Here is a 1,153,433-nt window from a genome sequence, read left to right on the forward strand (position 1 = left end):
AATTCCATTGTGTCTAAATACCACATTTTCTTATGCATGTATCAGTAGTGGGGCATCTTGGCTGTTTCTATAGTTTAGCTATTGTGAATAATGCTGCACTAAACATGGGCATGCAGGTGCCTTCCTTGTAACATGACTTACATTCCTTCAGGTGGTATTGCTAGATTGTATGGCAGCTCTATTTCTAGTTTTTAAAGGAGGCTTCATGCTGCTTTTCATGGTGATTGTACTAGCTTACATTCCTACCAGCAGAGTATGAGGGTTCCTTTTTCCCCACATCCTCAGGAACGTTTGTTGTTGATGATGATCTTGATGGTAGCTATTCTAACGGGTAAGATGGAATAGTAGTGTGGTTTTGAATTTTATTTCCTTTATGGCTTGGGGTGGTGAGCATTTTTTCATGTGTTTTTTAGCCATTTGGATTTCTTCCTTTGAAAAACTTCTATTCAGTTCAGTTCCCATTTCTTCATTGAGTCATTGATTTGGGGGGGATGTTAAGTTTTTTGAGCTCCCTGTATATTCTGATTATCAGTCCCTTATCTGATGTGTAGCTAGCAAAGATTTTCTCCCAGTCTGTGGGTAGCCTCTTCAATTTAGAGACCATTTCTTTTGTTGTGCAGAAGCTTTTTAATTTCATGTAGTCCTTTTTGTCAATTTTTTCTTTTAGTTGCAGAACCACTTGAGTTTTACTGAGGAAGTCCTTGCTTATGCCTATTGCTTCTAGTGTATTACTTGCTTTTTTTTGTCTTAGCTTCAAGGTTTCAGGTCTGATATTAAGGCTCTCAATCCACTTTGAGTTGATAGTTGTACAAGGTGACACACATGGATCTAGTTTCAGTTTTCTGTAGGCAGATATTCAGTTTTTCCAGCAACCCTCCTATTGAAGAGGCTGCCTTTTCTCCATTGTATGTTTTTAACACCTTTGTCAAAAATTAGGTGGGTGTATCTGGGTCCTCTATTCTGTTCCAAAGGTCTCATGTCTGTTTTTGTGCCACTACCATGCTGTTTTTATTGCTATGGCTCTGCAGTGTAGTTTGAAGTCGGGTATGGTGTTCCCTACAGCATTGCTCTTTTTGCTCAGTATTGCCTTGGGTGTTCATGGTCTTTTGTATTTCCAAATGAATTTTAAGGTTGATTTTTTTCAAATTCTGTGAAAAATATCATTGGGAATTTTATGGGAATTGCTTTGAACATGTAGATTGCTTTGGTAGCGTAGCCATTTTTACTATGTTGATTCAGCCAATCCGTGAACATAGAAGATCTTTCCATCTTCTCTAGTCTTCTTCAATTTCTTTCTTTAGTGGTGTGTAGTGTTCCTTGTAGAAGTCATTTACATCCTTTGCTAAGTTTATTCCTAGGAATTTGATTTTTTTGAAGCTATTGTAAATGGAATTGTTTGCCTATATTCTTTCTCAATCTGTTCATTGTTGGTGTGTAGAAAGGCTACTGGTTGTTGCAGGTTGATTTTATATCCTGCTACTTTACTGAAGCTGTTTATGGTGTCTGAGAATTTTGGGGTGGAGTTTTTTGGATATTTTAGGTATAAGATCATGTCATCTGCAAATAAAGATAGTTTGACTTCTTCCTTATCTATTCATATTCTTTTTATTTCTTCTTCCTGCCTTATTTTTCTAGATAGGAATTCCAGGACTATGTTGAACAGGAGTGGAGAGTGGGCACACTTGTCTCATTGTAGACTTTAGGGGAAATGGTTTCAGTTTTTCCCTGTTAAATATGATGCTGACTATCAATTTGTCATATATAGACTTTATAATGTTGAGGTGCATTCCTTCTATTCCTAGTTTCCTTAGAGCTTTTAGCATGAAATGGTGTTGAATCTTATCAAATCTTATCAAAGGCTTTTTCAGCATCTATAGAGATGATAAAGTGGTTTTTGTCTTTGCTTCTATTAATGTGCTGTATTACATTTATTGATTTGTGTATATTGAACCACCCCTGCATCCCTGGGCTGAAGCAGACTTGGTTGTGGTGTGTGAACTTTCTGATATGTGGTTGGATTCAGTTTGCCTTTATTTTATTGAAGATTTTTGCATCTATATTCATTAAGGAGTTTGATCTGTAGTTTTCTTTTTCAGATATGTCTTTGTTTGGTTTTGGGATGAGTATAATATTGGCTTCATAGAATGAATTAGGCAGTTTTCCTTCCCTTTCTATTTCGTAGAAAACTTTAAGGAATGTTATTATTAGTTCTTCTTTAAAGGTCTGGTGGAATTCAGCTGAGAATCTGTGTCAGGTCCTGGACTTTTCTTTTTTGGGAGACTCTTTATTGATGCTTCAATTTCATTTCGTGTTATAGATCTGGTTAGGTGGTTAATATTCTCTTGGTTCAGTTTTGGATGTTCATAAGTATCTAGACATTTGTTGTTTTCTTCAAGATTTTCCAATTTATTGGAATATAGGTTCTCAAAGTAGTCTCTTATGATTCTCTGGATTTCCTTAGTGTTTGGTGTTATCGCTTCTTTTTTGTTTCTAAATTTATTAATTTGGGTTTTTCCTTCCTCATTTTAGTCAGATTTGCCAGGGATCTGTCAATCTTGTTTACTTTTCAAAGAACCAGCTTTTTATTTCATTGGTTCTTTGTATGGTTTTTTTGTCTCCATTTCATTAATTTTGGACCTAATTTTTATTATTTCTCTCCTTCTTCTTGTTTTGGGCTTGGTTTCTTCTTTGTTTTCTTGGAGTTTGAGATGTAGCATTAGCTTGTTTATTTGAGATCTTTCTTTGTTTTTAATATATGCACTCATGGCTATAAACTTTCCTCTTAGGAATGCTTTGCTATGTCTCATAGGTTCTGATATATTGTGTTTTCATTTTCATTAAATTCCAAGAACTTTTTTTTCCTCTCTTATTCCTTCCATGACACACTGACCATTGAGCAATGTGTTGTTCAGCCTCCAAATGTGTGAGTATTTTCTGCTGCTTTTATTGTTGAGTTTTAGTTTTATTGCATTGTGATCAGATAGCATGTAAGAAGTTATTTCAATTTTCTTTTACTTTTTGAGATTTGCTTTGTGCTTGAAGATATGATCTATTTTGGAGAAAGTTCCATGAGAAGAACGTATATTATGTTGTTGCAGGGCAAAATGCTGTGTAGGCATCTGTCAGTTACATTAGATCCATGGTGTCATTTAGTTCTTGGCTTTCTTTGTTGGTTTTTTTGTCTGGATGAACTATCTGTTGTTGATAGAGGAGTATTAATGTCTCCCATTGCACTGTGTTAGAGTCTGTATGTGGTTTTAAGTCCTTTTGTGTATGTTTGATGAAATTGGGTGCAAATAAGTTGATACTGTTATTTCCCCTTGATGTATTGCTTCTTTTATTAATATGAAGTGACCTTCTTTATCTCTTTTGAGTAATTTAAGTTTGAAGTCCACTTTATCTGATGAAAGAATTGATACTTCTACTTGTTTTCAGGGGCCATTAGATTGGTAAATCATTTTCCATCCTTTACCCTAAGCCAGTGTTTGTTTACATCAATAAGATAGGTCTCTTATAAACATTATATTGTCAGGGCTTCCTTTTTAATTCCAGTTTGCCAAATGGTATCTTTTGATAGGGGATGTGAGTCCATTAACATTCAGTGTTAGTATTGAGAGGTATGTAGTGATTCCTGCCATTTAGTTATTTTTGTTGTTTAAGGATTTTTTTCATACAGCCGATACAATGCTACTCTCTGTGTGCTTGTCTGTTCTTCTCATGAGGTTTAATACTTCCTGTTCTTTCATGGTTATGTTTGTTTACATCTTCTGTGTGTATCATTCTTGACAGAATCTTCTGTAATGGTGGCTAGATGGTCATATATTGCTTTAGTTTCTCTTTATCCTCCACCAATTTTGAATGATAGTTTTGCTGGATAGAGTGTCCTAGGACTGAAATTGTTTTCTCTCGGTGCTCAAAATATCTCACCCCATGCCCTTCTTGCTTTTAAGATTTCAATTGAGAAATCTGCTGTTATTTTGATGGGTTTACCTTTATATGTTTGATGGGTTTTCTATCGTACAGTCTTCAATATTCTTTCTCTGTTCTCTGTGCTCACTGTTTTAACCAAAAGCTGTTTGGTGTCCTGGAGGCTTCCTGTACCTGAATGGACAAATCTCTCTTGAGATTCGGGAAATTTTCTATATTATTTTGTTGACTATATTACATATCCATTTGGCTTGCACCTCTTCTTTTTCTTCGATGCCCATGATTCACAGGTTTGGTCTTGTGATGGAGTCACTGAGTTATTGCATATTCCTTTTGCAGCTTTGGAGTCTTGTCTAAGAGTGCTTCTGTTTTTTTCTTTAATATCTATTTTGCCTTCAAGTCCTGAGATTCTGTTCTCCACTTGTTCTAGCATGCTGGAGTGACTTTCCCCTATATCTTTTTATTTGATTTAAGGAATTTTTATTTCCAGGGTTTCTGTTTGATTCTTTTTTCTGAGATTTTCCATATCTTTGTTAAATTCCTCTTAAATATCTTGTATTGTCTTCTTTATTTCACATCTCTCTCTTTTTTTTTTTACAGTCTCCTTTGTTTCATTTTGGAGTTTGTGAAAGTCCTCTCTGAGTTCATTTAGTTGCTTCTGTGTCTTCTCAAGTTTTTTACTTGTGATGTCTTGATATTTTTTGAGTTCATGTTGTACTTTATAGTTACCCATGTGTTGTAGCTTCTCCATGAGTTTCTCAGTGATCTGGTCCATAATTTCCTCTTTTTTAGAGATTTTTTTGTGGGCATCACTGAGCTCATTGGTAATATTTATCATTGTAGCCCCTGCCCCCCCACAGGCTCTTTCAGCTTCTTATTCTGCCTCTCCTCCCCCCTAGGCAGAGAGGAAATATTCCCTCTGTGTATTTTGCCACCAGTTTTGTCCAGAGGAGGTATGATCAGCTAGCCAGCTGTGCTACAATATGAGGTTCCCTCCCAAACAGTGTGTTGCACTCACCTGGTAGGTTAGCAGATTCACTTGGTTGAAAATGGATCAGACACAATGCAGGCAGGCAGCAGACAGAGGTTTTGTGTCCACTTGGGTTTTGCGGGTCCTGGTTTTCCCAGATGCTTGCAGCAGCTTCCTTTCTTTGGTTGTCTGCATTGCATTATTGTTGGTGAGGCTTCAGACACACTATGGTGGAGAGAGATCTGTGCAGGCAGGTGGCAGTCAGAGGTTCTTTGTCTGCAAGTATTATGGCATGCCCAAGTACTCCCAGATGCTTGCAAGTCAATGTTGTGATCTCTATGCTTAAATCTCTATAGAAGGAAAGAGATGGCCCTAGATGTTGATAGATGGTGATGGCAGGAAGCAAATAATAATACAAAGTTGTGTAAAATTCTTCTTGACTGATAAATTTGATGGAAGGGGAAAATCATTCCATCTGAGCACTTTCTTAGTCAAGGGGAAGGTGAAACTCCTTAAAAAGGTAAGATTTGCTATAGAGAGATCACAGCAGAGCAGGGCGCTGGTGGCTCATGCCTGTAATCCTAGCTACTCAAGAGGCAGAGATCAGAAGGATTGCAGTTCAAAGCCAGACCAGGCAAATAGTTCATGAGATCCCATCTTGAAAAATACCCATCATAAAAACAGGGTGGTAGAGTGACTCAAGTTGTAGGGTCTGAGTTCAAACCCCAATACCACACACACACACACACACACACACACACAAATAATTACTAAAATCTGATTGAAACTGATCTGATATGTGACCAAGAGAAATTTATATGAGATTATGGAAAATCATAAAACTAGTGCTTTACAAAAAAAAAAAGAAAGGAAGAACATAGCAGAGACACAACGAAATATTAGCAGGATTGTATAAGCGACAATAAATGATTGCAGTGACATTTTTCTTTACAAGACCAAAGAAATCAGAGGTTAACATATTTATGCCTGCAAGCATACAGTGTAAAGTAGCAGAAAAAGTATTTTCTGCTTAATAACTTGTTTTCATGTTATTTTACTTTTTATGTTATTTTAAAATTAAAGTCCTTAGATCCCTTGCAATATCTGATTTCATTAAAAAATCAGTTATAAAAAAAACACTCATTGACAATTTAGGAGGGACACCAATAAGTTAGAAAATATTCCTAGTAAATGTGACTTGTGGTAGTGAAAGCCCAGGAATCCATGTTGCATAAGAAGTGGTTCTGAAGTATATATACAAAGGTATAGGAGGGAAAGGCCTTAAAGGGGCATTATATGTACCTTCATATATTTAAAGGACTTTTCTGGTAGAGAAATGAGACTTTTGCAGCTTCTAGAAGGCCAAATTAAGATAACTTCATTCTAAGCAAACTGAAAAAGAATGTATGAAAACAATTCCATTTACAATAGCTTCAAAAAAAATCAAATACCTAGGTGTAAACCTAACAAAAGATATGAATAACCTCTACAAGGAAAACTATAAACTTCTGTAGAAAGAGATTGAGGAAGACTATAGAAAGTGGAGAGATCTCCCATGCTCATGGATTGGTAGAACCAACATAGTAAAAATGTCGATACTCCCAAAAGTAATCTACATGTTTAATGCAATTCCCATCAAAATTCCAATGACATTCATTAAAGAGATTGAAAAAGCTACTGTAAAATTTATATGGAAACACAAGAGGCCACGAACAGCCAAGGCAATACTCAGTCAAAAGAACAATGCTGGAGGTATCACGATACCTGAACTATATTACAAAGCAATAATGATAAAAACAGCATGGTACTGGCACAAAAACAGACATGAAGACCAGTGGAACAGAATAGAGGACCCAGATATGAATCCACACAACTATAACCAACTTTTCTTTGACAAAGGAGCTAAAAATATACAATGGAAAAATAGCAGCCTCTTCAACAAAAACTGCTGGGAAAACTGGTTAGCAGTCTGCAAAAAACTGAAACTAGATCCATGTATATCACCCTATACCAAGATTAACTCAAAATGGATCAAGGATCTTAATATCAGACCACAAACTCTGAAGTTGATACAGGAAAGAGTAGGAAATACTCTGGAGTTAGTAGGTATAGGTAAGAACTTTCTCAACGAAACCCCAGCAGCACAGCAACTAAGAGATAGCATAGGTAAATGGGACCTCATAAAACTAAAAAGCTTCTGTTCATCAAAAGAAATGGTCTCTAAACTGAAGAGAACACCCACAGATTGGGAGAAAATATTTGCCAGCTACACATCAGACAAAGGACTGATAACCAAAATATATAGGGAACTTAAAAACCTAAATTCTCCCAAAACTAATGAACCAATAAAGAAATGGGCAAGTGAACTAAACAGAACTTTCTCAAAAGAAGAAATTCAAATGGCCGAAAAACACATGAAAAAATGTTCACCATCTCTAGCAATAAAGGAAATGCAAATTAAAACCACACTAAGATTCCACCTCACCCCTGTTAGAATAGCCATCATCAGCAACACCACCAACAACAGGTGTTGGCGAGGATGCGGGAAAAAAGGAACCCTCTTACACTGTTGGTGGGAATGTAAACTAGTACAACCACTCTGGAAAATAATTTGGAGGCTACTTAAAACACTAAACATTGATCTTCCATTTGATCCAGCAATACCACTCTTGGGGATATGCCCAAAAGACTGTGACACAAGTTACTCCAGAGGCACCTGCACACCCATGTTTATTGCAGCACTATTCACAATAGCCAAGTTATGGAAGCAGCCAAGATACCCCACCACTGACGAATGGATTAAGAAAATGCGGTATCTATACACAATGGAATTTTATGCAGCCATGAAGAAGAATGAAATGTTATCATTTGCTGGTAAATGGATGGAATTGGAGAACATCATTCTGAGTGAGGTTAGCCTGGCCCAAAAGACCAAAAATCGTATGTTCTTCCTCATATGCGGACATTAGATCAAGGGCAAACACAACAATGGGATTGGACTTTGAGCACATGATAAAAGCGAGAGCACACAAGGGAGGGGTGAGGATAGGTAAGACACCTAAAAAATTAGCTAGCATTTGTTGCCCTTAACGCAGAGAAACTAAAGCAGATACCTTAAAAGCAACTGAGGCCAATAGGAGAAGGGGACCAGGAACTAGAGAAAAGATTAGATCAAAAAGAATTAACCTAGAAGGCAACACACAGGCACAGGAAATTAATGTGAGTCAACTCCCTGTATAGCTATCCTTATCTCAACCAGGAACACTTGTTCCTTCCTATTATTGCTTATACTCTCTCTTCAACAAAATTAGAGATAAGGGCAAAATAGTTTCTGCTGGGTATTGAGGGGGTGGGGGGAGAGGGAGGGGGTGGAGTGGGTGGTAAGGGAGGGGGTGGGGGCAGGGGGGAGAAATGACCCAAGCCTTGTATGCACATATGAATAATAAAACAATAAAAAAAACTTCATTCTTGTAGGTAGATCATGGCTTGATATAAAGAAAAACATTTGACAAGTAGCACTAGATAAAAGAATTGGATTCCTCAAGGCAATTTTTAAACAAAAATGTGAAAATGTGAAGGTTACATTGTTATATATGATTCTTGCATTGGATGATGGTTAACTTAGAGAACTGCTAAAGTCCTTTCAGGCTCAAGTTTTAAGTTTAATAGTGCTGATATTTCAGAAGTCTGTTTTACATTTTAGACAAAATTAATAAGTCAAGGACTTTTTATAAGTTCCATTTTATTTTAGTGATATATATGTTGAAGTATAAATAAACATTTTTAAAGATAATTGGTTTTTAAAAGAATAAGTTTTTAAAAACTTTCCCTGATTTTTTTAGATTAAAAAAAAGTCAGAGGTTTATTAAATGGATTTAGAGGAAATTGACTCATGATTCATTTAAATGTATTTGAGAGACAGTTGACTAATGTTTTCCTAACCTCTGTCTAGACTAGAAGCTTAGAAAGCACACCTGTGACTCCCCAAGCCTCTGACAAATCATGTCTGGCAAGATAGTCTTGTAGAAAGAATAAAATCCAGTCATCTGCAATACCCACAACTATGAATCTGGAGACCAGCAATGCTGGGAGTTGTCACTGTGTTAGGAGTCTGAGTGCTATATACATAAGACTCCAGCAGATCTTCCAAAGAACATTTCTCCTTTGTGTTAGTACAGAATGTGTGCTCCAAGAGTAGCACAAGAAGGGGTAATTGTGGGAATTAAAAAAAAAAAAGTGTGGACCATCTGTTAGCTTCCACTCCATAAAGTCTCACCACCATCTTCATAAATCAACATAGGGCCCCTGATTCTTTCTTTTCTCCCTTGCCATGGCTACCCACATTTGAAGTTCTGTCACTCTCCTAATATAACACTTAAGAAAGACTGGTGTTCACAAAGTAATACTGGTCTATTCGCTGTGTTTTAGGCTAAAACGCAGAAACTATCTCTTCTAAATTATCTCATTGGGTAGAGGTATAAATTTTTTAGAAATTCCAAGTTTGCCACTGCATAGAAATTAAAATATCCTTTCAAGTAATTAAAAAAATTTTATTGTCATCATTACGCTTTGGTTTGGGACAGTTAAAAGATTTTATTAAAGAAACCCTACTGACTCTCCCTAATATGTATCACAGAACTAACCATCTCTTGCTAAAATAGCTTTTAGGAGTCTAAATTCCACCCATTTCACCTATCCAGGGACCCTGCCTTTCAATCACCCATTATTTCCAGAGGCAGCTTTGTGACTTAATAGATGAGTTAGATGTGTAAATATCTAATACAATACAGGTAGAAGTTGGGAAAGATTAAACTCTACTGGGAGTACTTAGACATCATAATCACATTGGCATTTGCATTGAACATTGAAAAACAAGAAGGGTTTCAACAGAATATATGGAAGGAAAAGGAGGAAAACAATGTAAGTGAAGGAAAAGTTGGAGGAAAATTCACAGAAGCTTGGAAATAAGAGTGTGTTTTCAGAATAAAGACTCATAAAAGCTGAGGCCTTGTTCCTTGTTCCCTAACATCTTTATCTCTCCTTCACTCTAGAACGGTATGCTTTATCTCGCTCTAAGTAAGCTTTAAAAGAGGAAGATGAGACAAGTATGTTAGATCTAGGTAATGTCAGTAGACACATGAAGGCTTCAATTACTGAACTGAAAGTCATTTAAACCTCCTAATGTGCTGTAATAATGGTATCTTTAACTTTGCAAAAAAGAATATAAGGATTCTCAACCTGCAGAAAAAGGTTCAGTAAGGAGGAGTGATGACCAAGATTAGGAATTCAATTTATCTTATTAGCCAGATATCAAACATTGTTTTCCTTTTACTATTTCTTTCGTTCATACTCACTGAAATTTTCCTCAGTTGATAAATCCAAAAGAATAAAAAAGATAATACCACAAATCATTCTGGAGCTTCTTACCTCTGCTATAACATGAAAGGGTTGCATTAGAAGATCCTGAGTGCCATTTCAAGTTATGATATTGTTTGATTCTATATTATAAATGTAATCAGCACATACTCTGTCTCTCTCTCATTCTTTCTCTTTTCTTCTCTCCCTTTTTCTTTCTGACCCCACTGTCTCATCCATCTCTCACATATTTTCAACAAAATACATATATTTTAACCACAAAAATGTTATTTAAACCAGTAATTTGTTAATGTGGCGTTTTCATCAAGAGTAATTCTGTTCCTAATAGAATATTTGTATAGTATGCTTTCATATGCAATCCACTAATTAATATAAATATGCATGTTATATGTATGTGTCATTGTACACACATAATGTGGTCATGAAGCATTCATAATATAAAATGGTTAATGTCAAATGTGGGTCCGTGTTACTACTCATCCTGAAAAGAGAATCCAAGACTTCCCAGAGAGAGGTGATTTATTTCTGTAGTTTTCTTCATCACATTGGAATTCTCCTTGACTCCAGAATTCAAGGTCAAAGCAGCTGCCAGCAGATAAGTCTAGGGCTTCATCCTAACACACACTGATGACTTCCTCAGTCCTCAGAGATAACTGAGATAAATACATCCCTTCCCTTGAAGAAATTCATCTGTGGTGATCCTGAACACAGAATCCTCGAAAGCCCCATGGGATTTTCAAGACTAATTTCAGAAGTTCAGGGGCTTTTAGGACTGGTGTTACCCAGTCTCCAGACAGACCCTAAAAACAACTTCTACTTATTTATCAGTCCTGATACCTACACTCCCAATAGCCTGTGAGCTCACAAAAAGTTGTTACATGTTGTTTCTTAATTCTGAATGTTAGAAAGGAAGGTGAAACTTGAACTATACAGAATTATGTGAAATGCTGATCCAGCTCATGAGTCACACTATTGAAGGTCCTAGAAGTTTGGCAAAATACAGGGAATAGTCAGCTAAATAATCCATGCAAAGCAAATCTCAAATAAGTTTGCATTTTATAAACATAGGATGTTTATCCTCTCTCAAGCATGTTGAATGTTACTAATTATTTAAAAGTAATTAGATACTATCTTAATAAGAATGATAAATAAAACCTTAGGCTAAACTAATAAAAGTTGAATAGATAATTATAAAAGCAGTCTTTGCAAAAAAGACACAGGACAATCTGCTTATAGAAAAATTTATAAACTCAAAGAAAAGCTTTATTCTGACATCTGAAACATCTGGCAAGGAAAAGAGCTTTATTCTGCCACTTCAGGAAAATGGAAATCTCAGTAGTCAAAATACTTGGAGATATCTTAAATTTCCTGATGCTCTGTGGTTTTAACAAACTTTGCCTTGTGCTCTGACATCTAGTATATTGGAAATCATATATATTCCTGGAGAGATACTTAAATTGCAGCAGAGCAAAAAAAATAACCTTTCTAATCAAATAAACCACACTGTAGGCATATTCTTAAAGTTAAACTAGCTAAATTTTATGGAATTGTTGGATTAAAACTAGCCTTTAATTATTCTAGAACTATTAGTTCTGCAATGATTAAATTACAGGTTGTCAACATTTCCTTTTAAACTCATTGCACTTTGTAATTAATAACTTCATCAAGAAATTTTACTTTCAGTTAAAGCTTGATATGGAATGACAGTCATTTAATTATGAAAGCCATAATAAAAACTTTGACACAGACACAAAATTTTCTGGGAATTCAGATTTTCTAACTTTTTCAATGATTTTATAACTTTTCAGATTTGTATTCATTAATTCTAAGTTGCTAGTATTCAATATAGGTTGTGTTTATGTGTTATTCTTATAAAATCAAATTTTGGTTTTTCTTCAGTTTGAACCCATATTTTATTTTTAACATACAATTAACATAAAAATGTTCAGTAGCTATATATTCTAACAAGCAGAAAACTCCTTTACCTTCTATAGCATCTTTAGCAAACAAAAAAGAACAATTCTGGTTAAGAAATGTAGCCTATGAGAATGAAGACTAGTTTCTACTTGTGGGACAAAAGTCTAAAAACACAGGGCATAGTTTCAGAAGAGCAATTTTACCCTTTTTTGTAATATTAGAATATAGTTAGGTCGTGTATAATTAAGTCATTCAAGCAGAGTCCAAAAGAAACTGGCCTTCTTGAGTTAAGCATAGCACAAATTGGAAATTTTGACAAAGGAGAACACACATGACCAAAAAAGAACACTGAATATATATAATATATATAATCAAGAATATATGGAATCAAGTTTAAAGTAACTTTGAGAAAGGATTTTTAGAAGTTTCTTTTAACAGTTTATACACAGAACTTGGAGCTCACAGAGGGAAACATGCTCAAGGATATAAAGAAAAACACATTATTTTGTTATTTTGAGATGACAATAAATAGACTTTTTATTTGATGATGAAATTGGCTTTGAAATTTTTGTTTAAAACATAATACCACCATTTTAAGAAGTTAACATGATATTTGGAGTAGATTACTATAATTTTAAAGCAGAACCATTTTTGAACTTTAAATTATAGAATTTTATAAACTTTTGTATCTTTCTAAGAAATACATGTTTTAAAGTTTATTGTGAATATATGAATAAATTACATATTCTCCCAGGCAGCAGTTAGGCTGAACTATTACTACATGTCTTAAACTGGTTGAATTACAGAAGAAAGGAACTATGCCCAAAGGCAAGGAAAAATATTTTTCAACTCTGTCTCTTATTGCCACCATGGTTGAGAATGCCTTATAGTACTATTAAGTACTGCCATACAGAAATATTTGCTATCCTATAGTACTTACTGTCTTACAGTATCATTAAAGCAGTGACTTAAGTACCGAAATACTTATGACTTTGGTGGTTGAATTTAAAACCTGGCTTCCCTAATTTCTGAAACTATAGACTTAATTCAGACAATGGAGTAAACTGCCCTAAATCATTCATAGAATGCTCCCTGTGTATGGAAATGAGATATAGATGGAGTTTGTACCTTCTTCTCAAGGCTTTCCAAATGTTTCTTGATCATACAATTCAATTAGCAATTTGGAGAGATGAATTAAAGATGGTAAAAAGAAAGCCCCAGAAAGATGTTGTAAAATGCACCATGCTAAAAAGATTATGTGGTTTAGTCTTGACAAATGTGAAGTGACATCTGCTGGGCTCTTTTGTAGAAATGGATAAAGGAATTGGTTCACCAAGGAGAAAAGAATCCTTACCAGGAACCAAAGAGAGGAACAATTGTGGTCTAAAAAAGAGAAGGACCAAGCAAATGATTCACAAGGCAAGACTCACAGGAGATGAAAGGGGAAGATTTTTAATTCATTTTATGTTGACCACAGATAAGGAAGAAGTCCTCTAGATCAAAGCCTAGCAACATAATGGGAGCCAAGTTGAATATAACTAGATTTAAATCTTCTGTCAAGGGTTTAATGCACAAAAATGAAATACATTGACTGTATTGGATGATGTTAAGACTTTTTCAGCTCTTTTGTTGTGTATGAACTGAGAGAACCTGTACACCTTCAAGCTGGTATTTCTAACATAGGGGGTAAAAAAGGTACCTCTCCTCACCTAGCAATCAAACTCAGGCCAGGCATATAGCTGGAGTATAAATAACTCTTAACTTTATTATAAATATCTCTTAACTTTTAAGAGAATTTCTAACACTACTATCCTTTTCAGGAAAAATTCCATAAGTTTCTATGTTTATAGGTGAGGATTATTGGGGAAAATATTCAGCATTTTAATATTAATTAATGAATGAGTCTATTAAATTTCATGAACTAAATTTCGAATATTAGGCTCATACCTTCATGGTATTTTCTCACACTGTTGCAATTTGCTTCTTACATGTGTAGCAAAGAATTTGTGGCATTACCCCAGAGAGAATATATTTATAACTTTGCCTCATGAAAACTCATTTAAATTTTCACAATGTTGAAAGTGTAGGACCCACGCCAGGCACAGTGACTCATTCCTGTAATCTTAGCTATTCGAAAGATGGAAATCAGTAGGATTCCAATTTGAGGCCAGCAGGGATCAAAAGTTCACAAGACCCCCATCTCAACTCACAACTAGATGCGGTGGTGCACACCTGCCATCCCCAGCTACTCAGGGAATAACAAATAGGAAGATCACAAGCCAGGCTGGCCCAAGCTTAAAGCAACACATTATCACACAAAAAAAAAACCAATGGGAAAAGGCCTGGAGGTGTGATTCAAGTGGAGGAGCACCTGCTTGACCAGCACAAGGCCCTAGATTCAATCCCCAGTAGAGCCCCCACACCCACCCCCTGCAAAAAGTAGAATCCAGGAGCCTCATTATTCTGGGCAAAGGATAAATATTCTTAAAGAGATCTTGCTTATTTCATGGAGAATGGTCTATATCACCTTCCATAGGAATGTAAATGTTGAGGTGGCACTGCATTGTCCGGTCAGAAAGACAGAAGTCTTGAAGAATTTTCTGAAAAGTTGTCTTACTCAAGTATAGAACAAGTTGATTACCTAGGAGGATCTGACCTGAAAGATGGTCAGGCAATTTTTATAACTGGAGAACCTATGAATGATAGATATTGGGGAGGAACTAGTTAGTGCCTCAGAGAGGGAAAGACTGGATGTACAGAATTTCCTCATGAAATGACTTAAAAACTGCTGCCTAGAAAATGGTATTTACAGCTCCTGAGGGACACACTAGGAGTTACAAACTCATAAGCCTACAGAAAATAGACAGGTGTATTAACTGAGTGACAGCCACTGGAGGGGTTGTCTCAAAAGGGACTGTTGCTTCATGGCTCCTTCATGACACTGTTTTTTGGGTTGTTTGTTTTTGTTTTGTGGTATTGGGGTTTGAATTCAGGGCTTTGCGCTTTCTAGGCAGGTGCTTTAAGTCACATTTCCAGTCCTTTCTACACTTTTTTTTCTCCCCAAGCCTGGCCTAGACTACAAACCTCCTGTTTTGTACTTCTCCTATAGCTAGGATAATGGTGCATACGACCGCATTCAGCTTTTTCTATTCAGATGTCACCTCATGAACTTTTTTTTGCCCAACCTCACCTGGATCCACAATCCACCCAATCTTAGCCTCCCAAATAGCTAGGATTAAAGACATGAACTACTGGCACCCAGCTTAATGACACTGATTTTTGCTTAGAAAGTGTTTTCCCAAGAATTGTCAGACTCCCTGATATTGTAGGAGAACCAAGAAATGCAAATATTCTTGCAAAAACTGTTTTTAAATGAACCCAATAAGTTTAAGATTTAATTAAAGCACTATGAAGAGCATACAAAACTCATATGTGGTGGTAGATTCAGCTCAAAGAAGTTTCTATGCAACCTTTAGCATAAGGGACACTGGTTACAGGGGAAATAGACCTGAGCAATACTCCAGAAATAGCTGGTGTCACAGCACATGCTTAGCATAGTTTACTTCAAACAGAAATATCTCATGTGATAAAATAGTGCAGTGGTAGGGAGTTGCAGAGCAGTGTTTGTCAGAAGGAATCCTCTAGTTCTTGATTTACAAAACTCACAGGGGACTACTACTTGCTTTCCTGGGGTCTTAGCCCTAAGTCTTAGTCCCCTCTTCTCAGCTAGTGTTCCCTTCTTACTCCTCACATCATCTCTGTCCTTTCCCTATCATCTTCATTCATACTGTCCCTGGAATAGTGGGAGGTGATGGGTGGAGGGGTTGATGGATAACAAATTAGGGAGCTGAGGATTCACATGCATAGTGTGAATCCTTCCTGAGCTTCCGTTGGACTAGAAGTTGAAGGCAAAAATCTTTCCCAAACACAATTCCAACTAGCTACATATTCCACACTTAGAAGTCTGAGCTTCAAATGTTCCTTTGACTACCTGACCCAGGATGAAAAGGAGAGAGAAGTCTCTCTCCACCCAATGTCTTGCATGGAGTACAAGAACATTCTCATTCATAAGCTGTCATACTTGGTACAAAGAAGGCACTGCTTGCTAAGCTATAATCAGGCATCTTTCATTTTCCAGTTCCTGAAAAAGGACTCCACCTTTTAACAGGTAAAACTGTTGATCAAATTCACAAAAACATTATCATGTTAAGTAAGACAGTCTGTAATGATCGCTGCTCATTAAAAAATTTGACTCCTCTGAAAGTTTCTAATTGCAATAGGATATATAAAATAAAATAGAAATCTATTACTTACAGCTATGATGTCTCTTATCATTTAAAAAAACCTGTCCTTGGCCCTTTTATAATGCATTGTTGTGCTCTCCCTAAGTAATACTCTTCACCTCTGTGGTTTCAATGTTTATTTGTATGTTCATGAAAACCAAACACTTCAACTTCTCTCTCATTCGTGAAACTACCTACTAGATGAGCCATGACCCACCATCTCTCTCATTTGTGAAACTACCTACTAGATCAGCCATGACCCACCATGTACTGCATTGCTCACTTTTATTCATTCCTCAGATTGCAGTTTTACTAACCTTTCTCTGAGGAAACTTCTCTTGCCTTCTATTTAGTTTTTTATTATTTTTTATTTTATTTTATTTATTTTATCATTTTTACATTTACTCACACGTGTATACATTGTTTGGGCTACCACTTATTATTGTTGTATAGGGGTACATTGTGACATTTACAAAAGTTCTCACAATAGCTCAGAGTTGAATTCACCCCCTCCATCATTCTCCTTTATCCCCCTCCCCCTCCTTCTTGGAATAGTTTCAGTGGGTCTCATCTTTCCATTTAATCATGTGTACATAATATTTCCACCAAATTCACCCTCCTATACCCTTTGTTATGTCCTCTCCCCTTCTCTTGCCTTCTAAGAGCTACTCTGATATCATTCTCATGCCCTTCCGATTTGCCTTTCATTTGTGCTTATCATGGAACTTATCTTCTCCTGTGTTCATCCAATCAATAATTATTGAATGCTAGGCACTTGATTTTAAAGATAAGTAAACACAGGTGAAGTATGTGCTCGGAAGCAGTCTAGTGTAGAAGAAAAACAAATAATCACAAAAATATAAAATTATTACAATACTAACCAGTAAAAAAGGAGAGAAACATGGAGCTATGAAAGAACAACATGGGAATTTGAACAAGGTAAGGAGGTCAGGGAAGGGAACATAATTAGGAGTATGAGTTAAAAAGGGGAAGAAAAACCTCAGCATGTAGAATAGTAGATTAAATTTCTTTAAAGTACTCTTCTCTTATAAGTCTCTCCCATTGCATTAGAAACTACTTGGAGGGGAGGACTAATGTCTCACACATGTAATCCTAGCTACTCAGGACGCAGAGATCAATCAGGAGGATCACAGTTTGAAGCCAGCTCAGGCAAATTGTTTGCAAAACTCCATCTTGAAAAAAAACATCATCAAAATGGGCTGGTGGAGTGGCTCAAGGTGTAGACCCTGAGTACAAACTTCAGTACTGAAGGAAAAAAGAAACTACTGGGGTTATGGCTGTTATTTTATTTATAATTATATCACCAATGCTTATAAAAGTACCTGGCATAAAGTAGTTGCTTAATAAATAGTTGTCAATTCTAGACCAATAACAATATTCAAGTGAGTTGTAGAGGATTAGTAAATCCCATCAACAGAATGCTGTAATATGACTCAAGGCCAGTGTTTATGGAACTGTGATCTCCTGATCACCTCCTACTCTGCCAAATCTACTGAATCTGATTTTCTGAGGGTGAAATATGCAGACAAATATTTTTAAAACCACCCTCAAATGATGCTCAAGTATTCTGATTTTTGAGAATCGCTGATCTAAGATAAGAAATGGCAATGCTAAGCATTTGATTTGATTCAAGACCTAAGCCAATGGCTGGGAATCTAGACCACAGGTTCAGTTACCTTGCAAAAGTTGGGAAAGATGTTAGCAGAGTCCCAATTATGTGGGCTACAGACTCATGGCAGAGTTCAACATAAGATCATGAAATGACAACCTGTGGCTACACTTACTAATAGTGACCCTTGTTTCCCTCTATTTAGGACAGACAATATTGCAGGCTCCACGATGAATGACTTATAAGAACTATGTGAACTTAAACCTCACAACAACACTATAACATAATACTTTTATTTACCTGGAATAACATACAAGGAAAGTGGGGCACAAAGTTATGCACTGAGATTTCCAAGATACACAATTAGCAAGGCAGAGGTTTTGCAGAAAGTGAGGCCATTTACCACCAGCTACCACCATGGAGAACTTTCTCCTGCAGACTCAGATCTGCTTGGTAAACTAAAAATCAACAAAATAGAAGACTGCATTGGATCAGTAAAACTCTCCTGGAAATACTTACATTACTAGAAGGATACTCATTCTAGCCCAGTTTTCAGAACCAAGGAAGATGAAGAAAGGTGAAAAGTGTCTGCTTATTGAATACTTTCATGACTCCCCACGCAGTGCCTCTTTGGAGATGTGGCTCTTTTACTGCTCAGTGCTGACAGTCTTGGTATATGACCTAAGGGTGGTATGTACCAAAATTCTGAATCTTCTGGGGTCCTTACCACTGAACAATTTCCCTGAACTAGGAAGTCTGCTTCACCTTGTCCTCCTCCTTCACTCTCCAGACCCCATCACAAGACTGTCTGCAGCCTCTTGCAACTGAGGTTCTTTTTTTTTTTTGGTGGCACTGAGGTTTGAACTCAGGGCTTCATGCTTGCTAGGAAGGCACTCTTACCACTTGATCCAATCCACCAGCACTGCAGTTGAGGTTCTTCATCCAGAGAGAGATCATAAACACAGGCCAAGATCAGAACTCATCCTGGAGAACCTCCTGTAAGCATGCTAGGACAAAAAATGAGATTGAGGGTTTCCCACTTTTATAAGCTTTATGTCTCCTTCCCATTTGCCCTTTCATTGCTCAGGTAGTCCAAAGTCAAATCAACAAAACTGCTGGTTAGCTAATTTCCAACTGGGAAATGAGATCCCTGTCTTCCTTTCTCACTACATCCTCAGTCTTTTTTTTTTTTAAGTGACTGTCTCAGAGTACACTTCCTTGATACTGAGCATTGAAAACAGCCCCTTTCCTTCATTTTTGTCTCATGGATACTACCATTCTCTAAAGATTAATGAATCTTGTTTTCTCTTGGTCCTATTTTTAGATTGGTTTGAGGGAGAGGAGATAAAAGTGGTTGTTGGTGATAGGATTAGCTACAATGAGAATTGCATGAAAGTGGTTCACCTGACTTTTGGAAGCTCCTTCAATGTGAAATATAGGGATTTTAGGAACTTTTCATCTCAGCTTTTGGTCTTAGCATGAATTTGAGGAAAACAGGGAAAAATACCATATGACATTCTGTTACAAGAGTTTTATCTTGTGAAAAATTCCTCTTCATCTTATTCCATTCTTTATAATCCATGGGAATTGTGTGATTCTAAAGTAAACTGCAAAAATTAAAATTTTATTCTTAGTTTTATCTTTTCTTTATTTACTAAGTATCAACTCCAACATGTTGATAGACATGTGTATTATAGGAGAAGAGTTGCATCAGATCTGTTCTTGCAAGAAATAGCACCAATTCAAAGGCACTATGAGCATCAAAAATAGGCTATTTGCTTGATTATCTTCACTCACATTGAATATCAGAGGTTAAAAAGCTCAAATGAAATCAAATTGGAATAAATGAGATCAAAGATGGTTGTTGCAGACATTTAGACTCTTCTTCAAGGAGCAAGGTTTGCTCCTGCAACCATTGGGAATGTGGCCTGAAGACATCCCTCGATAATTAGTCCTCTTTAACTGGAATGCCTTGTCCTAAGAAAATTGCCTCCATCACAGTCATGTCTCCTTCCAAATTCAGTCCACATTCAATAATTAGCCTATATAGAGATTAATTCCCTGTCTCTCAGCCACTAGCCATGACTTGGGATAATCTGAAGGACCAATCCAGATACAGAGCTCTCTGAGGCTTGACTGAGACCCATGACTGGGATGGCGTCACAGCTCAGCCTCTCTACCTGCCCAATCCTTCTTCAGTGTGATCTCTCAAGCCTGCTTTCTAATAAATATCTCCTCTGGGTTCCTGAGGTAGCTGAGATATGGGCAGATGTCAGAATTATGAATTGTCATGGATTTCATAGATTCTTTTGTTTAGATATTGGAGGAAATATTATTTAAGAAAACATTTTGGAATATAAGACGACAACTTCAGAAACTGCTTTTAAAGCCTGCAGAATATTTGGCTTAGATTTAAGCCAAAATCTCAAAAGGAATGAAGAAAAATGGAACAATTATATTATTTTTAATGATAGCATTCTGTATGATTTCTGTAATCTGTTGTTTTTATGATATTGCATAGTTGTATTCTATCAAATAAATTAGAGGCCTAGGACTGTGTAGTGACAGAAAGACGAAGAGAACATGTAAGAGGAACATGTATGTATATAAGGAAAGCAAGACTAACACACAGTGCTGGCTCAGAAGAGAGAACTGACAAGAGAAAGAGAGCTGCAGCTAACATTACGCTTAGACCCAGCTCCACACAGACAACTACAGGAAGATCACTACTGTCTACTGAAGTTCTCTTGGTTTTTGGGGAGTACTGGGGTTTGAACTCAGGGCCTCTAGCAAGTACTCTGCCACTTGAGCCACATCCCAATCCTTTTTGTTATTTTGCAAATAGGGTCTGCAGGATCTGCCTCAAGTGGGGATCCTCATTTCTCTTCTTCCCAAATTGTTGGTATTACAGGTGTACAACACTGCCCGTGACCCTCAGTGTCTCTTTTAGAATGTCTTCCCAAGATCTAGGTCTTTGCGAGATCTAGATCACCCTAAGGATTATGTCTGGAGTAAACACAGTCTGTTTTCAAAACTTTTTAACTTTTCTCCTCCACTGAGGATTCTGACTTTGCTCCTATTTCTAGTGCTGAACATGAATTCAATTTCTGTTTGGTTGCCACATGGACAATTCAATATGCCATGCCTTAATAAGCATTTTATGTAATTGGTTTTCAAGTTGGTGAGCTCTATCTAGTTCTTTTTTATATATTTCTCTCTAATTTGATCAAACACACAGGAAACATTGAAAATATATTACAATTACTTCCTCATCTTGCCACATTTTGCAGGCGATATCTAGGGAGTAAAACATAATGTACTAATATGTTTCTATTTATCCATCAGAAGTTTTCATTAAATCTGGCCAAGCACAACTAATAAAGCTATTTTAGTGGTGTGATGACAAGAAGTATTTCTATGTAAAGGTGTAACAATATATACATTAAATTTTCAGAGGATATACTGCCAATTTGGATCTATAATATAGAACAATTTTCCCAGTATCTGAAGAAAAATAAGAAATTTGCCTAGCATACCTACTTATTTCCAATCATTTATAATTTTACAAATAGACATAATTTTATGTTTTTTTATGTTCAATTACAGTTATAAGAAACACTGAAAACTAAGCAATGAAATATAATTTCCTGAAATAGTTCAGGCTTATTCTTACATCCTGGAAGAAATACGTTCTTTGAAAGGAATCAAGCTTAACACTCTACTAATTACATCATCCAAACTTACTTCTTGGTATATTATGAACAAATATAATCTCATACTGTAATTTTAAAGCAGTAAAACCATGGCTTTATTAAAATACAATTAGTAGATTGGAATCTATTTGCACTATTGGCATTCTTGTAATATTTGTGAGATTTAAACAATTGATTATTTAAAAGGTAGATAATTCCAAAACCTAGCTACATGGAATCTACAATGCAATTATATGTACCAAGTTCCTTTACTCATATGATAACATTTAGTACATCATCCCTTAAAAGAGAAGTGAGCTAGTACATTTTACAGAAAATATGGGTTTTAGTTCTTAGTAACTCTCTGAGTATGGACAATTTACCTAAATTCTAAATCTCAGTTTCTTTAAGTAAGAATAGTAAATCACAGTATGATTGTGAGAAAAATTAAGATAATATAAATAAAGCATGTAGCACATATTAAATCCCTGGCAAATAGGTAGGTTTCAAAATATTTAATATTTGTTAATATATTATTATCAAAACATTTGGATTCCTACTCTATCATTAGCTATGAGTTCTAGACAAGTCACTAAGATTCTTTGACTTTCATTTTCCTCATGAGTAATATAGGGCACTAACAACACCTGAATAGTCTTCCATACAAAGTTGTTTTGAGAAATTAATGAAATTGTATATATGAAATTTAAATATGTTTATGATATGTGCTAGGTCCTGATACTAATTTTTCAGATCAGGAAACTAAATGTCCTGGTTGAAAACAAACTCTTTAATGCCATACTACTAGCAAGTAGCTAAGACAGGATTTGAAACCAAACCTTCAGTTCCTAAATGTAAGAGTAATTTCATTTTGTCATCCAGCTGCCTCTCATAAAGTTTTTAAGAACTTCCTTTGCATAGGCCAGTATTAATTATTCCTAGATCCTGGGATAAGATTAAGCCCCCAAAAGAATTGAAAGGCTCTCAGCTGCTGAGGTGAAAGTTTATGGGAGTGGAAGGTTAGGATGGTTAACATACCAACTGTGTTTTCTAGTGATAGATGTCATCTCTACTGAATCTATCCTGAAATCAGTCTTTTTCTTTTCCTTCAGCACTCACTCATAGTTGGCCTTCCAAATCCCTCTATTTCTTCCTTCAAAATGTTTTCATTATCCACACTTCTCCCATTTGCATTTCTTTCACTACAGCATAGCTTTTATTGCTCTATGCCTGTTTAGAGCAAACAACCATGGTCTGGTATCTCGTTCCAAGTTATACTGGGTGGGCAAAATTACTCCAGACTTTTCCAAAGATATCCCTTGCAAGATTCATGGGGGCTGGGATTATCCAATGCTACATTGGAGCCAACTCACAGTCAGAGAAAGTGGGCTGAGTGCATCACTTTTCAAACTCCACATCCAGTGATGTCACCTGGATATCTTGAAATTGCCCATTCTGGATATATTTATGCCACATAATTAAGGAAATGATATAAACAGGGGCCTACTTTTGCCCAAGGAACCAGTTCTTAAACATGTAATAGCACTGATCTCATCTGATGAAGTCCTTGTCTGATTCAAATTTGCACTCAATACACATTTCCTCAATAAATTAAAGTCACTCCCCTCCTCAAAAATCTGCCCATCTCATTCATCACACTTCATAATCCAACTCTGGTGCTTCACTTTCTCTGTCTCCCTGATTTGGCCCTTCTACATGAAATCAATATTGTTTGTATTCTTTTTAAAGAAATCCAAGTTCCACTGGTGCTGACCTATGATAGGTCCCCTTCTCTGTGCTCTTCCTCATGCTTGGAAACTCTTGAGTTCCTTGAGTTCTTTCCCACTAGTTCTTATAAGCCATATCAAATTTCACTTCTTCCCTGACGCTTTCCATTATTTTAAGACTTCTGATCTCTATGTAGTTGGCCTATTTATTTAGTTATTTTGTATTTGTATTTAGTTATTTTGTATTGTTTCCTCCCTGTTAGTTTTATTTCTGTAGATTTATCACAGAATCCTCAAAAGAAATGCCTATGTGTCTTTTGTTATTTGTATTTCCACAAATCAGGCATGATATATCAAGACTCAAGAAGTTTCCCTAGCCCAGTGATTTCTAAACACTTCACAAAGTTCTGCTGCAAAAGATGCTTCTTAGGTAAGTCCGAGACTGCTTCTTTTGAGGCAGTTTGTACCTAATCCTTTCCCATCCCCATGCTCACTGCACTCACTGTGAGAAAAACCTGGAGGTCCTCATTCTGGAGTCCCCACTGGCCAATCACTCAAACTTCAAACAAAGGCATGGGGCAATCTTTGCTTGGACTTTCTCAGGCTTCCCAAAATATAACACTACCTCTTTTTATTTTTATTTTTTTATTGTCCTGCTGGTTGGGGATAAGTTATGGCATTTACAAAAGTTCTTACAATGTATCCAATATATCATACTTGAATTCACCCCCTCCACCCACTCTTCCCCCCCCCATTCCTGGAACGGTTTCAAGGGGTATCATTTTTGCATCTACATACATGTGTGCACAGTATTTGCACTATTCACCCTCCCACCTCCCTTTCCCCACCACCTTTCCCCTCCCACTGCTACCAACCCCTACCCTGGGAGAATCATTCCACCCTTTTGTTCTCTGACTTTGTAGAAGAAAAAAGGAAAGAGAAAAAAAAGAAGAAAGAAATTACATTTCTTCTTGTGTAAGATTAAGATAACTACACAGAGAGTTTCCTTGTGACATTTTCATTTATATATGTATTTTAACACCCAATTGACTGATCTCTATTTTTCTTCATTCTGCCTTAGCCCCTTTCTTATGATGGTTTTAACTGGCTTAAAAATTCTGTATTCATTCTTGTATAGAGAGTACATCAACCATATAACACTTGTAAGTGAGATAGTGTTTTCTACATTAAACTGTGAAAAATAATATAGCATAGGAAAACATGGATGAATGAGCTCCACTTTGTAAAATATAGTGAAAGATTTCCAAAATATTATTTTTACAAGGAAATAGTTGCACATAGAAATATTATAAAATAAACTTTATATTACAAATGTATACATTTAATAATATTTTTCTATGTGTGCATGCTTGCATGTATGTGTGTGAACATCTCTTAATGAGGACATTTTTATTTTGTAGTTAGGTACTTCCACATTTTTTGTTGGTAAAATGACCTTTGTTTTATGAAATGACAATAGTAGTTTAATACAATTGTTAATTTGATGGCTTTATTTGCAAACTTAAGTTTGGAACTTCAACTATTTTTCTCCTACATTCATCCTCACAAAATCACAAATATGTGTACACACACATTTATCCATTTGGGCGTCTAGAGAAAACTTACCAGAGGTTGTTTTATAAGTGATAGAAATGTTTTCACTTAGGCTGCTATAACAAACAAGCCATAGATTATTTTGTAAAAAATAGAACTGTATTTGCTTACAGTTTTAGAATCTTTAGGGACAAGGAAACAGCAGATTGAATGTCTGGTGAGGGCTGCTTCCAAGAAGGCACCTCCAGCTGTGTGTTTGCATGGGAGAAGGGGAGAACTTATCTCACATGGAAAAACTTTCTTCAATTTCTTTTATGAGGACATTAACCCCTTTCATGAAGTGGACTCTTCAGGACTTAATCACTTCCCCAAAGGCCCCACCTTGTGATAAAAGAGAATGGTGGAGGGGGTGAATTCAAGTAAGATATATTTGGTATATTGTAAGAGCCTTTGTAAATGTTACAATGTACCCCCCCAGCACAACAATAAAAAATAAATAAAGTTTTTTTGAAGTCCCACCTACTAATACCATTATAATGAAGATTCAGTTTCAACATGATTTTTGCAGGGATATAGTTAGACCATATACATAGATAGATAGATAGATAGATAGATAGATAGATAGATAGATAGACAGATCTATAGATAGATAGATAGATATAGATATATGTACATATAGATATATGTAAAGTTGTGTGTGTATTCAGTAAAGGGTTAACTTAGGCTATCCAAAAGCTGAACATTCCAAAGGTCTTCAAGACTGGCCCTTAACAGGCTCTTGGAAGATAACCTACAAACCCTTGAAACAGCCTGCCTGATTAAACTGTCTTTGTATATCCAGGTGTGAGCTGTACCAGAAAGTTCCTGTTAACACTGTGATTTATGGTAAATGCCTGATACTGTTCACCTGGGACCTTAAACCATACCATATCCATTTGACTAGGAGTAATTGGAGCCTGAATACTTAAGGTTAGTCATAGTGGTACTCCATGACTACATAGCTGCCCCCACAAATACTCACTCTGGATACAAAAGCCCAAGTGAGCTTTTCTGGTTAGACACATATGTCACACATTGCTGTTGAAAGAATATGCTGTCTGCATGTTCCCACTGGGAAAGGATATCTGAAAATTTTCACCTTATCTCTTCTAGATTCCACCTTATGTGCCTCTTTCCTTTGCTTATTTTTAACCTGCATTCTTTCATTGTAATATTTGGACCAAAGAATGTTGGCTTATACAGCAGGGTAATGCACTTGGCCATACAGTCTGTGCCCTTGGCTGTGTTGGCTATTGGAGTGGCACCTTGTGGAGACATTTAACACAATGGATTTACCCTAAATATAATTGTAGGAAATAAGGCAATCTGACCAATTAAAGGCCTATCTTAGGGGCAATGAGAGGTTCATAACTAGAATTGGGGATTCCAAGATGGCGGCTAGAGGGAAGAAGCAGAAAGCAAGCCTCCTATAGTGAAATCTTGGAGAGATGCAGGAGACACACTTTGCAGGCATAATCACTGAGAAGAGGCATAACTTTGACCCCTCCACACCTCCAGCCAGTGCAGAGAATCTCCACTTCACATTAAACGGAGAAACCAGGAGTGCTCCCAGGCCGCTAGTCGCCAGCGCCCAGACGGCTTGGGAAGATGCAGACCAGGTGAGCTTCACGGTACCATGTTACTCCAACAGACAAGCCTGGGCCAGAGCAGCATAGCCCCCTGGACAGACTGACCTCCACCCCAGGAAAAAAGAGAAACTGAGTAATAAGCAATAAGAACAAATAAGACACGCGGGAAAGAGGGTGGGGTGCACTGAGCACCGAAGATTGGGGGAAGAGAATCCTTCCCGGGACTGTACATAAACAAGCCAGGTGGGCCGGAGAGGCTCTGTCGGGAGTGGGGGCAGGGCGCGCACCCAGCAACCAGGATCAGGAAAGCTGGTGAGAGTGGCAGAGGGAGGAAAACTCCACAGGAGAGGAGGGAAGACCCACTTCCCACGTGAACTGTAAACAAACATGGCGGCTGGCAGGAGCAGCAGCACCACCCAGTAATCAGGAGCAGGAAATCTTGTGAAAGTGGCAGTGGGAGGAAAATGCCACAGGAGAGGTGGAAAGACCCACCTCCCACATGAACTGTAAATAAACACGCAGGCCTGACAATGTGGGTGCAGTGTCACCTTTCCCAGTGCTTGGAAAGGGGAAAGCTAGGAGCAGAGGCTCACGCACAGGAGAACTCTGAACAAACAAAGCTTGTGGGGCCAGGTGAGTGCTAAGCTCACCACAGAGATCTGCATAAATAATGCCTCCAGCAACAGCAGGCTGACAGCAGCAGGCAGGCAAGACACAGCTGCAGATACCATTCTCAGAACTGTCTCCAGACTCTTTTTTTTTTTCTTTTTCTCCCTACCTTTGATGAGAGAACAACCAAATTACACCTGCAAGTGGAAAACCTTACTGAAACTGTACTGCATTTGAACTTGGGACACTTGGTGGGGTTTTTGTGTGTGTGTGTAGTTTTGCTCTACTTTATGCGTCCCCTTTGATGAGAACTACAGAACAACATCTGAGGCACTATCTCCAGGATTGGAAACTGAGATGGACACCCAAATTATTAAGACTGAAACTTCATTGCATTTGAACTTGGTTTTTTGGTGTTTTTTTTTTAATTTTCTATTTTCCATTTTATTTTAATTCATTTTTATATATACTATTTCTTTCATTTACTTATTTTTTATTTTTATTCCTACTTTTTTTATTTTTGATTTTCAATCCTCTCTCTGTCTCTCTAATGTCTGTTCAGCTTACTGTCAATTAGTACACTAATGCTCCCTGTTTATACCTCTGAAACCTTCTTGTCTGAAACCTTGTTCTGCTTTCTTCCTCTTGTCTGTGTATTTGTTTTTCCCTTTTCTTTAACTTCTTGCTTTCCATCTCAGCTCACCCTTCCATTCTAAATATTACAATTGTTATTATTACAAGCTAGAAAATACTTAATTGCACACAGTTCAGGGACAGTAACAACACCAAAGACAATTACGGGAAGACAGAAAAAACAGGGAAACCAGTTTCCCCACAGCAAAAGTTAGTACAGGAACCAGAGGGGAATGAAGAAAACAGAAACACAGATCCAGACTCCAACAAAATGAAGATAAACTATGCCAAAGGACCCAATGAAGCCCACAAGAATAATTTAAAAGAAGACATACTACAGGTACTCAATGAGAATTTTATAGAGATGATACTGGATAGGGTCAACCAAAATGTACAGGAGACACTCAAGAAATTCCAAGACAACAAAAATAGAGAATTTGAAAAAGCAAAAGAAGAAATAAAGGAAACCATAGAAGCACTGTATAAACACCAAAGTGAAATAGAGAACACGATGAATAAATGGATAAATGAACTCAGGACAAAAATAGACAACATTAAAGAGGAAACCACCCAGGATATGGAAAACCTCAGAAAAAAGAATGAAACAGAACTGCAAAACAATACGGAAGGCCAATCCAGCAGAATAGAACAAACAGAAGATAGAATCTCAGAACTTGAAGATGAAATGGTAATTAAAGGAAAAACCGAAGAACTATTAATTAAACAACTCAAGACCTGTGAAAAGAAAATGCAAGAACTCACCAACTCCATCAAAAGACCAAACTTGAGAATCATGGGCATCGAAGAAGGAGAAGAGGTGCAAGCAAAGAGAATATGTAATGTATTCAACAAAATAATAACAGAAAATTTCCCAAATCTAGAAAAAGATATTCCCATACAGATACAAGAGGCCACAGGACACCAAACACACCAGATCAAAATAGAACTACCCCACAACATATCATCATTAAAATAACAAGTTCAGAAACTAAGGAAAGAATATTGAAGGCTGTAAGAAAGAAAAAACAAGTAACATACAAAGATAAACCATCAAAATCACAGCAGACTTCTCAACAGAAACATTAAAAGCAAGAAGAGCGTGAGGTGAGATCTTCCGGGCACTGAGTGAAAATAACTTCAACCCTAGGATACTCTACCCAGCAAAACTATCTTACAAAATAGATGGAGCAATAAAAGTCTTCCATGATAAGCAGAAACTAAAACAATATGTGACCACAAAGCCACCACTACAAAAGATTCTGCAAGGGATTCTGCACACAGAAAGTGAAACCCAACTTAACCATGCAAAGACAGGCAGCACCAAACCACAAGAAAAGAAAAAGCAAGACAGTAGAGAGTAACCTCAACTTAGGTACACACAATCAAACCTTCAAACAACTAAGATAACTAAATGACAGGAATCACCACATACCTATCAGTCCTAACGCTTAATGTTAACGGACTTAATTCACCCATCAAAAGGCACCGCTGATGAAATGGATTAAAAAGGAGGATCCAACAATTTGTTGCTTACAGGAGACCCATCTCACCGACAGAAATAAGCATAGGCTTAGGATGAAAGGCTGGAAGAAGATTTACCAAGCCAATGGCCCCCCAAAACAGGCAGGAGTAGCAATACTTATCTCTGACAAAGTAGATTTCAAACCTACATTGATCAAACGAGATAAAGAAGGACATTCCATACTAATAAAAGGGGAAATAGACCAAAAGGAAATAATAATCATCAATCTGTATGCACCCAATGTCAACGCACCCAATTTCATCAAACATACCCTGAAAGACCTAAAAGCATATATAAACGCCAACACAGTGGTTGTGGGAGACTCTAACACCCCATTATCATCAATAGACAGGTCATCCAAACAAAAAATCAATAAAGAAATCCAAGATCTAAAATATGCAATAGATCAAATGGACCTAGTTGATGTCTACAGAACATTTCATCCAACCTCTACACAATATACATTCTTCTCAGCAGCTCATGGAACCTTCTCCAAAATAGATCATATCCTAGGGCACAAAGCAAGTCTTAGCAAATATAAGAAAATAGAAATAATACTGTGCATACCATCTGATCACAATGCAGTAAAAGTAGAACTCAACAACAAAAGTAAAGACAAAAAACATGCAAACAGCTGGAAACTAAATAACTCATTACTTAATGAAGAATGGATCATCGATGAAATAAAAGAGGAAATTAAAAAGTTCCTAGAAGTCAAGGAAAATGAAAACACAACCTACCGGAACCTATGGGACACAGCTAATGCAGTCCTGAGAGGAAAGTTTATAGCCATGAGTGCATATATTAAAAAGATTGAAAGATCCCAAATCAATGACCTAATGATACATCTCAAACTCCTAGAAAAACAAGAACAAGCAAATCCCAAAACAAATAGAAGGAGAGAAATAATAAAAATAAGAGCTGAAATCAACGAAATAGAAACCAAAAAAACCATACAAAGAATTAGTGAAACAAAAAGTTGGTTCTTTGAAAAAATAAACAAGATCGATAGACCCCTAGCAAACCTGACTAAAATGAGGAGAGAAAAAACCCAAATTAGTAGAATCAGGAATGCAAAAGGGGAGATAACAACAAACACCATGGAAGTCCAGGAAATCATCAGAGACTACTTTGAGAACTTATATTCAAATAAATTTGAAAATCTTAAATAAATGGACAGATTTCTAGATACATATGATCATCCAAAACTGAACCAAAATGAAATTATTCACTTGAATAGACCTATAACACAAAATGAAATTGAAGCAGCAATCAAGAGTCTCCCCAAAAAGAAAAGTCCAGGACCTGATGGATTCTCTGCTGAATTCTATCAGACCTTTAAAGAAGAACTGATACCAACCCTCCTTAAACTGTTCCACAAAATAGAAAGGGAAGGAAAACTGCCTAATACATTTTATGAAGCCAGTATTACACTTATCCCAAAACCAAGCAAAGATACCTCCAAAAAGGAGAACTATAGGCCAATCTCCTTAATGAACATTGATGCAAAAATCCTCAATAAAATAATGGCAAACCAAATTCAACAACACATCAAAAAGATTATTCACCACGACCAAGTAGGCTTCATCCCAGGGATGCAGGGGTGGTTCAACATATGAAAATCAATAAATGTAATAAACCACATTAACAGAAGCAAAGACAAAAACTACTTGATCATCTCAATAGATGCAAAAAAAGCCTTTGATAAGATCCAACATCATTTCATGATAAAAGCTCTAAGAAAACTAGGAATAGAAGGAAAGTACCTCAACATTATAAAAGCTATATATGACAACCCTACAGCCAGCATTATACTTAATGGAGAAAAACTGAAACCATTCCCTTTAAAATCAGGAACCAGACAAGGATGCCCACTATCTCCACTTCTATTCAACATAGTACTGGAATTCCTAGCCAGAGCAATTAGGCAAGAAGAAGGAATAAAAGGAATACCAATAGGTAAAGAAACTGTTAAAATATCCCTATTTGCAGACGACATGATCCTATACTTTAAAGACCCAAAAAACTCTACTCAGAAGCTTCTAGACATTATCAATAGCTATAGCAAGGTAGCAGGATATAAAGTCAACATAGAAAAATCATTAGCATACATATACACTAACAATGAGCAAACTGAAAAAGAATGTATGAAAACAATTCCATTTACAACAGCCTCAAAAAAAATCAAATACCTAGGTATAAACCTAACAACAGATATGAATAACCTCTACAAGGAGAACTATACACTTCTGAAGAAAGAGATTGAGGAAGACTATATGTAGAAAGTGGAGAGATCTCCCATGCTCATGGATTGGTAGAATCAACATAGTAAAAATGTCGATACTCCCAAAAGTAATCTACATGTTTAATGCAATTCCCATCAAAATTCCAATGACATTCATTAAAGAGGTTGAAAAATCTACTATTAAATTTATATGGAAACACAAGAGGCCACGAATAGCCAAGGCAATACTCAGTCAAAAGAACGATGCAGGAGGTATCACAATACCTGACTTCAAACTATATTACAAAGCAATAATGATAAAAACAGCATGGTACTGGCACAAAAACAGACATGAAGACCAGTGGAACAGAATAGAGGACCCAGATATGAATCCACACAACTATAACCAACTTTTCTTTGACAAAGGAGCTAAAAATATATGATGGAGAAATAGCAGCCTCTTCAACAAAAACTGCTGGGAAAACTGGTTAGCAGTCTGCAAAAAACTGAAACTAGATCCATGTATATCACCCTATACCAAGATTAACTCAAAATGGATTAAGGATCTTAATATCAGACCACAAACTCTAAAGTTGATACAGGAAAGAGTAGGAACTACTCTGGAGTTAGTAGGTATAGGTAAGAACTTTCTCAACGAAACCCCAGCAGCACAGCAACTAAGAGATAGCATAGATAAATGGGACCTCATAAAGCTAAAAAGCTTCTGTTCATCAAAAGAAATGGTCTCTAAACTGAAGAGAACACCCACAGATTGGGAGAAAATATTTGCCAACTATACATCAGACAAAGGACTGATAACCAGAATATATAGGGAACTTAAAAACCTAAATTCTCCCAAAACTAATGAACCAATAAAGAAATAGGCAAGTGAACTAAGCAGAACTTTCTCAAAAGAAGAAATTCAAATGGCCGAAAAACACATGAAAAAATGTTCACCATCTCTAGCAATAAAGGAAATGCAAATTAAAGCCACACTAACATTCCACCTCACCCCTGTTAGAATAGTCATCATCAGCAACACCACCAACAACAGGTGTTGGCGAGGATGTGGGGAAAAAGGAACCCTCTTACACTGTTGGTGGGAATGTAAACTAGTACAACCACTCTGGAAAAAAATTTGGAGGCTACTTAAAAAGCTAGACATTGATCTTCCATTTGATCCAGCAATACCACTCTTGGGGATATACCCAAAAGACTGTGACACAGGTTCCTCCAGAGGCACCTGCACACCCATGTTTATTGCAGCACTATTCACAATAGCCAAGTTATGGAAACAGCCAAGATGCTCCACCACTGACGAATGGATTAAGAAAATGTGGTATCTATACACAATGGAATTTTAGGCAGCCATGAAGAAGAACAAAATGCTATCATTCGCTGGTAAATGGATGGAATTGGAGAACATCATTCTGAGTGAGGTTAGCCTGGCCCAAAAGACCAAAAATCGTATGTTCTTCCTCATATGCGGACATTAGATCAAGGGCAGACACAACAATGGGATTGGACTTTGAGCACATGATAAAAGCGAGAGCACACAAGGGAGGGGTGAGGATAGATAAGACACCTAAAAAACTAGCTAGCATTTGTTGCCCTTAATGCAGAGAAACTAAAGCAGATACCTTAAAAGCAACTGAGGCCAATAGGAAAAGGGGACCAGGAACTAGAGAAAAGGTGAGATAAAAAAGAATTAACCTAGAAGGTAACACACACGCACAGGAAATTAATGTGAGTCAACTCCCTGTATAGCTATCCTTATCTCAACCAGCAAAAACCCTTGTTCCTTCCTATTGTTGCTTATACTTTCTCTACAACAAAATTAGAAATAAGGGCAAAATAGTTTCTGCTGGGTATTGAGGGGGTGGCAGGGAAAGGGAGGGTGCGGAGTGGGTGGTAAGGGAGGGGGTGGGGGCAGGGGGGAGAAATGACCCAGCCCTTGTATGCACATATGAATAATAAAAAAATAACTAGAATTATTCATCTATCTGCAAATAAAATTCCATTTGAAGTACAAATGATTAAATGGCTATGCTGTAGTTTGCTAAGACATCCAGAAGATACAAATAATGTTTCGGTAGTCCTGTTTCTTACCATGTAACAAGAGAGATAAGCTACACACTTATCATAATGTAAAGAATTTCTTATAAAGACTGAACTCTGCCAAGCCATACTTAGAACAATGTGGTAAACTCATAAACATTTACTGAGAGGCAGGAAAACCAGGCAGCTAAGAGCACTGATGGAGGAGTTTGAATCATATCTCTCAATACCTAAAAACCCTTCGGTATAACAATGTAGGAAATAGGAATAGTATCTATCTGTTATGGGGCTTAGGAAGCTTGAATGAGCCAATATTTGGAAACAATTAGCACAAGGTCTGGTATGTAGTAAGTGCTAGATAAATATCTATTAAGTATCCTGTGACTAGAGGTAACTTCAAGTATCTTTTTTTCTTTTCATTCTGACTGCTTTGTCATTCTTAAAATGTTTTATACATATCAGTTGAAGACTTTATGTTTTTTGGTCTCATTTGAAGATAGGATAAAACAAAGACAGAGAAGGGGAATCATCTGTATTGACATAATTGTTTTTTTTTATCATCAGTAAAATGAGTACTTCCTTGGGATGCAGCATTACTGGTTCCCAGGGAAACTGTACAACACACTAAAATTCACAGAAAAAAAAACACATGCAAACATTTTATGAACAGGTGAGGAAATTAAAGCCAAGTTTAAAGTCTATGTGTAAAATTCTTTAATTACAATTCAAATTCAATTTGCCTCAACTTAATTACATAACTTCAACAAAAACTGGAAATTTTAGGGACTCATGAACAAAATAAATTCAGTTTCACTAGAAATGTCCTCTACAGTCCAAGCAGATTGACAGGATGAAGCAAAATTCTAAAAGGCAATGGCATTTAGTTATGCTGCTTTGATAAACACAAATGTTTTACCCTATGTACATATTAATATAATATAATGTGTTGTACTGTAAGCTGTTGAATATTAGGGGAGCACGGTGATAGAGAATGAGTAAGTAACAGAGAGGAGGAGGTTAGTTTGGTTGAAGAACAATATTTATAGGTCTGAAATGCCAAGGTGAAACCCCCTTCAACTATCAATACACACTTAAAAAAAAAAGGTCAGGAGGAGGCTAAAATAGGTCTTTTCCAGGGGCAGGTATTAGTGGAAGGGGGTGCACATAAGGAAAGGGTGAATGAGGGTGAATATGATGAATGTATTTTGTATCCATATGTGAAAACAGAATGAAACCTGTTGAAATTGTTCTAAGAAGTGGGGAAGAGGGAGAACTATATAGGGGATAAATCTAACTAAGATATATTGCAAGCACATATGTAAATATCACAATGTATCCCCCATACAACAATTATATGCTAACAAACTTTAAAAAAATATATAAATAAGTAAATAAAAATAACAAAAATCACAAATGTGTTTAGAAAACTACCTAGAGCCCAATAGGAAAAAAAGCACTGGAACAAAATTATGACTTCTACATCAGTTGCATTGTTCTTATACTAACTTAAAAAATTTTTTAGCAAGGATTTATTTTAGCATAACAGGATAAAGTAGAGAGAAATGGGGAGGAGGACATTTCCTGTTTCCCATGCAGGAAATTAGAATAAAGACTCTTCTTTCTTCTAACTTAATAAAGAAAATAAAAACCAAGATAACAGCAATCATAGATCTGCCTCTGCAGTATTTATAGGAGCAACTGACCATTCACTTGTTGAGACAGTTACATGCATGTAACCCCACAATTATTTTCTTAGAAATTGCATGGTAACTATTATAATTTTTCTTCTGTTTTTACCCTATTGATTGGAAACACACTTTTCCTATAAAAGGAAGCAGAATCTTAATGATTTGTTGGCAACAATCAAATTTAACCATAGTCGCCTCTCACCTGCAAGAGGGACCACAGATTAAAACTGCATAGTTTATTTCTGGAATGTCTCTCTACCTGTTTTGAAATGATCTTTTGGAAATGCTTCCAAATAACAACCTTCACAGATTTCACTTGAAGTGCAAAAAGGGCTGTGATAAGCTGTCCAAACTAATGTCTCAGAAATTCTGATCAAATTGCATAGCTTTACTTTTATAATATCTATTAAAATACAAGGACAAAAAGAGATCCAAAGAAAGTACAAAATCATCAAAAGTAAAGTGTGCACAATTTTGCATCCTTTTGCTCACTAAAATTTTTTAAAGTGGAATGATAAAAAGTTACTTGATCACCTAGAGAAAAAAGGAAAGCAGAGGAAAAGAAATATAAAACACAAGAAAATAAATAGATTTAAGCTAAGTATACCAATAATTATATTAACATAAAAGACTTAAATACCTCAGTTAAAACTCAAAGATTACAGTTAAAATTCAAAGATTTATTAGAATGAATTAAATAACAACTATAGAGCTGGAAGCATGGTTCAAGTACTAGAGCTCCTGCCTCTCAAGCACAAATCCTGAGTTTGAATTCCAGTACCACCACAAATACATATTTAACATTTACATTTGCTTACAAGTGACAAATCAAGTAACCAAGATATACCACAGAAAAACTAACTATTAGAAAGCAAGAATAGCAGTCACTACAGTTATACAGCTATATCAGACAGGGTAAACATTAATGCAGAAACTTTGCTAGAGATAAAGAGAGACATTTCATTATGGTAGAAATATTGATCCACCACAATATGCAAATTTCAAGTTGATATGCATAGGGTAATACAGCTCTCAAACTAAAAGAGCAACATCTCAGAAAAGCTAAAAGGAGAAACAGACAAATAGATAGAAAAAAATCAAGAACACACAAGAAAAAAAACACAAATGTTAAAGAAATAATACGAATTTTACACTTCCAAAAACTAGAAAGTGGAAAAGACGTTTCAACTGGATAAAATTTAATAAGGAGAATAAAGAAGAGAATAAGTTTTTAAATAAATTGTGGAAGAATGCATTGTAAGTAAACTGTAGAAACACATGCAATTTTGTAACTTTCAGAAACTCCTTTTAGTTTATTTTGATTTGGAATTTTAATCAGAATTCAAGAAAAGTTGCTTTTTGTTGCAATCAATTTTTACTAACAAAGAATTTGTATATGCAAAAATGTATCCATCACCTCTTCTTACTTCTTTTTCACTTTACCCTTTTTCACTTTTCCCTGTCTATGTAAACATGCCTCTCTTCCTCAGTGCTCTCCCCAGCCCTGTAATTTTCTTTGTTACCCTACTCTCCTTCCTAAACCATTAGGACTTAAAAAATTAACCTGAGTTTTTGTCTCTAATTTTTCAATTTGCATTTTTCTCTTTTAGCTTCAGCAATCTGACTTCCAACCATACCATCCCACTCAAAGCACTTACAGGAAGGTCGCCAATGAACCTCAAATTGCCTGCAATGTGAGCTTTTGTTGTACTGGACTTTTCTGATGCATTTGACACTACTAACATGAACTGCTTCTTCAAACGTTACTCCTCAACAAACTTGACAATAATCTCTTCTGGCTGTTTAATCATTATGTGTCTGCCTCTCTTGGTCTCTCCTCTTCTGACTATTTTCTTGTATGGACTCCAGGGGTATCCAGACTACAGATCAATACAGTTTTAAAAAGCAAATAGTCTTTCAGAAAAATCTAAAGAAACACAAATTTATTACTTACACACATGAAGTAGAATTGATTAAACATATTTTAAATAGATGTCTGTTCAACTTTTTAACCTATGTAATATATTCTTATTTAAAAAAATTATGTATCCAAAATTGCTGTGCTAAGGCATTAAAGAAACATTTTATTATTTAAGTTAGCTAAATATTGCCTCCCATTTTACTGTGAATATACTTATTCCCAAAAGTTTGAATCATCCAGAAATAAAATTTCACATGCTAGTATGGTATTAGGTTTTGATTTAATGAATTTGCCTGAATCTGAATTAATTAAAATTGCTGCCCACTCCACCTTCCATTCACTGAAATATTTTAAATGATTGTAATGTATCATAAAAAGTTGTGTTACCATTATTAAAATAAACAATATGCAGAAAATGAAATTATTGTAAATTTAACCTTCTGTCTTGCTCATCCTTTAAAAACTTAAGGATTACTTTTTTTTGTTTTCTTTTCAAGATGACTGAGGATTTTCGGAGTTCAGAAAATAAATGACAAGGTTAATAAGATATATATTATTCTCTCTCAAACCCTTCAAAGGCAAACCAGTTAAATCACCAGGGATCCAACCTCACACAAAACTCAGAGACTGGGATAGAGTCTTCCTAGAAGCACTTCACAATTGGCACTTTCTACAAGGGGAATAAGAACATAATTGTAATCTCCACCTCATAGCCTGAAGCCTTTCCCTGGTAGTCACTTTGAACTGACTTAAACTACACATGAAAGTATAAGTCAACAATTAAAGGGGGAGTAAGGAGTAAGGGCCAATAGAGTACTGACGCAGATGCTAGAAAATGATGACTTTTCTATGTGCCACATAGTGTTTAAATTAGTTTGCCTGTTATTTTTTTTTTTAAAGTTGAAGAACAGTTTTTGCTTTTGTCAAACACTTGACTTGGATCAGAGAAGCAAGTGGTCTCTTCACCTCACTGTAAACTGCTGGTAAATTCTAAAGTCTAAGTGTGCCCTCAAATTAAGGAGCAGATGTTATATGCAAATAACCATCTGTAAACATAATATATATGATTCTGATAAATTCCCTGAAAGCAGTATTTACAATCAAGCAAGGCACACTTACAAAATGGCAAAATATATGTTGAATTCAACCAAACAAATCATTTCAGCTATTTGTCTACAGATTGCACTCTCTCATGGGCAGTTATCAACTCATCTCCTAAATTATAGCCTGCAGATTTATAGGTTAGTCCACCACAAAATTAAAGAAAACCCTACCTTGGAATTTAGGATGTTTATTTTAAATTTTAAAATCTTTGTACAAATAGTTTTAAAACATTGTCTAATGAAAATATATTCTTTATTCTTCAGCCTGATTTTATCTCTAATTTTCACACAACCCTTCTTTCATTGAATGAATAGCAATGATTAAGGAATGGAATTTTTCTAAGTTGGAAAAACCCAATGAATGAGGAGGAATTTGTGTGGAAATGTTATTCTACTTGACAAAGCAAAGCTTAGGCTCAGGGTTTTAAATAAATTTTCATATTTTAAAGGATATGAAGTTATTAAATTGAAACAATCTGTAACTCCTTCATTATCTTTCAGTTTTAGGTAAAATTCCTTCAATATACATGAGGTCATTGTCATAAAGAACTCTCTTTTCCTACATGGATCCCTAGCTTCCTTCTGGATCATTGTGAAGAGTGGGTCTGTAAACTGCATGTGCATGTGCACTAGCATGTAGCCCAGTCCCGAGAAAACCTCACTCATTTCAGTTTATATGAATCTCCATAGAGTGGAATATGTGGTGAAAATGCTGATGCCTTCTTTAAAGGGTCTCCATTCATACTCAGAGGATAAAGACAAAACAAAGGATACCATACTAGTGACTAACATCTGAGCATTTTCAGGAGGTGTCTCAATGTCTGTTTCCCGTTAATGACAGAACAAAGAGTCAACTACAGGCAGCTACTGCCTCTGCCTCCCACCTACCTCAGCTCACCTCTGTCAGTCCTAACCATCACAGATTTCTGTATTAACTGACATGAACGGAAGTGCTCTATCATGCATGTAACCTTAGTTGGTAATTAATTTCTGGAAATGTAACAGAACCAGGATAAGAAAGGAAAGAAAATTGAATGATGGTATCACTTGCTGACCCTAATCTTGACTTACTTCCACCCCAGGTGTCTTTATTGGCCCTTAGAGAGTGATCTAAATTTATCTGGGTTTCTTTTCATACTCGTTCAACCCTCACACTCTCCTCTTTCCCCTTGTTCCTGGTCACAGTGCACAATCCCCTTCAAGGCAAATCCCTGTTTCCTATTAAAATAGACTTTCCCAATTCTCAACCTCCTTTAGCCCTTCCAAGTGGCTACATTGAAGTGACTACAACAAATTAATCAATTCTAATGAAGCTAGATAGAAAAACCTGAAACCTCCCATAACCCTCAAGAAAATAAATACATTTCAGCAATAATTTGAAGTACAGAAAGATAACGTTTCTGTTCAAAAAAGAGGGAGGGAGAGAAGACATTTTGAGACTAGGTTAAACCAGAATATCTTCCCTTCCCTTTTCCTCTACTTGTACTATAATTTGTATTTTCTTTGTTTTCTTCTCGGATAGGCATGCTATCACAGAAAAAGTCAAGTGCCAGAGCCTGAAACCATCTCTGAAACTCACCAGGTGTATTTCCTAGGATAAGTCGTGTGATCTTCCTAAGTTTTAAGCCCAACAATTGTAAATAGAGCTAACAAAAATATCTAATTCATAAGGTTGTCATATGGATCACATTGACTTTTTATAAACATTAAAAATACCATCCTTATCTCAACCAGCAAAAACTCTTGTCCCTTCCTGTTATTGCTTATACTCTCTCTACAACAAAATTAGAAATAAGGGCAAAATAGTTTCTGCTGGGTATTGAGGGGGGGTTGAGGGAGGGGGCGGAGTGGGTGGTAAGGGAGGGGGTGGGGGCAGGGGGGAGAAATGAACCAAGCCTTGTATGCACGTATGAATAATAAAAGAAAAAGAAAAAAAAAACCATAAAAATGAAAAACTTTCCTTTGTTATTTAGCTAGTTCTAAGACCAACTCTACCTTCTCCATTAGCTAACTTGAACTAACCAGCTATGATGACATTTTTTCTAGGTTTAATTAGCAAGCAGATTCTTCACTTCCACATTTTAAAATTTATCACAGCTTTAACTCTATACAGTTGGTAAATCTTCCTAATGAACTACATGTGATACATTCTTTATATTAATAACCACACAAGAATAACTAAAAGCAAGACCTTGGCATGTGGCCAAGCTGTCATCATTACATCTGGGTTTGGCTTATGTGAAAAGAAGATAGTCAAGTTTCCAGATAGTCCAAGAGCAAAAATATATTGTCCATATGCCAAGCAGACATATGGAGAAAGGAAACTATAGTGGGAAAGCTGCAAACTTTTGGCATAGCTGTGAGGAACAAGGAAAAAGCAGAGCAGATCCACCACTTTTCAGGAATGCTATACAAAAGTGGAAGTTAACATTAAAGAAAGATTCCTAAAGTCTTAAAGTAGAAAGATAGAGCCCGTAATAGTGACCATGCCTCTAAATAGTCATAATAATGGCCCATGGTTACTGTTGACACTCAGCTGTTATGAAGAATAATATTATAGTTGACTTGTACACAACATTTACAGGCAATGTATAACTACATATTTTATTTTAGAGACACTAGGAATCCTTTTCCCACTAATTATTTTTAATCTGAATGCTAATTTCTTTGGCAAGTAGAAAGCAAAATGGCTAGTGAGCTCAAGGCCACACAGTCCTAGGAAGACCTAAAATAGATTTCTTGTAACCAATTTTGATTCTGCTCAAAGAGATAGATAGCTTTATCTCTTTGAAACCATTTCTCTCTCTTCATGGAACATATTCTTCATATTAATTTGAACATCTCCAATCATGATATCATGTTGGTTTCTAGCTTTAGGTCTATTAACAGAAAAATATCATTCCAATCAAATATCAAAATAGATAAAAATTTATCCTTCACTATTCCCTATTTTCACAATAAAATCACTTAGTTTAAATAGTCATGAAATCTTTTTTTAAAAAAATTATTCTTATAGCTCAAGAAGCTATAAATCCAAGATCTGGTAAGTCCCCTTTCTCATAGATCATGCCTTCTGTGTGTCCCCACATGGCAGAAGAGCAAGCAAGCTTCCCCAGGCTTCTTTCATAAGGGAACTAATCCCATACATAAGGGCTCTACCCTCATGACCTAATCACCACCTAAAGGCCTCACCTCATAATATCACCACTGTGGGAGGTAGGTTCCAACTTAAGAATTTTGGGGTTGCATAAACATTCAGATTGTAGCAAGCCTCATCATTTATGACTAGGCTTTTAAATAAAGTTTTATTTTTTTAATTGGAAAAATGTAGAGTGCCTGCATGCATAGTGACCTAATCACCACCTAAAGGCCTCACCTCATAATATCACCACTGTGGGAGGTAGGTTCCAACTTAAGAATTTTGGGGTTGCATAAACATTCAGATTGTAGCAAGCCTCATCATTTGTGACTAGGCTTTTAAATAAAGTTTTATTTTTTTAATTGGAAAAATGCAGAGTGCCTGCATGCATAGTGAATTACATTGCAGGAATAGAAACTTGAGCTTAGGGAACTCAAATCTTTTCATAACAGGCAATAAGCCCACTTGGTCTTGCACCAAAGAGAGATATACTTATTATACTGAATAGTATAAAAACCTACTCTTTGCTCTAGAGAGATATTATTTTTGTTTCAAGGCCATCCATCATACCAAACTGCTTTCTAAACAGACAAATAGCAAATTTATTAAGCTTTGTGAATCATATAGTCTCTATCTCAACTTTATTATCCTGCTATTGAAGTATAAAAGCAAAAACAGAAAATACATAAATAAATGGATCTGGCATGTTCCGATAAAACTTTATTTATAAACAACAGATAGCAAGCTACATTTACCCATGGGCCATGTGTGGCATAAAAATATCTTTGAAATTATAGTACGAAATAATGGCACTAGGTATCTTTGCTCACAAGGTCTGTAGAACTGTGAGACCCACGGAGAACTGTCTCCCAATGTTATGAAACAGTTTTTGTTCTAATTAAAGGCCAGGTATTTAAACAAATTATACAATTAAACACACAAAGAAGGTAATAATATATCAGATATATCATTTTAAAAACCCATGAATAAGCTGGCCCATTTAAACATTTATTTAATAATTTTTATTGAGCATCTAATATGTACAAGGAATGATTTTGTGTGCTGGGAATACCAAATGAACAAATCAAGAGAGTTTATAGTATAGTGACAGGAAAGAGATCATAGACAAATGAGCAAGTTAAGTGTGAGCAAGTGTCACAGAGATAGGTAAGTAGAAGGACTTAATCTACAAAAATAACTCATTGTATAGAACAGAGATACAATAAGTAGACTTAAGTGTACAAATTGCCTCATGTGACAAGTGAGGCAAATTGGGGAAGTATAGAAAGTTCAATAAATAATTTTTGAAAATTGGTTAGCAGAATGCAAGAAAAACTGTAGCTTTGCCTCATGTAATACACACAAATATAGTATATGTATCAATAACCTGAACACACATTCAAATATCCAAGGACATGAAGCATAGGTCTGATTATACTCTTAATGCTACACATCTATACAGAAGATGCCTATCACCAGAATATTATTCATAAGAGCAGCATTATTTATACAGGTGGTCCCTAACTTATGATGGTTTCATCTACAATTTTCCAACTTTACAACAGTGTGAAAGCGACCTGAATTCAGCAGAAACTGCATGTGGAATTTTGAATTTTGATCTTTTCCCAGGCTAGAGATTTAAAGCAAACATTCTGTTTTTCACTTTCATTATTCAATAAATTCCATGAAAAATATATTCAGCACTTCATTATAAGACAGACTTTGTGTTAGATGGTTTTCCTTGGCTGTAACTAATGTGGGTATTCTAATGCAAGCATGCTAAAGGTAAACTAAGCTAAGTTATCATGTTTACCATATTACTTGCATTAAACTCACTTTTGACTTAAAATATTTGCCACTTAAAATGGATTTGTTGTAACACAAATCCATCATGAATTGAAGAGCGTGTGTAATAGCAAAGAACTAGAAAAACTCAAATGTCCATAAATAAAATAGGGGAATAGATAAAATGTAGTTCATATTTAAGATCGAACACTGTCATTCAAGAAAGTATGTTTAAACACATTTGTACATGAAAGCAATGCTAGGAATCTTTCTGTATAACTATCCTTAACTCAACTAGCAAAAATGCTTTGTGTCTTCCTTATTATGGTTATGTCTTCTCTTCAACAAAATTAGAGATAAGGACAGAATAGGTTCTGCCTGGAAGCAAGGGGGGCAGGGGCAGGGGGGAGAAATGACTCAAATAATGTATGTACATGTGAATAAATGAATAATAAAAAATTTAAAAACAACAAAATAATAATAATAGTGAAAAGAATAATTATCACAAAAAAAGAAAGTATGTTTAATTGTATCAATGTAAATTTTTCCCAAAAATATTTCTAGTAAAAATAAGCCAAGTTGCATAACTAAGATAGAACATTAAACATTTGGGAGAGTTAAACTACATACATGCAAGCACCAGAAAACAGAACTTTAAGGCCAGATGTGATGGGGCACACTGTAATTTCACCAATCAGGAGGCAGAGGTTAAGGGGATCATGGTTGGAGTCCAGCCCAAAGAAAAGGTTAGTAAGACACACACCACCCCCCTCAACTAACAAGCTCTACGTGGAGGCACACACCTGTGATCCCAGCTATAGGCATAGAGGCATAGATAGGATGATCAGTGTCCAACGCCAGATGCAGGCACAAACAAAAGATCCTGCCTGAAAAATAATTAAAGCAAAAATGGTCTGGGCTTGGCTCAAGTGGTATAGGACCTGACTAGGAAGCACAAGGCCCTCAGTTCAAACTGCAGTACCACCCAAAAATAAAGTAAAAATGAAAACAGCACTATACATTTTCTGTGGATGTGTACATAGACACAGGTGAAGACTTTTTAAAGTACTAGAAGGATAGTAAACTAAATATGCTGGTGACCTCTGGAAATTGTGAAGTGATCCAAAATTGACTATAGAGGTCAAATCAGGTTTTAGCATCATCTTACATTTACTTTAAATAAACCGTGTATTCATGTATGTGGCATGTAAAATTACCTCACCCCAAAGATATCAGATTTTAGTCCTGGAGCCCACAGCTGTTGCCATATATGGCAAAAACTTCGCAGATGTGATTATGTTAAGGCTCTTGAAATGAATTATCTGGATGAGTCCTGAGTTACATGGATGGGTCCTAAATATAATTGCAAATGTGCTTATATCAGAGAGGTAGAGGGATATTTGACACGGACACACCGAGAAGCCACTGTGAAGACAGAATAGAAAAATTTGAAGACGCTGACATTGAAGACTAGAGTTATCCAGCCATGAGCCAAGGACGAGAAGCTAGAAAATGTAGGGAACAGAATAGCACAAGCTTCTGGAGACAGCACAACCTGCTGGCATCAGTACTTCTGCCCAAAAAAACTGACTGTAGACCCAACAGAACTGTAAGAAAATAAATTTCTGTTGTTTGAAGCTGTTCAGGTTGTGACAATTTGCTATAGCAGCCATCAGAAACTAATAAAATATACTATACTTACACAATTGTTAAAAGAGTACACAGGCTAAAGCAAAAAAGTCAAAATGTTAACAACTACTAGTTCTGAGTCATGGGATGTTGGTCATTTTTAGTTTCTTCCTTTTCTGAAGTTTTCAAATTAGTAAAAGGAAAATGACAGCAATAAATACCAGGACAAGGAGAATGACTGACAAATTGTGAGAAAATTAGAGCATTTACACAGATAGTTTTTCTTTTGTGCTAAATTTCTCAGATAGGGCATTAAGTACAGAAAATTGATTTAAAGATTACATTCTCTTCTAAAATGGATTAATATTCCTAAAGCAAATAAACATTGTCTGTAGATTAATTTTATTCACACACAATTCCAAAGCTTCTGATACAGTCTGAAGAAAAATCTAGATTCTCTGGAATACTCTTGGGATATTTGGTTGTTTCTAGATACCATGGAATTAGCATTCCACAGAAAATGAGCTCTGTTTGGCCTAGGGGCTTCTGTATCAAAGAGGATCCTTGGCCTCTAATGGAGAACAGGAACCTGGGCTAAGCTAATAGCCACCATTTGTATTAGCAATCTTCAAAATGGCTTATGCTTATTACCCAGGTGGCACAAAGACAAGGCTATTTTTCAGATGGTCACTTTTTATAAGGACCCTAAAGCGTTCCAGGACTGACTGAGAAAGTACCTTTGCTAAGGAGGCTTTCCCATTCCCCTTTTATGATGGTAATTTCTCTCTAAAAGAAAGACATCATTCCCACCCACTCTGAATCTTACTATGTGTACTACCTCAAGCCATACTTTACCATTAACAAATGCTATCCAAGGATGCAAACTAATTAGAGGAAATTGTTCCATACACATCTCATTAAGTGCCAATGAAAGTTGATTTTTATATTCACTCCCTCTTACATCAAAATGTTTTTTATCACTTGTGAATTCATAACAATGGCAGTAATTAGAAAACTTTAACACAGATGTGAAATCCCAGTGTATGTGTACATTTTTATGGCAAATAAGTATGAGAGGGTGCTTATCTCAGCATAGGTTTATAAATAGGGAGTCTGGGGTAAAAGCTATCACTTTAATGAAAGATGCAAACCCAGGCATCAGGAGAAAGGGAAAAGGAAAAAGGCAGAGAAGGAGAGGAGCTAGTATAAAGGAGAGTCAGGTTTGTGTTCAACCCCAAGGAGACACAAAGTGATGAGGGAAATTATTATAGCAGGCCTAATTGTATCAAAGTAAAGTTTACAAATACTGGCTAGAGGGATGAGTTTTCCATTGCAAAGAGAACTTGAACCTGAGATTTTTATTCATCCATTTCAGTGTTCTATTACTTCAATGACAAAATTTCTCTGCTTTTGGAGGGGGTGAATTCAAATATGAAATTTTAATATATTGTAAGAACTTTTATAAATGCCACAATGTACCCCCACCCAGCACAATAAAAAATTTCTCTGCTTTATCTTTCTTACTTCATTTGTTTGCTATTCTGGAGGTAAAAGATATAACTAGGAAATGAATTATATATTGAGTTTTAATTTTACTCTTTCAAAACACTCATTCTTCCCTTGATTTTACATTTTGATACCACAACCCAACTTCTCTATCTATAAGAGAACAAATAAATGAATGAAATGTAGAGACTTATAGAAGTTTAATTTCAGGATTTTGTAAAACCATCTGCTTCACTGATGCTAAATGTAAACATTTTGAATTATGTAGGTTATTTTCAGGAGGAAGACAAGTGAAATTACCTTTAGTCTGGACACTTGATCAAGGAGCTTCCTGTCACCTTTAAGCAGGGATTTCCATTTATATCATCAGTCATTTTCATTATATTAATTCTGCCAATCCATGAACATGTGAGGTCTTTCCATGGTTTGATGTCTTCATCAATTTCTTTCTTCAAGGTTTTATAGTTTTCATTGTAGAGGTCTTTTACCTCCTTGGTTAAGTTTATATGTAGGTGGGGTTTGAGGTGGGTTGAGGCTATTGTGAATGTAATTGTTTTCTTGAGTTATTTCTTAGCTTGTTCATTATTGGTATATAGAAAAGCTACTGGTTTCTATATGTTGCTTTTGCATTGTGCCAGATAGATGCTCTATCAACTTTTTAATCAAGCTAACGCTTTAGCCAAGGTTACAATGAGGTCACAGCCACTTGCATTTAACTGGAGTGAAAAACACACATCATAATACAGCACTAGTGACTGCTCTTAGTAAAAAGCCTCTTAACTGCTTCTTTAACACATTACAAAGTAATTTTTGTGGGACTGCAGTCAAACTCAGGGCTTCATGCTTACAAAGTAGATGGTCTACCACTTGAGTTACACCTCCAGCCCATTTTGCTATGGTTATTTTCAAGATGGGGGTCTCACAAACTGCTTGCCTGGGCTAGCCTTGACCCTCGATCTTCCCAATCTCAGCTTTCAAGTAGATAGAATTACAGATGTGAGCCACCAGTGCTCAATTTACAAAGTAAAATTTTAAAACAAGCAGCAAAATTCATTTCAGATATGTCTTTCAGGCCTGTGGCATCATGATACCAGTCTATAAATTAATTCACAGCCTATATTGAAGCTAATAACACATAGACACACACACACACACACACACACACACACACACACCTACTTTGGCTGTGATGACTCTTTTTTTCTGGTGTGACATTGAGAAATTTTATGCCTGAGTTGCATCACTGCGGCCATTCCTTGTCAAAATACAATTACTCTTTCCTAGACCATGGCAATAACTATAATAATGACCCCTCCAATTCTTGGAGATTGTCCCTAACCCACAGATTCTGAACTAAGAATCTGAAGCAGGAGTGTCAAGGGGGATTGGAATGAGGCCAGTATGGGTGTTTTTCTGTTTTAAAACTGTAGTGTTAAGGGATAAGCCAAGATTCTGTTTTCCTACCCCTTAACTTTTAACTAATTCTTGCCAAGGAGCCTGTGGCCTGATTTTTATTGAAAAGTTGTTTTAAAATACAGACCAGAAGTGTTTTCTTTTCTACATGAAAATATTTACTTAAATAAATATCATTATTCTCCAAGTAAAGTAAACATTCAGGTAATTCTGAACATTGAAAGAAACGTAATTATCAAGGATAAAAGCACCCTCTTTTGTTGAAAAACTGAACAATTTTCTACTGTGTTTTCTTTTAAGTGGAGGCCTCTCAATAGTGCTCAACCCTCAATAAGGAAACTCTGGGTGGACCCATCAGATCTGGCCACATCATTATTTTTAAGGGTGATTGGTGATTAACAAATGCATTATATCATCCACTTGCATTTATGAAGTGCCCAAATGAACATCATGTTATGCTGTGTGCTATGCAAAGCAAGTTAAATAGACACAGTCCCTACCCTCTAGGAGGAAATTATTCATATTTATCAGATAGTAACATGATGTAACCTATGTAGTGCTGACTGAGGGCAGATTTTGTTTGTAAGAGTGTTCACTGTCTCTTACATATCCCATGATATTCTCTAGAAAAGCACAAGCAAGAGCTGGAGAAATTATTCCTGTCTTTTGCATAGGTGTTCTGATAGTCACCCTAATTGTTTCATGTCAGTAAAAGATAACCTGGCCACCATGAAATCAATTTTAGGAAAATTTCATTCCATTTAGCTAATTAAACTGATTGCAGCACAGCTTCCCAAGTGGTGGTAAATCCATGATTACCTAAAAATAATTTTAGGTGTTACATGAATGATATTTAAATTTTCAATAGTTATTTATTGCAATGCATAGTGAAAGATATAATTTATTAGATCCTACGTCAGTGATACAAAGTTTTTTAAGTTGCTTTAAGTGGCAGGTAGATGTGAAGGTAGCAAGTAAGATAATGAATTTTGTAAAACATTTGATTCAAACATAAACTTGGCACATAAGCAGCAAGAGAACAATACCAAAATTTGCTTTTCATATAAAATGATATCATCTGAAATTGTGATGGCTTCTTTCTGCATAGAAACACAGCAGGTGAAATATTAGGTGAGAGAATGATTAAATTAACAAATCCAATTAGAAGTCATTAAATAATTCAGAATTTCTAGACCAAAAAACCCCCAAATATATAGTATAAGGATATAAAGGCATGGGTATAGCAACACATGCCTGTAATCCCAGCTACTAAGGAGGCAGAAGTAGGAGGATTCATGCTTAGAGGCCAATCTCAGGAAAAGTGCAAAATCTTACCTGAAAAACAAACTGAAAGCAAAAGGACTAGGGGTGTGGTTCAAATGGTACAGCACTTGCCTAACAAGCACAAGGCCCTGAATCCAACTCCCAGTACTGCCCCCCCAAACAAAAACTATAATAGTATAAAAAGAATAAATACTTAGGAACAGGTTTTTGGTTAAAATTTTTAAAAAATTAAATACCATTGAGACGAACTAAAGACCTAAATAAATGAAAGACACTCTTTGTTCACAGATTGAATGACTTAATATTCTTAAGATACCATGATCCACAAATTGACATATAGATTCAGTGAAATCCTTAGTAAAGTTGCATCTGGCTGTTTTAAAGAAATAGTTAAGCTAATTCTTAACTCATATGAAAGTACAAGGGACCCAGGTTTGACAAAACAATTTTTGAAGAAGTACCAAGTTGGAGACATCTGACTTCTTGATTTTAAAACTTCACTGCAAATCTACCATAATTAAGACAATATGGTACTAACATAAGGACAGAAATATAGCTCAACGAAGCAGAAATAGTCCAGAAATGAACTATAGGCTTGGTTTTTCACTGGGTACCAAGAAAATATAATGAGGAAAGAAAAATCATGCCAGCACAACAGGATATCTACATGCAAAAGAGTCACGTTACACCCTGATCCCAGACCATACTTTAAAATAAACTAAAAATGCATCAAAGAACTAAGTGTGAACAACAGAACCATAAAACTCTTGAAAGAAAACATAAATGTAAATTTTACCTTGGATGAAGTCACTTAGAGATAGCACCAAAAGCACAATTAACAAAAGAAAAAAGTGAATACACTGTGCCTAATCAAAATTTAAATCTCATAATACAATAAAACTAGAAATTGATAACAAAATTAACCTTGGAAATTGTACAAATGCATGGAAATTGAACAACTTGCTTTTGAGCAACCAATGGATCAAGGAAGAAATAATAAAAATCATAAAACTTTAAAATTTCTTGAAATAATTAAAAATAGAGCCACAACATATCAAAACCTATGAAAAACAGTTCTAAGAGGGAAGATTATGGAAAAAAAAAACAAAAAACAGATATGGCTGAAGTGGTATAGCACCTGCCTATGTGTGAGGCTTTGAGTTCACTCCCCAGTACTAACAAAATGAAGTTTATCAAAAAAATAAATAAATAAAGGAAAAATCAGAAGCATCTCAAATATACAAATTATTACTCTTATGCATGTAGAAGACTTTTTTTCCCAGCACTATTTGCTAAAGAGGCTGTATTTTCTTCAGTGTATATTTTTGACTCTTTTGTCAAAGATCAAATGGCTATATTTGTGTGCTTTTATTTCTGGGTCTTCTGTCCTTTTTCATTGGTCTTCATGTCTACTTTTGTTCCATTACCACATTCCATTCCAGCATGGTAATTTGACAGCAGGTATTGTGACAGCAGTTATTATGATACCTCTTCCAGCATTGCTACTTTTGCTCAGAATTACTTTTGTTATTCAGGATTTTTTATGCCCCAATATAAATTTTAAGATTGATTTTTCTAATTCTGCAAAGAATGATAATGGGACTTTGATGGGCATTGGGTTGAATCTATAGCTTGCTTTTGGTAGTAGAGTCATTTTCACAATAGTAACTCTACTAGTCTATGAACATAGGCAGTCTTTCCATCCTCTCGTATGCTCCTCATTTTCTTTCTTTAAGGCTTTATAGTTTTCATTGTAAAGGAGGTCTTTGATCTTTGATCTCTTTTGTTAAGTTATACCTAAGTATCATTTTTGAGGCTATTGTGAATGGAATTGTTTTCCTGACTTCTTTCTTAGGCTACTGTTGTTCATATATGGAAAAGCTACAGAGTTTTGTGTATTGATATCATATACTGCTGTATTGCCAAAAGTGTTATCAGATAGGAGTTTTGAGATGGAATATTTGTGTCTCTTAAGTATAAAGTCATATTATCTGAAATAGAGATAAACTTACTTCCTCCTTCCCTATTTGAATCCCCTTTATTTCTTCCTATTGCCTTATTTGCTCTGGCTAGGAATTCCAGTACTATATTGAATGAGTGGGGAGAATGGATAGACTTGTGTAGACTTGTCTTATTCCTTACTTCAGTGGAAATCATTTCAGTTTTCTTCCACATTTAGTATGATGTTGGCTATAGGCTTGTCATTTATAGCCTTTATTATGTTGAGGTCCTTCTATAGCTAGTTTCTTCAGAGATTTTATCAAGAAAATATCTTCAATTTTGTCATAGGCTTTTTCTGCAGCAACTGAAATGATCATGTAATTTTTGTCTTTGATTCTGCTTATGTGCTGTATTACATTTATTGATTTATGTATGTTGAACCATCCTTGCATCCCTGGAGTTAAACCAACTTGACCATGGTGGATCATTTTCTTAATGTGTTGAAACTAGACCTCTCTCTCACACCCTGTACAAAAATCAACTCCAAATGGACCAAAGATCTTAAGACTTGAAACTGCAACTACTATAGGAAAAAACTGGGAAAGCTCTGTACATAAGCACAGGTAATTATTTTCTGAATAGGACTCTAATTGCCCAGGAAATAAGAGCAAGAATTGACAAATGGGAATCCATCAAATTAAAGGTTTCTATACATCAAGAGAAACAATTACAAGAATCAAGAGACAACCCACAAAATGGGAGAAAAATCTTCACCAGCTATTCAATAGAGAAGGGATTAATACCCAGAAAATACAAAGAGCTCAAAACACCAAATATCAAAAGAACAAATAATCCAATTAATAAATGGGTAAATGAATTGAACAGACAGTTCTCAGAAGAAGAAACACAAATAGCAAATGAATACATGGAGAAATGCTCATCATCCTTAGCTATAAAGGAAATGGAAATAAAAACTACACTGAAATTCTTTCTCACCCCAGTCAGATTAGCAATCATCAAGAAAACAAACAACAAACACTGGTAAGGATAAGGGGAAGAAAAGAAACACTCATACACTGATAGTGGGAATGTAAGCTAGTGCAATCACTATGGAAATTAGCATGGAGGTTCCTTACAAAACTAAAAATAGAATTATCTTCTGAACATACCATACCACTCTTGGGCATTATCCAAGAAATAAATCAATATACAAGAGAGATACCTGCATACCCATGTTTATTGCAGCTTTGTTTACAAAAACTAAACTGTGGAATCAGCCTAACAACCTGTGAATGAATAAAGAAAATATAATATATATATATTCATAAAGCTATAAAGAAAAATGCAAATTATTTCATTTTCAGAAAAATGGATAGAACTGGAGATCATGTTGAGTGAGATAAGACAAACTCAAAAAACCCAGAATCACATGTTCTCACTCATTTGTGGAACCTAGACCTAAAATGATGATGGGGACAATAATAACAGGGCACGAATGTGTATGGGAGACTGGGGTGGATCAGCAAAAGGGGGAGGGGAAAGCAAACGATAGTGACGAATGAAGAGGTGAGAGAGATGGGAAGAAAGAATAATGAAACCCACCAAATACTGCTTGAAAACAGGAGGAGGAAGAATGCAGGAATGGGAAATAATGGAGGGGGTGAATTTGTTCAAAGTTTGAACTTGTTCAAAGTACACTGTACACAGGTACAGAATTACCAAAATGAATCCCTCTCATATTATTAGTGTATGCTAATTCAAAAATAAAACTTAAAAAAACAACCTATCACTGTATCTCAAGGAACTAACAAAACAAAAACAAACCAGTTCCAAAATTAGTGGAGGGCAAGAAATAATAAAGATCAAAGCATAAATAAAAATAAATCTTTTTTAAACAAACACTGCAAAATGTACTTATTCAAGTAAGTGCTGTGTTTTAAAGTAGTCCTCCCAGGAGGAATGCACTCATTACCACTGTACAGCTTGTTTCAATATATTTTTGGAACTCTGGTTTTGGACATGTCTTTAGAATCTCTGTATAAGTCACCATGAAAAATCAGTTTTACTATTGTGTAATTCCATACAATGTGGCATTATCTACTTCATCCGTCAAACTTAGCCGCAGATGATTTACAGCTCTTTTAAAAAATTAAATCCATCTGGTGATGTACAAACCCTGTTGAGTGTACATATTTATCTTAGAAAATAAATAAGCAAAAAGTAAAATTGTCCATTACTATAATAAAAGATCTCCTGTTTGGAATAATTTGATGTATATCTTTCCAGACATTTTTCTATTTAGGTACGTATTTATAAACCTTTTATCCAACCACACGTATCCTTTTATAAGAACAATTAAATTTTATACAGGAGTAATTATTATTATTACAGCCAAATTTTTTTCACTTAAGGCATACATACACAAAAATTATCTTTAGTGACTACATAGAATTTCACTGTTTGTTTTACCACAACTTATTTCATAAGTTTCCTGTTAAAAATTTCCATGGTTCCAATTTTCTTTTATTCTTATAATTGTGATGCAAAAAGTCACTTAATGCATACATCCTTCCATACTTGCCCAATTTTTTATTTTTAAAATATTTGTGGAACTGAAATCACTAAGTTAAAGCTTTTGATACATGTTGGTAAATGGGCATCTCTGCTATTCCCCAAATCCTGAGAGCCAAGTGATGGCTCAGTCCTAGAGGCAAACAAGACTAACAAGATGCTCATACTCAGATAATTTACCTTCCAGTACAATGGGCATATTTTGGACCAATAAGCAGAGATTTCTGAGAAGGGAAGGATAAGGTGCTTCTGTTGTCTAGAGGAGGGGGTTTTCAATCCAAGAGCTCAGGGAATATTTTCCTGAGAAGTGTTTAAATTAAGAACCTGAAGAGTAGAGGTTACACAGAAGAAATGTATCTCAGGAAGAGAGAAAAGGGTGCCACAAATTAACCAGGATTAAGATAGGCTATGCAATTTAGGGGAAAATTAATGAAGTCCAATTTGGCTGGAGCTGTATGTGTAATAAAGAGTTAATGTCATTGCTTAATGAAGAATTTTTAAAAATCAACAGGAAAAGTTAGAACATATCAAGTGGAAACAGATAATTCACCAAAACCAAAATATGAATATACAATATTTTAAAAATCCAATCACATTAATAATTTAAGAATGCAATATGCAATTTTCATAAAGGAAATTAATTTTCCAATTGTACTCACAATGTTTCAAAATAATGAACATCAAACTTGGCAAAGGACATAGTTTGGCAGAGTGGTTCAAGTGTTAGAGCACCTGCCTAGCAAGTGTGAGGCCCTGAGTTCAAACCTCAGTACCACCAAATAAAGAAAGAAAGAAGGCAATCGTACATGGTGGTGAAGTGCTTGGGTTTGGGGCCAGATGGCTTAGGTCCAAAACCACTCTCACTTAGCACCTATATGATCTTTGGCAACTTGTTTAACTTCTCCATATCTATAAAACATGATCAATATAACCTCACTGGGTTATTGTGAGGATTGAATCATAGGTGTGATTACAGCAGCACCCTGATCATACAGAATACCCAATAGATTATGTTAATTTTTATGGGCTTGCCCAGTGACTTCACAGGCCACAGTGTCCATATACTGAACTCATAATAGATATCTTGGCTTATTTCCAGCCAAAGTATATCAGCCCAACACTAGTACAATACTCACTCAATTGCATACTGTGGGTACATAGTAATATAACACATGTTAATTACTAATGCCATATATTGAAATATATGTTAATGATAGAATAAAATCCTTGGTTATTAATCTTTTTGAAAAATTGTCTGGGTATTTCACATGATTTATTCTTTAAATGCACTATAAAAGCTTTTATCTTTTTCATTTTAAATCTGTAAAACAAAGTGTTCCAAGAATAAAGTTTGGAATTTCATCAATTACAGGTCAATAGAGAGAGAAACTACAACTTTATAATACTGAGAGTGTCCAATATCCATTTTTATTCTGTTTCTCTTTATTTATTTCACCCATTTATTCTCTTACATATATAAATACAACAATAGTTTGCTTTGTAATTTTACAAGTATTGGTCATACATAGAATGAAACTTTGCACATCAGTATGCATGTATGAATGTGTGTGCGTGTATTCATACAAGCCATGCTAGGATTTAAAAAAAGTATATATATATATATATACACACAAATATATGTGCATGCATTTACATATGTGTTTGTGTGTTCCATATATAAAATACTGTGCAAAAAATTCCAGATTGATATTTCAACAATGTTGATATAAGGAAATAAGCTTATGGAAGTGATTTCCAAAAATGACTTCACTGGAAAGGGGAAATAAATTATTTCAAAATATAATTGAGTACATTTAGCTAAAAATGAATCTCATTCCTTTATATTTAAACTCTGTAAATGAGTGACATATAGATATAAGATGTTCAGAAATTCTTTTTTTATCTTTTTAAAAATTTATTCTTATATTCATATGTACATACATTGTTTTGGTCATTTCTCAGAAATTCTTTATTTCTAAGTAAAACTACTTGAGAACTACAGTTGTGAAACTATCATTTATAGTCACATACACAAATACAACTGCTATTGTTTGGCTTTTGAATGTCCCCCAAAGGCCCTGTGTGAAAGGTTTCATCCCCAACCTGTTGTGATACTGGGAGGTAGCAGAACACTTAGAAGGTGAGGCCTAGTGGAAGTTCATTGAGGGGTGTGGCTTTGAAGGGAATATTGGGACCCCAGCCTCGCCTCTTGCTCTCTTTTTGATTGCTCATCCCCCATCCCCCATGATGTGAGCAACTTCCTCCACCATGTGCTCCCACCATGATATGCTTTTGGGTCACAGGTCCAAGATAGAAAGCCAACCAACCATGAACTGAAACCTCCACAACTATGAGCCAAAATAAACCTTTCTTCTTTTTAAGTTAATTATCTCACATATTTGTGATGGAAAACTAAGCAACACTCAACTTTCTGTTTTCTAATTTAGCTCATAATAAATTCCTAGAAATTATGGGTGGGTTATATTTTCATTAGATTTCATAGAATTTGAGTTTCTACTTGAAATATTTTTATGCCAGATAGTCAACATGCATAGGATGAAAGATATCATTTAACATGCTTTTTGCAGGAGGAGAGTTCATCACTAATCATTCTCCTTCCAGAAAAGTGACCATATGGTGTCTTGTTAGAAAACAAAGGGCATTCTCTCAGATCCAGCCCATGAGGTAAAACAGGCTCTCCAGGGCTCACAAAACATGAATTTAGCCTTGTTTTTCACAATTCCAAATTTGCCCCCTCCTTTTATTTTAGAGACTTCTTCCCACTAAATGTATAAGGAATGCATTCTGTTGGCATTGACAGCATTCCTGGGGCTCTTGGATATCACCCTGATAAGCTAAAGGAAAAAAGGACAAATAAATCCCTACCTAACTAAATTTCTAATTAGAAAAAGTAAAGGATAGTTTGTAAGGAAAGCTTTATTTTATTCCACAGAATGATAAAGGCTAATGGATAATTCTTGTGTGCTATAAAATATAGGTCTACATTACTATAAATTCTTGGGTATGGTTGAGGAAGATACCAAGAAAGACCTCTTTGTATACTCATCCAACCTTATTCTAAAACACAGCTGTTTCCAGAAGCAAAGAAAGGAAGGGAGTGGGCAGTAGATGTCTCAAACAATCCTTAAAGTTTTATTTTGGTTACAATTTCATAAAGGACAGATGAGAAAAATGCTAACATTAAGGAAGAATTATAACTATTTAATAAATGACATCTGTTTGAAAGTAACCTTGGAGAATTCAGTCCTTTCAAGTGTAGAAACACTAAGCACACTAATCTCCCCTTCAAAAAGTGAAGTATAAATTGAATAATATTTCAGTGGAGGGAGGGGAAGAGCAAGACATTTTTTCACATCTTGCAAATGCAGGTAAAAAAAATAGGAGAAAATTATTGAAAACAAGTGATACAAACATTGAACTAAGAGATGAGCAAAGTTGAATATTCCTAAGTTAATACTCTCTTTAAAATTAGATGGAATGTAAACATGAAGATATCAAAAAATGCAAATCTAACATTCATTTGGTATTTATCTCAAAGGGTTTTTTTTGTTGTTTTTTTTTTTACAATTGTTGTATATCTTCTTAATTCTGTTTGGTGCTAACCCATCCAGTCTCACCCTTCTGTTAAGTGATGCTGGTGAGAATTCCTAGATTATCTCATTGGTTTCAACCAAGTGCCTGTTCTCTTATTCACAATCAAAGCAATGATACAAGAATAGAAAATTAATATAATGCTATTTTACTAAAGAGATTTATGTCAATTTCATATAATGTTGAGCAATTCATATTCTTTGTACCTCACCTGGTTTGGCAAATAGATAATTTGAACATATGGCTAATGTTTTATATTTACTTATTTTTCTATACCTTATTCCAAGTACATTATTTATCAAACTGAACAGATACCTGGTAAGTTATAATATGTCAACACATTGTAATTTTTATATTAAAATGTTACATTGACTACCTTCAGGTATCCTACAGTAGCTAATTAAAATATTTCAAGTATTAAACTAGGAGTTAAAGATAGCAGTTAGACCAGGGAAATCAGAAATCCAAAGCTCTTTGACTCCAGGAACCACCTTGAGATATTGGAACTATGTGTGGGTAATTCTGATTGCTTCTAGCCAAAATAATCACTGCCATCACATTAGGTGCACATAAAATTCAAAGACTGACCCTTCAATCAGCCTTTAGTTGCACCTAACAGCCACAAAAATCCCATCTGGCACAGTCAGCAAGGTATGTCTGGCCCTGGGAAAAACTTCCCTGGCCATGTCTCTCTTTTTTTTTTTTTCTTTTTCTCCTGACAAGCAGAAGAGAGAGCATCAATGAGAATTGAACTCTGTGAAATCCTGGACCCCTAACCCACAGAAAGCCTCCCTACACTGCACCATTTCTCCCCACCAGATGGTTTCAAAGCTGCTTGTGTGAATCTGCAGAATGAATAGGTGAGCATCACACACTGTGCATGACTCTCCTCCCCATTCCCTGGGAACATAGTCCAGTGCAGCTCTCAACAAAACTGAAAAGCATAAACAGCAAACTGTAACCTAATACTAACAGCAGAAGTGGGGGTAGAACACAACCTGCCCCAAAGAAAGAACAGGGGTGGGGCAAGGAGCTGAACTCTCAGTGCCAAACTCTCAGTGAATAAATGCAGGTACAGCAACAAAGTCTGAGAGCAGCAGTGGGACAACAAGTCAACCTCCCAGAGGAGCCACTAGCACCTGACAGTGGTCAGGAGAGGCACAAAGGCTGAGAGTAGGGGAAGTGACAAGCCAACCTCCCAAAGTGTGGCAGATGGTGGATCCTGGAGCTGATCACATGGAACAGAGGGCAGTATTCAAAACTGATGTGCTCCACCTTGCTGAAAATAATTTCAGCCCTAAGATAGTCTACCCAGCAAAACTATCACTCAAAATTGATGAAGCAATAAAAATCTTTCACAATAAATGGAAACTAAAACCATATATGACCATGAAGCCACTACTACAGAAGATTCTACAAGGAATTATGCAGACAGAAGATGAAAACAAACAAAACCATATGAGGACAAGAAGTATCAAACTACAGGAGAAGAAAAGACAAGCAATCAGAGAGTAGTATTGATTTGGCTGAACACAATCACACCTTAAGCAACAAAACAACTACAAGACAAGGATCACCACATACCTTTCAATAGTAACACTGAATGTCAATGGACTCAACTCCCCCATCAAAAGACACTATTTGGCAAACTGGATTAAAAAGGAAGATTGACAATCTATTGTTTACAAAAGACCCATTGTATTTACAAAAATAAATACTTTCTTAGGGTAAAAGGCTAGAAGAAATGTACCAAACCACTGGCCCCAAAAAACAGGCAGGAGTAGCAATACTTATCTCAGACAAAGTAAACTTCAAATTTACATTGATCAAATTAGACAAAGAAGGGCACTTCATACTAAAGTAAATAACAATTACCAACCTATATGCACCCAGTGTCAGTGCACCCAATTTCATCAATCATACACTAAAGGACTTAAAAGCACATATAGACCCCAACACAGTGTAGTGGGAGACTTTAATACCCCTCTATCACTAATAGATAGGTCATCCAAACAAAAAAAATTCAACAGAGATATCCTAGAACTAAATGACACTAATGGAATTGACAGTTGCCTATAGAGTATTCCACCCTGCAACCTAACTGATATCTAGAGAACATTTCATGCAACAACAGCACAATATACATTCTTCTCAGCAGCCCACAGAACTTTCTCCAAATAGATCATATCGGAGGGCACAAAGCAAGCCTCAGCAGATACAAGAAAATAGAAATAACCCCCTGCATTCTATCTGATCACAGTGGAATAAAATTAGAACTCAACAACAAAAACATCAGCAGAAAATACGCAAATAATTGAAGGCTAATAACACATTGCTCAATGATGTGGGTCATCAACAAAATAAGAGAGGAAATAAAAATATTCCTGGAAGTTAATGAAAATAAAAACTCCAAATACCAGAACTTAAGGGAAACAGCAAAGGCAGTCCTTTAGAGGAAAATTTATAGCCATGAGTGCATATATTAAAAGGACAAAAAGATCTCAAATAAATGACCTAGTGCTACATCTCAAACTCCTAGAAAAACAAGAACAAGCAAAACCCAAAACAAGCAGGAGAGAAATAATAAAAATAGGGGCTGAAATTAATGAAATAGAAACCAAAAAAACCATACAAAGAATCAATGAAACAAAATGCTAGTTCATTGAAAAAATAAACAAGATCGACAAGCCCAAAAATAGTTTCTGCCTGGTAGCAAGGGGGTAGTGGGGGAGAGGGAGGGAGTGGGGGAAAGGAAGGGGGAGGAAGGGGGGAGAAATGACCCAAACATTATATATGTGCATATGAATAAAAGAAAAAAAAACCTGAAAAAACAGAAGTAAAAAAAAAATAGATTGACAAACCCATGGTAAATCTGACTAACATGAGGAGGGAAAAGATCCAAATTAGTAAAATCAGAAATGAAAAAGGAGAGGAAACAACAAACACCAAGGAAATCCAGGCAATCATTAGACACTACTTTGAGATTCAATATTCCAATAAATTGGAAACTCTTGAAGGAAAGGACAAATTTCTAGATACTTATGACCATCCAAAACTGAACCAAGAGGATATTAACCACCTAAAGAGATCTATAACACATAATAACATTGAAGCAGCAATAAAGAGTCTCCCAAAAAAGAAAAGTTCAGGACCTGACGGATTCTCAGCTGAATTCTACCAGACCTTTAAAGAACTAATACCAACCCTCCTTAAAGTTTTTCTTGAAACAGAAAGGGAAGGAACACCATCTAACTCATTCTATGAAACCACTATTACACTCATCCCAAAACTAGACAAGGACACTTCCAAAAAGGAGAACTACCAGCCAATCTCCTTAATGAACATTGATGCAAAAATCCTCCATAAAATAATGGATCCAAACACATACAGAAAGACCATTCACCATGACCAAGTCGGCTTCATCCCAAGGATGCAGGGATAGTTTAACATACGCAAATCAATTTGCAGGTAAGTGGATGGAACTGGAGAACATCATTCTGAGAGAGGTCAGCCAGGCTCAGAGGACCAAAAATTATATGTTCTCCCTCATATGTGGACTTTAGATCTAGAACAAGTGTAGCAATGTAGTTGGACTTGGGTCACATGATAAGGGGTGAGCACTCACGGGAAGTATAGGGATAGGTAAGAAACCCAAAACATGAAAGTACTTGATGTCCCTACTCTAGAAGAACTAATACAGAAACCTCAAAATGACAGAGGTTATCATGAGAAGGAGATCAGGAACCAGTGTAAAGATCAGTTAGAAATGAATCAACATGGGTCATAGCACATGGGTACACAAAAGTACTGTTAGGAATCTCTCTGTATAGCTATCCTTAACTAGCAAAAACACTTTGTCTTCCTTATTATGCTTGTGTCTTTTCTTCAACAAAATTAGTGATAAGGGCAGAACAGGACCTGCCTGGAACTGAAGGGAGGAGCGGGGGAGAGGGTGGGGAAGGGAGCAGGGTGGAGAAACGACCCAAACTATGTATGCACATGTGAATAAATGAATTTAAAAAAATAAATGTAACACAGCACATTAGTAGAGGCAAAGATAAAAACCACTTGATCATCTCAATAGATGCAGAAAAACCTTTGATAAAATTCAACACATTTTCATGATAAAAGCTCTAAGAAAACTAGGAATAGAATGAATGTACCTCAACAGTATATATGACAAACCTATAGCCAACATCATACTTAATGGGGAAACAGAAACCATTTCCCCTAAAGTCAGAAATGAGTCAAGGATGCTTACCCTCTCACTCCTATTCAAATAGTCCTGGAATTCCTAACCATAGCAATAAGGCAAGAAGAAGAAATAAAATGAATACAAATAGGTTAAAAAAATAGTTAAAGTATTCCTATTTGCAGACATGGATCCTATACCTCAAAGACCAAAAAAACTCCTAGACACCATAAACAGCTTCAGCAATTTTGTAGCAGGATACAAAATCAACTTACAAAAATCAGTAGCCTTTCTATATACCCACAATGATCAGATTGAGAAAAAATATAGGAAAACAATTCCATTTACAATAGCCTCATATATCAAATTCCTAGGAATAAACTTAGTAAAGGATATAAATGACCTCTACAAGGAGAACTGCAAACCAGTGAAGAGATCAAAGAAGACTAAAGAAGGTGGAAAGATCTCCCATGCTCATGGATTGGCAGAATCAACATAGTAAAAATGGCTATACTACCAAAAGCAATCTACATGTTCAGCACAATTCCCATCAAGAGCATCACCAACAAAAATGTTGGTGAGGATGTAGGGAAAATGGAACCCTCACACACTGCTGGTAGGAATGTAAGCTAGTACCACCACTTTGGAAAACAGTATGGAGGCTCCTTAAAAAACTAAACATAGATCTGTCATATGATCCAGCGATACCACTCCTAGGGAAATACCCAAAAGAATGCAACTCAGGTTATTCCAAATGCACATGCACACCCATGTTTAATGCAGTTAAACACAATAGCCACACTATGGAAACAGACAAGATGTCCCACTCCTAACAAATGGATTAAGAAAATATGATATTTATACACAATGGAATTTTATTCAGTCACAAAGGAGAATGAAATTTTGTCATTCACAAGTAAATGGATGAAAGTGAAGAACATCATCTTAAGTGAAGAAGTTAGCCAGGCTGAGAAGGCCAAAAATCACGTTCTTCCTCATATGTGGATTACAGACCTAAAACAAATGCAGTAATATTATTCTACATGGGTCACACACTAAGGGGAGAACACTCACGGGAGGAATAGGGAAATGGAAGGAAACCTAAAACTTGAATGTGGTTGATGTGCTCACTGTAGAGGAGCAAATATAGTAATCTTAAACTGGCAGAAGCCACTATGGGAAGGGGACCAGGAAGCAGTGAGGAGGTCTGATAGAGATGAACCAATGAAGTTGTAATACACAAATGCATGCAAGCAACACTAGGAATCTTTCTGTATAACTATCTTTATCTCAAATTCATAAAAACGCTATGTCTTTCTTATTATCTCTTATGTTTTCTCTTCAACAAAATCAGAGAAGAAGAGAGTAGAACGGGTTCTGCCTGAAAGCAGGGGCAGTGAGGGGTTGGGGGAGGTGGCCCAAACAATGTATACACATGTAAGTAAATGTAAAAATTATAAAACAAATAAGTAAATAAATAATTTTAAAAATTCAATTTTTATTTTTAGTGCATGTTTAGCCTAATGTAACTCAAATAGTAGATTCCTCATTGCCTCCAATAGTCCTTCTTTTAATATAGAACTAAAGAGCTTCTCATATTTTAGACTCATAAATGTTGCTATAGTTTGGATGTTGAGTGTCTATGAAAGGACTATGTGTCCAAAGTTTAGTTCCCCGTGAGGCACTGTTGAGAGGCAGTGGAATATTTAGGAGGTAGAGCCTAGTGAGAGGTCCTTAAGTCCATAGGGAAATGTCTTCAAAGAGAATTGTATTATACCCCAGACACTTCCTCTTCTGCTCTCTTTCCATAAGATACACAGTTTGCTGTGCCACATACTCTCAGTGTTTGCCATCCAGTACTCTCACCATAAGCCTAAAGCACCTGATCATGGACTGGAACCTTTAAAAATGAAAGCAAAAATAAGCCTTTTCTCTTCATAAGTTAGTTATCTCAGCTCTTGTGTTATGATAGCTATCATTGATGTCCAGAGTAAGAACTACAACTCTTAACCTCCATTGTGGCTTTAGGAGGCATATGACTGAATTTTAGCAAGAACATGAAAAGAAAGCCTTTCTTTTAAAATATATGACTCACACTTTTTCACCCCTTTCTTGGCTCATTTTCTCTTCTAACCTAACAGAGAGAGGATAGACCGGTGGAACTTAGACAATGAGTATCCAAGAACTTTGTGGAACCAGCATTGCATTGCCCATTTAGGACTTTTACTTGAGATGTAAATAATTTGCTCTCACATTCAAGCCATTGCTATTTTGAGTTTCTGTTAGAGGGGACTAAACATTACCATATCTGATACATGTTATTATAGTAGCTAATTTCCTTGGATAAGCATGCTATATACTGAGATCCCACTCTAGCATGTATGTCCTACTAAAAGTTTCAGAATAGATTAGCATATTTGCATGCTACTTAAAAGCATTATAATGTCAATGAATTGATGTTTATATGTGTTATCTAATGATGCATATCTGAATTTCCTACTGCTAGATACACAAAATGAAGCAAATAGATCAATAGAAAATCCTCTTTAGACCTGTTATAGAAAGTTAACCTCTGCACATGACATTCCAATTAAGTATGAGTTTTAAAATCACTTTGTTATAATTGACCAATAATTTAGGTTCATCATATCCCAAAAGGAAAGAAGCCAGATATTTATGCAAAAATAAAAATAATATGATCCAATCACATTATAAAAACAAATAGTATGATTAGATAAACTAATGACTGATTTACTTAATGAGCATTTATTAAACCTCATATTATTTTCTGTGCTGATTTATTCTTACACATATAAATAAGACAAGCTATTGCATTTTTACATTTAAAGAGAAACAATTAGTGACAGGCACGGTGGCTCATGCCTGCAATCCCAGAACTCAGGAAGCTGAAGGCAGGAGGATTATGAGTTCAAGGCCAGCCTGGGCTGCATAGTGAGATCTTGTCTTAAAAAAAAACATAAAGAGAAATGATTGCTCAGTATTACCCTGGAAATCATTATATTTGCCCTTAAAACTTATAGCTAAAAATAAATCAGCTTCATCAAGATCTGTTGAAGCCAGATGAAATGGTACACTGAAGCTATTTAAACAATTCATATTAATTGAGTCAATTGTTGAATTGTTTCCTAACTTTGGATAACTTAATGTATTATTGCATTTAACTAATGTGTTGACATGTGAGCCCTGATCATTCTTTTTATTTACCACTCTGTCCGACATTTATTTTTTTTTTTTGCAGTGCTGGGCTTTGAACTCAGGGCCTACACTTGAGCCACTCCACCAGCCCTTTTTTAATGATGGGTTTTTTTTAGTTAGGGTCTCACAAACTATTTTCCTGGGCTGGCTTCAAACCACAGTCCTCTTAATCTCTGCCTCCTATAGCTAGGATTACAGGCATGAGCCTCTGAAACCTGGCTCTGTGTGACAGTTGATCAAATTACAGGAATGTGCATTGAGAAAGCCAATATTCCCTCCCTTATACACAGTGTTCAAGATGTTGAATAACTGACCAAGGGTTTCACCAGAATTTAGATTGAAACAAAAAGGTTGGAGCAGATAGGGTCAGGATATGAATTTGGTTACAAATGAATTAAGGCTGTGATTGATGAAGATGTAAACAAGCAAAGATCCAAGTCAAGAAAATTAACAAAGGCAGGTTGGGAAAGATGGATACCTTGATCCCTGATTAGAAATCAGGTTGGGAAAGATGGATACCTTGATCCCTGATTAGAAATCAGATAGATCATTCATCCAGGAGGACTTGAAGACTGAAACCAAAGATCAGAGATTTTGGGTAATATTGGGTTAGATATTCAAACCAAAGAACTTCGCAGTAAGGTCTCAAGTTCCAAGTAGAAGGTTTTGTGTAATAGACTTGGATAATCAGCAGTAAATATGGGGCTTGTTATTGGCTGAAGATTTGGTGAACCTGGAGCTCCCTATATATTAAGACCAGAGCTACAATTAGTCTCGTAGCAAGAGACTGGGATGAAATTTCAGATACACTTGCCTGGGTAAGGTAGCTGAAGAGAATAAAGAATAAACCAATTTCTGATACAATTTCCAAACTCTTGCTGTACTTTTTTGAGCTAACTTAAGACCATGACAAGATTTTACATGCACTGTATGTGGCATGCACTGTTTTACAACAGGACCACAAAGTTGTCAAATGACAATCCCTTAAAAATGAAGAAAGGGCACTCCCATACTTGGAGTGGTCACAAAGTGAACACCCCACATCCACTACTGTATGTACCACACCCACTACTGTATGTACCACACCCACCTTGACTATTAATGTCTCCATCTTTACATAGACACTGGAGACAGTAGATATCTTCAATGCTGCTCCAGCATGTACTGTGCCCAACGCCATGACTTACAGCCAAAGAAGTCATAGACAGTGTATAATACAGTGCTTTGCTAGAGCCAAAGCAAACATTGCATACAAAATGGTTACCTTAAGACACATCTTCAGGAAAAAGCCACTTACCATGAAAGACACTGTTTAAAAGTAGTAGAGATGACTGATCCACAAAATGTGTATATCTCAACATAGGATCACAAGAAATATGAACAAAGTAGCATGATGTCTTTAAAAGACTACAATAATTCTATAGCAACAGATCCCCCAAAATGATTTTGACAAAATACCTGAATGAAGCATTTAAAGGAATGATTATAAAGAAGTTCAATGAGATTCAAGAGAATACAGATAGATGATCAAAAAAATTTTAAATATATGCTATGAATGAGAAATCTGGCAAAGAGATAGATATCTTGAAAAAGAACAAAGCAGAAATGTTGAAAATGAGGAGCTCATCAAGTCAAACAAAAATAAAATTGAAAACCTCAACAACAAACTAGATCAAGCAGAAGAAAGAATATCTGAACTCAAAGACAGATGTTTTAAAATATCTAAGAAAAGAAGAGAGATATGTGAGAAGAAAAGAGAATGTGAGAAGGAAAGAAGTGGAAGGAAGGAAGGCTGATTCTGAGATCTTGAGGATATCATCAAATGAACAAGTGTTTGCATTTTGTGAATATTCAAAAGTGATGGAAAGGGAAAGGGCACAGAAAACATATTCAATGAAAATACATTCAATGGTATTCTCTATCTTGAGAAATATATAGACACCCAGGGAGGCTAATAGCACCCCAAATAGATATAAGCAGAAAATATCCTCACCATAGTATATCATAACCAAACTTTCAAAAGTATAAGACAAAGAGAGAATTTTAAAAAAATTGCAAGAGAAAAGTGCGAAGTCACATTTAAAAGAAGTACCATAGACTGGCAGTAGATTTCTCAACAGAAACCTTACAGGGAAGAAGGGATGGGATGATATAGTCCAAGTTCTGAAAGAAAACAAGAATACTATACCTAGCAAAACTATCCCTCAGAAATGAAGGAAAACTTTTCAACAGAAGCACAAAAACAGATGATTCATCACCACCAGACCAGCCTTGCAAAAGATGCTTGAGGGAATACTAAATCCAGAAGCAAGAGAAAGTTAACAAACATGGAGAAGCATGTAAATATAAAATCTACTGGAAGAGTAGATGCAAGAAACAGAAAATAATCAAGCCTTGTCAAAGCAAATGAACACCAAAAGAGAAAGATGAACAAGAACAGAGGAAGATTAGAGCAAAGGATATTCAAAATGAACATGAAGTGTGACAAAATGACATATCTATAATATTTACTAACATATAATTATGTAATATATATATAATAATATATCTATAATAACCTTGAATGTAAATGAACTAAATTCTCTAGTTAAAATATATAGACTGGCTGAATGGGTAAAAAAAAAAAACCCATCCATATGCTGCCTATAAGAAACTGATTTCAAGGGGAGAGAAATGACCCAAACATTGTATGCACATATGAATAAAAGAGAAAAAAAGAAACTGATTTCACCGGTAAAGACATATAGACAGAAAGTGAAAGGATAGAAAAATATATGTCACACAAATGGAAGCCAAATTAAAGCATTCAATATCCTTCTTTCATTAATGAACAGATCATCCAGAAAAAAAAATCAACAAACATCAGAGTGAAACTACACTATCGATACACTGGACTTATAGACATTTACAGAACATTTCATCCAATAGCTACAAAACACACATTCTTTTCATCAGCACATGGAACATTCTCTAGAATGCATTTTATATACCAATAACAAGATTGTTGAGAAAGAAATTCCATTCACAATAGCCACCAAAACTACCTAGAAATAAATTTGACCAAGGAAGTGAAGGACTAACCTCTACAATTAAAACTTTTAAAGTCTGAAATATAAGACATGTTGAAACTCTTCCAGGAATGGGAGTAAGGGTGGGGGGGATAAAGGAGAATGATGGAGGGGGTGAATTCAAGTATAATATATTGTAAGAACTTCTATAAATGTCACAATGTACCCCCTGTACAACAATAATATAATAAAAAAGACAAAAAATTAAACTGTTGAAAGAAATTGAAAAAGACACAAAAATAGAAAGGTCTCCCATGATCATGGATTAGAAATATTGTTAAAATTTCCATACTACTCAAAGTAATTTGCTGACTCAATGAAATCCTCATCAAAATATCAGTGACATTCTTCTCAGCACTAGAAAAATAATCCTAAATTTCATACAGAAGCACAAGACTCCCAAAACCAAAAGCAGTCTTGAGTGAGATAAACAAAGCTGGAGGCACCACAATACCTCATTTCAAAGCATACTACAGAGCTAAGATAATCAAAATAACATGGTGTTGGCATAAAAAAATAGACACGCAGACCAAAGGAATAGAATAGAGTGCCAGGAAACAACTGCATGCATTTAGAGCCAACTGATTCTCAACAAAGGTGCTAACAACATACATTGAAGAAAGGACAACCTTTTCAATAAAGAGTGGTGGAAAAATTGGATATTTATATGAAGAAAATTGAAGCTGTTCCCCTACCTCTCACCCTATAAAAAAAACTGAAATGTAAGTTCTGAAACTATAAATCTACTAGAAGATAGGGGAATCATTTCAAGACATCAGTAATGATTTTTTAGGTAATACCCCAAAGTGCAGGAAACAAAACCAAAAATAGACAAATGGGAACTTCTGCACAGCCAAGAAAATAATCAACAGAATCAAGAGACAATCTGCAGAATGAGTAAAAATTGTGACTATCAGTCTGACAAAGGAGCAATATTAAGAATACATAAGGAACTTTCAAAAACTCAATAATAAAAAAATGAATCACCCAATTTAAAAATGGGAAAGGATATGGACAGACACTTGTCCAAGAAGAAATTCAAATAGACAGCAAACTTATGAAAAAATACTCAACTTTATTAACTGTCAGGGTAATGCAAGTCAAAACCATGATGAGATATCACCTTATCTGTTAAAATCACTACTATTAAAAAGATAAACAAGAACAAATGCTGGCAAGTATGTGGAACCCTTGTACCCTGTTAATGGCAACGTAAATTAGTATACCCACTATGAAAAGCAGTCTGGAATTTCCTCAAGACACTAAAAATGAATCTACCATTTGATAATTTTTCCCTCCTCTGGTATATATCCAAAGGAAATTATATTGGCATATCAAAGACACATCTGTGCACCCATGTTTATTGGTGCACTATTCACAATAACTAAGATATAGAACCAACCTTCATACCTATTAATGGGTACCTGGATAAAGAACATGTGGTATAAATACAGAGTGATAATAATTCAAACATATATATAAAAGAATGATATCTGATTATTTGCAGCAAAATTGATAGAACTAAAGGATATTATGTTAAGTGAAATAAGACATATTCCCCATTTTCTCTCTCATGTGTGGGTATTTTGTTTAAAAGTCAGTGGGAATGTATAGTAATTACTACTAGGCTTAGAAATAGTGGAAGGTTAGACAATTAGTACTCACACATACATAAAAGTAATAAGTTCCAGTGTTCTACAGAACAGCAAGGGGACTATAGTTCACAATAACTCATTGAATATTTTATGAATAACTAGAAGAGAGGAGCTTGACATTTTCAAACACATTGAAATGATAGAGATGAAAACATTAACCACTTTTATTTGATATTGTATACATGCATTGAAGCATCACTCTGTACTACATAAATATGTATAACTTTTACATGTTAATCAAAATGTTTGAAGTGCTTAAGGAATTGGAAATGCTAACTGATTTTATTATTGAACACTATACATTTATATAGTTATTACACTGCACCCCATAAATTTGTACAATCACAATGATAATTTTTAAATTTTAAATGAAGAAGTGAACTAATTTAGTGGAAGCTGTGATATAACATTTTACTTTGGTAGAATTAAGTATGCTGACTAGTCTTGTGTTTTCAAAATGACAATGCAAGATCCAAATTATTGCTGGGAAACTGAAATAAGACATTTGTTTTCAAGTGAAAGAATATATAATTTTTAGGTTCTAATCTAAGGAGGAAAACTCTTCAACCCTAGAAGTAGAGTTACTTGGTTCATAAAAAATACATTGTGAATGCTGCTATGAGAAAAACAGCAATCAGGATATAGGAATAAGGAGTATCGTGAACTCCCTATATCAAACACAGAGATTCTCAAGTCTTTGCCAACACTGGGTCACTCAATTACATCAAAATCTGTTTATTTACCTCAATGTAGTTTCAAAGTCTACCAGAATTTCCAGAGAAATTTCTATGTTGCCCAAATTTTAATTACTCCCAGAATTCCATCATCATTAAAAAATATTAAATCCTAGTTTTTAAATTTAGATAAAAGAAGCAGAGATATGTTTTTTCTACCCACATACAACTAATTTATAGAGCAAACTCTATAATTCTTAACAGATTTTTAACAAATTAACAGATAAACTTGTTCTGCTATAGTCAGCATAGAAAAATAGTAAAAGTCTGAACAGGCATAGATAAAGAAATACAGCTATAAGAAAACCAACAGAACTAGAGTTCTAAAAGGAAAAGGGAGAAAGAAAGAAAGGAGGAGGAGGAAGATGAAAGAAAAAAGAAGGATGGGAGGAGGAGGAGAAGTAGGGGAAATCAAAAGAAGACAGAGAAAGTGATCTAAAGTAAAGGGTTAAAATTACAAATGAGATTACAGACAAGCTGTAAGGTTTCTAGGCAATGAAGGATGATTGAAGACTTGAATTAAAAACAGATCCAACCAACAAGAAACATATTTTATGAGGAAGAAGAGATGCAGTGTGTTGAGGGGAAGAAAGAAGGAAGGAAGTCAGCAATGGAACAGTGAATAGGAGACGGTGACTCAGCTGTGCAGTCACAAAATAGTGACCAGAGAAAGAAGTTAGAAAGTACAAAATGAATGCACCGAGACTGACTTTGCAAGTCAAGCTGAAAATTTCAAATTTGTTTCAGAGTATGATTAGACACAGTGAAGTAGTAGCTAGTAGCTGATACATAATTCCCCTTTCTCATTCTTAAAATATTTGAGGTGAGAAGAGGGGAATTTATAAGAATAGGTAAGAAACTCAAATTAACAGCTACTACATAAGAAAGCCCAAGTAGAACACAACCAGCAAAGGACATTCACTGACCATCTCATGTAATATCTACAGTATGCAAAGGACTATAGCAGGAGTTAAAGGCTTTAGGTTCAAGCTTTACCTCTTACAATATCATCTTATGCAAGCTATTAACTTTTTTGAGCAAAAGGATATTCATTTACAAAGTGGGGATAATAACATGTTTAATAGAATACAATTGGGATTCAATCCAATAAATTGTGCTAATGTGCTATGTAAGTGATGCTCATTATTATTCAAATAATAGTAAATATTTATTTTAGAACATTTTTAAGCAGAAGAAGAAACTACTTGGAGAAGTGAAAGTGGAGTCCTGTGCCCACAGGGAAAGAATGACAGAACAGACAAGTGGCCCAGGGCAATTCAGCAATGGAGTTCATCATTCTAAAATATTTGTCTATACTGCCTCCATCCATAATTTTGAGTAATTTACAACCTAGTTGGGAAAATATGTGCAATACTGAATAATAACACAACAAAAGATCAAGGAGCCATATCCCATGTTAGATGAATGTTAAAGATAGGGATGTTTATGCTGGAATGTTCTTAGAAGTCCTCCTGGGAGAGAAAAGACTTGAGTTACACTTATGAGGATGGTTAGAATTGACTAATAAGAATGAGGAATAAGAATAGAAGAAAAAGCAAAATAATGAGGCTAAAAATATAAAGCATACACATTTAGATTATGTGTCTCTGTTTATGTGAAAGTTTTAAAATAAAATGTAATAGAAATTTTAAATGCTTCTTATAATTAGGTACAAATAATGATTCAATTCCATCATATATGACCTAGCTCTGTAAATAATTTATTACTTACTATTTAAGGAACATTTTGAAGTAAGTGATTATGGGGCACACCAATTAAAAACAAAACATCAATAAAAAATATAAGCCAAAATACACATAGCTATAATCTTTGCAAATATTTTATGTCTAGAAAAAATACTTTTTTGAAATAACCTTATTCAAAAATAGCACCTCTTGATTTTAATACTTATTTCAGACTTAAGATTTATTAAGATTATATTTGGTTTTAAAACCATTGGTTTTCATTAGCTTTGAGAGAAATTATGAATAGAAAACATTAATTAAGGCTTTAATGTGCTTTTTAGAGTATAGATCTGAAACCAGTTCCTTTTTCTGCATCTCTCTGCATTCTTCTTTGCTCATGTACCAAAAGTACACATTGTGAATGCTACTGTGTTCATGCAAGAGTGAAGAATATTGTTCTGGATCATCTCTGGGCAACTTTTGAGTAAGATTTTACCATATTATGACTGAAATGTTTCTTCCAGTAAAACATTTCTTATAAAAATGCAAATATATCTGGCAGGAACAATACATTCCACTATCAAAACCATGATTAATGTTCATTATCAGCTTAGCTATCTATTTTCCTGGCAGGACTTATTCCCCAGAGGATTCATTTGTGGGAATGGGAAGTTAAGAAAGATACTGGCATGGTTTATGTACTATTTAGGATTCTTTAGTAACAAGCAACAGACGCCAAAGCTGGCTAAGTTAAGTCAAAGCAAGTTTAATATGAGCAGGTCATTGGAGCTAAGGGAGGCATAAGAAAAAGAACAAGAGAAGTGAAACCAGACAACTCCAAAATGTCTTCCCAATCTCACGTGGCCATCAGAGCTTGAATATGAACCACTGTTTTTCCCATCTTTACAATATTTTGCTCAAGGTTCTCCCTGGACAGCAATGAATTGGCCATATTTAAGTTGCTTCCCTTCCTCTTGACAATACTGGGGAGATCATGAACATCTTTGGTTTCTGTAGGAGCTAACCAGATTCCTGGGTTTCCAACATGTCAGGACAACATACAATGAAGGAGAGCTATTTGAAAAGAATAAATTCAAGGTGACATTAGTGAATAGGGAAAAGAATATGGGGAGAAAAATATGAAATGGCTACAATAGAGAATCCTTTTGAAGGTCCTCAAGTGAAACTGCCCTGGACACCCAAAGGCAGTGGCCAAGAGGAATGATAGCTACAAATGCATATCCACTCAGCAAATAAGACAAAGTTATTAAATAACTCAGTTAATATTTGAGCACTCATGAAAATGACTGAACATACAATATACTACACATATAATATTTAAAGTGTCAAAATAAAGACAGTGGTGTTTTAATATAATTAGTAGATAAACCAAAACAAAAAAATACTACTGGATAAGAACATAGGTTCTGTTCCCAGCTAGGTTTTGTCACCCTGAATGAGCTACTGAATCATGACTAATTCATGTAGCTTTTTCACAAATATTGTCTTTATCCCATAGACAAGCCAAAAATTCTTCAGATCAATGGTATATGTAACACTTATAAATTACTACACAAACTTGAGGAGCATACAAAGTTATTTCTTTATTTCCTAATTTATTCCTCAAGTCCATACCTGCCAATTTAGAAGTAAGCTCAACACCTCTCTTTGGGTTCCTCCTTTCCTTCGATTTCTTCAAAATCCCTGACTTAGCCCCGTAGAAAAAGGTTCATTCTGTACTCTTCACTGAATCAGGGAGAGGGCAACTTCTGTCATTACTTCTTTCTGCTACATGATCCTGATGTTGAAAGTCCTATAGTCATCAGTCCTATAGACTATCAACTGTGCATGCATATTCCTTGATGACACACATCCATGTGTATACAGCAGTTCACAGAGGGCAATTCCTGGATGAGGTTTCAAAAGTCACATAGGGCTGCTCCCATTCTTTTCTGCATTAAAAACTAAAGATCTAGAACCACTGTCTCTTTTTCATCCCTAAAATCTGGGAGAGCTCGACCAAGACCTAAAAGTTCTGATCACATCCTTTTTCCTTCAAATAGCTTTTCAAAAATGTTATTTCTCAATGTCTCCTGGGCATTACCATCACTTCATCCCCAACTTCAATGTCTACAAGGTGATTTAATGCCCTAAAGGAACTTCGCATCTCATTGTAAGATAATCACTCAACTTCTCACGTGAGCTCATGCCAACTTTGAAATCAAGTATAAGCACAATTTGCTTACGTTACACTTAATACCAAACAATTCTCTTCTGTGAGTATTCCTGCTAAGTAAGTTGTGTTAATTCTCCATTAATTTCTCATTGCATGAGGAAAGGAACCCATGGCATAAAACCCTACATAATGGGTCTTTCTGAATTTTATCTCATATGTGTAACCTATTGCCAGCACATCATCAGCCTTTGTTTTCATTCTCAAATATGCCAAACTCATGTCCTGTTCTTTGTCTTGGACTTGAGTTCCCACTGGAGACTTTCTCATGAGTCTTTAAATAGCTCATTCTAACTTTTCATTTCTCAGTTTCAATGTTACCACCTCAAAGGAGCTCCTCCCTGAATTCCATTTCTATAGACACTCTAACTAAATCACTGTATTTCTCCTATAATATTTACTTTTACTAAATTTTATCTTATTTTTTTTTACTATTTTCTTGTTTGCTACCCTCAACGTGAAAGGTCTTTCATTTTCTTATTCACTTCTGTTTTTCCAGTTCCTAGAACAATTGCTGATACATAGTCGGCACACAATAAATATTTCTTAAAAGAAATGCAAACCATAACTTTTTATATTTATATCTTTATATGAGAAATGGAGACATCTGTGCTGTGAGAATCTATTAAGCTTTTTGCTATAGTAACAAGGTATAATTGCAGTTGTACACAAAATACTGGAAATAGAAAGTTGGTAAGTTCCTAACAGTTACTACCAGATAATTACACCTCCTTGGGGCAGGGTGTGTGTCTATTCCTGCTATCACTAGTTACTCCATACTTAGGAGATAGTCTGCCATGTAAATAAATATGGTTGAGTGAACGGATCAATCTGTGAGTGACCATACCATCTCTCTGCCTCCAGAAAGACTTCCATCAGAAAGAATAAATTCAATTACAGTAGCTCATAAAGAATTGCATCAACGTTGTCTTTTGTTCTTCATTTATTTATTTATGAGAATTATTAGTATCTATTATGTGTTAGGTATTGTGGTAAATAAAGCTATCCAGCCAACCAACCATGCCCTGCTCTAGTGAGATCTTGGCATGATGAGAAACACATTAATTGACTAATCATTGGAATAAAGGTTACAACTGAGATGAACACTAGAAATGGATTGGAAATTATGATGCATATTCATTTAAACCAGATGTTACAACATTTCTCAGCCAAAACATATATTTTTTTCATTAAAGAAAGCAATTTTCTAGAGAGATAGCTAGATGAGAAATGAATTAAGTAACTTAGTATTTTGGCTCATCCACACAGATCTACAAAATTAAATTAACTGCAGAATACTGTTCAAATATTTGTTTTCAGGAAAATTTCTAACTCTATTCATCCTTAAGTTTATCAGTTTTCTTTAAAGTCACCTATTTGAAGAATTTCTCTTTATGCTGTCAAAATTTCTTCTTTTAAATTAAAATTGTCTCACTGAGTTCCTTTGATGTGAGAATGACTGGATAACAACTTTATTTCAGAATTTAAACTACCACCCTACATGAGATAAAAAGGTAGAAATGTCTTCACAGTTGGAAATATTTTCCTTATCTAATACATCAGAAATTATCTTTAAAGTGTCACAGGTGACCAGATGTTGTTTTGTATATATTGATGATTCTTCTGTGTTGACTTTCATCCCTATGTCTTGAATGTATGCTCAACAACCTCAGCCAATTCCATGAAATTCCTAAGATATTCTTAAATCAGATCTAACTTTGATGAGAAAAAGATCCACTATGGATATCCCTTCACAGGAACCTTTTTTTTTAATATTCTTTCAAGTTGATATGAAAGCATTAGGTTGTGACTTTTTACCACTTGAAAATTATCATATTTAAGACCTAATACAACTGGATAAGTAAGATGTAAACTATTCAAACTGCATGTTTTTTGAATAAATATCTGAGAATAAAAATAACAGAAAATTTTACTTTTACCTGGATTGAAGTAAATCATTAGAATATTTTATATAGCTTATAGCTTCTACCACTAAAAGAATGTATTATTTTATGTTCCTAGGCAAAGAAGAATAATAAATATATTCTTCCACTTGTAAACACATTCTGTGTGTACATATATCTGTTTTATTAGCAAGGACTTCCAAATCAATTCTTGATAAATTTATCAATCATAAACATTCCTTGCTTACTTGCTTTCAATCTCCATCTCTCTTCTTCCCTTCATTTGTTTATTCTTTACGCTCCCTCCCTTCCTTTTTTCCTTTGTTCTAGTTCACTACTCCTTTCCTTTCCTTTTCCTTTTCCTTTCCCTTCATTTCCCTTCCCTTCCCTTCCCATCCTTTCCTTTCCTTTCCTTCCATTGGTCCTCCTTTCTTAAAAAATTTCCATAGGCAGTATATTCACATGTATATATTTATACATACACAAAGTATGCAGAAACCATTCCATCCCACTCTTGCTATTTAACTCCCTATTCTCCCACTCACAGAGGTATTATTCATTAATTTATTGTGTATCCATTCCAACCCATTACATATGTGTGTGTGTATGTGTATAATGACTATAAATAAACTGCATATTCTTAATGTTTTCTCCTTTAAAAATAAATAAAACTAATATAAATAAATAATACTCATGGATACCATATGTACTGTTCTGAACCTTATTTTTTGCTTAATAGGTTATGAATATTTTTCATGCTAGTGCATAGGGAATTTCTTCTTGTTGTATTTCTAACCTGATAGTATTCCATTCTATGGGAATAATATTTTAAGCTCTTCCATGTACATGGGGCTTCCCTTAGTTTTTTGCTGTTTCTAATGTCTTTGCATAGAATAGCATATATATACCATTTCTCATGCGTACAAATATTTCTGTAGGATAAATTTCCAGAAGTAGAACATAAGGTAAAAGCATTTGTAATTTTATTAAATGCATTTGTAATTTTATAGACTTTGTCAAATTGTGTTCACTGTTGAAGTGATTTGTCATCTCACAAGCAAGGCATGAGGGAATACTCACCCCCACATACCTACCAACGGAGTGTAATTCAAGTTTTGGATTTGGGTCAATGTTAAGGATGAAAATAATGTTTTAGTATAAGTAATATCTTAGTGTAAATAATGTTTAAAGTCTTTTATTAAGCTTCTGAGCCACTTGTACATCCTTTTCTGTAAAATTGTCCAGTCATATCCTTAAACACTCTTCAGTTTTTATGCCCCTATTTGATTGGCTCATTGATCCCTATCTCACTGATTTCATGATCTCTACATATTAGGGTAGTTAAACTATCTATTTATTTATTTTTATGGTACTGTGGCTTGAACTCAAGGCCTACACCTTTGGCCATTCGCCAGCCCATTTTTGCAAAAGGTTTTTGGAGATAGGGTCTCGTGGAACTGTTTGCCTGGGCCTGCTCTGACTCCTGAGTAGCTGCACCGTTTATAAATGGCAGTTACACCATTTTCTGTTTGTAATACAAATTGCCAATAATCTTTCTGGATGTGTGGTTTACATTTTGATGTACTCTGTGGTTGACACTTTGATCTAGTTATCCAGAAGTTTTGTATCCCATTTTTACTTTTAATATAGTTGAATCTTTTCTTTTAAAGAATCAAAATAAGGCCTTTTGCAATCCATTGTTATATAGGAATTCACTCACCTGTGTCTTCTTCACTCAAATAAATTTATGTTTTTACAATTAAATGTTTGTTCTATTTGTGGCATGGATACAATTTTATTTTTTTTAAATGACTATCCAGTTATCCCAGCACTATTTATTGAATAATACATTTCTCCCCTATAATTTGAGATGATACCCTTATAGTTTACAAAATTTCTAAACATATTTGGGTCTGTTTCTGGGCCTCTTACTGCCTTTATAATCCTGATTGTGCTCCATTGACTGCTGGAGCTTTGTATCACCCAGAGGTCTTCAAAGAAACAGAATGAATAGGCTATATTTGTACAACGAGATTTATTTTAAGGATTGGCTTGAACAATTATGGTTGCTGAGAAATCTCACTAACTTTCCTCTGTAAGCTGGAGGTCCAGGAAAGCCAGTGATGTGGTTCAAAGATCTGAACACTGGCGTGTCTATGGTATAGATCTCAGACAGTATCATAAGGACTGAATTCCAAGATTACCAAAAACAGGAGAAAATTTACATAGCTCATCAGTCAGGCAGAGGGAGAATTTTCCCTTTCTCCACATTTTTGTTCTGTTCAGGCCCTCAGTGGATTAGATAATGCCCACTGCACTGAAGAGGGCAATCCAACTCACTTAGTGCACTGAATCAAACACTAATCTCTTCCAGAAACACCTTTACAGACACAGCCAGCAATGATGCTTAACCAGACATCTGGGTATCCGGTGACCCAGTCAAGTTGACACACAAAATTAATCATCACAGGCTTTATAATATGTTTCATATCTACTCAAACTTGCTCCTGTCATTCTTCTTTTGCAAAGTTTTATGACAATTCTGATATACATATGTAACCTTTAGAATCAGGCTGAACAGTCTTTTTAAAGTAAAAGCTATTAAATTTTTTATTAGATTCATATTGAACTTAGTTAGACATTAACTTAAGAAAACTAGACATGTTGTGTCTTATCTTTAGTTTAAATCTTCTTTTGAATCCTTCAGTAAATTTGAGCTTTTCTTTAATAGAACAGCACATTTTACTAAGCTCATTTCTACTTTTCTATTCTTTTTGTCAATGTTGAAAACAGAATTCTTTCTTCCATTGTATTTTCAAACTTGTTTTTATTTACAAACATGTAAATTCTTGATCCAGCTATATACAGCCATATATTTATTATATACCCCACTGTCCTGTTAAATGTGTACCCATTTTCTACTGAATCTAGTAGATTTTCCAAATATATAATCATATCATTCTCAAAGAGTGAGAGGGGTTTTTGTTTGTTGGGACACTGGGATTTGAACTCAGGGCCTACACCTTGAGCTACTCCACCAGCCCTTTTTTATGATGCATTTTTTTCAACATAGGGTCTCTTGAACTATTTGCCTGGTGCTGGTTTTTAACCATGATCTTTCTGATCGCTGACTCTTGAGTAGCTAGGATTACAGGCATGAGCCACTGGTGGCGACCTCTTTACTAGTTTTAAAATCAAGAAATAGTTGTCAATTTTTGTCAGGTTCTTTGTATCTGTGAATGCTCATATACACATCCTCAATGGCCTTTTAATATGACTTATGTTAATAGGTTGACATTTCAAAAAACCATCTGTTCATTCTTGGAATTAAAAATGGAGATATAGTATATTATTTTTTTAATGTGCTTCTGGCTTCTTCTTGGTAATACTCTCAAAGGTACACATTAATATATTAACATTTTTATATAATTATTCCTAGAAAGACTGATATGTAGTTTAATTTTTTTGTTCAATCTATTTCCATTTTTGTTATTGTATCAGTTAAAATGAAGGCAAAGCTACTATAACAAGGACTGAGCATACAATAAGTTTGTGTGTCTCTCACATCACTATTCTGAAGCAAGTAGTTCACATTCATAGGGATCCTCTATTGACATGGTTATTCATGGAAAAACTTAATTCCATTTTTGTTCCTCAACTATCCCTTGGATTTTTTTGTTCTTGCTAGTGTGGTTGAATCTGTGTGAGATGCTATGTTCCTGCATATGGAAAGGGAAAAGAATGTTGAGAGGTACATATTCAATGTTTGGCAATTCAAGGACCTCAAAGTGTCATACATTCTCCTACTTTCATTTCATTAGTAAGAACCACGCCATATGGCTATACCTAACTACAAGGGAATGTCTAGGTGGATACCATGTGTACAAGGACAAGTATGTTATTATGAAAAGAGGAAAAAAGAGGTTTTTATAATCATTTAGTAGCTTTTATCACAGCTCTCAGTGTTCTCTTCGCTTCATCAAAAGAACCTGGAAACATTTGTTCTTTTTATGTTCTAAAATAAATAACATTAAGAATATTCTGTATTTTTAAGGTTTATTAGAATTGCCTATAAATCCACCTGATTCTGGAACTTCTACAAATTTTTGCTTGCTACATTTATTTGTATGGAAATTCTGATTAGATTTTTTTATTTATTCTGGAGTCATAACTGATAAATATTTTCCTAAGAAATTGCACATTTCATCCAGGTTTCCAAAGTTGTATTTTTAAAGTTGAGCAAAAGAGTAAATTATGGTCCTTTCAGTTTCTTCTCTTGGTGGTTATTTTTTCTTTATTTCTTACTGAGTTTTTACTGTGGTATTCATTATTATTTTTACTTTTATTAATTTATGGTTTTAAAATGCTTTTACTCTTTCAATGTTTCATAATTTGTTGATTTCGTATGTTACTTAATATATGGCAACAATTCACACACACCACATTGGTGATGGAAAACTTTATTCTCTATTCTGAATCTATGGTTCATTTTACATTATATAAAATATCTACCTAATTAATTAACATAGTTTTCCTATATCCAAACATATTTTTCCCCACTTAATCTGTTGTGGGTAGAAAGGAGTAAAATGTCCTAAAAGAGTACACTTCTACTTCCCCTTCTATCTATAAAGTATCTGCTTTTTGAGTAGTGCAATTATTTTATTCAACGTATAACTATTAAAACCCATGATACTTTTGTGATCTGGAAATATTAGTTTTGTAAAGTATTTGTCTTTGTCTCATTTCATGTGTTTTAGCTTGCATTAATCTTAATCTACCATTGAGATCATGACCTCTGTTTTCTGTTTACATCTGCTTTGGTTCACAGCCTTATATTCAACCATTTTGAACCATTTTGTTTTAGGTGAGCCTCTGACATACAACATAAAGTGAGATTTGTTTTCTGAAAAAAAATTAAAAGTTTTTCTGTAAACTGTCAGTATCAATTTATCCATGTGACATAAATTTGGTCTCATCACAGCTTAATTTTAAATTGGCTATTTGTATGAGAATCTAAGATGAAATTAGACTTGCAAGGATTTATTGGATGTAATGTCTGTGACACATAAAAGAGACCAGAACAGGAGAAGAACAAGAAAAACCTCAGGCCATGGTATAGATCTTAAATGAGAAAATAGGAAAAAGAGGACAAATGGGTAGGAAGAGGCTCTTAGTGCAGTGTCATACTGAAAAAAGTCCTGGCTGGAGTTGGCTCCAATGCTATATAGCACATGCTGAGGGTACAACAGCTTGAGGCTCCAAAATAAAGACTATGTATCAGAGAAGATTCAGATTGGGCAAAAATGGCCAGGCTTTAATAAACTTGCCACGCCAAGTCACTGACTGGAGTTGGCTCCAATGCTATATAGCACATGCTGAGGGTACAACAGCTTGAGGCTGTTTCTCACTGCACACCTCACAGCAGGCTCACTCTTGAAGGGGTATTTGTGTGAGAGATCTCTATGGCTGCCAGCCACACACATTTCAGAATATTTTGAGGCAAATATAATTTACATACAGAAATGCACTGATTCCAAATGAACAAGTTTTGACAAATTCATAAATCCATTTACCCCATCCTGAACAAGGTATAAAATACAAACCTTCACACACAAAAAGTTGCCTTGGGCCCCTAGATACAATCAGCGTCCTCCCCCTGCACACCCTCCTCCTCCCAATACCCCCCCCAACACACACATGCACACTGAGGCAACCACTGCTCTGATTTTTATTACCATAGTTTATTTTGCCTGCTTTGAACTTTGTATAAATGGAATCAGAGCACATGTTCTGCTTTGTTTCTGGTTTGTCTCATGCAATACAATGTTTTTTTTTTATATCCATACATGTTATTGTGTGTGTCAGTAGTTTTAAATTTTTATTCTGTTGTATGAATATGCCACCAACTGTTGATCCACTTTCTTCTTACAGACTTTTGGGGTAGTTACAGTTGCTGACTATTTTAAATAAAGTCACTGTGAACATTTTTGTACTTTTTTGTGAAAGTGTTTTCATTAATCTTTGGTAAATATCTGGAAATGGAATTGCTGAGTCATGTGATAGGTGTACGTTAAATTTATGAGAAACTGACAGTTTTCCAAATGATTTCTACCATTTTTCACATAAATAGCTGGCTGTGTTTTGGTTGTTTTTAAATGAATCTGTACTCCGCTTTGGAGTGAAATGCCATCGTAATAGCATCAATGAACATCATGCATCTTTCCATTTACTTAGCTCATTTCTCTCAGAAATGTTTTGTCAACAGTGTAGAGGATGTGTAATCACTTGTTAAATATATTCCCATATGTCTCATGTGTTTATGCTACTGTAAATAGTATTGCTTTTACATTTTCATTAATTATTCATTGCTATTACTTAGAAATAAAGTTGAATTTCATAGCCTGTGTACTAACCTAAAATAATGTATTAGTTCTAGCTGTTTATATGTTTTGTTCACATATGCCTTTGTATTTTCTATGTACACCAATATGTCTTTGAAACATAAAGATTTAATTTCTTCCTTTCTAAACTTTACATGTTTAATTTCTTTTCCTTTCCCTATCTCACTGGCTAGGACCTCCAGCACAATGGAAATAGTGAGACCAGATGTCCTTGCCTTGTCTCTGGTCTGTAGGAAAAGCTGTTCAATATTCATCATCAACTTTTCTCTTTGTCATGGATCATGTGTTCTTGCTTCACTTAATTTCTTCTTTTTAAAAATTCTGTTACCAATGTTAAATGTAAAATGCCAGTGTTACTTTGCTTTATATATGTTTCAAACTGTACAAGATTGTTCCTTTGGCTATTAGAGGAAAGGTTGTTTATTCTGATTCTTTCTAGATTTTGGTTTGGGTTGAGGTTTGTCCATGACTTTGGAATATTGAATTCATTACCAGTAGAATGGAGCCAATAGAGTTCCTTGCCTCGCTATGGAACACTCACTTCACCCTAGTATCCTAGGCCTTCCTTGTGCCTGAGACTATTAAATCCATAGAAAGCTATAATTTTTATTTTCTCCCAGATATTCTTGTTACTACAAACAATATGGACTTTGGTAGCCTTTGACATCACAATCATTAACATTTCATTTCATTAGCATTTTGTCTGCTATCTTTCTTGCAAGTGAGTTTAAATCTTCAAATATTTGATTGAATTTGATTTTCTTCTAGTGGTAACCTCCTTTGTTCCTATTGTATATTCCTCATTGTCTATGTTACTTGTGTATCTTTCGGTGTAGCTTCATTTCTCGGATGATTTTGCTCTTGCCTTTTTGCTTCTCTCCTCAAATGTGCTATCTCAGACTCATCTCCTACCCCTCATGTCTTGTCATATCTTTCCTATGTTCTTATCTTTCCTCTTCTGTTTTTATTGTCTACCTTTATAAAACTTATTGCTTTACTAAAAATAAAGTACTTCTTGCATTTTTTCATCCTGCATCTTTTTTCCACCTTTGTACAGCCAATTGATAAGTTTAGTTGCTCTCTTCCATGTGTTTATCCTACAGTCTCTACAATTGAGGTTGTGCTAGTATCCTTTATTACTCACAATTAATGAGTTAAATTTCTTGGGCCTGCTATTTACAGGAGACTCTTGGTTAGGAGAGAAGCCAAGATAACTTACCAAGGTTCTGTCTTCTGCTTCCTACAAATACAGTACATTTTCATGATGCTTTATTTAGCCTCAAACCTGGTTCAGTAAGGTTTCTTCTGTCAGCCTTGTTTACCCTTAAAAATAAGCAATATGAACTTTTTTTTTTTTTCAGAAAAGCCATGGAACTTTTTCCAGGTCTTAACTGCTCTTGGTAGCTCTTACGTATGCTTTGAGTTTGCTTATTAAAATGCTTGGGAGCTTTAAAAATTGCTAGTTTTTAGCCAGGCATGGCGTTTGCATACCTGTAATCCCAGCATTCAGAATCCCAGTATTCAGAATCAGTAGTTTGAGGCCAGTCTGAGTTACATAGTGAGTTCCAGGTCATCTTGGGCTACACAGCAAGACCTTGTCTCAAAAAAACACATGTTATTTTCATTACTGCTTTTGTGTGATTTCCAGAAAAAAAAGAAAATTGACCCACTTGTCCACTATGTTCACATAAATCACCTAAGGGTGTTTTGGCAGAGACTAGATTTTAACTCATCCTTTATTCTCCTGGATAAGATGACACATGTAAATGCAGTAACCAATGATTAAAAATGTCAGGTTTGTTCATTTGTCTTATGAACAAATACGTATGGAGTATTTCCTAATAGCTCTTACTAGAAGAAGTTTTACTCAACTGTAATAACTGCAGCAATTCAGTTGATTATCAAAATACTTATCATCTGGAAAGTGACTGTGTGCTAAAATAAACATTTTTAAACCTCAAGTGTTAGGTAGTCCACAGGTTTTTGTTTTTGTTTTAGAGAACTAAGGTATGAAGAATACTTAGTAGACTTAGATGAGCTGTAAGAGGGTTATGAGTACAAGGATATATTTCACTGTGAAATTAGAGTAGGCATTGAAGTTGAAGGCTGGCTCCCAGTGCATTTTCTTTTGGGAATACTAAGTGATCATCAGTACAAAGGTCACAGAAGTCTCTTATAAATCCTACCACTCAGGACTTTTTGTGACTATGGAACTACTCAAGTCAATGTCAAGTGAAGACCAAGAGCGTGGGGGCATAAACTAAAAAAAGAAAAGGAAAATGAAGGAGAAACACACCAAGGAAACACACTGAAAATTATTTTTATATAGATTCAATGTGTGATAATTTTTTTTGTTTTTTAAAATAGCCTGGAAATGTAGAATGATTAAAGATATTGATGAGTTTTGCCTTTATTTTCTTCCCTGTCTCTCTCTGGCACTGTAGTCTGCTCAACTTTTTTTCCTCACCTGTAGAAAAGGATGTCACACTAAAGTAGATTGGAGAGGATTAGGGGTATTAGTGAAAGAAAGTATTATCTTCCTTCATATAATTATGACAAGGAGAACAAAATGCAACTCCTGGGAAAGCTATTAAATGTTGAATTTGTATAAAATTTCAAAATAAAACACTTTAAAAATTTTAACAAGAAACTTTGAGCCCACTTTTCTGACCCTGAAATGTTCATAGTGGATTTTTGTGTGTAAAATGGCTATGCATACTTTCTGGCCAGATGAAAAGAATAATAGGTAAAGTGTTAGTACAGTGTTTAGGAAATCATGAATGCTATTTAACTGTATATAAAACTTTGTGGGAATTTTTCATTTTTTAAACAGTCATTCAACATTTACAGCAGTTGAGATTACATTTTAAGACGCTAACAAATCTTTCTATTCTTGAAAAATTCAGTGTTAAAACTTTTTCATGTTAATGGAAATGATTCTTGCATGTAATCAATTTTCTCCTATCTAGCATGTCAAACTAATCTGTGAATCTCTAGATTATAGACCATACATTCTTAGAGCAATCATCCTGCATATAGTCTAGGTGCTAAAATACAAATCAGCCACAGACACCAAGAAGGATCTTATAAATGCAAAAACAGAGATGTGGTGCTCCTATCAGGTCTACCCTCTCTCCAGCTCTTTACTAGCCACATTAGGGATACATAGAAGATGAATTTTTTTCCCATAGGTCCATGAGTTCCTTGCCCAGTGGCAACCCTGAATTTCCCGCTGAGAAGGGATAGAGCAAATCTTTGGCTGTGCTCAGCTCATGAAAGAAAAACAGCAAGTGACAGATATCACTCATCATGTTTGCCACGCTTGTTGATTGAAAAATACATCATGAGATAATGCCTAAGTTATCATTCTAAGGAGCCCAAAGCAAGGCTGCTCATGATTACAGTGGCCATCCAGAGGGTCTGCTGCTTGGGAGGTGTCACTGCTGTGCACCCAAGCACATTGAAAGGGAACCTGGAACATGATAATGCCCCTCAAGAAGTGTTTTTCAGTTGGACTGAGACTTAAATTCCTTAACATAATGGGCTGAGTAATTATAGCAGCCACTAATGCAAGCCACACAAGGGATACTTTTGGTGATGTTAGGAAGAAATTTGAAGTGGTTTTAGAGAATGCAGACAACTGGAAGCAGTTATACCTCAAGTTTCAAAATTAGGAGTCCAATTTGATTCTAAGTCCTAGTGATATAATATCCAAATTTTTGTGCCTCAATCCTTTACCTATATTAGTATTTGACATACATATCCATCATCCATACCAGCTGTTCTCAAACTTTTACACTCTTAAAAATTGAGGACCTGAAGAGTATTTTTATAAAGGCTGTGTCTACCAGTCTTTAGTGCAGTAAAAACTAAAGTGAGAAATGTTTTAAATATTAGTTTACTAAAAATGACAATATTAACCTATTACCTTTTAAAATATGTTACAGGTCTTAAAATAAAATCTCCCGTTAAAGTAAATTAGTGCCAGGTGTAGTGGTGCACTCCTGAATTATGGCTAGCACTTGGAAGACTGAGGCAGGAGGATAGGGACCTGGAGGCCAGCCTGGGATATATAGAAAGAAACTGTCTCAAGAAAAAATTTTGCAGTGAAAAAGAGTGATTGGGGGGAGAAATGACCCAAACAATGTATGCACATGTGAATAAAAGAATTAAAAAAAGAGTGATTTTGTTTTATCTTCTTACAAAACATATTTTGAATATCAAGGCCAATAAGAAGAATTTTTATGGGTGCTTTTGCACAGAATTTACATGGTGTCACACATTATGCAGTTTTTGGGAAATGCAATAGAGAATGAGAGTAATAATGACGAATACTAAATGAGTGGGGAAGTCATTTTGATCTCATGGAGTTCTTGGGGAGGACAGAGCTCCTGTGACCATATAATGAGGATCAGTATACTGTACTAATTTATTTCATGGGTTCTGTCATGTATCAGATCTTAAGTGGCCCCTGGAAGTGCATGTGTTGAAGGCTGGATCCCTAGCTGCTGGTGGTGTTAGGTGGTGGAGCCTTTGTGGGGAGGGGTAGCTGGAGGAAGCAGGTCATTGGAGGCATGCCCTTAAAGGCTACATTGGGACTGTGGCCCCTTCCTTTCCATCTCTGCTTCCTAGCTGCCATGAGATGAGTGGCTTTCCTCCTCCAGGCAATTCTGCTGTGAAAGACTGATTCACTGTAGTTCCCAAAGCCACAGGACCAAGTGACCATAGACTGAAAACTCGGAAGCTATAAGCCAAAATAAATCTTTCCTTTGTTGAATCCTTGGGTGTCTTGTCACAGTGATGGAAAACTAATGCAGGTGCCATTTATTGCATAGATGTTGGAGGAAGGAAGGTAACAAAACTCCTAACAACTACTAATTTGCATTTGGAAGTTAGTAGCATCTTTGGTGCTTTTCAGAAGAACAAACCCTATTTCAGCTTAAAGCCATTTTCTTTCCCTGATATACACTTTTGGTTTTAGTAAAAAAATTAAAAATCTTGTTTTATAGCAAACATGCAGAGTAATAGATCTTAAAACATCAGTCGCTTTGTGGAGACATTGATGAATTAAATGAATTAAAGTTACTAGAATTCAGGGAAGTGAGATAAAAAGGATTTCCAATATAACACTTCTCTAAAAGTAACAAAATAAAAAGTTATGAAACTTAAAATTTTTAAATATACTAATCCATTTATAAAAATATTTTCATGAGCACTCATTTTTATTAATTTACAAATGGATACTGTGTGTATTTATGGTGTAAAATATAACGTTTTGAAATATGTATACATTGTGAAATGGCTACATCAAGCTAACTGACAAAGTCTATGCTCTTTGTAGTTTTCAAGTATGTAATACATTGTTACTAACTGTAGTGACTGTGTCCTACAATAGATCTCTTGAACTTCCTCTTCATGTCTAAAATCATTTTGTATTCTTTGGTCAACTTCGCTCCAGTTCCCTACTGTACTCCATCCTCTGATAGCTGCCATCCTACTCTGCTTCTATGAGACCTTTTTAGATTCCACATATAAGTGAGATCATGTGGTATTTGTCTTCCTGTGCCTCGGTGATTTCACTTAACATCGTGTCCTCCAGGTCCATCAATGTTGTTGCAAATGTCCTTTTTAAATGCAGGATAATATTCTATTTGTATGCATGTCGTATTTTCTTTACTCTTTCATCCCTAATTGACACAGGTTGATTCTATCTATAGCTTTCTTATTATGGATAAATATAAACAATAAACATACAATAAACGTGGAAGTACAGGCTTTTCAACCTACTGATTTCATTTTCTTTGGATATGTACCCACAGGTAGGTGTTTTACTGCTTGAGCCATGCTTGTTTTGAGGAAAGTCCATACTGTTTGCTATATGGCTGAACTAATTTATGCTCCCACCAATATACAAGGGTTCCTTTTCCCATGATCTTACACTTTTGTTATCTTTCATTTTGATTATTTTCTTCCTTCCTTCCTTCCTTCCTTCTTCCTTCCTTCTTTCTTGGCAGTACTGGGGATTGAACTCATTTCCTTGCACTTGGTTAGGCAAGCACTCTACAACTTGAGCCACATCCCAGCCCTTTAGCTTCCAGTTTGTTTTCACATAGGGTTCACCACTTTTACCTGGGGCAGCCTCAGTCTACGATCCTCCCAAATAGCTGGGATTACAGACATGCTCCACCACACCCAGCCCTGACATTAGCCATTCTAACAGTTATGAGGTGATATCTCACTATAATTTTAGTTTACATTTCCCTGATGATTAGGGATATTAAGCATTTTTCATATACGTATTAGCCATTTATTTGTCTTCTTTTAAGTAATGTCAATTCAAGTCCTTTGTCTATTTTTTTCAATTGAGTAATTTGCTTTCTTGACATTGGGTTGCATTCTTTAAGTGTTCTGGTTATTAACCCCTTATGTTTCTTCTCTCATTCCATAGGTTGTATCTTCACTATGTTGATTGCTTCCTTTTCTGTGTTTATAAATTTTCACAAAATACACCATTTCCCTTAGAACATTTGAAGGGCAAGTCCAACATGCATTTGTGGGTGAGTGGGTGTGTGCGTGAGTAAATGGGAAGTTTAGGTACTATAAAAGCATGTACTCCTGCTACCAAGTCCAGATCACAAGACAGTCTGAAAACAGAAATTTACACTTCAACCCCACATTGAAATAAAGATGTGAAAATCCTAAAAAATTAACAAATAACATGTATGATTGCAGAAACAGTCTAGAGAAAAACAAGACACAAACAAGTATGTATGATTCTATCCATATAGAGCTCAAAATGGGGAAAACTGTATTTTTTTATTTATAAATGAACACACAGGCAGTAAAGCTATAAAAAGAAGGAAGAAAATTATTATAAAGGTTGGGATGAAGGTAACTTCAGAGGTAAAGGATTTGTGGTCGGGGAGTGTAGTGGATTCCTACACTGTCCTAACTCAGAGGCCTGTGACCCCATAAAATAAGTTGGAAGAGTTTGTATAGATTTATTACTTTTTTTATGAATGTATAGTAGACCCAGTGAATGATGCTATTTGGGGTTGAACTTTTCTATGTACAAAAATTTTAGGCAACTGGTTTAACTCAATCAATAGTTACAGGATCATTCAAGTATAGTATTACTCAGGAAACATATTATTAAATCATATTTTAATGAATTTCCCATTTTACTTGAAGTTTTAATTTTATTGGCACAAAATTGCTCATAACATTTATTGCCTCTTAAATTCATACAGTATCTGTAGTGAATTCTTTCCAACTTATGATATGTGTGACTACATTCTTCCCATGAATCTCATCAAAGGTATTTCATTTCTATTAGTATTGTAAACAACCCAACTTTGGGATTTGTAGGTCCTCTCTAGTCTACTGTGGTTTTTGGTCATGAATTTCTGTTGTAATACTTCTCTTCTGTCTTTTGACATTCAGTGAGATATTATTTTGATGTTTTTTCCCTAACATCTTTAGCTGGATGAATAGCCAGTTAATACAGTCTTGTTTCTTCCCTGCAATAAGCATTTGTGAGGATAATTACCCTCTGGCAGGCATTGTTAAGTACATCTCACAAATTTTGATTTGTAGTATTGTTTAATATCATTCAGTTTAAAGTATTTTCTCATCTTGTCCTTTTATTTCTTTGATTCTGGTTTGTTTAGAATAGATATTAATTTCCAATAACAGAAATTTTCCTTTTTTTTTTTTTTTTTGGTGGGACTGGGGATTGAATTCAGAGCCTTGTGCTTACTAGACAAGTGCTCTGCCACTGGAGTCACACCTCCATTTGCTTTTATAGTTTTTTTTTCAGATAGGGTATCATGCTTTTTGCCCACACTGGCCTCAGACCTCAATCCTCCTTTCTATGCCTCCAATAGCTGGGATTACAGAGGTATACAACCATGCCTAGCTTGTTTTTCAAGATAGGGTTTTCACAAATTTTTTGACCTTGGCTGTCCTTGGACCAGGATCATCCTAGCTCTACCTCCCAAGCAGTGGGAATTACAGACATGAACCATCACACTCAGCCTGATAAGGAGACTTTCTAATTAAGTTTTTGTTACTCATTTCTAGTATAATTGTATTGTGGGAAGAGAATACACTCCATATGGTTTCAATCATTTGAAATTTTATTTCATGTGCTTATAATCCAGGTACAGTCATTTTCTACAGGGGCTCTGTGTATACTTTCAAATCATCTAGGTTTGCATTTAAGTGTACTGTTCTATGTATGTCTACTAAGTAGGTTTATTAATTCTGTTGTTCAAGTGTTGTAGAACCTCACTGACTTTTGTCTTCTATTTTAAGAGATCAATGTTTTTTAAAAAAAACTTGTTTCTTATATTCCTTTCCATTTTTGTTCTGTATGCTTTGAAGAAATGTCATGAAGTACATTAAAACAGAGTTGTATTTTCTTGGTGAATGGGAACAATCATCATGAAGCACCTTTCTTTGTACTAATGTTTCCTGTCTTATTTTTTTTTCTGATTTTCATAGGGCTATAAAGGTAGTTTTTGTTAATATTTGCATGGTGCATCTTCTTCATTTCCTTTCATGTCATGTCATAATTGAAAAGTGCCTTTTGTCAACATGTAGCTAAAGTTTTTTTTTAAATGTGGTCTGACAATTTTTAATGATAATTAATGTAATTACTGACATACCTGGATTTAAATCTACCAATTTCCCTTTTGTCTTATAGTTTTTCTTTTTTCTGTTTCATTTCTCACTTTCCATTAATATTTTTGTTATTCTTCTTTTACTTCTTTCAGCTAGTTTGGATGCTATAATGCTTTTATTCTTTCAGTGATTATGGATATTACAGCATACACATCTAACTCATCAAAGACTGAAGATAACCATCATATTTACCCTTTTTACAGATAATAACCTTAGGTTCTTTAGTCCCTTTTCTAGCCCCATCTTAATATCATACCCTTTTTAACCCAGAAGACATTACAAATATCATTTTATAAAATCAATGTTTGTTTATATTTAATCACATACTTACACTTTTCCTTCCTACTATTTATTTCTCTACCTTAGGTTTTTCATCTAGGATCCTTTACCTTCTGCCCATGGCACATTTTTGTTTGAAATATGCTGTAATGTTAGTAGTTAGCTGCAAAGTTTCTCAGTTATTTTAATTTATTTAATTGTTCTGAAAATTAGCTAGTTAGCTATTACTCTGGGCATTCCTGGGAAAATAACTTTTCTTTTTCTGTTCCTTCTCATTATTCACTCTTTTACCTCAGGCTTTTCATCTAAGACCCTTTACCTTGTAGTATATCAGTATTAAAATTATCTTGGCAATTCATATAAAAGCAGTGGAGTGCTGTTATCCAATATTAATATCTAAACTTTCTGTGAAGGGGAAGGACTAATTTGGAACTTTCTTAATAAGTATATTTATCAAATAAACCTGATAAGGCATGTTTGTGGTATTCATTCCTGTTTTTGAGCCTGTCACCCAATGACCAGAACCTGAGGTATAAAGATGAATATGTCACAGTAGATGTCCAGATATTTAATCAAATAGCATAACAGAATGCAAGTAATATTAGAACACATATAGAAGACGTTTAATATATATAGATGATCTGTTCCATCCAATGGGAATGAGAGGCTGAGGTGCATAACATGGGAAAGTTTGCTATATTTGAGAAAGAGTAAACAGATGGATCAAAGGTTATGTTCTGTGAAGTACTGGCAGATGGCAGTTGAAAGAAGATTTAGGGCCACACTGTGCAGGGATACATGTGCTTTATTGAGGGTTTGGGACTTTTATTCCATAAATACTGGGCAGTCACTGAAATGTCATATAGCTTAAAGGCAATAGCAGAGTAAGACTTCTACTTTTTAGGAAAATAACTAACAATATGGCTAGAGTAAAGATTAGTGTCTACCCAGTTAGAAAATTATCACAATAATCTAAATGAGAGACGGTATAAACACAGGAAAACAAAAAGTGCTTCACTGTTAAGTTAATGTGTTGAGAGAATGTACTTTGAACTTGGAATAAGCACTTCTCAGATTTACTGTTGACTCCTAAATGTGAAAACTGAATAGTTATTTACATAGCACAAGAATTTATTAGATTCCCTTAAGATATTTCATCAAAAATGCATTTAAAATCACTTTCCTCTTAAAAATCATATGCAAAACTCTATTTTATTATAATATAAGGGAATTGTAAAGATTTTTATAGAAAGAATCTTCATCTTTCTCTTTTAGAAAAGAACACTAGTGCTTTATGACTGGGGTGGGTGGGAAATCATCAGCTAAGATTAAAACCCTATTATGAAAAAATCTAGAATCCTGACTTAACCAGTCTAAGAAAATGCCACTAAGGCTTATTGGAAAAGGGTGGTTTGGTGTAAAAGCATAAAGAAATGAGTTCCTATCCCCTCCACCCTCGACCCCATCCTGCTGCTCAAACACCCTTAAGGAGCAAACAGCCCTTTGATCTCTTCCCTTTTATAGCAACCAAATAGCCCATTTTGACTCCATGGTTAAATTTCCTCCTTGTAACAGGGGTTTTATGACTACATTTATTAAGGAATCTCATAATAAAAAGATAACTTAATATATCTCATACTTAATAATATTTTTTAATGTCTAAATTTAGATAATTTCATGGCTATCTTGACTACTCCACATAAGTAAAAATCTTTCCTTAGTTAAGTGAGTGCCTATGAACATGGGTAGAGTAAATTAACTCCTGCCTCAAAGTTGGTGAGAAAATAAGTTGCTTAAGAAGATTAGAGTCCTTTTTCTTTACTTAGAGGTATTCCTGACAAGCCACACTGAAATTACACAAGATTAACTCCATTAACACCATTTCCCATTCTTTAAACTAGTAGACTTTTGGAAAGCATTTAGATTGAATAGTTCAAAGCATATTTTAAGAAGAGATTTCAAAATGCTTAGAAATGCTAATAAAAGTATCATTTAAGGATTGAGAATGGGGTGCTGGGAGGTCAAGCAACCAATTATTGGCCATGTAGTGAGCCATAATGAAATGGAAAGAGGCTGCTTGGTTTTCTCTGTACCATTTAGTCTGCATATTCTTTCTGCAGGTGGCATTTCAAAGCAAATAAAAACTTAAAAAGGATATAGCACTGCATAATATCCCTCAAAGCAGGGATATTATCCTATTTGTTTTTGTTATTCTTCTTGCATCTTGTAAAGGTGCCTTTAATTAAGTGTCACCCAATTATATGTTGATTATTATCTCATATTTTGATATTGCTTTGCAGACTATCGAATATGCAAAGCAGGGGTCTTAGAAACCCAGATTAAAACATTTACCTTAATACATCAAGCTGTCTCTAAGAATCTACTAGAAATCTAAAGCACCATTCATAATACTAAATTTTAAACTACAGTAGTCCTATTAGCTGCCATTGGTGCTATTAAAATGTGTAATGCATAAATATCTGACTGGCGATATGCTGCCCTGGGCCACCAGAACCGTTCTTTGAACAAACACAATTATAATCCATCAATTCCCTTTCCTTCTCTTATCTGAAGCTTAAGTAGTCTTCAAGGTTTTTAACTGCAGAATCAGTATACTGGTACTTGTATACAAGTATACTCTTGTTTAAAATTTTAAACACTTCAGAAGTAAACAGATTTAAAAAGTCCTATTTTCCTTCTTACCTGTACCTTCTTCCAACTTCTTTTTCTGCCCTTACATTAATGCAAGAAGACTTTGCATTGAGTCATACAGGATTTTCTTTTCTTTCCCAGGTAGAAAATGTTGCAAACACTGACCTAGACAATTCTTAAAGATCCTAACTTGAACAAGCTGCTGAATCCCCAGACGTAGAAACAATTACTTCTACTTACCAAAAAAAAAAAAAAAACCCTCTGAAATGTGAATTGTAATGATTTTATGCTAAGACAGTGCCAGATCAGATCTCAATAAAAAGTCATTAGCCACTTTATTGCAAAATACAATCACAGAACACAGGTAAGTAATATTAACTATGAGAACACTAGCTGAACTTCACTGAAAACTTACTAGGTACCAGACACTGATCTTAGTGTTTCATAAGACTTTCTAGAACGAAGTCCCTTTCAGTAAAAATTATATAGTGTATCTGATCATTTTGAATTTGTGTATATTGTAATTTCATTTGACACGACACTATACAGGACTGAAAAACATGGTGACCAACATTACTTCAAATCTGAGAATACCACAACAGAGAAAGGCTGTGGAAGAGCCCATCAGAATTCAAAGATTCTCAACCATCCCAGAAATTCTCAAACTTCAATCGTTCATGTATTGCTGTCATAATTACTGTGATGTTTACACTATTACTTACTTCATGCCTTTAAATTGAGTCTCACTTTTTAAATTAAATTTAGGTTTTGTTTTTGTTTATTTTTTTGTCAGTACTTGGGTTTGAACTCAGGGCCTCACGCTTGCTAGGCAGGCATTCTTCCACTTCAGTCATTCCACTCACCCCTTAAATTTAATTTTAAGTGAAGCAGGGTATCATCCCATAAATGGGAAGCCAGAATTGTTTACCATAAACACATGATAAGTATAAAAATTCAACATAACAAAGCAATCTTATTAAATTCCAGTTCAATATTGTTGCCTGATGGTATTTTTGAGAAGTCCTGCACTGTTTCTGTCAAAAAGATAAATTACAAGCATTAATGATTCCTGTAAACTAGTATCAACTAGCTTTCTTCTTTCTTTAAGCAGAATGAATGATGGACTAAATTGAGAAATGTAGTACTAATTTAGGACCAAAAGTTTAAAGTAAGAATTGAGCAGCTTCCTCACTGAGTTTTTCCCATGAGACTTAATATTGTGCCAGAGACTATCTAAACAGCTTCTCAGGACATGTCATGATTTTGCGTCATCATGCCAATGTCACCGCTGTGGTAGACTCTTAGAGACAGCTTGATGTCTTAGGGTACTGTTTTAATCTGGATTTCTAAAGCCTCTGATTTACATATTTGATAAACTGCAAAGAAATATCAAATATATGATATAATGATCAAAATGTATTTGGGTGACACTAAATTAAAGGCACTCTACAAATCCCAAAATGTTTTGTAAAATACCCCCAAATTATTTGGCAATTTCCTGAAGGATCTCTCTTACTCCCATTTTGGTCTCAGAATCTCAAAAGGAACCTTATTTCTCTCAAGATAAATTCCAATAAACCTATTACTCAATAGCAGACAATACCAAGTTGGTAGAAATGGAAGTTATTGTCCAGAACACTTGTTTTCAGAAAGCAAATATTAGGTAGATGAAAGCACTACTAATGTAGTATGCATAATCAAGTTCAATACATATTATCTTATTTGACCTTGAATAGGTCAGTAATTCACTCAGATATGTTTCTAATCTGCAAAAAAAAGGGAAAATACCTTTCCATAGGGCTGGTACATGGTCTAAAATGAGAGATACAGGCAATAACAAGACACTCAAAAATATGTTAGTTAGGTCAAAAGTTACCTGTCACTTTCAGTTTATTACAACTCTCAAAAAATCCAGTTGTTTTTATGTCAAGATAAAAAATTATTTTACCTCAAGAGATCAAAGTTATTTCACCTTACTGATCCTCAGGCACTATTACTCAGTTTCAAATATAAACTTGATAATTAAAACTAAAACAAAGCTCTTGGTTATGAAGACCCAAGTGCCCCGAAGAAACTATAAAAACAGAGGCAACTGGTCTCCAGTTCTTCCTTAGTACTTATGTCCCTAAACTGGAAAAAAAAATCACAGCAAATAATACTGGTATATAAATGACATTCCACATGAATGAAACCCTAATGCACTGTATAGAGACTCGAAATAAACATAGCAGCCCTTTATACACACTGAAGTAGTTACCAAATAAATAAATAAGATAGCTAAAATTACAGTGCCATCTACAGGCAAAGAAAATAATATTAATGACAGCACATTTTAGTGTTTATATATTTTCTAATATATTTTAAAGGAAACTAAATTTAGTAATTTATTTTCTGATTACATTTACAAGACACAATTTGTCTTATAAAAGAGTTAAGACAATTTTTCTATTGTTTTTTACTACCTAATAGAGCATCACTTCATTCTCAGTAGGTGTTAAAACTATGAAGGTAATTTTTTTTTTTGGTAGGACTGGGGTTTGAACTCAGGGCTTTGTGCGTGTAAAGCAGGCGCTCTACCACTTGAGCCACACCTCCAGTTCATTGTGCTCTGGTTGTTTTGGAGATGGAGCCTCACCAACTACTTGCCGGGGCTGGCCTTGAACCTCGATCTCCCAATCTCAGCCTACAAGTAGCTAGGATTTCAGGCGTGAGCCACTGGCACCCAGCTCAACTTTTAAAAATCAATAGTAATATCCACTTTTTGTGTTTTGAGATTTATTTATTACTAAAGTATACAATGACCAAAATGTAATTCTTTAGTATAAAAAAAAATTCAAATGCTCTTAACAGAGCAACATTTTCTTTCCTTCTCTTTCAAACTCATACCTGTAGACATTTACTTCACAATAATTAAGTCCAGGAACTTCTTACAGCTACTTGACACACACTATTGCAGGAAATCCTCACAATAATCCTGTAAAGTAAGGAACACTTGTTTTCACATCCCATTCGTACGTGTTGCAACTGAAGCCCATGAGCTTAAATAACTGCCCAATGCTATAAATAGGAGGGCTGGGGTTCAAACTGGGGGAGTTTGTCTCCAATAACCACGTTTTTAATCACTATGTCAACATGCCTCTGTCTTTAAATGCTGAACCCAGTGCCTTCCTTCTCTTGTAATACATATGTTTTGCTTTTGTTGAGCAATGTTTTCTAATGCTACTAAATCCTCCATCACTATTTTTGACAACTACATGTTTGCCATCAGTTTGGTACATCTCATTTTACTTATGGTAGTACTTAATGCTAGATTTTGAAAATGTTTTCAATTTCTTCCATTACATATATTCCATAACATAAATGCTGCAATAAGCAAAATTTTGCATTGCATATAGTTTCTTTCCTTCCTTTGAATTTTTTCTTTTGTGCTATTTTCTAAATGATTAGACTCTCTTAAGTATTTAAAAGTTCCTCATTATTAGCCAGAGGCGGTGGCTCAAACTTATAATCCTAAACACTTGGGGGGCTGAGATTGAGAGGACTGGAGGCTGAGATTGGAAGGATCATGGTTCAAGGCCAGCCTTGGCTTTTTCTCAACGAGAAAAGCTGGATGTGGTGATGTGTACCTGTCATCCCAGCTACAGCAAGAAGTATAAAATAGGTTTGGCCAGTCAGGGCAAAAAGCAAGACCCACCTAAAAAAAAAGTCAGAGAAAAAAGAACTGGAGGTACAGCTCAAGTGGTAGAGCACCTGCATAGCAAGCACAAAGTCCTGAGTTCAAACCCTAGCACCATTAAAAGTAAGAATAAATAAAAGTACCTCGTTACCAATAAGAAATGTTCCATACTGCTATGCAAAATTTTTTCTTCCTCTAGCAACATAAAATATGGAGATAATCTTATTGTCATTTATCAATTTGATATTGTCTTGATTTTCAAAAAGAATCAAGGATATATCTGCAATCACTAATAACATATACTTGGTATGGGGTGTGAGCACAGAACAGCCTGACTCTAAAATCTGTTTTAGATAATAGGAAAAAAAAATAACAAAAAAGTTAGGGGATCAATGTATGTCAAGATATAAAAATTACATGAAAAATTTTATTGTAATCTTCATCAAAGAATATTTATCTCATAAAATTACCCAGGAGCAGCTATAATGAGGAGGAAAAATACTTCCCTTTTATATCGCCATGACCAACAATTTCAAAAATAGGAAAAGTTGACAATAATTAGCAAAATACTTCATCTATGTTTCTCTGCAACCATATGATTTCATTGCTACCTCGTTTCACCTACTTTTTAAGCAAGGAGCCAAAGGATATGAACATTATTTCACAATTGTTTTTTATTAAAAGTTATCTTGAAGTAGCATGTGCTCCTAATGTTTTAAAAGGATTGTAACTTTTATGACACAGACTAAAAGCCATTGAAGCATATATAATAGAAAGAACACAGACTTTGAAGCCACACAGATCTTAAATTCAGACCCTTACTTGTTATGTCCCCTGGAATTTTAAAACATCAAATTCCAACTTATCAAGATGCTGTGGAAATTAAAAAGACAAGAATTATGAAACTCATTGTAGATGCTCAAGAAATTTTAGCTGCCTTCCTTCAAGGAGTGCTATATATGTGGTTGTATCAAGAGTATCAGTTTTAAACATCATGCTTCATTATTTCTCGTAGACAAATGGTAGCATAACATGAAGCATCAAGATCAAAGGAGATCAAAAGAGATAAAGTTGTTTGATGGGTGTGAGAACCTTCCATTTCCACATTAGTGTCACGATCACCCATCAGCTGGTATGAGAGATTGTGGGGATATTTTAGAATCGGTCTGTAGCATCCTGGTACATTCAGTTTCAGAGCAGGTACTTTAAACCTACATGTCTCTAGCCCATCTCTGCTAAATATTTCATGGTACCATTGTCCTACTTTGTTTTTCGGGTACTGAATATTGTATCCAAATACTGGTAGAACCACCTGTGAATTGGGAAGGAAAAAAAATACATGAAACAGCATTCAGAAAAACATATAATAATATTTTACTTTTATGACTGGGATAACAGTCTTAGGATATAAATACTGCAGTCAGCCTAAAACATGCTTTGAATACTATACTATGGTATTTTTAATGTTTCCAGGTAAAGAAAATAGCTAACTAAAATAAAGTACTCACAAAAGTTAAGGTAATTGACTCAAGTCAGATAACATTAGACAAACCATGATTCAAGAAGTTTAGGTATATTTAATTAGCCAATAAGCACCGAATCTCTATGAAATCATGCAATCCTAAAAGCATATTCTTTCTGTGACATGAAGACTGGCTACTGCTTAACCAAATAACTAGTATTTTGGGGGACAATTTTAAATTTCTCTGATTTGAAAACAACAAAGTAAACAGCCAACAGCAAATACACTGATTTTTCTCAGCTACTGTGAGTAAACACTGCATTTTTTTAGGGCTATCCTCCTCTGATAAAGACTTCTAGATAGTTTGCTTAAACAGTATCAAAAGGCAGTATTAAAAGGAACAAGGCAAAACACCAAAAGAACCCTCAAATACATACAATAACATGAAGGCATCTTAAATTCATTATACTAAGTGAAAGAAACCAACACAAAGGCCATATAGTAGTGCTTGGGAAACTGAGTCAGGAAGATGGTGAGTTCAAAGCCAGTCTGGGTTACAGAGTGAGACAGTCCCAAAAAAAAAAAAGCCATCTACTATGTGATTCCATTTACATATCACATTATTTCAAAGGTAAATCTATAGTGATAGGAAATAAGTCAGTGGTTCCCAGGGGCTAGAGATGGGAGAGGGGTTAATACAAAAGACATGGGGAAATTCGGGGGAGAAATGGAACTAATATTTATATTGATTTTTGCAGAGGTCATATGACTATATACATTTATCAAAACTTGTGGAAGTATAAACTAAGTGAATTTGTTTGTATATAAATTATAGCTTAATTTAAAAGCGACTTAAAAGTGAGGAATGAGTGACTATATTGTCTGTTGGGGACTATATTTATACTTACGTCTGAGAGATAGCAATTTTAAGAAAATTTACCTGGTGTATTGCATATGTATTAGCTGATTCCTCTTCTTCAGTGACCAGATGTACCTGTTTTTTAAAACAAACATGGTAAAAATATGAGCGGTTCCCAAATGTTTCTCTGTCTCTGTTGTTAGAGAAATCTCAGTTTGAGTCCTATACTGAATATGCGTATGCACTAATAAGGTGTTTTCATAATAACCTGTCTCTGGAGAAATGGAATACATAATAATTAGACTAATTCTCCCTGCTTTATCTATTATCTGAATTTGGGAAAAGGAGTATGGTGAGCTGCTCTGAGGCAACACTTTACCTCAGTCACCAATAATCTTTTCCTAAATTATAAAGCTGTTCTTTATTATGCTGGATTCAAACTCTGCTTTTGTAAAGCCAACTCCTTCCCCAACCAACTTCTGACCTCACAAATATCATAAATTTTATGCAGGTGCGATGTTTCTCAATGTTCACTTCATAGGATAGTAATAGGTGTCACAAGCAGAAGAAAAAAAGAGGTACTTGGTGAATTAAGTTTGAGAAGTGCTGCTCGATAACATTACAAAATGAACAATTCTGATTTCCCTTCTTTGTGAAAGCTCAATAGGAAGAGTTATCTTCCCACAAGGATTAACAATATTCTCATACCTAAAGCATTCATCACAGAAATTGTCTATATTCTTCTCAGTCTGCCTGCTTTCCCCCAATTCTCCCTACTCATCAATAATGTTCCTCCTGTTTTTGTTCTTCATTTTGGATTTGCTTGTTTATCGGTAAACAGTCCCTTTTAACTGCTGTAGTCAGAAATGGATATAAAACTCCAGATGCCCTGATGTGATCTGACCAGCATACAAGGGTCTGACAAACTACATGGGACTGTGCTCTGTCTTGCAGCATCACTTCCAGTTTTTTGTCTTTCACACATTCACAGGAATACCTACAACACAAATTTAAATAATTTATGAAAATATTGAATAAACATGACCAACTACAGAACGCCTTGCTTTGTTCTAGAGATTCTCCCCAGATTGATGTAAAACTAGTAACAAACATGCTTTTGCTGTATGGCTGCTTCCCAACTATGATTTACCTAGCTTTTAGATGACCTAACCCACATTTCTCAATCTTAACCATAAATTTTAAGAGAACCTATCAAGTGATTTGAAATGATGATAACCCTGCTAAGTGCATGAATCCAGTCAAAAGAGGGAATCAAATGAATTTGCTACAATTTTAGACTGTAGATGCAGCATTGCAAGTCCCATATCCTACTTATTAAGAATCTTATTCTTTCTCCTGCTCATAATTTATGTTTTGTGCCTCCTACGTCCTGCCTTTTCTTTTCTTGGTACTAATGAAATATAAGTGAGGGAACTTGAAATAAATATTTTTTCTGTTAGAATAAGGAAACTGTAAAATATGAAAGAGAAAATGTTCTCTTTTCCTAGAGCAAAAAGAAGAAAAGCAGATAAATTTTAATCACAAAACTATCCTTATAAAACATGTGCTTTTCAGAGATTGCTGCCACATCTTACAAAAGTAATTTTTAACTTCTATATAAAACTCTGAATTAGAAATGATTGACTTACTAAATAACATGTTGTCGAGGTAATACTGACATGCACCTGCTCTCTGAAGGTGTTCTTAAAATTCTTATCGTTTTTCATTAATCTGAAGATCACGACAGGTCTCTTTCCCACATAATACAAAACAAAACCTACAATTCTGTTAGATTTCTTTTTTCCACAGTGCGAAGGTTGTGTCTCAATGAAATAAATGACTGTTCTAGGTAGTATATGTGATTTCATGGTAATTGCTTTCTTATCTAAATACTCAGCCATCTGTTTAAAGAAACAGTAAATCTCACATCTGCTATCTGGCTTGCACAATCTTTACTCCCTCTCCTTTGGTAGAGACAGCTTTATTTTCCATGGACCTCCTCCCAGGTGTCAGACATGGATTATTTGGGATGATCCTAGGAAGAGGACCTTGGAGTGTAGGTGTAGTCAATCATACACTCCAGTCCATACCAGTTGATTTGGTCTGGACACGTGACCCAGGTCAGGCCATTCCTAGACACTGGCACTCAATTCCATGGATTGTGTTGACACTGTCGAGAAAGAAAAGCTCTCCTTCCTGCAGAGAATTAAGCCTAGGACTGTGAGAAGTAAGTCTAGATTTGCTAATGGCCATCTTGCTACCAAAGGTATAAACGAGACTAGGAATGAATCTACCATAGAACAAAACAAAGCAGAAAGATGGGGGTGGTGAGAGGAAGAGATACATTATTTAGGATACTGTTTAAGCCCCTGGATATACAGTAAGCCCACTTTATTTACATACTCATTATACTGTTTTGACCAAGTGAGGTCAAAAAAAATTTTAATTCTCACACACGCACATTGCAGCTCCATGGATACAAAGCAGCTCTCGGTCAGTCCTGCATTATCATCAGTTGAGTTTAAGTCATTGTGCATTGCTGTGTTTCCCTGCCCCTAATTTTGTGGAAATATGCCTCCTACAAAACAAATGATGCCCCCAGAACAAAGTAAAGTTAATGTGCTTGTTTTAAGTGATCAAGTAAAAATTTTACATGCACATATCTTTAATGGAAGTTTGGCAGGCATTATGGGAAAAATGAATGCAGCATCCTCAGTGCTGCACTGAAGGCTGTGCATCCTGAACACGCACAGGGTTTCCTCGACACAGTCTGCTTGGATCCATAGACCCATCAGTACCAGAGGTCTAGTGTACATGTACAGTTATCCAGAATTCTGTCATTAATTCAGATACGCTTCCTTTATAGAGAGCTCAGTCTATTTTTCCTCCTGCTTTGAAAACCTGGGCTCTGATCTAGCTCTGAAAGCTGACACCTTTATGATTTCTCAGTAGAGACGAAGGGTGTGGAGTCCCTTTCCCTGAGCTGCATCTGTGACTCTGAATCTGTCTTCTTTCCAATCTGGGCCTCAATTCTTATTTCTATAAAGTACAAGTTAAAAAACCGTTTCTAAAGTTGTTTCTCCTCTAAAAGTCAATGATTTACGATGCGACACATGAAAGTACTACTCAAATCCTTGCACTCATTTTTAAAACTTGTTTGGGAGACTGATTTAAGAAAATGTTGGAGAATAATCTCTTTTTCCTTCTGTATTAGAGTATAACAAAATTAATTTTCTCACATGGATTACAGAATCCAATTTCATTATTTAGTTCAAATCCACAGAGGAGAAAAAAACTAGTTGTACAGGGAGGAAATGGAACAACTTTTATAATGTAAGTTGTTATAATTTCATTAATATGAAGGTCTATAAAATATAGCTAAGAGGAAAAAAGCAAATTACAAAATCACATTTACATAGAATATTGATGGAAAAGAAACACAAATTACATATCCTGTATTATTTTAAAAAATCTCTAATTCTTCTTTTTGAATTTTAAGTTTTCACATCTAAATTCAGCCTCTTCTCAATATTAACTAGTCAAAAAAAATCTATTTCTGTGGACATTTGTATGGAAGCGCATAGAAAGGCCCAGAAGGACATATGCCAGCAACAGAAGTTGTTTTTCTGGAGGCAAGGGAGGGAATCAAAGTAGGGTGGTGGCAGGGATGATAGCTGTGTGTGTGATGTTTTTGTTCTTTTTTTATTTATTTATTTACTTTTTGGCAGTACTGGGGTTTGAATTCAGGGCCTGATGTTTCAAAGGTAGACTTCAGGTACTCCATCACTTGAGCCATACCCCTAACTTGGTTCTTATTTTTAAGAGGGCTGTTTTCTGCATTGCTTATGTGATTTTTTTTAAAGGGTATTCTTTAAAAGAAGTTTTATAATCTTTATACTTTTTAAATCATATGCCTATTTTTATTTTTCCATTTACCAACATGTGTTAATCCTCAGTTGTCAGCAGAGTAGAAGCAACCGATAAGTAAATATAAATAAAAATAAATAAACAAACGCATGTTTAGTTTCAAAGTGTTTGCAAAAAATCAGGGTTTCTGAAAGCTAGTATCTGGAAACTACATCTCCTAGATGAAATGATACTTACTTTAGTACTTGGAAAATGCTCATCAACATCTTCCTCCGAACAGACCAAATCCCCCTCCACTACTCTGAATCCATAGGTTGCAAGTCTGTAAGACACTGCCTCATTCCAAATTTTGCTGCTATATGCATGAATGTAGAATATGCGCATAGAGTGGGGAAAAGAGAACCAGGCCTGGATACAGCCCTCCTCTGTCATGCCAAAGCGATGTAGCGCCTCCAACAGTGCTCTCTCTCGCACTTTGAACTCAGGCATCAATGAAAGTGTGCCTTTAGCATCCTCTGAAACGAAGAGCAAACCAGATAGTCAGATACTTTTACTTAAAAGCCTTTTGTGGAGGTCTTTCTTATGTTTTCCAAATGAGAAGCAACCAGAATATGAAGATGCTGTGCAGCAATATAAACTTAGCTACGCTTAAAGCGCTTGCTTGCTTGCTTTAATGAAACTCACTCATTTTGTGGCTTTCCTTGTTTTAAAAAAGAAAACAAAAGCAAGCAAGAAAGTCAACATTAATAATGGCTTGCCAGAATAAAACTATATTAGCCTGCACTTTTCAGAAGACTGTCAAAACAAACAACAAATCTCTAAGGATTAAATACACTGCTGCACTGGTAAAGGCTACAGATATCCAAAGAGCTATCATGGACATATACACAGAATTTTTAGAAGAAAGGATTGAGATCTCAATCTGTCAAGTGTACTATTAGGCTTTGCTAACGGAATGCTTTTTATTTGTTTTTTTATTACCATATTATTGTTGTACTGGGGGTACGCTGTGACATTTACAAAAGTTCTTAAAATATATCATAGTTGAATTCACCCCTTCTATCATTCTCCTTTATCCCCCCAACCACCATTCCTGGAATAGTTTTTACAGGTCTCATTTTTTCCATTTTCATACATGAGTACATAATATTTCTACCATATTCACCCTTTCCTTATATCCTTCCCCCTCCCACTGGTACTAAACCCCAGACAGGATCTGTTTTACCTTCCTGTTCTCTGTTTTTGAAAACAGGCATTTTTGTTTGTTTAAGATAGCTATACAGGGGGTTTCACTGCATATTTCCATGCATATGTGTATTATAAACCAAATTGGTTCATCCCCTCTATTTTTCTCCTTCTTATGATGACTTCAACAGGTTTAAAAATTCTATATTAATTCTTGTATAGAAAATACATCAGCCATATTCACCTTCTTAACATCCTTTTGCCCTTCCTCTCCCATTAGTGACCTCCCCTTACTAATACAAGCAATATTATGAAAAGCAGGTTACACTAATGGGAGGTTACTAATGGGATGCTTTTTAAAACAGATTACTGAACTCTACTGCAAAGATGTTTATTCAGGTAGGTCCTATAACTGGCATCTTAATAAACACACTTAAATCAATTTTTCTTTAGGGCATTAAATTAAGAATTCTACCTATAAATCATCACATCAATCTAAAGCTTTCAAAACTAAATCAGGGCTAAGTAGAAACTAGATAAAAAACCTATGCATAAAATATAGAATATCACAAATGAACTTCCATTAAGTTTATGTCTGAATCTCCCCTGGTTGTAATGAGTTATACTATCATTAGTACAGTTTAGAATTTGGAACTCCTCTTACTGTGAACAATTTGGGTCAAGGAAAATTAAGAAACTATTTCTTCCCTCTCCCCTAATCCCCAAGAGTAATTAAGACAGACAAAAGTCCCAGAGATCTGGCAAAAATGAAGTACCTATCAATAAGATGATTCTAAATATAATATATTACAATCTATTTCTTATCACAATTGCATCTCAATGATACCTTCCTGCTGAAATAGAATTTATATTATATACCTCTATGGCTACATATGGATGGGGTAAAGAAACATATATACCAGTCTGAAGAAAATATTTCTTTGCTCTATTTACAGGATCATCCAAGTCTTCTGGTGTAAGAAATAATTTTATGGCCTTCACCTTGAAAAACCAAGCAAATAAACATATGTTAAAGAAAATGTCAAATTACTTTTAAAAAAATGATGCAAATTCTTGGATTCCCTAAACACATAGGCACATAAAAAATGATATCTGATGCTATAATTTCCTCTTAGGCTTTCAAAAATTAGGCAATCAATGTCACATGTAGAAATAAACCTTCTGTACAAATTAACCATATGTGTAGTTTAAAATATTGCAGACTAGAAAAAGTGCTTCCCTCACCATTCACTTCTATAATTTTACTTGCATCATTCTTTTACCTCAGTCAAGATGTGAGCACAATTGTAAAGTAATGACAGAGTTGACCAACACACACAAAAAAATAGGGAATGAGGCAAGCATAGCAGAATGGCAGGTCATTAATTTCATCTGTGTTCTCAGTTCCTTGAATTCTTTGGTCTTAAAAATAAGTGCCAAGCTGGGTTCCGGTGGCTTACACCAGTGATCACAGATACTTGAGAGGCTGAAATCAGGAGGTCTGTGAAGACCAGCTGAGGCAAATAGTTTTCAATAACATACCCAAATGACAATACCAAAATGGACTGAAGGTATGGCTCAAGTTGCTGAATACCTGCTTTGCAGGCACAAAGCCCTAAGTCCAAACCCCATTACCTCTCAAAAAATAAACACAAAATAATTGCCAAAATCTTAATGAAAAAATTGTCACTTTATTATTTTATTTTAAATCCTAAGTAGATTAAAAGATGTTGCTTTTTCAAAATGAGAGGAGGAGGAGAAATGTTGTCTACTCAGTACCTATGTTTTATTACTGTCACCAGCTCACCAGCACTGAAATTTATTTCTAAGTATGTATCTTAGAATATAAAATGATCAACACGATCTGCCACTCAGTCTTCTACTACAGTATTATTGATTCATTGAAACAAATATTCATTAAGAAGCTAATACATGCAAAGAAACAGTAAACATCTTTCACATGCTAGATACTGTTTAAGGGATTAGGGGCTGGATGCTGAGCAAAAGAGACGCAGACTCTGTCCTACTGAAGCCTACTATCTACTGGACAAGATCAAATAGGCAATCATAATGAAGTATATTAAAACTTAAAATGGAAAGTCCAGTAGGATGCAGGATCACAAGATAGGAAAGTTCGTTTTTTTCTTGGTGAGTGGAAGAATGATATTTAAATTGACATACAATAGGGCTGGTGGAGTGGCTTAAGTGGTAAAGCGCCTGCCTAGCAAATGTGAGGCCCTGAGTTCAAACCCCAGTACTGCCAAAAACAAAAAAAAAATTAAATAGACACACAAAAAAATGTAAAGGTTGGGAAGGAGTGCTTTAAGCAAAGGGAAGAAGATAAGGCTTTCTCACCATAGGAATCAACTTCAAATTGCCCCTAATGATCCCCAGTGCCTGCTACCCATGTCCTGGTGCAGTCCTCTCCCACACTTATCAGGGTTGGTCTATATGACCAGGAGAATACAGCAAAATATGCTACTTATGCAATTAGCTTACAAAAAGGACTATAGTTTTGTTGTCTCTCTCACTTTTGCATTCTTGGAATGCATGTCATGAGTAGTCCCATAGCAAAAGCTAATGTGTCCTGCCAACAGCCATGAGTAAGCATGGAAGTAGATCTCCACTGCACTCAGTCTTCAGGGACTGCAATTTCCTGGGAGACTCTGATCCAGAATCACCCATCCTTCTGCTCTCAGAAATTATTAAATAAATGCTGCTATCCCTAGCCACTAAAATTTGGGATAATTTGTTACACATCCATGATTAATAGCTAATACTCTAGCAACAGTTTCTTAAATTTAGAAGCAGGTAATATGAAGTTTGAAAAAGCTGGGAGGCTAGCCATCTAGCTTATACTTGAATTCTATGAGAAATAGGAAATTGCAGTTCTTCAGAAGAATCCCATTCATTTGGACAATTGTTAGGAAAGTCTTTCTTCCACTAGACTAGAACTTGGACCCTTAAATTTCTATCTGTATAAAACCAGAACAGTAATAGTCCAATCAAACTTTAGAACAATTTTCTCCTATGGGTCTGGCAGTACATTTACTAGGTGCTTCCACAAAAACTACTATTCCGTTTACTTCTCACAAAAATATTCTGTGCTGTACATGTGATTTCACTTTACAGATAAGGAAACCTAGGGTTAGGAAAGTGAATTAACCTCCCTATAGTAACACATACAGCAAATGGTGGAACTGAAGTAGATCATTATCTATATCCTGAAGACCCCAAACAACTCTTCTTCCATATGGCAAAATTTCAAGTATTTTATAAGTTAGTTTCTAAACTCAAGAAATACTGTTCAGTTAAACAGTTCTCATCAACATAGTTTCTAAACCCTTTGTCTTATCAGTTTTATTTCAGTTGCTAAAGTCCATCTTGAAATGTGAAGGCTAGAACTGACTATATATTTACTGATGTGATCTAAATAATCACCTCTCAACCTTATTTCCTAATGTAAGATGATGTTCAATGCACAATGCTTTTCTCAAGTTTGACTCTTCCTTTTTCTTCCACTCAAGAAAACATTAGAATACAAATGAGAGATGTTATTGTATGACTAATCTTGCATTTGTTAAAAAAAATTTTTTATAGTTTTCTAGTTTTACTCCATTACTTGTACACCATTTCAATGAAAAACATATTTGTATATGTAATATACAATTATATGTATGTAAACACATATATGTATACAATCATAAATACTTTTAAGTAGGCAAATGTAACTCCTTATTTCTAACATACATTGTTAGTTTTATTTTCAGCTAGAAAAACTTTCCTACCACCCCCCAGACTTGAGTTAATTCTATCTTTTACATGTTCTTATACTTGATTTATAGATTATGTTGCCCCTAAATCTTATATTCAATTCACTGGAGCAAGCTTGTTCTCTCGCTCCCTTGTTATTACTTAACCTAACTGGGCTTAACTGGGCAGCTATGGGAGATTCAGAAAGAACACAGGATAGATAGGCGGCCAGAAAATGGGATCAGGTGTGTTGGGTGCTCAGGTGGAGACACACAACCCTCATTGCTTCTTTTCTCTATTATTCTCTTCATTTACTCTGCTTCTTTTCTCTGTCTTTATTCTTTAAGGCCTTACTCCTTTACAATTCTTTAAAACCTTGCTTCTAAAGTCTTTTAAAAAAAACTTTGCTTTTAAAGTTCTTTTCTGTTCTTTAAAGTCTCTCCTTAGACTCGCTCTGTCCCGTGTTTTCTCTTAGATGCTAAAGAATAGTCTCTCTTAAAGTCTTTGCCCCCAGACTTGCACTGTTCCATGTTTTCTGTAGCTTTTCTTTAGCTTAGCTTTTCTAAAGCCTATGTATAAAGTTCTTGATGTAGACTTTCTATCAACTCCTCTTTGGCAATCCCCCTTTAGCAATTCTCCTTCAGCAATCCTTTTCCCTTCAGCAATCCTTTTCCCTTCAGCAATTCATTTTCTCCCTTCAGCAATCTCCCTCCAGCAAGTTCCCTTCATCCAAAAAGCCTTCCCCCTCAAAAAGCCAAAAGCCAAAAGCAAAAGCCTCAAAGCAAAAGCCCCCAAAGCAAGAAGCCCCAAAGCAAAAAGCCTTGCGTCCCTCTTCAGTGAGTCTTTTATATCCAGTGGTAAACAGTGTGGAGTAGCGGTTCTCAGGGAGGGGCGTGACATTGTAATAGGAAAAACCTGCGTTCCTGCTTCTCAAGAAACCTGCGTTCCTGCTTCTCAAGAAACCTGCATTCCTGCTTCTCTGAACGTAAACAACCTAGGAGAATCAGCTGTTCTGCATTTTCTTCTTCTGTGGCCAGGGGCTGTGCCAATCTTGGCTTATAGATAAACATCTTAGGAAAAACAGTTGAGCTGTATCTCACCTGGCTTATGTGCAGTTCTCATAGGCTTCTCATAATCCACTTTCCACAGTTCACTAAGGACTTAGAAATACTGGTCAATTCTTTGTCAAGCCTCAAGTAACTATTAGACACAGAGACATAATATACAGCTTGTGTTTGGATAACATGATACCAAGATGTAAATATATGGTATCTATGTATACATGTGTGTGTGTGTGTGTGTGTGTGTGTGTGTGTGTAAACATGCATTTATATGATAGGGCTAAGAAAGTAAGGGACTGGTTTATATAATAAGTATAAACAACTAAATACATAAATTATATTTTTAAAAATCCTTACCATTTCACTCTTCAGCAAAGCTAATCCAATTTGGTCTGTATGAACTTTCCTTCCCTTCCCAAATCTCTGTGGTCCATAGTAATTCACAAAACCTTTATTCTGTGAATAGAAAATAATCAATAAAGAGTTCATATATATATTATATCAAAAATGTAATCAAATATTTCTCTTCACATTTAACTAAAATTTTTGTAATCAATAATATGAACACAGAGATCAAATAGTCTGAGAAATGCTGTACAGTTAAACACTTGAATGTAGATAGAACACATAATTAAAAGTTAGAACATAAGACCAGTGAAGAATGCTTTAAGAGGATATCAGCTTCCTATCTGCATTCCTAAGGAGATTCCCGGGGTACATGACTTCCAGTGCTAAAGTCAAACAAGTTCTGGGCAAACTGGGATGAGTAGCTCAACCAGTTCCTGCATCTGAAGTTCTTTCTTATTCTGAGGAGACTTCTACTGTCAGGAGATGTTGGGAACATGAAACAGATTTCTTTTCAAACCCCATAAGTATTGACAGCTTTGTATATGTGTTTATCTTTGATTCATCTGGTTCTTAAAGCCCAGGCTAAAAAAATGCCTTGTCTCACTTTGGCAGTATTCTATTCATGAAGCCATGACAGCACTTAGATTCCAGGGGAGACACACAAAATTCTCCTCAATGGAAGTGAATCTTGAGGCCATGCTCTAAAGCTGCCACATTTCTCACAATAAATAGAAAACTAACTTAACTACTGCAAGAAATTGGTCAATGGTTAAATATGTTCTCACAAAGAAAACACCAGGGCCAGTTGCTTCCTGGTGCTTGCCACAGGCTGTGTTCTTACACTGACAGTATAGAAAGAGGAGGCAAAATAAACCTACCTCATATACACCTCAGCCCAGGCCCTGGGTCTGGTCTGTATTGTGAATGGGGAGACATGGGGGGGGGAATATGTGTATATATATGCATATATATATGTATATATACATTTATGAGTCCTTGACACTCACTTTATGAAAGAAGCGTACATATCTTCAACCAAAAATTATTACTGACCACCAACTCAAAGACTACTCAATAAAATATAGTAAGATAGTTTTACCAGCACAGTATAAAAGGAACTGCATTTTTATGCCACTCACAAAAATCAACTACAGATAGATTTACTTCCTGGCTTAAATCTCATAGTTGAATATTTTTAACTATTTCAAGTTTAAATAAAATAACATCAGATAACAGAATAGAATAATTTTATCTCTCTCTCCAAATTACTTATATCCAACTATCAGAGTTATCATTCTCTAAAGAAACCTTCAAAGACTTCTGATTTTCACCACTTCCCCTCCCTTATCATGAGAATTAAAAAGAAGTCAGCTGAAGCAAAGATGATTTCTAATGGGAATTTCATAATAGGTAATTGTATCTTCATAGGGTCTAATGACTGGTAACAAATGTTACCCTAATTCAGAGAAATATCCTTCATTTTTAAAGAGATATCGTTTTAGTAACAATTTTTCAGGGAAAAAGAAGGTAGAATTTTTAGGTAGGTCTGTCATGAAAAAACAATGAAAAGTGTAATATCTATCTATCTATCTATCTATAGATAGATAGATAGATAGATAAACAGAAATAACTATACACAGATTAAAGTGTCCAATTTAAAAGATCTTTAGTTGAAAGATAATTTTCCTGACTGTATTGCATGTACAAGTAGGCTGTTTGTTTGTTTTCCTATTAGAGAGGTAGAAAATTGGATAAAAAGGACTTTGTGGTCAGAAACTTGGATCAGTGCCTCTCAATGTTGGCTGCAGAGTAGTCACTTGGGAATACCAATGCCACTGCTACACCTCAAACATTCTTATTTAATGGGTTTGGAAGTAGAAAAATGACTGCTGAAATATTTTAAAAGCTCCCCAGGATGAGAATTACTAGTCTACACCTGGGGTTGGCAAATGACTACAGCCCATAGGACAAATTTGGCCCAATGAGCTTTCATTGGAACACAGCCTGCTCATTTATCTGTGTATTGTCAATAGCAGCTTCCACACAATGGCAGCTGATGAACTGCAAAGGTAACTACATGCCTACAGAGCCAAAAGATTTATTATTGGCCCTTTACAGGAAATTTTGCTGACCACTCATTTAGATGACCAGACTGAGGGTTATAGTTACACATACATACTTAAATGCCTGCAGATATCACTCAAAAACTTGAGTAATTTTTTTCCTCTAAGGCATATAAAATGTGTATGATTTTTAATTCATATACATGGAAGAAAAAGCAAAATTAGATTAAAAAGAGGAAAAGATTATGTACAATTCTCAAAAGTAATGTAACTACCAAAGACTTTTGAAGAGTATATTGAACAAAATTTCCAAAACAGTAAATTTGCGTTAAAATACTACTCTATAAGGAAGACGCTAAAAAAATCTCTTCTTAGTCAGAGGTTGTTTCCCCCTCCTCTGAGGAACTCCACAGGAGTTTTTAAATTATGTTTACATTAATATAAAATGTATTAAGAACAAAACAGAAAACAAGCCAAATGGCCCTAATTATCACTTTTAAAAGTAACTAAATATTCACATAAAAGGCTACAAAAGAAAAATAAGTTTCCCTTTTGCCTCATTATACAGAAAAGGACTATGAATAGTTTCTCATAATCCTCTACAGTATTTTAAAATCGAGTTTTCTTACCTGAACATTTTCTATAGCCTCCGAAATTCTCTCTCTCAGGTTTGCAAAGTCATTTATTTGATTCTTTAAATTTCTGATGACAATATCAAAGTGATTTCCCTTGAGTTGACCAAGCCTAAGAGAATCACCCACAGGTCGAATATTAAACACATTCATTCTTTTCTTTTCAATTTCTTTTTCAATGTTTTTCAACCTATAAATGACAAATCATGTAGACTCAGTTAAATCTTTTATTTAAAAATTACCTTAATACAAGGTTTTCAATGATAGCTGCCTAGCAATCCCTTTTCTCAAAATACAAATACAACATCTGCCTTTGAATGTTCTAACATCAATATTACTATAACAAATACACATTAAATATTCACTATTAGAGGATTATACTAATAGGGTTGTTCTTAAAACTTAAACATATATTACTACTGCTATTGCTCTACTTACGGAAGCCTTCTGACTTCTTAGTTCAAGTGATAAAACCCTCCCAATAGTTCGGATCTTCCTGTCCTAATTCAGCTCCTTCTTTCTCAGTCTCTCTTCCCCCAACACTATCAAAAAAACCACAATAGCACCAGATAAATTTTGTTTTGAACACTTCCTTACTTGAAACTTTTGTCAGCACTAAATTTGAATTCAGGGCCTCATGTTTACTAGGCAGGCACTCTTCCACATTAGCCATTACCCCAAACCCCTTACTTGAACTTTCAATCCTTTCCTAACATCTAAAGAATAGATTCCAATTTCTGTAGCATGAATTTTAAGATGCTGTAAGAGTCAACGTAAATTTTCCTTTATATCCATATTTTCTGTAGTCCCTATAAATATTGTTTGCTTTATTAGGTACAGTTTAACACCCCTCGAAATAAATCTCTAGATTTTTTACAACAGCTGAGATACTATTAGAACTTGAAGGGCCATTAAAATCCCATACCCATAAGCCAAATCTCTCCTCATAGGAGCTAATAACATTTATTGTTTTGGGTCATTAAAAACTAGATTTTGTCTTAAATGCTTAATATATGAGGTCCTATACTGCACTTCTTGACCACAAAAGCAAAATCATATACCATTTCTGTCTTTTATGTAAGAACTTAGAAGTACTTAGAAGAGTTTACTTGCAAATAGTGAAGAATTACATATCTTACAATTAAGCATGAAATTATACATTATGTCAAATTAGGCTGAATTTTGGCTCACTGATCCAATTTTTAAGTTTATCTTAAGGGAAGTATCTGCAAGGGACACAGTTAAGTACAAGAATATTAATCATAGTATTATTTGCAGTAAAAATTTGGGAATAATTCCTATTTCCAAAAATAGGGAACTGTTGAATTGATCTGTATTAGAGATGATGTTGAAATATTTCACAGCCAATTTTCATATAACAATATTATTTTATTTTAAAAATAAAATACAAACTACACTTGCATGTTATAATAAATGCTTATGTGGAAAATGTCTTGAAAGAAATAGATCAAAGTGTTTATTGGAGTTATTCCTGAGCAGTAGAATTACTAGTGAGTTTTCTTTTCCTAAATCTTCTACAATGAATATATGTTCTTTTATAATGGCAAATCATTATAAGAAATATCTTTAAAACTTAATTTAGCCAAAGAAAGGCTAAACTTGGGGGCAAGGGAAGTTGCCAAAACAATGTATATACATGTAAGTAAACGTAAAAATGATAAAATAAAATTTAAAAGAATAAAAAACCTCAGTGAAAATGTCAGGGGGAAAGAGAATGTGAACATATATATGCTGCATGTGTGTATGGAAATCTCACATCAGACATCATTAATATGTGCAACTAATACATGTTAACAAAAGTTTTGAGAACATGTATGCAATAAATGCTTTGCAATACAAATAAATATATTGTTTATTATTCATAAAAAGGAAAGGTTAAACTTGAGTACTTTACAGTCTATCTAACAAGGATACATTTTATGAGACCATGACGAAAAGGCATAAAAGTATCATAATTAGAAATGATTTAAAATACACATGACAAGCAGTGAGCACATACAGGAGATATGGGAATAAGTAGAAAACCCAAAACATGAAAGCGTTTGATGTCCCCACTCCAGAGGAACTAATACAGAAACCTTAAAGTGACAGAAGTTAACATGAGAAGGGGATCAGGAACCAGTGTAAAGATCAGTTAGAGAAGAATCAAACTGGGTTGTAACGCATTTGTACATGCAAGCAATGCTAGAAATCTTTCTGCATAGCTATCCTTATCTCAACTAGCAAAAATGCTTTGTCTTCCTTATTATGTTTATGTCTTCTTGTCAACAAAATTAGAGATAAGAGCAGAACAGCTTCTGCCTGGAAGTGATGGGGGAGGGAGGAAGAGGGGGAGGAGGGTATGGGGGGGAGGAGAAATGACCCAAACAATGTAAAAACATGTGAGTAAATGAATAAAAAAATACACATTCCAGAGTATAAATCATATAGTACAGGATATTTAGAAAAAATTTTAACAATTTAAAAATCTGCTACTTGTTTCTATCTTAAAACTTCCTATATTTTCCATATAAATTTAAGACATAAATTTACATATGTGGAAATTGCTGCTTGGTCTATAATCAATTAATTGATATTGACAGAGAGATTAATGTATTCTCAATGTTATTCTGGGTTTTTAATATTTATTTATTTGATCCAATATGAAAGTAAAGTTCTATGTCTTTTTCATCTTTTTTTTTGGCAGTATTGGGATTTGAACTCAGGGCTTGAAAAGTTCTACCTCTTAAAGCAACACCTTATTACCTCTCTGGAGTCACTTTTCTAACAACCATTGCTTGATAGGTGATGGCTTTCTTGTCTTTAAGACCTGCATAGCTAAAATCCGAAGGAATAACACCAAGTTTGATAGCTAAACACCCAACTGCTTCAGACATCTCCAGGTTTTCCTTTCGTAGGGTAAAAGCTGAAACAAAAATAATCCTAGATTACAACAAAAACAGCTGCCACACATCAATTTCATTCTTAGCAGACTAACAGATTATGATAATGAAGCAAATCTTTAATTTAAATAGTATTTCTAATCAAAATACAAAGTCAGCATCATAAATTTCAGCTGTAATTTTTATTTTTTATTGTTGTGCTGGGTGGGGATACATTGTAGCATTTACAGAAGTTCTTACAATATACCAAATATATCATACCTGAATTCACCTCCTCCACCATTTTCCTTTATTCCCCTCTACCCCTATTCCTGGAAGTAGTTTCAACAGATATCATTTTTCCATTTACACACACGTGTACACAGTATTTGCTATATTTACCCTCCCACACCCTTTCCCCTTCTCTCCCCAACCCCCACTGGTACCAACCTCACCTCAGGCAGGACCTGTTGTGCTCTCCTGTTCTCCAATTTTGTAAAAGAAAAAAATTACATTTTTGTTTGTTTAAGATGGCTACACAGGGAGTTTCATTGTGACACTTACATGTATACATGTATTATAGTCCAAATTGGTTCATCTCTTTTTCTTCTTTCTACCTTAGTCCCTTTCTTATTTTGGCTTCAACCGTTTTTAAAACTCTATTCATTCTTATATAGAGAGTACACCAAACATATTCACCTTCTTAAATTCCTTCTTTTACCTTCCCCCTCTTGTATATGACCTCCCCTAGTGTGACCTGCTTTTCATAATATTTCAACTATAATTTTAAAAATGCTAGGTGGCTCATTAAAAGCCTTTTAAATCGGTTCAAATCTACCTTTCCAGTCTCCATGTGCACCGCTCCCACTCATATACCTATAATTCTGAGACAGAGAACTTCTTGTTATCCTGGATGAACTCAAGGCTCCCACAATTTTGGTTTTTTTTTTTTTTTGCACATTTAAGCCCCTCTGTTTAAATCAGGGTCCCTGCCATTAATTATATGTCATAGTACTCATTCTTCAGGATCCAATAACAGCTGCAGTTCTCTCTTATGTTTCAGAATCCAAAGCAAGGACTATGCTTATTTTATAGAATACTATATTCTCATCCTAGAATCCCTCTGGCTGGCAGTTCCTGGCCAGCAGCAACCCAATATTTAAATATTGTGCAAAAAGAATATTCATTGTAGGGGATTAATAACTAGGCTTCAGAGTGTCATTTGTCCCTGATAATCTTGCAGATGAATTCAGTATAAATATTTCAGCTAATCAAATCCATGACATTGTTGTCAATCAATCTGTATCTATACAGAAGTTTATGTACTTGAATGTTTAAGAGAATGAGACTTATAGATCCAGTTAAAAATATTTAATTGATTTAAATTTATCTTTCTACATTGAATCTTATTGAAGTTAGTAAGTAATATGGGAACATTTATAAAAACTTAAAGTCCACTAAATTTATATGCTTTATTTATAAGATGCATAATATTTTCTTAATTATTTGGAATAACTGAAGTATTACCAAAAAAATCATTGATACTAAATTTTAAAAATCAAATTTTAGAGACTGCCGCTTCAAGTCATGTTGGAATAATTGCACCAGGTGACCTCCCACTATAACCAAACAGAACACTGGATAAAACATATGAAACAGCTGTTTTTACAGAGTGGAGAACAGGGCCCATAGAACTGGATCCAAAAGAAAAAGAAATGTGAGTCCGGTTTTCTGCCTTGAAGTATTTTTTGGACTATAGTATGGCAAGAAAGAATCCAGACAGAGGACAGTTGCCGTGCTGCATTAAGAGGTTGACACTGGAGTTCAGGAAGGTTGAGTGGGCTGAAATTCACTGGACCAAATGAGAAGAATTTCCAAAAATCTGCATGGTTGGTAGTTTGAGTTTGTTGCTAAGTAGTAATTTGTACATATCTAGCATTAAATTTCTATGTCTTACTTCTGTACTGTTGCATAATGGGTAACCTCAAGCCTTAGTGGCTTATAATATTCATCTATCTCTCATGGTTTCAGTGGGTCAAGAATTCAAAAGCACCTTGTTTGGTAGATTTAACTCAGGCTCTCATGAGATTACAGTTACATGGGGCTACAGTTTTTTAAAAGCCTAGAAGGAACTAGAAAACTCATTTCCAAAAGGACGTATTTGCATGGTGGGCAAGTTGATTTAGGCTGTTGGTGGAGGCCTCAAGTCCTCCGTACAGAAGTCGGTTTCCCCAAGAGTGAGCAATACAAGAAAAATAGATGGAAAATACAGTATTTTTTACTACCTGGCCTCATCACACACCATAACTTCTGCCAACGTGTGTGCACAACAGGAGGACAGGCTCACTGACAGGCTTTAGAATGTTGAAAATCACAATCCATTCTCTGGATCTCATATTTAATGTCTCACCCCCTTTCAAAATATGCTCATTCCTTACCAAGGCCCCAAAGACCATTCCATTAAGGCATCAGCTCAAATTTTAGGTTCATATATGAATGAGGCTCATGAGGTATATTTTCTTGAATTCAGATCCTTAACTACAATTTATTTTAATATGAAGCTTATGAAGGACTATAAAATAAGCATTTCAAAATAAATATTTTTGAATACCACAAAATGTAGGGACACACATGGGACAAGCACTGTAGATGCCTTGATCACATGAGAAATATCTAGAAATCGATGGTCCATAGTAATTCTGAATTTATACAGGTATTGCTGTTGTTCCTTTATTAGAACTTAGTACTATCAATATCTGGGAATTTATTGTGGCATTTGGGTCTACCTTTGGGTTTTAGTTCTCTGAATAAAGGATCTTCTTCCATAAAAGATATCTTATTTGTAGTAGTTTTCAAAGACTAATTCCTGCCTTTATAAGTTTGGGAGTCCAAAGACCTCTTTTTATTTTGTACTGTCTTTGATGGTTTAGAGCACTATGTGGGTCTTCTTTGGATTGACTCTCTAAGACAAAAGATATACTCAAGAAAAGACCTTTTCTACTTTGGGCTGAGACTGCAGAGGGAAATTGCCCCTAAAAATCCTAGAACTACTGTTTAACACAGGAGATAGGTAAGCACTTAGAAAGCTTTTTATCTATCTAAACCATACTGAGGCACTTTTATAGAAATTTCTGAAATTCTGACCAAGGATTTTATAACTACATCTTAGATTTCCTTGTTAGAATATGTCGATCTTGCCATGGATTGTCTCTTTGCATGAAAGCCACCTTTAAATTTAAACACCATGTGTCATTTGGAGAGGCTAGAAATGTGTGTGTGTGTGTGTGATTGGTGGAAAGCAGAGGAGGGGGAAAGGAGGGAGAAAGAGAGAGAGAGGAATGAATATATAGAGAGAAAACATAGAAAGTTCTGGCTCTTTTATATCTAACAGTTTTCCTTCAGAATTATAAACAGTTAAAAGGCAGGTTGCCTGCCTACAGATCCCCAGGAAATTGGCAGTTTTAGGTTTTTGTTACAGCCGCAATCCATTTCTGGTACCAAAAACTCTGTTAGTTACAAAAGCTACATAAGAAGTCAATCCAAATCTTATGACATTAAAAATGTAACAATCATTTACTATCTGTTACGGACTGAACAGGGGGAGGTGGGTGTTGCCTCAGAATTCATGTTAAACCCCTAATCCCCAGTGTGGCCAATTTGGAAATGGGGCCTTAAAGGAAGTAATTAAGGTTAAATGAGGTCATGAGGGTAGGCCCTTGTAAGACACATCAGAGAGCACTCCTCTCTCCCCAACCTCTTTCTTTTCCCACAAGCACACAAAGAAGAGGGCGCATGAGAGAGAAGGTGGTCATCTGCAACCCAAGAAGAGACAGTAACCTTGCTAGTACCTTGAGCTTGGGCTTCTAGTCTTCAGAACTGTGAGAATATAAATTTCTGTCATTTAAGCCACCCACTCTGGTATTGGCAGCCCAAGCAGACTAACACACTAAGCTACCGTTTCTGGGTCAGGAATTCAAGAGTTAGGCAGTTCTGGCTTGAGATCTACTGCAAAGTTACAGTCGAACATTGGCTGAAAACTGAAGAATCTACTTGCAAGGTGGCTCCTTTACACTGGTGGCTATTAATGGGAAACCTGTTTTCTCCCACAGGGCTTCTCAAGTGTTTTCAATGTGTGGTGGGTTCTTTCCATCAGAGTAATGCGAGATGATGACCTAGCCTCAAAAGTCACTCATTGTCAAGTCTGCCATACTTTACTGATCAAAAGGATAGCCTTGATTCATTGTGGGCAGATAAAACACAAAGGCATGAATGCCAGGAGCCAAGGGTCATTGGAAAGTGATATGGTTTGAATATGAGATGTCCTCCACAGACCCATATGTTGAATGCTTTGTCCATAGGCAGTTGGTCTTTTAGGAGGTTGTGCAAACTTTAGGAGGTAGGGTTTACCTGGAGGAAGTAGGTCACTGGGGTCATGCCTCTGAACCTGGTCTTCAGTCCCTTCCTCAAGCTCTGCTTCATGTCCACCATGAGGTGAGAAGGCGCTGCCACTTGCTCCCACTGCCATGATGTTCTGCCTCCCCAGGGGCCCAAAATCAATGGAGCCAAGGACTATAGACTGAAATCTCTAAAACCGTGAGCCAAAATAAATAATTCTTCCCTTTAAGTTGTTTACTCAGGTACCTAGTCACAGCAATGTGAAAGTAACTTATATAGGGTCATCGGGATACTGGCTACTACACTTTACCAGGCTGGACAAGTACCAAGTTCTTATAACTGATAAGAGGCTATATAGGGCTAGAGAACAGCCAGAGAGGAGAGATCTAATTAAACAGCAAGGGCGTACAGTACAGAATCCAAAAGGATCATGCTATAGTAACAGAACTATATAATGGCCATAGAGTAAGGCTTGCTCTAAACTTCCCTTAATAAAATTTAAAATGAAGCCTCAAGTAGATTTACAAATCACTTTCTACTTGATAAAACAAAGTTCAACGTTCTTTAAACAAAGACAACACAAACCAGATACTCAACAAGGCAACATTCACAACTGGCCTCCAAAAAAAGATTACTAGACACTTAAAAAAGCAGAAAAATGTGACCCAAAACCCAAATAAGCTCAGTCAATATACACTGTCAGGAAATGAGAGGTGGAGTTAGCAGACATATATTTTTAAAGACCTATTAAAAACAGACTTAAAGAGGGGCCAGGCATGGTGGTACAAACCCATAATCCCAGTTTTTTGGGAGGCAGAGATTGGGAGGATTGTGGTTCATGAGCAGCCCATGCAAAAAGTTAGTGAGACCCCCATCTCAACAAATAAGCCAAGCATGATGGCATGCACCTGAAATCCCAGTTATAGAGGGCATAGGCAGAAGGATGCTGGGTCAATGACTGCACCATGCAAAAACTCAAGACCCTATCCAAAACCTAACCAAAGCAAAAAAAGGGCTAGTAGTGTGGCTCAAGAGCTACAGTGCATGCATAGCAAGGACAAGACCCTGAGCTCAAATCCTAGTACTCCCACCTAAAAAAGACTCAAAGACTAAAGGAAAGCATGGACATAATAAGCAAAGAAATTTAACACCTAATGAAAAACAAAGGAACCTTCTAGAGTTTCGAAGGACAATATCTAAAATGAAAATGTCACTGGATGCTTAAATTGCTTCTTTGAACTCCTTCATCAAAACAATGTTCTAAGAAAATGGTAGAGTAGGTCCTCAAAAAATTGAATTCATAATCTAGCAATTCTACTTCTGAATATATACCCAAAAGAACTGCAAACAGGGAGTTTAATATTTACTCACCTGTGTTCATAGCATCATTATTCACAATAGTCAAAACGTGGAAGCCACCCATATTCACTGGCAAGTGAATGAATAAATAAAATGTGGTATACACAAACAGTGGAATATTATTCAGCCTTAAAAGGAAATTCTAATACATGCTACAACATGAATGAACTTTGAAGACATTAAGCTTATTTCAGTTAGCTTAATTTGTCCTTCACAAAAGGACAAATACTGTCCAAGTCCACTTATTTGAGTACCTATAGTTGTCAAATTCATAAAGACAGAAAATAAAATGGTTTGCCAAGACCTGAAAAGGAGGGACTATTTAATTGGTATGAGTTTCACGACTAGGAAGATGATAAAACTCCAGAAATGAATGGTGATTATGGTTGTACAACAATGTGAACATCCTTAATGACGTTCAATTGTATACTTAAAATGGGTAGGATGTTAAATTTTATGTTATTAGGTATATTTTACTAAATTTTTTATTTTACAGGTCTTTTTTTTTTTTTACAAAAAAAATAGATCTACTTATTGAACATTTTAACATGAGCTCTTTTGATACTTACAAAAGGTTATCTAAACAAAATTTGGGATAGGCAAAATTTATCTTTTGTCTTTTTCTTTGTTCCTAAGCTTGAAGGTATCCCAATCTCTTCATACAGTCCTCTGGTAAACCATCTACTTTTCCTTTTCACATATCCCTCAAAACAGTCATAGCTTCAGCAAACTAATTTAAACTATATTAAAAACTTTCTATATGTTTGACTTATTAATCAAATTATTATTAGAATTTCCAGCAGCATTAAAACTAAGAATTCCTAGAGCTGCTTAAATCACTTCTCAGCAATTCCTCTCCCTTCACATAAAGCTAATTCTGTATATAGTTCAAAATAAATTTACCTGCTAATGTTTGTAGCTTGCTTCATATGTTAAGTTCTATATTAGCAGCTTTTTCTTGAAAAAGGCAAGTCACTCAACTAGACAGAAATTGCCAAGAAGAAAAAAGATGCTAACATTTAAGAAACTATTACATACTGAACAATTTCATTAAATCCTTTGAATATTATTGTAAGTAAAACTTTCACACTATCCCATTTTTAAAGTATATTACACTGGTGTTTGTGGCACATATCTGCAATCTTGATACTCAGGGGGTGGAGGCAGGAGGATTGCGAGTTCAAAGCCAGCCAGCCCAGGCAAAGTTAATGAGACCCTAAGTCAAAAAGCAAAATAAAAACGAAAGGGCTGCATACATATCTCATGAAATAGAGGAGCACTTCAAGCATGAAGCAGTGAGTTCAATCCCTAGTACCACAAAAATAAAGTACATCCAAAAGAACTGTTAATTAAATCACCCGTAGTATTACTCTTCCCATTTTTACATTTATGGAAGTCTTAATGATATTAAAAATTCTATAAGCTGGTCTGGTAATGTAAGCCTGTATTCCAGTACTCAGAAAGGAAAGGTCCAATCCACCCTGAGGTATAAAATAGACCCTGTCTCAAAAAAGTAATGACTGGGGATGTAGCTCGGTGGTAGAGAGATTGCCCAGCATGTAAAAGGCCCTGGGTTCAATCCCTCCTACACACACACACAAATTCCCTAAATCCCTTTGTGAATCAGTCATGTAAAATCAAACTCGCATAATTCCAAGATCCAAGCTCTGTTTATTTACACCAGAATCCCTACATAACCCAATCCTATTTCTGTCCCACATGCATCTGCACAAATTTGAGCTGCTGGTTTTCATAAATAATTTGCTAAATAAATTAGCAAAACATGACCACATGAAATACTTTTCATTCTTCAAGTAGGATATAAACTAATTATATCTATACTACTTTTGTAGGACTTATACAGCAAGATTTCAACAGTTCCATCCATCCTAGGTATTACATATATCTCCTAAAACAGGAATTCTCAAATGTGCTCCCCAAATCAGCAAAAAAAGCATCATCTGGGCAGTTGTGAAAGTTCCACCCCAACCCTTCTGAATAAAAACTTGGGAACAGAACTCAATAGTTTAACAAGTACTTTGGGTGATGATAATGCATACTAAAATATAAGCATCCTAAAGCCTAATATACTTAAGACAAGTGTCTTAGATAAGAGAAGACTGACAGTGCCAAATTTCCAGTTTCCCTACCTTGGGTAAGGAAATTTATTCATTTTGGATTATAGGGTATTCCTTTACTTTTCCAAATACAGCAAAATATTCTTATTCCCAAAGATTAATGTTAAGATGATTTTTGAAATATGAAATCAAGCTTTCCCATTAGTAAAACTTATTAAACACAAAACCACTGCTCCAGCTTTATACATTTGTTACTATATTAACTATGAATGTCTTTGTTATCCACATTTTCATTAGTACAGTTAATTTCTATATTTAGAGTAATATGAAAGGCTTCATCTTTCCTTAAGTAACAGATCCACATATTCTCTACAATATCTCTCTACCGAATCTACAAGTCGTTTAAATTATTGATCTTTGACACAATTTTAAATTTATCTAAGAAAATGGTAAGGATTTATTGAATTACCTGTATATACAACTTTTCTTTCCTGGCATTCAGGAAGGGGCCTTTTTCCACGCTTGTGTGCTTTCTCCCGAAATCTTACTGTTACCACTATGTTTGGATTACCAGCATTGTGATTCTGTTCAGGAAAAGATTTGGTTTCCACCAGGTTTCCAAACTTCTTGTTGACAAAATGATGGACAGCTTTCCTGTGGTCTTTATTTGTATCAGGTTTAAATGCAAATTTTGAATTTTCTTTCTTTGCATCCAAATATTTAAAAAAGTCAAATGCTTCTTCTTCAGATACCAAATGACATAGTTCTTTAAACTCGAGATTTGGTTTTACAACAATTTCACTGTTTTTTCCCACAGTTATCAAAAAAGGAAATTTCTGCCTAATAGCACTATGTAAAATAGCCCTTTGGTTTTTGTCAAGGATTTTGCCTAATGAGAGTTCAGGAGATGGCTCAATTAGCTCATTTTTTGATTTCCACTTCTCTTTTATATCACAGGCAAATCGATTCAGTAATTCATTTGTTTTTTCATCTAAAAAAGAGCTTAATAAATCACTTTTTTCTTCTTCACAATTGGAAGTCCTGTCATTGATAGGGCCTTCTTTTTCTGAATCAGACTGATGATGTTGGTCACCATTGTAGCACCTAGTCAAAGTATTAACTTCTTGATTACTTCCATCTTCAGAAGATAAATTATGAAGATCTAGTTTGGGCTTTTTGGCAAAATTATTTGGCTCAGGTAGTACTTTACTAATCTCATACACAGGTTCATCAATAGCCCTATTAACTAACTGACCCTGTTCATTAATCTCAATAACAATAAAGTCATTTGCTGAGCTTTTTATAGTACCCTGAAATCCAACATGATCATTAATGAAACACAAGGAACTAAACCTGTTTCTATAATCTGTATCTTCTTCCATTCTTAAGTAATAAGGCCTACAAAAGAAACAAAGCAGTCAGCTACGAGAAAAAGTTGTGGATAACAAAAAAGGAACTGGTCTGCAAGATTTACTTAGTTCTGTCCCCCTTTCAATTGTGAGTCTCTTAAATGGCATTCATGACTTATTTGATGGCTACATAAAAAGTGCACTTTGATCCTCTCATAAGCTAAATTAATAGGCAAACTACTTTTGGTATAACTAATGATTTGTACCTTGATTCTTCCCTTACTTCAGGCTTCTGTCTACAATCCAGGATTAAAATAGGTCAATTTCAAGTTTACCTTAAAAGTAGTATTTGTAGGGCCACAAAGAAAAGTCAAGAACATAGCTCTATGATGGATGGCAATGGCTCATGCCTATAATCCTAGGTACTTGGGAGGCTGAGATGGGGAGAACTGAGGTTTGAGGCCAGTCTGGGCAAATAGTTTCAAGACCACATCTCCAAAACAACCAGAGCAAAATGGACTGGAGGTGTAGTTTGAGCAGTAAAGCACCCACATTGCAAGTGCAAAGCCCTGAGTTAAAATCCCCAGTCCCACCAAAACAAACCAAACAACCACAATAAAAAGAACACAGGTCTATTTTACAATGGTTTGTCTCATCTCATACCTGGAGCCTAAAATTTCCAGCTAATTCCAGAGAAAGTATGGCTGCATTTTTAAATTTTAGAGATTCAAACATGAGAGAGGACAAGAAAACAGGAAGACATAGTCTAAATTGATAGATAAATTCTAAATACCAACGTGCAAGTAAGCTTAAGTTATGTTGGACCTTAAGCCTTCTTCAAAGCTCTCAGAAGAACAAACTTCTGAGGCTGATCCAGAGGAAATTTTCTACAGTATCATTGGCATCACTACAGTTTTCTTGGAGCAGTAGACAAGAGTTCTCTAAGGAAGCCGCCACTCAGTCAGCACATAACCCATTGCTATCATACTACCTGGAGCTGAGAGAAATATTTTGGATGAGGCCTCACTACTTAGTTCTGTGTTACCCACACTTTCCAGGTAATTTATCATCACCTAGACTTTCATCTTACTGACATGAACCAATTTAGCATTTCTAGCTAAGGTTTTTCTGCATTATTTACTGTCTGTCTCTCTCAATGTAATGTCAACTCCATGTGTACAGGAACGTTGTCTTCCTAGGCACTAGTGAAAAAAACCCTATTTAGAACAGTGTGAAGCACACAGTAATCAGTACTGATTGTTGAGTAAATAAAACAACTATTAAAATATATGAGCTGTAAATGTGAAGAGGCAAAGAAAGATCACTTTTGCCTATGATCATCAGGAAAGGCACAATACAAGAAGTGGCAATCTAAGTCCTTGTAACAGTTCAAGAGAGAGAAATAAGGCAGAGATATCCCAAGTAATGTACAAACAAAACACACAACGTGCATGAGAAAAATAAATAGCCCAGATACAGCGCAACAGTAGGGGCTGGAGGATGGTTCGGTGCTGGAAAATACACCTGGATTGATGCCAGGCTGTGAAAGACAAGGAATGTCCTGTCAAAGATTTAGAACCTATTGCAAAGCCAATGGCTAGCCACTGGAGGTATGTGAGTAGTAAAGAGACACAATCCATAGGGCGTTTTTTTTTCTGAGATGACTCTGATGACACTGAACAGCATGCAACTGATGGTGCTGTAAAACAACTTAATGCAGTCCACAGCTGTAGGAATCGATCTTGGAAGAATAATGATCTTCGTTCCCCAGAAAAAGGAAGAAGAAACGAAGGCATTCTAAGCCAGTGAAATAGGTGGAGAGACTTGGGGAGGACATAAGGAACTCCAGCCAAGCATCTTGATGCAAGAGTGGAACTGGGAGGCACAGCCGGGGTTCACGTGGGGCTGAGCATCAGTGCGCAGGGTGCCTAAGCAACAGGCAGCTGATGAGAGGGACAACCCGGCTGGCCGGTGGCTGAGGTGGGATCTTGGGAAGGTGTTAGAAATGGATGGAGGTATTTCCTTTTCCTCCATGCTTTTCTTTTACCAGCCGCCCCAGACCTGTAGAACTCACCCTACAGACGTTAACCCTCGGCAGTACTAAAGCCCAGGGCGGGGATAGCCTTCACCTCCAAAGCCCCAGCTTCTGACAGCAACTCTACATTTTCCTCTCCCTCCCCCGGCCCCGCGCGCCCTAAGGCGCGATCTTCGTCCACTTGGCCCTGCCCTGGAGGCAAAGGCTCGGGATCGTCAAGGCGGACCTCATCACGGACGGCGCACTATCCCCACACCGCGCAAGAAGCTCTGCCCCATCTACCTCACGTCCAGGTGAAACGTCCCTCAGCACTAGGCTGTGCGCATGCCCGGAAGTCTTAAAATTTCTCAGCCTCCGACAAGGACATATTTAAAGAGACAGGCCTCTTTTTAAAAATCGTCCTACGCAAAGTGTGGAGTTTTCTCACATAGTGGAGCCGCCTGGAGGCATCTAGAGGAATCGGGGACGAAGCGGAAAGGGATGGAGGCGGGGAGGGGGCGGGGCTTTCCCGGACGGCCCCGCCCCTAGCGCTTCCGGGTCTCCAGGCGTTCTGCTGTTGGCTCCGCTGGGCGGCGCTCTACCGGCACTCCGCGCCCGCGCAGGTAAGGGGTTCTCCGACTGTGCGCGTCCTGCCTCGAAGTCTCTTGGAGGTCGACGCCCCTGCCTTGGTCTCTCGGCTGGAGGGATGTCGCGCGACCGCGGCAGAACGCAAGTCGCCCTCTCATTAAAGTGAGAAGTTAGAGAGGAAGTAGTGGCGAGGACAGAGCGGGGATAGGGACTTGAGGGGGTGGGGGATCCAGAGGTTCGTGGGCCCTGAGGGGGAACCTCGGGCGCGGAGGGTCGTCGCCCCGCGGTCCTGTGTCGTGGACGGACCTCCCTCCCCTCAATTTTCTCGGCTCCAGGGCTGTGTTGGCTGAGCCGGTTTATCAGAGGTTTGTTTGATGGGAACCAGGAAGTAAGGCCAGCGCCCGCAGAGGTGCGTGTAGAGCGCAAAGCCATCGGAGTCCCCACGCGATTCTCACTCCCTTGTTTCCCCGGGTTCCGGGGACTTACGAAGTGAAGAGGTTAGTAGGATACAGAAGTACATTAGCAGATGGCTTGGAAGCCAGAGTGGACAAAAAGATGAAAAGCAAATCTTGAGAAAGTCAGAAAGCATTTTTAGCCAGAGTGGGAATCGCCTTACCTATTAGTGCCTCAAAAACGATGTGCCCAATTAAACTCTGCCTTTTCGAGTAATCATTTAATGAGGTCTGTCAGAAAGTTCAGGGTTCTTTTATTTTCTTTTTTATGCTGAACTTTCATTGGAAGTTTGCTTTCTGCCAGGCGAAACAAGTTGAAAGCGATGGTGCCATCTTCTCCCTCTCCACATTAGCACCGAAGGTTCCATTGCCTGTACCTCAGAATATATCCAGCATCCTAGGACATCTCCACATACTCTGCTGCCCTCTGGTTTCAACTGCCAGCACCTCCCTCCTGGATTACCATGCACTTTCCTCATCGGTCGCTTCCTGCTTCTGTCCGTACTCCAGCATCCTCTAGTCTCAGCAGCAGCATGTCTGCTTTTTTCAGAACTTCCAGTTTCCTCCTCTCACACAGACAAAGGCAATACAAAGTCTGCAAAACCTGGCCCCCGGGAGTAGAGAGTACCTCTCCAGTCTCACACGCTCCCTTGCTGTTTCTTAGTGCTCCCGTTTTCAGCCTCTGTCTTTACTATTACTTTTGCCCAGAATTATACCCCTCAGATATCCTAATGGTTGGCTTTCTCATTCCTTAAAATCTTTTATCAAATAGCACCTTCTTATGGAGGTCCACTACAACTGTCCTATTTAAAATTATAACCCTTTCTCTCTGCTCGTTTTTCTCTGTCCATTTGGCACCATCTAACATATTATAGAATTAATTCATTTGCTTATTGCCTGTCTTCCTCCATCAGAACAGAAGCTCCATGAGTTCATGTCTTTTTTTCGCTCATTTTCTTAATGATTTATTTCTAGAACCTAGATTAATATCCAGCACAAAGTAAGCACTCAGTAAATATTTGGTGAATGAATGATATCTATTTTAATCATCCCCAGTGCATTTTAAATTACTTACTATTGAGTTAAATCGGTGTTCAGGAAAGATGTATGTTTATTTTATGGTACACAGGTACATACCCTAGTTTTCAAAAGACTGCCCTGTAAAATTAAATAGGTCTGAAAGATCTTAGCTTTTGTACACAATAAGGATGTTGAGGTACTTAACATATATTAATGGTTAGTTCGCATATTTCACTAAGAACTAATAGAAGTGAATAATTATTTTAGAAAGGTTGTAAATTAGAGGTGCTGTGCTTGATAAAATCATACTACCACCTTCTGAAAAGCTTAGCTATCTCCTCAGATCTCTTCTTTGTATGCTACCCATAACCCTTCACCATTGTTGTGAAAGTTGAGCTTAACAAAACTCTGCACATTTGCTTACAAAACAATATGTAAGAATAACTTATGCCAGAAAATAATAATTACAACTTTTGACCACCTATTATTGTACTTGTTAATTTCAGCACTTACAAAATTCTTAGGTATTAGCATCTCCAGTTTTTAGATGAAGAATCCAAGTTCCAGAGACATTAATTTACTGACTGGTCATAGTTGACTATGCTAGAACCCAGATGCATGCTACCTCAAAGTCCATCTTCTGTCCACCTCTATGGAATCCCTCTCTCTGCTCAGAGTGAAAATGAAGCAGTTTTTTAAAATTTATTAATTCCATTGGCAAGAATGTTTTCAACTCCCATTTGGAGCACTATACTTTGAGAACAAAGGCATATGAATGAAAGTTCATTTGGGTTCCACGAGGAGACACTGATTTTAATATATTTCACAGTTGCCATCTCACTTTGTATGGTTGTCTCTGTTGTCTTATTTGAAAATATGAATGGTTTTCCTTTGCTTAAAATTAATGATATGAGAAAACAATCATGGAGATATTTATTATTTCTTTGTAAGAAATACATCCTATTCTGCTTCTATTAACTCTATCTGTACCAAAGTAAATCTCACATAGTTTGAAAAAGGTAACACCTTTTAGTTTTTCTGCACTGTTTAGTTTTCATTACTGAAAATTCTGAAAAGCAAAATAAAAACAAAACTACCATAAAAGTCATTATGAAAAGATAACCCCTGTTAGGTTCTTACAAATATGTGATTGGGATTGTTATGTGAATGTGCTTAAGATAAAATTCTGTGACTTAGAACTTTTAGATCTATATTTGTGGAAGAGTTGTCAAAAGGACTTCCTTTTCCTGGTATCCCTACACCATCACCTGTACTAGAAATCTGAGTGCAGAAGAGCTACAAAATTAATTTCTATCACTAAGATAGCCTGTTTTTATTCTTAACATCCTACATTTTGGCTGTAGTTTTTTAAATTACTATCTAGTTCACCTTCACTAACTTTCTTTAACACATTGTATGTATTTCCTACAGTAGGCAGAAATCTGGTTAATAAAGAAAATGTAAGCGGGGCAACTGCAAAATCTATAGCTAGATAGGATTTCTTATATTTTGAAAAATCAGTCTCATTCAACACAAATGTTTTTGCATAGCTGCTGAAGTGAATTTGATTAGGTCCCTGTCCATGAGAACACAGTGATTGGCAGAGAAAGCAGAATCAAACAATAATAATTGTTATACTGGAAGAATGACAAGGTGACATTTTGGATCAAGAATTGACTGTCAGGAAAAGTCTTTTGAAAATTGGGCTTGGAGGACTAGTAGGCATTTAGCAGATGGCCCTTAATGTGCTTGGGCAGTTCTTTTACCTCGTCCTAGATGACTACTTCACAGGGAAAATTACATCATTTGGGAACTTTCTCTTTCCCTCCAAATGTATCTGTATCCAAGCCTCTGGTGCTCTCTTTTTAGATTGAGAAGAAGAGATTTTCTTTTATTTAAGGATTACCTCCTTGCCTATTTTCTCTTTACTATCTTATTTGTGTCATCAACCAGTTTAAGCCTTAAACTCTTGCACGAGCAGTTCTCAAAGGTGTAATTTGGGTCCCTGGGACTCTTACAGGAGGTTTATGAGGTCAAAATCACATATAGGTAAAAGAATCATTGTGCACTGGATTTTGATGTGCAGTGGTCATTGATTCTTCAAATTCCACATTGTATTTTTTAGGAAATCATTTTTTACCAAACTTTAGTGTCAGAGAAAAATATCTACTACTCAGTTAAAAGGCTATTAAAATACCCCTCCCTTTTCCAGCTATATGTCTGTGTGGAGCTGAATTTTCTTCATATACTGTAACCAAAGTAACATGGCAGATTGAATGCAAAAGCAGATGTGAGAATTCAACTGTCTTCCAGTAACGTAAGCATTAAAGAGATTTATAAAACTATAAAATAATGTCATTCTTTTATTTCTTTGGAAAACAATTTTATATTCCATGCATAATATATTTTTGTTACATATGTATATATAATGGTTATTTTAAATGAATTGATATGTAATTTTTAAAATTCTCAGTCATTTTCTAACCTGGTAAACAATGGTAGATGTGGATACAGCTGACATAAACAAAAACTCTTTAGGGTCCATAATAATTTTTAAGTGTGTAAAGTGATCCCAAGATAGAGTTTAAGAACTACTATCTTCCTTCTTTCTATCTTTCTTCCTTCCAGCTAGTAAAATTCACTTTTACTGTTCACTCACTGTTCCACTATACCTGTTCTTAAGTTAACTGTGGCCTCTCTTGGTTTTGGGATCAAACATACCCATCGGTATTTATTTGATTTCTCAGTCTTTTATACCAACCTATCACCCATTCTAGAAATCTCTGATAGGCTATTGTCCTGGTTTTCTTCTTACTGCTATGACTTATCAGTGCTATTTTAAAGTTCTTCTTTCACTACATTCCTTCCCACTGAATGCATTCCTAATATGCAACCTCATTTTAATTTGTTGTTCCAACAACAAGTTGTTGCTTCCAATTCACATATCAGAATACTTGAGCATTCTTTGCTGAAACCTCTCTGCTAAGTTCCAGACCATTTGTGTAGGTACCTGATGCCAGTTCCCCAAGATGGTGCTGGAGGTAGGTATTTCACAAAACCAGGAACCATCTTCATTGTTTCCTCACTTTCCTTTTCCTCTCTCTCCCTTTCCTCTAATAGCTGATCCCTCATAATATCATTTTGTTACCTTCTTCTCCATTCCATGACCCTGTGCTTTTTTTTTTTTAACGCTTCATTTTTGCTTACCTAGATCATTGCAAAAGTTTCCAAACTGGTTTCCTTGCCTAGATATACATCTCTTCAATTTTTTATCCAGAGGACTCCACTTAACCAAATAAGATTATATAATACCGCTCTTGGCTCACACCTGTAATCCTAGATGCTCAGGAGGCAGAGATCAATAGAATTGCAGTTCAAACCCAGCCCAGGCAAATAGTTTGTGAGACCGTATCTAAAAAAAAACCCATCAGAAAAAAGGGCTGGTGGCGTAACTCAAGGTGTAGGCCCTAAGTTCAAATCTCAGTACTGCAAAAAAAAAAAAAATACCCTGAAATCCTAGTTATTCAGGAAACAGAGACCAGGAGGATCATGGTTTGAAGCCAGCCCCAGGCTGTCTTGAAAATACACAACACAATAAGGGTGATAGAGTGACTCAAGTGGTAGAGCAGCTGCCTAGCAAGTGTAAGGCCCTGAGTTCAAACCCCAGTACTGCCAAGAAAAAAAAAATTCTAAAGTGGCTCCCCTGTAATTTATAGTATCACTTTAAGCCATTGCCTTGTTTTAGCATAAAAGGTGAATGATCTAACCTTATCTGTTTTCACTTAAACACATGCAGTCTGTGGTTAGCTTCCTTGCTTAACCCTAATCTATGTCCTCCTACCCTTTTCTGTACTGCTCCCTCCACCTGGAATTTCCTTTTGATTTCTCCTCATTACTTTCACTCTTCCTTCTGATCTCTTACTCAACCAAATGTGTGTTGGTATACCAGTTTTGACTGCCTCTGTTTAATCTCCTTCTTTGGGACCTGTAGCACTGTAAAACATATCTCTTACAACATTTATCACTCATTTTAATTGTATAATTTGCTAATGTAAGCAACTTGAAAACAAAGATAATTTCTTTGTGCTCCTATTGATCAGTATGAAGCCTGATATATATGGATGCTGAATTACAAATGAATAAAAAGAAAGGAATAGTCCTTCTAGAAAATACAATTACATGAACAGTGCATCAAGTTATAGACATGGGGTTGTGTGGTGTGAATTTTGGAGTCAGGCATGAGTTCAAGATCTAGATCTTTTGCTTACTACTTTTGTAGAACAGAGGTTAAAAAATTGTGTTAGTTACTACGGAGTCTTAAGTGAAATACCTAAGTCACCTTGTGTAGTTCTCAGCAATAATGCATTCTTTCCTAAAATGCAGAGTTAGTCATCTTTCCATTGCCATGATAAAATACTTCAGAAACTCAATTGAAAGGAAGAGATTTATTTTGGTTTACAGTTTCAGAGGTTTCAATTCATTGTTTCTTGGTTTGTGGTGAGGCAGAACATCATAGAGGAGAGCATATGAGCTTCTCACCTCATAGTGGCCAAGAAGGAGAGAGGGGAACAGGAAGGAATGGACCAGGACAAAACATACCCTTAAAGGGCATGCCCCCCCCCACCCCCAGTGACCTACTTCCTCCAGCTGGCCCCTACCTCCTAAAGTTCTGCCACCTCCCAATAGCCCACTAAACTATGAATCCATTGATGGCTTAATCTATTGATAAGGTGAGAGTTCTCATAATCCATTCACCTCTCAAAGATCCCATCTCTGAACAGTGCTGCCTTCAGCACATGAACTTGTAGGAGACATTTCAGATCAAAGCCATACCACACACTTCACATTCAATATGTACATGTCACTAGGTATATATCAATGAATAAAATAATCATGGTCCCTAAATTCCTGAAGCTTTAAGTCTAATGAGGGAGACAGATAGTAAATAAGTAACTAAATGTATTATTACAAATATATTTTGCAATGATGAAAGATAATTAGATGGGGGAAACTAAACCTGTCTAGATATGGTCAAAGAAGTCAAAAGAGGTAAACACTATCATGGAAGCATAGGATACAGAGAGGTTTTTGGTTTTTTACTGCTTTAATTTCATACCATATGAATATACTATTTACTCCAAAATATAACTTATATTTTTAAAATAAAAAATTATGAGGAAGGAGAAATAATTGAAAGAGTCGTACCTGAGTGTGTTTCTCTTCATTAATTAGAAGGAAAGATTACCATCTACTAAGAGTGGGGGACATGGAGAACACCCAGAGAAAGGTGAAAGTATGGAGCAGTCACTAAGGACAGTGAGAGAAGCATACCAGGATTAATAGCGGTGTTGTTGAAAGGGGTTATAAGTTTGTGTTCACACTACTCAGTTCAGCTATGTATTTTTCTACAACAATATTCAGCAGCTCTGGTATAGAGGAAAGTCTGAGACTTAGCCCTGACAGCAGTAGAAGAAAAGAGGATAGAAAAAAAGTAAGGATTCTGTCTAAAGAGGAGTTGAAGTGGTGAACAATACTTCTTTGAAGTATCTTTTTAGAAAGAAGTATGCTATATGAGAAATATCTGAAAGGAACATATATCTTTTAATGCTATACAAATTATATGAGTACATTTTTTACCTTTACCAAAAAGTATTGCATAAATTTTTCATAACATAAGAATTGCATGAAAAAAATATTTCAAATTGAAAGAAAATCTTTTATTAATAAGTTTTGATTCCTGAACACATGGGAATTTTGCAAATAAAGTACACTTTCTGCTCCTTTGTATAAATTTTACTTGGAAAATATCAGTGTAAGAACAAAGTCCTTTTTTATGTTTAAAGGTGGAAGCAAACTCAGAGGACAGTTAGAAAATGCATTTAAATTTAGATTTCTTCTTAGGAAATCAGAAAATTGTCTTTGGAGTGTTTATTATGGTAAAATCATTTATCAACATTCCATACAATATAGGAAAACATGTTTTATCAGCTTACAGATGTCATCTCTGAAACTATTATAAAAATGACTGAGATTTTTTCATATTTCAGGAGTAGAAGATGAACAAACCAATAACACCATCAACATATGTGCGCAACCTCAATGTTGGACTAATTAGGAAGCTATCAGATTTTATCGATCCTCAAGAAGGATGGAAGAAATTAGCCGTGGCTATTAAAAAGCCATCTGGTGATGATAGATACAATCAGTTTCACATAAGGTAACATAAAATTCTTTTTCTTTTTAAATTCTTACATCACAAGCATGATTAAGATATAAATACTATCTATCTTATGTTGAAGGTTAGAAGGTGCTATAGAGTAGACAATAGTAAAAAACAAAAACTTTTTTTTCAATTTTTGCTCCATTCTCTAGCATGTCAACTGCACTAATACCATGATCTTGCAAATGAGGTTTCCAGTTAGAATCAAGATTCCTACTTTTCCCCTGTTTGTGGAGCCAAGAACAGTTAAAACATTCTGAGTCTATTCTCCTAAGTGTGTGAATCTGTAAGGCATCCTTAACAATGTATTTTGGCAATTCTTAAAGCTGACATTTTAAAATTGTTCCTTGTAAGAAAGCATATCTGTCAACAGAATTCTTAGATCTTAGCCAGGATTTTCTAGCACTATCTTCAAATAATTTCTATTTCCTCTCTTGTCCTTTCTGTTTAATTTAATGTAAAACGTAAGTGTAGATTTTATTTTTGTCAGTCATTACAGTTAAAGCTTACATCAAAATCTTGTCTTTGATAGCAAGAGGAATTTTTTTTTCTGTTTTTCAGTGTTAGCCTGGTAAAAAACCAAAAGTCTTGTGTTTCACATTAATCTCTCCAGGAAATCCTTCATACATGTTTTCTTTACATGAAGGTTAACTGTTTTAAACTATTTGGAAGAAGCTCAAGTTTAGAACTTGAAAGCCAGATTTTAAAGATAGTTTTTTCTTAATATCATTAAAAACTTATGAAGGATAGATGCAATGGTTGTAGAAAGAAAAAGTTCTTCTTTACAGAATAATGCTTGCAAAAACTGACTAGAATGATGATAGAATTAAAAAGTTACCAATTTACAACCACCAATGTTAGTCATTTCACAGAGGCTTATCAGTAAGCCTAACAGCATGTCATGGAAGGTGGTTGATGAACACAATATATACAAAATTTCAAGTATTATCCACAAGCAATTTATGCATTAAGAAGGGGAAAAGGAGCCAGAAATGTTGATTCACACTTGTAATCCCAGCTACTTGGGAATGGAGGCAGGAGGATCATGAGTTCAAGGCCAGCCCAGAAAAAGCAAGGGAGACCCTATCTCAAAAGCAAAACGCATTGTGGCTCAAGTAGTGAGGGCCTGAGTTCAAACTCCAGTACCACAAAAAAGTAGGGGAAGGGGAGATAATGTTGTCATGAAGAAATTTGAAACATACCTCCTCAACCAAATGATCAAATTTGGTGCTACCAGTCACTACAAAATGCCATTGTTGTACCTCTGGATGTGATACAGTGGGAAGAACATATTATTTCCTGTATGGTATTCTTATCAAACATTTTAACCTGAATTTAATAATAAGCAACTATTCAGGTAAATCTAGACAACAAGACATGCTACACCCAACCTATACTCTCAACACCCAGAAAGAGAGAAAAAACAGATGTAGCAAAATGTTACCAATTGGTCAGTTGGTAAATGTAGGTGAAGAGCTGTTCATTGTGTTATTCTTCCAACTTTTTTTATGTTTGAAATTTTTTAGAGTAAAAGTAAAAACTTTGAAGGAAAAACAGAAAAAAGCTCTATTAGTTAAATTTTCAGTGTTACTTTATAAAACTTATTTTTAATTTTAAAGAAATGGAATGAAAAAAGGGATCTGTTTTTCTAATATAGTTAAGATCAAAGGAATAATTCCCTAAACTACGTATATTCTATTTAATAAAGTAAACTTATTTGTTAAAAATTATATTGCTATTAGTGTTAATATGTCATGTAGAAAAAAATATAGCTAAGTAGGTTTAAAGCACATACTTTGTCAAGAGACATTTGTATCTCAGTTAGGGTACATCTTATTGACTGTGTGGCTCAGACCTGGTTACGCTACCCTGCCAAGCCTGGCTTTCTATTTAGTAAACAAATAAAATCATAATATTTTTAAACAAGTTCACGTGTATGTATCCTGTAGTCCACTGAGTAAATACTCAGTAAGTGCTCAGGAAATGTTAACTTTTATTAACCTCATCTTTTTCATCTTTTTTCCTGCCTATCTTTCCTGTCTCACTTTAATTCTTGCTGGTTTTCTTGCTGTCCCTTTAATATTTATAGGTGGGGCTGTGAGCAAGACAGGGACAGAGTATTAGCTCCTATTTTCATTTATTAATTTTATTTCTTTGTTACTTGCTTTTAAGGAGATTCGAAGCATTAATTCAAACTGGAAAAAGTCCCACTTCTGAATTACTGTTTGACTGGGGTACTACAAATTGCACTGTTGGTGATCTTGTAGATCTTTTGGTCCAAAATGAGTTTTTTGCTCCTGCAAGTCTTTTGCTGCCAGGTAAACTGGGTGTGACCAGGGTGTTGGCAACTAGGGTGGAAAGATAACAAAGCAGAAACAAAAATGTTTCTTCTTTTACTTTTTCTCTTAACAAACCTGATGTGTGAGTCCCTTTCATTCTTTCAGCTCTCCCTAACTTTTACCAAGCATCCCAGATGTAGGGCATTGCAGACTGTGGTGCTAAGATGATGGAAGCTTCATAATGAGTCTGAGCCCATTAAAGTCAGGTAATTTTGTGTTAGACATCTAGTGTATGCTATAAGAAATTAGTTTTTCTTTTGAGTTTTTGCTTTTTTCCACCTTCAAACTTCCATCCTGATGAAACTCTTATGATCATGACTTCCTTACATTGCATTCTGGTGTGTTAGTGTCTGACTGCCTTCCTCATAGCCTTACTTTTCTCCCTTTGAGGTTATTTATACCAATGGTTCTCAACATTTTTTGTACCTAAAAATCACTTAGGGTTCTTATTGAACATGTCCTGTGCTCTGTCCCAGTCCCACTTAATCAGAATTCTGAAAATGAGTTCAAGGTCTGTATTCTTAAACAAGTATTTCAGGGCCACTGATACAAGTGGCTCTTGGACCACTTTTTAAAACACTGCCTTACTCTCAATATCCATGTTTATCACAACTGACAACATCTTCCTACATAGCTCTGAGAACACAGGGCTAACCCCTTAAAACTGGAATGAACTGAGTTCTTAGTTTAACTTTTTCACAAATGCTTTTCTTATCTAAGGACAACCTATATATTATTCTATTTGGCAGATGCTGTTCCCCAAATTGTTAATACCCTACCTTCTAGAGAGGCAGTAACAGTTCCACAGAAACAGATGCCTTTCTCTGAAAGAGACAGAATATCTGTGATACCTATGCAAAATCTTGAACAAAACTATGTGCCACCTGACTCCACAAGTCCAGAAAATAAAGGTTTAGAAGTTGGTGATACACGTAAGTACATTTTCAGTCCCTTCTAGTAGTGGATTTGTCATTATGACAAGCACTATTTCAAAGTAAACCTCTCCTTTGGTTTGTGAAATACTCAGAAAGCACATCACCAATGCTCTTTTGTGTGTTTTCCTTCATATTTGTTAAGTATCATTTCACTATATTAATCAGTGTATTATCAGTGATTAGAGGCAATAGGATATGCAAGCAACCACAAAAGCTTAAAAAAAATAAGTAACTTTCTTTTCAGATAAAAGAAATGTAACTGGAGTTTGGTGGGGTAGAGTTAACTCAGCAAGATATGTGAATAGAATTTTGGAAGTGGGAATAGAGTATTTTGTGGATTGGATAAGTAGGCATAGTTCTCATAATGATTACAATTCATATTTTAAAAATGATTTCAGCCTCTCCTATCCTGCTAATCCAAAGTTGCATTCTTATGTGTACACGCATGCATGTGTGTGCAGAATCTTCAAACTGAGAGAATATCAGAATTATTTATACCAATTTCATTTTTATTTCAGCACTTTTTCTTTGCTTTTTTGACATTACAGGTTTCCACAGTTTTTCATTTTATGAGTTAAAGAGTGTCACAAATGATTTTGATGAACGACCCATTTCTGTTGGTGGAAATAAAATGGGAGAGGGAGGATTTGGAGTTGTGTATAAAGGCTACGTGAACAATACAACTGTGGCAGTGAAGAAGCTTACAGCAGTAAGTTATCTTCAGGAATAAAAAAATAAAAGGAAGATTTGCTTCATAGTGTATGATATAATAAACTTTAAGTTATTATTTTAGCATGTATTTTCTTTAAATAAATGCAAACCTAAACTGGTAGATCTTAACATTTAAGAATCTGTTGAGAGCTAGAAAAATGCAGTTATGCACACATGCCTCATGCACAATCAAGATTAAAATGGTAAGATACTAAGAAAAACTCATATAAATATTATTTAAGTATACTTCTTTGTATTACTTTTCTCATTTAAAAATAAGGCTTAGAAAATAGATACTAAGAAAAAAAAGATTGAAAATTTTGTTTGTGTCCTTTGTTCCCATTTTGGTTGAGTGTTCATCTTTTACTTGTTGATAACGTTCTACCTCTGTTGTACCCTAGAAATAGGAATAATTTTATGGGTAGATTATACAGTCACTGTCTCTCATATGTTGTAAATACTTTAACAAGTTTTGATTTTTCTTTTTGTGTTCAAATCTGCTTACACAAAATTCTTTTTGAAAATTGCCATAGAGTGTAATTTATAATTTTTTCCATTTACTAACCATGGACCTGAAGCAAATCACTAATATTGCTAGAGTCAATTGCACTATAAAATGAGGAGAATAATGCCTTATTATTTTAAAGGAAGCTGATCAGCCAGTTATCTCTTGAGTATTCGTCTAGCTTTCAGAGCCATGGGGTTTTGTGATGTATTATGTGGTATATTATTTTGTTTTTCAGATGGTTGACATTGGTACTGAGGAACTGAAACAACAGTTTGATCAAGAAATAAAAGTAATGGCAAAGTAAGTGTTAATTTGTCAGTGTGATACAGAGAAAATGAACAAGAAAGGTATAATGAAGCTGGTATGCTATGGACATTCACAGGTACAGTATATAAAATTAAAATAAAGGGTTAAGACTAATACTTTGAACTTTTCAGACCTATGACTACATGTACTCATTGACTGCAGATTAAACAGCAGCCACTAATTTAAATCATAACAAAGTTACTTAGAATTTCAACTGTCTTTCATTATCATGTTTTATGTTCCCAGAATTTGTGAGAAATCAATTGTAGAAATACTTTTATAAAACTATTTTTAGAATAATAGACCCTTAGGTTATTTAATACTCTTAAAGGAACTAGGCAAGTATTATATATAAAGATGTTTAGACGGCATTGACCCTGAATTCTGGAAAGCTATTGAATATCATCTGGAAGTATAGGAGAAACAAATCAGGAAGTGTATTTTAATAATCAGAGTGTTGATATTTGAGTGTATGCAACATGCCAGATACTGCTGTGTATTTTATGTGTATTGACTCATTTACTTCTCAGAAAAACTACTACAACCTCCTTTCTTTTTAAAAAAACTAAGATTTTAAAACATTAAATAACTTGTCCAAGGTCTTTTAGTGTCAGAGATGGGATTCAGTCAATTTGACTCCATAGCCTGAGCTTTTGATCTGAGTCCTGTTGGGATTTAACAAGTAACATCCATGAGACTATTGCTGTAAATTATTACTTCTGTTAGTTTGACCTCGTAAAATAATTAGTAGGCTAAAATTGATTCATGTGCAGTAAACGTAATACACACTGAAAGAATGGTCAAAACTCTTTATTCAGGATTTGTTCTCCCCACCCCTACTTCCATTCTCTAATTCTAAAAGTAACTTGCCTAAAGTACGTAATATGAGAAAGATAGGATAATATTTTTAATAATAAAAAAGATCTCTTAAATGTTTCACTCAGACATTACATTACTAATATTTTGACGTACTTGCTTCATGATGTGTTTGCAGTATTTTCTTGTCATTAAAAATAATTTGAAAACATTTAAAATTATTTCTAATGGTCTAATATATATGAAGATCATATTATATTTAACTATGATCCTACTAGGTTTTTTTCTAACTTTCAAAATTACAAATTAAACTTCCTTTAAAGATCTTTATACATAAGTCTAAAGTACTTTTGCTTATTTCATCACCGTAAGTCCTCAAAGACTTACTAGGTCGGAATGCAAGAACTTTTTTAAGACTTTCCAAATATATATCCAAATACCTTTATAGAAAGATAATGGTTTTTTTTTTCTGATGCTGAAGGTTGAACCTAAAGCTGTGTGAATGCTCAGCATACCCTCTACTGCTGAACTACACCCCAGCCCCAAGTTAGGGTTATTTATATTCCCATTCAAATGTCATTGCCCCCTTACCACCACTGAATAGTACTACTATTTTAATAACTGTCAACCTCTGGACCTTACTAGCAGAATAACCTTGGTGAGGTTTCCTAACTCGCTATCCATTAGTTTTCTCATCTGTAAAATGGGGTAATTATAGTACTGTATTGTGAAGATTAAATAAAGCAGGTGAATAATTACAGTATCATACATAGCCTAAGCTCAATAAATGTTAACTGTGCATATATAAAATATGCTAATTTGGTGGAAAATGGAGCATTTAACTTTTATACTTCTCAAAATATTTATGAGGGTAGAATTCTGATTTAATGTAAGGAAATGCCAGATTTGTAGATCATTTTGAAACAAGTACATGCTTAGATGGAGCATTTGTCATGTGCCAGGCTCATTTCTGGGCTCTCATGTACTTGGTCAGTTAATTCTTACAGCTTCCATGTTATATAATAGGTGCTATTTTCTGCATAAGGCAGATAAAAGAACTAAGGCTCATGAAGTTGTTAGCGTGTCATAGGTTACACATCTAAGAGATACAGACCTGAACTTTCAGCTTAGCACTTTGAACTCAGCTTGTTTTCTCTCTGCTGAACCACAGATGCCTGCAGATTTGTTGTACTGTAGTTCTGTTTAGTTTTATTACTCTCAAGTATATAAAAACACTCAAATTAGGTTATAGGCAATCAGATGTAGTTAAAGATCAGAAATGTTTAGATTAGGTGTGGTTCCTTAAATCAGAGCTTTGAGTGGGTAAGAGATTGTTTGATTAGTGAATTCTTGAAAATGTTACAGAAGTTTCAACAGACTTCTTGAAATCTTCTTTCTGCATCATTGAAACCTGTGCTGACCAATGATAAGCATTAATGTAGTCCTTAACTAAACTATGAAGTTCCAGTGATCTTAACTACTGAGCTTTGACTATGAAATAAAGAGATTTTGCTTCTAATGTCAATCAGTATTAGTAAAAGAAAACTTTATGAAAAATTTTGTCTTTTTTTCTATTAAAATCTAAGTTTGATAACTTTTAACCTACAACTAAATGTGTAAATGTTTATTATGATATTTTTAATGGCAAATTATTTGTTATAGGTGTCAACATGAAAACTTAGTAAAACTGCTTGGTTTCTCGAGTGATGGCGATAACCTCTGTTTAGTATATGTTTACATGCCCAATGGCTCTTTGCTAGACAGACTGTCATGCTTGGTAAGATACTTATTCATCAGATTGTCTGGTTTTTCTTTTCTATGTTGGAATACTAATGTTTACTTTGTGACAGGATCATTTAAATCACGTTAAACTTAGTATTTTTCCTTCTCTATATAAGTTGTACAGTTGATATGTACACAACTGAGATTGCCAACCTGTTAGTTGATAATTTAAAATGTAAAATTATCAGTCAAGACTAGACATTGAAGGTGCTGTTTATCTGTTTTAATCTTCAAATAAGATATGTTAACCCCCCCCATTTGAACCTAGTTACAGATCATTTTTTTCACAACTTAAAATAATTATAGTCCCTCTTAAATCCAGGGTACGTTTCTTTTGAGCTGAGTAATTCTGAACCTTTCTGAAAAAAAATTATAGTCCTAAATTCTAAATGATATAATATCATTTTCAGTTGTTGCCCAGAAAAATAGTGTGTTATTTATTTTCTATAGATTCTTTATTCTCCTTTTTTCAAATTAGTTTGTCTCTTTCTAAGGATGGTACTCCACCACTTTCTTGGCATATGAGATGCAAGATTGCTCAGGGTGCAGCTAATGGCATCAGTTTTTTACACGAAAGCCATCATATTCATAGAGATATTAAAAGGTAAGTGCTACTGTGAAAAAATCTTTTAGAAAGCCATCTTTAAAGAATGATTTGCTCTTGCTCTTTTTATTCACTATTCACATGCATGTGTTAACCTAGAGCAGCTAGACTTTCACCCTCACTCCATGAAAGCTCTTCTCACGAAGGACCTCTATGACCTCTTTTACTACAAATCCAGTGACCTATTTCCAGTACTTTCCAGTATTTTCATCCTACTTATGTTTTTTGTTGTTGCCTTATGGAAATTAGATTCTTTCTTAGTTTCAGGATTACTACTCTTTTGCAATCACCTTTATCCTCCATGAGCACTTTTTAGTTCTCTTATTTCTTATATATTTATGTAGTTAATGTTTATCTGTTATCTGCTAGGCACAATATGATATAGTTAGAGTAGTATATATAGAGTTTAACACCAATTAAATAATCACCGAATTATAGTAAATTTTTAGTATTTAGTATTAGTTTAAAGAAGTGTTCCCAAGGAAGCAATATTTCAGCTGAGCCCTTAATAATGATCAAGAGATAAGAAAGCATAATTTGAGAGCCTCTATAGAAGATGGGTGGGAAGAAGAAACATTCTAAGCAGAAGGAACCACATTTGTAAGACCAGTGTTGAGAAGAAATACGGTTGCATAATGAGTTTCAGGAGGTGAGGTAAATGCAGTATGACTGATGTGCAGAAGGTGAAGGGTGTAAGAGGTTAGAAAATTAGATAGGCAGGGAGCAAAGTCCTATAGGACTTGGTAGACCAAGGTAAGCATTTTAGTTTGATCAAAATATAATAATTTGTCATTGAAGTGTAGTAAGTTGCCATTGAAAATTATAAATAAGAATGTGACATTATATTTAAGTTTGCCTGGAATCACTTTGCCTCCAGGGAAAAGAGCAGCCTGTAAGAAGGAATAGTTAATAGACTATCATAGAAGTTTTGGTGATGGTATTTCATATGAAGAGAAGTGAGCATATTTGAGAAATGAAGGTGGTAGGACATACTGATATCTTAGCTATAGAGAGAATCAGGGAGAGGGAAGTATCAGGAATGACTCCTAAAATGTTAGCATTCAGAGTTGCACTCTGATATGATTGTGAGGTGATTTATTTATATAGAAATGTTAAAAGAAGTCCAGGTTGGAGTGGGATTGGGAGAGTTCTCTTTTGTACCTTTTTATTTGAGATTCTTTTAAGATACAGAAGTAGAAATATTACACAGATAGTATAATATACAGATTTGGAGATGAATGACATCTGAGCTGATGATATAAATGCATATTACTTGAAGAGTTATCATATGGTTGTATTCACTTAAGGAAACATGTGAATAAAGAGCTCCAGATTAAGTCTTAAGACCTAGTGACCAAGTGGAAGAGAATACTCCCAAAAGAAACCTAAGAAAGTATAGATACAAAAAAGTAAGATGAAAGTAAGAAAAACACATTATCTCTGAAAACAAGGAAAGAAAGTATTTCCCAAGAGACAGTCAAAAGAGTCAAATGCATTAGATTAGCATCATGAAGGTCATTAGTGACTTCATGAAGGCCTATTTCCATATAGTAGTTGACTGAGAAGTCAGGTTGTAGATAAGGAGCCCTAGAACTGAGATTTTGCTTGATGTGACAGCTAGAAAGAAATGTGTCATTCACGAAACTTTTATTATTAGCATATATTCATTGTACAAGGAGGATTTGTTGTGACTATTCTGAATATCCTTATATTGTATATTGGCTAGACCCCCCACACACATCTTCCCCCTACCTCCCCCTCCCCATTCCACTTAAAGCAATTACAAGAGGTTTCATTATTCTATTTCATATATGTGTGTGTGTGTGTATGTGTATGTGTGTTGTGTATGATGCCTATCACCCTATTCCTTCATCTTCATTGCCTCAATTCACCCTCCCCTTCCCACAAGTACCCCCACATATACTGTGCCTATTTTACAGTCCTGTCTTTCATTATTAATCAGGAAACTTTCTTTAAAATGGCAGGGACTAATGCATGTTCATATACTTATGGGAAGGATCTAGACAAGAGTGAGAGGATACAATAGAAGAGAGAAGTGAGATAATTCACAGAGTAAGGTTTCCAAGAACCTAGGAAGAGGCCCAAGTAGAGGGACAGCCTTAAGAAAGAGGAGAGACACCATCTCTATCCCTTACATATTGGTATTCCTACATGTTCTTACCTCATTATGTCTTCTGTCCTTACATGATCTTGCTAAATGATATTATGGTAACTTCAACTGCTATCTATATGTGAATAAGTCTCAAATCTGTATTATCTGCTTCCAATTCTGTGTTTTCAGTGTCTTATACCAAAACTCCTCACTTGGATGTCTCACAGGAGCCTCTAAGTCAGTATCTCAGAAATCAAACTCATCATCTCTTCAGCCTAAAATCTTTCCCTATATTTCCTTTCTGATCCAATGAAGTGCCTGTTCATTCTGTCTCCCAAGCTTAAGACTTCATAGTTCCTTATATCATGCTATTACAAAGTTCTGTTGAGTATGCCTGAAAATTTGCTTGTCCTGTTTGTCCCCAGTGTTTTGCCTTGTTTAGACTTTCAGTATCTTTTATCAACATTATTATAAACTTTTCTAGTCTACCTAAAACTAGTCTGTACCAATTCTCATCTATTTGCTGCAACAATGGCAGATTATAGTCCTAAAAATTCAGATCTGATCAAGTTAATTCCCTAATAGGAAAACTTTAGATGGTTGCCTGTTACTTAGAGGATAAAGCTTAAATTCTCTCCATGGATACTGGTTTCTTGAAATTGATCATATGTAGCATATCTTCATGTTTCTGTCACTTTGTGCATGTTGATCCATTAGCCCAAGATGCCTTTCTTTCCCTCATATAACCATCAACTTTTAATAATCCTTCAAACTAACACACTTCTTACCTTCCTTTGGACTTTTCCCAGTTATTCCAGGCACATGATTATTCTGTAAGCATTTTGTGCCTAATATTACCATCATGTAGTACTAATATATTAGCTTTAAAAATTACTCATATGCCTTTGTGACAGATAAGATTTAAGATTTCTATCATATTCAGCTGTCAATACTATAAAACATAAGAATTCTCAATAAGGTTTTGATCAAAAAAAAGTATGAATGTATAAATGAATGCATATGATAATGAATTAAGATCTTCAGTTATAATTTTTTCTTTATAAGATTCCAGATAATTGAGAATAAAATAGTTTTTAAACTATTCTTTCATTTCTTTAGAAGTGAATAATTGATATACTTAGGAGGGAAATTTGTATTTAAATGAACTGAGAAATACTATGAAAGGAATTAAGAAGAATGCTTTTGGCTTTTTTCAAAGCCAGACACAAAGGCAAATGCCACGTGTTCTCACTCATTTGTGGAAACTAGTAAGTCAGTTTCTTAGAAGAACTTTGGAATGGAGCAGAGTTTACTAGAGATTGGGAAAAGCCAGTGCATGAAGGGTAAGGGGAGGCAGGATCAGAAAGAAGTTCAGTAATGGCCACTAGAACACAGAGTGGAGGAATTACTTCTTCTTCTTCTTTAGCACAGTAGGGTAACTGTAGATGAAAACAATCTATGTCATATTTCAAAATGGTTGGAAGAGTATGAAATTCTCAATACCTAAAAAATGATTAATGTTTGAAAAGATGGATATGCTGATTACCCTGATTTTATTATTACACATTACATATATATATGTTAATTACCATGATGTATCCCATAGGAAGATGTACAAATATTATGTCTCATTAAAAAAATAAGTGCATTTTTTTTCAATAGAATGGTGCTTTTGTCTGAGGATGTAGTTCAGAAGAAAAGCAATTGCCTAGCAAGGCCCTAGATTTGATCCCCAGCGCCACACAAAATAATAGTGTTTTAGAAGACTTTGCAAGAAGTTACCCTATTATTTGTGGAGTAATGAAAATGTCTTTCCTCAAGAAACAAAACCAATCATTTCTTGTTAGTTGTAATATGAATTTTTGACTTATTTATAAAAATTTCAGGCTTCTATATACTGTAAAATATCATATGGAATAAATAAATATGTACATAGCTGTGCATATATACACACATGCATCTATCTAAATAACTTGAAAAGAAAACCATTATTTTTTCCAAATCTTAAATTTTTACAGTGCAAATATCTTACTAGATGAAGATTTTACTGCCAAAATATCTGACTTTGGCCTTGCACGGGCTTCTGAGAAGTTCTCACAGACAGTCATGACTAGCAGAATTGTGGGCACAACAGCATATATGGCACCAGAAGCTTTGCGAGGAGAAATAACACCCAAATCTGACATCTATAGCTTTGGTGTGGTGAGTTACATACAATAATCATTCTTACACAATTGGGAAATTAGAATACTTTAATACAGTTGTCTTGCTTAGCTCTTTCTTTTCTATAAAGGTATAAATTGTTCACATTAACCTGTAATTATACTATGAAGTTTATAAAAATTTCTCCGAATGTGTAAATTTTTTAGTGGATTTTTGAAATTACTGAAAGAAATTATTTTCTTGCCATCTATCCTCATGAATATGGGTGGAGCTTAAATTAAGTCAGTTTTTAAAATGAATCATGTGGGGCATACAATATGTACTTTAGTCTTCCATTTTTTTGACATTTTCTGATTTTTTTTTCTAGTAATTTTTCAGTTAGAATAAGGAATACAGTGAGGGTAGCTGGAGAAATTGGATCTTTCTCTTCACCTTAGTTTTTCAAATATGTTTTGTATTATCAAAATTTAACTTCATTGTGCTATGGGAAGTTAAGGTAGAGAGTTGTAAAATATGCCTAATGTTTAGAAAATAGTATTTACCAATGAGCTAAAGAAAATTCTTCTTGTGAAGAATTCATAAAAAACAGGGATAGGGTAAGAGTTCCCAGAATATATGTTGGTTAGAGCTGGTTCTTTAGCAAGATGCCAATAGAAAAGAACTGCTTACATGCATGATGGGATTCAGGTGACCATGAAGGAAAGATGGTGCAAGATGCCCAAACTCATATTCCCTCTGCTTTCACACCTAAAAGCAATGTGATTTATACAGAAATTATTAATTGGATTTCATAATCAGGATCCACAGTCCTTCAGAGTTTCTATATGTTGTCATAGTGTTATATTAATGATTTTTTTTTACTTCATAGGTTTTACTAGAAATAATAACTGGACTTCCAGCTGTGGATGAACTTCGTGAACCTCAATTATTGGTAATTGAAATATTTATTTTTTCAGTGCTGATTCTCTGTATTTAGTCCTAACTTATATAAGTAAATTTGGTATCTACAAATGGCATTTTCTGTCCACAGTCTTTCCACTGGCAATATATAATGGTGTAGGAATATTTCCAATTAAAAGTCTAACATGAAGTACTTGTGAAGCTCAGAAAAGTCACTTGCTATATTCTTTGTTCTAGTTGCTTTGTGGGTAAAATAAAAATAGAACTAAATGATTTCTGAAGTCCTCTCCGGTTTACCTTTATTTTGTTACTTTCCATGGTATCTGTTGAAAGTATTTTCAGCTCAAAAAGAAAAATCATACCTTCTATTCAAATGAAACTATAGGAAAATTATTCCATGCCATTTTTTCCTATGTCATAAATTTAGAACTTCAAGGATCATTTTATAAAATTAAAGATTTACAGAAATACTTTCTCTTATGCACAAGTTTTTCTTAAAATTGATAAAATAACATTACTTATTTTACTTCAATTTAATGTGTCCTAATGGAATAAACCAGAGTGACCAATTCAGATAATATGCACATACTGGATTATGTCTCTGGAGTTAGGATTATAAGGTCATGGTCCTAGTGCCATACTCTTTTAAGTAAACTGTAAGTACAGTTTCTATGTGTTATAAGTATCTGTTATAAAACTACAATATAAAGATTTCCATGTTATATTAGAAATGTAATAGTTCAGTTATGTATACAATATAGTATTTTGCATTAGAGGATATTTATATAGCATAATGTTCTCAAAATTAGCCATTTAATAAGGTCCTGGGCAGAATAAATACTGCCTTTGGCTTCTGGTGGAATTTCTTGACTCAGCTCTATCACTCCAGTCTCTGACTCCGAATCACATGTCTTCTCTGTGTCTTCCCCTTTTTGTCTCATGATCCAGGATAATCTCATCCCAAAATATTTAACTACATTATCAAAAACTTTTTTCCAAATTGCAGGAATGAGGACATAGACATGTATTTTTGGGAGCACCATTCAACTCATTGAACCACCTTAGTCCTCTACCCCTCTCCCTTTCCATCATTCTTTTATCATAACCTTTCCCCTTTATCCCTTCCCTTTTCTTCTTTGATTTAGCAAAAGCTTTAGAAAAACTTGTCATGTGCAGTAGGAGGGTATCTGGGTACAGAAGTGGGAATTAAACCATCAGAAGTGAATCAAGTAGCAGAGTTCCCTGTGCTGCTAGCATAGTAAATGCTGCCAATGGGAATGTGAGCAGTTAGCTCATAGAATAAATACAAAAATTAGAAGGTAAATGGTTGAAAGTATATAGGGGATATAAATAATATATGTGTGTATATATTTAAGATTTGTCTTACATGTCTTTAATCTTTAATAAGATAAAAAAGATAGTAAGATGAGAGTACATGCTATTACAAAGTGTTTGAGGAATTTAAATAATTAAAATTTATATTCTGATTTAAAGCTTGATATTAAAGAAGAAATTGAAGATGAAGAAAAGATAATTGAAGATTATATTGATGTGAAGATGAATGATGCTGATTCCAGTTCAGTTGAAGCTATGTACTCTGTTGCTAGTCAGTGTCTGCATGAAAAGAAGAACAAGAGACCAGACATTAAAAAGGTATTGATTTTTTACACACATTTAAAAAGCAAAGAGAATGGGCTTGAAATGTACATTTCAAGCCAACTCTATAATGTGGTTCTTTTGTTTGTCCTGTTTCTTTTTAAAAGGTTCAACAGCTGCTGCAAGAGATGACAGCTTCTTAAAACTGTTGGGATGGAGACTTGGTTTATTATATACAGCTCTCTAAACCATTTTTACACTATTTTTCCTAAATGTTCTTCTTTATCTTTAACAACACATCATTGCAGTAGTTAGTAAAGCATGTGCTAAACCTCCAACATACAAAACAAATGAAACTAAGCCAGCATATAGACACTTAGCTCTGCTCACCTACTGTCAACCTCAGTTTCCACTGTAATCTCCTCTGAACACCATCAAACACAGCTAGAAAACTACAAGATTTGCAAAAAAAGCAAATGAGCAGAGTGGAAATATCCTCGTTCGAAGCTTGGCTGTCCTCACTACTAATCTGCTGCAAAGCTTCGATCCAACTTGTAGTTCTCTTGAGCCTTGTTTTTCATTTTTCCTTCTATCACATTGGCATAATACATGCCATGCCTCCTTGAGAAGAACTCATGAAAATCAAGTGATGCAAAATATACATAAGCATTTTGTAAATAATAAAGTGACATTTAAAGTTTATAGATAAAAAGTTTATAAATATTAGTTTATTACAATCAGATGTTTATAGGATCATGTTCACAGCATGCTAATTTCAACAATCATTTACCACAAACCAAGTATCCCTGAATGATACTCCTTTGATGATATGGCTTTTATTTGATTATATTACATCAGAGTTGAAGGGATTTATCAGACACAAGAACAGCTCTAATCAGCTGACTACCAAAAGAGAGGAATGGTCTGAATCAAATCAAGTGAAGTCAGAGAAGATTCTTCTGTGAGGCTTGAAGAAGTAAAGTGCCCTGTTTGGAGAAAGCTACATTGTCTAAAACCTAAGGGCAACCTCTAGCAGATGAGAGCTGCCCTCTAGCTTTCAGCCAGCAGGAAGCAAATGGGACCATAGTTGTATGACACAAAGAGCTGAATTCATTCTTCCAACAACCTGCAAGAATCTACAAAACTACTGCAACCTGCAGATGATGCTACTGCCCAGCTGATACCTAGATTTCTCCTCTGTGAAACCCTCAGAAGGATAACCTGCCTGAAGCTGTACCTGGACTTCTGATGTACAGAACTGTGAGATAATAAATGAGTTCCATTAAGCCACTGAGATTGTGGTAATTTATTATGCAGCAATAGAAAATAAATACAGAGGCTTCCGTGATGGTTTCCCTGTGATATCAAAGGTGCTCCCCACAGTCATGAGTGTGGAGAAAAGACAGAGTAAGTACATCAGTGAGTTGTCATGTACTGACTGGATTTCTCATTGCATCAAGCCTGTTCTTTATATGTTTGATTTACCATCAAGAAACAGACCTTCAATAATTGTGATGAATTGATTTTTATGACTATTAACTATTTCTTCTACATTTAAAATTATTGGTTTACATTATTTGTAAATTCATTTTATAACTTTGAGTGAGCAGAAGACAGGAATTTACCTAATCATAAAAAACAACTGGTAACAAAAAGACCATACATAGGAATACCTAGTGTCTACGATTATCCATCCAGCAGTCTTTATGTTACCAGCTCTTAAATTTCACATTCAGAACAAGCATGCAGAAAGCAAGCTGTAGCAGAAAATGACCATCCTCTGTAACATACAGTTTAGATCTACCTAAATGCTTTCCTGGGAAACAAAGGTAGACCATCTTTCAAATCACTTTTATAAATTAAGTATGTAAGCCAAAAGAAACATTTGTTAATTGAAAAAGGAGAATAAATAAAATTACTTTGCCCAACTTTATCTCAATAGGAAACAGCATAATTTGAGACACAGGGCTGGAGGTGTGGCTCAAGAAGTACATCTGCCCAGCAAACAAGAGGCCCTGAATTCAAACCCCAGCACTGGGGCTAGTGGAATGGGTCAAACAGTAAGAATGCATGCCTAACAAAGCAAGCCTCAAAAATATAAAGAAATTGAAATAACCCCCTGCATTCTATCTGATCACAATGAGGTAAAACTAGAACTCAACAAAAAAAGCAGCAGCAGAAAACACTCATAACAAGTGGAGACTGAAGAACACATTGCTCAAAGATCAGTGGGTCATAAAAGAAATAACAGGAAATCAAAAAGTTCCTGGAATTTAATGAAAAGTAAAACACAACCTATCAAAACCTATGGGACACAGCAAAGGCAGTCTTATGAGGAAAGTTTATATCCATGAGTGCATATATTAAAAGGAGAGAAAGATCTCAAATACACAACCTAATGCTACATCTCAAACACCTAGACAAACAAGTAGAAGCAAAGCCCAATCAAGAAGGAGAGAAATAATAAAAATCAAGGCCGAAATTAATGAAATAGAGATTTTAAAAAACATAAAAAGAATCAATGAAACAAAAAACTTTTTCTGACAAAATAAACAAGATTAACAAGCCCCAGAGGGATCCAAGATGGCAACTGGGACAGAGCCACAGACCTCATGAGCTCCTGAACCAGGGACTCTGCTAAGACACTGGAGACACCAGGGAGAGCCGAAAATACGGCACTCTAAACCCTTAGATTGTGGAAGTCTTCTCCACGCCACAGTCTAATTAAAGAACAGTCGGCCTGCCAAGTCCCTGCCCCCTAGGCCTGCAGAGCCACTATTCCACTCAGCCGGGCTCTCCACACCTCAGGCCATGCTGGGCCCCAGCCCCATGCCAGATCCATGCACCACCGGGATCCCCACCCCTCAGGCCACACCACACCTCAGCTGTGTGCTGGATCCATGCTCCACCAGGATCCCCACCCCTTAGAACACGCTGTGTCCCAGCTCTGTGTGGTATCCACACCCCACCGGGATCCCCACTGCTCAGACCATGCTGGACCCCAGCACCACATGGAATCCATGCTCCACTGGGATCCCAGCCCCTCAGGTCTGGGCATCAGCTTGGTGTGAGACAGCCACATCCCCCAGCCTGCCGGGATCTCTGCCCCTCAGACCAAGCCAGTCCCCAGCTCTACAGGCTTACCTCTCCACGAGGCTCCTGCTCAGGCAGCTGCTAGAGGGCTCCAAACCTGCCTAAGAGACACAAACAAACAGGACTGGACGGTAAGAGTAACATCAAAACAACTAAGACTGCAATTCCACTGTTCCAGAACTGGTGATTTTTTTTTTATCCTTCTGTAAGGGTTTGGCTGTCTGGTTTGCTGTTTGATCACCCACAATCTCTCGCATTTTTTTCCTCTTCTCTTCCTTTTATCTTTCCTTCTCTTTCTCTTTTTTATACTTCTCTCTTGGTTTTGTTAATATTAATATTGTAACCCAGCTAATACTAAATTACACATAGTCCAGGGACAGAAATGGTACCTAGTGGAAATATGGGAAGAAAAAGGGATGGAAACCATTCTCCCTACAATAATAAAGTAGTACAGGATTTAGAGCAAAATGAAGAAAATGGATACCCAGATCCAGACTCCAAAAAACAAAGGTAAACTATACCAAGGAACCCAACGAAGGCCATAAGAACATTCTGAAAGAAGAAATCCTACAAGTAATTCATGAGAATTTCATAGAGATGTTACTAGACATAGTCAACCAAAATGTACAGGAGGCACTCAAGAAATTTTGTTGAGGAGGCACTCAACAAAAATAAAGACTATGAGAAAACACAGAAACAAGTAAATGAAATCATAGGAGCCCTAAATAAACAACAAACTGAAAGAGAGATCACCATAAACAGAGAGATAAATGAATTAAGGGCAAAAATAAGTAACCCACGATATGGAATACCTCAGGAAAAAAGTATGAAAGAGAAATACAAAACAAAATGGAAGGCCATTCCAGCAGAATAGAACAAACAGAAGACAGAATCTCAGAACTTGAAGATGAAATGGAAATTAAAGGAAAAACTGAAGAACTATTAGTTGAACAACTCAAGACCTGTGAAAAGAAAATGCAAGAATTCAAGGACTCCATCAAAAGACCAAACCTGAGAATCATGGGCATTGAAGAAGGAGAAGAGGTGCAAGCAAAAGGAGTGTGTAATATATTCAACAAAATAATAACAGAACATTTCCCAAATCTAGAGAAAACTATGCCCATTCAGGAATAGGAAGCCTCCAGAACACCGAACAGACCTGACCAAAATAGAACTACCCCATGACATAGTATCATTAATACAACAAGTACAGAGACTAGAGAAAGAATATTGAAGGATGTAAGAGAGAAAAAACAAATAACATACAAAGGTAAACTCATCAAAATGACAGCAGACTTCTCAACAGAAATCTTAAAAGCAAGAAGAGCATGGAGTGAGGTCTTCCAAGCACTAAATGACAAAAACTTCAATCCTAGGATACTCTACCCAGCAAAACTATCATTCAAACTAGATGGAGCAATAAAAGTATTCCATGATAAGCAGAAACTAAAAGAATGTATGACCACTAAGCCACCACTACAAAAGATTCTCCAAGGAATTCTGCACACAGAAAATAAAAGCAAACAAAACCATGAAAGGGCAGGCAATACCAAACCACAGAAAAAGAAAAAACAAGAAGTAGAGAGTAACATTGATTTAGCTACACACAATCAAACCCTTAACAAAGAAAACTACATTACAGGGATCACCACGTACTTATCAATACTAACACTGAATGTGAATGGACTAAATTCCCCCATCAAAAGGCACTGATTGGCAAACTGGATTAAAAAGGAAGATCCAACAATCTGCTGCCTACAGGAGACCCACCTCATTGACAGAAATAAGCACTGGCTGAGAGTGAAAGGCTAGATGAAGATTTACCAAGCCAGTGGTCCCCAAAACAGGCAGGGGTAGCAATACTTATCTTAGACAAAGTAGACTTCAAACCTACATTGATCAAATGAGATAAAGAAGGACACTCCATACTAATAAAAGGGGAAATACACCAAAAGGAAATAACAATTATCAACCTATATGCACCCAATGTCAGTGCACCCAGTTTCATCAAACATACTCTGAAGAACCTAAAGCCATATATAAACTCTGACATAGTGGTAGTGGGAGACCTTAATAACCCCCATCACCAATAAATAGGTCATCCAAACAAAATATCAATGAAGAAATCCTAGAATTAAATCACACCATAGATCAAATGGACCTAGCTGATGTCTACAGAATATTTCATCCAACTTCTGCACAATATACATTCTTCTCAGCAGCCCATGGAACCTACTTCTGCACAATATACATTCTTCTCAGCAGCCCATGGAACCTTCTCCAAAACTGATCATATCTTAGGGTACAAAGCAAGCCTCAGTAAATATAAGAAAATAGAAATAATCCCATGCATTTCTATTGACCAGAATGCATTAAAACTAGAAATCAACAACAAAAACAACAGTAAAAACCACACAAACAATTGGAAGTGGAACAACACATTGCTCAATGATCAATGGGTTATTGATGAAATAAAAGAGGAAATTAAAAGGTTCCTGGAAGTTAATGAAAATGGAAACATGACCTACCAGAACCTATGGGACACAGCAAAGCAGTCCTAAAAGGAAAGTTTATAGCCATGAGTGCATACATTAAAAGGACAGAAAGATCTCAAACTCCTAGAAAAGGAAGAACAAGCAAATCCCAAAACAAGCAGAAGGAAAGAAATAATTAAAATAAGGGCTGAAATCAATGAAGTAGAAACAACAAAAAAAACATACAAAGAATCAATTAAACCAAAAGCTGGTTCTTTGAAAAAATAAATAAGATTGACAGACCCCTGACAAACCTGACTAAAATGAGGAGAGAAAAAAATCCCAAATCAGTAAAATCAGAAATGCAAAAGGGGAGATAACAATAAACACCACAGAAATCCAGGAAATCATCAGAGACTACTTTGAGAGCCTATGCTCTAATAAATTTGAAAATCTTGAAGAAATGGACAGATATCTAGAAACTTACAACCACCCAAAATTGAACCAAGAGGATATTAATCACCTGAATAGATCTATAACACAAAAAGAAATTGAAGCAGCAATCAAGAGCCTCCCAAACAAGAAAAGTCCAGGACCTGATGGATTCACTGCTGAATTCTATCAGACGTTTAAAGAAGAACTAATACCAACTCTCCTTAAACTGTTCCATGAAATAGAATGGGAAGGAACACTGCCTAACTCATTTTATGAAGCCAATATTACTCTCATTCCAAAACCAGACAAAGACACCTCCAAAAAGGAGAACTACAGGCCAGTTTCCTTAATGAATATTGATGCAAAAATCCTCAATAAAATAATGGCAAACTGAATCCAACAACACATCAGAAAGATCATACGCCATGACCAAGTCAGCTTCATCCCAGGGATACAGGGGTGGTTCAACATATGCAAATCTATAAATGTAATACAACCTGTCACCCTGTACTAATATCAACTCAAACTGGATTAAAGACCTTAATATCAGACCTGAAACCTTGAAGTTAGTACAGGAAAGAGCAGGGAATACACTGGAATCAATATAGGCAAGGACTTTCTTAGTAGAACTCAAGCAGCTCAGCAACTAAGAGAATGGATGGACAAATGGGACTACATAAAATTAAAAAGCTTCTGCACAAGGAAGGAAATGGTCTCTAAATTGAAGAGACCACCCACAGAATGGGACAAAAATCTTTGCTAGCTATACATCAGACAAAGGAATGATAACCAGAATATACAGGGAACTCAAAAACACTAAACCCTCAAAATCAAGGAACCAATAAAGAATTGGGCAACTGAACTAAACAGAACTTTTTCAAAGGAAGAAATCCAAATGGTCAAAAACACATGAAAAAATGCTCACCATCCCTGGCCATAAAGGAAATGCAAATCAATACCACACTGAGATTCCACCTCACTCCTGTTAGAATTACTACCATCAAGAACACCACCAACAACAAATGTTGGCAAGCATGCAGGGGAAAAGGAACCCCCATACACTGCTGGTGGGAATGTAAGCTAGTACAATCCCTATGGAAAAACAATATGGAGGCTCCTTAAAAAACAAAAAAGAGATCTGCCATATGATCCAGCAATCCCACTCCTAGGATATACCTGAGGGAATGTGAGTCATACTGTAGAGGCTCCTGCACACCCACATGTATTGCAGCACTAGTCACAATAGCCAAGATGCCCCACTACCTATGAATGGATTAAGAAAATGTGATGTTTATACACAATGGATCTTTATTCAACCACAAAGAAGAATGAAATTTTGTCCTTTGCAGGTAAACGGAACTGGAGAAACATCATCTTAAGCGAGTCAGGCTCAGAAGACCAAAAATCACATGTTCTCCCTTATATGCAGACTATAGACCTAAAAGAAATGCAGTAATATTATTGGACATGGGTCACACACTAAGGGGATACTTCGCATGGGAGGGAAAGGGAAAGGGAAGGAAACCAAAATCTTTAATGTGTTTGATGTGCTTACTGTATAGGAACAAATATAGTAATCTTAAACTGGCAGAGGCCACTAAGGGATGGGGACTAGGAAGTAGTGAAGAGGTCTGATAGAGATAAATCAATTTGGGTTGTAATACACATATGCATGAAAACAACACAAGGAATCTCCCTTATAGCTATCGTTATCTCAAGCTAGCAAAAATGTTTTTCTTGTTATCTTTTATGTTTTTTCTTCAACAAAATCAGAGAACAAGAGGGCGGAACAAGTTCTGCCTGTAGGTGAGGGGGGGTGGTGGTAAAAGAGGAGAGGTAGCCCAAATAATGTATACACATGTAAGTAAATGTAAAAATGATGAAATAAAATTTAAAAAAAGAAAACATGTAAGTAAATGTAAAAATGATAAAATAAAATTAAAAAAATATGAGATTAAAGTTATGTATTAAGATTTTACAATCTTATTGCCATTTTATAAGGTATTTTATTGAATAATTTAAGTACAATAAAAATGTTCATTACTTATTTAAAACAATGCCTGCCTAGCAAGTGTAATGTCCTAGGTTCAGCCCCAGTCCCAACAAAACCTTTTTAAAACAATTACAAACCCCAGTACTGTAAAACAATAATTTGAGACACAGTGTGATTTATAACACTGATATATTATTTTAAATATAACTGACCACTTAATTTTAAATATAGTTTGATAATTTTTGAAATAAAATATTGTACACAAATTAGCATACATGTATCTCTGATTATGGTCTGTGACCAAGCCACATAAAACTTTGAAAATGAGTAAGCCATTGATTTTGAAAATTTCACAATTTGATAAATATTTCCATTTCATCAAATGGAATTGATGTCAGATTTATGAAAAATTAGGCCCAACTTCCCTCTCTGGTCAGACTGTACTTTAACTTTTTTGAAGACAATAATGTAGCAAATTAAAACTTCCAAAGCAGATGTCAGTCACACCATTTCTTCCCTTTTCCTGAAGGTGTCTGATCTATCATGGCCCCATACACTTGTGTGGCTCTCATAACTATGGGAATTAGTAATGGAAGGGTTGCCCAACTGAGCTGGACATGATTTATACAAACGTTCTGAGGAGAATAATGTCCACGCCCTTTCTAACTCCTTTTCTCCAGGCAGGAATTCAGAACCTATGAAGATATCTAGTTGAAACTTTTTTAAAACTTCATTTGGAATATGTTTCCCACTAATCTTTTATAGAGACAACAGAGAAAAAAGATTTTTTGAAAAAACAAAGTGTTTGAAAACTTTAATAATAATTTCATGTTGCTTCCAAAAAACTGATTGTACAAATCAATGAATACTCATAGTGTGGTTGAGAACCACTGGCTTGCCCTGTTTCCAGGAAGAACAACTTTGTTTCTAACTTATTTATTTGCTAACTGGAGAACTATTGATTAATTCTAATTTTCTCTCTATGTTCTTTGTGGTTCAAGCAGATGTTAGTGAAACTTAGTGTTTGCTGTGCTTTTCCTTTCTGACATTATTAAGGGAGATTTAAGATTTTCTAAAGCACTTATTGCTGTGTCCACTTTTTGATTCTGTAGTCTTAAAAATTGCCTTAAATCTCAGCTATCTATTTGAAGTTTGCAATATTCCACTATAAGAATGGACACAGATGGGAATGGCTTTTTAATCACTCAAATTCTAATTTCAAAAATAATCAATATGGCTAGGTGCCAGTGGCTCATGCCTGTAATCCTAGCTACTCAAGAGGCAGAGATTAGGAGGATCATGGTTAAAAACCTGCCTGGGCAAATAGTTTGTAAGACCCTATATGGAAAAAAATCCTTTACAAAAAAAGGGTTGGTGAGGTGGCTCAAGGTGAAGGCCCTGAGCTTAAGCCCCAGTATCACAAAAAAAAAAAAAAAGTCAATATGGAGGCAATAACAATGGATCTCCAAAGTCAATAAAATTTCATTTCTCCACTGAGATTAGAAAACATCATCTTATGAAATATTCTTATCTAAAATAATGAATAAATTAATGCACCAAATATTCCTATATCATATTTGTATGGTATAGGCACTTATAAAGGCAGCTGTTATAAAATAATGAACAGTACAAATTCCTTCTGTAGGAGTTTGTTCTTAGGAGAAAGTCTGTTCAAATGGACGTGATAACAAAAATATGTAAGGTGGTATCAGCATTATGGAAACATTGTAAGCATTATGGAAACATTAAAACTATGTCTTCAATAAAGAGAGATTGCTTTGACTAATGAGTTTTGGGAACATCCAGCCTAAAAAGAAGTCTACTAGTGTATAATATCAATGAAAAATGATTACAATGTACTGTAACTTAGAAAATTAAAATCATAAACTGATTCAAGTTTTGTGTTGAAAACTTGTTATCAGAAAGCATTTTGGTCAGCAATGAGCCAAGAATATGACTTTGTCACTATGTTTCTACTGCTCTGTCCTGGGAATAGAATATCATGTTCCAGAATGTGCCACAGATGTCTTCCTTTACTGGCCACCTATGCCTCATGACATATCAGGGTAGTTTGGTGAAGATAGTCAATGTTACCTAACCTGTTCACCTTGTACCAACTCTCTTTTCATTGTTATTTCTTGCCTCCATTTGCCTTTTACAAAGTAATACACAGTGACAAAGACCAATGCAACTTACATAGCTGTTTCTATTGCAGTTTCCTTTTAGAACTGGTAAATCACACTCTGATTTATAGGTATAACTTTCATGTCACCTGAAAGTTCAAATAGTATGGACTAATTCTTCAGAGATTAATCATCTCAGGCTGCCCTGCATCACTAAAACTCAAACCCTACAATGTGAGTGATCATTTCTCCTACTACTGATAATGAAATTTGGTCACCTGAACTCAGTGCCAATTTACATATAACAAGAGCAGAGCTTGGGAGAAAAGAAAGTAAATGTTTATGAATTTTTCCAGGCCAAATAAGAAAGACAAAGACCTCAGCCTCAAAAGCTGTTGTTCTCCAAATCAATGGGGAAGGATGGATTTTTAAAGAAAATCCCAGAAGTTTTGCCTTCTGACTATATGTGTTGAGGCATGGCTTGGACCAGAAAGTGTGGCTTTGAATCTACTTATTTCTCAATGTACTGGTATTAGTGTCCAGAACTATATGCCTTGCTGTCCTGAATGTTTCTTCACTCCCATGGCAAGCGAGATAAGGAGAGGCGCATAATGACCTTCCCTGGAGCTGAAAAAGATATTCTTGAGTTCTTTTGCATGGGAAATGAAGAGGGGTGAGGGAAAAAACTATGATTAGTACTTGTGTAAATGAAAGCAAACTGACTAAAACTACAATTGTAAGTATATTTAGGTGTTCTTGTTAGATTACCACCATTCTTAGAGTGAGATGTGTCTTCCTAAATGGTGAATTCACCTCTTTTTTATGATTTTATTAGCATATAATGGTTGTACAGGGGAATAATTGTGGAATTTGGTATATTTACAATATATCTTAGATTCACCCCCTCCATTGTTCTCCTCTTCCCCCCACCAACCTCCTTAGAACAATTTCAACAGGTTTCATTCTCCTATTTTCATATATGGATGCAAAACACATCCACCACTTTTACCCTCATTCCTCTTTTCCTTGTACCCAACCCTTACCACTGGAACCCAACCCTGGAAAAGATTTATTTTTCCCTCCTGTCCTTAATTTTTTAAAATTAAGTGTATATTCATAGTGCAAGGGGGTTTAACCTTGGGTGAATTCACCTCTTTTAAGAATTAAAAATTTAAACAAATGCTGAAGTTTACCCCCTTCTCTCCTTTATAAAAAGTCTAAATGATAGGACTTTTGCCTTAAAGAAATTAATATCCCCAACTCTATTTATGAGAAGACTCACATCCTTCTTTATAGTGATAATGGAATTTTGCTATCATAAGTTAGTAAGTGGCCTTAAATGTATGTTGAAATGCTGAACAATAGCTGAAAAAATCCTTAGCATCATTTACATTAGTCACATATCTTTATTTGGTCAGATGTCTGTAATTCCTGAGTTAGAGAGGGGAACATGCTACAGTTTCCTTACTCTCCTCCACCAAGGAAGTAGTGCCATACCAAGGTTCTTTTTTGGTCAAGGAAATATTTAGACCTAGAAAGTAGGAAAAAAAAAAAACCTGAAATTTTGCCCCTCCATGAAAAGGAAAGAAAAACAGCAAAAATTTTCAGAAGCAGAAGCTAACCAAAGACAACGACCCAGGGAGACTTTACTGAAGAAAAGTGGTTGAATCTCAGTAAAGAACAATCTTTATGACATTTTTAACAGACCCTGGTCCCACCTCTTATTCCCCAGCACAGTAGGAGTCTTGAAAATAATAGCCCCCATTCCTGTTACCAGAGAGGAGAAAAAAGAAACAGAGTTGGAGCACTTTTAATACCTTGTTTTGAAAGAACTGTAATTATTTGACCTGTCTGGTAGTTCCCTGAAAACCCCACTCAAAGGCTTACCTTTATTTGACCTGCCTAGAGCTCACTGAGTGATTAAAAAGCCTCTTCATGAAGGGCATTTGTCAAAGACATTTACTGGCAAGTGTTTGAATCACAACTACCTGAAGAGATGTGTAACATCTGGGACAGAGTCGGCTAGCCAAAAGCTTAAAAGGAAAAACTGAGGAAGATGTCTATAGTGGCTTTGAAAAGCTTCAAGGTGCTTCTGGGAGCCTAGAAATCCACACATGAGTAAAGCTAAGTGCATACTCAGAAAAGACAAAAGAAGGCCATAAGTTCCCACTCCTGGCTGAGTATGGGACTCTATACAAGCTGGAAGTGAAGCTAAGAGTGTAAATTGCCTGGCTGAGTATGGATGGTGTGTTGTGACATAAACACAGGTTTCTGGAGAAGAGATGGATTTATTGGTTCTAGATGTTTAAAGAAATATCTGGCTAGGTACCAGTGGTTCATACCTACAATCCTAGCTACTTGGGAGACTGAACTCAGGAGGATAGTAGTTCAAGGCCATCACAGACAAATAATTTGTGAGACCCTCCCCATCTCTAAAATAACCAGAGAAAAATGGACTGGACGTGTGGTTGAAGTGGTAGATGCCTGTGTTGCAAGCATGAAGTCCTGAGTTCAAACCCCAGGCCCACAAAAAGAGAGAGAAAGAAAAAAATGTTTGTCTGTTTATTACCTGATGTCTAAGCTGAGTAGAGATTTCAATGGCCATACATGACAAAAAGATACAGGCTTTACAGAATTAGTCCATGAATGTCACTAAACAAAAAACTATCAACATAACTAACCCCAGAGATGAGAATCTAATTTCCAGAGTTGTCACATTATTTAAAATGCCTAATTTTCAACAAAAACTCACTAGACATGGAAAGAAATCAGAAAATATGGACCATTCCTCAGGGTGGGTGACAGTCAATAGAAACCATATCTGAGAAAACCTAAATGTATTTACTAGCCAAAGACTTTAAGCTATGTTAAAAATGTTCAAAGAAATAAGAGATATTATATTGAAATAAGCAAAGGGGAGGATGAGAATGATGTCTTACCAAATAGATAATATTAATGCAAATAGAAATTTTTTAAAAGGATCAAATAGAAATCCTGAAGTTGAAGAGCACAATATCTGAAAGGAAAAATTCAATAATAGGGCTCACCAGAAAATATGAGCAGGCAGAAAAAAAATCAGTGACTGTGAAAATAAATTAATTGAGTAACAGAAATAAAAATGAAGAGGAACAAAACCTCAGAGAACTGTGGGACACTTGCTGGTTCAAATTTACCAACATATAATGGAAGTTCCAGAGAAGGAACAAGAAAGAAATATGAAGAATATTTGCATGAATAATGGCCCCAACTTCCTAATTATGATGAAAAACATTAATACATACATTCAAGAAGCTAACTTCAAGTAAAATAAACTCAAACAACTAGATACATATTCGAAGTCAGAATAACTTGAAAGGAGCAAGACAGAATGACCCAACAGGTATAAGTTATTCTAAATGAGAATAGGTGATTTCTCATCAGAAAGTAGAGAAATCAGATGATAGTGGGATGATATATGAGAGATTTGTAACAAGAAAATCTTCCTTATAAGAAAGAAAGGAGCCTGTCAGGCTGAAATGAAAGGACACTAGAGAGTAACTCAAATCCACAGTAAGAAATAAGCACCAGAGAAGGTAACTGCATAAGCAAATATAAAAGACAGTATAAACATTTTTGGTTTTTAACTCTTCTCCTATCTTATTTTTAAAATAAGTGCATAAACAATGACTATAAATCTATTGGTAGGTGCACAATGTATAAATTTTTACTTTGATGATATGGAACAAAGAAGGAAGAACAGAATATAGTTTTGTATACTATTGAAATTAATATTACTCCAAACTGGATTCATATAAGTTAAGATGTTAATTTTAATCACCACTAAGAAAATAGCTTTAAAAAGGTAAAAGAAATGACAAAGAATTAAAATAGTATACTAGAACACATCTATTTAACACAAAAGACAGCCATAATGGAGGAGGAACAAAAATAGCATAACACAAACAAAAGATAAATAGCAAATCACAGGTATAAATTCTCCCTTGCCAGTGATTGCATTAAATATAAATAGATTAAATTATCCAATTAAGAAGCAAAGACTAAAAGTTGGGTAAATACATGATTTAATCAGATGCTGTAAACACATTTTAGATTCAGTGATATCAGTATATTGAAAATAAATGGATGGAAAAAGATATACAATGCAAATAGTAACAAAGGAGAGTTAGATTAGCCATACTAATATCAGACAAAACAAACTTTGAAAAGTTGTCATTAAAGGCAATGAAGCACTTTTTGTAATGATAAAGGGCTTAATTCTTTAAGAAGACATAAAAATAGGCCATCAAACTATGTGAAATAAGGACTGACAAAGAGTAATACAGACAATTCAACAATAGTAGGAGATTTCAATAAGCAAATTTAATGGATAGAAATAGACATCATATTTCAGGGAAATAGAAACTTGAGCAGTACTGTAAATCAAATTGACCTAACAGATATATGTAGAACATTCTACCCAATAAAAGCAGAAAATACATTTTATCAGGTATACATGGATAATTCCTCAGGATAGACCAAAGTCCATAAAACAGTTACATTAGATCTCAGTGACTGCTATAACAAATACTCACAATCTTTGTGGCTTAAGACAAGAATATATTATCCTGTCACAGTTTTCAAGTTTGGAAATCCAAAATCAGTATCACTGGACCAAAACCAAGGTGGTGACAACCCTACAACCTAGGTGATAATATATCCCTTGCCTCTTGTAGCGTCTGCTAGTTGCCAACATTCTTAGTTTTAGGCTACATCACTTTAATCTCTGCCACTATCTTAACATCATTTTTTCCTCTTCTGTTTGTAGTCAAGTCTTTCTCTTCCTCTTACAAGAATAGATGTGATTGTTTTTAGGGTCTACTCAGATAATCCAGGATAATGTCATCTCAAAACCTTAGCTTAATCACATTTGCAAAGACTTACTTACAAATACAGAAACATATATAAGTACTAGGGAATAGAAGTCTCAGTAAAGCTCAAGAATCAAATCACATAAAATATGTACTTCAACCACATTAAAATGTTGTGAATTTAATAAAAGAAGGAAATTTGGGAATTTAGAAACATGGGGAAATTAACTCTTAAATAACCATGAAGACTTCACAAGGAAAATTAGAAAACACTTTGATATGAATGAAAAGCACACTATAAAACATCAAAAGCAGTGATAAAAAAAATCCTAAAAAAGAAGCCCACAATCTAAATCAGTATAAAAAGAATTGTATACCAAGCATAAAAAAAGACTATATTAAAAGGACTATACACTAAAATCTCATAAAATTTATTCTAGGAATATAAGATTGATTCAACATAGAAAATCATTGTAATATGCCATTTTAATAGGATAAAAGAAAAAATGCATATGATAGTATCAATAGATGCAGAGAATACATTTGACAAAATCCCACATCATTTTATGATAAAGACATTCACAGATAAGTAATAGAAAGTAACTTCCTTAGCCTGGTAAAAAATAGCTACGAAAATAACCCACAGTTACATCTAATGGTGAAAGGCTAAAAACGTTTTCTCTAATGACAAAAATGTATGCTCTCTCCTATATTCAGTTCTGTACTATAGATTTTAGTCAGGACTGTCAAGTAACAAAAAAGAAAAGGAAAGAGAAGGATGAGGTAGAAGCAAAGGAAGTAGTGGGGAAAAGAAGAAGAAGAAGTAAAAGGAAAAGAAGTATGGCTATGTGAAGAGTGCTACCATAAACATGGATGTGCATGTTATCTCCATAGTAAGCTGATTTGGATGCTTTGCAGTATTTACCCAGAAATGGTTGGATCACATAAGAACCCTGCTTTTAATTTTTTGAGCAATCTCTGTACTGATTTCCACAGTGATGGAATTAATTTATGTTCCCACAAGTGACTAAGAAGAGTTCCACTGCATCTTCACCAGCATTTGCAGTAATTTGTTTTCTTGATGATCGCCATTGTGACTGGGGTAAGATAGAATCGCAATGTGCTTTTTATTTCCCCAATAGCTAAGGATGTTGACGGGTTTTTTTTCATTTATTTATTGGCCATTTGTACTTAAATATTTAAAGAAATCAGTTCATTTGCCCATTTAGTGATTGGATTATTTGTTATTGTGGTATGTAATATTTTGAGCTCTTTATGTATTCTGAGATTGCTTTGACCTCTTTTTCAGTGATTACATAATTGGTATACACAAAAGCTACTTTTTTTGTCCATTAATTTTGTGTCCTACTACTATGCTGAGAGTGTATATCAGATTGAAGGGTCTTGTAGAGGAGTCTTAACAGTATTTTAAGCATAGGGTCATATCATCTGTAAACAGGGATACTTTGACTTCTTTTATATTTGTATCCCTTTTATTTCTTTTCCTGTCTTTATTTCTCTGGATAAGAATTCAAACACTATGCTGAATCAGAGTGGTAATAATGGACATTCTTGTCTCATTTCTGATTTTAAAAGAAATGCTTTCAGTTTTTCCCTATTTTGGTGTAATGTTGGCCATAGTCTGTCATATGTAGCCTTTAATATGGTGAAGTATGAACTTTCTATTTCTAGTTTCATCAGGAATTTTATCATGAAGTGATGCCGAATTTAGTCAAAAGCTTTTTCTGTATCTATTGAAATGATTATATTTTCTTGTCCTTGCTTCTGGTTATTAGCTGTATTATGTTTATCAATTTGCATATGTTGAACCACCTTTGCATTCCTGGAATGAATACAACTTGATCATGATGTATAATCTTTTTGATGTATTGTTGAATTAGTTTGCAAGTATTTTGAGGATTTTTGCATCATCAAGAAAATTGGGCTAACACTAAGATTCCACCTCACCCCTGTTAGAATAGCCATCATCAAAAACACCACCAACAACATGTGTTGGCGAGGATGTGGGGAAAAAGGAACCCTAATCCACTGCTGGTGGGAATGTAAGCTGGTGCAACCATTCTGGAAAAAAATTTGGAGACTTCTTAAAAATCTAAACATAGACCTGCCATATGATCCAGCAATCCCAGTCCTGGGGATATACCAAAAGGAATGCAACACAGGTTACTCCAGAGGCACCTGCACACCCATGTTTATTGCAGCACTATTCACAATAACCAAGTTATGGAAACAACCAAGATATCCCACTACTGACGAATGGATCAAGAAAATGTGGTACTTGTACACAATGGAATTTTACTCAGCCATGAAGAAGAATGAAATCTTATCATTTGCAAATAAGTGGATAGAACTGGAGAACATCATTCTGAGCAAGGTCAGCCAAGCTCAGAAGACCAAAAATCATATATTCTCCCTCATATGCAGACTTTTTAATCTAGGGCAAATGCAGCAGTGTGGTTGGACTGGGATCACATGACAAGGGGAGAGCACATACAGGAGATATAGGAATAGGTTGAAAACCCAAAACATGAAAGCGTTTGATGTCCCCACTCCAGAGGAACTAATACAGAAACCTTAAAGCGACAGAGGTTATCATGAGAAGGGGATCAGGAACCAGTGTAAAGATCAGTTAGAGATGAATCAACATGGGTTGTAACACATGGATACATGAAAGCAATGTTAGGAATCCCTCTGTATAGCTATCCTTAACTAGCAAAAATGCTTTGTCTTCCTTATGCTTATGTCTTTTCTTCAACAAAATTAGTGATAAGGGCAGAACAGGACCTGCCTGGAAGTGGGGGGGAAGGGGGAGAGGGAAGGGGAGGGGGTCAGGGTGGAGAAATGACCCAAACAATGTATGCATATGTGAATAAATGTATAAAAAAATAAATAAATAAAAAGAAAATTGGCTTACAGTTTTCTTTTTGTTGTGTCCTCATCCAGTTTTGGTATCATGATAATACTGGTTTCATAAAACACATTTGGAAGCCTTACTTTGCTTTGTATTTTATAGAATAGTTTGACAAGCATTGATGTTAGTTCTTTAAAGGTCTGGTAGAATTCTGTATTGAATACATCCAATTTCAGGCTTTTCATTTTGGGGAGGCTTTTTCTTACTGTTTCAATCTCATTGTTCTTTATACAGTGCTTCTATGGCTTCCTTTATTTCTTCTTTTGCTTTTTCAAATTCTCTATTTTTGTTGTCTTGGAATTTCTTGAGTGTCTCCTGTACATTTTGGTTGACCCTATAAAATTCTCATTGAGTACCTGTAGTATGTCTTCTTTTAAATTATTCTTGTGGGCTTCATTGGGTCCTTTGGCATAGTTTATCTTCATTTTGTTGGAGTCTGGATCTGAGTATCTGTTTTCTTCATTCCCCTCTGATTCCTGTACTAATTTTTTGCTGTGGGGAAACTGGTTTCCCTGTTTTTTCTGTCTTCCCGTCATTGTCTTTTGTGTTGTTACTCTCCCTGTACTGTATGCAATTAAGTATTTTCTAGCTTGTAATAATAACAATGGTAATATTTAGAATGGAAGGGTGAGAGGAGATGGAAAGCAAGAAGTTAAAGAAAAGGGAAAAACAAATAGACAAGAAGGAGAAAACAGAACAAGGAATCAGACAAGAAAGTTTCAAAGGTATAAACAGGGAGTGTTAGTGTACTAATCGATAGTAAGCTGAACAGGCATTAGAGAGACAGAGAGAGGATTGAAAATAAAAAATAAAAAAATAAAGATAAGAATAAAAATAAAAAATAAGTAAATGAAAGAAATATATATATATATATATATATATATATATATATATAAAACAAAATGAAAAATAGAAAATTTAAAAAAAAAACAAAAAACCTCCAAGTTGAAATGCAATGAAGTTTCAGTCTTAATAATTTGGGTGTCCATCTCAGTCTCCAATCCTGGAGATGGTGCCTCAGATGTTGTTCTGTAGTTATCTCATCAAAGGGGACACATAAAGTAGAACAAAACTACACACACACACACACACACACACACACACACACACACACACACACACAAACCCCACCAAGTGTCCCAAGTTCAAATGCAATACAGTTTCAGTAAGTTTTTCAGCATGCAGGTGTAATTTAGTTGTTCTCTCATCAAAGGTAGGGAGAAAAAAAAAAAGAGTCTGGAGACAGTTCTGTGAATGGTATCTGCAGCTGTGGCTTGCCTGCCCGCTGCTGTCAGCCTGCTGTTGCTGGAGGTGTTATTTATGCAGATCTCTGGGGTAAGCTTAGCACTCACCTGGCCCTGCAGGCTTTGTTTACTCAGAGTTTTCCTGTGCACCTCTGCTACAAGCTTTCCCCTTTCCAAGCACACTGGGGAAGGTGACACTGCACCTGCTTTCTCAGGCCTGTGTGTTTATTTACAGTTCACGTGGGAAGTGGGTCTTCCCCCCTCTCCTGTGCAGTTTTCCTCCCACCGCCACTTCTACAAGCTTTCCTGCTCCTGATTACTGGGCAGTGCTGCTGCTCCTGCCAGCTGCCATGTTTGCTTACAGCTCACGTCTGAAGTGGGTCTTCCCCTCTCTCCTGTGGAGTTTTCCTCCCTCCACCACTCTCACAAGCTTTCCCACTCCTGGTTGCTGGGTGTGCGCCCCCACTCCCGCTGGAGCCTCTCCGGCCCACCCAGCTTGTTTATTTACAGTTCCAGGAAGGATTCCCTTCCCCCAATCTTCAGCGCTCAGTGCACCCCACCCTCTTTCCCATGTGTCTTTATTGTTCTTATTGCTTATTAGTCCGTTTCTCTTTTTTCCCCCGGTGGAGGTCAGTCTGTCCAGGGGGCTATGCTGCTCTGGCCCAGGGTTGTCTGTGGGAGTACCATGGTACCACAAAGCTCACCTTGTCTGCGTCTTCCCAAGCCATCTGGGCACGGGCGACTGGTGGCCCAGGGGCCCTCCTGGTTTCTCCATTTAACGTGAAGTGGAGATTCTCTTCGCTGGCTGGAGGTGTGGAGGGGTCAAAGATTTGCCTCTTCTCGGTGGTTTTGCCTGCAAAGTGTGTCTCCAGCGTCTCTCCAAGATTTCACTATAGGAGGCACGCTTTCTTCCTCCCTCTAGCCGCCATCTTGGAGTCTCCTCAATCTCATTGTTCTTGATCTGCTTGTTATTTGTATCTTCTTGGTTCAATTTTGGTATGTCTCGAAGTTTGTCTATTTCTTCTGGATTTTCCAATTTGTTGGAGTATAAATTTTCAAAATATTCCCTAATAATCTGGATTTCAGTGATATCTATTGTAATTTCACCTTTTTGTCTCCAGTTTTATTAATTTGAGTTGTCTCTTTTTTTGTTTGGTTTCTCTGGCTAAGGATTTGGCACTCTTGTCTATTCTTTCAAAGAACAAAATCTTTCATTGATTCTTTGTATTGTTCTTTTAGTCTCCATTTCAGTAATGTCTTCCCTGATCTTTATTATTTCTTTCCATCTATGGGTTTACGGTTTGGATCATTCTTGTTTTTCTAAGTACTTGAGGTGCATTATTAGGTTATTTAAAATCTCCCTGATTTTTTAAATATAGGCACTCATAGCTGTAAACTTTCTTCTTAGAACTATTTTCATTATATCCCAAAGGTCTTTTGTATTCTAATTGTTGGGCCTGATACCCAACACCATTCACAGAAAAAAAACTAACTTGTATCTCTTGCAGTTCCTAGTGTACAGGTTGTCGCCATATGTGGGGTGGGATTGGTTAAGGGTCAGTTATCAGCTTCTTGGCTTTTTTCACTTTAGAAACTTCCCTTCTTTGTGTACTGGAAGCCATTGATAACTGTAAGGAGCTTTGTAGCCTGTGGGCTGGGTGGTTGCAACTTGCTCCAAGGACCTCCTCAGGACAAGAAAGCTTCTGACCTAGGGATATCCCCAGCATACATCAGAGAGTGGAGAAAGCAAACCAAACACTAAGTTCTGAATAGTAGGGGAAGACCTAATGGAGCCCAGTACTCTGTCTGCTGGGCTCAGTGTTTTCAGACTTTGTCTGGCAGTTAACAACCCTGTGGGCAATGGAGACTGAGGAAATTAACTGATCTGAGGGACTTGGGTTTAGAGCTCTCAGTCCTGCCTAGTAGTAAAGTACATGCAGCAGGGAGACTGGAGGCAGAGCAATCTGCCAGCCAGGAGCTTGGAGCTCTGTTTCCACAGTGGATCTTCGAGTGATGGGGCTCACTTCTTGCCACAGAGGGAAGAACTGCCAACTACCAAGCCCATTACTGCCTGAGCTCTCAGACAGTAGACCCACTGCTTCTCAGTGGGTCTATGGCATACCCTCACCCTCTCTATGACCTCCCTCTCATGGCCATCTCCAACCCAGACACTGTGGCAAGGTGTTCCCAGCTTCCCAAGTAGCAATTGTTCCTTGTTTTCAGGTCCCCAGAGTAGCTCTCAAATGTAGTAGTCTCTCAAATAACATCTTCCCACTCCCAGCAAGATGCTCTCTAATACATGGCTTTCTTCTCTGATTCTATCTTCCCACACAGGAGGAGTCACTGTTATGCCAAGTACCCCCATTGGAGTTAAGGTTTTCAGGAAGTGTGGTCTTATCCTGCAGCTAGATGTGCCAGTCTGACTGACTTACCTTATGTGGTTTGGGCTTTCCCTCCTCACTGGGGAGCCGGTATTGGAGCTATGGGCTGTTTCCTATTTTTCTCTGCATCTCCTGTCTGTTTGTCCATGCTTTTCAGTTGTCTTGTTACCTCTTTCACAATTCCTGATGCTCTTCCTCTGTCTCTTATAGTCTCTTCATTACCCTGACTTTTCTTATTCACAGAGTCACACAGAGAAACTTCTAATCTGCCATCTTGTCACACTTCTCTCCTATATTTCAATACTATTTACTGTTCTGATGCCTTCAAGCAGAGGAATGATTCCTTGGTGGAGGACTGATTTGAATTATCTGGTCTGCCCTCAGAGAAGGTAATAGTCACCTGACTTCATTTTTAATTTGGGTAGAATTCCATGTTGTCTTTCTTAAAGATTGCTTTTTTTCTTGGCTTCCTGGTTTTCCTTCTACATCTTAGTTCCTCAGTTCCTTGGGAATGTTTATTTCCCCTTCCCCATTCTTATTGATGGTTTTACCCCAGGTATTCATCTCCTCTTTCTATATATATTGTGCCCTTGTGGAGTTTAAAATATCCATATGCAGATAAATAGATTTTCTAGGTTTTACCTTTAGCCACCAGGCCTCAGATGTGCTTTTCTTCCAATCATTGAATTTGTTGTAATTTCTTGAACATGACATGGCTGTGTATTTGGAGAAACTATGCACCCTTCTATGTTGCTTGGAATGCCCTTACCTCTCTGTCTACCTGGTGAGCTTATAATTTCTTTAGGATTTGGTGCTAATACCCACTTCACAGTCTTCTGATTCCCCAAACAGAAATAAGTACTTCTTCCCTGTACTCCTAGATTCCTAACATTAACTATTACTACTAAGTATGTATGTATATTTATATGTAAGTTCATAACTTTAAGTTATATATTGCATTGTTTTATTAAATAATTATTAACACTGTTTAATGTGCTTTAACTTACTTAATTCTCCTAACAATTCCATGGTTTGGTGAGATTATATACATTTTACAGATGAGGAAATTGAAGCAAAGTAACTTGCCCAAGATTATGCACTTGATAAGTTGCACAGTGGGGATTCTTAGATATGTAACCTCTACCACTACACTATGTCTATGTCATTGTATTGACCATAATCACTTTCTCTATCTCTGTCATATATTAAGTGCTAACTTCTGATGAAGCATTATTTTAAATGCTTCATATACATACATCTTAAATGCAAAAATCTATACTGTAGGTTCTGTTCTTATCCTTGTTGAAAAAATTGGACAGCAAAAGGTTAAGTAAATTCTTTCCCATATTCATTGGGTTATATGCAACTGTCCACTCATTCCTATATTACATGTTCTTATATATACTATCACATATTATATTTGTTACCCCTCACCTCCTCATCCTCCACCCCACCCCACCCCACCCTGCTCCTTCTCTCACTGCCATGAAAACAAGCCACAGCTGACATGCTGCTGCTGAAAGACCATGGACAACAGAGACCAGGCATCTGAGATAGGGTCATCTTCAACCCGTCAACCCACTGCTGACCACATATGTGCATGAGAGGTCAGCCAATTATAGACTTATGAGAAATGGTTGCTGATGTTTTAAACCACAATATTTTGGTGGTAGTTTGTTATGCATTAATATGGTTGCTGTACAGAACTTATTCAGTCATATACACACACACAAAGATATAGTTCAGTTTGTCTCGTCAATACATTTTGATAACAGGAAACAAAGAAATACAATTTAACCTCCATTCATGGCTTGCTTTCCCCTCATTAAGAATCCAGATTTCACTAAGAACTGCAGCCAGGCTGAATCCTAAGTACAAATAGTGGAGTAGAGCTGGCAGTTGAGTGCAGGCTGGTTCTGATCTATTAGAGCACTGAGCTAACTTAGGATTCCTACTGGAAGACTCTTGGTACCCAGGAATAAGTTAATAGTGAAATTTGTGTGATGGAAACCATGTCTTTCACAGGGCAAAAGACTCTAGTGGTGCTAGTGAGGTTTGCTCTGGCGGGAAGTGCAGTAATGGATGCTAGCTAGATCCTCTGAAGTACCCACCCCTGCTAGCATGTGCTCCTAGATTCACAGCTGTTCTTCAAAGAAAGGTAAAGCCACTCATTCATTTATTCAGTCAACAGATAGAAAGTGTGCTGTGTCCTAGAAACTCTTCCAGGTGCTGCAGATGCAGCAGTGAATAAAACGAAGTTCCTTGCCCCCCCAGAGCTTTATGGATATATAATCCCAATTTTTTTTTGGATCTGAATTGTCCCCCAAAGCTCCTATGTTGTAGGCTTGGTCCAGAGCTATCCAGAGGTAGGGCCTTGAAAGGTGATTGGATCATTAAGCTTCTGACCTCATCAATGGATTAGTCCTGATGGATTTGGGAGAAGTGGCTGTGTTATAAAATACAGCTCTTTGCTCCATCATCTGATCTCAACCATGATGTTCTGCCCCACCAGACACCCAGAAACAGTGGTCTACTGACCATGGAGTAAAACCTCTGAAACCATGAGCCAAAATAAATCTTTGCTTCTTTACATTGATTTCTCTCAGATTTTTTTTTTCCGTGATGCAAAGCTAACACAATGCTTAAGTGTTATAAGAAAAAATAAAGCAGAATTAAGGCAAGAGAAGGCCACAATGGAGGCCCAGGGGACTTAAGGAGATGACACCTGAGCAGAGAACTGCAGAGTGAGGAAGATAATGTAGACAACGGGTTGGGGGAACCCAACGTGGGAAGCAGCACACATTTCCTGAGGCCATGGTTGGTTGACTACAGGAAGAGAGCAGCTAGTAAAATCACAGCTGACAAATCAAGGTTATAGAGAGCCATGTGCCACGTCATGTAGAAGCTAGTGTGCAACAATGAGATTAGATTTTATTGAGAGGAAACCACTATCATAACCACCATTATCAGTACAGTTTGTTGAATGGGGGAAGCAGCCACAAGTTATATCATTTAAGGAAACTATTCCCAGTCATATCTCCATGAGTCACTTATTTAACTCTGATTCCTACATCACAGCCCCTGAATGTGAAACCCCAGGATAAGATTCAATATAAACAAATGGCCACCCTTACAATATATGGCTGTATATGCAAAGGAAATGGGAAAGGATGCACACTGAGCTACCTGCAATGTGTACCTTAGAACATTGTCTTAGCACTCTAAGTAGAAATGCTTTAGTTCTCTTAAGGATCTTTCTCCATCTTTTGTAAAATTGCTATGAAAATCATCTATTTTGTAACATTTCCCAGATAAAAACAATCTACCTTAATACTAAATTGCATCCAAGTAGGAATACATTCCATATTTCTTTTTGGTGAACAGCAGGTCTAAGAATTCAGTCAAGCAAGCCTGTCATTCTATTGAACTGGGTGCTTTTATTAGGGCAGGATCTGCGCAACTTGTGGCATTTTTCATTACATTACACTAGTGAGAATGTTCCAGAAAGTGCTGTAGAGTCACAACTATTCTTGCCTAGGTTTCAAAGCACTTAAAATGTTTTTTGGAATTAGGCAGGCTAATTAATAACTGAACAGATAAATGGGATTCCTAGCCTATCACTAGGTATTGAATTATGCAAACATTAAAAAAGGATATACTAGAAATCCAACATACAACATACACAACTTAAAGAGAAAATTTTTATTGTGATATAAAATGCACTTATAAAATGCCCACAGAAGGTATGTAATTTTTCACTGCTATATAAATTTATTGGGAATGTTATTCACATCTAGTATCACCTAAAACATACTGTAAACAATGAATTATACTCTAAAACAAATGCATAACTGATTCTCAGCAATCATTGGTTTAATAATAATTAGTAATATTATATAACCACATCTGTATTCTGGAATGTCCATTTACTTTCATGTAGTGTAGTGGAATTTAGAGTACAAATTGCACACGGATGGTATGGAAAAATTCACTACTGAATTATTTTGTATCTTCATGACAGGTAGTATTCTTCCTGACTGAAAATGACAGCTTCAATAGTGGTCTGCAACATAGCTCCAGGGTTCTTAATGCAATTACTTGTGGGTATGTGTGTCTATTTCTGCACCCATGGAACAACGTGAAAGTATATCTTCAGTAAACAAGTGCAACATTACTGCTTACTACCTTGCATGTTTAAATATTATAGTCTAATTATTTGTAAACAAACAAAAACCACACAAATACTCTTAATTCTATTTAAAAAAAAAATCTGCCAACCCATAGTTATTCTTATATGCTTTACTAGAACACACATTGAGTTTCAGAAAGGTGCACGTATTACCTTAGATAATAAGGTCTAGCAATGAAGCTTCATATTTTATACTATGAAATGTGCATTTCTCATATTTGTTTTATGCAGCATGAAGTTTAGGTCAAGGAATTCCAAATCCTGGATACCCACAGTTCATTTCAAAAACTTGTCAAAGTTATGGCTCTGCAGCAGGTTTAACATATTATTAAATATGAAGTGTTCTAGCTCCCTCTGGTTCAAGTATCAAAGAAATATGAGGCTCAAAATCTCTCTAGGTTATAACTGAAAATGCAAAGCTTTAGAAGACAGTTAAATGTGTTTTTAAATAAGATATTAATTGAAACAAGATTTTTAAACTAAGAGTTTATCTGAGTTAGCCTGTTTAAGCAATAGGAATTTAAACAATTTAAAATTTGAGTATTTGCTCTAAAGCAATAAAGAACGCGATTTGCCTATGAATACATGGTTTTGGAGTGAAAAAAGTTTAAAACTTTTTCATCATTTTTACTTTAGTTTTGCTTCTTTTTGACTGATAATTAATTTGAATTTCTACGATATAAGCATTTGTACTCATTGTATTTATGATGTAATGACTTACTTTGGAAATACACATTTTTTTAAAGCGATGGAAAGAAAATTTACTAAGGCTGTTTAAAATCTATCAATGTCATCAGAAATCCTGCAATATAGAAAATATCTGGTACTCTTAAAATGTCAGAGTGAGCTGACTTGAAATTTTAATGCCATTAAAAAATAAAAAGTCAAATAGAAAAAACTGCTGCAATTATTTCTCAAAGGTACAGACATAATCCCAGTCTGACAGCACAGCTCCTCAGAGCAAGCAACTTTCCACTTTTTTCTAGGCACACTACATTTTCAGCTTAGAAAATAATTAATCTAGTCCTTAACATATTCATGCAGAAATGTGAATATTTTAAGGTCTTTCCATTTCCCTTAAAAAAAAACAAAACAAATGTCTCATTAAAGAGTAATAAGAAGTATATTCTACTTTAAGACATTAGACTTTCTGGTATGGTTCCAACTATATAAAACCTTAAAAATTATGTGAAAGTGTGGAATCAACACTCTGTGAAAACAGTGTGACAAAATTAAACATTACTATGTTGAAACCCCTTCTAGCTTTAACTCAAAAATAGAAATCATGAGTCTTCTATAACATTAATTTTAAAAACACACAGAAGTGAAAAGTGCTATTTTTCAAAAAGTACAATTTTCCTCCCTGCTATATATCAACATGGAATGATTTCAGTTCTCCTGTACTAAAAGCTGAACTTTTAAAAAACTAGTGTTGCAATGTTTAATATAACAATTTTAATCAGTAGTGGCTTCCGTTTCAGCTGGACCCCGGATTAGTCTTCTAATTCCTCTTTTTCCTGCAGGACCTTTTGGTTTTGCAAAACTTTGCTTATGTGCATGCTGCTTGGGATGTACTTCCTCATAAAGGAAGTCTGCAGTCAATTCATCCCCATTGTCTATCTCAATCTGTAAAAGAGGAAATTAGCAATGTGATACAATACAAAAAAAGTGTAACATTCAAAATCTAAATAAAAACAACAAACCAATTTTCAGGTATGAATGCTTACAAATACATGCATAATTCCATTCTAACAAGGAAGAGTCAAGAACCAAGTATTTAGACAACTTCACTTTCATGCTTTTCAGGGGGATGCTAAATGAGTTGCTTAAAGATATAATCAGCCATATTCATTTTCTATTTTGTTCCTTCTTACTGCTCCTATTACATAATATTTATAAGTAGAAGCTAGCATTACATAGTCTATATATGGTCACTACATATTCAAGAAACATTACTTATGCTGGGGCTGTGGTTCAGTGGTAGAGCGCCAGCCAAGTGCAAGGTCCTGAGTTCAAACCCCAGTAGCCAAAATAAACAAACAAGAAACATTACTTAAGTCACCTTCATCTGTGTGTTGGGTGACTTGAAATCACTCTAGAACAGATGTAGACAAACTATGGCCTGCAGGCCAAATCTAGTCCAAGTTAAGACTGTTTTACATTTTCAAAGGTTTGTAAAAAACAGAAACAACAACAAAAAGTACAAGTGACAGAGACCTTATGAGACCTGGAAAAGGCTATAAAATATTTACTGTCTGATCCTTGGTAGAAAAAGTCAGCCAACTCTTGCTATAGAAGGTGCTACCATGTTTCAGTGATTCATAATATCTCAAGGAATTTCATATCTAAAACACTGGTAGCTTGTAAGAACCTTTATTTTAAGAGTTGAAAGGCTCAAGAATAAACCATATCTTTCCTTATGCTTTATCTGAATTTGAGAAAGTAAATTCAAGAAAACTGGTAGCGTAGTTCCTCAAATTCAAAGGTTTATGCTCATTCCCTCTTCCCCAATAGCTGGAAATATTCCCAATCATTCCAGGATTCACAGTTATAAATGAAGATGGTAGTTCTTTATTAGTGAGTTCAGGAACGGTCACTAATACATAGCTCTTGCAGCCGTACAACAGAACTTCTAAATTTACATTTAAATTTAAATAGCCATGTGTGGCTTGTGGCTACCATATCAGATAGTACAGATCTACAGGGAGAAGGGGATCATAATAGGTCACTCACAGGCACAAGGAGGAGATCTAAAGGACTTAGGATATAAGTATTTTTACTTATAAATCACAATAAATCTTGTGTTACATGGTAGTAACGAAAAATATACGGAAAAGAGGTAAGTCTACCTTTCTAATTACATCCATCTGTAGTTGTCTTTCTACAATTTCTAGCAGAGGGCTCTTGCAGCTAGAATACAACATCCGTTCTCTTATACTGCATGTGTATCCAGGCATTGAATAAATAAAAACTGTAAGTTAAAATAAGTACGATTAGCAGCATATCAATCAAAACAAGTATATAAACGTTATATAACTATAACTAAGCAGGGCCAGTGGCTCAGTCCTATAATCCTAGCTATATGGGAGGCTGAAATTAGAAGACCATGGTTCAAGGCCAGCCCAGGCAAATAGTTCGGTTAAGATCCCATTTCCAAAAAATAACCAGAGCAAAATGGACTGGAAGAATGACTCAAGTGGTAGAATGCCTGCTTTGGAAGTACAAAGTTCTGAGTTCAAACCCCAGTCCCCTCCCAAAAAAAAAAACCCGAAAAACCATAGTAAGATTTCTGGTAAGAAATACTTCAGACTACAGTGCCGAAATACCAACAAACAAATGGACAGTAACCTGCTAAAACCAATGTGTCATATATACCTATGGACTCTAAGTAGTCTCCTTCATGGGAATGTTTATACAGAAAGAAATGGTAACGCGCTGAATCCTTGGGAATCCTCTTTGGCAAATCTTTCAGTTCTGTATTTGTTGTGTTGGCCAAAATTATAATTTCGTTTTTTATATCGATTTCCTATCAATAAGAAACAAAACATATTCATTAAAGCAGATAAACAGAAATTAAGCTAAAATTTTGTAATAAAAAAAAACTAGGAGACAACAGGGACTTACAGTCTTGGACTACCTGACTTTTTCATAATGCACATATACAGCTTTTATAATCTTTTAAGCAACGAATAAAAAATCATCAAGCAAATTAAAAAATGTAAAGCCCATTAAAAACAGAAATTAAGTCATAAGATACCAAAAGGAGCAGTCATTTCACAACCACTACACATTTCTTACCAACTGCACATAGTTGAGCTGTCTTTTACTTAGTTTTTCCAAAGCCTGAAAAGCTTCTCGAGAAATAGGAAATGCTACTCCTTGTAGTGTTTGATGCTTAGTGTCCACACCAACATCAGTTTGTACCTAAGAATGACAGATACGATTTGCTGATAAAGTTTTAGTATTTAGCACTGTTCTATGACAAGAGTAAGAACACCCAACCACCATAAAATAGTAAGCATCATTCAACTCTTTCCCTTCCTAGAATTAAATTAGTACTTAAAACACTATGAATTTTAAAAGAAAATCACTTTTCAGATTTGTTCACAGTCCTGCTAGCACTTTGTCACATGCAGAGTACATGATACGTTGTTATGAAAATGCTGAGAGTAAAGTTCTAGTGCAGTTCAGTGGGGCTTTGGAGCTTTTGTTCACTTGGTTTGGCACAATTTCAATGAGCTACATAAACTTTTAAAGTGTCATCAGATTAAACTTTTAAGTACAAAATTTTACGTGATATAATTTACGAATAGTAAAATACATTCAATGTGTATAGAAATTTACTTTGTTCTGTTGAACATAAAATGCAACACAAACACCATGCACTGAATTGAAAGGAGTACAAACAGTATACAAAGACACAACACAGCTCAACGAGTTATTCTACTGCAGAAGTTCCAGACTTAGAGCTTTCTTTACTAAGAATATGAGTGTGCTTGGAGTGGAAGAGAAGGACACATCAAAAAAGATTTTGATGCACATGTTTAGTAATTTTATACTTATAAATGACAGCTAGTATAGGGTCTCATTTGCAGTGTCACAAAAGAAGTCAAATAGAAATTTTACTTTTATAAAAAATGAATGGAGATTCTACAGCATGATACTGGATAATGAAAACATCATAGAACATATGCAAATGCATACCCCAATACGATCCTCTGGGTTCTGATTGCAAGGAATAAAACAAACTATCAAACTTGTAAAATAAAATCACATAAAAATCCCACTCAAATAACTTGAGTTAAAATAATATGATAGATCCTTGCTACCAATGTAGTATTAAATGATATTTAACCATTTCCAGAGTGATTCCATTATTGAAGCTAGTCAATAGTTGTTTTGGTTACTTGTTGCTTTCTGTAAAATCCCAGTACAAATACAGTAGTTACATCAACATTCAACTAGAATGGCTGCAGAAAACACATTAAAAATATGATGAACTATAAAATGGCTGAAATTTATTGACTCTGTTCAACAAGTACTCAATTAATAATCTTCCATATATAGCTCCATTCAAGTTTATAGAAATTATAGTTTTTAGAAATCTTTAACATTCTATAGCATTTACATTTTATTCTCTTTAGTCATCACTATTCTCTGAAGTAACATTAAAAAACAAACAAATATAAAACCCTGCTGCAGGCAGCCTCATTAGATATAAAATTCTTTCCAATAAATGGGTAACGCACTTTTCCCATTCACATAGTATTCAAAGTACAGTGCTTCCAACAGGAAGATTTACTGTTCAGACATGCACATTCCAGGAGAAAGCTATTCATTAAACTGGTATGAAGTTTAATATTACCTTTTAAACTTTTTTTAGAAAGCACATTAAACCCATAGGCTTGTCTCTAAACTAAACAGAAAAACCAACCTAACATTCTTATTCTCTAATTACCTCCATATCTACTAATTTTAAACACAGTATTTTAAAATACTTAAAACCTTGCAAGCATTTCAAAGTTGTAATTTACCTCATTGATTTTAATCTGTCGTAATTCTTCCTCAGCTGCAGTCAATGGTGCAGGGGAAGACTGTGAGAGCAAATGCTTTTTATATCCATGTAATGATACATCTTCCTATAAGCACAGAAATGGACTATTATCAGTTATTCTCTAGAAATAAAACCACAGTGAAAGTTACTTTAGGAAAATCAAAATTATTAATTTAACAGGAAAAAATTTTACATGAAAAAATAGCATTATGAATTTTATTCTTTGTTTTTCTTTAATCCTCTATTTTGAAGGTTTCAAAACTTTTTAAGGGAATTGTCTACTCTTCCTTTCTTTAAGTTTTATTATTACTAAATCCTTTGTATGAGTTTGTATTATATGACTGGTACTGACACCAGTCAAATAATGAACCTAGTCATGCTGCAAACCTGTAGTAGCATTCTAAGGAAAACTGTCCTACAATTATTCAATAATTAACATATACAGATTCTGAATTCTATTTTAAAACCAGCTTATTTTCTCTATAATTATTCATAAAAAATCATTGCAGCTTTTATGTTAAAAGAAAAAAGTACTTCAAAGAGGCTTACTTACCATCAAAATTTTGTGGTTTGGAAGACAGAATTAAGGAACTAAGAAATCAGCCCATCTCATAATTAATGAAGAACAAATGATATATTCCCTCCATCCCGCTATCTACTAAATTATATTACTTTCTGAACCAGAAAACCTCTGAACAAGAAAACAAAAAAAAAAGCCTGTTCAAAAATATATTTCAACTTTCTTAATTTGTGCATATATCTATACATATTTGTTTTTACCATATAAATACTTCAATACCATATATTCTCAATGTCTAAAACATAACAAATGAATTACAAGTTACATATTCATAGTTAACTTTCATATCATATAAGATAACTTTCCTCTCTTATTCTTATGTTTACCAATTATCTGAGGTCATTTCAATTACCCATAAAAACATTAACTTTTGTACCTTTACTGTTCCAAATACTTCATCTTTAATGTGGCCACCTCCAAATTCCTTTTTCAGAGTTGCTCTTGTTGCTGCATACAACATTTTTTGACGAACCTATTCAGTTGGGAAAGCGTTTTTAGAAGTTTATGGAGAAAACACATCATACAAAAGAAAGCATATTGTGATGAAGCCAAAGCTCACTGACTATAACATGTTAATGTATACTATACATATAAACAACCACCATAATATGAGCATCTCAACAATCAATGGCTTTCAAGGTAGATTTCAAATTATTCTATATCATATTTTTTAAAAAATACGTTTTTTGTTTTTTAAACCAGGAATGTTGGCTCAAGCCCACTATTCCAACTACCCAAGAGGTGGCGAATGGGGGGAATTGTAGTTTGACTCCTGCCCAGGGAAAAAGTTAGCAAGACCCCCATCTCAACAAAACAAGCTAGGCATGGTGGTACGTGCCTACATTCCTAGCTACACAAAAGGTATAGGTAGGAGGATTGCAGTCTGAGGCCAGCCAAGGTAAAAAAAAAAAAAAAGGCAAGACTGTATCTGAAAAAAAACTAAAGCAAAAAGGGCTGAAGGCATGGCACAAGTGGTAAAGCACCTGCCTAGCAAATGCAAAACCCTCAGTTCACACCCCAGTACCACCACCAAAAAAAAAAAAAAAAAAAAAACCTATCTATCTATCTATCTATCTATTTAACATATTTATACGTAAATTTTTTAAAACTCGTAATTTTTCAAAGTATGAGTTCCAGGAATAAAAAAACAACTTAAAAACTATTTTAAAATATGAGAAAAAAACATCAAGATTAAGTAATCTTGATAATGATATTTTACACAAAGCTAGATAAGTTATTGCTAATTAGTAATCAAATATTCATGGCTTACTGATGGCATATACAATTCCACGAGGGACACAGAGATGCAAAAATACTATTATTAAAAAGTCTATAGTACCTAGGGAGAGATAATAAAGAAACTACCAGCTAACAATGTCATAATCCCATAATCCTCAATGATGAGCTCCAGTATTTCTTCCACACAGGAAGTATAGAATTAAAGAGGATGGAATCATCTTTTGAGAATAATATCAAGAAAACTTTAAAAAATCAAACGTGACAATACTGGGCAGTATTTCTATTGTAATTTCACCTAATATTCTATTTAGTATTTTTGTGTATATATGTCTATGACTTGAATGATAGCTATTCATCACTATTTACCACTATTGGGCAAAGTAGTTGTAGTTAGCCTCTTTCTCCAGAGACCCACAGTCACTTATAATTGATAGAATCTACAATTTTAAGTCAGTAACCATACTTTTGATTTCAAGAGTATGAGAAGGGTAGGGCTTCTCAATCTAATCACTTCTGATTCCACATTGTTAATGCAAGGTTGTTCCATATGATCATTCCCTTCTACAGAAAATGACTACTGCTTTTTAACCTGCATTAAGCCTAGAAATAGTTCAGAAAGAAGTTCTTTCTAGCATTTAATATAAAACAAACTACTTACATGAGAATGATCTGGAGACCATGCAATGAATATCCACTCATATCCCTGGGCATTCTGAGAATCTAACCTGAATAACAGATAGCATGGCTGCTTATCCTCCAACAGGGGTAACACAAAGGAATCATAATCCTTTTCCCAGGAATCTGAAGGCTGACTACATGATCCAATCACAAGCTGCTCTATGAAAAGAAAATTGTAAACAGATATGTACATGATCTGAAATACCAAGTGGTGTAATGAAGACTAGAAAATAAATGAACATATAGATACTTTCCAATAACTATTACTCCCATCAGCAAAAGGTGGGAAACACATAAAGAAAAAGGGGCCAATGCATAAAGTAATTATGAAATGAAATATTATTAAAATCAGATATGAAAATTTTATAAATAGTATGGTAAAAGTTTTATATATATGTATATACATAGCACAGAAATGAACATATAAAAATGATTAGTTGAGTTGAATGATTAAATAGGCAATTCGATTTCTATTTTCCAAAATGTCAATGCTGAAAAATACCACCAGAACTACCAGTGAAAATTGTAATTTCTGAGCATGAAATTGAGCCCTATCTTGCTCCTATTTGGCCACACTACAGAAATAAAATTTTGTCTAGAAGCACAAATTAGAATGGTCACTTCCTAAGTGCTACTTGGCAAAATTAAGAAAAATGATGAGTGCAGTCTTTACAGAGAATCTCTTGCTCATGTGGACAAGAGGGTCACTGAAGCACCACTTGTCAACAGTGAAAACTAGAAATAGCATCAAGAGAATGAACAAACAACATGTGGCAGAGCCAAATGAAAGCATTCCATTCATATTGAAAAATAATTCATAAGCCTTCTATCAAAACAAATAAAAAATAACATTTACAGAAAAAAGAAATACTCAGAATAAGGAGGTATGCCATTTATGTTAACTTAAAAACTCAAATCAGCACTGAAGATTGGTAGACGGTCTATGTAAAAGGGGGACTGCACAAATACAAAAATTCCTCCTTGTAGTTGCCTCCTGGGAAGGAAGTCAGGGATTTGAGTTATCTAAAGAGGAAGCTCTTACAACAGAAAAACATTAAATTTAAAAAAGGATTTGAAGCAACTATTACCAAGTATTAAGTTATTAATTTAAGGGTAGAGATAGGTATTTATTATTTTATTCTTTGAAATTTCCTTATTTCAAATTTTTTCTCAAAACACAAAGGAAAACTGGAAAGAAAATGATTTAGGAAAAGTGGCATTTTCCTTGTGAAGATGTGCTGGTTGGATTAACTTCTCCATATTCAGTTACTGTCACTTAGGAAGTGACAGTATTTAAAATTTTTAGCTCAGCATTTCTAAAATATGCTGCTTTGCAATATACATTTATTCCTGTTGAATGTTGCAACACAGGTAGATTTTATATTCTCGTATTTTAATATGTAAGTAGAAAATGGAAAACTATTAGATTTACTTCCTGTTTACGAAAGAATAAGTTATTTTCCCAAAGCAAATATTTCAAGGTATTTTAAAGACCCAATTTATATTTTGTAACATTCTTAGAACTTTCCCAAAACCACAAGAAAGGGAAACCAGTTCTGGTACAGAGTACAATCAGGTAGAAAAAATGAGTTTCAAATACTTTGCTTCTACTTTTTTTGGGCTGATCACCTGTTTACTGATTTCTATTCTAGAAACAAAAGCACTGACATTAGAAATAGATTGTCATGCAAAAATGAGACACAAAAATGAAGAGGAAAATATTACTCGTTAAAAAAAAGAAAAATCTTTGTGTTTCCCCGGTAACTACAGGGTTAGGAAGACACACAGCACAGCCCTTGGGACATGCACAAGATGCAAGGACTCCAAGTTATCCTAAGGCACAATTTAAACTTGCTTCAAATTCATTAATAGTTGAAGTTACTGACACTGAGAGATTTAAAAACAACACCCCAAAACCCTGGGATATACAATATTTTACGATGTTAACTAACCATTTTCAATGGATATTTTCAGAAGTCTGTATTTTCCATTTCTAGCTCTGGCAAAGATATCTTTAACATCTTCACTTGCTGTGGGAAAAGGTAAAGAAAAATAAGCCTATTTTTTACATTTGGAAGTACTTCATTTTGCTAAGAGAACAATTAATTATAATGCAAAGTAAAATTCTGGATTATACAGCGTCTTATTAACAGTATTATAAAACTTAAAAGGCTTAAAATAGTGGGCACTGAATACCAGTAAGAGATATAAATATTAATGTATCTTAAAATATATGAATTTGACGATTTTAACCAAATAATTCTGTAGCAGAAATAACTCTGGAATGAATATAATGAAGTTACTCAAACCTAAAAATGGGTAAACGTTTGAAAAACATCTGAATTTCACGTTTAAAAACTGTTGAAAAGTTACTTTCATTCTCTTCTAGGTTCACTTTTAAGCTTGTGACAGAGACACCTTCTTCATCAACTCATTTTCTGTATTTGCCCATTGAAAACAACAGTATCAGATATCCTATCCTGATTAAAGAAAAGGCCAATAAAATGCATTTGGCCTTACAAATGCGCATTACAGTTTTCTTACTTGCATTTCTCAAAAAGCTAGAGTAAATTTACGGAGCAAATATTGTTGTAGTAATTTAAACCTTGTGTACTCATTCAAGCTTCAATTTTCCTCTTGTGTTGTCTATCCAGCGAGAACCACTTGCTCTAAGGGCTCCAGCACCAAAGTCAGTACTTAAGTGTTTAAATGTCAGAATTAATGCAGGCAAGGGAAGCAATGCTGTAGAACTGAGGCTATTTTGCTCTCGTGTGCGTGCAGTTGGGGCTGCATAGGTTGTGGTACGAAAGCCTTAAAAAAATTGACACAAACGGTGGCGTGCCCATCTCGGGGACGGATCCCTTGTCCACCCACGGGAAGGGCTGGAGTTTGCACCTAGAGCTCGTTAAGTGAGTAACCCCGGGGGCAAGTGATTTGATTTTTGAGGAGGACGGCGCTTCCAAGCTGCCTATTTTCCAACCAGGAAATACTGGAGGGTAGGACACGGTAATTGCACCTTCGGCCGTCTGCACGCCGTGATTAACCGCGCGCGGCCACACGGACCACACCTGAGCAACTCGGGGAGGACACGGGGGAAGAGGGACACACGCTGCACCCTCGGGATTAACAGAAGGCCGTCCCGGCTCGCATTTGGGGAAGAAATGCCGGGAGAGCTGGGGAGCACCCCATTAACTTGGGAAAGACGCTGGCACGCCTGTTGTCACACCACCGAGCCGGGCGCTCCTTGGGACGGTGGAGGACAAGTGGCAGGGCCGGACGCCCGCAGGCTCCCGAGGACCTGGGGGGCGGTCGGGCGCGGGGTCACGCCCCCTTCACCCGGGCCGCTCCGCTCGGATCCCAGGTCCCCGGTCCTCCGAACCTGGGCTCCTCGGTTACGTGGCGCCGGCCGGGCCAGGAGCGCGGAGGCCCTGAGGCCCGGTTCCTCCGTTCGTCCGCCCGCGTGATCCCGCCTAGCCCAGCCCGCATCTCCCGGGAGCTCCTTCCCCGCGGGCGCCGTTACCTTGGATGCCGGTCTGGTGGGACATGGCGACGGCCGCTGGCTCCTGGCTCTGGCGCTGAGTGCGACGAGCGGCCCCGGCCGGCGGCTCCAGGAAGTGGCGGCGCCTCCGTCGGCCCCGCGCGTCATCCGCCCGCGACCCGCGGCCGCCCCGCCCCGCCCCGCGAGGCCCGCGCCGCCCCGCGGAGGTTCCGGCCGGCCGGCCGCGCTGGCAGTCCACGCCTCGCCCCTCCCGCCCCGGGCTCTGCTCCCAGCCTGGGTCACTCGCTGCCACTGCCTGTCACTTGTCGCCTCTCCGGTTCCACCAGTCGCGCAGAGCCGGCGAGAGAGCTTTGCGACCCCGCCACACGCTGGTTCAGCAAAGGGACGCTCACAAATGACAATGACCATTTCACTGAATGTCCATTTTCAGCTTCAGAGGTGTGCACAGCCTCCTCCCTGTTTGCTCCTCCCGTCACCCAGACAGTTCCTTGTAAAGAAAAAGCGACCGGGCCGGGGGTACCGCTCAGTGCTAAGGCGTTTGACCGGCATGGCAAGGTCCTGGGGTCAATCCCCAGCAAGGCCACTCCAGGCCCCATTTTTAAAGAATGTAGACAGAAAAGCCCATCATTTCCCCCTAAATTTAAATCACAATTTAATCTTTTTCTTTTTTGGTGGGGAGGGGAGAGGATGCAAAGCAGGGCCTCGCTCCGTGGCCCAGGCTGGCGTCAAACCTCAGGATCCTCCTACCTCAGCCTCCCTATGCTGGGATTGGGGGCATGAAACAACTAAATTGAACTAATCTTAAATGGTTACCTTTCCAGATGGACACGTTTAGAGACCACATTTTCTTTCTGTTCCCCAGAGGCAGTCACTGAGTGGGAAGATGAGTACTGGTCGGTGGTCAGTTGTACCACTACAAACTGTAATAGCGCTTTGTTTTATTGGCCCTTTATGTTTTTAATCAAATGCTTATTCATAGTTCACCTGGATAAATATGTATAGTAACACCAGATATTAAAATTCTCTATCATCTTCTGCTTTTATGACCATGCATTTACTTTCTGAAAGGTAATTTTAGTATTTACTTTTGTACAGGTTTTCTATTACTTATAGGTAGAAAGTTAGGTCTTGTTTTCGGATACAATATATTTTTATTAGTGACTAAATAGGCCAGCAATTGTTCTTCTTTACAGAGACCACAGCAAACAGGATTGCTACATCCTGTTACATGTTATCTAAACTGTTTCTCAAACAGATCTTCATATCAGGGAAGAAGCAAAACTTAATCTGACTTTAATGACTTGTTTGGAGTTAAGAAATGTAGGGAGGTGTTTCACTCCAATCAAGTTCTTCCTGACACAATGGTCAATCCTGATTTACCAGTTTTGACTGCACTGTTGAACACAGGGAAAAATTGCAGAATTCTCTTGCAATTTTTTGGCTGATTCATGTTCTGGTGACTATGGAAAATTGCTTAAGGAAGTTGGCAGTGCTCAAAGGTGCTGATAAAGAAAAAAAAAAATTCTCCCATATTCATGCTTGGAAATGACCACTGTATGCTCATCCTGAAGAAGAGGAAAATCCTTGTAGGGCAACACCACTCCAACATCCTCCAGAAGGCACTTATTTTTTTTTTGCCAGTACAATAGTTTGACTTCAAAGCCTTGGGTGCATTGCTCTTCTTTAGCCACAAATAATTTCTCACTTTTTCTCAACTTCTGTGTCTCCAGTTATTGCATATTTATCAGAGTTGCCCTGAATATGATATCATTGGTTTGTACAGTGGTTTAGTTTTCAAAGAATATATTCATAGACTTATTTGAGCACCAATACAACCCTGTTTGACAGATTGGATGAAATATTATCAAGTTTTACTTTTATTATAATTTTTTCATGGTAATGGGGTTCAAACTCAGGTCCTCATGCTTGCTAGGCAGGCACTCTACCACTTCAGCCACACCTCCAGCCCAAGCCTTTTTTTTTTTTTTTTAACTTTAAGAGATTTGGAAATTGAGGCATGAAGAGAGAAAGTCTGCAGGTTTCAGGGCTAGTGCGAGTACTTGTAAGAGACAGAAGCCAATGTCTGCAAATACAGGGATGTATTATAAGAATACAGTAGAATCTGAGGGAGCCTGATGGTTTGCCTTCATCTCTGCTTCTCTCTCTCTCCCAAATGGAATCTCTCTACCTGAGTATTCAAATGGCAGACTCTGACCAACTTATACTTCACAAATTGACAGTTACAGTTCTAGCTGCATACAGGATTAAACCAGATTTCTAAATCCAAGTTCTAAATTACTAGGAGAAAGTATATGATTGACTGTTTTGGTTGTCAAATCAGCATTGGCCAACCTGGCTGCTTTACCCAGGTCATAGTGTCCATGACTAAAAGGCAATAGCCACAAGGCAGAAGATGGGTCTAAAAGTAATACTTTGAGTTGAAGTTCAAAGCCATGAACCCAAATGCAAGCAGCACTAATTGATGAAACTGACAAAGGGAGACTGAGGTTCCCAGGATCATAGGTCCCATCTTGCTAGAGCCACTACTGCACCAGCCAACAGGTGCCCCACAGACATGCATGACCAGGCAAAGTAGCAGACCTTCTGATTTTTAAGTGGTATCAGAAATTAGAATCTATGTAAAATCTTTATTTCAACTTGAAAAAGTATGAGGAAACAAGAGACCCAAATCCAGTTTGGCCAATGGACTTGCTGGCAGATCACCTAGATCTTCTGTCAGTTGTTATATAATAACATAAATTTTTTATACAATACAAGAGAGTATGATATGTACAACCTTACTGTAAGCAGTAAACATAGTTCTGTATAGTGCACACATACATAAAACTATAAAGAATCTCAAGCCTCAGCATGCAAACAAACAAAGAACAAAACCTATAAAGGGTCATTCAGCCGTCTCTTATCTGAATTGGAAACTTTTGTTAGAACATTATCATTACTTCTTGAATTTGTGAAATAATTATAAAATGCTGCATTGCTTTACACTTTTCTAGTAAAGAAATCCCCATACAGGATAAAAAGCCACATAGAAGTTGCATGATCATGACAAAATTATTTAACCTTTGTCAGCTTCAGTTTTCTTTCTTGTCATACACCAGTACTGATGTACAGTTACATGGAGAGCAAGTGAGATAGGACTACAAAGCTTCTGATGTATAGGTGATCAATGTGTGTTAGACTTCATGTCTGCTAGTTAGCATGAAGTCCAACACTGTATTTTATAAAGTATGTTTCAAAATGCTATGTTCTTATACACAGAGCAGATAAAGTTAGACTGGATTTCTAAACATCATGAGCAATTAACCGAAGTTGATTTCTTATATAGGTTCATAAAACCACAAGATCATTGTTAACTGTGGTGTCTTATATAACATATTCTTAGATTTATAAAGCATCAAATAATAAAAAGAACTCTTTGGGTCATAAAAGTGATGCCCAAACATTAAGCACCATACCTTGGCTGACTTGAACTTTTTTTGCATGAATGTAATTATAACCCTCAACAATGTACAATAAACACCTGTCAAGACTGCTAAAACTTTTAGCAAAATGGGATATATAACAAAAGTTTCTTTCACTCCAGTCAGGCTCTGTGGTGTTTGAATGAATCACTGAGGAAAGAGAACAAAGACTTTGGGTTAAAGATCAGTGTAAGAAAATAACATCTCTTTATTACTCTCCCAAGTGAAATCTGGACTGAAGTAATCCTAATAAATAATCTGTACTTCCTAATATAAGAAGCAGGGAACATTTTGGTTCAAAAGAGTTGTTGATAATGATAAAGGTGCATATTAGAATCAAAGCACAGGGAAGCACAAAGCAAGTAGCATTTTAATGTATTATTTACAGTGGGATTTTCACCCTGCGTTGGAGAAGTGCCTTAGCAACCAGCAGAATCTTGAATCTCTGTCTCATTATCGCTATCATCTCATGTGGGGTAGGATGGTTTAAATGGCTAATGTGAATATTTACAAACCACTTTGAACATACAGTGCTTTCTTTCTTTGTGTTTTCTAGTGATGCTAATTAACACTTACAAAGCTCCTCTGATGTTGATAAAGCATGTATAGAAGATACTCTCTAATACTGAGACATAATGCTGGACAACTTTTTATGACCTTTAGGTATTTTTATAGTCACCACAGACTCCAGCACTTCTATGTTAGAAGAATTTAGGGTTGTAATCTGCAATCTGCTTGGGAGAGAGTACAAGGAGAAATGTAAAGCTGGGTTTGCACAGAATGCTTGTTTCATTCTGTTGCATTAAAAAATAAATTTGAAGAAAAAAATCATAGTAAATCTTGATGGGTGGGATGAGGAGCAACACATTGCAAGATTAAAGAAAGTTAAAGCCCCTTCACGTCCATTTTTAGCTACCTTTTGGAGCTGCCTGAAAACCATAGCCTCGTGGTCAGGATTCAAAATGGATTCACCTTTTTTGTTGTTGTTGTTTTGGTTTCCTTTCATTTTTTATAAATAAAGAACTGTTCCATAACAAGGGCTTTATAAGGAAGTTTTTATGTATTTATTCTGGGGCCTACCAGTGGAAGACTTAACTCCTAATATTCTATGTGAATAATAAGAACAGTAGTACAATGAATTCCAGAAAGACGATTGTTCAACAGTCATTAAAATAATTATATTGGAACACCTGTGTTTTTAATGCTTTAATAACGGCTTCTAGTGGCATGGACAATTACTGTACATTACTTATTCCTTTATAGTGAAACTCAGATTTCATTTGCTATGGCAGGTGCCCAGCTGGGAATTTGTATTTCTGAATCACTCGGCAGTCAGATGCATGTGGTCAAGTTCTAAGCAGTGGGATGGAAAAGTTGTTGGATAAGTCTTAGTGAAACGTTTCTTAAAATGAGGCTAGTTAGCTGAAGAGAATCGTCTCTTAGTTCTCTATCCCACTTCCTCCTACTTTCTATTGGAATGAAGATGTGATGGCTGGAGTTCCAGATGTTGTCTTGTACCTGAAGCAACCTTACTGATAAAGGGAATATATGGGGAAAAAAAGTCATACATTTGGATGGTACAAAAGAAAAATGGAAAGGAACCTGACCTTGTTGACTGTGACTCCCATACCAGACCTAGCATGCTTACCTTCAGACTTAAATTCAAGAAAAACAACTTCTATTCTATTTAAGCCATTATCATTTCCAGTCTGTTACTTGCAGCCAAATATATTTTGTAAGTGAGGCATTTTGCTTTACTCAAACTGTTATGTAAAGTTATTCCTCATTAAACAGTTCTTTAGTTCATAGAGTGAGACTTTGTATAGCAGGTTTATAAGATATGAGATGCTGTGTTATACAAATCCATCTGTTTCCTGAATTTTAGATTACAATTGTGGAAATTTAGACAGCAAGATTCACATGAGTTTTAAAACTCAATTGAAGTGAAATTGAAGTTTGTTGATATTCTACATTCTCTATATGGAACAAGAAAGGACTGCCAAAGGTTTTCTATAACTTTGCTAAATAGAGAACCAAATCAGCCTAGACCTAAAAATATTACTTTGCACAAATACAGATAAATAACATTGTTTTTCAGATTTAGAAATACTGTATCTCTTTCAAAAACTGTGTATGCATATATAAAATATATAAATATCTATTTGTTAAAAAAAAGTACTTTAAAATTTTAAGATTCCCTTCTATGGAAACTGAAAACATTCTGAGCTGTTTCCTGAATTTTAACATTTTCTTAAATATTGGCTTATTCCCAAGGTTACATAAGAAGTCAAGTCTTCATTGATTTAATGTTTTGGATTCTATTTATCAACTGCTTTGTGGAACAGCTGAATAGTATTATGAATAGAAACCAACATTTTGTTTCTGAATTTATGCTGTAATCTTACAATCCTGGTTTATACTTCATTCTTTGATGCCTACAGCCTTAGACCTGACATTGTTTTATCTTTTCTCTCTTACAGGAGTTTTCAGAGACTACTCCTAACAGATAAAACCATTGGGATCAATTTCCCTCTGCTGTTTCATTTCCATTATGTTTAGCCTGTTGTCAATGGAGAATCAGGCTTCTTGAAGGATTGGGTGAGATGAGACCAAAGAAGTTACAGAAGCATGACTGCCTCTCTGTCTGCCTCTCTGTCTCTTTACTCACTGTAGTGCAGCACATTTTATTACAATTAATGTATATCTTGGATTTACTACAGTAAGAGAAAAGTGCAGGGTATACTTATATAATACTGAGAAAAATGTCAAATTTATCTTCTGAGTTATTCAACTATTATGTTGGCAAAGATTTTGCAAGTTAATCAAATTCTCCCTTGTACTTCTTATTTCTGCCTCTGGTCTATCACCATTCATTGCACTTGACAATTCTGATCAATTTATTTAACCAGTTGACTTCCCTACTAGGATTAGACTGGGATTTCTTTTTAGAAAGAAGCTGCACCTGATGGATCCATCTGATTCCTGGGTCCAGTTTTCTACTTGGCCTCACTGTAGAACAACAGCTTAGTTCCCCAGGCTCACTGACCTGGTGGTCCACTGCAGTTACTCTTAAAATCATACTCTGCCCTGCCTCACACTGATGCTGGGTGCTTTTCACTCAGGTTTTCTGAACTGGTTTTTCTCTCTCACCCTGGATTTTTTTTCTCTTTCTCTGAGATAATATTACAGTTTATCTCTCCACACTCTGGTGCTTTGGCATGACCAGCCCATGGAGTTCTCATCAGCCCATTGTTCCTGTCAGGGTTCATTACACTCCTTGTCAAAGAAGCTCACTTCAGGGCCCTAACTTATTTGGTTATTGTTTCCTCTTAAGCTGGTTTTTCACAGAACAATATCAAAAGTCCAATGAAATCACAACTCACTTTCCCTGGCTCTGGCCAGATATCCTGCAATATACTTTAACCTTGGTTTCATTTGTTTTCAAAGACTGTTTTCTATCTCTCTCCTTCCTTCTCTTCCTCTGCTTCACCCTTTCTATCTTCCATCACCATTGTCAGTGCCCTGATATTTTCCATTGAATTATTCCATTTCATTTGTAGTGAAGTGGATAGAGGGGTGAGATCCCCAGTGAATTCTCAGGTGTATTATTGTCAGAGCACATCTTAGACATTTGTAATGGAGATGGAATAAAAGGTTCCAAAGAACAGATAGAGATCTTTCTGTTGGGCAGCTCAGACCTAACAGAAAAACGTTTGACATAATGGATAATGTTCATGAGAAAATCCAGCTCCCAGTGGGTGAAATTGCACTTTATGAATTCAGAGTTTGAGTGTGCATTTGGGAGGCAGTTTTTCCTGATGGAAAATCTCTGGGTCCTAATCTCACTTCTGACTGCCTGGCTGTGTGATGTTGAATATGTGATGGCAAAATGTGCAAAAGAAGGGACCGCAGCCACAGGCTCATCTCTGCGAACAACAGAATCAACCCAGAATTATTTTTTCTATGTCTTCATCTTTGCTGTTTTTTCTTTTTATTCAAGTCACTACCATCTTTCTAACAGCATTACGGTGATTTTTTTTCCTCCTGGCATCTTTGCATTGTGTCTCATCCAGCCCTGCTGAGTGCTCTGCTTAGGACCCTACCTGTTCTTCCTGCCAACACAGCTAACTTATCCAGGGTCTCACTCTCTTCAGCATATGTGCCAGGTATCTAGAAGCCAATCTGGTAAACTAATTCACTGCAAGGTGCTCATTCACTGATTCATCAAACTTTCATTGTGCACCCCAGGTCCTGTGCAAGGTGCAAATGACTGATGAATGCAGCTCTAACATATTATCATTGTTCCACATAGCACTTACACATTCAGTTCAAACATTCTTGGGTTCAAATCTTACCATGTCACTGACTAGATGTGTCATCCAAGAAAAATTACTTAATCATTCCAGAAGTCTCGGTTTCCTTATTGGCAAAATGGGTGCAATAATGTGTTCTTGCAGGAGTTTCTGAATTTTAAGGACAATTATATAGAGAACTCCTAGTTGATATTACAAAAATATTGCTTATTGTTACAGTATTGTTTATTGTTTCCACATATTAATTTATGAAGATTTTAATTCTTTAGCTATAAATTTAGATGTAAGTTGTCAGGGCCTTAACAATTATGAATTTTAAGTCTTGTGACAGGTTATTCAGAAATATATAAGGAGTCAGGGAAGTCATTCCCTGGCCTCTCATCAATACCAGTTGTTTCAGTTCTGACAAGAGAATACCCCAGTATCAGCTATCTGAGGAACTGAAGCAGTGAATTGCTGAAGACAGAGGAGAGGTGTTATAAGGATACACAAAGGTACATTTTCAAATGAGGCTACCTAGCTATAAAATGCCAGGAAACAGCAACTGCAGATCATGAAGTAAAAAGTAGGCCACTCATTTGGAGTTAAGGTGTCAGGTAACATACAAGGTGAAGAGCCTAATGCAATAAACTGTAACAGGCTGTGAAAATTGCTACAATAGACATAAACCAAAGAGCTGCCTCCCACAAATGCTGGATGGAGAACTGCTGGTTGTGCAATTGTCTTTTTTGCCACACTTGCACACATGCAAAATGACACCGTCAGCCATCAGTAGCATCATTTTGAACAAAGAAGACAATGATAAATAGAGAGACCAGATAGCTGGCTGTGCACAAGAACAGAAAGGCCGAGCAAGAGAAAGTGGAAATAAAGCTCTCCATTTATTTTGTTTGTCACCTAAATTCGTATTGTGTTTTTTCCAATGTTTATGGATTCAAATTTTAATGTATCAAATTTGGGAACACCTAGATGAAACACCTGCTTGTTTGCATATTCTTGTACACTAAGTAGGCCTTCTACTACTGTGGGTTGTTTCTGAGTTGGGAGGATTTTTTAAACATTAATTTTGTGTGCAAGTTATAAGGATTCTAAGCACAAAGCCTATGGCTATCAGTTCAAATGGCATTTGAGCAGTAATCTGGGCTTGTTAGCTTTAGAGAAATGGAGGAGGTATATAAAATACTTTGGATTGTAGTGGACAGTAGTGTTCTGTTCTCCATTAAACTCAATACCACTTCACTCCTTTTTACTCCCCACTATTTCTCCATACTTAACACCTTCTGTCTACTACCTGTGACATTCTAAAATGCTGGAGAGAAGGAAGAGTAGCTGGTAGAACAAGGGTTTGATCAGCCAACATTTAGAAACTATGGCAGAGAAAGAAAAGACTAGGCCATCATCTACACCAGTGTTTCACTTTGGTGATTTGGTTCATCAAATCCTCCAAATTTCCTGAGTTTCTAAAGTTAGCTGTTCTAGGATTATTATTACCATCTTAAAAATGACTTATATCTATCATGAACTAGAGGATCATGAAGTGAAATGTCAATATTGTTTGTTAGTCAGCTTTTTGACACTGTGACAAAATACCTGGGGAAACAAAAGGAGGAAAGGTTTATTTTGGCTTATGGTTTCAGAGCTCTCGAGGTATGGCTGTCTGGCTCTATTGCTTTCAGCCTGTGGGAAGACAGAACGTCATGGCAGAAGGACATGGTGGAAGAAAACCGCTCATTTCATGGCAGCATGGAAGCAGAAAGCAAGACAGGAAGGAGCAAAGGGCAAAATATACTCTTCAAAGTCAAGCTTTCAGTGACCTACTTTCTCCAACTAGAACCACCTTCAAATAGTCCATCCAGTCTGACTTCAAAACCACTGATGATGTTGCCTTCATGATCCAGTATTTCTCCATAGTGCCACCAACTGGGCAGCAAACCATCAAAACATGAAACTTGCTGGCAGAGTGGCTCAACTGGTAAAGTGCCTGTCTAGCAAGCATGAGGCCCTGAGTTCAAACCCCAGTAAGGCCAAAAAACAAAACAAAAAGATATGAATTTTCCCAGCGCGGATGGCTCATGCCTGTTATCCTAGCTACTCAGGAGACAGAGATTAGGAAGATCATGGTTTGAATCCAGCCCAGGCAAATAGTTCACGAGACCCTATCTTGAGAAACCCTTCACAAAAATAGGGCTGGTGGAGTGGCTCAAGGTGAAGGCCCTAAGTTCAAGCCCCAGTACCACCAAAAAAAAAGAAAAAAGAACATTTTGGGGGGACATTTCATATTTAAACCATAACATTGTTGAAGTTATTGAAAATAAATGTCTTGACAACAAAACTATGAAGTGATCCAAACATAAATTCTTTGACATCTGGTATATATTAATTTTTTGCAAAATGATATGATTAAAATTCACACAACCTAAAGTCCATTTAGAGTTTAAAATAAGTTGAAGGTATGTGGAACCAGGAGCCATGCAGGAACACAGACATAGGCTAATGCCAACCCTTTTAGCCATCAAAGGCACATGGGATTCTTCTGCATTCTGACCACACAAAAAGCCTTTGAAAATCCCACATTTAAGTGAATATAAATATTGTTCTAGCATCCTCTTCTTAAATAACGATCAGCAATAAAATTGAACAAAAATTTGTATGGTTTTTAAATCACTGGGAAAAGCAATTTGAGTACACACTGTGCCTATTAATCTACTCTGGGAAAATAGTATTTCCAGATCTCTGTCAAAGACATTGTCTTTACCTGAAGAGATAGCATGATGCTTGGGGAACTAAATTATTGCCAGTAAGAGTTACATTTTTAAAACATAGTGATAGTATACAGATTCTTCTTGGAAGAAGAATGAGGGTTAGTTTTTTATTTTTATTGTATGATTGAGGAGAATACATACATTTGTTTATTTCCATTGGAGATCTGACTTGACAAAAGCCAAATTTAAATTTATGGCCTTTGGTGACTGAAATGAGCTTAGGATTTTTATAAACTTGACAGCAACTAAGATATTCTTCCACTACTGATAGCAGTGGAGATTATTTAAATATTTTAGAGACAAGAAACTACAACATATTTTTGAGTTTAAAAAAATTACCTGTTATTTTTCAAGTCATAAGTTGTGTTAGTATAGGAACACAATTTCCCAGAGTGTTTTTGAAGGTGCATTGTATTAGATTAGTTGACGCCACTTAGCATCCTTTTCTGAGCTCAGAATTATACAGCAAATTATTTCATTATTCCCTACTTGCATAAAATTTACTGATATCAGCTGTATTCATGCAAGCACAAATGCTTTATTCTTCAGAGAGATTAATTTTGTGAACTAAATTTAGAGCCACATCTTAGATTATCTCATGAGTGATGATGCTATTAAAAAACATATAGAAGCAAGGAGAAACTCTATGTCCACTTTTGATTTATCTTACTTGAAAATGTGTATTTAGTTATAGTACAGGTATATGGATACACATCCTTCTCAAGGATGCCTCTCTGATGAGCTGGTAGAACCTTAAGTGCACCTTCAAAGTGTTATTGATAAAAGGACTTCAATTTTTTCCATACGTGCACTTTAAAACTTGCAGATAAAGTTATACAAAGAATTCTCACTTCTTCCTGTTTATGTATGATTAGTCTTAAGTGTTTGAGTGAATATCAAATTTCCTGTGGGAAATAGAAAGTACATAAATGTTAAGGGTTCACAATTTTTTCATTCCATTTCTTGAAAAAAATAAAATGAACTTTTAAACATTTTTATAAGTAATCTTTAACCATATGCCGATCCTCACCCTCCTTAGCCAACTTTTCTTACTTTAAAAATTTCTACTTGCTCTTTTTATCTTCACATTTAATATTCTGATTTTGATATATATTTTTTAATGGAGTCAGGAATAGATATTAGAGCAATGTGCATATCCATGGTGTTTTAAAGAACCACATACCATCATAATATCTTTCTCCATTTCTTATTTCTTTCTATTACTTTGTTTCCTTTCTTATCATTTGTTCTTTCAACTTGAAATTCCTTTGAGAGAAGCTAATACAGTTTCCATAATTCTCTATGATGTGCTCTGTAAGTTGGGAACACTGTGTAAACCAGAAGCTAAAGACAGAATTGGAGGAGAAGGAGCAGCATTATTACCTGATTAAGTTACTAAGTGCTGGAGGCAGGGGAATTTGTTAAAACAGTTGTTTAACTGTAGGTCTAGCAATCTACTTTCTACGGAATGTTGTAGACACAGTCTATGCCAAGTTCTTTTGCTTTGCTAAAGAGAAAACAGAATGGAGACCTTTGCCTGTCTCTGAGTCTTTCTGTTTACTGTAGGTTTTTCTGATTTTCAATTCTAAAGCTTGATTGGTGGCAGACTCCACTGTAAGCTGAACTTTGCTATCTTGTTTCTAGAACAGTATTGTATTTCCCCTTAGGATATTTCAGAAGGGATGTCTGACCCAACAGCATTGATTTTCTCTATTATCTAGCCATGACTGTGGGATGGTTAAGTTGAAATAGGCATCATTATAGCACATAACTCTGTAGGCTATGCTGAATTGTAGAAAAGAGTTGTATTTGGTATCCTATTCATTTGGTGGTGTTTTTTCGTGTGGAAAATATAAGCTTAGGTTTTTATTTCTCAGATGAAGACTGTTGAAAAAATGGAAAAATAAAATTAGAATAAAGAAAAAAACCTATGATTATCTACTGCATTTATTTTCAGATAGTTTAGCTTTCTACTTCTTGCCAGCATATAATTACAGGGCCATTTTTCAGATAGAATCAGTAGAGTACTGTGGACAAATATTCTTTTATTGTAGCTGTGTAATTTCATGCATCTTGCATACCTTGTCATCCTCATAATCAGGAGACATCAGGAGGAAAGTACTGGTCACTCATAAATATAAGACAAATAAGTCTCAAACATACACAGGCAAATACAGTTAAATATTCGCCAAACCTGTCTGTCTTTCTTCAAGAAGTATAAAGACCCCAAATGAATAAAATTTGCATTTATTACCAATTGATATACATTACTTAGGACTATAGAATTTTAGAGATTCAATAGACTTATTTTTCTTCTGTTTAATACTCTTAATTTCTTCCTGTGCCTTAGTAAAAATACACATGAGCACATAGAGTGAACCTTGGGTATACAAAGAGGTTTTGAAATCTTAAATAGTTAGTAATTCCATATCCACAAACGCTTGCTTCTGTGAAAATGTTTAGGAATGCATTGAGATTCTGAAGAGATTAAATAGCTTAGTCAAGGTAATATAGATTAGCTTGGCAGCATTGACTCAACCCCACTTTTCACAATTCCTTTTTCAATTCTCTTTGTTATATGTCAAATGTGTTTATTTTGTGAGACCACAAATTGAATCATTGAGTTTTTTTAGTGGATCCCATAAAGAATGACACATTTTTACAGCATTTTTTTTATCTTACTCTGTGCATTTCTAAGGTAACAACTCTAAGGACCTAGTGTATTACCTAGGGTGACCTGGCTATGAGTGTCATCACATGGGTATAGATGTCTAATCTGACTGTCTCTTTCATGGGAATGAATACAAAGAAATAAAACAATATGGTCCTCATATTTTTAAGAAAATGTACCATTAAGTCCAGACATTTATGGGCATATAACTGATATTCAAGGTTTCAGGACTTTTCTGTGTACATCCAGTATTCACTCCATGTGATGTGTGCATTTTTTTGGCAAAGGTTAAATGTGTGCTGACTTCAGTGAGAGCTTTGGGAAGACAGCTTCTAAGGTCTTGGGTGAGCTCAGATAACCACCAACCAACCACATAGAAGCAAGTTTTCTCTTTTCTTGCTGGTGCATGGCTCAAGTGTAGTAGAGCACTTGTCTAGCAAGTGCAAGGCCCTAAGTTCAAATCCCAGTACCATACAAAAAAGATTTATTTTTTCTTGCTATCAAATCTTACAGAAGAATTCTCAGGGAATATTAAAAACTTTGGTTTTGCTAATTCAAGTAAATCATAATTAATGCTCTTTTTTTTGTGGTATGGGGTTTGAACTCAAGGCCTACACCTTGATCCACTCCACCAGCCCTTTTTTGTGATGAGTTTTTTCGAGATAGGGACTCTTGAACTGTTTGCCTGGACTGGCTATAAGTCATGACTCTCCTGATCTCTGTCTCCCGAGTAGCCATAGTACTCTTTTAGTAATATTATATTGCAATATAGTTTACCTTTGTAACAAAACTACTGTTAATAATTTTATAAATAGCTGTAGTTTAGTATTTACAAAATCCTTAAAGATCTTAAGGAATACTTTAAATTTTTCCCATTATGTGTAACAAATGTTTTATCGAAATTATATGCTATAATGATATTTTAGAATTCTTCAAATATCTCTCTATCAAATGCATACATCTATTTTGGGTAAGGCATTCATACACAAAGCAGAATACAAATTGGCAAAAGTAGTATACAAGTAAAATGCCAATAAATCAAGCTCTGGTTGTCGTGGCACAGATATTTCCAAAGTCAATTAGTAATACCACCTGCTAGTCCTCTGTGAATCCCTCCATATCTCCAAGTAAAACTAATGGTTCAGTATTCTGTATTCTCATAGGACACTTATTTTTCAGTTTCTGTTTGGAGTGTAATGGTGATATATTTGCTTGTCTTTTTCTCTATAACATGAATAGAGATGATGTCATCCATGTTCCTACTGTAGACTATAAATGTTTGCTAAAAGATGGTGTAAATAATGCTTAAAATAATATCAATCCATTAAAATTTGAAAATCTCTTCTATTTAATAGTGGTAGTTATAAAATATTGAATTTATTATGCAAATTGAACCCTCAATATATATTTAAGATTTATTAAGTAGAGCCTGTAACCTTAGCAACTCAAGAAGCAGAGGCAGGAAGATCGATCATTCAAGGATAGCCTGGGCTACAGAGTAAGACCCTGTTTTAAAAATATAAAAGGAGGAGAAGGGAGAGAGAGAGAAAGAGAGAGAGAGAAAAAGGGGACAAGAATTAAGTAAAAATCTTAGGCCCAGAGGGTCTGATATTTTTCCAGTAGTATTCATATAAAAATTTTATTTAAAAATTTTGAGGACTTTGATTAGGCCTGTTGCCTACTGGAATAAAGTTTAAAGATTTACAAAAAAGGTAGTAGAAGATGTACCCAAATATAACAGATGTTAACTTATGCTATTTCATTTAATCCTCACTATATATTATCAGCCAAAAATTTTAGACAAGGATATCTGTTTCAGAGATGAAACAACTTGGCCAATTTCACAGAGTTTATAGCAAAGTAGGATTTGAACCCAGGCAAAATCTACCTTCTTTTCATTATTCTTCATATTTATTCAAAATACAAGGTGAGAAGATCAAGAAAAGGATAATCACAACATTTTAGGTAATTTGAAAATTACCTCAAGGTACAGAGACTAAAGTTGAATGAGTGAAATTTTTAAAAAAAAATTTTATGCACTGATTAGTTGAAGCATTTCCCACACCAGTTAAATGCCAATTTTCCATTGTTTTCTTGTTATTGAAGATTAGGAACATTTTGTACCAACTCAAGTATTTTAAGTAATAAATTACTTTGATTAATATATACATCCTTACAGTACCAAAACAATTAAAAATCATCTGTAAATATCTAGCATTGATATTTTCAAAAATAATGATCCATCCATTAGCTAATGTTTTTGATGTAAGGGATGCAGAAGAGACATGAGGAAGCCATTATTTGAGGGAGAGGTAATTTTCTCAAATTCTCTCACCAAATACTGTGTCCATCTAATTCACATATAGATTCCAGTCCTCTACAGACATTGAAGTACCCCCTACACCCCCTTCCCAGCCAGACAAGCAGGTCATGTAGCCTCCAGAAAAAGACTGATTTTACCAAAGCTGGAGGGGCTTGCTAGAACTCACTTTACTTGTAAGGGAATTAGGAGTCTAGCTGTCTTGTGGTTAGCAGGGAATAAAGCTCTGTGGTAGATTGCAAATGTGTCAGGGTCAGGCTTTACCTCAGCCAGAGATAAGAGCTACCTTCAGGACAATGGCTCTGAAACCAGAATTTTGGGCCCAAGGCCCAAACTCCTGAGATTTTCTATGCCAGGTCTGGCTACCTGCCCTTAAAAGCCAAATAAAGAGGCATGGGGAAGGCAGAAAAAGGAGGTTTCTTACATGGCTCAGGACATGCTTTTGGAAGAGGCAGAATAAGCACTTAGCTCATCTTTAGCCATCTTCAAGCTGTCCGTTTAAGTAGACAAAAAAACTGAGGCAGGGGACAAAGAGATACATGGTTAAGCAGTCTCAGTCACAGGCATGGTCTGGTAACCAGCAATGTTAGTCAGGCAAGTGTTCTGGGTTTTTGGTTCAGTTATGGGATGTTATCAGTTCCTTGTCATAAAGATGTTATCACGTCCTTTCCTTCCTGGCATCCAAGGTGATTGAAAAGTGACTGTAAAGAGAATGGCTCAGAGCACAGACAGATACAAAATGGGGCAGGAATGCCAAGCTTCTCCTGTTTTCAGATAATTTGTGGGCCCAAGTAAGGAGTCAGTGTTTTCTAGCAAAAGCAGTTTGAGCACATCTTACAGTTCCATTTGTTTCTGGGGACCTGAGACTTTAGCAAATACAGCTAAGAAATGGGAAGAGAATAAGACCCAGATAAAGTAGGGTCTGTTTCATGTGGTTTTCACAAACCATGTGCCAAACTCAGGGGCATCAGTGACTGGAGAAGATGGCCTGGGGCCTGAGGTTGTGGGTGTGGGAAACTGAAGAAGTCTCCCTACACTGTGCATTATAGGCCTAAAAGGTTTTTGGAGGCCAGCAACTAGGTGTTAACTAAATGCCAGAAGAATATCTTGTTGGGCAGCTGTTTGCCATTTGACAATGTAGGCCCAATAGCACCAGTTCTTTTAGGTTTTCTGAGAAGTTAGGAACTCTGTTTTTCTTTTGTTTTATCATGTCAAATGTACCAGTTTTAAAGATATTTGCAATTAAGTTAAAGTTTTAAAGTAGTATGAGCATCAAAGAAAATAATACATAGGCTGAATTGGCACCCATTTGCAAGGTTTGGTTTAGGGCAATTATTTGGGGTCTGGAGGGAGGAGACACATTTAAGAGGTGATGCGAAGTGACTAAACTTAAGTGCCACGGGGCTATATGGACAAGGTTTCCCCGGATGCCGTCTGTCCTTCTTTACCTTCTCCTTCAGCAACTTTCTCTCTAGCATGAAACATGGATGAATCTTTCTACTTGTGAGTATCTCCAACCTTAGTGTATGTATGAAATGCTTAGAGCACATTAAGGTGAAAATTACTAGACTCTGCCTCAAGGGCTTCTGATTTAGTTGGTGGAGTTCTAGAATTTGCTCTTTAATACCCACCCTAGTTTACCATAACACAGATGGTCTGAAGAACTCACTTTGAGAAACACTGACTTGTAATGAGTGTGGTGGCTTGCATATCTATTGTTAGCCCTAGTTGCTTGCCTGAGTTATAGATCTGTATGTACACTGTCTTCTGGAAGTCACCATCTCCACCTATGTACCTTGAATCTGTCTGTATCCAGATTTATTCTTCTCCTCCAAAACCTGCACACAGACTTTCTATTCCTTTTTTCATTGAAATACGTCACCAGCTTAGTCACTCAAGTCAAACCTGCACCACCTTTGGTGGTGGGATAAGAATTCAGGGTACATGTGAGCACCAGCATGCCCACAAAATGATTACTTTCCTATCCAAGCCTTGCCAGGTCTGCTCAGTTGCTCTACTTTGGTTTTCTAAGTAACTCTATTTCTTCTGGGACGAGCCAATAGGAACAACTGCTCTATTTATTGAGGTTTATGCCAGGCCAAGCACTCTTTGTGTTGCATGTATTAATTCAATCTTTTCTGGATCCACCGAATTCACAGTCTAGTTTTTGGCAGCTCAACTCCCCTTGAGGCTAGGTCTGCTCCTTACGTTTCTAATTGCCAGCTGAGATCTGTGTTTCAAAATAGATAATTTCATCTTCTTCCTGCAGTGACACCACCCACACAGGGTCGCCAATCTCTGCCACTGTCTTCTACTCATAATTCCAGGGCTGTTAGTTGCTGCCTGAATCAAAATCATATTTAACATGCCTCCTTAGCTATTGTCAATCAACTTGCCGCTAACCTAAGACAATAGAATGTAGGAGGCAGAAGGGAATTCAGAGATTGTTTCAATTTCCTTAGATATTGAGGCCTAGAACTAGAAAGTGACTTACTAAGCATAAGAGAGGAAGAAGAGTTATAGTTGGGCATGAAACCTTAATTTCCTTTTTAATTCTAACCGGGAATGTGAGCCCTAGTTACTTGCCTGAGTTACCTAGTCTAGCTTGATCTTTTCTATATCTGCCAGCATCTAGAATAGTGCCTGGAATGAAGTGATCCTCAATGGATACACCACAGATGTCATCTTAGAGGTAGGGGTGGCCGCCCGTGCCCCTGGCCTATGAATAGAGAGGGTGAGGCTTACTGGTTTTTTGTTTGTTTGTTTTTCCACTTCATGGGTACAGCAAACTTGAACATTGTCTTGAAATACAGAAGTAAAAATTTACACTTAGTATTATTAAAGTTCCTGATGCCAAAATGATTTCTCTTGTCTTCCCCTTCCCTTACTACTAAAATGGCTAGAACTAAAAAGTTCACTTTCAACAATCTGACTTTCTCTACTTTCCAGATAATATATCTCATTACCGCCCACCATGGATGTCCTGTTCCTAAGAATGGACCACAACGTTCCTGCTGCTCCTGGCTTCTTGTCACACCGCCCTTTCTTTCCTACTCTCTTCCTTTCCTACCTTTCTCTCCTGCACCAGTACATTTTTATTGAGAGTCTTCAGGGAAATGGGTAATATTTCTGTGCCCCTCCCCTTGGCCTGGAAGTTCTTCCTTACCCCCTTTTATTATATGTAAATTATCCTTATCCTTTAATGTTTGGTTTAATTTTCTCCCATCTGGCCTTCCAAAGAAATTCCTGAAAATAGTTTTGTTTCACCATTTCAGATTTCTATAGCCTGTATGGTCAGGAAAGTGCATTTGACTCTAATCACATGTTACCTGGTATTAATATTTTGGTGATTATAAGTGGATTCTTGTCTGTTCATTTAGATGATGAGCTCCCCAAGGAAATGCAGATACTGTATTTGTCTTTGAAACCTCAGCGTCTTGTGTTCTTTGATATGTTTCAGTATGTTTATTGACTTGATGATGTATTTGGTACTTGCTATGAAATCAAGAGCTCTTGAAAGCAAGTATATTGGCCAGACACAGTGACTCATGCCTATAATTCCAGCTTACTCAGGAGGCAGAAATCAGAATCTAGCCCAGGCGAAGATTAGTGAGACCCCATCTAAGTTGATTAGCTGGGCAGGGTGATATATATTGTAGATCTTCTGCCTAGCAAATAGAAGACCTTAAATTCAAATCCCAGTACTAACCCTCATGCCCCCCCACCAAAGAAAAAGAAAAAAGAAAGAAAGAAAGAAAGAAAAAGTCTCTCTTCTCCACTTGGGCTAATTCTAACAACTTTGTCTATGTGCAGACTGTCGGAAACAGATTTATAGAAAAAACAGGCCATTTGTTTTAGGAGAAACTAAACTAGGAAGAAAGGGAAGGTCAGCTCAAAATGGCCTATGAACAAAGCAACCATTGACAGCCACCAGTCCTGTTCCTGTGGATGTCACGACACCAAGCCACATCCTAGAAGTGAGGTGCCTCTCAGTCCATAGGGTCTCTGCATGCAGGAGTGAGTGGGGAGCTGAGAATGGCAGCACAATTGTCCCTCTCTGTCACTGAAGGAGCTACTGCATTTATGCAGAGGCACTGGCCAGGGCATAAGTGTGGGAGATGCTGGCACCAAGCAGGAGACTCTTACTTCTGGCAGGACTGTTAGTCCACCCTTGTGCGCATGTTCCTCTGCTTTAAAAACCATTCAGAAAAGTCCCTTTGCCCAGCCATTTAAATGGCTAAGTGAGTTGGTCCTTTAGTTAAGGAAACGTTGGGACATGCAGAATATAAAAGAATGGCAAGGGTGAGTTGAATAATAATGATAACAAAAAGAAATAACATTTATAAACAATTTGATACATAACAGATCAAATGTTCATCCCTTTAACAACTGGAGAAGCAACTACTACTCAGGTACACAAAGGTTCATTTCCTTACAGTTATACCATTATTATTTGGCAGAACCAGGATTCCAGAGCACAGGCTCTACTATTTCAAGAAATAGACATACAATGACCATCTTTTCCTAAATGAAATTCAAGACATGAAATTCAGGCTTAGTGAGAATACAGTAGAGGCGCTGCCCCTTACTTAACAGAAGAGAATTGTGGGTCAAGTTCAAACTTCTATTCTCTATACTCTATATTCAGAGTGTGCAATTAGCTTTACCCCAATTGACCTATTGGAAATTAAAAATAGTTTCATTTTGAGTCCATTAAATCACAACGAAAGTGTTCCTTGATTGACTTAAAAGAGGGGACAGATACTTCCAGCTACAGTTTCTCCTTGCTTTAGAAGGTCCACTTAGGGTGCAGTTTGGTCATAATCAAAGTTTATACCAAGGATTGAAATGCATATTAATCTTGTCTCTTTAAAAAAATGCAGAGTAAATTGTATTATTAATCTAGTGGAATATGGGAGGTGAATGGGAAAACATGTGTAGTGTAATTCTTTCTTATTTTTGAACTCTTGGATCAGACAGATTTCATAAAGGACTTCTATGTCCTAAACTATTTTTGTCATTACCCTGACATTGTAACTATGGCCAACTTGCTGGATTTCAAGATACAAAAGAAACAGAGCTATTTGGGTTGAAATACGAAGTGAGAATGAGATTTCTGAAGTCCTACCATATTGGCTGCTTTTTTTTTTTTGCTACACTAAGGTTTGAACTCAGGACCTCATGCTTACTAGACAGGCACTCCTACTGCTTGAGCAACTCCATTAGCCTTTAAAAAATTTTTTTTCACATTAGTTTTTTTTTGGAGGTCCTATCTATACCTTTTGACAATCACTGCTGGCTAATACTGGAAAAATGGCTAATCTCTATGAGTGAGTAGTCACCTCTTATGTACTAGACCAGTTGATTTTGATTATGAGGAATGTTTTCATAAAACAGCAAGTTTCATAGGAAGGAAGAAAGGCCTTTATTAAGAACCTATTGCACACTTGATGTGATAGGTGTTTTGTATACATTAGGTCATTTAAAGCTCCTAACAGGTTTGTGTGGCAGTGACTGGGATGGAATGAAATGAGAAAACAGGGAGAACAATAGCCTAAATTCTGAGCAGACTCCTAAATCTGTGTCCAGACTGAGCATCTCACCACTTCAGTGGTGAAGAAAGGCAGGACTAGGATTCCAATTGTAACTTTGTCGTAGCCAAAGATTATAGCTTATAAATGGTGAAACCAAAACTCACACAAATATTCTTTATTCCAGGTTTCCTAACTGTAAAATCCACATCTTTCCTGAGACATGGAGAGTAAGTATAAGACAAGAGTTTAAACATGGGCTCACAAAGCCACATTGCTTAGCTTCTGCTCTTTACTCCTCCTCTCTGGCCACTGTTAGATGTGGAATGAACTACTCAGCTCTGTGCACCTCTTTCCTCAGAAGTAACCATGGTGGTTCTATTCCATGTGTAGCACAGATTAAATGCTTTAATCCATGTAATGAGCCTGGCACACAGTAAGCCTTCAATAGGTCTAATTTTTACACTACATGTCATTGTGAAAAATAATTGAAGTACCAATAGTATTTCTCTGCTTGAACTGGAGGTTAGAGGTGACTGCCAAAGTAAAGGGCACAAGCTTATTGGACAGTGGCACATTTATTATTTATTAATTACTCTAGCAGTCATGGGGATTGAACTCAGGGCCTCACACTTACTACAGCAGTACTTTACTGCTTGAGCCACATCCCCAGTCCTTTTGCCTTTTTTTTTTTTCCTAGATAAGATCTCTTACTAACTTTGCCCAGGCTGGCCTCCAAACATGATCCTCCTACCTCCACCTCTTGAGTAGCTGGGACAATAGTTATGTCCACCTCACCAGGCCTCAGAACATTGATATTAAAGACAAACATTGTCCATTTTGGTCTTAAGCCTTGAAGTTGTCCTAGAAAACTATATATATTTTTTTAACCCTGAGACTTCTCAAGTGCAAACAATAAGCATTGGTGAAGCTAATTCTTAAAATTACTATTAAACAAAAAGAGATCTAGAGGCAGGGTAAGATGCTCCATGTAACTGAGGCCAGACTTTTAATATTTTCCAGTTTCAAATGGAAGGCCAAGAAAAATATAGCAAATGGAATGCAGGTGAAACAGTTACATAGTTTAAAAATTCTTTGGAAAATAATCATAATTATAAAACCACAATAGAATCTAATGAGTAATCTGTGAAATTAGTTCACAATTAATTGAGCCCTTATTTTAATTTAGTATATTAGGTGCTGAGGATGCAATGGTAAGATTTATTCTCTGTCCTCAAAGAGTTCACAGATTGGTGGGGAAGAAAAATAAGTTGCAAAAAGTACAACAAAAGTGTTATAGTAAAATGTACAAAGTGCTACCATAGGAAATAACTGTTTCTGGAAAAACTCATGAAAGCATCACAAAATTCTCCATAAAATGATTATAAGATATATCATTCTCAGAAGCTAGCCAGATGTCAAACTAGTGGCAAGTATGAATATGAACTTCCTGTGCCGACTGCAACACTGCAGAACTGGGGATGGGAATGACCCTCTCCATTTCCTCTCAAAACTGGGGCACATCTCAGCTCTCCCTCTCGCTACTCAACCGATTTCTGAATCATTGGTCTATGAGAGGGCGAGTTCTTCCTTCATAACTTTGCTACTGTTGGCACATAAGAATTCCTCCATTTACCATTTGACTACACAAACTAGTGACTAGTCCCAATCAACATTAGCATGCTGGATTACAGGGACGTTACAGCAGGAAGAAAGGAATTCATCAAAGGTAGGCAAAGGTTCTTCCTGGCCCCTGCTGCAGACAATCATTTAAGCACTACTGGAGAATAGGCTTCTGAGAGTCTCAGGCTGCACCAAGGTTAACAATTGTGCATGTGTGTGTGTACTTATGTGTATATGTGCATGTATGTTTGTATGCATGAGTGTGCTTATATATGTGTAATCATACAGATGTATGTTTGTGCGATTCTGCATTTTTATGCTTATGAACATGCACTAATGACTCCCTGCATGCGTTTGTGTAGGTGTGTGTGTGTGTGTGTGTGTGTGTGTGTGTGTGTGACAGAGAGAGAGAGAGAGAGAGAGAGAGAGAGAGAGAGAGAGAGGGAGGGAGAGAGAGGAGAGACAAGCTGGAAAGTAAGTATAAGACTTCTCACACTCCTGTGGGCTCACTCCACACCCCCCACCCCTTCGCATCATTGACACACCAGAGCAGAGGAGATGCTCAGTGACCCGAGGCTACGTTAGAAAGTTTGCAGCAATTCGAGGCCATTCCACTGGGAACCTTCTTGGTTCCTAGCAGGACAGTGGATTTTAAAGACTGCTGATTCTCGCTGGGAGAAGGGACAGCGGCTGACACCCTAGGCTGTCCCCTCCCCCGCGAGGCCCCCAGACTGTCCGGGCCTGCCGCCGCGGCTCTGCAGAGGCAGCGGGCCAGGCCGGGCCGGGCCGGGCCGGGCTAGGCAGGCTGCACAGCTGCGCCCAAGGCCGGCGGGCCGGAGTCTGGCGCTGAGGAGGAGGCGGGGGCGACGGGAGGCCATGCGGCCAGCTGCGGAGGCCGCCGCACAGCTGGAGCGAGCGCGGTGCGGAGCGCGGCGCTGTGGCCCTGGCGCTCCCGGGGACCAGCCCGAGGCGGCGGACTCTGCGGTGCGCGGCGGGAGTCGGCGCTGAGGGCGCCCGGCGTAGGCGGCGGCGGAGTGGGCCGAGCCGGTATTTATTGCTCGGTGACAGCAGCGCCGGCAGCGACGCCGCCGGCCGGTCTCGCCGCGCTTCCCGGAGGCTGCCGGCGCGGAGAGCTGCGCTTGACCCGGTCTCCCGTGCGCGATCGCCCGAGCCCGCGCCGCCCCTCGGTGAGTACGCGAGCCCCGCGCCTCCCCGCGCCGCAGCCCCGCGCTCCCGCGCCTCCCCGCGCCTCCCCGCGCCGCAGCCCCGCGATCCCCGCGCCTCCCCGCGCCGCAGCCCCGCGATCCCGGCCCCGCTGCCTCCCGCGAATGCGGAGCCCGGGCCGGTCCCCGTGTTTCCCCTTCCGCCCTTTCTCCTCCCTTCCCCAGGATGGCATTCAAAGAGGCAGGCTGAAGTGTCACGGAGCGGAACGCACGCCCGGCCGGGAGGGCTGAGGCTCTGGGGGGCGAACATGAAACTCCTGGGCTCCAGGGGGGAGCAGACCTTGAACTTTCTTCGCTCCAGTGATTCCTGCCATAGGATCTGAGCAAAAGCCCTATTTTGGTTAATGAAACGAACAGGTTGCAGTTTCATAGGTGTCCTTAAAAAAAAAAAAAAGGCTTGGGTGTTTGCTAACTTCATCGTGACTAAATAAAACTATTTTTCGGTTTCTATTTTTGAAAATGCCACAGGCCTACAAGTGTGTTTGACCAATGTGGTAACATTTTGGCTTGCCATTATTCATTGTACCCTTTGTGGGACAATGAAGTGTGTGTGTGTGTGTGTGTGTGTGTGTGTGTGCGTGTGAGTGAGTGAGAGAGAGAGAGAGAGAGAAAGAGAGAGAGAAAGATGGGAATCAATATCACATGCTTACCTTGGTATTTATGTATGGATATAAATCTCAGAAACCTAAAGGAAAAAAAATGAGGTGAAGTATGTTAAATATAAGGTCATGTATTTCCCCCTAATTATAAATGACTTCTAGGAAGGATTTACGGTTTTGTTTAGTCTTCATAAAGAAGTCCTTCCAATGTACTGAAAATAAGTAGTGATAGAATTTCTGAAAAAACTATTTTTTAGTTGTTGTTATACAGTATTGACTTTTTTTTTCTGCCTAGTCTTTGTAGTTGAAAAGCAATTAGGGATTTTGACATTTTTGACTCAAGTATTTATCTCTCCCTCCCACTCTCCATCTAATCCTTGTGATCAGAAACCAGTACTTGTCAGTCTTACTTAATTTGCTTGTTTAAGTTGCCAATCATTTAAAAATAACTTCAGACGTGAATGAATTTTACTTAACTCATTACATATTATTTTCGTTGGCATTGTCTTTAGACTATGGCCATCAGTTTCTTTATCAGAAACTGATGCACTGAAACAAGGGCTGCGTATTTTTAAAGAATTCATTGATGATTATTTTTTCACTTTATGATATGGTAGGAATCATCAATATTTTCCCATTGCAATGGAAATTGTGTGTTTGGAGGACCTCTAGATCTACTTCACGTTTGGATCCTGTTTTAAAAACTTGTTTTGATTACTGTCCCAAGGACAGCAGGATAAAAACAAGGGAAGAAAACTACTTAAAGATTGAAACAATGTGAAGAGAAAGTCTAGGAAATGATTTATGGATGCTATCCTCCAAATTAGCTAGGATACCACAAATGCCATTCTGGTATCTACGAAAAGCCACTTAGGGTGGTTTCATTGATTGACTTAAAAGGTTGCTTTTTATTTAAAAGGTTGTGTGGTCTTTTGTATTGGACTAAAAGTAAGAGACACAACTTTACTTCTGTTATTATTGCTATATGTATTTTTAGACCTGTATTAAGAACTTGCATTATATAAAATGCTGTGTATCATGTCACACCTGTCTTTTTGTCTAATAATTTAAGATGATATACTAAAATCTATCCTTATCTCACAGCTGGTGTAAGCAAATAGGTTTGCATATGGGTTATCCATTTTATTTCTCCCTGAATAGACTTGCATGTCCCATTATCCAGAGTCTGCTCTCTGTGGAATGAAATCTGCACTGTTTTTCTCTCACTCACGACTTGTCTGTTATCCACCCATCATCCATACATGTATTTATTCACTTATTCATTGATCAGCAAATGTTTATTAATGCCTACTAGGTGCAAGTCATCATGTGACACTTCCTTCCCAGTAAAACTTTATTCTGTGTTTTGTACTTCACAGTTGGGAACACAATAGTAACTGAAAGTCCTAACTTTGAGGTTATGTAGAAGTAGTTGTACCTACCTTTGCTAGTTAGGAACTGTATTACCTTGAGAAGATTATAACCTGTCAGATCTCTATTTCTTGTATTTCTTTGTAAATACAAATGGTTGGTATAAGGACTAATGAGATAATACATGAACAGTGTCATAAAGAACATTTAAAAATGTTAATTATGAGTATGTTTTCTCCTTCTACTGCAGCCCATGTCTCAGGAATTATACTGCCCATTTTAGGCAATGGCAGTTCCATTCTGGATTTTGTCTAGACCATATCCACATTCAATCAATTGGTATATCATGTTGGCTATTCCTATTAAATGCATCCAGAAGCTTGTGTAAACTGCCTCAATCTCTACCTGTGTAGTCCAAGTTACTGCATTTCTCACCTGGCAATAGCTTCTTCAATAGCTTCCCTGCTTCTTTTCCTTGCCCTCTTGTAAAGTGTTTTAAGCCAGCAGACAAAGTGGCCCATCTAACACATAAGTCAGGTTGTGTCACTCCTCTGCTTCATATTTCCTTTAGGGTGAAAGCCCACATACAGAGGCTGGCCTCAAGGCCTGGCCATGGTCAAATGCTACCTCCTGGAACTCATCTTTTTCATATTTCCTTGCATCCACACCCATCTAGTCAGACTAGGCTCCTTGTATTTCCTACAAACCCTAAGCATACACCCAGCACTGGTTTTGCAACTTTTGTTCTTGCTATCTGGCTAACTTTCTCCAGACATTTGCTAACCTCTGCCCTTCTTTTATGTCTGCCTTCCAGTCTCCCTTTATAGTGAGTCCTTCTTCAACCGCCCTCACTCCTAACACTTTCTGTTAACTTTTCCTTGCTTTCATTTTCTCTACCAATTTTCTAAAATACTATTTAATTTTTTTCTGTTTAATGTTTTTTCCTCTCAAAGAAACTATCGGGTGCATAAAAACGGGACTTTATTGGTAACATTATCCAAAGTCTATTGTCTCTGCAATGAAATCCTCAATGGTTTTCTCTCAACCAAGGCTGATCTGTTATCCACCCATCATTCATTCATCTATCTGTTCATTGTTCATCCATCATCAACATTTATTGAGTGCCTACTAGGTGAAAGTAACCTCAGCACATAGGCTACTGCATAGCAAAAATAAGCAATTGGTAAACACATTGAACAAATGAGTGAATGAATGTTTTTGTGAAATTCAATCTGTATCACTCTTCTGCTCTGAACCCTTTGATGATTTTCTGTTCTTTACTCAATAAAATACAGACCAACACCTTTGTATAATCTTCTTTTAACTGGTCCCAAATTATTCTTAAATATAAAAAAGTGAACTTCATGCACCCTATGTTCTAGCCAAACAAAACTGTTGATATATCTCTGCATTGGTTCCAATGACTTCTGTACCTTCACTTAAAATACCCTCCTCACTTGAGGGTCCTTATGACTCTCCCATTTTTTTCCTTTGCAATCTTTTGAAATACTAGTTTGTAGTAAAATTTGTAACATATTTAATATCTAGTCTAATACTCATCTGTCTAGAGTTGGAAACTATTATGAATCACTTTCAGCCTGTAGTTACCAACATTATCACCACAGCATCATGTCAAAGAGCAGAGGCTTCCAAGATTGTGATGGTGACATGTACCCAATAATGTGAGAGGGAATGACATGGTTTAGATTAGTCTTCTTCTGAGATGCAGTTGGAAACCCACAGAATGACATCAGTGATGGATTGCATTAGGTAAATCAGATCAGCTCAACTACTTATAGTGATGTTCAAAGAAAAAGAAAAAAATTCAAGCAATCCTAAATTCATGTGGGTTTTGGTTCTTTCTGATCATGTTACCAAGGTCATTTTTAACAGTGGTGATAGACTCATTCATCCTAGAAGTACTGTGCATCATTTATATCAGCTGGTTTCATATCAGAAACTTTCTAACCAGCATGGAAAAGGCAAAATTGTGAAATTCATATCTTAATTCAAGGAAGGCATAGTGCAGAGGTTGAAGCCAGGTGACTTGCATTTGAATCTGGGCTCTGACATAGACTTGCTGTACTGTTTTGTACTGGCTACTCTCAGTCTCAGTTTCAACATTTGTGAAAGGGAGGTGGGAAAGAGTGTTTTCCTCACTGGGCTGCTGTGACATTTAAAAGAGCTGATTATAAGGCTCATTAATATAGTGTTTCAGTAAATGTAAATAAGTACTCAGCAAATGTTAGCCCTTAGTAATAATAATTATGACAATGATGGTGATGATGATGTAGAGAGCCTGGTGCAAAAATGAGATGGAGTTGTGTGTGGGTGTATTGGTGTTGTTACTGGATGAGTCATCATTGTAGACTTGGGACTAAGCACCTACCTCTTCTTTCTCCTCTGTTGGTACAAGTTGAATGTCAGGTTGTTCTGCCTTTTTGTTATCTCACTAAACAACCAGGGGCTTTCTTTTTCTCAGAGTAATACTCAGGGGCAATCAGTAGGTGTCTATTGATTGCCCACTATGAGCTCAGCAGTGTGTTGCAATCTGGAAATAAACAGTCTCTTATGATCTTTCTGAGGAGCCCATGATCAAGTGAAGGAGATAAATACATAAGCTAAGATAAAAGCACATTCCTGTCTATGGTGGGAGGGAAAAAAAAAGGAATGAAAAAGATGTGCCTTGTGTAGCATAGTCCATTTGAAAAGCTCAATCTTAGATTATTGAGAGTAGAGTCAACGTATGATCATATTGATCTTAAGGGTGGTTTTTATGAGTTACAGAGGTGAGAACCGTTTTGGCACTCTGGATAAAATCAGAGAATCTAAGGACTAGAAAACAGGGCCAAGATGACTAGGCAGACTTTTGAGAGACCATGTCTGAAGTCATCAAGTGGGCATAAGCAGAGAGTTTATTCAGGTTATTAAGTGTTTGAAATTTGGGATCCCCTAGAAGATACTACTTCAACTTCTGGATTATAAGAAAAGAATAAGTACTATCCATGTTTGTCAGAAAATAAAAAAGATAAGTGGTCAATACCAGGATGCTGTTTTGATCTGCTAGTATCTAAGTCAAAGAACTTAAAGAATGAAGCTGGTAGGAATAAAAAATGAAGTGTAAGCATGACAGGAAACATCTTACTGGAAAAAGCACTTCCAGCTCTGTGGTATATTAGAAAGATTAAGGAGTAGGTATAGATCTGGATTCAAATGCTGGCTTTTCCACTTGTTGGGTGTGTGAATTACATGACCATAAACTGCTCTGAGCCTTATAGCAACATTCATAGCTTTATTGTAGGAGTTAAATAAATTCATGTGCTAGTGTAGGATTATTGCTCAATACTGTTGCTCTCCCTCCTGAAATAGTATAAATGCTGGGAAGAAGCAGCTGTCTCCAATGTTTTCAATATTCTCATTTAACTTGGGTATGTGGACATTATATTGCCCACAAAAAAGATCCTGAAGTTAAAAACAACAACAAAATAAGTATATGCCAGTTCTCTACGAAGTACTCATTAAAGAAATGAATCAGGGACACATGTATTATATGTTCTCAGTACTGCTGTCTTGGTAATGTGTGTGCATAATGAGAAAGAAAGGAGCTGGTGGGGTATACTATGCATGAATTCCTCATTGGTAAGAGCAGCAACAAAGTAACCTATTATAGCAACTTTGTTGTTATTGGTATTGGGGCTTAAACTCAGGCCTCACACTTACTAGTTAGGCTTTCTGAGCCATTTCTCCAGCCCTTGTTTTGTGGTGGGTTTTTTTTCGAGATAGGATCTTGAAAACTTTTTGCCTGGGGTGGGCTTCAAACTGTGATACTCCTGAGTAACTAGAATTACAGACATGAGGCACCAGGGCCCGGCCCTATAGCAACTTCTTAAGTGATACTTCTGCCTGCTGCTGGGGGTGGGGGCTGGGGGGAGGGTGTAGGACTAACTATTCCTTCTTCAAGATTCTAGATGGTTTTCATGAATTTCTCTGTGGTGGTGGTCTTTGCACATTTTCAAAGATGTTGCATGAAATTGAGGTGACAACTGGCCCTCATAATGTATATTGCATAATGTTTATTTTTTGTTCTTCAACACTTGCTCTGCTTTCTGGGGTGAGAACTACACTTGTAGGTCTTGGTCACTTTTGTGTTGAAAAAAACCCCACAAAACTAGAAACAAAAGTAAGAACCATGTGAAAGTCACTATTTCTAAGCCATCTGAGCTTTAACCCCTGGGAACAGATACTTCAGAATGTTCATGAAGATTATAAGGTCTTAAAATTATTTAGAAGGCTTATTAACCCAAGGCACAATGACTATTGGCTTGACTGAATTCATTTTCATGTGTACATTGCTTTTCTAAGATAGTTACAACAAATCTTCATTAACTAAGTTTGTGAGTTTAATTGATATTCATGAACTAAGAGGATTGGATTGGGATTTGGAAGCCTTGGAGCCTATTCTCAGATCTTCCATTGACTTAGAAGAACTTAAGGCTGTGATATAATCTTTGTACACTCAGTCAGGTGTAAGATGATAATGTTTTATCAGTGGCTCCCTGCCCACCACCACACACAAACTGTTCAGGATTTGTGAAGGATTCTTTTGCTTCCATATTTTTTCCTGGGCTATAGAAGTATATACTATAGAGATAATCAATTGCCTCTAGAGAAGATTGTACCTCCAGAAGGCATTCAAGGGAGGGCATCTTGAAACTGGGCCCTGGATTGTCCCTCTAGGTAGGGAAAGAGCCTGGAGCTGACCTGGCTGCAGGGGAAGATAGTCATGCTCTGAGGTAAGACCTCAGAGGCTCATATTAGAGCCCATTTCTGGGTGACTTTGGGGAACCTACATAAATTATGTGAGCCTCAATTCCCTTCTTGTAAAATGAAGGGATGGAAATGATAATAACATATTTCATAGGGTTGTTATAACCAAAAAAATGACATAATGATGCAGCAGGCATCTAGCACGGAGCCTGGAGTATTCAGTGCTGCAGACTTGAAAGGGTCCCTCTTCCCTCATTTTCTCTCTGAATTATTAAAAAAAAAGAATAAAGAAAAATGAATTGGTAGATGGTAGTCAAGTTATTACCTATAGTATTTTTGTTATTCAAGATTTTAAAAGTTATTATTGCTGGGAAACAGATGTAGCTTAGTTTGAGTGCCAAGTGGAAGACTGGCTCCCAAATAGGAAAGCAGAAGGAACAGAGCAAGACTTTGGATCAGAATATTTGCATCTTAAGATGGCTGTGCTTCTACTGTATGCCTATGTCAGGAGCTATTGCTGTAGGCAGGTTACATATACTGCAAAGCTTTGTGCTTGTGAAATGCTTTTCCCACTACCAAGATGGAGCATCCTGGCCATTTTCCCTTGGGGAAAAATACCACTAATCAGTCCCAAACTTGAGTATGTCTTCCTCTGTGAAATCTTCTCCTTTCTCCTCATGCCTCTGAAGCAGAGTTGCCCAATCACTACTGGAGGCAACTACTGTATCATAAACTTAGCTGTTTCATAAGACATTTCTGTGTTGAAATCAATCACTACACTGAATGTTTTTTATAAAAGTTCATACACATATGCACATTTGTTAATGTATAGAAAAAGATTTGGAAGTATATCCACCAAATTAAGTGATCACAACTTTGAGGACAGGGACTTGGGAAGAGGTGGATGTTTGTTGTTTATTTCTGTTGATATGTGTCCAAATTACTTCTATATCATTTGAATTTTTAAGTGATTCTGTTTTGATTGTAAAATAAAATAACCTAAAAGAGCAAAAGCATTACACTGTTTTTCTTCCTCTGTATGTCATTTTACCGATCACCCTAATTTTGGACAGTGTTCTGACCTCTCATGTCCTCTCTCTCCTATTGTTTTATTCTTTTTTGCTAAATCCCCAAATGATCAGCGGTATTGTTAGTTGGCAGATCAGGGACAATATTAACCTTTCTCAGTCAGGCTTGACTTTTGAGCTGTTACAAATCTGAACAGGTATCAGGAAGAGAGATTTCTCAATTTCGTGCTCTAACTCCATGCATCTTTTCTTATACAGGTAAACTACGGCACTGAAGTTTCGAAGGATGGCTAAAGACTTTCGCTATTATTTCCAGCATCCGTGGTCTCGCATGATTGTGGCTTACTTGGTGATATTCTTTAACTTTTTAATATTTGCGGAAGACCCAGTTTCCCACAGCCAAACAGAAGCCAATGTTATTGTTGTTGGAAACTGTTTTTCATTTGTAACAAACAAATACCCTAGAGGAGTTGGCTGGAAGATTTTGAAGGTGCTTCTATGGCTACTTGCCATTATCATAGGACTAATAGCTGGCAAATTTCTGTTCCATCAGCGCTTGTTTGGTAAGTACCATAACCCATAAAATGTAATGTTGCTAATTATTTTAATTTCTACTCTCTGAGATAGAGCATGAGTGTTCCTAAAGGAAAATTTAGGATGTGGTTTTGTTTTCTTCCAGCCTTAGTTTGTTATGTGTTGTTGTAATTAGGTCTTTTAACTACTTTCTGTTTAATGGTGTAATTTTTCTACTGCTTAAGAAAAATTAGCATGAAGTAAAATTAGTACCAAAGTTCATTAAAAGTGGCTTTAAAGATAAATAGATGTGTGTATAATGTTATTTAGAGAAGACATGAAAATTTCTGTTTTCTTATAAATAATACCTAAGAATGATAAAGTGTTTGTAAATTGGAAAGAGAATGCCTCCTTATCACACCATATTTTCATTAAAGTAAGTTAAGTTTGCCCATAAATTTGTATATATTGTCCATTCAGGGAATTAAGACCAGAAAACTAACTTTTTCCCCCATTAAAAAAAACTTTGACTGTGTAGAGCATCTGTCTAGCAAGTGTGTGTCTAGCATGTTGAGTTCAAACTCCTGTCTGCAAAAAAACTCTTCAAAAACCAACAAAATAAAAAACCACTTTGATTTTAGGATGTTTATTTTGAGCCTGTTCAGCCACAGAACAGTATATTAGTAAGGAATCTCTTAGTAATAAATAACAGAAAAAGAGATTAAGCTAGTTTATATTAAAAGTAATCTCTCATAAGGATGTTGGTATATTTCAGTTACCAAAGATAGAACTCATTTTGTACTTTGGGCTAAATGGAATCAGGGCCTTGCATTCTTTCAGGATGCTCTTTGTCTCAACTTTTCAGTCACATCTGCTTCATTCTCCATTCACCCTGAAGACCAGCTTACATCCATCCAGAGAGACTGGTGTGACTCTCTTGGTCCCAATTTTAAGATTTCAGGGAAGAGACTGAAGTTGATCCAGTTTGGCCATGCTTACCACTTCTAACCTAATCAGTTTTGGCCAGGTACTGGGTGATACTTACTCAACAAATATTCACTGATCACTTATAGCATGCCAGATGTTATTCTAGCCAATGTGTCAAACAGACAAGGTCTCTGTCTGTTTGACAGACAGAGAAAAACTTACTTCCATAAGTAAAACTTACCTCCTGTAGGATAATGCATAAAACTTACCTCCAATAGGATAACACGTAATACATGAAGAGATGATATATGCTGTGGGAAAAATGAAACAACTTTAAAAATTTTTTATTAGCATATGATAGTTGTACAGGGGGTTTCACTTTGACATTTCCATATATACATATATTGTACCCCAATTTGAATGCTGCACCTGAATTAGTTAGGAGGAGAATTTAACAGTAAAGCTTTGGACCCAGCAATTATAATATCGCAAGTAACTTACGGTATTTTCAGGGGAGAAGTTGCGTTAGACACAAATGGCAATGTTGTAAGAAGTACAAATAAATGTTAATATGTATACAGAGACACATAATACTACCTTTACTGTATATTCTCAACCTCTGTTTACCTCTAGCCCATTCGCATCTGTTTTTATTATATGAATATATGAAATGCACATACTTTATAATAAATGTAACATTCTAATATTTGTGGTATATGTATATATGTACACATGTGTGTGTGTATATATATATATATATATATATATATATATATAATAGTTTCAAGAAGTTTGGTGAGACAATGAAGGAAATTGGGGAGTAGCTAAAAGTGAAAGAAGGACCAAGGGAAGATTTTGCTGGTAGCAGTTTTATTTGTGGGATGATATTAATTGACCTAACTATAGTTGTGTCTGGGGGTGGAGGAAGTAAACATTAAAGAAAGGTATAGAAGAAAAAGAACATTTCTGAAGGTCTCTTTGATCTGGGACCTAGGACATAGCTAGAAATGGTAGTTTGAGAGTAAAGAGGAGAGACCCTGGTTCCTCAGATGTAGGTATGAGAGAGATAAAAGATGGGGCTATGACAGGTATGTTTGAGGTGGATGAGCAGGGAGGATAGGGTCTCCCCATCTGACAACCCCCATTTTACTATGAGAAATAACTAAAGATAAAGATGGAGGAGTTTGATGATACAGGGGTTTTAAGAAAGTGTCAGAGTTTGGAACTATGATCCTGGGAGTATGGAAGGGAGCTGACTAGAGACAAATGAAAGGGCTGCTGATTATCACTGAGACACATCAAAGATGTGGCCTAAACTTTGAATGATATCAGTCTGAATTGTTGAGCAGTTTTCTCTTTAAGCGTTCATCCACCTGGAATGAACTTGAGAGTGATTCATTGGGGTGGGGACTGCCCAGACTTGCTGCACTGGAAACAAAAGATGGTAAAAGAGTTATTGAGTTGAGTACCAGAGTGTTCTGGCTTAACATGGAAAGGAGTAGGGAGATAATGGTCTGAAAAGGTGGGTAAGAATGTGAAGATTTAGATGACATGAATCAAGTGAAAAGGGAAATAAGAAAAAGGGAAAGGCTAGTGGGTGTGACTGAATGACACGTTTTAACAGAAGTACAGTCATTCTTTAATGGTGATTCCCAACTAGGGTGTGATCTTTAGGAGGGGGGCTGCTAAGGTATTGTGGAAAGATAGGTCATTGACACAGAGGATATGTAGGAATGGAAATTTAGTTGAATCATTCACTAAATATTGAAAAACATAGTTTTATGCATAGTAGTCATATGGATAGAAGAAGTTAAGTGTGGGTGGTGAGTGGGAGGGGGTCAATTTCCAAAAATGGATAGGAAGTATTGGGTAAACGGAACAGTAGATCTCCATTACAAGAAATGGCTAAATGTGTTTGTAATCTATTTGGGGAATTTTCTCAGCATAGCAAGCTATGCCAAACGGACCAAAATATTCAGGATGGAGAAAAGTTATCTGCCTACATTAAAGGTTGATTGACAATCATATGGCTAAGGTAATGGTGTTAATAATAAGGGCAGGTCATTTGGTTTTAATTATAAAACCAAATTATAATTTGGTATAATGTAGCAATTATGCTACATTTTAAAGCTATTCTATTGCAAAGTCTTATCTTTTATACTAAAATCACATTTCAATTATGGCTTGCATTTTAATTCTCCTGTTAGTATAAGCAATTTAGCCCTGAAAATGTATTCTAGATTTCAAGTGGTTTATTGAATATAAATTATTTTAAGGTAATGCAAAAGTGTATCTTAGTATTTTTTGCTTGCAGTGGAAAAGATTCTATGTCAGTTTTATCACTCCTATTAAGCAATCCTTCACATTTTTTCTTACTAAAAATCTACAAAATCATATAGAGTATTACAGAAGTAATGATAGATTGTAAATCTTGGTAAGATAAGTGAACTCATGATTTACTTTCCTAACGAACACCAAGCTTGTCTTTTCTTTCTGTCTGTCTTCCTTTCTTCTTCATGGCCATTGTTTCTTTCTTGGTTCATGAGCTATTAATGATTTCCTCCTAGTAGTTATCTCCTTCTCCAGTTCATTATAGACTTGAAAATAATTTTTCTATATTCCTAAATGGCTCCTACCACCTCAGAATAAAATTTAAACTTCTTTGATTAGTTTCATAAGCTCTTTATGACTTTCTCCTGCCTGTTAAATGTTAACATTCACATTATACAGAATTATTTTCTGGCTCTCATACCTGCCATGTTCCCTGATGCCTGTGTATTTTTGCATTTATACTCTCCTGTGCCCGTTTTGGTGGTCCCTTTCTTGTCAACTCAGCTAATTTCTTTTTTCCTTTCATATCACAGTTCAAACATTATCTCCTTCATGATGCTTTCTCTGACTCCTTACTGTCAGACTTAAGTTATCTTCTCTCTAGCTCCCGCTCATGACCACTTGCACTGAAAGAGTACAGTGGAGTGCTGCAGCATTGTAGGAAGGAATCCAAAATTGAATGCAAACACAAATGTTCTTATTGGCTTGGTATTTGATAAATGTTTCCATCCTGGTTACCAAATAACTAGCAGTTACACACAGTTCATTTTTAAAAAGACTATATTTAAGCCTTTAAGAATTTGTGGATAGAAACTTGTGGTAGGTGATGATGATGATGATGGTGGTGGTGGTGGTGGTGGTGGTGGTGGTGGTGGTGTATGTATTTTGGGAGGTGTGGAATCGTTAATTACAAGCACAGAAATTTTTGTTAAAGAAATATTGGGATGGTTTATAAGATGATCAGAATAACTTTATGATATAAATTAAGCAGCTTCATCTTTTGTAATTCTCTAATAAAAAGCTAGACATAACTATCTTATGTTATCTTGTAAGTCTTCTCTCATTCACTTTGTGATGGGAAATCTCTCCTTATAAACTTCAAAGGAAAACCAAATCATCATTTTAAAGTAGAGGCGAGGAAGAGTGAATGATTCTGTGAGCACATGATCTCATCCAGTTCATTTATTATCAATTTATTTGTCTATGAGACACAAATGTTATAATTTTTGGGATGTGTAGGTACCAACATGATTAGGAACACAAGTAAAATCAGAATTGATGCAGTCAGAATAATTTCTGTGGTTTTAAAGCTAACTTGTTGTTGAGGTACTATCCTCAGGTTTGTGAAAATTCAGTTTCATTGGAATGTCAATTCATACTCTTCCAGTACCTCTCCTTTCCATTTGCTTGGATGATTCTAGTTTTTTTTTTTAATATGTGTTCAAACAATGCATTCTTGCTTTTGGCATACTTTAGAGATAGCCATGAATAGAGAAATATAAAATTATTATGCTAATGTAAGACTTTTTTTTCTGGCACCAGACTTTAGGACTCTGAATTTGTCCTAAAGTCACTGAAGCAAAAACATGATACTATATTCTTTCTTTTACAACCCCCGGTGTGGAAAAAAAACAACAAAAGAACCCCCAAGAGTTATACATGATTTTAATTTATTTTTTCTTTTTATATGGTGGGACTAGGATTTGACCTCAGAGCTCTACCACTTGAGTCATACCTCCAGTCCATTTTTTCTGGTTTTTACAAATGGATTCTCATGATCTATTTGCCTGGACTGGCCTTGAATTGTGAACCTCCTTATCTCAGCCTCTCAAGTAGCTAAGATTAGAAGTGTGAGACAGTGGTGCCTGGTCCAGAAATTAATTTATTGAGCTTATTAAAGGAATAATTTTTACTCTTAAAATAAATTTGAAATTATTTGCAGCCACATACATACTTAATACCATAGGATAGAAAATCAGGATGATAGATAAGTGGGAAAATCCAATATGTTTTGATTTCATGGGTTTTGTTACTCCTAGCTTGCTGGAAGCCTGAGCAAAAGGGGAAAAGTAAAATATCACATACCTGTGGTTATTAGCAATAATGAAAATTCCAACTTTCACAGGGGAGTTTCTCTTTGCATTAAATTTTAGAATTGCCTTGCCCTGTTTTAGTAAAGAATTTCTTTTTTTTAAAATCTGATTTGTACAGGAAATCAATGGTGAAATGATGAAAGCAGAAATAGATTTCATAGTTTTGAGTCTGACAGCAAATTTTTATAAAAGGGCAGAGTATAACATTTAAGCATAAAAGTAATTTTATGACACTTATTCCATGAAAGCAATTATATGAAGGGCAGCAATTCTAGGAAGAACAAAGCAACTAGGGTCCAAATAATGCCTCTTGGTTGAATAATTTTATCCAAGGATGGATCTTAGAACATACTTATTGGTGCAAACCAAACAAACTGGAGGGGTGGTACATGCCTGTAATCCCAGCTATTTGGCATGCAGAGGTAGGAGGATCACAGTCTGAAGCTGGCCTGGGCAAAAGTGTGAGACCCTATCTGAGAACAAATTAAAGCAAAAAACACTGGAAGTGTGACTTAAATAGTAGAATGCCTGGCAAGCAAGTGTGAGGACCTGAGTTCAAACCCCATTTAACACACACACACACACACACACACACACACACACACACACAATTGCAGGCAATTCTCAAATAGCCTGTACCTCTCCTGCAATTTGTCTTACTTCTCTTATTTTTATTTTCTAATGTGCAGAGTCTCTATTTTCTAATGTGCAAAGAGCTAACATTTTCCTTTTTTGTCTTTTGGTAGTACTGGGGTTTGAATTCAGATCCTTTTTGGATAAGTTGTTGCATTTTTGCCTGGGTCTGGCCTTAATTCTCCTACTTATGTATGCCCTCCTGCATAGCTGGGATGGAAGGCATGCACCACCACACCAAACTTGTCAGTTGAGGTGGGGGTCTAACTAACTTTCTTCATGGACTGGCCTTGAACTGTAATCCTCCTGATCTCTACTTCCTGAGTAGTGAACCGCTGTGCTCACTACCATTTTCCTTTTTTTTAAACACATTGTGAATTAAGCTCTACCTGAAGAATGCCTCTTTCAACTATAGAGATGCTCTATGTATTCACGGAAGGCAGAGCCCAGCTGGAACCAAGTGAGTGGAAGGCAGAGAGACTCAGAATGAGTTGCAGATGTAATTATTCGAAGCCTGTTCATATTGCATAGCTCTCTCCCAACATATTCTCTTGTATATAGTTATTTATATAATTGTTTCATTAATGGCTGATTTCCCAGGTATACCATTATCCTCATGAGGGCAGAGATTATGCTAGCCATTTCATACTCACTGCTGATAACAATGCTTGGCACAATAGCGTCCAATAAATTTAAATGAATAACTTAATATTTCTTCATCTTTTACAATGTTGACTTTGCCAATGTTGCTTTTTTTATTGTAAGCTATAGAAGGGTATTCATTTGTTCATTCATAAAATATGAGACAAGGAATTTAGAATCTGGTTAAAGAGATGAGATACATATGCATGAAAAATTAAATACTGCAATAAAGTGAGGAAGTGCATGTCAAGTATCAAATGAATAGTACAGACTGTGAATGCTGTGGGAATTCAGGAGGGAAGAACACAGTGGGCCAGGACGGCAGAAGAAAGCTTTGCTGCTGGCATGGGATTTCAACTGTGTCTAAAACATGAGTGGCCTTAAAATAGTCAGAAGTGATGCAGAGATTTCATTACCAGCTCAGGTCATGGGTAGATTGTGTGAGCAAAGGAGCTAAAGACAACTCAGCTTTCTTTTTTGGAGTGGGGGAGAAACTGAGGGCTTACCTGGGCTCAAGGAGGGAAAGTCGTATGTTAAACAGCAGGAGAGACGATGGGAAGGTAGGTTGGGTCTAAGTTCTTTGGTTTTTAAATGCCAGACTCATGATTCCATTGTAGTCTTTGAATCAAGGAAAATATTTGAATAAGGTGAGAATTGATGACATGACTGATCGTGAAGATGAATGTAAGTGAAATTGGAAAGGGAGAGATTGGGGAGTCAAAAGGAAATAGGAAACTACTGTAGGAGCTTCTGGCACTGAGTCAGGCCAGTCTGCGTAGGGGTGGAGCAATGGGAAGTCAAGCAGGAAGAGGGTACAAAACCTTGTGCAGCTTCCACAAGTAATGGGATTTGAGGTGGTGAGTTAGGGTGAAATTAAAGGTAACTAGGAAGATTGGGTGGTGTGCCTGGGAGTCTGGTCATCTTACTGGAGAGAGAGAATGAGTCACTAGGAGAATTCAGCTGGAAAAAATTGCAATGAATTAAGTAAGAAATGACTTCAGGTAAGGAACACATAGGTGATGGCCCATTTACCTTGAGTAGTGCTCAGAAGAGCACACAATGTGTTTTTACTAAACATAAACCATCTTCCGCCACCTTTTTTTTTTAAATCTTAAACTCTAAGGCTAGATGTGTTGAGAATCATGCATGTTCCTATATTTAGTAGGTCACCCTGTTATATATCCCATTGTCAAACACAATATTTCTGTAGGTGAATAGCTATTTCTGTGAATATTCACATGAAATGAGGTACATAAAGACTAAAAAACAACCCTCAGGTAAGGTCAGGTTAGACTTTGCTGCTAAAAGATTCATATTTGGTTGGGTCTCAGCAGTATATTAATTACATAGATCAGAGCATTTTGGATTTCAGAGTTGCAGAAACTAGATTGTGTACTTTACTTGGCTGTAATAAGAATTTCACATACATCTTTGGTTCCTCCAAGATATCAAGCTGTGTAAAAATTATGATTCTTTTTTTAAAAAGCAGTGATAAAGGAATGGTTCTAGATGGCCAAAAAGAATGATAGCTAGATGGCTACACTAGACAAATATGTGCTAGAGGTATATTTCTTGTGTCTATATTATGCATAGGGGTTTACTATTTTCTGTGCACCTCTTTCTGGTTTAGTTTTAAACAAGAAACTTGTGGAAAATTATTGTGAATACATCGAGTGATCTGAGAAGGAAAATTCCAGATTTTTGTTTTCTTTTATTGTAGTGAAAGGACATTTACCATGAAATATGAAGTAACACAACAAAATATTGTCATTTAATGAAATTAATAATGATAGATGCCTGATTGTTTACTATTGCCCTAGTTTTAAGCATACTTTGAAAATTTTCCTTGCATTTTGAACTACATATATGATTCTATTTTGAGATAGAAAATATTCAGACATTCAGAAAATGTGGGCAAAGTAGTCATGGTAATTCAGGACTATAAAAACATGAACAACAAAGAATCATGAAAGAAAACCCATTATTTCAATACAGTTATATGGGTATGACTTGACTTACATTTTTTGATATCTGAATAGCTGAAGAGCCTAAATGACCCTCAAATTTATCATGGTAGTTAATAGTACATTTAGAAAAAGTATATTTATGATTACTCATCATAAGAACCAACAATTTCTTATTTTAGGTATTATCAAGATAATATGGATTTCTTTTTAGGGGGATTATTTGAACTGATGCAACCAAATGCTGGTTAGAATATCTATAATTTTGAACTTTGTCTTCTTAAAATATTATACAGAGTTTGATGCTATTGATGTTATTTAAATGTTGCCTCACCATCTTCATTCTCAGCCAATCTGCACTGAGTGCTAATATCTCCATTTTCTAGTTGCTAGAATTGTCAACACTCAATTCCTTTTCATAGAGTACTTGCCTAGCTTGTTTGAGATCCTAGGATTGATGCTCAACACTGCAAATACAAAGTTATTGAGCTGAATTTTGTAGCCATTTACAATAGACTTCCCCTGTTACTTTAATGCTCTTGTTTCTCACAGAGCATGAAAGAAAGTTGAGTGAGGCTGAAATCCCAAGTACATGGCCATTTCCTCCCACACCTGCCTATTAGGGGCCTTCATTACTTTGCAGTGCAGCCAGCTGCACATCCATTACCACTAAAGAGCAATCAGCTGTAGCCTTCAGCGAGCTAGAATTCCCGTAGGACAGAGGATACGAACACTGTAAAAAGATACCTCAAAGACTTACTAAACTAACTTGGGTTAGAGCATTCTAATTAAGCAATTATTAACCAGGGTACTCTTCTAGGTACTTTTTACTGTACTTGATACAGATGACTCATTCAGGGGATAACGGGCCTTTTCCTTTCCAGGTCCAGTCATTGCCTCCACGTCCTCTTCTCATTTCCAACTGATGGGAGGTAGTGGTTAATGGTGGAAGTTTCTTATGAAATGGAATTACAGCAATTAGACCCCCCACACACTTACACACACACACACACACACACACAGTGCAGAGGAAAACCACTTCACTCTTGGTGAGATGTAACTTGGCAGCTGATTAAACAATATGTTATAAAAGTGGAAGTAAAGAGTACTTGCTTATTTGATTCATTTAAAACCACATTGATAGAAGTTTTTGCTTGTTGTTCCAATAATAGGGTAATTAGTTCTGGCAGGAAAAGTATGCTTTGAGAGAATACTGACATTTTTTCTCAGTTCATTTTCTTTTCTCTTTTATTAATTCCTATCCTTAAATCATTTCTTGACATTTTCACTGAGTTAAAATACGCTACCAACAGGGTGCTAATGGTGAACATCGTTGGGAGATCTTGGTCCAGAGGGTAAATAGGTGTTGGTAGGTGGGAGGAAGTAAAAGGAGGTATGTGATGTGGGGCTGTTTTGCTATGCGGAACTCCAGAAAGAAGAGGGCAAAGGAATGCTAGTATAAGATTAAAGGGCCCACAATGGATCGGATTGGAATAAGGAGCTTCTCTAAAGACAAACTGTGTTGTTTCACAGTAATGGCCATGACTTAAATCTGACTGAGTTTTGGTAGTGGAAGAAGCAGTTCTGTTGTTCTTGCTTTGTATTCTTTTCATGGCTGTGACCCAGAGTTATTGTTGATGGGTAAATGAAAGTGTACAAGGTTGATTTGCCTGGCTTCAAGGTCACAAAAATAGCTAGCAGCAAAATTGGAACATAAACTAAAGCCTCCTGGTTCCCATACAGGTGCCTTTTCAGGCATTCCAGATGGCTACCTGGCAGCCGGTGAGCCTCGTCTGATTTAGGACTGGATTGTGCTAGGCCATTCCCTACAGCTTTGCTCCACATTGTCTGTGTCCAGGGATCCTTTCTGGCACTGCCTCCTGCCTGACCAGCCCTTTCTTCAGGTTAAAGAAAGTCATTTAGTTGACCCTGCAAGAAGTTGTACAGTTCCAGGATAAAGTCTGTCATTGCTGCTGAGCTCAGAAAAATAGCACAATCCTTCCTGCCCTTTTGGCCATCAGTAATCTAACATTCTTGGCTGGACTCTATTTCTTCCCTTTAAATTAAGATGAATATGATTATACATGAAGATTTTCCTTGTTAGTCCGTTATCATTGTGTTTTGTGTGTCCTTTAGGACATGGCTATTGAAATGGATAATCTAGCTAAGAGTGGGCAAGCAAATATTGTACACATACAAACTCAAGAGCATGAGTATGAACTTGCTCTTCAACAGTCCAGGGAGGTTGATGTTTCTTGCAGCTTTGTAACTTATCCTCCCTTTTCTTTTATGCCTTTCCCAGTTTATTCCTCTTTAATAGCAGCAGTTTTTCACAATTGTCACCAACAAAGCACACTGTCATTTGCAAGGGACAATGGTAAGCCCCATGAGCCTCTGCTTTCAGGACATTGCAATCTGGCAAAGCAACCACACAGGCATATTTAAATATAGCTGCAGTATCAGATACAGATTAGACACAGACATATGAAAATAGAGTTGTATTATCACTGTATTGCATGTGATTATTGCCAGATAAGTGGGATGAGCCAGCTATTCTGAGGAAACATTTTAAGCTGAAATGGTCAAGAAAGGTTTTATAATGAAGTAGGAATTTGTGGGAACCATGGACTCTTGGTTCCAGTTTTTTTTATTACAACTTCATCTGTTTCTAGTCTCCGAGTATCTTTAGCAATGGGGAAATGCCCCATCTCCTAGGAAATCTCTCTGGTCAACATTTGCCTGGTCTGAATCTGTGTTTTGCAACGTGGCACCAGAAGCAAATCTGTGGAAGAGAGGAAGGTAATTCAGCTTGGAGAGATGGTGAACACAGAGTTGTGGGGAAGGAAAGGGCAAAATGGTTTTTTGTGAATAAGGCAGTGTTCCTGGATCAACAGATCTGGGTAGAATGGAAGTAAGAAAGGGAAGCTTTAAGGTTACCTGTAGAAAGTCTTGAGGTCTCAGTTCCGGAGCTTAAGGTGTATCTCGAAAACATTAGGAAGCCATGAAATATCTACCTTCCTTTAAAAATTCAAATCAAACAGTTATAAAAGCTTATTACAGGAAACTAAAGCAGTGAGGTAGGCTTCAGTTCTGGGGTACACCTGACCTCAGTGGTCAAGGCTCCATTTAGAAGTGGTGCCAGTGAGGATGGATAGAAGAAGGAAGAAGATAGTGAAGACCTGACAGTGCAAGTATGCTGACCACATACTTCCCTTCCTTCTTCTTTTTAAAATAACATCCTCATTTTAAGGACTGCTGTTCCCCAAGTCCATTTCCATTATATACTGAACACAAGGCGTATAAATCTATTACTAAAATTAGAAACTTAAATTCTCGTTGGATCATCCTACTTTATTCTCTAAATTTGCTGAGAGAAAGAAATGTGTTATTCTGGTTATTTGTAACACTAGGAGAGACTGGGATAAAGATGATTTATGTTCACAGATGTATGTGTTAAGTTGTGAAGGTATTAATGTCATTGCAGTTCTTTTTAGTAGCTTAGTGTTTTTCTGAATTTGTTCACTCTTTGAATCATGCTTATTGGTGTGTCTCAACTCATTTGCAAAGTACAGGAGCCTTAAATTAGGTCTTGATTTTGTTCATCCAATAACTACTTACTCTGAAGATCCAGCATTGAACAAAATAAGTCCTGCTGCAGTTGAGCTTATATTGTAGTGAGAGAAGATAGACAATAAACAAGTGAGCATATATATATATGCAAATGTATATGTATATATATTTGTATATTTAATCAATATACATATATATATCAGTATCAGAGGGCTGTAAACACTGTGGTGACTAAGCAAGCAGGAGGAGTACCTAGGGAGCAAGATCAGGGAGTTGCCCAAATTCTCTCTAATAAAATAACATTTGAATAAAACCTGAAGAAGGTGGAGCAATCTAGGTGTCTTTTTGGGAGAAAGCATGTCATGAAGAGGGTGGGGCAAGTATAGAAGCCACAGGGAGTGGTGAACTTACTTTGGTGAACAGCAAAGAAGTAGCATCTGGTACAAAATGAGCAGAAAAGAATAGAAGAGGTAGGGGTGAGGTGGGATGCAAGATTGTAGGATTTCATTTTAAAAAATGTTTTTCTCTAAAGTGAAAGAGGAACATTAATAAACAAATGCATCTGGGTAACTTCATTCTGCTTCTAATTTAAATGTTGTGTATTTAAAATTGGCGTTTTAGAGGAACCATGGGCCTGCTTTAGTTTCCTCTGAGATAATGCATAATCAATGATGCTCATTCTGGTGGTTTCTTTACTCTTCTGGACTCTGAGTTTTGGCTTCTTTATGGGGGGGAGGGTGTCCTTGCTACCTTCCTCCTCCTGCCAGTGAAATCTGAAAGTGACAAAAGCTTGGTTTTTCTTTTTTGGATAAGAGTTTGCTGTGTAGCCCAGGTTGGCCTGCGCCTCACCATCTCTTGCCTCAACTTCCTGAATGCTAGGAAAAAGCTTTGTTTTATAGTGGGAGGGATATTTCTTAATAGTGTTCCTTCTCTGTGTGGACCCCATCCCTGCCCACAGTGGAAGGAATGCTTGCTCTGTGATGGTGTTGTCTACAGTGGAGGTGGAGAAGGTTGTTCTGTAGTCAGCAGTCAATGCGGACGGTCACTATTATCTGACTTTAAAATTCTGGCTCTGATATTCCCACATAGAGCAAGAAAGGGCTCTTTCTTTTTCTTAAAATGAATAGCTGTTCTGTCCACATGGTGGGGAGGTTTTAGTGAAGGGGGCCCAAAACCCTCCCCGGTGTCTTCCCATTATAACTCCAGCTATGAGTCTGTGAGTGTTGCACAGGAAAATGACCCCACCCACTTATTTCTAGGTTGTTCCCCTGCTCCTTTGTAGAGCCTAAACAGATAACTGAACTCTGTCCCCTCCATTGAGTTTTGTAAACACAAGTGCCTAACAATCCATCTTTAAAAGAGGACAGAAAATTTACTTAACAGCTGAGTTGCAGCTAACAGATCAACCTGAATGCAAAGATTATTTTTTACTCTGCCTCAAACAACTATCAGTAGTGTGTGCAGGAAGATCTCTAGATATAAAACTTTAGCAAGTCTAGAAATATTTTAGCCTTATATATGCAAGAAAGGTTTGTGAAAGAGACATCTTCCATTCGTTCAAAAAGCTACTTTTAGAGTGCCTATTAATTTGGGAAGCTTAGTTCTAGAGCCTGGGGATACAGTAGTGAGTATTCATATTAAAGACAGCAACAAAACACTCAAGGTTCCTGTTCTTATAAATGATATATTCTGGTGGGATATATATTATATATGTATGAATTATACATAAATGTATAAAATTATCTCTATATAATTGTGTGATCATGCAGTTTATCAGATATGTTTATCTTGTGATTAATTCTGGCAAGTTAGGTGAGAGCAGGGTTGAATGTGATATTTCTGTTGTGGTTTTTTTTTTTTTTTTGGTGGTACTGGGGTTTGAACTCAGAGCCTCATGCTTGTTAGGCAGGCACTCTACTACTTGAGCCACTCCACCAGCAAGTGTTATATTTCTGATTGAGACATTTGATTACACACCTAAGGTCCTCTGGCTCCTTTCTCTCTTCCTTGGCAACCAGCTATATTCCCTATCATTTCTGCACTGTCTGCCTGAGTCCCAAAGTAAAGGCAATGTTGAGTAGAACCCTTGACTGATCCTTAGTGGACATGTGAAAGAGGAATGAACCTTCATTCTTCTAAGCTACTAAGATTTTGGAGTTGTTTGCTAACATGGGTTATATCAAAATTGATGGGATGCCACAAAAGTAGCACTTAGAGGTAAATTTGTATTTTAAATGCTTAGAGTAGAAAAGAAGGAAGGTTTTAAGTCATTGTTCTGTTCCTATCTCTGGGGTTCAGAAAAAGAGCAAACTGAGCCAAAAGAAAAAAATGTAGACAGAGGGAAGTAATGAAAAGCAGATAAAAACAGAAATAAAAAAGAAAAAAAGACAAGCAATAGAGAACACTAACAGATCCAAATGCTAAGGTTGATCAAGATGCAAAGATAGAACACAAAAATTATCAACATCAAAAATTAAAGAGGGAATGTCATTTCAATTCTAACCAGTAGAAATTATAAGGGATGCTAATTTATACCAGTAAAAATTTTAAAAATGATGAAAGAAAAAAAAAACAAATTTCTTGACAGGTAGGCTTAATTTAACAAAACTAGCACAAGAAGAGGTAATCTGAATAGCTGCATAATTGTACAAGAAATTGATTTCATTATCAAAAACCTCTCTGCAGAGAAACTTTCTGACACAAATGGCTCCATTTTTAGTGGCCATGAAAACTGGCAGCTGATCTAAGTAAAAGGGGCAGTTAAGACTTCATTTATTTATCTAATTTCTTTAATAATGGTGTAATACTTACTTGTCAGGTACTGTTCTAAGTATTTTATGAATAACATCTGATTTGTCAGAGATGTGTTATAATAAGGACAGAATGAGATGAAGAATAATTTCAAGAATGATTATTTTCCAGAATACATGCAAAATAGTATATATCGTTTTTACCCACTGGCAACAGACATTTATTGGCATACTGAAATATGCTTTAAAATGTGTACTCTGATGGCATGATCAATCAGTGAGTGCCTTACTCCCAATTCCTGTCTGCGAGCAGAATAGAAAACAATTGTTAGAACCTGGGATGTGAGACAGAACTGGGATTCTTTTTGTTCTCTGTTTTCAGTTTATCATTTTCTGCCACTCAAACTCATGTTGTCCATTTCCCTGCATCTCCACATTTCAAATCTTATCTGCCCTTTAGAATTTATTTCAAATGTTACCATCTGGTTTGTCTTTGTATAAACCTTTATCATCTTGCATATTTTAGAAGTTTAATAAGAATTTTTGAATGGATTCTATGAATAGATGATTGAGTGATGGTAGTTTCTATTACCCTAGATGATGCAAAAGGGCATCTTTTGCTTTGCAGCTTCATTCTCCCTGACTGGAAATTAGCGCAACAAAATCTTTGGCTATCTTTGGCTATCTGCATAACAGTGACTAATGTTTAAGATAACTACACAAGCTATTCACAGCAATTTTGCTACATTTGAAAAATGGATTGACTTCTTACTGATCTGACTTGATAATTTATGATAATTGATGTTTACTGAAAAGAAGTTAATGTTTCACAAAGGATTAATTGAAGAATTTTTTCAGCATTTATTGAGAACTCTTTTTTTCCCTGTGTTCACAGCACAGTACAGAACCTTACTGGTATTGTTCTGGTAGTGAAATATGTATATATGACTAATGTGGATCCTATCTTAATTCCTTCATTCCTTGGTCAATATATTAATTAATTATTAAACATAATATTTTATTATAAATGGTAAAGATACTCAGACATTAATGATATAAATGAATGTGGCATTTTTAAAAATGCAGTTATGACTAAGGCATTTCAAAACACTCTGTCTTCAGAGCCACCTGCCACCTTTCTCAACCGCAGGTTCATCATTTTCCATTTTTGGCTTACATTCTGTAGTGATCAAGGACTGGCTTGAAAATAGTATTGGCACAGATTATCATTATGAACACTAATACTATTCTAAAAATAAGTGGAGAAAGTGTTTGTGCTCTAACCATAGAAAACTTATGACTAAGGCATTGGGAATATTTGGCCAATGTGGAACTCAGTGACACAGCAGGTACTAAGAAATAGGGAACTTCTCTGCAAATACTTTTTTTTAGTTACCTCATTTGCTAACTTTTAGTTGAGGGTTCCAAATGCTTCCTGATATAGAGTTTGTGTGTGTGTGTGTGTGTGTGTGTGTGTGTGTGTGTGTGTGTTTGTGTTTTATGTTACTGGAGTATTAGCTTACTTGGGAATGGGAAACCATCAAGCATCACATGTCATCCTGTGTAGGAAGAGGTTGACCATAATTTGTTGAGACTCTCCCATTTACAAAGATAATTTTGAAAGTTTCTATCTTCCAAGTATAACAGTTAAGATAATAACATGCCTCTCCACTCTGCCATCACATTGTCTTGCTTTAGGGTACAGAGAAATGAATTCTTAATGCCCTTTTCTGTAATATCTGTAGATTATAGGCTTCTTTTTCCCCCTTAATTATTCTTTTTTGACAAAGAGAGAAAGATAAGAACAGATGATGCAAATGAGGTATTTTACTGCAGTGGAAGATGTCTTGAAATAAAGATTTGAAATCAAAGTCCAAAGAGTAGGAGAAATAGTCAAAGAGGATGTAGGCAGATCAGTGGAGAATTATGTCAAAGATTCCATGGGAAGTCAAATGTCGGGAAGGGGATGCTCAGAAGGGAGGAATGCTTTGGGAAAACAGAGGATGCTGCAAGCAGGCTGGTTAGATGTGGTAGTAGTGGTAATAGAGGCAGTAGTTTCTAATGAAAACCACTTCCATGCTGTCTTTTTGATGAAATGATAATGCTTGACAGATTTGAATTCTCAAAGTGCTGTTCCACAGTTTAAATATAAAAGAAAATCTCATTTTTCTTCTCTTTAATAGGCTTAGTACAGTATAAGCTGTCACATTTAACAAGTGCTGTGCAGCACAGGGATTACTTAAAAAGTTAATTTGTTTGAGGATCCACTTAAGTCAAAATCTTTTAGAGTATGAGAGTATATTTACATTCTAGAAATATAGCTGAAATTCTGCTATCTGTAATGTATGATTTGAAAGAATCAAGCTCATCCAATATTCACAGATTCACAGCTCTAATGAAGCTCCTATTTAAAAATTAATTTCAATACTGGAGTGTAATAAAAACATTTAACTATTTTTTTTGCTTGCTGTAGATATTAGCTAAAGCCAAGGGTTATGCTGAGGCAGGGAAACATTTTTATATCTTTAAAAACTTAACCTATTCACTTGCATTTTAATTGTGTAAATTTTTTCCTTTCTATGCTGTTTCCACTTATTGTTACTGTACCTTTCTTTATGGTTAGTTTTTTATTTCTTTTCCTGTATTTTCATTTTTTCTGTCTCATTCTGAGAACTTACTTCTTGCCTTTCATCAAAGACAGTGCTTAAACTTTTGCTATTTTATTTTTGTTTTGCATCTTTTACTCCACCTTAAAGCTATAAGGCTTATATTTGTTTTCTCTTTCATTTCTTTTATCCTTTCAGTCATCTTTTGATCACTTATCATTGTAACAAGTAAGTTGTAGTTGCTTTACTATTGCTTATTTTTAATCTGAGCTGAAAAAACCCTCACATCTTTTCACTTGTGATATCCTAGTCATTTATTTTGACTTCCATTTTCATTTTTTTATTCTGTTCTTATTTTCCTGCCCTAGTTTTTCACACTTGGGTATTGGTGGGCATTTTTTCTCATTGCACTGGTAAAACTGAACTTTCTTACTTTAATAACATTGTAGGGAGGAAATAAAAATCATGAAGACAAGAGAATAGTTTGCTTCTCCATCACAACATACAGGAAGAGATCATGGAATTTTAATTTGTCTTTTTTCAGGTCAAAAAGGCTTAGAAAACCATATTAAATCCTGATAGTCTTCTGTAGTCTGTTTTCCCTAAACTTTACTTCCTTTTGTTTATTTTTACTCTATCCAGGTTCTTTTAATTGATCTGCACTTCTAGTGTTCTTTTTAAAGGGCTTTGTTCTTTAGTTTAAGTTCTTTGTTAGTGCAGGACCCAATAAGCATTCTCTACATATCACTAGAGTTAATTAGAACTACTGTTTAATGTACTGACATTTTTACCACCTAAATATGCACTCAGGGCTCTCATTTCTGGAAATATAAAGGTGATATCAAATTAGACCCAGTGGGATGGAGTGAAGCCAAGGTGACTGAAATCCCTCTAGGGATACAGGTAGAAATTATGCTTTCTCACTCGTAAACAACATTTGATATTTGATAAGTTTTCTCTTATAGTTTCTCAAGTAATAGGAGATCCTCAGGGGAGCTGAACTGGTTAATACAAACTGTATTAATTCTCTTCTGTATAAAACAAGGTACCTTCAATCATTTTGAACTGCAAGTGATACAAGTTTCCCAAATTATTTTGTAAATGATGTATTTTTAACAAGTGAAGTACAAATAGCTACTTTGTAGCACTAAAAATTGTTTAAACCTAGGGCAGGGTTTTATGTTTTCAGTAGCTCAGGCAATTCATCTTGGCTTTATTATGTTTCTCATTTCCATTTTAAAAGTCATGCAGGATCATGTCCAAGAGTTTCTTTCCTAACTTTGTATTTCAATCCCTTAATTATTTTGTGCTCTTTCTCTTGACTGTGACTTTGGTTGGACTGATCATCTATCTGCTTTAAATTCAAAGAATTCAGTTTGGGACAAGGCCTACCACAGAAACATGTTGAGCTACTTTATTTATTGTTGGAAAGAAGAATGACAGATTATCACACCATTATCAGGTTTAGCTAAGAAAGAGAAAGAGAAAATATTGGAGGCCATTTCATCTCGCCTTTATATTCTATTCTTCTCTCTCTCTTTTTTTTTCAGCAGAGCTTAGCTTTTTATTGAACAAGTTGCAAAGAGGGTTAGTCAAAAAGACTGAAGCGCGTGTCACTGTCAGACTCCTCAGACTTCCTTCTTGGCTTCCACCTTCTCCTTAGCTGGGGCAGCAGCAACGGAGGGGGCGGGACCTCCTGCTGGGCCAGCACCTGCTGCAGGAGCAGGACACCCCCCACCCCCACCTCCTACATTATAGATGAGGCTTCCAATGTTGACATTGGCCAGAGTCTTTGCAAATAGGGCAGGCCAAAACGTCTCCACCTTCACTGATCTTATCCTTGGGGATGGTGACCTCATCGTCCAGTAGGATGAGGGCAGAGTGGATGCAGGCGAGCTCGGAGACAGAGGCCATGGTGTGGACTGCTGGGCGGTGCTAGTAGCTGCATGAAGTGAGGACCTCTCCCCAGCCCGGCCTTAGCCTCCTCGGAAGAACCGAGCACCTTGGCGGCAGCTGAGGAAAGCTTTTTTTTTTCTCATTTTATGTTACTTTTAAATTTTTGTTTTCAGAATGATGTAGGACCACAAGCCCCATCCACCGTATACTGGAAAATCCTCCATTTAGTCCCACTTGGAAAACTTACTCAGAAATACTTTGAATGGTTTAAACTTTCAGTCTTCAAATTGAACACCTTGTTGGGTAGCTTTTGATTGAGTTAGTCCCTTTCGGTGAAAGACCCTTTATCTTCAATTTCTTTTCCCTCTTCTCCAAGATGTCCTCTACAGGGATGGTAGAAGGGGGTACCTTTCATAATCTGCAGAACCATCCTGTCCTCATGACTTCTTTTCTTCCATGCTGATTATAATCATCTTGCTGGCGCATGTAGGAAAGTTTGGCAATTGCTGTAACTTGTGACTTGGTTTCTCTATGATTGTTCAGGTGTGGTGGCATTCCCAGATTGCTCTTTAGGTCTCTGATACATTCATCTGCTGCTCTTAGCCCAAGTGTCTCATACCCTTACTCTGCAGACCCTGACCAGTCTCCTCTGATGGTGTTGTATCATCTCTGGGGTCACTCAGGAACTTAGGTTGAGTCTCCAGATGTGGTTTTCAAGGGAACCCAGCTCATATTCAGCTGCTAGGTGTAAGATTAGAGGATGGAGCAGACATACTTTCTTCCTACTACCTCTGCTGGAAGAGGCATATATTTCCACTGATACTTAAGTGGCAAGAATTTTGGAATCCTAAGGTCTGAGATAGTCTATCACTTATTTGTTTGGTAACCTTGAGCAATTTATAGTATGTTAGATATGCTAATATCTTATAGACTTGTTGGAAAGACTAAATTATAGAACTAAAATTTTTTTTTTGAGCTTTTGACCTTCCCTCTCTGCCTATTAAAGCCTCACCACCCCCTTTAGCTTTTTTGGACACCCATCTCCTCCTGTCTTCCAATACATAGTATTTTTCATTAAGGGACTACTGTTTTCAACATTGTTTAGTGCCTGATATATAGCTAAAAATAAATATTTGTCACATAAACATTGGACAAACAAAAACATGATATATTTTCATAATTTTTAATACATAGTATAAACCCAATTTTAATTATGCTTATTGTTCCTTTGAATGTACCTAACATAATTTACTTTCTTGAATTTTTGGTTTTTTCCTGTTTTCCTCTTTTGTAAGTAGGGATTCAGAGAATATCCATGTATAAACATTAAAAAAAAATCTATGCTCATCTGCTCAATTGTTTATTTAGGAAAAATTTCTGGAGTTGGAATTTCTGATTCAATGGATATGGAAGTTTTTGATTTGCTGCATGTTTCTAGGTAGCCCTATGAATTTTCACATTCAGTTTTAAAAAATATTCATTTGTGAAATAAAAGCCATAATGTTGGACCCAACAGTTTAGAGAATCTATCCTATAGAAGTAAAAGTGGTTTTATATAAACATACAAGTAAATATTTTGGGGGCTTGTGGCAGCCAATAGCTGATAACAGTGTGAATAACCACAAAAGAAACACTTGAATAAAATGTGGACTATCTATCCTACATAATATTATGTAGCCATTGTTCTGTATCTGTTAACTCATGACAAGAACTATGATGCTAAATGAGAAATACAAGTTGTAGGTTAATGTGCTGTAGTGAATCTGGGAAGGGAAAAATCCTGAAATTTTCTTTGCTTACAGATGGAATGATCATCTTTATAAAAAATACAGCACAAATAACAAAAAAATAAACACACACACACACACACACACCAAATATGGTGGTAAATGCCTGTAATTCCAGTACCTAGGTGGCCAACAGGTGGAGGATCATGAATTTGTAAAAGATACACTCAGGTTCCTGAAACTGTGTCTTGATGTGTTTGAAGATATTTTTGCATTTTTCACTTGTCACAATGAGGAAAGTTTACTTTTGTAATAAAAAGTAATAAGGTGAAAGGAAAAAGTCAAGTCCTAATAAACTACTCTCACTTTCCCACAAACTGTACTTTTTAAACTAGACAGCTTCCCATAGTCCTCAGAGGAATTTCAGGCCTTTGAAGATGTGCCCTCAAGTAGGATGATTTTTATAGTCAACTTAATTGGTATATTATTTTACACAAGGTAATAGCTGAACTATCCGGATTTTCTACAGTTACTGATGTCCTCAGAAGTAATCATCATCAGAAAGTATCTGAAAATGTGATCAAGCTAACATCCTGTCCTGGTTCATGTCAAATAACCAATTTTTCAGGAGAGGATAAAGTGGCAAAATATATCAATTTAGAAAATTGTTTTCAGAAATAATCCATACTTTTTATTCATAAGAGGAAGGTGCAATTTTTGTAACAGCTAAAAACATAGAATCAAATAAGTTGGTAACTATAGAGTATAGCTAAATATATGCTCTTGTTAGCTCACTTGATTATCATAAGATTGACTGAAATTTTGTCTTTCTAAGGGAGAACAGTAATTATTAAAGGGGAAAAATCTTTTGTGTGACTTAGGAATTTTAAAGCTGGTAGTACTATATAAAACACCATTTTTAAAATGATTAATTTAAATAATTTAGAGAACACAAGTAACCACTTTATTTAGAAAAGTAAGATTGGTTATTGCTTATGGAAAAAATCTTGATCGCTGATAGGTCCTGAATAGAGATGGTAACATGAGGACTTAAATATGGCAGGTGATCAGTTTATAAATGTGTACCAATGAAATATTGAAACTGTCTAGTGAGAGGAGTTCCTGGAAACCTCTGTGTATACTTAATTAGTCAATAATCCAAATAGATTTGTATTAAATTCTAGATGCTAATCATAAATGCTGACATTTGGGCTGGGTGTGGTGGTAAATGCATATAATCCCAACTACTTGGGAGGTAGAGGCAGGAGAATCATGAGTTTGAGGTCTGTATGGGCAAAGTTTGCAAGCTCCTATTTCAAAAACAAAATAAATACAAAAGGGCTGGGAGTGTTGGTCAAGTGGTAGAACACTTGCCTAGCAAGCTCAAGGCCCTTGTTTCAATCCCTGGTACTGAAAAAAAAAATCCTGACAATTGAATAAGTTTGTCTAGCATTTTTAGATCAGGGATCTGAAAACTCACTAATGCTAATATTATTTTAACATAAGCATATTTTGGATGTACATCTGAACAATTTTATACAAAACATGCTGAAATGATTCTATTCCTGTAATTATGGTCTCAAAATATACATGCAATTGTGATTTTTAAAAATTCTTACTGTATATTTATGTTATATATATGTATTTGTGTATATGATTGGTGGTACTAGGGTTTGAACTCAGGGCCTTACACTTGCTAGGCAGGTGCTCTACCACTTGAGCCACTCCTCCAGCTCCATGCAATTTTGATTTTGACATAACTCATTAAATAAGTGGTAGCAGTTAGTAAATAAGGCAGATTTTACTCTATGTTTTTAAAACTTAATCACAAAAAGTTTGTGGAGTTTTATTTAGTTTTTGTGAAACTGAATGTTGAAATAGAAACAAAAAAAAATCTGCAAGGCAGGGTGGCCCATGCCTGTAATTCCAACATTCAGGACTATGAGGCAGAAGGATCACAAGTTCAAGGCCAGCCTGGACTACTTAGTGACACTGTTTGCAACAACAATTGCAAACTTCCCTATGGTGGTCATTGGTATTCTGTATTGCAGAGCATAATTCTGTTGCTTTCCTTTGGTGATATCAGAGTAAATTCCATGTCACCCTGAAACATATTTTTGCAAGTTATCCTGGTGCTGGTCCCAAGGTAGTTAACAGAGTGTTGTTGTTGGGTGAGGCACATGATGCCTTGTGTGCACCTTAAATACAGAAAGGTGCAGCTCATGCATTCTTCTAATCCTGAGTCTCATTCGGGCTGTGGCTTCTCCATGGAGAGTTGGATTCCAAATCCTCTTGTTGCCCTTGTTTGCTGTATTTAAAGAAAGCCCTGATTCCTTCCTGCAGATTTCATCAGTTGTACATTGTACACACAGGCTCAGTTTAAGACATTCATTTATTCAAGTTTATCTAACTCAACTGTTAATTTGTCTCTACTGCATTGGAAGTAATCTATCTCCAGGCCTTTCAGTTGTTATCTTGAATAATTGAGAACATGCTGGTGCATATAACCACATTGCTACAGAAGCTGCCGCTAATCCTCCAAGAGGTTCTCTTCATTTGAGCATGATTGAAAGTCATTCCAGCTGGCTAGAAAAATACTACATGAAGACTGTAATAGACTCTGAGGAAGGAAACCTGTTTCCACCAAGACAAAGAATGATTTACATGTGACAATATAAATCAAGACTTCCTTCAAGTCATTGTAGTGTCTCTAATATTTTTCACACTTCTTAGTTCATCAATTTTTATTAGGAAATTTTCTAAGCCTTAGTTTTCTCATTTACAAAATGAACTACCAATATCTTCTTCAAGTCTACAAATTTGTAAAAATCACATAGTTAGGTGGAGATGAAAACCCTCATAAAGTGTACATTTTTCTCTAAGGCACTTTTTTTCAGTGTGGCTTTTCCATTTTTATTACTTTTCACAACTTTTTGAACTATATGCCATTACTTGAATATAAAACATAAAGCCAACTATGTTACTTGGTTAGAGAATTTCTTTAAAAATTTTTGTTTCTAACTAATTTGAATTTTTATGCCTTTTATTTTCAGGCTGTTACTCATGAGTCTGATTTCAAAATTCTCTTGCAGATTTAAGTAGTTAACGTTTGCAGAAGTTTGGGGAGCATAAATAAATTTCTTCTGGGTTTGCAATTCCTTTAAAAAAAAAAAAAGCTCTATTTTGATCAGCTCTTTGAGTTTGGGTGCAAGGGTTCTACAGATCCAGAGACAGTGTTTCCCTTTAGCCATTTTCCACCTAGCCAGAATGGTGTGACCTCTTGCTGGTGCAGTTTCTCAAAGTGATTATATTTCACTGCTCTCACAAACACATCTTGTAAAAGAAACAAGGTTTTCTTTTAAACTTGACTTCTGCTTGACCAGAAAAATGAAACCCAGTCTACTTTCAGGACCTTATATCCTTATAAAAAGTCAGCTCTTCTCATTTTTGTTAAGAATTCTCCCGTATCAACCTACAATTTCTTTTCTTTTGGAAGTACAATATATTATAAAAAGAGAATTAAGATCAATAAATAAGCCATGCTTTTTTGCATTTATAATGCAGAAAATTCTAACTACCAGAGCTGATTAAATAGAGAATTCTAAACCTATAATGATGAGATGCTTGTTAAATACATTTTAATGTGTGTTTATTTTGATATATATTTGCATATACAATCTATCTTATGTATGTGAGAGCTTTCAGTTTTTGGTCTTTCATACTCCCCAGTATATTTTATGCTTTTCTATGTTAGTAAGATGGGTATTAAACAATGTTGGGACTTTTAAATTTGATATTTATAGACTATTATTTAGTTAAAAGGTCAGGGATATGAGTACTTAGCTATTTTCATATACAATAGAGCCAAAAACATTTGTGCATTTTGCTATTTCACTGGCAATAATAAGAAAAAAATCAATTTTCATTTAAAAATACATAAATTATGTGATTTAAGAATATATTGGATTAGGTAAATTGGGTTATTTAAATCAATTTCCCTTTAAACCTTTTCAAATATGGTTGCTAGAACATTAAAAATTACATATGAAGTTTGCATTATATTTCTGTTGCTCAGTAATACCATTAACAGCCTTGATGTAGACATGCTATGTTTGGATCCTTTGTCCTTTTTTTACCAAGTTGCTGTACTTAATCCCTGATTTTCAGGGCATTTCAAAGAGTGTTGCACTTTCTGAAAGCATTAATTTTCATTGTCTGACATTAAAATTTCATTGGAATTACTTCAAGAGTTTACTCATCTCTAAGAGGCTTTACTATAAAAAATCAATTTTAAATTCATGTTAGGTCAGTGAGCATAAATACTGCACAGTCTAGCTTTGTCTGTACAGGAGGCTTTCTTCCTAGGGAAAGAGCACCTTCTTGTGGAAAGTACTGAAGATAGCAGCTTGTTCAATGCTCAGCTGTAGATTTTATGATCCTGGAAAAGGCAAATAATTTATTTAGGATGTTTAGAGGAAAAACATCTAAGACTAACAATAAAGTTATTCACTTCTCTGTAGCACCTTCTCATAACTGAGTTTATCTTAGTTCTGGGACTGCTTTCTTAGTTCAGCCATACTGAGGTTGAAATAATGTAATAGAGCACCTGATACAGCAGTGCTTGTTAAAAATGCAAAGCTTTCATTCAAGTTTTTGTTTTTCCTGTGAAAGTTTCCAACTGGGTTTTTTTTTTATTCATTATAAAAAGAAGACTTCTATAATTTTGTACTTTTCCTGTGTAAAACGCATGGATGTTTGAATTATTTAATACATATAAGTAAGCTTCATTAGATGAGTGAGAAAGACATGTCTAAAATAAGTCATGTTACATTTTCTCAAGAACTGATTTTAGTTATTTTTGGATACACATTTTGAAAAAGGAAACATTGTGGAAGGCTCTGAATCATGGATTTCTTGTTTCTTATGTTTCTTTTTGATATAGATATATATGTATATGTATCAAAGATTATTCAATTTATATCTCTTTAATACCACATTTCATAGTCAGAGCCTGCCCAAAATAACTACTGAATTATTGAGATCATAATATGGATTTCTCATCATTTGGAATCACATTGAACAAATTCATCAAAGCAATTAAAATGCAGACCAATATCTAGCCAATCAGCTAACCAACATTCTCCAAATCATGAATTGCCTTTACAGGCTGAGGTAAGAACAGTGAGGAGTGGTTATAAAGGAATGGATCAGTTGGATTTCACTTTAATTTGGAGACCCTAGGCATCTATTTCTAAAATTGTGATTGTTTACCTTCCTTGGAAGCCCCAAAATAATGTGACAAATCATTATTATGAATATACACCACAAATACCAGTCTTTGTTGAAAGAAGTAAAACCAAGTGGCCAGCCAACCAATTGTCCTAAGAAACAAAACAATGAGTGACATACTCCATTAATAAAAAGATCTACCATTTACCCAAAAGGACAGCAAATAACTGAGATAAATGTTTCATTCTGATGAGAATATTATATATTGTTTGTTAATTAAAATGCTTTCGTGAGTTCCTATGAGGTAAAAGACTTTTAGATCACCATTTGGTGTAACATAATATTACTTTTTTGTTATTAGGTAAATTCTCTATGAAATAAAAAATTCAAATCCACTTCATAAGAAAATCAGTTTTTAGATTTACAGTTTTTTTTACATTTTTATTAACAATGTATTAATTGTACGTGGTGGGGGGTTCATTGTGGCATTTACTTATGTGCTTACACTGTATCTTAACTAGATTCACCCCTCCATCATTCTCCTTCATCCCCCCTTCCCACTTCATAGAACAATTTCAATAGTTTTCCTATTTCATACACATATAAAAAGTACATTGACCATTTAGTGATAACTGTCGTTCATTTCTCTTCAGCAAACACAGAAATTTCATGGTCTCTAGTAAAGGCTTTTGCGATGAGTGTGTTGATCCAATAGTCTGTCCAAAAAAAAACAGCTGGATTTTCTTTTGGTAGGGAAGTATCCATTCAACTGGAATCTTTTAGACAACTCTTTGCCATCTCCTATATTACTATTCTACTCTTGTTTTTCTTTTTGTGAAAGCGAGGCAGTGAGCCAAAAACACCTCATGGATAAGTAGCAATTACAGTCTCTTGAGAGCAGGGTAGCCACCTGGCTTCTTTTGGCATGAACAATTCAGCTTTGTGCATGTCGGTCCTCATCAAGGCGGGCTCTGTAAGGACACTGTGTGAGATCAAGGAGCCCCATGCCCATGTTCTTGGCAACACGTGAGCCTTCAAAGAGAACAGGATGCAGCTCTTCTCCTTACTGTTCTGTTGCTTTCCGTAGAGATTTAAGGACCTCACCTACTTTTCAGTGGGGGGGTTAGATATCTGTACCTGTTGTCATTCTCTCCCAAATCAGAAAGCAGGACTACTGTTCAGGACAAACCTACAGTCTAGTACTCAAGAGGAATTTTCCTAGGAGAAAATGTTATTTGGCATCTTGCAAATAGCTGTTCTCTAGAGAGTAATCATTAATGCAAGTTAAGCATAAATAATGTACTTTTCTTCCTGCTATTGCCTGCCACATACACAAAACTGATTAAAAGAAATTATTCCTGGTTGTTGAAATAGCATTATGAAAAATTAAGCAGTTGGACAGCACCCTTTGTAGCAAATGTAGAAGCTTTTTATGAGAAAGTAAACTCAGGAGGATCTTTAGAAAGGTGCAGCTAGTGTTTGCTAAGGTTTAGTCTGCCTTGTGACCATGCCTTTCAGTCCTTGCAAACTTGGGATCTCAGAACAGGAGCCCTGTTGTAAAGAAACAAATGCTGACTCTAAGAGCTCCAAGTTGCTGCTTCTTACTACCAAGGCTGGAAAGGCAGAAAGGTCAGCAGAAGTTACACCTTCGTGAGATCAGATTGAGGATTGGGGTAACTTCAGTGCTTGGGAAAAGAGCAATCTACTCAAAGCAGCAGAGGTGAGAAGGCAGATTCCATGGATTTGGTGTAGATGCAGAGGGGATGAGGCCTTGAGCTTACTCATAAAAAGAAGAAAAGTAACACTGAAAATGGATATACAGATTTTCAATGTTTGAATTTGAAGCAGTTATAAAATAATGTGTTTGAAGTTTAATTTACAGTTCTTTCCTTTCAAATGCCAACAATTCCCTTTGCAGCTTTTAAACAAGTTGGCTGTTCTTGTACTTTGATCTGGACTCTGAGACCCTTAGTGAAAAATCTGTTAACCAGTCTCACCCCTGCAATATAAAAGTAGTTTTCCCCTCTCAGTTCAAATGAAAATCATTTGCATGCCCTGTCCTTCCAGATAGATTTAAGATAAAACTAGTGTCTTTTTTTTTAAATCAGGTTTTAGGCCTAGACATAAAAGAAACTCATCCTAGAGTTATTTTCTTATGAATACTGTTAAAGAAGACATCACTTCTCATAGATGTCCTCATATATATATGCATATGACATATATATTAAAGCATTTTAAGAAATCATCTGACTTCTTTGTTCTGTAAAGAGGAAATCTGGGCAGAAAGATAGTGCTTTATTGTTTTCTTATTGATTCCCTAATGATCTTTCAAGAGAGGTGGTCGTAAGCACTTTCTATTCTCTTCAAGGACCATCCTCTTCCCCATGCTAGCTTCTTACTTTGTTGACAAGTATAAGATAATCATATTTGATATCTCTCTATTTCATTCTTCCATACTTCAAGATTTGTCTGTTTTCTCATACAACATCTCTTCCTTCCTTGCTACTTTGACAGTATTTTTTGAGTGCATGCTGTGCACGTCTCTGGGCTTTGGACTGTGCCAGTGAACAAAACCCACAGAAGTCTCTGCCATGCCTATCTTCTAGTTCTTCCTTTGGCAAATGCCTCTTGAACCTCAAGTTTTCTGATTGCTATTTAAAAACTACTCTGATCCATTTACTTTAATATAATTTTCCTATAATTAGGCAATAATTAGGTGGTTTTAGTAAACCACCATATTCATAATTTTTCTTCATTGTTTACTGCACTCACTATCTCATCTTCCTTGCTCTCTTTCATTCCTTCACCTCTTGTATTCCACTGTCTTCCATCAGAAGTTTGCAGAACTGCTCCCTGGAAAATATACTTTCACAACAATATCCATTTTTCTTTTTCATTCCTGCTATCATTACATCTTTTCTGGATTACTTTGTAGCCTTTTCCCTCTTTGACAATAGTTACTATCATCTTCCTTGTATCAGGAGATTAAGAACATTCCAGTTTTGATGATTCATGAAGTAGGCTTATAGGCCCCAGCATATTAGGATTCATGACTGTGATTTATGTTCTGAACAGACCCAAAATGAAGTCAGTAAAGGGAAAAGGTGCATGAGGCAAAGTCAGGTGTAAACCTTCAGTCTATTCCCAGAGGAGGCACACAAGACATACTTACTTCCCTCAGTGAGGAGTTATGACAGCACATGTGAAATGTTGTCAGCCATGGGAGCTCATTTCAGATTCAGTCCCTAGGTTTTTGACTGGGGGCTGGTCACGTAGGCAGCCTCTGTCACATAACCAAATTTCAGGTTCCCAGAAGGAAATCAATTATTCAGGATAAGCCATAGTGTTTAAAAAAACATTTTTCTTGTGTGTATTAATTGAACTGTATGAACAGTTCAGGCACAGTGAGCCAGACCTATTAGTGATAGAATGTTGGGAACCCTCTCTAAGCTCAAGTTCCCAGATGCTAGCCAAGGACCTGCTTTTCTAATAGTAGTAATTCTGGCCTGCTACATTAACCCTTTTCATTATACTCCATCTAAAGTATAGATCTAATAATTATTCATTTAGGAAGCATTTATTAATCATCCACAATGCCATTGGGCATTGATTTAGGAACTAAAGATAAAGAGATGAACAAAATAGATGAAACCCTTGTCTTATATTTTGATCTGTAAGAGAAAATGGACTATAGAGAGATAAACAGGATATGTGCAATACATGTCAGGTGATAATCAAGACTATGAAATAACATGTGGCAATGTAATGAAGAAAAGAACAATGGGGAGGGGTGGGCAATACTTTAGAGGCCACTGGGGAAGGCCTGTCTGAAGAAGCAAGATTATATCAGAAACTTAAGAATACATCTAGGCAGAATAGGAGATGAAAATCCCAGGGGTAAAATGAGTTTAGTTGTTCCAAAACCATCATAAAGTTCAGAGTAGCCAGAGTGAAATGCATGGTAGAGAACAAGAAGAGGTGAGTTTGGCTGTTTTAGGGAGCAAGGTAAAGAGTTGGGATTGTATTCTAAGTATGATAGAAATTTATCAAACTGTTTTAAGCAGGGAGTGACATGACCTTATGTATATTTTTAAATTGTCATATTAGTTGTGTCAAAACTATAAGAGGGCAAGAATGGAAACAGAAACAAACTAAACACTCTTCTTGCAGCCTCCAGGCATCACAGAGAAGGGTGGAAACAGTGGAGAGGTGCTTTAGCACCTAGTGCTGAAAAGCTTTAGTCACCTAGTTGGCTACAATACATAGTTTACTCTGACCCTCCAGTCATTTTTGATCTGGAAATAAACTTCAATCTTGAACTTCTTCCCATGAAAAATTTCTCAAGGTTCCGCCTTATTCAGTCAATATTTAAATCAACCTAAATTTCTTCCATTACTTAAGCTTTCTAGGCTTTCATACCTATATGATTCATTTTATGCTCAAATCTCAATATGAAAAAATTAAAATCTCCTTTAGTCTCTTGTTTTGAAAACAAATATTATCCATTCTCCAAAATCTCCTTTTCATGAATCCTTCCATTTTCTGTATTGAAATTAATCTTTCTTCTGTGGTCCCATGTGGTTCACTTATCTTTTCCTTCTTAAAATCTAACCCAAACTTTGTGGCTTAAAATATCAGTTGTACTTTGTTCATGATTTTATGGGTCAGAAATTCAGGAGGAACTCAGCATTATGGTTCATCTGAGATATCATGACCTGAAGTAGCCAGGACTGGAGGATTCATTTTCAAGATGGTTTATTCATGCCCAAGTTTGGCACCCTGGTGCTTCTTGGCCTTTTCCCATCTCCACATGACACTTCATTGTTCAGGTCTTTGGTTTCTCTCAGCATGATAGTTCCTTATCTGAAGGCAAAAGCCTCTCACAGATCAACATGGAAGCCAATAGTCCTCTTAAAGTTTGAGTCTAGAACTTATAGCATCACTTCCATATTATTCTATGTTTTATTGGTTTCTGAGATCACAGGCCAGCCCAGATTCAAGGGATTGGGGGAAAAGGCTTTGCTCTCTCTGAAAGAATGGCATGGACACACTGGGAGAAAGGAATTAATGGTAGTCATCTTGGAGACAGCTACCACAGCATACTACTGTACTGAAATTTCTGTCTTCATGGTGTTGCTTGATATTACAAGTATTTGCACAGCTATCTCATCTCCCTTATTAAATTGTAACTCCTTGAGGGAGGGAACGGCAGCTAGCTCATCTTTGCCTGCCAAGTCTCACACCAAAGTCCATGGCCATTTCTTGACTACAATTTACATGGCAGCATCATTAGAAAATATGCACCGGCATGGGAAAACAACTCATTCCATAAACAATTGTTGGATCTCTACCAAGCCCGGTGGACTGAGTAATTGTAAAGGTTGAATGCTTCTCACATTTGGGTAGTTTTACAGTTTGCAGATAAAGTCATTAAACATTTCTGGAGCAAAGTTCTGTGATGGGTACTGAAGTGTTTCAATAGTGAATGAGTGTATCTTTAATTTATATTATTTAATTAGAGTCACACAATAACCATCTGAAGTGGTGGAGAACATTCTCCAATGTCATGATGTGGATGAGGAGCTGCCAATGGAGTTGACGGATCTGGGCCTTTTTACCTCTAAGGCAGTCGTATGTCTTGCACCATGCTGAAAGCCTAATGCTTTGTTTACCTTTAGGCCCTCCATAGTCTGCCCTTTAATTTTCCCTTCCATTTATCTCTCACTAGTCTTCAAGTACTACATATTCTTATTGTTTTTGAATGGAACCAAAACTGTCTTCCTTCTTTCCTTCTCTCTCCTCCTCTTCTTTCTTTTGTTTAATTCTTTGTTTCTGGTTTTGTGGGATTTTTTTGAGACAGGTTCTCACTATGTAGTTCAGGCTGGCCATGAACTCTCAAACCCCTTGCCTCATTCCCAGTCCCAAGATGATAGGCATGTGCCACCATGCATGGTGGTACCAAATCTTCATAATGACTTTTCTGATGTTTCCTTCTCCTTTCCCATTATTTGTTTATTCTTACTGATATTTAACATTGAAACATTAGTGTTATTTGGGTACTACTTTCTGTGAGCTACTACACGAGGAATAAAAGATAGACAATGGTAAGGGGGAATATTCCCTATCCTCAAGGGACTTTCAACCTAGTGGTAGATACAGTAACTCTTAAGTTGGATCTTTTTCCTCTCCCTTCTTGCATGTCTTATTAAAATTCTATTTATTTCTCAGCATAAGTACCACCTCTTCTATGAAGCCATTTCTATTTCTCTGGTCACCTTAGCACTTTTACATGGCAGTCATCATGTTCATAGCTGATAATTGCATGATTGTCTTCAGCTCATTTGACATTTGGAAAGAAGTGACATTTGTTCAGTTATGACACTTACCATGGTTTAGCCACCCTTGTATGTTTGAACAGTGGGTAAATTCTGTTACTTCTAGGTAGCCTGAAAGTAACACACTTGTCATGGTCTACCACTCCCCACAGCTCTAAATTCTGCTTCAGTTTATAACTTTTGCTGAAGGCCTTGATGGCCATGATTATGCTCTGTGACTTTTACCTCCCTCATTGAAGTTGACTGGACAAGAAGGTGCACGTGACCCAAGGCTGGTGAACGTACTGACTGACTCACATTTTATCAGCTTGTCAGATTATCTAACTAGTTTGCGCTAAGACAAAGAAGTTTCCAATTATGATAGATGTTTGCACTATAATTTAATACATTTTTTAGTTAGGCAACCACACTGGTCATACTGGACAGTGTACAAGGGTAGGAAGCTACCCAAAGAGAAAAAGCAGAGGAGATGAGATTCATTGTATAAACTCTGGGAGAGTGACTTTGATTCTAGTTGCTTCCCAGTTCAAGTGCCTTTTTTTTTAATTTCTTTTATTCATATGTGCATACAATGTTGTTTGGGTCATTTCTCCCCCCTTCCCCCCTGCACCCTCCCTTTCCCCCTGCCTCTTCCTCTCCCCCCCTACCTCCTCACTACCAGGCAGAAACTATTTTGCCCTTATCTCTAATTTTATTGAAGAGAAAAATATAAGCAATAACAGGAAGGACCAAGGGTTTTTGCTAGTTGAGATAAGGATTTAATTTTTTTTTAATTTTACATTTACTTACATGGCTATACATTGTTTGTGCCACCTCCACCCCACCACCCCCACTTCCAGGCAGAACCTATTCCACTCTCTTCTTCTCCAATTTTGTTGAAGTGAAAACAAAAGAGATAATAAGAAAGACATATCATTTTTACTAGTTTGGGATAAAGACAGCTATGCAGAGAGATTCCTAGTGTTGCTTCTATGCACATGTGTATTACAACCTACATTGGTTCATTTCTACCGGATCTCTTCATTACTTCCTGGTTCCCTCCCCATAGTGACCTCTGCCAATTTAAGATTACTTTATTTGCTCCTCAACAGGGAGCACAGCAACCACACTCAAGTTTTAGGTTTCCTTTCTTTTCCCTATTTCTCCTGTGTGTGTTTTCCCCTAAGTGTGTGACCCATGTCAAATAATATTACTACGTTTGTTTTGGGTCTATAATCTGCATATGAGGGAGAACATGCGATTTTTGGCCTTCTGAGCCTGGCTAACCTCGCTTAAGATGATGTCTCTAGCTCCACCCATTTACTTGTGAATGACAAAATTTCATTTTTCTTTCTGGCTGAGTAAAATTCCATTGTGTATAAATATCATGTTTTCTTGATCCATTTGTTGTTTGTGGGGCATCGTGGCTGTTTCCATAGCTTGGCTATTGTAAATAGTGGTGCAATAAACATGGGTGTGCAGATGCTTTTATAATAACTTGAGTCACATTCCTTTACATATATCCCTAGGAGTGGTATTGCTGGATCATATGGCAGATCTATGTTTAGTTTTTAAAGAAGCCTCCATATTGTTTTCCAAAGTAATTGTGCCAGCTTACATTTCCACCAGCAGTGTATGAGGATTCCTTTTTCCCCTGCATCCTTGCCAGCATTTGTTGTTGGTCATGATCTTGATGAAGCCATTCTAACAGGGTGAGGTGGAATCTTAGTGTGGTTTTGATTTGCATTTCCTTTATGGCCAGGGATGGTGAGCATTTTTTCATGTGTTTTTTGGCCATTTGGATTTCATCCTTAGAAAAAGTTCTGTTTAGCTCAGTTGCCCACTTCTTTATTGGTTCATTGATTTTTTGGGGAGTTTAGTTCTTTGAGTTCTCTGTATATTCTGGTTATCCATCTTTTGTCTGATGTTTAGCTAGCAAATATTTTCTCTCACTCTGTGGGTGTTCTCTTCAATTTAGAGACCATTTCTTTTGTTGAGCAGAAGCTTTTTAATTTTATGAAGTCCCATTTGTCCATCCTTTCTCTTAGTTGCTGGGCTGCTGGAGTGCTTTTTTATAATACTGAACTTTAACTTATTTCCCTGTGAGATTCCCTGTTATTAAATAAATCCTTTTTCATTTGAATTATATTGTGTCTTCTCTTGCTACCCCAAATACTTTTACCAAAGCATCACCAGATTCAATCTCCCTTCTCAGAACATATCTTCCTCCTTTTCTTACTGTATTCTTAAACTGCTTCACAGGGCTGCTTCTTTGAAATAATTGTTTCCATTCATGATTGTGGTACTGAGCTATTCTAATTCATTTTCACTTACAGTTCTTTCTGTGCTTGGTTATTGAAACTCCTGCTTATCCCAATAAACATGGGCATTCTCTGAGGTTTTCGCTCTTGGCCTTCTTTTCATTTCTCCGTACTTTCTCATTGCTCTTGTCTATTCCCATGGCATCAACTATCATCTCTATGAAGGCAACTATTAATCTCTCTCTCTCTCTCTCTCTCTCTCTCTCTCACACACACACACACACACACACACACACACATACACACACACACTCCTCATTGTTTTGATTTCTCTTCTACCACTCTTTACTTATTCGCATCTGAAACTTAACAGCTCAAAACAGAATTCATTCTATTCCCCCTACCCCCACCAGATAAATTTACATAGATTTTGGGTAAATTTTAAAGTACTTCCTCATTCTTAATACTATGAATCCGAGTTATTGTGACTTTTTGTTTTCTGCTAGTGATGTAATTTTTCTCTTAGTAACCTAGCTATTTTTTTTTTATAATCTTGTAAATGTCAAACTAGACTTTCAGTACATATTATGATTAATGATTAATAATAGAGCATATCTGGGTAATAGTGAATGATAGACCTACATAAACCCTACGTTTCCAGTCCAGACCTAGATCTGGATGTGAGATAAGAAGTTGCTTTCTTCTTATTTGTAATCCATTTTAGATATCTAGGATGCAGGGCAAAAGTGCCTTCCAGAGTCCCAGGAGGGAGTTGATCTCACTGACCTATTATAGTGTCCCCTAAACAAGTTTCTATGGGTGAGAGCACCATGTGATGTTGGTGTTAAATGACTTACTTCACAATGTCTAGCACAGTAGTTAGCTGTACTCTAATAGGCTGCTTCTCTTACATTACACTTTCCTTGAAATTCAACTCTTAAACTGATTTGTTAACATTTGCAATAGAATCAGAGACTCTAAGGAGATCTACAGAAAGTAGATTAGGATTGGTTCTAAGACAATAGTGGCCTTACCAGTAGGTGGAAGGGTAGCCTGTCTGACTGATTTGAGAACTTCCAGATTCTCATTTCAGCCAAAAAGATGGCAATCATCATTTTCCACTTAGATGGAGCAGTTGTCAGTTAATGAATACTTATCAAGTGCGTTATATGCAGATAACCAAGCATTTTGGCGAGATCAAAAAGATCTTGACAATGAAGCCCCTGCCTTCACAAAAGAAATCTTTCATACTTTTGAGAATTCAGTACATGTCTTCATCTTGCCACATGAGATTAGCTGATGATCATGCTGTTTTATTTAGATTCATATTGCTTGAAGTTTGGTCCTGAATATGTTTAACTAGGAAACCCAAAATATTTCCCATGGGTCCAATGGAAGGTATCCTGTTAGTAATGAGCTTTGTAAGGTAGTAAAAGTTGATTTTCTAGTGTTCCATTTACTGAGTATCTTTTTGATGGGTTCTCACTATGCCTCAGTGGCAATTTATGTTTGTAATTTGAAAAGATTCTAAACTGTCTTCCGTATCACCAAAAAAAAAATTCATTTTCAGTATACGTTAGGGATTTTTTTATGTGCAACAAAAAATATTGGTGGCCCATATATGCATTTTGAAGCAGTAATAATAACCAGCCCTATATTGCAATCATGTTTATTCAGAAACAGGAGTTTGCCATATTTTGAATTCTGTTTCTTGGAATAATGTAGGAAATTGTGCTTTGTTTTCTTAATAAGCCAATTTTATTAACAAAAACTTTTGAAATTCACTTAGGTGTGTTTTCCTAACATTTAAATTCTTTTTGAAGTGAAAATGTATAAAAGTCCCTAACTTTTAACAGTTATAAAAATTGACTACCATTCATCGAGCACCTGCTCAATGCCCTGCACAGTGCAAGGAGCTTTGCATATATTCTCTTAGTTGTCTTCTCTGAATTGACAGAATCATTATTCCTAAGTGGTGTATTAGAAAGGAAAAGAGCTTTAGAGGCATGCAGAGCTGAGTTTACTACTGCATAGATGTGCACTTTGTGCAAACTGTTTTCCTTATCTTGGAAGAGGTTTATGATAAGGATTCACAAATACCCATTTTGTCCTCATATGTACATGAGTATAAAGCTGGTCAAAGGCACTTAGTGTTTACAGCATCCACAATCCTTTCTTGTTAAACTGATTGGTTTGGAATTGAAGATGAGTTTGGAGCCCACCTACAACTATTTCATCAGTATGTTCTCAAAAAAGTCTGATTCTCTCTTAACAGCAGTACAAATCTACTGGTGGGATTAAACAGCTGGAGTGTGCTTCAGCTTGTGTTTGAATAGGGTTCTCAGATGCTGTGTGTTATTGTTTGCTTGCTTGGTTTTTCCTTAAGGTCTCCCTTAGAGATCTGCTGGGGCAGTGTTGTGAGGGTGGGGGTGGTGAAGAAGTTATAGCAGCAAGTATAGTTGTTTGGAAAATTATTCCTGTTAATTCATTAAGGAATCAGAAGAGAAATCAATTAGGACCCTAATTTATTATACTTGAGGATAATCTTAGATCTTTAATTCCTTGAGGGGATTATTTTATTTTTTAAATTATTATTTTATTAGCATATAATAGTTGTACAGGGGGATACATTGTGATATTTGCATATGTACTTATAATATATCTTATTTGGATTTACCCCCTCCATCCGTTTCCCTCTTCCCCCCATTCCCCCTTCTCAGAACAATTTAAACAGGTTTACATTCTTCTATTTTCATACATAGATACAAAATATATCTACCATGTTCACCCTTATTCCCCCTTTCCTTGTACCCACACACCTTCCACTGGTACCCACCCCAGAAAAGACCTATTTTTTCTCTCCTGATCTTCATTTTTTTTAAAGTGTATATTGATATACATTTAAAATGTATATTGATACACATTCGGGCCTGTATACATCATGCTTTAGCCAAATTAACCCCCCAATTACTTACTCATTCTCTATCACCATGCTCCCCCAATATTCAACAACTTACAGTACAATGCATTTTATTATATTCACATATAAATGGGTTGCTTATATTTGTCATTCTCTAACATTTTCTTTACCTCCCCACCTCCTGTAGTCCTGAGGGGTTATATTAAAAGTAATGCATGTTTAACATAGAACATTTGGAAAACCCAGAACAAAAAGAGGAAGGAGGGAGGAGGGAGAAAGATAATAAGAAATGAAAGGAAGAAAAAAGAGCAATGAAAAAGAAAATGGAAATTAAAATCACCTGCCATTCAATCATTCTTGACTAAGCAGAGTACAGTTTTAATTCTAGAGTCTCCAATTTCTTCGCTTATTAAAAGACAAAATAATTTTTTAAAGATTTTTCTCTGGTTTCCCATCATAGATGAACTGTAATTTATTGAATCACATTTTATTGCTTTCTTAGGTTGTTTCCTTTTTTTTTACAATTAATGTTCTTAAAATATCTTTGCATATATAAATCTTTGACTAATTGTCTAAGTTTCATCTTTGTGAAGTATATCTCAAAAAGAAATTATTGGGTTGGTCAGAATGAACTGACTTTAAAAAGCTGTGAACAAACTGTGCAATGGCTTTTTGAAAAGAGTAGAACAAGTTATGTTCCTATAACATAACTTGCATTTGTGAGTTATTTTTCTCTGAATGCTCTCTTTTTTAACAATAGATTATTTATTTGGTCCTCTTTAGCTAATTTGTATTTGGCATTTTCTTTACCAGGAACATATGAAATAAAGTGAATCTGCTAGTATTAAAAATGAGAGAGAAGAGCACCACAGAGCTATGGACTGTTTAGAAGGATTTGTGAAAAATAGATGAAGCATCTGAAGGCATTTTAAAACTCCATGTTTCAAAAAGAAAAAAAATTGTGCTTATGCCATGAAATTATGGATCTTTGCTTAATCATTTTTTAAATTAAAAATTTTTTATTATTATTTTGTGCTGGGGGTACATTGTGACATTTACAAAAGTTCTTAAAATATATCATAGTTGAATTCACCCCCTCCACCATTCTCCTTTATCCCTTCTTCTCCCATTCCTGCAATAGTTTCAGCAGGTCTCACTTTTCCATTTACATACATGTGTATACAATATTTGCACCATATTCAGCCTTCTACACCCTCTCGCCTCATTTTCTCTCCTCCCACTGGTACCAACTCTTCTGATGGGACCTGTTCTATCCTCCTGTTCTCTGTTTTTGTCCAAAAAAATGACATTCTTGTTTGTATAAGAGAGCTGTACATTGGTTTTCCTTCTGGCATTTCCATGTATAATGCATATGTATATAAAAAATCATAGAGTGCCTACCTAACAAGCATGAGGCCCTGAGTTCAACTCTTGCTATCACCAAAAAAAAAAAAATCATTGTTTAAGAGAGAAAGGGATTCCATATTCAGAAAATATTGTATCATTTCTTATGACATTTTATGAAATTGCATTATTTTTGTTCTATTATATGATGATAATGGTGACATTTTATAGAAAGAGTGATAATGTTAATATTTTATGGCTTTGCTCAGACTTTTGATTGCTCAACTCACATAAGTTTATGAATCTATCAAAAGTCCTTTTGATAAACTATGCATTTAACTGGTGAATTTACAACTACTTGTCTTTTATCTTGAGACAGTCATAGGTGACATTATTACCTCTACTGGAACAGAGGAGATTTGGGGACTCTGGAAGTTAGAACTAGACATGCCCTTGAGTGAGGAAGGTTGGAAATAGGATGGAATGTGGGACTGGGATATAACTGTAGACATTGAGGGTAGGGAGTGCATTCATGAAAGTACTTTATGGTAACCAGAGAGCAGATCTTTTCAGGACAGAGACCCAAGTCCAGAGAGTAATGAAGAGAGGACCTAGCTACCACAACTAGGATCAGTTGGGACTTGGTTTCAAGAACAAGGCAAAGTCTGTCATTAGATCTTTGTGCCATTGTTTCTCGGCCTTTTGGCTAACATCAAGTGTAGAACTTTGTGCCAAAGAGTCAGTTATCAGAGCTGGCCAAGAGCAAGGTTGACTTGATATCTAGGTCTCTATGTTGAGCTAAAGTTCCCTTCTCATGAGGGTGAAAGCCCAAGATAAGACTTAATACTCAGAAAAGATTAAGCAACTTCCACAGTAGGGAAAGAAGGCATAGGTACAGGAGGGTTTTGGAACAAAATCCAAAGGTCATGGTAGTATCACCCAAAGGTGACTATGAATGTTTGAGAAGTAAGAGGGATATTTAGCGATGCAGGAGAGACAGCCCTAGATTCAATGCTATTTAACACTTTGCATTAAATTGCCAGATTAGAGAACAAGTCATTAATTACTCAATATTAAATAAAAACAGTGGGTCATATATTGGGAAATAAGATGATATTTCAACATTATCTTGAAAACTGGCTACATGAGTAAAACTCAACAGTTACTTAGTAAGGAGAAAAGCACAACAGTACCTTTAAATAGAAAAACAAACTCTATAAGTAAGTTGGTTCTTCTAAATTACAGACCAAAGCTTTGAAGATCATTATTTTCTGTTTGAACTTTTCTGGAAAACTCATGAAGTATTGATGGAATTTTAGAACTGTGACATTGGTAACTTTATTCCTGCCAGTTTTAAAGTCTCCTGAAATCTGCTTGATTTTTGTGGGGCTCAGATACATTTAGAAAAATACTAAAATATTTATCAGACCTCTTTGTGCTACTTGGAAGGTGCTTTTCAGATTTTTTTTCTTCCTTTTTTTTTGGCTACAAGGAAAGTGAATACCATGAAATTATTAAAAGAAAAATCTAGTTCTATCAGTGCTGGATGGGAAAAAGATCAGTAAGCACTAGTAATTATTGCCTTTGCTGTTGTTTTAATAGAAACTTCTCTAAGTAACTGAGAGTTGAGGATATGAGGTCAATTGAGTACAGGAGAGAATTATTGAATAGAGAATAAAGAAAAGCCCAAATTAGTTGAAAGGACATGAGGCTGAGTCATTCCTAATTTTTCTTAGATAAAAGTGTCAGTGCAGCAGATTGATTTTCTTATGTTGCATTAACAATCAGCATTCAATTTTACTTAAAATTGGTTATAATATTTGAAAAAGGTAATCTATTGAAGTAAGCTGGTTTCCTTTTAGATAATGACAAGATGAACTGGTAGGTGATAAGGGAATATTTGTAGTCTGTGGGAGTCCTGACATAAGATAAAAATTAAAAATATTTCACATATCTACACTTTTTAATTTTTTCTTGCCAGTGGGCTCTTTTTCTTGGGGATTATTCTACCCAGGGAACACTTTATCTTGCAGCTTAATTTAGCCTGAGCCATCATACGCCTAGCTATGGTCATCTGACCTCTTGGAACAGGAACACTGTCCTTTCTCATCTTCCCACCGCCAAGAGTGGCTGGGCAAGTGCTTAACTCTGCCTCAATGGCTCTTTTATGTGCTCAAATACCATCATTCTGGTGGCATCATGTTTTCTTCCTCCAAATGAAACAAAGCTCAATTCTTTCATTCTTCATCACTATCGTATTTAACAATCACACATTCACAGACTATTGTGTTGTAAGTGAATATTTAGTGCTTTTGCCAGATAGTATCATGTTTTAAAAAGTAGTATTTTGATTTTTCTTTTTCTTTTTTTTTTTTTTGAGAGAGGCAGCACTGGGGTTTTTAATTTTCCTAAGATCAGTTTGCATGAGCAAGTTGGCCTTTTCATAGATGGAAAAGAGTAACTTTATTTCCTCTAGTTCATATAATAAAATGAACTCATTAAAGAGTTTATTGAAAGAAAGTTTATTTCCTTAAAAACAACTTTTTATTTTTATAATTCTTTGATATTCCTATTCTTAATCTTTTCAGTGGGAATTTCTAAATGTATCCTGCATTTAGTAAAACCATTTCATAATATAAATGGTCTATTTTTAAAAGGTTGAGAAGCTGTTCCTTTGATATCTGAGTGAAAGAAGCACTGAAATTAATGGAAAAAAATCATGAATAGACAGACATAATTCTTTTTCTAAGTCCACATGGCAGAGCAGACTGTCTACATCACAGGAGTCTGTAGATTTGATCTTTGAGTTGCCACAGAATCTATCTCTGAAGAAAAATGTTTTTCCATTCCAGGGCAACGTGTACACTTCTCTCCAATACACATATATTAAACTACTTTCAACTTCAGACCTGAAGAGAACATGAAGATATTAGATGGCTTACAGCATAAACGTTAACCTTGATTTTTCTAAGCTCCATACCAGACTCTATCACAAAGAGTTCTTTCTTCCTAGATCCGGACCAGATCTTTTTGTTTTATTTATTTTTTTATCAGTTGGTTGTTTTTCAATACCACTCCTTTTCATGGTTCCTTGACTTCCATTTCCCTGATTCAGCAACAGAAGAAATATCAGTCACACACGTGATACTCTCTATTCTCAAGAGAACTCCGTTACGTTGTTACAGCAAGCAGTTTAGTCCCTTATTACTCCAGTTTTTTCATTCTAAAATAACACTTACTTCAACATTTGTACATCAAAATGTTCATCTTTGAGAGTGTTTGTGCCTGTGTGTCTCCTTGATTGCTTTATGTTTTGCAAGGAAAGCTTTGAAATGGCAGCTAGAGTTGCAAGGCACCAGAGGAGTTTCTTGGTTCTCAAGCTAGAATACTTGAGGATTCCTTACTCATTTTCTTAACTTCACTATGCACCCTTTGAGTTTCTTAGCAAGGATGCGAGGAGTGGTGGACAATACTGAAGGGAGTAGAGAACAGACAGTAATCTTTATTTTGTATGTAGTTTCTGGGTCAAGCATGTCTTCATACTTCAGAGAAGGAAGGAAACTCAGTCCCCATCCTGATGACAACTTCGGTTTTCATTGCCTCCGTATTGTGATCCTTCACTCTAAAGTCTTCAAAATCTTACTATAGCCTTTTCTTAAACTGAGTGAGTGAATATAGTTAAAGAGTATATAGGTGTGTATACATATATAGATAGATATGTATAGTATACACACATCTATGGATGTGTTTATATTTTTTCTGAAAACTGTTGAACCCAATAGCATTATAGCTTACTTTTTTGTCTCTACATTTGGTTACAATGATTCAATTCATTTTTACCAAATTTTTTACTCAAATACTAAACATTCTATTGTATCTTGCCATTAATAGTTTGCTCCCCATACATTATTTTCTCTATAGCATATTTAGTTTTAATTTCTATTTTATTTCTGTTAGCATGTATATATTTATTGTTGAGCAATACATGTTAGAGGAATTGAATTATTAAGTAGGTGTAAGAATGGAAGCTCCATGAGGGTGGAGATGTTTATTTTATTTGCTAATGTATCCTCTTCAGCTCTTATAAGAATTCTTGGTACAGAGTAGACACTCAGTAAATATTTGTTCAATGAATAAAAAATGTGATTCCCCCCTTGATTAATATTATCTATTAAGTATTGATATTTTTTATTGGTGTGTTTCCAGGAAATTTTCAGACCTTTAATCCTCTTTACATTTCCTAATAAGCAATCATTATTTTATATTTACATTAATTTTAACAAAAACAAAGTGCACAATTTATTCACCTACTTACTACATTTTCCTGCCATGCTTTTGAGTGATTTTAAGAATCAGAACCCTCCTCCTAAAAAACTAGCTAGCATTTGTTGCCCTTAATGCAGAGAAACTAAAGCAGATACCTTAAAGCAACTGAGGCCAATAGGAAAAGGGGACCAGGAACTAGAGAAAAGGTTAGATTAAAAAGAATTAACCTAGAAGGTAACACCCATGCACAGGAAATCAATGTGAGTCAATGCCCTGTATAGCTATCCTTATCTCAACCAGCAAAACCCCTTGTTCCTTCCTATTATTGCTTATACTCTCTCTACAACAAAATTAGAGATAAGGGCAAAATAGTTTCTGCTGGGTATTGAGGGGGGGAGCGGGAGGGGGTGGAGTGGGTGGTAAGGGAGGGGGTGGGGGCTGGGGGGAGAAATAAACCAAGCCTTGTATGCACATATGAATAATAAAAGAAAAATGAAAAAAAAAAAAGAAAGAATTCCAGTAGCACAGTGACACATGCTGCAATTCTTCTTACTACTGATAAAAAAAAAAAAAAAAAAAAAAAAAAAAAAAAGAATCAGAACCCTCCTCCAAGGCTTTGTCATTAGTGAGATTATTCACAAAAGGTATCCTAGGCTTAAAACATTCCAGAGGAAATGTTTAAACAATGTTTTGAACAATTGCGAATGCTTTGAGAAATGAAGCAGTCCAAATGCCCATACAATATAAACCCATTGCATTTACTTTAAAGAATTCACAGCTGATTCATGTTTGTGGGTCCTTGGACTCCAGCTGGGAAACCCAGCTTTAAAGGCATAGTTATCAAACCCTAAACCCTTGAATACAGCAACTGGACTCATGCTTTACCATAGGAAATTGCCTTATGCTTTTTTTCCCCTTTATTGTGCTAGGTGAGGGAACATTGTGACATTTATATTTACAAAGTTTCTTATAATGTATCAGATATATCATATGCCTTATGCTTAACTAATGTTAATCTTATGAAACAATACCTAGAAACAAAAGTGGCACATTGTTTTATGCACAGTTTCTAAATGTCTTACTGGCTACATATTCATATAGGTCAATAAAATTTGTCTTAGGTACCTATCCTACTATACTGTGGTCTAGAGTATTTTATTATACTTGAGGGGAAAGGGACCAACAGAGAAAGATTTTTTTTTCCTTGATGAAAGGCTAGAGAACCATCTGAATGGCGTCTCTAGGAGGACTGGACACAAGAAGGAGCAGCAGTTAGATGCAAATCTGTCCATGTCCATCTGTCACTCTGTTTAAACCTAATGTCTACTTACCACTATGTGACAAGTTGCTTTTACAGCCTGCTTTATATTATCCCTAGAAAATCAATACAAATTGGATTTAGGCAAGGCACAGAGCAACACAATACATTTTAACATGGTAATAAAGGAAAATTTCAAAATCTTTAATTTACTCTTTTCTCTTCCATAATGGTAAAAGAAAAACAATTATTCCATTTATGTTTACAGAAATACAATTGAAAGTAGCAATATTACAAAGTGACCAAATATTAAATAAATCTTGTCAAATAGGACCAAAAGTTCTCATGGGCTCTTCTATCTATGTTCATACTCTTCAATAGACTTAATCCTCCCATGTATTTTTGAGGTGTGAATGTCCAATGTGAAAGGAAGAAGTGCTTTTCCTTTCCATATATGCTTTGGTGCATGCTAGGGCAGACCAGAGATCACAGGAGAAGGTTTTAGCTAAGTCTACTCAGGTAAGTGCAAGCTCTGATCCTGCAGCCAGTCTATATCAGTGTGTGCAGAAGTGGGGCTAGGCCAGAAGTTAGGTAGAGCTTGATGCTAGGAACGTTTATCTATGGAGAGTAAAAATTAAGTTAGTGGACATGTTATGATTCCGCTTTGGTTTTATTCCTCTTCATCGTTACTACTTGTTTCCTTTCTTATACTTGCAGATCTGCTAAGAATTGTAATGCTGATGAATATACTCCATTTCTTCCACTAGACTGTGATAACATTTTATTCCTCTTTGTCCCTTCTCTGAATTGGATCCAGTAATCTAATGAACAAATTAATTCAACTCACAAGTATTTGTGGTGCTTCCTCTGTGTGCAAACCCCTGTGATAGGTACTCAGTGGAGACCAAAACATGCTGTTTCTGCCATTTAGCCTGTGGCTTCTGGTTGAATGCATGATAGAGAAAAGAGGTTTGGAGAGGAAAAGAGTGGGGAACAACGGGTGACTTTTACTATCCCTGACTGATACATCAGCATGTGAAAAAAGGAATTGGTGAAATTAGGCAGTAACAGAGCCCCTTCCCCCCCACCCCCATTCATGAAATCAATTCACTGAGGAGATGGCCAAAAAGCAGTTGGGTATTTGGAAACTTGGGAGATCCAACTTCAGAGTGTTGGATCTTGACTGTATTTGACTTTGTTCATAGCATAACTTATGAATGACTCTATAATACTCAGTGTGAAAAGTGTGAAAAACAGTGTGAAAAAGATCAGCATTCAGTAGAAATTGCACTTCAGATTCTGAATTTTGATTTTTTTTTTCTGGGCTAGCAATATTCAGTAAGACACTCTCACAATGGTGAGCAAAAGCAGCTCCTAGTTAGCCACGTGATCATGAGGACAGCCAGCAGGTACTCTGCAATGTGCAGTGTCGATAAACTATGATGTGTTCAGTCTACTTCATTCTTGCTATGTTTTCATTTCACTTGGTGTTAATTGTGTTAAGCTGGGGAACATTTGGTTGAACACTGAGGACGTTGCTACTTATATTATCAAGTCTACTTTTATCACTATTTTTGCACCTTGTCAGAAGGACAAGCACAATGAGTGTCAGTGCATTACCGCTGCTGGAAAGTGCAACTGCTCAATTCTGGTTGTCGTCTCTCTTTTAGTTCTTGAGATTAAAATGTCAAAAGATATATCCTATAGCTTTTGTACTCCATCCTAAGTATTGAAGGAGCAAAGCCAAAGTCTGGTAGATGTCTATGATAGAACTTCTGGTTCTTTCTGATTGCTACCTGGTCCGAAGTAGGTCTGTTTTTCTCTCCTGAAGTCACAGTCAGTATGAGAAGCCTGCACTTTCCTCTGCTACTCCCTCCCCCTAGTGGTCCATCCTTCCTCCCTGGCAAGGATCAGATCCATATTAAGGTTGCAGCCTTTTAGCCCATATTCAGATTACCTGGAACCATTAGTTAACCTAATCACTTAGGTAAGACCTTCCTATGGCCAGGCTCACATGTGATGAGTCTCATGCAGAGATCAGATCTGGTTTACTAATATAGTGATAAAGTGATATCACTATATTATATCCAACTCCCCTGGAGTGAGTGCCATCAGGTGCTTTAGTAAGTGATCTATATGAATCACAATGTCATCCTAACAACAATTTTATGAAACCCATTAGTGTTATTACCCTGTTTTACGTATGATGAACCAGAGGCAGAGAGAAGTTATAAAATTGATTGTCACCCCAATAGGCAGTGGCTAAACCAGGTATCATGCTTTGATTTTCTGTCTCTGAATTCTCATTTGTACTCATTATGATAAATGTACATGAAGTAAATAATTTTTAAAGTTCTTGGGGAAAATAAAGCTAGAATATTCATAATTTTAACCTGAATTTTCAAACCAATTATATTGTGCCTAATTTTAGATTTCTTCTGAATTTTTATTGGACAGAAAGCAGGCATTTTCATGAGAATTTATAAACTCATAGAATGGAGTGAATGATCTTAGTAATTCACTTAGTTGCAAAGACTTAAAACTATAACATTTTAGATGCTGACAGCTGAGGTTGATTTAGATTTCTGCAGAAAGACACCATCTCCATTCCGTCCTCTTGATCTGGGGCATTGCGTCATTTTCACAGGTGTGATAGATTGATATCTCGGTAATAACACCAATAACCTCTAGCAGGTAGGAGAATCCTTCAGTTTCTATGTCTGCTACATCAGAACATTTATCATAAAGGGTGCAGCTTGTGATAGAAATGACTGTCCGACACACTCACATTGTTTGAGAAAAATATTGCCCAAATGAAACAGTAAAACTGGCTGAAGGGAGCTGTGATTATGGCTCTTCCAAGGGGACATCATTCTGTCCTCCTCGCCTGGAGCATTCCTCTCTCCCTCTCCCTCTTCTTCTCCCTCTTCCTTTCCTTCTCCCTCTCTCTCTCTCTCTCTCTCTCTCTCTCTCTCTCTCTCTCTCTATATATATATATATATATGTATATATATATATGTATATATATGTATACATACACGCACACATATATATAATTATAATTATAGTGACAGTGCCCTTTTTGAGTGTGCAGGCTCCATCTGGTCCAGTCCATTAAAGTTGATGGTTATCTTTAGGTCATCAGCAATCATAATTTTTGTTTCATTTTTAGAACATCTCTTGCAGGGAATTTGAATTCTTTTTTGACAATTTTTTAAACTTGTTACCACGTTCTTAGCAAGGTTAATAGCACAGTTGTTCAGTGCCACTATCACCTGAGAATTAATCCCCATCTAAACAAAAGGCTACTTCACCATGCTAATCCTTTTGGACAGCTTTCGATTGTGAGGCAGTTAATTGGCTAATTAGAAACTAGTCTTATTTTCTTTCATTTAAAAAGCTTTTTATCATACATTAATTGTACAAAAGGGTTTCATTGTGATATTTGCATAAATGCATATAATGTACTTAGATCAAATTCACACCTTACTCTTCACTTTTTTTCTTTCTCTCCCCTCCTTTTTAATAGTTTTAAGTTGGTTTCATTGTGCTGTTTTCATATATATATGTATATGTATAAATATATATTTCATGAAATATATATATGAATATATATATATATATATTGCAATTTCATTTATATTCACTCTCATCACCCTCTCCTTTCACCCTTCTCCTCTTGTGGTTCCACCTAAACAGTCCCTCTTTTACAATCATGTCACATTATTATTTTTTTTAGTCTAGACTCTGCATATGAGTGAAAACATGATGTTTGTCTTTCTGAACCTGGCTTATCTTGTTTTATATTATGCTCTCTAGTTCCATCCATTTCCCTTCAAATGGCATACTTTTATTCTTCTTTATTGCTAAATAATACTTTATTGTGTATATGTAGCACATTTTCTTTATCCAGTCATCAATTGTTGGGCACCCAGGCTGATTCCAATGCTCAGCTGTAAGTACTGCTGCTGTAAGCATGAGTGGACAGGTATCTCTATTGTATGTTGTCTTACAGTCATTTAAATGTATACGCAAGAGTGGGATAGCATTATCATATTATCGCTGTATTTTTAGGTTTTTTTTGGTGGTACTGGGATTTGAACTCAGGATCTTGTGCTTGCTAGGCAGGCATTCTACCAGTTGGGTCACTCCTCCAGCACTATTTTTAGTTTCTTGAAGAACCTCTGTACTGATTTTCCTAGTGGATGCACTAATTTATATTCCTAGAAACATTGTATAAGGGTTCCTTTCCTCCACATCCTTCTCAGCTTTAGCTGTGTGGGCTTATTTCTGGGTCTAATATTCTTTTTCTTTGGCTTCCATGTCTGTTTTTGTTCTAGTACCATGTTCTTTTGTCACTCTGGTTTTGTACTATAATTTGAAGTCAGAGGTTGACTTGTGATACCTCTAGCATTGCTGTTTTTGCTCAGTATTACTTTGGTTTTTCAGGTCTTTTATTCTTCCATATGAATTTTTGGATTGCTTTCTAATTTTATTTATCAAGATAAATGCTTACCTGAGTCTAGAACTTTTCTTTGACTTTTTTTTTCTTTCATCTGTCTTAAGCTAGTTTGATGCTTGCCTGGTACTCATGCTTCCAGTGTGGGTCATGTTAGCTAAGAACTAACCACTCTGCCTGCCTCCTGCATACTGGGAGGAGTACTGCGTACTGTGTCTGCCATAACCAGACTCACAATCACTTTAATATCCCGCCATGCTTCCGAAAATACTTTCTTCAGTCTCAATTGACCATTTAAACACCAAATCCTCTTTTTTGTCTTTATTTTCTCTAATTTCTTCACAGTTTGATACTGTAAACTATTCTCTTCTTGATATTATATCATGATTTCCATGATGGAAAGTATCTTTTATATCACTGTCTTCTTTATCTCCTTTGTTGGTTCTTCTTTAGCTTCCAGTTCCCTACAGGTATTTAGTGAAGCACTTGAGAAGATGCTTACATAGTTCAGAAACTCCAGGGTTGTGTCTCTAGCTCTACGCTCTTCTCCGTTCTTTTTCCTCCTTTTATGTTCTCACTCTTTTTATAAAAAATATATATTGTATTATGTTAAGAATGCTTAGAACAAATTCTGTCTGTCCTCTTAGTAATTTTTAAATTCTACAATACATTATTATTGACAGGCTCAATGTTGTATAGCAGGTCTCTGGAGCTTATTGGGCTCGCTTAACTGAAAGTTCATGCCCATGGATGAGTAACTCCCCACTGTTCTCCCCTAGGTCCTGGAAACCACTGTTCCACTTTGAGTGTGATGCTATTCCAGATCCCTCACATAGGAGGAACCACCAGAATTTGTTGTGTGACTGGCTTGGCTCACTTAGTGTAATGTCCTTAGGAGGCTTTATTCATGTTGTCCATCTTGCAGAATTCCCTTCTTTTTAAAAGATGAGTACCTAGGTTATTTTCAGATCTTCACTATTATGAATAGTGCTTCAGTGAACATGGTTCTAATTAATATCTCTTTAACAAACTGGTTTTAATTATTTTAGACAAATACCTAGAAGAAGGATCATTGGTTTATATGGTAGTCCTATTTTAAATTTTCTGAGGAACCTCCACAGTGTCTTCCATACCAACTGCACCGTTTTACATTTCTAATAACACCATGCAAGAGTTCCAAGATTTCCAAATCTTTGCCAACACTTGTTTTCTGTTTTTATTTTTTAATAATAACAATCCTGAAAGATGTGAGGTGGTAATCTTTTTGCTTATGATTTGTATGCAAGAATTCACCGATCAGATCAAAACTAATGTAGATCTTTTTCTGTTACTGCCATTACCATCTCCTCCATGACTGGGTCCTTATCTTCCCTTTCTTTCCCTCACCCCTCATCTGCTAGTCATCACATTTTCCAGGCATAATCCCTAAAAGACCCTTGTACCTGTACTATTGTTTAAAAGACACCTTTTGCCCTCACATGACTTCAGGCTTAGAGTGCTTCCTATTTTGCTATTTTAGCAGCATTTTAAAGTCCATTCTTTAAAATGTGAATTACTTTGTATAAATTTGTTTTCTGAAACATAATTCTGAAAAATCTCTTCTCTTCTTGGAAACCCAATTAATCATTGTGTTCAAAATCAAGTAAAATATCTTGCTACCCTTCAGACACTCTATTGCTTTTGTTATTCCCTTTATTTATATTGTGGCTCCCTCTTCTACACTTTTCTTCATCTTGTCCTCTGTATCTAGAGCTTCTGGCTCTACTTATTATAAAATTGCCAACCCTTCCTTTTTTTTTTTTAAACCATGGCTTTATTGACTTTCTTAAAATAATGTGATCCTTCCTCATTTGCAGTCTTTAATATTTTCTGTGGCATGTTTCTCACTGACGCACATTATTTATACTTAGTAGTTTGTATCTGTCTATCTGTCTATCTATCTATCTATCTATCTCTAGCCTTGAAGCTTCAAAAATGTAGAAAAGTGCTTTCCTTTCAGAATATTTTCCCTTATACTTGTACAGAGTGGGAATTCAATAAATATTTAGTGGGTGAATGGCTGAAGGAATGTGCTTTGCTCATTTTTCAGTGATCAGTTTTCTTTACATATTATTAATTACAAAATTTTATTGCTTGGTGGAAATAGAAATAGATTTGGAGCATGAAAGAGCTTGGTTTAAATTGTAGAGATCCCACGTATTAACTGTGTGACCTGGTACAAACCATGAAATATCTCTGAGCCCCTACTCCTCCTGCACAAAATGAGGCAGTTGTACCCAGTGCTTACTGTGAAATTTGAATAAAGAACTATGTGAAAGACCTTGGCAAAAAAAAAAAAAAAAAAGACAGCTAACTAAAGATTTTATCTTTCTTACTCCTTTTTTCCCATCTTTTGTTCCTTTTTTCTCTACTCTCATATATTACAATTCCTATCCAACTCATTTGTAATCACATTTTGTTGTAATGCTGTTTGCCTTTTTGTTTCTGTGTATATCATTTTCCCAACTTAATGTCAAGTTCCTTGAGGGAAGGAGCAGTTTTTATATTTGCAACTGCAGTTAAGGTTATTCCCTGCATAGTCATTCCATAAATACTCTTTGTTGTTGTTATTCAGCTGATATTCTTTCTATTTTCTGACTTTCTACTTTGACATTTTCTCCACTTCTACATCGTTTGGCTGTTTTTATCTTGTTATAGTCCAGATGCCCACTCCCATGGTCTCCAGGTAACCTTTCTTCTGGAATGCTTCTATATGTAGCCCTACATTTTTCTTTCTTCAAAGTAAATCTCCACATGTATTGCTTATATTAGACCACCTTTTTGTAGGCAGGATCAGGAAATTGCACACTAAATGATCTTTTTCTTTTTCTTTTCTTTTCTTTCTTTTTTTTTTTTTGTGGAATTTGACCACTGAGTCAGTTGTACCTCACACACTTTGTTTTCTCTGAAAACTTGTTCTCTCTCTCTCTCTCTCTAAAAGGATATAAAGTTAGAGATTGGGGCAGAAACATTTAAGGGCATGCTAGAAAATAAGGCATTCATGGTGACTTCCTGATAGTGAAAGAGAGAGAACGCTATTTGATCTGAAACTAAAGTCAGGCAAACCCAGTCCTTATTTCGCTTTTGGTTTAACTATACTTAGTGATTTAAATATCTGTTTATATGTAAGGCAAAGGCATTGCAGTTAGGTGTTGATGAATCTGATGAATTCAGACCTCTGTTATCTTGGCTTCTTAGGGCTCTTGATATCTAAAATCACCTTTGCTTTGGGCTTTTCTTGGTCATCCCATGCCTGTTTGTTAACTTCATCTTTACCTAATTTCTTTGCATTTTTTCATTGTAACTTCAAACAACCTATGTTGTTTTGCAAGAGTATAAAATTTGGCATTCATGAAAATGCTGGTTAGTGGTTGCGTGGTTTTATTTTCTCATTTGTAGAGTATTTGGTTGTTTTTATCACTGGTATCTTTAAGTATTTAGGAACCAATAAGAAGCACCTTTCTTCTCTGCCCAGTTTCTTAATAAATTAAGAAATAAACCATAAGGTTTATTTCTTAAATAAGCATTATTAAATAAACATTTCTTAATTAAACATTACCTTATTACTAGGAGATTATATACTATGTCCGCAGGCAAGAGGGCTTACTTATTAATGCTAAAGTCCAAAATTGAATAGATTTCGGCAATCCCAGTCAATACTGTGCTAAACACACCTCCCCTGGGAGAACAGAACAGGATTCAGAGACTTGGGCTCTAGAGGAAAGATCCTAACCTATACCTGCCAATTTTCTTCTTCCAGAATGGTCCATAAGATAATTTCTTGTCTCCTGCAAGTGGAGATGTTAGAAGTGTGATGTTATTGAGTTGTTTTATATCTATAAGGAAATGACCTGGACCAGGGAAGAAGACGGTCCCTCTAACAGTGCTAACCCTCTTATGATAATTTGGTTGTTAGCAAAGATGCTATGGCCCGTTGTAATGGATTTCTTCCAACATATTTACTGAAACAAGTATTCAAGATTTCAAGTAATTCTTTGCATTTAAAAGCTGCTTAGGCTAGGAGTGTAGCTCAGTGGTAGAGTGCTTGCTTAACACGTACAAGGCCCCAGCATCAGCACTGAAAAAAAGTAAATAAATAAAAAACTAATAAAAATTAAAAGCTATCTAAAAACGATTTCTTATGTAGTAAAAACCACTTATTATAAATTGCATTGCCATATGCAAACCAGATGGTTCCTTGTTACACATTGGCAATTCTGTGACACTGATCTCAATATGCTCCTGCAATAGGTATCACAGTTTGCTCTTACATATTAATTAATGATCAACCACAGAAGCATCTAGACTGTTACAATATCAGTATTCTTCACCATAAGCTTATCAAGAGTTACTTCTTTACTTCCTCCAGGCAATGATGAATATTTCTAAGGTTGTACAAGATACTAATTCAAATTGGATTATATTTGGAAAGACTTTTCTACTAATCTCTGAAGCTATAGCTTTGCATACTTGATTAGGGAAAAACTTTATAAGACAATTTTTGTTGTAATTTCAAGTTAATATACTATAAAAATAATAAATTTCATTTTATATAAACGTGACAGCATTAAGGATGGATGGTCCTGGAATTGAAAGTACTGAGAAATATAACAATATTCTGACCATAGATTTTTCATGCCCTCAGAAAAATAGGTGTCAGTAATATTCAATGGCATTTCATTCATAGGGAGGTATTTGTGAATTTCAGTATGGAGATGCAATTTACAACCATAAACAGTAAGTAAATAGCTGTCAAATGTTAAAATAATGTCTAAATAAATTAATATTTCATAAATCACTTATAACTAAGCCTAGAACATAGCATTACTATGTAAGTGGCTATTAAATAAGAAATAAATAAGAAAGTAAATTTGGAAGGAGTATAATTTCAAGCAAAAATGGTACTGAGTATCTTAAGTTTTAAAGATTTTTGTCTTTTCTGTAAACACAATTTGCTGCTTTTCCACAGTGTGGTATAGCTTCTTGTTTGTGTTGCTTGTTTATTCTTTCTATATGTGAGACAAGTTACAAATCCCAGTAGATTAAAACTGATTATTGGAAGCAATATTGTCTGAATGTTTAAAGATAAAAGAACCCTTAACATCTGAATTATAATGCTTTATTTTTCATTCAGTTTGCATAGATACTGATCATGTAAAATAACTCCTCTGCATATAATTTTATTGTTAATACAGGCATCAACATTCTGACTCAAAGGGTAAGAGTATGATAAGAAAATATGACACATTATATGAATTACAGCAGAGATAAAAATGTCATTAGTGACATTTACTACATAAAAGTTAACCTTTGAAATTATTTAATTATTTCAAGGCTTTCATGCTATGAAGGTTATTTTCACAAAAAGTTCTTTTGCTCTGTCATCATAATGTCAAACATTTTATTATAGTAAAATAAGCATGAATATTATACTTTTATTTCTATTCTGTGGTCTCAGATCTCTCCTCATAAGTACCATGTATTATAGTAGATTTTCATTGTTTCCATGCTTCAAAATTTGAAGTGACTCATTAGTTTCCAGAATAATCATAAAGTTTATTAGTTTATTATTATTTCCAGAATAATCATAAAGTTTTAATAGAGCATAAAGTTATCTATTGCTAAATTAGCCCATACCTCAGGGCTCATAATAAGAATAAGTATTTGTGATCTTTCAATAGCTACTCTGTTAGGACTATGAAAGTAGCTTGGTTGGTTTTGGCTTAGAATCTCACATGAGGTTGCTGGTTGATATGTCAGCCAAGGTTGCAGCCATCTGAAGTCTTGACTAGGGAGTTCTCTTCCATGGTAGATGGAAGATGCTCTCTCAAATGGATGGAAGGTTGGCACCAGCCTTTGACTGGTGCCTTTAGTTTCTCACCATTTGGACTCTTTCATAGGTAAACATGATTATCCTCATGGCATGTAGCTGATTTCCCCCCAGAGTGAGCAATTCAAGAGGGAGACCAAGGCAGAAAGCGTAATAACTTTCACAACTTATCCTTAGAAGTCACTTGTTACTTCAGCTATATTTTACTGGCCACTCTAGCCAGTCAGAATTCAGTATTCTACAGGGGTAATAAGCAAGAGATGAGACTTGTTGGGGGCCATCTTGGAAGCTGGTCACTACACTTTTCAATATATATATTTTTTTCGGTTAGAAGTATTGAATTGCTAGAAGGTCACATTTATTTACATAAACAATTTCACTAACTCTTTATAACCACAAATTTCTAGTCTTTTGAAATACTTTTACATGATATGGGCTGATGAAAAGTCTGCTATATTCTGTTAGGATGCCCTCTATTGATGTGCATTTCCTGGGATCTGTTTGAGGATAGTTTGTCACCACTTCTATGGCTTCAGGATTTCACCTAGTCAGGGACTTAGGCAAATAGTATGTTTCCCAGATCCCCCAAGTTTACAAGTCCTCAAGCTGCTAAAATACTGATGAATTTCATGAAATTTTTCTTATTTAAAACCCACACTGACTTCTACACAGAAGTTAAAAAATGTTCTCTTTCCCACCTCTGAATAATGCTTATTTCTAAGTACCAGAAGAATATGCTGCTATGTCTTGTGGGGTTCACACCTGGATCTGTGGGCTAAGCTTCACCATTGCGTACCATCCTTGCTTCAGGAGGAAGGCTGTCATGTCTATTTCATTTTACATCCAACCAGAATCCCACCAGAAAATAAATTATTGAAATAATTGGAATTCTTTCCCTTCAATTCACTGTACTCATCTGAATCTCAATTGTCAGCTCAAACTAGCCACCTGTCACAAACACATAACATAGAACATGTTAAATATAATATATAGACTACATAAAGATTATGTAAATCTTGTTCCATTAGTAGTTGTACAAATAATATTTGATGAAAAATACTGAAGTTAAAAATTTGTTAACCTGTATACTGACTAAATATATGTTTAGAGAAATCCTATATATCCCAGGTCTTGGATTTATATATTTTGAAGTTATTAACTGCATGTATCTGTCAAGGAACATTTGTCATTTTAATGGAATAATTCAATTCAAAGTTATCAATGTGAAAATCTTACCTAAACTCAGTTGAAGTATCACAAGCTTCAGTCCTCAAACACTGGCTGGCATCCTCTTCCATTGATGGATACTTATATTTTTCTCTATTTTATGTAGAGGGGTATGTAACTGTAGATTCAACACATTTCTCCTCCTTCTAATCAGACTGCTGGTCATAAGCTCCTCTCATAGAGGCATTCTTCTGAGAAACATCTTCATAAACTATGGGATGTAGTCTAAAGGAAATATAAATAACAACATCTGAATTTTAGAAATAAATTGGCATTCTTATGAATACTTGCTTTTTTACACAGATTTTTGAAAAATGAGTTATAAAATCTTAGAGGGGAACAGTTTGTGAAAGATTGGTGTTGTTACTTCCATATGAATTTTAGGATTTATTTCTTCTGGTTTTGTGAAGAATGCCATTGTTATTTTGATGGGAGATGTACTGAATCTATAGATTGCCTTGAATAGTATGGACATCTTAACAATATTAATTGTTTCAATCCATGAACAGGGGAGGGGTGTGTGTGTGTGTCTGTCTGTCTGTCTGTCTTCATTTTCTCTCATCAGTGTTTTATAAATTTCATTGAAGAGGTCTTTCATTTTCTTGGGTAAGTTTATTCCTAGGTATTTTATTTTATTTCATTTTATTATGAGTGAGATCATTTTCATCTCAGCAAATTTATATATTTGTTATTGGTATATAAAAATCTCCTGGGTTTTGTATGATAATCTTTTGGTGGAATTTCTAGGTTTTTCTATTTATAAAGTCATCATCTTTAAAAAGATACTTCAACTTCTCTTCTTTCTATTTGTGTGCTTTTTTTCTTTTGTCTGATTGCTCTGGTTAGCAGTTCCAGTCATATATTAAAAAAGAGTGATAAGGGTGGACTCTTGTTCCTGATCTTAGAGGAAATACTTTCAGGTTCCTCCCACCAAGAATGACAGTATGACATTGGCTGTGGGTTTGCCATAGATTGCCTTTATTATGTTGAGGTAAGACCATTCTATTTCTAATTTATTCAGGGCTTTTATCATGAGGTATGCTGAATTTTATTAAATGCTTTTTCTGCATCCTTGAAATGATCATGTGATTTTTTTTGTCCCTAATTTTGTTGATTTGTTGTATTATATCATCATAACATATACACAAGTCATGTATGTGTATGTTGAACTATCTTTGCATCCCTGGGATAAAACAAATTTGATCATAGTGAATGATGTTTTTGATGTGCTCTTGGATTTGATTTGCTACTATTTTTGTTGAGATTTTTTGCATCTGTTCATTAGGGATATTGGTCTATTGGCTTTCTTTTATTGTTGTGTCATTCTTGTCTTGTTTTGGTATCTGAGTAATGCTGACCTCACAGAGTGAGTTTGGAATTACTTCTTCCCTTTTAATACCATGGAATAGTTTGAGAAGTTTTAGACATATGTTCTATGTGATATCTAATCTTTGAGCTTTGCTGAGGTATTTTATAACTAGTATGTGGCAGACTTTTAGTTTTCAGTGCATTTAAGAAGAGAATATGTACTGTCTTATGTTGTATGCAAGGCTCAATATAAAAGACTATTGAATCATGTTTTACTTGTAGTATTTTTGAATGTTTCTGTCTTGTTTTTGGTCCGCATGACCAATAAGTCAGTGGGATGTTAAAATCTCACACCAAGATTTATTGATTTCTGAATTCTTTCCTATAATTTTATCAAATTCTGCTTGTATGCTTTGACTATCTTATCTGTGCATTTAATCTATTTTACCTATCAATTTAAAAATCACTGTATTTACTTGAATTCTTTACTTGCTATTATGAAGTGATCTTTATTTCTGATATTGCTTTTAAACTCAATTATATTGTATCTGAAATTAATTTGTATCTTAACTTTATTTTGGTAAATTTTGTCTGACAATGCATTTTTTGTGGGACTAGGGTTTGAACTCAGGGCTTTGGATTTGCAAAACAGATACTCCACCACTTGAGCCACACCTCCAGTTCATTTTGCTGTGGTTATTTTGGAGATAGGGATTTGTGAACTATTTGCCTGGCTGGCCTCAATCTGTGATCCTTCTGATCCCAGGCTCCAAAGTAGGTAGGATTTACAGGCGTGAGTCTCTGGCACCCAGTTCATGTGGTTTTACAATCTACTACCAATTCTAACACTTCTTTATTTTTGTGCATGTGTCTTGCAAACACACATTTTGGAGTTTGTTTTTCGAAGAGTTTTTTATATTCTATATAATAATTATTGTTATTTAATTAGCAAGATCAATATTTAACATTCATTTTAGGAATTGATTACTAACATTTTTTGTGTTTTTTCTATTAGCACAACTATTTCTTCCTCCCATCCTTCCTTCCTTAGAATGATTGGATTTTATTCATTTTTTTTTTTGTATTCTCTTTCTATCTCTCTCTCTCTCTTCCTTCACAAGGTTTAGAAACTGTGTTCAATACCAACTATTTTAGTGACTATACTACCAACATATTTGGGCTTAAATATGTCATTTTGATACAGAATTAGTTTTTTATTTTATCTTCCTCACTCTATTTTCTTGTTAATTGTACATACTTAATTTCTTTAAGTGATTACCTTAAGGAGTAAACACAGATAACTGACTTACTAGAGTCTACCTATAACTGATATTTCCAGTATATCCCACAGATTTTGTAGCACTCACTCCATTTAGCTCCGTCTGCCTTTCAGAGGATGCAAAAAGATTAAAAGTAAATTCCAGTTCTTTGGTAAAATTCATAATCTTTTCATGTATTTCCTTGAACATATTAATTATTATTTGACTTCTATGTCTTATAACACTAATGTCTGCATCACTAATAAGTCTGTTTATATTATCTATTTTTTCTCTTGTTCTCAGTAATTTTTGTCATATCTTTTTATGCACAATTTTAGTTGCATATTAGAGGTAACATTTGAAGAATTGTAAATGTTCATAATGGCATAATAGTTCCTAGAACAATAGGAACTATGTTTCAGGCTTTTTTTGGGTTAGCCTGTTTCTGGTTTGTCTTTACTACTATTCCACTATAACTAAAAGCCTAGACTTTGCCTAGAGTTCTATTTTGATGTACTAAGAACCCCAATTATTGTTTCCTCAGTATCACAAAGTTGCTAAAATCTATGCTTTTTTCTTTTAATAGTTGTTCTGTACTTGATCTTACTTCTCCCCTACATAGTTTAAGTGCCAGAAAATGTTCTATGAGGAGAAATTGTGTTAGAATTCTGAGTCACTTTTTTAGTTTCCTCCTTTCTGACATTTTGGTCTTTCATGTCCTGATTGCAGTTGAAATTCAGTTTTTGTATCTGCCTTAGTGACACTGTCTTAAAATACGGGCCATGGTCTTCCACGTGGTTCTTATTTGACACTGAAAAGCAGCAAATCTCCCAAGGGAAAAAAGCAATAATAAATGGGGCTCATCAAACTGGATTTCCTTTTTCTTGGCAATCTTGGCACTTTATGTCTTGTGTGCCTCATTTGCTGTTTGATGCCTTCAAACAGCTGCCTTGAATAATTTTGCTAGGTATGCAGTTCTAGGTTGATGGTTATTTCCTGTCAGCGCTTTGAAGCACTGTCTTGTGACAGCCATTATTGCTGTTGGGAAGTCTTCTATTGGTATAATTATTGTTCCTTTAAAGTAATCTGTCTTCACTGTCTGATTTTTAAGATCTTTTCTTTGTCTTTTAAGATAAGTGAGCCCTACAATTACTTAGCTTACTTCCTGGAGAAAGGGTTGCCTGGCTTCAGTGCAGGAAAGGGAAAATGAGGCAACCTCAGGTCTCTCTGAATTGAAAAGACAGAGGTGAGTTTGTGGGGAGGTTAAGAAAGCTAGAATTTATAGGGCTGAGTAGCAGACTGGAGAGAGAAGCACAGAGAAATAACTCTAGAGGTCTGCTGCTTTTTCTTGGAGTCTTCAACTAGGTAATGATCAACAAAGACATGTGAAAAACCAACTAAGGGTAGAAAAAGAACCACTCCATAGGAGCACAGGAAAATTCTTAAAGCTCACAGTGGATTAAGAATAGTGTACCCCCAGGTAGAAAAACCAAACATTGTCATTTATGGCACATCAGGTAGAGTAGTCAGATGGATGACAGTGGAACAAAATTAACCCCAGACTTCTCCGATCCTGCTGTTTTGTAAAGCTTAAAAGAAAGACTTGGGTTTTGTTCTGTAATGCATTTAAGTTAAATGAAAATAGTTTGATTTTATCAAGTCTTTCTTATAGGAATACAAAAGTATCTAGCACCCAAGAAGGTAAAAATTCACATTGTCTGGCATCTATTAAAAATTTCATAGGCACCCAGAGATGCAGAAAAATATGACTGACAATAAGAATGAAATTAATCAATATAGGGATCCAGCAATGGCACTGTAGATGTAATCAATAGACAATGACATCTATAATTATAACTGTGTTCTATTCATTATTGGGCAGAAGAATGCTTAAGTATGTTGAGATGTAGCATATTTAAAATACTTTATATCTGATCATTCTAATATCTAAGGTTCTCGCATCTTCCCAATACCTTACTATTTCTGTCACCTCTTGGGTTTGGTGATTTTTAATTTTGAGTTTGTATTTTAATACTAAACTCTATCTGAATGATGAAGATTTAAATTGGGCTTGTTTTTCTCCAGAGACTATTTAAATTTATCAAATTTGAAATCCAGGAGATACTATAGTTTTGGGACAACTTTAGATTCTTTGGAGGATTCTGATTTACAATAGGAGAGCCAGATTCAGTTCCTCTGTCTTGCAGTATCCCCAGGCTTAGTTTTATGTGATTTTGTCATGTTTTTATGAACCCTTGCCCTAAGGTGATCCTACATTTTAAGTTTGCTTTAGGTACTCTTTAAATTTTATTTTACTATTCTTATTCAAATGGCCAAAAAGCACATGAAAAAATGCTCACCATCTCTATAATAAAGGAAATGCGAATTAAAACCACATAAGATTCCACCTCACCCCTGTTAGAATAGCCATCGTTAGCAACACCACTAAAAACAGGTGTTGGTGAGGATGTGGGGAAAAAGGAACCCTTGTACACTGCTGGTTGGAATGCAAACTAGTATAACCACTCTGGAAAAAAATTTGGAGGCTTCTTAAAAATCTAAACATAGATCTACCATATGATCTAGCAATACCTCTCTTGGGGATACACCCAAAAGAATGCAACACAGGTTACTCCAGAGGCACTTGCACACCTATGTGTGCTGCACTATTCACAATAGCCAACTTACAGAAACAGCCAAGATGCCCCACTATCAATGAATGGTTTAAGAAAATGTGGTATTTATACACAATGGAATTTTATGCAGCCATGAAGAAGAACGAAATGTTATCATTCGCTGGTAAATGGATGGAACTGGAAAACATCATTCTGAGTGAGGTTAGCCTGGCCCAAAAGACCAAAAATTGTATGTTCTCCCTCATATGCGGACATTAGATCAAGGGCAAACACAACAAGGGGATTGGACTTTGAACACATGATAAAGCGAGAGCACACTAGGGAGGTATGAGGATAGGTAAGACACTCAAAAAACTAGATAGCATTTGTTGCTCTCAATGCAGAGAGCACACTAGGGAGGTATGAGGATAGGTACGACACTCAAAAAACTAGATAGCATTTGTTGCCCTCAATGCAGAGAAACTAATGCAGATAATTTAAAGTGACAGAGGCCAATAGGAGAAGGGAACCAGGAACTAGAGAAAAGGTTATTTCAAGAAGAATTAATTTAGAAGGTAACACAGATGCACAAGAAATCAATGCAAGTCAACTCCCTGTATAGCTATCCTTATCTCCACTGGCAAAAACCCTTGGTCCTTCCTATTATTGCTTATACTCTCTCTTCAACAAAATTAGAAATAAGGGCAAAATAGTTTCTGCCTGGTAGCGAGAGGGTGAGGGGAGAGGGAGGGGGCAGGGGGGTAAGGGAGTGGGTGGGGGGAAGGGGGGGAGAAAAGACCCAAACATTGTATGCACATATAAATAAAAGAAAAAATTAAAAAAATTCTAATTGGAAAATCCAAGAAAAAAATAATAAATAAATTTTATTTCACTATTCTTCCTACCTCCTCTTTTGCTGTACATGAAAATACATTATGGTTGTGTTTTCACCACTTGGCACTGTATTTACAGTACACACCACTTACCCACAGTAGGAACCTAGCAAATACAAAGCAAATGAATATTTTAATTCTGAAAATGTTATTAACAAAATTAAGATTTTGCATATGAGATACTACTATAGTTATAAAAACTTAAAATGTTTAAAATAATACTATTTTGCTAGTTGTTTTTAAGTTTTGGTGTCCAGGTAAAATAGAGAAAATACTACCACATAAAAGAATTTATGTAAAGTAAAATTTATTAATTTTGAATAAAAATTCTTATTGTAGCTTAATTTGCTTTCTCAGTGTTTTGATTTTCTGTTAAATTCAGTGAATAACAAACATGTTATGAGTAAGCTGTTATTTCTAATAAGCATTGATGACCATCTGTCCAATATTTTTAAATTCTCTTTGTACAGTGAAATAAACATATTTGCTGTCAATACTAATGGAATAGAGTCCTTGGGGACAGAAGTTTTATGATCTTACACTTTTTATAAAGTGCTATCTTCATCTAAGTAGGGCAACCCTTCCTTCTTAATGATATTGGTATTTTTGTTACACAATATTATTTGTTCACTTCTGAACCATGCAATAATTCCCTTATTTCATTTTATTTATTTATTCTGTTGGTGCTAATGATTGAACTCTGGGTCTTGTGTATGCTAAGAATATTCTCTAGCACTGAGATATACCTTCAACCTTATTTCTCTTATTTTTGTTGTTTTTATTGTACTGCTATTTTTAAATTAGTAAATTTTAAGGAAAAAGTAATTAAATTTTTTTATTATGATTGGAAGTGAATGTCAATTAATAATGCTGTGATACATTATCATTTTATCTTTTATACTTTTATTTCAACCATAAGAAATAAGCTTATATTTGGTTGGTTATTCTAATATTTAAAATATTAAATATTAACTTGATCTTTTAAGCATATTATATTTTAATTTCATGTTATATATTAAACATAAGCAGGAATATTTTTTCTTTTAATGGGTAAGGATAGTATATTTTAAAGACATAGTCCTTTGAGTTAATAGATTTTGTGCTAATCTTGCACTGAAAAAACAAATCATATAATTCCAGAATTGGACTGTATCTGGCAAGTATATCTTCCTTGTTTGTACCGAAAGGAACTCTCTACCTTCTTAGAGCATCCATCTTACTCTTTGGAACTGTTACTCCAACATATTAAATATTTAACAAGTAGTGTGATCTAGAGAAGATCATCTCTGACTTGCATTTTAAGGTTTCCAGGAAGTATAACAGTACAGTGGTGGGGAAGGAAGGAATAGTATACCAGGCAGAAGGGTCAACATGAGCATACAAAATGCAATTGCTTAGTATTGGTGAAAACAGTGGAAAGTAGGGAGTGGTAAGAGAGAAGTAAGTATGGATCAAGCCAAGTGATGTCTTGTATACCATGTTGAAGAGCTTAGATTTTACACTCTGGAGGAAAAAGTTTCGAGACCTAAGGTAGATGAGTGAATATTCCCCACTCCCCCCCCCACCTCCGCCAGCAATATCATTCCTGCATCCGGAAGAGTTAGGCCTGCATTCCTGCACCCTGAGAGGGAGTTGTAAACTGCATTTCTGCATCCTAAAGAAAGATACAGGGCTGATGAGCAAAATGCTCCCACGATTGTTTCCCCTCCCCCAATAAAGGTGCAAACCAAATCAATTCACCTGAGAAAGCCTGCAAATCCACGGCCAATGAGAAAGCCCCCCAACCCACAGTTAAAACATCCATAAAAACCCCAGCCTTCACCTGAGCAACAAACTACCAGTTTCTGAACTCCCCTGCACTTCTCTAGCTGTAGGCTTTCCTTTCTCCCTAATAAATCCTACTCCATATACTAGCTTTAGCTCGTCATTCAGCTGCCTCACAAGCCCATTCCTTGGCATGATACTGTCAAATTTTTCTTTTTTACAAATTTTCTATTATTTTCGCCACACACACAGTTAAACCACAGTAGATTATTTGCAAAACATTCTTAAATCATCAGCATTGTTTGACTCATAAGGTACATCCATTAGTGAATTTATTTTTTTTAGTAAAAGTAACTGTAAAGTTTATTAGGAGAGGAGCAGGGGGCAGACAGGAGAGAGAGAAGCAGTTCCTGTTCCCCATTCAGGAAATGGGAGCAAAGACTCAAAATGGTGGTCACCAACTTTTAGGTTTATACTGGAGAGCTGGGAAAATACACTGGTCAAGGATAATGGGTCTGGGTGGCTGAGATGGCTGACAAAATATCCCGCCCAAGCCACAGAGACAATAGATATACTTTAGAACTTCCTTTTCATTACTTTGTACCCATCCAAGGATCTTGGTAGCTTGTTAACATCTCAAAGAGAAAAGCAGAAGCAGATAGCTCCTCTTTGTCTCTCTGTTCCTGTAACTTTAGCATTTAAAAGATGGGAGGGGGTTAGCTGCTATGGTTCTCCTTTTTCCAATGTCAAGGGTCTGGCCCTTTAAATATTTATTTAAAATAATATAATTTCCCTGTCTTCTCTCATGGCCACCACTTATGTCTAACCGTTATTTATCATTTCCTACTCAAGGACTAGAGACCCTGAAATCTTTTAGGGAAAAGGGGAGTTGTAATCTGTCATTAGCTGCTTTCTGCTGGCAAGGGACTTAGTTGTAAGTCAGGAGTCTCTGGGCCTTGCTCTCTATCTGCGGCCACGGAGGAAGACAAGTCATCTTTCAGTATTCAGGTCTGTCCAGTGGTCCATGATTGTGGGAGCTGCCATTATGGGGCACAGTAACCAGTGAGAATTGCCCAACAGGATGCTGTTGGAGACTGTGAAGCTCCAGAGTCCCACAGCCAGGAATTAGGTTAACACAGCAGTACAGGCAACAACAGAGTGCGATGCCTATCGTGATGATGGTGATGAACATGAAGGACTGAAGGACAGACAGCGGGAAGTCCCAAAAGGGCGATAAGTGGTCAAGGAGACACTTCTCCTCCCTAAGAAATGCCTGTTTGCATTTGAAAGGCATCTCCACCCTCAGGCAATGCAAACTAGGCTATAAAACCCACTCCCCACCCTGACCGACAGGATCACCGGTTTCTGGGTCCCCCTGCATTCTCCAATATGCAGTCTTTCTCTTCTCTTTTCTCCAACTAAATTCTCTGCAAATAAAATCTTTCCGACCTCTGCTGTTGGAGTCTGCCTGTGCTTTCATTCTCAGAGCAGGCTCAAGAACCCTGAGCATCTGAAATTCCTGTGCGTGTCATCCGTGCATCAAACATTATTGCCTTTTCCACCAGGTAAATCCTGCAAACCAGGAGGAAAGTAGGTCTCCGAAGTTCATTTTAGGATCAGACATAGCGTCTATTTGGGTGTGGAGGTCCTTGAGGACGTCTGATACTTCCTCTGAGTTGTCAGGATGTACACATAGCATTCTGTTTTAATTAGTGCACAAATTCCCCCTCGAGCAGCAGTTAAAATATCCAGGGTCATCTGATTTTGGGGGATGTCTTGTCGCATCATTTTAACCTCAGGGTTGAGAAGCTAGACCCTGTGCTGTGTCATTTATTGCTTTTGGGATATCTTTAGTCATGATCTCCATGTACCAGATTGCATCCTCTAATTAAATTGCCTCTTTAAAATGACCACATGTAAGGATCCGATCTTTTTAATACCTTTGCTTTACTTAAGAAGGGCTGGCAGGAGTGACTCCATTTTGTTGTTAGTTTAGATACAGGGTCTCATATGATTTAGGTTGGCCTGGAACTCATTTTGTAGCCAGGCTAGCCTTAACTCATGATTCTCCTGTTTTAGCCTCCCAATCACTGGGATTACATGCATGCACCACCATGCTCAGCATGTCTTTATTCTAACAACTTTCTCCTTGTTTCTCGAGTTTTCTCCTGAAGATATCCATTGACCAATCATTCTGGTCTGGCTTTAATTGTCTCTTATTGTGGGGATGAGGTACCCTAGATGTTCTGGAAGCGATCCCACATTGGAGGACAAGTGTCAGACAGGTTTGAGAATCAGTGTCAATAAAACCTTTTTGTGACCAATTTAAACAAACAAAGGTTTAGAAGAAGTGGCCCTTAGGCTGGGCTTATAAGGCACCCATTTCTAAGTCAACAGAGAACAGTTAAAGTTTTGCAAGGAAAATACAAAACAAAACCAATGATAGTAAATACTCAAATAGACAACTGTTTGAGAAATAGATACTTGCTAGAGACGTTTTCTGGGAGCTTGATTATAGATGCCGAGAAGGATCCAAGCTGCAGAGGACAAAACACTTAGAACAGTCAGTTAGAATGTTTTTAAATGTTTAACAATTGACAAAACAATTTTTATTGCGTATGACATTTTAGGATACTAATTATGGTGGACAGCATTAATTAGTACCATTAAGCTCTTTTTAGCTTTTAAGTAGATATTTAAAACTACATTTTAGTGTTAAAAGTGACCTTTGCCTTTAAAGTAAATTAATTTTACGAAGTATACTTAGAGAATTTAAGTACATTTATTTAACTACAGTGACAATTAGCATCACAACTACATGGATGTTATATATGTTAATTAAAATTTTTAACTTTGGAGTAGGATTTAGACTCTTTAGCCAGGTAAAATAACAGGTGTGCAACACTAGCAAAAATCAAAGTTTTTAGACCTCTTTCAAGTTTAGGGAGAGAGTGCCAGTGCTCCTAAGTAGACTTGTTTTCTATTGAAAAAGTGAGGTCACTTTGTAAACTTTTGTTAAAATCACTGAAAAGACAAGACACTTAAATGAAATGATTTAGTTAGCACTGTTTCTTAAATAGTTAAAAGCCCAATAAAGTTAGCGAAGCACAAGAAATTACTTCTCTCAAAAAACAAAGCCTTTCCTGTAAGCCAGTTTTTAGCAGTGACTAAGGGCAGAAGAGGTGGGAGAGAGAAGAGAACAGAAGCAGCAATTCCTTTACGTAAGCATGCATAGATTTAAGAGCTCAAGAACATGCAAAAATTAACTAAATGGACATAATACATTGGTCAGTTGTTTCTGGAATCCCAGAGGGTAAAGAAGTTTTTGCCCTATGCTTGATAGACTAATGTACACATTTATGTAGTAATATTAATTTCAGAGTAGTCTTAGATTGTTTAGCCAGATTACAATCCTCCCTAGGACGTACCAAGACAGTGCAGGCTATAGATTGTTGCAGGAATAGATAACATATTTCCCATGTGGAAGAAATGAAGAGAGAGAGCCAATTGTTATCCAGATCGGGCATCCCCTCCTGGAGTGACAGCCTTGTGCCTAGGTCAAAGCCTTGAGCCTAGGTTGTGGAGGGGAGTTGTCCTCCAGCCCCTGAGCGAGGTAAACATATGTGGTCACTTTCGAAGTGCATTTCTAGTGACCAGGAAATTAGTGTAGCATGCCCGTCTAGTTTCCAACCATTGGCACCTCTTTTCCTTCCAGTGTCATTACTTTTAAATTGGGCCTCTTTGAATAGCCAGCATTTGAGGGTTCAAGGAATCCCAGTTTTTTCATTTAGAGCATAGCTGAGGAAAAATCCAAGTGTCATTTTCCTGCCACCTGGCCTTCAAATTGCAGTTTATTTGGAGTGAAGACAAGGACAAGACAAAGTATCCTACTGCCATTTTCCTGCCACCTGGCCTCCCATTACCTAGATTCTGGGAATGACACTCAAATCTGGCTCAGTCCTGCAGGTGAAGGCACCTGCATGTGGCCTGTACCCCTGTCAGCTTCATCAGGTTCTTTATCTGACCCTAGGAATAGTCCTGCTTTACCTATGTCTTTATGGCCTATGCCATTCAGGATAGCACAAAAGATTGAGGAGTATCCTAACAACAAGAAAATGCCTTAATAATGGTTAGAAAAACTATACCTGGAATAAACTTTTCTCCCAGGCAGTGATCTAAAAGGAAGAAGCTGAGTCCCAGAGAGAGGAAGGGAAAATAAAGCCTGGAGCTCTGGAAAAGTAGGTAAGAGATCTGAGTGAGCACCCAGTAGGAAAAGGAAACTGCTGGCATTTAGTAACCAGGTAGGAAGGCAGAGGCATCACGGACAGCATGGCCATGTCCTCAACCTGGAGAGTTAGGGAGGATGGTTCTTACCTCTCAACAAAACAGACATGAGATCTGGTACCAAGTCACGATGTGATACAACTGGTATCCAAGTCATGCCACCAAGTGTATTACCAGAAGAAAATAATCCTGAAAGTTACCTCAGTTCTTGCGTCTGGCAGGAGAAGAATTCAAGCAAGATGCAAAGATTTAGTAAAAGTAACAGTAAAGTTTATTAGGAGAGGAATAAGAGGGAGAAAATAGAGAGAGAAGCATTTCCTGTTCCCCATGCAGGAAATGGGAGCAAAGACAAAAAATGAGTGAATTTTTTGACAGATGCCTATGTTGACAAAGATTCACAGTTAAGCCTGAAGGAAATCTTAATTGGCAGTCCTTGTTGGTTCTTCATTATCAACTACTGAATTAAATAAATATGTCTTGGTTTGAAGCTGAATTGACTGGCAGCAAAGGGAACTCTGAATAAGGAGAGTCCATAAGTTTAAATGAGGTTCATATTTCCATTAAATACCCAAATGAGGGTTGACTTCATGCCACCTTCTCATTTGTTCAGGGCTGTATCTCAGACACCTAGAACCTTGTCTGCATGTAATAGACACACAGTTAACATTTGTTTAATCAATGAATGGATATTCTTTGTAGTTCACGTGAAGGTGCTTTACTCTCAACCATCCCATGCTTAATATTTACTTACTACAATATTCCTGTCAATGTGCTGTGTAGAGGCTTGAAAATTATTGGCTTTCCATAATTATTGAGTCAATTAGTCAACTTGAAATTCACATGCTAGTGTCACTTATTTTAGTGGAGTTTTCCACATTTTTCTTTCTGTGGTACAGTCACATTCTCTTGACTTTCATATTTGTGCTTTGCTTCTCCTGAACAGTCTAAGAAACCAGGTGATATAAGCCAATCTGCTGTTTTTTTGCTCCATCTGAAGTTTTAGTTAGGATAACGTATCTGTTAGCCTGGTTTCCAGAAGATGTCTAACATGTTATTTTAATAAAAGTAAGATATAAGGGAAAATTTAGTGTCAAGTCTTCAAAAATTATTTCTTCCTGTGCTCTGTAAGCTAAATGAGAAATACTGTCTGTCCCTAAAAGAGATCATTTCTAGATGGAAATGTATATATCTATTATCTATTTATATTTCTAGATATATCTTATATCTATTTCATATCTTTTATTTTTTTCTAAAAGGAAATATTTTCACTAGTAAGACTTTTTTTCTTTTTGGTGGTACTGAGGTTTGAACTTAGAGCCTTACACTAGCAGCAAGAATTCTACCACTTTAGCTACTCCACCATCCCTCTAGCGAGACATTTAATTGTAAGATTTTAGTTCTATCCTATTTTAATTATAGTGCTTTTTTTTTTTTTTCATTGGTGCTGGAGATTAGGGTTTGAACTCAGGGCCTCACACTTGCTAGGTAGGTGCTCTACCACTTGAGCCACTCCACCAGCTCCCTAATTATAGTTCTTATGTCTACATTATTTAGATATTCTTTCTCAGGAACAGAGACAGGTAAAATAGACAAAATTTACCTTGGGAGAGGCTAGGGTTATCTATCTTCACTGTTTTCTTACTCTCATTTGAGAAAAGGTCTTCCATAAATCAAAACATTTCTCTAGACTGATTTGAATATTCATAATTTTTACTTTAGTACTCATTTTAATTATTTTAAAAGAGTATTTACATTTTAGTAATGTTTCACATTGTAGCATTTGTCTTTGTGAGAGGGAATTTAGGGATCAAGGTGGAAATTATGTTTTGCAAGAGTCACATCAGGCTCCATAGCACACATGCATGACCCCTACCCAAGCCTTCTAACATGTGGCTAAATGTGAGTATGGACTATTTGAGTTCAGAGTAAGGCTAAGCCATCTGTGTCTGATGACAAAGACATTTCAAGACTTCATGTAACTTAAATAATTGTATCTATTACAAGTGAAGTTGGACTTATTATAAGTGAAGTCTGGCCAGTATTAGGAATGGATCTGTGGGGAGAGGGAAGGGTGAAGAAGGAAAGAGATTAAGGCGATGGTATATGGTTGATGGACTTCATATACCTATATGAAACAGAACTAAGAAACCTCTTGCAATTGCTTCAGGTGGAGTGGGGAGAGGGTTGAGGGAGAAAGGCGATGGGGGAAATGTAAATGATGTACAATGTAAGTCTAATGAGAATTGTCACTATGAATCCCCCCCATAATGAATATGTCCTAAAAAGAAAAAAACAAGAACAAGAATATATGTGTGATGGGTCTTTTTTTTTTTTTTTTTGGTGAGACTGGGGTTTGAACTCAGGGTTTCAGGCTTGCAAAGCAGGCTCTCTACCACTTGAGCCACACTTCCAGCCCAAGAATAGATCTGTGAAAGCAAAGAAAATTACATGGAATGTGTGCAACTTCTTTGCCTCTTTCCTTAAGTAGTTTCAGTATGAACCAAAAACATATTTATGAAATAAAATACAGCAAGTAGTAGTGTTCTAATTCAGTTGTTTTCATGAAAACAATCTCTGGGTATTAAATAAATACTCATAGTGCTATTTGCTCCACGATTTGTGATATGAGCGTTTTCTTGGACTTTATTCATGAGCATTTATTTACAAAAGAATAAAAACCACAGTATATAATGATTTCACCCATAAAGCAATCTTATGGCAAAGACTTCGGAATATAGTGTGAAAATTGAGATTCACTAAAATAAAGCAAGATGTATGAATTTGATTTATAATGTACATTAATTTCTTAATAATATTTATATTTCAGGTCAGTTGCTCCGGTTAAAAATGTTTCGAGAGGATCACGGGTCATGGATGACAATGTTCTTCAGCACAATTCTCTTTCTCTTCATATTCTCTCATATATATAACACCATTCTTCTAATGGATGGGAACATGGGGTAGGTTACCTTTCCCCTTTCTACCGTGGTGAGTGTTATGTTTGAAACTCATAAGAATGCAATCAGAATTTTTTTTAATTTATAGTAGCATGAATTTCACTTGCAAATACTCTACCCTGAACAGTATTATTTGAGTGTTTTTCTTATTTTATTTTTTTTGTAGTACTAGGGTTCTCTATTGTGTTTCTCTTATTTAAGGTATTCAGAATACTGGGGCTTGACTTGGCCTACACCTTGAGCCACTCCACCAGTTCCTTTTTTGTGATTTTTTTTGTTTTGTTTTGAGATAAGTTCTCGCCAACTATTTGCCCAGGCTGGCTTTGAACCAGCCTGGCTTTGATTTCTGCCTCCTGAGTAGCTAGGATTACAGGCATGAGCCACCAGTGCCCAGCATGAATCTTTTTTTCTAAGGAAGGTATTGCATTTTATAATACATAGATTATGTTCCTTATTTTTGAAGGCTTTATTATGGGGTAGTTTCAGGGCAGGTAAAATTATATTATAGTGACAGAGGATGAGAATCAGGAAACTTATTAATTTGCTTTTATTTACCTAATTAGTACAGCAGGGCTATGATGAAGGTCTCCAGGTTTGCAATTCCATTGCTCTATAATGCCTGGCTAAATAAATGTTTGATATTGGTTCCTTTTTGTTTTTACTTTTTGCTTTTGAGACAAGTTCTTGTTTTTTAGCCCAGAATGGTCTTGAACTCAGGATTTCTGATTCTTCTACCTCAGCCTCCTGACCACACCCGGTCTGGTAGCATTATTAAAAAAAACACTCTTTTGACAGAGAGACTTTTGTTATAAACAGATCATTTTAAAAGTGGACCACCCTGAATTAAACGTAGTGTTATGATTCGAGCTTATCAAATCAGATCATCACAGCATGAAGCTCATGATATAATGAAACACAAAAGTTGGTCTTTCTGTATAATTTTCTCTTGGTTTGCTTCCAGTAAATTTCACAGGAGATTGGCTTAGCCTGCAACATTAATAAAACTACCTTAGATATTGTTGTGCACTGAAATAGTTACTAAGGAAGAATTTGATCCACCCTCCACATTAGATTAGAAAGCTAGATAATGTCTTTTTCTTTTACGTGTTAGGCTAGTGCAGACTGCCATTCAGTTCTATAGTATGCAGTTGTTTGGATGTTATGTATAGATTTTGACCACTACTATTCAAGGCTGAGAGGGAAGCTCATTTAAAATTTTATTGTTTTTCTCTCACCATTAAAGGAGATGAATAGTAAAGGGAAAGGAGATATTTCACAAAGTTTATAATTTACATTAACAAGTAGCAAATCCAAGAATGGGATTTTACATCAAATGTTCTCAGATCAAAAATTATTAAAATGCTTCATCTATAATTATTTCTTCCACTGAGAGTGATGCCATTAATACTGGATCTATTTTTAACAGGTGGAGTTATAAACTTTAACTTGGGGATACTCAGAGTATGTTGCAGCCTTAAAACCTGTAACAACAAGATGGATAGTGACTGGATGTACCTAACACAACCAGTCTCTCTAAGAGATTTTGCACACTCAAAGCACCAGATGGAGGTGGCGGTGGTGTGTAAGCCTGTAAACCGAGCACTCAGGAGGCTGAGGCAGGTGGATCACAAGTTCCAGGCTGCCGTGGACTGTACAGTGAGTTCCTGCCACAAAACCACAACCAAAAACAATTAGAACAAAATCACCAGGTAGGATCAGAAGGGGAATGGATGAATGGGAAAATTACATTTTAAAAGCTGTTACTAGAAATAATACATTATATAATATATAAAATAGACCCTTTCCTCAGAATCTGACTTATTACCTGGTTCTGTTATCTGATTCTATTTTTATTTTTATATGGAGCTAGTGAGGACTATGTTAACCAGAAATGCTTATTTTGAGAAGAGATTTCAAAGCAATACGTTAAATGCAGTTAGGTAATCCATACATATATAATACATTCAATGACTAATAATAAAAATAATCTCTTTATTATTTTTTAGCATACATTCATTGTACAGGGGGGATTCATTGTGCCAATTCACAACAGCCTTACATTGTACATTTGCTAGATTATCTCCACCATCTCTCCCCATCCCGCCCACCCCACTTAGAGCAACTGCAAGAGGCTTTATCATTCTATTTCGCATGTGCATAAGAAGGCCACCAGCCATATTCCCTCACTTTATTCTCCTCCATTCACCCTCCTCCTCTCACCAGTACCTCCCACACTGTACCTATTTTATAGTCCTGTCTTTCATTAAAAAAAATCATCTTAAAGAGAGCTAACAGTTACTGACCACTTAGAATGAGACATGAATTGTCTCAACTATAAACTTCACAGTAACCCTATGTAGCAAGTAGTTTTCTTATCTGTTTTTTACTGAACAAGAAACTGAGGACAGAGAGATTTTGCCACTTTCCAAGGCTAAATTCTAATTAAAATCTCCATTTTAAGTAATAATAGAGAAGAAATTCAACTATTAAGTAGTGAATTCTAGTAATATGGCCTACTGATGGCCAGTATTTATAGCTCACCATATACCAATTAGTCTTTCTCTGTATTTTAGTCATTCAAACTGACTAAAAATTGAAAGTCAGAGATATATGCACTAAATAAGTGCATAGTTGGTTTAAAATTTATATGCCGTATCTTAACTAAAATTGAAAGTTGCTCTCTTTTATTCTCAGGCTGAATAAATATTACGGACTCCTATGTCACTGTTGAACTCTTCAGCAATATGATTTACTTTTGCTGGATGTCTTAAAAGGTGTCATCTTTAAAAAAAAAAGCGACAGACAAATTGTTTAGTTTGACATATTAAAGCAATCAAATAACCACTTATAAAAGACATGTGACCAACTCTTGTGATATACATCATTTCAACTAGGGTACATTTCAAAGTAGGATTGTAACCTTGGAGGAAAATTCATTAGCATAGCAAATGGATAAAACTGCACTTTGGGGTTCTCCAGGACATTTTATCTGAGCCCAAAGATGGAAAGAACATTGAGCACACAGACATCACAGTTGACTGGTAATATTAAAGGATTGCTGGTGGTAGAGAGTAAGTTAGACAGGATTCTTTACTCTTAATCTGATTTGTATTGAGGATTCCAATCTGTCCTGGTTTAGGAATATCTCTAGGAATATTGACTTATAACCATTCCCAGAGGTGTGTCTAGGATTTTCTATGACTAAATCCATCTTAATGTATTTTAGGACTTCCTTTCCAAACCTAAAAACTTTAGGACTATAATGAGTCATGAGTGGCTGTAGGTTTTAGAGTCCAACAAAAGGAGTTTTCCTACTGGTCTGCTTTTTAATTTAATTTTTTTGCCACATTTAGAATAGGACATAAATTTAGGCTAAGCAGCGGTTCCATTATCCTTGGCTACAGAGAACAGAATCCCTAGGTTTATCTAGACCTACACCTCAGCCAGAACTGACTTGATAAGGGTCAAGTTGCCTGGTTGCTGTTATTTTTCTCACTATAGTGAGTTAATTCCCTAAAGTAGACTCATGAGTTTAGCCATCAGGGGGGTGGGGGTGGGGTGGCAAGATTGAGAGGCAGGAGGTAAGTCAGCTGTGTACTAAAAGAGACCAAGACTTAGACTATCTGTACTTCCTAGTACCATGGGGGGAAAAGCTCCACTCGTCTAGTCTCTTTTCAACCCTCTACACCTGACACCACCAGAATGCTGCCTTTTGTTCTTTAAGTCACTGAGATGAAACTGAATTCCCCTTTCTGTAAATGTTTGCAGCTGTAAGTAAGGGTTTTGCTGAAGAGAAGATGCTGGTTTGGGGCAGTTTGGCTTCTAGACACTTAAGGAATAGCTTTTTTCTTCACAAAGGGGCAGTCTCTGTCACTGGAGGCCTCTCCTGCTGCTCAGTCCTTAGGACTGCTGAAAAATGCAGTGCAGTCTGATAGACTTTCAAAATGCATAGCTGAGCTTATCCCAAGGTAAGGAAAAAAACAACAGGGTACAAATACAGAAGGACCTACAAAAGCAGGGCAGTAAGCTTATGAACCAATCAATCCTCAGAGGCAGTGGCTTAGGCATTTGAGATTTTACACCTGACAAGTAGGGACCAGAATCAAGAATTAGGTTTAAATAAAGTGAGAAATTGAAACAGAAGTCCTCACAATAGATGGTTCTGCAAAGTGCTCCAGAGGAAGGGTAAAATAGAAACCCATAACCATGAACAGCAGTGAAGCTTGTCTAACCTGGGGAGGGGGCGGAAATTCCCACAGGGAACTCATAACCAGAGGTATGGTAATGTGGTCTTAATCATATAGTTTCTTTAGGATTTTTGAACCCCTCAAACATTCCTTTATAGTCTCTTCTCTTAGTTTTAGATTCTTCTCCAATAACTTTCAGATTTCCTCTGTTCTATTATGTACAGCAATTTTCTCTCAACTTCTGTTCACTTTGTTTATTTAGGGCTTTTCTTTCCAAAACCAAAACCCTGGCAATGTGTTTTCCCACCAAAAGAGGCAGTAACTCTGAGATGAATGCTGCCTTCTCAATACAAAGGGGTCACAGCATTTTGGCTTTGACATTTTCCTTTAATTCTACTATCTGTTTAATTATCTTCTGGGAGAAAAAACAGAAGACACTCAAAGAAAGGGCAAAACAATCACTGAACTAGAAAGAGATTAGAAAGAAATCACAGCTGAACTTTTTCAGGGATAGTACAGTATGGTACATTATTTACATATAGGATCAAAGCCTTGAGAAAGCACGAACCATCTTCTTACATAGTAATGGAGTCTGACTTGATTCAAAGTGATTCTAAATGATTTTCTGATACCCTCTGTGTTCAAGTAGGTAAAGATACCCACTATTTAGAAATTCTCTATTTGGTAAGAATGAAGAGAGGTGTGCTCCAAAGTCCAGATGAAAGCCTTAACTGACTAAAAATCGCACAGGACACAAAGCTGGGAAGGATTTTCAGTTTTTAGACACTTCAGACACTTCTTGAGGTTGTCTGAAGACTTTCTTAGTAATGTAGTATTTATACTACCCATAGTATACAGCTTTAATTTTAAAAAGTCTTTCTTGTCTTCTCAAATATCCCCATCCCCAAAGGATAATATATGTATATTGTACAAGGAATGAAATGACTGCTGTTCATAAGGTTATTCCGAAAACAGCCACTTGATGGCAGCAAAAGGCATGTTTTCCGCACGGATTGTCACAGTAACTGGTTTTCTCCTGGTAAAAGAATCCCTTTCTGAATTTCTGAAGCTTGGTGTTGAAATAATTGTCTGCCTTGTTGTTAATGACCTTTTTGAAGAAATCCACACAGTGAACTCTATAATAAGCATTTATGGTCTTGTGATGTGTGTGTCCCTTTGTATGTTAAGTTCTAATGCAGGTATAAATGACAGAATTTATAAACACTTGCATAGAAATATGTCTACTTGTCTATAGACTTATTCCAGTATTAAAATGATAAAAACTGTGTTTGTCACTGAGGAACTTAGTGTTCATATTTAAGACTTAAACAATGAAAAATATGAATTAGGTGGTGACTATATGAAAACAGAATAGATTCTATCTCTCTCTTCTTTCTCCTTTCCAATAAATTTTAAAAGCAACCGCATGTAGAACTCATTTGGCTGAACGTGGTGAGCACTCTTAGGAAGTGGGTGAAGAGAACTGGAGTAGGTGGGAAGCAAGAAAGAGTATTCGAGATGGAAATTTTTCTAAGATCTAAAATGCATGGCTTCTGTGTACAGATGGGCAGCCAAAACAAGCAAGGATGAATAACAAAAGTAAATGAGCAGGAGATTGGCATAGACTTGGAGGACTGGATGCAGTTGTTCCAGATGTAATGCTCTAGAGTCTATGAACACAGCTGACCCAGGCCTCAGGCTCTGAAGCTCTTACCTTTTATCCTCATTTTTAAAAGAATGACCAGAGCTCTGGTCCATGAGTGTGTCACACATTTACTCAGAAATGACTCTGATGTATAGGTTGTTTCTACTGCCAGAGGCATAGGTGTCAGCACGTTATTTTTTCCCAAGGCTGAATTACCTTTTAACGGAAAAAATTCAGGGTGAACTTTCACTTTGGACAGTATCTTTTTTTCTTTTTTTGACTAAGCTCACTACTTTCAAAATCTTTAGGAATGTTTTCAAATTTCTTACTCAATTATTTTTCTTTGCTAAAATTTTTAAATGACACATAATAATTGTACAAATTTATGGTGTACAAGTGTGATATTTGATACCTCTAGTTGTCATTTATCTAGAAGTGGGAACCAGGTACATGTTTTTTACTGTGAAGAGCTGTGATTTTTGCTTGTTGCTCTTTGAGTAGAAAATTGGTTGGTTTGTTATAATTGCTTACAGTGGGAGCTTCCTTCTAAGGAAGGACTGTTTAAATACAGTGTTTGTTTTTTAAGGTGCTAAGTTTATTTTGGGAAGTGATAGGAAGAAAATTAAATTGTCTTTAGTGATGTGAAACTGTAAGTTTTTTGTATGGTCCACACTGACAAAACAATTACAAAGCTGTTAACTTCCATCATGGTAAATTAAGAAAAAAAAAGATACATTATGATTTCCAAAGGTATATAATAAGACACTGCAATTAGGATTCATAGAAGGTGGAGGACTAAGGCCCAGATTCAGGAGCTGTGTGGAAAGAAAGCTTAGCTGTAAGTTTTAATGAAGCCTAGAAGAACTTGAGTCAATGGCTGAAAAGCTTCGTTGGGCTGCTAATACAAGGCTGAATGCAAATTCTGCTAGAGTGGTGCTTTAAATAATTTGTTGGCTTCACTCTTAATTAGGCAAAACATTGACTTGCTTGTACAACTAATTCACAGTAATAGAACCATTAATTATTGAGGCTGGGATTAAGGGGCAAAGCTGGTTGCTGAGAATGGGCTAGTGAGAAGAAAAATGAAATGAATGGCTAAGTCTGGTCAAGAGGGTTGATGGAGTGGGGCATCAGAGAAAGGGAGGGAGAAAAAGGGAAGAGGAAGAGAAAAAGTGGGGAGAGGGAGAAGGTAGGGAGGGACTAGGAGGTTGAGACTCATTTAGCCAGAGCAACTAACAATAGGGTACAGTTTGTTGCTTTTAATATCATTGGTTTTACATTATTTGGTTTTGATAGTACAAAGGTAAAGTGGCACAGCATATCTAAATTATCACATGCTCAGTGTTGTCTGAATTGATGAAGTTTTAAAACATTATAAATAGAGAAAAGGTTAGATCAAAAAGAATTAACCTAGAAGGTAACACCCACGCACAGGAAATCAATGTGAGTCAATGCCCTGTATAGCTATCCTTATCTCAACCAGCAAAACCCCTTGTTCCTTCCTATTAATGCTTATACTGTCTCTACAACAAAATTAGAGATAAGGGGAAAATAGTTTCTGCTGGGTATTGAGGGGGGGGAGCGGGAGGGGGTGGAGTGGGTGGTAAGGGAGGGGGTGGGGCAGGGGGGAGAAATGAACCAAGCCTTGTATGCACATATGAATAATAAAAGAAAAAAAATAAAAAATAAAATAAAATAAAAAAAAAATTATAAAAAAATAAAATCAATGATGCATCCTTGTATCGATGAGGGAAGTATGTAAATTAATTGCATAGCAGGCTATGCAATGCACATCTGTGTGTATCTGTTATCTGCAGCCCATATAATAATGAATAGCACTAAGTTTCATCTTAATTCCAACTTCCCAGTGATGAAAATTCAGGAAATGATTACTTCCCAGGCATGGGAAATTGATGTATATTATTTATTCTGAGGCCCAAGGCTTACCCAAAGTCATATAGTCTAATTTAATAAATTAATAAGAGACAGTCCAACACCATCTGAGAAAATGACATTTCTGTGACAAGTTATCACATTTGTACTCTATTAATACCATAGTTATTATTGAGGGATGAAAAGCAATAAACAGTTTTATTAAGAAAATGTTTATTATTCAAACATTTCCTTGGTAAGGTAGCATCAGTTGCAGCACAAATTGTATACACTATTCTTGCAGCTATGGTCTCCTCTATGCTTTGGCACCCTGTCAGGAGGTCAGTGCCTTTATTCTGGTGAGCTTACGTTAGCAGCCTAGGCTTCCTTAAGGAAAGCCACATTGGAGGGGGTAAAAATCTCTGTTATGTTCTTCTTTAGGCTACTGCCAGGGCATCCCAACACTCTACTTTTTATTTTATTTAAAAAAATGTGCATAACATAAGTGAGTAATGTCAAAAGATATAGATTTATAGAGCTTGGAATAGAATAATATTTGTAATACTGAAATCCTTTAGAAATGGGACACTAAAAGACCTGTTTAAGTCAACATATTAAACGAATACCTTCCCTAATTTTACTTTATGCCTTTTACAATTAAAAATAAATAAACTGAAAATAAAATATGAAGAAAAGATATTGTATCTTGTTATGTATTTTGTAGCCTTCATTGCTTTATTCTTGATCCTTAAAACACATTTTAAAGGTTAGGAGGATGGTTCCCAGATTGTAATGTATAAGTTGTCTAGCATCCTGTGTGGTTATAATAAAGGATATATATGGTTCACATATAAAATGCTCCTTTTCTTTTTTTTGTGTGTATGGTGCTGAGGATTGAATCCAGGGCCTTGTGTATACTAGGCAACTGCTCTACCACTGAACAACATCCCCAGCCCAAAAATGATTCCACTCTTTTAGCAAAAATATTAATAGACTTGATTGCGTCTTGATTGTCCAGGTGCTATTATCTATACAAGCATATTCTACTATTTAAAATATATCATAAAACATATTATATAATATATATTGTAGTATATCATGTTATATATTGCCATACATAATATTTATGCATGCATTGTTACGTAATCAAATCTGCTTATCAATTAAAACATTTTACTTTTATTGGAGAATTTTATGTGCAAGCTTTAACTGTTAGATAAAGCACTGATGATTAAAAAAATTATGAGCAACTTCAAGAAGCTACATTCTGAACCTTACAGAGGCATCTTAATTAAATATGTGAATTACATATAACTTTGAAGTGAGCAGAATAAGTCTTAAAGGAACAACGATGTGATATGTCTGTTGGGATCATATCAAGTTAATATAGGGCTCAGCAGAAAGGAAAGAGGTGAGCTAGGAAATTTCAGCTTCTTAAATTATTTAAGTGTCTGGGGAAAGTGGATTTGATTATCATTTCACCATTTCACTACACCACCTGAAAGAAAGTCAGTTTAGGGTAAGTTTATGAAAAGTCAGTGACCTACGCCATTAAAGAAGTTCAATTTCTGCACCTATTTGGTGGGTTGCTTTCAGAGAATCCTCTTATTTTATAGACCCTTCAAGTTTTGAAGAAGTTCTTAAAATTCACAATGGTCATTTCTCCTTATGTTTCTTAGGTAGGAATTCTCAGACAGAGCCAGAGCTATTGATGCTGGTCCTCTCTCTAGGCTCGGCCTCATTGATTAAAATATATATTTTGAGTATCTACTTTGGTCACCAAACACCAATTACAGTTTAAGGACAGATCTTTCTGAAGTCAAACAAGTATGTATCCAGAGCCAGTTCAACAATACTGACATGAACACATATTCTCATAGCCAGACAATGAGTGATATTTGGTTAAAAAAACAGGGTAAGAATCTTGGACTAGGAGATGCAAGTGAAGGTTGTAGTTATAGAATAAACTCATAGATCACAATTAGCAACAAGATGGAGTAAAGTCTAGCTTTGGAGAATTGAATGCACCCTCATCCTTCTTCCCCCAGCGTCCTAAATTTTACATACAACATGAAGGGGTTTATGGTCTCCATGTCAAAAGTCATTGAAGTAAGTATCTCCAAAGTTGAATAATAAACAGGAGACTCCAATAATAAGCTATTAAAACTAAGATTGTACCTCCATACAAACAATTCCAAAATTTTCAGTGTATTATAACAACAAAGTTTATTTCTGTTCACATCACATTTTCATGATGAATCAGGTAGAGGTCTCTAGTATGTAGGCTGAAACAACAGCTGTAATGTGGAATGTTGCTAGTTGCTCTTGGGGATCTCAGAGAATTAATTAAATAAATATTCTGCCTGGAAGCAACATTAAATACTTATGCTCGTAACCCTTTGATTAGAAATCACTATTTGGCCCATCCAAGCACAAGGAGGTAAAAAGTGCAATCATTACATTTGCCTGGAATGGGAAGAACCAGGAAACATTTCAGAAATGTACTGATCACACATGGCAGCATTCTTCCCTCAATTAGCAGGAAATTATATACCCTTTCTCATATCCTGCTCCCCTGCCTGCATAGACAACGTCTTTTAACATTCTTCTCCACTTTCTCATATGGTGTAGACATGAATGTATTTCACATTAAAATCTAACTTTTTATTCTTAATAATAATTATAGCTCCTAATTCATAATTCTGATAATATCAGATGGTCAATCAAGACATTAGGTGTTCTATGTCATAGAAGGAAGGTATGGTGCTAAACTTAGACAGTGGACTGGTTCAGATCTCTTGTTCAGTTCTCAGTTATAGTTAGTACACATTCTCATGTGTGATACATCCATTCTGATTGGTACTTCTCATGCCATGTTTTTCCTTAATTCTTTTAATATCATCCCTGGCTAACAGAAATAAATGAGCATAGTGAGTTCAGGGAGAAGGCTGTGGTCAGTGGGATCTTAGAAAGTTATGGATAAAACTTGCATAATAAGTCAGAAGAAGCATAAAATGCTTTACTTTCTTATGTCTATAAAAGTGAAATGAGTCAAGAACTGGGAGAATTTGATCAATTAGGATAGAAGATACAACAGTGGCTGAACTTATGCATTCCTCCTGGTTGCCATGGCAACAGAGCTCCCTTCCCCTGATAGTGATAGTACAATGTGAGTGGCGGTAGAGAAATATGTGTGCAAGTTACCTCCTACCTCTGGGAAAGTTAGGGAAGGCATTTGCTGAAGGCAAAGGATGAGATGATGAAGGGAAGAATTTGAGTTTTAAAAAACGTTGAAGGAAAAGAATTAAACTGTGCCTGAGGATGAAAGCTTCTGTAACAGTACTGCTCACAGCATATTTCTGTTCTGATTTTGATTGAAGTCAGGGTAGATAGTAAATCCTGTGGCTATATACTCACAGGATATACAGCTCAGAAAAAAAACTGCACTAGAAAATTGTAACCAGTGTAAATTGGCTTTCAGTGGAGTCGTCTACTGTGTGGATTGTTGTCCTCAGGAAGTTCTCACCTTTCCAGGAGACTCAAGAGGGAATCAGAACAGACTTGCCTATGTTTTTCTGTGAAATTTGTGTACTTTGTCTTTTTTTTTTTCTTGTGGTGTTGTGGCTTAAGCCCAGGGCTTTGTGCATGCTAGGCAAATGCTGTACCACTGAGCCACATACCCAGTCACTCTTTGTCTTTAGTGATATCTTGAGTCATATTCTTACTTGCTAAATATCTGTTCAAACTCTGTTTATTAATCTGAGCATTTTCAGCTTTTATTAAATATATACTGAATGCACACCACTGCTTGAAAAACTAAGATTGGGAATAGTCAACAAAGATCACTTTATTCTGTCAATTTCTGTTTTCTCATCTAAACCTTTTCCCCTAGACAGAGAAGAGAAGAAGAGATGCTCCTCTATTCTACTCTCTATAGCTCCCAAGAAATCCTAATAAAAAACAGAACATAGAGTTGGAGGCATGGCTCAAGTGGTAAAGTACATGCTCAGTAAGCACAAGGTACTGAGTTCAAACCCCAGTATTGCAAAACAAGCAAATAAACAAAAACTTCAAAACACCCCAGAGCACTAATAAAGAAAAACAACACACATTCCCAAAAAATTCTATGGCTTTGTGACTTATCATCCAAACCAGGACATGTTTGAAAGTGAAAGGAAGAGCTGTTAATGATAACATAGAAGGAAAGGCATAGATGGGGACATCCAGGGCTAATTTAAATATATGGTCATCCTACTTAAAATCAGGAGGGGAGAACAAAGAGGTGAGCAGGGAAAGAGGATCACCTTGGGATGCCCTACAAGGAAATCTCAGCTTTGATGCACACTGATTAACCATAGATGATTGTAACTACTATTGGACAAACTTCAGTTCTAATAGAAAACATTGGAGTGAGATTGTTTTAGGATAAAAGGTGTTTTGAAGTAGTAATTGGTAAATGATAGAAGAATCATCAGTTAAGGACTAACAGTAATTTGATTACATTTTCTGGGCCTATTTGTATAGTTTAAGAAAATCAAATTTAGTTCCATTTTGACTAAGCCAAAATATCAAGCCCCATCTTTTTCCATCTCAGATGTCAATAGGGGTAAAGAAGAATCCCTATTCTTCATTTCTCTCATGAGAGAAATGATGCAATTGTAGTGGGCAGTCTCTGCGATGCTCCCAGTGATCCCCACCTCCTGACATCAAGCCCAGCCTTGCATGTTCCATTCTCCTTAAATGAAGGTTGAACCTAGAGGCTCACTTTTAAGGAATAGATTTTGATAATAGGAGTGGGATGTTCTTCTCAGGATAAGTTGATTTCAGGCTGCTTGCCCTCTCTTGCTTTCTTTCTCAGAACCCTGACTCTGAGGAAGCAAGAAATCACATTGGGTATTCCTATGAGCTGGTCCTTGTGGAGAGGACTGTCTCCAGATAACAGCCATGAAAGACATGAAGTCTCCCAGCCAAACTGGGGAGCAGATCTTCCCTAAATCAAGCCATGACATAGTGTGGCTGGGTCTGATGTGGCCATTTTAGGTGTCCTTGTGATGAACCCCAATTCTGAGAACCCAGCTAAAGAGTGACCCACAGAAACTGTGGGATATGCAGAAGCTGTGTGTGTGTGTGTGTGTGTGTGTGTGTGTGTGTGTGTGTGGCCCAAATAATGTATACACATATAAGGAAATGTAAAAACAATAAAAGAAAAAATAATAAAAAAGAAATTGTGGAATAATAAATGTTTGCTATTTTAAACTGCCATATTTCATGATAATTTGCTCCTTGGCAATAGATAACTAATACACGACATTAAAATAGCATGTTCTGTATGATGAAAATGTATAGAAAGAGGCCCCCCTTCTACCCGCTCACACACATCCAGAATGGTCACAAAATTCCCATGTAAGATGGGTAGGACTTTTCTCTTGCTCTTCTCTGTTCTCTGACCTGACTTCATTTTCTGACTTATGTTCCTCTGAATATCTTTTCTCATGTGGTTGGGAGGTTTCAGAGAATTCCCATAGAATATGGGAGCAAAAAAACCCAGAGAATTCCATCTCAGACATAGAGGCTGCATATTATATCATACAGTGTAGATTTGGAAGGAAAGCTACTGATCTTTTTTTTTTTTAATTGAAACTGAGAATTTTTCCTGTGACTTTTCGTGAAGAAGACCTTCTGAAACATAGATAACATCATCCTCCAATGACATTTGTGATGACACCTTTGTACAACAGTAAACAGAATTTTGCCAGCTGTTTCTTTTCAAGTCAGTGGATGTGGTCTTTACTCTGGTTTTAAGGACTAGCCTAAATGTAGGTTTGGCACCCAAGTGGAACTTAGTAGTCTCCAAGGAGAACTTTTTTTTTTTTCAACAATATTAGGCATCATGACAAAGAAGTAGGTCAAAGTTCTTCTTCAGATGCTTACCTTTTGGGGATGGTTTTAATTTCTACTTGAAGTAAGGAAAAAGTAATTGGCAGGTAAGACCTTAATTTTTTACAGCTATGTAATTCTGTGATTAGTTGCCTAAAATGAGCATTTGTCGAAAACAGATGAATACTCAACTTGAAAAATTGCTGAAGAACGGTTAAGTCCAGGCAGGCTACTTTGCATATTATTCTAACTTTGGGGCACGTAAAGCATTTTGAGGATTTTTTTTTTAAAAACTCTGTCTTTAGCACATTGTAATTTCTTACAGTCATCAGGTTATAGGTGCCATATACCACTTTAATTTAGAAATAACAGTGCAATGCCACTTTGGTTAGGCATAAGAAAGTATCTATATTTAACACTATTTTCGGACTTGGCAGTTTTTACTGCAGCCTGCTCATGGACAAATAATTCTTACTAAAATCACTTAACACTTCTTCATGAGCTTTGTGTGACACACAGATTTATATGTATATCCTTTTAGTAGGAAATGAGTTTGAATTTTACTTCAGGAAGTAAGAATTATATTGCAAGTGAAAATATAAAAGATACAATAAAACCATTTCAGCTGGTAATGTCACAGCATCACTAATCAAAGAAAGCACAACAGAGCTATAGAAGGATTTTTCTTTTACTTTGCACAATGAAGTAGAAAATGCTCTTTAACTGAGTTCAAGAAAAGATAGAAGCAAAATATTTTTTGGAGAGATGTCTGTTAGTGTAGTGTGCAGTACAGATTTATCATCTCTTGAAAAATTAATTTAAAACTGCAACCCCACCTTCATGTAAAAACCCTTGGAGGTTTCTGTCATTTACCTGGCACTTCCTGCATTCTATATTCTGGCAGTTTGCTGATTAGTCCTTCTCACTCACTAACACCTCATTGCTGGGATCTTACCATCATCCTGAGTGTGTTCAGAATTCATGGTCTCAAGATCTGTTTGTCAAAACATTCAGTGGATACTTCTCAGCCTGTAGTCTACTTGACCTCCCCCTCCATCACTGTACTTGCCACCATTCTCTTCTGGAAATGCCTATTTCCTCTGTTCCTAACTCCTTACACTCTGCTGCTCTAATCTCTCCTCTGAAGGTGCTGATTTTTCAGCTTTCTTAAGGCCCTTATCAACCTTAGGCTTTTGTTTTCCTTTTTTACTCCACCCAAGCTTCTTGTACAAGACTCATTTTTCTGGCTTGATTGAAGATCTTTATGCATGTGATACTCAAATAGATGTGTCTCTCCCCAGTTTTTCTGTGCAGCTGAATATAATTCCAGCTACTGGAAATATTCATTTTAATATCTCAACAATATTCAAACTCAGTAATCCATCATTGAACTCACCTCATGCCTCACACCCTATCCCAGGCAGCTGTATCTGTTCCATATCAATGAATTATCACTATTATCTACACAATGGCTAAGCCAGACACTTAAAGGTTATTCACTGTTTCTTACCCTCTCTTATCTCATGCACGCAGTAAGTCACAAAGGCTCGTTTGTTCTACCTGCTAAGTATCTCTTAAATCCATCTACTTAGGTCTATCTTTACTGCTATTGCCCTTATCATCTCTTCCTTGGATTGCTGCAACAGCTGTTGTTTCTCATTAATTCTCTCCACTTGGTGGTGATTCTTCTAAAATACCCTTATCCTGGCTTCTACCTCTTCAGTGGATTTTCATTATCTTCACAGTAAAGTGCAAGTCCTTCCCATGGCTTATAAGCCTCTAAATAATATGGTATCAATTTAACTCATTATTCTGTACTTTCATTATTTTTTCCCAAAGACTAAGTCCCATCCAAAGAGAACTTATTTTAGTTCTATTAATAGGACATTCTCTCCCCTGCCCTCTACTCCTTTTCTGGAAATGCCCTGGCAAGCTCATATTTGTTATTCAGGTCCCTGCTTGGATATCACTTCTTTTGGGAAAACTGAGCTAACAGTTTAAGGTCAGGTAAGATGTTCTTTCTAGGTGTTACCATAGCACCGTGCCTCACTCATCCACATCATCACATTTGCCACACTACAGCCCCCTGACCCAATAACTGTTTGTGTTTGCATGTGCACACACACACACACACACACACACACTGCTGGGTCTCACACATGCTTGGTAAGTGTTTTACCACTAAGCCACATCTCCTGTTTCCTCAATATTCTTGATGGAATTTTTTTTTTGCATTGTAATAAGGACACTTAACACAAGATCTATCTACTTAAAAACTGTCAATGTGTGATACAGTATTGTTGTTGGAACAGTATTGTACAGAAGATCTCTAGAACTTAATCATCTTATGTAACTGTAACTTTAAACCCATCAATTACTAAACTTGTATTTCCTCCTCTCTCCAGCCACCACCATTTCCCTCTGCTTCTATGTGCTTGACTATTTAGATTTATCATGAAAGGGAAATAATGCTGGATTGGTTCTTAGGTGACTTTTTTTCATTTAGCATGATATCCTCAATGGCTCATCCATGTTGTCCCAAAGGTCAGGATTTCCTTTTTCATAAAGATTAAATAATATTATACATTTTCTTTGTTCATTCTTTCACTGATGAACACTTAGGTTGTTTCAAATTTGGGGCTATGTGAATAGTCAACATGGGAGTGCAGATATCTTTTCTTTAAGGTACTGATCGATTTTTTTCTTCACATATATAACCAGAAAAAGGATTGGCTGATCATATGATAGTTCCATTTTTATTGTTTTTGAGGAACCTCCATACCATTTTCCAGAGCAGCTGCACTGTTTTACATCCATGTGAACAATGTACAGTGGCTCCAATTTCTCAACGTCCTTACCAACATTTGTTATCTTTTTGTTTTTGATAATAGCCATCCTCACATCTCATTTACATTTCCCTGATGATTCGTGATGTAAGGATGGTTTCATATATCTGTTGGCTGCTGTATGTGTTCTTAGAAGAATCTATTCAAGTCCTTTGCTCACTTTCAATTGTGCCATTTGAATTTTGCTATAGATTTGAAGGAATTCTTTACATGCTATCAGATATGTGGATTACAATTTTTTTCTCCCATTCCATAGGCAGCTCTTCACTTTGCTGTTTCCCTTGTGTGCAGAACATTTACAGTTTGATATAGCTCCATTTATCTATTTTTACATTTGTTGCCTGTGCCTTTGATGTCATATCCAAGGAATCATGTAGCTTTCTCCTTTATGTTTTCTTCAAGAAGCTTTATCGTTTCAGGTCAGGTTTAAGTGCTTTAATCTGTTACAATTTTATTTTTGTGTATGGTTAAAAAGTAAAGTTCCAATTTTATTTGTCTACATGTGGATATCCAGCTTTCCTATGCCATTTGTTGAAGAGATTATCCTTTTCCTGTTGTAGATTCTTAGCACCTTTGTTGAAGATCCTATTGAGCTCACCTGCCTGGTTTTCTGGACTCTGGATTCTATTCCAGAATTTTATATGTATGTTTATGCCAGGACCATATTGTTTTAATTACTATAGCTATGTTATATATTTTGGAGTTAGGAAGTGTGAATAAATGCCTCCAGCTTTATTCTTTCTCAAGAATGTTCTGGTTATTCAAAGTCCTTTGTGGTTCTGTATGAATTTTAGGATTATTTTTCTATTTCTGAAAAAAAATGCCAATTATATTTTGATAGGAAGTCCATTGATTGTAGATTATGTTGGGTAGTATGTATATTTTAACAATATTAATTCTCCTGAAACATGAACATGGCGAGAGCTAATATCCTAGTTCAAACTTCTGTCTTTGTTCTCAGTGGCTCTGAGACATCTAGAATCTACCACATCCCATCAGAGCTCCAAAGCAGGTAAGACAAAAGTCAGTGCCCTGGGCAGCTTTCAGAAAAACCAAAATGTTAGCTGTATGGTCTACTCCTTTTTTTTTTTTTAATTTGTATTTATTTTAATTTAATTAATTAATTTTTTTTTTTTTTGAGACTGAGTCTTGCTGTATAACCCAGGCTGGACTCAAACTCATTGACTGTCCTGCCTCAGCCTCCTCAGTGCTAGGGTTACAGGTCTGTACCCCCTTCCCAGGGAAAAGCTGGTAACTATAGATTTTCTTCTGATCATACAGGATTGTGTCTGGGAGTAAGTGGGGTGGGGGTTGGGGGTGGGAGGAGCTTTGATTTGGCTGGTTCTATGTTGGCCTCAAATGCAGGAATTTCCCAATGAGTTTCACATTTTTCCACAAAGAGAATTGTTGAGAAGGAGGTCTAGGGTTTCCTATTCTGTCATGTTGCAAACATCATTCCAAATTGTATTTTAATTGTCTTTTAATCTGTACATATTTATAATACATTTATGAGTTTATGAGGGCAGTTTTACTAGTGCTTACCTGCATTTGATTCTTCTGGAATATGGAGATTTTATTTCTATTTTTTGAATCCCCTTGTAGTTAGGTGGCATATGAAACTGTAGCCAGAAGTGATGTATGCCATTTGTTCTTTGAAGACTTTTTTTCCCCCAAGTATATAGTTCTTTATGTTTCACCCCTGTGGTGATGACTGAGAAGACCCAGGGTTTCAGATGATGTAGTGAAAGGTGATGTGTTTCTACCAGCACAGGTCCTTGAGTGAACCGTAACAAGTGGACTAGAAGCACACATTTATTATGTTAAACCACTGAGATTCCTGGTGTTTTTTTTTTTTTTTAATCACAGCATTATTGAGCCTCTTCTTGTCAATGCAGGTAGGATTTGTGTCTCTTTTCTTTGCTTCAGTATTGACATTAACTAATCCAATGTCTACATGGTTATAATAAGCACACAGTAAATACTTGCTAATTGAATGGGTTTATTGGATTTTATTTCCAATATGTATTGCTTGGCACATCATAAAGCTGTTAAGTTAGATGGTAGCGAGGTAAACTGAAAGAGTTAACAAAATTCCAAATTGCTACTAAAGAATGAAAGACATGTAAGGAAATCTTATAAATGGTTCAATGGTTTAGAACCCTGGCCCTGTACTGTCCACCAGAAGGTAACACTACTGACCAAACATTAATTAGATATGTCTTTTGAATGATTTTTCTGTGATTGGGGTATCTGTAGAAATACTATATTTACTAATGACATTTTACTTTTTGTTCTTGCGCTTCAGTCAGCCTTTCAAAACTTTCCCACTCACTCATCATATTTTGTCAGCATTTCTATTTTTTTTTCTAGCTGCTATTACCTTCTACTGAGTACCCACAATGTGTTAGGAACTTTACATACATAATCTCATTTAATTTAATCTTCACAACAACCCTGTGAGATAGGTATTTGCCTCATTTTACAAATAGAGAAATTAAGCCACAAAAGATTAAACATCTTACCAAAGTTTGTATAGCCCGTTATGTGCTGGAGCAAGAATTTAACACAAGGATGGATCCACTTCTTACACTAGACCAATCTTTTCTAAGGGGGGTTTTCCTCACATTCTTTTGAAGCCATTCTAAGACATGCTGCTCTGTTTTTCAGAAGCCCTCAATGTTTCTGCTTCCCTAAAACAGTGGAGCCAGAGGATGGTAAGTCTCCCATGAACAATTTAAGAAACTAAAGAACTCTGTGAAGTACCAAAGAGCCCTCTAGAGCCTTCATGAAAGTAGCTGGGGAGGAAGGGAAGAGGTATTTCAGCAGCACTGCTTCTCAGCAGCCCTTCCTTCTCTCCAGGGCAATGGGATGAGATAGCCAGGCTAGCTGACTAAGAGCCCCCACCAGTTCCTCCAGTGCAAGCCCAACATCTTTCCTACAGCTACTCTGCCTTCTACTTGGTCTTCTTCCTTGCTTCACTCTATATCATGGTTACTCTTACCAAATGGTTCAGTAGGATAGAGGTAAACCTGATACATTCCCCCTGAAAACTTATTTTAAGAGAAAGAACAATTCAAGACCATTCCAAAGGGTTCTTAGGAAATACACATGGGTCTGATATGATTATGGGGAGGTAGGACAACCTAAAACTAATGCCCTGTATATTCTCTAACCACTCTTTTGTTCCACAGCTATGAGGAAACAGAACTGGAGAAACCTTCACCAATAGTAGCTGGGCTACCTTCTGGGTCAAGATTAACTCATGCTGGGCCTGTGTACTCCTCTATCTGGGGCTGCTTCTGGCACCAATCTGTTGGTTTCCTACCCAGAATCCCCAGCCCCTTTTTAGCCTCAAGTAAGACTGCCATCCTATCTGTATTGCCAAGTAAGAAACAGCTTCCAGTCTAGGTTCTTTAACAAATTGGGCTTCCCTTAAGGTTGTGCCCTCTAGTCTTGGATCTGGGGAGCTATCCAATCAGCTCAGCACTTCAAGGACATGATTGGAGGAAACGGTTGTACACATCCTAATACCATGGGTGGTTTCTCACTCACTGGAACTGCTGTTATGTCTTCATCTCAGCTTAAGAGCCTAATGCCTAAATCAGCTCAGGAACCACTGCTGATCCCAGCACATAGTGTGGCACCAGTCCCTTCTTGGCTCCTGAGCTGGAGGTGGGGGCAGGGAAAGACAACAGGGACTCAAGATTTGGGTCTGCCCTTGGAGATAAAAAAGAAAATATGCAGTTTTGTCCTGGGCACAGGGACATAAGAAACCCAAACCACAGAACAAACCAGGGCACAGAAAGAAAAAAGTTCAAAGGCTACCCCAGGTTTTAATCCTAATCTTGGGGGTCAAAGGAAGTGGGAAAGAAAAAACCACCTTCATTCCATGAGGAGTAACAAAAGAGAATATGAACACATGAAAGCAGCTGATCACCGAAGTCAGTGAACAGGATTTTTTGGCTAACTTGCAAGCAGACGAACAAACTGAGGAAGAATGAGAGGCAAAACTTAGGTCTTGGAGCATTCCTTCTTAGGCCCTGAACTCCATCCTTGGGATGGTGTTGAAAGTCTGGGTGGAGGACAAAAATCACAGAAAAGAAGTCAATGGTTCTTAAAGGATTCCTCTACCACATAACTGAATTGCTTTTCTAGCTCCAGTGGTAAAACAAAGGACTCTTCTGTGATGTTTCACTTATTAAGTTTATAGAGTTTAGGAGTCTAAAGAGCTTTCCCCTTTTGGTGGAAAGGGGCAGTAGCTCCTCTAGCCTCATCCCCTCCCCCCACCAATCCCCAACCAAATCAGTCACTCAAGGAATTATAAAGCTATGGTTGGTCCCCTCATTCTGGCAGAAGTTGCAGATCCCCTTGTCAGCATTTCTACACAAAGGATTCTGCAGATAGGAAAATAAATATAAAGCTGCTTTCTAACCAGGAGTGGTTACTTTGAGTTAAGGGATGGAGACATACTTTTTTTCTTTTTAAACACCATTAAGGAATTTTTCTTTCACATAAATACCTTGTTATCTAGTCTGAAGATGCCAGTTGCAGATGTGACTGGGAAGAATGAATTTTCTATTTTAGTTCCTGTGTTGCATTAGCTGCTTTGGTCAGCGATAGTGATAGTATGTGCATAGCAAAGGTTCAAACCCTGAATATGTCAAGTAGCTGAACCTGGCACTCCATTCTGTCACAGTGCAAAAAAAAAAAAAGCTGTGTTTAGACATTTTGACCACAATGAGCATAAGCCAGGCATGCAGATTTATTACTATTTTCCTATCCTTAAGGGAAATATGAAAGATAGAAGAGTGCTCCATTTTCCTCCACATATTTCTCACTTGTCTTAGAAAAAGGAAAGATTGCATAGAGGAACAAATGAAAGTAAGACTCTGGAGTTGGAACCCTTGAAGGGTTAGGGGATTCAAATAGACAGAGACTATAATTGGGTGAAGGTAAGTTTTTCAATCAGATGGCTTGAGTCCTACCTCTGTTTATTAGATATTTTATATTAGAGGAGTTGCTTAGGTCATTGAAACTCCATTTCTATCTGTAAATTGAGAAAAGTGCCTTTCAGGCTTGTTTTGAAGGCTACATGAGATGATGGATATGAAAGTGCTTCATGCAGTGTAAAGTGATTAGCTCTTTCAAATGTGATGTTTCTATTGTTATTATTAATTTGTTTTTCCTCTAAAGAGGTGCTGCTTAATTTATTAAGAAGTAGTAACTACTCTAGAACTGTTTAGAATAACATGCGCTTTAAGACTGTCATATGCTGCCTGCTGCAGGGCCTGGCCTTCCTAATTGCTCAGACAATTTGGGGTTCTTGGCTTTGGATTATTTTCCAAGATGGTGAAATTCTCACTGTTTAAAAACAGGTGCAATTAATCTTCTTTGACTAGTCCTAAATCAAGATTATAACCAATCTTCATATGCTAAACTTCAGTCACTTTTTAATTTTTAAAGTAGTGATGTTTGCTTGAGAAGGGAAACTTTTAAGAAAGTAAAAATATCATTTTGCATATGTTTGTCACTTTAGGTATACTTAAGAAGTCTTATGGATTATACCAGAATGTAATTGACAGCTTTTTCCTTAGAACTATTTCAGTTAGCACACTAGAGAAAGACAAACTTGATTATTGACGAGGTAACTTTCCCTATATTCTTTAATATCTTGACTTTAAGCCACAATTGGAAGAGAACAGTGTCCCACCTTTGTGAGGCTCTGGAAAGATCTGTGTGTGTTGATCTGCTTGTTTTGTTTTTGTTTGTTTTTTGTCTGATGTCATTGTCCTTTCTCAAGGACTTCAGTGTCTAGAGAAACCTGGAGTGTACTTGTCTACTACAGTCCCCATATTAAAATCCCTTACATAAACTTTCACACTTTAAAACCTGACTTTATCCAAAAAAGTTTCATTTTATAGAACATTGACACTGTTTGCTTAAAATTAAGGAATACGTAGCTGGGAATTATCTGTTGGAAAGTATGTTTTGTGAAGAACTATTTCTGAGTCCTTATTTCTTTAGCATATTTTAAAATAGTGCTTATGATTAAATATATTTTAGATTGATAGGTAGGTGATAGTGGGAAGAATGTTTCTTGGGGTTTTGTTCTTTTTTCTCTTTAACCTCTTATCTAATAACTAAAAGAGACAGAGTTTATGGTTTATCTCTCTCTATTGCCTTGTTCTAGATAAACATTTTTGTTTTCTTCTACTCCAGTTATCATGTATTTAATGTGACCTCCTCAACTTTGTTATAACATGGAAATCAATAAGTTTTTACTAAAAATTATGAAGTGAACACTGTGCCTTCTCCTATCTTTATATCCTTAGTGATATTATTGTCTGTTAATATGCAGTGCTATTGAATAGCTTCCTGAGTGTTAGCGTGTGAAAATATAACGGGTCGTCCAAAGCTTAGGAAGGTGAAGAAGTAGTAAGAACCAGAACAATGCATTTAACCCATCACAACTAATAGACCATTCAGCATTTGCCCTCAAATACTTGAAAGCAAATAAATTTGTGGCTACCTTATAAGTGTCCAGCCTTGAGCTACCACTTGCCTGCCTTGTAACTCATCTTTCTGTGACCTACTTCTTTTTTAGCCTGGTTTTTATCTTAAAGTTGTTGCCACGAAATCTGTAACTGGGCTATGTCTTTGGTTGCACTGTTCCTTTTATTAGTCTCAAAATCCTATTTTTATTTTATTGTATCAAAGGGTATGGTCAGGAAGACAAATTGTATTTGCTAGAGGAGAAGATAAAATTTGTTCTCTGTGTCCTTGACTGTACATATTTGAACTGGCTTCAGGGGTCAGCACACGCTCTGCTTCAAATCTTGCTTCTGCTACTTTCCCAACTGTCTTGTCTCGAGCTATAACAATTACAGGCAATACTTACCGAGGCCTTACAATGTGCCAGGTACTGGGTGACCTGATTTATGTGTACCATTTTATTTCAGGTTCCTGATGGTCTCAGGAGGAGAGTCCGACCACTTACAGAGCTTCAGACATTTACTGACAGCTTGTGTAGCTGATAGCCTATCAATCAGGATTGGAATTCAAATGCAGGCTTTCTGGCTCTTGAGAACTTGTAGGCTTAGCCACATTGAGTTTTCTCAGCTATAAATTAAAAATGTAATACCTACCTTATAGGATTAGTTTGATAACTAAGTAACAGAATGTCTGAGAAATACATTCTTTCCTGTTTAACAACTGTCTTTACACATCAAATTTTAGTGGACTCTCAGGGTATATTGCTTTCTCTATTAACAAAGGTGATCTTTGCTAGAAATCCAGTGTCTTTGGAAAGCAGTTTATTTTCTTCTACTGAAAAAAAAGAAAGCAGTTTTAGGATGACATAGAGCATAGACATGTTGGAACGACCTACAGCTACCTGACCCTTATCTAATGGTAAATCATTGGGCTCTGGTCATGCCCGGATTTACTCAGCCCATCAGGAGTTTTCATGATGGTAAAGAAGTTGAGGGAACTGATTAAAGGAATTGGCACTAAGAAAAAACTCTGTAGGACAGAGTGATGGGGTGAAAGTAACAAGATTGAAATTATAGACAACTTTTATATCCTTCACCTGGATTAAAAGTCTACCAGAAAAATATAGGTTGAGAATCCCTTATTGGAAATGCTTAGAACCAGAGTGTTTTAGAGTTTGGATCTTTTGGGATTTTGTAATAGAATAGACTTGCAAAGAATTTGCTGATTGACCATCCCTAACCTGAAAATCTAAAATCTGAAGTGCTCCAAAATCTGAAACCTTTTGTGCAGATTAAGTAAAATAGTGGTTAGAAAACGAGTGTGTGGGTTTCTTAGCAGAACCCATCTTTTCCTGTACCTAATGTCAAGCCAACATGTAGCTTGAGTTTATCTAGCAGACATGTCCCTTTAGTGAACATGGAGATGTTGGTACATTATGTCACTAATCATTCAGTAGTACACCTATTTCCCTTTTTCCAGAGTCACAGTCATACCAGGCTCCTCTGGTCATTTTGTGTTCTTCAGAAAAACTAAGCTGATTCAGATATCTGGTTTTCCTAACATTTGTCATCTTATCCTAAAATAATAAACTCCTGTTCTATTTATAGGCAAAAATAAAATTTTATTTACCGGTACAATAAAAAAGCTAACACATCTTGAAAAGATACTTTCTATGTAGAACTATTTTCCTCTTAATTTTATTAGTACTCCACTTTGTAGCAAACATGTATGTCTTTTTTTTCTCATATTAAAGAATTTCAGACTTCATAGAGACATTAGAAGTCCTCAGGTCTAGTCAGTCATTTAACACAGAAATCTTGCTTATATCTCCTGGCAAAGCTTTCGAGTTTTATCTGACCAGAGGCTGAGTAGAATCACTAGTGTGACATAACTGTTGAAAGAATTAATGTAATCATAAGTAGCATGGTTTTCCAAAATAAGGAAATTATTAGTACTCTGCAATATCAGACCATGTCTAGGACATTTTGGCCAGGACTCAGGTGATTGGCCATCTATATGCACTTGGAGTCCAATCCATACTGATAATAGCTTTCCTGACAATTTTATTTTTAAGTTTAGCCTGGGAAATACTATCACTATCTAGAAATACCTGAAAAGACCTGTCATGTACAATCGGGAATAGCTGCTTTAACACTTCTACTGGCAGGGAACTCACTGCTATACCAACAAAACAGTCATCTTAGCTTCAGATGACTCTAATAATTAAAACATCCTTGCTTATATTAAGCCCAGACTGATTCTCTATAACTGTGATCCATCATAGAATCATTTGATAGAAAACAATGGGAGCATTGGATCAAATTATAGTCAAATCTGTGGACTTGTAACTCCCTTGTTTTTAGAGTGTATTTGTTTTCACTTTGATTATATATGTGTGTTTTATTGACCAAATTTCTCACTATTTTATTATGGCCCATATTTAAAAAATTGCTTCTTTTGATAAAGTTTCTATAAACCAAAGGATCCAGGAAGACCAATGATAAAAACTTTTAAAAATCAATGATAAACTTAAATTTGATTTATTTTTCTACATTATGTAATTATTTATTTTATCTATTTCCCTATATAGGTTTACAGGTTTTTCACCTTGGTGCATATTAGAAAAAGACCTGCTTTTTTTTTTTAATATCATCTTGTCTGCTTTTTTCCTTCCAAAGAAATTACACCTTAAATTGTTCAGCTTGCAATTTCTCCTGGGAGGTAAACTGAGAGTAGAATGCTCCTACTGCTACTTGTCCTATGGTATTGCCAATCAAAATATAGAGAGTATCCATGTATTATATATTTTGTTTAGTAACACAGCTGTCACTGAATTGACTTGAGGCATATAGATTTTTTGGAAAAAGAAAAATCCTTTGACCCCTTTCATATGCTACCCAATTTTCCTTAGCCAATGATTTTTTTAACCTGTGGCTTCTCAAGCAGGTGTACAAGTCTTACTTTAAAATTCTTACCATAATACGGAAAATAACTGTGCACATAAAAGAGCTGCATAATAAACTACTTCAAAAATTAGTGGCTTAAAGCAAAGATGTTTTATTTGCCCTTGTGTCTATAGATCACCTATTCATTGGGTTTAGCTGGATATTCTTTTTGTTTATTTTAAACCTTTTTATTAGCATTTATTAACTGTACAAAGTGAGGGGTTTCAATGTGAAATTTCCATGCATGCATATAATGTACCGTGATCACGTTTACCCCATGTTACTCTTTCTTGTCTCCCTCCTTACCCTTCCCCGCTTTTTAAAACAACATTTAAAAATGGGTTTCATTATAACATTTTCAAAAGTTCATACAATGGGCTTTGATCATATTCACCTCATCACCATATCTTCTCACTCCCTGCTCCCACTGCTTACTCTCCCCAAATCCCCCTTTTACATTCATATCCTTTTTTGGTGTGTATGGGGTTTCATCTCAAGGCTTTGCATTTGCTAAGCAATCTCTATAGCATTTGAGCCACACCTCCAGTTCATTTTGCTCTGGTTATTTTGTTGATGGGGGTCTCATGAATTATTTGCTCAGACTGGCCTTGAACTGTGATCCTCCAGATCTCAGTCTCCCAAGTAGCTAGTATTGCAGGTATGAGGCACCGATGCCCAGATTATGGCAATTTTTTTTTAGTAGAGTCCACATTTAAGAGAAAACCTTTCTGAGATTGGCTTATTTTACTTAGTATGTTTATCTCTAGTTCTATCCATTTTCCAGCAAATGACATAATCTCATTCTTCTTAATGGCTGAGCAATACTCCATAGTTTATACATACTATTTTTTTTATCCATTCATTGGTGGTGGGCACCCAGGCCAGTTCCATACTTGGTTATTGTGAATAATATCTCAAAAAACATGGATGTGCAGATAACTCTATTGTATGCTAACTTCATGCTTTGGGTATATTCCCAAGTGTGGTCTAGCAGGATCACATGGTGGTTCTGTTTTTAGATTTTTGAGAAACTTCCATATTGATTTCCATAGTGGCTGCAGTAATTTATATCCCTACCAACAGTGTCTGATGGATCTTTTCACCCACATTCTCATGAGCTGGTATTATTTTGCTCATCTCATTCTGCTGTAGTCTGACATGCTTATAACTGGCTTTGCACACGTGTTGATTAATTGGTTATGGTTATTGGCTGTGCGTTCTTGTACAGGCTTGCTCATATAGTGGCAATGCTCCAAAAGTAGCAAGAGAGAGTTTTCATCTCCAAGAGAGCAAGTCCCAATGCATAAGCAATGCTTAAGCCTCTGCTTGTGTCCTGTTTGTTAATATCCTATTGGTCAAAGCAAGTCACATGACCAAGCCCACAGTCTTTGTTGAAGAGGAACAGGTAGGGTCTTGGAAACAGGGAAGTATGATTCATTAGGAGTCATTATTGTGGCCATCAATCACAGTTTGTGAATAATTTTTATTCATTTAAATGCATTTAACTTTTGGTTTTGGTTAACAGAATATGAAGATTGACTTTCTATAAAGGAAAAAGACAAAAAGGAATTAACATACACTGAGAGTTCATAATGTGTTAAGAATTTCACATATATTACCTCATAATTTTGTAAACTCAGGGTGAAAACGTTGAGGTTCAGGGAGGTTAACTAATTTGTCTATGGTCACAGTTAGCAGTTTACACTCCAGTCTATGGAACTCAGAAAGCATAAGAAAACTAAAGAAAGCATAGAATAGAAAATATCAGTAATGTTTCATATTCAGGAAAGCTACTATTTCACAAACTGTATTTGTTTTTGTGTATTGGATCACAATATATAATAGAATTCTTGTCTTTTTTTTTTAAACTTGAAGTCTCTTCTGTTACCCTGCATGGCCTCTCATGAGCAGGTAAAAGCAAAGCGGTCAGAACCAGGGGCATTGAAAATATGCCACCAGTTTCCCACTCCTGATTTATCTGAAAGGTCTACCTTGACTACTGTATTACATTGACATAGTGTTTTAATCAGGTGATGAGCACCTGACCTTTTCCACTGCAGTAAATCTCTTTTTATCAGCATCTACTAACATTTCTATGTGACTTAAAGAAAATCATGACCTCAGGGAACAATTTGAATTCTAGGGTGGAAGAAATTAGAACATAAATTTTCATTATTGATAGATCCTTTTAGAAACCAATAAAAACACAAGAGGCACTGAAATAGTTTGGATGCAATGCTCTGGTTTTAAATTGAAGCATTTGTTACTCAGATTTTGTGTTTGAGGAGGTAAGAGGAAAGCATTCTGTCACAATCTATTACTATTTCTTTGTTAATCTCATTTTTCTTCAATCATGCAAAATATAATGTTCATTTTGAAATCAAATCACATTCTGAAATGCCTTCTTTTATTTGCAAAATGAAACCATTTCATTAAATGTTGGAAGGGAAAGAGACTTGTAAAGAAATATCAACAAAGTAGCCTCGTTTCCAATGAAAGTTTCTTTGAGCTGAAACAAGTTGCTGGGTGATGGCTTTATTTGAAGCTTTACCCTTGGAGATTATTTTTTATACTTTCCCAACGTGAATACAGATCAAAATTAATAAACTGGGAATCATTTGATAGAAAACAATGGGAGCAAAATGTCCATAAATTGATACAAATCTCTGCATGCAAAGAATTCAAGTGATTGCTTGAAATTCTTCTGAGTGCTTTATAGATAGATTAGAGATGTTTTTAAAGGTGTCATCTTCTGTGTTCACCAAGTAAAGTGTGGGCAACAAAGTTATTTTAAAGTCATTTTATTGCAAGGAAAACAGCAGGATTCTGCCAAAGTCTAAGTGCTAGTAAAATTGCAATGAAACTTGAAAATTACAAGATCAAAACTATAATATTAAAATGTTAGAGATTAAAAGTGGCATTGATTCATTATAGAATTTTTTTAAAACATAGGAAATATAAAGAAAAAACTCACTTATAATTGATATATGTGGAAATAATCATGATTAACTGTTTGGTATAAATACATCTAAGTATTTTTCTTTGTTTCCCCTCCTCCCCCTTTTCTTGAGACAGGGTCTCCCTGTTGTAGCCCAGGCTGGACTTGAACTCATTCTGTAGCCTAGGCTGGCCTCACCTCCCAAGTGCTTGCCATTACAGGTGTGCACTATCAGGCCCAGCCTTTATGTTGCTTTTAAGTGATATTTGATTAGTTTCACATTGCTATGACCAAACACCTTAAAGAAGGAAGAATTTATTTTGTTTCATAATCTCCGAGGGTTCAGTCCATGATTGTTTTGCCCAAAGCATCACTGTGGCAAGGGCTTGTGGGAGAGGAGGTTCTTCATCTCATGGCAGACAGGAAGCAGAGAACAATCAAGGGATTGAACTGGGATCAGGTATAACTTTCACAGGCATATTCCTAGTTACCTATTTCCTTCAACTAGGCCCCATGTCCTGAAAGATTCCAGATCCTCCCCAAATAGCACCACCAGCTGGGGACCAAGCATTCAACATGTAAACCAGTGGGGGATGGTTCATTTTCAAACCATAACAATGATGTAACTGAACACAGAAGTAGAAATGGACTATTATTTTCCTTTAACACTTTAAAGATAATACTCTGCTGTCTTACGGCATTCTGTTGTTGCTGATGTTTTTAAAATTTTTATCCCATTACATATAATGATTCTTCTTCTTACTTACTACTTTTGAGCTCTGTTGTGTGTTTGAAGTTCTGCATTTCACTATGATACATCTAGATGTAGATTTCTTCTAACTTACCTTTAGAACTCAGGATTTCTACATTTTAATGTCACTCATGAGTTTTGGAAAATTCTCAACCATGATTCTCTTTAGAGAATAACAACCTCTCTGGAATTCTGATGAGACAAAAAATGGACTATCTCATGCTATTTTTCTTCTCTTTTGATTATTCCTTCTTATTTTCTGTCTCTCTGTGCCATATCACATGTTATCCATAGATGTTTTCCAGTTCACTGATTCTGTTTTAAGAATTCCAACCTGAACTTCTGCTTTTAAGTTACTAATTCAGTTTTAAATTTCAGATTATGTATTTTTCATTCTAAGTTTTATTTCTTTTTTTCTTTCTTTTCAAATCATTGTTTCCCTTCCATACTGGAAGTACTGAGTTGTGCCTATCTTCCCCAAGTTCATATGTTGAGTCTTAACCCCAGTATCTCAGACTGTGACTGTACTTGAATATAGATCATTTAAAGACATAATTAATGTAAAATGAGGTCATGTTAGTGGGCCTAACCAGTATGAATTGTGTTGCTATAAGAAAATCTTAAGACACTAACCACGGGTATGTGTAGAGATGACCATATGAACAACTGCAAGTCTGCCAGCCAAGGAGAGAGGCCTCAGAAGAAAAACATGCTGAAATCTGATTTTGGACTTCTAGCCTCCAAATCTGTGAGATTTGTTGTTTAAGTCACTCAGTATCTAGTGTGTGTGTTATGGCAGACTTAATCTTGTGCATGTAGTAGGATTTTTGTTCAGCATGGTTCTTATTCACTTTTATCTCTTGAATTATTTTAACATATTTTCTAGTTTTTTGTCTCCTGTTCTCTTGTCCCTATGATACTTGCATTGCCTTGTGTAGTCTATATATTTTTATTGTGAATTAATTGTTCAGCGAGGCTTTTCATTTATTTGTTTCTTGGGAGTCTTATGTGCCCTAAATCATTTAAAAAGTAATAATTAATCTATTAATTGGTATCATTATAGGAGATTAAATAGAACTTTCTCATGTGCTTGTTGGCTGCATGCATTTCTATTTTTGTTATGGTCAATAATCGTATTCAACTTTCCGAACAAGAACGAGTATGTTAATTAAGTTACATTTTGTTGTGGTGAGTCAGTGTTACTCCTTTCTGAGCTCTGTGATATCTGCAAGTTATTATAAGTCCTTCTTGGCCTCTTTCAGAAGTTGAAAATTAGTATACATTATTTGTCAGAACAAACTCTTGAGTGTTTGAAGATAGGGAGGAGGAAACTTGTTTTCTACTCTATTCAATACCTGCAGCTAATCATATAAAACCACTGACTTCAATTGTCATTGTTACCCAGTTTGTAATTTTGCATACTCCTTTTGGGTAGAAATGCCTTTAGAATCTTTACAGCAAGCCTTCAGAAACATGTTAGTGCTTATGGAAAGCCTGAAAACTTTAAATATCCTAGTAGAAATGTTTCAGTTAAATGTCTTCTTATTGCCACAAGGTACTGTGTGGTAATACATCTCAGAAGAGGCAAAATAGATTTAGTCATGTATATATACATATATGTGTGTATATATATATATATGTATATTGTATATGTATATTACTTATATATAATGTCAGACAGCATGTAGATAAATGGGGCCTAGGTACATGTATTTGTCTCATTTAATTCTTCTTTTTAAGCTGCAGTTTACAAAGATAGAAGAGTATGAGTTATAAGGTTTAGCTTAAGTAAATATGTGACACACATTTTTCAAATTTTAATGACTGAAATTTGGCACTGTCATAATTTATGATTATGTTCATATGGTAGTGTTCAGATTTTCTCTTTAGGAAAATCTGTTGTTAAATTGCTGCACATTAGCATGAAATCATTTAGATTTGAAGAAGTATGGATTGTAATGCATTGGAAATTCCTAGAAGGAATTGCATTCAATATTGTACAGTGGTTTCCAATAGGAATTCCATATTGATAGTGTCGGCGGGGGGTTAATAAGAGCTTGCTTTGAAAGACAGTATTTTTCCAGACTTTTACAAATCTGTGGTTAAGTGTTTGCTAAATATAATGCATAAAGAAGAAAAATGTTCTTTAATTTAAAAAGTAACTTTTCCTTATGAGTTTCTCAGCTGGGGATAGAAAATAGCTGTCACCTCAGAGTCTAACTGCAGGTGACAGGCAGTGACTAAGATGGGCAGTTTTATACAGATTCCAGAGGCTCTCTCTGGTCAGGTAAGAACTATCATGTTTTAGTGAGTGATGTTGACTGTGGGCAAGAGAGAAGGGAGGAGGTACCCACATGAGGCGTCTTCTGACCCTTCTCAAAGTGCTAAGCAGATAGTACATGTCACATTTTTTGTTGTTGTTATTTGGGTCTTAAAAAAGATTTACAAATGGGTACAACTGTATTCCATCCAACTTTATATTCAGGCTTTCAGGATTTGTTCCTCTTGAGAGTATGTTCATATTATTCATCACTTGATAGTCACTGTGCTTGATTCACACCTCCCCAAATGGGAAGTAGGCTAACATGCAGTTCTGCCACTGTGCTTTCTTGATGACTCATTTGTATTTGAAATTTCATTTTGTTTTCATAAATATAAGACCTCAGGTTTCTCTACTACCATATTTTCTTTAACTGCAGTGTCATCCTACATTTTACTGTTTATTCAACCATGGCTGGCTTTTCTGACCCTCTTCAAAGACTAGCTGGCATCTATGAAAACAGCTGAGCATTTGGGTGTTAGAGATTTCAGCTCTGACATACAAGATTCTGAGCAGATTGATGACCTCTTTTCAATTGAATGCGTTTATTTTTTGGACAATTCTTCTCTCTGTTAGGGGACTCTGTACTTAGCTCTTTCAAGAACATCAAAGCTCTTGTTAGGAATTTCAGCTCCATAGAACCTGTATTCCCAAATAATGGTTATGAATTATTATTATTTGTATTTCTGCCTAAGACTTTAAACAATAGTCTGGAAGAACTGACCCTCTTTTACGAGCTTAGATCTTGAAATCACTTTTAACTTCTAGGTCAGTGGTATTTTCTGATACCCCCCAAAGTAGATATTTAGAATTTCTGTGTTATTTCTGCATATCTAAAATGCAAAGCGTTTGACTAAGATCATGATCACGTTGTATACTAGTTCTCAAATAGGATTTTAGGCCATATCTCCAAAATGAGCAACATGCCCTTTGGAAGGACTTAAACTAGTACATAAATCAAGGCTAACATTTTCAGGTGTGGGAGTTGATCTGCCTTAGAAAATGTTAATTATGAGAAAACTGATTTTTAAAAAATCTCTTAAAGGCATTTATTGGATGGAGGATGCTAGAACAGTGGATCCCTCAGTCTAGAACTTTGCCATTCCTGGCAGCCTTTAATCTTCTGCCTGCTATAAAAGATGTCAGAAATGTAGATGAGCACAGGAACTGAGGGTCAAGCAAAGCCGAGGTCTCTTCTCCAGCAGTTTCACAAATTAGGCTTTATATCATTTTATTATCCAAAAATGACTTCAAGGTAACTCTACATTTCTTTTAAAGTACCATCACGGGACATTGTACTGTGCTCTAGAGTTTTAGAGGAAGATGAAATTGAGCACTACAGGCTTTTAGTCTAAAAGGAGTGAACATTTAGAAAACGATCTTGCACTTAAATGTTTTCATACCTTTCACCATAAGAGTTTTTAAATAGCCTATGATATCACAGTCCATTCCTCTGAAGTGTATACATTTAATAGTATTTGTGTGTCTCTTTAATTCATTAAAATTAATTAGGATTTAATGTACTGAATCGTTCATCCAAAGATCTCAAAGCATCTTGCCTGTCTACATTAGCTCATTATTTTTTTTCACAATGTCCCTGTGAGGTAGTTAAGTATTATTCCTTATTCTACAAATGAGGTACAAATGAAGCTGAGAGAGGCTTAAGAGGCTCGCTCAAAGTCCCACAGCAAGTGAATAGCAGAAAAGCAATAAAGGCACAGTCCCTTGATTTGAGACATTTTCCACCTTTTCTCAAAATATATCCCTAATTCCACTTTAAAATGCTACGTTGTCCATGAAAATTAGCATATTACTTTATGCTGGTGCTTTAGGAAATTAAAATGGTCCTAAGAGGAATTAAGGAAGTTCTCTTTCTCTATTACACTTGGATTAGATTTGTGGAGAAATACATGTGACAGAAGTGACTTTGTGCACATGAGTAGGTGCTGCCTCTGTCAAGTTGTACAGGGAACACTGCAAGAGGAACCGGGTGACTGAAGGTGTGGTTTTTCATGACTGTTTTTGTGCTCAGAGGGAATCTTGCAAGTTTACCAATTATCAGGTTGTGCCTTATTTAAACTTACTGAATCATAAGGCCATGGGAATGTCAGTGTTACTAGGACATAACTTCCATAAAATATAGGATTTTGTTAAAAAGTGTGCTCAACAGGTCATCTCATACACTATTCAAGCTCTCGTGTAGGATGGGAAGTTTTGTCTTTCCAAGAAATTTTCTTCTACTAGTAAATAATTATAATAATTTATAAATACTTATTGATCTACTTGTTATCTGCAAATATTTATATAAAATAAACAAACTGAAAGATAATGTCCTTTATCTCAAGAACCTTGGTGATATTATATGATTTCCAAACCTATTTCCTTATCTATACAATGAGGAATTGGCTTGATTTCCGGCAAAACGAGTCAAATATGAAGAAGGTGAGAGCCTGAGATATATTAAATTAGATAGTATTATTACCTGTGGGAAAGATGAGAGAGAGAGAGAGAGAGAGAGAGATTACTTATATCAGATCCCTCTATTTTGCTTTCCATCCCATTGTCCTGAATTGGACCACCATCATTTCTCATTTGAATTATTTCAACAACCTCCACACTAGCCTCCATTTCTAGTCTCAGCATTTACAAACCACTTTTCTACATTGAAGCCAAGGAGAATTTAATAAAATGCAAGTCTGAGCATGGTAGTTGCATCTTAAAGTTCCTTGCTTTCCATCTACTTCAGTAGGAATTCTCTGATGTGACTGACAGCATCCTTCGTGATCCAGCCCCTGACTCCCTCTTCAGAATAATTTACATCATACAGGTCCTCTGACTGTATTTCAAACTCTGAAACACAGACAAGGTGCCAGCTCTCCGTTGTCTCAGGTCTGCAGGCCACCACTGCCTGTTTGAGTTGTGGTACATTTCCACTACCTGTGCCTTCACTTCCTTTGTTCAGGAGGTGTTCGTCTCCTCTGCCTATGTTCAATGTGCATGCCTCCTCCATAAGACTTCCCTGATGCCTTGTGTGCTCTTAAAGACTTTTATTCCTATCTTCCTACCCATCTTCCACATTCAATTAATAACCTTATTGTCTTCCTCCTCTTTAAACTGAAGAGTCTTGAGGTCAAGGACTGTGCCTTATTCCTGATCTTTTCCCAGGGTTCAATTCTTGGCACATTGTAGATACTCAATAAATATATGTTGAATGAATAACAGTACAAAGCAAGATGGAACAAATGTCAAATAGCTGATTCAGAAAAAAAAAGTGTGAGAAAAGTTACAGGAAGCAAAGACTATCCCTGACTTTGAGGGCAGAGAGAGAGTCCCAGAAATGATAATGCTTGAACTGGCGTCTTTTTTTTTTAATGGGGGGGGTCTTTCTGGAATTAAGGAATTCAAATAAATCCTTAGGGTATCAGTCAGTCAAATTGTGGCCTTTGTGTCAGAATGCAATCCTAACTTAGTCACTGCCTACCTGAAAGATATCATACATCTGTAAAATGGATATTATTATGCACCTACTTTGCAGGTGATTGAGAGGATTTTAAGTTACGAATGTAAAGTACATAGTGGATACTCAACCACTGGTGTTTGTCACACTTGTAATTGTCACATGTACTATATACCTCATCTCAATTCAACAAATTCTTAAGTCTACCAGGGATGGATTAAGTAGAAATTAGCTCCCTTGCTATGCCTGGCGATGGGGAACACATGTGTCCTGGTGTCTCCAGTTGACTTTGGTGTCAAACTATGGCATTGAGAGGAAAACCTTGGGAACTTGGACTATTAGGAGAAAAGTGGAGGTAAATGAAAAAAAAAAAACAGCCTCAGTCAGCAGATATAGAATTATTTATATTAAATTCTCTTTAAATATATATCATTCAGATAGTTTTCTTTCAAAACTCTAGTTTTATCATAAGAATGGTTTCATAAGAGTGGAGATGTTAGTGTAGTACATTTAGATATGTAAATCCTGCTAAGCTGGGGACTAACCTGAGTCTACAAAAGGCCCATATATGTCTTCTGGATGCATAAACTCCTTGAATTAAAAAAGTATGAAATTTCATGAATGTACTTATCTTTCTCTGAGGGAAGGGATCATTCTTTTCCTAAAAGTTTCCGTGGTTTAAAAGATCAAGAAACATTGGTATTTTTGCATCTTCTCTAATCAGAACAAGGGCTGGCAGAGTGGCTCAAGGGGTAAAGCACCTGCCTCACAAAGTATGAGGCCCTGAGTTCAAACCGCAGTACAACTAAAAAACAAAAATCCAATCAGAACTAATGTATGAATTGCAGCTCTGAGGAATTGGGGCATGTTTATTAACAATCGACTTCTCGAAGTATTTAGTTACAGTAGAGTGTCAGGAGTCCACAAAACTTTGATAGGTCTTTGTCTTCTTATTTTCCTATCCCTCATTATAACATGAGTTTCCTAGGTCAATTTAAACTTAGCATTTAATGATGTGTAAATCTTTTAAGCTTTGTTATTTGTTGATGAGTGTCTGCTGTGTGCCAGGCTCAGCATGAATATATCACATGTGTTATTTTACTTAATCTATAAAACAATCCTGTCCTACGTTAATAATGTCTTCATTAGAGGTGAAAAATTGAGCCTTCAGAAATTCAGTAATTTGCTGAAGGTCATAGAACTTTCCAAATTGGCTTTTAAACTCTGACTCTGACCTCCATCTCCCACATATCTTTTGCAAAGCCCCATATTTTATAAAGGCCATTTTAGATGCCTCATTGCTTACATAAGGAATGTTTGCTGTTACCAGATAAATTAAAACTCTCTATTCATACTCTCTGAAGAGCTAGAATAACCTTCAAAGAATAAAGACATCACCAGTCATTAGCTGTTTCCTCGTCAGTTACTACTAGCTAGTAATCTGGACCTTTTATCACCTATGGAATATTGAATGATCAGAAGTCACAGGCTATAAGATAATTGACCAACACCCAAACAATAGAATGTGATAAATACCCAGATTATAAAATTAACAGCCTATGTTATCTTAACAGGTTATCTCTGAAAATTCTTTCTCCTGTAATTTTGTTCCTAAATAAGCACATGTAGTCTCCAGACAACTTTCATAATTCTTGTAGAAATTATAAGAAAGTTTGCAGATCTTTTTTCTTAGTTCCTTGGATATATTAGGCTTATAAACTAACGGAAGTATGAACCTAAGTCTTTATTATTGCAGAATTTAATCTGAAACAAATATAGTTGATACTAAAATAACAGAAATTATTGATTGCTTTCTTCCTGATTATTAAGGCCTATTCAAGAAAAAAATAGAGTAGTTAAAACATCTAGAAAAATGAAAACTATGAATGATTCCCTTACTAAAGATAAATACTATTAAAATTTCAGTAAATTATCTTACAATTGTCTTAGTGTATATTATATTTTTAAAAGTTGAATAGTATTTTATATATAGTTTTCTATTTTTTCACCTAAATTTGATGTATCATTTTCACTGAAATATATCAGTTTTTTTCCTCTTTGCAGAGCTGGGATTCAAACCCAGGATCTTGGGCATGAGAGAAAGCACTCTTCCATTGATCTACACTCCCAGCTCCCATTAAGTATCTTAATTTACATTATTGTAAGTGGTTAAAAAAACCAGTTTAATGACTGTGGGATTTTCTACCAGGCATCATCTTTCTCCTGTCTTCCTCTGTGGTTACAACAGGAGCAGTCATGTACTCATATGACTATTTTCCATTGGCTTTTCTTTTTTTAAAAAATTTTTTAGTATATGACAGTTATGCAATGGGATTTCATTGTAACATTTACATACATATAGTGTACCCCAGTTTGGTTCACTGCTTCTATTAGTCTCCCTTTTACCCCATTTCCCTTAAAATAACTTCAGCAAGTTTCAGTGTTCCCCATTCATACATGAATAGAAAGTACATCAAGCATATTCACCCTCCTTTACCCTCTTCATTTACCTACCCCTTCCACTAGTGTCCTCCCCTTAACATGACATGTTTTACATTCTGTCCTTCATTGTTTAAATGTCTGTTAGTTGTTCAGTGGGGATTTTGCTTTGGCATTTTACCTGTAAATCTATTGTGCTTAAGTCAGTCTACCCCCCTCCACTGCTCTTCCTCACTTTTTTCTCCCTACCCTGTATTGTTCAACAGTTTTAAGTATGTTTTATTCCTACATTGATGTAATGTATTTCATTACTAATCACTCTCCTACATTCTTTTCTTTTTTCTTCCTCCCTTAGTCTCCTCTAACAGTCCCACTTTTGGAAACATGTTCTGTATATATTTACAGATAATGTTGTATTTGTACTGGATATATCTTCTACAAATGAGAGGAAATATGTGACTTTTGTATTTCTGACTCTGGCTAACTTCAGGTGATCTTCAGTTCCATCCATTTACCTGCTAGTAAGGAAATGTCATTCCTCTTCATGGCTGAATGAAATTCATTGTGTGAACATGATCATATACGTAGAACATGTATATCATAGTAGACCCACTCTATGAAAAAGAGGGAAAAGAAAAGAAAATCATACAGCATCGACAATATCAAAATACATAACATCTGTGAAGACAGAGGATATAATGTATTGAAAGCTATTGAATAAAGGGGGATGGAAGGGAAGGAGTAAGGGAAAGTTATAGAAGGGGTTGAATTGACCAAAATAAAGTATACTTATAGCAGGAATACATTGAGAAACCCTTTTGAATGTTGACTTAGGAAATAATAATAAAAAACAGAACTGTAAAATAGGTACAGTGTATGAGGGGGTACTTTGTGGAAGGGAAAAGACTGAATGAAGGAGATGAAGATGAGGGAATATGGTTGATAAACTTCATATACTTATATAAAATAGGACAGTGAAACCTCTTGCAATTGCTTTAAGTGGGGCAGGGAAGGGGTCAAGGGGTAGAGATGGTGGGGGTGATCTAACCCATGTACAATGTAAGTGTATTTGGAATTATCACAATGAATCTCTCCTGTACAACAAATATATCCTAATAAAAATAAAATTTCATTGTGTGATATATGTGCATTTATATACTTATATACATATATGTGTGTGTGTATATATATATATATGTATATATCACATTTTCTTAATCCATTCATAAGTTGTAGGGCATCTGGGCTGTGTCCATAGCTTGACTGTTGTGAATAATGGTGCAATAAACATGGATGTTCAAATGTCTTTATTGTATTCTGACTTTCATTCCTTTGAATATATGCCTAGGAGTAGTATGCCAGATCATCTGGTAGTTCTATTTTTAGTTTTAGAGGAGCCTCCATACTGTTTTTCAAAGTGGTTGTACTAATTTACATTCCCAGCAACAGTGTATGAAGATTCCTTTTCCAGCATCCTCATAAACTGTTGTTTATGCTCTTGATTGCAGCCATTCTAACAGGAAAGAGGTGAAATAAAAATGTTATTTTGATTTGCATTCCCTTTACAGCCAGGGATGTTAAGCATTTCTTCATTTTTTTTTTTTTTTTTTGTAGCCATTGTACATCTTCCTTTGAAAAAGCTCTATTCAGTTCATTCGCCCATTTCTTCATTGGGTCATTGATTTTTTGGGAAGTTTAGTTTTTTGAGCTTCCTGTAAGTTCTGGTTATTAATCCCTTGTCAGATGTATGGCTGGCAAGTTTTTCTCCCATTCTGTGAGCTGCCTCTTCAGTTTGGTGACCATGTCCTTTGCTGTGCAGAAGCTTTTTTTTTTTTTTTTTTTCTCATTTGTTAATCCTTTCTCTAAGTTGCTGAGCTATTGGAATTCTATTTAGGAAGCTATTGACTATGCCTGTAAGTTCCAGTGTATTCCCCACTCTTTCCTGCAGTAGTTTCAAATCTTATATCAAGGTTTCTGGTATACTTTGTGTTGATATTTGAATAGGAAGAAAGACATAGATCTAGTTTCAATCTTTTACACAAAGACATCCAGTGTCCCAGCAACATTTGTTGAAGAAGCTGCCTTTTCTCTGTTATATGTTTTGAGTGCCTTTATCAAAATCATTTGACATAACTGTGTGGATTTATGTCTGGGTCTTCTGTTCCATGTCTGTTTTGGTGCCAGTATTATGCTTTTTTAATGCTATATCTCTATAATATAATTTGAAGTCAGGTATTATGACACCTCCAGGGTTGCTCTTTTTACTCAGCATTGCATTGACTATTTGTGGTCTTTTGCAGCTCCAAATGAACTTTAGGGTTGATTTTTCTATCTCTGTGAGGAATGCCATTGGAATTTTGATGGGGAATGCATTGAACATATAGATTGCTTTCTGTGATATAGCCATTTTCACAATATTAATTCTGCCACCCATGAGCATGGGAGATCTTTACATCTTCTGATGTCTTCTTCAATGGTTTATAGTTTTCATTGTAGAAGTTTTTCACTTCCTTTGTTAGGTTTATTCCTAGGTATTTTTTTTGTTTGAGGCTATTCTAAATGGAATTGTTTTTCCTAAATTCTTTCTCATTCTGTTTATTGTTGGTGTATTGAAAATCTATTGATTTTTGTATATTGACTTTGAAAGTGTTTATAAAGTCTCTTTTTTTGGTGGAGTTTTTCTGGTCTTTTAGGTATAAGTTAATGTAATTTGTAAAAAAAGGTAATTTGATTTTTTCCTTTTCTATTTGAATTCCTTTTATTTCTTCTTCCTGTCATTATTCTGGGTAAAAATTTCAAAACTGTGTTGAATAAGAGTGGAGAGAGTGGACATCCTTGTCTTGTTCCTGATTTTAGAGGAAATGGTTTTGGTTTTTCCCCAGTTAGTATGATGTTGGCTATAGGTTTGTCATATATAGCCTTCATTATGCTGAGATACATTCCTTCTATTCCTAGTTTCATCAGAGCATTCATTAAGAAAGGATATATTTTATCAAAAGCTTTTTATACATTCATTGAGATGGTCATGTGTTTTTGTCTTTGCCTCTGTTTCATATGCTGCATTACATTTATTGATTTGCATATGTTGAACCACTCCTGCGTCCTTCAAATGAAACTGACTTGATTGTGATGTATGACCTTTTTGATATGTTGCTGAATTCAGCTTGTCATTGAATTTTCTTTATGAAGTGAGTTCCCTTAGGCATTTTATTATTGTAACCACTAGCTGACTAATATGACCCTCTTTCTATCATTATGTTTCTACTTGAAGATCTCTACTTCCTTCTCTCAATATATATCCTGTCCCTAACATTCAGATCATTCCTCATTTAATTGGGATTAGTTATCAACTCCTTTGTTAAAGATGCCTGGCATTTTCCTTTATTGTCATTTCTCCCACTCCTCTCAAGTTCTGAAAGTAAGAACACCAATACAGAACCTATAATATCTCATTTTCATCATCATTACCATTGTCGCTGACATTAATATTTACTGAGTATTTGCTATGGGCCTTGCATGAGTTAGGCATGTTATCAGTGTTCTGCTGTGTAATTATTACATAAAACTCTATAAGCACACCTCCTCTATTATTATTCTTGTTGCTGTACCATTGTTGTTATTGTTCTTTCATATATGAAGAAATCATCCTCAAAGAGATTGACTACCTTGTATTTCTCCAATGTTTCATACTTAGTAATTGGTACAGTGTAGATTTAAATTCAATTCTGTCTCCTCTTGAAGCCCATGCTTGCACCCACGCTGATATTACTGCTCATCACAGATTCGGGGATTGGGATGATTAACTAATGCTGTACAGAGCAAGAGAGGGAGATAAGGTGACTGCATTCTTACTAATGAGCGGCTGGCTGCTGAGTTAGAGGTTTAGATCAGTGTTCAAAAGACTGTGGAATCTACTAGGTAAGGTAAGGTCTGCAGCAAAAAATCAGTCTCAACTGGTCCAGTCCATACATCATTTTGCAGGTAAGATGCCTCCAAACATAGGACTTAAATTACTGCTTGGGAATTACACAGACAAGGTCACTCTGATTTACGAGAGGGAAACACAAGGCTGAAAAGATTTCTAGGGTTCCAGTCACAAATATAAATTTCTTTTGATCATTGTTAGAATACCATTTTTAAACCATATCATATCATATTAGTGTTAGAATAGTTTTCTCCATCTGTTTGACTTTCATGTGCCTATATTTAAAGTGTTTTTCTTATGGATATTGTATAAATATACACACACACACATCTGAGTTTTGCTTTTGTTGCTCTTGTTCTTTGTTCTTATTACTGTCTTTCATACTTTTTCTGCTTAAAATTGAACGTTTTATATGATTCTGTGTTCTCCTTTCTTAGCATATTGATTTACACTTTTTTCCCTTACTTTTAAGTGGTCATTCTATAGTTCACAATGTGTGTTTATAACCAATCCAAGTCCACTTTCAAATAACACCATACCACTTCATGAGTGGTGCAAGGACCTTATAATAACAAAATATTCTGGATTCTTCCCTCCACCCTTACTATCATTACTATCATTTATTTTACTTATATAAAATGTAGATAAGCACATATATATACACACATAACTGAATACATTGTCACTATTATTATTATGAACAAACTGTTGTTCATCAGTCAGGTTAGTTAAAATAAGAAAAATTTAAAAATGTATTTTAACCTTCATTTATTCTTTCACTGATGTTCTTCCTCTCTTTATGTAGATCCATTTCTGACCTAAATCATTTTTTTTCCTCTCTGAAGAACTTTAAAAAAATCATTTCTCATAAGACAGATCTTGCTGGCAAAATATTTCCTTTTTTTTTAATTAAAAAGTCTTTATTTCTTCTTCATTTTCTTTTTTTGAACTAAGAGTCTCATTGTGTAGCCCAGGCCAGCCTCCAATTTGTGATCTTCCTGCCTCAGTTTTCCCAGTGCTGGGATTTCAGGCATGCACCACTATACCCAGCTCTCCTTCACTTTTGTTAGGTAATTTCTCAGAGTGCACAATTCTAAATTGGCAATATACTTTACATATTTCACTTTGCTCTCTTCTTATTTGCATCTTTTCTGAGAGAAGTTAGATATTTTATTTTTGTCCTTGGATATATAATATTTTTTTTCTTCTGATTTCTTTCAAGATGCTTTTATCTTTGACTTTCTGCAGTTTAAATATGACACACCTAGGTATTTATTTACCTATTTGCTCAATTAATTTTTAGGATTTACCTTGCCTGGTCTCTTCTGAATTTCCTGGATCTGTGTTTTGTTGTTTGACATTGATCTGGGGGAATGTTCTCAGTCATTGTTCCTTCCAGTATTGCTTCCTTTCTTTCTGGCATTCATTACACACATGGAATACAAACTGTTGTTTGATTTTTGATTTTTGATTGAAAGGGGAACATGTGTACTGGGTAGAAGGAACTAAAGTAAGTAGGTCTATCATAATGTACTGATAAGGTGTGTAGGAAAGGGAACTTTCTGCACCCCTGTGATAAGGTCCCTGTCTTTTGGCAAGCCTGAGCCCTGGTCTGTGACCTTTACCTGTGATCCTGAGTCCCATTCCACCTGAGTTGGGAAAGAGGGACTAGAGAGGGCTTTCATTGGATATTTCATATCTTCTAGGTAGGTTAGGATCTGATAAAAACCCAGGAGGTTAGGTTCTGTTAATAATCCTGCTCTTGAGCAGGCCTTGTGAAGAACAGAATATTCTTTTAATTTTCTATTTGTCTCTTTTCTCCTTGCTGGAAGCATGAGGAGATTTTTATCCAGAAGTCACTACGTGGACCTAGAGGTGAAACTCATAAAAGTTCAGGTGTCCCATGACTGTCCCTTCCTCCCTTGAGCTTCCAGTGGCCTGTCAATTACAGTTAAGGTTTCCACATCTCAGCACTGGTTCCTGAGGAGGTTTTGGCTCCTGGATTTCTGCTGGGATCAATTATAATTCTCAGTGTTCACCTGTCTTTCTCTTCAATTTTCAGTGCTGTGATTTTCCCCGTGACCTTACTACACTGACACATTTAAGAAGAATTGTTGAGTTTTCAGTTCATTCAGGGTTTTGCTCATTAGGACAGAGTGGGGCATCTTTCAGTTCCTTACATGCTGGCCTGGAAACCAGAAGTTGACAAAGGGTTTTAAACTCAGTAAAACTCAGAGGAATGGCATAGAGGGAAAATAAGCCCCTCAGATATGGTAGTGGACCTTAGAGAAGGGAACTCCATGAATACGGGAGTTTCTCAGGGCACAGAGGCTACAGGTCCTGTTTCTCCAGCAGCACAAAAACCATAAGCAGAATGGTTGCTGGTCAAGTAGAGTCAGGCTCTACCTTACAGAGTTCCAGTATAGTCCTTTGTAGTGCAGAGACAAATAGAGTCCAGACTGAATCATTTTCCTTCACCTCTGAGAGTGAGGTAGATATGTGACCTGAAGTTTCTCCTTTTGAGCAGGATATAAGCTAGATGTAGAAACATGGGGCAGAGACTGGAAATTTCTAACAAGCTCTCAGGTGATGCTGTTGCTCCTGATTCTTTGAAAACCATGGCACTGAACTGAGACAATTCTTACTGTCTTATTATTTGGTAAGTATAAGTAGGTCTATGCATGATCAAAAGCTATTTATGCTGCCCTATCACATAGCGGTATACTTTTCCTGACTTTTAGGCTAATCACCTAGATGTAGCAAGGAAGATGTGTACTTGTATTACCATCTTTTGGTCGTTTTCTTTTTTTTCACTTAATGATGTGCTTTTATGTTGACATTCTTCTTTTCCCCCCTTATTTTCTTTGTTCTCCTTACTCTGATCTGTCCTTATAACCTCTGTTTGTTGTATTGTGATATTTCTTACTGTCTTCTGTGAAATGCTGTGATAAGTATGTGAAAATAATATGACTTAATTAAGCTTAAGGTAAATTACCTTGCATCTAGCCTGAGAACTGCACACAACCTGCCATAATTCCTATTATTAGCCTCACTTTGGAGATTTATTTGTTCAGAGGCACCTGAAACACCTTAGCACGACAGTTCAGAAGAAAAAAATTGGGTGGTTATAGTAATAATATATAAATAAGAGATTTGAGATTTCAGATGCAGTAATGAAGTTAGCATGGAAAGAATTTTCTTCTTTGGCTGTTAATAAATATAAGATCTGTCTAGGAGCAATATATCATCTCAAAAAGTGGAAGATGGACTTTAAAATTCAAATTAGAAAAAAGACTATCTTAAGTCAGTCATTACTACATCCATATTAATGTTCTTAGTTACAAAAGAAGACAGCCCTGGAAGGACTCCACTTATTGATTCCTCAGGAATATATTTCTTTAGTGTCTTTGTTAAGTGAACAGTGATTAATTTTTGACTGTATAATAAGATCAATATTAATATTTTCCAGACATGAAGTTCTCAGATTGTATGGTTCTGAGATTTTAAAAAATGAGTATACACATTCATCTCATAATGGGATGAGATGAGCTTTTGCTCATTGGATTTTTTTCTGTGTTGAGAAGAGTGGTAAAACCGCTAGAGGGCACTATAGATAAACTTTTGAAACAAAGATATACAACTACATAGGAGATAGAATTTACCAGAATTTTATTGTACAGGAAGTCTTCAATTACCTATGCGTACTGATTCAAAAATTTGTTGCTTCCTCAGATCTCAGAATTCATTTTTCTCATACAAACAATAAAATAATTAGTATGTTCCTAAATTCCTAATTCCTGAGTCCCCAGTAGTCTGTTAAATACATGTATAACTCAGGTTCTTTTAGCATATGTATATTGTAACATATATATGTATATACATGTATAATGTGTGTATGTATATAAATGTATATGTATATATAGATTATACATATATATGCAAGCAACAATAACAAAAGCAGCAAAACCCATAACAAAACTATATAATCTATTTAGGTACAAAATAGAGGTTTAGAAATCTGAATGTAAAGGTTATATCTTTTTGATTAGCTTTGTTTTTGGTGGGAGAGAGCAGGCTTAAGATAGCTTAGAAACACTACAAATTTGATATCTCCATCCCTCAAAACCAAGAACAAAACAAAATATTCAGGAATGAACTGTGAATCTGCAGATTACCCCCTTTTGACTACTTTGCTTTCAGAAGGTCAGGACTTCTGCCCCTGTGTCTCCTGTGTTATTCAGTAGCATTTCTTGCTTCTTTCCTTGTTCTTAAAAGGCAGCCAGTTGTCCAGCCAATCCCAGCCCTTGGGTGAAGACATTCCTGCTAGTTCCAGGCTATCAAGAATAATTTCCTACAGCACTGATTTCCCCCAGATCCAGCATTAGGATTTACTCAGCTCCCTTCTCCTGTGGGAATGGGACCATCCCCATGGCCATAGCTGAATCTCCTTCTCTGCCTCTTTCCCTGTGCCTGGAATTGGTTCCCCTATTCTCCATCCCTCTACAACTTTCTAAATTACTGTTTTTGGATTGTCCAATTTTTTTTCTCTAGGGCTTATACATCATGAGTCTATATTTCACCCAACAAGTATTTTACACTAGATAAGAAACAAAGCATGACTTGACAATTAATTCCTCACCCCAATTGCAACCCTTCCCTTTCCTCTTTAGTGGAAGTAGAAAATCACAATTTTCTTCTTCTCCTAAGATCTAGGGGGATGGAGGTGGAGGTGAATGGTGAGCAAGGTGTCTGCAGGTGTGTGCATGATGAAGAGTTGTCAGTGGGCATCCAGCAAACCCATATCACGATGCATCAAGGTACTGCTGAAGATACAGATTTCCCTGAGGTATGGGATGGCAGGGAAGTTCATTTTAAATAAGCACTCTGATGATTATGATGAGAGTGCTGTCCTGGACACACACTGATGGATTATACAACGAGTTCTTCATCCTCAACTCTTTCTGATGAATGTGTCGTGATTTTAGTGTTACCTGATTGTGTTAAGGCAGAAAATGTGTCACTATCCCCAAGGAGATGGGAAAGGTATTATTAGTTGCTTTTGTTTTGGTGAGGTTATGAAAAATAATGTTTAGCAAAGATGGGCATTGGCCTGATCTTTCCATTTAGAAGTGTAATGTGGTATTTTCACCTACATTTTTCACAAAAAGGGAATTATTCATGAAGCCTTTTGTGTGTGTGTGTGTGTTGTGAGTGTGTGTATGCATGTGTGTGTGCATCTATGATGATAAATAATTGAAAGCAAAGGTTGGTATCAGGATGCCATATCAAACTTTTCTTTTTCTTTCCTTTTTTAGGGTAATGAGGAGACAGATGGTATTTTTTTTCTATAGATGCCAAAAAACACAGCTCCCAAGTCTCACAGTTGTGGAAGCAAATCTTATATAATTTCCAAAACCAAGGCTCAGATTCTATTGGCATCTTTCCTTAGTCCCCTACTCCAAGGACCATCAACAACATGGAGAGTGGATTTGCATATTCTGAATGTTTGTCATTGGATTGGCTAACTGGAGGGAATTTTAGTTGAAACCAGATCTTTCTGAGAATATAGTTAATAAACATGTGAGAAGTGAGAACCAAAGCTGTCCAGCTGGTTAGTAGTAGATATACTGGTGTTCAAATGGATAGTAAGAACTATACTCCCACATACTTTAAAAAAAATGTACCATTGTAGGCTTTATATTCTTCCATGACATCAAAAATAATTTTATTAAAATAGAATGAGAATCTCAGTTTTAGGATAATAAAATAAGTTCTTCATTGTTATATTTTGGCTAGACAAATGATAGAGAAAAAACCCTTTCTGTGTATCATTTTAAAATAGATCACTGAAATGACAGAGCTTTGATTTTTTTTCAATGTTCTTTTTAAAATCTGACAAGTCTAAGTGCCTCAATCTACATAAGTCACATACTAATTAGTAATTAACCAGTGTTATTTAATTAGACTATCTAGTTGGTGCATCATGCATTAATCACTCCCAATTTGGTATGTGCCGGCTGCTTCTGGTGACGGGGCCATTCTGATGGGTTCATTTCATGCTGTGTGTTGCAGCTGTGCACAGACTCAACTTTTTTCTGCTTTGTCTGGAATTTGGACAGGAAACATCAACATGTAGAAAATGGCAGTAACCCTAGTCAACCAACTAGATTTCTGAAATGGTTATAAAAGGCAAAAATGAATCTTTCCTTTCATTCAAGAAATTCTTTGTGTTTTCTTCTTGTCTATTCTTTGGATTTTATGTATACCCTAAGGAAAGCTCAACATTGTAGCAGACCTACTGAATTTGCAAAAGTTCTTAGTGTGCCATGAGAACTCATTAATTCTCAACACTTTTCTAAAGCTTTTAGTGAACAGGGTGTATTAAGTGAAACATATTTGAAAGATTTTTAATTAGAATTTTGTTCAGAGGCAGTTACTTTAATAAAAGTTGCATTGTTTTAGATTATGAAACTAATGCATTGTACCATTTATTCAGTTAGCTGTTACATAAACAGGACATGCTATTATGAACTTCATAAACTGTGTTTTGAATCTCAAATAAATCCTAGCACCTTATCAATTTTTTTGGTGGTACTGAGGTTTGAACTCAGGGCCTCGTGCTTGCTAGTGACTTGAGTCACTCCACCAGTCCTTTTTGTTTTGGTTATTTTTGAGATAGGGTCTTGCTTCATTCCCTGGACCAGCCTGGACTGTGATCCTCCTATTTGTGCTTCCCCATGTAGCTGGGATGACAGGTGCATGCCACCACACCCAGCCTTTAGTTGATAATGGAGTCTCACGAACTTTTTGCTCCAGCTACCCTCAAAGGACAATACTCCTCATCTGTACCTCCCAAGCAGCTGGGATTACAGGTTTGAGCCACTGCACCTGATTTATCAATTAGTTTATCCAGAAAGTACTCTTGATAGTTAACTCTACTCTTGAAACTGTACTTAGCCACAAGTAGACTTCATCTAAGCCAGTGCTTCTTAACTCTGGGCAGAGGTCAGGAAGGGGGAGATCTGTGCATCCAATTTACCTACAAGATGTTTTGCTTTACTAATCGTGCTTTTGTATGAAACATACTTATTTGGGGCGAGCCTTATGATGGATGGCAGCCATTTTTTATTACATGTTTGATGTAAGCTCACCTAGTGTATCCAGACTCATTTCCACAGAATGTGATGTGCAGAAGTCTGAGGTGAATGTCATCTCAGGAAAATCTTTTACAGCAATCGTAGTTTCTGAATGACTGCAAAGAGGAAATTCCTGCCACTTGGGAGACTCATTTTAGCTTCCATAGCACCCTCACCTGCAGTAGCCCCCAGAGTGGCTGAAGGTGTTAGAGACTCTGAGAGAGTATTGGTTCATTCAGATTATTTAGTCAATAAGCATTGGAATTTGGACTAGGATTTAGATCTAGTCTTTTGCTAAAATTAGTCTTTTGCTAAAATTAGTCTTTTGCTACTTGGTCTGGGGTTCTTTTCACTGTGTATTTCTCCTCTTATCTTCCTTCTTATTTTTCTTCTTCTGGATAAAGGCATTTAGACAAAGAAGTTTAATGCAGCAGTCATTATTTCAAATCTTATTTAGTGTTTTATTATATAGATATAATTTCTGGTTAATCTTCATTTCTTTAAGTTCATAGTTTCTTTCTTGATGTTTTGTTTTTTATTATTGTTTTGCTGGGGGTACATTATGACATTTACAAAAGTTCTTACAATATATGAACTCACCCTCTCCATCATTCTCCTTTACCCCCCCTCCCCAATTTCCAGAATAGTTTCAGTAGGTCTCATTTTTCCATTTACATACATGTGTATGTACTATTTCCACCATATTTTCTACCTACACCCTTGCCTCATGTCCTCCTCCCTCCCACTGGTACTAACCCCCAGACAGGACCTGTTTTGCCTTCCTGTTCTCCATTTTTGTAAAATAAAAATGATGTTTTTGTTTGTCACAATGATGTTTCATTGTGACATTTTCATGTGTATATTGCATTATAACCCAAATTGATTCATTCCCTCTATTTTCTCCTTTCTATCTTATACCATCTTATAGTGATTTCAACAGGTTTAAAAATTCTATATTCATTCTTGTGTAGGAAGTATATCAACCATTTTCACCTGTTTTTTTTCCATGTGCTTATCCATTTTTAATTAGGAAACTTTTTATTTTTATTGTTGTGCTGGATGGGGGTACATTGTGAATTTACAAAAGTTCTTACAATATATAAAATATATCAAATTTGAACTTACCCCTCTATCATTATCCTTTATCCATCCCTCCCCTAGTTCCTGGAACAGTTTCAACAGGTATCATTTTTCCATTTGCATACATGTGTACACAGAATTTTCATTATATTCACCCTCCCATGCCCTTTCCCCACTTCTTCCACTCCCAAGGTACCATCCCCCAAGGCAGGACCTATTCTGCCTTCTTTTCTCCAATTTTATGAAAGAAAAAAATGACATTTTTGTTTGTTTAACATACCTACATGGGAAGTTTCCTTGTGACACTTTCATGTATATATGTATTATAACCCGAATTGGTTAATCTCTTCTATATTTCTTCTTTCTACTTTAGTCTCCTTCTTATGGCAGTTTCAACAATTTTAAAAATTCTATATTCATTCTTGTATAAAGAGTACATCAACCATATTCACCTTCTTAACTTCCTTCTTTTACACTCCCACTCTTGTATGTGACCTCCCCTTAGTGTGACCTGTTTTTCATAATATTGGTTATATTTTTATTAGCTCTGTATTCCACATATGAGAGAAAACATGCAGCCTTTGGCTTTCTGAACCTGGCTAACTTCACTTAAGATGATATTCTTCAGTTCCATCCATCTATCTGCAAATGACAACCTTTCATTCTCCTTTATGACTGAATAAAATTCCATTGTATATAAATACCACATTTTCTTAATCCATTTGTTAGTAGTGGGGCATCTTGGCTGTTTCCATAGCTTGACTCTTGTGAATGTGTGCAGTAAACATGGTTGTGCAGGTGCCTTTATTGTAGCCTGACTTACATTGCTTTGGGTATATCCCTAGGAGTGATATTGCTGGACCATGTTGCAGTTCTATTTTTAGTTTTTTTGAGGTGCCGCCATACTGTTTTCCATAGTGGTTGTACTAATATACTTGTAATAGAATCTGTTTGGTGGAAATACTCAACACTAGAAATGCTTTCTTCCTCTAACATTCTGTAGCACAGGGAATGTTTTAGCCAGTAATGGTATTTCCTTAGATACTTTCAATAATAAATCGTATATATTCTAAAAATTCTGAACAAACTGAAATTAAAGAATTCTAGGTGTTTTTGGTCAAATGCAATGATGATTTTAATGATATATTTGATAAGGGACATAGCTAACTCTTGCAATGAAAATAACCTAATTCTGTGTTATCAGTGTTCAAATACCATTATCAATAAATCTTTATTCACAGGTTGTTTCATGTCTTTTATATTATATGGAATCCAATCTGACAAGAATAAACATTCCTTTAAAAAAGCACACAGAGATATGTTAAGCTGCACACTATCCACCTTCTATATTTTCTTCTCTTGAACAAAGACCAACAGTGAAGGATGTATAAAGTGGTAGCATGGCATAGTAGAACTCAATAATGTATTTTCAATTCCAGACTCTTGTCTTTTAGTTTACTATTGACTGCATCTAGTACTGTGACCTGGGGACATCTTCTACTCCCATATATAAACTGACCTTAAAATTTTGTCAAAATATTTAAGCAAATATGCTTAGAGCTCTGAGTATACACCAAAGCTGGGAATGATCATTTAGACCTTAAGCCAGGGAGTTTTCATGAAAACTCCAGCTATTCTGTAAAAAGTCTTGACTTCTCTATCGGCAGAGTATCTTACGGATATTTTAAGGGAAGAGCAATCTCCTAAAATTAGCTAGCAGCCACAAGTCAGCCCACAATTTCTTCTCCATTTGTAGAAAATCCTGAAGACAGAAAGGAGGCTACAATCCACAAAATTCCAAAATCCAAGTATGTTCTTCAGTTTACATTTGTTCAGCAAATCACATAAGATTTCTGGTGCTAGCTGAGTTTGGCAATAGAAACTATGGGCCTTATGAAACCCAGTCATTTATTTATTTATTTTTTATCTGAAATCAGGGCATATCTTACATGCTTGTTTGTTAAAAACATAAGGAGGTGGAAAACTCATGGGTTTGACTATTATTATTTTCCATTTCACAGATTAGGTGACATGTATTGTTTTTTTTAAATTTTTATTTTATTCATATGTGCATACAATGTTTGGGTCATTTCTCCCCCCTTCCACCCTCCCCCTCCCTTCCTCTCCCCTTATCCCCCCTTACCCCTTGCTACCCAGCAGAAAAAAAACTATTCTGCCCTTATCTCTAATTTTGTTGAAGAGAGAGTATAAGCAATAATGTATTCTTTTGATGATAGATTTGTGTTTTGTGATATGAATGGTCTAAAGGTAGGTCTGCTGTACTAGCCTAACCTGGGTCCTATTGCTGCTTATTTCTTCTTAGCAGGCTTGAATGATCAGCTAGCACCACACTTAAATTCTTACATATGCAATTGTTTTAAATATAGCTCAAATAAGCCTATGTTTGGTCATTTAAGCTTAGGATCTTTATATAGCTTGAGAAACTGCACCCATCTCCTGCTAACCATAGTAACGCATACTGTATGTATGGAACACATGAAACTGTGCTGCCCTTGAGACCTCTGACCCAGGCACTTTGCATTTTGCTACCAAATGAAGTCACCTGGACAGATAAGACCCTTCTCTAGTTTCTGTTTTCTCCCTTGGAAGTCCTGTGCCCTATTCTTTTTTTGAGTGGTAGCTTCCTGCCTTAGTCTCTGGAAGTGTTTTTGCTGAGATCAGCTTCCCTCTTATGCAAACTTAAATGGTACTCAGTAAAGCACATTGTGTGCACTGCCTTTCATAGCCTTGCCTTTTCCTTGATCAATCCCCAAATCTGTGAACTCACCACATATGTCTTTTATATGTCTGAGGGTGTATCATTTAAAAAGAACCAAATTGGGCTGTTTCTTACTAAATATGAGAAAATGAATCTATATAAAGGGTGCACTAAAACTTGATCCTTCATGGTGTGAAATTATAACTTGGTTGCTCTTTTTATGTGACCATTAAGACAGCACAACTTAATAAAATAGCAATGAAGTTAAGGGCAGAACCTCGAGTTTGGACCTTTCTGGCTTTGGACAAATCACTTAGCTTCTCTGAGGTTAAGACGCAGGTGCTGAAAAACGATGATGTTATAATATTAGCTATTATTTTTTGACTAACTGCAATGTGGACATGGCAGAAAGGGTGTAAACACAGTTTGTGAGCTCCCAAAGCACACTATAGTTAAAAGGGCTGACTCTACCTTTACATTCTAACCTTACCACTTAGGTGGCTGAGGTGACCCTCTTTGATATTTGTATTTTAGAACTTCAAGTGAGCATAACAACAATACTTGTATGGATTTAGCTTGCCATGAGTGCATTCATCTTGAGTCATCACCGCCATGACTGCCCAGAGTAGCTGTTGTCAGGTTTTCCTTTAGTTTCCCAAGACAAAACCATTTGCATGACACAGGCAGCTATACAACTAGACCCTGGCACTGGGAATGCACCTGACTCTTTGATATTACCTTGAGATAAGCCAGAAACATTTTGAATAATATGAAGTCACTTTTGTCCTGATGTATATATACAACCTCCCCCACCCCCCTTTTTTTTTTATCAAATTGTGGGGATCCACTTGGTCTTGCTCCTGCCCAGGACCATATTTCTGTCAGTAAGTCCCTCCATAAATTGTACTCTGTGTAGTCCTGGATCCGTGTGCCTCTTTGTTTGGTCTCACCACACCTTGGAGCTGGTTCTCATACTTTGTAATAGGGTTGTGCCTAAATGTTTCTTCTTTCTTCAAATGTTTTTAGTGCATGGACAAACACGAGTATTATATATGTGCTTCAATAGTAAAATGAATTTCAAGGATCACATAAGGTATTTGCCTATGTCATAGGAAATGTGATCATTTTAAAGAAGTGAGATGTTTAGGAGTGGGTTATATTCAGTTCTAAAATACCGTTATGTCTTTTTGAAATGTGTAAAGTATGAAATGTTAGGAGGAAATAGTGTTCAAGAGCAAAATGCCCCCAAATGCCAAAATAATTCTTCTCATGACTCACATAGATTATATTCAATACATTATATTCAAACTATAAAGTTGCTACTAACACACAAAGATAGATTTTTAAAAACTAGAGTCTTCCTTTTAATTTAATTACCAGACAATGAATTACATCAATGAGGTCTGGTATCTAATAAAATAAAAACTATGAGTAAAGGAAGCAGATTAATTATTAGACTACAGTTCAGTGGCTTCAGTGTGACAGAAAATGTTTCTAGTCATGTTAGACTGATGAACCAAGTCATCCTATCAAAAAACCCAAGAATACTGTGTTTGAATAGAAGCAATAAGTTTACTTAGTCTTCTTTAAACTGTTCCCATGAGAGCTGGAAGCCCTTTTCAGAGGTTACCAAACCATTTTAGCATGATAAAATGGGGTCAGAATGGGGACGAAGAATAGTTGATATTTGCTCATTTTAAGCCAGTGCAGCTATAAGGAGATATATACAGTTGGTTCGGCACATTGCATTAGGCTGTTACAGCAAAGCCAATGCAGCCCAAATAAAGAGAAGTCCGTTGATCCATCAATTTGAGAATATATGCTGGAGGAGAGGGCTGAGGGAGAATGATGGTAAGGGTGAACCTAAGCAAGATACATTGTAAGCATATATAGAAATGTCACAATGAAACCCCACGTACAACTAACATATCTTTATTAAAATGTTAAAAAAGAGCATATGCTGAAGATCAGAAATGCTTTTGGTGGAAAATGAAGCCAAATAAAAATAAGGTATCCTGGACAATACACAGGTTAAAAATATTGTTGCTGTATAGGCAGATGTGAAAGGGAGCGCTCCATGACCTTATAGTATTTATTTCTTGATGAATTATCCAGAGAGAATGGGTTGATCACAGGCACTGGTGAGCACGTGTTATTAAGAAACAACAGCAAAGGGATTATTTAGTACCTCCTTGTACGATATAGATACCTATATTATAAGCCTTTGGGGACGAAAGCAGTATATAGATGAATGAGTAAGGATTATAGTGATTGAGAGGAAGCATTATTTAGACATTTCATATTAGATTTCTTCAAACTAAGAAAAATTATTATTTTTTTGGGGGGGTGGCACTGGAGTTTGAATTCAGGGCTTTGTTTGCTAGGCAGGTGCTCTTACTACTTGAGCTACTCTACAAGCCCTGGAAATTTATTTTAATTATTAGTATAGGTATAAAATTTTATACTTTTCAGTGTATATTGAATTTGCATGTCTACATGCATATATTTGACATTCATCTATTCTTAAATATAGACAGGTAATATTACTTGGATTAGGAGCTAGGTTTCCAGTTACATCCAAAAAGTGACTTAAGTTGCTCTTCTACATTTTAAGGGCACTCACTACATAGCAACTGACCTTTGGCAGCTAACTTGACTTTTTCTTGTATGGAATGGAGATCATAACATTTACATGGTTTTGTGAGAATTTGTTGAAGCAATGCCTGTAAAGTGTTGCTATAAATTAAAGATTCAATTTTGCATAACAATAATAAAATAAGGAGATAGCAAACTGAACAGATCCAAGGGAGCATCTAAACAGCAAAATCATATGCAACTGATTGGATTTATGCAATACTGATTTTCATTTAAGAAGAAATTAGATGAGCTAGATTCCCTTAACTTTTATAAATATTCATAACAGGCTTTTCTTTCTGCTAATATAGAAACATAAAGATTAAACTCTAACTCATTTGGAATTTTAGGAAAATAAACTATATGGATAAATGAAAGATATAGAGAAATGGGTAAAACATAAAATTGAATTCATCTCTTTTAAAGGTAGAAAACAAGAACACAGAAGGAGATCCTTCTCTTTTATTGCTATATTGATTGCTATTGAATGCAATTTTAGGAACATGTAGTAATGAATGCTAGGACAATTTGTGAATTCAGATGTATTTTAGGGAAAACATGTTGCTGCAGCCTGTTGAAACATTCTTGTTTTTTATTCTACTAAATTTGTATTAAGGAATTTCTTTCCTTAAGAAAAGGAACATTTCTAGAGAAAATTTCTGAAGTTCAAATATAGCAGATGGTATTTCAAATCTTCTGTCAGTTACATATGTGATAGAACTACAAATTTAGATTCATTACACAGCCACAATTTGTGACAAAAAAGTTTGTGACATTCTGGTGTAATCAAGGGATTATACATCCCCTTGCAGAGGCATTGGAGGAAATTTCAGAAAGCCCAGGTCACTGTCTTTTCCTTTCAAACACAACCCTGAGTGGTTACTCTTTAGTTGTCATTACAAATTAACATGGATCAGTGGTCTTTTTATGCTCTGTGTAGTAAAGCATATTGACTGCTTTGTGATTCTAGCAGGCGACCTTGTTACTATATGGATTATCACTTCTTAGTCTTGTGATTGTTCTCACTCCTCCACTCAAATAAGAAACTTCATTTTATGGTATTGGCTTGTTCCTTGCAGTGGTTTTTTTTTCTGGCTGTGAGTCTGTAGTGGTATTATCTTGTTTGAAGCATGTCCATGTGTCCCAAATAATTCTATTGACTATTCTGATGTATACTCCTGCTGCTTTGGTACTTTGTTGTCATTTTTACCCCTACTTTTCCTTGTAAATGTAGACCGTGATTAAAAACCTGAGGACCTATGTCATGACATCAGCACATACTGTCCCCTATTTTTTTTTTCTTTTTCCTGAGTTTTCAAGTGCCTCTGCTTTTATGTCACCTACACAGGGAGATGTTCCTTGACTTTTATATAAGTGGTTCCCATTGAAACCTTTCCACTCACTTCCTATTATTTCTTATCTAAGCACTTTGTTTTTTTTTTTGTTACTTATCACAATTTATAATAGCCTGTTATTTATTTTGCTTGTTTCTTTATCTGTCTCTTTTATACTCAAGAGGGTAGACACCGTGTCTGCCTAGAACACCCTTATATTCTCAGATTTCTAACTGTCAAATACGTATTTATTTTCTTAATCTTTTATTTGGCCTAATTTAAAGCTTAAAGGAAAGTTGTAAAAAAAATACAAAAACTCCCTGATTCCCCATTCAGCGACAATTAACATATTTGCCATAATTGTGCTATCATTTTCTCTTGGAATACACATATCATTGTTTTGTATATAAAATGATACTTTATCTGTGTTTTTGAAGGCAAGGATATTCTTGCTAATAAGTACAATCATAAATATCAAGACATTTAATATAGATGGAATATTTAGGGTAATCTGTAGTCTGTACATAAATTCTGATAACTGCTCCATGAGTGATCATCTTGGCCACTGTCTACTAGTTCCAGACACAATCCAGGATCACATACTGCATTTAGTCATTTCATCGCTTCGGTGTCTTTTAATGTCATAGCTTTTTATAACCTGGACATTATAAAAGAAAATAGATCAGTAATATTAGACTGACCCTGAATTTGAATTTATCTGATAGTTCTTCATGATTGGATTCAGATGTTGCATTGTTCTGTGTGAGATGTTTCCTTCTCAGTGCATCATGTGAGGTAACACATGATATCAAAGTATACATTTCAATTGCATTTTCCAAAAGTGACTAAATGCATGGGAGAAGGCTATGATTCGGGTGTTCAGAACTTTTGTTAGATTGTTAGTTTGTCCTACAAGTACTACGAATAAAACTGTTCAAACTCAAAGGTAAGATGTGAGTATGAGTCTAGGCCTCTCATAGACTGTTCCACTGGATGTGACACACTAGATTTAAAGTATATGCTTGTTATTTACTGTCAATAAACAGTTCAAGTAGGTATAGGTTTTAAAAAAAATATATGTAGTACTTTCATTATTCTTGCATCTGGGGAGCAAAGGGTGAGATGAATGAATGAATGAATGAATGTTGAACTTCAGCGTTGTTCCATAATAATGTGCCAGATCTGAAAACTGATCCTTTAGTTATCTCCAAAATACATCCTTGATCAAATCATAATATATCATAGCTATAAAGGTTAACTCCCTTAACTAACAGATGCAGTAACCAAGGCCCAGGATTATGGAGTGATTTGCCAAAGGTCACACACATGGTGTGATTGAGATCCAAATATTTTTCAATGATGTTCTCCAGATTTTTGGATAATTCTCTTAATATTTTCAGTAGAAAAAAAGTTCTAAGTGTGTAAAGCATGTTTTAACATCTACTTGTAAGTTTCTTCTTTCCCCTTCAAGGATGACAGTCTAACCTAATAAAAATATTTTTAATGAAATGATCCTTGATTGGTGATGGAAAGTGAATGAGGTCGAGCTGTGCCAACTGTATGGCTGAGGATAATATTTTCAGGGCAGAATCAAAGACCATTAAGAGAGCTCGATGGGATTATGTTCTGGTTCACAGGAGGTGACATACTGATTTTCTTTCTAGTGACTCTTATCTACCTGTTCACGCAGCGTAGAATCCATTCATTCTCTGATGTTGTTAGTTTCTTAGAGCATCATATATATTTTTAAGTCTCTCAAAAAAAAGGATTAGAAAATGTAGAGTTGGAAAACTCTCTCTTAGGAAACAGGCTAAACTTCTACTAAATACACTACCACAAATTTTATATCTGAAAAGTCCTCCTTCTACAAACATCTAGAAATGTTGGAGAAGCTACAAAAACATCCTTTTACCTTAGTAACTGAGAGCACAGAAAAGTAAAGAAAAGATATTCACAGAGTCCAAACTATGAAAAAAGATAGACGAAAACAGAGCACTGAGCAGCTATGTGCTTGGTTTTAATGGCATCTCAGGGAAATTAGCCTCCCGTGGTATAACATTGACATTGGATATAAGCAATTGATATAACAATAGGAATAAAATTAAATTAGTCCAAATAGATTTAAATATAGGTGTAATATGATATGCAATTGAATCTATGATGATTACTCCTTGATGTCATGTTAGAAGTCTGCAAATGCAGAATTTGCAGTTTTTAATAATTGTATTTAGACTGTTCTTGGGACTGACTGACTCACTATTGCTATAAAAGTGTGTTCCCAAGCTACTCATTCAATACATCAAACTTAAATTAAATTGCAATTCAAATAATTTAAAATTAAAAACAAATGATTATTTTATATTTTGAAAGGTCTTTGCTCTGTAGCAAGGCTTTGCTGTATGATGTATCTTTAAAAGTGTTTTATGTGAGCTTGCCTGGAGGGTGCACAGATTAAATGGGTTTATGTGTGTGTCTGTGAGGTGTTTCTAGCTGAGATTAGCATTTAGATCAGTAGACTCAGTAAAGCAGGTGGCCCTTGCTGGTATGATTGAGCATCTTCCAAACTAGAGGGCCTGAATAGAATAAAAGGCAAAAGAAGGAGGAATTTGTTCATTATTGTTTTCTGCTTTGAGCTGGGGTATCTCATTTTATCTTCTTTGTCTTTCAAACTGGGATTTTCACCATTAGCCTTTCTGGTTCTCAGGCTGCTGTGGGTCTCCAATTTGCTGGTGGCAGTTCTTGGGACCCTGGTCAGTACAGTAAGGATGCAAACAAACAAAAAACTGGCTAGGCATTTTGAGACTTTTGGATTGTCTTATTTTTCTTATTTGTAAAAACAAAGGAGTTTAGTAGATTAATATCCATGTTTCACTGATTGTCTTCACTGATTTACTATTTATTGAGTACTTACTATATGCCTAATTCTTGGCATTTGAAGATGAATGAAATATAGTTCCTGTGCATAAGAAACTAATGGTCCAATGAGAGAAACATTACAAAGCAAATAAGACACTATGTGATATTTATCCAGGTGTGTACACAGAATGGGCTGGATAAAGAAACTGGAAGCAGCTAGGAGACTATTGCATTAGTCTAGGATTAGCAATATCCAATGAATCCCATTCATTGCCAGTTATCTTAATTTAGTGTTGGTGGTAATCTAGTTTGCCTTAATTTTCTCATTCATTGCTATTCACTTTAATCTACACTTAAATTGAGTGCACTCTTTTCCTAAAGTCTGTAAACTTGATTAGTACACTCAATCTGGCTTGGATTTTTGATGATTTATCATGCTAACCATGCTTAAGTGCTGAAGTATTGAAATAAGCTAAATAGGCTCTGCTTCATAAAAAATATTTTGTAGGTACACCTAAGAGAGAGTGGTATTACACAGTTCATGTCTGTGGGCCATTTTCTTTTCTATTGAGTTCTTTTTTCTTATTAAAATTTTAGGAGTTCTTTAAATGCATTGGATATCAATCTTTTTTTCCCAAAGTATGTGTATTGTGAATATTTTCCCCAAATTTGGGGCAATTTCAAACATACAAAAGTGGATAAAATAGTGCAGTGACCCTTCAGGTGTTCATTACTCTGCTACACTAGTATCAGTTTTATCAACTCCTGCTTATTCTTCCTTCATCTGTACCTCTGCTCTCCATTCACTGCCTTCTATCCCAAACAAATGCCACACATCGTGTACTTTGAAAGTGACTGTTTTCCACTTTATGGATTTTTTTCTTTGGATGAACAAAATTTGTAATTTCGATGTAGTTGAATTTGTAACTTTCTTTCCTCTGTGGATTAAGTGCTTGCTTATATTTTACTGAGGAAATCCTTCTGTAAGTGGAGATCACAAGGATAGTGTTCTGTATTTCCTTCTGTTTTAAAGTCTTCTCTAGACACTGGTTGCCTTGATCTCTAATGTGATTTCTGATGTATCAATTTCTCAACTTGTTTGGGTCTGTTTGTAGATTCTTTATCCCTAGTGCAACATTATCTTAGTCATTATAATTTTATAATAAGATTAAAGGGGCAGGAGCTCTCAAATTTGCTCTTCTTAGAAATGTAAACTTTTCTTGGATATTTGCTCTTTTGAGTTTCAGAATTTTAGGATTGGATGATCAAGTTTTTTCAAAAACTTTTGGGATTTTGATTGACAGTCCATATAAAGATGAAGTTATGTCTTTTAAATCTTAAAGTTGTAGTCCATGAATGTGTTATACTTTTCCTTTTATTTAGTTTTTATTTCTCTCTTTTTTCAAGTATTTGGTCAGAGTCAAGTTTCTCCTTTCAGTTTTCTTCATAAGTTTTCTTCATTATGGATTGTGTGTTTACTTCTTGAAGAAATTTTTCTGTAAATGCAGATCCGGAAGATATTGTCCTGTGTTTCCTCCTAAACGTTTTAAAGCTTTCTCCAGATGCTATAATCGTGTCTTTGTCTTCTGGAATAGTTTTATTTTACTGTTATAGTACTTAATGTAACCACATAGTGTTTCTCCTTCATGCTATGTAAGTGAGAACAGGATTTTTATCTGTCTGGTTACTGCCTGGAATAGTGCCTAGTACACAATAGGTGCTCAATAAATTAAATTTTTAGTGATTTTCTCCATGAAGGTCCTGTACATCTTTTGATAGATTTATCACTTGGTTTATTGGTGTGCCATCAAATGTTTAATAATCTGCTTTCTGGGGAATAGAAGAAAGGGAGCAACCCATAGAGTTTGCTAATTTCCATCCTATAAGGTCTTCTACCATGGTCAGTTTCAAGTTTCCACTGTGACATCGCTGAATGTGGAGTTGGGAAGAGATGTTGAATGGCACACTATCGTACCGTGCTCTCACCAGACAGAAACAACAGATGTAGAAACCTCAAAAACAAAATAATGGCAAATGTAATAACACAATTGACCATAGACTTATGTGATTTATTTAAAAATAATGTTCATATTTAATGACTCAAAAATTTATTAATGTCTTCTGTTTAAGCTGGTCCAAAAAACATCATCTAGGTTCATCTAGGTTCTTTATATTTTATGTGAATGATGTACACACACACACACACACACACACACACACACACGTATTTAAGACAGAGTGTTACCACTTAGCCCATGCTGGCCTTGAATTTGCATTCCTGTTTTAGCCTTCCAAGTGCTGGGATTATAGGTGTACATCACCAGGCCCAACGCTTTTGTCTGTTTTTTTTTCTTAATTAAGATTCTAACAATTTCTTGTTGTTTTAAAGGAATGCAATTGACTTTTATGTAATGTTCTTACATTTTACAAACTGGCTAAAATGTCTTCATAATTTAAATAATTTATATGTACATTTTCAAGGTTTCTTTGTAGATAATCTTGTCATCTGTAAATAATGAAAGTTTTATTTCTCCCTCTTATGTTCTTATGTATTTTTTATCTTATATCTTATTGCTTTGCTATTGTATTGATATGAATCTCCACTATAAGCATTTAATTTTAGTGGCAAAGGAAAACATTCTTGTTTTGCTTCTGAATTTAAATGGATGCTTAATGTTTCTTTTTTGATGTGTTTGGAGGATGAAAGTAGTTTTCTTTTATTCACAAATAAGATTTTGTATTTGTCATTAGTAGACGTTGGATTTTATGACATGATTATTCTGTATCCATGGAGAGGATCATAATACTATATAACAAAATGTTCAGTTCTCCAAGAATATTTTGTGACATACCTGATAACATAGTGTCAAAATGAAGACAGCAATGACTGACAGAAGACAAAGGAGAAATGGGAAAATAAGTACATAGAAAAACTAAATACATGTGAGTAACATAATTAGCTGTTTGATCCACTGGAAAAATACAGAAGACTTTACTCAACAATGTAGGGCTACTTAGTATTCTCAGGCTACCTGGGGTATTTACCTGGCCAGCTGTAAGGCTAGCTCCAGCAAATTTTGCAGAATCTGTGTCATGTATGCAATGCGACCCGACCCAGTTAGCTTCTCGTACTAGTGGTAAGCAGCGTCTTCAGCTTTATATTCCATTGGCCAAAGCCTCATTCCAGCTATGTACAATCTACCTTCCAACCTATTCATTTTGTTTCACGTTTAATAATTAGTTTCTAATTCTCGAAGTATTTTTCTTCCTTCCATCTGCAAAGTCTATGTTTAAATTATATCTTAAAGCTGTTTTTCAAGTGTAAGTAAATATAGTTATTTTATATTTGATATTTGTCTGATTTTGCTATTTTCTGATGTTCTTTTATTCTGGTTGTTTATTGGAGTTCTTAATCCATGGAACTTTACCTGTAGGAATCCTTTGAGCTTTTTATTTAAAGTGATTTACTACAGGGAGAATTTGAGTTTGCTTCATCCAAATCTGTAGGCTCTACCAATCTTGGATTACTTGATATTAATCCCTTCATAGCTAGTTTTCTTATTTATTTATTTATTTTTGGTGGTATTGGGGTTTGAACCCAGGGCCTTATGTTTGGTAGGCAACTACTCTATCACTTGAGTCATGCTCCCAGCTCTCTTCAGTTTAGTTATTTTTCAAATAAGTTCTCATACTTTTTGCCCAATCTGGCTTTGGACCATAGTCCTTTTATATCACATAGCTGGGATTACAGGCACCAACAATCCTGCCCAGTTTGTTTGTTGAGATGGGCTCTTGCTAACTTTTTTCCACAGGCTGGTCTCAAACTGTGATCCTCTCAATCTCTGCTTTCCAAATGTTTGGGATTATAAGCATGAATCATCATGCCTGGCTCCTCAACTTGGTTTTTTCTCTTTTTTTTGACCATACAAATATTGGGAACTCAGCCTCCAAATCACACATACATTTTCAATAAAATAGGTATGTCTCTCATTTTGTTCTGCAAGGTATGTTTTGTTTTCTATTTCATTTTTTCATATAAGGTATTGCTTTTGAAAAATTCTCACTTTGTAAGTTGTCTGTAGTTTTAATAATTAAATGTGTTGTCCACAGGCTTTGTTTCTAAGCCCTTAAATGATTATAGACTCTAAAACTTGAAATGATAAAGCCCTCAGGGAAAATCCCAAGTTGATTAAGGTGTATCATTTGTTTTAAATGTTATTGGAGATTGTTGACTGGTATTTTGCTTATGATTTTTGTATTTATGCTCACAATTGAAACTGAATTGCAATTTTTCTTTTGCATCAATTTCTTAAGTAACTGTATTATCAAGGTTATACTGGTATAATAAGTTGGAAAAGTTCCCTTCTTATTTATTCTCTAGAAGACTTTTGTAATGTGGGATTTTATTTTTCATTTTAAATATTTAGTAATATTTATCAGTGAAGCTCTCTGGGTCTGAGGTTTTGGGGAAAGTTTTTGAAATTATAAATTTTATTTCTCTAGCAGTTATGGGACCATTGAAATTTTGGGTTTTTTTGTGTGTCAATTTTGTATTATTATTTTTATCATTATTTTAGGTGAGACTGAGGTTTGAACTCAGGGTTTCATGATTGCAAAGCAGTTGCAAAGCAGGTACTGCACCTTCTGCCCATTTCACTCTAGTTATTTTGGAGGAAGGGTCTCCAACTGTTTGGCTGGACTGTCCTTGAACCCTGATCCTCCTGAGTTCAGCCTCCTACGCAGCTTGCATTACAGGCTTGCCACCACCAAGACCCAGCTTGTTGTAGTATTTAGAAATGTATCCACTTATTTTAATTTTCAAAGTCATTATCATAAATGTTGATTCTAGCTTTAATTTTAATACTTACAGACTTTATAGTGATGTCCAACCTTTCTTTCCTAACATTACTGCTTGTCTTTCCTTCTTTTTTTCATTAGTCTTGCAAAGGATTTATCAATTTTTATAACTACATCAGAAATCCGTTTTTTGGCTTTGTTGATTTCTAACTTTTAATTGCTCATGATTTCAGCCCATGGTCATTGCTCACCTCATGACAGCCAAGAATGAGAGAATGAGAGAGAAAAGGAGAGAGACAAAGAATGAGAAAGTGAGAGAGACACATTGAGAGATTGGAACTCAGTTTTATAACAAAGCTCCCCCGCACACACACTTTAAGCTATGACTCCAACAAGGAATTATCAGTTCATGAGGTCAGAGCCTCCAACCCCAAAGTCTCCACTTCTAACATTGAAGATCAAGTCTTTAACACGTGAGATTTTGGGGAACATTTAAGATCCAAACCATTATAAATATTTAGCTTATTACTTTTCAGCTTTTATTCTTTGCTATTATATACATAAAAGGCCATACATTTTTCTGTACATTTCAAAAATTGTTTTCACCGCTTTGGAAAAATTTTGTCAGATGAAGCTACAGCTAAATAAATAGTATATGTTTCAGAACATGTTCAACTTGCAGTAAGGTAGTATATTCACTGGCTGAGAGTATTTTTAGCATGGTAGAGTAACACTAGTGACAAAGACAGTGGAGAGTTATTTGTCACAGTGTCATTGGCGCTATATATATACATATGCATTCAGGATATAAAAATGTAAAGACATGCCACACAGAATATTTTTTCAGTTAAAAGAAATATAGAAATATAATGTTGTAACATTATAGCATTCAGAAATATAATGCTATAACAAATCAGTAATTCATGGAAGTGATTTAATGCTATAATCATTCTGTCATAACCTGTATAGTTCTTTGCATTTTTATACTTACATGGTTGATATTATGAAATATATACCAAACAGGGGATGATTCCATCTTTGTTTTAATGATTGTTGAGGAAAGCCTAGCTGAGCCCCTGCCATTATATTTATTTCTTTGCATATGAAGAATAAGGTGAGAGCACCAGGAGACAAACTCATGTGTATTCCTGTGTAAGATTTTGAAATCAGGCCCTTGTACACTTGCTAGTCAGACACTCAACCACTTGAGCCACATCCCCAGCCTTTCTCACTTTTAGTTATTTTTCAGATTGAGTCTTATGCTTTTTTGCCCAGGGCAAGCCTCAGATCATGATCTTCCTTCTTACATCTTATGCAAAGCTGGGATTACAGGTGTACACCATGATGTTCATTTTCTGAGATGGAGTGTGCCTAACTTTTTGCCTGGGTTGGAAAACATCTGTCAAAATGTTTTCAGCCACAAGATATATTTGGAGACTAATTTAAAGAATAAAGCAAAAAATAAACAAATATAATTTTACAGTTTGTTATTGGTGCATTTGAGTAGGAAAAGAGTATAGATACTTAATAGTTTTGATTTTTTTTACTTTATTGTTTTTATATTTACTTGTATGTGTATACATTGTTTGGGCCACCTCCCCACCCTTCCCTCGATCCCCTGCTTCCAGGCAGAACCTGTGCTACCCTCTTGTATCTGATTTTGTTGAAGAGAAAATATAAAAGATAATAAGAAAGGCATGGCATGTTTGCTAGTTTGAGATAATGATGAGAGATTCTCAGCATTGCTTCCATGCACTTGTGTGTTACAACCTACTTTGGTTCATCTCTGCCAGACCTCTTTACTACTTCCAAGTCCCCTTCCCATAGTGGCCTCTGCTAGTTTAAGATTACTTTATTCACTCCTCTACAGTGACCACATCAACCAGATTCAAGTTTTAAGTTTCCTTGCCTTTCCCTATTCCTCCTGTGTACATTCTCCCCTTAGTGTGTGACCCGTGTCCAATAATATTACTGCATTTGTTTTAGGTCTATAATCGGCGTATGACATGCAATTTTTGGCCTTCTGAGCCTGGTTAATTTTGCTTAAGATGATGTTCTCTAGTCCCATCCATTTACTGGCGAATGATAAAATTTCATTCTTCTTTGTGGCTAAATAAAATTCCATTGTGTATAAATACCACATTCTCTTAATCCAGTCATTGATAGTGGGGCATCTTAGCTGTTTACATAGCTTGGCTACTGTGAATGAATAATGCTGCAATAAACATGGGTGTACAAGTACCTAGGTATATCCCTCGGAGTGGGATTGCTGGATCATATGGCAGATTTATGTTTAATTTTTTAAGAAGCCTTCATATTGTTTTCCAAAGTGGTTGTACTAGTTTACATTCCCACCAGCAGTATATAAGGGTTCCTTTTTCCCCACATCCTCACCAACATTTGTTGGTGGTGGTGTTCTTGATGATGGCTAGTCTAACAGGGGTGAGGTAGAATCTTAGTGTGGTTTTGATTTGCATTTCCTTTATGAGCAGGGATGGTGAGAATTTTTTTCATCTGTTTTTTGGCCATTTGGACTTCTTCCTTTGAAAAAGTTCCATTTAGTTCAGTTGCCCACTTCTCTATTGGTTCATTGATTTTGGGGGGGGGTTAACTTTTTGAGTTCCCTGTGTATCCTGGTTATAAGTCCTCTATCTGATGTATAGCTAACAAATATTTTCTCCCACTCTGTAGATGGTCTCTTTAATTTAGAGACCATTTCTTTTGCTGTGCACAGCTTTTTAATTTCATGTAGTCCCATTTATCAATCCTTTCTCTTAGTTACTGGGCTTGAGTTCCACCAAGGAAGTCTTCGCCTATACCTATTGCTTCCAATGTATTCCCTGCTCTTCCCTGTGCTAACTGCAAGGTTTTGAGTCTGATATTAAGGTCTTTAATCCACTTTGAGTTGATACCAGTACAGGGAGATTGGCATTGATCTACTTTCAGTTTTCTGCAGGCAGATAACCACTTTTCCCAGCAGCATTTATTGAAGAGGCTGTCCTTTCTCCACATATGTTTTTGGCACCTTTGTTAAAAATAAGGTGGGCATAGCTGTGTGGATTCGTACCCAGGTTCTCTATTCTGTTCCAGTGGTCTTTACATCTGTTTTTGTGCCAATTCCAATGCGGTTTTTATTGCTGTGGTTCTGTAATATAGTTTGAAGTCTTGTATTGTTATACCTCCAGTATTGCCTTGGCTATTCATGGTCTTTTGTGTCCCCAAATGAACTTTAAGGTATATTTTTCAATCTCTGTGATGAATGTCATTGGGATTTTGATGGGAACATGTAGACTGCTTTTGGTAGTATAGCCATTTTTACTATGTTGATTCTGCCAATCTGTGAGCATAGAAGATCTTTCCACCTTCTTCTTCAATCTCTTTCTTCCATGGTTTGTAGTTCTCCTTGTAGAGGTCATTTGCATCCTTTGTTAAGTTTATTCCTAGGTATTTGATTTTTTTTTGAGGCTATTGTCAATGGAATTGTTTTCCTATATTCTTTTTCAATTTGTTCATTGTTGGTGTATAGAAAAGCCACTGACTTTTGTAAGTTGATTTTGTATCCTGCTACATTGCTGAAGCTGTTTATGGTGTCTAGGAGTTTTTGGGTAGAGTTTTTTTTGGAGGGTCTTTGAGGTATAGGATCATGTAATCTGCAAATAGGGATACTGTATTTCTTTGCCTGTCTGTATTACTTTTTTTTTCTTTGTCTTGCCTTATTGCTCTGGCTAGGAATTCCAGGACTATGTTGAATAGGAGTGGGGAGAGTGGGTATCCTTGTCTCATTCCTGACATTAGAGGAAACAGTTTCAGTTTTTCTCCATTAAATATGATGTTAGTTATATGTTTGTCATATGTAGCATTTATAATGTTGAGGTACATTCCTTCTATTCCTAGTTTCTTAGAGCTTTTATCATGAAATGGTGTTGAATCTTATCAAAGGCTTTTTCTGCATCTATTAGATGATCAAGTGATTTTTGTCTTTGATTCTATTAATGTGCTGTATTACATTTATTGATTTGCATATGTTGAACCATCCCTACATCCAAAGTCAACTTGGTTATGGTGAATGATCTGATATGCTGTTGGATTTGGTTTGTCATTATTTTGTGGAGGACTTTTGCATCAATGTTCATTAAGGAGATTGGCCTGTAGTTCTACTTTTTGGAGGTGTCTTTGTCTGGTTTTGGGATGAGTGTAATACTAGCTTCATAGAATAAGTAAGGCAGTGTTTCTTCCCTTTCTATTTCATGGAAAAGTTTAAGGAGTGTTGGTATTAATTCTTTTTAGAGGTCTGGTAGAATTCAGCAGAGAATCAGTAAGGTCCTGGACTTTTCTTTTTTTGGGAGACTCTTTATTGCTGCTTCAGTTTCATAACATGTTATAGATCTGTTTAAGTAGTTAATACCTTCTTGTTTCAATTTTTGATGGTCGTAAGTGTCTAGAAATTTGTCCATATCTTCAAGAGTTTCCAATTTATTGGGATACAGTTTCTCAAAGTAGTCTCTGATGATTCCTTGGATTTCCTTGGTGTTTGTCATTATCTCCCCTTTTTCTTTTCTGATTTTACTAATTTGGGTCTTTTCCCTCCTCATTATAGTCAGATTTGCCAGGGGCTTGTCAATCTTATTTAATTTTCAAAGAGCCAGTATTTTATTTGATTCATTGTATTTTTTTTTTTGGTGTCTAATTCACTAATTTCGGCCCTTATTTTTATTATTTCTCTCCTTCTGCTTGTTTTGTATTGTGCTTGCTGTTTTTCTAGCAGTTTGATATGTAGCATTGGGTCATTTGAGATCTTTCTGTCCCTTTCATATATGCACTCATGACTATAAACTTTCCTCTTAGGACTGCCTTTGCTGTGTTGCATAGGTTCTGGTAGGTGGTGTTTTCATTTTTATTAACTTCCAGGAACCTTTTGATTTCTTCTCTTATTTCTTCTATGACCCATTAATCTTGAGCAATGTGTTATTCAGTCTCCAATTATTTGCATATTTTCTGCTGTTGTTTTTGTTATTGAGTTCTAGTTTTATATATTTGCTAAAACTTGCTTTGTTCCCTAAGATATGATCCATTTTGGAGAAAGTTCCTTGGGCTGCTGAGAAGTATGTATATTGTTCTGTTGTTGGATGAAATATTCAGTAGACATTAGTTAGGTCCATTTGATCTATGATTCCATTTAGTTCTAGGATTTCTTTGTTGATTTTTTGTTTGGATGACCTATCTATTGATGATAGAGGGGTATTGAAGTCTCCCACTACCACTGTGTTGGAATCTATATGTGCTTTTAAGTCCTTTCTAGTATGTTTGATGAAATTGGGTGCACTGACATTGGGTACCTATATGTTGATAATTGTCATTTCCTTTTGATGTATTGCCCTTTTTTTTTAGTGCAAAGTGTTCTTCTTTGTGTCTTTTGACCATTGTAAGTTTGAAGTCTACTTTGATATGAGTACTGCTACTCCTGCCTGTTATGGGGGGGCCATTGGCTTGGTAAATCTTCTTCCAGCCTTTCACCCTAAGCCAGTGTTTATTTCTGTCAATTAGATGGGTCTCTTGTAAGCAACAGATTATCAGATCTTCTTTTTTAATCCAGTTTGCCAAACAGTGTCCTTTGATGGGGAAGTTGAGTCCATTGACATTCAGTGTTAACATTAATAGGTATGTAGTGATTCCTGCCATTTAGTTGTTTTTGTTGTTTAAGGATTTGATTGTGTGCAGTTGAATCAATGTTACTCTCTGATTCCTTGTCTTTTCTTCTGTGATACTTTGATACTTCCTATCCTCTCAAGATTTTGTTTGCTTTTATCTTCTGTGTCCAGAATTCCTTGTAGAATCTTCTGTAGTGCTGGCTTGGTAGTCATATATTGTTTTACTTTCTGTTTATCATGGAAGATTTTTATTGCTCCATCAATTTTGAATGATAGTTTTGTTAGGTAGAGTATCCTAGGGTTGAAGTTATTTTCATTCAGTGCCTGAAATACCTCACTCCATGCCCTTCTTGCTTTTAATATTTCCATTGAGAATCTGCTGTTATTTTGGTGGGTTTACCTTTATATTTTATTTGTTTTTTCTCTCTTACAGTCTTCAATATTTGTACTCTGTTCTCTGTGCTTGTTTTAATGATAATATGTTGTGGGGAAGTTCTATTTTGGTCAAGTCTGGTTGGTGTCCTGGAGGCTTCCTGTGCCTGAATGGGCAAAACTTTCTTGAGATTTGGAAATTTTTCTGTTATTATTTTATTGAATATATTGTGTATGCCTTTGGCTTGCACCTCTTCTCCTTCTTTAAGGCCCATGATTCTCAGTTTTGGTCTTTTGATGGAGTCCCTGAGTTCTTGCATATTCCTTTCATAGCTCTTGAGTTGTCTGACTAAGATTTCTTCTGTTTTCTCTGTAATTTCTATTTTATCTTCAAGCTCCAAGATTCTGTCTTCCACTTGTTCTAGTCTGCTGGAGTGGCCTTCCACTGTTATTTTTGTTTGACTAAAGTGACTTTTTATTTCCAAGATTTCTGTTTGATTCTTTTTTCTGAGGTTTTCCATATCTTTGTTCAACTCCTCTTTTATATTTTGTGTTGTCATTTTTAATTCATATATCTTTTTTTATATAGTGTCTTTTGTTTCACTTTACTGTTTGTTGAAGTCCTCTCTGAGTTCATTTATTTGTTTCTATGTCTTCTCATGTTCTTTATTTTTGGTATCTTGAAATTTCTTGAGTGCATCTTGTACATTCCAGTTAGTCAAATCTAGTATCTTCTCCAATAATTTCTCAGCGATTTCTTCCAAGATTTCCTCTTTGAGGGTTTTTTTGGTGGGTGTCACTGGGCTCCTTAGTGATATTTATCATTGTTTTGTTTGGGTCAAAAACTGGGTATCCATTTTCTTCATTTCCCACTGAATCCTGTATCGAATTATTTTTTTGAAGAGGGTGGTTTTCATCCTTTCTTCTTCCCATCACCCCACTTGGTGGTGTGCAACTATGCTCTTGATAGGCTAGTTGATGGTTTTAATTGCCTGTTTTTGTGTTATGACTGACTTGGTTGTTGGCTAGGTTGATGTGCTCTTTTTGTCCCTGGCCTGGAGGTGTAATTTAGCAATAACAAATTCACAGGTTCAATGCCAAACCAGTTGTTTACATAATATATAGAAAACCCCTTGGTGATAATATCTATAAACAGTGGGAGTTGGGGAGGCAATAATGGTTATTAGGCTAAGTATAGATATTTGGGCAATTGGTAAATAAAAAGGTGGCACTAAAAAGGGTATGGGAAAAGGGGTGGGTGGGTAGGTGCAGAGATATGGGGGCATCTGGGTTTTGTGGCCCTTGTGCATGTTTGGGTGCATTTCTGTTATTGTAGTGGAGGGTGTTTGTGTCAGGGATTGCAGGGGGCTGGGGTTGTACAGTTGATACAGTAAGTTAGTCAGTGGGTGGTGAGTGTGTAGAGGGAGGGGTCGTGTGGTGACAGGTTGGGAGAAGATAGGAGGGGGAGGTGAAGACAGGGGAGAGAGTGGATGAGAAGTGGCAGAAAGAGTAGTTGGGAGAGAGAAGAATGGATTGTAGCACAGGAAAAGGAGGGAAACTGAAGGGGGTAAGCATAGGGATAAGAAAATACTGATGGTGAAGTTAATAATATAGAAAAAGAAACAACAGGTACAGGAACAACAAAAAGATTGGTCTATTGGTAAAAGTTCTAGAGTTATTTCTTAGGTGTCCAATCCTGGTATTGGAGTACAAGCAGGAGCTCTGATGTGGTCTCACCATGTGACTGGCTTGTGAGTAGTATTTGGTTCCTTCTGTCCACAGGGTTAGTCTCAATTGGGAGGTGAGGTAAGTCTGCCAGTTTGTGCTGCTTGAGCTGTTGTTTTTTTCACCAGGCAGCAGCTGCATTGCCCTTCAGCTGTAACTCCATTTGGTCAGCTCCTCCCCCAGCAAGTTTGGGTAATTCAGTTTTGAATGCTGCCCTCTGTCCCATGAGATCAGCTCCAGGATCCACCACCTGCCCCACTTTGGGAGGTTGGCTTTTCACCAACCTCAAACTCTACTGGGTGCTAGCAGGTTCTCTGGAAGATTGACTTGTCTCCCCACTCCTGCTCTCAGCCTTTGTTGCTTTACCCACGTACCTTCACTGAGAGTTTAGCTCCTTGCCCCACCCCATTCTCTGGGGCAAGTTTAGCATTCCACCCCCACCTCCACTGTTGGTGTTAGATTGCAGTTTCCTGTTTATGATTTTCAGTTTTGTTGTGTGGGGTTCAGTCTGTCCAGGGGCTGTGCTGGATTTTATTCCCGAGGTGGGTAGGGGAATTGCGCATGGTGCATGATGCTCATCTGTTCCTTCTGGAGGTTCACACAAGCGGCTTTGAAACTGATTGGTGAGGAGAAATAGCACTGCATAGGGAGGCTTTATATAGGTTAGGGGTCCAGGATGTCACAGAGTTCGGTTCTGATTAATGCTCTGTCTTCCTCTTGTTAGGAGAAAAAGAAAAAGAAAAAAAGAGAGAGAGAGAAATGACCAGGGGGCTTTTTTCCCAGAGCAGGACACATCTTGCTGGCTGTGTTGCATTGGATTTTTGTGGCTATTAAGTGCATTTAAGGGCTGATTTAAGGATCAGTCTTTGAATTTTATGTGCACCTAATATGATGGCTGTTATTATTTTGTCTAGAAGTAATCAGAATTACCCAAGTATAGCTCTGATGTCTCAAGGTGGCTTCTGGATTCACAGAGTTTAGGATTTCTGATTCTCTGCCCTAACTGCCACCTTGGATACTCTTGATATTTTAAAGGGTTCATCAAAACACTGTTTCCAAGTTACATAGTATACAAAAATGTTGATAAGTTGATGGAAAAGGTAATATAAATTGCAGCATAGATTATTTTAAATGTACTCAAACCATTTTAAAATGTAACATCAAACATAATTGTTTGTTCCCTTAACATAAAGGTTTTTTAGTTGGAAAGAAAAGCCTTAAGGAATTAACTTTAGATTTCACCACCTTGCAAAGAACACCTTTCTCAGAGTATTTAATGATCAATGCTCAGTGAGTAATAAAGTTTTATTTTACTTGACAATTTTACAGAAAAGTTAACTACAGTCAATATTTGATCAACCATGGGACAGAGAAACAGGTAGGACAAAAACAATCAATAACACACAGTTTTATTGCAGAATGAAAACCAGTGAGGTATGGGGTTGGAGGGAAGCTAGGAGCTTAGCTGATGAATATGTTATTGAACAGTGGAAAATCGTTGTCTTTGATTGCTGGGCTGGGTTTTCATAATAGCAGAGATGACTAACCTGGTCAGAACTTCAAAGATAGTGAGCAACCTCCAATCACTAAGAAGATAGTATGTCAACAATTTTCTTTCCTGATACCTCTCCCAACTTTGTCACAGTCTCCTGTCTCTTTTTCTCCTTTTTTAAAAAAGCTAACATTGATGAAACAAGCATGTTTTGTGGCATTGTGCCTGTTAGTACATAATCTCAAGGAATTTTGAATCTGGTAAAAGGATCATTAAGTAATTTATTGCTAAGACAGTTCTACAGAGTAATTTTTCAAGTAATTTTTATCTCTTACCTTTTATTTCACAAAGAATGCCTTATATTCGCTTGAGTTAAGAATTTGCATCAATAAAGACTGAAAATTTAATCTTACTGATAACCCTGAGACATTCAAGGGCAATATCACCCTTTTCCTAGGAAGTTTAGGAGAGTGATGACATGTATTAAGGATAGTCAGATTGCACAACTCCTTCCAAATGGAAATTTATTATTTCATTATTTCTAGGACTTCATTTATTATGATCTGTGGGATTTGAGATAATTGAAGGTAACAATCATAATTCCTTTATGTGTTACATAGTATCAAATCATTCATTTTGAAAAATTCCCAAGTGTATCTGTATATGAAATTCAAGGTGGGGAGGTACGGAACAGGGACGTGTATGTAGATACACTTGGATGCCCTGCATGTCCTGACGGGAACTCGCAGATTCAAACTATGACAAATCCTGTAGGGTGTCAGAGGTAAACCAACTCACAGTCGCCATGGCAATTTGATGGTAGAGGGAGAATAACAATAATAATAATAATAACAATACAGATAATATCCACAACTGTTCTAATGAACACCAGGAGCAAGAATGGTGCTATGTGTCTATGCAAGAATTGTCAGATTTCTTTTCATTTCTCAAGAATAACTGAATAATGAAATATACTTGAAGCCTGGAGGTAAGTAATTAAAAATTATTGTAGAAGTAATCTCTGGCAGAACTAATGTTGTAAGAGGAAAATTGTACATTATGTATTCTTTTACTAAATAGTTCCTCTCCTGTCAAGTGGTAAATCAGGTAACCATTTAGAGGCATCTCTTTAGATTTGCCATGATTAAGTTGTATGACAATGGAAATTATATCATCTTTGTAAAGAGGTTCAGATGCATAAAAATATTACCTAAAGATTGTGTCAATGGGGACCTTGGTAAAGCAGAGGTGGGAAAAAAGTGGGTATCAGTCCTTTGAATGGCTGTGGAACAAATGTGCACCACTTATTATTCAGTTACTAGAGAAACGAATACACCTGAGTATATAGTAGCAACTCCAAAAAAAAAATCACATGGGCTTAGTCATCATTTTATAATTTGTAGATATAACTTTTTTTTGCAGTATTGGAGGTGTTGGGTTTCACACTTGCTAGACAGGCTCTCTACCACTTTAGCCATGCACCCGGCTCATTTTGCTTTGATTATTTTTGAGATAGGATCTCACTTTATTGCTGGGCCAGAGTGGATAGTGATTCTCCTATTTATGCTTCCCCATAGCTGGAATGACAGGTGCTACATCACCACTCTCAGCTTTAGATTGGTTAAGATGTGGTCTCAGGAACTGTTTGTATGGGCTGGCACAATCTCCACCTCCTAAAGAAGTTAGGATTACAGGCTCAAGCCAGTATGTTGGCTTTGTTAATATGATTTTTTTAAAACCTGTATCTAAAGGGCAAGTCAACATGGACATTAATTAAGGTCGCTGTCTGTGTTGTCAATGAGATCCTGGTTCAGATGTCAGCTCTGATGTGCCCCTCATTCATATTCAATATTATTTCAGTTATTGCATTTCTATAAGCTTCTGTTTCCTTATCAAATACAAAGGTGATAATAATAGTACATACAGTTCATATGATTATCATGCAGATTAATGTGTATAGCACATAATAAAACTAAAAAAAGTTAGCAATGCCAGTAGGTTCTAAGAAGATATTTATCTCATTGAAGAAAGATTATATTTCTTCAAAGATCCTATTTTTAGCAACAGTTTTAAGAGGCTTATTTACCTTTTCCTGCCTTTACCCCTTTTGGTGAAATATGTAGTAAATCATGAGGTGATACCTCATGACTTTTCTGGCACTTTTAGGTAAATTCATTTGGTTATCTCTAGTTCTCTTAAAGCCAAATCACTCCAGTCTTGGGCAATAACCAAGCCTCCCAATGCTTAATTAATGCCCCATTCCTCCTATTGAGGCTGCTGCAGGCTGATATGCAAAGGGGTCACAGTTAACCTCTTTATTTTCCCATTTAGCACTTTGACTTTTCCCTGAAATTTTTCTAGGCGCCCATGGCTCCTCTGTCAATGGGAAGGGCAAGGAGAGAAAGAGCAGGGAGAGTCATAAGTGACTGTCATTGCTATGGTCAACCCTTCTGGAACTCTCTAGGCAGTTGTGGGTGCTTTTGGAGTTCATTGGAGATCTTCCTGCAGTGTTGCTGTGAATCTCTCCCCTGGCGAGTAAATCTCTTCTGGCTCATCAATTTGGTTCTACCTGTTGGTGTCTGCACCCTGTCCCAAGGGTCCGATCAGGCAGAATCTATTGCAATACCTGCTAGCCCTCTCAAGAGCAGCCCTATTTGACTCAGGAGAAACAGCCATATACTGTTTGCCATCCATCTTCTGTGATTATGGCCTTTCCCCCTCATAGGAAGTATTGTCAGATCAGGTCGCCAGCCAGTCTCTCATTGTTCAGATTTCTCAGGCCATGTTAGTGCTAGGTAGGGGCACTGGATTTCTCTGATAGCCCTTTCTCTGGGTTTGAGATGGAAGGAAATTACTCCCTGGCTCTAAGGTATACTGAGAGCTTTAATAGTTTTCAGCCTTTTCTCTTGGTCTCTCCAACATCCAGGTTAGGGTTGCAAAATACTTTTGTGATCCTCTCTTTGTAAGGTTTGTTTAATGGTCTCTGACACCGGCTGGGTCCTGTAATTCAGTTCAGCTGTGACACTACCTTGAGTTCATGCAGACAACACAGGTTAAGGAGCTTGTGCCATGGGACTGCCCTCACTGAGAGTCCTAGGTTCCACTGCTACTGGCTCCTTTTTTCAACTCAGCTACAAATGTAAAATTTCCACAATCCTCATTTAGGTTTAGAATTTTTCTAAAATGGCACAGAACTTAGGGAAGCACTGTATAGTTGACCCTTTGTATATGTGGGTTCTACATCCATGGAGTCAACCAACTGCAAACTGAAAACAATAAAAAAAAGTGTCTCCACAAATATGTACAGATTTCATTTTCTAGTCATCATTCCCAAAATAATAATATAATAGCTACTCATACAGCATTGACATTATTTTAGGTGTGATAAGTAGTCTAGGATAATTTGGAATATGCAGGACGAGCATAGGTTATATGCAAATGCTATGCCATTTTATATAAAAGACTTACGCATCCACAGATTTTGGTATTCACAGGGGCTCCTGGAACTGGTCCATCATAGATTCTTGGGCAATTTCAACTTCTGTTTTATTATAAAAGATACAAAGTCAGATGGAGCAATTCTTAGGGCAGCAAAGTCTGGGAGGGTCCTGGGTGCAGAGCTTCCAGGTACCCAGTGCTCCTTTTTCAAAATTCATCAATATGTTCACCAATCAGAAATCTCTTTTAGCCTCATTATTGGTAATTTTAATCTAAGTTTCAATTCACAGATAGGATTAATTACCTCATTGGTTTTGTGAGTGAACTCAATCTATATCTCCCTTCTACTCTCCCTTGTTGGGAGACGGGGGTTCAAATCCACTAATCACATTATTGGTTTTTCTAGCAACCAGCCCCTTTCCTGAAGTCATTCAGCCAGTCTCCCCACCGCACATTCATAAATCACCTTGCTAGCATAAATTCAGGTATTATCCAAAGTAGCTTCATAAATAATACACATCACTCCTACCACTCAGGCTTTTCAATGCTCTGTGACAAAACAAAGAACAAAGATAATTTTTTATTAGATGACAACCTTGGAACTTGGGAGTGGCTAGAACCCATTTTCTAAGGGCCTCATCCAAAAGTGAGAAAAGTAAAATCCTAATTTAACATCCTAGTACGGATTGCATGTGCAGTAGAATTCAACATAAACGTTAGTTCAGATGGGACTAATGTCCTTTAGTGTGATAACTTTAAATGTTCTTGGAATTTTTTTCTAGCAAGTTAGGTAATTACAAGTAAGAGGAAATAATGCAGATCAAAGGACTTGTTGAAAAATTGCACCCTTAATAACTAGGGACATATTCTTAATGTTTGTTGTAAACACCCTGAAGGTCTTGCCTTTGTGAACTGATAGAGATGGAGATCCCCTGGGTACCAAAGCTGTGAGAGCAATGACATATATTGAGAAAGATATTTTCCTATTTTGAAAGGTTTGTACTTAAAAAGAATATATGTGCCTATAAATCTTAGTCAAGAATTGGAAAGGAATAACATCATATAATTTGTAAATTTTCAAAGATGTTTAAGGGAACTAAAATGCTTTGAATTTCAAAAATACCTTGGGACTACATTGAAACTTTTTGAAAGGCTGCTTATTTGTGGAAATCTTCCTGAATAAGTGAACAATCAGTTTTGAAATTCAGACGAACTGTGTTAAAGTCTTATAGGATCATTGTGAAAGTTCCATGGAGAGGTTATTTTAAAAGCCATATGGCATATTTAAAAAATGTTGTCTAAGTATAAAATTTTGAAACATTAAAAATCATCGCAAAAATATGTTTTAAATATCAGAAATATATTTTCATCATTTGGAACACAACTTTCCTTTAGCTTTTTGGCTTATGAGACAGGTTATTCAATAGTGATATTTTCCTGAAGGATACCAATCAGATTGTTGATATAGATTGATCCAATTCTTAAAAAAAAAAAAAAGTGTCATGTTCCCAAATTCAGTAATATGCAGATGAATCACAGCCACAAACTAGCCTCAGGGTTAATCCTACTGTGATATCTGTTGGAAAGCTACATGTTCATTACTCTCTTTACTTACCAGAGGTAGACAATTGGGTGATTCAAGTTCAAACCACTGACCTAGAAAACAACCTAGATAAGAAAAGCATAAACCTGTAACACAGATTACATTTTATTTTTTAAAAAACCCACAAAAGCTGGAGATGTGGCTCAGAGAGTAGGGCACCTGCCTAATAAGTATAAAGCCCTGAGTTCAAACCCCAGCACTGTCTATAAATAAATAAATGAAACAAACCCTACCAGAACCTATATAGTTAGCAGGAAGCTTTTTATTTAGTTAAAGTTAGAGACAGATGACAATTTAGATAAAACAACAAATAAAAGTTTGGTATATGTCTACTGATTATATTTAAGATGTTTTTCATGAAATAAATACATACTTTGGCAAAGAATAAACATTTATTTGTCAGGAAAAACTAAGGAAATGCTGTTAATCTTAATGTCTCTCATCATATAAATCTACTTGGATTTAATAAAATAATAAAAATTCATTATACAATGTTTTTAAAATATGGAAAGGTAGATATCAACCTAAAGAAAAGGTGAATTAGAGTATGGACTCTGCTCCAGAGTACTTGAGTTCAAATCCAGACATGTCCACTTGCTAGCTGTGCAGGATTAGGCAAGTTGCTGTTCTTTCTGGGCATGATTGTTTTCAGTTGTAAAGTGATAATAATAGCATCATTTCCTTATAGGGTTAATATGAAGGTAAAATTAGTTGGTACTTATAAAGTGCCTAGAACAGTGTTTTAAACATATCAAGTGATATCTAAATGTACTTTAGGTAGGCACTATACTACTTGAGCCATTTCACCAGCCCATATAAATGTATTTTAAATAAGACGGCACATGCCTTCTTTAAGTTGAATTTTTTTCCTATTGATTATCTGGCATTTATTTTTTCACTTGTATATTGTAATAATTTCTGTTCTTGCTGATTTTTTATTGGTGTATGTTAATTATACAAAGAGGTTTCATTGCGAAATCTCCATGCATGCATATAATATACTTTGAATGAATTCACCCCCTATTGCTTTCTTGTCCCCTTCCCCCTTTAAGCCAGTTCTTTTTTCCCCTTTATTGTTGTGCTGGGTGGAGGTACATTGTTAAACCAATTCTTAACATGCTTATAAAATGCTTAGATCATAATTGTCACCCCCATCACCCTCTCCTTTCTACCTTACCCTCCTCTCATGTGCCCCCTCCCCAGTTTCCATTTTACACTCGTGTCATTTTTGTGTGTTGTTTTTAATTTGGTCTACATTCTGCTTATGAGAGAGAACAGTCGTTATTTGCCTTTCTCAGTCTGGCTTACTTCCCTTACTTTCTTCATTCTGGCCAGTTCTATCCATTTTCCTACAAACAACATAATTTCATTCCTTTTTTTTTCTGATTTATAACAAATTTTAATTTGTTATGAAAACCAGTATTTCAAATTGGTACATTTCACATAGTCTTATTGGTGGTATTACTTTTTTTAATTTTAATTTTTTTATTGTTGTGCTGGGGGTATGTTACAGCATTTACATAGTTGAATTCACCCCTCCAGCATTCTCCTTTATCCCTCCTCTGACACCCACTCTTGGAATAGTTTCAACAGGTCTCATTTTTTCACTTCCATACATGAGTACATAACATTTCTACCACAGTCACCCTCCTTCACCTTTTCCTTAGATCCTTCCCCTCCCACTGGTACCAATCTCCAGATAAGACTTGTTACCTTCCTGTTCTCCATTTTTGAACAAAAGGCATTTTTGTTTGTTAAAAATGGCTACACAGGGAATTTCACTGACATGTGTATGATATATGTGTTATAACCCAAATTGATTCATCTCCTCTATTTTTCTTCTTTTTACCTTTGTCACCTTCTTATGTTGGTTTCAACAGGTTTAAAAATCCTGAATTCATTCTTGTGTAGAAAGTACATCAATGGGGTTTACCTTCTTAACTTTCTTCTTTTACCCCATTTCTCTTATATGTAACTTCACCTTAGCATGATCCATTTTTCTTAATATTGTCATATTTTTATTAGGTCTATATTCCACATATGAGAAAAAAACATGTGGCTTCTGACCTTCTGATCCTGGCTAACTTCACTTAAGATGACGTTCTCCAGTTCCATCCATTTGCCTGCAAAGGACAAAGTTTCATTCTTCTTTGTGGCTGAATAAAATTCCATTGTATATAAATTCCACATTTTCTTAATTCATCAGGTTTTTAAAATTCGGTCTACATTCTGCTGATGAGAGAGAACAGTCTATACTTGCTTTTCTCAGTCTGGCTTATTTTGCTTAACATAATGGTGTCCAGTTCTATCTATTTTCCTACAAATAACAAATAACACAATTTCATTCTTTATGGCTGACTATTACTCCATCATGTATATATAATGGGCACTTAGACTGAGTCAGTAGCTTGACTATTGTGAAGAGTGCTACAATAAATATGGGTGTGCAAGTGTTTCTCTTGCATGTTGACTTACATTACTTCAAGTATAGTCCCAGGATTAATATAGCAGGTAGTTCTATTCTTGGTTTCTTGAGGAAACTCCACACTGATTTTCACAATTTACATTCCTACCAACAGTATTTGAAGGTTTTTTTGCTACCCGTAACCTCTCCATCAGTTGTTGTTTTCTTGATGATAACCATCCTGACTGGGATGAAGTGGAATTTCAATGATGTTTTCATTCACATTTCCTTTATGGCTAAGGACGCTTGACTTTTTTCATGTATTTATTGGTCATTTGTACTTTTTTGAGACCTGCTTATTTATTTATTAATTGGATTATTTGTTCTTTTAGTATTTAATTTTTGGAGCTTCTTATATATTCTGTATAGTAATCCTTTATCCAATGGATACCTGGCAAGATTTTATCTCATTCTATAGGAACTCTCCCTCTTGGTCTCTCTGTCTCTTCTCTATTTCTCTCTCTCTCTTTTGTGGTACTGGGATTTGAACTCAATGTGCTTACTAGGCAGGCATTCTACTACCTGAGTAACACTCTGAGCACTTTTTTGCTTTAGGCATTTTTTTCTTTCAGATTAGGTCTTGCATTTTTGCCTGTGGTTGACCTCAGACTGTGGTCCTCCTCCCATACCTTCCACACAGTTGAGTGACAGACATGCCCAATTTATTACTTGAGATGGGGGGGGGGGTCTCAGTAACTTTTTTTGCCTGGACTGGCCTTGAACTATGATCTTCCTTATTTCTTTCTCTCAAATATCTGGGATTACAGGCATGTACCACAATACCTAGCTGCATTCTGTATGTTATCTCTTGAGTCTGGTAATTGTTTTCTTTGCTGTGCAGAGGCTTTTAAACTTCATGCAATCTCATTTGTCAATTTTTGCTCCTATTTCCTGAGCACTCGGCATCCTATTTGGAAAGTTGATGACTATATCTTCAAGGCCCTTTGTTTTCCTGTAATATTTTCAAGTGTTTAGATTGTATATTAAAATCTTTGTTTTTTTTATTTTTTAAAACATTTTTATTAGTATATGAGAGTTACACAGAGAGTTTTGTTGTGACATTTCCATATATACATGTATTATACCCAATTTGATTTATCACCTCCATTATTCTACCTCTTTGCCCATTACCCTTGTTTAGGCAACTTTAACAGGTTTCAATGTTCCATACTCATAAATGTTTAGAAAGTGCATCAACCTTTATCTTCTTCATTTACCCTCCCACTAGTGTCCTCCCCATAACACGACCTGTTTTACATTCCTGTCCTTCATTGTTTAATTGTCTATTTGTTGTTCAGTGAGGATATTGCTTCGTATTTTACCTATAAATATATTGTGTTTAAATCAGCCTAACCCCCTCCACCTTTCATCTACTTTGAATTGATTTTGTACGGGGTGATAGGTAGGGATCTAGTTTCAGTCCTCTACTTGTGAATATCCATTTTTTCCCAGGACCAACTTGTTGAAGAGGTTGTCTTCTCCATCATATATTTTTGACAACTTTATCAAAAATCAGGTGGCTGTAGCTGTGTGGGCTTATGTGTGTCTCTTATATTCTGTTTTTGTGCTAGTACCATGCTGTTTTTGTTAGTCTGGCTCTTTAGTATAATTTGAAGTCAGGTATTGTGATACCTCTAGCATTGTTCTTTTGCTCAGGATTCCTTTGGCTATTCAGAGTGTTTTGTGCTTTCATATGAATTTTAGGATTGACTTTTTTCTATTTCTGTGTAAAAGAACATTGGGATTTTGGTGGGAAATACATTAAATCTGTAAATTGTTTTTGGTAATATGACCATTTTCCATGAATATTGGAGGTCTCCCCATCTTCTAGTGTCTTCTTAAATTCCTTTCTTCAAAGTGTTATTATAGAGGTCTTTTACCTCCATAGTTAGGCATTTTGTTTTATTCCTAGGCATTTACATTTTTTGAGGCAATGGGGTTGTTTTTTTTGATTTCTTTCTCAGCCTGTTCATTATTGGTGTATAGAAAAGCTACTGATTTTTATATGTTGAGTTTGTGTCCTGCTAGTTTGTCAAAAGTGCTTACCAGTTCTAAGAGGTTTTGGAAGATTTGTTGTGATCTTTTAAATATAGAATCATATCATCTTTAAATAGCAATAATTTGATTTCTTCCCTTCCCATTTTTATCTCTTTTATTTATTTCTTTTGTTTTATGGTTCTGGCTAGAAATTCAAGCACTGTTTTGAATAAGAATGGAGAAAGTAGACATTCATATCTTTCCCTAACATTAGATGAAATAGTTTCAATTTTTCCCCATTTAGTATGATGTTCACTATAGGTTTATTATATCTATCCTTTATTATTTTGAATTCCACTCCTTCTTTTCCTATTTTCTTGAGGACTCTTATTGTAGAGGAATGGTGAATTTTGTCAAAGGCTTTTTCTGTACCTATTCAGATAATCATGTGATTTTAGTTCATTCTGTTTATATATTTATTAATTTGTAGATATTGACCATCCTTGCATCTCTAAAATGAAAAGAACTTGATTATGGTGAATGATCTTTTAAATGTGTTGTTGAATTCAGTTTGCTAGTATTTTTTGAGAATTTCTACATCTATGTTCAATAAGGAAATTGGTCTATAATTTTCTTTTTTGTTGGGTCCTTTTCTTGTTTAGGTATCAGGGTAACACTGGCTTGATAGAATGAGCTTTACTTTCCTTGCTAGTTAATGAAGTAATTTGAGGAGCATCATTGTTAGTTGTTTAAAAGTCTGGTAGAATTCAGCAATGAATAGGTTTGATCTTGGGCTTTTCTTTGTTGGGAGACTCTTTATTATTGTTTCAATTTTATTGCTGGTTGTAGATCTATTTAGGTGGTTTATATTCTTTGCTTCAATTTTGGTAGGTCAAGTGCATCTAGAATTTTACCCATTTCTTCTGGAAATTTTACCCATTTCCTCTAATTTATTAGAATATGGATTTTTGAATTATTCCCTAATGATCCACTGAATTTCACTGGTATTTGTTTTGATATCCCCTTTCTCATGTTTCATTCTGTTAATTTCGGTCTTCTCCTCACTTTTTAAGTTAGTTTGGATAAGGGTTTGATAATCTTATTTATCTTTTCAAAAACCAATCCTGTTTCATTGTATTCTTTTAGTCTATTTCAGTAGCTTCTGCTGATCTTTGTTATCTTTATTATTTCCTCCCATCTACTCCTTTTGTGTTTTGCTTATACTTGTTTTTCTAAGACTTGAGTTACATTGTTAGATTATTTATTTGTGATCTTTCTCATTTTTTAATGTATGCATTCATAGCTATAAACTTTTCTCTAGACGCTGATTTTGCTGTGTCCCAAAGGTTTTAATAAGTTTTGGTTTTATTTTCAGTTCATTCTAGGAAGCTTTTCCTTCTTGTTTCTTTGATGACCTACTGATCATTCAAAAGTGAATTGTTCCATCTCTATGTGGTGGAATATTTTCTGTAGTTTTTCTTGCTATTGATTTCTAACTTTATTCCATTGTGATCTGATAAAATACAGAAAGTTATTTCAATTTTCTTTTATTTGTTAAGAATTGCTCTATGTCCTAGAGTATAATCTATTTTGAAGATTACTCCATGAGATGTTGAGAAGAATGTGCATTTTATGGCTATTGTGTAGAATGTTCTTTCTTTCTTTCTTTCTTCTTTTTTTTAAACTAGATTGGTTTTATCCTTGTGCTGGGTGTAGGTACATTGTGGCATTTACCAAAGTTCTTACAATATATCAAATATATCATATTTGAATTCACCCCTCCACCATTCTCCTTTATCCTCCCCTCTTCCTATTCCTGGAGTAGTTTCCACAGGTCTCATTTTTCCATTTACAAGTGTGTGTACACAAAATTTACACTATATTCACTCTCCCACACCTTTTCCCCACCTCCTCCTCCCTCCCACTGGTACAAACCGCTCCATTCCTTCACCCTCCCCCCCCCCACAGGATCTGTTCTGTTAAGTCCATTTGAGCTATTGTGCAATTTAATTCTGAAGTTTCTTTGTTGACTTTTTGTCTGTATGACTTATCTATTGATCAGAGTGAGGTATTAAATTTGTCCACTATCATTGTGTGGGATCAATCTGTTCTTTTGTGTTCATCTGTATTTGTTTTATGAAATTGTGTGTGCCAATGTTCTTTCCATTTATGTTTTACAATTGTTATGTGGTCTTTCTGAATTGTTCCCTTTATCAATATGAAGTGACCTTATCTTTTTTGACTAATTTTGGTTTAAAGTTTGCTTTGTCAGATATGAATATAACTTCTCCTACTAGCTTTTGGGCTCCATTTGCTTGGAAAATCTTATCCCATCCTTTTAATTAAGGCTGCTAGTCTTTTCCACTTAGGTGTCTTTCTTGTAGGCAACAAATGATTGGGTCTTGTTTCTTAATTCAATCTGCCAGTCTATGTCTATTGATTAGAGAATAGAAAACACTGACATTCAAAGTTATTATTGAAAGGTATGAAGTATTTCCTGCCATTTTGTTGTTTTCATAGTATTTGGTTCTTCTCTATTCCTTGTTTACTTATCTGCTCATCTAGTGAGATTTATTCTTTCCCACATTATCATGGCTGTATTTACCTTTCTTTTCTGTGTGTATGATCACTTTAGGTATCTTCTGCAGTGTTGGTCTAGTGGTCATGAATATCTTTAGCTTTTGTTTATCATGGAAAGTTTTTATTTTTTCCTTAGTTGTAAAGGATAGCTTTGCTAGATTCAGTAATCTAGGTTGGCATTTATTTTCTTTCAGAGCTTAAAATGCATCATTCCATGTGAGTCAGGTTATAACAAAGGCACCTGCACACCCATATTTATTGCAGCACTATTCACAATAGCCAAGCTATGGAAGCAGCCAAGATGCCCCACTACTGATGAATGCATTAAGAAAATGTGGTGTTTATACATAGTGAAATTTTACTCAGCCACAACAAAGAATGAAATTTTGCCATTTTCAGGTAAATTGATGGAACTGGAGATCATCTTAAGTGAAGTTAGTCAGGCTCAGAAGGCTAAAAGCCACAGTTCTCTCTCATATGCAGATTATAGACCTAAAATTAATGTACAATATTATGAGATGAGTCACACTAAGGACAGGCCACACATGGGAAGGATAGGGCAAGGGAAGGAAATAAAAAACTTGAATGTGGTTCCTGTGCTCACTGTACAGAAATGAATATAGAAATCTTAAACTGGCTGGGGCCACCATGGGAAGGACTAGGGAGGAATAAAGAAGACTGGAAGAGATGAACCAGTTGGGGTTATAATACATATATGCATGGAAACAACACAAGAAAACTCCCTGGGTAGCTGTCTTTACCTCAAACAAGCAAAAACACCATATTTCTCTTTGTCTTTTATGTTTTTTCTTCTACAAAATCAGAGAACAGGAGGATGGAACAGGTTCTGCAAGGAGTGGAGGATGGTTGTTGGCACCAGTGGGAGGGGGGGGGGCCAGGGAATAGGCTAGGAGTAGACACATGTATGTAAATGCAAAAATGATACCTGTTGAAACTGTTCCAGGAATCAGGGCAGGAGGGATGAAAGAGAACAGTAGAGGGAGTGAATTCAAGTATGATATATTTGATACATATTTGCTACAATGTACACCCTCCCTGCACAACAATAAAAAAAGAAAAGAAATGCGTCATTCCATACACTCCTTGAGTTTAGAGTTTCTGTTGTTATTCTAATGGACTTGCTTTTGTCCTTATTATTTTGGCAGTGCTGGGGTTTGAACTCAGGGTTTCATGCCACTCCACCAGCCCTGGACAAGCTTTTATATGTGACTTGATGCTACTGTCTTGCAGCTCTCAATATTCCTTCCTTGTTCTAGATACCTAGTGTTTAATTATAATATGCCTTAAAGAAGTTCTTTTCTGTTTTTTCTTTCTTTCTTCTTTTTTTAAGTCATAAAAGCCTGCTGTATTTGTTTAATCATCTCTTTCTCCAGGTTTCAGAAATTTTCTGCTATTACTTTGCTGAATAATGAGTTTGATGTTGCTAACTTATATGTTTTCTGTGCTCATGATTTGTAGGTTTGGTCTCTTAATGGTGTCCCAGAGGTGTTTCATATTACATTTTTACTTTTTTTCCCTTTGTCTTTATCTTAATGCTCTAGTACATCTTCTTTGTTTTCAAGCCCTGTTATTCTTTCCTCAATTTGATCTAGTATACTGGAAATGTTTACACTGAATTTTCTTATTTGTCTTATTGCACTTTTTATTTCCATTTGATTTTTTTCTGAATTTCTATGTCTTTATTGAATTCCTCTTTTATGTCCTGCATTGTCTTCTTTATTTCATCCAGCTCTTTGTCTTCACTTGAAATTCTTTCGGTCATTTACTATGTCCTTTTTAATTTCATTGATCATCCTCATAGTCATTTAAAAAAATTCTTTGAGATTTCTTCCACTTCACTATTATCAGTGTTTGTTACTGTGGAGTTTTTACATTTTAGAGGAGTCATGGTACGTTGTTTCATATTTCTTGTATTTCTACATTGAGATTTGTGCACCTGAGACTAAGTAGTTGGTTGGAAGTTTTAATTACCTATAGTCTTTCAGTTGAAGTAGCTTCAATGTTCAGGCAGGACAGGGTAGTGGCTAGGTTCCGGTGCTGTTTCTTAACACTGGTCAGGGGGTAAATGCTGTTGGCTACAGGGAGCTTTACAGTTTGTGGGTCAAGCAGGTTTCCAATTGCTCCACATTCCCCCAATTTTTGCCCCAGCAGGAGAAAGTGTCCAAGCCCTAGGGCTATCCCCAAAATGTTTGGAGAGTAGTAGAAACAAACATAATATTGAGTTCTGGCCTGGCAGGGAGACATTCGAGGGACTGAGACACTCTGCCTGCTGGTCTCAGTGCTTTTAAACCCCAACTAAACTTTACCTTTCTGTCAGGGGAGGAGACTATGGAAATCATGTGGTTCAGAGTGGGATTGCTGGGTTTGGGGCTTTCAGACCAGCCTGGCAGCCAATGCACAGAGCCAGGAGGCAGGTCCTGGACACCAAGTAATATGGCAGCATGGAGTGGGTGTTTTGTTTCTGCCCTCGCCCTCAAGTGATGGCACTTGTTCATCATGGAGGGAGTGGGGATTGCCTCCACTCACCTTGGCCTTCGCTGCCTGAACTCCCTGCTGCTTAACCTTTTCAGCAGGACCACATCAGACCTTCTGCCTCTTCATGACCTCCTCTCCTGGTTGTCTCCCACCTAGACACTGTGGCGGGACATTCTGAGACTTGCTTAAACTTGCTTTTCCCTTGCTTTCAAGCCCCAGAGTAACTCAGTCTTAATTGGATCCCTCTCAAGATGCTACTTGCTAGCTGTCTGAGATAAGGGGAGTGACAGAATGTCTTTTTTCACTGAGGCTAGTCTTTCACACCACAGTAGTCACAGCCTCACCAAATCCTGCACTAGGTTTAAGGCTTGCAGGGACTGTGGGCTCATTTTGAGCTGGAATTGCCAGTCTGTAGCTAGGGTTGTCTGGCATACCTTGTGCTAAATCTTTGGCTTCTCTTTCCCTTTGCTGGAGAGATGGTTATGGAGCTTGGAATGGTTTTGATTTTCTCTTTTGTCTTTGTTTCTCCGTGGTTTTGAGCTATCCTGCTACCTCTTTTGTGATTTATGATGTTCTTCTCTTTCTCTCTTTATGGCCTCTCCTTTGTTACTTGACTCTTTTCATATATGAAGTCCAAACAGTGGACACTTCTAATCCATCATCTTGCCCCATCTCTGTAATAGTTTTCTACATTTTTAATAATCTGTAGTTTAATTATTAAAGGCTTAGAGAAGTTTATTGTATATTTGCATCAAAAGTTAGATATGCAAACTGTTACTATATTTTAGCTTGTTTCCAGCTCTTTATTCTTTTAAGCAAAATCACTTCATAATTCTTATAACTAAATTTGTAGCAGTCATAATTCCAGGATAAATTGTGAAAGTAAAATTACTAGCAGATATGTGTACACATATTTGGAAGAATTTTTTTTTTGTTATTACCAAATTGCTTTTTGATTATCCCATTAAATTTCTTCCTAGCATCAGTCAGTGAGCAGTATTGCCACAATTGTTAAAACCCCTGCTCTAATTCCCTTTTTTATGTGCTAGGAATATTCCCAATACAAACTTTTTCATTTGTTGAGTTAAAATTTTAGCTTTCATTTTAATCTCTTTTCTAGAAATTAAGTAATTTAAAATCTTAATTATGCTTACTTGAACAGAATGTTGTTAGGAATTTTTAATGCTAGTAGCAGTTGCCGGAGTCAAAATACAGCTTGAAAAGATCTGTAACAACTTTAGTGGGTAGTAAGGCCTGGATCTTGTCTTTCTCTTTTGTATTTTAACATAAGTAAAGTGGGTGATATAGCAAGTAAAAAGAATAAAACAATGCTTGGTTAAGTGATAAGAACAATTACCAATAATACTATGTTCCAGGCACTGTGCTATTTGTTTGTGTGTGGGTATAAATTATGCATATAAATATATTCACATAAATGTATGTGTATATATACACATAAATTTTGCATAATTTATTATCTTCATAATAACTTTATGGTGCAGGCCATATTATTATCTCAATTTTATAGAGAAGGAAACTGAAATGCAGTGATGTTTTGTTTTATGACTTGCTCAAGTTTCTATAGCTATAGGTGGGGGAGCCTGAGTTCAAATCTAGATTTTAGAATTTGTTCTTGACACCTTTTTTCCTTTCTGAACACTTAAAAGAAAGAAGACATATTTTGGATTTGAAGAGTCTCCTACAGAAAGGGGAGGTATAAATGTAGCCTCTAAAATCACCTCAAGGGCAGAGCAATGTCGGCCTCATTGAAGTCACCTGAAGGCTGTAGCTTGAAGCAAAGTTTTACTTCAACTTCAGGCCTACAGAGGACTCTGTGCACAGAGACCTACAAGCAGAGTGGAGCAATGGATACCAGCGTTCTGATCACAACATCTCCCATGCCTGCGAGTTATCACTGACTCTCTGGGAGGAAACCAAAGATCTCCCACTCTACTTTTGCCTAGGACTTTTTGAAGGAAATTTCTTTAAATGCAATGCACTTTTGTAGCTTAAGGTATTATATTTTACATTGAGGTATTAAATATAAATCATGACTGTGATGATTTCCACAGGATTTCCAACCCTGTTAGAAAAGTAAATTGCATATCTAAATAACTAAGTTAGTAAGTGTGTCTTATGAATGGATCATTTATTGAAGAAAAAGAATTTGTCTACTTTGTTATTTGCCAGTCATAGTCTTGCTAGTTTCTGGGGACACGTGACCAAATAAGACAGTCAGGAAGCCTCCCCTTATGGAACTACTTCTCTTTCTCCTCCTCCTCCTCCTTCTTCTTTTTCTTCTTCTTCTTTGGTGGTGCTGAGGATTGAATCCAGGGCCTTGACCATGCTAGGCAAGAACTCTACCACTGAGATATATCCTTGCCCTCTATTATGGAACTTCTAGTGGGAGGCAAATAATATAAATGTAATGGCATGCCTTGCATACATGTTATGAGGAGATAGTAGCATGATATACAGAGTGTTTTTGAGAACCCTCCAAACTGCAAGTGCATAGTACTTTTATCTCCAGAAGGGAGTAAAAGGTTTGCTCTCTACATTACTACATAGTGGCAGATGATGTCATAGAGGCTCTGAGAGAAAATTTGTCATAGAAAGTCAGTGGTGGGAGTAAGTCTTTGGGATAAAAAGACAGGAATATATGGTAGTCAGTTGACAAATAAGAAAACTGAAGGATTTGTCAAAAAAAAAAATAAACAAACCAAAAAGAAGTCTGTCAATTGTAAATTATTTAGGGGCAACCTGCCTGATAAACATCATTCAAAGTGTCTGAAGACCTACATTCTGGGCCTAATTTTGCTTCTGATTAGGTGTGTGACTTTGTGTGTGAGGGAAGACATATTCTTCTCTGTTCCTTGGTTTATTTTTCTAGAACAAGAAATAAAAAAATATATGTCATGTTAACACTGGGCAGCCAGTCGTGTGTATAGCTTATTTGTTCTGCATTCAGTGGTGCCCGTATATTAAGCATTGGGCACAGATCTGGGCTACTACCTACTGCCCATATAGGCTGCTGTTGGCAAAGTCAGGATTCCACCAGATTTTCCAGTGCTGTTTAACTGAGATTATTATATGTAAGAGTAAGCTATTGCCAAAACACTTTTATTGCAGTTATGTTGATAAGAAGCTATCTGAAAGCACCTATGTCTTACTTATTTTATTCAATATTTAATTTGGCGAAAATCAGCAATATAGAGATGTGGAAATAGAGATACATTTTTGTAATGTACATGCTTATTGACATCAGATACTGGGCAATTTACTCTTCTCAAAATAATGTATTCACTAAATATCTCAGCAACCTCTAGTCAAAAATGAGATAGTCAAATCAGCATGACAAAATCTAAAACCTGTATTTTCTTGTGGAACACGATGTTCTATAATCAAAATAGAAAGCTATTTCACCAGGTGTTCCCCAGAAAGGCATTGGTAGGTGACAGTACCTGGATCAGTTTTTTTATGCCATGAATAGCAATGCATTCATTTTCTCAGATACATTCATCCTGAAAAAGACTTTTTCTTTGGGTGGGAAGTAGTTTTATAGCATACATATAATTATTGCAGTAAATTGTGTTGTAGGTAGGGAACAAATGAAATTTGAGCTCTATAAACTCATATGGATTCTGCTGATAAACCTTTCTTTAGTTTCTTTGTTTACTATGTTCGCAAAGCATTTTGTATAGTCTTCCCCATAACCTTTGTAGGTCATCAGGCAAAAGAAGGAAAGAATATATTATAGTTTGTTCTAGTAATCTACAGCCTAGAAATAAATTAGAATAACATATAGACTTATAAAACGGTGTCTTACATAAGGCTCCTACTTTTTCCACTACATCCAAATCACTTTAAGATAAAAGGAAAAGGTGTCAATAAATAACTATGAAAGCATTACATGTTGCTAATTTTTAAATTACTTTTTTATTAGAATATATTAATTGTACAAAGTAAGGTATTTCATTGTGATATTTATATACATGCTTATAAAATACTTTGATTATGTTTGCCCTCCATATTAGTCTTCCTTACACCCCTTCTTCTCCCCTTTCCCCTCTCAACTCCCTAGTAGTCCCCCTTTTGCTTCTGTGACCATTTTTGTTCTTTTTCTTTGTTTTTTCCCTAGCTTTCAATGCATGTGGTATGTTTTTCTTTGTGGGACTGGCTTATTTCACATAAGATGATGATCTCCAGTTCCAGCAAATAACATAGTTTTATTCTTCTTTATGGCTGAGTAAAATTCCATTATGTATATATGTCATTTTTTTTAACCATTCATCCACTGGTGGGCATCTCATCTGCTTCCATAGTTTGACTATTGTGAGTAGTACCATGATAAACATAGGTATACAGGTATCTCTGTAATTAGCTGATTTTGAACAATAGGTGGCTTATTTTTTTCCAGAGTCTCCATTGTTATAAGTAGAGAAGCTCAATTTTTGAGAAAATTCTGCCAGTATTTGTGCTGGCAAATGTATTTTAATAGTTTAAAAACATATGATAACTTCACTCTTTCATTTTGGGGATGTTCTTGCTTTAAAAAGTGTAAAGGAATTATAGCATTCATTTTGTAAGTCATTTACAAAAGTTTGCAACATTTTACCTCTTGTCATGCTGAAGAAATATGGCATGATTATCATTTTGTCAGCAAATTGCTCTGTGATGGGAAAGAGCCTCCATAGTGTACACAGCAACATTCTCTAATGGATTTCAGGTCCCACATGAGGATGTGCAGTGTGCTCATTAAAATTACAGCAACAGAAAAATCAGAATAAATTGCCACCAAGTAGTTGACTATGACACTTATATGTATTTTTTCCTGACATGCCTATGGGCATGTCACTGTAAATTGTCCGTGAGGATTGTAGTGACAGCTTTATGGACTAAAGTGAAAGACCCAGCCTCTCAGTTGGCTACATGATGACAGCCTAAATGAGAAGAAAACAGAGAAAATAGCTTATGAATAGCTCTATAATTCTGTTTTGACAAATTTTAGGCACAAGCTATCCAAAGTATCTTGGGAATTTGGAACAAAGATGAGAGAATTTCTCCCTCTCTTCTAGCTCTGTCTCTTTTTCTCTTCCCTAAAGCATCCACAGATGTGAATGTGAGGTGGAAAAATGTGTGATATCAACAATAACCATTGCAACCATTTACAGGAACAGATTGAGGCAATTGAAAAAGAATTCATAGAGAAGTGGACTTTGTCTAGTATTTGAAGGAACTTAGAGCTTAAAGACGGGAAAAATACAAACCTGTGAGAGGATAATTTATCAGCAGGGTTCATCTGGTGTTTCTGAGGTATGATGGGGTCAGCCAAAACTGGAGATTTATTTTAGAGGGCTTCTACCTGATACACTCAGTCACCAAATCACCTGTGAACTTCATTTCTACACACTAATTTTGCTTACTAGAATAATGACCATATCTATAGAGAAAAGTAGGTCTGAGGAGGATCAAATTTCAGAGAACAGAATACTTACTCAGAGTAAGAATACATGTGGAGATTATAAAAGTAGAGAAAGGCTGGGAAGCCTGAGAGAAAGATTATGGTCATATATGTATATATTGAGGTCATTGAGTTGATGAGTTTCCTGAGAAAATAGGCAGAGACAGAAACAGAGAGAGAGAGAGGAGGAAAAGGAGATAAGGAAATTTAGGACTTAACTAATGTTGGCATATACTCATATTTAGAAGATAGGAGGAGGCAAAACTAGTAAAAGACAGAATAATAAAGGAGTGGTCATTAAGGAAAAAGGAGAAAAGAAAGCAGAAGATTGTCACATTTGATTTATTTCCTATCAAGTTTGGTCACTGTGTGGCAGTTTCACATGTTTTAATTCACTTTATAACAATCCAATGAAGTAGACAGTATTATTGCGAAGTTACAGAACATAAAAAGGAGGCTTTGGTGATTAAGGAGGACTGTACAGTTTTTAAGTGGTCAGGTTAGATTTGAACCAAGGATTGTCTATCTTTCAGCTTTGTTCTTATGATTAGATCAACTAGGCAAGAATTCAAAGAGGAAGGTTTAAAACGATTTGAGAAGACACAGGAAAAAAAAGACAAATCCACTGGCTTTCACAGTTAAGAGATCATTTATAAAGTTCAAGAAAGTTGCTTTGAGAGTTGAAAAGATGGGTTTCAGGGGATTAGGAGTTGTTGATAGTTTGAAAACATGCAAAGGAGATATATATATATATATATGTATGTATGTATGTATACACAGACACACACACACACATATCCTAGTTTCTCTGGAGAAACTAGTTAAAGAGAAAGTATGTGGTCACAGAACTTTGGTGGCTGGGATCAGAGGAGATTTGGGGAAATGACATGGAGAGCATTTTATTTCTTAGCACCTCATAGGAGAATTTGCTTGGTAGGAAGAACTTTTCTGAGATGATAAGAGGAAACTGCTGGTTTAAGCTGACTTTTAAATTGAAGCACTAATTGTTTACTCTGCAAGATAAATGAGGGAGAAAGAGGATGGTCTCAGGACATTAAGTGGGAGGATCTGGGGGAAGATACAGTGACTGGGAGTGAAAGAGAGAGACTGGGGGAGAGATGTGTGCAGTGAAGATTATTCTGAGTGAAAATATCTGCCTCGTGTGACACGGCACTTCTTGTTATCCTCACACATTTCAAGTAACTACAAAATCCAGGATATACTTGGTGTGATTAGGTTTTTTCATGACTGCCTGTGAGAAGACAAGTTGTACATCAGTATTAGTGAATTACTGAAACAGTCACTCCAAGGAGGAGACATTTAATTTGTCATTGTTATTTTTATATTGCTTTAAATTTACAGTATTGAGTTATTAAATTTATGCTCTGGGTAAAGAAAGCAATAGAGAGAAAGATTGAAGGCACAGAAGTGAGAAAAAATAAGTTTATAGGCCATAAATTGGAGATGGTCAGCTTTTCCTCAAAGGCAAAGAAAAGAGATTCTTAGGGAAGACAGAGTGGTATGTTAAAGTGAATTGCTGGTTGTACCTATAAGAATTTTGGTAGAGACACTGAAGATGAAAGGCCACACCAAGATGACCTCCATCACATCCTCTTTGTCAAGCAGGCAGCAGTATCATTTGCTGGAATGAGGAAGCAGGATTGAATAGGGACTTATTTGGACCATCTGATTGAAAAATGACTAAAATGATGGCCAAACAACAGAAAAAGAGTTTTGAAAGCCATTAGTTTAGATTTAAAGTTTTCCAGCAAAATTCGGAGCAGAGATGAATAAAATTTAGGGATCCATTCAGGTAGGAAGGACTTGACCTGAGAGCCATAGTTTTAACCATATGACCCTAGTCTGCACTAGTCCAAGATGACTGGAATATGGGAATCCCCTGACATGAAGCAGCTAAGCAGTGGTTAATTACTGACTTTGAAAAGATGATGTAGGCCATCACAATTCTGCCTTCAGGGAATCTCATTTGATAAATGCTAAGACAACAAGAGGTGATTAAAATGGGAAGGATGCCCCAAAATCTAATTGTGGCATAATGGTGGGTTAGTTAGGTTTCCAGGTTCAGTTTCTAAAACAACCTTCAGATGTAAACCTAAAAATTTACATTTAAAAGTTCGCTTATAAAGACCATTAACTCTCTGCTCATGAGCAAGACAAAGACGGATGCCTGCTGTTGGAACGATGTGCTATGTTCTCAGCTTAACAGTTGGAGCATTTACCCAAACATGAAAGAGCATCCCACTCTTCCTCCTGCAGGACATGAGCCTAGAGACTCAGAAGAGACCTAACACCAAAAAGTCTGTTCTCCGAGACTCTTTATCACCACCATCATCTTCTTTTTTATTTTTTTAGACAGGGTCTTACTATGTAGCCCAGCCTGTCCTCAAATAGGCTGTGATCATCCTCCCTCAGCCTCCCCAGTGCTGGAATTACAGTCATCCCACATACTGTACTATCAACTTCTCTACTAAAACAGGATGAATTACATTAGTATTTCTTCAATACATAATGATTTCTATTTTTTTTATTATTATTCATATGTGCATACAAGGCTTGGGTCATTTCTCCCCCCTGCCCCTACCCCCTCCCTTACCACCCACTCCGCACCCTACCTCTCCCTCCCACCCCCTCAATACCCAGCAGAAATTATTTTGCCCTTATTTCTAATTTTGTTGTAGAGAGAGTATAAGCAATAATAGGAAGGAACAAGGGTTTTTGCTGGTTGAGATAAGGATAGCTATACAGGGAGTTGACTCACATTAATTTCCTGTGTGTGGGTGTTACCTTCTAGGTTAATTCTTCTTGATCTAACCTTTTCTCTAGTTCCTGGTCCCCTTTTCCTGTTGGCCTCAGTTGCTTTTAAGGTATCTGCTTTAGTTTCTCTGCGTTAAGGGCAACAAATGCTAGCTAGTTTTTTAGGTGTCTTACCTATCCTCACCCCTCCCTTGTGTGCTCTCGCTTTTATCATGTGCTCAAAGTCCAATCCCATTGTTGTGTTTGCCCTTGATCTAATGTCCGCATATGAGGGAGAACATACGAATTTTGGTCTTTTGGGCCAGGCTAACCTCACTCAGAATGATGTTCTCCAATTCCATCCATTTACCAGCGAATGATAACATTTCGTTCTTCTTCATGGCTGCATAAAATTCCATTGTGTATAGATACCACATTTTCTTTTTTTTTTTTTTTCATTTTTCTTTTATTATTCATATGTGCATACAAGGCTTGGTTCATTTCTCCCCCCTGCCCCCACCCCCTCCCTTACCACCCACTCCACCCCCTCCCGCTCCCCCCCCTCAATACCCAGCAGAAACTATTTTGCCCTTATCTCTAATTTTGTTGTAGAGAGAGTATAAGCAATAATAGGAAGGAACAAGGGGTTTTGCTGGTTGAGATAAGGATAGCTATACAGGGCATTGACTCACATTGATTTCCTGTGCGTGGGTGTTACCTTCTAGGTTAATTCTTTTTGATCTAACCTTTTCTCTAGTACCTGTTCCCCTTTTCCTATTGGCCTCAGTTGCTTTAAGGTATCTGCTTTAGTTTCTCTGCATTAAGGGCAACAAATGCTAGCTAGTTTTTTAGGTGTCTTACCTATCCTCACCCCTCCCTTGTGTGCTCTCGCTTTTATCATGTGCTCATAGTCCAATCCCCTTGTTGTGTTTGCCCTTGATCTAATGTCCACATATGAGGGAGAACATACGATTTTTGGTCTTTTGGGCCAGGCTAACCTCACTCAGAATGATGTTCTCCAATTCCATCCATTTACCGGCGAATGATAACATTTCGTTCTTCTTCATGGCTGCATAAAATTCCATTGTGTATAGATACCACATTTTCTTAATCCATTCGTCAGTGCTGGGGCATCTTGGCTGTTTCCATAACTTGGCTATTGTGAATAGTGCCGCAATAAACATGGATGTGCAGGTGTCTCTGGAGTAACAGTCTTTTGGGTATATCCCCAAGAGTGGTATTGCTGGATCAAATGGTAGATCGATGTCCAGTTTTTTAAGTAGCCTCCAAATTTTTTTCCAGAGTGGTTGTACTAGTCTACATTCCCACCAACAGTGTAAGAGTGTTCCTTTTTCCCCGCATCCTCGCCAACACCTGTTGTTGGTGGTGTTGCTGATGATGGCTATTCTAACAGGGGTGAGGTGGAATCTTAGTGTGGTTTTAATTTGCATTTCCTTTATTGCTAGAGATGGTGAGCATTTTTTCAGATACCACATTTTCTTAATCCATTCGTCAGTGGTGGGACATCTTGGCTGTTTCCATAACTTGGCTATTGTGAATAGTGCCGCAATAAACATGGGTGTGCAGGTGCCTCTGGAGTAACCTGTGTCACAGTCTTTTGGGTATATCTCCAAGAGTGGTATTGCTGGATCAAATGGTAGATCAATGTGTAGCTTTTTGAGTAGCCTCCAAATTTTTTTCCAGAGTGGTTGTGCTAGTTTACATTCCTACCAACAGTATAAGAGGGTTCCTTTTTCCCTGCATCTTTGCCAACACCTGTTGTTGGTGGTATTGCTAATGATGGCTATTCTAACAGGTGTGAGGTAGAATCTTAGTGTGGTTTTGGTTTGCATTTCCTTTATTGCTAGAGATGGTAAGCATTTTTTCATGTGTTTTTTGGCCATTTGAATTTCTTCTTTTGAGAAAGTTCTGTTTAGTTCACTTGCCCATTTCTTTATTATGATTTCTATTTTGAAGAAAAAAAGAAAATTTTAAGAAGTATGATAGAATGCTGTGGACCCATTACATTTCTCATTGACAGTTTGTATTCTCTGTATAACCTGACACGTTTTTATTAGCCATGCTAGTTTGCTCATTCACTTTTCAAAATGCAGTCTATCTACTTGAAGTAACCACCAACATACCTGCCAGTTGAAAATGGAAAGTTCCCATATGGCTAAATAAGATCCAAATTTGTCCACCCTGGGTTGCCATTGTTATACTGTACATTGCTCTTATTACAGTTATACTTTGAAAGATGTAATAAAGCCATTTAAAATTACATGTAATTTCCTGATGTTATTAAGGATGCATGACTCTGAGAGAGGAAAGTGGCAAAAGGTGGTTGCTAAGGACAACCAGTGAAGAGGTAGTGGATTAATGGGCTTGCTCCTTTCAAATATGACTCCAATGAGATGGAAAGAGGGAAATTTAAAATAGTTTCTTAAAGGAATAACCCTTCCAGTGTTCTGGAGACTCCAACATGTTTATATGCCAAGGTAAACTGAGGGGCATCGTAAACTTCTTGGTTGTGGGGGAGGTCTCCTTGAAGGAATTACTGAGAAGCAATTCTGCAGAGAAACCTATGTCAGGCCAGATGAGGACAGAAAACCACAGAGAATGAGGTGATTCTCTAAAAAGAGAGATGATGAGACATTTCTGGAGTCAAATCAAATTTAAGTAGGTCGATACCGTAAGGAGAAGGTTTCTCTTCAGAGCCATCAGGACAGTGTGAGCCAGTTGACATTATTTCTAATTTGTTTCAAAAAGTTTAGAGAGCATCTACTTAAATATTGATGTTTAAGTTAATTTAGGCAAGCTATGTGCATTATTTATACATATACATATTTATTTTTTAATGAAAAAACTGGAAGCTCATGCTAATTTATTATTTCAATAAAGTTTAGGGCTTGTAATTAATTTAATTTAATTAAAAACAAATCCATGATTCTGCCACTAACTTGTGCTAAATTGAAGGGGTATTTAAATTGAAGTGGTTCTTTTGAACATGCCTGTTCTGTCAGCTTTGTTGTGAAGTTCATGAAACACTTGTTTTTCAGTGTCATTAGTACAATGACTCAAGGGATACACTTCTCTGAAATCCATTTTTTTTAAATAAAGGGTTTTCTCTCCTGAATGGTATGTTCAGCAATGTGATCTAATAAACTACATTTTCTCTCTTTGGTTTTAAGCACTGGGAAGCTCATGCTTAATTTAGTGCTCAATTACAATAGTCTTTTAAGAAGAAATGTGGCTCAAAGCATACAGAGTTGCAGATATATGGGAAGAATAATCTGGACATCTAATGTGTCACAACAGGACTGTAGTGAATGATGTTGTATTGCATTCAGAATAATTGCTAAGAGAGTAGAATTTACATGTTATTCCACAAAATTAGGTAGTAACCATGTGAGAGAACGGGGATGTTAATTTTTCTGAGTTTAGGAACCATTCCACTATCATGAAAACATCATGTGGTGTGCCTTAGATATGTATAATAAAAAACAATAGCACTTTTATTTTAATTTCAGTAAAGTGATTAATAAAATTAGTATGTTAGAATAATAGTAAACTACAACTCTATGAAACAGAGGTTTTGGCCATTTTTACCACTATCCTTAGTACCTAGTACAGTTTCTGGAACATGTATACAGCTTAATAAATATTTCTTGAAAAAGTTGGATAAATAGTTTACAGAGCAACATATAAGTGGTTAAGGTTTAGACTGTTTATTTGGTAAAAACAAAGCCCTACAAAATTACAAATTTTATGTAGCAAAAACCTAAGTAAAGCAATTGGTGTAGAGGGCTTTTAAAAAGTGCGGAACTGCATGATTCATAATAGCTAAGCTATGGAAACAGCCAAGATGCCCCACTACTGATGAATGGATTAAGAAAATGTGGTATTTATATACAATGGAATTTTACTCAGCCATAAAGAAGAATGAAAATTTGTCATTTGCAGGTAAATGGATGGAACTGGGAAACATTATCTTCGGTGAAGTTAGCCAGGTTCAGAAGGCCAAAAGCCACATGTTCTCTCTCATATGTGGAATGTAGCAATATTATGAAAAACAGGTCATGCTAAGAGGAGGTCACATATAAGAGAGGGAGGGTAAAAGAAGGAAGTTAAGAAGATGAACTTGGTTCATGTACTCTCTATACAAGAATGAATATAGAATTTTTAATCCTGTTGAAATCACCATAATAAAAGGACTAAGGAAGAAAGAAGAAAAATACAGGAAATGAACCAATTTGGGTTACAACACATATATACATGGAAATGTCACGAGGAAGCTCCCTGTGTAGCCATCTTAAACAAAAATGTCATTTTATTTTTCTTTTACAAAATCGCAGAACAAGAGGTTGGAACAGGTCCTGTCTGGGGAGGTTGATACCAGTGGGAAGCAAAGGAGGTGGAGAAAGGGTGTAGGAGGGTGAATATAGTGCAAATACTGTGTGTGCATATATGTAAATGGAAAAATAAGACCTGTTGAAACTACTGCAGGAATTGGGGGAGGGGAGGATAAAGGAGAATGATGGAGTGGGTGAATTCAATGATGATATATTTGATATATTGTAGGAACTGTTGTAAATGCCACAATGTACCCTCACCCAGTGCAACAATTAAAAAAGAAAAAACAAAGTGCTGAAGTTGTCCCAATAGGCAAGAAAGGGAGAATAAGTACACATAGTCAGCAACAAGATGAGATATAGAAATACCCCTTATGTGCAAACAAACAACCATAGATGAAATTCAGCAAAATGAGACAGAAATCTGTAAGTCACTCTTGTAATGTGGTCCCTCTCTCCATGTTAATGATGCTATAGGAGAATGTCACCAATGCAGATGCAAGGAAGTAAATAGTCAATAAGTTTTGAGATCCAATTAGAATCTTTGAGAAAGACCAAGTGAGGGATAACTAAAAAGACCATGGAATTGGCCTTGGCTTCAGAGGTGAGTGACTATACACAAAGCATTAGTAGAAGCTATAGAGTTCGCTTTCTTGTTGGTGAGGCAGAGTCAATATGTTTTGGGTTACAGGTATCCACTTGCCTATTTTAAGGCATTGTTTACTTGGAGAATCCCTTTGGTCTTGGAGGATGCAGACTTTTTAAAAAATTTTTATTTTATTCTTATGTGCATACATTGTTTGAGTCATTTCTGTCCCCTTCCCCCCGCTCACTTCCTTAACCCCCCAACTCCCTCCCTTACCCCACCTTACCCCTCGCTACCAGGCAGAAACTATTCTGCCCTTATCTCTAATTTTGTTGAAGAGAGAGTATAAGTAATAATAGGAAGGGACAAGGGTTTTTGCTGGTTGAGATAAGAATAACTATACAGGGAGTTGACTCACATTAATTTCCTGTGTGTGTGTGTTACCTTCTAGGTTAATTCTTCTTGATCTAACCTTTTCTCTAGTTCCTGGTCCCCTTCTCCTATTGGCCTCAGTTGCTTTAAAGTATCTGCTTTAGTTTCTCTGCGTTGAGGGCAAGAAATGCTATCTAGTTTTTTGGGTGTCTTACCTATCCTCACCCCTTCCTTGTGTGCTCTTGCTTTATCATGTGCTCAAAGTCCAATCCCATTGTTGTGTTTGCCCTTGATCTAATGTCCGCATATGAGGGAGAACATACGATTTTTGGTCTTTTGGGCCAGGCTAACCTCACTCAGAATGATGTTCTCCAATTCCATCCATTTACCTGCGAATGATAACATTTCATTCTTCTTCATGGCTGCATAAAATTCCATTGTGTATAGATACCACATTTTCTTAATCCATTCATCAGTAGTGGGGCATCTTGGCTGTTTCCATAACTTGGCTATTGTGAATAGTGCCACAATAAACATGGGTGTGCAGGTGCCTCTGGAGTAACCTGTGTCACATTCTTTTGGGTATATCCCCAAGAGTGGCATTCCTGGATCATATGGTAGATCAATGTTTAGATTTTAAGTAGCCTCCAAATTTTTTTTCCAGAATGGTTGTACTAGTTTACATTCCCACCAACAGTGTAAGAGGGTTCCTTTTTCCCCGCATCCTCGCCAACACCTGTTGGTGGTGGTGTTGCTAATGATGGCTATTCTAACAGGGGTGAGGTAGAATCTTAGCGTGGTTTTAATTTGCATTTCCTTTATTGCTAGAGATGGTGAGCATTTTTCCATGTGTTTTTTGGCCATTTGAATTTCTTCTTTTGAGAAAGTTCTGTTTAGTTCACTTGCCCATTTCTTTATTGGTTCATTAGTTTTGGGAGAATTTAGTTTTTTAAGTTCCCTATATATTCTGGTTATCAGTCCTTTGTCTGATGTATAGCTGGCAAATATTTTCTCCCACTCTGTGGGTGTTCTCTTCAGTTTAGAGACCATTTCTTTTGATGAACAGAAGCTTTTTAGCTTCATGAGGTCCCATTTATCTATGCTATCTCTTAGTTGCTGTGCTGCTGGGGTTTTGTTGAGAAAGTTCTTACCTATACCTACTAACTACAGAGTATTTCCTACTCTTTCCTGAATCAACTTTAGAGTTTGTGGTCTGATATTAAGATCCTTGATCCATTTTGAGTTAGTATTGGTATAGGGTAATATACATGGATCTAGTTTCAGTTTTTTGCAGACTGCTAACCAGTTTTCCCAGCAGTTTTTGTTGAAGAGGCTGTTTTTTCTCCATCGTATATTTTTAGCTCCTTTGTCAAAGACAAGTTGCTTATAGTTGTGTGGCTTCATATCTGGGTCCTCTATTCTGTTCCACTGGTCTTCATGTCTGTTTTTGTGCCAGTACCATGTTGTTTTTATTGCTATTGCTTTGTAATATAGTTTGGAGGATGCAGACTTTATTTACCTGATTAGGCATTTTTGTAAGTTGATGTGGGTCTTTAGCAGTGCTGGAAACCTGCTGTCCCAGTAATTTTCCTGGTTCTTACCAAGGAGCTTGAGCCCACCCAAAGAGCTTAGAATAACTGAAACAGGGACTCACTATTGGAATTTTTATACTTAAGGCCAGGTATAGTGATTCCTACCTACAGTCCCAACTACTGAGTGGTGGGAGACAGAAAAATCTCAGTTAGAGGACAGCAGGGCAGCAAAAAATTAGCTAGACTCTATCTCAAAATCAACCTTGGCATGTTGGCATACTCTGTGGTCTCAACTACTCAGGGGGCAGAAATTGGGAGGATCAAAGGCTGAGGCCTGCCTGGGGAATTAGAGCAGGACCCTATCTAAAAAAAACAAAACAAAACTACCAGGAAAAGAGTTGGCGGCATATCTCAAGTTGTTGAGCACTTATCTAGCAAGTGTGAGACCCTTGGCAGACTCCAGTACTGCCAAGAAAAACAGCTACTTTTATTCTTGGGGCAGGGGTCTAGCTCAGTGGTAGAGTGTATGTTTAGTATGTGTGCACAAGGCCCTGGGTTCAGTCCTCCCTGCCAAAAAAATGTTATTCTTTCTGGATTTAAATTACGTTTATTTTTAGGTAACAGTTTACTGTGCCTAGATTATGTTGCTTATTTTTTATAAAATGCCTCAAATCCCTTTTGGAATTATGACATAAATTTTAAGAATGTTTTTAAAATCTTGTTGTTTCTTTTTATTTTCCAGAAAAAATATACCCTCAAATATTAAATCAAATTTTTAGGTGAAACCTAGAGTGTGAGGAGATGTAGGTATCTCTATTAGTTTTAGAGACTGGACAAGTGAATGATTGCTGGGGATAGCAGTTGTTGCAGCTGATTGGGGTTGGCAGGAAGGTGCACTGAGAGGAGTCATTCCCAGGAGGTCCTGGAAGTGGGGAGGGACGAGCTGGCCACTGAGGGAAGGGGCTGTGCACAGCAGAAGCAGCAGGAGTGTTCCTAGGGTGTGAGTCAGGACCAAAGATCTTCGTATGACTGGGGTGGACCAAGCAACAGGAAGATAACAGGAGATAAGGTCAGAAATTTAAAAGGGGGCATATTGACTGGCTTTTTGGGCCCACCTTGATGGATATAGGAAGTCATTGGCGTATTTACAAGCAGAGAAATGAACATGACCTGACTTAGGTTCTAAAAAGAATTATTCTGGTCTCTATCTTGGGAAACCATTTGGCTGTCCATAACAGAACATCTGACTGTTAGTAATTTAATTAAATAGGAGATTACTTTTCTTGTTTTTTACCCTTGATGTAGGTGGTTTCTGGAATCTGCTCAATTTTTCCATGAAGCTGTCAAGGACCCGTGCTCTTTTTATATTTCTTCTACACTGTCCTCCATATATTGGCTTTCTATGCTTCTCATGGTTATAGGATGGCTGCTACGGCTCCAGACAGCACATTTGTTTTTTTTCCTCCCTCGTTTATTCATATGTGCACACATTGTTCGGGCCATTTCTCCCCCCTACTCCCCATCCTCTCCCTCTCTCCCTCCCATCCCCCCTTGCTTTCAGGCAGAATCTGTTCTGCCCTTATCTCTAATTATGTTGAAGAGAGAGTATAAACAATAAGAAGAAAGATAAGGCATTTTTGCTAGTAGAGATAAGGACAGCTATACAGGGAGATTCCCAGCATTGCTTCCATGATCTAGTTTGCCCTAGATCTAAAGTCTACATATGAGGGAGAACATACGATTTTTGGTCTTCTGAGCCTGGCTAACCTTGCTCAGAATGATGTTCTCCAGGTTCATCCATTTACTTGCGAATGATAAGATTTCATTCTTCTTTGTGGCTGAGTAGAATTCCATTGTGTATAAATACCACATTTTCTCAATCCACTTGTCAGTGGTGGGGCATCTTGGCTGTTTCCATAACTTGGCTATTGTGAATAGTGCTGCAGTAAACATGGGTGTGCAAGCAGGCAGCACATTCTTGCTCAGAGTAGAAAGAAGGAAGAAAAGGCAGCACTAGCACCTCTACTTGGAAATCTTTATCTTTGTGTGATAGGCTATCTGTGGCTGTAAAGAAAGATAAGAGTTACAATATTTGCAGTCTTAGCTCCTGCAGAAGAGGCAAGAAAAGGATAAGGGAGTTGGGGGTGGGTGCTGGTCAGTCAAGTTTTCATGTCTCACAATGATGACTCATTACATGTGCACCATGTTATCAGTTGAAAAGACTCTTTCCTGTACATTTTCTCATTTGGGTCCAATAATGACCCTCTGGGTTTGAGCCAGGAAGGGATGGTCAGCTCCATTTTAGAGATGAGGAAGCCAAGGTCCAAAGGAAAAGTGACTGCCTCACGGATGTCTCAATGACTGGACAGAGACTAGAACAGATGTTTCAGGCTCCCATTCATGGTACCCTACTTTGGAATCCCATGAACAGCCCAGGCTTTCCCGTGGGCAGAGGCATTACCATTTGCATACAGCCTCAGTGTATGAGAGGCTACTGGAAGATTCCTCGTCTCTCTGAGGTTTAGAGACCATGATTACTTTGTGACGTTTCTCTGTCCGACCAGAGCTGAGATCCCAGAGGTGATACAGAAAGCCCAGGATGGGGAAAAACATTCCTCTGGAGAGAAGAAGCAGATTCATCCTTCTGGCCTGGGGTACAGTGGGAGAGTTTTTGAAAATTCATGAATGGGATATGAATTGTCCCTGTATTTCTTACAGAAACATTTAAAACACACCTGAAGGCCCCTCTCTGTAAAGAAAGTATATTTTCATTAGTTTTATAAATTGCATAATTCTTTAATCGAGATAACAATAGCCTTTTGTCTTTTGGCTAAACCTGTGGTTTTCTATTTAAGATTTGCTTAAAGCTGGGTTTCCAAAGTAGCTCTGAGAAGCAGAACAGCTGTGCTCAGTGCCAGACAGGCTTTTTTTTTTCCCTCCTGTCTGAGTGGATGCAGCTGGGAGAGGCTGTGCAGCTTTTCAGATCCATCTTCTGCCCAGGTGTACACTCGCTCTTCCCTTGCACATGACTGATGCTGTTTTATTCAAGAGACCTTGGGACTACAATAATTAATGACCCAAGGCTCCAACTTGGCTATTAAAGAATGCAGCAAGCAATGCCTTAGGTTCACACACAGAGAATAAAAGTATATAAAAATGATGAGGAATGGTATTTGAACTTATTTCTGATCTGGAAATGCAAACCACATTTACTCCTTATAACAGTGTATGTGAGACATTCCCATTTTGTCACTATTTCTGTTTTATAAAGAAAGTAACACAGAGATTATGACACTTCATATAGTTACAATGAGAAGTCCATCAAAAAGTGGGATTTAAATGAAGATGTCTTCTTTTGTAGTTACTAACAGCTTTCTGTTGCATCCTGAAAATTCTGACAAAACTCTAGGGAAAAATTAGGAATGGTGATGAGATTCTAGGGCGTCTCATGGGCTGAATTCACAAGTAGGTAATACCAGACATGTCCTATAAATGGAATTTGTTATGGCCTGGTTGAAGTCAGTGGCGGTTCTCAAATTTTTGTGTGCTTAAAAATCATGTAAGCAGTGTCTTTAAATGCAGTCTCCTGGGCTCCAGCTGAGATGATTTGGCTAAGGAAGGGTAGGGAAGAGTCCGGAAATCTGTATTTTAGTAAGCACTCAGGCTTTAGTGCAAGTTTTCTGCTAATGACATTTTGAGAACTATTGCTCAGAATTGAAATACAATATTGAGAATCACACCAAGCATTCAGGAAGCTTCTGGCTTCATATCCAGGTGTCAGCAGGAGGAAGACAGACACCCTCTTTCTGAATGGAGGCAAGCAAGTCATTTCCAGTGGAAACTTTCCCTGTTTATTTCAATTTGGTATTGAGAACTTAGAGATGGTATTGAGGAAGCGGAGTAGTACCTTTTGTAGACAATAATATAGGAATAAAGAAATTCAAAAAGGGAAAGGCACAGCATACTTTATTTCCTTCTTTTCCTTGCTTTGGATCTGTAATATTTTATTTCCTGCATCTAGTCAAACACACTAAAAGTGATTCTCAGAGAATGCTAAAAATATTGATATTGTCACTACAGACTTCACACTCCCATTGCTCTCTTTCTTCCTGAATCTTCAGTAGAGATGTCTTTTGTCTCTTTCTGATGGGTGTTAGGGTTGGGGTTCTGAGCTCCTTTTGTGAAAGACTTTGCCTCTCTGGTCATGTCTTCCAAATCCACATTAAGGTTAAACATTTGGATCTCCTGAAGGTCATTTGACCTTCATGAGAGACTCAGGTTGTGCAGGGCTTTTCTATTGTGGTGGGGATCAAATCCAGAGCCTCTCACATGCTAGGCAAGTGATCTTCTTCTGAAGTGCACACTTAGCCCCAAGGGAGTAAACAGGGAGCTCAATCCAGCAATGACAGGAACAAAACAAGAGGAAACATACCATGCAAGGTTGTAGCCTTAGTATGATTTTTTACTTCTTCCTACCAATGTTTATTGAATAGTTACTTTGAAAGATGTATGCCAGGTACCAAGCAGGCAAATAATTTATGATTGAAGAATTGATTTAGAAAACTACATTTCCCCTGTAATCCTACCTACTCAGGAGGTGCAGATTGGGAAGATTGCCATTTAAGGCCAGCTTGGGTAAAAATTTAGCAAGAACACATCTCAACAAACAAGTCATTGTAGTGGTGAACGTCTATAATCTCAGCTATGTGGAAGGTGTAGGTAGGAGTATCACAGTCTGAGGGTGGCCCTAGGCAAAAAGCATGAGACCATGTCTGAAAAATAGCTAAAGCAAAAAAGCACTGGGGTCATGGTTCAAGTCATAGAGCTTTTGCCTAGCAAGTACAAGGCCCTGAATTCAAACCATAGTACCACCAAAATATATACATATATACATATATATATATATATACATAAAAATAAAAAAAGAAAAGAAAACTGTATTTGGTTTTCATTGAGAGTTTTACATTTGTTTACTTTTTATATAAGGTAAGATTTAAGAAATATATCATTTTGAACATTCCCATGCTGGATACCTGAATATTGAGGCCATGTAAAAAAAACAAAATAAAGTAGAGTGCTAAGAACATGGACTTAAGTGTCAAACCAACCCTGGGTTGCATCTTGGTTCTGCTTTCTTTTAGTTGGATTAACTGAGTAAAGCTATTTCACCCTCTCTGAGCCTCTTTTTCATGTAAAGAATATTTTAAGAAATGTTTCTGAAGACTAAATAATGTAATGCATTTGATACACATTTAGTGTTTAATACATTTCAATTAGAATTATTATTGCAGTTTTTCACCTGCCCTTGAGTTGTTGGAGACACAAATATGTACGTCTTCATTTACAAGTGTGATAAGTAGAAACTGTGACATACAGCCAGAGTAACAAAGGAGTTGTGGGAGTCTGGAGCAAAGAGTTGGAAGGAGAGCCAGTCCCGACAATGTGGTTTAGGCCAGTCATGGATCCCTGCACTTACCATATGTGCAATGTTGATCCTCAGTGCCCCTCTATTCTATTTTGAGCTATACAGAGAGATGTCCAAAGCATAAATGGCAGAAGAGAAAGAGTAGACAATTATTTCTGTAATAAAAAGCTGACGTCTGTGTGATTATTTTAATCTAAGGATGTGGTTCTTAAGGTTTGCAGGACTTGAGCCATTTGGAAAGGAAAAAAAATGATGCAAGACAAGAAAACTAGTGATAGGGACTTTTGGTTGTTAATGTTTTTTGATCTCACATGCCTAACAGGGGTTGCAAGAAGTAGGTGCTGATTGAACATTTGTGAATGAATCAATGTTTTTTTTTTGTTTTTTGATTTGGCAAAACACTAATAAAAAGAATTTTGAAAAAAAATCCAATTTATCTGGGATTGAGGGACTGGTAACTTTTGAAATTATACCATTTTGTTCTAGACAAGGTAACTATAAATTTTATCATCCAAAATGGGACACTTTTGAGACTCAAAGAAGACTCTTTATTAATAAAAGGAGCAAGTATCTACCTTGATTGTCCTGGGTAAATTTGACATAGCTATTTCGATTACATTTTTAACTAATTAGCTAATCTATTGTTGGTCATTTATTAGTTAATACCAGGAATAAATTTATAACTCTTATAACAAACAAGTTAACCAAAGTTCAGCCATGCAAATGCTATTAGAAAAGTTGACAGATTGAAATAAAACAAACAAATGAAAATTAATGTTTATTGACTGCTTGTTTACTAAGCATTTTATCTCTCAATCATAGATTAACAGCTCAGAGAGAGATAAAAATTCCTTAAGGTTTCATTGCTAGTAAGTAATGCAGATAAACGAAGCTTTAATTCCAAGTCTGTCTGACTTAAGAATTTAGTAAGACAGTCACTGACAATTCTGGGTTAAAACAGAAAGATGCTTAATGTAAAATGTGTTTATGTAAAAATTGCAAATATTGGAAAAATCCATAGTGTCTCAGAAACAGCAAGAGCATTTCAGAGGAAGAGGTATATTGGATCTTTGTGTGAGGGTTGGGATTCCTTTTCCTAGTATCCTTAAGAACACAGGGGTGTAACTGGCTTTGAAGTACTTTAGGCAAAATTAGAGAGGGATATGAATGTCATCCATGCACACGAATGCATTTATTTTCCTAGTTCTTCACTTTTTCACTCCAGGAGCTGTTCAGTTTTCTCAGAAGTTGAGGGTTTCTAACTTAGGTAAAAGCCTTGTGTGTTTTCCATAGTGATAAATTTGTATTCCTTAGACTGGTTCAGTGGTAACTATGCCTACATGTGAGACTAGACCAGGATTATTTCGAGATTCCCAACTTGAACCTGAGCTATGTTGCCATCTTAACATTTGACTGGGCAGATCTGAAGGATGGTGTGCTGAATAGAGCATCTGGTAGCCTTGAATTTAGGAGCTGGAATCTTCCCTCTGTGTTCAAATCCTGAGTCTGGCATGCATAACTCTGTGGCCTTGGGCAAGTTAACTTCACTTCTCTGTGTAGGTTGGTGTTGTGGTCATGTGATCTACACAGGTGCACAGTCCTCATATTCAAAAGAGACCCAAGCTTGTTTTAATGCTCTGCTGTGCTGTCTTGAAATGTCGAAATGTGTTACAGTTTTTGAACAAGCAACCCTATGTTTTCATTTTGCCCTGAATTTCTCAAATTATATAGTAGTTCCTATTTCTAAGCCTTAGTTTTTTTCCATTTGTAAAACATGGACGGTATTTTTTTTTTTTCTTAAGGTACATACAATTCTCCAAGGAAAGTATCTGCCAGTAGAATGTCAAGTCAGGTATCGAGCTTAATCTAAATTATTTAATTTATTTAAAAGGAAGGTTGAATTTGGCTGTCACATAGTGTTTACCTCTTGCATTGTTTTTGGGCTGAGTTTGTTATGGACTTGTGACCTGGGGTGGGAAGAAGAAAACTAAAGTACACTTCTAAATCAGTACATTTAGGAGACCTCAGCGATGTAAGGGAACCTTGTGGAACTGTGGCCAGATAGTTTGGTACGAAGAGTGGGGAGAGGATTTCTCTTGTTTTATTCCAGCAGTGCTGGACTTTGGTGCCATAATGTTGGTGGGGCCAGAGCTTGGTGGTTTGGCATTGGCTGGGTGGTAAAGTTCTCTCACTTTGTCTTTTCCTTCCTTCCTTCCTTCCTTCCTTCCTTCTTCCCTCCCTCTCTCTTTCTTTCTCTCTCTGTCTCTGGTTCTGGGATTGAATTGCTCCACACCCCTAGAGTCCCCCTTTTAAGTTTCAAAGGTTTTCAGGGAGCCAAGAAGCATACACAGCCACTGCCAGTACCACTACCAGCATGAACTGACTGACCTCATTGTGGGAGGAAAAGAAGAAAAATGGCAGATGCCAAGTGGTTCCTTCCTCAGGCTGTGGGTTAAAAACACATGTGGGAACTTTCCTACATTCTCTGAGAAGTAATTGGAATGGATTTTGTAAGGCATTGGAGGTACTTTAAAAGCTAGTAAGAAAATGACATCAGAGAAATGTGGGTTGTTATTAACATTAAAACTCATCTGGCATTCTGAGTTTTTGTGGTCTGTGACATCAAAGTTACCTTGATACTTGAGCCTCTATTTCTTTCTCTTTTTTTTAAATTACTGATGGGAAGAACTGTATCTCAATTACCTATAAGAAACATAACATTCAAGAAAATCATAACTTGAACACCAAGGGTCAGAAAAACAGAATCCTTAATTAAGATGTTACAATTCATCTCTTCTTTACAAAAAATAACAATAGTTTATTACTGTGATGTTAGAAGGTTTTCATTTCTGGTTCACACCTCTCACCTCATGAAGTTGAAAGCTATTTAGTATGGAAGTGAGATATTCTGTTCATGATTCCACATTTATTCTGCAGATTTAAATAAGGGTAGCAAATCAGCATATTTCCCCAATTAACCAGTGCTGTTACATATTTGAATAATCAGTGTCCACAACACTATGTTAATTTTTGGTTACCCATGGGTAAAAATTGTTGTCCCTTTAGTAGCTAAACTTTGGTGTAATAAATATAGCCCTCTGAGAGTAGCAATAGATAAATACTAATGGTGGGTTCATTGTAGCAGGCTGTAAAAATGAAGAGCCCAATGGGAGAGATGAAAAACAAACAAAAAACTAAAACACTGACATTTTCTGGGAACAGTGGAGTTAAAGGTAGGCCCTAAACTATTGATTTGACATATTGTGCAATTAAGATAAAGCCGAGCTAAAAGCAGTCTTCTCAGTCTGTCAAGCCTGCCACGGAGAAGAAATATGCCATTTAACAAGTACCTTGCCCAGGTGTTTTTGTTCCTACCAGCTGGCAACTGCAGAATAGGGTACCATCTTATCCTCACCAGGAGATATTACGACAAGTTCCCAGGGAACTAACAAATAGAAGCTATCTGGGCACACTCAGCAGGAATGAAGCTTTAATATTCTTAACCTGCTGAAGGCAGTGAAGAGTGTTCATTAGAAGCGATGCTCAAATGAACCACATTTATATGGACTTCCTACCTGTGCTGCTACTTGGAGACCAGCATTTGCATAGGTACAGGTTGCTGCAAACAACTCTGCTCTGAAGAACTCTGCTCTGAAGTTTTGCAGAATAGTAGAGAGATTTATTTTCATAGGATGTTTGAGCCATCTTAGTTAATACCTTTTTAGCAAAGGCCAAAAAGAATGATTCTTTTTTCTTCTTCCTGTCCTCTTCCTTCTCTTCTTTTATTACTTTTGAATGATCTGAGGTAAATTTATTCTTTTGAAGCATAAATAGTGGCTTGAATGAAAACATCTTCCAGCTTTTCAAGGGACCAAACAATGTAACACTTTAGTTCTGAGTTTGGTGAATTCACGTCACCTTTAGGTTGATCTAAAGGGAATGACTCCAAGAAGATTTTGCTCTCATTTTGAAATATCATTTGTGAAATTGCTAAATCATGTTCTAAGCTTCTTTTTTTTTTAAATGAAGGGGTTACCTTCTAAGAAGAACTTAAAGCAGTAAAGTAATTTCACTTGAAATTGACCTTGAAGAGATGCAAACTTCTTGATTTTGCCAGTGTCCTTCAAAACTAAACAAATGATTATAACAGCCTTATATAATTATTCTTTGTGTTGACAGTGCTTGGAAGTGCAGAGCTGGGGTCTGCACTTGGTTTTTTGTTGTTGTTGTTGTTGTTTTTATTAACAGCTGTAGAAATTCTCCAGTACCAAAATAAGTTGTTGTACTTACGTTACACAAAGAGGAGAATTAAACTGCAATATTTCCTTGACATTCTCTACAAGTAAGTAACTCAAAAGAAAGGTAGATCCAAGAGACAGAATTCAGAAAGGAAAATTACAGAAATTAAATAATCAGGACTTCTGTATTGAGGACAACCCCCCCAAAGAAGAGTGCTCAGAGGATGCACTCTGAGCAACGAGGTTGAACAAACCTAGTGATAGCCCTTTGGGTTTCAATGCTGTGGTCTTTCCTTAGCCCTGGTTCTGTTTTTCACAATTTTAGTTAATTGTTGTCAGTCTGTCTGAAAATATTACATTGAAAATTTCCATAATAAGCAATTCCTAAGTTTTAAGGTGTGCACTGGTCTGAGTACCAAGATGAAATCTGTTCTATCCTACCCAGGACAGGAATCATCCACTTTTCTAGTGTATTCATGCTAAATGTACTACCTACCTCTTAGTCATTTAGTAATCATCTCAGTTACCAGATCAACTGTCATAGTATTGTAATGTTTGTGTTCAAGCAATCCTTATTTTACTTAATAATGGCAAGAGTAGTGACTCAAAGGAAGAACCAGGGCATAAAACATGGAAGGACAAGATTTGGTCTGGTGCGATGTGGCAATGCTGTAGGGTATATAAGCAAAAACAGTGTACTTGTAGGGCTCAGTGCTAGCCTCAGCTTCAGGTATCTACTGAAATTACCTTCATGGATAGGAGGGATTACTATGTACTTTGCTTTTGCATGCTTAAAAGTGTATCAAGATATCTTGAGTAAAATAGGCTTGATGATATAATTATAAGATTTTATGAGACAGAGAGGAGAAAAACTACAAAATTCTTCATCCTCAGAAAGATACTATTGAAAAATAAATTCAAGTACTCGTATTGAGATCTGGTTCAGTCCAAGTACTACCTTTAAATCAGTAAAACTATAGGAGAAACACAAAATTCTTTTTTCACGTGATGCATAAAAGCAATGCCTTTTAGAAGCAGACATTTCTGAAAGATAATAATTTTGTATTTGAAGTCAGATTTGGCAAATTATGGTGTGTTCCATGAATTAACAATGATTTTTTTTGTAGTTAACCATTTAAGATTGCAAAAAAAAAATCAAAAGAATAGTATCTTATGACCTATGACAATTACCTGAAGTTTCAAGTTCAGTGCCCATAAATAAAGTTTTATTCAAGCACAGCTATGCCCATTTGTTTCTATCTTGTCATATATCTACAGTCTGTTACATATGACTGTTTTCGTGAGCAATAGCAAGAGACAAAGCCTAAAATATTTATTATCTGGCCACTTACAGAAAAAAAATTGCTGACTCCTTTTCTAAATTCTTCTTTTCTTTTCTTATTTTTGTTGGTTTTTATTTCACCACACACACACACACACACACACACACACACTCATCACTGGCTGGCATTGAACTTGTGATTCTCCTGCCTCAGCCTCCCAAGTGTTGGAATGACAGACATACATCACAAGGGCCAGCTTAAATTTTTCAATTTCTGATCTTGATATACAATTGAATAGTTAAAAAGTGGTCTCTATAGTTAAGCTGGACTTTATGTTATTATTTCTGGGCTGCCATTATGAACAGGTACTCCTAAGAGGTTTGATTGGACCATTTGCCATTGCTATTTGCATGGCATTGGCAGGTCTATTCCTCACCTAATTATTTTAAGCAGTGGATAAATAAACGTACACACAAAGATGAGAAATACTGATTGTAGAAGAATAATCCATTTTAGCCCCATACTTTTTCTTATAATTTAGTTTAATCTGTAGTTTTTAAGATTTGAATATTTGTGATATCCATGAAGTAATCAATTGCCATACATTTGCCAACAGTACATTTGTGAAATGACAAACTATATTTGTGCTAGATTTAACTCAGCTAAAATTAGTCCTAATTAGACTTGTGGTGTTGTAGCTTTTCATGTTCTCAACTCATTTTTTATGATTGCTCTGTGTCATGCAGTATTAAAAATATATGTAAATCTCTAAGATTATTCTCAAGGAACAAGAGAGACTTCTGTTATCCATTTATACATAAAGAAATTGATTTGTAGAGAATCAATATTTAGTTTGCCTTGGGATATAAATCTGAGATTTCTGCTGTACAATGGTTTTCTTTCTGTAGACTCTTAAGTTTGAGGCTTCCATAACTACTGATTACAATTATTTTTAAAGTTAATGACTCCCTTGGGGCTTCTTTTGAGACTGGTGTAAGTTCAACATGAAAACTTCTGACTAAGTGAGTAATAAATCTCTTATCTTAGCAAGCAGTTTTTCTTTCTTTCTTTCTTTCTTTTACTGGAAGTCTAGTACATTAGAAATATCATGTCCCACTACTCCATTGATGAAATCACATCAGCATAATTTAATGTCACACATACAGTGTCAGATTTCAGAGCCTGAGCCTGAATCACTGTGAGAAGAAGTGGTATAAACCTTAATGTGAGTAACGTTTAAAACCATTTTCCACAAACAAGTATATCAGAAAAAACTTTCCTATCCTAGATAAAGACTACTAAAGCATTGGTTAATTTTTAATGAAATTTTAAGTCGTATTATTGAGATATAAGATAATTTCAAAATGACCATATTGTTCATCTGTAAAATAAATAGAATAATTTTATTAGAATGACATTGATACCATATTAATATTTATACTGTTTGATATAAAACAAAATTGTATCCATGTTACTTATAAGCATAGAGTCTATGGTAGTATAGAAAACTTGAGTAATAGTTAGAAAAGGACTTAATGAAAACATTTTAAGGGTTTCTAGCCTAGTCCAAATTCAACATTTTTTATTAGGGGTATGTGAAACTTAATTGACAGTACTGACCACTTTAAGTGACCTCTATAGCTATACTTTTCTATAGATTTTTTGTTCTAAGTCATTCTTATCTTTAGAGATGTAGATAGTATTAATTACTTTTTTATGAACAAGATAGCAAATATCACGTTATCTTCCCTCTTTTTTTATTTTTGTTTGGTAGTGCTTGGGTTTAAAATCAGGGCCTTGTGCATTCTAGGAGAGTGTTCTACCATGTGAGCCACACCACCAGCCCTCTTCTTATGGTTTTTCAAAACACATAAGTAGCCAGGTGCTGGTGATTCATGCCTCTAATCCTAGCTACTTGGGAGACTGAGATCAGGAGGATTGTGGTTTGAGGCCAGTCGGTGGGAGGAAGTTTGCAACAGTCTTATCACCAAAATAACCAGAGCAAAATGGACTAGAGATGTGGCTCAAGCAGTAGGGCATCTACTGCTTCATGATTTGCAATCATGTCATGAAGCCCTGAGTTCAAATCCCAGTCCCACCAAAATAAACAAAAAAACCCATCTAAGTGATAATTAAAATGAAGTTGAAGAAAATATGATACTCAACAACACTTTCTAGGAAGTAAAGGAGAAAAATTATAAATGATCACAATGATAAAATAATAGTTATGCAATATGATTTTACACATAAATTATTAAAGACATTGACATATGCCATTTGGGTTGGTGATGCATTGCTTATAATCCCAACAATTGGGAGATTGATCAGGAGGATCAAGAGTTTGGGACCAGCCAAGGTTACATAGCCATACCTTAACTCTAAAAACAAGCAAATAAACAAATGAAAGAAACATACCACTTTATAAATGCAGTCGTGCATCAGAAACATTTTGATCAGTGATGGACTGTGGTCCCATATAGTGTGTAGTAGGGTATACCATCTAAGTTTGTGTAAACACATTCTGTGATGTTTGTACAATCATGAAATTGCCTAAAATTTCATTTCTCAGAATGTATCTCTGTTGTTAAGTAACACATTACTGTATAAATAATTCATGCAACATGCAGTCATATTGTATAGCACAACAATATAATGAGCACTGCCACCTGAAGCAAGAATCAGAACACTACTAGGTCAGCCTGCTTCTCTTCAGAGATAGCAATTATTTTGAATTTTGTTTTTATTTTTTCCATGGCTTTATTTTAAAATGGTTTTACGTCATATATACTTATGTGTCTATCGTCAGGATTATGTTGCTTAATTTGCTTTATCTTTGAGCTTCTTTTTTGCAACTTGTTTTTTCATCTCTGATGTTGTATGACTATACTTCATTCATTTTCCAGGTATTAAAATACTCCATTGTGTGAATATACCTTAAGTTATTTATTTGTTATTCTGTTGTTGGATATTTGAGCTATTTTTACTTTTTCCTCCTATCTTATATCATGCTACTATGAATGTCAGTGTAAATATCTTCCCATTGTATACATGTGCAAACTTTTTTATGGAATATAATGAGTAGTAGCATTGCAAGGTCGTCTTTTATCCAAATGTTAACCTTTACAATTTAATGTTTCTAAAAATGTACCCACTGATTTGTGCCATCCTTGGAAGTATTCTATTTGATCTACATCCTCATTAACATTTGGGATTGCAGATTTGTTAGTTTGTGCCAGTCTTTTGGGTGAAAAATGATCTCATAATGGCAATTTTCATTTTCTTGATTGTCAGTGAAAGCAAGCATCTTCTGCCGCTTTTGTTCCTATCTGTATTTTTCTCCTATGAAATGCCTTTTGTCTTATGTGTTTTGCTGAGTTTCCCCTCTGTGTTGGGTACTTTGTCTTTTTCCTATTGATTTGCATTAAATCCACTCTTCTGAAAAATTACCCTTAAGCCAACAACAAAATCCAGGAAAATATTTTGAACCCAACTAAGTTTCAAAATGTGTAAGTTCTCTAAAGTTGTTTTATTTGTTTAAAATGGTATCCAACAAGAAAATGTCCAGTTTTGGTTATAAACTGTGCTCAAGATTAGATGACAGAGTAAACCATACATCTAGGATGTTAGAAATGTATTTTTTTTAACCCAGAACTAAGATTGTGCCTTTCTCCTAAGGTCTTGAGATTCTAATAAATTAGTAGGACAAGATGAGCACTAAATTTGCCTCTAATATTTTCATTTTTATGTTATTTGTCATTTACATTTCACTTGTACTTTGAAAAGTCTTTAAATGACAATGGGATTTAAAAGTTCACTATGATAAATACTTAAACTATAATTATTATAATTGTTTAAGATACAACTTTAAACTCTGACTTTGTCCTAAATTGATATTTTAACTACAAGAAGCAAGAATTGTTTAAAGCCTGAGTTTTCCCTGTTAGTTATCATTCATTCTTTCCTTCATCTGTATCAGAAAAGGTCACTATCTGGGTATAATTACTCATTGTCTCTTTTCAACCTGGAGAGATGCTTGAATTCCCAAGACCTGTCCTTTCAGTGCTTCTCCCTGGCTCTCAGTCCCCCATGCCTGATTTACTCCATGACTTCACATGTTTATAGTGGTATAACAATGACCATGCTGGATTTCTTACCTAATGAATTCTGCTGCTGTGGAGCATTTCAGCCTGCTGGTACCATCGGACGTTTAAGCCAGTGCTTCCCAGGTGGGGCAAAAGTTGCTTTAAATCCAGTTTCTGAAGAGTGAGGAATTTGATAGGAGGAGTCCAATGACTCTTTCTTCTCTATATATCTAAAATAAGCAGAACTCCTGAAAGCAACAACAGCCAGTGCATCTATGTGATATATATATTATATATATATATTATATATATATATATATATAATATATATATATAATATCCACTAAATGATGTTGATTTTATAGTGTAAAGAATCTTTACAAATTTGGTATAATCCATGTTTTGCTATTAATTCATAATACCATCTTTTAAAACCTTTATTTCAAACGTGTGGACATCTTTTATAGCTTTTTGGGCAACTTTTTTACTCACTTTATTTCCATAATCAGCTGAAGCTAATTTGACAGGGTGGTTTGTCTCATTTATCTACCATATTGTCTTGAAAGTACTTTATATAACCAATTACTGTACATTAAATATTGTTTTGATTAAAGTAGCAAATGATCACCAGGGCATCTTTATAGCATAACCACAGATTTAAGAAATGTAAAAAAGAAAAAGCTGGGCAGGAGGAACATATGTATTCACAGAAGGTTTCAATAAGAATCATAACTGTGAGGCCATTATCACTTCAAAGTGGCCAGTGTTTCTGGGGAGTCTGGTACAACTTCTTTGGCTGGTCTGTTTTCACCAAATTATCACTGGGGAGCTTGATCTGAGCCCACACTCAAGCACATGGCTTTCAGCTCCCTCCTGCAGGGGTTGACAAGTCCCATTTAGCAGCACAGGAAAGAGTTGGAGGGAGATATGTTTAGGGGAAAGCAAAACGGTTTTTTCTCACCTGTGAAAGGTGGTTCCTCAGAGTAAATTTTAGCCTCTATATGCTACATCATTAAATCTTCTTTGAAATTCTATATCTTCTTTTTTTTCTTGGAAGAGAAAAATGATCTTCTTTATCCTCATGTCTAATGATTCCTGAACATAGTTTAAATATGTAAAAAATGTATTAAAAAATCATCCATTTAGTCCCCTTCTTTCAGGTATCTCTTCCAGAGAGGAAAACAGAAATAAGTAGAGTTTTTCTTAAAATTGTAAACTCCTTCTAGAGTCACAGTTTCTGGGGGGGTGGGGGGGAGGAAGGAGAGAGGGAGAGAGAAAGAGAGAGGAGCTAGAGGGAGGGAGGGAGGGAAGGAGGGAGAATTTTAAATGGAATGTTTTTCTTTCTTCTTTACCAAACTTTCCTGCTGTAAGTTGTCTAAAGACACTTTATTCCCAGCAATCAGTTTTAACAAAGTGGAATGATCCGGAAAGCTAGTAATGGAAATGATGCTTTTCTTTGCTATAGCTTCTATTTCAGTAGCGTATTGAATATTGAAAATGCTTTGGCTCGGGGGTTCCTGGATATTGCTTCCAACTTTTTGTTCCTGCCTACATTACTTTATTCCTGTTTTCCATTTGAGACTGAGGTTGGTTCTGCATGCTGGCCTTAAACTCCATTTTTATTCAAGACTGCTTGACTTTCTTTGCTGCTGGCCCAAATCCCAAGCAAGAATCTGTCTGGAGAGATCAGAGATTCAAATGGTTGAGAGCCATTTACAGACAGTTGTGCTGTATATTTGAGGTGTTTGATTCACTATCAAGCAAAATCCTGCGGCTCAATTTTTAAAACTAATTTTCACTTTTAGAAATAATGCATGAAGATAGCATATGAGGTCAAACAATACTGACAGTTTATGCTATAGAAATAAGAGTTAATTCCTTGAGTCTTATTTCCCAAGGACAACAGTTTTATTTCATGTTAATTAAATTAACATTGGTTATTTATTAACATAAATAAATTGAGACTCATCATTTACAAATGTTCATAACAGAACCAAGCAGAGAGCTATGATACCTGTTCATTTATCCAGTATTTCCCCTTGTCTGGAGGTGGGGCACACTCCAAGACTTCAGGCAATGCTTGAAAGCTCAGAGAATATCAAACTCCATATATAGTTTATTCTCTATGCATACAGACTTATGACAAAGATTAATTTATAAATTAGGAAGAGTAAGAGATTAAGAGCAAGGCTAACAATAGGACAATTATAACAACATAGTGTTATAAAAGTTGTGTGGTGTGGTCTTTTTCTGTTTCTCTACTAACAATGTCAGGTAGCATATACCACATGCGCTCACTGGACAAAGGGATGAATTACGTCCCAGTTAGGACAGAACAGGATGTTTCCAGATCACATGATACTATACTACTCAGAGTGGCAATTTATAACTTACCAATTGTTTGTTGCTGGAATTTTCCACTACTATTTTTGAACTGAGGTTAAAACTACAGAAAGTGAAACCAAGGGCAAGGGAAGATACCTGTACACACATCACAGAGCAAGTCCGACCCTAATTCTTTTTACTTTTTGTTTGTGCCACACTACTCAACATTAAGTTCCAGGATCCAATCATGCTACTAATTTATAAAATAAAAGAGATCAGTCCAAATTTTAATCAACATGTCACAAAGCTCTAATAATGCTTTGTTAGTATTAATAAAAAAAAGTCAAAGTACTGTCTTTATTCACTAATTATTTCGAGGTTTTGGACTAGAAGTGTGTTAGACTTTTCTTGTGTACCTTACAGCAACATGCTAACTATATAAAAAGTACTTCATGTGCACTTATGTATTAATGATGGTTGATATAACAGAACTTGAAGATTTTCCCCTTCTTTGTTATTATTTTTAAATTGAAAAATTCACAAATGTATAATATTTAAAGATATTTCTCTCTGCCTCTCTAATCTACACATATATTTATGAGAGTATCACATAATTTATGCTTTATTGGCTTTAAAGTATAGTTAAGGAACACTAAATTTATGTTATAAAACAGTAGTTCTCAAACACTTTTATAGCCTTTATAAATTTTAAGAACTCCTTTATATTCTTAAATTTTATTAAGGATTCTATACATTTTGAATATTCTGGAAAGCACAAATGTTCACAGGCACACATTCCATCAGCTATCACGATGATGTCATTGTATATCACTTGTTGGGAAAACAAAATGGTGTGGGTATCTTCTAGGCAGATAGTATCTCCTGCTGACAACACTTTAGGAGCTGTAAAAAACTGGAAGTGATAGTAACAAGAAATAGTTGTAGAGCAGTTTTAACTTTATACTGGGGTTTTCTAACCTTTTTCTCTTTGGTTCTCCCAATAACACTGTGAGATTATGATTATATCATTTTATAGACAGGGAAAGCTTATGTTCAGAGAAATTAAATAATTTGTTGAAGGGGGCTCCATTAAAGAAATTAAACCTAAATCTAATTTCAGAACTGTGATTATAGCATTTCTCTTCAAACTTGTCAACCTAAAAAATTCTCCATAGAACTAGCTTAGTTGAATGAGATTTGGTTCTATCACAGCCTCTGGAGCTTATTTGAACTAAAACTGAAATCTGCATTTCAGTTTCTAATGGTCCTGTGATATCTAATCTGGTCCTGGGTGACAACTGACAGGTGAGTTTGACTCAAGGGTAAACTAAAGACTTGGGGAATTCTTTCTCAGATGGATCTTCAGTAGTTATTGGACTGGACCTATCATGAACCTATAATTTTGTACAGAATTTATCCAGATTCTTAAGAGAGGCCTGATTGGCACAAATGATTCATGAATGGGCTACACCACTCAGCATCACTGCTCACCTGCACAGACTTGGTAGGTGTTTCCTTGGCTGAGCTGTAACCCTCAGTTAGACTGAAATAGCCAATAGCCAGGAGCAAAAATATTAAAAGCCATTAGCCTGGGGGCTGGCCCTAGTGTATTTGTCTCTGTAGAGGACTCACTTTCTGTACTGTCTTTAAGCTTTAACCTTTGGACAAATCAAAATGACAGTGCCGGTGTGCCCTGCAAATCAAAAGGGCCGGGGTCAAAAGACCATTCTTTTCCTCTTTTGTGGCCCAGGGCCTTGATTCTTCAAATATTAAACATGAAGAGGCTATGGATCACAGGTATATGGGACACAGGTATGTGCTGGATAAGCAACTCTACGTAAAAATGTTAAATGCTCTTTGAAAAGAATGAAAAGAAAGGCTGAATTTGTAGAAGTAGTGTTAAAAGCTCTGTGATGATCTTTGCTCTACATTGAACTTATCTAGTTAAATGAAATGGAATGACCATTTTATTGAAATAAAAAATGGTAGTATTTTCTAAATTATATCTTTCATTGTTTTAGCTATCTACTAAAATATGGCAAAGCAAATGAACCGCCCCCCCACCACAAAGCTCTCCTGTGTTGACTAGCATGAGAAAACTCCCATTTCCTCACATGACAGTGAATGCTTTGTCTCTCTTGTGCCACCCTCAAAATTACCTTTTTCACTTGTTCTCCACTTCCCAAAAGTCATCCCCAGACACTGAAAACAGGTTGGCTTATGAATTGCTCCACCCCATAAATTCACCTCAGTGTCTCCTCAGCTTAGAGTCCTATTCTTTTACTCCCTTTCCTCTTTGATTTCTGCCCATTCTTTGAGCCTCCTTTTACCAGTCCAGTGCATAATAATCTCTTCTTCCTCTAACCTAAGAATAGGACTGGCAAACTTTTTCTATAAGGATAGTAAATATTTCAGGCATGGCAGGCCATAGGTCCATGTTGCACCTACTCAATCCCATTACTGTAGAACAAAACCAGTTATGGTCCAATAAAATTATTTTCACTTAATTTACAAAAAAAAACCTGTGCTGTAGTTTGACAACCTTTATTCTAGAACATCTAATGTGATTAGCTCTACTCATCAGTGTAATGTAATGTTAATTGTAATTAACAATACCATGAAATATCTTCTCTTATTTTTTCATGTGTACTTATACAACAAAGCTGTAAGCTTTATGAAGACAACTGATCAATGTTTACATTCCACACACCAATCCCAGTACATTGAACATTACATATGTTTAGACATTCATTTGTTGCCTTTTTTCTTCCTTTCCATTGCCTTTTTTTTGTTTATACATTAATTCATGATCTTATGTTTATGTGGTTTTTTTTTTCTGAGAACAATCATGGGCTCATGCTGTGATACAATGTATTACTTCTCTATGTTAAGATATTCCTTAAAATATATCAAGATAAATGCCTTAAATTGTATCTTGGGAGAAAGATCTTATGACTTATTTGCTGACAGAATAGTTATGATCAGACCTCTTGCTTAGCTTGCCAGCAAAATACTCATTTCTTGGAAGAACAAAGTACCTCAGGTTGGTCTCCTGATAGAAAGCTTGCTGATTTTCACCATTTAATAAAATAGAGTATACAGTATAATTTGTACAATGTCAAACTTCAAAGAACAATTTATAACAATAATGTTTCTATTTACATCATGCCACTAAGGAAGGGGCAATAAAATGTCAGGTTTGACAATGTCCGCTGATTGATATTAAGGTCAAAAAGGGACCTATTTCTATTTTCAGCATTGCAGTCAGTTGGCACAATAGAGGACACAATACAATTGGCTTTGAATTCTTTTTAAGATTCAAGGCTTTGGGAAAGACAGTAGTCTAAATGTCATATGTATTCAAGAAAAGCAGGAGTATAAAAACAGAAACAATTGAAAATTGCATGTTTCCAGTTTATTTTTCTTGTTAGCCTGGAAGTAAGTCTGACAAATTTCATCTAGTCATCAGTTTTTATTTATGTTGTGTTGTAACCATCTATTTGGGTATGTTAGCTCTTTGTTGCAAATATTACACTGTATCTTTCAGTGATATAGATGGGACTAGAGAATATTAACCATAAATCAGCATATTTGTATAACCAATGGGTAGGTGGCCATTGCAGGTGGCACAAGATGCTCAGTTTAGTGGCTTCATCTTGGAATATGAATTAGCATAATTCACTGTAGCAAGGAATAGTTATACTGGCCACAGTGAAGAATCTCATATGTGCCAACTACTTCCTTTTCTAGTAAAATAACAGCACAAAGTATAGAAATAAGTCATCTCTTACTAGTGTGTGGGATGAAATGCTCAACTTTGTGTAAGCATTTATTACATTCTAGATTCTTCACCCAGAAGAAGGTCATATATTTCTGAAACTATGTTTTTCACTCACATCCTTTAACAGAGTATTGCTTTCAAAGAGCAAAGCAGTGAGCAGATGAGCTCAGAACAGGGCTTTCTTGAATGATGTACAGTGAGATCACATACCACCTGGCAGGCACAAGATGAAATGCTTAATGCTGGCTTATGTAGATGACAGTACCTTTATTACCATCTAAGGATGCCAGAGGCATTGAAATAGTGTCATCTCTTGCCCCACACCTAGGAGTAACACTGCCAGTGGAGTAGCCACTGTTGAAACCAACTCACAGAAACAAAAATACAAAAGTCTGTCAAAAACAGCCACATACCATGAAAAACCAGACACCTATCCAGAAAGAGAGAGTGCTCAAGCTATATGGAAGAGCTTCTGTAGTCTCCATGTAGAGAACGAGAGGATGAGTATTAGCTGTTGATTCTTCCACCAATGCTTATTGAGCTCCAACTCTGTGTCAGATGACCATCAAGATAGATATATCTCTGTCCACATTGATCACATGGAAAGAAAGATAACTATGTGATTATAGTTTCCTAAAATTACTTAAAGAGCAGTACAAAGTGTTTTGTATTGTCTAATAAAGGGAATTGACCTGAGTTAATTTGGAGTGGGGCTTGGGGCAATGATATTTAAGATGTAATCAGAAAGATAATTAGAAATTAAACTGAGATGGAATGGAGAGGAGGGGCAAGTGTTTTAGAAAGAGGGAAGCAAACTGAAAGTTTGGGATGAATGTGGTAAGGTTCTGGACCTATAAGCTTGCTGGTATGGCTTGGAATTGGAATAGGCTAAGTTATATTTATTTTCTTCAAAGAGAAACTAACATCAAATAAAATTGCATATTCCTGGCTTCTCACAATATAAGACCAAAGATTCCTCTCAAACTTTGTCATTTTAAATTATTACTGTTTTTATCAATCCCACTTTTATAATTGTTAAAATATGTTGTTTAAAACTTTATGATGTGTTTTATACAATGTTTTCACATGTTTTCTTATTAAATCCTCACAGTTGATATGAACAAGAATCATCGTGTCTATGATCCTTCTCAAGGGGGATGAAGGGCACTGGCACAAAACTCACAGTTTTGTTTTAGACCAGTTTTAATGTTCAGAGTGAAAAATCAGGTAATAATAAAAGTCATATTTGATTTCTCAATATAAGCACAGGAGGCTCCTTTTTAATTTTTGATTTCCAGGAAATTATGAATTAACCGTATCCCTGAGAATCATATTTTTTTCATTGAATAGTGTTATATATCTTTTAAAGCAATGTCATTACCTCATTTCTTTTTCTTAGATGTCAAGTAGAGACAGTCATGTAAAAGACAAAAAAATGGCCTACATGTGACAGAGCCAGTCTTATTTGGAAGAAGGCATGATGGGGTGACCACTTTTATTCCTTTAGCTATGGATTTTCATGGCGTAAGGATACCTCTGAAGAAATATGAATTGCTTTGCATATCATTGTGCATGATTTAGGAATACTGCAGCAAGTATAGGGATGATTTAGTAATGTTAATTTACCAACAGAATGTATTAATCTACTAACAGTGGCATTTAAAAAGCTGGCAAATGAAAAATCAAGCAAAATGAAAAGCAAAGCATGGAAGGATCTACTTTAGCTGTGTCACTTATGATGTATTATGGCTCTTGCTTGATACATGACTATAATAAAACATTGCCATTTAATTAGAGTAAGTTAACTTTAAAATTAATATTGTGCCTATGCTTGATTCCATTTAAAGGGCTGGAGAAAAGGAAGAGGATTTTGAACAATTCACTATGCATTAGCTTCAATGACAGAATATAAATCATAGTAAGTCATGGGCTTCTGCCCAGTTCTGATCCCTGTGTGGTGCATGTCAATGTCAAACTTTAAAAATGTGCACCTTGATTAGAACAGCATGCATTTGGTAAGTGGACAGAAGTGAGTGGCATGAATTGGAGGTTAAAAAGCCATCCCTTTGGAAATGTTTTGACACTTTACCCAGGAGCTTGCGTTTATTAATAGTAATGGCTCTCAAATTTTTATTTTGGCTGGCTTTCTAATTACATAGAAAGCCCCAGAAGGAGTAATGAAGGAAATGCATTAGGGAAAAGTATTAAAAAAATTGTCTTTGACAATCCTAGTACAAAGATCAAGCCCAGATGGTTGATAAAAGGGCATAAATCAATCAATAGGAATATCCACATTAATCTTTTTTTTCATGTCCAGTATATTTAACCTTTCCCATTCCTGTTTTGTAGATACATCAAGAATTCCAGTATTATTAAGCCAATCTATCCTGTGGGCATCTATGTCGATATTTCTCAAAATTCATTTATTATTTATTAATAAATGAGCTAAATAGGGAAATAGTGTCTGTGTGTTTGTGTGTGTGTATGTGTATTATAAGTGGCACTCATCTAAAGAGAAAAAAGAGAAGGAGTTAAAAATTTGTAAGTTCTTCCTGTGTTCTAGGTACTCTATTACACACTTTGGCTAATATACAAACAACTAGCAAATAGTGTTTGAGAAAGTCTGACATTCTTCATACCTATGTATAATCATACTTTATATTAGCAATGTGATCTTACAAGATAAGTTAATTAAGTAATTAAGATGTTACTATGCTTGGGTGTGATCAAAGCAAAAAAAAATGTTTGGGCAGTCAGTGATTCACTTTATCACTATGACTTGTCTTTGCTGCTTTTGCAGTGTTATGATCAGTATAAAAGAAAGAGCTTTTGTCTATGCTGTACACATTCAGATCCCATGTGTAATGAATGCTGCAAAACCCATACTAGCAAGTTACTGAGAGTTTTATTCTGAGCATTAACAGTTATTAACATTTTTATTTGCTTTATTCAGTTTTACATTCATACTTTTGTGTGAAGAATCCTCATAACAGTTGATTTTTCTGGAAAATCATTGAGAAAATTAAATAAACTCATTCAGTAAGTAAGATTGGGAAGTCAGCTTGCATGAAGTTAATGTTGAGAATGGATTTGAATAAAGGGATAGGTGGTCTGTTAGAGGTAATAAGTTCTAGTTCTAACAATACAGTGGGGTGACTATAATTCACAAGAATTTATGTATACATTAAGAATAATAAGAATAGAGGAGCTGGGATGATCCAAACATAAAACTATGATACGGAATATGATACATAAATTGTCCTTATTTGATCAGTACACATTGTATATGTGTACTGAAATATCATACTGTTACCTAGTAAATATGTACAGTTATCACGTTAGTAAAAAATTTAAACAAACCCTTCTTTGTTCATTACACATTAAATACATGTATCAAGTCATCATGTTGTACCACATAAATGTGTACAATTAAAACAGTAAAAATTAGTAATAGAAATTTGCTGTGACTAGTAGGAAACACGGAGGAAACCTGAGGGGGGATAGAAATTATTTATTGGTAGTTGAATAGAAAGGTGGCTGGACAGTGAGAATACCACAGAACAGAAAGGGAAAGGAAAAATGAAAGTAAATCTTGCAACTTAAAGGAAAGTTGTGGAAAAAACACTGTAGAAGAAGAGCAAGATTAAAGGCTCAATGCAAAGTTGCCATTTATTTCCAGTTTAGATATTAATTTTCACTGACATAAAAGTAGTTTACAAATCTGCACCAGTGTCCAAATCAGAAATGAAATAATCTGGAGTATGTCACAATGAAGACTGTTGGTGCTTTAGGACAGTTCAGGTATATTTCCATCACCAATTTTGAAATAAGGTATATAGGATGACTCTTCTCAGGGTGGAGTTTAATGTTAAAGAAGAGGGCAAGATTAGTTTTTATATAAAGTGGCTCCTGGGTCAGAAAGTTCTATGACTAGATAGAAAATTACATATTTGAAAATACAATATGCATTGACCAGCATTGCAAACATAGGAAAGGGTGAGTTGAGTTCATCCAGCCAACAAATACATTTAGGATGCCAATATGAGATATAGTGATGAACAAGACTGACAAAGTCCTTGATCCCTCAGCGGTCTTATACTCACAGAGGTCAATGATGGTATAATGTAGCTGAGTGCATAGTCTGGGAGAGAGGTGATTGGGATACCATTCTCATTGCCCACCTGTCATTTGAAGATGGTGGCAGTAGGCATTTTTGTATGTGATTATTAAAGAATTAAATCTTCTAACTAAAGTGTCTTTTTCTGACTCTATGCCAACCATCATAATTTGGATTCCCAGATGTCTTCTTATTAGGAAAGAATACCCTAGTCAAGAAAATATGAGGACACTGGAGCTTGTCATGTTTATGTCTCTGATTAAAAATGGCCCTTTACATTCTGTATTTAACAAAACTCTACTGTGAGTCCATCTCTAAGGGATGGATTATCTTCTCAGACTGCTGCCAAAGTTAATTTTTTGAGTCTTGAAGGCTGAAGGACAGATTCTATGCTATTGTCTCTCTGAGTCTTTTGAGAGACACCCATCTGGGCTCATTGCCGACATCAGCTATCATTGCTTGCTGCTCTTGTTTTGTCTTAAAATTTCTGGGAAGAGGAATGGGTCTTATTTGGTACCTCCAAATATTGAACATGGACATGAGAGATACTGCTCTTAAATAGTGACAGAAGAGATAAGCTCTTCTTTTTTGACTTCCTTATAGTGGTCCCTTGTGCCATTTTGTAATCTGATCATATTTCAGACATCTCTTGCCTCAGATGTGACTGGCAAAGGGCCAGTCCTTCATTTTATGGGGTGTCTTTCAACTGTTCAGGGGATGGAGCAGTTTCATGATGTGCTAATTTGCTTTTGACATCTGGTTCTTGTCCATCTGCTTAGAAATCTGCCGTTATTATTTGGTTACTGGCAAACTCAACCTCAGGCTATCTTCAAAAAGAGGCAAGCTGAAGTTATTGCCACTTTTCTAAAGGAATCTTAAGTAGAGCAGCAGCTAATTAATAAAATCAGTGTTTTCTTGGTATCAGCATTTTTCTTTTCTTATTTTTTAAAATCCTTCAGCATAAAATACTTAAATAGATTTCTGGCTAGTGAGGAATAATCTATTTTTACCACTGTCTTTTGCAGATCTCAGTGGTATTTTACTTCTGTGCCCCAAATGGTATGCCACAGTAGAATTGGTTGAAGAGATTAATATTAACAGTGTACTTTTTCATTTATCGGTATTAGACTGTTTCTATTAACATAAAAACACCTGAGGATGTGTAATTTGTAAAAAAAACTTATTTAACTTACTGTTTTGAAGGGTTCAAGAGAGTGATGATGATGATGACGTCTGCTCAGCTGTGCTGAGAGCCCCATTGGCTGTGTCACATAGCTGTGTCACATGGCAGATGGCATCATGGTGAGAGCACGTGTGGGAGAGAGATCACATGGTGAGACAGGCAGGAAACCAGTGAATGGGAGGAATGGGGAGGGGCCATGCTCATTCTTTATAATGATCCTTCTCCTGGGAACTAACTTAGGGTCCTATGAGAGCTACCTTAATCCCTTTTGAGGCAGTGCTTCTAATAACCCAATCATCTTGCACTAGGTTATACTTCTTGAAGGTCATGTAACTTCTCAGCATTGCCACATGAGGGATCAAGCTCTCAGCACATGAACAACCCTTCAGGGACAAACTCCATCCAAATCATAGCATCATCCATGATGGTTATCTCATAGACATCATAGTGAAATTCATAGAACGAACAATTTTTCTTAGGATGGTGAAAATACTTGGGTATATCAATGTTTAATTACTTAAATTAGTAAAAAATAGTGACATGGTATGGCATCTAAAACTTTAAAACTGTTTTTGTTTATCAAAACTTTTGGTTTAGCAGTGAAACTATTTCCTGACAAAATTTGGAGAGCCTGATGTAAACTGATGAAATTAGAGATCATAAAGATTTTGTGATGAGGTTGGGTGGGTGAGTTGTATGTAGTCCTGGCTTAGAACTCCATAAAATAAAATCTTGAAATCTAGAGGTTAGAATTCTAATGTCAAATGCTATTCATGAAGAGGAAAATGAGAAAAAAGCAGAATTATATTGTTGTATTTTGTCACATGTATATAGCAGAACACTTGAATAGACCACCAGACAAATGACTATTAGTAAGAATGGTAAAATGGGCATAAAAGCCATAGCAAAATGAGAACTGAGTGAGTCTTGTGGTAGTAGGGACACTAAGAATGATGATCTGGTACTGTATTACTGGGAACACTAGTTAACAGATTGCAGAAGAACAGTGAAATCAGACTGAAAAAGCTTTCATGGGGTATTTAAAACTGTATTAAGATTTGTGTCTTTCTGAACAAAGGGGATAGGGTATATAAAGACTCCAAATATAGAGATAAAATTTAATTCAATTCATTTATCATCTGTAACAGGACAGGCACAGGGCTAGGTACTGTTACTTTATGTGGTGTACTAAAAATAATGCTGAATCTAAAGAGTGAAAATGTGCTATTTTATGTCTCATAAACATGACAGATGGTATCACAAGCATTCTATTACCTATTAATATGTTGGACAATGATATACAGTGACTAAATTTATATATAAAAGAATTGGGATTTATTCTTTTTCATTTGGAATGCTATTTTCCCCCTATGAGCAGTGCTAGTAGAGAATTTGAAATATGTATAAATATCTATGAATGCAGAGACCAATGAATTCTATTTAAGCATCTTAATCATCTCTTAGAATTACTGTACACATTAATGCCCATACCATTGGAATATGTAATACCAGGTTCATTCTATTTTTAGCTAAGCCTTACTCATTGTCAAGTGCTAATGTGTTTTCACCCATAAAAATATAATGCATGACGATACTTTGCTCATATTCTGCTTATTTTCTTCTGTATATAACATTCCCCAAAGCAAAACTCCTTCTCTGCCTCTTAAATTTTCCTCAAGTTGCTTTATTTCATTTCTCATCATCACCATAGAACTTCTGGGTAGAATAGCTTTTATTTCTCAACATTTACTTCCCAACTCACTTCAGTTTTTCTTCTATTCCCTCTCTTACAGAAGGTACGCACATTAAGGCCATTCTCGATGATCACACACAGAGTCTGGCGCTTCTTTGCTGCCTCTGTGCTGCCGCTGTTTAATCTTGGGGCTTGGTGCTTTTCTTAGTCCTTCTGAACCACCTTAACAAAATTCCATTAACTGTGCAGCTTTCAGACGACAGATACTTATTACCTTTAGTTCTGGAAACTGGGAAGTCTAAGAACAAGGTGCTGGCATATTCAGGTCTGGTAAGGACCATCTTCTGGTTCATAGAAGGTTACATCCCACTGTGGCCTTATATGGTGAAGGTGCCTCTGTTGTAAAGGCACCAATTCCATTCATGAAAGTGCTTCCATTTAATCTAAGCACCTCCCAAAGTTGCCAACTCCTAATCTATCACTTTCAGGTTAAGGAGTCACCATATGGATTTTGGAAGGACACAAACATTCAAACCATAGCAGAACTACTTGCCTTGGGTGCTGCTCTCATCATTTGCCTCTTTTGCTACTCTCTTTCAGTCTGTTTCATAGGCTATTCCCTTTCTGTCCATTAATGTCCTCTGAATGAGTGTTCAAATCTTCAATTTCTATAGCTTTTGCTACAAACAATGAGTCCCAAACTCATTGTCTGGTTCATTGCAAAAGATGTCCAGCATCATCACAGATTATTGGACATAAGCCTCTCCCACCTACTCCAGATCAAACTCCATATTGTGCGCAGAATAGTCTCTTATTTAAAAAGTCCCAATCTTCCTCTGGATTAACTAAAACATTGGTTGCCCAATCTATAAAATGAAAAGGTCCTTGCAATGGCACACGAGCCCCCTCAGTCTAGCTCTCATCTTCTGTTTCTGCCTCACATCCTTCCACTCCCCTCCCTACACCAAATGAACTTGCTGCCATGTTCTCATATTTCTGCCATTGCATCTATTTTTCTCACTCTGTCAAGCAATATCCAAGGTGTTTAATCCCTTTGTGCTTTTTCATCATTGATTCATCCCTATGTCTGTATTAAAGGGGAGATGTGATGGTCAAAGGATATAAGGTCTGTAATTGCTTTTCTCCTGCCAGCACCATAGATGATCTATACATATTTATGTGGTTCTTATTATTAGATCACTCTTGGTAGGCTTGGGGGGATTTACAGAGAATGCTCAGGAAGCCAATAAAGATAATTAAAAGTTTAGAAAATTAGAATCACGAACAACCAGAAAAGGAACAATTATTCAGCTAAGAAGAGAAAAGGCCTGAGGGGAGTTATAAGAAAGAAAAATTATTTCCTAGAGGATAGACTCAGACTATCCTCCATTAATATTAAGAAGAAAACACAGCAAAGCATGTAGGATTTATATTTGCTATAAGGAACATTTCCCACATAAGGGAATTGGCTATTCAAAATAGTTTATTCATGAAGCTCCCAAAATTTGCTTATCTATACAACTAAAAAGATATATTTTCTTCTGTCTAGCCAATTTGGTGTGACGAGGCTTGAATATACAAAAGTGAAGTGTGTGATTTCTTGAAGTCCTTTGTCCCCCCTCAGTAAGACATTTTTCTATATTCTATCTCTTTTCTTCTATCTCATTGAAACTCTCTTTGACCTTCTGTCTCTTAGTCTATTTGTGTTTCTTTCTCTATTTTTCTCTTTTTGAATCCCTCAATACTTTTTCACTTGACCCCCTAATCCTCCCTTCTCCAATGTATATTAAAGCAAAAGATTTTCAGAAAATGATCCAAACACTGCTACTCTACCATTTTTTTGGTCTTAAGTTTCTTGTTTGTTTTGATTAGTATCACATGCATCTTGGATTGCAGGAAAATTGAGATTCTGTAATGAGTGGAGACATTTCTGCGGTCATTTTATATTATGTTGTGAGGTCTTCCTCTGCAATACACTTTCCTCAGCACAATTCCATATCTTTTTTCTTTTCAGAAGAATTTGTCCTTTAACTTATGGATGGCATATTTGCCAGAGAACTGTAAAGCTCCTGCAGTCCATGATAGTAACAGCTCAGAAAAGGACATTGATCAGTACTGCTGCTCTAAGGGCAAAGAACATCACAGAATGAACGCCCTGTCCACTTTTGAGCTATATCTTTGCAAGTTCAATTTTTAACCACTGAATTTAGTAGACTGTGGTTATTTCTAATATTTTACTTGCTTGTTCTTCCCTCTTTCATTTGTTGATGTTGGTTGCAATCTTCTTTTTGCCTTCTTTTCATTAACTTTGCCTCATATTTCTCTTGTGTTATCTTTTTTTTCCCCCTGTTCTTTTGTTGGCTTTTTAATTGCCAACTTTTTGGGGCAGATTTCATCTTGTGTTTTTATGAGATTAGCGCCTTGTGGATGTAAACTCCTCTAGCATTCTGTAACTTGGCAGCTGATGGATCCCAGTACCTGTTACTGGGATCCACACCGTGATGTTAAAGCTTGTAGTGTTTAGGAGAAAGTCATGTGACCAAATCAATACCATGTTTTTGCTTTTCTCCTGAGCAGGGACAATCTTCCAACTCTCTATTCCTCCTTCCCTTTATCATTTCAATAAATATTTTGAGCACAATCTTCTCAACCAAACATATTAGGATGAAAGACTCATCTAATTAAGATAAAGGGTTTGTTTTCTGTCATAAACACTTACTGAGCACCTACTATTTGCCTGCTTCATAAGCTATTAAATTACTTTATTAACTCATTTAAGCCCTACAAAGGCCTTGAGATGAGAATTACTATTTCCACTTTACCCTCACATATTCCTTCTCCAGTGCTTTTCCTTCATTTATATAGAGCTGACTTTCTGAATTATATAATTATGTAAGTTATATAATTTCTGAAGTACTTCTGTTTAACATTTCTTTTTTAAAAACATCTTTATTAGCATATATTAGTTGTACAGGGAATTTCATTATGACATTTCCATATGTGTTTACAATGTACCTTGGTTATACTCACCCTCTCCATCATTCTCTCTCACCACCCTACTCTCCTTTCTTAAAACAATTTCAACACATTTCACTGTTCTTTTTTCATATAAGCATATTAAGTACATCAACATTTCTAGCAAAGCAGACAGGTTTACTGGCAACAAATTTCCTCAATTTTTGCTTGCCTAAGAAAAATTTCTTTTTTACTTTTGATGGAAAATTTGTCAAGATACAGAATTCTAGATTGGTGGTTTTTTTCCTTCTTTCTCTCCACACTGTAATACTCTTTTCTTTCTTGCATGGTTTCTTCAGAGAAGTCAGATATAAGTCTTATCTTTACTCCTATTGGTAAGATGATGAAGGAAAAAAACACTTAAGATTTTTAATTTTTCTTTGCTTTCCTCAGTTTAAATATAGTATGCCTAGTGTGGCTTTTAGCATTGTCCAGCTTGGTGTCTTCTGAACTTTCTAGATCTGTGGTTTGGTATCTGACATTAATTTGGGGAAATTACCAATCATTATTACTCTAAATATTTCTTCTGTTCCTTTCCTTTTCTTCTTCAGTGATTAAATTTAATTTATATATGCATCATTTATAGTTGTTCCATAGTTTTTGGATATTCAATTCCATTTTTTAAATATTTTGTCTGCTTGTTTTTCAATATTGGAAGCTTCTGTTGACATATCCTTAAGCTGAGATAGTCTTTTCTCAGGTATGTCATCAAAAGCATTCTTCATTTCTGTTATGGTGTTTTTTTATCTCAAGCATTTTTTCTTAGTATTTCCATCTCTCTGCTTGTATTATCCACTATTCTTGCCTGATGTGTATTTTTTTCAATACATTCCTTAGCATATTAATTATAGTTTAAAAAATTTCCTTGTCTGATGAGCCCAACATTCCTGCCATATATGTCTTTGATTCAAATGTTTGTTCAGTCTCTCCAAAGTGCATTTTTGGCCTTTTGGTATACCTTAAAATGATGCACTGGATGAAGGAAACTATAATAAATAGATGGTAGTAAAGTGGAAGGGCAGGGAAAGTGTTCCATAGTTCTGGAACCTGTGCCCCTAGAATGTGAACTTCACAAGTGCTTCTTATTCTTAGTCTCTCCTACCCTGGCTCCACACCTCCAGGTGAGATGGCTGGAGGGAGCTGCAGCTGGATATTTCCTCCTCCAGCTCTGCTGGGCTCTGATAAAACTCCAATAAGGCTAAGCTCTATAAAGTAGTTTCTCCTGAGTTCAGGTCTTTTGACAAAGAACAGAGTGGTCTGGCATATTCCAAAATGGACACATCTCCCTTCCCCCTTCTGAAAGCACAAGGGAATAATATAATAATAATAGTAATAATTCTGCAATTTTCACTTGAGATCCTGGTGGAGTTCTAGAAAGCAAAATTCCAAAAACTCAGAGACCTTCTTATAACTCAGTTCTCCCAGAGTCCTTTAATCTTAGGCTTCTCCACACTGAACCTCCAGAAATTCATCGGTAATAGTTCAAGTTGTACTGTCCCTGCACTACTGGTTCTCTTGACAGTTTATATCTGAGTTTTTGACTCATTAACTTGTGATTCTCTCTATCCATCTGTCTGACCCTTCACTTTTTAGGGCAGAGGTTTGCCCTATGACCTCATTTCTCTGAAGGAGTTAAGAAGAGTTGTTGATATTTTGATATGTTCAGCTTTTTACTTGCTGTTAGTCTGGAGTGATAATTTCCAAGCTCCTGATATGCTAGACTACAAATTTTAAGTCTACTATATCTCTTTAAAATATATGAAAGCAAACACAGTTTCAAAGAAGCTAATTAACTTGTACAAGTTCAAGTATATCTATAAGTGACAGAGCCTAAGATTTTTGGAAACTGAACTCCAATTTTCTTTCTATTATACTTTATTATACCTTTCTTATTCTATTATACCTTTATATTATACTCTTTCTATTACACAATCCTTTATTGTTCCAATTGGTCTTTTTGTTTTGAGAGGCAATTTTATATTATTACTTTTTAATAACAATTATATATTTGGGTGCCTATTGTTCAAAGGGTGTGAAGTTTCAGTCAGATAGGATGATTACATTTTTTGAGATCTCCTATGCAGCATGGTGACTATGATTAACAATTGTGTATTGTATTCATATACATATGATATCATAACATTACTTTGGATCCTACAACTACAGTTATAATCTGTCAACTTATCATAAAAAGAATTTTTAAAACCCAAAGAATCAAAAATAAAATATCTGGAAAATACATTTGTATTGTGGAATCTTTCTTCTATAGATTATATAATCCAAATTAATACTAGCTACTTTAAAGTTATAGGTAGTATTTTACACCGGAATAAAAGAGTTTTACTTATAGTATTACTTTAAATAGTTGCTATCTCTTTCCTGAGCTTAGTCTCTTTCATAAAAATCTAGAATTTCTTATGTAAAGCAGACTTTATAGAGCACTTTGTTATTCTTACACCTCTATTCTCTTTCTGTGCTATTTTACTACTAACATTGCACTCAGAAGCTAAGGGATCTTCCTTCATATGCAATCAGAATGAATGATTATTTGGCTACCTGTCAATAGAGTTGATGGAGGTTAATAATAGCATTTATTGGGCACTCAAACACAAGGCTAAGTATTTTATGAGAAATTGTCTCATTAGTTCTCTGAATAACTTTACATATAAACTGTCACCAACTTATACTGGAAAAATAAGACAATCAAAGTCAAGAAAAGTTAACTTTCCATTATTTCCCAGGGCTGGTAAGGTTCAGGTGTGGGGCAAGGATTTGAACCTGGGTTTCCTTAACACAAGAGCTCATGGTGTTGAAAAAGTGTATGGACTGCTGTCAATTAATGCCTTCTCTTTTAAGAAACATTGATTTGTTGTCTCAGAGTTACTTTATCATTTTTTTTTTGGTAGCACTGAATTCAGGACCCTGCACTTGCTAGCAAGCACTCTACCACTCTACCTGTCCTATTTTATCTATTTTTATAGAAAGGAAGTAAAAATCTTACAACCTAGACTCCTCTTACTCTGTTGTGGAATGGTTGGGGAGTACTGTCAAATTTAATTAAAGACTCATATACTGTACCATTTTATTTTAATGCAAGTTGACATGAAGAAAAGAAACAGAAATAATTCTATTATTAAAAATCAACATGAAGGGTAAACAGAACACACACTGTTAAATTTTCCTAATAATACTAATGAAAGTACTTAAAATCAGTAATATTTAAGTACCTTCTAGTTAAGAGTTCATCTATTATTTCCTCTATAATGAATATTCAATTTTAAGTCTTTTCAGATTAAGACTTAAACTTCTCAAATGAACTTTTTCAAATACAATCTTGTTTCCTTTGTAAACAAATGAATGGAATTATGCCGGCAAGATATCTTTTTTTCATATTTTTGGGAAAATAGCATGTAATCATTATAGGACAGGGCTTTCAGAAGTTACCAATGTCCTGCATTGAACTAGTTTATTACCATGGCAAAAAAGCCATCAGTGTCTGGTTAAATAACTCCTTTTTTATGGATCTATAATGTTGTTTGTTTTTTAATCTGACACTTTGTAGTAAGAGGAGTAAAACCTCAATAATTTAAATTAAACCTCCTTTCACAGATATGTTGAACTTTGATCAATGTATCTACCAAAGTAAATTTAAAATGGACAATGGGTAGCTTATTTTATCTCTCTTTTGTTCCACAAATCAAAAAAATTTAATATACCAAAATTAAACATGTTTAACTTTCCATTTTAAAGAACAATGGCAACTTCTCACTTCTCTATATCCTTCTTAGAAGTATTTTAATGGTCGCTTGGAATGAGGTAGTTGCTGTACTTGTGAGAGGCTATGAAGTAAAAGCTCTTTATAGCTAGATATAAACTAAAATTAGTGATTCATCTTGGCAAATTTTTTGGTGGCACTGAAGTTTGAACTTGTGTGCTTTCTGCTTGCATTCACTCTACCACTTGAGTCATGCTCCCAGAACACTTTGGTATTTAAGGTTAATATTAAATAAATAGTAAAACTCAGGAGCGCTGAACTCAGACCTCAAGACTACCTTTCTTTGGATGGCTCCGTAAATGACTAAGTCAACCTTTCTATGTTAGTGAGTTCTCTGTCACTGTGAGAAATACCTAAGATAAATCAACTTAATAAGCAAGAAGATTTATTTTGGCTGACAATTCAGAGGCTTCAGTCCATAGTTGCTTGGCTTGTCCCTGTTGCCTTTGGACCTATGGCAAGGCAGTAAACCATAAACAGAGGAAGTTGCTTATTTTGTGGCATCCAGGGAAGAGAGAGAGAGAGAAGAGGAAAAACTGCCAGGGTCCTAATATCACTTTCAAAAGAATGCCTCCAGTGACCTGACTGCACTCCAACTCTTAAAGGTTCCACCACTTTCCAATAGCACCATACGGTGGCCACCAAGCCTTTAATACATGGGACTTGGGGAGACACATCTAAATCATAGCACCTTCCATCTGCTTGTCCAATGAAATAATTTTGACATCTATTTCTTATTTGCATGGTAGCCTCTGAAAAGTAATTAATTATCTCTGTTCTTTGTTTTCCCACCTGGTCAGTGAGGCAAACCATACTTACCAGCACCCTCCATCATGGCAGTCTTCTAAGATTAATTAAAGAATTCCCACAGAGTACCATGGATGCTAAAAAGTCAGTAAGTAGTAGTGAAAGTATAAGAAGTGAGGGTGGGGAGACATTATTTTATTTGGGCAATAAAACAAATGTAAGCATTTCCTTTATATATACTACCACTTCCAAGCATCCTATATATGAATTTTATATTCTAGGCATACTAGTTTGGTTTATATAAGAAAAAAATCTGAGCTAATGCATGGATTAAAATATCTTTCCAGAATTAAATCCAATGCACTGCAGAATTTGTCTATGTAACAATTTTTCTTCATTCTGCACACATGACAGACATTGCTGATCAATTAAAATCCTTTAGTCCATTGAGTGAAGAAATTCTCTGCATTACTGTGTTTCTAGAAGCTGTGACCAATCAATCAGAGCTGAGTACAAAGCCTTTGTCATTCTTGATTAACTCTGACTTTCTTATTACATGTGAGGAATGTAATTCTTAAATGTTATAAGTTATCAAATATTGAAGTAATACCACTTGATATTTTTGGTGAGTTTTTGTTTTGATGGTACTGGGTTTGTACTCAGGGCCTCATGTTTGCTAGGCAGGTGCTCTACTACTTGAGCCACTCCACCAGCTCCTATATTTTTAGTATCATATAAATTAAAACCCAGATATACATGTTTCTCCTACTTTTAGTCTGCAACACTTTGTCATTTCTATAGTTTTCAAGTCTGGCTGCATTTATCATATTCTTCATATTCTTCATAGTCTGATTAATTGACTCATCCCTTTGCCTATCTATTATGTAACATTTACATGCTACTATGTGCCTATGCCTCTGTTAATGTCTCTGCACTCAAAGCATTTTAGAATTAGGGAAATAAAACCATGGATTAAAAATAGCCATGATACATGGCAGTGTTCCTCTGGTGACATTCCCTCTATTCAAAATAAGATTGTGTGTCTCTCTCTCTCACTGCTAGAGTTTGTGTTGGCTAATTATTGGTGTGTCTTTCCATCCCATTCCAGCCAAGCTTCATACTAAAGTAAATTCCTAAGCTCATGGTCTACATTTCTTTTCTTTCTACATATGACCCAACTTATTACACTCTGTACTTTTCTGTTCTCAATCACTGGAACTGTTCTTGCTGTGACCAACAATGGTGTAACTGCTAAATCTGGAAGCTATATTTCAGTTTTTATTTTTTAACTTCATTTGAACATTTCATATTTTCAGTCCTCTTTTGAATTTATTATGTTCCATTTTACTGCTTTTTTTCATTACAATACTCTCCTATGTCTTCTGTCTTTGAAGCAGACCTCTCTTCAAAAAGTATGGATTCTTTTTTCTTTTTTTAATTCCTTTGAGGTTGGTGACCTCAATTCCTTTTTCTTCTGTCTGTAGAATTTTACTCACTGTTATAAACTCCAAACTCCACCTCTAGCCTGATGCTCTTTTATCTTTCCATCTCAGTGCAGACTAGTATATTCAGCTTCTTACTGGGTATGGCTCTAGTGTGCCACAGACATATAAAACTCATCTGTTCCCAAACTAAATGTGTCTCCTCTTCCAATCTGCTCCTCTTTTCTATTTTTCAATTTTGTGAATGGTACCACTTCTGTTTCTTTCTAGTAGCTGAAGTAGAATTGTATACTTTCTCCTAACTGCATCCTTTTTCATACCACCTTCATTCTCTAAATGTTGAAACACTATTGGTTCTTATTCCTTAATAGCTTTTAACTGGGTCCCCACTTCCTCTGCTGCTGATTCCTTAGCTAGGCCTTTTCATTTACCTGACTTGCTGCAATAGCCTCCTAACTACTCTGATTTTATTTCTCCTTTACCCTATCAATCAAATGTCCATGCTGATTTCGGCTTAGTCTTAATAAAACACAATCTGTAGCATCTGACATGCAAGCTTAGAATCATTGAAAGCTTCCTTTCATATTCAAGATTAAGTTTAAACTCTTTGCCTTGCTGTACTCAGGGGAATCTGGTCTGTAACTGCATTTCCAGCTCTGTCCCTCAGCACTTGTTTCCTCTCCATCTGTTAGGTTTCAGGGTACTTTTGAGGACTCTGAATATACCATTGTTTCTCTTGCCTTGTTTTTGCATATCTTGTTTCTTCTACCTCAAGTTCCCTTACCCTTCTTGCCTTAGATAAATTGGTTTATTCTTTATTTTTCAATTCTGATGCCATTTTCCTATGGGCATTTCCCCTGATTAATAGCGTGTTGTTGTTGGTAGTGGTGGTTAGTTGTAGCTTTTTTGAGCATGGCAATGTAATAAGAGTTTCTCCTGACTCAGTCTTTTCCCTAGCATCTTTCTGCTCTGAAAGATGAAATTCTATTGGTGATTAACTCTTAATAGTTTTTAACTGAATCCCTACTTCTTTGTCTTTTCTGTTAGTTCCTTAGCCATTGATTTATCCTATTTCAGTCCTGATGACATTTCTACATGCTCACTTTTCCTGATCAATAGTAAATTGTTATCATAATTATTTTGTTTTTAATTGCAACGTTTTCTGCATGACAGTAAAAGGATTCTCTCGTATTGTTAGCTCTCTATCTTAATATCTTTCACTATGGCTCTTGGCAGACAGCATGCAATAGTTTGATCCTAAAGGCAACTAATGAGGGAGAGAGAAGCTAGAGAAGTCTGGAACAGTTCCCATTGTTTTAACATTAGCTCAACTGGGCATGGAAACTATCTCTCATGACATATGTCTGAATGGTAATACCAATAATGGTTCCTGACTTTAAATGGTTTCAACTTAACACTTTTTTCTTTACTTTATGGTGGTATCAAATCAATGTACATTCAGTAGAAACTGTACTTAGAATTTTGATCTCCTGGGCTAGTATTATGCCCATGGATACTCTTCCATTCCTGGGTGGTGGTAGTGAGTCACAGCTCTCCGTCAGCCACACAGTCATGAGGGTAAAGAATCAATACTCTACAGTGTACAGTGTACTGTGTTTCTAAGTTGTGGATGTTCAGTAGGTTAGGTGTATTAAATACATTTTTAACTAATGATATTTTCAATTTGCTATGAGTTTATTGAACTATAGCTACATCCTAAATTGAGCATTTATATTTGACTCTCCTTCAAGTTTCCCATACTTCTTTGATTCAAGAGATCTTAGTAAAAATCCTTACTATATCTTTTCATTATTGATTTATTGAGGTATATGGAATATTTTTGGTTGTAGATCATTTTATTTTGTAAAAATCATGATCTATCTAATTATCCCCTATGTTCTGTTACATTTTATCTTTACACATCTTTATATTTTAAAAATATATATAGGAAATATATTGAAAGGAAATCATACCTGTTTGTTTGTCTGAGAATTGGACTGTTGGGTGATATTTTCCTTTCAATTTTTAATGCCTCATTTTTTATTAGTGAACTTCTTACAACTGTGATTAAAAACTCTTTAGAAGAAGAAAGACAAAGAAATAGAGGGAAAATATGTTAATAGAAAAGAATACAATTTTATATTCAGGGCAGTCATTGAGTAATTCTCAGTTGAGTAATTACCCACATTTTTTAAGAGTATGCCATTTATTTTACCAATAAAATTTTATTAAGTGCCTGCATTAACTGGGGAAATATTTGTATGATTTAGAAATGGAAAAAAATTTAATTTGGTTTCAGAAAAAGGACAAAGAGAGGAAGGAAGAAAAAGTAACATTGGAACTTAATTTCTATTTCAAAAGACAGTTAAAGGTTAACTGTTGAAAGAGATGAAGGAAGGTATCTCAGGCATAGGTTACAGAATGGAAGAGGAGAGTCTTAGAATGGCTGGAGATTGTCATGTGTAGGAGATGGAGGGAAGTAGGAAGATCAAATGTTATTTCATGTTATTTGGTTGAGCTACAAATTTTAGTAGAAATTGGTAAAGAGAAGCTGTTTATTTTTTCCTTAATGAACTCTTCAAGTGTTACACAATATACAGTTTTTACTAAGATATATTCATTATACAGGAGGGCACTCATAGTGACAATTCGCATCCTCTCTCCCTGCCCCACAAAGAGGTTTCTTTGCTCTATTTCATCTAAGTATGTGAAGTCCATCAACCATATACCCTCACCATAATCTCCTTCACTCACCCTTCCCCTCCCATTAGAACCACCCCCTCACAGTACATATTTCACAGTCTTGTTTTTCATTATTAATATTTAAGTTGATGTTCAAAGGGGTTTCTCTATGTAGTCCCCCTGTGAGTATACTTTATTTTGGTCCATTTAACCCCTTCTATTACTCTCCCTTACCCCTTCACCACCCACTCCCCCTTTTTAACACCTTTCAATACACATCCTTATAATGTGTGATTTTAATAAAAGCAATCTATACTACATTTTTCTTTGGCCTTCACCTTCTCTTTACTTCATTAAATTTATCAGTTTATTTCTATAATACCTTTTGGGGAAATCTTGTTACACTTTTGTCACAAATGGGTTTATTTCCATCTATGATTTTAAAACATAAATTTTGTATTTTTCTTTCTAGTTATCAAGGGATCCTTTGAGAATATAATGCAGCCATTAGCAAAGGGACTGTCTCCAAATTCCTAAATAACCAAACATCATATTAAACTGTATTTCAACTCATCATTACACATAACTCATATTTCATAGTTATTTTGGGGAAGAAACTTACTCCAAAATGAACTAAAGTAATTTGTGTGAGGCTATTTTTACTTATGGTCTATTTTGAATGGAGTGTGTGCCCAGCATATATCACCTTATCATGGCAGCTTGTTTTTTTTTTTTTTTTAATTTAAGTAAATTCTTGTTTTGTTAATCACCAAAGATATACTCACATCATTATCTACTGTGTGCTTTTAAATCAAGGATTCCAAAACAGATTGTTCTTTGATAATTCCATCATATTTTCATGAGTGTTTAGAGGGAATTTGGGTAGTTAAAAGCTCAGCACACTAAGAACTTTTTTTTATGTCTCCTGATGGCAGGATGTTCATGGATTTTATGAAAGAGATTGACTACTAACCTGTGAGCATCCAGTCTGATGAATAAATGAGGGCTCTTGTTGGAAGTCATTCTTGATGTGTTGTACATGTTTTCTTTTCATGGATGCCAGCTTTGATCATTCCTAATCAATCCAAGTGTACTTCCTTTTGTAATTTTGGTGCTTATAATTCATTTGTTGTTGTTTTGTTTTGAGATAGAATCTTACTATGTAGCTTAAATTTATCTTGACCTCATGATACTCCTACCTGAGTCTCTCAAGTTGCTGAGATTACATGTATGTGCAGAGTTTATAATTCTTATGATAGTTATATTGTTACAGTGTTTATAATTCTTGTACCATATTCTTCTTTTCAATGGTCTTTTATGGTAACTTCTGAGACCATTTGTAACAATGTGTCATGATTCTTGCTGTAAAATGTCTTCCTGATCACCCTGGGCAGTATGTAAGAAGGTTAGCCATGCCAGTGGTTTCCAAGTGTGGAAGAATGTTCCCATCACCAGGAAGATTAGGAAAGGACTGATGCTTGTGCTTAACACCAGCTTAATTAACTTAGACCTTTGGGGAGGGGCTCAATGATGTTTCTTCAGAGTTCACTAGGTGAATCTTAGGTGTAACTAGGACTCAGAATGAGCAGGTCATTGACAGGACTGAGGGATGGGCAGGGCATATTCTTCTTGGGCAGTGGTGAATGGAACTGAGGTATCTGATAATGGTGTCTTGGGAAAGTGGCAAATGAAAATCCAGATAGTCTTTTTCAGGAAGTGGCTTAAAATTAGCAGCATGGGATCTGGAGCACATGAAGAAAAAGAAAACTCAGGGTGGAAGGTAAGATATGGAGCCTAGAACAGCTTCTGGGTTGTTATCAGGTGTCCACAATGGTGTGTGCTCAGAGCAAATAAGAGTACGATGTGAAGACAAAAGGACAGGAAAAAGAAACAGTTCAGTTAAACCAACAACAAATATTTCAATTTAGTAGAGATTACAGTTTTGCCATTTGCTATCTTCTGTTCTCAATTTTGATTTGCATGTGGATTGTTAGGCAAACTAAAGCTAGTGAAAATGTTATCAAAGAAAAACAAAGCAAAAGATTCTATCTACCCACTTTTCCTTGCGTTGTACACTCATACCATGACGTTATTAGTCAGATAAGGTTCACCAGCCACGGGTTTGCATCTTGTGGCAACCCTTTGGCCTGTTCTTCTGTCCACATTAAGTACTTTTAGCAGACTCTTGTTCACAGCTCTAGGAGGTGGATGAAAGCTAACCCTGTATGTAACCACAGGGCTTGCTTTTTAGCTCGGGAGTGGCTGCCAGCTCTCCTCCTGCCTGCCTATGGAGATTTCTGATTTTATACCCTTGTTTCCATATTACTATTAAATCACCTCCCTGGAATTGGTGGCTTGACTTTTCAGTTGGTTGAGAAGCTCTAATTGGGCCTAGATTATCTGCCAGTGCTTAGATTCAGGATCCCAGTTCAGACTAATGACTCTGGAACCCTTCCTCTTTTCTGTGTTGGACACATAGATGGTAGCCATTGTGAAGAGGTCCAGCAATGTGTCCTATATCCCTTTATCCTGCCCTGTAGACCACCTGTTCACAAGTAATGAGTTACCTCTATTACGGACTTTCTGAAGCTATCTAAAAGTATATTTTTAAATATGAGTGAATCTAAAATCTGTAATAAGAATGTGCTATTCTATTGATATACTGAGCACAAATATATACAATACTCTATTTGGTTTGCTATCAATTTCCCCATTTTTCTCACCTATCCAATTCCAGAAAGTAGAGTTTCTTGTCTTCTCTCTTTTGATTTAACTGGTTCCCACTGACTGCCTCCTGCCTCATGCACTATGCTAGATATCTCTACCTGTATTCATATAATGCCCTGAAACCATCAGGATTCTAGAAGTGGCTTCTGACCTTCAAGATTCTGGCTGTCAGTGATTTCTTGTGTCATTAAACTTTCTACAGCATTCCTCACAGGTTGATCACTGCTGACTACAGTGTGCTAGTTGCAGCATAGGAGTCTGTTCAAGGGATAACTTGTTTTGGATGGAAAAAAATAGGTCATTCGTTAAAAATACTTAACCTAGACATGATCTTTGTGTTCAAGAGGAATTAAAAATAGATGCCTTCAGTTTTCAAAGGAACACTTTTTAGGCTGGACATGAATTGAGCAATTTACTTGTTAACATGTCCCTGTTCAGATGCAAGCAGGAAGTTGAAGCTTGACAGCAGAAATAATTCTAGTGTAAGTAAGAAATTCAGAAAGGAGAAGGAAGGAAAAAAAAGCTACATAGTCTTGTGTTGAAACAAAACAAACCTTATTATTGGTCAAGGCACAGGTATGGACTCCTGGAAATTGATTTGTAATTTCAGAAGTAATTCTCATAGTTTGAATTACTAAATATTAAGAGATGGCTAAATGAATGTTGAATTTTCAGGGCTAATTTTGATAAGAAGCACTGTTTCCACTTGATAAGGTATCATTGTGTGTGTGGGTATATGTGCATGTGTGAACGCCTGTGCATATTGGGGAAAGTGGATGCAATGTTATAGGATTTCTGTGTTAGAATTTAAAATTAGGATTGTGGTGATTTTTAAGTATTATATCCAATGTTGATGGTACTTGTATTTTTGTACATGAAAATAAATATGTCTTTAAATGTAAATTAATAATACGGATTAGACAATGACTCATTTTATGAGTCAGCTTGGCTAGGCTGTAGAACCCCATTACTTAATCAAACTCCAATCTAGGTGCTGCTTTGAAGTTTTTTGGTCTTTGTGGTTGACATTTATAGTCAGATGACTTGAAAGTAAAGGAGCTTGCTTTTGATAATGTGAGTAGACTTTATCCAATCAGCTGAAAGATCTTAGGAGCAAAAGCTGAGTTTCCCAGAAAAAGAGAAAATTTTCCTGAAGACATCTCCTACCCAAGAAATTAAAGCCTGCTGGTCTGCCCTACAAATTATGGACTTGCCAGCCCCCAAATTGCATAAGCCATTTTCTTAAAATAAATCTGTGTGTATGTGCATGTATTTGTCTGTCTAGCAACCTATCTGTCTATCTATCTATCTATCTATCTATCTATCATCTGTCATCACATTCATCTTCACCTGCTGGATCTGTTTCTCTGGAGAAACCAGAGTTTTCTAAATGGAAAGAATTTTAAAGATATGAAATATATACATTGCAGGCAATGTTGGGGTAGAAGAGTGAGATTTAGCCTTCTAATGTTCCCATCTTGTGAGTGTTTTAAAAAGCATGCCTTGATAACGCAGTGCAGGGTTTACAGATGCTACCCGAGTCACTTTCTGTCTCAATGGGCAGCAGTCCAGAGCTGCCCTCACTGGAGCACACCCTCCTGCTTTAGGTCCTCTTTGTCACTGGGTGTTTGTTTCCTTCTACTTCAAACACTTTTGCCCAGCTCTTGAGCCCTTTCTGCTCCCTGCTCTTCCCCTTCATATTAGAAGAATAGGTGCTGGCCTTCTATCCTTGCCTCCTTTTTCTCATACAGCACTTTTTCCTAGGCTTGTGGGTTTGTTTGCAAATCTATTTTTTCATTTTCTATATGATAATGACCAGTCTCATTCATCTTGGTATTCTCAGCACCTAGCACAATTCCTGGTGTATACCAGGTTTTCAATCAACGTAGTTGAGAGAATGAATAAATAGCTGGCCCCTCTCCTTCAGGGATAAACAACTGCCCTTGTGTTAAGTTGCAAATGGCTGAGGGCACCCTAAGTGGCCAGCATTTCAAGGCTAGGTATAATTCTAAGCTCCTTGTACCTGAGTTGCCTGGAGAGAAATTCTCAGACAGACATTTAATAACTGTCCAAATTCTGTGCTCTCAGTGTTTGTGGGGACTAATGTGAATGCCAAGCAAATTTAAGCTAACTGTGCAGAAATCCCAGGCATCATCTGTTGGTGGCATGGATGTTTCACAAAATCAGAAACAAACTTTTAAATGTAATGACTTGAAGCTCAACCTGTTTTCCTACCAAGGAATCCAATTTTACCAACCTTAAATTCTTACCTGCTCCAATGTGGAGATGTGGAGTATGTGTTTTTCAAATACCAGGCAAAGACTCTATTTGTGCCATCTGCTTATTCTTCTACCTTCAGGTGTGTCTTTTTGCTGTTGCCACACAGTGTCATTGTAACCTGCACCTGCTAGTTCCATGGACTTCTGTCCACAAGGCAGTAGTGCTATCCTTGGCCCAAACCCTGCATAGGCCATAGTGATGTTTCTTGCACCAGAATTGTTGAAGAGTTTCCATAATCTCACCAGGTGTGAATACAGCTCTGTACCCATGAGCCTTAGCTTCAGCCTGGCACCTACTTTCCCCACTGTCTGGTTGGGGTAGCCCCATTATTCTTCCTCACCACTGGACCTCAGTCTTAACCAGCCTCCTTAAGAACATAGTGGGGAGCAGATCAACACACTTCCTTCTTGGTGATCAGCTTTGTATGTCAAAAGTCTGAGGGAGATTTGTTGGAGTCATACAAGTTTACTACACTTTCCCATTCCTGTTTCCCAGTAACTCTCTTAAGCCAAGAAACTCCTGGGACATCATTCAAGTGATTCTTTATGGAGTTGTAGGAATGTCTGCTTTGAGGTGACTTCTTATTTCACTCCTTGAAACAAATGAAGCAGACATAAATTTTTATGGCTCTTTCAAATGGCACTTGACTTAATCTCTGCCTTATCAGGTATTAATATATGTAAAAATGGCAGTACTGATATGCAGCTATACCATTGCTTTTCTATTAAGATATACTAAGAAGTATGATCAGTCAAAAAATAGAAAGATGTTTAAAATGCAGTACCTTGTAGGAGAAACTCAAATAATCTAATTTTCAAATAGGAATTTTCCACAGGTTGTGAGTAGGGGCTAAATTACATTCTATGCCCTTAATACCCTTCAGTGCATCATTAATTTTCAGTTTCATCTTTTATTATTTCTTTACCTTGTCCTTGTTCTAGCCAGGATATGTTACTAATTGCATTTTTCCAACAGCCAGAGGCAGGACATACGTCAGGAATCTTCTGTTGTTCCTCTAACTCCCTGTGTGGCATCTCCAATACAACTGAAAAATCATTTTCTCTCAAAAGCTATGCTGATCTTTTGCTAGTCCAGTATTTCCACTCATAAAATAATAATAATAGCTATCATTTCTGGGGCCTATGCTAGTAAGTCCTCTATTTTTTGTATTTTTTTAAAAAAGTAGAAATAACATACCTTCACAAAAGTGCAAACACCTATGTGCAGCTGAATTATAGCATAGTGAGTTTTTTAAAGATAATATTAAGTGCATACACATGTTGCTCATGTTATCACTCTTCATGTTAAGTAGAAAAACATTACCAACACCAGAAGGTTTCTGACTGAACTTCCTGACAATAAGCCTCTCCCTCCCTCCAAATTACTGTCTTTGTGTCCTTGCTTTGCTTAATAGTTTCACCACTTGTACTATTTCTCTAACATTATAGCTCAGTTTTGCCTGTTTCTGAGTTTCATATCTTTGTAATCACACAGTCCATCCTCTTTTTTTGCTGGACATCTTTTGTAATAGTTTCTGAGATCCATCAGGCTTTGTGAGTAGTAATTTGTTCATTTTCATTGTTGAATAGTCTCCATTGTATGAGTATGCTGTAATATATTTCTCTTTTCTTCTGTTGATAGACATTTGGGTTGTTTCAGTTTCAGGCTGTTTTACATAATGATGCTATAAACATTCCTATACATTTCTCTTGTGCACATCTGGGCTTAGATCTTCCTTGTGGGGATGTTTCTAACTATAGATTCAATTTTGTGAATAGTTGCTGATCTATTTTTATTTCATTGTACATTTTGGTAAATTTTAAGTTCTTTCTCTAGAAATGTACCAATTTCATCTAAATTTTCATTTTTATTGCCATAAAATTTCTTAAAAACTACACTTATTCAGTTTAGTCACCAAAGGATCTTTAGCAATATCTCTTTTTTACTCTGACATTAGTTATTTGTACCCTCTTTGTATATTTCCCTCAGTTTTGCTAAAGAGAGATAAATGTTATATCTTTTCACAGGATCTACTATATTCATGAAATATACATATATATGTATATATGCATATTGATTAGGTAGAGCTTGTTAATTTTTTTAGTCAAATCCTGTATGTTTCTTTTTATCTATATTGTGTATTAGCTAGTGAAACACATACCTCACATTTACTGTGTGAATTTATCTACTTTTCTTTACCATTTTGTTGATATATTTTATATACTTAGAGGGCACATTGTGTCTTCCTGCTGAATTGAAACTTTTCATTAGGAAGGATCCCACTTAATCTAAATAATATTTGCTTGAAAAGTTAATATTGAGATAGCTATACAACTTTTTTGTTGTATGTTTTCTTTTGTCATTTTTACTTTCAATCTTTATGTAGCCTTTATTTTAGAAGCATTTTTACAGATAGCACATAATTTATCTTTATTCTGTCCTCACAAGTTTTATTTTCTGTCTGCAATTGTCTGTTTCCTTTGAGTTCCTAGGTTTTGTCTAGTTTTAAGCTCTCTCTTCTCCTTATTTGTGATTTTCCTCAAATACATGGCAATGTCATATATTCTGTTCATATTTAAGAGTAGGCAATAAAACTATTATTGAATAGTCTCTGTGCATGGACAGGCTTGTTGATAGGTGAGAATTGAGGGAGGAAAGTTGCATTTTTGGAAATCTGACCATTGTGCTGAGAGACCCTCAATTGTTAAGTAAGCCTTTAGTCAGTTCTCTCTTGATAACATTTCTATCTTTAACCCAGACAAACAACATTATGGGTAGTGGAAGTCTCATAGTTATGTGTACATTTATGTGTGTATGTGTATGTATATATATTATAGGCACATTATACATATGTGTGTATGTATGTATGTATATATATATATATATATATATGCATACCATGTATGTGTATCAGTACAAAAGAAGTTATCTTTGGCATGAATACAAACTCAATTCTATCACAGTGAGTCGAAGCAGAGGAAAATAGGACTGTGGTAGCTAAAAGTTCTAGATCCGATAGCACAAAGAATACTCTTAGAAGACTCATTGAATTATTTGGGAGAAACTTAATGGGGTGAAATGTTCACCAGTTGGTGATAATGCAGCTTTTTCTTTTTCATTAAAAAATAAGGTGGTGTGATGAAGCTTGTGAAGTATGCATTGCAAAGACAAAAATTTTCAAGGTATAAATAGATAGGTAGATAGATAGATAAATAGATAGATCAGACAGATAGATATATATCACATATTTCTAACAGTTACATCATTCCCTGTTTGAATTTCTTTATACAGCAAAGATCCTATCTAAGCTAGGTGGAGGAAAAGCCAATTTCTGGTTTTATTGGCTGGAGCATGCTACCTGATGGCCTAACATTTCATCATGCAGAATTTCAGCAAGCCTCCAAAGGAAGGTCCATTTAGAACCTCCAGTCCCTGAGCTGGAGGCCCTGAGGCAGAATACAGCTGTTTTCTTAATACATACCCTAGTGGGAGTTACTGCAACAGAGAAACTAAACCTTTCCATCACAATTCCTCAATCCATGTTCTATATTTTGTTAAATTTTCTCATGTTTGTCATCTTTTTCCTACTCTGCAGGTTGATTCTTCCATTTTTTCACTTTCTATGCTATCATTTTAGTAGATTTTGGAGAGGGAAACTTAATTTCTCACTCTACGAAGTCAACATGTAAATCTGCTTCTAGAGTGCTGTTTGCAGGTAGCACTGAAGAGCCTCCTAGGGGATTACACCTGGGAGATGATGAAGCAAGTGTATCTGGTTCAAGGACAATAAGCAGGTATTCAAAAGGAGAGATTATTTTAAATGAAACACAACATGAAGAAATGTTCAACATCCCTGGCCATAAAGGAAATGCAAATCAAAATGACATTAAGATTTCACCTCACACTAATCAAAATAGCAATCATTAAAACACAAATAACAAATGCTGGTAAGGATGTGGGAGTTTAAAGGAACCCTACACACTGTTGGTGGGAATATAAATTATTCAACCACTATAGAAAGCAGTATACTAGTCCCTCATAAAACTAAAAATAGAATTTCTATATGATATGGTGATGCCACTCTTGGGCATATATCAGAGATACTTGCACATCCGTGTTTATTGCAGCACTATTCACAATAACCAATATATGGAATCAGCTTACGTGCCCTTCAACTTGGTGAATGGGTAAAAACTGTGGCATATATACAAAATGTAGTATTGTTCAGACATTAAAAAGAATGAAATGATTCTATTTGCTGAAAAGTGGATGGAACTGGAGATCCTTATATTAAGTGAAATAAGCCAGATTCAGGAGAAAGATTACATGTTTTCTCTCATGAGGAATATTGACTTTTATGTATACATTAGCATACATAATATATGTATACCATGATACAGATATGTGTAACATGATTGCGATTGTGGGACTGTTTGAGAGAACAGAGTGGGGAGAGGGAAAGAGAACAATGGGGGTCAAATAACTGAAATACATTGTTGCTATATATGAAGATAGCATAATGAAACTTATTGAAAGCTGCTAAAAATGGGATGTATGGGGACAGGGAAAGAGAGAGCAATAGTAGGGGTTAATCTCATCAAAGTACAACATATGCATTACAAAATACCTCAGTGAAACTCCCTTTGCACAATTATCATGCAATAATCGCAGAGTCAATAAAACACAACATATTTTACTCCTAGTCCCATTGACTCACACTGAATCTGAATATATGAAGCTATTGTGCAAGAGCAAGTAAAAGTTAGAAGAGGCATTTCTTCATCATCTTTGTGGAAATTAGAGAGAGACTGCAAGGCATCAGGAGCACTGCTGATGTTGCCATGGGGTGGCACAGACATGAGAGGTAATGTGATTTATTGAAGACTGAGCTCAGAATTTGTGAGGATGGAATGACTTGTAGTAATAGAACTTGGAATGATGTTCATTGCTGTCACTACAGACATGAGTACCTTTGGGTCTAGACACACATGTTGACATGAGTAGCAGGACATCAATAGGAAAGAGGATATCTTTGGAACCACCTTTGGCATAAATATCACCTGGACTTCATAACAGTGAAGAAAAGCAGAGGAAGATAGTATTGTGGTAGCTAAAAGGAGTAAATCTAAGAGCCCAGAGAATACACTTAGAAAACTCATTTAATTACTTGGGAGGAAAGTGATGGGTCTCAAAGGTTCAGAAGGTAAGTGGTAATGCAGCTTTACCTCCTTTTATAAAACTGAGCTGGAGTGACAAAACTTGTGAAGTATACATTTCAAAGGCAATAAGAAGCATTTCACTTCTAATTTGAAGGGCATTTGATAATAATCTAGCATTATCAGATTAAAGAGATGTCTGTGATCTTTAGAGTTCTTACATGGAAGGACCAAATTCAGGGATGGCTGAATGCAAAAAAGAAGATGCTTCTGAGTACTACATCTGCTACTCCAAATCACTCTTACATAATTGGTGAGCTTACTCCTATGGCTCCTCCCAGGCTCCTGCATTGCCACCACATTTTAGCATACATGATGTCTGCTTAATCTTATCTCCTTGCTACTGTCTCTGGACACTTTGTATGAGAAAATAAAAATCTTAGATCTGTCAGAAATGCAGCTTTCACTCTCTTCAGACTACACATTGTCTTTATATTGTCTTTTTTCAGTACTTTTTATTTCAAAAGTCAATCTCTATTTAGATGAGTTAGTCAAATTATCTACTCTTTATATAGCTTTTTATCTATTCAACGTGTTGTCATTCGACAGTCATATCTTGCCTTGCATATTTCAAAATGAAGACATATTATGACAGACTTATCTTGTTTAGTACATATATATCTACATATTAACTGAGAGTGCTCTTCCAGACTTTAGCACAGTTATGAGATTTGTGTAGATGAATAACATGTTAAGATTATGGCCACATGTGGTGTCCCATGCCTGTAATCCTAGCTATCCTAGAAGTGGAGATCAGAACTGCAGTTCAAAGACAGCACAGGAAAAAAACTTGCAAGAGCCCATCTCAGTCAATAAAAAGCTGATGCGACATGTGCCTGTCATGACAGCTCTTTGGGTAGCATAAATAGGAGGACTGTGGTTCAGACCCATCTCGGCATAAATGCAAGATCTGTGCCAAAAATAACTAAAGCTGAAAGGGTTGGAGATGTGACTCAGGTGGTAGAATGCTTGTCTATCTAGCAGAAGATCCTGAGTTCAAACCCCAATATTGCCAAAAACCATTTTTAAAAACCCTCCAAGTCTTAATTCTCTCCAATTGCCTTGGGCAGTGTTACAAAGAATGGGAACGCATAATTTTATGTTATTCTTTTATTTGTTTGTTTTGTTGGTACTGGGGTTTGAACTTGGGGCTTAAAGCTTGCTAGGCAGGCTCTCTACCACTTGAGCCATTCTGCCAGCCCACTTTTATCCTACTCTTATTAGGAATAATTTGAAGATCAACCTTTAAGCTCTACTAATGACTATTTTCTTACAGCATTTTAGTGACATTCCTTTCTGAAAGGATGAAAGGATTACCATATTGTTAAAATTGAAATATTCAATACTACATGTTTAGTTCTAATATCTTTCATTGACAACACTTCATTGGAACAAATAGAAGCTCAGTCAAATTCACCTAAGAGCAAGGATGAGGAGGAAGACTGATTACCAGGAAGTAACAGGAGTGTCCAGCAGAATCCAGGGTGGGAGTGCAGGTCTCAGCAGGCATTGCAATTATGCCCTCATGCCTCCTTTTTTCTCTCCTATCTTCTTTTCTCCTTTGCATAAATCAGTCCATCTGGATCCTGTCCTTGCTCTTGGATGACATATCTTTTCTCTCTTGATGTGGACTTTGTTCTGCAGTTCATAGAGGATAAGAGGTGGTCACCAATAATCACTGGATTATTTTTCATATAATATCCTAGAAAGAGATTTCCTTCTCTTTTTTTGTCTTGGTCCTAAATTAACAGAAAAGGACATACTGTAACAGCATAGCAGCAGGTTTGGCTATCATTGTACACATGTCTTCCTGAGCTACCCTTTGGCTCTTGACTGGGGAATGGTGATATAGGAAGGAGAAAATTACTAGACAAGTGCTAAGCGATAGTGCATTAGCTCTGGGATGCTATTTCTTTTGTTTTAAAAATTTTAGAGTTTAAAAGTGTTAGGTCAATACTTGGTCTGGCATGGATAGACCATAGGTACATAGCAGTAAGTATTTGGTTATGAATAAAAAAATAAAATAAGATAGTTATTTATCTAGTGTAAAATCACTCTGCAAGAAAGATTCCTGGGTGAAAAGTCTCACTTCTCCACATCATTGGAGCTTAAAATTTCTTCAACAATGTCCCCATTAAAGTGATTGAGAAATAGTGTTGAAGAGACTATAGGGATGAGACTAAAACGTGGTTAATAATTCATATTCAGAAGACAGAAAATGAGGAAAAGGAGAAGATGGAGGGGAGGAAGGGGAAGGAGGAAAGAAGGAAAGGAATATCATAAATGCTTTGAGTTTGAAATTTTGTGGGAAATAGATAAGAAGGTTCATTTTTTCAGGTTTCTTTACTTGACTATACACAATAGAAAAATCATAGTTTCAACAAAAAGTTAATTATTGTATTTATGTACTAGTGTTGTCATATCATTACTTATCACCTATATTGACCTTTGCAACTGTGAACACTTACCTTCATTGACATATAGCATAAAACTGAACTTGCATTTTGCCCTACTTTGAGTAACATCAAAACCTTAGCAAAATCTCTGTTATTTTTATGCCTTTCTAATTAGTTTGGAAGGAAGCATCATTATGTAGAGTAAATTAATTAATGTCATTCTAGCTCAGCTTGGAATTAACTTTTACAATAATAAAAAAAGAGCTCATTATATATATTTATTTGAGTAGTTCTGAACACACTGAATGTTATTTAACACCAAAATGTGATTATGTCAAATATAAAATTACATTTAAATTATTTTTGCCTCTGATTTCCTTTAGGATTTTATTGGGATTCATTTAGCAACAAGCTTAGAATTATAAAAACTTTCTTTTTTCTATTATTTTTCTAATCACTTTCATAAAAATACATTAAATGTCTTGGTTGTATTTGATTAATTCATTGGAAGTAGAAGGCAGACCCATTTTGGGCATCAAATTAGACTACATATTGAGAAGTTCACAAAAAAAATGAACTAAGAAAGATAGTGTATAACCACAGGAATTCTGTAACTTTAAAAATTGTCTTGATGCTGTATTATTTTTAATCTGAAATAAATTTTGGTTTTATTTTTTTTTTTCCTTTTATTATTCATATGTGCATACAAGGCTTGGGTCATTTCTCCCCCCTGCCCCCACCCCCTCCCTTACCACCCACTCCGCACCCTACCTCTCCCCCCCACCCCCCCCAATACCCAGCAGAAACTATTTTGCCCTTATTTCTAATTTTGTTGTAGAGAGAGTACAAGCAATAATAGGAAGGAACAAGGGTTTTTGCTGGTTGAGATAAGAATAGCTATACAGGGCATTGACTCACATTGCTTTCCTGTGCGTGTGTGTTACCTTCTAGGTTAATTCTTTTTCATCTAACCTTTTCTCTAGATCCTGGTCCCCTTTTCCTATTGGCCTCAGTTGCTTTTAAGGTATCTGCTTTAGTTTCTCTGCGTTAAGGGCAACAAATGCTAGCTAGTTTTTTAGGTGTCTTACCTATCCTCACCCCTCCCTTGTGGATACCACATTTTCTTAATCCATTCGTCAGTGCTGGGGCATCTTGGCTGTTTCCATAACTTGGCTATTGTGAATAGTGCCGCAATAAACATGGATGTGCAGGTGCCTCTGGAGTAACCTGTGTCACAGTCTTTTGGGTATATCCCCAAGAGTGGTATTGCTGGATCAAATGGTAGATCGATGTCTAGCTTTTTAAGTAGCCTCCAAATTTTTTTTTCCAGAGTGGTTGTACTAGTTTACATTCCCACCAACAGTGTAAGAGGGTTCCTTTTTCCCCGCATCCTCGCCAACACCTGTTGTTGGTGGTGTTGCTGATGATGGCTATTCTAACAGGGGTGAGGTGGAATCTTAGCGTGGTTTTAATTTGCAATTCCTTTATTGCTAGAGATGGTGAGCATTTTTTCATGTGTTTTCTGGCCATTTGAATTTCTTCTTTTGAGAAAGTTCTGTTTAGTTCACTTGCCCATTTCTTTATTGGTTCATTAGTTTTGGGAGAATTTAGTTTTTTAAGTTCCCTGTATATTCTGGTTATCAGTCCTTTGTCTGATGTATAGTTGGCAAATATTTTCTCCCACTCTGTGGGTGTTCTCTTCAGTTTAGAGACCATTTCTTTTGATGAGCAGAAGCTTTTTAGTTTTATGAGGTCCCATTTATCTATGCTATCTCTTAGTTGCTGTGCTGCTGGGGTTTCGTTGAGAAAGTGCTTACCTATACCTACTAACTCCAGAGTATTTCCTACTCTTTCCTGTATCAACTTTAGAGTTTGTGGCCTGATATTAAGATCCTTGATCCATTTTGAGTTAATCTTGGTATAGGGCGATATACATGGATCTAGTTTCAGTTTTTTGCAGACTGCTAACCAATTTTCCCAGCAGTTTTTGTTGAAGAGGCTGCTATTTCTCCATCATATATTTTTAGCTCCTTTGTCAAAGACAAGTTGGTTATAGTTGTGTGGCTTCATATCTGGGTCCTCTATTCTGTTCCACTGGTCTTCATGTCTGTTTTTGAGCCAGTACCATGCTGTTTTTATTGCTACTGCTTTGTAATATAGTTTGAAGTCAGGTATTGTGATACCTCCTGCATTGTTGTTTGACTGAGTATTGCCTTGGCTATTTGTGGCTTCCTGTGTTTCCATATAAATTTCAAGGTAGATTTTTCGATCTCTTTAATGAATGTCATTGGAATTTTGATGGGAATTGCATTAAACATGTAGATTACTTTTGGGAGTATAGACATTTTTACTATGTTGATTCTACCAATCCATAAGCATGGGAGATCTCTCCACTTTCTATAGTCTTCCTCAATCTCTTTCTTCAGAAGTGTATAGTTTTCCTTGTAGAGATCTTTCACATCTTTTGTTAGGTTTACACGTAGGTATTTGATTTTTTTTGAGGCTACTGTAAATGGAATTATTTTCATGTATTCTTTTTCAGTTTGTTCATTATTAGTGTATAGAAATGCTAATGATTTTTCTATGTTGATTTTATATCCTGCTACCTTGCTATAGCTATTGATGATGTCCAGAAGCTTCTGAGTAGAGTTTTTTGGGTCTTTAAGGTATAGGATCAAGTAGGGATATTTTGACAGTTTCTTTACCTATTTGTATTCCTTTTATTCCTTCTTCTTGCCTAATTGCCCTGGCTTGGAATTCCAGTACTGTGTTGAATTAGAGTGGAGATAGTGGGCATCCTTGTCTGGTTCCTGATTTTAGAGGGAATGGTTTCAGTTTTTCTCCGTTAAGTATAATGTTGGCTGTAGGTTTGTCATATATAGCTTTTGTAATGTTGAGATACTTTCCTTCTATTCCTAGTTTTCTTAGAGCTTTTATCATGAAATGGTGTTGGATCTTATCAAAGGCTTTTTCTGCATCTATTGAGATGATCAAGTGGTTTTTGTCTTTGCTTCTGTTAATGTGGTTTATTACGTTTATTGATTTTCATATGTTGAACCACCCCTGCATCCCTGGGATGAAGCCTACATGGTTGTGGTGAATAATCTTTTTGCTGTGTTGCTGAATTCGGTTTGCTATTATTTTGTTGAGGATTTTTGCATCAATGTTCATTAAGGAGATTGGCCTATAGTTCTCCTTTTTGGAGGTGTCTTTGCCTGGTTTTGGGATAAGTGTAATACTGGCTTCATAAAATGTGTTTGGCAGTTTTCCTTCCCTTTCTATTTCATGGAACAGTTTAAGGAGGGTTGGTATCAGTTCTTCTTTAAAGGTCTGATAGAATTCAGCAGAGAATCCATCAGGTCCTGGACTTTTCTTTCTGGGGAGACTCTTGATTGCTGCTTCAATTTCATTTTGTGTTATAGATCTATTCAGGTGATTAATTTGGTTCAGTTTTGGATGGTCATATGTATCTAGAAATCTGTCCACTTCTTTAAGATTTTCAAATTTATTTGAATATAGGTTCTCAAAGTAGTCTCTGATGATTTCCTGGACTTCCATGGTGTTTGTTGTTATCTCCCCTTTTGCATTCCTGATTCTACTAATTTGGGTTTTTTCTCTCCTTATTTTAGTCATGTTTGCCAGGGCTCTATTGATCTTGTTTATTTTTTCAAAGAACCAACTTTTTGTTTCATTAATTCTTTGTATGGTTTTTTTGGTTTCTATTTCGTTGATTTCAACTCTTATTTTTATTATTTCTCTCCTTCTATTTGTTTTGGGATTTGCTTGTTCTTGTTTTTCTAGGAGTTTGAGATGTATCATTAGGTCATTGATTTGGGAATCTTTCACTCTTTTTAATATATGCACTCATGGCTATAAACTTTCCTCTCAGGACTGCCTTAGCTGTGTCCCATAGATTCCAGTTGGTTGTGTTTTCATTTTCATTGACTTCCAGGAACTTTTTAATTTCCTCTTTTATTTCATCGATGATCCATTCTTCATTAAGTAATGAGTTATTTAGTTTCCAGCTGTTTGCATATTTTTTGTCTTTACTTTTGTTGTTGAGTTCTACTTTTACTGCATTGTGATCAGATAGAATGCACAGTATAATTTCTATTTTCTTATGTTTGCTGAGACTTGCTTTGTGCCCTAGGATATGATCTATTTTGGAGAAGGTTCCATGGGCTGCTGAGAAGAATGTATATTGTGTAGAAGTTGGATGAAATGTTCTGTAGACATCAACTAGGTCCATTTGATCTATTGCACATTTTAGATCTTGGATTTCTTATGATTTTTTGTTTGGATGACCTATCTATTGATGATAATGGGGTGTTAAAGTCTCCCACAACCACTGTGTTGGCATTTATATATGCTTTTAGGTCTTTCAGGGTATGTTTGATGAAATTGGGTGCATTGACATTGGGTGCATATAGGTTGATAATTATTTTCTTTTGGTCTATTTCCCCTTTTATTAGTATGGAATGTCCTTCTTTATCTCATTTGATCAATGTGGGCTTGAAGTCTACTTTGTCAGAGATAAGTACTGCTACTCCTGCCTGTTTTTGGGGGCCATTGGCTTGGTAAATCTTCTTCCAGCCTTTCATCCTTAGCCTATGCTTATTTCTGTCAGTGAGATGGGTCTCCTGTAAGCAACAAATTGTTGGATCTTCCTTTTTAATCCATTTCATCAAGCGGTGCCTTTTGATGGGTGAATTAAGTCTGTTAACATTAAGCATTAGTACTGATAGGTATGTGGTGATTCCTGTCATTTAGTTGTCTTAGTTGTTTGAAGGTTTGATTGTGTGTACCTAAGTTGAGGTTACTCTCTACTGTCTTGCTTTTTCTTTTCCTGTGGTTTGGTGCTGCCTGTCTTTTCATGGTTAAGTTGGGTTTCACTTTCTGTGTGCAGAATCCCTTGAAGAATCCTTTGTAGTGGTGGCTTTGTGGTCACATATTGTTTTAGTTTCTGCTTATCATGGAAGACTTTTATTGCTCCATCTATTTTGAATGATAATTTTGCTGGGTAGAGTATCCTGGGGTTGAAGTTGTTTTCATTCAGTGCCCAGAAGATTGCACCACATGCTCTTCTTGCTTTTAATGTTTCTGTTGAGAAGTCTGCTGTGATTTTAATGGGTTTACCTTTGTATGTTACTTGTTTTTTCTCTCTTACAGCCTTCAATATTCTTTCCTTTGTTTCTGAACTTGTTGTTTTAATGATGATATGTCATGGGGTAGTTCTATTTTGATCTGGTCTGTTTGGTGTCCTGGAGGCCTCTTGCATCTGTATGGGAATATCTTTCTCTAGATTTGGGAAATTTTCTGTTATTATTTTGTTGAATAGATTATACATTCCCTTTGCTTGCACCTCTTCTCCTTCTTCGATGCCCATGATTCTCAAGTTTGGTCTTTTGATGGAGTTGATGAGTTCTTGCATTTTCTTTTCACAGGTCTTGAGTTGTTTAATTAATAGTTCTTCAGTTTTTCCTTTAATTACCATTTCATCTTCAAGTTCTGAGATTCTGTCTTCTGTTTGTTCTATTCTGCTGGATTGGCCTTCTGTTTTGTTTTGCAGTTCTGTTCTATTCTTTTATCTGAGGTTTTCCATATCCTGGCTGTTTTCCTCTTTAATGTTGTCTATTTTTGTCCTGAGTCCATTTATCTGTTTATTCATCGTGTTCTCTCTTTCACTTTGGTGTTTATACAGTGCTTCTATGGTTTCCTTTATTTCTTCTTTTGTTTTTTCAAATTTTCTATTTTTGTTGTCTTGGAATTTCTTGAGTGTCTCCTGTACATTTTGGTTGACCCTATCCAGTATCATCTCTATAAAATTCTCATTGAGTACCTGTAGTATGTCTTCTTTTAAATTATTCTTGTGGGCTTCATTGGGTCCTTTGGCATAGTTTATCTTCATTTTGTTGGAGTCTGGATCTGAGTACCTGTTTTCTTCATTCCCCTCTGGTTCCTGTACTAGTTTTTTGCTGTGGGAAAACTGGTTTCCCTGTTTTTTCTGTCTTCCCATCATTGTCTTTGGTGTTGTTACTGTCCCTGTACTGTGTGCAATTAAGTATTTTCTAGCTTGTAATAATAACAATGGTAATATTTAGAATAGAAGGGTGAGCTGAGATGGAAAGCAAGAAGTTAAAGAAATGGGAAAAACAAATACACAGAGTGGAGGGAGAAAACAGAACAAGGCGTCAGAGAAGAAGATTTCAAAGGTATAAACAGGGAGCTTTAGTGTACTAATTGACAGTAAGCTGAACAGACATTAGAGAGACAGAGAGAGGATTGAATATCAAAATTTAAAAAAAAGGTAAGAATAAAAATAAAAAATAAGTAAATGAAAGAAAAATCTATTTATAAAAATGTATTAAAATAAAATGAAAAAATAGAAAAATTTAAAAAACCAAAAAACCAAAAAACCTCCAAGTTCAAATGCAGTGAAGTCTCAGTCTCCAATCCTGGAGATGGTGCCTCAGATGTTGTTCTATAGTTGTCTCATCAAAGGGGATGCATAAAGAACAAAACTACACACACACACGCAAAAAAAAAAAAAACCCACCAAGTGTCCCAAGTTCAAATGCAATACACTTTCAGTAAGTTTTTCAACTTGCAGGTGTAATTAGGTTGTTCTCTCATCAAAGGTAGGGAGACAAAGAAAAAAAAAAGTCTGGAGACAGTTCTGAGAATGGTATCTGCAACTGTGGCTTGCCTGCCTGCTGCTGTCAGCCTGCTTTTGCTGGAGGTGTTATTTATGCAGATCTCTGGGGTAAGCTTAGCACTCACCTGGCCCTGCAGGCTTTTTTTGCTCCGATTTCTCCTGTGCGTGAGCCTCTGCTACAAGCTTTCCCCTTTCCAAACACTGGGAAAGGTGACACTGCACCTGCGTTCTCAGGCCTGCGTGTTTATTTACAGTTCATGTGGGAGGTGGGTCTTCCCCCCTCTCCTGTGCAGTTCTCCTCCCACCTCTGCTTTCACAAGCTTTCCTGCTCCTGCTTCCTGGGCGGTGCTGCTGCTCCTGCCAGCTGCCAAGTTTGTTTACACCTCACATGGGAAGTGGGTCTTCCCTCCTCTCCTGTGGAGTTTTCCTCCCTCCACCACTCTCACAAGCTTTCCCACTTCTGGTTGCTGGGCGCATGCCCCCGCTCCCACCAGAGGCTCTCCGGCCTGCCTGGCTTGTTTATTTACAGTCCTGGGAAAGATTCCCTTCCCCCAGTCTTCAGCACTCAGTGCACCCCACCCTCTTTCCTGCGTGTCTTATTTGTTCTTATTGCTTATTACTCAGTTTCTCTTTTTTCCCCGAGTGGAGGTCAGTCTGTCCAGGGGGCTATGCTGCTCTGGCCCAGGCTTGTCTGTGGGAGTACCGCGGTACCACAAAGCTCACCTGGTCCGCGTCTTCCCAAGCCATCGGGGCGCTGCCAACTGGCGGCCCAGGGTGTCCTCCTCATTTCTCCGTTTAACGTGAAGTGGAGATTCTCTGTGCCAGCTGGAGGTGTGGAGGGGTCAAAGTTATGCCTTTTCTCAGTGATTATGCCTGCAAAGTGTGTCTCCGGCATCTCTCCAAGATTTCACTATAGGAGGCTCGCTTTCTGCTTCCTCCCTCTAGCCGCCATCTTGGAATCCCCCCGAAATTTTGGTTTTAAAGTGCAAACAACAAATGTAGTTTATCAGTATCCATCTGAATGGCAGTGAAGTAAAATTTCTTTCTGTTCTTCACGTGGATAAAATAAATGTATTTTATTATATAGTTCTTACATTGTTTATACCTGCAAATTGTTATACTATGTTATGTATTGACATTTAGTCCCACTAAAAGTATATTTTAAAAACAGTATGATTCAGTAGATTTACAATGTTTTACATTTCTATTAATCAACTAATGTATTCTAAGTAAATAGGTTTATAATGTGATTGCAGAAAGTTATGGATATGTTCTTCATTTTGATTTGGTTACCTTTTGGCTTGTAATTTTTGTTTCTACAAGCGGTAATAAATGTGATACAATAATACTTTATTCCTGTATTTTTTTTAGGATATCTTAATCAGATGGCCCACAACTTGTCATTATTTTTATTTTGTTATACTAGTGCAAATCCTAGTTTTTACCTTTAATGATTTTATTCATTTTCTAGTTTGCTGTGATGTCAGATGAGTTAAGTAACTTTCTTACATTAACCAATTGACTACTAAATTCCTTTAAGTATTTACTGCCTTTCTAAAACATACTATATTCTGGGAAAAGAATTTTACCTTCCCAGGTGAACGAAATCTGTTCTTTACCCTTGATGAACTAAGTTTTGTGGGAGAGAGGAACAATGTGAGAAAATGGTTAAAATGCTCTAGTAAAATTGTTTAACATAGAAATATATTAGATTTTGAAAATCAGGAAAGGGATGACTTTTGGAGGGAATAGCAGGAGGGTTCTCAGTAGAAGGCCAATTTAGTAAAATCAGGCTGGAAAACAAGGGTTGGCTGTCTAGTCTAAGAAAGCATGTGGGCAGCAGTGATAAGATGTGTCATAGACAGGTGGGATGTTGGTAAGATTGATTTCCCAATGGGGAAGAAGGCCTAACCGGATAACTAAAAAAGATGGCTTGCAGAGATGGGAGGGTCTTCTAATATATGCTTTACATTGTGACAAAGTGAACCACTAAATTACTTTATAAAATGGAAACAAGTAGGTTAGAGATTTACTTTTTATTATTTGCCAATTATGAAGTAGTTGTGCTAGAAGCTTTATGTACTTTTTTTCCTGTGATGTTAAGTAAACCCATATGAAGAAAAGACATTTTTTCATTATTGCAATGGTTTATATCTTGTAAAATATTTCCACATACAACAGTTTATTAATTCTTACAAAAAAGTGAGATATTTAAATTATCCCATGATAATTATTAGTAGATCAAGTATTATTAAATCAAAATACACATGCATGTGTATCTTTATTTTAATTGAGATATTTCTGTTAACATATACTAATTATACATATTAATAGGGTTCAATGTCATATTTCTATACACATATATAGTATGCTATACAGATGAGGAAGTGGATGAGTATCAAGGTTGTGCAATTTTTCCTGGACATGGGGAGATGGGTGGGTTTCTGGACTATTCAGCTTTCTGTCACTGTAAGAAACACATCATAATCAACTTACAAAGAAAAAAGTTTGAACTGGCAGAGTGGCTTAATTTGTAGAGTACCTGCCTAGTAAGCATAAGACCCTGTGTTTAACCTCCAGTACAACCAAAAAAAAAAAAAGATGAAAGTTTTATTTTGGCTAACATTTTTGGAGGCATAATCCGTGTTCAGCTGGCTCCTTTTCTTTGGGGGCTGTGGAGAGGCTTGCATCATAATAAGGATGTGTGGTGGAGCCTAATTGCTCACCTCATGGCCAGGAGCAACTGAAAGAGATGAAGGTGGAGCTGGGATGCTACTCTAATGACTTCAAAAACAAACCTCCCACTAGGAGATCTTAAAGATTTCACCACTTTCCAATTAGTGCCATGGCTGAGACCAAACCTTCAAAAAATACTTTCTGATTCTATGACTCTTGACATATTATTTCTCCAGAAGCCACCATAGTGGTAATAAAGAATCCACAATAAGGGAGATACAGACATAGGAAAACAGGAGGCTACTTAATTTCAGATTAAATGATTATGGACAGAATCAATACATTGGTAGTGGTGATGATAGAAAACTCACATAAATCTTAGAACCTTTCAAAAATAACCTTAGTGATTAATCAAATGTTGTGAGTAAAGGAGAGAGAGGAATTGATGTTACATTAAGGTTTCTATATACAGCATAAATGAATTTCACTGAACGGGCTGAAGTAAGATATGGAATGGAAGGAGAAAATGATGTATGGTGGATGGGTTCACAGTCAGAGTGGGTTTAATCAATGAAACCGTATCTACAGTGTCATAGATGTCTTCCTAACGGAAATTAGAGAGAATGAATGGCTAAAGTTGGAAAGTTAGAGCTAGTATTTTATCAGAGAATTATTGGGTCTAGACTCAATTTTAATCATTCCAGGCTACTTATAATAACTGTCTACATCCTTATAGTTTTATACCCTACATCTGGCCTGGAATGTTCTTATACATGTTTTGGGCTCCATTAAAGTCTTTTAGTAGTAAAGAATGAGAAATTTTGAGCAATGATACTAAAATGTGGTTATTTGGAAAATTATTGACTAAGTTACTAAATTAAAGAATCTTAACATTTCTTTACAGACACAAAAAGATTTGTGGAAAGATTAATATATTAAACCTGGGTTTACTTCCTGGCATCTTGTAGTGAAAATTTTTTTATCTGAATGTGTCAGGCATACTTAGAGCTTTTGTGTGACTTACATTGAGTTCAATGCAGGTCTCTGCTCATTTAAATCAACTCCTTACCCATGATTTATTTGTGTATGAAGCCCCCAATCTTGTTTATGTTGCCCAAACATGGCTGGGAGAGACAGCTGTGACATTATGAATACAGCTGGCCACAAATGGATCTTCAGTGAAGCATGAATCCATATTGGTTTGGTGATCTATGTTTACCACCTCCTGTTAAGTTTTCAGAGACTCAACCCCTAAATCACCTGGCATTGACTACATCCTTTTAAGAATAAGTAATAGACCAAAGTGAACTGGAACTTTTATCATTAGTGGTCAGAACTCTCATCTGTAAGACCAATTCATTATATTGTAGTTTTATTATTTAGTTTATGTTAGTCTGTTCAGTTTAGTAATTTAGCTCATAGGTTTTACAAGATATGATAATCTTAGTTGTTCATGTTGTTGAACTATTATGATAATTAACTTTCCCCAGATCCTACATCCTATTGATGTTTCTACACATTTGTTATGTATTTGAAAGTTGAGTTTGAAATAGCAAGGAAAAATAAAAATTGATGTTAGATCCTCAGAAGAAATTCTTTTAGGATCTTTAAAGACTATATCAATAATTGATACATACCTGAAAGACTGATAGATTTGCAAGATTTTCTAGATCTATGAGTAGTAAGAATAATAGCTAATGTGAAAATGAAAACAAACAAAAGATTATATATAGTTGAAATAATTAACTATAGCACCAAAGAAACCTAAAACTTTAATGGTGCCTTGAGCAGAATCTAATTCTGAATCACTCCCCTAAACCATAAGGTATAAGAAGCTCTATAATTTCACTTTTTAAGTGATATTCAAACTAGATAAAATTGCTGTTAAAAATATATGTACATTCTGTTCTTTGAAACCCAACTGGAAATTCTGCTAAGTGTTAATGGATAGGTAAGTCAACAAAATAGACATTGAAAATTTTTATGACAAGTCTGTGTATCTGTAATTCTTCCACATATTTGTTCAAAGTAGCAAAAAGTAAAAGTAATCACTAGTCTTTATATATCACTGGTCACTTTTAAATATATTATTTATTCCATAAATTATCTATATGTACCATATGTATTGCTATATTGATTAGACTTAAGATGTATCTGTAGCCATAAGGAGGGATGATTTTTTAATTTCATGTTGATAAAGCATTCTAGGTGAATTTGGACAGCTATCCTGTAGTCAAAAACTACAAATACAGTTGGGAAGGTAAAGTGAACTCAACAAATAATTTAATAAATGTTTTTAACATCTTCCTTTGTGTAAAAGTTCTTCAAAATTCAGTCTTGCTTTATTGATGTTCCTAAGGTTTTATATGCATAGACCTGTCCATGCCATATGGAAATAAATATGAATAATTTGGTCATTTCATCAGTTTATAAGTTTAGCAACTATTTACAGATCACTTACTGTATTCAGGCAGTGCTCTTGGTGCTGGGAAATCAACAGTGAACAAAATATCTCCCTGTCTTTCTGGAGCTTACTATCTAGTTTTAAATTTTTTCCTTTTGGTATTTAGTGATGTGGGTCTATCTCTTGACGTCCTAGTAAGTTGTGAATGGTTGATAGATGTCATGTATAAAAATGTACATAGAATCCAGATATTTATATGATATTTTATTTTTATAAAATCCTCATTCTTTTCTCTATTAGGGGAAAAAGGCAGAAGCTGGACAATATTATTCAGTCATAAAATTGCCTGGGTAAAGGCTGATTTGCATTTATCTGTCTCTGCTTTGTTCTAGCCTCTATAGCCACTCTTTATCATGAACTACACTCTGTAGCAAATTTTGAAGTATAATAGTCTCCTCAGCATGGTGATGCCTTGTATACAGCACAGTGATGTTGTATAAATCTATACAACCACAAGAAAATGTACCCTGAAATTTTCTTTTTGGATTTATATAAAAGTTTATTTCTTTTGAGTAGGCAAAATAAATTCGTGATAGGACACAATACAATAGAGAAATTCTTTGAGGCTAAAAAGCATGGGTTTGAGAACCAGCTCTACCATCTATTAGCTATGTAACTTTAAATCACTCCTCTGATACTAATAACCTGCTCTGCCTATCTTGGTGGGTTTTATGGATTAAATAAGGAATGTATTTGAGTTTTTTGGACATGTAGAGTATTATTGTATTTTGTTCTTTGAGACAGGGTCTCTTTATGTAGCCCAGGCTGGCCTCAAACCTGCTTCCCCAGTGTTGGGATTACAGAACTTCGCCACCATGCCATGCTTGCATTATTATTTTGAATGAGTCTCTACTGCTTGAAAAAAATACATATACTTAATATGAGTAGTTGCTAAATTATTCTGAGGTCAGAAGTTAGTGCCTTAATAAAGGTTATAAAATTAATTTGCAAGTCTACCAAACAATTTGATGTGGTCATTAGGGAGGATGTCAGCCTGGGACACTTAATATAAGTTTGATAGATATATATACTGGGGTTTGTTTATTTACTTATTTATTTATTTTTATGATTCATTTATTCACATGTGCATACATTGTTTGGGTCATTTCTACCTCCTGCCCCCTCCCCCACACTCTCCCCCCTTACTCCCTCAGTTCCAGGCAGGTCCTGTTCTGCCTTTATCACTAATTTTGTTGAATAAAAGAGACAAGCATAATAAAGAAGACAAAGTATTTTTGCTAGTTGAGTTGAGGATAGCTATACAGAAATATTCCTAGCATGGCTTTCGTATACACGTGTTATGACCCATGTTGACTCATCTTTAACTGATGTTCCCTGAAATTTTCATTCTACCCCAATTTATTGTAGAACTTAATGGCAAAGTGAAGATGCAGGAAAACAACCTTGAATGTGTTTTCCAAAATAGGTGTCACTGAAAGAGCTGGACAATTACCAGAGTTAATACCCTACAGGACCATTCATTGATAGCAGTACTAAATGGAGTAAAATCTAGCCGTCCCAATTATCTTTGAGCTTTTAAGTAGAAGCTACTTAGATTGATGACCCTAAAGTGAGTAGGAGCCCAGTACTTGATGATGACTCTGAGGAGATGAAGCTTCTGTATGCTACTGTTGACTTATAACTCATCTTCAAAGGTATTGAATATTGATCTTTGTTGTCTACTAAAATACTGGGAGGCAAAGTAGATATTCACATGTTTTTATACCTCCACTAATACTTCTAGCAAAAAGGTATAGCATAATGGCTAAATGCTGTATTTGAGAATTTGAGAATCAATATAAACTTAAATTAAGTTGTGTTGAGTGATAACTCAACACATTTACATAGACCTTCCAAGATAAGTGAATAAAACTTGTGGAAAAAAGAGTTGTTTTAAGAGTTTCTAAGTTTGCTTTTGTTGTTAAATAAAACTATTTAAATATCTGTTTATTACATGAGTAACCAAACCACATGAAATAACTCCAGAAAGAAACAAATGATTACTGTTTACCTTAAACAACCTGATGGTTTACCTCTCAGTAACCTCAAAAAACATGTTTTTTCATAATTTCAGAAGATACATTACAATCATATCATTATCTCTTATAAAATGAATCTAGAAGAATCAAGTTTAACTGATACTTTAAATTGCACAGGCATCACCATTTATAAGAAAAGGAACAAAATTTAAAATAAAAGAAAAATCTGAATGAAAAAAGTCTTAAAGTGAAAAAAAGCCTTAAAGTTAAAAAAATGAGAAAGAAAATTGATTAGTTATGTGTTATTGATCAAGCCAGTTAGATAATCTCTGAGTCTATCCTAGTTTTCTCAGAGAAATCATAAAGTGGGAAAAATAATAATTAGTAAAAATTAGAATATGAGAAAATAGAAAATGTTAATGCAAGTACCATCATCTTATTCCTGATATTTAACAAATCTTCAAATCTCTTTCTGAGTTGAGAAGAATATGAACTTGTATTATCACAAGCAAACAGTAATTAGCTATAAAAAATAAAGTGGTAAGGATGAATATTCTGTTTTTTGGTATCCCAGAAGCAGGTTAAATAACACATATGTAAATAAAATTTTTCATTGTTTCATTGTGCAGAAATTTTTTTAAAAACTTGACATTGTTCAGGTGTGATATTGTATCTAACGCCTAGCCCAGCACCTTGTCAGTAGTTCTGGTGTGACAGAACTGGAGCCAGGTTAGCGCTTCTCTCCTCTTTCAAGTTATCTAATTTAGGAATTGTTTTCGCTCGCTTATACTTGAGTGAGCATGAAATGATGCCTTTCCTGAGTATTTCTGTTGAATTTTTCAAAAGCTGTTGTCAGTTTTGCAGCTCAAGCGTGAAATGTTCATGGTAATCGCTAGAGCCACAATCAGTCTGCAAATCTAATTGAAACTGACCCATGTACCCTCAAACCCTTCTGTGCCTTTCAAATGTATAAACATGTGTGGCGAGATAAAAGCAAGGAAGCTTGTTGAGAGGGCAAAGTCCTTCTGAGTGTTGCTGAACCAGGAAGTTTTGACTGAATGGCTCTCTGAGTCTGGGCAATGTCTTGTGTGTTTGTTTCCACAGAGCATATATCATTACAGACTACATGGGCATCCGCAATGAAAGTTTCATGAAATTAGCTGCAGTAGGGACCTGGATGGGTGACTTTGTCACAGCTTGGATGGTAAGAAAAATTTAACTTCTCCCATTTCAAAATTACATCAGATGGCAGACTTGTTTATAATGCTGAAAAGACACTGCTTTTAATGGTTTTGAATACAATAATTACTTCTTTTTTGAGTGGAACAAATTTGCGAGTATAGATATATTCAGAAATTATATGTAACTTCTGTAAACCTCAGAAAAAAATCAATGCAACTAGAATATTAATGATGGATCTCCACCATGAGATATATCTATATACCTCTCTGTCTGTCTATCTATCTCTATCTATCTATCTATCTATCTATCTATCTATCTATCACCATCATCTGTTTATCTATACACGTTTATTTGAACATTCAAACACACAGGTTACCTAACATAAATTTCCTCCCTGTGAAATTCTAATCTTGTGAAGATTGATTTTTTGACACACATGACTTTCAGGTAAGGAATCTGGTGTGGCCTGATTTAGAAAACCATATAAAACGTTCTTTAATGACTTTGAAAATAAGTCCTTATATTTGTTTTTCTCATTGAACGTACTAACTTAACAGTAACATAGAGTTCTGAGGATGTTCTTTTTAAATCTCTTTTGTGCATTGTTAGTTTTAATAATTATAAATCTGTGATACAGAGAAAACCTGTATTTCATGCTGAGCCTGAGTTCATTTGTTAAGAGAGTTAACTTCTGTTTTTAACAATTGGTTAATTAAACTTAAAGATAGTGTGTTGCTAATAGATTCTAAGTCTGATATATTTGTAACGAAATCACTGAGTACAAAGAACATAAACCCCATAAAGATGTAACACTTTATTGACACCTTTCACGGGTGTAGTTAATTAGCTTTGTCAAGCCATTCACCTGAAAATGAGGAGAGCTGCTAAAGGAAAAGCGACTTGGTATGGTTAGGCTTCTATGGATGTGTTCCAAATTTAGTAGATAAACCTTATAGCAGATGTCCTGCTATTTTTACTAATAGTTTTATTTCTTACCTAGAACAAGTGTTTTCAAGGAACAAGCTGTTCTAGCTTAACTATGCTTGCTGTGATAATACTGGAAAAGTGTGAAGTACAGTCTTGTCCTTGATGATGTTTCTGCCAACAATGGCTGCATATACAATGGTGTATACCAGATAGGCTAATGGGTATAGTAGCCCACTGGTGTGTGGTAGTGTGTATTCACTTAACAAAATCAACCGAGGACACATTTCTCAAAATGTGACTTAAGGGCAAAGCATTCATACACTCTGTTTTTGAGCCTCTTCCCATCCTGTTGATTTTTCAAACGCTAGCAGAAGGATTACCAAATGTATCCCACTCCAGTAATATTAAAACCTAAGTCTAAAAATGATTTCATTTAATTTTTAGTCACCAGAAATAGCAATCGAAATAGGCTAACCATGGAGATCAGGATGCCTTATTTCAAAACTTGCATTTCCATTGGGAAAAGCTGTTTGGAAAGAGATACACAAATTGAAACATAATATTCTTGAAACTTGGGAAGAGGTCTTTTCAAAAATTTCTACATTCATTGTGATTGTTATTTTGACTTTATGGCAAATACATTCAACAAAATAGGAAAAAAGACCAGATTGAGAATTCAGAAATTAGGATTCTCTGAGCTCAAGACCTATGATTTGACCTTTCATAAATAATATACAGTCCTCAGAGGCCCAGTTTGCACATTTCACAAATGGGTTTAATAGTTCCTATGTGTGTTACATATTTTCTGTAAGAGATTAAATCTATGGCCCTATGACAGAATTTAGAATGCAGAGTGTAAGTAGATATAAACCTTTATTGCTGTTGTACATATTTTTGGCTGGACCTTTTCATTTGAAGTGGTGACAAGGACAGGCTGTATTGCCTAGCTTCACATTGTCTAGGATTCCTGACCCAAGGGTGCCTTAGGAGCCCCAAGAATGTGAGCATTTCACCATATCCAAGGCCTGGGTCCAGTGTATCTAGAGTTTCCTTCTAGTTTCCAGTGCTGAGTTGACTGAGATGATGTGGTCCACTGCTTCCTAACTTTTCTCCAACACTGACCCTGACCACATTTCAAGGGAGAAGCAGCAGACCAACAGGATTACAAAATCACTCTGGAGTTTGTAGGCTCACATCAGCGTTTGATACACAAACCACTTTCTATTCTGTTGTGACCTCATTATTTGTTTATGACCCAATTGTATCTAATTCTTTCCCAAACATTTCTTCAAGATGATGTTTCTTGTACTTTATAGAGCTCTGCCCATATTTACTGGTTGCATTGCTTTTGTTTTTTTAGGATTTGTTTCTTTTTAACTGAAAGGTAAGGTCTCGTTGCTCAGACAGCCTTAAGAGGAAAATACGTGGTGTAGCTTTGATCAAAAGACTTTAATCCTGTCTGGTTGAATGTCTTATCGTGCACTTATCTGACCTCTCATGTGGTTAAGAAGAATACAAAGAATTCCATGGTTCACCCTTTGGTCTTGATGTCTATCCAAGGTCTGGCTAACCTTCATAGTTTCTTGTAAATTGCTATTTTAATTCCTTCTATTTCTATTAGCTGATCTGATAACTTTTTCCTATACTACAGATTACTGCTTTTCCACAAAACCAGGACTGAATTGAGCATCAAGAAAACTGTGTTCTAGGTTTAATCTTCCAAAGTGCTTCTGAATCTCATGGGCTTCTCTTTTTCTTTCTGTAAACTGGGATAGAATCGAAAATCTCTTTCTTTATATGTTATATGAGAGCTTAGCCCATTCCCCATTAGACACAGGGATTGAAATAGCAAAGGAAATACCAAACTGTCCTGCTTTGAAAGTACAGTCACACAGGGAGGATTCCCAGAGCATATCATCTCTATTCCCACTTCTAGTCACTGACTGGGCACTAAGTTTCCAAATAAATATTTATATATATCCACATATGTGTGCATTGATAACATTTAAAAAATAACATTTTCCTCATGAGAGGAGACTCAGGTAGCTTTGACCTTCATGTGTATAGAATTCTCTGTATGAAATGAATATCAATGATGAATGTGACTGTCTTGGAAAAGCAAATGACTATCTACATTAACAACCAAAATGTGCCTTTTAATGTATTTCTGAAATGGATAATTTTTCGTTTTTGGAAATAATTCAAAAATTTTCCATGGTTTCAAAGGAATAGCTGGACTGATGTGATCCAAAGACAAGGCTAATATCAATCTAACAACCAATCTGAGAAATATTTTTGGCTTTTTTACTACTGAGCATCAAGCTGTAGTAGCTCTAATTTCTTGAGTGGACCTGAGTCTGCAGTAGACCCCATGCAGAAGACAAAGTTATATAATGCCAGGTTAAGGTTATAATTTTTTTTCTCAAATTGGCTTTTAAAAGATAAAAGAATTACATAAAGTGATGAGTATTATAATCTAGCACTGAGGTGGCCCTTTTTCATTAGCAGGAGTAAAGAAGAGTTCAGACATGAAAATGTACATAAAGCAGTAACATTGTTTCATACAACATCACTTCCATGTATGTGCTCATGCTTTGTGCCATTGAGTATTCCATCCACTTGTCAGCCTCTGTGGAGTTCTAAGGTGGCAGGGAATTCTGTGGCTATAATAATAGCACTTGTTAATACCAGAGGGAAAAGACCTTACCTATTTATCCACTGTTAACCATTCCCTTTCCCTAGCCCCTGCTATATTCTCTTCTAGTTGCTTTCTAAATTTTACAGTAACAAATAATATGATATAACAGTGACGACAAGGATTGAGGTTCTTATGAAGCAAGGGGAGGTACAAGTAAAGTGATACTGAGTTATAACCTAAGAAGACAATTCTGATGGTAAATAATAAAGCCATAAGGCATCCTTCACCCTAAAAACTATATACCATACATATCAAGTCCCAATTATCACAGGACATTGCTTGACTTTGACATATTATTGTCAGAATTAGCTGGGATAGTCATTTAATGTGCAGACTCTACCATGAAATCATATATACCTTTTCTTGATATAAACCAGTTTAGTTGGGTACTGGTTAGCTTTACCTTTATTTTGAGTGCTTTTTGTGACCATCTGTTTATAGAATTGTATGTGTGAATTAAATAGTTGTTTTTTGAAACTTGGAGCCTCATTAAAGCCAAACAAGATTATTTAATATGATCCATAGAAATGATTTTGGCTAATAAAATATAACTTTGGAAGTTGGATTACAACAAGAAATAAAGCATTTAAATTTGCCTAATGACTTCTATTGAAATTCTAGCAAGAATAAAAAATTTAAAAGTGATTTTAGAAATATAGCTTGCCCTTCTATTTTAACTATGCCTGTTTTATGTGTAAATACTATCTAAATATTTGGATGGCAATTTTTGCCTGATTATTTGTCACACAGTTTCTATTTCTTTAGAAATACTTTTTTATGTTGCTATTATCTTTGTTTCAAAAGGCTGTGGTTATTTAACAGACTCATATGAACTCTCCTTCTTTCCTTGACTAGAATCTTCTTGAATGGAGCTGATAATGTGAACTAGGTTCACAATTGTGTTCTTAGCACTCAACATGAAAAAATGGTATGAAATAGGTGCTCAAGAAATATTTGCGGAAAGAATAATAAATAGATCATAAACACACATAAGCACTAACTTTCATTTTCCCAATTCAATTTGTGATTTATTGCTGCAAATAAGTGTTCTACAATGCTGGGAAAAGAGAGGACAAGAGCTATATTGTTCTAGGTACAATGTTATCAATCCTGCTTTCCTCCTTTCCTCATCACACTTCAACTAGGCTGTGCTCTTGCTTGTGCTAAATTTGTTTCCATGGCTGTGTAGCCCATGCTTGTGAATAGTCTTGAGTGGAAGTGATAGATTATCAGTGGAATTCTTCCAGAATGGTAATATAACCCTTGAGAATAGAAGGCAAGAGTATAAAGTGAAGGTTGAGACTTGCAGACCCTGCCAGAGCATGGATGCTGTAAGTATATAGTCCTGCTCCCAGCTCAGCTGTGGGGAGGAAGGCAGCTAGGGTGAGATATGTCCCTTCAGTCACTTGAGCAAGGAGCGATCACTACATAAGACAGGAAATTGCAGAAATTTTAGTGGAGTCTTAAGAGAGCCTTAATGGATGGTGAGTCCTTGAGAATTAGAACAGAATAGAGGGAACTACTTCTGCAGCATTTGAAGGTAAAGTATTCCTTCCAACTTAAATATAGAAAATATGAAATAAAACATATATACATGCAAATATAAAATCTGAAGACCAACTTAAACATTAATAATGTAAGATAGGACTGTAAAATAGGTACACTGTGTGTAGGATAATAGTGGGAGAGGGAATGAAGGAGATTAAGGTGAGGTATATGGTTGATGAACTTCACATACATATATGGAATAGAACAAAGAAACCTCTTGCAATTGCTTTAAGTGGGAGGAGAAGTGGATTAAGGGGGAAAGACGATGGGGTGATCTAACCAATGTACAAAATAAGCTTAGTTGGAATTGTCACTATGAATCTCCCCCTGGATAATGAATATATCCTAATAAAAATTGATAATTAAAAAAAAATCATTCCTGTCTTGATGCTTCTGGTACCTGTTATAATTGTCCCACTGAGGGGAAAAAATAAAAAATATATACAATTGGGTAAGTTTTTTGTTTGGTTTTTTTTTTTTTTTTTTTTTTGCTGTCTTTCCATGCTTGTTACACACAGAAGGAAGGAATGAATTGCCTGTATTGTTTTCATTTTACCAAATTAAAAATATTTATTTAGTTAAATTTTTTCTAGTATATATTTGCCATTGTTCTTCAATGAACAATAACCTAGAAAATAACCTACTAAATCATTATCTGTTTGAAATTGTGCTTGACAATTCAAATTATGTTCAAGGCCAGTTTTCTAATTATTTTGTTTCCACCGATATTTCAAAATGATAGAATAAAGAGCATAATTGAATTTGATTTAGTGCTGAAAGTAAAGTGTCAATCATAGCTTTCCTGAACTTCATAACAGGAAAACATTTAAACTGTAAAACATGGGTGAGAAAGAGTTAACACACTCAGTGAGTCAGTGGATATTCAAATGGAAGTGTGCAAACCAGATACTTAACTGCTGGAGATGGAACCAAAAGTTAAACATTACTCTGAGTTGTTTGTTGTTTGTTTTTTCTGCCTGTTCATTGGATCTACATCATGATTTCATCCTCTTTTCTGATAAGTTGATCCCATGTTTGTAAAATTTTTGTATTTCATTACTTTACCTAGTAAAAAGTGAAACTGTTTCAAACATTTAATTAAGCAATTTACTATTCTTTTATAAAGATTCTGCTATATGTGAGATTCCCTAGGGGGGAAAAACATGCATCAGGGATTTAAGGGCACCTGATCTATTAAGGAAGTGCTCCTCAGGGAAACATGGAAGGAGATGAAAAGAAACAGGAAAGAGAAGGGAAAGAAGACAAGCAAAGATGTGCTCACATGAGGTCAGGGAGAGTCTGCCTCTGATCTGGACCATGGGGTGTGTGCTGTGCTCTTAAGGAGTAGAGTATCACAGCCAGTGAGGAGGATCTGGATGGTGCCAGACAGACAAAGCAGCAACAGTAGATTTAATGTCACCTACATTTGCCAGAAAAAAATTGCCAGTTTCTTTGATCATTTGAATGAAGCAAAGAGTCTACAAGAAGAATTGTTTTTTATATTTCCTTTTTCATTCATTAGGAAAGAGGGAACTAAATGTGGCCATTTTACTTTTGCATGTATAAATATTTTAATGTCTCTATAAATATTTTAGCTTTGTGTTTCATGTTCCTTCAAAATAATAAGTTCTCACTAAAAAATTAATAAGACAGGAGGGTCTAACTTCTTATGTTCAGAGAGGATCGCAAATGGTGATCAGGAGTCTTGATTTTCAGGACTTTTGGCTTTTAAACATATAAATAGAGTAAGATGTAAAGAAAAGATTTTTGAGTAAAAATGAGTGCAATGTAATGTGTAGATATTTAAGAATCAAAGCACAAATTCTGGCCTTTGCTAACTTTAATGTCTCTCAAAAATGTCAAAAAATTCCACAGTAGGTAATAGGTGTATTGTATGTAATTTATATTCATTTATTAAAAATTTATGGCATATATTACACTAAGTATGAAAGGCACTTAGGAAAAGGTGTTGAATTGAAGTACATTAAAATATGAAAGACACTGAGGACATTTCTAATAGAAAGCCATTCCCACTAGAGGCAAGGGATGTTCATGTTTGCTTTCCATTCCCAACTCACTTTTAGCTTCTTTCAACTCCATTATACTTTATTTCCATTACTTGGTTTATACTTTATCAAAGGTGTCCCCTTTGTCCACACATTCTTTATGATTTCCCTAACAAAATGTCCCATACCTATTAAAGTACCATTTATCATTCATTTACCTGAAGAAACTTGAGTAAATGCCAAGAGGCTTTGTTATTTGATTTTTTTTCCCCCTGAAGTCAATGATACGATGAAATGAGGGCTAGTTATTAATATTAGGTCAGATTAGAATTTTTAAAAAGAAGCTTATGCTTCTTTTAGAAGTAAGGGGATGCTGGTAGAGTGGCTTAAGCAGTAAGAGTGCCTGCCTTGCAAGTGTGAGGCCCTGAGTTCAAACTCCAGTGCTGCCCCAAAATAAGAAAAAATAGAAGTAGGGGGGCATACTTCCCTGTTTCTTTATCTCCTATAGGTCAAGCACAATTCTAAGTATCTTATATTTAGTGTTTATATATAAGTATGTATATTATATTTATACTAATACAATTATATATTACACATATTCAAATAATGCTTACATATTGCATGCACACATAGATACATATTTAGAAGTGCTTGACTTATAAATGGTGCTAAATTGCTTCCAAAAGCACTACAAAAGAATTACATAGCTGGAAGTGGTGGCTTACACTTTTAATCTTAGCTACTAGGGAGACAGGGATTAGGAGGATCTTGGTTCTAGGCTAGCCTATGCACAAAGTTCACAAGACTCCATTTTAACAAATAACTGGGTATAGTGGCATTCATCTGTCATCCCAGCCACTTTGGAAGTGTAAATAGGGGGGTTGCAGTTCAGGATGGCCTGGGAATAAAGCAAGATCCCATCTTAAAAATAGCTAAAGCAAATAGGGCTGGAGGTATGGCGCAAGTGGTAAAGTCCCTGCACAGCAAGTGCAAGGTCCTGACTTTAAACTCTAATGCAACCAAGAGAAAGAAAGAAAGAAAGGGCTTCTTTTCTTTTTAAGTTCTAATTTTAATTAATATTAACTGGTACTCATTTCATTTTATTATTCATCGTATAGTAAGTCCACATTATTCACAGACTTACTCCATACAATTTGACCAGTGTGGCCAAAAATAATAATAAAAATTTTAAAAATCAAAAGAAATGTCAAAACCAAAATTTTAAATTCCCACATGCACACTGTGGTGTTTTTATCCAGAGATCTCAGTCAGTCCTGTATTGAAATCACTGCATGATCTGCTGAGTGTTTCCCTGCCTTTAATGTTGTGAAAATATGCTTTCTAAAAGAAATAGTGCCTAGAAAGCAAGATTAAAAACTATGGTAATCCTCCCAAGTCAAAAAGGGCATGTAATATGCTTAATTTTAAGTGTTGAAGTGAAAACTTGAGAATTGTTGAAAGGCGTTATGTCTTTAGCAGCAGTTGGATAGCATTATGGGAAAAAAGAATCCAGCATCTGCAGCACAGCACTGAGCTCTAGGCATCCTGAGCTTTCACAGTTTTTCCTCAATAGCGGTCTTCTTGCGAGCAGATACCCATGGATACCAAGGGTGTACTGTACTCACTTCCCGTTGATAACAATCATTAAACAAATACAGACAGTGAGGATAAGGGAAGTTAAATGTTCTTCCCTTACCCAAGGTCACATGGATAGTCAAAGCAAAAAGTTAGATTTAAATCCAGAAAAACTGGTTCCAAGGTTCCATATTTTGAAGGACTTTTCTCTCCTGCCATGTTAAATAATTTTCTTGGGAATATTTAATGATAGACCATAATACAACATAGAATATGCACAAGTTTGGGTTTGAATTTTCCTGGCAGCTTGTAAATTAAGTTTGCTGAATTTTGTTATCAGCTAGAGAAAGTGGAGTGTGCATCTTTCCAACTACTAACTGATACTAACATTACAGCCGGTAAAACTATTACTTGTTAACTTCATAAAATTCAGTCATTTATTCTATTCCTCTTTTGATAAATATAGGCAGTTTAAAGTACGTTATTTTAGAACTGCAAGAAAGTTATAGAGTAAGTTTTATATTATACTATCATTGCTTAAGATAGATAATACCATGCCCAGTTATTTAAGTGCTGAGTGTTTTGTTTATGTTGAATTGCTATACGTTAGCAATTGTTTGCCCCAAGGATTTTGAGAGTACTAAAGAGTTTTATGTTCATTGAGTATGAAACATTTGTAGTTAAATGTTCCATAAACATCAAAAGGAAATTTATAGCAACAAAGTACCTTGTATTTAGGTTTCGTTGTTATTGTTGTATAAAAGCTATTACATCATGTTTCAAGTGAATGAAGTATTAGAGTGAGCAAAAGGTATATTTTGATAAGAAATGGCTAAGTAAGTTTTCTTTTAAATGATATTTTTATTATCAAATAATAATTATACTGGGGATACATTGTGACATTTACATATGTGCCTAGACTATATCTTAATTAGATTCACCCCTTCCATTATTCTCCCTCTTCTCCTTCCCCTCTCCTTAGAACAATTTCAACAGGTTTCATCGTTCAAGAACACAAAACATATCCACCTTATTTATCATCCTTCACCCTCTATGTCTTCCCTCCCTCCCATTAGTGTCCACCTCTGGACAGGACTCGTTTTACTTTCCTGTCCTTTATTTTTTAAGTGTATGTTAATAGTTCCAGAGAATTTTGCCTTGGTGTTTCACACATGTATATATGGTGCTTTAACCAGGTTAACTCTCTATTACTTACTCTTTATCACCTTGCTCTTATTACTCAGCATCTTACAGTCCATTGTATTATTTTATCTTCATACACAGATGAAATGTTTCTTTAATTTTTTTTCTTTTTGTGGTGCCAGAGATCAAGTTCAGAGACTCAGACATGTAGCAAATACACTACTATTGAGCTATGCACCAACCCTGAGTAAAAGTTTTCTTAAAGCAATGGTTAGCATATTCCTTCTGTGTTCTTATATATCTGAAGGAAATAATGAACTGCTTTTTGCCCTAGCTACTGAAATTTGTTAAGGCTTATCCCAGCCCTGGGTCTGACTCCACTATCCTTCATTAGTCTACCCAGTTGTTCAATGAAATCTCTTAAGTCACTTTCTGAACATGATATTGTACAAAAAGAAGAGTCAATTAAGTGTGCAATTGTAATTACTTACTAGTCAAGTGTAACATCAAATAAATACCTTTGCCATTTCCAAAGATCTCAATTAAAACAGAAGATAAAGTCTACATGAAATGTATCTTTGATGCTATAGAAGAGCACCACAAAAAGAAAGTTAGGACACCACATGTGCTAATTTAAAAATTCTAAGTTGTTCTTGCCTTGACTATTAACCAGAGGATAGATGAAAAGCAATGCCTAAATGTGTCAAATGCTTGAGATTAAACCAGAAACCTGGAGAGAAGCCATCATTTTCACTGAAAAGAACAGTATATCTTTTAAAGGTTTTAAAATACATTGTAAAAGATACTGTGAACCTGTAGCTATTGAAGAAAAATGAAAGCTAATAATTTTCAAGATCTGAATATTTTTTCTTTGACTTATGTTATAATTATCCCAATTTCTATTTGGCATTTTAAATTGCAACTAGAGATGATGGAATAAATTTTTTGGCAGATATAAGTGTAATTAAAAAAAATGCATTTTATTTTGCTTAAATAAAAGATTAGCAAAATGAACTAATTTTCAGCTCAACCAAATGCTATCATCTAAAAATAACCCTTTATTTTGATTATATGAACACTTTTAAAAAGCAGAATAAATTTTCCTGGTGCCTATTTACATACTTTATTTCTTAGCTTTGTAAGTCTCTATTGAAGGTCATTGGTATCTTTCTGAAATTGTTCTTGATATTGATTCTCAGTCAGCTATCTCTATAGACCAGTATATCTTTGGAGAAAATACTTTCTTTGGTGTCAAGGAAAATAATCTATGTTTACTTTTAGTTCTATTTTATATAATATTTCCTAAGATGTCATTTTTTTGTGTGTGTGTGGTACTGGAGCTTGAACTCAGAACCTTCACCTTGAGCCACTCTACCAGCCCTTTTTTATGATGGATTTTTTTGAGATAGGGTGTTATGAACTATTTGACCAGGGTGGCTTTGAACTCTGATCTCTGCCTCCTGAGTAGCTAGGATTACAGGTGTGAGTCACTGGTGCCTAGCAAGATGTCATCTTTTTTACTTTCATTCAAACTAACTTTTTTCTCTTCATATACTCTTTTTTTTTTATTGTTGTGCTGGGTGGGAGTGCAATGTGGCATTTACAAAAGTTCTTACAATATATCATACTTGAATTCACCCCCTCCACCATGTTTCTTTCATCCCTTCACTAGCCCCATTCCTAGAATAGTTTCAACAGATATTGTTTTTCCATTTACATATAAGAATACACAGTATTTGTACCATATTCACCCTCCTGATACACAGATGATATGCAGGAATTTTCATGTGTTGGGATTCTTGGTCTGCTCTGAGATTGAAAGCAGAGGTAAGCTCGAGCAGCAGAGGTCAAAAATATTTTATTTGTAAAGAAGAGAAGAGAAAGTCTGCATGGGGTCATGCAGCACCCAGAAACTGGTGGTCCTGTGGGTCAGGTCAAAAACTGGGTTTTTATAGTCTTTCTTTTTTTATTGCTCAAAGGTGGAGATGGCTATCTTGTGCAGACAGATACTTTCTGGAAAGGAGAAGTGTCTCCTTGGCTAATTATCACCTTTTGGGACCTCCTGTAGTCTGCCCTTCAAGTCCCCCCTCTCAATGATCGCCCTAACTGCTGTTAGGAATAGGGATGAGGAAGTCTATTCAGTGACTGCCTCCTGCTGACAGGGGGAAAAGAAGGGGTCTGCAGCCTCAGGACTGACTGTGAGAGGGGTTGTCATCAAGGGGCATCTGTAGTGATGGATTCTAGGTCAGAAGAAACAAACCTCACCAGTAAGTTTAAAATGCAAGGTCCAAACACAAGTAAGAACATAATGTCAACTATAGGCCCCAGAAAGGGTAGGAACCACATCCTGGAGGGGAGTCAGGATTTTATTTGGTCCCATACCTGTGTGGCTATCTGAGTTTTAAGGTACTGTTCTTGGAGCCACTTAGCTTGTGGGAGAATGTAGTGTACATGTTCCTCTATCATGCCTGAAGTGTTTATATATGTGAAACAGGAAGTATTGGTGATGGCACATACCCCTCCTTGTTTAGCCAAAAGAAAATCTAGGACCAAACCATGGTCCATGACCATACAGGCAAGGGATGACAAAGACCTTTGCATGTCTTTAATGGCAAGGCCTACCTGGTCTGAGGTGTCCTTTATTACTTTGGTTAGGTTTTTTTGCAATTACATGATTGGCAAACACCCCATAGCTTATTCCAGCTAGGGCTGCTATCAGTGTTGCTATACCTAAAACTATTAGAGTAACCTCTTTTTTGAGTTTAAAATTTCCCCTTAGGTCGTGTGGAGTGTAAACTGTTAGGGGCTGGTTTAGAACCAGTTTTTAAGCTTCAGGCACTAGAAGGCTAACTGTAGTGACTGCTTGAAGACATCCTGGCCATCCCTTGGCTACCTGATGTAGTTCTTTACTTAAGTAGCCCACTGGCTGGGGAGTGATGCCCCAGAGCTGAATCACCACTCCCAGGGCCAATCCTCCCTTTTCATAGACATATAGTTGAAACTTGTCTTGTACCAGGAGACCCAGGGCTGGAGCTGTCTGTCATAAGGTCTTTTTTTAATTGGTAGAATGGATTTTTTGACTTGTCAGCCCATTCAATAAAAGGCTGGGGATCCTTCTGTGCTTCCCTAAGGATCTGATATAAGGGCCTGGCTAGGTCTGCATATCCCAGGATCCAAATTTTACAGTATCACTCCCCAAAAGGTCCTCAATTGTTTTAGAGTCTTAGGTAGAGGAAACATCAGGATTGGACAGATTTTCTCTTCTCCTAGAGCCCTCATTTCTTTTTCCAGGACAAGACCTAAATATGTAACCCTAGACTGACACAATTGGGCTTTTTTTTTTTTACTTTTTAGAGATTTTTATAACCTCTATCTGCTAGAAAGTTTAGTAAGGATTTAGTGGCTTGCAAAATGACAGGCTCAGTTCATCCACAGAGAAGGAGGTCATCTATGTATTGTAACAGAGTAGATTGGGATATTGTCACTCTGCCAAGTCTTGGGTTTGAGCCAACCCAAAGAGATGGGGGCTGTCTCTGAGTCCCTGGGGGAGGACAGACCAGGTGACCTGTCCAGCCTTTCATGTGGGGTCTTTAAAGGCAAAGATAGGCTGACTTTTAGTATATAAGGGAATGCAAAAGAAGGCGACCTTTAAGTCCAAGACAGAGTAGTAAGCGGTACCTAGGGGTATTTGGGATAAAAGTGTATAGGGATTTGGAACTACAGGGTGGAGAGGCACTACTGCTCCATTGATCAAGTGGAGATCCTGGACTAGCCTCCATTTGTTAGGTCCCTTCCTGACACAGAGGATAGGAGTATTGTATGGGCTGGATCATTCTATTAGCAGTCCCTGTCTCTTTAAATCTTTGATTATGAGAATTAGCCCCTTCTTAACTTTTGATCTGAAAGGATATTGTTTTTGATGGGAAAACCAAGAGGGGTCCTTAAGATGAATTAGGACTGGGACTGCTGTTTGTGTCGGTCCCACAGTGTGTCCATCCATCCACACCATGGAGTCTACTTGTTCCTCTATCAGAGGCAGGCAAAAGTACTCTTCTGTGGGTAAAAGGAGCTGTACCCCCAATTTAGATAGAAGGTATCACCCTAGCAGAGGAGTAAGGGTTTCTGGGACAATTAAAAAGGAGTGACAGAAGTGGAAATCTCCCCAGGAGCAGGCTAGAGGCTGAGTGAAATAACACTCTAGGGGCTGGCTTAATATTCCCTGAACAGTAATTTTCTTGGAGAACCCAGGTCTAGGAGAGAAAGGAATAGTGGAAATGCTGGCTCCAGTATCAATAAGGAAGCTGACTTTGTGTTTATCAATAGTTTTTATCACCCTGGGCTCCTCTGCTTTTATGGTGGTCACAGGAGCCTGGATGGAAGACCCCAGGACCCATCACTGGGTGGGAGGCTCTGGGAACTGAGGAAAGTGTGCCTTCCAATGATTTCCTCAGCATATGGATCAGGGTCCTGGAGGTGGCTTCCTCCAGAGCTCTCCCTCCTAAAATGGTCTTTGTGTCCACATTGAAAACATGTCCTCAGGTATGGACTCTGCCCCAGGGGAACCTCTTCTGAACTGCAATCAGACCCTCCTGCTTTTTACCCTTTCTCTTTTCCCTCTCTAGGTCCTTTTCCTTTTCTAAGTCTCTATTATAGTATACATATGTGGCTACACTGACCAATTGGTCTAGATTCTGCTCCCTTCAGCCACCAGTTTCTGAAGCTTTCTATGAATATCTGGGGCTGACTGTGTTAGAAATTTGGTACAATATTGGTATGCTTTTGTAAAGCATCCTTAAGTCTCCATAGGAAAGCTACTGGGGTTTCTAAGGGTCCTTGCTGTACAGCTGTGATTTGGGAGTAATTAAGGGATTTTATCTTGGCTCTCCTTAGACCCTCAAGAATGCAGTAGATGAAGTGGTTATGGGTCCATTCATCCTTGTCATTTTCAGGGTCCCAGTTAGGATCATACCTAGGAACTGCCTGATCTCCTGTGAGAATTGGGAATCAGGATTCTCTTCTAGGTATCCAGTGTCTCTGTCTTTCTTCCCCCTTCCCCTCCTCCTCCTCTAAGGGTCCAGTCTGAGATAGGCCTGTAGGTCCACATTTATCTAAGTGATAATTGTCCCCAGCTGCAGCTGCTCATCTTGTACTTGCTGTTTCTCCAGAGAAGTAAGATTTGATTTCTGTCTCAGGGGAGGGCCTCCTTTGACATTGTTGGGGGATCTTGGGCATTAGATGATTTTTTGAGTTCTGGTTCCTCAAGGGAATTTGGGGGCTTTTTGTAAAGAATCACCATGGTCTGGGTATTTAGCCTGCCTTTGCTCAGCCATTTTGGGTGTTCTCTTAGGAAAAAGAAAAGTTGAATATATGGGACCTCAGTACACTAACCCTCCTTTTTACAGAGCATATCTAATGGAATGGTATTATAATTAATGCTCCCTCCTTTTGGCCATTTTGTCCATTTCCCAGAGGATATTGTGGCCAGGCCTGGATCTTGAGTTGCTTTCATTGGAGACTTTCTGGATTATGGTCTTTCCAGTGTTTTTCTAAGCAGGCAAGGGGGGGATCCTTCTGGGATCCTAGAAGCTTCATTTCCCCATCTAAAAAGGGAAGCAAGGGAAAATTGACCATCTTAACAGGGGTTTTTCTCCTTTTATCTAGGCATCCCAGGTGAGGAGATCTTCTACTTGGGAGAGGGCGTCCCTCTCTCCTGTGCTCTCCCACCCACTGCCACCTGTAGCTAAGGTCGTGGGGAAGACACTTAGGTACATCTGGCTGCAGCCACCCCACTATTGGCCCTGATCCTTTTTTTTGCCTGTTCATTTTATTTTGCCTATTTGCCTTGAGACCCAAGTGCCTGGTTCTTTTCTACCAGCCAAAGGCTTGTAATTTAAAAAACAACTCTATCAGTGAGGGGCTCTAAAGTAACTAAGAGGGCTTGCATGGCCAGAGGGAGGACCCCTGTGGAAGCATGGATAGGAACTCTTGCTGAGGTAGACTTCTGTCCCCCTATATATCCTGTGGGACATATATTTTCTATGAAAAGGGAAGGAGCATATGAAGTCATTGTTTTTGTTGTTGCAGTAAGGGACTAAAAGGGAGAAAACCATTGAGGTCTCTATCGTCTTCCCCTGACGGCAGTCTATAGGGAACCTGCTTAACCAGATCAACCAGATGCCTAACAAAAACAGTTAAGCCCAAGTTAGAGAGTAGCACTTTTTGGTGTACTCAACAGAAATGGGGGCTGCAGAAGAGACATGGGAGCTCCTGAAGACATGGTCTAAGGATTAGGTTTTGAATGGGGGATGTAGGGATCTCTCCCAGACTCAGCTGAAAAAGGATGCCCACTGCTGTGTAGAACAAAGTGGGGAGGCCACTCATCTTGATCTACTTGGGAAAGAGGAAGGAGAATCTGAGGATTGGGGGAAAGAGAGTTTCCAGGCTCAATGCATGATGGATTATTAGTCATCACTGCTGTCCAGGTCAATCCCACCAGAGGCAATAGTGGAGCGCTGGAAGTGAGAGTGACCTCCACTCTTGGGCCATGGAAACTGTGAAGAAAGTGTAGAGATCTGATTGTTTGCCACAAACATGGCTGGAGAGGTTCCAATACTTAGCCACCTTTGGTGGCTCAGGGTGGGTCAAGCAGCATCTTCAGCCTTTGGGTCTTACCGGGGAGTTGTCCCAGCCAGAGTACCTTTATAGCCTGAAGAGAAACTTTCCTTTCCATTGACTGTTTTTGGACCTCCTTTTTAGTGGGTCAGATCTGAAAGGGAGGGAGTTTAAGGAGGGAGGGAGCCAAGAGTTAAGAGGAAAAAAAGCCTTGGTGCACTAAGTTTTAGCTCTGCCCCATAGCATTGGCAGTCTGGTATGAGCCCCTGCCTGGCCCCCGATTTCTTGGGTTGCCTGCTTTAACAGCTGTAGAGGCCTGTTCCCAAGGGGCAAACCCTCTTTAGAGAGAGAGAGAGAGAGAAAGTCATCCTGATGGCAGACTCCATCGGCATGCCAGACAATCACAGCCACTTCCTAGGCAGTCCCCATCCAGTTTGGCACAACTGTACTGATCTCAGGTGAAGAAGTGTCCCTTTGTTGGTCACCAGATGATACACAGATGACATGCAGGAATTTTCAGGTGTTGGGGTTCTTAGTCCACTCTGAGATTGAAAGGAGAGGCAGATTCAAGCAGCAGAAGTCAAAAAGATTTTATCTGTAGAGAAGAGAAGAGAAAGGCTGCATGGGGGCATGCAGTGGGACCTGGAAACTGGTGGTCCTGTGGGTCAGGGACCTGGAAACTGGTGGTCTCATGGGTCAGATTGGAAATTGGGTTTTTATAGCCTTTTTTTTTTTTATTGCCTGAGGGCTGAGATGTCTCTCTGGTGCAAACAGTTGTTTCCTGGAAAGCAGAAGTGTCTCCCTGGCTAATTATTACCTTTTGGGACCTCCTGCAGTCTGCCTTCATTCCTTCACTATTTACTACCTCCTGCCCTTTCTCACCAGTACCAAAATCCCCAGGCAGGAACTATTCTGCCTCCTGTTCTCTGATTTTGTATAAAAAAGAAAGAAAAAGGGGAAAATGGCATTTTTGCTTGTTTAAGACACAGGGAGATTCCTTGTGTCACTTCCATTTATGTATGTATTATAGCCTGATTTTGTTCATCTCCTATATTTATCTTCTTTCTACCTTAGTCTTTTTTCCTATAGTGGATTCAACCAGTTTAAAAATTCTTTATTCAATCTTGTATAGAGAGTGTATCAACCATATTAATCTTCTTAACTTCCTTCTTTTACCCTCCCTCTCTCATATGTGACCTCCCCTTAGTGTGACCTGTTTTTCATAGTATTGCTGTATTTGTATTAGGTCTATATTCCATATATGAAGGAAAACATGCAGCTTTTGGCCTTCTCAACATGGCTTAAAAACATCACTTAAGATGATGTTCTCCAGTTCCATCATTTACCTGAAAAGGACAAAATTTCATTCTTCTGTGTGGCTGAATAAAATTCCATTATATATATATAAATACCACATTTTCTTAATCCATTCATCAGCAGTGGGCATCTTGGTTGTTTCCATAGCTTAGCAATTGTGAATAATGCTGCAATAAACATGGATGTGCAGGTGCCTTTGTTTTAACCTAATATACATTTCTTAGGGTATATCTCTCGGAGTGGTATTGCTGGATCATATGGCAGTTCTATTTTTGTTTTTTTCAGGAGCCTTCATACTGTTTTCCATAGTGGTTGTACTAATTTACATTCCCACCAGCAGTCTCTGAAGGTTCCTTTTTCCTCTTATCCTCACTGACATTTGTTTGTTGTTTGTGTTCTTGACAGTAGACATTCTAATAAGAATGAGATAGAATCTTAGTGTGGTTTTGATTTGCATTTCTTCTATGGCCAAGGATATTGAGCATTTCTTCATGTGTTTTTAGCCATTTGGACTTCCTCCTTTAAAAAAAACTCTATTCAGTTCATTTGCTCAATTCTTTATTGGATCATTGACTTTTGGGGAGAGTTTAGTTTTTTGAGCTCCTTGTATATTCTGGTTATCAGCAACTTGTCTGATGTATAGCTGGCAGATTTTTCTTCCATTCTGTGGCCAGCCTCTTCAATTTAGAAACCATTTCTTTTGTTGTATACAAGCTTTTTAACTTCATGTAGTCCCATTTGTCAGTCATCACTCTTTGTTGCTGAGCCATTTGAGTTCTATTGAAGAAGTCATTGCCTGTACCTATCAATTCTATCGTATACACTGCTCTTTCCTGCACTAGTTTCAAAATTTCAAGTTTTATATTAAGTTGTACCTTGTACAGGGTGACAGACATGAATCTAGTTTCAGCTTTCTGCATACAGATACACAGTTTTTCCAGCAAAATTTCTTGAAGAGACTGTCTTTTGTCCATTGTATGTTTTGGTACCCTTATCAAAATTCAGGTGGGCATAGCTGTGTGTATTCATATCTGGGTGTTCTATTCTGTTCCATTGGTCTTTGTGCCAGTACCAGATGTTTTTATTGCTATGGCTCTGCAGTATAGTTTGAACTTGGGTGTTGTGATACCCCCAGCACTGCTCTTTTTGCTGAGTATTGCCTTGGCTATTTGCTGTCTTTTGTGCTTCCAAATGAACTTTACAACTGATTTCTCAATCTCTGTGATGAGTACATTGAACGTGTTTATCACCTTTGTTAATATACCCATCTTCACTATGTTGATTCTGCCAATCTGTGAGCATGGATCTTTCCATCTTCTGTAGTCTTCATTGATTTCTTTCTTTAATGGTTTATAGTTTTCCTTGTAGAGATCTTTAACATCCTTTGTTAAGTTTATTTCTAGGTATTGTTTTTGAGGCTCTTATAAATGGTTCTCAATCTGTTTCTTGTTGGTGTATGGAAAAACTACTGATTTTTGAAAATTGATTTTGTATCCTGCTACTTTGCTGAAGCTGTTTATGTTGTCTTAAAGAATTTGGTGGAGTTTTTCCAGGTTTTTAGGCATAAGATCATGTCATCTGCAAATAGGGATAGTTTGACTTTCCAATTTGTAATCCTTTTATTTCTTCTTCCTGTCTTATTGCTCTGGCTAGGAATTCCAAGACTATGCTGAACAGGAGTGGAGAGAGTAGACACCCTTGTCTTTTCCCTGATTTTCATAGAAATGATTTTTTTCCCCATTTAATATGATGTTGGCTATAAGCTTATCATATATAACCTTTATTATGTTGAAGTATGTTCCTTTAATTCCTAGTTTCATCAGTGCTTTTATCATGAAAAGATGTTAAATTTTTATTGAAGGCTTTTACTGCACCTATTAAGATGATCATGTGGTTCAAACTAGCTTTTTTACCTCCAAAATATTTTTACATGTTGAAACTCATCAAATATTTACCGCCCTGCAAAACTTAAAAGTATTTTATCAAATTTTCATCTTGCAAATTTAAAGACCCTTAGTATTCAAAGCTCTGCTAAGGGTCTCTCTCACTTTTTCATTATTTTATTCACTTAGCAAATGCATATTAAGCCCCTGTAGAATGATAATAAATGGGTGATGTAGTGAGCATTATATTATATTAAGTATGGTTAAATGTCTAGTCAGCCCCTCACAAGATTGTGCCTGATTGGCACCTATTGCTGTTGTGTAGAATTTGCATCCACTTTTGTTTTATTCAAATCCCTTCAAAAATCTGCTTTTTTCTCTTCTCTTTTGTCTTCTTTCTTTTCTTTTCTTTGTGGTGAGATTTTAATGAGTGACAGGGGCTTTCTGTGTTAAACTTTCATGACTAATAAATGCCAGAGATGCAAATACAGATGTACTCAAGTTCAAGCTGATTTAGTAAGACTGTGAGTATGAGACAGAAATGTGTATGTGAGGGCAGCAGTTGTGTTGAAGATATTCCCTGTAAAGAGGCATTAAATTTCAGTTTAACACAAAAATACATTAGTGCCAAATAGGATATAACTTCAGCACAAATTCTGGCCACCAGTCACCTGCTAGAGACTCTGACTTTATGGTATTTTTGTGTTTATTTTCTGGCTTTGAGTTTACTCAAGATAAAATAATTTCCTCCAACTTTACCAAAGTGGCAGACAACATCCATAACCAAATCCTCCAAATCACATTGCTGCCCCAGCCCCAGCCCCAGCCCCAGTCCCAACATTCTTGTTGGCACCAGGGGCACAGCACTCTGTCAGTGACTTCTCCTGTTGTTCAGCTTGTAGATTTCTCACATTCCAGACCTTTGGGCCAACACTTGCCAGTCTTGGAATGAATATGGCGCAATGTGGCAGGCACCATCTCAGGCAGCTGGTGTAGGTCATCAGGGAGATACTAGATACCCTCATTTGTAAGATACCAGTAGAAGTATCTTTGTGCAGATTATTCCTTTTGCATAGCTTTGAGACTCAAGAGACTTCATGGCCTCTATAACATGAATGTTGGGCGAATTCTTGTCTGCCAGTTCCAGGTGCTTTGCATATGGACATCCTTCTTGGCTCCCATCAGTCTCTCTTTAAGATGGCAGTCTGCTTCTTTTGGTAAGCAACCTCATTGTTGGCATCAGGGTCTGAGACAGAGCCTGTAAAGGAAGGGACAAGACTGCTTATAGAAACTGACACATGATAGCAGTATTGAAAAAACAATGTAGGGAGTGAATTTGGGGCAGGTGTCACTTTGGAACATCTCTATCACACCACATAAACTTATCCATCCTCCAAAGGGTTAGTCCTTCCTGTTGTGGCATGACTTGTCTTCAAGGAAGACAAGAACTCCCTGCACTCTGAGCATAGCTGATGAGGACCACAGAATCTTTGTACCAATTAGCACTTACGCCACCCAAACATTTAAGGCTCAAGTGGGCAAAAACATTTTCATAATAACACTTACTGAAGTGTTAATGAAATACTTGTTATTGTGGTCAGGTCAGCTGTTACCAGCGTGAGTGCGGAGAGACCTGAAGCTCATGCTGTATTTGTTGACTGACTTGCTAGCTTTGGTTTATCATCAAGAAATAGAGTGCAGATGGGTTCTTAATGAATATTCATTGTGCAAATCTTAAATGAATACAAACATTATTGAGATGTCAGTATTTATGAAGCTGTTATGCAGTTTCCAAGTATAATGAGCTACGCTTATTGTTTAGTTTGTTGCTTTAATCAATTTTTAACTGAATCCCTTAAGTCAGTGGTTCTCAGATGTCTCTTTGCATTGGAATCATCTTTTGGTTTCAAAGACTACTGATACCTGTGTCACTCAAAGAGAGAATGATTTAATTTGTCTGAGTGTAGTCTGAATATTGGGTCTTCTAATGGATTCCTAGAAATTCTAAAATGTAGGAAAGTTTGGGACCTATTTCTCTAAAGTTGTTCTAGGAAGTATGGCATGGCAACATTTTGACATAATTTTGCAAACCATTGCTGTAGGGAGACATAAACATCAGACTTCAAGGCTGAAGGGAAACCAAGGGGTAGAAGCTTTTGGTACTGGGAGACTACATAACATGCCTGGGAATGTAGGCAGGAAGAGAACATGGGTGAGAAAACAGTTGGCTTCTTTTCTTGGGTTGTAGCACCCGAAGGGCCCACACGTTGCTCAGTAAATGTTACATGACCTCTAGGGCTAAAGTCTGGAACTTGATTTTGGCTGCTTATAAAGCAACTTTGGGGGATCCTTCTGATGCAGAAGGCTCCTCTGAAAGTATACCAGCCTTCAGGAAACGCTGGCAAGTATCACTGTGCGAAGCCTTTGGAGCAAATTATTCAAGATTTTTCTTCTCTTTAGTTATCAGGACAGCACACCAACCTTCACCCCTTCCAATTCATAATAAAAGAGAATAGTCATTTTGTAATTTTTCCTATTGTAATACGATGATGTCTACATAAACATCCTTCCAATCTACCTTCCCACCAGCAAATGATCTGCTCTTCCTTTCTCCATGTGCTGTAAGTTGATTCTTTACCTCTCATTAACTATTAGTATGTATTGCTGCCAATTGCCCAGGGGGTGGCTTACCTTTAGTTGTTATTACTTAGAGAATATGGTAGTGAACTGCTGTGATATTAAAGGTAAAACATGTGGACTTATGACTGTTAATACTGTTAGTGTTAATTTACAAAATTATAGTGTTTCATAATTGACAGCATCTTAAAATATAGTTCACAAGTTGCATTTTCTGAATGAAGACTTTTTATTAATTTTAACATCTTTTAAAAAAAATTTTGTCACTACATTGTAATTCCCAAGGCCCAGCCAAACATGAACTGATACCAAATCACTATTTCACATAGCAAGCTTTTTTTTCAAATGAGGTCAACTTTAAGTAGGTCACTGTAAATTATAAATACACCTGATGTTAGTGTCATTTCCCAGAAATGTCTTTTCTTATAGGAATTAAGGTATGAATTATATGAATTATGCATAGTGATGAAAATGCATGATGAAAGTTTATATTATCTAAGGAATATTTATAACATGCATATACTTTTCAGAAGATGGATCTTAAGTGGAAAAGTCATAGTCTCTACTTACTAAAGTTAGTGAATAAAAACTAGTGTTGGAAATGCAGAATTTAAAAATATGATCTTGGCACAAGTACATAGATTGAATTTTTAGCTACTATAAAACTTTTAGTCTTATAATTTTCCCTCCTTATTTTTGAAGCAAAAAGAAGCTGCTCATTCACATGGCTCACTTGTGTATACCCTTAGCCCTGTTTATTTTAGTAGAGCCCAAGTAGAAGATTTTTATTAAGATACTAATTTTATATCCTATGAAAGAAATTATATGCAGAAAAACATGAAGGGAAGGGAATCTGGGTCAGATATGCTATTTGGGAAGCAAAATTGGGGAGCAGATATGTGAAGACTGTATTTTCCTCATCAACAACAATTAATCAGGAACCTCTCATCTGATTTTCCTGTTGCTTAACATTTCCACAACACTTCATTGACTTGTCTATAGAAGTAAAGTTTGGAGTCAATTAAGGGGTGACAACAAAGCAATTCAAAGAAAACCCAGGGGAATTATAAAGGTAAGTGTAGATTTTAATTCAGAAGTTTTGAGAAAACAGCTGTGCAAGAACAACAACTTTTGATGTGAAGTGGATCTTGACAGAAGCTCAGATCCCTGATATTTCAGTGCTGTTCATTTGTCAACATAAAGGCGAGATAGAGTCTTATGGGATTAAGCTAACTCCTAGGCTAAAAATATAGTTTGACATTTCTTGAATGCACTTGACAAGACTCCACACAAAATTATATTAGTATTCTTTGCAGCTAAAAGAAGAATTTTAAGGGAGGCTGAGTTCTTTTATTTAAATTCAACTTAATCTTTGGTTGCCATGGCATCTAAAAATATTAATCATATATGGTTGGGCTTTAAATGTTGGCCATACAGTATTTTAGTATGGATAGAAAATAATAAAGTTTAGAAGTATTATTTCACATATTAAATTGCATTTGGGAACTGAAAAAAATTTTAGCAAGCCCTGAAAATGTCAATTACACAGATTCTGCACAATAGGAACTCAGCACAATAGGGAAGTGATTATTGACCATGTGGTCAATAGCCGTTGGTGTCTGCCCTGCTCTTTGGCATCCTTGTTGTGGTACAGCTGGTTGACAGATTGTAGCTAATGTGCAAGTGGAGAAGAAAGGTGGTGAGGAGGAGCAAAGGTTGCACACTGCAAGATGCCAATAGTCTCTGAGACTGAGCTGGAGCATGTGTGATAGTCAGTGCTGGTGAGGAAAGGTAACTGCAGAGAGATGCTCAATGGTTAGGGTGAGGGCATTAGGAGCAAATGAACAGTGCTTAATGGGGAGGATATTGGAAGGAATCTCACGGGCTCTGGAATGGCACTTCAGCAGTGGGAGCCATGAGTAGCAACAGTAATCACCAAATGTGATAGCCATAGTAAACAGAAGGCAGGTAGTGGTAGAGTGCACGTGATAAACCCTGCCCTTCAGATGCTACATCAGTTACTGCCTTAAACCCCCTGCCCTTCTTCGTTGCTTTTCCTTTCCTTTGAAAAACATTATTTGCCAGCTTGTTGGACTCTCATTCTTGCTCTTCTGAGCTGTAGGAAAAACAGACTGCAATGTCCAGTAGCATTATTTACTCTCTAAAGATCTCTGTTTTAAAAAACAAAAACTGCAGATGGTTTAGTTTTCTAAAACAAATGCAAAGGTGTGAATGGTTAATCAGGCTGAAACAGTTTCAGAGCTGTGCTTTTGAAAGCTTACCAAATGCTGGCCTCCCTTTTGATGTTAGCACTTTTTCCTTAACAGTGGGTCCATAATTTCTAATGAAGGCTTTGCCCATTCATGCTTGAAATTTATGACTATAATGTGTAGCCAGATAATTACAAGATTTGGTGTCAAACTGTGAGACATATAATTTCTGCATGCCGATAAATTAGCACTGATACCCTAAAACATAATTATATTTACTATTCTTCCCAAACACGTTATTAAAAGTAAAAACACTGACAAAAATGTTATTAATTACTTTGGAACTTCATATCAACAGAATGAGCTTAATTGAGATGGTTTTTGAACATTCTAAAAAGTAACTTTAAAAAAAAATCCAAGCCACCAGATGCTTGGTGAGAAACAAAGTTCTGGTGTGGAAATGACAGGGAAGGCACAGAAACAAGTGTAGCAATTTGGGATAATGTTCCTCTCCACCCAGGTTCCTAGTTTCAAATCAGAGTAGAAGAAAGCAGAAAATCTGTGGCCAAAGGAAGACTGAGAGAAAAGTGGCAGATTGTAAATTAGCAGGACCCTGTTACTAACCTGCAAAGCAACATGACATTTCCTGAAGGTGTTCCAAGGATAAAAATAAATAATGAGAAGGTGTAGTGTGCAAGCAACTCCCCAGAGTAGGGTTCCTGCATTCATAAACAGCAGTATTTTAGATCACCAAGTCAATTTAGTTATATTTTATTGTTTATCTGAATCACTTTGTTTACATATTAAGTAAATCGCATGCATACATATTAGTATAACCCATGTACAGAAAAGTTAATAATGAATATATTCAGCTTTCTTCATTTTCCCTTTCCTTTGTAAAAATTTATTTAAAGTATGTAAGAAAAGAAAATGAAGAGTTAGAGAAGACTCTACCAGTTGAATCTAAGAAATAATGCTATTTATTATATCATATTTTAAAATTTTGTTTTATTGTACTGGGGGTGCAATGTGACATTTACAAAAGTTCTTACAATATATCATAATTGAATTTACCTCCTCCCTCATTCTTTTTTATCCCCCTCCCCTCATTCCTGGAATAGTTTCATCAGGTCTCCTTTTTCCATTTACATACTTGTATACATAGTATTTCTACCTTGTTCACCTCCTACACCCTTTCCCCACATCCTCCCCCTCCACTGGTGCCAACCCCCAGACAGGACCTGTCTTGCCTTCCTGTTTACGTTTTTTGTAAAAAAAAAAAAAAAAAAAGACATTTTTGTTTCTTTGCTTTTCTCTTTTTATTTTATCGTTTTTACATTTACTTACATGTGTATACATTGTTTGTGCCACCTCCCCCAACCCTCCCCAACCTCCCACTTCCAGGCAGAACCTGTTCTGTCCTCTTCTCTGATTTTGTTGAGGAGAAAACATAAGAGATAATAAGAAAGACATATCATTTTTCCTAGTTTGGGATAAAGATAGCGATATGGAGAGATTCCTAGCATTTGCACTTGTGTATTGCAACCCACATTGGTTCATTTCTACCAGACCTCTTTGCTACTTCCTGCTCCCCTTCCCATTGTAGCCTCTGCCAATTTAAGATTAACTTTATTTGCTCCTGAACCACATTCCAGTTTTTTGTTTCCTTTCCTTTCCCTATTTCTCCAGTGCGTGTTATAGAGGTTGTTTCATTGTGACATTTCTGTCTATATGTGTATTATAACCCACATTGTTTCGTTCCCTCTATTAGTATATCAAAAATTTTTATGTGCACATTTTTTTAAGAATAAAAATATTGAATGATATTGGGTTTCATTATACCATTGAAAATTTACTCTATCAAGGCCTTGATCCACATTGGTGATTTGAAATGAAATATTGTACCTGCCATACTAACAACAATAAGATAAAACAATTATTGAGCTCAATGTGCATATCCTCTTCTAAATGTTTCAAATCTATCCACCTTTGGAGACTGAATGCTATTAGATATGTTTTTATTATTCCCATTTTACAGTTAGGAGAATGGAGACACAGTGTGCCACACAGCTCTTATGTGACTATAGTCAAGAGGTTCATTAGCCTTGGTCAATGAGGTTATTCGGATATTGGATAACACTTCATAGCAGATTTTTTTCACTAAAAAATTTAACACAAATGCAACTTAATCCCTGGAGATTTGTGATTGCAATTACAAATTGCATGAAATATTTCTACCCTATCAAATGTTTCTATCCTAGCTAAAAAATGGAAAATGATAAAGATATCTTAAACATCTTTATTAATAGTAGAAAGAATGTTGAATTTGCCTAGAACTGGGTACAAATCTCAATCCTGTTATGTACTAATTGTATGCCTGGACTTTTGTTTCCTTATTGATAAATGGATAACTATATCCTTATAAATCACTTAGCATGAAAGTTGTATCATGGTAGGCTCTCTTAAATGCTAGTTAGTGTTTTCAGTTTTTTCCCATTTCTTTAAAATGAAAGGGAGAATAATGCCTACCTTAAAGAAAGAATTCCATATGCTCTTACTTGTAAATGTTTGTGCACGTATGTGACATATCCTTACACAGCGCTCAGCAATTGACATTCAGTAAGTGTAATGAGTTAGTGCAGGCAGAGCACTTAGAGAAATGCCTCACACATAGTAAACACTTATTATATGCTATATTGCTATTACCATATTACAATTTTTTCCATCTTTAAGTTTATCATTTTATTGAACTTATTCCCTATTCTTATTGATTTGAGGTTATTGTAGATTAATTCATCCATTATTTTTTATCACATGACTAAGTGTGCCAGATAACGTGTTGAAACCATAATTTAGGAAGGTGACAATTGTGTGGTGAGTGAGGTGGTTAGCTCAGATATATATGTTGGTTTGTGGCATTGACGGAACATCAGGGAACCAACAGTTGGGCATTGAAATTGCATTGGGCTTTATACAGTCATTTTGGCATCATCAGAATATGTCTGCTATTTGAAACTAGTAAAGTGAATTTCAGGAATATGAAAAGTTGCTGTATAGACCTCCAGAGAATATGGACAATCTAAAGCACTACAGAAAAATGAAACAGAGTGAGCAGACAGAAGTTTAAGAAGAAGGCTCAGCCACTTGGGGCACTGTGTATAGGCAAAATTTTGTGGTCTACCCTGATATCTTAGTGCTCATTCATTTCTTCTGCAACAGTGCTACAGTGTTCCTTTTTTAGGCTTGATACAAACTTTCCTGAATGCTGCTTCTTATTCCTACTGCACCAGCTTCCTCAATATTCCCAACATCTTAAATTTTCTCCAAGAATGGCAGGTGGTTCCCTGTCATTGGCAGAGCTGAGTGGTGTTAGACAAAACAACTCATTTGATCTTCTTTATTAGAACTGCTCCCTTATCTGTCACTCAACCTGTCTCTTAGCTCTTCATGCATCCATTCCCTGGGTATTTGGCTTGCCTGATGGAGAAGTTTATATTAACAAAACCTGACTGCCTCCACAAGAAGCTATTATACCTTCTCTTTCTCTCTCTCTCTTCCTTTTCTCTCTCTCTCTTCCTTCCACATCTATCTGAGAACTGTAGTGTTAAGAATCAATGAATGAGTATATGAATGAATTTATGATAGCTCTGAGACTGCATGAGTACTGATCATACAATGACCCTGGCACTTGTTCCCTTGAAACATCTCTGATGTCATCTTGTCACAGAGGCAGATTAATGCATATTTAGTTGCATAACATTCTAAGTAGGTATTGTTTGCTGGCTTTTCTTAAAATTAATTATTGAATCAAAGATTTCAAAAACAGTCCTTTTCAATTGATTTTTGCACCCTGAAAAAATTCTCCCTTATACTATCATTGTATATAGACCAATCAGCTGGTTGGGGGAAAATGCGTATGTAATTCCTGCTGTACCAGCCAGTGGTCCACAGATACCTCCTGCTCACCTCACCCTATCTTCTGCCTCACTTGTATCTGTTGAAGTCTTGAAGAAGCATTTTGCCATTTGAAGAAATCAAGCTAGAAACTTAAGAGTCGGCTTACTACAAAGCTTAGATATTTCCTGTGGAAGAAAGAATAATTGAGCAAATGCATAACATTTGCAGAAATCTAGGTAACAGTCACATTTAAAACATAAGATTAAAATTTTCCAGTAGTGAGTACATCATCTTAAAATTGCTCTCCAAAGTTTTTCACACCTTCTTAATATCTTCTGTCTACAAAGTGATTCTATGACATAACATTTAGGGACATGGAAAGCTTTAAAATTCACTAAAGCCAATTTTTTTTTCAGATTGTGTTCCACATTTATCTAGAAATAGTATTGAATTTCTATCTTGAGCTAAATCTGCATTTCTGAAATGATCTTTCACTGAAGGTACAAAAATGATAATAGAAGCAGTCAGTAAATAAATTCTTATCTTCACGTGCCTTGCCTTAGAGGCAATAGGTGAATGTGTGACACTTTTGAAAGCACTATGACAATGGTTTTTCATCATGATCACTTGATATTTATGGGAATTTATAGCATTTGGACATGAAAGAAGAAAAAACTGGTCTTGCTCTGCTTAAGTGAAAATGATGATTGAAAAAATTTTTTCACAGATTCCTCCCAGAGTAAAAGTGTGAGCATCACCAAAATGCACTAAATCAATGCACTATTTCATTGCCTTTGATTAGCCAGAAATGTGATCTCTAAAGGCAACATTCTCATTAATTTCTCTATTTTAAGATAAAAATATCTCATCTTCTCATGGCATGCTGGGTTATTGCAGCGTAATTTGTCCAGACAATTGGATTTTCCCCACCATTCTTGTTTTTATTTGTTATGGTGTCCCATATTGGAACAGCCTCTTGTTTCTCCCTTCCCTGATGAGAGGGATCCTGAGATAATTGAACTGGCTCCCAGTGATCCTGAAGGCCTAGGGCAGGAGAAAGGGTGGGATTAGATATAATTCCTTTTCCATCTTGGTGGCCCTGTAAGTAATAGTAGATTATTCAATGGGGGAAGAGAGACTTGAGATGGCACACAGGAATTGAAACATAATCCAAGTCAGAGATCCATACCTCTGTGAAGGGCTGGAAAAATCCTGATTAAAAAATAGGATGGAAATCTAGGAAGCAAGAATCTTGAAATGAAAGTATTTCAAGTATGATATTTTTGATATATTATAATAGTCTTTGCAAATGCCACAATGTACGCCTATCCAGCACAACCATAAAATAAAGTAATTGCCTAAAAAGAATCTTTAAACTCTGAAACACAGTAAGAGAATTTCTGAATTAGGGGAATAGTAATCACAAGCATGGTAGAGTGGGCAGCAGAGGCAGAAGGTGTGGACATAGTGAGTCTGTCAGTACTTTGAGAATCACTTAAACCATGACCTGAATTCATGGTAAGGGGCACTGGCTAACATGTTTAGTAAAGGCACAAAAATATAATAGAAACAACCAGTAAATAAATTCTTACCTTTGCATGCTCTGCCTTACAGTCAGTAAGTAGGTAAACATGTGACACTTTTGAAAGCACTGTGGTAAATATTGATGATAAAACAAAAAATTTAGTCTATAGAAATGAATTTTGTTGTTTTGGTGGGTAAATGAAGTTTCAAATTATGCTTAAACCAAGCACGCCCAAGGCAACTTTAATCTCCTTAACACAAACATCCAAGGGACAAAACCAACCTAAAAATTGAAAACACATGGAGTTTGGCAAGGAGTTCAGTTTTTATGAAATGAATTACACAAGACTTATCTGTTTCTAAGTAACCAAATAAAATTTTCTAAAATAAACATGTTTTACTGCAAAAGTGGCTATGCCACTACAAGCCTTTCAGTAAAAGGATTATATTTACTAGCCTGCTTGCTGGATTCTTATGTTCACACAGATACAAGCATTCTGCAAAATGTTCTCCCTTATTTAATCAATAGGGGCAATTTCAGCCTAGAATTTTAAATTATTAAAGTTCTTCTAACTCTGAAGTTAGCCTCCCTTTTCTTTTATAGAGATTCTTATTAAATATGAAAATATTTTAAAATAAACTACTCTATACAAATCTAAAGCCTATAACCTTTGGTTCCGTATCCATATTTTTTCTGTCATACTGTAGTTACTCAGTAAATGTTTGTTGAAGAAGCAAGCTAATTTTTCAACAATTCATCAAAATATGCTTCTCATGTAAGGATTGCCACATTCTCTTTCAGGATTATTTCATCTTTTTTTCACTTGAATTTATAGACGCATAGAATCCATTCATCCAATAGCATCCAATCCACTAGGATGCTTCCTAGAATATGTATTTTTCCTTGAAGTTTTATACAATAAAATGTACTTATCTTATTTGAGCTTAATGTGTTGACTAGCATAATGAATGTGTTCACAGATGGTTCTATAGTCAAATCCTGAGTATAATGATACTGGATGTGTTGTAGCCCTTTGACATAGAGAATTGGCCTTGTATTAAATGATCCTCTGAGACCAGTGTGATTCTCCAGATGCCTAGGTGTACTCTGTTTGCCCCCAAGTACAATAATGACACTGGAAATTTATGATGTAGGAAGAATCTGAGCAATGGAATCCGATGATGAGGCACTGGCTTCAGCTCTGCCACTTCAGTCCATAAGGAAGTAAGTTACTTAACTTTGCTGGGTCTTAGTTTCTTTCCCAGAAGAGTATGGTTTGCATCCATAGAACAGGACTTGTGCATCATGCAGTGCCCAGTACAGTCAGAACCAATGGTTGACTGTCCTCTTGAAAGTCCCAAAGTGTCCTTTCATTTTCTAAGCACCTATATCCAGTTAGGCCAGGCAGAAATGTCCTGGATGTACAAGACTGATGACTGAATTGGAGAACCTACATCTATGATTATTTTGGCCCCCAAAAACATTTTATTTGTACAACATAAATATGGACAGATAGAAAATCAAAATGAAGAAAAAATTTCATTTATATTCCTACCATCATGTGAAACCCAGAGCTGTTAACATTTATTTTCTTCTTAAATTTTATTCATTTGCACACTATTTTATCACTTAAAATTGAGCATTTACTAATTGTTATTAAAGTATTTTATTTATTTGTTAATTTTATTTTTGTGGTACTGGGATATGAACTCAGGGCTTCATACATGCTAAGCAAGCACTAGAATGCTGAGTTATATCCTCAGCCCTTAATTTTTTTTTTAATTTTGAAACAGAGTCTCCTTAAGTTGCTCAGGGTAGTTTCAAACTTGCTATCCTCCTGCCTCATGTTCCTGAGTAGCTGTGATTATAGCTGTGTGCCATCATGCCCAACTATTAAAACCTTTTCAATGAGGGCATCATAACTCTGTGTGTTCTTAACCTCGTTCAGTTCATCATCTTTCTATTCTTGCACTTGGCTCTTCTAGTGTTGCACAATTCTAAATAGTAATGCAGATTGTATATGATGCTTTTTCATTTTTTTATGTTTTCCTTACTCTGGTCCCAAACTTCGAGATTCTGAACCAAAATATATGTCCTTAATTTTTTATTGTAATAAAATGTGTATAACACAAATTTTTACCATTTTAACCATTTCCAGTGCTCAGTTCAGGGCTATTATTTGTTGTTGTAGAATCCTCATCACCATTTCTCTCTAGAACTTTTTCCAAACTGAAACTCCAAATCCATTAAACAGTAATTCCCCATTTCCTCCTCTCCTCAGCCACGGCAAACACCATTTTCTGACTTCACATATCTGTGCTACAGACTTCATGTAATTCATGGGAATCATACAATATTTATCATTTGCGTGTGACTCATTTCACTTAGCATAATGTTTTCAAGGTTCATTCATGTTGTAGTATGTGTCAGATTTTCCTTCCTTTTTAAAGTTAAGTTATATTCCATTGTTTTATCCAGTTATCCACTGAGGGATGTATGGATCACTTCTACTTTTGGCTATTGTGAAGAAGTCTTTTATGAATATTGTTATGCAATTATCTCATTGAGTCCCTGCTGTCACTTCCTTTGGGTCTACATCCAGGAGTGGAATTGCTAGATCATGTGGTACTTCTGTGTTTGAGCTTTTTGAAGAACCACCATATTGTTTTCTACAGCTGATACAATTTGGCATCCCTACCAGCAATGCATAGGATGTATTCCCCATGTTCTCACCAACAGTAGATCCTCAATAAGTACATACAGAATTAATGAATGAATGAAGGATTTACACATTTCTGTGAATTTGCAGGATTTGAATGGTATTTCCCTATTGAGTCAGTGTGCATGTATTTGTTAACTGGTATTCTTATGTATTGGGATTCTCAGGTATTGGGATGTCATGAAACTGAGCCCTTTAATGGGAAGAACTGTGATTTGTTAATTGACAGATCTGTATTAGTTATTTTTTCTCATCCCTGACAGAAACAACTTAATGGAAGGAGATATTGATTTCAGCTCACAATTCCAAAGATTTCAGTCTATAGTCCTTGGCTTCACTGATTCTTGACCCATTGGGAGACAGAACATCCTAGTGACAGGACAGTGTGATGTATGAGCCATTCACCTCTTGGCAGTCTGGAAGATGAGAGGAAGTGTGGCACTGGGGACCAGGTATATTCTTCAGAGGCACACCTTCAGTGAACTACTTCCTCCCACCTAAAGTCCCAGAGCCTCCTAAAGTAGCACCACTAGCTTGGTTAACAAGCATTCAACACATGAGCCTGTGGGAGAAATTTCATATTCAAACCATGAGAATTTCCTGTCATCTTGTTTAGGGTTTAGCACTTAAGAGACTTTCAAACATGTGTGCCAGATTTTTGCCTTACACACTGGGGGAAGGAAAAGAGTTCAAGGAACTCACTCAACTGTGAGTCTAAGGAAAATTGGCAGAGTTTACTCCAAGCTCTTAATTAGTCTCTGATATACATAACAAAAGGGAGTATTTTCCTCTTTTAAAACAAACCTGTGTAAAGGTTAGCATCTCCACAAATGGCTACAGCCACTTTCTTTGCATTGTGAGCTGTCTCCGGTACTATAGAATCCTGCTCCTGATGGAGACCATGCTATATAATGGTCTCAGGATAATTAAAACTCTGTCCATAAAGAATTTTGTAAAGGAACACAGGAAGAGAGGAGCAAAGAATATTAAAAAAAAATCACAATGGAGAATTGGTGCAAGATAATAAGAACTATCTCAGGAAGGAAAAGGCTGAAGTTCTTCATGACTTGTAAAGTACTCCAACCAGTCATGCTACTCATGTTGAAAAACTGCTTTTCTAGCTATATTTCTCAGATTAACAAAAATCAAGCTAAAAAACATTCCAAAAAGTGACATAGCCAGTAGAAAGTCTAGCACCATTTCTTACTGATTTCTTGTAGGGACATTCAGTTTACAATGCATTATCTGTCATATCACAAGGAGAAAATTGTTTTAGAAAAGAAAGATATGCAACTCTTTTGGACAAAATGGTCAAGTCTCTAAATCTATAAACTTTGCTAAATGAAAAAAATGTATATATATTTTTTTTGCTGGGCAAAATGTTATTGAACATCCATTTTCCTTTTCTTCTTTCACAAAGGATTTATTGTTACAGTTCATTTAAGGCTCAATGCAAAATGAACAATCTCTTTGCAGTCTCTCTACCTAAATCTTATATGCAATCTCCACTTTCCACAAACGTAATCACAAGCCTGGACTGTAATGAAAATATTTACTTATTTATAGCTTATTTGTGCTCTACATTTGCCTGTGGCTGTGCTTCTGCAGGTAGAGAAAAGCAGATTGTTGCAAATGTAATTAATGGTGGTGTGCTGAGTATACTCAGCCTGAAACCCTTCACATTTCTCCTTTTTCTTAGGTCTTTGCCTCACCCAATTTACCATGCCCTCAGGAAAGTTATTAATAATTCAATCTTCACAGCTTATAAAGTGGGGACTGATTTAGTATGAATTGATTAAAATTTACAGTTACAAATAATTCACTTAATTATACTTTCTCAGTTTGGGAGGAAAATGGAATGCCTTTCTGGTTGATTTCAGTGATCTTTGGACTATTCTCTATAATAACCTTGCCAATGAGTTGCCCAAACTAGGCTTGAATGCCTTCAGTAATGTTCTTGTTCCCTCACGGGAAAGCCCAGTCCTACTCTTAATAAATCGACTCTTTGAAAGTTTTCCTATAATAACTCCAAATCACTGTTCTTGAGCTTACAATTCTGTGACTATTTTTCTAACTGTTGAGGCCATAACATACTTCCTACTCCATATGACATGTTTTTTTATATATTTAAAGCTATATAACATAATTTACTTTTTTTCACTTTAAATATTTTCTTTTCTGGGTAAGCATCCACAACTTAAGCTGTTTCTCAATAAACTTGACTTCAAGATGCCTAAGTATTCCAACCATTTGATCATTTCTCTTAAAATGTGGATTCTAGAACAGAATTCATTACTCAAGGTAGGTATGGCCTGACCAAAACAGAAAAAGAGCTAAGCTATCACTTCTCATGTTTTAAGTATTCTATTAATTTAGCCCCAAAATTACATTTGTTTATGATAATCACATATATTTATTGTCCTGTGTTGAATGTAGTGACATCTAAATGTTGTCACATAAACTCTTGTCACTGCTGAGCCATGCCTTTTCCATTCTTTACCTAATTTTTTTTAACTGGTTTTAATAGGAATTTAGATTTAATCTCATTAATTATTAACTTTTAAGGTCCAAGTCATCTCTGCATTCTTTTTAAAGAGATGCTTTGTTCTTTCTAATTTGGTCTACTCATTTCTGCTTGTTCCCTGTCACCTACTGGGTGAAATATATAGAACCAGGAATCTTTATCTGACTCATAGATTGATACACTAAACCTTAACATTCCCTCTAGTTGAGCATCAACTAGATACGGTCACAGAACCAATTTTGGATACGGTCACAGAACCAATTTTAAATCTATAAATATCACATTGTAGTTAAGAGCATGGGTTGAAAAATCAGACAAAGATCCTAGACTGCTTGCCAAGCCTACTATATAAAAATATAATATTTTTATTACTATAGATAAATTATTCAGTCCTTTTAGTTTATGGTTTTCTTACCTTTCAAAGGACATATGAACTTCATTGATCCTGAGAAACACTTCAATAGTATAATTTATATAAATTGGTCAGCAGAATGTCTGGTACATAGTATGTAGTCAATTAATGTTAGTGATCTTTACCACTGTATCACCTGCTGAAACTGGAGATAACAGCAGATATTTCACAGATTGGTTTTATTAACTGGCAAAAGTGTGATGAGTTAGTTCCTTAGCTGTATAGTTAAACAAAAGCCTGTTTAATCCAAATTGTTAATTTAAAACAACTTTCTAGATCTAGTAGTTGCCTTCTCTTAGTACAACTTTTACTTTCTCATGATTTTCCCCTTACTTAAATACTCCTATGAACATCATTGTGACCATTAATAACCACCAGCTGTTTTGATGCATTCCACATAGTGACAGTATGCAAAATCAGATAGGATTTAGAAAATTCAGAAGTGTATAAAGAAAAACTCAAAATTATGAGTGATCTCCAGTTAGAAATAATTAGTTAAGATTTTAGCGTATTTCTTTTTTTTCATTTTTTTATTCATATGTGCATACAATGTTTGGGTCATTTCTCCCCTTTGCCCCCGCCCCCTCCCTTTTTTAGTGTATTTCTAATGTTTTTCCACTTATATGGGAGAACTATTACTAATGGCTGTCCAATTTGTGTGTCCTTATTTATTTAGACATTCTCTGTTGTTGGATTAATTTCAATACAGTGTTGTAAGGCCAGAGTATGCCATGGTTTAATTTTGGTATATTCACTGCACTTTTGATTTTAATATTTATTTACTTCTCCTAATGGTTAGTTGAGGACACATACATTTTTAAGTGACATGAAGCTGGACCTGATTTAGTGCATGATTAATTATAAAGTATTTTAGTTATACTAAAAGCTCAACATGTTTTTCCTATTTCTTGCAATGGTATCACTATATTGTTTTGATGTGCTCATGGACAGTCTTAGAGGTTTATACAGTGTGGCCTTTGGGTGAATTTATTATAGAGGACTAGATTAAGTTTTCCAAGCACAGAGAATATGTAGGATGATTTTGTGCAAGTGAAATCATGCTTAAGAAATAGCATCAAAGACTGGCAGAGTGACTCAAGTGGTAGAGCACCTGCCTTGCAAGCATGAGGCCCAGAGTTCATACCCCAGTACCACTCCGTCTTCAGAAAAGAAAAAAGAAATAGCATCAAAATCAAGCTGGATAAGAAATAAGGTCACAAATATTAACATGCATCTCAGCAGTTTGTGGAGAGAAGGGGTGGGAAATGGGAAAGGCCCACATCTTTGTCTTGCTTGTTGGCACACAAAGAAGTGAGGGAACCCATTAGCAAATAACTCCATTGGTCAGAATCACTTCGCTTCCATGCATACGTTGACCGGCTACTTCCTTTGCACTTAACAAGATGTTCCTAAGCTCAAGGCCTAAAACATACAACCCTGAAGTAAACCAAATTCTAAAACAGTCCTCCAGGATTCCTATTTCTTGGCTATTCAAACATGAATTTAAATACTATAGGAAAAGACCTTTGCAGATAAAACTAAGCTTACTAATCAGTTGACCTTAAAATAGGAAAATGACCTAGACTTCCTAGGTAGAGCCAGTGACATCACAAGAGCTCTTAAAAGAGATAGAAAATGGCAGAAGAGTTAGTCAGGGAAATGCAGCAAGAGAGATGAGGCAGAAGGAGGATGAGGAGTTTAGAGAAGTTTGAACCATGAAAAGGACTTGTGCATGCAGCCTCTAGAAGTTGAGAAGAACTCTAGCCCACATCCCACAGGGAAACAGGGATCTCTGTCCTATAAAACATAGAACTAAATTCTACCAACCACTACAGTAAGCTTGAAAGCAGTTCCTTCCTTAGAGCTTACAGAAAAGAACACAGCTCTGCTTAGATTTCATTTGCAGCTTATGAAACCTGGAACAGAAATCAGGAAAGACACACCATGCCTCATCTTCTGACTAATCAACTGTGAAGTAGTAAATTGGTGTTGTTTAAAAACACTAAATCTGTGATGATTTGTTATAGGAACAACAGAAAACAATATAATCCCAATTTTTTTAAACACAGCTTTCTGTGCCAGAGTTCATACTTTTGCCTGTGAGCCTCTTTCTGCCCAGTGCTCTTTTCCTTGTTTTTCTTGAGGTATCCCTTTGTCATCCCTTGAAATAACTATGTCACCTTTTTAAGGAAACTTCCCTTGACATGACACATTGTGACTGATGATGTTCAGTGCTGTGTAGTATTGAGCTTTTCCACTGGTAACTATTGACTTGCTTGTCTGTTTCCTCTTCAATCTTAAATGCTATTGTTAAGGTTTGATATCTTGTCTGGCTTTGCATCCTCAGTTACTATTGAAGTATCTGGCACTGGGAGGCATCCAAAACATAATTGCTGAGCCAGTAACTGAAGGAACAATGGCTTCCAGGCTAAGCTCAATGAGCTGGACCAAAGATTCTATCACAAATGTCGAATAATGAGTTTTTGCTTCTTTCTAGAAAAAAATGCAGTGATGAATTTTAAGGTTTCCCTGTAATATATTCCAGACTTTTGCCACCTACTATGCTTAGCTTCTAGGGAAAGCTAGTTCATAGAAACAGAAGAGAAAAGCAAGTTATTAACAACAGAAAAACAAAGCAAAACCTTTAGTAATATTTTTAAAAAAGCCTCTGTTCATTTCATAAGTTATGCTTATGGTTGTGAATTTTTATTATATACATATAAGTTAATCATATTTTAAAGTAGGGAAAATTATTCTTGGTTTCTATGATGCAAATATCCCAGTACTTATTTCACCAGGTGCTGTGAATAGTATTGACTTCCTGGTGGTCTAGTCTCTGAATCAGGAGTGGTCTGTGCTTCATGAAATCACAGATTTGAGGTTATTTGTTTAATGTTTTACTTCTGTTTAATTTGATGCACAGAAAAGAAAAATCTGTTTAGAAAAAAGTTTAGTTCTCCTGCTCATTCTCATACCTACCTAGAAAATTACATTATATATATAAGTACATGTGTACGTGTGCATATGTATGTGTATATATATATATATATATATATATATATATATATATATATATGAAGGAGCACTTTTTCATGTATATGCAAATACTCCTACTTTTATTAGTGTTATTATTACTTTTGCTTTTCTCACATGCCACTTATAACCCATAATAACACAAAGCAACACTTGTTAATCGGATCACCCCGGTGTTCTAAGCACTCTGAGACAGAAAGCACTAAGTACCCCATAGGAATTCCTGAGGACACTTCAGCAGGTGGAATGCAGAATGATCAGCAGATAATTGGACTAGAATCTCTGCCAAAGCCTCCACATTTGTGGAAAGGGTCTTTTGGAGTCCTGATAATGAGATGTGGTTAAGATTTTGACATCTGCTCTTAAAGAGATCATGAGCCCTTCCAGTACCAACACTGGCAGCAGAATTGAGGAACCCCTATTGACTTTCCTTCCCAGTGAACCTTATGCCTCAATGAAAATAGAACATTTTTCCTCCAGATACCAAGGGTTGGCAAAGCAACAAAGGTTAGTCTAATAAGAATAGTATCCTTCATTCTACAACTTGTTTATGTAATTGATAGCTAACTTTGCAAATTCTCTGAGCTGTTAAGTGCACATGGAAAGATGCAAAGAGGGAGGCGTGCATGTGTGAATTGCTTACTGCCAAACATCTCCATATGTTGTGTCACACTAGCCAGTTTTCCTATGGAATGGTGTAAGTGAAAATGAGAATGATTTACTATCACAATAGCCTATTTTTGTAAGAAGCATATGTTTAAAAATCTCATAATATTCAGAACTCTGCTCAATTTCAAATAATTTTGAGTTGCCTCATTGTATATCCTGTAAGATGAATTTTACTGTGCCTAATAGAAGGGCTATTTTAGTATTCTTCGCTTTATAATTTTCCCATGGGAAAGAATAAAAGGAAACAAAAGTTATGAACTTATTTTTTTAAAAGGTCAGACAACAGTGGTACTAGAAAAGCAAATGAGTTTCTTCTCCAGTGTCCCAAAGAATTTTTACTATGTGCCTGTGGTTTTGGTGCTTTGGAAGCACATTAAACTTTCAGTTCATGAGATTACTACTCGGTAGTGGTTCCCTGGTGGACTGAGGGAGTTAACCTTGCTTTAAGGAGGCCTAACTTGCTCCTTGGGAGAGGTTTGAATGAGAAGAGAACCCTGAAGTATGCATAAAATAATCTTATAAGCCAGTGATAATTTTATATTTAGGCTCCCTTATTTAATTCTCAAGGAAGATAAGATTTCTTGTGCATATTAATTTTTTGCACAGATGGACTCTCACTCAGGAGGCTGCTTAAAGCTATTCAATGTATATGTGCTTTATAATTGTATCTAGACTTTTATATTTGCATATTTATTTTCCCCATATCAGTCTAATCCAGATGGACAAATACAACTGGGAAAAAATTAAGGTCATCATGATCTTTAATATTTTCATCTGTTCCTTTGGTCTATATGTTTAGCAAATAGAAATTCTCATTTTTTGTTTTTAAAAAGTATCCGTATATACTAGGAGAACTGGTTTACCATGTGAACTTGCTCATATTACACCCTTTAGAATTAATGTCACCAGTCTGATAATCATTTGTTAATCATTTGACAAATGCTTGAAAGTCCCTGGAGAGAGACAGTCATAAATTTTTAATGTTTGGGATTCAGTGAAGTTTCTTGAATTAATACTACGCGCCAAAGAAAGTGGGGGAAATTCAGATGGAATAAGACTATCTGGATCTCTAACCTGGAAGAACTCAGTCTAATGAAGATGGCAAATGTGTTACATTTGTGCTGAGTCTCAAGTCGTAAGTAGCACTAAATCAAACAAAGAAGCAGGCGCTTTTCAGGCAACACACTATGTCCTTATTTTAGAGATCAGTCATCTGCTGAAATAACCCCTTTTGGCTATCAGTGTTTGTTTTCTTAGATGCCTACTTCACATAAGGGGTGCAGTGCACAAGTACTGAGCCAGAGACCCTCTGTAATATCCTAACTGACCCATACAGCGCTCCACAATGATTCACTTACCATTGATCTGTCTAGCCACTGTCTCTAAGAAGAATCAATATGGCTAGCTTTCTATTTCAAGAGGCAGTTGATGAAATTAAACCCTTTTTCAGGCAAATCTGAGAGTGGATTAAGAAAACCCAACCTGGTATATGAGGAAACAACATGTATGTAGAGATTCTTCTAGAACATATATTAAAGGAGGGTATAAAATATTGTAAAATAGTTGGGCCAAGGAAGGCACAAACACAGATCACATTAACTCAGCTACTTATATCTCTACATCTGAATTTATTTATTCCTGATTTGGGCTTCTCTTTCAGGCCTGTAGTTCTGTCACCCCCACCCCCACCCCACCACCCGTCAGCTTTAGTTCTCTTGCATTTAATATGCAATTAGTGACTTTGATTTTGTTTTTCTGCTTAGCTTTTGCTACTAATCCAGATTTATTTTTCATTAGTGTTTTTCTGGTATTGGTTTAAGACTTGGTACATCTTGTTGCTTAACTGTTTCAAGGGTCCAATAATTTGGTAGAGGCAGAATCATAAAGTATTAGAAGATTATCATCCTCCCTCTCTTCCTCTCTCCCTCTCACTCCCTCCTTTCCTCTTCCTCCCTTCTTCTCTTTCTCTTCCTCTTCTTTTTTTCTTTTTGTTGGTACTGGGCCTCCCAAGTTTCTGGGATCACAGGAGTGAGCCATTATACTCTGTGCCCTATCATAGTTTCTAGAACAAGTCAGTCCTAAAAATGCCAGTCCTGGGAGCCAGAAGGCAAAGGAGTCCTAGTAGCTTCTTGATTCTGGTGTTCAGAGGTGATACTTAGAGGGTACCAGTAGACGTGAGTAGCAAGCTTCCTTGCTTGTGCTCCTCTGCATGTTGTGCATAGCATTTCTACCTGCTGTCCATTTTGTTCAGCTATCATCTTCTCAATGAATCCTGCCATTACCATCCCAGGAGTAATTATAACCACTCCTTTGTAATTATACCACCACCTGCTGTCCTTTCATCTCTCTTACCACACTCAATCTTTTCCTTTTCTCCATATTACATATTACCTTATAACATATCATATAACTTGTTTATTACATTTATTATTTATTTTTTGATTATTCTACTATTATGTAAACTCTGTAATTTTTGTTTGTTTTCATTGATGTAGCCCAAGAATCTAGAAGAGTGCTGTAGCATATAGCTAATCCTTAATATTTATTGAATAAATGAATGAATAACTTCCACTGTTCAAAATTCCCAAAATTAGGATTGGACTTATTTTACATTCTTAATAATTATTTCACATATCTACTTAATAGGAATCTTTCTTTCAAACATGGGTTATTGCTGAAATGGTATCTGTGTTCAGTTTGAAAGGATTTGCTAGTAGAGTTAAAATATGTAAAGATATGTGAGAATGGCTTTGATAAGGTAGACACACTAAAATAGTATTAGATTTGCTTCTATACAATAGAATGCTCTGGGAAATAAAGGTATTTACCTTAAGCTCATGTTATCATGAGCATGAATTTTATTAACTTGCTTATACGCTACAGAAGAGAAGATAGCATGCAACACCTAAAAGAAAAAAAAATGCTTTGTAAGCTCCAGGAAAAAATAAAAATCTCAGGAACCTGCAAAGCTTAAAGATCTTTTATGTAAAAGGGAAATCTAAAAGGGTCTCGAAATTTTAAATAGGTAAAGAGAAGCAATGATGTACATCTGTATGTCAATACATACAGAAGGTAGAAATGCTGTCCACATCAACTTGTCTGCATTATTATATGGGGATATAGCAGTGATTTGGGAAAAATTATACTTTGTAAATAAACATTCCAAGTTTATGTCATTCCTTCTAAATTCTTAGAAGTATGTGATAGGTGAAATGGCTGAAATTGTCTGAAATTCTGTAGTTAACTGTTTGTAAGTGAATAGCAACCATGCATGATTTTTTTGACAAAAGGGTCACATATCTAAGACAAAAGCAGATTAAATTGCTCATTTAACTGAAGAGAGATGACAAATAAGACTAGCTATAGACCGAGGATTGGTTCACATGAACTGTGCACACAATGCAGGCTCAGATTGTAGAAGTATCCATCAAGGGAAAATAAAATACAGAAAATGACCACTCAGAATAAAGATTTTATAAAATGAACTATCCACTTTGTGATAGTCTAATACTTTCTGGCACCATCTGAAATACCAAAGTTTCAGAAAAAAGCAAGTTTAAATTTGAGGAGTGATTAATTTTTTATGAAATAGTTTTGTTTCAATGGACAAAACTATTCAGCTTCATAGATACAAAATTATATTTTAGTATATTGTCACTTCAAACTTCACAGTTTGAATTCATGAATTCAATACCTCAATGAAGGGTATGAATCAAATCATTTGTAAGACTTTAGGAAAAAACAGGGCTCTGGGTTCTACTCCAGGCAGATGGGATCCCCATGCTCCTCTGAGGCGAGACTCCACAGCTGTGATTCTGTTGCCTGTAGCCAGCATCATATTCTTACAGAAACAGACCCCACTTAACTTCATATCACGATAAATGGAATAGGTGAAGTAGCAAACATGGTAAGTGTGTCAGATAAATGCATCTGAGATTAATAAATCCTTATTCATAGTATGAAGTCTTGAAAGTTTTGAAAGCAAAAAAGAGAAAACAGATTTTATAAGACTTGACCTGTGAATTAATGTGAGGCTCCTCATGCTTTTTATTTACCCCCAACAAGTATAAAATATCAAGGGTATTGTTACAGAAACATGAATGTATTTTATTATGAAAGTTTTATTGGATAAACTGTATGTCCTATATTACTATTCTAGAACTTGAAGAATTATACATTTAAGGATATACTCAGCACCAATAAGTTTTGACTAAGAGATAGCAGACTTGTAGTAATGACTTCAGTGGAAATTTTTTCTGTCCTACTTGAATGATTTGAATACATTCTATTTCCTGAGTCTAAACTCATTGAGGGTAGAGACTTTGCATGTTCCCATTTTGCAATCATTAGATACTTAAACTAGTCAGACCCCACACCAATATTGTAAGGCATTCAGGGCTTAGCGTCCCCATTGTAAGAAAGACTAACCTGGGGTGAGTCAATGAACTATCATAGTATATAGTGGAGGCCACAGAGTATTCCATGAGCATTTAATAAATCAAACCTTGCTTTAAATTGAGTTGAACTCTCATGTTGATTTTTCCCTATAAGTAAAGAACTACATCAGTGTTTGTTAGTCAAAAGATTTTTGAAAGGAAAGTACTTTATAGATAACTTTTATAAAATATACAAACTTGTAAAATCTAAAAACAAATATAGATAGGTGAAGGAATGCAAATATTATTTATGAATAGTCAACATTAAGCTTTCTGATTAGTACATAAGGGTAAAATTGAAACTAAATTATGACTTAAGTACTTCCTCATGATTCTTCATATGCATAAAATAATATTGCTCATTTTTATAAATTTTCTTCTAGTAATATTCACAATCTTAGAGGAGTATACCAATAATGTAGGGAGTGGGTTTGGGATTAAGGGGTGCAGAGTCATTCACATGTCACCCTCATTCCCTCTGCATCAGTGGAACCTTCAGTCGCAGAGGCAGTGGGCTACATCCAGCACCCAAGGTCCTCTGCACCCAAGGCTTAGCCACAGCTTCTTGCTTTGACTTTTTTGTCTTTCAGGACCTAACAGATTCCCAATGTTTTCAGTTTTTTTAGTAAGGGAATTGCCATTTTCCGAGTGTAAGTATAAGTAAGGGAAGGAGATTAAGAATAAAATGGCCTAGTCTGACTGTAAGGATCCTGGGCTCTGTACATGCATTGCTCTGTGAAAATAAGGCGATCTTTCCCTGTTTGCTTTATCACTCGTGCAAGATTTCCAAATCCTTGTGACACTGAATGTCTATGACCCACAACAAGAATGCTTTGACAATTACTATATATTTATATAAGTGAAGTATTGGTGGAATGAATTGAGTAAATAAAATATTTTCTCAATCATTTCTGAAAATAGAAAATGAATAATTAGTTTGAAAATAAACAATTACTCCATTAAACATTGTTGATATCAAGGAAATAGACACATAGTACATTGACCAAGATCTTGAGCTTTGGGGTCAGGTATGTCTGCTTTTAATCTGCATTCTGGCTTTGCCTCTTTGTGGCATTGAACCAGCTATCAAGCCTCTCCAAGCTGCATGTTCCTGTTCTGTAAAACTGGGGATATAATAATGATAGATCATGGAGAAAATGTACGTTAATTCATGTCCAAAAATATGTTAGTTCCCCAGTGGTATGAAGTAAAAGCTTGATTAGCCTTTCCCTATTTCAGAGAAATTAAGGTAGATGTGAAATATGTGTGGGGAGGGCAGGCAATTCTCAATTACACTCAGTCTTAAAAACAAAGAGAGAATTTATTTGGCCTGTGAACCTTGGAAAATTATTGAATATCTTTATTCTTGCTAGAATTCCTTCTACACATTAATCATGTCTTCCTAAGATTAATGGTGAAAACTGCAATTCTTTGTTAAAACATCTCACTCTATATAATACTAAAATGAGGGTGAGAGAAAAGATGTGGAAAAATTGAACTGTTCCTGGGAATGTGGTAGGCTAGATAACACACATAGACATATACACGCAAGCAATAGCAATGATAACTTCTTAATACAAAACACCCCAGCTGTATGTTTTTTTTAATTAACAAATAAAAATAATAATCTTTCAAAGCCACAAATTTTTTTTGAAAAGTAAAGGATATCCTTAGAGTCTGAAAGAAGAGTGAGATTCATACCCAGGTAAAGAGTGGAAAAGCAACTATCTTAAGGGCACCTTACAACTTAATGGCTTAGAGCCCTTGGTTGTTTGCTCTTGTGAGGGAAAGAATCAAAGCCAAAGGACCAGACGAGGTGTGTTGTCAAATCAGAAACACCCAGCATAAGGCTAGGAATCCTGAAAAGCTTTGCTGTCAATGAAAATATTGACTAGAAAAAGTGCCCTATATAGGAAGGCACCTTGGAAACTTTGTTATTTTCTCATAGTCCTAGACAGAGGAAAAACTGAAGTCTCCTCTGAGAATTTATGACAATAAGTTGTTCTTCCAGTGGGAAGAAATTTCTAATTCTCACTACCTGAATGTTAAAAAGAACTCCATTCTTAGAATTTATTTTAAAGTGATCCTGGCTTAGAAGTTTCCTTTGGCCTTTCACAAAGTCTCCAGGGAAACACATTAACAAATCAATTCTTAAAATATTTCCATACATAAAGTGCTCATAAGCTTGACTGCATAACAAAAATTATAAAACCTCCAAGGAAACAAGTCTCATAAGAAACAGCAGTAAACACAACTAGCAGAATTAAACCTGATGGATCACAGCTATTAGAATTATTTACATAGAACATTAAATATTAAATAACATATGAAATAACAAGAGAATTGAAAATAAGGAATGAAGGACTGAGTCATTTGAAAACAATCCAAACAGAACTTTTAGGAACAAATATTTACAATGATCATGGTGAAAAGTCCAGTTGTTGGATTAAGGAGCATATTAGACAAAGATAGAGAATTAATTAATAAATTACAAATACATTCAACTGTGTCTTTTGAGAGTCTTATCCAGAGAAATGGAAAATATGTAAGATAATGTAGAGTCATGAAGTGAGAAGTTCTAATCTACATCTAATAAAAACTTCTGAAGGTGAAACTAAGGTAGATAGAAGGAATAGTTGAAGAAAAACATAAAGGCTTATAATTTTTTCTAATTGCTAAAATGTATGAATCTTCAGATTTGAGAATCATAATAAATTAAAGACATGACAAGATATTTCTTGTCTTCACATATGAGAGTTAAACTATATTATCAAGGGAAAACTAACCACAAAAGTATCAGAGGAGCAAACAAGCTATCTGTAAAGAAATGACAGTTGATTTCTAACTAGCAAAAAAGGAGCCTAGGAGAATTGTATTTCTATGCACTAAAAGACAATTATCTTAGAGTAGTGTGCCCAAAACACACTTATGAGAGTAAAAGCCAAGTAGAGAAAAGCAAACTTTATTTTAACAGAACCTCACCAAAAAAAACCTTTTCAATGTAACATTATAATTAAGATCAAAAAAACAACTTAATAAGGCAATCTGACATGCAGGAAGAAATTTGTGAGTAATGAGTGTTTAAAGGTAAGCAAGTATTAGCTATATTAAACAGGTACCATAATGATTTGTTTCTTTAAAATAAGCACGTGCTAACATAACCCAGGTAAAACCATAATTCTGGAAACACTTGCATATAAGTTTGGAAGGGATTATTAGAGTTCAGTTACAATAATTTTTTTGAATTTTGGGGAATAGATTGGTGATATTGGTTAATTATAGATTTTTTGCTAATTTAAGTAGGTAAAGTGAAATTTCTGAATCAACTTCCTAGTATGTACAAATAAACAATGTGATATCCAAGTCAACGGAAAAAGGAATGCAAATAAACTCTGTCTGAAAGAAAGCAAAATTGAAGGAAAAAAGTTATCAAGAGAAGCTATAAAATGAAGCTAAAAGGTAGAAATAAATTGTATTCAGAAGCACAATTAATATAACTTTTTCTGTTGCAGAACAAAGATTATCAAATTGGTTTCAAACATTTCCTCTCAGCCATGTGTTAGTTTTTTATCTTTGCATAACAATATAAGACAAAATCAGTGGCTTAAAATGACATGTTTTAGCTCACAACACCGTGGACAAGAAGTTCATGTGTGGTCCACTGGGTTCTCAGAGTCTCAGAAGTCTAAAATCAAAACATTCTCCAAACTGGGCTCTTATCTGGAGGGACTAAGGAAGAACCTTTCTCCAAATTCATTCAGTTGCTGGCTGAATGCGGTTCCTTTTGCTTGTTCGTTGAAAGACTGTTAGCTGTGGCTACTTCAGAACCTGTCAAATGGTCTCTTCCTTGTCAACAAAGAACATCCTTCTCAGCTTCACTATCTCTAAGAACTGCTTTGAAAGGGTTCATGTGATTGAACTACGCTCATGGATAATCTTCCTTTTACCAATGGAACTGATAGCTTAACATAGTCACCTGTTCTACTAAGAGCCAAAGAACAGGGTGAGAATCATTGTAGGTCAGTCTTATCTACCACATGTTATTTTCAGAGTCATGACTAAAATAAAACAGAATTTTGTTGCTTTCGTTTCAAAATGAAGTCTCACTATGTATCCCAGGCCTTGAACTATTAATCCTCCTGACTTTTACTTCCTGAGTGCTGGGATTTACAGGCATGTGCCACCATGCTTGACTCAAGAAACAGAAAATTTGAAAGTAAAATACTGGAAAACACACCAGAAAAGTGCTGTCTAAAATCATTTTAATGTAGTTACACTGATATCCAGCAGAATAGACTTTTGGGGAGTGGGGGTGCAGTGAAGCATTTTTTGGATTTAAAGAGGATTAACACATAATGAAGATTTAAAATTAAAACTTACATGCACTCTATTGCATCCTTTCAAAATTTATAAAGAATAAATTGAATAAAATAATTGGACAACTGCTAAATCTCCACCATCATAATGTGCATGGTAGAAAGGAATAAAATACTGAAAATGAATGCAGTAAGCCTTCAGCCTCGAGAATTTAGGGAAAAAGGGCTGGAGATGTAGCCTGGTAGTAGAAGATGTGCCTATCATGAACACATGGCAAACAACAGCAACAATAAAAAAGATAAAAGAAAAAGAACAAGAAGTTAGAAAAGAAACAAATTGGGAAATCAGTCAAAAAATAGTAGAAATAAAGATATGAGCAGAAATTAATATAATAAAAATAAAATACAACATTTGGTTTTCTGAAAGCCTAATAATACTGAAACATATTTATAAGTTTAAGAATAAAAGAAAAAAGATGTAAGTGAACCATATAAAAGTGAAAAAATATATTATCAATAGATATGCAACAGAGATCAAAGATATGACTGCTTTGATTGATTATAGATAAATCTTTATGGAAATTAAAAGAGCCAGATCCAGATGTTATTTTGTTTAAATATAAATATACTAAATATATTTTTATTTTATTTACAAGTACAGCAATATGGGACAAAACCACAATGAAAAACAAAGAAATGGGAACAATAAATATAATACTTAGAATAAGATTTCCTGGGTTGGTGGTAGGGAGAGTAACTGGTCTGAGTACAAGCCCACAAAGGGCTTTATGTTCCAATTTTTCTTCTTGGTAGATAGTGTAAACATGCTTTCTATCCATTTTTATTTGTATAACTTATGCACATGTACTTATGTGTCATTTTTAATAATTTTAGTGAAAACATCTTGAATATGTAGCTACATCTGATACATTAACAGAAAAACAAAAAAGAAGCAGCTTGATTAAAACACTTATACTAGATATAATTTTAAACACAGGCCCCAAACCTAATATTTCACTTTTGTTTGAAATGAAAATATTTGGTTTTATTTTTAGACAGTGAATGCCAGGATACCTTTTACAAAAACACATTTTTCAGTTATTTTCAATTTTCTAAGCTTGCTGTTATGACTGTCACTCACTCAGTCCATAGTGTCATAATTATATATGTCTCAGGCAGTAATTGACATAGAAACAGTGCTTGCTTAAACCTATGAGACTTGCCATTTCATTTTTGCCTTACTTTACCACCTCTCAGATTCTGGAAGTGGTTATTGCATGTCAGATGGCTGACTGATCAGCCTTTTGTAAGACTTGCCATACACTGGAGCAGCTTTTCCCCACACTGGCCTACAGCTTCGAGGTTGTCACTGTGTTATCACTTAAAAAAAAAAAAAAAAAACAGGTCATTGAACCTCATGTCTCTGAAATGCCCCTTTCCATCCCCAGGTTTCTTGCCAAGTCAAGGGAACAATGGAAGAAGGCTGAGACTGGAACGTCCCTATAAGCTGTATCTGGGGGTCACTTATCCCCTTCATGCACAGTGGGAACTGAGGCAAACTATTGTTATCTGGAACTTGCTTCCTGCCTGCTCACTAAGTCAGCTATTCCTTGGAATGCTGGTCATACAAGGATAGAATGAGCTAAGTGAGTCATGTCACCGTTCATGTAGACTAACATCTAAAACCAGTCTCCTTGTGGTAATTGGGTATGGTAAAAGGACAGTGGAAAGGACAAGTGCTCCTGGTCCAGATGCTGCCACTGGACCTCAGTAGTGCTGTGGTTTTAAGCACTGGTTGAATTTGCAGCAAACTTTACTGTTCAACTCATTGCCTTGGCAAGATTTCCTATCCAACTCACCACTTATCTACTTAGTCGGCCATCACTGGACACTTGACCTTGTTAGCAAGTTTATTTCCCCTGTTAAGAATAGCATGTATTAGAAAACTGTAATGCTGGGACACCAAGGATCCTTAAAATGAGATCAGTTTTCCCTTTGAGAAGGTGTTTGCTCTTTTTGTGTTTCAACATCTCTTTGGTGGATGTTGGTTCTTGTGATGACATTTCTGAAAATATACTTTATTTTTCTTCCTATGAACCCTCCATTCATATAAACAATAACGAAACCATCATTTTATGGTAATTGTATTTTTTTCTAGTAATAATCTGTTATCCATGTTAACGACACAGAGCAGGTCTGCATATTGAAAGCTAGTCATTTTTCAGGCAGTACCAAAATATAAATGCCCAACCAAGTAATATTGGGCTACTGTTGTTTTTTACTATAGTCAGCTATGAGGAATAGCATGTCAAAAGATGGTATAAATGTTGTCTTCTACTGGCTTCTTGCTCAGCAAACCAGTCATCATTCTCCTTTTTCCCTATGTATTCTAAATTATAATTCAATGTGGTAGAAAGCAAATTGGGGCACATCATATTTATTTTGTGTTTGTTAACACACTGTTTGAAACCTTGCAGAACTTGCCAGGGAAGGTACTTTTGATTGTATACATTTCTGTATTCTGGTGATTCAGGTGTCTTTCTCTAAATGATTCTATATTCTGAGACATGCCCAATTTCCTTACTTAATAATAAAACAGTCCATGACTCATTGTAAATCAGTAGGGATCCAGCAATAAGGTGCAATACATCACAAAAGCAGTGCAGGCTATCATTGGAGATAATAAGCAAGCGCATTAATATTCATGCCTTATGAAATCCTGGTTGTGCTTCTGAAAAGCTATAGAATACATTCCATGTTTAATGCTCACCAGTAGATGTTTGCCAGTGATTTTCACATACTTTTTGTAGTGATTCATTCAAGGCATCACTAGGTAATTTAGGAAACTTTCATCCATGGTTTCCATTTACTTAATTGTATATTCAGCTAATGTACTTCAGTGGGTATGCATAATCCTTCCTGCTTAGACCTTGGGTCTTTCTTTGGCTCAGCTGGAAGTGCTGTTGTGATTACATATGGCTGTCTGTGTGTGTGGTGTGATGTATGTGGTGGAGTTAGGGAAGGCAGCAAAAAGAGAAAAAAATTACATGCATTTCCTATACAATGCAATATTTTTCTAGTGTCCAAGAAATACAGTTTAGACCCTGTTTCCACACAGAGCGAGCAATGTAGGGTATGTAAGAAAATAATGCTATGCTCTAATGAATACAAAGATGTCAACAGAATAGAACCACCACACAAGGATACACCGAGTGAGTACTGCATAAGTCCAGAGGCCACAATTCCCCATGTCCCAGCCTCTCCCTCCCAGAGCTGTACAATCTCACAGTTCCCCAAATAAGACATACAGAAGTGTACTACAATTTATTTATAAAAGGTATTTGATTCATATGTCCTTATAAACCAAATATATCGCACACTTGGATAACGTGAATAACTGTATACTTTAGTCTTAATATCCATCTTATTTGAAACCATATTTGGTTTCTTTATTTTTTCATTCAACAAAGACTGCCAGTATTTTTTTGGGATCTTATCTATATGTTGCCTGTGTCTTCCTACCTTTCCAGGAAGTTAAGGGATAGAGCTGGGAGGAAAATGGATGCTCTGCCCTGTATGTGTGACTATCACTACCACAGCTAACACTACCACCTCCATTAGCATCATCCCCACTAATAATTTTTGGAAATACTTTAAATGGGAGACAGTGAAAGAGCTACTTGGAGTGTGCTGTTCATCCCAGCCTACCCCATTGGTCTGTTTTAACTCCATGCTCTTCTGCATTTACTTTTGTTTATCCAGTCATCCATTCATCCACTGATTCATTCATCCAATAAGGATTTACTAATAGCCACAGAAGACTATGTACTATGATAGATGGTGTGGATAGAATGTGAGCAAAGCAGATTAAATCCTTGCAACCATGGGGCTTATATTCTGGTGATTAGTGCATTTTTTAAGATTAATCTCACTTTAGGAATCTTGCATTCTATAGCATTGCCCTTTTTAGTCATGGTTTAGTTAGTTAGAATTGGGACCTTTTACTTTCTCCATATCTTATATGAAGGATTTAAATAACATCAGCCTTTGTTGCATACAGCCGGAGTTTCAGAAATACATTGAAGTTTCCTCCACATAATCTCAAAAATATTCCAATTTATGTGAGGTCTGTTGCACTGCTGTTTGATGATGAGAAAGAATATAATCACATCAGAAGATGCCACTTCCTATTTATGCCAAAAAGAGGAGCCTCAAAGTTTCCTTATCAGCTTTCCTAAAGAGGGAAATAAGAAGGAGGAGCTAGGTTTAAAAGTGGTAAGCCATCAAATATTTTCCCCCGGAATGGAGTCAGTCTCTATACTAGAGCTGTGATGATGTTGGGAGGGACTTGGGGATATATGGTTGCAGTGTAAATAAGAACTTATCTCTATATGCTTAGAAGCAAAGAAGTAAAATGAACAATTTGATAAAACACTCGAGCCCTGCTCTGCACTTCTCCTTTCCAGTTTTCATGCTGACATGTCCTGGTTTGTGACCAATGACTCAACATTTTGTCAGTGTTATTCATGGTGTTCAGCAGTCTCTCCTCTTGGCCTTGGTGTGTGAAGATATTTTGATTTTGATGTTAGTTTGGGCTATTATTATATTTCTTGAATCACATTCTTTGGACAGCAACTGTCCTTGAACATAAAGTCTTTTGTTACAAATTAAAGGGAATTCCATAAGTTCCCATCTGTCCCTGAGTTAAAAACCATAGAGAATTTCAGAGCACATACAAAAATATGGGTTTCTAGATATCAAAAGTCTGGCATTAATTGCCTTTCATAGCTAATCACTGCCAAACACTAGCTTTTAATTCCATCTAAAGAATTTTTTCTAAAATTGATGTATACCTGTATTTGACCACAGAATCAATGACATCAACAACAAAATCAGAAAAAGAATACTTCAGTGATGTAACAATAATTCACAAGTTATCTCAATTGATTTTCTTAGGTGGATAAAGAAATTTTTTAAAATGGCAATGATAACATTTATACCAGTCTTTAACCAACTGTTTAAAGGTAATTATAGAAATCTGAAAATAATGTATCACTGGAAGTATGATTCATTTGAGAATAAAGTTGAGTATGGGGAAGGAATTAACCAAAATCTTTATTCATTTAAGCTGGCTTTGAATGCCATGACGACCATGCGATGGATGCTGTGTTATGAAAAATGGTAGACAAGCATATCACAGATGTAGCAATTATTTTTAGTGGCATAGTCTCAAAATTGCCAAAAATATGTGTCATCGTAAATAAACCTCTTATTAATCATTTTAAACAGCACTATAGAAGTTTTGTTTAAAATAGGGAAGTTTTGACAATAAACCAAAAGAACATAGAGAATAAGAATCGATGACTCTATCTTTTAAGTTAGATTAAACTAGGACTAACTCTGAAACACAATCTGTGATAGAAGGTTGCCAAATGCATTTACAGTCATCACATTTCATGAGAGTGCTAAAAGGAGACATGTTGGTAATGATCAAGGGTAAAATTTACATAAGACAGTTTCCCAAGGCAGGTGACATGGAGCAATGAGATGAAGTGTACTGGCTGGAGATTGGGCTCTGCCACATCTCAACAAGAGACTCTTGCAGAGAGCCAGTACAGGAAAAACTGGTGTCATTCAGATGGTGATCGATCCCAAAAGAACCAATGTGAGGATTTCGTTGTTATTTGTTTTTTTTTGGTGGTACCTGAGTTTGAACTCAGGGCCTGCTTGCTACACAAGTGCTCTACCACTTGAGCCACACCCCCTAGACTTTAGGATTTTGTTACTAAGAGTAAATGAGGAAGAAAATAACAGTGAAATCCAATAGAAGCTGAAGAATATTCCACCACAAAAATGTTACCACAAAGCAGAGGAAAATTGTGACCAAAAATATCCTAGTGAATTAGAAAAATATTAATGCAGCAGTTGTCCTTATAAAATAAGGCTTCAAAGCAATGGTCCAAGAATTCAAAGATGATGGTGTGAGACAGAAGATGAAACAAGAAATGGTAACTACAGGAAAGACATGTAAAAGAAAAAAAAACTGCATACACAGAGATCAAATTGGAATTTCCACAATTGTTAGTTAATCTGCACACTACAAAACCCACAGTATGGGTCTTGATTGACTGAGCAAAATTGAAAGTTAAAAAGGAATATATATGTAAAAGATGGAGAAAAACAGCATATGCATACTTGCTGGCTCTAAAGAATTGAGTTGAAATAATGGGGAAGAAAAACAGTTCAGATAGAATTCTAAAAAGACAATGGGAAACAGGAATGCTTAGATCTTTAAATTGAAAGGGAAGATCAAGCCTAGGAAAAAATGACAAAGAGCAATAAAAAAATAGCAAAAATTATCACAATCAAAATATAAAAATGAAAAGGAACAACCACAAAAACTTTGGGTATTCAAATAACACAACCAGTTCACCAGTAAAAATATGATTCCAATTTCCAGTTTTCTCAGTTTTCTTCAACATTTTCACAACAGTGAAGCAATGCCTTTGGTTATTAAGGAGAAAAATGTTTCCTAATAATTTCACACTCAGCCTGATTGCTGACCAACTATAAAGCAAATAAATAATTTGAATGTAAGCAACATTTTTCTAATGCACCTTCATAGGGGGCAAGCTCTAACTGAAGTATTGGAAAAGATCATTGAGTCAATTTTATTGGAGAGACAATGTTAAAAGGAATGCAGAATATAGAAATATTCTTAGTCCACAGCAATGTAGAAATGACATGTGGCATAAGAAAGTCGAATATTTTTATTTTCTCACCTTTTAAAGATGAGGGAAGAAGATATAATCTAAGGATGATAAGTAAAATAGATATAAGATATTCAGAGTCAAAAGGTTAATAGGAAAAATAATGAAACGAATAAAAGAGAATGACAGAGAAAAAGAAACAGAACTGTAACTCCTGCTAATATGTATCATACGCTCATAGAGGATGAATAAGAAATTGAGGCACAAACAGGTTAATTACTTTGCTTTACACCAAAAAATACTATGAGATGAAGAAGCTAGGATTAGGCCCAGGCTGGTAATGAGTGCACATAATACCTTCAGCATGTGACTTTGCTCTGTTATTTAATCTAACCAATTTCTCTCTGTTTGTAAAAAGTAGAAAATGGTGACTTTTAAAAAATAAACTTGCTGTGACAATTATAAAAAAGGTATACCTAAGAGCTGAGTACTAATCCACGAAGCTCCATTGCAAATGCAAAGTGTGTCTGACATCATCGCTATTTTCATATTGTCATTGTTGCCATATCACAGGAACTAAACTCAGACAAGAACAAAGATTTCACTTAGGCTCCCTTTAGAGACAAATTGTTCTTGCAATCATTTACTGACTTTTAAACCTCAAATAGCTGATTTCTATTAAGAAAGGCTACCTGGCTAAGCGTAATGTCTGCTTTAAGGGCCATACAAGGCAGTTCTGTATTCTTTGCAAAGATTTGATAGAGAGAAAAGAGGAAGATTGTGAGACTCAAAGAGTTAAATAAATTTCTCACAGCTTAGAAAGAAAGACCTGCAATTTCAAATTCTAATCTCTCCCTGTGGAAGAAGCATCCACAGGTTTTATATTGTGTATATGCTACATAACAACCTTTTTACATCCTCTTCAGCTTCCCTTCCCTGCATCTTTTCCCACAAAGATTGTCCTTGACCAACTCCAGAAATGAATTTGATTTCTCTAATGCAGAAGGTAATTGGATTTTTCTTTATTGAATGCATCCCTTTAATGACTGTTTCTGCAATTGCCAATTTAGCTGCAAGTGAGCTGACATTGATCTGATGATATGACTTAAAATAAAGAGCTGGAACCGGGGTGAAAAAGATCAGCTGCCTGGCATCAGAAAGAATGTTTCTTGGCCTCATCTTGCCATTTTACCAAGAAAATGTTTTATATTTGAGTGTCATTTTTACAAAACATGCTGCTGAAATAATTGGCCATATAGTAGCAGATTGCCTCCTTCTAGAAAATATGATAAGTATTTTCCAGATAGTGCCCTGGGGAAAACATTGAAAATTGAATAAAACCCACCCAGTAATGATTTTGTTCCTTGAAAATATTATCATGCAGGAACAAGATAAATATTGCTGACCAGAATTAATTAAATCTTTTAAAAATCCAGTCAAATATGAAATATTTATTATGTGTTTATTTGCTTAACCTTGAGGTTTTGTTGAAATATTTGTCACAGAATTTGTTATCCAAGAAGCTATGAAAAAGCAGTGGTTGGAATTGTTGTATTTGAAAGAATAGCAATTCTTTCCTCAAAGGAAGTTATAAGACTTCTTTAGGTCAAAGAATATATGGGATTTAAATTTCTCTACTTTCACCTTTATTTCTTTTTTAGTAACAAAATAATTCACTTGACTCATGATTTTTATCCTCTCATCTTCCTTTTGCTCATTTTGATGAATAGAATGAATCATTTTTGAAGGAAAATAAAATCCATGGTATTAGTCTGAGAGAGAAAATAAAACCCTGTAATTTGAAAGGATCAAGAAGAAAATGAATGGATGAGAAAATCATCAGTGAGCTAGCTAACTCCCTTTAAAAAATAACCAAAATGGGGCTGGGATGTAGCTCGGTGGTACAGCCCTTGCCTAGCATGCATGAGGCCCTGGGTTCGATCCCAGCACCAAAAAGAAAAGACAAAAAATCTCTCCCCAAAAAATAACCAAAATGAGTATTTCTTCCTTTTTTGAATTCTTGTTATTAGTTGCATTCACATTTGTCAATGTGAGTGAGATTTTGAAAAAATTAAATGGAAGTTTATATTAAAAGCACTTATGGTTGTTGAGTATGTTCAGATTGAATGTTGAAGCTACATCTCATAAAGTTATTGTAGGCCTAAGTGAGGAGAGCTGACATAAATCTGCAATGTTACTCAGTGAAGGGCAGTGAACGAACTTTGGTTCTCATCATCCAAGTGAACTCTGTTCCCAGAAATGACATCGAGACAGAATATAAATAAGAATCAAGTTGAAATCTTTCTTGGAAATGGCTCTAAGGAGCCCACTATTCTGATTGCATATTAGGTGAGTGTGAGAATCATGGACATGCCAGAGAATGTTTCCAGAAGATGTGTGTCAGATGCTGCATGGCACGATAAGATGGGCTTGCTTGAAAGCCTCTTAGAAGCCTGGCACTACTGAAGGGGTCACTAATCCAGAAAGACCCCATTGACTCACAGTGTTTCATCACAAATCATTAAATCTTGTCTATTTTAAGGCCACTGTAGTAAGCTACACTTAAATGAAATGTTAATGTTTGAAAGACAAAACAATAGTATATTTTAATGTATATAAAAATTCTTCCTAGAGTAGTACAACTCATTCTTTGTCAGTTTTCTTAATTTTGAATCTGCCTTGTGTGTTTGTTTATGATTTTATTAATTAAAATCATAATTAATGAAAAATGTTTTCTTCTCTTGAAGTGAGAGTGATTTTTCTAGGGGAAAGGAAATGTGTGTGTATGTGTGTGTGCATGTCCTCTTTATAGAAAAAGAAGGAAATTCATTTCTCATGTAAGATTTTTTAAAATGCTTTTATAAAAGATCACTTATTTATGATGCATTGGACATTTGCTGAAAACATAAATATGTGGTGTAGTTAATGAGCAATGTATTTTTTAATGGGTCTTAAAAACAATCATTTATATACTAATTCATTTTGTCATTTTCTTGCATATATTTGGCTATATATGCAAGGAAGATTCTTAGACATTGGATACAAGGATAAATCTTCAGTTTATGGGATTTTAAAGTTCAGTTGAAAGAGAAAGATGTGAACATAAGTTAATAAAATAGAAGATGGGTCAAAAATAGAGGAGATAGACCAATTTGGGTTATATTACATATGCATGGAAATGTCACAAGGAAACTCCCTGTGTAGCTATTGTCAATGAACAAAAATGTCATTTTTTTTTCTTTTACAAAATTGGAGAACAGGAGGGCAGAACAAGTCCTCTTGGGGGGATTGATATCAGTGGGAGGGGGAGGATGTGGGGACAAGGTGTAGAAGAGTGAATATAGTGAAAATACTGTGTGCACATGTATGTAAATAGAAAAATGATACCTGTTGAAACTATTCCAGGAATGAAAGGAAGGAGGAATAAAAAAATGGTGAGGGAGGTAAATTCAAGTATGATATATTTGATACATTGTAAGAACTTTTGTAAATGCCACAATGTACTCCCACCCATCACAACAGTAAAAACTAAATAACCAAATAAATAAAAGTGTTACCACATGAAAAAAAATCATGTTGTCTACCAGTGGAAAGAATGGTGAAGACATCATAGTGGTAACATTCCTTAGGCTTCAGAAGATGGCAGAGTCTGTGCATATGGAAAAAAGATAAAGAATATTCTTGGGAAAATGTCATAGAATTATGTATGGGAGAATGCTAGCTAATTAGCATAAAAGTGATATAAAAATAATTCAGATTTATCAGAGAAACATGGTGCTAGTATAGTGATGCACTACTTGTCCAACAAAAAATAGGTTTTTGTCTCAGCAAATACCAACAAAAGTTGAATGAAAAAAAGAAGAGAAGGTAAGATTTTGACTAATTTTGACTAACAGTCTAGATACATCCGGACGTATTTAGATTTTGGAGTTTCTGATTAAACAAACTTTAAAAACTTATGGTATTTTATTTGTTATATATGTCTGTTTCTAAGGAAACATTAAGATTCAAAGGTGTCTTCTTATAAAATTTAATCTTGATGTGATATTTTACAAATAGTCTCAATATTTGACATATTGAATGACCTCAAATATGCTTACTCAGTATATAAAGTCAAATAAACTATCAGTATTTTTAGTTGGATGAAGTATATTCTAATTTTGTCTCTTCAGATATTCTAATGCTAAAGGATGTGAATATTCTACATTACATATTCTGCTCAATAGAATGTAAATTATAGGCTTATATTTCAATCTGAATTTGAGATTTCTGAAAGTGCTAAACAAGTTCCTTCCATTGCTTCAGGTCACAGATATGATGCTTCAGGACAAACCCTATCCTGATTGGGGAAAATCTGCAAGAGCTTTCTGGAAGAAAGGAAATGTTAGGATCATTTTATTCTGGTAGGAAATCATTTCATTTATTTATTTCTGCTTTGCCTAATTCCATAAAGAACTTGAGCCGGACGTGATTTTCTTTAGATATATTGATTATATCTAGAAAAGTCAATTAAAATCATTGACTTAATTATTTTATGAATTAATTTCTGATTACATATTGTTTCATGTGTACACTTATAACACAGAAGTTTTGCTAATACAGTGATATACTACTTGACCAGCAGTAAATAGGTTTTTGACTTAACAAAACAAACTATAATTTTTCAGTGAAATGTGATATATCAAAATTATCTCCTATATGCACTAAATTACCCAGAATATATACATATGTGCATATATATACATATTTTAATTGGTGTATATTAAATTGTACACAGTAAGGAGTTTTATGACACCTCCATGCATACACATAGTATACTTTGATTATATTCATCCCCTCTATTATTCTTTCTTAGCCCCCACCCTCCATCTCCCTTTTCCCTTCTCATTTTACTTCCATGACTTTGGTTGTTTTGTTGGATAGGAAACAATTTTGCTCTGAAGAAGTGATACAAAGATGGAGCCTCTTTACAAATCCTATCTGTTCCATTGGCATTTCTTCTTTATATGATTTCCTTTCATGCTTTATCACCATTGTGCAATTAAAAAAGCAACCCATATCTTATGGAATTTTTGTGGAGTCACTATTATTTATGTGTACTTGAGCATCTTAAAATAGAAAAGAAGGAAATGTAGAAACCACTTTCCTGTGGGGTATTCCCCTAGCAGAGCGGTTTTCCCAGCTATGTGAAAAGTTATGTGCATTCATGCCTAAGAGCAGTGTAATTGATGACAGCTTGCTGGAAAATTCTGGCCTATAAGCCTGCCTTTTGAAATGATAAAAGAAAGAAATGAAAGACTAGACATATATTCTTAAGTTTAATTTTTTTAGTGTGAAAGTTACAAATCATGGTAATGAAGTACTTGGGAAAAATAAACACTCTACCTTATCTTTTGTGGCTCCACACTGTCATTAACTGTTGTTAGTGATATATGACATGTTGAACTCAATTCTTAGAAGGTAAACAAAAGTGGGTTTTTCAATAATGTGAAAATAAATATGATTTTGTAGATGCTCATTCATGCCTTGTCTCTATGAGCTGATTGCAGCCTATTTTTATTGTGTTACTTAACCACCATATATTTTCCTGCTTGTAAGCTCCTCATATAGCTTGTCTGAATAATATATAATAATTATAGTGAATATTTATCGAGGGCTTATTTTGCTCCAGGCACTGGCTAAGGACCTGACATTCTATATATTTACTCATTTAGTCATGACAACCCTATAAGATAGGAGCTGTTATTATAGGCATAGATCTCTGAGGCCATTAATCATTACAATAGATTGTTTCTAGAACAACAAAAGACACATTGTTGTGCAGATTTCCAAATGGTCATCTTTAATTCTTCTTTGGCTCATTGTGTTAAATAAGAACACAATGAGATTCTGGGAATCCTCCCACCATACAGAATTCTCTGCATAGGTTTGAAAAATTATAATTTGAAATAAGGTAGATTCTAATATTGAAAGTGTTTATATATGACCTCTCTTAAGACAATATCCATTCACTCTCTATATCCATATAGCTTTGTATTAACTAATATATCTCCAAGTCTGCCCATTGATGACTATTCATTGTCAGTTACCAAGTTCAAGTCTTTGTAAAGGTGTGCCACGCTTATAGAAGTCTGAAGGTCCCTATGGTGGTTGTCATTAGCTATTCTTAACCACAATTGTTATTTCAAAAGAGAGAAATCCATGCTAGACTTTCTCTGAAACATTCTAATACCTTTTCCCTTGAACATTATTACTCAAATTTATGTACTATAAATCTCTTTTATGCAAATGGATTTATTTTGGCAAATGTGATAACATACCCCCATGTATCTTACAAAGTATAGTTTAAATATTTCAAAGGAATTTAGTTATCATCATTAGAAAATAGATAATAGTCTTACATGGAGAACAAACTGAAGTTCACACTTATTCTTATAAAAAATTATTGTTTCCATAAAATTATCTATAATTATATAGTGTATTGGAGAATGTTTTTTCACCGTTAGTCACAAGTAGTATTTCAAATAAGAGAGAGTATAAAATAACTAAAGAAAAGTTTAAATGCCTCTTTAAAATATTTTTCTATTTTATTGCGTTTTTGTACAGTTATGTTAACTTGACAACAGAACTATGATTTTATAAAAGGAAATCTGATGCAAAAAAGTTGAATATGGAAATTATGTGAGAAGCAAAGAAATATATTTTTTTGTTCATACTTTTCACATAAAAGGGATTTAACAAGTGTAAAGGGCATTGGCTTTTTCTTTTTAGCCTTAGAAAATGAAATAAAGAAATCAGTGACAAGATTTTAGATTAAATAGAAGAGAGTATTTGCATACTACATGTTACCCACTCAAAAGGGAGTATTTTCTTTTTATCTTCTTCTAGTTAGGAAAGAGAGATTGTTGTGGAAATCTATGTTGAAGAAGGAATGTTGCAAAGGAAACCTTCCATGAGTTGTAGATTACATGCAGCAGTTGAACAACATGCAGCTTGCACAACATGCCATGTGTTCCAGTGAGGTGACCTCTTATTTGTAGCTGCTTCCACTCATAAATGCCCATCAGAAACTACATCATTTGCACCTGTGAGGTCATGTGCTTCCTTGACTTTTAGTGAAAGATGTTGCTCCAATGAAGAAAATGGTTCCTATTTCGCTGCATAATTGTGCAAAGATGAGGGTGCTATAGCACTTAGGTTTTCATACTGGAGAGAAGACTAAATTATGGCTGTATTTGAAAGTACTAATTGGGAAAGAAGAAATAGTCATAGATCTTCTCTAAAGCACTTTCCTCAGACCTTTTGATAACTAAAAAGAATAAAGATCTAAGAATCAAAATCTTATGTGACTGCCTTATGCTCTTCTGTTTTTCAGAAGGACTACCTATTACCATTTTCATTGACTTGTGTCTGAAGCAAAGGAATAAATAGCAAATAATATGATATTCATGTTATTTCCTATCTTTCATTTATTCTCTAAAGACACAGTTGGTATGCTTTTGACGGGAAATATCTCACCTTGATATTTTTCAAACACTTAGCTATTTAAAAAAAAAAAAAAAGGAGGAGACACTCCTCTGTGATTAGTAGGATTGGCAGAAGGGATTGGGAGATCTCATTTTCCTTCCAGACAGAGGAGAGGATTCTATTTTTCTGTTGCTTCTGATTACATGTCTTGCTTTACTCAGTGGTAATGTGAATAAGGTGGCATGCTTCTTGGTAGAAGCATTTAAGTCAGTGAGAAGCCCTGGTGGCAATTGTGGAAGCCTGTGTCTAGGTGGAAAGAATGTGGGATAAGTCTCGCATCTTTAGCAACTCTGTGGACATACAGTATGAGCAGTGTGAGGCCACTGCATTATGGGGATTGCTTGATACGGAAACATAGCTAGTCTATCCTGATATACACAGAAATTCATTTCTAGAAATGGTGTGCTGCATGACCAGTGATGGAGATTATACAGATGGTAATCCAAGTATGATACTAGTAATATATTTGGTTAAAAACTTTGGTCTGTAATATTTGGAAAGTCTCCTAGAAGATAGAAGGCAAAATATTATTAGTGTTTTGCTGTGAGCATCTATGTACAGCTGTATACTTCTGTTCCATCCTTGTACATAAAAAGGATAAATTTTTATTTTTTTTTTTGAATGAATGTCTTATATTTTTAAAAATATAAGAATGATAGGGAGCTAATAATATTGAAATACATAACATCTATGTACGAACAAGATACAATGAAACATACTGAAAACTCTTGAACAATACAAGGTAGGGGAAAATGGATAAGGAAAAATAATAGAGGGAGTTTAACTGACTAAAGTACAATATATTTACAGGTAAAATACTAAAGCAAAGCACCACCAAACAATGAAAAGACTTTAAAACAATGAAAGATAGGAATGTAATATGGGTCAAGTTAAGGGGAGGGTCATAGCTGGAGGGGAAGGGTAAATGAAGAAGATAAAGGAGGGTGAACATGGCTGATGTACTTTTTACACATGTAAGAATATGGAACACTGAAACTTGTTGAAGTTATTTCAAGAAGGGGAATGGGAGAAGAGGGAGATTAATGGAGGAAATGAACCAAATCAGGGTACAATACATGTATATATGAAAATGTTACAACAAAACCCCTGTATAACTACCATATACTAATGAAAACATGTTTTTAAAAAGGACTTTCCCTAGCACTAAACTGGTTTGGGCAAGCATCTCTAGGTCCTTTTTAAATTTTGTTTTTATTTATAATAATATATTTATTGTTGTTATTACTATTGCTTTACTTTTTCATGGTGCTGGGGATTGAACATGTGTAACTCTGTCACTGAGTTTCATCCCTAGCCAAATTGGTCTTAAATATCTTCTTTTTTCTTTGTCTAAGCTGGCCTTGAACTCAGTTCTTAACTGGCAAGCAAATGTACCTGCTGATATTTCTCCTGCTTTGAATATCATAGTTGTTAAAGTCTAACAAAAGAAACTCAGTTGTTTAACTTTGACCAGACAAAAGTTAACTGAGAAACTATTATTTTTTAAATTTACATTAAACGTGGTATTGGAGAGTAACATAAAAATTTTTAAAAGCAATAAAAATGTTTAAGAATGAGGGAAAAAGTTAGGCAGTGGAACTTTTTTTTTTCAGTAGAAACCTTCTCATGCTATGGTCACAAACAGAAACCATAGAAGCTTTATTGAGATATAATTCACTGATCATAAAATGGACCCTTTTAAAGTGCACAGTTCAGTGGTTTCCAGTATTCACAGAGTTTCACAACCATCACTGCAGTATAATTCTAGAACATTTTCATCACTCCAAAAGGAAACCCCATACCCACTAGAGTCACTTCCCATCACTTTCTCACCCACCCCGCCAGCCCCTGGCAACCACTAAACTGCTTTGTTTTTGTGGATTCCCATCCTGCACAGTTCATCCAGATGGAGTCATGTAGACTGTGTAGTCTTTTGTGTCAGGCAGTGGAACTTTTAATAACTCTGCTAATGTCTAACTGTATGACCTACATGGCTACTTTTAGTTTCTCTTTTCTTGTTTTTGCAAGAAGAATGTGTTTTGTTATTCTGTGTAATCTCTTTCAGCTCAATAGTGCTGTTTTTATTGTAAGGCTAAAAGTACGAAGAAGGAATAATGTTGTTCTGTTTTGTTCCAGAGGCGAACTATGTACTATTTAGTATAAGTCCCAGAGAAGCAGACTTTATCCTTCGTATATGAAAGAATTCCCTAAAATAATGTGAGCCTCTCAGTGCTGAATAAACCTGTCTGAAGATGTCTTAAATTCCTTATCAGTAGAAGTGTTCTTGCAAAAGCAAGATTACAATCTATTAGGGTTGCTATAGAAGGATTTTCACATTGCATGAGAAAAAAATCACTTTTAAATTTCCATCAAACCTCAAGATTCTATGAATTGACATCTCTAACTAGTGTTAAAAGTGTTGCATATTTCCACTTATGGTAAAGAGAGTATTAATAATAATCTAATTCACTGTAATTCTTTATCAACATGTCTCTTTAAGCAGTTGTCCATTCTTGATTTAAACTGCCACTGTAATCAAGGAGAAACAGAACATTTTTAGTCAAAATGTGGTAACGGCACCTAGAGAATCTCTTACCTTAGGTTTAAATACAACACTAAGTTAATGGGTTCCAATTTAACTATAGCTACTGCAAAACCTTCTAATTAAAAAGTTTGAAGGATATGCTTCAGTTGATTTATTTTTTGGCCAGATGCAAGAGTCCTAATTCTTGATGAAATGATAATTAATTTTGCTTTACTATGTTATTGTTCATTTAAAAATAAATTCTATATTCATGCACAAGAGATTTTACTCTCTGGATACATTTATACCTGAGCACAACCTTGTGTCCTGATACACTTAATATTGCTGAACAAATAACAGCAATATTTTAGCTTATTTATAAATATTTATTAAATGCTGGATACAATGTAGAATAGTGGCTAGAAAAACAGCCTTTTGAGCTTCCTGCCTGGTTTTCAATCATGCCTTTACTACTTACTATATTGTGTGCTGATTATAATTTTCTTGTAATTCCTTATTGTTTGTAGCACCAAATGCTATCTATAGTTCTGAGAACATGGAGCAAAGTAAGGATTTTGACACTGTAATTTTTAGTTAAGTGAAAAATACAAGGAGAAAAATGGAGGCAAATTTAGCTATGGGTGTGGGTGATGTGATGTGGTAAGTGAGCTCTAAGTATGGTTTTATAAAGGAGCTAGAACTGAAATATCATCCCAGAATAAGTAGGAGGCAGATGAAAGGAGACATGGTGATTGGTTAGGTATATGGCATGAATTGTCTTAAACAATTCAGTGGATGATTACAGTGTCCTCTGAGATAGGAGATACTGGTAGAGAAACAAAGTTTTAGGTTAGGCATAATGAGTCTAGACTTATAATGTTGATCTTGAGGTGTTTGTAATGATATCTAGTAAACAGTTATTATGTGGATATGAAGCTTTGGAGTGAGCTCTGAAACAGAAATATTGCAAAAATTATAAAAATTGTATTTCAGTTTATATTTCTTCCTTTATGTAGATGTTGTCTACATGTAGACAATGTGTGAAGGAATGTGAGTGGGTTCAGAGTGAGAACAAAAGATCAGCTAAGATAAAGCATTTAGAGCTCTTTTATTTAGGAACAGGCAGAAAAGGAGTCTAAAAGAAAGGAGGGAGGGAGAAAGGCAAGCAAGAAGAACAAAGGGAGAGAGAGGGAGTGAGAGAAGAGAAAGAAAAAATGAAAAAAAAATTAAAATGTATAGTGTAGATGTGAAGAAAAGACAGTTCATGGAATGTGGTCAAGTCAACAGCCAAATGCTGACAATAGACCAAAATGCAAAGGTTCCATGGCACTTAACTCTAAACAAACTGAGTGGGAATCTTGGTCACAGTGGTTTTCTGGAATGGTGCTGATAGAAGCCAGGTTTCTAGGTCAAGTCATGGTTAGGAGAAGAGGGGAGTTGGGAACAATGAGTGCAGCCAATAAGAGAAGATTATTTAGAAATGAATATTATTCAGGAAAAACTTAAAACATATTTACTGTTTTAGCTATTTATTAATTTTCCATATTCATAGCATATCCATTCTTATGCAAGATAAAGAACTCATTTTGAATTGTTTGATGCATGTATATTAGATTAAAATGTCTTAAAGTTATGTGGTGAAAATTTGCTATGAATATAATTCTCAGTGTTTACTAGGAAGATGGAGGACAAATAGTCATAAGATTTTAAATTAAATACCTTTACAAGTTTAAAGACATTCATTAAAGTAAAAATAGCGATTAAGTTTTTACATATTTCTACCTTTATCATATTATTTGGGAGCAAGTATGCTTTACTTATCATGTTCCTAGAACTTAGCACAGTGCCTGACACATATTGAGCGTTATATACATGCTTGTTGAGTTAATTACTTTGGTGAAGACTTCCAAATCTACCATGGTCTCTGATAATTCTAAAAAATTATGTCACATAGTGAACTTCATTAAAAATAACATAAGAATAATTTAAAATTCTTTGACTTTGTAATTAATGGATGTTTATATGATTTTAAGGCTTATAAATTTACTATTTTTCTTTTAAAACATACAGAAGTATTTCTTTTCAGTACTTTAAGACATCCCGGTCTTAAATAATGTGCTGTATTACAATTAGAAAATTCATTAAAATAATGAAGTAAGTGTAACTAGAGTGTCAATATCATCCTTCTACTGACTCTGAAAGTTTGTTTCCTGCAGACTTTTTGTTTATTTTTAAAACGTGAGTGAAGTTTAGTGGGAAAAAAGTAATTGAGTCTTAAATCGCTTAAATAGTACTTCCTAGCAGATGCCTTCATTCCAGTTGTGAAAGCCTGAAATGGGAATAGTGAGCCCAAGAACAATTCTTGGATTGTAATACAGGTTTGGAAATATGGCATAGTTTTTCTGTAAAGAGCTATTAGAGAATACATCTATTTTTTAATTTTAGATTTGCTAGTTGAATAGAATACTTCCTTGAGCCATGAGACCTAAGTCATACTGATTTAATATATTTCTAAGATATGGTGGTGTTTTCAAAGGTGCACAAATTTAAAATAGGAACTATAAATTGTAGAGAAAGAAAACCACATTTAACCAAGCTTAGTGCTACATTAGTCACTATTGAAAATTCACAACTTAATGATACTCAAACCAGAATTGTAAGTTAACTAATACTCTGATGTCCTCTACAGGAAAACTAATTTACCATTGTCATATGAAAACAAATCACTATTTGTTTTGTGAACTATGGACCAAAAACTAAGAGAGACAGAAAGAGCAAGGGAAGGTTCACCCAGGACAAGTCGAGGCTGGTGACAGTCTGCACCAGTGATCAGTCACTTTTTTGGGGCCAGATAGCTACTATCACCTAAATCTAGCTTGCAATTCCCTCAATAATGCTCACTCTTGTCTTTAGAATATCATTTTCATACATTTCCCCCACTGACCAGCACTCCCTCTGGGCAATCCTTCTGTCTTCAGAAGTGATGATGCTTTAACAGTATTGAAGTTAAAATGCTTTGATGTTTGGTTTTTGCACCTAAGTAATTTTCTGATAACCAGACATAGAAACTATAAGCAGGTGTCACAGAACTGGAGATGCACTCTTTTGAGTTTCATCTCACCAGGGTTAAATAAAACCTGTTTTTAATAGCTGGGCATATTAGTGAGTTACGTTATGGAAGCCAAGCAGGAACCAGTGTCTCCATGTATAATCTAGGCAAAACTTTGCCATGAGTCAGAGACAAGGGCAGACTTGCCTCATTCATTAACTTCATTATTATATTTATTGATTGGGCCAGGCATTCTAGCTGGTATGCAACAGTGAATAAGAAACATATCTGATTAACAAAGATGCAAAGATTCTCATAAAACCTAGGAAACCAAATAACAAGAGCACATAAAAAAATTATGTACCATAACTAACTGGGATTTATCTCTGGGTGTCGCCAGTATTGGGCTTGTCACAGTCAGGGTTTCCTTTATCTGCACTGTTACTCTACAAGGCACTTACCATTATTAGCTGTATTTTCATGCCAAAAACAAATCTGTGCTTTTGGTTGCACAGCTAGTGAACAACAATGCTGAGATTCAAGTGCATGCTGGATCATTTCAAAGCCTGCAAAATAATGCATTGAACACTTTCACTTATTTAACACATTTAACTATGATCAATTATGTTTTTAACATATGCATTTATTATAACCTTTTCTTTCTTCTTGCAAATGGATTTCAGTTGCCTAAATAAAAGGTATAAAATCCAAGAACCCTTGAAGGTTTTCTGCTTATGTCCTAATATTCTTGTATTATCGACAACTAAATTGAAATAAAAATAAGTGACTTGCCCAAGGTTACAAAATTACTTAATGTCACCATTGGCAATGAACACTCAGAACTACTGAATTCTGATCTAATAATCTTTTTACTGTACCACATTGCCACTCTGTATTCTTTTTGTTGTTGTTGTTGTTTAAAAACCATCAATAAATTTCAAACTAAAAGAATTTGCAGATGACTGAATATATTGAAATAACAACTCTGGTAAACCAATAGTGATAATCAAAATGTTCTGTGAAGTTTAATTTGGTGTAATTATATGTCATTTTCTCTTAATGATAGAAATTAGGCAAAGAAAAAAGATATACAATATATAGTTTAATATGTCACTAAGTCATGATGTATTTCTAGAAACTTTACTTAAGTTCATGTATTAAAAGCCAACTGACATTTTTCTTGTTTGGTTTATCTTCAGGGTTTTCAAGGGCTTAAATTCTGTAAAGTTCATTTCAAAGTTAAAAATAAAGATTACAAATGTCATAAATATTGATAACAACCATAACAAAACCCCATCGTTTTACTAGGAAATATTGAAAGTAAGGAGCAAGCAAACATCGTAGCTAATCAAAGAAGAATTCTGCTCCTTGGAAAACAGTGAGCTCAATATTCCTGCAGGAAATATCTGCCAGGAAAGTATTCTAGCTTGAGTTTTTTTTTTTTTTGCAAGAATAGACTAGATGGTATCCAAAGTTCTTTCCATTCTAACTTTCTATGAGTGTAGATAGTCTGCTTCCTTATTTAAAGTTGCAAAGTGTTTATACAGGCACGAGATGCCTAGAATAAGGATTAAAGCAAGTCAAAGTAACACCCTAAGGAAATATTATGTTAGTTTTAGCATGCTTACTCTATGGAGCACTATTGAGCCAATAGAAGGTACACTTTTGAGTATATTAAATAACACTTAATATCATAGGTTTAATAAATAACGTGAAACTGGAATAGAGTCAGACATTACTATGAACTCATCTTTAGCTTAATGTACAGAAATAATTTTAGTTATGTTTATGTTCATATGTGTTAGATTAAAGTTATGCATATTATGACATACCACATATGCAGTAGTGGTCTCCTAAGAATATAATGAAATTGAAAAATTCCTACCTAATAATCTGAGGGGTTGTCTCCCAAATTAGTAAGTGACCAGCTGTTTATATCAGCAAATTTTGTTGTTGCCTATTTCTATATAGACTTCAAGGTTGCAGCAACAAAAGCCTTCATGTGGCCAGTGTGCCAATCTTAGAATAAGTTTCTAGCTATGTACTGTTTTATTGTTGATACTATTCTCCTCTCAGTTTAGCAATATCACAAGTACACATAAGCATATATGTATGTGTATATATTACAATATATAATTTTCTAGTTAGAATTTTTTGTGATCTATAACTGATCATGCCTTCCTCATGAGCAGGCTAGGATGTTGAGTATGGGAAATCATCATAAAATTTAAATAACTAATTAATGGTGTCTGTGAGGCTTTTGGTTTAGATAATCTCTTTCATTGTGTGCTGTTGTTGCACAGGAATATTCATGACAATGATCATGTCCTGTGTGTTTCCAAAAAGTTATAAGAAAGAATATGGAATGATGGATAAAAGTTTGAGGAGACAGAATATTACACAGTGGGACATTTATTGAAACATCACACAATACAACATGAATATATACAATTTTTGTGTCCATAAAAAATAAAATAATTTTTAAGATAGTCTCATAAGACTTAGTGTTATTTGATTGTCTATCTATTTTGGATAAATATTTTGTTTTTTAGATCTCCCTCCTCTACCCCATCCTCTTGACTTACTTTATGATGGTGGAAGAGGAAATGTCTACTATCTTTGCTGATTTCAGTGGTTGGCTTACTTTTTTTGTGTGGACAGTGATGGGTGAAGTGCAGTTTGTCCTCTAATCTTTCACTCCTTTCTATTCTGTCAGCCACCCCAGACCTTCTTCCCTCATGGTGGTTTCTAACTAGACTTTCATTTGAAATTAGATGCATGTTTACATGTATGTTTGATGGAGTTTCTTTTTCACCTCCAAAGTTAAAGTTTATTTTCTATTCATGGCATCAAACCAAAGTCTATTAGGAATGTTCCACTTTTCCCCAAATTGACTTTTCCATTGCTCCTTAAGATATGCTGCTCATTTTTTAATCTAAATATTCTCTTCCTTATAAGCTATGAGTCTTTTAAGCTTTAGGGGTCCTGTCTCCTACTTTTTGCATTGCAGTTTCACCTTAGTTAACTAAATCAGCAAACTATATATTCTGCAGGCTAACTTGTGAGGTTGCATATCAAATCAGTATAAAAATGGAAATTCAGGTAGAAAATAAGCAAAAATAACAACATACCAAAGAAGTTTCCAAGAAGTATGATTGTTTGCCTCACTCAGTCAGTTGACTTGTCCCTGTCCAAAGATGAGGACTTCGTGGGATATGATCTACCACCTTGGCTATTGATTCATTGCTCTCATTATCTTTGTGTGTGTTGTGCATTTACTGTGTTTTTGGTAAACATTCTTCCCCCATGCCTTAACCCTTATAGTTTCCCTTCTTACTTAAGAAAGAGACCTTCAATTTCTTCCTCATTTTATGCTCACTTGTCTCTCCCCTAATTCCATTACACACACATAGATACACAAATACATGCTTACATACTCATAAACAAATCCATACATACATACACTCACATTTAGATTGATCATAATCTTTGGTTTATAAAACTTTCACTATTGGTCCATTCAAGACTGTTTTTAATCCATCTATCTATCTATCTATCTATCTATCTATGCCTATATATCTTGACTTTACAGATGTCAGTAATTTTCAGTCTTCTTAAGAATCCAGAAAGCATAAATACTTTAAAATAAACTTTTATGTTCCATCTACTTCACTCTGTGTATTTATTGATATCCCTTCCCTACTTCTTTATCTGTGTCTAGTCTAGAATGAAAGAAGCCAGAAGGAGCCAATGGTTTTTAAAAGTATTTTTAAACAATATCTTAATCTAAAAGAAAGTTACCTTTGGCAAAATGTCAAGAATTTGAAAGCATATAAAGCAGGATTTACTAGTCATTAGGAGTTTCATTTTTCTCTCTGAATCTCTACCACATAAATATGGGCCCTCAATCCCTTTGTCTATAAAGCAAGCCTTGTTTCTAAATACTCTTTTAGTAACTAACTATCCCAGAGGCAATGAGATTTGCTAATAAATCAATTAGTGTGATTGTCATTGTAAGACACATGGAGAATTTTTTTTAAAGTCACCATGAGCTTGTTTCCTTAGGCCCACTTTATTTCAGTCTTCATCCATCCTCTCAATCTCCCCAAACTTGTGTCCTGAACGCTTGGACACAACAAACCTGCAACATCAGGTTTCTATGCTGCATCTACTCCTTCTCCCATCCATAAGGAGTGGGGATGTTAAACTAAGTGCCCTTAGATATACATGCTTTGTACATACTTACAGTCTTGGTAAGGTAGAACTACTAAATGCTATCTTTTTGTATTTTCTTTTGTCTTTACAGAGAGGTAATTTGGGTTAGGGAAAGGAACAAAGCCTACATGTCAAAGGAAAAGACTGTAGATTTTATCCAATCTAGAGAAAACATACCCCTTTTAAATTTTCCCTCACGCTTCTAAAATACAGCTGGCTGGAATTCTCTTGTAATATACCATGAAGTAACACAGTACTTAGTGCAATGAAATTTGACTATCACAGAGAGGAAATGACAAGCCAAAAAACTGCCATGAAACTACATTAAAGTATACTTGGCATTGATTTGAATTACTCCTCCTGCATTGCAAAAATAGCACAGTGATAGAATTTCTGGAATTAAAAGAACAGAATGTTGCCAAAGTTGAAACTCTCAAGGCAATTTAGTATGTTTTTCCCCTATGAATAAATGAGCTTATTTTTTCCTTTTAGCATAAATGCATATATATAATCATATATTTTTCCACAGAATTCTCATTTTACACCTACATTACATGAAGATATTCATTATTTGCTTCTACTAAAGCAATTTTAACATACAAACATTTTCATCATTGACCATGGCATACTTTTTCTATGCAAGACATGGTAAGGACAAATGCAGGTTTCTGAGTGAACAGGACACTTAACATCTTCCTTAAACTGTAGAAGACTTCAGTTAAGCCACCCATGATCTTTTGCTCTGGAAAAACATTATTTAGCAGATTTGTGCCAGCAGTGGGTTAGAGTTACTAGAGTGGAATGAGAGAAGGATAATCCTAATTTCTCTGAGACTCTCTACTAAGGATGGTGCTTTAAGTATATCATCACACTTTTTTACAAGCCCTGTGAGGCAGATGTTATTATTACTTTTGTATATAGGAAGAAACTCTGCTTTATCTAACTAACATCACAAAAATGAACTTTTACATTTATGTAGTGCTCTAAATGTTTAATGAAAGGAGTAGAAAAGCTGGGCACTGGTAGCTCATGCTTATAATCCTAGCTACTCAGGAGGCAGAAATCAGGAAGATCATGGTTTGAAGCCAACCCTGGCAAAGAGTTTGCAAGATCTTATCTTGAAAAAATACCCAACCCAAAAAAAGGCTGGTGGAGTGGCTCAAGTGGTAGAGTGACTGCCTAGCAATCATGAAGCCCTGGGTTCAAACCCTAATACAATTAAAAAAAAAAGACTAGAAAAAAATAATGTGGTCCCAGAGAAAAGTATTTTTCTCCTTTGGATGAACCACATGACTACATAGTATAGAGAGGAATTGCTGCTGGTGTTTGTTTAGAAATTTTCTTTATTGTTGTCTAGCAGTTCATTCAGGCACCATCATCTCAATGTAAGTCAGCTTTGGTCTCAGAAGTACCAAAAAAGAAGTGATTTGGATAAGGATGAGGTTAGAGATAAATGTCACTAGAATGCCCTTAAAAGAGCATGATGATAGAATTAATTATAGTTATCAGAGTGCTTCTCACTTTCTGAGAAGCAGCTCTTTAGTTGATTTCATCATTGTGGGAATATCAGAGTGCCCTATACAAATTAAGATGTCACAAATTAAGTTTAAGATGGTTATGATGTAACTTGGTGATATGATCTATGGGATCTTTATGCATGGTCTAGCAGTGACTGAAACATTGTTATGGACTGCATAACTATATTTATTTCTAAAAGTGTAATTTCAACCAGCAGAACTCCTGGATTCAGTATCACAGATTCTTCTCTATCCAGGAGTAGGGAATTCACCAGTCCATCTCACGTATACTCCCAACTCTCTCCTGCTCTCCCCATATGAATATGTACATATTCATATATCATATTTGTATAATACATAATTCATGTTGCTATACATATTGTTGAGGGCTGTGTCCCCCTACAAATTCATATGTTGAAGCTCTAACAGCCAGTGTATCAGAATGTGACCAAACTTGGAATAGGGGCTGTAAAAAGATAATCAAATCAAAATGAAATCATTATGGTAGTCTCTAATCCAGTATGACTGGTGTTCTTTTAAGAAGAAGAAATTAGGACATAGGCATACACAGATAAAAGCCTATATGAAGACAGAGATAAATAGCCATCTACAATTCGAGGAGTGAGGCCTCAGAAGAAACTCTGCCAACACATTGATCTTGGACTTCTAGCCTAATTTTTAAATAAAGAGTTAAATAATACAAGACAGCCTCATGCCACAGATTTTTACAAAGGCAGTTTCTAGGGTCTAGATGCCTTTGGTTCATTTCTTGTGATGTCCAATCTCCCACTTACTCAGTATTTACATTACAGGCTCACAACAGTAAGTCGATTTGCAGAAACATGACCCTGGGCACTTTATTATTGGCATTCATGACCGAAAAGATTCAATCATGTTTAGTCTATTACACTTATGGAAGCAAGGAAATGGATTATTAATTAGTATTTTAGAAATATTTGCAAGTTGGAGCAAAATAGTTTTGAAAGATTGGCTAGAAATTCAGTTTACTCAAACAGCTCTTTCTGCCTAATCATGTGTTAAGGCAACACAGACTTTACCAAAAACAAATCTCATACTTCTGAATTTGAAAAACAGAACTATTTTGTATAGTTTGCATTTCTGTAGTGCTTTACAATATAGAAAGGACTTTGCAGAGCACTGTCACCTTCCTGTGAGGCCTTTCTAAGCTCCATCGGTAGATACAGACCCCTCTATTTTCCATCCCTCAGTTTAGCCTCTTAATAGCTTTCATTAAAATGTGGCAAATTAGACACAGATATAGATATATACACACAATGGAGTTTTACTCAGCCATAAGGAAGAATTAAACCACATGGTTTGAAGGTAAGTGTATGCAACTGGAGGACATCATGTTAAGTGAAGTAAGTCAGGCTCAGAAAGTCAAAGACTGCATGTTTTCTCTCATATGTGGAAGACAGATCCAAAAGATAAACATATACCAAAAAAAACCATGATCATATACAAACTCATGTGTCAAATAAGTTTATAATAGTGGAACTACAATATGGAACTTGGGAGAGAAGAGAAAAGAGAATGATAGTCAGCAATATTAACTACATTACATCCGTGCAGATAGAGGATATAATAATATGTACTGGAAGCTGTTAAAAACATGTGGTGTGGGACTGGAAGCGGGGAAGGAGAGTAATGGAAGGGATTGAACTAATCCAAGTAAAGTATACTCATGGTGGGGATACTTCAAGAACCCTCTTTGACCATTGACTTTGGAATTAATAATGAAAGATAGGACTGTAAAATAGGTGCAGTGTGTGAGGATTATTGTGGGAAGGGGAAGAGTGAATGGAAGAGATAAAGATGAGGAATATGGTTGATGGGCTTCATATACATATATGAAAGAGAACAATGAAACTTCTTGCAATTGCTTTAAGTGAGGCTGGGAGGGGTTTGTGGGGCTGTGGTGGGAGATAGTTGTGGCAATCTAACCAATGTACAATGTAAGGCTATTTGGAATTGTCACAGTGAATTCTCCCTGTATAATGAATATATTTAATAAAAATTTTAAAAAGTAGCTTTCACTACACTGTAATTGTTTGCATGTTCATCTCCTCAAAGACAGCATCTGTACCTATTCAGGTTTCTGCTTCTGTGGCCCGAACAGTTCCTGCCATACAGTAGGTAACCAGTAATATTGATAGAGAGTCTTAGTCCTTCCTAGACTGACCATTTCTATAACAAAAGAATCTGGCATCCAGAAAAATTAATTGACAAATAGGGTTGGTGAGAGGTTCAAAACCCGGAAGCTAGGGGTAAGGTGAAGAAAGGAGGTAGTGATGTGAGAGAGTTGGTAGCAGTGTGAGGCAAGGTCATTGTAGGTGTTGAGCTTTTCTTCAAAGCAAGATGGGAAGCCATGGATGGTCTTAAATAGAAGCATAATATGATTTCATTTATTCACAGTATTCATAATGTGAATAATAATTGAATGATTATTCAATCATTGCTCTGGCTGCTGAGAGAAGCAAGGACACCAATTAAGAAGACCCCTTGAAGGGGTTATGACAAATTGAACTACAGAGGAAACAACTGAAATGAAAACATGTAGATAGATTCTAGAAGTATTTTGGAAATTCAAAATAAAACTGGCAAGATTTGCTCTCATTTTTATATAAGAGTCTTGTTTATTCATTTGAAAAATAGTTATTACTTGTTACGTGTCAGTCACTATTTTAGACCCCAAATATGTATGAGAAAAATGAGATAAGTTACCTGTTTCAGGACTGGCAGTTTATATTCTATTCTAGTGGGGTTATACATAAATAAATAAATGAATAAATAAATAAATAATCAACCAGACTATCAATCACATAATGGTTTATGCTATAAAGAAGTTGGTGCAGATGGTGACCTAAAGAGGCTACTTCAAATTGTGCAGCCAGATAAATTCCCTGAGATGGCTAATAAGGGAACTGGATGAGACAGGAGCAGCCATATAAAGATCCAGGATGAAGCATCCCATGTAGAGGGATGCTTTAGTGCATGGGCTCTGGGGTGGGAGCTACTGGACATGTTCCAGAAATAGAATTAATATGGTTTGAAAGTAGTGAAAAAAGGTAGAAAGTCGTTTGAGATAAAGTTGGCCCAAGACATGATGTGAGGCCTATGGCCTATCTAAAGAGTGCAATGGGAAGCCATTGTGGAATATGAGACCAGTTTGCAAAATAATTGCTCTAGTTTCCATGTGAAGAATTCCTTATAGGAAGGCAGTGTGCAAGATGGGCAAGACCTGATGATGGCTTGGACCAAAGTAATAGCAGTAGAGATAGAAAGATGTGCATGGAGTATGTCTTGGAGCAAAAATTGATATAAAGAGTAACAGACTTGAAGATGACTTGAATCTTGTGTCTTTGATTAGCTTGACATCATTTAGAGATGGGAAGATTGGTGGAGGAACAAGTTTGGAGAGGAAAATCAGGATTTTTCCTTGGACACGTGTCTATCAGGGCATCCAAGTTATGATGTCAGATAGGCTGATTGTCATGGAATGAAGAGAAAAAAGTGTAGGTTTTCGGGTTTATTGTTCCAGCAATGAAATATCAAAAGTGAGATGCCTACTAAATACCGTATTGAAAATACTACGGAAGCATGCTAGCTTAGTTAAGGCCTTTTTACCTTAGACAAATCAATACCTAATACAACCGAATCCCAAGCCCTGTGTTTATGAGTGAGTAGAGTCACACCACCATGGCCTCCTACTGGCTGTGATATACTCACACTTCCTTTTATATAACTGCCATAGAGGGACTTGTACTCATAGAGTCCAGGTGAATGTACCAGGCTAGAGGAAAAGGCACACGGCACAGTTTTTGAGCATCACACAGGAATGTGGAAGCAACTCACTTCTAGATTTTCTTTCCCTCCACTGCTCATTTTCTAGAAAGTATTGCTTAACTCCCTTTCATCCCTGGAGCCTTTCCCTTACATTTTCTTCCTTGCTTTGTAAAGCTGCAAACAATATATATGCTTATGTTTTTCACCAATTCCATGGTTTAAGATATCCTTCGGGAGTCATAATTAAGCTGTAACATTTAACAAGTGTTAGCTTTAACTATATTGCAAGAAAATTTATTGTAGATTACATGTATAGGCTTTGGGAGAAAATGTTACTTTTAATTCCAATACTTTATTATAGAGCCACATTCAACACAACAAATCAATGCAATTATTTTCTTATAAAAATAACTAAACCAATTGCACATTTGCAAAATTGTCCTTTGTTCAATTCTGTGAGCTATTTAACTCTACAGCCAGATTTGTGATATATGTGCTAATGGTGTGTTTGCCCAAATGTTATCTAAAAGCACCCTATTTATCTTCATTTCAGAATCAGATTCCTGTGTCAAGGCCCTATTATGGCTGAGCAAGGTGCTTTTATGCTACATCATTTAATCAGCACAACACTTCTGTGAAATACTGTTTCTGTACTGCCATGTTTTCCATCCCCTGCTTTTGAATGGCGATCAACTTAGCTTGGCCTAAAAATTAATTATGTCATCCTGCTGTACTGTAATATCTGTGCTTTTAGTTTGCTATTTATCCAATTTACTGAATCACATACTATGACTTTGTAGAAGTATTTACTTTTATTCACTAATAATGTTCATATCTCAAAAATATGACATCTAAAACAAATGGTAGCTTGCATTTCCCTATCTCAGCCTGGCTTTTACCTGAGCTTCAAATATGTTCTTATGAAAGTTTCATATGAACAGAACCTCTGGTATTTTACCCATATATTCTCATTGCCTAGACCAGCAGAAAATAAATATGTACTGAGCCCGTGAGAAACCTGCATTGATTTATTGGCTATCTCATCTTGAATGTCCCAGAGACACCAAAAACTTAAAAAGTTCTAAAGGGAACGCATTAGGTCTTTTTCCCTCAATGTTCTCTCTCTCTCTCTCTCTCTCTCTCTCTCTCTCAATCTCTCTCTGTCTCGGCACTGCACTATTTTCCACTTAGTTTCATTTTCTTTTTATCATTTCTATATCCAATAACTCACCAAGTCCTATAACTGTGGAATCCATTTTTATATCTTCCCTGCCATTTCTCTACTTCAGGCTGCAGCTCCTTTTCTCCAGAAATACAACAACCACCCAAATGATCTTCTTGCCTAAATCCTTGCTTCCTCTTAACCCATTCGTTAAAAAAAGCCAAAATAAAATGTCTCAAATATAATTCTTATTCTGGCATTGCTCTGTTTTTAGTCATTCAGTGGTTCCTCCTTGACCTTATAAATTCCAAGAAAGTTAATAGCATATTAACTCCTTGAGAGTTTAGCTTCATTGTTTGTCCCTTCCCACCTGCAATTCCCTTGATAATCATTATTCAAGCTATAATGAATGTCTTCAAGGTGGATGAATGAATTTCAAGGTGGCTTAACACCATCACTGGTATTGGATCCTTGGAAATTTTATCCTCTGTGGGTTTTTTAATGGAAAATAAAGCAGATATTCAAAAAAGACTTAAACCTATGAATTATATAATGAACAGCCCCTCCATGTCCTTTTCTAAGTAAAAAAGAATAAAGCATCACTGACATCACAAAGACTCTCCAATGTCTTTTGCATTACACTCTCCTTATCCCCTTCCCCTAATCCCTGGTTGACCACCCTTTGGACTTTGTGGTGATCATCTTCTTGCTTTTCCTTATGGTTTCATCAGTTGCACATTAATTGCCAAGCAATATAGTTTAGGATTTCCTTTTTGAAATTTATCTAACCATGTCCTATGTTATCCTTCTCTCACACATGGCTATGTTTGTAGGTGTCATACTAAACATATTTTAGTGTATGTCTCTAGTTAGCGCAATTTGGTTGTTGCATGGCATCTTATTATGTGAATATAAATTTAAAATATATATTCTGCCCTTAGTGATCATTTGGGCCAATTCCCATTCTTAGCTATTTGGATTAATACTTCTAGGATTATTCTTGTAGATATCTCCATGCTCCGTGCGTAGAGAGCATGTGCACACGTAACTCTGGAATCTAATCCTCTGGAGTAAAGGAGATAAATGGTATGAATAGTTTCACCTTCACTAGCTAATCAGTACAGTTTTCCAAAATGTTGACAACAGTTTAACCCTAGCAGGGGTATATGAAAGTTATTGTTGTTCCATCCCTTTGCTTCCCCTAATGTTTACAGAATTACTTTTGTAGTACTGGAGTTTCACAGTTTGAACTCAAGGCCTCATGCTTCTTAGACAGGCACTCTACCACTTGAGATACACCACGATCCGTTTTGTTTTAGTTATTTTTTGAATAGGTTCATGTGTGTGTTTTTTTTGTTGTTGTTTTGTTTTTTTGCCTGATTTGGCCTGGACCACAATCCTTCTATTCATTCCTCCTACATAACTCAGATGATAAACATATGCCACTATGCATGGCTTATTAGTTGAGGGGGGGGTCTTGCTAATTTTTGCCCCAACTGGCCTTAAACCACAATCCTCACATACTCTGCCTCCTGAGTCACTGAGATTACAGGCATGACCCACTGTACCTGGCAAGACTTTTTAATTATAGCCAGTCTGTTGGTTGTTTAGTAGCATTTGTTTTCTCCTAGCTGTTGCATTGACTGTTAGAAATCCTTGTTTGTGAAGTCCTTGTTCCTGCCACTTGCCCATTTTTCTTTTGGTTCATCTGGCTTTTCACAATCAAAGCATTCTTTATGTACTCTGGATGCTAACTCCTTGTCAGTTAAATGTTTTGCCCAACCTGTGCCTTGACTTTTTCTCTTCTTATGTACCTTCAAATAGTAGCTCTAGCTTACACAGTGGTTTGACTTATGTCCTGCTCTCAGAAAGCATTTATAAAAATTGGACCTGTTTCTTGAGAATTTCAGAGAACTCAGTGAAGGCATCTGAGCCAAGAGCTCTTTAGTTCTATCTTTGTCAGTACTAGCTTTTGAACTCGGCCTCACACTTGCTAACCAGGCACTCTTACTTCTTGAGCCATTTCACCACCCCTTTTTTGTGACTGGTTTTTTCGAGATAGACTTGTGAACTATTTGCCAGGGCTGGCTTCCAACCGTGATCCTCCTGATCTCTGCCTCCTGAGTAGCTAGGATTACAGACATGAGTCACCAGCACCCAGCAAGAGCTCTTTGTGTAAGAATATTTTCTTCATTAATGACTTGATTTCTTTAATTACTGCTAATGATTTGTAGTTGCATTTCTATTTTTGTCATAAGATTGCAGTGATGAGTTATACATTTTATCTATCCAGTTTTGCCTACATTTTCAGGTTTATTTCCATAGAGTTGTTCTTTAAGTATCCGTCAGGCCTGAGAGATTTGTAGTGATGACTCTTTTTTTCATTCCTGATATTGGACATGTGTACCTCTTTTAAAAAATACTTTCTGTAGTTTCTCAAAATTAATTAGTCTTTTAAAAGTTAATTTTATGCATGATCCTTTGGTTTGAATTTATTTCATTAATTTCTGCTCTTATTTTTTACTTTTTTCACTTTTGCTTTCTAATGTCAAAAGTGAATTAATGAAGTAACGAATGAATAACTCCATTCGTTACTTCACAGGCATGCTTCTTTTCTAATATATGCCTTTTAGATTTAAATATTATTTAGCAGTATTTTTAGTTAAGTTGTGGTCACAATATGTACTTTACATAATTTCAACATTTCAGAATTTGTCAAGACATTTTATGATCCTTTACATATGGTCACTTTTTGGACATCTGACACCTTTTTAAACCTATATGCTGTAATTTGGAGATGCATAGGTTTTTACATGTTCTTTGAGATAAGTTTATTAGTTGAGTTAAATTTATCTATATTTTTAGTTACTTTTTGTCTACTTCTTTTAGTTACTGAGTCATATATAGATATATTAAAACTCTCCAGGGATTATGAAGTTTGTTTATTCTTATTTTGTTAACACTCTATTTTATTACTTTGGGTTCATCTTAAATTGTGCATGTAGTTTTAAAATTGTTATGTCTTTTATCATCTTAAAGTGATTGATTTTATCTTTGAAAATATGTTTTGCCTTTAAACTCTGCTTTTATAATATTAGTCATGGTTATTTTTTGCCCATTCTTTTATTTTCAACCATGAGAATTTTACAAAATATATCCTTAGCTTATCAAAGTCTGTTAGTCATATTCTTATTCCAGTTTGCTTTCTTTGCTCTTAATTCTTTTTTGTGCCCATTAATTCCATATGGGATCATTTTCCATCATTTTTTCTCCTTGAAGTAAATTCTTTATTATTTGTTTAAGTGTAGGTCTGTTACAAAATTCCCCATCTGTTTCTTTGAAAGTCTCTTAACATCACCATAATCTTGACAAATATTCTGATTGAAATTCATTTTTACAAACATTATACTATGTATATCATTTCAAATATATCACTTCTCGGTCTTCGGTTTCCATTGTTTCTGTTAAGAAGGTAACTGCCATGGTAAGCAATTTCTTTAAAGAAACTTTTCTCTGTAGCTCCTCCTGACAGCCCTTCATTATTTTGTTCCTTTTCTTTTACAATGATATGCCTAGATGTAGATTTTAAAGATATTTCTGGAGATGATTGAAATAATAGATTGGTTTCATTCCTCTTTTTAGAATACATTATTTTCTTTTTTCTTACTTTCTATTTTTATCACAGTTTCTACTTTTATTTCCAGTGTGTCACTCTCACACATTTTTTTTTTATTGGGGTACCTGTTAAATGCTTCTTAACTCTTCCTCAGTGTCTGCTGTTGTCTTATATTCTCATCTGATTTTTCCCTCACCATTTTGTTTCTCCATGCTATATTCTAGTCTATTTTTAGTCAACCAGTTCTCTCTTTAGTCTTCTGTTAATCTTTTTATTAATTTCATTTTTTTACTTAAAGGATTTTTGTGTTTTTGTTTTATAAAGCTGATCACATAACTTAAAAGTTTTAGCTTCTTTTTGAAATTTTAAAACTCAAGTTTTATTTATTGACTTTTATTTCATGCAATGTAGTAAGAACAGTTGTTTAATAGTCCATTTCTGCTAAATATAATATTTGAGAATTTTTAGTGAATGTTTCCAAGGTTTTTTACTTATCCTCAATGTTACTACCTTGTTCCCTGAGTACCTGGTTATCACCTCACTATACTAGGCATTTTGTATTTTAAAAATGCTTTAGAAGAGTAATTTTGGGCTTAAGATGATGGTGTTTGACTCAGAGCAAGTTTTTATTTCTGTTAGTAGGAACTGTACAGTCTTGCCTGTATGTGTTTAAGACCTGAAGTATAGTACATTAACCAGAATGAAGTAGTAAAGCTGAGGTGAGAATTCGTGCACAGGCTACTTTACTTGCAGTTCATCTTCTTAAGGGTGCAGTCTTTCACGTTCCAAACTTAAAGTTAGGACAGATTTTTTGGTGTCCCCACCCTTGCAGATAATGAGGCTTTCAGTTTGAGTCAAGAGCTTCTCAGGAAACTAATGCAGATACTTTAAAGCGACAGAGGCCAATAGGAGAAGGGAACCAGGAACTAGAGAAAAGGTTAGCTCGAGAAGAATTAACTTAGGAGGTAACACATGCACAGGAAAGCAATGCAAGTCAACTCCCTGTATAGCTATCCTTATCTCAACTAACAAAAACTCTTGGTCCTTCCTATTATTGCTTATACTCTCTCTTCAACAAAACTAGAGATAAGGGCAAAATAGTTTCTGCCTGATAGAGAAAGGGGTAGAGGGAAGGAGGGGAGAAGGGGGGAGAAATGACCCAAACATTGTATGCACATATGAATAAAAGAAAAAAAAAAAGAGTTTCTCAGGATTACCAAAGTCAGAATTAGCAGAACTTTCCCAAGAAAAAGCAGTTTTTTATTGCAAGCCTTGCCTCTCTGGAATATCTCTTTCTTCCATATTTTATTTCAGCAATATTTCACTACCTTGTTAGTTCTTTGATGCTTTTTAAAAATAGTATTTTTATGTTATCCAGCTTTTTTAGTGTTTTGGGAAGACATTTTATATGAATAACATAGTTCCCTATTACCTGAAGCTGGTCTCAAGTTAGAACACTAATTCCCAGTCTGCTTAATGTTTTCTTATTCTTCAAGACATGATTTAGACATCAATTCCTCAGTAAAGTCTTCTCAAGTTCCCAGATATAAATAGCTTTTCTTGCTGTCATAGAATATCATCCTTTCCCATTACAGCACATTTTCTGCAATGTAATTTACACTTGTTTGTATACCTCCCACTAGTCTGCAGGCTTTTTGATACAGAGATTATAGTTATTTTTGATCATCTAATCATTATTATCCAGTACAATTCATGGCATATGGTAGGCATTAAACACATGTCTATTGAACAAATGAATGAATGCCCTATAATCTAAGGTCAGAGGGGAAATAGTTCAAATTGAAAATAACTTAATGCCTTTTCATTATACATATGTAGAAATTTTATTTCTATGTGTATTGAAAACACACTAAATAAAACACTATTTATTCAGATATCTACTGAGCACTTCTGTGCAGAGTGTTTCAAGATACTAAGGCTCATTTATAGAATCATGATCAAAACCAGTCATGAAGGTATTCTTTTTCTATATATGATCATGGCTTTAATTTCACCAGTGAAAACTGCTTAAATTTTCACATTGCTATGTGAAAAAATGTAGGTGTTTGTTGGTGTGTTTTGTAAGCAAGCATTTATGACAAAAGTTAAAAGAAGTTGTGCATAGGCAAGAGGGTGAAGTATTACATAATGAATAAGTTCCATGTGAAGTATATTTGAGATTGTAAGTATGTAAGAAGTGTGGTTTTCAAATTGCTTTGTATATCTCAGATGCCAAATCAATTGTACATAATAGCAAGCATTCAGTAAAAAATGGCGGAAGGGATAAGGGAAAGGAGAGAAATAGGCAAGCAACGTGTTTCATTTTTATTAGATGTAGACATTTTATACACAATGACTATAAAAATTCAACTTTCTCTCATAGTTCTTATAATGTCAAAAAATAAAGGTATATTTTCTTAATCATCTTTGAAGCCAAAGAATTAGCTCAATTCTGGACCTCATTGACAAATTGTACTGGTTTCAAGTGAATTAGAAAATGTTATCAATTTATCATTTAAGACAGGTACATTCAATTGATCTTGGAACACTATGTGTAATCTATCATTTTGGCCATTACCATTTATCCTAGATGCTGTACACCTTTGAATTTTGCCTAAAGTTACTTTAGATTTTAATTATTTTGATGTACATTCAAATAGATCTAATTGTCAAAAATAGCTCTATTAATTTAGGTCTCCTCATTTCATAAGTTTTATATTTTCTAGTACAGGTTATTAATATGATCTGTTAAATATATTTCCTCATTTATTTCTACTTTTAGACTATATATATTTTTTATCATTTCATGATATTTTCGAATCCTGACTTTTCCTTCAAGTGTAATATTTTGAACTTTTCATTAGTTTCAGTTTTTCTAAAATATCTTCTTAGTGTTTGTCTAATAGTTTACACAGAACAAGGTTGAACACAGACCTGGTACTGAGCACTCGTGTTCCCCACAGGCAGGCAACATAACATTTTCTATTTATTACTTTTGGGGAACAATAATTCAGCAAGCTACTCTTGCACCCTTGGTATTAAGGTTTGCCCTGTCAGAAATTTTTATCAAATACATTAAAATCAAGAGGCCCCTATCACAGCTACTTTCAAAGATCAAGATTAAATCCTTCGTCAGCACAGGACTTGTTAATTTTCTATGATTTGCACTTCTTAAACCCATGTTGACTCTTGCGTGATCTCCATATTTCTCCAAAATACACTAATCTGTTCAGTAATTATTAAAAGTTTCCAATGGGATTATCATTGGAAACTTTTTTAGCCAATTATTAAAAGTTTCCAATGGGATTATCATGTTTACCAGGATATTGTTTTCAGAGGTATAAAATGTGACTCTAGCAACTGGTGTAGTTGGTTTTCTTCTTGCCTTTACCCTCTTTCCTATTCTCCACAAGTCTATGAAAGCTGATCATCAATACCAATATGATAATTTATATGCCAAATGCTTAGTATCATGGGATGCAATAACACATGCATATGACTTTGAATTACACTGCTAGGGCTCAAGTCTAGTCACATAGCTATCCTTGGTCTGACTGCCGCTTGCCTTTTAAATATTCATGTATTCTGTCTCCAAGGAGAAGGGGGAAACAGACATTGCAACACAATGCAAGGTAAATTCTATGTAAATAGGTGTTCTGCTATTGTTTAGGAAGTAATTACAAGAAAAAGTCTGTACATGTTAAGTACAGACACGATTTTAAAACATTTTTGATATGCAATTGTTGAATCCTCAGAACCCATGGATACTGAGGGCCAACTGTATTTGAAACAAAGAATTGTGTATTTGGAAAGAAATCATATCTCTACTGAGCATGTATGGACTATTTCTCTGATCATTGCCCCCCCAAACAATACAGTATAACTATTTCTTTTAACTGTACTGGGGTTTGAACTCAGGACCTCACACTTGCTAGTATAACAATTATCTACGTAGCATTTACATTGTTCTAGGTATTGTAAGTAATCTAGAGATGGTTGAAAGCATACATGAGGATATTCATGGGTTATATGTGATTACTATGCCTTTTAATATAATGGACCTGAGCATCGTCAGGATTTGGTATCTGCAGGTGTCCTGAACCAATCCTCGTGCGCCTACTGTGGGCAATTGTGTAACCAACATGAGAATTCAGAGACAGAGATGGTCCATGGCAGAGGGTCAATCGTCTTCATGGAGGAATGAGCCCAGCACGGAGTTGCTCCTAGAAGGACAGTAGGACGCTGAGTCTCTACTCTAGAGCAAAGACAAAAGCTATCTAACAGGGACAGATGAAGCAGATGCAGACATAGGACCCAAGAGGGCAGTTCCTAATGTATGGCACTCAACACTCCAATATATGGCACTCACTATCATGAGTGCCATGGTTTTTGCCATCCTTCCCTGTCCTTGTATCCCAGTCATCCAGTACTTCTCCACAGAAGCTGTTACTAATTTCTTTTGTATTAATTAAGAAATGGTTTGTATGTGTACATTTATATATTCACATATATTGTTGCTTTTCTGTCATTGCATATAAATATTATGGAGTATATTACAGATACTGTTCTACACGATTCTTTTCCTCTCTAATATGTCTTAGGGTTTTTTAAACTTTCTATGGATATACCTTAATTTATTTATCCAATTGTCTGTTAAGACACATTTCAGTTCTCAAATTTTCACAGTGAATACCTTTCTACATGAATTGTTTCACACTTGTATGAAGCTACATAGCATGTTGTTAGAAATTTAATTATTAGGCCAAAGACAATGTACATTTTTTATTTTGATTAACTGTTGACAATTTGTTTTAGAAGTTATACTAAATCTCACCATTGTTGGATAATGTATGAAATTATTTGATAATTTTTGTCTTAGAAGATATTTTCATCAACACAGTATAGTGTCAGAAATTTAAATTTTGCCATTGATAGACAAAAAGAAAATGACAATTATTTGTGCTTTGTATTATCCTTAGTTTGAATGATATCTGGCAATTTTCTTTTCATCTGGTAATGGCAAGCTTTTTTTTGCCATGCAAAAATATTTTCTTTTTATGTGGTCTAACCTATAAATATTTCTGTTTATGGCTTCTAGAATTTATGCTATTATTAGAAGCTCTCTCAGACTCCGAGATAGGAAAATTTTCTTTATCTTCTAGTAGTCTTATAACTTCATTTCATTGTGCTTAAGCATTTAATACATCTGGAATTTCTTCCAATTCAGAAAATGAGGAAAACAAACCTGCCATGATTCTTTTAAGTAGTTCTACCATGATTTGTTGAATGACTCATCTTTCTCCCAATAATTTGAAATGTCATTGTCATTATTACTAATCTTCAATCTTTCTATTCTGTTTCATCCATTTTTCATCCTTCTACAAGTCCTAGATTTTTTAATTAGTAGAGCTTTATAATATATTTTAGTATCTGGAGGACTGATCTTCATTTCTTTTTCCTTTTTAGAATTTGCTTAGCTGTTCCTCTCTTACTTATTCCAATTTTTTACAGTGGGCTACAGGTAATAGTAGAACTAATGTCTTCACAGGGTATGCAAAAACAAGCTAAAAAATCATTATCTTGTATAATTTAAGGAGAGACTCAATTATAAAGCATTCTGAGAAATGCTGGATAATTCTCTGTTGTTATTACAATTTAATATTTTATATATTATATAAATGCTATGGGTTAATTAAAATTAATCTTATAAATTTTAACTTTAATTGGCACAATTATATAGATTTGTGGTGTACAATGTGATGTTATAATGTAAATATACTTTAAGAAACAATCAAATCAAGCTAATTAACAAACCTATCACCTCACATATTTATACTTTGTGGTAAGATCATTTAAAATCTATTCTTTTAACAAGTGAAATATGTAACACATTGTGAGTAACTATAGTAACCATGCTGTGCAAGAGATCACAAAGACTCTTCCTTTCTTACTAAAATCTTGTGTTCTGTGACTAACATCTTCCCTTTCCCCGTGCACAGTTTGCACCTCTGACAACCATTCTACTCTTCACTTCTGCAAGTTTGACTTTTTGAGATCCTAGATAAAAGTGAAATCATGCAGTATTTTTCTTCTATGCTTGATTTATTTCATTTAGAATAATGTCTTCTAGGTTCATCTATGTCATTGTAAATGACAAAATTCCCTTCTTTTTAAAGGCTGGATAGGATTCCATTGTGTATACAAACCAGTTTCTTTATCTGTACATCTTTTGATGGGCAGTTATGTTGATTCCACATCCTAGTTATTGTGAATAATGCTGCAATGAGCATGGGAGTGCAGACATAATTATTTCTTTTCGTGTATGTGTATGTGTGTGTGTGTGTATACAGAAGCAGGATTGCTAAATAATATGGTAATTCTACCTTTAGTTTTTAGAGAAACCTAAATACTGTTTTCCAAAGTGACTGTGCTAATTTACTTTCCCAACAACAGTGCACAAGCATTCCCTTTTCTCCACACCCTTACCAATACTTGTTATCATTCTTCTTTTTGTTAATGTCCATTATGAAGTGATTTATTATTGAAGTAGTTTAATTTGCATTTCCTGGATGATTACAGATTCTGAGAACTTTTTCATATACCTGTTGGCCATATGTATAAATTCTTTTGAAAAATGTCTACCCTGACCTTTTGTCCAATTTTTATCAGATTCTTTGTGTTCTTGCTATTGAACTTTTTGAATTCCTATGTTTTAGGAAGTAAACCCTTATCACATGTACAGTTTGCAATTATCTTCCCCCATTATGCAAGTTGTCTCTTCACTCTGTTTTCTCTGCTGTGAAGTTTTTTATTTTAATGAAATCCCATTCATCTATTTTTGCTTTATTGTCTGTGCTTTCAAGGTAATATGCAAGAAATCATTACTTATACCAATACTGTAAGGTTTTCCTGTAGCAGTTTTATGGTTTACATTCTTAAATTTAAGTTGATAATTTAGTTTGTGTTGATTTTTATACATAAAGGTCCAACTTCATTCTTTTGCATGAAGATATTGAGTTTTCCCAAAAACACTTATAGAAGAGATTATCTTTTCTTTATTTTTGTGTTCTTTGCCCCTTTGTGGAAAACCATCTGACTGTGAATGGGTTAGTTTGTTTTGGGAGTCCCTATTCTGTTCCATTGATTGATGTGCTTGCTTTTATTCCAATATCATGCAGTTTTGATTATTGTAACCCTGCAGTTTATTTTGAAATAAGGTCATGTGATACCTCCAGTTTTGTTCATTTTTCACAAGATTGCTTTACCCATTCAGAGACATTCAAGGTTCCATACAAATATAGAATTTCTTTTTCTATTTCTGTAAAGAATACACAGGAATTTTTAAGAGGAGTGCATTGAATCTGTAGCTCATATTGCATACTATAGACATTTAAGCAATATTAATTAACAATATTAATTGTTAATAATTGGACATGGGTATATCTTTCCATTTATTTGTGTTTTCTTCAATTTCTTTTATCAATGTTTTAGTGTTTTCAGTACACAGATATTTTCTTTGCTTGATTAAATTTATTTCAAAGTACTCTCATTTTATGCTATTGTAAATGGGACTCGTTTCTTAATTCTTTTCCAGATAGCTCATTAGCAAATAAAAATGATATTTTCATTGTAAGTGAACTGAAGAGTGCACTTTTAGTAAAGATTACAATAATTGTTATGAAAAAAAGCTAGTAGGGTCACAAAATTTAATTCTATAATGAAAATTAGTTTACATTTTTGGAGAAAAGTGATCACTTAAAAGACATGTGTTGCATATACAATGTACATAGGTAGCCTGCATAAAGCTCAATATGTGCAACATCAGAACCATTAGCATATACACAATGTTTAGAAACTGCTTTTACCCATTATAATTAGGATGGAAGTCCAAGAATTTTTATACCATTGCCACAATAAGGAGTTGAGTAAATGTCAGAATTATATGTTCAGTTTCTCAAGTTGAGTCAATCATAAGATAAGTATATCTTATCTTGAACACTACATGAAGAAAGGTTTGCTTTACAAGAAAGATAATGTACACTTCACCATTTTTAGGTCTGTTTGTAAAAGATCTTAAGAAACATCTAGCTACCTCTCCCAAGTAGGACTAAAGAAAGAGATATTATTGTAATAGAATATAAGACATTTATATGTTTTCTTACAATAAATATATTCACCACAAGAACTGGAAACTTCCAGACTAATGTATTAATATGTCCATAAATGTTTATTCTCCTTTATATGAGACAGTTTTTCAATATAAGACTTGGACAAAATTCAACATCCTTTCATGATAAAAGCTCTGAAGAAACTAAGAATGAAAGGAACATTCCTCAAAATTATCAAGGTTATATACAAAAAACCTATAAACAACTTTATTCTGAGTGGGGGAAAAATAAAACTATTTCCTTTAAAATCAGGAATGAAGTAAGGGTGTCCACTCTCTCCATCTACTTTCTCCACTCTTATTCAATATATGCTAGAATTCCTAACCAGAGCAATAAAAACGAGAAAGAAATAAAAGGTATTCAAATAGGGAAAGTAGAAGTCAAATTGTCCCTATCTTCAGGTGGTATGATCTTTACCTGAAAGACCCTAAAAATGCTATCAAAAAACCCTAAATTCTTACAAACATGTTCAGCAAAGTGTCAGGATACAAAATTGATACACGAACATCAGTGGAATTTCTATACACAAACAATGAACAGTTTGAGAAAGAAATCAGGAAAAAAGCATTCAGAATAGTTTAAAAATTTAAATACATAGGAATAAGTTTAATGAAGTGAAAGACCTATGCAGTGAAAATTATAAATCACTAAAGAAGAAACGAAAATAGGACATCCCATGCTCATGGATCAGCAGAATCAATATTATGAAAATGGCTACACTCCTGAAAGCAATCTATATGCTCAATGGCAGTCCCTATCAAAATGACATTCTTCACTGAGATAGAAAAGTCAATCCAAAGTTCATATGGAAACACAAACTCGAATAGCCAAAGCAATCCTGAGTCAAAAGAGCAATGCTGGAGGTAGCACAGTAACTGACTTCAAACTATACTATAGAGCCCTAGCAGTAAAAATCCTGGCACTGGCACAAAAGTAGACATGGAAGAGAATAGCAGACCCAGACACAAACCCACACTTCTACAGCCATATGATTTTTGACAAAGTATGCATTGGAGAAAAGATGCCTTCTTTAACAAATGCTGCTGGAAAAACTGCATATACATCTGCAGAAGACTTAACTAGATCCCAGTCTCTCACCTTATACTAGTATCAATTCAAAATAGACCGAAGACCTTAATATAAGACCTGAAATGGTGAGCTTACTCTAGGAAAAAAATAGGGAACACACTGTATCATATAGGCACAGGTGCTAACTTGATGAATAGAAGCCCAATAGTTCAGCAGTTACTAAAAAGAATTGATAAATGGGACTTCATGAAAGTAAAACACTTCTGCACAGCAAAGGACAGGGTCACAAGACTGAAGAGACAGCCTAAAAACAGGAAAAAAATTTTTGCAGCTATATCTGACAAGGGATTAAAATCCAGAATTTACAGGGAGCTCAAAAAACTAACCCTACAAAGAATCAACAACTCACTGAATAAATGGGCAAATAAATTGAACAGAAAATGAATGCAGTGAAAATAATGTGTACTCACGTATGTAAATGCAAAACTGATACCTTCATAAATGCCACATTATACCCCTACCCAGCACAACAATAAAGGAAAATAAATAAATATGACCCTAAAAAAAGAAGTACAAATGGCCAATAAATACATGAGGAAATGTTCCACATCTATCACCATAATAGAAATGCAAATCAAAACAACATGAGAGTTCTCCTCATTCCAGTCAGAGTGGCTATCAATAAAACACACAGCAACAAATGCTGGCAAGGATACTGGGGAAAAAGAACATTTATACAATGTTGGTAAAAAGGTAAATTAGTGCAACTGTTATGGAAAGCAGTATGATCCAGCCATACGACTTCTGAGCATATACCTAAAGGAGTATGCACCAGGGTACAATAGAAACACTTGCACAACATATGTTTATTGCAGCACTAGTCACAATAGTCAAGCTTTGGAAACAGCCCAGATGCCCCAAAACTGAAGAGTGGATTAAGAAAAAGTGGTATATATACACAATGGAGTATTACTCAGCCATATAGAAGAATGAAATTATATTGTTTGTAGGTAAATGGAGCAAACTGGTGAACTGTTAAACAAAGTAAGCCAGACTCAAAGGTCAAGATTGCATGTTTTCCCTCATATTTGGAAACTAAGCCTATAAGGTAAAGATAAATGTACCTATAAATACATACATGATCACATATATATATGTGTGAGTGTTTGTGTGTGTGTGTGTGTGTGTGTGTGTGTGTGTGTGTGTATGAGAGAGAGAGACCATGACTGTATCAGTGGGTCTGTCTGAGTTGTCTATAGGAATGTGAGAGAATGGAAAGAGATGTTATAGTGTAAAACATATTGAAATATTGTATTTGTGTATGAAGATACTTTAATGCACTGTACTGTAAGCTGTTGAATAATAGGGGAGCAGGATGATAGAAGAAATGTAATGGAGGGGTTAATGTGATTAAAGTATGATATATACATTCTGGAAAACCAAGGTAAACCCCTGACTAAACTATTAATATGCACTTAAAAAATGAAGGACGTGAAGGTAAAGCAGGTCCTGTCTGGGGATGGGAGGGGGAAGGGATAAGGAATGGGTGAAGGAGGGTAAATATGGTGGATTATTTTATGCTCATATATAAAAAAAAAAACAATGAAACCTGTTGAAATTGTTCTAAGAGGGGATGAAGCAGGGATGAGGAAGAACGATAGATGGGGTGAATCTAAATTAAGATATATTATAAGCACAGATATGAACATCACAATGTATCCCCCCGTACAACAATTATATGCTAATAAAATATTTTTTATTGTTTATACATTTATTCATATGCATATACATTGTTTGGGGCATCTCTCCCCCTTGCCCCTCTTTTTCCCTTCCCCTCCCTCATCCCCCTTGCTTCCAGGCAGAACCTGTTCTGCCCTCTTCTCCAATTTTGTTGAAGAGAAGACCTAAGAGGTAATAAGAAAGACAGCATTTTTGCTAGCTTGAGATAAAGATAGCTACACAGAGAGATTCCTAGCATCGCTTCCATGCACATGTGTATTACAACCTGAATTGGTTCATCTCTACCAAACCTCTTCACTACTTCCTGGTCACCTTCCCATAGTGGCCTCTGTCAGTTGAGTTTTTTAAGAAGCCTCCATATCATTTTCCAAAGTGGTTGTACTAATTTACATTCCCACCAGCAGTGTATGAGGGTTCCATTTTCCACACATCCTCACCAACATTTATTGTTGGTGGTGTTTATGATGACAGCTTATTTTACCAGGAGTGAAGTGGAATCTTAGTGTGGTTTTGATTTGCATTTCCTTTATGACCAAGGATGGTAAGCACTTTTTTCATGTGCTTTTTGGCCATTTGGACTTCTTCCTTTGAAAAAGTTCTGTTTAGTCCAGTTGCCCAGTTCTTTGTTGGTTCACTGACTTTGGGGCTGTTTAGTTTTTTGAGCTCCCTGTATATTCTGGTTATCAGTCTTTTGTTTGATGTATAGCCAGCAAATATTTTCTCCCACTCTGTGGGTGGTTTCTGCAGTTTAGAGACCATTTCTTTTGTTGTGCAGAAGCTTTTCAATTTTTTTTTTTAATTTTTATTTTATTCATAGGTCTATACAATGTTTGGGTCATTTCTCCCCACTTCCCCCACCCCCTCCCTTACCCCCCTCTCTTTTCCTCCCTACCCCCTCACTACCTGGCAGAAACTATTTTGCCCTTATTTCTAATTTTGTTGAAGAGAGAGTATAAGCAATAATAGGAAGGACCAAGGGTTTTTTGCTAGTTGAGATAAGGATGGCTATACAGGGAGTTGACTCGCATTGATTTCCTGAGCATGTGTATTACCTTCTGAGTTAATTCTTCTTGATCTAACCTTTTCTTTAGTTCCTGGTCCCCTTCTCCTATTGGCCTCAGTTGCTTTAAAGTATCTGCTTTAGTTTCTTTGCGTTGAGGGCAAGAAATGATATCTAGTTTTTTGGGTGTCTTACCTATCCTCACCCCTCCCTTGTGTGCTCTCGCTTTATCATGTGACCAAAGTCCAATTCCCTTATTGTGTTTCCCTTGATCTAATGTCTGCATATGAGGGAGAACATATGATTTTTGGTCTTTTGGGCCAGGCTAACCTCACTCAGAATGATGTTCTCTAATTCCATCCATTTCCCTGCAAATGATAACATTTCATTCTTCTTCATGGCTGCATAAAATTCCATTGTGTATAGATACCACATTTTCTTAATCCATTCATCAGTAGTGGGGCATCTTGGCTGTTTCCATAACTTGATTATTGTGAATAGTGCCGCAATAAACATGGGTGTGCAGGTGCCTCTGGAGTAACATGTGTCACAGTCTTTTGGGTATATCCCCAAGAGTGGTATTCCTGGATATATATGGTAGATCAATGTTTAGATTTTAAGTAGCCTCCAAATTTTTTTTCCAGAATGGTTGTACTAGTTTACATTCCCACCAGCAGTGTAAGAGGGTTCCTTTTTCCCCGCATCCTCGCCAACACCTGTTGGTGGTGGTGTTGCTAGTGATGGCTATTCTAACAGGGGTGAGGTAGAATCTTAGTGTGGTTTTGATTTGCATTTCATTTATGGATAGAGATGGTGAGCATTTTTTCATGTGTTTTTTGGCCATTTGAATTTCTTCTTTTGAGAAAGTTCTGTTTAGTTCACTTGCCCATTTCTTTATTGGTTCATTAGTTTTGGGAGAATTTAGTTTTTAAGTTCCCTATATATTCTGGTTATCAGTCCTTTGTCTGATGTATAGCTGGCAAATATTTTCTCCCACTCTGTGGGTGTTCTCTTCAGTTTAGAGACCATTTCTTTTGATGAACAGAAGCTTTTTAGCTTTATGAGGTCCCATTTATCTATGCTATCTCTTAATTGCTGTGCTGCTGAGGTTTCGTTGAGAAAGTTCTTACCTATACCTATTAATTCCAGAGTATTTCCTACTCTTTCCTACTCTTTACCAATTTTAGAGTTTGGGGTCTGCTATTAAGATCTTTGATCCATTTTGAGTTAGTATTGGTATAAGGTGATATACATGGATCTAGTTTCAGTTTTTTGCAGACTGTTAACCAGTTTTCCCAGCAGTTTTTGTTGAAGAGGCTGTCTTTTCTCCATCGTATATTTTTAGCACCTTTGTCAAAGACAAGTTGGTTATAGTTGTGTGGCTTCATATCTGGGTCCTCTATTCTGCTCCATTGGTCTTAATGTCTGTTTTTGTGCCAGTACCTTGCTGTTTTTACTGTTATTGCTTTGTAATATAGTTTGAAGTCAGGTATCGTGATACATCCAGCATTGTTCTTTTGACTGAGTATTTCCTTGGCTATTCGCAGCCTCTTGTGTTTCCATATAAATTTAACGATAGATTTTTCAATCTCTTCAATGAATGTCATTGGAATTTTGATGGGAATTGTTAAACATGTAGTCTACTTTTGGGAGTACAGACATTTTTACTATGTTGATTCTACCAACCCATGAGCATAGGAGATCTCTCTACTTTCTATAGTCTTCCTCAATCTCTTTCTTCAGAAGTTTATAGTTTTCCTTGTAGAGGTCGTTCACATCCTTTGTTAGGTTGCCCATCCTTTCTCTTGATTGCTGGGTTGCTGGAGTTCTACTAAAGAATTCTTTGCCTGTACCTACTGCTTCCAGAGTATTGCCTGCTCTTTCCTGTACTAACTTCAGAGTTTTGGATCTGATATTAAGGTCCTTGATCCACTTTGAGCTGATGCTAGTACAGGGTGATAGACACAGATCTAGTTTCACTTTTCTGCAGGCAGATAACTAGTTGTCCCAGCAACATTTGTTGAAGAGGCTGTCTAGTTTCCATCACATGTTTTTGGTGCCTTTGTCAAAAATAAAGTGGGCATAGCTGTGTGCATTCATGTCCAGGTCCTCTATTCTGTTCCACTGGTCTTCATATCTGTTTTTGTGCCAGTACCATGCTGTTTTTTTTGCTATGGCTCTGTATTGTGATACCTCTAGCATTGCTCTTTTTGCTGAGTATTGCCTTGGCTATTCGTGGTCTCTTGCATTTCCAAACAAACTTTCGGGTAGATTTTTCAATCTCTGTGATGAATGTCATTGGGATTTTGATGGGAATGGTGCTGAACATGTAGATTGCTTTTGGTAGTGTAGCCATTTTTACTATGTTGATTCTACCAATCCATGAGCATGGGAGATCTTTCCACCTTCTGTAGTCTTCTTCAGTCTCTTTCTTCTGTGGTTTGTAGTTTTCCTTGTAGAGGTCATTCACATCCTTTGTTAAGTTTACTCCTAGGTATTTGATATTTTTTGAGGCTATTGTAAATGGAATTGTTTTCATATATTCTTTCTCAATTTGTTCATTGTTGGTGTATAGAAAGGCTACTGATTTTTCTAAGTTAATTTTGTACCCTGGAACATTGCTGAAGCTGTTTATGGTGTCTAGGAGTTTTGGCATAGATTTTTTTGGGGTCTTTGAGGTATAGGATCATGTCATCTACAAATAGGGATACTTTAACAGTTTCTTTACCTATTTGTATTACTTTTATTACTTATTCTTGCCCTATTATTCTGGCTAGGAATTCTACGACTATGTTGAATAGGAGTGGGAGAGTGGGCACCTTTGTCTCGTTCCTGATTTTAGGGGAAATGGTTTCAGTTTTTCTCCATTAACTATGATGTTGGCTATAGGCTTTATAATGTTGAGGTACATTCCTACTATTCAAAGTTATCTTAAGGCTTTTATCATGAAGTGGTGTTGGATCTTATCAAAAGCTTTTTCTGCATCTATTGAGATGATCAAGTGGTTTTTGTCTTTGCTTCTATTAAATGTGCTATATTACGTTTATAGATTTGAATATGTTGAACCACCCCTACATCCCTGGGATGAAGCCTACTTGGTTGTGGTGAATGATCTTTCTGATGTGTTGTTGGATTCATTTTCCCATTATTTTATTGAGGATTTTTGCATCAATGTTCATGAAGGAGATTGGCCCATAGTTCTCCTTTTTGGAGGTGTCTTTGTCCAGTTTGGGGAGTGTAATGATGGCTTCATAGCATGAGTTAGACAGTGTTTCTTCCCTTTCTATTTCTTGGAAAAGTTTAAGGAGGGTTGGTATTAATTCTTCTTTAAAGGTCTGATAGAATTCAGCAGAGAATCAATCAGGGCCTGGACTTTTCTTTTTTGGGAGACTTTATTGCTGCTTCAGTTTCATTTTGTGTTATTTATCTGTTTAGGTGGTTAATATCCTCTTGGTTCAGTTTTGGATGGTCATAAGTATCTAGAAATTTGTCCATCTCCTCAAGATTTTCAAATTTATTGGAACATAGGTTCTCAAAGTCGTCTCTGATGATTCCCTGGATTTCCTTGGTGTTTGTTGTTATGCTATTAAAAATACTTTTAAAAAGAAAAAATCTATTATAAATGTTTTTCCCAGCTTTGTAACTTAGTTTGTCACATACCATGTTTTAAAAATCCAATTCAGATTAGACATTTAGTGTCATCCTTTAGATATGCTATTTTCTCCTGCTATGAGGAATTTAAGTGACAGGAATATGCTTTGAACATTTTCTAAAAACATACTTTTTCTTTTGATCTATACACAAACTCAATTAGTGTTCAGGTCAGTAAGTGGAAAGGCATTTATAGAATCAATCATTTTGGGTTAAGGAGTAGACACCCTGCAAGCTTACTAATGGATTGGAAATAATGCCTGGAACCTCTCCAAACAGTAACAGTCTCAATGGAGCAATTAAATATGTATGAAGAATGTTTGCTGAGAAGTTCAAACACATCAACCTAGGGTTTATATTTTTGGTTTAATTTATTCCAGTGAGCTAATGCTTGATGGTCCTGTGTCTATTACATCCTACACAGAGCCTTGACTGACAGTCACTCAGAAACAGTGGCTATTTTTAATCACCTCAAGAAGTACAGGCAAAGAAGGGAGAATGGGAGTTTGGGATTAGCATTCAGGTACCCAGCACCACCTTGTTAATAAGTCTGGCACTATTAAGTGTATGTCAGACAATCTTAAGCCCATTTAATGGAAAGTATCAGCATTAGCTCAACTCCTATTTCTGCTCACAGCAATGGTATTTAGGCCTTTCAATTACAATTCACTTATGTTATTGCTCCAATCTGTATCTTCAGATCATTGCTTCCTCTCACAAAAGAGATATCTACATGTTAGTGACTAGCTGCACTTTATATCATTAGTGAGTAATGGAGCTATTATACTACTGATTAAATCTGCTATTGAAAAGTTTTTGGGAAAAAAGCAAAAGGATGAGAAGACATTTTCTTATATACTCCAGTGCTTTAAAAAAAATAACAAAGAAGTTAAAGTCCTTAACACAGGGAAATATTGGGGGGTAGCTAGTCATTTTTCAGGGAGTATATTCAAAATTTTTGGAACACCTCTAATAATTTCTTATTGAACAAATTTGCTGATTTTTTATTTTAGGCTAAAGTCCTCAGGGAATAGAATTAGCAAGCAATTAAAATTCACACAATGGGCAAATATGTCCACATAGGGTCAAGATATGGAGAGGGCTCCCAGGGATATGGTGCTCTAGTGCATGTCCTGACACTTTTGGCATTGTGTATTATCTTACCTGAGGAAGCAATGGTGTTGAAGGGATGAGGCCCAGCACTACTGAATGAGTGACATCTCTGATGGATGTACTAGGCATTCATCTCTGAAATAGATTTACAACATTATTAAGGGAAAAGGCTGAAGTATCACCATGATTTAACTGGATATAAAATGAAAACAGGTCTTCTAAAATGGAAACCTGAAATCCCAGGGAGGCATTTAGAAGGTGGTTACTGACAGATTTAACACGGCCAATTTATGAGCTGTGAAAGCTTAGTGCTTTCAAAGCTTCTTTCAGGACACCGATGTTTAAGGTCCTTAAGGCCATCGGTTGAATGCTTTCCCTATACTGAGGGAGTCTTGAGACATAGGTTCTGCTCCCTTGAGAACCTGCATTTAATCACCTGTGATAGCAACATGAGACCAACTGTAGTTTGAACACTTCCTAAATCACTGAGGACACACTTTACAGTCTGTTCTTTTTTGTGTAAGGTGAATTCTAAAAAAAACTGTGTATTGAGTTAATTTATAACCCAGGCCTCAGAAAAACTGAAAGTACCAAGTAATATTAGCAAACACTGAATCTACCAACAGTCCCAACTAGTCTTTTGGACAGTGTCTCTTGTAACCTGGATGGTCAAAAAATATTTGAAGCCCTTCACTTCTTTTCTTTTTTTCCTATTCTCAGTATATTATTTTATTTTGAAAAATATTTCTCTTTTTAAAAAAAATTTTGTATTCATTTATTCCCATGTACATATATTGTTTGGGCCATTTCTCCCCCCTGCCCCCTGCCCCTGCCTCTTCCCCCACCCCCCCACCCTACTTCCCAGCAGAATCTGTTCTGCCCTTATCTCTAATTTTGTTGAAGAGTAGATATAAGCAATAATAAGAAAGACAAAGCATTTTTGCTAGTTGAGTTAAGGATAGCTATACAGAGAGATTCCTAGCATTGCTTCCATATACAAATGTGTTACAACCCAAGTTGATTCATCTCTACCTAACCTTCTCACTAGTTCCTGATCCCATTCCCATATTGACCTCTGTTGCTTTAAGTTCCTCATAGTGGGGACATCAAACACTTTCATGTTTTGGGTTTCCTACCTATCCCCATACCTCCTATATGTGCTCTTCCCTTAGCATGTGACCCAAGTCCTACAACATTGCTGTATTTGCCCTAGATCTAAAGTCCACATATGAGGGAGATCATGAGATTTTTGGTCTTCTGAGCCTGGCTAACCTTGCTCAGAATGATGTTCTCCAGTTCCATCCATTTACTTGCAAATGATAAGATTTCATTCTTCTTCATGGCTGCATAAAATTCCATTGTGTATAAATACTACATTTTCTTAATCCATTTGTCAGTAGTGGGACATCTTGGCTGTTTCCATAACTTGGCTATTGTGAATAGTGTTGCAATAAACATGGGTGTGCAGGTTCCTCTGGAGTAACCTGTGTTGCATTCATTTGGGCATATGCCCAGGAGTGGGATTGCTGGATCATATGGCAGATCTATGTTTAGTTTTTTAAGAAGCTTCCATATTTTTTTCCAGAGCAGTTGCACCAGCTTGCATTCCCACCAGCAGTATAATGAGGTTTCCTTTTTCCCCACATCCTCGCCAACACCTGTTGTTGGTGGTGGTTTTGATGATGGCTATTCTAACAGAGGAGAGGTGGAATCTTAGTGTGGTTTTGATTGAATTTCCTTTATTGAAGCCCTTCACTTCTAAATAAATCAAGCACAAATTTCAGAGATCACAAAGAAGTAGGTAACAAACTAAAATATCCAGCATTGACTTCTTAAAGTCTGGATCAGATCAAGTCACTCTCTGTAACTTGGTACTCTTAGTGGTAATTTTCCACCCAGAGGTCACTCCATCTCATCCTCACTAAGGACACCTCCAGCCTCATTACTTACAGAACAACAACCAACAATCAGCACACCTGCAGGGTTCTTTGCATAATGTTCAAGGCTTTGCAGCCTCTGGTTTATCCTCCATTTCTGTCCATTTTTGTTTCTTGATTTACTTGTCCATTTTCCCCACAATCTATTCACAGATTCACAAACGCACCATGTGCTCCTCTCTGGTGGCTTTAATCATGTCTGCCTCTGCTTTTGCCACCTTTTTCTTTTTATACCTATTAAAATCCATTTACATCCAAACACGTGACTACAATGTTGTTTTTAATGCCATTCCACTCCCATTCCTCTTCCCAATTCTGTATGGAAGGAAGGAAGAAAGGAAGAAAGGAAGGAAGAAAGGATGGAAGGAAGGAAGGAAGAAAGGATGGAAGGAAGGAAGGAAGGAAGGAAGGAAGGAAGGAAGATTTTTTGGACCATGCTTTAAAATGGCTAAATATCCAACATTACTTTCCTACTTCTTGTGCAATCACTTGTCAAAACATAGAAAAGGAATAAACAAGTGAAAAAATTTTAAATTGCTGACCAAACATTAATGAAAAGGGTGAGTATGCGTGAAATGGGGGAAATATTTAACCAACTAGATTTATTTTTCAATTATAGAATCAAAAATTAAAACAATACTGTGGTATTGGTTCAAGAATCAAAAGGCAGGATAAATCATGCTAAAATTTTTATCAACTTTGGAAAGGATGCTCAGGATGATCAACTTAAAATGTGGATTGCAATGACTTATGCAACGTTCACTCTGCCTTTGGGGGCACCTTCAGGGGAGATCAATCTTTCACTCAGGACCCTGAAGCTGAGACCTGACAGAGGGCCAAAAAGAGCTACATGGACCTTCCCAAATTGAAAGTTCTAAGGGCAGAGATGCTGCACTTCAGATGCAGTATATAAGAAGCTCCTTTTCTCATAGGTAAATCTAAATAATACGCTCCTGAAATTAGAATTCAGGTTGCTGGATTGGGTTGACTGATTCAGTGGGTGTCCTAGTGATCACCAATGTTTTTATGCTTAGTTCACATCCTTCTTATATCTCTGTGAGACTGACATCATTGTTATATACTCATTACACTTAGAAAATTTAACCATAGAGGGGCTAGATAATTTATTCAAGGTCATGCACTGGTAAGTGGTAGAGCCACAGTTACAAATCCAATACAACTTCAGAACTTGCATAAAAGCAACTATGCTATATTGACACTACCCTGCCTTACATGTGCATATGTGTGTGCACACACACGTGCACACACACACGCACACACACACACACACACACACACACACATACATACACACACACAGAGCCATAGAGATACTGGAATGAAATGCAGTCAAAGAGTAAGAAATATTGGCAAGAAAATCATCCACTAAGTTGCTGTAGGAATAGTTTTATTTTCTGCTGTACAATTCTCGGCATTTTTCTATGAGCATTTTAGAATATTCTTAAAATGTAAAATACATTCCTTTCATGTTTCAGAATGAGAATGGTATTGCTAGAGACTTATGATAGCTATGGGATTGTTGTCAATAACCTGACTTAGAGAGAAAGACAATCTAGGCAATGCCTCAGACTCCCAAGACCAGTTCATACTAAATGTATCAAAATTTGATAACTTCAGCTACATTATGGCAAACACTAATTAGATACATCATTTGTGGGCAGGTATTTTGTAAAAGCTTCAACAATACCTCAACATAAGTATGTATACAAGTAATGCATAGGCACATACATATGCATAATATACTCAGAAATACGTACATGTAATTTATATGTACCTAAATTTATATAAAATTTTCATGTTAGTATATAGTATATATAAAATAATAATCTTGAAAAGAATAGGACTTTTGTACATTTTTATTACGCTTCTGTTTTTGTTTTTGTCTTTTTTTTTGCAGTGCTGAAGGATTGAACCCAGTGCCTCATGCATACTAGGCAGGCACTCTACCACTGAAATAAATCTCCAGCTCACATTTCTGCATTTTAAAAATTGAAGCCACATTGGTCAGATATATGGAATCTCTTTATTATATTTTAACTACTTACTGTATTGAATGTGAACCCAAAATGTCATGTTCTAATTTCTTAAATAGAAGAAAAGGAAAAAAGTGCAATAACATATTTCAATAAGGCTAAATTCCATTTTGGGCTTCATCTCATTACTTATGATTTGATCAGAATTGCAAGATGAATTATTCTTATAAATAATACATGGGTATTTCATGAGAATTTTGATGTGGATTAATACATTATATTACTATGAATTCTTGAGTTTTATACCAAAAGTTTTAACTGGTAGCAATATAATGCATTAGAACTTAGTATGATATCACAAATCCCCCAAAGAATTTACAAATACAATTTAAAAGTATTATATAACATGAGCATTTATTTTACTTGATTTCTGTTTCTGAGAATAGCATTATTCAAGATAAAATAATGTTCTTACTTTAAAAAAATCTGTCCCTTTAAAGTATTATTATCTTTAAAAATATTCAATAGTTTCTACAGTTCACTGACTTTATCAATCCCAGTATATGGTAAGAATTTTTTGGTTTTAAGTTAACTGAGACACTATTTATACTTAGCCCAGTTTTATGTTCAATGAATTCTCATTTCCTTGTTTGTGATGGGTTCCCTCTGCCCTTGACAAATGACCTCCATCCCTGCTTGATAACCTTTCCTCACATAAAGGAAGAAAGGATTTATGCGATTTACTATACACCAATGTTTATGCATATGTTTCTTCATCAACTCCTCAAGTAGCACATGTACTAGGTCATTGAGAAGACCATATTACTCAGGCAAAAAAGAAACTGGGAGAAGCTGTATATACAACCAAGAGTTTTCCTCTTATGGTGACTTGTACATAGTTTGATGCTTCTGGCCCAATGTTACATACTTGAACTGACCTCTTCTCATCTGCACATCTATTCATTGTTGATTCTTCCTCCTCTGTTGCCCTGTTGACCCGCAGTTTATGTATAGATTTCTACTCCCATTTGTTGGTTGTCTTTTAGATTTTGTCTGGCTTGGAGCTCTGTCTCAGATCCAGGTCTTGACATAATGTCTAACCTTTGCACCTGTTTCCATTAGTGGTTGGATCCTGACTGTCATTTCCTCAACTGCCTGAGAAGTTGTATCCACAGAGGACTGATGGCTTAGAAGGATATCTGCTATTAACGTCTTTTTTCATGTTTCTGTCTACATAAAATCTTCCCTGTCTAGAATTTCCATTGATATATAGGCAAATTACCTTATAGATTTCAAGGGAAACTATTGTCTTGGGTATTCTAAAATCAAATCAGCTTCTCAAAACTGGGTCTCACTTGACACCCTAGCTTTATATCTTGAAATAAAATTTATTATGCATGAGGAGCTTATTATACATTTTCTCAGCAGAACAAGGTATATTTAATGCAATAAGCAGGAAATCATGAGACAATATGCATCTCTGCTTAAATAAACTATATACATCATGCACAGATGTGTTTGATCGATCCAGAATTATTTCTGCCATAATCTTTTGAACCCGTTGTAAGGTCATGACATTCATTGTTTTTCATTTGAACATTTTAAATCCAATATCCTTAAAACAAACAGATTAAGAAAATGTATAGGTTATTAATGTTTATTACCTTTTTCAACAAATTAAAAATGGTTTGAATGTAACCATTTTACATGAGAGCAACTCAGTTAACTTTTTCCTAGGAATTTCTTCCTCTTGACTTAGATTTGAATTCAACTCCACAGGCACCAAAACAAGGAGGAAACATTTATGAAAAAAAAATGCATCTGTGACATAAAATTTGATGTTAGACAGTGACAAACTCTTCCAAAGCTTAAAAGAAAATTCCCTTAACTTCCATTAGGTTTTAAAAGTTTTATGTTTATATTTTTTCTTTGACATGAGTTCTTGTTACCTTAGGTAATTACTGTCTATAATATGTGAACAGACTTGGCCTCATTGTATAATAGCTTCTACTTCTTTCAAGAGTTTAAGATACTTGTACTTTATATGGCTGATTACGAAGTTTCATTCACTTATATTTTTTTCTTCCCACATGACATATGGTGTATATTCTAGGGTAATACTTTTAACATTAAAGCAACACCAGGGGAAAAAAGATTAGAGTGTTTTGACATTTCTTTTATTTAAAAACTCTTACAGGAGATAAATCAACCTTGTTAGATGAAAGAATCTATATTTATTCAAACTCTTTTGAAGAAACATTAAAGATACGTTCGAAACATTTGTAATTACATTTTACCTTGGAAAGCTTTTCACAATTCAATAGTCAGTGTTTCTTTTAAGGCATCTCAATAGAGAAGAAGTTTTCCTTGAAAATCACATATAAATTTTAGAGAATTGGCAAATGTGTAGTTGTTGTGGCTGCACCCAGAAGCTTCTGGAATATTGAGATGAATATTGATTGATGCATTTAGCTCACCCATCCAGTTGTTGCATTCATCTGCATTCTGTCATACAGGAGACACTACTTGCATGTGACTACCAAGCCCTTGAAGTATGTCTGAGTTGAGATTTGCAGTAAGTGTAAAGCACACAGTTCAGTCAAGGTTTCAGTAAAGAAATGATTGTAAAATATCAAATTCATAATTTTATTTTGATTATGCTATAATGACAATAATTTGAATATGTTGGATTAAAATGTTATTAGAATTAATGTCACTTTTTCTTTTTACTTTTTTGTTACGGCTGCTAGAAAATTAAATTTTCCCCATGAGGCTTACATTTGTGGCTTGTTTTCTATTTCTGTCCTGTGTTTAAGACATTTGAATAAACATATTCTTCATTTTTCCTGTTAGTGTTCTCTTATCCTAATAGCATTTCCTTAGTTACTATTTCTTACTAATCTATGTATGAGTTTCCCAAAATGAACTCCTAATATGAGCTGACAAGTCTTATTCTAAATTTTCTAGTTATATTTTATAACATGGTGAGTAAATACATAAATAATCTCACCATTCACACCCCCCCACCATGATATAGTTATTATTACCCCAACTTTAAGAGGGGGAAACCGAGTCTCAAGTGACTAAACCTTGACTGATATAAAATAGCTTTGTGAAAACTAACTTAAGAGGCTGAATCAAGATTCAGAACAAAGGTTGTGAGTCTTTATAGCCCAGTCTTCTCCCATACTATAACTTCCTTTCCCTATCAGAAGGCATTCGAGAAAACTATTAAGATACTAACTTCTTTCAAAGAGTATATATGATGCTGACTTCTTTCAAGGAATGTGTGTGTGTGTGTGTGTGTGTGTGTGTGTGTGTGTGTGTAAATTTTTTGGTGTACTGAAGTTTGAACTCAGGGCCTTGTACTTAAGCACTCTGCCACTTGAGCCATACCTTCGGCCCAACTCCCTGTATAGCTATACCTTCTTCTAGGGTCTTGTGTTATTGCCTAGGGCTTGTCTCAAATCACATTCCTCCTGCCATCATCACCCAAGTAGTGGATGTTATGGACATGCATCACCACACCAAGCTCAAGGGGTATTATAGACTATTGATCTTTGGGAATTGGGATCTAGATAATTGTAGGTAAAAGTTACACAGAAACCTTAGGCACACTAAAATTAGTATGCAATTAAATACATTTCTTAAGGTATGATTCACTAAAATGGGACCTTTATTTAAATATTTTGTGCATACTTCTTGTGATGATTAAATAATAGCAATGACTATATGAAAAACAGCATTACCCACTTTGAATTAAAATTATTCCTTTGGAAGGTAACACACATGCACAGGAAATCAATGCGAGTCAACTCCCTGTATAGCTATCCTTATCTCAACTAGCAAAAACCCTTGTTCCTTCCTATTATTGCTTATAGTCTCTCTCCAACAAAATTAGAGATAAGGGCGAAACAGTTTCTGCCAGCTATCGAGGGGGTGGGGGAAGGGGGGAGAAATGACCCAAACATTGTATGCACATATGAATAAAAATAAATAAAATAAAATTACTTCTTTTTATTAGGCAAAAAGGCATTTGAAATGAAATGCTACTAAGTACTCATTATTGAATTGTCTCCTGGCTCACAGTTAGCGAGCGCTACTAATATTTGATGAGTTGAAGATTGAAGCACACTTGTTTATGGGATAGTTTTTGTGTTAGAAACCAGTAGTTTCTTCTTTTAAAAAAAGCCACCACAAAAATTCTTAACTAAGTGCATAACATTTGTGAACACGTAGAACACTGCCTTCACTAAGTTATACTGATTTGTGTCATTGACCAGAATTGTCTGTAGGCAGCCTTCCCTACTGCTGCCAAGCCAAGGGAGGAACCAGGGGTAGCAGTTCTTTGTGTTGATGCACAAAGCTCTTCTGTTGAGAAGACCTGCCTCAGCCACCAAATAAGTATTTTCACAAATGTCCATATGTTAGAGAAAGGTAAGGAATTATGGCTTCTTGGTATCTTGCAGTCACCACTGAATGTACAAAGGTAACTCCATGACATTGTGCCTTGCAGATTCACCTGTAATTTTCTGACTTGTCTTCTGGCCAGGTATCAAGTACAGAGGTATAGACTCCTTTCATGTAAGATGAGAGGGAGTCTGATTCCAAATGAAGTTGGACCAAAAGGATGCTGTGCGTTTTATCTATGAAAAAGAAGTTCTTAGTAATAAAGGACTTTCTACTTTTTAGGCCTTTTTTGAATAACCTTTATTTTTAATTTATTTACTTCTTTATTCAATACAAAAAGAAAAAAATGTACACAGTATTTATTACTTGCTATTGTGAGCAAAAATTGCTATTGCAAGGTTAAATTACTTTAAAATTAGCTTCTTTGGTGATTGTTACTTGCCATGGCAACATGTACTTCAGGCTACAAGAGTGTAAAAGGTAAAAGACAAGTGTCGTTTCAGGTAAACAGATTAGTTTTGGTTTGTTTTCTTTTAAGCCATCTCCAGTTCTATCTATCCCTCAATCCTCAACAATAATAAGCCATATGGATCCTAGCTGGAAGAGGAAAGGCAGATATCCAGAAATTTTGAACCTAAGCATCTTGGTCAAGTTCCACAAGTAAAAAGAGACAGAAAAAAATTTAAGATGTACTTGTATTCTAGCTTATAATTATGAGTGGCACATTAAGACTTTGTACACAGTATATTACTTCTTCTGCCAGTATCTCTGTTAATTGATAAATCATGCTCTTCATAGTGTGCCGTCAGTTTTTATGTTTTTAAATAGTAAGAACGTGCAGGTTACAAAAAACATACTGGATGTTTGAGCTATCTTAAAATATAATTTTTAAAGTAATCAATTAAAAGCAAATATTTAAATAAAAGATTGTTTATGGAACAATGCCTGTGTTGTAGGTACTTTCTAGGGTACACCCAGTAAAGAAGAATGGAAAAGACTACATCTCTGCCTCACAGATGGAGAAGATAGGGCCCTCAAACCAATAATCACTTGCTTATTTTCACATAATTAGTAAATGGCAGAGTTGACATTCAAACATGAGTGTATCTCAAACACTAATCACCTTACCATCTATTTGATCCAAAATACCAAACTACAATTTGAAAATCCAAAAATCTGAAGTTTTGGCCATTTTGAGATCACATGTCTGGGTTTCTAAGATAACAGATAAAAAGCTTTGGGTATTATTGAAGATTTTGCCTGATTTGGAGCAGAATTTATGTTCTAAAACCTTGATGCTGTGATACTTATGAGTGGTATTGCTATAAGGTAAATCATATTTTAAAAATAAAGCTGCAGAAATCCTTCTAACTTAAACAATAGAAAAGTGTATGGAAGTTTTTGTGTTGCTCAATAATCCTGTTGACATTATATTTGTAAAGAAAACCATTGCCATTTTCCCAGTTAAGTGGTAAATGGAGAAGCAGGACTTTGAAAATCTTTACATGTGCCAGAATCTTTCTAGCATTTGGAATAAAGCATTAGAATGAAACTCCATTAAAAGCAAGCCAGGAAGCCCCTGCGAATGAAGTTCTCAGCTAGATTTTTCTTTACTTTTCATCCTATGGAATTATTCTTACTGTAATTCCTTATCGATTCGGGTATGAATTACAAGATAATAGCCTTTGTTCAAAGTTGGAGAATTACTTTGTTTAAGGAAATGAAATGTAAACAGCCAATGTTTTTGCTATTAAAAGGAAATCCATGTGTGCTTTGTATAAAAGGAAAAACCTGTAAAATTAATGTGAACCAACTTTCCAAGACAGAATGTTTTATGCAAAAGATAAATTCTGCATCAAAAATAGGGAGAATAAAAGAGTAAAAAGGTTTATAATAGCTATACTTAGCATGCTAAAATTTAATGACCCCACAGTTCTTATTTGATATACACATGTTGTAAAGTGTGTATGTACATGTGTCTATTTCAGTTTCTATAAATTCATATGCATAATGTCCATACACACATTGTATTCATTTGTTTATTTCAGGAAACTATGTAATATAGCCATAGAAAGGAAATTTCCTTTAGCTGTAAGTAAAAAAACTGAAGTAGAGAATTATGGCATAACTCAGGGTCCCTTGCTTACTTGGTAGAACCAATAAAACAGAAAAGCCCATCATTCATGCTCCTTCCACAAACATGTTTGAAGGAAATAAAGGAAGTATTTGTCCAATGTACAAAAGTTATTACTGAATGCAAATACCTTCCTATTAAATTAGCCACCAAAGTGAAAATTCCACATAATTTGCTGCTATGTATTTCATATCACTTAAATTAATTTGATATACCACTATTTTCATTGCAGAGGGTTCATTTTTAATATTGCTGCCTTGTAAATAAAACAGTTACCTTAAGAAGAGAAGGTAGGTAAGAAAAACTTTCATAACCATAATTTGTATTAATCTCTGCTCTATTATTTTATTCAATATTTCTTTACTAAAATTGCACTTTTTAAAATAAAGCTATGACTTTCCTTTTGCTATGAGAGTTAATAGCTTTTCTAACTTAACACTTTTAATAAGCTGGTGTTTGAAATAGATAAGATTTTCATTTTGGGAAGCTAATGATATTGTAAAATAAATTTAGAGTTGCTTTAATATATAACATAAAGTTTTTGTGTTTAGTCTGATTTTTCGTGTTCAGTCTGATTTTTTGTGTTCATGAAGTCACTTCTGTATTTATTATGGTTAATCACTCCTGGTGTGATATGGCAGTTTTAATGCAATCTAATGCAATCTAGACTAAAAAGACTGTCTTTGTAGATCTTCAGTCACTTCACTGGCCTGCCATCAGTGATCTACATTCTTTGGAATCATTTGTCCTTATGCCTCTCTTAAGGAAAAAAATAACTGAAAAATGTATTACTGTAAGAAAAAAGTACTCCACATAATAAGTATATATATATAGAATGTATATGTTTCTTCACCTGCTTAGAATAGAATAATTGGCCATAATCATTTAGTTCATAATTTATTTCAGTGAAGGTGCATTTGTACCCTTGGGGGGAAGATATCAGCATTTTCAGAGTAATAGAATTGTTTGATGTTGTACAACAATTCTACTCAATGGTTGGAATCTCTGTTTTAGGAATTTAAAGTGTTTCTGATTTAATTTTATAATTTTCTAAAGAATTTAAAGAGTTTTCAGTAAAAGAAAATAGTCTAATGTTGATGTTTACATGTAAGAGAGAGTCAGTTAAAACTACTATTTAATGGGTGTTTAGATTGCCTACTTTTTCTGAATTTTTTTGTTTGTTTGGTCACTGTTTTTCATGTCTCCTATCTATCTAAAAGATATTGCAGTCGCTAGAAATTCAGAATCCATTCTTGGTGTGCTTTCTCACCTGCTTGATTTTATGACAATGAATCCATCTTTGCTCTCAGTCACTTATCTTTCCTTTGCTATGCAAAAATGTGTGTTCTGCCCCCAGGACCACAAAATCTGACAAATCAGATACTCTGTCATCAGATTACCAGAAAAAGAAAAAAAGGTAAAGATATTGACTGACTATATTAAAATATGCTAAATTTCATATTTTATATGCATGTTCATCAAAGGAACCAATAATAATAATAATAACAATGTCATACTCATATTAAAATTTTAAGCCTTCTATACGTATTACCATATTTAAGCCTCATGATAACCCTATGGATTACGTATAGATAATATATGTTGCCTCAATAGTGACAGAGCTGGGATTAGAAACTAGACAACATTGTTACAAAATATGTGTTCTGGGGATAGTAGGTGATAAACATGTGAGAAACAAGAAAGCCAAAGAAAAATACCAACTTGTGAAGATTGCTTGTTGAGAAGTGAAATAGGATAAGAAAAAGAGGCTCAGTGGCTGATTTTTATTAGGTATTCAGAGAACTCTTCCTTGAGGTTTAAAGTGAACACTAACAACATGCCAACAAAGGAAAGACAAGAACAGGTAATCCAAAGTCTGTACATCAGGGTTCAGACTTAGCATGATCTACAAACAAAAGAAAGAAGAAAATGGTATCAGAGAACATTGGAGAGAGACAAGGTATGGCTCATACATGGCTGATGTAGAGGTTGTGGATTTCATTCCAAGTGCAATGAAATACCATTGGAGGAAGAGAACATGACCTGACATAAGTTTAAAAGATCATTTTGGCTAATTGTGGGAATAGTGGAGATGGAGACAAGTGAACAAAGTCAAGATGTGTTCTTTTTTCAGCCTTGATTTCTTTTTACTGAAGCAAAATTGGCACAACAAAATTTACCATTTAAAAGTGTACAACTCAATAGCATTTAGTATATTCGTAATGTTCTATAACTACCACCTCTACCTAATTCCGAAACATTTTTATTATCCCAAAACAATACCCTATATCCATTATGGACTTGCTTCTCACTTTCTCCTCTCCCCAGGCCCTAGAATCACTAATTTGTTTTTGTTTTGTATCTTTATGTATTTGCCTATTCTGTGTATCTTATGTAAATGGTATTATATACTTCTTAGTTTTTTATGACTGTTTTTTTCACTTAGTATATTTTTTCAAAGGTTGTCTATGATGTAGCATTTATTATTATTAATTCTTAATTCACAAATAATACTCCATTGTGTGGATTAAATATGTTTTATATACACATTCATCAGCTGATAGATATTTGGGTTGTTTTTACTTTTTAACTATTAGAAATAATATTGCTATGAAATTGATGCACAGATTTTCCTATAGATACACACCTTTTATTTCTCTTGGGTATATAACTAGAAATGAAATTTCTGAGTAATATGGTAAAGCTACAGCATTTTGAGGAACCACTGGGTAAGATGGTAACATTTAACATTTTGAGGAACTACTTAAGTGCTTACCAAAATGATAACACCATTTTAGAATTCAATCAGCAGAGAATTATGATATCACCTTATTATACCCTCTCCAACACTTGTTATTGTATATCACATTTATTTTAGCCATCCTGTGGGTATAATGTCATATCTTATTATGGTTTTGATTTGTATTTCATTTACAGCTATTGAGCAACTTTTCATGTGACTCTTGGTCATTTGTAAATTGTGCTTATAGAAATGCCTATGCAAGTTTTTACCCATCTTTTATATTGCATTGTCTTTTTATTACTGACAGAATATATTCATACATTTTATATATTTATAAATATTTATATATTATATATATTTATATCTTTATATATTATATATTACTAAGTATATTTTTTCTTAATTACATTCTCAGATTGTTCATCGTTAGTATACAGAAATCCAATTGATTTTTAAAATTGCTTTGTAATTAAAATACTAAAAGGTGAACATATCTAATATATGCAGCTTTAAGAATTTGGAGGTAAGTATGCACTCTGAAATCATCACTATAATCTATGCCTAAACCTGTCCTTCACTTCCAAAAGTTTGCTCCAATCAAATTTATTTATTTATTTTTCATTATTATTATTTTTATTGTCTTTACTACAAGCACAATTAACATTAGATGTACTTCTCAAATTGTTAAGTACACAACACATTATCATTAATTATAAGCAATATGTCATATAATTGACCTTGAGGACTCATTCATTATACATTTTCTTGAGCCATTCATTCATCAATGCCACTTGGGTTATTTCCCTGTCTTGGCTATGGTCCATAATGCTGCAGTGGACATGTGAATGTAGATATCTCCCCAGCATAGTGATAGCATTTCTTTTAGATATATATCCAGTAGTAGGATTGCTTGGTAATATGGCAGTTCTGTTTTTAACCTTTATAATTTTATAAGGGATATTGGTCTCTAGTTTTCTTTTTCTTGTATTGGCTTTGGTATTAGGGAAATGTCAGACTTATAGAATGAATTAGGAAGTGTTTCCTCCGCTTCAATCTTTTGAAAGAGTTTGAGATTTTATATCAGTTTCCTTGTAAACACTTAGTAAAATTCACCAGGGAAAATTTTCAGTTCCAGAGCTTTCTTTGTTGGGAAATTTTTTTAATTATAGATTCAATACCTTTCTAGTTATAGATCTACTTAAATTTTATATTTTTTATTATTTAGTTTTGGCAGACTTTTTTATCTAGGAAAGTGTTTATTTCACCTAGATTATATAACTAGATTTTTCTGTTTCATCTAGATTACATTTTCATTTCTTAAATGTTTCTTTAAATTAATATAGTTTATTAACTTAAATGTATCATTATTGTTTCCAGCTTTTCATGTTATTAAAATCAATAAAGTTAGAAATAGTTTAGCAAACATTTATAAGAATTTCTTTACAGAATAAATCTGGAAGTGGATTGTAGCAGATGTGCATCTTCAGTTTTTCTATATAATGCATAAAGTTTCCAAAGTTATCATTTAAAAGCGTATCGTTTTAAAGCATATCATATAAAGTTTTAATGGCTTTATAAGGCATCAATATTTAGTATTGTTAAACTATGCCATTGTTGCAAAGCTGACAGGTATATGGAGATACTCTAGAAAGGATCAAATCAAGGAGATTGCATATACAAGAAGCAGAAAGGGAAGTGTGGTAGAACTAAGACTTCTCTTTGTTCACTACTCTTACTCACTATTCATGATTCTGAACAACTGATTGGAACTGGGAACAGAATTCCTTGAAATTCAATGAATATGAGTAATATGTTACATTGAAATTGGTCCATAATTTTTCTTTCCTATCTATGTCAGATTTTTTTCAAAGAATTAGGAAGCTTAGTATTGTGCTACATAATAATATCAATTTTCTGGAAGTCTGATATGTAAGTCAAGTTTTCTCCTTTGTCTATTGTCTGACATTTAAACTAGAATGGCTTTTAGGTTATTTGTCTGATAGTTTTGTTATTCCATAATTCATACAGGCACATAGTAAGAACAAAAAAAAACCCTCACATACCACCAAAAGGCATAAATTTAAAATCATACTACTATCACCCTACTCCCACACCCAGAGCAACCACTCAGAGCTCTTCTTATACTTGGTTCCTCTAGTTTTCATAATCATAAATAATTTGACTACTCTAATTTTTGTCAACTTTACACAGTAATTATTGAGGACAAACTGTTAAAGATGAGAAATTTACCCTCTTATACTCTTCTTCAGTGTCCTTCTGGGACTACCCTTTGCAATAATTCTTAAGTTATTTTCTTAGCTTTGGTTATTGTGTTTCTTATCTTTAAATGGTGGCCTCACACTTCTCTTTATCTCTTTTCCTTTCTTCATCCTCCAAACATCTATCAACTATATTATTTTAACACTATGAAAGTTAATTATACATCCTGTCCTTGGAACTATAATTGTCTTCTATTTTGTCTATTGATTCAGTCCAACATTTGTAAATCCATTAATGATTTTTACATTATTTGCTGTATTTTTAATTCAATTCTCTGAAGAATTAAATAATATGACTGTCAGTGTAATTAAAGTGATGAAATTAAATCTTTTCAAGTTGAAGAATAGACACCAGTGCCAAGGTCAGATGGAGTCTCCATTCTCATACTCAATCAGTTGTCCAGAACTGTGGATAGTAAGTGAAGAAGAGAATGAAGAGGGCTCTAAGAAACTTGATCTTATTATACTTCTCTTCCTGCTTTTCATACATGCAATTCCCTTGCTTTGATCCTTTCTGGAATATTGCTGAACTGGCAGCTGTTTTGCTGAGCCTTTCTGCCTATGTTCCTGGTTTCTTTTTTCTCTGTCACATATGAACAAATCTAATTTCTTCTGAACAGTTATCAAAATTTCCATCTTATTCATGCTCTCACTTACATTTTTTTTTCAATTTTGGTGGTCCTGGGGTTTGAACTCAGGGCCTCACACTTACTAAGCAGGCACTCTATCACTTGAGCCATTCTTCCAGTCTTCTCACTTGCATCCTTATTTGCTACTATGGATTTATTTACCTACACATATCTCCATTAAAATCTGTGGGTTGTAAAGTGGTTAACAAAATTACTCCTTTCTTTATGGTGAAGTAAAAGATTTTATTTTTGAATATTACAGGAATGCCTAAAAAACTTTGATTTTTAAAAAAAAAACTTAATTCTCTGAATTTTGCCTCAAAAATTGCATCTCTACAAATGTTTTTGGTAGAAAAAGTGTAAGTTAGTGCTTCACTAACTAGATACATTATAGACTTTGAAATGTGGTGTTAGCAGACATAGGGTTCTAGTCAAGGAAAAGCAAAAGCATAGACTAAGGTCATTGGAGGAGGAAGATTTATTAACTTCTTTTAAGATCAAGAGTCAGAAGGAAGAAAAGCTAATTTTCCTTGTTTTCTCTTTATGCCATTGTTTTTCTCTCCTTATAGCCCATGGTTCTACAGTTAAGTTTCAACTCTATTGTAGCTTCTTCTACTACCTCACAGTCCCCACCACGCTTACCCTTACCAGTAACACTTCTTAGTTTCTGTTAGAGAAACATCTTAGGAAGAGTCCCTACCAGTCAGGGGACTCTCATGATAACAGTTCCAACCATTGATTGTGAGATATAGGATGCTAAAAGAATAGATTTTAAGTGTTGTCACTACACAGTATTAAAAATGTATACATATATCAAAAATTATGTATATACTATGAATATATGTAACTTTTACTCATCAAATAAAAATAAATAAGTTCAATTCAAAAATAACTCATGTGAGTAGTGACTAGTTCCCAGATCCTCTCTTCTGACAAATTTTGATTTTTAAATATATGAATATTTTTTCTCATGGTGTAAATCATGAATAATAATAGTCTATGGCTATGGTACTTAAATTTAACTAAGAGAAATTGCCTGTAGGTTTTAAGTAGCAATTTAATATGCCTGGATGCATTATGAAGACAATATTCTTTCTTGTTAAAATTTAAGAGAAGATATAGACACAGCCTTGTCTGAACAATTATTTATGCCCTTGAAGACAACTAGCTTGACCATATTTTCTTTCAAGGCTAATTTTTATTTTCTTAATGAGCATTTTCCTGTGCTATGTGTTTCACTGAAGTCTAGATTTGTTTTCCAACTTAAAAAGGTAATCCTTCCAAATTGATCTTAATTATCTTAGAAGTCAACAGCTAAGCAGTTCTTTTCTTCATTTGTCATGGGAAATAGTTCCAATAAACAATTATTTTAGGATTCCAAGAATTCTAAATTCTACAATTTTATTAGTTTTCTATTAACAAATTACCAGAAATATGGCTTTTTTTTTTTTAACTCACCTATTTATTACCTCCCAATCCTATAAGCCAGAAATTTGTCTAGCAAGTCATTGAGTTCTCTGCTCAGGCTAAAGTTGTTGGCTGGCTGAATTTTTGATTGGAACTTGTGCTTATTTCTGTTGCTGGCAGAATTCAGTACCTTGTGGTTGTAGGACTGAAGTTCCCATTTTCTTGTTGTGCAAGGATTGCTCTCAGCTTTCGGAGGGGCTGAGGTATGGGCACATTATTCTTTTTGTCTCAACAGAGAACTTCCTTATCATGCTCTGAATCTCCCTAACTTCTACTTCTACAAGTTAGAGAAAGCTCTCAACTTTTAAAGGTCTTAGGTGATTAGGTCAGGATTACCCAGGTGGTATACCTTTTGATTAATCCAAGGTCAACTGATTAATAATCTCAATTAAATCTGCAGAAATTCCTTTGCCATATAAGGTAGCCTGATCACAAGATTGACATCTCATCACATTCATGTCTAAGGAGAGGAAATTGTACAAGGACAAAGATCACTCAGGGTCAATTTAGAATTTTGCTTACTACAAGGGACTAGGAAATCTGCTCTCAAACTGGCTTTCTTTTCAACTAACTTGCTCTGTAAATGTCTACCAAGTTTTCCATTAAGTTTCATTAAATTTCCTTTCCAGATGATTTTATATTTGTTCTTTGTATCATTACAACTTAGTTCTAAGCTTCTCATTTGTGAATTGCTGCAATAGTCTTATTTTCTACCCTTCCTCAAGCTGAGATCTCTCTTCTTTCCAGGTCTGAATTCATCCTGCAGGGCAAAGATTTTGAGTGATATTATACTACTTAACATGCAATAATAAGAACTCTTCTCTGCAGTATTAAATCATCCTTCTTTGGAGACTTTAAGACCATTAAAATATGGTCTCACCCATAAGTATCCAACCTTATTTTGCTTCACTATCCTGTCAATACCCATCTATCTTTTGTACCTAGGCAGATTTATCTGCTTCCTCACAATATAATTCCTATCAATTTTATTCCTCTATCTAGGGTTCATTGTGACATTTACAAATGTGCTTCCAACGTATCTTAATTATGTTCTCTCATGCTCCCTCCCCCATTCTTAGAACAATTTCAACAGATTTCATTGATCTATTTTCATACATATATTCACAATACATTGACCATATTCATTCTCCTTCACCCTCTATGCTTACCCTCCCCACTTCTACTGATACTCAACCCCCACACAGAACCTGTTAAATATGTCATTCCTTCATTTTTTAAGGTGCATATTGATTGTTCAATGGAGTTTCATCGTGGTGTTTCACGGATTTATACATCGTATTGTAATCAGATTAATTCCCTATATTACTTACTCCTTCTCCATCATCCTGCTCTGCCATTGTTCAACAGCTTTCAGTGCATTTTGTTATGCTATCTTCATACACAGCTACAGTGTGGTTCACTATTATTCACTCTCTATCATTGTCTCTTAATAAGGAAATGATCAAGTTAAAGTCAAAATCTACTTCTGAGAAATATGCTTCTACAAAATGGAATGACTTGAAGCAACTGTTCTTCATTCAGGAACATAATGAGAGTGAAGCATTAAATACCTTTGCCTCAGATATTTTGAGTAATCCCTAATAAAAACTTATTTGGCCAGGTATAGCCAAATTTTTTAAAAATGAATTATTCAAATAATTTCCACAATTTTTCTTCCCCATCAGCAGTATAGATCCTGGGATCTGAATGCCAATCAAGCCCATATATGAATTTATAGACAATATATCTGAAATTATATTTACACCCAATTTCTGAAGCAGTTTTGTGTTAAAGAACTGTGTGCTCAATGTTGGTTTGTCTTCATCCTTTTTTTCATAAACCTTTTATGTAGTTTCTGCAGTTGTGGATTACCAGTTCCTTTTTTAAAAAATTCTCTTCTCTGGCATCTATAATATAGACAGTCTGATTTACAATGGCTCAATTCAATACTTTTTTGACACTATGGTATTGAAAAATTAGTACGTCACACTTCAAATTTTAATTTTGTTCTTTCCAAGGGTAGTGATATGTGCACATTCTTCTCTTGTGATTCTGAGCTGCAGCTCCAGTCAACCAAGAGATTGTGAAGGTGAAGAACCAAGATTGTACAGTACACAGTGTGGCTAAGCTATGATGTCTGCTAGGCAATGTGTATTAAATATATTGTAGAATTATGACATTGTCAGTTTACAATGGATTTAGCACTATGTAACCCTATCATCACGCAAAAGGCATCTCTGGTCACCCCTTCAGTCTCCATCCAGCTACACCATAAAAAGCAATAATTTTCAAGATTCCATCCGTGGTTTGTCCTATATATTTTTTCAAATAGCACCTGAAATTTTTCATTCATCACCATAGTTTTAATAATTACTTGTATTTGAATGGTTCAAAACTCAAGACCTGACCTTTTCTTAGCCTAGATTCCTGTCTCAAACTGATGGCTGTTTATTCCTTTGTAAATGTCCAGCCTTCCCTTAACTTCAACAGTGAGTCCAAAAGCAAATTCACAATATTTCATTTCTGCTTCTTTTCATATCTCTTACTTCTGTTAGTGGCTTTACAATCATGATAGTCACGCAATCTAGAAACTTTGGAAATGTCACCAACTCTTCTCCCCCACTTGTATTACTCACTCACTACTATTTCCATTCAAATTTGCCCTTTTTGCCTCCAAAAATCCATTCTAGTATAGAAATTTATCCATCTTTTAAGTCCGACTTTATTAAACCTCCCAGAAAACCTTTGACCTGAATAAAGGTAAATCAGGTATTCCTAGAAACTTTAATAGCATCATGGTTTGTAATCTAACTTTGAGTATGATAATTTGTATATACACTGGCCTTCTTCAACTGGTAACAAGTACCTAAAGGGCTGAGATATTCCTATGTCACCACAATGTAGTGTTGGCATAGTGAATTCAATAAATGTTTCTTGAATGCTTTGTGCTTATGGATATATAACAGTATAATTTCCACATTTAAAAAGCAATTTAATCTTTTACATTACCTGAAATAACATTTTCTAATAAGAGGCTTTCTAAATGCTGATGGAATTATACTGTTTATATAGCTTCAAAATTCACCATTGTATTTTTCACACAAGGTTGATGATCTTCCTCTAAAACGACATCAATCAATTCTTAATTAAATCAAAGTTATGAGGCGGTCCTCTGATAACTAGTGTTATCATGATTTTTCTCTTAGTTTTCAGGGTAGTGGTGTTTTCTTTTTCCAATTTGTCTTGAATTAATCTTAAATAAATCAGTCTTCATAAATTCCCAAGAGAAAAAATACATATCTTAACAGCAATAATGCCTTTGATGGCTTTTAAAATCATTTCCCTTTGAATATAACAGTAATGTTTCTTTTACATATCCTAGTACTAATTTTTGATCTTTCAAATAACATAACTACTTTTAATACTTTTGTATCTTCTTAGGGAATATTTCTGTTCCTGTTGTACATTTTAAAGTTTTCTTTCTTAACCAAAGATTTGATGTTTTTAATGCCTATTTTCTCACCATTATAACATGTGCCCATGTACATGAAAAGATCTTTCTGCTGAGAGTACTTATGGGTAGGTATGAAAATATTTTTCCTGATGGAATCTCCTGGTGATATATCTTCTTCAAAAGATGTTTGAGATGAAACTGAAGATATACTCTAATCCTTGGTTTTGATTTATGTAGACATCTTGGCCTCATCAAAGTCACATAATATGAGACTTTTTTCATTAGCTAAGTGTATAAATTCATCCTATTTTTAAAATCAACTAAAACATGCCCTTTTTCCTCTCATTCCCTATTTGACCATTTTTCTTTTTCATTTTTTAAAAACCAAATTAAACAACAAAAGCATGTAATTTGGTATGTTTAGTTTAAACTTTCCACTTTCCACTTCCCGTTTTTTTTAAAAGTCAAGGCTATGCTTGGAGTATCGTAATTACCATTTTATTTTCATTAAATAAACAATAATGTTGTTCTTGTTGGCATTATCTGTAGTTAATATCTATCACCATTTCTTGATTAATAGCTTTATTTCCAAATCTGCAGTAATATTTTATACATGGGATAATGATTAGCAGAGTACAGTTTATTGTTTCTCTTTAAATTGGTGAATTATTTAGTATGTACAAGGTAATTCACCGGAAGAAACATCAGACTGGTGAGTTTGCAAAGAGATACACAGGATTAACATGCATATCTGGTCCCTCTAACCTAATTTTGCATTGCACAGGCCTCATTCTTCTGTAAACAGTTCAGGAAGTACCATAAATTACAGTAGTATTTCAGCCTGATGAGAAATAAAGGATGAGCATTTTCTGTCCCAAATTAAGTAGATGAATTTATGCATTCAACTATGTATTAAGCTCCAATAATGTGTCAGTCATTGCTAATCAGTCATGAATGACATAGCCAGTCCAGGAGGTATTATTTTTCCTAACACATGCTTTACTCTGCACTTAAATCTGTGAAACACAAAGGAACTAAAATAGTCCCTTCTGACAAAGACTAACTATACCCTATACCTATAAGTTACTTTTAAGTGCCCCTGAACAAATAACTAACATCCCTCAGACACATGTAGGGGAATTCAATCCACTAGAAGAAACATGGTTTTTTCCATTTGTTGTCTTTTATATCAAGTTGCCAATGCCCAGGGTCTCACTGCAGAACTTCAGAGGCATTGTTTACATACAGTAGGATGCCAGGGCACTGTTCATATAAATTGCCATGTGTGTGGCCAAATACTGCAAGACAGAGATAACTTTTCAGACATCTCTTTTATGGCCTTTCAGGAATGAGAGTTACCAAATTATTTCATCATTTCAATTTGTTCAGTGATTTTTGAGCTCCTGCTGTGCTCAGGTCACTTCTCCTGGTAAAGTAATAGAAAGATACAAAGATAAATAACACATAAATTTATACTTTAATGGACAACATTAGAGTCTAACAATTTCCTTTATAGCTTCCAGATCCCAATAGAGCCACAAACAAGATGAGTTAATAACCACATCTCCTTTCTTGGGGATCCTATCTTAACAAATGTGTTCAGGTTGGCCAGTTACTGGCAGTAGCATTTACTTAATGAAAGCCATATGAAGAAACTGCACTCTTTCACTAGGTCACTTGGCAAACATTACCTTTGTGCTCCTGTGGTTCTTCCTAGTCTCAAGAGCAGGAGACCAGAAGTTTGCTCCTTCTGAGGCCAGCCTTGACTTTATCAGCTGGGCTGTGGGACCCAGGGAGCACACATATTTTGAGATGAACCAACTTGAGGACACACAGTGACTGTTTTTCTTGCAGAGTTGCAGTGGCAACATCGATGATTAAAACAAGCAAAATGAAAAGTGTTGGCATCCTCTCCTGGCCATCTGTGACTTCAGTGTGCTGGTACTTAGTGTTCTGAGGGGGACTGTATGCTTGAACAGGCTCCTGCTTCTTCAGTAAAAAGTGAAAGAAAGTATTCTATTTATGCCTGCTGGCTTTATTTTTTTTTCTTATAAACAACATAGTTAGAAATTATGGTATGAAATAATTTTAAATTCTATTACCATGCCACATTTTATATTATGTATTTATCACTTTGAAATATGACACTATATCTCAATTTATGTGTTCTTTTATTATACTGGTAACATTAAACCATTCATTTTAAATAGTATTCACAGATGTTTTATTTTTCAGTGAGAAACTATGAAATGATTTGACTTATTTTGGTTGAGTTCCAACATTTTAACATGAATATTCTAGAAAGAAACTAATGGTTTTTACTTCCTTTAAGATCGTGATAATTATGCAGAATAATCAGAAAGGAATAAGATATTCATGACTGGAATCAAAGATTATAAACATTTTAGAACACGAATAATGGCTAGCATATCAAAACAAAAGTGCCTTTATTATGTTGGATCACATGAAATTTCTATTTTTAGTAGAGTGAAAATGATAAAATGTTGGCAGTTTTGTTCAACTCAACATATTTTCATTAGGTGATTCCATACATTCCTGCTACCTGGTTTAATCAAAAGAAGATCACATGACAGTTAACTCTAAATGAGTGAGCCTTTTGTGGATTTTTCAAACCTAATGCCAATTCTTCTGTCTCTTGATTTAATGCCTGCCTTCAGGCTGTTTGACAACTCAGTAAGTCTGCCTTACGGAGGTTATGAATGAAAGAAAACTATTAAAAAATTCAGATACTTAAAACAAAAGCTCATATTTTAAGATCCAGACGTTGGGATGAAAGAGAAGGTAAGATTATGGATTAAGCTATGTTTGGGAGATGATCTGGATTTATTTACATCCACTACTGTGTCTCTAATCTCCACATATCATAGATATTTGAGTAGGTTATAAGATGAGGATATTTCCAGCAGTTGAGATCAAAATAATATTAAATTTTTGAGAATTTCTTCAGATATTTTGGCTGAAAAGCAAAAGTGGCCTATAACAAATGTAAGTCATTACTCAGTGTCCATCAATCTAAATTCTCCTTCGCTGTGTCACTGGCAGACAAATGCCTTAATCTCCCTAGAAGCATTTTATTTCTTCACTTCAACAACAACTGTCAGTACATATGTAAATCCACCCTTCTTTAACATCAACTCTGTGGTTCCCCAGAGCCTAGCCTGCACATCCACATTGGGAACCATTGCGTTAGGACAGCTCCATTAACCCTTCTCGGCCTCACATTCTAATTGCTATGAATAAAAGAGGTATTAGCGACAATTGGAAAAGAAGACACAAACTAACTGGAAACTTAAAATTATGAAAGTGAAGAGACTAACCACTCAAGCAGATAATTATGTATGAGTTCTTTCCATTTGACTGGTGGCCAGAAACCAGAGAGAGTGGAATTGATGAGCCAGTATGTCGTTCTGGCACTGGCTACAGTCTGAAAGGAAAATAATCTAGATAATTGTTTAATTGGATGCTACTTAAAGAGAGATGCTGGAACTCCCCAATATTCATGGTCCAGAGTAAACATCTTTCTTTTTAACTGTATTGAATAAATAAAATCCCAAAGATGTTGTGCTATTGCTAGTATCCATGAGGTTCCATTTCCACTGCCACAAGACTACTCTTTTGAACTGTTTCCTATCCGTACCTGTCAGTCTCTCCTGTTTTACTTTTCAATACAGAGCACTTTAAGGTGACAATTTTCCAATGCTGTACTTACAGTGAAAAAGTAAAGCGAGTGAATTCTAGCTATATGGTAACAAGAGAGTGATATTCAAATGCTTTTATTTGAGAGGCAGTGCCTTACAAGGGATATGACACAGACTATCATGCCTCAACCTGTGTTTGAGACATCTCATATCAGTTCTCTCTTATACATAACTTATGAAGTATTTGTTATAGCTATGTTATTTAAATTTTGTGTGACTCAATTTCTGTACCTGTAAAGGAGGGGTGGTGAAAATTGGTTGTGATATACATATACAAGTTAATTTGTGTGAATCACTATCAGTGCTGGTTACAAGTGTCATGTAGCCACTTGCAAATACATTTACATCTGCAGATATACATATATATGTATATGAAAGTGTATGTGATATTTATTTATATGTATATATACACATGTAAATATGTAAAACATTAAATATGACCTTGGAGATGGCTTGACCAATAAATGTGTTTGGGGCTCCATTTTCTTTTCTTTTTTCCATTCTCTTGAGACTTTTTTTACGGCCTCTTTCTTTGAGCTGCCTGCATTCATATTTAATGATTGCCATTTTTATTCCTTTTGTAGTATTAAATATTAAATATAGGGCAGAATACCTCCTTTAATTTCTCACTGGAGTAATAAAATGTTACCAGTAACCATTTCTTGAGCTCTATAGCAAAACCCTTTGTTAAAATGGAGGCACATAATAAAGCTAGCAAAACAGTTGGATAAATGAAATACATCAAATAAACATTCAAGAAGTGAATAGGTACTGATTTGGCCTCAAATCTGTCACATAAAGAGCATTATGCTAAATTCTAATTGGCAATTTACTCACTAAATTTTAACAAGAATTTGAGGATCTATTTTAGTGAACTTTTTATTCATAGTAAGACTATTTCAGCATGAATTAGAATAACTCCTTTCTTCCAGCTTAGTTATACTTAACAAGTAAAAATTGTGCATATTCAAGGAATATATGAGATGACATCCTTATACATAGTAGAATGATTATCTCAATAAAAGTAATTGACATAATCAAACATGTTACTATTTGTATGTACATGCATGCCTATGTGTGTATGTGTGTGTGTGTTGTAAGGACTCTCTATTTACTATCTTAACAAATTCCAAGTAAACACTGCAGTAAATTTAACAACAATCATCATGCTATATCGTAATACCCAGAATTCTTTTATAATTAAAACTTTGTGCCCTTTGGCCAACATTCCTCCATTTTGCCCCCACTGTTTCTAGAATGTACCTATTCACAGTCCCACCAACAGTGTGTATGCGTTCCCTTTTCTTCACATCCTTACCAACTATCTTTTGGGGGAGGGAAGTTGAACTCAAGGCCTTGTGTTTGCTAGGCAGGTGTTCTACCACTTGAGCAACATCCCCAACCTATTTGCTTTTGTTATTTTTAAAACAAGGTCTCATATTTTTACTGTAGTCAATCTAGACCACCACCCTCCTCTTTTTACCTCCTCCTAGCTGGGATGACAGGCAAACACCATGCTTACCTTATTGGTTGAGATGAGGATCTCACAAACATTTTTGTCCCAGCTTTCCTTGAACCATAATCCCCCTGATCTCTGCCTCCTGAGTAGCTGGAATTATAGAGTGAGCTACCACACCCAACTCTATCTCTTGTCTTTTTATTGATAGCCATCCAAATAGATGTACAGAGATTTTCACTCATTATTAGTAATGTTGAATTTCTTAATATATCTGTTGGCCATTTGTATGTCTTCTTTTGAGAAATGTCTATGAGGTCCTTTACTCATTGGGTTATTTGATTTTTTCTCTATTGAGTTACTGATATGCTTTGAATATTAACCCCTTCTCAGTTATTCATAGGTTACATTTTTATTTTGTTGATTGTGTGTTTTGCTCTGTACAAGTTTGCAAGTTTGATGCAATCTCACCTGTTTGCCTTTGTTCCCTGTGCTTTTGTTATCATATCCAAAAAGTTACTGCCAAGACCAATGTTGAACCAATGTTGAAGAGTTTTCCCTTGTTTTCTTGTATGATTTTTTTATGGTTTCAGGCATTTCATTATATTCAAGTTTTTAATCATTTTGTGTTAATTTTTGCATATGATGTAGGATAAGTATTTAATTTCATTCTTTTGTATGTGAATTTTTTTTCCAATGCTATTGATTGGAAAAATTATCCTGCTCACATTGTGTATACTTGGTCATCTTGTCAAAAATTTGTTGACTTGTATGTGTAGACTTATTTTAGGGATTTTTATTTCTTTTATCTATTGGTCTGTTTTATCTGTTTTTATACAATCTTGCTTGTTTTAGTTTTATAATATAATTTTTTATGTTACATTTTTAATTATATTATTGTTGTACTTGGGGTACATTGTGACATTTACAAAAGTTTTTACAATATATCAGAGTTGAATCACCCCCCCCATCATTCTCCTTTATCCCTCATACCCCCATTCCTGGAATAGTTTCAACAGGTCTCATTTTTCCATTTTTATACATGAATACATAATATTTGCATCATATTCACCCTCCTACTCCCTTTCCTTATTTCCTCTCCTTCTAACACTGTAATATAATTTGAAATCAGAAAGTGTGATGTTTTCATATTTTTAAATTGTTTTTACATTTATTCATATGTGTATACATTGTTTGGACCACCCCCTGCCCCTTGACCCCTCCTCCGTCCCTCCTCCCCTCCTTCTTCCCCTCCCCACTGCTTTCAGGCAGAACCTGTTCTGCCCTCTTCGTCTCCAATTTTGTTGAAGAGAAAACATAGGAGATGATAAGAAAGACCTAGCATTTTTGGTAGTTTGAGATAAAGATAGCTATACAGAGAGATTCCTAGTATTGCTTCCATGCACTTGTGTATTACAACTCACCTTGGTTCATCTCTACCAGACCTCTTCACTACTTCCTGGTCATCTTCCCATAGTGGCCTCTGCCAGTTATGATTACTTTATTAGCTCCTCTACAGTGGGCACATGAAACCCTTTCAAGTGTTAGGTTTCCTTCCCTTTCTCTATTTCTCCCATGCACATTCTCCCCTTAGTGTGTGACCCATGTCCAATAATATTACCACATTTGTTTTAGATCTATAATCTGCATATTAGGGTGAACATATGATTTTTGGCCTTCTGAGCCTGGCTAACTTTGCTTAAGATGATATTCTCCAGTTCCATCCATTTACTTGTGGATGCCAGAATTTCATTCCTCTTTGTGGCTGAATAAAATTCCATTATGCATAAATACCGCATTTTCTTATTCCATGCATTGGTAGTGGGGCATCTTGGCTGTTTCCATAGCTTAGCTATTGTGAATAGTACTGCAATAAACATGGGTGTGCAGGTGCCTTTGTAATAACTTGATTCACGTTCCTTTGGGTTTATCCCTAGGAGTGGGATTGCTGGATCATATGGCAAATCTATGTTTGGTTTTTTAAGAAGCCTCCATATTGTTTTCCAAAGTGGTTGCACTAGCTTACATTCCCACCAGCAGTGTATGAGGGTTACTTTTTTCCCCTACACCCTCTCCAACATTTGTTGGTGGTGGTGTTTTTGATGATAGCTCTTCTAAAAGGAGTGAGATGGAATCTTAGTGTGGCTTTGATTTGCATTTCCTTTATGGCCAGAGATGGTGAGCATTTTTTCATGTGTCTTTTTGCTATTTGGACTTCTTCCTTTGAAAAAGTCCTTTTTAGTTTTGTTGCCCACTTCTTTATTGATTCATTGATTTGGGGAGTTTAGTTTTTTGAGCTCCCTGTATATTCAGTCCTTTGTCTGATGTATAGTCAGCAAATATATTCTCCCACTTCTGTGGGTGTTCTCTTCAATTTAGAGACCATTTCTTGTGTTGTACAAAGGATTTTTAATTTCATGTAGTCCTATTTGCCCATCCTTTCTCTTAGTTGCTGGGTTGCAGGAGTTATATTGAGGAATACCCTGCCTGTGCCTATTGTTTCCAGGGTATTCCCTGCACTTTCCTGTAGTAATTTCAGAGTTTTGTGTCTGATATTGAGGTCCTTAATATACTTTGAATTGATACTAGTACAGGGTGATAGGCATGGACCTAGTTTCAGTTTCCTGCAGACAGATAACCACTTTTCCCAGCACAGGATCTTTTATTGTTACATGTGAATTTTCAGATTGTTTTTTCTATTCTGTCAATAATGCTAATGGTGTCTTTATAGGAATTATAATGAATCTGTAGATCAATTTGGGTGTATATAGATAATTTTAACAATATTCTTTCTTCAAATCCATAAACACAGGATATCTTTCCATTTATTTGTGTCCTTTTCAATTTTTTTCATCAATGTATTATGGTTTTCAGTGTACAGATATTTTACTTTCTTGGTTAAATCTATTATCAAAGTGGTTTGTTCTGTTTCTTTTGTAAATAAGATTGTTTTCTTGATTTCTTTGTCAAATATCTTGTTTGTGAATAGAAACACAGCTGATTTTTATATGTTGATTTCATATCCAGCAAATTATTTATTAGCACAAACAGTTTTTTTCGTGGAATCTTTAGGGTTTCTTTAAGTAAGGTAGTGTTATCTGAAAACAAATAGTGTAGCTTCTTCTTTTCTTATTTGGATATCCTTTGTTTGTTTTTCTTGTCTACTTCCTTTGGCCAGAATTCCAAGTACTATGCTGAATGGAAGTGGTGAGAATAAGCATCTTTGTCTTGTTCCTGAATTGCAGGAAAAAGCCTTCAGCTTTTCACCAGTGATATGATGCAAGCTGTGAGCTTATCATGTGTGGTCTAGTTCTGTTGAGGTATATTCCTTCCATAATCATATTCCACATGATAACATTTCTGCCAATGATGAACCACATAAATTATGGTATATATCATATAGCCTAGGTATGTAGTAAGCTGTACCATTTAAGCTTGTGTGATTACACTCTGATTTTTGCACAAACAAGCAGTTTTCAGAATGTGTCTCCATGGTTAAGTGACATATAACTTATTTGTATGCCTTATTTGTCAATAGTTTTTATTGTGAAAAGATGTTGAGCTTTGTCAAATGATTCTTCCACATCTATTGAAATGATCATAATTTCAATCCTTCATTCTTTTAATGTATTATATACTATTTATTGACTTGTCTATGTTGAAACCTTCTTGTATCCCAGGGATAAATCCCACTTGATCACAGCATGTGATCCTTTTAATGAAGTTGACTTAGTTTGCTAATAGTCTGTTGAGAATTTTTGCACATATGTTCATTAGGAATATTTCCTGTAACTTGCATTTTTTGGTTTGTCTTGGTATCAAGATAATGCTTGCCTTGTAAAATGAGTTTGGAAGTATTTCCTTCTCTTGGGTGATTTTGAGACATAATGATTATAATTCTTAATTACATTGTGTAATTCACCTGTGAAGCCATCCGGTCCTGATCTTTTCTTTGTTTGGATTTTTTTGATTACCAATCATTTACTTATTTGTCTATTCATATTTTCTATTTCTTCATGATACAATATTTGGGTCATTTCTCTCCCCTTCCCCCTGCCCTCTTTCTTCCCCCTCCACTCCCTATCCCCCCCACCTCCTCGCTTCCAGGCAGAAACTATTTTTGCCCTTACACGATTCAGTCTTGATAGGTTGTATGCTTCTAGGAATTTATTTATTTGTTTCAACTTATCCAACTTGTCTTACTCTTGTTTGTAGTACTCTCTTATGATCTTTTGTATTTCTGTGGAGTCAATTATAATTGTAATGACTCCTTTTTTCATTTGTAATTTTATTTGATCCTTTTTTTCCTTTCTTTATCTAAAGGTTTGTCAGTTTTTAAAAAAATAGCCTTAGTTTTGTTAATGCTTTCTATTCTTTTTACACTTTCTATTTTATTTATTTGTGCTCCAATCTTTATTATTTCCTTCCTTCTGCTAACATTAGGCTTCATGAGTTCTTCTTTTTCTAGGCCCCTGAGATGTAAAGTTAGGTTGTTTATTTGAAATCTTCATTTTGTCTCAATGAAGGCAATTATTGCTATAAGTGTCTCTGTTAGAACTGCTTTTGATTCATCCTATATGTTTTCTTTCCATTTTCATCTGTCTCAAGATTCTTTTTCATTTTGCTTTTTATTTCTTCTTTGACCTTTAATTTTCTAGATGTTGATAAATTTCCCCAAATTCCTTCTGTTATTGATTTCTAATTTCATTCCATTGTGGTCAGAAATGATACTTAATAAAATGCTACTCCAAGAATAATTCCTTTACAAGTCTTGTAATAGATAGATGAAGTTTCTAATTACTCAGCATTTACTCCAAATGCCCTGATTTTTGATGGCAAAAGAATGTGCCTGTCAATGAGTATTTAACTATAATAGTATCAGTTAGCATTAGAATATTAATTTTTGTTTAATCAACTATTTTAACAGAAGCATTTCTAGATATTTGGGGGAAATGTAATGATGATTTAAAAAATGTTGATCTACAGGCCACTGACTCTGACCAATAGATCAGACAACTGGCCACAAAGACCAAGAGTGAAGTGCTGAAGTACTTTTGCTTCACCAGAGATTAACCAGGTAGTGCCAGATAGCAGGGAGATGAGGAGTCCTGTGAAGGAGGATATGGAGGCAAAGAAGAGGGAACTTGATAAAATTGGGACACTCAGTTATTAACCACCCTATATATCCCTACCAGTGAATCCTGAGGGAGTGTATATAACTATGGTATCCTGTAGGAAATATGTTTGAAAAGTTGAGTGGTGAAAAAGTATCATTACTACCCAAAAAGTGCCATGAAGTAGTCTATATTCATGTGTTCTTCGTGGAAGTTGTTTTAGTCCTTGTTGGAAAAATAAAAGATAATTTCACTCAGATTTACTTAAAACTTTACATACTTAAAAAGTGAAAACAAATTGACAAAACAGAGAAAAATATCCAACTGTTCTTGTGTTTGATTATATAATTTCTGTTGAATTACAATAACCTAGGATTTCTTCCAAGCTCAATTAATCCATTTGAATTTCTATGACTAAAGGTATCCTAAACAGTAAGCAGTAGTAGGAGACAATATGTAATTTCTATTTTGGAGGTCATGAGTTAGGTTCTTTTAAAAAATAATGTATCTAAAATGTAAAAACAATAAAATTCAAAAATAAATAAATAACAAAACATCAAAAAATAATGTAACTAAGAAATATATACTTTCTATTCATTGGGAGAAAAAGTCTAGGGATAATTTCATTACATCCATTATACCAAGGTTTAACTTGTTCCAAATGGAAAGCTGTGCGAAAGAAACCAAATTTTTTGGTTTAGAGCTCTATGCTTTATACTATCAAAAAGGAGACTTCTAGAAAGATTCATATTACTGGTTTTAGGTTGTTAATTAAGACATTAAACAGCCACTATAGCTCATTAAGTGACAAAATGAGTGTGTGTTCTTCTATGGTTTTATTCTACATCCATATTATTCACCTGTTTTCTTTTCCTTCTTTTTTCTATTTCTTTTTCTTTTACTTCTTTCTTTCTAATTAAATTTATTTCAGAATAATTGTTCTTTCCTTTTCAAAATTCCAAATAATATCCTGATACCAATTTAGCTATGAATGCAGAGGCTTAATAACATTCTGGACAATTATCTGGCAGATTAAATTTCTACCACCCACATTTCAGATCTATTTTTAAGGTTTATATTAGAGACTTATTTGGGTACTTTTTTTATTTCATAAAAAGTCTTAATTTCAACAAATACTCATTGAATTCCATTTGTGAATAATTATGCAAGATTCTATGGGGATTACAGAGATAGATAAAAGAGAAAATGTCAGGTTCCTAGAATATTATAACAAGAAATGTATGACTGAGATGGAAAATGGTCATTAAGCCATCAGCTTTCTATAATATGTGTCCTGTGAGGGAAGAGACTACACTTGTTATTCAGAAGTAATTCTAATGAGCTCATCGAACCATGAGTTTGACCATGAAACAGGTTGAACTATCCTTCTCTTCTGTAAGAGGATAGAGAATCCAAGGACTCATCCTTTCAACACCTGCCTTTTGCATTTGCATGCACATAAATGCTCCCTCAGTTAATCATTGTACATTTAATGAGAGCTACACGCCAGTGTTCTCTTTGAGACACTTATCACACTAACCAAGGTTATTTGTAATATTTTTGATGTTAATTATTTGTTTCATATTCATTATCTTGATGTTCATTTGGGAAAATTTTGGAAGAAATGCTATCATAACATTTTTTAGTTGCTTTTGAAATAAAGCACTTAATTTACATCTTTTTTTCATCTCCTTTTGGTGAATATGTCTTAGTGTAGGTGTTTGGTAGACATTTAATACAGCACAGATAATATGCACTCTTAAGCATCTAAATTCTTATATCTGAATGTAATAAGTGTTTGTCTTGTTCCTTGCAGGACGGTTCTTTTTACTCTGACTTCTGTGGTGGTACTTGTCATCACTACTGACTGGATCAGCTGGGACAAGTTGAATCGGGGATTTTTGCCTAGTGATGAAGTTTCCAGAGCATTCCTCGCTTCTTTCATCTTGGTCTTTGACCTCCTTATTGTGATGCAGGTAAGTTCCTTGGCATTTCCCCCTTCTCACCAAAGCTGGTCTATGCTTTGTTCTCAGAATAACAAACACTATAGGCTGGGCTACAGACTCCATAAAACTAGAGAAGTGTACAGTTTACAGTTGCTATTAATGGTTTTCTGATCATATTTTAAGCAATTTTACTAGGAGGAAAAGCCATCTGAGCTTTTTTGGGAGGGGGCACAAAAAATTCATTTTATGAACATTGAAAGGTGGGGCCCTAGAAACAATACAGGATGGTAATATTTTCGGGGGGAGGGGGAAGACACAAACAAAAACAAAAAAAAAATCTGTCATTTAGTAAATGGAAAGCTAGAAAGACAAGAATGATATAAAGCTAACAAAGCAAGAAAAAGCAACTGTCAAAGCAACTTAGGATTTTATAGCAATTGAAATGGAGTGATGTAAAACTGCTTTTTCTGGTTATGTAAATTATCACTTTCTTTTAGTATTCACCAGAGATCATTCCACTTTCATGTAAACAATATTTCTGCCCTGCTTAACAACACATTTTTTTTGTATAATAGCATCACAATAATCAGCGTTACTCGTGTAATCTTCTGATGAGAATGTTTGAAGTTTTAGGAATATTCTTTCCAGGGGGGGCAGAAAGAGATAAAAGCTATTTCTTGGTGCTTTATCTTGCCCATTAAATGTCCATCCATTTACTAGACATTTTCTTATTCCTATCATAAGGCAATTTTGGCTCTCCCCCTTCTGAGGCACTATAAGTCACCAGAATAAAGGCTACCATTGTCAAAGGGAATGGAGTCTCCATTGTACTTTAAATTTATGCAAGATTTTGGGGATACCAGGTCGGTTTTCTTACTTCTAGAGACAAAGAGGGACATTTATGAGAGCTATTCTGTATTTTCTCAAAAGAGAACAATAGCTTTTTTGTTTTGTTTTGATATATAATATATTCTGGGCATTAGGTTCAAGATGGTACTTATAACTAGTTTTAATGGATGCTATTTTAGCCTACATTACAGCTTAAAATTATTTGAAGACATAAAATTGAAAAGTTTTGTCTCATCTAAAAATGGATGCATTTCTTTCTTTATTTCCTGTGAGACAGCTTAGCACAGTGATAAAAGCCCTGGACTTGGAATGAGACAGCATTGACAGGTTCCAGATCTGTCTCTTACTAGCCACAGGATTTCCTCGGGAGAACTCCAAATTTAATTTATAGTACTTATGCAATAACATATCATGCACTACTAGTATAAAGGCAAATTTTATCATCTTCCATCTCCTTACTAATATACTTCCAAATGTTAATTTCTACTTTGGTTAAATGGCTCACTGATACCTCTCTAAGCCCATCTTAAATTCAAAGCTATTAGAAGCCAAGTAGATTATTATCTTCTTGAATTTGCTTAAATTTATTTATATGAGAACGTACCTTCCCTGATAGACCATTAAATCCCCTACCTTTGACACTATTTGTGAAAACTTTAAGTACTCTTCCAAATAAGTTTACTACAACCAGAGACTTCAAGTAGGAAAATATATTACAATTTACAGAATCATGGATTAATTTCAAAAGCACTTAATAAAGATAGATGGATAGATAGCCAGGATTTATGCAGGTAGAGTCAATAGGACTGGACTGGGAAAGACATTCTAAATTAACAAAAGGCATAAAAATGTAGGGAGTCAGTAAGGGGCTGATCTTTTCAGAGAGCAGCCAGAGACCAACTGATTAAAGATGGAGAGTTCATGTTGACGTATCTATTAGCTTGGGCCATTTCTACTACAAGTAGCACTAGTCCTGCCAATGCATCTTAATCAAAGGGGGACTGTATTTCTACATTGTAAGGACATCCTACACATGTCAAGAGGAAGGATGCAGTTGCCTCAAGGGACACTTGAAAGCAGAGACTGAAGAGTAACAGGAAACCCTGATCCTCCCTTTATTTTCCATTATTTCCCATTATGGAAATAATATTTCCATTATTTCCCATATTTGTTTGTCACTTATGCTTTCTGTTTTTCTTGTCCTGCAAAGCAACTTCCTTAGTTTTCCAGTTCATATGGAAGGAAAGGGACACTTTGAAAAGTGACTACATTAATTCCATATTCCCTAGGAAGGGACTGCAGAGTCTGGAATGTCCTCTGCCCATCCTTGAACTGCTGGGTCAGGGTTGGTGGCTGGGAGGTGGAGTGCAAGTCCAAAAAAGAAGGGGAGTGTTTGGGTCTCAAAAATCAAACAAAGAAATATATAATGTAAAGGGGAATTGAAAAGGATCCCCAACAGTTGTATCTCTCAACTCCATTGTTCATTCCTGACACCAAGGAGACTAGCCAGGCCTACTGGCTCATCTTTTTCTGTCTCTTATATCTCAATCCTTCCACCTCATTTCTTTGCCACCATTTCAGTTCAGACTGTCTTCTGTAGTATTATAATCCATGGAACTTTCTGCCTCTAGATGTCCCTTTCTACCATATGCCCTTTTTAACTTGCCCTCATAACTTTCTAATCAGAAATAGCATGTTATACGTGTCACTTCTCAACCCAAAATATTTTCAGTGACTCTTCATGTCCAATAAAGTCCAGATTGCAGGAGCTCTCTCAGTGCCCTCCATTATCTGGCCCTGGTTCTGTTTTCTTTTGTGGCTCCATGCTACAGCTGTAGCCCAGAGTAAAGGCTGGCTACTTTGCTCTTGACCACAGACTGCTTTCATTCCCAGGCTGTTCTAGATTATGTCTGTATTGCTCTACTCATCTAACTCCTGCCTTTGAAGACCATTTCAAGTCCCCCTTCATTGAAGCAGTGTGATTACTTCCTCCTCAGCACTTTTGCTATATATTTTACATCCTTGTATCCCTGGAACTTCCCTAATGCAGTACCTTGTGTAGGCAGGAGTTGGCCCACAGTAATAGCTGATAGATGAGGATCCATAATTGAATGTTCAGCACTGAGTCTCATGACAACTGTGTGCTCCTTCATGAGCACCACGTAGAAGTTCCGGAACTGGTCAATATAGTAAGGAAGTTAATTTAAGGAGACATAGCTCCAGAAAGCACATGTATTTAAGACACTTAAAAATATATGATACAAAAGTTCTAACAGATCCATAACCAATTAAACTGTAATCCAATTAATCTCAAATTCACATATTCCAGATAAAAGAAGAATTTACAAATAATAAAGTTATTGGAAATGGAGACATTGGTGTCTGTTTAAAGGCCTGTACTCATTGGAATTAGTTAAGTGATTTAACAGCAATTTGCTCTTTTATATTTGGAGGAAAATTCCACTTATACTATAGAAAGGTACTGTAATGGTAGACTTAAAAAATTAAAAATACTGTTGGAATTGTTTTATTGATTTATTTAAGTGTGCGTGTGTGTGTGTGTGTGTGTGTGTTGCCAGGGATTGCCAAGTACTCTCATTAGAGTAAACACACACTGTATCACTGAGCTATAACCCCAACCATAAGAATTTGATGCCATTTCTATAAAGATTTTATTTTTAACAAAATTAGCAAGCTGATTATAAATGAGAAGGTACAATTATTTTTATGGGTATTCATGAAATAGTATTTTCATTCATTTATTGTTAAAGCTATTTGTCCTATTATATTCTTCTGTGATTTTAGTGAAATCACCAGAACTAAGGCATAAACAGAGGCCAAAAAAATGCAACATGACTCACAGAGATCAGTGTACTGTAGAACACAAGAAGTAAAATGTAAAGAAAACATCCTTCTTAGGAATATTTCATCCCACATTCTATTTAGTGCTTATAGATATGTCATTTCATATTGTATTTCTTTCACAAGTAATACAGTATGTACCACCTCCTACTGTCCCTGCTAGGTTAAGGAAAATATATATCTAAGATATATGAGTTAAAAATATGTGTCATAGAGTAGGCAAGGAAGAAAAGTGTCACAGGAGTTCATTAAAGGAAGATCAATGTTGACAAGAGTAGAAGGGGAAAATTTGAAAAAAGAGATGAGAACAGAAGAGCAGCTAGAATTTGAAAGCAAGGATCAATGAACAAGAATGTTTTTTCCAGCTGGGAATAGTAGTATAATCATCAAGGTACGTATTCAGTTATTTTCCCCATTAAATTCAGAAACATTTGTTAAATGCATTAGGTGCTGCAGATGGAGGAGGGGTGAGAAAGGAGTTCAAAGATCTGTAAAGCACAGTCTACAGGAGTTTGTAGTTGAACAGAGAAATTCATAGTTGAATTAGAGAACTATGAGTAGGAGAGTTGATAATTTTAGGAAAATTATCTTTAGATGAATTCTTTGGTGGAGGGGGAAGGGGAACATTGGTACTCTTGCCATTTTCTAACTTCATGCTCTCTACCCTCGCAGGAGCTAGTGTGCCTGGCATGAAGGCTTGCATAGAGAGGAAGTCTGTCTTCATAAGATAAAGAAAATTATCTGCTTTTTTTTTCACTAGACAGGAGAAGAAGGGGGACAGTGAAAGAGGGAAGAAAACAAAGGAGAGGAGAAGAGGAAGAGGAGAGAGATGATAAAGAGGTGTGGGAAATCAGACAGATGAGATGGTTATAGATAAGGATGAGTTGAGTAACCAGTAAAATTCTCCAGTGGGTGTGGATATGGGAGTGGAGGGGAAAGATTAGGCAGTGACAGTGAGCATGGAGATTGATGGAGTTGTGTTGTGAAGTTTCAATTCATTCTTCATAAGGGACTCTAAGTTAAGGTATTGTTAGAGAAGATTAAAAAACTTGAATTTTTGGAACAAGCAGGAGTGGGGAGGATGAAAGGAGAGAGTGAAGTGGGGCATGAAGATAATTTAGATACTTCATATGCATGTATGAAAATAGAATAATGAAACACATTAAAAACTGTTTACAAAGGGGAGATTAAAAAAAGGTAATAGAGTAAAGAGTAATAGAGGGGGTGAATTTGATGAAAGCACATTATATGCATGTATGGAAATATCACAATGAAACCCCTTTGTACAATTAACAAGAGAGAGAAAAAAACTTGAATTTTATAACTGGATCAATGTAATTTAGCAATAGCTGTTTAACAAGTGCCCATGAGGTAGCAGAAGCAGTCATGGGAAGGTGAATTTCTATGAATTTATGGGTAAGTATGGAGACATTGTACACTTTCATAGCTATGAGTTAGTAGAGCCCTAAGCCAATCATGATTAGTTACCTACTATCATCTGGATGTTAAAGCAAGAAGGTTATGAGTATTGGCTGTGGAATCCAACTTCAATAGTTCCCATCCTGGCTCTGCGTTTACTAGCTGTGTGATTCTGAGAATGGGTACTTAACTAACCTAGGCTAGTACCAGTATCTACCTTATACACTTGGTCGTGGCTCAGAGTTGCATAGAACTGTGCTGGAATATAGTTAAATGTTACAAAAATGTTAACTATACCCAACAATGAGTGAGAATGCTAATGTTGTACATGAGTTCTATTACCATGTAAGTCTGCAGAAATGGACTGAAGCCACATTTACCAAAGGGCTTGAAAAGCTCTTTGAAGCAGTTGGACTTTAACCTAAAGACAGTGATGAGTAATTAGAGTTCTGAGCAACAAGTGCTAGTAACTAATGGTTGTCCTGAGAAAGTTTTCCTTAAAAGTTGAAGAATGAGCCGGGTGCCAGTGACTCATGTCTGTAATCCTAGCTACTCAGGAGACAGAGATTAGGAGGATCACCATGGTTTGAAGCCAACCCTAGGCAAATAGTTTGCAAGACTCCATCAAAAAAAAAAAAAAAAAAAACCTTCACTAAAAAGGGCTGGTGGAGTGGCTCAAGGTGAAGACCTTGAGTTCAAGCCCCAGTACCACAAAAAAAAAAAAAGTTGAAGAATGATTTAGAAGGAAGGATACTAAAAGCAGGAAATCAAGCTTGCATGGTGAGTATGACAACTTGTAAATAGTGTTAGGGACCTCAATAGGGTAATGGCAATAGAAATGAACACAAGGAATGTATTATTTGAAAATGGAAATAACAGGATTTGCTTATGCATATGCTGGAATGAAAGAAGAGTTACATGAGATGACTATTATAGCATCATTAATTATGACTATTTAAGTTGTCATTTGGTGAGCTCCTCAAAGTAGAAGTCATATATTACTTTTATATACTTCTGTCTTTGTACATGATCTTGCAGGATACTTATAATATCATTTATACTTTAAAATGTTTGCTAACTAAATATGCTACTATATAACTAATATTGTTAAAATGGCTATCTGAAAGCAATCTACATATTCAATACAATCCTCATAAAATTCCAATTTAATTTTTCCTAGAAATAGAAAAATCAATCCAAAAATTCATATGGAAGTTAAAAAAAGACACTGAATAGTTAAAGCAATACTGAGAAAAGAAGCAATGCTGGAGATAACATACCTGACTTCAACTTATATTCAGACCCATAGTAAGAAAAACTGCATATACAAAAACACACATGTAAACCATGGAATAGAATAGGAGCCCCAGAAATAAAACCACACAGGTATATCCATCTACTCTTTGATAAGGAGCCACTGAAGAAAAGACAACCTCTTTTAGTGCTCAGAAAACTGGATGTCCACAAGTAGAAGACTGATACTAGATCCCTATCCCTCCCCCTGTACAAAAATTAATTCAAAATAGATCAAAGAACTAAAAGTAACACCTGAAAGTCCAAAACTACTAAAGGAAAACCCTTGAAAATATAGGCAGAGATAATGCCTTTCTGAATAGGATTTCAATTGCTCAGGAAATAAGAGCTACAATTGACAAACAGATTATATCAAATTCAAAAGTTTCTGCATATCAAAGGAAACATTTACCAGAATGAAGAGACAGCCTATATAATGGCAAAAAAAAATCTTTGCTAGCTATTTATCAGATAAAGGATTAAGATCCAGAATATAAAGGGGTCTAAAAATTAAATACAAAACCCACAAATAATTCAATCAGTAAATAGTCAAATTATTGAGCAGACAGTCCTCAAAAGAAGTACAAATGTCCAATAAATTTGTGAAAGAATGTTCAACATTCTTACCCATAAAGGAAAAGCAAATCAAGATGACAATGAGCTTCTTTCTCACCCTAGTCAGAAGGCTATCATCAAAAAAATAAACAATAATTGCTTCCAAAGATGCAGGAGGAAAGGAGCTCTTACACATTATTGGTGGGGATGTAAATTAGTACAACCATTACGGAAATTATTATGGAGGTCCCTCAAAGAACAAAAATTAGACCTATCTTATGCTCCTGCTAAACCACTCTCAGTATATATTTAAGGGAATGCAAATTAGCATACAGTGAAGATACCTACACACCCATGTATATAGCAGTATTATTCACAATAGCCAAACTTTGGAATCATCCAAGGTGTACATCAACTAATGAATGGAAAAAGAAAATGTGGTATATGCACATAGTGGAGTTTTACTCAGCAATTAAAAAGAATGAAATTATGTCATTTGCCAGGAAATGGAAGGAACTGTAAATCATCATATTAAGCAAAATAAGTTGGACTGGACTGAGAAAGACAATATTGCATATTCTTTCTCATATGTAGAATATGAACTTTAAAAAAGTGACATGAGTGCAAAATTCAGGGACCATGTGGGAATAAGAACCAGTGAAAGTAGGGAGGGCAAAAAGAGAAGGTAAGTGTGTATGGTGGGGTTAATATGATCAAAGTACTTCATACACATGTATGAAAATGTAATAATGAAAGCCATGAAAAATTGTTTAAGAAAGGAAGGAGGGAGATAAGAAAGAGTAATATAGGGGGTAAATTTTACCAAAGTATATGAATTTATATATACCTTTATGAATGTATGGAAATACCATAATGAAACCACTTTGTACAGTTAACATATGGTAATAAAAATAAGTTTAAAAATAAAGTACAAAAAAGTATTTTAAGTAATGTATTATATAATGGAGCTTTTGACTAAAGCCAAGAAATGTGCTGAAATAGGTAATATGAAAATAGACACAAGGAGTTTGGATTTGGGCATACAGAGCTCCAGGAATGGCAAGGTATTAAGTGTGGAATGTGGAGAGGGAAAGACATTGGAGGAAATATATAAAGCTTCAGTTATACAGGAGGAGCAAGTTTTGGTGATCTATTGCACAGTATGGTGGATGTAGTTAATAATAATATATTATATATTCCAAAATTGCTCTAAAAAGTGAATTTTTAAATGTCACCATAAAGGATTGGTGAGTTTGTGAAGTGATGAATATGTTCATGATCTTGATTTAATCATTCTATAATGTATATGTATATCATAACATTGCATCATATCCCATAAATATACAGAATTATAATTTTCAACTAAAAATTAATATTTTAAAAAAGAAGAAAAAGATAATTGGAGAGTAGGTCAAAGATTCAACAGACATCTTTATTTCTACATAGATATAAGTATATTTGCATATATACGGATTTGTGTGTGCAGAAGTTTGTAACATCTTAGATTTATGTGCACCACGGTGATGCCAGAGCTATCTAGAGGAGAGACTATTGAAAAGAAGAAAGATTCAGAGAACAAGAGTTGGTAAATCCCCAGATTGTTGATATATCTTTCCACTATTTCTCTTTCTTGTAAATTATTTGCATATCTGCCTATTGCCTGGGTACCTATGTACAAGCTGACTGAGAAGAGGATATGTTTTAATAATTGTTGTATTCCCACCCAGCTCTTATTTAAACAGTGCATTGCAGTTTTGTCATAACAATTTTGCTGAATGAGATGAGAAACAAAGGAATGAACCTAAGCAACTAGAGTGAGACAGGAAGACTGAAAAAAGAATAAACCCATCTGAGCAAGCAGACCAATAAACAAGAAAGAGTTACAACTAAACAACAAGGGAATAAAAATGACTGTAAACAAACACCTATCAGTTTTAACACTGAATATAAATTGTCTCAATGCCTCAATCAAAAGACATTGAATAGCAAATTGGGTTAAAAAACAGACCCAAACATATGTTGCTTACAAAAGACTCATCTCACTTAAAAAAAAGAAAAAAAGAAAAGAAACACTGGCTTAGAGTCAAAGGGGTAGAAAAAAGTTTTCCAAGCAAATGGGCCCCATATAAACAGCCAAGAGTAGCTATACTCATATCTGACAAAGTAGACTTCAGGCTAAAATCAATCAGAGGAGACAATGAAGGTGACTTCATATTAATGAAAGGAACAATTCATCAAGAGGAAATATCAGTCCTTAGCATATATGCATCAAATCCGGGGCACCCATCTACATTAAAAAAAACTCTAATGGCCCTAAAAGCACAGATAGACTAAGATGGTGATAGTGGGAGACCTGAATACCTCTCTGTCACTGGTAGGTCATCCAGACAAAAGATCAACAAAGACACTTCAGAGCTACTCTACCCATTAGACCAAATAGACATGGTTGATATCTACACAGTATTTCACCCAACATCTAGGCAAATTCTTTTCTGCAGCTCTTAGAACTTTTTCTAAAATAGATCATATTTTAGGATACAAAGCAAGTTTCAACAAATTCAAGAAAATTGAAATAACCCCCTGTATCATATCAGATCACATGGAATAAAACTAGAACTCAACAACAAAAGAAACCCCAGAAAACATTCAAACTAATGGAGATTGAAAAACACACTGCTGAAAAACAAATGGGTGACTGAAGTAATAAGGGAAGAAATCAAAAAGTTCCTAAAATCCAATGAAAATAAAAATACAATCTACCAGAATCTGTGGGACATAGCAAATGCCATGCTAAGTGGAAAATTTATAGCTATAAGTGCCCACATTAAAAAAACAAAGACGTCTCAAATAAACAATCTAATGATGTACCTTAAGCTCCTAGAAAAACAAGAACAAACCAAACCCAAAACCAGCAGATGGAGAGAAATAATAAAGATCAGGGCCAAGAGCAATGAGATCAAAACCAAACAAACTGCACAAAGAATCAATGAAACAAAAAAGTTAGTTCTTTGAAAAGATTAACAAGATCAACAAAGGCTTAGCCAAAATGACAAAATGGAAGAGGGAGAAAGCCCAAATTAATAAAATCAGACATGAAAAAGTGGACATAACTACAAATACTAACAAAATCGACAGAATCATTAGAGAGTACTTTGAAAACTTTTATTCAAGCCAACTGGAAAATCTAGATGAAATGGATAAATTCTTAGACACATACAACTAACCAAAATTGAACCAAGAAGATATTAACCACCTAAATAGTGCTATTACATGCAGTGAAATTGAAGCAGTAATAGTCTCCCTACAAAGAGTCCAGGATCTAATGGATTCATGGCCAAATTTTACCAAATCTTTAAAGAACTAACACCAATATTCCTCAAACTTTTCTGGGAAATAGAAAGGGAAGGAATACTATCAAATTCATTCTTTGAAGCCAGCATTACACTCATTCTGAAAAAAGAAAGATGTAACCAGAAAATATAATTATAGACCAATGATGAATATAGATGCAAATGAATATAGATGAATATAGAACAATTAATGAATATAGATGCAAAGACTCTTAACAAAATACTCACAAACAAAATTCAACAACATGCCAAAAAGATCATACACCATGACCAAGTCAGTTTCATTCCAGGGATGCAAAGATGTTTCAACATATATAAATCCATATATGTAATACAACATATAAACACAAGCAAAGACAAAAACCACATGACCTTTTCAATAGACACAGAAAAATCCTTTGACAAAATTCAACACCCTTTCATGATAAAAGCTCTGAAGAAACTGGGAATAGAAGGAATATTCCTCAACATAATAAAGGCTATATATGACAAAACCTAGAGCCAACATTATACTAAATGGAGAACAACTGAAATCATTTCCCTTAAAGTCATCTCCACTCCTATTCAATATAGTTTTGGAATTACTAGCCAGACGATAAGACAAAAGTGAGAAATAAAAGGGATTCAAATAGGGAAGAAAGAACTCAAACTGTCCCTATTTGCAGATGACATGATCCTATACCTAAGGAATACCAAAAACTCTACCAGAAAACTATTAGAAATCATAAACTCTTTCAACAAAGTAGCAGGATACAAAATTAACATACAGAAATCAGTAGCTTTTCTATATACCAACAACAAACAGACTGAAAAAGAAATCAGGGAAACAATCCCATTTACAATAGCCTCAAAAACAATAAAGTATCTTGGAATGAATTTATCAAATGATACAGAAGACTTTTTAAATGAAAACTATAAACCACTGAAGAGGGAAATTGAAGAAGACATCAGAAGATGGAAAGACCTTTCATGCTTGTAGATTCGTATAATCAACATTGTGAAAATGGCCATACTACCAAAAGCAATCCATATGTTCAACACAATCCTTATCAAAATCTCAATGACATTCTGCACATAAATAGAAAAAACAATCATGGAAACACTTATGGAAACACAAAAGACCTTGAATAGCCAAAGCAATTCTGAGCAAAAAGTCCCATGCTGGAGGCATCACAATATCTGACTTCAAACTATACTACAGAGGCATAACAATAAAAACAGAATGGTACTGGCACAAAAACAGACATGAACTCCAATGGATCAGAGTAGAAGATCCAGACATAAACCCACACAGATCTTCAACAAAGGAGCCCAAAAAACATGATGGAGAAAAGACAGCTTCTTTAACAAATGCTGCTGGGAAAATGGGATATCCACATGCAGAAGACTGAAACTACCAAAACACCCTACCAAAATCAACTCAAAATGGATCAAAGACCTTAATATAAGGCCTGAAACTTTGAAACAACTCCAAGAAGCAGTAGGAAAAGTGCTGGAATAAATAGGTATAGGAACAACTTCCTAAACAGAACTCAAAAGGCTCAGCATCTAAGAGAAACAATAAACAAATGGGACTGCATCAAGCTAAAGAGCTTCTGCACAGCAATGGAAACAGTCACCAGATTCAAGAAACAGCCCACACAATGTGAAAAAATCTTTTCCAGCTACTCATCCAATAAGGGACTAATATCCAGAATCTATAGCGAACTAAAAAAGCTCAGTCCCCAAAGACTCAACACCCCAGTGAAGAAATGGGCACATCAATTAAACAGAGAATTCTCAAAGGAAGAGGTACAAATGGCCAGCAAATACATGAAGAAGTGTTCAACTTCCCTCATTATAAAAGAGATGCAAATCAAAACAACACTTAGATTTCATCTCACCTAAATTAGAATGGCCATAATCAAGGGTAATAACAATAACAAATGTTGGTGAGGATGTGGCAAAATAGGAACCCTTATACACTGCTGGTGGAAATGCAAAATTAGTACCACCACTATGGAAAGCAGTATGGAGATTCCTCAAAAAACTAGAAGTAGAACTACCATATGATCTAGTGATACTGCTACTGGGCATCTACCCAAAAGAATGTAAGACAGAATACAGTAGAGACACCTGTACACTGATGTTCATTGCAGCATTATTCACAATAGTCAAGTTCCAGAAACAACCCAGATGCCCTACAACTGATGAATGAATCAAGAAATTGTGGTATATATACACAATGGAATACTACTCAGCCACAGAAATAATGACATATGATTTGAAGGTAAATGGATGTAATTGGAGGACATCATGTTAAGTGAAATTAGCCAGGCTCAGAAACACAAAAGCCTCATGGTTTTCTCTCATACATGGTAAATAGGTCCAAAGATAAACATATACACAAAAACAAGCAGATCATGTACAAACTCAGATGTAAAACATGCTTGTAATAGTGGAGCTACTCTATGGAACTTGGGGAAAGAGGGAAAGGAAAAGTGAATGATAGAGCATCAGTAGTATGCATAACATAAAATATGAAGGTAGACGATATAAGGATGTATACTGAAAGCTGTTGAAAAATGGAGTGTGGGAGGTAAAGGGGTAAGGGAGAACATTCAAAGGGATTGAACAGCCCAAAGTAAAGCACACCCACAGTGAGCATACATTGAGACACACTTTTGAATGTCAACTTAAATATTAATAATGAATACCAGGACTGTAAAATAGGCACAGTGTGTGTGGAGGTGGGTGATACTAGTGAGGGGGGGAGAGGGATGGCAGGAGGTTAAAGTGATGGTATATGGTAGATGGACTTCATATATCTATATGAAAGAGAACTAGAAAACCTCTTGCAATTGCTTTAAGTGGGATGGGGAGGGGGCTGAGGGGGAGAGACAATGGGGGAAATGTAAATAATGTACAATGAAGTCTGATGAGAATTGTCACTACAAATTCTGCCCATATAAAGAATATATCCTAATTTTTTAAAAAAGGAGTGAACCTGTCATTATTTCACAAAAGCTAAAGAACATGTGATTTTTCAAGAGGTAAACTGTTTACTAGCAGCAATAGAATGAATATCAATATGAAAGTAGATCATATCTACTGATGTATGCTCCTATAGTAATTAAATATCTAAATAAAATCTGAATAATTTGTACAGCCAAGTGTTAAAAAGGACTTTTTGAACAAAAAGCACTTGTACAGAAATGATAGTTCCTCAAAAGCAATTCTTTTTTTTTTTTTTTGATGGCACTGAGGTTTAAACTCAGCCTCATGGTTGATAGGCAGGTACTCTACCATTCCTCAAAAGCAATTCTTAACATGCTGAAAAATAATTAGGGAAATTGCACTATACAAGCATTTCACTGTGTAATAGATTTAAAATGTATTTTCTCTGTTCCCCACATGGTTCTAAGAAGTAGATTAATTAGTTAAAAAAATAGACATTATATCTCTTGGTAGATTTTATTTTAAAAACCCATTGATCTGGTTTAGTAGGACACATCTTTTGAGTTCATGTTTGTGCGAAGTGAGCCAGTCATTTCAGAACATAGTGCAGAGCAATGAGTTTAATTTATTTAAATTAAATGGCCATGGTTTTTTGACAAATTGGATTATATTTTCAGGCTAAGTTTTTCCAACTAGTTTTCTATGGCTATTTAGAAAGAAAGGTTTGTTTAAATCTCTGCCACTAGATTCAACATATTCCTGAGCATTGAAAATATTTTATACAACTCCTCTAACATATTTTAAACTCCTCTTCATACCTGTTTTACATTTTCTTACTCAGGGGTTACATTCCTATTTGAAGTGATTTCTATTATAGTTCCCAAGTGATGACACAATAAAGAGCTGATATTTTAAGTAATAACTGCATTCATCACAAATGCCTACTCTCCTCATGGTGCATGACTGAGGGATTGTCTCCGCTCTATTTGATACCACCATGTTGCTTTTCCCAAATCACTTCTGATCTGGTGGGGAGACAGACAGTTCAATGAAATTCACAGAAAGGAATCCCATTGTAACTGTAAGCACTCCCAGCAACAGGTCTCCAAGTAGAATAGTAGGTAGTGTCCCGATACCACAAAGGAGTCCAATCAAATTGGCAGTCTCCACAAAGTTCCCAGAAGGATGGCTTGCCAGATGGTATCAGGGGAATTTGGAAGAAGGTAATAGCTGGAAGTACTGAGGTCATCAGACAAATATATATATATATATAATATTTACATGTACATATTATATATAATATATTTATATATATGTATTATATATAAAATGAGTACTGAAGTGACAAGCACTTTCACTTAAAAATGAAACAAATAGTCTGGTTGACATATAATGTAGATCACAGATTTAAAACAAGTACTAAGTTCTGTGAGGGATTATTGTGAGTCTTTATGTATAATGTGGGAAGAAGGTAGTTTGGTTAAGTAAGTGGAAAAGAGAGACATTCCAGTTTTATCCCTATTTAAAACAAAATTTTTCAGTCCCTAAGGAATTTTCTTAAAAGAGAACTAGAATATAATTTAAAAACTGGAAAGATATAAATTCCATACTACTGCACATGAGCACAAGTGTTTTCAGTTACACTGAGGCAGCAAGATATAATGCCTTCAAATTTATACTTTTCTGGAAGATATTTACTTTTCTATGGTTTGTGTCTTATCAATCTGAAAGAATATTTCAGCCCTAGCCCTCATTCCCATCTTTGTATGTGTAGCATGGTGGGCCCTGGAAATCTCTGTAGCAGTTGCTGAATGTCATTGTACCACTTGTATATAATTTTTTAAATGTGATATTGAAGTCTTAAACACTCTGCCCTTGCATCAGGCCCCATCTCTTCTGGGTCAGGTTGAAATTCATAGTATGGCTAGACTTCAGGTATGAAGCTAAAGATGAGCCCTAGTGGCAGACATTTATCTTAAATATCCTCTCCCCAGATAGGATCAACTAATCCTTTGTGTCTATTTTAGCGGTCACTGTCAGGGATATGAGATCTTTCTCTGGCATCCTCTATTAATTTTTAAAGATATAATTATAAAGCCAAGAAACAAGTTATGAAAGAAGTTTTATAAGTAATAAAGAATAAAGAAAGCGCAGGAAATAATACCAGTACAAAAGTCCTCTGGTATTCAGAATATTCATTTTAAACTCATGCCTAAACTTTAGAAAGAGCTATTTTAGACAGACAAATTCAGTAAATCACATAGTCATGGAATTGTATTTTTTCTTATTGATGTGCTGAGTGGGGTACATTGTGGCATCTACAAAAGTTCTTTCAGTATAACAAATATATCATACATGAATTTGCCTGCTCCATCATTCTCCTTTATGCTCCCCTCCCCGCATTCCATGAATAGTTTCAACAGGTATCATTTTTGCATTTTCATATATGCATACACAATATTTGCCCTGTATTCCCCTCTTACCTCCTTTTCCGACCACCTCCCCGCTCCCACTGTTACCAACCACCCCACCCCTACCCCGGGCAGGAACTGTTCCACCCTCCTGTTCTCTGATTTTGTAGAAGAAAAAAGAAAAAACAAAAAATGACATTTTTGCTTATTTGAGGTAAAGATAGCTACACAGGGAATTATTATTATATTTCCATGTATGTATGTTTTGTAGCCCTAATTGATTTATCTCCTCTAATTTTCTTCATTTTACCTTAGTCCAATTCTTGTGGTAGTTTCAGCCAGTTTAAGATTCCTACGTTCATTCTCATATAGAGAGTATACCAACCATATTCAACTTCTTAGTTTCCTTCTTTTACCCTACCCATCCCATACATGATCACCCCTTAGTGAGACCAGTGTTTCATAGTATTGCTGCACTTGTATTAGGTCTATATTCCACATTCAAGAGAAAACAGGTGGCTTTTGACCTTCTGAGCTTGGCTAACTTCACTTAAGAAGATGTTCTCCAGTTCCATCCATTTACCTGTAAAGGACAAAATTTCATTCTTCTTTATGGCTGAAAAAAATTCCATTATATATAAATACTACATTCTCTTAATCCATTCATCAGTGATGGGGCATCTTGGCTGCTTCCATAGCTTAGCTATTGTGAATAGTGCCGCAATAACCATGGGTGTGCAGGTGCCTTTATGGTAACCTGACTTGCATTTCAAAGGGGAATATCCCCGGGGGTAGCATTACTGATCATATGGCATCTATTTTTAGTTTTTTGAGGAGTTTCCTTACTGTTTTCTATAGAGATTATATTAGCTTACATTCCCATCAGCAGTGTTTAAGGGTTCCTTTTTCCCACATCCTCACCAACATTTGTTGCTGTTTGTGTTCTGGATGGTAACTATTCTAACAGGAGTGAGGTGGAATCTTAGAGTGGTTTTGATTTGCATTTCCTTTATGGCCAGGGATGTTCAGCACTTTTCATGTGTTGCTTGGCCATTTGGACTTCTTCCTTTGAAAAGGCTCTGTTCAGTTCATTTGCCCATTTCTTTATCAGATAACATTATTATTTCCCTAAGTTCAAGAATGAGAATATTTTAAGGCATACAAATAGGTTTTGGAATCAGCAGAATGAGGATTTTAAAAAAGCATTTCTGTAACTCCAAAGCCCATACATTTTCCATACCTTGTTATTCTGTCATACATATGAAATGAAATCATATGCACCATGTCTACAGCACAGATGACAAGAACCTTAATGGATCATTGTATCAATAAACTAAAGTCAGTGGCCGAGTGACCTTGACTAAGTAACTTCATTTCTAGGAATTATTTTCTTACTTGTAGGATGACCAGCTTTTCCTGACCCACATTACAGGATTTTTGTAGTGGTCAAATCGAAAAAGCATTTGAAGTATGAGATACTATTTGAAAATAAAATAATCTGGATGGAAGAAAATTAATTTAGTTGAAGAGAAGTTTCAGAGTTATTTTTTGAATAACAATTGATCATTAGAACTTCTTTTGGCTTTCTCTAAGGAAAACTATAATTGATGACATACCATGAAACCAGAATCTAAGAAACCATGTGCCATATGTAACCATAACCTGCCAAGTGAGGTGCAGATAAGGATGTGATTTTCACTGCTACCTGATCACAGAATCAACAGACCCTTTACAGAATGTGGGTTCTCTGGCTAGCAGATCTTCATGTTTAGTACATAGGGTCCATAGTGCCTGGAGATCTGTTCAATTTCATCATTACAGAGATTCTTGAACCAGAATCACCTGGATTGCAATCACTTGGTTGGTGCTTTAAAATGCAGATTTTTTGGGTCTTCCTCTTACATCTAGTGGTATCAGAATTACTACAGGTTTTAATTTTGGAAGTTGAGTTTTTAATTAGCCCGATTATGATTTCTCTGAAACTTGCTGTTCTCAAGTAACACTGATAATAAGTGAATGTTTACTGTTACATTGATTCAGATGGATATGCATAATAGAACCCCAGGAAAATTCTAAACTGCCAGATGGCACTTCGAATTTATTGCATTTGATGGAGTTTGGGGAATTTTTCTGAATTTCATGTTTCCTCTAAAACTGTGTTGCTCCTGTGGTGCATATTGTGAAAAACTAAAGAAAAAATGTACTCTAAATATCTACTTGCATTTCTCTCTAATATTTGATGCAAATGCATTTTATAAATATCCCTTTGTGAAATGATATGTGTCTGAAATTCTTACCAGTTATTTAATCTTTGTTTGATTTCAATAGCTCAGTACATCTATTTGGCAAGTTAAATGAAATCTAAAGGATAGGAATAGTATGAAAACAAAAGGTATAAATTTCCAGTTTTATAACAAGATAATACACAAAAGCCTGTGTCTAGGGGAAAAAAAAGAAAAGTAGTTGTTTTATAACGTCTTAATCCCTTCTTGGCCCTTCTAAAGAGAGTGGATGCTAAGGAAGAACCTTTGTTTTACTTAATACGGTTTTGGATATGGGTGCAAAATGGGAAAGCTCGGGAACCAAATGGGTATCTCTGTGTGTAGAGTAAGACAGTAGAACTGGGCTAGAAGTTGTGGGAAAAGAAAGATAACAGCAGCCACACCTAAAAGACCTTGGAAGAGAGAGGATTTTTAGAAAATTTTGCTCTGTCATATGCAATGTTATATCCAGCTTCTCAACAAAAATTTAGCAAAAAATATGTATATACATATTTATGTATGTATAGACTACATTATTTTCCAATTCTTTTGGTGTTTTTATTTTCCAAGGCCCTGTCCTCGTTTGTAGGTTCAAGATGGGCTTCTGGGCCAGATCAAGGGGAAGACAAGGTCATGGGAAATGAAGTACATTCTGATTACACAAACATGAAAATTAGTGGGTGCTACACTATTGAGTGTAAGTTTGTTGGCACTTTCTCTTCATCTTAATTCAGAAATAATTAATTTAATTTGAATTAATTCATCTTAATTTGAAATGCTATCCTCTTTGAGTCACGTGAAACTACCTCCTTTTGGCTCAAACCAAACTGTATATCTCTTTATTTTCAATCCAGTTTGTCAAATCTCCTTCCTTTATCTTCCCTTTAGATATCCATATCCTTGGAAGTTCTGCCCTGGACTTTTAAAAAATCTTTTCATCCAAGTTATTTTTCCAAGGCAGTTCTACTCACTGCCATGGTGCCAGTTCCTGTCCTTAGACAGGTCTTTCTCAAGTCAAAATGCTTCTGCTGATTTCCATACCTGGATATCTGGCTGGCAAGCATCAATATCCACCACCCAAATGTTTCATAAACATCTCTGGTTCATCATATTTAAAACTGCACTATCATTGGTTCCTCCAGCATTTGTTCACCTAGTCAGTCAGCCAAAAATCCTCAGAAGTATCTGAGATGTCATATTCTTATTCATCTTCCAGTCATTTGTCTATTTGTTTTTCTTGCCAAGTATCTATTTATACATAAATCTGATTTTGCCTTTAGACTCTCATAATCTATTTGTTTGGGTTGCCATAAATTTTCACTTTTACTCTTTAATATTATTTCTCTTCTTTTGTCTTATCTTATTTCTCCAAAGTAATCTTTTTAACATAATAGCTCCTTATCATCTAGCGTGTGCCTAGGTGCTGGCCTTCTCAAGCCATTACTACCACCTTTCCCTCGCCTATCCTGACTCCTTACATTTTATACGCTATTGTTTCTGAAATATCTGTGCTTGTCTAAGTCAGAATGGTTTTTTTTTGGCCTAGTCCTTTGCACATGCAGTTCAAGGGCCTCTCTCTCCTCAGTGTATATGTGTGGCTTCTTGCACAGGTGGTCCTCAGGCAGCTTCAACCTTCAATTCAAATGCTAACTAATCTCTCCATGAAGTCTTACCTGCCCATGTCAGATACACTTCTCAGTGCTTCTTTTTTTATATGTCTATGACATTTAGATATTTCATTTCCAGCTACTCCACTATTGCATTGAGTTTGCTTGATTGCATATATGTAATTGTCTTACTAAAATTTTGTGAAATAGTTCAAATAAAATATAAATAGTTCAAGTCTAATGCAATTTAACAGTTGTCAGTTAAACTTAGTTCAGTACCTGACAGATTATTGGGACATATTTTAGGTGAAAGATTTTGGAATATTGTCAGCTGGGAATAATTTTATAATTTTATCTTTTAGGGTCTGGTATCAGTGTATTTGTATAAACTACTTTTCAATGGGAGACTCATATTTGTATTGATCAGAAGCTGGGAGGTTTGCTTTTATAGGGCTTATTTAAGTTCCTATTGGCATTAGATGATTTTTGTATTAAATTTATGTAGACTCTAGAAGTGTCTGTGATTTAATTCAATTTTCTTCATATTTCATAAAGCACAGTCATCCTAGACTCAGATTAGAGTTTTTGCTTTGGCTCCTGTACACATCCTTTAGCCCAGCTTTTGTTCAGGTAAACTCTTGATACTACTCCCCTATGCATGTGACCTCAGCATACTTCTTGTAGATAGCTGGAGTTAAAAATTAGCAAGATTTATAGGGTTGGGTGTGGCTCAAGTGGTAGTGCACCTGCCTAGCGAGTGTGAGGCCCTAAACCTAAATTCAAGCCCTAATAACTAGGAGAAAGAAAACAAGTAAGAATGCGATGCCTGAACTTGCACTTACTCTGTGGTTACTGACCAACGTAAACCTAATGACCACCACCCAGAGGTGCTTCTTGAGGATGGAGTTGTGGGAAACTGCAATCACAGGTGTACACATTAGGAGTAAAAATTTCTATTTTGATGGGTGAGAAAACTATACCACGTGAATTATAACTGTAAAAAGTCATAAATCTTATGTTCAGTCATAATCTGTAACGCTTAATTAATTTATAACAGTAGCAACCATTTTCTTTCACTGGCATATTACTCAATATTAATAATAGCATTGATTTGTTATATGTCTTGATATTGGGTCACTTAAAGTTTCAATCTTAGTTGTAAATACATCTTCAAATACATATTTACCACATTTTCTGTAATAAAAGTAAAAGTTGTGGTTTATTTGATGAAGAAGAAAGTTTGTAGGCTTTAACAGTGAAAGTAGGAGAACATGCAAATAAAAACAGGAGAACATGAAACAGGGATTCTTATAAATACAATAAACTGGAAAAGTGTTCAGCCATAACGACCTGGGTGGAAGTAACAGAGAGAGTTCGAAGTACATGGGCAGAGTTCGATTAGAATAAAATAAATTGGTGATTTCTGTTGGAGAAGAGACTAGTGTTGTCACTTCCTGGCATATTCTCCCTAATTCTGTCTTAAGTTGCAAAATTTTGATTCCCAGAAACCTAGAGTGCTTAGACACTCTTGCTGTTTGCTCAAAGTCACAGGAAGTTTCTAAAAGACTTTTAATTCTCTCATCTGTCAGTAAGAATAGGCACAACTTAAAACTTTTGTTTTAGAAAATTATTCCCATATCTACATAGATTGTACCTTGCTTGATACCATTATAAAGAGTAGATTGTCACCACTGCACTTGAAGGAATAAAGTCAGTGTAAATTATTTTCAACACTTCTTGACATGTTTTAAAACTATGCTATAAAATCTTACGAATTGAATTGATATACAACTCTAGTCCTATGATGCAAAGTAATCCACATGGACATTATAAAGCCAAACTGCCAAAAAGGTTGTAAGAGTATATACTCTCACCAACAGTGACTGGAAATTCCTGGTATGATAGGCATAATAATGACCTCTGTCCACCCTACTCCATAAAAAAAGATATCCACATTCTAATGACAAGAACCTTCAGATATGTTAAATTGCATTGCAAAGGGAAATTAAATTCACATGGAATTGGGATTGTTAATCAGCAACAATTTTATTTGAATGCAAAACAGGAAGATTATTTTGTAATAAGAAGGACCCAATGCAAGCACAAGGGTCTTTCAGAGAGGAAGAGGGACACAGAATAGAGCCAAAGAGACAGCAGCACAAGGAAGACTTGGACCAACATTGCTGGCCTTGAAGACAGAGAGAAGGGTCATAATCCAAGAATGACCTTGAGACTGAATAAAAGGCAAGAAAACAGTTATTTCCCTTGAGCTGCCAGATGTTTCATAGCCCTATCCACACATTGATTTTAGTCCAGTGAGATCCACCTTGAACTTTTGACCTCTAGAGTAATAAGATAATATATTTGTGTTGTTTTAAAGCACTGCCTTTGTGGTAATTTGTTGCAGTAGCAATAAGAAATTAATATACCTAGTTTTTTTCCCATCTTTGTCCACATTTGGTATTCTTGTTTCTTAAAATCTTTTGTTGGTGCAAAGATCAGAAATATCTTATTGTTCTTTAAATCTTTATTATTAGTTAGATTGAGTTCATTTCATCCTACTTGATACTGATGGATATTAATTTTGTTTTATGAACATCCTGTTCATAGACTGATCCTGTTTCATTATTTAAGTTTTAATGTTATTTTACCCATTTATCTGACTACTTACCATCATTTTGCTTTTGGTTTTGGCTAACTAAGAAAAGTGCTTACTAAGTTTTTATCAGAAATTTATGGTGAATTTTTATAAAGTATATCTAAAACATTTATATATACGTCTATGCAAAACATATATATATATATATATATATACAGGCAAAAATGTATTTTATATATATATATATATAAAATGTTGAACCATCCTTCCAATCCTTATTACTCTGGTTATTTTGGAGATAGAGTCTCTCTTTTTGCCCAGGCTTGCCTGGACCACAATCCTCTTGTTTTACTCTCCCCACTGTCACTGGAATAACAGGCACATGCTAACAATGCCCAGCATTTTTTCCCATTGAGGTGGGGTCTTGCAAACTTTTTTTTGCCCAGGCTGGCTTGGATCCATGATCCTCCTGATCTCAGCCTCTTGAGCATCTTAGGATGATAGAAGCACACCACCAGCCCTGGCCTGAACTGCCTGATCTGAGCCCCAAGTAGCTAGGATTGCAGGCTGGTGCCTGGCTTCTAAAGCATATTTTTAACGTCATCACAGATGACTATATGTGCTTTCTTTTAGTTTGTTTTGTACCTTAAACTATTAATGTAATAAAATAAAAGAATAGATTTCTTACCTTGAGCTATCTTTGCTAGAGTACATTCCACTTTGTGATAATGCATTATACTTTTAATCTACTGCAAAATTCAGTTTTCCTTCTAGATTTATAAGTAAGATGTGTGCATCCTTTTCTGCTAATTTTTGTCACACTGTAGTCTTTTTTTTTTTGATGATCATGAAGGTTTTATTGTTTTCATGCAATGTTAGAATCGAGGTGTCCAAGTAGGAAATGACTACCTGGATGGCATTCGATGGGAAGTCTGTTGTTTCTCTTGTGCCTTGTGTAAGTGACTTAGAGTACTGTGAAATAGCCATGTTGTTAATACAAGATAGTTTTTTCCTTATTCGTCCTTATATAACAACAGTGTAGAAGGATGCTTTTTTCTTTTTTTTTTTGGTGCTCATTAACTTTTCACTGTAGTCTTATAATGAACTTCTAGCACTGTTAAATATATGGGGGCTCTTTGTGGTATACTCTGTTTTTTTCCCTGCCTCATTATGGATCCTGTTTCTTCATCACATTTTCATATTACTTCAATGGTATTTAGAGAGAAAAGGAAAATACGTGTTTTATTTCAAACTGTGGAGGTAAGAAATACTCCCTCATCTTTAATAATCAGAGTTTTTGCATTCTTAAGCCATTCCTGAAAAATGTTATGGAAGGAAAAGAGAATGAGATAGAAGAAAGGGACTCCTTGGGGAGATATTGGCAGCATGGCTTCTGGTTGCCAGTAATTTCATTATATTTCTTTTCCTGTGATTATGTTGTTATTATTTTCAACATCACCATCATTATTATGCCCTGTGCTAAAACATATTAAAGTTGCATATGTTGCACTGAATTATAAATAGTTTATCCTCTATGATGTCAACTTAGAGTCAACTTAGAGTTGACATCATAGATGTTTTCAGGATAAGGGAAATGCTAGCTACATATTACTTTGTTGTGGTCAGAACACTTCACCAGAACTGTGTTTAGTTTGAGACAGTAAATTAAAAATATATTTACCTTTTAAATTGTAAAAATATCACAATTTCTTTGAAAAAATTGGAAAGTCCAGAATAGCAAAAGAAAGCAATAAAAATATAACTTTCAAGATAAATCCATTATTAATTCTAGTCTTTATGCATAGAGTTGCATAGGTATCTTTACAAAAACAGAATCATTCTCTGTAATATCATTTTGTAACCTGCTGTCACTTCACAATATGTTGTTAACATTTCTCATATGTTAAATGTTCTTTACCAAGGTAATTTTAATGAATGTGTTATAATTTCATCTATGATGCTATTAACAGCAAATATTATTAAATATTTGGTTACTGTTGGGGTCCAGAGTTGACCACCCCTCAGAGGAACAAAAAGACACTCACGATAATGTAAGCCACAAAGCGAGGTTTATTTCCAGCCAGCTGGGGTCCGGGTATCCGCCCGACGCAGTGGGTTTCAACACGGACCCCGAATACAAAATTCAGGCTGCTTTTATATTTTTTTAGACATTAGTCACGGTTACACAGCAATTTTTATGGTCCCTAGGGTCACATATTTCTGATATCTCCCACAGCCTGGTGGTGGGGCCAGATTACTTGAAGGTTATTTATCAGGAATTTGGTAAACACCAGGTGTCTCAACTCATTGACTCACATACCGTTTTAGCAAGATTAACCAGAAACAGTCCCTGTTCCCAGAAACCATCCTACCTCCCTTAGTTCCAGTAAGTGGTGGCTTGGGTCATGTTAGCCATGGCGGGTTTCAGGCTGAGTGGGCTGCAAGCCTCAAAGGTACCCTAACATTTGTACCCTAACATTCCCCCCTTTAGTTGTTCATAATGAGGACTCATGCTCATCTGGGCAATGAGCGTAAACATCCTCAGGGCTAGGTAACTGTTCATATTGCTGCCTCAGGACCATTAGTTGGACTGTACTAATTCGATCTTTCACGAAGGTCACTAGCTTATTCAGAATACAAGGACCAAAGGTTAAGATAAGCAGTAGTATGACCAGAGGGCCCACCAGGGTAGAGACCAAGGTAGTGAACCAGGGGGATCTATTGAACCAAGCTTCGAACCAATTTTCTTGGGCTTCCCTTTCTCGTTTCCTTTTTGCCAGTCCTTCCCTCACTTTAGCCATAGAATCCCTAACTACCCCTGAATGGTCAGCATAAAAACAACATTCCTCCCCTAAGGCGGCACATATTCCCCCCTGCTGAAAGAACAATAAGTCTAGGCCCCGTCGGTTTTGAAGCACTACCTCAGATAGAGAGGTAAGGGATTGTTCTAGGTGACTAATGGAGGCTTCTATCCTCTCTATGTCCTCGTCTATGGCCGCATGCAGTGAGGACATCCCTTTATGTTGAGCAGCCAGGGAGGCTATGCCGGTTCCTGCCCCAGCCACCCCTAGGCTAAGTAGGGTAGCAATGGTTAATGCAGAAATAGGCTCTCTCTTCTTGCTCTCACCTGTTCCTATATTCCAGTATGAATATAGGCTCTCCTCAGAATGATAGATGATACGGGGCAGCACAGCCACTAGGGCACAGAATTCTTTAGAGCCGTTAAACACATTAGTTGATAGGCAAGGAGTGAGCCCGGACTGTGAGCATAGCCACCATCCATTGCCTTTTGGAATTACCCACTTAATACCATCGCCCCAGGTGGGGTTGTCTTTTACAACAGCACATAGGTCCTGTTTTCCCACTGGCACCTTCCCTAAGCAGGTTCCTTGGCTGCTCACTTGTTGTATGGTCAGACCTCTCTTACGGTCTCCCCAGGAACATTGGGTGGGGTTTTCACTAGTTGAGATATCGTAGGTGACATTTAGCCCTATTGCCTCATAGAATGGGGGCCTCACATCATAGCACAGCCAGCAGGAAGTAGTCATATTAGGGTTGGTGTGGTTCAATGTTAGGAATGCAGCATTTACCAGATTCCAGAGGGGGTCTGTGGACCCAGTCATGAGACTGGGCTTCACCAAGGGAGGGCTGGTGCCTAATGGTCCTGGAGTTTTAATACTAGCCTTTGTGTGAGGCTGGGTAGGGACTGGGGTTGTGCGAGGTCGGAGAGGTGGCTCTACATAGGGCGGCTTAAGTACTTTGTTGGGGCCTACCATTTTGGACGGTGGCCCCATGGGCTCAACTTTTAATCTGATTACTATGGTCGAGCCAGAATGTCCACCATATTTATAAAACACAAGTCCCCATACCTTACCTTGTATCCACCCAGGGGTGTCCTCTTTGCCACTGTCAGTGAAGGTGACCTTGATTCTATCTGTATCTGTGGGCTGGCATTCATGGGTGGGTGACGGAATTCTGCACCCCCAGGGTACCCCGTTTACAAAGGCAAATTTGACTAGGTCTGGTTTTGATATCCCCCACTTCCATTCACCATCGTTGGATGTGACGCATGCCCATGACTTACAGAAGGAGTATTGTAACCCCCCACAGTCCTTGTTCTTTTTGTGGCCGGGGCAAGCATAAAACCCATAACGTCGGGCTGACTCCAGGGCAGTAGACTTGTAGGCAGGATTGATGTCTCTGAAGCAGAATTGAAGCTCCGGCCACCAAGTTCCTATGGGGGCAGTGCGAGTAGTCTTGTTAAGGGTGGTATGAGTCTCCCCATCAGTGAGTATCCAGGTTTGCTTATAGGGCTGGTGAGGGTTGGTTTCTGCGAGGCTCCTGCTCTGGGCATTGAGCAAGATCAGAGCAACCAGCCAACCCATCCGTGGCTGCTCCTGAAGACTGCATGTTCCTGGGGTCGCAAAAGCTTCAACTTCAATGGGTTATCTGGGTGCTGCCGTGCGGTCCACTCTCTAGCCTTTTTCTGTTCCTGATGATTGGCTTGACGCACGTGGGAGTGATGGACCCAAGGCTCGATGCCGTCAACCTTAAGAGCAGTGGGGGTAACCAAAATGACCACGTAAGGGCCTTTCCATCCTTCTTCCAGAGTGCAGGCTCTGTGCCTCTTTACCATACCCAATCCCCTAGGACGATGCCATGTTCTGGGTTCGATGTGTCCTTTGTCTCATACAAGGCGCACACTATGGGCCAGATTTCACGTTGGACCTCCTGTAGGGCTTTTAAGCTGGCCAAGTAATTTGGGGCCATACTGGGGTCTTGGTCTGGTAGGGTTCGGACAATAATGGGGGGCGGAGCCCTGTATAGAATTTCAAAAGGTGTTAATCCATGTACATATGGTGAATTTCGAACCCGGAAGATGGCATAGGGTAGAAGGGCCACCCAGTCTCCTTTAGGGTCCGATTCATTCTTTCTACCTGCCCTGAGCTCTGGGGGTTATATTCACAATGCAGCTTCCAATTAGTCCCCACTGCCCAGGCCAGCCCTTGTAGGATGTTACTGATGAAAGCCGGACCATTATCAGAGCCTAGAGTTTCGGGGATGCCATATCTGGGTATGATTTCCTCCAGCAAAACCTTAGCTACAACCTGAGGAGTCTCTCATTTTGTAGGAAAAGCCTCCACCCAGCCTGAGAAGGTGTCTATCAGAACCAACAAATACCTATACCCATACCTTCCCGGCTTCACCTCAGTGAAATCCACTTCCCAGCTCCATCCTGGTGCCCTCCCCCGTACCCGTGTACCTGTATGTAGGAGTCCCCTTTTGCTGGGTTTCATAGCCTGGCACCCAACACATTGGTCCACAATTCTTTGAATCTGGGCTGTTTGGTGTGGGAACCGGAGGCGGGCCGACTCAAGGAGAGCGAGTAGTTTCTTCTTGCCTAAATGGTTGGCTCGATGTAAATTGAAGAGGAGAAACAGTCCTAACTTTTCAGGAAGGATCAGCCGCCCTTCGATATCATGATACCAGCCTTGCTGATTGGGCTCTGGGCACTGGTGATCTTGGATCCATTGTTTGTCTTCCAGGGTGTACTCTGGTCGCAGTGGCAAGCATGGAAGCTTGGGCACGGGTAAGGTCAGCGCTAGGGTCGTGGAGGCCAAAGCAGCATTTTGGGCCGCTATGTCCGCACACCGGTTCCCCGTAGCTTCTGGAGTCTGGGCAGATTGGTGACCAGGAACATGTACTACAGCCACAGCTTGGGACTTCTGCACTGCAGTCAGTAGTCTCTGGATCTCCGGGAGATTATGTAACTCCCTTCCTTCTGCTGTAATGAAACCTCTTTCCTGGTAGATGGTGCCATGTACATGGACGGTGCCAAAAGCATAACGGCTGTCGGTATAAACAGTCACTCGTTTTCCCTCAGCCCGCTCAAGTGCCTCTGCCAGTGCAATCAGTTTGGCCTTCTGGGCTGAGGTCCCCGGGGGCAGCGGGGCACTCCAAATTATGTTCCCACCTTGATCCACCACCTCTGCACCCACCTTACGCACCCCATCTGAGATGAAACTACTCCCATCTGTATACCATACCAGCTCACTGTTGGGTAGGGTTGAGTCCTGGAGATCAGGGTGCACTTGGGTGATTTCAGCTATAATCTCCTGACAGTCATGTAGAGGGGCTTCCAGGTCCAGATTTGGCAGCAAGGTGGCCAGATTTAGAGAAACTGGGTCAGAGAAGAGGATTCAGGGAGCATCCAGCAAGAGCCCTTGGTAATGAGTCAGTCGGACATTGGTCATCCATCTACCTGGAGGGTACTTTAGGACTCCCTCTACTGCATGGGGGGTTACCACCTTCAGATGTTGCCCAAAAGTGAGCTTATCTGCATCCTTTACCATTAGGGCAACTGCCGCTATGATCCGCAGGCATGGGGGCCAGCCCACTGCAACTAGGTCTAACCTTTTGTATAGATAAGCAACTGGCCGCTTCCAGGGCCCTAGGTGCTGCATTAGTACCCCTTTCACTATCCCCCTTCTTTCGTCTACAAAGAGGGTGAAGGGCTTTAAAGGGTCTGGCAGTGCCAGGGCCGGGGCTCTCAAGAGGGCGGTCTTGAGCTCCTCAAAGGCCTTTTGTTGATCTGGCCCCCAGGCCCAAGGGGCCTTGTCCTTAGTTGCCTCATATAAGGGTTTTGCCAGTTCAGCATACCCCAATATCCACAGCCGGCAGTAGCTTGCCATCCCCAGGAACTTGAGGACTTCTCAAGCCGAGGTGGGGACAGGGAGTCTGAGAATAGTTTCTTTCATAGCATTTGTTAACCATCTGGTTCCCTCTTTTAGTTCATACCCCAGGTAGGTGACTGTTTGTCTACAAATTTGAGCCTTCTTTGCACTGGCCTGATAGCCCAACTTCCCCAGCTCATGGAGGAGGTCTCCAGTGGCTTGCCAGCACTCAGCTTCAGATGCAGCTGCCAGAAGCAAGTCATCTACATACTGCAAAAGTGTGACGGAACTGTGGCTCCAGCGATATGAGTCCAGATCCTGATTAAGAGCCTCATTGAACAGAGTAGGGGAGTTTTTGAAACCTTGTGGAAGTCTAGTCCATGTTAACTGTCCAGGGGTTCCTGTATTTTCATCATGCCATTCGAAGGCAAAAATGTGTTGACTATTGGGTGCCAGAGCTATGCTAAAAAAAGCATCTTTTAAGTCCAAAGTGGTATACCAAACATGGGAGGGGGGCAAATGGCTCAGCAAGGTATAGGGGTTGGGGACTGTGGGGTGGATGTCCTCAACCCTCTTGTTTACTTCCCTTAAATCTTGGACTGGCCTATAGTCTTTTCCCCTGGGTTTCTTAATGGGGAGGAGTGGAGTGTTCCAAGCAGAATGGCAGGGCCATAATATTCCAGCCTCCAGGAGATGGTTTATGTGAGGGGCAATGCCCCTCCATGCCTCAGAAGACATGGGATACTGACGGACTCGGATGGGCTGAGCCGAAGCCTTAATCTCTATTATTACCAGGGCTCGATGTTGCGCCAGCCCCACACCTGCTATTTCTGCCCAAGCCTGGGGGTAGGTTTGAATCCAATAAGCCATTTCAGGGCACCACTCAATAGGTTTCGGGGGAGGGTCCCGCAAGGAGAACAAGCGATGTTCATCCTCGAGAGACATGGTCAAGACTTGGAGGGGCTGTCCTTGTCCATCTGTCACTTTGATACCATCCGGCTCAAAGTGAATGTGAGCCCTCACCTTAGTTAGGGGGGCAGGGCACTCAGGAATGACCAGAAAGGAATGGGTCACCTGATGTCAGCCCAAATCCACCTGACGTTTGCTAGTCCATTGATATGCCTTGGATCCAGTGGCTCCCTGCACAAGGCTAATTCTCTGGGACAGTGGCTCAGTAGGTTTATTAAGGACTGAATATTGGGCCCCTGTATCCACCATGTATCTCACGGGCTTCCCCTCCACATATATGGTTACCCAAGACTCAGGGAGGGGGTCCAAGTCCCGTGCCCTCTAGTCACTGTCCATTCCAGCTAACAGGACTCGGGCGTCATTATTAGGGCTGCTATTTGGTCCCGGGTGACCCTGGAGTTTGGGACATTCCTTCTTCCAGTGTCCATATTCCTTACAATAGGCACATTGTCCCTGGTCTAGCCTGGGTCAATCTCTTCGGGGATGCGTGGGGCCAGCCCGTCCAGAACTCGGTCCGGCCAGACCCTGGACTCCTGCTAGCAATATCTTAGCCATCTCTTTTTGCTGTTTCTTGTTTTCCCTACTCTGGTGTTCCCTGTCCTCTTTCTGAATCCTTTCTTGTAGTTCCTGATTTTCCTTCCTGATTCTATCCTCTCGTTCTTCCAGGGTTTCTCGGTTGTTAAAAACCCTTTCAGCTACTTTCATCAGATCCCGGGTAGTCATCTCCCCAAGCCCTTCTTGCTTATATAGTTTCTTCCTAATATCAGGGGCAGCCTGATTTATGAAGGACATTATCACAGCTGACTGATTCACCTCCGCTAGTGGGTCTAGGGGGGTATACTGTCTGTATGCATCATAAAGACGCTCAAGGAATGCGGCTGGGTTTTCATTTCCCCCCTGCATTATTGCCTTTACCTTAGCCAAATTGGTAGGGCGGCAGGCTGCCGCCTGGAGGCCTGCCATAAGAGTCTGGTGGTAGACCCGGAGACGCTCCCTACCTTCTGCAGTCCCATAGTCCCAGTCAGGTCTGTTTAAAGGAAAACGATCATCAATCAGGTTTGTCAGGGTGTTCGGTTGCCCATTGTCACCGGGGACATTCTTTCTGGCTTCAGTGAGAATCCACTCCCGTTCCTTGGTGGTGAATAGGGTCCAAAGGAGCTGCTGTCAGTCATCCCATGTGGGACTGTGAGTATGCAAAATGGACTCGAACAGATCAGTCAGGCCTCTAGGGTCCTCAGAAAAAGGAGGATTCTGGGCTTTCCAGTTGTACAGGTCACTACTTGAAAAAGGCCAATACTGATAGGTGCATCCCCCATCGGGACCAGCACCACCCAGGGCCCGCACAGGGAGGATGGGGGGTGCAGTGGAAGTGGAGGAGGGCTCTTCCTCTGAGGTTTCTTCTCGCTGCCTACGGGGCCTGAGTCCCCTCGCCGGTCCGGAGACTGGGGCAGGGGGTGCAGACGGGGAGGCTGATGAGTGGGGAGGCTCAGAGGAGCCAGCTGCCTCTGGCTGGAGTGGCGCAGCAGTGGCATATGGTGGGGGATTTACTTCACAATCTAAGTCTATCAAGGATGGATGGAGAGTTGGGTCTTCCTGCAGAATAGGCTGCTTAGGGGAATTAACAGGAGTGGGGGTGTTCCCCAACACGGCCAGTATTGCGGGCTGGTCTGTAGGTGCTCCATGGATAAATGGCCACAGCCAGGAAGGGGGGTCTTCTACTAAAGTCTGCCACATAAGGACATAGGGATATTGATCAGGGTGGCCATGAAGACTGGGTCTATTAATGACATCTCGGACCTTCTTAATCGTGTCCAAGGAGAAGGTACCTTCAGGAGGCCAGCCTACATTAAAGGTTGGCCATTCTGCTAAGCAAAGGGTGTCAAACTTACCTTTCTTAATTTTCACGCCATAATTGTGTCCCTTAGCGCGAAGTTCTGAAAAATGACTCAGAAGAAGGGTCTTAGGAGTTACCTGAGCCTGTCCCATGATGATCAGGAGAGAGGGACAGAGGAGACAGCAAAGAACAAAAGAGATAATTCCAGCAGACAAACAAATTCGCACAGGACTCTCTAACATACACAAGTACCAGCCGGTCAGCCAGACCACTCTCACAGGCGCAATTCCATTCACAACAGACTCTGGATCCTTACCCAAAGACCGCCCAAACAGCATCCACTGAGGACGCGGGCGCAGCTCCTGATCATCGGGGATGTCTCCCATGACTTCCAATAGTGAAGCCTCCAGGGCTGTAACCCCTTCCTTCCACTCAATGAGAATGCTCAACCAAATTCAGACGGGGACTCTAAGTCCCTCCAAACAGAGGTGGCCAATCCTCCTTCCGCGGTCTTTCCCAATTAAACCTCGGTATCGGAGGCCGTTTGTTCCTCTCAGGGAGGGGCTCAGATCTCGGTGGGACCTCCAGATGTTGGGGTCCAGAGTTGACCACCCCTCAGAGGAACAAAAAGACACTCACGATAATGTATTTCCAGCCAGCTGGGATCCGGGTATCCGCCCGACGCAGTGGGTTTCAACACGGACCCCGAATACAAAATTCAGGCTGCTTTTATATTTTTTTAGACATTAGTCACGGTTACACAGCAATTTTTATGGTCCCTAGGGTCACATATTTCTGATATCTCCCACAGCCTGGTGGTGGGGCCAGATTACTTGAAGATTATCAGGAATTTGGTAAACACCAGGTGTCTCAACTCATTGACTCACATACCGTTTTAGCAAGATTAACCAGAAACAGTCCCTGTTCCCAGAAACTGTCCCACCTCCCTTTGTTCCAGTAAGTGGTGGCTTGGGTCATGTTAGCCATGGCGGGTTTCAGGCTGAGTGGGCTGCAAGCCTCAAAGGTACCTAACGTTTGTACCCTAACAGTTACATTTATTACTATTTATGGTGTTGGCATCAATATGACACAGTAATTATTTTCTGGAGATAAATTCTTGAATTGTTAGGTTACAAGTTTTACATGTTATGACTTTTAACATGCTTAGCCAAATTTTTCTCTACAGGTTGTTTCATGTATCATTCCATGATATATGTAGGAAAGGGACCATTTTCCTAAGTAACACAGAGTATTGGATTTGTATTGCTAGTTTCCAATTTGATTGGTAATGAAGAATATTTCATTTTTATATATGTTTCTTTAATTTCACATGTCCTTGATCTAGAGTTCAACAATTCTTTTAAAGTTTGGATTTCATTTTGAGTATTAGCAAGGTAGTGTGATTACTTCAGAGTGCCTGAAGAAGCAAATGACAAACAAGCAAATGCCTTCACCCTTAAGCAGTGAGATGCATGGATATCCATACTAAGTGCAGCAAATAGAGACCATTAATATCTTCCCCTGTCATCAGACTTTGCTGCCAAATGAGCTCTGGTCAGGTTAAGTTTTGCTGCTGAATGGATGAGAAAAGCTTTGTTTTAAGATCCTTTCTCTTTCAAAATTGAAGTCAAGTGTTGGTAGGCATGTAGGGAAGATGACATTTTTCCCTTAGGTCTGTTCTACTTGTGAATTTGTTATTCACATCCTTTGCTTAATTTCCTATTAGCATAGCTTAATATTTTTCTCATTGGCTCTTCATTGAAAGTGTACTTCTTTCCCTATTATAAATGTTAACAAATGCTTTTTCCAAGTTTTATTTATCAAGATTATTTATAATGGTTATTTCTTTTCAAGCTTATTGCCCAAGAATCATCTGGTTTGTACCTGTCTATGCCTCTGTGTGGTATGGGCTGAGTGTGTGCATGTATGTCAAATGCAAATTCCTAAACTCTGACCATATAAAATTTTTATAAAAGGTCAGTGTAGGACTTTAGAATTTGAATCTTAGCCCAAATATGTTTCAGATGTAGGTAATCAGAGAGCTATATTTTGGCTTATAGTAGGGTTTTTTCAACATATAATTTTTTTATGTAGATCTGGTTAAATTTATCAAATTTTTTCTTTGTGATTTCTGCCTTTTATGTTAAGCTGTGTAAGAAAACAATGAAAAACTTGAGAACTTGTCCAAACATCAGCATCAAAGATGCTGGGAGATCCAGAAAGAATGACATTAGAGGAATGGTGGAAAAAATGGGGCTGTTTAACCCTGGGAATGAGCATGCTAGCTCCCTTTTCGTATATGAGAGGCTGTAAAGTGGAATAAAGGATATGGCTATTGTTTATTGCATCAGAAGGCTGTGCTTAGAGCAGTGTGTTGAAAATCAAGGTGTCAATCCATCTTCCACTTTCTCCTCTGCTCAAGTCACTTCTTTATTTGGAATCTTTCCGTGGCTTTTATCATCTTTACGAGAATAGTCAGTGTATTCTAAGATCTTTCACAATCCAACCCTCATTTGGTAACTTCAACTTTCCTCCATTTACACACTGCTCACCCAAGTATTGTCCATATGAATGGATTGATGTTTCAAGAACTCAGCAGGTTCTTACATCTTTCTCCACTCTCAAATTTCAGTTTCCTAAGCTCTAGTTCCTTCTCTCTAGCCAGAGCCCTGTCAAGCTCTCTAGTCAGGGCAGAATCTCTGGAATGTTAACAATGTGACCTGCCCAGAAAATAAGTCCTTGAGCATACCACTGGTGTATTTATGTAGATTTACATATATTTATATGCGTTTAATACTTATTAGCTGTAGTCTACTAGGGTTACAAAGACAAATAAAATACATATCACCTCTTCTAAGATTCTCAACATCTCAAAACAGAAAAATTCATGAAAATTTAATAAGAAAGATTAGTGAATACTTAAAAATTGGAGAGAGGATTTCAACCATATAATTCACACTTTAGCAGTTATCAAAATTTGAGTGAATTTATAGTACTTTCAGGCATAAAATTACCTTCAGTAGTACAGCATTTAGGAGGATAAATAAAAGGGAAGAATTAAACTTGTTTGAGTTGTGTAGAGGAATAGCAGGATTGTGTTCAGAATCCAAATGTGTAATTTTTACCAAGATGATTAAGTAGAAGATGTTTATGCTTCCATTGAAACCTTGATTGGTGTTAAACAGTATGTTAACTGAAAGACACATTCATTTTTACTTGCTTAGGAATGCTTATTATGTTCAATAAAGCGCCTGCATGTTTTTTGCATAACAAAAGGAAATGTGCATAGTTAATCACTAAATGTCTTGGGATAATGAGCGTGTTATGTATTTTAACATCTGTTATATTTATATTTCATTGTGCCATTAATGGATAATTTCCCTTCCACTGTATAGAAGAAGACTTTTTTTTCCTTATTTTTACACAGGAATTTGAAGTAAGAGTTGTGGTTTTTCTAGCAAGAAACTATGCAAGTGTATTGCATTTGGAGTCAGGCCTTTCAGATAACATTGTGTTGTGCAGCTGAGGTTCCCAGTAAGTAAGAACTCCAGAACTGCCAAGGTCAGAACCCTCAGTATTTTTTTAATTCTATATCTCCACACTTCCAGAGCTAGCTAGTGAGCCATTGTGGAATGCCCACTAATGAAAATGCATCCTGCTGCATTACACACAGCAAGTTAGACAGCCAGACCCAGGCTGAACTTCTGTGACAGATTACAAATGTGTTTTTCTCTGTGGAGCAGTGAGCCAGTTAAGTAATTTCTAAATAGTGGACTTGTCATCCAAATGTGGTTTGACTGTTATCTCCAGTTGATCAAAACCCTTAGCTTTTTCTCGGGGTGATTAATAACCCTTTTATTCTTTCACTATAGAACATCTTGAAAGTTGATATTAATTGCATTAGTTACAGTTGATTTCCACTGGAGATTCCAAAACAGTGCATAACTCACCAGACTATAAACTCCTTGATGGCATGAGCCATTGTACTTAGCTTAGTGTGGCCACCATTTAACCAATGTGTTGTAATAACAGAATAATCCATAAGTGTGTGCTGGCTTAAATTGAGCTGAATTAACTTCATTTGCCATGATGATCAAAGCTACCCAGAATTTTAACACTATTAACATTCTCAGTTCTATTTAGTTTTTGAAGTTTTATAGAAATAATGCATTTTATTCTGCCAGTAAGTAAATAACTTCATGAAACTATTAACTTTTTTAGTTCAGTCATTCAGATGCTTTTGGAAAAGTAGTGTTACAGACTAGCCACAGAAGTAAATTCCAGCTAGACAAAGCAAATGTTATAAGCAGTATTATAATTTATAACTAAAAGATGTATTCATGACTAAAAGAATTCTATAGTTTTCCTGTAGCAGGGTGATCACATTACCAGATGGGTCAGAGACCATTAAAAACCCAATGTAATGAGGTAAAGGAAAGGCCAGTAATAGTTGTTAAAAGATAAATGACAAGTAGGTCTCTTGTTACATCCATGACATCTTGTATTAGTAACTCTTGAAATCAAGTTAAATGCTTAAAGAGTTTAGCGATCTGACGTGATGCCAGAAATCAGAAAACTTATCCTGGTATCTCAAGACACAAATAGTAAGTTCTCAAAACCTCTGCTTCCACAGACATGTCAGAGGGGCCACAAAGGGACAGGCAGAGGCCATAAAAGGCAGAAGGACTATCCTATCTAAATCAGAACACCTTCAATTATATTGCAGATTCCTGTTAAATAGCTATCTCTCAGATTTTTATGTGGAAAATATATTGAATACCACAGTTCCATTACAACACCCAAACTATAATGTGAACACTCATAGGAAAAGTGTAAAGGTTCTGAAACTTCAAACTGCAAACCCAGAATAGAGGCTTAGTACCAACAGGATAAAAACATCTTATTGCTCCACATGAACCAGTACTGTACCATGTTTTGGCTGCCGATAAAACAAACAAAGAAAAAAGCACCCTAATGAGAATCTGGGCTATATTAAAAGAAATTTTGGGGTTCTAGGGATGTAGCTCAGTGGTAGAGCACTTTCCTAGAATGTGTGAGCCCCAGCATTCAATCCCCAGAACCACACAAAAGAAAAGAAAGAAAGAAAGGAGAGAGGGAGGGAAGGAGGGAGGAAGGAAGGAAGGAAGGAAGGAAAGAAAGAAGTAAGTATTGATTTAAAACTTTGAGGGTGATGATTCAGCACTAATTTGAACTGATATAAAATTTGGAAAAGAAAGTTCTAAACGGGAATAACATATTTATTTATTTATATTTTGTTGTTACTGAGGATTGAACCCAGGGCCTTGGGCATGCTAAGCAGTCACTCTACCACTGAGCTACATCCTATCAAAGATCATTTTCCTAAAATATTAAAAAATTAAATAAGGCTGAGACTTAACTTTGTCTTAAGGACAAACTCCTGAACCTTGTCAGGAGATGGAAATGAAGATTTCAGAGTTTAGCTCATGAGAAAAAGAGGAGCAAAATTCATGATAAGTAGGTATCATAACTTTTAAAAAATGTAATAAAAATATACCTACCTTAAAATATATCATTTTTAAGTTCATAGTTAAGGGGACTTAACTATATTAACATTGCTACACAATTGACAAAAATCTCTTGGCCAAATTTGAATTGCACCAGATGTGATGGTGTAATCCTGTAATCCTAGACACGGTGACACTAAAACAGGAGAATTATGAATTCAAAGCTACATCCTTATAGCGAGAAATAATCCAAAAAAAATCTTAAGTTGGGCTCCTATGAGTCATTTTATCACCCAGATGTCATCCTTGAACCTTGTCCTCACCTCTGCCTACCCTAATTGCAATAAAAATCCAGCTAGTCAGTTTAGAGAACATCCTTCTCCCTTATGTCTGATCACCTCAGCTTGCTTCAGCAAGAATCCCCCTACCTCTTAGAAATTTCCCTCACCAACCCCCACCCTCACTCTGTTCCTTGGCTAATGGTCCCCAGCTGTCTTGACTGTTTTCTCAGTTAAGCCCCGTCTCCCCAATATTATGACAGTTCTGACACCTCAGGGCTTATATTCTAGGAGAAGTTCGGTTGTTTTGTTTCTCTGGTGGTACTGGGGTTTGAACTTGGGCCTTGAGTTTGAGATGTCCAAAGTCTACCACTTTAACCATGCCTCAAACCCCTATTGTAACCGTTCTGAATGAAGTTTTCTTTACCATTTTATCAAGTGTCAGGATACTTATTTCTTTAATGCAACTACCACTTTGCCTCTGATCTCTATAGCTTTCTTATCTTGCAACTCTTGCAATTCTTTATCAAACAATAAGTCCTCATACTTCTCCCTTCAGTGCCTACAAACCACCAATCTACTTCCTGTCTTTATTAATTCAATCTATCCTATGTGCTTTATACACATGGGACTATGTGGTATTTGTCCTGTTATGATGGACTTATTTCACTTAGCATTAGGTCTTCGAGTTTTATCCATGTTGTAGCATGTGTCAGAATTTTATTCCTTGTTAAGGCTAAATAATATTCCATTGCACATATATGCCACATTTTGTTTATTCATTCATTAGTCCATGTACAGTTGGATTGATTCCACCTCTTTTCTATTGTGAATATTGCATGCTGTAAAGAACATGGGCGTGCAACTATCTACTCAATCCCTGCTCTGTTATTTGCATATATACTCAGAGGTATAATTGCTGGATCATATGTAAAGTCTCTTTTTAATTTCTTGAGGAACTACCATACTGTTTGTCGTAAGGCTATACTATTTTCCATATCCACCATCAAGATTTCAATTTCCTAACATTCTGATGCACACTATTATTTTCTGGGATTTAAAAAAATATAGCAACCATCTTAATGGTTGTAAAGAGTATTTCATTATGGCTTTGGTTTACATTCCCTAATGATGTGTAGTACTTGTTTCTCTTGAAAATTAGGAACTGTTGATATGTTTTTTAAAACCATTATTTCTTTTTATTATTATTATTATTATTTTATTATTCATATGTGCATACAAGGCTTGGGTCATTTCTCCCCCCTGCTCCCACTCCCTCTCTTACCACCCACTCTGCCCCCTACCTCTCCCCACCCACCCTCTTGATGCCCGGCAGAAACTATTTTGCCCTTATTTCTAATTTTGTTGTAGAGAGAGTATAAGCAATAATAGGAAGGAACAAGGGTTTTTGCTGGTTGAGATAAGGATAGCTATACAGGGAGTTGACTCACATTAATTTCCTGTGCGTGCGTGTAAAACCATTATTTCTAAGTTATTTGGAGATGTGCTTCCTAAAAACCTTAAGAGTTCCAAACCTTCCAAATTCCAATGTTCTAAGATAACTATATCAAACAGGAATACTATATGAACCACATATGTAATTTTAAGTTTTCTAGTAACCACATTAAAAATAATAAGAAATATAACATTGATAATAATAATATACTGTACTCAGCACATTAAAATATCATTTTAAAATGTAACCAATATAAAAATTGATGAGCTATTTTACATTCTTTTTTCCTACTAAGTTGTTAGAGTGTGCTTTATATTTATAGCCATCTCAATTCTGGCTATTGGCATTTCAAGTGTTCAGTAGCCCCATATGGCTAGTGACTCACATATTGAGCAGGTCTAAGATCTTGATTCTAATTAAATACTCATTAATGGTGTGAGAAATTTTAAGGCAAAACAGCCAATTATCATAGATGATTTGCAGAAATCCTATGTTCTTGGGAAGCTTGTGCATGAATGAGACATATTGCCATTGCACCACCATCAACACCATGACCACGAGGACAGACATTTGCACTTGGAAGAAATCCTTCCAGACAGCAGCAGCAAGACACCACTATTTTGTTATATTATTGTAAAGTAATAGTATTGTTTTATAGTATTTCACATTTACAAATCTTCTAAGTGTTTCAGCTGAACTCTAAGTTGAGAAACATTCAGCTACTTTGGGAACCCAACCCACAGATGCATTGATTCCCCATTAACCAACATATAAGATAATATATAAGACATATATATCTCTAGATAGATAGGTAGATAGATAGATATGATAATATATAATAGAGAGAAGAAGAAGAAGGAGAAGGAGGAAGAAGAAGAAGAAGAAGAAGAAGAAGAAGAAGAAGAAGAAGAAGAAGGAGAAAAGGAGAGAAAGTAGAAGAGGGAGAGGAGAGAGGAAGGGAGGAAGGAGGGGAAGGAAGAGAAGGATGGGGAAAAGAGAAGAGGGAGAACTACTAGAATACTTGTTACAGAGTCCGAATAGCAACTGTTAATTAAAGTCTAATACTTTTCCTAGTGGGATATTTTGAGCCATGTACTTGGCACCATTCACACTATCTAAGTATCTTTTTTAATATCTGCAGAATTTAAGGCACTATAATGCAAATAAAGCACCAGAGATACCAAATCAGAAGTTGTCACGTGAGATATGCAACCCTCTGAGATCTTTGTCAGCTTCAGTAACAGTGATGTTTTGTAAGCCAGAGTCTTTTGTGGGGTGAGAGCAGCAACAACAATCATTAAATTTGATCCCATGTCAGCACACCTCGGGGTTATGTATTAATGTCCTCTATATATATAAAACCTCTGTGTCAAAGTGTTAAAGAGCTTTCAAACAGTTAAGGAGCTTCTTTTCAATCTAAGCTTAAGTGTGGATAGTTTGGATTGTAGGGTAGTGGTTCATGAAATAATGACGCAGTGAAGTTGGTTGAAATTTAGTGAACAATATTGTCTATCTTTCTGAGAGTCCTGCAGAATATAACATTTTTCCCTGTCTTGTACATGAAGTCTTTCCCATTCATCTAGGAAGCAGCAGCTACCTGGGGACTAAATCCAACTATGTGTTAGGGCTTCTTGCTTTTTAATCAATTTGTCATATGAATCAGGCACATTTAGGTGGAATAGTCACTTGTCTGTGACCTATGTGTAAATTGGGCTCCAGTTAACACACATCCTGCCTGCATCACTTATCGCTTCTGGAACACCAGCTGTGTGACTGAACCTCCCCATACTTCACTTTTCCTCATTTATAATAGGGACAATAAAACTGAGTGTTTCTGCAAGAAATAAGTTATGTGATGTTTTATTTGAATACCTTTCCTTCTTTTCTTTACTTTGCAGGCACAAGTTTGTGCAAAGCATTTCAGTTCTTACCAGGAGGTGAAAACAATCTCCTCAGATAGCACAGTGAAACATTCACTAGGCTATACCAGCTTGCTTTGTATTGGACAAAGGACTGGGCCAAATGAAAAGAAACTAAATGGGCTTATTTTAGGATCCTTTTAAATGTTTTATTACAATACCACTGATTGAATTGTAATAGATCACTGTCATAACCTAACTTAAAAGTTCTAACACTGGCTTCAAGTTAGGGGATTATAAAGAGACAATTAAACAAGCTACACACACACATCCACACACACGCATACAAGCACAAATGCTTTACTAGGAATAAAATATCCTAAATTGAATGTCAGTGTTGTCATAGCAGGTGTAATTCCATATGTGTGTGTGTGTGTGTGTGTGTGTGTGTGTGTGTGTGTATGTGTGCACATAGTTTTAACTGATACTAGAGGACTGAAAATGTAACCTTAAAATATCTTTTACTTTAAAGCAAATTTACACAAAAGCTATACATTTTCCATTGCAACTGATACCAAGAAATTCAAAATGTCTTCATACATCTTCAGTTTCTTATTACATTAAATAGTTTATTACAATTTGAAAGAAGTCAAAGATTACTAGAAAATAGTTTATTACAATTTGAAAAGAAGTAAAAGATTACTAGAGAGTGTTTCTTTTAGTTTGCTTCTTTGTGTGTTTGTGGGGTTTTTTTTATTGTTTTTTGAGACAGGGCCACTCAGGCCTCAAACTCTCAATCTTCCTGCATCAGCCTCCTGAGTGCAGGGATTACAGGAATGTGCCACCATGCCTGGCAAGAAAATGTTTTGTAATATTTCAAAACTGATAGATAACTATATTGTTAAAACTGTCCAGATAATTTGCATATCTTGTACCAATCTGATACTGCATTGTTCTTACAGGAAATGTTGATCAGCTTTCCCAAATATCTTACTTCAGAATGCATGGTGTAAGTGTTATTTATTTGATAGGGAAGAATTAAATGTTAACAATATGCCAAGAACTGGGCACAGAATGGCAGATAAAAATGGCATCACCCTTTGGACATGGAGTCTAGTGACAGAGCAGATATTAATCAACAAATCATAGAAATAGATACATAAGTACCCACAGTGGTGCTTTTTGTTATGGAAAAGTAGGGGAAAATATGTGAACATTGAAAGAGGAAGATTCAGCCTGTTGGGGAAGCCTAGTAAAAGATCAACTCTGACAATCTACAAAGTGAAGACAGTGATGGTGGGAAGGAAAACAGCCTTTGGAGGGATATAATCTTGAGTTTTAAATCTGTCTACTGTATCCTGAACTAGCTCCTTAACCCCTCTGAAACATCTATTTTTCTCATTTTTGTTGTTGTTGTAGTTCTAGGGGTACATTGTGGCATTTATAAATGTTCTTACAATATATCCGATATATCATACTTAAATTCACCCCTTCCATCATTCTTTATCTTCCGTCTCACCATTCCAGGAGTAGTTTCAACAGGTCTCATTTTTCCATTTACATACATGTGTACACAGTATACTGTGTTTTTCTTGTTTCTAAAGGACTCTATTGTATTTACCTCATTGGAATTCTTGAAGACTGTGATCAGATTTGTGGGTGCCTGGCACATAGTGTGCATTCAGTACACAATAGTGTCCTTCTGTCCATTGCTCCATTGAAGACAAACTTTTTTTTAGGCCTGATAGAATTGTATTCTTCTTAAGCATTCTTCTAACTCCTGTGCAGGTCAAAGACTGTCAAGACAAGTAATTATAATATAAAATCGTATCTGCTGCAGAAATGCTGATATTCAGTTTAAGGCATTTTATTTCAAGTCAAGTGTTAGACTAGTAATGTAATGAAGGAAATGGATTCATTGACTTTAGGAAAATAGCATGCATTGGGCATATCATTAGCTAGAATGAGTAAAGTCATGTGGCTTAGTGCAGAAGCTACTGAACCAGGAGTTGGAGTGCATGTTTGTCACTGAGGTTCTTGAAAAGACCTAGTCTGACTAGGGCTGCGGTGAACTGTAAACCCCATTCAATTCAATCAGCCTGGGAAGCTGAGGGGTGATGTGGGTGCCTATTTCTACCAGTTGATTCTTGTATTTTCTGAGATTCCTAGAATAGGAGTCAGCTTTTCTCAGAAACCTGTCTTGACTTCCTATGGTTTGGACTATGTGTCACTTCCTGGGTCCTGGGCTTCACTAAGGAAGAATCCTGCAACTCTACTAGGTGTCTGTGCCCAGGACTGCATCCTGTACCTCACTGTGCTCTCCACGATTAGTGGACAGTGCTCACCTCAGCTCCTGACACAGTTTCTGGCATTTAATAGATACTGTTTAATGAGTATCTGGTGCATAATTCAAGACAGAAAAAAATTCAGCAGTTACATAGTCAACCCATAAAACTCTTCTGAAAACATATATAAATGGCCCATCACTATAAGTTTATATTTAAACGAGGAGAACAAGACTTAAAACACCACCAATAACATGGTTCAGACAATGTAGAGGGGCACCATAAAGTGAAGGTATATTTTATATAAGTTCTCAGATACTCCAGGCACTGTCATGGGTAATGCTGGATTTTGAAGGCAGGAAGAGAATTCGCTAAGTAAAAAGGGGACCAGACATGGTATGGTGAGAGCATCATGAATGAGATTGGGAATGGTAAGGTGATGGGACTTGAAAAGAGCAGCAGATATCGTGATGGTTGACCTGGGAACAGTGGATGCATAGCCTGAAGGTGGGTTATGGAGGAGCTTAAACCTGAGAGGAGTGTCAGCCCCATGAAGTCAGAAATGTGGAGCCATTGGTGGCTTTGAGCATGAACTTGACAGGTTCACAGGAATGGCTCTAGATATTTATAACAGATTTTAACAAATCGACCAAATCTAAGTGAGCTAGAGCTCTGAACAAAATCATTGTAAAATAATACTTTAGGGTTGGAGGTGGGGCTCAAGTGGTAGAGGACCTGCCTAGCAAGTATAAGGCCCTAAGTTCAAACCCCAGTAGCACCAAAAAAAAAAAAAAGCTTCACATTTAAATATCATTGTAAAATTTCTAATTTACCCTCATTTCCTTTATCTCATTAATTATCATAGCTGTTCAAGTAGGTAAGTAATGTATGTGTCTTTTTTATAGAAGAGGGAGGAAGCACATGCTCAGAGAGGTTACGTGGTACATTCAGGGTCATCTGGCTAATTAATGGCAGAGCCTAGATTAGAAGATAATCATCCTGAATTTTAAATACCTACCATTAAAATGAAAATTTACCAGATGGCAGTAACAATATAGTTCAGATTTTCATCCATTTTGTCTAAAATGTTATTATGTAATCTTGGAAAAAATTATTAGAAATTTTTGTTGAGGTTTTTTTATTTTTTGTTTTTGTTTTTGCTTTAAGGTTAACAACATATGTGTTTGTAAGTCTGCAAAACAACATTGATGAGTATTAGGCAGCATTCACTGGTTGAACTTAAATTTATATTGGTCAGGCATAATAATATTCACACAGTAATATGTGTTAATTATCATGTGCATCAGAAAATATTTCTCCATTAAAACTTTATGCACTGTGGCCTAAAGAGGGAGATATTTTAAGTATAAAGAATAAAACAAAGCAAGGCTTTTACAAAGCCAGGTTCACATCTGAAAGCTCAGTACTTGGAAGACTGAGGCAGAAGAATCAGGAGTTTTCTGCCAGCTTGGACTATTTAGTAAGACCCTGTGAAAAAAGAAATAGAAAAAGAAAGAGAGAGAGAAGCAGAGAGGCAGGAAGGAAATTGAGGTTTATTATGGAGTCTAGTTTTTCTGTAGAAGAGATATGATGTGTATTACATAAATGGAGCAAATTTAAGACGTGGCAATACCAAATTGGGATATAATACATATAAACATGGAAGTGCCACAAGGAAACTCCTTGTGTATCTATCTTCAACAGCTAAAACTGTCATTTCTTCTTCCTCTTCTTCTTTTCTTATACAAAATTGGAGAACAGGAGGGCATAACATGTCCTGCCTGGGGGGTTTGGTACCAGTGGAAGAGGGGAAATGATGAAGGAGGGTGAATATGGTACAAATACTGTCTACACATGTATGTAAATGGAAAAATGAGACCTGTTGAAACTATTCCAGGAATGGGATATGGGGGGAAGAAGGAGTTTGGTGGAGGGAGTGAATTCAAGTGCAATATATTTGATATATTGTAAAAAACTTTTGTAAATGCCACAATGTACCCCCACCCAGCACAATTTAAAAAGACATGACAGTAACATTTAACTTTTAACTTTCTTGGGTGGTGTTAGTTGATTCGGACTTTTTGATCACATAGTACATCTGATCTTTGATTGCAAATGCTTTAAGGAGAGGTTTATAGCACTATATTTACGAGGACAGATCTCAAGTCAGATTTACTAGGGTACAAATCCTGGTCCCTCCATTTACTAACTATGGAATATTATGCAAATTTCTTTCCCTCTATAAATCTTATTGGCATTATCTATAAATTGAGGATAATAACTCAGTAAATTTGTATGTACAATTATTTTTAAAGTAGGGAAGGAATAAATGAATGAATTGGCAGTAAGAGATTAAAAAGTTCTCATGCCAGAAAAATCACTGATATTTATCCATTTCATACAGAGATGCATCTATACATATATTTCCTGTTTGCCATGAACCACTAATTTGTATTCTAGGACATGTCTAATCTATTCAATTTTGTATCCCTGCACTATGGAAGTGTCAGCATTAGATTTGCAGGAAATGGAATGCAAGCTCTTATAATATTTTACTGATTTTTAGTGACCTGTGGTGATTAATGAAGCTTTATGGGAAACCAGAAACAAATAATTTCTGGATTCCTGGTTTTATGTTTTAGAGCAATCCATTAGGCATTGGAAAAATGCCTGAAGGTTGCATTCTGAAAGTCTTTTAAAGAAAAAACCATGGCTTTTTATTTCTAAAATAAGCTCTATATGTAAAATATGGTATCAGCCACAGCATAAGCAGTTTACAAAAGATTAAATCTAGTTTTTCTGCCTTGCTCTTCTCCTCTCATGCTACATTTTATGTCTGTTACAAAATTATCTATTCAAAATTATTTGAGTAAACATCATTAACTGAACCTAATGTTAGCTAAAGCAATTCCTAAAAATACATAATATAGTTGAAGCCTGGTGACAGGAATAGTATTATGAAATCAAAGTGAATATTTTTAAATATTTTTGAAACTCAATGCCTGTAACACTTTCTAGTCCTTTGTAGTTGTGGAAGCTTATAGAAAGTTTTAGTCCATTTGTGCTGCTACAACACAATACCAATGACTGGACAATTTATAAAAACAGAAATTTATTTCTCATAGTTCAAAAAGGTGGGAAATCCAAGTGAGGCATGGCATGTTCAATGTCTACAGAGGACTTCTCTATGTGTCCTAGATGGCACCTTGTTGCTGTGTCATGCATAAAGTACAGACACCACGTCCCCACACGACAGGAGGGACAGAAGAGGCAACTCGTCCTTCTAATAAGGCACCAATCCACTGACAAGGGCTCTACTCTCATGATTTAATCACCTCCTCTTAATATCATCAAATTAGTGAATATACAGTACCAGGGGGCATGAGTAGGGTAAGAATGTTGTGAGCAGCAAAGAAGAATTATAGAGAAGGAAGGGCGATTTTCCTTCCAGTAAGTCCTTCCCTTCATTCTTCAGAGCATCTCTGCTGCAGGTTGAGCACTCAACTCTAGATTTCCAAAGAACCACAATATAAAGATGTGTATTGAAAGCTGCTGAAAAATGGAGATTAGGAGGAAAAGGCGTAAGTGAGAGTAATGGAAGGGGTTAATCAGGCCAAAGTAAAGTACACCCACAGTGGGCATACATTGAGAAATCCCTTTAAACATCAACTTAAGAATTAATAACGGAAGATAGGACTGTAAAATAGACATAGTGTGGGTGGGCAATAGTGGGAGGGGGAGGGTGACTGAGGAGATGAATGTGAGGGTATATGGTTGATGGACTTCATATACTTACATGAAATAGAACAAACAAACCTCTCGCAGTTGCCTTAAGTGGGGTGGGGAGAGGGTTGAGGGGGAGAGACGATGCGGGCAACATAACTAATGTACAATATAAGTCTAATCAGAATTGACACTATGAACCCCTCCCCCATAAAACAAATATATCTTAACAAAATGAAATTTAAAAAGAACCAAACCACATATTTGTGTAGGGATAAAAATAATGTACCTTTTGATTGAGATGAGGGTAACTACTAACAGATATCTTTTCACATCAAAATACATCTCCTAGTCAGTGCATACACTATATACATTAATTCTAGCTCATTTTTGTCCTGAAAATGGTGATTAATGTCATTGCTATGCTCTTCTACCTCACCCAGGCCTCATGCACTGAAACTTCTGAAACCATGTGCCAAAACAAATCTTTTCCCTTGAGTTGATTTTCCTCAGGTATTTTTGTCACAACAATGAAAGCTGTCTAACACACTCTCCAAAGTATCTTGGAGTTAACTGAATTAAGGATGTGTAAAATATTTGGGGCAAAAACATATAAATCAGATGTGGATGAAGATAGATGTAGTCTAACAGCATTTCTTCTCTTTGCAAATCATAGAACAAAAGGAACACCAACAAATTATTCTAAACCACTGACCTATGTGGGAAATGCTCAGAGTGCTTAAAGTGAAAGGAAAAGCACTATTGATTTCTGATTTCTAAGGCCTTTACAAGCTTTCTACTAGAACTGGAGCTTACAAGGTGTTGTGTAGAATATTTTATAAGAAGTAGTTTTTAAAGACCATTAAAATTTAATTAAGTTTAAAAACAAATTCTGATCTTTTGGGCAATTGATTATTTGTGGAGTTTACACAATGCCCTGATTTAAATTGAAGTAGAGAAATATAGAATTAAATGTGAATGTAGTTTGATGATTGGGGGCTGATTGAAGATCATTAATCTAGAAAAAGCTAATTAATTAATTCATGCCAATCTATAAAGTGATCTCTGATCAGTTGTGTGGATTTTTATTTTTAGTATTGTCTTGTTTAGCCTTTCATTTCAAAATAAATTACAAACTGCATTCTGATCAAATTTACAGATAAAACAAAGTTCAAAGGCATATGTAATATATTGAATTACAAAATTCTAGGCCAAGTCTGAGAAGGTACATGTAATGGAAATAATGTGTGGGTCCTTTCCTTCAAATACATACACACATATACACACACAAAGATGGTGAAAAGTAGGCTAAAAATATGTAAAATATTTTGAAAAATAGTTGACGCCCACTGAAAATTCACTCTTGAAGAAAGAAACTAAAGAAATCAAAGAGGAAAATAATCTATAAAGTGAGCAATGAGAAGGATAGACATCCATAGATGAGGAGGAAATTAAAGGGATTTCAATAATACATTTAAAGAATCATGTAAATATATTTGTGCATACACACAAGAATTTACAAAGCCAGCATCATACTGAGTGGTGAAATGTTTATAATTCTTGATATATCTCCTTTAAAATTAGGAAAAAGCTAAGCTAAATAAAATTGGTTGAAAAAATAAGTCAGTTCTGGGCTTAGTTTCCAGGTGTGTCTCCCAGAGCACCCACCTATCGCTGTTCGGCCAAGAGAGTGGCTGCCTGTTCTGTGACTATGTGTGGGGGAATCTGGCAGTCACTGCCACAGCACTTGGTTCCATACCACAGTGTCACAGGTAAAGACCAATGGCAGCAAAATGAACACTATACCCTGTCTCTCAACATCTGCAAAACTAAGCATTAGACACTAGCTTTCTGCTGTGGCTGAGAAAACCCCCAAACTACAATGACTATTATCTTATCTTGGTTTGCAGAATCAACAGACTAAAAGCACAACCCAATGTGCCTTACTTCCTTCCTCCAAATCTCATGAACAGATAAGTTTGGCATAAACTACATTATAGGTAGAATCCAATCTCTAAGGAGTACTGGGAAATGTAGTCTTTAGTCTTCCAGATTCTAACAAGCAAGAAGTCGTTTGAAAAGAAAAATAAAAACGAGTGCAATAATCTACAACATCTGCCATTTTATCATCCTAAATTAAACATTGTTCTAGAAGTACTAGTGGTGGGGATTAAAGCAAGGTGCAAAATTTTCCTGTTTGTAGTAGACATGGCCTATACCAAGAAAATCAAGGAAATCAGCACAAACAAGGGAAACAATCAGAGTCCAGAATTATCATGGTTGTAGCATTAAACTATACAAATCAAATGGCTTTTCTCTAATATGTAACTAATTAGAAAATACAATGAAAGAAGTAATTCCATTCATAAACAACAATAAAAGGATATACTAGCTGGCATAAAGTTAACAAAAATAGATTTTGTGTGAAGAGGCCCTTAAAAATTCTTCTGAGATATATAAGATAAAACAAATATAAAAACTTATTTTGCTTTCAAATAGAAGATTCAATATTATTGAAACTTTAATTTTCCCTAAATTACTCATCTATATAATTAATTGTAACTGAGGGTGTGGTTCTGTGATCAAGTGTTTGCCTAGCATTCGTGAGGGCCTGGTTTAATCCCCAGCACCGGGGGATATAATCATAATAATAATAAATATATAACATGATTTTTATATACCATATACCCAACATATATAAGATTAATATCAATATTAATATATCAATGTTTCCGAATCAAAATTGTGATTTTCTATTTTTTTTTTGGTAGGACTTGGATTTGAACTCAGGCCTTCACACTTGCAAAGCAGGCACTCTACTGCTTGAGCCACACCTCCAGCTTTCCAAATCAAAATGTTGAACCAGACAATTCTATGTGTAAAATGAAAAACCACATATACAAAATTAACAATCTGAGATGCACTGTCAGGTATTAAAATATATCATGAATCCACAACTAAAATAGATTTGAACCAAGAAATAGTACAAGTTCAGTGGATTAAGACAGTAATATAGACCTCACTTAAAATACATATAGAAATAATTTAATATAAAATGAAGGTGATATTTCTTATCAGTAGGAGAAAGATTATTCAATAAATGTTAAGACAACTGGTGGGGTATTTGGGGAATACCAAGAATTAGGTTGGGTCACAACCTAATTCTTTATACCAGAGAAATAAATAAGACTCAGATAAAGCTAATGTGTGAAGGTAAAAGGTGAGTAAAGAATATGAACGGAAAGTTAATTAATATAAATGGTTACTAATTCAAAGGAAGTTCAACCTTATGTATAATTTATGAAAAAGTAATCAAAAGAAAGATGTACTGCCCTTTACCTATCAAATCTAAAAGTGAAAGGAGCATGCATACAAACACTGTGCTTTCTGCTCTTCTCGAAAAATAAGCCAGACTCATTCCAGGTCTGTAACACCTGGAGAGCCAGCCTGCTCTCTTTTCAGCCAGTTTCTAGCTATTGAGGTAATTTCCTTTTACAAATCTACCAAGCTCAGGGAAGAAACAGCTCAGCATAGCTTGAGTAAACTATGTAAGTACTTTGCTGTGCACATCAAGAGGTTGTTCTCTGAAAGGATACCTAAATAGTTGCTTTTGGAAGAAGGTGTAGGTAGGTTGTAAAGGAGGGAAGAGAACTGATTTTGTGTTATAGGCATCTACATGGCTATGGGAATGCTTGAATTTCTGACCACGTGGACATTTTCATATTTTAGAAGCCTAGCTTCTAGAGCAGGGTTGATGTTAGTCTTGCTCTGCCCTGCAGTGGTCATCCTGACCTAGAATTTTATCCAGATGTCTGTAAAGCAACTAGAACATGCTAAGACAAGCATAACCATGGCATGGGGAGACTTGTAGTTATATAAGATGACAAAAGATACCAACATGTGAATGGGTACAAAGTTGGATAAGTAGTAACTAGGGTAAGAATTACAATAGCACTCATGGAAAGAGTCTGGAAGAGGCAGTAAGTGTATTGGCTTTGGGCTCAAGGCATCTGACTTCATCAGACAGGATACTAAGGGAGACAGTTTTGGGTTGATGAAGGAGGAGAATACTAAGTAGTGAGGCTCTCCAGAGAAGGCTATAAGGACAATAGTGAGTTCTGTCATGGTGAGAGTCCTTTCAAACTAAGCCTATGGTCAGACTGAAAAAGGAAAATAAAAAAGATAAAGATCAAACTGTGGTATTCTTAGGGGCTGTGAGTAGGGGTGCCCAGCTATTTTTAAAAATACAAAAGGAATGGTTCTATATAATAAAACAAACTTTAAGTATGTTGTAAAACTACAAGTCAGGTACCTAGTTTCTCAAGAACGATTTCAGTGCACTAGCTATTTAAAACAGCTGCAGCAGATCGTTTGTCATGTCTAAAAGCAAGAGGACCACTTTTTTTTTAACCTTTTCCACACTTTTTCTCAATGTTAGCCTGCTTTACCCCATCTCAGCATCCAGGAAAATCTAAGGAATCAGCCCAATTCTTCTGAGCCAGCTTCCTGCTGATGGATTCCAAGCAGCTGGGTTCAGAGAGCCAGAGCAAGCCTAATCTTGGGGCAAAAATGAGAGAGCAACTTGCTCTGACCTTTCCTTCCTCACCGACCTCAAAGTCCTGAAAGTGCATTGTTTATAACCCTGGGAAGATTTCTGGCCTCTGTTCCAAACAATTACTGAACTAATCTAAATTACATAAACACAGAACATTTATCAAGGTCAGCCTGCAACGATTTGCATAACTAGGCAAAGTGTTCCCAGTACAAAGGATGAAGTGAGGATAAGAAAGCAGAAATGAGTGCTGATTAGTCAAAAAAAAAAGAAGACATTAAATATGTAACAATAGGGAGTTTACAAGGTGAGTTATCTAAATGACTATTGTTTTATTAATAGAAGACTAAAAGACATTTTTTTCTTCTTTTGTAATAACCTAAGAAGCAAACCAACTGGCAAATTTAAATTGAGACATTTGATTACAGGTTTTGTTTTTTTTTTTAATGTTCTTCTTGACACATAAGGAAGAAAAGAGACATAGTAGCATGGGGAAAGTTGTGGTAGAAAGAATTTTACAACCCAGTGATCAGATCCAATACTCTCTTTCAGGCCATATTTCCTACAGAAATAAGCAAATTCCCCAAAACTTCCTCGTTGTCCATTAATTGTCTCTAATGACTCTCCTCTAGTTCACCATATTCAGCTGAAAAGTTTACATCAAAAGCCAATTCTAATAAGCCAGTCCCCAAAAGATAAGTGCTGCATGATTTCATGTGTTAGTCAGCTTTCAATCTTATGAGAATTAACTTATATGGAGTAAAGATTTACTTTAGCTCACAGTTTGAAATTTCACTCTGTGGTTACTTAGCCCTGTGGCTTTGGGCCTATAGCAGCACAGTACATCATAGCAGAAAGACATGGCAAACGAGGCCTAATGATGACCAAGAAACAAAAAGAGAGACAAGAAAGATCTGGAGTTGCATTATGCCATTCAAGGAAACACCCTCATGACCTAACTTCTTTCCACTAGGCCCCACGTCCTAAAATTATATCCCAATAGCACCAAGCTGAAGACTAAGCCCTTAACACATGGGCCTTTGTAGGACATTCAAGATCTAGATATTCCACTTACATGTGCTTAAGGCAGTCAAATTCATAGAGACAGAAAGTAGAATGCTGAAAGCCCGGGGCTGAGGAGGGGTGAAATGGGGAATTATTATTTAATGGGTGTAGAGATTCAGTTCAGAAAGATGAAAAATATTCTAGAGATGGGTAGTGATGAGGTCAAGCAAAATGTAAATGTACTTACCACTCTTGAAATGTGCACTTAAAATACCTACAATGATACATTTTATTTTACTTATATTTTGTTGAAATTTTAAATAAAAATTAAATCAGTAATTTATAGTCATAGAAAAGGGAAATTTTATAATGACTACACATTAGAACTTCAGAATTGCATCCCCAGTGTTTTAGTGTGGTCTGAAATAATATTGTGTGAGGAGAGCTTACCAGTAGGCTGATCATCTTTGAGTCTGTTTGGTTGGCACTGAAATGCACTGTGAAGTTGAGGCTATGCCTGTTTTCATGGTAGGGAGTCAGAAGGCTGGATAGGGTCCGACAGGTGAGAATGGGTCATACTGGTAGGTTGCCTGACTTGTGCAATGCTGGGCAGTGATGGGAGTTAATATGAAAACAGGTCTTATATTAATCATTGGGTAGCAAGTGAGAAGAAACAGGCTTGCATTAAAAAGCACAACTAAAACATCAGATAAATATAAGTAACTTAGAGAAGTACCTAAAAACTGTAAGATATGATAAAAAGTGAATATCTGGTGCTTTACATATTTTTGGTATTAGAGGCATCATATGATTTTCACATCTTGAAGGAGAGCCAGCCAGGAGTATGCTTTTTACCAAGTAAAGAATGAATGAATGGGCACCCTGTCCAACTTCATAGCTCTGTGGTCTGTGTATACAGCGACTCCACTCTCAGAAAGCTCCCATGCTTGGTTTAATGCTCTGTTTTTGCTCTTTTGAGATTTTTAATATTTTTTTAAACTAGAGTGTCCACATTTCAGTGGGTCTCTCAACTATGTACTCAGTCCTGCTGACACCAATGAGAACATCAGACTACTGCCCAGGGTGAAGTATCACGGCATGCATGGAAGTGGATGCACAAGATACAAAGTATTAACACAAGGACCTGCAGTTAGTAGAGCCCACCCAGAGGGAAATGTTAGTTGGAATGTGAGTGGAGTTGAAGATAGAAATGTGAGAAATTGTATAAATATGTGTCTTTAAGCTGCTAGAGACAGAGCTCTCTGAGGAGTCAGCATCATTATTCAGTCTCATAGTTACACACCCACATCACTTCTTTCCTACTCATGCTGTAATTGCTACATGGAAAAAATCTTAGATGGAGGAAAGCCACCATCCTATCTCCTGTTTCCTCCATTGGATTGACATTGGATTTCAGAGTGTGCTACACTTTCTACCAGGACATCTCATTGCTTATGTTGCTTTTTCCTATCCCATCTCATTTTTATATCCCCCAGCAGGTGGACCTGGCCAGCAAAGGGTGCATAGAAATTTCAACAAACAGGGCATTGTAGTAGGAAATTGGATTTCTAAGTTGCAGGCTAGGACTTGAGTCTGGGGTGGAGGGCAGAGATTGGCCCAAAAGGGAAAGAATAGGACTCCTTTGGTGGGAATCATATAGTGGGAACAGAAACAAATCCATGCCAATGGGACTTCCTGTGAGGACTGTTATCTAGGCAAAGTTCTCTGATCTGGGATGTCCAGAGATAATCTTGAGAGAATGGTATTACCTCTGAATTTCTGGCCATTTCAGTGGGTCCCATTCTTCAGTGCATGTTCCTCTCAGTGGCTTTGTTTCATAGTAGAAAGAACAATGTCTTGATTTCAGTCTGAGCCGGACAAAATTCCTGCACTTGTCCCTGAGTAGATGGGAGATCTTGAGTAACTATTTTACCTCTCTGAGATGAGTTTACATTTTCTAATTTTGTAAAGCAGATGAAATGCATGCATAATATTACTGTGAAGATTAAATAAGATAAAACATGTCAAATGTAGAACATAAATAGATCCCAAGTGACCGGTATCTATTATTAATATAATCAGCAGTGTAATTACTACTCAGATGGCAAAGGACTAAAGTTATAACAAATAAACTAGTACAAAAATCTGTAGGGATTACAGTGACTAGAAAGCTAATAGCTATTCATTTACATAGTCAAAGGGTCACTGTTGTTTATTTTTTATTGTTTGTATGTATAGATGCATTAATTCTATATTTTAAATTTGAAAATATTGTCTGAATAGTGAGCCCTGGTGCTGTTGGGTTCTTTTTTATGATTGTGCAAATAAGATTATAATTAGAGACAATATAATCTCTTATCCTCCACTAAGGTTGTTTATTTCACATCTATAGAAACAGAATACTGTAGCTCTACAAGAGATAGTATATCATTTATTAAAGTTCCACTTTTAACAAATGAAGTAATTGAGATCTGTGAAACTGTTTTTTTTAAATATTGGATTATTTCCCTCCTAAAATTCTATCAGTTCAATAAGAATAAGATCATCTATTTTGTTTAGTTTGGTTACCTTTAAGTGAGTTCATGTAAAACTTTTCAATCCTAGTCTTAGCTGGAAAAAATGCTTCTGTTATTTGATTTCCTTGCTCTCTCATCATTATGCTCTTGAAATGATTATTTTGAGCAAAATATTGGTAGAATATAATATTTTAAAATGGAATGCTGCTTTAGTAATGCTGTATACCACTTGAACTAGTCTACAAATGTAGGTCTGGATTAATTTACCTGCATGATTTACTGTTCCTGCATAATGATACCTATTCTGTGTCAGTCATTTATAAAACAGATGAATTTGGTCCTCTTTCATCCTGCTTAAAAATACAGTGTTATTGTCTGTAATCTCTTCCTCAAGAACACACACAGGCAACATGCTACACGCAAAAGGTACAACAAAGAGTCTCTATCTTGCTCTCATTTTCCCTCTTTCTCCTTTCCCAGTAAGAAAACTGCTCAGGGAGTCTCTGTGTCTGTCAGGCCCCTGCACACACTGTGCAGAAGTGGTGATCTCAGGCAGCTTGATACGCTTTGTTCCTTGCTTTCCAGACTGTGTCACTTCAGCATATGTTGTAAGTTATTCCTCATTGTGTCAAATGCAGCTTGACCAATTCCCTTCAGAGCACAATTTGAGTCAGCAGAGTGATTCAGAGCTGACTGCCTACTCTAGCTGGCAATCCATGTGGATTCTAACAAATGGATGTTCCAACACAGGGGGAAAGATGCTATAGGCCAAAATATAAGTAAACTCTTCAGCTCACTGAAGTAGCAAAATGGTTGTTCCTTTGCAGCAAAATGGGTTGTTCCTTTGCAAATGGTTGTATTAAATAAGCATGTCATTGAAAATAATGCCCCTCTGAGGGATACCATGTTAGAACAAATTATTTTTCTGGCCAATGACTTAAATTTAGTGCTTTTTTCTGATAAGGACATTGACTTGACATTTGTTTAAACCACTGAATATAATTGGTGAATTTTCATCAAAATATTTGTTCCATCTTTTTAATGTACATACATACAGAGAGAGAGATAGAGAGAATGAATTAGTTAAAAGGAAACTTTTTACCATTTTCTGATCATCCAATTAAATCAATCTTACCTATCCTGTAATCTTTCATTCTATGACTAACAGTCTAGATTAAAAGTTTAAACCTCTACTTAGGCTACAAAGATGCAGAAATAAATTTGTGCTCCCAAAAATTCACAGACTGTGATAGAATCACAAAAGTATCAAATATGTTCCCAAGGATATTCTAGGGCTGAAGGACTCTTAAGTTTTAAGTATTCACGAAGAACAAAAGTTAGTTTTGCTGAATGATTCTTATCTTTCAACATTACCACATGGTTTCAAAGGTATATGTGTGTTTTGTATGTAAGACACATCCTCAACATTATAAACCCAAAATCCTCCCTCTATGAGCATAGGAGAAGATCTCTGGAGAGAAAAATCATCAAAATAATTAATTTTCTCATACTTGGCATTGTACCCAATTTGAGGTGGCAAGAATCTCAGGTAAGATGTTCCTTCCCTCTGGAGAAACTGTTTTGCATGGTAATAGAAGTGATTTTCTTGCAGAAGTTAGCAATCAAGGGATAAGAGTAAAAGGACAGCATTTTTTAGACTCAGAGAAATAGTGAAAGAACACTAACCATACCCTATCACCAGAATTCTTCCTTGCTCAGTTCTTAGAGCAAATTTTTCCAAATCTGAGTATATATCATTCTTAGAGGACTTTAAAAATACGAAGGCAAACATGGTGGTGCATGCCTGTAATCCCACCTACCTCCCAGAGGCAGGAGAATCATAAGTTTAAGACAAGCTTGGGGCAAAGTTGCAGGATCCTATTTTGAAAACAATATAAAAAAGGGGGCTTGTTATGTAATTCAAGTAGTAGAGCACTTTCCTAGCATGTGTGTGTCCCTAGGTTCAATCCCCAGTACCAACTTCATTGAAAAGTAATTGAAGTGACTGTGAGGGTAGAACCCAATGAGTGGGGATTGAGCACCAAGGCCTTAGAAGTGCTCTATTTTCGCTTAATTAGGAGAGCTTAATGACAAGTCATGAATTTGAAAGGATAGAAACTACTTTACGGTAGGCTTTAGTGAAAGTCCTACTTGGATACTATCTTAAGGAAGCAGGGGGGATAGGTATAGAGGCACATGCCTGTAGTTTCAGCTATTCAGGAGCCAGAGATAGGAGAATGATCATGCAAAAGCAGGAGACCCTATCTAAAAAGCAAAAGGACTAAGGGCATGGCTCAAGTGACCCAGAGTTTAATCCCCAGTATACCACCAAGAAGGAGGAGGAGAAGGAGGAGATGAATTAGAGCCACCTTGTGTTTCACTTTGAGGGAATGTAGACACTATTATCATAGAGATCATTTTCAAATAGGAACATTATTTAGTATCAGAACATCAGATCAGAGATTAACCAACATTGACTTTAAAAACAGAACACACCAGATAATATATTCTTAGTACCTAGTAGGTGATGGTTTTAATCACAGAAACATACACCTAAACACATGGTTTTGGTATTTTCTATATTTATAGCTATAGAGATTTTTCTTAAATTTTCTTTAAAAATTAATGCTAGCCAAGCATGATGGCTCACAACTGTAATCTCAGCTACTCAGGAGGTATAGACAGGGAGGATCACTGGTTAGAGACCAACTCTGGGTAAAAAGTTAATCAGACCCCATCTCAATAAAAAAAAAGGTGGTGGGCATGATGGTACACACCTGTCATCCCAGCTGTGTAGGCAAAAAAAGTTCAAAGAAGAGTCTGCCGAGCAAGCAGGTATCCCTAAGTTCAAACTCCAGTACCACCAAAAAAAAGTTAATGCCAAAACAAGTTATATTAAAAAGAATGAGGAAGAAGCATTTTGTCGATTTAAGGTTTGCTTTGGACTAAGAAAAGAGGGCATTGGTACCCACTGGGGACAGATGCTTGAGGGCAGAGACTTGTAACCATTTGAATGGCTCTCTTTTCCTAAGGGTCATTTTCCCCTAAGGGCTGAATCACATCTTCCACATCCTTAAAGAGTGTTGCTTTTATCAGAGAGATGCTTCCTTTATACCCAAGCCTGTAATCCAGGTGTAACTTCCTATGGCAATGAGATGATTAACACAAACATCTTTGATTAAAAACCTTTCCTAATTCCACGGAGTACTCCGACTATGTCAATACCAATCAAGAGTAAAATTCTGACCAAGACCAGCTGACACTGAAGTGCAAGGAAACTGCATTTTTGCCCCTCATGAAGACTGCAAACTGATATAAATGATACATTTACTTATTGTTTTCAAAGGCTTAAATTATGAAGTGTGTAACTTCAAACTTGAAAATATTTGTTTTATTTTTTATGTGTCTAATTGCTGGTAAACCTATTTAATTCATTCATTAGGGCCTCTGTTAATACAAACTATTTCTGTTATTTAAACAGAGTAACTCACTTTCTTCATTGTACACACATGTTCAAAGAAAGCCACTCACCCATTTAGTAAAATATGAATGAGATAGTTATTTTACCAGCTGTGAAAGTTGAATCAACTGTGCTATAGCAGAATTCATAATGCTAATGGAGGGAATTCGGCTAAACAGTATGTGTTGGTTGAAGCAGTGCAAGCTGCTCCTGTCTAAGTGCTGTCTCTCCATTATTAATTTCAACATGGTTATTTGACACTCTTGTCACATCTACGCAGAGTGGTGATTGCCAGTTGATGTCACTCTGTGTGAGAACACATTCTGGGACATGAATTTTATGTTCCTAGAAAAGTGCTGAGCACTCTTTTGGAAGTAGCATCTTCTTAGTATAAGCTTTAACCTTTTCCTAGTTTAGGAAGGTTTGGCTGCCTTATGAAGTGGAGATTCACTCATTCCATATCCATTTTTTCATGGCTATTTTATACTCTTGCTGTGTCCCCAACACTGTACCAGGTGCCTAAAACTTAAAAGATGAGTAAGACACAGTCCTCGACATCGAGGTACTCACAATCATAGATGAGAAACTTGCACAATGCACCTAATCCAGCCAAGAAAGGCAAAGAGATGGTATCCCAAGAAAGGAGCAGTAAGGCCAGCTCCAAAATGTCAACTTGAGGACATGAAACACACAGGATGGATGGGCAAAGTGGCCCGTTTGGTAACTGTGTTTTTACTTGACCTGATTCTCATCAAATCTATGCTGTGTCATTGATATTTTCTTAAATATCCTCAAAATTATTTTCTATCTCTTCTAGAAAGTACTGAACTCTTCTAGTTCCTTGCTGGAAACAGCCTATCTTCATCAAGAAAGACTTGCTTTAGATACTCTTTTATTCATTATAGGCCTTCTTATAAATTTTGATTCTAACATTGAAATCTAACTCGAGTTACACAGGGAAATTTTAATTGCATTTTACTTGAAGAGTTTTAATAAAAACAATTTTGAAATTCAAACCAAATGATTCCATTTGTCAAAATCCAAGTGAGTTACAACAATTAGAATTTAGCTCAAAACATTTTTGACAACTCATCTGGAATGATTTCTGAAAACTGAACTGCTTTTAGGGAGAAGTGTTTGTTCTCTACACAGCATTGGCATTGGTAGATATATTGCCATGGCATAAAAAAGCTGAAATTGCATTTCTCAGCAATTTCCCTCAGTAAAGCCTTTTCTGCATTGGGGTCAGATAGGAGACTGGTGAACAAATTTATCTTCTTTTCATTTATATTCACTTTTCTTGCCCTTTCCCCTTTTTTTCTTCATTAGACAGACATATTTGCATGGTAAGGAAAACTTGTGAAAGGAACATCTCACTGAAAAGAAAGTAAAATGCTTTTAATATGGAAAACAATTTCAGTAGTATTAAGCTATAAGAGAATTAGTCATAGGAGGAAATTTTATGTCTTCTCATTTCTTTTAAAAATTCTATGCAGAACTATAATCACCGGGAAAAGCATGAAGATAGAATTAATCTGATCATCATACTCATAAAATATAACTTTTTTATTAGTATTAAAAATAATAAAATCAGTAGACCCAAAGTAAATGGATATACAGTGCTATGTTTTTATTATTATTTCCAAAGTCTGAGGTAACTAAACTTTCATGCATGATGTTGTAAAAATTAAATGACACACAGTAGTTTGAAAAATGAGTTTTCCATGTACATACGTTGGCCTTGTTAATGCTGTATTTTATATAGAAATCTATTCATCTTCTGGTGGTTATTGCTTTAGAGTAATCAAACTTGTTTGAATTTAATAATGTAGTGTTTTGAGTTTCTCACAGTAGAAATCTAAAATATAGATTTGGATTTTTGATTTGACACTTCCTTTCCTTTGGCTATTTGGAGGTTACATAAACTCTTATTCTGGTCAAGCCATCTAAGATATCTGGCATTACAAATAATCACCAAATCTGTTTTTACCTTGAGTTGGATATGATCAGATTTACCTGGGGAGTGCTAGAGGATTGGCCTGCCAAGAGTCCATTTGTGTGCTAGACTGAGAAGTCTTTTGGGAAAGAAACCATCCTACTTGAATAGAGAGCAGACAGAAAAGCTTGATATAAATTCAGGTCTTTGGGATTGAAAGGAAGCAACCATGAATATCACATGATTCATTCTGCCATCCTCAGAAATACAAGCTTGATTTCTAGGGATAGTGTGTTGATGATAAAATTCGAAAGCCTACTTCCCAAAATGTTACAAAGATTTTGGAAACACTGAAGAGTTCTGCTTTGTAGCCTATATATAGCACCAGAAGAAGGAGATCATAGAACAGAAATAATGAACACAGCAAGAGGCTACAACAACCTAGTACCTGACCCAGAGAAGAAGCAAGACAAGAAACACTGCTAGCAGAGGCAAAATCAGCACATTAGCACCAGAGGGGAAGCTTCACAAAGCTTGGTGGTCACCTCGTGACTTTCTGCCATTTTCTCAGTAGGCTCATGGACATTCCTTCCTGTGGTAGGTTTCTGTTATGAGTCAGGGAAAAAAATGGAAAAGGCACATGCTGCTTGGTAAAAGAGAGAACTGAATTTGTGTATTCTTGAGACACCCTTGGTAACTTCCTAGAAAGTGGAGGGAGGACAATTTTTTTTAAGAATAAGAAAAAAATTAATTTTTCTCAGGAGGATATGTTGGTGAGCATAGATTATGGTGACATGATAAAGGAAAACTGACAAAGTATAAGATTACATGAGAAACAGATGAGAAGAAACTACACTTAGTTAAACAACATTAGCTCAAATGCACAATTATAAAGGTGCAAAATGTGATTTACTTAGCCCCCTTTCATCCACTTCCATTTATTTTATTGTCTTTTGAATGAACATATGGTGTCAACAGTATCTTTGGCAGAAGTGACAGGATTAGTCAAATAAGGGGGATCACAGTGGTGCCTTACTACATATTCAACTGAATAGTTTTATTTTGCTTATCTTATTTTGATTTTTTTCAGTTTATTTCTGGCTCTGATTTCTTCCTCAGGTTGAAGATTCACAATTCCATCTGTCTTCTGGATGTCCCCATGTGAAGATACTGTGGGAACTTATACCTAACCCGTCAAAACTTACTACCATAGTATTCTCCCCTAAAATTGCTCTTTTATATTTTGTTGTCATCTTTGTTAATGATGTCATCTTGACAGAATTATTAATATCTCCCATCTTACTCCTGCCTCCCATCACTGGATTACAGTCCCTTATCTTGCCTAGGTTTTTAGAATATGAGGCTTTCTTTAGTCAATATTCTACCTATGTTATTATGGTTGTCACCTTATGAACAAATCTGTCATGCTACTAATCAGCTCCATAATGCCTGTTGGTTCCATTGCATGTGGTGTAAATAACAATCTTATAAGCATTAAAAATAAACTCTTCTTACACTCTTCTTACACTCACCCCTTCAGCCATATCCTTACAAGGAGTCAGTTTCACTGAACTCCTTGCTCTTCCTGGCCCACTCACATCTATTTGTGTGTTCTTTCACCATTTTTTTCATTTGGCAAAAATCTTAGTTATTTTTTCAAGGACAAAAATTACCTTTTCTTGGATGCCTTCTTGAGTGGTCTCAGGCAGGATTAATATCTTCCTCTTTTTTGTCCTTGACTCTTTCCTTCCTGCCTACATACAAGATGTGCTTATACATTCATGACCATTTGTCTACCTTAGTGTCCCAGTCCCCATTAGACTGTGAGATCCTCTGCAAAAGAGAAGTGCTGTAGTCCTCTTTGTGTCTCCAAACCTTGCATTATGCCTATGCTGTAGAGTAACTATTAACTGAATGAATGAATGAAGCACAGAGAAACAACTAGATCAGAGGAAGGACACTCAGTTCAGCTTCAGAAAGCAGAAAGACAGATGGACATGATCTCACTAAATGTAGAATAGAACAGTCTAAGTATCTGAAACTTTTCAGGAAGTAGCAAGTATTCTTTCATTAAAAATGCTCAGAAAAAAGCTAACCACTTGTAAATAACTTTTAGGTGATTCATATATCAGGTCATGGGTGGCTATAAATTTAACTCAAAAATTGTGTTACTCTTCATTAGCATACAATCCCTCAGGTTATATGATTTCCAGTAGTCAGTGATAATTGTCTTTAACCCTAGCTTTGAATGTTTATTTCCAATAAGTAGATGGGAATGTATCCTGTTGAACTAAGGTAGAGAGAGAGACAGACACAGAGACAGAGGCAGAGATGGTGAAAACCAAGTAAATATACATACTACAATGTTTAAAAGATTGCAAATTAAAACCAAAATATTCTACTTTTAACACTGAGAGGAACTGGGGCTTTTCATTTTACCATCAATGCATCAAGACAGACGCTCAGGGAGAGAAAGGCTGTGGCTGCCTCCAAATCCTGGAATTTGATGTTAAGTGATATTGGCCAGCCTGAACCTGGAGTCAGTCCAACCCTGTCTACTTGTGCTAAATTGTAGCTCTAATATCTCTGTGGGTTTTAAAATAACAAAAATAATTATAATACTTTTTTTTTACATAGAACCTTTCTCTAAGGAGCATAAATTGCTGCGTGAACCTTATCTCATTAAATCTCACAGCACTCTGGGCACAAAGAAAGAAGGCAGGTGGCATTATATACCCTTTGAACCCAGAGCTGAAAAGGAATTGCTTCAACCAAAAGTAAATAAAAGCAAGATTAATAGAAGGATATAAGGTTAGAGTTTAAAGAAAGATATTGACTATGTTAGAATTAAATAGAGATTTAAAGCCAAAAAAAAGGAAATTGCTTTGAAAAATGGGAAACTGTCTAGAATGCATATGTGGGTGAAAAAAATTAAAACACTTTAGAAATTTGAAAACCAAGATCATTTTAAGCCATCTATAAGTTTACCATAATAACAAAGTGAATTTGATATATTACCTTGACGTCTTTTGTTAGGCTTTACTTTTGTTTATTCATTATTGTGATCTGAGAATTTCCACTTAAAATTACAGCATATATTTAATTTTCACTATATATTTTCACAACAATATTTTATAAAGCTTGCATAATTTTAATTCTGAGTAGCTGTATAAATTTCCATGGAATGATAAACATAGTTTATTTCACTTTTTTTGTCATAAGATTGTGTCCACTTGTTCACCATAAGAAGTAACAATAGACTGAAAAATCTATCTTCATACATATATATTTTTCATTTTTAAAATTATTTCCTTAGCAGAGATAATTATTAGAAGTATACTTAGGAGATTAATATGGATGTGTATTTACATTAAAAGATGGCAGCACAAACATATTCCCAATCACACATAAAGGAGAAAAAGGACTACTAACAAAATGACCCTGTCTAAAGACCAACTATGTTTACAAGTTTGTAAAGCACTTACTTTAAAAGTAAAATCATCAGGAATTTTCTGTCTGCACAAAACATGGTTTGATTTTATTCTCCACTATATCTTCATTTAATTCACTTACTTTGGTAGTGTAGAGCCAGACAACAAAGAGATAGCTGCATCTCATAGAAATCATAAATTTGTTCATGATATAAAAAATATATTTAATTATATAGAACAGATAATTCCTCTGGCCTCCTAGTTTTAATTTATTGGCCAAATATTTATGAAAATAATTAGGAAAAAGAGAGAGAGTGTGTGTGTGTAGCTCAAGTTCTATTTCAAGAAGGTAAATAACATTGTAAAATTTTCTTACTAATTATAGAGGCATTGAGGAAAATGATATGCACAGTGAAAGGTTGTTATTCGATTATCTGATTTATGCCATCGTCATTTTCCACAGTAATTACCTCAGGAGTCAAGGTTGAAAAATATTGGCTTTGGTTAAGATAAACATTAAAAAATATTGATGATGCTATGTAAATACTGACCAAGGAAACTGCCAGGCCAATGTTACTCAAAATGGCAATCAGTCTGAATGGTGACAAGAATATGAAATCAATACTAGCTTACATAGGAGTAAGGAATACAGAGTCTCGGGAATCTTGAAGTCTTAATCACTTTTCTTGATAATATTCTTGCTGATCTCAAGTCACATGCCCATTTTTATGTTTTATGGATGGATGCAATGTTGCAGATTGACTCAGGGTAATGGGGAACATTTCTCCTTAATTACAGAAAATTCAAACACCATTCCTGTTTTTATTGCTCTGGCAATGGTGTTCAAATGATAAGCATTGAATAGATTGCATTTCCTATTTTATTACATAGTCAAATCAGCAGAGTCTATCTTTGTGGGAAAAATGGCCATAAGTCAAAATGTTGTAAGTGAAGAAAGTCTATAAAAGGATGATCTTTTAGGTAAACTAACCAAAGATACCCACTGAGAAATGCTTCTTTGGTTTGTGTTTAAAACCAGTTACATAAATTATAGCAAAGATGAGCAATTTATATGGCTACACCCTACTCCTAAACTTTAGTAATTATCTACATACTCTCAGCTGCCTGTGGTCACCAAAAAAGTGGAAGATAGAGAATAACTGGTTACTTTACATATTCTCTTCATATCTTGAATAGTACTATTTAACTTCTTTGCTTCTTCTATTAGAAGGTGAGGTTCTTGAAGACAGAAATTTTGACATGTATCTGATATTTCAGATCTGGTATAGTTTCTTGCACATAATAACCACTTGGTAAATACTGGTAAATAATAAAACCAGTCCTGCATTTTTTTTACTCCTTCCTATGTATTTAGACTTGTGCTAAGGACTAAGAAAAATACAAAGTGTACCTTCAAGGAGTATAAGCAGCTGGACCTCTGTATCCTTGGGTTCCACATACATGTTTTTAATCCAGTATGTATAGAAAAGATTGAGGGAAAAAAAGTACATCAGTACTGAACATATACAAATTTTTCTTGCCTTTATTTCCTAAGCAACACAAATATTTATATATAATTTACATTGTATTAGGTGTTTCAAGTAAGTTACAGATGATTTAAAGTTTACAAGAGGATTTGCATAGATTATATAGAAATACTGCACCTTTTATCTTTTGCCTCCACTAGATTTGAGACTGTTCTGTCACTGTTTGGGTCCTGGTACATCCATTGTCCACATCACCACACCTGGTACTTTATCTGCAGAGGTTCTGTTCTTATACAGATCTTTTCTAGCCCTAGGTAAAGTTCTTCTGCTATCCCATTCTCTTGGTTTATTTTCTCTCTGACACAAATCATTTTCTAAAATAAGTGTTTATGTTTTTGTACTACATTCAAGCTGTAAGGTCTATGAATTCAGAAACTAAAATCACATCTACCTGACTCATTGCTATGTTACCAATGCTTAAGAGAGACTGAAACAATTACTGAGTATACAGATGTTCAGCAAATGTGACAATGACTCAAATAAAAGACAAAAGATTACTTTTCAAAAAAAGATAACAAAGGATAACAAAATAAGTGTTAGCCTAGAAATGGTGATGATAGATATGGTTTCAATGCAAAAGTAAAAATTCCTATGGAAATCCAGGATAGTTGAAAGTAGGGAAATAAACAATAAAACAGAAACAATGTCTGAAAACTTTTTCTTTATACAAGTAGAAGAAACATCTCTACATAGTTCCGTAATTTCTTTGGAGGTTCAATGAGAGAGGAAAAAGAAACAATTAAATCCAGATATAATATAAAGTCATTAAAGTCCAAAAAAGCCAAATAACTCACCTTCATCACTATAGCACAAAAGTGCCTGTATAGGACCGGGCATGCCTACTGTTCTACTTAGTAGCTATATTGCATTGGAAAAATCAGGAACCTTCTCTGAATGTTACTCCACTGAAAAATAACCACCCCTCTAGAATTTTTTAAAGTTAAAACAAGGAAATGTATGTAAAGAGCTGTGCCAATTGGAGCTTCATTGAATAGTGGCTGTTATACCAGTGCATCGATTACAGTGCCCAGCTAGATCTGTGGCAAGCAGAACACTTAATAATATTAGGAAAGGTAAATGTATTCCCTTTCATTTAAATAGGCTTGCAGGTTGCTCTTTATTTTGAGAAGAGATTGATGAGTAACCTATTGATCATACTATATAATTGTCAGTTTAATATGCTAAAAAAGAAAAAATAGAAAAATTATTAATTGTGATAATATTTGTCTTTCACATTGTATGCAGTTGATGTTTAGGAAATAAAATTGGAGAACTCTTTCACTGATTGTGAGCTAATTAGCATATCTTGCAGGTGCATACATTGGACCAACTAATCATTCTGTCTATGTATTGTTCCCAAAGAACAGATTTGAAGAAGTCCCCATTTCTGGCCAACACTAATTAAAAGCCAGATGATACATGATTAGTTGAGGGACTTGGTTTGTGTTTATTATTGCTAAAGTGTATTTGTTATTTAATGATAAATACATAATTAAAAGTCAAGGACTCTCCAAGTTGGGAATTAAGAGTGTCAGCCCATCAGCAAATCATATATTTGTAAAAAAAAAAAAAAAAAAAAACTTGGGAGCTTTTACAGAAAAGTAAATTCTGAATAAATAAACTCTCTGTTTCATAATGATGTTGATTTGCCAACTTGTCTTCTAGTGAGAAGCAATGAATCTAGTGCACCTGGGTATATATAGAAAAAAAGCAAATTAATTGATTTATGTATATAACATTGCAAATATCCATACAGCAAGGCCTATGGGAACTGGTAAATTCACATTTATGTATGACTTACTGAGTACATTCCAATGCTTGAAGGCAAACTTTTATGTTTTAAATTTAGTTTTTATTATTGCTTCCATATAGCTTTTTCTGTGTTTTAAAAGTCAATTTTAAGAACCATAGGCACAAATTTTATGAGTAAAAATTTTATGAGGTATTATCCCGAGTGGCACAAAATTATTTTCTGGTAATTTTTACCACCTTCCCAACATCCACTGTCACTTGTTTTCCACATATGCTGAAGGATATTGGTTGCGATAGTTCCAAACAGGACACATTCCATTAGAATCTGATATATTCGCACAGAAATATGAAATGAAACTTCAACCTCATAATAATATCACAGAAGTACTTTTTAATATAGGTCATACTGATAATTTTACTTAAAAACCTATGTAGAGGACATTCAAGGCAAGCTTAGTAGTCCACAGCCATAATCCCAACACTCCAGAGGTACAGGTGGAGGCAGGGCAGAAAGATCATGAATTCCAGGCCAAACTGGGCCACCTGGGGAGATCTTATCTCAAAACACAAGGAAAAAAAAAGCAAGACAACAAAACACCAAGAACATCGAATAAAAACATTGGTAATTTATATTTATGAACATTGTGTCAATCTTCTGACCACAATTTATGAGCAAGAGAAACTAATCTTTGAACTGAGGGATGTCTCATAATACAATAACTTAAATACTTCATTGATGTACAGAACAATGAAGATTTAAGATAAACTAGTTTGTTAAATTGTTATGCAACATATATATAGAAAGATAGATAGACATAGTGTATATACCGATATATACTTGCAGTCAATCCCCAGTGCCACCAAAAATTTTACCATCTATGAATATCCACAGTCACAATATGAGCACAAATTTTACCATTCTGTAAATTCCAGAGAAACACAAAAGTTGTGTCTTTGTAACAAGTTGGAAAGTATGATAGCTGTCACTCATAGGCCCTATATTATCCACAAATCCATCCTGATTTCCAAGGCATTGACGTATGAATCTGCCATCAGCGTGCTTAAGCATGATGAAAAATATCCCCAGCTAAGAAAACAAAAGCGTAAAGACATTAAGGGGATAGTATTCATTACTAAAAGCCTTGTAAATTTAGAGCCAAATGTATACACTGACAGAAAAAATTCTAAGATGACCATAAGCCACTAGAATTAAATATACACCTCAGCCCTAGTGTTTTGCTGACATCATCAATGACTTGAAGGATACATATAGACCCACTGCCACTCTTCACTTTGCAGTGAAAGTTGGACAGGATATCCATCTTGTGTGTTCCATGTTGCAAAATAATTTGGAGAAAACATTATTTCAAGGTAAACTGCTGCTGATTCAGATATAATTTAACATCAGTTAGAAACACATAGTCATGTGACAGTTGGTGTTTAGGTGGGGAGAAAATTGCCACATTTAGATGGGTAAAAAGTCATGAGAAAGCTGATATTATGAGCAAAGAAGTCTCTGTACTTGCACTATCTTTGGAGCAAAACCTTTTCGTATCAATTGTACAGCATTGGGAAAAATACTTGACTGCCCCCTGAGCCTCAGTTTACTCCTATATAACATGAGAAAAATCTTTACTGCCATATATATTTGCATGTGGTTTCCAGTAGAATAGTGGAATATTTCATCTGTCTGTACAAGCAGTTCATGACAAATGTCTGTTTGCTTAGTCTGAAGAGAATATAAAAAAATCAATCTTTTAAATAGGAATTTTGTCAATATTTCTCAATAACATGAATGGGGATATGGTGGAATATATTTCGGGGGCTATTGATTGAATTTCATTGGGTCTCTTCCTTACCAGTAATCTAGTCAATGACAATGATTGTCATTGTCTATAACTGTAAATATAGAGCTTAGTTTATTTCTTTATATTTTAATGTTATGTTATTTTCTTTGAAAATTCATTCTTTGCATCTACTGAGCATCTAATCACTGTTGAATCAGTTCAATACTAGTGTGACACCATCCTATGGTGAACTTGAGTATATTATTGGGAACTTCTTTGAGAAATGTAGATTTCACCTTTGCTCTTGTTAGGGCTGTATGGAATCTATTAGCCAAGCCTATTGAATAGATTGTGTTAGTGTAATGATAATGGAATTTCTAGCATGAATGTAAGGTTCTTTACCCCAGCATGTAGATTTGTTTTCCAGAAGGACTCTGAGTGTGATGGAGTACCCCTCCCATAGGTATCCAACAAGTAAAGCAATGTATGTTAGACTTTTCTTGGCCATTGACCTCTAGACTAACAATAGTTTCAGAAAATCTTTCAATTCACTGTGGGTATAATTCTGAAACTAGAAATGTATTTTATTCTTTCCATCCCTTTAACCTGCCCCAGTATATCTTGTTTCCTATTTTTTTTCTCTCTTACTTGAGGGTGGATAATTTTTCTCTGGAGCTCAGAGGATGAACACTCTTGACCTAAAACTCATTGAAGACAGATATGGAAAGTCTGATAGTTCAAATCCATTGTTCTAAAGGTTTTACTTTCTGTTACATGTTATCATTGCATGGTCCATAAGGTCAGAGGCAGAGACTCTGGCATTGTTCCAGTACCTGAAGTTTTTACTAAGAAAGATGAAAACAGAAGGAAACAGAGCAGGGAGGATCCAGCCTATTGCTTCTAAAAACTGCATCATTGAAAACACAGTGAGCTTAGCCTCATTTTGATTTTTCACAAAAACAGCCATTTTTCACTCAAGAATCATAGAATATTTAACCACTGAACAGCAGTAATAATGACCAGTAAGAATGGACACTGTCCAATCAGAATAGATACCAACTACAAATAACTAGTATATTCATACTGGTGCATACCAGCATTTATTATTAGCCATTGTATAACTACTGAAAATACAAAAAGGGAATCACAGGTTTTAGAGTCCCTCACTCTAAAATTAATCAAATTCATTTTAATTTATACTAGCAAAATTATTTGAGACTTAATTAATCACAATGTTTCTCCAGTTAACTCTTCACCTGTTCCCACTAAAAGTTAGAAAGCCCCTTATAAGTCATCTATATTTATTGACTTTATTTTTTTCTTTTTCAATATGCATTGACTTTTATTTGTAAATCAGATTTATTTTAAGTGATACATAAAACACAATAGTACATATTAATGGAGTGTCATGTGTTTTTTTCAATACATGTGTAATACATTGTATAACCAGACTAAACATATATATTCCCTTAAACATTTGTCACATCTTTATGAAAGAAGCATTCAAAATCTTTTCTTTTAGCTTTTTGAGATATATGGTAAACAGTCACTATCTATAGTTATCCTGCTGTGTAATAGCACAACAAAACCTCTTATTCTTGTCTAACTGTAATTTAGTACAGATTAATCAACCTTTTCCCATGTTCCCTATCTCCTGTTCTCCCCAGCTTCTGGCAATTACTATTCTATTCTCAACTTCAAAATTTTCCATTTTTGTATATCCTATATGGTTGAGATCTTGTGGTACTTGTCTTTTTTCACCTGGCTCATTTCACTTATCTCCAAATCCATCCAAGTTGTCACAGATGACAAGATTTCACTCATTTTATGGCTGAATAGTATTCCATCTTGCACATGTACTACATTTTCTTTATCTTCTCCTCAGTTGATGGACATTTAGTTTGTTTCTATTCCATGGCTATTGTGAATAGTGCTGTAAACAAACATGAGAGAACAGATGTCTCCTTGACAAACTGATTTCATTTCCTTTAGTGTGTGTCCGTTAAGAGTGGGATCATATGGAGATTCTATTTTTAGCTTTCTTGAGAAACCTCCATACTGTTTTCCACAATGGCTGTCCTAATTTACATTCCTATCAACAGCATACATGGAAGGGTTCCCTTTTCTCCACATAATTTGTTATCTTTTCTCTTTTTTCATAAAAGGCATTACTACTAGATTAAGGTAATATCTCAATATGATTTTGATTCTCATTTCTCTGAAGATAAGTGAGGTTGAGCATATTTCAATATACCTGCTGGTCATTTGCATGTCTTTTGAGAAATGTCTATTTAGATTTTTTACCCATTTTTAGTCAGGTTATTAGAGGATTTTATTGCTTTTGAGTTTTTTCAAGTTCCTTATATTTTCTGGATATTAACACATTCTCAGGTACATACTTAACAAATACTTTCTCCCATTCTTTAGGTTTCTATTCATACTAATGATTATTTCCTTTTCTATCCAGAAGCATTTTAGTTTAATATGATCTTGTTTGTTTTTGTTTCTGGGCTTTTAAGGTCTTGTCCAATAATTTAAAAAAATGCCCATTCCAATGTCCTGAAGTGTGTCTCTTATGCTTTCTTCTTATTGTTTCATTGTTTTTGTTTCTTACATTTAAGTCTTTAATTCACTGATTTTTGTAACTGGTGAGAGTTTCATTCTTCTGTTTGTGGATACCTAATTTCTCCAGGACCATTTATTGAAAACACTGTCCTTTCTCTAATTGGCTCTTCTTCTCACCTCATGTTTGGTTTTTTGATTTGTTTCTTCAGTCAACTCCAGTTGGGTTTTTGTCCTTCATATTAACTTCCTCTGGAATTCAGAGGTCTTTATCAAGATCAACACCACCCATTTTTGTCAAATCCTATGGTCAATGTTCACATTAACATTCTTACTCAAACCTTGAGCTGCATTTTGGCACAGTTGATCCCTTGTACTTTTGAAGCATCTTTTTTGACCTGACTTCTATGACCACTTTCTGTTCTTCTACTGCATGCCATTCTTTTTCCATTTTCTTCATTGGCTTCTCTCCCAAATTCTAAATGTTGGACTATGTCATTTTTAGTCCCTGGCCCTCTTCTCTAGCTTTCTATCCTTGCTTTCTGAGTGACTTTGTTCAATTCTGTGGCCTTAGTCTAATAAATATACCTGTGACTCCACATCTCTAACTCCAACCTCAGCCTCTTCACTAAGCTTCCCAACTGCTTGGTATTGTCTTAGTCCCTTTTCTGCTACTGTAACTGAAAACCACAGACTGTGTAATTTGTAAATAATAGTAGTTTATTTGATTCACATTTCTGGAGGCTGGGAAGTTCAAGAATATGGCACGAGCATCTCTTTCCGTATCACTCATACTCTCATAATCACTCTAATCTTGCTGTTTTTGTAACACAACCATCCCATTCCTCCTTGGGCCTTGCATTTCCTTCTGCATCTGGCTGATAGGATCGTTCTCCAGAGATCTGCAGGACTTTCTCTTGCATATGAATCAGTATTCCACACAATAAATGTCAGAGGTTGATCAACTAAAATAGCACCCACGCCCAACTCACTACTCTGATCCCCTTGCCTTTTACCTTGCCTTCCTTTCCCTCCCCATTCCTTGTCTTTTTTTCACAACATGTATCATTATTTGAGATTTACTGATAGACTAGACTTTGTTCTCAATTAGAATATATGCTCTATAAGAAAACCCTGAAAAATTTTAATTGTAGACGTAATGCCATTGTAAGGAAACTTAAAGGTCATCCACTTTGACCCATCTGACATTTAGATCAACTTCATATTCTTTTCATTGTTGTGAGGTGACTATCTTTATATTGAAACACATTTTCCCACTTATCTTCGCTATCATTCTTTCATTTAAAGAAAAAATTTATCAAGGGCAATACTGCCTACTCTTTTGACAGTGTGCAATTAATTTCCTATATGGACCATGGAAGAAATTAGTTATTCAGACAATTGAATGTGATCACTGCTGGCAGTATGTATGGAGCCAGTACAGTTACCAAAGCAGTGACATTTTGTAACAAGTGGGCAAATACAATAAACCTCAGAAGAAGCAGAGAATGTGTGCTATTGTCCTGTAATTACTGTCTAAAACATAACACAAAAATGTGCTGTCTAATAAATGTCTTCTATTATATCTCACTTATTCTTATCAGTTCCCTTTTGAGTAAAATATGTCAATTTATTACATAGGTAATTATTTATTCTTAAGAAGTGCTAAGTAAATCCAGTTGTTTGATAACTCTTGGAAGACTATCTAAAATGACCCACTATTGTTTCTTTAGACTTTGCACTAACTTTAGTTATCAGCAACTCCTCTTAACCAGAGTTTTGCTCCCTCCAAAAGGGTCTTTAAGATGTTAAACACTCTTTCCTTGTGTTCTGGTGTACTGTATTGCCCTAGTGAGGGGTATTGATTTTCCATTACTCCTAGATGCCACATAATGCATTTCCATTAGTTGTAAACAGTTATAAGACTGACTTTTACTTTATCCTTCATCACATCAGTCTGCCAGAGCAGGACATCGGTAAATGGGGCTCAGTGCATTTCATCAGACACGTTTGTTTCTATCTTGGCACTTTAAGGAATGATGGTTTCAAGGTGTCTAGATGTAATGAAGCTTGTTTTTACAAAACCCACTGCTATTTTTCCAAAGCCTTAAGGCAGTTCTCTTAAAAGTAATAGACTATACTTACTTTTCAGACCTGCTGTGGGCTTGACTTATTTGATTTTTTTCTGTAGGTACTAAACTAATACTTACATCTCACTGATGTACATTGTCTTCACATTTAGTTGGGAAAATTCAATATGGCTTTTGCAAGGAAGAAAAAAAAATATTGAGGAAGAAAAAGAATTAAACAACAAAACAAAATGGACTCTTAAAATAAATTAGATTGTTTAGGCAACAAGAATTTTAAGAGTTCCTTAGTATCTTAGAATACAAGAAACACATGAAAAGTCAAGTTATTTAAAGCATTTCAATTAAAGGTTTACAGTTTGACTTGGATTTGTTTTTATGATGAATGAAATCTGCTATCTCTACTAGTTGACAAAAACCTACTGCAACCAGAAAGCCAAGACTTTCCCTTCAAAAGTGTTAAATCTTTTAAACAGCATATGTGCTTCCTAAGAGACAACTCCAAAAGGTTATAGAATGCATTTGCCCTTAAGGGGAAAAAAAACAACAGTGAATACTAAGAGAAAATCAAAAAAACAATATATGAGTAAAGATGTCAAAGGATGTCTATGAAATGACTTCCTTCTTCCTGTCTTTTAAATATAACACTTACTGTGCTCCTCCTTGACTTAACACTCCAACTGCTGTCATCCACTATGGGAAATGATTCTTCCGGCCTCTCTAATTCTCATTCCTCAGTCTCTGACTTGGTTAGACATGTCTCATGAGCATCTTTGCATGTACATGGTGACTAAAAAGGTACATTAGACCACCTCAACACATGTTTTTAACAAATTGCTCAAACATCTGCTGTCTTATCTCACAGTAGTTATACTTGACCTGCATCTTTTTTCTCTATTTAATTATTAATTTTCTCCTTTCCTTTTGTGGTTTTTGGCAAATAGCACAACTTTTCTGTGACTCTATACATGATCCCAGTATACTTGGTAAAGTCAGAGAAGATAAAGCAACTGGGTGATATGTAATATTTAATTATAAATACAAGTATGTATTATGATGTTTCTGTTTTCCTAAATTGACATTGTGTTTCCACTTACATGATACCAAAGGATTATTGTGTAGCTTTAACTTTCAGAACGCTCCATTCATCAATTCAACAAATATCTGAGTTCTTACTATATGTTAAACCTAGTTTTAGGTACAGGGAATACAGTGGTAAGCAAAAACAGGAAAAAATTCCTCTAAGCTCCCTGGATCTTACATTCAAGTGGGGGAGACAGACAATGCACAAATAAATAAGCAAAACCTACTATATATATATATATGTCAAGGCTTCGAAGGATTAATTCAGCCAAGTGATACTATGGTAACTTTTCCAATTAGAAAAAGCACAGGTTGCTGAAAAAAATCAGGCACTCTAGTTTCTTAATAAGAAACAAAAATATCACCCAAAGCACAGTACAATTCTTCAAGCCACCACTGCTCCCTGTCATCTAAAATCCTGTTGCTAGGACACTGCTAAGCGTAGAAAAGCTAAAGGACACTTTATAAGCTGTGGAAATTTTTGGTAGAATGATGTTAAGATATTCATGGATCTAAATTCAGTTCTGAAATATGGATGAATAGAGATTAGCAAAGAAAAAGAAATACATCTGTAAAGTTGGCTTTTGAAATTATTTGAGGCTTAAAAATCTAATACCTATAAAAAGGAAACATAAATAATTATAACAAAAAATGTTGGTATTTTATGGTAACATTTAAGACTCTGCTGTCAATTGTATTTTAAGAGGTTTCCAACTTTTGAGTAAAATCTAATCTAAATCTCTTAATTTCCTCAAAAATCAAGTCATTAATCTTAAGTACAGCTTTAGTTTTTCAGAGTAGAGTAGTAAGTGTTATTACATTTTTATCCTCTAATGCTTCCCTAAATAGAAATGAAGTTTTGTCATTTGATTTGAGAAATTGAATGCCGATCAGGGAGTTCAAAACAGTGTTGGTTTCAAGCTTGAGTTCTTCTGAATAGTACCAAGTTCTTTTCTTTGACCCTGAGGCATGGATCTCAATGAGAAAGCAATGGGAAATGATGAATCCAGGATGTCATGAGACCATCTTGCTTATATACTTAACATTGTCCTGAAATTCTGCCCAAATGTGGTCTAGGAATAATAGGGACCAGTAACTGATTTTTATTGCTACAGGCAGAAATAGACCATAGTATATAGGAAATAAGATTAGCTATATATCATGACACTGCTCATTTACTTTTATATGGGAAATATGCCCATATGAATGAAAATTAACTGTCTCTCAATATATGAAGCAGATGCAAAGATGGAAATCTATTCACACTGGATACCTCATCATGAACTGATGAAAACTGGAATAACATAATACCATGTGCCTAAATAATTCTCACATCACTGAACCACAAGTCTGATAGACCTCCACATTTATTGCTATATTTAATAGCAAAGAACAGTAAGAAAGCTTTGAATACTAAACACTGATAATATTTCTTAAATAACAAAATGAGTGGACATTTTATAATACACAATTCCATGATGTTCCTGTCTACCCTGGGCTTAGTAGCTGAACACATCTTGCTTTGTCATTTTCCTAAATAAGTATTTTTTAGCTTGTGTTCAAAATATCATTTTTACACTTATGCACAAGGAGAGAAAGCCATGACGCTCATAATATTTGTATACAGTCGTCATAATGCCAAGACAATTCTCAGTGTTTGCTATCACTCATTCATTAGTAAAGTCTCCCACTCACCTGAGTCTGATTAGATTATAAGCCAGCAATATCTGGGGTAATGGCTTCAATGCAGAAGTTGATTTTTTTCACATTAGGGTCAGATGAATAATATCTCCCTAGGAGAAAATAAAAGTACCTTAAAGACCTATGGCTCTGGCTCTTACTGCTCTCAGTATGAGCTAGCAATCATCAGTAATTCTCAATTAGAACATACAGAGCAAGTAAGAATAATTCCAATTCTGAGTTGAAAATAGGAAGTATTGTCACTTTTCATGCTTACAGACAACCTGGACCAGGAGAAAGCATGTATTCTTTGAAACCAGATAAAACCTGGGATCTGCTGCTTGGCATTTAGGCCACCTTACCTAACTTTCTGAGGCAAATTTTCTCAGCTGTAGATGGATATATTAATTATTTTGATTGTAGTAATCATTTTATTATGCATATATATATATGAAAACATCACATTGTCATCTTAATTAGGTGTATATAATTTTTGTTTGTCCACTATAGCTCAATAAAGTGGTAGAAATGTTTCAATAATAGTAAAATTTTAGGGTCATTTTCTGTGTAAATATATGTGAGTATATAGTCTAGAACCAATATTATGATAAGAGAACATTGCAAGTGCTCAATGACTTATAACCCATATATCCATAGACTTCCTCAACCTTTGGTTGCACATGTTGCTGACTCTCCAACATGCATGGTAGCAGTTCCCCCATCCTCCTGAACCTTTAAAATACTCACAATTATTTTGGAGGCCACTCAGTGTGACTCATATTGCAAGAGAAATTATTCTTGCATTTTCCTCAGGAGGCCACTGCTATAGGCCTCTGAGGCCTCTATGGCCTTGCCTTGGGTGGTCTCTCAGAGAACTTTTCTCTGACCCATGTCCCAGTCAGAGACATTGCAGGGACAGTATTGTGCAATGGATGAGGGTAAAAAGGAAAAAATAGGTCTCCTTCTTTCTTTCTTTACCACATAGACATTGAAGCAGCCAATGTGAAACAGACCCATCAGTTTCCTCTACTTCACTCTCAGGATAAACCTGACCTTGGAATCATGAAAGGAAGTCAACCATGCTTATGGACCATTTCCATGTTTCTTCCCCTCTCTCTCCATCAATATGCCAATTGTTCAGGCATTAATTATTTCATCCCCTAAGAAGTATGTGAGATGTTCAACACTAATATGTAGAGAGACTAAAACCTAGAGAGATTCAGAATACCATCCTCATTTCTCATTGTTAAATAAATGCCCAAGATTACACCAGCTTCAGATAATCATTTTCCACTAAGACGAGCTTGGAATATCCTGCAAAATAGAAAATCATGCAGTAATAATTATAACTATTCTACTCCAAGTCAGACCAGAGTTTACACTGACTCAAGAATTAATGAATCTGAAGATGTATGTGAAGAGTAGTAATTAAAGTACAAAAATTGAAATAGTGTAGAGAGAATGGAAGCAGGAAGTGAGGAGATTAAGTAAAAGAGTTTTGAAAAAAGCAAGGCATGAGGATTGTAGAAAATAAAAAAAGGTGGATTTGGGAAACTTTATGAATGAGACATTATCTCTTTTATTTATCTTCTTTTAGAAATGATCTAACACGGCACTCACTACTTCTTTTATACTGCACTACCTCCACCCACCATCAACAACTCCCTTCCCTGATCATCCTAAAAACAACAAACAAACAAAAGTAAAGTCATCTTCCATATAAAGACCAAGACTTTCCCTTCCCCCATTTACCTCCTCTTCCTGTTTCCTTAACTCATCTTTCTATCTCCAAGAAGAGGTAGAAAATAATTGAAAGACTATTTTTTAGTGAATGAGGTTTTGATCACAATGTGCAAGAAATCTGTAGAGATTGTTTTCAAATGAAAACCAATTTCACACCTAGTGGAAAACTTCAGTTTCATGGAAGAAAAGCTAAATGGGAGCATAAAAAAATCTCTTCCTAAAAAGAAGCTGATTCTAAATATAGTGGCCCAATTACTACCAAGAAGTATTTTCTACCTTAAACAAAGAAATAAAAGCTAGCTCTTTTGATAATGCTATTGTCATTTATCCAGACCAAGTGAAAGATATTCTGGTTATCAATCATTTCATTTATCAGGCATAACTTTTCATCAGTTATCTTTTAGCAAGTGGCTAAATTCACTGTCACATTTCTTTCTGAGAGTTTTCCAAATAACATAGGAAGAACAAAGATGGTACTAATGTTGGAGTGAAAAAGCAAATGCTGCACTTCAATCTCAGCAATTGTTCACAGGTATTGATACCAAACCATTTTCTATTCATCTTTTAGATCAAAATATTCTGAATTCATACATCCCTAGTTGCTTTGGGTTTTCTGATATTCCTAAGCCACATGTCTATTTGGTGTCTTTGACTGAAAGACAAGGACAGAAGAGACCAACAAGTGATTTATACCTGCTGATAGGAAGGTGATGGTATATAATTTCATTTTTCCCATTAGCAGCTTCCTATTAGCAGCTTGAGGTGATCCGTTGATTAGGAAACTGATAGATACTGATGGCTTGGCTGTTTACTGCCACTCATATATTCTCCTTTCCTCAAGGCTTGTTGTTCCTAACAAGAATGTTCAGCAGAGTAGCGGAATGCACATGAACACACAAAGTACGCACACTAGATTATTAGCACACTTCTGTCAGCTCCATATGTAGGAGTCTTGGATAAATTTCATGGTTTTCTATTCAGTTCATGGATTGAAATCTGGAGTTAACATTTCATTCATAACTTTTTTCGTACTCAAGTTGGTTAAAAGATTAACTAAATATGGAGAGCAGGATTCTTTGGTGTTTGTCATTCTGTGCAGTTGCTAGCAGAGATGATTGATAAAAGTCCCTTGACGTGAGGTGATGAACTTGATTAAATGAACCAGATCCTCTTTGTTTTATTATATCAAACTTGTTATTATAGAGTTCATATTTTTGGAAGTAGCAAGACAAAATATTGCAAATTTACTCCAAATTTATTAAACACAGATCACTTTCTTCCTCTAATAATTTAAGATCAGTTCTCCAGAATGAAAGAGATAATGTATGTAGATATAAATCATTCTTATGTTAGTTTCTTATTATCACATTAAAGAGAAAAATCCAAGGATCTAGCTTATGACTTAATTTTGATTTTGAATTCAAACTGCTACCTGATGTATATAAACTAACCATCACGGTTGGATGTTGCTACATCCAACAGCTGCTGAATTTAAATTATTTTAAAATAAGTGCTAATAAAAATAAGGTTTTGGTGTTTTGCTTCTTAGGAACAAAACAAATCACAAATATGCTTAATTTTCTCTGACAGGACTGGGAATTCCCACACTTCATGGGAGACGTTGATGTAAATCTCCCTGGGTTACACACTCCTCACATGCAGTTCAAGATTCCTTTCTTCCAGAAGATCTTCAAGGAGGAGTATCGCATTCACATAACAGGTAAGTTATTCAACTTTGAACACAATTTGATTCTCTCCTGTCTAGTGTTTGCTGTAAAAGGCAAACAATGACCTTTGAGAAGTATACATTTAATGTGATCTTGCATTCACTTAGCAATGCAAGGGGGTTTGGGTGGACTGAGGACTCAGTGCCATCAGTCTGGGACCCACACTTCTGGTGGCTTGACAATTACAATGTTAACATTCAGCAGGCAGATGGGAGTAAAAAGAATGGGGAAATGATTAAGAAGGCTTAGCTGCTTCTTAACTGCCTTATCCTAGAAAAGAAACTTGTTACCTCCACTCAAGTTCCATTGGCAGTGACTAGTTGATGGCTTGACTTGGAGTTAAGGAGAGCAGAGAAATGCAGTTAGGCAGCTGCTTTGTGTCGATCTAGCATTCTGCAGTATGATTATCAAAGGGGGAGAACAGATTTTTAATACAGATAGTTATTTCTACCATACTGCTCATACCACTCTGCTTTGATCTTGCTCATTGGATTTCTTCTGCACAACTTCTGCTATATATTTTCAACATTAATACACTTTATGCTTTTTCACTTGTGACTGATATGAAAAAAAAAAAACATTGTTCCTCTATGATCCAATCAGTCCCCATGCCTTTAGGGAGTTAGGCCACTTATCATTTAATTTCATTACATCTACCTCTGTATCCAAGCCCAGGTTCCTCTGCAGTGATTCTTCTGTGGATTCTCAGATTATTTTATTTTCAGATATTTATCACTTTTGAAATGACTAAAATATGATCTATTATAATACTTTCATAACATCTCAGTCATTCTAATCTAAAAAAAGACTCTTGGAGTTATGTTTTTTCTTTATATCAACAAGCAGACAGCTGAATGATCACAGATAAAGGGTGACATTTGTTCCCAAGCTGTTCAGATGCAGGGAGTGAGTGAGTGAGTGTGTGTGTGTGTGTGTGTGTGTGTGTGTGTGTGTGTGTGTGTGTGTTTTAAGGACAATGGCCTAGGATCCTACCCCTGCTATAGTAAAAACTGCTGAAGAAATCTTTGCTTACCCTCCCGTCTGTGCTGCTGTATAAAAATAGCCTGTACACAGAAAACATTCACATTTGAATACTGCAAAAAACCTTTGCTTCCCAGCAAAGAGGCTGGGTTTTTTTTTCCACTTTGAGCATGAGGCCACCTTTTTAAATTGGAGGATGAGCTCATGAATAGGGAGGATGCAGCAGGTTTCATTCCTATTCAAAATGAATGAGGTCCATCTATTAAATTCACGGAGTAAATCAATCAATTTGAGTTCAGGTCACACAGAGTGGTTTCAGAGTCCCCACTTAGTCTCTGCAGCATGCTATCCTCTCAGACTTCTAAAACAGCTATCACACACATGGCATCACCATATCCCTTTGGGTGGGCTCTGCCTAGACCATCTGTTCTTGTTACCAGCTCTTTTCCCATGCCATCACTGCACTAATATTGTCTCTGACCATCAGAATGCCTTTCAAAAATATACTGCTTAAGTGCAGAGCATTAGGTAAAGGAAAAGAAAAAAAGAAAAAGAATTGGAGGACACATTAGTTAAAAAATATGATCTATTAAAAATACCTAATTTAGGACCATTTTACACACCTTTGTTATGTACATGACTTTGTTATTTATAGAAAGGGTAGATTCAGGGTTTGCCATGTCCAATGTTTAAAAAATTTGGAATGTTTTATTTAAAAAGATGAATACAAAATTACATCTAAAAATTATAGGCAGTTCCTTGGAAGAGGGCCATGTATGCAGGACTCCCTGAATCTGCATTGTCAGGCAAAAAGACTACCATGTACTCAAGAGTAGATATAGGACTTCAAATGTGTGTATTTCTAGAAACTGAAAACAAAGAAAGACTAGTTAAGTTTTTGTAATTCAGTTTGCACATTAATAAAGTTTGCCAGAAAGTGGGAATATAGTGCAATTAATACTGCAATAATATTGCTAAGTGATACTGATTGCCAAGTCATTAGAGGAACTTTATAAATATATGGCTTGCTGGGCTCCATCCCTAATGGCTCTGACCTGATAGGTCTGGGCAAGGGCCAGACAAAGAGAAGATGGTAAAACTTTCCCAGGTGATATTGATCACTTAGAACCATTCCTTTTGGATTTAGAAGTCACAGATGAGGTCAGAATAGCTCCCTGAAACTTATTATGCAAATAATGGCTACCTGGATCATCTGAGAAAGCCTTTGAGGATTCTAGCATTTAAATTCAAAATAATACAGGGTAGGCAAGGGCTTTGGGGTTGAAGGGCTCTACCATAAATAAATTAAATCTAAGTTGTGATAAATCCAGTTTGTTCACATGCACTCACACACACATCTGTGGATAAAATGCCTGGGAAAACAGCCACAGGTTTGGAGGCAGTGTCGGAACTTTCCCAATCTTATTTTTGCTCTTTTCTGTTACTCATCTGAAGGGTGGCCTAGGCCACTCTGACATAGCACCTTGTCTTCTGTGAAGGGCCATTGACTTTATCTCACTTCATAGGACCATTGTTTCTGAGGAAGAACCTAAATAAAATTTCCAAAATACTATGCTCTGTGATGTATTATAATATTCTCAATAGTTAATAGCCTGCAAATTTCCATGTGAATTGCAAATGCTAACTTGTTGACCAGTTCCTCCATGGCTACTTCTTTATTAAAGGACACTTCAGTGCTCTCCTTGATAAGCAACTATAGTATTACCCCTGGGGTGATTCAATATGTAACCCTCTGTATCCATCAATGGATCTGAAATGTTAGTGTGTAACAGAATCACCTGGAGAGCTTGTTTAAAAGAAAATCCACCATCCACACACTCAGAATCTATTCCTTCTTTCAAACCCTGAAAGTGATACCTAAGTAGACAGGCAGAAGACCATTCAGAGAAACACTGCTATTGGAAAACATTTTTCTGTAGGCAGAATTTCTCCCATCTTATCTTTATCTTTTTTTCATATGTAACTGTTAAAATCAAAAACCAATGGGCACAATGCAAATTTAGTAGAAAAGGGATGGTCAGTAAGACAAGCACATGATAGAGTCCTTCAAGGAGCTGGAAAGTTCAGAGTTGGATTCAGAAGAAAAGATTTCAAAGTTAGTAAGATTGGGGAAAGATGATAGTCTGGGCAACCATAGAGGAAGCTGGGACCAGGGATAGGAAGAAACCCCTTGGCTCCTCCTGATAGCTCTCTCTGTTGATTTATCTGTCTGTGTCTATTTTGTAGTAGATGTGTCTGGGTGAAGACAGCTAAGGGTCTCCAGAGTCAGGAGTGAGTCTTCCAAGACCCTGGATACCATATTGTTATGAGCTAAATAAGACATTTGGTGTATTTGGAAGCAATGGAGCATAAAGGATTGATGAAGGATTTTAGCTCTGTATGTACTGGTGCTGTAGCCTTCATCAAGTTCCTTAACCTCTCAGAGCTTCAGTTTCTTGTCTGCTCAATGGGGATAGAAATGGTACCTATCCTGTATGGTTGTGAGAATTAAATTAATGAATATGTGCAAAGCACTTAAAACACTGCCTGCTGAGTAGTAAGCAGTCCATAAACTTTCAACATTTTTAAATTAAAGCATTTCCTTTCATTCATACAGAATTGGTATTTCTTATTTAATTCCAAAACATTGGGTAGCCTAAGAAAGAATTCTTTTGCCATTTATTCACTTTTCTAGTTCTCTGCTATGACCTACAGTCCTAAGTCCTCAGGAAGAAGAATGCTAAGAATGGAAAATGTTCTCTCTCAGTGAACTACTCTATATAGAGAGGGTTATCTGACATTGATGAGTTCCCATTGACATTTTAAAAGCAGTTAGGGTTGGAGTATTTTTTAATCCTGACTCCAAGCTAGCTTTATTTATGCATGTCTGAAATAACTTGAATTGTTGCATCTGTTTAGCTCATCTGGGTCCCCCTTGACAGATGGTTTGCTGCAGTATGTATGAGTTTTCAATTTATAAGCTTGGCTACAGCTTATAAAAATAAATCATCTTTATCCAAGGGTGTGTTAAAATATTTTTTCTGGGAATTTTGACTTCAGTAACAAAGAGGACATTTGGTTAGTGATTAAGTCACATCGGTACTTTTAGTCCAAGTTCATTGTTCTTCTCTTGAATACATGCTAAAAGCAACTGAATAATAATCTCCCCTGCCTTCTTCCCTTTTGCCTATAAGGTGAATACATAGATGGATTAAAAACTGTGACGCCCCAAGTCGGGCGGGAGAGGAATGGCCTCTCAATTCAGTCTCCGAAACTCCTCTGAGTCCTATTAATGCCAATCCCGGTGGAAGCTCTGCCATCTGTCATCCCAGCCAGACAAAGGAAGTGTCCCATTGGTGGCCATCATCTCAGTAAATTAGGAGGGGTTGGGGGAAAGGCCAGAAGGAAAGCCTGTGCAGCTGCGAGGAGAGAATTCGCACTGTTGGCACAATGATGCCCAGGGGAACCCTTTCGGCAAAAATGGAAAATGTGGAAGTAAACAAGCCTCTGCAGCGTCTGTGTTCTATTTCAGTTTCCAAGCGGTGTGAGGGCACAGGTGCTTTACCATGGCTAGAATGTGAAAAATAATGAATTAAAGAACAGTGGTCCACCTAGCAGAATATTCTGACAAAACTAGCAATGGACTTGTTATAGGGAAATATGATGCACTCTGTACAGAAAGACAGTCCTTGAAGACCATGAGTATATTCAAATTACACAAAGATCCTTGCTGTTCTCTCAGTTGAGAATTGTTCCAGATCTCTGCTGCAGCAATTTCCATTTTCAATGCCTTTGTACAGGTCTAAACTATGTTTACTTCTGTATAAAGTAGCGATTCCTTTTATTTGTCCATAACTCATCTTCAGGGCCATGGTTGTTTTCCCCAGAGCCTATCAGTCCTTGCTGTACCTGAGTTTAGTCTGCCTTGCTCAAACGGAGGCATCCTGTCTTAATTTATGGTATATGGGCATTTGTAATAAACCTCACATACCCTTCAAGAATTGTCTTCACAACCAGGGGAGGGACTTGAAACGTGTAATTAATCATAATCTTTGAGACATGCATATTTTGCTTTCTCTAATTTTCCACATTAGATCCAATTTTGCCAGTAGTCTGGAATTCATTATATAAATGAGACACATGTATTTGATTTCAAACATTAGACATTCATTCTTTGCATTTTTCTGAGCATGTCTCACTGTTTATATGTTGATTAACTGACATCTTGAGTTAATATGTACAATAGTTAAGGTAGAACAGAAATGATTATGAGTTAGTTCCCAGTCTCAAAAACATCATAGTCTAATGGTCATCTCATTCAGTACAACCAATGACCTCTTCTTTCTATTTTTATTATCACAAAGTGATCTATCAAGTACATCTGTATTTGTCATGTTGGATTACTTCCTAAAGGAATGGTCTCCCACTAAGGAAGTAGCAATGACAAGAAAGGCACTTTGATAGGCAACATCAATTTGCTTTTAAGTCTTAAGAATGTATTTTACTAACTGCCATAATTACCAATTCATAAACTAGTAAATAAATATCTCTGGTTTACTAAATGGTGTCTTCATGGCTCAAGCATTTATTTCTACATATCCCCTGAAGATGTGGTAACACAGTGAGCCCTGTTTCACTGCTCTGTATAAAATAAGAGGAATTTGAATATAATCAAAAAAAGGAATGCAGCAAAATGCATTTCTTTTATTTATCCAAAGCTCATCTTCTTCAACATGATGGTTTCCTGCTATCCCATTATGGATGCTAAATGGCTGTGTGGAGTATGACTCCTTCTTGCACCTGCACTAGATGCCTGGACAGGTGGTGCCACCAACTAAGTAGAGTGATGCCTACAACACAGCTCAACCATGATGCCAACTGGCAATCTGAGTAAATGATTAAAAATATTATAATTGCATATTGGAATCATGAATGGTTCATTATATGACATAAATATCAGCACTTTGTGGTCTTTTCCTTAGTGGGAAAAATAAAACTTTCCCACAAATTGTTGTCATTTGTGATGTTAAATGAGGGTGATATTTAATGAAAAAATCCTTTAAAATTAGCTATCCAAGGAGTCTATGAACTCCCGCAAAGTAAAAAGATAAAATTTCCATTATAACATCATTTTTGACAATCAGTAAGATTCATTAAAAGCACAAAATACAAGAGAGAGGTAATCCCACCAACGCCATGCAGTGATTTCTCATTAAAGGAGACAGCGAGATATTTCAACAAGGAGATTAATAGAAATAATGTATGGATTTTTACACTACCTCCTTGCTGATTTACATTATGCTATGTAGTTGGAACAACAGGGGGAAGTGCAAAAGCTCTCATATGATTGATGCTGCAATACCTAACCTCTTGGTACTGGTGAGCGTATATTCACAATGATGCACTTGGGAGAATGTCTAGAGAAACACGTTTGGTTTCTTTCAATTTTGTGTCTTATATCCTTTCCATGTGCTTCATTTCTGGCACTCAAATTTATTTTTTATGGTAAACAGTTTTTCTCAAAATACACAATTTTTAAGAAAACCTTTCTCAATCTGAAAACCATGTATTCCATTTATTTGCTATAATGGGGAAATTTTCTGCCTCATCATAAAACATTAAGGTTGGATGATGCTTATTCCATAGGCTCATCAAACAGATTTTTAGGGCTGAGAAGAAACCTTAAGGATTATACAGTTCAACTCCCTCACTTTATAGACAAGAACACAGAAATGGCTGACTTTGCCTTCTGCTTTGCGACATCTCATAGAGCAAAACAGTTTTTTTTTTCAGAGAAAACATTACCAAGGTAACAAAACACTACGTGGGAAAATGGAAAGATGGTTTATAGAGAGAAAGATGAGCATCTTTCCTCTGTACAAATAGATAAATTGGCCAGAAGTCATGTCAGATAGTTGGAAACAAATAAAAATAAACAGTCATATCTTCTACCCTTTTAGCAACTTCAGGTTTTGGCTGAGTGGCCATGACAGTGTGGGGAAGACACTGGTTACATCCACAGAAATGAAAGGAAATTTGATGTTAGTAGAAACTCTGACTTACTTCAGTTTCACCTCTTTGCTTTCCCATCCCCACATGGCCTCTGGACTCCAGGACATAGGCAGTGACACAATCACCTGTTATTAGCCTCAAAATTTGTGTATATAAAAGAAGCTTTCTCAGGGCCAATACCAGTACAAGCAATATACAAACCACAAAGTGCTAAGAATTTTTAACATGTTAAATATGCTGGTTCACAAACAATATTTACATACCGCTACACACTGGGTACTCTTGGTTAACTGTCACTATAAATCTACCTCAATAATTTATTCTAGTTTATCCAAGTTGAAAATTTTGATCACTTTAGAATAGATATAACTTTGTTACAACCCTTTACATGCCTCTCTTTCCCTCTGTTCTATCACCCACATCTTATATTACCTGGATTGACAAAGTAGAGGAAAGAAATTGAAAAAATAATACCACTCTACATTTTCGGCAATTTAATATGTTTCAAAGAACTTTCAAATGTAACCTTTCATTTTAAAAACTCACAAAAATCCTTTGAGATAGTTACACTGGTGTTTTAGTCTCCATTTTGTAGAATAAAAAATTGGGTTCTACCCATACCTAATAAGTGAAGGTTTTAGGGGAGGGCAGAATCATAGAAGTGGAAGGCATCTACCTGACTTTCCTCAAATTGCAAATAAAATAATTGTGGACAAGAGAGACTAAACAGGTTAATCAGAGGTTGTATCCTTTAAGTTTAAAGTTAGGATGAGCCCTCCATCTGTTGAAGTCCCCATCCTACTCACAAATTCGCAAAGGCTTTGGAGCAAGGTAATGACGTCCACTAACTGAAGTTAGGCAGCACCTTTTTAACTTGGTCCTCTCCCACCTTATCTGAGTATTCAAACTTCAGGTCACGTGAGAAATAGCATAAAGTGATTCTTTGATGTGAAAGTTTAACTGGTTAGACTGACCTAGCCCAGTTCATCTGGCAGAAAAATAATTTGGAAGTATGAAAAAAAGCTCCTTTTGTCTTTGGTATTCTTTCTTAGTTTGACTGATGTCCAGTCGCTTCCACTTTTGTCCTGTGATTTTTTTTTTTTCTTGGCGCATTAACACATACTAGGCCTCTTCTCTATACTAGGAAAAATTCTTCACCAAGCTCTACAAGCATTCTTGTAGAGCTCTACATTCTCTCTCCTCTCTGATTCTGGAATGCTGATATCTCAGATATTGATATCCTATTAACCCTAGAACAGAGACCCCTTCACAAGGAACTTCCCTAGCCTTAATTTTATTTTTAAGAAAGAACTAAAAATGGATACACATTTCTCCAGGAGTCCTCCATGAATCAGGCAGAGATAGTCACACAAGCTCGATCTGGCTTTGTAACACATATAGTCTACAGCAAGAGAATAACTGTGAATCTTCTACAGTGGAGAAGAATCCAAAGCCTTCTCTCATAGAAACTACAGATTACTACTTCCTTAATATGAGATGAAAATCTCTGAACTTTTTCACTTCACCAGTCTCTCATCCCTCTCTTGTCTTTCTTTTCTTACAGTAGTCCCCATATTTTTCTTCTTTCTACTCTCAGCTCCTCCCTTCTACGTCACCTCATCTTTTTCAATACTATTCTATCTGAAACATAAACTAATAAAAGCAACAAAAGATTTTCCAGTGTTCTCCGTTCTGCTTTTCCTACAAGGACCAAATGAATTGCTGTTTCCTCCAAAATCCTTTCTGCAGAAATCATCCCTCAGTTTTCATTCCACATTCTCAGCATCAGCATTTATAGTTCGTAGCACTCATTTGCCATCTCTCAAATGTGACCTCTTATTACTGTTAATGCCTCTGCTTGTTTCCCCAACAAGATATTGAATTCCCTCTGGAAGGCAAAAACATATGTGTTCACCATCTACCAGTGTGTCCTGAACAGAGTGCACGCTATGTGTATAAGCACAATAAATGTTTAGTAACAATACTCACCTTTGTATTTGAATTTTGTTTTTGCACAAAAAAACTAGAAAGTAACTTGCAAAATTGGGAATGTTGTTTCCAGACATGATAAAATATTTGTAACATTTGACACTAAATTCAAAAAGGTTCATAACTAAGAATCAAATATAAAACTAAATAAGAAAAGTCAAGATCAAGAAGCTTAATCAACTACAAAGGTGTGGGTGTCACTACATCATTTATATAAATTGTCTTGGAGAAATCAGGTTTCACTTTTTCATACAAATGAAGAAATCTGGAGAATAATGGACCTATGAGCCAAACTGGGGTACATTGTATGCATATATGGGAACGCCACAATGAAACCCCGTGTACCACTATTATGAACTTATAAAAATATTTTAAAATAAAATAAATTTTAAAAATGAATTCAACTATGATATATTGTAAGAACCTTTGTAAATGTCACAGTGAGACAAAAATATAATTAAAAAAGAAAAAGAAAAAAAATGAAGAAATCACCAGGCTTTAAGCAAGATTTTGATAATAATACTATCAATTAGTGTTAAGAATTTCTGAGTCCTTATTATCTACCAGTCACTCTGCTCATTATGTAATAATCTAATGAAATGCTAACAACTTCAATAAATACTAGTTTTTCAGACAATTTAAATAACTGAACAAAATCACAGAGGTAAATTTTGAAGCCAGGATTGGCTTCAACCTTAAGTATAATGAGGGCATAAAAGTATGTAATGATGATGACAAAATACTTATCTAAGCCCCTCACAGCTATGTTACTTATTTTCAAATAAAATTGAAAAGAATTTTCACATAATACATAAAGTTATAACTAAAGCTACTAGAACCTGCTACTTACATCACATAATTTGCTACAACAAACATATGAGGTGTCTGTCTATTATTATGGTGTACTTGATACTGTAAAGATTGTAATGAATTATAATAAATATTATAATAGAATCTAATATTGCTTGGAAACTTTTTGCATTCTTTCCATTTGCAGATATAAATAATAAGATATCACTAAATAAATAACATTTATACACGATTTTAAATGCTACAAAAAATCATAGCTATTACAGACTCTCTCCAAATAATGTCTTTTAAGGCAGTTCATTAGCTTTGGTTATATTTATATGACTAATAAATGTATTGTGTTTGATGAGAATTTGAATCTATTACTTTTAAAGTCTTGAATTCTCAAGTCTTATTGATCTGAATCACACATTACCTAATAGTTTAATCAGCAGGTCACCTATAAACAGCAATGTGAATTCAGTTGACATACTATTTTGCTTTGCATTGCAAAATGATTTATTTCTTACATAGACATAATTATAAAAGTGTAAGAGATGTTTAATCATATATTGGACTTTCTTAAGAATTTCACTAGAAATTTGCTTTTCAATATTAATTGAAATGTTCTAGAAAATAACTTACATAGAGCCAAATTTGAGTACAGCTGTGGAGCCTATAAAGCAAAGAGACTTAATCTTTTTAAAATAAATGCCATAAGTTACTGACTCAGGGATCTACTGTTACAACTCCATATGCCTAGAATGCATTTAGTAAGTTTCCTTTGCCAGTTCACCTTATGGCAGCATTGCACTGTCAAAAAATTAAATGTTAATAGGTCTTAAGCATTAACAATTTTTACTATTACACCATTATCTTCATTTTATTGGAGAAAACCCTATTGCAATTTTATGGGCCTTTGATTAATGCAGTATTTCTTTTTTTAATGCAGGTAAATGGTTTAACTATGGAATTATCTTTCTCGTCTTGATTTTGGATCTTAATATGTGGAAGAACCAAATATTCTATAAGCCTCATGAATATGGGCAGTATATTGGCCCAGGGCAGAAGATATATACAGTGAAAGACTCAGAAAGTTTAAAGGATTTGAACAGAACCAAGCTATCTTGGGAATGGAGGTCCAATCACACTAACCCACAGACTAATAAAACCTATGTTGAGGGAGATATGTTCTTACACAGTAGGTTCATAGGGGCAAGCCTTGATGTCAAGTGTCTGGCTTTTGTTCCAAGTTTGATAGCTTTTGTGTGGTTTGGATTCTTTATTTGGTTCTTTGGACGGTTTTTGAAAAATGAGCAAGGCATGGAAAATCAAGACAAAACTTACACTCGCATGAAAAGAAAATCCCCATCAGAACATAGCAAAGACATGGGAATCACTCGAGAAAACACCCAGGTCTCTGTGGAAGACCCACTGAATGACCCTCCTTTGGTTTGCATCAGGTCTGACTTCAATGAGATCGTCTACAAGTCTTCCCACCTGACTTCAGAAAACTTAAGCTCACACTTGAACGAATCTACCAGTGCAACAGAAGCTGATGAAGACCCAACGACTTCTAAAAGTACACCTACGAACTAGATTCATTTACCAGAAGGTAGCACCAAAAGCAACCTGGAGTGTCACTGTAAAAAATTAGTCTTTCCTTTTGTAAATGTAAGGTTTACATAGTGTTAGGTAAAGAATTACAAACAATGCCACAAAGGTGCTCGACATGCTTTTTCTAGGACTCATTGTTTTCTATTTGTATTAAAATACACGTGCCTACTGTATACTTAACAGTCCTCTAGAGATTGCTTTTCACAATTGCACAAGCTACTTATTGACTTTACACCATAGTAGATTAGCCAATTACCCATGTATCTGATATTCAACCATAGTGGTGCCTTGAGACATTAAACTGTCTTTAACTGTACCAGAAACAAAGTGTGGATGGTTCTCTAACCTATTTCACCTGGGATTTTTTTTATACAATTATTTTGATTTACTCTTGATGTCTGAACAGGAAACAGATATGGCTAAGGACTGGTTCCAGAATGGTCTCTTGGTTTACTATTCAGCAGGAGAGTTGGCGACTTTGACACCAGAACTGCAGAGAAGTGTAATGATTACCTTTGATATTTTATTGGCTGCCTGCCAAATACAAATACAGATGGAAAATTCAGTATGAGGAGAACTGTAATCTAACATGGGTCACTACTCATGAAATGTGACTTTCTCCAAACAGTAATTGCAATTAAGTGATAATACCTAATTATGTTTTTCTAATTAAAGATAAATTGCTACTTGATTAAAAATTCTGCCCTTTACCTTTGGGAACAAAGGTTAAGAGGCACAGTTGGGTGAACTCTCAAATTTATTGGCATTTACACAAAGTCCCAGACAACCAAGGAACTGAATTTGTAATCATGTGAAGGTTGTACAACCCATCGTCTACAATATTTATACATTTATCTATAAATATGGCTCTGGACAGTGGAAATGGAAGAATATATACCAATCCTGAGCAAGGCAACTCCTCTAAAAATCATGCATTAGAAACTTACATGGTGGAAAAAACTGTACAAGAGTCTGTTTAGTGTCTTTTGTGTGTGTGCATTTTTTGTTTTCGTTTCTTTTTTTAAAGAACTAAACATCACACATTAATAAACAAGAATTATACATCAGCAATTATGAGATATAGTTTTTTGTTTGTTTGTTTAAGGGATTCAATGGTACCTGAGCTTAACAGGAACCATTTAAGTGGGTTTTTTAAAGCTCAATGTAAGGCAAGTTAAGCAATGGAACAGTCCTAACTTGCTTTTAATTTTATTCCATAAATTATGGTTACATGTTTCTTGAGGGGCTAAGGAGAGACCATTTTTAAGGCAAAATTATTTTCCTGTCACATTCTGACATTGCTGCATTTTGTCTTTATGATTTTTTAAAATCTCTCCTGTTTTGATCTATCTGCTTTTAAGCTTGCAGCATGCTGAATTTAGCATGCATAATAGAACTATGCATTTATCTGTCACTTGAAAGCCAGCTTTAATAAACATCTTCCTACAATTGTTTACTAAGCAGTCAGAACCATGCCTCCACTGTTTCTTTTACCTTTAATTGCCATGCATGGCTTACTTAGAATCATAAATATCTCTGGCTTACTATAGTAGCCGTTGACTCTACTATCATCATTATCTAAAAGGGGAATTTTATCCCTGACATGTGGCCACATTAGCCATTACCAACTTTACACAGCCTAGAACACTGAACTATTAGCTCTGTGATAAATAAATAATACAACCTGGGTCAGTATCTTTATTTATTCTGAAAATCATTTTCTTATAGAATGAAAAAAGATGATTTAGAAGTAGGTTTTATTACCTATATGCATTCTTTATGAAAATATTTTAGAATTTTCTGTCAATATTAAGGGGAAAGTGTTTATTGAGGTGCTTTAACTAGCAGAAATAAGGCAGACAAAAATAATAAACCTAAAGAACCATTCTTAAGTGTTTCTAGGAACTGGTTAGAGGAACTTTCAACTGACATGAAAATCTGTATTTAAAACTTCCATAAATTTAGTATCAAATGGAATAATTTCCATGGATAACATTTTAATAGTCAAACAAGACTTTCTAAGGTTTCCACTATTGAATTATATAAACTGATATTAAACCTTTTTTCTACACATGGGACTCCTTCCTTCTTTTGCTCTATTTTTTGATATATTACATTTATGCCAAGTAAAAACTATAAAATAAGATAAAAATTAAATCCATTCCTATTGAGTCTTGAATCCTGAGTCACACAATGGCCTGTGACTCTACTGAGCTTTTTGAATACCAAACCTTTTATACTTAGAGGACATTTAAAACAGACATATGGCAAACTCAGAATTTGAAGAGTTTAAAAGAAAGGATTTGAAAAATCATGAACCAATGATTCTAAAAGCTTAGAATGTGGTGTCCTTAATTGTAATGCTTAAGAACTATAAATAATTATATTTCTACCATTTAGTAATTACAGTATTGTCTTCATGCAGTGCAGAGTTTACACTAATTTGACACAATTTTAGTACCCTACTTTTATAGAGTATTTCATTAGTAGTTTAAATAGAAAATTAAACAAACAGTATGAATTTATGCTTGGTAACATATACTTATAAATAAATCTCATCACTGCATGCCCATTTTTATTATATAGCCATAGTTAGTTACCCCATTTTCTCTGTATGGTGGTTACTTATCATGATTTTAGCATATCTAAAATCACCAGAGAATCTTATTAGGAATGTTAAGAATTATTTCTTCCCCATTTGCTTTAAGAGTCAGTCGGAAGCCAAGTGTGGTGGTATGTGCCAGTAACCCCAGCACTGAGGAGTCAGAGGTAGGAGGATCCTAAGTTCTAGGTCAGCCTAGACTACACAGAAAGAACACTTTTAATTGTCCTTATTAATGGTAGCTCATGATGCCAACTGGATTAGCTGACATTCATCCAGGACCCCCAGTACCCCAGCATTGCTTATTATCTATCTGTCTTCCCTCTGAATTGATCCCTATTTTAAACTCTTAGTGTTGCAACTGCACCTTGGGTGTTGTGCTTACACTGACTTTTCCCTCTGACACAATGACTTGATACACTACTCTATCCAGCCTGATTCTTCTAGCTTTGCTTCTCAAAACCTGACTCTGACTATTAGCCAGTCCTACTGTTAAGAGGGTAGGAGAAACTTAGTGCTGCAGCCGATAAACTGGCACTTTTCTCATTTATTCCTATATTCCTATCTTGACATTTAAACATATTTGTGTAATAGGTTTTGATTAATAGAAATCAATATAGGTATAAGAATCAACTCATACAGATTTGTCTTACTACCTTTAAGGCTGGGTTACCACTGTGCTATTTTTTAAACAATTAGAGAAGTTTAGATGCAGTATTTGTAACTCACAAGTAACTCTCGTTGATGATAACTACAAAAAGAGGTGGAAATTTGTAATGGAAAGAAGCTAGAAAGATAGTAGAGAGCAAGTGAAGCAATGAAATCTTAGAAATAAAAATTTTACTTTGCACAGATTTTAACTCTAGGTCAGGGATTGGGGCTTTATGAAAGGAATTTAAACCATACACAACACATACATGAGTCCAATACCACTGTAGGTTAAGAGGGGACTCAAAAAGATATATTCAATTGAGAAGATTATATAAAAAATTGGTTGATTGATTTCTTATGTGCTAGCATTGAAGTTACTCGATATCTGCCCTAGGGAACATGGTGAAATGTGGAAAGAAAAAAAAAAAGCACCTATGAAACTAATTCCAAAGGTAGAGGAAAGTGAATGGGCAACACAAGAAAGGAAAGACAAGTACCAACACACTTTGGAAAGACTGGAACATTCTCTTTTTTTATTGTTTTACTGGGTGGGAAGACTGGAACATTTTTAATGGAGGAACAAACAAGGGGGCAAAGTCAGCTTGTAAGAATGTTATCAGACATCTTGTAAAACAAAAGTATTATGCAGGTACTTTGTGATAAAGAGAGATTCTTAAACCCATGCCTGTAATCCCAACTACTCAGGAGGCAAAAATCAGGATTTCAGCTCTAGGCCAGCATAAGGAGAAAAGTTAGCAAGATCTCATCTCAACAAAACAAGCCGAGCTGGTAGTACATGAGTCATTCCAGCTACATGGGAGGCTATAGGTAGGAGGATCAGGGTCCAAGGCAGACCCTGGACAATAAACAAGGCCCTTTGTAAAAAAATAACTAAAAAGCAAAAACTATTATTACTAATCTAGTATATATAAAATACTACAAATAATTTTTAATTTAGTGAGATATCAATTTTTCTTCAGTGGGAATAAACCTGTGAAATATATTATTAATATTTTACTTCTTACCTCTATCATCTAGCATGACTTTTCATAAAGCTTTAAGTTTTTTAATAACAAATAATTATACTACTGGGTCTTTTAAGGACTTACATAGGTAAGTATGAGAAGCACTACTATAATATAGAATAGAGAATTATAGTAATAAAACCAACTTATAGATGTCCCTTGTATTAATAAATTTATTGCTGTCACCCAGATCTTTTCTTAGTTCTCATATTAATAATGCTACCATTCTGAACATTTTCTATGTGCAAATAAATTATCCTATTTAATCCTCAAATTAGCCATTGGAGGTCAGTTTGCTTAATTTTAATTTTACAAAGCAGATGAGAAACCTGAAGCTCACAGAGGTCAATTGGCATGTCCAAGGTCACAAAACTGGACTTACCAGAGTTAAGATTTGAACTAGGTTTTTCTAATTACCTAATCCTCTAATTTCCCCATTACATTCACTCATAAACATCCATCAAAACAAGATCTTTGAAGAATGACCTGTGAACAGTTGTAGATTGATTTCTAGCACAACTTTTCTCCCAAAATCCTAAGTTAAATATTTTTAAATAAATTTCTACAGCTTCCTGAGTACAATTTACAAGTTCAGTCATGTGATTGAAACACATAGTTTGAATTAAATGTCAGAAGCAGTCAGTTTTTGGCCAGGTGTTTTGATTTAAGCTATATTTATTTATTTATTTATTATAATTTTTAATCAGCATATATTCATTATACAGGGGGGATTCTTAGTGATAATTCTAATTAGACTTATATTGCACATTATTTACATTGTTTCTCCCTCTCACCCCCCATCCCACTCCACTTAAAGCAATTGCAAGAGGTGTCTTAGTTCTGTTTTATGTATTTATACAAAGTCTATCTACCATATACCATCACCCTAATCTCCTTCCTTTACCCTCCCCCCCCACTAGTACCCCCACACAAGCACACACAGTAATTATTTTATAATACTAGTTTTCATTATTAATATTTAACTTTATGTTCAAAAGGGGTCTCAATGTATGTTCACTGTGGTGGGATAAACTACATTTATAAAACCACAACGTGGATATGTCCTCACGTGACTTCTAACCTTGGAATTGGTTTCTTTCTTAGTTTCACTTTCCTTGGGTAGGGGGAGCAGGTAGAACTGTGAATATTTTGAATAATCACCCCCCCAGGTGAATGACAGAGGAAAATAGATAATTATGAACATTCAAGCAAGAAAAAAAAGATAATCTAATGGTCAATTCTGGGAACCATAATTTGAATGTGGGATTAAGAAACAACAATATCTTGAAATGATTGTCCAAAATTTGTTATTTTAAACAATCTTTGTCAAGTGAGCAAGCTGAGACAAACAGTGGTTTTCAAGAGGTATGCCTTAAATTCTGTGAGGCTTACTCTCATCCCAGAATGGGAAATACCTCACAGGGTTTTGAAGAGGATCAAAAATGAAATATGAAATCTTTCTGTGAGCTGCAGAAAGTCATGCAAGGGTAGGTAATACCCTCCAGACTCCTCCAGTGCTTAGCTTTCAATAGAACCACTCGGTTTGCTTTCACCATCTGCTCCAAGTTGTGGTTGCCATTGAACTTGTTAGGCCATTTGCTCCCAATTTTCTGTCTCCCAGTCACTGTTTTGAACTGTACAAGCTGCAGTGTAATCCCTTCTCACTTTTTACAGAAGTTCAGATCCCTTAGTTTAAAGCAAGTGGATATGTTGTCTAAAATCAATGGCTATAATCCCTTGGAGCTACTGAGCCAAAATTATTCTTCAATGTTTCCAAAGGCTCTAGAGTTCTAAATTATTTCCTTCCTTCTATGATTGCTTTATCAGCTTCTCTTATGAGGACTTTCTCGTCATGTCAGTAATCCATCACCTTCCATAAATCCTGAAGTGAAAAGTGCTTGTGTCTTCAGCATTTAAACAGAGCTGGCACATACACCTGCGCCCCAGCCCTTCAGGATCTCCCTGCTATGTTTGAACTCAGTCAAGGCAGCCATTTTTGAATCAGGATGTCACTCCAGCCTTGCCTTTTAAAAAAATAACCCACCTCCATTTCTGATGGGATCAAGGCAATGCATAAAGCAGGAATAACACTATAAAACAATGTCATGTTTTCCCACTCAACTTATAGGCTTACTTGCTTTGAATACATTATTTTATCTATATAGTCCAGCTGACTTCAACCTAACCATATTTGAAAAGATCTACATTGAAAAAATAGGTATTCCTTACTAAAAATGTGTAAGTTGAGACAAAGAACAATGGCCATCAGGAAAGACAATTCTGAAAATTATTATTCAGATTTGATAACCTTGAAATTACTATAAAATTGTCTTTGAATAAATTATAATGTTCTTGAATTTAAGGAGCAACATTTAGAGCCTCAAATATGTCAGAAAACTGAAAGCATCTATCATTCACATTTCTACATGGTGTCCAAAATGAATAGATTTCATTTGGTGCCTCCCATAGTTAGTATTCCCTCATCCTCTCTGTCATTGCCACTACTGTCCTGCAGAGATTTCATCAGCTATTTCTAAGATAACTGCATTGGTCTTAATTGGTCTTTCCAGCTCTCATCTTCTCCAGTACAAGTCATTCTCCAGACTTATGCCAGAATAATCTTTCTAAAGTATGACTATGATCATATTACTTCATTCATTTAGTGGCCAATATTGTCTAGCAGTGGTTTACAACTCCAAAAATTGTCAGCAGCTTAGCACAATGCAAATCCATTTCTTGCTCATGTTGCAGTTGAACTCAGTGCTCACTGGGTAAGCTCCTACTCCAGGGACTCAAACTAATTCCAGGTGGTTCCTTGACTTCTAGGGCCTTACAGTCCTCCATGTGTTCAGCTGGCAAGGAGAAGAAGCAAGGAGGATCCTGTAGGTTTTAGAAACAGCCTTGGGAATGGTTTGCATCACTTCTTGCATTCCAGTGTCAGATGTCAGTTACAGGGTCAGCTCATCTAAAGGAGATACTAGGAAATGTCATTTAACTCTGTGCCCTCAAAGGACAGCGAGTAATTCTGACGAGTTACTTTCAGAGGAACATTTATAAAATATACCCAGACATGTCTTATTGTTTAAGTTCAACTCAGTGAATTTGGGATGGAGCTAAAGTAGAGCTAAGTTTTTAAAGCTTCATAAGTGATTCTTTACAAACATCAATTTGAGAATCACCTATAAATTAAATGTTCTTGTCTGGCACTCTTGCATCTTATTTGGTTTTCTTTCCCCATTCAGTGGGTTCTAATCATCCTGGCATGCTAGACTACTGACAGCTCCCCTATACAATCATTCAGCTCTGGTTTTGCTTAGCACCTTCTCTTTGGATTCCCCTTTTCCACCACCACCACTACTGGGATCAACTAAAGTATCATCCCTTTTATATTGTCTTTCTTCACTTTCTAAAGTAGCGTTGAGTGCCCCTTCATTGTGTTCTTATAAGACCTACCTTTCATCTATTACTATACTCTCTTCTTTTATATATTTACATTTCTGTATCTCCTGTTGGATTATACACTATTTGACTCTGACTATAAGGATGACCTGTGATTGGGGAAGGAATTATAGATTAGTTGTCTTTTATTGTAAGTTCTTGACTCAATAAAGTTTGAATAGATAATCATATATTGGATGAAGTAAGATGCTTAGAATTGACTCATTAGTAAGGCCAGATGTGATTTGGCCACACGCCTATAATCCCAGCTACTCAGGAGGTTTAAGGCCAGTTAGGGCAAAAAGTTAGTGAGAACTTATGGATGAAGTAAGATGCTTAGAATTGACTCATTAGTAAGGCCAGATGTGATTTGGCCACACGCCTATAATCCCAGCTACTCAGGAGGTTTAAGGCCAGTTAGGGCAAAAAGTTAGTGAGAACTTTTCTCCCTCATATGTGGACATTAGATCAAGGGCAAACACAACAAGGGGATTGGACTATGAGCACATGATAAAAGCGAGAGCACACAAGGGAGGGGTGAGGATAGGTAAGACACCTAAAAAACTAGCTAGCATTTGTTGCCCTTAACGCAGAGAAACTAAAGCAGATACCTTAAAGCAACTGAGGCCAATAGGAAAAGGGGACCAGGAACTAGAGAAAAGGTTAGATCAAAAAGAATTAACCTAGAAGGTAACACCCACACACAGGAAATCAATGTGAGTCAATGCCCTGTATAGCTATCCTTATCTCAACCAGCAAAACCCCTTGTTCCTTCCTATTATTGCTTATACTCTCTCTACAACAAAATTAGAGATAAGGGCAAAATAGTTTCTGCTGGGTATTGAGGGGGGGAGTGGGAGGGGGTGGAGTGGGTGGTAAGGGAGGGGGTGGGGGCAGGGGGGAGAAATGAACCAAGCCTTGTATGCACATATGAATAATAAAAGAAAAATGAAAAAAAAAAAAAAAAAAACAAGCTGGGCATGGTGGTACATACTGTCTATAATCCCAACTATGTGGAAGGCACTTACGAGGATTGCTGTCCAAGGCCAGTCTTGTGAGACCCTGTATGAAAAATAACTAATGCAAAAGAAGGTTGTGGTATGGCTCAAGTGGTAGAGTTGCTGCCTAGCAAGTACAAGGTCCTGAGTTCAGACCCTAGTACTGTCAAAAAGTAAAGGAATTAACTCATTTGCATAGCATAATATTCTGAAATTCTGTTTATCTCCCTGATAGATGTAAGGGAGTGGAGTACTCCAGTTAAGTGTTTTAGATGGGGGGAAGGTAGGATCATTTCTTACATTTAATATGGGGAAAATAAGATAAGGATAGAAAATTTTAAAATTCCAATGACCCAAACAATGTATGCATATGTGAATAAATGAATAAAATATATATATATATATAAAGAAAGTATCACAGTTGAACCAGGAAAAGGTACATAGAATAAGGGAGGCTCAAGATCGGTAGGTAAGGGCCAACCCAATGAGGACACAGCATAGAAGACGGTTTTAGAAGTGAGCTGCCAATCAGAGGGGCCAGCTGGATGTCCCCGGGTCAAATTTCCAACACAAGGTGCTATAGCCTCACCTACTATTCAGTTATTTCTACTTCAGATTTTTGTGTCAGTCAACCGTGATTGAGCTGGTAGGTGGTTACATGATAACTATGTATCCTGAGGTGCCAATCTTTTAGGAGAAAGGAAATATACTATCCCCATTCTACATAACTTTGGCAGCAGTTCATAGCGGTATGAGTACAGATCCAAAGCATTTGGTGATCCCACAGGCAAGACCAGACAGAATGAAGCTGAGATGGTAGAAGAAGCTTTCAGCTTTTATATGCTATTCTCTGGAAGTGAAAACTAAAGAATGAACACCAGTCAGAAACTTTTGAACACAAATAAACTGATTATAGCTGCAGTCTTATAGCTGGTAACTCAGAATTCCTTACAAGTCTATTTACATGTTAGAAACATTAATTATTCTTCCCATTTTAAATACATGGATCTTGTAATCAATTGCTTTGAGTCAATGTTTGGAATTATTCATGAAAGACTTATATTTTAATGGCATTTGATGAGAACCAGCAGCAGCATCCATTAATTTGATTAATTTTGTATAGCTGTAAGAGAAACTTGGCACATATCCCTAAGTAAATCAATGGTGTGGGGTCTAAGTATGAGTAGCCAAGCCAGCCTTGCCAGCCAGGGATCTAACACAGAGTGCTGACTGTGGGGAAAAGCTAAACATTGCAGAAGATAGGTTTCATGTCCTCCCTTTATGCCTCTTTGACATTTTACCATCAGTCACCTCTCCCCTCAAGGCAGTGAATGTAAGAAGTTTCAGTGCTCCACCCTTTCCAAACCCCACTTTCCTGCTGTCCCTTCAGGACAGTAGACAGAGCTGAGTTTTTTTGTTTTTTGTTTTGTTTTGTTTTGTTTTTTGAAACTTAAATGCTCAATATGTGTCACTGTCCAAGTCTGAAAACAGGGGAATAAATCTGAACACTGAGGAAAACAGGAGCCAGCTGGAGACCTAATTATCCTGTGGGGTACATCCACTTGAGAGAGTCAAGCAGTGGATGTCCAAGAGGGCAGTAAAAGCTCTTTATCCAAGGAATACTTCAAGGGGAAAATTTTGGATCGGACCCTGTGGAAGCTGCCAAGGTTTCATTATGTTTCCAGAGAAATCTGTCCAGCTTTAAGAAAGAGAGAAGCCAAAGAAAGGTCACAGGGACAACCCAGACCTTGGGGACTGCATTTTGTGATAGACCAGTTGCTTGACCATCATTCAAATGGTGTCAGGTTCAGGGCAGCACACCAACAGAACTGTGTTCCATACCAGGGCAGGCTGGACTCCAGTCCAGACGGGGGGCAAGGTAACACCTCAGTGTTCACCCCACCCCCAAACAGGAGAATCTGGTTTCTGGGCACAGACCTATAGCTGAGGGTGGAGTTGCTGGGACACTGCTGGATTTTGGTAGAAGCCAGTGGGTGCCTGAACACAACCAAATCAACAGATGTAAGGATTCTCTTTCACAAAAACCAAGAAACAAAAAACAAATAAAAGAACTGAAATAATGGCAGATAATATGGTGGAAAAAACTGCATTTGTTTTTATAACAGTCTTCTTCAAACACAGAAGTAATGAGTAGTTTATTAGTCAGCTTTCTCTTACACTAAGAAAATTCCTGTGATAACTAACTTATAAAAAGAAAAGGTATATTTTAGTTCAAAGTATTGGAGATTTCAATCCAAATCAGGCTGACCCCTGGCTTTGGACCTCTGATGGAAGGGCAGGATGGCAATGAGTGGCAGAGAGCACCTCACAGAGCAGACTTCTCAGCCACCTCAAGTACAGGAAGCAAAACAGAGAAAGGACATGGGGCCAATACATACTCTTCAATATGCTGAGACGGGGAGGTAGTAGGCACCAGGTGATGCTTGCCTTGACTGAGCATGATGAGGACTTCGTACCTTCTTCTGATGATAATGGAGAATCACTAAGGAATTTCAAGTCAGAGATAGTTTCATTACATGCAGAATATTTTAAAAATTACTCTGACAAAGAGTAAAATGATTAAATTAAGTTTGTCTTGACTTCAATGTTTTAGGTTCTCTCTCCACATTTGGACAGTTACTCACCACCTGCTTGTGAGGAAAGCACACCAAACAGGATTTATTTTATCTAGTATTCTAATTTACTGTGCACACTACAGGCAAAAGGGAAAGAGTGACAGATGGTTGGGCCTCCAAGTTAAAGGACCCCAAAAGAGGCTCTTGTAACATGTGTCTTTATAAGTACTAAAGGATTCTTTCAGAGATTTCAACTCATATAACAAAGTGAAACATGAAGTGTTATTTTAAAAGCTAACCTAAGCCTAGAGATAGGGAAAGTAAAGAAGCTGAAATACCTAGGTTTCTATATACAGATAATATGCAAAAGTAGAAAGGTAATCATAGTCTCAATTATTCTTTAAAAATCTCCCTTCTACAAGTAGGTCTCATAAAAACAACAATAATATCAATAAAAGTCTCTTAATGGCTAGTTGCAGACATGGAGACACACTTTCAGATCCCCTCCAAGCATTTATTGCCCAACTGCTGGGGATATAGCTAGTGGACAGATACCAGATGTCAGCCCTTTCAGGGTCTGCCTCAGCTACAGAAAGTCACCCTGTTCTGGGGTACACCCTCGCTGGAGCAATACACACCCTGCAACTGAGCTGTGACAAAGAGACAAGAGAGCAACTGCATTGCTAAGCTCCACAAGAAGGCCCAAAAGTGGATATCCACTTGTATAGGACAAAGAAACACAAAGCAGACAACTTCACAGTGAACCTAATAGTAGTTCTAATCACATCTGCTGAACCAGATGTATTATCTTTGCTAAAACAGTGATGGTTCTCCTCCTAGGCTGAAACCAATGGCCAGATAGGCTATTATAGATGTGACTTATAGTAGTGGGGATAATAACACTCCAAAACAATAAAACAATTGAGGCCATGTGGTTGGTGTTGCTTAAAGAACAGGATTAAGGAAGACATAATTATTGTAATTCCTGGCAATGTCAGAGTGGCTCACAGTGGGCCTCATCTATGGAAAATAAAGATGTATATTTAGGAGCAAAATAAATGGAAAACTGACTAGAGTCAGTTTTGTCCAAGCAAAAGAAACTAAGTTAAGGATAGTCACTAATAAGTTATAACACTTGTTATGCAGTTTCTAGACCTTGAGCCAATTTAAGACCTATTGCCAACTGGCCAAAGAGAGAACTGGGTCTCCAGAAAGGCATATCATAAAACATCATAGTACATATCATGGTAATGATTCTACTAGTCTTATTCCTAAGTGGAGCCATGACCATTTATCAGGGTAAGTGTTTAATGAAGAAAGGAGAATACTGAGATATTTTGAGGACTGTGGAAACATAGCATCTATAGTAACAGTGATACCTGGGCCCTCAAGTGTCATAATAGCCTCTTGTTAGATTGAGGAATATTCGGTGGCACTCATTAATGGTGTGCTAGTTGAAGTCTGGCTTTCAATTAGTCCACTGGATCCATAGACCTTCCCTGTGGTCATTCCTTGAGCCCTAAATTTAAAATTTGGATTGATGTAATTGGCAGGTAAATAACCTCTGTATTGTGTCCTTGGCCATTGGAATAAGAGCCAAGTAGCAGTCTCTAAAACTGACCACCTGTGCCTAGACAAGACAGTAAATAAAAACCAATATATTGCATCAGAGGGAGAGGCATGAGATTTCATACCATTCTTAAAGATCTCTAGATGCAGGAATTGTCATCCTTCTAATATCTCTGTTTAATTCACCATTCTGACCTCTGGAAAAAACTGAATGGATGCTGGAGGGAGTAGACTACCACAAATTCAACCACATTGCAATTCCAAATGCAACAGCTGTGCCAGATTTGGTATCTTTAATGTTCTCAGGTGTGTGGTATGCAGCTATTGATTTTTCAAGTTTATTCTTTTCTATCTTAATCAGAAAAGACTCTCAGAAACTATTAACAATTACATGGAGCTGACAAAAATAACTCTTCCACCTTAGTCATAACATAGTTCAGCAAAATCTGGACCTTCTCAGTCATGCCTATACACCCAGCTACTCAGGAGGTAGAGATTGGGAGGACTGCAGTTTGATGACAGCATGAGAAAAAGTTATCAAGACCCCATTTTAACCAACAAGTGGTTTCAGACATGTAATTCCATGCATGTTGGAGGTGTAAATAGGTGGATGGTGTTGGAGGCTGGCTCACAAGCAAAAATGTGAGTCTATCTGAAAAATAAGTAAAAATCAAAAAGGGCAAGGTAAGTGACTCAAGTGGTAGAGCACCTGCCTAGCAAGTATGAGGCCCTGAGTTCAAAGCCTAGTACCACAGAAAAAGGAAAGTAGAAATCTGTATTATCTAGATATCTTATAGAACTTCACATTGATCCATTTCAGTAATGATCTTACTGTTATGAAGGAGAATCAGCAAGAGGTGCTAGCACATGAAAAGCCTTGGTATTCCACAAGTTAGGATACAGGCCCTTAGAAAACTCTGTGGCCTGACACTGTAAAGGATCCAGTGGTTAGGAACATGGTAAAATATTTTCCAAATTAGTTCACATTGCACTTCTTAGCACACACACTGTGTACTAATGCTGTACATTTCACATATAGAAATATTGCTTTTATCATTATATCAAGCAATGAGAAAATATTCTGAGCTTCACTGGGTTTAATCCTAGAGAAGCATGCTCTACAGTAGGTCCAAATTTCAGGGCAACAAATTCTACCTCCATGTAGGCCATCAGATCAGCAGACCTAAAGACATTAGAGATCTTAGCAGTGAGTTTTGGAACAAGTCCATATTATCTACAGCAGAGAATCATTTGCTTCTTCAAAATCAGCTGCTGGCATGACACTAGTCTTTGGTAGAAACTGAGCATCTTCTTATGGCACATCACATGAGCACATAGTTCAGTTGCCAGTCGTGGGCTGTGCCCTATCAAATCCAGGCACAAGGTTGAACGGGACCACAACAGTTCACTGGAAGATGGAAATGGACTACAGAGCACAAATAAGATGTATGAGCAAGTAGGTCAGAGCCCCTCTAGCATTCACCTCTGTTATAAAAGCACATCTCTCTCAATTCACATCTATGGACATATAAATACTGAATCTGAAATGACTAGCTAATAGAAAGAAAAAATCCAAACTTGTTTTATGGACTGTTCCGTACATGGATGTGAGCTGAAAATGGATAGCAACTCTACCATAGTTCATACAGGGATGGCTTTGAGAACATTGACAGAGGTGTTTTGGTTTGTTTAACTGTTCATATACTTTATGTGGGAAGAAAAGTAACCAAAAATTAGAATATATATAAACTTAGAGTTGGGGCAAATGACCTACATGGATAGCTGGGGTCATGGGAGAATCTTTAAAAAAGACATAATGAGTGGTCACAAAATGTGAAGATCTTTGTTTCATATGTTCATGTCCCCCAAAAAATCATTCACCATGAAAAAAGAATTAAACAACCAATCCCCAAAATGACTCAATAGTAGCTGCAGACTCTGTCATTAGATACCTAAGTGAAGAATAAATATGAAATATATGATTGCCTTTGTTTCTTAAGGCATTTTCAGGAAAAAGATGAGGTTGAGTCATCGTGGCAAAAATAATAATAACTAGAAATATAGTAGAATAGGAAAACTGTACTGTCAGCCTCTACATGAAGAACTCAGAGTTACCCAAAGAAAACATGTGACCTTGTGAAAGATGTTTTGTCTGTCAGAATCCAAAAAGGTTTTTTCATCAAACTCAGTTAATTTGTGCTTGTTAAGACAGCAAAAACAATCTGTCAACCTGACCCTCTCAACCACTTTTCTGTGAGCCTTGAGGCTGTCCATAAGCTATGGGGAGACCTGGCTGCCTGACAGCTGATTAGAATACTTCAGTGAGATGCTGCTATGAATAGGAATTTTTAAATAAGTGTAGTGAGCACTTTCCTCATTCTGCCTCAGTGTTCAAAGACCTTCTAAGGATATTGGGATGCTTTGAAAAAGATTACATTAATTAACAGATGTTGGATCAGATGTCTTCTTGCATCCAAAGAACATGTTTATTCCAGCAGCTTGGGAGCAAAAAAGCAGAATATAGAAGATTAGACATGGGAACAAAGGTACTGGACTCACAGATGCAGTCAGTCTTAGCTTTACTGTACCGCTAATAACATTGCTCTTATTGAACAGATGCAGAAATACCTGATAATCCATGACAGGTGGGAATTTATTTATCCTAGAATCCTAACAACTGAAGTGGCAGCAAATATTTATTGCTGATAATACTGATAAGGAAAAGCTGTCTTTTTCATACCTCTTCTGGTGTTGTTATTTTATCTTTGTCATCAAAAGAAAAGGCAACCAGTACTTCCATGGGAGTCATTCTGATACTAAATTGTCTTGATAGGCAGATGAGGGGAAAATACAGTAAAGGGAAAGTTTTCTGTGATTTTCTTCTCCAAGTGGTATGTTTTGGAGCTTTTGTTTCATTTTGTGTTGGAAAACAAACATCCACATCAAATAGCAGTAACTACTGTAAAACTAGGCAATGACTAGCATTAGGTACCTTGTTGTTCCAAGAATCTATAAACACAAATGATTGTGCACACATGCATTAAAACATTTTAGCACATTTATCAACCAAAAAAAGGGGTGGCTTTATAAAGCTCTTAAACAGCACCTTTGGTAAGTGCACATTTAATGAATGCAGAAATAAAAGAATGAATAAATGAGTGGTTGGATGGATGAATACATGGTTAAATAGAATGTAAGTGATATGACAGCTTTGCATAAAATATGGTTTTCCTACTTTTATTTTGCTAACTAATGTCTTAAAACTTGCTTGTCTATTCAGAATTCAGTAGCAGCTTTCTGATGTGTTCTTTCAACTGTTAATCCTGGGGACCCCCTAGCCCCAGCTGCTTTTACTAGAAAGGGTAAGTCTCTCTGGTATTATAATTATTTATTCCTTCATTGCCATACATGGCTACTGTTGGGAATCACATGGGCAATTTCACCCTGCTGAAATGACATTCTTAAGAATTTTAAATCCTGAAGAGGAATGCTCATTTACAATCCTGAAAAGAATCACCCCAAGGGACATACCCAACATCTGAGCCCTTACAGTGAAGTTCTTTAATTCTCACATGCCAGGAGTTCTTCATACAGAGCATAAAGCATCATGCCATGGGCAGGGTACCAGGTCCCGAGAATCCATGGAAGCTTTACATATGCCACAGGACCCTTTGAGGCTCTTGTTGTTCCTTCCTGTAAGATGACTAATCTTAATTCCTAGGAGTCCAACATAGAGTTTCTAATAATATTGAACCACAACGAAGGTGATAAAAGTCTCTCTTCTTCCCAGGAGGCTTCTTGGCCCCATATGCCAATTTGCTCTGTGAATAGGAGTGTTGAGAGGGACTTCTGTTGCTAGGCTATCAAATGTCCTGCCCCTTCTTCCTCAAGGGAAATTAGCCTGATCTTTAACTAATTAAAAAGTAATACCTAGCCAATTTACCTGACTGTAGAACACCTAACACAAGGTAAACTGATGACTCAATCCAACAGAGAAAATGCAGAAGCTAGTTCTTTTGCAACAACAATTTTGATTTTTGGCTCACTTGATACTAAACCGAAATGATACCAGTTAACATACACTGACTACTTTACTGTGTGTCAGGCCTTTGTAAAGCACTTTTTATGCATTGGCTTATTTAATCCCCCACATAATTTCTGTGATACACACAATTCTTGCCTCTTTTTTGAGATTAGGAAACTGCAGCCAGATGTTCAGGAATTTGAACAATACTGCAGAATCAACAAGGTGTAAACCCGATTTTAATGAAGAGCTTCTAACTTGTGTTACAAACCTGCTCTGTGCATGCAGCTGAGAGGGGCAGTTAACAGAAGGCATGGAAGGGAGAGATTAGAGACAGGCTTCTGGTGCAGGCTGGCTCATTCTGCCTTTTTGCCATCGTGGTCCTTTGCTATGCATCTACCAAAAGAATTTATTTTTCACAGTCCTGTGGCAGCATCCTATAGAATTTAAAGTGAGAAAATCTGTCTGAGTCTCACCAAATCATAATTGGTTACAGGTATATTGCTTGACTCCTTTTTCTGCAGCATTCTGTGAGAATTAACACACTTAAAATCCATCCATACTGGAATGTGTCATTTCTTGGTCACTCTCTGCTCTGCTAAGCTCTTTCCTTTCTACCCTGTAGAAAACCAACCTGCTCAAATGCAGACTCAAGCTGGGGAAAGTGCTGCTGGGAAACCTGCTTTTAGCTTTTGTTATATACTTCTGTTGGCAAAGGATTTTACAGAGTACCAAAGATAAGTATACAACAAGTAGGTTTGCTTGTTGTTTAATGGTCAAACATCCTCTTATTTTTATAGAATGTCAGGATTTACATAAAGAAAATTTTCTTTCCTTAATCATTCCTTTTCTGTGTCCTTGATCCTAATGTTAGCACATATGAAATTTACTTTGAAACACTTCTCTATAGACAGAGTGATGTAAATGTATGCATGTTTGTGTAAAGTACATGCTAGGCTAGTCAGGTGTTCTAATAGGAACTCTTCTTGGATGGTCAGCTGGCATGTTAATGTTATATTAGAGAGGTCACATTCTGAAGTACCTCCAATGTTTCAGTTATGTTCATTTATGATCTAATGTCATACCATGGTAAAATGAATGTCAGAAACAAACTCTCCTTGGTAAAATTAGTGATAGTCAAGGTTTGAGGATCATTTAATACTTTCTATCCTTGTATGAATCCAAAATGTGACTTCTAACCAGCTCCTTGACTATTTCTCTTAGAGAAGTCACTTAAGACTTAATCCCCAGAGGGCCCTCTGAGTCTTGCCACTGGATCAGAAAATTCTTGTTCCCTGATAGCTACTAAAAAGATAACTGAATCCTGCTTGTAAAATACTATTCAGCCACAAGCAAACCTATTCAGCCACAAGTGAACCACTGATGGAAGCCTCAGTCAGTCATGTAAAAGGGCAAAGAGATGGGATGTCAACAAAGTTACAAGGCACTGTTTTAAGCACATTTGGAAAACATTTACTGAATATGTAAGTATGTGGTAGAATTTGATTGGAGAAGTCCTTTCCTTATAAATTCTACCCTTACTGCAATACCACTAACCTTCATCACTTCAAACATTTGGAAACCACATGGATATCAAATTATAGTTACAAAGGAGTGAGAAGTTCTAGTGTGTTGGTGAACAGTAGGGTGACCATGGATAGCGATGATATACTCCATATCTCAAATAGCTAGAAGAAAGGATTTTGAATGCTGTCACATAAAGAAATAATAAATGTTTGAGGAGATAGATATATGTTTACCCTGATTTAAACATACACAATATATTTATGTATCAAAACATCACAGTGAACCCATAAATGTGTACAATTTTGTGTTCTCATATATCAGTTAAAAATAAGTTTACGGGGGGAAGGGGAGGCGGCAGGGGGCAGGGGAGAGAGATGGCTCAACCAATGTATAAACAATTTTTAAAAAGTAAAGAAGTAAAAAAAAATAATAAAATAAAAATAATTTTACAATCTTTAAAGACATCTAAGATACTACCCAACTGGTTTGAATCTGTATGCACTTGGCTATTGTCACTATTCATCCACTTACACAGCTAAAATCCTGTCAGCATTGACTCTGTCTTTTTCAGGTGAGTTTGGCAGCAAATCTCCAATGTACACTTCAGATCCCCTCTTTTCTACCTCTACTGCTACTCACCAAAGTGAGGATTTTATTTTCTGTCACATTGTCTATGATCTTACTCTTTTCTTTCACATTTCTGCCACAGTATTTTACAAGGTAATCATGTCACCCATTGTTCAGTAGGCTAATAACTTCTCCTTTTTATATCAAATAAAGCGGAATTTCATACATTGGAATTCAAGGACACCCATAGTCCAGCACCAGTTTACTTTCTTGCTTCCCCTTTGCCTATTGTTTACTACACACACACTAGTCATTGGTGAGATGCTTGCTCCTGGGGTTCCCCCTGCCTTTGATGAGCACCTTTCTTTCTCTGTCCTTCAAGGCTTAATGTAAATGTCACCTCCTCCACTAATCTTTCCTGCTCCCCTAAAGCAAACATAAGCCTTCCTGCTTCTATTGTCTCATGTGTTTAAGCTTGAGGAGCATCATAATTAGGTATTTTATCCTAGCTCACCTAGCAAATTGTGAGTGTTTTCAAAGCATGGATCACATCTTCTTCATTTTGTATTCCTTAAGGCGCAAAAATAGTATGTACTCAGTTGGTACCTTTGAATTACACACTATATGTTCCCACTCACTTTAACTTACTGGTTTTCCACTAGCATCTAGGAGCAGTGACACTCAAATATAAGTGTATATTAGAGCCATGGTGACAGCAATGGTGGAACAGGAGCAAGAGAGTGTTATATTCAGACTCATATTCCTGAAATGCTAGGATGCAAGCTTTGAAATACACAGATTATGTAATCCTGAAGCAGGTGATTTCAGGATCACGTCTGGTCTATGAGTCAGCAGCAGAGTATTAACAAGGCTACATTATAGTGAGCCTTGCAGAAGGACTTGTTGACACAGGGAAAGTGAGTAGACAAAGCAAAATGCCCAATTCTCTGGGATCTGTATCTCCAGATCACAACAACCCATCCAAATTAGTTTCAGTGACAAGTAAACTGATATACAACCTTTGTTCTTCTGAGCGACACTTAAAGAGTACCTGCAGGAACCCATCAGTGTTAATTATTACCTTTCTTTGAGCACAAAATGCTGGGTTGGGGCATGGGAGATGAGGGGAGTCAGTTTAGTAGAAGCCTGGGCCTATCCACTGAAACAAACTTGCAACTAATCAGTGGTAGTCCTTCAGTTGCCAGTAATTCAAGAGCATAAATTAAATGTATTATAAACAAACAAATGAGAAGTTGATCATCTAAATGAAAAGTAAAACATTTCTGTTTTCAACTGCAACATGCCAAGAGCTTGGAAGTTATCGTTTAAAACAAGAAAAAACTGAACATACTGAAAATTAACAACTTTTCTTGGAGTCTTCAGAAAATTTAGGTCAGAAGGTAAACTACCACCCCGAAATTTGGAAAGACAGAGGGATGTAGACAATCACAGCCAAATACAAAGAGTTACAGAGGAGATCAGCTTATCTGGATCACAAGCTGAAGGAGCCATTCCTTGGTAGAACACTTAAATGATTACTTTAATGAATTGCTGGAGGCTACATGTGTGAACTAGGTGACAGTGGGGGTTCGGTGTTACAGCACTCACACACTTTCCTGGGTTTTATCTCCAGTAATCCCTTAGTTCTCATGGAGAATAGCCAAGGAAACAAAACAAACCAAAACCTCTCCTAATTCTGGCAAGAAACTTAACTATTTTTTTGGTGGTCCTAAGGCTTGAACCTAGGACCTCTCACCCGCTAGACAGGAACTCTATGACTTGAGCCACTCCACCAGCCTCCAAGAAAACTAAAGTATTTTGAGACAATATGAGAACATTCTCCAAAACAGCCTGATCTCTAAGCAAAATAACTTTATTACATGCTGATCCCACCTGAAAGAAAGACAATAAATGCAATTCCAGTCCCCTCTACCCTTCCTGACTCACCTAAGGGGAAAAAGTAAGTTAAGGAATACTTGTGACCAGGCTCTGTTGGTTCACAACTGTAATCCTAGCTACTTGGGGGGCTGAAATTGAGAGAATCACAGTTCAAGGCCAGCCTGGACAAATAGTTCATGAGACCCTATCTCCAAAATAACCAGAGCAAAATGGACTGTAGGTGTGGCTCAAGCAGTATAGCATCTGCTTTCCAAGTGTGAAGCCTTGATTTCAAACCCCAGGCCCATTAAAAAAAAATAGTAAATATTAGAAATCAGAGTGAAATATTTAAAGTGTGGGAAAAAAAAAAAAACAGCCTGGAATTTTATAACCAGAAAAATTATCTTTCCAAAACAAAAGGAAAATAAAATCTTTCTTAAACAAAAACTGAAGACACATTGATTGCCAGTACACCTACCCTGCATGAAGTGCTAGAAGTTCTTGAGGGAGAAGAAAAATTATGTAGGTCAGAATTCTGATCTCCAAAAGGAAATGAAGAACATTGGCAAAGAAATAGAGTAAGTAAACTCTTCTCAAAACCTTAAGAACAAGTATAATTGCTATACTAAGATAGGTGAAAAAATGGAATCCTATTAGCTATTCAAGCCAAACCAGCTCAAGAATGCAGACAAAGAGAACCAGGTTTTTTATTTCTTTATTTTTTGGGTTGATGAGGAAATAACTACATTTTAACCATTTCACTTATTGAATAATAGGCAAATAGTGCCACATAGCCAATTGTACGGACCTCAGCATAAAGGGCAACAAATAGAAAACAATTGCGACAGGGCAGATACTAAACAAATTATATCAATGTATGCGTCTGCTTGGACTATCATAATAAAAGAGCAAAAACTAGACAACTTAATTAACAGAAGTTAATTTTCTCAGAGTTCTGGGGCTGTAAGTTTAGGATCACAGTTCTACCCAGTTCGTTTTCTGATGAGGGCTCTCTTTCTGGCTTGTAGAAAGCTATCTCCATGTTAAATGCTCACATGACCTTACCTTACTCTGTGTTGTGCATGAGGGTGAGGTGTGAAAGGAGACTGGTGATGAGTCTTTAGACACAACACTAAAAATATAATTCATGAAAGAAAAATTAAATGATACTTTGATAAAATGGAACAGAATGGAGGACCCAGAAATAAGCCCACATAGCTATGACCATCTGATTTTTGACAAAAGTGCAAAAAACATACAGTGGAGAAAAGACAGCCTCTTTAACAAATGGGAAAACTGGATACCCACATGTAGAATACTGAAAATTAGATCCCTATCTCTTACCCTATCCAAAAATCAGCTCAAAATATAACAAAGACCTTAATGTAAAACCTGAGCCTTTGAAACTATTAAATGAAAACATAGGGAAAACACTTCAAGATATAAGCATAGGTGATGACTTTCTGAATGACACTCCAATAGCTAGAATTGACAAATATGATTGCATTAAACTGGAAATCTTCTGCACGTCAAAGGAAACAATTGCCAGTGTGAAGGACAGCCTACAGAATGGGAGAAAATGTTTGCCAGCTATTCATCTAACAGTGGAATACTATCCAGAATATATAAAGAGCTCAAAAAATAAATAGCGAAAGAACAAATATTCCAATCAATAAATGGGTATATGAACTGAGCAGACAGTTCTCTAAAGAAGTACAAATGGCAAATAAATGAAAAAAATTTTCAACATTTTTAGCCATCAGGGAAATGCAAATACAAACTACACTGAGATTCCATCTCACCCCAGTTAGAATTGCTATCATCAAGGAAACAAAAAAATCAGCAAATATTGGCAAGGACAAGGGAGTGGGGAGGAGGAGTGAGGAAGAACTCTTAGTTGCTGCTTATGAGATTATAAATTATTCCTGTCACTGTGGAAATCAGTATGGCGGTTCCTCAAAGAACTAGAAGTAGAACTACCATATGACCCAGCTACACAACTTCTGAATATACACCTGAAGGAATGCAAGTCAGCACACACCTGTGTTTATTACAGTACTCTTCACAACAGCCAAATTATGGAATCAGCCTCCTTGATGACTATCAACAGATGAAAGGATAAAGAAAATGAGGCATGTATGCACAGTGGAGTATTATCCAGCCACAAAGGATAACAAAATCAGGATATCTGCAGGAAAATGGATGGAACTGGAGATCATCATGTTAGGCAAATAAGCCAGACTCAGAAAGACAAGTTTCCCATTTTCTCTCATATGTGGGATCTAAAAGAAAAAGACATGAAAATAGAAATGATAGTAGGGGACTTTAGGGAATACAGACAGGACCAGTGGGGGGATTAAGTGTGGATCATAAGAAGGATAAATATACATATATGAAAATGTCAACAAAACCCACTTTTGTATAGTTAATATGCACTAATTTTACTAAATGGAAGAAAACCTTTTGTTCTACTAAAGACACCATTAAGGAAAGGAGATAAACCAAAAACTAGAAGAAAATGAAAGTCTAATAAAGAACTGATCATCAATAGCTACAGCAAGGTAGCAGGATACAAAATCAACATAGAAAAATCATTAGCATTTCTATACACTAACAATGAGCAAACTGAAAAAGAATGTATGAAAACAATTCCATTTACAATAGCCTCAAAAAAAATCAAATACCTAGGTGTAAACCTAACAAAAGATGTGAAAGAACTCTACAAGGAAAACTATACACTTCTGAAGAAAGAGATTGAAAAAGACTATAGAAAGTGGAGAGATCTCCCATGCTCATGGATTGGTAGAATCAACATAGTAAAAATGTCGATACTCCCAAAAGTAATCTACATGTTTAATGCAATTCCCATCAAAATTCCAATGACATTCACTAAAGAGGTTGAAAAATCTACCATTAAATTTATATGGAAACACAAGAGGCCACAAATAGCCAAGGCAATACTCAGTCAAAAGAACAATGCAGGAGGTATCACAATACCTGACTTCAAACTATATTACAAAGCAATAACAATAAAAACAGCATGGTACTGGCACAAAAACAGGCATGAAGACCAGTGGAACAGAATAGAGGATCCAGATATGAAGCCACACAACTATAACCAACTTGTCTTTCACAAAGGAGCTAAAAATATACGATGGAGAAATAGCAGCCTCTTCAACAAAAACTGCTGGGAAAACTGGTTAGCAGTCTGCAAAAAACTGAAACTAGATCCATGTATATCACCCTATACCAAGATTAACTCAAAATGGATCAAGGATCTTAATATCAGACCACAAACTCTAAAGTTGATACAGGAAAGAGTAGGAAATACTCTGGAGTTAGTAGGTATAGGTAAGCACTTTCTCAACGAAACCCCAGCAGCACAGCAACTAAGAGATATCATAGATAAATGGGACCTCATAAAACTAAAAAGCTTCTGCTCATCAAAAGAAATGGTCTCTAAACTGAAGAGAACACCCACAGAGTGGGAGAAAATATTTGCCAACTATACATCAGACAAAGGACTGATAACCAGAATATACAGGGAACTTAAAAAACTAAATTCTCCCAAAACTAATGAACCAATGAAGAAATGGGCAAGTGAACTAAACAGAACTTTCTCAAAAGAAGAAATTCAAATGGCCAGAAAACACATGAAAAAATGCTCACCATCTCTAGCAATAAAGGAAATGCAAATTAAAACCACACTAAGATTCCACCTCACCCCTGTTAGAATAGCCATCATCAGCAACACCACCAACAACAGGTGTTGGCGAGGATGCGGGGAAAAAGGAACCCTCTTACACTGTTGGTGGGAATGTAAACTAGTACAACCACTCTGGAAAAAAAATTTGGAGGCTACTTAAAAAGCTAGACATTGATCTACCATTTGATCCAGCAATACCACTCTTGGGGATATACCCAAAAGACTGTGACACAGGTTACTCCAGAGGCACCTGCATACCCATGTTTATTGCGGCACTATTCACAATAGCCAAGTTATGGAAACAGCCAAGATGCCCCACCACTGACGAATGGATTAAGAAAATGTGGTATCTATACACAATGGAATTTTATGCAGCCATGAAGAAGAATGAAATGTTATCATTCGCTGGTAAATGGATGGAATTGGAGAACATCATTCTGAGTGAGGTTAGCCTGGCCCAAAAGAGATAAGGGCAAAATAGTGTCTGCCGGGTATTGAGGGGGTGGGAGGGAGAGGGAGGGGGAGGAGTGGGTGGTAAGGGAGGGGGTGGGGGCAGGGGGGAGAAATGACCCAAGCCTTGTATGCACATATGAATAATAAAAGAAAAACAAAAAAAGAACTGAATACAAAAATCTCACCAGACATTTCACCAAAGAAGATATACAGACAACAAATAATCATAGGTAGAATGGTCAACATCATTTATTATTAGGTTATGGAAAGTAAAACAGCAAGTAACAACATCTATTAGAGTGGGTAAAATTTTAAATATCCGATAAAAAACCAAGTGCTGATGAAGAAAAGGAGCAAAAAGAACACTCAGGATTACTGGTGAGACTGTATAATTGTATAGCTACTTTGAAAGACAGTCTGGTAGTTTTAAGAAAGCAAAAAATATTTACTCTGATAGCTATAAACACATTGAACATCTTACTATATGATCCAGAAATAACATAGGTATTTACTTAATTGATTAGAAAAGTAAAGTTCATACTCAAAGCTGTATATGAGTGTTTATAGCAAATCTATTCATAATTACCAGCAATTAGAATCAACCAGTATGTCTTTCAAAAAATAAACTAACTATGGTATATCTATGCAATAGGATATCATTTATCAATAAAAATTAATGAGATATCATGCCACAAAAATATGTAGAAGATACTTAAATGCATGTTGATAAGTGAAGGAAGCCCTCAAATTATTTAGAAGGACTGATGTTCTAGAAATTTAAAATTACAGAGACAGTTAAAAAAAATCATTGGTTGCCAAGGGTTCCAGTGAAAGGGGAGAGATGGACAGGCAAATCTCAAGAGCTTTAGGGCATCATGAAATTTTGTGTGATGTTTAATGGTGGATACATGACATACTGTACCTGAAACACTTAGAACTTTACCACACAAGGATTGAATATTAAGGTTTGCAAATTTTTATGATAATTAGATAGTTTATATTATTTTTATTAGCACATGTTAATTGTACAATGTGAGGAGTTTCATTGTGGTATTTTCCATAAATATATATACTATACTTTGATGATATCTACCACTTTCTTATCCTCATTCCCATCACCCTTTTTATCCTTCTTGCAATTTTTAAAAAGGGTTTCATTATGACCTTTTCAGACATGCATCCAATGTACTTCTATTATGTTCTCCACATCCTACCCCACTGCCTTCTCTTTTCCCTCTCCACCTTCTGCTGGTCCCCATACTTATTCCCCATTTATGCTCATTTCTTTTTTTTTAATACCTAGATTCTGATATAAGAGAAAATATTTGGTATTTGTCCTTCTGAGTCTGACTTATTTTGCTTAGCATGTTGATCTCCATTTCCATCAATTTTCCTGAAAATGGCATATTTTCATCCTTCTTTATGACTGAATATTATTCCATGGTATATGTACACCACATTTTCTTCATTCATTTGTTGATGAGCACAAAGGCTGATTCAGTGGCTTGGCTATTAGGAATTGTGCTGCTATAAACACACATGTGTATGTGTCTCTATTGTATGCCAACTTCCATTCCTTTGGGTATATGCCCAAGAATGGTGCAGCAGAATCATATGGTAGCTCTGTTCTTAGTTTTTAGAGAAAACTCCTTACTGATTTCCATTGTGGCTACACTAATTTACATTCTTGCCAACTGTGTATGAGGGTTCATTTTTGCCCACATCCTAGCTACCATTTGTTATTGTTTTTCTTTTTTAATTTTTTTTTTTTAAGTTTAGCATCCATTAATAATACAAAGGGATTTCATTGTGGTAATTCCACACATTTGTACAGTTTATTCCCATTTCCATTTGTCTCCCCTCCTTCCCCATTTTTCAAACAGTGTTTGGTGAGTTTCATTATGCATGCATATATGTATGTATGTATTACACATCCACCCTCTTCACCCAGGATCCTTTCCTTTCCCCTCCCCTTCCAAGTGATCCCTTCCAGTCTCCCATATACATTCCTGTCCTAATGTTGTCATTGTCATCATCATCATCATTTTAGATCTAGGTTCCACAAATGAGCAAGAACATGTGATATTTAGCCCTTTAAGCTTGGCTTATCTCACTCAGCATGATCTACATTGCCATCCATTCTCCTGTTAATGATGTAATTTTACTTTTATTTATGGCTGAATAAATATTATATATGTATACATATATGTACATATATATCATATTTTCTTTATTCATTCATCAGTTCTTGAGCATCTCAGCTATTTCCAGTTTGGTTATTGTAAAGAGAGCTGCAATAAACATGAGTATGCAGGTGAATCTCTTGTACATTGATTTACACTCCTTTGGATATAAGCACAAGAGTGATATGGCTGGGTCATAAATAGGTCTACTTTTAGTTCTTTTGAGAAACCTCCACACTAATTTCCATAGTGGTTGCACTAGTTGACATTCTGACCAACAGTGTATGAGAGTTCCTTCCACCATTGTTTTCCTTGATGATAGCCATTCTGACTGGGGTGCGATAGAATCTCAAAAATGTTTTAATTCACATTCCCTTTTAGGATGAGGATGTTAGACGCTTCTTTGAGCATCTATTGGCCATTTGTACTTCTTCTTTTGAAAAGTATCGGTCAATTCACTTGCCTATTTATTAATTAGAATTAGATAGCTGTAGCTGTACAGGCTTCTTTCTTGGTCCTGCTATCTATTCCGCTGGTGTACACGTCTGTTTTTGAGCCAATACCATGCTGTTTTTGTAACTATGGCTCTGTAGTATAATTTGAAGCCAGGTATTGTTATACCTTCAGCATTGCTCTTTTTTCTCATTATTGCTTTGGCTATTAGGATCTTTTGTGCTTCCATATAACTTTTAGGATTGTTTTTTCTGTTTCTGTGAAGAATCTCATTGGGATTTTAATGGCGATTTCACTGAATCTGTAGCTAGTTTTTAGCAATGTAGCCATTTTCACGGTATTAATACTACCAATCTATGAACATGAAAGAGGTCTTTTCATCTTCTAGTGTCTTCTTCAATTTCCTTATTTAAAGTTTTATAGTTTTCACTATAGATGTGTTAAACCTCCTAACTAAGTTTGATCCTAGGTATTTCGTTTATTTTTTTAATGAGGCCATTTTAACTAACAGTTTTTCAGTTTTTCCTTTAATGTCTATTTTATCTTTTGAGTTCTGAGATTCTGTCTTCCACTTGTTCGAATCTGCTGGAGTGGCCTTCCATTGTGTTTTGTGTTTCTGTTTCATGGGTCATTTCCTCTTTAATATTGTCTACTTTCATCTTTAATTCATTTATCTCTCTATTTATAGTGCTCTCTGTTTCACTTTGGTGTTTATTTAGGGCTCCTATGAGTTCATTTATTTGTTTCTGTGTCTTCTCAGATTCTTTATTTTTGGTGTCTTGAAATTCCTTGAGTACCTCTTGTATGTTTTGCTTAACCATGTCTAGTATCATCTCCATGAAATTCTCAGTGATTACTTGCAGGATTTCTTCTTTGAGAGTGTTTTTGTGGACATCATTGGGTTCCTTGGTGTCATTTATCTTTGTTTTGTTGGAGTCAGGAACTGGATATCTGTTTTCTTCATTTCCCTCTGAATCCTGTATTAAATTATTTTTGGGGGGGGAGAATGGTTTCCATCCCTTTTTCTTCTTCTCATCGCTTCACTTGGTACTGTGCAGCTATGTTCTTGATAGGTTAGTTGGTGGATTTAGTTACCTGTTTTCTTTCCCTTGATTTAATTTTTGTTTTGTGGTAGTCTTGGGTTTTTAGCTAGGTTGGTGTGCTATTTCTATTCCTGGTCCAGGTATAATTTATTAATAACTAATTCACAGGTTCAATTCCCAATCAGTGGTTTATATATTATATAGAAGACCCATTGGTGGTAATACCTATAAGCAGTGGAAGTTGGGGGGTTAATGTTTGTAAGGCTAGCTACAGAAATTTGGGGAGCTGGATAGAATGGCACTAAAGGGGCAGGTGGGAAGTAGGGTGAGTGAGTAGGGAAAGCAGTGTGGGGGCTGCTGGGTTTTGTGATCCTTGTTTGTGTTTGGGTGTATTTCTGTTGATGCAGTAGATGGTGTTTGTGTTAGGGATTGCAGGGGTTTGGGGTTGTGTAAAGTTGGTACAGTAGGTTGGTCAGAGGGTGATGAGTGTGTAGGAGGGAGGGGTAGTCTGGCAACAGGTTGGGAGAAAATGGGAGGGGAAGGTGAGGGCTCGGGGAAGAGAGTGGGTGACAAGGGGCAGAACAAGTTGTTGGGGAGGGGAGCAATGGATTTTAGCACAGGAGAAGGAGAGAGAGTGAAGGAGGTAAGAGTAGGGATGAGAAGATGATGGTAAAGTTGATAATATAGAAATAAAAAATGATAATAGGAATAAAAATAAAAAATAGAAAACCTACAATAACAAAATAAACAAACCAAAAAACAAAGAAATCAGTGGGAAAAAATGAACAAACAAACACACAAAAACAAACAAAAATAAAGGGAAAAATTTTTAAAAGAAAAACACCAGGTTCAGGAACAATAGAATTTCAGTGTTAAAGTTCTGGAGTTACTCCTCCAGCATCCAGTCCTGGTATTGGCATATAAACAGAAGCTCTGATATGGTCTTGCAAGGTGATTGGCTTGTGAGTAGTGTTTTGTTCTGTTTACCAGTTAAATTGAAATTGTGAGATGAGGTAGCTTTACCAGATTATGTGGGGTGGTCAGAGATATTGATTTCCCCAGCTGATGGCTGTGTTACCCTTCAGCTGCAGCTGCTTGCTCAGCTCCTCCCTCAGTGAGGTGTGGCAGTTTAAGTTTGAATGCTGCCCTCAGGTTCAGGAGATCAGCTCTGTAGGCCATTAGTTGTCCTGCTTTGGAGGTGGCTTTTTGCTATGCTCATTTACTGGGATTTCCTCGCTGGGGTATTATTTCTTTGCCCTGCCCCCTTTTTCTGGGGCATGTTCAGTGTTCCGTCAGACTCCCTGCTGTCAGTGTGTTATGATGATTCGCTGTTTTTCAATTTTGTGGGGCAGTTTGACTTTGAGTGCTATTCTCTGGCTCAAAAGATGAGCTCTGTGATTCACTACCTGCCCTGCTTCAGAGAGTGGCTTGTTGCCTGCCCACTTTCAGTTTTCGTGCCTTTCTGGCCTTCGTTTACTAACATTAGGTCCTTACTCTTCCCCCTTTCTCCAGTGCACTTTCACCATGGCAGCTTTGGTGGCAGTGGCAGCCCTCAATTTTTCTCCATGTAACATGTTGTGGGGAACCTTTCCATGGTCTAGGGGTTCTGGGTGTTGAAGGTTTGATTCTGGTTGGTACTTTATTTCCACCGTGTAACTCCAGCATCTCAGGGAGAGTTTCAAGTCACTGAGCTTAGGCTGTCTGCTTCCTTACTATAGTCACCATCTTGAATCTGTCCTAATGAGGCTATTTTAGATGGAATTGCTTTCCTGATTCATTCTCAGAATGCTCATTATTGGTATATAGAAATGCTGAATTTCTGTATGTTTATTTTATATCCTTCCTACTTCACTAAAAGTGTTTATCAGATCTAACAGTTTTAAAGCTCAGGATTATAACATCTATAAATAGGAATAATTTGACTTCTTTCTTACCAATTTGTAACCTTTTTTATTTCTTTCTCTTACTTTATTGGCCTAGCTAAGAATGCATGCACTGTATTGAAAAAGAATGGAGAGAGTGAACAAATACTGTTATGTAACTCTTGATTTTAGAGAAAATGCTTTCACTTTTTCCCCATTTAATACAATATTGGCTACGTGTTTGTTGTTTATGGCCTTTATTATGTTGAGGAATGTTCCTTTTATTCCTAGTTTCCTCAGGGCTTGTCTCATGAAGAGATGTTGAATTTTGTCAAGGGCTTTTTCTGCATTTATTGAACTGATCATGTGGGTTTTGGCATTTATTCCGGTTATGTGCTGTGTTATATTTGTCGATTTGCATATGTTGAACAATCCTTGCACCTCTGGGATGAAACCAACTTATTTATGGTGTATGACCTGTTTAATGTGTTCTTTTTCTTTTTTGGCAGCACTAGGTTTTGAACTCAGAGCGTCACTCTTGCTAAGCAGGCACTCTACCACTTGAGCCACTTCACCAGCCCTTTAATATGTTATTAAATACAACTTGCAAGTATTTTGTTGAGAATTTTTGTGGTTATATTCTTAAAGGAAATTTGCCTCTTTTCTTCTTTTGTGGTATCCTTATCTGGTTGGTATCAGGGTGATACTGGATTAATAGAATGAGTTTGGTAGTGTTCCTTCCTTTTCTATTTTATGGCATAGAAAATAGATTGATTCAGCAATGAATCAATCCCATCCTGGGATTCTCTTTGTTGGGAGACTGTCAATGCTTCAATCTTATTGCTCATTATAAATCTGTTTAAGTTGGTTTTATCTGTTGTAATATCCCCTTTGTCATTTCTAATTTTATTGAAATGAGTTTGCTTTCTTTTTCTTTTGGTTAGTTTGACTAAGAGTTAATCAATCATCTTTATCTTTTCAAAGAAGAAGCTACTCTTTGTTTTGTTGCTTCTTTTAGTCTCCATCTCATTGATTTCTGACCAGATCTTTATAATTTTTTCCATCTACTAGTTTTGAATTTGGTTTATACTTGTTTTTCTAAGAGCTCAAAGTGTATCACAAGAGGTAACTTGTTTGGTGAAGGTGCTCATAGCTATAAACTTCCCTCTTAGAACTGCCTTTACTACATCCCACAGGTTCTGGTATGCTGCATTTTCATGTTCATTTGACTTTAGAACTTTTTAAACTTTCTCCTTGATTTCCTCTATGACCCACTGGTCATGCTAAAGTGTACTGTTCAGTCTCCCTGGGTTTGTGGTTACTGTAGCATCTCTTGCTGTTGATGTCTAATTTTATTCCATTATATCTGATAAGATACAATAAACTTTTTAAGTTCTTGTATTTGTTAAGACTTTCTTTATGACCTAAAATATGGTCTATTTGGGAAAAGTTTCACGGGTGACTAGGAAGAATATTTATTTTACATCTGTTGGATGAAACATTCTGTACATCTTTTATGTCCATTTGATGCATGTGTGGTTTGACTCTGAAGTTTCTTTGTTTTTTTGCTTGGATGCCCTATCTATTGACGAGAATGGGTTATTAAAGTAACCCACTATTATTGTATCAAGACCTACCTATCCCAGCACTAACCTGTCTGATAGTGTTTCATGAGATTGTGTGTAGTTCTTGATGGATTGTTCCCTTATTAATATTTAGTGACTTTGTCTCTTGTGTCTAATTTTGTTTTGAAGTCTGTCAGATATGACTATAGCTATCTTTTGTTTGTTTTGTATTCCGTTTGCTTGTTATATCATTTTCCATCTTCTCGCTTTCAGTCTGTGTGTGTCTTTGCTGTTAAAGGTGTATCTCTCACAGAAAACAAAAAGTTAGGTCTTGTTTTTTAATCTAACCACCCAATCTGTATCTTTTAATTATAGTGTTAAGACCATTTTCAATTATGGTTATTCTTGAAAGGTGTTTTATATTCTCTGTAATTTTGTTGGGGGTTTTCCTCACTGATTTGAGTACTGTTTGCTCTTTTCTTTTTCCTTTGCTCTTCTTTGGACTTTGCTGGTTTACTGAGTTGAGCAAGATTAATTCTTTCATCTTCTCATTTGTTTATTCCTCAACCAAAATTTATTATTTCCTGAGCTCTTGTGTTTGTGACTGTGTTTCTTCTTCTTCTATATATAATTCCTTTAAGTGTCTTTTCTAATACTTGCTTGGTGATCATGAGTTACTTTCAATTATGTTTATCATAGAAAGTCTTTATTTCTCCCCTGATCTTAAAAGATAACTTTCTGGATGTAGTAATCTTGTTTGGCAGTCATTTACTTTCAGAGTTATCAATCTATCATTCATTCTATATTTTCCTGGCCTTTTAAGTTTCCTGCTGAGAAGTGTGATTTAATTCCAAAGGATTCGCCTTTATAAGTAAGGTGGTGTTTTTCTTTTGTAGTTTTCAGTATTCTCTTTTTGTTCTGTAGTCTAAGTATTTGACTATAATGTGACATGGAGAGATTCTTTTCTGTTCATCTCTATTTGGGGTTCCATATGCCTTCCATATTTGGATGCCCATACCTTTCCCTAGATTTAGGAGATTTTCTGGCAGATATCCTTCAAAAGACTTTTCTATGCATTTAGTTTGTATCTCAATTCCTTCTACTTTTAGTTCAGAGTTTTTTAAAGTTGTGCACATGCTTGTTTATTTTTTTCTTTATTTCTGTCTGAATGTAGTATTTCCTCAATTTTACCTTCAATCCCTGATATTCTTTCTTCTGCAAGTATAGTCTATTAGTGATGCTTTCCACTGTCCTTCTTATTTGATTTACGGGTTTTTCATTTCCAAGATTTTGTTTGTTTGTTTTTCTCAGAGTGTCAGTTTCCTTACTGAATTTCTCACACACATTGCTGACTTTCTCATCCATCTCTTGAACTGACTTCTGTAGTTCATTCAGCTCCTTGTTTGAATCTTCTTAGAGGTCATTGATCATTTTTATGGGTAGACTTTTGAATTCTGTGTCTGACATTTCAACCATTTCAGTGTCTTTGGATACGGCTATTGAGGAGTTAGGAGCTTTGGATAAGTCATGTTGCCTTGTTTTTTCATATTTCTTATCTTTTTAAGTTGTGATTTGCACATCTGTTGAGAAGGATATCTCTTCCAATTTTACTTGTTTGACTTCTTAGTGAGCAGTCTTCTCTTGAGAGCTCAATTGCCAGTACCACTCAAATAGGAAAAAACAAACTGCTCTAACAGCAACAACTGTGTCTGGCTAATACTGTGTGCAGGCTGAGAACTGAATACTCAAAGGTCAGTTGTAGGTGCCTGGGTTTCATTCTCTTTAGAATCTTTCCTTCTTTACACACTTGGAGGTGCTGTTGGATTCAGCAAACTTTGCACCTGAATACTTGGCAGCTTTCATCTTTCTCCAGACCACATAGTTTGTCCACCCAGGACCAATAAATGTTTTTGTTAGCCTTGGGGTCTCCCCAGGTATGCAGGAGAGTGGAATGAGGAGGCAAACTGAGCTGTCAAATCATCCCTAGAAGGGGAGAGCCACACATCAAGCTGCCTGCTGCTCTTAGAGCTTTCTGCTCCTGCTCAGCAGGAAGTTAATCACCTTGTGGGAGGGAGGAAGCTGGGAAAATGGAGTAGTCTGCTGGGCCTAGGCTCAGAGCTTCAGTTTCAGCTATAGCTGCCCTCAGCAAGAGAAAACTTCAAAGAGCTCAGACTAGGCTCCCTCAGTCTCTGTAATATACAGATGTTAGGTTTGTGCCTCACCACAGAGGGCAGAGCCACTCATCCTCACACCCTCCTTCAGCCCAAGCTCCCAGCCACCCAGAATTCTCAGCCAACAGGTCAGAATCTAATTTGTCCTGTTCCTTAGCCAAAAAACACTGTCGCATTAAAAAAAAAAAAACTGTGGGAGGATGCCCCAGGCTCCCTGAGTTCTGATTGTTCCTTATTTTCAGGAACAATGAGAGTTACTCATTTTCACACAATAGGCTTTAATTCTCTGAGTTATGGGGACCAATAAAAATGGATTTCTTCCCCAGTGCTGGCCTGTGACACTGGAGTTTCACTGTCACAACAAATCCCCACATTGGACTTGAGACTTGCAAGAACTGTCAGCTTATCCTAAGGCTAAGACTGCCAGTCTCTCACCAGGGTACCTGGCTTGCCTTGGCTCCCTCTCCCCACCACACCCCTACTCTGGGGAGCTGAGATGGTGCTGTGGGCTCTTCCCTACTTCCTTCTGGTTGACATTTCTAGTTTTACATGACTTTTTAGCTGTTCTATCACCACTTTCATGGTTCCCAGTGTTCTTCCTGTCTTTATCTTTGTGGAATTAAGTCTGTCTGTCCTTTGTTACCCTAACTCTTCTCATTCATGGAAGAGTTCAAATTCTCATTCAAAGGAAGCTTCTGTCCTACCATCTTCCAAACTTTTCACATTTTTTAAAAAAACATCATTTAGAAAATTGAAGGATCTCAGGAAAAAAGATAGACTATGACAAGAAAATATAATTCTATCCAAAATGTCTGAAAAGAGGGCTGGACATGGTGGCATATGTCTGTAGTCCCAGCTGCTAGGGAAGTAGAGATTTGAAGAATAGAAGTTCCAGGCCAGCATGGGCAAAAAAGTAAGCAACGCCCCATCTCAACCAATAAGTCAGGTGTGATGATTGATGTCTATAATCTCAGCCATGCAGGAGGCATAGATAGGAATATCATGGTTCAATGCTGGCCTAAGCAAAAAGATGTGATACTCTATCTAAAAAATAACTAAAGCAAAAAATAAAATGACTGGGGTGTGGCTGAAGTAGTAGAACATCTATCTTGCAAGCACACAGCCCTGAGTTCAAACCCCGTTAATCACTCCCCACCTTAAAAAGAAAAAAACTAAAACAACCTCATTGAAAAAGGGGAGAAAAGTGATGACCAAATTATATTTGGTGATGAGTGGAATGTGTAAGAGTAAAACCAAAAGCAACTGCTTATAAGCACTGTATCCCACAGGGTTTCGGTTCTTACTTTGAGCTGTGGAGAACTTGATTCATCACCTTTGTAGTAAGACTTTACAGGTGAACAAAATAAGAAACAGGGATGACCCATGGAGTAAGGGGCTAAAGTTAGAGACAGCAGTATGAACACAGTTTGACCTAGCATAGCTACAGATAGCTACATACAGAAATAATTATAAAGACATGAAAATGCACGGGTTGTTATACACATATACATTTCTTTGTTCTGTCAACTGAGAGGCTCTGAAAGAAAGGACACCCCAGCAGCATAGGTACACCTAGCACCTAGCTCTTGGTTTTTAATAGCATTCTTTCTCCAGTCTAGGCCCCTTAGAGAAATGGTTAGTTCTGGCACTAGGGCAGGAAACACCCAAGATGAGCCCAGAGCATTTCATTAGTGCCAGAAAATAAGGAAGCAAAAAAATGAGAACATTGACAAGCATGTCAAAAGGACACAGGAGCCTACTGAAAGAGCTCCCAATAGTGAAAGCTGGAACAATCTGAGCCATAAAATAATGAAGTAGTGTTGGATAATCACCCAAAGTATGAAATAAAAATCCATGAGTCCATACTCACATAAATAAATGACTGAATAACTTAATAAGTGGAGAGAGAATAAATCTCCCATGCAGAAGAATTTTATGCAGATACTCCACCCTATGGGTGGAGGAATATAACACCCTACTTCTTCAGCATGGAATGTGCATGGCGACTTCCTCCCAAGGAATACAGAAAACAGAGTAACATTACTGTGGAGAGACCTAACAAACCACATGGAGCCAGGTGGTCAACATCAGCACAGCAGACATTCATCATGTTGAGAATGAACCCCTGATATGATGTGATGAAAGTGGTCCTCGACCTTGTAGTCTTCCCATCCAAGTCCTACAACTTCCATCTAATCATAAGAAAAGCATCAGACAAATTATGATAGAAGGGTACTCTGTCTAGCTAGTGCTTCTCAAAACTGTCAAGGTCATCAACACAAGGACACATCTGAGAAAACTTCATAGCCGAGAGGAACCTAAGAAGACACAATGAACAGCCAAATGTCCTATGGTAAATGACATGGATCCTGGCACAGTGAAAGGACCTTATGTAAAAGCTAAGAAAATCTGAAGAAACTATGGACTCTAGTTGATAATAACATATCAATACTGGTTCATCAATTTTAACATTTACCCTATTATAAGATATTAATAATAGAAGAAACTGTGTGTGGAAGGGTATAAAGGGACTCTGTACTTTCTGCTGAATTTTTAGGTAAATTTAAAACTGTTTTACAAAAATAATATCTATTAAGGAAAAAAGTAAAAAATAAATATGCCTAGTTCACCCTACAGGCAATATAAAATGGGACATACTCTGACGACAATTGCTATGATGACACAAAACCTTTTTAACAAGTGACCCCAGCCATTTCCATTTGCTGAAGTCTCTGGATATTAAAAAATAAAGACAGACCCACCCAAATGATAAAAAAGTATGATTCAAAATTTGTTCTTATACTTCTTAAATGCATCAAGTAGAACAATAAACATATGCAAAAATACTGTAATATAATTGGCCACTTTATAAGATAATTGAGGTTTATAAAATGTATTATCTATGGTGTATTATAAGCAGGTGAGTCACAAATATAGCTATAATGACTTATATGGTGAGCAGTCTCAGTTTGGCTGTGTGACTGTACTTAATAATGATGATAATTATTACAGCAGCTAACAATTACAGAACACTTACTGTGTTCTACCCAGGGACTATTCACATTTTCTCAATAGCCATGAGACAGATATTCCCACAGTCTTTATTGTACAGGTAAAAAAGATTTAAGGACGGTGAGGTGACATGATGTGCCCACAGTATCACAGCTAGCAAGGGTGGATGGGCTTGAGATTATGTGTATATTGCCAAGAATTCCCCCCCCCAACACACACACACACACACACACACACAGCATTATGCAGCTCCTGAAGGAAGTCTCCTTTCCTTGATCCACCTTAGGGAGGAAGCCCACTACAGTGTATCCAGGTTTGGTCTATTTCCAATGAGGATGCCATCTGAACTTGTTCTCAGAAGCCTTAGGAATAATCCTTGACTCTGACCCAGTGATGCTGCTAGTGGCAGCTATTCCTTCACCTGACAGTCCCAGGAGATCCCTAAATTCACTTCAGGACCTTGAGTGGCAGATGGAAGGCCCATAGCTCTCCAAAGAAGTGCAATCAGTGAAGATTTTTGCCCTGCCACAATGGGGTGATTTACGCAAATATTGTTCCTTCCTTGTCCCTGACCTGGCTGAGAAACCAAATATGCAATTCCCTGCACCAGGGAGAGAGAAGCCAAAACCACTGTTTTCTGGGAATCCTCCTCTGGTTACTGTCACAAGCTGCTCTACCCCAAACCTCCACTTAGAAATGCCTCTTCCCTTGAAATACATAGGAGGTGAATACATACAATGTTATCAATTTAAAAGAATAAAAATAAATTTGAAAAAAATCACATCATCCTCCAAACTAAACATTTAAAATGCGATTTCTTCATGCTGTTTGCCTTCTATTGAATTATCAATAAAGATCTTATCTATCATAAGAAAACGTTAAAAAAATACACTACTTTCCAATTACCATGTTCTTTAATTAAGAAGCTACATTAAGCTTATAGACAGAATAGGTCCTTACAAGAATAAACAATATTTTGATAGCTCTTCTTTTTTTGGAGAGAATAACCTGATTTTCTATTCTAAAAATAAAGCAATGAAAGAAAATCTCTGCATTTCACATATCTGTTAAAACCAACTCCTGCCAGGATTTTTAGTTTCAATTTAGGGATAAAGGGTAGAGGCACTAAGGATTGCTTTTCAATGATCCTGTTCAAGTCACTTAACCTATTGATGCCTTGGTTTCCTTTTCTATACACACAATGATAATAACATAATGATCATATCTCACAGGGTTATTTTGAAGATTAAATAATACATGCAATTAGTGTGGCCATTATTATTATTCATGCAGAAAAGTAATTTAGCAACCTACTCAAAGTATTTACACAAACAAATTTCTGGTTGGATGTGTGCCTCCCAGGTCACTTCATTTTGATGCCCTTTATATTGAAGGTGACTAATCCCAAGCCTGCATCTTACAATGTAGACTTAAATATGAAAATATATACTAAGGCATTTTATATATAATATGTCTAGAATTCTCAAGACTTTCCTATTATACTGGTAATTTAATTTTAAAATATTTATTATAGTGTATGCACATATGAATACAAGCTTCAAAGATGGCTCTAAACATCTGAATGAGCAGAAGCAAAAGTTAAGACCTCAAAGCTTGTGATTATCTCAAGAAATATTTAGGATGGTTTTCAGTTACTAAAGAAATGCATGGTTCAAGAAAGATGGTTGGTAGAATGTTCTGTAGCTTCCAATGCCTTTGCATAAACTTTGGATGAGAACCCAGCAAGTCTATCAGGCCTCAAGGCTAAAGTCCCAGAGGTTTATAGCCCTACCAATCCATAGAGGACCTAATGTCCTCACCCAGCGAGAAGGCTGGCTGCCCTTCCACTCAGAAAGCCCCACAATCACTTCTCAGGTGCCTTTTTTGTAAGGCACTAGTCAGGTGCCTGGTGCAGAGTGCAATCCTGTATTCATGCCTTCTTACTTCTTATGTTTGGACATTTGATAGACTTTGGCCTAAGACTTGCTTTCAGGGTAAGAGCCTATCTGGAAGCAAGATTGTGGGAAGATGAAACACACAGGGTGCCTACTTCTGCTCCATCAGAAGTGCTACCACACTTACCAAATCACTTGGCATCTTCTGACTTGCCAAATTGGCTTTTGAGCAGTTTGCATCAATCTCCTGTCTGATGATTGGCCTTACAATTTCCCCTGATACCTAAACCAGAAATGTAGCTGTTACCCCAGATTATTTGCAAATCACATACTTTCATGTCTCCAGTGCACTGCTTCAAGTACATCCTTGTTCACTGTACCCTACCTCAGACTTCCTGTATTCTCCTGCAATACTAGAAACACTTTCTAACTCCTCCTTTCCCTCATCTTGTCCTACCTTCTAATACACTCCACATTATAGTCACAGTTATACATTCACAGATTAACCCTGTCCACTGCCTAAAAGCTTTCAAGAGTTAGGATTATTACCATGGTGAAGTTGAAGTACTTTGTTTATCCCATCATTTTGTCTTCCACCTTGGGTAGTATCAGTACCTGATCAGATCTAGATTTCTGAACTTCATGGCAATTTGTTTTCATCCATTTTTTTAATCATCAACATCCATAAGCATTTCACATTTGCTAGACGAAGGAGAATCACACTACTTGCTTGATTTAACTACTTAGATTAGAATTCAACAGTAGCTAACACTTTCTGGATAATTACTTCGTGCCAGACACTATTCATAAGCACTCCACACGCATTAAATCAGTTCTCCTAAGAAGTTCTCCTGAGCTCGTACTGTAACCATTCCATTTTCACAGATGTGAAAACTGAAACATAGAGAAATTAAATAAGTAGCTCAATGTCACACAGCTCGTACTTAACACAACCAAGATTCAGATGACAGCAGTCAGTCTCCAGAGGTAGTATGGCTCACCATTTGATTCAGTTGTTCTTTCCAGACTCTTCTAAATAGATAAAAGTTTAGCAACTGACAGAATTTTGAACCAGGTGCTTTACAACTCCGAACCTCACTCTCAACTGTAAAATGGAGATAATTGCGCCTGCCTCACACAGTGGCTATGATGATTAGGCAGTTTTGCTCGTGATTTGCTCATTATATTGTTGTGTTCTGCTTCCCTCCTCTTTGTGCACACTCGTGACAAGTCACAGGGCCCTCGATGCATCTAGTAGGTACTGTCAGGTATTTCTTTTCACAGACCTTCTGGAGTATTCCTCTCTACCTTTGCATCACTTCTGACATTCCTGAGACTTCTTACTGTGCTCTACTTTGTTCATCTTTTCCTGTAACCTGTCACCTTCTGGCAAAATCTAACCTGGTTTATTGTGTGCCTGTTGTCTATAAGTTCCATCCAGGTGGGATTTTTACCTTGTTTGTCCAGAGAGTTACTCCAGCTGTCTAAAACAGTGCCTTTCATGGAAAGGCACTCAGCCAATACTTGTCAAATAAACAACAGCCCTTTGCCTTCACCTCTTGTTATATATTTTGGGCCCTTCTAATCCTCCAGTCACAGTTTATGCTCCACCTTGTCAAGAAAACCTTCTCTGACAACGCATTTCTCTCCTAGTCTGAGGAAAGATCCTCTTGTACTTTTTCCACCCTAACACAAAGTTCAATTTATCAATGTTCATGGTTGTGAGTGCCATGAGGATGGGACTTGTTTAGCTCACCATTCTATCCCCAGGTTGAGCACAGTGGCTGATGTGTGATAGACCTTAAATATAAATGAACAATGAATGAATGAATGACTGAATCAAGAAATGAATACCTACCCTTTTTCAGCATGTTATAGATGAGTAAGAGCTATGTCCCCCCCATATAAATATATTACTTGATTTGCCTCTTTAATTTTCTTAGAGAGTTTGCCTGCTATAGAAGTTAATTTTATGTGTCAGCTTATCAGGCCATGTGGCACCCAGATATTTAGTCAAACATTATTCCAGGTGTTTCTACAAAGGTGTCTTTGGGTGAGGTGGCTTATCACAGGCGCCATGTTCTTGTAACCTAGATAGATAGATAGGCGATAGATAGATATGTGTTTCTCTGTAGAACCCTGATGAATACACCACAGCCTTCGAGCACAGGTAGGTCAGATGGTATTAGGTAAAGTCACACATCTTCAAAGTGCCCAATTCAGAACTGAGAACCAAGCTTTCTGATTACACAAATAGTGTCTCTTGCTCACTGGAGTTGGACATTTGTTAGTGTTTCAGGGTAACATACCATCAGGTGGGGAGATTATTGTACTCTCATGTTTTCCCCAAGAGTTCCTTGGGGAACTCAGTCTCTCCAGCCCTACCTTCATCCTGTCTCCATTTGTCTCTTTGCCCTCAAACTGCAGGGCAGTCCTTTATTTCCTAAGACTGAGGGTTTAGGTTTGATCTTTCTGAAAGGATGACAATGGTTGCCCTCAAACTGCAGGAGGACAGCTACTCAGCCAGCTGCTTCCTAATTATTGCTGTCTACTGCTTGGAGCTATCATTTAAAAATGTAAATACATAGAATTTGAATTTGGTGACATACAAAAACACAAAATACATTTAAGGGTTATTGAAAGACAAGTGAGAAAAGGAAGCAATGTGTAAGTGAGGACAGATTTCAAAGCCAACATTGAAAATGTGAAATGTAAAACAGATTTTTAAATCCAATCTGCTGACCTCTCACTTATTATGACATATACAAAGACCTCACCTCCTATGCAAAGCCTTATCTGCCTGCTCCCCAGAAACAGCCATTTCTTTTGCCTCTGTGTCCTTTCCTCTGTGGAAAATGTAATTTTCTCATTGTAATTATCAATACATTGTGCAATCATTTATTTACATGTCCTTCTTTCCCTAGACTGAGGGTTTTGTATTTTGCTTTTTTGAAATTACAATAATGCTATCCTTGTAGCTGAAGCTCTGAGTACAGTATCTTCCATATTCTAATTGTGCTATAGTCTTCTGTGTATCTTTCAAGTCCCCTCACTCCCATCAAAACCAGATACCCTTCCTTTTCAAAGAACTTTCAGTGTGAAAAAAAGGGAAGAGATGACATCCATTAGGCAGAACATTTTCTGACATTTAACTGGCACCATTTAACCAAAAACAACTAGATATTTGTCACTTTTTCTTGCTCCTTGATGATGCTGGAGTGACAGGGGCACAGCTCTTTAGACCTTGCCCTACATTAATGAAAGACGGAAATTGCTTAGCAATGCATAGCTACCCAAGCTTATACTAAAAACTTCAGCTAATGTCGTTCAGGAAGAGAAAGTTTCTGATGAATTTCTGCTGCCCAACTCATGCACAGAGAAATAAAGAACAGCAGCCAGTGTAATTAGCAAGCAGTTCTTCCAGCAACAGGATTTACACCTGGACATAAACATGTTCACTGAGGTTGGGATGAACATTTGCTAAGGCAAATGCTTTTTGAAAAATTGTAAAGCTAATGATCTTGCACTGACAGCATAACCTTGAGGTTATTGCCAAGTGGAATGCCAAGTGTAAACACTTAATGGAAGAAAACAAGAACTGTAATGGTTCTTCTTGTAACCCCAGAACTGTGACTCTGAGTGTTTTTGAGGTCAACAGAAATACTTTTCTACTTGCTGATAATTTTTACACAGGTTTATGTATTTTATAATGTGACTTGATATGGATCAGGAACATTTCATCAGTCAGGACAAGATGCAATAATTGCTTCCTTTCCTTCAATTTCTTATACTCAGAAGTAGAAATAGTCAGCCCCGGACTAACTAGTAGGGACTGGTTATTATTATTATTATTATTATTATTATTATTATTATTATTAAAATATGGGTGAAGGCCATAGGTAAAATCATTAAGGCTGATTCTGGGGTTAGGGACATTTGTGGAATTTAACATATATGAAGGTGGGAACTTGAAGCTACATCATGGGAAACGAACACTCAATAAACTTCCTATCATTTGGGATTCCAGGAAGCTAAGCCTCTCTATTAACTGAGAACTGACTTTGGGTGAGAAACACAAGACATAGAGTGAAAGTACTTGGGTATGAATCCTGTTCTCCAGCATAGAGCGATCACTCTAAACTTCTAATTGCCTTATTTCCAAACAAGGTGAGTAGTGATTTAGAGTCATAGGGATGTCATGAGGATAAAGTGAGATAATATATGAGAAAATGACTTGTACAGTACCTGGAACAAAGCATTCAATAAATAATTATTAGGTGAATATGAAATACCAGGAAGCACTAATCTATGATTTAAATTACACAATATCCACATTATAATGATTTTTTTCTTTCTTTTTTGCCTCCTCAACACCCGACTCCTTCCTCACATTGGAAGATCTTCCCTTCACATATATGCAATGACTATTGTAGAAGCCAAAATAGGGAGAAATACCTACTTAGCACAGGGAAATTGGGACCAAATATATTATCACATACATTGCTTAGCAATGCACAGCTACCCACACTTAAGCTAAAAGCTTCAGCTATCATATTATTATCATACTATTGTTATTTTCTGTTTTTTCCCCACTACCATAAGCTCCATAAAGGCAAGCACTTTTGTCCATTTTGTTCATTAATACATCCCCAGCATCTAGAACAATGGCTAACATACAAAAAGGTAACCAGTAAAGAAATGTTGACTAAATTGACACTTCTCTTCAAGCATCTTTAGCTTGTGAACAACAGTGGTAGAGATGCTTGGTTGACACAGTCAACAAAAATGCAGTCAGCCCACACATTCCTACCAGAGGAGACAGCACCCCAGAACCTTCCTGCCTTCCAGGGTCATAACGTTCTTGATTCCTATCTGTTTTATAGGACTGCATTTTCAGACTCTCTCCAATCTTGTGAACTACCCAATACCCTTCCCATAAATCTATTTATTGCTTTAAACAGGTCTGATTTCCATTCCTGTAATTCTTTGATAATGAATTTGGGCTTGTCCGGTGGCAATAGAAAAGAGTTATAGCTAAAATCAGAGTTAGTAGGAACATTATGACGGGTGAAATCCCAGTTTGATGGGGTCACATATGACTTGAGCTAACCACCTCAGTACTTAATCTTCAGCTAAACAACACTGATGACAATTAGCTGCATTAAATCAGTGCTTCTCCAGCTCTAAAATCATAAATTCAATAATCATACAAACATCACTACTGATACCTGTGGACAATTTGTTCAGCCAGAGATAATTCTTGCTTGTAAAATGGTGACATTGGGAAATGTAAAGATTTCTTAGGCTATAAAAACCACTAAGAAAAAAATTTATTTAAACCTTTGCTCTTTAAAATATGACTTTAAGGGTCAGGTGAAGTGACTCAAGTCTGTAATCATACCTGCTTGGGAGAATTGAGGTTTCAGTCCAGTTCAAGCAAAAATTTTGCAAGATCCCATTTTAATCAACAACTGGACACAGTGTCACATACCAGTCATCCCAGCTACATGGGTAGCACAAATAAGAGGATAGTGGTCCAGGCCAGCCCAGGCATAAAGCAAGACCCTATCTAAGGACAAAAAAGGACTGGTGGTGTGACTTAAATGCTACTTTGGCTGCCTAGCAAGTGCAAGACCTTGAGTTCAACCCATATATACATATATGTGTGTATGTGTGTATACATACATACGTATATGTATATGTAATATATAGGTATATATGTATAACTTTAAGAAATGAAAAGACAAGGGGAGAAAATATTGCAATTTCTAACAAAAGAATTGTATCCAGAATATATAAGGAATATAAAAGTATATATGAATTTGATTAAATTTGCCATGTAAAAGTAGGAGAAAGGTAGGTTGGGGATGATCTTAGGATGTTGTCCTAGTGAGTAAAACATTGTATATGTCTATAATTCAGGAATTTAGGACCAGTGATTATATGAATGATACTTCATGCCATGAGGTGAAAAGAGTATCACTGAGCGTGGAGAGAAGAATGTGTGCATTAAGCCTGAGTGAACTCAGAAATTTAGGAGATTAGGTAGAATCAGTAAAGAAGACAGACCAGTGTGGTGCGAGAATCAAGACAGTGGTCACGTACAACAGTGGTCGTGTTTCAAAGCCAAGTCATGCACGATAGGTTTTAAAGAAGGAATGATCAGTGTGTCAAAAAATGTCAATACATTAAGAATGGTCATTGGATTTGGCAGAGCAGAAAGCACAGGTCACCCTGAGGAACGGTACTGTGCTGAAATGGTGAGAATGAAAGCCTGATTAAAATGGGTTTTAGAAAGGAGGGAAAAACAGGAAGCTCACTAATTTCCCTTTTAACTAAATCTGATTTTTAAAATATTCCAAAAACTTTACATAAATATTATTTTATCTGGAGGTGAAAGGCATCTAAATAAATTATCAAACAGAATCCATCAGTGTACCTCTAAAATGATGCAATACAAACAAGTATGATTTATTCCAGGAGTTTGAGGCTGGCTCCACATCAGAATATCTCTGAAAATAGCAAATTTTAATCATTTTCCAAAGTTATTCCTATCAATCCACCAATTTTTTTACTTCCTTAAGTGGTTTACCTTTGATATTTTATATTTGACTACAATTGTCTGAATTTTACTTAATACCCCCATCTTCCTACAATTCTTTTAAACTTTCTTAATTTTGACTTTATCTTCTTTATTATTTTGAAATGGCCTTTTCTCAATTTCTAAATGTGTGTATTGTTATTTTCTTCATCCTTTTTTCTTCATCATGTTTATAATGTCTTGATCTCCATTTATTGCTAGTTCAAAGAATCATGTTTAAACTTCTTTCTATTTTTCTTTTCAGTTTCAAAAAAGATCAACATTTTCTTTTCTTTAATGATTTATCCAACTTCTGCTTGTACCCCTTCCCCTATATTTTCCTTTTTCAGTTTATACTCTTCTTCCATTTTTAAGAGAAATTTAAAGTTCTTTTATTTTTAGTCTTTTTCAGTGATAGTCAAGACCATGCAGTCTCTGAATGTAATAGCCATAGGCTTCAGTGTGATATGTTTTCCTAACTCTTACTTTCAGGATAGTATATGTACAGCCTTTGCTTTCTTCAAAGGGTACTTAGGAGAATATTTCTTAATATCAAAAGAGATGATTTTTTTGTTGCTATTGGAGTTTGAATACAGGACCTTGCACTCGCCTAAACAGGCTTCAGCCATATGCTTTAGTTATTTTGTGAATAAATCCTCACATTTTTGTTCAAGGGTAGCCTTGGACCAGGATCCTACTACTTATGCCTTCTGCATTTCTTCTATCATAGGTAGGTGCTAAAATATTTGACTTACTTGTTGAAATGGGCTCTTGCTAGTTTTTTACCAGTGCGGGCATCCAACCATGATCCTTCTGATCTCTGCCTCCTGAGTAGCTGAGATTATAGTGTGAGATTCCACAGCCAACCCTAGATTATCATTTTCTTTATATTGAATAAAACCCATGACTCAAAAATCTATTAATCTCTTGAACATCTTAGGACATTTTATCATGTGTGTGGATTAACACACAATTGATTTTGTAAATGTATCAGGCACATAACAAAATATAAGTATGCTATATTTTTAAAGCATAATCTTTTTTGTTGATTGATATCATTCTTGCTTATTTTTATGTTATGATATTTTGTCTAATGAAGGAGATACATTAAAATCTCCCAGTACAGGTGTATTTTAGTCATATTTTTCTTGCATTTCTAATAAGGATAACTTTTATTTGACCACAATGTTATTGGTGGTATATTATATACTGTTTCATTGTCTTCAAAAGTTGCATAATGCATTAAATTGCATAATAATAAAATATTATTTTGCAACATCTTGACTATTTAGGATTTTAATCTTAAATTCTGCCTTACCTGATATTTATATTGCCTGCATAGCTTTCTTTGTATTCTTTTACTTTCTATATTATGCAATTTTATTTTAAGACTATTTCCCAAAAGCAATATACATGAGTGCAAATTTTTTAACCTAAGTGACCACTCTCGCATTTAATAGAGTATGTTAGGCAAGTCATATACAGTGCTATTAATAAATGACCTTTGATCTCCTTTCAAGTACAGCATGAGGGGGATGATGCTGTATATTAATTTCCTATTGCTGCTGTAACAGACTACCACAAACTTGGTGACTTAATATAACACATAAGTATTATTTGATAGTTCTGTTAGTTAGAAGTCGAATATGAATTTCACTGAGGTAAAATTAAGATATAGACAGATCTGTGCTCCTTCTTGGAGGCTATAGTGAAGAATTGGTGTCCTTCCCTTTTCTACTTTCTAGAAAAGCCTCCTGCATTCATCGGCTTGTGCCCTCTTACTCCTTCGAAGTCAACAACAGCCTTTTGGACCATTCTCCTGGAGTCAAGCATCCCACTCACCATACTTGGGAAAATGTCCATTATTAGACTGAGGCCCCCCTAGATTATCGAGGATAATCTTGTCATCTGATGCTTCATAGTTTAATCACATTTGCAAACTCCTTTCACCATCTAAAATAACATATTTGCAGAATTAGAATGTGAGTATTTGGTGGGAACCACTATAGAAACACGCTATGCTTTGGGTCATCTGTCTTAGAGATTTTTTTTCTTTTTTCTTTTTTTGGCCTTACTAGGGTTTGAACACAGGGCCCCATGCTTGCTAGGCAGACGATTTATCACTTGAGTCACTCTGCCAGCCCTTTTTTTGTGTTGGGTATTTTCAAGATATGGTCTTGCAGAACCATTTGTTCAGGCTGCCTTTGAATCACAGTTCCCCCAATGGCTAGAATTACAGGCATGGAGTAGGATTACATGGCTAGGAGTAGCCAGGATTACAGGCATGAGACACTGGAGCTAACTGAAATTTTTCTGATTGTGGTGTATCTCTTCCTCTTAATTCTTATTATTTACCATGCCTTCTACATATTCCCAGTCACACTATCATTATATTATCCATTTCAATTTAATTACACAAGATGCAGAATTACTTGCAACTAACCAGTGGCTCTCCTCTTCTTACATTTTAAAGATTCTATTCTGATACATTTAGTACGTTTATTCTCAAATGTTCTTCTCAGACAGGGTAGTAACCTGGATGTTATTTGAATATTTGCATATTCTCAAGTGTCTTTCATCCGACTGGGTAGAGAATAGCATCCTCATATGTGGGATTCCTAGGCTGCTTCAAATTTAAGTCTCCCCCTTTCCCTTTTTTAAAATTTCTGTATCTCAGGTAAATTTTCCTCCTCTGTCCCATTTTCTAAATTGCAGGCTGTATTTCATTTCTTTTTCTTCTTCTGGAATTTCAATTATTTATAAGTTAGATATTAGATCTGCTCTCCAAGTTTTTAAAAATGATTTTTCATCTGTTTGTATTTCTTTTCTATATATTTTGAAACATTTTTTTCTCTTAATCTTTTAGGATTCAATTTTCAGTCTTATTAATGATGATTTTTAAATTTTTTATTAATTTATTCATATGTGCATACATTGTATGGGCCATTTCTCCCCCCTGCCCCCCCCACTCCCTTTCCCCCCACCTCCTCTCACTTCCAGGCAGAACCTGTTCTGCTCTTTTCTCCAATTTGGTTAAAGAGAAGACATAAGAAATAATAAGGAAGACAAATCATTTTTGCTAGTTGAGATAAGGATAGCTATACAGAGAGATTCCTAGCATTGCTTCCATGTACAAATGTGTTATATCCCAAGTTGATTCTTCTCTAACTGACCTTTTCACTAGTTACTGATCACCTTCCCATTTTGACCTCTGTCGCTTTAAGGTTTCTGTATTAGTTCCTCTGCAGTGGGGACATCAAACACTTTCATGTTTTTGGTTTCTTACCTATTCCTATACATCCTGTATGTGCTTTCCCCTTATCATGGGACCCTAGTCCAACCACATTGCTGCATGTGCCCTAGATCTAAAGTCCATACATAAGGGAGAACATACGATTTTTGGTCTTCTGAGCCTGGCTGACCTCGCTCAGGATGATGTTCTCCAGTTCCATCCATTTATTTGCAAATGATAAGATTTCATTCATCTTCATGGCTAAGTAAAATTCCATCGTGTATAAATACCACATTTTCTTAATCCATTCATCAGTAGTGAGGCTGTTTCCATAACTTGGCTATTGTGAATAGCACTGAATAAACATGGGTGTGCAGGTGCCTTTGGAGTAACCTGTGTTGCATTCCACTGGGTAAATCCCCAGGAGTGGGATTGCTGAATCTTATGGCAGATCTATGTTTAGATTTTTAAGAAGGCTCCAAATTTTTTTTCAGAGTGGTGGTACTAGTTTACATTCCCACCAGCAGTGTACAAGGGTTCCTTTTTCCCCACGTCCTCACCAACACCTGTTGTTGGTGATGCTTTTGGTGATAGCTGTTCTAACAGGGGTGAGGTAGAATCTTAGTGTAGTTTTGATTTGCACTGCCTTTATGGCTAGAGATGGTGAGCATTTTTTCATGTGTTTTTTGGCACTTTGAATTTCTTCTTTTGAGAAAGTTCTGTTTAGTTCAGTTGCCCGTTTCTTTATTGGTTCATTGATTTGGGGAGAGTTTAGTTTTTTAAGTTCCCTATATATTCTGGTTATCAGTCCTTTGATGTATAGCTGGCATGTATTTTCTCCCACTCTGTGGGTGGTCTCTTCAGTTTAGTGACCATTTCTTTTGTTGTGCAGAAGCTTTTTAATTTTATGTAGTCCCATTCATCCATCCTTTCTCTTAGTTGCTGGGCTGCTGGGGTTCTATTGAAAGAGTCCTTCCCTATACCTATTACTTCCAGAGTATTCTCTACTCTTTCCTGTACTAACTTCAGAGTTTTGGGTCTAATATTAAGGTCCTTGATCCATTTTGAGTTGATCCTAGTATAGGGTGATAAACATGGATGTAGTTTCAGTTTTTTGCAGATGGATAACCACTTTTCCCAGCAACATTTGTTGAAGAGGCTGCCTTTTCTCCATCATATATTTTTAGCACCTTTGTCAAAAATAAGGTGGGCATAGCTGTGTGGATTCATATCCGAGTCCTCTATTCTGTTCCACTGGTCTTCATATCTGTTTTTGTGCCAGTACCATGCTGTTTTTATTGCTATTGCTTTAATGTAGTTTGAAGTCAGATACTGTGATACCTCCAGCATTGCTCTTTTTGCTGAGTATTGCCTTGGCTATTCACAGTCTCTTGTGTTTCCAAATGAACTTTTGGGTAAATTTTTCAATCTCTGTGATGAATGTCATTGGGATTTTGATGGGAATTGCATTAAACATGTAGATTGTTTTTGGTAATATAGCCATTTTTACTATGTTGATTCTACCAATCCATGAGCATGGGAAATCTTTCCACCTTCTGTAGTCTTCCTCAATCTCTTTCTTCAGGGGTTTGTAGTTTTCCTTGTAGTGGTCATTCATATACTTTGCTAAGTTTATTCCTAGGTACTTGATTTTTTGAGGCTATTGTAAATGGAATTGTTTCCATATATTCTTTCTCAATTTGTTCATTATTGGTGTATAGAAAAGCTAATGATTTTTGCAAGTTGATTTTGTATCCTGACACCTTGCTGTAACTGTTTATGATGTCTAGGAGTTTTGGGGTAGAGTTTTTTGGGTCTATAAGGTATAGAATCATATCATCTGCAAATAGGGATATTTTGACAGTTTCTTTACCTATGTGTATTCTTTTTATTTCTTCTTCTTGCCTAATTGTGCTGGCTAGGAATTCTAATACTATGTTGAATAGGAGTGGAGATAGTGGGCACCCTTGTCTTATTCCTGATTTTAGGGGAAATGATTTCAATTTTTCTCCATTAATTATGATGTTAGCTACAGGTTTGTCATTTATAGCCTTTACAATGTTGAGGTACTTTCCTTCTATTCTTAGTTTCTTAGAGCTTTTATCATGAAGTGGTGCTGGATCTTATCAAATGCTTTTTCTGCATCTATTGAGATGATCAAGTGGTTTTTGTCTTTGCTTCTATTGATGTGTTGTATTACATTTATAGATTTGTGTATGTTGAACCACCCCTGGGATGAAGCCCACTTGGTAGTGGTGAATGATCTTTCTGATGTGTTGTTGAATTCAGTTTGCCATTATTTTATTGGGGATTTTTGCATCAATGTTCATTAAAGAGATTAGCCTATAGTTCTCCTTTTTGGAGGTGTCTTTGCCTGATTTTAAGATAAGTGTAATACTGGCTTCATAAAATGAGTTAAGCAATGTTCCTTCCCTTTCTATTTCGTGGAACAGTTTAAGGAGGGTTGGTATTAGTTCTTCTTTAAAGGTCTGATAGAATTCACCTAGAATCCATCAGGTCCTGGACTTTTTTCTTTTTGGGAGACTCTTGCTGCTTCAATTTCATTTTGTTTTATAGATTTATTCAGGTGATTAATATCTTCTTGGTTCAATTTTGGATGGTCATAAGTATCTAGAAATTTGTCCATTTGTTCAAGATTTTCAAATTTATTAGAATATAGGTTCTCAAAGTAGTCTGTGATGATTTCCTGGATTTCCATGGTGTTTGTTTTTATCTTCCTTTTTGCATTTCTGATTCTACTGATTTGGGTTTTTCCTCTCCTCATTTTAGTCAGGTTTGCCGGGGGTCTGTCAATCTCATTTATTTTTTCAAAGAATCAACTTTTTGTTTCATTGATTCTTTGTATAGTTTTTTGATGTTGTTTCTATTTCATTAATTTCAGCCTTTATTTTTATTATTTCTCTATTTCTGCTTGTATTGGGATTTGCTTGTTCTTGTTTTTCTAGGAGTTTGAGATGTAGCATTAAGTCATTGATTTGAGATCCTTCTGTCCTTTTAATATATGCACTCATGGGTATAAACTTTCCTCTTAGGAGACTGCCTTGCTATGTCCCATATGTTCTGGTAGGTTGTATTTTCATTTTCATTAACTTCCAGGAACTTTTAATTTCCTCTTTTATTTCATCAATGACCCACTGATAATTGAGAAATGTGTTGTTCAGCTTCCAACTGTTAGATGTTTTTTACTGTTGTTTTTGTCATTGAGTTCCAGTTTTAATGCATTGTGATTAGATAGAATGCATGGGATTATTTCTATTTTCTTATATCTGCTGAAGCTTGCTTTGTTTCCTAAGATATGATCAATTTTGGAGAAGGTTTGGTGGGCTGCTGAGAAGAAAGTATATTATGCAGTGGTTGGATGAAATATTCTGTAGATATCAGCTAGGTCCATTTGATCTATGGTGTGATTTAAGTCTAGGATTTCTTTATTGATTTTTTGTTTGGATTATCTATCTATTGGTAATAGGGTGGTATTAAAGTCTCCCACTATCACTGTGTTAGAGTTTATATATGGCTTTAGGTCCTTCAGACTATGTTTAATAAAATTGGGTGCATTGACATTGGGTGCATACAGATTGATAATTATTATTTCCTTTTTGTGTATTTCCCCTTTTAATAGTGTTGAGTGTCCTTCTTTATTGTGTTTGATCAATGTAAGTTTGAAGTTTACTTTGCCTGGGGTAAGTATTGCTACTCTTGCATGTTTTCAGGGGCCATTACCTTGGTAAATCTTCTTCCAGCCTTTCACCCTAAGCCAGTGATTGTTTCTGTTGATTACATGGGTCTTCTGTAAGCAACAGATTGTTGGATCTTCCTTTTTAATGCAGTTTGCAAAATGGTGTCTTTGGATGGGGGAGTTAAGTCCGTTAACATTCATTGTTAGTACTGATAGGTACGTGGTGATTCCTGTCATTTAGTTGTTTTTGTTGTTTAAGTGTGCAGCTGAATCAATGGTACTCTCTGATTCCTTGTCTTGTCTTCTCCTGTGATTTGGTACTGCCTGTCCTTTCATGGTTTTGTTTGCTTTCATTTTCTGTGTGCAGAATTCCTTGGAGAATCTTTTGTAGTGGTGGCTTGGTGGTCACATATTCTTTTAGTGTCTGCTTATTATGGAAGACTTTTATTGCTCCATCTCTTTTGCATGATAGTTTTGCTGGGTAGAGTATCCTAAGGTTGAAGTTATTTTCATTTGGTGCCCGGAATACCTCATTCCATGCTCTTCTTGCTTTTAAGGTTTAGGTTGAGAAGTCTGCTGTGATTTTGATGGGTTTACCTTTGTATGTTATTTGTTTTTTCTCTCTTACAACCTTCTCTATTCTCTGTGCTTATTGTTTTAATGATAATATGTGGTGGGGTAGTTCTATTTTGGTCAAGTCTGTTTGGTGTCCTGGAGGCTTCCTGTACCTGAATGAGCATAACTTTCTCTATATTTGGGAATTTTTCTGTTATTATTTTGTTGAACATATTATGAATTCCTTTGCTTGTACATCTTCTCCTTCTTCAATGCCCATGATTCTCAGGTTTGGTCTTTTGATGGAGTTGGTGAATTCTTGCATTTTCCTTTCAGAGGTCTTGAGTTGTTTAACTAATAACTCTTCACTTTTTCCTTTAATTTCCATTTCATCTTCAAGTTCTGAGAGTCTGTATTCTATTTGTTCTAGTGCTTAAGTGATCTTCCATTGTGTTTTGTATTTCTGTTTCATTCTTTTTCTGAGGTTTTCCATATCATGGGTCAGTACCTCTTTAATATTGTCAATTTTCATCTTTAATTCATTTATCTCTCTACTTATAGTGTTCTGTGTTTCACTTTGGTGTTTATTTAGGGCTCCTATGAGTCCATTTATTTGTTTTGTGTCTTGTAATATTCTTTATTTTTCTTGAAGTCTTGGAATTTCTTGAGTGCCTCTTCTACATTTTGGTTGACCATGTCTAGTAACATCCCCATGAAATTCTTAGTGATTACCTGCAGGATTTCTTCTTTCAGGATGTTATCACGGGCTTCATTGGGTTCCTTGGCATCGTTTCTCTTTGTTTTGTTGGAGTCTGGAACTGGGTGTCTGTTTTCTTCTTTTCCCTCTGAATCCTGTATTAAATTATTTTGGGGGGAAGAATGGTTTCCATCCCTTTTTCTTCTTCCCATTGCTCCACTTGGTACTGTGTAACTATGTTCTTGATAGGCCATTGGTGATTTCAATCACCTGATATCTTTCCCTTGTTTTAATTTTGTTTTGTGGATGTGTTGGGTTTTAGAGTAGTTCATCTGTGCTATCTCTGTCCCTGGTCTGTGTGTAATTTAGTATTAGCTAACTCACAATAATAAAACTAACAAAACAAAATAAAAAAAAAAAAAACAAAACAAACAACTCAAAGAAATCAACAGGGAGAGATGGACAAACACACACAAACAAACAAACAGGAAACAAAGCAAATAAACACAAAAAAATTCCAGATTCAGGATCAATTGAACTTCAGTCTTAGTAGTTCTGTTGTTACTCCTTCACCATCCAGTCCTGGTGTTGGTATTAAAGCAGAGGCTCTGTCTTACTCTTGCCAGGTGATTGGGGAGTCTTGCCAGTTTTCTTTTCCTGTCTTTCAGTGGCAGCTGCTTAGTCAGCTCCTTCCTCAGTCAGGTGTGGCAGTTTGTCTGTATTTTGTCCTCAGGTTCCAGAGAACAGCTCTGTAGCTCACCAGCTGTCCTGCTTTGGAGTTGGGTTTTTGCTGTGTTGGTTTATTGGGGGCTCACCCCCTTTCTCTGGAGCAAGGTCAGAGATCCGTCAGCCTGTTCCCTGCTGTCAGTGTGTTAGGATGGCTTGCAGATTGCTTTTCAATTTTGCAGTGTTGTTTGACTTTGGTTGTTGCTCACTGTCTTAGGAGATGAGCTTCGTGGACCACTACCTGCCTTATTTCAGGCAGCAGCTTATCACCCACCCACTTTCAGACCTTCTGCCTTTCCGATCTTTGTTTACTGAAAGTTCATGTGGCGGTCAGCTCCTTGCTCCTCCCTCTTTCTTCAGTGTGCTTACAGCACCCCGCCCCCTCTGCCGCATGTTTTTTTTCTGTTCCTTGTTTATTATTCAATTTGGTTTTTTGTGGGGGGGGCAGGGGGTCAGTCTGCCCAGGGGGCTACGCTGGTTTATCCTAGGGGTGGCTGGAGGAATACCTCATGATGCTTGGTATTCACCTGTTGGTCTGCTAAATGTCTCCCAAGCAGGTTTGGAGCCAGTGTCTGGCAGCGTGGGAGCCCTCCTGTTCTCAGTGTAATGTGGCATGGAAAAGCTTTGTACAGGCTAGGGGTTCAGGGTGTTGAAGTTTTGATTCTTCTTGGTGCTTTTATTCTGCCAAGTATGGTTTCAAAGTCTCAGCAAGATTTTTGATTTATGGAGCTCCCAATGTCTGCTTTTGCACTCTAGTTGTCATCTTGGATCCCCATGACAATGACAATTCACTTATTAAATGCTTTATGTTGAAAATAAGCCCTTTAAGGAGCTATAATTTAATGTCTGAAAAGATATTTGGGTTCCCTTAAGGGAGTGACTCTATTTTGTTGCCCATACATAAATATATTGTCCATTGAGACTTAAAATGAACTTCATGTGGAATAGCAGTATCCCTGGTGTGCTGATGAGAATTTAGTATTCCTGCTTCTATGGGCTAACTTGGAAAGTCCTTATCTCTCTATTGGCATTCCAGGAAACACTGCTTTGTTGTCCCCCAAACTGTGAAGGTCTTTGCACATTAGGGTAGAGAGTGTTCAGCCCACTACAGAAAAACCGTGAAATACATAGAAGGCAAAGACATCAGCAGATTTCCAAAAGAACAGCCAAGCAGGATGGTACTACTATTGTGTTATTTGGGATTTTTTTTTTCTGACAGTTTATGGATCTCTGCTGGCCAAGCTCAATCAATGATCCAAGTGCCTCAGTTTCTCTCTAAAATGGGAATAAATTCTATGCTATGGGAAAATACTTGTAGTTGATGGATATATTTCCATATATTTCTATTCTTAGATTAAAATTCAAGAAACACTTCATGCTTTTTTATCATGAACCAAGCAAGCTTATGCACTTTCATGTACTCTATTTTATTTCCTCCCCCAAAAGACATACAAGTGGATCTAAAGTTGTTCAGGAACTCAAAAATCTTTCACAAAATCCCCTCAAAGTCATAGAACCAGGCTTTAAACCCAGATCTTTGGATTTCAATTCTAGGGTGTTTCCCACTATTGCAAAAAATTGCCCTAATGATGAAATATACCCTCAGGTTGTAGAGCTTCAACTCAAGAACTATCCAACCTAACAGCATTTATGTATCTTTTGAAAGTTATAGTATCTCTTATTTAATAGCTCATGCAATAAATTCATGCTTGCACTTAACTTATGAGAAAGTTTCTCTAGTGACGAATGAGAATCCATTCTTCTGCCAGAAAATCAATGCATTATAACTCTCCTGTCTTCAAATCATATTGAGTAACTGACAACACTAGATCCCTTTTATTGGTAAATTTAAGGGATTGCCTTTTTTTTATAACATTTTTTTCTTAAATGTATTAAGAAATAATTTTGAATAATTAAATTGATAATGAATCAAAATAAGTTGTGACTTCACATCTTACATATTTTAAGGGTTATGAATCTAGAAAGAACCATTGGGTTAGCCAAACAGCTTATTGGGTATGTATGAGAAACAGACAGAGAAACTGTTTTCAAAAAATTAAGGGGAATTTGTCGGGGACTGAAGGAAGTCATCTAAGCAGGAGCAACAAGGAAAGGAGATTGAACATGAGAGATATGGTATATAAACACTGGGAATACAGAACACAGACAGAAGTAATGACAAATGAAGACCACTTGGGAGATTTGTATGTAGAACCCAGAACTGATATAGTTTGTGTACTCTTCTGCTGACCTCCTGTGACTCTCCTTCAGCTTCTGTCCATGGATCCCTTGGCCTCTAATAGTGGGGTCACATCAAGACGGCTCCAGGACAGCTACTTTTCCTATCATCCACCTGGAACATGGTATCCTATGCCCCTTGCAACTACTATCCTTTCTCCATGCTGATAAGATTGCTCAAGTCTCATGCCTACCTTTAGGCCTTCCCAGAAATAAAGCAAGTAGCATATTAACATACACCGCAACTTTAGATAATATTTGTCTAGGCCTTCCAAGAACTCTACCATGATGTTCTGCTGGGCCCCAAGGAAACTCAGGACCCATAATTCTGCAGGTCTCATAATTTCATAATTATAAAATGTCTGTGTGGGCACTTCCATCTGACCTCAATTGAAGATCTTCCAGGGCCCCCTGTCCTTGACTTGTAATGGAGAGCAAAGTTTGTCCACAGAGAAAGGAGAAAATCTGAGCATTCTCTCCCTAGATCAATTACTGCCTTAAATATGCTGAAATATTAACTGAATCTTCAAGGCCACAACTAGTTATTCTCCCTTGAGGTATATTCACCATGGATGTTTCAGCACTTCTTGTTAGACTCTGGGACAATTATCACCCAATGTTCTCAATGGCCTAATTGCCATACTTCTCTGCAAACAGACTCTGAGGCTCTGAGATCTGCATACAGTAAGTGTGTTAAAGAGCAGACTTCAGATCTACAACTATGAGGGGTAAGAGAAGTGGTACTGGGAAGAATGAGAAGTTAAAACTGGATGGAGTTCCAATAAAACTTTCACTCAATCCTATAGGGAGTCCTGGAGCTAAGACAGCCCTTCAGATTTGACTTAGACTGAGACAAGAACTTGATTGCTGCAAGAGGGGGATATGACCTTGAGGGATGGGGGACATGGAAGTGATCAAAGAGCAGATTACTAATCATTTTAATAAAGAACTCCTGTGCTATTTGTCCTTTTATCCTTGACTGGTGTTTCCAATCACAATTTGCCATGTTATTCTACCTATTATTTTACTGCAAAAAAAAAAAAATACAATCCTAGGTGAATGTCAATGTCAACTTTCCGTACACCTCAGTGACTCAAATAGAAAGTTCTCAAAAGTGACATCAAAATCAGAAGGGACCATTAGTCAAAGATCATGTTTTCCATGCTAGTAGGAATATCACTCAATCTAACAGATGTGACCAAGGAGTACATTCCCCTCAACCCATCACAGGGGCTTTGAATTTATTACCTCTGCTTTCTCTAATTAGACCTTTGGAGACCTAAACAAATAACACAGTCAATTGGAACTTGGAGTAGAAACTAGCTCTAAAAGGGCAGTGTTGTATTATCTGTCAAGGTTTGCTCATTACTCCTAGTGAAAAAGATCTACACTCTATTTGCAATGTCTGCATTGGCACAGACTATACCACAGAAAAAGAGCATTACTGAAGCATAGGGATTCGTCCCTACAACACATTTAATAGATTCACTTAAAGGAGCAGATTTACTCAATGGTTTCTTGTAATGGTACTTTATAACTAAATCGCAAAATGCTTCCAAATCTGGGTCAATTGTGGGATTTGGGGCAAATCCGTTTCCTTTTCATTGTCTCATCATTTCCCCTATAGAGAGACCCTGAGGAAAGGAAGAAGCTGAAATACGAGTACCTATTCTGTGCAAAAACTGGGTTTGTTCTGAGAATGAAGTGCAAAATTCTAATGTCTAATGAAATGATTCATATGATTTTCTCAAATCCTATGAGCCTAGGATGGCACAGCTATTCTGAAGCTGAAAATGCATTAAAGTTCCAGGTAGTAGTATTTAAAATTAGATTAATGGATACCCTTAAAAGAGATTTTGCTCCAATCATTCTTATATGGAGCCTACACCTGATCATTTTTAACAAATACCTACATAAGTAATTGAGTTGCAAGTAACTCAGGCCCATGAAATACAGGGAACAGTGTAATCAAGGAAGCCATGCTTCCTTCCTTGCTCTGCTGGTCACTATCACATGGCCATAGATAATGACACTCAAAGGTCATGAGCCTGTTTTGCTACATGTATATCTGGGATTAAAATAGATGTTCTTTATAAGATATCAGCTATTCTGTAAGTGATTGTCAACAGATGTTCATGCTTCTACTAGAGAGATGGAGTTTAGTGGAAAGTGCAGGGACATGGTATAAGTGAATTAATTCTGGAAATTTTTGATAGAAATGGGTAGTGAGGGGACATGAATGACATGTTTCTGGTAAAGTTGAATGTGAGCAGTGAAACAAAGAACTAAGGTGTTTTTCTCGTACTTGCTTATTCCCAGCAATGTTTACTTCAGTGACATCTCAGGTCATGAATATTTTTATTACTTATCTATAGCAGTCGTAATTTTTAATAAAGATGTGCCAAGCTATAAAAATATAAAGGTTTTCTTTCCACTTAATTTTACACTAGAATGTTCTTAAAAATAAGAACAGCCATGGACTCACTAAATATATATATGAATTAATTATTCTTAAGTGAACAAAAAATGGCTTCTACCTCTGGTTAAATCAACTTTCCACTATTCCTTCCTTTAACCATCAGTCAAATAAAGCAGGTTTCAGTTCATGCTACCTTTGACAGTTATTTAAAAAACACAATGGCACCAACCTTGTACCTTTTAACATGTAGGAAATGTTCGGACTTATCACTGTTCAATTACTACCATCTGGCTTTGCAGGTGATTAACAGCTTTCTTCCAGTTACTTTGCCAGCCTTAACATTTATTGAACACAATCAAGGGAGAGAACTCTTGTGGAATTGAACTTGGCGGAAATGGGTGGTTACAGATTCACTCATAACACACTTGGTAAGACTTTATAGAGCCACTGTGATAGATCTAACCTCAGGAAGTTCTAAAAAACTGTCAGTTGCTGCTTGTAAACTGTACAGCTTGAAATAGGAAAAACATGCATTTCCTTGTCAGGAGGATGCAAAGCTTGGCTGTAACTCTTCTGGGCTTATCCATCTCACTGATGTTAAAAAGGAACTATTGATTTTCCTCACACCACACAATCTGTTGAGGAAAACTAGCAGAGGTACACTCCCAGTGAGAAGTGGGCCAAGGTTATTATGCTATAAAAATGAAATGTTGGAAAAGTTTGACAATATGAGGAACTAATTAGAAAGCACCACAAAGAACACAAAACAAGTTCCCATTATATGAAACATTTAAAAGTTTGTGTCCAAAGCCTCATCTCAGGTTATTCTGTCATTAAGTGCAACTCAGGACTTGAATGCTAATGATTAATACCGCCTCCTTCTTTGGAAATAGATGACATCTTTGAAAACACACTCTTGCAGGAAAAAAAAAAATCACTGGAGACACTTGGATCACTTCAGAGGCACTGATGTATTACTCATTAGAAAAAAGCAGTACAATGATGCAAAAAAGGGGAAAGGAGGATAAGAAGCAACTTTTAGATCTCAAAATGTCACATTTTGAAATGTGGGAAGGAGGAATTTAGCACAAACAATGTTACACGTGTAAATAAATGTAAAAATGATAAAAAAATAAAAGAAGAAGAAAAAAAGAAAATCCAGTCATTACCATTCTCTGCATTCAAATCAGGAAATTAAACCCTGTGTCCATTAAGGAGCAATTAAAACTGTGAGAGGCCTCAGTGCCTAGGACTAGGACAGTGACTGATACACGGTGAGAAATAAATAAGTAGATCTGAAGAAATAAATATTTTTTTGCTATTGATTGGTCAGATCACAATATTTATAGCAATTTACAGTAATACATCTATTGACAACTGTCACAAACAGTACATATTATTAATTGGCATGTTTTTAACATCTCAGAGTGAAATGAACCAAACAATTTCAAGAAGACAACAATGACAAGTAGTCAAATTTCAGGAGAGAAGTCACAACACAGACTAGTTTTTTTCTCATGGCTAGCTCATTGGATTGAGATGAAAAGGTCCTTGTTGTGCTATAAATACCTTTAAGATATTTGGAAGTTGTGACTTATTTGGGTCTACATCCTTAAAAGTGTTTTGACAAATGCTTTGTCCCAAAACCATCAGTCTTTCTACCAAATGTATTTTACCCATTAAGTTAACATTGCCCCAACCACTTTGCTGCTCCTCTTGGTCATGAATGAGGGTGTTACAGCAAGGTGGGTAAAAGCATGAGTTTGGTTTCAGATTGCTGAGCCCTTTTTTTACCTCAGTCTTAGTGAGCTTTCTGTATCAAAATATCTGAGAAAAATCAACTAAAAGAAAGGAAGATTTATTTTGGCTTATAGTGTCAACGTGTCAGTCCATGTTTCCAGGCTGTGGTGAGGCAGAACAGCATAGCAGGAACATGTGGTGGAGTGAAGCTCCATGGTGATTAGGAAGAAAGAGAGAGAGAGAGAGAGCCCAAAGGGCAAAATATATTCTTCAAAGGCATGCCCCCAATGACCTATCACCCTTACCTCAATAGTCCATTAAACTATGAAGTCATCAATCGACTAATCCACTGATAAAGTTAGAGCCCTTGTGATCCCATCACTCTCAAGACCCATCTCTGAACACTGCCTTCAACATGTGAGTCTTTGGAGGACATTTTATAACCAAACTTCAACACCCAACTACTAGCTGAGATAATTTGTTGATGATTATTTTAGCTAACTGCCTCAGTTTCTCTGTCTTTAAAGTGAACTTGATAGCACTGTTGCAAAGAATAAATGATTTAGTTAGGTAACTTAGTATATATGAAATGGGTTTCATTTTCTTATGTGCACTTAATGTACTTCTACCATATTCTCCCATTATCCTCTCTTTCCAACTCACTCCTCCCTCTGGTTTATCTATAAATAGTCCCTCTTTATGTTCATCTCCTTTTTAAGGTTTGCATTCTCAGATGAGAGAAAAAATGTGATATTTGTCTCTCTTGGTTTGGCTTATTTCACTTAACATGATGGTCTCCAGTTTCAATCACTTTACTGCAAATGACATATTTTATTCTTTTTATGGCTGAATAATACTGCATTTTGTGTATATACCACATTTTCTTTATCCACTTATCTGTTGATGGGCACCTAGGCTGATTCATCACTTGGCTATTGTGAACAGAGCTGTTATAAACATGGCTGTGCAGGTATCTCTATTATGTGCTGACTTACATTCCTTTGGGTATATCCCCAAGAGTGGCATAGATATTTGTACACTTTCTATAATTTCTATTGCTAGTGATGTCTCATTTTATTCCATTATGATCCATTAAGATACAAGAAACAATTTCATTTTTCTTATATTTGTTAATACTTGATTTATGTCCTTAAATGCTACCTATTTTGGAGAACATTCCATGAGCTACTAAGACTACACATGTTGCAGTTATTGGATGGAATACTCTGTAGATGTCTGTTAAGTACATATGATCTCTGGTGCATTTTAACTCTGAAATTTCTTTGTTGATTTTTTGAATGTTCTGTCTATGTCTAAGAGTGTCACATATAGTCACCCATTATTATTATACCTGGGCCTATCAGTCCCTTTACGTTCAATAGTGTTTGCTTTATGAAATTGGGACCAACAAAATTTGGTGCATATAAACTTAGAATTGTTATGTTTTCTTTGTGGAGTTTTTCTTTTTATTAACATGTAGTGGCCTTTTTTTTATCTGTTCTGACTAATTTTGGTTTGATATCTTATTTGTCAGATATGAGTATAGCATAGCAACTCCTGCTTACTTTTGGATTCTACTTGCTTGGTATATCATTTTCCATCCATTAACTTTCAGTGTGTGTGTGTGTCTTTGCCAGTGAGGTGAGCTTCCTTCAGAAAACCAACAGTTGGGTCTTGTTTTTCAACTCAACTATTTCATCTTCATCTTTTAATTAGAGATGTCTGTCTTTTGTGGTCATATCTTTCCACAGATTTGGGAAACTTTATGCTATAATTTCATTGAATAGGTTTTCCTATGCCTTATTTGCCATCTCCATTTCTTCTTTAACCCCATAGATTCTTAAATTTGGTGTCTTGATCATGTCCCAGAATCCCTGAAAGTTATGTTCTTTTTTATATGCTTTTTAAAAATTGCTGTGTGAATGTAGTATTCCTTTACCTTGTCTTCAAACCTGATATTTTTTCTATTACTTGATCTAGTCTATTGGTAATGCTTTTCACTATATTTTTATTTGATTTATTGAATATTTCATTTCCAACACTTGTCTTTTTTTTCAAAATCTCAATTTTCTTCTTGAATTTCTCACCCATATTGCTCACTTTTTCACCCATGTCTTGAATTGACTTCCTTATTTCATTAATCTCTTTGAGTCCTCTTTGAGGTCATTGATAATTTTTAGAACCAGAGTTTTGAATTATTTGTGCAGTGTTTCAACCATTTCAATATCTCTAAGAACAGTTATTGAAGAGGTATTGCACTGTCTTTTTCATATTTCTTGGATTTCTAGTTGTTATTTGTGCATCTGTTGGGATGGATATCCCTTCTGGTTTTATTTGGGAGATTTCTTAATGAGCAACCTTCTTTAGAGGGCTGAATCCCCATTAGCACTCAGAGAGGAGAAAAAAATTGGAATAACACTGTTCAAGCTGGTATTGCATATGAGCCAAGGTTTGTGGTGGTCAAGGGTCAGTTTTCAGCTTCAGGGATGGATTCACTTTAGAAATTTCCCTTCTTTGTATATCCTGAGCCACTACAAGATCTAGCAAGTTTTGCCACCTGGGGATTTCCCACTCACTCCAGACCCTTTAGTTTGTGTACATGGAAGCAACAAATGTTCAAGATTAAAGGAGTCCCCTGAGTGCATAGGAGTGTGTGTGTGGTGGGGGGGAAGAAATATACCGCTGAGATATGGACAGGAGTGCAAGAACCAAGGTACTCTGCCTCCTGGTCCCACAGCTGTTAGATGTTTTCCACTGGTAAATCACCCCATGGAAGGGAGAAGACTGTGACAATAGAGTGATCTGCTGGACCTGGGCTCAGAGCTGTCAGTCCCACCTAATAGCAAACCGCACTCAGCAGGGAGGCAGACCAAGAGGCCAAGCAATCTGATGGCCCTGTGTTCAGGCATTCTGTTCTCAGTTTCTGTGTAAACCACTGATAATGGGGCTCACTCCTCTCCAGAGAAGGCAGAGCACCCTTCATAGGCTGAACTCCCCATTGGCCCCAAATCTCAAAAGGTCCATATTTGACCCACTCCCTCCCCTTTACTGCCTCTTGTGAGTCTGTCCTACCTATAAGCTGTGAGGTGTCTCTAGGTTCTGTTATTTGAAATTGTTCCTTGTTTTCCAATTCCTAAAGTAGCTCAGTCTCAATCAGTAGGCCTTCTATCAAGATGGCACCTGATTATAGCTCTCTAAGATATGGGGACTGACAAAATGGATTTCTTCTCCAATGCTGGTCTAGTTTGCAGAAGGAGTCATTGTCATACAAAATCCCCACTTTGGATATAAGGCTTACAAGAACTGTGACTTGTTTCACCAGGACTGTTTGGCTTACCTTGTGGTTGTAGCCTGTCCCTCCAAGGTCTACCCATGGGAACCATTGAAGCTACAGACTGTTTCCTATGTTTCTCTGAAAAGCCTTTCTGTTTTTCCATGGCTTTTCAGCTGCCCTGTCACCTTTTTGATGATTCACAATTCTCTGCCTCTCATTCTCTCTTTGGATATAGTCTGTCTTGTGTTACCTTGACTCTTCTCAATCATGGAGTCATATGGAGCAAGCTTCTGTTCTACCATCTTACCCTGGAAATTCTTCATTCCATTTAAAAAATGTGAACCTTTTCAGACAACTAGTTGTATATTCTTCTTTTAAAAATATCCTTGAGTATAGAATCTACATGTAACACTAATACTTTATGGCTAAATCTTGTTCTTATATCAGAGAGACCCAGTTTAGGAATAATTTCATTACTGGATTCAGACTGACTAAATACTCCTATAAGAATGAGCATGAATAACCCATCAGTTTATTTGCTTTAGGAACTGAGGCTACAGTCCTGACAGTGATAAATTCACCTAAAGTTCACTGAGGTTCATAAGTTTGGACAAAGGGCAATAGACCTTTATAAAAAGTAAAAGCTAATGACAAGAGGGAAGAGCAATTTGAGGTGGAACATGAAAGGAGTGGAAATATAGCAGAAATCCAAAGGTACATAAAAAAATCCTTTTTTACTAAGATTTGTGGAAATGGCTGGGGCACAAGTAGCTCTTTATTGTAACCTGGAAGGAATACAGACTGCAGAATAGCAAGAGTGGATTTCCCATTTCTAGTTCCTTATTGGTGTTCAGTATGTACCCAGCAGCTCCAGCAGTAAACCAGAACAATGAAAATCAAGATCATAGACACCATTGGGTGTTAATGATAACAATCATCATGACAATGGAGAACGGGTTATAGTTCCAAGAGATATTCCCCCAAAGACTCCTGAAACAATGTTGGCTTAATTAAGGTGATTTGTTAAGATTGGGGAATGGATTTGTTTGTTGGAATTCTCACCAAATGTTAGCTCCAGGATGGTGTACTAGGTCGTTGGCATCAATTCATAGTGCATAACTTCATTCTTCTCTGGGATTTTGTCCTCAGTATGAGCAGTAAGTTCTGCTTCAGGAATTAGCTGATATTCTATCACTTATGGTGATTACTCAAATAATATTCATATAGTGCTTTATGTTATATACCAAATCATCTTAGCAACTCAATAATGAGAGAAAAATGGGGTCTAAGGGAAAGAGATCAGTGAATTCTGAGGGAAGAGTCAGGCACATCCACTTTAATCCCTGGTTCTTCTTAATCAGACTGAGAAATTCAGTGCTTCAAGGAAAAACTTCTTGAGTGCTCAGAATGTCCAAATAACTTCACTCTTAGTTTTTTCCACCACTGTTCTAGAATAGCTGTCAGGGTTCCAAGTAAAAAGAGAGAACAATTGATGGGGCCCTTTCTTTCCCAGCTCTATTCAAACCTGGTCCCTGAGCATCCTCAAACAAGCCATTTTGAAGAACCATCAGAGAGAACACTGCAACTAAGTTAGGAGGACTGATGTGAAGAGGAACCTCTATTCAGACTGTCTCACCATGATTGTAGAAGTAACATAATCATAAAATATTGAGTTAACTTAAACTTAATGCTCCTACATTGCCAAGAGCATTTTACAAAGAATAAAAAAATGTTTTAACATTAAAAAAGAAAATTAAAAATTGTCTTAATTGAAAGGAAGCTGTGATAATTACATGTTTTCATATCCAAGGAGGAAGATTATAACACCTAAGTTCATAGTTTCTTCCATATTCTCTTAAGACCTTCCATTTTACAAATGAGAAATTTAAAGATATAAGAAACTTAATGAGAAATAAATGATGAAACCAGACGTGTATCTCCAGAATTATATTCCTCAAAAATTTTTGGTCAATTTTGGAACTCCAGGCTGACTCTTAATTACATAGTATTTACTAAAGTCCAACTTTCCAAATGAATATGACCATTAAGTTGCTCTCCTTTGAAATTGTCATTAATTTCTTTTCTTTTTTTTTCATTTATTCATATGTGCATACAATGATTGGGTTATTACTCCCCCCTTCCCCCGGCTCCCTCTCGTCCCCCCACCCCCTGCCTTTCCCCCCCCACCCCCTCGCTTTCAAGCAGAAACTGTTTTGCCCTTATCTCTAATTTTGTTGAAGAGAGAGACTATAAACATTAATAAGGAGGACCAGGGGTTTTTGCTAGTTGAAGTGAGGATAGCTATATAGGGAGATTCCTAGTATTGCTTCCATGTACATATGTGTTACTTTCTAAATTGATTTTTCTTGAACTAACCTTTTCTCTACTTCCTAGTCCCCTTCTCCTATTAGACTCTGTTGCTTTAAAGTTTCTGCATTAGTTCCTTTGCATTGAAGACATCAAATGCTATCTTTTTTTTTTTTTTGGGGTTACCTACCTATCCTCATACCTCCCATGTATGCACTCACCTTATCATGTGATCAAAGTCCAATTCCCTTATTGTGTTTGCCCTTGATCTAAAGTCCACATATGAGGAGAACATACAATTTTTGGTCTTCTGGGCCAGGCTAACCTCACTCAGAATAATGTTCTCCAGTTCTTCTTCATGGCTGTGTAAAATTCCATTGTGTATAAATACCATATTTTCTTAATCCGTTAGTCAGTAGTGGGGCATCTTGGCTGTTTCCATAACTTGGCTATTGTGAATAGTGCTGCAATAAACATGGGTGTACAAGTGCCTCTGGAGTAACCTGTGTCCCATTCCTTTGGGTATATCCCCAAGCGTGGTATTGCTGGATCAAATGGCAAGTCTATGTTTAGATTTTTAAGAATGAAGTAGAGTATCACTGACTTTTCAGGTCTACATTTATAAATGTGATTTATTTCTGCAGCAAAGATTTCATCTTTACTCCAATATATGTCTTTTGTTGAAATTCTGATATATCTAGAAAACTTCAATATGGTCCTGACCCAAGTCTATTTTCACAGGGTCTAAGAGGCTCCCTAGAAATGAATTTATCTATAGGGAAGAAGGAACTAGGTGTGACAGACACATTTATAATAAAGTCTTTGTGACTGAGAAAGAGAATAAGAAATTTGAGTTCAACCTACTAGCTGTCACTCAAATACATCTCCAGCCTGGATGCATGTATAGAAAGGGAGAAAAACATAACTGAAAACTAAGAGTAGTTTCACACAAAACAACTGAAAGTGTTGGTGCACAGATAAGAACTGCTTGGGGACCCTCCTGACAAATTCTAATGCAAGGGGAAAAGAGACATTCCACTCTCTACCTGCTTATCTACTGTGGGCTTCTTGTTTCCTTTGGCTATGATGTCTATGGGAGAAATAGAAGAGTCTACTTGAAAATTATGGTGCTCAAAACTTTCCTTGGAAGCTAATAAAGCAGTAACAATATCCCAAAACAGCATAAATGCTCATAGGAAAACATTAGACAATTTTTGGATTTCCTAGAAATACTTGGTAGTAAACATTGTAGATGCTAGGTACAAGTGGGTACAAGATCCAATTAAATTTATTTATTGAAATTTATTGCAATCCTAAGAAGGATTGCAGTAATCTTAGAGTGTTTGTGGTATATGTTTTATATGTGAATAAAAAAGACAAGTACAAAATTATATACTTTAACTTATATGTGTATATTTATATTTTTACTTCTATGCCCATGCATATATATTTTAATAAGTATTTTTGGTTCATAGGTATGTTTTCTGTATCAGTTCTTCAACAGTGACCATATTTGATTCTTTAGAAATATTATCAAGGAATGTTTTGGTTGGGTTTTGGGAATTTTTGGTTTTTGTCCTAGGTTCATGGGGACAGGTTGTCCTACTGATCAGTTTTTTCATCCACAAATTCATGTAGTTAGGACATTTTAACATTTTTTTTCAGAAAGGTCAGAGGAAGAGATATAAAGATCATGTGTTTGTTAAAGAAAATTGCTTTGGACAATTTAAAAATAAAAACTGCTTATTTCTGTCCATTTACATAAGCACAAATGTAAAATGATAGTGGACAAGGTGGCACTGGCTCAACATAGGAACACTGACCAAAATCACAAGTCAAAGTTATCTCCAGATTGTGTGACCCTTTTGTCTAGCTTCATAGGAAAAGCATTAGATAAGGACCCAGGTCTCATCTGAGCAGTAATATAAAAAGTAGTCTTGATCTAAGGCCAAAAATGAACATCTGAAGGCAAAATTAGAGCATGAGTTTTTCATGTTGTGTTTCAGAACTCTGTTTGGAGAACAGAGTTGGTAGTAGTCTAAGTTTATCTAACATGGAGAGGAGCCAGTGTTCTTTTATTTTCAGAAAAGGGAAAAAAAGAACAATGAATGGAGAGAAAAAGAGAACATTTCCAAGCAGATGTGTTTCTGCCATATGCCTGTATGGTACAATCATGAAATGTTTCATAGATATTTAACCCTGTAATGTTATGGCATATAGAGTTGGTTAATAGTAGTCAGTGTGTAAGAACAGCAATTCCATTACTTAGTAATTATCTATTGTAACCCTCACAATTTTCTTTCCTGAGACTTGGTTTTCCATCTGTGAAATGGAAAAAAAGACAGTTGCTTCTGATTCTCTTTTAAGAGAATTGAAGATTAAACAAGAAATTCTCACCCAGGTATTGGGGAACATGTCTATAATTCCAGCTACTTGAAAGGCAGAGATAGGAGGATTTCGGTTTGAAAGCAGCCCAAGCAAAAGTTAGTGAGACCCTGTCTCAAAAACAAGTTGGGCATGGTGGTAGTGCACTCTGCCATCCCAGCTATTCAGGAGGCAGAGGTAGGAAGATCGAAGACTGGGGCCAGCCCTAACAAAAACACAAAACCCCACATGAAAAACATACTAAAAGCAAAAGGGTTGGGGATTGGCTCAAGTGGTACTGTTCTCACTTAACAAGTGCGAGGCCCTGAATTTAATCCCCTGCACTGCAAAAGAAATAAAAATAAAATGTTCACACAAGCGCTATATGAATGTCATGTCTTTTATGAAACTGCATTTAACAAAAACTTGATCAGTGTGTCCCCCACATGTAAACATAAAGGTCCAGGCCTTCTTACAAAGTAACAATAAAGAAAGAAAGGACAAGGGAAAGAAGGAAATTGGGAAGAAAAGGTAAGAATAAATCAGCCAGACTGTGGCATGATTTCTCTAAAAGAAAGAAATAAAAGAACCTTGCTTCTTGTGAATAGGCACAATGTTCTTAACTGACAAGCTTCTATAAGAACAAAACCAAATACAATATAGGAAAATATTTTTAATTCATTTGCCACAAACTTAGAATTTATAAAACAAACAGAAGAAAGGCTGTTTCATAGTCTTTTATGCTTTGTGAATGTCTGTGTCGCTAAGAACACTAATAACATAGTAATCAATAGAACAATAATTAATAAGTAAGGTTATTGTAGAAAGAAAGTTTAAACCTCTTAAGAATAAACTTTTTGTGATGCCCTCAGGCCCTTTCCCAATATTATTTACATATAAATAATTGACACTAAATTATAAATCATTTTGATCTGTTCATTAAACAGGTTTCAAAGAGCTGCTAGTAAGCAATGCTTTGTTTGACTAGTTCCAATTACTGTATTAATTAAAATTTAGTTGAATAAGCAAGCTCAGTATCAATTATTTAATTAATTAACTAATGTAATAGAAACCCAACAGTAAAAGCAGTGCAATTTTACAATTAAGACTGTCAATATCAAATTAGTTACCCCAGGAAATATGAATTAGTGTGATATAAATGCAGCTGCATTTATTTTCTTATTTTGGCCCATTAATTCTCAATTCTTTCACATTTGAAACCCCTGGATTTCTTGTTCCCTAACTCTGTCAAATTGTAATATTGACGTGTTTGTCTTTAGCTTTCACATCCAAGCTCAAGGTGTTTGTTCAGCCAGCTTCTTCATAAATAATTTGAATTTCACAGAGCTGCATTGCTTTGGTTGAATGATTTACAATGGAGAAAGTGAAGAAAGAGAGGTATTTTGATTTCTAAGTCATAGTCCTGATTTTAAGACAGACAGACAGACACACACACACACACACACACACACACACAAATCTAACATAAGAAGTTTGATTAATTTCCACAGCACTTTGTTAGTCTAATTTAAAGTCCTAATTCTTTCATATTTAGAAAATGTGCTTGGCCTAGCAATTGCTTTCTTTTGGAATATTAGGAATGTCTGTCAGGGATCTTTGGAGTATATAAGATTATTGAGCTTGAAAACATGTTCTGTTCTCTCTGTCTTTTAAAAAAGCTTATCATTTATAAAAATAGTGAGAGTAACACTGGGTCTCATCTGTGGCCCCATACCAAAAAGCCCCTTACTTCTCTGAGCAAATAGATATTTGCTTAGTCATAGTTAGAAGACAAGAGAGGTAAAAGAAAGACATTTTCAATGAGGAGTAGATCCTCCATACACAGGGAAAATACTGAAGGGAAAGCTGGAACTCAGATCCATATCAGTTTCCTGACCCACCCCCCATTCCAGCCAGAATGCCCAGAAACTCTCCTTATCATGCCAGGTCTTCCTCACTCTCTTCCCCTTTTTAGTGTGCGCTCAGCAGATGGTTGCCTCTTGTGGCAACCAGTTCTTGGGCCCACTCCAAATGTGTTTTAGTGGCAGAACAAATAAAACAGATTATGTTTGGAAGTTTTGGAGCAGTTCTTGGGAGTGGACACTATGTTTGCTGGACAGAAACCACAGGTTTCTTTTCAACTTTTGCTTCTCGCTTCTAGCATCCACCGCCATACCTGGCATCCTGGAGGGTTCTAATAAATGCTTGGTGGTTGATAATGGGTAAATAATATTAAAGTCACTGCAGAAAGAAACCTTGCATTTGGCTGTCTGAACAGGCTTCTCTGTTCAAATTCTCCCTTTTGTCTTTTCACAAGTCCTATTGCTTTGGTAAGTAGATTCTTACGGAAACAATTTAAGTTACCACTATGTTAATTCTTACATGTATTATAACTAAGATAAAAGCTGATTCAAAGGGAATTAAGACTGACTTGCATGAAAGTGTTAATGTATTCTGAATCAGTCTGAAATTAAGGAGGCACTTGACTGAACTCTAGAGATGCAGAATCTGATATTTTATTAACGTTTCCTGGTAGCTCTCAAAATGTTACTGACTGTTCAGGCAACAATCCAGTATTCCTGCGATACCTAATTTAAAATCTGCCAAAGTCAATGGTCGTTCTTTTAAAGTTAGAAATACACATTCAAGTCATTTCTACATTGTGGTTTTCAAGATTTCAGCATTGAGTAACGATGAACTTGACAATTGGGACCAGCTCAGTCACTCAGGACAGCTAGAAAAGATGGACAAGAGATAAAAATCATCTTCCTGAAGGCATCAGAAATATTACCAAATAATGAAAACAATTGGGCCACAACTGCAAAGAGAAAGGTGTCTATCCAATGAGGTTTGCCTATCAATTGGGGCTGGGTTCGCCCTGGGAACATTTGCTGATCCTGAGGCTCTGAGGACTTTACCAGATTTTCACAACCTTAGAAGGTTGTGAATATCAATCTCTGTAGACCAATAGCATCTTGGGTTGGGATCCCAAAAGACTTCAGAAATATTGAAGGCAAACAGCCTTCTTCTTCTTATAACCTAAATTTTTTTTATCCAGATCAACCAGAAATGCTCACTGTGAAACTGGATTAAAGTAATCTAATGTTCCCAAGTACATGCAGTTGCAAGCAGAAATGAATGCTGCTAGACAAATATCATTTGATTGTATGCCTCAAGTTATTTCTAGGAAAATTTTCTTTCAAGTCAAAGCCCCGTACATGGCCAATGATAAAACAAAGTCCACAAGAAGATAAGATGGCATGAATAAGAACAGCAGCAAGGACAGCACTGAGCATCCAGAGGATTCCAATGTCACATGGGACTTACCAGATCTCAAAGTCACCAAAAAAAGAATTAAAAAAATTTTTTTCAACAAAGACTTATTCCAGGACTGGGAAAAATGGTACAACTTATGGTGGAAACCATAAGTTGGAGGATCACAGTCTGAAGTTGATCCTGGGTACAAAAATGTAAGACCTTATCCTAAAAATTGCCAAAGCAAAAAGGGTTGTTGACATGGGTCAAATGGTACAGAATCTGCCTAGCAAGCATGAGTCCCTGAGTTTAAACTCTAGTACTACCAAAAAAAAAAAAGATACTCTAAATAAATTCAGGGACACAAATACAGTGATAGTCTCCACTTTTATGGCTTAGTCATTGAAAATATGTATGCATTTGTCTTCTTTTATTTATCAAGTGTCAATGCTAGGATAAAATAGCAAAAAAGAAAAGAAAAAAGGATAAAGGCATTTTCTATGCTCATTAAGCAGCCATACAAGTGTACGAGAGAGGCATTTATTTAAGAAAGTAAGAAGTGTAAAACCAGGCTGTATTTCTCTGCAAGACAAGCAAATGCTACTATAAGTGCAAATAGAAATAGGGAGACTGACCAAGGTGAAGGAGGAGGAGGCTCATCTGAGAAGGCAATGATTGTGCTGTGAGTAAAGTGTAGAATTTTTTTGCTGCTATTTTCTAAAATGACAACATGACTCCTTGACTTAAAACCTTTAGCAACTCTGCATCCAACACAAGATGATGGCTGAGTAACAGGTTTATTTAATGGATGAAGTCAAAAGTACAAACAATTTGCAGCTAGATGTAGAAATAAATTCAGCCCAATCTGAATTAAAAATTCACTTTAGTATTCAATTCAGAGTTCAGGGTCCTACAGTGAGGAAGGGGTACAAGGGCAGGCTCTGTTTATTTGATTGTTTTTCTTGAATTCCCCTCTTGTTCTGTTGCTTCTAACTGTAGGATCTGTCTGGGCTGGTGAAAAAAACTAAGAAAAATAAAGATGTAGAAATCATTCAATCAGATGGGAGATGAGAATCTAATTCTCTCTTGACTTAACCAGTGTCCCCCCAGTGGCAGAATCCAAATGTTGCCTCTCTTGGGAGGTACTTTTCTTTTGTGGGTTTGTTGGAAGGATGTTTACACCATACAATTCATGCAGTGAATGGATTATTCTCTGTTGAGCCTGTTTTGTGCCCTTTCACAGCCCTCATCTCCCCCCTCTCCTGCCTCACCACTCTTATCCCAGGAACACAACTCATTGTGTCTTATCCCTGAGGCACCACCACCCTGAGACCCAACCTCTTCCTTGGGTGACCATCTGTGAGGCACACTTGGCCACAACAAGTGAGAGTGGAAACTTTAGCTATCATCCTCAGTCCAAGCCTTGTTGTCATATGTAGCTCTACTCAGCCTCCCACGTTCAGAATTCTCTAATGTACAGCTTCTAGGTCCAGGCATGTTTCCCAGGGATTTGCTCACTGCTTTTTGTTCTGGAGGTTCCACTGGGAAGGGGATCAGGGTTTCTACAGTTGAACAAGCATCAACTAAGGGGTGAAATTTTGGCCTCTGCTTTTTGAAGATTAACTCCTCCTTCTTACATTCATGGCTTGGCTTAGGAGTAAAAGAGAAGGAAAGAAAAAATGGACAGTACTTTTCTTGTAATCCTAAACTTCATTACTTTTACTAATCCCCACTTTAACAAAATTCTTACAGAAGCCAGAGAAGTTTGGAGAGAACATAAAGACTGCTTTGGACAGTTCTTCATAAGGACTGATGAGGTGTCAATGGCAATTGCCTTTGACTTTAAGTTTCTAGACAAGTTTGGAGACATTCATGCTGTGACTCCTGGTTAGCTCTCACACTTTCCTGATGGTTCTACATTCCAAGTGTTCTCAACTAGTTGCAACTTCACAAACCTGAGTCATTTTTTCATGCTGTTTCCAAGTGATTGTCACCTATGCCTGAAATCTCTGTTGTTTCTAATTTGGTCTGCCAAACCCATCTACTATTGCTGATTTAAAGCAAGCAGCTGTTCTGTGAAAACATTTTTCTTTTGTTATCCCATTGCTTTTTTATTTTCTTCTTTCTCTTTTTTTTTTTTTTTGAGATAGGGTCTTGCCATGTGATCTAGGCTGGTTTTGAACTCATGATCTTCTTACCTCAGCCTACTGAGTGTGAGATTACAGGTATGTGCCGCCATGTCCAGCTCCCATTGATTCTACTGCAAAAAACATTAAGTTGAAGGTTAATTATTAAATTCAACCAAAGTTTATTGAGTATTTACCAAGAGGTGGAAATTCCTGCTCTCCTATGGTTTACTTTCATTCGTATTAGTCTATGAGCCCCCGGTATGAAAAGTCATATCTTATTTACTTCATGTAAATGCCTGTAAGAAAGCAAAACATGACATCCCAAAACAGGAAGGAGTGCTGAGATGAAAATGGTAAAGAGCAGCAGAATTTGACAAAAAAGCAAGACACAAATTTATAAGGACAAAAGGTACGCTTGCTTCTGTTCCAAGAGTAACAAAGGCTGACCACTGAAGATGACGTTAGACCTTTGTTATCTAGATGGATTCAGAGGAATCTACACTAACCAGCCATTAGCTTTTATTCATTTGCCTTCTGCATGTTGCAGTCATAGAGACTCAATGTCCATTTCCTTCATCTTTGTCACTGTTCTAAAAAAATGTATTGTTATTTGTTGAAAGTGATATATCAGCTAGAATTCAAAGCCACCTTTTGGAAAACTATCCATTCACTGGGGTTCCTCTCAAGTATGCATGAAACATACAAGTTAATAAACTTCTATTTTTCTTGTTAGTCTGTCTTTTGTTATAGGGCTCTGTTCTAACTAGGAACCTGTTTGTAGAGAAAAATTTCTTCCCCACACCAGTAAGTATTCTATGGATAAATTGGTGAAACAAGTATTATAAAAGGAAGAATAGAAATAAAGCCAGCACAAGAGAATGTAGAAGAAAGAGGATTTCTACTAAAAGCTTCTAGGAGAACATTCTGAAGAAGGTGATATTTTCTCTGAGCCTTGAAGTAAGGTGCTATGTGTTGAATTGTGTTATCTCTAAATTGATATGTTGAAGTTGCAATCCTCATATCTTTAGAATATGACCTCATTTGGAAACAGCGATGTTGGAGATATTATTAGTTAAGAGGAAGTCATATCCAAGTAGTATAAGTCCCTAGTCCATATGACTGGTGTCTTTGGGAAAAGGGTGAATTCAGAAACACACAAGGAGAACACATTGGAAGATGCAGGTGAAGATCAAGGAGCTGAGTCAGAGGTCAAGGAATAGCAAAGCACTGAAAGCAAAGAGAAAGGCATGCAATAGATTCTTCCTCATAACACCCAGACAGAACGATCCTGCTATTTCCAGAACTGTGAGACAATAATTTCTCGTTTGAGTCACCTAGTTTGTGGTGTTTTACTATGGCAGCTCTAGCAAAGTAATACAGAAAGCTAAGATCTCTTCAGGTAAATGCAGGACAGCATAGTATAGCTTGAACAAAGACCTAAGGTTGGGAGAATGATAAGTGTATCCTGAGACTAGCCAGCTAGAAACAGACAGGATATTGTATGGACCAGGACACAAATGTAGTCAGAGCTATGTATCCTTGGTTTCCACATATACAGACTCAACCAACCACAAATACAAAATATTAGAAAAACAAATTATGCCTGTGCTGAGAATGTACAGACATTCTTGTTGTCATTATTCTATGAACAATAAAGTACAATAACTATTCACATAGTATTTACATTGTATTAGGCATCATAAGCAATTTAGAAAAATTTTAAAGTATATACAGGAGAACACGCATAGGCTATATGCAACACTAAGACATTTTTATAAGGCCTTTGAGCACCCATGAATTTTGATTTCAGTAGAGGTCTTAGAACTAGAGCCCCACCCTGCAGTAGTGAGAGAAGACTATGTATGTGGCACAATTTAAGATTATATGAGAAGTTTGGAGCCTGACTGTAAGAAACCTTCCATGTCATGATTTTAGAATGAGCTTTTTTTTTTAAGGATAATGAAACATGTCATACCTAGTTAAGCTGTAGAAATCTTATCAGTCATGATTGAATAACTCATTTAGTTAAGTACTTATTGCATGAGGACTGCATTATTCAAGGTAGGAGCATAAGGTAGAGGGAAAGAGACAATAAACACATAAAGCCAACAAATATCTTATTGAGATAATTGTCTTAGAGGAAAAAAGTCAAGGTAATATGTGGGGGAAAAGAGATAAACAAATAAATATATGCCAAATAATGGCATCAATAAAAAAAAAAAAAACAGGTAGGGTGAAAAGACAGAGAGCTGACTAGAGCAGAATCGGGCAGGGAGGGTTTGATTTTCTGAGGTAGGTAGTCAGGAAAAGTATTTCGGTAAGTAGCATTTGAGATCAATAAGAAGTAGGAAACAAGCCTGGCAGGATTTGGAAGATTTGCAGTTCTGACCCCAGAAGTTGGGGTGTGGGTGGTGTTTACCTCATGGTGTTGGAGCGAACAAGCATGAAGCCATTAGAGCTGCTATACATTGAGTAAAAGTCAAATTTTAGCAGATGGAAGTCAGAAAGTTTGGGGGGAGGTGGAAGACAACAAGGTATAATGATGAGAAATAATTAAGAGTTGCTAACAGTTGGTTCTTTTCTCTGGGATTTCGCATGAAAGCTTTGTTCATCCAAGTTGATCACTATGAAGGTTCAGGTGTACATTTCCTACCATGGAATGGGCAAGGCTCTGTGTCACTACCTCAGATGCTATCACTTAGCTGAAAGTACACCCAGAGAAATGGAGGATCTGATGATATACCCAGTTTGTCCAGTGAAGGAAAGCAATTTCAACATTGCTAGGTGCATGGATATTGCTTCTAAATCTAAGTGCTGGATTTTTCACCTTGGAAGAATGATGAATGTTTGAAAAGTGCTCAGCTTCTTTCTTCTTTCTTTGCAATACATATTTTCTCATAGCATTTAATGCATAGGTACCGAGAAACTTCACCAAATAATATATATAGAAAATGTTCTCATCTTAAGAGTCAAGTCAGCAAGACTGATGATTGAATATTTACATAATTAGAAAGCATGGTCAGAATTTAAATAAATCATTAGAGGTACTGTCTCCATGAAAAGCCCTAAAGCTCCCACCTAGCACAAAATTAATGCAAATGGAAGGATGGCACCAGATTATAACCAAACTTGAGATATAATAATTACTCGGACCTCAGTCAATAACCCAGCCAATTTTAAATTAGAAAGAAACTGTACTTTGCAGGTTTCCATGCCTATCATTTGATTAACATCTACAAACAAAAATAAGTCCTCACATGCTCTCTGGCGAGGCATGAAATATTTTGTTTTTCTCAATTTAGAGGCAGAAAACTTTGCAAGAGTCACTTTAAAGATTTTGCTTTTAATTAGTGCACAAAAATCAGGGATAAGGCAGAAAATTGAACTCAGGCCTGTGCTCTGGTTGAGAGGACAATGCTCATTTCCAACTTCCTGGAGGTTTGAATTCCAGCCATTGTGGGAAGACTGACAAATCTTATCTAAATTGCCATTTTTCAAAAGCTTGCTGAAAATGTTGTAGGAAAAATCATCACCCCTTCCTACTCTCGCTGCTATATAAATAGAGCATTTGCTCATTAGGATTTCATTTTAAATTCATTGGAAAGAACTAGGATTTCACTTCTGAAGTTTCTATCTAGCCCAGTAAAAAGCATACCAATGGAGTAATAAAAAATATTTTTGTAAGAAAGGAAAGTAGAAAGAACAGAAAAAAGAGGGGCACTAAATACTACTTCTGTCCAGGTGACATTTAGATAAGCTTCTTTTTTCCTTTTTTGGGGGGGGTGGTAAGGAGACTATTTCCTTGAATAGTGAAGGCTAATGATTTTAAGCTTTCTAGGATCACCACTCTTTTCTTTGTAAAAGGCAGGACTCGTGGATTTGAATTATTCAAAGATCATATAAGCTGGAACGGGACTTGTAGTTTGTCTAGTTTAACCTCTTTTTCAATTTAAGAACTAATACCCAAGAGTCTCAATAACTTGCCCTAAGTGACACAGTAAAAAGTGTTGTCCTGAAAATAAATATGAGTTGGAGATCCTGACTTGAAGTCTTCTTTTCAAACAAAGCTCTTAGAGAATGAAGTAAATTTCAACCCCTTATAGTCCTGGCTTGCTGTAGCATCATGGTTTCCATGAAGTAGGGTAATAATGCCTCTAAGATATTATGTATGAAGTGTGTTTGTTATATATTTTCTTAAAATGTTAGCCATCATTATGAAGAAATCATTTCCAGCTGTCTGCAAACATCAGACAGCTCTTGTATTCCTATATTTTTATGAAATAAAGACATTCCAAAGCTTAGTGCCTTAACAAGAGCAATTGTTTCCTGTGAAGCCATACAGAGACGTAAGGACATACAGAGTGTGCACTGACTATGCAACCTCATCATCCTTAACTGACATTAAAATAAGAGCACCTGCCATCTCAGACATCCTTCTACAGGCCTCCTTAAGGATACTGATAGTCTAGCTAACAGTATGCTGCTAGGAGCTCCCTCAAGGAATAAGAGAAATTCAAAGTAGCTTAGCTTATACAAGCTCAATAGAACACTGGGTCAAATGTCTCACAGTTTTCTAGAGGCTTTGGTCTGCATGTGAGCTGGAGTCAAGGTGAAACCTGACTTATATACAATACCACCACATCCTGTTCTTCAAATCTTGCCCGATTATATCAGGTGTGTTATCCAGCTGAGGGAGGAAGAAGAAAAAAGAAAGATGGGTTACCGGAGTGGCTCAAGTGGTAGAGTACCTATCTAACAAGTGAGAGGCCCTGAGTTCAAACCTCAGTACTGCCCAAAATAATAATAAAGAAATGGCTCAAATGGTGGAGCAACTGCCTAGCAACCAAGAGGCCCTAAGTTCAAACCCTAGTATCACAAACAGAAAAAATAAATAAAAAAGAAAAGAAAGAATATTTCTACATCTGGTCTTTTCTCCTTTCTACTCTTTAGATTCTGCATGAGTGTCTATTTATTTTCATAGCATACAAATAGATGTTAGTTAATAATTTATTAAATATATATCTCTATGCAAGACTGCATGTGATGGTTTATCTTCATTATCAATTGAAAATTGAGAAGTGCCTAAGATACTAGCAAAGCATATTTCTGGGTGTGTCTGTAAGGAGTTTTCAGAGAGAATTAACTATGTGGGGGAAGACCCATCCTGTCTAGGGGTAGCACCATCACTGTAGACAGGACATGGAAGAAATAAAAACATTCTTTCTCTCTCTCTCTCTCTCTCTCTCTCTCTTTCTCTCTCTCATTCCCCCTCTCCTCTCCTCTCTTCTCTTTCAGCTTCCTGATTTGCATCACGTGAGCTAAACCCTCTCTGCCATGATGGACCAGAACCTCTGACACCATGAGCAAAATAAATCCTTCCTCCTTTAAGTTGTCTTCTAGGGTATTTTGTCACAACCAAGAAAAGTCTGACTAATATAGAAACTGTGAATTCAGTAAGACCAAGGACCATATCTGTTTGGTTAATTGCTGTTTTTCAGTGCCTAGTTTAGTACCTGACATACAGTGGACCCTCAGGAAATACTGTCAAATAAATGAATGCACACATATCTTCCTTCTGATAACAATGATAGTAGCCTCAGCTCCTCTCTTTGTACACAGGTAATAGAGGTGGACTGAAGGAAGAGACTGAACTATGTTTGTTGAGCATCTCCCCCTTTGTTCCATGAATTTTCACAAGCAATTTGAGAAAGTACTGAGCTACCTCAAGAAGTATGAGCAGGAAAGCAGAAGCCAGCTGCTAGCTTACTTAGAGCCACGTGCATCCTACTTCAAGGCATTGAATTTGTTTCCTGCTTACTTTCCCTACTGTTCATCTGGGAGTGTTCAAATTTGGAATCATTTTAGTTATACACTAATTAACCAATTAGCAACTGACAATTTTTTTTTACTCTCTCAAGGACTCATGGTTTCTTTTCTATGTTAAATTGCGTTCTAGAAATTGGCTTAAATATGAGGAAGTCCTACTTTTGTAAGTGGAATATAAGTAAAAATTCTTCCTAGTTCCTCCTACTCCTACTCATAGCCTCTGACTTTATTCCAAGACCTTTATCTCTCTTGTAAGTGGCAATATCTCTTCACTCAAAAGTCTCCCTAACCTCTCTAAGAGAAGAAAAATAGTTCAGAATAAACACACAATAGTTAAAGATGAATGGGGAAGAGACACTTTCTAGTTTCTGTTCTGTTTTTATTCTATTATGCTTTGAGGGTGGTAATAAAATATAGTTCAAGGATGATTGAGCTGAGATAAAAAGTATATGCAATCTTGTATTGGGAACAGATCAGAATACCTGATTGAGAAAGTGTCCTGTTTCCTGGCTCACTCTAGATAGGTCAGGGCTCTAGTTACTCTGCCAGGAAACAGGACACAGCAATGATGCATCCTTTATGAAGTACAGCAAGGCTTCACCAAACACTGGATCTGCTGAAACTTTGACCTTGGACTTGCTGGTCTCTAGAACTATGATAAATTCTTCTGATAAACAGTTTATGGATGGTGGTTTTTGTTGTTGTTGTATTATAGCACCATGAACAAACTAAGACACCTATTTATAGAACCAAAATTGTGAGCCTAAAAATGGCTGCCTACAGAATGTCCATTAATGGGGGTGGCCACATAGATGCTCTAACTGTAACAGAACCAGGCCGTGCTTCTTCATTCTGTCCTATTTCCAAGCCTGACTCATCATACTTTACAAGATTCTGTGAGTTTCTACTATCCTTCCAAATATTTTCTTGGATTAAGTTAGTTAAAGTTGATTTCTATTATTTGTAACCAAAATCCTAACTGAAATAGCATTGTTATGTCTCTTGACTGGGTACATAAACAGAAGTAGTTCACAGTGCCTTTAATCTGAGATTGTGGAGAGTTCCTTTTCTCAAGGAAAAACACAGACCTGAAGGAGAAACACTTGTCTGCTTGCACAAAATATTTACTGCTTGCAAAAGACACTTCTGATAAGTGCTGAAAGAAAGATAAGGAGGAAAAGATAGTCTAGAGATACTAAATATGCACTAAGACCTACCATGATATTTTTAGTTCTTGAGTCCAGAGCAGTGATTTTATTTTCATATCAGTACCAAGTTTGAGGCATACCCATGACTTTGTTTAAAAATATACACACACTAAAACAGGCCTTCAGGAAATATTTTATTTAATTTTTGACATATTTAAAATATAAAATGAGTTAATAAAAATGAAATCATAATTATATAAATTGTCAGCCAGTAACAGTTGTCTGTAGGCATGCAGACACCACATTTAATTTTTGTAGTCTCAATCTTTACACTATCTATTTTACTATATGTAACAGAGGGATGCCAGAAAATGAATTTTATTTTTTCAAGGCTAAAATTAACCTCTTTTAAAGTTTGACAATGTGAAGGAAGTGAGTGACCCTTAGGTCTCAGTCAGTTGTTTGCAGGCATTACATCTTCAAGAATTTTCCTTGTGTAGACTTGATAGAAATCTTGCTGCTACCCCATTAGTCTCTAAGAAGGACATGTTGTAGAGAGAATGAGCCACGAGTCAGGGGCCTCACCTCCAGAAAGCCACAGTACCTCTCAGTTTCTCAGTTACTGCCTTACCTTCTATGACAGGAAAGGGTTTACTCATCTTTCTCAAAGTCTCCTGCAGCTTTAGTTTGTTACTGATCATTTAATAGTTTATTAATCAATTGAAGTCAAGAAAAGAGCTCAGAGTAGGAATTAGGACACAAAGGGGGACATAAGGATACTAAGAAGGAGGAAAAGAGTTTAGTGTGCCACCTGGCACAGCACAGGGATGCAAATTGGAAGAATAGAACTAAGCCCAAACAGAAGGGGTGGAAAGACCGTCTTCATAAGTTTTCCACCTATTTCTCATCTTCAACTATGAGCTGCATCTGTCAGGTAGAAGCATGTCTGGGACTGAAACTATACAACCTCAATCCTGTGTTATCATTTGAATCTTAAATCTCCTGCAAAGACTCATAGACTAAAGGCTTGGTTACCAGCCTATAATGTTACTGGGAAGAGGTGGAACCTTTAGTAAGTGGAGGCTACTACAAGGAAATTGGGTAATTGGAAGTGTATTTTGAAGGGAATTTTGAGAACACAGCCCCTTCCTTTCTGTTTGCTTCCCAGCCTCCAATAGGCTAGTAGTTTTCTCCACCATGTGCTCCCTTTTTGCTATGATATACTGTGCTGCTACAGGTCCACCATGCTGGGGCTAAGTGACCATGGACTGAAAACATGAGCCAAAATAAATCTTTCTTCCTTTTAAGTTGTTTATGTCATTAATTTTGTCATAGCAGTGGGAAGCTAACACATCTTGCCTATTTCAGAGAGGCTCCAAGAAGCACAAAGTTTCTTTGAGTCCAGCTGATCACTTGTCATCCAAAGGAAAGCAAGAATAGGAAAGTCAAGGTGGCCTGGACCCCAAGTCTTCTCACTGAAGAGCTGAGTGAATTTGAGTATGTTTCTTAAGTTATCTCTATAGCCCGAGTTTCCTTGTCTGTAATAAGAAGAAAATTGACAATATGTTCTTTTTACTGTTTGGTAGTATAAAGTAAGCTGTTATAATTACCAGAGACCATTATTGTGGTGGTTGGTACCACTGTCATATCTGATATCACATGGGAAGCTCTCTAGAACTGCTTTGTGGATGTAGACCTAGGATGTATGGAGAGATTACATGTATGGGAGAAGTGTCTGCCATATCTTAGTATTTGGTGAAGTGGAGACATTTCCAGAAGGGATGAATGGGCTTCACGTTGTAGTCTAGGAGTCAGCACTTCAGCTCAGTATTGAAGACAAGTGAGTATGACTATGTGGTATTGCACAGGTTATCTTTTTTAATGCAGACCTAGAGAAAAATGAATAAATTCCTTGAAACAATTGTGTAGGAAGATTAAATCAGATGGCATTAGAAGAGGCATGTGAGAGGGGATTCCAGAAGCACTACTACCACCTTCCATCTCCTGAGCAGTTCCGAGGTGCTCTTTTCTCCAGAGCCATGCAGCTACTCTGAGATAAAATAATGTATAAAGTTAAAAGGAAGAAATAAAATCAGGTACACTGGTTATTGTACTCTATGTAAGTGAAAGAGTTAATGACAGAAGCTGTCAGATTGTGTTAAAAACAAAATGAAAAAGTTTTATTTTGTTTATAAGTAACTTGTGTGAAACAAAGTCAATAATGAAATCCTTTCATAAAAAATGATGAGCAGAAAAAAAAAAAACCTGGGCAAATGCAAGCATAAAGAAAGCAGATGAAGCAATATTAAAATCATTCAAAATGGAATTTCAGGTTAGAGGCACTAAACAGGTTAAAGAAGAGCATTCAATCATGGAGGGAGTTTCAGTAGGAAAGGAGAAAAAGAATGGAACAGAAGCAATATTCAAATAGATAGTGAGCCATGCTTTTCCAAAATTGATGAAAGAACATCAAGTCACTTATTCCAGAACTGTCATGAACTCAGTCAGAATAATAGCAAACCATGCATAAGTGATCACAGTAAAACTACTTAAAAACAAAGGTAAGAGAAAAACATTAAGACAGACAGGAGAAAATGGCTGTTTTAATACCTCAGAGAAATGACAGAAACCAGAGAACAGTGGAATGGTATCTTTCACAAGAGAGAATAATATGAAAAATGGAAGTGGAAGGGGAATGGAATTTAAAAGTTCTAAGGTTCAAACATTGTTTAGGGATGAAGGACAAGCAATCATCTTTATTATACTGCAATAAGTCAAGTTATCAGGACAAAAGGAAATATATGCTGCCTATAGAAACAGGCATTAAGGATAAGACTGAAAACAAAAAGTAGGAAAAAAGAGCCAAAAACATTTTTTTAAAAAAAGTTGGTTCACCATCAAACATGAAAAATTGCAAGGAAAGGAGCGTTATTTGATATCCAAAGAGGTATTCCATTAGGACAAAATATTAATCCACTAAGAATATAGAGAAATTCTAAATTTATTTTAATCCAATAATACAAGGAAAGCAGCCAACAGCCTGTTCTGATGGAGAACTTGACTAGAAACACCCTGCCTGCCCCCCACCACCTCCAGAAACAGTTATTGGAATCAGAATCAAATAAGAAGTATGAAAATCCCACCAGTGGTGGTCCCTGATTCTCTCTTCACAAAAATATCTTCCTTGCCTTCAAGCAGCTTATACTCTGCAGAAGAACAATATTTCAACTTCAGTTGAGAAACTAGTTAAAACACAATGCAAAAGAACAGTAGAAACAAAAGTGTTCGAGGTATAAGATGCTAAAGGTCCTACAGAGAGTTATAAATAAGGGCAAAGATAAAGTATTAAAAAAAGAATTCAAAGTCACTAATCAAATGTAAGGTGAGAGAAACTTCATTTCTAGCACCAGAACTGCCACAAAGGCTAAAATGCAATAATATCAGATCTCCATGGTTCCTATCAGCGAGGGAATCACACACACTCAATCATTGCATTTAAGTATAGTTTAGACCCACTTTTAAAATTAGAATTTAATAATAACAACAACAAAGATGTAGAAGATCAAAATATAAAAACCGTGAAGCTCCTTTGAGACCTTGCTTCCTGTGGCTTTCTGCAAGCTGACTTGCTTGGAGTGGATTCTTAAATTCTCCACTGAGCCTTTAGTAAGTGTGCAGCTCTTTGGAGGGAATGGAAACACAGAGCTCTCACTGTCTTCAAAAGCTTCCATGCTGATTCAATCCAATAGGACAAAAGTTAAGATAAGCTGCAGCTTCCCAAATAGCATGCTGCAAGCTATCCACCTAAAAATAGCAGGGCAGAAATCTAAAGACAAAAATGAAGAGTTCAGAAAATGGTGTGTACAATAATTTTTCTGTTTAATTTCACCATGCCTGATGTGATCATAAGTCAGTTCCAACTGACTCCAGCATCCACCCCTCTCTGCCTACCTAAGTGTAAACCAAGCCCAGGGCTCCCAGTCTAAGATGGGCTTTCAGTTTCCCTGAAGAAATGGTAGACCAATTGAAGTTCTTTGATAGCAAAATTATGTACAGAATAAGATCAAGAAGCAAAACTTAAGTGCTTTTTAGCAATACTCTTTAATTCTTCACAGTGCTCCTTGCTTGCTTGCCCAGGGAGAATAGAGTTTTGGAATGTGAATCAGAAAAGACTGTCAATGTTAGCCATTTTGTCTGTGTGTATAGAAAGGAGGGATTAAGAAAGTAGTTTAGTTAACCAAGCAGGTTGTCTTTAAAACTATGGATTCTGGGGTGTGTGTGTGTGTGTGTGTGCGTGTGTATGTGTGTGGGTGTGGGTGTGGGTGTACTTTGACAAATGTTAATTGAGGGTATCCTCTATGCCAGACACTGATAAGAATTCACTATATAGCAATGACTAAAAGGAAGTCCCTTACTGTAAGGAGCTTAACTTCTAGTTGTTTACAGTTGGCTATAAACAGACAAAATGATAATGAATAGTATGTTCTGTAGTGATCGATGCTCTAAGGAAAGAATAAAGCAGTTCAGTAGAGATTGAGAGTGTCGGAGAGTGAGGGAATTGCTATTTTATGTAGGTGGTAAGAGAAGGCACCATTGATAGCATTAAATTTGAGCAGAAGCATGAAGACAATGAGAAAAGCAAATACTAAGACACCTAAGAAATAACTAACAATCAGAAGCTCGACAGAGGACGCAGCAGGTGAAAATGAGGAAGAGTGTGCTTTGCATGCTTCCGGGCAAGGAGGAGGCCACTGAGCCTGCACAGGGTCAAGGGGGAGAAGAGTGAGAGGGTATGATGGTGTCATAAAAGTGGTAGAAGAGGGAGGATCTGAAAAAGTTTTGTAGTCTATGGTGACAATTTGGGCTCCCATTCTGAATGAGTTCATTGGAGGATTTTGAATGAAGAACTAACACATACGTCTTACATTTTTAATGTCTCCCTACAGAAAATAGACAAGAGTGAGAGAAAAATTAAAGTTGAGACACACATGAGGCTTTGAGATGACAGGGAACCCTTGGAGCTGGTCCCTAAAGACCTTGGGAGAGAGCAGGGTAAGCAGACTGGTTTGGGGATTATGGTAATCAAGGAGTGGCTAGCTTGAGTTCTCATCTGTGGCTTTGAATAGGTAGGATAGCCAACAACTGCCAGAATAGGTAAGAGGCTCTGGAAAATTCCACTGGGAAGCAGACCTAGTAACCACTTATCTTGAAAAACAGCTTTTCACAAAAGGTTGCACAAAATGTTTCAACTGCATAGAAAAACATCTTGTTTTCTTGGTAACCTCCTGCCAGCCTGTAGAAGGAGGATGGATATGGAGGAGGGAGGAAGGGCAGGATGGACCTAAATTGGAATGGCTTGTTGCTCTTGATGCTAATAAGGTAAGTATAACTCTCCAATCTGCACTTTGTGTGTTGGCAATCAGCCAATGAGCATAGCTGCCTTCATGCACCTAATTAGCATTCAAGTTGAGGCACACCCAGAATTAGGTCAATAAAAATCCCCTAGACCCTGCTACTTCACCAGTAACCCACTCAGGACCTCTCCCTTCCTGAGGACGCTTTCATTCTTTCTCTTAATAAACTTTCTTCCCTCTATACTCACCCTTGCTATCCGTGAAGTTCATTCTTCAGCTTTGTGACACGAAGAACACCAACACTTCCTCTGGCTAAAATGCTGTAACACTAAGGCCAGCAAGGTTGGATGGAGGCTTTCAGTCCTGCACAAATCTCCCATATCATCTTGAATGTCCACAAGTGCCAGAAGAGGGAGCACTGTTTTCTCGTCAACTTTCCCTGCTAGGGGCAGAAGGGAATGAGGCTTTAAAACTGTCAGCATTGAAAAATTAAAAAAAAAAAAAAAAAAAAAAAAGAGGTAGACTCTATTACATAGTAGTAGAGATGTAAGATGCGATCTGATTCTGAATCTATTTTTAAGACACAGGTATAGCATTTATACTTGGAATGGGGATTTGGGGTGTAAGAGATAAGGAAGTTAAGAATGATTCTCTCTCTCACTATATCTTAGCAAATAAAAAATTTAGAAGACCTAAAGATCAATAAGAAAGTTGTTTTATTTGTTCATGGAGTTTCTCACTTTTCATTTGAAGGGTTTTTTTTTTTTTTGAAATATGAAAACATGCCCCTTTCTTACTTTTTAAAAACTTTTCTAATTTCCCCAACCATCTTCCATGGAATTAGGACAGTGGTCTGCTAATAAGAAAGTTCAAAAACTTTCTTATTGACTGAAATAATTTACAGTAATATAAGAGTTTTGTGTTGACTTAAATCTACATGCTAACTTGCATATCACACCAATTGAACACTGAAATTTTCTTAAATGCCCTACCTTAGAAAACTGGGATTTCAGACCAGTATTTATCACAGATAAATTTAAATACTGGGGACATACTAAAGAATCTTTTACTTCTAACTTTTATTTCAAAAGTGACCTTTTATAGTTTTATAGCTAATTAAGGAGGTAACTGTGTTATAATAAAAAAGGCACTGAAATAGGAACCTAGAACTCTGGCTTTTAGTCATGTTTTTGCCATAAACTAAGAACACGTGTGCTCCCAAGCACATCGGTTCCCTTTTCTGAGTCTCACAGATAAAATGAGGGAGTTGGTTTCAGTAATTCCCAGGATTCTTCCTTCAGTGACACTATGTGAAAGTTTCAAGAACTCTTGAACAATTCTGTGAATTCACACAGTTCCTTGTGATAAGATCCTTTACTTTTCTGTCTTGTCAAACATAAGTGAAAATGTTTTATGGTTAGAGATATCCAGAAGAGACATGTAGCCTTCAAATTAGGAAAACCTATGAAAAGTAGCTAATAAAAAATTTTGGCAATCCTGGGTTTTGAACTCATGGCTTGGTGCTTGCTAGTCCGTTGCTCTACACACCCAGCTCTTTTTGAGTTAGTGTATTTTTCAGATAGCATCTCATGCTTTTTGCCCTGGGAAGGCCTTTGATTGCAATCTTTTACCTCCTTTTTCCAAGTAGCTGGGGTACAGACTTGTACTGCTATGCCAGGCCCAATTAAAAATGTTTTCAATGCAGTCATGTGTCTATTATAGAAGATAAGAAAAATGCTAAACAATGTATGGCAATATTTAATGAAAACTAGTAAAACTGGTAGTGTCTGAAATTCCTTATTTATTGATATTTAGAAAGAGTAAAACCAATAGAAATTATAAGTTATTTAAGCTTGTTTCAAATACTTCATCAAATGTTACCATTTGAGATAACTGACCTTGAATTAGTCATCTTAAATATAAAAGATTTACTCAATATTAAAACTCAGAATTATGAGATTAAATCTTAGTTACTCCTTTCCAAAAGAAAAAAAATTATATGTAAATTTAAAAAGTCAGTAAGTTGAAGTTTTAAAAATTAAGGCTAAATATAATGTAAAATATAATATAAAGCTGTAATAGTTTTTTTTTAATTTTTATTTTATTCATACATGCAGACAATGTTTGGGTCATTTCTCCCCCCTTCCCTCACCCCCTCCTTACTCCCCCACCCCTTCCCTCCCCCCTCCCCCCGCTACCCAGCAGAAACTATTTTGTCCTTATCTCTAATTTTGTTGAAGAGAGAGTAGAAGCATAATAGGAAGGAACAAGGGTTTTTGCTAGTTGAGATAAGGATAGCTATACAGGGAGTTGACTCACACTGATTTCCTGTGCATGTATATTACCTTCTAAATTAATTCTTCTCGAACTAACCTGTTCTCTAATTCCTGGTCCCCTTCTCCTATTGGCCTCAGTTGCTTTTAAGATATCTGCTTTAGTTTCTCTGCGTTAAGGGCAACAAATGCTAGCTAATTTTTTAGGTGTCTTACCTATCCTCATACCTCCCTTGTGTGCTCTCACTTTATCATGTGATCAAAGTCCAGTCCCCTTGTTGTGTTTGCCCTTGATCTAATGTCTGCATATGAGGGAGATTTTACTGGCAACTAATGAAACATTTTCAGAATTGATGTAATCTGATTTAGAAAAAAGTTGCATTTTATAGACAGTACAGCTTAAACCCACTGAAATGATTCTTAAATGTCTCTAGTGATTCTTTCCTATATCCAATGAATCCCAAATTTTGTTTTTCTCAATGCCTGCCCAATTTGGTACTTAACCTGATCATTCAGTTTGGTTAGCTCAAGTCATGTTATGTGGTGCCTTCTGCTTGAGGTTTTGTGGACCTGTCCATGACACTACAAACAGCTTTTTGAAGGGAAAGACAATGGCTTCTCCTGTTTGTTTGCCTAGAACCTTGCACAGAGCTTGGTACACAAGAGAGCCTCAACATGTGTTTGCTACTTTAAATCAATGGGTTGCATACAAAGTTTAGTTATTGGAAAAATGATTCATCAAAATAAAATCTAGTTTTTGTTCTGATGTGATCTAAGTGGTTTAAATTTAATGATTTAGAAACAGTAATTGGTTGTGGGAGAGCAACTTCAATATACACAGAATATAAGATATTTTGTCCAAGAAAGAGGATTGGCGAATTCATCAGTAAGTCTGTGACAGAGACAATATGCATCATTTCATGTAAATAGGCAAGAATCAAAGAGAAAGGGAAGCTCGGGTAGAGACAAGTGAAAATGTATTAGACCTCTAAGGAGGCCAGAAGAGAGTTTCTTTGGGGTTGTTTTTGTTCTTAGGAAAAGAGATAGTTTTCATGATATCTATATCTTACTCTTACATTTTTATCTTACCTACTTTTTAATATTTTTTAATATCCACATACCTCAGTTGTGCTGAAGTTTGATAAGGTTTATTTTTTTTCCATTACTGAGTCATCTTAAATACCGAACAGTGGAAGTAATAGTGGAGGTGAGGGAGAATCCTAGCAGAAAGGTATAAGTCATGGAATTAGACAAGATATTGCTCAGGGATTCTTGTTCAAGCACTCACATATGTTCAAATCTTGAGAAATTTATCTGTGATTACAAGGATCAGCAAGTGATATTAATGAATAAAATAAAATTTCATTCAGAAGAACTTAAATTAACTGACTTGTCATAGCTCTTATACCTTGATTTCTACCACCAGTCATCAACTTTTCCAAAATTTCTGGGACTTCTCTTGACAGTAGGCAAGAAGGATATAAATAAGGCCAGCTTGATGACCTTGGGCTCAATTTGAAGTCATCTGATGGTAACTTGACTCAATGTGGGTGCTGATTTTGGTAAGTTAGATTGTGCTCTCATTGTTGAGAAATAGCTTCCACCTCAGCACCCAGCTAGTTAAGGGTCTTTAAAAAGGCCAAGACAGTGTAAGGCTAGGCTTGGCATTCTTGTGGAATGTAACAGAATTTTTTCTAGAGAATATAATTTGAGGGACTGAGAGTAGAGAAATATTAGCTTAGAACAAAACATGGGATACAGAGTAGCTCTCCTCTTGGCAAATCATAAAGGTGATAATCAGGGTTCTCAGAAGTTTAAGTGTTAGGAGGCAAAATCTCAGACTACTTAGATCCTATCCATGTTTTCAAATCTTGGAAATTTATTTTTAAAATCCTAATGGGGTAACAAATGATTCTGGAAGCTTTATCTTAATAAGGAACAATAATTCTTAGACTGTCCTAAGCTAATTCATCATTCAACATTTTTCACTATTTATTGAATATCTTATACAATTATAAATGATTGCCAGACACTGTCCTAGGTGTTGTAATTGCAATGTTGAAAGGGGGATAAAAGAAGCACAAATATTTCTTTCATGAGTTTATGGATATTTTTCCTCTTATATCTCATGTTTTCCATTATTCTCAAAACGGGTCTGTTCCAGACTAAAGTCATTCTCCATCTGGAGAAACAATGATTAAACACTTATCTTGATCATTGGTTCTTTGGTGGGGGAAGGGGGTATCAGGTACCAATGCTGCCCAAGTATCAATCAAGGAAATTCAATGATAGTTTCATGACATTAATGAATTCTTCTCACAAACACTTTCCTATATGATGAGAAAATAATATGTTTCTAAGAGTTATACATAATAATCCTGCATTATAGTCCACTGCTGGGTAATATTAACATTGTTGTCATATACATGATTCCCTATTAGTCACAGTTTAATTTAAGAAACAAGAGAACTAAGGCAGAAAGGAAAAAAATGGAGAGGATAAACCAATTTGAGATACAATACATACGGACATGGAAATACCATAATGAAACTCCTGATATAGCTATCTTGTAAACAAATGAAAATGTCTTTTTTCTAAAACAGAGGACATGAAGGCAAAATAGGTACCAGTGAAAATGGAAAAATGAAACCTGTTGAAACTATTCTAAGAACGGGGAGAGGGAGGACAAAGGACAATGATAGAGATGGTGAACTTAACTAACATATTGTAAGTACTTTTGTAAATGTCTCAATGTATCCTCAGTACAACAATAATATAATAATAAAAAAATAAAAATAAAAAATTAACAGAAAAAACTAAGGGTATTTTAATGAGGAATCAGCAAGATGTAGTATAGGGAATTTGATACTTACAAAATAGTTGAAAGTTATTTTCAAAAGTTAATTTCCTGTCTGAACCTCCAGGACAGTTCTAAAAGAACAGGTCATCACTGGTACTATGCCAGGAAAAAAGAGAACAGCACTGTTGTCTCCAAAACTGTCATTGTTCAACACAGAGAAAACTGGATAATAGACAAATATTATCTGAAAAAAAATCTATGACTATAACCATGCTCAAGGGAAGAAATAGTCAAAACCCAGGGGAAAATGATGGCTTCTACCATACCTTGTCTTCCAAATCTTTTGCAAGTGCATCTAATTAGTGGAATTGGAAGCCAGAACCCTAGTTGCAAAGGAGTCAATGATGACAGAATAGAGGTCAAAAGGGTCAGTGCATGGCATCCAGTGTACATGTTAACCTCCAAGGTGAATTTTTGAGAGTGCTGACACTTGGTCCCTTGCCACTCCTACTGAATCAGATTCTAGGATACAAGAATTGACATGTGAACAAACACCTCCTCACCCTAAGAAATTTTCATACTTAGGAACACTTGGAAGACATTGCTTCAGATAACCTGGATGAGTTCTGTGGTATTCAGTTATATTATACATATGCAGAAATGTTATGTTAAAGATCTAATTTAAAAAAATTAAAGCCAAGCCATACTTACATCATTTAATTTTATGGACCTGATTCTACTCTGAATCAGAAAGTAAAATGCTTTTTACCTCAGGTAATTCTTCGCCACCCAATACCAAGTGGAGAAAAATGTCTCTCCTCTGTGATTTGCTTTTTCTAGTTCTTCATCCAATTGGGACAAATGTTGGCAATTTGAGGACTGCATTTTATTACATGAGTTTGCCTAGGATTGTCTCTAGGGATATTTCAAAGTAATGTTCCATTCAGACCCTGAAATGTATTCTTTTTTACTTTGCAGGCATAGAACAGTTTAGCAAAATTCTAAAGGGAAGAGAAGTTCATTGTTTTGGAAAGAAAAAAAATGCTTGTTGTTTCTTTTTCTTAGCAAAGACTTCCATTGAACGAGTGATTGCTTAAAGCTTCTGATGATCTATTGATTTAAACCATACTAAATCGCTCAATTCAAAGTAAGTAGGATTTTATAATTTCAAAGGAAAATATTGAACCTACTTTGCATATTACCTTGTTCACAGTGTCTTGTAGAAATGTTGGCTGAATTAATGAAGGAACTAATTCCTTAAGATATTATACTTTGCACTGTATTATGCATCAGTAGCCACTCCTGAAATAACTTAGTATTTCCTGGAGATATTTGTGGCTTTCTAGATTTTTTTCAATACGAATTTTAATCATATAGTTTAGAAATACTTTATTGGGTTGGGGATATAACTCAGTGTAGAACATATGCTAACAGGTGTGAGGCTCTGGCTTCAAAAAGTTTAGTAATGGTAAATAAGACTGGTTGTTGAAACCATGTAGCAAATAATCTACAAATCTCGGTGGTTTACACCAACAAAAGTTAATGTCTCACTTGTGTAATTATCCGATTGAATGTTCAATGGTCACCCCTCTACATCTTGATTAGGAATATAGTCTCTTTACCTCTAGTGACTCTACCATATTTTAGAGCAGGGGTTAGAAAATATTTCTATAACTATCCAGATCTTAATATTTTAGATTCACCAGTCAAGAGACAGAATCAAAGACTTTATCTAGGCACATACAAAACAAAAAAGAAAATAAACTTTAGCAAATATTACTTTGATGAAATTTAAAGTATATCAACTGAGTACAGTTGTTTGTAATACAAGTCTACTAATGAGAAAAATTTTATCATTTTGTTTGTGGGATATACTTTTGCTTAATTGGGATTCAAAATTAGCTTTTTTATCATCAAAATGATTGCAAATGTTCATTGATTAATTCTGATCTACAATGAAAATTTATATAGTTCTTTTTGAAAATGTCTTTATCTTGATTAACTATATTTATAACTTAGAAAGCAATTGTAAGATTCTGTTAGGTTATTCTTGTTATATAATATGACATTACATTTAGATGAATGACTTCCAATTGTGGATTAGGAAGAAGCACTTCAAATTACCAATTTTGAAATATGGAACTATGGATTTTGATAAAAAGAAAGTCATTTTGCTCTTTCATGGAGTGCCAGAAACATTGCTGGAATGTTAGTTTGAGCTGCAAAAAATTATCACAACATGTTTGTGTGAGAATGGAGGTTTTGTTTCTTCCTTTAGATTTATATCATAGAAACTATATAAACCAGGTTGACATTAATTGTAACTCACAGAAGATTAGATTTTATGGGAATTATTTCATAAAGTTTTATATATTAGTGCTATTTTACCTTTAAATTTTAGATTGCATTCACTAAACCTTATCAATTTCTATAGGAAAAGCTGGATTTCAAAGTCACTGCTAGTAGTGGCTGAGTGCAATTTTCCTTGTTCAGAAAAAAATTCAGTTTTGACCCTGAGCTCAAAAAAATTAAAAAAAAATTCATTATCATTACTAAGCATTAATCTTCTATATGGTAGATAAAGTCAAGATATTCAGCTTCTATTTCTAACGAATATTTAATCGAACTGATAATGGGTTAGTCTGTGAGAATGAATGAAGTTCACTGTTGACACTTCTGGTTTGATAACACTTGGCAGTTCAAAGTGTGTTTTCTGCAAAGTAATTGCTATTTAATACTAAGGTATTTAGTACTATTTTTCACTATCTTTGTGATTTTTGTCCAACTAATTTTTTTTTCCTGCTCAAAAATTTTACTGCCATCTGTTGTAACACATCTTAGCAGATTCTACTTCAGGTTGTATTGAATTAAGATTTTCTCAGTTTCTTTGAAAATGTGCTCTCCTATACTTGTTGCACACAGATGATTCAGTAACTTTAAACTCAGGGTTGAATGAATAAGATGTACTCATGAAGAACTAAGACAAACCACTCAAAACCATTTGTCATATCGTTGTTGTTGAGTGTTGATGTTGCTATCTTTAACTCTTTCAGTAGCTTGTTTACCTCAAAAGGCTAGTAATTTAAAATTCACTTTCTTTGGATACATTTATTTAGCTGCTGCAGTCAAACACAGTTTAATTATCTCACCATCAGTTAATAGCTTCTTCAGTTTGGCTAACAAATAAGCCACTTGGAAATGTACTTAGGTTGCAATCTCATTTTCATTTTTTACTTTTGTGAAGAAATTCGAATGTGCTAAGATATCTTGTTTTTAAATTTTCTCAGTTTTCTGGGCATTGTTTCCTGTGAGTTAGAAGTATTGTGGTGAGTGATTAATTTCAAAATATCATTGCACATTGTGTGAGCTTTCTGTTAGGGTTATCAATGAGGATAGCCATGTTAAGACAAGATCCCCTACCGCCTTGCAGGTTTACTGGAAACTCCTCACCCGAACCCAAACACTGACAAAGGGACAGTTGTCAACCTTTATCTCCGGGTGAATGCCAAGGAAAGTTGGGCATCTGTAGTTGAGTAGTTGAGTAACTACAGCTTACTTCCTTGGTTGCCAGCAACAATATTCCTTAGTGACCTTCCTGGTACTTTTCCACTAGCCCCCTATACCTACCCCAAGGCTGGGCATGGCAGTGGGCGCCAGCTCTTTTGCTGGAGAACCCCTGCATAGGCTTTCTTTCCCAAATAAAGCCTGTGCTGATGTTGAGCCGTCTCCCACCATTCCTTCTGTGCTTCTCTTCAATCTAACATATGGTCCCGAAATCCCTTGGCTTTCCTCTTCATGCTGATAACCATTGGTCCAGGTATAATAGACTGCATGCCTCACTTTCTCTCTCAAAGCCTACATTCCTTTGTACAGGTTGCCACTCAAAACCATGTTGCTTCTCTGGAAGAATGTTGCTTTTATGTCAACTAATCTGGGATTGTTCGTGATGCCTAGGAGACCTCGGAATGTGCAGCCAACTTCTGACAACAATGGCCAGCTGCGGACAGTGATCTTCCTGGCTAAGTGGATGCCATTGGTCCTCCCTCTGCTGGGACCTCTTTTGGTTTTTTTTTTTCCTCATTCTGCTATTGGACCTTGTCTCTTTCAAACAGTATCTTGCTTTGTTGAGCCGCCCTCCTGCCTTTCCTTCCATGCTTCTCTTAAGTCTAACACTTTCTATTGTAGTTGTAACAAATGATCACAAACTTAGTGATTTAAAACAAATTGATCTCATCATTCTGGAGACTAGAAATCCTGAAGAAGTATTACTGTATTTAAAGCAAGGTGATGGCTGGGCTGTGTTCCTTCTGGAGGATCTATTGGGTAATCTGTTGCCTGACCTTTCTCAGATTCTGTAGAATTCATTAATTCCTTGACCCATGGCTCTCAGCCAGCAATTGTGTTGCTCTAACCTTTGCTTCCTATCATCCCATTTCCTCTTCTGCCTATGACTCGTCTGCCTCCTTCTTAAAAGGACCATTCTGATAATATTGAGACCACTAGCTTAATCTGTTCATTTCAAGGCTCCTTAAACGCATCTGCAAATTTCCTTTTAATATGTAAGCTAATACGTTCATACTTTCCAGAGACCACAATGTGGGCATCTTTGTCTATCATAAATATAATGTAATTGCACAAAAACACAGCATTCAGCCATCTAATATGGTAATGTAATATACACTTCACTGTCCCATAAAAGTGTAACATTTGAAGTCTACTTTTCATTTCTTTTTTGATATGCTGAGTATTCAGATACTTTAAAAATCCTAAAATAAAATGTCATGCTATGCATGGCTCAAATGCTGCCTAGTAATAACTACGTCACTGCAATGTATAATGCATTGTCAGCAGAGTACAGCAATGAGAACACCACATATGTTCTCTATGGCAACCACTCAACTCTTACATCATAGTGTAAAAGTAGCTAAACTCAATATATGTGAGTGTGGATGTGTTCCAATAAAACTTTATTTGTGACATTGAAACTTAAATCATATATAATTTTGCATGTCATAAAATATTGGCATTCTCATTTCTAGAATAATTTTAAAATGGAAAGTCATTTTAGTTTGTGGACTATAAAAAGATAGGCAGTGAGTCAGATGTGAACCATAGTTTTCTGACTCTTCTTCTAGGGTGTCAGTTCTCCACTGCAGGATGTTTTGTGGACTGTATCTAGAATTACAGTATTTTACTTCTGTTCACATTTAATAAGCTACAATCCAAGCAACTGAACATACAGAATTACAAGGGAGGTTTGAGAAATACAGTTTTTCTGTACCTAAGAAAAGAAAATATGGAAACTACCATAACCTGCTCTTTCTAGTGATCAACTTTTTATTTTCTCTTTTTTTCATAGACATAGATTTACAATCACGTCTAAAGTCCAGTTCAAAGACTACAGCCTCAAAGTAATGCCTATTGTCTATACTAAATCAGCTATAGTTCCTCATAGTCCTATGACTTAAGAAGTAACATCTGTCACTCATATCTACCATAACAAATAGTCTCATTTTAAAGGGTGGAAAAGTTGAAGCAGCTGTCACTTGCTTTCATTTGTCAGGAAAAGATCCTTGATTCTTTCCCAAATCTCTCAGAAAGGAACTCCTTTGCATATCATTCTTTTTGGCCACCCACACTACCCTCTGGGACATTTTTCTTATTTCCCTTGGCACACTTGAAGTGGCCTATGACTTCCTCAGGGGTGCATAGCTTTGCCAGTGCACTGCCTGAAAAATGGTTATTGTGATGCTCTTTAGTTACACACTCCTTTAGATCACCCTCATGTTTATTTTTTTTTCTGCCATGTAATTTCTACATTTAAAACAGCTTTGAATATTTATGTGAAATTAGTCCCAGGTACTTGTAGGTGCATATCTCCTCAGGTTTGAATGTGATTTATCCCAGTCAAAACTCATATTGAGGCTCGATCTGCCAGAGGTTCATGTACTAGAAGTTTGATTCTCAAATATAATGATATTAAGGTAATGAGATCTTTAAGAGTTGAGGCCTTATAGAAAGTAATTGAGTCATGAGACACCATTTTTGGAATGGACTGTTGTAGTTCTCAAAGACCAGGTTAATACCCACAGGAGCAGTTTGTCATCAAAGAGCAATCATGGCTCCTCTGTGTCTCTTTCTTTCTCTCTTGCCATGTGATCTCCTCTGCACACTCCTAACATGTGATGGTATCATCCACAAGGCCACTAGAGCCAAGCAGATACCAACACTATGTACTTGGATCTCTAAAACTGTGAGCAAAGCAACCCTCTTTTCTTTACAAATCAGTCAGCTTTAGGTGTTTTGTTATAGCAATACCAAATAAAGACAATACCCAAAGTTATTTTCCAGACACTGCTCACAAATTGTTCCCTAATTCCCCAACTTGTCTTTTTCTTAATTTAAAGTCATTATACCATGTAAACATGGCTAAAGATGTCTACTAATGTTATCTTTGCTGCTAGAATATTCTTTAGTTTATGGTTTTTTTTTTTTTTTTTGGTTGCTCAAAAGTTTTTCTTAATCACTGACATACAGTTTTTGGGATCTAGAAGCCTAAGTCACAGATATTTACAACCCTTGGAGAGCACAAATTTTTAGACTTTTACTATTTCCTCTCAGTTCTGCTTTCAAAGTGGCCAGTTCTTTGCAGAACTCATCTCTTCTTTGCAATACCCTGCTAAATGCAGATGACACTAAGTAGTGTACACTAATAACTTTCTTTTCCAACTTCATCCCCTAGAGCTCCTATTCAATATGCATGTGATCTGCCTAACAAATTGTTGTTGGCAACACATTATTGCAAATATCTTTTCCACAGCATACTTTCCTGATTGTTAGCTTGCTGACCATCTTCCTACTGATGAGCTAGAGTCCTCAATTTTCTAGAAAATTGAGATATAAGTTAAGCTAAGTGTTGTAGTAAACAAAATTAAAATCTTGGTACCTGATCACAATTAAATTTTATTCCTTATCTATGACATAGTCCAACTTGATACTCATAGTGCAGTGTTCAGAGTTTAGTATTTGGAAGGAATTTGAAAGAATAATTTAAGTATTTTAAACCTCAATATTCTAATATTATACTATAAGGAATAAAACAGGAATTAATATATTAGAGAAGCATGTGAATTTAGGGAAAAGTACACCAAATATTAGATCCAGATAGAGAACAAGAATCACTAGAAGCCAACTTCCAGAAAACTAAGCTAAAGCTCTTAAAATATCTCCTGTGATTCTCCAATGGCTAGGATTGGAGAAAGCTCAATCATCAGGGAAACATCTATTGGCCTCAGTTGTATGCCCCAAGTGTGGCAGAGAAAGGACAATAGGCACATGCTACACTCTCCTTCCTAAGTGCACCATAGCTAGCATGGTTTATGAGATGGTCAGGCTACGGAGAGCTCCTACTGTGTCACTGGGAGTTATTATTCTCTTTATATAGGTCATTGCTTTCATTGCAACTTTGGGAATTGGTTTATAGGTTAGGAATAACTTTCCAATATACTTTGTTTTGTTTTCAAATGCATAAAACTATATCAGGTTCTGCTGCATATATGTTAGTCTGTGTTTAATCTTTAGATTTACTTATTTTCCCAGTTAAAGCCATTAGACTGAGTTACTGATAAAATATAATTAAATAAATAAAATAATGTAATATTCTTGACCAGATTATATGCTAGCTACTATTGTTAATAAAACACACCATGTTTTAGAAAATGAGGCTCAACAAGATTATTAAGTGACAGAGTAGGAATGTGAATTCAGGTTCAATATAGTCTTTTTAAAAAAATGATATTCAGGTCTTTTAGAATAGTTAGTAGAATTTAATAATCTCATTAAACCCTCACAAAAGCCCTGTGAGGCAGATAATATTGATAGTTTCTTTTTATAGGTGAGCATCTCGAATTCCAAGGGCTAGAGAAGATGTCTGAGTCTGTGGTCACTGTACCCAGTCCATGGAATAGGAAAGCATCCTTACTTGCTTTGATGGTCAAATAAGAAAAGAAAATCCTGGATGCCAGATTTGATTGGTTGTGTCCCACATGCATGCCAAACTCTGACAAGTTCTGGAGCTCTGAGGAACTAACATTTGCTTCAGTAAGAGGGTTCTTGGAAAAGCAGAGGCCTTGCTGTGGTCATAGGTCCTCAACTTTAATTGGCTCAGGCTGAACAACATAGAGTTTGGGTGCTAAAGGGAGAAGGAGGAAAAGTTTGCTGGGATGGACAACTTGATCACATTTGACTTAAGATCTGAAAATATGGTCTCCGTCACTGTGGATTTCCTAAAATGCTTTCAGGATTTCAAGCATGAAGTTTTTCTATGTTTGTATATAAGAAATAGAAAAATAAATTTGTTCCAAAATAGCCAATAGACCATACCTATTGCAATTGTAAGTTCCCCAGGGTATCTGTAGCTTAGCACAAAGATTGACAAATTATGCCCCATGAACCAAAAATGGCATCACATCTGTTGTATAAACAAAGTTTTACTGGAACACAGCCTCTCGTATTCATTGATATATTATGTATGGCTGATTTAGCCCTACAAAGGGAGAGTTGAATAGTTCCAATGGTAGCTTTGACTTCAAACCCATTTCAAACCCCTCTTGCTCACCCTGGAAGCCAGGTGAGCTAGCGCTGTTTTCATCCTTTGAGGAAAGAATGAGTTAGGAGCCAGCTAAGAAGCTTACTTTATTATTCAAAGCTCATCTCTATGACTTTTGTCCTTGCAACAGAACAAATAGTGTTCAGAGTTTCTGTAAAGCTTGGAGCAGAGCTGCATAAATAGACTCCTCTCTTGGAATAATGACAAAATGATGGCTCTCAGACAGTGGGAGTGATAGGATGGAGGGTAGCATAGAAGCAGTGGTTTGAAATGCATGAAGTGATACATAAACAATTTATTCATGTTTGATGAAAGTCTCTAACAGTTGAAAAAAAACTAGATAAAACTCAAGAATATTTAGTGTGTCACAAGCAGAATAAAAACTAACATTTAGAAAACATGGTTGAAATGTGTCAATGTGATAACTCTATTTTATTAATCATTACTAGGCGAAATATTTCACTAGCATCCTTTTCTAAGCAGCATGAGAATTTAACCAGTCATGAAATTTTATTTCTATTGACTTTGCTTTTCAGATAAAAGTTTCAAGTAACTAAAATAAAATCAACTGTTTTATTCATAGAAAGGCAAAGTAGCTTCCTTTGGAATATCACTTAGAGATGATGAAATGATGTTCAAAGACTTGTGCTGAAAAATTTATTTACTATAGACGAAAAACCCAAATTACTAGACAAATTCAATTTGAAGTAGAAAATACATGCTATTGGATTCTTCAGTCATATACCACTGAATAGAATGTGATTTTTACACAGCATTCAATATGCGCTTAGAAAGATGATTTCATAAACACATTTTGAGAGGATATAATTTGAATATAAATATATTCTTATTTAGCATTTTACAGTTTTTATGAATTTCAAATGTGTCAGAAAAGATCACTTGGTAAATTGAAAAAATATTTTTCTTCTCTATAGGATAGAGATGTCCAGTGAAGGAATCCCAATTTATAGTCTCAGATACTAAACCAAGTGTGTCTTTGACTAAAGAGATTTCTCTTGAATATGGAGTTTAGTTCTAGCTGTGACTATAACACAGGCATTTGAACAACTGGGATATAATAACTGCGCTCTTTTGTGAGGACATACTGAACAAATTGGAGAAATTTAATACTGGAAGAAGAGCATTCTGAAAGGATATTTGAAGAAAAATATGTCAGTATGGCCTGGTAAGTAAAATTAGGACTGAAATTCTATAAATTAAATTGAAATTTAAGTAAGTCAGATTTCAGGTGATCATTCCAAATAACCAAAATAACAGATTCCAAAGATAGAATGGATACATTCTGGAGGTGGTGCGTTTCCCAATTCTGGAATGTGAATAAGCAATTATTTGGGGAGATAGTAATCTGAATGTTAAAGAAAAAAGAGGTTATAGTAAAAATTATGAATGACATATATTATGCTTATAGTAAAAGTAAAACTAAACTATAAAATAATATATTTAGGAAAGGATTGACAAAAGTGAAGTGTCTTAAGAGGTATCTAACAATTGCCCATATGTATCTCATTCTAATTTATAAAAACCAACACACAGATGTATGAACCTAAGATATAAGTAAACAATAACAATAGCTGCATAAATGGATAGAATAAACAACTGGAAATCTTTAACCTCAGTTATCTAAATAAATTAAAATCAAAACAGAAATGTTTCATTAGACACACATAAAAGAAACATAATAGAAGACTAAAATTAAATTGATAATATCCAATGGAGGCAAAGCTGTTTTAAAATTGCATACATTGTGGTGGATTGTACATTGGTATAGCCTTTGGACAAGTGTTCAAACAAGTTAAATTGTATCACATAGAGCTGTTCATAACTCGCTTCATTAGATCTACTTTTGATGATATTATATAAGGAAATAATTTATACCATATGAACTACAGCAGCATCTATAATAGAGAAAGAAAATGGAAGGAAATAAAATATATATCCAACAAATCAGTGAAATATTTAAAGTTCCATGATAATCTAGTGATTTTGTTATAATAATTGTTTATAATAAAATGTTAGCAAAGCTAATAATAAAATAATGTATTATATTTTACATAACATAAAATATGTAGGCACATGAATAAGAAAGGAATAAAAATAAAAATGGTACAAAAATAATGTGATTATGGTGATTCTTTTCCTTTTATAATTTGCCTCTTTTGTTGTTCCTTTGAGATGTGCTCTTACTGTGTAGCCTAGTCTGGTCTTAAACTTGCGATCCTTTTGCCTAAGCCTCTCGAGTATTGGGATTACAGGTGTGCATCACCATAACTGGCTAACAATTTGTCTTTAAAGTAGTACCAGATTTATTTAAATAAATGACAACTTTTAAAAATTACTGTATTTTCTGAAGCCTCGCTTCAATAAATCTTTTGAAATTCACATATGTATGTAAAAAACTAACTGGTTTAGTTTGGGGAGTGTATATATAAATATGTGTAGAATAAAATTGCACATATTACATTAAATGTATATTTATAATTAAACACATGTATATTTACAAAGTAGAAAATAAATAAATGACACATTTAATCAATTTATAGATTTATTTTCCTGAATGTCAGGAACAGACAGCAGTAATTTGGAATTATTGGAATATACAGATTCTTGTGATAATATTACCAACACAGTTATGCACACCATATACTTGGAAGCCTCCCACCTCTCACAGATAGCTTCTATCTTAATTTGATGTTTATAATTCCCATGCATTTTAAAATACTTGTACATGTGTAAATGTACCCCTCAGTAATACATAGGTTGTTTTTTCACATTTGAAAAATGTGAAATTACTTATTATAAGTGCATATTGTACATCTTGATTTTTTTAAACATAATATCTAAGACTCGTCCATTTTCCTATATGCAATTATTATTTATTTTCATTGTTGTGGAGTATTTCAAAATATAACCATATCACATTTTGGTTAGCATTTGAATGGTTTCTGATATTTTGTTGCTATGAACAATGTTACTATGAAAATATGTTAGGTATCTTCTTGTACATGAGCGAGAATTTTCCTACATCAATAATATTCAATAGAACTCTCTGCAATGATAAATATGTAGATTGTGCTGTCCAATATAGTAGCCACCAGTCACAAAATGACTAAATGAACTCTTGAAATGTGGCTTCTATAATAGAGGAACTCAATTATAATTTAATTTCAGATTAATATTCATATATGGCCAATGGTTACTGTATTGGATAGTGGGAATGTACATTATATACTTAGGTGTACATGCTGGATCATGTAGGGTACACAGCCTAATTTACATATTGCAAAATTGCCCTCTCGGGGGTGTGAATAATGTACTATCTCACCATTGGTATTACTAAGTTCCTGTTGTTCCACACCTATAACAACAATTGGTTTCATCTTTTTAATTTAGTCATTTTCTTCTAATTTTGTCATTGTTGTTTAAGATACACTTACTTACTTGTTACAAGCAAGCCCAAGCAGAATTTCATGGGTTTATTAGACATTCTGGAGTTTCATTTCTTGTGAAATACCTATACATGTCTTTTGCACATTTTTCTATGGGGTGATTTATATTTTTCTTCTATTAAGTTTTAAAAATATGTAGCTGTGGATAAAGATACATAGATATGCATAAATAGATTCCAGTTACTAACTTTCAGTGATTATATATAATGTCATTATCTTTCTAAGTTTTTGGTCAATCTTTTCATCTATTTCATATGGTAGAATTTCATGATGATTTTAAGACGTAAGATTTTTGGGTCCATTTTAATATATGTTGAGGCCAAAAAATTCTCCAAAAATTTTTTCATAATTTTACTTTTCACACTTAGGTCGTTCATTGATGTAGAATTGATTAGTATGAAATAAGGATAAACTTTTAAAATTATTATAGATTAATAGTACAAGGGGGTTTCATCATAACTCCAGAGATGCATACAGTGTAGTTTGGACACATTCTCTTCTATTATATTTCCTAAGCCCTCTCCCTGGTTTCATTCTTTTACCTTCTTCATGGAAGCGTGATATTTGACTTTTTGAGTTTGTGTTATCTCACTCAACATGATGATCTCAGGTCCATCCATTTTCTTGAAAATGACATAATTTCATCTTTTTATGGCTGAATAATATTCCACTGTTCATATATACCACATTTAATTTTCCATTTGACACAGGGGGTCAGTGCCTGGTGACAGGGTTTCTTGCTTTCTAAATTCAAAGAATTGAAAGTAGAAGCACTGGCAAGGTACAAACAGAGTAACTTCATTGCCAGAAGCCACAGTAAAAGAAGCTACCCAGTGAAGAGCTGAGCACCAGGATCCAGAAATCGGTACTCCACTGAAATGCTCTGGGTTTCTCCTTTTATTGCTTTTAGTTCCTTCTTTTTCCCCCTCCCTCCAAAGTTCACTGGTCCCTGGAGTATGCATTCAGAGCATCTGCTTCTTGGTTGGTTTTGTCACCTCATTCTCAGTGCGTTTTTGCTGCAGGTAGGGACTTCTGAGAAAGACCAGCATTTTTGGCTGGCGCGCTGTGGTTTCTTGCTGGGACTGCACAGGAAGTTCAGCTAACCAGGCTGTCAGCTCAACCTTGCAGCAAAATTTTTACAGAGTTGATGGCATTACTGCAAACTGAACAGTACTATTGCCTTTCACATTCACTCACTGGGCACCTAGGCTGATTCCGTAGCTTGGCTACTGTGAAGGGTGCTATGATAAATGTGGGTGTTGACTTATACTCCTTTGGATATAAACCCAAGAGATGTACAGCAGGATTACAGCAGGTCTATTTTTAGCTTTTCTGATGAAGCTCTGAAGGGGGAATGGGCCAGGGGAACAGTGCTCATGGTAACAGCTGAATCATGGGAAACCCAAGGACAAGCAGCTGTGCAGTGCCCAGGCACCCTGAGGCCTGGCCCTGGGGGTGGAGAACCATGCTGAAAACTTTCCAGGAACTTCCATGCATCCTCTTTCGTGCTTATGGTCACATGTGAAATCAAGCAAGAGGAGACTGCTCCTTGTGCCCCTAAGTGTGTGTGTGTGGGGGGCTCACAGGGGTGAAGACCAATCCAGAGACTACACGTGCCATGAAGAAACGGAGAAGGAGAGGGACTAGAGGGGTACAAAAAGCAAGCCCCATGCACGTGAGCAGGACCTGTTTCCAGGTCCCCTTTCTCGTTTGAGAAGCCTTTTTGTTCTCGGACTTTGCTATCTATCTACTTTGTTATCTGTGTACACTTTGGTGAGCTAATACTGCCAAGAGCCCCCTCACAGTCATGGTGACTTTGTTTCAGTGCTTTTGATTTCAGTAAACCATACTTTGCTTTGTGTCTTCACCCTCTACTTTGCGTTATTTCCCCACCCTTTAATTCTTTACAGGGTGGGCCTCAGTACTTTCAGAACCTGTCTAGCAATTCACCTCCCTGTTGGGGAGAGGAGATTGTAGAAATTACTTAATTTGGTAGGCTTTACTTGGAAACAAACAAACTGGAATGTAGTTCCTGGGCTTTTGGTGCTTTTAGAGCCTGCTAGCAGTTCACCTCCTGGGGTGAGAGTTGTGGATATCACATGATTTGAAAGTCCTGGGATCCAGCCCCTCACATTCACCCAGCAGTAAACACTTGCTGGAATACACTACCCAGGGGCAGGCCTCAGTGCTCTCGGAACTGCCCAGCAGTTTACCTTTCTGTTGGAGGGAAGAAGCTATGGGTATCAGGTGATTCAGAGGGTCTGGGCTCAGTTAGCCAACACCCCTAGCCAGGAGACTGGCCCTAGAAGCAGAATACTAAGCCAAGCATAGGCTCAGTGCTTTGTTATCACAAGGCCTCAGGCAATGGGACTACTTGCTAGGGAGGGTGGGGCCTGTGATCATTCTCTCCTTCTCTGCCTGAGCTTCCTTTGTTTTAACTTCTCTGTGGGATCGTGTCCATCCCTTTGTCTCTCCTCAACCATCCAACCACTTCTTGTGGCTGTCTCCCACATACACTCTGTGGCATGGTGGCCCAAGTCTAACTGACCTAATGAGTTTTGAGCCCCAAGTATATCTCTGCCTCAAACCATAGGCCATTTCTCAAGATGTTTTTTTGCTATCGCCCTCCAAAATAAGGGGAATGTCAGAATATCTTTCTTCACTGAAGCTAACATTCCACACTGGAGCAGTCACTATCTTGCCCAATCCCCACACTAGTTTAAAGCTTACGGAAGTCGTGGGTTTACCTTGCAACTAGAATTGATAGTCTGCCACTAGGGCCCTCTAGCTTACCTTGTGACTGCATCTTCAACTTCCCCCCCTCCTCCCAGGAAGCCAGGGAACTGTTTGCTGCTTTTCTCTGTTGTCCTTGTATCTCTGTTCGTTTCTGCTGCCTCATCATCTCTTTCGTGGTTCCTAATAATCTTTCTTTTCTCTCTTCAGAATATAGGTCTGCTGTTACCTGTTTCTTCTCATTCATGGAGTCAAGATGGTGGATGTTTTTAAATGGCCATCTTGCCCTATCTCTACTATGTATTTTTTCAAGGGTAAACTTTAAAAAACTATATTATACACAATATTATATATACATATATATAATACATATTATATTATATATACATATATTTACATATATGCATGTATATATACATATATATTATATAGGCACATATATTTGTTTGTGTGCCTATTTGCCATCTATATATCCCCTTGGTGAAATGTCGGTATGTATCTTTTGCCAATTTTATATGTATATATGTGCATATATGTCACTTATCATTTTTATTCCTTCAACAATGACTCTTAATTTCTATAGCTTTATACCTTGTTGCATAGGGTAGAACCAGTCTCTACTATCCCCAAATACAATTCTCCTTAAAATAGTCTTGGCTATATTCTTGGTCATTTATTTTCCTAAAGTAGAGTCACCTTTAAGGAACTGTATTTTTCTGGGGAGAATTGACATTTCTGTGATATTTAGTCTACTTACCCATTTTTTCACTTAATTGGATCTTCTTTAATGTTAAATCCCTTTGGTTCTCACACTCTGTTATCATCTTTGTCCAAACTACAATATCATGTCTAAAATTCAGTGGTATGAATGTACCTACCTCCTGCTTCCTACTCACCACCTCCCACATCCCACCTCTCACCCCTGTCTATTCTCTACACAGTAGCTATAGAGATCTGTCAGAATTATGGTACAACTATGACCATGGTCTCTGAGGACCTAACTTGATCACCAGCCATTCCACTGACTGTACCACTTACATACAAGTGTTCAACTTGCTCACTCAAAACACCTATAAGCATGTTCCCAGCTCACACCCAAACATAGCTCCCTTTGCTTATAATTCTTTCCTTCCAGGTATGCAGATGATTCATTTTCTCATTTCATTCAAACATTTGCTCCAATGACACTTTGTCAAAGACAGGACTTTCTGAATTCCTCAACTAAATGATCACCCTTGTCCGTATCACTACAGCAATCTAGCTTAATTTTTCTTCATAGCACTTCTTAGCACCTGACATAGTGTCTGTTTATTTGTTAATTTTCTCATTTTCTCATTGAAATGGGTGCTGTATGAGAAGACAGTAAGTAAATGCTTATAATCTATTCATACTTTATTCACTGTGGTGCCTGGACAATCTCTCTTTGCAGCAACTCTGTTGCAGTGAATTTGCAACATTGGGCAGGCTCTTCAAAAAGTGCCTGGAGCAGTGTCTGGATACAGTAGGTACTCAAAAATGGATTTGTTGAACTGGAGCATTGGCTCAAGCAGTAGAGTGCCTGCCTAGCAAGCACATGGGCCCTGAGTTCAAAGCACAGTACCACCAAAATATGATTTGCTGAATGTGGGTTTATATTTTCTCCACAGGGTCATGTATTACTTTATGATAGATATATGCCTAGATTCCTTATTTTTTCAATAAATTATATTCTCTATTTTCTTTTATCCTTTCCCCTCTATTTATGGCTACAGTTTTGTGAAAGAGATAGAAAATTATTTGAAAACCTCAAAAATAAACTCAGTATAATTTCTAATTTGAATATAGTCACATTCTTATTTCAGACTATTTTAAAAAAAGTAACTAACACTGGAGATGAATAGGAGAATATATTTTAAATACAATATTTTGGTAGTGACAGTCATATATTGTGCCATCTGTCACTCGGAATAAAGAATTTCAAACAATCTCTACAAAAAATGACTGAATCTCAGTACAAAGACAAATAGAAGAATTACAAGAAACTGTAACTCAGATTATCCTACTCCAAATTTCTCTAATAGTATCATTGTTTGCCAATTTACATCACCACAGATCTGGAGGCAATATAGCCCAATGCACTCTGCCATTCTACCTGCAGGTCTATTGAGGAAGGGCAATTACCCTACAAAGAGTTGACAATTCCTTTATGGAAGACATTGAATTCTAAAGTGGAAATTAGTGCATCAATAATGAAAGGTCAGTAAGAACACAATGCACCGACTTCACTGCCACAGCCACTGCAGAGGGGGAGCATCCAGGCAACTCAGCAAATAGACTGTGCACATATCATAAGCATTCACTTACTGCCTTCAAGGATCCTTTTGGCATGGATCTCTATGAAATACACTTGGACTCTAAACTTGCAAAAATAAAAAACAAAATCTTGCTGAAAAACAATCAGTATTTTCAATGCTTAAGCAGTAGATCAATGGGACTGGGACCACACAGGTGTCTGGGATCTGCTGACCTTCAGAACTCCTAACTAGTTGGCAATGTGGAGCTTTGATATATGAGGTAATGCTTAGTGACCAGAAGCTCAATTTTTATTCAGTACACATAACTTCAGCTTTGTTCAACTGAATAACTTCCGTAGTCCAACATTCAAGAATATTGACTGCTGTTTTAGAGTGTTAATATACTGTTCATTTTGTAAAGGCAATTACAGGGTTTCTCAGCTTGGCTGTGGATGCTATGAAGAGTTGCTGGGAGGATAAAAGGGGTTCTGTGAGGTTGTCGTACAATTAAACAAACTCATGACTCCCTTTATTAGCTTATAAAACAAAGCAAAAGGCAATATGGCAGTCTCGTTAAGAGGGAGATAAGTGATAAAGTTTATTACACATTACTTACGAAAGAATCATATGTAACTGCTCTGTGATTTTTTTTTTAAGAAAGGGAAATACTGGAAATGTAGTAAGGACTATGTCTATTAAGGCTTGCCTTTAAAGGAACAAAACACCTTCAAATTAAATTCATGTTCCTTAGTTTTCACTTTCCCATGATGTAGGCATAATTCAATCAAGGCATTTTGCCAATTATCACCAGAGTAAGAAACAAGGCATTAACTACCTCTTCTTCAAGGGACAAAGTTCTTAAGAAATAATTGATTACTGCTTGCAGGGATCTGCAGATAAAACAGTAATTCTCCTGGGGATCTACTATTCATAGTGTAAACCCTGAAGGGTAAAAAATTCAATGTGAACAGATTCATTGATTTAATGGCCCTTGGAAGAGGATACTCACTTTTTCCTTTTCAGCATTATGAGGGTTTTCTTTCATTCAGTGGTCTATGGAAAGCAAGCGTCTACAAGCCACCAACATGCCCAGAGCTCTAAAACAACTTAAAAAGGGTTTGGAATATGAAATTCCAGCCTTGCTCCTCTTTCCACAAAGACATGCTTAAATAATGAATGTATATGCAGATAGATATAGATGTGTGAGCATGTTCACATACACACACATTTCTTACTCTCCTCATAAAAACAACTAAATTATATTATTTGTGAAGAATTCAATAAGAAATCTTAAATTTATATAGGAAAAAAATTGTGTGGGGGAAAAAACCCCTTCAAATTAACAGATACCTTCTTGGACACTAAACTGTTACTTGCCATTATAGTATAGCTGATAAAAATAAACATTTTGTTCTACTGAAACTTTAGATTGAACATAACAAGGCTGCAGAAAAAATCAGTTATGATAAATCCTGAGAATATAGAGAGATACTTGAATCTACACATGCAATAAATATTATACATGCCTAAGTATTAAGATATTTACAATTTTTCCTCAGTTCAGCTCATGTTAGGTTGTTTCCATAGCAATGGTGAGGATATAGCTAAAAGCCACTTTACCATTTCTGTAGCTTGTAGTGGTCACCTCCTGTCCATCTCTTCATTTTTCTTTAAAGAAAAATGCCCGCATGCAACTAAAAATTAATTAGGCAATACTTGTATTTTCTTTTCACCCTACTAGTAAAGCTATATTGGGTTAACTCACTGTATTGGATATCAGCCTGTTTGTATTTTTCCCCCTGAGATTCTGACACATCAAAAAAATTTATCATGGGATATAATGATCCCTTATAACCTTGAGAAGGATTTATATGTCAAAATGTGAAGGACCAATTCTTGAAGATGTTCCCAACCTTCACACATTCTCCTTCTTATGTATATCTGTCAGAGTTCTGGCAGGAAACAGATGGCACATTTTAGATGGCTAATTAAAGAGCTCATCCAAGGAACCATTTATAAAGATGTGATTGGAAATTGGGAGATCAACAGGAAATACAGCAGGTACCTCCCAAGGACAAAGCAGCAAGAGTTGTTACTATCTCTAAGCCAAAAGAATCAAGTAGAAGCTATCAGAAAGAAAAGAGGTGGCTGGACAGAGAAGGGCACCAATCAAGACATGTGACCTTCAGTAAGATAACACAGCCAGTTATGGTGGTGACCTCATAAGGGAGCAAGTAGAATAAATATTCAAATTTTACCTCCTCCTGATATGTTGCCAGTGTTCCCCCATTCTTGAAGAAAGAGAATCCAGTAATACTTTCTATATAGATCAGTCTCTAAGGATACAGAGTAGAGAGGCAAAGGTGAAACTGAGGGTCTAGAGAGATATTTCATTCCCCACTTAGTCATAGAAATTAGTGAAAATCACTTTTCAATGTGGAAATAACACAGTGTGCGTTTTTCATCAGCAGACTTGAAAGCAATTTGTATTATGAACTATCCATAGAAAAGAGGAACACATAAAATAAGACACAGACCCACACCTGTTATAAGGTAAGAGAAATATTTAATTTTGCACAAGAACGAGCTTATACTGAACAAATTCAACCAAATAATATTAAGTGCAGTAAAACAAGGAAATAGAGATGACTTTTCCTGTTAGAAAATATTAAGTAACCATGCCTGTGCATTATTTTTAGTCATTACAATAACTTGTTTCAGATTTCTTTTCAGAGTGTATACTGTACATAATGCATTATAGCTTCTTTACTTTGCTTCTGAAAATATAATTCATTCACTGCCTTACATTTTACCTTTTTGCAGTGAGGAACCTAACTGATTCATGAAGATTCTGATCTAGAAGAAAATTTTCTGTACCACTGAAGACAGAAGCTGTCAAAGATCCCCTGGCTTAGGCTTCCTGCCCAGGGGTCAGGATGCAGTGGTATTCCACACCCATCCTGCAAGTTGATGCCAGGTACAGCAGAGGCAGAATTTTGGTTTAGTTTTCCCCAAGAGTTTTCCTTTTGCCATTTTCTCAAGCTCCAGAAATTTCACAATTGAAAGTTCACCCAGCTATTAACAAAGCTGTATTTAGCTGCCCACAAATCATCCAATTTAAGTTTTAACTTTTTGTTTTTGGTCTTTTAAGAGAAAGAACACTCTTTAAACATAAATCTCCCATGAGACAGTTCACTTCACAGCTCCTGAAGGCACTGTGGATCCACTGAGCAACAGATGTGGCCATTCTGGAGAAGAAAAGTAGAAAGAAAGGTGGAGTATGAATTTTTAAGCTGTTAGCAAATACACTTACAGACTGGTACATGCAACTGTAACTATATAGTGATTTGTTACTTCTGCATTCCTGAAACTTGAATCACTGAATTGCTATTCATGACTCTACCATTGCAGAACCAATTATTAGGCCCAGTTATATTTGGGAAGTGATAGACTGGTATCCCTTTGTAACACATTTCTTCTTTTATGTATTCATTAAAATACGTGTTGAATACATTATTAGTAGATATTGATAAACAGAACATACCTAGTTGCTAATCTCCATTTACTATTTATTGAGGGAGAAAACTAGTAAGTACCAAGGAAACATGCAATAAAATGGTATGAAAAGTGTTGGATCAGTGCTATGGGCTGAACGCATGTGTTCCTTCAAAATTTTCACATTGAAAATTCTAATCCATAATGTGGTAGTAGAAGGAGGAGAGGCCTTTGCGAGTTTATTAGGGCATGAGAGTAGAGCTTTCATGAATGGGAGTGGTGCCATACATGAAAACATGAGAGAGCTTGCTGTCTGTCTGCCCTCCATCATGTGAAGATGCAGTAAGAAGATGGCTATCCACAGTGCCTTTACCAGACACCAAATCTGCCAGCACCTTGATCTTGGACTATGAGAATGAATTTCTCAGCCTCCAGTACTACGGGAGATGATCTTTTGATGTTTAAGCCACCCAGGATAAGGTATTATATTACAGCAGCCCAAATTGACTAAGACAAATGGAAATAAATTAGGCAGTTTTATGCTATGAATAAAAGACTTCCTACTTAGGTTGGTGGCTAGTTGACTTCTCTGTAGAGGTGATATTTAAATCAAGATCTGAAGATGAGTGCACAAAAAGTAGGCCTGAATCACAGGGAACTGCGTGAAGAGAGGTTGTGAAATGGCAAGAGCTTTGTGTAGTTAAGAAAGTGAGAAAAGGTCTGGGTGAGAAATTTAAGTTGGCAAAGAAAACAGTGTAGAGATGAAATAGGGGAAACCAACAGGGAAGGGCCAGATGTGCATGTTAGTTTTTAGAATGAAGTATCGAAATAATATCACATATTACAAAGGAGGAAAACACCCTACCTTCTTTGATTCCTGGAACTCTTTCTTTTCTCAATCAGTTAACTGCTAATAGTGATGACATTAGTACCACTATTCTAATCACAATGCTGATAATATCCTTACACTTCTTGAGTATGTACTCTGTGTCAGACACTTTGTCAGGCATCTTGAACACATTATCTAATTTCAACCTCACAGCATTCTCATGGCATTACCATTAATAGTCACACCTTTTAGTTCAGAAACTGAGTATCAGAAAGCTCAAATACGTCCAGAATCAAGCAGTTAATAAATCATAGAGCGTGGATTAAGTCTTAGGTTAGTCTGTCTTTAAAATTCATCCTGTATATTTTCTCTCAGATAATCGATGTTAGATGGTTAAAAACGTATTATACGTTAATATGATAAACTCAAAAGTGTCTTTGTTTCTGTAAGGTAAAAACTTTTTAAAATGAGATTTTAATACTCTAGCCTTTACTGAAGCACGCCAAATGAAGGGAAAAGCCAGTCTATATCCAGGAAGAACATTGATTTAACTCAATCCTACACATCTCAAAGCAGCTATTAAGCAGAACTCTTAATGTGGCAGTAAGACAGAGACCCACTACCTCTAGGACCTCCAGCAGCATTTTAAAGCTTTGCCATTATGCTCAGAGGTATAAATTTTTCTAACCATAACCTGATTTATCAGGTTATGTACCAGCACCTCAACCTGTATGGGTTTTGAACAGAAATAGGGAATTTGTGATACCGTCTCCACCTAGCATCTAAAACTAGCATCAAAACTCTGACTAATCATAAGGGTGCTTCTCTATTAGACTTAGGAAAGGTAACCTAACTCTTTCATTTTTGAGTTAAGAGTTTAACTTCAGAGCAGAGGATGCATTTTGATTTTAACATTAGCAAATTAAGTAAGAAGGACCTTCAAAATGATAAAAAGGAAAATTGTATCATTTCCCCCAGATAACTCCTGTAACTCAGATCTCATTTTACTGAGGAGGTATTTACTTCTCTGTGAGTAACTGGTTCACATGTCATATAGTCTCTTAGAGTGGTACATCTCTCCTGCAGAGCACACTTCACAGGTGCAATGTTCTTTGTGTCATGCCTTTATTAACATCTATTTACTTCATATAATAACAGCCAACATTTATTGAGCACTCACTCTGAATGTATGGACATTGCATGAAGCTCATGTGGATCATCTTACTTAGTTCTTATAGCAACTCTCTCAAGTAGCTACTTAATAAACTTCCTAGGTAGGAATTATCATTCCAATTTTCAAGTTAGCAAATATTAAGGAAGGTCCCCTGAATTCACATAATTTGACTCTCAGTAGTCTTGACTTCTCATGCTGCATGCTTGACTTCTAGACCAGTTCTGTCTGACAAAACATTCTGTGATTATAGAAATGTCTACAAGTGCTGTCTAATATGATAATCAGTAGCCACTTATTGCTATTGAGTAATTGAAATGTGGCTAGTGTGACTGAGGAACTAAATTTTAAATTTTATTTAATCGAATTTATTTAAATTTAAATGACCAACATGGCAAAGCTCTGGACAATACGTTGTCCAGGCATTTCTGTGTTTGTTTTTCTTATCTTAGATCCCTGGAACCAGCACAATGCCCAAGCTATTGTTAAGCCTTTAGATTAGTTTTACTGTTGATTCCAAAATGATGAGTATGAAGTACAAAGGCCACTAAATTCAATTTTAAAGGAATGATAACCAAATTAGAATGCTTTCAACTTTCTTACAATGTATTTACTGAGTACAAGTGAATAATGCAGAGTAGGGCAGGGTAGGCAGGTAATCAACAGAATCAGCGCTCTGAAAACACTGAATTGTGAAGAATGCTATCTACATGTAATATCTAAAGCTTGTTTTGCATGACCTTTATTTAAAGAACAACACACAATGTAATCAAAGTGAATATTTGAGATAAATTTTATAGAACTGAACGTATTACTATACCTCATATGTAATAAGAAGGCAAATGTCAAGAATCAGCATTTATCTGACAAGAAGGTATAACTTTAATACAAAAACATACTTTCTGGAATACATTTCCACCAGGAATCAAAAGATTCCAGTAGTTGCTTATAAGGCAGTGATTGATGAGCTCATTCATGCTCTTTACCACCGAAAATACTAATGTTTCCTGCCTGTAACTGAATACATTTTTCTTACTGGAAGTGCTTTCTGAACTATACTTGGTTCAGAACTATATATACTACATGGAATATATTTTTGTTGTCACTGTGCAGACAATAACCTAACAGATTAAAGGTGAAAGAGGACTCAACTCTATTTGGTAATTAAATGTCAGAAAGACATTTGTCTGTTGGCTATTAGTGTTCAAGTTTTGAGATACACATGTTTAAGTCTATGCATATCAAACATAAATTAAAGTAACTTTGTATATACATTATTAGCAGACTTGTAGTAGTAGTTACTTTCAAGTTTGCTGATGTACTTTCAGAAAACAGCAGTAAGTGTTCATGTAGAAAGCTTTTCTTGATTGACAAATTGCATCAATTGAAAGAGCTAGAAATTTAGGCTTGAGAGAGATAAAAAATGTATCTCAAAGCTTAAAGCATTTTACATTTCTTTGTATTGTTACATCAAGGCACTCTAGTAAGAATTTCTATTAAGTGAATGTGAATTAAATTGCTCTATTGAAAAAAATTTTACAAAATGGAAGTCTGAATTAAAAATCAGAACAGATGAAGATATGTAATGCTGAGAAGAATATAACATCTTTGCTTTTTGGTTGCTATTGTTAAGCCTGTATATTATTTATTTAGTCTTATTAGTGATACCAAAAGTATGGCTATGCAATACAAAGACCACTCAATTAAGTTTTTTAGGAATAACAATAAAATTAAAATGCTTTCAACTCAATCACTATCATTGAACTCTCTCTACTCTGCCTACATTATCTATGTTTTTGCTTGTTTTGATGTAAAAGGTATATTTTCCTATGGAATAAAGAAAAAAATCTTTATAATGATTTTTTACCAACTGTAGGAATAAAATATGGTAAAGAGATCTCATTTTTTTCATCTCACCATAACTGGCCACAACAAACTGAGAAATATGCCCATTTTTGCCATATTGATTTCCACTTTAGAAACTGTATCTACTTTGTCAATATATTTTACAGCTCTCATAAAAGAGCTAGATAAAAATCAATAAAATAATATTGTCTTTCATCATGAGAGAAGAAACACAACGTTTGGTGTTACAGTTTTTTAAAGATGTGTACAATTGGCTACATTAGGGCACTTTGAGTAGCTTGTTTGTATTGATCACTGCTTGGAGCCCACACTCCTTTTCCCTGAATACCCATTACTAGACACAAGTGACAGTCAGCCTGAGTACTAGTAAGGCTGAATAGCTCCCTCCCACACTGCTGCTAGAATAACACATAGGAAATGAAACACTTCCCCTCATCCAGGTTAAGCCTATTAGCATCTCTGAGCCCTGGGGCAGCTGGCAAAGTGCCACTACTGGCACTTAATGGGCTTTACCTTGCACTGGCAAAGAGTACACTCAGTGCCATGCTTGATCCAGGAGGACCCAGTGAAGCGAACCACATTCATCTCGTCCAGGCAAGTTTTGGTGATGTCATTGCGAATGGTGTCAGCCTGGCAGGGATCAGTGACACAGCGTGGGCAGCACTCGTTCTCTGGGAGGACACTGAATTCACACTCTACATCCGGACAAGGCAGAGGCCAACAGTCAACTTCCCCTTGCTGTAAGGGAAACAGAGCACCAGGGCATCAGAAGCAGAGGGGAGGGATAAAGGGAGGCAGGGAGCCGGTAGGGGAGCGCAGTGGTTACTGAATACTCCATTTATGTGGTTGGTGTTTATACCGAGACCTTCAAAGTCCATGAATCTTACAGGTAAATACACAAGCCCCATGGAAATGATGAGTTCTATACTGCAGCTAAATTTTTAAACAATAGTCAAGGATTAAAGAACAATGTCTTTGTAATTGTTCTAAACTTTTCCCCCTAACTTGTCATTTATTCCTTTCTCATAGAAGAAGTTTTATCCATTTACAAGAGAATAGCTGAAATATAAAGGGAATTTGACAGGCTATTTTTGTTCATTCATGCTTCTCAATTTAGTGACTATGAACCACTCCTCTCTCTAAAATCCCCCCCACCAACACAAAAACACGTGGGGACTCATTTCAGTCTTTCTTATTCCAGATGGAAAAATTTGTGGATCGAATGTTTTTAAAAACATAGTTCCCACCTGTTTCCTATTTTCTTCATAATTCTGAATCTCATGGTTGTGGAGGAAAAGCAGCTTTCAGGCACAGAAACTGACCTTGTTCTTTCAATTGATTTTTGGGTTGAAAGTATAAAAAAGATGGCAACAAAAAAGCATTGCCTTAAAAAATATCCTCACACAAATGAAAAGGAAACTGGTTGTAATAAAAGTATTCTCTTCTGTGAAACTTTTGGCTACAAAGACAGAGTAATTTTCGTTTCAATTTTCACAATTAGAAAAATCAGGAAATTTAGTCAAGTGAAAAAAGTTGGTGGTTTCTTTATCAAGTTTTTACTTCCTTCTTCACCAATTGCTTTCAGGAAAAGTTTCACAAGTGAACACAAGAACCCCAATTGTTTTTGTTGCTGTGGTTGTTGTTACTGTTGTTTTGAGACAGGGACTTTCTATGCAACCCAGGCGAGGCTAGAATTTGAGATCCTTCTGCCTCAGCCTCCCAAATGCTGGAATTACAGGTATAATCCACCATGCCTGGCCAAAAGCCAATTCTAATATGTATTTACTGCACATGCTAAAAATAGCATGTGAAAAATAAAGTAAGCATCAGTAACAATATTTAGAAGGAAAAAAAGTGTTATTTTTGTTTGTTTTGTTTTTTTAAGTTTGAGGAATGGATAGAAATAGGTTAGCAAAAATTCTATTTGGAAAAAGAATGGCTTTATCATGAATGCCACTGTTCTCTTCAAGTGAGTAACCCAAGAGTCTTCTTAGTTTGGACTATGGAAGTATTCCTGAAAGATGTCACTCTCTGAGAAGGAATACATGTATGGCACACCACTTTCATCCAGAATGCCACTTCTTGGGTCTGTCATTGCATCGTCTTACCCAGGCCCATGTTTTTGTAACTGGCCATACTGTGGCCAGATACTGGGTACTGGTAGTTGGGGAGGTGAAAGCTGCTTCCTATTTAGAGTCTGGGCTTAAACTCTTCCCCTCCCATGCAGCTAAACTTACCAAGCAGCGACACTGTTGGCAGTTCTGGACCCAGGTGTCACCACTGTTGTATAAGGTTTCCCCATTTTGATGGAGGCACTGACTGCTAAGTCTTGGGTCACATTCAGGGCAACAAAAAAGATCAACTGTGGGATTCTCACAGTCACAAACCATCCGTCGACACATAACAAATCCATTCTGCAGGAGAAAGGGAAAAGAGCATTACAAAAACCCTTCATTTCTTGTCTCCTAACATCATCTGGAGGTTGAGACAATTCATTCTGTTTACTCAACACACTTTCAATAAAATTCCATTTTGTAACTAATACACAGAAATTGCCCAAGTCAGAGGACTTCCAATTTCCTTTCCACACACTACTCTTCAAATGATTAGAAAGAAAGAAATTTTCCAGAAATTGATCAGTATAAAATGACAGCCATTACAGGGTCCAATGTCTACATAAATGTGTTTGTATAAATAAATACACATATATTTGTGTATTGGTATAGGAATTTGAATACTAAGTTTATTTTGTACAAAGCCACTGTGTTAGTATTTGGTAGCCAGTAAGTTTAAATAAACTATTGCTAAATTTCTGTCATATTTAGACATGTTTTTATACAAACTGTTATTTCTTTTACAATATTGAGTCTCTGCTACATAGTATCATTCATTTGACTATAACTTAAGTCTTTAGTATTAACTGGTATACATGATAGACTATCTCTCTAAAACTAAAACTAAATATAGCCCAAATAGATATTTTTCACTCTTGAGTCATAGCTTATATAGTCTGACTTCATTCATGTGTTTGTCAAGTGTATTATGACTAAGGACAACTAGCAGCATTAGTAATAAAATGTTATCAACATGTGAAATTAATAACACATTGTAGCATAATGGTACAATGGAATACTATTCATCAATGAAAAGGAATAAATATGTTACAATATTAATAAATATAAAAAACCATAATGCTGGGAGAAAGAAGCCAGACATAGGTAGGTATTATATGATTCCACTTATGTGAAGCTCTAATAACTGTTAATTTATCAGGACTGAAAGCAGTGTTTCCCTGGGTCTGGAGGTGCAGAACTAACTAGGAAAGGACAGAGGCAACATTTGGGTTAGTAGAAATATCCTTTACATTAACTATGATGGTGATTAAATGGATGTATGCATTTGTTAAAACTCATCAAGCCTTATACTTAAAATATATGCACATTATATCTTAATTAAGTTTTATTTATACTAACCTGACAAGAGCACACAGAGCACCGGTCATTTTCCAACACCCAAATCTGACCGTTGTGTTTGACTTTCCCATTGTGGATGCAGTCTCCTGTGCAGTTCTTTCCATGAGGGCACCGACAATCATATCCGCCATCCAAGTTGAAGCAAATGGTGTCATTGGCACAGTTGTGCCTCCCAGTTCCACATTCGTCGATATCTAGAGACAAGAAAAAACAGCATACTGCATGCTTAGGATATGCTGTTTCAAAAAATTGCAAAGGGTAAGTTGTCTCCTGACAGAGCTTTTAACTATAAATTAATTTTTACCTTGCTGACATGCATTTCCTATTAAATGCTGACTAAAGCATTGTGAATGATCTGGGGATTTCACAGGAAAATATTGTCAACTTCTAATTTTGAAAACTAGATAACTTTGGCTAAAATTTCAACTTTTGTATCTCTGGAAATACCATTAGGCTTTATGAAACATTAATACTTTTTGAAAGTAAGACTATAACTCAATTTATCAAACAAAAACAGCTTCATAGTGGAAATTCTAAAAAGTGCCTATGATATCTTATTGAGGGGTATTATCCCCAGTATTAAACTGGTGCTTACAGAACATCCCTCCTTAGTGGAAGAGAAATGTCATGGGATCCCTGAGATGTTTTATTTAATTTCAAACCCCATTCTCGCAGCTACACCATTCCACAGGCAAGCTATTTCCAGTGTTCTGCCAAGGTATTTTTCTCTTACAGGCCAGGTATTTTCACACTGTCCTCAGACCCTTCTTACTCACCCATGAAAGGCAAGTGACCACCAGCAATTACCAGCTGTCTCACAAAGAATCCTCTCCTTCTTAACTTTCCATTTCAGATTATTATTTCCTTCCCTGCCTGACTCAGTTGGTGACTGCCCATTCTTTACCTCTTCCCTGGCAATAATACTAACACATTTTCATTCAGATGAAAAGCAAACAGGCCTTGACCCATGGATCAGGTACATAAGAGGAGATGTGATTCATTTTATTTACCCCATAATTTAAAGGTCACAAGCCAAAATACATTTCAGAGGGATTGTATGAGTGGAAGTAAGCCGTGATTTCCCATTCCATCCATTTCTTCTAAGTAAAGGTCAAGAAAGAAAGAATTAAATCATGGCAGAGGAAGTGGGTTAGAGAGAAGATGGAATGGATAGCTTTTAACCAGGGGAACTGTACAGTCATCTTCCTTGAAGATTTCAAAGATTTCTTAAATGACTTGATTCCAACATTAATTTAAGGCTTGACTGGTCAAGATTGTATCTTGATCATATTTAAATTCTTAAATACATAATTCTACTATCAATGTATTCATGAAAATAAACCATATGATATATTTTTTCTCTGCTTACCTTAATTTTTATTAGATCCCATCGCCTCAAAACCAATTATTTGGGACAATGGCTATAAAGGTCATTATAACTATAATGATCTTTGTTATAGCTTGATTTGTCAAGAGCAACACTGGTTATGATTATAGACTATGATCAAAAAGAACTGCTAGCAAGCATGCAGTTATATCTTTAAAACTAAGTAAAATGGTTAATGTATTTCCTTAGATCAGAGAAAATTTTCTCTTTATAATGAAAATAAAGACTTAAAAATTAGCTCTATATTTGGTTTACACAGAATAGTGTGGTATATTTGATGAATTGATCTTTGTCTCTATTCAGTATTCCTATAATTAGGAATTACAGTATGCAGAAAAAACATTAACCTATTTGATATCTTTGACCAAAAACTCTATGGACTTATTTTACTACAGAACCCTTATAATATCCACTAATGGCAAGGACTGGATTTTTGCAATCATTTCATTTTGCTTGAAGTTTAAAATTAAAAGGTCTAATGAAAAAACGTTCACCAGTTTTCATAAAGGAAATGCAAATCAAAACCACACTGAACATCATCTTAAGTGAAGTTAGCCAGGCTCAGAAGGCCAAAAGCTGCATGTTCTCTCTCATATGTGGAATATAGACCTAATACAAATACAGCAATATTATGAAACACTAGTCACACTAAGGGGAAGTCACACATGGGAGGGTTAGGGGAACGAAGAACTTGAATATGGTTGATATGCTCTCTATACAAGAATGAATATAGAAATCTGAAGCCAACTGAAACTACCATAAGAAAGGGACTAAGGTAGAATGATGAAAATTAGAGGAGATAAACCAGTTGGGGTTATAATACACATATACATGGAAATATCACAAGGAACCTCCCTGTGTAGCTACCTTTATCTCAAATAAGCTAAAATGTCATGTTTTTCATTTTATCTTTTCTCTTTTTTCTTCTACAAAACTGGAGAACTGGAGGGCAGAGGGCTGGCACTAGTGGGAGGGGGGTGATGGGGAAAGGGGTAGGAAGGTAAACATGGTATAAAAAATGTGTACACATGCATGTAAGTGCAAAAATGATACCTGTTGAAACTACTACAGGAATCGGGGATTGGGGTTGAGGGGAAGGAGAACAGTAGAGGAGGTGAATTCATGTATGATATATTTGATACATTGTAAGAACCTGTGTAAATGCCACAATGCACCCCTACCCAGCACAAAAATAAAGAAAAAAATTAAAAATAAAAGGTTTACTACTGGTTAATGCATTTTTTTCATTTAAGTTCAGAAAAAGTCCTTGGGTTTGCTGAAAAGACAAAGAGATGTCCAGACACATGAAGAATTTGCATTCTTACTAAGATAAAATATATTTATAATAAGGAAATAGAGTAAAATGAAGCTCACAAAAATGGTCGCTCTGTAGTGGTACCTGGGGAAATGTGTAGTCAGAAGTATCATAATGAATGGATTATAACCTTTTGCTCTCCATTTGAATTAGTTTGCTATCCATACTGGGTGTCACAATGCAAAAACTTTGCCCATTTGACTAACAGTACCTAATTTTGGAACTCATTTTTGTATGTAAAGTGTTTATAATCTATTTAGAAAATCTACCATGATACAGACAAGTTCCCACTTTACAAGTATTGATAACTCTTTTAAATAGTGACTATTGAAGAAACAACATTGCTAAATCCACAGTTCAGTCTCATTTCTCATCTAACTGGATCTAGCAGTGACATTTGGCACAGCTCACTCCCTTCCCTGAATGAGTATTTTTTATTTGGATCCCATCACATTTCCAGATCCTTCTCCTACCTATCCATTCTCTAGGCATGGCAATCATAGGATGAATAAGATTTAGCCATGCAAAAAGGAGATAAAGGTCACATAGTGTTCCAAGGTAAGAGTATGTTTAGTGACCTAAAGTTTAGAGCTATGAAGATGTGTTGGAGAAGCAGAAGTATTGATATGACTGGAGAATGCAGTAATACAGTAGAACAGGCAGTTATACCTTCCAAAGGTGCTCAGGCCCAAGAAAAGGTTGTATTTAGAAATTTGAACTTTATTATAAAGGCAGTAAGATACTATTTTAGGGAAATAAAAATTGAACTTTATTATAAAGGCAGTAAGGTATTGTTTTAGGGAAATGCAAAAATGTCATAATCAGATTTTCATTTTGGAAAGATTCCTTTTGGAAAGGGAACTTGAGTGGATTAGAATTTGAAGCCAGGAGATTAGGGAAAAAGCTGTTTCAGTAGTGCAGGCAAGAGATGATCCTAACAACAAAGCAGACTTAGACAATGGCTGGTATGTACCAGATTCTGAGAACTTTTCATAGTGATTTGAACCCCAAAACAACCATGGACGGCACAAAGAATTCTTAATTTTACAGATTAGGAAACCGAAGCCCAGAAATGTTGCATGACTTTCCCGTGGTCACAGTCAATGAGGCACAGAGTCAAGATGGAACCAAGTAGTTGGGGTTGCGATTGTAAGCATAATTCCCTGTTGGGTAGTAACTGTGGGAATGCATCGAAAGAGGCTATGGGGCAGGATGAACATGACTATGCTATTTATTGACTTTGAATATTAGGAAGAGGGAGAGATCAAAAATGATGTTTAGATATATGATTTGAAAACACTGATTGATGCTATATATAAAAAAGAGAAAGACCTTTCTGGAGAATAGAAGAGAGGGCAGGAAAGAAAGCAGGCATCTGTTCAGTTTAGGATTTGCAGAACTGAACTTTCCTCTGGGCTTCCAAGCCATGCTATCTAGTAAGTGGGAGGTACTCCTACAATACTATTATAGTACTGCTCTTATTTCCTGGAGCTCATAAACTTGGACTGGGCCAAAATATGGACTTGGTGCAGACATGCTTTCATTATTCTCCTTGTCAAAAACAGTTCTTCAGACAGAAGTACAAACTTCATACAAGGCACTATAAGTTACTCCCTAGAATTGTATCCTCTTTCTCTATTTGGACTTTCTAATAATATCACCATAATTAACGAAGTCCTTAAAAAAATGCTAGGTAATTTAAGAAAGCTTCCATGATGTCACAGAAGAAGTAATTGTTCTGTTTTCTCACAGCACAGCATTGGTATTTTTTCTCAAAATGATCTTTTCTCAGTCATTTTCACTTTGTCTCTCTTGGCTTTCTTATCTTTTAAAAATCTCACTGCATTCTATTGTGCATGACAACTATTATTGTACATATTTTATTTCTTCTACAGCTGAGAGCAGTGACTATTTCTACTTCATAGTTGTATGTAGCAGATGCTGGCAAAGCACCCTGGTGTACCTGTGCATATTCAGTAACTACTTGTTGAGCTGAGTTGGATTCATTCCATTTGTCTTGAACAAATATTTTTGAAAAGTATCTTGTAAGCATTATTTTTTGATATCACAAGTTCAAAAGCACCTCACCAAGCTTAAAGTTTACCAATAACATAAAAAAGAGAAAGGAGGACTGGTGGTATGGCTCAAGTGGCACAGCATCTGCCTTGCAAGCATGACGTTCTGAGTTCAAACTCCAGTACCACAAAGAAAAAGAAAGAAAGAAAGAAGGAAGGAAGGAAGGAAAGAAAGGAAAAAAAAAGAAAGGAAAGAGAAAAGAAAGAAAGAAGATGGAAAGAAGGGAAGGAAGGAAGGAAGGAAAAGTGGTTATGAATATGAAATATTCTTATGTGGAAAATGCTGGGTTGTGTCCCAATACTTCAAAATTTCAAGTATTGTAGGAATGATGGTATAGACTAGGAAAATGGCACTCTGGCATGTTACTTGGGGGTTAAGTGTCTAAACCTGAGATAAATGGATGGGCAAAATAGTATATAATTTGTGTGAATACAGCTTATAAACATACAGGTGTTAGAAATAACTATGGCCTAGAAAGTGGTGAAATAGTACAGTTATTTATTCATGTCTTCAAGTATGAATCTTATACTTCAGAGTAATTGTAAATCCATTCTTGTGGCTTTTCTAACCTTTGAGAGGCCTTTTTTTTTTAAGCAACAGAAAAATGACACCTTCCCAGGTATAATCATACTCTTAAACCTGAATCCTCTAAATACTAATATTACAATTCTACAAATCATTGAGATTGCAGTAAATGATAGGTGTGTAGTGTTTTAGTCTTTTTTTTATTAACATAGTTGATTCTTTTAAAAGAATTCTTCAGAGCATGTTGTCTTCTAACAGTCGTAATCTTTCTGAAAATCTTTATAAATTCTATTGCTAGATAATAGTAAAATCGTCTTCCAAAATAGTGTTTTTTTAATAAAATAAACATTTCTCTGTGGAATTTCTCTGAAAAGCCTTTTCTGTGAAGATATCTTATAGATCATTTACTTTGCAATCTTCTATTTTATCATGTGTCACTTTAATGTTTAGCTTAATTGTCCTTGTTGTTTTCTGGGCTGAATACTCATGAGTACACTAGTTATGTTTAATCCTGAACACTACTTATATATCTACTTAAATATACTATGTATCTAATTTAAATATCCACTACATTTCATACTTATATCAAATTCTAACATAGGTTATATGCTTAACATACTTCAGATTTAAAGATTATTTATTTACCTATCTATATATGTATCTATTTTTCTATCTATCTTCCTTCTCAATTGTTTTCCTTAGACAAATGTATCATTTACCATGTCAGGCACTGTGCTAGGCACTGGAGATATGGTAGCTAACAAGCAAATAGAACCTATGACCCCTGATGCTTACATTCTAATATAGATAAAAAGCAAGCAAATGAATCAATATTTACTATAATTTCAGGAAAAATTATGATTTCTATGAAGAAAAGTAAAGCAGGATAAGTGGACAGAATGTTAGAAGTGGGAGGCTACTTGAAATTGAAAGTCCAAGAGAAGCCATTTGAGAGAAAATCTGAACTAAGTAAAGAAGAATCATCCAAATTGGGGGAGGGGAGATTTTCCATGCAAAGGGAACAGCATATGCAAAGGAATCAATCTGGTATATTTAAGAAATAGCAAGAAAGCCAAGGATGCCTATCAGGTCAGCCCTAATAAACTATGGTAAGGGTTTGGGTTGTACTCTGAGAGATGGAAAGTTTCCATGAGTGTGACCAGAGGAGCAATATGTTCTGACTTCAGTTTTAGAACGTTTGTTCCAGGTGTTATACAATGAAGCTTCTCGGTGAGTCAAGAGTGTAAATAAGGAAACCAATTTGGATGTTGCTTCAGTGGTGCTTTAGACCAAAGTGGTAACAGCAGAGATGATAAACAGGAGTTAGATTGGGAGTAAATTTTGATGGGAGTAAATAGTGAGGTGAGCTGAATCTGCTAGATATGAGGTGTGAGGAAAAGAAAGAAACAACTAATGATTCTAAAATGTTGGCCTGGCAAACTATGTTTAGAGATCCAGATAATTTGGAGAGTAAATTACAAGTTGTCTTTCAGTCTTACTAGATCTGAATTGCCCATTAGATATTCAAGTTGAGATGCTTCATAAACTACTGGATATATGAGCCTGCAGCTAGGAAGAAGTCTGACTGAGGAATATATACATAGTATATAGGGATTAAGAATGTGTAGAGAAAACTGATGGGGCCTGAGCCCTGGGGCACTTGAACATGTAGTCCGCTGGAACGTGAAAAAAAGAGTATTGTAGGGTGAGGGAAAGTCAGGAGAGAATGGTGTCTCCAAAGTCAAGGGAAAAAAATTATGTTTTGAAAGAAAGGAATGATCAGTGAGGTCAAATGCCTGAGTGGTCAAACAGGGAGATGGTAATTCATCAGTATGTTTGGCAAGCTGGAAACTTCTAGTGATCTTGAAGGGAAAGCATCACCTGGAACAGTGAGACTTGTACTTCCCTGAATGAAGAAGGTCAATATAACAAATACAGAAAGCTCAGAGTTCTGTTATAAAGGGAGCATGAAAAAGGGGATACATTTGGAGAGTCAAGTGATGTCCAGCGAAGTTACTCTTTGTTTTGTTTTTTTAAAGATGGCTACTACCCCAGATCACATGCTGTAGGAATGATGTACTAGGAAACGAACATGAAATGTATGGAAGAGGAAGTGGATATTCAAGAGCAAAGTCTTCAAGTAGTTGATAGAGGATGACATGCAAGGTATAATGGAGGATTTGTTTTTTTGACAGGAGAATGGCCACTTTATCTAATGAAATAGAAAAAAAGGACAACAGCAGGCACAGACATAGATAATAGTAACCTTGTATGGCCTGTGGAAACCATGAAGTAGTTCTCTTTTAACTACTTTTTAAAAAAATCACTTATAAAGCCATTGACCAAGAATGAGGAGAAAGAAAGTGGCATCCAAAGTTTGAGGAGACTCAAGGTGTGCAATGTTTTTTTCAGAGTTGGAGGAAAAAAGAGGAAATGAAATAGGAGTGCTGGACAGTGTTGTTGGCCCTTGTGGTAGGTAGCTTCTTAGATGGTCTTCAGTGAGCCTCACCACTTGCTATTTAGACATTTGTGTAATCCTTTTCTCTTGAACGTGAGCTGGACTTACTGGCTTGCTTCTAATTAACAGAATTGTAAGAAGTGGTAGAACGTCATATCTAACATTAAGATCCAAACAGTCTGTGGCTTCCATCTTGGGCATTTACTCTTTCCTAGACTGTTTACTCTAGGAGAAGCCAACTCCCACGTCATGAGGCACACTGTTAAAAAACTGAGGCCCCCAGTCACATAAATGACCTTGGAAATATATCCCTGACTTCTACCACCCTGGCCAAGAGCTAGATTGCAATCTCCTGAGAGACCTGGAACTAGAGGAACCCAGGTAGGCTGTGCAGATTCCTGTCCCACAGAAAGGTGAAATGCTTTTCTTGTTTTCAGTTGCTAAGTTTTGAAGGTGATCTGTTATGCATAAGTAGAGAAATAATAAAACCCACTTGAAATTTGTGGTCACTTTAAAAGATAGTGAGTGCAGTTACAAATTTAAAGTAAGGCAGTCAACAGAGGTATTTTTTGCTACTAAATTCTATTCAAATACACAGAAAAAGATATGAAAGGGTACCCATCAAAATTAAACACAGGGCATCTCTGCAGGATCAGGGAAAGGATGGGAGAAGGGAGAGGACAGGAGCTAAAATTAAGATGCATTTTCAGCTTTTAATCTATATATTTCTGTTATAATTTGCACTATTTATATCCATTCTTTCTGTGAATAATTTTTTTAAAGTTTCTCTCTCTCTCTATATATATATTTTCTTTTTTTTGGGTACTGACTGGGTATTGAACCCAGGGCCTCATGCATGCTAGGCAAGTGCTCTACCACTTGATCCACACCCCCAACCCTTTTTTAAAATTTTGTGTTTGAGACAGGATCTCACTACCTTTTTGCCAGGGCTGGCCTCAAATTCATTATTCTCCTATCTCTGCTTTCTGAGTAGCTGGGATTATAGGCATGTACTAACACACCTGACTTAAAAAGTCAATGTTAATACAACACTGCAGAACAGAAGCAAAGTAGTTTATTAGAGAAGAGCAAAATCACACTTTTGAACTGCAATCTGTGGTTGTTACATTCCATACAGGACTAGAAATACTCTGGAACACTCACAACTTCAATGGAAAGCTCTCAGACCACAGTTAAGTGATTATTAGCAAATGCAAGGTTTTAGCCCCAGATAAGGCAACAACATTCCCATTCTTATGTGAAAATCCAGATGAGCCCTCTGCTCTGAGCTCCAGCTTGCCTTCTGTTGCTGCTGGCAAAGCATGCTGGGAGCCTTGGCATTCATCACCCAAGTCTGCTTTACTTTTCTTTGTGTGAAAACCCTCTGAGCCCCAAGGATAAAAGACATCTTGACATTTAGGTATCAACCACCTCTGTGTTAGATCCTCAAAGGATTTCACTGACAGTGTAATCAACCCCATCATTCTCTCATGCTGTTTCTCTAGGAAGGTTTAAATACAAATGAGGAAAATAATGAGCTTTTGAGTTTTGCTTTGCTTTCCTTTGCTGTGCCAAGAATTCTGATGGCAAGCCCTTTCGTCATTGGTAGTCTGCCTGGCACTTACTCACTAGATTCTGCTTGCTCTGACTGGCTTCCAAAAATCAAGCTCCATAACAGAGGTTATAGGAGAGTTAAACTGTTTGTTAATTCACTGAAAATAGTTCAAAGTTAATGGCAAATTACTGTCTATAATATGATTGAATTTCCCACCCCTGTCAGATTAAAAACTTCTTGGAAGCAGGGTCCATACTTTATGTATCCAATATCCAGAATTCACTAAACAGCTCTTAGTTTGCCAGGCAAGCCATATGTCAGGAATAGCCCAGAATAGCACAGATACATGTGTTATCCATAACCACATCACCATCCAATTTTCTCTGTACCCATTTTCCCCGTCCTGCTTCCTCATCTATTTTTTTCCTACCTGTTTTGGATCAATTTTACCTGTTTTCATTTTCAAAAGTTTATGTGATGATTTGGATATTTTTCACTCTAAAACATCTTTCCAAAGTTGCAAGTATTCATAAAGAACAGATTTAATATAACAAACTTAATATAAAAATAAAACACCATAATTAGTAAGCAAAAGTTAGATATTAACATGTTTCCAATCACTTTTGTATAAACAAAGGGCAAAAACACCAATGACTTAAATGTTAACTCAATGTCAATTGGGTACATCTTACTCTGCATTAGTCAGGTTAAGAGGAGTCTTGAACTTCAGGTATTTTTGTACTGACCTTCACACGATTCCCCACTTGGCGAGAACATCCCATTGTCATGATAGCCATCTCTGCACTCACAGTGGTACCATCCAGGCAGGTTAATGCAGTTAGCACGGCTGTCACACTGAACAAAGCCATCAGAGCATTCATCAATGTCTGTTTGACAAAGAAAACAAAAGTGGGATTTTATACACATGTTTCTTTTTTACAGAAACTAGAATATCTTGCTATAAGGCCATGATAATTCTCAATACCAGCAACTCCTTGAAACTGAGACAATAAAGTCACTTGGTTGTTAAAAGTTGTGCAGAAAGAATACAGTGGTATTAGTAACGAGAAATAACTAAAAGGCTTCTCTGTTACAGTCATTCAACTGTAAAAAATGGAAACCATCTTTGATGGTCATCAGTGCTTCTCATCAAACATTTCCAGGTCTTCAGGATGTATTTTAGAGCTTCAGTTTTCCAGTGCCTTCATTCTAGGAGTGGGTATGTGACTTCCTTAAGTCAATTAAAAGGTTGTATATGCCACTTATAGGCAGAGCCTTGAAGTGCAGTGTGTAAGTCACAGGTACTTTTCCCCATCATACTGAGCAGCAATTTCCAGAGGCTCAAAAGACCAATCTGAGATTCCGAGGGAGGATGATGAGGGGCACATTTCACACCTATCTGGGTTGAACATCAGTATGAGCAAGAAGTCAACCTTTGTTGTTTAAAGACACTAAGATTTTAGGGTCTTTTATTACTATCAGGGTAAACTATTTTGATATACCATTCACCTTGAATATAAACATATGGCCACACCATTCATGCACTGACATATTTTCAAGAATATATACCATTTGTGTCACATTGTACTGTGTTTCACATATATTACTTCAATCAGTCCTCAAGAAAAACTTGCTATATGGATAGAATATGGATTAAACATAAGAAAAAAACTGAAGCAAAAATACATTATGGGACCTAACAAAGGTCGTAAGAGTTCACAGTTTCCTGACACTCAGTGTGTCCTTCATACAAATAAACTAAGGTTAAAAATGGCAAAATGTCAAAAAGAGAGCTATGGATCTTGAGTATAAGATATTTCTTTTATAAGCTTATTATTACTCCCAAAATGCTGTGAACCCTTTATTTTCCTTATTCAGTCTAATGAATGGTAGAAACATTCAACACCAGTCAGGTCCTTTCCTTTGCTCATGGTACCTGGAATTGCCTTACAAAATACACTTGTTTCTCATTACCACCTGATTTTCTAGATGCTTTGGCTTGACTGAGATCCCACTAAATGATGTAATGGCACTCACCACTGTGGCTGCCCAAAAAAATCAGCACGTACTCATTATTCCCATCTTGATAGCCCCATGCAATGACCAAAGGTTCCATCTACCACAGCAGGGGGATCTTTTCCTTTGCTTCTCATACCTGCACCATATTCCCTGTGTAGTGACCCAGCATAATGGTGTCCCTTGGGTTGAAGGTAAGGCCAGCTCCTTTTTTTAGAGTCAGACAGTTCACTCCAGGCAGAGAATGTACTCCCTTCTATTTCAGTCTCATCTAACTCCAAACTCATGAAGCCTATAATTCTTTTATTTTCTTTTCTAATCATTCTTTTCTAATGCTCAATTTTGAAAGATATTAATTAATTAATACATGGATAAATAAGTTTTAAAACTTGGGGAAATAACCCATTACTCCTTTACTTCTTTGTAGAATTCCTTCAGTAACACAGTATGCAAAACATTCTCTTACATTTATAATATTAGGTGATAGGCCCAAAACAAACATTTTATATCACTGTAACATTTTAACCTTTTTTTCTGAACCATGAACTTGTTTGCCTCTGTGGTTCCTCTTCTCAAAAGGAACATTGACAGTAATTTCTAGTAACAAAATAATTCTTAGTGGCCAAATCAGCTAACCATTGGCTTCCTGACTCAGAGTTACTGTAGATTGCTTCCATTCACTAAGCCCTCATAGGTTTTGTAGAACAGCCTATTTGTACTATGGAGCCTCCCTAACTCATGAACCTACCAGAATGCTATGCTCATTTCTTGTATGGACTTTTCTTCTAACTCAAATGATGCAGAATAATTGATTATGTCATTTCTTAAGTGCATAAACAGAAGAAAATGGTTGAGATTTAAGCTTTCTTTAGAAGTGAGTTTCATTGGAAGAAGGCCAGGAGGTGGGATGTTTAGAGTTTTTCATTTTAGAAAAAATTGGTCCTTAGGACTGGTCACTTAGAAGCAACTATAAATACAACAGAACTCTCTCCAGTGAAGTAAGTTTCCCATCTACATTTAGTCCTCAAGTTAGTTCTCTTTTGTGCCTTAACATAATCATAAGGTTATCTCAGTTTCTATGACACTTTTCCCTTTTGTCATTCCTTTTCTAATTCCCAGGACCACTCCTGTACTGTTGTACACCCCATCTCCTTTTATTTAAGTTATAACACCCTTCCACCCGTGATCTACAAGCATATTCTTTAACATTTAACCAAAGTGCTATGAACTGTATCATTTAGTGATTTGAAGACTGGGGATACAAACATATGCCTGCCATAACATATTTTTACATACAGTTTGAGCATCATCTTGTTATTTAACTATTATTACTAGGTAGTACTTTAGAAGATGAATATGCAAACATATGCTCCATCCATTAATTTAGCATTCATTATTTATTGAATACCTGTTATGTGCCAAGAACTGATGGCTGGAGGAAAAAAAAGTGTATATACAAGGCAGGAACTATTTCAGCCCTCACTAAGTTTATTATCTTTATTCACATTTCAGTGGGATTTGCTGAGTAATTCCTTTATAGTAAAATGGCTTAAAACTCATAACTTGAGATTATGTACTTGCTACCATACAGGACAGGGAAGAAAAACTAGATCTAAAATACATGTAACTCCATTTTATATTTTTATTGTCCTGTTAATTTGTTTTTATTTGGGGTTGCTTTACTTTTTATTTCAGCTTTTTATTTTGAGGTAACTATATATTCACCTGCAATCATAAGAACTGACTAGAGCCGCAATACACATTTAAACCCAGTGGTAATATCTTGAAAACTGTAACACATTATCATTCCCAGGTTATTGACATTGATACAGTGAAGATGCAGAACAGTACATCACCACAAGGATTTCTCCCAGTTCCTTTTCATAGCCACACCCACTTTAATCCCTGACAGTCACTATCATGTTCTCCATTTCTAGAGTTTAGTTTTTCAAATTATTATATGAATGGAATAAAATATGTAACCTTTTGGAATTGCCTCCCCCTCCTAACCTACTTAACATAATTCTCTGGACATTTAGGTATATCAATAGTTTTTATTTTTTATTATTGCTGACTAGTGTTCCATGGTATAGTTGTATCATGGTTTGTTCAACTATTCACCCCTTGAAGGGCATCTGGGTTGTTACTAGTTTCAAATCTATTTAATTTTAAATTAACATATAACATTATTTGTATTTATTGTATTCAATGTGATGTTTTGAAGTACATTTACACTGAGAAATAAATAGTTAAGTGTAGACAATCAAAAATGGATTACCTCACACAGTTGCCATTTTTGTGGTGAGAACACTTAAGATCTACTCTCAGAATTTTTTAAGGATATAAAATATTACCATTAAGCATCATCACCCTACTGTACAATAAATCTCCTGAACTTATTCCTCCTACTTAAATACATATATGAACCCACTGTCCAACATCTCCCCAACCACCCCCCACATTCTGACCATCCCAGACTCTGGTAACCACTGTTCTACTCTCAGCTTCTGATATAATCAGTTTCTGTTTTTAAAGATTCTATGTATGAGTAAGTGCAAGAATATTTGTCTTTCTGAACTAGCTTATTTTTCTTTTCTTTTTTTTATTATTCATATTTGCATACAAGGCTTGGGTCCTTTCTCCCCCCTGCCCCCACCCCTCCCTTACCACCCACTCCACCCCCTCCCTCTCCCCCCCACTCTCTCAATACCCAGCAGAAACTATTTTGCCCTTATTTCTAATTTTGTTGTAGAGAGAGTATAAGCAATAATAGGAAGGAACAAGGGTTTTTGCTGGTTGAGATAAGGATAGCTGTACAGGGCATTGACTCACATTGATTTCCTGTGCGTAGGTGTTACCTTCTATGTTAATTCTTTCTGATCTAACCTTTTCTCTAGTTCCTGGTCCCCTTTTCCTATTGGCCTCACTTGCTTTTAAGGTATGTGCTTTAGTTTCTCTGCGTTAAGGGCAACAAATGCTAGCTAATTTTTTAGATGTCTTACCTATCCTCACCCCTCCCTTGTGTGCTCTCGCTTTTATCATGTGATCAAAGTCCAATCCCATTGTGTTTGCCCTTGATCTAATGTCCACATATGAGGGAGAACATACGATTTTTGGTCTTTTGGGCCAGGCTAACCTCACTCAAAATGATGTTCTCCAATTCCATCCATTTACCAGCGAATGATAACATTTCGTTCTTCTCCATGGCTGCATAGATTTCCATTGTGCATAGATACCATATTTTCTTAATCCATTTGTCAGTAGTGGGGCATCTTGGCTGTTTCCATAACTTGGCTATTGTGAATAGTGCTGCAATAAACATGGGTGTGCAGGTGCCTCTGGAGTAACCTGTGTCACAGTCTTTTGGGTATGTTCCCAAGAGTGGTATTGCTGGATCAAATGGTAGATCAATGTCTAGCTTTTTAAGTAGCCTCCAAATTTTTTTCCAGAGTGGTTGTACTAGTTTACATTCCCACCAACAGTGTAAGAGGGTTCCTTTTTCCCCACATCCTCGCCAATACCTGTCGTTGGTGGTGTTGCTGATGATGGCTATTCTAACAGGGGTGAGGTGGAATCTTAGTGTGGTTTTAATTTGCATTTCCTTTATTGCTAGAGATGGTGAGCATTTTTTCATGTGTTTTTTGGCCATTTGAATTTCTTCTTTTGAGAAAGTTCTGTTTAGTTCACTTGCCCATTTCTTTATTGGTTCATTAGTTTTGGGAGAATTTAGTTTTTTAAGTTCCCTATATATTCTGGTTATCAGTCCTTTGTCTGATGTATAGTTGGCAAATATTTTCTCCCACTCTGTGGGTGTTCTCTTCAGTTTAGAGACCATTTCTTTTGATGAACAGAAGCTTTTTAGCTTTATGAGGTCCCATTTATCTATGCTATCTCTTAGTTGCTGTGCTGCTGGGGTTTCATTGAGAAAGTTCTTACCTATACCTACTAACTCCAGAGTATTTCCTACTCTTTCCTGTATCAACTTTAGAGTTTGTGGTCTGATATTAAGATCCTTGATCCATTTTGAGTTAATCTTGATATAGGGTGATATACATGGATCTAGTTTCAGTTTTTTGCAGACTGCTAATCAGTTTTCCCAGCAGTTTTTGTTGAAGAGGCTGCTATTTCTCCATCGTATATTTTTAGCTCCTTTGTCAAAGACAAGTTGGTTATAGTTGTGTGGCTTCATATCTGGGTCCTCTATTCTGTTCCACTGGTCTTCATGTCTGTTTTTGTGCCAGTACCATGCTGTTTTTATTGTTATTGCTTTGTAATATAGTTTGAAGTCAGGTATTGTGATACCTCCTGCATTGTTCTTTTGACTGAGTATTGCCTTGGCTATTCGTGGCCTCTTGTATTTTCATATAAATTTAACAGTAGATTTTTCAATCTCTTTAATGAATGTCATTGGAATTTTGATGGGAATTGCATTAAACATGTAGATTACTTTTGGGAGTATCGACATTTTTACTATGTTGATTCTACCAATCCATGAGCATGGGAGATCTCTCCACTTTCTATAGTCTTCTTCAATCTCTTTCTTCAGAAGTGTATAGTTTTCCTTGTAGAGGTCTTTCACATCTTTTGTTAGGTTTACACCTAGGTATTTGATTTTTTTTGAGGCTATTGTAAATGGAATTGTTTTCATACATTCTTTTTCAGTTTGCTCATTGTTAGTGTATAGAAATGCTAATGATTTTTCTATGTTGATTTTATATCCTGCCACCTTGCTGTAGCTATTGATGATGTCTAGAAGCTTCTGAGTAGAGTTTTTTGGGTCTTTAAGGTATAGGATCATGTCGTCTGCAAATAGGGATATTTTGACAGTTTCTTTACCTATTTGTATTCCTTTTATTCCTTCTTCTTGCCTAATTGCTCTGGCTAGGAATTCCAGTACTATGTTGAATAGGAGTGGAGATAGTGGGCATCCTTGTCTGGTTCCTGATTTTAGAGGGAATGGTTTCAGTTTTTCTCCGTTAAGTATAATGCTGGCTGTAGGTTTGTCATATATAGCTTTTATAATGTTGAGGTACTTTCCTTCTATTCCTAGTTTTCTTAGAGCTTTTATCATGAAATGATGTTGGATCTTATCAAAGGCTTTTTCTGCATCTATTGAGATGATCAAGTGGTTTTTGTCTTTGCTTCTGTTAATGTGGTTTATTACATTTATTGATTTTCGTATGTTGAACCACCCCTGCATCCTTAGGATGAAGCCTACTTGGTCGTGGTGAATAATCTTTTTGATGTGTTGTTGAATTCGGTTTGCCATTATTTGTTGAGGATTTTTGCGTCAATGTTCATTAAGGAGATTGGCCTATAGTTCTCCTTTTTGGAGGTGTCTTTGCCTGGTTTTGGGATAAGTGTAATACTGGCTTCATAAGATGTGTTTGGCAGTTTTCCTTCCCTTTCTATTTCATGGAACAGTTTAAGGAGGGTTGGTATCAGTTCTTCTTTAAAGGTCTGATAGAATTCAGCAGAGAATCCATCAGGCCCTGGACTTTTCTTTTTGGGGAGACTCTTGATTGCTGCTTCAATTTCATTTTGTGTTATAGGTCTATTCAGGTGATTAATTTCCTCTTGGTTCAGTTTTGGATGATCATATGTATCTAGAAATCTGTCCATTTCTTTAAAATTTTCAAATTTATTTGAATATAGCTTCTCAAAGTAGTCTCTGATGATTTTCTGGACTTCCATGGTGTTTGTTGTTATCTCCCCTTTTGCATTCCTGATTCTACTAATTTGGGTTTTTTCTCTCCTCATTTTAGTCAGGTTTGCCAGGGGTCTATCGATCTTGTTTATTTTTTCAAAGAACCAACTTTTTGTTTCATTAAGTCTTTGTATGGTTTTTTTGGTTTCTATTTCGTTGATTTCAGCTCTTATTTTTATTATTTCTCTCCTTCTATTTGTTTTGGGATTTGCTTTGAACTAGCTTATTTTTCTTAGCATAATGCTCTCCAGGTTTATCCATACTGTCACAAAAGACAATTCACCTTTCTTTATGGATGAATAGATTTCCATTGTGTGCAAATGATTTTTTTTATCCATCCATCCATTGATGTTGATTCTATATCTTGGGAATTGTAGTGCAATAAACGGGAGTGCAGCTCTTTTCAACATGATGGTTTCATTTCCAGTGGATATACACCCGAAGTCCAATTACTTGATCATATGGTAGCTTTATTTTTAGCTTTTACTGAGCCCATGCTGTTTTACATAGTGGAAGTTGATTTACATCCCTACCAACAGTGAACAAGGAGTTCATTCCTCCACATCCTCACCAATAATGACTAGCTTTTGACTTTCTTACTATAGCCATTCTAACAGGGTTGAGATGGAATACCATTGGGGTTTTGATTAGTGATAATGGACATTTTTACATATAATTCTAGGCTATTTGTAGGTCTTCTTTTGAGAAATGTCATTGAGGCCTTTTTCTATCCCTTCACATTTAGTTTATGTATGCCTTAACAAGTTAAGTGAGTCTCTTGTAGGCAGCATACAGAGATTATGGGAGGGTTGCCTATGGCGGTCCCTAGCCTCTTGACTACTGCAGCCATTACAGTATTAGGAGGTCCCCAAGCCCAGGGCCATCATGATTGGTGTAGTGTCAGACAGAACACAGGGTCCACTGAGGTCCATGCAGCATTGAGGCACATTTGAAACCCTCAGCTGCCAACAGCTGCTTGCTGCTAATATTGTTCTAGAACTCAAGGCTGCTTTAGTCAGCTGGAGTAATGCAGGCCAGTGACTTGGTAAAGACACTGGTAAAGGCTATGGGTTCCTGCCTGACACCTGGGCAGTTAGGAAGACTCTGTGGCTACCAGCCTGGACTTAGGAGTCCTGGGAGTCTACCTAGTGCTGGGTTTTCCCATGGTATCAGGGTGTTAGGGACCAGGGGAAAGTCCTATGATCACTTCCCTCTTTTCCTCCCAAGTGGACAGTGTGCCTCTTCACATTGCGCTGCCATGGGTTGGGGGAGGGGTGATATGGGTAATGTAAAACTGTCCTTACTACACTTTTTGATGCATCTTTTCTTATTTTTGCACAACCTGATTCATTGGTGTTTATTCTGGTTTTCTTAGTTCTTGTGAATGTATTTCATGTATGGATAGTTGTTTGAATTCATGTGTTTGTAGAGAGGGGGAGGATGATCACAAGAGAGTTCTATTCTGTCATGCTCCACCCTCTTCTTATTCTGCTAATTTCAATTTGATTATATAAACTTTTCTGCTTAGGTTAGGGTCAGTAGAAAATGAAAGTATACTTGGATTGCCAAAGTGTGCACTTCACACCAGAAGTATATATGTTTGATTGATGGCTCTAATTAAAGTCAAATATCTAATAAAACAAATAGCCTCATCTATAAACTATTTGATGATATGTAGGTCCTTAAATACATAGAAAATAAAGAATTGAAAGCTGATTCACAATTTATAAGCATATTTTGTCTATGTATGAATAAGGACATTAGCACAAGTTATAACATAAAAATGTGTACACTACTTCAAATGTGCATACATTGTGCTTTTACATATTGTATAATGAAAGAAAAAAACAAGATTTTTCAAATAATTTATTTTGGGTGTACTTTCTTATTCCTTATAAGAGCTATCAAGTTTGAACAATTACTTTCCTAACTGAATAAAATATTTTAAAATGATTGTATAGGTTAAATAAGCTCATATGATTTGACCTTACTTCTAAAGAACTTAATAATTTTGCATTGTGTTATAGGTGTAGCATGAAGAAAAGTAAAAATAAGTGTTATGAAAAATTACTATTTATTTTATATTCTTAGAAAGGAAATAGTTCCTTAAGTCCCTAAAACTTTTTCAGTATCCACATTTAGAACAGCCAGCACAGGATGGTATTATGATGCTGTCCCAAAGCACAGAGACTCTAAAATCCAAATGATGTTCAGCCATCAGAGTAAACATACTATTCCTGAAGAGCAGCATACCCAAGGATTGAAATCAGTTTAGAAAATAAAAATGGAAAGTACTATTGAGGATAGTTTTTCCACAAAGCATATGTGTTTTGAACTAGTCATTAAAAACAAATAAGACAAAAAGGAACGAAAAATGTACAATTTTTAAAAACTTATATATGTCACTATCTTAGTTTCTTTTTTTTCAAGTTTGGCAGCAAAAGACAACTTTCTACAATGATACAGATCACTCTCTTCAGAAGTAGCTAGCTGGAAATGGCTTTAGCCATCAGCCTTAGAGAGTCATTTTTGAAAATGACAAATTATTTCTTTATAAACTTAAATGTAGCTATAGAATGAGACACTCAAGCGATAAACCTTATGTATAGTAACAGTTATTTCAACTATATAAACAAAACTCTGAGTAAGGAAAATATGAAAATGTTTAGAACTGTCTATATCCTACACTGGACCTTAGTCCATACTTTAACTGTCTTCCTTTTAAACTAGGAGAAAACCGATTACTTGCTACTCATATACATAAAACAACAAAAAAGGAATTCAACTCTCTTTGGAGATGAACACACTATTTTTTAGTGGTAAAGCCAAATCATAAGAATATTGCCTTTCATATTATTTATTGTTAATAAAAATGTGGCATCATTTCTCATAAAACAGTACTTAAATAAGTACTATTTATTTATATCACTATCCCATGCACTGATAGTTAAATTATATTGATAAACAGCAGGTAATTAATGATCCTCAAAACAATTAATCAACTCTTTATTACTCACATGCATCTATTTGATTTCTAGATTATCTGTGGCATTTTTTTATTAACTGCAAGGTCATTTCCCTCAGTTGTTTGTTGAGCTTCTGAGAGTCAGTTTTCAGAATTTAGATGTAAGAACTCAACTTATTTGAGAATGAAATTACCTCTCAGAACTATGCTTGATTGGAAATAACATACTATCTAAGATTTTATATGACTTAAAAAATTCATATGAATTTTTTGAAAATACAATATGACAACATACTTTAGAAACCATAAAATCTTCTATACAAGTTGGGAGATAACATTGCAGATTTAGTGAAAATTATTCTCCTTAGTTTTTAATTCATAATTAGGAAGTTAATGAGTGGTACTAAATATATCTATGTGTATCACATGATTTGGTCATCACAACAACCATGTGAAGTGTTTTTATCCCTATGTCACAGACAAGGAAGTGGTGACAGGAAATACATTGCTCTGAGTCACATGATAGACAAAATCTTCAACCCCAAGCCCAGTTCCCTTTCCCTTACACTTTGCTGCCTCTTAAGACCAACACCTGGCCAACCAGAAATAGTTTTAACAGTTGGAATATCTCAGTGTGCATTTCAATGTGAGTGAATTCCAGCTCTTCATCTTGTTAGCTATGTAACTTTGAATATGTTATTAATAATATTCTCTTAATAGCTTGCTGTTAACACATAAGTCTTTGCATGAGAAGTATACTACCATTCCAAGTTTATTTGTTGAAATGTGGTCTCATTAACTTTTTGCCTGGGCCAGCCTGTAACCATGATCCTCCCAATCTCTGCCTCCCAAGTAGCCAGGATCATAGGTGTAAGCCACCCTGTCTGGCCTCATATTAGGAATTTGATATGTACAAATTCTACCCCCAAGGCTAGATGCATGCAGTCTTATATACTTGCAATGCTATTTTTCAGTATATAAAAATTATAGATACTTAATTAGTGAACAATTATGGAAATATGGACAAAGCAACATATCTTCTCAAATATTTATCTTCAGTTAGTGTCCACATCCCTGTCATACCCCTGTGCTTATGTCAGGCTGGCCAAGTACACACTCCATATGTCCTGGGGATACACCAGAGAGAGAGAGAAGGAAGATGGGGACAGTCTGACTCTTGTTTATTTCTTATTGTCTTGCTATTTTATCATTAATTTTTGTCCTCAGAGTCATTGTAAATGCTGTTGCTTTTGCCTAGAATGTTCCTTTCTCTCTTTCTCCTCCATCACCAAGCTGGTTAAATACATCCCATCTGTGTCTCACACTAAGGTTAATTTCCTTGGGGAAGCTTTCCTTGACTCCAGAGGCTCTGTTGTTATTCTTTGTATTTCACCACATATTTTCTTGTACTTTGCTTTTATAACACCTATCACAAGATTTTTTTTTCGAGTCTTTTTTTTGCAGGGCTAGGGCTATATATGGACTTCTCACCAACAAAACAAAATTAAACAAACAGAAAGAAATGGAGGAGGGGGAAACTTGCATCCTCTATATGTTGATTTTGGAATTGTCATTTGATTTTAAATCAATATGTATGATATGTTTCCTTTCTCTAATATTGTACAGATTTCTTAATATATGTCTTGTACAGATTTTGCCTGGACTTACTCCTAACTGTTAAAAGTTTTTGTATTCTTTGTTTTTTTTTTTTTTTAAACATCCACTTTACTAAGGTAAATTTTACGTAGAAAACCACCAATAATTTTATGAGTTTTGACATGTACCACTACCATAATCAAGATATAATACATTTCCTTCACCCTAAAAAGCTCCTTTATATCATAATGGTTTCAAAATAATAATTTTATAGATATTAACTTGCTGTTATTCTCTTTGAATAAGTCCTATTTGGGCAGAAACCATGCCTAAATATTTTTTTTACGGTATCTCCAACACCTAGCCCCAAACTGGAGACATAGTAAGAAATTCACAAGCATTTCTCTCTTTTTTGGATATTTTTTATTGTTATTCTAGGTAGGGGTACATTGTGGCATTTACAAAGGTTCTTATAATGCATCAGCTATGTCATACTTGAATTCACTCCCTTCACTGCTCTCTTTATTCCCTCTCCCCACATTCACAGAATGGAAAAACAATCTGTTTGTAATATCAATTAACTATATGGGAAACTCTCTATGCCACACCTGAGTCCTGCAAGGTCAGAGGGAAACCAAGAGAAGAGTAAGCTTGGCAAGACACACTCAGGTCAAAGAACAAGACAGTGTGATACTTTCTCTTCCTACCTCGAATATTTATGTCAAAAACTGACTGTAGTCTTGAGTTAGAATGGGTGATATGAAAGTGGTAAGTTTACATATATAATATATAAATTATATATTTTTGAACAAAAAAGCACATTAAGACTTGTAAAACAAAACATTGAAAACATTAAAAAAATCTCTTGCTCTTTTCTCCCAATCCTATAAATGTTATATTAAAGGGAACAAAGAAAAGTATAACATACACCAAAGACAAAGGGAAAAAACAACAGCAGCAGATAAGATAAGAAAATGCAATAAGTTTTTGTCTTTTCTTAGAAAATAGAATATAGAAGCCAAGCACAATGGCTTATGTCTGTAAGCCCAGCTACTTGGAAGGCAAAGATATAGAGAATCATGGCAGGAGATGAGTCTGAGCAAAAAGTTAATGACACCCAATCTCAAAGAACAAGGTAGATGTGGTGATACATCACTGTAATCCCAGCTATGCAAAGGCATAGGTAGGAGAATCCTGGTCCAAAGCTTGCCTTGGGCAAAAGTAAGACCCTATCTGAAAAACAACAAAAGAAAAATGGGATAGGTATGTGGGTCAAGTGGTAGAGCACTTGCCTAGCAAGCAGGAAGCCCTGAATTCAAGCCCAAATGCCACACACAAAAAAGAAAGAAAATAGAATATAGGTAGAGGCAAAAGAGGTCAAAGCCTGGAATCTAGGTGTAACAATGGAGCACTACAGATGATGACTGTATTAACCTGCTATGAAGAATTCTGGAGGCCTGAAATATGTAGAGCTGAGATAAGACATGGAACTAAAACTCAGTGAATGACAAGCAATCTTAATCAAAAAGAACCAATCAGGGGGCATCACACTACCTCACTTAAAAAATGCTACAAAGTTATAGTAACCAAAATAGCATGGTACTGGCATAAAAACAGACACACAGACCAATGGAACAGAATAATAGATAGCCTAGAAATAAATCTATTCATTTAGAACCTATTGATTTTCAAAAGAGGTGTCAAGAAAACACCCTTGGGAAAGAACAGTCCCTTCAATACTGATGTCAGTAAAACTTCATATCCATGTGCAGAAGAATGAAAATAAACTCTTTTCTCTAACTACACATAAGATCAACTCAGAATGGGTCACAGACTTAAATGCAAGAACCCAAACTTTGACATTATTACAAGTAAATCTCCATGACGTCAGTCTGAGCGATGGTATTTTGTATATCACCTCAAAAGCACAGGAAACAAAATCACTATCAAAGTAAAAAACTTCTGAACAACAAAGGTCAGAATAAGGAGAGTGAAGAGACAACCTACAGGATGTAGATGTTTTCAAACTATACATCTAGTAAGGTATTAATATTTAAAATATTAGGAAGCTCAAACAACTCAATAGCAAGAAAACAGCCCAATTAAAACATGAACAAAAAGCCTGAACAGGCATTGCTCAAAAGAAGACACACAAATGGACATGAAGTATACGTAAAAATACTCAACATTACCAATCATCTGGGAAATTCAACACTTCACTCCTGTTAGAATGGCTATCATCAAAAAGACAAGAGATAATGAGCGTCGGAAGAAACAGGGAAAAGGTAATTTTACACACTTCCATTATGTAAAACAGTGTAGAGATTTCTTGGGAAAGTAGAAATAGAACCCAATGGTCCAGCAACCCTACTATGGGATATACATATGTGCTAAAGGAAGTGTAATTGATAGAGCAAAAAGGTACCTGCACTCCCAAGTTCACTGCAGCACCATTCACAATAGGCAAGTTATGGAATCTAAGTGTCCATCAATAGGGAATGGGTGAAGAAAATGCACCATGTATACACAATGGATTCTTTCCCAAAGCCTCTGAGGGGGGCATGGCTCTACAAACACTTTAATTTTGGACTTCCAGCCTTCAGAACAGTGTGACAATAAATTCCTGTTTCTTTAGCTACTGAGTTTATTGTAGTAGTTTATTTCAGCAGGCCTAGGAACATAATACGTTATCATATTTACATTTTCACTCCAGATCTCTCTCCTCTAGTCTAGACATGTGTATTCAATTTCTCAGTCAACATTTCCACTTGGAAACAGAATTTCTCTTTCTGAAGAATTCATAATCTCAGAAAATGTCAACACTACCCAGTTACTCAGACAAAAAACAAAACAAAACAAAAACCCCTTATCTTAATTCTTAATTTTTCTTTTTCATGCCCCTTATATAACCCATCAGTGAATCTTATAGGCAAAGTCTTCCACATGTATTCAGATTGTAATAATTATTCATGCTTATCACCAGCCGTGTCACTATCATCTCTCACTTGAGCTAACATAGCAACATAATTAATCTCCTGGGTTCCTTTTCTTCCTCCTTCACTACATTCTGAATCTGTAACAGCCAGACAGATGATCCTTCTGAAATGTATGACAGAAACTTCCACACCTCTGTTCAGGTGCTATTTCCCTTTTATGGAGAAACTTAGGAGAGAAGTATCTTGGGACAAAGGTGTGGGGATATGTGTTGTTGGTAACAACCTTCTAGTTCTAAGGCTGGGGACTACATTTCCCAAAAGACCTTTCCCTGTGTATGGATTTGTGTTAGAGCTGAACAATGAGAGAAAATTCTCAGATTTGCCAGTGAGAAGTAAGACAGAGCCATTGTCCTTGAGAAGTCATGGTGATCACTACAAGGGTTCTATAAGCTCTGGCTTCTGCACCAGTTTCAGTAGATAAGATTGAAGTGAATTGTGGATGCTTCTGAGGTTCTTTGGCTGTGGCCTTGAAGACCTTCACTTTCACAAAACTTCCCACATCTTTGTAAGGCCTAATTTACAGACAAAACGCTTTTATTTCTATGATACATTTAGTGTCTCGGTGCAGCCTAAATATGAACTGTCCTCTCCCTTACAGGTTCATGCACTGAAGGCCTGACTCTAGCTTTTGATGCTATTTAGAGATGACTGGGATTCCAGCCAAATGGGGTATTAGGAGGTGGGACTCCTTAGAGGAAGGAGGTCATAGGGATGTATTCTTGAAGGGTATATCTTGGTCTCTAGACTCTTCCTCTCTCCCTCTTTTCTTCCCAGCTGCCACAAAGTAAACAGCTTCCTCTGCCTCATGCTCCCATGTACATGGTGTTCTTCCTCACCACAGGCTCACAGCACTGGGGCCAAAATATCATGAACTTCTGAAAGCATAAACCAATGTGAATCCTTTCTCCCTTAAGTTGTTTTCTCAGGTATGTTGTCACAGTGATAAGAGGCTGAGTAACACAGGCTCCACCCTCCTGATGAAATGTACACTGATACAAAACAGACTGTATGCTAAAAGACACTATAAGGAGTTGACTTTGGATAATGAAAGTATCTCAAAGAGTAAGAGAAAAATGATCATCAATTAGGAACTTTAAGAACAATAAAGTATTTTAAAGATAAGAAATTATATATACAACATGTCTTTCTAGTAGATAATATTCATATGGATTTCTGAATTTTAGGAGCAATCAGCAGTGAGAACATGAGATTTTTTTTTTTGGGGTGACTGTGGTTTGTGATTTATTATATATCTTATAATGATCTCAAAAAGAGAAATTCAGCTGGCAGAGTGGCTCAAGCAGTAGAGCACCTGCTTAGCAAGCATGAGGCCCTGAGTTCAAACCCCACTACAGCCAGAAAACCCAAAAGTTCAAAGGTTCCCAACATAAACAATAAATGTCTAAGGAGATGAAAATGCTAATTCTTCTGATTTGATCTTTACCTTATATACACATATCAAATTATCACTTTGTGCTCCATAAATGTGTACAATTTATATGTCAATAAAAAATTAAAAAATGAGTTTGCCCTCGACCTGAGAAGCCCCAGGCAGTCACCGCGCCTGGCGGGAGGATCCGAGGCTGTCCTCCTGTGGCTCCTCTAATGTACAGCTTTCACTGTGATGCTCCCTAGGGGGTCTGCAGGCAGAAACTTTATCAGGTCTGTAACACAACTTGAGAAGATACTCAATCTTTCTTCTCTCTTTTGTCTTTCATAGGCCTCCTCCCATCCTTCCGCCCTCTCCATCTGGCCATGTATTCCTGAAGGATGTGGTGTCAGGTAAGGATGATAGGTTGGGTTGCCAGGTGGCTCATTCCTGCCTTCCTGGCTTTCCTCTCTGAATCATGCAAACCCTGATGCTTGGTCTGTCTGTCTGTCCTGCACCCTTTCCCTCTCGAGAACATGAGATATTTGAACATGAGGTATTTAATTGTGGTTACTCAATAGAACTTAATTATCAACAGTGATAATGTATAAAAGATGGAAGACACAAGTTGAGAGATGAATATAACAGAAATTGGGGGAAGGCAGAAGTCATAGTTAGGAGATGGAATTTAGAAGCAGAACCAATATCTTTATGTATGTCTAAGATAAAGATATTGGTATATATGAGACAAAGAGGGAGGGAAAGATGGAGGTAGGGAGGGAAGGGAAGGAGAGAGAGAGAGAGAGAGAGAGAGAGAGAGAGAGAGAGAGAGAGAGAGAGAGAGAGAGAGACTTGAAGGGTAACCAAAAAAGAAATAAAATACTTAAATTAGTGATATAACTGTATTATAAGGAAGGGAATATAGAAGGGTGATGATATAAAACATGTAAATCATAGCCAGTAGTCTATAGATAATGTTTAAAATTGGCTAATTAAATAAAGCACAGGATAAACGTATTGAAAAAAATGAAAAGTACTTCCTCCTAGCAGCTTGTCTACTGGGGCCCATAAAGGAATTAAACCAGAATGCCTTAAGTTATTCTGTGTAAATCATGAATTAACTTCATTCTTGCATATCCGGTATGGTGCTCGTTATATGCCACCTTTGGAAGATGAGAAAATCATTCCTTAGGTCATGTTTTGTTTGAGTTGAGGTGAAGAATTCCTTTTAAGAATGGCTACTAGGAAGTAAAAAAGGAATTTGGGGACTATTACTTTTCATCCCAAGATTTTCCAAGATTTGTACATGTCTTTAAATCATAAAAATATTTTAAAAAAGCATTCAGAAGCTTCATTTTGAGTATGATAGGGTGGAGATTCAACTAATATTGATGTCTAGATGGAAAAAAATAAATAAGACAGATGCTCTAGAAGGAAGATATCAGGGCTGGAGAAATGTTAATATCCTAACCAGAACCAATATTGTGAGATGCTACTAAAATTGGACCTGACTGAATGAAACTACTAACGTTGAGATCATAAAGAGGTAAGAAAAAGATATTCCCAGGGGGAAACTGAGGGGAATAACAAAGGAAGAGGAAGTATAGGACGGACCGATAGCAGAAATGGGAAGTTAACAAGTCTAACTCCAAGAATCTTTGGAGAGCAGAGTCAAAGAAGATAAGGTTGTCAACAATACTATGTTTTTTTTTCTATTTGTGTATATATATATATATATATGAATATATACTTCGGGTTTAGCATAAAATTGAAACTCCCTCTGTTACATGAGCTACAAGGTGAACAAAGCATTTAATACAAGGGAATTCTGTAAACTCCTTAAAACTTCTCAAAAATCCTTGAAGCTTATATACTTTTTTCCAACACAGTCAATGTGTAGACTTGGGACAGTTTTATTCATTCATTTAGCAAATGTTTATCAAATGTCTATCATATAAAACCATCTGATAGACACTTGGGAATATATTCCAGAGTTCATAGTTTTATTAAAACCTATGGCATAAATATAAGCAGCTCAGAAACAAGGTAGACATCATGAGGCCTAGAGAGATGAAGAAATACGTGAATTCAGGAAAAAGACTCAGTCTGAAACTCTGATTAGTAAAATACAACAAAAGTGAAGCCACTGGAGTAAAACATGGCTGAGCAAAAAAACTTCTACCTTTATCCCTACAAATGCTGGCAGAATGCTTAAAATACTCATTCATTTGTCACATGGTGATTAAGTACCTACTTTTAAAGAAGGCTTTTTTAATATTAGATGATATGAAAATTAGGCCCCTAAGAGAGTATGAATGTGAAGCATCTGCCAGCTCTACAATAAGAAGACTGCTCTTCATCAAGGGAAAAACAGAAGAGGCTTAACTCCTATGCTTCCCGGAGCTACTTCCTAATAGCAAGGATTAGATTCTCCACTTGATCTACTTCAAGATTATTTCCAGGAGAAGAAATAAGCTGATTTTCTCAAACTATCCGGAAGGAATAGAGGGGCTAAAGAGTTTTGTGTAATAATACACTGCAAGCTTTCTAATTATTAACATATCCTGCAAAATGCTTTGTGCATTTGATGTGCTTACTTATTGGTTATTCAGGAAAACAAGCTTTGAATGGCATGCCAGGAATGGTAAAGATGACAGCCAAAATAGCTACTCTGTATTTATTTGCAAACTAACTGACAAACCTCTATCACAAGAAATACTGCTTTGAGTGAAATGGGCTCAGGGATGCCAATAAACAAAGTAATGCAATACTACAGTTTCCATATATCTGAATAAGAAGTCGTCAAATAGAGCTTTTGAGAGGGTCCTAACCATGAAATGTACTGATGAATGGATTTTATTGGCTTTGAGCAAGTGTCATATGCCTGACACACTGCCTACTTTCAGACCATTTTATTATAACAACCACTTCCATCTCTGCTGAAACACCCATTACCTTGATACAGGTTTTTTCAGCAAGTAACTAAACATCACATCTCTCCCACATAGACAATTTAAGGGAAAAAATACCAAAGAAAAAGCAATTGAGCAAACCAATAAGTCCTTCCAATTACAATTAAGTGAAATAGCCTATAGGTTTCTTAAAGACAGGTTTGCTCTTTAATGGTGCTCTAAAACCTCTTAACCATGCAGACTGATGGCAACTGTCTGATCCTGTCAAGATGAGGTCACTTAATCAAATGTTTTCCAGACTAATTATATTTTGTGTTCACTTTAACAACCTATTTTCTTCATGATCAATCAGATCAGCTGTACAATCCAATTTCATCACTAAGGCAACCCCAATTGCTAGATCAAAGGATTTCTAATCCTAAAGTGTTTGCTTTATAGATTCAGCCTAACAATGTACTTGGGTAGTATATCTTAAAAAGAAAAAAATCACATCTGATTATTATCTGATATAATAAAAGGAATTGTTTGACTATTAACAATATAGGTATTTGACCTATCTTTTCCATCTAATAACCATGCATCATTTACACACACAAAAACATACACATTTCTTTTTTTAAAACGGTTTATATAGTGATAGGAGAAATTAGGTAGAGTGACCTAAAGGAAAAACAACCTGTGTGAACGGAGCTGCCACAAGCTACTTGTAATTCTATGTGACAGAACATGTGTTTCCCAGGAATTTTTCCTGCTACTTCTTGGAGTCAGGTTCTAACACTGTAATGAGGCTTGGTAAGAAGGTTGCTCTGGTATCTTCAGAGAATTACTCAATAATATGTAGCATTTGGAAGTCTAGATTTATCTATATTCCCTCAGTGTTAAGCTGCTAAGGCATAGGAAATGATCTAAATATACAACGATGGGGGAGCAATTAAATAAATTATGGCATAATGTATAAGACAGAATGCTATATAGTTCTTAAAAGGTGCTTCTGAAAATTCCTAATGACGTGGAAAAATGCTTCTGATAAGTATCATATACAAATGTAGGATCAAAGTTATGTAAATATCTTGTGCATGAATGAGAGAGTAGTTACCGCCAATCAGTAATATTACAGATGATCATATCTTATTTTGTATATTTTTCTTCATTTTGTGAATTTCCTAAAATTGAATATACATTGCTTTTATAATTTAAAAGGATTTATACAAAAGATATTAGAATTCATGAATAAAATGAGAATGAATTAGAAGATTGGCTCATTTGTATCCTTTACATAAATTAATATCTCAAGAAGACAGTTAAGGTCATGTTGCCTCGTCTCCCACTTACACCTTGCACAGATCCTGTGCTCAGAGAGCTGAAGTGGCCCTCTGTTACCTGCACATGACTGACTCCCTCTTTATGGAATACATGGTTCCTTCATTTTCACTCATGAAAAATCATATGCTCAAAGCTTCTCACTGGTCTGACTTATCAAAGATGTCACTCCAAATTCTTTGGGTTCTAGTTCTCCTGCTGTATTTACTGCTGAACCGCCAGTGTGCTGAGTGCCTTTCAGTTCAATGAAAGCAAAATATAAGGTTTTAGAAGGCCTGAATCTTGTGTTATTCAACTTTGAGACCCCATGCTTCTGGGATACAACTTGGTACACAGTAGGCTTCAATAAATATTTCTTTATTTTTTCCTACTGTAAATCCAACACCATTACACATACCTCAATCCTCAGCTAGTTTGTTAATAGAATTTCCTTAACCTTCCATCACCAATTCCATTAACTTTACTTCATCATTAACAGTAAACTCTATCTCCCTTCTTGATCCAGTGAAAGGCTGACAGAGAATTTTTTGCAAGACCAGCCTGTATTTGCTGGCTTACTACCTCCACTTCTTCTCTCTTGTACTCTTTCCAGTCAGGCATTTTATTTTTTTATTTTTTTGCAATTCTCAATGCCATTCTTGTCAAGTTCCCTATGAGCAATTCTCAGTTCTCATTCTACCTGACCTCTCAGTAGCATTTCTTATGCCAATAAATATTTCTTGAATTCTGATGAATTCATCCTCAACAAGTAGGACTGAGTCATGAGTGGGATTCATATGTGGAGTTTCCAGTGCGATTGAACTGGGATTAATGAAAGGAACATATTTAAGCAGTTGTATTTCTTAAGAAGAAATGACTCTAGTGACTTAAAAAATAAGTGTTGGTCTTTTAAATTTTGGTGCATAGTAACTAGCATAACACAAGAAGGATCTTTGGATTTTAAAATCAAAGAGAAAAATACCAGAGACATAGGTCTGAAAGATTATGCTACATTTTTGTTTGTTTGTTTGTTGTTGGTAGTGGTCCAGGAAATATGATGTATACTTATACTAGTCATATTGTTTTTATTAAACCAACACTTTCAATATTATACTAACAATAGCTGCTTGCAAAATGAAATTTGGTACTTCAAAGTTAAACTGTACATTTGGAATTGTCCCACTACTTAACTGAAAATATAATACACAAACTCTATTATAATGTACAACTATAAAATTAAGTACTCTATACTTCTAATTTCCTAGGAAATATTATTAAGAAACAGAAAAATATTATGTTAAACAATTCTTATTTATGTCCCAATGGCACATTCTCCCTATAGCATGGATGGTCTTTCTACCCCAGTGTCTTCTGTGCTTAGAAACAAAAGAAATTCACTGACTAGAAAAGGGAAAGAAAGGCAAAAAAAATTATGATAGCTTCTCATTGGCTGTACATTTTCTACTCACATACTTAATTTCTCATTATAAGGAAGAAAATAGTCATAGAACCTGTTAATAAGGTATCAAATTCCTGGAAAGAATAAAAAAAATTATAATATACTATTTGTGACAGAGATTGCTTGCTATCTTCACAGAAATCTTTTATTTCTTCATTGGGACACAGCTAAACTACATGAGTTTCAGTAAGTGGAATGTGAGTGGCTGAGTCTTTTAGGAAGCAGGTGTGATGCCCCCTATCCTTGTTCTTCCCATCCTGCTGGACCAATGCAGTAAACAAGGATATGGGGAACAGAGGAAGGTTGGCAAAAAGTTAAGGATTTGAGTCCCCAAACTTTCCACCAATCAAAAATACTTTCCCTGGGAGAGTTACATGAAAAATAAACTATTATACTGGTGTCATAATGCATATTGACTATTTTTTTATTCTGCTATTATTCCTGGTATGATTTGAGTATGTTCCCCAAAGTTTATGTGCTGGAAACTGACTTGCCAATGCAACAATGTTGAGAGGTGGGACCTTTAAGAGGTGATTTGGTCAGGACTCTGCCTCATGACTGCATTACTTCTATTACTACCAGTCAGGTAGAAAAAGGTGCTTAAGGCCAGGTATCAGGGTGTATGCCTGTAATCCCAGCACTTGAGAGGCTGTGGAAAGAGGATTGCAGGTTTGAGACTAGCCTGGGCTACATAATGAGACCCTGTCTCAAAAAATATCAAAAATAAAAATTAAAAAGTAGAAAAAAGAAAAATATGCTTAACATTACTAATCATGAGAGAAACACAAATCAAAACCACAATGACAGATCATCTAATAGCTGTTAGGATGACCAATATTTAAAAGAAGATAATAAGTATTGGCAAGGATGTGGAAAAAAAGAGAAACCTTCTACCCTGTTGGTAAGAATATAAATTGGCATAGCCATCAAAATGGTGTGGAAGTCCCTCAAAAAGTTAAAAATAGAAATAATATATGACACAGCAATCCCAGTTCTGGATATATATCCAAAGGAACTGAAATCAATATGTTAAAGAGATATATTCAATGCATTTGCACTGTAGCATTATTTACAATGGCCAAGCTATGGAAACAACCCAAAGTCCACTAACGGATGAGTGGATAAAGAAATTTTGGTATATATTCACAATCATTATTGAGCCTTAACAAAGAAGGAATTCACGACATTTGTGACAACATAGGTAGACTGGGAGGGCATTATGGTAAGTGAAATAAGCCAGACACAGAAAGATGTGATGTGACATCTCACTTGTGGAATCTAAAATAGTCATATTCATAGCAGCAAGGTAGAGTAGCAGTTGCCAAGGGCTAGGGGAGGGTGAAATGGGAAGATGATGATTAAAATGTGCAACGTTTAAGCTATACAAGATACATAAGTTCTGGAAATTTAATATATAGCACAGTACAGGTAGCTAACAATATTATCTTGTATCCTTCAAGTTGCTATTGTTATGGTTTGGGTCTGATATGGCTATATGCTAAAAGCTTGGTTACCAGCCTGATGGTACTAGTGGGAGGTGGTAGAAACTTTAAGAGGTGGGGCCTTGTTGAAGGAAGGAGGTCACTGGAGGTGTGACTTTAAAGGGTAAATTGGGATCCTGGTCTTCTTATCTCATGGCCATGAGGTAAGTTGCCTCTTCTATCACACATTCCTCTCACGATGATGTTCTGCCTCACCACAGACCCAAAAGTGACTGGATCAGACATAGACTTGATACCTTTGAAAACTTGAGCCAAAACAAACATTTTCTCCTTTAAGTTGACATCTCAGGTATTTTGTTAAAGCAACTTATTTTAAGTGTTCTTACTGAGAAAGAAAAACAAAACCAATATAAATAATAAAGAGGTGAGGAAGAAACTTCAAGAGATATTTATGGATGGTTATGTTTATGGTCTTGATGGTAGTGATGGTTTCACAGGTTTATTCTTATCCACAAACTTATTAAGATGCATATATTAGGTATGCACATCTTTTACTATATCACTTTTACCTCAATGCAGTGTTTAAATGCTCTTCTAATTAATTCAGTATCATACCCTCTATGAAATACCTGAAATCTATTTTTCATGCACATAACTCACAGGAAATCCAACTAGTATTTGTTGTGACCCTGCTTTCTGATTTCTTCCCCTTGAACCTATCTGTTCACATTTATATTAATCAATAAGTTAATTAATAAATTTGACTGAGAACTTTGTATTTACTAGACCTTGTATACATGAGTGAAGAGAATATGAACTCTGACTGTAGACAGATCTGCATAATAGGAATATAACCTGATGTATTAATAAGTGTGCTTCCTGTTTAATTTCCATTTTCTTTTCTTCTAAATGTCTTCCCCCTGTACTTTCAACTCACACAGAGAAAACTGACTCATCCACTATGAAAACAGCAGCAAAGACTAGAAAATTTAAGAAATAATTTTCACTGGATCTAGTGGTTGATGGTGTTTGAAAAAATCAGGAAGTGGTTTGATGAGGAGATGATACTGTCTGAAGACTAAAGAGCATAGATAGAACCTAGGGCCCAACTTAGAGTAGAGGAGCCCACAGTGACTTTGTTTTTAATCACCAGGTAATAACTAAGAATTAAATGACAGCAAAAGCTTTGATGACTCATAAGACAAAGCACCCCCCTATAACATCACCTACCAGAATTCCCTCAAAGAAAAAAACATTATGTTGGACACATAAACCAGAAGGGCCCAGGAAAATGTAGGTCATCAATGAAAGCATTCCTAGGTACATTTTGGGGAGATTTATCCCAGAAAACAAGCTGGTTTGATTGCTAGCAATAAGGAGCACACAGTGCTGAGACAGATATTAATCTAATGTGGTGTAAACAATGTCTAGGATACAAAGTTTTGCAAATTTTAAAAGATTATCTTTAGATCACTTACTTAACTATTACTTAATTTGAATAGTTTGCTTATTTCGTGTAATTTGATGACATGTTCAGGTATAAAAACTATGAATTTTTCTAAAAGATTAATGTTACTAAGAGGCTAATCGGTGGCAGGTATGGGAGCACACACCTGTAAATCCCAGCATGAGGGGTGGGACAGAGGCAGGAGGATCAAGAGTTTGAAGCTACTCTGAACAACACTGCAAAGTCAAAGCCAGCCTGAGCTACCTGGTGAGGCCCTGTCTCAAAACAGCAAGGTCTGAGGATGTAATGCACTGGTGGACCACTTGCCCAGCATGTGCAAAGCCTGCTCACTGAAAAAAAAGTAATTCATAACTTTGGAATGCTTTCCCATCTCTCTCCATTTAATGAGATGAAGCAGCTGAATGATATCCCCATATTCTATCATTTTAAGAGATGATACTAAAAGAGATGTTTTCTGATTCATTGGCCCAAACATTCTCTCCACTCAGATTAATTGTACTTCTTGAGAAAACTTGAATTACAGATAACTTGTAATGAAGATAATTTTTCCAAAATTTTACATGTGATTGTTGTTTTTCCCTGGTTTTAGAGGGGAAAAGACTTAGATTGATAGGTACTACCTATCAATCTAAAATCTACTACCTATCTGAAATCTGTTATTACCAGATTTCTTCATATTATATAGAATTCTCCACAAGAAAGTATTTACCAAGTGATTTTTGGTATCCAACATTAAATTATATGAAAACATGAGGAAGAGAACAGAAAGGAGCCAGTTACTTGCATTTACATTTTGAGGCAACCTCCCCAAACTGCCACATTAATAATATTCTCTCTCTGTCTCTCTGTCTCTGTCTTTCCCTTTCTCCCCCCTGCCTTCCTCTCTCTCCTCTCTCTCTGTCTTAAAGTTATTGCTGTGACTTTCAAGTTTTATTTTCTCATAGACCAAGAATCCCTACTGTGCCATAAAATATGACCTATAATTTGGGATTCTCATCTCCAAGATTTTATTTGATCAGCTTCTATTATCTACTCTATTTATCTCTCCATTTCAATTGGGCCATGGGGAATTGGTTAAAGGTGAATGCTTCCTATAAATGAGTTTCTTTACCTCCATCTCCCAGGTTGATTCATGATATAATATAACCTTTGACTCCCCCAAGAAGGCAGATTTCTGAGAACAGCTGCTGATTTTAGAGTGCTGCTTGACTTCATATCCACAGCCAGGAAACCCTACTAAATATATCCAAGAACTTCTACCTTACTAAACATTTAAAATTTCTTTCTATCTTTTCAAAATAAAAAAAGGAAACACTAAAACAATAATTCTTTCAACTAAGTATAATACAATATATTTAAAAATATATAGTGAGCTACACATTGCAAATGCTTAAAACAGATAGCCTGTTTTTGAAAGTAAATTATAAAGACCAAAGAAAATGTGGCAAGCATTGTGAGAATATAGAATTTAAGTGGTCCAAACTAAAGAGAGAGCTTATTTCTACATATACACAAGCCTGAGCATCTTAGATAATTTTTACATGCAAATTCCACTCAAATGTGATGTAGCCAGGTGCAAAATACTTTATGGCTTACCTAACCTCTAATGTGACAGTTATTAACAAAACAGGATGGAGTCCATATTTCAGATATCACATACAACATGTACAACACTATCTCATGCTGGTGGCTGCTAAAGGCACATTCTATATTATCATAGGTAATCCTCAGGATGGATTCTAAGCTTGAGTTTGAAAATAATGTGACATTTTGATTATAGAAATTTTAGAAGAATTATACATTTAAACATTTTGAACAGATGCCATCTTGGTAGCAGATGGCATTGATAGTAGATCCACAAATGGAGCCATACTATGCTAAGATATCTATCTGCACATGACTCTTAACCAGCCTGGATGTCTGTCATCTAATAATCAGTCCATAGTGGGAATAAATCAAGTGTAAAATGGGGAAATAATGTAGTACACGCTGTATAGTTCTTTTAAAATAAAATCCTAGGGAGTGCATAGTAATATAGTGTTAGAAAACAAATGATGTTGCTTAGGAGATGGAGAAGGGGGAATTGGAGTGAAAGCTCATAAAGGGACACTAAGAAAATCTGAGTTGTGATGATGTACTCACTGATATATAAGATATACCAAAAGTTATCAAATCTTATACTTAAGATATGTGTAATTTATTGTACGTCAATTTTAACTCAAGAAAGTTATTAAAATATGTACAATAAAAAGTAATGTGTGCTCTTAGCTTGATTGACGCACATATTTGATCCAGAAGTTAGAAATTTTCTAATTACTTACTGGTATATGACTGTCAAAAACTAAACAATTTCTAAGCATTCAGTTAACAAATAGTTCTTCAAAAGTTAACCCAAATTAGCCTTCAGTTGTAGAGACTGAGAAGAACAGAGGGTGATGATAACAGGAGTGTTGGTGTGAAAAGGAAGACCACTTGAGTTGGGGAAGTTGAATACTGGAATGGTGAGATACTTAACAAAAATACAGTAAGAGAGAAATTTTGCAACAACACAGGTTCAGAATGCAAGCTGTGTAGCTTCCTTTTCAGGATGGGGAAACATTGTGATGGAGGAAGGTGCACTACAACTCTGAATAATAAACAAACCCAGCAGGTCAGTCTTGGGGCAGCTCTTCCCAGATGATGCTGAAAGCAAAGATAACTGCATGTGGTCTACTCAGAAGTGCTTGGGGTTCAGGCAGAGGAGTTGATAGGCAACAGGCTGCTTATTCTATTTGGAATTCAATGAATGTAGTTGTGAGAAGTAGAGTTTTGTGAGGGTTAGAAGGCCAGACATAGTCTGGCCTATTTTTCCTCTTAAACACTTATTACACTTATTGGTTCACTCTATTATCATCCCATAACCTACTACTTTAGTGTATGTCTTAGCACCTCAATCGCTCATAGAGCTCATATTTCTAGAGTGGGGAACATTTCTTAGGAATCTTTGATTCCTCATATTACTGACAATAAAAATTGAGCAAAGGAATAAAATTAGTGTTAGTATACTTTCCTAAAGCTCATTAGCCCTGTTCACCAGCTGCCAGCTCATCTATTTCAAAGACTTAGGATCAGCTGTCTAGTCCACCAGAGAAAAGAGTGGACATCAGAGTTCCTGAATTGAATCACAATAGCTTTCTATACCATGATAAATCTGAGGCTCACTTTATTTAAAGTTGCAGAGGCCAGTATGACAGTAGACCAAAAGTGCGCTTAATCCCCCAATCAGAAAGCTCCTTGGGCTTGCCTGCTGTGTGATTCAACATGACTGAGTTTCTGAGCAGGCCATCCAAGCAGGAGATAAATCCAATGGCAAATCTGCCTAGGGGTAGAAAACATAATATTTATCTTTCAGTGCCTGCTTCCCATATTTCATCAGTGGGGAACTGATTAAAAAAGGGATGTGTAGGCATCAGACCCTGGGGACCTGGTAGTTTAAGCTGTTAAGGCTCTTGGGCTTTAGTGCACACTACCCAAGGTGCATGCTGCCACAGGTCCACTCTGTTGAGCACAGCAGTTAGAAAGAACCAATCTGTGCTGTTGATAACTCACTAAAATAAGCTCTTGAGCTTATTTTATCTCCATAATACCCAGGAATGGGGGGGAGGTAGTGGTACAGACTCTAATTTGATGGTACTACTCTAGCTTGGCTGGCATGAAACAAAGGAGAATAAGGTCTCTGCAGCTTACTTTAAGGTTTTTCTAGCTAACTCAAACAAGTATTATTGCTGTTTAATAAATTTCAAATAGCATGTTGGGGGCTGTGTAACCAGCAATAGTGGTGAGTACTGTGGACTCCCCATTCTAGACAGGTAGGGGCTTACCAGGAGGGGCTGGCCTGAAATTCTAACTGGGACTAATGGATGGGCAGGGACTCCCCTTTGGGGTAAAGGAGTGTGTGAGATAGAAATATAAGAGCATGTGGATGAAATACTTACAAATTCTGCATCCCAGCAGAGAGTCATAGCAGATTGTCAGCCCAAAGGGTTCAGGTATTCCTAACTCAAAAAGTCAGACATCAGATGAGTAAAAGTGAAGAAGCAAAGGAAGTGGGAATCAATCTAGGGAATTCTTCTACCTAAAGAAACAGATGCTGGCACTTTTACTGCAACTTAAGAGTCTCTTTCATGGAAGGGGCTTTATTATAGGTACCAACACAGCTGAGATATGGTTCTTCAAAAGCTAATTTAGGCAGTGCACACGTTAGAAAATTCCTAGAAATAAATTTGCAAAGGTCATAGCAGAGTTATGAACTCTAACAGAAAGGTTGTGCAGGCTCAGTGACTTCTACCCTGATTACACAGATGAACTGGTGAAGAAATTCAAGAAGGAATAGCCTATGGATAGACAGAGGAGAACAAAAATGATGGAAGACAGCGAGTGGTTCAGTGTGGTAGGCTGTTAATGTTTGGATCTGGAATGACTCCAAAAGGCCTGGGTCCTCATGGTACACAATAGAACCTTTGAGAGGTCAGTCCTAGTGAAAGGAAGGTGGGTTACTGGGAACATGCCTTTGAAGGGGATATTGGAAAACCTTTGCTTCCTGGCTGCCATGAAATGAACAGACCTCCTCTGACATGTCTTCCCACCAAGATGTACTACCACCATCCAAAACAATAGGGCCAAGCAACCATGGACTGAAACCTGCAAAACCATGAACCAAAATAAACCTTTCCTCTGGTTAAGCTGTTTATCTTGGGTATTTTGTCACAGTAGTAGAGAGATGACTAAAACATGAGAGCATAGTTATATAAAGGGAAGTAGCAAGAGATAAGGCTACATACATAGGTTGGGGCAAGATGCCTAAAGGAATTGTTTGCTGGGACTGGAATTGTAGATAGTCTCTTAAAGGTATGTGGAGACAAACAAGCTTTTGGGCATAAGGTGCTCACTTCAGAGTTGTCTTTGGAAGCTCTCTCAGCAGGATGAGGGCTGTATAAAGAGATAATAAACTCCCACAGACCTTTGTGTATTCTCCCAGAAAATGTCCTGGTCCCAGCATTGAACCTCTACTTTGGGAGACTTATCTTTGACTCCATCACTTTTCCTAGCCCCTTTTGGATTACGGATTATTTATGAAATTCTGATCTGGTACTTTAGCAAAAGAACATTGTTCTCACTAACTGTTAAAATAATATGGTTAAACAGAAACAAAGGTACTAATGTTCTTTGGTCCTAACTACTTTGTGATAACATAAGAGGTGATATTTCCCTTTCACATTCATCCAGCTGTATCATTTTAGTAATGAAAGGATATGATAGTTGACTTACCAATTCAAAGCAAAAGCTGTTTATCAGGCCAGGGTAGAGACAGGACAGTAACATGATTTGGAGGTGGATCAGAAGGGGAAATGGTAGGAAGAGAGTTAAATTAGAAGGAAGACCTTTGGGGACAACAAGTGGACACATTACAGAGAGGACTGACAGAGATATTAGGGAGGTAGATTCTACATGACTTGGTGACAAACAGCATATTGATGGTATGGGAGAGAAGATATTGGCAAGTTACACTGGATCATGTTGAGCTTTCAGTGCTTATTAGACAATTAGGTGAAAATGTCAAACTGGCCATTAAAACTCAGGTCTGGAGTCCATGAAAGGTTAGAAATGAAATGCAGACCTGGATGGTTCGATATATACTGATGTCAATGAAGCCATGGAAACAGATGAGTGGATGGAATTGTAAGAGTATTTGAGAGAGGAAATACAACTGAGAAACAGAAACTAAAGGATGAGGGAAACTAAGCAAGATCGTGAGAGATAGTAAAAGGAAAAAGGAACTTCAGCAAAGAGAAATGTCAACTGTGTTAAACTGGTACAATTGAATAAAAATAGGATACAGGACACTGGATATAGTCATTCAGATGGGACAAGAGAAGGAATAAATTGAAAACAAGTTGAAAAGTAAATGGAAGGTCAATAAAATAGAGACAGTGAATATAAATTTCATTTCAAAATGTCTAACCATTAAGGGAAGCAGAAGGGCATGTTGGTTTTTTGAGAGAAAAACAAAGGAAGGATTCTAGGAATTTTTGAGTTAATAAAGCTTGAGAATATTTATAGGTTCAGGAAGTGGGACTAGTGAAAAGAAAGGACTGATGATACTAAATACAAAATGGATAATTGACTGAGCTTTAATTCCATTTCACTATTTCTGGCTACATGAAAAATAGTCTATGAAACAAATTGTTCTGTTCTCTGATGTTCAAGACAGAAAGAAGAAAGTGGGGCCTTGGAAGGAGAGGGAAATTATAGATGGATTTTTCTCCTTGCCCTGCCTTGCTACTAGCAAAATCCTAAATCCTGAATTCAAAGCAAAGATCACTGTTTTAAAGGAGATGTGTTATTTTAAAATACATAAATGTACTAATATTAATCCTAGTAAGTTATCATTCATCCATACTGTTTTGGGAAAGGATGACCCTGTGTTGGACTGAGTCTAATTAAATAGATCATCATATATACCATTCAATGGCACAAGGCTGAATAATTACAAGATAAGAAAACCTATTAGCCATTAAAACTATGTTGAATATAACTAAATCTTCCTTACTGGTTTGGAAGAACGTTATCATGCCCTGAGGCCATCGTTATATTAATTCTCACTGAAAATACAGAACTGTCAGTTCATTGATAACTTCTAGTAGAAATGGCCTTTCCTATTTTTAACTTGCTATATAAACTGACAGGGTAGAAGAAAGAAAAGGTTAGTATCATAAATATTATAAAAGGTAGAGAATTACTAGTTTGACTCTGGTCCCTAAAATGGCAGAATTATTTCTCATTGCTAATTTCCCATCCTTATTTTCAGAAATCTTATTTTAACACCTTTACTGTGAGTCAAGATTTACATCTGTAGGACAACTATTTTGGAAAATACATAATTGAGATGATATCCCATTTCTATGATTTAATGAACTACTTTGTGATAACATAAGATGTGATATATTTCCTTTTCACATTCATCCAGCTGTATCATTTTTAGTAATGAAAGGATTGGTAAACTGACTTACCAATTCAAAGCAAAAATTATCACTAAAATTGTCAGTGAGCTACAAACAAATTCAAGTCAATGAAGAAATACAATTAATACATTTGAGTGAGTTCTACTTGCAGAAGAAAATACTAGAAAGTACAATATATATTTTGGTAAGGGACAGCTTATACCATATTCACAAGATTCTTAAAAAAATTAATGAATTACTAAGATTGGATGAAATACAGTAGCTGTCAGAGTTGAGAATCAATTTTGATACTAGGTTTCTTGAAGGCTAAAACAAAAAGGGAGAGAGTTCATTTCACAGACATAAGGAATAACATTCTGGGGGAACATATCTAAAGGGAGAACATGCCTGGCTCTTTATGGTTGTGGCTCTCCATCTGTAAGGCACAGGCAGATCACCTGAAGAGGATGTGAAAATGTAACTCATGAGACTCCATTACCTGAGATTTTAAGTTGTGCTTAATAATAATCCTATGTATCATTAATAAGAAAAGTGCTATCAATCAAATAAGAATGCACTGTGGGTTATAAGACACATTCTTATTTTGGAATGTTAAAAGAAGGGAATGTTAAAACATGAAAGATGTGCATCATAGAACTGATGAAAGATGGTCTACAGGCCACTATCCCTGAAGTTTAATTCTTGTGAAAGGGTTGTTAAAATAATAAATGTTTTAAGAAATGAATTCAAGTTTTCTATAAAATTCTATGGTATGGAACATAGTTTTAGATAAAGGAAATATCAAGGACAAAAACAAAGGAATATGAAACTCACAGCCTGGTCTAGAAAGAGTTCTAAAATCAGACTTCTTGAGTCCCAATATCTGCCTTGATATTTATCAACTGAATGGTATTGGGCAACCTAATTTTAGCTTTTTTTTGTGGTACTGGGATTTGAACTCAAGTCCTCATGCTTGTTAGGCAGATGCTCTATCACTTGAGCTGTGCCAAGTCCCAGTCTCTGGGACAATCTAATTTTAAATTCCCCCAGGCTTCTCTTTTCTGATTTATGAAACAGAATTTTACATCTGATTTGTAGAGTGCCGAGGCTTAAATGTAAGAATGCAAGTTGAAAACACTGGCAAACACATCAGACAAATTCTGAATTATAGATTATTATTTTGATTGCTAAAGTGAATGGGAAGTAGGAGAAGATGAAGCTGGAATGGTGAGTGGTGATAGGACATAAATGGCTTCTCATTCCTAAGCTAAGAGGTTATCTCCAGGGTGACAGGAATTCAATAGAAGCAGGATAGTGATTGAGTCTGATCAGCACTTTAGACAAGTTCCTGAAGTGCCAGTGTGGACAGAAATTTGAAGAGAAGGACCATAGAGGCAGGAAGAGCACACAGGAAGAGAAAAAGTTCATGTGAGAGAATGATAAGCACAACGATGATCAGGGTAGACAATGGGAAAACATCCTGGATAGATTCAAAAGCTATTTAGGAAGTAAAATTATGTAACTTGGCTGATGCAGTGAGTGGACAACTCTCAGATTTTTAGTGTACAGAGTTACTTTTTAGAGATAAGTTGCGTACTTTAGAAGTTCACAGTAGCCTTTGGCCTTAATAAAATTAAAAATTCAAATTGAAAACCTCAGAAGTCAACATATAATAGCATTCACAGATACCACTAAATAAGGAGAAAATAATGTCAGGGTGAAGAAATGGCATAGAGGGTAGGTTAATATTATCTAGAATGGATGATATTCATTATAAAAGAAAGCAAGTCATCACAAAGTTTATGTGTCTTTTTGGGCATCTAATGAAACAGATCGATCTCTATCTCTCTCACACACACACACAGAATAGCAAGAGGAATTACAATAATTTGATATATATCACATATGTATCCAGCTACAGTTTATTCTGTAGTTGAATCAGAAGGTCTGAGTTCAAATCCTGGCATTGGTCATTTGGTAACTTTGACTTAGGGCAAATTTGACACCTGGCACAACAGTTGAGTGCCATCAGCTAACTTTGCTGATCCGGTTTCAACACCTGGAAAAACAGAAAAAATAACTATTTTGTAGTACTTTTGTAAAAGCATTTTGAAAAATGTGTAATGCCATGCATTTTTGTCTGATAAGGAGTTTCACACCTTCAGTGAGACATGAAAAATCTGTTTCTGGAGGATCCAAGATGACAGATAGGAGAGGGAGTCAGAATTCCTGAGCTTGTGACTTCAGAATCTACTTCAAGACATGGTAGCTACATTTGGGTAATTCTGATTCTTTTTAGCCTACTAAATAACTGCCAACACATACAGTGCACTAAAATTCAAGGACTGACCCTTAAAACAGGTTTTAATTGCACCTGACAGCCAGAGAAATCCTGGAGTGGCACAGCCACTAGTAAGTGTCTTCCCTGGGAAAAGGCCCCTGGCCATTTCCATTTCTCCTTTTTTTTTTGGCAAAAAGTACAAGATAGACCATCAAATAGTACTGAACACTGTGACATACTGGACCCCTAGTCTTTGGAAAGACTAGTTACACCCCACCAGGCTGAACTCTTTCCCAGTGAGTGTCCGCTTTGAAAAAAGCCTCCTGCCATTTCTCCCTGCCAGCCTGGTTCCAAAGCTGCCTGTGTAAGTCTACAAATCCAACAGGTGAGTGCCATGTACCACATGAACCCCCACAGGAACAGAATCCAGCACAGCTCATGGGCAGATTGTATCCCCACTAAACAAAACTGGAAAGCATAGACAGTGAATTGTAATTTGCCACTGACAGTGGGGGCATAATGGAATGACAAACCAGCCTCAGAGAATGGGGGAATGGGACAAGGAACTGAACTCTGTGAGCAGGAGCAGGGCAAGGAAAAAACACTGAGAGTTGGGGTGGGGTGACAAGCCATCCCCCCAGAGTGGTGGCATGGTGGATTGCTGAGCTAATTTTGTGGGACCATGGGTGGTACATAAAACTGAATTGCCCCAGCTTGTCAGGGGGGAAGCTGACTAGCAAGAGTTGCAGCTGTGGAGCTACTCAGCTGCTGCCTGGTGAAAACAATAAATCTGACCACCTCACACAAACTGGTAGTGAGCTATCACAGACCCTATTTGCCAGGAACAAACTACTGCTCACAGCCAGCCATCTGGTGAGATTACTTCAGAGCTTTAATCAGGCCAAGGAAAACAGTACTAAAAATCATTGCCAGCCAACTTCCCCAAGCTGTCCAACAAGATGGGCAGTACCCTTCCCCACACAGTCCTGAACACCAACCTTGAGAAGAGACAGGGACATGGAGAAACCCACAGTCATAGGCACCAATACCTGAAATTGGTGTCTGCCAAAGGAATAAGTCCAGAACTTTCACCAAACTGACTGTACTTTTTGCTCCTGTTTATTTTTCTTAGTTTTTCCTCTTTTTTTATTTAGTGTTTTTAATTTTACTATTACTATTTTCTTATCCCTATTCTTACTCCCTTCACTTTATCTCCTTTCTTGTGCTACAATCCATTGTCCTCCCACTCCCAACTATTTTTCTCTGCCCCCTTTCATCCATTCTCTCCTCCTGACTTCACCTCCCTCTCCTCAACTTCCCCTACCTGTCACCCCACTATTCCTCCCTCTTCCATACTTACTACCTGCTGATTAGCCTACAGTACCAACTGTACATATGCCATCCCTCTGTAATCCCTGACATAGCAACCTCCATTACAACTGAACTACACCCTAACACACACAAGGGCCCTAAAACCTGATAGTTCCCACACCTCTTCCCCTCTCACCCCATCCTCATTTTCTGCCCCACTTTGAGTGCCACCTTTTCAAATATTACCCAAGTTATCTATCATTATTCAAACAACCATTCACCCCCCCACCAATTCCCATGATTTATAGGTATTATCACCAAGGGGTTCTCTATATAATATGTAAAGAACGTGTCTGGCATTAAACTTGTAAATTTGTTATTCCTAATTTACACTTCCAGGCCAGGGATAGAAATAGCATATCAACCTAGCTAATGACTGAGCAAGTTACAACACCATAATAGAATCAAATCTCTCAAAGAGGAAATCATGGATGTGCCTCATTGAAATACTCATGGAGAAGCTACAAGATACAGTTAAACATAATATACAGGATGAACTCAAGTAATATCAAGACACCACAAATAAAAAACTTCAGACACAGGAACAACTAAATGAACTCAGAGAGGACTTCAACAAACTCCCACGTAAAACAGAGGAGACTAAAAAAAACAGAGAGAGAGATGAAATAATGAATACAACACAAGATATGAAAGAGGAGTTGAACAAAGATATAGATAACCTCAGAAAAAATAATCAAACAGAAATCCTACAAAAAAGCCCACTAAATCTAATAAAAAATACAGTGGAAGGCCTCTCCGGTAGACTAGAACAAGTGGAAGACAGAATCTCAGGACTCAAGGACAAAATAGATATTAAAGAAAAAACCAGAAGAACTCTTAGACAGAACACTCAAGAGCTCTGAACAGAATACACAAGAACTCAGTGACTCTATCAAAAGACCAAACCTGTGAATCATGGGCATAGAAGAAGGAGAAGAGGTGCAAGCTAAATGGATACATAATATATTCAACAAAATAATAGCATAAAATTTCCCAAATCTCAAGGAAGAGTTTCCCATTCAGGTTCAGGAATCCTCTGGGACACCAAACAGATTTGACCAAAAAAGAATGCTCCACAGCATATTATCATTAAAACAACTAGCATAGAAAAGAGAGAAAGAATATTTAAGGCTACAAGAGAGAAAAAACAAATAACAGAAAAAGGTAAACCCATCAAGATAACAGCAAATTTCTCAACAGAAACCTTAAAGTGCAAGAAGGCATGGATTGAGGTATTTTGAACACTGAAAGAAAACAACTTCAGCCCTAGGACACTCTAACCAGCAAACTATCATTCAAAATTAATGGAGGAATAAAACTGTTCCAGGATAAACAGAAACAAAAACAATATATGACCACCTAGCCACCACTGCAGAAGATTCTGTAAGGAATTCTACACACAGAAGACAAAAATCAAACAAAATCATAAAAGGACAGGAAGTATTAAATCTCAGGAGAGGAACAGACAAGTACTCAGAGAGTAGCATTGAGTCAGCTGCACACACTCTAATCCTTAAACAACAAAAACAACTAAATGGCAGTAATCACCACATACCTCTCTATATTAAAACTGAATGTTAATGGACTCATCTCCCCCAATAAAAGACTGCATTTGGTAAACTGGATTAAAAAACAAGGCCTGACAATCTGTTGTTTACAAGAGATGTTATTGACAGAAATAAATACTGGATTAGGGTAAAAGGCTAGAAGACGATTTACCAAACTAATGACCCCTGAAAACAGGTAGGAGTAGCACAACTTACATCAGACAAAGTGAACTTCACACTTACATTAGTGAAAAGAGACAAAAAAGTCACTTCTTGCTAATAAAAGGAGCAACACATCAAGAGGAAATATCAATGATCAACTTACATGTACCCGATGTCAGTGCAGCCAACTTCATTGAACATATACTAAAGTACATAAAATCACATATAAACCCTAGCACAGAGGTAGTGGGAGATGTTAATACACCTGTATCATCAACAGACAGGACATCCATACAAAAAATCAACAAAGAAATCATAGAACTACAAGACACTATAGATCAAATAAACCTGACAGATGTCTACAGAATATTCCACCTGGCAATAGCACAATACACATTCTTCTCAGCATCCCATGGAACTTTCTCCAAAATAGACCATATATTAGGGAACAAAGCAAGTCTCAACAAATACAAGAAAACAGAAATAACCCCCTGCATACTATCTGATTGCAATGCAATAAGATTAGAAGTCAACAATAAAAGCAGCAGGAGAAAATATGGAAACAAGTAGGGGCTGAACAACACATTGTTCAATGATCAGTGGGTCATATAAGACATAAGGCAGGAAATCAAAAAGTTACTGGAATTTAATGAAAATGAAAACATAACCTATCAGAACCTATGGGACACAGCAAAGGCAGTCTTAAGAGGAAAGTTTATAGCCATGAACACATATATTAAAAGGACAAAAAGATCTCAAATAAATGACCTAGTGGTATATCTCAAACTCCTAGAAAAATAAGAACAAGCTAAACCTAAAACAAGCAGAAGGAGAAAAATAATAAAAATAAGGGCCCAATTCAATGAAATAGAGGCAAAACAACAACAACCACAACAAAAACCATACAAAGAATCAATGAAACAAAAAATTGGTTCTTTGAAAAAATAAACAAGATTAACAAACCCCTGGCAAATCTGACTAAAATGAGGAAGAAAAAGACCTAAATTAGTAAAATCAGAAATGAAAAAGGGGAGATAACAACAAACAAAAAGGAAATCCAGGAAATCATCAGGGACTACTTTGAGAACCTATATTCAAATAAATTGGAAAAACTAGAAAAAATGGACAAATTTCTCTATACCATCACTGATGAAAACTGGACCAAGTGGATATTAATCACCTAAACAGATAACATGCAATGAAATTGAAGCAGCAATAGTCTCCCAAAAAAGAAATTCTGAATTCTAACAGTACTTTAAACAAGAACCAATACCAACACTCCTTAAACTTTTCCATGAAATAGAAAGGGAAGGGACACTACCTAGCTCATTCTAAGAAGCCAGTATTACACTCATCCCCAAACCAGGCAAGGACACATCCAAACAGGAGAACTAGGCCAATCTCCTTAATGAACACAGATGTAAAAACCCTCAATAAAATAATGACAAACCAAATCCAACCACATATCAGAAAGTTCACATACCATGACCAAGTCAGCTTCATCCATGGGATGCAGGGATGGTTCAACATATGCAAATCTGTAAATGTAATTCAGCACATTAACAGATGCAAAGACAAAAACCACTTGGTCATCCCAATAGATGCAGAAAAAGCCTTTGATAGGATTCAACACCATTTCATGATAAAAGCTCTCATGAAACTAGGAACAGAAGGAATGTACCTCAACATTATAAAGGCTATATATGATAAACCTATAGCCAACATAATACTAAATGGGGAAAAATTGAAACCATTTCCCCTAAAGTCAGGAATGAGACAAGGGTGCCCACTTCCCCCACTCTTATTAAACACAGTCTTGGAATTCCTAGCCAGAGCAATAAGGCAGGAAGAAGAAATAAAAGGAAGACAAATAGGTAAAGAAGTAGTCAAACTATCCCTATTCACAGACGACATGATCTTATACCTAAAAGACCCAAAAACTCCACCCTCATACTCCTAGATGCCATAAACAGCTTCTGCAAAGTAAAAAGACACAGAATCAACTTACAAAACTCAGTTGCTTTTCTATACACCAATAATGACCAGATTGAGAACAAATATAGGAAATAAATTCCATTTACAGTAGCCTAAAAAAATCAAATACTTAAGAATAAACTTAACAAAGGATGTGAATGACCTCTTCAAGGAAAACTACAAATTATTGAAGAAAGAAATCAAAGAAGACTACAGAAGGTAGAAAGATCTCCCATGCTCATGGACTAACAGAATTAACATAGTAAAAATGGCTATACTACCAAAAGCAATCTACATGTCCAATGCAATTCCATCGAAATCCCAATGACATTCATCACAGAGATTGAAAAATCAATCCTAAAGTTCATTTGGAAACAAAAAAGACCGCAAATAGCCAAGGCAATACTGAGCAAAATGAGCAACACTGGACATATCACAATACCCAATTTCAAATAGAGCCACAGCAATAAAAACAGCATGGTACTGACACAAAAACAGATATGAAGACCAGTAGAGCAGAGTAGTGGACCTGGATATAAATCCATGCAGCCATGCCCACTTAATTTTTGACAAAGTTGTCAAAAATATATAATGGAGAAAGGAAAGCCTCTTCAACAAATGTTGCTGGGAGAAATGGATATCTGCCTGCTCAAAAAACTAAACTCCCCCAAAAATCAATGACTCAATAAAGAAATGGGCAACTGAACTGAATAGAACTTCTTCAAAGGAAGACGTCTAAATGGCTAAAAAACACGTGAAAAAATGCTCACTATCCCTGGCCATAAAGGAAATGCAAATCAAAACCACACTAAAATTCCACCTTACTCGTGTTGGAATCAAGAACACCAACAACAATAAATGTTGGTGAGGATGCAGGGTAAAAGGAACCCACATACACTGCTGGTGGGAATGTAAGGTAGTACAACCACTATGAAAAACTAAAAACAGATCTGCCATACCATCCAGCAATACCACTTCTAGGGCTATACCAAGGAATGTGTGTTAGTTTACTACAAAGGAATCTGCGCACCCATGTTTATTGCAGCATTGTTCACAATAGCTAAGCTATGGAAACAGCCAAGATGCATCACTACTGACGAATGGAAAAAGAAAATGTGTTATTTATGTACAATGGTATTTTACTCAGCCACAAAGAATAAAATTTTGTCATTCACATGTAAATGGATGGAATCAAAGAACATCATCTTAAGTGAAGTTAGCCAGAGTCAGAAGGCCAAAAGCTGCTTGTTCTCATATGCAGATTATAGACCTAAAACCAATACGGCAATTTTATGGAACACAGGTCACACTAAGGAGAGGTCACCCACGGGAGGGATAGGGCAAGGGAAGGAGACCAAAAACTTTAATGTGGTTGATGTGCTCACGGTATTGGAATGAATGTAGAAATCCTACACTGGCTGGGGCCATCATGAGACGTGGACTAGGGAGTAGTGAAGAAGAAGAACTAGAAGAGATGAACCAGTTGGGGTTGTAATACACATATGCATGGAAAAAACAAAAGGAAACTCCCTGTGTAGCTGTCTTTATCTCAAACTAGCAAAAACACCATGTTTCTCTTTTTATCTTTTAGGTTTTTTCTTCTATGAAATTGAAGAGCAAAGGGTGGAATGGGTTCTGCCTAGGGGGTGGGGTTGGCACCAGTGGGAAGGGGGAGGTGTTCGGCAAGGAGGTAAGAAGGTGAATATGGTGCAAATAATGTATACACATGTATGTAAATGCAAAAATGATACCTGTTGAGACTGTTCCAGGAATCAGGGGAGGGGTTGAAAGAGAGCCTGAAGGGAGTGAGTTCAAGTTTGATATATTTGATACATTTTAAGCACCTCTGTAAATGCTACAATGTACCCTCCACCCAGAACAACAACAATAATAAAAACTGAAAAAAACTGTTTCCAATGAGTTGTTATAAAAAAGATTCTCAAATTATTTTTTGCTTTAAATTTAATTCAACCCTCCTTTACCAATACCATCTACCTTTATAAAGAATTTTAATGTCTTTCTGTTTGGTTTTTAGATACATCAGCCAATGAAATGTAATGTGAATAGAATTCTGTAAAATATGAGCAAATTAGAGATACAAATACTTTATCTATTTTGGGGTCATATCTTGATTTTAAAAAAAAAAAAAGACCAAAATTATTCTTGAAACAGAAGTGAATACTACAGTCAACTCATAATTCTTCTAAATAATGTAGATAATGAAGAACAGAGGAAATAGTACTGGAAGAAAGAACAAATCACAGAAAGAAGAAATGATGACTTAGCCTGTGTTTGGACACAGCCTAGAAATATGAAGAAGGATAAAAGAGAATGCATTTTTATTATAATAGAACACTATTCATACTGGATTTATTATTGGGTTTTCTTTTTCTTAATGTCCTGCCATAAACTAAAATAGAGAACCTCATCTTTAACCTACTTCATTACCTTGAGTACAGATATATTGCTCACAGCTTCCTAGGTCTAAATTGACTTGGGAAAACTGCAAACACTTCTCCTGACTTCCTGATTGTTGTTAAGTCTACAACAATCTTGTGAGTTACAATAACTTCTCTTTATAGATGAGCACTTTTCCATAACCCAAAGCCATTCAATGAAGAAAGTTGGGATGCTAACAAAATGTATTTATATTTGGGGATTTTTAAAACTAAAAAGAGTATCCAAATAAACAGAAATAACATGCATAAATACAATCCACAAAAATCACACTAATTGAAAAATAATTCACTTGAAAGTGGAATACCAAATAATTACAAATATAAAAAGGAACAGCATATTGGGTGTGGTTGGCCTGATTGGTAAACCTGGAATGAAGAAAGGAAAGTTGAAATATGAAAGGACTTGATTTGATAGAAAATTGGAAAAAAAGTGACAGACAGGTTGGCTTGGTGGCAGGAAATATATCTCAGTGTGTATAAGGGAGATGCTCAAATGTAGAAGATTTAGTTTCATGATGGAAAGTACGAAATGTAATAGTGAGAGACGAGCCTCACATAATGTATTTCCAAATTATGGCCTACTTAGTAACAAAAACTGTGTATTAGTTTTTAGGTAATTGTATTATTCTCACAGTTGAGATGCATGAGTTCTATTCAGACTGAATTTTGATTTGAGATTAATATCAAGGGAGTAAAACACAATAGTGAGAGCATGGAAGAATAAAAAACCTTGGATCTGGTTAATCTACAAAAGGTATCATATTCCATACTTTTACCATTTATCATCTTATCACTATAATATTTAAAGGAGAATAACTTAGAAAGGAAGGTAATATGACCTGATTCTTAAAGGCTAGAATTTGAGAGATGTGTGCATAATAACATTGTCAGAAAGTAATGAAATTGTTTCTGACATATGAATCCTGATAGAATATACTTTTACAAAGCTAGACTGCTACAAGTTCATTTGTGATTCTGAAGTATAGTGTAGGTCTGTATATATACATATGTTATACACTGATATATAATATGATCTATGTACTACACATATAACATGCTGTAATATAGTGAGCCTATTAATTAGAATGCAATAGACTCAGCATGATGAGCTACTTTCTTTATATAATCACTGCCAAACAGATGAAAATAATCTTAATTTGAGTTTATAAATGGCTCTGTTTCATGTTTCTTTATAAAAGATTTTTAATGTAGGCTGGGCATGGTGGTACACACCTGTAATCTCAGCTTCCTGTGAGGTAGAGATCAGGAGAATGGGGGTTTGAAGTCAGCCCAAGCACAAAAGTTAGTGAGACCCCCATATCAACAAACAAGTTCGGTGTGGTGGAACAATTCTGTAATTCCAGGTATGTGGGAGGTTTAGGTAGGAAGATCACAGTCCAAGGATGTCCCAGGCAAAATATGAGGGACCTTGTCCAAAAAATAACTAAAGAAAAAAGGTCTGAGGGTGAGGCTCAAATGGTAAAGCACCTGCCTAGCAAGCATAAGGGCCTGAGTCCAGAGTACATTAAAAAAAGATTTTTAATGTTTAGATTTAAAATTTTAAAGCATGTACACTATGTCCAAAGGCTTTTTTTAGGCTTGTGTCTCAGAAAGACTATGAAGTAATTGAAAACTTTTGAAGATATTAAAAACATTATGAATATTAACTAAATTTTGATCTGTGAAAATTTCTAGGAAAAGATATTCATTCTATTCAGAGAGAGAAGACTTTATTACTCTGTTAGAGAGCACTGTGTAACTCAAAATATTTTTTCTCCCAAAAAGAACAAGGAGTGGTAAATTAGTTGCAATTTCTAACCAGATTTAAAGGATGATTTCAAGGCACTTCAACAGGTTAAGTTAACACAGCCAGTAAGTTCTTCACTATAAATTTCCTACTGACATGTTTCATAATAGAGCAAGCCTCATCTGAAAAGCAGGTAACATTTTTTTTTATCTGAGCAAAAGCAAGATTGCATTTTTTCTAAGTGCCCTGTCTATGGAAAACCAATTTAGTTCCATTAATGAAAAGGAGGCACGATGTGACTGAGATGTAATACGGAATTATAGTTCATTAATTCTTCAAGGATGTAATTTTCCAGACTCCTGATCCCCATTGATTTCTGCACACCCCCACAGGTCCTGCTAAATGTGAGCAAAAGGAAATTTAATTGTGTTGCTATATCATGTGTGGTGAGGATGGTGCACCACAATTAGAAGAAACATCGTGAAAGGGATTTTTTTCCAGTGACTGATTCACCATGAAGCCCTGTTAACATTTCTTTGTTGTCAAAAAGTGATCAATCACAGCCCCACCCCCAGACAACTCAGATTGTGACAGTCTCCTATTATGTGGCCAAAACCATCAAAAGAGAGGACACTTCTAACAATAGAAGCTGATAATTCAGTACACTTAATTAGGCATGATGAATTGGGAGGTATGCTTCAATTTTTTTTTAAACTTGTATGCAATGTATTTTCCTATTGGTATCATTGCCATGGAATATATCAATACCTATTAAAAGTTAAACTAAAAAATTTATAGTAATTGTTAAACAATTATAATTTTGAATGCTGGCTTAAAGAATTATATCCTGATTTTCTGCCTTTTATAAGGATTATCTCTTTAAAAACATAATGGTCTATTCATCTCTCAGCCAATTTGTCCTTGAAATTTAAATTGCTTTCATTTCCCACATCTCAGACTTGGGCAAAATTGTTACCATCAACATGGTATCAATTAGTGAAGGCTAGTACACGTGGTCTGAAGAAAATGGACAGAAATGCATTATGTTCAAACCAAATTTAGCAAAACTCTGTATGACCCTCTTTTCTTGCCTTGTAAAGACAGCTAATATTTCAAGCCTGCCGTGGAAGCTGTGCTGACAATCCTATTGGGGTCTTTCCATAAGGAATCAAGGTCAGAACAACCCTATTGTGCTGTATTAATAGGCTCAAAGCACAGCACATACTTATATATTAAGAGAAAAAAGCCAGGTAGAATCTCATAAAGAAGTGTTCTGAAACAGCTATGTGAACAAAAGGCGTTTTAGAAGCAAGAGGAAAATGAAGCATGGAGGTCAGCCTTTAAATAGCCATTGCTCTTCCTCTCTTTACATGGGGGAGTTAAAGTAATAGGGGCCATCTTTAGAGCTGCCCTTATTCATTTTCCCTCTTTAGATATTTTTATGCATAGTGGCGCCTTCTGAGTTCAGTGGAGTGTGAATGGGTCTGTTGCTTAGAGCCACAATTCAGGCACAAGTTGCTACTAATATACTATCTCAGATCTCAGATCAGCAATGACCCAGTTGAAATGGTAAATGGTTAAATTTGAGGATATTTGTTAAGAACCTAATTAGGTAATTAGTTTTTCACAGGTTTACTGTGCATCTCCTTCAACCTAAAGAAAAATTGTATAAGGCAAGTGATTTTGCCTTTTTCATCAGTGTATCTTCAGTCTTTAGGGAAGTTCTTGGCACATGATAGGCATTCAATACACATTACCAAATGAACAACTTGTTTTTATACACAATGATGATACTTCCATATTGTAAATATCTTTACTGAAGTACTACAATGAGATTCAAAGTATTTCAACATCATGCACGCAGTATGAGAAACTCTCACCTTTAACCTCAGGCAGATCATCTCTTGGGGTCTCACGACTCAAGATAAATAAATGGCAGAAAGTATTAATTATAGAATACCAGGTCTCTCAACTCAGGTCTAAAGACAGCTTCTATGCTTCAACTTTCTGAGGTAGGAACTTGTGACTCAATATCCATCATAAGAGTTTCATATTCAGGACGGATAGAGTATAGCATACACAATAAATAAACAGAAAGAAAATGAAGAGGACAGCAAAACCATAAGAAAATATGACTCTTTATATTACTGGGAAAATAGTAGAAAGTTCAAAAAAGAAATAATTCTGAATGGGTTATGAAGGTCATTTCTTATTTTCCTCCTGTTTTCAAAGAAATCCTTCTATTCTATAGTCCATCATTATGTTTTATTTATAGATATTCTTTTATTTATTTTTTGCCTTTGAGACAAGGTCTTACTATGAGCCCAGGTTGGTCTCAAATTCATGATCCTCCTGCTTCAGTCTCCTGAGTGCTGGGCTTATAGGTATGCCCCCACTGGGCCTAGCACATAATATTGTAAGACCAAATGATATAAATGTTTGTTATATTTGATAAAAATAATTTTGGCTTTGATTTTCTTAAGAAATATGATGTGCAACAAGCTTGGCCAATTAGGAAACACACTAGAAATTGATTTTAGCAAATATAGAAAGCTTTTATATTTATCCATTTCAAGATTTTTACTAGCCAACAGTTTTCAATGTTGTTCAGTTTTTAAGTCTATGTGTATATATGTAAATGAAAAAGATAAAAATGTAATGGTAGTATCAGAATTAAAGTTTAGATGTTAGAATGGATAACAGCACAGTTTCTAGCAACAGAACAGAGGCCAAGAGGAGAAGGGGACCAGGAAATAGAGAAAAGGTTAGTTTGAGAAGAATTAATTTAGAATGTAACACATATGTACAGGAAAGCAATGTGAGTCAACTCCCTGTATAGCTATCCTTATCTCAACTAGCAAAAACCCTTGGTCCTTCCTATTATTACTATACTCTCTCTTCAACAAAATTAGAGATAAGGGCAAAATAGATTCTGCCTGGTAGCGAGGGGGTGGGGGGGAGAGGGAGGGGGCTGGGGTAAAGGGAAGAGGTGTGGGGAAGGGGGGAGAAATGACCCAAGCATTGTATGCACATATGAATAAAAGAAATAAAAAAAAGAAAAAAAGAAAAAAAGAAATCACCACCAACAATTAACTGAGCCTGATGTGATGGCTAACAGAAAGAAACCTGTTTCTGTAGCCAACTGCACTCACAAGGCATGGTCAGTTTCTCTTTTTACATCATTTCCTACATGCCTGGAGAACAGACCAGATTCTGAGGTTTCTCAATAGCATTCCCAGATCCGCCAAGAGAAAACTAACTGGTGTGTCTTCTGATTAGGAAGTACTTTCGTATTTCCCTTTTAGACCACGTTGCTAAGAGACTCTTGCCCAGTCCCTTGTATATCAAACTCTTTCCTGGAAGTCTTCATTATGTTTTTGAAAAATTAAGGCTGAGGGTGTGGCTCTGTGGTAGAGCACTTGCCTAGCATGTGGAAGACCCTGGATTCAACCAAACACAGCAAAAAAAAAAAAGTGATAATCCATTTGGGGACTAAATATAAACATTATTTAAATAGACACACATCTGTAGAATTTGAATCAAATTAAATCAAAGTATAGAAGAAAGAAAGTAGTATTGCCATTTTATCACTTTCACATAGTACTCTCATTGCTTTGGGGAATTTTCTTATCACTCAACTCAACATTCACATTTTTAGGTCTTTTTTCCAAGATCAGATGAGATCAGCATGTTTAGGATGGCATGGCTGTAGACTAGGTCTTTTTTGCATCTAAATCAAATTTCTTACTTTAGATGTCTTTTCAGAATTGAAATTTTGTAGTTTTCTGTTACCTACACCCAAATTCTCTGTGATGGAATGATTGCCTGTATTTGTAAATCAATATGAAGAAAAAACATTTGAATCAAGAGATGCATGTGGCTTACAGATTTTACACTTATGATCCTTCTGCCAAGAACATTCTTGCTCCACATACTTGCATGGCTTGCTCTCTTACCTCCTTTAGACACACAATATTGCCACTGACTTTTAGTGAGAAAATCCTCAGACATGTAAAACTACAATAGCTAAATGTAACTCTTTCTTCTATGCTTCCTTCATATATGTTTTAATTTTCTCATTAAAATGCTATGTATTACTTACTAAGAAATTTGGTACAGGATACGCAACACGGAGACAGTCTTTTCATGGCTGCATCTTGAGATCCTTTCTATATTACCCATACTATGTTACAGGGTAAATTTGGTAAAAGTTGTAGGACACATCCTCTTTTCTATCTATGTCTTAACTAATACACTACATATTTTACTTACATCTCTTGTTCATGGTCTACATCTTCTATCTACTATGTAACTTCCACGTGAACAGAAATTTTCTTGTTTTCTTTATTATTGGATCATTGGTGTCTAGTAGAATGATCTGCATGTAGAGTCCATAAAGCAAACATTTGTTTAAGTTAACAAAGAATTTACGAAAAAAAATTAGTAAGAAAGATTGAGCATCATATTAGGTACTATTCTCTCTCTCTCTCTCTCTCTCTCTCTCTCTCTCTCTCTCTCTCTCTCTCTCTCTTTCCATTGAGCCCCAGGGCCTTGCACATGCTAGGCCTACCACTGAGCTATACTCCCAGCCCTCACAATCCCTTCTCAACCTATTTTTAAAATGTCAGAGTTTTAAATATATAGAGATAACTGATAATAACTGAAATAGAGGATGCAATTTCAGTTACAAATCTGCAGGTAGATAATTCTAAAAACTCTTTGTCACTTTGGTTCTTATAGGCATCTCAGCCTCTTGAATTATTGTACCTTTTCTACAGAGCACTAACATCCACCTCTACCTGGCATCAAAAAGATAAGTATAACAATAATTTATAAGGAAATATGGTAAGATGAAGTCTTGGTCTTTGGTTATGCCTTTGGGTATCCAGTTGGCTCTAACATCTAGGTAATGACTTAATAGAACTGCATGTTGCCTATTGAATACAGTGCAGCTGGAGGGAAAGTGGAATGTGAACTTACTTTGAAAAGCACCACAATTTTTCCAGGCATGTTCATGATAAAGCATACAAAGCACTGAGCATAGTGCCTACTCTATGGCTAGAAATGCATTTACTCTAATGCTCCATTGTCAACAAAGGTGCTGCCATGCCTCTCCTCCAGTAGACCTTCCTAACTCTTCTCCACACTCTCACATTTACTCTCTTCCAATCTCTTCTTTACCCAAGAATAACTCAGACATCATCCCCTCTTGCCACGATTAACATTTCACTCCAGGGTAGACACCTCCCTTCTACCCCCTCAGTCCCATACTGAGGGCTGAATCCAGGGCCTGTCATCTAATAAGCAAGTACTCTACCACTTGTTGCAAGCTCCCAACCCTCTTGTTTGTATTTTGTTTTTGAGACAGGGTCTCTCTAACTTTGCCTAGTTGACCTCAAACTCATAATTTTCTTGCCTCTGCCTCCTGAGCAGCTTGTTTTACAGGTTTGCACCAACAGGTTCAGCTGGACATCTTTCTTATGGGTTTATCCCTAGAGACTGCTGATTAAATTCAGCTCCAACTGAATTGGCATACCTTTGCTTATGGCATTTATACAACACTTGACCTCAACATATGACCTGACCAAAGATAACATGTACCACTGAATTCTGCCTATATCTCACTAACTAGAGGTAATTTCTATTCTTTAAACCTTATGAAGTCCCTAAGTGCAAGTAAGTTGTGTATTTTCAAATTGTCTTCATTAGAATTTAAATCCCTTAGACATAAGAGCTACACTGCATTTATCTTTGAACATCCTATAAGTACAAAGTATTGTCCCTTAAATATAGGTGTTCAGTAAGTATCTAATGATTTAAATTGTTGTTTGAATCTGCAGTTTCTTTCTGACTCTTTTAGACTGTTCTTAAGCTCTTTCCACTGTCTCTGGTTTACCAGAATTTTTAGTAACTTTCTTCAGAGCTATACTTCCCATTTTATAAACATCTTAAACATAATAAATCTTTAAAATATACCATATCAAAATTTTATATAATTAAACATATAAACACAAATAAGCCCATCATTGCATCACAACATTTTTGGTGTAGGTAATAGAAAACTATAAGATTTCAATTCTGAAAATAAATTTGAAGTAAGAAATTTGATTTAGGTAGAAAAAAGACCTAGTTTATAGTTATACCATCCTGAAATGAGGTTCATTTGATCTTGGAAAAAAGACCTAATGATGTGAGTGTAGAGTTAAGTGATTAGAAAATTCCCCAAAGCAATGGGAGTACTATGGCAAAGTGATAAAATGGCAATCCTACTTTCTTTCTTCTTGACTTTGATTTGATTCAAATTCTACAGATGTGTGTCTATTTAAATAACGCTGATATTTTGATATATGTTGGGATAAAATTCAGGGTCTTCTGCATGCTAGGCAAGTGTTCTACCATTGAGCCATACCCCCAGCCCTAATTTTTAAAAAACATAATGAAAACCTCCAGGAAAGAGTATGCACACCAGGGCAAGAGAGTCTCTTAGCAACAAGATCTAAAATAGAAATATGAAAGTTTTTAATATTAAAAAAGTTGCTATAGATTTTCCTAAAGAAAACAGACTTTGAGAGAAACATCTTTAGGTGATGGTCAATGTTTTATTATTGTTTTGCAAAGAAACAAAAAAATGTCTACTTCTCTCTCATAACCTTTTTCTTGTCTCTCAGGCATTTCTCAGAGACACTCTTTTATTTCTTATTACTTCATTCAACACAGGTTTGCAACTCAGAGAACCCTAGAGGAGTGGATTTTGACATGTCCTTTTGATTTTCACTTTCTATAACATCAGAAAATTTAAACTAGCTCTTAGAAAGTGTTAGATCAAAGTTGCTTCCAATTTGAATTTTCTAATTGGTCCCTGAAATGTTACTTTGTTTTGCTGATTAAGGAGAGAACACATCACTTTAGATTCAAACACACGGGCAGTCAAATTGACCAGTTTTATTGAAAAAAAAGAAGTTTGAACTAGCTCACAGAGCTCACATTTTTTGCAGGGGCACCACGGGGCTACTTATGGGAAAGATTAGATAATGTTTTCAAAAATCAAGTTTGAACCTGTTCAAATACATAGACAATTGCTTACCTTAGACCCCAGCTTGCCAGGCCAAGAGGCATACAGAGATAACCATTTTGTTCTGTAACAAATTTAACACTTAGTACTGTGGTCTTATATCTGTCTATCCAGAACCTTTAAAACAGGTGAAATAGATTGATTTAGAATAGAACCATATTCTGATAGGTCCCATAGGATAATAACTCCATAATTTATATCCTAAATTTTCAGCTGTCCTACCATACAATGGAGATTTATTTAATACCACCTCTTTAAAGTTGAAGAATGCCTGCCAGATACAAGTTTAGTTTTAGCATTACATAGTTTAATATAATTAAACTGTTCTTTTTCACTGTATTAAATCAACAGTGTGCTTTTCAAGGCACATTTGGTATCAGAAGGCAAGACTATATTCATGGTTCTGCCACTTCCTGGTGATATGAGCCTAGGAGGGGGTGAAAACACTAAAACAAAAACTGTTAACACCTATAAGCTTCAATTATCTCACCTGTAAAATGAGAATATCTGTCATACATATCTCAAGGGCTTTCTAAAAGCGTCAAATAGCCTAGTGTATTGTGTCCCTCTATGAACCTTCTAAGCCATACTCAAATATTTATAACATTACTTTTATGGAGTTATTTACATATTTAAACTATCTAGAAGGCTTCTGGGTATCAAAAATAAGTTCTTCAGAAGGTTGTTGGGATAGGAAACTGGTTTTTCAAATGTGCTAGATGGTGTATTTGAGAGAGGAAGTGTCTTCCAAAGTGAGTTTGAGTGGACTCTGTACTTACTTCATATGGAGATCCAAGTTAGAGACTTACTTTAACATAACTCTTAATGGCATAATATCATTCTTCTATTATGGGTTCAGAATAATAGAAATTAATCACATGGAAATCCACTGGGACTTAGAAGGTAAAGGTGTCTGCTGAGATGAAGTTGGGTGGAAGAGGCAGCCATCCACCCTCAGTACCTCATTTCACAGATCTGCAGCTCTAACAGAGAATATCATAGATGCCATACCATGACCTTCAGGTGCTCTCTCCATCTTTCTCTCTTCATTTAAGATGGTCTATAGTTCTGAATAAATGGCCTCTTTTGTATCTTCTGAAGAAACTAGTTCAACTCAATAATGCAAAAGTAGGGACAAACTCAAGTGTTGTCTTTCAACCTTATGGGACTTGTTTTATAAAGCATTCATGTTCAACTTTTAATATCACTGTCATATATAATTAAATCTATAAGTGACTTTTTAAAATCTAGTGTCACATTACTTATATCACAGCTATTCCAATATAAGAATGTATTCTTCTGATGTATCTTATTCCCCAAAAAACAATATGAAAAAACAAGTCATTTTTAAATTTTAGCAATTTACTTCTTTTTCTTTTTTTGGTGCTGAATAGGTGTACATTGTGGCATTTACAAAAGTTCTTACAATATATAATATTTGAATTCACCCCCTCCATCATTCTCCTTTACCTCCTTATTGTTCAAAATCACAATGAAGTTATAAAATATAAATCCTTACTTACACATATACGTACACTAATAGAGGGAAAAAATCAGAAGGTTGGTGTTTGCTGAATTTCTGGAAATTGGCTTTAAATTCTAAATATCACTATAAGGAAACCTCAGGGTGCTTTACTGGTTATGAGCTCTACATTTCAGCCCATTTTATACAACAAATGTGCACTTCTCAAATGCCCTTAGAAGTAAAAAGAGCTTGACTTTGAACTTTAAATTATTCTAGCAATTTTAAGGCAATGTAGAAAAGAATATGAATGCAAAATGGTCAATAAAATAAAACAATCACATGGTAACATTTTTACACAAAATTTTAAGTATAAATATTTGCATGAAACTACTACATTCAACTTCCTAATGCTTGAGTCAATTATATAAGTGATTCCTTTCTATATTGAGTGATTTCTTCATGCATATAATTTAAAGTTTCTTAGAAAATAAAACTTTCTCATAGTTCTAGACTAAATCTTATACTTATAGCTATTAGTTGTTACTTACCAAATGTGCACTAATGGACAGCTATTCATATGAATCTAATGATAGAAGAAGTACTTAGACTTCATCCTACAGAAATTTAATTTAAAAGCAAAAAGGCAATATCATTTTACAATGGACACCGTCCACCATATAAGGAGAGCAAATTCATGAAGGAGAGCAAATTCGGAAGGAGAGCAAATTCATGAAGGTTTATAACTTGAGTCAAAACTGAGAAGTTATCTGTTCATTAAGGATGTTACAATAAAGCACTCTTACAAATGTCTGGAACCCTTTCATTTACACTAGCTTAAACACTGTAAATCAACACATGGATTAAATGAAGAATGAGTGTTAGCTACAAAGCAACACCTTAATGTGGGGAGTGGATTATGAGAAGCCTGTGGGAATCTGACATAAGCACAGCTGTGCCCAATAATCAGCAGGTTGAGTTTGGTGTGGCCCCAGCCACAGAAGAGTACAGGATGCAGTGCAGCTGCTTTTCCTAAGTTGTTTACCTTCAGAGAAGTAAGAACCACAGGTTCCTCTTGTTACAATGTCATGCCCTTCCCCTAGAACTGTTGCTCCACCTCCTTGTTTACCACTGCATATAAAAGATTCCCTGAACTTTGATGGGGGATTTTGATTGGCTGCTGCTGCTGCTGGCTGCTGTATATCTCCACCAGAACAGCTTTCTGCACCAAGAACATCATACATAGGCTTTAGAAAAGCCAAGCTAGAAAAGCCAAGCTAGAAAAGAAAAGCTAAAGAGAACATGGGACAGTGCAAGTCTAAGGACCGAGACTTTAAGAGTTACACTAAGTGCAGTTTTTAGATGCAGCTTCTGTTTGCAAGTCTGAGCACCAAGACTTTAAGAAAGCTAAAGAGAGAACGTGGAGCAGAACAAGTGTCATGGGACAGTGCAAGTCTGAGGGCAAAGACTCTAAGAGAGATTATGCTAAAGAAAAGCTAAGAGAAAACATGGGACAGAGCAAGTCTAAGGAAGAGACTTTAAAGAACAGAAAAGAAGACTTTAGAAGTAAGGTTTTAAAGAATAGAAAAAAACACTTTAGAAGCAAGGTTTTAAGAATTGTAAAGGAGTAAGGACTTAAAGAGAAAGATAGAGAAAAAAAGCAAAATAACAGAAGAGTTATTAGAGAACAGAAGCAATGAGGCTGTTGAGCGTCTGTCCCCAGCTTTGTCTTCTATTGTTTGTCCTTTCTGCATCTCCCATCACCCCCAGTTAGCCCCAGTTAGGTCAGGAGTAACAGGAGTGAGAAAAATCTCGCTCCACCTTAAAATGTTATATGTAGAAATCATCAAGTAGCTCATTTTATATACTTGTCTTTGTATAAAATGTATGAAAGAGTAAACACTCTAAAAATTCAAGTTCCTTTTGAAAAGAAAGTTAAGATTTGTAAATACCTTCAAGTTATTTTGCTCTTCAGAGATTATGAAAAGTAATAAAAATCTATTGAAAAATATGATCTTAACTTGAACATAGAAATCTTAGACATATATTGGGAATCTGACTGTAGGCAGAAAAAGAAGCAAATAAAATTAGGGCCTAAAATGTGTAAACATAAAAAATAAAGATAGCTTGAATTTTTAAAATTCAGAAAGAATTTTAAGCCTGTGTTTAATAAACACAATGGTATAGTAGGCAGTTTTGAGCTGTGGTGTGTATAAAACCAAAGCAATTATACGTTTCAATTGTTTGCGAATATTTTCAAAGCTAATTCATTTCATGTAGGTCCTAAGGAGGTGAGAGACAAAGGCTGGAAGTGGTCAAGAGTAGAAAGCTTGGAATGATATTTGGGGGTGATGTAGGTTAGGAAAAGGTCAAGGCTATAACCATAAGTGTGTGACTGAGGTAGAATGAAGAAAGGGAAATTAAAAAAAAAAATCAGAGTATTTGTTGGATTTGTTGGACATACATACTTAAAGAGTCAAGGAGGTTATAGTGGAAGAATACAGTTAGTCAGATGTAGAAATCTACAATAAATAAAAGGAAGTAAATAAGAAAGACTGGAGGATACAGGCTGATAAGACAGAAGTCAAATGTAAAGACTGTTTATTTAAAAAATATTTCTCTGCTAATGCTCATACTTTATCACATTAATCTATTGTCTTTGTACTAACTCATTCTACATATATTTATTTATTTTTTAATGCATATCTATGTATGTTGTCTAGACCATCCACCATCTCAGAATGTAAACCTCATGACAACAAAGACTTTGTCATCTGGGGCAACTACTACATCTTAGGGTTTTAGAATAGTAAATGTATACCTTAGGCATTGATGAGTGAGTAAGCAAATGAATAAATGAACTTAGGCACTTATCATATGTTATGAAATGTTGAAATTATCAATAAAAATCTACAATATTATTATCTTTCTTTATGAGTCTTTCTGTATGGAAGCATAATTCTAGAAAAAGACACCACTGTGAAATATGAAACTCTCCCTAAGTATGATTAAAAACACTGTTAAGTGTTCAAAGTTACAAGTGATACAGTTCCCCTATCTTGTTCAATGTCACTTCTTTAAGGATGACTTTGCCAGTGCACCACAGAGGTCAGGTATCCTGTTATAGCTCTCTGTAGCACCTTCAACTAAGATTGCAAAGAAAGTTTGATAATTAGTCAAGACTTGTCAATATATGTTTCCTTTCTTAAATCTTAAGATCCATGAGAAGAGAAAGCTCTATACCTCTTCCAGTACTGTAAACTTGGCACTTTTTCTAGATAATTAGTCAGATAGGCCTTTCTGTAAGACAGATGCTCAGTGACAGAGCCCTGTACAAGTGGTAGAGCACCTTCATAGCAAGCATGAGGCACTGTGTTCAATCCCCAGTATGAAAGGAAGGGAGGGAGGAGGGAAGGGAGGGAAAAGAAAAAAATATAAATGTTAGACATTCCCTTAAGAATTGTTGACAAAATAAAGCAATCATGCAATTTGGGATCTCTAATTAAAGGACACTCTTCCCATCAGCAGCAACATCATGGTTTTATAACCATGATTCATACGAATCTTTCACTTTTGTACAAAAAGTGCACCTTATTTGCACTGTTGTTTTCTTTGGGAAAAATATGAGAAAGAAAATATTTAATTTGTGTTTTACTAATTCAGTTTCTAACCAAATACATGTCATTCTTAGAATTTCTCCGTGTGTGGTTCCTTCGCCAATGACCACAGGGAGCAATGTGTTTTCAGGTTTTTTTTCTTCTGCTTTTGTGAAAGTTGAGCTGTTATAAATCTGGTGGACAATTGTTGTTATTTCAGTTACCAGGCAGCTAGTAAGGGAAGATGACATAGTGGATCACATTTATAAGGTAGCTATATAAATTAGCTCTCTAATAAATTTCTCACACAGTGCACAGAGTAGATATTCCTGGGTGGGGGTTAGGCTCTTCATTGTTACTACTTGTGGAACGGAATGCTTTCTGTGATGTCATTCCAATTTCTCATGACCATTATTATGGTCTTTGATATAGCTCAGTAGGTTTCTGTGGCTCTGTCTGCCCAAACATTCCGCAAATCAAGTATAATTTTGGTTGCTTATATTAAATTCCTTTTTATTAAGACATATTTGTGAAGTTGAAAACATTCCTATCATTTTCACAGACAGTTGGCAAAAATGTAACTTGGATACAAGCTTTCTGGAAGGCTTGGAAGTATCCAGTATTCACAGTTTGACTTTACAATTTCACTTCTAGGAAACAGTCATACAGGAATGTCTTCACATTTGCATAAAACGTATATATGATAATAATATTCATTGCAGCCATTTGAAATAGTAAAAGATTGTAGACAATCTAAAGGTCTATTAATATGAGAAAAGTTAAATAAATTATGATTCATGTATACACAGAGAATGAAACACATTTCCCATGAATGAGATTCAATAAATGCACTGACTGAAAGATACCTCACTTATAGAAGTAGAAAGCAAGCCACAGGATAATATATATATATATATATATATATATATATATATATATATATATATATATATATATAATATTATCCATTTGCACAGCATGCATATGTGTGTGTTGCATGAGTGCATAAATACATTGAGAAAGATTTATAAGTGCAAACAAAAAACAGTTAACAGTGGTTACTTCAATGCAGAATTGTTGCTTTAAATTTGAGCCCAATTATTCTTTGTAGCATTACAGCACAATTAACAGCATCCCTCGCATGTAGCAGCTACTCTGGACTAGTAGCATTCCCTTCCCAGACTACAGCCACCAAAAACGTCTCTTGAGAAAATCACCTCTGACTGAAAATCACTGTTCTATTGAGTGTGGGTAGAAGCAATGGACTTTGCAGAGTGACTGTATATGTAATTGTCATATATGCCGTATGTATTTCATATATATGCCACATGTACTATAAATGTCACATATACATAAACTTTTTTAAAGTAAGCATTTCTCTATTGCTGTTAATATTTTTAAAAAATGAATTCTTCCTAGCATGCCTGAGGCCCTGGGTTCGATCCCAGCACCAAAAAAGAAAAAGACAAAAAAAAAAAAAATAAATAAAATGAATTCTTATTGTCATGAGCTTTGCTCACAGTAGTAATATCTGCCTATCTAATTCTCCCACATTTCTGTTGAGATAACTTAAAATAATTATATATAATTTACCAAGTGACTATTATGATAATTAATTTGCTTTAAAAGTGTCTGAAGACAATTTCCTCTCTTATAAAATAAGGACAATAACTTTGTTCCCACAGGGTTGCTATGCTAAGTATAATAACAGATATATTGGCATAACTAATATTTCCTTATTTAGCTCCAAAGCATGTTAGCATCTAAATTATTAAGATTATAAGAGTTATATTTTGAGGGGCAAAGGCAATGATGTAGTTCAATTCTTTCCCTGACATGTTTTAGTGACCTGAACAGTATCCCATACAAAAGTGGTGTACAATACAGACATGTGAAATAGCAAAAAGCCTAACAATGTCACAGGCAAGGCAAATTAGCAACAAACATCCGTTGTTCAGTGAGGTAGTAACTGAAATATTTTAAGTATAAAGTTATGTACATAGTTATCCCTAGTCAGAATGAATGAAATTAAAAATAATTATGCCTATTACTGATGAATAATAGCAGCTTAAAATAACTATCAAGTTCAATAACCATTGAAATCCATATCAGATTACAAAATTGTTACATGTGTTGTAGTTTATATGTATTTTCATATTCTGGAAAAGTAATTCTTTGCAATGGAGTGTCTTTTCCTTTCATATCTAACAATACTGGATTGATATAATTTACAGAATCAAAGAATCAAAAAGAACTTTTGGAATCATATAGTCTATGTTTCAACTAGGGCAGAAATAGGTAGCAGCTTTTATTCCTAAATAATTACAATGCAGCAACAAGCTGTGTTTATTTAAAAATTTTGGATTTTCTAAAATTCATCAAGTAGTTGGAAGAAATCTTGGGAAAAGTGTCTTGCCTATGTCTCACTTTCCTTGCATTTGTGAACTACTCTAATGGCTACCAGTCTATTGCTAATTTAATAAGATGTTTAGATTAAAATGTTAAGCAGTTTTTTTGTAATGCTATGAGAATTGGCTTAAATTTGAAATCTTTGTGTTAGATTGCTTGAGCTAAATGGAGTAGAAAATAATACATGTGGGGATGTCTGGTGGTGCAGGATAAGCCCAAGCCTGTGCCTCCTCTCTGGGACATCCTCTCTCTGCAATCCATCCTCGCTCACCAGAAAGAGCTCCCAAGCCATGCTTCACTGCCAAGGCCATGAGGATCTGCTGAAGGAAATGTCTCACCTGACCCTGGCTTAGGCCACCCCATGCCAAGGCCCACTACCCTCGGGAGGCATTCAGCAGGGTACTATTCCTCAAGAATCTTCCCTTCTTAGCCATAGGACACCAGAGATGGCAATGAAAGCAGTCAGTGTGCTACCTATGACTGTATGGACAGTACACTATGTGTGATTTCTGGCACTAAGGAAAACCAAAGGAAAAAATGGGAGGTCTAAACCCGAGTGACCACCATTATGGATGTGTTCTTATTCTTTTTATTGTGGATGCATTATATTACATTATATTATATTATATATCACAAACTTTCCCATTTTAGCCACTATTTAAGCATGCAATTCATTTGTGTTAGCCACATTCACTATTTCGCATAAGTCATCATTACCTATTTCACCCTCACAGAAACTGATTCCATTAATGACTTCCCATCTGCCTCCAACTCTGGTAACATCTAATCAAACTTCCCTGTTTACTTTCTTTCAGTAATTGTAATAATACTATTTAAAATATAGTTAGCACCTAGTATGTGCCAGACACTGTGCTAAATATTTTAGATGAATTAGCTCATCAAATACTGATATCCACCATAAAGTTACTCTTATTAACCTCTTTCCACAGGAAATGAAAGAGATTAAGGAAGTTGGAGTCACTTGCTCAGTGTCACAAAAACTTGTAAGTGGTAGTTTGTGAGAGTGAACTCCAGCATCCTGATTCCAAAGATCACACGTGGGTTTTTTGGAAGTACTGGGGTTTGAACTCAGGGCTGCACACTTGCTAAGTAGGTGCGCTACCACTTGAGTCACTCAGCCAGCCCTTCAAAGCTTACACTTTTATGATGCTAGTCTGCCTGTGTGTTGGAAAGTGAACTCTATTAAACATTGTGATCAATTCTTCTCATCAGTCTACTGACAGAAAGAAAGAAAGTAAAAGAACTGCTTGGCATCAGAATAGTCCTTTATGATATCAAAATTCCAAGAAGATGAAAGTGTGCTCCAGGCAATCTTTTTAAGCACAAAGAAGTACTACTTTTAAACAATGCCTGCTTAAAGTATACCCTTTAAGGTTGCTCTTAAGTAGTATTTGCGGTTTGCAGCAACAAAGGAAAACAAAATTTTCTCATAAGAATACCTATTTAAGGTCTCCTAACAGACTACACAGAGCCACTTAAAATCACCTAACTTATTCCAACCCACTAAATACCATACCTTCTCCTATCAAACATTTATCTCTGTTACTGGAATGACTGATATGCTGTTTCAGTCTCACTTTGTTCATATAATGTGCCATCTGAAAAATATTCCTGCCTTCCCATCACTGAGAAACAGTGCCTACTGGACTTAATTCATAGTTTATAATATACTCACCCCAATACAATCAATCGGTACTGATTTATTCTTTTTTTGCATACATGCCAGTAGGCAAATTTCTCAGAATCAGGTGAGAGCTATTATTGTAAGTCATTAATTAGGCATATTGTTGCTTCCTCTGTCAACTAAGAACATCTGCTTCCTTCTAACAGAAGCCTTTTGCTTGTCAGAGCCAACATCACCCATTAGAAAAGATGACACACTGCCCTTTCAAGTCCCCATGAATCCCATGCATATATATTATCATTAACACAGCCCGGGTATATATTATCACTAACACAGCCCGGGTCATCACTTAAGAGATCTAGGCCATGTACGCTACATTCTACTAAAGGTGATGATTGTTTACCTTTTTCAACACTGTTTTTAAAAGTGGCCTATTACGGCTGGAAGAGTGGCTCAAGTGGTATCTGCATAGCAAGTATGGGGCCTAGTACCACCAAAAAAAAAGTAACATATTTATGAATTTCATAATAGTTATTGCATTTATCTAAATATAACTGGAAACTTGTTTTAATAATAAAACCCATTCCATAAATTATTAGAATGATTCCCTTGAAGCATTGTGTTGAACTCCATAGGGTTTAAGGTGATGTTCTTGTGCTTTTAAGTTAATAACAACACAGATAATCTGAGGGAAGAATAATAGCATTAATACAAATGTGACAGTTGACAGAAAGGTGAGAATACTTCTGGATGGACAAATCAAAGAGATTCACAGAGAAGTACATGGTATCTGGATGGTAAAGTGAAAAAACAAGGGCAGGTCTAAGGCCAAGTTTAACTATTCAAGTAAGAGTCTATCATATGTCTGCTGTGTGACTTTGGCACATTCTTTAACCCCCAAGAAGCACTGGTCTTTAAATGATCGTAGAAATAATTATACCCATTTAAGAAAGTAGTTGTTGTGATTAAAATCAGTTAATGAATGTAATTAGCACCAGGTTTGGCACATGTCAAGTTTTCAATAATGACCAACTGATCTGTGATGAAATTTAAAAAAAAACACTTCATGTTAAAACTTCATGATAGGAGACTAGCATGCACCATAATAGATGAAAGGTATTTGTTTAGGAAAATATCTGGATGGCCTCTTTGGGTATGAAAGGTAATGTTTTGTCTTCCTCCTCCCACAGCAGATTGGGAGTAAAATGATGAATTGATAGGTGGATAGGTAAGTAGATAGATAGATAGATGAAATTTAAAAGTTTAGAATTGAGAGCCACAAAGAAATGACAAAGTCTCAGGAAATGAAGGAAGAGTCTAAAGTAACGGCCTTAAGGAGATATCCACCAAAAACTAACTTCATTTAGGGTAGGTCTGTGTGTGCAGAAGCTAATATATTTTGAGAAATTCTAGAAAAACTTAATATTGAAATATATTACTACTTCAAATGTTGTAATATATGACCAGGTGAGTACATAGCTACAATTCCCCTTAAGAGGTGGGAAGAAAACTGGTCAAATGAGGAGAATAAAACCATCCTTAGCTTACTAACTTCATTAGCTTACTGGAAAATCTGCCTCTTAGTCTGTGGCTAGAACAGCCAGAATGCTTCAACAAAATAGAGTTTGCATCATTTTTGTTCTTCTCCTTTTGCTTTGTTCCTTAGTCATCTTCCATTGTCCTTTAAACTTCGGTTAAAGCTCTGCTAAACCTATTTGTATTGGTGTTGTTTTGGAGAATAAGGGAGATGGGTGATCTTTCAGGCTTAGATGAGTCCATATGAAGAAGAAAGAAAAACATTTTAAGCTGAGCATGGTGGTACATGTCTGTAATCCCAGCACTCAGGTGATTGAGGCAGGAGGATTATGAGTTAAGGTCAGCCAGGGATACACAGTGATATCCTGTCTCAAAAAAACCCTAATGGATAGGTAAGACACCTAAAAAACTAGCTAGCATTTGTTGCCCTTAATGCAGAGAAACTAAAGCAGATACCTTAAAGCAACTGAGGCCAATAGGAAAAGGGGACCAGGAACTAGAGAAAAGGTTAGATTAAAAAGAATTAACCTAGAAGGTAACACCCACGCTCAGGAAATCAATGTGAGTCAATGCCCTGTATAGCTATCCTTATCTCAACCAGCAAAACCCCTTGTTCCTTTCTATTATTGCTTATACTCTCTCTACAACAAAATTAGAGATAAGGGCAAAATAGTTTCTGCTGGGTATTGAGTGGGGGAGTGGGAGGGGGTGGAGTGGGTGGTAAGGGAGGGGGTGGGGGCAGAGGGGAGAAATAAACCAAGCCTTGTATGCACATATGAATAATAAAAGAAAAATGAAAAAAAAAAAAAGAAAAGAAAATAGCAACCACAAGAATTAGAAAAAAAAAAAAAAAACCCTAATGAATGAATGAATAAACAGTCAGACACGTAAATAAATAATAAAGGAAAACACTCAAAATACAGGAAACACAGGGACCAGGGTGTAGTGTTAGATGTCCAGTGAAAACAGACAATAGCTTCTTGGGAGGTGGAAGTTAGTTTCAGAGAAGGAGCTTGCTAGGATAACACCTTTTGAAGACTTGAGGTTGCTTGAGATTCACAAAGTTAGTTTTTTAAAAAAGAAAAAAAAATGATCAAGCCTTTAAGCTTATAAAATTTCAATATTCAGGATTTGAGAAATGGAAGAAAGCATGCAATCAGACAGGTAGCAGAATAGCAGCAGGAAATAGCACTCTTGTGGAAAGAAGCCAGGCACAGAAAGACAAGTAACACAAGTTCCCACTCACATGTTGAAAAAGATTATTTCATGGAGGTAGAAGCAAGGAAGGGTAAGGAGACAGAGAATAGAGAGAGATCAGATAATAGGTACCAAAACACAATTAGACTGGAGGAATTTAGTTCTAGTGTGCTGTAGCACAGTAGAGTAACTACTGTCTAAAAAGCTTTATTACCGATTTCAAAATAACTCAAAGAGTTCAGAAGTTACTGACACATAGAAATGATGAATGTTTGAGGAGATGAAAATGCCCTTACTCTGATTTGATCACTACATATTATGTATCAAATTATTACATTGTACAACATATATATGTTACAAGTTAAAAAAAATTTTAAAAAAGAGTTCACTTGTGTAGGTGCCTCCATGTCCAGGATACAGGCAGCATTTTACATATATAAAGGCTTTGCATTTATGCAGTCCTGTCCTGAATTCCAGGCTTTTTAATTTGATAGCTATGTGATCGTGGGCAATTCACTTAGTTCTCTTTTTTCCTTCAACAATGTAAATGAAAAGACATTGAGTAGAAACACCTATGCCATGAAGTGGCTGCACTATTAGTCTGGAGAAAAAGTTACCATCAAGGAAACCAGAGGAAAGGGAGCTCGCCTGAAAGAACTTGGTTAATAACATCAAACACTGAAGTAAGTTCAAGATACCTTAACGTTTTGGCAACAGCAATTGAAAAGTTATACTTGATTATTAAACAGCCATTCCAGGGGAAGAGTGGGATCTAAAGCAAATGACAACAGGAAGTGTGGGAGACTGTGAGGAAAAATTTCTCCCTCCTATTTGCTTCTCACACTCAGGAAGTAGAGGCAGCTTGGGTCACATAGCAAAGTCCAGACTAGCCTGATACACAGAGTGAGACCCTGTGTCAAAAATACAAGAAAACAAAACCAAACAAGCAACAACAATAAGCTAACCAACCAACCAAATAAACAAATAATAAAACTAGGTGTGGGGATGTAGCTCAGTGGCAATCCCTTAGACAAGGGTAATCCCTTGCCTAACATTCAAGGTCCTGGTCCCCAGCACCAGGGGTAGGAGGAGAATGGGAAAAAATAAAAAAGAAAAGTAAACTTGAAGATAAAGTTTTGATCCTAGAAAATATAGTATGAATGTTTACTAACAAGTCCAAAGAAATCTAACAATTACCCTCTTTCTACCTTGCTCTTAAGAAGCTAAAATTGACTGATTTAACTTAATTTAATTTACCTTAGACTGGAAACATTGCCTCTCACTCAGTGTAGAATGCAAAATTATATGTGTAACAGAGATTCCATGCCCTCTGGCTTTTAATTAAGTTTCATGATTTATGGAATGTGACCCCTTCCAATCAACAAGTAAAGGCTTTGACAGCCTATTGTTTACAATGTACTCTGATTTTTGCCTACTTGAGATTGTTCACAAACATCTGTGATTTGATTAATCTATTTTTGTTATAAAATGGTCAAAACCAGAAAGATCACAATAAATAACAAATTACAGAGTCCACTAGATTGACTGTCAAGCAAAAAGGAACATAGCTATCATCTTATTTTTCTTGAATTATACATTTTTGAGAACGACAACAGGTAGTAAAAGTATGCATGTCTTTATACAAAAAGAACAAAGGCAAGGTTAATTTTAAAAATAGAATTGAGCCTTTTAAAATCTGAAGTTAAAATGAAGCACGTTTGAGTGGGAGAGTATTTATATTTTAAAGCCTACTCAAGGCAAATGAAAACATGCCTCATTTAAAGACAAGAAAGAATCCACATTTTAAAAAACTAAGAATATCAGAGAGTTCCTTTAACTTGTTAAGGCTTTTGATTAAACTAGAAGTCCAAGTTCTTATTCAGCCTTATAATTATCTTCAGACATGAATACTGAGAAAATTGGCAATGGAAACTCTGTCTAACACTTGAGAGTATATTTTTCACACATTTAATCAGCTATTTGCTTGCCTCCTAGGTCCCACCAGTAGGAGTTTATCCTGAAGTTTTCCCATGTAAGTTACAACTGCTGCGATTACAGCTGCAGATTTATTCTTCTTGAAAGACATTTCTTCTGGGGTTACCATACTAGACAAGATTTGCAGTTAACAGTCACTTAAAAGTTATTAGGATTATTTTTGTATCCACCTGTCCTCTCCATGTCACTTGGATAAAACACTCTCCTGTACATTTAGAAGTCAAGGGTTTAAGGGTCACACACTAAGGGGAGAACACGCACGGGAGGAATAGGGAAAGGGAAGGAAAGTTAAAATTTGAATGTGGTTGATGTGCTCACTGTAAAGGAGTGAATATGGAATGAATATGGAACTAGCAGAGGCCACTATGGGAAGGGGACCAGGAAGTAGTGAAGAGGTCTGGTAGAGATGAACCAATGTGGGTTGCAATACACAAGTGCATGGACGCAAGCTAGGAATCTCTCTGTATAGCTATCTTTATCTCAAACTAGCAAAAATGCCATGTCTTTCTTATTATCTCTTATGTCTTCTCCTTAACAAAATCGGAGAACAAGAGGGTGGAACAGGTTCTGCCCGGAGGCAGGGGGGTGGGGGGGGAAGGAGGGAGAAGAAGGAGGGGGAGGTGGCACAAATAATGTATACACATGTAAGTAAATGTAAAAACAATAAAATAAGAAAACATATCAAGCAAAAGGAACTATATTTACTTTCTATGTCTTCACACACACCACATTGTGCTGTGTGTGCACAAGAGCTTAATAAATACTTAATGTAGATAATTTAGCACCTATGTCCCACAAAGTTTGCTGCTATTGCAAAGGCATTTTATCTTGTTATGATAGAGCAAGAAAACAAGTATAAGAACCGAAGGAGCACATATTATCTTAATCCAACAGTCCTGGGCATAATTCCTTACTTCTCTACTCTACTGGCTTTCCAGACCAGAGCAAAGTACTTCATCTGTTTGAAACTAAGCTTTCTCATCTGATAATAATAACTACTTTAGAGGGTTATTGTAGGAGTTAAAGGTAAGGTCATGATAACAGCTAACATTACTGAGTCACTGCAGTAACTGTTTACATACATGAATTAATGTGATCTCCTCAACAATAAGATGGGCATTATTATTATTCCATTATTATTATTATTATTCCATTTTAAAACAAGAAAACCAAGAAACATAGAAATTAAGTAAATTGCAGCATTCCACACAGTTCAGTGGGAGGGCCTGTATCTGGACCTAGAGAACCATCCACACACCAAGCTCTAAAAGCCATAATGCTACACCACCTGCTTACTGTTATAGTAAGTGTCTTCAGGTGTACAATTTTGGAGCAGTTTCTGCTATGAAGAGTTGTAGCAATAAGTATCCCAGATACTCCCAATAAACCAAAGCCATAGTGTCTGTGAAGAAATCCCAAATTCCTTAGCATTAATCATCTAGATGCTGCTTGAATGCTTAAGATGCTTTATTCCTTTTTAATATGGCTCTTTTTTAAATTTTACTTTATTGTTTTTACATTTGCTCACATGTGTATGCATTGTTTGGGGCACTCTCCCCCCCGCTTTCTGACACCCTCTTGTTCTCCAATTTTGTTGAGGAGAAAACATAAGAGTTAATAAGAAAGACATAGCATTTTTGCTAGTTTGAGATAAAGATAGCTATACAGAGAGATTCCTAGTGTTGCCTCCATTGCAACCCACACTGGTTCATCTCTACCAGACCTCTTCACTACTTTCTGGTCCCTTTCCCATAATGGCCTCTGCAGTTTAAGACTACTATATTTGCTCCTCTACAGTGAGCACATCAACCACATTCAAGTTTTAGGTTTCCTTCCTTTTCCGTATTCCTCCTGTGCATGTTCTCCCCTTAGTGTGTGACCCATGTCCAATAATATTACTGCATTTGTTTTAGGTCTATAATCTGCATTTTCATATGGTTCTTCTAATTAGTGTATTTCCTTTTTGGAACTGAAATTGCCTTCTGTTAAAGATACTATTTTTGCTCTCTGGAGCTAAACAGAATAATTCAATCCAAAATCCACATATAATTTTAGCTCTTCATGTATTTAAGCATGGCTTTTATACATTACATTTCTATGTTCTTACTCTTCTCATTTCCTCATTAAACATCAAGGGTTTATTCAACTCCTTCTAATGTCTGCCAGAGCTTTCACCTCCCACAAAACTTTTCCTAACTTCCTCCCGTATGACAAAAGTTCCTTAAAACTACTGGCCCAAAGTAAATATAATATGCAATAATAAAAAAGTAATGCAGACTATTATTTATATAGTTGTATATATTATGTTTCAATTAACTTAAACTAAATATACCTTTTCTCTTAGAGCTAGCACATTATACTTTTGGCTCATACTTAACTTAGATCCAAGGAAAGCATGAAAATTGTTAGTTGTTTTCTCCATCCTGTGCAATTGTGTTTTCTAATCCAAATGCAAGAGTGTATTTATATTTTATTAATATTCATTAACTTCTTGCTATATGCAAAACATGTAGTGAAGCCATATGAAAAAACACAAACTTGCTGTTTCTAACTTCATTCTCCAAGGAACTCATACTTCAGTGGGAGGGAATGGGGAAAGAAGGAGAACTAAAGAAAAAACAAAATCATAGGATAGGGGCAAAGGACAAAAGAATGTAGAACAAAGATAGAGGAGATCACAATTAAGAATCCCAAATAAAAGACTGATAGAAGCACTGTAAGAACTGAAAGCAGATCAGAAGTAGATCTGTTAAATGTCACAATGTTATTCAATTCCACTGTCCTGTAATTTGAATAAATTAACCATGATTCTGTCTTTTGTCATATTAACTACCCTTCTCAATCAATGTCATTTACCAATTTGCATGATCTTTTTTGACTTGACTAAAAACACTATTTGCTATTTAACTAGATCCTTCTATAGCATATTTTAATTTAAATCTAAAAATAAAAAAATACTGATACTATAATTTACTCTCCAAAAAACAATGAATTTTAATGGAAGAGTTACAAATCAGCTGGATAAAGGTGACTGGGTTTTTTTTTTATACTTAAGTCCCAGAGGGTTCTTCCAGAAAGAAATGGAAACAAACCATAGATGGGAACCCTCTTTCGAAGTACAGAGTCTGTTCAGGAAAATCAAAAAGAGAAGAGAAAGCAGCGGCTACATTCAGCTCTATTACTAGTGAATTCCATGAATTTTGTATCATTACGATTTCTCCTCACATTTCACCCCATTTTCATCCTGCCACTGTGAGTTTCACCTCAAAGTCTGCAGATTTATGAGTAACTGAAGTTCACTGCTCTCAGAAGTCATTGAGCATGAACAAAATCATACTAAATCTAAAATAGGTGACTTTCTTTTTAAATTCCAGCAATACTGAGCACTGCATAAACCAAAAAAATCTTTCTACAAATACATGTCAACTCCCTGTATAGCTATCCTTATCTCAACCAGCAAAAACACTTGTTCCTTCCTATTATTGCTTATACTCTCTCTTCAACAAAATTAGAGATAAGGGCAAAATAGTTTCTGCTGGGTATTGAGGGGGTGGGGGAGAGGGAGGGGGCGGGGTGGGTGGTAAGGGAGGGGGTGGGGGGAGAAGGAGGGGGCGGAGTGGGTGGTAAGGCGGGGGGCGGGGTGGGGGGGAGAGAAATGACCCAGCCTTGTGTGCACATATGAATAACAAAAGGAAGAAAGAGTTTATGAGTTAGGACAGTCCCAGTCAACATATGGCACCCAAAGGAAGAGGAAGAGCCTGTCTTAGGCTGTGTATTCCCAAGGCCCTAAAATCTGCATTTCTATTTGCAATCACAGGCATTTACAAATTAAAAGTTTATTATCAATCTGGTGCCAGGGGCTCACACTCATAATCCTAGCTACTTGGAAGGCTGAAATTGGGAGGATCAAGGTTCAAGGCCAGCCCCAGGAAACAGTTCACAAGACCCCACCTCCAAAATAACCAGAGTGCCTGCTTTTCGTGAAACCCTTAGTTCAGGCCCCAGTTCCACCAAAAAAACAAAACAAAACAAAACAAAAACCAATTTACTAAGACTGGCTTTCCTATTTGGGCAATTCAAAGGAGAATTTAATAATCCCATGCCATGATTTCCATAATATAGTGTTAAGAGAAAAAAAGCAATGGCTGGAGAAGAGTATAAAGGAGGTTTACTTTTCATTATATGCTCTGAGTCCTTTTAAAGTTTACTATTTACTATATATATATATATATATATATATATACACACACACATATATATACAGTATATATATGTGTATATACACACACACACACACACACACTGAATAGCAAATATATATATATACTACAAAAACTAGTCAACATATAAATGTAGTATTCCATTGTTTTAAAACAAAATTAAAAACCTAAAAAGTGACTTTATTTGGTTTGCTTCAAATGAAAAAAGGTGATAGAGATTCTAGGAGTTTGAAGGTATAATATGTTATACAAAAGGTGATTTATCCAAAAGTTACCGGTATTTTTAAAGTTAAACTGAAGATCTTTTCCAATTTCACTTAGTATATTTTCTTGGAGACCTGCTTCCCTAACAGCTTGAAAGCTACTTTTTTACCTTGCATTAAACTTCCTAATGTCCTCATTTCCAGTGTTAATTAGATAGGCCTAACATTAAAGTCTGAAAAATTTCCCCGTCATAGCTGCCATCTATTATACATGACTGATACATGGAAAATGTGAGTAACATTTTTCCCAATTAACCTGCAGCACTTGGAAGAATGACTCTGAGATTTAACACTAAGAACTTTTAACTGATTTTTAACAGTACAAGGACTTAAATTTCCATCACACATTAATTTTTAAAGATTTGCATTAGAACTAAAATACAGCAGTGTTTTAGTAAACATAATGCAACTTTCTGAATTATAAACATTGTTCGCCATTAAAATGTAGTAAATTTGATTATACTTAAATCTGGGTTAGGAATGAATGAATTGGAATCATTTGTATCCTTTCTTTTATAACATCTCAACATATCTTGAATGAACGTCATGATTCTCCGAAGCCTTATCACGTCTATATACAAAAGAATGAAAAATTCATAAAATTATCATATCAAGTATCATTTATTGAGTACGTGCCAAGTCCTGGACATGATACTATCTGCCTTGCTTACTTCATTAAATCTCCAGAACAGATCTATGTGGCAGATATTACTATCATCTTCACTTTATTCTGTGCAAACTAAGGCACAGGAGAGTGAAGTGACATGAAAAAGGTCACACAGCTGGTGTGACTAGCTAGGACTCACGTTGATGTCTCTCTGATTTCAACCTTTGTGTTCTTGACCACTATGTTAAATGCAAAGACCAGAGTTTGGCATCACATCAAGCAATTATAGTCTGATTTCAGAAAGGTGAAGTAATCCAAGATAAAGATAAGTTTACCTAAGTTAATTCATATTCAGGGTATGGTCAAAAAGTCCTTGGGGAGTGTTTTTTTGTTTGTTTGTTTTTAATTTTGTTTCTGCTTTTGCCATTGCTTCCAAGGAAAGCTATCATCTCCACTTACATAAAAAAAACATGGGTTCAAAGTGATTTTAAAAATGTTTTTCTTAAATTCAGAATTAGCAGCTCAAAACAAAGATCTTCCTATTCCCAAACTCAGGTTTTTTTATCCAATGCTTCTCAGTATGTTTCTTTGGGTACCTTAAATCCAAGAACCCCAAACTGAACTCAGCACCTCCTTCATTACTCTTGCCTCCTCTCCTCCTCTTCTGTCACCAAAACTGGATACTTTACTTATTTCAGTGCATAGCAGCCATATGCACCAAGTTTTTGAGGCCAGTAATTGGAAAGTCATTTCACGTTTGCCCCCATTCCCACATCCAATTTCTCTTTGCTGGAGATGAAACCCTAGGCCTCTGCTCATGTGAGGCAAGCTCTCTATCTCTAAGCACCCCCCACCATGCCCCAGTCCTGTTTTTGTTTCTTTTTAAAGATAATTTTCATTCTTAAAAGGAAGAGTATAATTGGTCTCTAACCCTTAATTCATACAAAGTTGATTAATACACATGCATTCATCAAATGTAATTTAATCACTTTTATCATTAAAGCCAGAATTTCAAGATTGGACTGGTCTCAGTGTAAATGGAGATTTCTCTCTTAGGTAGATTAGCATGTTACAAAAGCCACCAAACGACCTGCTCTGCATCTCTTTGAGAAATTCAGATCCACAAAAGTGCCTTTAATAGGGAAGGACCAGAAACAGAGCTTTTTGCATCCCCAATTTCTTTTATTGCAATAACATTTATGATTCTTATATACAAAGCTTGTATTTTTTCAGCTAGAACAGAAATAAACTCAAAATAAAACTGAAAAAAGACTTTTTGCTGGTAAAGCAAGGTTTGTCAAGTTTTTTTTCATTTTTAAAAATTACATTTATCAAGTTATCTCTGGTTTTCCACTTAAATTCTCCTCTTCTCCAATAAAAGATAAATGTTTCAGAGTGGAATTTCACTAAGTCATTTTGGCAAAAAAAAGGTATGCTATATCAGAAATGTTCTGAGAAATTTCTCTTGCTTCTGAACATCTTTCAGTTTTCCCATGTAAAATGATGTAAATTAATGTAAGCTGCTGAAAATATTCCTTCAAATGCTAAGTGATGGTGAAATTAAATCAACAAATACTTTTATGATAAAAATGTGCTAATTCAATTACATCAGGAAATTTAATAGTTTGACATTAATAATAAACATTAATTGTACATACTAATAGGAAATTGTGTTTTGCAGCAAAAAAGAATTTTTACTACCTATACTCTAAAATATTGTAAAAAAAATAAATAAAATAAAATCTAATATATACTAATATAATATATAAACTTTAAAAACTCAATTCATTTGAAATTGTTTGATGTAAAGTAACAATCATATATGCATCTTGCTTCATTTTGTCCCTTTGAAACTACATACATTAACAAGCTACAAAACACTTAGGAATGCAACTTAAATTTATATTCCCTTAACTACTCACTAAAAATATTAAAATCTCATCCCTGTGAGATCTGTGGCTAAGAAACCAATTATTTTACACACAGGAAAAAAAATAAGCCATGTATCACCAAAATGTCTGATTTCCCCTTGGATATTTCAACATATTTTTTTCAGCTTTGTCATTCGATACAACTTTTTTCCCAGAATAAACATTTTAATATGATTTAAGTCAGTAGTTGCTTATAGGAGACTATCAAATCTTTCAGTGTTATGCCTTAAATCATTATTGAAAGATTTACTTTGAGTGTAGTAAGACAGGTTTGCTTATTAATTAGATCATTTGATATATGTTTCCTAAGTTTTAGTAATTGTGTAATAAATACAAAATGGCAGTGATAGAGCTATTAAACCTCAGCACATAGATTTCAAACACATTTTATTGAGTTATCCAAGAAATGATCACCCTTCTAAATCCAACTTAAAAACCTGATGGAATTTTAGGATGTTTAATGAAGTTATGCTATACATGTGAGAGTTTTTGTACAGTGGCTACAAAAGAAGTCCATGAAAAATTAATTTCACTCAGTAGAAATCATACACATAGCTGTTTCTGGAAGTTAGTAAATGAACTCAACCATTTCTACTAAGATACACATAATGTGGAAACAATAAATTAATGAACAGAGGGCGTTCTAGGGAGACCATCTCAACTAAAGTAACAAGAGTTGGCATGCATATTAAGATTGAATTTTAAAAAAACAAATTCTGTTAATTCACCTTCTGATTCCATTGTTAGAGCTCAATAGATGACTATTGCTACTGGAACCACAATGTCTTTTCTAACTTTCAAATAGCATCCAATCCCAGAAGGCAAAATATAGGCCATTCCTACGGTTGGAAATCTTGATAATCCTGGTGTTTTCCTTACCAAGGGAAACAAAAATGGCTACAGACTTCACCATTAAAGACAACAGGCTTATTTTTCAGTTGAAGGTATGAGAATAACAAAAAGTACAGATCTGATTGAGAATAATAGGATGAAGAATTCCTGGGCAGACAACATGGTTGATGTATTAAAAGAGGAAGGGAGAGAAAATACAAAGGACTAGGAATGAGTTCTAGATTGCAATAAGACACTTAACTCTGTGCCTTATAAGAGTATAGGAACAAAGGTAATTGTTTTCAAATAATTTGTCTTCCCCTGTCCTGTATTTGTACATAGTGATTCAGTGTTAGAGAAAAGTGCGTGTTCCTGTCATATTTCCAATCTGTGTTGGTGCTCATTTGAGAAAATAAAGTTTCAAATATGAAAAAAAAAAAAAATAAGAGTATAGGACCAGATACATCATCCCAATGGTTTCTTTAAACTAAATCCCAGCGAAATGGATGCTCCCACACCATTTTTCCTTATGATTTAATCGATTGTTTATTTACATATTTACTTGTTCACCAAATACTTATGGAATATCTACTAAGATGTAGGTCTTCTACTGTGTCTCAAGGATACAAAAGTGAACAAGATACACCCTGTATCTTCACAAAGTCCAATGCCTCACAATGGGAAGGAGGTGGGGAGACAGAGACAAGAGCATGAATGTGGGTGAATAAATTATATAAATGTTGAAAAATGTGGCCTTTACCCCAAGGGTATGGTAAAATGCCATAAGGAGTAATATGGTCAGATTTGGGCTCTGATATTTTGTGGAGATTGGAATGGAGACAAACCTGAGAACCCAGAAATATTGCAGTGCCAGCCAGAATGGAAAGAAATGCCATCAGGAAGACTTGACTGGATATAGGAAGGGAGTGAGAATGAGATCACTTCTTGATTTACTGCCCTTACAAATTTGGTGCATACAAATGCTATTCACTGAAATGAAGAATAAAAGTATCCAGTTTTAGCAGAATGAGAGGAAGTAGGAGAAATGGAAGAGATGATGAGTTCAGTTTGGGATCTATGGATTTAAGGTCCCCAAAGAAACATATTGGGAGGCACTGGATTAAAGTTTGGGAGTAGGAAGAGCTTTGTCTTCAGTGGCTAATTCTGACTTCAGGGAATTAAAAAAAAAAATCACTCTGACCCCAGTATTTTTTATGTAAACAGAGATAATACATACCTTGGAAGAGAACTGTGAGAATAAGGTGACCTACAGAGGGTACAGACACTGAGAAGCTAAGTAATTTGCCCAAGGTCACATAACAAGTAAACCACAGAACTAGATTTTCAGCCGACATCTGTTCTCAAAGTCCCTAGCTGCAACAGCCAGCTACTTAGAATCAGTATGGGCTTGTCTTCATATATACTTTAAGTTTAAGGATAATTAAGTAGAGAGAGCTAAATATTTTGGGAGGTTATTTTTACTCCAGGCTTAAATATTATATTGCTTAAATTAATTTTATGCCAGTCCAGATTTTACAATTTTATCATATGATTTTTTTCTAGTGGAAGAATGATATGCAGGATTGGGCATGGCCACTATTTATCCAAGACTTTCAGAGATAGTTTTCATTCAAAATTCCATACCATTATTCTCACAGCATTGAAAGATTAAAAAAAAAAGTCAGCATTTCAGTAACCAGACGGTACAAGAAGCAGTACAAAACACTGTATTCAGGAAATCTGATCACCACAGTGTTGATGTACAGAGGTCCACAGGGCACCTGGATATGTGTGGGTATGCTGGTAGAGAGACCACTGCATTAGAGATGTCTGATTTTGACCTATTATATTCTACTGCAATTAGTTATCATAAATCTCTATGCTTAACAAGTTAACAAGTTCTTTGGATGTTTCACATACAGAATAAATTTGGAGAACTCTGCATTTAGGAAATTATGCACCTCAAAGAGTCCCACATATCAAAGTTAGTCACTATGTATTTCTTGTTAGGGATCTGATATCAATTAGTCACTGAAGTCTGCAAACCATCACTTAGAGTACTTGTAGAAAAAGATGATCTGGTGATATAAGCCCTTTTCTGAGCATCCTTCTGTGTACTCTGGTAATAACTATTCAGTGAAATGTTTACTGTGTCTCAAGTTCTGATCAATGTTTTTATTAAACCAGATGACTTGCAGGTAAAAATAGAGTCTGAGCATGTGCTATATCTATTGCACTGAGATTTATGAAAGGTAGTATATAACTGCCAATCACCATTGGCAGTAGATTTCTCTTAGGGAGAATAACCAGAGTCCCTGAGGTCATCTGCTATCGGTACCACTTAACCAACAACAACTAAAACTACAACTGACATGATCTTAATTAGGAGTTAATACTGAAAATGCTTCCTTTTTTATCTGAGCTGTGTGTTTTTCATCTGACAAACCATATGAGCTTGGTGTCATAAGCTATATATACTATAATATACTTCACATTGCTTTCAATATAATTTTTGAAGTTTCTAGCATTAGTACACATCAGAAAAAAAGTTTAGAATGGTCTTGAATGAAGAATAATGTAAGAAGAGAAAGCTTTAAACACTTTGTAAATAAATGACAATGAATGAATGGACCAGATAAAAGCTTACTAAAAATTCTCAAATGTAAATGAGGAAGGTAGCATATCCTAGAAACAGAGTTGGCCATAACCTTGAACTCTTTGATATAGTCATTGATTCCAGTAAAAATGAGCTCCAAATGAGTAGTAAGAATTATGAAGTCATAAAATCCTGGTCAATCCCACATGCATCCTTCTGAAAAAGCTCAATATGCATCTAGTTATAATAGCTGCAAAACCTCCTTAGAGTGACTTTGGGGAACACCCAGTGAATAGGCATCACTGAAGCTTCCCACCTCCTCCCTTCTGGAACTTCCTTATTAATGGCTCCCTGCTTTGAGAGTCCACTTGAAACTTGAAACATTATTTTCCTCATGGATTACTTTATGCATTGGTGTAAAAGTTCATTTTCTAAAAGATGAAATGATATTCTTACCCGTTTCACAGCTGGGTCCAGTGAAGCCTTGTGGGCAGGCACACACATTAGCAGCAATACAGGCTCCTCCATTTCTACAGCCATCTTTGCAAAATGCTAAAATAATCCAAATACATGGATATATCAGATAAAAGAAATCAGATACATGATTCTACCACTTTAGAAGTAGTTCAATAATCTCCAACCCCAATTTTTCTTTATTCTCTGGAGGTGTGAATATCAAATAATAAAAGTTATTTTATTCTCATACAATATTTTCTATGTATGTAAGAAACTTCAATATGATTTTTAAAACTACTTTTTCCAATGTTAAATAAATATCTCATCTGTAAAACAAAATACTGAAATTTCTTTTAACAAAATACAGTAACTTTACACACCATAAGTGCATTAAAATTCAGTTTACATTTATTATAAAAATCTAACTTGAAAATAAAACTAAAACATGGCAGCTATCCTAGATGGCAAACCACCTCTAGAAGATGAAATCATAGAATGGTAAATGACTGAATCTCACAAAGCTCTGACCATTTCACACATTTACCTAAGTGCTAAATTATTAGGGAGATGATTTCATCCTACAAATGTTCTAAGCCAGCCCAGGTACCTTTGAATTATACAATACTAAGAATTATTTACTGTCGTGATTCTCAGGGAACCTAGCCTTCCTCTGCTAAGGGCAGGTCAGGATATAGGATTTAGGGCTAAGACATGTGGAGCCTGGTATGTTAAAATGAATTTGGGAATGAGGAGGAGAGTTTTTCTCTGAGCAGAAAAAGGAGCTAAGGTCTGAACCATAGCAAGGGTGATAGTTTAGTTTACACTGCCTTTAAAGAAGCACAGAAAAGAGAAAAAAATACAATAGGTGAGAAAACCAGAAGAAGTGAAAAAGAAACCAAGGTAAGTGAGACTGAGCCCCTTCTAAGCTATTTTGCTCACTCCAGCATACACTGGACCTGTGAGGTGCAGGGGCTTCTTTTCTCAACCTGACAAGGTCTGTTGTGAATGAACAAGACCAGCTTGTTCCAGGTTTTGGGGCTAAAGTTTTCTGGCAAGTTGGCTTGGATATACTTTCGTAGGGTAGTAAAATGCAGAAATCTGAAATTCTGGTGCTGAATTAAAGAACTGGGCCCAAAGAAACCATTTGTCTCTGTTGGTCCTGGACCCTAAATTTGTCTCCATCCTATGTAAAATGAATACCTGGCTCAGCAAATGGATTTGCAAATGGATTTAGTATTTAAATCTCATAAATAATAAAGAATACATCTGTCAGACCATGTGCATATTTTCACTGGAGAAATCTGCAAGCTTGTTAATACAGCACAGAACTCAATGATTCAGATCCTACATCTAAACTACCCATCTATCAGCTTTTTATTCCCAACAGAGATGCACAAATGAACTTGAGAGTCTTTGTTCAGATAACTTGGAATCCTAACTTGCAGATGGACTTTACAGATTTTTGAAATTTCTCCTCCCTTCAAATATAAGAATTATCTGTTTGTATCTGCTCACAACTGCAAGAGTTCTTCATGCTATAAACTTTATTTCTCAGATCAGTTAGGAATCAGAATCAAGCAGAAATGAGAAAAAGAAGAATTAGGGCACCCAGATGAAATCTTAAGCCCCAACAAACTCTCAGATGACCCAGATGCTTGAAGGAAATTCTACTAGTTTATTATATTATTTGTCTTGATTTTTCAAGCAAATCCTTATGTGATTTGGACCCTAAAACAGGTAGGTCTGCTGAAATATTACAAACAATATTATACACTAAAAATTAACATGGATTTTTAAAAAGCAAAGAAATCCTCTTGCCTTCTTATATCTGGCTCCAATGCATTACTTAGACCATGCCTTAAGACCCCTGCTTATGAGTCATGTCCCCAACAATTCTCTGGTCTTTACTATCTCCCATATATACAATATCATAATAAATCTATTTTACTGAGTTCTAAGATAAAAGTATATCTAAGGGATGGGCAGCTTTACAGCTTAAGATGCCTAGTTAGACTAATCATAAGACATAATAAGGAATATGGGCTTTGTCCTATGGGGTTTGGTCAAGTTTTGAAAATAGACCCCTATTTCTCTTGTGAAATAGTAGGTAAGCAAATCTGATTAAAAAAAGAAAAAGAGGACAGTGTGAAAATGTGAGTAAATGGATGGCTATGAACTACAACTGGAATATCCACTGAAGGAAATGAAAATATTTGTTCAACAGGACATTTAAAATAATTATCAACTAAACTGATAAACATGGAAAACTATAAGATACACAGATCCCATATGCATAGTTGATTTTCTACAGTTGCAGAAGCGATATATTCATGTTTGCAATCAAAAAGAAACATCGGAAGCTTGGGTGCTGATAAACTGAATGAAAAGAAGGTTTCAAAGAAATTCAAGATTAAGAATTTGAAAAAAGGTAGCTGGCAGAGTGGCTGAAGTGACAGAGCTCCTGCCTAGCAAGTGTGAGGCCCTCAAATCAAACCCCAGTTCTGCCAAAAAAAAAAAAAAAAAAGAAAAAAAAAGAATTGACGGAACAGAGAGAACATTGAAAGGAGAGGAACTTGGGGTTAATCGATAAAATGTTGACATTTAAGATTGCAAAGATGGATGTGGGCATGGAAGTGGCTTGGTAAAAGGATTGAGATTTAAAACCACCATGGCAGAGGTTAAAAGAACATTAGGGCAAAGGAGCTGAACTGTTTGGTTTCTTAAACATTGCAGTAGGAGTATGGCAAGACCCAAAAAGAGCTACGTGCCCAAGCTCTCGTGCCACATGTACCAGAAGGTACAGAGCAGTGATGACATGGGGAAGAGGGAAATAGAGATGTATTGCATTATACATACTGGAAGAGGTGTTGGCATTGAAACCTTGAAACCATACCTTTGCATGTAGTTCCGTTCCCAGTATAGCCAGGCTTACAAACACAGTTGTGTCCTCCAACTGTGTTGAAGCATAAAGCATTTTCATCACAGTTGTGCTGATTTGTGATGCACTCATCATGCTCTGAAATGAGGTATAAAATTTTGTTAGTCAAAGACATTATATTTTAAATGGCATTTGCATCTTGGTTACTCCTAGTAATTCTTTGAACCACAGACATATACTAATTTTAAACTAAGGGAGACCTAGGCTTTCCTGTGGAAATACTCCTCTGGAAGTACATACATAGTTTACATTTGCACAGATGTTAAATGCAAAAGGATTTTGGGAAAAGACCCACCAATGGCACAATGGAATAGAAGAAGAGAGGAGGTTGGGTGAGATTAGTTCTCAGAAATAGATGCCAAAGTCAGCTGTGTAGAGTCTCTATGGTTAATACTTAGGGAATTATTCTTGTGGAATAAATCTGCCACCTAATTCTTCCCAGAAACATTTGAAGGGTGACAGGAAAGGATGTGAAATTGCATTGCTCTGTGAGTCCTGACCTGCAGGATAATGGAGTTGAAGTTCTGTGAGTTAGGTGCCTGCATAACACATGCACGCACACTTGTAAGCACAAAGGTACTTAGACAACCTATTGCAATATTTAACCTTCTTAGTGAGTTTCATCCCTCTGCAAAGACTGTGTCACACATCTATTAAATGAGACAAACTTGCTTCTATCATTTGTGAAAATTCAAACATTAAAATATGCAACCAATATAATGCCTCTTTTAACTGCTGATAGCTTGATACTTTTTTCCATTTTTTATTAGCATGTATTCATTGTACAGGAAAATTCATTGTGCCTTACATTGTACATAGGTTAGACTGCCCTAACTTATCTTCTCCCTACCTCTGCAATCCCCTTTTTGTTCTACTTGAAACAATTACAAGAGGTTTCACTGTTGTTTCACGAATGTATATGAAGCCCATCATCCATATTCCCTCATTTTCATCTCTTTCATTCACCCTTACCCCTTCCAAAAGTATCCCCCCAATACTGAACCAATTTTATAGTATCCTGATACTTTTGAAATCACCAAATTACCCTGTGAGAGAGCCCAGTATCATTATCACCATTTTAATGATGGGGCTGGCTCAGGGTGTTTACATAGCCTGTTCAAGTTAACAGGAATATTACATAACTTCAGAATTTGGCAGAAATGTAAATGTTAATAAGGTAGTGAAAATGAGAAAAAAGAACAGATCTAACATGAAACTGAAGATGAGGAAGAAATGAAGTATGTAAGGATATACACACAGATTAGATTCCTATAGTGGCCCAACTTATCACTCAGTTTATTACGTGAATATTACTCAGGTCGAAAACTAAATACATATTTAATAACTTACATTACTAGAACCATTAATTCCATATGAAATCAATCAGAAAAGCAAATAGAAATGCTTGCTTTTCATTTTAGAACTCTGTACTCGGGATATTACAACACTAATGCATCTGTAACTTTGCAAAAAACTTACTATTGCACATGTAGTTGCAATTAGACTGAAACAACTTATGACAACTTATATAATAGACTCTCCTTTTTATCATGTTTTAAAACATATACATTACCATTTCACTATAACATTTCATGTCTCATGCTACAGGAGCACATGGTTATGACAGTCTAAACTATAGCCTTATAAGAACATTCTTAGAGATTATTGCAAACAACCCATCAGGGGAATAAGAGATTTCCAACACTAAAGTTTAGGATGGCATGAATGGATATCTTATTTTCTAAATTCCTGGATGAATTATTCAACACTGTACAAAACTCTGCCTATACGCTTTAGCATCAGAATATTTCATAGTATTCACAAATTCCTGCTTATTATTGGTAGCTTAGAAAAAGTAGCTGGATTCAACATGGTTCTACTAGTCAGAACTATGCTTGGACTTCTGTAAAATTTCACTAGGACCAGAATGGGCAGCCCACCTACCTTAGGATTTGCTACCTAAAGAATAATAAATCTATACTCTGAAGTTTGTACCTACTGTCAATTTTCATCCCAGTGTATTTCAAAATGCTGCAGTTCATCTATAAATCTATACGGACGGCATGGGCCTTTTAATGATAGCTGCTGATTGAGTAGATGCTGTTTTCATCCCTGTCTTGGTTGTCTTTTAATTAGACATACTCACTAGGAAGGGGAAAGGCCTAACAAGATTCAGTTTAGCACACAGTATGATAATGTTCGATAAATGTTACATAAATTATTCCACCTAAAACCTGATCTACTCTCTTGTCATTATTCATGGTTACTGAAGTGAGTGAGTGAGTTCCTATACAATTTAAAGGCAGAGACAGTTTTCTGGCTTTTAAATGTGACCCTGACTTTACACATACTGCTCCCTATACCTGAATGTCCTTTTCCTCAGGTTCTCCTGGAAAACTCTCTCCATCTTGGAAGATTACACAAAAATGCTATTTTCTTTGTATAAATTCCTTAGTTTCCTGAAAAGTTGGAAGCTAGCATGTTTGCCCTAGAACCATATACCAGGCTTTGATATTCTATTTTTATTCATAAGTTATCTATTTCTTGGTCTTACAACTTCAATCTCAGCCCTGGTTTTTCTGGTTGTTTGGTTTGGGTTTTTGTTTTTGATTTTTGGCATGTACTAGATTTTGAACTCAGGGCCTTGCACTTGCTAGGCAAGTACTCTATCACTTGGGCCATACCCCCAATACTTTTTGCTTTTGTGTATTTTTTCAGATAGGATCTGTGCTTTTTGCCCCACCTGGCCTCAGACCACAATCTTCTTACCTCTGTCTCCTGTGAAGGTAGGATTCTATATCTTGAGCGAGAGTCTCATTAACATTTTTGCTTCAGTTGAACCTTGATCCTCCTGTCTCCTCCTTATAAGTAGATGGGATTTATAGGTGTGAACCACCACAACTGACCCCATCCTGGTTTTTCAAATAATAATGTCAAGTTTTCTTTGTATTTCATTCAATATTCAAGAAATGTCTCTTGAACAAAATGATTGAATGAATAAGTGAAACAAGATGAGAATTATTTCTTCTGCCATCACGCAAGACAATACAAATTTATTCAAGTGTAGACTAGGTAACATATGGGGACCTACTTTTTTTTTTAATCTCAGCTATTTTTATACTGATTTTTACTATGATGTTGTTTTATTTGATTATGGATATCTCAAATGTTAATTAAGGTAGCAAGTCATATTTTTAAAACAGAAAATATTAAGTCCTTTACATTATCACTTTAAATTTTTTACATTACTTAATAAAGTTGGTAATAGTTGTATTGTAACTATCAACAAAATTAAACTGTGATCTTAAGAAAAGTCTTTAATTTTTTTCTTTAAACTCACAGAAGCATTAACTTTAATTTGATAGTCTTACACTAAGCAGGATGCAAGTGAAGCAATGAGCTAATATTTGGTGACATCATCTCAATAGTGGTTGCTGCTCCATATCCAGTTTTGATCAAAGATCAATTTCTTACCTTTGCTCTGATTCACATCCCTGAGGGCTCAATCAGTAACCCACCAGACCACATCTTTTTTTTATTACTTCCTTCAACATTTTCAAGAAATAATAACTAAAAGTAAATAAAATACAGCTGGAAATTATGAAGCAAAATTTAAATCAACAGTAAATTCCAGTTCTTGAGAAGAACATGTTACGGGTAATAGTGAATGAATTATAACATTCACCTCACACAAACTGAAAGACAGATTTTTCAGAGCTGATGTTCAGAATATACAATCTAGATTCAGTACTGTTTTCAGAACCTTGGTAAATATTTCATTATTCATGTGATATGATAATCCAACTAACAGTTGAGATTACAACCAAATGCACCTTCTTCTCCCTCTTTTATTAGAAATAGTAGCACCCGTGACTATTTTAAACAAAATTAAATTGTTAAATCCATCAATTTGAAATCTAAATAAAATAGAAAAAAGAAACAAACGTAGAAAGAAAACACCATCATTCATTAGCACTAAACAGAAGAAATTTGGGTGGGAGTCATTATAGTATATATAGAATCCATAATCTTTCAGAGATAGATGGCAAAAGTTTGTTCTGTGTCACAATTTCTTTGCTCTGTAAAGTTGATTTCATATCAGTGACAAGATTCATTACAGTACAATTCCTCCTCCACAGAAAAAAAGTAACAATATACACACTTGGATTCCTCCAAATGTAGAATATATATAAATCTGGGATTCATATTGTGCTGTTTCCAGAGAAATGTGGCAAACAGCCACCTTAAAATTCACATAGCTTTCCTCACCATAAGTTCAATGCAGATACAATTCAACCGCACCTGTTCTATTAAAGAATTTCAGTGATACGAAATGTGAATATTGCAAAAATAAGAGTGAAAAGTAATAATTTACTGCTACATTTAAATTCAATTAAATACATTTTCTTTAGAGACTATTGTGTTTTAGGATTTTCTTGGAATAAAAAGTATAAACAATAGTCACCTTCAAAAGCTTACAGTTTAGTTAGGGAGGTAAGGCCAAAACTAAATGCCTTTAGTACATCACCTGCATCATGAGAAATGCTAAATTAAAGAAATTAACTCTGTTAAGAGAAGGTCAAAAGTGATGAAGAAGCCATTTCTGGTTGGGTCAGGTAAGAATGCAAGAGTGATTTCATGGAGAATGGGATATTTGACATGGATATTTTTACATATCCATGTAAAAATGGGGTGGGGGAGCCATGGATTACCAATTAAAATACAATTTATATATTTTATTTCTTTTGTTTTTTTAATTTTAACACTCTTACAGGCCCAGGCATGGTGGTACACACCTGTAATCCTAGCTATTCAGGAGGCAGAGGGAGGAGGATTGAGGTTTGAGGCCAGCCCCAGGAAAGTTTGTGTCTGAAAAATAAACTAAAAGCAAAAGGGCTGAGGTGTGTGGTACAAGTGGTAGAGCTCTTGCCTAGCAAGTACATGGCCCTGAATTCAATCCCCAGTACCAAAACTCCCAAAGACTCTTACAAACTTGAATGAACCTGGATGAGTTATAACAATTATAGCTGTACATACCACACACTTTGCAATGTACATTATCTCATTTAACCTTCCTGTTAAGAAACATTATCATTCACATATGAATAAAAGAAAAAAAAAAGAAACATTATCATTATTTTAGAGAAAAATAAACTTAGTTTGGAGGGATTAAATAATTTGTGTAAGAACACAGAACTAGTAAGTATTAGAATTGTGATATCTTGACTCCCAAAACCACTTGATTACTAAGCATAAAGTTGCCCAGTCTAGTTAATGCTTTTGTTTTCCCCAAATCTAGTTTTTGTCCTAGTGTTCTTTGTAATTATCCATTATTTTTTTAATGTTTTCACAATTTATCATCTTTCTGCTGTATGTAGAATATTCTACTGTTTCACAATTAGGAGCTATATTTCTTTACAATATTTCCCACTATATTTAACTGTGTCTAATAAGAGCCTTATTAGAATTATAGAACTACATAAGACAAAGGACTGAGGTAACACTCTATTCACACTGAAATCTATGTTTTCATAAGATTGAGAGAAGTTTTACAAGAAAAGTACCAGATATGTCAAGTTCAATTCCTTGCAAAGCAAAGTAATCAGCTTATAGAACTTAACACCCCAGCATTAATATCCTCAACTTAAAAATTCCTGAAGCTTAACATTAAATCAGTTTGGCAAACAGCCATCTGTCTGAGAGCCCTCTCCTCTGACACCAGAGGTCAGGCTCTGGTGGTGGTGCCCCTCCTCCTGGATAACTGCTCCACATATCTCAGTCATACCCGCCATTCTCTGACTGACATCTTGATACTCTAGATTCTGCTCTTCTGGTAGTGAACAAAATATACCTTCATGGCTTGTCCACTATTCCCAGAGAACCTTTCTTTTTTTCTGATGAGATTTCTTCAGCTATAGAAATACACTGCCTGTGTTGTATCATCTACTCTTCTGTTCAAATCTAGAAACATTGGGAAAAAAAGCGGCATCACTTTTCCTGACCCAAGCATTTTTTGGAATATAAACTTCATGTGAGTAAATTCCTTAGATTATGGCAAGGTATGGTCCTAAACCTAGTGACAACCCTTTTCTGGTCTTTACTATTATCTGATTGTTAGAAATCTGAGAACAAGCGCCCTTAGATTCTAGGCTAAGTGAATCTTGGAATAAGGAAGCCCATAGAAGTGTTCATCTTGAGGCGTGTATAGTAACAGCGTCAAGTCACATGCCTAGGAGGATGTTTTATCTCAAAAAATGTATGACCACTGAGTCATTCCCGTAGGTTTTGGTAGACCAGATTGCTTGCCTTGAGATATCAAAGGATTTTGAGACACTCATCCCTAAGTGTTAGTCATATGCGCTCCTACCAAAGTAAATATGTAGTTGTCTGCACTGGCCTATAAAGAGCATCAGAGCAATACAACAAACCATGGATCTGCAATAGTGAGACCTCATTTTACTCTAAAAACAATGGAAACCGCTGAGTACCAGATAAAATATACCATCTCTATTCCATCAAACTACATCTTTGAACTTGCCAACAGCATCTTAGTACCATCACAAGATAATTATTCTACCATATATCTTTGCAAAATGAGTACTAACTGAGTTTAAAGAATGTTCTGCATTACAACTAGGTGGTCTGATGTCTGTAACTACGAGTTGGAACTCCTTCTTTCCTTGTTCTCCCTCCTCCTTTCCTTCCCCTTCACAGATGTCTTGCAGACATGGTGCTTTCCACCACAGCATTACAAATCCCTGCAATCAAAACACTTATGTCCCAATGAATATTGACTCTTGAGCGACACTGCTACAATTCATTAGGTGATTTAAAATGTCCTCACTCAACATGCTGTAGTAAGATTACAATTAAATATGAATTATAGAGGAAAATGAGAAAATTATACGCTATTTTAATGACCAATAGCAGGGGCACAGTGTTCTGATGTACCGACAGGCTTTATTTTAGATGCCACTGTATCCTTGTCATGTGTGACCCTAAGAAAGTTATCCAACCTCTCTAAGTTTAAAATGGGGAAAATCAAGACCTAAATTCAAGAGTTATTATAAAGAACAAGCTTAGATAATGGATATAAAGAACCTTAGTGAATAGCAGACACTTGGTAAATATTACTTATCCATTTATTACTGACTTCAGCAGGAAAATTTCTTTTGCCTTCATTAGTTATTACCTTATCTTTTCCATTTTAATTCTGTTGAGAAAATGTAACTGTTCCACAGTTTGCTCTCTTCACAATCTTTTCTGAAATCAAATTCATTTTTGCATATTGTTTTTGGCTTCTAAAATGACATTACTTTCAATACAGACATGAAGGGAAAAATGTGTGCCATTAGTGCTTTTCATTACCTTATTTATTTACTTTATATTACAGAAAAAAAATCATTAACTACAATATCATCTTAACAGAAATGTTTATGCCATTAAAGCAACTATATGAAATCCTGTTTCTAACATACTTGAAGTCCCCATCAGGAACAATTTGTGTTTACCACCCAAGCATTTTTGTTCACTATTCAAGTTACTGTTCACTGACCATCCCAACTCAATACTGACTTCTTGTTTTCCTTCAGTTTGCTTGGCAACTAGGAATTTGTTCAGATTCCCTTCCTCTGACTTGTTAGGCTTATTTTCCTCTAGGCTTATTTTCCTCTTATTTTCAGTTTTTCTCTGGTATGCTCAGCCTCCTTTAGTAATCCTTATTTGATCACTAATCTTAACAACAAAAGCACATTCAAATTTACTCTCTATCCTCCAGTAATTTCCAAAAAAATCCAAATTCTGATTTATGGCAATACCTTGTTTTAATTTTATTGCATGTTTCATGAAATAAACTTTGAACACATTGCAGGGCAACAAAATTCTTATAACTATCAGCCAGATAATTTAATTTGTTGTCTCAACATATTTTTTTCTTTTTCCTTTTCTTTTATTGTTTTTACATTTACTTGTATGTGTATATATTGTTTGTGTCACCTTCCCCCTCCCTCCCTCACCCCTTGCCGCAGGCAGAACCTGTTCTGCTCTCTTGTTCTCCCATTTTGTTGAAGAGAAAACATTGGAGATAATAAGAAAGACATATCTTTTTTGCTAGCTTGAGCTAAAGATAGCTATACAGAGAGATTCCTAGTGTTGCTTCTATGCACTTGTGTATTACAACCCACACTGGTTCATCTCTACCAGACCTCTTCACTACTTCCTGGTCCCCTTCCCACAGTGACTTCTGCCAGTTTTTTATTCACTCCTCTACAGGGAGCATATCAACCACATTCAAGTTTTAGGTTTCCTTTCCTTTCCCTATTCCTCCCGTGTGTGTTCTTCCCTTAATGTGTGATCCATGTCCAATAATATAAATCTGCTGTGATCCAGCAAAATCACTCCTAGGAATATACCCGAAGGAATGTGACTCAAGATATTACAAAAACACCTGCACACCCATGTTTACTGCAGCACTATTTACAATAGCCAAGCTATGGAAGCATCCAAGATGCCCCACAGCTGATGAATGGATCAAGAAAATGTGGTATTTATATACAATGGAATTTTACTCAGCCACAAAAAAAGAATGAAATTTTGTCATTAGCAAGTAAATGGATTTAACTAGAGAACATCATCTTAAGCAAAGTTAGCCAGGTTCAGAAGGCCAAAAATCACATGTTCTCTCTCATATGTGGATTATAGGTTCAACACATTTTTAAAGTTTCCATTGTGTGGTTCTAGGACTAGGATACAAAGATGCATGATCTAAAGTTGGTGATCTCAAGAACTTTTGAACTATTAGAGGAGTAATGATATGAACTGGGAATTAACTACAATATATTGTAGAAGCTGTTCAATGGTATAAAAGAAAATAAAAGTAACTAATTCATTAATGCTTATACATGCTGTAAGCACTGTGCTGGGTTTATACATTATCCTCTTTAATCTCTATGAAAACACCTTCAGAGCTTTAAGAATTACAACTTGTAAGCAAAGACTTAAAAGGCTCAAAGGTTAGGACTGACCAAATGGTCTGGGAAAGCATTATATAGGAAACAGTCCAAAAAAGTGGGTCTTAAAAGATGGGGGTAGTGGTGAAAGTGGGTAGGTTAATAGAAAAGGGTAAAGTTGGGAAAGAGCATTGCATATGGAGTGAGTACAGGTGCAGAAGACAAAAGCATGAGATAGAGAAGAGTAGAGAAGAGAGGAGAGGAGAGGAGAGAAAGAAAGAAGAGAAGAGATACATCAAGTGCTTGAGCTTGCAGACAGTCTTTACTGAAAGGTAATAAATAGTAAGGAGTTAGTGTTGTTAGAAACAAGAATACAAAATGATTTTTTCTGTGGACAATAAGGCAATTAAGTGTCTACTTTCAGCTATTTATGATAAGGTGTCATTATGAAACCATAGTTGATTTTTTAAGGAAAATTAATTTAATAGCAATGTGCACACAAAACTTCCTTGACACAGTGGACTTCCCATGTTAGAAAGACAGCATTCCTCTTCCTCCTTTTAGACCTTCTTTCTTCTTTTTATTCTTCTCCTTTGGATCAGATTATTCCTGAGAGTTGAGACACTCAGGAGAAGGAGGAGGAGGAAGAAGAAGAAGAGGGAGAAGAGGCAGCAAAAAGGCAGCAAGATACATACAGCAAACAAAAAGAATCTGAGTGCCAATCACTGTGCTGAGTAAAGTCAATGTGTAATATAAGGAAATGGTCATGGAAGGAATAGCAAGGAAATCATCACCAAAATCATAAGATTCAACTCCAATGTTACAGCAGTAATCAGACCTTATTCACTTTGTATGTTCTAGTCCCTATGCTTCTGTTGAATTAAACTGTTAAATTCAGGGTGTGAAGTCAAATGGACAAAATGATGAAGAAGCGGCAGATTTAGAAACTGAATTTGTGGTCCCCAAATGAACCAATATTTGGGCCAAGAGAAAGAAAGGCTAAATTCAGGTTCTGAACCTGGATGACTGGGAAGATGATGTGATGAATAGAAACAAGAGGACTTCTTACTTTTAGTGACTTTGCTATTATTGTTGTTTTGTTTGTAGGGAAAAGAAGACAGTAGAATTAAGAAGTGAAAGTATAAAAGTAAGTTCCACAGGAAACTGGATTTATTCTATAAATGATGCTAATTAACTAAGTAAACATTCCCCCTTCCCAAATCTGTCTGTTAGACAACCACGTAGGTGATAAATCTTTGGGTCTAATTTATCAATCACATCAACTTCAGACACAATGAATGGCACAACATTAGGGAATGAATACTTCTGGAAGAGTACATCAATCACTATGGAATGTAAACATTCAAAGACTTGCTAATGCAGACCAGTCAAGGCATTCAAGAGTGGCAATCCCACACACCTTTTAGGGGTATTGGAATTTAAAGGGCCTCACACTGGTTGAACATGTGCTCAACCACATGAGCCACTCCACTCCTCCCCTACCCCACCCTGCTGATTGGATACAGGTCTTGCTTTCTCATCAAATGCTTGCTCCATCTCCTTCCCATCACATTCAGTGTATGACTCCACCAACAACTTCACAGGAAAATATCCAGGTCATCAGGAGAAAACATCCTCAAATCCCCACCCACAGATAAATCTGTGGGGAAATCTATCCTTAAGCTTTTCTTCCTCCCAAATAGGAATCTGGGATTTCTATGAATATCATGGACCTCTCCCTCCCTTCTTACTAGCCACATCCCAGGGACCAAGTCATGTGGATTCTACTTCCTTGGAAGTTCTCATTTCCATTCCCCATCTCCATTCCCACTGCTCAGAAGCTGCCAGAATTTGACCTAATTATCTGTTTGGATTAGTATGACTGCCTCCTGATAACAACAGTGCTCCCAGCTGGGTTCATCTACAGACCATGATGGAATGACTTTTCATAAAAATCTGACTTCTCCTATCCCCAACTCAATTCTCTCTTCCTCTCTCTTAATTTTGTTTTTATTGACACATCATTGTGTTTACTAACCATTAAGCTACTATCTATTCATTAAGATTTTCATTGTGACCCTTTGTTGACATCAAACTATACCATTGATCTGCCTGTTGCATTTTATTAAGAAATCATTTATTCAGACTCTGCTAAAGGTAAAGGAATGTAAAAGTCGAGTCCTATATATTTTATACGCATGCTTTCTTAACTTCACAAGCTGTTTTCTGCTCTGAAAGTCCTTCTTCACTATCTTTGCCTAATTCTCCAATCATTTCCTACCTAGATCAACAAAGCCTCCTTCTTCAGAAACTTTTCTTGAAACTTAAACTAATTTAGATGAACTCCATGGAAACCAGAGAGCCTTGCATTTGATTTCATGTAACACACGAGAGCCAGAGTCTGAAGTGGTTAAGATAAAAGGTTTTGAAGCCAGATTGTCTAAGTTCAAATACTGGCTCTGCCTTTTACTAGCTGTGAGATCTTGGACAAATTATTTAATCTTTCTAAGGCACAGTTTCCTTCTCTGTAAAAGTAGGCTAATAATACACAGGAGTAAAATCCCTAGCAGGATGTGGGCAGTACTTCGCAATCAAGCAATTATTTCTATAGTAAAAATATGACTATGTATATCAAATGACAAATAAAGATGAGAAATAGCCCCACAGATCAAATTTTGATACTGAGTGAAATTAAAAGTGAGTATCTTTGGAGTCAGAACTACAGATAAGGAACCATCACAAGTATGCTTTTGATAGAGTTGTGAGGATCAAATGAAGTGATGTATGGAAAGCACTAAGAATAATCCTAACACAAGAAGTGCATCCTCAGTCAGGAAGCCATGCTGTCGGGGATTGTTAATTCTCTCACCTGTCCCTTTCTTAATCAGTACACTCCTCAAGACAGGAATTTTTCACTATAGATATTTGAATCCTCAAGTCTTGCTGTAGCACATGACACATTTAGGCACTTGATACATGTGGATGAATGAATGATGGTCAGGCTCCAATATACGTGCAACCCACATTTATCAAATTCTTGGAGTACTTACATCTGGAGTTCATTTCACTCACAAAAAATCCAAGTGACACACCTGAGATTTAACTGGCAGAACAACATCTATCCATTAGAAGGACAAACTTGGCCAAAGCCAAAGCTTAAACTTGTTCCTGTATTTTCACGCCAGTGTTGTCCCTAAATTTGGCAAGATACAAGTTTTACAACTTACTGACATTTATTTGAAACACAGGAAAAGCTTTCACTAAACTAGTGAAAAATCTCTGTTGGAAAAAAAAAAAAATTCCCCCAGCTAACCCCAAATGATCTATACGTTTATTGAAAGCTTTAAGGTCTGCCCTGTTTTAATATCTACAAATAAATAAGATTAGAGAGTTCATTCAACAAACCACACCAGAAAAATGTATCTAAACACAAAAAATTATATTAGAGGAATCTTTGGAAACATAACATTTTCTATGATAAACTGCCCCAGTATTCTGTCCTAGATAGTCTTTCAAATATATTTTTAAACCTTAGAGGATCTGGTTGGCATGGTGGCACATACCTGAAACCCTAGCACTTGGGAGGTAGACACAGGAGAGTCATGAGTTTGAAGCCAGCCAGGGCTACAAAGTGAGTTCACAGCCACCTTGAGCTATGAAGTGAGTCCCTGTCTCAAAAAAAAAAAAAATTAGTATATGTCCATACTCAAATTGGATGTCATATTTTAACTTTAACTACCAAAACTAGAAAATATGTAATTCTTCAGATTTTAAATGAATATAACTATGGGGCATTTCCACTTAGGTACTTAATTTTAAAATAAGCTTTATAATAAAATTCATTTCTCCTAGAGCATGGTACTTGAGTTTCTATCACAGTGAAATTCAAGATACAATGCCATTTTCTATATATGTTGTTCTTTAGTACACTTAATAAAATATAAGATACAGACACATATGAAAGTATCTTTTATGTACATTTATTTCATGCTTTTCTGAGTAGCATATTTCAGAGTATTTAATTATCTCTGACTTTGAATAGCCAGAATTTTAATATACTTTAATGATTCTATTTGGAATAATGTAGACGCTACAAGTATCATCAATGCTCTCTCATGCTTAAATAAGAGTAGTGGTATTATGAGAAGAATTTATTTATAGATGGTACTGCCTCATAAAATAATATAAATGTATCTCTATGTGTGCACATACACATGATATACATGTTTACAACTTCCTTTTTGGTGGTGGTAACTGTGATTTGAACTCAGAGCCTCACACTTGCTAGGAGGCATTCTACCTGTTGAGCCGATCCTCCAGCCCTCATATACATATTTATATATATACTGTATATTTGTGCATATGTGTATGCATATGTAATTTGTACTACAGATAGAAGGATATATGGATAGATAAATAGATGCTAAGTAGCAAGTTGGTGGTTAATTTATACCTTGTTTTGTTCTGTTGTTCAGGGCAAGAACAACTTAGGAACAGTAAAAATCTTTTCTCTGTTATTTTGAAAGTTGCCTTCTTAAAATTTGAAAGGACTTTCTTTTTTTGATAATGTGGTTGGAGTGCCTCTTGGTTTTATATTATATTTTTTTTTCCAAGAATTTGAAATGGCTTTTATTCTAAACCTCATTCTGAATCACTCACTTACACTTGATGAGGTTCCTTCAAATGCAGACATTCTTTTTTCACTGTTCCTCACAGAGGGGAGTCCTTGCCCCAGGAACTATTGAAAGTTTTCAGGGAGCTTGAGAAACGCTTTTACCTGCCAACTTACCATTTTTCCTGAACAGTGTGCACCCTACTTCTTCTCCAAGCTAACTCTTCCTTTTTCCTTATTGCATTCATTTTTCCTTAAGTCCTTGGCCTCAGGGATCTCAATCAGATTGTTGCTTAGATATGAATAGAAATTTGACCTTATGACCAGAAATGTGTAGTTTAAGGGGCAGTTGAATAATAGCAAATGAGGATGGACTCTGATTCTAGCTTTCTTTACTTTCCCTTCTCATTTCACTGCATGCTTTCCTACATCTCTGCTTCTTTCACTTGCTTCCCAAGTACAAGCCTCCCTTATCTCTCTCTCCAATTTACTCATGCTACTTTCTTTTATTCTTCCACAATATCAATTTACAGCTTCAAAAAAATAATAAATTCTAATCTTCTCCCTAATCATAAGTGAATAGTTCAATTCAAGCAGCAATGTCCTGCTCTGGGAAAACCACTTGTTCTTTATATTGACCATTCTTATTCTACCCTCCTTCCTCTAATCCCCAGCCTCCCTCATCACAGCCTTCTCTTTCCTCCCCCTCCTTTCTCTGGGAACCCAGATCTAGTTTAACTTTGCAAGTAGGTGTATTTAAAGACACTCTCTTTTGATGTTAAACTTTCAGTGGTTCTGTGAGCAAGAGCTCCCCTCAGTGAGGAACAGTGAGAAAAGAATTTTTCATTTGAAGTAACTCATAAAGATTGAGTGATTCATAATGAGGTTTACATAAAAGCCATGTCAAATTCGTCCCACAAATGATAAAATGCATTCACTTACTCACTTTTTTTTTTTTGGCAGTACTAGGGTTTGAACTCAGGGCCTCCTGCTTGTTAGTCAGGTACTCTACACTTGAACCACACCTTTGCTTTGATTACTTTTGAGATGTGGTCTTGTGGTTTTATCAGACTGGCCTGGACAGAGATCCTCCCATGTAGCTGGGATGACAGACACATGCCTAGCTTTTTTTGAAATGGTGTTTAATTTTTGTCCAGTATTGGCCTTGAACCATGATCCTCCTAATCTCTGGTTCCTAAGTAGCTAGGATTACAGGCATGGGACATTGTGCTGGGCCCAAATGTCTCTTTAAGGTAATAGGGGATGAAAGGAGGTGGAAAAAAGAAAAAAAAAATGCAGTTATCAAAGAACAGCTGGCTCGTAGCTTCCTGGGCCTATGGCAGATCAAGTCAACTTTGACAAGGTAATTTTGGTTATGTTCTTGCTTTCCTTCTAACCTGGTCTCAATATCCTTTATTCTCTATTCTCAACCCACTGTACCCCAAGACAAAACAATAAACTGAATAAAAATGACTATATTTAAAAATGAAACACAACCATTCTTAAAAGTTCAAGAGCTGGGAAAACAGAATGATAGCATTACCATTTGAAACTTTTGAAGAACAGACTTCTGTAAAAGAGAAGATAAAAATAACCCAGCCAAGAAAACATAGGAAAAAATGCTTACCATCCCTGGCTGTAAAGGAAATGCAAATCAAAATGACACCAAGACTCTACCTCACTACTGTTAGAATGGCTACCATCAAGAACACAAATGACAACAAATGTTGGCCAGGATGTGGGGAAAAGGAACTCTTAATATACTTCTTGTTGGAATGTAAGTTAGAACAATCACTATGGAAAACATTATAGGAGCTCCTCAAAAAACTAAAAATAGAACTGCTATAGGATCTAGCAGTACCACTCTAGGGAGAAACCTGAAGGAATGTAAGTCAGGTTACAATAAAGACACCAGCATCCCCATATTTATTGCAGCATTACTTAACAATAGTTAAGCCAAGATGTCCCATGACTGATGAACAGATTAAGCAAATGTGATACTTATATATAATGGCATTTTATTCAACCACACAAAAGAGTGAAATTTTGTCATTTGTAGTAAATATATAGAACTGGAGAACATTATCTTAAGTGAAGTGAGCCAGGTTCAGAGGTCAAAAATTGCTTGTTTTCTCTCATATGTGGAATATAGATCTAATACAAATACAGAAATATTATGAAAAATAGGTCATACAAAGGGGGTCACATATGAGGGGTAGGGTAAAAGAAGGAAATTAAGAAGGTAAATACGGTTGATGTATGCTCCATACAAGCATGAATATAGAATTATTAAACCAGTTGAAACCACCATGAGAAAATGACTAAGGTAGAATGAAGACAAATAGAGGAGACGAACCAATTTGGGTTGTAATACATATATACATGGAAATGTTACAAGGAAACTCCCTGTGTAGCTATCTTAAAAAAGCAAAAATGTCATTGTTTTCTTTCTTTTTTATTCTACAAAATGAGAGAACAGGAGGGTAGAACAGGTCCTGCTGTAAGGAGGGGCGGAGGTTGGCGTTGGTACCAGTGGGAAGGAGGAGGTGATGGGGAAAGGGTGTAGGAAGATGAATAAGGTGTGGATACTATGTACACATGTATGTAAATATAAAAATGAAACCTGTTGAAACTATTCCAGGAATGGGGGAAAAGGGGATAAAAATGAATGGTGGAGGGGATGAATTCAAGTATGATATATCTGGTACATTGTAAGAACTTTTATAAATGCTACAACGTACCCCCACCTAGAACAACAATAAAAAAAATCACTCAGCCATAGATATTTTAGAATAATTGAATGCTAAGAAAAGTACACAATTGATATCACAGATTTATTTTGAGAATATGGATATTCTCGTTCTTTAAATTCCCATTCTCTTCATGGCTTTTATGACTCAGTCTCTCAGCCCAATTTGTTTCCCTGGCCTGCTGTGCTTTTCTGTACCACTGCATCTCACATCCTGGATTGCAATTGTCTATTTACCTATGAATCTTTGCTTCTAGGTTGTGAACTCTTGATTACAAATCAGATGTGTTTTGCTTTTATATTCAAAATAACATATCAAAGAATGGTTAAAAATGAGTCAGACTTCTCATAATGGGTACCAGCCTACTCTCCAGCTTCTCCTACACATGTAAGTAAAAACTGTAGATGCATTTGGTGTTGTAAATGCAGCTTCAAGAGGAGACCATGAGCTCCCTATGTTAAGCATATCATCACTGCCAGTCCTTCCAGAGATACTCCTGCTGTATGCTCAGTGTTTGGCAAGGTGTTTGACTAGAGTTTAGTGCTCCATCCATGTTTGTTGACCGAAAGTTTTCATTCATTAAAAAATGCATCAGTCCGGCATGGTGTACCAATAATAGAAACACTCCATCTAGGTTATTTATAAGTAGTCCATGGTGTGAGTGCTGAATTCTTGCAACAGAAGGCTTTTCTTCAGCTCTAACTGGACTTACATTTCTAGATTCTCTTCTGTTTTTACTCAACTCCTCTAAAGAAAACATCTAAAAAAAAAAAGTCATTATTCTGTGGTTAATCAAATCTAAAAACACATCATATCTCAAAATTTTTCCTGAATTGGGTTGAAAGTCAAGCTTTACCAACCCAAATGAAGTTAGCATTTTTATTTCATTTATGATTATCCTGACAATTCTATATTCTTTAAGGTAAAATAAACCCCAATCCAACTGGATAAGAAAAAAAAAAAAACAGGTATCAGAAGAACTTGAATTGTAATGATCAGTCTTCTCTATAAATTTTCTTTTAAGTTTAAAATTGCATGATTTTAAAGAAGTGTTAATAGATATCTATAAAATTGAATATATTCTGTTAATATGCAAGCATACCCACCTGCACTCTTCCTCTTTCATATGGCAGGAGACTGACCATGTTTAAACTTAAAGTAGCCCATGACAGCCCTCTGCTCTCCACCCCTCCTGGCTTCCCTACACATTTGCAAGGAACTCCAACGTCTTTGCCATGACCAAAGTATGCCTCTCACCCTCACTGCAGTTATCTTCTACCTCTCTTTTCCAGCCACACTGGCTTTCTGTGTTCCCTTTCCTACGTGGATTTCTTTCTCCAACCACTCGTTCATATCGAATATAATTCTGTGTAAAAATATTTGCTCATATGTTTATATTTTTCTTCATCATTATCATAAAAGCTCCTGAAGGCAGATACCCTAATCTATTTTTTGGTGCTTCTATAGCACCTGAGAGAATTTGTTCACAGCAAAAAGTGTAGGTAATTTTGAAGCAGAAATTGGGCCCTAGAGGTTGCATCCTTCATCAGTTCTTCTTACTGACCACATGAAGAAACTGAGGCTTAGAAGATTAAGTGACTTATCCAAGGTCATATTTAGTAAGTGACAAAACTGGATCCTAGTTATCTGTACTTCCAACCCAACAGGTTTTGATTATAAAAAAACTTGAAGCAAAGGCATAGCCATACTGAATTTCAACCATATAGAAATTTACAATGTAGACTGCCTGCTTAGCCCTGAGTTCAAACTCTAGTACCACTATCTCAAAAGGGAAAAAAATAAATTTCCATTTTGTTTTCTAGAAAACTCACTGTATAAATCTGTAATAGTATTTAATCTTGGTTTATTTTTGTTTTCCTTCTGTTCCCCAAGGGTGAGACCCAGTGTGATTTTGCAAATCTCAGAACGTGAAAGCTAACAGGGTATGACAGCTGGTATGTCCCATGCTCGTCACATTCAGTGGTCTGTAACAGAGTAAATGACACAATTACCTGCTGTAATTACTGCTGCTGACAATACGGTCTCCCTGGTGAATGCTTTATGAAATTCAGAACTGTTTTTCATGTCAATCCAATCAAAATCTCTGCCTACATATTCTGGGCAGTATTTTACTAAATAAACAATTAAAAACTGGACAATCTAAATGGACATTTATTACTTAGTGTAATTTGGGTATAATGTATGTATTCTACTTAACCTAATTTTGTGCACTGCTTTGGAAAGCTTGCTAATGAAGTTTTACTTTACATCCAGAATCTATTCCCAAAACATGTAAAGATATACAAAACATCTTATAGAAAAAAGCAGATACACCAGAAGAAAGAAAATCAGGAGACCTGAATAAATAAAACATGCACCCATATCTCTGGCCTACAGTGATCTGCTATACACCAAACTTGTTACTTATTTTATTTCAACCATAAAGACGCTTGAGAATACACAGACACAAACAATTGTAATAGCTGACTGCTCTGAGTTTGGCTGCTAGCCAAAATCCTTCACAAGTTATAGGTAGGCTGTCAGAATAAAAAGAAAAAGATACAGGGACATACTTGCCTGCAGATATAACTTGTTTCCCTATTCTTGAAAAAAAAAGTACAGTTACTGAATTCCCACTTGAAGAGTGGGATTAGCAGACTAAAAAACTCAAACATTGTATTAAAAATCAGGTGACTTATGAGAAAGCAGTGCAAGCTCTTTTCTAAGCCCATTCAACGGATCCATTTATTCTCCTGTGGATAACATTGGTATATTAACAGAAATGTATCAGTAACCAGTCGTTCTTGATTTTGCAAGTAAGTGACCTGCTTTAATGATGCAATACATTTCCAGAAACCATACTGGAAGGCTGACTGTCGTTAAATGGAACAAATTGTGTCCTTATCAGGTCCACATGTTCTAACATAGTTTGGCATCATCAGCAAAAACTGATGAATAAATGGGTGAGTGGGTCAAAAGCAAAGGACAGGTTTTCATAATCAGTGCTGAATGTGCAGAGCAGTGAAATGCAGAGATGAGACGAGGGCTGATGTGTGAGTCAAGTGCACTGGGACCTGACGCATAGATCCTCACACCATAGTGATCCAAAAGAATTGAATCAATCTTAACTTTGTAATTTAATTTAATGTAATTTCATTTAACATTCTCAGTAACAAAATCACAGCAAGTCGGTGCAATCCAAATATCAAGATGGTAATGCCATGTGAATATTAAAGAGAGTACAGATAAGGGTACAAAACTCCACATACACATAATATTTAGTCTACTAAAAGGAAAAGATTTATATTTTAAAATACACCATTCAATGTTAGTTAATAATACAGTGGGTATTGTATTACTTTTGGGAGAGAAAACAATGGAAAATCAGTAAATCCTCTCCACATTTCTTAGACGTGGTGGTTATTCAGTGGTTGTGAGAGTTGGAGCACATGCGACCCCATGGGAGAGGGTGGTGAAGTACTTAGCTAACCACTGCATCTGAAGTCAAAATGTGATCCCATGGCAGCACATAAATCTGTACACCCTCCAACCCCACTGGGGTCCATTGAACTTCCCAAGCCTTAAGACCTGCTCTTTGCTATCATTTAGCATTTTGTTTTGGGATCTTTGGACCTACCCATTTCTCCACCCTGTAACATTTTTTTCCTCTGGGCTCTTCATTCCTCAGAACCCTAACAAGGCTTTTTCTAAACACTTTCGTGAATAGGTTCCTAATGCTGGTCTCTGTGGCTTTTCTTCTAGCACTGACTAAGTATTTTATAATATTCATCCACTTGCTTGTTTACTAATCTTCAACCAGCCTTCTCTCCATCTCCCAAATGGGAAAGTCAATGAGGGCATGAGGTGTGTAACCAGCTCTATGCCCAGCCTAGAGCAGGCCCTCAATAAATATGCATTAGATGAATGCATCCTGAAGACTAAAGTGCTTTTTCCCCATCTATGCCTTTTTCCACACTTCATAGTTTAAATTTGAAATTCTGTAGGTCTGGAGCCTATTGAATATGCAGCTGAGGGATAAGAATAATAGCTTCTCTGTTCATTGTAAAATAACTATAATATCAGGCTTTTATTTAAATGCAATTACGTTTAAAGAGACATGATATTATATAAAGTGTATCTAAATTTGGGTACAAAGGAATTCAATGATATAATTTCATTCTACTATATTAATTTTAACTATGAGTGAGAACTATTTCAATATAAATGGCCTAAGTAGTCACTTTCAAAAGGAAGCATGAAAGGGTATAATTTCACTTCCAGCATTTTAACAGAGTCCACTATAAAGGAAAAATGGGTTAGAAGAGTTTGATGTTATTTTTTGTGAATTTTGAAAATCATCTCAGGAATCTAAAAAATTAATGTTTATTGAAAGCATTTTTCCTACTAGTAAGATTATCTAGTCAACAGCATTATTGAAAACCAAACTGATTTTTAAAAGATTAAAACATTAAGACCTGAGTTAAAGAAATATTGTGTTTAGGAGCAGAGTGCAAAGTTGTATTACCCCTGCAATAATGAATCAGCAGCAAAAGCATGACAAAAATGTCAGAAGGAAGCTTGTTTGGAAATTCATAGGGTGCCACCTTTATAATCATATATATTTTAACAAGGTCTTTATGGACAGACTCTACATTTCAGAGATGATTTTGGTACATACAATGAACTAATCCAGTTCTCTCTGTGTGTGTGTGTGTGTCTGTCTGTCTGTCTGTATGTCTCTGTCTCTGTCTGTCTGTCCGTCTCTCTCTCTGGTATTTCTGGGTGAAAAGGTTTTATCCTCATCCATTCTTATGAACATCATGTAACTGACATAAAATGAAGAATGAAAATATTTATTAGCAAATCAATTTCCCTAGATACCATCACCAACTGCAGAAGCTGACTTGCATCGTGATATCTATTTGCTGACGTTATTGTAAGGTTCAACTCATTACAATTACTTCTTGGCCTAGAACTGAACATCAAAGGTTTTAGAATAAAATTTTGCTCTAGGAATTTCATTACTAATCTTACCTTTTTTCTTCTGAAGACATTCTCATAAATAGCACTGATTCAACTGAGAAGGGTAGCTTTTAAAGGAACAGATCTATTGAATACATATAATAAATAGTGAAGCACTAGTACGTTGTCCTGCATTACTTATAGCCTCGTTAATCATGGTTCACTCTCCATACAAAAGTAATAAGCATATTTTGCGTATTTAACATTCTACCACATTGGAGATATATAATTTGTACTTGTATAATTGAGTACAGTTCATATGAACAGGGAAATGCCTAATAATTTAGAAGGCATTTATACATAAGTTTATGTTTTGCATTTAATTGTTGAACACTTACAGTGTGCCAAGTATTATATGATTTACTCTGTTCTTTGATTTAATTTTCATAACAACCTAATGAAATAGGTATTATTATCCCCATTTTGTAGATGAGGCAAATGAGTAATGAAGAGGTAATATACACCTGTTCATAGAATTTTAAGTGGAGGACCTAGAATTCAAAGTCAGATCTTTGAATTCAAAATCTTAGACACTAAAATAAGAAGACCTAACAAGACTAACTGTTATTCATTTAAAATTATATATCTTATGAAAAGTAGATAGGGTGACTTTAACTATTTAGAGATCAACTTCAACCACATGGTCAACACTGAGAATTTGATTACCATGTTAAGGATCTCATAGCTGATGTTTCTTATGATTCACTCTGGGAATCATCATTTAAGAAATCAATGTCATGTTCTGCTATAAAGGCCCCACTTAAAGAGGAATGAGAATGAACACACTTGAACAGAACAATCACATGAGTCCTTAGGAGTAACTTCAGGAAGCATGAGAAAGTAAAAACGACATTCCCAGAAATTTGAACATTATTTTGAGGATTGTTGCATGGAACAAAGATGAGATTTATTTTCAGTGTTTCAGGGGACAAAATAAGACTTAGTGAACCAAGAACACAGTGTTGATTCCATTCAACTTCATTTGTGTTGGTCTTCTTGCCTAAAATCCCATTTCCTTATTTGATTCACCAAAATGCCATCCCTCCTGGAACACCATTACTTTCTAGAAAAATGTTTTGATTTAGATAGTCCACATTGAATTTCTCATCCTCAGAACTCTAGCACATACTTACTATGGTTTCTTTTTATTGCTTTTATTTGTTATCAAAACTCTCCAACAGACTAAGTTTTTTTGAGAACAGGGCTCAGATCTTTGACTTTTTCTCTATTGCCTGAAGATGATGTACAATGCTATCTATGCCTTTATTTTCTTTGGATTAAAGCAATAAAAGCCCAAACTTAGTCAATGAAAATAGATTATCTTTAAAAGTTATTTTAGATTAAAAATTAATAAAGTAGTAAAAGTTCCATGTTACAAGGAAAAAAATCCAAATAACCCATGAGTTACAGAAAACTCACAATGTAAATTACAAAATATTTAGAACTAAATGATACAGAGAACACTAGTCACTAAATTTATGGGCTATATCCTAAATAAAGATTAGGTAGAAATTTATAGATTTAACTGTGTTTGTTGAAAACATGGATTTCAACAAATATAGACCTGGACATCAGTATTTATTAGTAGCTGTGATTTTAAGCAAGCTACTAAATTCCATTATTTCATGATCCCCATTTATGCACTGGAGATAATAATACCAAACATCTTACATTGTTTTGAAGATTAAATTAAGTTGCCTTAGTTTTAAGAGTCATGTCTTACATGCTGGAGGCATTCCAATAGTATCACCATCTGCCCCCTTCAAAAACCAAATGAACAAAGGGAAAAAGAAATACTTACTAGCATTTAATTAATTACATTACCATATATAAAGGAAGAAGAAAGAGACTATCCTATATGCTGAAGCCTGGAAAAGCAGTCAGTCTCTGAGGAAGCAAAATATGGTATATCCTTCCTACATTATGTGGAAAAGGGGTATGCTAACCTAATACACCAGAATTTCAGACTCCTTGGAATTATAATAGACACTTACAAACTGCTTTTGTTAAAAAGCACTTCCTCTTCACTTGGGGTGCAAATGTGCAAAGAGTAACTAAAAGCAGGGTAACAATCTTGGTGGCCCTTCCTCCAATTTACAAACTATCTTTGCTCCTAGCCATTCTCTCCTGCAGCACCTCTGGAGCCACTTTGGAATCATGGAAGGAAAGGACTAATGGATAAAAGTCTTGTGACAGGAGTATAAGCTAAGCTCCAGGCAACAAGGACTCTCTTATGATGACAAGGCCCCAGCTGGCCAACCTGAGGTAATGAGCAACTGCAACACACTTCTGACCACCAGACCACACTTTGAACTGTTTAACTATGCATACCTATTGTTTCCTGTGCAACTCTTCTACTTAAACCTCAAGCTCATGTCTGTACCTAAACATGGGCTGAAATGCTTATTTTGCCTCTTCCTATAGTAGGGCCAAAGGAGATAATAAATCTCCCTTTTCTGCCTTTCACCACTGCTCATCTCTTTATTTGGCACATTGGAGCTAGTGGCCAGACTTGACATGTTAGCACTCCTGGAGTTGGGCCTCTGGCCTAGAACTCCATTATAGAATCACCTAATTAGTTCCTTTTGCTCAAACTGTAATTCAGTTATCGTTACACACATACACACACACACACAGACACACACACACAGAGCATGCAGGTAGGTAAAAGAAAAGTCAAAATAGGTTAATAGAAGCTAAGAGGAGGAGGGGTTTGATTAAGATGCGAGGGTAATAGTGTAATATGCCAGAAAGTCATGAGAAAAAGGATTTAGGTTATGTATTTAAGAGGTAATTAATTATTTCTGTGTGAGTAAATTCAGAAGAGGAGAGGAAGAAGCCAATGTACAAGAGGTGAACATGTAGTAAAAAATAAAACATACTGAAGAAGTGCAGAGTATATCAAACCATGGTCTTCATACATTTTTGTACTACCCGAAATGTCAAATCTGTAGAAAGTCTTTAAGCTATGATTCAGCATAGTGACAGAGAAAGAGAGAAACCATAAAAAGTGATATGTAATACTTAAAATCTACAAATGAACATTTGCTCATTGGTCACTAATGGAAGGCCAAGTCTCTTGCTATGAATGAAAAGTCATGCTTTTATAAATCATGCCAATTATAAATTCAGTAGGCGTTCCAGTTTTAATTTATATAAGGTAGAGTGAGAAATTATAGACACTTACAGAGCAATTTGAATGAAGAATAAATTTTTCCCAATATTTTACAGTGTTCTCACCCACATCTAATTTGATAACACATTGTTAAATGACTTGACCAAATGAAGTTCTTCCTATACAATGTATTCAGTTTGTCATTGTTTTTATAAAAGAACTCTTTTGGACAACAGCACTTTATCTGTTGGTTAGTTAACAGAGCTCCTAATGTATGGGCAAATTTGCTTCCTCTTCTCCTGCACTCATCACTTATTACTATAAAATTTGTTAGCCTACGGGAGGATATATTCTGACACTAAAAGGTTGCCAACTGAAAAGTTTGGTCTTAAAGTAAACTTTTAATTGACTACATTTCTTATACATAACTGACACTGACCTAGTGCCTTCTGTTATATGACATTAAATAAGAAAACATATGTGACATCACTGAAATGAGAACATTGGCCTTACCATGATTTTTAGGATTCTTTTCAGTCTTATATGTAATATGTTATATTAATTTCCCCCACAAACTTGTAGAGACAGTCAATCTTTTGAAATAATCTTCATCTTAACTGACCCTCAGATTTTTTGTACATATGAAAAAGTTGAGAAATATGAAGTATTTTATCCAAAAGTAATAATCATTTTTAAAATAGCAAATACATGTTGAATACTCTGGAAACAGTCAAACATTATTATTAGACAAAAGAAATACTTTTATCACCTGTCATCTAGGGATTTTTCTGTTGTTATTATATATTTTTTAGTGGTTCTCGGGTGCAAACTCAGGGCCTCACTGTTTGCAAGGCAGGTGCTCTCCAACGTGAGCCATGTCCCCAGCCCTATTTTTTTTATTTTATTTTATTTTTTTTTTTTTCATTTTTCTTTTATTATTCATATGTGCATACAAGGCTTGGTTCATTTCTCCCCCCTGCCCCCACCCCCTCCCTTACCACCCACTCCACCCCCTCCCGCTCCCCCCCTCAATACCCAGCAGAAACTATTTTGCCCTTATCTCTAATTTTGTTGTAGAGAGAGTATAAGCAATAATAGGAAGGAACAAGGGGTTTTGCTGGTTGAGATAAAGATAGCTATACAGGGCATTGACTCACATTGATTTCCTGTGCGTGGGTGTTACCTTCTAGGTTAATTCTTTTTGATCTAACCTTTTCTCTAGTACCTGGTCCCCTTTTCCTATTGGCCTCAGTTGCTTTAAGGTATCTGCTTTAGTTTCTCTGCATTAAGGGCAACAAATGCTAGCTAGTTTTTTAGGTGTCTTACCTATCCTCACCCCTCCCTTGTGTGCTCTCGCTTTTATCATGTGATCAAAGTCCAATCCCATTGTTGTGTTTGCCCTTGATCTAATGTCCACATATGAGGGAGAACATACGATTTTTGGTTTTTTGAGCCAGGCTAACCTCACTCAGAATGATGTTCTCCAATTCCATCCATTTACCAGCGAATGATAACATTTCGTTCTTCTTCATGGCTGCATAAAATTCCATTGTGTATAGATACCACATTTTCTTAATCCATTCGTCAGTGGTGGGGCATCTTGGCTGTTTCCATAACTTGGCTATTGTGAATAGTGCCGCAATAAACATGGATGTGCAGGTGCCTCTGGAGTAACACCCAGCCCTATTTTTTGCTTTTGTTTTTTTTCAGGGAGTTTTTCTAGTTTTTGCTCCAGGCTGGCATCAAATTGCAATCCTCCTCCTAAGCCTCCTGTGTAGCTAGGATTACAGGCATGAACCACCACACCCAACTTTTATTGGATAAGATAGGGTCTCACAAACTTTTTTTTACCCCAGCTGGCCTCAAACAAAGATCTTCTTGATCTCTCTCTCCAGAGTAGCTTTACAGGCTTTAGCCATGGTGCCTGGTTGTCATTAACTTTTTAACCTTTTTGTTTACCCAACAACTATTTACTCATTATCTACTCTATACCAGACACTAAGGTAGACTATAGGGCAATAGAAATATGGGCATATTTTCTGCACTTTCTGGGTTTGCAACCAACCAGGAAGGCAGAAATTTAAAAAAATGGATATAAAAGTCACAATAAGAATTATAAAAGAAAAAGTTGTAGATCTTTTGAGAGAGTAACAGGAACACAAATATAAAATTTGATCTAAAAGATGAGTCACAGTCCAGTCAAACCAAGAGAAAAATGGGTGAAGGGAGAGGGAATCAGATGAGCAGAGAGCAGAGAGCAGGAAAGAGCTGTCTGTGTCTGAGAACTGAAAAAAAGTTGAATGTCTCAAGAGAAGAGGAACCAAATGCCCAAACCTTAGTTTGGACAAAATTTGCTATCAAACAAATATTATGTAGAAATGTATGGAAATGGAAAAATGAGACCTGTTGAAACTCTTCCAGGAATGGGATGAGGGAGGATGAAGGAGAATGATGGAGGGAGTAAATTCAACTATGATACATTGTAAGAAATTTTGTAAGTGTCACAATGTACCCCCCAGTACAATAATGAAAATTTTTAAAAAAAATTCCATCAAGAAGTAACCATAAAATTAAAATGTACCTTCAAGAGCAAACAGTATACACAGATATGAAAAAAATCCTTATGAGTCTCACCTGTCTATACTAGTCTTATTTAGTTGATTTTCAAATTACTGTGTTAGTGTTCCCTTTATTATTACTCCAACATCTTCTGTGACCTTTAGGTTAATGTATGGATTAGAAATTTCAAAAAATCCTACTTACCTCAAAGGCCCTTTGACAGGTTCCCTTGTCCTCTGAACTCACTTTACTTCTTCACAGTAACTTTCATTCTCATCCCAGACAATTGTCTTACTCTACAAATTTATGAAACATCCTCTCCCATGTACACCCTTAACTTATGAGTTGTATCCATTTAATAACTGCTGAAGTCACCCCTCTGACATATAATAGTTCTTAATCAATGAAACAATGGTGGTTTTTAAACTTACTCTACCCTGACCAGTCGCACAATTTTTTTGCCTTGTTAGATGCTCAATAATCACTCATCTCAACCTCCTGCAATACCACTACATAATCCGCTAACAAATGTCATCACAGGTAGCATTGGAGGCTAAATGACCTTGTGAGGATTTAAAGATGCATATGGGTTATATTAAAGCCTTCAGTCTATTAGCATTTCCTGCAGCCATTAGTCTTAGGACACAACCCAGCTAAAGACAGTAAAACACAAAACATAATTAGTGAATAATTAGGGAAAATGAATAGCCAAGGTCTATCATGAAAAACTTAAGGAGAAAAAGCTCAATCTTATAGGTAAAGTAAGAAACAAACTGAGAAGAAAAGTCAGCTGAGTTAGGGGATCTCATATGTTAAGTTGTAAGGATGGACAGCTCTTCTGTGTGTAAATCTGACCTCCAGGTTAAGTGTTGATCACACAGGTGATCATCACTCAGTAGGATCATTGCCTCAAAGGGTTAATAAATGGGCTTCAAGACCTTCCAACCTGTCCTCAAAATCATGACCATCACAACTTAAAAGTATTTGGCTCTATGCTTCAGAGGTTACATAAAACAATTCTGACAGTCTTATTTTGTCTTCACAACAACCCCACAAGGTAGATGCTATACCCCATCTGTGACAGTGATGATGAAAGTAAATCTGAGGGGGGTAAATATTTTGCCCACTGTTACTCGGCAATTAAATAATAAAGCTGGGATTTGAACCCTGACCTGTGAGTCTCCACAAATAATTAAATATTATATCTCCCTGTATCTCTAAAGCTTTAAAATTAACAACTTAGTTTTCTCTACCTTTGATAAACCACCACATACACAACTCAAAACTGTAAAGTCAGTGCACACGTGACCAGTTTATATGTTCTACGTGTTGAGATATCTTATGCTGACATTGTACTGTTTCCATTGCTATTTTGGGAATGTGGTTGCGTAGCAACAAGGATTATTAGACTGAATGATCTTCCAGATTGTATTTTTTATAACAGAGTTAACATGTTCATATAGAAATATCTGAGTGATAGGTGGGCAGATTGGGTACAATATATAATAAAGCAGCAACTCTACAACACCACAGAACAATGCGATGCATACTTCTGTGTTTAGCAACACTGTAGGATTTGAATACTTCTTAAAGTCATCAAACATATTTGGAATCCAAAATAATTGGGGGTGACAAGGATGCTAAAACTTTAGAAGTGAGCCAGGTAAAAGTAACAGGGCTCGAGAGAACTGTTTCCCTATGATGGGTAAAACAAACTGTTCTACAGACACCAGCTCCTATCCAGAATTCTCACAACTACATTCTCATGAGAGCAAATGTAACTGAGAAGGAGCATATGGCTAGATCCATACAAAGCCACTGCCACTACTTTGTTTTAAAACAACAGGATATATCTAAATGGTGGCTTTGATATTATCTTATATAAAAACACATCACTGGCGTCCAGTTAGGGAAAATGCACAAGTACATATTATGGACTCAAAGCATGAACTTTGCATTGCTTTGCAATGCAAAAGGGGCCTCTGCTCTTTGTGTGCTAAATCATAGTTCTTTTCCTTCAGCTTATTTGTTAAAATACTGCATTTTCAGGGTGCAGTAAGGAGGATTTGTTAATTTCCCCTGCGTGGAGTAGTACAACACTGCCTTCCGTTCCGGGTTCACAGTGAGGTCTAACAGTGAGGTCATGATTTTACTTTCCCACAGCACTCTCTATGAGTCTTTAAGGCTGCTCAGGGGTGGGTGGAATTGGCTGCTAGCCTACCTTCTAGGCAAAGGTTTTTCTACGACTCTTAAGCTGATAATTATTCTATTCAATCTGATAAAGACTTTGAAAATATAATTCATTAGAAATCAGTAAGAAAAATGCCAATGGCCAAAATAGATAAAAGAGTGAAAGGACACGAATAAGCAACTCATTAAAGGGAAATAAAAGACCAATACATATATATATAATAAGACAATGTTCATACATTTCACTCAAGTGATATAGACAAAATAATCAAACTCATGGAAATAGAGAATAGAATGGTGTTTATTGTAGGGGAAACAGGAAGTGGGGAGTTGCTATTTGATAGTTATAAAGTTTCATTTACAACAATGTATTGTATATTACATCATGTATTGATAACAATACATGTTGTACTGTGCCCTTAAAATTCATTAAGAAGTAAATCTCATGTTGTGTTCTTACCACATTTTTTAAAAAAGACATTGAAAGCACCAAGACCTATCTATCATCTATTTATCTGTCTATCCATCCATCTATCTTAAGCTATAAAGTTGACAATCAAAAGGAAAGTATTTCCAATGCACACAAGAGTTCAGAAAGCCAGTCTTCTCATACACTTCTGATCAGTGTAAATTGATACAAACTCAGGGGACAATTGATAATATGTATTTGAAGCATTAAGATATGTACATTTTGGGCCTAATAGGTCTCCATGTAGAGATGTGGCCTAAGGAAATGACTAGAGAAGATTACCAAAATTCCTGTACCACATACTTGTAACAGTAAAATTTTAAAGACAGCTTAAAATTTCAACCATGTGTGACTGTCTAAATAAATTCCAGCTTATCTATCCTATAGAATGCTCTAATGCCATGATAACTTATGCTGTGAAATATTGATATAACAAAGTATTAATTTAATCATTTTACTAAGAATAAAAAAGCAGTATGATAGTAATAGTATGTCTCAAGTTTAATCCAGAATGGTACACAGGCATTGAATAAATAGATAAAAGGGTAAAAAGTTACATATAAAATATTAGCATCAGAATTTCTAAAAGATCATATACTAGGAGATTTTAATTTGGCTTTTCTATATTTACTACAGTGGGTGAATGTACTGCATCTGTGCCAGAACAAAAATAATGCACATATAAAAAAAAGCATGTGGCAATAAGAATAAAAATTTGTTTGTATTCCCCTGAATTTCAGTAGGGTTTCTATTGACAAATAATATTCAAATTAATCCTGCTGGAATATTTTGCAAAATAAAAAGAAGCTTGACTATACTTTTAAAAAACACTTAAAAGATCTTAAAAGAGCTTAGAAACATAGGTAAGAGTTTCTACTTGGAGCCATATCAATTACTATACCAGGTAAAACTTAATATAATGAGGGAGACAGGACAAGACAATTAGAAAGGAGTAAGATTGGAAGAACATTTGAGAAAAAAGTGCCTCAAACTTACATAACAAAAGAAGGTTCATCTACTGGTAGATTATAAACACCAGGGCCAGGGCAAGGAGATTAACAGCCTCATTCTATCCCTCTGCTGAGACCAGCATGTAAATAAAACACTCAAGTCATTATGTTGCAGTAAAAGAAAAAAAAAAAAAACAGGTGAAATTGGCTTGGGTTTACAAAGAGCAATGAACATGAGTAAGGGGTTGGCAGGACTGACAGAAAGAAGACCTCTCTCTGTGGCATGTAACTGGGTTTAATTTTTGAGATAAATTCTAGGTAATGTAACTAAGAAATGAAAAAGAGCTATGGCAACCACTTAATAGGATTAAGAAGGTACCCTGTAATCTTTTTCTCAAATAAAATAAGGCAGGAACTATAACTGGACATGACGAAGGAGGAAAAAAACCTTCATTTAATGCAATCCCAGCTTTTTGACAAACTATTTGACTCAATCTTCTGGAAGAATTAATAAGCAATAAACATACATACTGATCTTATACCAGAAAAAAATCTATACACACACACACACACACACTACATCTTCCCCAATATATTTTTTATTCTTTAAAACTCTGAAGTGATAAGCTTTCATGTTCTCAGTAGCAAATATTTGTTGAATGAATTAATAGACCCAAATGCCTGCCGATAGTCATTCATCAAACACCTCTCTGGAACTGGGTATTCACTGGTGAATAAAGCAAAAACAAGAGAAATTTTCCCTGCCTTTGTGGAGCACACAGGAGCTAGGGAAAGACAGGAAATAAATAAGAGAAACAGACAGAAGGGTTTGTGTGTATTAGCTTTTGAAAGAAATATAGTAGGTGAAATGACTGAGAACCACAGTGAATGGGGAAGAGCTATGAAGATGGAATGGGTAAGGAAGGTAACATTTAAGTTAAAATGTAAAGAATAGAAAGAGACAACTATGCAAAGGAGAGGAAAAGTGTTCCAAGAAAAAGGAACAGAATATAGGAAATATCTAAGAAAGAAGAGATTTGGGATTTCTTTTAAAAACAAGAAGCCAGTAAGACTAACCCTTAGAAGCAAACCATAGAGTGGAATGAGACAAGGTAGGAGAGGTAGGGAGAGCACACAGAAGTTTGTAATGGTCAGCCACTCAATTGCATTAAATGAAGGTACAACGTGGGCCAAAATCTGTTTTTATATTATTACTCTGGCTGCTGTATGTAGAACAGACTGAAAATAGCAAGAATAAATGTGAAAAACCATATAGTAGTGACAACAACATGGTGACTTAGTCTTGTGAAATGAGAGAAACGGAGAGACAGAGACAGAAACAGCAGTCTGAAATTGGGTGTGAGGAGTGAATGACAACATGGCTTGAGTAAATGGGTGGTGAATGAGGTCAACAAGGGTAAGATTGGGAGAAAAATGTTTTCTTACTCTAAATTCCAGCTTGTTCCTTGGTGTAACATTCACTTTTATAGCCCAATAACAGAATTTTATGGTATCTGGTTAACTACATATGTTATTTTACAGCCATTCTTATAAGAATTTCAAATGCTTAATACTTTTAATCCTTACAATATCTTTAAAGATGGGTATAATTTCTCCATTTCACCAAAGGATTCAGGGGATTTAGTAACTGACTGAGTCTCCCAGCTAGTAAGTCATATCACTTCCTAACTCACAGTTAATGTTTATTCAGTATACCATACTCTTTCTAAGCTCATTTCATATCTATCCTTTTATAATTCTATATAAGCAAATGGCCATAGCACATTGCTTCTTACTGTTTGAAAATCACTTTGTTTTGCCTTTTATTAACTTTAGTTGAATGATAAATGAATATATTTCTATCTTCCTGTATGGATTATAAATAAGAAGGTATAGATATTATATTTGTATCCACAGAATCAAGCACATGTCTTCTAAACAACAGTGAATAGTTAACAACTACCATCACAGTAAAACACTTACACCAGGCACCCTGTAAACTTACATACATCTTAATGTAATATGTATGTAATGGTTACATCAAGTCTAATGGTTACATCAAGTGTGATGTAGCTGTTATTATTTTGATTTCTATTTTATAGAAGAAGGAACAGAGGCACCAAGAGGTTAGCAACTTGCCAGAGGTCACACACCTAATAAGCTATATAGGCAAAACTCAAAATCAGGTAGAAAATATAAATTTGAGTTACATGGCTTTTTAAAACTTTACTTCCTTCATATATAAGTTAAGATAGAAAATAGTACTGATTTGAGCGAATTTATAAGATTTAGTTAGAACATACATATAAAGGGTTTAGCATTGTGGTTAGCACATAGGGAGCACAAACAACTATTATTTCTTACTAGCATGGTGCCTCGGGTCAAAGTGCACAATGATTTGTTGTATAACAAGTATCCGGCTTTACTTCTGCTGGTGAGGACGTACCAAAGTGCATCACCTAGATGCATCATCACCTAGATGGAATTTGAGGCAATCAGAAACAGAATTTGAGAGAGGGAGAGGGAAATGCCAAGAAGTGTGTAGCAGGTTGCCTTGTACAATGCTAGCTAGGACGGGCACTGGTATGTGACCTAATGTGCATGAACTTAAGGGTGGTGAGACACACAGTCCGTCCAAATTCACAAGTACATGTTTGGCTCACAAGATTCTCAGGATGGCTTTGCTTTCCCTACGATGATGGAAAGAGATAGCAGCTGAGTGTTCTTTCCTCTTTTTATTGGAATAAGGGTTCCTCTACTTATAAAATCTGAGAATTTAAGCAAGTTATTCAATGTCTCTGAGACTCAGCCTTCTCACCTATTAAACAGGGATATTTGCTTTATGAAGACAAAAAAAAAAAAAGACATAAACCCTGTCTTCAAATAACATATAATTTACTGAGGAAAGACAAATGTGTTAACAACTAGTAAAAAACAAACATTTATTAAGAGCCATAGAAATGCAAATGAAACAAATCTATTGAACATGCATTACTGTGACTATGAAGATGGATACTACATCCACTTGTTTCATGCCACTGGCTGCTAAATTAACTTGCACTTTCTAATGAGAAGACTTAAAGAAACTTCATTCAGGTGGGACCATGTTTACTAAGCCAGGGAAGGTGAGGAGCATTTCAATAAGTGAAGAGAAAGGTAAAGAAGGCTGTTCTTGTCAGTGAAAACTGCATTAGTAGACATTCTCTGAGAGGGGTATAGTAAAACCAACCATAATGGCATAGGCGGGGGTCTAAAATTCCAACTGGGTAAAATAGAGCAATGCTGAGGTCATTGAGAGACAGTATTTTTTCAGTGAATGTATGACACATTATGAGGCTAGAAAGTGTGGAGACAACTGGTGTTGCCATTCCTGGATTTAGGCAATGTAGCTAGGTGCTCCGTTTCTTTACTGAGACTGACAGGGAGCAGGGGAAACTGCAGCATCTTTGAAGGTGACCCTGTTGTATACAAGAGGAGGGCAGAAACAGGTGGGGAAGGTTGAACTCTGATAATGACACAAGTTGGTTGGAAACAATGATACCTCTCCCACTAGAAGGCTTCAGGGTGTGCCTTCTTTTGAATTCTTGCACAGTTAAAGATGCCTTGAATTTAGTTGTTAAAGTCTCATATGATCATGAGTCTATCATTTCCTATGGCCCTTCTTCCTCATCAATCCTCCCCCTCAAAAAGCTAAGACCTTTGGCTCACTCTAGTTTCAGATGGAGCCAGTTAGCTCAGCATTTGCTTTACAGCATTGTATGTTATCATGTTCTATTGTAAAACTTTTGCAAAGCAGAAGTCTGTGGTTCACAGAAGGATATGGAGGCTGTAGAAAAACAAGAAGTTAGACATCTAGACTGCTATGCTAAGGATTCTATGGCATGTTATGCAGAAGGCAATGAAAAGTCACTATGGTACCTAGAGAAGAAATAATTATACTGCATAGGAAGATAAAGCTGGTGACAAAGTTGAGGTCATAAGGAAGAGGCAAAAATTACAGACAGACAGTAGAGTAACTAAACTGCCTCAGTAAAACCCAATGAAACTGAGACAGTAACAGTGAGAATAATAAGAATGCCACCTTATATTTTTGTAATGCTTTCAAAGGCATTCAGTTTTCTTTTATGTATTATCATACAGACAGTCCTACACCAGCATTTCTTCCCTCTCTTTTCCTTCCTGTCTCCTTCCCTACCTTCCTTTCGTCCTTTGTTATCCAGCACTCAACCACCTCGTTGTCTTGGAAACATCATTCATTGTGTTAGTCCAGCTAGGTAAGAGGCAGGTTGCCCTTTCTCACGATGGAAGCAAAAAGAAGCAAAATAGTGTCTTCCTGGCCAAACTTCTGCCACTTGGCACATACAAGGCCTTGAAACCTAAATTGAGAGAATTACAAGTTTCTGCTCTGGAATTTTGAATGTTGAATGGATAGCTGAAGTCAGAGAAAGTTTCAAGGCTTTGGAGATAATTTGGTCCCTGCATATTTGCTAGAGGGCTCTTTAAGCTTTATGTGTATTCTCTGAATCACCTATACCTTTCCAGGAAACATTTTTAATTTAAGACAGCCAGTTTTTCCTGTGATTTGCAACTAAAAGCTTTGACTTCATACATACATAAAAACAAATCATATTTCCTTCTGTTTGTTAACAGTAAGCTGAGAATTCAGTTAAGGCTGAGAGTTGCATGTGATGACAAAGGCAGTTGGCAGGCAGCTGCATAGGAGTTTCTCTACTCAGTGGAATGAGCTGTCTATCATTGAACTCATCAAATTCTGCATAGAGAGATGTGGATATGAGATACATTAGAAGGACCCACCTCTCCCTGGGGCAGATCACAAGCATTGTTAGAGCACTGCTAAATACTGGTAAATCCCTATAAATATTTGCGGTGCATCTTTATAGTAAGCATCCCTTTTTCATGTTTATTTTTCCTTTAAATAAGCCAAGATATTGGAGGCTAGGGTGATTTAACTCCCTAATTGACAGCAGTTAGACTCTTCCCTGGTGTTCCAGCTACCTTGAGTGAGGAGCTATTAACCATGTACTCAGTCACGCTGCCCCCAGGTCAACACTGGCTGCTTTGTATACTCCACAGACATCTTGAGGAAGCTACATGGCAAGCATAGCTGCTTGCTGCTGAAACACAACACCAGCTTCAGAAGGCCCTGCCCCAGCCACAACTGTTTCAAACTTGTGCTGGACCTTTTTGCCCTTACAAGCCTCAGTGAAATCTAGATGACACTGAAGCCATTTCCATATAGGCCAAAGGGAAAGCACTTCCCTTGGGGGCCCAGCAGAAGACCTATGATTAGTGCAAACACAGACCTTCAATTCTTCATTTGCCTGAGTAACTGTGTCTTCAGTTCATGAAGGACTGTTGTGATTGGTGCAAACACCTTTGCCACACCCTCCTGCCAGCTATGTAGGCAGGCAGTTTGGCTCATTTTTAAAGCCAGGTGGGAGACACCTCTCTGTACTGCCCTCTAGTGTTGCAACATTAGGCCCAATAACAGGCTTATCTCAAGTGTTCTTTTCTTGCCTACATTTGATCTTTATCACTAGAAGAGCAGGCTGAGCTGGTAACACAGAGAGGATGGCAGAAGCAGCAGCACAGTGATGGTAGTGGTGAAGGACAGTGATGGTGGTAGTGTAGTGGTGATGGTAGCAGCAGCAGCTGCTGCCTCAACAGAGGCAGTAATGGCAATAACAGCAGTAGTGTAGAGAAGCAGCTAAAGAGTTCCACAGAATAGTCAGGGCAGAAACATCTGGGAGCAGGGACAAAAGAGCCAACAAAGGAAAGGAAGTATAGAGAAGGTGAGAGACAGTGGGAAGCTGAGGCTGAAGAAAAACAGAAGGCTGTGAACAGCCAGAGAAGAGAAACTGCAGGCTTTGGTCATTGGTAGAATAGCAGAGTGCTATCAAGGTTTAAAGGCCAAGGGTCTCAGACACCCTGTGCCTGAGAGTTGTAGCACATCACTGTAGAGCTGCATCCTACCACCAGAGAGCTGTAAAGCTAGAAGGTGCCATCTGTTGCTTATTACTAATGTTTGCTGCCACTGCACCCTGTGCCAGAAGCAGAGAATTACAAAAGCTGCCCATTGCTAGGAATGCTAGTGATTAAAGCCCAGAGCAGTAAGCCTCCAAACTGACTGCCTAGAGTCACTGTCTCTGGCTTCTAGTTTTGGAGTAATAGGGTTTTTGCTCTCAGGGAGCTGTAAGCCTTGAAGTCTGCCACTCCAGGTCATTGGCCCTGGGCACTTAAAGGTCCAGGATTGCCAGCACTGAAAGAACCTGTCATTATCTACCCAAGATTCCTATTTGAGTACAGCAAAAAGGCCCCATCCTGCCAACTGGTAACAGATAGGTGTATTGGTTACAGAAAGGTAATACCACTCGTTATAAACTTTAAAACAGCCAAACCAAAAGCCTACATCTCCAAACCTACTTATGAGGACTTGAAAACAGCGAAATATCCTCTTTCACCAATTAACTCACAGTGAACTCCTACAAACTAAATCTAGATAATGAATTCCCATCTAGACGGGAATGATTAAATTTCATTTCTTGCAATATCCTGTCACCTCCATACAAGCCATTGACTGCTATTTCCTTTCACAAGTCATTTCCATCTATCTTACACCTATCAGTGGACTAACTGGTTGTTATAGTTTCTCTCTGTCTCTCAAATACACACACACACACACACACACACACACACACAGAGAGAGAGAGAGAGAGAGAGAGAGAGAGAGAGAGAGAGAGAGAGAGAGAGAGGCTATATGAAGACACAGGGAGAAAGCAGCTATCTGCAAGCTGGGAAGGGAGCACTCCTCAGAAATTAAATAAGCTAAAACATTAATCTTGGACTTCTATCCTCCAGAAAAGAGACAAAATGAATTTCTGGTGCTGATAGTTTGCTATTAAAAGACAAGGTGACTAATATACTGGCCACTTAAAAAAATCCAGTATTCAGTAGTTTTATCTCTGTGAATTGTTTTCTAGTTTATCAACAAATTTTATGTGTTCCTTAGTCTAAACAAATTGTTCTGCTATAAACTCTGCAATGGATTAAATCTAGGAGTTTCTTTTTTAATTGGCCCACCAACTGACACTATAATATAATGGCATGAATATTCTGTTTATAATTTTACTATTTGAAGTTATTATATTTAAATTTTGCAAGTAAATAGAGATAAATTCAAAATTTATGAAAGTATCTGCTTTTTTAGTATTTATTTCTGCATTTAGTAGAGACATGATTCACAAAAAAGTCAAACATTTCACATTGTTTCTATATTAAAATCTGTGTATCTTAAGGTGATCATACTCATAATCACTTACTACTTAAATAATGGGTTATGAAACTGAAAATACTATAATCTATGTGTGAGGCAGATAAAGTAAATGGATGAGGCAGACTGGCTATACAAATTCTGGGACTTGTTCAGACATTAGCATTCTTTCTGGAATCATAAGTCTCAGTAACTAGAAATGATGACCATGGCAAACTGAGAGAACTTCTAAGAGGCACAGTAGCACTTCAGCTGTGCAGAATTGAAGTGCAGCAATGCAGATCCAGAACTAATAAAGAGCAATCTGAAAATCTGGCTGGAAATCCAGGTTTTTATAATAAAATCTTTTGATCATTTAAGTGCTGAATCATTAAAATGCTCCCAAAGCCAAATAAATCTTTACTGAGAGCCAACTTTGGCCCATAGGTCACTGATTTGTGGCTCAGATAATAGACTTGCTGGCATGGAGCCTTGCTGAATTAAAAGGTCATTTTCAACAACCCTGCATCCTAAAGACCTACAACAGCAACAATTCCCCCAAAACACCTATGTCTATGAATTTTATAGCCTTCGAAATTATTGTCTGTCAACTTCCTTTATGTTACTAAGTTGAGAAATTTTTTGTAAAGGGTGCAAATGAGAAATGTATTATATCATCATTTTCATTTAATTTCCTATATTTTGAGCAAATTCGTAGTCTAGTTAGTTCTATGATTTTGTGTATTTATGTTTATTAGAAGCCAAATGGTATTAAAAATAACACCCTAACTTTGCAGCAAAAACAAATATGAAAAAAATAACTCAAGCTTTAGTGAGGAATTTGAGCAAAAATATAAACTGACAGACTACCCTTGTCGGACCATCCCTCTAAACTCTTCCTACAAACACAAGACTTATTCTAAAGTTACTGCTTCTCCTCAATAATTAGAAAATAAATGGGAACTGAGAATGTTTTTTAAATACAATTTGGACAATTCAAGAGTGTTAGCTAATAATAATAGTGTATTAGTTTTCTATTGCTGTTATTCTAAGCTCAATTAGCAAGAAGCAACATCTATTTCCTACAGTCCTGCATAGGTCTGTCAGGCTAAAATCAAGATGTATCCACAGGAATGCATTCCTTTATGGAAGCTTTATGGGTGAATCTGATTCCTTACCTTTTCTAGTTCCTAGATGCAGCTTACACTCCTGCTCAGGGCCCCTCTCTGTCTTCATAGCCAGTAATGCTGCACCTCTCTACTCATTCTTTCATATCCACATTTCCTTACAGCAGTCTGGAAAGGTTCTTCTCTTTTAAGGACTCACGCTAACAGACTGAATTCACCTGGATAATCCAGGATAACTGACCAATTTTAAAGTCCTTAACCTTACTTAGATCTGAAAAATCCCTTTGGTCATGGAAAGTCATAGATTCAAGGCTCTGGGGATAAGAATGTGAACATCTCTGGAGGACTATTTTCTGCCTACCACAAATAGCAAGAATAATAGCTATTATATGAGTAATTATTGAGTATTTATTATGTTGTAGCTATCATGCTAATTAATTTGGGTGCTTTATCTTATTTAATTCTGAAAATGACACAAAATCTATGTAATATTTCATTTCAAAGATGAAGAAACTGAGGCATAGAAGTTCAGTAAATTTCTCAGGACCACAGCTACTACACAGTAGAACAAGGATTCAAATCTAAGAAGCCTGAGTGAGCTGTTATTCACAAACTGAAATACCACAAAATGCTCATGGAGAAAAGTGGCCAGGAACAAGGGTATGATTTGATTTGGATAAACTAATGAGAGGCTCTATGGCCCTCTTAGCTATTTCCTGCATTGTTTTTACTGTTGTTGTTGTATTGTACCATAATTAGTGGGCATATATATGCAAATCTATTTTTGAAAAATGCCTCAGGTAGTAATGTAATGATTACAAATTTGCTTTGAAAAAATTCAATAATCAGTTTTCATTAGGGACATACTGAAAATTTGATTTTGTACAGCTCCAAGAATAACAACAAAATATTCTGTCTTCTTTGAAATTAAATACCTTATCACCTTGATTCTAGGCCTGCATTGATTCTTAGAAATTATCATTGATTTAATAACTTTTCAGAAAAAAATTAACACAGGAAAAAAGCAGAATAAAACATTAACATTTCAGCATGCACATCTTAATTAGAATGTGCACAGACAGACTGGAATGATTCAGAAAACAGAAAATGTATCTTAGAATTTTCTACAATACTTTTTGACTTTGTCTCTTACAATTTTATTCACACTAAGCTTACTATTATACAACAACCTATACTTTTGTACCTATTCTTCCTATTTATTGGATAGGATAGTAACCTTATGACACACCCATATCAAAGCTCGGGTATAAAGAAAAGTGAAAGAAATGTGTGATATGTTATGGATGTTCCAGTCACACTCAATTCTCATTTTTACTACGCTAACTCTCCTCTTATTCTGCAACTTGTTTCTGTTTATCTGTGCTAGGCTGAATTGGGTTAGTTATCTATATAGTCAATGATTATAGCAGTCTCTAAAATGGTCTTAATGAACTCTGCCTCCTGATATCAATGCCTTTGTGTAACCTCCTATTTTTAGTGTGGGCTCCTATTTTTAATGATTTGCTTCTGAACAACAGACTGTAGCAAAGGTAGTAAGATGTCAGTTCTGTGGTTAGATTACAAAAGATGGTGATTTCAATCTTGCTAGCAGGCTCTCTTTCATAATGGCTTTAAAGAAGCAAGATGCCATATTGGAAAGGCCTATATGGCAAGGAATTAAGGGCAATCTACTGTCAACTGCCAATGTAGAACTGTAACAGCCAATAGCCACATGGGTGAACTTGGAAATAAATTCTTCTCTAGTCCTTGCCAAGACTTTGCTGCCTAGTGAAGGACCTTGAAGCTAAGCACCTGCTATGCCATGCCCAGATCTTCAACCCACAGACACTGGAAGATGCTAAATGTTTCTTGTTTTAAGCTGCTACGTTTAGGGTTATTTGTTATCCAGCAGAAGATAACTTATACAATGTTATCTCATTAGATAACTTTATGTAAGCAAAAGGAAACTTCTTAAATAGTAGCTGAAGTTATATGAAGAAAATATCAATCACTAAAATAAGTGGTAACAGAAGAGATAGCAAAAGCACTATCCACATAATCATTGGGGTTTGTACCTCATCCCAAAAGAAGCACACAGAGAGAGAGGCTCCTGACTTGGGAGAAAAACTCAGCCTCAGATCCTAAAACCATGATCTGTCATGGGTATGACACTGCAGAAGCACCCTGTGCTAGGGAGGAAAGAAGAGCAGCAAAACAAAGCAGTATCGCCAGGAGGTTAGCAGCCTCTGCAGGATTAGATCAGCAGCAGAACTAGAAGGTGAGCTCTGTTCCGTGGAGCACTCAAACAGTGAAGAAGCACACAAGGAAGGTCAAACTTTTATCCTACCTAACATGTCAAAGCCAACTATCAAGACAGAAAATGAAAAGCATCTGTTGAGCTTCAACTTTAGCAATCCTGTTCTCCACAGGTGTCTGTTGCTAAGACACCGCTATTATTATACTCCTGCATGTATAATCTTTTTATTCCCTTATGTGAGTATTCAGCATTATGCTTGTCACATAAAAAATTTTTGAATTATAACTCAAATAATACATCTATTTGGGACAAAGGTGAATTAGGGTTTACTGACTAACCAAGTCAAAGTAGGTGAGGCTTGCTAATGAGACAGTTGCCATCATCTCAGTGCACAGGTGGGCTTACACAGAGTCAGGCTAGTGTGGTCACATAACACTAGGTGCTCTGAAAATCAAACCATGGCTGGCTGGACTAGAGGTCGAACCTGGAAAGCACAGTTGTGCTGCAATGCTGAATAAAGACTCTGACGAACCAGGAAACTGCTACATTGGGGCTGCTGTGCTTCCCCCACTTGCTGACAGATTCAGAAAGCATAGACTCCTTTCCAAGCTTTTAATCTTTCAAAAGGCAATTTGCCTTCCTGAGCCTTTGAGCCTGTTCCTTTTTGAGCTGACTGCTAATTGTATGCGTGCACATATGTGTTTCAGAAAAGAGATAAGCACATTGCCTTGGCCTTCTTGCTAACTGTGCAGACATATCTCACTTCTGTTCTCTGCAAGTTTTCTAATCGTGGCCTAAAGTTCCCTAAACATTAACCCTTCCTGGTAACTATGGTGTAACTCTCCTAGAACAACTTCCTGGATTAGGTTTGCTTAGAAACAGCTTTTCATCGTTAATTCTTTAGTCCCATGGCTTGATATTTTAATTTGCTTTTGTGATCATGTACGTATTTTCAAATTGCTAAATAATCATTACGCAGTGTGATAATAAATAATGAGCTACTGGAGATGATTCAGGCATCATTTAGCTTTAGGGAGTATACTTTAAGTTTCAAAACCTAAAGTCTGATTTTCATGTTTTATTTTAAAAAATCTGATATATGCCACATTTTTTTTTACAGTTTGCAATGCTAATTTCCAAGAAACAAAATGTGAAGTGGTTGTTCACAAAGACAAGACTATTCCAATAGTCATGGCAACTAGTAGCCAGATAGTGGGATTGTCTGATTGTTCCCTGGGATTCTTTAGAAAAGAAATCCACATAAAAGAAGCAGGGCTCATAAAAGCTGCCCTGCCTGAGAACTGACCAGACTCCCAGATTCTTCAGGATCCTATTCTCTACTTTGGGTAAAGTATGTGTAGTAAGGCCCTATGTACATCCATCTTGCCTTGGTGCATCCCTGTCTAATACTCATTCTTAAGAACAATAGGAACCTCCCTGTCCTGGGAAGACAGTAAATCCTCCTAAGGGAAGAGAAATTACTACTCAGGAATACCAACATTTTCCCTATATTTTTTAAGCTCCTATGCATAGGTACACAGTAAGAGCACAGTTGCATAAACAATATCAGCTGAGTCCACTGCTCCAACAAAGCTATCTACTTTATGAAAATTAATGACTCAATTTAAAAGGAACAGAGGAAAGTGCCCAGCTGGAATGATCCTCCCCAAAATAAGACATTTCTTTAAGAGGCTAGCTTACCTAAATCAGAATAGTACCAGTAATAATAACAGCAGCTAACATTTATTAAGCATTTCTTCTTGGGTAGGCATTTTACTATAGATAAGTGCTCAAGGCATTTTACAACTAAAACAACTTTGTTTATTTAGGACTTTTTGTGAAAGCTGATATGCCTGTGTTCACATCCTGTTCTTTATCATTGTCCTCTACATCTGAGCTTCTCCTGTCCCCTCTATGTCACTGCCCCCAGTATTCTCACTTCCTTTCCAATGTATTTACCAGTAATTATTGTGGTACACAAACGGGATTATATGTCTTCTTCTGTACTTGTATTTTGCAAAAATCCATCAAGAGCTATTTTTAAATAACTGATAATGAAGGTATTGTCTACACATACAAAAAATTGCTAGCACTGATAGAAATTCTTTGTGGAAAAGGGGAGAATACAAAATGCTATTGCTACTTTTCCAAAATATTATTGCTTTAGACATGTTAACCAAATTACCTTCTGAAGCACTGGGTAGAGAACTTTAAAGAAACACACCTGGCAGCTATTTGAGGGCAGGACATGCATGGATTACCACTGCCTTAAAATCTTTGCTGCAGTTTCCAAGCAAGAAAACATTTCCATACCTGACAATAACATCCACGATTCTTTCAGATGCTGCAAAATCAGCCATGATAAAACAAAGTGAAGAAAAGTTACTATCGTCATAAAACTCACCATTCTTTCTATAAGCAGCAAATTAATCAAGCCTGGCAAACAGGATGGTAGTAACAACTTTAAAAATATCAGGTGAATTGACCTCATTCAAGAAAAGAAGTGGCCACAAAAAGATAATAAAATATAAGCACTAGGCATACTTAAAGCTATAAAAAGTTAAGTACTTCCAGAAGAGAAACTTCCTGGGGAAACATAGCAGTAGGCTCTTTGTTTTACACAAAAAAAAAAAAAAAAAATCAAGTATCGAGTGGAATTCCTTGTGCCTCAGACACTTTATGGACTTTCTGTGATACTGCCAGGGACCAAAGCCACTATCAGCAGGCCCTTGCATAAGGGAGGCAGTAAGAGTTTTGAACCGCATTGTGCAGGCATCAAGATAGCATAATTTGATGGCCCTAGAATCCTCTGCTATGTTGGGGAATCATTCCCCAAGTTAAGCTAGGAATGAGTTTTTGGCAGGAGAAAGCAGATGAATGTTGTGGGGAGTTGGTGTATTGTGAAGGGCTCCTTTTTGTGACCAAAGGACAGTAAAATGACACTGGGTACTAGTAGGGGGGAGAAATGGTGTCACTTACTATATAGGGCCGAAAGGGAAGAGGGAAAGTTAAAGAAAGTCTACATCTTACAGTTTTGATTGGATATGCTGAAGCAGGATATCTCAACTTTGGCACTAATGACCTTTGGGGCCATACAGTCTTTCCTTGCAGGGGCTTTCCTGTGCCAGATGTTCATGCAGTATGAAGATTAAGGATTCATTTGAAAAATAACCAGAGAAAGTGCCCAGTTGAAAGGGTCTTTAGAAAATATGTTATTTCCTCATGAGATAGCTAGGCTAAGAAAAATATAACAGGATGTTTAGTAGCATCCCTGACCTCTACCTACCAGGTGTCCATTGCAAACCCCACTCCATAGTTGTGATAATCAAATATCTCCAGACAGTGTGACATACATTCTGACAAATAAAAAGGGAAAACTGCCATTTGACAGCTGTACTAAAGGATTAAATTTCTTTCCTAAACTGGATAAAACTATTTTCTATTCTTTCCACCCAACCATCCTTCCCATTTTCCTGTCCTCACTCTAAAGAACTGCACAACAGGAAGAAGACAAGTAGATCAGTGTGAAAGAGGGATCAGAGCTCCTTTTTTTTATTGTACTAATCTGAGCACAGAAATACATCAGGAAGAGCTTAAATGCATGCCTCCTCACTCAGATGTTTATTCTTTGACAATTCCTACATTCTTGATTCCACATGTGTATTCTGACATGTTTTTTTATTCTTGGTCTGTTACCCAAGACCAGTTGCAAGAAGAGATGCCCAGTAGGACTCAAGAAGATTTACCAAATTTGATTAATGTTGATATGATAACCAAGAAAGTCATTTGTCTAGACCAGGAATCACAAAACTTTGCTATGCCAAAACATAAGCTATTTTTGCAAAGATTCTAAAAAATGAACTTCAAATGTGTTGGCTCATGTAGTCCCAAGACTTTTCCTTTACTTTCCTTAAATTTCCTTGTTTCTTCTTTTCTATGCCTTTGCTCCCTTCATTCCTGTTCCACCCTTTCCTCCTTCCCTTCCTTCTCCTTTCCTCATCTCCCTCTCTCTTTTTGGCAGTACGGGAGTTTGAACTCAGGACCTCATGCTTGCTAGGCAGGCACTCTACCACTTGAGCTACTCCAAGAGCCCTGTTTTGTGTTGGGTATTTTCGAGATAGGTCTCACAAACTATTTGCTTGGGCTGGCTTTGAACTGTGAGCCTCCTGATCTCAGCCTCCTGAGTAGCTAGGATTATAAGTGTGAGCCACTGGTGCCCAGCTTTCTTTCTTTATATACTCAGTAGCTTTTTTTTTCCAACAAGAATAAGAAAAGATGTGGAAAGGAAAGAAGTTAAAAAACATTATTTTTTAGAAAGCAATAGTACCCTGATTGGAAAGAAATTATGTTAGAGTTTATAAAAGCATTAACTGCTGCGTTGCTCTGTAAATGATAAAACTGAGTATTGTAATAACTTTATAAAAGAGCCAGAGGGCATTATAGTACACACCTGTAATTCCAGCTACTCAGGAGGCTCAGGCAGGAGGATCACAAGCTTGAAATCAGCCTGAACTAGCAAATTCAAAGCCAGCCTGGACAACTTATCAAGACCATGTCTCAAAATAAAAATTTTTTAAGAGACTGGCAATGTGGCTCAGTGGTGGAATCCTTGCCTAGCATATGAAAGGTCCTACGCTCTTTCCCAGTCCCAAGAAAAACAAACCAAAAAAGCCTAGAAAATGGCACACTATAGTTCTTAGTACTGACTTCTGATTTAGGATTATTATTATAAGAGCTGCAGGAGAAAAATTCCCCTTAGAGTTGAAGCTAATGAACTAAAATAATCTATAAGAAAGGCAACTTAATTACTGAACACTATAAATTGAATAATGTATTTCTACTTAAAATATAAATCTTTTCCCTTTATTTATTTTTGTGTGGTTGCAAATTAGACAAATGATGAATATTATAAAAGCTAAGAATAAGGAGGCTTATCTTCTTGGCCCACTTTTAACTGTATAAATATGTGTAAGGCAATAAATCTCTCTGAGCCTCAGTTTCAGTTTCCTTACATACAAAAGTTAGAGGATTACACTAGATTATCTTTAAGAATTCTTCTAGCTCCCAAATTTTATGATCATAGGGAAATATAATTCAAATGATCTTAAATAGGAAAAAAATGCAATTCTACCAACAATGGAAGGTAATTACTCTGTAGCATGCATAATAACTATACCAGAGCTATAAGATCATAAAAGCAAAAATGGATTTTTTATTGATCAAAGCTTCTGACTACCAAATAATATGTATTACTTTTGGAATCTTCTTTAAATTAGAATGTCTGCCATTAACTTTCTGGGTAGATAATCAACTTTGAGAGTCTGCTGGTTACAGTGTTGACAATGTCAGTTGAGTTGTGGCAGACAACTTTTAACAGGAAAGTGAGGCAAGGATACAGAAACAAAACGCATTTGGAACTCAAGCCACAAAAAATGAAAGAAAACTTCAGAATTCAGTCACAAACATCAGGAAACAGAGCTGTGGTGGTATCTTGACTTCTATTCTGAAAGGTCTTCTACTATAAGTATGTGGGATTTATTTCTAAAATTCAAAGAAAATATATTTCAATCTTTATCAGAGAAATAAAATCCTATTCTTATCTTACAGGAACTCTTAACGAGGAAAAGTCTTTATGTCTGCCAGCCAAAGGCAACCTCCATGAGAGATGTTTCTTTGAGTCCTTTGTACAGAGGCTGAAATCAAAGTGCAGGGGCTGGTGATTAGAGACTAATTTAAGAAAAAGAAAAGTTTTGTTAATGCTCACCTGACTCTGCACAACAAAATAAAATCCACTTATACTCCCTAGAAAAATCCAACTTTTGGGTACAGATGAAAATTCTCAAGTTGGTAGACCTAGTATGAGAGTATAGAAATAATGGTGCTAGTTGGAAATCCTAGAGCTTCATTAAGGAGCACCATTCTCCATCCTTTGCCAGATTTTGAAATTCTTGACTCTGCTTCCTTCAGCATAAAACTCATAGCCTGAACAGATTTTCTTAAAATGATTTCAGCCTTCCTCTGGATTCCTGCAAAGGGATACTTCATTTATATCATGAGATAGTTTGGAATCCTAAAGGAAAATTCTCCATAAGTGATCAAAAACAAACAGCAAATTCTGTTTGTAGGATTTTATTTGGAAGGAAGATGCAATAAGAGAGGCAAAACCAAATCAGAAGATATTCTGTAATGTGCTAAACTATTGACTACTGTGGTTGGATTTACATCTAACAAACAGACTCAGAATAGAAATGAACCTGTTAAAACTATTCTGTCCTGGAGAAAACCTCTCCTTTCAATGTGAGGCCAAATTATGTGTCATGTCCTCTTAAAATCTCTACACTTTTAAGTATATAAACAAAAAAACCAGGAAGAATCACTAGGAAGTATAAACATGTACAAAGCTTTTTAAGTCTTTAATGCCAAAGAATCTGCAGACTCCTCAGAAATTGCTAGCACTCTTATTTTTAACAAATATAACTTTAACTATCACTTTCTAAGATACAGCAGGTTTATCTCAGGTTTTTGTTAACCATTAAATTGGAACTCAGGATTACTGATACTATCAATATTACAATAAATTGTGCATGCTATTTTCCATTTATCTATTATGATTTTTTAAAATATTATTTTCATGGTAAAATCCCTATCATCCTCTTTGAAGACACTTTGCCATTCAACATGATTAAGTTTTGTTTAAAGAATAAAATCAGAACTGTTCTTGTAATGTGGAAAGTTATAGGATGAACTGAAGAAAAAAGTAGGAATTTGTAAATCCACTGGTGCCTCTACATTAAATACCTGCAAGGTATGATTTCCATCACTTTGTTTTTATATAAATACTGTATTTGAAATTGAAGGAAGATTCATCCCTCTGCTCTGACAGGGAGAGTATCAATTAGCACACAGTATTGACACTGTAATGAAGACTTAGAAGTAGAAAACTAATAAAAACACACAGTGACACTTTTATTATAGATTCACATTTTTATGAGAGGCTTATAAAATCTTTTTACCTGAAAACCTCTTAGTATTATTTATAACATGCATCTGATAACGATTATAAAATTAGAGGAAAAATAAAACATGATAAGCATTTTTAGGTGCTCTCCAACGTTATGATACAATATGCTTTGAGATGTTATTTTTATGTCATTTCTACTTTAAAGAAATCCAAAGTAATGTCTTGTTTCACAGTCACAATTCCTCAAATCCAATAGTGGTCAGCCTAGTTTTCTAACGCCATTTGTTTTCATATAAAATATGTAGGAACCCATGGAATATGAAGCAAATAGGTCATATTGTCCCAGAACCAACCTCAAATATTACTAACGCACAAGCTATCCCTAAATAGGTCTCTGGATGGTACTGAAGGGAGTGGAATTTCCTGAAACTAAAATAAGGAAAACTTCTTCAACATAATGCTTAACTTTACTTCCGCAAGGTATAAAGAAGCTCAACTGTCTTTATTCCCATTTCCTAGAAATTCAAGAATCAATTTCTGAAAGACATCACATTATTTATGCAATTATTCCTCTATTTAAAATTCACTCTCCCATAAATGAAGTATTATTTAAGGTTTATTTCTCAGATTGGCTTTAGTAATTCACATGAGATTTGAGCATAAATACTATTTAAGAATAAATGTAGCATACTCTTAACTTGTTTCTTTAGTTTTTTTCATTGTTTTCCTAACAAGGAGTAAAAAAGTTAATCAGCAAGTATTCCTTTCTTAAGAACAGATTAGAATTAACTACTAAATCAGGAAGGAATGATTTTACTTATTTTATTGTGAGGGAGTCATTTACAGCATACTTATCAGAATTTAAATTTTAAAACAACTTTGAAGAGTAAACTTAAGGAATAGCAATATCTCATTTCATAAGTAGCCATAATTTACCTGTACATGAATAATCATCAATTCTGATATATCCAGTTTTACAGATGCACATGAAAGAACCTGGGGTGTTGACACACATGGTGTTCTCACGACAGTAATGGCGCCCTTCAGCACACTCATCAATGTCTGTGAAGAAAAAGCAGTGCAAAGGTCAAAAGTGGAGAATATTTTAGAATTTCTCTATGATTTCTTTTTCTGAGAGGAGAGGAATAGTTAATAATTGAATAGCATTTTTAAAAAGTATTCAAAATATCTCCTTTAATAGAAATGTTTGAAGTTCAAATGACAGAAACCATCTGATTTTCTTCCCTAACGTCTCTTCCTGCCATTTCAAATAGGTCTATCAATTTCAACTTCATCATTCTAATTATCTACTGAAAATTCCACTACCTTAATCTATTTGTATTTAATAAAATGAATCAGAAAGTACAGATTGCACTGCCTTGGCATCAAGCAATCTTCAATCACTGTGACTACCATATATTATTTTGATTCACTGCCTATTCTGTGCTCTTGGGGAGACCCTGAAAGAGGTAAAGTATTCAGTATATACCATAACTTCAATGGCTTCACTTAAAGATCTGAAACCAATAACATGGAGTTTATTAGAGGTACAAGGAGAGATACAGTTTCCCTAGTAACTGTGTTAATAGAGACAAAATTATAATATAGATACCTGATATAGATGAGAAATTATGCAGTGGTAAAATAAGATATCATATTGAACATCTTACATAGTGATTCATACACCATGTTTTGAATATAAAACTTCCAGATGCTTTGGCTGGCAAGATTTTGGAATATAAAGAAGCTTTCTCTGACTCTGTGAATGAGAAGAATCAGGGTAACAGGAACAGACCATATGCAGAACAGAGAAAGAAAAGCATCAAGAACCACAAAACAGGGACTATATAGCTAAAAAGTATGGCAAAACAGAAAGGCAACAGAGTAGGAAACAGTTTTCAGTTTCAGCCCTGACTCCTGGGGAAAAGGGGAAGCTGAAGACTCTACCACAAGGTAAGCTCAGTAGCCTTGGTGACAGACTGGCATACCCACTGTTTCCACAAGCCTTAAACACAGTACAGGGATTTGGTAGGATGGTGATTCACACAGGTTGACAGGCTAGTATCAGCCAAGACAATTTTTTACTCCCTATATCTTGGAGAGATGGTGAGGCACTATTTTGAAAGAGGGCCTACTGTTCCAGACTGAGGTACTTCGGGGACTTGAAAATAAGGAGTAATCATAGCTCAAGATGTCTTGGGACAGTCAGCTATAGAGTCTGTGAGGGAAACAGCCACAAGAGTTGTTTGTGGAGAAGAAGGTCAGATGCTGGTAAGCAGAGAAGTTTAAGTAGCCACTGAGGAGCATGAGAAGTGATATGCACAGTGGTTAGCAGCCCTGGTTGACCAGGTGAGAGTCATTTTAGAAACAGAGCACTGAGCCCACAGCTGGCAAAGTTAGGATACAGGTTACAGGAGCTGCTGGCAGGCTGTGGAGGCCTGTAAACAGGCAGGATTTGAGAATGAGCTACCCTGGAGACTTGATAAATGAGGAATAATTTTAGCTAAGGAAGTACTGGTCACCTGGCCACAGCATCTGGGAGAGAGACAGCCATGAAAGGTAGTCATACATGGTGGAAAAGTGTACTGATCAGCCAGAAGTGCTGGACATGAAGAGCCTGGTAGTGGGTGACCACATCCTACTCTACAAGAGCAAGTCTCACTGCCTGAGGATCACATCAAAACAGAGCATCCAGTCAAGTATTCAGGTTTAAGGAGCTGCCAGCAGGCTGACAGCAGAGTTGGAGACTGGGCTACCCTGGGGATCTGAAAACAAGGTGACAAACTGCTGGGCAGAGTCTAAAGAACACAGACATGCAGGCAGAGCACTGAGCCTTTCAGTCATCTGCCACTGGTGTAGAACTCAGTGTTCTATTTGTTCTCTCCACTATCAGAAGCATTTGGGGAGGCAACTATGAGGGTTGAACATGTAATTCCCCTAGCAGCACAAATAGTAGGCCTGTGAAAGAAGTAAGAATCTCCCTTACCCTTAAGCTAAAAAGTTTTGTGCAGGCTGCAGTGACTTCCAGTACACAAAGAAGGGAAGCTTCTAAGGTGGAAGCAGCACAGAAGTGAACAACTGACTCCACCCTCAACCCACAAATAACACCAACTCATACACAGGGAAATATAAGAGATTCCTGCTACTCTTTCTCTATCTGAGTGGTGTAGATGTCCTGGGCACATAGGCAAAAGGCTTGCTACAGACCAGTGGTGAGAAACCACATTGCAACTCTCCCACTACATGGTCCTGCCTGAACACTGAGAATACTTTAACTACAAGACAACTTTGCCTCAAACATGCAAATCTCAACATAGAAACACAAGAAATATGAAAAAAGGAGGCAACATGATACCGCCAAAGGTCAACAACCTCAAAGTAACAATAGCAAAGATAGCAAAAATGAAGAAAGCCTAGAAGAAAACTCAAAATCATGAATGCCAGAATGATAAATGAAATTAAAGAAGAAATGTATAAAATTTTGAATAACTCAAATTGCATGCAAATAAACATAAGACCAAAATAAGGATGCCAATGCAGGATATGATAGAGGAATTCAAAAATATTCAGAAATCCTGAAAAGGAATCAAACTGAAGTTCTGGAAATGAAAAGCTCAGGAAGTCAAGTAAAAAATACAGAGGAAAAATCTATCCAGGAGAGTAGATCAAAATGAACACAGACTATCAGGGTTTAAGATAAAGTAGTTATATTAGAACAGTCAGATGAAGAAAAAAATAAAGAGGTACAAATGGAACATGCAAGACTTCTGGGATACTGTTTAAAAGACCAAACTTATAAATTATGAGCATAGAATAAGGAGAATAGGAATAAGCTAATGGGTTAGAGAATATATTCAATAAAATAATAGGAGACTACCAACAATAAATGTTGGTTAGGATGTGGGGAAAAAGAAACCCTCATACACTGCTGGTGCGAATGTAAGCTAGTACAACCACTTTGAAAAACAATATGGAGGATTCTTTAAAAACTAAACATAGACCTGCCTTATGATCCAGCAATACCACTCCTAGGGATATACCCAAAGGAATGAGACTTAAGTTCTTCCAAAGGCACCTGCACACCAATGTTTACTGCAGCACTATTCACAACAGTCAAGCTATGGAAACAGCAAAGATGCCCCACTACTGACGAATGGATTAAGAAAATGTGGTATTTATACACAATGGAATTTTATTCAGCCACAAAGAAGAATGAAATTTTGCCTTTCACAAGTAAATGCATGAAACTGGAGAACATCATCTTAAAAGAAGTTAGCCAGGCTCAGAAGGCTAAAAATCACATGTTCTCCCTCATATGCGGATTATAGACCTAAAACAAATACAGTAATATTTTTGGACGTAGATCACACACGAAGGGGAGAATGCATGTAGGAGGAATAGGGAAAGGGAAGGAAACCTAAAACTTGAATGTGATTGATATGCTCACTGTAGAGGAGCAAATAAAGTAATCTTAAATTGGCAGAGGCTATTATGGGAAGGTGACCAGGATCTAGTGAAGAGGTCTGGCAGAGATGAACCAATCGGGATTATAATACACATGTGCATGGAAGCAATGCTAGGAATCTCTCTCTATAGCTATCTTTATCTCAAACTAGCAAAAATGCTATGTCTTTCTTATTATCTCTTATGTTTTCTCTTCAAGAAAATTAGAGAACAATAGGGCAGAACAGCTTGTATCTGGAAGTGGTGGAGGGTGCGGGGTGGGGGGGGTGGAGGTGACCCAAACAATGTATGCACATGTGAGCACATGTTAAAATGATAAAATAAAAAAAGAAAGAAAGAAAGAAAAGAAAAAAAATAGGAGAAAATTTCCCAAATATTGAGAAAGAGACAGATATTTAAATACAGGAGACAGTTAGGACCCAACAAAAAATAACCACTCCAAGTCATATTATAATTAAGACATTAAGTGTGCAGAATAAGGAAAGTATATTGAAAGCTATAAAAGAGATGTGACAAGTCATATAAAGGCAAACCCATCAGAATAAGAACAGACTTCTCAACAGAAAAATTAAAAGCAAAGCAGGCATGGATTGATGTATTCTAAGCCTTGAGAGAAAATAACTGCCAACCTAGATTACTATATCCATCAAAATTATCCCTCATAATTGAAGGAAAAATAAAAACCTTCCATGAAAAACAAAAACTAAAGAAATTCATGGTGACTAAGTCAGCATATCAGAAGATACTTAAAGGAATCCTATACAAAGAAGAGGAAGATAAATTTAACCAGAAAAATATGGGTTAGAATAAATCTCAGTAGATGAATAAAAAGCAAATAAGGATTAAGAAAGAACTAATCATTACAAAAACAAAACAAAAGAGATATTACTATATAGCTTCCAATAGTAATATTTTAATGGCCTCAATTCTCCAACCAAAAGTCAGAGATTGACAGGTTAGATTAAAAACAGAGACTAAAAAACAAGACCCATCCTTTTATTGCCTACATGACATATACCTTACTGACAAAGACATGCTTAAAGTGAAAGGATGGAAAAAAGATTTTCAATATAAATGGAGCCCCAAAGCAAGCAGGAGTAGTTACACCAAACAAAGCAGACATTAAAAGAAAATTAATCAGAAGAGGCAAAGAAGATCATTTCATATTGATAAAGGAAACAAATGGCTAAGAGAAAACAACAATTATTAATATATACGCTCCAAATATCAATCCACTCATTGTCATAAAACAGATACTACTGGACATAAAATTACAAATAACCCCCAACACAATAATAGTGGGAGATTTTGATACTCCATTCTTGCAAGTAGAATGGTCAACCAGACAAAAAATAAACAGAAAAATCAGAATTAATTGACACAATAGATCAAATGGACATAAAAGACATCTACAGAATATTCCAACCAATGTTACAGAACATAATTCTTCTCAGCAGCCCAAAGAACTTTGTCCAAAATAGAACATGTTTTAGGACATAAAGCATCTGAACAAATATAAGAAAAAAGAAATAATTTCCTATATTTTATCAGACCACAATAGAAAACTAGAAATCAACAGCAAAAAAAAAAAAAAAAAAATCACAGAAAATATTCAAACACATGGAGACTGAACCATACACTGTTGAAGGTAAAAAAAACCTAATGATGGATCTAAAATCTTAGAAAAAACAAGAATAAGCAAAACTACAAATTAGTAGGCAGAAAAAAAATGATAAATGTCAGAGCAGAAGTTCATGAAATGGACACTAAATGACAATACAATTAAAAAAAGTTGGTTCTTCAAAAGGATAAACAGGTTTGGCCAACCCTTAGCCACATTACCTAAAAGAAGGAGTGAGAAGACCAAATTAGAGATGAAAAAGTGAACAACAACAAATACTAATGAAATTCAGAGAATCATTAGAATACATTAAACACTTACTGTAACAAACTAGAAAAATCTGGAAGAAACAGACAAATTTCTAGATACATATGACGTGCCTGAGTTGACCCAAGAGCATATCTACCATTTAAAATGATCAATAATGAACAATGAGATTGAAGTAGTAATAAAGAATCTTCCATTTGAGAATGGGAGGGAAAGAGAAGGAAGTTAAGAAGGTGAATATGGTGGATGTACTTCCTACGCAAGAATGAGTATAGAATTTTTAAGCCTGTTGAAATCACCATAAGAAGGGGACTAAGACAGAAAGGAGACAAATAGAGGGGATGAATCAATTTGGATTATAATACATACATACATGTAAATGTCACAATGAAACATTGTGGATAGCTATCTGAAATGAAAATAGCATGTTTTTCTTCATCAAAAAGAGAGAAAAGGAAGGTCCTGTCTGGGGGTCAGTACCAGTGAGTGGGAGGAGAATATAAGGAAAGGTGAAGGAGGCTGAATGTGGTGGAAATATTATGTACTCGTGTATGGAATGGAAAAACGGGGCCTATTAAAACTATTCCAGGAATGGGAGGAGGGGGAATAAATGAGAATGATGAAGGGAGTGAATTCAACTATGAACATTATAAAAACTTTTGTAAATACCACAATGTACCCCTAGTACAACACTAATAAATTTTTTATTTATTTATTTTTCTTTTATTATTCATATGTGCATACAAGGCTTGGTTCATTTCTCCCCCCTGCCCCCACCCCCTCCCTTACCACCCACTCCGCCCCCTCCCTCTCCCTCCCCTCAATACCCAGCAGAAACTATTTTGTCCTCATCTCTAATTTTGTTGTAGAGAGAGTATAAGCAATAATAGGAAGGGACAAGGGGTTTTGCTGGTTGAGATAAGGATAGCTATACAGGGCATTGACTCACATCGATTTCCTGTGCGTGGGTGTTACCTTCTAGGTTAATTCTTTTTGATCTAACCTTTTCTCTAGTACCTGTTCCCCTTTTCCTATTGGCCTCAGTTGCTTTAAGGTATCTGCTTTAGTTTCTCTGCGTTAAGGGCAACAAATGCTAGCTAATTTTTTAGGTGTCTTACCTATCCTCACCCCTCCCTTGTGTGCTCTCGCTTTTATCATGTGCTCATAGTCCAATCCCCTTGTTGTGTTTGCCCTTGATCTAATGTCCACATATGAGGGAGAACATACGATTTTTGGTCTTTTGAGCCAGGCTAACCTCACTCAGAATGATGTTCTCCAATTCCATCCATTTAAAATTTTTTAAAAGAAACAAAAAAAGGAATCTCCCAAAAAGAAGAGTCCAGGATCAGATGGCTTGACTGCCAAATCTTACCACATCTTCAAAGAAGAACTAACTCCAATGCTCCTTAAACGATTCCATAGAATTGAAAGGGAAAAACTACCAAACTCATTTTATGAAGGCAGTATTACCTTGATACTCAAGCTGGATAAAGAGACAACAAAGAAAGAAAATGACACATCCATTTCCATGACGAACATAGATGCAAAAATTCTAAAAAAGTATATAGAGACCTTCCCAGTTTGGCCTCTACTTTCCCAGCTTTATGTCCTACTTCCTTTCTTTCTTCTTCCCTCTCATTGTTCTGGCTTGAGCTGATGGTGCTTTGAACGAACCATGGTCTTTCCTACCTATTGTCCACTACCTATACTGTTCTCTCTGTTCATAACTGCTGCTCCTTCTCTCCTTGATAACACTGCAGGGCACGTTGTCCATCAGGAAATGTATCTTTCAATTATCTGTTTGAACATCCTTCCTGTGAAAATTCCCTAATCAGATACAGTGCTTCCTATGCAGCGCTCCCTTGAGACTTTGTGTGTCCATTATAAACACATAAATTATATTTTTATTAATCTTTGTGTCTTTCTCTCTGACAAACCACATACTCCTCAAGGTTAGGAATTATCTCTTTGTGTTTCTTAAATTTGGTTGTTATATTTATCCAAGATACTGTTTAGAAGCACCGTCCTTAACTAGAAAAAAATTCAGATTTTATAAGGAACCACAAAAAACCCTCAATAGCCAAAGCCATCTTAAGTGAAGAGAATAATGCACAGATGCATAGATCAATAGAACAGAATAGACAACCTAGAAAAAACCCACATACCTATATATAACTGATTTTTAACAAAGATGCTAGGAAGATACATTAGTCTTTCATAAATGGTGCTGGGAAAATTGGATATCCACATCATGAAGAACAGAAGTAGACCCATATCACTGACCAGTGACAAAACTCAACTTAAAATGGATTAAAGACTTAAATGTAACACTTGATACTACATGAAGAAAACATAGTGGAAATGCTTCAAGACACTGGAATCAGCAATGACTTTTAAGATAATACCCAAAGTCACAGGAAACAAAACAAAAATAGAGAAATAATACTCTTCAAACCAAAAATCTCTTATACAGAAAAGGAAACAATCAACAGAGTTCAGAAAGGAAAAAGATTGCAAAGTAAACATCTGAAAGATGCATATATGAGGAAATCCAAAACTCACTACCAAAAAATCCCAAATGACCAAATTTTAAAAATAAGCAATATATCTAAATAGACATTTTTCAAAAAAAGACAGCAGATGTATAAAAAAGGCTAAATATCACAGCGAGATATCACCTCATCCCAGTATTAATGACTGTTTTCAAAAAGACTAAAGACAATCAGTGCTGATGAGGATGTGGACAAAAGGAAGCCCTGTACACTGTTGATGGGAATGTAATTAGTACAGATACGCAAACAGTATGGATATTCCTGAAAGATTTAAAAACAGAAGCGCCATGTGATACAGTAGTCCCAACTCCTTGGTATACAGCTGAAGCAAATGAAATCAGTATGCTAAGAGACATAATATGCACTGACAAGTTCCCTGTTCGCAATAGCCAAGAAATAACAATCAATTTCAGTATCCATCAACTAATGAATGTATACAGAAAATGTGGTATATATACACACAATAGAACACTAATTAGCCATAAAAGAGAATGAAATCCTGAACACTGGAGTAACATAAATGGAACTGGAGCTCATTATAATTAAGTGAAGTCAGACATAGGAAGACAAGTACCACATGATCTCGTGCTTATGTGGAATCTGAAAAAGTTTATCTCACAGAGATTGAGCATAGAATGGTATTTGCCAGAGGCTTTGGGGAGGGGAGAGAGGAAATGTTGATCAATGGGCAACTAGGTTATAGTTAGGAGCAAGAAGATCTTATGTGGAATTGCACAGCAGGCTGACTATACATAATGTACTATACATTTCAAAAAGCTGTAAGAAAGGATTTTTAAAACTCTTATCATAAAGAAATGATAAATGTTAGAGAAGATAAACATGTTTAACCTGATTTAAACATTGCACAATAAATATACCCACATGATAAAATGTTATTTGGTACTCCATCAATATCTCTAATTTTATGTCACATAAAAAATAAAACATACAAATAAAAACACTTTTTTTCAGGCCAACTTCCAAACCCTACTCCAAATTGTAATTTAACTGCATTTCATACAGCACAGGCAATGAATTTTTTAAAAACTATCCATGATAAATCTAATGCATTTTTCTATTAAGTTACAAAAAATATTTTAGGCTTCAAGAATCATATGCAACACATAAATGAATGAGGCTGGAAGTGTACCAGTAAAATTTTATTTACAAAATCAGGAGATGAGCCATATTTGGCTCACAGTTCAGTTTGATAACTCCAGATCTAATGCACAACCAGTGTTAAGAATCACCAAGTACACATTTGTTAATTTTTTTTACTATGCCAAAATATTAATATAAAAAACTCAAAGGGAGACATTCTTTGTATTGGCTCTGATTTCAGAAATTTCAGTTTATAGTCCTTTACTCTGTTGATCTGGTCCCATGGTGAGGAAGAATACAATGATGGGAGGAGCATGTGGAGGAGGAGGCTGTTCACCTCATGGAGGACAAGAAGCAGAGAATGAGAGCTAGAGCAAGACAGCAAGAACAGAGAGAGACAGACAGACAGACAGATACCAGGGCCCACGTATAATGTCCAAAAGCACATCTCTAGCTAGATCCCACTGCCTCCACTACCACCCAAAACAGCATTATCAGCTGGGTACCAAGTACTGAACACATCAGCTTATGGGAGACATTTCATATTCAACCATAACAGCATCACTCATTTTTTTTTTCTTCACAATACCTTGTGAAGTGTCTAGGACATAATGGTGCCAATACTACAGAATGAGTGAATATGTGCTTTGAGGTCAGTTAATGAAGATTTTAAAATGACTCTTTAATCTTACAGTATTCTAGAATAATACTCTTGATGCTTTGTTACTTCAGAATGTTTGCACTAGTCTTTAAGGAAACTATCATATTTAGTTACAACCTAAAAATCAAACTACAAGCACTTCGGGGAAGTATGATGAAAATTCATTTAATTAGGGTAGTAAGATGTTAATGGAAATCACATGGGATTGTTAATGTACTTAACTGAACCAATGGATGACTTTAACCCAGCCCATCTGAAAGGGTGTTTCACTGAGGTGAAAGTTACTGAAAAGCTGTAGCAGGAGTCACTAGAGCTTAACCTTGTAAATTAGAAAGGTGACCATCAAGAAGCCCATGTGGAAGTTCTGTACACAAAGGTAGAAGAATTTAATTTGAAGAATGGAAGTCAAGAATGAGGGACATGGCTCTGTGAAAACACCTTGGTTATCAGAGGAAGAATTATTCTGTGTACACTGTGGCATATCCACAAACAAGAGCAGTTCTTCATGACAGACTATAGTTCTTGTAAAGAAAGGAAGTGACTTCAGTGGCCAGAGGAAGGACTGAGTGCCATTTGTAGTAAACATTATTTGTAGCCCGCTCCAAAAACAAAATGTATCTTATAGAAGAAGAGACCTCATGCAAGAGTAGCTACCCAACTTGGTAAATCAAATTCATAATAATACCTGCAGTATGGGAACTTTGATGATACTAAAGTCTTGCAGGAGGAAGTGGGCAAGAAAGACTGTGAATTGGGATTAATTTTGTTAATGTGACCTTATTTATAGACACAAGTTGTTGGAAAATTTGGTTTATAAACATAAACAGGGTTAATTTGTACAAGGGTAAATTGACCTAAATATCATCTCTTACTGCTGTTCCTTGTTGGGTCTACATTCCACAGGGTTGCGAGACACTGACTTATCTAATTCTCTTTTGAGATGATTCCCTTTTAATCTATCATATAGTCAGATAAAACTCAATATAGGATCATAAGGAAAAACCAAGGAGTCTATTTATTATGAAATCTTTTATGAACTTTAATGATTTGAATCTCATATAACTCTTGGATTTATGACCAAGAGATAAAAGGCAGGCCTATCACGTAGAACAGTGTCATGATGGAGAAGGAAGTAAAATAGCAAAAAATACAATCACAAACTGTAAACCTAATTGCATTTGCTTTGTTTGATTTCTCATGCCGTACCTTTAGAGGAAGAACTCCCCAAACAGCTGCTTTTATGTACTAAAATTGCAAAGTTAAATAAATGTCATTTCCATTTACATGTAGAGTCTCACAGGCACAAAAATGGCATGCCTAAAATGTAATCTGGTGGAAAACCATGTTCAAATTTAGTTCAGAGTGTATTTTAGTTCCAGGTTCCAATTCCAAAACTTAAATCAGTTTAATTCACAATTCAATTCAATTCTCTATACCTTTATATGAAAAGGTACTTTATTGGATTTTTTGGTCATATGTTAATGGCCCTAATGGTTAGAACACACCACAGATGGATAGTACCAGGTACAGTTTTTGCCTCAACAAAACTTTCTGCTAAACAGAAAGAAATGTACCAAGTTGGAATGGTGCAGGAACTGGGCATGCTGCAGAGATTTAAAAAAGAGTACATTGCTAGACTGTGGTTCTTAATGGCCCTTCCAAGATTCAGTGCAAACAAAGTTAAAAGGGTTTACAATCCAAAAAACAGATGATCACATCATTTATCTCTATGTTCCAAGTATTACATTAGGAAACAATGACAAATTCTAGTTCTTGAAAATAACCCATAAATGATACTGTTATGAAGTGGTGCACAGAATATAACAGAGACACATGCAGGCAACCAACATCTGCTTCAATGTGGGCTGGGAGCTCTACTTGTGTATCTACAAGGGGGTCTACAAGGCTGCTGACTTGAGTAAAGCAATAGATAAAAGGATATACAGCCTATGTGTCATGATTTCAACCACTTAACAGCCATAGCAAAAAGTGTCTCGCTCCTAGTGGGTTTTTCTTCAGGCCAACTCCAGCTTATAGACCCAATCAAAAAAGAAACTAGCAAACTATTTAATGAGGAAAGACTAACAGACAAGTCACACCTAACCCGTATCAAATGGGATCCTGGTTCAGAAAGCCTTTTCCTAGTGGCCCATTTGAGTGGGAACATGTACTTGTATAATGTGGACACACCTGTGGAACCATAGACCCCCACTACCAGGTGTTCAACTTTGACTCCGTAGAGCTGCATGGTACAATGAAAAACTACTTTGGAGGCTTGCTGTGTGTGTGTTGGAGTCCACATGGCAAGTACATTGTGATGGGTGGAGAGGACAACTTGGTGACAATCTGGTCCTTTGTAGACTGCTGAGTAATAGCTAGAGACCACAGGCAAAAATTCTGGGTCAATGTTGTGGCATTTGATCCTTCTATCACTAATGTAGAAGAAAGTGACCCTATGGAGTTTAGTGGCAGTGATGAGGCTTTCCAGACCTTCTTCATTTTGGCAGAGATCAAGCAAACAGTACACAGTCCAGGCTGTCCAAGTGGAACTCTACAGACAGCCACCTTGTGTTACATATTGGTTTGGTTCAGTGGGCCAGGATACACAGCTGTGTTTATGGGACCTTAAGGAAGATATCCTTTTCCCTCACTAACCCCTCTTAAGAGCAACGATGCATATAAATGTCATGAATGCCATAAATCTTCCTGCTGGAAGCAACGGGAACAGTGTCACAACGCCCAGAAATTCAGTACCCGCTCCACTGCCATGGTCCAACAGCCTTCCCCATTCAGGGGTCACCAATGCTGCTAGCAAAAGTAGTGTCATGGATGGGGCCATTGCCTCTGGGGTGAGCAAGTTTGCAACTCTCTCACTGCACAACCGGAAGGAGAGACACTAGAAGAAATACCATAAGTGAAACCATAGCATGGGACACATTTCTAGCGAGAGCAGTGACAAACTGAATCTAGTCACTAAAACCAAAATGGACCCAGCTAAAACTTCAGGAATGCCCTTGTGTCCTCGGATGGAAGGCATTCCCTTGTTAGAGCCACTGATCTATAAACAGATAGACTGGATTAATTTTTCTTGAAGACTACATAGTCACTGCTTGTCAGGATGGATTTCTTTAGGGAAGACCTGGTAAAGTAGTAAGTTTTAATCCTTAATGCTGCACCAGATCTAGAACTTGATTAAGAGTGATTTTTTTCTTTTTGTGGGAGGGGTGGGGTATACAATGAATGTGAATGATACTTCTTATTCTTAATGTAAAACTAGATGCATCAGAGCCATAATTTTGGAAATTGCATGCCATGTAATTCTGAATCATTTGATAATTCACCTTAGAGCATTTAAAAAATATATATCAGACCAATTGCCATCTGAGTCGCTCATCCTTTTGAGAGTATATAGAGCCCAAGGTTAGCATTTCAGTTTTAGCAAAATCATGACAGTATGGGGAAACAATGACTTTAAAATGCTAAAATTAATATTTATGCTTTAACTGGAATATTTTTGCCTAACTACTCAACTAGAATATTGTACACCTGATCAGAGTGTGTGTTCACCACAGATGGCCATTAATTGTCATTTATAGTCCAATTTTTTTATCTTAAATCATAAAATGTTTAGAAATTTATGAAATTTGACTTAAGAACAAAGCATTCAGTGGGGTTGACTGATATTATTTTTACATTGTTCTGGCAATCCACAGAAAGAGCCTTAATTTTTAAAACCCATTTTAGTCATTTCATGACAATTAAAAATTTTTAGTAAACATCTTATTTCAAAGAAACACATACAATGTGCACTGAATAGGAAATAATGCAGAGTTCAAGTCTAAGATATACACTAGATGTAGCAAAGGAATGAAATGTTGAGGAACAAAGAATAATCCATTTGATTGGAATTTGTCCAGGAAAACAATAGAAATACAGCCATGGGATAGCAGACATAATACGGATGCATTTAAATATTCAACAAATAAAAGGAAGACATCTTTGCAGCAACCTGAAGACAAAAAGGTATTAGAAGGAGTAAGGAGGGAGGTGGCATACACAATCACATCTCACAAGAATTGATAAAATGACACAAAGAGTTTAGTAATATAACTACAATTGAGGTTAGAAAACCTTTTTTGAATTAACAGAATTCTCAGTTTTATGTGGTTACTAAATCTAAGGTAACCTCCCAACCCCAGTTTCCTCATATTTCTTTCAGCATCTGAAATTACCCTATTATGTGTTAATAAATCTACTATCTATTTCCATGGGAAAATAAGATCCAGAGGAGTTGAGAGCTTATCTAAAACAATGCTGGCACTGTTAAACATGTGTTGAACAAATCAATGAGTCTTTTCATGGTTTACCTCTGAAAGGAGAAAGGAAAAGTATCATACTGATCTGATCTAAAGTTCAACTTGGCAGCCATTCCACTGTCTTCCTAGTACACTGCCTAGATATTTACCTAGACAGGGGCTTTTTGTAGGAGCAACAAACAAAACACATGAGAGTTTTGTATGTACAGAAACACTAGACTGGGAATAAAGAAGAAGCCTGGACAGGCATTTCATTTCTTCATACCTTAATTTCACCATCAAAGGATAATTTATAAGTCAGTACTAGCCCTCATATTTTGAAATTCTAACAAAGAGACCGTGCTCTATATTGTTGCAGTAGTTTCTGATTCTTCAGGATTTTGTAGGCTATTATAGCATATCCCATCAAACTTAAAGATCAGAAGTAAACCATGCTTCTTAAACTTGAACAACTTCTTTTGCCCCTGGGGACTTTAAGTTGGTCTGTTTTAAAAACAGGATGTTTATAAATTCCCTTTTTTCCTATCTGAAAGCAAATGCTCACTCTGTAATTATTCAGAATCACAGATTTTTAGAACTGAGAGGAAATTCACAAATTATCTAACCTACCCCAAGAAATTTATAATCAGAAATGCTGAGGCACAGAGAAGCCAGAGACAAATTCTAGTGGTGGCAGGCATCAGATCACAAACTTCTGTGGGCCACCATAAAGAATTTAGACATTGTCCTTTGTGCAATAGGGAAGGTTTTAAGAGCATATTAATTGGATCACATCTGTTTTGGGAAGATCATGCTAGCATAAGCTTAGGCAGTTAATGAGTGGCAGTCACAAAAAGAAATTTCCAGATCTCAAGTCCAAAATGAATACTCCTTTTGGCCTAAGGAGTCATCTCCAGACTAAAATCAGAGGTGGTAGACATTCCAGTATAATGTCCCTTCTTCTTTGCTCTTTAGCCACAGCAATGAGCTACCCTGACCTTATACCATGGATGTCACTAATACTTTTTTTTTTAAATCATGGTGTATTTCCAAGGCTACACCATTTATCTGAATTTTATCCTTTAAAAGGATTAGATTAGCATGTTTATGAACTCTAATGCCTTCTTGCTCAGTCAATAAAATCTTGAAGTCATGCAGCTCAACAGTAAGCACTCCACATATTGAAGAATAATACAGATCAGTATGGGTTACTGCTAATTCTTGGCTCAGCAATTGTGAAATACTGACTGGACAAAGCTGGCAAAGAGATCAATAACTTAATTCACAGACCGGGAAACAGGCTAAGTTCTGAGAAACATAAATCTGGCAAGAGATATGAGAGTAACATTTGGAAAGAGAAGAGTATTTTTAAAAATACAAAATTTGCAAGTATAAGTAGGCTGCTCAGTGAAAAATCAGTAAAGAATAAATTAAAATATCATTTACAAATAAGCTAACATTGAAAGGAATTGCCATCAATCATATTTTTTAAAGTTAGTGGCATTAATGAGTTTGTTTATGAAAGATTAATTTTTATGTATTAGAAGCTATATCCTTCAGAATGTATGATTGAAACATATGAATGAAACATGATTTTCTTCTTTGACATCTCAAAATAATGGTCTCAATTTTGCTTCATTCATTTCTTACATCCATTCATTGTAAATTGTATAGTACATTCTACAAGAAGAGTGAATGCTCCGGCATTCTATCAGCTTTCTTGCTATTCTTAATAGAATACGCTATTCTTAGGGGTGGGAACTCCTAAATTAAAAATAAACAGAGAGAGACAAACAGTAGGCAAATTTCAGACAGGGCAGCGAACGGATCATAAAATAATACCTATGGAGAAAGACAAGAGCACTTGGAATACTGAGAAGCAGGAGAATGCATGTGTGCTTTATTCACATGATGGTTCCTGATTTCCTGCTATGTCCAAGGTGCTAACTTAGATAACAGTGACATAGTCTTAAATAAGGCAGATGTAGTATCTGACTTTACAGTTTCAGATGTGGTTGTTCTGTCAAGACACAAATAACAAAAAATGCAACGCGAATTTGATAAGAATAGTTGAACTCAGAAAATGAAGTGAGGGCTCCAAACCTAGTCTTGCAGGCAAGAAAAATGGGATTTCTAAGTACAGGACTAAAGGGGAAATGTGGGGTAATCTCGGTGAGAAGGAAAAGAAGGGGCATTTCAAACAAGGGAACTGAACACATTCTGGAAATTAGGAGAATCTTATATGTTTGTAAAATAGCAAAGTATTCAATGTGGCTGATGAAATAAGCAGGAATTATATTGGGTGGAATTCTTACAAACTATTTGAAAGTCTGATAGTATCTTTTGATTACTGGTATTGTATTGAAGTTTTATCAATTTTTAATATGTCATACACAGACATGGTATAAAATTCAAAAAGATCCAATAGATTGTACAATAAAACTAAATCTGATTCTCAGCCACTCAGTTCTCCTACTCCTGAGCCCAAAGACAAGCACTCTTAACAATTTCTTTTGTATCCTTCCAGATGTAGCATATATGCAAAGGTGTGTGTGTGTGTGTGTGTGTGTGTGTGTGTGCTTTTCCTCTGAGGGTAGTCAGCAAAGAATGAGAGGTTATGAATTGTTAAGCAAGATTGAAAGATTTTTTTTAACTACAGGGTAAAGGATGGATCAGAGAAGAGTAAAGCTGGAAGCTAGGAGGAAATTCATTAGTAGTTTCAATTCTTGAGTCTATGACAGCATTATATGGAAGGAATGTGGCAGATTTAAAATTGCTTATTCTTTGATGCCTGTACATTAGGGAGCTAAGTTTCTCAAGAAACATCTTCCTTTTTAACCTGAACAATTTAAGGGATGCATTTGGGTTACCAAGAAGGTTGGTTTTAGATATGCTGAATTTGAGATATTTGTAACAAACCCAAGCAGAAATGCCCAGGAGGCAGTAATTTAGGTGGATCTAAAGCTTATTCAGTAGACAGAACTGGGCTAGAGATCAGTATTTGGAAGGCATAAACAAAGAGAAGTTAATTAAAGCCATGATGTTATTATACGGTATCCCAGGAAGAAGGCAGAGAATGAAGAGGAAAAAAATTAGAAAAGAGCTCTGTAACACTTGAACTTTTAAGGGAAAAGTAAAGAAATAGACTGACAAAGATTACTCAGATGGGTAGCAGAAAATCCACAAGCACTGAAGGAAGGTCAATGTCAAAATAATGGTTCTGTATCTGGGGAAACTCCTTTGTCCCCAAGACAGAAGTCACAACTCAAACTTTTAGTGTCTTTAGAAGCTGGTATATAGGCCTGCAACCTAGGACTGGTACCAGGAACACATATGTAGAATTTAATTCAGAAGAGAACTTTACAAGTAAGCAAGATTGTGGTATCATGTAGTTAGAATGGTGGAGACAACATTCAGCACTTAGGGAGGAAACAGCAACTTCTAAAGCCAAGCCCTGTCCCCAGAGAACAGTCCACAGTATTTATGTGAGTTGTGGTGAAAAAGGCAGAGTATTGGGATTTGTACCTAGATGTGATATGTGCTGCCTTGACTGAACATCATCAAAACCTGTCTTTCTACATATACTGTAAATTATCTAACATTCTTCAATATATTCCTTTTCTGCTTAAACCATCAGAGTGAATTCTGTTATTTGCAACTCAGAATTCTGGTCCATAGAGTGTAGTATCCTTGAAACAAGATAAATAAATGTTCAAAGGAGGAAATTATCAATAAAATTAATTGTTGTCTAGAAGTCAAGCAAGAAAAATGACAGAAAAGTATCTAACAATACAAAAATTATTAGGGCCCTTGGTGAGATAATTTGGAGTGGACATGGCATGAAAAATCTAAATTGAAGTAGATAAAGGAAAATATCTGATAGGAAGAAAAGAATATATGGGAATAGTTGATAACTTTAAGAAAGTTAGCTACAAAGGGGAAGAGGAGCAAAAAATACAACAGCTGTAAGAATTGTGTGGTGAAGGGAGTAACTAAATGCTGATGGGAAGGGTAAAATAGAAATAAAGAAGTTTAAAAATGAGTTTGTAGGGTTATTGGTTAGAGCAAGTGTCCTCTGAAGACAGGAAGAGATGAAGTTCAGAAGTCAGATGGTTCTATCACTCATGGAAACTAGGATAAAGTGTGTAGGTTTGTGAAATGAAAACAGAAGACTGAGAAAGTTATTATCCATTTCCATTTTGTTGGTGGAGACATTATCTTCTGAGAGTAAGAGAATGGGTAGAAGTTTCTGGAAATAGTGAAGGTTTCAAAGTTTTCCAAATGTCATTTATAAGTGAATAACTGGCAAATCTAGTGTAGAATCACTCATGATTACTCATAGTTCCTCCACAATGTGGTCTTTATCTTTGCAGTTTAATCTGCTAACACTCCTGGACAAAAGTCTTCTGTTGCAGAAAAACTCCAAGACATGGCTCATTCTTTCTCTTGACTTCTTTTTCTGTGCCAATATACATTGGATTCATATTTCAAGGCCCAAATGAAGTCCCAATTCCTCCAAAGTAGCTTCCCTAACCTCAACGCCCATGGGGAGTACATCTGTCTCTACTTCTGCACTTTTTGTCTGTGCTTATTCATGGCTGGTTAGTAGCTGTCTTGGCTAAATCCACCTTATTTGAAATTAAGGAACAGTCAGGCTCAGTTGAGTGATTGCCTTGTAATGTTGGATTTGAAAATTCATCAAGTTGAAATAGCATTCTTTAGAAAATATGCAGATTATTATTTTTAAATATTAAAAGCTAATTTAAAAAATATATACTTATTTTTTCCAGAAAATAGAATTTCAGTCACAACAATATCCAAATTATAAGTCATTTGGAGTTTTTAAATTAATCTAAACATTACATTGGTGCATCTATGAATGATATGGAGCCACTCAAATTCCCAATCACCTGTTTATACGTAAATTATTGACTAAATTGCATTGCTAAATTTAACCATTTTAATCAATGTCTAATGTTAATTAGTATGACCCCACAACAACTTAGTACACATAAACATGTAAGTCCTATAATTCAGTCACATTTCTTCACAATTCTACTCAAGATTTTAAGAATTTATAAAGCCTGTTTTGGGAGCACATTCTTCTTACTGAAGAAATATTACTTGGAGGATATTTAAAATGAAACTAACACTGGTTTTGAAGTTGAAGTAAAAATGGATATCTTCTTATATATTATTAAAATCCCAGAGACCTATTTTTATATCATACTAATGAATAAGAGATGCAATTTAATGTTCTTGCCTCTTTAGCAACAATTCATGTTCATTAAAGCAGCATCAATTTCCTAACTGTCCCTGTGTCAAAATAAATATGACTTTTTGTGTTACAGAATAGTTACTGGCCCAAACAAGCCTGGTCGTTCTTCATCACATAGCTCTAATCACTCTTCTCTACCACATTCATTTAAGTTCTACTGGTGTCCCATAATCTATGGTTGGCATTTTCTCCTAAAAAATTGCTGCTATTTCTATTCATGGTATTAATAATGGAACTAACATTTACTTCAATGTCTCCTACTTTAACAATGTTGTTTTCGTTTTTCTTCACAGCATCATATGTTTCCACAAGAGACCCCAAATATAATCTCAGGACTAGGAGATCAAAGTTATTTGTTATATTTGCACAATCCTTACATTGTTTCTAACTATACTATTTCCATGTCATTAACTGTGCCCAAGCTTCCATCTCCCATCTTTAAACTGTTTTTATTCAGATGCTTTGATGAACATAATAATTTTACTATATATTAGATTTGGTTCTTTTTTGAAAACTAATGAATAGATGAATAGAGAAAAGAACTGTAAAAGTAATATTAATAGCTGTGCTTCAAGCAATGATTGTTAATTAACTCAGCATTTTTAACAAATATAACTAGAACACGTGACTTAGGTTTCTTGGAAGGAAAGACAAAGGTGTATTTAAATTAATCTCTCTGTATACCTGACCTAAATCTTAATGTAGTTGCAAAAAGACATTCTCTATAAATTACATTTTTAAAAATTGTTAATCATGTGATGCCTTATATCTCTCTCCAAGTGGATTACATTCCAGAAGTGCTTTTTTCCCTAATAATTTGCATTTCTCTAATGAATAAATGAAAATGAATGACTCCTCCACATAAGACACCTGCAACTGACTTGTTTAAAGTGAATTTGCTTAATTTTAAGCATTTTTCCCTAGTATTATTAAACAACTACATGCTTAGGTAATTATCCAGTATTTTAACCTGCTAACCAAAGAAGCCTGAATCCCTATTACATTTAAAGACTTGTCATATAATTTGCAAACTGAAAACAAACTATATGCACTCTATATCCAAGAGCTGGTTGAAATATTCAGACCAGACAGGAATTTGGCACAAAGTAGTTTGGTCCTGGAAATAATCCATGGTAAGTTAGTTACTTAGGTAATTAAAGATCTTATTAGAACTGGCTATAAATATAAGACAATATCATCATATGAACTCTAAGAAATAGGTTTTCTCAAGTTTTCAATGTTATAATATTTTGTTCCAAAGATAAAATTGTGTTACATAAACTGGCTCAAATATTGGTAGTAATAAATATATGTGTAAAACATAAGTTTATGAAACTGGATCCATGTTTATCACCCTATACCAGTATAACTCAAAATGGATCAAGGACCTTAATATCAGATCCCAAACTCTAAAGTTCGTACAGGAAAGAGTAGGAAATACATTGCAACTAATAGGTATAGGCAAGGACTTTCTCAATGGAACCCCAGCAGCTCAGCAACTAAGAGACAGCAGAGACAAAATGGGACTTCATAAAACTAAAAAGCTTCTGCTCAACAAAAGAAATAGTCTCTAAACTGAAGAGACTGCCCACAAAGTGGGAGAAAATATTTGCCAGCTACACATCAGACAAAGGACTGATAACCAGATATATAGGGAACTCAAAAAACTAAACTCTCCCAAAATTAATGAACCAATAAAGAAATGGGCAAGTGAACTAAACAGAACTTTCTCAAAAGAAGAAGTTCAAATAGCCAAAAAACATATGAAAAAATGCTCACCAACTCTAGCCATTAAGGAAATGCAAATCAAAACCACACTAAGATTCCATCTTACCCCTGTTAGAATAGCCATCATTACAAACACCACCAACGACAGGTGTTGGCGAGGATGTGGGGAAAAAGGAACCCTTATACACTGCTGGTGGGAATGCAAACTAGTACAACTGCTCTGGAAAAAAATCAGGAGGCTTCTTCTAAACATAGAGCTGCCATATGATCCAGCAATACCACTCTTGGGGATATACCCAAAGGAATGTGACACAGGCTACTCCAAAGGCACTTGCACACCCATGTTTACTGCAGCACTATTCACAATAGCTAAGTTATGGAAACAGCCAAGATGCCCCACTGTTGATGAATGGATTAAGAAAATGTGGTATTTGTACACAATGCAATTTTATGCAGCCATGAAGAAGAATGAAATCTTATTATTTGCAGGTAAATGGATGGAACCGAAGAACATCATCCTGAGTGAGGTTAGCCAGGCCCAGAAGACCAAAAATCATATGTTCTCCCTCATATGCAGACTTTAGCTCAAGGGCAAACACAACAAGGGGATTGGACTTTGATCACATGAAGAGATGAGAACACACAAGGGGGATATTGAGGATAGGCAAGAAACCCCCCCCCCCAAAAAAAAAAAAAAAACAAGATAGCAGTTGATGTCCTCAATGCAAAAGAACTAATGCAGAAACTTTAAAGTGACAGAGGCCAATAGGAGAAGGGGACCAGGAACTAGAGAAAAGGTTAGTTTGAGAAGAATTAATTTAGAAGGTAGCATACATGCACAGAAAATCAATGTGAGTCAACTCCCTGTATAGCTGTCCTTATCTCAACTAGCAGAAATCCTTGGGCTTTCCTATTATTGCTTATATTCTTTCTTCAACAAAATTAGAGATAAGGGCAAAATAGTTTCTGCCTGGTAGCGAGCAGGTGGTGGTGGGGGTGAGAGGGAGGAGGTGGGGAGAAAGGGAGGGAGCCGGGGGAAGAGGGGGAGAAGTGACCCAAACAGTATGCACATATGAATAAAAGAAATTAAAAAAAACCACAAGTTTAATGACAGACTTTTACCAAGGACTTACTGTTCTGGAAGGCATTTTCATATACTTAATCTTATTTAACTTTGCTTCCCTAATAACCTCATGAGATAACTTCTCATCATTAACAGATAAAAAGACTGAGGTTCAAAGATACACAGTTAGTAAACAGCAAAGATAAGAATTAAATCCAATTTTTCTTGTAGTGTTATTTCTTTAACATATGAACTACAATGACTTCTCAAAAATGGAGAGACTTTTATTTAATTCATATAAACCCACTATATTCATCTATTAAGTTCCCCAAATTTCTTCTGACATATATTTTTAAAAAAATAAGTACAGATGTTTCCAAATATAAATCTTCAAGGTACCCATCTTAGTACTAGAATGACTTTTTATGCACAAGGAGAGTGTAAAAAATAAGTTATTTGATCTTATTGACTTTTTATGCACAAGGAGTGTGTATAAAATGAGTTACTTGATCTGATTCACTTTCCAGTATCATCACAATTGACCAATGACAAATATAAATACTTGCTTAATATTGACAAACAATAATAATAAAAAGAAATGAAAAGATAAGCAATCTGGTAAGGATAGTGGATGGAACAAAACCGCAAATCATACCAGAAATTCACTAATGTTACAGAATGAATACAGAAATTTCTCTGGCTATTGATGAGTCTGATATTTCCCTTCAATATCACTCTGATTATTTCTGAGTGTGACCAGGGTATTTCTAAGAGTTTAGGAATAAATAATATACACTTGCTATCTTTATCTACTAGCCTGCCCCTGGGCATCCTCTGAGCCTTCTCCATTTCCTCAGGGTCTCTGCTAAAGCTGGTACATGTTCCTGTTCCTCTATTTTGTTCCTTAGAAAGGAGCTCCTATCCCTGAAGTACAAAGTTCTTGAGATACCATACATCATCTTTAGCAATGAGAAGCATGTACAGTGTGACTCAAAAATAAAATAAAAAATCATTCTACCTAATTTTGATTTGTTCTTTGGGTCCAAAGAACAACATCAACCTTGCTCTGTAATAAATATAAATTTTTCCACTTTCCCATCATAACATTAGTCTCTTCTACCATAAAATGTTTTTAAAACTAGCCCCAATGGCCAGGTAATCCTTACAAGTTTGTACATAATCCTTTCATCACTGTTGGCAAAGAACCAAAAGCCCTCATGAGAATCAAAATAATACAAATAGATACCAAGAGTAGGGATCACATTTACATAAAACCATATTCCTTTTTGTATGTGGTTTAAACAATTCTCAACTGAGAGCAATTTCACCCTCCAGGGGATGTTTGGCACCATCTAGAAACATTTTTGGTTATCTCAACTTTGAGTATAGGTGGGCATAGGTATGACACTGATTTCTAGTGGGTAGAAATGAGAAATGCTGCTAAATATTCTACACTGCACAGAACAGCTCATACAACAAAGAGTTATCTGATCCAAATTGGCAATAGTGTGAGGCTGAGAAACCCTGGTTTAAACTGAAACTACTCTAATATGCAGGACTATATTGCAAAGGCTGAATCATTCATCTTTCTATGCAGGAACATATTAACTAATGACTCAATGGTAATGATTTTTTTTTTTTTTTGGAAATCCATCCTTAAAAAGATGTTAATCTAGAACTAGCCTGCAATAGTCTTTTTCAAACTTTAATGTAGATAAGGATCACCTGGGAAACCTGTACATATTTTGAGACTCAACCTGACCTACTTAAGGAGAATTAAGGTTGTGTCTAGGAATGTGCATTTTGAACAAGATCCTCAGATGATTTTGGTGCAGCTTGAACCACACTCTAAGAAACAATATTAGGAAAGCAAATTGTATACTGACACTGATGAAAATAAACAGGGAATGTGAACACTGCAATTCCTCTCCAGTTGAGCATATGGCTGAAAAGTGTTGGAGAGCTACCAATTATTAAGATGATAAATTAGTAAACTCTATGCTTTAAACCAATGCTGTTCAAAATTTTCCATGCATAGTAATCACCTGAAGACCTTGTTAACAGGCAGACTCTGATTCTGATGGTTTGAGATAAAGTATAAGATTCTGCATTCCTAACAAGCTCCCAGGAGATGCCTCATATTGCTGGACCTTGGACCACACAGTGCACTAAAGTTTTAAAAACAACTGTCAAAAGAGTACAAAAACAGGATTTCTTATTTTAACAAAGCACAAAACATCAACCACAATTCTCATTTTCATCTGCATGTGAAAAATGGGCATAAGTCTTAAATGTTATCTCCAAGAAAATTAGTGTCATGAGTTCAGAAGCTTAGTATGGTGTTTCTCATGGCTATATGACCAGCACCAATTATATGCCTGGCACGTAGAAAGTGCTGGAAAAACTTTCCAGCACTCATTCCAGTGAATGAGTGAACACTGAACCAAGATTCTCTATATGAAGTCCAATGAGAGAAGCCAATCATAAAACACATTCCCAAGAGATTCACCACAGAGAGAACAAAGTACTCTATTTCAGATGGAGATATATCAGTAATTGATGAATGAAGTTATTATTTCTTCTCTATAATAGCATCCAAAGCACTGAACTCCAATAGACTTATGTATGTGTGTTTTTGAGAGAGTGTACCCTTAAAAGGGGAAAATATCACCTGACCATGAAAGTTACAGAAATATGTTATGCTGTTTTAAAAGAACAATACATAGATAGTATTGATTGCTTCTTCAACAACTCGCTTTGAGAAAGCATGTTTAAGAAGACATTCAGGTTTACTTTAAAATGTAAAAGTCCTCCTTTCATAGCAGAGGAGATCCTTGATTCAAATTAAAAAAAAAAATACCCCTTTCTTCTGATTTGAGTATTATAAGGATGCTTAAGTTTACAAATGAATGAAAATTGCTTTTGAGTCACAGAAAGCTGAAGAATCTCAGGAAGTAAATGATAAATGAGCCCAGAAGAACTGCTGAGACAAGTTCAAATTTATTTGTGTTACTTGGTAGGGATTTCCAGAACTTCCACACCAAAAGTCAATTGGAGAAGGGATGATTTTCAGGAAAAAAAAATCCACTTCCTCAACATTGTAAATATGTTCCCCAAGGCCTAAAAATACTTCAGTGCTTCCAAATATCAAAGTAATTCTGGAAGCATTTTTATGTGGCAATTTTTTTCAGTTGGTTAGAAGGACAGAAGATGCCACTAAAAGGACAATTTGTATTTGGAAACTTCAGACATGCTTTTGCTTCTTTCTGTCTCTCTATCTCTATGTCTCTCTGTCTTGCTTTGTGATTGCATGTGGGTGTTTTATCTCTTTAAAATTATAACTATGATGGTTAATTTATGTGGGTCATAGGGTACTCAGACATTTGTTCAAACATTATTCTGGATGTGTTTATGAGAGTGTGTCTGGATTAATGTTTGAATCCATAGAGAAGTAGATTGCCCTCACTAATGTGAGTGGACCTCCTCCAATCAACTGAAGACCTGAATAGAACAAAAAGGTTGAGAAAGAGGGAAATCTCACCTGCCCGACTGCTAGACTTAGGAGGCTGTTCTTCTCCTGCCCTTGGACTAAAGCTTATACCATAAGTTCTGGTTCTCAGACCTTTGGAATCAGATTCAAACCACATAATAGTGAGTGCCAACAGACCCTTGGGACTTCTCAGCTTCCACAATCATGTAAGCCAATTCCTTATAATAATAAATTATACAGGTTTTCTTTCTCTGGAGAATCTTGACTAACAGAGTATCCCTGGGCTTTTTTTTTTTTGAGAAATTTTATCATTACACACCACAAAGACTACATCATTAGCTATAGTTCTAAAAGCTACAGTGTCTGCTAGAATTCCCTAATTAATCCCACAGTGCTCAGTTCTCTAGGTTATTTATCCTAACTGTGTTAGTAGTTCCATTAGCTTCAGTGGGACTCTTGTGCTGGGTTTGCAATCAAATAATTCAGTTCATTCTATATTTTCCCCTTCATATCTTGTGGAGCAACTCTGTGGGACTATCAGTCATTTTGCTCTTTTTTTCCCCACTGATGGATTTTTTTATTGTTTTGAGTCTTTTCCTACTATAACCAATGTTACAACAAATACTTTTTGTAAAATTTTAAATTTTAAATTTTAAATGGATGGAATTGGAGAACATCATTCTGAGTAAGGTTAGCCTGGCTCAAAAGACCAAAAATCGTATGTTCTCCCTCATATGTGGACATTAGATCAAGGGCAAACACAACAATGGGATTGGACTTTGAGCACATGATAAAAGCGAGAGCACACTAGGGAGGGGTGAGGATAGGTAAGACATCTAAAAAATTAGCTGGCATTTGTTGCCCTTAACGCAGAGAAACTAAAGCAGATACCTTAAAAGCAACTGGGCCAATAGGAAAAGGGGACCAGGAACTAGAGAAAATGTGAGATCAAAAAGAATTAACCTAGCAGGTAACACACACACACAGGAAATCAATGTGAGTCAATGCCCTGTATAGCTATCCTTATCTCAACCAGCAAAAACCCTTGTTCCTTCCTATTATTGCTTATACTCTCTCTACAACAAAATTAGAAATAAGGGCAAAATAGTTTCTGCTGGGTATTGAGGGGGTGGGGGGGAGAGGGAGGGAGTGGAGTGGGTGGTAAGGGAGGGAGTGGGGGCAGAGGGGAGAAATGACCCAAGCCTTGTATGCACATATGAATAATAAAATAAATAAATAAATAAATAAATAAAAAAGAAACCAGTCATATTGGATCCATATTATCTCATTTTACTTTAAAGACTTTATGTCGAAAATAGAATAGCATTCTGAGTTACTGAGGATTGGGAATTCATTATATGAATTAGGAAGACACAATTCAACTCATCACAGTGAGATTACTGAGTGAAAGCTAAGTTGGAGAAAAACCTTTTAAGGAAATAAGATACTTGAACAAGCTGTTATTTTTTAGACAAAGAAAGGTAGAGAGCATCAATCTTGGATCAGCTAGCATATGCAAAATAGAGGCATCAGTTACAACTATGTCTCCCCTTTTGATGCAAATATTTTACCAGATATTTAAAAGAACATAAACTTAAAAGTCAAAACTACTTTAATCTTCTCATTATCATCTGAATTCAGACCATGGTGTAAAAATTGTTAACCAAGTATGGATTCTTTCATTCGATTTTAATTTACATACAAGTATGTGTTCATTTAGAAAGATGGGAACATGATATTATATGTTATACATATTACTGGGCTGCTTGCTTTTTATAAATTGATAAGTATTAGATATATTTCTATATCATTATAATGACTACATAGTATTCCATTTCATGATATACCATAATTTGTCTAATCTCATATTTATGGGAATGTTTTGCTGTAATAAACATTTCTTACACATGTAAAAAAAAAAAAAACATACATCTATTCACAGAAGTGCAACTCTGCCAGATGACTTTCCAGAAGTGAAAATGGCAGGGAAAATATATTTTTAATTAGTCCATTTTGTTTTCTTAGTAGTTCAGCAGCTTACTTTTTTTTTAATAAAATTATGTGTCCATTTTCTTTTTTAAGATTTCTTTTATTGTTGTGCAGTCATTTTACCCTTAAAGAAATTCTCTCAGCTTCCCTCTATATTTCATACTTAATGATATGCAAATACTGGCTATGTCAGGAATTCATGACTAAATATATTACTTGTGAGTTGCTAAGCAGCTAAGAAAGAAAGGTGAGAGGGAGAGAAGGAGCAGAAGAAGGGGGAAGGAAATAGAAGGAAGGGAAAAAGAAAAAAGGGAAGGAAGGTATGAAGGGAGGTTGGGAGGAAGGAAGGAAGGAAGGAAAGAAGGAAGGAAGGAAGCAGGCAAGGAAGGAAGGGAAGGAAGGAAAGGAGGAAAAAAAGGGAGTCAGCAAGAAAGAAAGGGTAGGAGAGGAGGGAGGGAGGTCAAATGGACCTGACTTGTCATAGTGGCTCTAATGTCAAGGAGCTGATGTATGGATGGACTGCAAATTTGTTTCCTTTTTTAGAAATATTCAGTTTTTAGCACAGCTATGCTAAAATGTCTTTGGAAAGAAAAATATATACTACGCTTGCTTGTAAAAAATAGGAAAGATATCTAGTGGGAAAAAGAAAAATAAACAAGAAGAATTTGAAGATAAATGACATGAATTTGAGCCCTGAGTTTACTCCTCGGTGTCTGGATAAATGATTTTGGACAAGTCATTTAATTTCTAAGGTTTTCAGTTTTCTCAACCATAAAACAGGAAATGTAATGATGCCTATATCAAAGTACTGTTGGATGAAATAAGATAATACATTTGAAAGTCATTTTAAATTCTTCTAAAGAACCATACAGGCTGGGTTCATGCTTGTAATCTCAGCTATTTGGGAGGCAAAGGTAGGAGGATAGTGGTCCAGACCAGCCTATGCAAAAGGCAGAAACACTATCTGAAAAACAATTAAAGCAAAAAGTACTGGTGTGTGGCTCAAGTGGTAGAGCACTTGCATAGCAAGTACAAGGCCCTGAGTTCAAATTCCAGGACTGCAAGGAGAAAAAAACCAACCATATAGTTATTAGTACTTGGTGTCACTTTTTATTATAACTCTATTGACAACCTGCAGTGTGAAAGAAAAATACACAACAGAAGAGAATACAGCAATTACTTGTTTGCATTGAGTTGTGCTCACATTACTTTGTATATAGGGCAGAATCCCTGAAATGCCAAAGAAGAAGGTAAAAGAGCTTCATTAACTCTAGGTTGGAAATAAAAGCAAAAATGGGAGAGTGAAAAACAATTCTACTTTTGATATGAAGGGGAAAGTAAAAATAGGTACTTGAACTGAATGTCTAAATATAATAATCCATAATTTTTGTTTGAGAGTTTGCCATATCTGGCAAACTAAACAGATGCAGGTACTAAACAAATGTTTAGGAGTCCAATCTCCAGATTTCATAGGCACTTATGAAGCAGCTTCAACATGCTAGACATTTCATGTTCAAAAGAGTTGGTTTGTAAGTTGTAGAAAGAATTAAAATGTTAGGTAAAAAAATAGACTATTCAGTAAAAGCAATGGAGGAGACAAGAAAACTTCTAGGAATTGTGGTATTTCTGATATGCATATCACTTATCTGTATACATATAATTTAGTAAATAAAATGGATATTATGAATTAATAAATCTATTTTGTATGACTTGAAATAATTTTTAAAGTACAATACACAGCAATTTAAATTAAGTGAATCCATTTTAGCTACAGAAATCAATCACAATTATATTTCCTTATGTGCAATATAAACACAACTCAATAAGTTCATTGCTTATTTTGAATCATTCTTTAGTGATGAGGTAGCCTAACAGCAACCATCTGATCAGCATGTCTAAGCATTTCAGAGGATCAATAAACAAATTAAGCTTAATAATGCCTGTATTTTAGAAATTTAGGAGAACTCAAAGAAAATGAAGTCTATGACCATAAGTCAGTTACATTATAGGTGGAAGAAAAAGAGACTTGCATATCTAAATTCCTTGGTAAATACTATCGTATATAATAAAGTATACTACCATTAGACAATGCGCTATAAACCAGTGCAGGATAAGGTATTGTTCAGTGAGAAAAAAAAAAGAGAAATTAAATCTATGTACACTAAATTTATCAGGGAAATCTTCAAAGAGAAGACAAAAACCAAAGTCCTGAAGGATGATTAAATCATGGACTACTGGACCAAAATTCAATGGCATTTCTGTCATATTGTCTTAGTTTCCTGGGGCGTCCATAAGATAGTACCAGCTGGGTGTCTTAAGTAACAAAAATTTATTGTCTCACAGTTCTGGAGGCTGGAAGGCTAAAGTCAAGGAACTGGCAGGGTTGGTTCCTTCAGAGGGCTTTGATGAACAATATGTTTCATGCCTTTCATCTAATCCCTGATCCATTACTATCAACTTTTAGTGTTCCTTGGCTTGTAGGCATATCACTCTGACCTCTGCCTTCATGTTGACATGGCACTCTCTCTGTGTGTCTGTCCTTAAATACCCCTACCTTTTTGGTTTTTTTATAAGAAAAGCAGTCATTTTGGAGTAGGGTCCCACTCAAGTGTGACTTCATCTGTACCGAACAAATTACATGGAAAAATCTCTGTTTCCATACAAGGTCACATTCTGAGTTCCTTGGGGTTAAAATTTCAACATTTGAATTTGGAGTGGGCAGAATTGAACCTACAACACAGATAAATCATCATGCACAAAAGGAACAATCACAATAGCCAAGAGTGACCTTCTAAGGACTAATGGTTAAACAGTTACATAGGGCCAGATGACATAGAACCCTGAGACTTTGGCAAAGGAGTTTAAGTTTTACCTAGTGAGCAAGAAGGTATTGTAGCTTTCAAGTAGAACAAATGTTATATTGTGAACATTAATCTGCAGAATAGGTCCTTGTTGGATAGAAGTAAGAAACGATAAGGAGGACAGAATGAGTAAAAAGAAGGTGACAGGTCTGGAGTTGTGGCTCAAGCGGTAGAGCACCTTTCTAGCAAGTATGAGGCCCTGAGTTCAAATCCCATTGCTGCCAAAAATAAAAACAAACAAAAAGCAAAAGAATTATCAAGGAAAAAAAAAACAAGAGAGAAAGTGAAATGAAAAATGACATCTGGTAACAGAATCAGAATTAAAGTGACTGAATGACTGAGAAAAAGTATTCAACCAATAAAGAATTATCTACTTTGGATGGGGGTTCATACTATATCAAATAATTTCCCATATTTTTGTTAATTTGAAGAACTTACATCAAAATTCATTAATATAACATCTATTGCCAACTTTTGAAATTATGTGTGATATGTAATTATATAAAAGATTCACTTATGTAAAATAATTGCCTTGCTCTTAGTGTACTATCAAAAACTTAAATAGTGAAATCATCGGGCGATTTTAAGGAGTTTGGGAATCAGGACAAAGCCTCTTTATTTTAATGCACTATTGGGCTGACATGGCTATAATCTCCAGCAACACAGATGCACAGAAGACAGAAATTTACTAAATAAATGACTTCTGAAGACATTATCTAAGAGAGAATGCCAAGATGACCCTAAGACAACAGTAGAATGTGAAACAAGAAGACAGAGTCAAAATATCAAAAACTCTCATAGTTTCTAATTCAAAGAAAAGACATGTAGCAAAGGATCATTCTGAAAACATGATATCCATGGCTTTTGGACAACTCTTATAAATTACATGAAATGACAAGAGACCAAATGAAAGTAAAGAATAAAAAAAAGTAATTTATAAAAGATAAGAGAATGGGTGGGAATGAATATCCAATTTCAAAAAGAGAATGTGGTAAATAGTTCACAAGAAGCTATAGATCCTTTATATCTAAAAGCTGGACAAGCCAGGCAGCCACACAGTCCTAATTTAGGCTGTGTTTATAAACAGCTGAGGAACTATAAAACTCACTCAAGCATAAGAAGTTGTCATCCACATGGCTGAGAAACCAGGGAAAGAAGGAAGGAATTTAAATTAAAAGACAAAGGGGGGTGGGTTTGCTTTAATTCCAGTTCTCCTTCAGTCACTTCTCTCTCTTCTTTCCTGTAGCAAACATCTAGAAGGAGTCCTCAAGCTCTTCATATCCATTTTTTCCTTTATATAATCTTCAATGAATTCCAAACTTATTTTTTTGGTGGTATTAGAGTTTAAGCTGAGAACCTTGCACTTGCAAGGCAGAAGCTTAGCATTTCAGCCATGGACCCAGCCCCGAACAGATTTCTCAATAACTCTGCATCAAAATAATTACTGATGATTTCCAGTATCCTCTATAAGGTTCAATACAAAGAAAATCTTTCAGGCTTTTCACAAAAAAAAATCTTTCTTGATCTCTCAGAAGTTGTTATGTTTTGATTGTACCCACTAAAGTTCATGTGTTGAAAATTTAAGTCCCAGATTTATACATTAATGGTATTTGGAGGTACAGCCTTTGAGAAATAACTGGGAGTAGATAAGGTCACAATAAAGTCATGTAGGTAGTGCATTAGTTACTTTATAAGAAGAAGAAGAGAGACCCAAATTCTCATGCTTGTTCTGTCTCACCATGGGAATGCCCTCTGCCAATGTCATGATGCAGCCAGAAGGCCCTCACTAGATACACTGATCAGATGTAGTGCTGTGTTCTTGAACTTTGTAGCCTCCGGAACTACAAGCTGAATAAACTATTTTTTTGGTGGAACTGGAGTTTGAACTGAGGGCTTCATACTTGCAAAGCAAGCACTCTATCGCTTGAGCCACCTCCAGTCCAGTATCTATTCTTTATAAATTACTTGGTCTCAGCCAGATACTGGTGGCCCATACCTGTAATCCTAGCTATCTGGAAGGCTAAGATCAGGAGGATCGTGGTTTGAGCCCAGCCTAGGCAAGTAGTTTGAGAGCCCATCTCCAAAATAGCCAGTGCAAAATGGACTGGAGGTGTGGCTCAAGCTATAGAGTGCCTGCTGTGCAAGCATGAAGCCCTGAGTTCAAAACCTAGTTCCACAAAAAAAAAAAGACTGTATTTAAGGTATTTTATTATAACAACCGAAAGTGGACTAACATCAAAGCTTTCTACTTTCTCCCTGAAATTTTCCCTTCCCTCAGGTTCTGTGGTCTTATATTCTCTTTTTCTTTCCTCCTACATTTTAGCCATAACTTTCTTTTTTTCTATAAAATGCTCAAATGTGACTTAAAACTCTCTCAGTAATGTCTTCCACTTCTCAAGAGCCATTTATACACCAAAGAGTCTCAAATTTTATATACAACTTAAACTTCTCCAAAAACCACAACTGCATATATTTAATTAGCTGACCCACAAGCAGTACCAACCCAAAATGATTTTATCACTCAGTCTATTTCTTTACAGCATCAACATGTGCCTAGTTCTTGGCTAGAAACCAGAGTGTTTATTATCTCCTTTCAGTGTCTCATCAGTACTGGCTTGTTTTTGCCTCACACATGCATCCACATCTCCATTTCCATTTTTTCAGGCAAGTTATCACCATCTCTCATTCACTGGTTTCCAATCTTTCCCACACACATCTTGCAGCAAAAGTAGTTTATCTAAAACACACCTGCCATCATAATGCTTCTCTGCCTCAGTCCTTTCTTTGGCTTTCCCTCATTCTTTGTGTGAAATCCTGACTCTACAGTGTGACTTTCAAGGCTCTGCCTTCATCTTCAGTCTCGTCAGACGCCTCTTTCATTGCTCTCCTACCTCTAGCTACTGGCCTTCTTTCAGCTGTTAAAAAGTGCTTCTTTCTACACAGAGGCCTTCACTCATGGTTGTTCCTCTGCCTAGGAAATTCCTTTCTTTCCCATCCTTCCTTCCAAGACTAGATGACTTTTACTTACCCTTCAAATTTCAGATTTAAATTCTTTTCTTCAAGCAAAATTTTTGCCTAGTACTACCACCTATGGAAACATAATTCTCTGGTAATGTATTCTCTTTCAGGGCACTTGCTATACTTGCATGTAAATGTTTTTTGGCATATTGATTTGTCTATTCTTGCCTGAGAGAATAGCTGTCATGTATATCTCCATTCACTGCTTCATCCCTAATTCTATCCTTGCACAAAGTTGGTAATCAATAAATATTTGTGAAACGGACAAATGAACCCCAACATATACCAATGCTATAGTAACCCCAATAAAGAAAACTATAGTAAAAATCAATAATCATAATTACAGCTGTGTCATTACAACAGACCCACAGATTTAATAAGTAAACTTTATGTTACTTATAAACTATCTCTTACTTATTTTTTATGTATAATGACAAGTATAACTTTTTACAGGACCAGAGTTGTATAAGACCAGTGCTGATAAGTAACATGCAACACTGAATAAAATTTTTAAACAAGGTACTGCTTTTCTAAGAAGTCAAAATACCCTCATAGTTAGCAATTGGAATAGGAATACAAAATTTACTAAGAATACTGTCGAAACTGTTGTAAAATGAATAATCAAATGTGTAAGAAATATTAGAAGTCCTCACATATAAAAAATCAAGATTTCTATAATAAACTACCAATTTCTTAATGTTTCGCAGGTTATATATTTAAACGACAAATAAGTAGCATAATGTTGGAAAACACTTTTCAGTATAATATGTACAAGACAGAAAACAGCTGCCAATTTATGCCACACATAAACTTGCAGATAAAAACTAATTGACTAAATCTTTATGACTCAACAAGTTTTTTTTTTATTCATTTGTGCATACAATGCTTGGGTCATTTCTCCCCCCTGCACCCACTCCCTCCCTTACCACCTACTCCGCCCCCTTCCTCTACCAACCCCCTCGACACCCAGCAGAAACTATTTTGCCCTTATCTCTAATTTTGTTGAAGAGAGAGTATAAGCAATAACAGGAAGGAACAAGGGTTTTTTTTTTTTATTCATATGTGCATACAAGGCTTGGATCATTTCTCCCCCCTGCCCCCACCCCCTCCCTTACCACCCACTCCACCCCCTCCCTCAACCCCCCCCAATACCCAGCAGAAACTGTTTAGCCCTTAACTCTAATTTTGTTGAAGAGAGAGTATAAGCAATAATAGGAAGGAACAAGGGTTTTTGCTGGTTGAGATAAGGATAGCTATACAGGGAGTTGACTCGCATTGATTTCCTGTGCGTGGGTGTTACCTTCTAGGTTAATTCTTTTTGATCTCACTTTTTCTCTAGTTCCTGGTCCCCTTTTCCTATTGGCCTCAGTTGCTTTAAAGTATCTGCTTTAGTTTCTCTGTGTTAAGGGCAACAAATGCTAGCTAATTTTTTAGCTAGCATCTAGTCCTTAGATGACTTCCTATCTCAATAATTGGCATTATTACTCAAACTCCAAACTTTGGCTCCATTGATCCACCCTCTTCAATTCTCCAGGGCTATAAACTACCTGCAAGTATTGTTAGTTTCTGCTTTTAAAACATACCATTACTATGCCCCCTCCTTTTCACCTTTTCTCTCACTTTCCTAATTCAAGCCACCAACCACCTTTGCCTGGACCACTGCAATAACTTTCCAACTGGTTGTCCTGTGCATCCTTCTGTTCTCCCCATCACGCTCAGCCCTGTGGTTCATCTACCACCTTGCAGCCAGTGGTACCTGTTCCCATACAAATGTAAGCATGTCATTCCTGTGCTTGAAAGAATAGTCTGAAATCTGTACAAATCTCCTTACATGACCTGGCCACAGCCTAATTTCCCCACTGGGTCTCTTAACTTACCTTCTCTGTCACACTGTACAGCTTTCTGTTTCTAAGGACATTCCAAACTTCTCATTTAGGGTCTTTCTAACTGCTATTCTTTCTGGCTGGAATGCTCTGTCTTAGACTTTGCATGGTTATTTCCTTATCATCACATCTCAGGTCAACCACCACCCTTCCTCATCCCCAACCCAAAAGCCCCCACTCCATCTTAATAAATCCACAGTTGACCTTCAGCACATCACTCTGTTTCATTCTTCCTACTATTTTCCATTACTTGACATTTTTCTATTTTCCCCTCTAGAATGCAAATTTCCTGAGCACTGGAATTTACTAGTCTTGTTCACTATTTGTGCCCAGTGCTTAGAAAAGTGCTTGATACATAGTAAATGCTCAGTAAATATATATGAATATAACTAATGGTAATAACAACAAAAGAAATAGCTCAAAGTACAAATGATCACAGAATTAAGAGTCAAAAAGATGTGAATTTGCATCACATGGCTTCATGTACACTTTAATAATACCAGTGGGGCTTGTTACATATTAGATATCTCAAATATTATGATGAAAATACCTTATTTTACAAAGAATGTTCACCTCTACATTATGTAAGAATAAAATTAATTAAAAAAAAACTTCCTTTATTACATGAGAAAAAAAACTGGCAGTGCTGACATTTGAACTCAGGACCTTGTGCATGCCACACAGGTGCTCTATCACTTGAGCCATGCCCCTAGCCTTTTTTGTTTTAGTTATTTCTCAGACAGGGTCTTTTTTTTTTTTTTTTTTGGCCCAGATGAGCCTCAGACTACAATCTTCCTACCTACGCCTCTCATTATGTATGTGTACCATTATGTCCAATTTGTTTTTTGACAAGCTGGAAGTTTCACTAAATTTTTTGCCTAGGTTAGTCTAGAAGTTCAATCCTCCTATTGGCCTCAGAAGTAGCTGGGTTTATAGTCATGAGTCATTGTGCTGATTCTTCAATGAAATCTTTTAAAATAAGTAATTTTAAATAAATAAGCATTACAAATGAAAGAGAAAAGCCAGGTGTCCTTCCTTCAACAAAAATGAAATGGTCCCTTTATCAAAAGCATTGAAATCAGAAGCACTGAAAGAAATACCTTGATGTGAAGATGAATTTAAACAATGAATATCAATTCTGAATGCAGAGAAAGTCTATCTAAAGCTAAGTTAGTTTCCCCAGGGCCTAGATAAGCAGAGGCTGTGTGTTTATGCCTGAAGTTTCCCGTATTTAAGGACCTATGGTGCTCAGAGTTTGGAAGAGGTTAATCTAGAACCCCCAATCCTCCAAGGGCTCATACCACACTCTTATTTGTAGGACACAGTAGTTAATGACACAGTAGTTAATGACACAGTTAATGGGAATGATTTAAACCTATGTCTTAGCAAAGTAATAAATTACTGTGTCTCATGGATTTTGAGGGTTGACATGAACAAAGCCAGAGACAAATGAACATCGTGAAATCTACTCACTGCTTTTGGATGGTTCTCCTGAGATAATAATTACCTTGGACATTAGTTAAAAGTTTTTTTTTTAAAGTAACTAGCAAACGATTTACTCCATTGGATCTATTTACTAAATACTACAGATCATGAATACAACCACTGAGATTACTTACAGTAGCAAACAAAAATAGCAGAAGGCACTTTATCTCTGTTAATCGATTGCCTTTGTTACACAACATTGTCTGGAAAAATCTGATTACAATTCTAACTGCAAGCCACAGTAATCATGTCAATACGTGAGCTATCTGAATATCTAATTATGAAAAAAAGAAGGCAATTTCACAGTGGAAGTACTGTTCTAATTCAAGAAACCAGCCATATTAACTTATTACTCTGACATATAGTAGATAGCTGAAAAACTTTAATTTGAAAGATAATTATTTTCAGCTGATTAATATGCTTCAAATTAAATTCACTGCTTTTAATGGGCCATCAACTTGACAACCTGGGAAATTAATAAATTTTGCATGCAGTAATCCTAGGAAATTTATACAGCTGAGCTACACATCATTATAAGGATTACCTTCACAGTAGGCATTGTCCTCCCGAAGAGCCCTAAAACCATCTCGACAGCTGCACACGGCCCTGTCATTCAGATTTCTGCAGACAGAATTTTCCATGCAGTTATGCCTCTCAGAACAAAAGTCATAACCTATAAGGAAAACATTTTTAAGGTAAATGAAACTATGACAAACAAACTGTCTACTTCACATTTCCTTTAATTGTGAAGCTATTTTCTCTATTTAAAATTAATATCTTCATTAATGCTTATAGGCGAATCACATACATGAGTACCAATAAAGTTCTTCTTTATGTGGAACTCAATTTCCTTCTTCAAGTTAATCCCACTCTCTTTGTTTCTTGACTTTGTAAATGTTACCTAGGCATGAATATTCTTATTATAGCTCTCCACACATTTGAAACAAGAAGAAGAAAACCTTCTTTGACTCAAATGAAGCCCTGCAATAAGATGATGACTCAATAGGAAGATAATCTGGGCATTTCCAATAGGTGTGGGTGACACTGAGCAAGCCACATGAAATGGGCCTATTGTGTCTAAAAAATGAAAAAGACAGCACAGCATTCTTTTCAAAAAACTTCCTGAATGTGTAAAAAAATGAAAATTATATCACTTTAATCTATTTTTCTCTGGGGATCTGCAAGGCAAAGTATGACTACTCAAAAGAAGAAGAAAATTTTTATGAATTACAGATTCCAGAGTCTTTATGATAGGAAAAAATGGAACTTTTATAAACACTGACATCAATCATGTATAATTTTTCAGCATTTCTTTCACCTATTTGAACGCCTTCTACAAAGATCACATTAGATGCTGAAATGAAAAGCTTGAACCCTAGATACAGAGTCTATGGAAATTACATAATTACACATCATTTGACAAATTTTTAAATGGCTTAATGCATAACTTATCTATCTAGTTTTAAATTGTCTAATGGGTTATTCTTTCAGCCCACATATAAAAGGACAAGAAGAGGATGTCTCATGTAATTCATCTATGCATAGGCAAGAAAAAGCCTTTTTATGAGAAAATCATGAAGAAGGAGTTCTAAACTGGTTCATCTTGTTTGTAGCCAAACTAATATCCATTGTGATTGACTAGTATACACATTCTGGCTTGTTGATGCTTATAATATTTTGAATTTCCCTCCAGAACTAATACATATCCTTCATTAAATGCAACTGTGATAGACAGTAAAAATACTATTGATAGAATTTAACAAGCCTTAATTCAAAACATGCAATGGTACCATTAAGAACAGATAGAAAAATTAAATAGGTTAGTGATTTCTACAACAACAAAATACAAAATGGGTATATGAAAACCAGAAGAATATGGTCAATAACAACATTTAAATGTCTTGGAAACTTAAACTTCCCTTGAGAAGGTTCTTCATAATTTAAGTTATGAAGATTAAGGCTGATTGTTAAGAAGAAGAAAAGTTAAAAATGCTTTCTCCTGTGCCCTTTTTTATTTTCTCATTTTTTAAGAAGTTAAATTATGACCATATTTCTTAAAATGTATTCCATTGTCTTTTTAGCCTAAAGGGGAACAATCTAGATGGCTTTTTATTTCATATGGTCCACTCCATAGTGTACATGGAGAATCAAATTCTAACACAATACTAATTCTCTGTATAATTTTACATGTAATGTTTCAAACAACTTTTAGAAGGCTGTGACTAAGAATGGGTACCATTTCTCATGCATTTTTACTTTTCTTTCTTGGTTTTATACTTTTCAAAGCTATATTTCAACTTTTCACTTTACTGACATCTCTTCTTCCATTTTTAAGAATTCACCAATATTACCTCTGCCATGTGATATGCCTCATCTATTGCAACCTCTTTTCACTCCTGCCTCTGTAATGGTGAGACTGCTTATCACAGCATCAAATGTCACACATGCACACAAACACACACTACACACTGCTTAGTTGCTGCAAGGATTTTCCAAGTGTGATCCTACTTCCACCATTTTCAGTAAAAATTTAAAAGTGCTTGGGATTTTAATTAACCCAAAAACTTGAAAACCAAAAACTTCAATCAAATTTCATTTACTATAAACAATGTCAGATAGCAATTTTGATTTATTTTCTTAAAAAAAAAACCTCCATTGGTTCTACTTATATTTTACTGTCTACATACAAAGTGCCCAGGTCAAAAGGTTCACTACTAATGGGTAGAAAATTCAGAATCAGTTGAAGAGGGCTGTTTCTAATCTGCAAGGAATAGCTTCAAAAATCAGAGAAGGAGTTGACAATACTATCTTCATAGTGCATTTTTATTCATATGTTTGACTTTTGAAGTTTGCAAATCTGAGTTTATATCTGATATCTGCTGCTTGCTGTCTGAGTAAATTACTAGCTATGTAAGTTAATTAACCTTTTTAAGCTTAAATTTTTCTTTTCCCTTTTAAAAACTTTTTAATGGCATAAATTAATTGCACAAAGTGTTTCTATTGTGATATTTAACTGTATGCATATAATGTCCTTTGATCAATAGTACCTTTAGTTTTTCTTCCTGTAGGATTAGGATAATTTTTACCATGTAAAAATATAAGATCATATAAGTAAGATCACAATTGTGTACTATTTGTTGATAACTAAAGCCATTAGAGTATTATTAATAAGCTAAACTCAAATATATTCACATCCAAATCACAGAAGAAAATTTAAATATGTGCTATAAGCAGGTGGATGGGTCAATTGCCTAATATAAACTGGCACTTCTTCATTTCTTCCAAGTTCTCTATTCTCTTTGTAAGAAATGTACATAAACTCTACTTTTCTATTAAGATAGAATTTCCTATACGATATAAACATGCATCTTTCATAACTGGGGAAGAAGTGATGGGTAGACACAAAAGGTGAGTGGGTAAGAGTGATATACACGATGGTAATACATAACCAGGAGGAATAGTGTACAATAATTGTGTGGTGAATATTTACTGGTTTTGCCTTATGCTTTTAGGAAAAGAAAAAAATAGTTATATTTTAGATGAACCACTCACTTCTACTGTCAGTCCAGGTGCTTACAGGAAAATGGACTCCACCTCTCTATAAGATAAAGCCACATCAATCAATGCATTCCATTGGTCTAGACACAATTTTTTCAGTTCAGGCTAGTGAAGATCATTGAAACTTGATTCAGGTACTTTTGTTCAACTCATGAGGTTATTAAACTTCTTCTTACACCTATCTGAATATCATAATGACATGAGCATTAGAATGTCAGGGGTCTACTTGAGAACACAGAAAGCCTGAAAACAGTCACCACAGAGAAGAAAAGCTGAGAGGCAAAGGTAGAGGATTTGAGATCTAAACCAAGAAATACCTGAAGCTAATTTTCCCTCTTCTTGTTGGGGCCCATATGTTCCATTTTCTGGCTAAATAGAAATTGGGTTTTCTATCACTTGCCCATAAAAGAATACTAACATATTTAGGCATTGTTTGCAAGATAATGTGTTTTCCTAGTGTTTCCCAAAGTGTTCATGTATGTGCATGAACATGAAAATACTAATAGCAATAGATTTTTTTCAGTTCACCTTAAGCAATGCACAGATCTAGCAGATGATTACATAATTTCACACATACCTATGCTTAGTAATGATACTAAATTTTACAAATTGAGTTAACAATCAATATAAAAATATTTTTAGTAATTATCAGTAATACACCAATACCAATGAACACGAAGGTGATAACTGAATATTGTGGTAAGCTATGGATTATCCAGACATGAAAGAACAATCTATACCAACCCAGTCATCCACATGTAAGTTTTCTCTTACTTAAAATTATGAGTTGTGATGAAGTAAATAATAAATTAAAGTGAGACATTAATGAGTAGTACTTAATCACCTTTAAGCAGAGAATGGGGGTGCCAAGGAGGGACAGAGGAAGGGAAGGAATGCAGATATAAAGCCACATACATTATTTCTGTATCTAAGTTACAGTCCTCCCTGTATCACCGAATCTCTGTATCACTTGGTAAAAGCATCCTTTTAAAAGGGCTCTCAAATATGGAAAAAAAAAAGAAAACTGAAAAGCTTTCCTGCTACATTTCTTCTGACCTGTTACTACAGAAGACAGCCAGCTGCAGGGTATCTCAAAAACAGTCTTGGTTGGATTTGGTTTGGTGCCTAGCAATTTGGAGCCTTATTTCAGTGCACAGCTTGGTTTCTGAGCACTGGCCAAGCCTCTAGTGGAAAGGTCAACACTTTCATCTCATGCTCTACCCTCAGGGAATATTTACTAACCACTGTTGAAAAACTTGCCCTTTCTGATGTAAACACTGTATGTTTAACACCAAGAAGACAGGGCTGGAAACTGGAAGCCAATTTTATTACAAATGAATTTGTCCCAATGTATGTGTAGGAGTTGACTTCTGACTCTAAAAAATTGAACTTTTTTTAGTTTTATTGTCAGACAATGCCCGGAGTCATTATTTATTCTGCATATTTGAAGTTAAATAGGCATACAATCTTTTTTATAAATAGTATTCCATGTTTCAAGAAGGGCCAAATCTAGACGGACACAGTGATGCATGACTACAACCTCAGCTACTCAGGATACTGAGGCAGAAAGAATACAAGTTTGCAGCCACCCACTCTGGGATACTTATTGAGATGACTCTCAAAAAAGAAAAGAAAAAAGAAAGAGAATTTATCACGGAATTTTTAGAGTGATGTCAAGGCCCCACCTCCTATCAACTATAACCAGAATCTCAGGCAGAGAGGGTGTATGTCATGGACTTGTCATTCTATTATTAAATATGCTATGAAAACACATTAACTTTTATACTGTAAAGAATTGAAATATTAAACAGGTTTTATAGTTAGCTTTTTCTCTCCACTTGTTTACTTTCTTTTTACAGTGTACTAGGATTCTTTCAGAAGGAAATGGATTTGGTTAGAACATCTCGAATCTGAAAAGTCCTAACTTTGGGACAAACTCTTGTCCCAAACCCCGTTGACTGACTTCTGTGGTATTCATCTCTCTAAGCAGCATCTGAACACCTGTACTAAATTAAAGATAATCATAATTTTTTAGAACTCCTCTTACATATGAAGGAGTCTATTTCTCCTCCCCTTGAATCTGAGCTGGCATATGGAAGAAATGATGTTATACCAGTTCTAGACTTCATCTTTAAAAGCCCCGAGCCATTGTTTAGTCTCACTAGTATCCTGCTGGAGACAACATAGGGAAAGTACTGAAAATAGGTGGAAACTGGGAGTCTTGGCTGTGCTCAGCCTCCCAGCCATCTCTACCACGATGCTCACAGAGAGAGGCTATCTTGAACCCCCTAGCCCTGCCCAACTTCCAATGAAAGCATAGGGAAACTAAGATCTGTCTGAATTTCTGACCCATGATATTTAGATCTATAATAAAACTGCAGTTGTGTTAAACTACTTTGTTTTGAGTCAGTTTGTTATATGGCAATAGGTAAATACTTAAAATGTGGCCCTGCTGCCCTCAGCATGGGCATCATCTAGGAGCATATTAGAAATGCAGATCCATGAGTCTGAACCCAGACTTACTGAATGGGGTTATAAGATCTTTGAGGTAATTGGATGCACATGGAAATTTGAGAAAACCCAACTTTGGCTGCCAAAGGCATTCTAGTCAAACTGCAATTGGAAGTCTCAAGTAAAAGGACTGAAACAAGCATTCTAGATTCTTATCAAACTCCACACACTCTCTGTTGAAGGCACTGGCTCAGGCACTATGAGGGTGAAAACTCTGATGTCCTCAATATATGTCTACTTGATTGTAGTTCTTTTTAGAAGTGTTTCCTCATCACAAAAAGCTACCCTAAAAGCTCCCTGAAAAGCAGACCAAGTCTTAAATCACTATGCAATTACCACAGCCCACACAGAACTGAGATTTAAAACTGTTCATTGACTGAATAGAAGATGAGCTTAAGCAAAACAAAACAAAATGAAAACAAAAACAGAAACAAAATGTTCCAACCTACTATAAGGGAGGGAGGTGACAGATGTCTACTTTTGATAGAGTTGGTTAAAAAGAAACAAAATAGTGTCAGTTTCGTAAAATTTCTTGTATTCCAACAAGTTCTAGTAGCTTATTTGAGGCAGTTAGTTTACATTCATTATGAGCACTAATTACGTTGTCATATTAGGTATTATGTATAGAAATGAGTACAAGGACTCAGTCCTGTCATGCAGGTACAGAGCCTACTGCAGGAAGTGGCCACACAACTATACAATTTCAACATAATACAGGAAGGTGCATGTAATTTCATGATTGGCAGGATCTTAAAAAGTTTCATATAACTAATGCTCTAGTTTACTGTTTGAATCTACTATATGGCCCCAAGTTTAAGGACATTTAGTGAAAGGAACTCACTGCCTCTCCAGGCAGTCCCTTACATTTCTGAGCAGCTTGGGTTCTGACATTTTCTTACATTGAACTAAAACTTTAAGTTCCTTCTACTGATTCTCAGAGGCAACACAAAACAAGCAATGCATATCTATGCATTCATCTACTTCTCTGTAGTCTAGAAGCCTGTGAATAAAAAAGAGTAGAACTGATGAGGAGTCTGAAGCAGTCATGAGGGAAAGTATTGCAGATCAACTACAGAAACAAACTGAGGAGAAATGAAAAATAAGCTAAAAACTTTTGCCAAGCAACAGTAACTGTCAATAAGATAACTAAATCAACACTGTGTATCTTTCTTCAGCAGAGGTGGGCTGACTCAGACCCAGCACAGAGAGAGAGGTTTAGAGATCCAGAGCTTGAGACAGGTACCAGCATGCAGCAGAAATGCTTGGGCCATGCTGATTCAAATTCAATTCAGCAAATATATCATGACTACCTTCCATGCACTAAATTCAGTCATGTACTTCCTACACATGTATGAAAACAGAATGGAATAATGAAGTCTGTTAAAAATTATTTTTAAAGGTGGGGAGAGGATAAGAAAGTGTAACAGAGAGATTAATTTGATCAAAGTACAGTATATGCATGTAGGGAAACATCACAATGTAACCTCTTTGTATAATTAATATAAGCTATCCAAAAATATTGTAATGATCAGATCAGGGTGATTGGCATATGACCTCAGACTTATACTGTTTCTTTGTGTTGGGAACATTCAAAATCCTTTCTAGTCACTATTTTGGAATATCTAATTAATTTTTGTCAACAAGTTATCCTACTGTACTACAGAACATTAAAAGTTATGCCTCCTGTCCAGTGTACCCCTGTACCCATAAACCATCCTCTCTTCATCTTCCCTCCATTATACCTTTCCTCGGCTTTGGTAACCATTACTCTGTTCTGTACTTCTTTGAGATCAACATTTCAGTTTCCAAATACAAGTATGACCATGGTATATGTCCTTGTGTCCCTAACTTATTTCACTTAACAGAATGTCCTCTAGTTCTATCCATGCTCTTGCACATAACTAATCTTACTTTATAAAACAAAAAGTCTTACCTTTGCAGACTTTGCAGCAACTATGAGACAAGGTAATCTGCTGAGACTCTGCACAATCTAAATCTGGACAGCCTGAACTTTCAACAAGTTTCATGGTCTGGTCCTGTAAAGGCAACAGAAGAGAAATCCCTGGAATTCATAACTAGGTCTTAAACAGAAGTTTCCAGACCCAGCATATGACAAGGTTCTTCTAACATGCAGTGAAGTGTTTATCCTGAGGACCTATGCATAGGTCATAAGCTCACTCCAAAGAAAGGACATTAAAATCCTACTGGAAAGCCATCAGAAGAGAAAGCAGTTTCAGGATTCAGAACACAGCATACTACAGCCATGTCAAACATCACGGTAATCCTAAAACTTTCTGTTACTTTCATAGCACATTTGCAAATCTAATGACAACTGTGGCAATGACAGAGAAAGAATTAGATCAACAATTCACTTTGAAAACAACTGTAAATAAAAATTGAGCTTTTTTAAACATGGTAATTTCAAAGTTTTCTTATAAAGTTCTGAGAGTCTCACTTTTGATTCTATAAGAAAAATGAAGATGGGATTCTAGTGTCTCAAAAATTAATGTCTAGCATATTTTCTGTAACACAGATGGTATTCCAATATTTTCTTGAATGAATGAATAAACCAATATAAAATCATTATAGTTTCAGCAACCAAAATAAGTTAAACCCTTCTCAAAGAAAAACCAAAACAGAAATTCCTTTTCTGTCAACTATAGCCCTGTTGTTGAAGTGAATATCTGACTTCTATGCTGTCATCTCTGATCTCTTAAGAATAAAGGTTTCAACAATATCACATTATGCTTATCAGTACAAAAGTAGTAAAATAACTTCTGGAACTTGTAGGCTTCCACTTTTACCTCTGCTCTATAACTTAAGAGTTTTGGTTTCATTTCTATAAGAAATTCTTTCCTAAAAGAAGGACACATTTCAGTAACTGCATTTTTCTGGCTTATTTATGTCAAGGTCCTGCTCCAGATCATAATCTCGTATCAAGAAAATGGCAGAAGACATAATGCTGTGGAGTAAAATTCAAGTCTTCCTTTGGTTTTACAGTAATGTCAGTTCTGGTAATCTTAAGTTCAAAACCACAATATTGTTCTGTGGTAAAGTCACAGACCCCTAGGACATATTTTCAAGGCCACAAAACTAACAATAAAAGAACAAACTGGAACCAGAATTGACAGCCCAGAAAATGGAAGCATGCGAGATCTGTCAATTACCTAAAGTTGTGAATACAGGAACTAAGGGCCTAAAGGGAAAAGAAACAGTGGGAGTTCTTATGGTCAAGAGTTCAGTCACGAACTCAAAAGCTTGTGTTGATCTGAGAGAGCCATGCGGTCTAATCAACAGCCACTCGCTTATGTGGCTCTTCAACACTGTGACTGTAAAATAAAAGATTCTGAAGATGGAGCATGACAAGAGCATGGAAAATGTTTCATTAATAATTTCTATGTTGATTTCACTTGATATGGTAATGTTTTAGATATGTGAGATAAATACTAAAAATTCATCCCGACAAAAATGGTGGGTATCCCATGCATAACATTCTACTGGATAGCACAGCACTTACAGAGTAGAAAATGCTTTGTGCCTTTTGTTTAAATAAGTAAAAGGTAAGGTTTATCTAATATTTACTAAACACCTACAGTGTTTCCTATATATAGACTTCCAACTAAATGAACTTTAAATCAAATCACTTTATAGCACTTCTAAAAATCAAAGAAACAAATGTCCACGTAAATTTTTAAATCACAACAATCAGTATTATGGAGTGCATGCACAAACACACTGAAGCAGAGAGATTTCAAGTGCCCTCTAAACTCAGAGCTGGTATTTCAAAGTTAGAGATTACCACTAGAAACCAACAGACACAAAGTTTTCTACTGTCCTTAAAGTAACTTTTTCTCTGATTCCCTTTTATCATTTTGGAATTACTAGATCTCATGCCAAGTCTTCCAAATCCTTCTACCTACAGTGGGACTTACTCCACTAGAAATAGCACTGGCAGAAGGTGCAACTAGTGAAAATTCCATCTTGAAATTCATGATAATGTTCCTATGCCTCACTTCTCTTATCTTTAAAATGCAACCTAATCAGAGGAATGCCAATTTAAAACCAAAAGAGACAGTATGAGTACTTTGTAATGGCAGGAAAAAGTGATGGCTTTTATGCTCTAGATATGAAGTCTGTCACAGTCTTGTCTCTTTACATCTCCTCCTTGTTTATCCCAAGGGATTTCCAAAATGAGGTGCATAAAATGGATCTTCTTTCATGTTTAAATTATCATGATAAATTCTTATGAGTTTCCTTTTACAAACTCTTAATAATCATATAGATGTTCCCAGTTTACTGGTGCTACAAGCCGAGTAAATCACTCATTTTAATTTTTATATAACCTCTACATCCCCAAATCATTCTCAAATCCATACAGAGGAAGCATTTAAAGAGGAAAACTAAAGATCAAATTTAATATAACCCTATAGCAGACACTTCATATGTAGACAGTTTCCTTCTGATAAGAGTATGGATTGACATATAACAATAGGTCAGGAAACATAACATTTAGTTTTTAAAAGGCAAATATGAAAAGCACTCAAAAACAAACAGCTTTTTAGGCCAAAAGTGAAGGAGCAGAGTTCAAAAGAAACACACTGGTTTCAGAAATATGCCTCAAGAGACCAAGGAAAGTAAATTTTTAAGAAATTCTCACTTTAAAATACTCCTGACAGGTGAATAAAATCAATATGGATCTCATCTCCATACAACTAACTTTTATTAAGTAACTTTATGTTTTGTTTTTAATTGAACTGAGTTATAGTTCTCAACTAGGTCAAAATCATGAGCGACAAGAGCTGAGTCTGTCTTTACCTTCCCTCTTTGATTGTTTAAAGCAGTAAATGAGGAGCTGATTTGAATTCGAAAAATATAAGACAATTTCAAAAAACTTTAATGAGACAGAAGAGCAATTTTATTTATTGCAAAATTACGGTATTAACTTATGGTTTTGAAAGCTTTTGGGTATTTCTTTACATTTGAACTATAATTGATACTTTGAATTTTCTGTCTTTGAAGAGTATTATAAGGGTGAGCTTTTAAAGAAATATTTACTATGTTTATATAATTGAAATAATTCTGAAAGACCCATGACAAGTCTCCTTACCTTGCATTCATATAAAACACACACACCAGAAGAGGAATAGACTGTATTTCGTTCTCCTTCAAAGTAGGTTCGTCCTTGAAATTGGCATATGGCTTTGGAATAAAAAATACATATATTGACGTTTTAATAGAGAAAACAATTTCACATTTTCCTAGACCCCATTCAAAGTGTTTGAATGATTATAAACTTAAATTTAATCGACTATAAGGTACACATAAATGTAAACTTAAATTAGCATCTTGCAAATTGAGAGAGTGAAATGAGGTACAAAAAGGATAATGAGGTACTCTGACTTGCATTGCATTGCATTAGAAGTCAGAATAAGACTCTGGAAAAGGAGTTTGAAAAGCAGACTCACAGCCAATTACCTGCCTGATAGATGATGTCCCACTTAAGACATATTAAATAGGTAGTTAGGGTGGCAACAAATCACCAGCAGTAAAGAATGAAACAGGTTCATTTTTACATACCATTATGGAATTTTAAAACATAAAATTAGATTAAAAAAGCAATCTTAACTTCAGCATGTGTATATAAACTTTATGTTTTATAATTCAGTAATATCTTATTTATAAGCATATATGAGTTGACACAGTCCCATATGTAGGAAGTCAAGGTAACTCAATCTGCTTCTATCTCAATGGCATAAAAATTAAAAACATGACTCAGAAACATAGAAAACCATGTTTTAACTAGTTAAAAAACGTACACTATCAAGTAATCTCTTCATGAAACTTGCAAACTATTCACAACTCATAGAAACATTTAGCCAAAAGAAACTGTTTACTTATTTTGAAATGAGTACTTCCTGCCATCTAGGTTGATTCAGCTCTTACAGAGGTGGAGTCTCCTCCTTGATGCTAATGAAGCCTAACTTTTAGGGTCTTACTCTGGCTTAGGCTCCTTCAAAGATTCTAAACTCAATTTTGCATTTATAATTTTGCATCGTCTTTCTCTGAAAGGACATCCAATATTGCAAATGATGCGAACAGATTCTGCTACTTTGTTTCCCATATTTACTAAATCCAACTCATTATTTTAGCCATATAGATCTTACAAAGTAAATGTGTACATTAGCTTTTAATTCCATTATGTAAATTAGAAGAAATTCATTCTTTGGAATTTATATTTTCCCATTACCTTTTTTCAATTTTATTACCATATATTCATTGTACAGGGGGATTCATTGTGCCAATTCTGTTACACTGTACATTGGTTAGCTAACCCCCACTCTCTCCCCACTGCATCCCCTGCCCTGTCCCACTTAAAGCAATTGCAAGAGGTTTCTTTCTTCTGTTGCATATATGTATATGAAGCCCATCAACCATTTTCCCTCACCTTCATCTCCTTCATTTACTCGCCCCTCCACAAGTATCGCCACACACTGTACCTACTTTATAGTCCTGTCTTTCATTATTAATTCCAAAGTCAATGTTCAAAGGGGTATTTTGATGTATCCCAACTATGAGTATACTTTACTTTAGTCAAGCATCAAATTGCCAATAACAATTGGTAACACAGAAATTAGACACACTCGTGTAACATCAATATATTTTTGTGTAAATATTACTACTTACAGTACAACTCAACTTTCATCTTCACCAAAAATTGTTTAAACTGCACATTTAAATAATGGAAACCATGCACATGTTTAAGAAGTCATCCTTCAACTAATCTCCTTGCTCAGTTTATATTAGCAAATTTGACTACATAATACATGTTTATCAGCCAATTGATTATAAATTTGTGCTGGAAAAGAATACAACTTCCTTGCATATATTATGTTACTTAAAGGCTGGCTGAAGCTTTCTAGATCATGAACATTCAAAATGAAACTACAGACATGTCAGTTGCACATTATGAATTAAAATAGCATGTGCACTTACTTAATGAACCCAAGTGATTACAAAATACATTTCTTCAAAGTGTAATTTAGAGTGTACTTTTTTTCCTTATGAAATCCAGTAAACTCAAAATACCAATATTTGATATATATTGCATGTTTAATTATACTTAATAAGTACCACATTTTGTAAGATGAGAATAAATAAAACCTTTCTTCTATTCAGCACCTGCCTTTTAAAGGTTTCTAAGCCAATTATATGACTTGATGACTACAATCAATTCAAGTTTGAAGGCATGTAGAAGAAAAAAAACCTGATGTTCCAACACAGAGGGGAAAGGAAACACAGTAAAACAAAACAAAAATCAAACAACAGCAACAAAAAAACCACAAGGATAAAACCTCCTTATACAGTCTTAGGATAATCTGATAATCATGCTGAGCAAATGGACCTTCTGTTCTAAACTCTTAATTCAAAAGACTCAAATAGGCAACATGTGGGACAATAGAGCTTGGCAGAAGGAAAAAGCACAAAAAATGAATGAGATCACAATTGCTTCATTCCCTTTCAAGCAATAAGCACAAACTGTGAACTTGGCTTAATGAGAAGCCAAAGTAAGTGAATTTTGTCTCATTTCTTTTTTTTTTTCATCAGTTATTGTGATTCTTTATAATTCTAAGCTTTATGTGGAATATTCAATAATGCCAGTAAGATATATTTTCCTGAATCTCTATAGGGGAAAATATGAAGAAACTCAGAAAAGTTATAAACATTCCTGAAAACACTGTAAGGAATAATGAAAATACCACTAAAATGGTTGTGGAACTTTTCAAAGGAAAAATTTGAGGTAGTAATAGTAATCTGAATCTGTTCAAACATTTAACAAATATGTACTGAGCTCCTTCCTACATACTAAATATCCTGCTAAGTACGAGGGTACAAAAATGAATGAGACATGATTTGTGCCTTCGCTACCTGATAGAGCAGATAGACTCACACAACTAAATGCAACAGGACTCAAACTGAAATTCTATAATTAAACAATGCCTAAGTTGCAGGGGGGAAAAGGAGACTAAGTGGTGAACTGGGAAGGGAGAGGGGATCAAATTTAAGGAAACAAACAAATGAGAGTAGATCAAGGACTCCAACTCTGGTAACAGCAGGAAGTCATCATCAACTTAGGGCAAAAAAACAGGAGTGGGAAATAGTTTTATAGGAGCCCAATGTGAGTTAGGTAGAGAGGCTTCCTAAGGAGAGCTACAATCCTGAAAGCACAGCTTCTGCCAGAGAAGCTGCCTGGTGCAGAGGAACTGGAAAGAAATATGGCTAACCCTTTCCCCCATTCTTATAGTTTCCTGTCAGCATCTCCCACTGGAAAACCTACACAAGCTAGCTGTCAAGGAGACCAAGGTGATGCAGTTAGCACAAGTGAGGTTCCTGGAGTACAGAGCAGGAGAAAGAACGGATCTGGGAGCACGAAGTTCCCAGGCAGGACAGTTCACTGTAGGCATTAAGAGGTCTCGTTCACAAGGATGGGTTGCCAAGAAGACTATAAGTGAAGTTCATGACAGTAAGTTTTGAAGAGAAAAAACAGACACATATTTTTCAAATGTGATTCTACTTTAAGGAAAAATCCAGACAGTTTATCTAAACAACTTCCATAGGCAGCCAGAGGGTAAAATGAAGGAACTGAGCCCTGGGAGGATCAAATGTCTAAACATTAGAGGGAAAGCAGATCATTCCATGTCCTGATGTTAACCAAGGCCTGCCAATGCCAGTATCAGGGTCAAAGTCTCAGAGATGACAGTAATCCCTATGATTGCCACAGTGACCATCTCTAGAATTCCTTAACTGAGAAGTATGTGCCTGCTTGCTTTTTCCACTATAAGTAAAAGAAATCATGTTCTCAACAAAACAGTGAAAGAATATCATTTTCTGCATTTATTTCTTCTTTAATTGCACTCGCACAATCATATTCAGAGCTTCCTTTCTTTCCTAACTTTGTGTGTGTTCGTTAAGTGTGCATGTGTGAGCATACACAGCATTATGTTTCTTGTGCCATAACTCTGGATTCCTACATCTTAAGTCATTTACCATCCTGAAGCAGAATTATATCAATTAGGCCATATTTTTAAAAATCTATGTTGAATGATTGAAAGAATACATTACGTATGTTTTTTACATGAAGATATGATGCTTTATATATTTTAAGATATAAAGCTTCTAGGCAGATTATATTAATTCAATCATGTAGGCTTTTTACTTTCTGGACCAAGAAGCTAGATTCATTTAAAATCAGTCTAACCTACAGCACTATCGCTATTGCTTAGTTATTATTAATCAATGTCAAACGTATATTTACTGTAACTGCGGTGTTGCTGCTGTTTATTTAACTCCAGAGGGTGCCACTCCCATCATGGTCAATATGAAATATGTCACCCAGATATTTCTAGCATACAGTCTGTTCAGGAGTTATGAGGACATTCATAAGTACTCAGGGAAATTTAATAGGATGATATAGTAATTGGTGTATATATTTTACCAAAGCTATACACTAAGTACATAGTTACTAGTACCACAATTATGAGAATTTGCAAAATCAATTAATATGAATGCTTTTCACTTGGTTTCCCCCAAATTTAACAATGTAAATACAATTAACATCAAATAGAAAGTCAGGAGATAGAATGCACATTTGACAATCATCAGTTGTTAAAAAGTGAAAGTATAGGCCAAGCACAGATGGCTCACATCCATAATCCTAGCTACTTGGGAGGCTGAGATCAGGAGGATCGCAGTTGAGGCCAGCCTAGGGAAATAGTTCTTGAGACACCCATCTCCAAAATAACCATAGAAAAACTGGCTGGAGTGGTGGTTGAAGTGGTAGAATGAGTACTTTACTAGCACAAAGCCCTGAATTCTAATCCCAGTATTACAAAGGGAAAATATAACACAGATTGAGAAACTGATGAGAGAAGCTAGTAACGTGAACATTCTAAATCACACAATAAAATTCTGATTTTCTGGTCATTAATGCAGAACAACTGCAATCTCCTCTAAAGAGACCCAAATCTACTTTTGCTAACTTTCGTAGAAAAAAATTATCCAAATCCATATACAAGCAAATGGTATATCATATTTCACTTATAAACATTTTCTTGCTCACTACATATCTTGCTTCTTCTTTCTATTCATGAAATGAAAATTTATGCTTCTACTTTAAATTTCCTACTTGGTATCAACACCTTTAAAATGGTCCAACACAAAAATTAAAAGCTATAGATAGCAAGAAAAAAGCCAGTAAAATTCACTTAGGTAAGATATGCTACTTATGGCTTCTTTAAAATTCTTTTGAGAATGTCAACTATCAGTGATCTTTAGATTGATTAAGCTATCTGCCAAGGGAAGAAGACTGCATGATGTTTTTTGAAATCTTTATTTCCTTTGGGAGGGCTCTTAAAAATTCCATGTATAATAATAAGGACCTCATTTTGAGTCAATGATAGTTATTTGTTAGTAGAACACAAATAAAAGTTGTTGGAAGAGAAAATATAATTTTCTATACTATAATTACATATATTTGTATTTTATAGTTTTTGAAAAAGAATGTACAATAAGTGTGTGCATGAGGCAGGCTGAATTAAAACAAAAATCATAAAAGTGTTCCAATATTTTTTAAAGACGCCAATCAGCTGTGCTGCATCTACACAGCCCATAATTTAGATGTGATCTGGACTCATTGGGAGCCAGTTCTTAACAATATGGTTGTAATAAAATCTTGAGCACTAACTGATATGAGTTTATCTCTCTCTGTTCTCTACAATACTTAAGACTGTTATAGCACTAAACGTATTTTCCTTTTCTTTTTGTATCTTTCCTACCTGAGGATAGGGGCAATGTCTTACTTTCCTTCAATCTTATTCAGCACCTAGCACAGGCCATGCACAAAAAAACTCTCAAGGTTTGTTCAATTTTTGCTTTTTTTTTTGCTAAATTCTCTCCCTGCTTCCTGTTTAATGAAACTAAATTAACTAAACCTCTGTAAGTCCTGCTTTTTCTTCTACATTTCATCTCATTTTTTGATTTTGCATCATAATTTCAAAACTTTAATTATAAAGGTTCTACAAACTGGGTTTCATACAAAAATTCTGCCCCTTCTATAAAGTGATCAAAACAGCTGAAGAAGGGCAGGTGTGTCTATAAGTTAGTAAAAAAGTACCTCTTTAGTGTCACAGTAATAACTTATTGACATGCATTACACACATTAACATGCTCAAAGGATGTCTACTTGGACAAATGGATGATAAAACTTTCTCCTTCCCTTCTCAGTAACAACAATTTCTGTGAGTCAATGCTATCTGAAATCAACAGAGGTTCTGAGTGCTTAAATAATTCACAAGCTCATTAATTATACATGATTGCTTCCTTTAACTAAATCTCATTAATTGTTTGGGAATTTAGTTATTTGCAAAACTAATATTAGCATTTAGGAAATGAGATGAAGAGAGTAGCTGTACAGCTCCCAAGCCTTTCCCATTTGATGTACATCATGTCCTTGGGCTTCTAAAGGAGCAAAGAGTGCTTCTCCTAGGAGGCCTAAATTTAGGTCAGTAGCCTATTCTTCCAAAAAGAGAACACACCCTGAAATACAATAAATCCAGCAGTAGTGAAGCAAAGGAAAATAAAAATAACTTCCAGAACAAAATAAGAGAAAACTCAAATACTCAGTCCAGACTGGCCTTTGGGTAATGAGACCTATAACCCAAGTCCTGTTTCCCAAGTTGGGAAAAGAAATATCAGATATTTAGAGGATACCAGCAAAAGGACAAGGTCTATTGATGGCAAGAGGGATTTAGTGTTTTTGACTTTAACTTAATATTACTCAATTAAATTGTAACTAAAATACATCCTGAAAGACTCAATTTAACTATATTTCCAACACTAGCCTTATTCTTAATTCTGACTCATATACCATAGAATGGAGTCTAGAAAAAAAAAACAACAATGTAATCAACCCATGATCTTTTTTACTATAAACCACACATCATCACTCAATTAAGAGATTACAGAGAAATAGTGACTCTTTCCAAGAAAGCTTCCTGTGTGCCAGCAACACAAGAAGAGGTAAAGTATTCAAGGGATAGCTCTCTGAGGAAAATATGTTAAAGTGCAGTTTCCTGAGAGATATATTAATAATCCCTTCCATTATGCAAGAACTGTGAGCCAAAGGAAAAGAAGAAGCATAATGTTAATTAAATGGAGCTAGTTCTGTATAGAACAAGAGATAAAAGAGATGGTTCAATGAGGAGTGAAGGGAGTGTAGAGGAAGCCGTCAGGGACAGAAGAATCTAAAAGTAGACCTGAGATGAAGCAGAAAAGAATAAAATGAGAAACAGGAGAAGCAAAACAATTTCCAAAAATAAGCAGCAAGGATGGCCACTCCTGAAAATGAGAAACATTGACAGAGAACAGACTGTCCATCAGGCACCTTCCCAGCCTTCAGGACCATTCAGCTTAGTTTGGGAAACAAGGGGCACAGGCACAGGTAACTACATATGATGCAGAGAGGAAGGACAATGTCTTAGAAAGGTAGAACTGGAGATGCTTCACAGAAGTGCAGCATTTGCAAATGAGCACTGATGGAGAAGCACTTTCATGTGATTTAAACTGGTGAAAGAATACTTGTGCTATACACAGAACAAAACAGAATAATAGTCATAATAATATGCTTTGTACCAGGACCCTAATGAACATCCAGCTAAGATGCCTATATAGGCTGGAAAAGATTCATTATGAACTGAGTTTACCTGTATTCCCAGCCAGCTGGGCCAATGGTTCTCAAATGTGGATGGTATAATACAATCACTTGAAGAGCATTCAAAACTCTCTGTCTCCCAGCAGCATGCTAGACCAAGTGGAATGAATCTCCAAAGGTAAGAATTAGGTCTTTCATTTTTTAAAGCTGTTCAAGATCAGCTGTATTGAAAAAAGTATTTTATTATGCACAGAAAAAGAAACTAAGAGAAAAACTTAAGATTTGAACAGAAACAGTCACATAGATATTCAGTAGGAGCCCTTTTATTTACATTTATCTGCCTGAGTATTTTGTCCATTGTTTAAAAATAATAAGTTAAATTGAGAAATAACAGGTAACAATAAATATGTCACTTAAACATTTTAATTTTTTGTGTGTTACACTGGGAATTGAACTCATGGCTTCACATTTGCTAGACAGTGCTCTATCACTTGAGTAACACCTCCACCCCTTTTTTGTCTGGTTATTTTTGAGAAAGTCTCTTGCATTTTGCCCAGGCTGGTCTGGACCATGATCTTCCCATTTGACTCTTCCTATCATTGCTAGGATAACAGGCACATACCACTACTCCTAGCTTTTTCACACTGGGATAGGGTCTTGCAAACATTTTTGCCTGGGCTAGTCTTAAATCACGATCTTCCCAATCTCAGCATTCTGCATAGCTAGAATGCCAGGTGTGGGCCCTGCTATGGGTTTGTGAGATGGGGTCTCACAAATTTTTTGCTTGGGCTGGCCACAAACCACTATCCTCCCAATCTCAGCCTCCCAAGCAACTAGGATTACAGGAGTGAGCCACTGACACCCAACTAAACATTCTAATTTCAAACACACAACCATGCATTCATCAAAATTTTCATTTTGGTTATTTTTTGCTTTTTAAATTTATTTTTTCCTTTTAATGAAGACAAAAATTACACACATTTATGAAATATAGTGTGATATTTCAACATGTTTATACAATGTATACTAATCAAGTCAGAATAATTAGCATTTCCAACTCATCATTCATAAGACATATATATATATATATATATATAAAATACTGTGTATTATGCTCAGTCTCCCATGTGCAGAGCACTAGAGACTATGCCTCTTATGAACTGTGTTCTACTGCCCCCTATGCAAACTCCCACCATCCCTTCTCCCCCTACATTTCCTTGCCTTGAATAATTCTGCTCTCTTCTACACTGAGATAAACCTTTTTCGCTTCTACATGTGAAAGACAACATGTGGTATTTCTTTCTGTGCCAGTCTTATTTCACTTAATATACTGTTTTCCAGTTCTATCCATTTTATCACAAATTACAAGATTCAATTTCATTTTATGGCTAAATAACATTCCATCGTTTATGTATACCACATTTTATTATCCACTTGTTTGTCAAGGGTCAACCAGGTTGATTCCATACTGTGTCTATGGTGAAAAGCTCTATAATAGACAGGGAGTGCAGGAATCTATTTATTATATTGATTTCAAATTCTTTGGACATATTCCAGAAGTATTATAACTAGATCATATGGTAGATGTATTTTCAGTTTCTTGAGGAGACTTTCATACTGTTCTCTATAGAAGTTATACTAATTTATTTCCCCACCAAAAGTGTATGAGTTCCCTTTACTCCACATCTTTGTTAGCGTTTGTTGTTTTTTGCTTTATTGGCAATAGTCACTCTGCCTGGGATGAGATGATATCCCATTATGATTTTGATTTGCATTTCCCTGCTAATTAGTTATTGTAAGCATTTTTCATACTTCTTGGCCATTTGTATTTGTTCTTCTGAGGAATGCCTTTTCAGATCATTTGCCCATTTAAATTAGATTATTTTTATTGTTATTGAGTTTTTTCAGTTCCTTATATATCCTAGATATTAATCCCTTTTCAGATGAATACTTCACATACATTTTCTCTCATTCTGTAGGTTGTCCCTTTACTTTGTTGATTCTTTCCTTTACTATGCAAAGTTTCAAATTTTCATATCATTTCATTTGTCTATTTTTGCTTTTGGGGTCTTACCCCCCAAAAAATTCACTGCTTATACAAATGTCTGGAAGTTTTCCTCTATAAAGAAGCTAGGAGTCTAGATTTTACCTACAGCTCTTTGACTTGTCTTTTTTTGTTGGTGGTGGTACTGAGGTTTGAACTGAGGACTTCATGCCTGTTAGTCAGGCACTTTACCACTTGAGCCACTCCACCAGTCCTTAGCTATTTGATACACTTTCAGTTGATTGTTTTTATAAGGTGAGATATGGAGGTTTAGTTTCATTCTCCTATATATGAATGAATGTGTAGGTTTTTCAGAACCATTTACTGAAGAGGCTATCTTTACTGAAGAGGATATATCCATATCCGTATTCACATATGTGTGTGGGGTGGTCACCTTTATTGAGAACGAGTGTAGATAGATGGATGGATTTATTTCAGTGATTTCTATTCTGTTCCGTTTGTCTATGTGTTCACTTTCATGATGGTACCCTGTTGTCTTGGTTACAACAGTTCTGTGATGTGTCCTGGGATCAGGAACTGTGATTCAGCATTATTGTTTTGTTCAAAATTGTTTTTGCTATTCAAGTCCTTTCATGCTTCCACATGAATTTCAGGATTTGTACTTCTATATAGAACCCCATTGTTATTTTGATAAGGAGTACATTGAATCTGTAAATAGCTTTTGATAATACGTAAAAAATTTGACAATATTAATTCTTTCAATCCATGAACATGAGAGTTCTTTCTAGTATTTTGTGTCTTCAATTTCTTTCATCAGTATTTTATAATAATCATTGTAGAAATAACTCACTTTCTATGTCTAATTTATTCCTAGATATTTTGGGTTTTGTAGTTATTGTCATTGGGTTTGCTTTAATGAATTTTCTCAGCAAGTTCCTTATATATACATAAAAATGCTACCAATTTTTATACATTCAATTTTTATTCTGCAACTTTATTGAATTCATCCATCAGTTCTAATAGTCGTGGTGTAATCTTTAGAATCATAATTAGATACAAAGAGAAATAATTTTATTCCTACTTTTCTATTTGAATGCTTTTAATTTCTTTCTCTTGCCTATTACTCTAGCTAAGACTTCTATTACACTGTTTAATAAGACTTGTGAAAGTGAACCTAGTTGTCTTATTCTAAACTTAGAAGAAACTCTCTCAACTTGTCTCCATTCAGTATGATGTTAGCTGTAGGTTTGTCACATATAACTTTTATCATGTTGATATATGTCCCATCAATATATAATTTGTTCAGGGATTTTTTTCATGAAGCATTATTGACTTTAAACGGTTGCTTTTTTCTGAAACTGTTCAGATGATTATATCATTTTTGGCAATTAATCTATTGCTCTGAGGTACTATGTTCATTTATTTGTGCATAATGAAGCATCCTTCCGCCCCTGGAACAAATCCTACTTGATCTTGAATGATCTCTTTGATATACTGTCAGAGATTCAATCTGCTGGTATTTTGTTGAGAATTTCACTATGTTCAGGGATACTGATCTAGAGTTTTCCTTTTTATTGTTGTTCCCTAATCTGGTTTTGGTATCAGGATAGTGTTGATCTCATAGAATGTATTAAAATGGTAAATACCCTTTTAACTTTTTGGAATATTTTGAAAAGAAATGGTGTTAGTTCTTCAAACATTTCATGGAACTCAGAGGTGAAGCCACCTTGTCCTGAGATTTCCTTTGTTGGGAGACTTTTTCTATCAGATTTAGTCTTATTACTTGTGGTGGTCTGCTCAGGTATTCTATAACCTAATGGTTGAATTTTCTTTGATTATATATGGAACACTTTTCTTTACTCTTGAGTCATCATTAATTTTGCTTCATTCTAGTGTCAAATGTTTAAATAAAACTTATAATATGCTTTGTTAAAATTTCAGTGTAACTTTCTGTTTTGTTTTGATTTTTAAGTACAGTAAGGTAGATACTTGGCCAGCAAGCTAAAGAGGGATTTTTCTAATTCTGTTTTCTCCTACATTTTAGTTTTCTTACTCAATACAAGGATTCCTTTTTAAGAAACTTGAGCTTATTAACTTTTTCAACTCATTCACATTAGCTTTATTTTATAGAAAATAGTTTCTTTTCATATTCATATTTCATTGGATTGCTCATTGTATATTCATTTATAATAGTTTAATAACATTATGATTATAACATCAATACAACCAACATAACCATGGTTGTAAGTAATCCCTAATCTCTTGGCTAGAATGAAGATTATGTCATGGAAACATAATGTACAAGCTGACTCTCAAGTTCAATTGATACCTTTTTAAATTGTACAATTGGAAGTTATAGATGAGTATTTCTCAAATAACCTAGAGATCTTATTTAAATGCAAATACTAATGCAGTACATCTAAAGTGGGACCTGAGATTCTATGTTTGACCATCTTCAAGTGATACTGATGCTACTGTTTCAGTGATTACACTTTGAGTTCCAATGATTACAAAATGAATACATTATATAGATTAGTGATAACCAACTTCACTTTACCATAAAATTGTACATAGGGAGATTGTAGAAACCCAGAACAAACAAATGGGAATCTAGGAAAAGTGTCCATGAATCAGTAGCTCTTAGGAGCATCCAGATGAGTCTAATGTATGATCAAGATGGATTAACTAATCAATTCAGGTATCTTTTACTATAAACCTCCATCCCAGATAATCTTAATCAGTGATTTGCCATATGCCAGTATAAGAAATGGAAGAAAATTGTTCGGGAGGATTTTTTTTGTAATATAGGAGTTTGACTCAGTGCTTTGTTCTTGCTAGGCAGGTGCTCTACCACTTGAGCCATGCTGTCAGCCCATTTTGTTTTAGTTATTTTTTAAATAGGGTCTTGCATTTATCTGTGGATCAACCTAGACTGCAATCCTCCTATTTACACTTCAGGCAATTGCTAGGATGACAGGTGCACGTCACCATGCCCAACTTTTTTTTTTTAAGATAAGAATCTACCAGACTACTTTGCCTAGGCTGGCTTCAAACCATGATCTCCCAATCTTTGCCTCCCAGGTAGCTGGGATAACAGGTGTGAGCCACTGCTCCCTGCCTATTCCAGAGGATTTTAAACTTTAAAATCATTTATTTATGCATATAAGTAAAAAACAGTAATAAGAATAATGGAAGTAGAAAGAAATAGTGAGGAAAACAGAGAAGGAGAGGAGAAGAAAAAAGGAAAGAACAGTGAGGCAGAAAAGAAGAGAAGGTGACGGAGAGAGCATGTAAAGCATCATTATACACACCAATACTTATATTTTGGGACAAAATATTTGTTTAAATACATCACTCTTTCATTTTTTTTTTCAGATGGCTTTTTAAGTTTTTGACAGCACTGCTAAATGAAACATCGAGGTTAGAATGCTAAACACATTTTGTTAAGTTGAGGAAATTAAGAATTAGGTCACCTCCCCAATTACTCTTCTCATAATAACGCATGAACATTTAACTACATTTCTATACAAATCCTCTGGAATTAGGTAGGAAACAAAAGAGCCTCCCACAATCTTTCATGCTTTCAATAATATTATCAAATATATTGATGAATTTCTCTCCAGCTGAATTTACTAAATAATGCAATAAAGAAAAAATATAATGGAATGTTCTTATTTACACTGTCACTCAATAAATATATCTTCAATGGATATTATATGCCAGACTTTCTGCTCAGTCCTATTGAAGAAACAAAATAAACATCCAGAAATCGGACCCTAACAATTCGAAATATTTTTGATGAATTATTCAAAATGACCATCATAAAATTGTTTAATGAGTTCAGAAAAACACATGAACAAAATAAGAGTATTACAAAAATACAGAAAATTTCAAAATAGCAAGTATTTGCAGCTGAAGAATCCATCAATAAAATGAAAATTTTATCAGCAGTCCAACAGTAGACTTGAGACTTAGTCAAGCAGAAGAAAGAATCAACAAATTCAAAGACAGTTCATAAACGATCCAGGCAAAGAAACAGAAAGGAGTGAAGAAAGCCGAAAGCTCATGGGATGACATCGAGTGAGTGCATTTGCACATTGCCGGATCTAAGAGTAACACGGAAAGAATTGGGCAAGGAGTTATTTGAATAAAAGATGGTAAATAGCCAAGTGTGATGGCACACATCTGTAATGCCAGCTACTCAGGAGGCAGAGGCAGGAGTATTGTAAGTTTGAGGCCAGCCCCAGTATGTGAGAGAGACTCTAACACAAGAACAAAATAAAAAAGGGCAGAGGGTCCACGGAAAGCCTCCACATGCCATGTTACACGGAGAAAATTTGGCGCCATTTCTCGCTGCCACTGCCTCCGCTGCTACCACTGCCAGCCTGCCTGCGCATTAATTGACAGAACAAACAGGATTCAGAAGGAAATGAAGAAAACAGATATTCAGTTCTGACCCCAACAAAACAAAGATAAATGACACTAAAAAACCCAGCAATGCCCACAAAAACACCCTCAAAGAAAAAATCTTGCATGAAACCACTGAGACCTTCATGTAGAAGATACTAGATGTGGTTAACCAAAATGTACAAGATGAACTCAAGAAATTTCAAGACACCAAAAATTAAGAATATGAGAAGACAGAGAAACAAATAAATGAACTCAGAGGAGCCCTAAATAAACACCAAAGTGAAACAGAGAACACTATAGATAAATAAATTAAAGATGAAAATAAAAAATATCAAAGAGGAAGTGACCCAAGATATGGAAAACTGCAGAAAAAAGAATCAAGCAGAAACACAAAACACAGAGGAAGGCCACTCCAGCAGACTACAACAAGCAGAAGACGCAATCTCAGAACTTGAAGATAAAATACAAATTAAAGAAAAAAACTGAAGAACTGTTAGTCAAACAACTCAAGAGCTGTGAAAGGAATATGCAAGAACTCACCAACTCCATCAAAGGACCAAACCTGAGAAAAATGGGCATTGAAGAAGAGGTCCAAGCAAAAGGGATTCATAATATATTTAATAAAATAATAGAAAATTTCCCAAATCTAGAGAAAGTTTTTTCCATTCAAGTACAGGAAGTCTCCAGGACACCAAACAGACTTGACCAAAATAGAACCTCCCCACGGCACATTATCATTAAAACAACAAGCACAGAAAATAGAGAAAGGATACTGAAGGCTGTAAGAGAGAAAAAAACAAATAACATAAAGGTAAACCCATCAAAATCACAGCAGATTTCTCAATGGAAACTTTAAAAGCAAGAAGGGCATGGAGAAAGGTATTTCGGGCACTGAATGGAAATAAGTTCAACCCTAGGATACTCTATCCAGCAAAACTATCATTCAAAATAAATGGAGCAATAAAAATCTTTCATGATAAGCAGAAACTAAAACAATACATGACCACCAAGCCAACACTACAAAAGATTCTCCAAGGAATTCTGCACCAGAAGATGAAAGCAAACAAAACCAAAAGAGAACAGGCGGTATCAAACCACAGAAGACAAGGAATCAGAGAGTAGCATTGATTCAGCTGTACACGATCAAATCCTTAAACAATAAAAACAACTAAATGGCAGTAATCACCACATATCTATCAATATTAACACTGTATGTCAATGGATTCAACTTCCTCACCAAAAGACACCGCTTGGCAAACTGGATTAAAAAGGAAGATCCAACAATCTGTTGTTTACAGGAGACCCATCTCATTGACAGAAACAAACACTGGCTTAGGGTGAAAGGCTGGAAGATTTACCAAGCCAATGGCCCCCCAAAACAGGCAGGAGTAGCAATACTTATATCAGACAAAGTAGACTTCAAACTTACATTGATCAAATGAGATAAAGGACACTTCATACTAATAAAAGAGGAAATACACCAAAAGGAAATAACAATTACCAACCTATATGCACCTAATGTCAGTGCACACAATTTCATCAAACATACTCTAAAGGACTTAAAAGCATATATAGACTCCCACACAGTGGTAGTGGGATACTTTAATACCCCTCTATCACCAATAGATAGGTCATCCAAACAAAAAAGCAATAAAGAAATTCTAGAACTAAATCACACCATAGATCAAATGGACCTAGCTGATGTCTACAGAATATCTCATCCAACATGTGCACAATATATATTCTTCTCAGCAGCCCATGGAACTTTCTCCAAAACTTATCATATCTTAGGGCACAAAGCAAGCCTAAGCAAATATAAGAAAATATAAATAATTCCCTCCATTCTAGAAATGTAATACAACACATCAATAGAAGCAAAGACAAAAATCACTTGATTATCTCAAAAGATGCAGAAAAAGCCTTATATGATTCAACACCAATTCATGATAAACGCTCCAAGAAAACTAGGAATAGAAGGAATGTACCTCAACATTATAAAGGCTACATATGACAAACCTATAGCCAACATCATACTTAATGGAGAAACACTAAAACCATTTCCTTCAAAATCAGGAATGAGACAAGGGTGCCCACTGTCCCCACTCCTATTCAACATAGTCCTGGAATTCCTAGCCAGAGCAGTAAGGCCAGAAGAAGTAATAAAAGGAATATAATAGGTAAATAAATAGTCAAAGTATCCCTATTTACAGATGATGTGACCCTGTACCTCAAAGACCCAAAAACACTTTACCCCAAAACTCCCAGATACCATAAACAGCTCCAGCAATGTGGCAGGATACAAAATCAACTTGCAAAAATAATTAGGTTTTTTATACACCAACAATGAACAAATTGAAAAAGAATATATGAAAACAATTCCATTTATAATACCCTCAAAAAGAATCAAGTACCTATGAGTAAACTTAATAAAGGAGGTGAATGACCTCTACAAGGAGAACCACAAACCTCTGAAGAAAGAGACTGACGAAGACTACAGAAGGTGGAAAGATCACCTGTGCTCATGGATCGGTAGAATCAACATAGTAAAAATGGCTATACTACCAAAAGCAATCTACATGTTCAATGCAATTCCCATCAAAATCCCAATTGCATTCATCACAGAGATTGAAAAGTCTACTCTAAAGTTCATTTGGAAACATAAGAAACTGCAAATAGCCAAGGCAATACTCAGCAAAGACAGCAATGCTGGAGGTATCAAAATACCCAACTTCAAACTATATTACAGAGCCATAGCAATAAAAACAGCATGGTACTGGCATAAACAGATATGAAGACCAGTAAAACAGAATAGAGGACCCAGATATGAATCCACACAGCTATGCCCACCTTATTTTTGACCAAGGCACCAAAAAAATTTGGAGGCTTCTTAAAAATCTAAACATAGATCTGCCATATGATCCAGCAATCCCACTCCTAGGGATATACCCAAAGGAATGCGACTCAGGTTATTCCCTGAGTCCATGTTTAATGCACATCCATGTTTATTGCAGCACTAATCACAATAGCCAAGTTATGGAAACAGACAAGATGCCCTGCTACCAATGAATGGATTAAGAAAATATGGTATTTATACATAATGGAATTTTACTCAGCCACAAAGAAAATGAAATTTTGTCATCTGCAAAAATGGACAGAACTGGAGAACATCGTCTTAAGCAAAGTTAGAAGGCAAAACATTGTAAGTCCTCCCTCATATGTGGACTTTAGACCTGAAACAAATGCAGTAATATTATTGGACATTGGTCACTCACTAAGGGGAGAATGCAAACAGGAGAAATAGGGAAAGGGAAAGAGAAAGAAACCTAAAACCTGAAAGTGTTTGATGTGCCCACTGTAGAGGAGCAAATAAATTAATCTTAAACTGACAGGGGCCACTATGGGAAGGTGACTAGGAAGTAGTGAAGATGTCTGGTAGAGATGAACCAATTCGGGTTGTAATACACATGTGCATGGAAGCGATGCTAGGAATCTCTCTGTATAGCTATCTTTATCTGAAGCTAGCAAAAATGTTGTCTTAGTTATAATCTCTTATGTTCTCTTTTCAACAAAAGTGAAGAAGAGGGCAGAACAGGTTCTGCCTGGAAGCAGGTAGAAGAAGCAGGAGGGGGAAAAAGGGAGAGATGGCCCAAACAATGTATGCACAATATGAATAAATGAATAAACAATAAGAATTTTTTAAAAGGCTGGAGGCATAGCACAAGTGGTAGAGCACTTGCCTAAGTGCAAACCATGGATTCAATTCCCAGTATTAGAAAACTGAAACAAACAAAAACAAGAACAAGAAAAAATATGATGATCAAAAACCTCCTAAATCTAAAGGAGAAAATGGATATCCAAATTTAAGAACCCAATTAACTCCAATTAAACTAAGTTAAATAGACAAACAAACAAAAAAAAACACTGAGGCTCATAATCAAATTCTCAAAAGTCAAAGACAAAAAGAGAAATTTAAAAGAAGCAAAAGAGAAGCAACTACAAACAGTCATTAACTTACAGTGGTTCAACTCAGACAATTTTGTGACTTTATCATGAGGCAAAAGTAATAATGCATCCAGTAGAAACTGTACTTTTAAGTTTGTATTTGATCTTGTCCCAAGTTCGTGATGTGCAATGCAACAGGGTCCAGCATAATCAAGAGGATAAAGCACAATACTTACACTCTGTGTTACTAACTTATGATGTTTAGTAGGCTGGATGTATTCAATGTAAGTACACGGTATCTTTATTGGGAGATGACCCCAGCATAAGTTGAGGAGAATCTGTGGTCACATAGAGGGGAATCTCAATAAGACCATGAAAATCCTTAGCAGAAACAATGCATTCCAGAAATTAGTAGAATGATATAATGAAAGTGCTAAAAGAAAAATACTGCCAACCAAGAATACTATACACAGAAAAACTGCTCTTCTGAACTGAAGAAGATATAAAGACTTTCTCAAAAAAACAAAAGCTAAAGGAGTTCATCACTACTCAACTTGCCTTTCAAGAAATGATAACAAGAGTCCTTCGTATTGATACCAAAGGGTATCTGTCATCAGCACAAAAGCACATTAAAGTATAAAGCTCAATGGTAAAGGCAAATACAGAGACAAGTACAGAAAACTGTAATATTCTAACAGTGGTACACAAGTCACTTTAATTCTGGGACAGAATTTATAAGAGTAAAACAATTTAAAGTAACAGCTATAAAACATTTTGATTGGCATGAAATTTTTAAAAGATGACTGTTACACCAATAACATGAATCAGGGAGGAGTAAAAGAATGGACTTTTAAAATTTTGAATATTTTGTTACCAATTTAAAATGGACTACTATAAGCTATTTTATGTAATCCCCACAGTGAACACACAAACAAAAACAAATGGAAGGTGCACAGAAGAAAATGAGAAATCAAAGTATGTCAGTATAAAAAAATCAGTGAGTCAGGCACTCTGGTTCATGCCTATAGTCCCAGCTACTGACATAGAGTGGCTAAATAGATGATTTTGAAAAAATGATCCAAATATATATGCTGTCTAAAAGAGAGTCACCTTAGATTTAAGGGCACACATAGGTTAGAAGTAGAATGATAGAAAAAGTTATTCAATATAAAAGTAACCAAAAGTGAATATGGTTATCATAAAAAATAGGCTTTAAATAAAAAAGTATCACAAGAAACTGGGCAAGGTGGCACATGCCTGCAATCCCAGCTGCTTGGGGAGGCAAAGACAGGAGGATTGAGATTCAAACTTAGCCTGGGCAAAAGCTGGCCAGACTACCTACTCAAGTAGTAGACTGCTTGCCAAGTCTAAGGCACTGAGTCAATCCCTGCTACCAAAAAAAAAAAAAAAAAAAAAAAAAGAGGCTCAATTTACCATGAAGATGTGGTAATTATAAATATATATGCAACTGGCAGAAATGAAGAAATAAACAACAAAATAATAGTAGGAAATTTCAGTGCCCCACTTTTGATAATAGTTGCCCTTGTAGTAAATCAATAAGATGACCTTGATGAACAGACATATATGACACTGCACACAACAGCAGCAGACCATACATTCTTCATCAGCATGCACAAAACAATCTCCAGAAAAGATCATGTTAGATAACAAAACAAGTTTTAACAAATTTAAAACAATTGAAATCATTGCAATATTTTTCAATCACAATTAGAAGTAAGTAGCAGTAGAAAAACTAAAACAATTCCCAGATACATGGAAATTAAATAACACACTCTAATAAACTGAGTGAATGAAGAAGTCAAAAAAGAAATAAGAAATATCTTGAGGCATGGGGTTGTAGCTCAGTGTCAGAGCCCTTGCCTAGCATGTGCAAAAAAAATTTCTGGCCTGCAAAAATGAATAAATAACTTGAGACTAGCAAAAAAGAAAACACAAGCTCGCAGGCCAGGGCATGGTGACCCACGCCTGTAACCCTAGTTAATCAGGAGATAAAGGTCAGGAGGATTGCAGTTCAAGGACAGCCCAGGTAAAAAGTTTGTGCCTGTCATCCCAGCTATGTGGGAAGCATAAATAGGAGGCACGGTCTGTGTTGGGCAGAACACAAAGAGAAACCCTATCTCAAACATAACTGAAGAATGGCAGGGGGCAGGACTTAAGAGGTAGAATGCTTGCCTGGCAAGCACAAGGACCTGAGTCCTGAGTTCAATCCCCAGAACGACTGAAAGAAAGAAAGAAGTAAAGAAAAGAAAGAAAGCAAAGAAGGAAGGAAGGAAAGAATGAAAGAGGAGGAGAGTGAGAGAAAGAAAACACATAATAATACTACTTACAGAAAAAGTGGTTATAAGAGGATCAAAAAATAATAGAAAAGTCAACAAAACCAAGAGTTTCTTGTTTTCAAAAAAAATCGGTAAAGTTGACCAACTTTTGGATAGACTAAGAAAAAGAAAGAACTCCAAATCTGATATGAAAAGAGGAGACATTAAAAATGCTGCCACTGAAATCAAAAGGATTATAATGAACTACTATGAGCAATTATGTAGCACAAACTGGATGACCTAAAAAGAAATGGATAAATTCTAGATACCTGTGGAGATGGAATCATGAAAACTTGGAAAATATGATTCATTTATCAAAAATCTGCCAACAAAGAAATGTGAAAAACAAGATGGATACACTGGAGAATTATACCAAACATTTAAAGAATAATTAATAACAAGCTTTCTCAAACTCTTTTTTAAAAAATTGAAGAGCACAGAACACTTCCAAATTTATTTTATGAGGTTGAAGCCAGACAAAGACACCACAGAAAAGAACACTGCAGGTCAATTTATTCTTGATAAATGAATGCGAGATACACAAATCTATGCAAAATTCTTAACAAAACACTAGCAACTTGAATTCAATAGCACATTAGAAGAATTGTATGCCATAAGAAAGTATTATTTATCTTTAGGATTCAAAAACAGCTCAACATGAAATCCAATCAATCTGACACATGATGTTAGCAAAAGAAAGATAAAAATCACATGATTAGCTCAATATATGCAGGATAATTATTTATCAAAATGTAACATATTTTTAATGATAAAAAATACCCAAAACTACAAATGGCAAGTTCTCCAATACAATAAAAGCCACATAGGAAAAGGCTACAGCTAACATTATACTCGATAGTGAAAAACTGAAATTTTTTGCTCTAAGATCAGGAATAAGACAAGATTTCCACTCTCACTGCCCCCAACAAAGTATTAGCAGCCCTTGTTAGAGGAATTAGGTAAGAAAAAGGAAAAAAGGAATAAAATCAGAAACAAATACATAAAATTACCTTTGTTAGCAAATGATATTAAGTTATACGTAGAAACCATGGAATTAACACATAAAAATCAGTTGTGTTTCTATACTAACAAGGAATGTTCCAAGAACAAAATTAATAAAGCAATCCTATTTACAATAATACCGAAAGAATAAAATCATAGGAATAAACTCAACTAATGGGCCAAAATGACACTGAAACTTATAAAGCACTGCTCAAAGAAATTAAAGGAGACCTAAACAAATGGAAATACATACCACATTCATGGACTATAAGACTCAGCATTCCTGAAATGTACATATTATACAAATCCATTTACAGATTAAATACAATCCCTATCAAAATCCCATTATCAGTTTAAGAAATAAAACACAATCTTAAAATACACGTGGCAACACGAAGAACCCGCAAAGAGCCAGAACAATCTTGAGAAAGAAGGACAAAGTTGGAAACCTCAGATTTCATGACTCCCAACATATTACGAAGACACAAATATAAAAATAATATGGTTTTGGCCTAAAAACAGACATATAACCAATGGTACAGAATAAAATTCACATATATCTGGTCAAATCATCTCCAATGTGGGTATCAAGAATATACAAGGAGAAAAGGGGTAGTCTCTTCAACAACTGAAGCTGGAAAAGTTGGATATTAATCAGTATTCAAAAGCAAGAAATTGGACCTGTATTTTACACCATAAACAAAAATCAACTCAAAATGGTGGAAGACATGAAGGAAGGATCTAAAACTATGAAACTAGAAGGATCTAAAACTAGAGAAAAGCATAGAGGAAAAGTTTCACAATAGTGGTTTTAGCATTTATCTCTGGAAAAGACATCGAAAGGATAGGCAACACAAGCAAAAACAGACAAATGGGACAACATCAAACTAAAGAAGCTTTTACACAGTAAAGCACACTGATTTTTTTTTTTCTGATTGTGAGAAAATATTTGTAAAACATATTTGATAAGGGGTTAATATCAAAAAAAATAAGGAATCCCTATAACTCAATATAAAAAAAATATTTTAAAATGGTCAAAAAAGTTTGAAGAGGCATTTCTCCAAAAGAAAGAGATGCACAGGTCCAGAGGGTATGTGAATGAATGCTCAATATCATCAGTTATCTGGAAAAAGAAGAACAAAGCTATAAGGCACTACCACTTCATACTAATTATGACTAACAAAAACAAATACATAAATACAAAAACAGAAAATAACAAGTGATGGCTAGGATGCAGAGAAATCGGAAACTTTGCACAGTTTATTGGAGTGTAAATGATGCAATCTCTATGAAAATATTATAGAAGTTCTGAAAAACATTAAAAAATAGAACTAGCTAGTGGGATGTAGGTATCTCACTTCTAGGTATTTTTCCAAAATAACTGAAATAAGAATTTTAAAGAGCTATAACCACTCTTATGTTCATTGCAGCAATATTCACAATGGCCAAAAAAGTGGAAACAACCCAGTTTCCATCAATGAATAAATGAAGAAAATGTTATATACAACAGAATATTATTCAGCCCTGAGCAAGGAAATCTTGTCAAATGTTAAACTATGAATGAAAATCTTATGTTATATAAAATAAGCTAGTGACAACAGGACAAATACAACATGGTTCCACTTAGTGCAAGATGTGTAAAGGAGTTAAACTCATTGAAGGAGAAAATAGAATGGTGTTTGCCAGTGACTGGGAGCAGAAGGACATGGACAGTTGATATTCAGAGGGTATAGTTTCAGTCATGCAAGAGGAAAATGTCCTCAAAATGTGTTGTACAACAATGTGCAAACAGGTAATAATGCACTATGCACGTAAATCTTTAAGACAGTATTTCCATGACATGTGTTTTTGCCAAAAAGAGGAAGAAAGAACCAGACTGAATCAAAGCATGGAATGGGGTTGGGGTGTGGCTCAAGAGGTGGGGCTCCTGCCTAGAGCACGGAGTATTCCGCACATGTAGCTGCCACTGCTTCCTAGTTTAATTCCATTGTGGTCAGACACTGTACTATCTGCAATTACAACTGTTCCAAATTTGTTGGGAGAGCCATTATGGGCCAGTATAAGAGTTGCAGATACTGCTTGGGAATTACAGGTGTGTGTAAACCATACTGTGGGGCATAATGGTCTGTATCTGTTCAGTAGATTTGGATTGCATCCCCAGTGATTTCTTTATGTTCACATGCCAGTGTCTCTCACTATGGACTACCCTGTTGCTCCTCACACTTCTGTCAATTTTTTTTCTTCTTTTTTGAGGCTGTATTATTAGGTATACAAAAATTTACATTGCTAGGTCTTCCCTATGGTTTGAAATTTTATAATTATAAGTAACTCTAGTGATGCCTTTTGCCTTAAGTCTACTTTGATATTATTCAGGAGAAATAAGCTTTCTTTTGCATGGTCCATATTCTTTTTCATGTTTAAACTTTCTCTATTAAGATGTTTTAGATGAATATCTCTTTAAAAAGAGCTGGGCTACAGTTTAAAAATATTAATCTATAAAACTGGATTATTTTTCCATCTATATTTAACAACTGGTGCATTTAATTTTTTTCTTTATTCATTTATTCATACTTACATTGTTTGGGCCTACTCTCTTATATAGTGCTTTCTCTTTTTCCTGTGTATGTTTACTTTTCTCAAGTTTTTTACTTCTTTGAGAATAGTTACTTTTCATTTCACTGTCCCCGACACTCTGTATCCTTTACAAAATTAAATTTAACCAGTAACTTTAGGTTCCAATGCAACAATCCAAGGATCTTAAAATAGTGATGGTTGACATCAAACACATGCCAGGATGAGATCCGTTCAACCAAAGACAAACAAACCAGACTGCAGCCATCATAAGCTCAAATCTTACATGTGCGCTGCCTTAATTCAGCTATACTTTGCAGCTGTGCGCCTCTTCAACATGTGCTAAAAGAGACCTGAAAAGCTATTCCAAAATACCTATCACTGCAAATCAGTCCAGATTAATTGGTATTACACAAAATAAACTTTAAAAGTAAAAAAACTGTATTGTAGCTATTTTAGTAATGATATTTGAAGATAGTGATTTCATATAAAAATTACAGTTTTAGAAATCAAGAAATGTCTGATCCATACTGATTTCCCCCCAATAAAAGTAAACAGAAAATTTTACATAGTGTAATACTGCTTTCAAAACTAATTGTGCAAGCATAAATTTAAGTTTCATCAAAAGTAATAGAAAAATACCTAATTTATTTGATAAATATATGCATTTAAGTAACTTTCAAGGTAAACATTCTCACATCTATTTATCCATTGAACAAATTTACTGACATTTCATTTCCAATGCTGTGATTTATCACATTAAATGTAAGATTATTTTGGAATATTAAAATGTTTATCAAAATATTTATAAATAACAATATCTTCTCTGTAAAAACTATATATGGAAAATTTTAAATATATACTTCATGCTGAATTAACATCAATTTTTCTAATATTCAAAGGGAAGTTATCAGTTTAACATAACACACATCCTATTTTAAGTACTTTATTTTGCTCCAAGTTCATTTTGTCTAGCTGCTAAGTATCTGCTTCCTTGGTCACACAAAACTGTTCAGAGTATAGCAGTATAAAAAATTGTAGTGAGTAGGACAATACACTGAGTAGTGAAAATGAGTGACACTTTAGCCAACACACATTCAGTGCACAACCAATAATTTATTCTAGTAACAAAATACCTGTTTGTTCTTTGTCAATAAAATTATTCCTCTTTTAATGGGCAGATTGAATACTTGATTACTTCTCACATATCCTTTTCCAATTTTTCATGAAAGACATATCTAAGGATATTGTTACTGTTATTATAATCTCAAATCACATCTTTTCCTGTAATTATTTTTGGCACTCATTCCCGTTGCTCCTTAATAATCTGCCATGATTGATACATAACTCCAACACTTAGAGCACTGCTACCTGGCTCCATAACAACTGTAATTAGCCTCCATCATAAAAGAGCACTGGTTCACAGAGACTCTTTGTTACATTCTTGTTGATCATTACACATGAGCTTGGCTCTTCTTAACTCCATGTTCTCATTTAATTATTAACTAAGTCTTCCTCCCAGTTTCTGCATACTTACCCTCAGTATCCACACAAGAGAGAATTCTTTCTCTCAAGGCTCTCACAATCTAACTCACAGTAAAATGATTAAAAAATGTATAGAAGGTTGATGACAGAAAATGTGTGGCCAACCACAAGTTAAGAAGATAAAACTGTAGACCAGAAGCTACCTCAAAAATTGAGTCATAGGAACAAATAGCACTAGTCAAAGAAGTTTTTGTAGTGAACAAATTTTTTACTTTATTCTATTATGTCTCCTTTGTGAAGCCCTCCCTGATTCTCACAAATGAAGGAAGGTTTTCTATGTTCTATAATCCCACACACTTTCTCTCTCTCTCTCTCTCTCTCTGTATATATATATATATATATATATATATATATATATATATATATCTACTATGGCACCCAGAACATGGCATTGCAGTCTATTGCCTCTCACTACATTTATTGAAAAGGACTGTATTATTGTATTTACAGATCAAGCATCAAGTGTCTGGAATAGAAGGGTTTGTTCAAGGAATAAAAATGTGCTATCAGAACATATGATCCAGTAATCCCACTTCTGGGTATATAGCCAAAGGAAATGAAATCATTATCTCACAGAGAGATCTGTACTTCCATGTTCATTGCAGCATTGTTAACAATAGCCATTATAGAGAGATACAGATATAAAGAGAAACTGTCTATCAACAGATGAATGGAAAAGGAAAATGTGATATTCTCTCTCTCTCTCTCTCTCTCTCACATACAAACACACAGAATAATACTATCTAGCCTTTAAAAAAGACAGAAATCAGAAATTCTGCCTTTGAGACAACATGGATGAAATAAGCCAGACACAGAAGGAGAAATAGTTTATGATTTCACTTTTATACAGAATCTAAAAAAGGGTGAATCCAGAAACTGAGAGTACAACAGTGGCTAGCAAAGGCTGTGTGCAGGAGGAGGGGATGGATGAGAGAAAGTTGGTCAAAGAATATAAACTTGCAGTTTTAAGATGAGTAAGGTTTCGAAATCTATGGCTAACAGTGGTAATAAGTATTAGTAAGGTCTACCACTTGAACTTTGCAAAGACAGTAGACCGTAAAAATTAAAGATCCTATTCAATATATTCAACAAACTTTATTATAACTTCTTTAACACTTAAAACATTAAATATTACCCATGCAAAGAAACCAAACCTTAGTAAATCTGTGTTAGCAGTTTTGTCATTACTAAACCTGTAATGTGGCTTAAAGGGGAATCATTTAAAAGAGATGGTACTGAGAAATGCTTTGTTATTATGGCACCATAATTAAATAGAGCATACTCTGCTTACTGAGTAGTTTTGGAAACTTCCAGGCAACTCTGGCTTACACAAACCAAATTCTTTAAACTTGGACCATATGAAAGCCCTGAAAAGATCTAACCATTTACCAAATTAAAAGTCAGTATTTAAGGTCAACTTTTCAAACTAAGTATTCAAGCTATAAAATCAAATGCCAAAGAGGGAATATTAAAGACTAGCAAAGAGACAGGAAGAGAGCAAAACAATAATTAAAGTTAATATCACTCTGTTTTATGAGAATGGTATTATGGTAAATGTGCACACACTCATAATGTAGAGACCATAAAAGGCAAAATGGTTCCAGTATAACCAGAAATCTCCACATTCTATGAAAATCATTCTTGCCATATAACCTTGCATGATGAAATCAGCTCCTTTGACAAAAAGATGCTTCCACAAGGACTAAGTCTGTTATTTTGTTACTACAAACAAGGATTTGAGTTGAAGACTGGCACATAACGACCTTCCTGAAGCTTTTTTGTTCCTTCAGTTCAGTTTCTCCCAACAGGTTTAGCCAAAGGCAAACTGTAAATTTCCCTGGTGAATACCGCACTTGCAGGAGCTACTATAAAGGTGAGAGGATAAATAATGCATTGTCAGCGCCTTTAAAAATTATTTATTACAAACATTCAATATTCTTCAATGTTAATCTTCATTTACATCTATTTCCTTATAGTTTTTGAACATATACTTTTATAGAGAAAAAAGAATGTAAATTTTTGTCAATGCTTTGTTATTTTTCCTGATCCCATCATAATATTCATTTGCCATTTTTCTTTCCTCCAACCACCTTCAGCCGGGATATATGTAGCACACTTCAACAGTACTGCAGTGCTGAGGTGCCAGGTGATACCTCCTCTTGCTCATACTTGTTATTTCTTTAACATTCCATCTCCTACAGAAAAAACTATTTTGCCACCTCCTCAGGAGAAAATAAGAAAGAATTTATATCATTTGGGGATTACTGCATCTATTTCCAAGATGCCACTTTGCTTAGCTAACACAAATAATGAGGTGAAGTCTTCATCAAAGCAGGAAAGGAGAAGGGTCTAGTGAGGGCAGTCTTAAAGCAACTGCACACTGTCACCTGAGGAGAGGACAGCAATGCTATCATTCAGAGTGGAATGATAAAGGGCAGAAAATGCCAAAAATGGGAAATGGCCAATGAAAGAAGTACACCCTTGGGTAATATGAAAACCTGTCACTTGGTTAGTCTATGAGGGAAAGAAATGGTGGAAAATATTCTCAAGCTACAAGACTATCACTACAAAAGAGTGAAAGAAACTACATAAACCATGATAGAAGGAAGAAAAGAATGAGAAATTATAGAGTACATAAACCAAGACACACATCTACATAGAGAGAGTACAACGCTGAGCTCCATGCAATGTGCAGTCCAAGAATGTCCTCTCTTACAAAATAGGTTGGTGTTGTTATTCAAGAAACTCTCATAGCAGACATTAGATTTTCCTTCTACATTTTTCAAAAACAAAATAGAGTTAACATGTATGTACTGCTAAAGGTCAGATGAAAAGGGGAATAATGTTTCTTTATAGCCTTAGAGTTGATGATGTTCAAGAAAGCTCGTAATTACCTAGCAAAGTTGACAGATCAGAGGGGGATTTTAAAACTATTAGAAGGTAGCTATTTAGTCACTTCCTTATATGCTAGTGCTGGAGGATTCATTGGTAGGAAGTAAGTTTTATGTGCTTTAAAAGCTTGTATGCTTTCCTGTGATCATATTGCATAATACAAGCAAAACCAATCAGAACAAAACATCAGTCTATTGAATGAGGAGGTATGGGTTACCAAGGCTAAGCTTTATTAGTAGAAGACAATAACAAGAAAGTTGCACTACCAGAAAAGTGCAGCAGGGCCAACCAAAACTTTCAAGCAACATAACACTACTTGTGTTATGTTTCTATGTATCCAGGTTTGAATATAGCACTCACATATAATGAGATCAGGTTTGATGGCAAGCACTAAAACATGTGACATGCAGGCAACAAGATGACAGGTTAGGAATGCAGCTAAGTCAGATGACTTAACTGAAATTTTATATTGCTAAAAGTGATCCAATATCAGAAGATAATTGTAATGATCATAAACAAGCAGGCAATACTTGGGAAGGGTTTTCCCTAAAACACTTCTGATAGGAGGAAGAATAAAAATCGGGATTTGGAAGCATCCTTCTAGTACAAAGCTCCTAAATTAATCTCACAGAGAAGATTAAATTACTGCAGAATTTCATAAAAAATTCATTGAATGGTTAAGCAGGCTTCTGTGTAGGTCAAAGACGACCACTCAGAAAATTGGGGTCATTAAGGGATGAAAGACAGGGTAATGGGAGCTAAAATATAATTACAGAATAAGTAAAAGGAGGAGGGAAGAAATTGTGGGCATAATAAATATATTTGAGTTTTGAACAAATCTTTTTCCTTTAAAGATATGTGTAAAACAATCTTGTTTTTCACTCAATTATATTTTATTCTTCACATTCTGTTTTAGATAGAGATCCTGATGGCCCCAAGGGGGTGGCTCAGTAGCTGGAAGCATTGGAACCCCTGGGATAACTAATCCACACAGATTTCATTGGAAATTTGAAGCATACTTTATCCTCCTTTGTAAAAGCCATTAAAATCAGCTATTTCGCTATATAGTTTGTACATGTATTTCATTTTAGCTTCATTTTAAATTTTTTTAATATCTTTAAATTTTTACTTTCTATTTGTTGTTGTGCTGGGTGAGGGTACACTGTAGCATTTACAAAGGTTCTTATATTGTAGTGTTTACAAAGGTTCTTACAATGTATAAATATATCATACTTCAATTCACCCCCTCTGCTATTCTCTCCATCCCCCTCCTGATTCCTGGAACAGTTTTAACAGGTATCATTTTTGCATTTACATATGTGTGTACACATTATTTGCACCATATTTCCCGCTGCCCATCCGTGCCAACCCCCTTCCCATCCCCACCCCGGGCTGAACCTCTTTTGCTCTCTTGTTCTCCGATTTTGTAGAAGAAAAAGGATAAAAGATAAAAAGAAAAACATGACATTTTTTTTAGCTTCATTTTTAGGGAGCAAATCAAAAACACAAAAGCAGGAACTGCTAATAAGATTAAATATCTACATGTATGGATAAGTAAGATATTTAATATTTCACATTTTGAACCTATAATTCTAAACTATATAAATTACAAAAACATTACTTTTTCAGCTTTTTAGCAAGCCTTTCTTAGCTCCCTGAAATCTGACATAAAAATGAGTCAAACAAAATTTGAAATATATAAACTTGTAATTTTTGTTTAAAACTACAAAAATAAATTTTTCTGAGTTTGGTCAGTATATTATTGAGGTCTTCAATTTGAATTTTTTTACAAAAATTTTATACCACCATTCTGCTTGTATATATATTTCTATAAAACACTGACTATTACAGAATTGCCTTAAACTATAAAATTAACACAGGAGTTCTACAGTTACAAAGCAGTACAAAAAGACTGAGAATTCAGCCTCATCAAAACAGCTAATAACTCACATCTAGTTCTTTTCATGTTCCCAAATTTCTTCACACACAGTATGTAAAATAGCCAGTTGGTATTTAATAATTATAATAGCATCATTTAATTAGGGCTTATTTTGTTCCAACCTATGTATGGTTAGCCTACACATTTCATTTAAGCTCACAGCAAATAAATAAATAAACAATGAAACCAATGTGGGCTTAAATGATTGGCCCCGGTTCATAATGCTCACAAGTGACAGAGGCTGGATTTCAATCTAAATCTCACTGTAGTTACCAGTTCACTACAGCTTTTGCTACCCAACAAATGCAATGACATTCTTTGGAGACCAATAAAATTCAGTTCAGAAAGTCCTGAAAAACGCCCAGGACTCAGCCCAGGACTCACCACTAGTTTCCCTGCTACCTTTCCAATTATGCCTCTTGTACTTTCCATTCCTCCCTTCAGGTGAAATTATTTTCTCCTGAAAATCACCTTTTCCTCTCTACACAGCATCATCCCTCTCATGTTTACCTCATCTGAAAACGATGGCACCACTGCCTCTTCTTTCAAACTGTGTCCAATCAATGGCCAAGTCAGGAACTGCCACAGCAGCACCCACTCACTGCCCCTATCCAGGTTTAAATACTCATTATCATCTCTTCACTCACTGTGAACAGGCTGAGAAAAAAGTCCAGGTCCTTATCAGAGCTCCTTTCCCAGATCATCTCAGACTGCTCAATCATGCAGCCCTCAGCTTCTTATAGTTCATTCTACCTGGGGTTAAGCACACATCTGCTGTTAAGAGTCTTTGTACCTACTGTCCCCCAAATAGGCATGTGACTAGCTCCTTCCCTTAGTCAGACCTCTCTCCAATGTTACTGCCCTGCCTTCATCTTGACTATCTTCCTTCATGATATTTTCAGCTTCACATCACTATGATTAGTACTCTCTTTTCCCTTTCTGCCTTTACTATTCACAATGTTGTCAGTGCGCTTTAAATTACTCTAAAACAAAACAAGGAGTTTATAAAATAAGAGGTATTTCTAAGGAACAGTGAGTGAGTGGATTGGTGAAATGCATTAGGAAATGTGACCAAGGACTTGATCTTGAATACACTACTCAATCTTTTCACACTCTTTACTCGAAAAATAATAGTAATGCTTACTTCACAGGGCTCCTTAGGGATTTAGTGAAGTAATATATAGTTAAGTATGCATATATAAAATGGTTGTTATAAGAACTAGTGCACAGAAAGCATTCAGTGAATATAAAATAGTGTTAGAGGGCTTGCTTGTTGCCAGTTTTCCATCCCTTGTTTGGGGCTTTCAATATCATGGTGATAAGTATGTAACACTTCCATGCAGGTATGTATTATAACCAGAATTGATTCATCTCCTCTATTTCAAGGAAACTCCTTGTATAACTATCATAAACCAATAAAAATGTCATTTAAAAAATTGGGAATAGGAGGGCAGAACAGGACCTGTCTGGGGGATCATAACCAGTAAGAGGGGGGAGAATGTGGGGAAAGGGTGTAGGAGGGTAAATGTGGTGCAAATACTGTGTATACATGTATGTAAATGGAAAAATGAGACCTGTTGAAACTATTCCAGGAATAGTGGGAAGAGGGATAAAGGAGAATGATGGAGGGGTGAGTTCAACTATGACATATTTGATATATTCTAAGAACTGTTGTAAATGTCACAATGTACCCCCATCACAACCTTAATTTAAAAAAATAACTTTGCAACTTACTTTTCCTAATGAATATATTTGTTAAATTTATTCCTAACAAAAAACTAATGAATAAAATCTGGGTTCATACTATGCCTTTCACTTGGAATTTGTAGCCTACACTCCCTTCCTTCAAAATGTTATCCATTTAGTTACAAAAACTAGTTTACACTTAGAATAGGAAAGTTATTTCTGTACTTCTCAGCATGCACAAAAGTATATCCAAATATATTTAAACATTAAAATGGTACCAGGAGAAAAAATATGAGGCTATTTGGAAAAAAGTTTATTTTAAAAATTCATAAAGAAACAATGAGATAACTATTTTACTCCTACCAACCAATAAACAAAACTTTAACTGATGATACACAGTGTTGGTGAAGAAGTATGATAACATAGCTGGTATAACTGAACAGAATTTGCTCATCTGTGACAAAAGTATTAAAATTATGAATATTCTTTGACTTAGCTATTACCCTTTCAAACATTTACTATAAGGAAATAACCCTGTACTTAAGCAGAGAAAACCCTCTGCTACCTAAATGGAAATTTTGGAATCACCTATAACCCTCTCCTTCAGATCTTATATTGAGACTAAGGTCATGTATTCATTTTGTTTCATTTACACTGCCACCAGACTGACTTAAGTGTCACTAATTTTCTAGGAACAAAACTCCAGTAAGTACCATAGTTCAACAGACTCTATGTAACAAGAATTCCCAAAATCACCATTGCTAGTAACATAATGGAAAACAGACTAAATGATTGCCATATACGGAAGATATGAATGGCTACTTAGAAAAAGAGAATTCCCTGACTAACCCCATTGAAATATAAAGCAAGAAAAAGGTCTGTTCTTTTAGCAACAAAAATGTAAAATACTGTAAAAAGCACTGCAAATCTACTATTTTTTCATCAGTATTTACTATTAACAACACTATCAGGCAGCAAATTCAACAACAACAAAAAACTTAAATCTCTTTTTCTTCGTTTGTAAACCACCAAGAGGATGTTTTACCCATCTCTTGTTTGGAATACCAAACCTTCTAATGCATTCTCTTTTTACATACCCGCACCATAAAAGTCTTCCCTTTACTGTAATACTCAATGGACCTCTGAAATTCTAATTCTAGAGTCTTGGCATTTTGGCTTCCACTGAATCCTGGTTTTCTCAGAAGAAGCCTCTCAAATAGTAGATGTGTATTCTGTTGCTATGATGGATATTTGACACACATCACCAAGTACACAGTCTGTACTTCAGAGTCAGAAGTCACTTTTGTACCCCTAAAAAAATACCTGCACTTTGGCGTTCCTTCATCAACTTTCCTATCATTTATACATACACATACATCCTTATATACTTCCCCTTGTTCATTGCTGATTTCGAAATCTTGGTCAGAGTCTCTCACTCCATCCCAATGTCTACAACATTCTGAGGTATTTTGACATCCATATGACTCACCTATCCAGCTCCCTGGTCTCTGGGCTCCTTAATTCTCTTTCCCCCTCCATTTCCCCCATAAGATGCCACCCTATAACTCTCACCACTCAAAACTGCTCCACCTTCAGAAGTCCTAAATCAAACTTTTCACTCCGCCACGCCCATCTGGTTACACTTACAGATTGCTGTCTCAACTACTCCCACTGCATTTCTTCTTCAACATTATTAGCATTTCCTGTTCAGTATGAACTAACCTCCTTCCTCCTGATGAGCCTTCAACTATTCTTACCTTCTTCGCTACCCAATTTAAATTTCTTTAAGTCTCTAAGTTTGATCAGTTTTTGCTAACACCATAAACTTTTTATTGAGGAAACAAAATCCCAACCAAGGTTGAAATCAATCTGCTGTCCTCAGGCTTGCATCTATGCTGTCAAAAGGTTAGGGAAAAATTGAGAATAGCTCTAGTTAGACATGTGAGTCCACAAAATTTTAACTCTTTTTCATACACAGTTTTCAATCCATCTCTGCTTCACTTCTATCTATGCCTTTTCTTCCTTGTAATTCCTTGGGAAACAAGGATTGCAACAAACACTGTTAGACACAGGCACAGACTTCAACTCCTTCAACTTCCTTTACATCAAATCTATACTTTTAGCTACATCTGTACTTACCCATTTCTTCTTTCCTCCTGTTACTGTATGGGAGGTGTCCCTCCTTCTGCAGAAGGCCAAGCCCTTTAATTATGCTCCATTTCTTATCCTTCAATATTTAAATAATGTCATTCCCTATTCCCTTCATTAAAAAAAAAATCCCTGCACCCTATTTGTGCTTCCAGCAACTCTCCATCTCTCCTTCCATTCATACTCAAATTTATTACAAAGAGTGTCCCTAATTCTACCATCTACTCCTTACAGCCCACTCTAATCTGGTCCCTTTCTGTTTCACCAAAAGTGTGCTCAGTAAGATCGTATTTGCATTCTGAATCTGATGATAAGTGTTGGGTAGCATCATTTATGTCCTCTCAGCACTTTCTGTTACCATGTATCACTTCATCCTTCCTAAAACACTCCTCTTAGCTTCATGGTACAACAATATTTCTGACTTTCCATGTAATATTTGGTAAGGTTATCTTTTAAGCTCATCCACCTCTTACAGATTCTAGAGTTCTTCAAGGATTGGTACTTGCCCTCTTTTCCTCCTACATAGAATAGATCTCTTCCTAAATGACTAAGCATTGCTGTGGTTTCAGTTATCTGTTTAAAGAGGTCTCCTATATTTACAACTCCTGTTTAGACTTTTCCTCTAAACATCAGACTTTTACATCAAACTTTTACATTCAGTATTTCCTCTTAGATACCTCAAATTCCATATGATTAAAACTGAATTAAAGACCTGCTAGTCCTCCAGTATTCTCTACTTTAGTAAACAGCATAGCCATCCATCCACTTTGTACAATCTGAAATACAAAATTCATTCGTGATATATTTTTTTCTTCAACTCCTAAAATCCAAATGCCAAAGCCAACCTATTCTGCTTCACAGATGTACAGATCCACTTACTTCTCTCCAATTCCACAGGCTTTTCCTACCCCAAGCCTTACCACGTCATCATATTGAGACTGATGCATAATCATTACAATATTTTTATACTCCTATTTTAAACATGAAAGTAAATGGTCATTAGTCTTTGTTTGCCTGGCAAAATATGTTTTCTTTCATCTGGGGAAGGGTCTCTGTAGATACACAGGATGTACACACTCGACCTTATTGTTTCCTTGTGATAACTTATCCTTGTGTTTAGTACAACCTAAAGCGACTGTCCCAGGTAAATGTTTTTAGCAGTTCCTGAATAGCTGTAATAGCTGCATCATTTGGTGATTTATTTTTGTCCTCAAAGTATTCAAATTCAGGAAATTGTCTTTAACTTGCCCTAAGTGAAGGTTTGCAGCATTCTTGACAAAATAAAGAATTTAGAAATGACAGTTTTTTTCTATTGTTTCCAGCATGCATTTCCTAAATGCTATTAGCATTGTCAGTTGCTGCCACACATAACCCCTAGTTACTTTCTTATTAAATCCCTGCTTCAAACTATAGAAAAAATAAATGTGATACAATGAAGAGAAGTGCAATAAATTATTTGTTTTGCAGAAGACATGGGAGTACAATAATCTAAACTTAATTGTTAATATGTACAAATGATACAGAGTACAAATAAAATCCCTGAACAATTGGAGTAAATACGGAAAATCTTATTCAACAAGTGAAGTAAACATTACTTATTGAGAATCTTTTATGTATTGATTGCTGTGAAAAGTGAGGAAAGATACAGAGATAAATGACAGATTGATTCTGCCTTGTGTGAAACATAGTAGCCCAATATATTCAATATAACATTAGTTCAGCTTTCAATATAAAGCTGGGTTAGAATTTCCTCAGAGACCTCACTCCTTTCCTGCCACTCAGAAGTACTGTTATTTCCAACTCAAGATTGAATCCTAGGAGTTAACCACTTCTGACCCCTGTGCTTCTGGGCTACTGTTCTTTAAAGGCATCACATCCCATTTCCATTCTCTTCTATCTGAAACACAGTCCAAAATGTAAAAGTCATGCCTCTAACATAGAATGTGATGCCTCAATCACAGCTGGCCCCAGACATGGCAACTGACCACCAGTTCCACCAAGTTCTTGGATACTACCTGAGAGTATTGCAGCCTGTACTAATTCTGAAATATTGTTAGAATAAGAACCAAGACCTTGAAGTCAATGAAGCCCACCATGCTTTACATTCTGTCATTTGTGGCTACAAGTACCCAAACTGATGGCAGCTCCCAAACACATCCCTCCTGCTTTCCTCTTCCTCAGACCTCTCTGGCTTTCCTACCCCCAGTGAATCATCCTTCCAGAATGTAGACAACTATAAAAAGGACTGTAAGTCTTCACCTCCCTATTTCTATGTCCCTTTAAATGTGATTTCACAGGTTCTTATAACTTGATTGATAACTTGTTAGTCAAAGCAACAATATCCAAGTTCCTAGAATTGGACTCAAGGTACTTGGCAAGATTTGACTTTCTCAGAAATCTACAACCATCATATGAACAGTAACTTAAACTGCTAGTTGGAAACAATGCAAATAGGTTCTAAACAACTAAGCCTCAAAAAAATGAGTTCATGATAAACCACACAGCTAAACTGACTGACCAGCTAATTACAGATGCATAAGCAAACCCAGATTAGACAAACCAGATCCAGCCCTCACACACACACACACACAAAATATCCTAGCGAACCCAGTATAAGTTTCCAATCTGTCAAACTCTTTATGGGCTATTAATTGAGGAGGAGGCATTTTCCTACATGCCAAAAGTCAGCCGATAAACAGTTTCCAATCTTGCATTTCAATCATTTTCCATAAGCATCCCCCATAATCTAACACAGCACAAAACACACCCTCCACTTCTCTTCTCTGATGGAAACTTGTGTTTTCAATAAGGATAATGTTCTTTTCTCTAAAGCCATCTTAATTAAATAGTTTATTTCCCATGCCACATGTATGACTGAGATAGGAAGAAGTGTCAATTCCAAAATCTCAGTCCTTCTTCCTTAGAGAAGAAACCAACCTCCTATGATACATAGGACATCATCTCTTTAACTTACCATTACTTCTCCTCATTAATACTATATGTCTATATCAGAGTCACTGGGGAGTTTGGAACTTGAAAACAATCCTTCTCTCCAACCTAAGCTGGAACTTGCCTTGAGAATTTTCAAATATCCTCTTGAAAACATGTTCAGCGCCTAGAATATAAATTATTCTACCTCCATAATAGTTCAAATCTTAAATCATGAGACTTCTTTCATTAGTATACATCTCCATTTAAGTAACTGGTATACCTCTCATACAGAACCTGTCTAAACTCAACTCATCACAGCCATTCTCCCAAATTCAGCTCAATTAGCAGCCTCTCTTACCTCTTGAATTAGCAACTCTACCCTTCTAATTCCTTGATCTGAAACCTTGCACTGATCCTTGACTTTTCTCTTTTACTCATAACCCATACCCAGCAATTAGAAAATCCTCTTGGTTGTACCTCCAAAATATATCCACTTCCCAGCATGCCCACCTAATGCAGCCATATTCAAGCATGTCATGGATACTTGCAATAACAGATCTGTCTAACTTTAAAAATGTAATGTGCATCCCATCACCCTTAGGATACAAATAAAGTGAATCCGACCCTTTCCTTCCTCTCCAGCCACATCTCACAGCAGGACTACACACCAGACACCCGGCCTCCTTTCACAATATGCCACCTCCCTCTACAGCCTTTTCACTTTCAATTCTCTTGGCCTACACATTGCTTCCTTCCTTTTCCCATTAGTTTAATGTCATTTGTTCATCATATTTCAACTCGAACATCATGTTCTTAGGGATACTTTCCAGATCTCTTTGCCAGCTGAATATTCTTTATTATAGATGCTTTAACAATATCTTAATACTGTACCACTGCATTGCATACTTGATCATTATACGATTAATGACTCTCTTGCTGACTTATTAGGTCCGTGAAATCTTTCTTAATTCACCACTCTATCCCCAGTGTCTAACAAAGACTAATTCATAGGCAGTGCTTAATAACTATTTTTTAAATGAATGGAAGTTATAGAAAAGAGACTCAATGGTAAGATATTTAGTTTCACAGTTATCATCCCATGCTACTATTTGTAGGATGATTCCAGGCACTCCAGCTCCAAAATTCACTCTTGGCATATGAAAAGCCCAGGCAAGACAGTTAATCCAATTCTGACATCCCATTTCACATCCTACTGATTGTCTTTCCCAGCTCTGAGTCTCTCAGCATTTAGGAACTGTGGTCTGAAGGGACATTAATAGGTTAAATAAATCAGTGAACAAGTACAATGTCTATCTTGTTCTATACCAGCCACACCCCTCTTTTCTTCCCACCCAACAATCAAAGTGACCTTTCTGAGACTCAGGGCCTGAGAAATGCTAATGGTAGACACAGGCAAAAACAAGTAAGAAATCCATAAGTTTGTTTTTGCTATGAGTTGCACTAATTTGTAAGCAGCAAAGCTCAGTTCATTTCTTAGTTTAAAAGCATGATGTGAACCCACAAAATAGTGTAAAAAGAGCATGTTTACCCACTGCATTTATTTCTCTTCCTCCAAGCATAATAAAGAATTAGCTTCTCAAATCTTATAATGACAATACAGGCCCCCAGAAAGGCTCATGGTTCATGTTTTCTTATAAATCATTCTACAATAAATGATCTAGGCCTGAAATCAGTTCAGAAAACTGGAACAGACTGAAAAACAAAGAAAAGAAAAAAAATGAGAATATCTAGGACCAATCATTGACACTTGGTTTCAGCATCATAAGGTATATTTTGGGGGCTCCCTAACTGGCCTTAGGTCACCATCTTTGAAATTACCCTAAGGACCCAAGTTGCAGGGATCACAATTGTAAGAACATGGATTAGTGGGAGAATTTTTGGAAAGGAAGAAGGGGAATTTAGGCTTATGGAAGTTTTCTCATACTGGTTTGCTTTTATCAGTCTTATTCTTTCAAGGCATATACAATAAAAACCAAAGATGTCAGTGTATGTGGGCTTTAATAGTTACAAGCTGGATAAGCACAGTTTCATTGTGCTTATGAGGTGGAGACAGCACAATCCACCTCAGGAGAAACACTGAGCAAAACAAAACTATACATCGAGAACAAGGAGAGCAAGCTCCTGAAGGCCTGGGAAATCAGACAGATGTGAATGATTCCTTAAGTATTTAGAAAGTGATGACACCAAATAAAAATGTAAAGAAGCTTTTAAAAAAACAAGGTTGAAAGGTTGGGAGCTAAAGTGATAGAGAGCCTGGCTGGCAATCAAACCCTTGTAAGCACTCCCCCCTACAAAAAGGCTTTCGAACCAAAGATTTCTGCATGACCATGTTCACTTACTTCCAAAAATTCCAGTTAGGGTCAAGCATGGTGGCTCACACCTATGAGCCCAGCTACTCAGGAGGCAGAGAGGATCTAGTTTGAGACCAGCCCATTTCAACAATCAAGCCAAGCATGGTGACACACAACCTATGATCTCAGCTATGTGAATTGGCTGTAATAGGCTCCAAGCCAGCCCTGGCAAAAAATGTAAGACCCTATCTAAAAAATAGCTAAAGCAAAAAAGGGCTAGGAGCACAACTTGGTAACCCTGCCTAGTGTGTGCAAGGCTCTGAATTTAATTCTCAGCATCACAAAAACAAAATCCAATTAATAATACAGGTAGAGCTGGATCTTTTGTCTCAACACTTTAAATTTTTAATTCAGTGTTCTTTTCCTTTTCTTTCTTTACCAATAACAAACAAAAATTCAACCAGAGGACATTTGCATTTGAAGTTTATTTTCCTGAACTAGCAGATTCAACACTTTCTGTTTAATGAGGTACTCCAAGTTAATGAAAAGTTGTGCTTCTTATAATACATATATTCTCTTCATTTCGACAATGAACAATGGATGACTCATATTTGATCCTTCTATCTTTTTTTACATAATATAGAACTGAGTATTATAAAAGTTTCCAGACTCTTACCATATGCTTTGCTTTGGTCAGTTTTTTGTTGCTAATAACAAAATACCATAGACCGTGTAAGTCTATCATGGCTTACGGTCCTGGAGGGCCAATGTCAAGCACCACATCTGGTGATAGCCTTCTTATTGGCAAAGTCCCAAGGTGGTTCAGTCATCACATGGAAGAGACAGGGAGCTGTGTATCTAACCTCATTTCTATCCAAGATTGGTTCCCTTTTCCTTATCTTCTGAGCCCTCACCAGAATCCCTTGTAATGCTCTGCTTATGGCATCTATGCTTTTTTTAGCCTGCTCCCCAAGCTTTCCCAAACTCTTCTTGTAACTGAGTTCCAAATTGTTCCACATTTCCCAGTATTCTTTTTTAGCAACAGCCATATTTCTTGGTGCCAATTTTCTACACTAATCTGTTTTCTGTTGCTAATGACACAATAGTACTGGGCTGGTTAAGTTGTAAAGAAAAGAGATTTGGGTTTACAGTTCTGTGAGTCCAACCAAGGTCAAGAGGTCACACTTAGTGATGGGCCTTGTTGTTGGCAAGGTCCTGAGGTGGCACAATGACAAGAGACAGCAAGCACTCATTTTTTTATTCTGGTCTCTCTCTCTTCTTATAAAGCCACAAATATTTAATCATGAAGCTCTATCCTTCTGACCTAATCACTTCCCAAGGGCCCTACCTCTAACCACTCTAATCGGATTAAGTTTTCATCAACAGATATTTCACAGTGGAGTTAAACTCCAAATGAACTTTTGAGGTGGGAGAGACTGTATTCAAACCACAGCACTCTCTCTCTGAACACATGATCCTTGCCATCCCCAGAACATCACAACTCTTTCACTTCACAATTCAGACTGATTTTCTGTTTTCACTAATGAAATGTGTCACCCATCAGAGAGGCAGTGAATGTGAAAAACTGAATAGCATCATATTGTGCTGCTGTAATTTTAGTAGCTACATTGTATTGGCTAAGCAAAGTATGGTTCAGTTTCCTCATCTGTGAATTGGAAGCTATTATGAGAAGACAATGAATGGATGGTTCATATTAAGTTCTCATGCTAAGAAAATTCTTTCAAAATGTCAACTTAAAATATGAACCCTAAAACATGTATCTTAAGACCTTACTATATATTTGAAAGCAAGAGGGCAAAAAACCCCTACACAGTCAAGAAAGCTAGGTCTTGGTTTTAGCATACATGATGTGCTAGCTAAGTCTGGGAAAACTACATTCATTGCAAAACCCATGAATTCAGTGTACTCTCTTGCAATTTATGGAGTTTACTGAAGATGTAGAACAGCAATTTATTCTCTCCCTCTTTTTTTTCTTTCCTTTTTTTTTTTTTCTTTTTTGGTAATATTGGGGTTTGAACTCAGGGCCTTGAGCTTGTTAAGGCAGGCACTCCACTACTTTAGCCATGCCCTCACACCACAGACTATCTCTCATTAAAAGATCTCCCAGGAATTGGCATTATCTTATCAAGTTTCCTTGGGGAGGGAAGGGACAATGGCCTTTCTAAAAACCCAAATCTTGGTTTTAGCATCATAAGATATTCTAGCATATGAATAAATGAATAAATAAGCCAAAAAATAAGGTATTCTAGCTAAGTCTAAAGAATACCTGCTAGTAAGGCTCTGCTAATGGAAGTGTGTTCCATGTATCAGACGTGTTGGCATCATCTGGGAGCTGGATGGAAATGTAAACTTGCAGGCCCCATTTCAGCATCATTGACTCAGAATATTCATTTTAATGAGATTCCCAAGTGATTCATATTCCTATTAAAATCTGAGAAATACTGAGCTAAGTGGCATTCTCTTGCTCAGACCTTACAGCTTGTTTTACAGACCTGGGGATAATTCAGTTCTCAGCAAAATCACCAATATGTGTGTCATGGATTGCTGAGGTCACCTGTCAAGAGTTAAAATCACAAATGGTATCTCTGTATATTAACTATTGTGCTACATGGACTGAAAATGTTCTTACCTGAGTTGCTGAGTTCATTGCTGAGTTCAACTTGAAGGAATATTTATAAGTGAGGACTACTATGAAGATGGTCCAGAAATTATTTTATACCTGCAATGTAACTAAAGTATAAAATAACCAACACCCCCAAGGTCTGAGCCTCAAATCTTAAAAACCTAGTGTGGCCATATGTCTTTGTTCAAACCCTATTAGGCCATATCTAAAAGAGACAACATTCCATAAGCCAGTGGGTGAAAGGAATGGCGGAGAGCGAAATCTACATATAATGTGTATGTAATGTGTGGTCTGGACTGAGACAGCAGCAGCTATTCCTACAAATAGATATTTTACTAGCTTAACACTCCAAAGTTGGATGAAGCTCCATTCTTTTACCATCAACTCCAAGCACAATTTTCAAAGCAATTTCATGTTCTTTCGTATATATTTTTATAGTTAAATACTCTTGAGCTTAGGGCCAGCTTTTACATAAAAAGAAATGTTCCTAAATTTTACTGCATTAGAACTACCTCTAAACTGAAAAAGATAATTCTTTTCTTCCCCTTCCTTATATTGAAATACTGTATCATTATGTTTCCTGCATGTAATTCTTAATAAATTTTATAAAATCTGTAAATGTGTATGTAAAACCAGGGATCACATATAGTATTTGAGGCATACAATGGAGCATGCAGTGCAGCTGAGGGATGGTCTTGCACTTTTGTTGGGGCTGGGGATGCTGTGGCTTTATTCTCCAATGGGCACTCTGATGCTCATTTAACTCTGTTATGCAGTTGGTCTTCCTGAGTTACTACTTCACACATAATTGCCAAAATCAACTTCTTCTAAGATGCTTTCAATTGCATATATCTTATTTTTCCTTATTCTGATTTCAAAATGCCACTTTGTACAATCTCTATTGAAAAGAAAATAAGCTCATTTTTAAAACAATTACCTAACCACACTGAAGATAAGAAGCAGCACTTTCTGCCTAAGTGTTTTTCTTCCATCTTAAATTGAGTCTTCGATGCCTAGATTATCACTCTTTGGTTTTGTACAAATCCCAAATCCTCTTGCTTGTTTCAAAGTTTTATACTACTAAGCAGGAGGACTAGCCATCTGATCACTGAGAGTTCCATTTTAGTCCCCTGTACTGTGCTAGAAAGTGTGATTTAATTATTATTTCAGGCAGATTTGCATATCGTTTTCTTCTGAAGAGTTTTAGGCCATTTAAGCAGTGTCATTATATGGACAGAGAAATTCTTCTGAGAAAATGTAATGGGGCATGAAAAATAATAAAATCCACAAAATACATTTATTGAAGGATTTTAATAATGAAGAGAAATTACAATTCAGAATGAAGAACTAGGAGCTGCGTGCTCTCTATAATTTTAAAATAAAACATGATTAAATAGGTGCAGCATAATATGGCTGCATTACAAGGCAGTACCCATGTTATGTCTTCTGCAAAACTACTTTTGTTTCAAAAGATACAAATTCAGTATTCTATCCTGTGGCACACGGAATTTACTGAAGATGTGGAACAGCAATTAATTTTAACAATGATTCATCTGAGTTCCCCAGACAACACTGTGCTAAAACAAAAATATTTGGGCTTCCATGGTCTCTCTCATGAAAGGATCTCCATGAACTGGCATTATCTTGTCAAGGCTGCTTGGGAAAAGCAGGCAAAGGCCCCCAATACCCTTTCTGAAGACCCAGTGAAACAGAGAAAAGCATTGTTCTCAGGTTTCCCTCAGCACTGCCATCTAGTGCTCCCTTACAAGGGAGAGTATGGCGGAGGGGTGGGGGGGTCATACTTTTGTGGAATAATCTGGAAAGTGCGAGCAATATTTAAAGGCTTGGATGCAGCAACATCTCCTTCACAGTTTACCCTACAGATAAAGCTGCATAAAAGTGCATAAAGAGTATGTATGAATGCCATCTGCAACATTGCTTCTTATAAGAAAGCAGCAAATAGGAAGTAACTAAATATCTTTGAGAGAGAAGAAATAAAACTATAACAAACTATAGAATTAGTTAATATGCAATTTTTAATTGACATGGAAGTGTCACTTATATATTATTAATAAAAATGGCCAGGAAATGAAGATTTCATTTACAATATATAAAATGCCCTCGGCCAAATGAGTGGATGCATTAAAAATCACTGAAAAGATGTGCAAGGATTGGAGGTTAGTGGGAGGAAGCATAAAGGACACTTTTCTGCTTCCTTTGATATTTGTTTTCGTAGTTTAAATATTTATATGTGCATTATTTTAATTAAAATGTTTAAAAATGTTATGTAAGGGTAGAAAGAAGGAGTCATGGAGCTAAGCAGCTCACACTAGTCAGAACCCCGGCACACGAGGCACAGCAGCGGAGTCACTGTGGCACTGACACCCCCGGATTCTGCACTACCTCTTCTTCACATCCCAACTCTGTGATAAGTTGGCCAATTGACTGCAGACTTATATTTTTCTAAAGATCACTAAAATGTACCATGTGGTGCCTCACAGTAATTTATCTGAAGACTATAGTGCTAATTATAATTATTTTTATTTATTAATATATTGCCAGCTCATTATTTTTCCACTGACTTTTGGCATTTATCAGTTTCAATGATTCTTAAAAGGTAACCATGTGCCAAATGCATTTTTGAAGAGTTTATGAAAAGTCATTAGTATAAAGTTGATAATAATACTTATTACGAAGCCTACAAGATTATCCTGATGAAGTCTCTAATATAATCTGTTTGTTTTTAGTGAAAATACCCTCTCACATAGGCTCATTATCTTAACAAGGTAAATACATTAATGAACTTGCCCATTGTTTTCACATGCTCATAGAATTTGAAAAATGTTCTAATTCTATGAGATAGTCCATATTATTTTAAACACCAAATTAAACTAATTTTAGTGAGAACAGACTGAAACCAGACCTAGGCTGTCTCCATGGTTTACAGCGACACTATTAGCTTTAAGTTCATTCAACTGTTTGCTGGGACATAACATGCATTAATGACCACAGACTCTCAAGAAATATCTAAAAATATTTCATCTGGTATATAGAACTACCTTCTTCTTGATCACTATTTCTACCTTTTTCATTATTGCATAGTTCCCCTCTCACAGCATTGGCATTCTGATAATGAAGTTCCTTGTGTCTCTATGATGCCAACTAATCTATAATCATGTTCACGCATGAGAATCTCTGGTGAATCCTGAATACTTTTTATGCTTCAGGAATTCCTGGAGGGACAGTTATGTTTATTAGCTTCTTTTCTCTAAAATTATTTTCTTTTTCAACCTAACCTAAATAAATTATATAATTATGTTTCCCCCTTTCCACTAACAAGAAATTTTTGGTGAATTATATTCCACTGATTTTGTTCAAAACTCACAAACACAATTTCAAAAATCCCCAAATCAGTTTACAGAATATCATCTTGTTGTTTTGAAATCCTCAACTACTTGAGTATTTAATGTCCCCCCACTCTGTTATTCATTGTAAAGTGACAGAATCATACACATAAAAGAAATGAAAGAATTAAATTAAAAAATTAAAGAAATAAACTTCCCAAACTATCACCTACTAAGCATTTACTCTTATTTTCTATCATTTAAAACTAATGAAAGCAACCCATAAATATAGCCATATGTTGCATAATGATACTTAGGTCAGTGATGGGACATATATACGAAGGTGGGATCCCGAGTATTAAAACAGAGCTGAAAAAAATCTTATCACCTAATGATGTGTTGCAATGTGCTACTCACATCTTTGTGGCCATGCAAAGTATAATCAGTCATATAAAGTATAATGTGTAATCATGTACAAGTACCTAATACTGAATAATAATAAATGATTATGTTTGATTTATGTATTTACTATACTATACTATTTATCATCACTTAAGAGTCTACTCTATTTATTTTAAATAAAAGCTTACTGTAGAACAGTATGCTGTGTTATATTGGCAGCAGCCTCAGACATCTCATGTTTAACTCATGTATTGAGTGTGTCACTTTCTCATCTGTTTGATCAGATCTTGCATTGTTTTGTACACGTAAGCCCCAGGAACATATTAATATAGCATGTAGCCTAAGCTATACCCATCTAGGCTTCTATATACACATACTCTTTGATGTTTACACAAAGACAAAATCACTTAACTATGTATTTTTTAGAACATGTCCCCATCGTTAAGTGACTATAAAGGTGCTAGCCTTAGTTAGTCATCTGGGAAATACGAATATAAACTAGATAAAGTATCATGTACCAATATAATTTATCAGAATAACTAAAATTAGAATGATCAATAATATGAACTGGGAGTAAGAGTGTGAAACAAATGTGGGCTGGTGGAGTGGCTCAAGTGATAGAACACCTGCCTAGCACGCATCAGGCCCTGAGTTCAAACCCTAGTACCACCACAAGGGAAAAAAAAAAAAAGAAGAAAACACAAATGTTCTTATGTTGTTAGTGAGACAAAAAAAACTTTGGAAAACTGGCAAACTTATTGTGCTATGGAGTAAAGAAGCTTTACCCTAAAACCAAACCATTCTACACATGCATTCAGAAATACATGCATATGTGTGACCAAAAAAACATGAAAGGAATGTTTGCAGAAGTATTACACATTTCGCCAAAATCTGGAATCCACCTAATTGCCCTTCAAGAAGAGACATATGTGAACTTCATCAAAAATGTGCATGAATCTCACAAACCTGATTCTGAGTGAAAGAAGTCAGACTCACAAAAAAGCACATAATACATGAGTAATTAGTTCTAGGTGTCAACCTTGAGCAAGACATACCCACAAAGCTGAAGAAGAGAATGGCCTTGGGGAGAGTAGAACCATGTATCAGGCACAATTTGAGAAAAAAAATTACCTTGCATTATAAACTGTTGGGTCTAAGTAAACTCACTTCAACCTCCTTGGCTTCCTTATTCTGTAAAGTGGGGAAAATGAAACCTTTCCTCTCCAAAGCAAATTTGGCAGTTCAAAGATCTCTTGAGGTCTCTTATTGCATTAAAATCATGACTCAATGAGATTAGTTTACTACCTTGCATTTTTATAAAAATATGGATGACTCTTTTAATACAAACAATAATAATAGCTAACATGGTTCTAAGCACCTTACATTTATTACTTACACAATCCTCACACAAACTCTAAAAAGAGGATATAATTATTATTTCTTCTTTACAGATGAAGAAACAAAAGCTCTGAGAAATTAATCAATTTGACCAAAGGTACACAAATAAATTAGTTGCAGATCCAGAATTCAAACCCAGATAATCTGACTTGCAACTCACAGACATAACCATTCAATATGCAAACACATTATGGTAAATCCTTTTAATCTAAACCAGGAAGGCTTTTTAAATTAAGTTTAAAACAATCTGATGTCAATCAGCACAGAACATATTAAAATGTAGTTTATTGTGCACTGAAACTCTAATTTTATTCAATAAAAATGATAGTTTTAATTTAGTCATCTAAATCTAGCCTTTATGAGAATACACCCTTTTAACCATTAATAGTACTAGGAAAGCACCACCCAATTTTGATTGTCACATTCACATTTCCTGTATTTGATAACTCTCTAGGAACAGGGAGGAAATTTGCCCTCTTTTTATAAGTCTCTTCTGTGAAAGGCATTCTAGCATTAGTCAGATTTGCTTCAGATTCCTATTTTCATAAACAACCTTCTCTGTGAAGCAGAGCCTTGTAGATAAGCCTGAATCTACCATCCACTGAAAGAAAATAAAGAAAAGCACTGAATACTTTTAAATGTTTTCTAATTTCTGTGACTTTCATGAACTTTCTGTCATGTCCTAGAACTTAGTCAATTATTTTCTGAAATTCTTTGCTTTTAATCTGGGCTGAATTTTACTTAATTATGTTGACCTCATTCTATTTCAGACTTATAATCATTCAAAATAGTTGTACTTCATAATTTCTAGGGCTATCTTGAATTTATGTCACTAACTCACTGTTTGCTAGTTAAGACTCTGAGACTGAGAAAAAGAACACAAAGTTGGTGGCTGAAAAGGCAGAAAAGTGGCAAAGGGAACATTGCTTACCTCAGAGTTCTTAGACTCCACTGGAATGCTAGAGCACCTTTGGTGAGCTCAGCTGCCAGTAGATAAAAGTAATCACATAGATTAATTGTGATATGGTTTTAATGATGGAAGGAGGCTGGCAAAGAACAGAACCTTCAAAGGAAACTTTGCTAGGACCTCTAACTACTTGTGTACTTCTGGACAAGTCAGCAGTCTTCTTATGAGGAAGATGGAGGCAAGGCCTACCATAGGCTTGTAGAAATCAAATGCAGGCTGAAAAATGGGCCTTCCAGCCTGCAGAGTGATATGACTTATCTGTAGTTGTGATTATTATTATCTTAATGATTTGACTTCTGCATTCCTGACTTTCAATTTTATCCTCTCTGTTTAACTCCACACAGAAGCTCAATGGCAGAGGCAGGAAAAGCTCTTCCTCTTGTCACTTTCTTTCTACATATTCAAATAAAGAAAAAGAACAGGCTTGATCTCCTGTGACTTCCCAGAACAGCCTTCTTGCTATTCACCAGTATTTACTTTCAGATAAAGGGCTGGAGCTGAAGTTACTAGTGAAAATACAAAGCTGGCCTATAGAATACAACTGCTCAGAACTGCAAATGAGTCTGATGGAGAGCCCTGAAAGCACTAACTGAAGAACATCAAAATGCTACTGGCCACATTTACAGGTCTTTTTCACATCAGTCTTTAGTCATAGCACAGTGACGCCAAGCAGTTAGATTATGTGTTTCACTTTACAAGGGCTTTAGAAACCATACATGATCAAACACTTGAAACAGTTTTCCTGAAGGATATATTTTAATAATTTTATGTTATTAAAAAGGCAATTGATCAACAGAATTTAAAAATAGAATGACTGCAGGAAATAGGAGAAAGACTTATGTGTTTAAAAGATGAAGAGCCTTGGAAGTTAATGCCCACTCTAATAAAATTGAGTTCTTACAAATTATAAAGTAATACTACTGAGATAATTAACAGTAAAATGAGATCATTCCTCTTCATGTAACAGTAAGATACACACAAAACGCAAGAAAACATCATGGATATGCATATCTACTTGTTATTTCTATTGATAGATAGAAAGAAAGCACCTATGTAGAAATATGTACTACTAAAAATCAGTTAAGGGGATATTATTAAACTTATTTTATGTGGTAGAGTATTTATGTATGTATGTATGTATATAATTGGCAGTACTGGAGTTTGAACTCAGAGCCTCTTGCTTGCTAGGCAAGTGCTCTACCACTTGAGCCATGCCTCCAGCCCTTTCTGTTGTAGTTATTTTTCAAATAGGGTCTTATGCTCTTGCCAAGGCCACCATAGGACCATGATCCTTCCATCATTGCTTCCAGTGAAGCAGAAACTATAGGTATTAACTACCATCTCCCAGCTTATTCTTTAAGATAGAGTATCATTAGCTTTTTTCCAGGCTGGCCTTGAACTAAAGTCCTGCTAACTCTCCTTCCCAAGTAAGGGGATTTGTGCCAATTAAAGGCACAAATCACTGCACCCAGCTCTTAAGTAGTATCTGTCTTACACAAAAATTTTCATAGATACATTTTCTAAAATATTCTTAGTGACTTGTTTTGAATTTTTGCCTGTGAAGACTTCTTCCCAAATAATCCCTAAAAATATTTGTCATATAAATTGTTTATTTCACATAGAAAACAAAAACACAGGAGTGTTCACTTAACTGTCTTTCTAGGTCTAGCAAAATGTTGGATTCATTTAAACTAAAAGTTCAGAGCCAGGTGTGGTGGTGCACGTCTATAAACCTAGCACTCAGGAGGCTGAGGCAGGAAGATAATGATTTCAAGGCCAGCTTGGGCTATATCATAAGACCCTGTGTCCAAGAAACAAAAAAACCCAAAAACTAGAAGTTTAAATCATCAAAAAAATAAATAAATAAACAGACATAAACCCTCTGTATCCCACAGATCTTACCTGGCACATCACTGGTTAGAACCAGAAAGACAAAGTCACTTTATCCTAACTACTTTTTACCCACATAAAATGAAAAGTCAAATGAATTATTTTGCCCTTTTTTCCAGTAATACTGGTCTGCTTACTTTCTAATTCCAGCTTCACTATTTTATATATAAAGCAAACACAGTCAATTTTCAACCATCAACACCAAAGTATGCCAGAAACACTGCATGCTTGTTGGGAAAGATTCAAGTATTAGTATGATTTAAAAGGCATTGTTGGTAGCACAGACAAATGATAAAATCAGAACAGATAGTCTCCACGTGTTACTAATGCATCCATCATAATAGCCCATTATGTCTATCAGCCTGTATGTAATAAAACTGACATCACTTAATGCAAATCTGTCATATTCACTGGTAACAACATAGAATTATGAGAAGAAAGAGAGGATAAAAGAAGTTTAAAGAAAAAATATGAGTCCTACTATTGCATGAATATAAAGTCCTAAATGTAGTAGTCCTCCTTCCTCCTACCTCCAAACATCTACAAAGAAAACTGCAGATCAACACCATAAGCTTCTAGTTATTAAGAGAAGTCCAAGGAAAAATTCAGACTATGTCTCACCAAGGAAATTAGCTAAAGAAACCATTGTATTCAATGGTTCACCAGAATCTACTTGTCTAGGATAATACACTTTCAGGAAATGGATTGGCTTCAAAATAAACACTAATAAAATTAAACATAAATGAGCTCCTGAGGGAATTAAATCAATGGACTACAAAGCAACAAATTGATTTTTTTTCTCCTATTGCTTGTCACTCTCACCAGTAGTAGCACATGCACACTGTGTAGGCAAAGACAGCAGTTAATTTCCTCTTCCTCTCCCCTCTCCCCTCTTATTCTATTTCCATCTTCCATCTCTTTCTCCCCTTCTTTATGTGTGCATATGTAAAACATATACATACACTCTTGCATTTAGCTTTATATAGTCTATAAACTTGGTAACAACTCAGTATTCAGCTATGTGACTCCTTTGGAGAAAAACAATAAGGTATTTTGAGTGCTTCTTTTAATAAGGATTTCAGTGAAGTGTTTTGAAGAATAAACCACAGAGATGAACTAGTTTCTGTTACTGAATGAATGATCACTTTGGATGACCCCATAATAGTGTGGATTTCTGTTCTTTGGGTTAATTAAGCAGTGTATAATCTGCTATTGAAGGTGGCTGATACCATGGATTTCCTTAGTTATCATGCCCAAGTGTGGACCATTCTTGATCTAATTGGGAAGGATTTTATCAAGTAGTGTAATAAGTAAAATGCCTTCCTGGAAGTTTCTTACACATCTCTTCTACTGTCATTACTATGCAGAATAGATTCTTCCAAGAAAAAAATTTGACCTGCTTGAATAGAACATCATTTTAATGGAAAAGCACCAGTCAACCAAAGCAAAAAAGGTATTCTTCTTCCAAATAAGAATGAAAACTATTTAGCTTGCCCAGATTAAGCTGATGAGTTAAACACTTGTTAAGACAAGGCTTTATGTCTGCAAAAAACTGAAACTAGATCCATGTTTATTACCCCATACTAGTATCAACTCAAAATGGATCAAGGACCTTAATATTAGACTCTAAACTCTAAAGATGGTACAGGAAAGAGTAGGAAACTCTTTGGAAGTAATACGTATAGGCAATGACTTCCTCAATAGAACCCCAGCAGCTCAGCAACTAAGAGAAAATATAGACAAAAGGGACTTCATAAAACTAAAAAGCTTCTGTACAACAAAGGAAATGGTCTCTAAACTGAAGAGAACACCCACAGAGTGGGAGAAAATATGTGTCTGCTACACATCAAACAAAGGACTAATAACCAGAACATACAGGGAACTCAAAAAACTAAACTCTCCCAAAATTAATGAACTAATAAAGAAATGGGCAACTGAACTAAACAGAACTTTCTCAAAAGAAGAAATTCAAATGGTCAAAAAACACATGAAAAAATGCTCACCATCTCTAGCCATACAGGAAATGCAAATTAAAACCACACTAAGATGCCACCTCACCCCTGTCAGATTAGCCATCATTAGAAGCACCAACAACAACAGGTATTGGCGAGGATGTGGGGAAAAAGAAACCCTCTTACACTGCTGGTGGGAATGCAATACAACCACTCTGGAAAAAAATTTGGAGGCTTCTTAAAAATCTAAACATAGATCTGCCATATGATCCAGCAATCCCACTCCTGGGCATATACCCAAAGGAATGTGATACAGGTTACTCCAGAGGCACTTGCACACCCATGTTTATTGCAGCACTATTCACAATAGCCAAGTTATGGAAACAGCCAAGATGCCCCACCACTGATGAATGGATCAAGAAAATGTGGTACTTGTACACAATGGAATTCTACTTAGCCATGAAGAAGAATGAAATCTTATCATTTGCAAGTAAATGAAAGGAATGGGAGAATATCATTCTGAGTGAGGTTATCCAGGCTCAGAGGACCAAAAATTGTATGTTCTCCCTCATATGTGGACTTTAGATCTAGGGCAAATACAGCAATGTGACTGGACTTTGGTCACATGATAAGGTGAGAGCACACACAGGAGGTATGAGGATAGGTAAGAAACCCAAAAAAAAAAAAAAAACCATAAGATAGTATTGGATGTCCTTAATGCAAAGGAACTAATGCAGAAACTTTAAAGCAACAGAGGTCAATAGGAAAAGGGGATCAGGAACTGGAGAAAAGGTCAGTTGGAGAAGAATCAACTTAGAATGTAACACATTTATACAAGAAAGCAATGCTAGGAATCTCCCTGTATAGCTATCCTTATCTCAACTAGCAAAACTGCTTTGTCTTTCTTATTATTGTTTATATTCTCTTTTCAACAAAATTAGAGATAAGGGCAGTACAGTTTCTGCCTAGAAGCCAGGGGGTTGGGGGAAAGGGAGGAGACTGGCGGGGAGAGGGAGGGGGTGGTGGGGATGGGGGAGAAATGACCCAAACATTGTATGCACATATGAAAAAATGTAAAAAAAAAGACAAGGCTTTATTTTTACCAAAGAAAATATTCATCATAAAAGTTATGCTCACATCTGCATTCCTTACAGCACTTGCCATCCACATATGCAAGAGCCGATTTAAGTGGACAGTCAGAATCCGGGCAGATCAGGGTTTCACACTGGACAGTTCCATTCTGAAAGCAAACAATATATACACAGTTTCCAAGTAGGAATTTAATAGTTATCAAGGATTTTTTTATCTATTTCTTAAATTTTAAACTCTTCACACAAAATGCCATAAATACAGTGATACCCATAATACAGAAACCCACAATAAATTAGGTTCTGTGTAGTTGGTGACTGGTTCCCATCTTCTGTCTAGCAACTAATCCTAACTGCACAGTTCTCTGAGAAGTGGATAATGACATAGGTGTAAGGGAGAGTACAACCAATGGGGAAAGAGTAGACTGAGGAGACACCTGGGACAGCCAACTATGCCCAGATGACTCATAAAATGAGCATCAACAAACCAAGAAATTTCTGGAAAAGATGCTGCCATCCTGAAGTACCAGTCTCAAGACCCAGAATCTTCCAATGGATATTTAAGCTTGGACAATCTACTCCCACAAGGCAAAGCTGACAATCACCACAAGGATGTCCCAACTGCAGAAGATACGAGTAACAAGATTCCTAAAGATTGTCCGGAGCTCCTGCACACTCCTGGTCACTCAGGCCCTGGTCATTTTACTGACCTCAGCACAGCTCACACTGTATTTTACTGAATTAGATTTCTGGTACCCATTTAACAAATTTTGGGAGGCTTCACCATATTTTTAAAGTGTTATTATTTGGGTAGGAATGTGTTCATTCCTAAATCAAAATCACCACCACATGCATGCAAACACATACACTCTCACACACACGCAGTCACTCAATTATTTATGAACTACTTTTGATCTTTGTACATGCAAGACATTCTGCTTTTGAATAAACTGAATGAACATAGGAAATTTTTTTAAGGCTAATTTACATACATCTGACTTCTTTCCAGGAAGCCAACTCCTTATCAGATTAGTTTATATGGAATTTAAAAGTTCAAAATCAAATTCATTTTGAGTTTTTCTTTGAAAATGAGTAGAGTTTTGAAATAATAATGTCATAAAACAATGCACTAAAATATTCTAGCTTATTATTAAGCAATTAGATAAAAGTATTTACTCAAATTATAAAATTTGACTGCCAATTGTATTAGCAAACTATTAAAGATTATTTGTTAATTTAGACTACAATATTTGTTTATATTGCTCAATGTGAACACAATATTTAAGGCTGTATATAATTTAGTGTCATTGAAGTACATTAACAAAAACATGAGGGAAAAAATCCCTGGAAATGCTAAGGACTACAGGAGAGAATCCTTTGGGAATCACTTTACCAACCTAATTTAAATTGCTAACTTCCTGTGTGTAGCAATAAACTTAAATATAGCACTGCAAAACCATAATCATCTTTACAGCTAGAAAGTGTTTTTAATAATGCAACATACAGTTCTTTAGAAGTAACCAGGTATGCTGGCACTTCAGCGCTATGTCTAGAGGAAATGGGTCTTGAAATTTTCATGATTACACTGTTTTAATAAATTTTTAAAGAGTGGGGGCATCAGAGTTCCCATCTTCTAAACACAAATGGAAGCCATACCAGGCACGTGCAGTTCTTACAGCCATCTGTCCAGGACTCGAATTCTCGGTAGATGGCTCCCTTCATGGTGCAAGTCCTCTCACAATAGCACTGATCCAGTCTGTTCATGCGCTGTTCAGCTCGAGACAGCTGTGGCAAAAAGGAAGGAGCTGCTTTGCTCATCACAGTAGCTACGCAGACAAGCAAAACTCTAGTTGGCATCTAATTATTTAAGCCTATCTTGATGATAATGGCTAAGCCTACCAACCACTTGTTACAAATAAATTTAAGTCTCCAAGTTTTAAAAAAGGATTTTTTTCTCCTTTTCTTTTTGTGAAAAATTTACTACTTATCTCTAAAACAAAAGTCATAGTTACAAAACACAAATTGAAGGCTAATTCAAAAATAGCATCACTCACAATGTAGAGTATTTTTCATTAAAGAATGTCTAATTTCATTAACAGAGATTTACACAAGTGAAAAAAATAAAATTTAGGAATTACATTGTTTGAGTAAGATAATCTGCAAATACTACGCAAAATTAAAAATCTGGTGAGATTATCACTAAACCTGATATATGCCTAATACATTAATTAGTGAATAAACCTAGAACTTGTAACATAACAGCAGAACGCATTTGTGGAACCATTCCTGGTCACAATTATAGTGTCAATATTCTTTACACTTCTCCCAAGTTCTTGCTTATAATGAAAAGCTAAATAGAGATAAGTAAGAATAAAAAGTAAACACACTGATAAATCTTTCTATAGTAAGCAGTTCATAAACCAGATAATCTGCTTTACTTCTGATTTACTGAATCGTTTTTATATATATGGCTCGGGTTTGGGTTTGAATATTTATAAGTCTTTTCCTCAAATAAGGATTTCAATTTTCAGTCCTAGCAAATAGCACAGTATAAGGGATGTCTCAAAAGTGAGAAGCTATGGCTTAACATTAACTAGTAGAAACCACAAGGATTTTTGAGCTCCCTCATTGTGTTTACCTTGGCTGATGTTTTGGCTAAGACCTCCTGCAGCTCCATGATTTTCTGCACAAGGCCATGGAAGTCATTGCAAGTTGGACAAGCTGGAATTACAAAGATGACATTGATCAAGTTGCATTCATAAGGGGTTCAATCTGGTTAAGTCTATGCTGACAACCATTATATGTGAATTCCAATTTCAAACTGACACCCTAGACAAAATTCAGCAAGAAGCACACTTTCATCACATCACACAGGGCACAAACTAATAGACTTACTGCGATTCAGATCTGGGCATTGAGCAATAAATCCTTGGGGCATGACAAGTAATTGCACATCTTGCATTACACCCTGTAAATAAAAAAAATTTTAAAGACATATTATTTTCATTTATCCAAATTGTATTCAATAGTCAAAATCATGGAGAAAACATTAAAGAGCAGACTCTCCAAAACCTCTGAGTATATTACTTCCACTTTATACCAGGGGAAAGAAATTCGTCAAGCAAAATAAATGGCTACTCATGTAGTCTCTTATTGATAATATTTTTAAGCCTTACAATTAAATGTCAAGATATAATTAAGTGGCAATAGTCACGTTATTTTGAGAAGTTATTTTTAGTTAGCCACAGAAGTAGGGCTTAAAACTGACCTTTAAGAATCAACTTGAAAATCACTTCTGGTTTAGCACCACTGAAACTGATACCAATTTGGAATTAATGATCAAAAGAAAAGGATAGAAAAAACAGCTTATGAAAGCAATGCTCATTTGAACATTTCTTATTTTTCAGTGGGATCTTTTTAAAACTAGCTTTTTCAATTCAAGAAGGACAATAGATTTATTCAGCAGCTGCATTTAGACTTTCTGACAAGTCCTAGGAGTCAATAAAATTCAGCAGGAAATTTTTTAAATGCCACTTGGAAATGACCCCTATATACACATCTAAAGGCAAAATTTACATGCATCCTTAGTCATTAAGGTATAATTAACTTCAAGCTTGCTGGGCACTTAAAGTAAAATCCAATGGTAACTCAGAAGAGATCTCACCAGACACACTTCAGCTGAATCTTTCATACCCCATCCCCTCTCTTCCTTCAACCATTTTATGTACTTTCTTTAATTGATATTTTACTTTAACCCTTTGAAAAAATGCAAACAGAATATCAAATGACAGAGGTGAGAATATCAACATGTTATGAAGACAATTTTGAATGTTCTGATTAAGATTTACCAGCTAAACACTGGTGTGTGCATCTTCTACACATTTAATGTGATAGCATGTATCAACATGAATGACAAATATTTTACTATATTGTGTGACAATTACTGGATCTGTTGTTTGCCTTAATTTTGAATGGGGAGCTTTGGTACAAAATCCCATCACTTGAAAGTAGCAACATGAAAACTAGGCTACTATGTATAGTTGTATAGTTTGTGCACTGCACAACTCTAGTAGATAGAATTCACAGACTACAGTAAAGCTGATGACCCCTGGAGTGATACACATAATTGATGTGTTAGGAACGTGAGGTCACATCTGGGATCCATAGGAAACACTATCAAAATTAAGTAGATGATAGACTTGAAACTCACAGCATACATCTGCTGTACCTTATGTGGAAAAGGACTATTGATTTTTAGGATTTGCAAGCACGGAATCAGTTCTGTACACGTGTCTCTTATAGCTACCTGGCTTTGGACAAGATACATAACCTCTCTGATCAGGTTAATACATACGTATAAGAGAAAAAAGGACCTTATATCAACACTAGCAAGACTAAGGATTAGATGGGATAATATATTCAAAGCACTTTTTTGTACAATTAATATATGTTTATAAAAAGGAGAGGGGGGAAAACAAAAAATATACATTCAAAGCACTTGGCTTCCAAGAAACCAACAATGCTTAAATATGTTTTAAATCCTTGCTAAAATTATAAACTTTGCTTCGTACACAATTTTAAATTAGCTTGTGCCTACTCTATCATGAAATCCATGCATTATATATATCAGCCATCATTCTTTGATAAAAGAACCAGTGTAGCCAGTTCTGTAATTCAGGCATTGAGGGAAAAATGGTTACACTACAGGCTTAGTCAAGAAATTCTCTGGACCTTATTTCTCTATATTTAAAACATGGAAAGTTAAATGAGATGTCTTTTGATCTTCTCCAATGTTGAAATTCTATGAGTGTTTCTAAGTACACACTAAAGAAAAACATATAAATTTTGGCTGCTTCTAATTGAACATATTTGTACATATACATGTATTCCTTTCTCACTTTCTGGAGTACAAGGAGACCATGAATAATGAAAATTGAAAAGCTTCCAATTCTCTATTATTAATATCTCTGTAAAAGTATCATGAAAGGTAATATTTTAGTGATGGAGAATTTATTTGTATGTTAACATTTTACATTTTTATTAATCTGAATGCTTAATTTCAAGACTATGTTAACTGTCGAAATTGCAACTGTGTGATCATCTCTATAATAATGTTTAAAGACCAAACTCATTTAGTTATTTTGTCAGCTAATAAGATACAAGTGTAAATACCAGAAATAGGAAGCAAATAGAAATAGATACAAACTTAAAAACTATACAAATTGAATTTTCACACCAGAACAAAGTGAAATATACTTTCCAAATCCACTAGAAAGCATTCATATTTATACCTATTGCTCAGACTCTAGCAAAAAGATACCTTAAAATATCCATGTGCATTATTTCTTTGTCCCAACCAAAATGTTGTGCCCAAAGGCAAGTCTGTGGAGGGCTTTTCCACCACTCTTTCATAAATTCTACAAAAAAGAAACATCAAAGAAGGAATGTGAGTAGACAGTCTTTGTTAGAATTTTCCATCTTTGGAAATGAAAAGATGGCACTTACTTATTGCAGTCAATGTATAAAATCAAATGGGAGGCACTGATGGCTAAGGAGAGCTTGTGCCACTTGTCATCAGCCAAAATGTAAGGAAACACTTCTGTGTGAGGACGGTGACTGCCTGAGCGGTAATGTAGTCTGACTTCATTCCGATGGCCACTGCTTTCTAGTTCCAGGTACCTGCACAGAAAGCAACCATGTGGAACACATTAAAAATAAAATTCAAGGGATAGGCATGGTGGTGCCTGCTATCCTAGCTGTGCTGGAGGCATAGAAGGACTCAGATCTAAGGCCAACCTTGGGCAAAAATACAAGACCCTATCCAGAAAATACCTAAAACCAAAAAAGCATGGAAACATGGCTCAAGTCTTAGAATGCCTGCCTAGCATGCAATGAGGTTCTGAGTTCAAACCCCAGTGCACCAAAAAAGTTTAAAAACAAAGTTCGATAATGATTGAGGTGACCTCTCTCTCCAGAAAAATGGAGAAGAAAGACTTTCCCCATGATTCCACTAAGTACAATGGGACTTTACATACAAATCAAACATGAGAAGAGTCTGAAACATTGCACAATGTGTACATATAGATAAAGATCACATGTTGATCCATAAATACATGAAATTTTCATTTTTATGTATCAGTTAAAAGATAAAATTAAATTTATTGCAGTGAGAAAAAAGAAAAGTTCTGAAAGCTGAAGAAAACCAGTTAGCAATCTCAGGCTCCAAGTAACGATGTGACAGGAAGTCCTAGGTTTCTGTTTTGCCTATACAAATCAGCTTTCCCATAGTCTAAAAATACTAACAGTGACAAGCCAAAAAAATTCCTATCAAAACATGCTCTTAATAATAAAAATAAGGGCCAAAATCAATGAAATAGAGACTAAAAAAACTACACAAAGAATCAATGAAAACAAATAGCTGGTTCTTTGAAAAAATAAACAATATTGACAAACCCCTGACTAAAATGAGGAGAGAAAAGATCCAAATTAGTAATATCAGAAACAAAAAAAGGGGAGATAACAATAAACACCAAGGAAATCCAGGGAATCATCAAGGACTACTTTGAGAACCTATATGCAAATAAATAGGAAAATCTAGAAGAAACGTACAAATTTCTAGATACATATGACCATCCAAAACTGATCCAAAAGGGCATTATTCAACTAAACAGATCTATAACACGTAATAAAATCAAAGCAGAAATAAAGAGTCTCCCAAAAAAGAACCCAATGGATTCTCTGCTGAATGCTACCAAAACCTTTAAAGAAGAAGTAATAATAACACTCCTTAAACTTTTCCATGAAATAGAAAGGGAAGGAACACTGCCTAACTCATTTTCTAAAACCAGTATTACACTCATCCCAAAACCGGACAAGGCCACATCCAAAACAGAGAACTACAGGTCAATCTCCTTAATGAACACTGAGGAAAAAAATCCTCAATAAAATAATGGCAAACCAAATCCAACAACATAAAGTTAAGATAATGTACCATGACCAAGTCAGCTTCATCCCAAGGATGCAAGGATGATTCAATATATGCAAATTAATAAGTGTAATACAGCACATTAACAGAAGCAAAGACAAAAACTACTTGATCATCTCAATATATGCAGAAAAAGCCTTTGATAAAATTCAACATCAGTTCATGATAAAAGCTCTAAGAAGACTAGGAATAGAAGGAATGAACTTCAACATTATAAAGGCTATATATGACAAACCTATAGCCAACATCATCCTTAATGGGGAAAAACTGAAACTATTTCCCCTGAAATCAGGAACTCTTCCCACTCCTATTCAACATAGTCTTGGAATTCCTAGCCAGAGCAATAAGGCACGAAGAAGATATTAAAGGAATACAAATAGATGAAGTAGTCAGACTACCCCTATTTACAAATGATATGATCTTGTACCTAAAAGATCTGCAAAACTCCACCCCAAAACTTCTAGACACTATAAACAGCTTCAGCAAAACTTACAAAAATCAGTAGCCTTTCTATACATCAACAATGAACAGACTGAGAAAGAATATAGGAAAACAATTCCATTTACAATAGCTCAAAACAATCAAATACATAGTAATAAACTTAAGAAAGGATGTGAATGATCTCTATAAGGAAAGCTAGAAACCAATCAAGAACGAAATTGAAGAAGACTACAGAAGGTGGAAAGAGCCCCCATACTCATGGATTGGCAGAATCAACATAGTAAAAATGATTATACTACCAAAAGTAATCTACCTGTTCAACACAATTACTATCAAAATCCCAATGACACTCATCACAGAGATTGAAAAATCAACCCTTTCTGTTTCATTTGGAAACAGAAAAGACTGCGAAAGGCCACGGCAATACTGAGCATAAAGTGCAAGCCTGGAGGAATTACAATACCCGACTTCAATGTATACTACAGAGATGTAGAAATAAAAATAGCATGGTACTGGCACAAAAACAGATATGAAGACCAGTGGGAACAGAACAGAAGACCCAGACATGAAGCCACACAGCTACGCCCATCTAATTTTTGACAAAGGTATCAAAAACACATGATGGAGAAAAGACAAACTCTTCATCAAACATTGCTGGGGAAATTGGATATCTGCTTGCAGAAAACTGAAAGTAAATACATGGTTGTCACTGTGTACAAGTATCAACTCAAAGTAGATTAAAGACCTTAATAACAGACCTGAAACCTTGAAGCTAGTACAGGAAAGAGCAGGGAATGCACTGGCAGCAACAGGCATAGGCAAGGACTTCCTCAGTAGAACTCAAGTGGCTCAGCAACTAAGAGAAAGGATCAACAAAAGGGACTACATGAAATTAAGTAGCTTCTTCACAACAAAAGAAATGGTCTCTAAATTGAAAAGGCCACCCACAGAATGGGAGAAAAATCTTTGCTAGCTATACACCCAACAAGGGGTTGATAACCAGAATATATAGGGAGTTCAAAAACTAAACTCCCCAAAAATCAATGACCCAATGAAGAAATGGGAAACTGATCTGAACAGAACTTTTTCAAAGGAAGAAGTCCAAATGGCTAAAAAAGCATATGAAAAAATGCTCACCATCCCTAGCCATAAAGATAATTCCAATCAAAACCACACTAAGATTCTACCTCACTCCTGTTAGAATAGCTATCATCAAGAACACCAACAACAAATGCTAGCAAGGATGTGGGGAAAAGGAACTCTCATACACTGCTGGTGGGAATGTAAGCTAGTACAACTACTATGGAAGACAATATGGAGGCTTCTTAAAAAATTAAACACATATCTTCCATATGATCTAGTAATACCACTCCTAGGGATATTCCCAAAGGAATCTGAGTCAGGTTACTCCAGAGGCACCTGCACACCCCTATTTATTTAAGCACTATTCACAATAGCCAAGCTATGGAAACAGTCCAGATGCCCCAATACTGAAGAATGGATTAAGAAAATGTAGTATTTCATACACAATGAAAATTTATTTATCCACAAAGAAGAATGTAATTTTGTCATTTGCAGGTAAATGGATGGAACTGGAGAACATCACCTTAAGTGAAGTTATTCAGGCTCAGAAGGCCAAAAACATGTTCTCCCCCAAATGAGAAGTATAGGCCAAAAACAAATATAGCAAATTATGGGACATGGGTCACAATGAGAGGAGGCTATGTATGGGAGGTTTGGGAAAGGGAAGGAAACTAAAAACTTGAATGTCGTTGATGACCTCTCTGTACAGGAATGAATATAGAAATCTAAAACTGGCTGGGGACTAGGGAGGAGTGAAGAGAAGTGGTAGAGATGAGTCAATTGGGGTTATAATATAAATAGGCATGGAAACAAAACACTTTTATCAAACTAGAAAAAATGCCATGTTTTGGTTTTTATCTTTTATGTTTTTTCTTCTACACAATCAGGTAACAGGAGGGCAGAACAGGTTCTGCCTAGGGGTTGGGGGAGGGGGTTGGCACTGGTAGGAAGGGGGAGGAGGTAGGGAAAGGGGTAGGAGGCTGAATATGGTATAAATGATGTATACACATGTATGTAAATGCAAAAATGATACCTGTTGAATCAGGGGGAAGGGGATGAAAGAGAGCAGTGGAGGGGGGGGGTGGGGAAGGAATAAGTAAATGTTACAATGTATCCCCACCCAGCACAACAACAAAAAAAAAAACCTCTCTCTGACTAAAGGACAAAGAAATGGTTATGTTAATATTAGAAACCATAAACAATCCAGAAATACTTCAATGAGTGAATGTCCAAACAAAATGTAGTACAACCATTTCCAAAGGAAACCAAACTGGAATGTTGAAGAGATATCTAAGAGCACTCCCATGTTCATTGTAGCAGTATTCACAACCAAGAAATGAAAACAGTGTCCATCAAATGATGAATATATAAAGATGTGTTACTTAAACATAACAGAATACTATTCAGTCATAAAACAAAACAAAATTCTACCATTTGAGACATGGATAGAACTGGAGATCACTGTATTATGTGAACTAATCCAGGTACAGAAAGATAAGTACTGCATGATCTCACCAATATGTGGAAAATACAAAGGTTGATCTCATCAAAGTTATGAATAAAATGGTAGTTACAAGAGCCTGGGGAGGGTTTGGGAGAGATGGAGTAAAGCTAATCAATGAATACTAACATACAGCTAGATAGGAGCAAGAAATTCTGATGTGCTATTATTACATAGTAAGGTGATTACAGATAACAATAATACACTGTATGCATCAGAAAACTGGAGGATTGTTTTTGAGGCAGTATCTCACTAGATTGCCCAGGCTGGGCTTTAACTCATGGACCCAAGCAATTCTCCAGTTTCAACCTCTCAAGTAGCTGGGATGACAAGTGTGTGCTACCACACCCAGCTAAGAGGACAGGATTTTGAAGTTTTTAACCATAAAGAAATAAATATTGTTTGAGGATATAGACATGTTTAACCCTAGTTAAGTATCATCAAAACATCACAAGGTGCTTCATTAACATGTATAAATTTTAGACTTCCTGTATCAATTAAAAATAAATTTAATTTAAAATGTAAAAGTATGCAATTTTAGAAATGAAATAAAATTAACATAAAATGTTATGTTTGTGCTACATGTTGTTAATGAACACTCAAAAAGATATACAGGGAGGGCAGCTAGACCTTTCCATCTGAGTTGAAGAGAGGTTTGTAATGGACATAAGATTTGGGAGTTATAAGCATGTGGATCATATTAAAAGCCATGGAGACACAGGGATTACCTAAGGAATTACTATAGATGAAAAACATTTTGAGGAGAGCAACCAGCAAAGAGAAAACTAGCTAACATGGCCGGTAAGATTGGAGGAGGAAAAAGTGAGGAAGGTGTCTCAAAGGCCTAGTAATGGGAGGACAAGTCAAGACAGAGGGAGAGATCATTATGTCAAATGCCCCTCATAGGTTAGAAAAGATGAAGACTTTATCTCTGGGTGATGTCTGGTGACACTAAAAGTATTTTGGAAATCTTTTTAAGTATCATCAAAACATCACAAGGTGATGTTAAAGAGGCTCAAAAAAAACTGGGCAAAGAGAAATAAGAGATAATTAGTACCAGTACTGTGGAAGAAAGAAGTTGAATTCTGAGAGATATGTAACCAAGGGGAATGGTTCTTTATATACCTAAAGGAGACTTTGTTTTTATTGATGAGAAATGCTATCCATGTTTATATGCCACCAGAATTAACCCATAAAAGATGGAAACTACTGTTGAAAGAAAGAAAAAAGTAGAGTAAAACAGAAATAATAACTACAATTTTAACCATGCAAAGATAAAAATTATCTCAATGGAAAAGATAGTATAAATATGTTAGTAAGTGACATTCTATAAGAGAAAGATGAAGTATATAATAAATAGTAACTGAAAATCAGATGTCCACAATTATGTCCACAACATATGAAGCACAACTACAAATCAATAAGAAAAAGTAACAATGAATTTACCAATCAGATTAACAAATATTAAAAAGATTAACAATATCCAGTGCTAATAACAATGTGGGAAAACAGTGCTCTAGTTGAAAACTCATTGTAACATAAATTTATAGGAGCATCTCATTAAGGAAGTTTTGCAAAAGTATCAACATACTAAATGTGCACAGTACTTAAACCAGCAATTCCAAATCTAACACTCTATCCTAAAACAATAGCACAAACAAGCAACGCTATATACAGAAGGTGCTAACTAAAAATTTATTTACAACAGTAAAAAACTCATAAAATACCAATTATCCATTCATAGGGGAATTATGATACATCTATACTGTGGAACACTATGCTGTTCTGGACAATATGAGATTTTGACATGAAGCATTAACATAGTGTAAGTAAACAATAAAGTCCTACATAATCCTATTTTATTTGGCAAAACTATATGCACACCAGTTTAAAGGATAAAAGATGAAGAAGGGTAGTGCCAAAATGTTAACAGTAATTGCCTCAGAGAAGTACATTTAGGAGGAAAAGATATTCTTAAAAATTGTACATATATGTATTTGTATACCTACATGTTCATGTGCATATATCGTAAAATTACATATATACTGTTCATGTGCATATGTACAATAAAGTCTATTTTAAAAAAAAAAGTATACTTGTCAATTACAAATCATGCTTAGAAATTATATAAAATGAATATAACACCAAACTGTTTTTTATCTAAAAGTCAGAGACCACAATACTTTTTAAAAAATTATTTTAATTGACATATAATTGTACATGTTCATGGGGTACACTATGATATTAACATACATGCATATGAGATGTAATGATCAAATTTGAATAATTAATTTACCAATTACCTCAAATATTTATCAATTTTTGTGGTAAGAGCATTCAAAATTTTCTCTTCTAGTGATTATGAAATAAATTATTATTAGCTATAGATACTCTGCTTTGCTATAGAGCATCAGAACTTACTCTTCCTATTTAACTGAAATATTTTACCTGTTAACCAACCTCTCACTATCCACCTTCCCCCATACTCTTCTGAGCCTCTGGTATCCACAATTATATTTTTATGAGGTCTACTTTTTTTAGTTTTCACATATAAAAGAGAACATGGGTTATACTTCTGTGCCTGGCTTTATCTCACATAATGTAATATTTTCGTGATTCATCCATGTTGATGCAAATGAGAGGAATTCATTCTTTTTGTGGCTAAATAACATTCTGTTATGTATACATACACCATATTTTCTTTATCCATTCATCAATAAAAGGGCACTTAGGCTGATATCTTGGCTATTGAGAAAGTAATGCAATAAACATGGGAGATCACATCTCTTTGATATATTGGTTTCCTTCCTTGGGGTATGTACCCAACAATATGGTGGGTGGGGTGTTTTGATGTTGTTCTAGGCACTTTTGTATGTTTTTCCAAAGTGGCTGTATTAATCTACATTTCCACTAAGGTTGTATGAGTTCTCTTTTCTCTATACCATTCCAGCATCTGTAATTATCTTTTCGATAATAACCATTCTAACAGAGGTAAGACAATACTTCATTGTGATTTTGATTTGCCTTTTGATGATTAGTAATGTTCAGCATATTTAAGATCATTTTATAGTACATTTTCTTATTATTTAATAACAAATGTTTATTACTTAATCAATTCAACTAGTAAACTGAGTCTAGAAAAGTACCAACTTTTCTAAAAGAATAACATCAGCAAACACACCACAATACTGCTATCTACTGATGAATTCTTAATATATTGAGATAAAGATGCTACTGTTGTTATGAGGTGTACTCCTACAGATATTATGAGAAATGACATTTCTACTGAATTCCTTAACAATTGATAACAATGAGGAAGACAACATGCCCTATAAACAACAGCCCTTTAGAAATCAAATATTTTAGCAAAAGTTATATTTTCATTAGCATTATCACCCAGTTTTTTTTAATGAAAATTAGTCAGAAGACACAAAGAAGGTCACTTCACACTGATAAAGGGAATAATCTATTAGTAGAATATAATAATTCTAAACATATGCACCACATATTGGCTCATCCAATTCCATAAAAAAAAAGACTACTAGACATAAAGGCATAAATAAACCCCAACACAATAATGGGTTCCTTCAGTACCTCACTCAACAAAATAGATAGGCCATCTAGACAAAAGAACAAAAAACTCAGAGTTAAATGGTACTACAGATCAAATGGATAGACACCAACAGAATATTTCACTAAATAGCCACAGAACACATTTTTCTCAGCAGCCAACAGAACTTTATCCAAAATATATTATATTTTAGAACACAAAGTATTAACATGTACAAAAAAACTGAAATAACTTCTTATGTTTTATCTGATCACAGCACAACAAAGCTAGAATTCAAAAGCAAGAGAAAATATATAAACACAGAGATTGAACCATTCACTTTTTAATGATTAGTGGGTCATCAGAGAAATTGGGAGGGGAGTAAAACAGATCCTCAGATTCAAATGAAAATAAAAACACAATTTACCAAACCTGTGGCACATAGTGAAAGTGGTTGTAAGAGGAAAGTTGATACAGCTGTAAGTCCTTACATTAAAAAATCAGAGATATCTCAGATACATAACCTCATGATACACCTCAAGATCTGAGAAAAACAGGAACAGGTCAATCTGTAAACTAGTAAAAGAAAGAAATAATAAAGATCAGAGCTGAAATTAATGAAATGAAAACATTTTTAAAATAACAATATGAATAAGAGAAACAAAGAGATGGTTCTTTGAAAGGATAAATAAGAATGACAAACCCTTATCCAAACTAACCAAAAGAAAGAGAGAAGACATAAATTAATACAACAGATACAACTGAAATCCAGAGGATCATAAAGGGTATTTTCAAAACATATAGTCTAATAAATTGGAAATTCTAGACCCATATGACATACCAAAATTGAACCAAGAAGATATAGAAATCCTAAACAGTTCAATTAACAGCAATAAGACTGAAGTAGTAATAAAGTCTCCCAACAAAGAAAGACTTAGGAATAGATGGATTCACTACTGCCTTCTCCCAGACCTTTCAAGAACTAACACCAATGATTCTTAAACTGTTCCACTAAATAGAAAGAGAAGGATCACTTCCAAATGTATTCTACAAAGACAGTATTAACCTGTTACCAAAAAATGGATAAGGATGGGGGTGAGGGGTGGGAAAGAAGACTATAAGCCAATTTCTTCAATGAGCATAGATGCAAAAATCATCAAGGAAATATTTGCCAACTGAATTAAGCAACACATTAAGAAAATCATAAAGCAATCAAGCTAAATTCATTTCAGGAATGGAAGGACAGTTAAATATACATAAATTGATGAATGTAATATAGCATATAAAACAGAATCCAGGAGAAGAATCATTTAATCATCTCAATAGAAGTAGAAAAAACCATTGGGAAAATCCAACATCCCTTCCTACTAAAAGCCCTGAAAACTAGGAACACAAGGAATGTAACTCAACACACTAAATCCTATATATGACAGACCTACAGCCAACATTATACTAAAGGAGGAACAAGTGAAAGCATTTCCTCTAAAATCAGGAACAATACAGGAGTATCTACCATTACCACTCTTATTCAATGTAGTGCTTAAAACCTTAGCCAGAGGAATAAAGCAAAAGAAACAAGTTAACAATATATAAATAGGAAAGGAAAGAGTCAAGTTATTCCTGTTTGAAGACGATATGATCCTATACTTAAAGACCAAAAAGATTCCACCAAAGACTCTTAGATAAAAACTTTCAGAAAAGTAGCATAATACACAATCAAAACACGAAAAAATCAGTAGCTGTTCTATACAAAAAATTTTAGGATTGTGCACGATGGAAAACTATAAAGCACTAAATAAAGAAATTGTAGAAAAATGGTAAGACCTCCCACATTCATACATCAGCAGAAGTAATATTGTAAAAATGATCCTATTATCAAAAAATTTAATGCAATGACAATGACACAGAAATAGAAAAAAAAATTCTAAAATTTATGTGGATTCACAAAAGGCCCCAAATTGTCAAAACAATCCTGAGCAAAAAGAGCAATGCTGGAGGTATCAAAATACCAGACTCCAAAAATACTACAGAACCATGGTAACTAAAACAACAAGGCACTGGCACAAAACCACACTCATAGACAAGTGGAATATAATAAAAGATACAGAAATAAGTCCACATAGCTACAGCCATCTTATTCTTGATAAGGAAGCCAAAAACAAACAGTGTGGGGGGAGAGGGAAGTCTCTAACAATGATGCTGGGAAATCTGGATATTCAAATGTAGAAGACTGAAACTAGATCCCTCTTATTCTTTACAAAAATCAATTCAAAATTGGTCAAAAATCTTAATATGCAAGGTCTGACACTTTGAAAATACTAGAGAAAAACATAAGGGAAACACTTTGAGAGCTAGGCATAGGCAATGCCTTTTGAATAAGACTCTAAATAGCTCAGGAAATAAGAGCAAGAATTAACCAATGAGATTGCATCAAATTAAAAAAAGCTTCCTCACAGCAAAAGAAACAATCAATGGAGTGAAAAGACAATCTACAGAATGGGATAAAATTTTTGCCAGTTATTTATTAGACACGAGATTGAATACATAAACAACTTAAAGAATTAAACAACAGAAGAAACATTCCAATTCATAAATAAACAATTGAACGGAACTCTTTTTTTTTTTTTCAGTTTATTTCTTCAACTCAGAACAAAATTTACTTCTGATTATAAGCAATATAGTCTTATTATGAAAAATTTGGGAAACCCAGACAAAGAAAAAAATTAAAGTTTTTCATAAATAAGCTTTCACTTCCCCGTGACCCATGAGCAGCTGGACTGATGGTTGTGTTTCTTGCAAGTCAAGTCCTGGTAAACACACTTACCTTCTCAAATTAAGTATATCAATTATGATTATATTCTTCCACTTTGCTATAAGGAATGGTAAACTTGTATATCACTAAACATACTGTTTTAATTTTGGTGTTTGACCTACAAAAAAATACAAAAATCTGAGCTCTCTGGATGAATCCTGCTCCATTTCTAAGCAACAGAGGCCCTGTTGGAAGTAAATTTCAGCATCTCCAAGTAGCCATAGGCCATGGACAGAAACACAATGATTAGGCTCAGAGATGAGACCCCACAACCAAGATATGGAGAGTATCACCTATTTCCTGGGGCTCTTTGGTATTATGTACCAAAATTGTTAACAAGCATGGAACTCTTAGGTCCCAGAAATGTGGGATCCTGGATGTGAGGCCACAGTGAGATCAGTCACTGGCCTTTTAAGTTCCAGGACTGAGACTCAGAGTTGACCCCAGTGGTGGGAGTATGTGGATCACTGACTAGTTCTTAGGTTTGGGTTCATCTAGATTTTCCTTTCACTGGTTAAAATTGGAGATAAAACTTCATTTAGATGTCAAAATGATCTGAACAATTCAAACATGGAAATCCAAATTGTCAATAAACACATGAAAAAATTTCAACATCTTTAGTCACCAGGTAGAAGCAAATCAAAACTACATTGAGATTCCATCTCACCCAAGTCAGAATGGTTATCATCAAGAAAACAAAAAACAGTAAGTGCTGGTGAGGATGTAGGTAAAAGGAACCCTTATACACTGTTGGTGGCTATGTAAATTAGTCTAGCCTCTATGGAATTTCCACAGGATCCAGTCATACTATTTTTGTAAATATATATCCAAAAGAATTAAAATCAGTTTGCTACAGAGATACCTGTATACCTGTGTATAATGCAGCACTATTCACAATAGCAAAGTTATAGAATCAGCCTAGGCACCCATCAATAAATGAATGGATATAGACAATGTGGTGTAGGTACACAGTGGAGTTATAATGAAGAATGAAACGACATTGTTTGCAGGAAAACGGATGAAACAAGGATGCCATGTTAAGTGAAGTAAGCCACTGTCAAAAAGATAAGTATTGCATGTTTTCTCATGTGGAACCTATGGGAGAAAATAAACAGACATGAAAGTAAAGTGGGACTATTAGAAATATGAAAGAGGCAGGTGGGAGAGGAGGAGAGAGCATATTATGTGCATATGATCAAAGTACATGGTATACATTCGTAGACATGTCATAATGAAATTCCTTACTTTGTACAATATATAGTAATAAAAAGAAAGCTATATAATACATAAAAATTGTTAAGAGAAAAACAAATGATATAAAATACTTAGAAGTATGTCTGTAGGGCTGGCAAGTGGCTCAAGTGGTAGAGTACTGTCTAGCAAACATATCGCCCTGGATTCACACCCCAGTATTGCCAAAAAAAAAGCTGCCTTAAAAGTATGTCTGTAAAATGTTTACTACTCAAAAGATAATAGTTCTCATTGACAAGTGGAAAGGCAGGTTAAAAGGAGTCAATCAAATTGATATGACATCTTAGAAATTGAATGTTTTGAAAATCAATCACTATTAAGATGTACAAAACCACAAGAATATGTGAAAATGTGAAGATATTATTATTGCATAATTATAAATTTTAAAGCACTTATCATGAATATTGGGCATATTTTCATCAATAAAAATTTTAGGAAATTCATTTGTTTTAGGAGACAAATCTACCTCCATCCCTTTCTACCTCCCTACCAAGTCTCTGCATAGGCAAGGAGTTAAACACTCAAGCTGACAAGCTACATTGCTAGGTTCTCATGCAAGTCCCCCTCTCAGTGATAGTGATGTTGTTATTCCACTATAAAATGAGGATATGAAAAGCACTTGCCTTGTCGGATTTTTGTGAGGATTTGAATGAGTTTAAGAAAACAGAAGAATAGGCAATACATAGAAAACATTTCAACAAATATTAGCTATCATTTTCATTTCAAAAAGGAATGAAGTCAAATCGTCTCACTTGCTTCCTAATATACAGCTAGGGGCAGGCCCATGACATAACCTATCAATCAGACACTCTTTCATGAGACTCAGAATCTTTTTTTCAATGATGTTTTCAGTGGTACTGAGGGTTGAACTCACAGCCTTGTGCTTGCTAGGCAGGTACGCTAATACTTGCCCCTCACCTCCTCCAGCTCTTTTTGCTTTAGGTTATTTTTCAGATAGGATTGTGCTTTTTGCCCAGGACTGGCCAAAGGCCAGTGATCCTCTTACCTAGGCGTCCTATGCCACCATGCCCAGCTTGTTTTCTTCAAATGGGGCCTCACTTTTTGCCTGAGCTGATCTCAGACCATGATTTTCCCAGTCCCCAACTTCCAACTAGCTGACATTATAGGCATGAGCCACCATGCCAAGCCCTGAGATGCAAAATCTTGATGGAGTGCAGTGGTGCTGCACTGTGCTAGTAGCAGCAGCATCCTGGTAAGTTATAAGGTCATGATGTACCCTGCCTCCTGTTGGCTGGCCCACCTTTGGGTTATTTTCTTATTCCACATTCTGGTGCCCCTGCCTCCTCTCCCACCTACCACCTCCAAAAATCACTGACAACAAAAAGCCATAATACTTTAAAATTGTGACCATAGGGACAATCTATAATTGGAATGAAATGTGTCATCATTTTTTAAAAAGTAATTATTTGAGTGACAGAACTATCAGTAATTTTCAACATTCTCTTTATTATCCTTTATTTTCCCTTGTATCTTTTAATGAGTATTAACTACCTTAAATTAAAAATCACATTTTGAATCCCAAGAAGATAATTTATTACACTTGAACATATCATATCTCCCTGATTTGTTATTCATAATTTTGAGAGGTAGCTAGAATCACACATAAAGTTCACCCTTTATAATAATTTATGCCCTTGTTATTCAAATATCCTTTGCATTGGCAGAAATATAAACTAATTTAAGATTAGGCTTCAGAGAAATAAGCAACAGTGACAGGACATCATTCATGTTAACAACCTCTTTCATAACTCAAGATCACAGGATAAAAATAAGGTCACATCTCATCTGATAAAAAGGTTGTACACAAAATGAAATGAGAATTTTTCTGCTGCCTTAAATTAAAGCTAAATAGAAAAATGATCAGATCATCTCAGTACATTAAGCAACAACCAAGTTGTAAATTAGTCACCTAAAGAAGAGCTACATGCTCTCCTAGTGTGAAAAATATCATTGGTGTAGCTCACAGAGGACACAATTTTGAATAGCTACATATACAAACTTTGGAAATGAAAGCCCCACTCAGTCAGTCACTACTACTAAGTTATGGAAGATTACCTGACCTCTCACTGCCTTCCTTTCCTCATCTGAACAATGAGGATTCATTATAATAATTCATATAAAGCAGGATACTTGAAACACAGTAAGCAGTCTATAAACGGTAACTTTTTATTAGTCAATAATCCCAATGAGAAATTTATAAAGTCTAGCTTCAAACCAATTCTACAAATAACAAGCAAATTGAATACATGTTTTAAGTGAAAGTATACAGAAACCAGGAGACAGAAGTAAGAGGCAAAATCAGGAGATGAATCCACTCTTATGAAAACTAGTTGACAGCATTGATATGATGGGTTTCCTAGCAAAGCCAATGAAATACGAAAAGTGAAGTCCAACAGAGGACAAAATCATTGAGAGTTAGGCAGCTTCATTATATTCTTATATTTCTTATATTAAAGCATAAAGGAAAGAGGAATTTTTAAGTAACGACTTGCTAGTTCAGTTACTCTAGAAATTCTTTACTACAGATACTGAGGATATGGCATTGAACAAGACCAAGCAACACTGAAACTTAAGAGAACCTCAATAATAAATACATTATTAGGTGAAGATTAACTTTAGCCACTTCAAAACTAATAGGAACATTACTATAAAAGTCTTGCTGCAATAATAGGAATATGGTCAGATAGGTGAGGATAACAAAGCTTCTTCAAGAATAATATAGCTAGGAGCCAAACTTGTATCACCAAGGGAAAAGATCAGTAGCAATGGAATTAATTCATGATTAAAGTCCTGGCATTCAACATGGTCACTTCAATAACAACCTATCACATTACCCTAAATAACTGAGCTTAAAATAAAAGAAAGGAAAAATGGCCACATTTAAAATTGAGGTAATTTATGGCTATTAATAATGAGGCTAGCAAGATACAGATTCTAAGAATATCACTTTGAACTATGATCTGAAAAGAGGGGATTTAATCACACTTTGTGTATTTTAAAAATAATCCATTTGGAAAGGTCTTATACAAAGATTGAGAAAAACAAATATAATACAACATTAATTATAAGTGGGGAGCTCCACAACATAGGGATGTTCACAAAACTTAAGTAATCAAAATAAACTATTGGAGAAAGGACAGTCGCTACTCTATGCTAAGATCTCTCATTACTTTATCTCAGTTGTGACAGACCAAGAAGGAAGAAATCAGTGAGACAGGGAGAGAAAGGGTTCAAAGTGGCAGGTTCAAGAAAGAGAAGCCTTCCCTATCTTATTAAGGATGAGCACAAGAGCATAGTGTTGTAAGGTTGGATAAGACCCACTGGGGAATGTAGACTGCTTTGATGACATGGAAACACGTATACAGGTTTATAGAAAAATTGGATTACAAATTGTACAAGAGTTTCAAAATTTCACGAAGTCTATTCATAGACTCCTAGCTAAGTATTCCTGTATGTTTGGAAGAGAAAGCAGCAAGTGTGAGGACATATGGCTAGTTGCAAAAGACTTGACAAATTGATATATGATCAATTTTGTGATATCCAGTAACAGGCTAAACTTTAGAAAATACAAAAGAGCATTATAAAGAAAAGTAAGATCACTAACAATCCTGCTGATAAGATGACCGATATTAAGATTTCACTTAACCTTATAGTGTCTTTCCATGTCAATAAAAGTAGAGGTACATCTTTTTAAGGTATGCGTGTTATTTCATAATTTAATTAATATCCAATTTCCTATTATGGCATCATCCACTTAAACCAGGCCTGCAGACCTTTTTGTTTCAGGTATTTTTCAAATAAAATCTTGCATAGCTGGGATGACAGCTGTGCACCACCATGTCCAACTTTCATTGATTGAGATGGGGTCTTGTGAACTTTTTTCTTGGGCTAGCTTCAAACCATGATCCTCCTGATTTCTTCCTTCAAGTACCTGGGATTATAGAAATGAGCCACAATGCCCAGCAGTTTTTCATTCTTAATACAAATTCTTCAATATGTTTCCTTATGCAGGTGTATGATTACCTTCCTGCGATGAATTATTAGAAATGAAACTTCAGTTCAATACGGGAGGGTAAAAGAAGAAAGTTAAGAAGGTGAATATGGTTGATGTACTTCGTATACAAGAATGGATACAGAATTTTTAAACCTGCTGAAATCATCATAAGAAGGGAAGTGAGGTAGAAAGGAGAAAAATAAAGGAGATGAGTCAATTCAGGATATAATACATGTATACAGGGGAATGTCACAAAGAACCTCCCTGTGCAGCTATTTTAAACAAACAAAAATCTTTTTTTTTTTTACAAAACTGGAAAACAGCAGGACAGAACAGGCCCTGTCTGGAGTGCTGGTACTAGTGGGAGGGGGGTAGATGCATGGAAAGGGAGTAGGAGGGTGAACATGGTGCAAATACTATGTAAACATGTATGGAAATGGAAAAATTCTCTGTCTCTGTCTCTGTCTCAGTCTCTGTTGAAACTGTTTCAGGAGGGGGGAAAAAGGAGAATATGGAGAGGTAAATTCAAGTATAATATATTTTACATAGTGTAAGAACTTTTATAAATGCCACATTGTACCTCCAGCGAACAATAAAAATATTTTTAAAACAACAAATGGTATATACATTTCAAGGGATTTGTTATATTCACTCATCTATTCATTCAACAATTTTTAAATTGCCTATTTTGTTTTAGGCTCCTTTCTAGATGCAGGAATACAGAAATAAAACAAAGAGATAAAAATACCAGTAGCTCATATTAAAATAAATCAGTAAAATTTGCAAATTAGGTTATGTGATGACAAAAAATTAACAGTAAAAATTAAGGCAAGAAAGGAAAATAAATAGTATGGGAAGGTGTTTTTTGCTTGTTTGAAACTGACATCTAGTGAAACCTGGAAGGAGAACAATGACCTTGAGATAATAGGTTGCTACACAAGCACAAGGAATATCAATTATGCCAATGTGGCTATAGAAGAAGAGGCAGAATAGTTAAAGGTTAAGCAGAAAGGTATCAGAAGGCAAAGAGGCAGGTCATTTAGAGGCTTAACATCCAACAGGATGATTTTGACAGCTAGATGTAGAAAGGCCCTGGAGGGTTCTTTGATTAAGTTAACTAGGATCAACCTGGCTAAGTGTCAGTATACTGTATGGTAGTTGAAGGGTTGCAAGATGAGTTTGAATGTCATTACTAGGGATTGTTTGGGCCAGGGAAAATGGTAAGAAGGGTCAAGCTGTGGAGACAGTTTAAAGAGAGAGAAATAAAGACTTTTTCAGGATTAATGTGCAGGTGAGAGAAACAAGAATCAGAAAAAAACTTCAAGGTTTCTACCCTAGTACCTGGAAGATGGTAGTTGTCATTTACTGAGATGGAAAAGACTTGTATTTGAGGAAGCAAATGTTTGAGAAAGTGGATAATGAGTTTATTTTCCATCATACACAGTTTAATATTCCAATTAGACAAAGATGCAGGTAGACTAGTGGATATATTAATAGTCCAATGGCAAAGATTGAGACTACAGAAAAAACTAGAAAGTCATCGTTTCAAAGAAATGAGATTTAAAGCCAATAAACAGGATGAGAATACCCAGGGGATGAAAGGAGAGAGTAAAGCAATCTGAGAATCAAGACTTGGAACAGTCCTACATTCAGTCATCAGGGGTGTGAGGGGCAAGGAGTTACAAGTAAAACCAGAAGAGTGTGAGTGAAAGCCAGGTGAAGAAAGTGTTTGAAAGGAGGGAAACATGAACTGGATGAAGAGATTTAGCAACAACAACATCAATGGTGACCTTGAAAAGACAGTTCTTAGTGAAGTAAGACAGCAAAGTCTTATTGGAGTGGGTTCAATGAAGAGTGAATGGAAGGAGATCCATGAGAGCTACAGAGGAACAGAGAAGGGGCAATAGCTGAACAGGGAAGTAAGGATAACGGAGGGATTTTACTTTTTCTTATTTTTGAGACCATAAATATTACAGTATATTTATATGCTGAAAATGATCCAACAAAGAGGGGACAAAGTAATAATGCAAAAGGAGTACATTTCTAGAGCGATGTCCTTGAGAGGGAATAAAACTTAATGCACAGCTGGAGTATGTGACCTTTTGAGGGTCATGGTCAGGAAACCTAAATCAAAAGAAAGAAAGAAATAAGAAAAATATATCAGCAAAGATACAGGTTATTGGTATGAGTAGTGGGAGGAGATGTGGAAGCTCATTTTCTGAGGATGAGGGAGAAGTTGTTACAAGTGTAGAGGTAAAGGTGTAAAAGAGTTGTCTAGCAAAATGAGAAAGCAAAAGGACTAAGAAATATGACAGCATTCATGTGTATTTAAAAACAGTAATGATGCATTTAAAGTGAGCTCTGTCAGCATGATTCTGTGTTTATCTATAGCCAATTTCAGCCGTAAAAGTAAAACTGAGGCAGGCAAAAGGGGAATTGATTTTACCAAGCAAGGACTGTATAATTTTGTTTTATTTTGTTTTCATGCTAGGGATCAAACCAAGGTCCTTATACATAGTAGACGAGCACTCTACCACTAAGCTACAGCCCCAGCCACATGGACTAAAACAAAAGAACACCTCTTTCATTCTTACTAACTAGATTTTCTATACTATGCTCTACTTGGTGGTCAAATTGTATTTCCCTAGAATATCACTCAGCACACCCAGACTTTCTAATCTAATAATATGAAGTTGAAAATAAATATTATTTTATATTTTTTAATCTCTCTTTGTATTATTGACTCTTGATCAATTATCTGACTTTATTTGTGGATTCTCTCCCTTGTCTTTTTTCAACACATATTAGTTGAATAAAGAATGGGACGAGAGCAAGGCATAGTGACACACACCTGTAATTCCAGCACTTGGGAGCCTGAGGCAGAAGAATCATGAATTTGAAGCCATCCTGAGCTACACAGTAAATCTGAGTCCAGCCTGGGCACATAGTGAGTATGAGGCCAGCCTGAGCTATATAGCAAGACCCTGCTTCAAAAAACAAACGGGATTCACTGTGATACTGCTACACATGAATAACTGTATTGATCATGACCATCCACCCTTCTTATACCTTGCCCCTTCCTCCATTCCCCCACCTTGCCATTATTCTCAGTTTCAAGTAAACACTCAACACTCTTCTACTTTCAGATCAACATTCTTTTTTTTTAAGTTTCCACATAAGAGAAAGAATATACAATATTTGTCTGTATCTGAATATTTTCATTTAACATGGTGCCCTCCTGTTCCATCTATTTTGCTACAAATGACAGGATTTCTTTCTTCCTCAAGGCTGAATAATACCTCAGAGTGTATATACCATATTTTCTTTATCCATTCATTGTTGAGCAGCACGTAGGAAGATTCTTTGTCTTAGCTATTATGAATAGGGCTGCCATAAACATGTGGATGCAGGTATCTCTTTTATATGCTGACCTCATTTCCGTGCAATATGCACCCAGAAATAGGATGGCTGGATCATAGGACAGTTCTATTTTTAGTTTTTTGAGGAACTTCCATACTATTTTCCATAGTAGATATACTAATTTACATTCCCACCAACAGTATATAAGGGTTCCATCTTCTCTGCATCCTTAGCAACATTTTTATTTGGGGATTTTTATTTAATACTCATTCTAACTGGAATGAGATGGAATCTCAATGTCATTTTGCTTTGCATTTCCCTGATGGCTAATTATATTAACATTTCCTCACGCCAACTGGCTATTTGTACTTTTCACTTGAAAAGTGTTCAATTCATTTGCCCATTTATTGACTGGATTATTTGCTCTTTTGTTGTTTAATTTTTTGAGTTCTTTATATATTTTGGTTTTTAATTTTATTTTTTTATTATCATATTATTGCTGTACTGTTGGTACATTGTGACATTTACAAAAGTTCTTCAAATATATCATAGTTGGATTCACCCAAGTTCTTTATATATTTTGGATGTCAATCACAAGATGGGTGAATAGCTAGCAAAGATTTTCTCCTATTCTGTAAGCTGTCTCTTTACCATTGTTTCATTGACTGTGCAGAAGCTTTTTGGTTTGATATAATCCCATTTGCCAATTTTTGGCTTTGTTTCCTATGCTTTTGAGGTCCTATCAAGGAAACAATTGCCTGCATTAACATCTTGAAATGTTTGCCCTTTCATTATTGGTGTATAAAAATGCTACTGATTTTTGTTTATTGGTTTTCTATCTTACTACTTCATACAACTTATTTATAAGTTTGTATAGTTGTTTGCTAGAGACTTTAGGTTTTTGTGTTTATAAAACCATATCCTCTGCAAACAGTGGATATTTGATTTCCACCTTTCTTATTTCTATGCTTTCTATTTCTTTCTCTTGTCTAATTGCTCTAAAATTTCTACTACTACATTGAATAAGAATGGTGAAAGTGGATACCCTTGTTTCATTCTTGATCTTAGAGGAAATGCTTTCAGTGGTCCCCTATTCAGTATGATGTTGGTTATGAGTTTGTCATATATAGTCTTCATTATGTTGAGGTATGAACCTAAATTTTTGGAAGTTTTATCATGAAGGAATACTGAATTTAATCAGAATCTTTTTCTACATGTATTGGGATAATTACATGATTTTTATCCTTAATTCTATTTATGTAATATATTACACGTCTATTGATTTGCATATATTGAGGCATCCTTGCATCCCTGGATTGAAATCAACTTGATTGCAGTGTGTGATCTTTTTGATGTGCTTGCTATTGAATTTGATTTGCTAGTAATTTGTTGAGGTTCATTGTGTCTATGTATATCAGAGGTAATAATCTAAATCTCTCTCTTTCTCTTTTTCTTTTTCTCCCTCCCTACCTCCCTCTTTTCTCCCTCCTCTCTTTTTTGGCCACATCCTTGTCAAGTTTTCTGAACATGGTAATGTGGACCTCATAGAAGAAATTTAAAAGCTATCCTCCCTTTTCAATTCTATGGAATTGTTTAAGAAACATTAGTGTTAGTTCTTTAAAAGTTTGGTAGAATTCAATAGTGAAGTCATCTCATCTTAGGCATTTCCTTGTCAACAGACTTTATTACAACTTCAATGTCATTTTTCCACTTCTGGGTATAGAACTCTGTTAAGCATCTTTTGTGGGGGCTGTTATAGGGATCATGAATTTCCCCTACTTATTTTTTTTTCTTTTCTTGAAAGTATTCTTCCCTCAATTTTGAAGGGCAGCCTTGCTGAATATAATAATCATGGCATATAATAATCATACCATAACTTCCTGGTCTTTAGGGTTTCTACTGAGAAATCTGCTATTAGCCTAGTAGGGTGGCCCTTAAATGTGACTTGCCAGTTTTCCCTTACAAATCTTTAAATCTTTTCTTTTTCCCATACTTTTGATGGTTTGACTATACAATGGTGAGGATCTTTTCTGGTACTGTCTGTTTGCAGTTCTGTAAGCCACCTATAAATAGATGTTCATCCCTTTCCCAAGATTAGGGAAGTGTATGCTACTATTTATTTCATAGATTTTTCTGTGCACTTAAGCTTTATTTCTTATCCTTTAGATATACCAATGATGTATATATTTGAACATTTAAGAATGTCCCAAAGATCTTGAATTCTCTCTACATCCTTATTTTTTACCTTTATATCTCAAAGTGATATCTTGAAAGACCTGTCTTCTAGTGTTGATATTCTTTCTTCCTTGACCTAGTCTCTTATTGAGGCTTCGAACGAATTTTTTATCTGACTTACTGAGGTCTTCATCTCCAAAATTTCTAACCTGATTCTTTTGTTTAATCTCTCTTTGCTGAATTTCTCATTCATAACCTGCATTGTTTTCTTAATTTCATTTAACTATTTATCTGTATTCCCTTGTATCTCATTTCAAAATTTTCTTTTGAATTCTTTATCTGGCATTTCATCTACTTCAGTGTTATTAGAACCTGTTACTCGCAGTTTGGATCTTTAGACATCAAAATATCTTGATTTTTTTCATACTTCTTTTGCTCCTATGTTGAGATTTATAGTTGCCTCTTTTTCTTTATCAAGCTTGTTTATGGATTTGGCTTTTCCAACAAACTAGTTTTTGGTTCTCTTTTCTAAATCATTAATGTTTGACTTACTCATATTAATATTTTTCTTACAATCACTTTATTTCTTATTCCCACTTAGGAACTTAAGACTTAATTTATTTATCTTCATTTCAGTTTGAACTCGTGGCCTCACACTTGCTAGGCACATACTCTACCATTTGAGTCACTCTGCCAGTTCTTTATCATGTTGGGTATTTTTGAGATCGGGTCTCACGAACTATTTGGCTGGGCTGGCTTGGAGTCACAATCCTCCTGATCTCTGCCTCCTGAGTAACTAGGATTACTGGCTTGAACCACTGATTTTTTTATAAAAATTTTTTATTAGGATATATTAATTATTCACGGCACCAGTGGTTCAAGGAAATGCAAATCAAAACTACATTGCGATTCCATCTCACCCCGTCAGAATGACTATTAAATAAAAATCCCAAAATAGCAATTGTTGGTAAGGATGTAGAGAAGATGGAACCCTTATACACCATTGGTGGGAATGTAAATTAATACATCTACTATGGAAAACAGTATGGAAATTCCTCAAAAAGCTGAAAATAGAACTGTCCTATGATCCAGCCATCCCATTTCTGGATGCATATCCCACGGAAATGAGGTCAGCATACAAATGAGATAGCTGCATCCACACATTTATGGCAGCCCTATTCATAATAGCTACCAGAGGGAATCTTCCTAGGTGCCACTCAACAATGAATGGATAAAGAAAACTTGGTATATACACACTGGGGTATTCCTTTATAAGAACAAATAGAAAAATGTGAAAAATTCACATTCCTTACAAAACACATGATTCCTACAAAAGTGAGTACAAATAAATACATAGTTATTTAAAATTATGTATGTATAATTAAAATCTTTTTTGCAAATATTACTCAGTCCTAAGTGGATAGATTGGTGAATTCTTTAAAAAGCTTAAGGAAAAAACACAACCAACCTCTCATAAATTCTTCCAGTGATTTTCAAAAAAGGGAAAATATCCTAACATATTTTATGAGGTCAAAATCTGACAAGGATATTATAACAAATGAAAATTATAAGCCAATTTCTTTCATCACATTATAAAAAAGACCTAAAGAAGTAATAGCAGATATAAACTAGTAACATATAAAAAATATAACTGAGCAGGATTATACTAGAAAATCATGGTTAGTTTTTCATTTGAAATTCATTCAATGTAACTCACTAAACACTGACAAAATGAAGAAAAATTAATGACATCTTAATCATTGCAGAAAATACTTTGACAAAATTAAAAATATATGCATTACTTTTTAAATACTTAGGAATGAATGTGAAGTTTCTTTATATGAGATAAAGAACATAAAAAAGCAACCAAAACAATTAACTATGACAAACATCATTCTCAATTGTGGAATGTCAAAACTTTCCCCCCATGAGATTGGGAAGACACTGATGTCAGCTAGCACACTTCCATTCCATGTTGAATGAGAAGTCCTAGCCAGTGCAATAAGACTGTAAAACATATTACAGCTATAAAAATTTGAAGTGAAAAAATCTCACTTTTTATTGATATATAATACGATTGTGTGCACGTAAAATAAAAAATAATCTACCAATGAACTATTAGAATTATAAGTGAGCTTAGCAAGTTTGCTGGATAAGACAGCAATGAGCAAAACTCAGTTGTATCAAATAAAAATGAAAATTTAATAAAGCCAATTAGAATAACACTGAAGCTTGGCACCAGTGGCTCATGCTTGTAATGCCAGCTACTCAGGAGGCAGGGATCAGGAGGATCGTGGTTCAAAGCCAACCCAGGCAAATAGTTCATGAGACCCTATCTTGAAAATATTCAACACCAAAAAGGGCCAGGGGAGTGGCTCAAATGGTAAGGTGCCTGCCTAGCAAGCATGAGGCCCTAGTTCAAACCCTAGTACCACAAAACATATATGTATATATATATTTTATATATATAATATGTATATATAGTATATATTTTATATATATAATATGTATATATATAGTATATATAGTATATATATTTTATATATATAATATGTATATATTGTATATATATAGTATATATTTTTATATATATAATATGTATATATATTTTATATATATAAAATAAAAAACATTGAAACATTACATCTCCAAGAATAAATTAAAAGAAAATGTGCAGTATCTCTACCAAAAATAATGTATGAAACATTACAAAGTATTTAAAGAATCTCTCATATAAATATGTAAATCATCCCCAAATCTATGTACAGATTTAATGAGATCCCAATCAAAACCCAAGTTGATTCTAAATTATAACAAAATGTGTAAACTACAAGTATATTCAAGATATTTCTTAAAAATAGCAAAATCTGAAAAACTCACATTACTATACATCTGAAATTATTACAAAAATCACAGCAATTAAAACTCTGCAACATTGAACAATGGAACTGTATAGATAGTTTAGAAATAGGTCTTCATAGATAAGGTCATAGCAAAGGTGACTTTGCAATGCCAAGAGAAAAATAACATTTATTTCAAAAATCTGTGAAGGAGCAATTGGATATCCACACACAGTTAAAAAAAAGTAAAAGAAAAAGAAATCTTTGTAATGATTCCCAGTTCACACTGGTCACCTGTAAGTACAAGTTATATGTAATACAATGAGGTTCAACTTCTTGAAACCTCAAGGCATCAGGTTGGAGAATGGATTCATTCCATTGAAATCCTGATGGCTGCTCCAAAGCCATTCTGCCTCTAATCCCTGTTCCAACTCAGAGGATGTCAATGGGATCGGAAAAGAAAAAAGAAGTGTGACCCTCCCTAACTTTCCAAACGGATGTTCACTGAAGTGTGGTCAGCTGAGAAAAGTTTGCTGTCACTTCTTCATCCTTTCTGAATTTCTTCTAGCTTACCACCCTTTGTAATTTATTACCTCCTCCTTATTTCAGGAATGGCATAATTTTTCCATGCAATTTAGATGAATATATTATAAAAGAAAATTGGAAGAGTTTAGTTTTTTTTTAATGTAAACATTAGTGATCCTATTTCAAAAGAACTTGAGGAATTTAAAGAGGTTGTGTGTGTTTCTGGGTGTGTGTATGTACAATATATTTAAGGTATGAAATACTTTTTGTTGTCAAGAAATTTTAAAATCATTTAACTTTACTTTAATGAAAAAACTCCTATCAAGAAATACTTTTAAAAATATGCATTAAAATATGAATTTCTTTCCCCACTAAGTGTTACACTATTTCTCTAAAGAAAGGAAGTAGAGCAGTAGAAAGGAAGGGATCCCTGGGTCTGTGATATGTACTATGCTCATGCACTTAATACATCCATCCACTTTGATGTGAGAGGACCTGTTGGCAATAATGGCGCCGATAGGTTTCAGTTCTTACTGCACCCTTAAGCTCCTGTTTTCCAGGGTCACAGTCCTGCCTCCCAGGGTCACAGTCCTGCCTCAAGTCTAGCTTGAATCCTCCTTCTGCCCCAACCTCCAATCAGCATGAACCATAAGATCTTAACCAATTAGATCATACTGAGTCTCACTGAGGGGTATTTAAGCCGCTGCCCCTCTCTCTCTCTCTCTCTCTCTCTCTCTCACTCTCTCTCTCTTGGCTCTCTCTGCTCTTTCCCACCGGGCAATAAAGAATCTCTTGGCCAGATCACTCCTTTCCACATGGTCATTTTGGGGCCTATATTTCCTTACATTTTGTGCCATGACTCGGGGCAGGTTTCCCCACTAATCTGGGTGGGACCCGATTCCGACTCACCCCACGACCACCCTGAGGATGTGACTGGCCAGGACTCATCCTCCCGATCGCCCTTGCTCACATCCAACACCAGACATTCTTTGGTGAGTCCACCTACCCTTCTTGGGCTCCCTTTGTGGTCTCTCCCTTCGGTGTCTCTGGGTTTTAGAACACTTCCCATACTTTGGGCTATGTCTGGGTGGCTCAGACTGTAGAAGGATCCCCTTCTCCACAAGGTTTGGATTTTACAGGGTCCGGGACCCTACAAAACCTAGACCTAGGTAATCCAAGCCATCGGCCACTGGCCTGCAAACCACCTGAACTCAGTGACGGCCGATTCTTGTGTGCTTTGCATTTTCTCAGATATTTGTGCTGTGCGAGGACGCTCCACAGTACATAATATCCTCCTCTCCCATTCTGGGACTGGGTCCCTCATAATGGGTGCCTCTACGTCTTCTCTGCCGTCTGACTCCCCATTGAGATGCCTCCTCAATAATTTAGACACCTTGGGTTTGACCCCAGATATAAAACCAAAAATTTGATCTGCTTTTACACTCAAATCTGGCCCACTTATCCTTTAGACAACCAAAATCACTGGCCCCTTTTCGGGTCTTTAAATCCCAACCTTTTACAGGACATATAACTACTGTGAGCAATCAGGATGATGGGGAGAGATTCCATTATGTCCAAGCCTTTCATACCTCCGTCTAAATCCAACTCTCTGACTTCAAATCCTTCCTCCATACTTTCTGTTCCCCTGTGCAGATTCTATCAGCCTGTAAACCAGTTTCTAAATGAGCCCAATTCCTCTCCAAACCTCCTCCTTCCCCACTTAAACAGACCATACCTATCTTCTCCTATCTTCCTGAAAAACTTTCCCTATCCTGGAGTTAAGCAAGCCACTCTTTGCCAATTCTGCTCTCGAGGCGATTCCAGCTCTGAGAGAGCTCATGCTTTATTGGTGACCAGAGAATGGAGATTTCATTTTGCTGAAAGCCTGCCAGTACCAATCAATGGGAGCAACCTACAGACACAGGTGATGGCTAATCCCTTAAGCATGTATCATGCCTCCAGGCTCTGCCTTCCCCTCCCTGGGCTTACTGGGACCCTGCCTCCCATGAAAAACTTGTAGCATGGTACCTTATGACTTAAGTTATTCCAACTAGTTTGCCAGGCCTCTCAGTCTAACTTTAAATCAGCTGCTTTACAAAAGTGCTTGCAAAAACCTGCAGATGCCACACTCACACTCTAACTCCGCCCCCACAAGGAAAGGAGGGAAAGCAAACAGGCACAACTGTGCACAGGATGTCACTTCCTGGACACAGCAAAAACACCTGCCATAGCTAAGAAAATCCATAGAGAGGACCCAGCAAATCCCGGGCTGCCAGCCACACGTGGCGATGGCTGTGGCCCACTGCCACTTCCCCTAGAATAAACTCTGGCAGAGTACACAGGAAGGGGGGAGGGGTGACAGGCCACAGGATCAGGCCTAGGCAGTCAGGGTCATTTGTCCCAGGTGTGTGTGTGGAGGGAGTGGCACCTTGCACAAGTTCTGCTCCTAGCCCCACCTCACACCTCAGGGCATCAGACCCAGCCCTTGTAAGCCAATTGTTAGCTTAAGGTTATAGTTCCAGAAATAACAAAATAGACATTACTGTGGTCTCTAAACTTCTCATTTAGAATTTTTTATACTTTTGGCCTCAGCATAAATTTTTCCCTCGAAATATTAACACAGTTGTCCCACATGGCACTGCTATTGGCCTGAAATGCCCTCTGAATGCCCTTCTCTAACTTTACAAATGATTTATTTGTTAAAAGGTAGCCTTTACTAAAGAGGCTGCCTGCTGTTAGCTAAAAGACAGGATCCTAACGTTTTGTTCTTTCTAGATGGGACCTGCATCTTCCAGTCTTTGGCTGGTAGATGTTGGAAGCTTTGTACTGAGGTCGGCCTCAGTATGCCTTGGGGGACCAAGAGAAGTGGCCTTCACAGGGTTCCTTAAATTACAATACCATACTCCAATTAGACCTTTTCTATAAAAGTAAAAAAAAAAAAAGTAAACTGAGGTCCCCTATGAAATTTCTCTCATTAGAAAAGCAATGGGTTCTGGCCTAGGCCACTTAGGTTGGAAATGATTATATGGCTCAAGCAGTAGAGTGCCACTTTACAAGCAGAAAGTCCTGAGTTCAAGCCCAGTACAGCCAAGGTAACAAATCATAATAATAATATTTGGGGCTGAGGAAGTAGCTCAGTGGGAGAATGTCTGCCCAGCATGTGCAAAGCCCTGGGTTCAATTCCCCAGCATTACTAAAAAAAAAAAAAAAAAAAAAAAAAAAAAAATGGTAAAGAAGATAAGTGGCATTAATATCACTTTAGACATCTCATAGTGGAAAAACATAATTTAACCTAGACCAGATCCCTCATTCTTCAAGCGAGGAAACTGAGGCCCAGAACAGTTCAGAGACTTGCTCTCCAGAGTGTCAGGTGTCAATGTAAAATAACAACTTTACTTTACAGCAACAACTTAAAAAGAAAAAAATCCTCTTACCTTTCTACAGCATCTTAAGGAGGCTATCAGAAAGCATACCATGGTGGACTCAGAGTCACAGGTGAGAGAGGTTCTCCTCAAAGATAAATTTCTAACAGTCAGCCCCAGATATTCGTAAAAAACTCAGACTGTGGCTGAAGGGAAAAGTCATTGAACCAAGTATCACAGCAGCCATGTCTGTATTTATGGCTATGTCTGTATGTCCAGGACCTTACTAACAGGAGAGAAAAAGATAAGAGACACCATGGCCTCATTGCTGCTCTCAGAGAGGGCCCCACCCAACTGGGACCTGTATCCTGAACTTGCTACCATGGTGGACAGGAGGGGCACTTCTGCAGAGAATGCTTAAGGGAGGACAAACCGGGAGACAGCCCCGCCCCCAACCAGGACCCTGCCCTCTGCAAGGGTAACCACTGGAGGTCTAAGTGCCCCCCTTCACCAGATGGAAGGTGAGGTGCCACCTCCTATAGATTGATGGGTCCAAGCCTCCTGGCCACACTCCACTTCTTGGCATCAATGTTGAGGAGCCATAATGGCAGAAAAACAAAAGGTCATTTTCTTCCTAGACAGTGGAGCCTGTCTCTCTGTTTTACCTTTTTCTCCTGGTCCCTGGTCCAATGACAAAAGTTATCGTTCAAGGCAAATCTGGCTGGCCCCTAGAGCGCTAGTTTACCTGGCCTCTGGCCTGCTCTTGGGGAGACCTCCTCTTCTGTCACTTTTTCCTCATAGTACCTAAAACTCCAGTGTCCCTGCTGGGACAGGATTTACTATCTCAACTAAAGGCTCAAATTCTCCTCCCCCCAGGCAGCTATCTCTGCTGCCCCCTCCTTCAGGAACAAACAGATTCCACAGTGTGGACTGATGAGATGAGTGTAGGGTGAGCCAGGACAGCCCTCCCTGTTCAAATAAAACTCAAAAATCCCTCACAGTTTCCACACCTAAAACAATGTTCCCTCAAGCCTGAGGGAGATGAGGCCTTATGCCTATTCCTAAAAACAACAAGGGCTACTAGTTAGTTGCTCCAGCCCCTATAATAAATTTTAAATTCTTATGAAAGTTAATTTTAAAATACAAGTTACAAAGTAAACAACTGGAAAGGATATAGATAGGTAATAAATGTATTTTTTGAGAAGTTAAAGGAAAAAGGATATCTGAATATGGTACAAACATTTAAAAGGTTAAAAGTGTCAATTTATATAAAATAATGAGCAAAAGCTCTCTTTCATCCAAGAGTGTTACATTTAAATCCTGACATTCCCTGCCTCCCACAGGTCACCTACCTAGGTGTGGCCTTAAAGGGACAGACTCACTCCCTGAGTCATAAATGCATCAACCCAATCTTCCATTTCCCAACCCCCATACCATAAGACAGATTACAGCTTTCCTGGCAGTTATAGGATTTTGCAGAATTTAGATCCCTAGGTATGTAGTCCCTGAACAGACACCTTTTTATGCTCCTCGTAATATTCCTATTTGGGTCTTAGATAATGTATGGCCACCCATTTCTCTTAGAAAAACTTGCCTCCAACAGACTCTGCTCCTCTGGCTGACTACCTGCCTTCTCAGGGAACTTCTCAGAAAGCATGCAAACCAGATCCTGCCCCACCTTATAACAATTTCTGTTAAACCAGGGCATCTTGTTCTCCAAAAGGATCTTCTACCCTCTCCATTGGGACTTTGATGGACCAGCCCTCATCTGGTCATTCTCAGGACACCCACTACGGTCAAGCTCAGTGGGTTCCCAAATGGCAGCACCTCTCAAAGAAACAATTAGAAAAATGGAGAAAGGAACTGGAGGACTCTTGAAATTGTCTATGGAACAACATTTCACAGTGGTTCTCCTGGCCAATGCCCATCCTGATGCCTATGTTCTTGCTCTCCTATTCTTAAGCTTCCTCCCTTGTATCATACTACATGTCTGCTCTTGCTAATCAAAAATTTAACCATCTGTACCTCCAGGAATACCAACCTCTCCCAAACGCCAGGATAGTTGGCTGATACCCACCATGCAGAGGTCGGAGGATTGGCTCGAGACTCTTTATGACCCATGGCTACAAGGGACCTTCATCAACTTCAGGAAAGAGGAAATATTCATTTTTGGAGCCTGGGTGTATGCCATCATGAGGCTCAGCACCCCAACATTGCTTGCCAACTAACCCTCCCTTCCCCTATGCTGCCCCTTGCCAGCTTGAAGAGCGAACACAACGCCCCCCTTCCTTAACAAACAAAAAAGGGAGGAATGCTGGCAATAATGGCACCAAAAGGTTTCAGTTCTTACTGCACCCTTAAGCTCCTGTTTTCCAGGGTCACGGTCCTGCCTCCCAGGGTCACAGTCCAGCCTCAAGTCTAGCTTGACTCCTCCTTCTGCCCCAACCTCCAATGAGCATGAACCATAAGATCCTAACCAATCAGATCATGCTGTCACTGGGGGGTATTTAAGCCCCTGCCCCTCTCTCTCTCTCTCTCTCTCAATCTTGGCTCTCTCTGCTCTCTCCCTCTCCCACCCGGCAATAAAGAATCTCATGGCCAGATCACTCCTCTCCATGTGGTCACTTTGGGGCCTCTATTTCCTTACAGGACCTACAAATATATAGATAGCATAGCTAGGCAGAGTCAAAGCCCACAAGGGATTAACATGCCCATGGTGTAATCACTAAATTAGCTCCTTAGGCATGTAAGATATAGATGTCATTTACTTAATTTCACTCTGAAATATGGATGGTGTGTCACATTTTTGGCAGCACTAGGATTTGAACTTGGAGCATTACAGTTCTGCCACTTGAGTCACATCCCCACCCCTCTCTGCTTTAGATTATTTTTCAGATAAGGTCTCACACTTTTGCCTGGGCTGACCCTTGTGATCTTCCTTACCTTTGCCTCCTGCATAGATATCTAGAGTTACAGGTGTGAACCCTCCACACTTGTTTTTTGAAACAAGGTCTCGTTAACTTTTTTGTCAGATTGGTCTTGAACACTGCTTCTCCAATCTCTGCCTCCCACACAGTTGGAATTACAGATCTGAGTCACTACCTCTGGCTTAATCTGTTACTTTTTATCTTCTAAATGTGGTTACCTGGGCCATGTTTTTAATTTTATAGAAAGGGCCATGCAGAATGAGTCAACCCTGTAATCCTAGCTATACAGGAGATTGGGAGGATTGCAGTTCAAGACCAGCCTGGGGAAAAACTTAGCAAGACCCCATGTCAACCAACAAGACAGGACTGATGGTGCATGCCTGTGATCTCAGCTTTGTGGTAGGTCACAAGTAGGAGGATCGTGGCCCTAAGCAAAAACATGAGACCCTCTCTAAATAATAATAATAATAATAACCTAAAAGTAAAAAAGACTGGACACATAGGTCAAGTGACAGAGTACCTGCCTAGCAAGCACAAGGCACTGAGTTCAAACCCCAGTACCACCAAAAAAAAAAAAAAACTGTGAAAACAAACAAAAAAATTCACCTTTCCTGGATGTAGTTTTACTTGTTGAACAGTTTAAGACATTATGCCTGAAAAAAGTTAAAAGCAAGAACTTAGTGATCTCTTAAAAGTCACTCTATGAATAAATTGAATATTAGTATAATTTGGGATGAGTTGATGTGTGTGTGTATTTATGTGTGTTCTCAAAAGAATATACTAATGTTCTCTTTACTTTCCAGATACCCAAGTGGTTTGACAGGCCTGATAAGGTGGACATGCAATTGCATACTGTCACAGAAGTAAGTTTTTCAGGAAGAAAATTATACTCCAAATTGGTAGCTATTCATCTTTACCTTCACCTAAAAGATGATTCATTGTTGCTCATAGGAATATCCCCATCTAGAGTGACCAAGACTTTCAGTGCCCTAAGATTCTATACAGCATTTTATCTGATTTCAAACCTTCCTCTTAAGTTAGCAATTTGCTCCCCTAAGGGCCAAAAATTCGATAGAAATCCTTTAGACCAATAAAGCTTAGCTCGTGAAGGAATTTTCAGCAGCTTTGTAGGTAACATTCTGAAGCTACAAGCAGACAAGGAAAGAAAAGAACTGACGCATGCAGGGAAGCTACAAGTTCTAGATGGACTGTGTTTGAAAGAAAGCAATTAGTCACTGGGGAGAGTAGGCTGTCAAAACTATAGCATATAGTTTTTCTGACATGCTTCCTGGGCGGTCATTCTCCCCTACTGTTGAGTATAAATAAGATTCAGGAAGAGGGCAACAGGATTCATGGACCACCCACCGAGGTAACTTTTTTGCTCTAAGTGGGCATATTACCTCAAGAGCTCCCAATTGAAATGGGTAGAGGACATCTTTAGCTAGAGCAAACAGAATCAAATAGCCCAAAATTCTACCAATTATGGAAACGACAAAAAGTTAAGAACATTACCTGCAAGTTTTACCATAAACTTCTTATGTGAAAAGTAATTAAAAAAATTATAAGACCAAATATTTTTCCCAATCATGAAAACCATGACATTGAGTTGTATTGCATCAAATCCAATAGCCCATAGTGATGCTATTGAAATAAAGAAGTAAATTGTGAGGAAGAAAAGTTCTGGGCAAAAAAATTTTTTTAATATAAACAAAAAAGTCCAATACAGGAAAAAGATATTATAGAAAGCAGGAATGATAACCCTGTCATTTGAGTTCCTGAGATTTGAAGGAAGTAGAAAGATCATGATCCTGGTCTGAATAAGCAGATAGAGAAGTTACTGAGACAGTGATTGGGAGAATAGGCTGTGTGTGGCCTGGTTCAAATGTAAATTCTAGCACTTATTGTAACCTTACACCTAAGACTCAATCTCTCAGGGCTCCATTTCCTTACTTGTAAAATACGGATAAAAACAATATGTATTTCCAAGATTCTAATGAGCATTTAAATCACACTGATCCATGTAAGGGATTAGAGACTGCTTGGCACAGAGTAGGGACTTAACAAAGAGCTAAATCTTACACTGAAAACATTTTGATGCACTTAAGATTTCATCAGCTACCACAGACCTGATATCAGCAGGTGTTTCACGATTCTCAGTTATTTATCCAGTAAATACTAAGAAGCCATCAATATAGCAAGCACTACACCCAGCCCAGAGGATACAAAGAAAAAAAGAAGGTATCCAGGCCAGCAAAGAACTCCCTACTTCATCATTTGTCTGAATTGTTACCTCTCATGCTGATGATTTGCTCTAAGCAAAGGCCTTCCTTTTTCATATGAGAATTCCTGCATCTCTGCCAAATCTTTATACCATGAGACAAGCTTATATTTTTGTATTTATTAGTTTATATTAGACTATTTGTGAATCTACTTAGAAATGGAGACCTTAAAATAAGCACATATTTCCTTAATGTTTGAACAAAACTCCTTTAATACATCTTGAATCCTAATGAGCTGGAGCTTGGAAAGCTTTGCCATAGATACATTTCAATAATTGGCTAACGGAAAACAATCAGCTTTATGTTCAAGATGAACAAAACATGCATTTTAACCCATTAGAAATATTGAAAAAACTGAGAATCCAATTCACTCATTGTTTAACAATAACTAAACAAAATGAAAAAAAATTAAAACCATAAATATGGCAGCCACATCAAGCTAAACTGAAAAGGTTCTCTACAAAATTTACTGCTAATACATCATACCTACATTCTAATTTTGTACTTATAAAGGACTGTGATATTTTAATTCAATAAATATAATACTATATATAAAAAACTGTCAAGAGAAAAGTAGAAAAAGTAAACAAATAGCCCTTATAGAAATAAGATGTTATTTTCTCTGTATTTCATTCATTACACATGAAAAAATCTTAATAAGGTAAAGTATAGTAATTAATTTTAAAATGCTATGAAGTGAAAACAGATAAAATGAGATGTAAAAATGTTTGTTATGATTTTCAGGAATATATTTTTATATAAATATGTATTCCTCAAGTTTGATACTGTGAGAAAATTAATGTAAGAATAAGAATGAGAGAATGAGTGTCAATTCTTAATTTTTAAATTTTATTCATATCACTAAGAATTAATAATATCTAATAGTAATGGATATTAATGGAGATAAATGAAGGTCTCCTGAGGAATGGGATACTGTGATAGAATTGGACTATCTCCCCCATAAAATACTAATCAAAATCAAAGAGAAAATGCAATGGAGAACTTGTCAGCTCATCAACTTGATCAGGTAAGAAAGGTTAACATCACCCACAGTAAAACACATTGATATAGCACACCTCCAAGTATAATATATTGAAAAGAGTCAGCCTCATTTCTGTGGATTCTTTTTTTTATTCATATGTGCATAAAATGTTTGGGTCATTTCTCCCCACTTTTCCCCTCTCCTTCTCTTACCTCCCCTGGCACTCCACTCCCTCCCTTACCCCCCCCCACCCCTCACTACCAGGCAGAAACTATTTTCCCCTTATCTCTAATTTTGTTGAAGAAAGAGTATAAGCAATAATAGGAAGGACCAAGCATTTTTGCTAGTTGAGATAGCTATACAGGGAGTTGACTCGCATTGCTTTCCTGTACATGTGTTACCTTCTAAGTTAATTCTTCTGGAACTAACCTTTTCTCTAGTTCCTGGTCCCCTTCTCCTATTGGCCTCTATCACTTTAAAGTATCTGCTTTAGTTTCTCTGCAATGAGGGCAACAAATGCTATCTAGTTTTTTGGGTGTCTTCCCTATGCTCATACCTTCCTTGTGAGTTCTCGCTTTATCATGTGATTAAAGTCCAATCCCCTTGTTGTGTTTGCCCTTGATCTAATGTCCGCATATGAGGGAGAACATACAATTTTTGGTCTTTTGGGCCAGGCTAACCTCACTCAGAATGATGTTCTCCAGTTCCATCCATTTACCTGCAAATGATAACATTTCATTCTTCTTCATGGCTGCATAAAATTCCATTGTGTATAAATATCACATTTTCTTAATCCATTCATCAGTAGTGGGGCATCTTGGCTGTTTCCATAACTTGGGTATTGTGAATAGTGCTAGAATAAACATGGGTGTGCAGGTGCATCTGGAGTAACCTGTGTCCTATGTCACATTCTTTTGGGTATATCCCCAAGAGTGGTATTGTTGGATCATATGGTAAATCAATGTTTAGATTTTTAAGAAGTCTCCAAATTTTTTTCCAGAGTGGTTGCACTAGTTTACATTCCCACCAGCAGTGTAAGAGGGTTCCTTTTTCCCTGCATCCTCACCAACACCTGTTGTTAGTGGTGTTGTAATGATGGCTATTCTAACAGGAGTGAGATGGAATCTTAGTGTGGTTTTAATTTGCATTTCCTTTATTGCTAGGGATGGTGAGCATTTTCTGTGGATTTTCTGACAAGAATGCATACCTATGTGATGAATAAACATAACATGGACTGATATTCATGGCGTTCCTACAGGATGAAGGGACTATACTGCTAAGACCACAAAGAATGGAATAGTCCAGATTGAAGGAGATGATGATAAATGGCAATCAAATGCAACAACATGTGTTCTTGAGTGAAATCAAGAAGGAAAAAGGATTATTATTTACATAGTGAAGTTTGGCTGGAGTTTTCAGATTAGATAATATTGGGATGTCAATGCTGATTTCTTGCTTGGAAGATTGTATGTCAGCTGTATAAGAGAGTACCCATGTTCTGAGAAAATATATACAAGAACATGTAAAGATGACAGAGAGTCTCATCAGTAAAACACACATTGGAAAAAGAGATGGAGGGCCACGGAACAAATGAGTTAAAAATATTACCAGTTCGGGGAGCTGGTAAGGTATAGCAGTTCTTTGAACTGTTCTGGTAACTTTTAGGTAGTTGCAAATATTTCCCTTTTATTAAAATTAAAAGCAAACATTAACCTGGAAAAGCTGCTGCATATATATGACTAACAGTAAGTTGATGTCCTTAATGTATGAAAAAGAGATCTTACAAATAAACAATGAAAATGGGAAAAGAATATTTAGAAATTATTCATCAATTCAGGGACAGCAACAACGTACTAATAAATATATAAAAACCACTCAAATTCATTAATACTGAAAAAGCTGTAAATTTTACAAATTACAGTCATTTTTCAGATATCATATAAACAAAGTTATTTTAAAATTACTCAACTAAAGTGTGTACAGTTTAAAGTTTACATAGGTATGTTGTATCAATCTGAAGTCAATTGAAAAGTAATTGTAGTTCACTAAAAACATGTATCTGACTTTCCTTTCTCATCCTGATCCTGATGAATTTACCATTTAAATCAAATATGTTGAAGATGAAATACTCAGCAGTTCTTGTATACTGTAGCCCACTAAGCATCCTCAAGAATATGTTACCCCATACAATCAAAAGTAATGTTAATAATACCTAGAGTTTGAAAAAACCAAAGACAAACATACAAAGGAAAAACATAGCATGTCAATCATCTTCTTTCAAAATGTTCAATGGATAAAATCATTAAAAGAGAGACAAAATATGAATGGCTTTTACTTAGCTATGATGAGACAAATCAATACATGGTTTCAACCGTAAAAATGTAAGACTTCTCTCCAAAATCAATATAATTCAATTGCATACAACAAAGGAAATAAATGATGGAGATTTATTAACATTAACTCCATTATCAATAAAGATATCAAAATAATATTTCACCTAGACTTTTTAAAAACGTAGACACCTGTCAAAACTAAAGGAAATAATGAAACAAGCCAAAAGTAAGCTGAATTTTACTTCCTTAATAGTAAAATCTAGAATGATTATAAGTTTTTTTTTAATGAGCCCTTTGTAAAATTATTTTCAGCAACTGATCAAGGGCCTAAAAAGTATTTGGGAAGTTCAGTCTTCACATCAGACTACAATTGCTTACAATATAGTAAAACAATCCCTCAACATTCATCTTGGAAAAGATTATTGAAATATTTGTACATATTAATGTACAGCAGAGTAAGAAAATAGATTTAAACTTTGACAAAACATTGAAAAGTTTGTTATACTTTGAGTTGCAACCAAATATTGCAACTTTTTTGTCATGAAGATGAAAGAGAAAGTGATTAAAATTTTAAGGACAATATTACTTTTATACAAAACAAAAACCATTTTTTAGTAAGATGGCAACTTGAAAGTATTTCCCAAATTAGAAAATATCACAGAAAAACAAAGAAATCACCTGACAATCTATAAAGTTCTTAGGAATAAATCTAATAATGTACAGGTGTGCCCTTATATGGAAATTAAGAAGACATAAAAAATGGAGAGATAAACCACATCCCTGATAACATAAAAATGTTAATACATATAAAAATATAAATGAGAGGAAATTCCAAAATAAACCCAGTAAGATGTTTTCCTATAACTGAAGAAACTCACTCTAAGCTTTATACCAAAGAATGAAATTTCAACAGTAAAAACTTCTTAACAGAAAGAACAAAAAGATTTGGACTGTAAGATATCAAATCTTCTAAAATTACAGTAATCAGAATTGGGTGGTTGCTGAAGTCAACAACAAAAAAAAATGCACAACAAAATACGGGGCCCAGAAACAGACCTCAACATTGATGGGGATTTGAAGTAGTATTACAAATCTGTAAGAAAAGAATGGGCTGGAAAATGTAATTGGGACCACCAGCTTAATCTGTTGGATGTACACTAGATAATCACACCTATAAGTTGAAAGTATCAATTTGTTTTCATTAGGTGGGACTACAGGCATTGAAATAGGTCATTCATTGAACATCGTATGGTAGATTAAAGCAGTTAAATTCAGATATACTATTATCTTCACTCTAGTTCCCCAATTAAAAGATCAGTGAAAAACTGTTCATCATTTGCTTTTACACCTATATGTAGTATTAATTACAAAGTCAAATAGTTCTGAAATAATCTTTCACTGTAAGTGCAGTGATACAAATTCTTCATCATCCAAAGAAGAATTTCAATAGCATTTTTCTTACATCAAACAATTACATGCTAAATTAAATTTACACTATATTTAAGATGGTGTGTTTCTTATGCAGGATTTAAAAGTTTTCTTTTTCTTGAATTTTTAATGACTTTCTCTTTTCTTTTTTTTTCTTTTTTTGAGGGGAAATATTCTTCCTTCTCTATATTATTAACATAATCTCAACCTAATTTAGAGATATAAATCACCAGCTAACATATCAATTTAGAAAATTTAATAACCAAGTCATGTGTGGTGGCTGACATCTGTAATCCCACCTATTCAGGAGGCTGTAGGTACAAGAATCTCAGTCTAAGGGTGGGCTTGGGGAAAAAGACTAGATCTTATCTGAAAAATAACTTAAGCAAAAAAGGGATGAGGATTGGCTCAAGTAGAAGAGCACCTACCTAGCAAGCACCAGACCAAAACCCAGTACTGTCAAAAAAGAAAAAAGATAAAGAAAATTTAATACAACAAAAAATACCATAGAGACTTACATAGATGACAAGAAGTTAGTATCTTTATCAAATGGAGCTCATTTAAATCAGTAAGAAAACAAGAAAATGGACAATGTATGTTAATTGGCAATTTATAAAATGAGATATGAGTGGCCAATAGACATATGAAAAACATCAAACATCAACAACAAAGCAATTTTTTAAAATTATTATTGAAAAAATGGGTAAGCAGGCATTTATCTGATGAGACTAATGTATTAAATTTTTTATGAACTATATAGCTTATAGTCACATAAAATACATGGAAAACTGCACATATACTTGACAAGTACATCTGTATTTAAATCTTTATCTATGTAGCTATCCAATTTAGAAGTGTGTACATACCTAATGCTTGCAAAACTTGCCATATTAGTTGATAGCAGTCAGGGTCCATTATAATTTGTCACTTTCCTACTTTGATCATTTAGTCCCAACAGCATTCTGATTATTATACATTATGAATATGACCCAGAAATACAAGATAGTATATGAGTAATAACTACTTCACATTTCCATTTTTAAAATGTGTACATTGAAAAACTATTCATAATATAAAAAACTGTTGCTTAAGTAAGTATTATTAGTGCTACAAAAACTAAACAACTGATGAAACAGAACAGAGATCCAAGGAATGATTTTTAATGTAAATAGATTTCATTTCAGATGAGAGAGGACAAAGCTTAATCACTGCTGGTGGAATAATTAGTTATCTATTTGGCAAAATGTTTACACCCTCAATTATTAACAAAAATTATAGCAAATTTTAGATAAGTTCAATAATTAAGTGGGGAAACAGTAAAAAAATAAGTACAATGTCTTTAAAAATCAAGACTATCTGACATTAGCATAAGAAAAATTATCTTAAACACAGAAGCTATAAGAAAATTAATTAAAATAACCAAATAATAAACAAATATGAATAATATTCAGAATATAAAAATTTTCTAAATGAATGAAATTTCCAGAAAAATTACAACCATTAACGGTGCTGCATTCAATTATAAGGCCTCATCTCCAAGGAAAAGCAAGAACAAAATGGCCTGCGTAGAGCATATTACATTTAATAGAATTTAATACAGTTGATGAATTTGCTTTTCTCACCAAAAGAAAGGATTCTAGATTAATGACTTAAAATATCTTCATTCATGAACTGTTTCTATACAAAGATGGGATTAGGTAGTAGATCATGTAGTCATGATAAGCTCATGAATTCAAGGAAATGAAGGTCACAGATAATTCCCTAGAATTTACACACGTCAATGTTTTCAAAATTATAGGAAATAATAAAGTTGTAAGTCCTTAGCAAAGCAAAAGAACTAAAATAACAATCTCAAACTTTCCATTCCCAAGGGAAGAAAAAGTATTTACAAAAAAAATTTAATCATTAAAAATGTGTGTTAAAGCTGACAAAACAAAATAAAGTAGCAGACTGGTCATTCAAAGACTCGTGAGTCAATTATTTCTAATGAACCTTTATTGCCATTTTTAAAGGAATGACAGCAATACAAATGTAAAGGCTAGAGGTGTGGCTCAAGTGGTAGAGTGCCTGCCTAACCAATGTGAAGCCCTGAGTTCAAACTCCAGTAACATCAAAAAGAAAGAAAGAAATGCAGAGCATGAAAATATTCAAGCCATAAAACTAAGTTGCTTCCTTAAACATGTGAGGTTTGTTTCTCAATACAGTTGCCACAACACTGGGACTCTATTACTTGGAAAGAAGAGAGCAGATGTGGAGAAGTTGTAAAAGGGATGAGGCAAGAGGATCTCATTAAGCTCCGAGATATGTGGGCCCTGATAACTAGATATGATGGAGGCCTAATATGATGGAGGCCTGGAACTGTTCCTGGTTGTCTGGATCTCTGTCAGGGAGGTAAACAGCCAAAATGTATGACGGGAGTAGCTATTGGTTGGTCAGTATATCGGGTGCGGTAGCCACAGTCATCTGATTCATTCCTTGGCCCTGCAGAAAGAGTGGAAGGCTGGCAAGAAGGAAAAGAAGAATGCCTCAATTCTTCTACATGAAAAAGAAATTTGTACTTCATGTTATAACCTCCATTATGTGAAAACAAGTATTTCTTTCTAACAGTTCACCTGTATACAAATTTGGCACGTATAAAAAATATGACACATCTATTTTTTAAAATTTTTGCAGTACTGGGGGTTGAACTTAGAGTCTTGTGCTTGCTAGGCCGGCACTCTGACACTTGAGCCACTCTACCAGCCCCTTTGCATTAGTTATTTTTGAGACAGAGTCTCAGTTTATGCTAGGAACAGCATGGAGTACAATTCTCCTTTAGGGGCTTTCCTACATAGCTGGGTTGACAGCACATGCCACTGTACCCGGCCATTGGTTGAGATGGGTCTTGCAATTGTTTTACCCAGGCTGGCCTCTAACTGAGGTCCTCCAGATCTCTACCTTCTGAGTGGCTAGGATTAGATTTGAGCCACTGTCCCTGGCCTAATTCAGTTTCTTTGATGAGCACCTCAACATGCCTGCTTGGTAATGATGTATGTATACTCAGCCACATTAGACTATATTGCAACTTTTCAATAAGGGAAGCATTAAAACATACATTAAAGATGAAGTTTTTGTTAGAATCAAATAATGATATAGAAACATTTTAAGAGAATAAAATCTAAGTAAAGTTTTCTAATTATGTGAACTTGGTGTCTGAAATTTTGATTTATAAATCCTATTATCTTTAATGTTATTTATTAAATAAAGAACATCAAAAAGTAGAGTGTAGTAGCTTTTATGTGAGTATGTTAATTTCACCCATAGTAAGCAAAGTCGTCTCTTAGTTCAGAGCCATTAAGCCAAGCAAATACTGCCAGCAAGTTTAATTTTTACTTACTAATGTCAAGAAAGAAAAATGGCTTAAAACATGACAAGCACTCACAAACATGAAGACACATTTTATCAACCTCATACACAAATACATTCTTACTCAGCCATAATGTAAAATAATTAATGTTAAGACAGAGGGAAAAAAGCTCATTAATTTCACCTCAAGTTTATTCCTACAGAAGATGAAGGCAAACAAGAGAGTTTTATTTGCAAACCTATTGCCACAAATTATTTCCTTGTACACTATTTGCAAAGCATTCAAAGTTACAAGCATAAATAATACTTAGATATCAGGAAAATTCTAATAACCATCCCATAAGAACAAATTTATCTATTTAAATCCCAAGATTATTTTAAATAAAGGAGAAAATTATAAACAACTCAACACAGTCTAGTAACTACACTAAGTCTGCATCAAGGGATAACAAAAGGCTTTTACTTATTCTGAAGAAACTGCAGTTTTGGAAAACATGGAGGAAGGAAACAGAAGTTGGGGAGAAATTTCTCATTTATTTGTACTGGTAATATACTTTTGTTTTTTCAGTAAAAAACCTTACTCTTTCATATTTCAATCTCCATCTATGTTTTCTAGACAAATAGAGAAGTGAATCAATGTCTAAAGATTATTTTCTTAATTTCTATTCTTTCTCTTTCAAAACACAGTATTCAGGGATTAAGAAACTTAATATCAGACCAGAAACCTTGAAGCTCGTACAGGAAAGAGCAGGTAATACACTGGAAGCAACAGGTATAGACAAAGACTTCCTCAGTAGAACTCAAGTGTCTCATCTAAGAGAAAAGATGGACAAATGGGACAATATGAATTTAAAAAGCTTCTGTAGAAAGAAGAAATGGTCTCTAAACTGAAGAGACCACTTATAGAATGGGAGAAAATCTTTGCCAGCTATACATTAGACGAGGGACTGATAACCAGAATACACAGGGAGCTCAAAAAACTAAACTCCCCAAAAATCGATGACCCAATAAAGAAATGGGCAAATGAACTAAATGGTCTTCTCAAAGAAAGAAGTCCAAATGGCTAAAAGACACATGGAAAAAATGCCCACCATCCCTGGCCATAAAGGAAATTCAACTCATAACCACACTAAGATTCTACCTCACTCCTGTTCGAATAGCTACCATCAAGAACACCACCACCAACAAATGTTGGCAAGGATGCAGGGAAAAAGGAACCCTCATACAATGTAAACTAATGCAACCACTATGGAAAACAGAACAGAGGTTCCTCAAAAAAACCAAAAATAGATCTGCTATATGATCCAGTGATACCACTCCTAAGGATATACCCGGAGGAATATGAGTCAGTTTACAACAAAGGTACCTGCACACCCATGTTCGTTACAGCACTAATAGCCAAGCTATGGGAACAGCCAAGATGCCCCACTACAAATGAATGGATTAAGAAAATGTGATATCTATACACAATGGAATTTTACTCAGCCACAAAAAAAGAATGAAATTTTGTCATTTGCAAGTAAATGGACAGAACGCAAAAACATTACCTTAAGCGAAGTTAGCCAGGCTCACTGCATGTTCTCTTCATATGTAAATGCAGCAATATTATGGGACATGGGTCACACTAAGGAGGTTGCGCACAGAGGGACAGGGCAAGGGAAAGAAACAAAAACTTGAACGTGGTTGATGTGCTCTCTGTACAGAAATGAATGTAGAAATCTTAAACTGGCTGGGGCCACCATGGGAAGAGGACTAGGGAGGAATGAAGACTAGAGGAGATGAACCAATTGGGATTGTAATACATATATGCACAGAAACAACACAAGGAAACTCCCTGTGTAGCTATCTTGATCTCAAATTCGCAAAAATGTTTTACTATTATCTTTTATCTTTTTTCTTCTATAAAATCAGAGAACAGGAGGGCAGAATTCCCTGTATGTATGGGGGGTGTTGACACAGGTGGGGGGATAGGAGATGACTACAGTACAAATAATGTGTACACATGTATGTAAATGCAAAAATGATGCCTGTTGAAACTAGTCCAGGAATTGGGGGGAGGAGGGATAAAGGAGAATGATGGGGGGGGTGTGAATTCAAGTATGATATAGTTGATAGATTGTAAGAATCTTTGTAAATGCAAGAATGCACCCCCACCCAGCACCACAAAAAAGTATATATACACATATGCATAGATTAAAAAAAAAAAACAGTAGTCAGAAAACTGTAAAGATGAGAGAACTCCTTTAATCAGCCTGAGTGTCTCAGTTCTTTCAGACAAGTGCCATGGATTATTGTCTGTTGCTTTTAGGTGATGATGACGATCATTAAACATACATAGAAAAGGCTGGGGAATCAATAGTCTGTTTATGCTGTGCTTACATGAAGCTGGTGGTTTAATTTTTAACAGCAGCCTCTACTGGAAAACCATCTGAAACCAGCATCGCAGACTGGACACCTGATGAGCCTATTCTCTGGGCACAACAGGGCAATACTAATGAGGATAGTGGTAGTCACAATTATGCCATGTTGTTTGAAGCTGTGTTTCAGTATTAAGGTTGACTTATGTCCTCTTCCAAGTCTCAGAAGCTGCGATCGCCTGCTTCTGTTTTGCTCATAGCTTACTTCAGATACCCCAGAATCTAAAGCATGCCCATTAGTCTTATACGTCCAAACCAACAAAGTTGTGTGATTAGGTGTCCAGTTTTAACAGAGTGGCTGAGACATTGCTTATAGCTCATTACAGAGGTTGTTATTCTCTAGGAACTTGACTTACAGCTGTTCCAAGGAAGTGGCTGTGAGTTAGTGTATTCCTCATGCTGCAGCTAATGACATTTCAGGATAGATGAGGCACCCACATCATTATAGGAGTTTGAACATTCTTCAGATCCTACTGTCCACCCTGATGAAGACTTTGTAGTGCCTCTTATGATTCCTGGTGCAATCATGATGATCTTTCACTCATTTTTTTCATCAAATATTCATTTAGCATCTAACTGTGATTGACAGCATAATAGATATTATGGAATTTATAAGCTGCACAGTCTTTGTCAGTAAAAAAAAAAAAACTTAAAATCTAAACAAAAATGTGTTGTGAATGATGAAAAAATTTACATAAACAAAGCAGCTCATCTAAGAAAGGATTAGAAAGCTACACCCAGAGTATTAATGGTGGTTACTATAGAAGCCAGGATTACAGGCAGTGTTGTGCAGACAAACATGTTACACTAGGCTCTCTGTTTTCCAGAGAAATAATTCTAAACTATTTGTTCATTTATCCATTTGTATAGGAAAAATAGTAGAAGGAAAAATTGAAAAAAATAAAAATTTATTGAAATATATATAGATTTAAAAAGCCTTTCTTTATAGCATTTGCTAATTTCCATGTTTTCCTGATTCCTATACTATGGCCTATTTTTAATCTATCAAATTAATATCAATTAGCTCACAGTTTCAATTCTTGGAAGACAGTATGTAAGTTAGCACACCACTGATTGGAAGAGCTCTATTTTCTTTGTTAGTTTTAAAATGATAATGGTTCCTCTCAGAGTTAGACTCTAGGTGGCAAGGATCAGGGATGGAGGTGGGTTTTTTTTTCTATATATCCTGATGGGACTTTTAAGTTTTGAACCCTGGGATGTATTATTCATTCAAAAAATACAATTTAAAGCTTTAAATGCCTCAATAAGTATTTGTTATGACCGTGATTTTAAAATGTATTTTAATGTCTAATATGCAATTAACATACACATATACAAAACACTTAAATAATAAGACGTTATATATTAGAATAGCAAAAGGAGTGACAGAAATTTCAAAAATGCAATACAACCTAATGGAAGAATAATAAAGGAGATGAATCAAATCGGGCTGTAATACATATATATGTAGAAGTGCCACGAGGAAACTCCCTGTGCAACTACCTTAAACAAGCAAAAATGTCACTGTTTTCTTTTTCTTTTTTTTTTTCTTATATAAAGTCAGAGAACAGGAGTGTGGAATAGGTCCTACCTGTGGAGGTTGGTACCAGTTGGAGGAGGTGGGAGGTGGGAAATGGTGAAGAAGAGTGAATATAGTGCAAATACTGTGTACACATGTATGTAAATGGAAAAATGAGACCTGTTGAAAGTATTCCAGGAATTTGGGGGCGGGGGTGAAGGAGAATGGTGGAGGGATGAATTCAAACATGATATATTTGATATATTGTAAGAACCTTTGTAAATGCTCAATGTATCTCCACCCAGCACAACAATAAAAAATAAACTGAAAAAAATTAATGTTAAGTTGAAAAGGCAGTCATAGATTCATGGAGATAAGAGCAGCAGAGTTTTGAAATATGTGCAGGATGTGGACAAGCAGAAAAAAGGGAAGAGTGTGACACATCAATGATGAGCAGACTGACCACTATGCCTGAGGTTTATTCTCCTACTGAACAATTATCACTTTACTCCACTGTTACCAGGGCTGAAACTGGCATCCCCACAGCCTCCATTACTTCCCACCTTCTCCCTATGTCCCTAGACTTGCAAGCAGGTTGCAAGATAGCCAGGGGCTCAGGGATTGCCCAAATAGAGATAAGTCTAGAGTCAGGAGCTGTCATAAGGAGGAAACAATTTCACACACCATCTATATTACCAGTATTAATGTTTATTTAGTTTATTTTGCAGATACTTTGTAGTCTAACTTAGAGAGCCTAAATTCACAACTTCTTGAGCCTTCTACCAGGTAAGCATGAACATGAGTTTAGAAGAAGCACCTTGACACCATCACCCACAAAATTAGGAATATGAGCCTCTCTGGGCATAGCATGCAGCAGAGCTCTTACTACCATGAACTAGAAAGGTCTTTTATGGACAGCTGGATATGCACCAATCACTGTCAGTCAGAAGTGACCTAGCTATAGAGAGAAAAGCAATTCATATGGAATATCAAGCTTTCATATAGCAGAGGCTACTGGCATATTGAGAAGAAAATCTTGGTTGTATATGACTGTCCCCCACATTACTGAACCAAGGGCCTCCAAGGGCTACACTATTGCTTCAGAGACCTTCACCCCTACATGCATGTTATTGGCGTCACTGTAGATTTGTTTTCACTAATGTGCATTGTGGCAGGATGCTACCAGACAACATGAAGCCCTCGAACTTAAGTCCATAGGGACTGTTCTCAGTACCAAAATAGCAGCATTCTCTTGTTCATTTTACTGGTTTTCTACTTAATTCTCTGCCCTGATTTGAATATTTTGTTTTATTTTATCTTGTCCCATAGGTATCTCTATAAACCACCTTAAAATTTTTTGTGAAAGAACATACAGATACATTTTTTAAATCCAGGAAATGATTACACTAAACATAAGTGAGAATACAAAGGAGACCTAAGTGAAGAAAGATAACTTCAGCAACAATAACAGGAAGAAAAAAGTACAAACTGTAACCCAAAGTCTGTCAAGTGACAGAAGGTTAGAAGATAGCACAGTGTACTGACAAAAATTCCAGACTCAAGAATTAAATGAAATGGGTTTGGGCTCTGACTCTGCCTCTAATTAGAAGATGCTGTGGGGAAAAATGGTAAGAAGAGAACCTAGTCTAACAATCTTCTGTAGACACTGAGACACAGAACATAGTTGGGTGAGCTGACTCCATAATCCTACAATCTGAGTTCAAATTCCACTCCATTTACTCTTGCGGGGCCTTTAATACCAACCTAACAACTCTGTGTTTTCTCATCTGTAAGATGGGAAGGAAAGTATTGGCCTTGTATGATTATAGGACTTTCACAGATTATTTATGCACTTTATATGAATTTACACAAAAGGAACCTAAAGGAGAGAAGAGGAAGGAAATCTACATAAAGTCACAATGCCAATAGCTGGTAGAGCTATGAATGAAATACAGATTTCCAGGATGACATTTTTTTTTTCTTGAGACAGAGTCTCACTAGGCTGGCCTTGAACTCTCCATTCTCATTCCTCAAATTCCTCAGTGCCAGGATTATAGGCATGGACCATTACTCTCAGTAGAAGTCTACACTCTTAACTACTATTGAATATTGATGATAAAATGAACCAACACAGCACAGTGCTGGCACATGATAAACTTTTAGTAATTGTTAGCTTGGTATCTTATAAAACTAAATTATTTTTTATATAACGGGTATTTGTTCAAATGTAGTATTTATTCAGTTTAATTTTACTAAATTTAGAGATAAATTGATCAGTTCAGTTTACAAAGGTGAGATGAATAAATAAGAAATTATAGAATATGAAAATTTAAAAGTATAACTAGAAAGCAGGAGAGTTGAGTACAAATATTTACGTATAATTATATTTTTCATGGTATTACTTATTAAGGTTAAAAAGGATACAAGTTAAAATATCAGAATGAAAGGAATTAACCAAACAAAATACAGCATGTCTATACACATATCCAAAAGAACAGGATTAAAATATAACAATTTCAACATGAGTCTTCTTTTTGTAATATGGTTGGTGTGAGTTTTCCTACTGCTTTAGACTTGTAATTTGATAAACTTTCTATACTGAAAATGTACTGCTATAATCATTTTGAAATTTATTTTTAATTAAAATAAGCCAACACAAAGCCTTACATATGACCCTACCAGATCTTCACAGGAAGAGTAGGAAAAGATCTGCTTTAGCAAGTCATACCAATGTTAAAGGCACTAAAAAATGTCTATGTATTTTAACAATTATTAAATGGACAGCATGTAGATTACAAGAGGTCGATGCTCGTCAGATGTTTACAATTAATGTGCTCAACTCAGGTGACCAAAAAAACAACGGCCATGTAGGCAAGGGCAAGAGATTTGGTGAAGAGTCAACCATCATGCCTCAGGAGAGACAAAGGACAGCCAGCACTGGTTAGCACAGAGACCAGAGGAGTACGAATGGAAGCGACAGTGACTATCACATGTGTAAGTAATGTCTCGGGAAGGAGGATGGGTGAGTTCCATATCTCTATATATAGGACAGAGAAAATTATAAGGAAGAAAAATCTGGTATGCAAAATAAAGGGAAATTTTCCTAGAAAGTGGAGATACTCAATAATAAGCCAGGTTGGTCTGAGAAGGAACGCTCTTCCTTTACTATATGAAATACAGGTTGCCTAAAAGCCCAGTGACACTGGCAGAGGTCTGATGCGGCTAGCATGGAACTCACCTGATCTCAATCACCTGAGATGTAGCCTGTCCCTAGGATCACAAATAGGCCAACGGCAAAGCCCCAGTAACCCTTCACAGACAAAGAGTCCCTCCCTCAACTTCTTTCTGCTGTGTACGTCCTAAGCCAGTGACCAGCTGAGTGCCAAATGACACCCTTCCCTCAAATACAGGCCAGAGCCTGGAAGGAAAGAAGGACAACTGAGGGAGCCTGAGGTTTCTTTTGGTGATAAAGATGGAATAAAAGGGATCTTTAAGTCTGGGAGCAAGGTGGAGAGAGTGTGCCTGAGAAACTTGCTATACTTTGTTCTTCTAATATATTTGCTGTGTTTGACCTTCAGTTCCAGGTTACCTCATATCTCATAAGGGAAATGATTTCTGCTCATAGATTAACGGGATCTTTAAAGTTGTTATATATGTAAGACACTTTACATATATAAACTCATTATTCTCCACAACAACCTATGAAGTAGGTGTTCTTATTATCACAGGTTACAGATGAGGAATCTGAGACAGACAGCTTATGTGACTTTCCCCACATCCACAGATAATAAATGATAGAGCAAATATGAAAAATATGAACATGGAGAAACTTTCATTGTCAGAACTACAGATATTCTTTCAGGGAGGAATCATTTTAAGCTACTTGATACTATTTAGTAGCAATTTATATATATGCCAAATATCATGAGTGACTTTCTTCTTCTTTCCTCCTCCTCCCCCTTCCTTCCACCAGCTCTCCTAATATGAGAGAAGGTAGAAGACAGTAGATGGCATTTTTATTCAACATACATCCAGTAATCCAGCTGTAACTGCTGAAATCTACAACATATAAAAGTTATTTCATACTGATTGAAATTATGAAACTATTAAACTCTAAACGCATCCAATTCCCCAAAGAAAGAAAATACGGTATTATTGTGGGTAATAGTTCAGACATTTAGAGGTATAAGGAAGACAAGTATGAGGAATTTCAGAATCAATACATTTGTCTTAGGAATGGTGACTTCTATGTGTTCTCCACCCCTTGAGAAGCAGGGGCTCTTAGGTGGATTTCAATTACTTCTGTATGATTTCACGTAGTGTAACAAAATCACTCAGCTTTAAAACCATTGTGTATATATCATAATCATGGTAGACTTTTGTTTACTTCTACTACATTCATTGAACTGATAATGAATACACAGCACACTCTGCAGTCACACTTACCTGTGATCTAAATGATGAATGGACAGAATAACTCCTGAATTTAAGTGGGTCTGTTTTAAGGTCACCAAAACAGTAAATTCATGTTTATTTCTCAGCTTCTGAAAAAACTGCTCAGCTGTAGCAGCAGATGCTTTTATGCTTCTGGGCATATCTAAAAAAAAAAAAACATACATTAGGAACAGCCTGGAATTTGGTTTATAAAGTACCTTTTATATATAACTTCTTTTGAAAAAAAACGTTATCAAGTAGCAACTAACAAACACCAAGTTTTTGACTTATGTTTAGTTCTTCAGCAAGACTTTATGGTAAATACAACACAGGACAGAAAAATCATATGAATGATTGAACGTGTTTCAGGAAACTTTTTTCAAAACTGTCACCTTTGAGGCAAGGAATCCAAAAACCTTTTTGGAAGAAGTGCACTTTTCTTTGCATACTTCCTGTATCTGAGATTCCATAGGCACAGCAGTATCAACAATGAGCAAAACAACAAAATTCCTAGAATAGTACCTAAATGACCGCACTAGAGCCATTTAGCTTTTCTGACATCTCCTGATGAATAGCGGGATTTAAATCTATGTGCCACCCTCCACCTTAGTTACTTTGGCCAGAAGGCTTACTATAAATAGATTCTTTAAAAGATCAGTGAAATTAGTCACTCTCAACCTTCCATGCAGTAGATGAAGCAGTAAGATAAAATGTTCTCTCCACATATGTTGAAAGAAATTTACAGAACTTAATTCCCCCCCCCCTTCTCCCAGACTTAGAAAAAGCCTAAGCAAGGAAGGCTTGCCTAGGAAAGGAGAAACTTTCATTCTGCAGTTTCATATGGTTCAGTCTTGCACAACCACCTCAGGAACAAGACGATATGGGAAAAACAGATAAATATAGAAATGGATTTAGCGCACAGGAAAACCCTATCATTCAAGCAACTTGCTCACTGTGAGCACAAGCCTCTCCTATTTATAGTGTGTGCTCAGAAGATGGTGGGAATCAGAAATGCAGTTTGTGTTGTGATAAAATCATTCTCGTCTTTTCAATTTTTCAGCCTAGCAAAATAGGCTAACCTAAGGTGTTCTTGACAGAAATGGCATCTGGAAAGGACAATCCTTATTTGCGCAAGATTGTCCTGGGTGCTGCAGAACATTCAGCATGTCTGGGTTCTTACTCAAGAAATGCCAGTAGAACCCAACTCTCAGTCATTGCAACAATCCAAAGTTCTCCCACACATTTCCAAACATTCCCTGGGTTGCATGCAGCAAAAACCTGGCTGAGAATCACAGCCATGTTAAAATAGACACTATAGGAGTTAATACAAAGTTTCCCACCCGTCAAGGCCAACAAGTCTAAGGAATAGAATTGTTGTAATCACCGGTCTATTGTCATCACTGAGAATACACAAGAAGCCCTTGACATACTCATAATATAGAAGTGACAAGTAATTCAATACAATGAAAAAAATCCTGCCACATATGTAGCTACAAAGTGTCATTGGATCATATAGGGAAAAGTAGTCAACAGTATTTAGAGGGAAGATGACAGAGTTTATGAGGTACAGAGGGGAGAGAAGAGAATTCTGGAGAATAGCTTGTGAGAAAGCACAGAGATATGAGTAGGCACAGCATAGCTGAAATGGTGAATAGCAGCCTTTGCTGGATGGGGCTGGATAGGAAAACTGGATAGGCAGCACACTGCAGGTAATGTAATGATACCTGTGATTCCATCAACATTATTACCCTCTTGGGGGGAAAACTCATGCTTGCCATTGAGAAATATCCCTCCCATTCTTAATCTATGATTCTTCTGTGATAGATTTGGTCATGTGACAGACACACCCTGGCCAAGCAAAGCATCATCTATCCTGACTACAGTATTTGGTTTGACAAGTGACTAATCCATGACAATGAAGTCATGCCCAGGATTTTTGTTCAAAGTTGTAGGACAAAGAAACTTTCTTCTTGTTACTAAAAGAAACTTTCACATTTCCACACACTATCTGCAACTCAAGATCATAAAAATAATCTTTAATTTCTGCCATCACCCCAACAGTTTCTCTCCAGTCTCCATCCAGGCTGAGATAGGGTGTAGAAGGGATTGCATGCAATTCTTCCTAGGTAAGAAACTCTCCACTTCCTCAAAGAACCATACAAAATATCACTGTAAGAATGATTTCACCTAATGTTAATTTTTGATTAAAAATATATACAGAAATGAACTATTCACAATCTTCATTACTTCATTTTGATTTGCTAGACAAAAGAAAATTAAAATTAAATTATACATATTTATTATGCTTCTCCTCTTTTCTTAGGTAGAACTTGATTGGCATCCTTTGTCTTGCAGAGCAGAATGACAGATGGGGATGCAAATGAGAGGACTACAGAAAGGACCAAACAGAATACACAAATGATCAGACTCACAAAGAGACCCAAGGATATGGCCCACAGGGTTTGAGTACTTGAGCTATAAGCAAGAGGAAGGGAATTTAGAAATGTGTGGTGGCTGCCTTATGAGATAGAACTTTACAGAACAGATGCTTCAGAAAGACCTTTAAACAATTTTGATCCTTTAGTCTGCACAGAAAACCTAAATTAAGTCTTCATATTATTTTGTATTGCGTTTTAGAGTCAGATTTGTGGAAAGTTGAAAAGCTGTATCATAATTTTACTTTGTTTTTAGATTAAATGACATACAAAAGTTATTATGCAAGTGGAAGAATGAAGGGTCTAAAAGAATGGATTATGACGAATAGCATTAGTAAAAATATAAGTCACTATGGTTGGAAGGAAATGGTAGATGAAGGAAAACCATTAATACACTGATCAATCTGTGCTGTGGAAAATTTCACTGGTGGCCACATGAAAGGATATTTGAAGAAAGAAAAAAGGATGGAAACACTTGAGAATTAAGGTGACCATTGACATTTATGTTTCAAATATTTTACACACAATTTTGACATCCTTCAAGTTTCTTAATTGGTATTTTCAGAGGTCCAAGACTGCAGTTATGGTAAAGAATCAGAATTTCTTAGCACCATGACTCCAGAAATCACCTTGAGATGTGGTAGCTACACTTGGGCAAGTCTGATTGCTTCTAGCCAAAATAATAATCCCAACACATAGGGTGCAAATAAAAGTCAAGGACTGATCCTTAAAACAGCCTTTAATTGCACCTAACATCTGGGAAAAATCCCAGCACAGCACAGCCAACAGGGCATGTCTGCCATGGGAAAAAAGCCCTGGGCCATTTCTCCCTTTTTTTCTTTAAGTAAGCAGACGATAGAGCATCAACCAGAATAGAACTCTGCGACATAGTGGATCCCTAGCCAACAGAAAGTCTCCCTATGCCACACCATGCTGAACTCAGTCCCAGGAAGTGTCTGCCTTGAGAAAAGCAGTACATCATTTCTCCCCACCAGCTGGTTTCAAAGCTGCCTGTGTAAACCAGCAGACTCAACAGGTGAGAAACACGCACCATTCACAGCTCCCCTACCCACCTTCCTGGTCCTATAATCCATCCAGTCCCTGGCCAGATTGAACCCACCCCCCAACAAAACTGAAAAGTATAAACAGTAAATTGTAATCTGACACTGACAGTGGGGGTGGGGTGGAATGCTGAACCTGCCCTGGAGAATGGGAGTGGGGCAAGGAGCTGAACTCTCAGTGAAGTAAAGCAGGAAAAGTAACAAAGATTGAGAGCGGGGTTGGGGTGACAAGCCAACTTCCCAAGGCAGGGCCATGGTGGATCACTAAACTAGTCTCCCTGGACTGAGGGCAGTACTCAAAACTGAACAGCCTCACCTTGATGGGGGACAAGCTGACCACACATGGTTGCAGCTGTAGAGCAATGCAGCTGCACCTGGCAAAAACAACAGACCTGACCACCTTGCACTAACTAACAGAGCGTTACCTCAGGCCCCAGTTACAACCTGCCCTGTGGATAGAAGGAACCAAACACTGCTCACAAGCCAATCACCTACTTCAGAGCTCCCACTTGCAATGGAAGCCCGTAAGACCAAGGAAAGAGGAAAAAGAAAGAAAAAAAAAATAGATACCCTCCAGCTGTTTCCACCCCAAGCTGTCTGACAAGAGGGGCAGCACCCTTCCCCACAAAGCCCAGAATACTAAGCACCAATGCCAGGATCAGACACCAAAGGAATAACTCCAGAACTTTTATTGAGTAGACTGAACTTTTGTTGTTGATGTACCTGGTGTTTTTTTCTGGATTATTAACTTTACCATCAATATTGTCTTATTCCTATTCTTATCCCTTCACTTTCCCTCCTTTTCTTGTGCTATAGTCCATTGTTCTCCCTCCCAATTACTCTTTCTGCCCCTTCTCATCCACTCTCTCCCCATATTCACCTCCCTGTCCTGTCCTCCCCCAGCCTGTCACAAAACTATCCCTCCTTCCTACATACTAGCCTACTGTACCAACAGTACACACCCTCAGCCCCTTATAATCCCTGACACAAGCACCCTCCACTACAGCAGTGGAAATACACTCAAAACACACAAGGGCCACAAAACTCAGCAGCTCCCATACCTTTTCCCCCACACACCCACCCCACTTTCTGCCCTCCCTTTTAGTGCCACCTTTACCAATTACCCAAGATTCTATCTTTAGCCAAACCACCATTATCCCCACAACTCCTACTGTTTATAGATATCATCACCAAGGGGTTTTATATATAATAGGTAATCAACTGGTCTGGCACTGAACATGTGAATTCGATATTGCTAATTTACACCTTCAGGTCAGAGACAGAAATAGCACATCAACCTAGCTAACAACTAAGTTAGTCACAACACAAACATTAAATCAAGGTAAAGAAAACAGGCAATAAAAGCCACCGACTAATCAATCAAGAACATAGGTGCACAGCACCAAGTGAAGCAATAGGGAGAAGAAGAAGGGAAGGAAACTGCACTACTCAAAAAAAGAATACAATGGAAGTTTTAGTGGGAAATGGGGAAAAGGAAAACCAGTTCCTGATCCCAACAAAACAATGCTAAATGTCTCTAATGATCCCAGTGAAGCCCATAAAAAATCCTTCAAGAGGAAATCAGGGAGAAGGTCACCAAAAGAACCCATGGAGAAGACACTCGACTTGGTTAACCAGAAAGTACAAGATGCACTCAAGAAATTTCAAGACACCAAAAATAAAGAACATGAGAAGACACAGAAACAAATGAATGAACTCAGAGAGAACTTCAACAAACAGCAAAGTCAAACAAAGGACACTATATAAAAATAGATACATGAATTAAAAAGGACAACACAAAATATAAAAGAGGAGTTAAACAAAGATATAGAAAACCTCAGAAAAAAGAATCAAACAGAAATCCTGGAAATAAAAAGTCTCTTTAGTCAAATAAAAAATACAGTGGAAGGCCACTCCAGCAAACTAGAACAAGCAGAAGACAAAATCTCAGAACTCACAGATAAAACAGAAATTAAAGAAAAACAGACGAAATCTTAATCAAACAACTCAAGAGCTGTGAAAGGAATATGCAATAACTCAGATACTCCATCAAAAGACCAAACCTGAGAATCAGGGGCATTGAAGACGAAGTATAAGCCAAAGGGGTACATAATATATTCAATAAAATAATAACAGGAAATTTCCCAAATCTCAAGAGGGTTTTGCCCATTCAGGTACAAGATGCCACTATGGCACCAAACAGACTTGACAAAAATAGACCCTCCCCACAGCATATTAATGATAAAACAATAAGCACAGAGAACAGAGTACAAATGAAAAAACAAGTAACATATGAAGGTAGACCCATCAAAATAATAGCAGATTTCTCTTGGAAATCTTAAAAGCAAGAAGGGCATGGAGTGAGGTATTTCAGGCACTGAAGGAAAATAATTTCAACCCTAGGATACTCTACCCAGCAAAACTATCATTCAAAATTGATGGAACAATAAAAATCTTCCATGATAAACAGAAAGTAAAACAAGTATGACCACCAAGCTATCATTACAGAAGATTCTACAATGAATTCTGCACACAGAAGATGAAAGCAAACAAAAACACAAGAGGACGGGCAGTATCAAACCATGGGGGAAGGAAAGACAAAGAATCAGAGAGTAGCACTGATTCAGCTGCACACACTCAAATCCTTAAGCAAACAAACAAAAAAACAATTAAATGGCAGGAATCATCACAGACCTATCACTATTAACACTGAATGTCAATGGACTCAACTCCCCCAGCAAAAGACATCATTTGGCAAACTGGATTAAAAAGGAAGAAGAAGAACATCTTGTTTACAAGAGACCCACCTTATTGCCAGAAATATACACTGGCTTAGAATGAAAGGTTGGAAGAAGATTTACCAAGCTAATGGCCTCCCAAAACAGGCAGGAGTAGCAATAGTTCTATCAGACAAAGTAGACCTTAAAGTTATATTGGTCAAATGAGACAAAGGTCACTTCATACTAATAAAAGGGGCAATACATCAAAAGGAAGTAAGTTACCAACTTATATGCACCAATGTTAGTGTACCCAACTTCATCAAACATACACTAAAGGACTTAAAAGCACATATAGACCCAACACAGTGGAAGTGGAAAACTTTAATACCCCTCTCTCACAGATAAGTCATCCAGACAAAAAATCGCCAAAGAAATACTAGACCTAAATGACACAACAGTTCAAATGGACCTAACTGGTATCTATAGAACATTTCATCTAGCAACAGTACAATATATATCCATGGAACATCCTCCAAAATAGATCCTATCATAGGGTACAAAGCAAGCCTCAATAGAAATAAGAGAATTGAAATGACCTCCTGCATTCTATCTGATCACAATGCAACAAAATTAGAATGCAAAAACAAAAGCAACAGTAGAAAATATGCAAATAATTGGAGGCTAAACAACACATTGCTCAATGATGAGTGGGTCATAGAAGAAATAACAGAGGAAAGCAAAAAGTTCCTGAAATTTAATGAAAATGCAAACACAATTATTAGAACCTACTGGACCCAGCAAAGGCAGTATTAAGAGGAAACTTTATAGCCCTAAGTGCATATATTAAAAGGACAGAAAGATCTCAAATAAACAACCTAATGCTACATCTCAAACTCAAAGAAAAACAAGAATAAGCAAAACCAAAAACAAGCAGAAAGAGAGAATAAAAATAAGAACCAAAATTAATGAAATACAGACCAAAAAATAAAATAAAATAAAATAAAAAGAATCAATGAAACAAAGAGCTAGTTCTTTGAAAAAATGAACAAGATTGGCAAGCCCCTGGCAAAAGTGACTAAAATGAGAAGGGAAAAGACTCAGGTTAGTAAAATGAGAAATGAAAACAGGGAGATAATAATAAACACCAAGGAAATCCAGGGAATCATCAGGGACTACATTGAGAATCTATGTTCAAATAAATTGGAAAATCTTGAGGAAATGGACAAATGTCTAGATACTTATGACCATCCAAAACTGAACCAAGGGGTCATTAACAGCTTAAACAGATCTATAACACATAATAAAACTGAAGCAGCAATAAAGAGTCTCCCAAAAAAAGAAAAATCGAGGACCTGACAGATTCTCCACTGAATTCTACCAGACCTTCAAAGAAGAACTAATACCAACTCTCCTTAAACTTTTCCATAAAATAGAAAGGGAAGGAACACTGCCTAAAACTCATTCTATGAAGCCAGTATTACACTCATCCTAAAACCAGACAAAGACATATCCAAAAAGGAGAACTGTAGAACAATCTCCTTAATGAACATTGATGCAAAAATCCTCAATAAATAATGGCAAACCGAATCCAACAACATATCAGAAAGATCATTCACTATGACAAAGACAGCTTCATATAAGGATGCAGGGATGGTTCGACATATTAATATTATAATATTATAATATTAAATTATATTAATATTAATATATTAACAGAAAACCACTTGATCATTTCAATACACACAGAAAAAGCCTTTGAAAAGATTCAACACCATTTCATGACAAAAGCTCTAAGGAAACTAGGAATAGAAGGAAAGTTCCTCAACATTATACAGGCTAAATATGGCAAACCTATATCCAACACCATACTTAATGGGGAAAAACTGAAACCATTTCCCCTAAAGTCGGGAACAAGGCAAGGCTGACCACTCTTCCCACTCCCATTCAACATAGTCTTGGAATTCCTAACCAGAGCATTAAGGCACGGAGAAGAAATAAAAGGAATACAAATAGGTAAAGAAGGAGTCAGACTATCCCTATTTGCAGATGACATGATCTTGTACCATAAAGACCCTAAAATCTCACCCCAAAACTCCTAGACACTATAAACAGCTTCAGCAATGTAGCAGGATACAAAATAAACTTACAAAAATCAGTAACATTTCTATACAACAATGAACAGATTGCGAAAGAATATAGGAAAAGAATGCCATTTACAATAGCCTTTAAAAAAATCAAATACCCAGGAATAAACTTAACAAAGGACGTAAATCACCTCTACAAGGAGAATTATAAACTACTGACAAGAGATCAAAGAAGACTACAGAAGGTAGAAAGATTTGCCAGGCTCATGAATTGGCAGAATCAACATAGTAAAAATGATTATACTACCTAAAGCAATCTACATGTTCAGTGCAATTCCATCAAATCCCAATGACATTCATCACAGAGATTGCAAAATCTACCCTAAAGTTCATTTGGAAACAAAACAGATGGCAAATAGCCAAGGCAATGCTAAGCAAAAAGAACAATACTGGAAGTGTCACAATACCCGACTTCAAACCATACTAGAGCCATAGCAATAAAAACAGCAAAACAGCATGGTACTGGCACAAAAACAGATATGAAGACCAGTGCAACAGAATAGAGGACACGGATATGAATCCATGCAGCTATGCCCACCTAATTTTTTACAAAGGTGCCAAAAACATACGATGGAGAAAAGACAGCTTCTTCAGCAAATTTTGCTGGGAAAAGTGGTTATCTGCCTGCAGAAAACTGAAACTCAATCCAGGCCTGTCACCCTGTACTAATATCAACTCAAAGTGAATCAAGGACCTTAATATCAGACCCAAAAATTTGAAGCTAATACAGGAAAGAGCAGGGAATACACCATAACCAATAAGTATAGGCAGACTTCCTCAGTAGAACCCAAGCAGCTCAGCAACTAAGAGAAAGGGTGGACAAATGGGACTACATGAAATTAAAAAAACTTCTTCACAACAGAAGAAATGGTCTCTAAATTGAAGAGACCATCCACAGAATGGGAGAAAATTTTTGCAGCTATACATCAGACAAGGGGCTGATAACAAGAATATACAGGGAGCACAAAAAACTAAACTCCCCAAAAATCAATGAACCAATAAAGTAAGCAACTGAACTATACAGAATGTTTTCAAAAGAAGAAGTCCAAATGGCCAAAAAACACATTAAAAAATGCTCACTATCCCTGGCCATAAAGGAAAACAAATCAAAACCACACTAAGATTCCACCTCAGTCCTGTTAGAATTGCTACTATCAAGAACACCACCAACAACAAATGTTGGTGAGGATGCAGTGGGAAAAGGAACACTTATACACTGCTAGTGGCAATGTAAGCTAGTACAACTACTATGGAAAACAATACGGAGGCTTTTTAAAAACTAAAAATAGGTCTGCCATATGATCCAGCAATCCCACTCCTGGTGATTTACCTGAAGGAATGTGACTCAGGTTACTACAAAGGCACCTGCACACCCATGTTTATTGCAGCACTATTCACAACAGCCAAGTTATGGAAACAGCCAAGATGCCTCACTACTGATGAATGTATTTAGAAAATGTGGTATTCCCACAGGAAATTAATGTGAGTCAACTCCCTGTATAGCTATCCTTATCTCAACCAGCAAAAACACTTGTCCCTTCCTATTATTGCTTATATTCTCTCTTCAACAAAATTAGAGATAAGGGCAAAATAGTTTCTGCTGGGTATTGAGGGGGTTGGGGGGAGAGGGAGGGGGTGGAGTGGGTGATAAGGGAGGGGGTGGGGGCAGGGGGGAGAAATGACCCAAGCCTTGTATGCACATATGAATAATAAAACAATAAAAAATAAATAAATAAATAAATAATAAAGACCATGGTTTTAAGATGAAAAAAAAAAGAAAATGTGGTATTTATATACAATGGAATTTTATGCAGCCACACAGAAGACTGAAACTTTGCCTTTCGCAGGTAAATGGATGGAACTGGAGAACATCATCTTAAGTGAAGTTAGTCAGGCTCAGAAGGCTAAAAATCACGTTCTTCCTCGTATGCGGAATATAGACCTAAAACAAATGCAGTAATATTATTGGACACTGGTCACACACTAAGCAGAGACTGTGTAAGGGAGAGACAGGAATGGGAAGGAAACCAAAAACTTGAATGTAGTTGATATGCTTCCTGTAGAGGAGTGAATATAGTAATCTTAAATTGGCAGAGGCCACTATGGGATTGGGACTAGGAAATAGTGTCGAGGTCTGGTAGAGATGAACCATTGGGTTGTAATACACATCTGCATGGAAACAACATAAGGAATCTTCCTGTATAGCTATCTTTATCTCAAACTAGTAAAAATGCTGTTTTTCCTTTTATCTCATATGTTTTTTTCTTCAACAAAATTGGAGAATAAGAGGGCAGAACAGTTTCTACCTGGAAGTGCAGGGGGGACACAGGGGAGGGAGGTGGCCAAAATAGTGTATACACATGTAAGTAAATGTAAATACGATAAAATAAACTTTTTAAAGAATCTGATATTTCTCAGCCTTGACCCATAACTCTGACACAGAGCTAGCACTGCTTGTCAGGGATGTGGATGAGGGAAGGGTCAAGTGAACACCAAAATGGATGATATCCATGGAGGTGCTAAGGAAACTGCTGAGCAAAAACAAATTCTACTCCATATGAGTAGCAAGTGAGGTCCAATGGGACCTCCACTCAGCTTAGACTTGAAACTTATCACTGATTACAGGATCACAATTCAGGACAACCTCTTCTTCCACCCTACTGTCTTCTTGTTCTGCTTTGTCTTATTGGGAGTAGGGTGACTTTCAGGAAGTCATGAATATGGCCCTGAGAAGCCCCATTCAAGTCACACTGTAACAGTAAGAAAGACACTATTCCTTTTTCTATCCTGATTGGCCAAGTTCATTGCACAGATGTTTAGAATCTAGCATGAGCTTTCTGGATGTGCTAGATTGAGAGACAGAGTGTAAGGCCAGTAGGAAGAAGAAAACCTGGCCTGACTCACCACGGCCTCAGGAGGTCTCCTCACCTGGCCCTCCAGCCTGCGGACAAGGACACAGGTAGAGATTTTTAAGTTTCCTGGATGTGACAGAGAGTAAAAATAGAAAATATAGGTCATGATTGTATTGTGATTTTTACTTTAACAGAACATCATCTGTCACCAACCTTTACCTTACTCTAATAATATTTAATTTATAGTTTTGCCCCTACAAATACATTTTCAAGCATTTGTTGTGTCTGAATCCAGGAAGGACATAATGGAACTCTCAGAACTCTATAAGATTAGACTTTGGAACAGACATGTGGGCTGAAATTCAGGAGACAGTTAGAAAGTAGAATCTAAAGAACTTAGTTATTGATAAACCACATACAAAATGTAAAAGAAAGGGAAATAGATAAATCCAATTGAGTATAAAGTCTCTAGCTTGAGGAACTGTATGAAAGCAAATGCAGTAAGAGCATGATGGTAAACACACTCAATTTCAGAAATGGTAATTTTAGAGTACTATAAGACACTCCAGTAGGAACCTGGCACTTTAGAATTTTATCTCAGGAGAAGGCAAAATTGGCAAAATAATAGACTTAGAAGTCATCAATGTCATACCTAAAATTATAGGTGTGCCTGAGTAAATGACAGGACTCTCAGGAACAAGATGAGGATGAAAGGATGGTCCACAAAACACCAAATTAGTGGCACAGCAGGGACAGCACATATAAGATAGATAGATGTTATGTACACTCATATGCATATACACGAAAAAATGCATATATATGATACTATGCAACTTTTATCTTTCAGACTGTATAATAATATATGTTTTCCCTCTTAAATCTACATTCCATTTTGTTCTTATAAAGTGCTGGCAACATGACAGTAGCAATAGTTACTACTTCCTTTTTCAATGAGTTTAAAAAAAAAAAAAAAGCCACAAAATTACCTGTGCCAACCTGAAGACACCCAGCAAGTTATAATGAGTATGACAATTCCTGGTCCAGTATTCTTTCCACTAAATTATACTTCCTTCTGAACATGGAATCCTTTATCTAGGCTTAGGTACTAATCACAAATAGATGCAAATAAAGAGTACCAAGACAGAAAATAATCCAGAAGAAAGAAATTATATATGGTAACATTTTTAGTTCCTTAAGTAACTAGCTTAGTAGTGATTTTAAGAAAGGTCACTTTACCCATTTGCATTTCTGTTTCCCAATTTGTAAAATTAGCATTCCTGCCTTCTATTTTCATTATGTAATGATTATGTAATGTTAAAGAGAAGCGACTGAGTTCCTATGATTATTACGTTAAGAACCAATTTTCATACTGATCAGAAAAATCAAGTCAAAGAAACAACCAAAGAAGAATTAATATTACTTTATTTTTGTTATCTATCATTAAGCCTTCAGGTGAAAATTTTAATTAAGATATGCGTTAAGCAATTTATCAATCAAGCCTCCTGTTAACAATCAAACATAGAAATAAAGGGTAGTAGTTACAAGAACAAACTTAACCCAGAACGAGGTTCCAAAGCTTATATAGCTTGTTATCTGTTTTTGGCATGTAATAAACAGAATGAGCTGACTACTAGGATTTTAATAATGAGCGTAAATACTCTTCCATGCAATAGGACTATGGAACCCACTAAAATTCCCAGAGCCATAACACCTTCCTGGCAGTTTTCTGAGTTTACCTTCATTCTAAGCATTGTAACGACTCAGTTGCTGAATAGCAGTTTTCACATTCAAAAAAATGAGCAAAAAAGTTTTCAGCAATCAAATGATTCTTAACATGCACTCTTGCCCACAACCCTGTTTCTACAGGACTATGAATGGCCATTCTTTTATAAACAAAGATGGATGTAAACTGAAATTCTTTTCAAAGCAGAGCAGACAAATCATTTGAATTGCCTCTTCAGAGAAAAACAGGCTGAGAAAACGGGCCTTGAAAGGCTGCTATCAAGCTCTATAGAAAAAAAGTATCAACATGCCCAGGCTGCACTGGGTCTTTTTAATTGGAGAACTGCTTGAGTTTAAACATAAAACTAGTTCATGTTTTCTGTTTTTATTATGAGCAGAGACTGGAAATCTCACTAAGAAAATGAATGGCATTTAAAAGCAATTATTAATAAATAATGAAGCAGCTCAGAAGTAATAACATCAAAATATTCATTTTTAGTCAAGGCACTATAGATGTAGCAATGAGAGTTGAGGTTTCTAAAAATAAACTGGAATTTAATGCAATTATGTTGTATAACAACAAAGAAGGGTGTTTACAGACAATAGAGGAAAAACGGGGTTTTCTCTCTGTGTGTGTGTGTGTGTGTGTGTGTGTTATTTCTTTGTTTTGGTGTCCAAATTCCTCTTCTGCTTATAGTATGAGTGACAAAAATTGTCTGTTTTTAAGGTGTGCAACATGATGTTGACATGCATCTATACTGTGAAATGCTTTCCACAATCAAGCTAACAGTCATCACCTCTCGGAGCTGCCATTTTATTCATGGTAAAAACATTTATGATCGACTTTCAGCAAATTTCAAGGATGCAATACTGGGTTAGTAACTGTACTCATCATGCTGTATATTAGACTCTAGAACTTGTCCATCCTGTACAAATGAAACTTTGTACCTTTGGCCAATTATCTCTCCATTTCCTGCATTCACTAGCCAAGAAATAGCTACTCTCTAGAGCTTCCGAATTCAATTTTTTAGATTCTGCATACAAGTGAGATCATACAGCACATGTCTCTGTGCCTAGCTTGTTTTACTTAGCATTATTCCTGCCAGGTTTTCTCCAACAGTACTCGCTGACTTTGTGTATGATTGCTTTTCAGAAATTCTATCCATGCCAGACGCAGTGGCTCACATCTATAATACTAGCTACACAGAGTGGAGCTCAAGAGGATCACCATTTGAGGCCAGCCTGAGCAAAAAGTTAGCGAGACCCCCATCTCAACAAACAAGGCAGGCATGATGGTGCATGCCTGTGATTCCACACAGGCAGGAGGTAGAGATAGGAGGATAATGGTCTGAGGCAAAAACACAAGACCCTATCTGAAAAATAACTAATGTAAAAGGGTCTGGAGTGTGACTAAAGTCATAGAGTACCTGCCTAGCAAGGCCCTGAGTACCACAAACACACAAAAAACCCATTCTATTCAAATACTTTGCTCATATATTTTCTTGCTATTGAATTGCAAGAACCCTTACATGTTTTATATACTAACCCCTTATCAAATATTTAGTTTACAAATAATTTCTTCCATTCCATAGACTGTCTCTTCACTTTGGTTGCTATTTCCTTTGCTATGGAGAAATCTCTTTATTTGGTGCAATCTGATTTGTCTACTTTTGCACTTGTCTGTGCTTTAGGGGTCATATCCAGAACAATTATTGTGCACACCAATGTCAAGATTTTTCTGTATGTTTTCTCCTAGTAGTCTTACACTTTCATTCTTAAAAGTTTTTAATTCATTTTGAGTTTATTTTTGCCTATGGTGACATAAAGGTCCAACTCCACTCTTCTGCATGTGGATACCCACTTGTCTCAAACCATTTATTAAAGAGACTGTTCTTTCACCATTGTGTGTTTGTGGCAACTTAGTCAAAGATCACTTGACTATTTTATTTATAGGATTTCTATTCTGTTCCACTGATATCTGTATTTATGCTAGCAACATAATTCTTTGATTACTGTAGCTTTCTATTTTATTTTGAAGTATGATGCCTTGGTTCTTTTTACTTAAGATATTTTGGTTATTCAGAGACCTTTGTAGTTTCATTTGAGTTTTTAAGATTGTTTCTCTATTCTTATGAGAAATGTCATTGAAATTTTGATAGGGACTGCACTGAATCTGTGAATCACTTTGGGTAGTACAGACATTTTAACAACATTAACTTTTAATCTGTGGATGCAGGACATCTTTTTATTTGTCTTCTTCAATTTCTTTCAATAATGGTTTCACTTTTCAGTGTACAGCTTTTTTTCGCTTCCTTGTTTAAATTTACACCTAAATACTTTTTATACATATTGTAAATCAGATTGCTGTCTTACGTTTTCTTTCACATAATTCATTGTTAGTACATGGAAACCCTTAAATATTTTCAGTGCATCAGTGATAAAAGTAAGAAGGAATTTGTCCATCTTCTAACAACAAAATAATAGGTAAGCATTATTTTCTTCTTTTATAATTAAAAGTTATCACCATCATGACCCAAGAGTCTCTTCCCCCTGCAGTGTGCAAAGGCCTGAGTTGATTTTTCCCCACATAACCAAACTAATAAAAATACTATGTGTAAATTCAATTCCAAAATATCTAATCTCTGATGCACAATAATTGACTTGCAGTGTTTCAAAATTCACTAAATGATTGTGTTTTTAAGGCTTTATCATGTGTTACTGTCTTCTAAATTCACATTAGAAATACACTATATTTGCCTTTCTCTGCGGAATCACCATGGCGGCTGGGACCCTGTACACATATCCTGAAAACTGGAGGGCCTTCAAGGCCCTCATCGCTGCTCAGTACAGTGGGGCTCAGGTCCGTGTGCTCTCCGCACCACCCCACTTCCACTTTGGCCAGACCAACCGCACCCGTGAATTTCTCCGAAAATTTCCTGCTGGCAAGGTTCCAGCATTTGAGGGTGACATGGATTCTGTATGTTTGAGAGCAATGCCATTGCCTACTATGTGCGCAATGAGGAGCTTCGGGGAAGTACTCCAGAGGAAGCAGCCCAGGTGGTGCAGTGGGTGAGCTTTGCTGACAGTAACATAGTGCCCCCAGCCAGCACCTGGGTGTTTCCCACCTTGGGCATCATGCACCACAACAAACAGGCCACTGAGAATGCAAAGGAGGTGAGGCGAATTCTGGGGTTGCTGGATGCTCACTTGAAGACGAGGACTTTTCTGGTGGGCGAACGAGTGACATTGGCTGATATCACAGTTGTCTGCACCCTCTTGTGGCTCTATAAACAGGTCTTGGAGCCTTCTTTCCGTCAGGCTTTCCCCAATACCAACCGCTGGTTCCTTACCTGCATTAACCAGCCCCAATTCCAGGCTGTCTTAGGGGAGGTGAAACTGTGTGAGAAGATGGCTCAGTTTGATGCTAAGAAGTTTGCAGAGAGTCAGCCTAAAAAGGACACCCCACGGAAAGAGAAGGGTTCTAGAGAAGAGAAACAGAAACCCCAGGCTGAGCGGAAAGAGGAGAAAAAGGCAGCTGCCCCAGCTCCTGAGGAGGAGATGGACGAATGTGAGCAGGCACTGGCTGCTGAGCCCAAGGCCAAAGACCCCTTTGCTCATCTGCCGAAAAGTACCTTTGTGTTGGATGAATTTAAGCGCAAGTACTCCAATGAGGACACACTCTCTGTGGCACTGCCATATTTTTGGGAGCATTTTGATAAGGATGGTTGGTCCCTGTGGTTTGCTGAGTACCGCTTCCCTGAAGAGCTGACCCAGACTTTCATGAGTTGTAACCTCATCACTGGAATGTTCCAGCGATTGGACAAGCTGAGGAAGAATGCCTTTGCCAGTGTTATCCTCTTTGGAACCAATAATAGCAGCTCCATTTCTGGAGTCTGGGTCTTCCGAGGCCAGGAGCTTGCCTTTCCGCTGAGTCCTGATTGGCAGGTGGACTATGAGTCATATACATGGCGGAAACTGGATCCTGGCAGTGAGGAGACCCAGACCTTGGTTCGAGAATACTTTTCCTGGGAGGGGGCCTTCCAGGATATGGGCAAAGCCTTCAATCAGGGCAAGATCTTCAAGTGAACATCTCTTGCCATCACCAAACTGCCTGCACCTGCCCTTCAGGGAGATGGGGGTCATTAAAAGAAACTGAACATTGAAAAAAAAAAAAAAAAGAAATACACTATATTTGAACTCTTATCATAGTTACTGTCCACTGCTCTTACTCTCCCTTCAATATGCCCAGGCTTTTATAGTGCAAAGTTTCAGGCAAAAATAATGGTAACAATTTTAAAAGAAATTAAAATTTGATTAACACTGTATACAAAATTTGCGAAGTCTTTAGATACGAACAATCTCAGTTAAACCTGGCAACAACTCTTAATAAGTGGGATTATTAGCTCCACTATATTAGAAATAGCAGGATAGGAAGGAGAAGCACAGAGAAGCTAAGATAGTTGGGCTCATCACCATGAGCAGTTCACAATCAGAATTCATGTCTATGAACTTACTACATTAGAAAATATTGAAAGCAGTTCTGGCAGTGCACAGGAAAATGCCCATCAAATTTAACTGGCAGATCAAGGACCCTAACACAGGCCAACAGCCTCCTTTACATAACAGAGTCCTATAATGCCACAGTGATGGGCATTCCAGGAAGCAGATAGACCACCATTGTAAACTAACTTTTATAAAAGTTTATTGTAAAGATAAATAAATTCCTCTTGATGCTCAGATTAACTGGTCTTTTCAAATCTACAAAATTATTTCTATCATATACCCTAATCTACTGAAATGAGAACTATAATTTTTAAACAAGACAGTTTTCAAATAATTCTGCTTAAAAACTTAATTGGGGAAAACATGGGTCAAACCCACATTTAATGATACCACAACTTCACCCTTTGGAAATTTATATGTCCTTCCCATTATGAGGCTAAAAAAGTACAAGAACATTCCCTTAGAAAGCTAACAGAAAATTCTCATTCTACATTCTTATTCTCATTAAACCTCAAATCTTCCTTCCAAATTCAAAACTAATTATAATTTGATTCAATGTAAAATAAACATATACATATATTCATATAATTTACAGAAATGTATATTGACTTATGATGTGAATACATAACCACATAAAAACATACGTACATTAATATGATGAGAAATCAGAAGCATAAAAATTAACTAACAAAAAAAACCAACCAAACATTAAAAAAAAAAAAAAACAGGTATCAGGCACCAGATGTGGTGGTACACACCTTCATCTCAGCTACTCAAGGAGCAGAAACATAGTCAGGATATGAAGGGGTTTTCAAATAATAAAATGCCTCTATAATTTGGAGTTTAAAATTTAAGTATTAAAAGTTTATATATAACAAGTAAGATTGTTCCATTTGACTCATTTTTAGTCTATGCTTGCTTTCCAGGTTACATTTTCCTTCAGAGGAAACAATACTGATAAACCACTATGAGTAATCTGGTTTAGCTCACTGTCATAATTCTCCTTGTAGGTTAACATTTAAACTGGCAATTGAGTTTATAACTAGATTAATGTTTTTGGCTAGTATGAAGCAGTCCCTCAAAATCTCATCAGTGGCTTTACCAGTTGTTTTGATGAGCAAAATTGATAGTGTAAATCAGCCAAAACAGCCCTCTTCTCTGTCATCTCCTTTTCCAACTACAATACTGCTCAAGAATAATATCACACAGGTACAAACACTAGGCAAATAAAACAAATGATGATGATGACAAGGACAAAAATGACAAGTTAGGATGTTGGTAATGAGATGTCATCTATAACTTTAATGGACAGTCCACAGTTCCTTGTTAATCCAGCCTCTTTACTGGAAAATAGCAGACTTAAAATCATTAGAACAAGGGAGAAGATTTAAGAATCAGTAATTTGTTAGACTTTAAAATTTTTTATCAAACGAAATCTCAATGGAATGCCTATAATTTGTCAGCTAATATCGCTATCAATGTCTTAAGTACATAAGGAAAATTAAAAACATAATAATCATAATTTACAGAACACAGTTCTGTTTTTGACTAAAGCCACTGAAAGCTTAAGTAACTGAAATGTTTGAATTTCTTTTAAAAAACTGGAGTTTTCATTGATCTTACCTTTATGGGTACATTAAAAGGTTCAACTGCACCTCTGTATATTGATACCAGTTATTGGTATATGAGGTAATACTCAAATTAACAAATTACCTTAACGCTAAAGTTTATAAATTCACAATTTATGTCATTTTTCTCCTTTTTTAAATTATGCCATGCCTATAACTGAAATATACATATAATTGCCATTTATAAAGTCTTCACGCATTAAAAGAATAACTATAAATATGAAAGCAAAATATACATAAGCTAATTTTAAGTGAAATCTAAAGCACAAGTCATTATTTTATTTTCTTTGAGATCTGATAAAATATTCATATAGTCCCTAAGAGAAAACAATTTTCCTTTCAAAAGGCTGGCTATCTTTATGTCCACACATATGCAACAGTTTTGACCTGACTCTAGTAGAATGATTACTGTAAAAAAAAAAAAAAAAAAAGGGAAGAAAACATTGACAGGATCTAAGTAGAATTTCTGTTATATACTATTCTGTTATATACTATTATATTTTATTGATAGCTATTAATTAATAGGAATAATGGGTAGAGATCTTCACAGTTTTACAGTTTTACCTCCATATAATGTGAAGGTTATAAACTGTGCAACCTCGGATTGCAGAAGCAGACTCTAACAAATTCTTTGCTGACTTGCCAGAGATAGTACATAGTGCCCCATCAATTATGCAAAGGTGAACTGCTGAAACACACAATTTCTTCTTCTTCCTAATAGGCCAATTTAACCTGAGACATCAATTTTGGAAGTCTGTCCTGCTTTAATCCTTCTTTAATTATAATCAAATTATTTCAGAATAACAAGACACCAAAATATCAGTTATCGTGATTAATCACCCTATCAAAACTGAGCTTCTTTTTTTTCTAGTCTGATTATCTTCACTATAAGAAAGAAAACAGTATTATGACATACCAAAGGACACTGAACATACTGTAACCCACTTCTCAGCCCAGCGTTTCAGACACTAGCCCTAATGTCAGTGTCTGCCCTTGTTTCCCTGTGTCCCTAGATCTGTCTCCTCTGTTTCTCAGCCAATTACAATCATCATGCCACAAAATCAGAACTGGAATTTAGAATTAATTCTTGCTGCTCAGAGACTTAATACAAAATAATTCTGGGAATTTATGCATGCTCTAAAATAAATCACTTCCCAGCCCCACCATATTGGTTCAGTCTACAAAATTAAGTTGCTCCTTCAATTTCCCAGCCAGGAACTCTACACCACCCTGCTCAACCATCTGTTTGGCTGAGGCTTTGATCTCCTCAAACTAATCTTCTTTGTTACCCCTTAGGAATGGATGAATCTTGCTTAAAAATGGCGGGGGGGGGGAGGGGGTTGGCCAGAATGCTAAACCTACCAAATGATGCCTATCAGACTTTGAGCTGTGGGGACTGTTGGGCTATTCCCATTTACCAGATTGGACAACACCCCCAACTTCCATTCATTCTCACACCCTTCCCTCTACAGCCCCCAAACACTAATTTCTTGACATTTTTTCCACCACTATGAGTTTCCCTCAATTAAATTCACCATTTAAATGCTGACACTACTCACTACTCCAGTGCAAAGCATAGAAAATTTACTTACTCTCTAAACTCATCTCTGGACTTGCCTTATTAGAAGCTAGATGTAATCTCCAGTGCTGATTTATCCTTTCCCAGGAGCCTTAGTGTGAGCCTAGCAAGCTTGTGTCTGCCCCTTTTCAAGGAACAATCTCTCCCTTAGTATCCATTCCTAGAGTAAGAACTGCCTCCAGTTTTCTGCTCACTTTAATTAATGCAACAAATAAATACTAAGCACTTAGTATGCACTCAGTACAAACTACATAATGATTACGTCAAGTATTCTACAATGAACATCAGTAATAACTCCAATTCCATGAACTGTCTATCTCACTGTGGCAGACTACTAATTGTCCTCCAACAGAAATAACTCTTTCTCCTTTTAGTAATAAAACTCTCTATTTTATGTGGAAACATGGATGCCACCTAGAAACTAATTCCCTTGCACCCTTGCAGCTAAAGTGGCCAGATGTCTTAAATCCTGCCGAATGGTATGTGCAGAAGCTACAATCCAGTTTTTATGATTTTTAAATAAAATTGATTGCCCTTCACTCTTTTTTTCCCTTAGGGACGCGGTGGAAATAAGCCAACATCTTCAATACCAATAAGGGTGCTGTGGAGTAGAAAAGAGACAAAAACCTAAGTCTTCTAATAATCTTAGGCAGTAGAGATCACTAGCCCTGGACTAGCTGCCTGCCTCTAGATTGTTACATAAGAGAGAAATAAGCTTCCTTCTTATTGGAGCACTGTATTTTGAGTGTCTTTGTTACATGAACTTTGTCTGTTTCCTAAGTAATACATCTCCCCACATTTCTATGACTCACTCAAATGTTCCCCCCCCGGGGTGCCATTCTCTAAAAGAAGGACCATCAAACCTTCTGTATGAGGCCGTATAGTAAACATGTTCACCCTTGATGACTGTGTACATCTCTGTTGTATAATCTTTTACCTTTCTTTTTTTTACAAAAACAAATCCCAAACTTAGCCCAGGGTGCCAGAATTTATTGACTCCTGAAACCAACAAATGTAAATATAATTTCCCCTAGACAAAGACAAAATATCTTCTATCATTAATTGGTTACATTTATGTCTACAAAGAAAGACCAAAACATGTGATAGGAGGCTTTGTTAGAGCAAGTGCTAGATGCTGTGGAAGCAAAGGAAGGAGGTAAATTCTACCTGTTAAGTTTGTCACTGGTGCTGATATTCATAATTTGAGGCATATCCTATTTTCTCTCATTGTGTGAAAAGTGTACCAAGTGCAGGATCAAATTTTCAATTCTCATTTTGAGCACAGTTGTCTTCATGCAGAAAACAGTTAGTATGCATGACTGTGTTGCTCACTGATGAAAGACTTTGCCACCCATTTCCATGCCTTTTAATAATAGAGTTTGTCAAAATAACTAAGATTACAGATTTATTTTACCTTCAAAATTTCTTTGCATTTATTTTATGCAAATATATATTAAAAATATATTTGTATATTTTAATATTATGATTTAAAAGGTAGAGTAGACAATGAACCTAATGACCTACATTACAATGCATACAAAAATTTTACCATGTTTTTATATGTTTATATATTAAAGCCTAAAGACTCCATCATTTTCCTCTGGAAGATATGCACTGCCAAGTCTGCATAGGAATCCTAAATTAATGACTGGAATGTAGTTTTTTCTGGAATTAAAGAGGACCTACATTATTTCCAGAATGAAAGAGGACCTACATTATTGGCAGGTACAAAGTTTTCTCCTCAGATGATTACAGAAACATTATAAATTTCCAGAATATCAAAGAAAATAATTTCAAATTGCATGTGTAAAAACACGTTTGAGAGCCCAGTGTAAGCACCAGTCTTGACGTCTCTCAATCCCACCACCAGTGTCAGGTTGGCTGTGAGTTGACCTACACAGAATGTTCAGAACCCTTAAAGATAAAAGTTCTTGCTTTTTCTGTATTTTGTTGTGCAAGGTTCAATTCTAAAAAACAACTCAGGCAAAAAGCTGGGTGTTCTAAGAAGCAGTTTATGAATCATTTCTTTACTATATTTTATATTCTTTAAAACACAGGAGAACTGGGCATTAAAATAATCCTGGAATTACACTATAATCAGGACTTGACATGACATACCACCTCTTCTCTTCCTTTCATAATAGGCCACAGCTCTGATGATATACTTTCATTATTTTTCAGTGTTTTTGAGTTATATCATTCTCTATTTCTTGCCTAATTGCTTTATATTCCAGTCTGACATTCTCAGAAAGACTAATTTTAATCCCCTTGAAAGCAAAAACTATATATTATACTTCTCTTCTACCACAATAACCACCAGCGATTACAGCCCAAGACATAGAGAAAGGGTCAATAAATATTTGTTGAGTGAAGTTGAATTAATTTTCCTTTCCAAGGTTTCAAAGATAAAAAAACATACCTACCTTGGCTGGGTAAGGATAAGTCACGCCCCTCCCCTCCTACCTCTGCACTGAAGCAAAGTTAACAGTCCTGGACTCGCTACACAGTTCTAGGCAATACCTGTAATCTCACATGCAAAAACAATTTAACCTGCACAAAGGTTTATGAAGAGGTCCAGGGAGGCATAACCCATACTAATTACCAAGTCCAACTAGGTCAGGCTATGAAAGTTGTTATGTTTTAAAATTTTTTTGAAAGCATAACATCTGAGTGGAGTTTAAAACAAGGTGCTTTCTCCTATCTGAATCCTATTCCAAGTCATAGGTTTCCTCCTTTTTGATTCATATTCCACTTGCACAAAATTGTGCTCTTTCCAGCATTTTGAGGATGAGATACACATTGGTACTTCAATACCACATTTAGGTATGTCTCTGAATTACATACAAATAATATGGAAGATGAAATCTCCATTTCTAATTTAGGGAATTAGGTCCAAACATCATCATATTTCTTATTTCAACACCAATGTCCCATGATTTATTCACATATTCCCCATCTCCATACTTTCCATCTCTCACCTGCACAATGTCACACTCATTCACTAGATTAGACATATACCCTAATTTTGTTTTTCCTCAGATTTTTTATTTTTAGCACTTATGTCATTCTCTGTTTCATAAAGTTCAGATTAAGATATAACTATAATGGATAAATGCGTGTACGTATGTATGTTTGTGCTTATTTGCATGAACACACACACATACATTTTTACTGTGGTCCATTTATAATTTATAAAGCCAGGCATGGTGACTCATACCTGTAATATCAGCTACTCAGAAGACAAAGGTAAGAGGAGCATGGTCTAAAGCCAGCCCAGACAAAAGCACATGACACTATCTGAAAAACAAACCAAAAAGAGCAAAAGGATTGGGAGAATGGCACAAGTGGTAAAGGCTTGCCTAGCAAGCAGGAGACACTGAATTAAATTCTCAGTCCAGCCAAAACAATTTACAATTTACAAATATGGCTTGGCTGTACTCCAAAACATCATTGGTGAATCAGTTTTTAGGACCCTGACCTGCCTTTTTCCACAGAAACAGTGTTGTATCTGACAGTCAGGTCCTCAGAAGATTCAATCTACTCTCACATGATGCTACTGATTTAAATCTAAGAGATTCTGGTTTCATGAATCCAGCAGGCCAACTCTTGATAAGCAGTGGAGATAACTCACCAACACTTGATAAGCAGTGGAGAAATCCTGAAGCCAAGATAACACAGGATGAAATAACTGAACAAGCTGTAGACCACATGCTAAAGAAGGAAGCCAGAAGTTTAATATCTAATAATCAAAAGGGTAAAGGTGAATTGAGGCTTGTTCCAGTTGGAAAATTCAGGGAGAGCTGTGTGCAAAGATATGAAGAAGTATGACACACTCTTGGACCTACCAGTATTTCACATTGTTGAAACAGAAGATATGTGGGAAACAAGGAGTGGGGGTGTAGAAGAAGTCTAGACAGGTGGTTAGGAACAGATCATAGTTCTGTGATCAGCCTTTTCAGAGACACTGTGTTGCTCAGAGAACTCCAGGACTAAGAGGAAATCAAACAGAAGCCCAGTCACACGAATTGGAACATAAGTGGAACATAAGGAGCAGCTATGAGTCAATCAGCATGTAGCAACACAGGGTTTTTCTTAGGAACACCAGGCAGCAGTCACTAGCGCAGTGAATTATAATCAGTTCTATCCCACATTCCTGGGGTAAGGTCCAATGTGTTCCCTGTCCTGGACAGAACTGGCTCAGGAACTGGAAATGGTTGGCAAACAGGACCTCAGTTAGCCAAGCAGAGAACTTCTGAACTATACCAATTAAAACATGCCCTCCAGATGAAACTACAATCAAACTTCCCACCTAGAACCCTAGAAATGTCTCCTCTTTAAACAGCACCTGCAAATGGAAGGGAGACTCTCCCTTTCTAGGCTCCTTCAGGATATAGGAACAAGAGTAGCAGCCTGACATGCTCCTAGCAGTTCTGAAGGAATAAGAAGAGGGTATGGAAGAAACTCAGAGGTCTTAGCACTGATGAAAAAAACTAGATATCCACAGCCAATGGAAAGGAAGAGAGAAAGTCCTGGGGCAAAAATTGCACAACCGGAAGAGCCACTGGCATTCAAGAGACCTACCCAAACTCAAAGTGTGGAGACACGATCTGTATGTGCACATGGGTAAAGGTAAGGGGTTGTGATATTGAAGTGGGATGAGTTGCTGAAAAAGTTAAGGCTAGTATTATTCTTTTGAAATCTAACTGTGGAACTTCACGATCATGAAGAAATGTTTTTAAAGAGAAGAGGAGCCCTGTACTTTCAGGGGGTGGTATATAGAACATGGGGTATCCCTAACAGTGGCAGGTGCTGCCGTCCCTGTGGAGCAGAGGTCAATTTGCAACAAATCCTTGTACCATAGCAAGGCCCTCAAGGGCAGGAGCCAGGACTATTTTGCTTCCACTGGATGCCTGCCATCTAGGCACATACATGTGCAAGACACATAGTAAGTTCAACACACAGCTATTGAATGAAAAACAAGGGTTGTCACTAACTCAGTGCTTACCATCAGAGTCACTTCGCTTTTTCAGATTAGCTGAGTAGATACTATTCATGTCTTTATTTTATAGAGATTAAACTAGTTGTTCTAGGTCAGAATTCCTCAACTTTAGCACTATGCACATTTTGGACCTAATAATCCTTTGTTGGTGGGGGGGTGTTGCTCCTCCTATTGATGTTTAGCAGCACCTTGGCCTCCAATTGGACCACACCCTTAATGGTGACGATCTACAATGTCTCCAGACACTGACAAATTGTTCTCTAGGGGAAAAAACTGCTACTGGTTGAGAAGCACAGCTTAGGCTTTCCAGTGATAAGTGAAAACACTGTGTTTTGAGCCCTGGCTGTCCATTCCAGACACTTGCTCTTAATTTCTACATTACAGATGCTGGGTAAGCATATGACAGCTAGCATTTATAGACATCTGACAATGAGCTAGGTGAGATGCTGAGAGCCTCCTGTATCATCTCATCTAAGTATTACCACAGCTATTGTCTAGATAGCTACCTCTGAAAACAAACACTGTAAAAAAATAATTTAAAGGGTTATTTTTTTCTTAACAAGTTGGGAAAAGTCTTTCAGAAATCTTTTCAAATATTTTTGCAGTTCTCAGAAGTACATTTTAGTTTCTTGATTGCTAAAGCCCTGATTTTTCTCTAGTTCCTTATAGAACTAAGAAATGGGTAAAATCGTCTGCATTGAATCAATTCTGATTTCTATGCAGCATTAAAGACTTACATTGTGCCAGTTTTATTGTCATATCCTAAAATCATCTTAAAGTAGAAGCACAAATCATTGGAGAACAACTTTCTAAAACTGCAAATTCCAAGAATAAAACAGCCTTTGTAAAACCTGCACAGGGGTCTACTTGATTGCAATGGTGAAAAGCCTGGACTATTTACTAGGAACTAACGCAAACCAAACTACAACCCATAGAGCTGACCTCCCTCGCTTTTTTAAATGTATCTAGAAACTGAAGTCCATGGGTTCCAATTTCAAGTCCTTCCACCTATCCTAGTATGTAGATGATACAGCATGAAAATATTCCTTATTAAGAATAATAAACTTCCCTAAGAAATATGGTCCCAGAATTTGTTATCACAGTGTTCCCCTAAGCACAAAAAGGATGTCTGAAATTATGTCGGAAGGAATATCTTGAAAGGCCAGAATATTTACATTGCACAAGTATATTGAGAAAATCAGTTACTACCACTCATGGGTAACAACTGAAAAATGGCTTTGGTAAATAATGTAAAATGTGAATTACATTAGGTAATATACATGTTGTATCAATATTTTACTGCATAAATGTACCTACATTACAAATAATCACGTTTTTCTTCTAACTGAAACATTAGAATTAGAGATATTTATGGGGTACCATTATGATGTTTCAGTACACACACACATTATATGTCTATCTCCTTAAAAAAACAATCATTTTGTGGAAAAAGCATTCAAAATCCTTTCTTCCAGCTTGAAATATATTTATCATCTTCAATAGTTATATTATCATCTTCTGTTGATATTCTACTATGAATAAGCACTTTTTAGTATGTACACATAGAGAAAGTATATATTGAATTTCTGTGCCAGTTCTGTCATCTTCTAGCGCAAGCAAATTATGCAACCTCTAGGGGATTTGGTTACCTTTTGTTCCCATCTGTAAAATGAGAATAATAAGAATGTATAGGGTCACTGTCAGGAATGACATATCTAAAACAGCCAGTGCTTGGACCATACAATTACCCAAACAGTGTATCACACACATGCACTTATGCAAGTGCACAAACAACACATATTTTGATCATCTGCATTTGAATTGGCATGTTATTATAGTGTGGATATAAATAAGTAGCCAAGTCCTTAGATCAAGTAAAAGGACATATCTGCACTTCTAACAAAACTGAAATACTTACATTTTCATTATATATTATGAGTGACAGAAAAACTATAGGGAGAGTCAAACACTTCTCTAATAGATATGAATGTGAACAGTCAACATCACATCAGCTTTTAATAGCTACAACTGTAAATGAGTTCATCAACTAAGTGGGGATATGTTGAACTATGAAATTTTCTTCTGCCTGTCTCAGAACACAGCTTCAACATCTGAGAAGGAGGAGGACCTGATGACTGCAAGATGGCAATTTGCAGAATGTGACGAGGGGGTTTAATTTTGCGCATCTCCCACACCTCCCCACGCATACTTCAATCTGTGCCACGAGAGTGAGTTTATATTACACCATTTCCTGCTCTCATTATGAGCTTTGTAAAAAATTTTCTCATTCCTGAATGCCATCTCTGAAGAACTATTCTCCACCATTGTACTAATTATGCTTCTTCAGAATATTTACATGTGTCTTTGGTAACCTCAGTAACCCTCGGTAACACAAAAACTTTAAAGAAAATTAAATCATAGTAATTACTGGAGAAATCAGCCTATATTTACACTTGCACATTAATTACAATGACATACAAAGAAAAACAAACTTTATTAGAAGAAACAAATGTTCTTCATATGCAAATGATAAAGGGACTTTGTACCAATGACCCAGATCAATGTTTTAGACATCCATAATAGTTATCTTAATATAGATTGAGAACATGAGCATTGAGGTGTGGTGTGGCTCATGCCTGTAATCCCAGCTACTTGGGAAAGGCCAGCTCAGGCAAAAAGTGAGATCCAATCTCAAAACACAAGCGGGGTGTGGTAGCACACACCTGTAGCCCCAGGAGCCTACCTGTATGGCCTGTGCTACATAAGCAAGATCTTGTCCAAATAAACAATCCTAACAATATCAATAAAATGCTTTCCAAAAAGACACTTTGGTTTTATGCAGAAATAACAGTATGAAATGCATATGTGTAACAATTTTAAGTCCTCTTCGATGTTTCTTCTCACTTCTAGCAGAATTTGCTCAATGAGGTCTGCACTTGAGGATTAGCATGTCCTCAAGTCTGTTGTCAGGCTATGATTATGGTGAGAAATTTTCATAATGATATTACTAGAAAAGACCATAAGAATTCTATTCTTCACACCACAACAACATAGTTTTCCTCCATTTGGCTTGTTTTTCTCTCTGTTGGGCTTGGTTGCCTTGCTTAACACAGACTTTCTCCATTCTTACCATGACCAGTGGCACACACATGCAAGACAGATGCCTCAGGTCAAGTTACCACTCATTCTCAGAACTTAATAACTGTCTCATTCCTACTATCCTTTCAATATCATCCCAGGCTACTCTCTCTCAAATCCATTCCATTCTATCCATAACTTGCAAGCCTCCAAGGTGCCATACTCTTGAAATCCTCATTTCTTTGCAAATGCCCTGACTGTCTCAAATGCCTTCCTTACCTCACTGGCTTGTCAAACTAGCACCTAAATGCTTTCCAAGTTCCAGTTCAGTCAAGCACTGCTCTTGATAGTGAAGGTAATCCTGAAGACCCTATGTGAGTGGGTAGAGCCGGAGATTAATTCCTCAGTGACAATCCACTGAGAGCCAGCTCCGCTGCAGAATTTACTGTATTGCAGGGTATTCACTTGACTTTGAATCAGTCACCCTCACTATACTGTGAACTCCTCAAGAACAGGACTCAAGTCATATTTACCCCCCAATTTAGTCCACTAGCTAACATAATTTAAAACTAAATAAATGTGAGTCGTTTAGCTATATCCTTCACTTCCTAAGAACTCACTGTGTACCAAGACTTTACTTGACATGACAAAAACCAGATTTTTAGTCACCTTACAAGGTCAACTCCACAATAATAAATGAACAAAATGAAGAAACAAATAACTGAATGATGAATAAAATATTTTTGGAATATTGAGGTTAGTGATCCGTCACCACCCCTTGACTGCTTTTCCTTTTGTACCACTTCCACTCTAATGCAAACGCTCCATATCCCAACTCTGGATTGTTGGAATAGTGTTCAGGCTTTCCTGTATCTAATCTTTGCCTCTTCCTATCCTTTCTACTAGGTTATCTCTTAAAAATTGTTTAGGCATGAATGCATTGTTAAGAATCTGAAAGTTATCTATAAGAATTGTATTGTTCTATGACTTACTGTGATAATGATTTTTCAAAATATTAGTATCAATATATTCTCAAACATTTGAAAGACCACCTTCATAAAAATTCAGTGCCTGTCTTTGTGTTTTTTTGTTTATAATTTCATTTACCCCAGAAGTACTATTTTAATGGTCAAAAACAAATTTAAAAACATACAAGTAAATAACACACATGAATAATGGCTTCAAGCCAAGAGATGGGCAAGTTATATACCTGAATACTGCATGAAGAAAAGTTGTGTGGTATTCACTGTAAAGGAAAGGTACATGAACTGAGTTTAAAAGAGCCTACAAAACAGGCACCATATTTTTTATAAGCAACAATAGGTTTTCAGCAAAAAAATATGCATCATATTAAATCAATATTATATAATATACTTTGGTTTAGAAATCCTCACTAAACCATCTCAGACATTTTATATCATGGCCACTTTTAAAGTAGTTAATGCTCTCCATAATCAAAAAGTCAAAATCTAAACTGGCACAGAATAGGTATAACATGCCTATCTAGTGCTTTGAAATTGGCTTGTATCTTCCTAAGCAAGGCTCTTTTTTTCTTTCTAAATGGTATAACATATATAGTATTGGTTCCTAATAAAACCTAAGTAAGCAATGAAGAGTAGACATTTAGTAACCAATAGAAATTTCAACCATTTCTAACAGAACTCTAACTTAAACTGTACTATGAGTAAGTGAAAAGTACTATAGGATACACCTAAATTCACTTTTCCAACATAGAAATAGTTCAATTACATGCACAGGAGGTATCATTTAAAATGCTGAAGTTGTTTTTCTATGGCAGTTGTTATTGGTTTGAATTTGAGGAGATAAAAAAATGGTTGCACAAAACGGTATGGCAAGCAGCCCTCTAAACTTGATATTTTTAAAAATCTGAAAAACAGTGTGACATAATAACCAATTGGGGGAAAACCATAATACTTTTATTAAAATTCAACAGCTTACAAATTCAATAGACCAAAGCACACTTGTACATTGGGCAATGCCTCAGAAATCTATTAGCTGAAAGCACAATAGACAGAAGAGAACAGAAATTGGCAGGCTGTGTAGTATAACATTTCAAAATTGCTGCAATCTCCCTGATTAGCAGAAGTAACTGAACTTCCTTAAATGTGTCCCGTGGTCCTTTCAACATTTTTATTTTTATATCATATACTTTGTCTCAACTTTCTATAGATCAAGTCCTTAAATATCACATGCCTTTGTGAATCTAACTGACTGGTAATCCTATTTGCATTTTCTTTTCAAAAAGAATAGTCCATACTTCCTGTCTCAGCCATAATGCAGTAATGGCTATCCGACTTACTCTCCACTCCATAAAACTGTAATACTATGCAAAATATTTTAGGCATTGGACAGCAGACAGCACATGTCTGTGATCCTTAAGAAGCTTTCTGCACAGGGGCACTTTCCAAACTGAGGCATGGGAAGTATGTGGAGCTCTAAGAGACAGCCACAGTCTATATGGAGCTCAAAGAGACAGCCACAGTCTTTGCTGGGAAGAAACAGAAGACAGATGTGCAGAGTAGGAGCTCCAGAAATCTGCACAGGATTCCCCAAGAATTCTACACATTTCTCATGCTTGGCCAGTGACTCAGCAATGTGTACAAAGCAAGACTAGTCAACTAGAAGTGAACAGCTGCTATGGGTTATGAGTTGAACAGAGACTCCATGGGTCGCACAGTGATGTGAGAAATTGGATCATGACCAAAGTGAAGCAAACTCTCTGACCACATGGAGCATTCAATCTCAGAAAGACAATGCATCAGGAGTGGAGCCATTCTAGCTCTTCCAGCAACCTTAGCAAATCCTAAAACCAAGCCCCAGCAGAAAAATGATTATCCAGTGAAGTAACTGCCAATCTGAAAGACAAAAATTCAGCACTGTTTAAAGGATGGTAACAAGATCCAATAGAATGTTAAGTATGTACAGTAATGTACAGTAACCAAAACAACATTGAGAAAGGAAGGGGGATGGAGGGACAGAGGGGGTTAGTTGGAGGACTTTAAACTACCTGATTTCAAGATTTAGTGTAAGTCCACACTAATCAGCACAGTGTGGTACTGGAATAGCTCAGAGAATGCAGGAACAGAGGCATATTTAGACATTCAGTAGATTTTACTAAAGTACTAAAGAATTTCAATGAAGAAAGGACAATATTTGCAATAACTCATGGTAGACAAATTGGATATCCATAAAGAAAAAAATCATTTTTGAATTCTATCTCAAACCATAAAAAACAAAAATAAATTAAAAATTCATTAAAGACTATAATGGAAAAGGTAAGAACCATAAAATTTCCACAAGAAAGCACAAGGGAGCATCTTTGAGAACCTGGGATAACTTGGAATAGGCAAAGATTTATTAGAGTACAGAAAGCATGGGCTACAAAATAAAAAATAGATAAAATGAATTTCATTAAAATGAAAAGCTTCTGTTCATCAAAAGAAAAACAAGAAATTGGATGATGTAGTTAAGAGCCAAGGAATGTGAAAGATTGCCAGAAATGACCAGAAACCAGGAAGAGATATGAAAGAATTCTTCAGAAGGAGCCCTGCCTTTGCCAGTACCTCGATTTCAGACCCCTGGCCTTCAAAACTACAAGAGAATAAATTTCTGTTGTTTGAAGCTACTAAGTGAATGGTAATTTACTACAACAGCTCTAAAAGCAAGCTAAAAGTTCTGTACATCAAAAGACTTCATTAAGAGGCCAAGCATCTTGGTGCACCTCTCAATTATCTCAGCTATGCAGGCAGAATGATTGTGGTTTGAGGCTGGTCTGTACAAAATCAGCAAGACCCTATTTGAAAAATGAAGTAAAATCAAAAGGACTTTAGGCATGTGTCAAGTGGTAGAGCACTTGCCTAGAAAGTGTGAGGCCCGGAGTTCAATCCCCAGTAACTGTCTCCTCAAAAAGACTTCATTAAGAAAATCAATAGGAATGTTACATATCATGGTACTGAAGATAGAACCCAGGGCCCCCTACATGCTAGACAACCACTGTCTAGCATGACACCTGAGGTATGTCCCTAGCCCTTGCAAACAAAACAATTCAGGAACTTGTAGGGAGTGCTAGAATATTGAGAAACACTGGAAAAATGCAAACATGGCTACCTCTGATAAAAGAGCCAGAGGAAAACAACACGTATGACTGGCTGCCCAGCCCCAGTGACCTTCCCGATAATGTCCAGCACCTTCTCTCATTTCCCATTCACAGTCATTTTTTCTAATGCCCATCCCTCCCAACCTCCCTTTTCCCACTACAGGATGCTTTAAAAACCCAGCCTGCAAGAGAGGCGTGCCTTCACCCCTCTCAGTGTTACTCTGATGGCTGAGGGTCCCTCTCAGGTCCCCTGTCCCTAATAAAGACCTGCTGTTTATTGAGGTCACAGATTCGTTCTTGGTCTCTCTCTCTCTCTCTTCTTCATTTTCCTTTTAGGGAGAATAAATAAAAAGCTCCTAACACTCATCACCAAAAACAAACAAACAAAAAAATACCAAAACCATACACACAGGCCCCAATTTGGTCACCAGTAGCTCACATCTATAATCCTAGCTACTCAGAAGGCTAAGATGGACAACATCAGGGTTCCAGGACTCCCTGGGGCCTAAGTTTGCTAAGCCCCATCTCAACGGAAAAATAAAAAAAATTGGACATGGCATATGGGTGTCCTTCTAGCAATAGCAGGAAGCCTAAAATAGAAGGATCATAATATTGGGTGATCTGGGCAAAAATCAAGACTCTGTCTCCAAAATAACCAGAGTGAAAAGGGCTTGGAGGCATAGCTCAAGCAGGTAGAGCACCTGCCCAGCAAACATGAATCCTTGAATTCAAACCCTAGTACAGCAAAAAACAAAAACAAACAAAAAGACTAATTAAAAAGTAGTTAAAAGAATTATCTCAACTAGCAAAAATGCTTTGTCTTTCTTATTATGCTTATGTCTTCTCTTCAACAAAATTGGAGAAAAGGGCAGAACAGGTTCTGCCTGGAAATGAGGGGGGGTATGGGGGAGAGGGAGGGGCAGGGGACGGGGAGGGGGGGGACAAATGTCCCAAACAATGTATGCACATGTGAATAAATGAATAAAAAAAAACTGAACAGAAACTTCACAAAGGAATATATATAAATAGCAAATAAGCACATGAAAGTGTGCTATTTGTCATGAGAGAGAGAAATGCAATACAAAGCCAGAAGAGATACCACCATGTACTCATTAACACAGTTAAAAATAAGATCCTTGCCACACCAAATGGAAAGGGAAATGTGAAGCAACTGGATCTCTCAGACATTGCTGTTAGGTCCCAGTCCATGAGGCTAATATGTGCGGTAGGAAAGATTTCACAGAAAAGTAAGAATTTAAACAGAAGCAAAGTTTTTTTTTACTTTTCAGGGAAGGAAAGGAACTGATACTAAAAGGTACCAGCCCAGAATAAGGTTAGAGATGGGATTTATAAGTATTTGAGGTATAGAAGATATATACTACTGATATTTTGTTTGTTTGTTTGTTTTTATTTAGCTAGTTGTGCTAGGAAGCAGCTGGTCAGTTTCTCAGTGTTTTGCCAAGGTTGTTTGTTAGCTTTACAATCTTTTCTATGACATCATGAGGTCAAACATGTTGTCAAGAAGATGCAAGTGGGGTCCCCCTTTAGTTCAGAAAAAGTTTCTGTGAAACAAAATAAAAGTCTTTCTGCCAGATAATATGGAAACCTTCACAAAATGGAGTAAGTTAGGCTAATTTGAGTTGGGTCCTTCAAATTGTTAATAGGAGTATTAAAAAGTACAACTACTTAGGAAATCAGTTCAGTAGTTTCTTATTAAGTTAAATATACACCTAGCCTATGAGCCAGTAACCATACTCCAAGTTATTTGCTAAGAAAAATGAGAGCATATGTCCCAAATAGACTTGCATAAGAATGTTCATAGCAGCTCTAGTCACACTAACCCATAATAATCCAATTTCAACAACATTATGGGAACAAAGAAATCTAGACACAAAATGATTCCATTTATACAAAATACAATAGACAAAATTAAGCTATGGTTACAGAATCATAGTTTCCTCAAAGGTGGGGAGGTGGAGGGGCAGGGACAGGTGGAGATCACTGAGAAAGAGAAAGAGGCTTCAATATTCTTTATGTGAGAAATATTGGAGGACTTGCAGTAAAGAGGTATGGCATACAGAAGTCTGAGCATGCACATTTCACTGTACATGAATTACAACATGAAAACTAGTTCTAAAGACAACCACAAATATAAGTCCACTCAATTTTAACATTCAGATCAAAATCTTAAGTAAACCTAATTCACTAGAAGTATACATTTCTGAAAACCTGGCCATAACAAACCACCTTTGCTTTTCTTCTGTCAGTGAAGAATAACACTGTAGAAAAGTTTATCACTGTGTACTACTGATACAAAAGGAATCTATTTTTTAATAATGGTTAGCCTTTCTATTACTTCAATTCTGGCAACCCATAAACTGCCATATAATTCCAACTTTCTCTATAAAATAGAAAATTCAAAGTCAATGGTTACTTCATAACTTTAGAAAATTGTGATTAAATAGTATGGGCTCCAAACTGTATTCTAAAAATAACAGCTTTCTTAATATATTTTTATATATATCAAACAAGGCTTTCCTCACCACAAATGAGCATATATATAAAAAGACAAAGACCATTAAACTAAGCATAGCCTTTCCTAATCAGATATTGTGATCCCTGACTTAAAGTCCACTATGCACGTGGGAGGGGATAGGGATGGCAGACAGCAATAATGCTGTGCTATCCATTACAGTACAGTGTAACATACAGCATAACATTCAGTGACTAGGTCACTGAACAACATAAGTTGTTATACTTATACTAACAACATAAGGCTACATTATTAAAATGAAGTAAAAGTTTTAAATTCATCTCTTTATTTAAATGAGCCACATTTTAAATACTAAACAGCCACTTGTGACTAGTGGCTACTACATTGGACTGGAAATTTCCAATTGTCATTCTATTGGACAGCTTTTGTTTAGATAAAGAGCTGAGGGCAAAAGGCAGTTCCAAGAGAAACTGTACATTTTGCATTTAATGGAAATTCAGTATTCCGAAGTGAAAGAAATGATCCAAAGCTAAAGACTAAGATTCCGAATTTTGTGAGCCATAAACACATGTGCATTCTCAAATACACACACACACACACACACACACACACACACACACACACACAGCCTTCAGGCAAAACATCAATCAGTTTTGTTATTTTATCTACTGTCAGGTAACATGAGTGCTATCACCCTGAAGCACCAAATTCAACTTGCCTCCACTTCCAGGGAATCTTTGAGTCAACATGTACTTCTTCTTTGACCACCCTGATTATCTCTATCAAGGGTTTAATCCTGAAGACATTTCCAATTCAGTAACTTAGATTAGAAAATGACCTGATGGATTCCAAGATGGCGGCTAGAGGGAGGAAGCAGAAAGCGAGCCTCCTATAGTGAAATCTTGGAGAGACACTGGAGACACACTTTGCAGGCATAATCACCGAGAAAAGGCAAAACTTTGACCCCTCCACACCTGCAGCCGGCGCAGAGCATCTCCACTTCACGTTAAATGAAGAAACCAGGAGGGCCCCCAGCCGCCAGTCACCCGCGCCCAGACGGTACGGGAAGATGAGGACACGGTGAGCTTAGCGGTACCGCGTTACTCCCACAGACAACCCTGGCCAGAGCAGCATAGCCCCCTGGACAGACCAACCTCCACCCGTGGAAAAAAGAGAAACTGAGTAATAAGCAACAAGAACAATAAAGACATGTGGGAAATTGGGTGGGGCACACAGAGCGCCAAAGATTGGGGGAAGGGAATCCTTCCTGGAACTGTAAATAAACAGGCTGGGCCAGGCTGGAGAGGCTCCGGCAAGAGCGCGTGCCCAGCAACCAGGAGTGGGAAAGCTTGTGAGAGTGGCGGAGGGAGGAAAACTCCACAGGAGAGAGGGGAAGACCCATCTCCCGCTTGAGCTGTAAACAAACACAAGGGCCTGATAAAGCGGATGCAGTGCACCTCCCCCAGAGTGCTTGGAAAGTGGACAGCTTGTAGCAGAGGCTCCCACACAGGAGAACTCCGAGTAAACAAAGCCTGTGGGGCCAGGTGAGTGCTAAGCTCACCCCTGTGATCTGCATAAATAACGGTCCAGCAACAGCAGGCTGACAGCAGCGGGCAGGCAAGCCACAGCCACACATACCATTCACAGAACTGTCTTCAGACTCTTTTTTTTTTTCCTCTCCCTACCTTTGAAGAGAGAACAACTGAACTACACCTGCATGCTGAAAAACTTACTGAAACTTTATTGCATTTGAACTTGGGACACTTTGTGGGTTTTTTCTGTGTGTGTGTGTGTATGTGTGTGTGTGTGCAGTTTTGTTCTACTTTATGCGTCCCCTTTGATGAGACAACTACAGAACAACATCTGAGGCACCATCTCCAGGATTGGAGACTGAGAAGGACACCAAAATTATTAAGACTGAAACTTCATTGCATTTGAACTTGGAGGGTTTTTTTTTATTGTCTATTTTTCATTTTGTTTTATTTTATTTATATATACATTTATTAAATTTACTTATTTTTTATTTTTATCTTTATTCTTTTTATTTTCTATTTTCAGTCCTCTCTGTGTCTCCCTAATGCCTGTTCAGCTTACTGTCGATTAGTACACCAACGCTCCCTGTTTATACCTTTGAAACTTCCTTGTTTGATTCCTTGCTTTGTTTTTTCCTACTTGCCTATTTATTTGTTTTTCCATTTTTGTTAACTTCTTGATTTCCATCTACACTCACCCTTCCATTCTAAATATTACCATTGTTATTATTACAAGCTAGAAAATACTTAATTGCACACAGTACAGGGACAGTAACAACACCAAGGACAATGACGGGAAGACAGAAAAAACAGGGAAAACAGTTCCCCACAGCAAAAAATTAGCGCAGGAACCAGAGGGGAATGAAGAAAACAGATACTCAGAAACAGACTCCAACAAAATGAAGATAAACTATGCCAAAGAACCCAATGAAGACCACAAGAATAATTTAAAAGAAGACATACTACAGGTACTCAATGAGAATTTTATAGAGATGATACTGGATAGGGTAAACCAAAATGTACAGGAGACACTCAAGAAATTCCAAGACAACAAAAATAGAGAATTCAAAAAAGCAAAAGAAGAAATAAAGGAAACCATAGAAGCACTGTATAAACACCAAAGTGAAACAGAGAATACGATTAATAAACAGATAAATGAACTCAGGACAAAAATAGACAACATTAAAGAGGAAACCACCCAGGATATGGAAAACCTCAGAAAAAAGAATGAAACAGAACTGCAAAACAAAACAGAAGGCCAATCCAGCAGAATACAACAAACAGAAGACAGAATCTCAGAACTTGAAGATGAAATGGTAATTAAAGGAAAAACCGAAGAACTATTAATTAAGCAACCCAAGACCTGCAAAAAGAAAATGCAAGAACTCACCGACTCCATCAAAAGACCAAACTTGAGAATCATGGGCATCGAAGAAGGAGAAGAGCTGCAAGCAAATGGAATGCGTAATCTATTCAACAAAATAATAAGGGAAAATTTCCCAAATCTAGAGAAAGATATTCCCATACAGATGAAAGAGGCCTCCAGGACACCAAACAGACCAGATCAAAATAGAACTACCCAATGACATATCATCATTAAAACAACAAGTTCAGAAACTAGGGAACGAATATTGAAGACTATAAGAGAGAAAAAACAAGTAACATACAAAGATAAACCCATCAAAATCACAGCAGACTTCTCAACAGAAACATTAAAAGCAAGAAGAGCATGGGGTGAGATCTTCCGGGCACTGAATGAAAATAATTTCAACCCCAGGATACTCTACCCAGCAAAACTATCATTCAAAATAGATGGAGCAATAAGTCTTCCATGATGAGCAGAAACTAAAACAATATGTGTCCACAAAGCCACCACTACAAAAGATTATTCAAGGGATTCTGCACACAGAAAGTGAAACCCAACTTAACCATGAAAAGACAGGCAGCACCAAACTACAGGAAAAGAAAAAGCAAGAAAGTAGAGAGTAACCACAACTTAGGTATACACAATCAAACCTTCAAACAACTAAGACAACTAAATGACAGGAATCTCCACATACCTATCAGTACTAACACTTAATGTTAACAGACTTAATTCACCCATCAAAAGGCACCTCTTGAAGAAATGGATTAAAAAGGAAGATCCAACAATTTGTTGCTTACAGGAGACTCATCTCACCGACAGAAATAAGCATAGGCTTAGGATGAAAGGCTGGAAGAAGATCTACTAAGCCAATGGCCCCCGAAAACAGGCAGGATAGCAATACTTATCTCTGACAAAGTAGACTTCAAACCTACATTGATCAAACGAGATAAAGAAGGACACTCCATACTAATAAAAGGGGAAATAGATCAAAAGGAAGTAATAATCATCAACCTCTATGCACCCACTGTCAACGCACCCAATTTCATCAAACATACCCTGAAAGACCTAAAAGCATATATTAACTCCAACACAGTGGTTGTGGGAGACTTTAACACTACATTATCATCAATAGATAGGTCTTCCAAACAAAAAATCAATAAAGAAATCTAAGGTCTAAAATATACAATAGATCAAATGGACCTAGTAGATGTCTACAGAACATTTCATCCAACCTCTACATAATATACATTCTTCTCAGCAGCCCATGGAACCTTCTCCAAAATAGATCATATCCTAGGGCACAAAGCAAGCCTCAGCAAATATAAGAAAACAGAAATTATACCATGCATACTATCTGACCACAGTGCAGTAAAAGTAGAACTCAACAACAAAAGTAAAGACAAAAAACGTGCAAACAGCTGGAAACTAAATAACTCATTACTTAATGAACAATGGATCATCAATGAAATAAAAGAGGAAATTAAAAAGTTCCTGGAAGTCAATGAAAATGAAAACACAACCTACCGAAACCTATGGGACACAGCTAAGGCAGTCCTGAGATGAAAGTTTATAGCCATGAGTGCATATATTACAAAGACTGAAAGATCCCAAATCAATGACCTAATGATACATCTCAAAGTCCTAGAAAAACAAGAACAAGCAAATCCCAAAACAAATAGAAGGAGAGAAATAATAAAAATAAGAGCTGAAATCAACGAAATAGAAACCAAAAAAACCACACAAAGAATTAATGAAACAAAAAGTTGGTTCTTTGAAAAAATAAACAAGATCGATAGACCCCTGGCAAACCTGACTAAAATGAGGAGAGAAAAAACCCAAATTAGTACAATCAGGACTACAAAAGGAGAGATAACAACAAACACCATGGAAGTCCAGGAAATCATCAGAGACTACTTTGAGAACCTATATTCAAATAAATTTGAAAATCTTAAAGAAATGGACAGATTTCTAGATACATATGATCATCCAAAACTGAACCAAGAGGAAATTAATCACCTGAATAGATCTATAACACAAAATGAAATTGAAGCAGCAATCAAGAGTCTCCCCAAAAAGAAAAGTCCAGGACCTGATGGATTCTCTGATGAATTCTATCAGACCTTTAAAGAAGAACTGATACCAAACCTCCTTAAATTGTTCCACGAAATAGACAGGGAAAGAAAACTGCCAAACACATTTTATGAAGCCATTACTACACTTATCCCAAAACCAGGCAAAGACACCTCCAAAAAGGAGAACTATAGGCCAATCTCCTTAATGAACATTGATGCAAAAATCCTCAACAAAATAATGGCAAACCGAATTCAACAACACATCAAAAAGATTATTCACCACGACCAAGTAGGCTTCATCCCAGGAATGCAAGCATGGTTCAACATACGAAAATCAATAAACGTAATATACCACATTAACAGAAGCAAAGACAAAAACCACTTGATCATCTCAATAGATGCAGAAAAAGCCTTTGATAAGATCCAACACCATTTCATGATAAAAGCTGTAAGAAAACTAGGAATAGAAGGAAAGTACCTCAACATTATAAAAGCTATATATGACAACCCTACAGCCAGCATTATGCTTAACGGAGAAAAACTGAAACCATTCCCTCTAAAATCAGGAACCAGACAAGGATGCCCACTATCTCCACTCCTATTCAACATAGTACTGGAATTCCTAACCAGAGCAATTAGACAAGAAGAAGGAATAAAAGGAATACAAATAGGTAAAGAAACTGTCAAAATATCCCTATTTCCAGACGATATGATCCTATACCTTAAAGTCCCAAAAAACTCTACTCAGAAGCTTCTAAACATCATCAATAGCTATAGCAAGGTAGCAGGATATAAAATCAACATAGAAAAATCATTAGCATTTCTATACACTAACAATGAGCAAACGGAAAAAGAATGTATGAAAACAATTCCATTTACAAAATAGCCTCAAAAAAAAATCAAATACCTAGGTGTAAACCTAACAAAAGAGGCAAATGACCTCTACAAGGAAAACTATAAACTTCTGAAGAAAGAGACTGAGGAAGACTATAGAAAGTGGAGAGATCTCCCATGCTCATGGATTGGTAGAACCAACATAGTAAAAATGTCTATACTCCCAAAAGTAATCTACATATTTAATGCAATTCCCATCAAAATTCCAATGACATTCATTAAAAAAATTGAAAAATCTACCGTGCAATTTATATGGAAACACAAGAGACCACGAATAGCCAAGGCAATACTCAGTCAAAGGAACAATGATGGAGGTATCACGATACCTGACTTCAAACTATATTACAAAGCAATAACGATAAAAACAGCATGGTACTGGCACAAAAACAGACATGAAGACCAGTGGAACAGAATAGAGGACCCAGGTGTGAAGCCACACAACTATAACCAACTTGTCTTTGACAAAGGAGCTAAAAATATTCGATGGAGAAATAGCAGCCTCTTCAACAAAAACTGCTGGGAAAACTGGTTAGCAGTCTGCAAAAAACTGAAACTAGATCCATGTTTATCACCCTATACCAGTATTAACTCAAAATGGATCAAGGATCTTAATATCTGACCACAAACTCTAAAGTTGATACAGGAAAGAGTAGGAAATACTCTGGAGTTAGTAGGTATAAGTAAGAACTTTCTCAATGAAACCCCAGCAGCACAGCAACTAAGAGATAGCATAGATAAATGCGACCTTATAAAACTAAAAAGCTTCTGTTCATCAAAAGAAATGGTTTCTAAACTGAAGAGAACACCCACAGAGAAGGAGAAAATATTTGCCAGCTACACATCAAAGGACTGATAACCAGAATATATAGGGAACTTAAAAAACTAAATTCTCACAAAACTAATGAAACAATAAAGAAATGGGCAAGTGAACTAAACAGAACTTTCTCAAAAGAAGAAATCCAAATGGCCAAAAAACATGAAAAAATGCTCACCATTTCTAGCAATAAAGGAAATGCAAAATAAAAACACACTAAGATGCCACCTCACCCCTGTTAGAATAGCCATCATCAGCAACACCACCAACAACAGGTGTTGGCAAGGATGCGGGGAAAAAGGAACCCTCTTACACTGCTGGTGGGAATGTAAACTAGCACAACCACTCTGGAAAAAAAATTGGAGGCTACTTAAAAAGCTAAACATTGATCTACCATTTGATCCAGCAGTACCACTCTTGGAGATATACCCAAAAGACTGTGACACAGGTTACTCCAGAGGCACCTGCACACCCATGTTTACTGTGGCACTATTCACAATAGCCAAGTTATGGAAACAGCCAAGATGCCCCACTACTGACAAATGGATTAAGAAAATGTGGTATCTATACACAATGGAATTTTATGCAGCCATGAAGAAGAACGAAATGTTATCATTCTCTGATAAATGGATGGAATTGGAGAACATCATTCTGAGTGAAGTTAGCCTGGCCCAAAAGACCAAAAATCATATGTTCTCCCTCACATGTGGACATTAGATCAAGGGCAAACACAACAAGGCGATTGGACTTTGATCACATGATAAAAGCGAGAGCACACAAGGGAGGGGTGAGGATAGGTAAGACACCTAAAAAACTAGCTAGCATTTTTTGCCCTTAATGCAGAGAAACTAAAGCAGATACCTTAAAAGCAACTGAGGCCAACAGGAAAAGGGGACCAGGAACTAGAGGAAAAGTTAGATCAAAAAGAATTAACCTAGAAGGTAACACACTCGCACAGGAAATTAATGTGAGTCAACTCCCTGTATAGCTATCCTTAGCTCAACCAGCAAAAACCCTTGTTCTTTCCCATTATTTCTTATATTCTCTCTTCAACAAAATTAGAGATAAGGGCAAAATAGTTTCTGCCAGGTAGTGAGGAGGTGGGGGGAGAGAGGGAGGTGGCAGAGTGGGTGGTAAGGGAGGGGGTGGGGGCAGGGGGGAGAAATGACCCAAGCCTTGTATGCACATATGAATAATAAAACAATAAAAAAAAAAAGAAAATGACCTGAGTTACATGTTAAGTCAGTCCTTCTTCTGGACTTATAAAATGCTAATATAATGAAAATGGAATTGGGCCATTTATACCAGGAGCACTAATAACCATGTAGACTAATGATTGGAATCGATCCCTTGAAGTTACTGGTTCAACCGTGGACATGGTTTAAGACCAGTTAAGGTACAATTTATCAATCAGATGTCTGCATCTGTGGTTCATTATGCAAGAATATATTTAGAGATTATTGACCACTAAAGACCACAAGAGGTCCTTTGGAACCATCATAGTTAATGATGCATTTACATTAAGGAAGAATTCCAGCACTGCCAAGCAGTCTATAATGTCAGTATCAAGATGGACATGCTGTTTTAATGAAGATTCTTGACACTGCAGATGGGAACATCTTCTTTAGGGCTACTGTGGTCTAATCATATCACCACCTGCTAAGAGAGTCCTCAGTGTATGGATCACTAGCAATATTGATCAGTGAGCCTCCACTAGAAATATTGTCATTTGTCATGTCAATATTGTGGTTACTACCATCCACTGCATTTTAAGTTGCTGCAGTAATGCAGCAGCCTAGGTTCCAGGCGAAAAAATCTTAATTTTTCTTCCATATTTCCCCTTTCAGCCAATATGCTAAAAGTGTTACGCTGTCTTATCATAGGCAATGGAACCCATTTAAGACAATCGATGCAAAATAAATCCTAAAGCACTTTTTCTAGTTTTTTTCCCAGCCCTAATGGCATCCATGTTTTCTTATGCTTGACAATTTCTTACACTTCAAAAGATTCTCCAATTTCCACTTAAGCTCTCTATGCATGATAAATACAAATGTTACTTGGGATTTTATTAAGTTATATCACTTTCCAGAATTGAAAACCATCCATCTACATACTGCAGTATTCTGACACTTCATAAATAATGTTCTGAAGCCAGTATCAGCCACAGGTCTTTTGAGAGTGACTTTTGAATTCCAGAATATCTTGTGGGAGTGTTACAGAGAGCAGCTGAATATTGCAAGCAAAGTTTTCTCTCATACTACACAATGCCTGAACTCAGGATATTACATAACATTCTATACTTCCAATAGCTCCAGGGCTAACAGATCAGAACAGAAAGAAGAATCACAGTAATGGGCTCAGGATCCAACTTTCAGCCACCATCATCACCACTGTTATTCACCATGCCAAGCTCTCCAGCAAAGAGGGTTATGAGTTGACCATCTGAATCCTTGTTCTTATGAAATAAGTATATTAGATTATTTTCTTATACACCTATTAATCCTATCTTCCAAACTAAGGTATATATTCTGTAAGTATTATGATCATATATTCTATTACAATTTACTATTTAACTCTACTGAGACTAATACAGTAGATTTAACACAGTGGATTTATTTCTATTTTCTTATGTGTAACAGGGATAATATTTTATAAATTATGAATGTGCCTTTCTGAATGCATTCACCTCAGCTAGCATAAACATCCTTCCACCTGGGAAAAAGATTTTGGCTCAGTACAAAGGAATGCAAAAAAAAAAAAAAAGGCAAGGTAATATTCAACTCTATAATTCAGAAGTAGGGTTTTTATAAAAAGACTATAGCTTTGCAAGCCTACCACTATCTCTAGAGAGGATTTTATAAATTTCTCAATTTCTTCCTTCCATATATCATGGGCCAGGTTTGTTGAATGTGGCTCAAACAGTTCCTAAGTGGTATATTAAATATCCTTTTCTGCAAATGAGAGAGCACTAGACAGAAGTGAGAAGACAAATAATAATATCTTTTATAATCTCAGGAATGTTGGCTCATGCCTATAATCGCAGCAACTTGAGAGGCAGAAATTGGGAGTACCAGCCTGGGCAAAAGTTACTGAGACCCTCATGTCAACCAATAAGCTGGCAGTGGTGCCAGCTTACATGGAGGGCAAAGGTAGAAGGGTCGTGTCTGAGACCAGTCCTGGACAAAAAGCATGTGATCCTATCCAAACAATAACCACAGTAAAAAAAAAAAAAAAAGGGAAGGAGGGTGCAGTTCAAATGGTAGAGCACATGCCCAGCAAGCATGAGGCCCCAAGTTTAAACCTAAGTACCCCTAAAAAGAAAGCAAGAAAATTCCACTCCTTAAAAAACTGGATGGGGTTTTGAAGAAAAAGGAGCAAAGAGGAGAGATTTTTCTCTTTGGGGCTTTGGCCCGGAGAGAGGGAGTTGCCCTAAATAAACAAGGATATAAAAGAGGCAGAGGAAGACTTGGGCCCAACTCCCTGCTTGAAGTGGGGAAGATGATGGCTTTGGGGCTGCATGGTATAAACCTGAGACACAGCCACATCAAAGTAAACTCAGTAGTGCAGCGGACTAGGGAGAAGGGGTGTTATGAGACTTGCCTTCCCCCAGATCTTTTTGGGGACCTTGCCAGAGAGGGCACCACAGAAGCAGTGGAGTGGATAGAGACAGTGATGCAGAGGGGCCTCACCTAGGTGAGGCTCAAAAAGGAGTTGCCGCCAGACCACAAAAGGCTCTGTAGCACAAGCAAGAAGCAAGATGTGATGATAATAGACACCACAGGGTTCTGACAAGCTACCCAAAAGCCAGTGTACAAGTGACAGCAACCATATACTTGAGCCTCAAGTGCTCAAGTTGGGCAACAGGTAGTTAAGGGTCAGGATCCCAGAGAACAGCAGAGAGACAGACATAGGACCTAGTCCTCTTCCTCCCCTCTTCCCACCCCCGAAAATCTCAAGTCTTTCCTTTAGGTTATGAGGTCACCAAAGACAAACTCTTCTCTTCCCTTCATGATTCATCATTTTAGAAAACAGAAGAGAAAGCTCAGACTATCTGAGAAACTGTTTTGTTTTGTTTTGTTTTTAATGAACAGACTGATCACTACTTTCATCTAAAAAGAACTCATGCTTTAAGTTGTGGTCACTGAACGAAAAATTAATTTGTAAGAATGTATTTCAATAATTACTTAAGGCAGAGGTCACAAGCCAGTAACTCCCTACTGTCTCACCTGTCTCTACAAAGGTAAAGATGAATCTGAATAATTATAAGAAAAGCTTGTAATTTCCAGAGTCACTGACTTCACTACTCCTTATAACTCAAAATAAGTTCCATGAACTCATTTGTGTTAATTGCCTGGCCTGTGAAAGCAATGATGCCATAACATGTCATTCCAGAATTTAAGATTATTTAGGTCTATTTCTTTCTGTTATATTTATATGTTGGTAAAAAAAAAAATCCTAAAAGAAACATTTTAAGATTAGGTGGATGTAAGATTTCTTACATCCATTCAGGTGGAAAGGAAATGATAAACTGGACATCATCAAAATTAAGTGTCCTTGTTCACTGAATGACTCCATTAAGAAAACAAACAGACAAGCCAAAAACTGGAAGAAAATATTCACAAAACAAATACCTGAAAATCATTTGTATCCACAATATGTGAAGAAACCGTACAAACAGAAAATTCCATTTTTGGAATGACTAACTGCAAGGACATTTCCCATAATATGTGATGGTCAGTGAGTATAGCACAACACATCAGGGAAATGCAAATTAAATCCAAAAGGAGACCAATTTCACACCTATTAAACCAGATAAAATCAAAAAAGACTTCAAAATACCAATGTTTATGATGATGTAGAGTACTTGAAACACACATTTCTGTGTGAGTACAAAACAGTTTTCTGAAGAACTGTTTCTTAAAAAGTTAAATATACATCTAGATATCCAAAAATTCTTCCTCTAGGTCTTTACCCAAGAGGAAAAATAGTGTATGTCCAAAAGAGACTTGTGTACAATATGTATAAATCTTATTTCTAGCCAAAAATGAAAAACTAGAAATAACCCAAATTTTTATCAACAGGAAAATGAATTATCAAGTTGTGGTATATTCGCACAATAATATAATAATCAGCAATAAAGAGGAATGTATTACTTATAAAAACAAAATGAATAAATCTCAAAGACATTATACTAAGTGAGAAAAAGCCAGACACAAAAGAATAAAATATAGATAAAACTAAGCTATCCCATGAGAGATAAGAGAATATTATGAGGAATGGGTTGAAAACTGACTGCAAAGGATAACAGAGAACTGTAAGGGGAAATGACATGTTCTGTATCTTCTCTTGAGTGGTGGTTACCGGATTGTATACAATTATCAAAGCTACATACTCAAGATTTGTGTATTTAATTGCATGTTAATTATGCTTCAATGAAAATAAGTAGAAATAAAAAAGTAGATGGGCATAGCTTTGTAGAGATGATGATTAACTTTGAAAGACAGAACTACTAATGTAGTACTCCTAAAAAAATATAATTACTATTTTAATGATTATAAAAGTAATGCAGACTTACAAAGAATTCCAACAGTATAAATATGATTTAAGTAGAAAGGGAAACCTCTGTAAATAGGATAATGTTAGAAATTAAGTGACAAGGATGTCTATCCCATGTGCTTGATAATAATTTTAAATGATTATTATTTAAAAATAATTTCTTATTTAATTTTTGAAGATTATGTTCGATTAAAGATGAACTTACATTTATCAAAGGAGTGATCAATCCAAAGAATATTTATTCTATAAAAAACTAATACTAAAATAACTGAATAGGTCTCATTGAATAAAATATGCTTATGAAACTCAAGTTCCTCAGAGTCACTCAAAATATGCCAAATGAAAAATAGGGAAAACAGCAATAATAAGAATATTGAAATGATAGAAAATACCATTAACTGGAGCCTATTCCCACAGGGACTCCTGAAACTTCTAGCAACTGAAAAAAGCCAAAGAGATCAGGAAGGCTAAAGTGCAATCAAGGAAAGCAATGGGCTCATACGAAGTCATTAGAAGACACAGGAAAATATGATCTGGCTTTTAGAGCTAGTCAGGAAGATGTGGGAGTTGAAGATGATCTTACATATACTTAAAATAACTACAGTACATGAATATATTTATGTAACTATGAATAAATTTAGGCTATAATGTTATATACATTATTATTATTCAAGTAATACTACACTTCCTGCTTTGTTCAAAGAATCAACAGAACCCTAAAGACTTATTGTTTATAATAGAAATATCTGAATTCATCTAGTGAGCATGCTACTGACATAAAAATAATAGAAAATATCTGATTGGATTAATTGTCCAAACTCACCCACATACCACCTCTACTCTATCAAATATCAAAAGGAATAATGAGTTCACATCCATAAATGAATACTGGTGGTTAAACTTCAGGAAGAATTTGGTAAGGAACTTGGTAAAGGCATTATACATTTTCTTTCAGAAAAATAATGGAACATCAATGTACTAAATCCTCAGACAAGCCAAAATCTGAAGTCTTATGATTGCATGTCAATAACAAGATGTGCATATGGAAAATTATAACTAGAATGCTGGGAAAATAGCTCAGTGGTTGGGTGCTTGACTAGTATGTATGAGGCCCCAGGCTTGATCCTTGACATGGCCTAGGTAAATACATACATGCATACATATGTATGTACGTGGGTAGTTAGATAATAGCGATTAAACAGGTAGATAGATAGATAGACTGACAGACAGACAGATAGATACAGACAGACCCAACACAATTACCACATGGTAATATTAAACAAAATGATGTGGATTAAGTTAAGTATTATCTTGTTTCAATCTTTTTTAGCATCCTGCTTATTACTTTGCTGTCATTTTCATAGCAATTTGTTCATATATTTGTTACAGCTATAGACAGAATTAAACTATAGCTCCAAACATAAAGGTGTTTCAAAATCAAACTGCAAAAATGCTTAACAGGTCTGTGTGGAGAAGGGGAAGAGTGGCTGACTAACATTTATAAGCCCCACTCCTCCTACAGACGGATGACGCGCCATGTGCAAAATGGCCTATTTCAGTTTCCAGTGTTGGCAGCAATCTGCAGCAGCGAGTCATGGTCCCAGAGCCAGGAGTGGCCAGGTCTATTCATGTATCACACACTGACAGCTGAATCTGTTTTTCAAAGTCTTATGCCATAGCTTGTTCTTCCTCAATACTTACAATACCACAAGAGCAGATTTTGCCCCTCAAAAAACATTTGGTCTTTTGTTTTGAAGCACATTTGGTTCTACCTTCTCTAATCAAAAACAAGGCTCTCTGCAGAAAGAGCTGAGAAAGAACATTTACTTCACATCTCCCATGGTCCTTTCACATTTTGATAGATTTATTTTGAATTAGTCCTATCCATTTAATCCACTAAAACATAAATGTATTCACTGTCAATATTGACAGAGCATTTGATTTACTCTTTCTTTGAATGAAGAGGCTATTTATTGTCTGAAGTCTATATCTCAATTTAATGATTTAAAGAATTCTTTTCTATGGATTCCTATTTCAGTATACATTGTTGAAAAAAAATTTAATAAGTTACAGTATGGGAAGGAAAATGAATAGTTTTCCTCCAACATTTTCCAGTGGCATTTATTTGTTGAGTGGTTATGTTATAATTTCAGAAAGTCTAAAATGAGATAGTTCTGCACTTGTCCCTCTGTTCTGTGTTTTTCCCATGAGAGAAAAGCTTTGTTACATGCAGATGGATACAGTTTAAGCATTCCTTCTAATTGCCTCATGAAACATTTTTTGCTGTCCGATGTATGGGGAATTAAGATCAGTCCAAAAAAAAGTTTTAAAAATAGGACTGAGCCTGCAAGTCTCCAACCTAACTGGCCTTTTCCCAACTTCACCTTCTGACCTTGCTAATTTGTTGACCAAGACAACAAAAAGTAATCATCAATTACGTAGGTAGGTTCTCTCTACTCAACAGTTCCTTGCCTGGTCAATGATTCAGAGTGAACTTTTTTTTTCATTAGTCTCTGAATTGTTTTCTAATTTGAAAGTATGTTATCAAAGAACAATTTAAATTACACTATTTTCACTGGAAATACAACTCAATTGTTAAAAATAAGTTCATGGTAGCAAAGGGATGAAAATGTATGCTTTGCTGTAGAGAGGCTTCTATGATAAAGACAATGAAATTTTTGTAACAACTTTTTAAAAATTGACCTATACATCAGAGTCTTAGTGCCTTCAAGGCGAGTGGCAATAAACACACATCTAATTCTGTTCTTTTCTTTTTTTTTTCTAAGCCTCATTTCTCGTGAATTACCATGCTCAAACTTCATACTCCAAATCAAGTTCTTAAATCACAACATCTCATCCTCAAATAATTCTTCATTTTAACATACATTATAACAGTCTTAAAAATGTGTAACTTAAAACAGGATCCTGTATGCTCAGGTTATTGTTTAGCATAGAAATGAATGATGAACTTCAGGAAGAATTTAGTGAGGGCAACCCAAATTTGAATTAGGAATATTCAAAGTCCAATTAAAATAAGCCACAATTTCTGATCCTTGATTTTAAGTTGAAGGAATTTGGTAAAGACACCCTTATGTATTTTCTGCTAACAGTCAAACATTAAGTGTATTAAATTTCCAGACAAGTCCAAGTCCAAATTATTTGGATTCAATTTGGACTCAAAATTCTTGAGACATTTTAAAGCATGTCTTCCCTTTATTTGGGATATGAGGTCTCTTTCTCCCAGTCTGAAAAATCCCTGTTTTCATTTAAAGGCAAAAACATAAAGCCTTGAATCACAGTGTTTTCCTAAGTTGCTTGAATTAAATTATCCATTAGGTCCCCTATCTAAATTCACTCTGATCACCAGAGAATATCTAGTATTATCAACAGCAATAATACAGATACCTACTACATCAGAACTTTTGAAAATCAGTCTCAGAAGAAAGAAAAACGTATATGATGGCATCATAAAATAAGTTGCCTCTCTGGAGTTCTCATACACTTTAAATAAATCTGTATTTATAGCTATAATTAACAAGTTGATGAAATGTAGGAAGAATACATCAGTGAATGACATATCTGCCTCCACAAAGAGTTAACAACATCCAAGTTCAACATTCAGCTACCAGGGGCATTGCATCTCCTTGGTACCCTATAGCAAACATTTTTAAATGCCTTTTTAATTTTCTTTTTAACAATATGTCAGTCTCTAGGAAAACCCCGCTCAATTACAAGTATACGTCAACAAATACAACTCATATTGAGCATATTCAGCTACCAACTACTGCTGGCAATTTAAACAAGTTCTAGAAATATAGGTTATGTTCCACTCTGAAATACTTATTCTATTTGGTACTTTTTTAGGGCACTTAATGGTCCATCAGTACAATGTGGGCCATTAGTACAATGTGCCTGTATGAACACAGAATTTGAATTTCAAAGAGATTCTCAATTTAAAAAGATAAGCAAAATAGATTAAACAGTAAAACATCAGTGCATGAAGAAATAAAGTGGATCACAACCATTATGAATGAATATTTATACAGCAGTTACACAGTGCATACCACAGTAATAAAGGGCAGTATATCTCTCAGCAGCAAACGTCAGAGTACAATCCAAGATGTTTTTAGGAGAGAATTATTTTGAAGACAATGTTAAGGATTGTAAGATAAATGGAAAAATTTGATGTTATGGACATCTGAAGTTACAATAAAAAGAAAAGATAACTTAAAAAGAACAGGCAAAAATTTACCTTCAATTGAAACTCAATAGAAATTATTTGTTCTAACTCCCATCCACACCCCATTGAAATATTTGCCCTGTTCACTTAAACTGTAGTCAAATATATTATAAATATGTTTAGTGGATGGGTGGATGGACAGATAGATGAATAGATGGGTGGACAGATGTTCCTTAAAATAATCCACTTAATTTTGTAGAATTTTGTTGAAAGCATTTTTCTTAGATTGACACAAAAATCTGACATGCCCTGACTATAGATCCTACTTTTACCCTTACATCAGTGCTTGTAGAAGTGTGAGAGCCATAGGTGAGTCATGTAAGTAATTAAATTTCTAGTAGCGGCATTTTAAAAGTAAAAAAAATAGCAATTTCAATTTTAATAACATTGATTTGACTCACTATATCTAAAATATTATGTGAACATAATATCAATATAAAATATTGATAAGATTTTACATTTTTGCATAATCTGAAGACTAAGTCTTCAGAATCCACTGTTTATTTTCATACTTACATCGCATCCTAATTTGTACTAGCACATTTCAAGTGCCCAATAGTCACCTGTAGTCAGCGTCTACTGTATAGGCAAGCTCAATTAGAGACAAGTTCACAAATGTGGCGAAATATCAAAATCACAGGAAACATTTTTGAAATACAAATTCCTGGGATTTATCCCCAGGGATTTGGATTCAGTAAGTTGAGAAGGGCCAGGGAGTCTTTTTAGTGAGGTAGTCAATAAATCACTGATCATCAAGCTGACATTTGGGAATCATCGCTTTAGAACAATGCAAAATCAATCTAAGTTCTATACATGACTGCCCTTCCAATATCTAAAATAAATTTCCACATCACTGCATTTTATTCTGTGGGATAAAAATTCCAAGCTCTTTCAACCATTCTTCATCTGCTGTGATTTCCAAACCTTTCAGCTCCCAGGTGTTGTTTTCTAGATGCAGTCCAGTATGGTTGGCAGTCCAAATACCATAGCATAAATAATCCAAATTAATCCTTATCTACCTTGGAAATGCCTCTCAATACTTTTATAACAATATGAGTACCTCTGCTACATTCTGAATTCACAACTCTTAAACTAAAATTTTAAACTCTCATTGTCAAGAAGCATCCAGGATGTCCAAGTTCTTCAAAATGATGCACACTTCATCATGGGCCAGAGAAGAGAATGCTCAGAATAATTCAAAGCACCAAGTTAGGCAGAACTACCTTTTCACTGTGCTTCTCAACCTTCTTCCTTTTCCTTATGACTAGAGAAGAAAATATTTTGATTCAACAGAATGGTTCTTCAGCCACATTTTAGTTATATAAAGACAAAACACAATAACCTCATCAGAAAAAAAAATTTGTCAAAGTAAACGGATTCAATTCAATTCCACAAGTATTTATTCACCTGAATGTTTATTGAGCATTTGATGTGTGTCACCATAGTAGGGTAGAAGGCTATAAGAAGTAACAAGGCAGAGTCCCAAACCCTAGATTTTGATCTAGGCAGTATATTCATAAAAAAGATATTTATGGAGTTACGAAACACTAGACACTTGGGATACATATCAGTGAATAAAACATTCCAAAAATCCCTGTCCATATGGAACTTACTTTCTAGTAGGGAAACAGACAATAATTCCAATGATAAATAAGTGAGTGTGTTAGATGATAAATAAGTATGTTAGATGATAAATGTTAGGGAAACTAACAGATCAGAGTGAGGGGTGTCAAAAATATTTTGAGTGAAGGCAAGCTGATGGTCCTACAAGGCTCCATAAAAAAACTGATACTTTAGAAAACGTGTGAAGGAGGCAAGAGGAAAAGCACACAGGTATCTGAACAGCATTCCAAGTAGAATGAAAAGGCAGAGCAAAGGCCCTGAGGCAGGAGAGTATCTGGGTTGTCTGAGTAACAGAAAGGAGACCAGTGGAATTGACACAAAGCACACAGGGAGAAAGGAGGAAACTAGGTCACTGGGAAAAGTACCGGGGTGGGGTAGGAATTTTCACATAGGACTCTGTAGGGCAAAAGGACAATATCATTAACTTTGAGAGAAATGGGAACACTGAATGTTTGAGGCAAAAGTGTGTCAAGATATGTATTACCTATTTGTATTGTCTGTCTCTCCTGCTGAAAAGTAAGCTCCACAGTGCAGAGATTCTTAAAAGTTTGAAGGGAATCAAGAGGAGCAGAGAGACTACTCAGGAGGCTACAGTGGTGATCCAGGTGAGAGATGGTGGTTTCTTGGACCAGGCATGCAGTAAAGTAGTAAAGTAAAAGCGAAACAGTCACAATTTTTTAAAAGCCTGACACAGAGTGGTGGCTATTTTAACAGAGGAAAGTAAGACAGCAAGAACAATAATTCCACCAAGGAAGAATTTGTAGCCAAAAAAGAATTACCTGAATCCTGAATGATACATACAAGTTTACCAGAAAAAGGAATAAGAAAGAACAATCCAAGAAGAAACCCAGCACAGAACTGCTGGTAGCCAGTAGGAGTAGAGAGAATAATCTTTTCTCTGGGGGAACTTACATTGTAAGGGAAACAAGAGAGTAAGTGACTTAAACACTGCAGTAACAGGTGCTCTTAGAATCAGAATAGTCAGAGGGACTTCAGACTGCAGAAATAAAATGTGATGGTAGCAAGACATTCAAGAGAAAATGCCAAAGAAATAGCAGGAAAGTCACTCTGATGCACCAAGGGTCCCAGGAACAACCTCAATGACTGTATCAAAGTTGCACTGGCCCCTGAACCACCAGTCAAGTATCCCTGAAATCTTACCCTCCACCACCGCATCCCACCGACAAACTAAACTAGAAGCATAACAAGAAACACCAAAGATACCTAGACAGAACCAGGTAAAACAATTTTTCATTTGTTTCTCAGAACATCTAATACTTCTCCCCAAAATGTGTGACTCAAAACCTATGATAAAATTTCAGTAGGCATGAAAAGTAACATGTGTTGGGGTGGCTATCTAGAGGAGCTCTGCTATAATCTTCTATTGATTTTCTCTATGCTTTCCCCACTTCTGAAGCAGTGCTACAACAAGATAGAATACACACTCTCAATCCTAACTAGCCTTTTGTTCTCATTCCCCCACTACCAAATCCATGTATCTCTTTCTTCCCAGTAAGGCCAAAAACAGCTAAATGGGAGAGAAAATTCTTCAGGGCCAGTTTCTCTCCTTCCCCAGATAAACTCCATCTGTCTCCCTTCCTCACATGAACACTGCACCAAGTCTACCACGAAATCTAGCATTTCCACCTGGGAGTCCCTAAAAAACTCAAGAGAGCATGAGCCCCTGCTGAGCTAATTCCAAACTAAAAATAATAGTTAACATTTATTAAATGTTCAATAAATGCCAGGCATAGTTTTACTCCTATAATCTATAATTCAACCCTAAGAAGTATTGTTATTATGCCAGTTAAGCAGAGATAAGTAATAAGATCAAGTTCACATAACTAGTTAATGAAGAGCCAAGACTGGAGCTCAAAACATCTAGCTTCAGGGCCCATGCTCCTAACCACTACTGCATATCAACATGAACTCAGAATTACCTCTACCATTTTTTTCTAGACCCGTTGATGTGAACTTTTGGGGCAGTAATTTGTTGTCTTCATTCCATATCTTCCCTTTGTAGTAACAGACACATGGTTACCTTGGTCCTCATCTTCTCCAGAATGAAGGCTGTCAGCAGAGGTACCAACAAAAACAACTCAAGAAATACATGTCCAAGCCGGGCACTCGTGGCTCACATCTATAATCCTAGCTACTCAGGAGGAAAAGATCAGGAGGACCACAGTTT

At 36.0% G+C, this 1,153,433-nt stretch overlaps 6 protein-coding genes, 1 non-coding gene and 2 pseudogenes across 33 annotated transcripts in view; 5 read left to right on the forward strand and 4 right to left on the reverse strand.

Annotated features, from left to right (window-relative positions):
* Positions 1-98,381: 98,381 nt before the first annotated feature.
* On the reverse strand, positions 98,382-127,503 carry Pus7l (pseudouridine synthase 7 like). 4 transcript variants are annotated; one of them, XM_074083179.1, is made up of 9 exons: positions 127,336-127,502; positions 124,139-125,067; positions 115,722-115,881; positions 112,953-113,067; positions 110,270-110,368; positions 106,019-106,100; positions 104,151-104,428; positions 100,128-100,181; positions 98,382-99,037 (listed from the first exon to the last, which is right to left on the reverse strand). In XM_074083179.1, the coding sequence occupies exons 2-9, from the start codon at positions 125,049-125,051 to the stop codon at positions 98,711-98,713; spliced, it is 2,028 nt and encodes a 675-aa protein (XP_073939280.1). In that variant the 5' UTR covers positions 125,052-125,067; positions 127,336-127,502; the 3' UTR covers positions 98,382-98,710. The 4 variants fall into 4 exon arrangements, with proteins under 4 accessions (XP_073939280.1, XP_073939279.1, XP_073939282.1 ...); XM_074083178.1 differs by having other exon boundaries at positions 112,953-113,145; positions 127,336-127,499; XM_074083181.1 differs by lacking the exon at positions 124,139-125,067 and having other exon boundaries at positions 112,953-113,145; positions 127,336-127,493.
* Positions 111,067-111,198, forward strand: LOC141410609 (small nucleolar RNA SNORA51). The gene has a single exon (XR_012435445.1). It is a non-coding gene; the product is annotated as a small nucleolar RNA SNORA51 (small nucleolar RNA).
* Positions 127,504-127,540: 37 nt separating the features above from the next.
* On the forward strand, positions 127,541-193,412 carry Irak4 (interleukin 1 receptor associated kinase 4). 4 transcript variants are annotated; one of them, XM_074083183.1, is made up of 13 exons: positions 127,541-127,655; positions 131,305-131,409; positions 135,140-135,309; positions 137,485-137,630; positions 138,401-138,583; positions 139,135-139,295; positions 140,041-140,105; positions 142,590-142,704; positions 143,204-143,313; positions 147,445-147,628; positions 148,458-148,520; positions 149,984-150,142; positions 150,253-159,862. In XM_074083183.1, the coding sequence occupies exons 3-13, from the start codon at positions 135,149-135,151 to the stop codon at positions 150,286-150,288; spliced, it is 1,383 nt and encodes a 460-aa protein (XP_073939284.1). In that variant the 5' UTR covers positions 127,541-127,655; positions 131,305-131,409; positions 135,140-135,148; the 3' UTR covers positions 150,289-159,862. The 4 variants fall into 4 exon arrangements, with proteins under 4 accessions (XP_073939284.1, XP_073939285.1, XP_073939283.1 ...); XM_074083184.1 differs by lacking the exon at positions 150,253-159,862 and adding an exon at positions 193,309-193,412 and having other exon boundaries at positions 127,642-127,782; XM_074083182.1 differs by having other exon boundaries at positions 127,642-127,782.
* Twf1 (twinfilin actin binding protein 1) lies at positions 175,295-187,488 on the reverse strand. 2 transcript variants are annotated; one of them, XM_074083177.1, is made up of 10 exons: positions 187,368-187,488; positions 185,800-185,877; positions 183,828-184,006; positions 182,307-182,402; positions 181,331-181,435; positions 180,501-180,521; positions 179,595-179,720; positions 179,172-179,322; positions 178,646-178,767; positions 175,295-177,422 (listed from the first exon to the last, which is right to left on the reverse strand). In XM_074083177.1, exons 1-10 carry the CDS (start codon positions 187,390-187,392, stop codon positions 177,252-177,254), a joined length of 1,074 nt encoding a protein of 357 aa, XP_073939278.1. In that variant the 5' UTR covers positions 187,393-187,488; the 3' UTR covers positions 175,295-177,251. The 2 variants fall into 2 exon arrangements, with proteins under 2 accessions (XP_073939278.1, XP_020016421.1); XM_020160832.2 differs by lacking the exon at positions 180,501-180,521.
* Positions 193,413-210,004: 16,592 nt separating the features above from the next.
* Tmem117 (transmembrane protein 117) lies at positions 210,005-764,643 on the forward strand. Of its 14 annotated transcripts, XM_074083199.1 has the most exons (10): positions 290,786-290,918; positions 292,342-292,624; positions 308,304-308,354; positions 309,209-309,237; positions 310,010-310,056; positions 461,303-461,402; positions 520,483-520,580; positions 593,448-593,607; positions 673,016-673,145; positions 683,876-685,607. In XM_074083199.1, exons 6-10 carry the CDS (start codon positions 461,325-461,327, stop codon positions 684,520-684,522), a joined length of 1,113 nt encoding a protein of 370 aa, XP_073939300.1. In that variant the 5' UTR covers positions 290,786-290,918; positions 292,342-292,624; positions 308,304-308,354; positions 309,209-309,237; positions 310,010-310,056; positions 461,303-461,324; the 3' UTR covers positions 684,523-685,607. The 14 variants fall into 14 exon arrangements, 13 of the variants coding, with proteins under 13 accessions (XP_073939298.1, XP_073939296.1, XP_073939309.1 ...); XM_074083198.1 differs by lacking the exon at positions 309,209-309,237; XM_074083197.1 differs by lacking the exons at positions 292,342-292,624; positions 308,304-308,354; positions 309,209-309,237; positions 310,010-310,056 and adding exons at positions 210,005-210,154; positions 219,295-219,599.
* LOC109684434 (large ribosomal subunit protein P1 pseudogene) lies at positions 238,654-238,979 on the reverse strand (annotated as a pseudogene).
* Positions 764,644-795,979: 31,336 nt separating the features above from the next.
* Nell2 (neural EGFL like 2) overlaps positions 795,980-1,153,433 on the reverse strand; it is a 374,296-nt gene continuing 16,842 nt past the window's right edge. For 5 of the 7 annotated variants that reach the window (XM_074083192.1, XM_074083190.1, XM_074083188.1 and 2 more), the window contains 18 exons: positions 1,097,829-1,097,979; positions 1,047,758-1,047,931; positions 1,047,573-1,047,669; positions 1,045,148-1,045,220; positions 1,044,891-1,044,973; positions 1,043,909-1,044,037; positions 1,042,302-1,042,404; positions 989,250-989,341; positions 986,076-986,178; positions 978,618-978,746; positions 941,254-941,379; positions 892,043-892,165; positions 889,150-889,245; positions 814,330-814,470; positions 804,268-804,461; positions 803,032-803,208; positions 801,308-801,532; positions 795,980-796,681 (listed from right to left, as the gene is read on the reverse strand). In XM_074083192.1, coding sequence (XP_073939293.1) covers positions 796,631-796,681; positions 801,308-801,532; positions 803,032-803,208; positions 804,268-804,461; positions 814,330-814,470; positions 889,150-889,245; positions 892,043-892,165; positions 941,254-941,379; positions 978,618-978,746; positions 986,076-986,178; positions 989,250-989,341; positions 1,042,302-1,042,404; positions 1,043,909-1,044,037; positions 1,044,891-1,044,973; positions 1,045,148-1,045,220; positions 1,047,573-1,047,669; positions 1,047,758-1,047,931; positions 1,097,829-1,097,979 — 2,267 coding nt within the window. In that variant the 3' untranslated portion in view covers positions 795,980-796,630. The remainder of the gene's footprint in view (positions 796,682-801,307; positions 801,533-803,031; positions 803,209-804,267; positions 804,462-814,329; positions 814,471-889,149; positions 889,246-892,042; positions 892,166-941,253; positions 941,380-978,617; positions 978,747-986,075; positions 986,179-989,249; positions 989,342-1,042,301; positions 1,042,405-1,043,908; positions 1,044,038-1,044,890; positions 1,044,974-1,045,147; positions 1,045,221-1,047,572; positions 1,047,670-1,047,757; positions 1,047,932-1,097,828; positions 1,097,980-1,153,433) is intronic. The other 2 variants (XM_074083189.1, XM_074083193.1) reach the window with 2 other exon arrangements.
* On the forward strand, positions 953,207-954,151 carry LOC109681700 (WD repeat-containing protein 20 pseudogene; annotated as a pseudogene).
* Positions 1,113,509-1,114,932, forward strand: LOC109681701 (elongation factor 1-gamma). The gene is given in 2 exon segments (XM_020156548.2): positions 1,113,509-1,113,716; positions 1,113,719-1,114,932. Coding segments are annotated over 2 exon segments (1,308 nt in total). The 5' UTR covers positions 1,113,509-1,113,526; the 3' UTR covers positions 1,114,837-1,114,932.

Source organism: Castor canadensis, chromosome 8 (genome assembly GCF_047511655.1).
Source record: "Castor canadensis chromosome 8, mCasCan1.hap1v2, whole genome shotgun sequence".
In the NCBI taxonomy this organism is placed as follows: domain Eukaryota; kingdom Metazoa; phylum Chordata; class Mammalia; order Rodentia; family Castoridae; genus Castor; species Castor canadensis.

Excerpts from the sequence above, each read along its gene's own strand:
- Pus7l (XM_074083178.1), bottom strand. The coding sequence starts at position 125,051 with ATGGAAGAAGATACAGATTATAGAAACAGGTTTAGTTCCTTGTGTTTC. Across the intron at positions 110,369-112,952 it reads AGGCTATAGAAAATGTTCAG|AATAAAGGTTTTGTGAATTA; the intron begins GTAAGAAAACTC and ends TTCTATTCACAG. Across the intron at positions 99,038-100,127 it reads ATACATATGCAATACACCAG|GTGGTTCTACCAGTATTTGG; the intron begins GTAAATTTTCTT and ends CCCAATTCACAG.
- Irak4 (XM_074083183.1), top strand. The coding sequence starts at position 135,149 with ATGAACAAACCAATAACACCATCAACATATGTGCGCAACCTCAATGTT. Across the intron at positions 135,310-137,484 it reads TACAATCAGTTTCACATAAG|GAGATTCGAAGCATTAATTC; the intron begins GTAACATAAAAT and ends CTTGCTTTTAAG. Across the intron at positions 142,705-143,203 it reads TAGACAGACTGTCATGCTTG|GATGGTACTCCACCACTTTC; the intron begins GTAAGATACTTA and ends TCTCTTTCTAAG.
- Twf1 (XM_074083177.1), bottom strand. The coding sequence starts at position 187,392 with ATGTCCCACCAGACCGGCATCCAAG. Across the intron at positions 182,403-183,827 it reads GGTCTCCAGATCATTCTCAT|GTTCGTCAAAAAATGTTGTA; the intron begins GTAAGTAGTTTG and ends CCAACTGAATAG. Across the intron at positions 181,436-182,306 it reads AAGTATTTGGAACAGTAAAG|GAAGATGTATCATTACATGG; the intron begins GTACAAAAGTTA and ends CTGTGCTTATAG.
- Tmem117 (XM_074083197.1), top strand. The coding sequence starts at position 219,323 with ATGGCTAAAGACTTTCGCTATTATTTCCAGCATCCGTGGTCTCGCATG. Across the intron at positions 461,403-520,482 it reads ACTTTGTCACAGCTTGGATG|GTCACAGATATGATGCTTCA; the intron begins GTAAGAAAAATT and ends CCATTGCTTCAG. Across the intron at positions 593,608-673,015 it reads ACCTCCTTATTGTGATGCAG|GACTGGGAATTCCCACACTT; the intron begins GTAAGTTCCTTG and ends TTTCTCTGACAG.